Genomic DNA, 1,153,433 nt, shown 5'->3' on the forward strand with positions numbered 1-1,153,433 from the left:
GAGGGGAATCAGCCTGGACCTTTTTGAGTTCAGATTCAATGGAATTGATAAAGAGGGAAAATAGCAGGGGGGCCAGTACACAGCCCTGCCTTATGCCTGACTTAACCCTGATTTTCTCGGTACATTCACCCGACGGACCAAAACGTATCTGGGCTGACAGCTTATTATAGAGACGAGCCAGAAAGTGAATGATTGCCGGGGGGGCGCCCATGGCCAATAAAGTGCACCACAAGAGTTCATGGTCCACAAGGTCAAAGGCGCTCGAGAGATCGGCAAAACAGAGAAATAGGGACCCTTGTTTCGCTCTCGTATATTTCCCTATAAGGAGGTCAAGGTTAAGGCACTGCTCCGTAGTCCCTAAGCCTTTGCGAAAACCAAATTGGGATTCAGCCATGATATTATTTTCTTCAACCCACTCCTCAAGCCTTATAAGGAGAACCCTACTCATAATCTTCAGGGAGGAATCAAGAAGGGAGATAGGGCGATAGTTCTTTGCCTCGCCTCTATCTCCCTTCTTGTAAATAGGTAGAATTAGGGATTCACTCCAAGTAGGAGGGGTGTTCTCCAGGACTGATGCATTAAACACCTGGGTCAGGAGTGGGCACCAAAGACTGGGGTTAGATTTGTACAGATCTACCGGTACCCCATCGGGTCCCGGTGCCTTTCCACCTTTGCTCTGGCTTAGGGAGATAACCACCTCTGATAGGGTAATATCCAAAGGTATCCTAGTGTCAGACATCGGGATAGTAGGACCGTCAGAGTCTCCCCCGGGTGGGTTAAAAATACCAGAAAAATGGGAGACCCAATTGGCTTCGCTAACCTGCGCTGACAGTTTGGGAAACTCTTCATTGGCAAGAAAAGGGCTGTTAACCGTAGACCAAAACAGCCTACTGTCCCGTAGTACTGATGCTTGGTTCAGGGCATCCCAGGCAAGTTCCCGGAGTTCCTGCTTCCTACGTACAAGATTACTTTTATAGGTAAGCCTAAGTAATTTGACGGCCTCCCTATCTCTCGGGAGTTTTGTTAAGGCCAACTTGAGTTCCCGCAGGGATTGAGTACATAGGCTATCAAACCAGCCCACGTTTTGGTTCCTAATTCGGGCTTTAGTAATGGTAAGGCACCTTTTTACAGCATCACCGAGTGCCACAAAATTAGTTATAATGCACCCGTTAGGGGCCTCAGGATTAAGGCAACTATAAATTTCAGCGAACCCCTCTTTAATAATTCTAGCTTGCAATTTTTCGGAGTTATCCAAATTCCACTTTATACGGAAACCATTCTGTCTACATGGGGTAACATCTTCTAATACCAAATAATCATTCTTAGCACTAGGCCCCCATGCAGAAATAAGCATGGTGATTGCTTGGTGATCACTACCTCCAAGATCAGTAACGACGGGAACCGTACAATGAGGAGTAAAATGCGTAGAAACCAGTAAGTGATCAATGGCAGAAGACGCGCTGGGTCCTACAAAAGTTGGAACAGGCTTACCATCCGCATCTAGGGCCGGGGAGTGGATCATAAGATCCAGGTTCAGCACGAGGGAATTAAAAGAGTCACCATGGGGAGAATGTACAAAGTGTGCTCTGTTTTCCCCGTTGTCTCCATCAAATCCACAAATTCTAGTAAAGGAATACGGGCAAGTACGGAGGTTAAAATCCCCACCCCAAATGATGTCAATTGGTTTACTGACATCGTTTCGTAAGTTCCTTAAAATAGGACCCAGCTCCTCTGCCACCGAGGTATCTGAGGCATTAAACAGATTGTTATAGTGGTTGACCACCACAAAAACATGGCCCTTAGGATGTTCTAGTATTAAAATTTGGGAGTGGTGTCCCACAGGGAGGTAGGAAATCAAACATAGTGGAAGTTTGACTGATGTAAAAATCACTAACCCCCCTTTAGCCCTACCCATACCTGTCCTTATTGCCTGGTTGTTATAAGACACAAACCCATCCAGTTCAATATCAGCAGTTGCCCAGGTCTCTTGTAAGCATAAAATATCAAAGTCAGAGAGGATCTCTTTCCACCCCAGAGAGGTCGATTGCCTGCTCCACCCTGCAACATTCCAGGTAACAAACTTCAGCCCAGGGGAACAAGTGGGGGGTTGAATAGGCACTGGTACCGTGGTGATTAAAGCATTATTGACAGGTAGAGGGTCCAATAATACTGGATAAGCCACGGGGATTATCGGGGCAGTTTGGGACATTGCAAGATCTTGAATAGAAATAGGGCTACTGTCGGGCAATACCGTAGGCTCTTTATCAAAAGAAATAGTGGGGTCTACAGCAGTGGGCAGTCAATCAACACCATTAAGGCCACTCAGACAATTAAAACGATTATAATTATGAAAGGGTGTCATAGGTGGTTGAAAAACAGGTTGGGCTGGATACCCACAAAATCTACCCCTCCGATCAACCCTTGTCCATTTGTCCTGAGCTTGATCACGATGCATTTGTACAGGGGGGAAGAAAAAAGATACAGGCAAGGTCCGGATGGTGGATTCAGAAGATCTATTCGACCCCGAGCAGATGTAATGAACAGTCCTTGGGTCTCTAAAGCTCACCAAAATACAGTCCCCTACTATTGACTTCCTGGTCTTACCCAGCCAGGGTACCCTCCTTACCATCACTATTTCATTATTAAAATATGCAGGAAGAGGTCTATTCCAGTTCAACCATTTAATTACTTGATTTTTTAGTGAGAAAAAATTCTCACCTTCCCCCATCTCCAAGGGAGGAACCCCGGCCATAACTACCATAAGATCGTTAGCTTCGGGGGGAAGGTCGGGTCTCCGAACTCTAGGGGCAGGTTTCTCTGGTAAAGGGGGTGGAATACCGTCACCATTTACAGCCCCATTGGGATTTATAACAGGGGGAGTAATACCTGCTGGTAGTAGTGGGGGAATGATAGTTTTACTATGGCATGGAGGAACTGGTTTGGCCATGAGGGGTTGCAAAATAGGGGTGGCAGAGGTAACCACAGTTGGTCCTGAAATAGCTGGAGGAGGTTGTGAGGTGGGGGGGAAGGTGGGAGGGGACATAGTCTCAGGGGGTCTTCCAAGGGTATTGACCTGTGAATTCAAACTACTTAATGTAGCCTCAAGAATAGTTAATCTGATCTCCACTCTCTTAATACTCTCGGTGATAGGCTGCAGCAGAGATCTGAGTAAGAATTCTAGGTTCCCCTGGGGGACAGCTGGGGGCAGTAAAGTAGGCAGACTATTTATAAGGAGAGGAACAGTACCCGTATCTTCATTAGACTTACCGGGAACAGGAACAGACTTAGTAGGTTTTCCAAAATCGGAATGGGAAAGTTTGGATTTACCCTTACCTGCCCTCGACTTCCTTCTACGCTTATTAGGGGGAGGGCCGTGCAGCTCGGCCACAGTAACTAATTTGGGCTTAGCTTTCCTTGATTTAGAAATAAGGGTAGGTTGGGATATAAGATCAATAGCCGTACAACAGAGGCTAGGGGAAGGGGTAGGCATTGATGCCTGACTGGGACTAACAGTACATTCCCTCAACAAAAGAGGGACTCCTTCCTGTGAAAGAGATTCCTCACTAACAATCAGCGAAGAGCCACCGTCTACAGTATCTACCAGGGGTCTACGTTTCAGATTTTCAATAGAGTGTCGGCGCTCAACCCTGCGTTCTGCAAGGGCAGTATCCAGGGTTCTAATCTTGGACCCCCCCAGCTTCACTATGGATTTGTCCAGAGCTGGTGAAGGCATGATAGGTAAATGGAATGTCTTGGACAACAAGGGCTAAGTAGAAACCAGTACCAAAAAACAAACAGGAAAGTATGCCCGGCCCGGCCTAATCTGGCCTATGAGGGTCTAAGAGGGTCCGCCCTTAGTCCGGGCTTTGTCCCGGGATGAGTCCCGCACACGCGTCCCGCTAACGCGCGCTGGGTTCACCTAAAGTACTATGCAAAGGGCTGAAGGGGAGGAGACCCGGGAAGAGGCGGCAGGTGTGCGAGATTTCACAGCGCACTGCCTGGTGGGCCTCGCAGTCCCGGTCTCCCGTAGCTTAGCACAGACGCACTTGATAACCCAGCAAGGGCAAGAGCTGCTTTATTCCTCTGGAAGTGGCAATGTAGAAGTCCGATGTCAAATCGACTACGAGCTGCTCCCGCGGAGCGGGGGCCGCGAGTCGTCTTTTAACAAGCCAGGAGACAGAGTCAGATGAGGGGAGGAGACCCGGGAAGAGGCAGCAGGTGTGCGAGATGTCAGAGCGCACTGCCTGGTGGGCCTCGCAGTCCCGGTCTCCCGTAGCTTAGCACAGACGCACTTGATAACCCAGCAAGGGCAAGAGCTGCTTTATTCCTCTGGAAGTGGCAATGTAGAAGTCCGATGTCAAATCGACTACGAGCGGCTCCCGCGGAGCGGGGGCCGCGAGTCGTCTTTTAACAAGCCAGGAGACAGAGTCAGATGAGGGGAGGAGACCCGGGAAGAGGCGGCAGGTGTGCGAGATGTCAGAGCACACTGCCTGGTGGGCCTCGCAGTCCCGGTCTCCCGTAGCTTAGCACAGACGCACTTGATAACCCAGCAAGGGCAAGAGCTGCTTTATTCCTCTGGAAGTGGCAATGTAGAAGTCCGATGTCAAATCGACTACGAGCTGCTCCCGCGGAGCGGGGGCCGCGAGTCGTCTTTTAACAAGCCAGGAGACAGAGTCAGATGAGGGGAGGAGACCCGGGAAGAGGCGGCAGGTGTGCGAGATGTCAGAGCGCACTGCCTGGTGGGCCTCGCAGTCCCGGTCTCCTGTAGCTTAGCACAGACGCACTTGATAACCCAGCAAGGGCAAGAGCTGCTTTATTCCTCTGGAAGTGGCAATGTAGAAGTCCGATGTCAAATCGACTACGAGCTGCTCCCGCGGAGCGGGGGCCGCGAGTCGTCTTTTAACAAGCCAGGAGACAGAGTCAGATGAGGGGAGGAGACCCGGGAAGAGGCAGCAGGTGTGCGAGATGTCAGAGCGCACTGCCTGGTGGGCCTCGCAGTCCCGGTCTCCCGTAGCTTAGCACAGACGCACTTGATAACCCGGCAAGAGCTGCTTTATTCCTCTGGAAGTGGCAATGTAGAAGTCCGATGTCAAATCGACTACGAGCGGCTCCCGCGGAGCGGGGGCCGCGAGTCGTCTTTTAACAAGCCAGGAGACAGAGTCAGATGAGGGGAGGAGACCCGGGAAGAGGCGGCAGGTGTGCGAGATGTCAGAGCGCACTGCCTGGTGGGCCTCGCAGTCCCGGTCTCCCGTAGCTTAGCACAGACGCACTTGATAACCCAGCAAGGGCAAGAGCTGCTTTATTCCTCTGGAAGTGGCAATGTAGAAGTCCGATGTCAAATCGACTACGAGCGGCACCTATCCATCTCTCCACTTATGGTTTTCATATGGCCACTAGGCTGGTAGCATCAGGGCCTTCCCTCTGAGTGCAAAATTCATCCCAGGTACCTTGAGACACAGCCAGGAGTCCACATCATAAGGTAATGGTATGTTGTTTCTGTAGGGCAAACTAAGCCAAACTATTTGCACAAATTAAAAGGGACCTTAAACTCTGACAACCACTGTTTATACATTGGCCAGGAAAGGGAAGATCACCATCCCATTATGCTTCCTTCAAAAGAAATAGATTCTTTACAATCAGCTGCCAGCGAGTTTATTTGGGAAGGCAGGAGTTTCCAAGTCAGTTCTGTCTACACACAGGAAGCCAGGCAGAGTGGTACAACCAGTTATCCTTAGACAGCACCAGGCAGCTCAATTAGGAATAGCATCTGAATGGTCAGTATGCAAAACAGAGAAAACACTAGATTCACATGTCTGCGTCTATACTATGCCACGCACCATGGCATGTGATTTGGTTACCCAAAAGAGACAGTCTCTTAATTGGGTACATGTCAGAAGGGGCACATCCTACATTAGCGATTTGGGACAATTTGGTGAGGAGCCAGTGACTTGCTACTTCTCCATCCTCCTTCACACCACTATTCCATAATTCAGACTACAAACTACCCATTGATGAAGAACAATTCTGTAAATGATGAGAGGGCATGACAGAATAATATGGTGTCTTTTTTTCTAGGACAATGATTAAGGGGCATATGTATGAAGCCCATTTCCCGTTCGCAACAAGCCGATTCTCCGAATCGGCCCGTTTGCGAACAGGAAAAAGCCTTTGGGGATGTATCATCCTAAAAGGCCTTCACAAAATTGTGATTCCATATTTTGCGAATGCATTTAAAGAATCGCAACCACCAACTTCAAGTTGGTGGTAATTTGCAATTTCTTTGAAAATGCACTTTCTGGCATTTTTCTAAGTGCCATGTGGCGCACATACATGCCCTTAGGGCATGTATGTGCAACACATGCTCATTTCAGGGGTGCAACTCTTAATGATTTGCAAGGGTAATAACAGAAGAAAATCAGCCCCACCTAGCTGACTGTGGTCAGGCAGGAGTCTGAGAATAGGAAGGATTTGTTTGACTGAATATAATTCCTCCACAACTTTGGAGGTGGTAGTGGGTATTTTCTGAAACACAGCACTGTCCTGTTTCCCTCCACCAGATGTATATTGATGCAAGAACTGTGCCACTTGTAGCCGGAAAACATCACTTCAGACTTTAGTGAGGGAGGACCAATATGTACAGTATTCATGATCAAGTGATGGATAAGGGATTTATTGGACCAGTACTATGGATTTTAGAGATCAAGCCACAGTATAACACATCTGGCATATGTGCAGTTGCAGAAGACATTGGCTATTTAGGAAATCTAGAGGCAGACTGATGTGACATTTGTTTACAAACTAAAGAAGCATTTACTTAAGTGAAATGTAGAAGAGTGTATTACATTTTACTGAATTGAGTTGTAAGTGGAGAGCAAAATGAAGAAATCATGCTGAAGAGTTGTTAGATGCGTTTGAGCATGTGAAGGGTATACTCATGTGCTTGAAAGCAAAGACAGGCACTCTGAGAAAGTATAATATTAGGTTAAGTGGATGGTAATCCCCTTCGAGTAATATTGGCACTAATCCTTACTTTTTCTAGTCATGTCTCAAGAATTTAAATCTGAGATCAACCAGGGTTATGATTTTTTTTCCCCAGAAGTTAAGGCGGACCGTGATGGACCGTAGGTCAGATACAGCTAGGTTTATCCAAGTGGAATGTTTACTTTCTGACTTAGTTGCTTTTCTGCAGAAAAGTCCTTATTGACAAGGACCCTTGGCAGGTCAGGGTGCAGGCTGGATCCAAAGAGGGCCTCATTGATGGTAGCAGGCTGAACTGCAGGACCTTGGTGGGAGCCTCCGCTCCGGTAGGAAGTTTGAGGCGCTCGACATCAAAGGCTGGAAACTCCAAGTAGGCGAAGGGCAACCCCAGGAAGGTGCTGGCAACAGAAGGTGTTCCGTCGTGGTCCTGGCAAAATCCTCTATGTACAAACTCGGATAATGTTTTGGAAGTAAGGATTCAAACCAGCAAGTGGAGTAGGACATGCAGTTCCACAAAAAGTTCAGAAAAAGTTTCCAAATGTCCACTCTTGCAATTTTGAAGGAGAAAAGAGTATACTATAAAAGGACACACTAAGGCTCCAGGATCTTTTGGGCACCACTTGGGGGTTAGGAATCAATCTTCTGTAAGCCACCAGCAAGGTCTGGGGCCAATCCAGTTGAATTTAGCAGATATTTGGCCTTATTGCAGAATTTGTGTCCTGGAACTGAACAGGCCAACAAGCCCTTGGAATTCACTCGTCTGTCCTGAGTAAATGTGGGGAGCACAGGTTTAAAAGGAGGTGCAGTCCTTCTGTCTTTCAAAGGCCTAGAGGGGCCACTCTGGCAACTTAGAAAATGGTAGGGGCAGGTCTACGTACGAGTTACATCTGCCTGGGAAAGGTGATGTCCATTTGAAGCTGGTTCAATTGGGAGCCACATCCCCCCAGGCCATCCTGTCAGGAGGAGGTCACAGCTCCTCCCACCCAAGGCCCTTTGTGTTTCCTTTCTTAGGAACCATTCACACCACCTTGCAGGGGGCCAGAAGGCCGTCAGATGACAGGTGGGGATAAGCTCTGGAGAAGCTTGAGGCCTTAGACAGGAAAATACCAATTTCCTTACTATTAATTTGAGTCCTCAAATCATTGTTGTAGCTATTACCAAACTGAAATGAGGCATTAGAAGGTATTATAATGTAATAGAGTGTTTTCTATGGGTGCCATCCTTGGGCACAGTGAAAAACTACTTTTGACATTTTTCACTGACAGCACATGTAAAACTTAAGTACACATGCCATACCTTTAAAATACCATACACCCTGCCTATAAGCCTTTAGGGCTCACCTTAAAGGTGACCAAAGAAGGTTTAGCCTTGAAAAATGGTTTATTTTGCCATGTCAAATTTGCAGTTTGAAAACTGCACACTCAGGCTGCAGGGGCAGGCCTGAAGAAATGCTTTGCTGTGCCACTTTAGTAGCGGTTAATCATGCAATAAGAGGCTTTTTCTTAAAAGGCACTTAAAGTGATGAAGTCACACTCCTTAAATAATGAACATGTGGCATTTAATAACGAACTTGTCACTTGGTAAAATGAAATGTTTAAGGCATAAGAAACATAAAATAAGGTACGGCTGGTAATTATTTTATTGTAAAAGGGCATCAAAAAAATAAATTGTCTATACTCCTAGAATGTTGCTGGCTAAAACATAGAATAGAAATATGAAATCCGGCAGTTCTTGAAAACTAAATGTCCTTGTTCCATAACTGAAATTTGAAAAAAAGATGCATTAAAATAAAGCTTTTAATAGGACAATACTAAAATTTAAACTAGACAAGAAACACCTTCCATTGACAGTTAAAGGCATGTATGAGTACAACATGGTCAAGCTCCTTAGACCACAGTGGAAGTAGAAGGCGCCACGACTGAGTAAGTGCAGAGGATCTCACTGAGGGAAACAGCTTCTGCAGCTATGTAAGTCTGCGTTAGTCTCATTTGATTTTAGAGACATTATAAATAGTAAACCACACCATTTAATTCAAAGTATCCCAAGCATAATTATGCAACAATAACAAATGCATTTTACCAAAATAGTTCATATTGTACTGAGCGCCAGCACACTACATAAAAAAGAATAAATAAAGGACAAAACATTAAGTGAACAGGTGCAGTCATGTATTGAATAGTTATTAAGAAAATCCTATATATCCAGTAAGTAATGTACAAATGGTGGAACCAGAGTCTCAGATAAAAAAAGGAACTAGACTGCAAGCATTAAAGATTCTGTTTGCCTAAATAATTAATTATTCTTCACTTCATTATTTCCATGTCACCGGTCTCCATCAATCAGTCCTGGCAGCTTCTTATAAAATTGGTGCCAGCTTGTCTTCATTTCGGTTACCCAAAGTGTAAATAAATACATGGTGGAAGAAGAGAACCTTATTGGAAGGGAAATAAACCTGAAAGACATAAATGTACAATGAAAGATGATATTTTGCCTTCTATTAATTGAATCTGACTAGAAAAATATCTTGCCAATTAATGAAGACTAAATTAACAACCGGATATTTTATTTGCACAGAAAATAGCTTAAAGCATGCAGATTTCATTTTCAATCCACAAATGCAGAGTTTGTATTATCTCTGTTTTTTATTTAAACGTAAACATGAGCTAATCACTTTAACAACTAAATAATGTTAAGTAGGAGAACATCTACCCAAAACGTATAGTTCAGCCTTGAGCACAGTCAAGCATTGTAGTTTGCCTCTGAATAGTCACTATGTTAGGCAATATGTTTATATTTGGAACCATATTTTCTTTTATTTGTATTGTATTGCCACATTTAACCAGCACTTCCTTATGTGGGGCACCGAAGTGCCTGCCTACACGGGTAGTACGCTACCCAGTGTAGGGTGTGTGGATGAAACAGTGTTGTCTGTTTTGATCCAATGTGGGGCGTTTGTTCATGTTGTGTGTGTTGACCACTAAGGTGTGGTTATCGTATTACGAGACGCAGTGCTTAGCAGTGTGAGGGATAGGTGTACAGTTTATGGTTTTCAGTAAGCTGGCAGTTTTGAGCAGGTTTACAGGTCCCATTTTGGCACCTCTTATGGTCCACTTAGCTGGTTACTGAACTGGGTTGATCATTTAAAGATGCTGTGTTTAAAGTTTATGGTCCTGAGCAGGCACAGGTTAAAGCAGTATTACCCAAATAGTGGTTTACTGAACCACTGGTGGGTTGTGAGACAATTCTCGGTGCGTCAGGAAAGTCCAAGTATTATATTAAGATGCATTTAAATTCTGCATTTATCTTGTCACTTTGGCTGTGCATCAAAGACAGAGGTAAAATATCAGGCAATGTCTTCTGACACAATTCTTATTCTTTTTAACATGGGGGCTTGTGTTTACAGACCCCTCTCACTTTGCAGTTAGAGAAAGTAAGGTTAAGTGAATTATGTGATAATATGGCTAGAGCACAAGGAGTGTGAAAGGAAAGGCTGAAGGATGTCATTTTTTGTAACTCACAACAAAATGTAAATTACTGAACACGAACTGTACACATTCAGCAGTTTGAAGAAAAAATGTAGCAAATTTATTTTGGTAATTCTGACTTTACTTGGTGATGAACAAATTATAAATATTCATGAAAACCCGATTTCTACACATCATCATTTGCATGCAATATAGTTTTATCAGTAAAACTGTATGTCTGTGGACATTTGCAGCCATTTCAATGGAAAATGTGCAGTCTGTGAATGGCAGTGTGCTACCACACAACGATTTAGTTACATAAAAAACAAGCATTAGAAATGCAATCGGGCTCGGATTTATTTGAGTTTGAGCTAATGGCATTGTAAATGCCAATGTATTGTTGCTATGTGTTATGGAGTGTGTTCATGTGGTGTGTACTGCCAGTGATCTCCTTGTGAGTGTGAGAATGTTGCACCGTTACTGCCTGTGATGTCCTTCTTGTGAGTGTGAGAAGCTTGCACCTCTGCTGCCTGTGGTCTCCTTGTGAGTGTAAGAAGCTTGCACTGCTGCTGCATGTGATGTCGTTCTTGTGAGTGGGAGAAGATTGCACCTCAGCTGCCTGTGGTCTCCTTCTGAGTGTAAGAAGCTTGCACAGCTGCTGCCTGTGATGTCCTACTCTCTACTCTACTCACTACTCTACTCACTGCTCTGCACTCACTACTCACTACTCTACTCACTACTCTACTCACTACTCTACTCACTACTCTACTCACTACTCTACTCACTACTCACTACTCTGCACTCACTACTCACTACTCTACTCACTACTCTACTCACTACTCTACTCACTACTCTACTCACTACTCTACTCACTACTCTACTCACTACTCTACTCACTGCTCTGCACTCACTACTCACTACTCTACTCACTACTCTACTCACTACTCTGCACTCACTACTCACTACTCTACTCACTACTCTGCACTCACTACTCACTACTCTACTCACTACTCTACTCACTACTCTACTCACTACTCTACTCACTACTCACTACTCTACTCACTACTCACTACTCTACTCACTACTCACTACTCACTACTCTACTCACTACTCACTACTCACTACTCTGCACTCACTACTCACTACTCTGCACTCACTACTCACTACTCTACTCACTACTCACTACCCTACTCACAACTCACTACTCTACTCACTACTTTCTGCTCACTACTCTACTCACTACTCTACTCACTACTCACTACTCTACTCACTACTCACTTCTCTACTCACTACTCTGCACTCACTACTTTACTCACTACTCTACTCACCTCACTACTCTACTCACTACTCACTACTCTACTCACTACTCTGCACTCACTACAAACTACTCACCTCACTACTCTACTCACTACTCTACCCACTACTCTACTAACTACTCTACTCACTACTCACTACTCTACTCACTACTCTACTCACTACTCTACTCACCACTCACTACTCTACTCACTACTAACTACTGTACTCCCTACTCACTACTCTGCACTCACTACTCACTACTCTACTCACTACTCACTACTCACTTCTCTACTCACTACTCTACTCACTACTCACTACTCACTTCTCTACTCACTAATCTGCACTCACTACTTTACTCACTACTCTACTCACTACTCACTACCCTCCACTCACTACTCTACTCACCTCACTACTTTCTACTCACTACTCTACTCACTACTCACTACTCTACTCACTACTCACTACTCTACTCACTACTCACTACTCTACTCACTACTCACTACTCACTACTCTACTCACTACTCTGCACTCACTACTCACTACTCTGCACTCACTACTCACTAATCTGCACTCACTACTCTACTCACTACTCTACTCACTACTCTACTCACTACTCTACTCACTACTCTACTCACTACTCTACTCACTACTCTACTCACTACTCTACTCACTACTCACTACTCACTACTCACTACTCACTACTCACTACTCACTACTCTACTCACTACTCTACTCACTACTCTACTCACTATTCTACTCACTAATCTACTCACTACTCTACTCACTACTCACTTCTCTACTCACTACTCTGCACTCACTACTTTACTCACTACTCTACTCACCTCACCTCACTACTCTACTCACTACTCTACTCACTACTCACTACTCTACTCACTACTCACTACTCTGCACTCACTACTCTACTCACTACTCTACTCACTACTCACTACTCTGCACTCACTACTCACTACTCTGCACTCACTACTCTACTCACTACTCACTACTCACTACTCTACTCACTACTCACTACTCACCTCACTACTCACCTCACTACTCACTACTCTACTCACTACTCACTACTCTACTCACTACTCAACTCACTACTCTGTACTCACTACTCTACTCACTACTCTACTCACTACTCTGCACTCACTACTTTACTCTCTACTCTACTCACCTCACCTCACTACTCTACTCACTACTCTACTCACTACTCTACTCACTGCTCACTACTCACTACTCACTACTCACTACTCACTACTCTACATGCGTGCGTGTGCTGTACATGACTTGTGCAATTCTTTTAATAATACATGAAAGTATTTTTTTTTCGTGCACTTCATTTTTATCATAATGCATAGCACGTCTCCCTAAGCATGACCTATTAAACTGAGCAGTTTGGAGGAATTTCCTACACTGACCCAGTCATGCCTGGTCTTTTTTTTTTAAATATAAGGTAGTCGGAAAAAAATGCAGATTCATTTCTACATGATAGTGAATAGCAAAAACAGCGCCGCCTTCTGGATGTTAAACTAAATTGCATTGCAGTTCCCGGGTCAAACATCTAACGCTTCCTTGGGTACCTCACGTTCATTTTGGCACATATCTTGGTGAGAAAACTGACTCACATTTTGGAACCTTTTTTGCCCTGGTGACCAGGTGGCCTCAAATTGTCCTTGTTCACTTTTTGAACCAGATTTTCATTACTGATAATAGCGAGTGGATAATATGTGAAATGAGCTAAAGGTGTGTGCAAATCGGGCATGAATACTGCTTCACTTGTTAGTCCCCTTCATTAACCACTCCTGGGTAGGCCCTTTATGAACATGTTGAGCCAAATACGAGCGGAATAAAGTACGGAAACCTTACTATCGTTAATGTATTGGTCATTAGCACAGTAAAGTTATTGTTGCCTCAGACCCCTAGCTCATAATTTAGCCGCCACTTCTAAATGAGTGTGTCAGTTCTGACATCACGATGATGTCACACTCTGCTCCGGACTTTGGTTACAGGAAGACGAATATGCACAAATTAGCTTCCTTATTACATGAAACTCACAAAACTACTTGGGGTGCTAGACAGCACTACAAGACGCAAACCAGCGTTCATCGATTTAAATATCAAACTGGCTAATCATACACACGTGGACGGTCTGACACATCCGCAAACCGACAACACGATTTTATAACTGCGAAACATGCTCCTGTTAAACTCCCGCCATCGAGATAGCTGGAGGCAGCCGACCTTTATCTCGTATTTAAAACACAAGCAATAGCCGAAATTCATTTTCAATTTATTTTCCAATCATATAAAAGGAAGAAGGGGAGGGGGGCGCGTTTACTTTATTGAATCCTTTTAGCAGCTCGCGCGGCTGGTGAGAGGCGCTCTTGATGTTTTCCAGGGAGCTGCGGGGACGGTCCGGAGGGAACACGCTTAATCGAATAAACTAATCTTTGCTGTGGAGATTAACTGGATGGCTACAGCGGCAGAGAGCGGCAGAATGCAAAGTGTCCGCAAGGCACCGGCTGCCTCAGAGGTGCTGCCTCCCCGCCGGGCCCACCCTACTGATCTTGCAAATTCGGTAAACTTCATGGAAATTGAATAAGTGCGGCTTGCATTGTGTCGGCCTGCAGAGCAAACAGCCGGGTGCCGTGAGGCACATATGTCGTGATTTAGGAATATTTTTGGAAGCCGCCGTGGCGGGTGCCGCTCGGGCCCGAGGCCTTTGCAACTGTAGGGAGCGTTTGGTGTTTGTACATCCTGGATGTAAATAATATCTGGAGGTAAAAATGTGCTTCTAAGCAGTTTCTGACAGCGGATAAACTGCGTTATGCGTGTGCGCACAACTTCAGACGTTGTTTGATTTTGCACGCCAAGAAATCGCATCAATCCAGCTCCACTCCGGAGCTCTTCTTGGGAACAGCATGTATGAGTCATCTTCTGTGAGCCTCGCCTGCTGCCTCTCTCGTCATTTAACATTGAACGCGCTCACCGCTGTGAAAGCGCACGCATCATCTGGATTGCATTACACGGGCACTCTGACAGCTCCTAATTAAGATGAATCACTCTCCAGTGCTCGTTCGCGAACAGAAAATGCCAACTCGGCCACGCGTACATTGCATACAGCCTATCACGTCAACGCTACTGAATACACAGCACAGCGAAGACGAATCACTAGGCAGATGCCAGAAAAATCTAAGGAATGTCCCAGCCGGAGTCCTTTCTGAAAATTCTAAATACTAAAGAGCTCGCAAGCTCCTCCTACACTCCGTGTAGGGGAGGCCCGAGCCCTAAAAAAAAAAGGAATTGCCCACCTTATGTCCATTAAAGCTTGTTGGGTCACAAAATGTGTTCTAAAAATTGGGCAACGGTTCTAAAACATTTGGGAAGCACTGGGTTAAAGGGAGAAGTGGTGGAGAGACCTACTGGGATGGACTTTGTCAATATCATCCCAAATCTGATTGTCTTTGTCATATGCTGTTGTGTTGTTCCTATACCTATATGGGATCTGCTCGTTTAGAAAACTGACTGTGGGTTTGGTGTCCAGACTGATTCCGGACACCCCCACCGGTTATGTTAGTCTGTATACCAGCAAGCTCACAGTGCCACTAGAAACCCCTCTTACCAAGGAGAGAACAGTTCTTGGCAACTATCAAACATGACAACTCTGATCCCTCAGGATGATGAAACAGTGCAATACTTTTCGCTCAGTCACTTGTGCTCACTTGGTCTCAGAGAGATGCACAGAATGAACGGCGGGGAAGTGTTTCAGTAAGCATTTATTGAACCAGCGTCATTCTAGTGTAAAATAGGTACGCTGAAACAACCATAAGACAGTAACAGATATAAACTATAATAACTATCGACCTATTTCTCTTTTACCAGCTATGGCTAAAGTTGGTGAGAAGCTGGCATTCTCCCAGCTTAATGCCTTTGTGGAAAATTCAGGGGCGTTACATCCTGCCCAATCTGGCTTTCGTGCAGCCTATAGCACAGAGACAGCGCTGGTGGAGGTTACAGAGGCGATTAGAGGGTGCCTGGACAGTGGCGGCAGAGCGGTCCTAATTTTATTGGACCTCTCTGCTGCGTTTGACACTGTCCCACACACACTTCTCTTGGCACGACTGGCCGATATCGGCATAGTGAGTTCTGCTCTGGAATGGGTGAAATCCTTTCTTACAGAAAGATCTCAGCAGGTCTGGATTCCTCCTTATTCATCCTCGATTAAATCCCTTACTACAGGAGTTCCCCAAGGCTCTACTTTGAGCCCCCTCCTTTTTAATGTATATCTCACCCCCCTTATTTTTTTAGCTGAAGAAATGGGAGCGAAAATATTAGCATATGCGGATGATACGCAGCTCCTGTTCACGTGGCCAGATGCGAACACTGACACTGAGGTAGTGCGTTCATGCCTTTCCGCTGTGTTTAACTGGTTAGCAGCAGCACAGCTGAAGTGCAATGAAGATAAAACAGAAATCCTGCTATATGGCCAGTTTCCGTCCAATTTCAGAGAAACTCTATGGCCTTCTGATTTTCCCCAGCCAGGCGCTGTCAATATCCCTGCTAAAAATTTGGGAGTCTGGTTTGGGGAGGATTTGCGATTCGAGGCACACATAAAAAAACTCACTGGGGTGTGCTTCGGGTCCCTAAAAGCCATGAGGAAGATTTTTCCTTATCTACCTTCTTCAGCAAGAGAGTCGGTCGCAAGAGCCCTTATTCTATCACGTCTCGATTATGCCAACTCTCTGTTGTGTGGCTCTCCGGCTTTTTTGGTCTCAAAGCTCCAGATCATCCAAAATGCGACTGTTCGCCTACTGTGCAATGTGCCATATAGAGAAAGTCCTCGGGCTCACATGAAGGAACTACATTGGCTGCCAGTAGCACAGAGGATTACCTTTAAAATTCTTACTATAGCTTTTAAAGCAGTTCATGACCTTGGCCCTTCTTATTTGAGAGACAGATTTTCCCGCTATGTCCCTACTAGGGCTCTGCGTTCTGCAGATTGTAATTTCTTAAGAGTACCCCGATTTCAGCGAGTTCGTTTGGGAGGCCAATCACTTGCTGTCACCGCGGCCAGGACTTGGAATATCCTCCCTCTCTCCCTGAGATTAACTGAAAATTTTGTGACATTTAAAAAGGCACTTAAAACATATCTTTTCAGAATGGCTTATTAATTTCTGTTCTCTTCTCTCCCTCTGGCCACATGCTTGTTTTCTCTTACGCGCCAGGACACTCTGGTAGTATTTGAGCGCGATATAAAACAGCTAAATAAATAAATAAAATAAATAAATAAATAAATGATTATAAGCACCAACAAAGTAAAAGGATGGTAGATGTTTACCTTAGTGCTAAAACAATGAATATAGGCAAGTAATAAAACACAAGAGTAAAATGGCTACTCCTACAATGCGACTCTAACTAGATGTACCTAAGTGTACCTAGCATGTATGTAGGGGTAAAAGCCAATAATCCCTCTAGGACAAAGTCAACCCCATTACCTGAGGGGAGAGACTGTAGGATCCCGTCTTGGTCTCGAGATGGACACCCCTCAAAGGATGTCAGACCACTGCGAGCTGTGGTGTCTGCATGCAGGAACCTCAGCGTCTCGCGTCAGTGTGTCGGCATTGAAGTCCTTTTCTCCTCTGACTACCTCAGCAAGATATGGTGTTTATTAGTGCCTAATTTTAGCAGGAGCTTTCAGGTGCTCAGCACCTGCACTTCTTTCATAGGGCTGGGGCTACAATTTTTGACCCTGCAGGTGGTGGTCTCAACATTAATTGTTCAAATTCAAGATAAAAACATACATTGCATGGTTTCTGGCTGGTAAATGTTCCTAGACAGGCCATCATTCGCCTGTCCAGACAGGCATGATTGTGGATCACCTAGTTAGTGATGAGGTCATCTCGCCAATCACAAATCCAAGAAGTCATCGACAAACTATGTCTTGCAGTCTATTCCCAGAGCCTTCTGCACCATGCCACTGCCTGAGCCTAAGCCTCCTATTGGATAATTGTAGCTGGGGGCTGGCTCAAGACGGAGTTGAGGCAAGGAAGCTGCGAGAGCGCATTTGGAACTTGGGAGTGAGGGCTCTTGAGGAAAAATAAACCTAAGTAAGTGTGGACTTTCCACTTGCTGTGTAGCCAGAGTAGCATATCCTGCAGCCCTGCATTGCTGCTATCCTCAACGTGCTCAATGCAGCTGTGGCCCAACACAACTTTTGTGCGCCATGGCGTCAACCTGTAGAATCTGTGCGCTGCACCCCAACATGGTAATTGCTGAGCGTGCGTAAGTCCAGTAGGCACCACAGTCATATTTACCGGCATTGGCAGCATTACGGCTGGGTACAATGCCTGTGCTGTGGCCTGCAGGGTCACAGCAAGCTGAGCGGTGGATGCCAATGCTGTCGCCTTCCCTGGGCCTACTTATTACAGGCAGCACTAGTAGTGACATCACCTGCTGTGCTCGAGCAGCAACCTGTTCTGCAAATTACGCAGTTATACTGCACTGATTAATATATGCAAAAAAATAATTTTCATTTGGTGTACATTTTGTTTTTGCACTCGGTGTAGGTAATAAAGTAAAACATATGTCGTCTTCCTCTTCTTTAGGAAAGACAACAGGAAAACGCAGAGTTCAAAATAGCAGAGACATGTACAGGCTGATGACAGGGGTCACAGGCAGCAGCAGTTTTATAGATATGAGAGAGTAGGAGTAAAGAGGAGAAAGAAACAACAGGAGAGGAGAGAGATAAGACGGAGCTAAGTAGAAGAAAAGGAGAGCAAATCATATACAAAGAGAAAGCAGCCATGATGTGAAGAAGAGAGCATTAACCCCTTCTGTGCGGCCGCGATTTCCCCCGTGTGCGGCCGCCGGACGAACAGGGGTGGGCCGTGACGAACCCCAGCCGTCATCAGCACACGAGCACCGTAGTGCATGACGGCTGGGGTTCGTCACCAGCATGGAAGGGGTGAAGAAGAGAGAAGATAGAATGAAAGGATGTAGAGGACAGGACAGAGGAAAAAAAAGCAGACAAATGATAAAACGGAGGGGGAGCGTGGCCAAGGTAGCCAACGTGGCGGACGCAGCTTAGAAGAGCTCCGTCCCGCCGTTCCAATATCCGCTAAATTATCCTGCTTCTCCCTTGCCCAAAAGTGTCCTGATGAGGTGCCCTGAAGCAGAAGGTGGCTGGTGGGCCCGGAGGGAAATTGGGCCGAATCTGAGGTGCGGAAGGCCGGGAATCACGTCCTGAGGCGGAGCGGCCTATGCCCAGACGAGGCGCCGGGGACCTAGAGTTTCGCGGCTCCCGGCGATAGCAGGTCAGCGGCGGGCGGTCGGCGCTGCGGAAGAGTCGATGACAGTGGCCAGTGTATTGACGGCACAGACTGCTCTTCGACATAGTGAGGTACCAGAGCGCGCCTGAAAGTGGAGACCGGGTGGTCAACCTGGGGACACAGCGGTGATACGGCCTGGGCTGCGCCACTCAGCCGGGACCTAGATTTTGGCGATCAGCTAGCCGGAGGCGGTGGCAGCATCCCCGAAGTGCGGTTGGGACATGGAGGAGTCCTTCAAAAGGTGAGCCGAACCGGGGAGTGCTGAGTGGTGGCCCGGTGGAGTGGCGGGAGCGGAGAGGCGATCGGCAGGACACCGGCGGTCATATCGGACCGCGGCGGGAGGGGCCCGTGGCTGCTGTCGCTGAAACGACCACCCCTCTCTGCCCCCCAGGCTACACAGGGGTGAGTGGGTCTACACTGGATGTGCTGTGTGCCGCGGCAGGAGCTCCCACGCCAAACCGCTGAGGCTGCCACATTGGGTTGGAGACACCTCCCGTTCGGCGGTTGGGTCGGACCGCGGAGCGAACCTGGGGGAAAAGATCTGCTCACAGAGAAGACGCCTACACTGAGCATGGAAGTGGTGAAAATAGACCGGATCAGGCATGCCGCGGCAGTTGTAAGGCCCGTGGGCCTCGTGTAGTGGTCCCGTGTTCAAGGGATTGGAGCCGCTCCTTCGAGGGAACCAGAGAAGGTGTTGTGTGGCATCGTGAGTGGGCAGAACAGACTACAGGAGCAGACATTTGGTCCGTGGGTCGCTGGGTGCATCCTGAGTTAGCGGCTGACTGGCCCTCTGGGTCCTATAATCTATAAGAGGTGCGTCTGGCAGGCCCCGCTGGGCCTTGGAAAACGAGCAAAATATTGGCGAGAGGCCCCCCTCCAGTGGTGCGGTACTGGGAGCCAGGAGATACGCACGGCGGGGCCCAGAGTGGTGACCCCAACCGCCATCGAACATGACCAGAGGCGGGAGTGGCGGTGGTGCCTCGAAGCAGGGGACAATAGACAAGTTCACAGGCCCGAGTGGGGTGTGGGAGCCTCGGGAAGTCATCAGGCGTCGGGGCCGGACAACACAGCTCTCATGGCGGCGATTACACAATCTAGAGACATGCTGGATGCAAAGATAGGGGCCGTGGGGGCAGACGTCACTCTATTACGCCAAGACCTGCGGAATGCTGTGGCCCGTATCACGGAAGCTGAGACCAGAATAACGGGAGTTGAGGATGATGTGGCGATCTTGAAGAAGGTGGCCAGCATGTAAGAGATTCATAAGGGCCGGGCGGAGGACGCGGAAGGGCGGGCTCGGCGTAACAACCTAAGGTTCGTTGGATTTCCGGAAGGTTGCTAAAAGGGCAACATGGAGGCCTTCCTGACCCAGTGGCTGGAGGGCTGGCTCCCGCCAGAGTCCCTCTCTCGTTGCTTCATAATTGAACGAGCACATAGAGCGCTTACCCAGAAGCCGCCTGTTGGCGCTCAACCCCGGCCGGTAATAGCCAAGCTACTCAATTACCATGATCGGGAGACACTATCGTGAGACAAGCGCGAATGAAGGAGCCCCTTATGTGCGACAACCAGAGAATTCTGATATTTCCGGACTATACAAAGCTGTTGCAACAACAACGGCAATCCTTTACAGCGGCCAAAGCACGCCTGAGGGACCTCAAAATCCAATATGCCTTGCTTTACCCGGCCCGCCTGCGGGTAGTATACCAGTCTTGTACACAGTTCTTTAACTCTCCGGAGGAGGTATTCACCTGGACCGATGAGACTGTTCGAATCAGGGCACATACTCCGCCAGCGCGAGACTCTGACTAATCCTCAACAGCGGCGCTGCCACTGACCCCCAGACGCTCGCGGAGTAGGAGCAACTGGAGATCCCGACCTTCGAGACGCTCTCCCTCCAAGGAAGGGGGAACTGGGGAGACCGAGGCTCCGGATACTCAGAAGCTGGATTCGTGAGGGATCGTGGAGTCCTAATTAAAACTTTGGCTCATAGTTCTGCGCGAAAGATTTGAGCGGCCATGTGAGGCCCAGCTGAAGATGGCAGAAGCCTTCGGGAATCACCGTCAGAGTTGTGTGAATGACAGTGGTTTTGCTGACATGGGATGTTGTTATGGGTGAGGGGGAAGCGGACTGGAGAGCGGACGCATTCCCCGGGTTTAGAGGAGTTCATTTCTTGAGGGGGTAGGTTGGGGATTGGGTGGGTTGTTCATGGGGATCCATTGGGATAGATGGTCTCCGGCCTCCCGTTGGGGGTTGGGGATATCCTATGCCATGACAGGTACTTCAACGTTGCTGAGGTATGGGGGGGGGGGGGGGGGGGTTGGGGGGTTGAGGGGGAGTTGGGGGGAGGGCACGGGGCTTGGAGTTTTGGGGGGGTGGAATGGGGGTTGGGGGTGGAATGGGGGTTGGGGAGGGTGGGGAGGGTTGCACTGCACAATGTCTCGATTGTTGTTCTTGGTGTGTACATGCCCACTATGCCCATTGCTGTGCCCGATGATGTGCTTGCGATTAGATGGCGGTTGAGGATCTCGGACTGAGGTCACCTAGGGCCTCAATGAGAGTGTTGCGTTGGAATGTGTGGGGGATGTTAGATATGATTAAGAGAGGCGCAGTTCTGAGGCTGGGGAAAAGGGAGAGAGCGGACATTCTCCTATTACAGGAGACGCATCTGTTGGGCAATAAAACGCTCAACCTGAAGAGATACGGCTATGAACAGGTCTACCATGCTGGGTTTGTGAGGGGTATCAAAACAACAGTGGTCCTAGACCTATTATTTATACAGGTTGACTTAAATCAATAATTTCAACAATTTTTTGGTAGAGCAACCACAGTCCATCTGCTCTATCGTACTAGAAGAAACTTTTTTGTACCACACAAAAAACCTAAACGTGGATGGTGACTGGTATATCTAAGGAGGGTATTCCTTTCACTGGTCTTTCTGTGTAAGGTGGTGTACAATCTACCCTCCTCTGTCTTAATTTTAAGATCCAAGAAATTGATAGTCGACGCATTAGAGTCCAAGGTGAACTGTATCGCATTTGAACAATTATTCACCCAACTGTGGAATTCTGTGAGTTCTGACTGTTGTCCCTGCCAAATCAAGAGAACGTCATCAATATACCGTACCCACAATAAGATATTACTGCGGTACGGATTATATTGATTGAGGATGTACTTACTTTCGTATTCACTCATATAGATGATGGCAAGATTTGGGGCAAAGCTAGCCCCCATTGCCACCCCATTAGTTTGAATGTAGTAATCATTTTGGAATACGAAGAAATTCTTCTTCATAGCAATTTCAAGAAGTTGGATAATGAATTCCGTGGGTACTCTATGGGGTGCGATTCTTTTGTTAAGTACATATTCCATGCATGTCAACGCGTCATTCTGTGGAATATTCGTGTATAATGAAGCGATATCCATCGCAGCTAGTATACACGTAGTCTGATCATATTGAAACCCCTCCACTAGTTGGATAGTGTGTGTGGTGTCACGTATATACGTGGGTGTTGCCATTGCTATAGGTTTTAGGAATACGTCCACGTACTTACACAAGGGCTCCAGGAGGGACCCACAGCCTGAGATAATTGGTCTTCCCGGAGGGTCCTGTAGCCCTTTGTGCACCTTAGGCAGGGTGTATATTGTCGGAGTTCTCGGGTTCTTATTATTGAGAAAGTCATATTCATTTTTGTTAATGATACCCTGATTTAAGGCAACATTGGTTACTTTTTGGATGGACTCACAGATGGATTTAGTAGGGTCACTTTTCAGAAGTACATAATTCCCTGGTTTTTTCAGTTGCGAGAGGATTTCTGATTTATAGCCCTCAAGGTTTTGGACAACGATTGCCCCGCCTTTGTCGGCGGGCTTTATAACGATGTTCCTATTGTTCTTTAAAGATTGTAGTGCAGTCTTTTCCTCCCGACTTATGTTATACGGGACGTATTGTCGAACCGCAAGGGTTTCTTGAACATCCCTCAACACTACTTGTTCATATGCCAGTATCTTGTTGTCAATTGAATGTGTCGGTGGATTAAACCTAGAGGGTGGTCGTAATCCACTGCCCGAGGACACGGGATTGTATGGTGTCCTATGGAAGTAATGTTTAAGGCGTATCTTTCGAAAAAATTGTTGTAGTTCGATCCTAATGTTAAAGTCATTTGGTAGGGTGGTAGGGACAAAGGAGAGTCCTTTTGACAAAACCTGTTGTTCTGCAGGGGACAGTTGGTAGTCCGATATATTGATTATCGGATTATCTGGAGTATTCCTCACCATTTGTACTGTTTTTGTCTTGTGTTGATTTCCCCATGGGAGTATATTTGGAAATATGATGAATGAGTTAATAAATCAAAAGTAATCTCTTATTGGTGGTTTAGGTTTTTTTTTGTGTGGTACAAAAAAGTTTCTTCTAGTACGATAGAGCAGATGGACTGTGGTTGCTCTACCAAAAATTTGTTAAAAAAAAAAAAAATTGTTAAAAAAATTGTTGAAATTATTGATTTAAGTCAACCTGTATAATTAATAGGTCTAGGACCACTGTTGTTTTGATACCGTTAAATGCCCAGGTCCATACCTTATGGGTTACCCCATTTTCTTAGGGGTTTGTGAGGGGGTCTCGAGGAGTGGCGATTTTGGTCCATCATAGATTGTCCTACGTCCACTCGACACAGTGGATTGATCTGCAGGGCCGATATGTGTTTATAAAGGGGATGATTGGTATGGAGCCGCTAGTGATTGAGAGTGTATACGCCCCGCCCCCCTTACAGTGGTCATTGATTGAGAAATTGTATACAGTGAGGGCGGAGATTCCAGAGGGACTGGCAGTAATAGGAGGCGATTGGAATGATGTTATGCAATGCCGACTAGACCGCTGTAGACCCAGGGTTGGGCAAGATGCAGACACACCCACCAAACTGGGAAACATGGTGCAAGGAATGGGATGGGTGGACACGTGGCGTTATCTCCATGCACATGATCGGGAGTATACATATGTTTGTGCGGGACATAAATCATTTTCTAGACTTGACTACATCTTTGTCCCCAACGCCGCGATAGGGAGGGTTGACTCGGCGTCTATCTTACCGCGCGGGCTGTCAGACCACTCTCCCGTCACAGCAGAGGTTACTTTAGATAGGGGGGGGACAGCCGTTTCGGTGGCGCCTCTCAGCTTATATGGGGGAGGCCATAGCCAGGGCCGGACTGGGAACCAGAACCGGCCCTGGCAAAGTGCTCGGCCGGCCCCCCTACTCCCCTGCCCCCGACCCCCCCCCCAGGGAGGGAGGCGGGGTGCGATCGCGCTCTGTGCCAGGGCCGGTTTTCGGCCGTTTTTGTTACAGGGCCGTTTTTGCAGCAAAAACGGCCCTGTAACAAAAACGGCCCCAGGGGCCCAAAACCGGCCCCCAACCATGCGGCCCACCGGGGAATTGCCCGGTGCCCTCAACGGCCAGTCCGGGCCTGGCCATAGCTCACTACTGGGAGGATAATATGGGCACAGCGACAGATGTGGGGACGTTATGGGAGGCCCTAAAGCCCACGCTTCGTGGAGTGAATATTGCCTGGTGCGCGGCGGCTCGTCGGAAACGGAAAGAGGAGCTGGTGAAGGCCGCAGCAACGGTGGAATTGCTAGAGACTCAGTGTGGAGTTGCTCGGGACGGTAGGGAGGTGGGACAGTTACTTCTGGCGCAGCAGTCTTATGCGTCCCTGCTACTAGACGAGGCTCGGCAAGTATGGCTGGCGACAAGGAGCAGAATTTATCAATGGGGTGACAAATCAAGTACGATGATACATAGACTCTGCCAAAACACGTTTCAGGCGCAGGTACTGCCGGACCTCAGGGATGATGCTGGGGCCTCAATCTCGGCCCCGAAGAAGCTGGCGGACAGCTTCGCCCAGTATTTCACGGCCCAATATGCTCCACAGGAGTATCTCCCTGCATTGGACATTGACAAATTTATAGCGGACCTCCCACCCTGTGCACTCCTAGAAGACATGCGAGAACGCCTTGAGACTCTGTTGTCGGACGAGGAACTGTGCACGGCCCTGGGGGAGCTTAATACCGGTAAGGCCCCTGGGCCCAATGGGTTTCCGAGTGAGTTCTTTAAGAAATATCACCTCCAGTTAGGGTCACACTATAAGGAAGCCTTAGAGGCGGCGAGAGAGCACGGACTCCTGCCGGCGGACTGGAGACACGCTGAAATTGTGGTGTTCTGCAAACCCGGATGACCCCCAGATAGGCACGAGTCATATCGACCGATTTCCCTTTTAAACATTGAGGCCAAGATACTGGCCAAGGCACTTGCGAACCGGCTCCTCCCCTATACCATCACGGAACTGATCTACCCGGATCAGGCCGGGTTTATGCCTCGTAGGGCGACGAGACATAACATCAGACGTGCACATGTAGCGGTGGAGGCGATTGGGAGAACTGGGGCCCAGGCAGCGCTGTTGCTAGCTGACATTGACAGGGCCTTTGACTCTCTGAGCTGGGTCTACCTCTTTGCACTCCTCCCACGTCTTAATTTTGCGCCGCATTTTATGTCGTATCTAAAGCTCTTGTATACTGATTTGACGGTCTCTGTGAGGGTGGCAGGAGCTACGTATGTGGCCTTCCCAATAGGGCGAGGCACCAGACAGGGGTGCCCCCTCTCGCAGTACCTGTTCGCTCTTGCTATGGAGCCACTGGCCGCGTGGGTCCGGATGGACGCGCAGGTACGGGGCTTTGAATGGGAGGCGGGACAGTCGGACAGAATCGCATTGTATGCAGACGACGTCTTGTTTTTCCTTACAGATGTGAATAGGTCGGGGCCTAGAGTCCTGGAAATCATGAGAATATTCGGTGAGGTATCGGGATTGAACCTGAACCTGCGGAAATCCACTCTTTGGGTGCTAGGTCATCGCGTGGGGATTGGATCATGGGCATCGACACTGCAGGTCGCAGCTGGGGGCCTCAAGTATCTGGGGGTGTTTTTGACGGTCTCGCCCGCAATTGCTTGGGAACGCAACATAGTGCCGGTCTGGGACAGGGTTCAGACTGAGATGAAGTCTTGGTCTCGTATGCCCCTAAACCTGTACGGCAGGTCGGCTATCTTCAACATGGTCGCCCTTCCGCGCCTTCTGTACCAGTTACAAAATCACTCATACTCGATCTTGCCGCAATGGTTCCGGAAGGTTAATTTGACTCTGGGCCAGTTCCTGTGGGCGAGGGGGGGGGGCGGTGCGAGTGGCCTTGCGCACCTGCTTTTTGTCTACGTACTGCGGAGGACTGGCGACATCGGATATATTGTCCTACTATCAAGCGCCCCACCTCCTAGTCCTGAATGAATGGTGGTATGGAGACAGGGGGGACCCAGCATATGCCCTTGAGAGATACTTGATGGACCCGGACACGCTGCATACTATTTTATACTCAGCAAGGTTGAGGAAAGGGCTACCCAGGTGGTCTTTCAGATCTGGCGACAGTCGCTAAGTCGCATGGGATGGTGGGGGAGGCTGACGGAGGAGACCCCGCTCTGGCACAATGGGCGGCTGCCGGCGCTGGCGTCACTGCGGGGCTTCCGAGGCTGGGATTCTATAGGAATCTCCACAATAGGGCATGTCCTGAAGGGCACGACACTTAAATCCTTTCAAGAGCTCAGTGAAGAATATTGTATGCCCCGAACGCAGTTCTTTAAGTACTTACAATTCTGACATGCCCTTACACCCACATTGGAGGGACTGGACTCCTTACCTGAGTTCAGCCCAATAGAGGCAAAGGTGTTCATGGGGGACCTAGAGGAAAAGAAAATATCCTGTATCTACCAAACACTGGTCACACGTTGCACCTCCTCTCTACAGACACTACGGGACTCCTGGGTGGGGGATGTAGGGGAGCTAGAGGAGGAAGATTGGCGAGATGCTCTTGAGGCCCTTAGAGGACCGGCTATTGCCATGCACCTGCGCTTTATACAGTTCAAGTACCTGCATAGGGCTTACTACACCAGGGAGAGATTGTGGCGGGCTGGTCTGATTGTGTCCCCAGTGTGTCTGAGATGTGGTCACGAGGTGGGTACTTTCCTACATACGGTGTGGGGCTGTGGTAGTTTGGCTGGATTTTGGACTGGGGTGTGGGACTGTCTATCGGAGGTGCTGGGCTGGGACCTCCCTCGTCCCCCCAAATTAGGGCTACTTCGCGTTCTTGAAGGAGTAGGTGGTAATATATACAAGAGACATTTACTTCTGCTGGGCCTTACAGTTGCAAAGAGGGATGTGGCTCAGGCTTGGAAAGACCCCCGGGCTCCCAAGGTGGTGGTATGGAAAAAAAGCCTTGATTTTTGTATGGGGTTGGAGCGGCCAGTTTTTGAAGCCAGGGGCTGCCCTAGGAAACATTACAAAATATGGAAACGGTGGGCGGACTACAGGGGTCTATGGCTGGAACCCCCAACACCGTTAAGAGACGCAGAGGGGCAGATGTGATGGTGACATGGAGGCAATATCATACACACTGTAATATGTATGCAATTCTTACTACAGGAATAAAGAGACATTGTGCTGTGGGGGTAGGGGGGGGTGGGTGTGGGCCAAAGGGTGGGAGGGGGCGGGGGCCAGGGGTTAAGTCTTAAGAGGTTATGTAGTGTAATGGAAGGGTAGAATATAGGTGAAAGGTTAGCTGACTACCTGAGCCTATATTGGGGCACCTGTATGAAACATGACAATGCCAAGAAGTTGCCATATAGTATGTTGCTAGTCGGGACCTACCGCGTTTGACTAAATTAGAGTTCTTCGTTGGCTAGTGGTGTATGGCTGATCTCTTCGGTATTCTGTGCCTGTTCAATTGGTGATGGGTGGTTTATTGCTGTGGACCGAAAAAATACTGATGAACCTTTCCATTAAATCTAATAAAGAACAACTGGCAGTCTACAGTCTTCAAGCTTTTTAATTTCCCTCTTTATGAAATTAGGAAAACAATGGGTATTTTGGCAGGGTAACTTCATAGCTGTCATGAATTCTGAGAGGGTTTATATTCATTCAATTAAAGTAGATGGAAAGCAAGAAGAGAGGAGTTGGCCTAACGGCTAGGGCTTTCAACCTTGAATCTGGGGAACTGGGTTAGAGTCTCGGAAATGACGCTGAACATCCTGTGATGCTGGGCAAATCACTTAATCTCCCCGTGCCTAACAAAAAAATGAATGTGTCCTCATGTAATGCAACTGGTGCTATGTAAAGCGCTCTGATACCGGATTCGGGTCAAGTTTGTGCTATATAAAACTTTGTAAAAAGAAAATGTTCTCTCTTTTATGCAAATTTCACTTATAGTCATACTGTGAGCTACTGTGAGCTCCTTACCTCTAGTGCTAGTGCTTCGATTTGTTTTAAACCTGCCCTTCGTGTTTGTTTTCTTTTTCTGTGTGTTTGAGGGAATTTGGGAGGGAGCGCTTGGAAGGGAATTTGGGGGGGGGGGGAGGGGGGGGGGAGTGCTTGAATTTTGATTTTATTTTTCTCTGTGGCTTTGTGAGGGCTATTATTAATACTGTATTTACTGCATTTACCTGCGCTGTTGTGACTCTGCTCGGGGCACTTCGGACACCAATTCCGGCCGGGTAGCGGCCATCTTGGACCTGACTCGCGCTATCCGCGGTCAGCGGTCCTGTTGTTGCTTGATTTCCCCGGCTCTGGCCACTCCCTATTTCAATGTGCCTTGGCCGCCCGCGCAGCGGGCGGGCGCAGCGGGAGCGCCTAAGGCAAGCCCATCTGCGCCCATCAGCGCAAAGGCAGGGCTCAGGGCGAGCCATGCTGCCGGTTTTAATCCCATTCACCATTATGGAAAGCGTATCCAGTACTCCAGCTCGGTACTTAGGTCCCTGCGAAGCCCACGCTGTGCCACTTATCCCATGTCTACCGCTGACCCGGTGAGTGCTCTGGCTTGTCGAGATTGTAGCTTTCTTCCTATCATTCAGCTTCGGTCGGAGGCATGGTGCATCTATTCTCGCCTTCCGGCTACTTTTAAAGCTTGCCTCATTAATTCCAGATCTCTTAAACGGCACCACACTGACATTTCAGATTTGATTATGGACTCCGACCTTGATCTCCTATTTGTTACGGAGACCTGGTTAGATGCATTCTCCAATCCTATAGTTACTCTGGCCACCCCCCCCCCGGTTACAAAATACATCGGCTTGACCGCCTATTGGGGAGAGGGGGGGGGGGTGTTGCCATATTATACAGTGAATGCTGGGTCCTTCAGGGGGAAGCATCCACTAATTGGGTAGGTTGTGAGGCTTTGGACTTCAGCCTGAAACTGAAGTCCAAAGCCTCCGCCTCCTCCGGGTCTGGCGGGAGCTTCATGCAGTGACACCATAGCAGAGAGAGTCCTAAGGTTTTCCAACTTCCTTCTGTTGGGCGACCTTAATCTACATCTGGACTTGGCAGAGTCGTCGGACGCCGCTGTTTTCCGGGATATTCTCCAGTTAGCTATGCTCTCCCAGTGGGTGGGTGCTCCAACTCATAAAGGGGGCCATACTCTGGACCTCATTTGTTTTAACTTTCCAGTTTTGGTCCAAAAACCCCTCCCGGTTACATGGTCAGACCACTTCCCAGTATTCTTTTTGTGGACGGCCTTGTGAGAACGCCAACTACTACCCTGCCACCGCGCCCCGAAGGTCAGAAAGATTGATTCTGTACTTTTGAGTGCTAAGTTGGTGGCTTCGCGCCCGACCCTTGGGAGCACCCTATCGGAGAATGTTACTATGTTTTCAAATTGGATTAGTGATGCTGTCATGAGCCTCTCGGCCTCCGACCCCCGTAAGTTGGGGTGAGAAACCCCCTCGAAGCCTTGGTTCACCGCAGAGTTGAGGGATCCCAAACACTTGTAAGGTCTTGGAGAGAATATGGAGGGCCAGCGGCTATTGTCCTATGGCCAAACAGGCTCTTAGGGACAAACAGAAACTGTACTATTCAGCCATCTCCTCGGCAAATAGCACCCATTTTGCCGCGCGCATTGATAGGGCTAACAATAATGCGAAGGAAATCTTTGCCATTGTGCAGAGTTTTGTTTCGCGAGGCACACGTTCCACTCGCTTGGAAGCAGGCCCTCTTACTTCCATTACTTAGGAAGCCCACCCTTGACCCCTCGCTTCCCGGTAATTACAGACCCATCTCTCTTTTGCCTAGTTTGGCCAAGGTTTGCGAAAAGGTGGTCACTTTGCATTTAACCAACTATGTGACGAAGTCGGGCGCGTTACATCCTGTGCAATCAGGGTTCCGGGTCGCCCATAGTACCGAGTCGGCACTGTTGGAGGTGGCTGAGGCTATCAGTGACTGTTTGGATGCCGGCGGGAGATCAGCTCTGGTGATACTGGATCTCTCGGCGGCATTCGATACGGTTCCCCACTCTCTCCTCCTTGATCGACTTACTGACATTGGCATTGCGGGTATGGCGTGGAGCTGGCTGCAATCCTTTTTGGAGGATAGGTCACAGCAAGTTCGGCTCCCCCCGTTTGCCTCGTCCCTCTCCCTTCTCTCGACTGGTGTCCGGCAGGGCTCTTCCCTTAGCCCCCTTTTGTTTAACATCTTTGTGACTCCCCTGGTTTACCTGGCGGAGTCACTGGGGGCTAGGGTGATGGCCTATGCGGATGACACACAGTTATTGTTTACCTGGAGAAGGGGCGAGGACTCGGTCAACAGGCTCAGCGCTGTCTTTCCGCGGTGTTTCGCTGGTTGGCCAATGCACAACTCAAGTGCAACGAGGAGAAGTCGGAGGTGCTCCTGTTTGGAGCGTTTCCTGCTGGTTTTAGAACCAGACTGTGGCCTCCGGACTTTCCACCCCCCCAATCGGACAAGGGCCTTGCAAAAAACTTGGGGGTCTGGTTTGAGGAAAATTTGAAATTTGTGACTTATGTCAAAAAACTTACAGGGACCTGTTTTGGCATACTTAAAACCCTGCGTAAATTCCTCCCCTTCTGCCTGTGGAGGCCAAAGAAACAGCAGTCCGGGCATTGATCCTTTCTCGGCTGGATTACTCCAACGCGCTCTTAGTGGGATGTCCAGGCTATCTGATAAAAAAAAATTCAGGTAGTCCAAAATACGGCTGCTCGACTCCTTCTGGGTCTTTCTTCTAGGCAGAGCGAGCAGGTCCATCTCCGCCATCTTCATTGGCTCCCAGTTGAGGCCCGTTTGAAATTTAAAATGCTGGCCATTGTCCATCGGGCCTTGTATGGATTGGGCCCACTCTACCTGCAGAAGCGCTTCTCTTTCTATATCCCTTCCAGGACTTTGAGGTCCTCGGATCAACTCCTTATCCAGAACCTGCGCTTTTCACGCCAGAGGCTAGGTGGCTGCTCTTTTACCCGTAAGGCTGGCCTAGCCTGGAATGAGCTTCGTCTTGCTCTAAGGAGGATTTAGGACCCGGCTGTTTTAAAAAAGAACCTAAAAACACTACTGTTCTGAGCCCATTGTCTTAGAGGCTCTTCCTGTTCAGCTGGTGGGTGGGGGTTCAGGGTAGCAGCGCCGGGATACTCTGAGTAGCTGTGCGCTTTAGAAATGCAGTATAACATAACATAACATAACATAACATAACAGTAAATAAAATACCTATCTTAGCACCATCTTATAGTGGCAGACAAAATTAGGTAGGAGTAGAAAAAGGGGACAGAAAATAGTGAACTGCCAGCTAAATAAACGGGTTTCTCAGAAAAGCTTGTACCACATTGTCAGCTGTTCTAGTGTCAGTCTAAATAGTAGTGACTAAATAGTATATGTAGTTGTGCATCATAATATCTCATTAAAAAAGATATTCTTCAAGAGAGCTGCAGCAGCCTTTCCCTTTGAGAATGGGCACTAACTTTCTTTTGAGGCAGTTATCTGGCTAACAATACAGGGCCTTCTTCATATCAAAGTTGTGAAATGAGCTTTCTGCTGTAGCTTACAGATATGGACTTAAATGGTAACCAAGTATCCCTTAACAGGACAAAGATGTCATGAAATCCTTCATCACTGGAAAAGTGAAGAAAATCTTTTAAAGATTCTTCCTTTACACAGCTATAGCCACTCTGTGAACCTTTAGAGATGAAATCTGCTATTTATTTTTACCAGATGTAGGCGGTCAGATAATAACCTTCAGTCATAATACGTTTTGGGATAGGTGGATTTTCCAAACCTTAAAAGCAAAACGTTTTCCACTAGAATGCGTATGATGGTCTGTTGGGCAGGTGGTGGAAAATTTCTCCAGAACACCTAATGATGACCCATTCATGACCTTGCACTTCTACAAGGTGGACTACTCTTATGGAGAGGCCATGAGCAATTAACCAACGCAATGCTTTAGCCTCCACTGAAACAGTCCCCAATTTCATTTATCCGTGTTTGTTTTGGTAATACATTGCTGTTGTGCTGTCCACTTGAGGCACTACTGGCTTGTTTGTCAATGAAGGTAGAATACACTTGAGTGCAAGTTCAAGTACTCTCAACCTAATTATGTTTATTTACTTTAATGATTACTTTGGATGCAGTTAGTTGAAGTCCTCTTCCGAATACACCTGTAGCCGAGCACTGTGTAGGATATCTTGACATCTGTTGACACATCAGAACCTGCTCATCTGGTTGGCAGTATGTCACCCTTGACTGCTGCCTTGAAACTGGAAGCTGGGTGATGGTACCTTGATGAAGGAAGCTCCCTCTACCAAGCATTGAATAGAGACCGAACTAGTCAACTATACTACACTGAATGTATAATGCAAGAAAATTCGGCAATTCATATGTATATTAGCACCTTGTTCATAAACAAATTAAGGGGTGTAAAGCTATACATACTTAAATATTGCCTTCTCATTAATTATGTCGGGAGGGAGCGCAATTAAGTAACACATATTTACCGCTAGACAATGTATAGCCTTCAATCAGGCAGCTGCAACTAATTTGTAGGCTTCAGTAAAACAAAGGTTTTTAAAAAAAAACTCCTCTTGTCGTACCTCAAATATTTGAAGATATTGCGTTTGATCCCCCAAGAGGTGCAGAAGTTGCATAGACCTTCCTCTTGGTATTGGACACATACAGGGGCCTCCATGGGGCATATCGTGGCCTAGCGTTCAATTGTTACATGTTCCAGGTGCCGAGGAGTGGGGGTGGGGTCTATTGTTTTGTGTTTTTCTAATGATTTCCTATGCTTTCTTTTCCCGTTTTAACGTTAAAGTGGTCTATGCATCGCTGACGGCCTCCGGGTTGTAGGCATACAGCTGTATATTCCTGGCTTTCTGCTGTTAATGTTGCTGGCCAGTGGTTGTAGGCAGAAAAGTTGTGTTATGTACATTGCGGACTCCAATAAACAGAATTATTTCACAAATACTCTTCTCTTAAATGACTCCCACTTGGAAAAGTGGAAAACATTCCTGCTTCTAAATGCAATTTGGTACCCTTTAAGCATTCAGTAGCACCCACCTGCGTTTGCCTTGCACTAGATGGACGGGCAACAGTTAAAATTGGTCATACTTTCAATACAACTACAGTGCAATTTCAATTATTTGTCCTAAAAAATAAAAATATTCATATGGGAGTATTTGCTACGATAGAATGCTGATGTCACACTGTTGAAGTGCCCTAAAATCACTTTCTTTGTTTTTTTCCAGGGACACAAGCCACAGAGGCTGGAGACACTGGCATACTTTTGGCGAAATAAGCAGAATACACATTAGTTTTAATTAACAAGTCCTATTCCATTAAGGTTCCTCCTCTGTTTCCTATTCCTGACAACTGCCTGGCACTGCACGTTGCAGACACCACTGATACTCAAATTGGCCATTCATCACTGTCACCTGTTCAGATCAAATGTCCAGAAGTGATCCGGATATCACAGCTCACAGTCATTAAACCTGAGAGCAGACGCTCAATAATTTCTAAACTAAATTGAAGTGTATGCCTAACACGGGATTGAAGCAAGTATTGTAAATTATCTATAGCCTAATGCTCCTTATCTTTCCCACAGTTACAGGCTTACACAGGAATTGTAATTACACAAATGTGGTGTGGTCTGTATCCCAATAGGATGTAGTAAGATTGTATCAACTGGTAATATAGGTCGCAGTCACATTAATTGCTCTATAGGTATTTGTAAATACTATGGTGCACTCCCACGTTGATGATAAAACACAGCGTTGCACACAGATACAGTAGTTTGTTAGATGAGCTCAAGAACTGCTTGTATTCCATCTTAGCAAAATCTGTTTCTGAATACTACTGATCGTTGCTCACTTTATATTAAATTCTGTCTGTGATTATGATATATGCACTATACAGATTTTCCAAGTTACAGGCTGATACAACATCATGTGCATGAATGCTGCTTTAGAGGTTTTATGCTTTTTTGCCTCTAATGTGCCTCCATTTTCACAGAGGATGACCATTCCAAAATGCAGCACTGTCGACAAGCTTACTGCATATCCTTTGCCTTTCTGTTACGTTCTGTGTGAACACAACCTGTAAGACTATATAAAAACAAACATGTAGAAAATAAGTGCTGTACATTTTAACATATGCCTCACACAATTGTCTTTCATAATCAATTTTTTTTCTGTTTGCACTTTAAACAACATCGATAAAACGACGTTGCTGGAACTTTGCAAATCTTGTAAAAGAAACCACAACTGTACGGTCGTATGTTCCCAAGACTCCTCCTCATTTGGCGGACCAGAGGCGAGTTCTCCTAGACTGTGCCATAATAGGTTAAAATGGTAGTGTCCTTAGACCCTTTGATAACAATGTTAGTGTCCACAGGGGAAATCTTTCATCTGATCAGTCACCTGGTTTGCCACCTAGCTATTAACACTTGTGTCAGCCCAATTTCCCCAGATTTTCTTTTGTAGTTCCAGGGGCACAGGAGACCTTCACACACTGCATTTCGTAGCTGTCAGTGGTTCCAAGCTCCTCACTTTTTCAGCACTGTTGCTTTTGGCCACAATGAACGCGTCTTCGACAAGCAGATTTTGATCATATCTGCTGCCCTTCCAGGCCCCCTGTACTGTACTGGTGCCTTAATATTTATTGGCTGCCCCACTATGGTTTCCAATGTTTACCGGCCTTTTGCGAAGAGTGTGCACTCGCATGGCAGTCAAATGATGTGTAGAAATGTACCCCTCAGACTACATCTCTGCATGCAACCCCCCGCCCCCCCCAAATGTATAGAGTTGTACCCTTGAGCAGTATATTGTATGCAGGGTTTAGAGCTACTGCTACCTAAAGCTGGCCTCTATAGATACCTTTCTAGCGATTCTGAGGGCTTCCTCCCCTAAACCACACAATGTCACGCCATTTATTTAGGACAGCCCCAAGCTCCCTCTGCAAGTTGACTCTTAGTATGATGCATGCAAGGGATTCTGCCTTTCTCGTAATATGATCTTCCATTAACCTTCTTTCAAGAGGTGAACTTTCAATGGTTTCTTCACCCCACTCCTGTATTCGCAGTCAGTGCCTGTTTAAGTTGGGGATACTTGAAGGTCAGGGATTCAATCATTTCATATTCAGACTGTAGGTGCATGATGGGCACCATCCCCCTGGTATCCCATATCCCACTCAGTGTAGAAATTCATATATTGTCAAAGTGTTTAAAGCTGTCAAGGGCGGTCACTGTCTACAGTCTGACTCCTACCCACAGTGATGTCCAGGGAGTCAAGCTGTTTATCTGTCCCATTTTTTTGTTGAGCCTGATCCATGTTTTTTACTAGTGTGGTAGTCTAAGGCTGAGCAATATGTGGTATTGTCCCTCCCTACTGCACGTGCCTAAAATGCTTGCAGCCCAGTCTTTGCCTATGCATTCTAAAGACTGATTCCTCTTAGGGAGTGTGTAGCCATTTGTTCAATGAGCAAAGCTGAGCTGCGTCAATATTTTTTTATTTTATTGTTTGGGATTGTTATATCCTCCAACACAGACTGCTGTAATGTCGTCAGTGCAACCCAAGAAGCACCACCCACCCACAACAGCACCCTGATTGTGCTCCAGTTTCTTGAAGAATTAATCTGAGTTATCATACGGTACACACATCAGTCCTTAATCACATAATTTGCATATCAGGAAAAAAGAACATTTTAAGAATTGGGTCAGTTTAAAAGAGATTTTGCATATAATAAGCCCTATGTGCAGAACTTGGTTGTCCTCCTGAGTCTTGCAATTGTACAAGTGTTGTGTTCATGGGCTTGCCTGTGACTGGCAAATCTCTAATTCACAGAGGAACATCTTAGGATCTGCACCTCACACATCGCAGAATAAGACGCAATGGGCGTAGGGGACAGAAATGTCCCCTATCTGTGTTTTAGACCTCACAATCCACTGTTTATGAAGTGCAGAATTATAATATAACCCTTAAACAAAAGGGAAATGGCCTCTTCATTCCTAGCAACCATGGAAGTCGAGTCACTAGAGGGCACTACAGCAGGAATCAGCAGCACTGATATGTGGCTTAGGGAGAAGGCTCACGTGCACAAGAACAGTGCACAAGCATGCACAGCTGCTTCACAATGCACTTCTGGCAGAAAAAGGGAGGGGTTGAAGCAGGAGCAAAACATTTCTTCACAAGAAAAACACTGTCTAACATAAGAAGCACTCTCCCTACATTCCCATTAAGTTTTAAGATGTTCCTCCCTCTTCGTTACACCTTGACTGGCAGGAGTCAATGTGTAATTGGTTTTAAAGATTGCCTGTGCTTTACCTTCTTTAAAGATGGACCCACCCAAGAACATCCTCAAATCATTTGGAAATACCAAATTATTGGTTGAATTTCAACGTTTGCAAAAGTACTTTGCTCATGGATCATTCTTACCAGTCATGATCCTTTAAATCACAATGGCAATTTCTGTGTGCAAAGTTAAAATATTGCACAAGTAACTTATACTTGGGTGTGCAAAATGTTTGTGCATCTGTCGTAAGTGATGCTCTCGCTCTCTCCAATTGTAGGGTATTCTTTGATGAGATGGATCCAATGCATTACAGTTGCATCAAAATGTATATTATGCCCGCCACAAACATGTTTAGTACTTTATCCGTGGCACAAATCTTGCGCAAATTGTTATCTGTAATAATATATTTTCGGAGTATTTTAAGGAATTCAGTAACGTGGTTCAGTCAAAAGAAATAAATGAACTTAATATGAATGGTGGTAGGCTAAGAATGTGGCAACAATAAGTGAGGTGTTCTATATCAGTAAACATGTTTTATTGTTGATTATATAAAAACATTACTGACACAATAATTAACTCACTCACAGATATCATGAAGAATCTGCTAATCCCCATCTCAGCTAAATTGGACGCCATAGAGACTAGACTGAAGGCCTTGGAAAACAGTCACTTAAGGAAAAGTCCTGGGTCAGCCATAAATGCGATAAATGCCCCTCCAGCCCCCCGGGCTCCATCGGGGAATAGACCGCTGTCCTCTGCACCGTCTCAGGGCGCCAATACGGTGCTGCTAAGTACAGACGGTGCGCCTGTTCCCCAGACGCACCCTTTGCCACCTTCAGCACCTAGGCCCCCTGTCCCGGCCCCAAGGAGATCTAAGCAACTTCCTGCGCCACAAACAGGGGGAGTGGTGAACTCTACCAATGGTCCCACCGTTGGTACCACTCCCCCTTTTGACAGGCGCAGGGTGGTTAATCTGCCCCCAGAAGCAGTCCCATACACGGTAATCATGGTGGGAGTACCTGAGTTAACTGGTGATATGAGGGAGCCACAAGACTCGTTACGCAATAAGGTGATAAGCTGGCTTAGTATTAATAGGCCGCTGCCTCCTAACCTGAAAGGCGAGGTCCTGATGGTTAGGAGGATCCCTTGGATTGGTCTTACTCCAAAGAATAGGGCAGGGGATTGTATTATCATAAGTTTTAAAAGCCCCCACGTTGCTAACTACATCTGCAACTGGCTTGTAAGGCCTGACAAGTCCAATATTGAACTAGTCCCCCTCTCACACTTCTACCCGAATGTTAGCAATATAGAGGCAGGGGGGGAGAAGGGGTGGACTAGAGTAGGCTTTGCTGTAGATGGCTCACGTTACAGATCAAGGCATTACTTACCACCTGCCCAGGCAAAATTCATACATCATAATAGATTTTCCTGCCTAGATCAGGTCGACTGACCACAAACCAGGGTGACTTCTTTCAGCCCTGGGAAGATGGCGGATGAGGTGCAAAGTCGGGTGGGAGAGAGTATAGCCGCTGTAACTGAACATGGCCCGCAGGATAATGCTAAAGATGAGGTGCAAAGTCGGGTGGGAGTGACTGCACCCCCTGTAATTGAACATGGCCCGCAGGATAACGCTAAAGATCGATCACTTAGTACGGGTGACAGTCTGGGTCAACAGGGGCCTCCACCCAATACCGGGACTGACCATATCCTGCAAACCGGGGTGGCGGAGTTGGCTGGTCCATCCGCCATCACGGATTGCATTACTGCTTTGCCAGGAATTCAACCACCCACAGTCTTTGCGCAACCTCCTACTGTAGGTCAAGGCCCTCTACCAACAGATCAGGGCTTGAGAATTGTCTCATGGAATGTGGCAGGCATTGCAAATAAGGAAGGCACACCGGAGTGGGACCATTTAGTGGGTAGTAGTGACATCCTCCTTTTTCAGGAAACATGGGCGAGGGACACCCAAACCAGGAGAGGGTTTGAAGTATTTGAAATCCCTGCCAAATGGAGTGGGAGGGGGAGGCCGTCAGGTGGCTTGGCAATCTGGATTGCGAGTCACACTGGGTGCCAGGCGGAACAGGTGCACACGTTCTCCCAGGACATCCAGTGCGTTCGGCTCACATGGCCTGGTAAACCATCATGGGCTATTGTGAATGTCTACTCGCGACCAGTTGCCGCGCCAAACGAATCACCAACCCTAAACGACTTGCCCTCCTTCCTGGGGCAACTCCCGGGAGATCTCAAGGTGGTGCTTGGAGGAGACTTCAACTGCCACTTTGAACCTCTCGAGGGCATGCTGGAGGGTGCCCTTACGGCCGAGGATGACTACTGGGGGGTCCCACCCTCGTCTTCCCCTCATCCCAAAGCCTGGTCCCCCCTAGCAATACAACTTATGTCCCTTACCCTGAACTACGCACTGAGGGCTTGTAATGGTCGTACCCCTTCCGATACTCCCTCAGTGTGTACTTTCAATAGGAGGGGCCATGAGTCGAGGCTAGATTACATCATGTTAGATATTACACTCTGGCCCAAAGTCCTCGACTTTAGGGTAATGAACAGGTCAGATAGTGACCACAATGCCCTTTGTTTAAACATCCAGTGGCCCCTGCATTTAGCGGGCATATTGGCAGAAAACCCAGGGGGAGACACGGGGGAATTGGTCCTTACAACTAACAGGCGCCGGGTTAAGTGGGGAAAGCTTGTGAGTTCAGAAGAGGCCATCAGCAAGCTATACGAGTTGGCACTCCCAAGGTTTATGGAGGTGGACGCACTTCTAAATGCACCAAGAATCCCAGAATATAATGAGAAACTGGGTGGCATCCACCAGGATCTTGTGAGGGATTTGGCTGAGGTATTTCACCCGGTGGTGCCAAATCGAAAGAAAAAGACCCATGTTCCCACCTGGTATACCTCCTCTTGTAGGGCAGCAAAGACTGAGCTTATTGCTGCAATAAAAGAGGGGTCAAACAAGGCCAAGGTACGTGACCTTAGGAAACACTATAAAGCAGTGATGGCGACTGCTAGGACCGAGTGGGACTGGAATCACTGGCAAGATCTTCATGATGCCCTAAAAGTCAGGGACTCCCGCAAATTCTGGGCCCTTGTTAATAATGGGATAGGGGAACTTAAAAAAGCAGTGGAACCCAACATTGCCCCCGAGGTTTGGGAGGCCCATTTTGGGGCGCTTTATCAAGACACTAACTCCTGCCCTGATATAGCCCTGCTAGCACCCTGTGGCGCACAGGACTGTGACATGGAACTATCCCTGGGGGAAGTGGAGGCAGCCCTGAAGCATTTATCATCGGGGAAGGCGCCAGGTCTGGATAGGCTACCTGGGGATCTGTTTAGGCATCACTCGGACATCTGGGGTCCATACCTTCTCATTCTTTTCAATGCCATTCTAGGAGGTATGCTATGTAGAGAAAAAGTGTAGCAAAATTCTAGGAGGTATGTCAATCCCCGGGTCGTGGCTGGGGGCAGAGATTGTTCCGATCCACAAGAAGGGATCTACTCTGCTCCCCGCCAACTACAGGCCCATTAGCCTAATAGATGTACCCCAAAAGCTTTTTGCGCGCCTTATCCTTAATCACCTCCTGGACTGGGTGGAGGACAATGACATCATGAGCCCCCTTCAGGCTGGCTTCAGAAAGAACACGTCGACCATGGACCAGATCTTCCGCCTTCTTCTTCTATATTGGAAGACTGTAACTCTAGAGGGAGGAAGACTGTACATGGTCTTCGTGGATCTGAGGTCAGCCTTTGACCTAGTTCCTAGAGGGAAACTATGGGAGGTTCTGCAGAAGATAGGAGTACCCCCCCCACCTCCTTAGTATTATCATCAGGTTGCATGAGAACAACTACGCACAAGTGAGGTGTGGGAGGGATGGCAAGCTCTCGGGCAAATTTCCGGTCCGTCGAGGAGTCAGACAGGGCTGTGTCTTGGCGCCGACCCCGTTTTGTCTTTTCATTAACAGTGTCATTCAACATCTTGACACTGTTAAGGACAATGATGCCCCGTTTTTGGCAGGCAGGAGGGTCCCGGCAATTATGTTTGCTGACGATACCCTCCTGCTTTCCAAATCCCCCATGGGAATCCAGAGGATTGTGAATGGTTTTGGCCTCTTCTGTCGTCAACATGGGTTGGAGGTGAACACAGAAAAAACTAAGTTCATGATCTTCAATCCCCCTACCAAAACCAGACCCAATCCAAAACTGGGGGAAGTTAGTCTTGAGAGGGTCTCGACCTTTATATATCTGGGGGTAACACTACAAGAAAACTTAGCTTGGGACTGCCAGATAGCGAGATCAAGGCTGAAACTATCCCAGCTGTCGGGCGCACTCCTGAAGGTGGCAAATAAGTCCACCTTTAAGCCTGTAAGTCCGGCCCTGGAAACATATAGATCCCAAGCGAAGGCAGCAGCCATGTATGGCAGCGAGTTGTGGGGTCACAAAGCAGGGAAGGCACTGGCAGCGGTGGAAAATAGTTTTTTGAGACGCCTACTTGCCCTCCCGCAAGGTACGCCACTCCTCCCCCTAAGACTAGACTTGGGTTTACACTCCATTGCTGAAGATCTCCTGTCGAAACCCGTGAAGTTTTGGCACCGGATATGGACTACCGAGGAACTGTACCATTACAGACAGGACCTTATCCATGTATTGAGGCTGAATGGTAGCAACAAAATTCCCTGGCTGGCTTTTATCAAGACGGAACTGCTCAGTTTGAACTTGCCAGACCTATGGGATGATCCAGCTCAGGGCTGCCAAAGGATTACGCGCAAAACTCTCGCCCAGCTCTACAAAAACAAAAATCTGGCTGACATGGATAATGCTCATAACAGCGGCACCTTGACGGGACGTTTTATGGAATCCAAAAATTCTTATCTTTTCGAACCTTTTATGGATTTTATCTTTCCTCTTTTGGCGAGGAAACTGTTCCTGCAATGGAGGTTTGGTACACTCCCCACCAAAGTATTCACCCACAAATGGTCCACAGGGGGTGACAAACTTTGCCCTTGTTGTAAAACTCAGGATGAAGATGATTTACACATAATGTTTGTTTGCCACGCCTACCAGAGTCCCAGGAAGCGTTGGATAGCACCGATGTGCCGAAACCTGGGTTTTAGGGAGTACCTACAGGCATACAGGGTCATGAAAACTAACACCCTGGGCCATATTGTCTTTGCTGTCTCAAAATTCCTAATGGCAGCATGGATAATAAGGAAGAAAATGTCCCCCTGAACTGGTACTACCATGTATTCCTTACCCCATGCAGACCTACTAGATCTTTTTATATGTAAATACTGTGTAATATGTATTGTATTTTACTGTGTAATATATGTATTGTATTTTATTGCATCTTTTATGGCCTATGTGGCCGAAATAAAGAATTTTTGGAATTGGAATTGGAAAAACATTACAACCAAAACGAATACTTAAGTACTAGGGCACAGATCCACCCGGCAGTTACAAGCATAAAACAAATAAGTGATCGATTACACTAATTCATGTCTTTTAAAAATGAAACAAATGTAGAATTCAGCACTTTTAGATATTCTTAGACCATAAAACACTCTGACTCGGTTTCTTTAATCAGATGCCTCTAATCTAGGTTGTTTAAATCAGATTTAACTGATTAGCATGTGCATCCCACTGATACTCATTTAAGAGCCACATCAAGGAATTTCACTAGAAAGCTAAACCAGTGCATGTTCTTTCTATTTAAAGAAAATAGTACCTCTTCCCAGAAATATATTTGCCATTTTCACATGTGAATTGACATATCAAAATAAAGGCATAAACACAGAATCACAAGAACAGCTTTCTGTTTGCTGCCCACTGCATTGCTCGCTGAACCCCTAAGACAAACTAAAGGGATCCGCAACAAGAATTTATCCAAATAAAGTTGCCATCGTAAAATCTTGCATGTCTAATTTAAGTTTTTTAGACAAAGTTAATTTGATTCAGGAAGGATAAAATTATGATGGCACTACATGGAGCCAGAATGACGGCATACCTCTATAACAAATCTGCACTAAAGCACTTGATTATAGCTAACCAACCCAGAATTTTTTTCAGAGGACTTGATATTCAGGAAGTAATGGTCATACATTTCATCGAAGTGTACCAGGCATTGGCTATTGTTAATTAGTAACACAGCAGTTAACATCTTCTATGCAATGCTAATTGTAATTCCTAGAAGAGAGTCTAAAAACCATGGTCCAAACTACAATATGTGACAAGTCATTGGGAATGCAATTGGTATTTATTTTTGTTTGTAGTGCTTTAAACCAAGAGTCCAAGCGCCAGATGTACGAACAATTTTAGTATGCGCAAACGGGTTAGCAACCCGTCTTGGCATTCTAAAATTATCATGGCCATGTACCAACACAATTTTGTGAGTTGCAAATGTATTGCTACTCATAAAAAAGTGTTTAGAAACTCTCTATTTGGAAGTGGCGTTTTCTTCCAAATAGCGATTCTCAAACCCATATACTAATGTTTTGCAACTCCAATTGCGGTAGCGAAACACTCACAATTACCACCTACTTCAAGTAGGTGGTAATGCATTCGCAAATGGGAAGAGGGCCCCAGGGAACCCCTTCCCCTTCGCAAATGCATGAACAATTATTTTTTAAGAGCAGGCAGTGGTCCCAGGGACCACTGCCTGCCCTTAAAAAATGAACCGAAAGCGTTTTTTTAAAGGCATCCAGTTTTCCTTTAAGGAAATCGGGCTGCATTTTTCTTTAAAAAACTGCTTTATTTAAAAGCAGTCCCAGACATGGTGGTCTGGTGGTCTGCTAAGCCCAGCAGGCCACCACCCCTGGGAGGGCCTGTCATTCCCAATGAACTCGCAAATTGTGAGAGGTTCAATAACATTAATAAGCCTCGCAATTTGCGACCCCATTGGGAATAGCAAACCGTGTTAAATACACTAGTGTACATTTGATTTTGCGCCTCGCAATTTGTCGCAAATTACGAGGCGCAAAATCAAATAGTCGTACAGCCCCAAGTCATTTACGAGCGTTAGCCATGACTACAAATCATTCCAGGCGTATGCCTCACATTTTGTTTGTGGCTCTGATGCACGTTTAGGCTTATGTGGCATAAGAATAAAAAATAAAAGCAGCAGACCAGTTTAGTAAAGGTTTGAACTCTGATCTTTTACGTAGGGGCTTAGGAACAGGAGTCCAGTTGAAAGGAAAAGGATAGTAAACTGAAGTTGGTCAAAAATGCATTATGGAATAAAGAATCTCAGTACAAGAAACAAGACACGGGGTTAAACAGTCCTGCCTTAAGCATCACTCCTTACCTGGGACTTGCCTGACTCTACAATGGCGCCCAGACTTCAATTTATGACTATGAGACCCCATCTAAGCGTTGAGCCAGTTTACTCTACCTTCTTGGGTCCCCACAAGGTTTTTTCACTCCCACTGCTAATCTGCCAAATCTGACCTGCTTCCCAGCCCCCTGCCCCGCCCCTTTTGCTTCTCCTGGGGACTTATTTCTTCTGTATTGGACTTTTGCAACTCTAACTATTGTAACCATGTGCCCTCTACCAAAGCACTCCTCCCCTTGTTGGGGAGGGATCCAGCATTTATACCCTGGAGTTTCCGAGACCCCTCTGAGAGAGACCACAGCGTCAAGGAAGCCACACACAGCGGAGGTGTGGGAATTGCGCCCCTTGACAAAGCACTACCCTTGTTGGGGAGGGATCCAGTATGTATAAACATAACATTGCGCGAAGCATGTAAAAGTTTAAATAAAGAAAAAAAACAATAACCGAAGCGTGTGCGGAACTTACAACGGCCTTGAAGCTGAACCTTTCAGCCTGCCTGAAGTAAAGATAACGGGCACGAGCAGAGGGAGGTCAACAAAAAGAAAGACGGCTCTGCAAGTATCTTAAATTAACATGAAAAGTAAGAGCACATGTAACAGGGGCAGTCCTTATGGAAGAATTCAACAGTAGAAATGGAGGGACTACTAAGCATATTAACCAATGAAAAGGAGGCATTCAGGAATAACAGTAAATGGATCCAGTTAAAGAAAAGGGATAAGGTACAGCATGTCTCGAAGAGACGGCACATGCACTGCCTAGGCGAGAACTAAAAAGTGATTTGAAATGCCTACTAGGTCTTCTTAGGGACTTATATGACCCATTCCTATTCTTTGTTCTAACCTCCGCTGAGTGGTGTAGGAAAAACCAAAGAATCCTTTACTCTGGAAAAAAAGGAAAAAAAGACAAAATGTACCATTACGCTTGCAGTAATTGCAGTATATGTAGTCAAACCAAACCCACTTGACTTGGGACTTAAAACAGCTGGGAACAACATGTACTTGCTAATTGTAACAGCGACAGTGTAGTCTACATGTTACAATATGGTAGGACCAACAATAGGCAAGGGTCATGCACCTTTTGTAGAAAGACTTTTGATGTTGACGCACATTGGGTAAGACTGAATCATGTAGACCTATAGGAAGTTAGGGATGTATCCTAATCATTACCAGACCCCCCACTCCTAGTGTGTTTTTCCGTGTAAGATATAGGGATAACTTAATAAAGTAACCTTTTTGCCCCATCTAAATACAAATGTATTTCTTCATGTCCATCCACATACAAAATTTGCTTCCACATAAGCAGTCTGGATGAGACTGCCTAACACCCACCAATGCAAGTAAAGGCCTGCCTCCATGATAGGGGTAGGTCTTTAAAAAAAAAAAATTGTTTGAAAGAACAACATTCTTAACCAGTAACCACAAAATAGGAACACAAATGACTTAAGTAGGAGGTTAATGTTCCATTACTAGAGGCTATCAGTCTATTTTATACTTATTTGTGATACATAAAGGAGAGATGTATGTGTAAAACCCACAGAACCTGTGAAAATTCAGGTACTTTATTATTATTATTATTTTTTCTTAATTTTATTACAGATGACAAGCTAAAAGCATTCCATTCCGATTAGATTTATCTATGGCAGATTGCACCCTAGTTTGTTCTGATGCAGTAACACTTGTGGTAGCACTTGGTTATATACTCGTCCGACAAACATGATACGTATTTATTAACACAGCATCAAAGATTATAGGGGAAAAGGCAAAATGGGTTAGTTCAGAGTAAGTATGTTTGCCCTAGTCAGGCTTAAAGCTCACTTAAAATGAGTTTCTAGCCTGAGAAGGGCAGAAATACAAATGTAACAGTAAAGGTCAATTGCACATTTTATGGAGTTGAGAGTAGTGGCGCAGAGTAGAGTCGAGTGGCATAGAGTGCAGTGATATTGCGTGGTGCAGGGTAGAGTCTGTTAGAGTGGTGCACAGTAGAGTATAGTGCCGTAGAGTGCAGTGGCAAAGAGTAGAGTGGAGTAGCGCAGAGTTCATTGGTCAAGAGTGCAGTGTTGCAGACTAAGTAGAGTGTCAACATCCAGTGGTGTAGAGTGGAGTGGCATAGAAGTGCAGGGGCGTAGAGTACAGTAAAGCAGAGTAGAGTGCAGTGGCGTAGAGAGCAGTGGTTAAGAGTAGAGTTGGGTAGGGTGCAGTGGATTGTTTTTATTTCAGAGTAGAGTGAAGTGGAACAGGGCGGAGTTGTTCAGGGTAGCGTGCTGTTGCATAGAGTGGCATAGAGTGTAGTGGCGTAGAGTGCAGTGGCATAGAGTGCAGAGTAGATTACAGTGACGTTCAGTGGCTTTGGCGTAGATTGAGGGGAATAGAGTTGCATGTTACAGAGTAAAGTGCATTAGTGTAGAGTGTATTGGCATAGAGTACAGTGGCGTAGAGTGGAGTTGTGCAGAGTAGATTAGTGTGGCCTAGATTGAAGTAGTGTAGAGGGTACTGGCGTAGAGGTCAGTGTTGCATAGAGAGAATTTGTACAGAGTAAGTTGGTGTAGCCTAGACTGGAGTGGTGTAGAGTGTAGTGGTGCAGAGTAGAGGGGCGAAGAGTGGTAGAGTAGAGAGGCATACAGTGCAGTGGTGTAGAGTGGAGTGGTGCAGAGCAGAGTGCAGTGACATGGAGTGGTGCAGAGTAGAGTGGAGTGGCATAAAGTGGAGTATGCATGGTGTGGTAGGACACTGCCATTGCAGACAACACATTTTAAATTAAAATGATCATTACATTTGCACAGATATACAGTTTCACTAATAAAACTATACAGTGAACAGACGAAAATGTGTGGAAATTGAATCTCGTAGTGTAATGATTTGTTTTGATTATATTAAAAGTATTTGTTTCCAACACTTCAGAAATAAAAAAAAATGTGCTTCAATAGCCGACGAAAACTGAGCTTGTTCCGAGACTCACTCAAGGATGAATCAGACCTCTTGAGATTCAGGAGGAGACAGAAGACCTTGTACTGGAAGTTGGCAACCTATAGCTGCAGTGTGAATCCATTTGTGACCTGCTTTCGTGCCAGAATGCCCCATTGGGTTGATAGATGCACTTTATAAAACAAATAAATGAAGACATAACATCAGTCCTAAAATATTTAAGAAAAGGTGTTTGACAGACGGCCTTGGCCAGTGAATAGACAATATATCAACAAAATATTTTAATGCCACATTCCAAATCTCAATGTTCCTTCTGTCCCTACTGTTACTCCCTTCCCTGCCCTGCCCAGTCTCCACATCACTCTCAATAACTGCAACATCTCTGGTCCTTCAACTCTGTCACCTCTATCCAAATAACTGAATAACATATCCACCACTCAAATTTCTTCATATTTCACAATACTCATTTTCAACACTGATCCTTTATGGGTCCCGGAGTAGTGTGCTACTCGCCAGAAAAGCTCTTCAACACCCATCAGGGGTAACAGGTGCTATGTGCATGCAAACCTTTCTTCCTCTTCTATCCCCCGCCATCCTTCTCACTCCAAATAACTGATTAATATCCACCACTCAAATTACTTTCATATTTCACCATACTAATTCACCACTAATCTTTTATGGGTTTCCGGAGTAGCGTGCTTCAACACCCTATGAGGGGTAACAAGCGCCATTTAAATACAAACCTTTTTTTTTTCCTCTTCTATCCTACTGCTATTCTTCCGAATCCAAATAACTGGCTAATCTATCCACCACTTAAAATGTACTTGCATGTTTCACTATACTAATTCAACACTAATCCTCTATTGGTCCCGGAGTAGCGTGCTACTCGGCAAAAAAGCGCTTTGACGCCTCGTCAGGGGTAGTAAGCGCTATATAAATGCAATTACAATACAATACAATCTCTTCTCTGTATTGATCCTACACCCTGCCTCAGGATCCCTCTTATGTTTTGCCTACTATGTGTCTCTTCAAGAGCTTTCACTTAGTCAGCTTGTTTTCAGGTAATCGTGGGTGCACACACATCCATTGCTCTTACATAAGTAGGTCTCTTATAATACACATGAAATCCAAGTCAAACACTTCAATTGTTATAGGAATTTAATAGGAAGTGCTTGCAGGAGCAGTGACTTAAAGGGGGAGTGTGGTGGGATATCTAGAGCAGGCAGCAGTCACAGAATTTCTTTCAGATGGGGGGTGAGAAAGATTTCCCAGAGAAACTCTAACCAGCTGCAGAATAACAGGGGTAATTGCTAACAAAAAGATCACAGAAGCCAGGAAAACTTGAAGGTTGAGTTACACAATAATGATCGAACTGAAATATTATGGAGGAAAAAATGATGCATATCTTTACCTCGACAATCACTGAGCCTTTGTTGTCATCTTTGATGGCGTTTGAATATGGGAAGGCGTAGGTGTGGCATGACTCTTCTCTGGTGTATCAAAAAAATATGCCTAGGAAATCAGATACAAATAAAGAGTATACTACAAGGAAACCCACATTAACCTAAAGGAAAAAATACATTAAACAACTGTTCGCATACAGAAAGCAAATGAGTATGCAAGGGAATTGATATGAAAGGCCGGATGCTGTGATAAATTCCAATTAAACGGGATGTAACAACAAAGGAAGTGAATAACCTGGACACACATAGTTTTTATGGAATTTGTATTACCACGTTTTAGAATGGGACATGCAAAACTTTACTTTTTTGAGGAATTCCTCATTTATGTTTTTCTCGTCTCTTTGACAATTTGCCAATCCGAGGACATACATTTCCATGTATCTTGTCTGCCATTTGACTTTCATCAAGTTATATGTAAAACAGGGAATTAACTATTCACATTTACAATTTGTTTTACACCTCGTCTCTTGTAGGTGGCCATGCACTTACTGCCTTATTCTAAAGGACTAAGGATGGGTCGGGACAACCCCTTGAATTAACTCATAATATGCTGAGCATTTCATTAGATCTAATGAGACCCCGAGCGTCATTATCATAAACCCTGGTCTTCTTTTGGCTTAAACATAATCCTTTTTGTCGCACTCCTGCTCCGTATGAACACACAAACAGACTTTAAAACGCAGAAAGACGAGTCAATGAAAGAACAAGCTGCAAAACTATTGGCACCGGTTAGTAACATTTTGCAGCGTAGCTTATCCATGTATTTACATGCCATGTTTTCAGTTGCAATTATGAGGAGATGAAGCAGTAGGAGAGATTAAAATGAAAATCACCGAAGGCCCGGAAATAAGTAGTGATGCCAAAATAAACAAACACTGGCAAAGCCAGTAGGTCTGGGGTTGGAGGTCAGTTTTTTAGCTTTGTCAATGCTGGTTTTGTTATCTTTTGCCCTGTTTTTTGCAAATGTTTGTCAGGGAAGCTGTTGGATCCTCATTAATGTAGGGAAAAAAACAATTGTGGCTACAAGCCAAAATATATTTCGGTTTCTTAAAGCACTTATTACCACATTCCTGGAAATGAAGGAACTACATTGTGAGTGGATGTGCTCCTTCTAAAAAGTCATAATGCCATCACTTACAACGAGCCAATGGGCTAAAGTGTGCTGCATGCTGTAGAGGCAGAAGAAAGATGTGAATGATACAAAAACATACCAATGGATGAAGAGTGCTGGCTTAAAGCACCTATATGTTTATTATACATCAAATGGTCTTGGCTTACGCTAAAAAGCGGGCAGCTCTCCAAGTCGGCACTTTGCAAACATCATGCAATACAATGCTACAAAGACTAGTGAAGTTGTATTCTTTCCTTTCATTGGAGGTGGTCAAGGATGTTTAGGTTATACTGTATTTGCCCCTTGGTAGTACTAGGACGTATATATTATGTGTCAACTAAAGTTTCCTAGGTTTGCCTCAGCCTTAGCACATGGACCAAATGAAACATAACAACAAGCATTTGCAATGCAATAGATCTCGCATTTACGAGAGATTGAGCTATTGACATTGTAATGACAATGCCTTTTATTTAAGTGTTGTTTCAATAAAAGTCAATGTCATTACAATGCCAATATTTAAACTCTCGCAAATGCGAGACCTATTGCATTGCAATTGCCAGGACACATGCTATTACTTTTTTTCTAAAAAGCGTTAGGAGAGAGTGTGTTCTGCCTGCAAAGCTATTTGAGAAAATAGTACTCGGAGGCTGTAATTAAAGCCTCCAGAGTAACAACACACGTAACATGGGAGGTTACAAAATGAGACAAGGCGGTACTAAGGAGGGACTACTAAGCCTTTCGACCAATAAACAGCCACAGTTTACAGTGGACAATGACATAAGTCAATGGAAAATATGGGCGGAGATTGGGCAGAGCTCGAAGTCCTGACCTGAATACAGCATGCCTCGCAGAGCAGCGCATGGGTTGCCCAGGCTCAACCTAACAAGCATTGTCATAGCCAATAGGTCTCGCCTTTGGGACCTTATAAGTGTTTAGTTATCCAGCACAATATCCTTGGTGCAACAACATCAAGTGTTGCATGGCTAAACACTTATAAGGTCCCAAAGGCGAGACCTGTTGGCTATGCCAGTGCTTGTTTTGAGTGAGTGGCTCGTGCAGGTAAGCACTGTGAGGTAGAGATGCTGTGAGTGCTTTTACAGGAGCCCCTGTGACATTGAGCATCTTGAAAATGTATTTTGGGTCTGGTGTAATACTTCTAGGCCCTATTCCTGTCTTCTCCTACCCAATGCATCCTTAAATGTCCCATGTACAGCCGGGGTTGACACTTCTATTACCCCTGCCCTCCAGTGACACTTCACCTGTCACAGGTGGTGGTGGTGGAGGACGTCGTGGTGGACGACATGGGAATGGTGGACGTGGTGGTGGCGGATGGTTGTGGATATGGTGGTGGATATGGTGGTGGACATGGTGGTGGTGGGCGTGGTGGACGTGGTGGTGGTGGATGTTGGAACCGGGACCTCCGGCCCACTTAGGGTAGCATGGCACTGGGTAGAAAGGCTAAATCTAGAAGGCAATTATGACGTGCTTGCACCACACACACTGCAACACCCCAGCGCAGACCCACCAAAAATGACACCACACCGTTTTTGTTAAATAGAAAATAGAGTAGCTTTATCTCTTTATATTATACAAGCATTACTAAAGCAATGCTTTCAGCGAGACCTAAAAACGCAGGTAATTGTTTAGGTAACTGTAACGGGGTAGGGGCGCCTACCTCTCATGAATGGTGGAACCCTCGCCCTGCTGACCCTCCACCGACTCCTTTTCAGTCAGGACGGTGGGATGCAGAGCGACGCGATCCGGAAGACTGCGACAGCAACAACGGCTCCTTTAACTGGGCGTTCGTCAGAGAGGAGGAAGACACACCCTCGATGGACGTCAGAGCCTCTCGATTGGCCAAAAGCAGGGAAGTGACGTTCGTTGGGTGTGCAAGCACCCCGGAGGAGGAGAGACAGGCGGAAGCAAGAGGAACGGAGAACGGAGACGAGACCGACGAAAGCGTGGAGAAAGCCAGCCCGGAGGAACATCGCGGAGGAGACGGAGAAGCGGAAGGTGGAGGGAAGCCAGCAGGCCAACGACCCTGCGGACCGCCGTGCCACGCTCCCTAGGGAAGAGTGTGGCTATCACAGGTACGGCGGCGTTGGGCAGCTTGGTTGGGGAGGCGAAGTGAACGAGTGTAACATAGTGTGACTAGCCCCAGTTCGTTCCTACCCTCTGTTGTTCTCCCGTCCCATCCACTTCCCTCTCCCTCCCTGTACCTACCTTTTTACCCCACCTCACGGGCACCACCATAGTACTGTAAATAGTCGGAGACACGAGACACTGGGTTTCCCTCACGTACCTCGGTCCCACTGGTGCAACCCCATAGAGGACAAGACACTAACGGCTCCCTTTCTGTTGGTTTCCTTTCATGCACCCGAGCCTGAGGCAGCTGAGAAAACACCGCTTCGAGGAAACACCGGGGAGAACAGGCATTCACCACCCGTTTAAAGAGAACAGAACACCAGCGCCACGGACCCCAGCGTGTTCGCCCGGGAGAGACTAACTCTTAGAAATATAAAGACGTTGATGTCCAAACCTGCAAGAGCGATAAAAATAAAGCCCTCTTTAACCCCATTACTTGGTGTCACGGTCGTCCCTACTCCCACGCCTACAGTAAACACTGTGTCAAACTGCACAGCATTTGTTGTCTTATTTTCTGATGTCAGCTATCTAAAACCGTGGTTGTGTACCGAGCAGCCTGCTCGAGGCCCTCCTTCCACTTCTGTCTTGATAAATGATCATATAGCTGATTTAGTTTCCTTTTAACTAATATTGGACGGGTTACCGCCACTATAGAAAGCAATTTAGAAAACACCTGCCCCATGAAGTCAGATGGCAAACAACCCAAAAAAATCGAAAGCTTCTGGTGGAATCTCTGACCTCCGAGGCTGACACGGTTTGATGGTAAATTTGATGTAATAGACCTGTTGTCAGCAATGAAGGCTGAAAGCTAGCAGAATTCATATAACTGTACAATGGAAGGGCCCTCCAGGAACACGCCTGGAGAGCGAGGGTAGTGATGTGAGTGGAAAAAAAACAGGACTACAAAAATCGTTTGGCCCTGCCATTCTGTCACCTTTGCTGAAAGGGGAATAAACAAAGGAAAAGAAACTTGGTCTAAAATCGCTAAGCGTTCCTTAATGTCAGCGCTTGAAGCGGGGACAAAAGAAAGGGCCGCTTCCTCCTGGCGAGTCCCCGCGCACTCTTGCCACTTAAAAGTATGGCCACAGGGCTGAGGGGCGACAAAGCGCTGTCTTAAGAAGTGGAAGTCTGCTTAAGCAGCTAATGATGCCTGGGTCTGTGGCCCATCAAAGCACAATAAATGGCTGAAGATGGAAGTGCTTCCCGACTGCAAGCAGAGCCAGGGTGAAATCTCCTCAGAGCCAAAGGATGCGTATAAATATATATTTTTCTCTTTTTTGGAATTGATTTATGTCAGGGAAGGGCAGTTATTTAACAAACTGGCTGATCATGATGAATCGGATGTGAAGGAGAAAGAGCAGCCGGGGAGCCCTGGGCTCCGTGGCAGCGCTCAGATAAACAAAACACTTCTAGAAGGCGCATGCCATCCCGGGTTGCAATTAGTCTAAAGCTGTCACAGGCACATGTAGCAAGAAGTACATCCTAAATTATCACACATAATTTATTGAGCACCTACTACACTCTGATTTGTGAACTCCAGTGCAGGCGAATTTCATTTAATTGCCCCCCCTGACGCAGGGATGGCATATTCATTAGGGAGCCCCCAGACACAGACAGCAAATTATTTAGCTTTCAGATTGTGTGTTTTGTGCGCATTGCTCATGTTCCATAATCAAACAATTAAAAAAAACAAAAATATTGAAGTTAAACATTATCTCCTACAGCCGTTTCCTTTCCTGCTTTCATGTCGCTGTCGATCATACTTACATTTGCAGTTTGAGAGGGAGAAGTATGAGACAAAAACATTATTCGCGGTCTCTAGTGATGGCAGTAAAAAAAATTGGGTTAGAATAAACAGAAAAGCACAGCTTTCCCCAACTCCTGCATAAACGATAACAAGTCACATTGGCGCGTGAGGATTTTTTTCCCCCTCCTCGACATGAAAAACATCTAATTGCAGTTTTAAATGCCTAAAATGTCAACTCCAACCAAGGCCCGAGGCTCATTAGTACCAGTAATTAACTTTACAACTGTCAACACAATACCGCGCAGCCTGACAGATAGATAGCGGCTCGGAGGATACTAATAAATCTGAAACAACAACTTGACACACTGATGCACAAAAGGATGCAGGTGATAATTAGATTTGATGTCAACATTGCTTTATCTTGGAAGCGGCCTACCCCAGCATGAGGCGTGGTAGTGCTCAGTTACTGCCAGCAATGAATCCTGCCGCGGCCGCACCGGAAGTCAGGCAAGCTCGCCTGTGACGGGGGCGCGGCCGCGTTCGGACCGGAAGAGGAGGCAGGAGGCGCAAATCCGTCTTGTGGGGAGTGGGGGGGTGGGGGGTCGAGGTCTGGAATCCACTCTACAAATCAGGTTAGTCACAATATTAATAGCGAGTGAATTTCCTTGGGGCCTGGTTCTTGTCACACCCCCGTTCCCTGATAGACCCTCTCCCTGCACAGCTTCACTCTTTCCCTCCCCAACCTCCGCTGTGGGATTCCCAGTTACCTTCGCGCCCGACCGGCACCTTATTTATATTTTCTGTGGGTCAGCCTGTGGCCCGGTCTTCCCCCTATCTCCCGCCCAGGTCTTGGCACTTTTACCCGAGGCGGGGAAGGGACCGTAACCAGGCTGTTATGCGAACTCCCCTGAAGCCTTGCAGTTTTCAGGCCTCCCTCCGCACTCCCTCCCGTTCCACCAGGGAGTCAACCGCAGATAGCTCAGCTTCTTTGACGACTGGGGCCGCTTCCGCCCCAGTGAGGAACTCCGACTCGACGGGGTGAGGTAATGCGCTGGGCGGGAGTCCGCTTGCCAAGCGATCCCGCCCAGCGTCTCTCCCTGAGCCGGCGCCGCTCTGCTTCACCTCAAGTTTTGTACGGGAATCGCTCAGCCACGCTACCTCGGCACCACAGAGGCTCAGAGAGGGCATAAAGAGAGGGGGGGGGAAGAGGGCTCCACCAGATACTGCTGGGGAAAGAATAGGCTGCATATATCACCGGCTAGTACAGCACTTTCCAATGAGGCAGAACAGCCAGTCAGGGCAAGTTTTAAGACCCCGCTTCCCCTCAGGGGTATTGTTCAGAGTTCCTGGTTCCACATTGCCAAATCAACCCGCAGCACCACCCTCCAAGGTTTCTAGGGCTGGGGCCAGGTTACTCTCACCAGCTGTTTGAGTTGATTAGTCCTTTTTGTTAGATGGCCACACTGTAATGGTGTTCTCGCACTTCTCTCCAGCAGGGCCAGATTAGCAGGAAGGAGGGCAGCACCCACTACTAGCTTGCAGCCCCTAAGAGCAGTCAGATCAGCCTGAGTCACAATCCCCCTTCCCTGTAGTCTGCACTCCAGCCAGCTCAGTAATGACAAAATGGCCGCCCAGTGACCTCCCTTATATAGCCTAAGCCAAGGTCAGTAGAGTGGACTGGAAGGTTCTGAAACCCTCTAATGTAAACCTAAGGGCCAGAGCTCTGAGGTAATTTCTAGCATGCGTCCATCTTAGGAACTCACTCTACACACCATTTTATTTTAGGAAGGCGCACCTGTACCTCAGCACTGATTAGCAGTGGTGGGGCACCTGGAGACCTAAGGCCACACAAAAAGGGTTGGTGGAAAAAAAAAAGGTGAGACAAAAAGTGAAAAAAATAAGGGGAGACCATCCAAAAGCTGACAGTTCTAACACGCATCCCCCCCAGCTGAAAGTGGGGAGAGCTACCCAATCCCTTGGGAGTTCTCGTCACTAAGGCGGAAATACCTAGACAGGTCGTCAACTTTGGAATGGTCTACTCCAGGCCGGTGTTCCACCCTAAAGTCCATTCCCTGAAGGGAGATGGACCACCTTAGCAACTTGGGATTCTCGCCCCTCATTTGCATAAGCCACCGGAGGGGCCGATGGTCGGTCTGAACAAGGAAGTGCGAACCAAACAAGTATGGGCGCAACTTCTTCAGAGCCCAAACCACCGCAAAGGCTTCACGCTTAATCGCACTCCACCTCTGTTCCGGGGGAGTAGTCTCCTGGAAAGGAAAACTACAGGTTGGTTCAGACCCTCTTCGTTGAGTTGCGATAGCACCGCCCCAATGCCATGTTCGGACGCGTCAGTTTGGACGATGAATTCTTTTTAAAAATCTGGTGCCCTGAGCACAGGAGCCATACACATAGCTTGCTTTAAAGTGTCAAAAGCTCGTTGGCACGCATCGGTCCAGATTACCTTTCGAGGGTGTTTCTTGGATGTAATCTGAGTCACGGGAGCCACGATGGTACCATATCCCTTGACAAAGCGGCGGTAATAACCGGTGAGGCCCAGAAAAGCTCGGACCTCAGTCTGTGTCTTGGGCGGTTCCCAGGCGAGGATGGTTTCAATCGTGGCCTGGAGAGGCTGCACCTTACCCCGACCCACCAAATGACCTAGGTACACTACCGATCCCTGCCCGATCTGGCACTTGCTGGCCTTGATCGTCAGGCCGGCTCGCTGCAAGGCTTGGAGAACTTCCCGAAGGCGACACAGATGGTCCTCCCAGCTGCTGCTGAAGACAGCGAGGTCATCAAGGTAGGCAGCAGAAAAGGCTTCCAAACCGGAGAGGTCCTTGTTCACCAGCCGCTGGAAGGTAGCAGGGACATTCTTTTTTTTTTTTTTTTTAAACCTTTATTGTGCAAATGGAAGCATACATATACGGGCCTACAACCAATCAGGCCGGCCACGACACATTATGAACGCACATGAGTCAATATTGAAGTTCCCCGGCAATCGCCCAGTGTTTTACAGGCAAGCGATCAAACATTAAAGGGCTGAATATAACCGCTGGAAGCAGGATTGAAGAAGGTTAATTTTATAGTATAATAGGAAGTATAGCAGAATCAGTTGCAACTTTGGACATCTGAATTCCCGTGGCGGGCAGCTTGTAAAGCATCAAAACAGAGGGGCATTGAGAAAAGGGAATAACAGCAGCGATTGACAGGAAGCAACTTATAGACGCCCCGCTTCAGAACAGTTCCCACCGCGGCCCATCACACACCCGTCACCACCTTAATGCGTGCTGATACATATCAGAGGAATCAGAACAGCAACGTAAAGATAGTCATCCACTATCCTAACCCAAATAAAGAGAAAAAGGGGGGAGGGGTAGAGAAAAGAATATTAGAAAGAGGGAAAGAAAGAACGCAGCGCCACTGCACGCGCCCCACGGCGAATAAAGCACGCAGGACTGAAAGACCCGCTAGCGGGGTCAAGGCGTGCAAGACATAATATATGTGCAATCAATATCGTGGAAGCAGGGAAGTCATCCATTTCCCTACCAGCTAACACTCCATGGAAGACACGCACAGACACAGCGTCCCGATAAAGGGATACAAAAGAGCCACAGAACTGAAAGAAAAACGAACAATAAAGAGACCCCATCCCTCCCACCCCACCCTGCACCCCTGCAGAAGGCTACGGCCTACCCCCCAGCAGCGTGCCTGTCGCCCTAATTGGAACCCGAATTATAGAAAGTGAGAAAAGAACACAACAGACAAAAGTAAAGGGGGGGGGGGAAGGGATCCAGTGGGAGAGGAGATCTGCAATCGAGTCATTCGGCTCCTACCCCCCGCCTTCACACAACTGAAACCCACATCAAAGCGAGATCGACACAACCTCCAATATCAGGAACAGGAAAAGGAATCGGCCATATTGCCGCATCTGCGGGCAGTCCTCAACTCCATCCGTTAACCAGTAGTCCGCCGAGACAAGTCTGGCTCACCCCTGTCCTCTCCTGATCATAGCTTTAATGCGTAATAGAGTAGTAGGCAGCAAATAGTTCGGCATGGAGTGTACACAGGATCGAAACAAGTCAGGCCGAGGGTGTAAACCAGAGGACCCCAGTCTCAAACGGAAAAGCAAGCAATGGCTGCGGCAGACCAGACTTTCAAATAGCAACATCAGGATCAGCAAACAGTCTGGGTGCGGTCCCGCCGCCCAAAAAAGCGAGGTCTCCCCCGCAAGGCAGCAGGGGGACCTCACCAAAGCAGTTCGAATAGAACATCCGCGAGCTTCCCAGTCAGACTGGCATGGACGGGCCCCGACGTGGGGCCCCCGCCTAAGCCCGCCACAATTAAAGCTTCCTGGAGATTCGGGGCCGCAGACATAAGTCTTGTAAAGGCACGGTGGCAGCACTCTTCGCAGCAGTCGAGGGGGGCAAAGCAGCACACACTACGAGTCGAGCCGCGTTCATGGGGGACGGTCCAACAGACATGGCGGCAGAACCACTATCTTGCACAACAGCGTCGAAGGCCATGGCCGCACGTAAAGAACATAGGGCGGCAAGGACATCACCAATCGTGGGCTCACGCTCACAGGTCTCGGCCATCGTGTATTACAGCAACCCAGGTTCGCCGCCCCGAGCAGATCCGGGACTCAGGGCGCTGGCCGCCATCTTGCAAGTGCAGCCGTGACTCTCCGCGCCTCAACTTCTGGAGTGGGCTCTCAAGCAAGGCCCACCGCTGGAGTCCCCTCGAGCCCCATTAATGGCAATCTTGGTGCAGAAAGAAGGGCCACCAAAAACGGGGGCCGCCGGCGCCACCGTCCCACGGACGCCGCCTGCCGAATCCGGGCGAAGGGCTTCAAGATGGCTGGACAAGGCAACAGAGGGGGGACAAGCCTCCTGGACGGTCTACCCCCGTCCGAGGCGGGCCGCGCCCTGCCACAGGGCCCCCAGGCCACCAGACCAGGCCCGGTCAGTCGCCACCGGCACAACCGCACAACGGACTCTTCAGCCGACCCCTCTCCTCCACCAGGGGCCGGCGCCGACACCCCACTCCGGCCGACCGTCACAGGCGAGTCCCCGGCCTGCACGCCGCGGAGGCCCGGGAACAAGCGAGGGCACAACTCCAGATCCGCGGCACACAGAAGGCCCCGGGACAGACGGTAAGTGCGAGCAGTGTTTCACCTTCCCATTTCTTGCGGAGTGTGTCTCCTCGGGGCAGGATGAAGGTCAGGATATGCGTTCAGGCAGGAAAGTTGGCGGAGCCGAGCTACAGTGCGGCCATCACGGTCGCGAGCTTGGCTCCTCCCCAGCAGGGACATTCTTGAGCCCAAAGGGCATCACTCAGAACTGGTAGTGATCCTCAGGGGTGGAGAAGGCAGACCTCTCCTTCGCCCCATCGGTCAGAGAGATCTGCCAGTACCCTGACGTGGGGTCGAAGGTACTCAGGTATTAGGCAGCTCCTAGCAGGTCAATAAGCTCATCCACCCTTGGTATGGGATGAGCGTCAGTCTTAGTCACTGAGTTCAGTCCCCTGTAATCCACACAGAACCTGAGTTCTGGGGTGGTGCCCGGTGGGACACCTTTTGGTACCAGTACCACCGGACTGGACCAGGGGCTGTTGGAAGGTTCAATCACTCCCAGCTCCAGCATCTTGGTGACTTCACTATGGATGCTAGCCTTCACCTTATCTGACAGCCGGTAGGACCTGGACTTCACAGGTGGACTGTCCCCTGTGTCCACATCGTGGGTACACAGGTGGGTCCTCCCCGGGATAAGGGAGAACAGCGAGGAGTACTGCTCCAGGATTTGGCGGCAGTCCCTCTGCTGTTCGGGAGTCAGGGATTGTGAAAGGACCACTACTTCCACTGAACCATCCTTCTCCTGGGACGCAAATAGGTCAGGGAGAGGCTCGCTTTCCTCTTCCTCTGCCCCATCAGTCACCATCATCAAAGTGACCTCGGACCTCTCATGGTGGGGCTTGAGGTGGTTGACCTGGAGCACCCGATGGGGCTGCCTGGAGGTCTTAAGATCCACCACATAGGTGACCTTGACCTTCTTTTCAACCACTTCAAAGGGGCCTGTCCAGCGGTCCTGGAGGGCACAAAGCTCTCCAGGCTCCATGACCCACACCTTCTGTCCAGGCTCCAACTCCACGGGGTAAGCATTGTAGTCGTACAACTCTTTCATGACTGCCTGGCTGGCTTAAAGGTTGTCAGAAGCTTGCTTCCACAACTTAGCCATTTGGCTACGGAAAGCCAGCATGTAACTCACCACATCCTGAGGAAGCCTCCTGGGAGTCTTTTCCCATCCATCTTTCACCAGGCTGAGAGGTCCTCTAACAGAGTGCCCATACAGAAGCTCAAAGGGGCTGAGGCCCACCCCCTTCTGTGGCCCTTCCCTGGATGAGAACAACAAACAGGGTAGGAGGATGTCCCATTTCCTCCGCAGGCTCTCAGGCAGACTTCTGATCATGCCCTTCAGGGTTTTGTTAAACCTTTCCACCAGACCATTGGTCTGGGGGTGGTATGGGGTAGAGAACCTGTACGTGACTCCACATTCCTTCCACATAGCCTGCATGTATGCCGACATGAAGTTAGCCCCCCTGTCGGACACAACTTCCTTGGGGAAACCCACTCGGGTAAAAATCCCCATCAGGGCCCGGGTCATCGCAGGTGCAGTAATGGTCTTCAGAGGAATAGCCTCTGGGTACTGGGTGGCATGATCCACCAGAACCAGGATATACCTGTGACCGGCTGAAGTGGGTGGATCCAATGGCCCAACAATGTCGATGCCCACCCCTTCAAAGGGGGTGCTAACGACGGATAGTGGTTCCAGGGGGGCCTTCAGCTTAACCCCTGTTTTCCCACTGGCTTGACAGGACACACATATCCTACAAAAAGTGTCGGACGCAACCCTCATCTGAGGCCAATAGAAATGTGGAACAAGCCGGGCAAAGGTCTTGTCCTGGCCCAGGTGTCCTGCCAAAGGAATTTCGTGAGCTAACTCCAAAAGAAAGGCTCGGTAACGCTGGGGAACTACTAAGGCCTGGCACGAACCGTGCACCGGAGCCTTGGGTTCACTGTAGAGGAGGCCATCCTCCCAGTAGATATGAAAGTTCCCTGAAGTATTACCTGCTGCCTGGGCTTTGGCCCGTCGCCTCAGACCATCAAGAGTAGGGCACTCCTTCTGCCCCCCACAAAACTCCTCCCTGGTAGGTCCTCCCTCCACTTGCCTCTACGCAGGGCTAGGTAAGTCCTCAAGGAAAGACAACATTCCCCTCTGTGGACTCCAGATAGACCACCTCAGGTGCCCCATCCATCGCACTGGGTGTGGACGCCGGGGCAGGTTTTCCCCGTCCCCGGATCGTTCCCTTTTTGGCAGCTGGCTGGGCCTTTGTTCCAGGCTCCAACCCTTGTGAACTTCCCCTCCGGGCAGTCACGGACCGCGTGCTTGCACAGGTCCAATCAGGTGATCCCAGCATTTCTGTATGTGTCTGAAACTCTACCTCTTTCCAAGCATTATACTCCAGGTCGTTTCCCAACAGACAGTCGACTGGCACGGCAGGGCTCACCGCAACTCGTGGAAGGCCCGTGACCCCTCCCCACTCAAAGGGAACTTCAGCCACAGGATAGTGACCTACTCTACCGTCAGCCATCACAGCTGGGTGGAGTACATTGGGAATCACCTGCTCTGGGGACACCATGGTCATACTGGCACCTGTGTCCGTCAGAGCCTCCCCCCTCTGGCCGTTGATGGTGACTCATTGCCTATACTTGGTGGTATTTGGAGGCACATGGACCTTAGGAACCATCTCACTGTCTTCCAGAGACACTAGGGTCAGCCCTGTCCACTCACCCCCCTTGTCTAGGGACAGCTCCTCCCCCAGCACTACACTCGCCACCCCAGGGGTTTTTCCTCCACTGGAAGGGTGCGCTCTCTTTGGACACTTGGTGTCTCCTTTATAGTGTCCAACTTCGCCGCACTCGTAGCACCGGACAATTCTGGGCTGCTGACTATGGTCAGGGTAAATGGGGCATCCTTCTTAGGAACTCACTCTACCCACCATTTTAGGAAGGCACACCTGTACCTCAGCACTGATTAGCAGTGGTGGGGCACCCGGAGACCTAAGTTCATACAAAAAGGGTTGGTGGAAAAAAAAAAAGGTGAGGCAAAAAGAGAAAAAAATAAGGGGAGACCATCCAAAAGCTGACAGGTCTAACAGTGGACATGGTGGTGGTGGAGGACGTGGTGGGGGTTGACGTGGTAGGGGTTGACATGGTGGTGTATGTGGTGGATGTGGTGGACATGGTGGTGGTGGATTGGGTGGTGAACATGGTGGTGGTGGATGTGGTGTTGGACGATGTTTTGGTGGTGGACGACGTGGTGGTGGTGGACATGGTGGTGGTGGTGGACGTGGTGGTGGTGGTGGACGTGGTGGTGGTGGTGGACGTGGTGGAAGTGGTGGTGGGTGGACGTGGTGGTGGACGTGGTTGACGTGGTGATGGTGGTGGACATGGTGGTGGACGTAGTGCTGGTGGACGTGGTGGTGGACATGGTGGTGGTGGACGTGGTGGTAGATGTGCTGGAGGACATGGTGGTGGACGTGGTGATGGTGGACATGGTGGTCGTGGTGGCCGTGGTGGACATGGTGGTGGATGTGGTGGTGGTGGGCGTGGTGGTGGTGGTGGTTGACGTGGTGGTGGGCGTGGTGGTAGGTGGACGTGGTGGTGATGCCGGTGTTGCTGGTGGTAGACGTGGGGCTGGTGGTGGTGGACGTGGTGGTGCGATTGCGAGCGAGAGATAAAGTACTGGTGCTGCTTGTGTTACTCAATGCACTTTATGCTCTGCAGATGGTAGTAGGAAAGTAACATACAAACATAATGCAATGAATGTGATGTAACACTTTGGAGAGAGAGCAGTGCACGAGGGAAAACTTATAATGTGATATTTTAGGGCTCAGTAGTGTCTGCCTTATATTGAGGCTATTGTTAATTGTTGTTACAAAGAAAATTGTAAGACGGATTGCTGTCTCTGTACGACCTGTGACAAGAAAGAGAGAGAGCAAGAGACACAGTGCGAGCGAAAGAGAGAGTGAGTGAGGGGGGGGGAATGAAAAAAGAAAAAGAAACGGGGCCTGCGCTGTGTTTAATGACTGAATTACTAACGCTGAAACTCAAACAAGCAGCAGCTGTTTTCAAGCACACTCGTGCTTGTGGTGGCATCCAACTTGCGGGAGCGAGCAGCGGCCAATTAGCACGAGCGCCGCTGCTTGCTCCCGCAAGGTGGATGCCACCACAAGCACGAGGGTGCTTGAAAAGGAGCAGACAGATGGCTAAAGGCCCTCCTAGGCGAGACTGCTGTCGTAGCGTCACTGCTGTGATCTTCAGAGTACCAAACAACCTTTTAATGTAAAGAGCATTAGTCTGATAATTCCCAATGTGACAAGAACAATGGCAAGGAAATGAACCGAATGATATGCAAGCCAGGAACCACCTTGGACGAAATCTCCAGATGATGTTGAAAGACACAGATAAACTTTGAAAATAGAGCAAGCGGCTTATCAACTAAGCTTACATCTCAGAACGTCTAAACAGAAGAGATAACTACAAAAAAGGGCGAAATAAAAAAAGGGATTTTAAGTCACATTTATGCATTAATTCAAAAGGTAGACTAATGAGTGTCATATAAACCAATATTAAACTGCCAGGAATGACCAGTCGATTTCAAGTAAATGAATCTTCAAAAGAGCATGCAGCAATAGTGACCAGAAAAACAAAAGGTCACCATGATCGAATGTGCTCAACACCAGCTGATGTATATAAAAAATGGTATGTTCACTCTTGGCGGCATGGGGAAACTGGTTATATTCCTTTAGTGAGCCATCAGAGGATTCATTCAGCCAGACATGTGAGCATGGAGGAGTAAATGGGAGGGAAACCTGGGTAGGGAACTCAAAGAATGGATTATCAAAAATGGATTAGCAGTTCTTGGGTGTGCTCCAATGGTCCAGAGGAATGCAAAGGTCAAACTCCTACAATTTAATTACACACATCTCATTTTAAAGTTCACATCACATGTACCTGGGAGATCATATATAATCAACCTTCGAAGCACACAATAAGAAGCTACAATCTTCCATATGGTTTGATCCTGCTCTTTGCTAAACATGTTTTGGGTGGAGGTGACCTCTCGGATTGCTATTGGTTGGGGCAACTAGAACACAAAGGCACAGAAGTACCTACAAACCAATCCTTCAAAGCGCCAAAGGGAAGGAAGAACAAAGAAGCAGGAAGAACATACTGCCAAAAAAGAGCAACAGAATGCATGCACTGAAGACATAGCCACCCACCGGGAGGCGAACGCAGAAGACCAAGTCAAAGTGTTCTCGCAGAACGGGGAGGAAGGGTGGACCGTGAAGGAATCTGCGGCTAGAATCGTCACTACCAGATACATCATTACCGAAGGTAAGTAGCTCGTACATCTGATAGAGACTACTAGTCGCAGATTCCTTTGCGTAGAATAGATATCCTAGCCATACCCAAGGGGAAGGAGGGTCTGCAAGAAGACCCCACCAGCCTGGTCATAACAGAGGGTTCCACAGGTACAGAGTGTGAGAAGTTGGCCCGATATGCAGCGTTCGCTATTCTAGCGACCGCTATGTATCGTTCCAACGACCCTTATGGTGATTGGTTGTAAGTCAACCTTAGACCAGCTATCCTAGTAGCGTGGATACGAGCAGTCTTCGGGCTAAACTCTAGAGGGCGTGTTAAGCCAGCTGTTATACCATCATATACCCCTTGAACCCCAAGTGAAAGGACACCACACAAGTGTTATGAAAATAAACAGAATATTTATTAAGAATCACAACAGCCCTGGACTCTTTATGAGGACAGGATACTAAGCACAAACCAAAACTCTTAGGAGAATACTTCAAGTGCACAATTTAAACAAGTGTCCGGGGACACGGGAAGTTTAGTGGTCTCGGGCGGACCCGATAAGGCAAGTCGGAAGCGAGGGACTCGGGACCCTAGAGTAAGGAGGCTATGCAGGCACCGGAATGCCGAAGTTACCTAGCCACGAGGGCTGCGGCTGCACAAGTCTTACAGGCGTCGGGGTCTTCGCTGACGAGCCAGGAGCCGGAAGAAAAGGAGTTGCTGGCCGGCGACCAGTGCTGAATAGTTCGTAGAGATCCAAGCCTGGATCAGAGATCGTTGATACCTGAAAGCAGAGGGGGCCAAGTTCGTACTACTAGCCAGTAGTCAGAGGGTACCAGGAAGGCACCGGTTGGCCGTCACCTCGACTAGGTGAGTGGGCGACGCTAGGCTCTGCAGTCTCACGGACCAGGAGGCGTTGTCGGCGACCAGGATGGAGGTGCGAGCTGTCCCACGAAGGTTGATGCTGTCGGCGTCGCTGGGCCCAGGATTGGGGCAACAAGCCTTGGCAGATTTCAGGGCCACGTGGTGGACCTAAAATGGCGTCTTGAGTGGACCGGGAGGGTCCGGGGTGCTTCTCTCAAAGATGGAAGCGAAGGCCAGTCTGGAGCAACCAGACCAGCAGCGTTGGTTGTCGGGTGTCGTCAAAGAAGGGCACAAGCCAGCGGCTAGTGACCAGACAACGTGCTGAGCAGCGAGCAGAAGGGCCCCACGCAGTTCGTGGAGATGCTGGGAGACTGCACTTCGGTGCTGGAGCTACTAAGGGTCGGGGCTTCTCGGACCCCAGAGCACTCACCAGAGAATTGCTTCGATGGTCGTGCTGATTAAGAAAGCGTGCAGGTTTTGTTGATGGCCGGTCCCTCGAGGTCTCGTCGCACCCACAGATCACAGCTGAGCTGATGACGTGGGTAGAGGTCTGAGGTGCCAGGGAAGCCGGTTCTCGTCGAGCTGGGCTGTCGGATTCCTTGAGGAAGGACTTGCAGCAAACCGCAGAGTTCTTAGATGGTGCCCGCTGGTGCAGGGTGACTACTCCTTAGCCACAAGGGAGAAATCGTGAGAAGAGTCTCGAAGTCCTTTCGTAGAAAGTATTCTTGATTCAAAGATGATCTAATTTGGAAGGGTCCCCGCTCCGGCCTTTATCCTAAAGAAAGGGGTGGGTACATGACTAGGTCCTGCCCTAAGGGTGGGACCAGGAAGGGGGGTAGTTACACCCCTCTCCCCTGCCGGACTGTCCCCAGGTCAGGGGCTGGCGCCCCTGGAACTGGTTCTGACCGGCAGATGCGTAGTGAGCACCGGGGTGCCACTCCGCAGTCACCTTCTCGCAAAGCCCTACCTACCCAGAATACACAAACCCTGTCTGGGACGGTGCGAACACCGCCCTTGACAGGAAACCCTTTGTCCAAGCTCTCCTCGCTGGAAGGACTCCCAGCAGCAGGAGGTCAGACTCGTGTCTGTGGTGGCAGCATCCATTTTGTGGAGCTGAGGCTTTAGTTAACTTTAACCGGGGTTCACAGTTACATACATGTCGTGTCCCTCTAGAAGGGCGGAATGCTAACCTCGTCGCCAGAATTGGTGAGGGGGTAGCATCCAGAGTCGTATGACACCTTACTCGACATGTCTGGATAACGCAATACCGAAGTTACCGATATGGCACGCGCTATCATGGAACAGCCATTGGGTCTTGGTTCCGCCAGCTGTAACCGGGCTCGGCTCGGGCCAGAACCCAATTCACACGATTCCAAGCACTCTGCCTTCAGGATTGTCAAGGCCTGCCATAGGAGTGTCTGATAGGAACTCAGGTGTCCATTGTGTGGTTAGATATAGGGCTACTATACCTAAAGCAACGAGCGGGTACGCTACGTTGCCCCAGCTGTCGTGCAGCCAGTTGTGTCAGATTTAGATGGCCATCCAGGGGTGGCATAATACATGCTTCAGCCCCTGGTAGGCCCTGGGTACACCGATGCCCTGAGTTACAGGGTCTGACAGGGTGGCCCAGTTCCAATTGGGTAATGCACCTAAGGTACATGCATCAATTTAGAGAGAGAACAGCTAGGCTGTGGGTCTGATTAGCAGGCCCGCAGCCCGAGAAAGTCGTAAACCTGACTGCCTCTGCAATTTGTGGCTTCAAAAATCGGGAGATTGCCGCTTGTTTTTATCATTTTCGGGAGGCGCACGCCGCATTTACAAGCTATTTGGGACAGGCCAAGTTGAGCCACAAAAGTTACCTTGTTTCCCTGCTTGACTGTGAAAAACTTTCTGAGATAAAACAAGAAGCAGGCGCAAGAAAGAAAAGTGAAATCGGATGACCACGAGTTTGGCGTGTATCAGCAGAAAGAAAAGAACGGTGTCCGAGATACTGCTCATGCCTGTTCACAGATGGCGAGGCTGAATGAACAGCGACGACAAGAAAGGAGAGAAAACAGAAAGCGTCATTATGAGCCGCTTCAATTTACCCAACGAAGACCTCATTACAGAAGGAGAGAAACGAGCAGTGTCATCTCATTAACTGCGTGTACTTTATTTTCAGGTGCCGAGCATATTAACCGTTTCCATTTTGTGAGCCCTTTTGCATCTTTTTCCTCAAGTGGCACTGGGTCCGGCAGCAGAGACGTAATGTAAAATGATGCCCTCCCCCCTCCCCCTCCCCCTCCCAGAATGTGAAAGGGACCCCTGAGCCCCCCATCTCACCCCCCCCGCACCCCCCACAAACACACACAAGGATTAGGGCCAGCTTTGCTGCTGCGGTCTGCATTGCGGTCCGGTTCCACATGGACCATACTGGCACAGGCAGACGGATTTACTGATTATGGTCGCACGATCACATGTAGACGAGGACGACTTCCTTTCCCCCGGTGCTGCAGCCGCTCATCCTTCGAACTGGCAGTGCTTCCCCAGTCTCCTGGTGCCTTTGAATCCATTTATCACAGTACTTTACACTGCATCTCGCTCATGTCCACAGGACCCCTCAATCTCATATTAATTTATGGGCTTTAGGCTGAATGGAGATCCCTGAAGAGTGGAGGCGGTGGCTGTTTTGCAGGGAGTTGCAGGTAAGTGGCTCGTATTTTGCCTCTGCCGGAAAATAGGGGTCGTGGAAATGGCGAAGTTTCATGCAACCGAATCACACTGAATTACATCCAAATTCCGCGAGACTCTGCGGAATTCCGTTATGTGCGGGGGGTGGTCATTTGGCGCTATTTACATAGTGCTAAATGCACCCTCTTGTCCCCCATTTTTTTTACGAAGGTGCATTTTGTACTATGAAAATAGCGCAGCCAAACATACAGTGGGGCATGTAGTGGTTTCTCCACGTTGGAAGCCATTGCATACTTTTTATCTCAGTGGCGGAATGTAATGAATCCGATTATTCCAAGTTAGAAGACTGCGCCGGCGGAATCAAAACCTCCCCCAGGCCCCTGCAAAGGTAGCGGGATACAGCGACCACTGGCGGCGGAAAGAAGTCAAACTGCAGAATCCCGGACCTTATGTGAGAGGTGAAATTTGGGCAGAGTTGTCGATGCGCCTGGCCGGACTGCAGCTCTGGCTGCCCCTGCCCTGTGTTGGGTATTGATCACCAGCGCGTCCCGTGCCCTCTGTGCCCGCAGGCGGGGCAGTGGGGGCACAGACAGCCTGCAGTGGGGCGCAACCCTGGAGCTCACGTGCCCCGGCCCTCAGGGGTGCCTCAGGGCGCTGTCTCTGAAGCTGGCTTGTATTTTAGACCGTGTCATGCGCTATGTTTATTTCTACCTGCTATTACACAAGGACTTCCTGTCCCTTTACACGTGAGTCAGTGTGACTCAGTCGCCACGAGCCCCGTCAAAGGCGCTCTGTGTCGCTGGTTATTCTTCCGATATCGCCGAGCTGCATAATTTGGACTGGAAAATAATTCAACTTTCACTCGTTGGCTGGGAAAAGGTGAAGTTGAATCTGTCTGAAAGCCCTGAGGCCCTGGTTGTGCTCGCCTGGGGCTCACAAGTAGTGAAATGTCCATGCTTGCTTCTGCGCAGCATCTTCCCTGACGTCACTGTGGGTACAGCATCCTGTGTTCAGGCTGTCGTTGAATCGGTGAGCAGACTTGGAAAAGCGCAGGACTGCAAAGCCCATTCCTTCTAGGCGTCCGCAGGATCTTTTTGGGCATTTAGTTACTTTTCTTCATTTTTCTTCCGTGTCTGCACTGTCCAGGGTGTGGGCACTCTCCACACCTTGGGCATTCTAAAGTGATTGCTGCCTCTGTGGTCTCCTGTGCGAGCTGCGTCTCTTCCAGTGTTTGTACACACACTGAGCCTTAGTGTTCCACTCAATTTTTTGCAACATATGAGACACTTTTTAAGGTCGTAAAAATGTCACACGTGTAGGAATAGCACCGTCCCACCTATATCTGTACCTCCTTACTTACAAAAATACGACACCCCCATGTCCAATTCAACCCTGTAAGCTTAACAGCTGTGTAGGCATACTAGAGCCTTGAAACAGTGAATGTGTACCCGCACAGTACAGCCCTTGCGATCGTTATGCAGTTGGCATGATTTTTTTTTACTGTTGCTGCTCATGCTCTGTGTGCTTCCACTTTAGCTGTTCATGAGGTGTGCGGCCCCTTCCTACCTGTGGGTGAAATTTCACAAACGATGTTTACATGCACACAGACAATGCAGACCCACAAAAGGCGAAACCATTGCATTGTAAATGCTTGTTTAAATATGTGTTGGCTTTGAAAATATTTAAATTAATAGCATTGTTATTCACAAAGCCAATAGCTTACACTTTCTTAATGTTAGTCCTATTGGCTATGGCAATGCTTGTTGGTAGCAAGCAAGGACAGTGCTGTTGTGGCGCTGAGTGATGATGTGGTTGGGCTGAGTGATGTGGTGGTGTCCCAGAGTGAAGTAACACCCAGCTTGTCTACAAACAATGGGATGTGCACGTGTTGCTTCGGGTAAATGTGCAGCACAATAGTTGCATAAGAAAAACACGTACACAGATTTGAACAATTAGAGTGCAAGGGAAAAAAAGACACGGATGTGCAAATCTACAGCTGTAAGCAGGCAAGCAAACCCAATTCACACATGTATGCAATTTCCCTGTGTGCCTTCACTGAACACTAAATCCAGTTGTGTTCCAGTTTGACTTCCAGAACAACAGATCTATTGACAACTACAAAGACATTTCACAAGTATCAAGTGACGGGATTCACAAACGTGGGTGTAGCTTTACAATGGAGACCGACAGATGAGGGATCCAGACACCACTTCTACAGTTAAAGCTTAACTTACCACATACCCACCCAAGACAGTTTCACATGCAATTACAGATCTACTGCATTCTGTAGAGACACTCCACTACCCATAAGTGACTTTTGCTTTCCACTACTGTGTCCCTTTTCCTACCCAGCACTTCAATGCTTTATGGAGAGACGCACTCTACATAATAACACTTATACGGATGAGACTTTCTAGTGTATGTTTCTGCATGCAACAGAGCCACAGATGTGTACAAGTGTGTATCACAAATTCCTCATATAACAGATACACACGTGTACACCTTTATGCCAGGCACACATGTAACAAACAGATCTGTGGATAAGGGTACAACCTAATATTTCCCAAGCAACATCCAAAAACAATTTCACAACTCCATTACAGAAGTTACACAGGTGACACCCACAAACAATAATACACCTTTATAATGCGAGGTACATATGTGACAGGTCCACAATCAAGTATACAACTTTTATATTATAATTTACAAAAGAATACATCCAGATGCACACTTCATTATTCCAGCTGCACATATAGATCCAAAGTACCTTATGCTCGTTCAAGAAGCATGAGCAACAGGAAAGTGTGCAATTTTACAAATAAGGCTACTATTTTTCCCTTTTTACTGATTTTTTAAATATTTACTGAAAACTGTTTTATGCAAGTTCCTATTTTTTTAAATATGGCTAAAAACGTACATTCTTTTTTTATATATAACCAATTCCAAATACTGTCAGACATGACTGCGAGGCCAATGCTATGCTGAAAGGTAACAAAGTTTAAAAACCAAGAAGCAAGATGAAAGGGAGATCTTGGGCACGTAAACACATCTTTCCATTGTGGCAAATTATTTCTGAGCAAATGAGGAATAAACTTTTTCTGAAATCACCACCACCTATCTTTCTACATGGGATAGGTAATTTGTTGTATTTAGAAGTGTGCCACAAACTGAGCTGGTAAGCAATACTTACATGAAACAGGGCATTATTACCCCAGCAACACAGTAATCCTTTTACCAACCTGAAACATATGACCTGCTGCAGCAAGGGCTCTATGAGCACATGACATAACTAACAACCTTTCTTACCCAGCGGTGGCGCACATTGTCAAATCACCACTGAGCTTCCCTTAAAGCTCATAACGCCTGTAGACACATTTTCCATCCAGTGAGCATTTGGGATGGCATCGCGCTCCAGACACAATTCCGAAGTCATTCTATCAAATGAGTCCATAACTCACTAAGGCCTGCGCTGGGTACTGGGCACGGGTCCCCTCATGCACATGATTAGAAACTGGTGTCTTTAAAGTAAAAGCTGCCCCAATGCCCATCACAATCATGATGGCACCTGACAAATAGCATGACCCTTCACCTGACTGGCTTCCTTGGAGCAGAAAGAAGACCGACTAATAAAAAAACAAGGACTACACTTTGGAAAGAAAAAAAACTTACCATTTGTATTAAAAATACAATCTCATGCCTGTGACTTAACAAATGTAACTTATTTATGTATTTACAGAACAGCATATCATGTAACACTTAATGTTCAGCCTCATCCTCTGCTCCTGTTTCAGTTTGTGAAGCACTTAGGAATGTGCAAGCATAACAGAAAGCAGCTTAACATCCAGCCTGGGGAGGAGACCTGGGACGGCGAGGGCTGCCTTCGCATGCGCTGTCCTGCAACTTTTGTGTGCCCTGCGGCTCGCGCAGGCAGCGGCTGGTCCCTTCCAGGGCTCCCGTGCTTAATGAGAGCCCCGGCGCCAGAGGGAAGTGTGGGGGCTGAAGTCCCGGGTCCCAAGAGGGGACCCGGGTGAAGAGCAGGATATAGCAGTGCGGCGGGTGAAGGGCAGGATATATCAGTGAGGCGGGAGAAGAGCAGGATATATCAGTGCGGGGCTCCCATGCCGATGGAGAGAGCCCCGCGTTGTGCAGCAAGAACGGTAGAAGAACTCGTTTAGGAGCACCCACCGCAGACCGGGTGAGTCGATGGCCCGAAAGGTATACTATTTGGGAAGCCGGACAGGAAATGTGCGCGTGGCTGTACGCGCAAAAGTGAAACTGTATGCTGGCTTGCCAGCGAAAGCGGGACAGGCGATGTGCACGTGGCTGGACGTGCGCGTCCACAGACCACAATCTGCTCGTGCACCGGTCTGTACCACTTGGGAGGCAACACAACCACAATAAGTCTCGCTGGCGACAGCGCTTCGCGCTGCAACGCCAGGCGAGACCTAAAAACGACGGTCGACCCTCGTTTTTGTAACCATTGTTATGTTATGTTAGTTACATTTTAATGCGCACAGCTGCTCCAGCGAAGGAGCGTCCTGGCGCAGGGAAAGGCAAACACAACACAACACTAGGTCCGAAACAAAAGGAAACAATAAAAGCTAGAAAACAATTAAAACAAGAAGGTTTTCAAGGCCCTACGAAAAGACATTAGGTCATTCGAAAGGCGGATTTCCAGGGGGAGCGCATTCCAGAGGGTTGCGGCTTTCACGCGGAAGGAGCGACCCCCCATCCGACTAAGTCTGAAGCGGGGGACGACCACCAAGGACTGTCCAAGGGAACGTAGTGAGCGGGTAGGAACATAGGGAGAGATCAGTGTATTCAGTATTCCGGGTGCCAACTCTCTCAAAATTTTAAAAACCATGCAGAGAGCCTTAAATTGGATACGCTTGCATATCGGGAGCCAGTGCAAGGACCGCAGGGTGTTAGAGGTAGGGCAGGTACGAGGCAGACCAACCACCGCCCTAGCCGCCGCGTTCTGGACTCGTTGTAAGCGGAGAATCTCGGCTTGGTTCGCTCCTAAAAGGAGAGAACTGGCGTAATCCAACCGCGAGATGATCATTGCTTGAACGACCAGCTGTCGAGTAGGAGCATCGAAAAATCGCAGCAGGGGTCTTAGCCCGCGTAGTACTCCAAAACAGCAGGCCGCCACTCTCTTTGTATGAGTCACAAAGCTTAGCATGTGGTCAAGCCATACTCCGAGATTCCTGAGTTCCAGGACAGGGGCCGGCGCTGATCCCAGCTCTGGAGGCCACCATTCGTCCCCCCAGTGGTCCGCTTCCCTTCCAACGATCATCACCTCTGTTTTTGACGCGTTCAGCTGGAGACAGTTGTTGTTCATCCAGCTGGTCACCTCTCTCAGTCCACTTCGGAACCTGAGGGCATCCTGCTTGGCATCCCCGCTGATCGTAACCGCCAACTGAGTGTCGTCAGCATAGGAGACCATGGTAAGGCCCCATTGCCTGACGACCTCAGCCAGCGGCTGCACGTATAGATTAAAAAGCGTGGGACTCCGCGAGGAGCCCTGAGGGACCCCCAGGTCCAAAGGATGGTACTTGGACTGAAAAGGAGGGGTGGCAACGCAGAAGGAGCGATCACTAAGGGAGGAGCGGAACCACTGCAGAGCTGACCCACAGATGCCAATGTCCTGCAGGCGGTGTAGCAAGATGCGATGGGAAACAGTGTCAAAGGCAGCGCTCAGGTCTAGTAAAATAAGCGCTGCCGTTTGACCTGCATCGAGCACACTTCGCAAATGCTCAACCATTGCCAGAAGGGCCGTCTCAGTGCTGTGGCCAGCACGAAACCCATTCTGCGTGGGATCCAGGACATTCACAAGGGTCATATGCTCCGTGAGGGCCCGATTTACATGGGCCTCCATAACCTTGGCCGGCCAAGGGAGCAAAGATATAGGGCGGTAGTTTTCAGGTCTCGATGGATCCAAAGATGGTTTTTTTAGGATCGGGGAAACCACCGCTTGCTTCCATTTGGCAGGGACCAGGCCAGAGGTTAGGGAGAGGTTAATCAGGGAGCACACTGCTGTGCGGCCCTGAAAAGCAGCGTCCCTGAAAAGAGCAGATCTTACCGGGTCTGCAGGCGATCCAGACTTGACTCGCAGGGCCCACTTTGCGAACTCCTCATTGGAGATGGTAGGGAGGGAGTGCAGCGATGGACAGCTGCTAGAGCCGCTCCAGGGAATCACAGGAGACAGTGTGCTTGGAAACGCCAGATAGATCTTCCTGACTTTATCCAAAAAGAAGGTGGCTAGGGCTTCACAGTGAGCAGTGGAACTATCCAACTGTGGGGGAACTCTCTTTGCCATTAAGTCTTTTATGGTTTTAAAGATGGTTTTAGTCGGGTTAAGGCTATTCCGAAATTCGGCTGCGTAAAACGCCGCCCGGGCCCTGCATATAGCTCGATGGTAAAGCTTAACTAAGGCCAGGTAGATGGATTTCTTGTCGGCATCGTACGACTTACGCCACGCCCTTTCCGCCCGTCTGCAAGAGGACTTCATTGCACGCAGCGCGCTGTCATACCAAGGGCTAGCCTGCCGGGGACTGGACTTGCTGGAGATGATGGGTACCAGGACGTCCAGCGCCCTGGTAATCCAGTTACAGAACCGGTCATAGCCCGAAGTGGCATTCAGCGGGGGACCTAATGGCTCAGCACCCAAAATGCGGTGAAGGTCCTCTAACCTAAGTTTGTTCCAGTGACGCCGGGGTATCCGCAAAGGAGGCGGTATGGTGGGATTAGCAGGGAGGGGAAGCCAAGCAGACACCAGATAGTGGTCAGACCATATCACAGGATCAACCGCCACAATCCGAACATCCGAGAGAGTGGTAAAAAACGGATCGAGGGTGTGGCCGGCCACGTGTGTAGGCTGAGAAATAAGCTGGGTCAGCTGCAAAGCCTCTAAATCGGCCAAAAAACCACTGATGGCCAGAGACTCTAACCTATCAAAGTGGAGATTTAGGTCGCCCAAGATAGAAAAGTTAGCACATCCACTAGCCAAGAGGCTCACAGCCTCCGGAAAGGCACCTCTAAAAGCTACATCGCTGCCTGGAGGGCGATAAACAACCATCCCTGACAGCGAGAACTGAGGGCTAATGGAAGCCTTAAACAGCGCACTCTCACATCCAGCAATCTGCAGGACCGTCCAGGTACATGTATAGGTGGATCTGATAAATAAGGCGATCCCACCACCTCTAGAATGGCGGTTAGACCTGAAGCATGTATAACCCGGAGGACAGGCAAGATTGACTATGGCGTCATCAGTATCTTGTAGCCAGGTTTCGGTTACAGCCAACAGATCTGGTGTCTTATCCAAAATGAGGTCAGCCACAGACAGATGGTGCTTCACTAGAGATCTGGTGTTCAGATTTAAAAAACGTAGACCAGCTCCCAAGCTACCAGGCAACGGAGAGAGACCAGGAGGAGCTCGTGGGGCGGGAGAAGTGGCGAGCTCGCGAATACCTACAGGCTGGTCCAATGACCATCTGTTGCAAGCACACTGAAGCGGGCCACACAGCGGATGGTGGGGTGTGGTAGAGCAGCGTGGGAGAGTATCTCTGATGGCAAGGAGCGCGGCACCGGAATACCTAATCATCCTGACAGGGCGACAGCTACGGGCACACAAATATACACTAGGTAGAGATAAAAGATAAAATCCCCGGTGTACCGCGCGTACTTAGCGCGGACGGGCGCAGACGGGCAGACTCTGGCTCGACTCCGGCGCGAGTCAGGCGCTACCGCTGCGCGTCACCGCTGCGCTAGCAGAGTGAGCTTTAAATACCAGCTCACCTGGGCTACATGAAGCGCTAGAGCGCTGCAGCAGGTGGCCCAGGAGGCAGAGACCACCCCAAGATGGCGGCCAAGCGCCACGAACAAATAACAAAACCGGTGAAATTCCGCGAAAAAACGCGGTGGGGGCACAATTTAAATGCAGGTATGAGGCCAGAAACAATTATGCAATTAAAACGAGGCTCCTAAACAAAATAGTGCAAATGTCAGAAAACAAGGTTTAAAATCAATTAAAAGCGCAGCACGCTTAAATGCGACTAGTATAGCGCATGCAGGCACCTTTCCCAAGGGAGAACAATGGAAGAGCTCGCCTTAAATACCAGCTCACCTGGGCTACATGAAGCGCTAGAGCGCTGCAGCAAGTGGCCCAGGAGGCAGAGACCACCCCAAGATGGCGGCCAAGCGCCACGAACAAATAACAAAACCGGTGAAATTCCGCGAAAAAACGCGGTGGGGGCACAATTTAAATGCAGGTATGAGGCCAGAAACAATTATGCAATTAAAACGAGGCTCCTAAACAAAATAGTGCAAATGTCAGAAAACGAGGTTTAAAATCAATTAAAAGCGCAGCACGCTTAAATGCGACTAGTATAGCGCATGCAGGCACCTTTCCCATTGGCATCAGACATGATATGCCAGAAGTGAGAAACTCAAATCAGCGTTTATGCACTTACGTTTTGCATAAGTTGGAGCCTTCTAATTAGGCACAATGTCAAGGCAAATTTGATTCAAAGTCACAACATCAAAATTCCAAGTTTTGATTCAAAAGAAGCTGTCTTCAACATTGACCATTTACTTTGTTTCCTTTATGCTTCAGCAAGTTCTCCTTCATTACACTGTCTACCTATGTCAGGCAGTTGACTTGGATATGTTGAGGTATCTAGGTAATAATATTATTAACTTGCTTTTCATAAGGCACTTTATACCACACGTCTGCCATTTTGTGAGCTCTTCAAATAGGAGGTGTTACGTTTAACAATGTATGGTACTAAATTTACTGACGTTTCGGGAGAATGTTAGACAGAGATGGCCTTGTTGTAACTTGTAACTTACAGATTATCACTTTGTTTAAGCGGCGACATTCAGCTCATTGAGCTATCGCATCAGCTTGCAAGTCTGGATATTTACAACATAAATACTGCACCAATTGACCATACTATTATAACATTCAAAACAAATGACTTACATCAAGGAGGAACAAATAAGAGTAAGGAATCCCAGAGGTGACAGGACACATTTGTAACATCCAGGACCCCATGGTCACTCGTGGTACTGTATCTGTCTACTTAAAGCTAGTTTTGCCCACCATACTTTCTCCCCCTCAAGGTTCGTAGGGGCAGTAGCAGTACATTGTGGAAGCCAAGTTGAATACTGCCGAGACCCATCATGACTACCAAAGACATGTTGTTCATAGGTCCTAGCAGATCACCAGCCCCACAAAATAATGGAAATTCATAGTCCTAACCCAGTCTGCAACACAGGTGCTGACCACAGACTTCTTTTTTTAACATGTCATTTCTGGTAGCAATAATTATGTACCCAACATTTTTTTCTAAATGTAATTAAGTTTAACTGCCACCTATAGTGAAATTAAGAACAATGTATATGAGAGTCTGGTTGTTGCTTTACAATGCAATCTGTCAATGGAAAATGATCTGCAATGATTAAGTTCCACGCAGGGTGAAATATGTTGGGGCTGTTTTTATTAGTCCTCTGGCCTTTTTGATAACTTTATTCAATAATAAAGCTTTTGATATGTTTTATAAACCTGGCTTTTCAAACTTTGAAACTACTTGCTTTGAGGATTGTGTCAGAATCGTGGTTTAGCCTGCAGCATCAATAGGGAAGATTTCCTTAATTGGATTAAAGACACTTGGAGTGTGGGATCCATGAGCAAGTCATTCAGGCACATGACATCGCATCATACAGGGGTCATAATGCAAATATGAGACATCTGTTTAATACAACTTCTGCCCATCAACGAAACAGTTGAACAATAAACTCCTGCAGAGCTATAAAAACAGGGGCAGTCATTGTTAATGAAAGAGGATGGAAGATATGGAGTATGGTAGACAGTGAACCTTACAAAATGAATTGCAAATTGAACTACTTCAAGTCCCCCACAGCAAATGTGAATAATATATGGTGCTTCAGCCAGACACTTTCAAGGGTTCAGTTAGTCAACAAAAACTTCAACGGTACTATTTAAAGTGAGTCTCTTACATTACCTTGCTGCAAAGCGATTTACCAAACATTTTAAGTGTTTAACTTTATAAATTCAACTTGTTGATTGGACACCATATTGTGCACATACAAAACATTCCTCAGCAAGCCGACGTGCTGTTTGGGACCACGCATAGTTCTGCACCTTTAAGGTACCGGTCAGTTAAACTCTTTAAGGAGTAAATACTAAATACTACGAACCGTACATAGTTTTGAAATACGCCATGTTTCTCAATAATAATCAGTTCTAAAAATGTCATGTGCATATTTACAAACAGTAAAGTAAGAGTCATACCTTGCAGCCAACTGCAAGTAGGGCATGAAGAAGAACTATCGTCACTACAGTTGCAATCGCAATTCGTCGGTTGTCATCTCGAACAGCAGGCCAAAAGGTCAGGACCAATACAGACCCTGAAATGCACATTGCAAGCACAACTAATATCCACCGCATCGATTCAAATGGAAAAATCCACAGCAACTAGAAAAAGGTATAATATAATATCACTGTACAGTAGTAGCAGTATACACATATGGGAAGGCAATGAGGCACATTTATTGAACAACTCCAAAACTGAAAACTAGATTTGACTTGGATTGTTTAAATCTTTACTGAGTTACTTATTTCAGTTCAGTGCTGGACATTAACCATTTAGTTAAATATGCCAACTGTCTGTTTCATTGGCTATAGTCAGACCTAAACTCACATGGAATTACAACATTAAACATTTTACGACATTAAAATTTCGAGAATTGGATACACACATTGTAACATAAGCTACCGCTTCCACAGTCCTAAAAACATGCCCAGTATCATCAGCAGTAACATCCTAGACAAAAGGCACTCATTTGTGTGTCTAGTCAGAAGAGGTGCTTTAATGCAAAAACACAGGATTTTATTTGAGCAAAGTACTAGACACAATGATGATACTTTGAGGACTGACATAAAAAATTCAATTATATTTTAAGCTCAAGAAGAACACTGCCTTTAACAATGAGAATTATTTGTGTGCTAAGAAATAATTTTACTCCCAAAAATAATCACAGTGGCGAGTAAAAAACTTCCAGTTTGAACCCTTATTTTGGGCCATGTTGCACAGTATGCAGATTAGGACTTCAACTCCCTCTTACTTGAAGTTATATATATATATATGCTTCTAGCGAAGATGGAAAATTACCAATTGCTCCAGTTAGCCATTTTATAGCTTATGAAATGCTTTAGAAGCTACTTGCTTAACACTGAGTGGTAAATACTCCAGAAGCAGGTCATTTAGTTAGGGCACATCTGGATCATGTATTATGATGTTTGAATCCCACACCAGTTGACATTTACCTATGAATCCAAACGTCAATAGTTCTTTTCACCAAACAGTGATAGGGGTTATAAAAAAACCTCTTCAGGAACACTTCTTTCATTTTCTGTAACTTTTATTTATGTTTCTTCACAAGGGCTATTGATATATTTCTATAAGATGGTGAAGTTCAATTAGCATTTTCATCTTGAATAACAGTCATCTGGTGCAAATGTGCTGTGGTTTCTCCACCACTTAAATAGGCTTGAAACCAGGTACATCGTTTCTGCCACTGTCAGATTGTGCATTCTATATGCTGTAGAGATGGGAAATGAACTGTAGACTAAATGTGGTGTGTTGTTGGTCTCAATACTTAATATCCTTGTCCACCCCATCAAAAACGTGAGTAAGTGCTAATTTCTCTACATTTCTATACATTAGAAATAGCAACATGAGGAAACTGATTTTGTCCCATATTCAGTCTTGGATTTGCAATATTAACTTATATTTGTGGCTCACTATACTATATGTATGCTGAATGAACTTCTTATATTCAGTCTTGACAGTCACCAAACTGTGTTTGTTGTACATTTACAATAGGTGTACAAGGGATAATTTCAAATCCATCAGATGTACCCTTTCAGCAAAGTATCCAGAACATGGCTGTCACTGCTGACTGTGCTCCCACAGTTTAATACAATTTTCCAGGCTACAGCGGGTTTTTGGTATACCGGATAACCAATACTTTAAATTTGTTCAGATAGGGCTACATAAGGTGAGGATGCTCCCTAAGAATAAGCTTGACAAAATACCACTCTTGGATGCCATAACTAGAAAGTGTCGCAGAATTAGGAATTTTTATAGTCTACTTCTGGGCAAAATCCCAGACGACCTAGAAAAAACTGAAGCACCCTGGGCAGTAAAATTGGGAAAACCCGATGTGGATATCTACATGAGCCTTTCTTTAACTGCCAAAATACTTTTATCCTCGAACTTAAAAGCTCAACTGTACAAAACTACATTTAATCTTTATTTTACACCTGCCAAACTGTACACATGAGGGAAAAGGATAGATGATAAATGCCCCAGATGTGGGTTAGGACCAGCCACCCTGATCCATTTGCTGTATGACTGTGACAAACTGGCTCTATTAAAAGAAGGGCTGCTAGGTTTTTGGGAGGAACTATTTAGCCATAGACTAGAACTATCCCCTACTTGGTTGACCTCGGGTATGATCGCACTATGGGTCTTAGTACCGAACAGGAATATGGTCTTTTTGGGGGGGACAACGGTATACAGGATATTACTAGCGGCTAGATGGAAAGATGCGGAACCACCACCTTTCCATTTGTGGCTTGCCAGGCTTCTCGGAATTTACAATCAAGAGAGGGCTATTTATGCCTGTAGGGGCAGACAGGCCAGAATTCGGGGGAAGAAGATCTGGACGCATATCGCCGATTGGAGCAGGGAGAAAGCTAACCGAGACGGCCTAGAGCTCCTTGGGGCACAAGGGGGTGGGCTTTCCCTTCTCCCGCCTTTTAATAATATAAAAGAGCGGTAGTCTGTAAGGAATTGCTTTACCTTTTAGATATTCCCAAGGTACTGTACTGTTTTGGTTTACAGTCTTCCGATGGACCAAGCTGTTCTTTATATGATGTAGCGTTTTTCAAAACTGTTTTTACTGTATTAACTGCTTTTTATGACTACTCTTTTGTACTGTATTAATTGGTTTTTATGTGATCTTTGACTGGTATTTGACGTATTTGTATTTTCTGGAAATGCACAATACAAAATAAATAAAAAAAGAATTCCAAGCCTACCAAGTAGGTCATACTTACAGCAGTTGGAATATAGATGAACAGTGAATAACCATAGACACAAACAATTTCCAGAAAGGAGTACGAGACAATGTTCATAACTTTGCTGTTTCTCCACATGAGGAACCCCCAAAGGGCCAGTGGAACAAGCCATGCATAGGAGTAGATGGCAGTTGCTGCAATGGACACTGAAACACAGAAAACCACAAGATCTTACACTTAATGATTATTATGCCGAGTGCATTGACCATAAAATATCCTGGAGGGGAAATTTTGATGTCAAACAAGAAATGTTATACTTGTATCATAATTAATTGCAATGTAACTGCACACATTTGTAAAAGCGTAGAACATTAATCAGACATGGGCTGTTTTGATGAAGGTTTTTAAACTACAGTACATAACTATACATGGACTAATTTTTAACAATAATTCTGCAACCATTGGTTTGTGCATGGTGCTTACTAAACCTCCAGCTATATAATAAGCACTATTCAGTTATCCATTTATAATTAAGGAAATCTCAAGAGGTATGCATCTTGCCTTAATATTCCAAAAATAATATTTGCTACTAGGGCTTGCCTCAGTCTTATCTGTGTGGCTTGATACTTACCTGTCTTTAGGGAAGGCAGCTTTCAGTCCACAAAACAAACAAGCATTTACAATGCAATGGTCTCGGCTTTGTTAACGTTAGAGCTATTGGCATTGCAAATGGAGAAAACCTAACGTACAATTGCCATCTCAAAAGCTTTCCAAAGAAAAAAAGAGCAACTGCCTATACAATAAACGCATGCAGGCAAGAGAAACATACCAATGGATAGCAGTCACTCTAAGAGGAATGTCTATTGAAGCTCTAGAAGCACCCGATTCTTAGGAAAATCCCTGAGAATGTATATCAGCTTTATTGACTTTACTTGCACGTCACAGGGACAACCTGACAATCTGACATGAACCCTGGCCTCTTGGGCTGACGTTTAATAACCCAGATCCAGAGTAAAGGGAACAAGACATCAGAATATCGTGTTATCAAATTACAGAAACAGACCAGTGACTAGATACTACAGCTCCCTCTGCACGAGCCCACGATTGCGGCAAGGGGTGAATGTCTGAATGGGGATTTTATGGATTTGATCAAAGTAGTATAAGAGAATCCTAAAAAACATCGCCATAATAAAACCAAACTCCAGAGAAGGCAATGCAAACTCAATTGTCTCATCACTTAACTACGGTTGGTGGCAATGTCAATAACTAATACATTTAAAAAGTGTACTATGTAGAGCATCTGTGTTGACCCCTAACTACAAAGGACTTCTTTGGTGTGATACTCGCTCAAAGTTTATTGTGGCTATTCTCGGCTCCTACTACGATTGCAGAATAACTAAACATATAAATGAGTTACATTTTCATTACTTGGATGTACTATTCAACTTATGTACTTATCCTGAAAGTCTGGCCTTAATCCAGTCATCTTGGGTCTGTGATTGACACTCTAGAGTGATAACTTTAGAGCACCCCATCACAGCAGACACCTTAACAGCACTTTGTGACTGCAGTCTCTACGAGCCGTAATTGACAAATGCAGCGATGGTTGGTTGCCACACTCCAGTCTCAGGAATGCGACCGAATACTTTCTTCACTTGTTTGACAGCGATCCAACCACGAGAGCAAGACTCACATAAATGGGAAGTACTCTTGCAGGAAATGGAAACCTCGCCTGCTGCGAGACTTCAGCATAGCATGCTCAGACATAGGCCTCCATCATGAGATCTGCATCACCTCCCTTCATCGTGACAACGCTACCATGTGGCTATCAATGAGAACCTGCAATATTGATGTCCTCGAGCTCCCCAGACAGACCCCAATCACACTGTACCTCAAGATGCTACACTGCAAATGTTACTTAAAGCGTGCTTGCGCTGGACCTTAGAGTAAATAAAGTCAAACCCAGGTCAGCTAGGAATGATTCTGTGCTCCATTATCTATACACATCTCCTACAGTCACTCGTCCCAATGGCTATCGTACTCCCATAGCACTCTGGGCACATATGGAGGACAGACTTAGTAATTTCTACTTGGCCTGAAAAGTCGCAATCAGCACAGCAGGCCTGTATTTACGTTCTTGAGAAGTGTTCTTTTGACTACAAAACAGAGACAGCTCGCGTACGTTGTACACCGAAACAGAGTACCCTGACTCATGTGTGTGTCACACTGCTGAGGCATCACCTGACATCAGCAGGTTGTCTGACTAACGTACTGCACTGAAAACTAAGGCACAGCAGCCATTCTGGCGGTGATACAACTTTGATTTGGTGCCGGGGCACGAAGGTTATATACAGGGTAGGTTTCATGGTGTGCTCCAGCATACCACCTCATCGTCACCTACAAACCACTCTGTTTTCAGACCAGGGGTGTCCTCGTTCTTCTGCTCGGTCTAAAAGATCTTCGAAAACATTTGTTATATGGTGTTGCAACAAAGACATGACACCAGTGCTACACATGCATTAATTGACCCTAACAACGGTAGGTGGACATGGCAAAAGTTACTGAAAAGTACACTGTAATTTGATGATATAATAGCAACCATGCCGGGGGCTTTCTCGTATAGAACTGGCTCACACCGAGGGTGGGATACCCCTGTGATGCATTACTGTACGTGTACTCCGTGGATTCAGTAACAGGTCTATTATGGATGTATTTTAAGGATGAGCATGAACATTTTTGCTTCACTAGCCCACAGTAAAACAGGATTATATCCTCCATAGCATAAGACACAAGGCGAACACTAAAATCCAATTTAAGCAAGCGCCCGTTTTTTGTTTTTTTTATCCCTTTCGGCAAAAGTGGTGTCAGGTGGGCAGACACTTTCACCTAGCTCCACGGGAGGACTTACATGCTGCGCGGTCAGTATACAAACAAGGCAGCCCTCATTTACAAGAGAAAGCAAAGCAAAGGTGGCCACTCCCTAAGCACAGGCACGTCTCCTAAAGATCAGGGACGTGCCCCACAAGGAGCGACGTTCCCGCCCGACGCTCGTCCCCAACTCTCCGCGTTTCCGAAGTGGAAAGGAAAACGAAACTTAAGAAGCTGACCCGTGACGCGCGCGACCCAGGAAGAGAGCAGTCATCGCCGCGCGGCGGAGACGCTGGCGCCGTGAGCGTGCGCGCGACTAAATCCGCGCGTGACCAGGTCTTGTCGCTACTCTCCCATTCAGAATGCTGGCCGCGTGCCCAGCTCTTGTCGTCAAAGTCTCCTTTGCCGACTGAAATGATTACAATAGTTCTCTGCCGAGAACGCGCTTCGCGCGTCTCTAGGCCGAGACCTAAAAACGAAGTGTGGCAGCTTCGTAATAAATTGTTGTTATGAATGCAATTTCTGCTTAACTACATTCAGGACTGCAACCTTTACTTTCGGTCAAGAGTATTGATGCAGGCTGTCAACAAGTACAATCTCAATTTTTCTTTTACAAAGGTTTTACATCATTTAATGGTTGCTCAGGACTTGTCATTTGAACACAGACCATTTTAAGTTGGGTTGGGGATGTTCCCTTTCAAGGCATGTCCTGGAAATGCTAGTCTATCCTTAACAATAAAGGTTTGCAGGTAGTCACAGACTTATGTTATAAGGCACTTTTGTTGTGGTTAGTGGGAACTTGGCAGAACACATGTCCACTAATGGACCTTATGGTTTTTTAATGTCATGCAGGAGGGGTTCATAGCTTTTCCTACAACCCGAAGGATATCATTTTCTAGAGTTTCTTCCTGCAAGTGAAAAGAGACATTTTCTGTGAAGTGTGAATTTTTCCTCTGACCTCTAGTTAAGAGGTTTCAGTGCTAATGCGAATATTGCTGATACTTATAAATTAGAACACGCTTGCTGGTGCATGGACCTGTGGAGCTAAGAAAACAAGTCATATGACAGATGTGGATACCAGGAATCTTACTGGAAAAAGAACCAAATCTACTCGAAAACACTGAAATGAACATCAATGCCCTGCGTCATTTGGTGCCGAACAATCTGAACATGCTTTATAGATAGAAGTAATGATCAAAGGCTGATGCTCCACTGATGTGACCTATATGATGATGAAAAATATAACTGAAATGTAGTTATAAAACCAGCCGCTATGCTACAAAAAGTCTGTGTGCACTATACATTACATGGGCTCTTTAATCATGTCTCAGAAGGAACCGATGTCTACTTTTTGATGTGCTGTGGGCCACCACTTCTGGATAGAAAGGGTAGATGGGGAAAAAATATGTAATTCCTAAAACCTTGTGATAGCAAATAAAGATTCTAACTGCCCTCCACTAACATATTGGTGTGATGCATACTGTAAACATTAATAGGCATAGTTAAAAAGAAGACAAAAACTACATTGATCTCAGCTCAGTAGTTGTGAGGCCACACAGAGAGAATCATCAATAGGAGAAATTGTTCTAAGTAAGGGCAGCACAGAGGTCTGGCATTTCCACAGTGATCAACCTCCAAAAAAGAGAGAGTTCCCCAGAACACCCAGAAAGGACCGGGTAATACAAATAGTAAACAAAGAAATTTCCTTTCTGTGTTATTTATTTATTTCAATGACCATCCCGGATTTTGGTAAACCATTCATATATTATAGCCACACACGTAGATATATGTACTAATCTTGATTTTATTTTATAAACACAAGACTGTTTAAAAACACTCTTAGAAAATAAATTAAAATCACATTCGTTTCCAATGCTGCTTACAGTACAGAAAGTTGTTCCATCTATCATTACATTCTTTTGCATATATTGGCCAAACAAATATACATAATTAATTGAGGATACACAATATAAAATCAACACACAATACAGTCCTTATGTCATATGGACTTTATTGTGTATTATTTTCTAAGAAGAGTGTTTTTAAACAGTCTTGTGTTTATAAAATCAAATCAAGAATAGTACATATATCTACGTGTGTGGCTATAATATATGAATGGTTTACCAAAATCAGGGATGGTCTTTGAAATAAATAACTAGTCATTTAGGAATATCTAATTGAGTACACAGAAAGGAAATTTCTTTGTTTACTATTTCCACAGTGATTGCACACAAAGTGATGCAAGGAATCCTTGTAAATAGTCTAAACCAGTGGTTCTTAACCTTTGGACGTCTGTGGACCCCCACTTAATCATTACAGGAATACAGGGACCCCCACCGAGTCATTACAGGATTCCGGCTTAAGTAAATTTGATGATTTGAAGCTCAAGACAATACACAAAAAAACAGAAACAAGTATTCAAACAAATACACAAATGATAAAATATTTAATTTAATTCACAAACTAGCTTTAAAAAAAATAAAAAATAATTCAATTTTAATGGGATGGTTGTGGCTTTCTTAAGTTCAACTGAGGCCAATCATCGTCCATACTATATTCTGTTTGATGAATCTGCACTGTTCCCACAAATCCATCTGAGGACACCAACTTAATTTTAAGTCTCTAATTTCAAGTTCCTGACACATTTACAGAATGTTTAAACATTTTAAACTTTCCACTTTGCTTTTTTATTTATATACACTCATTAATATGTTAATATATTAAATTTTCAAAGCTGTTGCAAATCCCCACAGTAGGTCCCCATGGGTCCCCTAACCACAGGTTAACAACAACTGATTGAAACCACTGGCACTGCTTAGGGTAGGAATTCAACCCACTGTTTTTTACCCTCTGTGCCACTCTACACCAATGGATTTCAAACGTTTGAATGCAGTCCCAAGTAAAACAAAAGAACTTAACCAGGCCTTTCCGAATGACATATATGTTCTTTTAACTATTGAATAAAATTGGCAGCTCTGGACATATTTAGCAATTCAAACTTGCAGTTATGTTGAGTTATTCCTGTTAAAAATGCAATTAAATACACGATTTGCAACACGCTAGTGACATCCTGAACCCCCGAAAAGTATCCACAGTGTAATCCTTTATATGAAATAGGTGGAGGTACTTTGGGAATTATGTTGAGTCCCCCCACCCCTCCACATTTTAAAACTTACTTTCAGCCACGGTATGACAATAAAAAGACATCACTGATGGCAACATTACAGAGTAGCTCACTCCCCTTCTGTTTTCTTCCACTAAACGTCTGCACTGTTTTAAGGAAAATGCTTGTCTATGTTCTCTAAGGGCATAAAAATGCTCCTACCCCATAGAAGAACAATTCAGGGCTCACTCCTCCAGACTGACAACTTCTGTTCCAGACAGAGGTCCGCCTTATGCTTGTATTTCCTCTGGCAGGGGCTCTGCTTAGCAGTTTTGGATGGACTGTTCAAATGAGCGGGGTCAGTACTGATTTGCATAAGGGGGACCCTCGGTCTAGAGCGGCAAAGAGGCAGGAAAATTGGTGGGTTGGAACAACTGTCAGTTGTTTAGGCTATTTGCAAGCATACCTCCCATCGTGTGTCTGAATTCCAAAATGATGCATGCAAAACACATCTAGACCCACGTTCCATGGTTCCTTGATGAGCGACACCCGGGTTTTTCACACAGGTCTCTTTAAGTCAGTTTTGGCTCACATATCCACTGACCAACTCAAAGCAGAATAATCATTACCCAGTATACAAATCCAGACCCCCTCCGCCTACTCTAAATGAAGGAGTTTTGTTTGGACTAATGTAAAATGTGAAACTAGTGAAAAAAGATTATCTGCTAATTTAGTTGTGATTTGAAATACAAGCAGTCTTGTTGTATTAGTCTGGTAATGTAAACTTTCTGTAAAGTAAATAAATAAAGGAACCAAGTACTTTGACATTTCTGGTGCAATGAAATATATAATAAAAAAGCATTGATTTTTGATCACACAAGAATGTGTGTATTGCATGCTTTAGCATTAGAACATTCCAAGTCATCACTTTAAACATACTAAAACAAGCCTGTAAGTGAGGCGTGCTTACCTTTTCTGAATTCAGGCACATAATGGTAATTTGGATGGCCTTGATGGCTCACATAGTTTGAGATGTTTCCACTGATAGCAATAGCAAATACCAGCGTGGCACATATCCAAAAGGGACCTAAAAAGAAAACTGTATTATAGACAAAGTACCTGAATGACATCAATGTGTTTGAAATGAGAAGACTTTTCATGCTCACCATAGAGATCAGGGTTACTTCGGACATATAATCGTACAAAGTTGCTTCCAGGTATTGGCAAAAGGGAGCCTTTTATTCTATCGAGAACCTACAAAATTAACGATGAACAGTTGAGTGATCTCAACAAACAACTGCAGGCCCAGGTGCTCAAATCCTTACTCCACTTAAACGAGAGGACATACATGCAGAAGCTGTAGTACCACTATTATAACTGGTTGAGAATAATTTAACAATTTCAATTAAAAGCATTAGGTAAAGAACTTATTGATCATTTTACAGGAGCAACAGGGGTGAATGGAGAAATTAGACACCAGCGGCAGACAACAAACCATTCTCTAGGCGAAGTATGGCAGCTCTTTACAAACCTGCCGAGTGTCCACGTCAAAGAAAGTTTGGTAATATTCAAACGTCCAAAAGGCAGCACTCTTCTTTTGCCCAGCTAGCAACTGCAAGCAAAAAGAAAACTTTAAATAAATATGCACCTACGAACAGAAGACAAAATCGAATCTAATTGTCAACTATAGAACAAAAAGAGATTTAAGCATGCACCATTGTAATTTTTCCCCCCCGAAGAGAAAGGTTTGCAACAGAGCTTTCGCTCCTACAGAACTAGTATGAAAACATCCTGTTTTCTTCTTTTGTTTTTCAAAGAGAGCAAAAGATGCAGTATAAGAACTGTTAACATATCAGGTATGTTAATGTTCTGCACCCTTCTCAGTTTGTATATAATGTATACATCTCCCTGTTGATGAATTTCTCTCAAAGTCAAGGTGTCACTGTATGTTTACGCAGATCTTATTAAAAATTAGAAGTGCCAACAACAGGGTGCAGACCGAAAACAACTGCTGATATGGCAGCCCACATGGGTTTCCAATAACACCAAGTTGAACTAATATAACACATCGTAAGGAATTTGGTTTTAACTATGTCCTCTCTCTTGTACAGGATCTCTGGCAATTGGAAATGGCAACTGCCCAACTTGATGAAGTCAAAAACGCTTTTTCGATTCGGATCGTACTCGAGACCACACTTTAATGTTGTGGTGTCAAGTAAGATGAGAATCGAATCTAGACTATCATCTGAATCTGGATTCTTTCTGTAACGCTTATGCATTTTCACAGAAGTATATGCATCAGTGGGTTATAAAAGAGTATGCAGACAGTCCCAATCTTTCACAATCATGCCTCTTCTAACTTGTTTGTTCCTCAAGTATACAGAACAATGAGCTGTAATGTTTGCAAAATAATGCTAATGAAATCAAGGAATATAGTATTGTTAGCTGATATCATTCCTGAATGGCAATCTGTAGGGGTGAAAGGTTTAAAGGGAAGGTTCCATGATAAAGGGAAATGGCTGGGTCTTCTCAAAAGCCTTTTTTCCAGTGCTACAGGTCTGAGGTGCAATGCTTAACCACATCAGTGCTAAGGGAATTCACCCCTGGTGCTGAACTTCTTCAAATCCCACACGACCAGTGTACTGCATGACGAGCTGAGCTCGTCATGAGCAGCGAAGGGGTTAATGAGCTGAAGCCTTGTGAGCAGAGTTGCAGGCTTCCTATATAGTAAATTGGGCTATATAAGAAGTATTTGTGCCATGTCGACTCTTCACTTTTCGCTGCACCAAAACAAGCAGCCTGCTAGGGCAGTGTGTGTTAAGGTACAGGGTCTCTAAGTGTGGCACAATACGTGTTGCAGTCATTAGAGGCATTCCCTGGTCACAGTGCCCTTGGACCCATGGTACCTTTTAGAAGGGACTTACATTTGGCCAGAGAGGTGCCAATTGGGGGTGCACATGTACAGTTTAGGGAAGAACACAGGCCAATGGTACCTGGTTAGCAAGAACCCAGGTCACACTTAGTCAGAGAGCATCAAGAGCAGGCAAAAAGTGGGGTGCAACCATGCAAAAAGGTGGCACTTTCCTATACAGTGCAATGTGTAATTCAATCTGTCACTCCAGGATTCAGAGGCAGCAGGATCCAACTGAATGTGGGACATTATCCCTATATTGTCAGCCCAAGCAAATGTATATTTAGGGTTGATTATTTGCCACTCACAAGGCATATCTAGCAACATTTCATCATGTCAAGTGTTTGGAGAAACAAAAGTTCACATATAGGAAACTTTTCTCATCGCTACTGCAAAAACTGCTAAATAGAACTACCCAAAAGGTAGGAACTGAAACTTTACTCAGATTTGAGATCATTTGAGGTTCAGAGTACATCTGTTCAGTAGATTTGAGAGGTTTGCGTTACAAAAAGATGTTTGTGGACTTCGAAGAGTTAATCATGAAGGAACTTAGGTATGACCGGTCTATCAATTTTCGGGCCTTCAATTGAGTCGGATCTGCAGAGTACTTTAGAATCTAAAAAATAAAAAACAAACAATTTGAAGCAAGCATATGTTTCCCTTTAACTTATATTATTAGGTCCATTAGGGGATTCTGGGGACTGATCCTTAATCCTGGAAAAAATGTCCGGAGGTAGTAGGGAGGAAGGAATTATCCAGTGTAGTCTTGTTGTCCAGTACCCATCGCAAAAGGCCATTTACAGCTGTTTCAGTGGCACAGTGCCTGCACAGCCAAAGGCTATGCACGCCTGATTCAAAGGCAAAGGAGCTGAAGATTGGCCACCCAAATTATTGAGAGTAGAGAAATTTAAAAAACAAAAGCACTATAGAGCTGTGTTTTGTTTGCTCAGAGAAGAAACTGATGTAGTTTTATGATCCTAATCAGTGACTGTGTCTAAATATTTTATACACACCCACACAGATATGTACACATATGGGCTGCTTACAAGGCGGGCCTGCAGCAACAAGGGATATAGTCGCTGTGGGGACGGTGAGTCCGCTTTGTGGATGCGGTATGGACAGGGTGTTCGCCCGGACAGCTTCAGCGCAGCCCACTGGGGTAATCATTTCGAACATTTTGGGGTGAGGCATGCAACCCACTGGGGGTATCATTTATCATGCACCACAACTACAAGCATTCCCTGTGCAGACGCCCACAGAGGCAGGACATTTAAATTTGCGCAGGTGGTATGCCTTTCCTCTTTTGCCAGTGAACAAGAGCGATGTTAAGCTTGAAACGCGTTTGGCCTGAAATGGATGCAAAGAAGCAGATGGTCTGATTGCCCTGTATTTCACAAACAAAGGCTTGTACTCACCGTAATGTGGCTGCATCTTGGAGGTGTTGGACCCGGCCTCGCAGCGTGGTCCCACTCCTTCTGCCTGGCGGGCCCCGGACGGCATCAACCCCTGTCCTTCCCCCCGAAACTACCCTCTCCACCCTTCCACGAGAGCCGCCACCCCTGGCGTCCCCCAGCTCCCCTCTCTCAGGAACACGGCGACATCGAGGCACCAAGGTCCGACCAGGTGGTAAAGCGGCCACTTGACGGATCAAGGAGGAGGGGAGTTTTGATGGCCCTCCAGCCGTCCCCCGGACGCCTGGTTTCGATCGCCTCCGGCCTCCCTGGGCGCTGGCTCCACCCCCCTGCTGGGTGTCTGGACACTCTCCTCCCGGCCCCTCTGACCCCCAGGCGAGAGGGTCCGGACATCAAAGGACTCCAGTCCCATATCTGGGGCAGCTCTGGAACGGGTCGACAGTTGTATCCTGGAGTCGAGAGCCCTGCTGTGGAAATCGCGGCTGACCCGGAGAAGAACTCGCTGCTTTGAACCATCCTCGGAGTCCTGCTGACGCTGTCGCGGCCCGACCTCGCAAAACCATCCTCGGAGCCCTGCTGACGCTGTCGCGGCCCGACCTCGCGAAACCATCCTCGGAGCCCTGCTGACGCGGTCGCGGCCCGACCTCGCTGAACCATCCTCGGAGCCCTGCTGACGCTGTCGCGGCCCGACCTCGCTGAACCATCCTCGGAGCCCTGCTGACGCTGTCGCGGCCCGACCTCGCTGAACCACCCTCGGAGCTCTGCTGACGCTGTCGCGGCCCGACCTCGCTGAACCATCCTCGGAGCCCTGCTGACGCGGCCCGACCTCGCTGAACCATTTCCCCTCAGCTCGAGGATTGAGAGCTGTGCGTGGGGAATTCCCGTGCCAGGCTGGTACTAAGACTGTCCCGCACCCCCATCCCACAGTTACCGAGACATTAAGGATCCCGCGATCCGCTTGTACATATTGCTGAGAGAACCTATCTTTAATGCTGATAAAGACTCTAAGAATCTACCCTCTTGTGTGGTGTCCCTTTCTAGTGGTGTGATTGCTCGGCTGTTCCGATTCTAGGAAGGGAGCCTCACCCAGGAGGCCTCTCGACGCCGCTCGGCCAACGCCAGAAGGAGAGGTGGGTCTCGGGGTGGTCAGTCAAACAGCATCTGCCCCCCCCCCCCGATCTCCTTTCTGACATTGGTGGCAGGCGGTGCGATCCGAGCCGATGCAAATCGTACAGAGAGTAACTCACCCACTACTGACAAAAACACACCACAACCAGGAGGACCAAAGAAACCAGACAGACCACGGAGTTCCAGAAGGAACGGTTGGAAGAATATACCCACAAAGAATTGAAACAATTCTGCAAGGACCTGGGCATCGCTACCACGGGACTAAGCACCAAGGACGATTTCCAGCAGGCCCTACAAACATGGGTGGAAACAGGAGCGACGCCACCCCAGACCGAAGATGACACGGTCCCAGACAAGCACCCGGAAACCCTTGCAACCCCAGCGGAGGAAAGAAATACCAACGGAGACACAGGCCTCTCCCACGAAGACGCCCGAGAGCGAGAAAGGAGCCGGCTCCACAAGCTCGCCCGACTCAGTCTGGACGGAGAACTACAGCTGGCCGAGAAAAAAATTGCTCTTGAGCAACTACGGCTACAAGGAGACCTGGAGGAGAAACGAAGACAGAGGGACTTAGAGGAGAAGAAGCTCACGTTCGAGCACAAGCGTGGCTTAAAAGAACTTGATATGAAAGACGTCCTACTTACTCGCTATGGACTCACCCCCGAGATGTACCGGCAGCGATTCCGAGACTGTAAGAAAATCCACGGTACTACATGGGTGGAGTACGTGAACTTCTTTAGCAGAGCCCTAGAGGGGTGGATCAAAGGCAGCCAGGTAACCACCTACGAGCAGCTGTTCAACCTCATTGTATGGGAGCACCTCTCCAACAACAGATTTATCGAACTCAGACAGCATCTTCTCGACAGCAAGCTGCCCGAGCCACGTAAACTCGCCGTCGAGGCCGATCGATGGGTGAGCACCCGGGTCCCGCGGAACTCGATGGGAGATTACGGCCGAAACCCCCAGGGCCCCCCCCCCGTCAGCGAGGCAGCGGAGGAGGCCAGAACAGGAACCGAGACTCCCCTGCGGTGCCACCCCGGGGGCCACCCCCGGCCCACACTTTGCCATCCCTGGCCAGGAGAGGGGCCCCTCCAGCATGACCGGGGCCACGCTCGAACGCTACCTGCTACAAATGCCAGCGGCCCGGTCACTATGCCAGTGACCCCCACTGCCCGATGAACCAACGACCCGGCACCACCGGTCCCCCAAACCGCCAGATCGCTGCCGCCGCCCTGGGAGAAGAAAGGGGGGGAAGAAGAGAACTATGACGAAGACCAGACTGAGTGGGAGGCCGCCGCCATGTCCCTGGTATGTCTAGGCGAGAGAGACATGATTCCCCGGGCCCGATCCCAGGCAAAACTCAGAAGTACCGCCAGTGGGTCACCATCAATGGGCACCGGGCCGAAGCCCTCCGCGACACCGGAGCCAGCGTGACGGCCATCCGTTGCCACTTGGTAACCCCTGACCAGATCCTGCTTAATGTGCTGTGCCCAGTACGGTCGGCGGACAATTCCGAGAGCCTGTGCCAGATGGCCCGAATCCCCTTCGAGTGGGGGGAGGGGGGGTTAGTGTCGGGCATGCTGAAAGTGACCGTCCGGGACGATGCCCCCATGGACTGCCTCCTCGGGAACAACCTAGAAAGTTCCCCCCGGGCCCACGTCGAGCGGAGAGAGCATCTGGGGATGCTAGGCCTGCCCGAGTGGGTCTGTGCGACCACCCGATCCATGGCCGCCCGGGCCACCGCCCCGACGGAATCCACCCCGACCGAGGAGCTGGAGTGGCCCGCGCCTCCGCCGCCCCCGAAGACGCCAACCCTGAGCCCGGACCACTGGGGCCCACCCGTGAAGAAATTGCTGAGCTCGGCGACCTCCCAGAACTAGCCCAATGGCGCCAAGAAGGTGGCCCCACACGAGAGCAATTCCGTCAAGAACAGAAAGCATGTCCCTCCCTCGAGGGAACACGACAGCAAGCCGCCGCTCAAGCCGCCGGAGACCCCTCGGGGTCCCACTGTGTCTATTGGGACAACGATCTCCTCTACAGCGAACAGAAGATTGCCGAACTGGGGGCCAGCCGAGTGCTAGTGGTCCCCCTCCGATTCAGAGACTTCCTCCTGAACCTGGCACACGATGTGCCCCTCGCCGGGCAGCTAGGGCAGGACAAAACCTACAGCCGCCTGGTGACCCATTTCTACTGGCCAAAAATGAGGAATGATGTGAACAATCACTGCCGGACTTTCCCAACCTGCCAAGCCAGCGGGAAGAGCGGAGGGAAGCACAAGGCCCCCCTTCAACCCTTCCCAGTCGTCAACACCCCATTCGAGCGGGTGGGGATAGACATTGTCGGGCCTCTGGAGCCCCGAACCTCTCAAGGGCACCGTTTCATTCTCGTTCTAGTAGACCATGCCACCCGCTATCCTGAAGCCATCCCTCTCCGGACCGTGACGGCCCCCGGGGTGGGCCGGGCGCTGATGGGGATCTTCTGCCGGGTGGGCTTCCCCCGAGAGGTCGTCAGTGACCGGGGTACGAACTTCATTTCCCGATACATGAAGTCCATGTGGCAACAGTGCGGGGTCACGTACTAGTTTACGACCCCCTACCACCCCCAAGGGAATGGACTGGTGGAACGTTTCAATCGAACCCTCAAGGGGATGATCATGGGCCTGGAAGAGCCCTTGCGGCGCCAATGGGACATGTTGCTGCCCTGCCTCCTCTTCGCCTATCGGGAGGTCCCTCAGAAGTCCCTGGGGTTCAGCCCCTTCGAACTATTGTACGGGCACCCCGTCCGGGGTCCCCTCAGCCTGATCAAAGAAGGCTGGGAGGTTGCAGTCCGAGATGCTCCCCCCGACGTCTACCGGTACCTCCTGACCCTCCGAAACCAGACTCGGAAGTTCCGGGAACTTGCAGAGGCCAACCTCGAGGCCAGCCAAGAGGAGATGAAACGCTGGTATGGCCAGAAGCTGTTGGGTCAATTCACAGACTTGTTTTCTCTCACCCCCGGAGTCACCCGGTGGTGCGTCCACGATGTCGACACCGGGGACAGCCCGCCTGTGCGACACCGGGCCTACCGAGTTCCCGACCATGTTCGGACCTGCATTAAATCGGAGGTCTCCAAGATGCTGGCCCAGGGGGTGGTCGAACCCTCTGACAGTCCATGGTCCCAAAAGTCGCCGCCCCTGGCGCCACTCCCGAACTGCGATTTTGTGTAGACTACCGGGGACTGAATGCCGTCACCCGGACCGATGCCCACCCCATCCCCCGGGCCGATGAACTGATCGACCGCCTGGGGGCTGCCCGCTACCTGAGCACATTCGACCTAACCTCCGGCTACTGGCAGATCGGCCTCACCCCGGGCGCCCAAGAGCGCTCCGCTTTCTCAACCCCCGATGGCCACTACCACTTCATGGTGATGCCCTTCGGGATGAAAAACGCCCCCGCAACCTTCCAGAGGCTGGTGAATAAGGTACTGGCAGGGCTAGAGTTCAGCGCCGCCTATCTGGACGATATCGCAGTGTACAGCCTTCACTGGGCCGAGCACCTCAAGCACCTCTGGGAGGTCCTGACGGCCCTCAGACGGGCCAGACTGACCATAAAAGCAAGCAAGTGCCAGATCGGCCAAGGGTCTGTGACCTATCTGGGACACCAAGTGGGGGGCGGCCATGTGGCTCCCCTTCAACCCAAGATCGACACCATCATGGCCTGGGAGCCCCCGGTCACCCAGACAGCAGTCAGAGCCTTCCTAGGACTCACGGGGTATTACCGGCGCTTCGTGAAGAATTATGGGAGCATTGTGGGCCCCCTCACCGAACTCACTTCCAAGAAGCATCTCAGAAAGTGCACTGGACCCCCAAGTGTCAGGCTGCCTTTGAGACTCTGAAAACAGCGATGTGTACCGCCCCGTGCTCCAAGCCCCCGACTACAGCCGGGAATTCGTAGTCCAGACCGATGCCTCGGAGCACGGTGTCGGGGCGGTCCTTTCCGAAGTACACCCCGAAGGAGTTGACCAGCCTGTGGCCTTCATCAGCCGACGTCTGCTGGCCAGAGAGCAACGCTGGAGCACCATTGAACGAGAGGCCTTCGCCGTGGTGTGGGCCCTCAAGAAACTCCGACCCTATCTTGTAGTGTAGTTCCTATTTTCCCAATAGGCCCTGCGCATTGGAATAACATAAACAGTAGTATGGACGTAGAAGTGCGGATCTTCCAGGTCTCCACTGACTATGCTAAACTTAATTGGGTTTGTTACCAACTAGCTCAGAGGTCACTGGAAACTTTCTTGACTGAATAGGAAGTGATCAGCTTCCCTGGTACAGACAAGAAGGGATTCAGTTTTCCAACAACCGCATAAACATGACAACTTTGCTCCTTAGAATAAGAGTCAATCTCTAGAGTCGTGTGAAACAATAGACAGTTATTTTACTCAGTTTTGTGCAGATTACTTTCACCAATATGCAGAGAATAGAGAGACGGGCGTTTTTAATAAAAAAGGTATTATTTATTGAACAGTCTTTCTTCTCGTGCAAGAGAAATGAATTGCCACAATTGCAAGACTAGTTATTATAAAAAGTGCGTACAGTAAGATGAGTATTGCGAAATAATACTGTAAAAGCATTGATATGGTTTCTTAGCCATACAATGGTTTAAAATGAATAAAACATATATACATTCATATATACATTAGGCTAACGTACTCAACTGGTGCTTCTAACTACGCCTACCCCAGTGTACCTCACCTAAGCCTAATACTTGGGCGGGAGTAAGTAAATAGCTTTAAGTTAAGTTGGTTTTGCCAAGGTCTGCTTCAAGAATTCTCTCTAAGGGTTTAGTCAACACCATACCTCTGGAATAGAATGTTGGAGGTCTTGTATCTCCTTCCAGGACTCGATATCCCAGTCACTCGCATGAGTAGGCTGGAAACGCCGGAGCTGGATTTCTCGGCAGGAGAAAAGACAGCGTCTCTCTCAGCGCGTCGAGGAAGAGGAGGAGGGGCAGCGTCCGCGGGCAGCTTGCATCTGCTGGGCTCTGAAGGGGACAGCTGTTCTGCTCCTATGTTCACCACACCATCGTTCGCTGATGCCGTTGAGGCAGCGGTAGCTTCAGTATCAGCGAGGCAGCGATAGTATCGAGGCAGCGTTTGCTTAAGGCAACGTTGGTAATTTTTATACTTGAAAGGTGCCTTGTTTGACGTAAGTTTTTGGACATAAGACGTCAATAAAGATGTCACTAGGAAGTGATCGTCTCTCAGTGCTAATTAGAGTTCTATTACTAATCAAAACATAGCAAGCGGGGCTTTCCCAGGTTGCTGAGTTTTTATCTTGTTGAAGAACTCGGAGTGTAATCTAGGAATCTTAGATAGTGGCTTCTGCTGTGTCATTTGCACTAATGAGCTGCAAAGGAAGCTGCAGAGGAAGTGATTCTGAAATGTGGCTCTGATCGTGTGAGGCCAGAGAAGAGTTTCTGAATATTGCATTTGATCGGTTATGCCAATATAGGGGAATAAAGGGATTATAGCCGTATAGGGGCATAAGGTCACAGTATTGGTCAGGGTCCTAGATTAGAACGAGACACCCACTCCACGAATTTATGTCCATCAATTTACTAAAACTATAGCAAAAGATGCATGTGTAACATTACCCACCCCAAAATACATATATGGATTTGAAATGGCGTATCTGAAATATGTGGTAATTTCGGTACTGTACGTCTTTAAGCATAGAAATCATTCAAAATTATAGCATATGTAATCAATGAACGATTTTGCGAAAAAATTACACATGAAATATCTCTTAATACAGAAAAGAAAGGCGAGATAATTTCATCACATATAAATGCATTGCAGTAAAATGTGCTAGAGGCTGATGTAAAGTTATTATGTCTCTAGATTTATCTAAAAATAGAAGTAGAAGCTTCTGTTCTCTATGAATAGGTCTACTTTAAGCAAAGAAATTTCGTGCCAGAAAAGGTAAATTTTTTTTAAAAGTGTTCAATTAAAAAAAAAAAATTCTTGTTGAACGGGGGAATAGAGTTCCAACGCTTTTCAGCAGTTTATGTTGATCAAAACTGAAGGCCGAATTCAGAGTTCATGGGAACGCTGTGTGTCGGAACGCTTTTCTAAAATGATTGTTTCTGTTCGGGGGAGAACATCATATCAGACAGGCTCTCAAAAAATTGGTCTACAAAATAAAGTTTGCATGCCCATACATCGCGTGATCTCGCGAGAGACTAACGCGATAGCGGAGCCATAAGCCTAACGAGTAAGGGAATGCCCTATGCAAGATGGCCGCGATAAAAACGCGATAGTAGGGCAGCCCTCCGATGATCTTGCGATAGGTCGAAATTGCAACACAGCCGCATTAGATCCCTATGAATCTATTCCCAACCTAAGATGGACATTTAATCATCGCGAGATTAGCGCATCCTCTCGGATCGGCTGGGCAATGAAAGTGAAGAACGTAAATAAAGAAGTTTGGAAGCCGGATAGTGTTCGAGGGACGAATAAACGCCGATCACGCTCCTATTACCGGTAATCTAGTTTTAAGGGGGCTATTTTGCCTGCGGGACGAGAAAGAGGGTAAGTGAGTGTGGCTCACAGTTGTATGGTGTTGTTTTCACAGAGAAGGATTACGGAAGGAGTAGAAAGGTTACTCACGAATGGAGATAACCTTAATACCTTTGTACCTAAGACCGATTGGCTGGTATGAGAAACTGTTGCCGATAGAGGGTAACTATGACATGTTTTGCGTGGTCTTGACAGTGGTTTACCAATACATACATGTGGTGCATTTAAAGTAAAACTCGTTTTTATGCTTTTATCCTCTTGACAGTAATTTGAAACCCTGGTGTCCAATGCAGTGGCATTAAAAATTGTTGCCCTGAAGAAATTGCCTGAATATCACCATGGCAATGAAACATGTTGGCAAGTAGAACATGGCTCTATAGGTAGTAGCCATTTTCACTTTAAGATTTGCAATTAGCATACTAGAACAAGAATAAAGTTACCTGTTCATGCTTTTTGCTGGTTTTTTGTATATATTTGGTTTATTGTGTGTGAGATCACTGTTTTTGCATTTTCCCACTGCACTTATCACTGGTAACACAGTTGGTTTTTTAGTTTGGACACGTTTCCTTTAAGCTCGATAACACCGATGATGATAACAGGGTCGTCTTGGTGAGTACCTACCAGGGGTCCCATTGGTGGTGCGCCTGTGAGGTGTTATCTTGCGATCACATTTTTTTCACCACATTTGGGTGAGGGTTTCGTATCTGTCTGGATAGGGAGCGGGCTTGTTTTTTAAGATGGGCCAATGACTGGTGTACTTCCCTACCTCTTACTGTTGAGAAGTGGTTGATGGATCTGTCAAAAAAGAAAATATGATATACTGTACACCAGTTCTTGTAAAATTGAATGCCCTAAACTGACCTAGGTCATTTAGATATTGATGACTTTATGAGTGGAGGGCGACCTAGGTCTGGTTTTTCCCTCTGTGCTCCGTGTTTGATTTCTACAAAATCAGGTGACAGTTCGACCAAGTTCGATAGTGCTGTAACTTGGCAGGTGTGAGAATGATTGCTATCATCAAAGTCTGGATCAGCAATGTTCACAGATGGTCGTACCTGGGTGATGTTGCTTTTATTTCTCGCTGCACTGTCACCACCTAGTCATAGCACAGGAGTCTCAACGAATGCCGTCATCAGGATTGGTAGCCGCTGGGGACAACACAATGCGTGAGCCGTTATCGGACTTAGCAAAGTATCGATATCCATTGGTACTGCTGATGGAAGTGCAAGACAGATGTCCAACACGCACTCATCTCCGCATAGCATACATCGAAGCACAGGTAAGATGCAGGATTGCCATATCGGTCTAAATGAAAGAAACCAGGTCATGTTTAGATCTCTCAGCCTGGCCAATCCAAGGACTCTAGTTATTCTGTCCCGGTAGCGGATTGCTAGGATCGTTTCTTCCATCCTTGTAGGAGTCATGTCTGAGCTTTGGCTTGCCATATCGGAGCAGGAGGGTCAAAAATAAAATCCCTGCTACAAGTCCCAAAATCAGGGGTATGCCGCCAAAGACTGAATGGACAAAATTAGGAATGGTTCCCAGAATTGCTTTGAATGGTGTTAGCAGTCCCGTAAAAATCGTCTTAAATATGCCTGGGATGCCTATGGCACTAGACATGTTAAGAATTTGGCTAAGCATTTCTGCGAAATGCACGGGGCAATTTGTTGATAAAAGGTCATGAATCTCTGTAGTCGTCCTTGCAACTAGGAGATCATACGTCTCTTTTGATGACGTGATGGGCACTGTTGTCTGCAAAAGCACAGACTTCATTCTGCTTAAAGTATCAATTCGTATAGAAGAGAAATTCAAACGAGGCCAAATGGGAGTCTCAGTGTCTCCAGGGCCGTTTGGAAACAATGCTTGCATACAGCATTTGACCATGGATGTTACGCTTACGAGATAGGCTTTTCCTGGCAAAAGGCCACAACAGCTGTGATCCGTTATTAGAATGTAACTCCCATTTGCGAGTTGCATAAAGAAAGGCTCTATCTGCGTTGCAGGTGTGACATGTTGGTGGCATGAAAGGTTGTTAGAATTTCCTTCACAGGCTCCGTGTAAATTAATACCCTGGCACAAAAGTATACCGCTTAGTGAATGTTTACAGTTTTCACCACTAAGAAATACATTTTTGTTGCCGTCGCTATACCATGTGTGTGTGTATGGTAATTTCCATGTTGACTTAACGTATCCTTTACCCAATCGTTCATACTGGCCAGTCGGTATGTATTCAAGGCAATTTTTAAATTGGAAAGTTGTTATCGGAATTGTGATAATCCCGTGTATTATCCATTCAATGACAGGACTTTCTGACATTGTCAAAGGTAATTTCTCAAGTTTTTCGATGCTCAGGATTGTATAGTCTGCTCCTTTCTGTGCCAAGCTGATTAGTTTATCAGTAAGGTTAAAGATGGAAAACAATGACGTTGTGTTGATTAAACGCCAAGGCACATAGCCTGAACGAAGATTTTGCAGCGTCCAGCCTAACTGTACAATAGAACGCAATTGTGACTGGCCATGCTGTAACATTAGCAAGGCTTTGTCTATTATATCAATGGCAGATGATACAATGTTGTCCAACGAATATATTCTGGAGGACAGAGTCATTAACCCATTGTCCACTACAGAAAGTGAGTTTTCCAAATTAATACGATCAATTTCTCGTATTTTTTCAGCCGTTTCAATTTGTGTGACTTTCCAAGCCTCGTTGTACCATACCATAGATACTGGTCGCTATGAAACGCTTTTGACGCTGTTTGCGTGGTCCCATAATGAAATCGCGCAAATCAGCACCATCTTTAAGTAAAGACAAGTGTTGCTTAATTTCAGCCAGTGTGGATGATTCTAGCCATTCAAGGCACAGCTTCCCTACACTGTATGTTGTTACTATCCCTGGATGTTGCCTCTGGGAGTATCTAGGGTCTTGTCTGGACATTGTTAACCCCTGTGTTTTATTCAGGAATCTATCTTGACAGCTGTTTGTGTCAGTAGGCCAGATTAACCACTTTTTCCAATCAGGATGTGTTCTGTTTAGATGTAAAATTTTGGATACGTCTATCTCAATATCTGTTGTTGCATTATCAGGTATTGGCTTTGGAATAGACGGTTTGTTCAGGTCTTTTATCCTAGCTAGGCCAAGACAAGTTGTTTGTTGAATTGTTTCATTTAAAAACATTATTTGCTCTGGGATCATGCAGGCTCGAAATAGTGCTTCTAGGCCTTGTACCTGCCACTCTTTTGTACCCCAGATTGTTTTTGTTTCAATGTTATTTTTCCAATAATCAAAACCCAATGTCATCATTTTTTTTTTTTAATAAAATGCTTCTGAATATATCAATTTAGTATTTGTCAGCATTGTTTTCAACCCTGTTTTATCTAACAGTTTATAATAAAACGTTTCTGCATCACTGGTGTTAAACCCTGAGAAGTACTGAAATTTCTCATAGAATGTTTTAGAACTGCTTTTAGGTGGTGTAGCACAATGTTCCCATTGGTTATACTTAAAAACATTTCTAGGTTGTGCAGATTTATGCAAGTAATGATCACCATAGTGTGTGTAGCAGAACATCTGTTCATAACTAGACGAACCTTGTAAATAATCATGATCTGTGAATCTAGCTGACATTACTAAATCAGACATCATATTATTAATACTTTCAAAGTCCCAATCATCAGAGAACGTACTAGGTTTTACAAAGTCACTTAAGGAAACCTTGAATTGATGAGGATACTTCAGGATTTCGACCGGACCATATATTGCATAGTCAGTTTTCTCCCATACTACCCCACCAGGTATTGGAATGGCTGTGACATTTACTGTTGACAGTTCTCTTTTCTTCACGTGGGATGATTTGTGTGGTTTGAGGACTAAGTTGATGTTCTGACTTGCTGTGTCCATTGTATTGTAATAAACCTTCCTAAAATTAAAACTAAAATTAGGCATAGTAGGAGTATAAATACCCCTGAGATAATCCAATGCTCAATTAATGGTGCATCCAGATATAATTCTTTGATTTGTTGAAAGAGTTCTGTTGCTTTTTCTTTAAAAGTCTTTGTTTCTGGCATCTCTTCGGGGTTGTTCTGATCTTCAGAAAAGTTATTGAAGTTGATGAAGTAGCCAGAGGCAGTTCTGTCAATTGTTGGGATTGTTCTCTTAACTTGTCTTTCGTAGCACATTCTGATGCCACATCATTGTAGACTGGTGTTTCTTGACGAACTGTTTCAATCTGTGTTTCAAGAGGCACGAGTTCCATGGCATTATTGCATAGTCCCTCTCTGTGCACTGCAGGCTGATCGAATGTGATTAGTCTTTCAGTTTGAACCTCTTGGGTTGTTGCAAGTTTGGGTATTCTGTTGTTTCTCGGGAGTCCACTGGGCCTACTGTTGATTATAGCCTACATGCTTGTGGTTTTACCAGGTCGATTGATACAACGCTGTTCTCCTTTTTACCAGCAAGGGGCGGTAGTACTACTGATCTTGTTCCGTTGACTGCTAAGACAGGTACTGCTTTTCTGTAAGAAGGCCCAAATTTCTTCTTCACCGCAATTTTTTCTCTGACTAGATCCCCAATCTTTGGAATCCAGACAGGCCTTGCTGGGGCTGGTGGTGCCTCGTCAGTGGTAGCTGGCTGTTGCTTTAACTTTATGTTGCTTAAGGATTTTCTGGTTTCATTCAAGTCCTGTAAAACAGCCAAACGATCTTTGATGTCAAAGTCTGTTTTCTTATCTTTTACCACTGATACCTGACTATCTAAGTCCTGAATTTGCATTCTAGTTCCGAACAATAGTTCATATGGGCTGAAACCTTTTAGAGAATTTCTTGGCAAGTTGTTTAGACTTAACTGGACACTTATTAAATGTTTGACCCACCCAGCACCCGAACCTAATACCTTCGCTGTTATAGATTGCTTTATGTCCCGGTTTTATTCTTTCTACCACACTGTTCCCTTCGGGGTGTGACGGACAAGAATACCGCAATCCAACGCCCATGCTGGCCATGGCCTCCTTATAAGCTCGAGAGCTAAAAGCAGGACCCTGGTCAGAATGGAACATGGCAATTGCGTATGTGCCGATAAAGACTCGCAGATCTTTTATAACCGTTCTGGCGTCAGCCGAGCGCTGGGGCCACATTTTTTAAGTGTGTTTAGCCTTGATGATATACAATGGGACGCGTTTCTCTCGTTTGATTGCGCGGATAGATCGCCTTATGCTTTTTATTAGGGTTTCTGACACTACACTGGCCGGTTCTCCACTGCGATCTCTGTTGCAGTCTTCACAATCTTTTGCAAAATCATGAATTCCTTCACTTATTTCCGGCCACCAGTACTCTGATTGCAATTCTCTCAGAGAGTCCCTGATTGTTTGGTGTCTAAGACCCAACCCCATATGTGCCTCCTGTAATAGGAAACCTCTCCTGTTCATGTTTGGAATTACCCTATCCCCCACTCCAGGGATTCGAGCAAAAGGAACGGAGTTTGCATCGATTACGTATGCATAATTGAGTGGATAGTTCACGGGTAGTACTGCACAGTTGCCTTTTACGGACGTTTTGACTGCAAGCATTGGTTTCCCCGTCTATGTATTTTTCTGAACGCTTTTTTGTGGCTACGGAAGCCGGTTTAGTTGCTTCCGCTGTGGCTGTATTAGCCAATGAATTCCCTGCAACGTGAACGCCATCACGTTGATAACTCAGAGTGTGTATCACGTGAGTCTTTTGTAGTTCTTTCTGTAAAAGAGCTACCTGTTTCCAAAGCATTTTATGCTTTATTGTGGCACCTGTGTCATCTTTGTAATCATTTTCAATCCAGCTCTGCAACTTATTATTGTAAGAGTTGACGCAAAAATGAGAATCGCACACGATAAGTGTCGGGAATTCACGTTCTGCATTTTCAAGCGCCATCTTTAAACATCTGATTTCAGCTCTCTGAGCCGAACAGTTTCTTACTGATTCAGTTTTTGTTATTTTCGGTCTGAATTTACCGCACAGCCAGCGACCTTTAACAATCGCATATGCTGCATCCTAGGATTTGTTCTCTACGTTGAAATGCTGTACAAATCTATCTGTATAGATTATACAGGCGCACTGTGGGAGAGGCAGAGGATATTCTTCATATTCTAAATCATTCAGTTTTTCGAATTGCGGGGCGAAATAGTATTTCACATCTTCCGCTCCAAGAGAATCTATACACTGTATCCATTTCGGGTCCAGTGGCACTGTAGGCAGGTTTACTGGGCTGAATAGCGCCTCGAAGGCGGATTCCGCTGTGAGGATATTGATCCTTTTGCCGTGTGCTAGTTCTCGTTCATTCGCTAATGCAGTTTCTACTGCTTTCACAGTATTTTCTGCTGGACTGAATGTTTTTTCTGCTTATGTGTACAAGTGAGATGTAATTGAAATTGGTACCTTTTCTCCCTCATTAGAGGTCAGGTACGTGAATCCACATCTTCCTGGGATGACTCGGATTACAAGATCGCGTGTGTTGTCACTTGTATCTAATTTGGTTTTTGCTAACATGTCTGTTTGCAGTGATCTCAAAATTTCTGTGTGTTTTTGAGTCCAGGTGATAGGTTTAAAATCAGGTTTAATTAGTTCGTAGAGAGGTTTAACCCTCTCCGCGTAATTTAGAATGTAAGTTCTACCGAAATTCAGGAAGCCTAGAATCGATTGTAAGTTCTTCAGCGTTTTTGGAGCTTGGAGTACAGCGCACTTCACTAAGAAGTTGTCCGCTAGGCTTTCCCTTCACTTGATAATTCGTACCCTAAGAATAGTACTGTCAGATGGGCAATTCGAGACTTTTTAAAGTTGAATTTGTAACCCTCTGCTGCGAACCCAGGTATAATGGTGTTCACTCTTTTCAAGTGAGTCTCCAAGTCGTCTTCTGTAAGATAGATGTCATCGACATAAGATAATGCCTCATCATCATATATTTGTAGTAACTCTGGTACTCTGGCTGAGAATAGTCCTGGGCTGTTCTTGAATCCCTGTGGGAGCCTACAGAAATTTTTCTGAGACCCCATTACTGAGAAAGCGGTCAAGTATCTGCTTTCTGGTGCAATGTTTTGACAAAAAAAACCATTAGATATGTCTAATGTCTTTTATATTTTTTCCTAACTAGGTTATTCATTAGTGCAGCACTATGCGAATTTTGTACTGCAAATGTTTTGCAACATGCGTTAAGGTGTCTGTAGTCCAAAACTAGATGATATGAATTGTCTGGTTTGGAGACAGGAAACAAAGGATTGTTCATTTGGGAGGTGCATGTTTCAATCACCCCCTGGTATTCAAGTTGATCTAAAATCTCCCGGACTTGTTTTTTAGCTTCTTGCTTAATGGGATACTGCCTTTGTGCAGTTGGTTGATTTTTTAACTGGATTGTGTGAGGAGGAGAGTCCTCATCCCATCCTACATGATTTTTATATAATGCTGGTGCCTGGGCTACTGCCCATTTCCTTGCATAAGTATATTTTTTGTGAATCGGAATGTGATTCGAGAAGGCAGGCATAATCATTTCTTCGCCACGAGGGCACTCCCTGACAAACTCTGGGGGCCAATCTTTTTCAGCTAACAGAATATCATAGCCTTTTGAGAGTTTATCCCAAAATGGACCCCTTATTTTCCTAGTCTTATCACCCTCTATACGCAATGTTATTTCGTATATCTTATGGGGCTCGCTAACTCTGGTGTCGGCAGTTTCAACCTGAATGTATTCATTCGTGTCCACTGTCTCCAGATGACTCATCAGGATCTTGCGAGCTATACTGATTTCTGTTGCACTGTCTAACATTGTCTGTGCCCACTCCCCGTTTTTCAACTGTGTGCTCAGTATTCTCGGCATTTTCGATTACTCTAATACTGGCTACCTGCTTTTTCAGAAATTGTGATTTTTTACTTTGAGCAGGTTCCTTGTCTTTGGACTTGGTGTGCTCTCCTGGGTCTGACCGTCCTCTTCTTTCCGATTTCTGCGAAAAAGATCGAGAGGGACGTGTATCAATACTTTGATATCTATCAGGCTTCTTCAAATTATCCCTATTTCTAAGGTTATATCTTTTCTCAGAGGGCTCCCTCTGGGGAGACTGGTGTTCTCGAGTCGGAGTTCTTTCCCTCCGTCGAGGAGACCTTCCTCTGTACTGGAAAACTTTTTCCTTGGGAGTGGATTGTTTATTTCCATCCCAGCTCTTTTTAGGAGTGTTTGAATTATTTTTAATAAATAATTTTTCAGGATTTTCGAGCAGTTGGGGCTTTACTGGTTTTCCACCCAAGCTGTCTCTACCTAATTCTTCATAGCATTTTTCTATGATTCTGGCAAGCTCAATTGGTTGATCTGTTATATCTGTTTCCTTCAACTTCTGGCGGATCGCCACAGATGCGGCTTCTCCTTTTATGTTGGCTAGTAATATAGCCGAGACCTGCTTGAAGTCTTTCAGTAATTTCATACCAAGAGTTAAAGCAGGTTCTGGACCGTATTCATTCTGAATCTGTTTTAGCACTTCTGGTATTACCGCCATTGACGGAACACCATGTGTTTTTGTGTAAATGGAAGCAAAGACTGTACCCCAAGTGTCACAGTCCTCCACGTGTGGTGCGACCCCCATTGGAAGGCAGATGGTCAAGATCCTGTGTTTCTCAATAGGAGTAGTATTCGGAAATACTGCCTCTATTTGAGTAATTTTCTGCGCTAACCAGAAAGGAATTTGTTCCCGTTTTATGGGTGTTTTACCAAGACATGACTGTATGTTCTGTGGTGTAATTTTATTAGTGTTCCCCTGATGAGGGGTCAGCTGTGGTGTATTAACAGTTGTTTGGACTGTAGCAGTCCGCATTACATATTGAACTAATTGCCTATGTATTTTGATTAAAGTTTTTAGCTGTGCTAAAAGTTCTTTTTTTGACATTTTTGCAATGTCCGGATGTGGTGTGTAGCTGGCTAGAACCGGCCACGTTGCTTCTGGTCTACCTAGTGGACCGAGCCTGGTAATATGATCATTATGTTTTAGGGCGCCTTTAAACCAGAGCAAATGCTCTTGGTATTTTAATGGAATTTCAATCTCCTCGAAAGGAGCGTACTCTTCCGGTGGATCCCCTACTATGTAGTAGTGGAACTCGTGTGTTGCGGCTGGAAATTTTATCCATGAATAGAATACCTCTGTCTGCCGATATTCGTGTGCCTCTATCACGAAGACGACTGTGCCACCTTGTGTGGTCAGTCCATTTTCTATAAGTTTTGACGTTATAGATTTTCTTAAATGTGCCGGGATGATTATTGCACTCGGTTCAGTAGTACCATCGGGACCCTGCCGAGTCGCATTTACTGCACCCCCAGTGGTTCCGTGTTCAGTGTCTGACATTCTATTGTCAGGAAAGTTTTTGCAAAGCAGGTCTCCAAGGAGACAAAGATTAGGTGCACAATATCTTGGAACACTGTTTCCTTCAACGTTGAATAAACCAGAGCTTTACATAGGAATCTCTTCCTACTAAGGTCGGGTGGATTTTTTACCTTTCACCCACTCCAGACGTCTATTGGAGTATTTACGGGAGAAAGGGGTCTGTGTGAAAAATGCACAACTGAGTTACTCGAACGTCTTGCGTTAGTTTATCGCCTTACCAAACGTTTGGGCGCCATGTAGTGTAGTTCCTATTTTCCCAATAGGCCCTGCGCATTGGAATAACATAAACAGTAGTATGGACGTAGAAGGTCTACACTGACTATGCTAAACTTAATTGGGTTTGTTACCAACTAGCTCAGAGGTCACTGGAAACTTTCTTGACTGAATAGGAAGTGATCAGCTTCCCTGGAAGGGATAAACATGAATACTTTGCTCCTTAGAATAAGAGTCAATCTCTAGAGTCGTGTGAAACAATAGACAGTTATTTTACTCAGTTTTGTGCAGATTACTTTCACCAATATGCAGAGAATAGAGAGACGGGCGTTTTCAATAAAAAGGTATTATTTATTGAACAGTCTTTCTTCTCGTGCAAGAGAAATGAATTGCCACAATTGCAAGACTAGTTATTATAAAAAGTGCGTACAGTAAGATGAGTATTGCGAAATAATACTGTAAAAGCATTGATATGGTTTCTTAGCCATACAATGGTTTAAAATGAATAAAACATATATACATTCATATATACATTAGGCTAACGTACTCAACTGGTGCTTCTAACTACGCCTACCCCAGTGTACCTGACCTAAGCCTAATACTTGGGAGGGAGTAAGTAAATAGCTTTAAGTCAAGTTGGTTTTGCCAAGGTTTGCTTCAAGAATTCTCTCTAAGGGTTTAGTCAACACCATACCTCTGGAATAGAATGTTGGAGGTCTTGTATCTCCTTCCAGGACTCGATATCCCAGTCACTCGCAAGAGTAGGCTTGAAACGCCGGAGCTGGATTTCTCGGCAGGAGAAAAGACAGCGTCTCTCTCAGCGCGTCGAGGAAGAGGAGGAGGGGCAGCGTCCGCGGGCAGCTTGCATCTGCTGGGCTCTGAAGGGGACAGCTGTTCTGCTCCTATGTTCACCACACCATCGTTCGCTGATGCCGTCGAGGCAGCGGTAGCTTCAGTATCAGCGAGGCAGCGATAGTATCGAGGCAGCGTTTGCTTAAGGCAACGTTGGTAATATTTATACCTGAAAGGTGCCTTGTTTTACTTAAGTTTTTGGACATAAGACGTCAATAAAGATGTCACTAGGAAGTGATCGTCTCTCAGTGCTAATTAGAGTTCTATTACTAATCAAAACATAGCAAGCGGGGCTTTCCCAGGTTGCTGAGTTTTTATCTTGTTGAAGAACTCGGAGTGTAATCTAGGAATCTTAGATAGTGGCTTCTGCTGTGTCATTTGCACTAATGAGCTGCAAAGGAAGCTGCAGAGGAAGTGATTCTGAAAAGTGGCTCTGATCGTTTGAGGCCAGAGACAAGTTTCTGAATATTGCATTTGATCGGTTATGCCAATATAGGGGAATAAAGGGATTATAGCCATATAGGGCATAAGGTCACAGTATTGATCAGGGTCCTAGATTAGAACGCGACAATCTCTTCGGCACCCACTTCCGGGTGCAAACTGACCACCGGCCTTTACGGTGGTTGATGCAGATGCGAGGAGAGAACCTTAAGTTGCTGCGATGGTCCATCTCCCTACAGGGGTTGGACTTCACTGTGGAACACCGCCCCGGCAGCGACCACGCCAACGCCGACGCCGACGGCCTGTCCCGCTTTTTCCGCCTCGGCGAGGAGAACCCCCAAGAAGATGGGTGACTCTCCCTGCCTTCAGCTGGAGGGGGACGTGTGTTGGACCCGGCCTCGCAGCGTGGTCCCACTCCTTCCGCCTGGCGGGCCCCGGACCGCATCAACCCCTGTCCTTCCCCCCTGAAACTACCCTCTCCACCCTTCCACGAGAGCCGCCACCCCTGGCGTCCCCCGGCTCCCCTCTCTCAGGAACACGGCGACCCCTACTCGCCCCCCTCGGCTGGTCCAGCCCTACCCCGGGCCGCCATCTCAGGCCCAGACTCCATCTTGGGCCCTCCACGTCCGGACCAGGTGGCCTCGGCACGACCTCGGCCGCGGCCCCAGCGAAGCCCCGACATCGAGGCACCAAGGTCCGACCAGGTGGTAAAGTGGCCACTTGACGGATCAAGGAGGAGGGGAGTTTTGATGGCCCTCCAGCCGTCCCCCGGACGCCTGGTTTCGATCGCCTCCGGCCTCCCTGGGCGCTGGCTCCACCCCCCTGCTGGGTGTCTGGACACTCTCCTCCCGGCCCCTCTGAACCCCAGGCGCGAGGGTCCGGACATCAAAGGACTCCAGTCCCATATCTGGGGCAGCTCTGGAACGGGTCGGAAGTTGTATCCTGGAGTCGAGAGCCCTGCTGTGGAAATCACGGCTGACCCTGAGAAGAACTCGCTGCTTTGAACCATCCTCTGAGCACTGCTGACGCTGTCGCGGCCCGACCTCGCTGAACCATCCTCGGAGCCCTGCTGTTGCGGCCCGACCTCGCTGACCCATCCTCGGAGCCCTGCTGACGCTGACGCGGCCCGACCTCGCTGAACCATCCTTGGAGCCCTGCTGACGCTGACGCGGCCCGACCTCGCTGAACCATCCTCGGAGCCCTGCGGACGCTGACGCGGCCCGACCTTGCTGAACCATCCTCGGAGCCCTGCTGACGCTGTCGCGGCCCGACCTCGCTGAACCATCCTCGGAGCCCTGCTGAAGCTGTCGCGGCCCGACCTCGCTGAACCATTTACCCCCAGCTCGAGGATTGAGAGCTGTGCGTAGGGAATTCCCGTGCCAGGCTGGTACTAAGACTGTCCCGCACCCCCATCCCACAGTTACCGAGACATTAAGGATCCAGCGATCCGCTTGTACATATTGCTGAGAGAACCTATCTTTATTGCTGATAAAGACTCTAAGAATCTACCCTCTTGTGTGGTGTCCCTTTGTAGTGGTGCGATTGCTCGGCTGTTACGATTCTAGGAAGGGAGCCTCGTCCAGGAGGCCTCTCGACGGCTCTCGGCCAACGCCAGAAGGAGAGGTGGGTCTCGGGGTGGTCAGGTCAGTCAGACAGCGTCTGCCCCCCCCCCCCGGATCTCCTTTCTAACAGGAGGCAACTTCTTTTCTTTGTATAATGCGGCGTGCCCCGCTGCGATGGAGCCCCACTGCTTAGAAGGCGGGCCTGCAGCAACAAGGAATATAGTCACTGTGGGGACGGTGAGCCCGCTTTGTGGATGCGGTATGGACAGGGTGTTGGCCCGGACAGCTTCAGCGCAGCCCACTGGGGTAATCATTTTGAACATTTTGGGGCGAGGCATGTAACCCACTGGGGGTATCATTTATCATGCACCACAACTACCAGCATTCCTTGTGCAGACGCCCACAGAGGCAGGACATTTAAATTTGCGCAGGTGGTATGCCTTTCCCCTTTGCCAGTGAACAAGAGTGATGTTGTGCTCGAAACGCGTTTTGCCTGAAATGGATGCGAAGGAGCAGATGGTCTGATTGCCCTGTATTTCACAAATGAAGGTCTGTACTCACCGTAGTGTGGCTGCCTCTTGGAGGCAACTTCGTTTCTTTGTATAATGCGGCGTGCCCCGCCGCGATGGAGCCCCACTGCTTACAAGGCGGGCCTGCAGCAACAAGGAATATAGTCGCTGTGGGGACGGTGAGTCCGCTATGTAGATGCGGTATGGACAGGGTGTTGGCCCGGACAGCTTCAACGCAGCCCACTGGGGTAATCATTTTGAACATTTTGGGGCGAGGCATGTAACCCACTGGGGGTATCATTTATCATGCACCACAACTACCAGCATTCCTTGTGCAGACGCCCACAGAGGCGGGACATTTAAATTTGCACAGGTGGTATGCCTTTCCCCTTTTGCCAGTAAACAAGAGCGATGTTACGCTCGAAACGCGTTTGGCCTGAAATGGATGCAAAGGAGCAGATGGTCTGATTGCCCTGTATTTCACAAATAAAGGACTGTACTCACCGTAGTGTGGCTGCATCTTGGAGGCAACTTCTTTTCTAAATATATATATATATATATATATATATATATATATATATATATATATATATATATATATATATATATATATATATATATATATATATATATATATAGAGAGAGAGAGAGAGAGAGAGAGAGAACGCGAGCGAGCGCGAGAGAGAGTCAACAATTACGAATAAGTCCTTTTGATTTAGCTGTACTTTCCATTCCAAATGCATTTTTTTGATTGCAAAAACTTTGGTGCTGAAATTTTGCACGCCCATAAAGGAACGGATTCAAGTTATCATGGCAAGTTGCAGCAAGGTCTGTTCACTGTTTTAATGGCAGGGGCATACGTGTTATGTGTAGGGGACTTTAACTGGCTAATTTCAAGGGTTTTTATGTTTTGTTGTCAAACCATAATCTCACTTTAACACAAAACCCACTGGGGTATACATACATGGGGATCGGCTAACATCCTGTCCCCAACCAGTAAGAAAAATGCACAACTGTTTTGTGAGCACACGATAGCAACTAAAAGGGTTAATTGTATAAGGCCCCCCCCATATTATTTCTGATGGCACGAGATTTTCTAAATCTACTTTTAAAAAAAAAAAGGGGGGATTTTGTTACTGCAAGAAGTAATTATACATGCTTGTATATGCCTAAATGATGTCAGATTTCGGTAGGAAATCAGTCAAATAGCTAATTAAGGCTTTTCTACCTCCCTTTCCTCTCATGCAAGGGTCATCACAGGGTGATGACACAATAAAAGTCATCTCGGCCTTAGACACAGCTAGATGATCTATTGATATGCACTGGTCCTTCCAAGGTATTCTTGAAATATCTAGTGAACCAACGTTTCCAAAATGACTGGAATAAAAACAATACCCACAAATAAGCAATAAGCACGGACCACAGCGGCATAAAACTGTTCCAACACTTCTGAAGACAATCTAAGCAGGTTTCTTAATTCAAATGCTGGTCCTGAAAGAACACACATCTACCCTGCAGAGCAGGCACAATGCACAATAGTAACGCTGCATAAAAAGGCTTTACGGAGTCTTTCACTATGATGAATATCAACTCAAGACATACACGATGGGGGTGGACGGAACGAGTGTGATGATCAAGTGGTAATACCGTTGCACATGCTTGACATATGAAACTAGAAAATGTTAGGAAAGTCTAACCTCAGTTTTATCAGAGACATCATTTCCCAGGAGGTCATCATCCTCATCCCGTCTGGTGTCTCGTGGGACTCTACGCTGACTCTTCGGTTTTTCACTTGGATCATCTATGCTGATTGTGGTGGCATCAGGATTTATAGCCAGCAAGTTAGCAGCAGCATCGAATTCTACAAACAATCACAGCAGAGTTGTTGTTAAGTCTAAATTAATTTTTCACTTGATAAGCAAATAGTGGAAATAACAAAAAAAGGCTCTTCCATTGTGCTTGGTACACCACCTTCACTCCCACACCAATGCCCACATCTATACTGAATAACAAATGTCCCAGAGAAGCTGAGGAATGTAGCTACAGTTTATCAAGAAGGTATTTTCACAGGTTATAACCATGATTGCATTGATCGACATAGTACTTTAGGGGAGGACATTTTCGGTTATTGAAAGGAGCACACTAATTATTACGGTTTAGCACAACAAGGTACTAAAAGGCTGTTAAAGCCTCTGGTTCAAACACAGTTCATCAAAATTGTGTATGCACAAATCCACCCTAGAAATGAAACGCACATTAACTGTACATTGCCTCTATTAGATCTCTGAGAGATTGTATCGGCACCGGTTTTAGAGCAGACTGGGAACAAGAATGCATGTGGCTGAGTTCTTGACACCCAGCAAAGAAGATCTGGTGGTTTGCTCTTTCTTTGCCTCCTTGCTGTGGCCCCTAATAACATCAGCCATGAGGCTGTAGAGGACAGATAAACTGTTCAGTAGACTCTAAAGATGGCTTAATTTCTTCTTAAAAAGTGAATCTCAGATGATAAAGACTACAGCCTTAAACCGTGTCCCCAAACAGTGTGAGATGCAGGCGTTCTTCTTACCTTTCACCACTTATAGAAAGCATAAGATCTAATAGTCAGCAAACCCGTTACACTCATGGCACCCATCTAGCTTTAATGTTGCCTCACACATACTTTTTGCAATTTTACTACACCCATGGAAAGTTAAAAACCTTATGTAGGAAAAAAGGCAATACCACAAACCCTGAATTAATCCTTTACTCCCTAATGCCCATTACAATTTGCAGCAAATTTAGAAGTCAATGTCCACCTCAAAACCAAACCACAATAACACGAAGTAGCCTTTAGTTAAAATGCGATCTGTCCCCAATTCCCACATAAACATGGTCACCAATCTCTGCTCAAGTGTCTTTACCAACCCTAGATAAAGATAGTGAGTAAAGAGAGGTCTAGAGAAATGTAAGAGTTATAAGAATGTGTTAATTACCTTAGGTAAAGCTCTTTCTGCTAGATACTCTGTCTCACCACAGACTCCTCACCGTACCCTTTAGAATATACATATCCAGGTGCCAGACTCCAAGTATTTCAAGTGTTTGCTCCTGAGCTGTGGTAGGTTGTAGCTTGGTACTAGCTGCTCACTACCCGGGAAGTGACAGTGGAGAGCCATAAATTGACAACATCTCTGCGCGAAGGCATCAGTTTTCCTTGCACTTTTTACCCCCTCAGGTGTGTATCAATCATGACAGATTGGAGGTGAACATTGTACCAACGCTACGCTGGGACCTCTAATAAACAAGTCGTGACAGCAGAACTGGGAGAATGGAAGGGTGGTAAGGAATCTGCGGTAGACAGAGTAGCAACCAGAAAAAGTGTTACTGAATGAAGGTCAGTAACTTGTTATGCTGATGGATTCTTCTAACTACAAATATATTACATTTAGAATAGATACTCATAGCAGTACCTCTCAAAAGACAGACGGTCTGAGGATTTGACACACATCAAAAGATTCTGCAGGGCACAGTGGGCAAAATGGCCCTCTCTGTGGTCTAGACAGCCATGTAGCAGCCTGGCAGAGGGCAATGACTTTGAGGCAACTTTGGCTTCAGTGGGATGAACTGGGGTTCTTTATTGGCCTGGACACAGCATATTTTCATGAACAGAACAATCTATCTGGACAGGGTCAGTTTCTGCACTTGAAAGAGCTGGTTGATAAAATGGTATTCCCTATCTCATGCACCATATAAAGACTAAGGGCTCTCCTCATATTAAGACGGAGGTGACTCTCCTCCTCCTTCAAGGGATGTGATGGACAGAAAAGGGCAGAAAGGGTGATAGACTGATCCAGGTGAAGGATGAAACAACCCTTGGAAGAAACGAAGCCTGGCTTCTCAGCATCAATTTGTTGGGAAAGGAAGTAGTGTAAAGGTTGCACTGACAGTGCTTGAGATTTACTGACTCAGTGACGAATCATTTTTTTTAAGTCTTGATTGTGAGGAGCTGTGGAGAGCACTGTGCATGGGTGTGAAGGTGTGCATATCAGAAATGTGAGGACCAGGTTACGGTCCCCATTGACAGGCCTTGGTGGAAATGCATGTCAAACGTTCTAAAAACCTCATCACAGCGGCTTGTGCATCCCTGACCTTCTCCGATACTTCCAAGCGACAACTTCGCTATCTCCTGGAGTGGAATCGCCCTTAATCAGAAAAAAGGTGGCTATTCCAGGACCGGGCGATGGCCCAAATGTCGCTGTGGAAGAACCCCCTTTTGCAATGCTCAGACAGGTCAACCTATCTCAAGAAATCACATATTACCCGTTCGCTACTCAAAGTGTGGGATGCGGTGGCGGTCAACAGAGGCCTTACCACTTTCCCTTCGCCAATGAGGCCACTACTCGATAAGCCGGCCTTTCCTCCTGGGATGGACCTCAGGACGTTTCGCAAGTGGCGACCCTTGGAATGCCGGTCGGCCGGTCATCCATTTGATATGGATGGCTTTATTCAGCTTGACACCCTGAAGGAGATGCACACCCTGATAGCGCCACAGCGTTTTCAATACTTCCAGATTCGCCACTGGCTCACAAAAGGAGACGTGTTACCGATGGCCAGTCGGCGCCTGACAGCATATGAGAAATGGCTAATTACGAAAAAGTCCGACAGACAAGCGATTACTGACCTTTATAAAATGCTAAGCCCACCCCCGTCTACCTTGCACTCTGCTGGTCAGAGGCGCTGGGAATTGGAGCTCGGAAGAACCTTTACAGATAAAGAGTGGCATGACATTTACCATAGGGCCCACCACACCGCTAGGAACGTGGCGAGCAGGGAATCGGCAGTCAAGATCGCATATTACTGGCACCCAACTCCGGCACGGCTCCATCAAAGTAACCCATGCCACAGTTCGGCATGCTGGAGGGGGTGTGGTAAGGTGGGGACACTGACACATTTGTTGTGGGAGTGCGAGGGAGTAACAGATCACTGGAAAGAAGTACTTCACGACATTGACACACACTTTGAGACAGAGATTCCCCATTTTCCAGCCTACACATTACTAGGCCTCCCCAACGCCCTAACGTTTCCACTTAAATCGATCAGAGGGAGACAGATGGGGTTGGCAGTTTGGATGGCGGAACATCATATCCTCTCACTCTGGGGTACTACGAGGAAACCTACACACATGGGCTTGCTCCATAGGCTCTGGTATATAATTGGTATGGAGCAGATACAAGCGACTCTTACTCAGACGGCAGACTCCTTCACCTCAATATGGCAACCTTTCATTTCTCTTCTAGCTGGGGAATTCAATGAACTTACCTGTCCAAAATACCTCAGGGTGCTGCGACTCGCGGATGAGTTTGCCAGGGGGTCCGGCTCCTCAAGTTGGTACTCACATTAAAAAGCTGTTTGCGCTACATCAAGAAGGAAGATGCGACACACCGAAGGGGGGGGGGAGGGTCGGGGGGCAGGGTTGGGGGTAGGGGGATGTTTGTTTTTGGGGTAATTGAATGCATTATTAGTAGAGGGACTACCACTACTCACTCTCATTGACACATTGGACTACCATGGGGTAAACGCAGCTCCCCAGTTGAGGCTGGTGGGTGGTGTGGTGCGGCGCGGCGCGGGTGGGTGGTGCGGGTAGTTGGGGCAGCCAACTGGGACCAGGTTTGTCGTATTGTATTGTGTTTAATGCATTGGAAATCAATAAAACAAATTTGAACAAAAAAAAAACCTCATCACAACTGGTGACTTGAATAAAGAAGGTTGGTCAGGCAAACATAAAAAGGCTGAGAGGACCAACATGTGACCTGAAACTGTGCCCCCCTACACAGCCTCACAGAATAGCAGATAATCTGGCAAGCAGGGGATCAGGCTGATGGTCTCTACACCAGACTAAAACATTCCTCCGGACACCAAGAATAGATGCTTTAGTCTAGGGGTGCTTACAGCAAGAAAGGACATCTAAGCCTTCAGTAGGTAATCCAAAACTGCTCAGTTGTCACTGTTCAATCTCCATGCACAAATGAGTAGAATGTGGAGATTCTGGTGCAGGACCCTGCCTTGTTTTTGAGTAAGGCGATCCTTCCGGAGAGGCAACTGGTTGAAAGGGCAAGTGCACATGCTCAACAGAATAGACAACCATACTTTCCTGGCCTAATCCAGAGCTATGAGAAGGACATGTTTCTGGTCTATTCCTGGCTTTCCTCAGAATTTGAGGCAGGAAAGATGGTGGTCGAACAATGTACAGAGGTCCTATGCTCAACTAAAATCTCAACACAGGTGGTGGTGAAATGATCCACCTAGAGCACAACCTACAGGTCTAAGATATGAGGGGTCACTCCAGAATTAAGACACAATTTGTAGTTTGCAAGTTGACGATTGCGGAGTTTGTCCTCCCTAGCTTTTATTGTACCCAATGGATGACTGGCTACCAGTGAGCTTCTCTGATGTTCCAGCCATCTCCAAAGGCGCTGTGCTTCCTGACACAAAATCCAAGACCACATGCTGTCCTGATGGTTACAGTGCAGTACACATGGTGGTCTTGGGCCAGCACAGATCTTCTCTTGATAGATGGTGTGAGAAAGTGCCTCTTGATATGGTTAACCCCCACTTTTTGTCTGATATTTGATGTGATTTTAGTGCACAGTGTTCCGCCAAACCAGGTCCCCTGTGCCAGTGCTTCTTCACTAAAAGCGTTACGCAATTGGCCTTTCACGTCCCTGTAAGTCCCTAGTCAATGGTACCTGGGTACTTAGAGCATTGAGACTGAAGAGGGTCTCGTAGGGAACCCTCATATAGACCATGCAGACTGTCACTGCAGCATGCATGGCCGGGTGCAGACAAAACAACAAAGTCAACATGGCACACTGCCTGTGTGCCATGCCAACTTGCACTGCCCAATATAGGCAAGTCATCCCTCTAGCAGGCCTTACAGCCCCGAGACAGGGTGCACTATACCAGTGGTTCCCAAACTTTGGACTCCTGAGGACCCCCACTGAATCACTACTGGAAGCCGGGGACCCCCAAGCAATTTGTACAAATTAAATTTCAAAAAATAAAATAGTAATTCACAAAAAATACACAAACAACTACACACCAAACAAATACTTGTATTACTAAAGCTTTTATTATTTTGTATTGAAAAATATGCAAAAATCAAAACATTTTAATGGGAAGGATGGTGCTGCATCTCGGCGACTAACTTTTCAATGTTTGGTTTTATTTCGAAGAGCATGATATGTAAAGTGAGCAATCGGACAGCAGCGGGAAAATCCTACTGCTGATCGAGGTTACATCTATTTTTACCCGCCTGCAAAGTAACAGTAACCTATACACATGTGCCTTTCCACTGCAGCAGCCACAGACACAAAAATCAACATAATCAGCTCTGATGAGCCATGTTCTTGCTCACGTGCTGTAGGTGAGGGGCCAAGCCAGCAATTACGCACTTTCATCTCCCTGAGAATAGACACCGATTCTGTATTGCAGCGTGTTAAGTTATCGAAAGATCATTTGTGTAGTCTTAAATTGGAAAAAGTAATGCAGATTAGTAAATCAGGTGACAGTTCTCTAGTTCTAACATGAGGCACTTCTTACTGAATTACTGGCAGACAAGCACTTGGCATTAGCAGTGTGCCTATTCAAGGAGCAGCATTCATTTCATGGAATGGCAAAGCTACCTCACTGACTGAGAAAGTAACCCATAGCGAGCTAAAAAGAAATGAGCGCACAGCCTCTTGAAGTCAAGTGTTTTATTAAATCTGCAGTAGAGCTGGGGCAGGGCAGGAGGTAGATCACAAAACCCTCCTAACTGTGTTTATTCAGATGCACTTTTAGAAAAAACCTGGATTTTTATAGCGTCTACGTTCAGTTACATCAGCCCTGCCAAGTACCACGGATCAGGAGTTAGACTAATGCATTTTAGGGTGGTGGTCGGTATCACAGCATTAAAATGCATAGAGACACATTAGCACCCCTTCCACACACGACCAGCTTGCTGCCTGCTGAAGCCGGCCAGGAGGCTCGATGGACGATACTGAGTGAAAGCTCGAAAACATAGCAGCGCAGTGACTCTGTGTGCTTAATCTAATGATCTGGCGCCAATGAAAAGCAGCCTGTAAATAGGACAGCTACTGGCTCTATTCTAACCTGAGGCTGCGCTAATCAGATGACGTCACACGCACCCACCTCAGGAATCTGACTTAATGCCCATCTGCCACTCTTGTTGAAAAGTAACAAAGAGGGGAAGGAAGGAACGAGAGTTTCACGCTTGCTTGTACCAAATCCATAGCAAGCGCAGCAACATGTTTGAATCCTTTCAATTGATCAGAAAGGACAAGCAGGTTTGCACGCAGACATGAACAGACGGAAAGGCCTCTGTTTTTGCAGTGCATTTCTTTAAAAGTTTCCTGCTCAATTGAAATGTAAAGAAAGGAAGTGTCACATTTTCTATGAAGTCTTGCTGTGGTTCGGGCAGACTCTAAACACAAAGAGAAAACATGCCTTTTTCTCAGGTGCTTCTATGCCTCCTCCTATGCTTTTCTTATTGCTACCAAACCTTCCGTCTGATTTTTGGACACTGGTATGTCAGTGTCAAAATGCTCACAAGGACTCGTTGTAAAGGCACAAGCTCTCAGACGGCATTTGAGCTCTCTACGGCAGAGTCCAGCGCCAGGAACTCTCACTGTTGTAATTTAATGTTGGTAAGTGCTTGTGATAGTCTATGATTGCTTGATTTTTGCTCACAAATAAGTGTCACTGTTAGTCTTTGAATATCATTCAAAATTACACTGAAATTAGGAAAAGTGTAATGTTCCATACCCTGGTAACGAGGTCATCTGGCACAAAACTTTCCATTTAGGCCTCAAGAAGAACAATGTCATGAGTCCTTCAAATCACTGCCTACTGGTTTTAAACTATCAATAAACAAGATACAGACTGTAAGGTGGAGGCCTGCACTAAAGGTGGACTGTCCCATGAGGAAATGAGGACAGGTAGCCAAGGTGCCACCCTGAGGTACTCAGGATTAGGTAGAGAGCGCATGAAATGGCTACGGGTCACGGAACGAGCATCAGTGTCATAAAACAAGGGGGCTAAGCTACTCTATAAAGGCTTATCATTAAAATGTAGTGTCTTATTACACCTGGAAGCCGTTCGATCCCAGCTCACCTCCGCTGAGAGCAGCTGAGAAGTGACAGGTGGTGAGCTCTCTACCAAGCACTACTTTCCTAGCTTTCCTTTTGAGTCACTAGTTGAGAAAAAGCTCCGTAAAAAAACAAAACACACACACATGAAAATGTCACACATTAAAATGTCACACATAGGCAATCTGAATGAAACATTGGCAGCTATGTTACATGAGGCGCTGATGAAAGGAGACACGTTTTTATTGTAAATGTGTACACACACTAATTAAACACTCACATGCAGTGTCAGATGAGAAGAGCCTTCCTGTCCGTTCGAGGTTGGCCAGATTGTATTGTAGTCTTGCCGCCCCTGCACCAACATTTACAGCTCTTATGTGCTGTGAGGGCAGTTTTTCATTTTTTACAATGACGGCAAGCACTCAAGTCCTGCGGACCCTCTAGGAATGTGTCACGGACCCATGGGGGTCCGCGGAACACAGTTTGGGAAACGCTGCACTATACCATAGCAGATATGCCCCTACAACATTTTAATCCATTCTTAGATATTATAAGTGCTAGGGAAGCCATAAAGAGTGCATAGGCTGGTAACTCAACAACTGCACCATGATGGTTTCTCTGAACCCAGGGGTGTTTGGTAAACTACTTTGCTTAATAAACCCACACTGATGCCAGTGTGGGATTTATTGAACCATATACTCAGAGGTGCCCCCTGAAAACATACCAACCCTGGTGTGGCAACAGACTGGCTTTAGGCAGCCTGCCACCACCAGACATGTTTATGGACCCCTGGGTCTGGAGCCTTTGCTCTCTGGACCAGAAACAAAGTACAGCCTGGGCAAGGGTGCCACACTTCCTCCCCCAAGATGGGCACAGTGCGCAAGAGGGAAGCTTCAAGGGCTGCCGAAGTTGTAATGCGACCCGCAGCCTCTGCTACTAGCAGCAGATGGCAGCCCCCGGTTTACAAACCAGTATGTCCGGGGAAAACCCTAGGAAGAATAGGAGGTGTGTCTACCTCTTCCAACTCCACCCCTAAGGTGAAGGAGGCGAGGTAAAGCACACCTTTCAGTCCCCGCCATCTTGAAAGTAGGGGGACCCCTCCAATCAGGGCTAGGACTATGCTCCCTCCCACAGAAGGCTGTCATAATTGAGGGTGTAAGGTGAGGTGCCTATTGGCCCTACACACTCCCTTAAACAACCCTAAATTTAGTATTTAGGTGGCTCCCCAGGCCCTGAAACTAGCTCCAGATGACTAAGAAGAACAAGCATTTGCAATGCAATAGGTCTCGCATTAGTGAAACTTTGAGCTATTGGCATTGCAAATGCTAAGATTTGCTAAATGGACTATTTTGGATCTGCACTGCATTAATTGGCTTAGTGTGTCTTTGGGAATCAGTTCTGTTTGGGCAATGTTTGGTACTTAGTGTTGCTTGAAGGAGAGTATGAGGGTTTGCACTGCTTTTAGCATTTTTGATCTGTCTTTGGGGATTACTTCTGCTTTGGGCAATGTTTGATGCTCATTGTAGCTTGATTGAGTGTATTAGCGTTTGTACTGCTTTTAGCATGTTTGGTCTATCTTTGACGATCACTTTTGCTTTGGTCAGTATTGGGGTGTCGCTATTGTTTTAGAAAGAATGTATGAGGCCTCTGCTACTTTGGAAATGTTTTGGGGGCAGCAGTGCAACTTGGCCATGGTTATGGGGCTCAGTTCTTGGATGTAAAGGCGAGACGGGCACTGCAATTTGGTTAGGATAGGGGTTTTCTTGTTGGAATTTGGATTCTCTTTAGATTAAAGGCTATTTAAATTTTTGAATCATACTTCCCCTTGGTCCAAGGCCAGGAGCTTCATATATGGTGGTCAGCTGGCTAGTAATGCAAAAAGGGCTACCTTGATTCCAGACAAGCATGACCAAGAAACAATCTCTACCTGACGTCACACAGGAATCGTACACGTTAGAACCTAGGGGCATATTAGCAAGGGTGTGCGATAAATATTGCAAATCGCGCTTGGCGCATATTTTATTATCGCTGTCTATCGCTGGATCTTATCGCGGAGATAGCGTGTTATTACCAAAGTTTTTCTCCAATGCGATAACAGATCCAGCGATAGCGGCGAAACCCACCAAAAATATAAGTAAAACAGCGATAAATATTTTATCGCTAGCGTAAACCTTCTTACTAGGCAAGGGTGGATTCAACCTTAGAATCCACCTCCCATTGAGTATAATGGCTAAGTCATGTTTTGAGCAGGTGTTAAAATTCCTGTGATAACCCCTGTTAGCGCGACTTTTTATGTCGCTAACCTAGGCCGGGGCCTCATTGCTAATAGGCGTTATGCCTGTTATATTTTCATGAAAAATATCCATATTCTGTTTAAGAAAGATATTAAAGTAGTATCACAAGCACTACAAAAGATTCAGAGCTCTACAGGCTGTAGGGTAGATATGCAAACATGGAGAGCGTATAATATATGGGCGCATAAAGCCATGAGGAAAGCCAATTTCAAACGCATGGCTTTTTTTTGCAAGTGGCAACTTTATTATATCCCATCTCGCCTTCATAAAATGTATCCTTCCGTTTCGGGAACATGCTTTAGATGTAATTGATCCAATGGGGAATGGTTTCATATTTGCTTTCATGTCCAACTTTAACTGAGTTTTGGAAGCAAACTTTTCACTGGCTTAGCAACAAGCCCCAAATAAACTTAGTCCGTCAACCGAATACTGTCCTCTTAGGAATTATCAATACACTCAACTTATCTATTTCTATTTCAACAGCAACAGTATATTTTTATATTTTTATTGCATCGCTTGTCGCTAAGTCTCTGATTCTGCAAAAATGGAAAGTGGCTGAGCCCCCCAACATTCTCCCAATGGCTACTCAAGATGTCTCGAATTGAGGGGAAGGAAAAACTATATTTGCAAAGTATTAGGCAAACTTTTCAAAATCTGGGGTGGGAGGTAGGTTTAGGCTTATTTTTATCTTTGAAAAGGAAGCAATGTATAATCAACAAGAATAGGTCTTACTGCTAGCAAGGCTGTATAGGTTCCTATTTATTTAAATTTGACGGCCATTTATTATCTCGCATGTATATCAATGATACTAGTATTTTGATTGTCTATTTAAGTTTGTTGTTACTAACTGCTATAATTTAAAAAAAAAGAAAGATATAAAAATGTTCTTCAATGATAGGAGCGGAGTACAAATTTTTATATATTCTAAATCTAAGATAAATCAACCTTGTTTTTATAGAGATCAGCAGTTTCTCATTGTCAAATTTGATGAGTGAACACAAATTAATTGCTCTTGCTAGAAAAAAAGAAGTCTACCCAAAATCAAATGGAATGTGATAACCAGGTCTCAAACTAAATGAACCCCAACTGTAACACCGATTCCCTAACTCAGACCTCTTAGACAGCTTTATTGTTACCCATTGGGAGACGAAACGGAGAAAGAAGCGAACACAAATTATAAAGTGTGGGGCATGTTGTGCTAACAATTGTCATCTCTCTTCACTGCTCTCTTTAAGATGAAGACCAGGCTTTCCTGAGCCTTCCCTGGCATTGCTTCCAGAATCTGTAATACCCTCCCCCCTTTTATCAAGAAAGCTTTTACTTTTAAAAAATTTAAATCTATCCTTAAGAATCTGCCCCTTAAGAAACATCTGTATCTGAATGACTCACCAGTAGGCTTTTCCAACAGTAAACTGACTCACACAACATTTTTTACGCTTGTTCTGTAATTCTGCAATGTCTCTCCTGAAAATCGAGCATTCCTTACTATATTGCTCGCTCATTGTGTTCCTCCTACCTTTCACTTCACACCTCATACACTCTGATTTCAACCCTTTGAGATACTCCTCGGCCCCTAGATAGCTGAACAGTTATATCTTGAATATCAATGCAAATGGATGGGTTGTTTACACTTGTGCCTTTCCTAGTCAGCTACTAAACTCTATATTAACCTACCAGAACAACGCTAATTCACTAGCTGCCCTCTCAGATAAGTGCCTCGAAAGGATGGCAAGCTCAACTAAGTTTGTCCAAATATGCTGCTTTTTTTGACAAAGGTTTGCACTTTGTTTAGGGTCCATTTGTACATTTCTCTGATGCCCTTCAACCACGAACTCTTAGGACTACAGTTTTTTTTATTAATTTGTTAGAACAGCATGGCCTATTCTTCATTATTTGTCCTGCCTACTATGTGCCTTGCAACTTGCCCTCACTCTCAGCTAAGTTTGTCAAATATGATTTCATAATGCAGCGGCTGCACAACATACAACTACGCATCAGATTTTAGCTTTTTGTACAGTTCTCTGAAATCCTGGGAATGCAGCCTATTAAAACTACTGTACACATTGTTTGCGCCTATACCACACAAGTGATCTACCCCACCATATCGCAGCCCTGTTACTACCTCATTTATCTCTAAAAAATGCTAAGTTTACGCTGTACATCAGACACTATTACAAATCTATGTCCTATCTGTACAACAATTTGAACCCTTCATGGGGGAGTTGTGCTATAAAAAAACAGAACATAATTCTTTATTATATTTGCATTTAAGAAAAAGAGCTTTCTAGACGTCACTTGTAAGAACGTGCATATTCACAGTTTGTCTACAGATCCATTCCAGTACTTAATTTTATTCAGAACTTGTAGAGTTGCAGGTAACAAGAGATCGACAAACAGCCAAACTTTGAATTAAGACAAACCTTGAAACTTTAAGTCATCAACGGTCGCCATTTATTCACCAGAACAGGACTTGGCAGCCAATGGCTTGAGTAGCTGAAATAGAAAAAACAGTCAACTGCACATCTGATTCGAGTATTGTTGCTTGAACATGTTTCCATCTCAGATACATTTAGACAAGGTCCCTCTTAAACATGAGCCGGCATGTTAATGAACTCAAATGCACACATTTGAGTATTTAGTCTACACAAACCTGTGTGTCTGACAATCAACAGCATGAGGGCTACTACGATGTCGGCAGACCATACAAAGCTGGGTGGCACCAAGCTACATCCAAGTAGCGTGAATGGTGTTTTACCAAATTAAAATCCGTTATTCTTTGCTGTTATAGTAAAAGTTTCAGTAATTTACTGGCTTTGTGTGACAAGTACTTTGTAAATTGAAGTTTAAGCGCTGCCAGAATACAGAAGCTTGAGCAGGTAAAACAGAGCGTTGAGGTGGAATTATATGGTTTCTATTGGAATGATCTTTAGCTTGAACCCCAAGCCTTCTGGGAGTTGCTTTTCAGGCAACAAGCTGGTTTAAGCGAAAGGCATTGAATGAAAGGGTTCTTCCCTCACCAAGACAAATTCTCCGCGATCTTGGCTATAGGACCTGCATGTGCCTAGTGTTGGTTTGAGGATCACAGTCAACCCCAGTTTGGCTACACTTCCACTTAAACTCACTTACAGGAAGTCCGGTGGTGTCACTTACCACTCTGTATCTCACCACAAACATTTTGGTGCTGTGCAAGGATGGAAATGAATAACTCAACTTCGAATTTAGCAGGGACGGCTGGTGAGGAATATCTCACTGACTATGGTGCTCAGCAAGGCTATGGAACATCTTATAGGGGTACTAAGCTGAATGAGTTCCCTCTTACACTGGTGTTGCAGAGATGTATTTTCGAGCATAAAGGTATTTGCAGGTATGAGGCCTTTATTTTTTTAATGATTCCAGTGGTGGGGTCTTTTAAAACTGGTGCTGGTGCTGGTACTGACTGGCTAGGCGTGTCTTTTACCTAGGTGTTCTTTATGGATATAATTTATACTACTGTGCTTTGCAAGGCTGTTTCTCTGACCATTCTCTAAGGTGGGCTCACACTGTCTGTATTTTTGTCCTCTAGTCTTCCTAAAGGATTATATCATTAATTACGGACGCAATTTGTCCATAATTATAGGCTTTTAAAAGAAAAGTGCGCCTCCCCAAAGGTTGATGTCAACGTCTGCAGGCCAAAGGACAGTAATGCAATAATATGGTCGAGCTTGCAATCTATTCATGTTGCTGTTCACTGCAGTGTACCACTGAAATATTTAACTCTGGTGCAGACTGGCTGCATTCAAGGCTCCCACGATTCTGCAGTTGTTTCTCTCTATTTTTTTAGGTCGAGCCTGGGCAGCGCATGCTTTGCTGCGAAGGCATGCAGTATTGGAGTATGGCTTTGAAGCCCCGCCCACTCTCCGCTCATATTTTTTATTGGATTGTGTCATTGTCCGTCATAAACGCTGGCTTTGGAGTCAGTATCAGTCTTGTTAGTCCCTCCTTGGTACTGCCTTGTCTGCATTTGTTACCTCCCATAACAACTGCTCCTTTTACTTGTCTTGTTACACATTCTGCTTTATCTTGGCTGTCAGCACTATTTTGTTTAAGGATTTGCCCCTATACCACCCACTACGTTGCAGCACGCCACCAGCTTTTATTTTAATTATAATTACTGATGGGGGCCCGCTGTAACTATAGCGGCCACGTTTCTTTCTTTCTTTATTTTAGCAGTGTGGTCTGCTTTAAGTACAGTGGCCGGGCTTACTTATTTTTATTTATCGTTTACTAGCACCCATGAAGCACTTTCACATTCATGGAGGCGTTTTATTTGTGATATTTGTTGGTTTGTAATGATTTGTCTGTGCAATTGTATTTTGTTACATGTGGGGCGGGTAACAATATATTGCACTGAATAGCATTGAGATGTTTACATTGTATGTTCTGTGAATTTCAATATGTCATGTATAAACAAACATTTTCTTAAAATTATTGCAAAGAAAAAAGTAGACAAAATTAACGGTGATCAATGTTATTAAATATAGTGATCATGGACAAAAATGAAAGTTCGTAGTTTCAGAGTCAGTATTGGCATATTGTATGTTTGTTTGAACTTTTAGTGGCCTAGCCTTGCTGACTGGTTAAGAGCTCATTCCCCAATATAGATATTTAACTTTTAGAAAGTGGGCATTTTCTTGCTTAACCATTCTGTGCCAGGATCATAGTTGGGCTCTTGTGCATTCACTCTGGACAGTCACACAAAGGGAGCTGAGGTGTGCCTAGCATATCCTGATGGGCCATCACCAGGCTGAGCAGCCTTCCTAAGCTAGAGTGGTGGGAGGAATCTGTATAGGGCAGTGCATGTCCTCACACAAAGCTATCGCCACCCCCAGGTAGTGTGCATGGAGCCAGGTCAGGGAAAGGCCAGGTGTTGGGCACAATAAAGACTTTTCTTTGAAGTTTGCCAACCTCAAAGGCAGAAAGGGGTATAAGTACTGGACCTCTCACACACTCAAATCACAACACTTCTGGACTGAGGACATTCTGGCAGGAAGAAGAGCTGTGGTACTGTTAAGAGAGACTACTACTTTACTGTGTGCTTTGCTGTGTTGGCCTGCTGCTTGAATAGTTCTGTCTTTGGCAGTGAAAGGACTGAACTTTGCTTTCTACATCCCGCTTTCCAAGTTTCTCCAAGGGCTTGAGTTAAGCTTGCATCCTGTTGGGAGTCACAGGCATATCAAAGACTTCACCCACATTTTGTTACCCGCACTGGGACTCTTCTGCCGTGGGCCCTGTATTGATAAGGGGTGCCAAAACCAGCCCTGGCCCCTTGGAACTGAATGGTTGGGCTGTAGCCTCCAGAAAAGCAAACCAGACGCCGTCCCTGATGCCACTGCCTGCAGCAAAGCTGTGGTCATCGCTTGTGAAAAGCACAACGCATCAACTGCAATAACGCAGCCACGGCCGCATCGCCATCTCTTCACGCTGTCATCGACGCCACTGCCTGTACCAAAGCGGAGAGCACTGCTTGTGAAAAGCACGACGCATCGCCTCGACATCACAGCCCAGTGTACCGACGACAACCCCATCGACTCATAGATTGTAACGAGCACGACGCATCGCTCCGTCTCACATCACAGCCCCAGGTCTGACGATAACCTTGATCAGTACCAATGCCACACTGCTGCCTGCACCAAAGACGTTGTCACCGCTCATGAAGAGCACGACGCATCAACGTGACATTGCAGCCCGGCCAACGTCAGCACTCCTAACCTCGAAATCTCGGAGCTTGATCCCCAGAGTGTTTAACGCCAAGGCCTCAACGACTTCTGCCCAACTTTCAGAACTGATGCACGCAACACCTCATCTTCAGATTTCATTGCAAAGTCCCCAAGGGCTCTTCACTTCCAGGTACTGTTTTATGAATCTGTCCGACGCCATATCCCTAAGCTGTTGGATTTGTGTTGTTCGCGACGCCACAATAGCCCCAGTTGGTGCTATTGACTTCAAAGAACTGTACACTTGTGTATTTTGGATTTTTATTGTTTTGGTCTTGTTTTACTGAGAGAAATATTAGCAAGTTTTCTAAACTGTTGTGGAGTTCTTTTGGGGGGTGAAAAAAAGGTTTGTGCTTTTTGGGCGCAGGTCTCGAGTTGCTTCCTGAAGGCGAGGTGGTCCTGGGTCAGGCGGAGGTGAGTCGGGAGGGAGTTCCAAGTCTTGGCGGCGAGGTAGGAGAAGGACCGTCCCCCTGTGGTGGCTCTTCGGATGCAGGGGACGGCGGCGAGGGCGTGGCCGGTCGATCGAAGCTGGCGTTTGGGAGCGTAGAAGTTGAGGCGGCTGTTGAGGTATCCTGGTCCTTGGTTGTGTAGGGCTTTGTGTGCGTGGGTGAGGAGACGGAAGGTGATTCTCTTGTTGACCGGGAGCCAGTGCAGGTCTCTCAGGTGTCCGGAGATGTGGCTGCGACGGGGGATGTCCAGGATGAGTCGTGCTGAGGCGTTCTGGATCCGCTGGAGTCTCTTCTGGAGTTTGGCGGTGGTTCCGGCGTAGAGGGAGTTGCCGTAGTCCGACGGCTGGTGACGAGGGCCTGGGTGACCGTCTTCCTGGTCTCGGTGGGGATCCACCGGAAGATCTTACGTAGCATGCGCAGGATGTTGAAGCACGAGGAGGAGACGGCGTTGACTTGTCTGGTCATGGAGAGGGAGGAGTCCAGGATGAAGCCCAGGTTGCGTGCGTGGTCTGTTGGTTTGGGTGCGCTGCCTAGGGCGGGGGGCCACCAGGAGTTGTCCCAGTCGGAGGGTGAAGATCCCAGGATGAGGACTTCCATCTTGTCCGAGTTCAGTTTCAGGCGGCTGTTCTTCATCCATTCGGCTACCTCTTTCATCCCTTCGTGAAGGTTGGCTCTGGTGGTGGTGGGGTTGTTGGTGAGGGAGAGGATCAGCTAGGTGTCGTCGGCGTAGGAGAGGATGTTGAGGTTTTGCTGGCGTGCGATGTTTGCGAGGGGGCTCATGTAGACGTTGAAGAGGGTTGGACTGAGCGAGGAGCCTTGAGGAACGCCGCAGATTACTTCAGATCAGAAGCCACCGAACGGGGGGAGGCGGACTCTCTGTGTCCTTCTGGCGAGGAAGGAGATGATCCACTCTAGTGCCTTCTACTGGATTCCGACGTTGTTGAGGCGCTGCACTAGTGTACGGTGGCAGACAGTGTAGAAGGCCGCGGAGAGGTCTAGGAGGATGAGGGCTGCTGTTTCTCCGTTGTCAAGCAGGGCTCGGATGTCATCGGTGGCTGCGATCAGGGCGGTCTCGGTGCTGTGGTTGGCCCGGAAGCCAGACAGCGAGAGGTCGAGGGATCCGGTCGTCTCGAGGAAGGCGGCCAGCTGCTTGTTGACGGTCTTCTCGATGACTTTTGCAGGGAACGGGAGCAGCGAGATGGGGCGGTAGTTCTTTAGGTCGGTGGGGTCGGCTGATGGCTTCTTTAGTAGAGCGCTGAGTTCGGCGTGCTTCCAGCTCTCCGGGAAGGTGGGGGTGTTGAAGGAGGTGTTGATAATGTCCCGCAGGTGGGGTGCGATGACAGCGTCGGCCTTGTTGAAGACGTGGTGAGGGCAGGGGTCGGTCGGAGATCCGGAGTGGATGGAGTTCATCGTGCGGACGGTGTCTTCGGTGCTGATCAGGGTCCAGGCGCGGAGGGTGGTGGTGGGGGGCGGTGGTTCGGTCGTGGCGTGCGTCGGTTGAGTGCTGAAGCTGTTGTGTATGTCCGCGATCTTGTTGTGGAAGTAGACGGAGAGGGAGTTGCAGAGGTCTTGCGAAGGGGTGATGTCGTTGTTTCCGGCGTTGGGGTTGGCGAGCTCTTTAACGATGTTGAAGAGTTACTTGCTCTTGGGTGCGTTGTTGTTCAGTCGTTCCTTGAATGCAGTTTTCTTGGTGGCGTGGATCAGTTGGTGGTGTTTTCGGGTGGCGAGCTTGAGGGCAGTCATGTTGTCCGGTGTTGGGTCTCTGCGCCAGGCTCTCTCGAGGGCTCGGCAGTTCTTTTTTTTTTTTTTTTTTTTTTTTTTTTTGTGTAAGACCTTTATTAACATAAAGTAGAATACACAGCATGAGCCCACAACCCTGAGGCCGGCTCGCCATTTTACTATGTTTGTTTTAGTGCAATCGTAGACAAACTTATAAGTCCATATGTGAATGTTAGATAGCACCTCCCTGTGTGTTCCAAACAGGGCACGTATTGAACAATCAATATGAGTCTTACATTTTGTAATTTTATCAACCGAACTTCAACTTCCCCAACTGAAGACCTCTCATTGCTCACATTCCCATCCAATACAGTGAGTTAAGCAGTGTTCCAACATTTCCTCAAGGCATCCCTCGGGGGGTCATAACCTTCACATCAGTCATTCACATTCTAGCATCGCCCTAGTCCTCCCCGTCTCCTCGCAATGAATTCAGATAGTCCGTCAAGAAGTACCACATATCTTTAGGTCTCGATTTAGCAGGCAAGTACTCCTCATACGTTTGTAATTTATCCCTGCAAGTAGTCATGCTATGTAACCACCCCTTTGCAGTAGGCACTTTACGGCTGTGCCAGCATTGTGCCACCTGTCTTTTGGCTAATAGTAGTGCGATAGCACAGAATTTGCGTTTTAGCGCTCTGAATTGGGGCACAATACCAAGCAGGCATATCTGTGGCGTGCAGTTCACCTCATCTTCCAACATGACCGAGAGCGCAGCAGTGACCTCCTCCCAGTAATTCGCTACTCGCTCACACTTCCATGCCAAATGCACAAAGTCCGCCCCATCCCTATTGCAGCGCTTACATTTGTCGTCTTCTTGAAGCCCATATCTGCGCATTTTCACCGGAGTGTAATAGCTTTGGTGGATGTATTTGAAGTGGATAATTCTTAGATTTCCGTTAGGTGTTAGCATTTGTGTCAGTGCGCATGAACTGTACCATTCTACCTCTGACAGTGGAGTGTCTAGTAGTGCATCCCATCTCTCCTTAGCCTTAAGAGTGTGTCCTGCTATGTCTGATTGTGCAGCAGTGTAGAGTCTGGATACCAAGTGAGACAGATCATTCGTGGTGATCAGCATTTGTAATGGCGCTAGGGTTGCCGGCTCCTCAGGAAACGAAGGGTAAAGTCCTCTTAACGCCCTCGTCAATCTATAGTATGTGAAGCGGAACATGAGAGTCTGATTTTGAATATAGGTCAAGCTGTCAAGTTCCATAAATGTGCCCCCCTGAAATACGTCTCCCATTTTGTCGATCCCAGCTCTGGACAGTAGCGACATCCCCACCTTCTCGCTAGTGACAGACAAAGCCTGATGACGTTGTAGTGGCATGTTCGGTGCATATAATGGTGTCTTGTGAGCCAGTTGCCCTAGTTTGTTCCATGCCTTAATCGTGGTGTCTACCGTGTTGATGTCCCTTGAGTGGAGCGGGGGTCTAGTGTGGGACAATATCGCCGACAGGGGGACCGGGTGGGCGTCTCCCTCCTCAATGGCCACGTGTGTTATGTAGGGGACCTCATGGTACCAGTATGCTGCGTATTGTGCCTGAGCACAGAGATAATATAGGAGAAAATCGGGCACCCCAAAGCCGCCTTTTGCTATCGGGAGCGTTAGCGTCTGCAGGTCAATGCGGGCCTGTTTACCTGCCCAAATCAGTGTTAGTACCAGGGATTTTATGCGCCGAAAGACCTCCCGCGCAGGCGTGATGGGAATGTTGTTGAAGAGATATAACAGCTTAGGCAGGATGTTCATTTTGACGATCGCTATTCGATCAGCCATGGATAATGGCAGGTGTATCCAACGCCTGACCTTGTCCTCCAGTTTGGTGATCACTACTCCATAATTCGCACGCATGACTTCATCTGGGTCTCTGTGAAACATGACTCCCAGGTAGCGTATCGGGTCCTGCTGCCACTCTAGCGGGTATTCTATTGCGAAGGAATTAGTGGAATCGGTGAGAGGTATTATTGAGGACTTGGACCAATTTATTGCCAACCCCGAGTGGCCCCCAAATCGGATGTACTCCCTGAGGAGCGGGTTAAGATGTGTTTCTGGATCGCGAACATATAGCAACATGTCGTCCGCGTATAGCGATATGTGCAGTGGTCTAGTCACAAATTGCAATGCCGATTCTCTGTAGTTTTGGCGCACTATGCACGCCAGCGGTTCTAGCGCTAGTGCGAAGAGCAGCGGCGATAGGGGGCATCCCTGTCTCGTTCCCCGACCAATGTCAAATGGGGCCGAAACGTACCCATTTATCCGGACTCTCGCACACGGTTTGGTATACAACAGAGAAATCCACTGGACAAATCTTTTAGGAAAACCCATCCTATTAAGGACGGTTAACATGTAACGCCATTCGATGGAATCGAACGCTTTAGCAGCGTCGAGCATTACGGCCACAGCTTTAACCGAGGGTTTGAGATAGTGCGCCAGAGCGAACAAGGACCTGGTGTTATGTGAGGTGGACCTTGTGGGAACAAACCCCGCTTGGTCCGGAAGCACTAGACGAGTCATCAGGGGGGACAATCTGACAGCTAGTAATTTCGCAAGTATTTTCGAGTCCACGTTGATCAGGGAGAGGGGTCTGTAGGAGTCGCAACTCTCCGGGTCTTTGGTCGGTTTGAGGAGTGCAATAATCATAGCTTCGCGCAGCGTGGGGGGGAGCAGTGAACCTTCAAATGAGGTGCCGTACATGTCCACCAAATATGGGGCAATGATATCCACAAATTTCTTGTAGAATTCGGATGTGTACCCATCCGGGCCTGGCGCTTTACCGTTAGGGAGCGATGCGATCACCTCAGTGACCTCCTCAACCGTGATTGGCCTAGCCAGATATTCCCGATGGGCATCTGACAGCCAGCCAATCGCCACATCATGGAGGTATTCGTAAGTTTACTCAGCTGTAGCTGTGGGTTGAGATTGATATAATGCGCTGTAAGATTCTGCAAAACATTTGACTATGTCTGCTGAGTGCGTTTGAACTACACCTGCTCCTGACTTGACCCGGAGTATAGCTGAATGCCCCCGGCCCTCACATATTTTCCGCGCCAGTACACTTCCTGGTCTGCCCCCTTCACCAAAAGCCCTGGCTGCATGTTCGCGATCCAGATACTTGATTTCCGACGTCAGGAAATCCGCATGTTCTGTGTGCAAGTCGCGCAATTTGGGCAACAACAATATGTCCTGTGTGTTTTCATATTGTAACTCAATGTCCCTCATTTGATTTTCGCAGCGGCGGATCTGGCATCTGATGTCTTTGAGTACCCCTATGGTGGTGCTAATGCAGACGCCCCTTATTGTGGCCTTGAAGGCTTCCCAGAGTAGACATGGGTCGTCCGTAGTTTGAGAGTTATTAGCGAAGTAGTCCTTTATCGCTTTGGTCAGGGTGTCAACATATACAGGGTCTGTGAGGGCCTGTGCGTTAAATCGCCAGTGGAAGGGGGGGGGTGTGTAGTGCGGGATGTCCAGCTGTAATAGAACCGGGTTGTGATCTGACAGTGTGCGTGGCAGTACCTGCACCCTACGCGCCCACAGTGCAACATCCTTGGTACCCAGCCAGTAGTCCAGTCTGGACCAACTATTGTGTGATGCGGTGATGTGAGTAGCGCCAGGATCGGTAGTGTGTTGTAGTCTCCAGATATCAGCTAATGCCAGATCGCTCATCATGTGACCTATCATAAGCCTCGCCTGTTTGTGCTGTTCCACGGATTGGGAGGATCGGTCCAGCCCGTCCTGCAGTGTCACATTCCAGTCCCCCCCGCATAATATGCGCGTGCCCGCGTGTTTCTGCAAGTGTCCCCAGATTTCCCGATAAAAGTCAGGTGCATCAATATTCGGGCCATATATGTTAAGGAGTGTTATGTGTTGCCCCCATAGTTTGCCTGCCACAATCACATATCTGCCAGCTGGGTCCTGTGTCACCTGCCTTTCTTCGAAGTGTACCCCTTTCTTAACCAGAGTGAGCACCCCCCTTGAATAGGATGAGTATGAGGCTCTGTATGACGAACTCGCCCATCTCGACCCCAGTGTAGCGTGGGTATGTGGAGCCAGATGCGTTTCCTGCAGGAACGCAATGTCGATATTCCATCTGGTGAGACTGGCAAATACTTGTCTGACTTTCTGTGGGTGTGATAACCCCCGTATATTCCACGTAAGGACGTTTAGTCCGCTCTTGCTTACAGTTCTAGAACCTGGCGTACCCATTGGTTGCCGTATCATTCATTCCTGCACACGCAAACAATCCGCCTAGTTCCCAACCCCCCCCAGTAGGAGCCCAGTCCCACCCATCACAGTAATCGTATGTTACATTCACAAACCTTCTCAGTGTATATCTAAATAATGCGTACAGTTGCAATACCTTCGGTCTTCGAGAACAGTCAAATACCCCCCCGCCCCTTATCCCACCCACTCCAGCATCCCCAACCTGCCGAAGCCATACCCCTGCAGAGCACATTCCCCTCAACCATTTAAACAACAACTTGGTGCTCATACTAGAACTTGTGTCGGGTATTACCCTCATGGAGGACCGCCAGTGGCACAACCCTACATCCGGAGGCCGGATGCGGGCGATACTCAAATGAATCGAACATGATCGCTATGCATGTGTCCATTAACCACCATCCCAATGACCCACCATCACCCCACACCCTGATGCAGCCAGCAGAGGATCCGCTGGGGATATACAATCGTTTCTCATAGCGGATAGATGTCCATAGCAGGGTCCAAACCAGGTACAGCCCAATCATGGTAGCCCCCCCGCATCTCCTCTGTCTGGTCACACATGGTTCGTTAAACAGTATCGTGCATAGGTGATACACCTTAAGCATGCTATGCCCTGCAATGTGTAGCGCATCACAGTCTTCAAGGGTACACTACCACTATCGCTATAACACCCCAGTTAAATGAGTCTGCGAGCATTTCCAATATAATAGGAGCTGATCTGGCTGCACAGTGGTGGCATTGATAACAGTTTGAGGCGGCATCATGATCTGTGTCCAGTGGGGGGACCCGGCATCAGTGTCCAGCCATCAGCATCCGTCATAGATCAAGATAGGATTCCATTACCTACCCGGCCCCTCTGGTGCACCCCACCCTGCCGCTGGTCAATGTAAAATATAAACGCCACCATCTCACCTTCAGTAGTCTTGTGCTAGCCAGCCTTGCTCTGACCTGCTGAGGATCATTCAGCAGCCGGCTAATGTAATCTTTCACGCAGCAATTCTCACCACTGTTCGACGAAGGACATTTCCAGTTGCATCAGTCTGAGTCCCTGTTCTGATCGTTACGGGAGTCGGACCTCGCTTCACGATGTATTTTCTTGACAAATTCAAGGGCCGCTTTTGGTGTCGCCAGTACAACCGTCTGTTCCTTCCATACCACACGAAGTCGTGCAGGATACAACATAGAATAACCTATGTTCAGCTCTCGTAGTTTGGCCTTCACTGCGGCGTACTCCCTGCGTGCCTGCTGAACAGCGACCGTGTGATCCGGATAAAACTCCAGTGAGTTGCCTTGATGTGAGATTTTGCCCTTCTCCCTAGCCAGTCGGAGGATCGTGTCTCTGTCGCGGTAATTAAGGATCCGCGCCACAATCGGCCTCGGTGCGGCGCCGGGCGGTGGTTTGGGGCCCAATGATCTATGGGCTCGTTCCACTATGAAGATCTGCGACAGGGCCTCCGCCCCAAATACATCTTTACAGAGACCTTCTATGTATTGTTCCATACGCCCCGTGTTGGTTGATTCCGGCAGGCCTATGATTCGCACGTTGTTGCGCCTCGAGCGCGCTTCCAAATCCTCCTCCTTCGCTTTTATGACTTCGAGGATGCGTTCCATTCCCGCGCATTTAGTTGTGGACGTTCGCGCTTCATCTTCAACGGCCGTAATCCTCGTTTCGGCCTCGTCCAACCGTTCGCCATGCTTTTCTTGTCGCGCAGCCATGCCATCCATCCTGCACGTCAGATTATCCAGTTTACCGTTTATGTCCTGTAGATTTGATTGGATCGCTATCAATATCTTCTCTATGTTGGTAGTGGGCTGCGACTCCGCAGATCCTCCGGCCTCCGTTATATCGTCTGTAGGTTTAGTCGCTTTCCTGTTGTCAAAGGAGAGTTTCGGCTGCTGCTTATCCGGTTTTCCCATGGCGGCGGGTGGTGAATGCCTTTTCTTCCCTGTGGTTCCAGATGCCCTCGTTACTCTGGCCGGTGCCGCCGTGTTTCCACGTTTGTGGTAGCCAGCTGCTGCCAGTAGTGTTAGTGCTGCTTCTAATATGACCCCTTTCAGTTGACTCTCGCCAGCTTGTGAGGAGTATGGATGGGGGCGCTACCTGGTCACTCCATCTTCCCTACGATGCGTTGTGGGGGGGCTCGCTCTTGTCTTCGCGGGGTGCTTTTGGTGGGGGCTTCCTTTGCCCCTGGCCCTGCAGGCAAAGCTAGTACTCGATGGCTTCCTTCCCTATGAGCGCGCTCTCCCTCGTTACCAGCGTGAGTGGCAGCAGGTCTTCTGCGCTGTGCCTTCCCCAGTTACCCGGCAGGTGATGTTATGTCCCCGTCGTTCTCCACGTTTTTCCGCTGGCCGCAAGCATAGGAGGCAGAGAGTTGGGCCGCCGGCGCTACACTGCCGAGCCCGCCAGTTTCAAAACGATCGCCGCCATGTTGTCAGGCATCCGGCCGGAGCACTGAAGAGCCCCGCCGGTAATCCCCAGGGATAATTGCAGCGCAAATCAGCGTCGGTAGTCCCAGCAACCTGCGCTCACCTCCGGCGACGATTGTTGGAATGTATGGGTCGTCCGTTGCTGGGAACGCTGTAGTGTATAGCGTTACTGTCTGCAACCGCCGGCCATCTTGTCAGGCAGTCCGGCGTTCCCCACGATGATCTCGGCAATCCTCAGCTTTGCGGGGGTAATTTCATCTGCTGCATCGGTCCGGCGCTGCCCAACACCTTCCCACACTATTACATAGTCGTGTAGCGTTGGTGGGTGGGTGTTAGCGGCAATGGATCACTTTGTTCGGGATCGCCCGGCGGAGCTGCGAGTCAGGCAGCCATTCCGCTGTGCGCCCCCTAGCGCCTCCCCGGCTCGGCAGTTCTTCTTGGAGCTCTTGAGTTCGTCGGTGAAACCATGGAGCTCTCTTGCTGCCCGGTCTGCAAGGCGGGGTCCTCAGGGGGGCGAGGTCGTCTGCGCAGTCGCTGATCCCCTTCATGAGGTTGGTGGCCGCTTGGCTGGGGTTCGTTGCGCTGGTGGGTGGGTTCTTGCTCAGGGTAGTCGCGAGCTGGTCGGTTGTGATCTTGTTCCAGCTTCTGCGTGCAACCTGTTGCTGGTGGTGGTGGATCGTGGTCCTTCTGAAGCTGAAGTGGACGCAGCTGTGGTCCATCCAGTGGAGTCCGATGGCGTGGCTGAAGGCGATGTCCTTGCTGGATGAGAAGACGGGGTCGAGTGTGTGTCTGGCGTAGTGGGTGGGGGTGTTCACCAGCTGCTTGAGTCTGAGGTTTGCGAGGTTGTCCAGCAGGGTGGTGGTGTTGCGGTCGTTGTTGTTCTCCAGGTGGAAGTTGAGGTCCCCGAGGAGGATGTAGTCAGCGGAGGGGAGGGCGTGCGGGCTGACGAAGTCGGCAATGTCCTCGCTGAATTGTGTGCGTGGTCCCGGGGGTCTGTAGATGAGGGTGCCTCTGAGGGTGGTCTTGGGGTTGATGTGTACCTGGAAGTGCAGGTGCTCGGCGGGTGCGAGGGTGTCGTCGGTGTTGGTCGTGATGCGGATGGTGTTCTTGTGGATGATGGCGATGCCTCCTCCAGTCTGGTTGATGCGGTCCCTCCGGATGATCTTGTAGCAGTCTGGGATGGCGATGGCGATGTCGGGCGCTGAAGAGGCGTTCATCCAGGTTTCCGTGAGGAAGGCGACGTCTGGGGATGTAGTGTCGAGCAGGTTCCAGAGCTCGACGGCGTGTCTGTGGACGGAGCGGGTGTTGAGCAGGATGCATTTCAGGTGGCTGCTGCTGTTGCTCGTCTTGGTCGGTGCTGGAGTAGTGCAGGTCCGGATGCAGGTGAACTTGCAGGAGTGGCAGCAGAAGGGTCCGTGAGTGCGTCTCGGGGTGGCTCGATAGCATTCCGGGATTCGGCCGGCGTTGAGTGCGCAGAGTTCGGTGGCGTCGTAGGTCCGGCGGGTGGGCTGGTGTCTGCGGGAGCCAGGGGTCGTGGCACTGGACGCGGTCCAGGCGCGGACGGGCGCAGACGGGCTTACCTTTGGCGCACCTTCGGCGCTCAATCGGTGCTCCCGCTGCGCGCGTCCGCTGCGCGGTCGCTCTGGAGGCGACATAAGAAGGGGGACGGGAGGGCGGGTCAGCTGGGCGGCGGGAGCGGGGCAGCCAATGGGCCGGTGGTGGGCGGGGCCGCAGGGGGGTCAGCGGCGGGAAAACTGTCGGACGCGGCTCAGCTGTGGCTGGGCCGCTCGGGGGCAGGGGGGCGTCGGCAGTCAGGAGCTAGGCAGGCGGGAACTCTGGCGAAGGCAGGAGCAGGAATCGGCAGTAGCAAGGGGGTGACCCGACCTGGTGAGAGGCGCTGTGACATTCTCTCTAAGTTAAGCCTGACTGCTCTGTGCTGAGCTTCCAAAGAGTTGAGAACAGGTTAGCTTCGGGTTGGCTTGAGCCTAACCTTGACAAGGATTGTGGTTTCCGCTTGTCCAGGGCTCCCACCCTAGACAACCAACAACCCGATTTCTTACAGGTGACAACATCTATGTAACGGTGGGTTGCTAGGTATCTAAATGAGGATATAGCTGCTTGCAACATAACATGCTCCGACGTGTCTAAGTTCAGTGGTGATACAGGCATGTAGATGTGTACCTAACAGTGGGATTGTGATAATTGCACGAAAATGTATACGTAACTGCGGCAAATCTGAATTAGGCATGGTAGTGTAAATCCATCTGCAACAGTTGTACACCTTGCATGAAAACATGCGCTTAATTTGTATGGGTATATTGGCATAGGAGTGTGCACCCAACTGGATTACCGTAATACTAGCAAGTAAACGCGCACTCAACGACACTATAATGTGATATAAGCATGGGAATGTGTACCTAATAGGGCATTTGTGTACTGACTGACAACACAAACCTAACTGGTCGAAATGGGAAAAAGTGAACATGGCAGTTTTGATCAGTAGAACTGGAAAAATTTCCCTTAAAATGCACTGTATGTCTCAGAGTTATTTCAATTGTCGGGGGGAGAGTCCCAAACCCGGAAAGAACCGGAAAGAAAATGACAGTTAATTGCAACCCAAATTTGACTTAAGCTACCTGCCTCAATGGGCATTTTTCCTCAACGTTATTACAGAAAAACGGCAAGACCCCTGTTTGATCAGCGTTTCTGATTCAGTGTGCTTTGAAATGCACCTTTTTCTTCAGTTTTGAATCATATTGCTGGTAAAAGGTACATTAGAATGCGCCATTGCCACAACATTTAAACATGCATTAAGGGCAGAATGTGTAAACTCAAAATCAAAAGCGGGTTTAGCCAACATTATCTGCATAGAGTGCTCTAAAATGCCAGGGTTCTATCCCCTTGTAAAGTGGACTGGCAACCAAAACAAATGTAGGCATCGTCCAGTCAGTCGAGAATTTTGGCTATGTCTCCCTCATAGCAGTTTGGTGTAAGTTTGGCATATTAATCCTCTTCCTCTTTATACACACATTGTGCCTGCCACTTTAGAATATAAAACTGCTATAGTAGATGAATGGCACAGTTCTTTCTCACTCAATCCATGTCCCGTCCTTCAGTCACCAGTGCCACGTGGCCCCTGATTCTCCAGGTTTAGGTTTCCTGCTGCTTAAGGCTGCGGTCTGTTCTTATCGCTGACTTTGGACCCACCTTTCTTAACATCTTCCTTATCAGAAGACGCTGAGAATGGCGAGGTTTGGGTTTTTCTTTTTTTTTGCACTGCCCCCCTCGAGTTACCATTGTTTTGTGAGACAGATCCTTCTATTCACTCAATTAAACATTGGACACTTTTCTAACGTGACACATGCATCCAGTCCAATTCATTTGAGTGCATGGGGGCGGAGCTAGCCGGCAAGCGAGATGGCGGCCTGAGACCGTAGCTCCGCCGTGCCTGTAACATTTATCCTGCAATAATACCGATTGGAGTGACAACAGCCTCCCGATTCCTGCTCCCCCGGATAACTAAAAGCGAGGCGCGCAGCAGAAGCACCCGAGGTGGAGAGTCTGCTTGCCGGAGACTACGATACGACCAGTCTGCGCTCCGGATGTGGTAGGCAGCTCGACCGCGGTCTCCCGTACTCCTCTTGCCAGGGCGACGTGGCAGGACGTGCGGCCGCCGTCAGTGACGCGGCCCGGGCCTTTTCAGCCGGACGCATCCAGGGCCCGCCGGGGGCTGCACACGCTGGGAGGGCTGGGACGCCCCATCATACGGAACTACCCCTCGGTTGGGCAGGAGATCTACAGCTGGCGGAGCGCTGCTCGAGAACGGAGCAGTCCCTTGCTCCCAAAACTAGCCGTTGGGGCTGAGACGGAGGTAGCGGCTGGCCTCGTAGCGGTGAGAACGCAGGGTGTATCGGGCTGCCTGTGAACGGGCCATATCATAGGAACGCTGCCCGGCCGAACCCTCGGCAGTGATTGCAGGGCTGCCTCTGTGGCGGCGGGGAGGACCCTGGCGTGCTCGGGCCATTTTGAGGAGCATTATCGGCGGATGGGAAGGCCCAGTGCTCTTCAATTACCCAGGCATTGAGGTTTATGTCAGACTCCTCGGAGGTGAGAGGACGCCCATTGTCCCAGGCGGGGCCCTACCAAGCACTCGACCTCCAAGAACGGGTATTTCCGGACAACCCTGGGCGCACAAGCCAGGCCCTGCATTGCTGGCGCACGCATATAATAATTAGCCGAGATCTCCGGGTGTTGACTACTCGAGACAAGGAAGCTGGCAGGCACCGGAAGAGCTGAATCCACGCCATAACTCACGCAAAGCGGGTAGGTCACAGCCAGCTCCTCATAGGAAGAGGGTCCCCTGTGGAGCCCGGGACAGACCACCCGCCCCGCCACGACAAGACCGGTCTTCACGATGGGCAAAGGTGACCGAACACAGAGCAATCTGCCATTTGCGCAGAAGCGACTGTTGCAACAGAGCCCACAGACGGAGGTCGAGACGGCAGCGAATACGGCCGAAGCTCAAGGCCTAATCTCAGATATTAAAACCATGCTGCTCTCGATGGAACAGAGTATACAGACAAGCATATCAGCTCTAGGCACCAAATGGACGCCATGTCTTACAGGATGGACCGCATGGCGGAAAGACTAGACAAGCACGCAGAGCGCCATGATATGGCTGAAAGACGAATGACAGAAGTGGAGTAGGCGCAGACCGACATAGACACGGCGAATAAGAGGATGGAAAGGACGATGCAAGCCCTTCAGGACAAAACCGAGGATTTGGAAGCGTGCTCGAGGCGATGCAACCTACGCATTATGGGCCTTCCGGAAAGTACAAACACAGGCCCCATGGAACTCTTCTTCTAGAAGCTGCTGAGGACCTTGCTGGGTGTAGACATGTTTTCGAGTATGTTCACAGTAGAGAGGGCGCACAGAACACTAGCCCATAGCCCGAAGCCAGGGGCGCCCCCCAGGCGCATTATAGCTAAGTTGCTGAACTACCGTGACAGGGACGTGGCGCTCAAGCTGGCCAGGGCCAAGCGACAGATGCAGTACGAGGGGTATGCCATATCCCTATACCCAGACTTTACGGCTAAGGTACAGGAAGAGCGGAAAAAATTCCTTCCACACAAGAAGCGCCTAAGGGAAATGGGGCTGGACTATGCATTGTTATACCCTGCTAAGCTGCGAGTCAATCGAAGAGGGAATTCACACATATTCACGGACCCCAAGGCTTTGCAACAGGCCATGAACCACTGGTCGAGGGAACAGGCTTCGCACAGCGAGGAAACCCCGGAGGCGGCGGGGGCGACAGCCAGCTCGAGGAACAGGACTAAATCGGCGCTGGGAGCGGCGAACTATGGGTCTCTGCGGCAGTATCCGGCGACAGAGGCCGGTGAGAACATTCCTCGTATGGTAACCACTGAACTGGAAGGTTCGAACTGTGTGGCGGGCGACATCTCCAGATAAGTGAAATGGGGAGCGGGGGTAGGGGAGGCACTATGAACACTGAGTACCACACTCCCTGGTTGCAACTCAGTCTTGTACCACGTTGGTAATAATGCCTGCTCTTCCTTCTCTGTGCAGGGGGGGATCCTGGGATTCTGCAATGGGGAGTCTTTGGTCAAGGAAATGTTGCTCTACTCTGAATTACAGTGCACGGCGGGGGGCGGGCGGATGGCTACACGAGTAATCTGAGAGTTTTTGGAGGTACTTCTGTCCCTGGGCTACCACTGCCCCCGCGCACTATGCTTTTTATGCTTTGTTTTGTTGGTATGTTTTGAGGTTTTGTTGGTATCGGGGTGAGAAGGGAGGGACAGTGGGAGACTGACGGACCAGGTTGGGGAGGGTCTGCTGTGGGTGGGTGAGGGGGGGACTTTGAGGGGGGGCCGCCATCCGTAGAATGTTCACTGGCTGTTATAGATGACCTCATGCATGCAAGATTTGCCGCTGCTCACTATTTGGGTACAACCTTTATCTGCTGTAGATGTCTAGACCCCCCGTGACGGACACTGACACTCCTATAGACACCGTCCGGGCTATGACCTGGAACGTCAGAGGCCTAAATGACTATAGAAAGCTGAGGAAAGTGCTTCACTATCTACAGAGGCATTGCATAGATTTGGCTCTCCTGCAGGAGACAACTCCCACTAGATAGTGCTATGCTACGACACAGGGGTCTGGCGGGACATTCTACGGCGGCGGGGTTCACCACACACTCCAGGGGGGTTCTGACATGGGTTAACCCATGATCAGGTCTAGATTTAAAGCTGCTGCGAGCTGACCCGGAGGGGCGTTTTTCTATATCAAGATGCACTGGGAAGGGTTATGACTTGATTGTAGTCAATGTGTACGGCCCGAATTACGACTCCCCAGAGTTCTACGAACAGTTGGTGCGCAGCTGCAGACAGTACTCTGAAGCACGTATGCTCTGGGGGGGGGGACCTTAACCTGGTACTAGACCCGGAGCTGGATAGATCCTCTGGGCCCCACCGTCGGCCGTCGGTGGCCGCTCAGACACTTCAGGCTGAGTTGCTGACACTTGATCTAGTTGATGTGTGGAGAAGCAGGAACGCGGTCAAGGGAGGATACAACCACTACTCGTCATTCCACAACATTCACACGCGGATCGATTATTGGTTGGCCTCCTATCCCATCACCAGTCACATTCTGTCATGCACAGTGCTGGCACGTACCCTGTCTGATCACTCGCCGGTGCTGCTGACACTGGCAATGCCGACAAGTAGGATCCCGCCATTCACGTGGCGCTTTCCCCCGTATGCGTTGTTAGACGACGTCTTTAGAGGCGAGCTGGCGGAAGAAATAGACCTGTTTTTCGAACAAAATATAGGCTCCGTCGACTCCTTTGGCACGGTTTGGGAGGCATTCAAGGTCTTCATCCGGGGGATTGCAATGTCCAAACACTCTAGTGTGCTGAAGGCGATCCGGCAGCGATTGCGATACCTGGAAACACAATTAGGGGACCCGGAGAAACAACAACGGAATAACCCTGACCCCACGGTGGTTGATAGTATTAGAACCCTGGTTGTGGAATATAATGAGGAGGCAGATAGAGAGGTCCGTTACTTGGGTAAATATGCCACAGCACGCACCTATGGTGAAAGTGAGCGACCAAGTTCGCTCCTGGCCAGAATACTACGCGACACCAGGAGGGCCCCTAACTTAACTGAATTAGTTACGACGAGCGGTGACACAGTCGCGACAGAGGATGAGATACTGACGGAATTCCGCGATTACTACTCTAACTTATATACGGCACAAACAGTAAACCTGGAGTCAGACATGGATGACTATTTGGAGCACATACAGTTACCTTTCCTGGCTCAGTCGGACAGGGAGTTCCTGATGTCCCCCATACAGGCGGACGAGATCTCCGAAGCTCTGTCCAGCATGCGAGTCCATAGCGCCCCCGGCATCGATGGTTTGACGGTAGGGTTCTACAAAGCATTTAAGGTTAAACTTATCCCCCATTTGCTCTCACTGTTCGACGAGATATCAGAGGAGGGCTGCATGCCATGCTCTATGAGGGAAGCTTTATTGGTGACTATATTGAAACCTGGCAGGCCAGCCAACACATGCGGCTCATACAGACCGCTCTCCTTACTGAACGTGGACGCGAAAATTTACGCCAAAGCCTTGGCCACTCGTCTGGCACTAATTGCTCCGGAGGTGGTGGCCCCGGAACAGTCCGGGTTTGTGGCTGGGAGAAACCTCGCTTACAACATACGCACAGTGTTGGGCACCTTGCAGCATGTGAAGCAAAACGCTAAAGCCGTGGCCATCTTTTTAGACATGGAGAAGGCCTTCGACTCCGTGGAGTGGCCGTTTATGTTAAGAGTCCTGCACAGACTGGGATTGGGGGAACCGTTCCTGCAAATGGTGGGAGCGCTTTATTGGAAACCCATAGCTAGGGTGCGCCTGGGGGGACGAGTTTCGGACCCGTTCGACATCAGTAGAGGCATGAGACAGGGATGCCCTCTGTCACCATTGCTTTATGCCCTGGTCACTGAACCGCTGGCGTGTGCATTGCGGGAGTATCACTGGCATAGGGGAGTTAGTTTCCCAATATACAAAATAGTCATCTCGACATATGCCGATGACACGTTACTTTATGTACGGAACCCGGAGGTGAACCTATCCCCCGTGTTGCGGGAAGTGGTACGATTTGGAGCTCTCTCCCGACTTAAGATCAACTGGGAAAAATCGGTGGTATTTCTGCTGACTGCGATGACTAGCTGTTTTGAGTTGGAATACCCTTTACGGTGGTCGACGGAACCAGTGAGATATTTAGGCATCATGATCCATACTAGTGCGGAGGAGATGTTCCGAGAAAATTATGGGGTGGCGTTTAGTAAATGCGAGGATGACGTGGAGCGGTGGTGCAAGCTACCGCTCTCCCTGATGGGACGGATAGCCATCATGAAGATGGTGATTCTACCAAGGTTCCTCTTCTTGTTCGCCACATTGCCCATTGTACTCTCGAGAGCATTCTTTGTTAATCTGACAAAGCTCATGACCCGGCTGGCATGGGGAGGCAGGCAACCACGAGTTAAGTGGAGCACGCTTATGTTGCCTTATGAGCTGGGTGGCCTTGACGCTCCAGACCTTGAGAGATATTATAGAGTTGCTCAAGCCGCCCATCTGCACACGTGGATTCACGGTGAGAGGAACATCCCGCACGTGCAAATGGAACTACTCTTTGCTGATCCCCTCCCACTCCCTGCCACGATCTGCACCCCCATCGACCGTAGGACCGGTGTGCAGGATTCTATAACGGCGACGAAACATGCCTGGCACTTGCTCATGAAAGCTAGAGGTGGCGAACTGAGCTATTCACCCCTGATGGCGGTGGAGTGGTTGCAGTGGCTACCGCCTATCGAAGAGAGAGGGGTAGTCCGGGTACTACAGGAGCTAGGAATAGAAACAGCTGGTGCATTGTTTGCGGAGGGAAAAGTTCAAACCTGGGACCAGGTAGTCCAGGGCGTTGAGCGCCCAACACCGCTGCAGCGGTTACAGTTCCATAGGGTCCGGAGTGCCTTAAAGGACACACTGGGCCCAGACGCGGAGGAGCCTCCTGACCTCCCAGAACTCTCCCACATCATAGCCACCGTGTCACCCCGCCATTTGACGGCACACCTGTATAAGGCTATTAACACACATAGAGCTCAGGAGGTATCTAAGGCTCGCCTTGCCTGGCAGTGTGACCTAGAGCTTACGATAGACGACGCAATGTGGAAATATTGCTGCGCCAACACCAAGAAGCTGTCTCTGAATGGACGCCATTGGCTGATCCACTTTAAATTCTTGCAAAGAGTATATTACACCCCAGAAAGGTTGCACCGGTCTTCGACAGTCCCCGGAGTGTGAGCGATGCCATGCGCCGGTGGCGGACTTCCTCCATTTAGCGTGGGGGTGTCGCAGGATATACGAGTTTTGGGTGGCAGTAATAGCGGAGCACAGTGAGATATTAAACTATGAACTCCCTGTCGACCCGGCGCTGGCGCTGCTGGGCTACTCCAGGGCACTGCCAGTGGCGTACAGGCGACTGACGGACATGGGCTTACTTCTAGCTAGACGCACAATAGCCCAGTGCTGGATGAGGGGACCGACGCCAACCAAATCACGATGGGCCAGGGACATGGTATATTGCAGCACTCAAACAGAACATTACAGCGAACTCCTTCCCCCTACTAGTCGCCCAAAAAACTTTTGGAGTTTATATAACACCGTTAATCAAAAGGGGGGAGGGGGGATCACTTGTCCTGTGTAACCTGGGTACAGTTCTTACTAGAATGACCCTTGGTAAAAGACCCTCATACACGTGTAATCATGATGGTATTGGGCGGTATATCTTGATTCTCCGCCTTCGTTTACACGTCTGTGTAGAATCACGGGGTCAGTTGGTATGCACCCTCCACCTGGAGGAGAACACCCTAGGTTAAAATAGTAGTGATCAGTGATTGTTGGTGAAGTGAGAGTGAGTTTCTTAAAAACAATCCAATCATGCCGGGAAGGAAATGATTTTATTGACCGGGATTGAATTGATAGTAGAGGGTATGGCTGAATACGTTGAGGAAATTATTAGGTTTCACACATATTCAATCCTCCAGTGTTCAAAAAATGGTCGACATGTTTCAGCCTTTTTGCCCAAAGGGTCGGTGCGGCTTTCTTCAGGACCAGGTGAGTTCAGTGAAGAGAGTGACTGAGGTCTACTCTTTAATGACGGTCAAAATTGGACCTATAAGTGAAAAAAAGATAGTATTGCTAGGGTGTGGGTCATAAGGATTAGTGCAAGAATCAAGGTAAAAATAGGTTTTATTCAAGAGTTAAAACTATGCTATGTGACTCCCTGGTTCTGGGGGACATAAACCACATACTCAGTACTGGGAAACAAGTCATGACTGGGAACCTCCAATAGTGTATGGCAGGAGGCGGAGGTAACTCTAGAGTTCATGTAACTCACTAAGTTTCCTTAAAATACATATTGTTAAGTAAGATACGCAAAGGTCAAGTGTAATCTATGTGAACCTATATGATCACCATCATTTGTTTGGGATATCAAAAACCTTGTTACAACAAACAACAGTGTCAGGAAGCTGTTGTGATTTATCCCCAAATGCCAAGAATATACTCGAAGCACATACCTTCCATTAGTTAATTTTTGACATTTCACAGGTACCCAGAGGCTTGAAGGAGGGGCTCCTACAGAAACAGAGGTAAGTTTTAGTTAACGGAGCGGGTGGATACTTATCTCCTTTCGGTGTCCCGGTTGTTTAGTCTATCCGCGCCATACCTCGTTGCTCCACTCGCGAACCTGCAGCTTGTGCTGTCTCTGCCTCTCGCGGTCCCGGAAATGGCAGTAGCCAGCGTTGCCGGGTTAAATGGTCATTTCCGTATGGGAATAGTGAAAAGACTATCGTGGATTAACGTTGATAAAGAGAGATATATCGGCAAAAGATAAATGCGATATTAATCGCGATATTAATCACGAAGTATACGTATAACCTAATCCGAAAGGCAGTGGTGAATTTATACAGGCCATCCAGATTAATATAGTTATTACAGGGAGGGTTAACGTCACCTGAAGAAGAAAGACTTTATATAACACCTTCAGGCACACAAGAGACGACACTGCTGACACTTCACAGGAAGTCACGGAGGGAGCACAGTAGCCTCATATACTGGGGAGGGATCCTCGGGGAACGGGGAGAGCTGTGGAGGGTATGAATGGAATGGGCGGTGGCTGGGCGGAGTATAGATGCTTAGCCACGATGGGACACGACGACTGTGGGGACGCACATGGGATACTGCCCTGGGAGGACACACGAGCGAACTTTGACGACCTGGGCACTGCACTCGGGACGAGAGAATGCTGACACAGCACGGCCGCACAGAGGGGCACTATACAGCATTAGAGCCAGTGAACTAGGAGCGTAGTTGGGGGGGGGGGGGGAGTTTTGGGGTACATTTGGTTTGTGGGAGGGGGGGTGGTTCACCTAGGGGGAGGGGGGGGGACAGTTCTTTTTCGATATATAATGCACCTTCAATTCCTGTAATTGCGTACCTGGATTGCGTGGCCACAGCGTATAAGGAGAACAGACTGATGTATGATACACTGTCAAGTGGACAATGGTTTAGGGCGGTCACAACAGATTCTAATAGACACTAAAGCGCCGCCGTACCCCAGGGTTGACGGCACAAGGCTGTGTAAGATTAGGTACATAATCATGGAACGTGTTTGAATTATAGCGCTGCCGGCCCAGATGGGTTGTAGGCACAATGCCGTGTATGTACCTGCTTCACTCAATAAAGGTGTTTAAAAAAAAAAAATTTCATTTGAGTGCACTGTGAAGCTGAGTCGCCACTGCAGCGTCAGAAAACGACCTACATTACATCTAGGACAGGTCGCGAAAAACGTGGTTAATTAATATAAACGCCTACGCCTCCCTTGCTCAGATGTACTTTGTGATGACTGCATTAGCAGACCTCCTTTCCCAATTGCTCCAATCTGGCAGATTAGTGTAATGACTTCCTGCATAATTTGGTTGCACCGCGCATATGACGGCTTTAACTAAAGAATGTGGCAAGACTCAGCCTTTCACCTTTCTAATGTGGCAGAAATGAGTACCATTTGGGTTGGTTAGTCCTCACACTTTTTAAAGCACTGGGAAAATATGCCACCCTATTTGAAACCAGTTATTCGTTTTTTAGTGGCCTTCACTTTTAGTGCCCAATGTTTCGTACACGCCCAGGTGACAAATGGGAAAGTTGTTTTGAGGCCTATGTTCATTGAACGTCATGTTTATTGAAGTGCATTTTAATAGATGTTAAACATTTGCTGGTTCGCAGCAGAAAAGTGAAAAGAATGTACTAGCGGGGCAAGCCTACATGCTACTTGTGCTATGCTGACACGAGGCACTAAAATCGATAGAAGTTTGATGTAACTGGTTTTGGCCATATTATAATATTTTGACAAAAAAAATTGTGGCCAAATATGAGACTTATTTGATGGAGCCTTTAAAGTTGGTAAGACTGACTGTCTTCCAAAGTTTCCACTTGCACCGAAGGAGTGAACCTAACGTATGCAGATGGCATATATATTTTTTTAACCCCTTCGATGCGGATGACGAGCTCAGCTCGTCATCAGCCACGGGTGACGTGTGCGGATGACGAGCTGAGCTCGTCATGTAACGCGGTAAATCGAAAACAGCCGCACAGCGCAAAAATCACCGCAGCAGCGATGCGGTTAAATATAGTGTTGATGATAACAACTTTAAACATTTGGCACTTTTTAATTCTTAATCGACAGCGGGTTTCAGAGTATGGAAGGATGAAATTGTACTTGTCATCAAATGGTCTTGAATAGATTTCAAATATATGCTCAGAACTTTACTGGTCATGGTATATTGTACAGTGTTACGGTTTCTATATCAAAAACAGATGGACGATCCTAGTTATTAGGATATGGTCTAAATTCTTTGGTCAAAAGCGGGTGCCCGAGTTCAGTGGAATTCCATTACCAATGGGTAGCACCACAGATGGGGTGAAAAGTTTTCACCTATAAGTACGGTCCCTGGTGGTGGTCTCCCTCGAGGCTTGGTCGTCTTGCAAGAGATTTTTTAAGGCCAGGGGAAATGTACTACAAGCTACAGTTAGGACTTGTATACCGATTCAAGGCGATTTCTTGTAATTTCTTTATGTTAAGTGAGCAATTACAAGATTCTCTCATGTGCTGTCTTGTGATTGCTGCATTCACAGCCCATTTTAGTAGTTCTCTTCTCCACATGGGAATTATCCAAGCATGTGTGGATTTCCGTTACATGGAACTCTGGAGGTAATAAGCATAGTCGCCATAATTCAGTCATTGGAGTCAGATGCTTTATAATAAGTTTTGGCCTGGTGAGAATCGAAGTAAACCGATCTTGCTGCTTACTACATGTACTCGGGATTAGAGAGAATTTGCAGATGTGGTAAATTATTTTGAGACAATCTACTTGGTTTCTTGGTATTTTCTAGCTTCTAAAGTGTGCACGCTCCCCAAAGGCTTCAAGGTGATAATCAGGCTAAGTTTTTACAGCACCAAGGTCCTAATGAGGAAAATCCACCAGGCTTGTAGCATCATTCCTGAATTTCAGATGCTCACTTTAGATGTGCAGAGTTGGTGGAGGTGTGTGCCAAAGGCTTTGTGTTCCCAAAACCTCTCGCCCCAGGTGGCATTTTACAACAAGCATTTACAATGCAATGGTCTCGGCATTATTAAAGGTAGAGCTATTGGTATTGCTCATGACTTTTTTTTTTTTAAATCATAAATAAATGTCATTGTCATTTACATTGCCAATAGCTTAATCGTTAAATAAATGGCATTGTCATTTACAATGCCAATAGCTTAATTGCTCGCAAATGCATGACCTATTGCATTTACACCCACATAGAGCCACACACACAAAGCCACACACAAACACATACAGAGCCCCACACACACAGAGCCACACACACACACACACACACACCCAGAGCCACACACCCACACACCCACCCAGAGCCACACACCCACACAGAGCCACACACCCACACACCCACCCAGAGCCACACACCCACACACACCCACCCAGAGCCACACACCCACACACACCCACCCAGAGCCACACACCCAGAGCCACACACCCACACACACACCCAGAGCCACACACCCACACACACCCCCAGAGCCACACACCCACACACACCCCCAGAGCCACACACCCACACACACCCCCAGAGCCACACACACACACACACACCCAGAGCCACACACACACCCAGAGCCACACACACATACACCTAGAGCCACACACACATACACCCGGAGCCAAACACACACAAACAGGAGAGCAAGCACAGTCAGGGGGCAGGAGAACAAGCACGGCCAGGGGGCAGGAGAACAAGCACGGCCAGGGGGCAGGAGAACAAGCACAGCCAGGGGGCAGGAGAACAAGCACAGCCAGGGGGCAGGAGAACAAGCACAGCCAGGGGGCAGGAGAACAAGCACAGCCAGGGGGCAGGAGAACAAGCACAGCCAGGGGGCAGGAGAACAAGCACAGCCAGGGGGCAGGGAAGCAAGCACAGCCAGGGGGCAGGGAAGCAAGCACAGCCAGGGGGCAGGGAAGCAAGCACAGCCAGGGGGCAGGGAAGCAAGCACAGCCAGGGGGCAGGGAAGCAAGCACAGCCAGGGGGCAGGGAAGCAAGCACAGCCAGGGGGGCAGGGAAGCAAGCACAGCCAGGGGGCAGGGAAGCAAGCACAGCCAGGGAAGCAAGCACAGCCAGGGAAGCAAGCACAGCCAGGGGGCAGGAAAGCAAGCACAGCCAGGGAAGCAAGCACAGCCAGGGGGCAGGGAAGCAAGCACAGCCAGGGGGCAGGGAAGCAAGCACAGCCAGGGGGCAGGGAAGCAAGCACAGCCAGGGGGCAGGGAAGCAAGCACAGCCAGGGGGCAGGGAAGCAAGCACAGCCAGGGGGCAGGGAAGCAAGCACAGCTCTCCACACCCACATAATCGGGTGGAAGGAGCTGGTCCGATTAAAGACATTATTCCACTTGGGCCTGAGCAAGGGTACACGCAGCAGAGACGGGGTGGGGGCACGGGGGGTTGTAAAGAACGCCCGAGAGTGCGCCACAGAGCCAGTCTCGTGCCTCTGAAACTGGAGCTTGCTGGGCGCAAGCACAGTCACACAACAACACCTTCCGGTTAATCAGATCCGTCTGTACCTGGCATCATCCTGGATTCTAAGGATTCGATGCAATAAATTGTATGTTTTATGCAACTCAGAGGAAAAAATGCACTGTGAAGACGTGTCAGGTTCTGGATAATCAATCGTGCCTCTGCAAGGCTGGTAGTTCTGGGATGAAGTCAGTCACATGTAGCGTTCGAGGGAGTGTGCAGGTTTCGAGACAGCTTGCTACCCCTGATAGAGGGTATGATTGAGGCGCAGACAGTCCTGTGTCCGGATGGAAATCTGGACATTACGCGGCAGTTCCCTTCTGAATGGCTTCTAGGGCTGGGGCCGAGCCAGTCTTTTGTCCAAGTCACGGCGCTCTGGAGATATTGAATAGCTGATGGTTGGTAAGGTTAGGGCAAAGTCAGCCATGGTAATCTGAAAATTGTGTGATAGGCAACTGCCTCTGCAGGACAGGGAAGGCTCGAGGAAGTATCCATCACTCGTCCACCTTGGGAACGCTGGAGATTCGGTGACAGGCTGTCGGCTGGAAGGGCTGAGGTAGAGTCCTTCACATGGCAGGCTCACCAGGCTGTGGTGGTAACTCCTGCGCTCCCAACAGGTAAGCCAGGTAGAGTGCACTGTCTGGCACCACCGTGAACGCAGAGGCCTAATTCTGTGCATGGAGCCCTACGTATGCAGCTCTGTATATGCAAGCGGAGGAAGGGTGGGGAGGACAGATTCTGGAGTACAGGGCTAATGGAGCAGCAGATGGCCTACTCTGTCAGCCTCCCATCCCCCGGCCACACCGCGGACAGAGAGGTGGCCAACCTGCGAGGCAGGGGGAAGAAAATAGAGGAGGGCGGAGACCTAAAGAAACTGTGCTGGAGTATGTGAGGGACGGAGTGGGCGGGTGACGCGCAATGCAGTGGAGGCTTCACCGACTGGACTGCACAGCGCTGATGGAGACAAGGACGACGCCTCCCGGCGCACAATAACCTCCGGGGCGGATGCAATCATGCGCGATGCTTCAGACTGCAAGGCTTAACACACACGCTCCCCCCGGTGAAAAGGAAAGGAGGAGCGGGCAGCCGGCAGAGAGCAGGTAAAGGCAGCGGTCCGCAGCTTGATCTCTTGGTTTGCAGTAGCCCTCACACCTTCGTTGAGGAGGCGGGCGGCAGTAGGTGCTGCTGCAGAGAGCCAGGTGTGCAGGGGCTCCAGCCAGGACAGTGATGCCATAGAGGCTACTTGGCACCCCCTGGCATCAGAATACATCCCCATGTTATCCTTTAAAACCCATCATCATGCACGCTTGATCATTGTTTGGAAATACACGTTGCACACTTACTAGCCACGCCCACGCCATCAAAGTCAACAGTATTACTCGTGTACAACACTCAAAGTTACCTCTTTCTCCATTGTGATCAATTCATTTTACGATGAAGCTTTCTCTTAAAGCGTAATTTTTTTTTCTTTGGTTGCATGCTGTATGGCTTGCAGTAATAGCTGCACGTATATATAACAAGACATGGTTCTTTTCTCTTCCTATTGTCGGGCAGAAATGGCTGCCGCAAAGCTCAGAAATTTTCGGAATCGGGGGCGTGTTTTTTGGTGAGTGACGGATGACGTCACAGATAGAAAGAACCTAAAAAACACGCCCCGAATCCGAAAAAGACGGGGCTTAAAGGGAGCGACGCCCCTCTCCTCCAATGGCTGGCCAGCATTTACTAGGCAAGCCAATGGAGAAGAGGGGCGGGTTCCAAGCCCCCTCTAAGAAACATTAAATCTCGGGCTACGCAGTGCGATGGTCCTCGACCTAAAAAGCATGCCCCTTAAGCAAATGACTGTTTGCCTAATTCTAATTGTGTCAAAGATGCATTGCTATGGAACATGATCATCAGAAGTCTTGGCCCAGCTTCTAGGTGCTCTTTCTTCACAATAATATGGCTTACAATTTAATGAGCAGACGGACTAGCACCCAGTGGACCTGAGTTGCTACTGGAATTCTATGTTCTATATAGTTGGTCTTAGTTGTTATTGTTAGGTAAGCTTATAAAGTGTGCAGCTGCCCCAGCAAAGGGGCGTCCCGACGCTGATAGCAGTGTCGGAAGAAAGCAGGGCTAGCACGTAGGGAACAAATGAGTTTTGAAGGCCTTGCGGAAAGGTAGCAGGCCATCCAAACGACGAGTTTGAAGGGGGAGAGAATTCCACAATTTAGCGGCAAGACAGCGAAATAACCGCCCCCCCCGCTCTCAGGCGTTTCACACGGGGGACTGAAGCCAGGGATTACTCAGCAGATCGTAGCTGGCGTGTGGGGACATAGGGAACCAATACATTTGATAAAATCTCAGGGGATGAGAGTTTTAGGATTTTAGGTCAGACAAAGTGCCTTGAATTCGATCCTCTTAGGAACAGGTAACCAGTGAAGGCGCTGCAAGGCACCTGCCGTGGAGCAGGTTCTAGGGAGCCTGAGCAGGACACGAGCGGCTGTATTCTGGACTTGCTGAAGGCAATTCATCTCCGCCTTATTGGCGCCCAACATCAGAGAGTTAGTGTAGTCCAGTCTGGACAAAATAGTCGCCTGGACAATTAACTGGCGGGTGGCTGGGTCGAAGAACCCCAATATGGGCCTAAGACCCCGTAGGAGTCCAAAACAGGTACCAGCAATCTTTTTGGTATGCTCCTGAAACCCGAAAGTGGAGTCAAACCAGATCCCCAAGTTCTTTACCACCAACATAGGGGTGAGGGCGCTGCCCAAGGACGCCAGCCACCACTGCGTACTCCAGAGCCCCTTGTTGTTCCCCACCAACGGCACTTCTGATGTGCTAGCGTTAAGTTGAAAGCAGTTGGTGGTCACTTAGCCTGCTACCTCCTCTAGCCCATTCCGAAACTGCGTGGCGCCCTGAGCCTGGTCATCAGAAAGGGCCACCAACAGTTGTGTGCCATCCGCATACAAAACTATGGTCAAGCCATGGTCCCGCACCACTCCCGCCAGGGGTTGGACGTAGAGGTTAAACAGGCCAGGGCTTAATGCCGAGCCCTGAGGAACTCCCTGCTTGATGGAATGGGTGAGAGAGAGAGGAAGGGGGGGGGGGGGGGGCAGAGACCTGGAAAGCTCTGTCAGAGAGGAAAGAACGGATACAATCTAGTGCCAGACCGACCATCCCCCGCCTCCTCTAGGAGGCACAGAAGGATCCGATTGGAGACAGCGTAGAACGCAGCACTGAGTTAGAGCAGTATCAGAGCCTCAGTGTGTCCCTCATCTAGAATGATGCGCATATGTTCACTCACCGCTAAAAGTGCAGTCTCTGTACTATGACCAGGACGAAAACCATTCTGGGAGTGGTCTAAGGTACCGCTGTTGTTTAAAAAGCCAAAAAGGATGTTATTGGTGTGAGCCTCCGCAATTTTGGCGACCCAAGGCAGAAGGGATATTGGTCGGAAATTTTCCAACTATACAAGTAGTCCTGTTGCTGCATTCTGCAGTCATTGATGACTGTTTAAGTATCCAAGAGGCCAAAACAAAGGCAACAGAAGTAGTTGAATTTTAGCAGATCATAGCTCCATCCACTACTTTGTATTTTTGTTTACGGTATGATGAGTGGAATGCTGTACAGTTTAGTAACTTAAGATAACTAGCGCTGGTTATGGTTTTGTGTTAATTGGAGAAAAATAGTCAGTTATCGATCAGAATGCAGAGTTTACTTGCCAGTGGGGTGGATTATGGGTGCACACTCAGTATTTCTAATTTTATGAGGGACGTACTACATACCTACAATGACAAATAATTTCCCTCTTTTTATTTTGTAACTTTAATTTCTTGACTTGACTATAGCCTTATTCAAACTTGGCCTGTAGGTCGAGCGGCACTGATACGTGAGGAGGTGGCCTGGGCAGATATCTAAGGGAGAGTCTGTGTCTTGCTTCGATTTGGATTAGATGGCAATGCCCTGATTAACCAAAGTTGGATGTTTTTGAAAACACGAATGCTTGCTCTCGGTGGCTTACCTGTTATTCTGCCTGCCTTTCTACCTTTCAGTAGAATTACCATACCTTTGAACAATTGCTTATTAAATCATAAAAAGGTGCCCTGTCAATGCAGGGGAACAGTGTTTCACTTAGTAAAATCATGTACTGCAAGCAGGGTAAATATATTTCTTTACATTTGAGTTATAACTCAGTAACAGATTGTATGATATCTAACCATTTGTATTAGGTCCGAGTCAGTGTCGTGTGCACATAAGTCCAAAGGGAGCTGGGTGATGAGAAACACTATTTAGTCATGCGTAAATGAGAGCTTCGACACAGCATTCTTCAGCAACACTGGCCAACTGATTGGATTCCAAATTTCAAGGCATAACTACTGGAATATGTTCTAAACATTCAACTACACCTAGAGTGGGTTTAAATCGAGGATAGCACACCCCTCCCTTTCATTGCATGATGGAACCATAGAGAACGTATGTACAGATGAAGATAAGTTAAATAACAGAAACAAACACGCATAAATACATTGATAAATAAGTCCAACTGGACTTCCTATAATAGTAGTCAAATCTTTTTCGAATTAATGTACAACTCCTTCTTAAGCACCTGTTTTCATTTAATTTGTTCTCCTCATTTCCATATCTCCCAGATTCCCTTCTGCCTCCGTCTGGAAGAACTTTTCTATTTCTTGCTTCCCCTTGGAAAACTTCCCCCTCTAGACTACGACTCTGTAGGTTCTATCATTTGCCCTCCTCTGTCGTTATGGTCTTGAATAGTACGAGGTTTAACTGGATAGCATAAGGGTACACATGCATCTCTTTCACAATGCTCACTAATAATTGTATATGCACCCAATTTCCTTTGTTTACTCAGATGTCTCCTGTAGCTTTCCTAGCATTCATAATGTGTTCTGTCGTATTATGCTTCTTCTTAACACTGATTTTTAATTTCTTATAATTCCTGCTGACTTGCATCGACTTTCACCTGTATCCCATGAACAGTGAATAACTGGGCTTCCTCCAAACACCTCAAAGGACACCAAATCTACTGTTCTGTTTGGAGTCAGCCTATCAGCAGCAACTCTCTTTTCCAAATACTAGTACCAATCACCTGTTTCTCTCGCCCCATCACAATACTGACCTTAAGTGTTTTATTCAACCTCTCCACTATATTATTAGTTCTGGGGTGACCTCGTGCTGCCAGCTGTTCAGTGCCATTGCCGCTTAGATAGTCCTCAATGTCCTCTGACATAATTTGCTTACCATTAACTATCTAGAACTATGTTTACAGTGTTATTGGAAAATGGGAAGATGCCAAGAATGAACATGCACCTTATGTTCTGAAGGGGTCCAAGATTTTCATATGTCCTGTTTTTCTGCAACACATTTTAACTTAGTTAGTGGCACTATCTGAGAAACAAATTTTTTAAGGAATAGTGTATATAATTGCAAATTTATTTAGAATGTTTTATAAAGCGTGAACATGATTCAAGAGTATCAAAGCACTGTACATAATCTGTCAAATAAGCTTTCCATTTGTTTTATGCCCTCCTTTCTTTACTAACGTACAGCACTTTAAAATCTGTTAACCGGAATTCTATTAATTGTACTACAATTGTAACCATTATGCTATTTTTATGATACAGTAAATGTACAATGCATTGTTTTGAAATCCTTCATGGGAGGGAGGTGTTTAACAAAATTGAATTGAATGGGACCATCATCGTCACCATCCCTCACTGTAAGAATTACTTGGTGTACTTACTCAGTTCTTCTACATCTCTTGTCCCTGGTATCTGCTGATACTTTCCACACCTGGAAAAGTGCCACTGCATTTCACACTTACTACATATCTCTTTTATTGCTGGATAGACATAAGAATGCACGAGGTGTTTGTCACTGCCACAGTGGTATAACACCATTTTTTGGTCTCATTCTATTCCCCTTTTTGTGCCTTTTCTTTTTAGGTTTCATTTGCACAGCGCTGGTGAAATCTATTATATTTAATATAAACCTTAGGTTTACATCCCACCAACTTGCTTATTATTGGTTCCTGTGCTTACCACTGATGTTTCCTCCATTTCTAGAGGCTGTAGCATACTATTTCCTGTTGTTCGGTTTCCCCTGCACAGCTTTGTGAAATCTATTGTATTTAATATAAATCTTAAAAGGGGCTTACATCCCGCGCTCTTGCTTTTCATTGGTTCCTGTCTTTGCCACTTACTTTTCCTCAATTTCTATTGGCTGTAGCATACTATTTACTGTTGGTCCTCACGTGTTTTTCTTATCTATGTCCTGGGGCCCAAGTTCTGTTTCCATCCGCTTTTGTAGAACATTTTTTATGGTTTTTTTAATGTTTTGTCTTTGCTCTCAGCCCCTTCCTTTCACTCACATTAGACACCCATAACTACTGTCATCTGCGGGGTCCTGCATGAGTGATTAAACATATTTTTAGTCGCTCGGACCTCCAACTTCAAAACAGGGTTGGAACTCTTGTTTTCCTCAGCTTCCAGCTGATTAGCTATATAGGAGGCGCATGCTCACTGAGATTCCTATTTTTGTTTACACTTGCGCTCTTCAGCTGAGTGATTAAACACATTTTTAGTATGGTTCAATTGCGGTATGGGTATCTGGGCGCTAAGGTTTGGTGCAGACTTTGCTGGAAATGGGCTTTAGGTCTTTACAAATGGCGTGACTTTCTGAGGGGCATGACTGTGTATGTGCCGTCTTTTCTTGACAAACCATTTACCAGATGGTAGTATTTTAGTTTATGCACATGTGCTCTGCGTGCGGTGGATCATGCTCTAGTTGAATATGGGGGCGTAGCTGACGGGTACTTCTAGCGAGGAAGACTTGAGGTCGGCAGACGCCATTTTGCGCGGACCTGTTTGGTGGTGGCAAATGGTCCCCAAGGCAGCCCGATTACTCACGTTTTGCATGGGTAGTATGTACGCAGACCAGATTTACAACCTGATGCCGGCTTGTATACCCCTCTAGATCGACGAATGAATGCGTTTCCACCACCTGGGATCTATCTGCATCTTGCCCCATATGGCGAGTATTAATTCATTCCTCAACATCCGGCCGTCTACCAGCCCTCACCATGCTGCCCACTGTTTAGTTCAAAAGCCTTTTAATAACCAGTTCCCATATTGCCCGCACGTTTACAGTATTTCTGCACCAGTGCCAAACCAGCTGCTGGGTAATCATTGTGCCAGGCTTTTCTTGGCACTGATATTGTGTCATAGTTCTTCTGCCTAGTCGACCCTGCAGCATTTATTTGTGCACTGCGAGGAAGATTCCCCGTCTTTCGGTCCTTGTAACTTTGTCCCGGCATGCACTACCTACCACATCCTCACAAAGTTCTGTAGTGTACAGGTACAACTAAGTTCTCTCAAAAGTACAGCATTTTCTTTCATGTGTGTTCTCATGTTTTACAGTTTGCCGTCATTCCTGTCCCAGCGTATGCCATTCTGCCAACCCACTATGCTCAATTCTAGTAGTTAGAGGTATGTGTCATCTATCCTCATGCTTCTTTGCCTCCTCTTCCCCACGCAGTTTAGATATTTACATTAATTTTATCCTCACTTTTATGGAGTTTCTTTAACTTACATTGCATATGTGCTCACCAATGTAAAACTTACCAAAAACAAAAAAATATTATCAAATAGGTGAGACCTAATGCATTTACGAATGCTTATTTTTTATTAATTGATTCATTTTACTTTGGCTAAACTGTTTCACAAAATATCATTTAGTTTCACTGCAAAAAAAAAAAAAAACAAACATGGCCCTCCACTTGCACTATTGTTCGTGTGAACAAAAGTATTATATATGGTTATCCTTATGCAGCATCACATGTAAACACAGCGCTTTATTTGTGAATAAAATTAAATAAGTGGAGTAGCCCAGAAGTTTCCTATGGAGCACTGTGCTGCACTGCCAAATCCTGTGGTTGTCGAATATCATGCCTAGTCTTGATTCAACCTCATGCCTCTTTCGTTCAGCACCCTACGCTTCCTATTTCTATCTCATTCTTGCTGGTTCATTTTTATCCATGCTTCCTCCCTCCGTCACTTCTTTCACTCAGCCTTTAAGATGACTAGCAGGCAAAAATATAGTTCTTGGCATCAATGGAAGACTGCATTAAAAGCAAACTACTGGTCAAATGCCCTAGTCAGTCTCTCGGCCTGTAGGATCCAAACAATAATGCTTTTCCAGGTAAATGTGCAACTCCAAAGAGGCCCAAGTACTTCAACCGCATGCCTCATTCCTTATAGCACTTAGAAGGAGTTAAAATGCAGCATGATGTGCTCCTTGAAATATCCCACATAGAATAGGTTAAAAAATATAGAGCACTCGCGGCTGAGATTACTACCTTTTAACCCAATACAAAATGCGACTTGCTCACATGTTTTTCTCTTTGGGTGTGCATTTAATATGTCAAGAGAGCCTCTTCATAGCCATAGCCCAAGCCAGGTGCATCTAGACAAGTGTTACAGTATTATGTCCCAATCAGTGCTTTATGTCCCAATCAGTGCTTTTTTTTGCCCCTGCATTGGCATAGTACAGATGTCATCTCTCCTAACCTTAGTCGGTTGGTGCTCACTCTAGGTCCTGGTATCGGGCGCCTGTCGGAGAAGCGGACGAGTCAATGGGGAACGGCATTGAGGGTGTTCGGAGGCTGGAGTCCCTATGGGTACGTACATCAGCAACAGCTCTGCTGTACCGTCAGCTGTAAATCCTGCCTCTGATGATGCGGACGGAAGTAACATGCCCACGGGGAGGATGTGATGTGACAGTAGGAAAAGAGCCAAGCCGGGATCTATGGAAACAGAAAAGGGACTACAAAGCATCTTGCGTCATTATGCCGCCATCTTTAAATGAAACGTTGTTTAAATGTTTTTGAAGCATATTTGTATCCAAGAACAGCTCTGAGTGCTGATAGCATGTAGGAGCAAGTAGGAAAATACGCAGGTTTACAACATTGTATCAAATATATCAAAACATAGCAGGATAGCGCATTAACAACAAGGGACCAAGAACTAATTTCGTAAAAAGAAACAATATTTTAACAAAAAATTTGGAATAGTGGCCAGAAATAATCACAGTTTCCATGTTTATTATTCGAAGATGGATTTATTCAAGTTTCCATGAACAACCTCAGCCATCCAATATCTTCCTTCACTTCCAATTCAACTAAAAGCAAGTGAAATCATTTGTTCTAAGAATGTCACACAGCTACCTCCTTTCCGGCTTTCCGGTTATTTAATTTTATATATATATATATATATATATATATATATATATATATATATATATATATATATATATATATATATATATATATAACAAACTAGCAATATGTATTAGTAAATAATACAAACTGACAAATCGCATTTTTGCATGAGATTCCAGTGTTCCCACAGAGGAGCATACTTTGGCAAAGCCAATAGGTCTCTCCTATTAAATAGCTATTGTCATTCACAAAGTATTTTAAGCCATGGTGTACCACAACATGGATTTCTGCAGCTTGTAAGAAAGTAAAAAAAATTGAAAAGCGCTATAAGGCGGTCTGTGTTGGATATGTCAGCTGGACTGAAATATTGTACTAATCGGCGACTGCTAGGGTTCGGGTTGGTAGAGTGGTTTCCTCATCTTACCCTGTGGGGCGGGGCACTAGACAGGGCTGCCCGCTCTCCCCGCTGCTGTTCGCCCTTGCGGTGGAGCCTTTAGCGGCAGGCGCTAGGATGGAGGAGGCGTTCCAAGGCTTGCGACTTAACAACCAGCTGCACTACATTTCACTGTATGCGGACGACCTCCTATTGTTTCTGAGAGCCGTGGGGGAGGCCCAGGGGGGAGCGCGCTCTCTCCTTGGCCAGTTCGGGGATATCTCAGGGCTGCGGGTTAACTGGGCTAAGACTTGCATATTCCCGGTGACCAGATCATGCGACTCGCTCACACAACCGCCTGATTTGGCATGGGAACCTAGGTGTCGCCCCTATTTGGGGACGCATGTGTACCATACTCGGGAGGATCTCCTTGAAGGCAACATCGGCAGAGCGTTGAGGTGAAGTAGTGTGGCTCACTGGTTAGAGGCGGCAGACCCGAGAGCAGAGGACGGCCCGGGACCAGGGTTCGATTCCCGGCGCGGCAGGTTTCTGGACCAGGGTCAGCGGACTCGATAATTCTCTCGCCTCGGTGCCCACTCTGATCAGCGATCACACTCGGCAACTCTGGGCATTAGCTTGCCTCATCTTCACTAACGGCCCCACCAGACCGCCGGGGATGCCTGGTCTCACCCTGGAGATACCCATTAAGGGACCATCTCTCAGGGAAGCCAGGAAGGGTTTTGCAGCGGTCGAAGCGCCTTGGGACCCTACGGGTAAGTAGTGCGCTATATAAATGCCAATACATTTACATTTACATTTACATGCGGTTCTGGGGGACTCTACCATTGTCGGTGGCAGGTCACGTAGCGCTGCTGAAGATGGTGGCGCTTCCTCGGCTCTTGTATTTTTTCCGGACCCTGCCGATACGGATACCTGTTGCATTTTTTCGACAACTTCTGCGGTGGGGGGCTTCATCTGGGGCGCAGGGTAGCGTTGGATACTCTGATGCGGCCGAGAGCTGAAGGGGGCCTTGCAGTCCCAGATTTTGAATTATATTATCCAGCTGCACAATTCCAACACCTTACTCAGGCAGTGGCATTGGAGTTTTGAAGGCCGGAGAGGGACTCTGAACCAGATGTGCCGCGGCATGTTCTGCCCTTCGTGGTTTTACAGCAGAGACTGCAGACTACTGGTTTGTCGATAGTGGAGGGCGCCCTGAGGCATTGTTGGAAACGATTCCACAATAGAATTGGGGTGCAGCGACCATATGCTCTCGAAATGCCGCTGGACATGTGCACGGCAATGCCGCAGGGGGGGATTGGTCCGCCCTTATGGAGTGGGAGGAGCTTGGCCTACAGATGGTGGGTGATCTGTTTGCAGATGGTGCGCTATTGCCCTATGGTACATTGCAGGAGACTTTTGGTCTCCCGCACGGCCATTTCCTAATGCACGCGGCATTGGTTGCCGCTATCCAGAAGCATTGGGGTACTGGCCTCTCAGAGCCGCCAACAAGCGGACCGTGTCAATATGTGGTGATGGCAGCGGGCACGTATAAAGCGGTCACATGCTTATATAAACTTATGTTGGGAGAGGGGCTGAACCCACTGCAGAAGGTAAGAGTATAAAGCGGTCACATGCTTATATAAACTTATGTTGGGAGAGGGGCCGAACCCACTGCAGAAGGTACGAGAGCAATGGGCGACTGACTTCGATAAAGAAATACCCGACACGGCCTGGACACAAATAATTAGAAGAGCATGGAAGAGCACCAGGAATACTAGGTTCCAATTGATCCAATTTTTTATTCTTCACAGGGCATACCTTACGCCAGCTAAAATTAACCAGTATTTCAGCACTATGCCCGGTGCAGACTACAGGACGCGGATTTGCGGCACATGCTGTGGGATTGTCCGCAGTTGGGCGCATACTGGGAGGAGATAACTGGTTTGCTCTGTAAAGTAACCGGACGACAGATTACTCCGGATAAGGGGACCTGCCTATTGCAGTGGTTTCCACACACTAGTAAAACTAAGTTGTCTAGCAAATTTATAGACCTAGGATTCTTACTGGCCAAGAGGGAAATTACATCTCATTAGAAGGCAGCTGCAGGCCCTAGCTACACTAGATGGAGGGCGGCATTGCTTAGGTGGGCAGGCAGCGAGAGTTTGGTTAGACTGCAGCAGGCTCATAGGTCCCATAACGACAATGCACTAGAGGCGGCGCGGGCTTGGGAGGCGCTGGTGATGGCGCTACGGACATCATATCTAGACACTGACTCAGAGACCAACGCGCTGACGGAGGACGAAGACCAATAGAAAGTCTCCTCTAGGCATTGGGAGGATAGCATGCGAGGCGATTCCCGACTTCCGTGGTAGTCAAAATATTTAATGGTACTGTTGATGTGAGGACATTTATACAACCCGCACACAAGGGTAGTATTTTGTTTGCATTCATTCTTTTGGTTGTCGTGCCGGCGGCAGGGGTGGGTGTACCTGTATATGGAGTTGAATGACGACCTGACGCCCGGCACTTCAATCACAGTAGTATATTGTATGGGGGCGCTTGACACCGCAGCTGCAGGTCTGGTAAAAGGACCTTGCGCCATTGATCGGCCCTGCATAATTGATTTGTTTGATTGTTGGAATGTTGGAATAGTGTCAATGTTCCCTTTATTACTAAATGCCGGGCTCTATGCAACTGCGATGGTCCATCCTCATGTCTGTTTGTGTTTAAAACAATAAAAAGATTTTTTTTTTTTAAAGCGGTCTGTGTGTGCCATGTTATAGGGCTTTTTTTTAGTTTCAGCCCTGCTGAACATCAGCAGCACCACTGTTCAACATGGATAAAACAATCCCATTGACAAAGCCAATAGCTCTTCTGTCGGTGAGGTCTACTAGCTTTGCCAATGTTTTTTTCTGCTGGGACAAGAGGGTGGGGGGGTTGCAAAAATGTGAGAGGAGTTAAAGAAACAATGCTAGAGGGTGGGATGGGGTAAGGCAACAACACAGATGGACTTACAAGCAACAACACAGAGGGACCGTAGGGTGTGGGGGTGGGCAAGCAACTACACAGAGGAATGAGAAGGCGGGAAGGAGTAAGCAACAACACAGAGAAGCAAGCAACATCTCGGATGGACTAGCAACAATAAAGAAGGACAGGAGGGTAGGAAAGAGCAACAATGCAGAAGAATGGAAGGGTTGCAGGGAGCAAGCAACAACACAGAAAGGGGTGGCAAAAGGCAAGCAACAACAGAGGATGATGAGGCTATGTTTTGCGTGGATATACATTATAGGCAATGAGTGAAGATTGGAGACAGAAACAAGAATCTAAAAGAAAAATTAAATAGTCAACTGTAGCCGAACTTTGTAATTTTATGTTGTGTTAAATTAAAACTTTGAAGAGAATCTCAACAATGTTCCGAATGCAAAAAAATCAGTCAGTGCTATACATAGCTGTCAATGTTTGCCCATATACACTTGACAAAACTAAACGGTTCAAATATAACACCTCTATAGGACATAAGATAGAAGTCTTTATGAACTGTAATACGAAATGTATTGTGTATTGCATAATATGCATCTGCAAAAGTATCTACATTGGAAGCACCATCAGGCCAGTGAAAGAAAGGATCCAAGAACATATCACTTTCCCTTAGCTGGCCATTTCTATACACCTCATGGCACAGCAGAATTACCTCGGATTAGATTCCATGGAGTGGGGGTGGCTATTGAGCACACAAGAAGCGGCAACAGGACACAGGTGCTGAGAAAACTGGAAACATCATGGATCACAAAATTAAGGGTGGGTGATTTTGGCCTGAATACAGATAAGGAACTGGTTGTATTTCTCAGATATTGACTTTAGACCTACTGGAGTCTCCACCCATTTTGTATCTGTTGCTAAATAAGTCTCTTTGCGGTTGGACATTCTCATTGGGGGTCTACATACGACTAATGCAAAACCACATATTACTGCATCCATAGAGAAATATATTGCTATCACTCTCTGAACACAGGTATTATGCCTACTGTGTCTCATGTCATATGTGATATTTCCCCCTGCTTGCTACTAAACATTTGTTCAATGTAAATATTCCAACTTATGCACGCCTACGAACTCTGTCCATTTACCTTAAATTTACTTCTGTAGCTGTTTGTGCCTTGCTATATTCTGGTTTATATGTACTGCTGTTATAATGTTTAATTCTAATACAATGTATTATACAAAAAGTTAATATCATATTTCCACGATACAATAATTATATCCAATATGATGATAATATGCAATAACAACTATGTAGTCAAACTTTCTCTTCCTTCTCTTTCCTTGTCCTCTCTCTTTTCTTTACATTTACTTATACTGCAGCTTTTCATTTTCTCTAATCTATCTTATGGCTGGGAATCACATTTTAGAATACAGACGTGTCCACATTTGATTGCTTACTATCTCTATACTCAATCTTCAGCCTTCTCAGGTTTAAAAGAGACAGGATTTTGCCTTTTGAATAATTTCTGTTTTGCCAGACAAATAGGGGGATTCCACACATAACTCTCTAGGCTGTTTCTTTGGCCAAATCATACAACCAAACGGCTCCTCAACCATTCCAAAATCGCACATACATTTAAGGCTTCTGCCCTTCGATGTGGACTGTTTTCACTGTCGAAGATGTGTGTGCACTGCTTCGGTTCTAAAAATATGGAGTCTCGTACTCTATGATATGCGTACACCTAGTGATAGAGTACAAACTGCGATGAGTGAGTTCTGCTACTAGTACCTTTTTCAGCCCTGTTATGGTTGATGTACTGATGACTGTTTAGGTGCTTTTGAGTTTGCTAAAAATTTATCTAGGTCTCTGGTACTTTACAATGGGCCGACTCTAGCCCAGGCAAACAAAGCTCTTATTTATTTATGTGGGGAGCGACTAACTCTACTAAGTAGGTAAAAGGTAATTATGTTGTTAACATGCACGCTATAGATTGCATCTATAAACGCCATTTAGGATTATAAGGGATAGGAATTATGTTTTCCCTTTCGTTACAGCGTGAGTATTACACTTTGGTTTCGACCATAACTTTCAGAATTCATGGGATTTACCGGTTGCATGACTTGGCCGTACCTAGATGACAATTTGACGACTTAGGTGTGTTTTTGGGGTTCTGCTGACTTAGTAAATCTACAAGTCGGTCTATGTCGCTGCTTTTGGACTTTCCCTCATTTTTACTCGCTACTCAGGCCTGTTGTGTATACATCCTTTTTTTAAATTTGGGTTCCCTCTTTTCAGGACACTAAATGTATGTATGCTCATCTCAGATTTTTACTCTACTTAGAGGGGGTATACTTAACTTCAACCGCGCTTGGTTATTTTTCACCTTTTTTCTTTCCATTTCTCTTTTTCCATGTTTCTTTTTTGACCTTTTATGTCTCATTCTTGGGACATGGTAGCTATGTGCCTGCACAGGAAAATAACTTTCCAAGTGTATCTTATTATGCTGCTTTTCTTTGCACCATTCAGGCTTTCTAGTCATTACCCCTTTTTGGAAGAGAAGGATACAAATCAATTTCTCTAATATATGTAACATTCAAATATGTGATATATATTGTTTTGTTTTAACCAACAGCCTTGAAAAAATTGTTCGACAAAACAAGTTTCGGCTGCTTCTTTCGTTTGATACTGATCCACGTGTCAACAAACCTTGGATACTTTGAAAATAAAACATTGGATCTGCAACACTGACAGACCACAAATGCAATACTGTTTTAGTGCTCTGGATTTCTGAATACACATAGCAAAACTCAGAGCAGAGAGTGCTATATCATTGTCATTTCCACCAAGCAATGCCGGAGGCAGGGCCGGCCTTAGGCATGTGCAAGCTGTGCACCTGCACAGGGCCACCAAACCCCAGGGGCCACCACATAAATATATATCCTTAATATAATAATCCTCTGAGGATGGATACATATTTGTGTGGGGGGCCCCTGGCAGGGATTTGGTGGCCTCTAGCTCTATTCCACTTCCAAACAACCTGACCCCCCCCTCTTCACTGGCCTCCGCGCTCCACCCCGCCCAGACCCCATCTTCCGGGGCCCCCTACCTACGCTCCCTGCCCAGGGCCACCATGAACCTAGAGCCGCCCCTGCCGGAGGGGTTAAGCAAAGACATACCACTTAAAATGGGCCGATGAGACATGCATGATATAGAGCAAGCACAGATCAGGTGGCTCTAGTGCCTCCTTTATAAATAGGGGACCCTTTGCAGAGAGAATGCGCCCCAAGGCCCCCCTGTACGCAATATCTTACACATGTGATTTCATCAGGAATTGTTTTGCCATCTTGCAGCAGTGCCTTTTAATAAAGGCCAAGTGAACTTTCAGCCGGTAGCAGGAGTAGGAGGTACAAAGCACTTCTGTTGTTTGAAAGTTTTGTGTTCACGATGGACCATCCATTAAAATTTTGCAAAGCCAGCTGTAGGGTGTGTGTGTGTGTGTGCAATCACACACAGCTAGCATCAACATGGAGCGAGATGGGAGGGGAGTGCAAACAAAAGCACGGACTGTGGTGGGAGAGAACAAACAATAACACAGGAGGGTGGGAGGAAGCAAGCAACAACACGGGGGGATGAAAGGGCGATGTCCTGAAACACATACACTATAATGGAGTGTAGAAAGTTAAAGAAACACATGCACATCTCAGACGTGACCTTAAAAGGGGTCGGTTAGCATTAAGTTTTAACGTTTTCAACTAGATTTTCATTTTAATTAGCAACGCAAATATTCTGGGGTTTCGCAGTTTCTCTCTTCTCCTCTCTTAACACACTACACTTGAGTTTTCCTACTCTCCACTCTCTGGCCTTCCAGCCCCCTGAGCAAGTTGTATACATAGCAATTTCACCACTCTGTTCATATTCCGCATTCTATGATCTTCTGTTTTAATTGCATTTTCAAATAGTTTCACTACGTTTATTGGTTTCATGAATTTTGGCATGCTGCCATCCTTCCTTGGGTTTCTGATTTTCACGGTGTCACCTATCTTCACTTCAATGATCTAGGCAACGTTACGTTTATCATATCTCTCCTTTCTCTATATCCCAACCCTGACTCCCCTGCACCTCCACTTCTTTACTCATGTCCTCATGATTTTTATTCAACCTCTTCTCCTTTACTCAAGAGGGACACACCATGGACATAGCGTTGTTGTTCTTAAAGAGCTCAAAAGGAGTAACACATGTGGTCATGTGAGTTGTCACTCTAAAATCTTCACTTTATTCTTCAATTCATCAGTCCAAATCATACCACCCATCGAAGATCATTGGAGGGCTTCCTTTAACACTCAGAATGATACAAAGGAGTCTTTTTATGACCAACTCCTGTCTCACTCTTAATGAACCGCAAAAAAAGAAGTGCCTTTTTTAGCTCCATCAGGATGGCCCCAAAAAGACACCGCGGTAAAATTCTCATTTTAGCAATGAACAACCGTACCACAGGTGAAAGAGGCAGAAAAGGGGATGGTTGCCCTTACCATGGACACTATCCTACCAAAAGTCCCTGCGATCGAACCATCGGAATGATGCACTTGTATCCCCAAATATCTAGAAGTGTCAGGTTCCCATGCCAAGGGACAGATCTCAGAGAAAGTAATCAAAAGAACTCCAGTTGGGAAGACAGGGAACAAGGAAGACCTAGCCCCGTTTTCCTGCAACCCCAAATATTCCCCAAATGTTTCTAAACCTGCTATAAAATTTGGTAGACTTTGTTGGGATTCCAAGATACAATAAAGTGTCCTCAGCATATAATGAAATTGTGCACATTGGATGATACCACAAATCCCACTACCCCACCCGGTCCTGTAGAACACACGCCAAGGGCTCTACGCCCAGGACAAACAATGGGCAACTGTGTCACAGTACCCCGCTGAATATGCACGGGCTGTGAGAACACTTGACCCATCCGTACCCTAGAAAGGGGATTCCCATAAAGTAACCATATCCATTTGATAATATAAGTTCCCAGGTCCATCTTCCAGGGACGCCGCAAATAGACAAGGGCATCCCACGGTATCTAAGCCTTTTCTATATCCAACGAGTCCACAGCAGAAAAAGGACATCCGCGAGGATCCCTTTCAAGTATCATGAAAAGCAGCTTTAAGATCAAGTGAGTACTCCAGCTGGGATAAGCCCTTTTTAGTCTGGGAGGACCAACCCCTTGCCATGTGTTTGCTAATAATATTCTCAGTATCTTGTGCTTAATTACGCAATTAGAATGGTCTATAGGATTTAACGTCTAGGTGATCTCTGCCCTCTTTGGGGAACATAACGCTTGTCGTACAGGTAGAATCTGGTAAGGAACCTTTATTGGGTGCATGTATATACATACAAAACTGTTTAGGGACCAGTTGATCCTTATAAGCACCATAAAATGTAGATGGCAAATTGTCTATACCATGTGTTTTCCCTTTATCTAGTCGGTCAATCACTGGTTTATTTCTTCCACCAAAAGGAGTATTTAAAATGTAAATGTCACTATCGTTTCCCAATAGTTTTGACATTTGGATATCAGCCAGATATTTCTCTAGTCCATTCAGTTCTCTTTCTTCTTGGGCACAATACAATCATCTATGATAGGCTGCAGGTATGTTATTTATATCCAATTGTGCGTGTAGGATGACACCTAAAGGGGGGTCTTATTACATAAACTGGCTTTCGGTCTTCTTCAGAGCAGAGTAATCAGGCCAACAGTGACCAGCCCTTTCTACTTCCCTGTGTTGTCAGACACAAAGGGCCAGTAGTATGACCATTCAATTTTGCAACTCACAAATTTCGACAAATCGAGTTGCAAAATTCAATGCACAACAGTGTCTCAGACAATGTTTGCAATTGCCAATAGGGTCGCAAATTGCATGCCTCATGAATAATAATGAGGCTGTCGCAATTTGTGACCTCATTGGGAATGGCTGGCACTGCCAAGGATGGTGGCCTGCTGGGGATGCATTTAAAAAATAAAATTGAAACTTTTCAGTTTCATTTTTTAAGGCAAACTACTGCCTGCTCTTAAACAAGCATTACAATGCAACAGGTCTCGCCTTTCATTAAGTTAAAGCCATTTGCTTTGCTATAGAATACCATTAGGAAAGCAAATGGACAGTTGTTGAAGCTCACAGGTTGTATTGTAGAAAATAAAGTATTCACTGATGTCTTCATTTAATTGGCGAGCTTTGTTTGAAAAACTATTTTAATCTACTGTGTGGGTTAATGTAAATTTTTACATCACACACATGTATATAGATTTAAAGTGTCTACTATAATGGTTTAAGTAAAAACACAATGTAAGTTATTGTCGTTAGTAATGTTTAAAGGGGCTGAAAAGTACAGCTCGTGTCTGCCCCCAGGACAGCAGTTTCTCTTCTCCTGCAATCATTCTACCTCCTAAAATCCAGCTCACTCAGGACCCCGTCTTGCCCCTAAAACTGATGTGTCAATTACAAAGCACCCCTAAAGCTCTCTTGAACCAACTGTACTCCTCAGTTACAGGATCCCTTCAACAGCCAAGCATGTCAGCACCATAACAATCTGAACACTACTTCCTAGGGTGTATCCCACCCAAACAAGCTCCTGGAACATTAGGCTGTGCAGCTTTAAATCCATCCAAAGACCCTGTACCCGCCACTGTACATCACAACGTATTTACCCGCCCTCCATCCACGATCCGTACACCCTGCGGGCTGTGACATGACATCCCTGCACCCCATCGAGACACCCTGCAGGCAGGCACCCTCCCTGGACCGCACGGGCTGTGATGACACCTCCTTGCACCCCCCACCCCCATGCTGGCTGTAGACTGGCCCCCTGCGCAGGACATGCACAGTGCAGTTAGGCACAAGGACCAGGACACCATGAGGTCTTATCTTACCATGCACAGTGGATGCCTGCGTCTTCTTACCGCCTGCACCCCGTCCACTCACCGGACAGGACACCAGGCTACTCCTCGGCACCCTGTCCACTCACCGAGCCCAAGCTGCAGCATGCCTCTGCACCCTGCCTACCCCCTTGCAGGCTGTTACTCTGCCTTCTACAGCCGCTGCCCCTCACCTTCATTTCTCTCTCGTTGGGTAGGTCCATATCTTCCTCCACGGCTGCCTTCTGGCCAGGCTCAGCCGACCCTCCGCTCTCTGCCCCGGCTCAGCCTGCCATCCTCAGCCTCTGCTTCTGCAGGTCCCGCACACCGCTGTCAGCTTCCTGGGCACTAGCCAACGCTTCCGGCGCTCGCAGTGATGTCCCAATCAGGGCGCTGAAGAGAGGCTTCCGCGTGTCAAACATCGTTCTGGCCCTGGGACGAAAGCAGATGAAAAATGGAGACCATAGGAAACTGACAGGAAAGTAAGCAAGGGGCAAATTGCACCACAATTTCCAAATGACCGGGGTGAAAGTCGACGAGGATGCCTAGCATGGAGTTTGCTGCGCGTGCCTGTCCTTGACAGAGACTTTTCTCTTTTGGAGCCGTCCCACTTGGACGGACTGCCCTGCTGGTGTAAAAGTTTTATTATCTTCTTATGGGGCCATCTGTTTCGCTCCATAAAGAAGATAACAAACCTTTTACGCCAGCAGTAAGTCAGGGCAGACCGTCCAAGTGGGACGGCTCTAAAAGAGAAAAGAGTACGTCACTGTAAGCTCTTTTCCAATGGCTGGCCACCGTTTAGCATGAATGGTTACGCCAGCTAATGGAAAATAGGGGCGGGGCTTAAAGCCCGCTAGTGAATCTCACCTAATATCACTAAATCTCGCCAGCAAGACTGCGCATGTGCGCAGTCCTACGCTAGGCTTCGACCTAAAAATATTTGCGCATCCATTCACAAAGGGGAAGGGGTCCCGTGGGGACCCCTTCTCTTTTGCGAGTGCTTTACCACCCTTCTGAGAAGGGTGGTAAACTGCAAGTGATTTGCGACCGCAGTTGCGGGCGCAAAACAATCATACATTGGGTAAGGACTTGCTATTATGGATGGAAGCCCTTGGCACGCCCCTTCCTAATAGCGAGTCGCTAACCCTATTTGCGAGTCACTAATAGGTTAGCGACTCGCAAAATAGGGTTAGTACATTGGGCTGACCTATTTTGTGGTCGCAAATGGGACGAAATCCCCTTTACGACCACAAATAACGGCGGTATATCTGGCCCAAAGGTCCTGTAAATCATGATTCTTATCCTGTCTAGGACCAACTGATGTTCCCACCGCGCTTCATACCTATCTCTATAAGCTTCAGGGTCAGCTACCCCCAACGTTTCCAGCTCCTGAGTCCTAGTCTCTAATTCAAACAACTGGCAAGTACTGATTTTAAAACCATAGGTATTCTTGAAGTATAACGTAAATGCCTTCAAATCAGTGGGCGTATCACTAGCCGATCCCTTGTTCCCCTGGAAATAAAAATCAATGTATTCACCAATTACGATCCCGAAGGAGATATCCTGGATTGCCTGGTGTAAATCTTGTGCCCACTGGAATGATATGAGTGTTCACGTGTGTCAGAAAGCAGTTCCCTCCAATCTTCCACAATACATTAGTGGGTGGTCAATGAGGTGACCCTCTGTGAAGTTAGCCTACAGGCTGCACCCGGTAGAGGTGGTAGGGATCTGTGTACATTAACAACCCACACCATATTGTTATCACCTCCCAGAAGCTATGCCCCATCAAGCACTTCCACAAATCTACTATCCAATGATGACAGGAATTGTGGTTGATTTACATTAGGAGTGTGCACAATTGCCAGCACAACTCCAACGCCCCCCAGTGTGCCATTCAAAGATGATGTCTCAGATAAAAAATCGTGTTTCCGATATGGATTATAATTTCCACACAAAGGTAAATGTCCCGTTATTGGACAGGCCTGCAACAACGGTGGGAAAGAAAACCATTTCATAAAGATATGCAGAGCGAAAGAGAAACCAAGTGTATACGACAAGAAGAAAAAATGGGCACACAAAACTTTCAGAAGCATTTTATCCATGCCCACAAGGCCAAACGGCAACACCAAGTGAGGCAAGTAGAGACTAAAGGAAGTAGATTATCATCAAATTCATCTTCCAAAGGCTCTTCAATGTCATCATTGAGCAACAGTGTAGAAAATGGATGTGCAAATGTGATGTTGATCGCAGAACGACAAGCACATGTAGGGCTGGCTGCTTGCAAAGAAGAACACAAAGTAAAGAGGGATCACTATGTGAAACAGCCAAACTACACCTGGGCTGCTTCTGCGCCATTACGAAGTCAAGGATCATTATTAGCAGCCATCAAGCATAAGAAAATTACAATACAAGCACCAATTCCTATTCTTCCACGTACTTCAATGAGTGCATGTCTATTCAGCTTCAACAATGCTGTCAACATGGACTAATATCTATCAATACAACCTTAATGCACATTCTGAAATGGTAAGTCAGTTCCCGTCATCATTTCACGGACTGGGGTAACTCAAGACAATAATGGTGCAAGTTCACATTAAAGAGGACATTTTGTCCTGTTGCTCAGCAACACCGTCAAATTGTTTTTTATTTACAAGAGGCCGTTGAGAAAGAACTAGAGACGTTATTACTGGATCACATCATCGAGCATTCTACTGGTTTGACGTCATGAGTTTCATCCATAGCGGTAGTGCCAAAAACAGAAAGTGGGGGTATGATGCATATTTGTGTTGATTATGCAACAGGTCAGCAAAGGAATTGAGAGAGAAAGACATTCAGGTCCACACATAAGGGACATGATAACACAGCTGACTGGCGCAAAAGTCTTCTCCCATCTTGATTGGAACACAGGATACCACCACCTCAAGCTGGAAGAGAACTTTTAGGTACATTACTACTTTTTTAACTCCTGTTGATTTTTCAGATAGAAAAGACTCAGTTTTGGGGTGTCGTCAGCTGCAGAAATCATTCAGGATGTCATTCACCGAGCAAATCACCTGTTGCACATGCTTTTAACTACACAGTAATGATATACTAGTGTTTGGGGCCATGGAGCATGAAAAAGCTCTTAGATAAGTATGCTGTCTGCTCGCTGATGCAGGTCTCACTTTAAGTGATGAAAAGTGTGAGTTTCATTAAATCAAACTCAAGTTCTTTGGGCATATTTTCTCTGAAGTGGGAATGTCTCCTGACCCTGTCATCCACTTGTCCCTAGCAGGATGTGACCATGCTGTGATCCATTTTAGGTATGGCCAGCTATTGCTCCAGATACATATATGACTTTGCCACAGTGAGTGCCCAATTAAGAGAATTGACAAAGAAGAATGTTCCTTTCCAATGGTCCTCTGAATGCGACTGAAGTTTCAAGAAATTCAAACACGCAATTGAAAATTCAATTGAAATGGCTTATTTTGATCCAAAGCTACATAATGAGATCGTAGTAGACACAAGCCTGCTGGGGTTGGGAGTGATTCTTACTCAACACATTGGACTTCCAAATGCTCAGAGACACATTGTGGCCTATGCTAGCCAAAGTCTGTCTCAGACTGAATGTGCCTATTCTCAGCCAGAAAAAGAGAGACTGAGGGCTTGTAAACATTTTCATGTGTTTTCGTCAGAAAGCATTTCAACCTTGTCACTGACCACCAAGCATTGCTCACCATTTTCAGAAATCCGAAAGCAAGATACCCCCTCACATTGAGAGGTGCGATTGCAGGAGTATGATTACACTTTTGTGCCTAAGCAAGGGAAAGATCAAAAAACCGCAGATTACTTTCACTAGTGCTGCTACAATATCACAGAGCAACGTCTAAAGCAGCTGAAGAGTATATCAATTCAGGATGTCATTCACCGTAAAGTCTAGTGTCATTGTAAAGTCTAGTGTCACCGCAGCAGCTACATCCATGAGAAAGTCCTTACTGCTACCAATACAGATAGAAACATGCTCACACTCAAAGATATTATTACAATGCAGTCATGGAGAAGACATACGCAACCTCTCATTGATGATGCTGAACATCAAAAACTTTAAAATGTGCAGTAAGAACTTTCTGTCACTCAAGAAGGTATTATACGAAGAGGTTCAAGGATTGTAATATCTTAGAGTTTGAGGCAACAAGTCATCAATCTGATACACAAAGGACATTGTAGCCACCAAGAAAGCATTGAGAGTGTGGGTTCTTTGCCTTGATCAAAGAGTTGAGAAGGAACTGAAAGCACGTCACCTGTATAACTGCTTATCTCCCAAGACAACACAGCATCTGCTAAACATGTCTGACCTTCCTAAACAAGCATGGGAGAAAATTGATTACTTTGGGCCCTTAAACAATGGGCATGATCTAATAGTAGTTATCGATGAGTACTCGTAATATCCTGGCATGCTTCTTGGCATGTGACAGCCTCCAGCACTTGCCTTGGTGTCACACTACTATGTTTATGTTCAGTGTGTGTTCTGATTCCATCATGGAACCATGGAGGTTGGAAGCGGGGGAGTTCAGTTGCACTAGACTACTTGGCTGTCCAGTCGAGTTGCTGTGCTGTGTAATAAATTTATATTGAAACCTCTGCTGGTTGTTTTCTATCAAGAAAGTTAAATAGAGGCAGTTGCCAGAAATTTTTTAAAAAGAAAGTCCGTAAGCAGAAAACAATTCTGGTATTTTAGACCTCTAGTGGTTGTTTCCGATCAAGACAGTTAAATAGAGGGGAGGAGCCAAGATGGCCGACAGGACGGACGCGTAGGCTCCCAGCTCCGCGAGCCTCTTCTTCCCACGCCGGTATCCTGCCACTAATCCTGGAAAACTGCCGCGGCGCCACGACCGCATGAACGCGCAGATCACGACCGCGTTCCTCCGAGGACTCTACCTGCCGTGGGGACGAAGATACAGTAGCGATAGCCGCCCGCCATTGTATCCCCCTGGACCCCGCACTGCTGGCCGCGGCGAAACGACGGAGCACCCGGTGGACTGGCACGGGAGGCACTGCAACTCTCACCAGAATTGCTGCTGGTGGAATGAAACGACGAGGACTTCCCTTTATATTCGGGGGCTCTCTGGACTTGAATGCGGCGGGTGCTGGCAGTATGGGACCCCTACCCCTTTGTCTTTTGGAGTGACTCGACTGAAGGGCTGACTCGGCTCCGGTTGGCGGTGCCGCCTGCGCCGGGGGCTGCCTTCAGAATAGCCGCGAGGGGTCACCTGCGGTTTGCCCCTCTGCTCTGCGGTCTGCTCCCCTGCCGGCGCCCCCGCCTGCTGCATTTCGTATTTTGATCGTCTTATCCCCCCCCCCCCTGTTTTTGGACTGCGGCGGTAAAGATGGCGGTCCCGAGGGAAGGGGGGACGATCGCTTCTTTGTCCCCTGGATGTACCGCCTTGCCTGCACTACCTTGCTCCGGTGAACCGGGGACACCGACCCCAATACTATATTGTGTGGCCCCGCAGCGGGCCCCGACTTGTGCAGATGTCCTGGCGGCTCTCGTGGCTCTTGGTTCCGCATGTCGGCGGGTTACCAGTGAGTTGAGTCGCAAGTTTGACGAGGCGATACCTGCACCGGGACACCAGCTGCCTGCAACAATCCCTGGCCCGGATACTATGTTTCCGCTGGTGCCTGTCACGGAGCTGCTGGGTTCTGGCGACAGTGTTGCCGACCTGCCTACTGACGCGAAGGGGGATACGTTGTTTCTCTCCCCCTTGCACTCTGATGCTCAGCCTCCGCCATTACTGTTTCCGCATGGTCCTTTGACGTCCCAGCAGCTGGACTTCCTTGCCGTTCCTGCAACTGGAACTTCGTCCTTTCTCCAGCCGGTGGTACTTTTTCCCGTGTGTGCTGAGAAGCCCCCCCTTTTTATCAGTCCTCCCCTTGTGGAACGGGACCCTGTATGTCTTTCTTCCTGGTTTTCTCCTCGTTGGGGGCCGCCATCTTGTCCCTTTGTCCTGCCTCCGGCACGGTTCCTGCGGTGGCCATTCTCGGAACGACTGCAACGCTCAGGCCAGGGGTGATGTATTAGTGTACTGACTTTGTCTGCCTGGCCGCCGGATATCGGGACCCTCGATCTACTTTGGAACTCATGACGGCGCTTTGTTTTGACCAGCATGGGGTTGTACTTGGTGGGCACAGCTGCTGATTTCTGCTTGCAAGATGGGGGTACGGTGTGCGGGCGGGCCTGGTGTATGTGCAGAAAGGGGGGTCCCTGCTGTGGTTTTCTTCAATTGCTGGGTCGCATTTTGGTTCGTATCCTTCTTTGATGTACTGGGAGGCTACAGGGTTGCTTGGTTTGTGATGTATCTGATATGGTCTCTGGTGGGTCGTGGTTGTCGGGAGGGAGATTAGGTGCGGGCTGGGAGCCCGGGTAATATTGTTTTTGGCCCTCCTCCGGGCTTCTGTACTATGGGAGTGGGATTGGACTTTCTTCTCTTACTCTCATACTTCAGTCACTATCGTGTTTCCTTTTTCTCTCCTTTTCTTTCTTACTCTAAATTTCGGGTTTATTGGGCGACAGACACACTGCTGGGGGGGGGGTAGGCCGTAGCCTCTGCATGCGTGTAGGGTGGTGGGTTGGGGGATGGGTTTTCTTACTTTCGGTTACTATGGTGCCTTGTTTTTCTCTTTTTATGTTTTCTCTCTTTCTTCCTGCCTGGGGCCTGTGACGGGACTGTGGGCGGGTGGCAGGAGGTGCGCATTAGATGGTAGGCTTATCCTGATACCCCTGTCGACTGTATTTGACCCCTCTGCTGCCTGCGGAACCTTGAATTGTATGTCACTATCAGTTTGGTGGCCATGTCGCCACCGTTGCGTTTACTCCTGCACGGGCCCTGCTTTATTATTTCTCTATTTTCTTTTGTGCTCTACACTGAGACAGAAATGTTGGACGTTAATTGCTGCGTAAGAAAAACCTTTACAAATTAACCTTATAGCTCCTGCGACGCGATATCACGTTTATTAATGGTGTAACTTTGTGATGTTAGCCTGTGTTCCTTACGTGCTATCGTGTCATTGTATTGTTTGCGAGTGTGCTGCTACAGTTTCTTTCGTGGCCGGCCCGAGGGTTGTAGGCCCGTATATGTACTTCTGCAAATGCACAATAAAGGTTTTCCAAAAAAAAAAAAAAAAAAAAAAAAAAAGACAGTTAAATAGAGGCAGTTGAACAGAAAAAAAGTCCCTAAGCGGAAGCAGACAAGTCCTAAGGCTAATATCCAGAGCCCACAAAGTACATACACATATAAGTATATACTAAAATATATACAAGAGGTCTTGAATGCTCGACCTAAAAAAGATCATTTGTGCACAATTTATCAAGCTACCTGCAATGGTTCCAGAAGTAATGAACATGTAAGGAAATCAACCAGGAGGGGGGAGACAGGGAGACCTCACAATCCCACTGGATGGGGCTCCTCCTGTGTCAAGTATCCAGAGTTCATATTGATTCCCCCATTGCTATTAGTTATGCATCCCTAGGCCACCAGCGCTTACCACCCAGTGGGCATGGTGCAACCAAATTACTATCAATCGTATCTCTTGGTGGGGGGCTCCAGTTTGGGATGAGATACTCCCCCTCTATCAGCGCACTTGCTTGGAGTCTGAGGGCGCCGATTGTGAGAAGTTGGCCTGATATATAGTGCTCACTATTCTAGTGATCACTGTGTATCATACCAAACGACCCTTATTGATGATTGGTTGTAAGTCAACCTTATAGACCAGCTATCCTAGTAGCGTGGACAAAAGCAGTCTTTAGGCTAAACTCTAGAGGGCGTGTTAAGCCAGCTGTTTCACCATCACATATACCCCTTGAACACCAAGTGAAAGGACACCACACAAGTTGTTATGAAAAATAAAGGATATTTATTTATAACAAGTCTACCCTGAACTCTTTATGAGTCAGGGAGCTAAGCACAATACAAAACTCTTAAGAAAATACTTCAAGTTGCACAATTTACACAAATGCCCGAGGGGCACGAAAAACCATATACTCTAAGAGTGGAATGCGAAATACTAGCAGGTGATTAACAAGATCCAGGGGCTTCAGGATCGCTAGGACTACACTACTGAACCCTAAGGTTAGGAGCAGGAGGCCTAGGGAGATCGGGTGCAGAGTGTGCACTCTCACGCGGGATGCGGGACAAAGTCTATGGAGGCTAGTATTTCTAAAGTTACTGTTTTCGGACGAATCCGACTAGGTAGACTTAAAACGAAAAAGGATCTGGACACTTGGATAGTGAACCTGCGTTGGAGCACCGAAATGCTCGGGTTACCTAGCCCAGGGGCTGCGGCTGCATAGGGTTCAAAAGACGTCGGGAATCCTCGTTGTAGTCTATGGAGCCTGAAAGAAGAAGTTGCTGGCAGGCGACCAGTGAAGAAGTTTGGTGTGATCCAAGCCTGGATCGGTGATGGAGACGACCTGAAAGCAGAGGGGACTCAGTTCTTAATCACTAGCCAGTGATTCTGTGGGCACCAGGATGGCACCGGATGAAGTCACCTCGATCAGGTGAGTGGGCGACGCTGGACTCTGCAGTCACACGGGCCAGGAAGCGTTGTCGGCGACCAGGCTGGAGGTGCGAGCTGTCCCACGAGGGTGTCTGCTGTCGGCGATGCTGGAACCAGGATTGGAGCAACAAACCTTGGCAAAGGCAAGCCCACGCGGTGGAGTCAAGATGGCGTCTGGAGGGGACCAGGAGGGTCCGGGGTGCTCCTCTTTTGGAAGGGAGCAAGGGCCAGTCTGGAGCAATCAGACCAGCGGTGAATTCGTCGTGGTACATTGTCAGGAGGGCCACTAGCCAGCAGGCAAGTGACCGGACAACGCGGTGAGCAGCAAAGAGCAGAAGGGCCCCACGCAGATCTCGTGGATGCTGGGGGGCTGGACTTCGGTGTTGGAGCTGCTCAGGGTTGGGGCTTCTCAAACCCCAGTGCACTCACTCGAGGACCCCTCGGCGGTCGTGCTGGTTAAGCATCGTGCAGGTTTTGAAGATGGCCGGTCCCTCAGGTCTCGTCACACCCACGAATCTCAGCTGGGCTGATGATGCAGGTAGAGGTCAGAGATGCCAGGGAATCCGGGTCTCGTCGAGCTGGTCAGTCTTGATCCGGAGGATGGACGTGCAGCAAACCGCGATGCTTAGGTGGTGCCTGCGGGTGCAGGGTGGCTACTCCTTAGCCACAAGGGAGAGTCTTCAGAAATTGTCAAGAGTTCCTTTCGTGGAAAGTAGTTCAAGATTCAGAATTATCTAATTTGGGAAGGGGGCCTGCTCCTACCTTTATCCTAAGAAAAGGGGCTGGCACGCGACTCGGTCCTGCCCATGGGTGGGACCAGGAGGGGGGTGGTTACACCCCTCTCCTTTGTCTGGACTTTCCCCAGCTCAGGGGCTGGTGTGCCCCTGGAACTGGTTTGAGCCGGCATATGCACAGTGAGCACCGGGGTGCCACTTGCAGTCACCTTCCTCTCAGCCCTGCCTACCTGGGATACACAAAACCCTGTCTGGGATGGTGCTAGCACCGCCCCTGACAGGAAACCCTTTGTCCAAGCTCTCCTCGCTGGAAGGACTCCCAGCAGCAGGAGGTCAGACTTGTGTCTGTGGTGGCAGCATCCATTTTGTGATGCTGAGGCTCGAGTTAACTTTAACCGGGGTTCACAGTTACATACATGTCGTGTCCCTCTAGAAGGGTGGAATGCTAACCCCGTCGCCAGAATTGTCGAGGGGTTAGTATTCCAATTCGTATGACACCTTACTCGACATGTTTTGATAAAGCGATACCAAAGTTGGCAAATAACCGCGAGGATTATAATGCACTTAAGAGTATATGGTACGCGTTATCACGGAACAGCTATTAGGACTTGGTTCCACAAGCTGCAAACGGGCTCAGCTAATGCCAGAGCACCATCTCACATAATTCCAAGCACTCTGCCTTCAGGATTGATAAGGCCTGCCATAGGAGTGACTGATAGGAACACATGTGTCCATTTTTAGGGTTAGATAAAGGAATACTATATCTAAAGCAAAGGGTGATTACACCACCTTGCCCCAGCTGTCGTGCAGCCAGTTGTGTCAGATTTGGGTGGCCAGCCAGGGGTGGCATAATACATGCTGCAGCCCCTGGTAGGCCCTGGGTACACCTATGCCCTGGATACCTAAGGTATGCTGTACAGGGACTGATAAGGTGGCCCAGTACCAATTGGTAAATGCACCTAAGGTACATGTGTCAATTTAGAGAGCGAACAGATAGGCTGTGGGTCTGATTAGCAGGCCCACATCCAGGGAAAGTCGTAAACCAGTGAAGCAAAAAGCAAAAATCGGGGGTGACCATAGGATTGCAGACCCCACTCTCCTACACTGATAACATCAGTCTCGTTCCGAGGCCATTTCTTTTCTGCCTTAGACCTTCCCAGTCGAAAAGTTCTTGTTCCACAGATGGAGAGGGTGGTCCAATTGGATCCTTGAGGGCAGAGAAGTCACCCCGGGACCCCACAAGATCCAGAAGCACATCCCCCAACTGCCTCATTTGGCTTTGCTCCATCCAGGTGATAACGGCTGACGGGCTTGGGCTGCCACCCTGCAACAAACCCACCCAGATCTCTTGACTGGGGGTGAATGTTTGATTTGCTCTGCATTCCGTCCATCATCTGTGTGTCTTTTGCTTTCTCGCCCTAAGTGCGCTGGGTATGCCCAGAAGGGGGTCCCAGGCTCACTGGGACTCTGATCCAGGGAGGGTCAGGCTTGGCAGTTCAAGCTGGACTGTTCCTAAGGACATGGCTCACTGTGCCACTGGATTAAAGCTAACCTGGCTGATGAGGAGAAATGCCCTGAAACCGGTCCCAGGATGCTTGTTTTCTGTCTAGGAAGGACCTGGCTTGGCAGTTCGGGCTGGACTGTTCCTATGAGGTACAGGGTCAAGACCTACTTGCATATGGCTTTGTCTAAACTGGGGTGACATGGTGAGCAAAAGAACGATGTATTTAACCCAGATCTCTTGACTGGGGGTGAATGTTTGAGTTGCTGTGCATTCCATCCATCATCTGTGTATCTTTTCCACTAACCCACCATGGCGTGCTCCGCTGCCACTGCGAGTGCAGTCTACTGTGTCCCAAAGGCCAGCATGCCTCCAGGAAATGCCAGTATTACCTGTGATCTTTGCCACTGTGTTTGGGCGTAATCCACTGCCCTCAGGAAGTCAAGCTCCACAACAGGGCCTTCCTGAGCATGGCTCATAGTCACGCTTTTATCTTGTCCTCCCATAGGGCCCCTGCCCGGGGGCAGCTTCTCCATTAGAGCAGAGGAGTATTGCTCCACTTAAGTGCCCCCCCCCCCAAAACCCGAGAGATGTAAAATAAAATGATAATTTATTACCATTTTATTTTTCATCATCCAGTCCTGAAGCGTGTGTCAGGACAGAGCCGGGGCCTGCCGAGTGACAGCAAGGAGGAGGTGTGGGCAGAGGGCTGCCTTTGCACTATTTAAAGTGTGCATGTCTCTTTAGCAAGCCTGTTGAGATGGCCAGCCACACATGCACACTTTAAACCTCTCAACCCAGCTGTTTTAAGACAGCTAGGTCAAGAGCAAGTGCAGGCATCCAGTGCCCTATGGAGCGCAGGGAGAGGCCTCTCCTACCAATAAGGGCACTCCTCACATGCTGGTTAACAGCACATGAGCAGGCCAGGATTAGTCAATGGAGTTTGCTGGGGACTGCACTGCAGTCCCAGCAGAATAGGTCAGAGTGAGAAGGACGTTGTCTGATACAATCCAGTAAGTCTTTTTCTTTATTTTCTATTTTGTGTACCAGCCCCCCTCCTCTTAGTAGATGACAGCCACCACTGCTCTCGCCGACAGCCACTTCCACCATCATCAGGCTGATGCCGCCGCAGGGACGAAATCAGTGCTTGTTATCTTCACCATCCTTCCAGGGGGCATGAGAGACATCACTGGCGCAAGGGGAGGCTCTAGGCTCATGGTGGCCCAGGGCAGGAAGCGTAGATAGAGGGCCCTGGAAGAGGGGGTCCGGGCGGGGCAGAGCCCCTCGGAGCTCAGGGGGGGTTTATGGTGTTAGAAAGTGGAACAGAGCCCGAGGCCGCCAAATCCCTGCCAGGGGCCGCCACGCAAATATGTATCCATCCTCAGAGGATTATTATATTAAGGATATATATTGGCGTGGAGGCCCCTGGGGGTTGGTGGTCCTGTGCAGGTGCACAGCTTGCACATGCCTAAGGCCGCCCCTGCTGGCGCTGTTCAAGTAAGGATTAAAAGTGTTTTTATAGGTGGCAACAGGGAACAGCATCGGAGTGCAGTCGAGTGCTCCTACATCCTGCGCTCGGCCACCCCCCCTTTTCGTCCTTCCTCTCTTTAAGTCCAGTTCAACGAAATCTTAACATTCTATTTTTAATGAAGTAACATTATCAGTTCCAAGAATGCAATGTTGACCATCATTTACTGGTATTCAAGAATAGATAAAAAGAAATGTATTCACAATAAAACAATATTCACCGAATCTGCAGGTGAGATACAGAGAAAGTGAGAGAGAGCACTTTCTAGGGTGCCTATTCAAAATTTTAAATTTACCTATGGGTAAATTTTCTCTTACACTTTGTTAAAGCGTTACTACTTTTGGGTATTCATCATTTCCATGTGTAAAGTGGCTACATAGTGTATACTTAGATGTCTTCTCCTCCCCAGTTTAGGGATGAAGTCTCCGTTAACGTAATTTACGACCGGAAATTATTTTATAACTGTATTTTACACTCGGCACACTTGGCTGTGACTCTGCAACTTGGGCAGAGGCTCTGCAACTGGGTTGGAGAACTCCGCATGGAAGAATTATGTATTCCTCAAACACATCATGCACAGCTTACATCAGTGGTGGCTGGTGACATTTGAAAGTTATGAGGCGTAAATGGGTATGACTGTTATGTAATGAGTGAAGGGAGTGAGCTCGATAGACAAACATGGATTCGGTGGGGTCCTCCCACAAAAAACAATTGAAAAAAGATTGGCAAATGCTGCATTTCAAAGCAAATTTTAATAATTTTTTTTATTGAGAAACCAAAAAGGTTTATAAAGCAATTGTGAACATGTAGTCTTGAAATTCTTAAGAGCATTAAAAACTGACCTATATCTTATTGCATTACTATGCTCAACAGTAACTGTAGTATTCAAATTGTACAGTGTGACAACTTCAGACCTTTTTGTGTGGCAACGACTTTGGAATAAAATGCTCTAACCAGGCTTGGGTAACCACCCACAGTTGCTGGCTAAAATTAGTCATATAGGAATATGTTTCGACAGAGCTTGACACGGGATGAAAAGGGTGGAGTTCTCTAATAGGGGAGTGGCTTTACCATGCACACTACATTTTTAGGTCTTGTGGCGTTTACAGCGCGAAGCGCTGTCTCGCCAGAGACCTATTGTCAGGGACTCAGCTTTCCAGGAGACAGGAGATGGCCACGCGCAGCTTAAAAAATCGGATCGGATTAGAGCGGGCCACGCGAGCGCGCGAACGCGCACTGTGTGGCCATCTCCTGTCTCCTGGGAAGCTCCAACACACACACAATCACACCTCCCCCTCCACGCATGCGCACACACAGAGACACACACACGAGCGCACATACACGCACACACACATACAGAGACCCCCCCCGCCGTCCCACACATACACTGTCACGTTTTAGGTGTCTTAGCCTATAGACTATATCTCCCAGAATGCCTGTTGTGTAGTCTGTCCTACTCGTCTCCGCTCTGCTTCTGCTTCCTTATCTGCCCCTCCCAGGAAGCGCTCGGTGCTTGTCACCTGTAGTGTTTGCCCCTGTCATCGTGTTTATCGGACCTGGATTTCCCGTAGTGTTGAACTCGTATTTGGATGACTGTAACACTCCGCCTTGGATTTATCAGACATTCATTTTGGATACGCGATGTGAGAGTCGAGCTAGATGCTCCCTGTTTCCGCGATGTTATTTGAACTTTGACCCTCAACTCGGAGCCGCGCTGGGTGAACTGTGTCTTACACTGCGAGACCCGAGATTGAGACACTCTCTGCTTCCGCGGTGTCTCAAGAACACTGAACTTGGATATTTAGTACCTCGATTCCTTGCGGAGGTACATGACATTTGTTAGTGGAGCACTAACATTGAGAGCAATTGTACGGCTCTTCCCTTTTTGTTTATTTTTTGCTTATTTTTGGCGCTCTGCACTTTGCTGGTTAACCTTAGAGCTGTTGAGAGGCTCAGATTGTTCTTTGGAGATCGCGAAGGAGACAAGAGGCATTGTTTCCAGACTTTACTCCGGGATTATTTTGGAACTACGCAGCTGAGAAAGAAGAGACTTCAGTCGTGAGCTAAGTAGCTTTCTACTTGTATGAATCTTTACCAGTGAAGACTATATCCTTTAGCTCTCCAGAACCATAGTTCATGGGAAGCTCTTGTTTCTTTTACATTTACTTTATTTTTCCTTTTTGCGACCTTTTCAACATGGATGCTTGTGGCAGCTTCCTTAAGTGAGTGAGTTCACACAAACAAACATATATATATAGCAGATACATGTAGGCAGAGGGGGGTGTATTTATGTATGTCCCTTGTGTCTTTCTGCAGGAACCAGAACACAGACTTAACGTATGGTATCTATCCTGTCGTCACACACTGTAGATGGTTTCTGGCTGCCAGCCCTTTATGTTTTATTTCTCCACTTTTCCCCTTCCCTGGGTGAGGTCCTCATAGGGGAGTGTTCATGTATAAGACTCACTTGAGGTGCCGCTCCTAGGGAGGAGAGAAACTAGCAACGACATCGCTCCTGCTGTACCTGATTCATAAGGTTAGTCAATCTGCCTTGTTTTGTGACAGAGTGACAAGCCCACGTACTCTTACGGCCTGAGCGATGGACACCAACACAGTCCTGACATCTGTGTTAGATGCTCTTACAGCATTAAGGGTGGAAGTAGACGCTGTCAGAGGGGAGAATCACGAAATGAGGAATGAAATGGGTACCCTTAGATGTGAGGTTGCTGGAATAGCCCGGTCCAGTCCCACCGGGTCAAGAGGAGCCCATTACATCAGGGACGCTACATTACCACCTCCCGTACAGTCTCATTCCCCCATAACTCAGGGAGTGCAAGGTCCATCCACCATTCAGGTTATTCAACCAGTGCAATTACCATTGGCACCTGCAGAAAGGTTCTTAGGGGATCCTAACAAACTTGGCACATTTCTGGGACAGTGCAAGCTGCACTTCATGTGCAAACCCACTGTCTTTCCCGACGATCATTCTAAGACGGCATTTATGTTGTCGTATTTAGGAGGCAATGCGGCAAGTTGGTCGTTTCCTCTGATCAATAGAAATGATCCGGTATTAGCTAATTTTGATGAGTTTTGTGAGGAAATGCGTAAATTATTTGACCGCAAAGCTCACATGCTTTCCCTAGATAAGGAACTTATCACGCTCAAACAGGGATCACAAGATCTTTTGTCCTATATAACTAATTTTAACCGTCTTGTTGTTGAAACTGATTGGCCATCCAAAAAGAGTCTCCTTGTTCTACCAAGGATTGAGAGGGGAGTTTAAGGACGGTCTGGCCCAGGTGGTGGATATGCCTACTTCGTGTGAGGAGTTAATAGATCTTACGGTACAGTTGGATCACAGACTGCAGGAACGAAAAGTTGATAAACATTGTTATGAGATGCGTTTTCCAACCTCTAAACCTAGAGCTGTATTGGAGGGTGCTTCATCGACCGATACTACCGAACCTATGCAAATAGGAGGAGTAAGGGGTCCCTTGAGTCCAGAGCATGGGTACTCACAAACTTTCTCTCGGGGGCCAAATTTACAGTGTGGTTTGTGTCCAAGGGCCGCACCAGTGGGGGGAGTGTCAGTCGGGGAGGGGGCGGGGCTAGAGCAACAAAGAAAACGGTGAACATGAGGTTGGACACAGGTCCCTGCAGCGGACGCCTTCGTCCACTGAGTGACCAGACCCAGCATACACACATCTCTCTCTCTTTCTCTCTCTCTGTCTCACTCCCTCCATCCCTCTCTCTCTCTATCTATCTCTCTCTCCCTCCCTCTATTTCTGTCTCCCTCCCTCCATCCCTCTCTCTCCCTTTCTCCCTCTCTCTCCCTCACTCTGACTATCTCACTCCCTCCCTCTATCTCTCTGTCTCCCTCCATCCCTCTCTCCATTTCTCCCTCTCTCCCTCACTCTGACTGTCTCACTCCCTCTCTCTCCCTCACTGACTGTCTCACTCCCTCTCTGTCTCGCTCTCTCTGTCTCCCTCTCTCTCCTTCCCTCCCCCTCTCTCTCTCTCACTCTCCCTCACTCTGACTGTCACACTCCCTCTCTCTCCCTCACTGACTGTCTCACTCCCTCTCTGTCTCGCTCTCTCTGTCTCCCTCTCTCTCCTTCCCTCCCCCCTCTCTCTCTCTCTCGCTCTCCCTCACTCTGACTGTCTCACTCCTTCTCTCTGTCTCCCTCTCCCTCCCTCACCTTCCCTCTCCCACCCTCACTCACCCTCACTCCCCTTCCCTCACCCTCACTCTCCTTCCCCCTCTCCCTCCCTCACCCTCACTCCCCTTCCCTCACCCTCAGTCCCCTTCCCCCTCCCTCACTCCCCTCTCTCCCTCCCTCACTCCCCTCTCTCCCTCCCTCACTTCCCTTCCCTCCCTCTCCCCTCTCTCCCTCCCTCACACTCCCTCCCCTTCCCTCCCTCTCTCCCCTTCCCTCTCTCCCTCACTCTCCCTCCCTCTCTCCCCTTCCCTCTCTCCCTCCCTCACTCGCTCACTCTCCCTCCCTCACTCCCCTTCCCTCCCTCTCTCCCCTTCCCTCTCTCCCTCCCTCACCCTCCCCTTCCCTCTCTCCCTCCCTCACTACCCTTCCCTCACTCCCCTTACACCCTCCCCTCACTCCCCTTCCCTCACCCTCACTCCCCTTCCCTCACCCCCCTTCTCCCGCTCCCCTTCCCTGTCCCTCACTCCCCGTCCCTCACTCCCCTTCCCTCTCTCCCTCCCCTCACTCCCTCCCTCACTTCCCTTCCCTCACTCCCCTTCCCTCACTCCCCTTCCCTCACTCCCCTACCCCGCTCCCCGGGAGGGAAGGGGAGTGAGGGAGGGAGAGTGAGAGAGGGAGAGAGGGAAGGGGAGAGAGGTAGGGAAGGGGAGGGAGGGAGAGTGAGGGAGGGAGAGAGGGAAGGGGGAGAGGGAGGGAGGGAAGGGACATGAGGGAGGGAGAGAGGGAAGTGAGGGAGGGAGCGAGGTGAGTGAGGGAGGGAGAGGGGGAAGGGGAGTGAGGGTGAGGGAAGGGGAGTGAGGGTGAGGGAGGGAAGGGGAGTGAGGGAGGGCGAGGGGGAAGGAGAGTGAGGGGGAAGGGGAGTGAGGGTGAGTGAGGGTGGGAGAGGGAAGGTGAGGGTGGGAGGGAGAGGGAGACAGAGAGAAGGAGTGAGACAGTCAGAGTGAGGGAGAGTGAGAGAGAGAGGGAGAGAGAGGGAGACAGAGAGAGCGAGACAGAGAGGGAGTGAGACAGTCAGTGAGGGAGAGCGAGGGAGTGAGACAGTCAGAGTGAGGGAGAGAGGGAGAAATGGAGAGAGGGATGGAGGGAGACAGAGAGATAGAGGGAGGGAGTGAGATAGTCAGAGTGAGGGAGAGAGAGGGAGAAAGGGAGAGAGAGGGATGGAGGGAGGGAGACAGAAATAGAGAGAGGGAGAGAAAGATAGATAGAGAGAGGGATGGAGGGAGTGAGACAGAGAGAGAGAAAGTGAGAGAGATGTGTGTATGCTGAGTCTGGTCACTCAGTGGACGAAGGCGTCCGCTGCAGGGACCTGTGTCCAACCTCATGGTCACCGTTTTCTTTGTTGCTTTAGCCCCGCCCCTTCCCCCCACTGACCCTGCCCCTACCGGTGCGGCCCTCGGACACAAACCACACTGTAAATTTGGCCCCCGAGAGAAAGTTTGTGAGTACCCATGCCTTAGAACAACAAGCTACATACATTTATGCAGGCTAGTGCCATTGAGACACAATAAAAAGTCTCCACTGCTAACAGGAAAAGCGTAACAAAATCTATTTGAGCAAATATACTGATACATTGCACCGCACCCCAGACTGTGAAAGCTTGCGGTAAGTTGAAAGTTTGCATCTTGCCTCTGACTTTTTATGAGTCCAGCCTCTCGAGCTCGGAGGCAGTTACAGAGATGCAAGCAGTAGTCGTAGCATATGTATAAAACGTTTCTGATTCGTGTGACAGAGCACTGGACACTATTAATTTTGCACAAATATCACCACGGATGCCTTGTTATTGTCAAAATGCCGCTTTACTCAGGATCATGCTGGACGCACCATGGAGAAGTGTGGCTCAATGGTTAGAGCGGCAGACCCTGTTGCAGAGGTCTAGCCCGGGACCAGGGTTCAATTCCCCGCCTCGGCGGGTCTTGGGCTCAAAAAATTCCACGGACCTGATAATTCTCGCCTCGGTGCCTATTCCAATCATAGAGTCCCACTCTGCAACTCTGGGCAATAGCTTGCTTAATCTCCACAACGGCCCCCACAACGCTAAGGATGCCTTGCCTTCACCCTGGGGGTGCCCAGGAGTGGACGCCTCACAGGGAAAAGCCAGGACGGGTTCCACATAGGTATTGGTACAAGCGCCTTGAGACCCTTGCGGGTGAGTAGTGCGCTTACACCACATAACATCCTCAGGGTTCCTGACGCACAAACTAATATGGCCACACAATGTTCTAACAGATATCTACTAACCCATACTCCAGCCCTAAACAGTTCCAACTCCCCCAAATAACATATCACTCTACAACTTCAACTTGAAGCTTTCCGTTTGTGTCTTACTCCGACACTGGCTTTCCTCCTGCCCTCACTGTTCCATGTCTCCCCCCCCTGGACTAAGTCTGCCTTCCTTTTCGCTCTTTTGTATCCATCGTCCAATTTCCAGTTACCCCTAGTATCGTCCTAACCGTTCACACTCAGCTACACCCCCCTCCCTCTTCACATCCATCACTTCCTTCAAAACCCTGCCCCCTCAGCTTACTGTTACAATTTTCAGAGGCAACTGCTCTGTTGCAGGTAAACACGAAATGACAGAATGAGGGCGGCTGCGTGGCTACATGTTATTGCATCTGTGTCTTCCCTTCTCCAGCTCTTCCTGGGTGGAAAAGGCAGTGCCCACCCTCCCTCTGCCTGGGGCCCTGCTTGTCTCCTACCTGCCTGCTTCTGCCACTTCACCTCACTGTGCTCAAAGAACGCATTAAGGGCCCAGCACAAAAAACGGACACTACACTAATCCAGCGCATTGTGAATCGCTGCCAAGTGAAGTTCCATGTCATGTAACTTTTTCAGACATACTTGGGGTTTAGCAAACAACATAGAGCATTATGGTAATTGTAATTTTCCTCTTACCATTATATGTATGGAATCAAAAATCATAGCATGCAAAATACATATATCATTTGTCTACTTGGTAGCTATGCTAGATGAAATGAAATCGAGATTTATAAAGCGCACTACTACCCGTAGGTGTCTAGGCGCTGAACTCCCAGTTGGAAGAGAGATAGTAATTGAAGGCCAAGACGACGTGTGGAGTAGAGTGAGTAATTGTACTAATTACTAAACAGCCAAGTTTTAAGTGCTTTACGAAAGATAGCCAGATTTCCTGTGGTTTTTAATTTAAGAGACATCAAGTTCCCAAAGTTTGGCGGTGGCCACAGCAAAACTCTTGCCTCCCCAAGTGGCTCTCTTGATTTTAGGTACAACCAGATTGGCTTGGGAGGACGATCTTAAAAACCTAGGTGGGGTGTATCGGTGAAAGAGCTGCCTAATTGATTCTGGGCCATCAAAATTCAGAAGATGGGTGTGTTTTTGGACTAATGCAGAAGATGGGTGTATTTTTGGACATCTGTGTATTACTTGTGTTAAAAACAAGGGAGCATGCACTGGTTCATTAAAACACAAAGTGACACAGATGACAGATTTGAATAACTACTGCTTGAACCAGTAGCTGGAATAAAGTTCAATTTATTGCTAAAGGGGTAAAGATAATTTGTATCTATCCTTTCCCAAATGCAGCACAGTTATTAAGCAGGAGCTTGTGTCTTTACCATCCCCACCAGTTCAGTTCCATGGTTCACCGCCCAGGATTTGATGGAGAACAAAACTATAAAGCAGGTGCATACAGGTGTCATAGCCCTCAATGCCACGTGCAACCATATGAGCCGCTGCTGAGCTCTTTAGGCTTCAGCCCCTATGCATGTATGTTTTACCCATTCCTTGCCATCACAAACCTCAAAAGGCAAAACCCCCCAAAATGGAACGCGCTGTTCGATAAAAATCCTGGAATGGTTTCGAGGCTACATCATGTGACAGCAAACAGCAGCACAGGAATATGAACCAAGCTACTTTAGCGAAGGCACGCTGCACTACCTTCTATGTGTCTGTAAATCAAGGAGAGGGCAATCAAGGAGAAGGCAATCAGCAAATGATAACATCAGCATATGCAAAGATTGTCCTCTATAGCGCATAAAAATTGGCAATTTCTTAAATGATAAAATTATTCAATCGCATTGCTTTATTAACCTTCCAACCTTCCCGCTTCCTCAAATTTGCTTCAAAATGCAAAATTTGTCCACTCTTTTTTCAAAATTTTCTCAGGGGGAGAAACCCCCCGGACCCTCCGTAGGTTGTTCGGGCTTGCTCGCTGCGCTCGGTCGGCGCAGTGCAGTACGACAAGAATTTTACGTCCCACCACTTTCAAATGTCATTTGATCAGATATTTCTCTTTCCAGTCTGACTGCAACTTTCCTCTCCTCAGATCCTTTGAAACATGGGGTAGAGCAAGTCTACTGATGCTTCATTGTCTGTCTTCAGTGCCTCTGCATGAATGTTGTCAGGTCCTGCTGCCTTCCCATTTAGATGTTTGATGGCTTGCCGTATTTCTTTCTTGGTTGGTCTTTTGCAGTTGATTAGCACATCCTTGTCAGTTGGCTGTATGACTGGTAGAGTGTGTGGCACAGACGGGTTAAGCGGTTCTTCAAAGTACTCCACCCATCTTCGTTGTTGGCCTTCATTACGCATGATTGTCTTCCTAGCTTTGTCTTTAACAGGTCTTTCTGGCTTGCTGATACTGCAGAAGAGTTTCCTTGTTATGTTGTAGAGTTATTTCACGTTTCCATGGCTTGCTGCTTCTTGGGCTTCTGTAGCAAGACCATCAATTAATCGGTGCTTGTCTGCTCTTAAGCTTCTCTTTGCCTCCTTGTTCGTTTTGGTGTATTCGACTTGAGCTTTGCATTTTCTGCTCTTGTTCAGCTGTAGCTGTCTTCTACTTTCTCGCTTGGATTTTGCAGAGTCTCAGTGGATATCCATTCTTTATGCTGGTATTTCTTGGGACCGAGTACCTCCTGAGAGGTTGATATCATTGTTTCTTTTATCTTCTTCCACTGGCTTTCTAGTGAGCATCTGTTGTTCTCTAGTTCTTGCAGGACTTGAAACTTGTTACTGAGGCTGACTGAGTATTCATCCCGTTTCTGTGCATTTTTTGGGAGGGTGGTGTTATATCACTTGTGTTGGTTCTGTCCATGCTTTCTTCAGGTTTAGCTTTAGCCTGACCATGAAAAGGTGATGGTCAGACACCATGTCCTCTCCTCTCATCACTCTCACATCCTGGAGGGACCTTCGGAACTTCATGGCAATGCAGACATGGTTGATGTGATTCTCTGTTGAATGGTCTGGTGATACTCATGATGCCTTGTGTATTCTTTTGTGTGAGACTACACTATCATCATACTGTTCAGGGCACAGAGATGTGTGGGCCTTTCACTATTCTCGTTCATGTCACTAAGGCCATAGTTGTCCATGACTTCTTCGTACCCAGTGTTTTTGCTTCCAATTTTGACATTGAGGTCCTCCATCAGTTTGGTGATTTCTCTCTCAAGGTGTTGCTCCAGGATGGACTGGAGTCTGTTCTAAAACTGTTCTTTTTCCTCTTCTTTGCTGTCATTTGTAGGTGCATAGGACTGGATAACATTTGGGTTGATCATCTTTCTCTTTGTGTGGAAGGTTGCTGTGAATATTCTGGGACTGTGGGCTTCCCATCCAATCAGAGCTCTGTTGGCTGCTGGTGTTAGAATTGGTGCTACTCCCTGAGTATGTGGAGGTTTATCTTCCTTGCATCCATAGTACAGCAGCATTCCTCCTGGAGCCAGTCTTTTCTCTCCAGACTGTGTCCATCTGGTCTCACTGAAGCCAAGCAGGGCAAGGTTGTATTTTTTCATCTCTGCTGCCATTTGGGTTGTCTTGTCTGTTTCGCACATGGTCCTCACGTTACTTGTCTAAATGGTGATGGTCTAGGTCGAAAGCATGTGGATTGGCTTTGTGGCTTCCAGGGAACTCTGGCTTTCACCACAAGGTGTCATGACTCTCCTTGAAGGAGATTCCTTCCTCACCAAGGCTGTAATGACTGTTGGTCTTTTGGCTGATGTTTCTGTACCTAAGATTTTACATGGTGGGGTAGCTAGCCCCATGCAACTCCATTGCAGCTGGGCTTGGGACCAGCCATTGCGAATTTCTGTCATTCATCTGCATATCTTAAACCTCATCTCTTTGCTGTTCAGCACCCTCTTTTCTCTCTCTCCTGAGTGTAATTCCTTGCATTTTCCTTCACTTCACCTCCCTCAAACATACACAGAATTTTACTTTCATTTACTTTCGCCTTGTCAGTATTCTGACAACTGTTTACCGCCTTCACACACATGTACACAGCATTTCAATTGCAACTGGAATAATTGACCATTGCTCTATGTACTCTGCAGAGAAACCCACACTGCATCCAGCCTCAGTGCGTGAGCTCTCAATCGCAGTCTGTCATAAACACCTGGTGCTACTCAGTTCAAAGTATGCAGTATAAGCGTAATAAGATGCACAAAAACCCCCACAGAAACACATATGATGGAAATTGCTAATTCTCTAAGAGAAAACAAGATTTAGTAAAACACCGGAAATAGAAACAGGAACGAAATCGCCGATATGCATTACCTTAACATTTTTAACATTAATATTTTGGAAATTAATCAGGGTTTTGACAATAATGTTAAGGGCATGAATATAGGGCCCGATAGAGACCCATTTTAATGTGTGTTTTAGCACCAAATGTCAGACCCAGATCCCGTGAATTATGCGACAATAAATATCTAGCTTGCTACAGTGTCTAATTAAAATAAAAAAGTCCAGAGTGCCACATTGCGGCGATCAATTTAAATAATTCAGGACCTTAATAAGCACCACGCATGTGCCCCATATTTTAGGCATGCACATTCTTAGCATTTAATGGTTTTGACATTTCCTAGTATTCTGCAGAGCAGGAGACTATATGCACATATTTCTCCTTTTGCACTTGACTCCTTCAAAAGCTGAGGATATTTGGATCAACTTCGCCAGAGAGCAAAAGCCCTGCACGACAGCACTACTGTTGTGCCAAGTCAGATTCTAAACCCCTCTCTAGCTCTATAACTCAAAGCAAACAAACAGTCACTCACCCATATCTGTTGTTCACCCATGCCAACATTGTTAGGCACACATCACATTCATACCCCTCAAAACAAACCTCTAACACAGACCCTAGAAATACATTGATGTTTTGATTATATTTCTTACATATTTGCTCGTTTCATACAGCCACTACTTTTGAGTAGATTAGTTGCTTTGGCTGGGGCAGGAGTCATTGCAATTGCAGCAGGGCAACATAAAAGGCAGGCCTTGCAATGAGAACCAACTCCACACCAGCATTTTCGTATGCTAATAATGTTACTAACACTCTATGGGGGATTTATATATCTTGCTTGGTGAAGCCCTAGCACTGTATTTTACAATGAAGTTTATCATGGCTAGTAAAGGTAGTCAAATGCAACCATGACATGTATTTTTGTATGTTATTGCATACTCATAAAACATGTTATAAACCTTTTAAGGTCCTGTGTTGCTGTCCTCTCCACCACCTGCCACATCAGCGTCTTCTCCTAGCCCTGCACCAGACTCTGGACTGGCAACACACAGCACACGGATGGTAGAGGCTGGTAAGTCAAACGGTTGCCCTTCCGGCTTTGAATCTAATCATTTTATTTGTTACTGAGAGAGTAGCTGGATGTCTTTTGTGATTCAGCCGTAGAAGCACCCTGGGCAATATGTGATGCAATTGTTTATTAAATTACATATAGTTTCATAGTATTGACCTTACACTTGGCAATGTAAGGGAAGCACTATAAGAGATCTGTTAGGCCTTGTCTTAACTTACTGGAGAGGAATCATTTTGCGTCTCGACTCTCGAAACGAGTAGTTAAAGCATCTAAATAATATCTTTTTGTATAACTTAGGATGGATTACTCCCCAATGTATGTCTCGCTCTCCTTTCATTTTCTGCCATACAACAGCCCCTGATATTCACCTTATGAAAATGAAATGAAATTAAGGATTTATAAAGTGCTACACAGACCCAAGAGTATCTAGGAGCTAGATAGAAAGGCAGGGAGAGAGGTCAATTTGTCAGGCAAGTTAATAAAGCCAGGTTTTTAAACGCTTCTTGAATTGCAACAAGTTGGGTTAATTTTTCAGAGGAGTAGGCAGGGAATTCAAAGAGTTTGGTGGTGGTGTAAGCAATGCTTTTACCTCCCCCTTTTACCTCATGTGCTTCAGCGCAATACATAGAGCTCTGAACTGAATGCGTTTGCTGATATAGGCAATCAATGAAACTCAGTGAGAGCCTAGGAATCCGATACAAAGCGGGTGAGCCCAAGCAAGACTGTGGCAGCGGCATTCTGCATCATTTGGAGTTTATGTATATTGCACTTGCTCGCGCTAGTAAGAAGGGTGTTACAGTAGTCCAGCCTAGAACCAATTAAGGCAGTGGCCACTGTTTTCCTTAGCTCAAATGGGATGAATGGAAGTACTTTTTTAGGTTTCAGGATAAAAAAATAAACTGTCGTAGTATGATTAATCTGGGATTCAAAGGAGAGCTTGGAGTCGAAGAGAACTCCAAGGATCTTTACCTTACTGGCTGGTATTGGAGAAGGGCCCATATCACTTGGCGACCAGCTATCTGACCAGATAATTGGCGTGATGCCAAGTAGCATAACTTCCGTTTTTGATGTGTTGAGTTTCAAACAGTTAACCTGCATCCACTTCCCTAGTCTTAAAATCGAGATGCTGTATCCATGGATGGGCTGTTGATGGACAGAATAAGCTGTGTGGCGTCAGAGTAGGACACCAGCGGGAAACCGAAGCTTCTTATCAGCTTGGCCAAGGGGGTAACATACAAATTAAAGAGAGCGGGGCTCAATGATGAGCCCTGTGGAACTCCATAGGGAAGTGAGAAATCCGGACAAACTAATACATTGTGTGCCACTGATGGCGTCCTATTAGACAAAAAAGAACTGAGTAGGAGGAGTGCTTTATACCTGATTCCAGCGAGGCAAGGCGCTCAACCAACACGTCGTGGTTGACCTTGTTGAATGCAGCCGAGAGATCTAAAAGGACAAGGGCAGCACTTCCCCCTCTGTAAAGGGTTTGCCGAAGTTCCTCCGTGGCTGTGATAAGCGCCAATTCAGTGCTGTGATGGGCCAGGAAGCCATATTGCGAGTGGTCTAGGATGTCACATTCCACAAGAAAAGAGGATAATTTCTCATTTAAGAATCTTTTGATGACCTTAGCTGGGAAAGGTAGCCTAGAAATAGGTCTATAGTTGGAAGTGTCCTCAGAATCCAAATTAGGTTTCTTCAGGAGTGGCAGGATAGAGGCTTTTTTCCAATCAGTGGGAAAATAACCTGTGGTAATAATGTGATTAAAAATGGGCCAGATGGCAGATGCATGGGTTTCAGGAACCATATGCAACATTTTAGGTGGGCATGGGTCAAAGGGAGATCCAGACTTGATTAAAAAAATTAATTTGGTAGTCCGGTCAACCATGATTGGCGGAAAGATAGGGAGTATGGTGGTCGAGCAGCCATCTGCTTTAGCGTGAAGAGTTGGGCTGGTGCTCGGGTTCTTTCCAGGGGGTGCAGATAGGTTTGGTTTGGCCACAAAAGTTTTGAAGACTTGTTTAACTTTTTGTTGAAAGGCATCTGTTAACTTATTACAGAATTGCTGGCTACTTTCCTGGTCTTGTGTTTCTGGAAGCTTAGAGTTTTTTTAACCATAGTAAAAATCTTCTTAGTGCAGCCATTGGCTGCTTCTATTTTTCCTGTAATGAATTCTGATTTAGCCTTCAGAATGAGTTTTTGTAGGTTTGAATGGCCAGTCTGTGATCTGATTTAGTTTGGACATTCTTTGCTACACTCCACTTCCTTTCAAGAGTTCTACAGAATAGTTTTTGTGCCTTCAATGACTCATTGAACCATGGTTCAGAGAGACACTGCCTGACTGAGTGTTGCATGGTCTGGGGAGCCAACTGCTGGCCAGCTAGGTCAATCCAGGAATGATAGTTCTGCACCGTCTCATCCAGTTCCATAGGAATAGGCTGAAAAGAGAATGTGAGTGTCTTACTTAGCTCTACTCCCTCAACCTTGTGCCAGAGTCAAGAGCTAAGTCCTTTCTTTGATACCTTAGAGGGCCTTTTAGGTGTCGGAGTGATTTCAAACATTATTGCCTTATGGTCAGACCAAATTAGTGGCAGAGCTCTATTGCATAACAGATTAGGGTGGCCAAAGAAAACCCCATCCAGGCAATGCCCGGCTGAGTGTGTGGCCTCCTTGACCAGCTGAATGAGTCCTGTACTGGCCATATGGTCTAAAAGGGCTTTAGTGTCTGTGTCATAGATGTTTTCAAGGTGGATGTTAAGGTCACCTAAACTTGTGAAGTTAGATTGTATTGCCTTAAGCCCCAGGAGCTGACCTTTAGAATTTAAAAAGTTGGCCTTAGCTGTTGGTGGGTGGTAGATAAATATGCCTTTAAGGTATTCTGGCTATCAAGTCTACTTTTAAAAGTAGCTGCTTCACTCTCTGTATAATCTGGAATTGGTTTCAACTGTATATTAAAATCATTTCTGGCTATAAGCTCTATGCCTCCTCCCCTTTTCCCGACTCTATCTTTCCTGTGAATTTTAAAACCCTCTGGAAGAGCCCCTAGGAGGTCTGATTCAGAGGAGGAGTCAGCCCAGGTTTCTGTGACCAAGGCTATGTCAATTGAATGCTCCTCCAAGAGGTCGTGAAATGCTAAAGCGTTTTTAATAAGAGATCTAGTTTTGAGGAGAATACAACAAATTATATTCTGTCTCTGATCAGGCCTTCTTTGCCTGAAGTACCAGGGTCTTGCTAGGAATAGGGGTAAGCTGTGAACCACTGTAGTGCAGTGGGGGCAATGTTTTTTCCCTGAATTCAAGTGAGGATCCAGGGGAGCGCCCGCGCAAGAATTGCCTGTAGGTCTGAGATGCAATAATGCTTTCCTGGGATACTGTATTGAATGACTTTTAGAGTTATCTGGATAAAAATTGGCATAATTGCTGGCGCTGTGAGCGGTCTGTGCGCGGACAGGCGCAGACAAGCCTGCCAGCAGCGCACTCACTGTGCGCGTCCACTGCTCGTCCGCTGCAGCATGCGATTGATATAGGGCAGTTGCCATTAAAGGCTAGACCGCCAACTTCCGCGAGCGGAAGTCCAGGCGGAAGTGAAGCCAAAGATTATGTCCACGGAGTCGTGGTGGACTAGGGCAGGGACTAAGGGCTAAAGGACTAAGGATAATTGGCCGGCGTTTTAAGGTGAAATCAAAGCATGAAAATTAAAACCACAATACTTTAAAAAATCAGTACTCTGTGCAAAATAGTAATAGAAGTTATAGCTAAAAATATACAGTGCAGGATACAAGACCTTAGGCCTGACTGCCTGCTAGTGCTGCGCGTCCGCTGCAGCTTGCAACTGATATAGGGAAGTTGCCGTTAAAGGCTAGACCGTCATCTACCACTATCATCAACACCTATTATATCAAGGGACATATTGGCAGCAGCTACTAGGCCCTCTACCATCTGACGATGAGGCAAGCCTCGGAACCTTTGATGGTAACCTCTGCATTTCATTACTAGTCCTTTCGATAACAAATTTATTTTTTATAGAATCTTAGAAGCCTTTTGGTGATACTTTACCTTCCGTGTTTGTATCTCTGTTGTGTCAGCATTTGCGATTGTGATTATTTTTATAAATCAACAATATAACATTGAGTATTGATTTTATCTATATAACTGCTGAGTTAGGAGATTACTTGGAAACACCACCTACAAGGACAGAGGTTCAGCAGCTGACTGCACGGGGGATATCCAGAAATCAATAATTCATGCCTCGAGCTGATGAGTTGACACTGTCAAGATATCATATTTACATGCATGGATCAACTCTTATTTTTATATGTTTTTTATGTTCCTAGAGTACTAACTGTTACTTTTTACAGAACAATGTCAATTAGAGTACTGTGTTTTAAACACAAAACTGTATTTGATGAACTTTGACTGAGTACATTGTCTTCTTCCAGGTATTGAGGACATTACGCTGGATGATGCTGCTGAACCATTTTCAAACAGAAGACAGCGGGAACACCAAGGAAAGGATTTAATCCACTGCCAAGCTACTATCTCAGTGAAGATGAAGGGGAGGAAGAGCAGGAGCCCCAACATCCATCCAGATGGCACCCCTCTCTATACTGGCTAGCCTGCTGGGCATGTCATATGGCCACCCATGCAGGATGACTCATCATGGTCAAATGCTGCTCTCTAGGAGGATACTTTTTTTCCAACGAGAATCTAATGCGCAGAAGGATATTCATGCTGAGGGGGCTAAAATCCATGAGGTATATAGCTCTCTAAGGGGGTGTGGCCTGGTGCCAATCAAGTAGGATGCACATTCTGGAGCTCCCAGCTGGACTCCTCAATCTGTCCCCATCTGTTCGCCTGCTTTTGCCCCCACCATCTGATGGGGGTGTGGCGGTGTCTACCTCCTTGCCCGTGCCCCTGGATGGCCAGAAAGAGGATGTTGCCGACCCTGGCCAGCGTTAACGAAAGGGACCAGGTAGCTGGATGCTGGCAAGATGGCAGCAACCTGTCACAGCGACTTCTGAGGCACAGCCCGTTTTGCTTGAGCTGAGCTGATTGAACGGGGCCATGTAACTTGCCTGTGCATGTCCTGGAGAGGGTGCTGAGTGCTGGGACCGCAATCCCCCTGGCCCAGCCGCGAACTGCTACTGATTTCTGGCACTCTGGATTATCTTGATCTGCCCTGGTGAAGGGCTCAGTGGCCTAGTATGGAGCAGGGGCCTGTGGCCAGACTTGGGAGTGATCCCCTTTTATGCTTCACTTGGGTGCAGCTGCCCCCCTGACCTCGCTGGGTAGGACTCCACTTGATGCCTGCATGCCAGTGCACTGCTGCCATGAGGCGCTAGGGCCGCTGGAAGAAGGTGGTCCCTGATCCTGCAGAGGAGCCCACACCTCTTGGGGAAGGGGAGGCAGTCCCTAAGGACAAACTGAACTTGATACTCTTGGCTATTAGGGACAGAAAATAAACCCTGGAGCATACGATGGACACGTGGTGGCAGCCCTAGGCCTCCTCCACCCGACCAATGTAAGCTGGCAAAGTGCCTCACAACTACAGGGCTAACCCTACAGCAGGTAGTTCCAGCAACAGGGGATTTGAAGGTCCAACTGGTGAGTCTGTTGGACTGAGTCTGTCTGCTGCAGGCTGGGGCGGAGGACGCTGAGAGGCTAGCCCGCAGGAATAATATCCAGGTGGTAGGGATCCCTGAGAGAGTGGAGGGGGCAAACATGGTGGCCCTCCTGAAGGATTGGCGCAGGAGTGTGGTGGCCCCAGAGGGTCTCTCCCCTTTCTTTGCCTTGAAAAGGGCTCATAGAGCTCCAGCCCACCCAGGCACCTTGGCCAACTGTTGTACACCTCATCTATGTTTAGGATTGTAATCGTATCCTGAAATGCCACAGTGAACTTGGGAGCTGCGCATCAAGAACAGTAACATAATGATTTTTCCTAACTTTAGCCTGGAGGTTTAATTAAATATGCTGTTAGACGGGAACCCGGAGGGTCGGCCGAGCAAGGGGGAGAGGCCTCCTGGCGAGGGCCCTCTCCTTCAATCTTACGGACGAGCAACTACCCCCCCCCCCACAGATGGACGCCACACAAAGATAGGTTCTGTACACTTTTATCGGTATTCTTAGGCAGGTTAAACTTGACGATACAGCAGGACCAGGATACGATGATCCCTTCAATTCTAGTCTCTGAGAAAGGGGGTAGCGGGACAGTCTCAGTACCGGTCCGGTACAGGGGTAGCTGGTGTATAGCTCTCAATCCTCGAGCTGGAGGGTTCGCAAGTAGGGGCCGCGGCAGCGCCAGCAGGCCTATGAAGATGGTTCACGAGGATGGGCCACGGAAGCGCCAGCAGGCCTACGAAGATGGTTCACGAGGATGAGCCGCGGCAGCGCCAGCAGGCCTTCAAAGATGGTTCACGAAGATGAGCCGCGGCAGCGCCAGCAGGCCTTCAAAGATGGTTCACGAGGATGAGCCGCGGCAGCGCCAGCAGGCCTTCCAAGATCGTTCACAAGGATGAGCCGCGGCAGCGCCAGCAGGCCTTCAAAGATAGTTCACGAGGATGAGCCGCGGCAGCGCCAGCAGGCCTTCAAAGATAGTTCACGAAGAGGAGCCGCGGCAGCGCCAGCAGGCCTCCAAGGATGAGTTCGTCTTGGTGTCTCTCGACTCCAGGATACAACTGGAGCTGCCCCAGTAATAGGTCTGGCGCCCTTTGATGTCAGGACCCTCGCACTTGGAGGTCGGGGGGCCTGGTATGAGGGAGTCCAGACACCCAGCAGGGGGGTGGAGCCAGCGCCCAGGGAGGCTGGGGGGTGATCGAAACCTGGCTGAGGGGAGCCATCGACACTCCTTCTTCCATTGATTCGCCATGTGGTCTCTTTACCCCCTGGGTGGTAGGTGGTGCCTCGATGTCGGGGCTTGGCTGGGCCTGAGGCTGAGGTCGACCCGCGGCCACGCGGCCTGGTCGTGGCGGGTCCAAGATGGCGGCTGGGCCCTGGGCAGCCGAGAATGTGGTGGGTATGAGCCGGGGTCCCGTCGGGGAAGAGCTGGGGGTGGACCCGGCGGCTGTAGGCGTAGTTCTTGTCCGGGGAACAGGGGTAGCAGTGCTCCGTGACCCGCCATGCGGGGAGGGGTCGGGCCTGCCACGAGGCCGGTCCAACATGCGTCCCCCCCAGTTGAAGGCAGGGAGAGTCACCCATCCTCATGGGTAATCTCCTCGCCGAGGCGGAAGAAGCGGGACAGGCCGTCTGAGTTGGCGTGATCTTGGCCTGGGCGATGCTCCACAGTGAAGTCCATCCCTTGCAGGGAGATGGACCAACGCAACAGCTTCGGGTTCTCTCCCCGCATCTGCATCAGCCATTGCAGAGGACGGTGGTCTGTTTGTTACCGGAAGTGGGTACCGAAGAGATAGGGCCGGAGCTTCTTGAGGGCCCACACCACAGCGAAGGCCTCTCGCTCTATGGTGCTCCAACGTTGTTCTCGGGCCAGCAGGCGGCGGCTGATGAAGGCCACTGGCTGGTCAACTCCCTCGGTGTTGATTTGGGAGAGGACCGTTACCAGGTCGTGATCGGAGGCATCTGTTTGTACTATAAATTCCCAGCTGTAGTCGGGGGCTTGGAGCACGGGGGCGGTGCACATGGCGGATTTGAGGTTCTCAAAGGCGGCCTGACACTCAGGAGTCCAGTGTACTTTCGGGGGGTTCTTCTTGGACGTGAGTTCTGTGAGGGGCCCCACAATGCTGCCACAGTCTTTCACAAAGCGTCAGTAGTATCCGGTGAGCCCCAGGAAGGCTCGGACCTCTGTTTGGGTGACCGGGGGCTCCCAAGCCTGAATGGCAGCGATCTTGAGTTGGAGGGGGGCCACCTGGCCTCTTCCCACCTGGTGCCCCAGGTAGGTCACGGACCCTTGGCCGATTTGGCACTTGCTGGCCTTGATTGTTAGTCCTGCCCGCCGGAGGGCAGTCAGGACCTCCTGGAGGTGTTGGAGGTGTTCTGCCCAGTGGCAGCTGTACACGGCAATATCGTCCAGATAGGCGGCGCTGAACTCCTCCAGCCCCGCCAAGACTTTGTTTACGAGCCTCTGGAAGGTGGCGGGGGCGTTTTTCATTCTGAAGGGCATCACTCTGAAGTGGTAGTGGCCATGCGGGGTGGAGAAGGCGGATCGCTCCTGGGCACCTGGGGTGAGGCCAATCTGCCAATAGCCCGCGGTCAAGTCAAAGATGCTCAGGTAGCGGGCGGCCCCCATGCGGTCGATCAGCTCATCCGCTCGGGGGATGGGGTGAGCGTCTGTTCGGGTGACGGCGTTCAAGCCCCGGTAGTCTACACAAAATCTGAGTTCTGGGGCGACGCCAGAGGCGGCGGCCTTGGGGACCAGCACGACTGGGCTGGCCCAGGGACTCTCGGAGGGCTCGATTACTCCTAGGGCCAGCATCTTGGATACTTCGGACTGGATGCAGGCGCGTACTCGATGAGGTACTCTGTAGGCCCTGTGCCGGATAGGGGGGCTATCCCCGGTGTCGACATCGTGGAGGCACCAGGTGGTGACCCCAGGGATGAGCGAGAACAGGTCGGCAAATTGCTGTAGCAAGTCTTGGCAGTCTTGGTGTTGGGCTGGGGACAGGGCAGCGCAGAGGTGGACTCCTTCCACGGAGCCGTCTTTTTCGAGGGTCCTCAGGAGGTCGGCGAGGGGCTCGGAGTCCTCTTCAGCCCCACTGTCGGTAGCCATCAGGAGGCTAAGTTCAGAACGCACAAAGTGAGGCTTAAGTCTGTTGGCATGGAGTACCCGGAGAGGGTTCCGGGGGGATTCCAGGTCCACCAGGTAGGTGACGGGGCCCTTGCGCTCCACCACCTTGAAGGGTCCTGTCCATTTGTTCTGGAGGGCGCAGGGTTCGACCGGGGACATGACCCAGACCTGTTGTCCCGGCTCAAACTCAATGGATGAGGCATTTTGATCATACCAACGTTTCATGTCTTCTTGGCTGGCTTCGAGGTTGGCCTTGGCGAGTTCCCTGAACCGTCGAGTCTGGTTCCGGAGGGTCAAGAGGTACTTGTACACATCAGGAGGAGTCTTCTGGGGGGTCACCTCCCACCCTTCCTTGACCAGGCTGAGGGGACCCCGGACGGGGTGCCCATACAGGAGCTCGAAGGGGCTGAATCCCAGGGACTTCTGGGGGACCTCCCGGTAGGCAAACAGGAGGCATGGTAGCAGCACGTCCCATTGGCGGCGTAGGGGCTCTTCCAGGCCCATGATCATACCCTTGAGGGTGCGATTGAATCGTTCCACTAGTCCGTTTCCTTGCGGGTGGTAGGGGGTCGTAAATTTGTAGGTGACCCCACACTGTTGCCATAGGGACTTCATGTATCTGGAGATAAAGTTCGTGCCCCGATCACTGACGACCTCTCGGGGGAAGCCCACCCGCGAGAAGATCCCCATCAGGGCTCGGCCCACCATGGGCGCTGTCACGGTCCGGAGAGGAATGGCCTCGGGATAGCGGGTGGCATGGTCCACCAGGACGAGTATGAACCTGTGACCTTGCGCTGTCCGGGGCTCCAGGGGCCCCACAATGTCGATCCCCACCCGCTCAAAGGGAGTGGTGACGATGGGAAAGGGTTGCAGGGGGACCTTTAGTTTCCGGCCGCTCTTCCAGCTGGCCTGGCAATTGGGGCAGGCCCGGCAGTGGTTCATTACATCGTTCCGCATTTTAGGCCAGTAGAAATGGGTCACCAGGCGGCTGTAAGTCTTGGCCTGCCCCAGGTGCCCGGCGAGAGGCACATAGTGTGCCAGGTTCAAGAGGAAGTCTCTGAATCGGAGGGGGACCACCAGCACCCGGCTGGCCCCCAGTTCGGCAATCTTTTGCTCACTGTAGAGGAGGCCGTTGTCCCAATAGATCCAGTGGGCCCGAGGCATCCCCTGCACTCTGGGCTATGGCTTGCTGTCAGAGCCCCTCGAGGGAGGGACACGCTCTTTGTTCCTGGCGGAACTGTTCCTGAGTGGGGCCACCTTCTTGGCGCCACTGGGCCAGCTCCGGGAGGTCTTGGAGTGGGTCAGGGTCTTCGTTGTTGGGCCCGGGTGGACCAGGCTCAGGGGTGGTCTCTTCTGTGACGACCGGCGGTGGAGGTTCGGGCCACTCAGGTTCTTCTGTGGTGGGGATGGCGCAGGCGGCCATAGATCGGGTCGTGGCGCAGACCCATTCAGGGAGACCAAGCATCCCCAGGTGCTCTCTTCGCTCAACGGCTGCCCAGGGGGAGCTCTCGAGATCGTTCCCCAAGAGGCAGTCCACGGGGGCATCGTCTCGGACGGTCACTTTCAGCATGCCCGACACTCCCCCCCACTCGAAGGGGACGTGGGCCATCTGGCACAGGCTTTCGGAGTTGTCCGCACACCGTACTGGACAAAGTACGTTGGGCAGGATTTGATCGGGGGTCACCAGATGGCAGCGGACTGCGGTCACACTGGCCCCTGTGTCGCGGAGGGCTTCAGCCCGATGTCCATTAATGGTGACCCACTGGCTGTACTTCTGCGTGTTGGCTGGGATGGGGGCCCGCAGGACCATGTCCCTTTCCCCTAGACATACCAGGAACATGGCTGCGGGTTCCCACTCGGGCTGGTAGTGTTCGCACTCTTCGGCTTCTTCTTCGCCTTGCTCCTCTCCGAGGGCGACGGCGGTGATCTGGCGGTTCACTGGACCCGGGGCCTGGACTGACTGGTTTCTCGGACAGTTTGGATCATTGGCGTAATGGCCGGGCCGCTGGCATTTGTGGCAGACCAGGTTGGAGCGGAATCCCGGTCGCGTCGGAGGGCTTCCTCTTCCAGCCGGGGACGGGGGGTTGCTAGTGAGGGGCACTGTGACGGTGTCTCTGCCCCGACCCTGGCCTCCTCCTCCACCTCGTGGACGGTGGGGCCCCTGGGAGGCTCTGTTTTGTTCGCCCGGCCAACTCCGGGGGACCCGGGTGCTCTCCCATCGATCCGCTTCGATGGCGAGTTTCCAGGGTTCGGTCAGCTTACTATCGAGGAGATGCTGCCTTAGTTCCACGAAACAATTATTGGAGAGGTGCTCCCACACAATGAGATCGAATAATTGTTCGTAGGTGGTGACCTGGCTGCCTTTGATCCATCCCTCTAAGGCTCGGCTAAAAAAGTTCACATATTCCACCCAGGTGGTACCGGGGATTCTTTTACAGTCTCGAAATCGCTGCCGGTACATCTCGGGGGTGAGCCCATAGCGGGTGAGAAAGGCGGCTTTCATGTGTTCGTAGGAGGTCATCTCGGTGTCGGGGAGTTGTAGCAGGGCATCTCTTCCTTCGTTGACGAATCTCCCCCACAACCCGGCTCCCCAGTCTTTTCGCGGAATTTGGTGGGAGATCATGGCTACCTCGTAGGCCTTGAACTATTACTGGATATCGTCGTTCCTGTAGTATTCTCGGACGACGTCTTTGGGAATGTGGACCTTGGTGTCCGTAGGGGGAGCAGAGCTCTGGTTTTTGGGGACGCCGAGGTCCTTGTTTTGTCATCGAATTTCTAGCTCTTTTAAACTGCGCTCGTCCTCGTACGCTAGTTTCTTCTCTTCCAGCTCCCTCTGGCTCTTTTTCTCTTCCCGTTCTTCCCGTAGCCGTAAGTGTTCGAGGGTTATCTTTTGTTCTGCCAGTTTTAGTTCTCCATCTAAGCGGAGTCGAGCCAGTTCCAACTCGTGAAGCCGGCTCCTCCCCCATTCTCGGGCCTCTTCGGACGAGAGGCCCGCTCTTCTTTCTTCTACGGGGGTTGTAATTGTTTCTGTGGTCTCAATGCTTTCGTTTTGGGGTGGGGGCGCTCCCGTCTCCACCCACGACTTCAAGGCGTGCTTGAGGTCATCTTTGGTGCTCAGTCCCGTGGTAGCGATGCCCAAGTCTATGCAGAATTGTTTCAATTCCTTGTGGCTGTATTCTTCCAGCCGTTCCATCTGGAATTTTGCGGTTGTTCCAGTCTCTTTCCTTGACATTGTTGCTGTGCGTCGTGGGGCGAGTTACTCTCCGTACGATTATGCGTCGGCTCGGATCGCGCCGCTAGCTACCAATGTTAGACGGGAACCCAGAGGGTCGGCCGAGCAAGGGGGAGAGGCCTCCTGGCGAGGGCACTCTCCTTCAATCGTACGGACGAGCAACTACCCCCCCACAGATGGACGCCACACAAAGATAGGTTCTGTACACTTTTATCGGTATTCTTAGGCAGGTTAAACTTGACGATACAGCAGGACCAGGATACAATGATCCCTTCAATTCTAGTCTCTAGGGAAAGGGGGTAGCGGGACAGTCTCAGTACCGGTCCGGTACAGGGGTAGCTGGTGTATAGCTCTCAATCCTCGAGCTGGAGGGTTCGCAAGTAGAGGCCGCGGCAGCGCCAGCAGGCCTATGAAGATGGTTCACGAGGATGGGCCGCGGCAGCGCCAGCAGGCCTACGAAGATGGTTCACGAGGATGAGCCGCCATAGCGCCAGCAGGCCTTCAAAGATGGTTCACGAGGATGAGCCGTGGCAGCGCCAGCAGGCCTTCAAAGATGGTTCACGAGGATGAGCCGCGGCAGCGCCAGCAGGCCTTCAAAGATGGTTCACAAGGATGAGCCGCGGCAGCGCCAGCAGGCCTTCAAAGATAGCTCACGAGGATGAGCCGTGGCAGCGCTAGCAGGCCTTCAAAGATAGTTCACGAAGAGGAGCCGCGGCAGCGCCAGCAGGCCTCCAAGGATGAGTTTGTCTCGGTGTCTCTCGACTCCAGGATACAACTGGATTCCTGCTCTGGAGCTGCCCCAGTTATAGGTCTGGCGCCCTTTGATGTCCGGACCCTCGCACTTGGAGGTCGGGGGGTCCGGGATGAGAGAGTCCAGACACCCAGCAGGGGGGTGGAGCCAGCGCCCAGGGAGGCTGGGGGGTGATCGAAACCTGGCGGAGGGGAGCCATAGACACTCCTTCTTCCATTGATTCGCCAAGTGGTCTCTTTACCCCCTGGGTGGTCGGTGGTGCCTCGATGTCGGGGCTTGGCTGGGCCTGAGGCTGAGGTCGACCCGCGGCCATGCGGCCTGGTCGTGGCGGGTCCAAAATGGCGGCTGGGCCGGGGACGGTGGTTCGGGAAGGAACCCTGGCCAGCCGAGAATGTGGTGGGTATGAGCCGGGGTCCCGTCGGGGAAGAGCTGGGGGTGGACCCGGCGGCTGTAGGCGTAGTTCTTGTCCGGGGAACAGGGGTAGCAGTGCTCCGTGACCCGCCATGCGGGGAGGGGTCGGGCCTGCCACGAGGCCTGTCCAACATATGCCATGTTGTACCCAGAAAGACTGCGGCTTGACCAGGGGGCCACATTTTTCTCAGATCCACAGAAGGTTTGGGACTTGCTTGTGATGAGACCACAAGGTGGAGGCACATGACTTCCCCAATCTCACCCCAGTGCCAAACACATGTGAGACAGCACACCAACAGCGGCTCAGGTACATTGTGATTACCGGTACCTGGTGGAGGCGGATGCCAAGCTTACAATGTTGGACACCAAGAATCTGTTGCATGCCTTAGAGGAACGCCTTGGAGACACAGATTTGGGGCTGGACTCAGACTCCACCCTGGACACCACTCATATTGTGAACTTGCCCCATGTTACCCGACAGACAGCAGATGACCTTCACTGAGACTTGCGGCCTGCTCCTGTGGCTGGGGCTTGTGGGTGGCTGAGGAGGAACTTTCTCTACTTGCCCCACCTTCTCTACTTTTTTGCCAGTGGTTGTACCCCAGAGTATCTTATAGGGGGCTTAGGGGGCCACTGGCCCAACCTACCATTTATATATGTATGGCGGATGCACTGGATGCGCCTTTGGCAGGGGTGTGACATCTCTCTGTTAGGAACATGGCCAGGTGGCGAGTAGCTCTGCTGGGGCACCTCAGTTGTGGGACTGTATTGTATTCCTTTTAGTAACTACAATGTGGAATAGGTGATTTCAATGGCCTATTGGTTTGTTTTGCAGTGTATTCCTGTTTGGATGGGGGGATGTTGCCTTACTGTCCTGGAGCGGGGTAGTTGGGGTTTAGGTTTTCAGAACCTTGTGGATGTCTGCCTCACAAATTCATTCTACCGGGATGGGTGCTGGGCAAGGTTGCTATGCACTAATAATCACTCCGGGAGATGGAGTGATTACATCCCATACTGCCAGACCTACAGCGGATCTTGTTGGAAGCCAGGGGGAAGAGGGTGGCAGAGCATGTGGAGCACTTCAAATATTTAGATTATAGGGAGTATATGATCTGTGAGCAGTGATCTGTGAATCAGGGCTTTCTTGATTATTTTACTACAATTGTAGGGAGACGGAACCGGGCATTCAGCGCTGCTTTGCGGACCTCCACTGGGCCGATTTTCACAAAATGAGATGAATGACCGGGGGAAGAGTTCATGGAACAGATGAGCTCCCTCTGGAGTTGTATGTGTCCTACATAGGCATGCTTGACTCACGCCTGGCTGCCTTATTCCAAGTAGCGGAGAAGGGCGATGCCTTGCCTACCTCCTTGAGGGAGGCCCTCATAGTATTGAGCAACCCCTGAGATCTTGGAAGGGAAGGTAGCTGTGGTAGCGTTTCAAGCTAGGACGATATTTTGGAAGTCGCTTCCGATTTCGGTAGCTGGATGGATTGCAATAGCTAAAATGGTAGCCTTACCCCGCCTTCTCTACTATTTTTCTGTGCTGTCGGTGGTTGCACCCCAGGGTATCTTTTGAGAGTTAGACATGATTCTGATTGCCCAGATCCACAGAATGGATGCACCTGACTTCGAGTCCTATTACCTGGCGGCCCAGCTGCATTGGTGTATGGGGTGGTTTAGGGGTCTAGAGACTGCAGGCCATCAGGACCTGGCTGTCCTCTGGCACTGTTGGCTCAGGGTGCACCGCAGAACGGAGATGCACACTACGTACTCCCCGGGGCTACTGCTTCAGGCCCTGCGTAAGCGGGTTAAGGGGATCAAATGGGGTTGCCTGCAGGACTGGATTACAACAGGTATAGATACTATGGGTGTGTTAATGCAGATGGGGGACTAAGTTCCTTTGAAGATCTGCATGTGGAATTTGACCTTCAGGCAAGGCAATTTCTGCTCCATGGTACTCTTACTGTGGCAGTGTGGAAACCCTGGAGAGGCAGGATACCGAACCCCAGATGTGATGTAGCCGCCAATTTATAGGAGATGCTGCCAATACGCGGAAGCTGGTGTTGGGCCTTTATGGGGCACTTCGAGTGCTGCCTCTTGCTCAGCTGAGGGAGAAGTGAGAGGCCGACTTGCGGTTGCCCTTGACTGACAGAGACTGGATCAAAATGTGAGAGGTTGTCCCCAAAGTGTCCCACAATGCTCGCTTCCAATGTATTCACTATTATATCTTGCATCAGGCATATCTTACACCCAAAAAGCTTAACACCTACTTCTCACTTACTATTTAAGCGTGCCCAAGCTACCACTTGGAGGGTGGAGGTTCACTGTGCCCATCTGGCCTCTTATTGGTCAGAAGTGTTGCGATTGCTGCTGGTTGTCCCGGAGCACTCACCGGACCTCTACCCCGGGCTGTGTCTGCTGGGGATTTGGCCCTGGTGCTTGCCAAGTGGCAAATAACAATGTAATGGAAGGACACTGCTGGTCTCAGGGTTCAGCGGTAGAAAGCTGAGCTACTGGGATGGACGGACAGGGAGGGGCGCATTACTTAGGAAGGCGTGCCAGGGCAGGAGGCCAATGGACTTAGCACAGGCTTGGGAGGCATTAAAGGTGGGGATGGACAGCGGTGGTGCCGTTGAATTGGACTAGTTGGTCTATGAATCAGCCAGGATGTAGCTAGATATTGTGGGAGGCTGTAGGCCTGGTGGCCTCCTTGGTGGCCTCCTGCCCTCATGAGGCTAGCAGGAGGCAACACAGAGTGTTCATGATGGTTGGTGGTGCCAAGTAAAGTGGTTTCCACTTGGTTACGAAGGTTGCTACCCTATTCCACACACACTAGCAATAAGCTTGATTGACAGCGAGAAGGCAGGACACTACAGGGTTCGGGGATATGGTTAAGTTGTTCTGAATTGTTTTGTGAAGTTAATCCTGTTGCAGTGGAGCATTTAATGGGGTGTTCGACACACACAGTGTGCTCTCCTGCTTAGCACGGGCTCTCTACTGTGTTTCTGCTTATATGCTGAAGAGAGACATGAGCCCGCTTGATTCATACTGCATTTTGATGTGTTATGTATGTTTGTTTCTTACTTGAAAACTTCAATAACATCTGGTTCCAAAAAAAACAAGCATTGGAAATACAATAGGTCTCGCATTAGGAAAGTTTGAGCCATTGGTATTGTAAATGACACTTTTTTTATTTATGTGTTGTTTGGAAAGTAGCAAAATTAATAGCTTTGTCAGTTACAATGTCAATAGTTTTAACTTTTGAAAATGTGACACCTATAGCATTTGTAATGCAATGTGTGTTGTATTTACGTGACTTAGATGTATTGATATTACAAATAACAATGGCTTTTAATTTTGTAAATAATTAATACTTAAATAAAAGTTATTGTAATTTATAATGGCAATAGCTTAAACGTTTGTAAATAACTTTTGTGACGATTATGTTCAGTGGATGTGGTGATGGTGGATGCGGTGGTGGTGGTGGATGCGGTGGTGGTGGATGGGGTGGTGGTTGTGGTGGATGTGGTGGTGGATGTAGTGGTGGTGGGTGTGGTGGTGGTGGTGGATGTGGTGGATGCGGTGGAAGTGGTGGAGGATGCGGTGGTGGTGGATGCGGTGGTGGATGTGGTGGTGGTGGATGTGGTGGTGGTGGATGTGGCGGTGGTGGATGTGGTGGTGGTGGATGTGGCGGTGGTGGATGTGATGGTGGTGGATGTGGTGGTGGATGTGGCGGTGGATGTCATGGTGGATGTGGAGGTGATGGTGGATGTGGTGGTGGATGTGATGGTGGATGTGATGGTGGATGTGGTGGTGATGGTGGATGTGGTGGTGATGGTGGATGTGGTGGTGGATGTGGTGGTGGTGGATACGGTGGATGTGATGGATGCGGTGGTGGATGCGGTGGTGGTGGTAGTGGTGGATGGGGTGGTGGTTGTAGTGGATGTTGGGTGGTGGGCCATTTTTCAGCCGATTTTTTTACAGGGCCGATTTTGCAGCTATGCATTAAGAAAGTTTGAGCTATTGGTATTGTAAATGACAAATATTTTATTTATGTGTTGGTTTGGAAAATAGTGAATTGAATAGCTTTGTCATTTACAATGCCAATAGTTTTTACTTTCGCAAATGTGACACCTAAAGCATTTGTAATGCAATATGTGTTGTATTTACGTGACTTAGATGTATTGATATTACAAATAAAAATGGCTTTTATTTTTTTATAATTAATACTTAAAAGTTATTGTAATTTATAATGGCAATAGCTTTTGTAAATAACTTTTGTGAAGATTATGTTCATTGTATTTTATTGTGATGAAAATCCAAGAACAGAAGTAAACTATTAACATATTTTTGTGACATTTGTAATGAAGCTTGAAACATTGAGAGAACATATTTGAACCAGTTGTTGAATGGTTGCAAAGATTGATGCTGTGGTGGTGCGGAGTGATGTTGTGGTGGCGACAAGTGATGCTGTGGCGTTCAGTGATTCTGTGGTAGCACATAGTGATGTTGTGGTACCCCTGAGTGATGCTCTGGTGGTGCTGAGTGATGCTGTGGTGATGCAATAGATAGATAGAGTGAGGGCGATAGATAGATAGAGTGAGGGCGATAGATAGATAGATAGAGTGAGGGTGATAGAGAGATAGACAGATAGAAGGGTGATAGATAGACAGATAAAGTGTATTTGTGTTGCATTGAGTGTAAGTATGAGGCATGTAATTATATGACACTGAGTGGTAATATGGGGAGTGTATATTGTATTCAGTAGAGTGTAATTGTGTGCCGTGTAATTATGTGGCACTGAGTGGTATTTGGAGTGTATGTTGTGTCATATGGATACTTCATTACATATATTGCGTTAAGTTAGCATGAGTGTATTACATGTTTAAACAGCCGGTTTGCCTTCGGCTTCAGTTTTGCACACGACACATACTTGTTGTTGTAGCTTTCAACCTAGAAGCGATGAGGTGGTTTATTTGAGAATAATATGTTATTTCCATGCTATCAGCTTTGCCTGGTACACTTGGTACAACTGTCTGCACACTGAGAGCTGCACACTCTAAGATTAACCTAACACAAGGTTGCTGGGAGGCCTGATCCTCGCACCACATTAGACATAACACAAATAATGTTGATGCCAACATTTTGGGCTCTACGCGGGTTTAAGATAGAGTTACACGGAATGAACGTAGACACTTGGTGCTGCGCATGGAGAGAGCGGGTAGCTGTTGATGTGAACTGCTCCTACTGACATTGAGAGGTATGGGGCCGCCCTGCTAAAGCCCGAATGAGACCTTCTTAGATATAAAATAATATGCTAGATAGGGTGCGCGAAATATAGGTGATATCGATTTCTATAGGTTTTGCATTATAACATGCTAGCACCTTTTGCTTACTATGGATTAGTGACTATGCTGCTGACTCTGATTTTTATAATCTGCATTTTGGTATTATACAAGATACTGCGTTTGAGAACTTTGCATTGAATAATAAATATTTCAAACTTGCACTTGTGTTCTTTGACTCTCAGTTTTGGTTTGAAATGATTATATAACGAAAGAGTGTTCATGTGTTCCACGATTCCTGAGGTATTCTAAAGATCATGTTCTGGTTTGTCTAAGACATGGTTCATTCCATAATGATCCATGAGACACTGTAGCTAGCTAGGTAAGGAGATTTCTGACACTGAGATGAGTTTTGGATCATCCTAACTCACTGAGGTTCTAGATCTCTATGCACAGTTCTGTGGGAGAACGGAAACCCTGCTACATGGCGCCCAACGGATTGGTTGGCCGTATTTCATGACACTCGAGTAGTATATCATTCAAACCTTAACACCTTCATTCCCGTTTCCGGTAAACGGTGGTGTCGGAAAAACCTACCTATTTTTGAAATAGGTCTTTTCAAGCTTGAATTTTTCTATAAACGGTTTCTTTGACTTACTACCCAGTTGTGCTACAAACTGTTCTTTGTCTCTTTACACTTCCTGTGCTAACATGGCCGTGGAAATTGCGCAGCATAGCCGAGTCGCGGTTCGCGACCACTTGCGGGCATATAATGTACCTGCGGAAGGCTTGGCTGTGGTTCTAGTGGTGAGTGCGGAACATGCGTACCCGTACGAATTGTTTTATTCCTGGGTGACATTTCCGGAAATGGACGCTAATTCGGGTGTCTATCATTCATACACTGCCTCGGCTGTACCGGCGGCTTATGCTCCGTACAGGGCACTGGAAGTACCTATCGATGCTTGGCAGCACGGAGTTTGGTTTGGTGGCGTCCTACCCCATTCTTTAACGGCTCCGAGGTTAGGTCCCTTATCCATTCCGGGCACAAATTGGCCCGCTTTGGGTGGATTTACTCCTCATCCTAATCGCACCACTTGTAGTGTAGCTGACCTGCGGCGTCTTCATGAGGTCGCGGTTGGAGTGATTAGAGCGCTTGTTCATTACATTGGTCGTAATATACATGGCGCAGCCCCCGCAGGTGCGCAGCTTCGAGCGGAACAGGCTGGTTTGAAAATCAGTCCTGTCTTGGTGAATTCCGTAATGGGCAGAAAGCCAGAAAATAAGGATGATTTTCCTTACTGGCTTGCCGAGAAATTCGACCAGCTGGAGGCTGTGTTTCCTAATACGACTCCGAGTGAAAAACACCGGATTCTTACGCTTAGTTTACCGAAAGATTTAGCCCCGGAACTTGCTGACTGTGAGACATGGGGTAAGACTTTTGCAGCGGTTTACTCGAGGTGCTTTGGCACACCGTCAGTGTCGAACCTGTCTGCGATCCTCAAACGTGTTCAAGATGATCACGGACCTGAGTCGGCGGTTGAGTTGGGTATGCGCCTGAACGGTTCATTTGAGACAGTTTGCGGTATTATCCTTGCCAATGTAAAAGGGGATGCTGTGAACTTTCAGGTGGCCAATGGTCTGGCGTTAATTCCCGATGCCGAGAAACCCCGTCAGCTGGCAAGAATTATTGTGGCGGCTTATAAAACGGTTGGCCGCAATTCTAAGGGTGCAAAGGTTTTTCTTGAAAAAGAAAAGAAGCAGCCCCAGGGACAGTCTTCGGAAACAGGTGGACAGCCCAAGTCCAAAAAACAAAATTGGCCTAAAAAGCAGAATCAGGGTAAGCAACAACAACAACAGACACAGGTTTCGGGTCCGGCGCCTTCACAACCTGCGCAGTCAGAGCGAGTTTATGAATTGCGCGATCGCGCTACGATTAAATCGCCTGAGAGGTATCAGGCTTCTGACCAACGCTCTCCTCGTTCCTTTCAGGACTCATCGGCTCCGTCAAACGGTGGTGGAGGGGGCGGCAGGGGCAGGGGTGGCCAGCAAGGACGTGGCCAGCCCCGCACGCGAAGTGAAGGGGATCAGCGGGACGGCTCTACGCCAAAGAGACCGCAGTTTGCCAAGAAGAAAGTCGCAGCCTTAACGGCGCATCGATATGCCCCAGATAGTGAGAACGCGGCTTCGGAATCTGACGTGGGCTCTGACCTTGCTGGACAGCGCGGCGGAGATTACCATAGTGAGAGAGGCCCTCCGTCCACTGTTGAAGGTGACAGCGACTGAGACTTTTATTGTGATTGAAACAGCAGATACGCATGTTGCTCCCCCTGAAAGACTTTTTGAAATTGTCCTGTTAATTGAAGGTGACATGCAGCGAACTGTAAAAGGGGTATTTTGGGAGAATCTTTCGGATACGTATGACATTTTGCTTTCGGAGGCTGACTGGCCCCCACCTTTTGTTCTCGCAGCTCCGCGAGGGGAGGAGGTAATCCTCCCCAGTTTCGCGCACACTGTGCCGAGAGTGGAAGCGCTGCATTTTGCAGAAGAGTGGGCTCTGGCGCTTGCGCCGGCTGTGTACCGGAATCAGTGTGGCTGGGATAAATTGTCCCCTAGCCATGAGATTCCGTTACGGTCACAGCCGCAGCCACAACCCCAGTATCCCATACGGCGTGAAGCTAAAGCTTCGGTCGCGGCTATCCTTGAACAATTGGAATATCAAGGTGTAATTGAAACGTGTGTGTCACCAATGAATAATCCCCTTTTTACTGTTAACAAGCCGGACGGCTCATATCGTCTGGTTTTGGATTACCGGCATTTGAACTCGCATTGCCGTAACTGTGCAGTACAGAATACTCACGGCTCTGCCCTAGTGAATAGTCTTGAGCGTAAACGGTTCAAAACCACGCTTGACATTTCCAATGGTTTTTATGCACATAGATTAGATGGTCTAAGTTCCCAATGGACCAGTTTTACGTGCGGCGGCGTACAAAAAAAGTTTAATCGACTCCCAATGGGATATAAAAATAGTCCTGGAGTGTTTTCCGCCCGCATAGTCTCTCTTTTAGAGAGTTTCGATCCAGTTGCATGTTCGTATGTGGATGATATTTATCTCACAGACGACGAGCTTTGGGTGCATCTGTGTCGAGTAAACAGCATAATTTGTAACTTTGCAGACATGGGTTACAAGTTTAACTTTGCAAAATCACACATTGCGGAGTACACAGTGTTGTTTCTAGGTTATGAACTTAACCATGAAGGAAAGGGATTGGCTCCTCAGTTCCTGGAGAAGTGCGCGCAGTTGCGCTCTCCGACAACGCTGAAAAAATTACAGTCTTTACTGGGTTTTTTAAATTTCGGGAGGACATACATTCCGGAATATGCCCAGCGTATCAAGCCTTTATATGCCTTGGTACAACCATCTTTTTCCAAATCATGCTGGCTGCCTGAGCATTCAGCCATTCTGCAGTCCTTGCAGTCTGATATGCTCGCTTCTGACTACTTACAGACTCGTGATAACCAGACCAACCTGGTGATAAGAATTATCCCTGGGACGGTGGGTTTCACGTACCTGACTTTTAATGAAGGGGATACTGTACCTATTGCTTACAAGTCACACTTGTACACTTCGGCTGAACTGCGTTTTTCCACTGTGGAGAAAGTTTTAACGGCTGTGCAGATGGCAATTCTTAAGGAACGTGCCCTGTCGCAGGGAAAGCGCATGTTGGTTGTCACCCCGTGTCCAGCCTTGGAGGCGGTCACGAAAGCCAGTGTACCGAATTCTAAAGCTTTGCACCCTCGGTGGATTCAGTGGGCTACATCCTTGACATCTCAGGATGTCACGTTTATTTTTGACGCCGCTTTACGGTCGCAGGAGTATTTACAGTATGAATTCGTTCATCCTGCTCCTTTAGCAATGCGGCCATTGGAGGATTTCCATTGTATCATTTACACGGATGGTTCGGCGCAGGTTGCGCATGGCTCTAAACACGCCTACGTTTCCGCTTGCGCCATTGTGGTCGGTGCCATGGTGAACGATGAGTTCAAGTCCAGTGTTGTGCACACGCAAACGCTAGGGGACTGCACCGCACAATTGGCAGAGCTTCGTGCTCTTATGCTCGCATTGGAGTACGCTGATCCTTGTGTGACGACTTTAATCGTAAGTGATTCTTACTACTGTGTCCAGTCTTACAATGAGAACTTGTTCTTTTGGATTCAGAATGATTTTCGTGATTCCAAGGGTAGCACAATAAAACATAAAATGATCTGGGTCCGAGTGGCGGAACTTAAAGAGAAACTGCCGCTCGTGTTTGTGATTCATACTCTCGGCCACCAGCGCGTGGGGGTCCACGCTGTTGGCAACTCGCTTGCTGATGAAGCAGCGAAGTCAGCGGTATCAAAATACTTAGTTGCAGCGGTCACGAGGTCCAAAAGCAAAATAGATGATGACATCTTGGCGGCTGTTGCTGCCACGGAGAAGGGAGGTAAATATCCTGCGGGGTTCCCTTCGAAGTACACATACCACTTAAGTCCCGATAAGGTTCCTTATGTGAAAATTCCTGAAGTTGGAGAGCGTTTAGTTCCCAACTCGGATCGCAGAGCTTCTCTGATTACAGCGGCTCATGAAGGTGTGGCGTCTGCGCATGCGGGCGTCTCAGCCACTGTATCTCAGCTACAACAGAGGTTCTGGTGGCGGGGACTGTACAAACAGACGCGCGATTATGTCCTTATGTGTGACATTTGTCAGCAGATCAAGCCTTCTACTGCTGCGCGTCCGCCTCAGACACAGTTGTACATCTCTAATAAACCACTTGGTTGTGTTTATTTGGATCACTGCGGTCCTTTTTCTTCTGATACTGCGTATAAATACATCTTAGTAGCAGTTGACTCATGCACACGCTTTGTATGGGTATGGCCGCATCGAAGCGCTGATTCGCGAACTGTCATTAAGGATTTGCGTGTCTTTGTGGGAATCTTTGCTTGTGGTACTTTCCATTCGGACCAGGGTCCGGCTTTCGCCTCTAAGGCGTATAAGGATGCTATGGTTTCGTTGGGAGTACAGGTGAAGTTTTCGAGCCCCTACAGGCCTGAGGGCAATTCTGTAGTAGAAAGAATGAACCGCGACTTAAAGCAATCTTTGACAGCCCGTGTTATAGGCACTGGTAGAAACTGGCTGACCCACCTCTATGGCGTGCAGCGTGCGCTTAATAATCTCCCTAGAAGGTCTCTGGGTGGGCGGACCCCATACGAAATGCTCTTTGGTATCAAGATGTATGTACCTGACCTTGATGGGCCGGACTACAAGGCCCAGGCCGGGGCCTTTGACGTAGATGAACATTGCAATGTTTTACAGAATCTACAAAAGACCAGAGACAGTCTTGCAAAGGAACACTTGCCCTCCACGTCGGATGATGCGTTGCAGATCCCGGTAGTTGGCTGGCTACCCCAAGTTGGAGAACTGGTTCGAGAGAAGATCGATAACAAGAAAGAGTTTGGTCCCTCATATCGAGCACCAGTCCGAGTACTTGGAGTGAAGGGCACAAGAACAGTCATTTTACCACCACTTCCAGGTCGTAAAGAAAACAGATTTATTTCTATTGACAATGTCAAGACACACAGGGTGGCCGATTCTTCATAGCATGACACCGGCTGTATCCTGTCATTCCATGGTGAGGCACTCTGTGCTGGCTATTACATCTGGTGCAGATCAGGAGGTGTCCCTCGAGATGCCTGCCATATCCAGTCCTTTATTAAATACTATTCCTGTTACTAACATTGATGAGGTGACCTATGCAGATCCTGCTGATTTATCCATGTCCGATTTACAAGCTCGTTTGGCTAACCAATCCAGATTCTCTTTTGACTCTGATTCGGAACTTTCAAAGAAACCATCGACTATTGCAAAATATGCCACGTTGTTTAAAAAACATTTTTTAATTCCGCCTTGGACATACATTTGGCTAATACTATTTTTGTTTCATCTTTTTATGTCGATTGGTTTTGTGTTTTATTTTTTCCGACTGATCGATGGCCATTATGTGAAAGAAAGAACAGGAATTCGGTACCTTAATGGAACATTGGCCCCTCTATCCTCCTCACATTCGGTACACAGACTAAAGAGAGACTTACATTCAGTACAGATTACTACTTGGCCAGTCCTTGATGGGATTGTGTGGGATGCGGTTAGGTTTCAGATACATGGCCCCACAGAAGTTATTAATGTTCCTAATGTGCTTAGAGTAAACATGGGAGATGTGATTAAGCAAGATGTTCGTTCTGATGATTGGAATCTTCAGGCCGTAGAAGCATTGTTCTCTGATTTGAAATATTATGCGGCCTTTGATGCTGAGGATTTGTACTTAGATTCTGTCAATTATGGTGATTTGTTTTGTTATCAACATTATGGGAATCATTTCTTACACAAGACAAGTTCCAGGAGGGTTCCTGTGAATTACACTCAGTGGGAACATTGCCCTACTCCCTTACAGGGGAGCTCAAGTACATTTCTGGGAAAATACTCTTATTTTACAGATTTTAATCAATCAAATCCTGAGTCGTTTTATTTTAAAGTGAACCAGAAATTCATGCCCAAAGTTAGACTTACTGATACAAAATTGCTGTATTCAAAGTCCTTTTTAGATAGGTTATCTGTGGATGGCTATGAGTTATGGAAGGATGCTATTGACCTTAAATCGGTTTGGGGTACCAAAGATTGGCAGGTACAAGGCACTGAGGCTTTGCATCGTGCATGTCTCATCCCGAATCACATGTTGTTTTTAAATTCTACTGTTTCTCAAACAATTGTTTTGGATTGGCTACATCTAAAAAATTAAATACCCCTACTATCCCTGACTTGGAAGAGTATTCAGGTTGGAGTAATTTCACTACAATATCCATCAGTGGGATACAAGCACTTTTGCAGAATTCCTCCTTTAATATTTCCCATTTTGATCCGGAGGGGTGGCTTTTGTGGCAAAGAAGCACTGATGCTTGCCAACGTAGGTTTTTGGGTTTATCTGAGGGTTTTACGCACATCAGGCCAGATCCCAGGTTTGAAACAGATCACACTGTTACCACTTATTCAGTAGGTAAATTGTGTCAGAACTGGTTACAACATTCCACTTTGGCTGCAGTTAAACTGCATCTGTCCCAGTTGAATGAGAATATAGAGCTAAATGATTTTATAAAAGGCCCGACTAGGGGTAGATCTAAACGCTTTATTTATGCTGTATACAATGAAATTTGGAAATTTTCACAGGTTGAGGCAGCTAAACGCCTGAGAGCGATTGATCAAGCTAATTTGGAAAAAGTGCTGGCTGTAGTAGATAACAGTATTAACATGCTTTCTTCCAGGATTTACACATTGGATAATATTGTTTCTTCTGTTGTTGATATTGTACATGATGAAGTGTCCACGTTATACCATGGTCAAAATCAATTGCGTTCTGTAATGCAGTTTGCTTGGACTCTACAGACAATTAAGGCAGGTCGAGTTCCCTGGACCTCGTTAAACGTTTCATCCCTTTTCGCCCCTTTTAATCTTACTGAAAAACAGCGCATGCTTTCAATGCGTGATGCATCATTTTCTATGTTACATATTGAGAAGCTTGAATCCTTGCCTTTCTCTGTTGCTGAAACAACTACTGCCACGTGGCTGATTCATAGTTTAATTACATTACCATTTCCTTTATACAAATTTACTAACTGTATGCGGTATATTGCTATAGGACGATATGAACCACTAGGCAATGCTTTCTTACACGAGGCATGGTCGCTACCATACACATACAGATGTCTGAAGGATGGAAAAGAAGTGAATCTTAATGGTGAGGATTGCACACAGTCACCTGACCAGTCATTAATATGCAGGCACATTCAGTTACACGGTTCTTGTAATCAGGACCGCCCAAATTTAGCATGTGTTTTAAAAGGCACACCAGTTCCAGCAGTGGTTCCCACGTTCACATTATTAGCTAATGGTAGTTATTTACTTTTAAACAACGAGTTATGTTGTGGTTTATTAATTGGTGTGGCTTATGTGGTAACTGTATCTGAGCGTGTGGTGTGCTGCAAGAATGTTCTATACCCACCCACGCATGGGTCTTCAGATGTCTCCATCTGGCCACGAATTCCAACCTTGGAAGCAAAATTCAATGGTTTAAGCAGAATAAGGGCCCTTTTGTCTCAAAAACAAGTGACCCTGAGTTCGGCCCGGGAAACTTATGTCCTTCACATAGCTAACACCCGCACAGAGGTGCAGGCGCTTTTAAATACTGATTTGCCGTTTCATTTCTGTGAACTGGTGCACCAGATTTTTAATGCTTCTTCAACGACTGGACTTGCACATTTTTTTAAGTTAGTAAGCAGTGGCCTCGTGACTACGTTTGAAAAAGTTTTTGGTATCATTCCCACGTTTTTCCACACTATTTTTTCGAGTCTGTTTGGTGGACTACCTGTGTTGCTGGCTATAGCAGCAGGCATTCTGTTGGTGTTTTTCTTCATAAAACATGGATGCCCATCCTGCGCAAGACGCCATTCAACGCCTCCTGACACTGTGCCGTAATCGGATGCTCAATTACTATGGAACATTGCCGCTTGCAGCATTAAGCACGGCCTATAGATTGTCATTTCGGTTCACCGACTTCACGTGTGTCCAACCTGTGTTTCACTGCCTGAGCTGCGAGTTCGATTGGGCCATTGATTTGTGCCTATGCTTGAGAACAGCTCCTGACGTCGATTTTGATCAGCTAATGCGTCCCGTGGTGGCTCACGAACTGATCTGTTCTGGCGAGAGAGTTATGGCCTTGGCAGCGATAAATGGAGTTCTGGGCCAATGGGAGATTTCTGCAGCGGCGGATGCCTTTCTGACACACAGCGATCTGGTGAACCCACCGAGTTGTCCTCTGACGTTACAGGAGGATCCGATGCTGGAGGAGCACGTATGTTCTTTCCCATTGCTAAATTGGATTGCTGAACTATTTTCGGATGATGGCAGTGATTTCATGCTGGAGGCTGTGGCAACTTTCTTTGCATATACTTTCCAATAGTGAGATGCCTGGGAGGAATGCTTTGTTGTGAGATATGACTTTCCCCTCGCTGGAATGGAGGGATGAACTATGTTCAGCTGATGGAGAGTACAATCATGTGATGTCACTGGGGATAACGTCAATGTGGCACATGACTTTGGAAATCGGATACGTGCCTTGTTTTTTCTCTTACAAACATTTGAATTGATGAAACCTGGTCCTACGTTTCATATTTTTGAGACCTGATGGATGACTTTTGGTTCAAAAGTTTTGTTTTTATTTTTTAGATTTGAGGCCACTGTAGGCATTCATACATATTCATTCATACATATTTTTAGCTTATTTTAGCTCAAGATTATTGAACTTTGCTTTCAATTGTTGTGTCTGATTTAGTATTGCCTTTTCCCTTATGTTTGACGGTGCTCGGACCAATGGGGGGGTGTCATATGGATACTTCATTACATATATTGCGTTAAGTTAGCATGAGTGTATTACATGTTTAAACAGCCGGTTTGCCTTCGGCTTCAGTTTTGCACACGACACATACTTGTTGTTGTAGCTTTCAACCTAGAAGCGATGAGGTGGTTTATTTGAGAATAATATGTTATTTCCATGCTATCAGCTTTGCCTGGTACACTTGGTACAACTGTCTGCACACTGAGAGCTGCACACTCTAAGATTAACCTAACACAAGGTTGCTGGGAGGCCTGATCCTCGCACCACATTAGACATAACACAAATAATGTTGATGCCAACATTTTGGGCTCTACGCGGGTTTAAGATAGAGTTACACGGAATGAACGTAGACACTTGGTGCTGCGCATGGAGAGAGCGGGTAGCTGTTGATGTGAACTGCTCCTACTGACATTGAGAGGTATGGGGCCGCCCTGCTAAAGCCCGAATGAGACCTTCTTAGATATAAAATAATATGCTAGATAGGGTGCGCGAAAATATAGGTGATATCGATTTCTATAGGTTTTGCATTATAACATGCTAGCACCTTTTGCTTACTATGGATTAGTGACTATGCTGCTGACTCTGATTTTTATAATCTGCATTTTGGTATTATACAAGATACTGCGTTTGAGAACTTTGCATTGAATAATAAATATTTCAAACTTGCACTTGTGTTCTTTGACTCTCAGTTTTGGTTTGAAATGATTATATAACGAAAGAGTGTTCATGTGTTCCACGATTCCTGAGGTATTCTAAAGATCATGTTCTGGTTTGTCTAAGACATGGTTCATTCCATAATGATCCATGAGACACTGTAGCTAGCTAGGTAAGGAGATTTCTGACACTGAGATGAGTTTTGGATCATCCTAACTCACTGAGGTTCTAGATCTCTATGCACAGTTCTGTGGGAGAACGGAAACCCTGCTACAGTTGCATTGAGAGCAGTGTATTTATGTAGCATGTAATAATGTGGCACTGAGTGGTAATATGGGGAGTGTGTGTTGCATTCAGTAGAGTGTAATTATGTGGTGTGTAATTATGTGGCACTGAGTGGTATTGTGTGGAGTGTGTGTTGCATTCAGTAGAGTGTAATTATGTGGTGTGTAATTATGTGGCACTGAGTGGTATTTGGAGTGTATGTTGCATATAACTATGTGATTAAGGAACAGTGAGCAACCCAAAATACCCTTGAGGGCTTGGGTGAGTAAGTAGAAAGGTATAGGTGCCTTCAAGGGGATTTGTTTAATAAAATATAATTAAACGTGATTCAACTAACTCTTTAGGACAGGTCAATGGTCCTTATTCTTGAAAGGACCATTGACTTGTCCTAAAGAGTTAGTTGAATCACGTTTAATTATATTTTGTTAAACAAATCCCCTTGAAGGCACCTATACCTTTCTGCATATAACTATGTGGCACTGAGTGGTATTTGGAGCGTATGTTGCATTGAGTGCAGTGTAATTATGTGGCACTGAGTGTTATTTGGAGTGTATGTTGCATTGAGTGCAGTGTAATTATGTGGCATGTAATTATGTGGCACTGAGTGGTATTTGGAGTGTATGTTGCGTTGAGTGCAGTGTAATTATGAAGCATATAATTATGTGGCACTGAGTGGTATTGTGTGGAGTGTGTGTTGCATTGAGTGCTGTGTTATTATGTGGCGTGTAATTATGTGGCACTGAGTGATATTTGGAGTGTATGTTGCATTGAGTGCAGTGTAAATATGTGGCACTGAGTGGTATTTGGAATGTGCGTTGCATTGAGTGCAGAGTAATTATGTGGAGTTTAATTATGTGGCAATGAGTAGTATTTGGAGTGTATGTTGCATTCAGTGCAGTGTAATTATGTGGCGTGTAATTATGTGGCACTGAGTGGTATTTGGAGTGTATGTTGCATTGTGTGCAGTGTAATTATGTTGCATATAACTATGTGGCACTGAGAGGTATTTGGAGTGTATGTTGCATTGAGTTCAGTGTAATTATGTAGCATATAATTATGTGGCACTGAGTGGTATTGTGTGGAGTGTGTGTTGCATTCAGTAGAGTGTAATTATGTGGTGTTTAATTGTGTGGCTCTGAGTGGAATTTGGAGTGTATGTTGCATTGAGTGCAGTGTAATTATGTAGCATATAATTATGTGGCACTGAGTGGTATTGTGTGGAGTGTGTGTTGCATTCAGTAGAGTGTAATTATGTGGCGTGTAATTATGTGGTACTGAGTGGTATTTGGAGTGTATGTTGCATTGAGTGCAGTGTAATTATGTGGCGTGTAATTATGTGGCACTGAGTGTTATTTGGAGTGTATATTGCATTGAGTGCAGTTTAATTATGTGGCGTGTAATTAGGTGGCACTGAGTGGTATTTGGAGTGTATGTTGAGTTGAGCGCAGTGTAATTATAAAGCATATAATTATGTGGCACTGAGTGGTGAGAGGGTTGTGAGGGTGTGAGGGTGAGAGGGTTGTGAGGCTGAGGGGGTGTGAGGGTGAGTGAGGGGTGTGAGGGTGAGTGAGGGGGTGTGAGGGTGAGTGAGGGGGGTGAGGGGTGTGAGGGTGAGGGTGAGTGAGGGTGAGGGGGTGTGTGAGGGTGTGGGGTTGAGGGTGAGGGTGAGTGAGGGTGAGGATGTGTGAGGGTGAGGGTGTGTGAGGGTGTGTGTGAGGGTGAGGGGGTGTGAGGGTGCAGGGTTGAGGGTGAGTATGAGTGAGGGTGTGTTAGGGTGAGGGTGAGTGAGGGGGTGTGAGAGTGAGAGGGTTGTGAGGGGGTGTGCGGGTGAGAGGATTGTGAGGGGGTGTGAGTGTGAGGGGGCTGTGATGGTGTGTGAGGGTGAGTGAGGGGGTGTGAGGGTGAGTGGGATAGGCGAGACCTAAAAATCTATCCAACAGCCGTACTGAATGAGTAAAGTGAAGTGCAAAAAACAATCAAATGTCAGAAGTGATCCTTCTGGTGTTAATAATCTTTAGGAATTCATAGTTCTTGAACATGCTGGAGAGCACCTTCAAAGCGCAAACAACGTTTTTAACAGCTTAATCGTTGTGATTGGGTGGGTTTTTGGTGGTCAAAAGGACAGCATTCAGGCTGGTGTTCTCAACAATGGAAAATGCTGCATAACCAATGAGTCACCTCTAAATGCACAAAGGCATTAAAGGGCTTTACCTGCAGAGCGGTGTGAACTGCAGTGGTAGATCAGCTGCTGCAGGGGAGGAGGAGAGGTGGGCTGATCACCGTGGCCCCTGCGGCTATAGAGGGGAGAGGCTGACCCCGGGCGGCCGATGACGAAGGGCACTCTACTTAACCCGGAAGTGGGGGTGGGAGGAGTGTAGATTTTGGTGTTAAGAGGGAGGGCACCAAACGGGGAGAAATGTTAAAGGTCAATGTGATTAAACAAGTTAAACAAGTTTTTAAAAAAAGTACACTGGGGGGAGGAGAATCACCAAAATGTGCACTAACCCTGTATGAATTTTACGAGCCTGCATTCTGGCGTCATGGTGTAACACGGCGTCCCTGCCAAAAGACCCCCCATTCCGCTCCCCCCAAATGATTAAGCATTTGCTAATGTTTTGTGACATAAAACGGGAGATTATTTTTTTTTTCCCTGCCTTAATTGAAGAAAGCATTTAGTGGAAATTTACCCATTATTGGCTCTCGGCGCGCGTGCGGCGCGCTCGCGCACTCTGGAGCAGGTTTGGACGAGCTTGCAGGATTTATGCGAATGGGCCTGCGGGGACAGGCAATTTGTAGCCGAGACGGACAATTACGTGGCCCCATGAGTGCAAGAATGACTGCGCCAGGCGGCTAATGGGTAGTAAGGCTGCGCCGGCAGCCATGAGCCGCACAGCGGTGTAACAGTCAGCAGAGCACCTCTGCACACTTTGTACTATCAATAACAAAATACGTATCATTAATGAGGTAGTTGTAAGTTCTATCTAATGAAAATCAATTCATATACAGTACAAAGTATTTCAAAGAGACCGTGAATGCAAGAGTTACTTTATAGCAATTTGTGTGATAACGCACTGACATTTACAGAATTGTATAAATTATGTGGGACAAAACGGTGCTTGGTGGTATAAGTGATTACACTGTGCAAGTGGAACAAAAAAACCTGACATAAGTGATCAAGTAAAAATGGCTGTCTACATAGTGCCAGAGTTAATATTTCATGACCGTTCGTTCCGGTGGAATAAGCTTAATTATTCATGAAGCATTAAAGAATTCAGAGCTCCTTGGTAGCATTGTTCACTTTGAAAAGAAAGTGTTTCATCACTGAGTATCAACGACGTTTTAACATTAAAATAAGAGCAGGGTCATCGTCTGGACAACAGCGCAGTATTGGTCCTGAAGTTTTTGAGAAAATATATACACTACTGTATTTTTCCTCACCCCAATCTAATGTTTAGTCTAAACAGGTTTCTGTGTTTAAATACAATTTTTACAGGAGCGTGTGCTCTTTTTTTAGCCTGTACTTACAACCGAGTTGCGAAAATGAGGCGTTAATTAGTTTGTGAGGTGATTGGGTTATGCCTTTATTCTGCTTCTCTGAGGCAAGTTTACTATAAATATGAACCCTCGGACGATCTGTTCTAGGAGTGCCTGGTTTCCTATGTTTTACCAACACTCCAGAGTGCTGATAACACAGCCCTACGAACTGATGACGAGCGGGTTGGGTAGCACAAATCGCCCCCTTCCAACACACACATGCAGAATTTGATGAGGGGCCACTGAACATTATTTTCCAGTGGGGAGAACAACGGCTGCGATCAAGGATATCTTTTGTCTCACGGCACTCTTGGAAATAGTTCTGCGAGTTCACTTTGAACTGAGTCATTACTGACAAATCCAGTGTAACTAAAGCCGGAGTCAAAGGTTAAGTGGTATAAGAAGTGTTGGGCAGGTTTGATTTTCCTCCCCAGAGTCCGAGCTCATTTGCAGAAAGGAAGTTGGCAGTCGGCCTGTTTGATGCCAGTATCCCCCGCTGGGAAGGCCTTTTAAGCACTCCGGAATTTTACTGAGGCTGACATCCAACCCAGCTTTAGTTTCTGCCGTGTGCGCACCTCGTAGAGACAATCTTATCATTCAACTCGGACCTTGATAGCTGAAGGTTGTCTCGAGAAAGTCAATTGTTTGAGCCCAGCCTGATAGGATTCTCCGACTTAAACACAGAGTAAGCGGTTAAGGGGGAAACGCATGAGGAACCAGCGCCATGTGTTATCTTGGTAGAATCAGTCGAAGGCCTATTATGGAAAACAAAAGTAGATGGGGAAGTAGTAAATGTACAATTAAAAACAAGACGGAGGGAAGGCAGAGAAGGGGGGGAATGCGAAGACGGAGGGAAGACAGAGAAGCGGGGGCAGGAGAAATGCGGCACGGCAGGCAGGGGAGGGGGCGGAGCGGGGAGAGGGTGTGAAGCAGCAGGGGCCTTTGAAGTGAAGCTAAGCTTCACTTCAAAGGTGTGGGAGGAGTGCGGCTGAGGGAACAGACGGCGATTTGATGATGTGCACGCGCATTTTAGGTCAATGCGCTTGCGCATTGACCTAAAAGCCACGGTCACAGCACCAAATCGCCCAGTTAGGTAAAGTCTGTTTAAGACGCTATAGTCTCGCTCTGCTCAATGCGCTTGCGCATTGAGAGGCGAGACCTAAAAAGTAGATGGCTCTTTTGGAGGACTCCCTTTGATGACTAAAAAGGGTCCCTGAATTGGAAAACATGAAAAAAATCTTACTACAACATACCAGAGATACACTGAGAACTTTGTCACGCACCAAGAACGACACAAGGCCAGGATCCTGCTAGGACAACGTATTTATTGTTACACTGTCTGGTAGGTGGGTTTCTTGGTTTGTATTAGAAGTCCGTTGGGCTTTTTCACGGGTCCTTTGGTCTTCTTCACGGGTTCCTTTTGTTTTTGGACTTCTGGTCGTCTGCTTTTCTGGGTCCTCCCCCTCGGGAAAATGGAGAGTGAAAGTGCAGTTAGTGACCTGGTCAGAGCCATTGGTCTATTGCTCCCGCCCTCTTTGTGCACAGGGGAATCAATGTATCTCTTGCCGTGTTGCTTCACCTGGCGTAAGGAAGAAGTACTGGGGGGTGTTTTAGTGAGGAAAGCCCAGCCGTGAGGGAAAAGGAAGAGAACCACCCCTGCCTTCTTTATGGTCTTTTGGCCTCTAGTGACCACCTGTATGCCCTGATATGCCCCGTATTGTCCCGCTCCTTATTATCCCAAGAACACCACCTGATAGAACACCCAGCTGCGCAACACCCCCCTTGCCCTGCCAGTCACTTGCCTGATACAGTGACCCGGCAACAGGGTCACAACTGACTTGTCCGTTGCTCCTTTCTGAGGGGTGGCCTCCAAGTTTCCCTAGTCCTCTCGGGTTGCTTCCTTCCAGCTGGTGGCGTTGGCTGCTTCCCTGGTCCTCTCGCTGTCGGCTCTCCGGCTCCCATCCGATGTGGTTCCCACTCTCGATTCGGCATCTGTAACTGCCTCCTCGTTCGCGGTGACTGCCGCTCTGCTCACATCCTCTGGGTCCGTCGCTGCTCCTCTGTCCATCTCGCTGAAAGCGCTCTCTTGCTGTGCCTCCTCCCTTTTGTTTACTCCTCCCGGGTCATGACATGCTCCCGGACGACAGGAGTGTTTCCTTGACGGTGCCCCAGGGGTCCTCCAAGACCGCCCCCACCCTGTCACAAACTTATTCAAGGTTTACATCACGAGAGTGCTAGGCAACTTCCTTTGGCCATGAAGATGATAGAAGGAATCATCTAAATATGTGAATGCCACTCTTTGCGGCCAATGGATACACAAGATTCTACAGGGGCATAGCAGCCTAAGAGGGACACACAATCTGCATACTTCACACCTCTTCCATAACCACCTGCAGAACCCCTACCTGACCCACCTCCATCTACATGACCTCAACCTCCAACACAAACTACTGAAGCACCACAAGACAAGCACACACTCAATCTCACCACCAGCATTGCATAAACAGGGTAGTAGGATAAACCTCCAAAAGAAGGTTTTGTATTGTATTGTACAATTCCTTTACTTTATCCCTACAACACTCACTGAAAACTATTTTGTAAAATAAATTACTCTCCACCTTTTTTTAATATAAAACCTGTGTCTATCTTTCATCTGGGTTGAATGTTTAATGTGACATTTACAACATAGGGTATTGTTATTTATATTCTGGTCTTTGTTTACCATCAAAGTATATTAGATATAAAAATGTCCTCATGAATTTGAATGCATCTTCTAAACACCTAAAACTTTCGTTCACCAGACATGCAGTTCAATATTCTTCAAATATTGTATAAAACACGCAAAACATGAAAGTTTTTACATTTTTTGTTATAACTAAATCAAACTTTTTTTTTCCACAAACAAAAATTTGGGGACAAATAATAACAATCTTTGGAAATGGACAACAGTAAATAAAATGGCGCCTAAATACATGACATGCAAATTTGGAGTGGGTGAGTGTAGTAATTGACTCCAGCAGGTAGCTCAGCCCCATCATAACTGTGGCTTATCTTCAACCAGCACCCAACATTCCATGGTGCATTACAGTGCAGAGGCATTCCACTAGAAGGCATGAAGTGGGCAAAGGCATGCATAGGAATATAGAATACAACAGTGAGCAAACAATAATAACATATTAGGAAACGCCAAGAAAGCAATTATACACAAAGGGGATCCATTTAAAAACACAAGCCAATAAAGAGTACATAAAATCTGTCCCCTGTCAGGTCCTCTGTTGGTTTCTGTGTGACAGTGCCGGATAATGCAACCTACGCTCTTCTTCTTTCTCTTTTTTCTTGCTGCTCATTCCTTCTTTTTTCCCCTTGCTTTTATTTATTTCTTTCCTTATCTCTTTCACTCTTTCTTTCTCTTTCGTCCTATATTTTTATACTTTTGCTTTCATTCATCCTTTGTGGTGCATTCTCTTTTCAGTTTCTTCCTTTTTCATTTTTCTTCTTCTATTTTTTAGTCTACCTCTGCCTTTCTCATTTTCCTTTTTCTGACCTTCTTCTTTCTTTTCCTTTCATTCTCTTTCTTTCTTACTTTCTTTCCTCTCCTTTTTTCTAAATAGTTATTTCTTTGTTCTTTCATTCTTTTTTCTCTCCTTCCTGACTTTTCCATTTCATTTATTTTTTATTCCTCCCCTCTTTCCTCAGTTCTCTCATTCTCTACTCCCTTTTAGGTACTTTTTCTGTCTCTTCCTTTCTTTTGTTGCTTTATTCTCTTCTTCTTTCCCTCCTTTCTTTCAATCTTACCTTCTTTCACTGTATTCATCTTTCATCCTGGTATTCTCCCGCTGTCTCTCTTTTTCTTGTATTTATTTAATTCTTGTACTTGTAACCTTTTTTTCCACCACTACTGTCATTTTCTCCATGTCTCTCCTTTTCTTATTTTGTTGTCTTCTACCCTGTTTCTCTTATTTTTTCATCTCCTTCCTTTACATCCATTTCTTGTTATCTTTTTTCCTTCTTTCTTTTTTCTGTCAAGCTCTTCTTTCCCTCTCTTTCTACTTCTCCTTCTGCCATTCTTTCTTTAATCCTTTCGTTATTAGATTAGGTTTAGTTTTTTTCTTCCTCTCATTTTATCTTTCTCCATCGCCTTTCTTTTTCTCCTTTGTATCTATATTTCTTATTTTTCCTCATGTTTTCTTCTTTGTTTTGTTTAATTTATTTCCTTGATTCACTCTGCTTTTTCTGCTTTTTCTTTTTTTCTGTCTTACTTTTCCATCACTGTCATTCTTTCCTGTCACTTTCTCTTCTCGCATCCTCTCCTTTCTCTCTCTTTCTCCACTTTGCTGTAAGTAAACAAATATAGAATGTATGCAAGGTCTGCAAAGTGGAAGAATAGTACAACTTGAGGGTAAACACTGAGTACAAGGAACAAAGGAAGAGTGAGACAGAGGAAAGGAAGGAGGAGATAGGACACGTACGATGGTGGTAAGAGTGGTAAAGCAAAATGACAAGGAACATGTTATAACTAATAACTAATAAATATAACATGATCTAAAACAAAGAGAGAATACTACAACAATTTAAAAAGTAGAATGCCTAAATAACAATCTTGGTTTAAATAAACCGCAAATCACATAAAATGGGAGAGCTGACATGTATGAACTATACAGAGGAAAGGTGGTTTGTCTCTGGATGAGATAGCCTTTCTCCTGATGGGGTATATGGGAATGCGTGGAGGTAATATGAAAGGAGACTGTCCCACATTTAAGGAGGAGAAGTTAAGGAGCAGTAGTGTGATAAGTATCACCATAATAGAGGTTAATAAAATCCGGGACAACCAAGAAAAACAAAACTTTCAGTGAAAGTACTAAATGTAACCAGGTGTGGTTTTCAAAAAGTAAATGTGAGTGGGGGTAGGATGTACAAGGAAGAATCTTATGTTAAGAAGTTGTTATGATGTACTGCACTGGCTTCAAGATTTGTGGGAGAAGAAGTAACCTCATATTAGACGTCTGAAAACTAAATCATCCCTGCTTACATTGGGCATCTGGGGGAGCAAACACTGGAGAAATAAACAATTCTATTTTGCAATGTAGTACTAGCAGTTGCGTGGTGGGACACGGCCAAACGATGGCGGAGCCCCATTCTTCCCACACCTGGGAGTGGGAATCGAATCTTAGCTGGTATACAAGGGCAGAGGAGCAAGTGTATTGAGCCTGGGGTTGCCTAAACAAGTTCGAGAAAGTGTGGAGGCCTGTTCTTGAGGGCTACCACCACCCCAGAGTGTGATTAAGTAAGGGAAAACCAGGACAGGTTCCCCAGCGGTCTGCAGCGCCAGGACACTCGGTTAGAGTAACAGTGCGCTTTACAAGTATCCCACATTTACATTTACATTTAAGGGGGGCCAACTGGTTGACCATATAAGCCCATGCAGGAGGGGGACCACCAATGGGGTGGGGAGGAGCGGTCGGGGGTAGCAAGAGAGGGGACTGGCACAGACAACTGAGGATAAACGCCATGCTTGAGATACCTGCATTTGACCATCTGCTACAATTCAAGGTTATGAGAATAGACAACAATGCCTGTTGTAGCCGTAGAATGCATGACGCCAACTGTCTGGAAGATGTTTGAGTTGGTGTTGTTGGAGTGATGGGAAGAGGTATTTGTTGGCCAATATCTGGCCAGCTGAGCAGACCTCCTCCCTTGCATTGATGGTGCAAAGTGTGATGTACGTTGAAAATGCCAACAAAAAGATAATTAAAAAAAACAGAAATCAAGCTGAAATCAGGTGAGGTGTGGCAAGTATGAGCTAACCTGATATCCAAAGGAGCACACTCTATTGATCAGACGTAGATTTCTCTGGTAAGTAATGACATGTTGAGGAGATTAAATAAATATAATGTTCGAGTAACCATAGATGAAAAAATGATCGCATTGGCGAGTGGTTGGTACCCCTTCTTGTGTCCCCAAAGGAGCGAAGCAATATTCAACTATGCACAGACTTGCATGATCTAAACAAGAATATATGGGCAGACAGCTGTACCTTTCCAAATTCACAGAAATGCTAAGCATGATGGGAATTGGAAAGGTTTTTAGTGTGTTAGATATGTCGGCAGAGGATCATCAAGTGAATTTACATCAAGCATCACTCCTATTAACCTGTTTTGCGACACCACTCAGAGCATGCCATTACTGTTGAAGGCCACTTAGTTTTTGCATCAGTTTCAGCTGTCTTCCAAAAGACAATGGCAGTGCAAAAAGGAGTGTTATGTTTCCAGGGTGATATAATGAAGAGCATGAGATCAGAAGACAACATTTACTAACTATTTGAGGATGTATAGTTGGTAAGGATTTTAAAAATGGGTAAAGGATAAAGAAGAAAAATGGCAATTGAGAAAAAAAGTCAGCTATTTAGGACAAGAGATTACTGAGAATGGTATCAAACCAAAGGAAAATATTATAAAGGCCATCAAAGAGGCCATATGTCCATCAAACAAGGAGCTGTTGAAATCATTCCTAGGGTTGGCGGAATATTATTCTAAGTTTATATGTAATTTTACTGAAATTTTGTAGAACTTATGAGGGCATTGATGATAAAGAGAAATGTGTTCAAATGGGGGCTAGAATGACATGATGCTTTTGAAAATATTCAGAAATGTATTACCAATGCCCTAACGTTAGGACATTTCTATGTAAACAAAATAACTTTTATTACAACAGACAAGAAGCAATGTAGGTGTAGGAGTGGTATTTTCACAAAGGGTTCATGGTCAAGAAAAAAAACATTTGGTTTGCATCAAGGCGATTGAAGAGTGCAGAACAATCATACTTTGCCATGGAAAAGGAAGCATTAGCATCCTGTTAGGGGATCAACCATTTCAGGTACTATCTTTAGGTTCTTCGGGCCCGATTCACAAAAGTAATCTGAGACAAAATCCTAACTTTACGACTTTCGGTATTCACAAAGGCATTTAGGAGTAGTAAAGTTAGGCTTCCTAACTTTACTACTCCTAAACTGAAAAAAATCCTAACTTTACGACTTTCGGAATTCACAAAAGGCATTTAGGAGTAGTAAAGTCAGGAGTCCTAACTTTACTACTCCTAAATGCCTTAAGGGGCTTTTAAGGAAACATGATTTTAAGAAAGCCCAGGTGGCTCTACTTTTTTTAAAACTGTCCCCTGAAGCTTTTTACATTATTTTGTGTCACAAATTTTTTAAGATCTGTAGTAAAGCTAAGAAATACGAGGGGAACATAAACGGAGGGGTCCTTCAAGCACCTGGTGCATAACTGGGGATAGTGTGTGGTTTAATGTTTTTAGGATGCACGCCAAGAACCTGGGCATCATACTTGACTCATCACTCACCATGAACCGACAGGTCAACGCCGTTACCCACACACTCATCACCAGCAGACTGGACTATGGAAACACACTCTACGCCGGCATCAACCAGTCCCTACTCCGTAAACTCCTGACGATACAAAACACAGCCGCCAGACTCGTCCTCGGCATCCCCCGGCACGAACACGTCAGCCAACACCTACGAAGACTCAACTGGCTCCCCGTGGAGTAAAGAGTCACCTTCAAAATCCTCACTCACACCTACAAATGCCTACACAACAACTGACCCAAATACCTCAACAACAGAATCAACTTCCACGTTCCCAAAAGAAACCTCCAATTTTCCAACCTTGCACTGGCCGAAACCCCACACATCCACAGAGCCAGAGCAGTTGGAAGATCCTTCTCTTACATTGCAGCCAAGACCTGGAGCACCTTCAGGAAGACTCTCAAGACCTGCCTTTTCGGCTAAGCAGACCGGCGGACCTCTCTCCCCTCAACGCCTTGAGACCCCCCTCAGGTGAGTAGCGCGCTTACAATTTCCCTGATTGATTGATTGTGCAGTTGTGTGAGCCACCCCATTCTTCTGAATATTAAGACCCATCTTACCTCTTTTTCTCTGATGCTCAGCCATGTCAATAGCTTTCCGGTTATGTCCCCAGACTCATGAAGTCTATGTTGCTGGGCAAGAAGTTGGGATCGCATCACCCGCTCTACCAGTGCTCTGCACTCGCCTCTCAGCACCGCCAACTGGCAAAGCTGTTGCGCGTCTGTGCTGGGACCAATATTTTTCTCCAGATCAAGGTGTTTCTGCTCTAAGGCCTATACCTGGCAGGTCTCCGCTCGACATTTTTGGGCTATTGCGTTTTGGGCTCTGTCCCGCAGTACTGCCTTGTATGCCTCCCAAAGCGTTACTGCCGAGGGTACTGTGCCTTCGTTTTCACAGAAATACTGCTTTGTAGCTAAGCGGATCTCTCTGGCTACCTTGGGATCATGCAGATCCCAAGCAGACATCCGCCACTCCCGCCGCGAACTGGGGGCGCTCCCACCCACAATCAACCATAGAGGTGAGTGGTCGGATATACCTCTAGTGAGGTACTCCACTCTTTTGACTCCCCCTAGTTTCCCTGCAGGCGTGAAAAGATAGTCCATTTTGGAGAAGGTAACATGATCCCCTTAGAAGTATGAGTAGCTCCGTATTCTAGGACTGTGTCTACACCAGAGGCCAAACAGTCCTAAAGAGTCTACAAATTCAGCTAGTCAGTCTGTGTGCGCATCCTTCAGTTACCTTGGAACAGACATCATTAAAATCGCCACCTACTATGTGTGTGGAGGGGTCAGACCCAAGGAGTATCTCCGCTAACTTGTTCAGTGTGGGGTTCTGTAGTCATGGTGGAGCATACGCACTGTTCAGGGTAAATTCTCCCCTACCCTATGTGCCCTGCACTGCCGTGTATGTGCCATTGGGATCTGCCCAGATCTTGGTTATGTGAAAGGCTGTATTTTCCCTGATTAGTATAGCGACTCCTCTTGATCCGGACATGAAGCCCACATGAGCTAGCACAGTGTATGGCTCCTTCCTCAGAAAGGGACAGTTCTCACCATGCAGGTGTGTCTCCTGGAGAAGGACTATGTCAGGTTTAATCCTCCTGAGGTATCTGGTAACTAACCCCCTCTTGACCTTGTTCCCCATTCCCCAAATAGCTTCTGTCACCCTTAGTTCTTGTGTGTGGTCTCATGCCTACCGCTTATTTGCGTCCTGTAGCTGCTCAGCACACTTGACTGTTTGTATGCTGCTCCTAATGTCTGGTGTCTGGTTAAAAAAATGGGTAACAATTTCTCCATCAACACAATCTGCTGCCTGCCCCCCCCCCTCTGATCCCCCACCCTACTCTCTCCCACTGCCGGCGCCCAAGTCCCCAATGCTCAACATGACAATCTTGGCGTAGGTGTATCCCGAGAGGTCTGTACCCTCACCCTACCCTTACAGTAAATTAATCTGATGTTAACTATGAAAGATTGGACCAACAAAAAGGATATAGACTTATAGTCAGTCCGTTTTTTAGTGACTTGAAGTAGCCATTGTCTATGGGGTGTTCTCTGTCTTTCTGCACTGGCTCGGCCACCAGTTAGCCCCGGATTGTGTCCTTGTTTGCTCTCTGTGAGGGGTTGTTGTTTTGTTAGCGTTCGTTCAGTGGACCACCCGTCCTATGTTCCATGAGATTAATGTTGGGGAGGAGCAGATGATCGCTATTTTCGTCAGCTGAGTTATCTCGTCTGAAGGATCGGGTGATCCGCCCCCCACTCGCTCGGTTGTTTCCTCCGAGGTCTATCTTTCGCAGACTCCTCTGAGTTTGACTTTTGGTCCCCACTCCAGTCGTGGGATGGCGTATGAAATGGGGTTCCAGCCTGCGTACCCAGAGTCCCGGTGGTCAGGCGTCTCACTTTTTCTCTCTTAGGCCTAGGGTACGGTGTTTTCTGGGAGCCCCTACGCGTAGGTTCCTCCGCTCTTTGACTTCTTCTCATTGCAGGCGCTCCTCAATCCATGCCACTGCCTCCTCTGGCGTTTGGAAGCAGTATGCTTTGTCCTGAAAGATCTTTCAGCTTTGCAGGGAAGAGGAGCATGTGCTGGAGACGAGGAGCTCTGAGTTTGACCTTGACTGAGTCAAATATGCGTCAAAGCCTCTGCACTTCTCTGGAGTAATCTGGAAACTCCATTATCCTGGTGTTTGCGTGATTAAGCTCCCTGAGATTTCTCCATTCCCTGAGTATTAGGTCACAGTTCTGGAAATTGAGGAACCGTGCAATCATTGGTCGCGGGGGGGGGGCTCCAGTTGGTAGCTGCATACCGGACATCCTATGGGCCCGTTCAATTATGAAACAGCCCAAAAATGTAGCTGATGTCAGTGAGTATCTGAGCCATTTGGACAGGAAGGCATTGGGGTCTGCGCCCTTTGTGCCCTCTGGAAATCCAATGCAGCACAGGTTGTTTTTGCGGGCCCTGTTTTCGGCATGGTCCGCTCTCCAGGTCACGTCCTTCAACGCCGCTGTTAGGCCGGTGACCTCTCTGCAGGGAGCCTGATGCGTCTTCCACTTCGGAAATGCGTCACCCTTTCGGAGATGTTACACATATCTAGACGCAAGAGCGTCCCCTCTGATCTTACCTTGGCTATTCTTCCCTCTAGTACTTCTCTTGAGGAGTGGATCGCCTGAGGAGAGTTGTGTTGTCCACAGGGCTCTGGCCGTGCCTGCCGTTTCCGGGGGCAGGGGGATCGCTTTAGTGTACTTGTCCATTTTGCCCTATTTGGTGGCTTTAGGGTCTTTATCTCTCGCCATTGTGTTTGATCGGCAGATTGTTGTGTGGGGCCCTCCCGAGCCCCAGCCCTTATGCTGATGCGGTGCCCTGGCTGCCCAGGATGATTATTGTACTGTATTGCTGTGCTAATGCATATGTATCTGTTATGGTCATATTTTTTATATCTGCTGAATAAAGATTATTATTATTATTATTATTATATACTCCTAAATGCCTTTTGTGAATACCAAAAGTCATAAAGTTAGGATTTTTCTCAGTTTAGGAATCCTAACTTTACTACTCCTAAATGCCTTTTGTGAATACCGAAAGTCCTAAAGTTAGAATTTTGTCTCAGATTACTTTTGTGACTAGGGCCCTTCGTTTTTATTGTTAGAGCAGACCATAAACCATTGTTTAAGGTTTGGAGGGCAGTACATCCAAGGATAATACATTGCCTATTGACGCTGATGGATTTCAGTTATGTAAGTGATTATGCAAAAGGGGTAAAAAACAAAAACATTTTGTCTCATTGTTTATCACATTCATCAGTTGAGAATGTATCATATACACAAGTAGGAGGGGATTACGGGGTCCATATTGGAGGAGAGTTGGTTCTCAGCAAAGAGGAGTGGAAGAGAGCTGTGGGAGGAAGATAAGCTATATGAAGTGATAAAAATGCATTGTGGCAGCTGGAGATTGGGGAAGGACTTGAAAGAAGATAAGTGTCTTATTTTCATGATGAAAAAACAATTAATCACTCATGGGGATAAGATTTTAGGGGTGTGACCACATTATTCCACCAAGAAAGGTAAGAGTGAAGTCGATCAAGATTGTACATGAGGGGCATCTGGGTTGAAGCATGGTTAAAAGAAGGTTAAGACAGTTTTTCTGGCGGCCAATTGTGGATCGAGAAGATGAGGAAAAAGATATTATTATGCATGTGGTAACAGTGATAAAGATAAAAATAATTAGATAACTACCTCGGAGTTATATGGAATTACGTAAAAGACCATGGGAGAGGTTGCCTATTGCTTTTATTAACAGATTAGGAGCAAAAACCTGCTTCTCGGTGGTTGTGGTGGATTATCACAGTAAGTGGTTTGTGGTGAGGGCAATGGATCGGGTAAGCACTAACAATGTATTGAGGTTTTTGAGAGGAAGATTTTGGGACGAAAGGATACTCAAGATGCTAGAAACGAATAATGGGGTGCAATTTGTCTCAACAGCAATGTCTGCATTTATGGGAGAGTTTGGGATAAAGCATGGTAAGGAATCATTGTTTAGACCACAAGCTAATGATCTAGTAGAACGGTAAATCGAATACAGATGGAGAATATCTAACTTTCATTCACAAATGGGTTGTCATGGAAAGAAGGACTAAACAAAATTATTTGAACTCTAGTGGATTCCACTCGGTGACAGGGTTATCCCCTTTCATAGCACTTAAATGCAGGGCGCCTGCTCCTACAGAATCTCCAATGTGGTTACAGAAGTAAGATCAGATTCAGGTGAATTGTGGAAGCATGAGGGAAAGAACAGCCTGTTTGCAAAAGCATGTGAAAGATCTTACAACAATAGAAAGGGTTTGAATGAAATGAATCTGAATTGTGGTGGTTGGGTAGTAGTGTATGCCAGGTCCGTTGGCTTAGTGGACTATTGCATGTGTGTGAACTCGTGGTCACAGGTTCAAATCCCGGCTAGTCCACTCAGCATTTCATCCTTCTGAGGTCAATAAAATGAGTACCATTGCACAGGTAAACAATAAACATTTGTTATTCAGCGCCAAGATGTCTCCGGGTGAATGTGCGCTTTACAAATGCACGTTATGTAATGAAGGCTAATTTTGTGATGAAAGGAGAGGGCAAATATTCCCAACCTTAAAAGATAATACAAGTAAAACATTTGGTGGAGAATTAAAATAATGGAAAATAATAGAGTTTTGTCGGTGTATGAAAGGTTCCTGGCCCAAAGTGATATGTATTCTCTCTCTTATGTACTTGTTTTGGATAATGGAAAACAATGGAAGTTTGGGTGCAAAAGAGATAATATGTATTCTTTCCTTACATACTTCATGCTTGAGGATTTTTTTATGATTCAGAAAAGGGGGTGGTGATGAACAGAGTGTCTGAATTGAGCAGACCACTCTTACCCAGTCCAAAGATCAGGGCTTGATCCATCACCGTTTTTTAGCTCACTGCACCATCCCAGCTCAGAACTTGGCTATATGCAAATTAGTCTGACCCTGGCCCAGTGCATCATGGGAACAGGGCAGACCAAACTACCAAGCCAATTCTTATACTGGGAAGGAAACAAGCTACCGGGGACCGGTTTCTGGCATTTCAGCCGTCTTCGGCCCGGCTTGCTTGAATCCTGATGGTGCAATGAGCTAGGGACTCACATCTGAGTATACCCTTCCACGCTTATGGTGGACAAAAATGATTCAGAAAAGGGGGTGGTGATGAACAGAGTGTCTGAATTGAGCAGACCACTCTTACCCAGTCCAAAGATCAGGGCTTGATCCATCACCGTTTTTGAGGATTTTTTTAAGCCAGGAAGTATGGTTTTAGGTACTTGTTGACTTTACTATTAGCTTGTATTTTTAATAATTGTTGTTTTGTAAATATTATAACATTTATATATGCAAGGGGGAAGGTTGTGTGATTTGAAGAATACATTTTTTGTTTGTATGTTGGACTTATGTGTATTACAACATATTTATTCTATTATTACTCTATGTACATACAACAAGAACATATCCTCAGTTTTTTTTTCAGCTCCAATGAATGAAAATCAAGAGACATATATGTTTCAGAGTGAAGACTCATGATTGTGGGCTAAGGAGGAATACAGAGGAAGATGTACGAACATTCCATTCCTTTTAGTGATTGAAATAGAATTTTGTGAACCAACGTATGTACTAATTGGCCAGTTCACAAAATCCCCCTTTGGAGAGGGTGCCAATCCAAACGTTCTTATTATTATTCATGAGGTAGGTTGCAAATTGTGAATCATTCCCTTTAGGGTCCTTCACATGGCTGGTGGCCTGCTGGGGTCAGCAGACCACCATGTCTGATCATTTTTAAATAATATATTTTTTTATTTTAAATGCAGCCATTTATCCTTAAAGGAAACGTGGCTGTGTTTAAAAAACAAATTTGAACAGTTTGCTTAAGAGTAGGTAGTGGTCCTATAGACCACTTTCTGCTCCGCAACAAACTTTTTTTTTTCAATAGCAGTCACTAGGAGGAAAGAGTACCAAGATGACTGTTTCCCTTTTGAGAATGGGTTGTCACCCCAACTAGGGAGTATGTAACTTCTCAATGTTTTGCAACCAGTTCACAGCTCCAAAACAATTGATACATTTCCTTGCAATTCGCAAATTCTGAAGAGACGCCCTAAACATGTCTTTTGTTATCCATTTCTCAACCCATTACTTACTTAATTCTTATTTGTAAAGCGCAAACATATCACCCCCTTATGGGTTTCAAGGCGGTGGGGACCATCGGGGAGATTTAGTGATGTATTGCACAGAGTCACATGATGCTGAACTGAGCTGCCGCCCATGGGTTTAATACAGGACAAAAAGCCTATTCGCGGTTGCAAGCCTGTGATATTGCGAGCCGCAGGCTTCGCGAAAACAAAATGGCCTTGTACATCAGGCCTCCTCGGTACATCTGAATCTCCCAGTAACCCTCATATGGTTGGTACAAGTCAGACAGCATAAACATTTCATTGCCATATTCAATAGCAACATTCACCACTTTTAACTCTTTAGTCAGTTTATTCACACTCTTATATTTCGTATCATAATGGGAACATTGCAGAACCCATGAAAGCCTGAAGTGGATTAATAAATTATTGTATAGTATGTGCCATATCATTACAATGTCTTGAGATTTGAGATCCGCCTCTAAATTAATTTTTAACTTGTAGGTACAAGCATACTTGGTATATTCCCTATCTGTCAATGGGCATTGCCACAACTCTTCAAAATAGCCTTATATCTTGATATTATTGATTAAGGTGAGTAAATATGTGAACAAGACCCATTCACTAAATAGCTGTAATAATGGCTATTTACTTGAATGTGAAGATTCAACAAAATAGACCACCTGTCAATATTACAGTTCCTGTGGTTTACTACATCACATTGTTCCATTTCCATTAATTATCAAGAAGACCTTATTCCTAGTTTTGGAATGTTAAGATTTATGTATTCTATAGTGAGATGGCCAAGGAAAACCCAGGAGACACTCCTTTCCAAGTGGATCATTAAAGGTCTTTGATCACCATACTGTAGTCCACACCGTTTTACCTGCTGCAGATAAGGCTACAAAGATTCTGGGGCTATTCAGCCTTTTGGGAGTGCCAAACCACCAAATGAAAACTTCAATTGATCCATAGCAGCCTACACCTGCAATCCTATGGGCCCAGTGTAGCTGAAATGGTAATTCAGATATGAGAAAATGGCAAACCTTTGCACGTAGACACTGTACATTACATGACACGCATGTTAAAATATTACTAAAGAACATTTTAACTACCTCATAGGATGACAATGGCCCTTTTCCTCATTTTGTACCATAGTCTCTGGGTGTGCTACTTAAAGGAGTAATTATCTTATTATAATGCCATCTAGAACTTTAACACCATACTGCCCCCCTTTTTATGGAATGTTGGCACTACATCACACTTTTTAAAATAATTCTCTTTTTAAATTAATTTTATACATTGCTATTATGTATAAGGTTATTATTCCATGACATTGTTACATAGACTAATAGAAAGAAATTACTATGTAGGCCATATGTGTTCTGATTTGAGGTCCGTGCTCTGAAATTAATGTATGTAACTTGGCTTTAATGATATTTGGGGAGGTTTAGGGTTGCTAAAGAGCAAAAGTGAAGTAGCAGTTGAAGAGGTCAAGACATTCCTGAATGAGGGGTATTGCGCAACTAGGAAAAACACTGTAGATACTTCGTAAGCTGCAGGTGTTTGGTTATACTTAATTTGTAAGTGCATTTCATTCTACATAACTTATTATACAATAAGGAAGAAGTAGCCTAGTTTATTTATTTGAAAGGTTTTATAAAGTGCAAACCTGACCCATCAGGGTATCAGTGCGCTGTACACAAATCATGCAATATGAAAAGGTGATTCATTTCGAAACATAGATTTTAACTTTGAATACATGTTTGCTTTAGTACAGAATATACCACAAATAAAATATAATACAATGTAAAAAAATCTTCAAATAGAAAACTTATGAGAAGCATACTTAGAACAGAGGTAGTGGGTAGTAAAAGGGATTAACTTTTTTCATTGTAATTTAAATCCATTTCTGACCTTTGCACAGACACTATACAGTTGAATTTCTTTTTTCCTGAAAGGATTCCACAGATATTTACAGTGAATGCTTTACATGCACTTTGATACATAATTTAAGACAATTACTAATGGATGTATTCACCACTTTTAAGTGTGTGAAACTATATACAAGGATCAAACAATGCTTTATGTAGAATGTAGTATATATTTCAGACACTTCTTTCTTGTTCCAGAAATGCACATGAGATGTTTTCTGCTGCTCACTCTGCAGTCACTCGGTTTATTGCAACAAAGTGATCGAAGCCAGATAATATAACAAATCGCAGGTGTGCAACCTGGGTTCCAGAAAGCTGTAAATAGATAAACATAGATCATTTTAACAAAACTCTTTCAGATCAAGCTAAATCTGAAGACCAGTAGTCATCTTGCTAACACTGCTGCACATAATGCTATCATTTCAGTCCATGAATATAAACAGTCCAATCTCAGAGTCCATAAAGCAGTAATCAAACAGCAGAAAGTTTGTAGTGAGCTACAACAATTATACTAGAAAAGAAGTAATTAGAAACAAGCATTTGCAATGCAATAGGTCTCACATTAGGAAAGTTTGATCTATTGGTATTGTAATGACACATTTTTTATTTATGTTTTGTTTTTTAAAATAGCTAAATTAATAGCTTTGTCATTTACAATGCCAATAGTTATAACTTTCGCAAATGTGACACCTATAGCATTTGTAATGCAATATGTGTTGTATTTACGTGACTTACATGGATTGATATTACAAATAACAATGGCTTTTAATTTTTTTTCAATAATTAATACTTAAATAAAAGTTATTGTAATTTATAATGGCAATAGCTTAAAGTTTTGTAAATAACTTTGGTGAAGATTATGTCCAGTGTATTTTATTGTGACGAAAATCCAAGAACAGAAGTGAAATATTAACATCTTTTTGTTACATTTGTAATAAAGCTTGAAACATTGAGAGAACATATTTGAACCAGGTGTTGTTGAATGGTTGCACAGATTGATGCTGTGGTGGCGCTGAGTGATGTTGTGATGGCGAACGAGTGATGCTGTGGCGTTCAGTGATGCTGTGGTAGCGCATAGTGATGTTGTGGTGCCCCTGAGTGATGCTGTATGCTATGTTATGTTTGTTTTGCTATCCTATGCTTTGATTTGTTATGCTATGCTGTGTTTTGTTATGCTATGCTTTGATTTGTTATGCTATGCTTTGTTATGCTATGCTACGTTTTGCTATTCTATGCTTTGTTATGCTATGGTATGTTTTGTTATGCTATGCTATGTTTTGTTATGCTATGCTATGTTTTGTTGTGTTTTATTATGCTATGCTTTGTTTTGCTATGCTATGTTTTGTTATGCTATGCTATGTTTTTTGTGTTTTGTTTTGCTATGCTATGTTTTGTTGTGTTTTGTTAAGCTATGCTATGTTTTGTTGTTTTGCTATGTTTTGTTATGCTATGTGTTGTTGTGTTTTGTTATGCTATTTTTTATGTTATGCTATGTTTTGTTATGCAATGCTATGTTTTGTTTTGCTATCCTAAACTTTGTTTTGTCATGCTATGTTTAGTTTTGCTATCCTATACTTTGTTTTGTTATGCTATTTTATTATGTTATGCTATGCTATGTTTTGTTGTGTTTTGCTATGCTATGCTTTGTTGTGATATGCTATGTTTTGTTGAGCTATGCTATGTTTTGTTATGCTATGCTATGCTATATTTTGTTGTGTTTTGTTATGCTATGCTATGTTTTGTGGTGTTTTATTATGCTATGCTTTGTTTTGTTATGCTATGTTTTGCTATGCTATGCTATGTTTTGGTATGCTATGCTAAGCTTTGTTTTGTTATGCTATGCTATGTTGAGTTTTGTTATGCCATGCTATGTTTTGTTATGCTATGCTATGTTTTGCTATGCTTTGCAATGCTATGTTTTGTTATGTATGCTATGTTTTGTTGTGTTATGTTATGCTATGCTATGTTTTGTTGTGTTGTGTTTTGCTATGTTTTGTTATGCTATGCTTTGTTTTATGCTATGTTATGCTATGTTTTGTTATGTTATGCTATGTTTTGTTATGCTATGTTTTGTTCTGCTATGCTTTGTTTTGTTATGCTATGCTATGTTTTGTTATGCTACGCTATGTTTTTTGTGTTTTGATATGCTATGCTATGCTTTGTTGTGTTTTGCTATGCTATGTTTTGTTATGCTATGTTTTGCTATCCTATGCTTTGTTTTATTATGCTATGCTATGATATGCTATCCTATGCTTTTTTTTGTTATGCTATGCTATACTGTGTTTTGTTTCGCTATGCTATGTTTTGCTATGCTATTCTAGTCAGGCTGAGGATGTGTGAGGGTGAGGTGGGTGAGGTGGGTGAGGTGTGTGAGGGTAAAGGTGTGTGAGGGTGAAGGTGTGTGAGGGTGAAGGTGTGTGAAAGGGTGTGAGGGTGAGGGGGTGTGAGGTTGTGTGAGGGTGGGGGGGGTGTCAGAGTGAAGGTGTGTGAGGGTGAGGGGGTGTGATGGTGAGAGGGTGTGATGGTGAGGGTGTGTGATGGTGAGGTGGTGTGTGGGTGTGAGGGTGAGGGGGTGTGAGGGTGAGGGGGTGTGAGGGTGAGGGGGAGTGAGGGTGAGGGGGTGTGAGGGTGAGGGGGCGTGAGGGTGAGGGTGGGTGAGGGGGTGCGAGGGTGTGAGGGTGAAGGGGTGTGAGGGTGTGTGAGGGGGAGGGTGTGGAGTGGTGAGGGTGAGGGGGTGTGAGCGTGAGGGTGAGGGGTTGTGAGCGAGAGGGTGAGAGGGTGTGAGGGTGAAGGTTAGTGGGTGTGAGGGTGTGTGAGGGCGAGAGGTTGTGAGGGTGAGGAGGTGTGAGGGTGAGGGTCCGAAGTAAATGGTGGCAGAGCAGACATCATAAGACAGAGAGAAGAGACTGCGTGGTGACTGCTTTGGTCAGTTTCAGAATCAGGAGGGGCAGAGTCAGCACAGTCTGCGAGAGATCAACGTGTCTAGAGGCAAAGCATAGCGGATGTAGCATTGCAGCTAGCAAGTCGAGTGTTTCCAAGCGGCATGTCCCTAGAGAGATGGCAACGCAGCAACAGCATTTGAGGAGCAAGGCTACCGTAAACAAGCACGGTAGGCTTTCACTTTCGTCCAGAAAAAAAACTGAGAAAGGTGCAGAGAAAGCCGAACAAAATACAGCTTCCCCGCGAAATGGATGCGAAAAAACCCAAGCTCTCGGCATTGCTGGGGCGGGGCGGGGGAACGCATTCCTTTGAAGTCTGATGCCAAGGCTCAGACAAATGGTGGTGCGTGATGTGGCTGGCGATGGTGTGCACGGGCATAGCTCACATGAACTGTACGCGATCCGCATGCTAGGTAGACTTTCTTTTCCACTTACTATAATCTCGCCTATTTATCCCTGCGGGATATAATAGGCGAGACCTAAAAAAGGGTTATTTAGATCTTGGTGGATTACCTGACAGCCCCCCAGGAATTACGGCCTCTTGCACTTCTGCCGAACATCCCCCATATTTATAGATCTCTGCCCACCTGGCGGGTATCTCAGTGACAAAAGTGCAACTGCCAGTACGACAAATGCTGATGGAAACCCAGTGGTTCCCAGTTAACTAGTGGTAAAATGTTTGTGCTACTCCTTAAACATTAGGACATTGGCATACTTAACTTACCTATAAGACCTACAATGGTACCAAGGTGTACCAATAGTGCCCCTAAGTTAAATGTCATAAGTGGACTGCAGCACCCATTTTTCCATACGCTGTAGTGAGAATGTAAACATGACTGCAGGCCTGCCACCAGTAACTTGGCTGTGCAGGTTTTAACTGCAAATTCAATCTGTCAAAATAATCCCTAAATATTATGATGTCACTCCAAAGTAGATCTTATTGGCCATAAGACCAGAGGCATAAGCCCAGATGCATCAAGCTAAAATCCGCTTGCAAAGGGGCAGATTCTCAGAATCTGCCCCTTTGCGACTGGTATTTTTGCATTTGGGATGCATCATCCCAAATGCAAAAATTACGATTTAAGAAAATCGTAAACTTGCGATTACTTAAATTGCTATTGCATTTAAGGAATCTCAATTTGAGATTCCTTAAATGCAATGCATTAAAGTTAAAAAATTTGCGATTTCGCAAATAGGGGGCGCAAATTACCATGAAGTTGAAATTCATGGTAATTTGCAAAAACTTTGAAAAATGCACTAAAGTGCATTTTTCAAAGTTCCATTTGTGTGTGCAAAATGTACCCATATGCAGATTTCAGGGGTGCAACAGGGAGTCCTTTTGACACCCTGGCAGCCTTGAAATTGCAATCTCAATTTGCGATTCTCTAATAGAGAATCGCAAATTGAGATTGTCTTCCCATTCATTCCTATGGGCCTTTATGGGGAGGTATTCCTTAATTGCGACTCTCAATTAAGGAATTTGTAAGAAATTGCTATTTTTTAAGCGAGTTCTTCATGCATGGCATTTTGCTATTCCTTATTAGCGAATCCTTATTTTTCGCTAATGAGGAATCGCAAAATGGATGCTTTATGCATCTGGGGGATTGTATTTAAAAGTAGAACATATTACAGTTTAAAATTAAACATGTCCTTACAGCAAAAAGCACTAAAACCTTTTTTTGATGTAACAGTGGTGGCTGTTCTGTAGGAAAGCATTGTGATACAATATGAAGTCATTGTGATACAATATGAAGTTTATTAAATCTTATCTCCAGCTAGGACACAGCTACAAATTAAAATGTTGACTTTTTGAATTATTTATTACAAGCCCAATTGACTGATGAAGTCGGATTTGTAATAAATATTTTGCAAAGGGGAATTTTAGAAAGTTACTTTTGCCCTGAATGAAGCCCCTCGAAGCTAAATCTCATTTTTCTCTTCTTTTTCTGCCAGCCGGTGATTATGATTTCAATAGTTATGAAAGAGGCCTGAATTGCTCCCAGGACAGGTACAATAGGCGTTGTGTGTGGGGAGGTGGTGTTGTACCCTTGACAGGATGTCATGTGGGCTAGGCACAAGGACTTGATTAACTTCAAAGAGGTCTACCCTGTGGTGGGCTTATTGTTGACACAGTGTCTCATCTAGCTGGAGTGTCAAGAACTGCTTGACAGGCCTGCTCAGGTTTTTCATACAATACTTTGGTCACAGTTCAAAGAGGCCTCCACTGTAAAAGGCAGATGTCACCTAGTACTTCTTTTGTCCTCCGGAAGCCCGACAGGACCCGATCATAGTGGGCTTCTTTTTGACATTACAGTGTCAAAGCCTTTTTGAAAGGTCTGCTGGGTTTACATATAACATTAGGGGCACACTTCAAAAGAGTGAAACAGAATGGCAAAACAATTTGTGTGTATCCTCTGTCTGGGTGTTGAAAGCTCAGCTTTGTTCTATCAGACTTCTGTCTCTGAGTTTGTTGGGGATAAAGTGACTGCCTAAAACTTGATTATAGTTATAGATGTGGGAAGACACTAGGATTATCAATATAGCAGCCGTGGTGCCTCTATTGGGGTGGAGGAGCATCAACTCTGAATAAAATGCAGCAGAGTCGACAAAATAAAATGGTAATACATTTATTACCATTTTATTTTTCACTACTGCCGAGCTGACCATCAGGATGGGCGGGCCATTGCTGCTGACTGGTAGCAGCAAAGAGGCGTGGTGGGCCCTTAAGTTGAAGTGCTCATGTCACTTTGGCTGTCTGTCTTGCGACGGCCAGCCAGATATGCACAATTTAAACCTCTCCAATACAAGCGGTCGTAGCTGGGTGAAGCAGGCACAGGCCCCTAGTGCCTGAGGGAGCATTGAGCAAGCACGCTCAAGCTAATACTGGCGCTTCTCTCATGCTGCTTAACATTATAAGCAGCAGAAGAGCAAGGTCTGGAGTGGTTAAGGGTGTTGGCCTGAAACCATGTGCTACCACCCTGTTCCTATCCCACGGACAAGTTCAATCAAACCACGCTAGTGTCCCTGTTAGGCTATGAAAGTGAGGATCCTTCCCCAAAGTATAATGAGCAGCGGGTGCCGCTCGGAGGCAGTCATTTGGTGAACTTTCGTCTTGGGGCATTGTGTGGAGGACCGGCAGCCCGCGCGGCAGCGCTCCGTCCTCTTTCCCTCCCCCACCGCAGTACAAAGCAGCGCCTCGCGCCCCCGCTTCGCGGGAGCCGCTCGGAGGCAGTCATTTGGTGAACTTTCGTCTATGGGCATTGTGTGGAGCACAGGCAGGACTGCGAGGACCGGCAGCCCGCGCGGCAGCGCTCCGTCCTCTTCCCGCCCCCACCGCAGTACAAAGCAGCGCTTCGCGGGAGCGGCTCGGAGGCAGTCATTTGGTGAACTTTCGTCTTGGGGCATTGTGTGGATCACAGGCGGGACTGCGAGGACCGGCAGCCCGCGCGGCAGCGCTCCGTCCTCTTCCCGCCCCCACCGCAGTACAAAGCAGCGCCTCGCGGCCCCCGCTTCGCGGGAGCCGCTCGGAGGCAGTCATTTGGTGAACTTTCGTCTTGGGGCATTGTGTGGAGCACCGGCGGGACTGCGAGGACCGGCAGCCCGCACAGCAGCGCTCCGTCCTCTTTACGCCCCCACCGCAGTACAAAGCAGCGCCTCACGGCCCCCGCTTTGCGGGAGCCGCTCGGAGGCAGTCATTTGGTGAACTTTCGTCTTGGGGCATTGTGTGGAGCACCGGAGGGACTGCGAGGACCGGCAGCCCACGCGGCAGCGCTCTGTCCTCTTCCTGCCCCCACCGCAGTACAAAGCAGCGCCTCGCGGCCCCCGCTTCACGGGAGCCGTTCGGAGGCAGTCATTTGGTGAACTTTCGTCTTGGGGCATTGTATGGGGCATTGTGTGGAGCACCGGCGGGACTGCGAGGACCGGCAGCCAGCGCGGCAGCGCTCCGTCCTCTTCCCGCCCCCACCGCAGTACAAAGCAGGCAGTCATTTGGTGAACTTTCGTCTTGGGGCATTGTGTGGAGCACAGGCGGGACTGCGAGGACCGGCAGCCCGCGCGGCAGTGCTCTGTCTCTTCCCGCCCCCACAGCAGTACAAAGCAGCGCCTCGCGGCCCCCGCTTCGCGGGAGCCGCTCGGAGGCAGTCATTTTGTGAACTTTCGTCTTGGGGAATTGTGTGGAGCACCGGCGGGACTGCGAGGACCGGCAGCCTGCGCGGCACAGCTCTGTCCTCTTCCCGCCCCCACTGCAGTACAAAGCATGGTCCCGCGGCCGCCTCTTTGCGGGAGCCGCTCGGAGGCAGTCATTTGGTGAACTTTCGTCTTGGGGCATTGTGTGGAGCACCGGCGGGACTGCGAGGACCGGCAGCCCTCGCGGCAGCACTCCGTCCTCTTCCTGCCCCCACCGCAGTAAAAAGCAGCGCCCGCTCGGAGGCAGTCATTTGGTGAACTTTCGTCTTGGGGCATTGTATGGAGCACCGGCAGGACTGCGAGGACCGGCAGCCCACGCGGCAGCGCTCCGTCCTCTTCCCGCCCCCACCGCAGTACAAAGCAGCGCCTTGTGGGAGCCGCTCGGAGGCAGTCATTTGGTGAACTTTCGTCTTGGGGCATTGCATGGGGCATTGTGTGGAGCACCGGCGGGACTGTGAGGATCGGCAGCCCGCACGGCAGCGCTCCGTCCTCTTCCCGCCCCCACCGCAGTACAAAGCAGCGCCTCGCGGCCCCCGCTTCGCGGGAGCCGCTCGGAGGCAGTCATTTGATGAACTTTCGTCTTGGGGCATTGTGTGGAGCACAGGAGGGACTGCGAGGACCGGCAGCCAGCGCGGCAGCGCACCGTCCTCTTCCCGCCGCCACCGCAGTACAAAGCAGGCAGTCATTTGGTGAACTGTCGTCTTGGGGCATTGTGTGGAGCACAGGCGGGACTGCGAGGACCGGCAGCCCGCGCGGCAGCGCTCTGTCTCTTCCCGCCTCCACTGCCATTCATCTATATTATTGGCCTTTTATATCGCGACGCGCGACAGACTGGCCCGTTTGAGCCCGTTCGAGCACGGGCGAGACCGGTCCGGGCCACCCCTCTTGGCTTTTCGCTCCCATATTTTGCACAGCAAACTGACCTCGCTTAAAGGATTATGGCCACTAGAGAGACGAGGAGCAAAACCATGCTGGCTGGTGGACATCTAACAGTACTTTGGACAACTACTTTGTTAAAGCTGGCTCCCTTTTAATTGATGAAATTACCACACTGGAGAGGCGCATATCCCAGGAAATTGCATGGGTAAAAAGATCTTCCATGGGCACTATAGCGCATGCCAGAACTCCTGAGAATGGACTCGACACCATGGAGCTGGTAACACGGGACAATGGGGCGATGGGTCTGCCTAATGTATCTAACTTGACTCCACAACATAGGGACAACGAATCCCTAGGCACTGATGAAATACGATAATTGTCCTCACCCCCCGCCCAATTACAATCTAGCTCCTCTTCCCCAGTATTAACTACTATAAATAATGTAACCCCTAGCGCCAGAGATAGTCGCCAAAAACAGGGAGATAGGGAAGGAGCAGTACCCAAAAGGAAAAGAGGGGCCCAAAACCCTGGGGGTCGTAAGGCAAAAATTGCCAAACACAATATTTCAGTGGAGGTTAACATCTTGAAAAACAGTAAAACCGTACCCAAACCCCCTGATGATTTGGCGCGAGTCACAGAGCAGCCGAACACCAGCCCCATACCAACGGAAGGAGGTGCTATTACTATCGCCAATATTGGCGCCCTCCGGAGGTCACCGATTAGCCCCTTAGAAGCCCGTTTAACTACGATTGAAGCTAGACTGACAATAATTGAAAAAACATCGGCATTAATAGCCGATGGCCTTAAAGTAGATACTAAGGCTCACAGGGGTGGGGTTTTATCTAAGAGTAAGAGGGGTATAACAGCAGCCTCTACTAAGGACGCCAGAATAGTTCCAAACACTCCAAAACTGCAGCCACCTACTACTCACCCTGTAACTCCCCAACCCAACCGAGGTGCAACTACAACTAATCACATTGAGTCTAATATTAAATCCAACCAGGGGGTGGGTGACAAAACAAACAAGATCCTATCCATGGACCTCCCCCCTGAGGCTAGCCCATACGTAGTTATCCTAACGGGCATACCGGAGTTAAATCCAGGGACCAAAGAATCTGCCGCCTCATTAAAAAACAAGGTGGTCAATTGGCTTACTGTAAATAGACCCCTCCCCCCAGGAATAGCGAGTGAGGTACTTATGGTAAGAAGAGTCCCCTGGCTAGGCAATACAACGAAATCTACTAACAGTGACTGCGTCCTGATTAATTTCAGGGATCCTAGGACTGTTTCTCACATATGCGGGTGGCCATACCGTGATCAAGGGACATTATTCAGTCCTTACCCCTATCCTTTTTTTTACCCGCCCTGGAGCAACGCACGGGAGGAGGAAGGATGGGATGCAGTCCCAATGAGAGGGAGAGGCTCGGGGAGCAGAGAGAGAAGGGAATTCCACCGCCCCATAGTTCAACAGCCTGCCTATCTCACAACACACAATAGGTTTAGCTGCCTGGACATGATTGACTGACACAATCCGCCGAGGAGGGGTTGGCACAATATCGATCCAGGGGTGAGCGGGCGGGCAAGATCATCTTCTCCGGTCGAGGTATAGCTGGCATCCCAGGGACCAGGTCCCACGTAGAACAACACCATGATAAGGATTGCCAACAGTCCTTTGATAGGCTACTGTCTAGAAATACGCAACCCACGGCCAGTCACGGGGATTCGAAGCAAAGTGTAACATCGCCGGCCAGCTTAATTGGCCAGGGGGCCACCCCAAGTATTACCCTCAATTCCAAACCAGCTACACTAAAGATACTGTCTTGGAATCTGGCTGGTCAGGGAAATAAGTTCGATTGCCCAGATTGGAGCACATTCATAGACTCCAAAGATGTCTGTATGTTCCAAGAAACTTGGGCGAGAGAGGAATACACTCGCCCAGGCTTTGCTGTATTTTCCATTCCTGCACAATGGGGTGGCATGGGGCGTCCCTCTGGTGGCCTTGCTATCTGGGTGGCAACCCACTTGGGGTGCAAGGCTACATCTTACTTTACAGCTTCGGAGGATGTTCAATTCATCATCATGGAATGGCCCAACTCCACTAAATTGGCAGTGGTAAATGTTTACTCCAGGCCGGTGAACATAACTCAGGAATCGAGTACCATTGAGGAACTTTCCACCTTCCTCAATGATATTGCCAAGGGTACGCCGTTCTTGGTTGGAGGGGACCTGAACTGCCACTTTGAGCCACTAATAGGATTACTAGATGGAACATCAATGGAGGAGGACGCGCTATGGTTAGTACCTCCTAGGGTGGCTCCTCCACCCAGAGCCTGGACACCTTTGGCGGTACAGATAACAGCTCTAACCCTCAAACATGCTATAAGGGCCTGTAATGGCCGCATGAATTCTGACATCCCCCCTAAATGTACATTTAATAAAGTAGGGAGGGAGTCACGATTGGACTATATTTTAGTCCAATTGTCCTCTTGGTTCAAAATTAAAGACTTCAGGGTGATAGTCAGAGATGATAGCGACCATAATGCCCTAGAATTAGAATATTCTCTCCCCGGATTAGATAATGAAAACCGGGTTGATGTAGATGTGTCTGCGATAGGGTTGACCCTGACGAACAATAGACGCAGAGTGAGTGGGAAAAACTAGCCACAAACCCAGAAAGGGTCTCAGAGTTATATGGCCGTGTTATTCCCACACTCGAAAAGGTGAGTGAACTAGTGGAGCAACCCAACACCCAGGACATGCATATAAAACTCTGGTCCGCCCATGAGGACCTTATTAAGACCATGGCTGAGGTTATTTTCTCCCCAGGAAAAACCGGGGCAGTCCCTCGTGGTACAATGCTGCCTGCCGATAGGCCAAATCAGATCTAGTAAATTTCCTAAAACAAGGCAATGATAGATCTGTAATACAGGCAAGGAGAAGGGACTACAAGCAGTTGAGCACCCATGCTAAGGCGGAATGGGACCAGGAGAAATGGGAGAATCTCACCACCACACCAGCTGAGAGGGACTCCCGTAAATTCTGGTGAATTGTAAATACGGGTTCCGATGAGCCACTTCCGGCTGTCAAACCTAATATCTCAGCTAAGGCTTGGGAAGAACACTTTCAAGCTCTCTATACGGGAGTTAATGTGGATATAGACGGGGCCCTAGCTCACCCCTTGCCAATCATTGGCCCACAGCCAGAGGGGGATCCTTTCACTGAGGGAGAGGTGCGAGTTGCTATCCCTAGACTAGCATCTGGTAAAGCTCCTAGCCTGGATGGGTTTCCGGGTGACCTCTTTAAACAAGAACCAGACGTATGGGCAACCCTACCTGCTGATGATCTTCAATGCCGTCGTGAGGGGCATGGAGGTGCCCTGTACTTGGCTGGGCGCAGAGATTGTCCCTATATTTAAGAAGGGTTCACCTCTGCTACCAGCCAACTACAGGCCCATCAGCCTCATCGATGTGTCACAAAAGCTATTCGGGAGACTGATATTAGATCGCCTCCAAGATTGGATTGAAGAGTTTTCCATTCTGAGCCCCTACCAGGCAGGATTCAGAAGGAAAACTTCAACAACGGACCAGATTTTCCGTCTTAACCTGCTATTTTGGAAAACTGTATCAATCGAAGGTGGCAGCCTATACACGGGCTTTGTAGACTTGCGTGCCGCCTTCGATTTGGTGCCAAGATCTTAACTGTGGTCCGTGCTAGCGGAGCTGGGCATTCCACCTGACATCTTGAACATATTGATAAAATCCACCAAGAAAACATTGCACGGGTCAGGTGTGGCAGGAATGGGATGCTCTCAGCAAGATTCCCCGTTGACAGGGGGGTGAAACAGGGCTGTGTGATTGCACCTACCCTGTTCTGCCTCTTTGTCAACAGGGTAATCGCCTATCTGACTAGGATCAATGACATAGATGCCCCAAGGCTCAACGGCAGCAGGGTGCCCGCAATCATGTTTGCGGATGACACCCTGCTGCTGTCAAAATTCCCGATGGGGATACAACGAGTCCTGGATGGTTTTGTAACATTCTGTGGTGAGAGCGGGCTGGAGATTAATGCCCTGAAAACTAAATATATGATTTTCAGCGCCCCATCTACAACTTGTCCTAAGCCAACTATAGGCACAACAAGCCTAGAGAGGGTCTGTACATTCGAGTATTTAGGGGTGACCATCAATCAAAATATGACCTGGGATACACACCAAATAAAGGCCAATCTTAAATTGGTCCAGTTAACGGGCGGCATCTCCAAGATAATAAATAGATCGACTTTTAAACCCCTCAGTCCATCGCTCGAAATTTACAAAATGCAGGCGAGGGGGGCAGTTACACATGGCGGGGAACTGTGGGGGCACACATCCGGCCAAAACTTAACGACAACAGAAAACAAGTTTATTAGGCAGTTGGTAGCCCTGCCTTTGGGCACCCTGCTTCTTCATCTCAGACTTCATTTGGGCCTTAGATCGATAGAAGAAGAATTGGGTCTAAAACCACTAACATTCTGGCGCCGACTCTGGATTACTCCAGAGCTTCTGACTTACAAGATGGAGCTGAAAGAGATTTTAAGTTTACCAAATATAACAAACACTCCCTGGTTAAAATATATAAAAAAGACATGTGAAAGTTTGGGAAGGCCAGAATTATGGCTTGACCCTGAAAACGCTTGCAGTAAGGTCTCACGCAAACGTTTATCAAAGGAATATTATGATATTCAAAACTAAACACTTTACTAGGGAATATACGGTTGGGGACTTTAACAATCTCATCCATTCAATTTAAAGACTCCTACCACCTGGAACATGTTTTCGATGGAATCTGCCCTGCCTTCACCAGGAAATTATTTCTACAATGGAGGTATGGCACCCTTCCTCTTAGAGCATTTACAAGTACTTGGTCCCAGCCTTTTCCCTCTAAGCAATGCCCCGCATGCTCATACCAGCTGGAAAATGATCTACAGGTTTTGTTTTTTTGCAATGCCTATAAAAAAGCTAGAAAGTACTGGCTTGTTCCTCTTCTTAAAAATTTGGGTTTTAGGCACTGCATTCCAGCCTACAGAATGTTCAAGACGGAACTATCACCTCCAACTGTGTTTGTGATAACCAAGGGCCCGATGTAGGTAGGGCTTTACCGATCGGTATCGGCCGAAAATACCGATTTTTGGCCCTTACCGATCGGTAAACAGCCATCGAGATGTAGGGACCCAAAAACAGAACGAATCGGATAGAAAACCGATTCGGAATGTGTACCGAATGTGAAAGAATCCGATACGTACATACCGAAAATCGGATATGTAACGAATCGGAAAAACACCGATTCGGTTACAAAGACCGAATCGGTCCATGTACCGATTCGTTAGTGACACCGAATCGGAAAATCACCGATTCGGTCCTACTACCGAATCGTTAGTGACACCGAATCGGAAAATCACCGATTCGGTCCTACTACCGATTCGTTAGTGACACCGAATCGGAAAATCACCGATTCGGTCCTACTACCGATTCGTTAGTGACACCGATTCGGAAAATCACCGATTCGGTCCTACTACCGATTCGTTAGTGACACCGAATCGGAAAATCACCGATTCGGTCCATGTACCGAATCGGAAAAAATACCGATTCGGACATGATCCGAATCGGAAAACATGCCGATTCGTATGAATCTCCGATCGGGAAATTCCCCGATTCCGACAGTTGGGGAGATGTAGGGAGGCACAGAAACACCGAAATCGGCTCAAAATCGGTAGAATTCACTCGGTATTTACCATGGATTGCAATCAGGTGGTAACCAACTCCAACCCATATAAACAGTCCCAAAATGCATTGCAACTTGCAGGATGGCAGCTTTCTATGTCATTGCGAGGCGGCTACGGCTACAGCAGGAAGGACAGAGGGAATGGCTAAGAAATGAACAGGTCTACAGACAGAGGATAACCCTGTTCATGCTCACTGAGGCTGAGATCCTACAGAGATACAGGCTGGACTCTGACACCATACTTGAGCTCATCAGGGACCTTAAGCCATACTTGGACCACCACACCCCAAGGGCACACGCCATCCCTGCGCACGTCCAGGTGCTATGCAGCCTACACCTGGTAGCGTCTGGCAGCTATCAAAGTGGAGTAGCAGCAGCAGGAGGGGTGAGCCAGAGCAGCCTGTCAAGGTTCTTCCACATATTCCTTGACGCCATGATAGACAGGATGGACCAATACATCTCATTCCCTGCAACCCACGCAGAACTGCTACAAACCAAAGCGGACTTCTACCAGATGGCACACTTTCCCCAAGTCATCGGTTGCATAGATGGCACGCATATTCCGATTTGCCCACCAGCGGACACCGAATACATATACCGCAATCGGAAATCTACACACACCATCAACGTGCAGGTGATCTGCAATGCCAAGTGCACCATCACAGACCTGGTAGCAAAATTTCCAGGAAGTACCCATGACTCATATATATTCCAACAGAGCGGCATATATGCACGGCTGATGGCTGGCGATTTTGGAGAAGGATACCTCCTAGGTGAGCCACATCATCAGACCCCCATAACACATAGTAGGTAGGTGTAATACATGTATGCATGTGTCTAATGTGACCCCTTTCTCTTCCAGGCGACAGTGCATATGCCCTCCGCTCATTCATACTCACCCCCTACCTCAACCCCTCCACACCCAGCCAAAGGAGGTATAACCGGGCCCACATACGCACCAGGAATGTTGTTGAACGGACCTTTGGCATCTGGAAAAGTAGATTCAGATGCCTGCACAAGAGTGGAGGTGCAAGGCAGTATACCCCCATCACCTGCTGCAAGATCATAGCTGTATGTGCAATGTTACACAACCTTGCGGTCAAGAAGGGCACTGAGGTGGAGTTGTCTGACTACGAGGACTATGACGACGACGAAGCTGTGCCACTGACACAGCCAGCTGGGGTGTGTACGCCATGTGATGGCAGATACAGACGTGAGGAGATCACTGAGAACTATTTCTGACTGAGTACAGATGCAAAGACAGCTAAATGTTGCTTGGAAAAAAAAAGTTTTAATAATGATGCACCACAGTTACAGCACTGATGTGCATCAAATAATGGAGATTGTTAACGAAAATAAAGTCCAGGGTTCTGGTGTGCTCATCCCCCCTTGCCAGCCTATTTTTTGGCCCGCTTTCCAGACCCACTGGGGTGTCCCTCGGCCCCCTCCGAATGGCCAGCAGCATCAGCGGATCGCCTGGTGCTCCTCCTTGGCTCTGAAGCAGCGCTGGCCGGGCTGCTGCGGCTGCTGCTGTCTCCAGCATCACCCAGGTCCAGGGCAGGATTGGAGGCGGCGTTTGATATTAACATGGCCTCCATGGCCGTGGTGATCCTGGCCATCCCCCTAGTCAGCTCAGCTGTATGCTGACTGAGTGCCGATTCCTGATTTGAGCTGCGATGGCACAGCTGTGCGGTCGCCGCTGCAAGGCGGGCCATGGCCCGGTTGAGCACCCGGGCATCCCTCCTGCGCGCAACCTCATGCTCCTCCTGCCTGGCAGAGGAGTGGGTGATGGCAGTGGTCAGCCTGCCCAACCCTGCTGCCACCTCCTTGTTGCTGTCCACAACAGCCTGGAACCCCTTCACCAACTCCCCCATCTGCAGGTTGTGCTGCAGGAGCTGGCGTTGGCAGGCCATGGTGGATTTGGCCTGTTGGCGCTGGATTTTTACCATCTGGCCCTCCAGGCCCAGGAACACACTGCCCTCCCGTGCTGGTGCAGCAGTGGTGGTGGTGGTGGCACGGCGTCTGGCACTGCTGCCTCCGGCCTGCTGAGTGGGCTGGGGTGCCACTGGTGGTGGTGTGGTGCTGGCCGGTCCCGGAGCCCCTGCTCCCACGACAGGTTGGACGGGTGGCAAGGCCACGGTTGTGGCAGGAGCTGTTGTCGGCGGAATGGTCTGCCTTGTAGGGGAGTTGTATGGTGAAAATTGCAAGGGGGGTGAGCTGGGCAGTACTGGGGAGTGCACTGCCTGGAAATCAATCACCAGGACTCCCTCCATTCCAAGCCCTGGGGTGTCTCCTTCCTCATCCTCATCCTCCTCCTCCTGGCCAGGCTGGCTGGTGCTCGGCCCTGCCACTGCAGTATTTGAAGTCGAAGCTCCCTCTGCTGCCACAGTGGTGCTGCCTGATGGTGCCCCTAGGTACAAAGAAGCATTTGTAAACTGAGTGCCGATGTATTACAGTCAGTACAATAATGGCATTCCACATGTCCTTGCATCTCCTTACACCGTGTCACACTGTTTCCTGTCTTGTGATTCTGCACTGACATATTTGGCTAACTTCTGCTGACTACATGTACCATGATGCTTGTCTCTTGTATGTTGGTGACAGTACAGTGCTGGTGTTTGCCTATGCATTGTGTCTAATGGGGAGGTGTCTGGTAGGGTGTGTCATGATGCGCATGCTTCTTACCTGTAGCTGTGGCCATCGCAGTGCTGTCCAGGGTCCCGATCCCTACGATGCTCGCCCTCTCGATGGTGCTGGAGACAATTTCCTCCAGCTCGGTGAGGGGTGGCGCCGGGTTCTTGCCTCCTCCGGTGTGTCCAGCCTGCCTTTGGAGGTCGGCCAGCTTCCTCTTCGTGAGGCTGCAGAGGTCATAAAACCTTTTCTTAAGTTCCTCAATGGACCTGGGGGTGACTCCAGCAGCATTGACCTTCTGGGCGATGTCGGCCCACAATCTCCTCTTGGTGCTGTCTGGCACGTTGAGGGACAGCTTGCCAAAGAGCTGGCGGTGCACCCTCACCACCTCCTCAACCAGCACCTGAAGTTCTGTGGTGGTGAATTTGGGCTTCCTCTTTTGGGAGGACTTCTGGCTTCCTGCCTGATCTGCCATATTCTCCTGCTCCTGCTCAGTCTGCAACCTCCTTCTCCCACTGCTGCTAACTGTGTGTTGGGCTCAGGCAGGCTTTCCAGAAACTTCTAGAAACTTCTTAATTGGCTGCACCTGCCAGGGTTGCCACTCCCTGTTTGGGTGGGGGAGGGGGAGCCACCTCATTGGCTGAATCGCCTATTGCCGAATCGGCTTTTACCGATTCGGTAAAATCCGAATCGGTAAAATCCGAATCGGTATTATCCGAATCGGTAAAAGCCGAATCGGTTCATGCAATGCATTCCTATGGGCTTTTTCGCCATGGGTCTATGATTGCCGAATCGGTTTTTACCGATTCGGCTTTTACCGAATCGGTATTCGCCGAATCGGAAATGTCCGATTCGGTGGTAGCCGATTCGGTGTTTTCCGATTCGTTGTTGGCCGATTCGGTAATTTCCGATTCGGACAGAGCTGATTCGGAACGTACCGAATCTCATTACCGATGCCGACCGAATCGGTTTTCAATCGGTATTTTTTTCCTACATCTCGTTTTCCGATTTCAGAATACCGATTCGGCCCGCCTCGGTATTTTGAAATCGGAAAATCGCGTTTACCTACATCGGGCCCCAAATTCCTAACAGCGATTTGGCACAAGCGCACTCGTTACATTCTGAACTCTGAAATGGACTTGGTACAGGCACCCTAAACACTTAATGTACAGAGGATCCTAAACTGGAAGGGACTGCAATTGATTTCATTAATTACAACACAAGTGTCTTTTAATAAGTAATTAGTAGACGGATTCCTGTCTTGCACCTGCACTTTGAATCTGTACAATAAGATGACAATCTTATGACTTTTTTAATCCCTGTTTTATGAAAATGTATTACTCGTGAGTCTCTTTTTAATCTTGATGTGCACCTTTTATGATCCAAGTGATCGAAATAAAGACAGAAATGAATGAATAATGAGCAGCTCACAACAAGTGAGAATCTCACCCGGAGTGTAACAAGCATAGCCCATTGAGACATCGTTCGCAGCTGTATCAATTAAAAGACCTCCGAGTGCCTGGGGTGCAAAGTACTTGCGGCCTGCACTACTCTCCTGGGTATGAATTCCATGGAAGCAAGGAATCGCCTCTACGTGGTAACAAGCAGAGATGTTTGGAAGCAAGGATCATACCCTGGACCACGTAACACATTATACAGTTGAAAGCACAGGAAAGTAAACAGAGCTGTCCGGAATTTCACAATTTTTGTTAGTGTTTGCGCCATGATCATAGCCAACTTCGATAGGTGCCAATATCCACAATCATGTAAGCTGGTAACTGTGTTGCTTCATTTCTTCACTCCCAATACATCTTTTATTTTCTATTTTTTGTATATTTTGTGTTTCTAAATCATGCAGTCTCAAAGCACCTGGAAATGGGCTGATATGTTGGCACTACACGAAACATCCGCCACTGTCACAGGGGATCATGGCCAGGGCAGCAGACAGTGCTGGATTCCTTTATTTGGCCTTTTTCAAGGGGGAGAAGTGGAGCCCATCTGTACTGTACTTAAGAATTGAAAGAAAACACAATAATTTTTCCATCTGCCCCAGGAGGATAACTGCAGCGGGGCAGTAGTAGACATGCCTGCGCTGGGAAACCCTGCCTAGGGTAGCTGTGCGCGTTATAAATTCAATTAATAATAATAATAATAATAATAATAATAATCTGCCTCTTGGGCGGCGCAGCATTAATTTGGTTTGCAGGAACGTACTCTGATAAAAAACCTAAATGAATCCTGAACTTCACCCCATTTTGATCCTTCCTTAATTGTGCAGTATTATAGCGTGGCTTCTGGCATTTGGCTCTTCTCAGCTTTTGGTGGTTCTATTTCTGTGGTGAGGAAAGAGAGGGACCTCACAAGCATGCTTGCAGCCTGGACCATCTTCATCATTAGCTGCCTGGTACAGCTGTCAGCAATAGGGTTTACGGGAGGAGCCATGGTGGTTTAAGGAGCAAACTCAAACGCTCCGTCCATCATCCCCTTTTGTTTCGCTTGGTTTAAGGAGAAGCCAGACACGTCGAGCAAGATCACCCTCCCCAAAAAAGCACGTTCCAACCAGCAAACCAGTGTTGTCCTGTAGGAATGAGGAGAACCGAGAAGAGGAATGGAGGTGAGCCAATGGGAAAATATGCATTTTATTTGTAACGTTATGACCCACCGAAAGAAACTCGCACTGCCTTCAGACTTAACTCCAGAGCTCTCAGTGATGGCTCGTTATAAACACTGTTTATAACAAGCCATGATTGAGAGCTTTGGAGTTGAATCTAAAGACATTCACAATGTCTCTGTGCCTGTCAGTGGGCCAAAGTGGCTGATTTGCTTGCCCAACCACTTGTGCCTGCCACCAGCTGGCTACTACAAAGTACAATGCCCACACACACCCCAGCTCTTACAGCCCAGGTGTAGTGTGGGCGAAGACTTTGGCCAGCTTGAAAATGCCTAAAGTGGGTAAGATGAACCCAGAGAACCTTTACCCCATTGTGTAGGGTCATTTCCACGCACTAGCTCGAGACAGGCATACATGTGGAATCTCCAGGCACCCACTTTAGATCACTCCTGGAACTGTGGAGGGTCAGAAGAGGTCTAAAATTTCTGCTGTCTGAGACATGAGAAGAGTCTAGACAATTGGATCAGCTCTCCCTCTTGTACCCAGCACAAAGAAGTGGACTCAAAGGGTCATAAGGCTGACCTCCTGCTAAAGCTACAGAGTCACACAAAGCTATACAAGAGGCCTGGTCTTGCAACCTACCAGCTGACCAGGGGCAACTGGACCCTCCAGTTGGCCTCTGCCTGCCACACTGCGAGTCTCTAAGTGCACTCTCAACCCCCCCACCCTGCCCCCCTCCCCCCTCCGATGCCATGGGGGTGTTGAAAAGTGTACTGCTGTGGTGGATTGGCACTTAAAAGTCAAAAGGTAAAATATTTGATCAGTGTGCACCTGGTTAGTGTCTCCGACTCACACTCCATCAAAGTCCGGGTCAAAATGCACCTAGTTCCTGTTCTACCACAACCATTGACTATCATTGGCACTTTATGCTTCTTGCCATAATTCCTACGTAAAACATGAAAAATTCATATGTCCGTTTCCCCTTGTTGGATTTTTTCATTTTAGTGTCCTATTGTTTATAAAACTTTACTCTATTTTTCTAATTTATTTGGTTTTTTTTTTGTCTTGCATTTCAACTTTATTATTGTTTTAATTTTATTACTGTTGGTGCGTCTATTGTGGCTAGTGTGGAGTTTGTACAATAATTACTCCCATGTCCCCCGCCTCACATGCTGGGAGAGGCTGGCAATATTTTCCCAAGTTCTGGCACCAAGTTCCTATTCTTCCCCTTGCAGTGCTTCTTTGCAAGGTTTTTCCTGCATGCTTTAAAGGGTGAGGCATGGCGCACCTACTATTGCCATATTCACCATTCATGGCATTTACAGTATAAACAATAAGAACACAAAACATGAACCTCACCTCACTGCAATCCGGGTTTAAAACTACCCGTTCTCCCAACTATGCAGAGTGCCCGTCACCCCATTCCCAACTTATGTACAAGAAGAAAAAGAGGGGGTGCTCATGGCAAGAGCACAAACCCCTGTCCCCCTAATTTACTCTCACAGAATCTGCATTATTTGTTCTACTTATAAAGGATATTGTCCAGTAGCCACTGCTTTGCCACTTGGCCTGGGGTCCCCATGGCCCATCTCTCTTTGTCATCTCTGTAATTTTGTTTATTAAACTTTACTCTATTTTTCAATTTAATTTGAGATTGTTATTATCTCGCATTTCAACTTTATTACTGTTTTAATTTTATTACAGTTGGTGCGTCTATTTTGGCTAGTGTGGAGTTTGTACAATAATTCCTCCCATGCCCCCGCCTCTCATGCGGGGAGAGTCTGGCAATATTTGCCCAACTTCTGGACCCAAATTCCTATTCTTCCCCTTGCAGTGCTTCAGGAGGATCTTTGCAAGGTTTTTCCTATGTGCCTCAAAGGGCGAGGCACACGCCCACCTAGTATTGCCACTTTCACCCTTAATGTCATTTACAGCATAAACAATAAGAACACAAAACATGAATATTGCCTCCCTGCAATCCAGGTTTAAAACTACCCATTCCCCCAACTATGCAGAGTGCCTGTCACCCTTTTCCCAACTTGTCAACAAGAAGAAAAAGAGGGTGGTGCTAATGGCAAGAGCACAGACCCCTGTCCCCCTAATTTACTATCACAGTATCTGCATTATTTGTTCTACTTATAAAGGATATTGTCCAGTAGCCACTGCTTTGCCACTTGGCCTGTGTTCCACTAGTCCTGTCTGTCCTGGACATCTCTGTAATTTTGTTTAATAAACTTTAGTCTATTTTTCCAATTTATTTTGGGATTTTTAATACTGTTTAATTTTATTACTGTTGGTGCATCTATTGTGGCTAGTATGGAGTTTGTACAATAATTCCTCCCATGTCCCCGTCTCTCATGCAGGGAGAGTCGGGCAATATTTGCCCAAGTTATGGCCCCAAGTTCCTATTCTTCCACTTGCAGTGCTTCAGGAGGATCTTTGCAAGGTTTTTTTAAAGTGCCTCAAAGGGCGAGGCACGCACCCACCTAGTATTCCCACTTTCACCCTTCAGGTCATTTATAAGTTCCTATTCTTCCCCTTGCAGTGCTTCAGGAGGATCTTTGCAAGGTTGTTCCCGCATGCCTCAAAGGACGAGGCACACGCCCACCTAGTATTGCCACTTTCACCCTTAATGTCATTTACAGTATAAGCAATAAGAACACAAAACATGAATCTCGCCTCCCTGCAATCCTGCTTTAGAACTACCCGTACCCCCAACTATGCAGAGTGCCTGTCACCCCATTCCCAACTGGTTTACAAGAAGAAAAAGAGGGGGTACTCACGGCGCAAGAGCGCAGACCCCTGTCTCCCTAATTTACTATCACAGTATATGCATTATTTGTTCTACTTATAAAGGATATCTTCCAGTAGCCACTGCTTTGCTACTTAGCCTGAGGTCCACTGGACCCATCTCTTCTTGTCATCTCTGAGGCACAGACTAAGCCGCCATCAGTCCTTATCCAGGAGGTCAGTGATCTTTGTCCTCGATATTCACAGTTTTGATGTTGGCTGTCCTGCGGTCTCTGTGTTCGTTCGTCTTTTTGTGAGGCTTCTCACATCGGGGTCTAGGACTGTTCCTACCTACTGTTCTCAAACCATCGAGCCCTTCCTGTGCCATCTCTGGAGTCTTAAAGAACCATGTCTTTCCTTCTGCCTCAATCCGCAGTTTTGCTGGGAATAACAAGGAGTATTTCACCCCTTTATCTCATAGCACCTTCTTGATATCTAGAAAGGATCTCCTTTGCCTTTGCACTTTGACTGTAAAATCCAGAAAAAGAGATATAGTACAGTTTTCATATTGAACCGGCGGGGCACCACGTGCGGTTTGTAATAGGGTGTCTTGATCTCAGATGTTAAACAGCCTAGCTAGCAGGGGCCTAGGAGGCGCCCCTGGCTTTGGACTGCGCCCCCAGAACCCGTGGCCTCTTTCAACCGAGAAAAGGTTGGAAAGGCCCCACAGCTGCAAATAGTTTGTGACTAGATCTTCCACAAACAGTTCTGCGGAGGGCCCCTCAGCTCGTTCGGGAACTCCCAAAATTCTGACATTATTATGGCAAGATCTGCCTTCGTATTCGTCAAGTTTCATTTCCAGAATATCACTGGAGGTTTGCACTTCTTTAATTTGTGTTTTCAGAGTTTCTGAGTCAGATTGGAGCTCACTAGTGACGGTTTCCATGGTCATTTCGAAGGTCGGCCCTGATAAGAGTAATCTCTGTGGTAATTGAGTCCATTCAAAGTTCAAGTGAGGTGCGCACTCCACTAATTGCCTCCATTATGAGTTTTAGAGTGGGGTCGCCTTGTCTGGCCACTGGTTCCACTGATGAGACTGTCTTGGCTGAAGCCGCCATCTCCATTTCGGGGGTCTTTAACATCGTATATTTGTCGAGCTTGGTTTGGAGAGTTCCTTCTGCCCTTTAGCACCAGGCATACGGTCTATGATGGGAAGGGGATTTACATCCCAGGCTCTGGCACTGTGTTCTCCCCAGGTAACAGCTGCCGCCTAGCTCTGAGGCAGTACTACTTCACTCAGCCTGTTGGGTTCCCCCGAGAATAAGGGATCTGCTTCCCAGTGGTATTACGGAGCCCCGTTCTACTTATTGATCTGCTTGTCACCGCCAATTTCCCCTCTTTGCCTTCAATCACTCTGTGGAGGATTCAAGGTCTTCAGCACATAGAAGGGAAGCTCATGGCACCCTGGGTGGTCCCCCACAGGGGCTGGTGAAAGCCAAATATCCCCCCACTAGTTTGTTATTTAGGCAGGGCGATGGTATTGTACTCCTCCTTTGGTCGCACTGCTGGGCCTACCACACTCATAGACCAGCCCGCCCAATTTTTCCAGTGCCTCACCCCACGTATGTGTCACCTCAGGGAGAGAACCCTGGCAGTCAGCAGTTCGCCTCACCCCCCAGCACAGGGGGTGTTATGTTTTCTGAGACCCTCAATTTACTGGAGCTGTGTTCTCGCCATATATTTCCTCAGACTCCCCTCAGAAACGAGCAATCCACAGAGTATTTAGTCCGGGGCTATACACCTCACCTTCAGCGTCCCAGGTCCTTTACCTAGTTTCCCACACTGCTTCAGTTCTCCAATGACACATATGGCCCTCCAAATCTGATCTGGGTTCCTCTGTTTGTTTGATGACTGTCTAGCCAGGGCCTGCCTCTCTGCGACAGGGCATCATCTCTGGGCCCTGCTGCTCCCACGTTGTTTGGCGGCGTTGGGTGGCTATTTCCTTTAGTCTCCACTTGGGGAGCAAGGCAGTTCACTGATAGCCGGGCCGTGCGCCCGCTGCTTCTCGATTCAGACGTTAGGCTCTATCGGGAGGCCGTGCCCCGCCTACTTCTCAGAGCTGCGGCTCCGGCACCTCAAGTGAACCCGATGCAGACGGCCCTCTGAAGGCTGAAGGTGAATCCTTCCCCTCCGGTCTCGCCGAAAGCTGTCGATGTTTGCTCGAGACCAGGAGATTTTGTATGGATTAATTGATGCAGAAGGCAGAGGTCCGCCAGAGCCTCGTTAACTAGCAGCCATCTTTGTTGGCTCCTAGCCACGCCCTCCACCATTGTGCATTTTTGGTAATTCTTTTTGGAGACTTTTTGTTTGAACTGTGTGGTAAGCCTCTGACACCGAACCGCCGTCACCCACAAACCTTTGGTTTGCTAAACACTTTTTAATATTATTTCCCCACTTTAAAAATGATTTGCCGTGGGAATTTATGGTTGTTAACGAGGAGAGTCAGGCACTAGAAAATTTTATCAGGAGGGTATCCTTACACCTTAAACATTTTGTCAGCTGGGTCTTGGCCTCATAAGACTCTGGTCTAGGATGTTAGCCTAAGGATGGAGACCTAGGATATAGGCCACAAAACATTCAACCTTCAGCCAAGTCCATGCCATGTGGTGTCTGGCAAAAGCTAAAGTAAAACTGTAGAGGAGACATTTAAAGAAAGGTCTGAGGAGTATAGGTTTATTACACAGGGCACAACAAAGGTTTCTGGGATCAAAATAGTTTTTAATGTAAAGGGGCACTAGGGTAGTGCACTGTGTGATAATCACATTTAGCACTGATTTGCCAGAGCAGTGGCTTAGCAATGGTTTTACTTTGGACCATAACTTGGTCAGTGTACTTTACCAACTTGAGCATTGGGAATTATTTAGCGGATGCTTGCCCAGATAGATATCAGTCCACTTTGAGAACATGCGACAGGTGTGAGGTGCAAACCACTGTTTAAATAAGTAATTCTCACAGTTGGTAGTAACTTTATCTTCAAACTAGTGTATATGTTTTGTTCATTACCAACTGGATTACTTTACAAATTGTACAGGTATGATTTGGAAAAAATAAGAAAAGTTCCTTTTTCCTTGTGGCTACGTTTGACCTTATAAAGACTGTGGAAAAGTAAATAAATAACAAAACTTGAACCTTCCATTGACGTATTTAGGACATGTTCTTTAGGGTAATTGTCAAACACCTCCATGAGTTGCAAGAAAGAGTAGCTGGTTCAATCTTTTTTCACCCTCTAATGGATCTAACATCCAAATCATAAAAAAGGAACTTATTCAATGCATTATTATCCTATGTTTTTTAAAAGTATATACTCACATTAAATTCCTCTGTCTGAAGTTGTCCTTCAATGTGTTCAAGGTCTGGAATATAAAATGTGTATTACAGAATTACGGATCAAATGCTGTATTTTATTAAAGAATTGCAAAGTAATTCAGTTAAACAACATATTACATATAAAAGGTTTTTACTGAATTGATTTCTTTTAAACTTGCCATTGATTTTTTGAAGTCATAACATTTTATTAGAATAGGGCCTGATGTAATAAGTATTTTAATGGTTGCAAGCACTTCAATTCACTGTTTGCAACCAGTTATTATTATTATTTTTTTTTTCAAGAAAGTAACAAAGTTTGCATAATCAAACAACATGATAGACTTGTTCAAGTGAGAATAGAGGAGTGCAAAAAGAAAAAAGATAATAAGAAAGAGAATGAAATGCAATCAGCGAGAGAGGGGATAAAAAAGATGAAAAAAAAGAGAAGCAGTGGGTCCAAGAGAAATGGCAGCAAGAACACTTATAATACATACAGAAATATAGACATTTACAAACTCAACCACATCGCTTCCCACCCCTCCCCTGCAACTCCACCAGAGGCCCCCAAATTTGTAGCCCTTTTCTCCTGGCTCTATTCCCCTTACAGTTGTATAGTGCCATCTCCAGATTAAATATGTGAAACAATCTAGAAAACCATGCCTGAAATGTCAGAGGATCCTTATCCTTCCACTTTGAAGCGATCATTATACGCAGAGCTGCTGTAACCAAAAAACTAAAATTAACTTGAGCTGGGTCTAGATGCAGGAAATTATCCCATCCAAAAAGAATTAAAGTTGGAGTTAATAAGTCAGATCGTCATATGGTCTTATTCAGGTAGGTGTTGATCCCCTGCTTTACCCTTTCCAATTCTGGGCACTCTGCAAACATATGAATCATGTCAGCAGGACCTTGCCCACATCTTGGACATTCGTTAGATTCCCTCTTCCCCCATGTCCAAAGTTTGGCCGGTGTAAAATATAATCTATATATAGTTTTAAAGTGCTGAGCCTTTAGATTGGCCGCTAAAAGAACCTTCTTGGACAATTCTAAAGATCTACATATGTCAACATCTTGATTTCCTAGTTTAAAACGCCCATTCACTTTCTACTTTAACAATATCGTCATCGCCAGCTTCCATCAGCATAGCATACACTTCCTTTACTTGGGGTTGTTTGCGTGTAAGAGTGTCTAGCAGTGGGACACCTGAATGGGAGATAAGATGTGACATAGCGGTTTTAGTTGTTTCCCTAACCTGAAAATATTTAAACAGGCTTCGTGGACCTATCTCGAATCGATCCTGAATCTCAGCGAATGTCATAATACCAGAGGAGTTTAAAATATCTCCTACAGAATTAATGCCCGCCTCGTCCTACTTGCTACTGATTTTATCAAATAGGAAGTCTGGAAAAAATGATGAACGCCATAATAACAAATATCGATGAATTTTAGGAATATTTAGTAGTTTGCTGGTTCTTTGCCACACCCTCCATGCTGCTCTGAGAGGTTTGAAACGAGTCTTCTTGTAATAGCTACTCTCAAGCTGTCTAAGCAGTAGCCCTGGAGCGTGATTACCTAGAGCCAGTTCAAAGATGGATGGTGGAGTCTCAACGTCTTGTGTTGCAGACCTGGGTCTAAATAATATTGTCATTTGTTGGAGCATAATAGCCGAATACTAATATAAGATGTACGGAGCAGCCAGCCCCCCTCGATTTTGAGGAAGGGACATTAATTTCAAGCATCTCCTAATCTCCCCAAACCCCCATATAAACTGTGAGAAAATCGCCTCACCTTTTTTAAAAAAAAGATTCGGAGGCTCCAGTGGGATACAACGTAACAAATAAAATATTTTAGAAAAAATAGTCATTTTTATGTCGTTTACCCTGCCAATAATAGATAGGTGCAGGTTATCAATTCTTTTAAAATCCGCACTAATTTTGCTGAGGAGAGGGTCTGCATTGATATTCCAAATAGTGTCAACATCTGCTGCAATTGAAAATCCCTAAATAGGTTGCCACCATAGACCTCCTGGGATCCAGCCACAGAATTGACTTTGAACTAACGATCTTAGTTTTATCGGCATTTAGCATATAGCCAGATTCCTCCCCGAACTCCCGAGACAGAATTTCAATTCTAGCTATTGACACCTGGGGTTCAGAGGTGACTATCGCGATGTCGTCTGCGTAAGCTAAAACCCTGGTACTAAATCCCCTGACCACCATAGGCAGAATCACTGGATCATTTAAAATAGTTTTAATAAATGGGTCTATGTATAATGCAAAAAGGATAGGGGAGCAGGGGCAACCCTGCCTTGTCCCTCTTTCGATCTTAACCTGACCTGACTGCTGCCCCATCAATTGTATTTTTGCATATGGTTGAACATACATAGCTCTTAATGCAGTGAGTATGCGCGGTCCAAAGCCATTTGATCTCAGGTTCTGCCAGAGGTACCCCCATTCCACTTGATCTAACGCTTTTTGCGTGTCTAATAGTATTAGTGCCATATGTTGCCCGGAGGTCTCTGCGATATTAAATAGAGAGATTACCCTTTGGATGTGATCGGTGGTACTTCTAACAGGGATAAAGCCGTGTTGCCACAGACTTACCAGGGAGTCGATGATCTTAGATAGCCTCCTAGCTAGAATTTTAGAATATAGCTTCTCGTCAGCATTTATCAACGTGATTGGTCTGTAGGAGGCCGGATCATACTTCTGCCTTCTCCTAAACCCTCAACTAGCCATTGCTGGGATGGTGGTTTATCGCCCCCGGACTGCGCTGAGAGCAGCACTGCTCGACCTATAGATGCGATTACACTGAATGCGCTGAAGCACGAGCACTTCCTGGTTGTGGGAGATTTTAATGTCCACATTGATAGGGATGGCAACACAGCGGCAGAGCACCTGATGGCAGCAATGAGTGCTGTAAACTTGATGCTCCATAATAAAGGTCCCACACACAGATCTGGACACACGCTTGATTTAATTTTCTCCACATTAGAAAGCATAGTAGTGGATGATGCACTTCCAGTAGCATGGTCAGATCATTGGCTTATACTATTCACACTAGTATTAAATGGTGTAGAGCCTAGAAAAAGCAAACACTCTTATATGAAGAGGCAATGGAAAAATCTCACTCCGGCCATTATGAGCCCGTTTTTGTCCCATGATCCGCCTAAGCGTACTATGAATGCCAGCGTGGATGCCCAGGCACTAAGTAACTGGATTAGCAACATGGTAGAGGCTGTAGCGCCAGCAAAAAGGGTGACAGCGCAGAGAACCTCTCCCACTGCCCCATGGTTCTCCGCTGATCTACGACTGGAAAAAAGAGCCTGTAAGAAACTCGAAAGACAATGGAGATTAAACTACTGCCCCCTAGCAAAAAAACAATTTAAAGAGGCCACCAAGCTGTTTCATAAGCAGATTTATGCCTCTGTTGTTCAACAGGCAGAGAACCCCAGCAAAGAAGTGTTTAAACTGGTTCAATCCTTTTTGAAGCCTCACTGTATTGAAAGGGATATTCCTTCATCCGTAGCACTCTGTGACAAGATCTCTATCTATTTTGCCAATAAAATACAGATGGTCTATGACTCCTTTGGCCCGCATAAACCTACGGCCAAGGAGGATAGAGAGAGTGGGGGCCGGTCCCCAGTCTCCTTGAGGAAATTTCAACCAATCCCGCTAGATGAGGCAAGGCAAGAGATAACCCGGTGTAAGTCAGGCTCCCCAGAGGACCCATGCCCACCTAAACTGTGGGAACCTTTAGCGGACGCTATTGCACCTATGCTTCAACACATCTGGAACACATCCATAGACACTGGGGAATTTCCGGAGAGTTGGAAGCATGCGACGCTCCTTCCACTGAAGAAGAAGCCAAACGGGGATGCGGAGGATTTAACTAACCTCCGTCCTATCTCTCTGCTGGCAGCTCCCGGGAAAATGCTGGAAAAACTAATTCAGTGCCAGCTGAATGCTCATATCGAATCTAATAACATCCTTCATGAGACTCAGTCCGGGTTCAGACCCGGCTTCAGCACGGAGACAGCGCTGATTGAGGTGGCTGATTCTTTGAGGTGGTCGTTAGATTCAGGAGACTCGGCTATGCTGATGCTCCTGGATCTCTCGGCCGCGTTTGATATGGTGGATCATGCTAGGATGGTCCAACGTTTGGCAGAAATTGGTCTACAAGATCAGGCACTTGGTTGGATGCAGTCCTACTTGTCAAACCGAACGCAGAGGGTCACTCTAGGCACATATGCCTCAAAGCGTAAGCCGCTGAGATGCGGGGTCCCGCAAGGATCTGCCCTTAGCCCCCTTTTGTTTAATGTTTATCTTGCCCCTCTTTTCTCCCTCATTGCCAACTGGGGAGTCACCGCAATATCTTATGCCGATGACACCCAGTTGGTTTTTCCCTACTCAGAGGTTTCAGAAGCGGCATTTGCAAACTTTAAGGGGTGCCTTCAGGATGTGGCATCCTGGATGAATACTAATAAGCTGAAACTGAATCCGGGAAAAACGGAAGTGATCTTCTATGGCAAAGACAGTCACCCTCCAGCTGAGCTCTGGTGGCCGATTGAGATGGGTACCCCACCTCCCCCCTCCCAGTGGGCAAAAAATCTGGGGGTCAAGTGGGACGAAAATCTCTCTTTTGTGCCCCAGATCCATCAGGTCACAGGGTGCTGCCTGAGCAAAATGAGGAATCTCCGCCCAGTCCTGAAACTTTTGCCTGAGTCATGCCGGAAAACCGTGATCCATGCCACCATCACATCGAGACTGGATTATGCTAACGGCTTGTATAGCGGTCTCCCGAAATACTTGGTTCAAAGGCTGCAGACGGTGCAAAATGCGGCAGCCAGGCTGCTTAAGCATATCCCTTTCAAAGAGCACATTTCCCACCATCTTCGGGCCGTGCATTGGCTCCCGATTGCCAGTAGAATAAAATGTAAAACTCTCACTCTGGCCTACAGGTCCCTCGACGGTACTTGCCCTAATTATCTGAGAGCCCGTCTGCCCAGATACACACAGACCCGCTCCCTTCGCTCAAACGATCAGGTGCTACTGAGTCTGAAGCGAGTCAAAAGGGCTAGATTGGGCGGCCGGACCTTTTCAGCCAACGTGGCCCGTCTCTGGAACTCCCTAACTCCTGAGCTGCGAAAGGCCCAATCAGAAACAAGCTTTAGGAGACAGCTTAAGTCGTGGCTGTTCTCGGAGCCTCTCTAAGCCGCAGACTCCAAGCTAGCTTTCTTGCCATGCCCTCACAGCGCCGGGACGCCTCCTAGTCGAGGCAGCTGTTCGCGCTTTATAAATACCAGTATTATTATTATTATTATCATCCGCCGCCTTCCCCTTTTTCAAAAAAATAACTATGCTGGTCTCCTGCCATGATTTAGGGGGAATACCTTTCTGCTGAACTGCTAAAAACAGATCCCACAGCAGAGGGGCTAGTTCCTTATAGAATAATTTATAAATTTCCATGGGGAGCCCATCCGGACCCGCCGCTTTCCCTGAAGCCATAGACAACAATACCTCCTTCACTTCTTCCAGTAGAATATCTCCCTCAAGCTCTTGAATCAGAGGCGGAAGCCCGACACCAGGACCTGCTGGGATTTGGGGCCTGGACTTGTAAAGATCTTGGTAAAAATCTTGAAAAATTCCCACTATCTCTTGGGGTTTATTAGAGGCTGTACCATCCTTCCTTTTCAGCTTCGTAATATTGAATGCCGTTATTCTGTGTCTAATCCTAAGAGCGAGGTCTTTCCCTGTCTTTTCCCCGTACTCATAATGATCCCGTCGGCCAGTTTGAAACCTTTCCGCTATAGATTGATTAAACACCCAATTTATTTTAGCTTTAGTGCTGATTACTTTTAATTCGATCTCCAGTTGCCGCTGAGTTTGTTTTTGGGTGAAAGTCACCATATGTTCTTGCTCAAATCTGCTCAATTCCTGTAGCAGCAGACCAATGAACTCTTGCTGTTTTTTTCTATGCAACCCTGCAAAACTAATTATATCCCCTCTGTGCCCTGACGTATAAGCATCTCACACAAATTCCTTTGGTGTACTGTACCTATTTTCATAAAAAAACTGGATTGTCCATTGCTTTATATGATCAATAAATCCATTGGTAAACAATAGTTTTCTATCGAAAGTCCATCTTACGGGAGATTTTGCAAGCCCTGGGATCTCCAGGTCCAGGACCAGTGGGTTGTGGTCCGAGAGAGCCCTGGGTAACCTCCTTATCTGAGCTTTTTCCACTAATGAAATAGGGATGAAAAAATAATCTAACCTTACATATTTTCTGTGTGGACAGGAGTAACATGTGTATCCTGGGTCTCATGAATTTTTTACAGACCAAATGTCTACCAACCAATGACTATCGGCTAGCGCCTGGACTGAATGAAAAACTCGTGACTTCCTGCCTTGATACCCCTCCCTTCCCAAACCCCTTGCGTCCATATGAATATTAAAATCCCCACAGATTACCAATGGGGCAGGCCAGGAAGCAAGCTCTACCTCTAATTCTATCAACAAATCTGCATCATCTAGGTTTGAACCATAGATGGTGCAGAGTGTGCCAAAGCTGGGAATCGAGGCTATTGCCCACCGGCCCCATTTGTCGGATAATGTAAGTTTGCTAGGTGGGAGCCGATTAGAAGCATGAATTGCCACCCCTCTAGTATTAGAGGACTGTGAAGAACAGATTACTTGTGTAAAGCCTGGAATATAATTGAGACCTCTCTTCTGCCAAGGGAGATGAGTCTCTTGCTGACAAATGAGATCCAGAACCAGAGATCGCAGAGCTTCCCCAGTCCTATCTCTCTTCCCTCGATCGTTCAGCCCCCCTATGTTAATCATACACAAAGTTAGCTTACCCATCTCGATATTTCCCTTGGACCCTACTACACCTACTCTTCTTTTTAAACCAAACCATCAGGCCACATCTCGCCCTGAAATTGTTAACAGTACAACAATTTACTTTCCTGAATTTGTTTTGTTTTTTTGCCTCTCCTTTCACTCCCCCCCCCCAGCACCCCCTCACTTGCCCCCCCCCCCTTGCCCACCCTGTGTCATGAAGCAACAGACCAGCCTTGGTCTGTGGGTGATGGTTAAAGGTGAGACCCCACTTGTAGGAGAGTAGGGTCTGCAATCCTATGATCACCCCAGATTTTTGCTTTTTGCTTCACTGGTTTACGACTTCTCTGGCTGTGGGCCTGCTAATCAGACCCACAGCCTTGCTGTTCTCTCACTAAATTGACACGTGTACCTTAGGTGCATTTACCAATTGGTACTGGGCCACATTATCAGACCCTGTAACTCAGGGCATAGGTGTACCCAGGGCCTACCAGGGGCTGCAGCATGTATTATGCCACCCCTGGCTGGCCATCTAAATCTGACACAACTGGCTGCACGACAGCTGGGGCAAGGTGGTGTAATCACCCCTTGCTTTAGATATAGTATACCTATATCTAACCCTAAAATGGACACCCGTATTCCGATCAGTCACTCCTATGGCAAGCCTTGACAATCCTGAAGGCAGAGTGCTTGGAATCGTGTGAGATGGTGCTCTGGCATGAGCTGAGCCCGTCTGCAGCTTGCGGAACCAAGTCCTAATAGCTGTTCCATGATAACGCGTACCATATACTCTTAAGTGCATTATAACCCTCGCGGTTATATGCTAACTCTGGTATCGCTTTATCAAAACATGTCGAGTAAGGTGTCATACGAATTGGAATACTAACCCCTCGCCAATTCTGGTGACGGGGTTAGCATTCCACCCTTCTAGAGGGGCACGACATGTATGTAACTGTGAACCCCAGTTAAAGTTAACTCAAGCCTCAGCATCACAAAATGGATGCTGCCACCACAGACACAAGTCTGACCTCCTGCTGCTGGGAGTCCTTCCAGCGAGGGAGGCTTGGACAAAGGGTTTCCTGTCAGGGGTGGTGCTAGCACCATCCCAGACAGGGTTTTGTGTATCCTGGGTAGGCAGGGCTTTAGAGGAAGGTGACTGCAAGTGGAACCCCGGTGCTCACTATGCATCTGCCAGCTAGAACCAGTTCCAGGGGCACACCAGCCCCTGAGCTGGGGAAAGTCCGGGAGAGGGGTGTAACCACCCCCCTTCTTGGTCCCACCCATGGGCAGGACCTAGTCGCGTGCCAGCCCCTTTTCCTAGTATAAAGATAGGAGCGGGCCCCCTTCCAAATTAGATCATCTTTGAATCCTGAAACTACTTTCTACAAAAGGAACTCAAGACTTCTTCCTAAGATTTCTCCCTTGTGACTAAGGAGTAGTCACCCTGCATCCGCAGGCACCATCCAAGCATTGCGGTCTGCTGTAAGTCTCTCCTCCGGATCAAGACTGCCCAGCTCGCCGAGAACCAGCTTCCCTGGCACCTCTGACCTCTACCTGCATCATCAGCCCAGCTGAGATTCGTGGGTGTGACGAGACCTCGAGGGACCGGCCATCTTCAAGACTGCACGACGCTTGCCCAGCACGACCGCCGAGGGATCCTCGAGTGAGTGCTTTGGGGTGTGAGAAGCCCCAACCCTGAGCAGCTCCAGCACCGAAGTTCAGCCTCCCAGCCTCCACGAGATCTGCGTGGGGCCCTTCTGCTCTTTGCTGCTCACCGCGTTGTCTGGCTACTAGCCTGCTGGCTTGTGGCCTTCCCGACGACGAACGACGACATCAACACCGCTGGTCTGGTTGCTCCAGACTGGCCCTTGCTCCCCTCCAACAGAGGAGCACCCCGGACCCTCCTGGTCCACTCCAGACGCCATTTTGAGTCCACCGCGTGGGCTTGCATTTGCCAAGATTTGTTGCCCCAATCCTGGGTCCAGCGACGTCGACAGCAGATACCCTCGTGGGACTGCTCGCACCTCCATCCTGGTCGCCGACAACGCCTCCTGGTCCGTGAGACTGCAGAGCCCAGCGTCGCCCACTCACCTGGTCGAGGTGACTCCATCCGGTGACACCCTGGTGCCCATCTAATCACTGGCTAGTGATTCAGAACTTGGTCTCCTCTGCTTACAGGTGTCTTCCATCTTCGATCCAGGCTTGGATCCCTCCAAATCTCTTCACTGCTCGCCTGCCTGCAACTTCTTCTTTCAGGCTCCATAGACTGCAGCGAGGATTCCCGATGTCTTTCCAGACCTATGCATCCGCAGCCCCTGAGCTAGGTTAACTCAGCATTTCGGTGCTCCAGCATAGCTTTGCTATCCAAAGGTCCAGATCCTTTTTCGTTTCAGCTCTACCTAGTCGGATTCGTCCAATAACACTAACTTTACGAAATCTAGCATACATAGACTTTGTCCCGCATCCCGCGGGAGAGTGCCCACTCTGCACCCGATCTCCCTAGGCCTCCTGCCAGTAATCTGAAGGTTCAGTAGTCAAGTCCTAGCGATCCTAATCCCCATTAGAGTAGTACTTACCTGCTAGTAATTTCGCATTCCACTTTTAGAGTATATGGTTTTTCGTGCCCCTCGGGCATTTGTGTAAATTGTGCGACTTTGTGTATTTTCCTAAGAGCTTTGTATTGTGCTTAGCGCCCTGTCCTCACAAAGAGTCCAGGGCTGTTGTGTTCTAAATAAATATACTTTATTTTCATAACAACTTGTGCGGTGTCCTTTCACTTGGTGTTAAAGGGGTATATGTGATGGTATAACAGCTGGCTTAACACACCCTCTAGAGTCTAGCCTAAAGACTGCTCTTGTCCATGCTACTAGGATAGCTGGTCTACGGTTGACTTACAACCAATCATCAATAAGGGTTGTTTGGACTGATACATATTGATCACTAGAATATTGAGCACTGCATATCAGGCCAACTTCTCACATTGGTGAGCAGCGGTTGGGATTTGAGCTTGCTGTTGTTTTACCACACGTATCCTAAGAATATCATTGTGAAAGATCACATAAGTACCCAGGTACATATAACTTAGCTTAGAATACTCGGAGTTCTACTGAACCAGCTGTTGTAGTTCAACAGGGCCTAGCACACCCTGACTACAACTCTTAGCAAGGGATCAGTAGGCAAACAAACAGTGTAGGTAGGTGCATCACTTACACCACACTAGAAGCATGTCGGACAAAGGAGGGAACTCAGAAGCCCCCCTTGTGTCAGTGGACCCTCCACAGGTCACTTCACGATATGCTGCTCTTAGCTTCCAGGAGATGAGACAAACCTGTACATCCAGGAAGCTAAAACAGGGTTCTAACCCTACCATTCCTTTTCTGATTGGTCTATTAGAGACTTATGATGCCAGGAGGACTGCCAACACAGATCCTTCTCATCCAGATGGGAATATGCCCCCCTTAGAGAGAACCACTGGTGACCCTGACCTCCACCTCCAGGCAGCAGATGATGCAGAGGAGGAGGAGGAAGAGGAGTTGTCAGAGGATGAGGCAGACAAAGGTCAGGTAGAAGTCAGTAGACTCACTAGGACCAACTTAAGTAGGCATGAGAATGGATTTGGGGGACCCCCAGGGCCACTCTCAGGCAGACTTAACATTGGGAATGGACGAGATAGGTCTCTATCCAGAGGCTCTAACAGATCCATTCGAACCAATGGCTCTCACACCTCTTCTCATAGAGGAATGTCATCCCCTAAGAGGAGAGAGCATGAAGCAAAGATGAGGGAAGCCAATCTGAGGATTGAAAGGGAAGAACTTGCCCTGGCCAAAGAGAGGCTTGCCTTTGCTAGAGAGCAAAAGTTAAGTGGGCTAGATCCCACTGGTGGCAGCATTCTCCCAAGAGAAAAAGACAGGAGTTTAGACACTAGACACCTGAGTAAGATAGTGCCCCCGTTTAAACAAGGGGATGATATCCACAAATGGATAACTGCTTTGGAGAGGGCCTGCACTGTCCAGTGCGTCCCCCAGAGTCAGTGGGCAGCTGTCTTGTGGCTCTCCTTTGAAGGCAAAGGTAGAGATAAGCTCCTCACTACTAGAGCTGAGGATGCTAACAATTACCAAGTCCTGAAAAGTACACTGATAGATGGGTTTGGCCTTACCACTGAGCAGTACAGGTTGCTGTTCAGGGATACCCAGAAAACTCAGTTTCAGGATTGGTCTGATTTCGTAGATTGTGCCACTAAGGCTTTGGAGGGCTGGTTGCTGGGCAGTAAGGTTACTGATTATACAGGATTGTACAATCTGATCATGAGGGAACAGATTTTAAACAATTGTCAGAACCAGTTGTTGCATCAGCACCTTGTTGACTCAGATCTGACCTCTCCCCAAGAATTGGGAAAGAAGGCAGACAGATGGGTCAGAACAAGGGTCAAGCAGAACCAGTGCCAGAACCAGGGTGGTCAGAAGAAAACAGACCAGAAGGGTAATAATACCAAAAGGTGAACAAAATGACCAGAAGTCTTCGACAGGTTTCCAACAAACCAAAGAGGGTCGGGGTCAGGCTTCCCAGTAGAAGAAGACTCAGGAAGGCCAGTCTAAAAGACGGTGCCAGTACTGTAAAAGTAAAACTCACTGGTTTAGTGAGTGCACCAAGAAAGGAGGGCAAACTCCTGCCACTGCAGCCCCTAATGCACCTGCACCCCCTAGTACAGTCAGCAGTGGTAGTGCACCTCCCAAGGGATTAGTTGGGTTAACCTTGGGTTCTGAGGGGTATGACAACTTAGTTGGCACACTCACTCAGGCTGTCCTTGTCTGTACAGGGGATGTGGATATATCCCCTGACGCCAGTCCCAATACTTTGGGCAAATACAGACAGACACCTTTTATCAATGGCAAGATGGCTCAGGCCTACAGGGACACTTGTGCCAGTGTCACAATGGTGACACCTAACTTTGTGGACCCTGGACAGATCATGCTAGGTCCAGAGTACCTAGTGACCAATGCCAGCAATGTCACTACCCACCATAGTATGGCAATTGTTGATTTCTCCTGGGGAGGGGTAAGTGGCCAAAAGAAGGTTGTTGTTAGTTCAGACCTCCCAGTTGAATGTTTGTTGGGCAATGATTTGGAGTCATCCCTATGGTCAAAGTGGAGCAGAGGACTCACATGGAAATGTTACGTGTGCCAGCACATGTCATTGCTGTGACTAGGTCACAGGCCAGAAGATGCCCCACTGAACAGGTGCTGGATCCTGGAACAATGGACCAGACACCTTCCAAGAAGAAGAGCAGTAGGGTTAAGGCATTGCCTTCCCCCTTGCCCCAGGTTGTGGATCAAGTCTCAGAGGAGGCTGACCTCAAAGAGCTGAGGGAAACTGAGCCTAAAGAACTTGAACCTGATCAGGTTGAGTTTCTGGGTTAAGGGGGACCCTCCAGAGAAGACCTGGGGAAGGCACAGTTAGACTGCCCTTCCCTTGAACCCCTCAGACAGCAGGCTGCTGCTGAGGCTGCAGGAAACGCCACAGGTGCCCACAAGGTATACTGGGAAGATGGACTCCTGTACTCTGAGTCAAGAGACCCCAAGCCTGGTGCAACCAGGAGGCTGGTCATCCCCTTGTCTCTGAGAGGTTTCCTTCTCACCTTGGCCCATGACATTCCCCTTGCAGGACACTTAGGCCAGAATAAGACTTGGGACAGAATTGTCTCACACTTTCACTGGCCTCACATGAATGAGGATACCAAGGAGTTTTGTCGCTCCTGTGTCACTTGCCAAGCCAGTGGTAAGTCAGGTGGCACAACAAAGGCCCCCCTTATACCAATGCCTGTGGTGGGGGCGCCCTTTGAAAGAGTGGGGATTGACATTGTTGGTCCAATGGAACCCCAGACAGCATCAGGGCACAAGTTTATACTGGTGGTGGTGGACCATGCCACCAGGTATCCTGAAGCTATTCCCCTTAGGACCACTACAGCACCTGTTGTGGCAAGAGCCCTAGTTAGAGTGTTCTCCAGAGTGGGCTTCCCTAAGGAGGTTGTCTCTGACAGAGGTGCAAACTTCATGTCAGGATATTTGACTGCTATGTGGAAGGAATGTGGTGTCAACTACAAGTTCACTACACCCTATCATCCACAATGCAATGGGCTTGTTGAAAGGTTCAACAGGACCCTAATAGGGATGATTCATGTACTACCTGAAAAGCTCAGGCGTAGATGGGATGTCCTGATACCCTGCCTTTTGTTTGCTTACAGAGAGGTCCCACAGAAGGGGGTTGGCTTCAGCCCTTTTGAACTTCTGTATGGGCATCCTGTGAGAGGACCCCTATGTTTGGTGAAGGAAGGATGGGAGAGACCTCTCAAAAAGCCTGCAACCAACATAGTGGACTATGTACTTGGTCTCCGCTCCAGGATGGCTGAGTATATGGAAAAGGCTTCTAAAAACCTTGAGGCAAGCCAAGAACTCCAAAAAGCTTGGCATGACCAAAAGGCTGTCCTGACTGTGTACAAGCCTGGACAGAAGGTGTGGGTGTTGGAGCCAGTGGCCCCAGCAGCACTCAAAGACAAATGGTCTGGGCCCCACACAATCCTTGAGCAAAAGGGAGAGGTCACCTACCTGGTGGACCTTGGAACTCCCAGGAGCCCCCACAGGGTGCTCCATGTGAACAGGCTCAAAGCATATGTTGACAGGAAGGACATGAGCTTGCTCATGGCCACAGATGAGGGACAGGAGGAGGAGAGGGACCCTCTCCCAGACCTGCTCTCTCAGAATCCTGATGATGGCTCAGTAGATGGTGTTGTCTTTTGTGGCAGCCTCTCTGACCATCAACAGAAGGATTGCAAACAAGTTCTTCAATCCTTCAGACATATGTTCTCTCTGACACCCAGTCAAACCAATTGGTGTACCCATGAGGTTGACACTGGTGACAGCCTGCCAGTCAAGAGTAAAATCTACAGGCAGCCTGATCATGTTAGAGACTGCATTAAGACAGAAGTGCAGAAAATGTTGGAGCTGGGGGTCATTGAGCCCTCAGATAGCCCTTGGGCTAGTCCAGTAGTTCTAGTGCCAAAGCCTCACACCCAGGGTGGTAAGAAAGAGATGAGGTTTTGCGTAGACTACAGAGGCCTCAATGCAGTCACTAAGACTGATGCCCACCCAATACCAAGGGCAGATGAACTTATAGATAGATTGGCTTCTGCCAACTACTTAAGCACATTTGACCTGAGAGCTGGGTATTGGCAAATCAGGTTAGCTGAGGATGCCAAGCCCAAGACAGCATTTTCAACCCCTGGTGGACATTATCAATTTGTGGTAATGCCCTTTGGTCTGAAAAATGCACCTGCCACCTTCCAAAGGCTGGTGAATCAAGTTCTCACTGGGCTGGATGACTTCTGTGCAGCATATCTTGATGATACAGCTGTCTTTAGTTCCACCTGGGAGGATCACCTGGTCCACCTGAGGAAAGTGTTAGAGGCACTGCAAGCAGCAGGTCTCACTATCAAGGCCACAAAGTGCCAGATAGGGCAGACACAGGTTGTATACCTGGGCCACCTTGTAGGTGGAGGCCAGGTTCAGCCACTGGAGAGCAAGATACAGTCCATCAGGGACTGGGCTCCTCCAACCACCCAGACTCAGGTTCGAGATTTCTTGGGCCTGACTGGTTATTACAGGAAATTTGTCAGAAATTATGGATCAATTGTGACTCCACTTAATGAACTGACAAGTAAAAAGATGCCAAGGAAAGTTCAGTGGACAGCAGGCTGTCAAAAAGCATTCGATGACCTAAAGCAGGCCATGTGCACAGCACCTATCCTAAAGAGTCCAGACTACTCCAAACCATTCATTGTCCAAACAGATGCTTCTGAGTTGGGTGTGGGAGCTGTTCTATCTCAACTGAATTTTGATGGTCATGACCAGCCAATTGCTTTTATAAGCAGAAGGCTGACCCTCAGAGAGAAAAATTGGTCCGCTATTGAGAGGGAGGCCTTTGCTGTGGTTTGGGCCCTGAAGAAACTGAGGCCATACTTGTTTGGCACTCATTTCAAGATTCAGACCGACCATAAGCCCCTCTTGTGGCTAAATCAGATGAAGGGTGAAAACCCCAAACTGCTTAGGTGGTCCATTTCCCTACAGGGGATGGATTTTACAGTGGAGCATAGACCTGGCACTGATCATGGCAATGCAGATGGGCTCTCCAGGTATTTCCACTTAGAGCAAGAAGACTTACCTGGTCAAGGTTAGTTTATTGTCCCAAAGTTTGGGGGGTGGGGGGGGGGGGGTCATGTAGGAGAGTAGGGTCCGCAATCCTATGATCACCCCAGATTTTTGCTTTTTGCTTCACTGGTTTACGACTTCTCTGGCTGTGGCCTGCTAATCAGACCCACAGCCTTGCTGTTCTCTCATTAAATTGACACGTGTACCTTAGGTGCATTTACCAATTGGTACTGGGCCACCTTATCAGACCCTGTAACTCAGGGCATAGGTGTACCCAGGGCCTACCAGGGGCTGCAGCATGTATTATGCCACCCCTGGCTGGCCATCTAAATCTGACACAACTGGCTGCACGACAGCTGGGGCAAGGTGGTGTAATCACCCCTTGCTTTAGATATAGTATACCTATATCTAACCCTAAAATGGACACCCGTATTCCGATCAGTCACTCCTATGGCAAGCCTTGACAATCCTGAAGGCAGAGTGCTTGGAATCGTGTGAGATGGTGCTCTGGCATGAGCTGAGCCCGTCTGCAGCTTGCGGAACCAAGTCCTAATAGCTGTTCCATGATAACGCGTACCATATACTCTTAAGTGCATTATAATCCTCACGGTTATATGCTAACTCTGGTATCGCTTTATCAAAACATGTCGAGTAAGGTGTCATACGAATTGGAATACTAACCCCTCGCCAATTCTTGTGACGGGGTTAGCATTCCACCCTTCTAAAGGGGCACAACATGTATGTAACTGTGAACCCCGGTTAAAGTTAACTCAAGCCTCAGCATCACAAAATGGATGCTGCCACCACAGACACAAGTCTGACCTCCTGCTGCTGGGAGTCCTTCCAGCGAGGGAGGCTTGGACAAAGGGTTTCCTGTCAGGGGCGGTGCTAGCACCATCCCAGACAGGGTTTTGTGTATCCTGGGTAGGCAGGGCTTTAGAGGAAGGTGACTGCAAGTGGCACCCCGGTGCTCACTATGCATCTGCCGGATAGAACCAGTTCCAGGGGCACACCAGCCCCTGAGCTGGGGAAAGTCCGGCATGGGAGAGGGGTGTAACCACCCCCCTTCTTGGTCCCACCCATGGGCAGGACCTAGTCGCGTGCCAGCCCCTTTTCCTAGTATAAAGATAGGAGCGGGCCCCCTTCAAATTAGATCATCTTTGAATCCTGAAACTACTTTCTACGGAAGGAACTCAAGACTTCTTCCTAAGACTTCTCCCTTGTAAGGAGTAGTCACCCTGCATCCGCAGGCACCATCCAAGCATCGCGGTCTGCTGTAAGTCTCTCCTCCGGATCAAGACTGCCCAGCTCGACGAGAACTGGCTTCCCTGGCACCTCTGACCTCTACCTGCATCATCAGCCCAGCTGAGATTCGTGGGTGTGACGAGACCTCGAGGGACCGGCCATCTTCAAGACTGCACAACGCTTGCCCAGCACGACCGCCGAGGGATCCTCGAGTGAGTGCTTTGGGGTGTGAGAAGCCCCAACCCTGAGCAGCACCAGCACCGAAGTTCAGCCTCCCAGCCTCCACGAGATCTGCGTGGGGCCCTTCTGCTCTTTGCTGCTCACCACGTTGTCTGGCTACTAGCCTGCTGGCTTGTGGCCTTTCCGACGACGAACGACGACATCAACACCGCTGGTCTGGTTGCTCCAGACTGGCCCATGCTCCCCTCCAACAGAGGAGCACCCCGGACCCTCCTCCACCCATGGGCAGGACCTAGTCGCGTGCCAGCCCCTTTTCCTAGTATAAAGATAGGAGCGGGCCCCTTTCCAAATTAGATCATCTTTGAATCCTGAAACTACTTTCTACGAAAGGAACTCAAGACTTCTTCCTAAGATTTTCAACTTGTGACTAAGGAGTAGTCACCCTGCATCCGCAGGCACCATCCAAGCATCGAGGTCTGCTGTAAGTCTCTCCTCCGGATCAAGACTGCCCAGCTCGACGAGAACCGGCTTCCCTGGCACCTCTGACCTCTACCTGCATCATCAGCCCAGCTGAGATTCGTGGGTATGACGAGACCTCGAGGGACCGGCCATCTTCAAGACTGCACGACGCTTGCCCAGCACGACCGCCGAGGGATCCTCGAGTGAGTGCTTTGGGGTGTGAGAAGCCCCAACCCTGAGCAGCTCCAGCACCGAAGTTCAGCCTCCCAGCCTCCACGAGATCTGCGTGGGGCCCTTCTGCTCTTTGCTGCTCACCGCGTTGTCTGGCTACTAGCCTGCTGGCTTGTGGCCTTCCCGACGACGAACGACGACATCAACACCGCTGGTCTGGTTGCTCCAGACTGGCCCTTGCTCCCCTCCAACAGAGGAGCACCCTGGACCCTCCTGGTCCACTCCAGACGCCATTTTGAGTCCACCGCGTGGGCTTGCATTTGCCAAGACTTGTTGCCCCAATCCTGGGTCCAGCGACGTCGAAAGCAGATACCCTCGTGGGACTGCTCGCACCTCCATCCTGGTCGCCGACAACGCCTCCTGGTCCGTGAGACTGCAGAGCCCAGGGTCGCCTACTCACCTGGTCGAGGTGACTCCATCCGGTGCCATTCTGGTGCCCATCTAATCACTGGCTAGTGATTCAGAATTTGGTCCCCTCTGCTTACAGGTGTCTTCCATCTTCGATCCAGGCTTGGATCCCTCCGAATCTCTTCACTGGTCGCCTGCCAGCAACTTCTTCTTTCAGGCTCCATAGACTGCAACGAGGATTCCCGACGTCTTTCCAGACCTATGCAACCGCAGCCCATGAGCTAGGTAAACTCAGCATTTCGGTGCTCCAGCATAGCTTTGCTATCCAAAGGTCCAGATCCTTTTTCGTTTCAGCTCTACCTAGTCGGATTTGACCGATAACACTAACTTTACGAAATCTAGCATCCATAGATTTTGTCCCGCATCCCGCGTGAGAGTGCCCACTCTGCACCCGATCTCCCTAGGCCTCCTGCTAGTAATCTGAAGGTTCAGTAGTCAAGTCCTAGCGATCCTAAAGCCTATTAGAGTAGTACTTACCTGCTAGTAATTTCGCATTCCACTTTTAGAGTATATGGTTTTTCGTGCCCCTCGGGCATTTGTGTAAATTGTGCGACTTTGTGTATTTTCCTAAGAGCTTTGTATTGTGCTTAGCGCCCTGTCCTCATAAAGAGTCCAGGGCTGTTGTGTTCTAAATAAATATACTTTATTTTCATAACAACTTGTGTGGTGTCCTTTCACTTGGTGTTCAAGGGGTATATGTGATGGTATAACAGCTGGCTTAACACGCCCTCTAGAGTCTAGCCTAAAGACTGCTCTTGTCCATGCTACTAGGATAGCTGGTCTACGGTTGACTTACAACCAATCATCAATAAGGGTTGTTTGGACTGATACATATTGATCACTAGAATAGTGAGCACTGCATATCAGGCCAACTTCTCACACCACTAGAGTGATATATATAAAAAATTGAATATGAAAAAGAAAAGGAGCGACAATTTAGCCCCTCAGTTCAATCACCCCCCAATTCTAGACCGCCGTCCTTCCTACACCCACCCGCACCCAATCAAAGTTACTAGGTCCGATAGAAATGTGGAGAGGGAGAAAAAAAAAGAAAAGGAAAGTCTTATAACTGAATCCTAGTCAGACTTGCTTAAATTTTGTAGTCCTCAAGGTACGCCAGGCCATGGACCCACTCAGAATTTATTTGCCTCCATCATCTAAAAACTCTTTAGCCTTAATTTCTGAGATGAAGACTCTGACCCGGTCCTTCCAAACGATTTTCAGTCGGGCTGGGTTTACTAGAAAGGCTTGAGCCCCCTTCTCCTGGCACTGAGGAATCATTTGACCTAGACGCCACCTGCATTCCACAGTTATGTGGCAAAAGTCGGGCCTGGTAAAGAACGAGAACCTGTCCAGCGCTCGTTGTGCATCCGGTCTGGCCTTCTCAAACACGTGTTGCCTCAATAGAAAGTTCCCGAAATAGACTAAGATCCCCCAGGGCTTGGCATCGGGGCATACTGGTTGACGTACATTGAATGGGGCTCGGTGTGCCCTCTGGATTTCCTGGGACCAGCTCCAGCCTTCTAAATCCGGAAAGGCTTTTTGCAGCAACTGCACCATGAACTCTCTAGTATCTGATCCCTCTTTTCCTTCCGGGATGCCCAGAAAATGTAGATTGTTTCGTCTTTGACGATTCTCGCTCTCTTCAAGCTTCCATTTAATATCTACGAGTTGTGCCTCGTGTGCCTTCACTTGCCCCTTTGAGCCAGCAAGGTCCTACTCTAGAGTTGTGGTTCTGGACTCTACTTCAGTCATCTGGTCGCAAATACTATTACATGTTCTGTCGACTTTTCTAATGGCCACCTGGAGTTTCCAGGCTACACTTTGTGCACGTTTACTTACCATTCGACCCTCCTCTCGGTGTGCCACAACGCACTGAAAAATTGATTCCAATGTAGGGGGAGACTGGATTACAGCAGCTTCCTTGGTTGAGAGGTTTCTCGCTCCTTTTTCAACCCTTTCATACTTGGAGTTCCGTAAATGTCTGAAGACCTGGTTATTCACTAGGGCCTTTGCAGTCTAATTGTTGCTCTATTCTGCTGCTGGACCGATTTAGCACCATGAAACCTTTCTGATATATGTGCACTCTATAAATTCCCTCAGCTTCAACCCCTACCAATTGGTCCCCTAGGGAATAATCCCACCTTAGCTCATGCGTTTTGATGTTGTCTGCTCTATGACCCCTAATGGTTGGCTTTGGGGTAGTCAGAGGTTCGCCTGCCACTAATACCTCTGTCTGAATCAGTGTCCTCGCTGGATTCGATGTTAGACCCAGACTCGGATTCCAAACCGAACCAGGTAGCATCTGACAAGGAATAAAAGTCATTTGCCTCAGAATCGATGTCCTTTTCCCCTGGCATCCTCTGTACTTTTTTTGGCCCGGTGGATTCCTTCTCTGCCCCTTTCTCGGACCCATTGATTCTTGGGCCCGGGCCTTTGGATATTCGCTGGCCTTTGCCTTCTCCAGTGACAGTAGGGATAAGTTACTAACCTGTAATCCTAGTTCTCTTCCAGGGGTATCCTCATCAAAGTCATAAGCGCTGAATATTGCCGTCCATGTGCAGGACCCCGGAAACAATATAAAAATATATATATGTAAAAACACATATATCTAGCTCCACATATATGTACGTACATATATTATTTTTCTCATACCAATGCAGCCCCAAAAAAAGAGGCTAACATAATGTAAAACCTTGTACATGTACTGCAATTATAAAGGAAACAAAGAACACATTAAATCAAATATCCTTAGAATTTTGGGTTTTAATGAGTAAAACCACTCATAACTCCTGAAAATTGCTCATAAAATGACATTGTTAGCCTCAGGCTGCATTGAAAAGCAATAACATAGAAAATGAAAGCATTTTCAACAAAAACTGGCACTGTGCCTTTAAGGCAGCCCTGACCCCAGGCTTCCCATCATGCCTCAGGGGTGATAGTTAGGTCAGTTGTTCTTTGCATAACCCTGATGACAGGGCTAAATACAAATATAAAACCTACAGCTCTCATTTACCTGGGGAGCCGGTTGGTTATGCTTATGAATTTGATGAGGACACCTCTGGAAGAGAACTAGGATTACAGGTAAGTAACTTATCCTTATCTTCCAGGGGATCCTCATCAATAGTCATAAGCACTGAATAGAATAGCAAGCCCAACAACCACCTGCAGGTAAATGAGAAGTACATCTTCTACCTTAAAAGACCCAACATCACAGCCCAGACTGGCTGTTAAACAGATTCCGTAAGGAGACTTGGCCTACTTGGGTATCTGCTCTCGTGTCAGAATCAAGACAATAATGTCTGGTAAATGATTGGACGGACCGCTCGGTCGCTGCCTTACAGATCTCAGACATGGGCACATTATTGAGAAAAGCCGCAGTCGCAGCTCTTCCCCTGGTGGAATGCGCCTTGGGAGAAAACCCCAGGGGCTTTTGCGCTAGCTGGTAAGCAAGTTTAATACATGAAACGATCCATCTGGAAATGGAACGTTTTGAGGCAGCATGGCCTGTCCTGATCGATCCATAGTTAACGAAAAGTTGATCAGAATGACGAATCACTTTAGACCTGTCAAGATAGAATTTTAAAACCCTTCTCAGGTCTAAAGAATGCAGAGCCCTCTCAGCTGGAGTAGAGGGGTTGGGAAAAAAAGAGGGCAGAGAAATGGTCTGATTTACATGAAAATCTGACACCACTTTAGGCAGAAAAAATGGATGCGTACGCAGCACCACCCTATTCAAATGGAACACCGTATAGGGTTCTGAGGCACAGAGGGCTTGAATCTCGCTCACTCTGCGAGCTGACGTGATAGCCACCAAAAAAGCCGCATTTCATGAAAGATGTTGCAAAGTAGCTTTGTGAATGGGTTCAAAAGGAGGACCCATTAACTTTGATAGAACCAGATTCAACTCCCAGGGTGGAGAAGGAGGACGCACTGGAGGGTATACTTTTTTCAACCCTTGCAGGAAGTCCTTGACAGATGTTAGCTGGAAAAAAGAGGTTTGAGAAGGTAACCGCCTATAAGCCGCTATGGTCGCTAGGTGCACCTTGATAAAATTACATTTTAAACCTGCTTTAGCCAGATACAACAAATAAGGAAGAACTGCTTCTTCTTGACATTTGATCGGATCATGACTATTCTGTATACACCCCATATAGAATCTCTTCCACTTGCATGCATACGAATGTCTGGTGGAAGGACGCCTTGCCTCTTTCAGAATGAACATGCAGTCCTCTGGCAAACCTAGATGGCCATATTGGATGACCTCAGGAGCCATGCTGCCAAGCTCAGTGACGGAAGGTTGGGATGGTAGATCCTCTCGTCCGTCTTGGACAACAGGTCCGGCCTGCATGGTAGCCTCTTGTGAGGAGTCACTGACAGGTGAAGCAGGTCAGTGTACCACCACTGCCTCGGTCAATCGGGAGCAATCAGAATCATTGTTGTGCACAAGTGTGTTAGCTTGCTCACCACTTTCGGAATCAACGGAAGAGGTGGAAAGGCGTACACAAATCGTTTGACCAGTCGATTAAAAGAGCATTCCCTCTCGAGCCTGGCCGGTGGAACCTGGAGGCGAAGCTTCGGCATTTGGTTTTTTGGTCGTCCGCAAACAGGTCTATGGTGGGACGACCCCAGGATTGAGAAAGTTCCTCTACCACTTCGTCGTGAAGAACCCGGTCTTCCTTGTCGTCGAAATGACGGCTTAGAGCGTCTGCCCTCACGTTTTGCTCTCCTGGAAGATGAACCGCTGTGATAAACAGCCTGCGAGCCAGAAGCCAATGCCAGATCCGGGAGTGCGTCCCCCCCTGCTTGTTCAAGTAGTACATCGTGGTGGTGTTGTCCGTCTGTACTAGCACGGATGCCTCTTGAATTGAGGGGACGAACGCTTTGAGAGCTAGGTGGACTGCTCTCAGCTCCAGCATGTTGATATGGTAAGTGCTTTCTTTGTGTGACCACTGACCTTGCACCTGCAGTGGGCCCATGTGCGCTCCCCAGCCCAGAAGGGAAGCGTCCGTGATCAGTGTCTGCACAGGGGGAGGTTGATGGAACAGGACTCCCACCTGCATATTCTGAGCTTTTGTCCAGCACGGAATAGAAGCTCGAGCTGCGTCTGAGATGGTGATGTGATCTTCCCAGCGAGCCGATTGTTGATACCACTTTTCCTCCAGATCCTGCTGGAGAGGACGCATTCGAAGTCTGGCTTTTGGGACCAGGAAGATGCAAGACGCCATCGACCCTAGCAGGGAGGCAATCATGCGCCCTTTCTGAGTCTTGCCGCGAAGAACCAGTTGACATTTCTGGGTGATTGATGATTGTCTCTCCTCCGAAGGAAACACTGGGTGGGCTGAATGACTGACTTTCCGAAGTTGACATGTAGCCCTAGTCTCTGGCAGTGCTGTATACAAGTATGGGTACACAAAGACCCCTCTGCGGCGTAGAGCAGCTGTCACCACTGCCACACACTTTGTGAACACCCGAGGGGCCAACTTCAACCCAAACGGTAGGACTTTGAACTGATAGTGGGAGGTCCCCGCCCTGAACCGAAGAAATCTTCTGTGGCTGGGGTGTATTGGAACATGAAAATAAGCGTCTTGAAGGTCCAGCGAACAAATCTAATATCCCTTCCTGAGATGTGGATATATTTGGTGAAGCGCCAACATGCGAAATCTTTCCTTTTTGACGTGCAGATTTAGTGTTCGCAAGTCCAGAATGGGTCTGTATTCTGCCTTCTGTCCTTTTTTCTTGACCAGAAAATAACGGGAGTACACCCCTTTTCCCCTCTGAGAGACCGGCATTCCCTCGATAGCTGACTTTTCGAGTAGAGTGGCGACTTCTCTTTGCAGTAGGTGCAGCTGATGATTTGATGTTGACATCGGGGAACAGGTGGAGGCAGATGATTGAAACGAAGACAGTACCCATTCTGAAGTGTAGACAACACCCATCTGTCTTTTGTGATGCTTTGCCACTCTTTCAAATGATTTGCCAGGCTTCCCCCCACTGGAGTGGTCCACGGCGCTGGGGGAAGAAACGACTCATTGCTTGGATTGAGTCTTACCAGTGTTGTTGCCTTGGCGTTGATTACCTCCTCCCTTGTAATTACGCTTTCCTTTGTACTGGGACTTTTGCTGCCCCTGCTGATCGTTGCTCTTCTGCCAGTTCGGGGTTTGAACCCGCTGCTTTGTAGAGCCCTTGTTAAAGGAGCGAAATCTCTTCTTGAACTCCTTCTTCTTCTCAAGACCCACCGCCTTGAGAGTTTCCAACTCTGCTTTCATGCGCTGCATCTCTTCGTCCGCACTTTTGCCAAACAACGAAGTACCTGAAAAAGGCGAGTCCAATAGTGGAGTGGTGTGGCTCACTGTGGAGTGGTGTGGCTCACTGGTTAGAGGCGGCAGACCCGGGAGCAGAAGTCGGCCGGGACCAGGGTTCAATTCCCGACGCGGCAGGGTCGTGGACTTTGGTCAGCGGACTCGATAATTCTCGCCCTATTCTAATTCAGGGGTCCCACTTGGCAACTCTGGGCATCAGCTTGCCTAATCTCCACAACGGCCCCTCCACCGCCGGGGATGCTTGGCTCCACCTTGGGGACTCCAAGCAGGGACCATCCCACGGGGAAAGCCAGGACGGGTTCCCCAGTGTTACACAGCGCCAGGAAACCTCCGGGTAACAGTGCGCTTTACAAGCTCAAACATAATAATAATAATAATAATATGCGCGCTTGGGCATCTGGTTTCAAAGCCGTTAGGCGCAACCATGATGACCCCCTTGCCGTTACCCCAGGAGCATACCCATGAGCTGCTAGGGTAGCCCCATCCGCTGCGGTACTTATCACCTGGTTGGAGACTTGCCTGCCTTCCAGGAGGATTTCTTCAAAGTCCTTGTGATCCTCTGCTGGGAGTTTCTCCACAAAACGCTGCAGAGAATCCCACAGGGATCGGTCATAACGCCCCAAGAGGGCTTTCGCATTGGCAACTTTGAGAAAAGCCGCTGATGTATTGCAGACCTGCCTTCCCCACGAGTCTTGCATCTTACTGTCCTTATCCGGAGGCACAGTGGAGGATGAGGCGACTGCACTGGACTTCCTCGCCGCCGCGATAATCCCTGAGTCCGGGGGAGGATCAGCTCTAAGGAATAGCGGGCCATCCTCTGGAGATTTCTACTTTTTAAGGATCCTTGCCGGAGCCCCCTTGACCGTCGCTGGGGTTAAGAAGACGTCCATAACTGGCTCTATAATACCCAGCACCAAAGGCAGAAGAGGTTTGGGTGCAGACCTATGCTGTAGTGTTTCAAAAATTACTGAGGTTTTGATCTGCGGAGCTTTTAAGGTAACTCCCAGCTTAAGAGCTCCCCTACCAAGTATGTCCTGAAAAGTGAAGATATCATCAATCGGAGATACCCTCGATGGAGGAGAGTCTGTTAGGGTAGGAGAGTAGCCTCTGTGAGAGCGGGTCGAGGAAGAAGAAGTAGAAGGAGTTCTTCGCTCTCTCCTTGTGCTTCTTGATCGTGATCTACGCCTGCTGGTTCGCACCCTGGAGTGTGATCTTTCCCTCTGGCGAACTGGGGAGCGTGATCTTTCCCTCTGGCGAACTGGGGAGCGTGATCTTTCCCTCTGGTGAACTGGAGAGCGTGATCTTTCGCTCTGTCGAACTGGGGAGCGTGATCTTTCCCTCTGGCGAACTGGAGAGCGTGATCTTTCTCTCTGGCGTACTGGGGAGCGTGATCTTTCTCTCTGGCGAACTGGAGAGCGTGATCTTTCTCTTTGTCTCACCGGAGAGCGTGACCGTTCTCTAGGCCTAGAGAGCGGTTGCTGCATTCGATACGCTGTTTCCTCGTCCTTAGCCCAGTGATGAAGTGGCCTGTACCATCTCGGTGAAAGTCTGACAGTAGGCGACTTTGGAGCGGAATCTTTCACTTGAGAGTGTGATGGAGGCGTTGCATCCCTTTGCGAATGCCTGGATTCCTCGCTGCCCAACTTATAAATAATTACATCCAGGCCAGACTCCAAACCTGAGCCAGCCGCAGACCTGGAGCGACTGCGAGAGTCCCTCTGCTCTGGAGACCTCTTCCGCTTGGCAGCGTGACTGTCACTCACTTGCGAGCCCTGGTCATCCTCCGCAGCTGAAGCAGATCAAGTGGACCTCAGAGACTGCTGCGCCACTGGTTGAGGCTGAACCACTGGAGTCCCATGCCTCGACGTCGACTTCCGAGGAGGTGAAGTCCATAAAGGCTTCTCCAACGTCGAACGTTGTTCATCTCTCGACGGCGAGTGTCGATGTCCCGCCGACCATTGTGAATGACTCGACGTCGAGCGTCGATGGTGTGATGCCGACGGAGGAAGCTTCGACGCCGAACGACCATGGTCCTTCGACGACGATGAATGCCTCGATGTCGAGTGCCTATGGGTCGTCGACGGAGAATTCCTCAACTTTGATTGCCGATGACCTGGCGACGACGGAGGTTGCTTCGACTTCGATTGCCAGACGTCGACGGAGGCTGCCTCGACGCCGAGCACTGATGACTAGGCGACGGCTTCGACGTCGAAGACTGTACCTGAGCCTTGGACGACGGAGGTCTCGACGTTGAGCCGCCCTGCTTCAACGGTGACCTCTCTCTCGACGCTGCACGTCGCCCGGTTGACGGGAGCTGAGCTTTCTTGACTCTTGACGCTGAAGACTTCACCTTCTTCGTCGTTGGAGACTACGACGCCGATCCCGACGCCAAAGGAGAGCAGGTCGGGACTTTTTTCGACGTCGACCACTTCTTAAGTCTCTTTGGAGACCTACCTCTCGCAGAAAGTCCATAAATCCTGCTTCTTTCTCTGTCCTTAATAGTCCTGGATGACAAGGACTAGCAGTGGACACAAGATGCTACCTCATGAGAGTCAGGTAGACAGCGAATTAACCTTTTTTGAGCCCAAAAAAGGTAGAACTATATCTCTAGGGTAAAAAACCTGTCGAGTAAGATCGAAAAATTGAAGAAAACCCCAAGTAATTCTGACAGAAAGTCAAAAAAAGGTGGGAGCTGTTAACCAGGGTCCTGACAGAAGGAGCCGGAAAGAACAACTGACCTAACTGTCACCCCTGAGGCATGATGGGAAGCCTGGGATCAGGGCTGCCTTAAAGGCACAGTGCCAGTATTTGTTGAAAATGCTTTCATTTTCTATGTTATTGCTTTTCAATGCAGCCTGAGGCTAACAATGTCTTTTTATGAGCGATTTTCAGGAGTTATGAGTGGCTTTACTCATTAAAACACAAAATAATAAAGGATATTTGATTTAATGTGTTCTTTGTTTCCTTTATAATTGCAGTACATGTACAAGGTTTTACATTGGGTTAGCCTCTTTTTTTGGGGCTGCATTGCATTGGTATGAGAAAAATAATATATGTACGTACATATATGTGGAGCTAGATATACATGTTTTTACATATATATATTTTTATATTGTTTCCGGGGTCCCGCAAATGGGCGGGAATATTCAGTGCTTATGACTATTGATGAGGATCCCCTGGAAGAGAATCAGACTCTGCCCAAGGTTTCCTAGGGCTTTCCCTACTAATGTAGGCACACTCTGAGCGGCAGGATCAACTCCATTCTGTGGGGGAAGCCTCTCCTCCTCAAAGCTTGGGTTAGGGATAGCTGTAGAAATTATAGTTTCTATAGTGGGGTCGGCACTCATGGAAAGCCCTATACTTTCACTGCTGTCAGCTCCGGCTAATGCAGCTTCTATACTACTCCCCTGGGTTTCTGCCAGGGTACCTGGTACTCTGGGCGACTCATTGACCCCCTTTAGCTCCGGAGAAAGTGCTAGCAAAGTCTTGGTTACTCCCCCCCTGTGTCAATGTCTCGGCATCATCATGCAGCACCTCCTCAGTACCCGGTGGTGACTTACCGGTAATTTTCCTTCTCTGGCTTCCCGTCCCTGCCTGCTCCTCCATCCGAGCAGCCTGTGGTCCTCGGAGCAGTTCCATGACGGTCCTCTGCGGCTAGGGCTGCGGAGCCGAGCCCCTCCCCTTCCCGTCCTGGAGATTTTCTGCACGGAGCCTTCGCTTTCTCTCATGAGCCACCACAGGCGTCGAATCTGTCTCCACCGCGTCTCCTCTTGGTGAGCCAAGGGGGGCCCCCTGCACGGTGCTCCCCCTTCCTCTAGTGTTAGCTTTTGGTGGCATTATCAAGTCGGTTGAACGGGAGATAGTGTGTACACTGCAGTGCTCAGAGTCCCGAACCAGGATGCTCGAGAGCCCGTTTTCAAACGCTGCACAGCCGGCAATCAGTACCTCCGAAGCTGCTGTCAGAGCTGCGATTCACTCTCTGACTCCAGACAGAAGGGGGCTTTTACCTCCACATAAAGCGCTTGGATTTCTGGGTGCCGGGGAGCTGGGGTTAAATCATCTTAGCCAGTTTCATATCACCAGACATGCCAACCCTCCTGATTCAGGCGTGAGACTACCGATTTGAAGGCTAGTCTCCCGCCTCCTGATTCCTGCAAGCAAAAACCCGATTCCTCGTGGGTTTCAGCTGACAGGGCTTGGTATTGTGTAAAGTGTTAATTCTTCCAACAAAGAGTGGCGAAGCAGGGGCTCTCGAAGGGGTTAAAAACCAACAAAGCGTCATTAACAAGGGAATCGGCTTTTAAAGCCTGCGAAGTACTGGGGGGGAGGGGGGCTGTTTCAGCCCGGGCTGCCACAGGGGGATGGGGGGTGCATGCACAGTCAACAACCTGCCAGGCCTGTGCCCAACACTTGAATCACCCTCTCTGCCTGCCATTGCGCTCCATGCTTCTGAAAGGTAAGAAAAAAACGTGCATTTACGTTTCAGATGTACGATCCTGCAGCAGCCACTTCCAAAGCCCATACATGCCAGTAACCCGATTCAAAGCCCCATTCTCCCGTTTTTTTTGTAATCTCCCACTTTGCTCTCCTGAAATGTTGGCATGTATGTATCACCCCTGTGGGAGCCACCTACGACCATCTCACACGGCCGCCATCTTAGCTCCTACAGGATGTTAAACTTCCATAGTCAGTATAGCCAACCCCAATAGTATCCTCGTTTGCAACCATTTAAATGATTTTTCTGATATATTAATCCCTTTTAATTAGTCGGACAGCTTTTCCGACTCCTAAAAACTGATTGCGAATAGATACTGATTCGGTATCTGGAAGGGGCATGTTGTAGGCATGCCTTCCATATACCAAATTGGTATCTAATGAATCAATGTTTTACAATTGAAATCCGACTGCAAAACATTGATATTTTATTATTGGTAGAGACCCCATCTTTAACACCTCATCACATTTTCAGAAGAACGTACTGAAATATAATGAGAGCAATCTTTAAATAAAGGGTAGCCCATCCCGGGAGCAAAAGTGGCAGGTGTCTTAAACACTCGACATGTGTCCTATCGTTTCTTAGCAGAACATCCAGGGTCCACTCATAGATTTCCCTTTACTGCGTGTTACATACATGTCCAGATAACAGAAGCTATCAATTTCCACTTTGAAAGGGCACTTAAAATGTGGCTGAGAGCAACACTCGAACAAATGGAACACTATCAAGTCAGTCTATATAAGAAGGAAAGCGAAGTATTTTCCAAACAGTAAAACCCTACAAGTTAGGACACTGGATCAGCGATATATAGAAGAATGTCATCAGCATAGAGAAATAGCCTCTGATCCCAAGATGTTGCGTATAGTTCTTCTTTTAAATTACGACTGTTATCTACTAATGTCTTCAATAATCTACCATTTGACTTTATTCCACATGCTATTGCGGGTTCCATTTTGTACTGTCTGTTGGGCTGCACATTTCTATCCTTCCCTTCCCTCCAGTTGTTATTACTTCTACCCTTTCACTTTCGGCTCTCACCCTCTGCCCTTTGTATTCACCAGGATTTCCTGGTGTTTGGAACCTGACCTTCATTTAACAAAAGACTACCATAGTATGTTGTTGTAAAATATTCATTTTGCAAGGTTTATAGATTATGCACAAGTAATGATACCAGGTGAATATGCCTTTGTGATTTTACTGAAATACAAAGAATTGCTTGCAAAAAAAAAATTTTTTTCACTGATTACACTATATTGTTTCTTCACCATACACACACAGACAGGGCTACCTCCAACCCCGGGGCCACAGTGCTTATTACATACTGTAATCAAACTTATTGACTATCAGTCTGTCCAAGACTCAATTGAAGTGCTCTGTGAAGGCACACCGAAAAAGGTTTGCGACAATAACAGTGTAAAAGGTTTGAGAATACTCAAATATTAAAAAGATGGGTATTCTGGTAAGTAGTCATTTAAAAAAGGCAAATATGTCATCAAAAAACAATGCCAGCGAGCTACTGGCGCGCCAAGTTGATTCGTGGCATGGTACACCTCCAAGCTTACACAATCACCCAATGTTAATCTATGGGCCACCAGCAAAGCTCTCGTATGGAAATGCATCAGCTGATACAATATAGCCATTAAGACGGGTATTTCATCTGTTGAGGTGCTTGCATGCAAATTTGATCTAAGTGTGGTGTGTCTTCAACCTTAATTTTGGTTTGGTGCTTTAAGTCATGTAAGGTGGAAACACCTATGCTTTTAAGCTTATTTCCACTGAACTAGAAAACAACATAGGGATGCCAATTCATTTCTAAATGGCTCAAAATGTTGAATTGTAACACAAAACTTTCAAAGAAAGCAACAACTGCCCTGCAAGTAAAAAGATGATTAGACATAATTAACATGAATTTGCACTGGTGGCTACACCTGCATTATTGTCCTGAAACGTTCTTATGCTCTGTGTATGACAACAAATAATGCAAACCATCTGCTATCCCATATTTTATCTGTTTATGCTGTCCTTTAGATCATCTCGAATCTGCTTCTCTTGTTTTGGGTACTGCTACTATTTTTTTTATTTTTTTATTACTTTGCTATTTTAAATTCTTGCCTCTTCAGTGCTTGCGTTCCTGATTTACTGTATTCCTGTTCACGATTTTGGAAAGCGTTCTGATACCTTCGGGTCTAGATAGCACTATATAAAACTTATAACATAAATAAATTAATAAATAAATATCAGAATTAAAATATATTCTCAGCTAAGGCAAGAAGTGTTGTTAATTTAACTGGGTATGTTAGAGCCTTCAAGCCTTTAGATGCCTGGAATGGCACCCCGCGTTCTACAGGTGCTGCTCATGTTATACAATAGAAATGCAATTGCATTTTTTATTTGTCAACATTTTAAGAAAATGTGCAAGTCAACTGTTGACACATTTCAATATAAGGCTGGTGCTTAATCAACCAATGATAATTTAATTGAATAATGAATTCTAAAGATAAAAAATGTATAATGGGAATTATTCTAACTGGGCTGTCACCAAACAGACTATGATTAATATAATATACAGTAAAAGTTTTTTCTTTACGAATTCTATTGCCTTTACTGCTGCGCATTTGGCTACATGCAATACAATAGTAAACTGTTAAATGAATAACAGAGGCCGCCTGACCGCTCCTCCTAATTAAGAGAATCTGCTCTGTGAATGAAAAACAGTGATTATAAAAGTTATGTTGTTAACATATGCACGGTTATAACACACCTCTTTCGTGGCTTACTTCAAACCCGACTGGATCTTTGGATGTGCTTTTTTCAACTCTTAAATGCTTTACTGAAACAAAAATAATAAATAATGTTAATGTGCATCTGAATTCTCATCAAAGACCTTAACAGCATTTCTATCCATTCATCTAAGATCAAAAAATAGCTTCCAGTAAATTACATACTTAACAATTAGGATGGCAACACAGAGACATAATGATGCCAGCAGTAGTAAACTGGTAAGTGGTATTTTATGTAGGATAGGTGTCAAACTGGGGGATGTGAATGAAATAAGTACCAACAACTGATGTTTTACGTGCAAAGATTGGTGAGGGCTCAGTAAAACTTTGTTGTAGCTAGCTGCCTCGCGGACATACAAATGCCAGGACCAAGTGGCATTCTCTTCCCTGTCTGCACTGTCCTCTCATCCTTCCCCCCTCCACTGACAGCTGAGGCCCTCCTACATGCAGAGACTCCACAGGACCACATGGTTCCCACGTCCTGATGTCAGGAAACTACTGGAGAAAGATGTAAGGATGTTTCCCCAAACTAGTTGACATCAGTGGTAATATGTGATAATATCAGTGATGTCATCAGTATGTTATATCACGAGCACAGTGCAGAGGGATCAGTTTTGGTGGGGTATTCAAAATACATGGTGAATGTCTCTGTTTTTTAGCCTTAGGATCATAATCATTAAGCCGATTAAACTGGAGGCTTTTAGGAGAATTTCAATGTATATTATTTTGACATCTGAGAACATAGACAACTGCCACGTGAGCCTCCTGAGTCTAGTGGGTGGTAGGCAAGCACCAGGTCCCATAGAGTATGGCCCACAGGCCCAAACTCCGACTCCTCATCTTGACTCCAAACACAGGGCAATAGTGGAGACAGGAATAATGCCAACCCCTTGTTGCCCAGCACAATGCACACGCAGGGAAATTCAGAAACCACAGATAACAAGGCTTGCCTCACACCACATGAACTGTGGAATAGAATCTCAATTCTGGGAGGCAGAGAACGCTGTCATGCCATGAGCAGCTCTTTGTGTGAGCTCTTCGCCGGCTCAAGATACCCCAGCATCTTACACCCTCTGCACTCCACATATATAGCCGGTCGCGGGCCACTGGAACACTAATGCCCTGGGGATTACTGTAGGTGGCAATGCGGGCTGAGGAGTCCCGCAGGGAGCTTGGCTTTGCCGGACCTTGGTGGTCCCATGACTGTGGAGCAGAAGTGGCGGCACTCGCTGTTCCTGTGCTTGCAGTAGGCGAGGGTCGCACTGTGGAGTAGACTGCGGCACCCTCTGAGGAGAAGGCCCCAGTACCCCAGCTGGTGAAGAGGAGCCGACCCAAGTCGCATTTCAACTCTGCCGGGGGAGTGGTGGCTCATGTGGCACGCTTCCAAGGTCCGACCACAGGAGAGATGGAGCGATCCACACTCGCCCACCTAGTATCGGGACACCTGCCAGCTGCCTAGACTTCCACACTGTGGGTGCCTGGGGTGAATGTCCTGGTTGGTTGTGGCCCAACTGGTTGATCCTGTGAACTTCTGGGGCCACCGAGGAGTGTGGCACTGAGCTTCCCAGCAGTGCTGGGCAGTCCTACAATCAGGACTTCTTGCCTGATGTCTGTTGGAGCTCCTGCGATATAACCCCAAGAGTGGTTTGGTGTGCTGCTTCTAGCCTCCGAGGAGTACTGTTGTTCTGCCCTGTGGGTGCTGACAGCGGGCCTGGAGAAATCTATATTTTACTGGCTGCTCTTTTTTTTGATGGATGACTGGTGGGTGGGCCCAGGCTGATAGCTGCTGAGGGTGCTCTGGTGAGCAGACTGGAGGGTGGGCACTACCGATACACATATGGATTATACCTTTTATGACATCTTTGACACAATACGAGGCTGCTAGTCGCCTCCTGCCCAAATCCTTGTGGTAGCCTCCGGAACCTACGAGCCATATTAAGACTTGCACTCTTGCCTTGGGTGCGGCTGGCTGTGCTGTGACTTCTGGGTCCGCTGTTGGAGACTCCTGCCCGTTGGTGTTTGACAGGCCTTGATCATACTTGTTCTCCTACAGCATCCTCCCTGGACTGGAAAAAAGCATCCTAGGCCCGGTTTCGGGCTTTCAGCCCTCATCAGCTTTGATAGCTTGGCTTGACTCCAGTGGCATGGAGAACACGGGACCCTTGTCTGGGCGTACCCGTCCCACTCGGGGCCACAAATGCAAAAAGAATAATTGATGGACAGAATGCATAACAATGTCAAACATTCACCACTAGTGGAGAGATCTGGGCCTAAATCCATAGTTTTTTTTGCTCACCATGCCATTCTAGTTTGCTTTGTTCGTCCTAAATTGGCAGGGTATGCCCAGACGTGGGTCCCTGGCTGATGAGGGGTGTTACCCCGAAACCGGTCCCAGGATGCTTGTTTCGGTTCAGGGAAGGCCTGGCTTAGCAGTTCGGGCTGGACTATTCCCATGAGGCACAGGGTAAAGACTGATTTGCATATAGCTGTGTCTGAACTGAGGTGGCGAAGTGAGCTAAAGAACGTTGATGGATTCAACCCAGATCTGTGACTGGGGGTGAGTGTCTGAAAAGTTTCAGCTCTCCTTCCATCAGCTCCTTGTGTTTGCTATGGTCTCTATCTACCCAGCCAGACTTTACCCTCCAGGTCCAAACTCAAGGGCTTTGTTTGCCTGGGTGAAGAAGAAGCTTTGTGAACTAGGGTTACTTTATTCTCTGTTGTTCCTGGGCAGCCTGTGAGTACAAGTGGAGGCCCATTCACATTTTTTCCAGAGACCCCTCTGCAGTGCAGGACTGGCTGGAACTTTAAGACAAACTGGCTGTTATATCCAGGACTGGGGCTTCGAGTAGTCACGCTGTGAACGTTGTCAGTAATGTCACCGAAACATGGCTAGAATTGGAGTAGCTGTCAGACAGGGCAAACGGCAGACATACGCTTGCAAGGATAAACTACATGTCCCATGTGCATTAGCGGACATAGGCTCGCTCGCAGAGAGGTACAGACGCTGGGACGTCATGAACCGGAACCGCCTAAAGGGTGTTTCTGCCCCCAGATTATTCTGGATTGTTTTACGGTAGACTGGAGTATAAGCATTCCTGACAGAATCGTAAGGGTGTACTTACACCACCTCCAGGTCCTTTTAGGCCTTCCTTGTTCGTGCAGAACAGTATGTTAGCATTCTTGGTGTGAATCAGCGGGGGCGGGGGGGAGCGCGTGAGGGGGGAGGGATCGTGAACTTTTGCTGACCATATTGGTTCTCCTGCTGGAGTGGGACACACAAAGGGTTAACACTGGTTATTAGCATACATATCCAAATTTTGGAGCCTTGGGGTTGCAGGGCAGTTTCTTTTGATTCGTTTCTGCATAAAGTCATCTCTGGATTTCCTAAATATGCTTGGTATCTACATACATAGTGCGTTGTGACATGTAGCAGTGTTTGGCTCATTTCAGGATTACTGCTTCTTTCAAAGGTCACATGTGGTGACATATTGAAAATAGTTTATGTGCTGATGTATTTTACTCGCTATATTGGAAAACACTGAGTTAGGGAAAAGAAAATAATTACTGTGAAGCGCTATGATTGAAATAAGCACATACATTCGAAAACAACGTACTCATAAGTTGATCTTGTCTTGCCATTTAACAGGGGAGTTCAGAGTTCCAGAGGGTCGTTTATCCCTGAATGTCTGGCATTACCCTTATGCTGGTGGGTGCTGTCTGTTTATGATTTAAGTGGCATATCAGGAAATAGTAGGGACCAAAAAATTGATATGTGGTAACACTCTCTTCCTATTTCAGTATCACAGCAGGGAATTATATGGAACAGTACTGACTGTGAAAGAATGATACAGACTCCTACACTGGTCACGTGATAAGATTTTCTTTCCTTTACAGGTAAAATAGGTTACCATAATTTATGTGTTACATAAGGACAGGCAGTACAGTATCACAATGAATCTTATGGTGTGCTTTTTCCCTTCTAGGTCTCCTTCCCTGCTGTTACCTTCCCTACCTTTCCTCACTTGATCATCTCAACTTTCTGCGCTACCAAAGCTATCAGAATTAAGGGGTGGATCCTATTGTGCAATGAACCAATCCTGAGTATCCAGAAGGATATGCTCAACAGGATCTGTGCCTACAGCAGCTTCTGAACATCACCGACCTCAGTGCCTGAGGCGCCAGCGCTCCCATTGCAAGGAGGACAAGTCGGCGTAACAGGCAAAAGGCGGCCTAGGAACAGACGATGGCGGTGGAGATGGTGGCATCTTTGAGGTCTGGAGGGACCTCGCTGGATCCCAGGATGCAGTCCCGCAGGAGGTCCACCTCAAGCTCAGTGGGCTCTACAATTCCAGGTGTGGAGAACATCCTCTTGGGGATTACCCCGGGCATGACCCCCACTTCAAGTTTTGAGCCGTGGAGGCTACCGTACATCCACCTATAACTTTTATGTTTCAATGCTTTGCTGGGGGAGGCGGGACTGTGCAAGTGCAGGGAGATGCACTGCATAAGATTCTTTTTGATTAATTTCTTGTTTGGGTCCTAGCCTGGCTGGGCTCTTTCTCCGACAGAACTTTCCTTTACCGACTCTTTTAGTCTCACTTGGTGGGCTTTCCATGTATTTCTTTGTAGGCTGTTTGCCTTAAATTGTTTGGACAGGATATATTCATATCCCTGTTGAGGGTGGGGGTTGTGGGAATTTTGCAGTTGTTTCTGGATTCTTTCTTTTGTTCTCTTCTCTGGTTGTGTGTGTGTGCGGCTGGAGAGAAAGCACCGAGTGGCTAGATGCTGGCACACCTACTGAGCGCTTGGCGTGGAGTGACATGATACAATTGGCTTCATGTACATATGTTTCGATGGCTAACCGGGTTAGATTGTCACCTGAAATGTTCTGGAGCTGGCCACACCCTCCCAACATTATAATGTTCAGGCCTATCTAAAAACTGAGGGGGTCAAAGGTCGCATTTCTCCAGGAGACACAGATAACAGATTCCGAGGGCAGGGCTCTTCGTAGGAGTAGAGGGGTCAACTGTACTACACTGCTTGCTCTACGAGGGGGGCTCTTATTTGATCCGTCCCAGAGTACCCTTCCAATTGCATATGCATTCTTTGATCCTGAGTGTTGTGACGTCTTAGTGCTGGGTCGCTTAGATGGGAAGGATGTCGCACTGCTTAATATATATGCCCCAAATAAGGACTAACCTTCGTTTCTGAATACCCTGACACCCCTCTTTGAGGCAATGCTGCCTTACCTGAAGATTGTTGAAGGGGACTACAACTAAGTGGCTGACCTTACCATAGCTAGGTCTAATCCACCATTGCACTCATCACCTGCGCAAAAGTTGGCAGGAGCATTCGGTACTTGGATTCAGCAATGGGATCTTACAAATTGTTGGAGAGCATGCATCCCTGGGGCTTGGGCTTAATCCTTGAGCTCTGGCCTGCACAATTTGGATGTTCGCCTGGATGGGGTACTAGGTTGTGATATAGTGTAGAAATGGGTGGTAGATGCAGAGTATTTGGCAAGAAATTATTCTGACCATAACCCCTTATTATACTTTTTTCCGGTGGTTGCGACGCTGTCCTTGTGTCCCAACTTGTCAGTTTAACTCGGCCTTGCTTGATGACCCGGGATTCCGGGTCTCGCTTGGGGAAGTAATTAATAATTATTGGCTGGAGAACTCGGGGACAGCGTCGTCGGTGGGAATTGAGTGAGAGGTCCTGAATGTGGTTGTGTCTTGTTATTGTATCTCGAATAATTTGTATGTGTGTATCCAGCTACAAATTGACATTAAGCGACAAGAGGAGGTATTGAATGGTGTGCCCCAGGAGCTTGGGGAGACGGCAGGGAGCGGATACTTGCTAAAAGGAAGAAGTTGCTTATATTAGTGGAATGCTTGACGCAATAGGACTATAAGGCCAGTATGGCATCGGTCTATAGGGATAGTGATAAGTCAGGGAGCATGCTGACTTGGCTTCCCCGGGAGGAGAGCAGGGGCACACTATTCTCCAGATTCTCTATTCAGCTGGTCAGGATGTGTTTACACAGTGGGAAATCAATGCCACCTTCACTCAATACTACAACAAGTTATACACTGTGCAGGAGTGTGAAATTCCTATAACCCGACTTCTAGGACATATTGTTTGGGGTCAAGGACAACAAGTTTTTATGTTTCTTTTGCCTTGGAACAAGTAGGCCCAACGCCCTGCAGCACATACCCTTCGGCTGCCAGTTTACAGTATCACATTATGGATCAGGGAAGGGCATTGTCTGCAGTTAAGGTCATAATTATGTCCATATGTTAATGCGGTTTGAACTTTTATCTATGGTTCATTAAGGCAAGGCCTATATTATTAAGGTGAGCAAGCTAAGGAAATGTTGTAAGCTCGGACTGCACTGCTGACAGTGGTCCCAGTATAAAAATGTATGCACACATTCGCAAAGTTTAACAATATGAGGCTACGTATAACGCTCCAAGAATGCTCTTTGAAGGGCTGCAAATATTTGCTGAAGCTTGAAAGCAAGATTGGTGAATCTTTGCTTTCAAAATAAAATGTTCACAAAAAAATGCAACTAGGAAATAAAATGTTTTGCTAAACTACTGTGAAGATTTAAGGTACAATTTCTTTGAAGCGTCATCTAGTAAAATATGTTGATGCATGCTAATATTCCTAAAAAATATTCAGAATGGAAAATCTGTGCAACCGGTTTCAAGAAGATTATGGGATACATGATAAACAATCATTGTCAAACCAATAGGTCTGACATTGGTGGTCAATGCATGTCTTGTTTTGACATGGTTTTGTAAAACTTAATTGTTGTGGGAACTGCTAGTCCCTCACCACATAACAAACATTGGCAAAAAGCAACAATGTTTTTTGGTCTTAAAAAGCACACATTGCCCCCGTAAAATAACTTCTTTGAGTGCCAATATGCTCCTTGTGAAAGAACAGGAGAGAGAGAAAGAGAGAGAAAGAGAGAGAGAGAGAAAGAGAGAGAATGAATGAATCTTAGTTATCTCAAGACCTAATTAGGGACCCAATTCTTAAATTAAGTCACAAAAGTGCACCCATTGTATATGTCCTTGCAGTACTGCAGATTTACGGCTTCAAAAAATTCACATTAATTTACAGAAGTAGGCCACAAAATCGTACTCCTAGAAAATATTTGCAAACTGCATTTTAGCACAAGCCAATATGCATGCGTTGATTTGCTCATGCGAAAATCTTTTGAGCGTTTAAAGTTAACTTTCACTCCAACCATTTTTTTCTCAACCTTGGAAGAAGTTTTACATCTGCCCTTGCCAGGAGTAAATTTCCAACCTTTCTCAATATGGGGAAAAATTACAGAAGAGCTAGTGAAAACCCCTAAAAATTTAGTAGGTTTGCACAGACTCAAACGTGCTTTCCAACCCTGAAACAATTGCTTTACACCACCTCCAGCCCCAGTATGTAGATCTGTTCAAAGGTGGAAAATTAAGGGAATTGCTAGAAATCAAACCCTACTATATATTAGCCCTGGCATAATCAGAGATGCTATCATCAGAGCTCTTTTATAATGAGATTGCTGCCATGATTTGTTGCCGCACTTCTTGGCACCAAAGTACACATGGATTTTTTTTACGGGACAAGTAGATTTATGAAGCAACCTGTCCCATGGACAAGTAGATATTTTATTAAATTCCACACCCATGTCGGTGGGTGCTGCAATTAACGAGGCGGACATGTTACAATACATTATAGTTTCCTCTCTTTTGGTACTAGACCCTGCTATGGCAGAGCGACTAGGCACAGATGTCTCTGTCCAGGAGGTATGTTATGCAATTAAGGAGAGGGCCTGGGGCAAGGTCCCTGGAACGGAAGGGCTTCCCACAGAGTTTTATGCACATTATTTCGTGTCCTGGCCCCTAAGCTAGTAGAAGTCTTTAATGGGGCTAAACGCGAGGGACTGCTCCCACCTTCCTCAGAGATTGTGTTGTTACCCAAGACACAATTGTGTATTTATCCAAGAAGAACAAATACCTTGGACTAGTTAATTCCTACTGCCCCCTCTCTATGCTTAATGTCCTGGTGAATAGGATATTGCCGCATGTAGGTAAACTGATACACTCTGATCAGATAGGGTTCATCCCTACCCGTAGCAGCTTGCCTAATATAGGACAGTCCGTCAATATTAGGAAGGTGTTTGATTCCCTGAATTATTCGTTTTTATATGCCGCTTTACTTGAGATGGGGTTCTGGCTTGAATTTGTTAAATGGACCAGGTTATTGTATACCTTACCTGTGGCAAGGGTAAGAACTAGGTCAGTAATATTGGACACCTGCATGGTAGCGTGGGGCAATAGGCAGAGATACCAATTATCCCCCTTGTTGTTTGCCCTAGCTTTGGAACCATTTGCGCTTTCTCTATGGAAGAGTAGGCACTATCGCGGCCTACAGATCGCGGAAGATTGTCTCTATATTTCACTATACAGTGATGAAATGTTGTTGTATATTCATGGCGAGACTTCTGACGTGGAAGTGGCGATGGCAGCTCTGTCGGCATTTGGGGAGGTGTTGGGTCTCGACGTTAACTGAAAAAAAATCCAGCGCCTATTCCCTAAGTCCTGACACCAGGGGGGTTTCAGCCCTCTATCTCCGCTCTGGCGATGCGCTGAGAACAGACTACCATTCGATAGTTGGGGGTGAACATATATAGGACCATGGAGTTGCTCTTCAGGGGAAAGTTTGCCCAGGAAATTTCCTCTCTGCAACGATCGGTCACACGCCACTCCCCCCACGCTACTCCTCTACTTAAACGGCTTACATGTGTCAGCGCAGCGGACGAGCGCAGCGGCGCGACGAAGGCGCGCCGGAGTTGCGCCAGAGTTAAGCCCATCTGCGCCCGTCCGCGGCTGGCAGGGGCTAGGGGCACCCCACTCTGCTTGTTTGATTACATACTCCTCATCTCAACTCTGCTCATATTGGACCCCTGGCACAATCTCCCCCTCTGTAGCTACTCATGTGTCTGTCCTTGGTCTGTCTACTCCCCCTCCCTGTTCCCCTCCAGCGATTGTGTCACAGATGATACCCTCGCTTGTCTTCCCATCCCCGACCCTTCCTCATCCCTTCACTCCCCAAATACCGGCATTCAACATCTCGGCCACACTACTTAATACCAGGTCAGCGGTCAATCATCAGTACAAGCTATTTGACTATATTGACACGCACGCGCCCGATCTCTTGTTTTTAACCGAGACCTGGTTCAAGGCTGACTCCCTGCCCAACATTCAAGCTATATTGCCCCCCTCATACTCTGCCATCCGAGCGGATCGGCCAGAGGGCAAGAGGGGTGGAGGAGTGGCCTTGATAGCTCGCACTGATCTCCACTTTCAGATCCTTCCCTCCCCCCTTATTCCGGAAGTGGACTACCTGGTAGCACGCTCGACCTCATACCAGACACCGTTGACTTGTGTTCTTATTTACCGTCCCCCTCAACTCACCCCCTCCTTCAATTCCAGTTTTCAAGATCTCCTGGCCACACTGGCGATAAATAACTCATCAGTTCTAGTCCTAGGGGACCTCAATTTCTGGCCCAATGACCCCGCTGAAAACTCCCACTCCAAGGACTTTACTGACCTTATGACCAGTCTTAATTTCATACCCCACATCCACAGTCCCACTCACACCCATGGTCATATGTTGGACCAGATCTGGCCTTTAAATGTCCCCACATCACTTCCCATCATTTCCCCCTGCCCCTGGTCTGATCACTTAGTTATTTCATTCTCCCTTGCCCTAGCCCCTGAGGCCAAGCCCCTACTCCGCAAGAATATCTGGATCAGGAAATGGGGCAAAGCTGAGATGCCGTCCTTCTGCTCGTCCTTGGCCGAGACCAGCCCTGACCTCTCAGGCCTCACAGCCCCAGTTCAGCTGGCAACCATTAACAACTGGCTGACCCAATCGGGCGACGAATTCGCCCCCCCTTAGACGGATTACGGTTAAAAGGGCCCATGCAGCTAATAGATGGTTTAACTCAGACCTCAAGGCGAAAAAGTTAGCTGCACGGAGAGCTGAGCGAGCTTGGAGGAGAGCTTACTGCCCTGTACTGAAAACTGCATATCTTTCTGCCCTCCAGGCCTATAAAAAAGGCATTCTCGAGGCCAAGACTGATTTTTACTCCAACAGGATATTAGCGGCAGAGTCCCAGTTCAAAGAAATTTTCGCCACTGTCCACGAATTAGCCTCATCCGATAGAGCAACGGCAACGATCCCCCCTTCCCAGCATTTATGCAACTCGCTCAATGTATTCTTCATTGAGAAGGTTGCAAAGATCAAAATCAACATACCCCTCCCTTCACCAACATTCGTTAACCCCTCTCCCCCACCCACCGCTTCTAAACTGACTAGTATTCCTCTGTTGACCATGGACTCACTTCCTCCGTTGCTTCAACGGGTAAAGTCGGGCTCCCCCCTGGACTTCGGCCCTGCCCACGTCCTCAGAGAAATTTTCCTGGCTTGCCCTACCCCTCCCCTTACACTCCTTAACGGCTCGCTCAGCAATGGAGTCGTCCCCAACTTTCACAAAGCAGCGGTTGTTATCCCAATCTTAAAAAAACCTGGCGCCGATCCCTCATCCCCTTCCAATTATCGTCCCATTTCCCTGCTGCCCTACTTGGGAAAGGTTTTGGAAACCCACGTCACCAGCACCCTGAGCACCCATGTGGAGGCAAATCACTGCCTCTCTCCCCGCCAGGCGGGCTTTCGACCTCTACACTCCACGGAGAAGATAGTGATTTCGGTAATGGATGAACTATGCGAGGGCATTGACACCAATCTCCCGCAGGCCCTTATCCTCCTGGACCTGTCCGCCGCCTTTGACACGGTGGACCATTCCATTCTCCTCACCCGTGTCAAGGCGGCGGGCATAGAGGGCTTAGCCCTCTCATGGCTGGAGTCCTTCCTGTGCGATAGGGCTCAAGCGGTCCACCTTGCTGGCTTCACTGCCGCCTCCCGTAAGGTGGAGTGTGGCGTCCCTCAGGGTTCTTCACTTTCCCCCTTCTGTTTAATTTATACATCTACCCCCTCATTTTTATGTTAAAGCAGCTGGAGGTCACGGTGTTCAATTACGCCGATGACCTCCAGCTAATCTTCAATCTTTCCCACTCCCCCTCATCCGCTCAGAATGTTCAAACTGTTATGTTATTCATTCAGGACTGGATGAACTGCAACCACCTCAAGCTTAATCCAGACAAGACTGAGCTGGTCTTGACTGGAGGTGGTTGCAGTCCATGGTCCCCATCTTTTTGGCTCTCATCACTGGGTGCCCCCCCACTCCCGGTCCCTAAAGTCAATACCCTTGGGATTCTGCTTAACTCTCAACTTTCTGTGCACTCCCAAGTCAGTTCGGTGGTATCCTCCTGCTTCTTCTCTCTCAGGATAATCAGGAAAATGTCCCGTTTTTTCTCCCTTCCGGCGCTAAAGGTTATTGTAATGACTATGGTGCTCTCGCGCATTGATTATGGAAACATAATCTACAACGGCGCGCCGGCCTACGCCATACACCGCTTGCAGCTAGTGTAGAATCAGGCTGCCCGCCTGATTCATGGACTGCCCAAATTCCATCGAGCCACCCCATTGCTGAAGGCACTGCACTGGCTGCCCGTGAGAGAACGGTCCTTATTCAAACTAGGCTGCCTCACCTTCCAGGCCAGGATGGGCACTGCTCCTGAGTTTATTTGCTCAGCTGTCAGGCCCTATTTACCGGGTAGAGAACTCCGCTCTACTCACATGGCACTCCTGGCCATACCCCGTTCTAACAAAAAGAAAGCTGGCGGGGCGAAATTCGCGGCCCTTGCACCTGGAACTCCCTCCCCCTGGCGCTCCGAACTTTATCCTCTTATTTAGAGTTCCGGAAAAACTTGAAAACTTTTCTATTTTCTAGTGCTTTTGCCACCTAGTATGTCCTCTCCTGCTGCTTTTTGCTGGTCGTAATCTCCAAAGCGCCATGAAACCGCTTGGTATAAGAGCGCTCAATAAATGTTTTTAAATTCAAATTAAAATTTAAATTCAAAAATACATGTTGGAGTGCCCTCCCTGTTTCAGTAAGTGGCCGGATAGCCATCTCTAAAATGGCGATTTTACCGCAGCTCCTCTATTTGTTTGCAGTTTTTATTGATGGAACTACCTATAGCCTTTTTTAGGGAGTTGGATAGCATCCTTCTTATGCTATATTGGGGAACATTGAGGAGTAGGGTGGCACTGCAGACATTACGGCTCCTGTTGGATGAGAGAGAAATGACTGCTCCAGACTTTGAGCTTAACTACCTGTCTGCCGAATTGCAGTGGTTGGCTCAGTGTTGATTGTGTACCTGGGATGCTATAGGTCGAGGAGAACGTGGGATACGTCCCTGCACTCCTTTGAACTGCTGAAACCTTCCCCTGCAGCACTGAAGCACAGAGAGAATGTGTTAGTTACAATGGCGAGATATGTCTGAGCGATGGCACTGCAGAGGATGCACACCTGTCAACTCCCCTTGATGATTGTGGTTTGAGGCATGACTCTTCATTCTGAGTGATTTATTTATGGGGGTGAGGCTAGTTCCTTTCTGGATATGAGAGAGGCTTATGATGTCCAGGCTGGACAATGAGCCTGCTGCAATGGGCTCTGTTGGATAAGAGTCATGCTTGGTGGGGCTGGCGTCCATGGAGCCCCCTGAGCATTAATGCCTTCGATACATATTCCTCCTAACGGAGAGAATGAAGGCTACTACACTTCTCTAAAGAGCTATATTAAAGGGGCACAGGTGAATCTGTCTTTGTTACACCAGGACTGGATGTTGGATTTTGGGCAATCGTTTGATGAAGACCAGGTACAGAGTACCTCCCTCCATCAGGGCACTCGTTCGGGTGATCCAATTCACCCGAATATAGCCCTTCAGAAGTACATACCAGGAGAGGATCCGAACGCTTTTCTTTTGAACTTTGAAAGGGCAGCCAAAGCATCAGGATGGCCTGTCGGGAAGTGGCCATTTTTCTTGGCTCCCATCCTGACAGAGGAACCCCAAGCGGCATACCAGATTGATAACACTGGGGGTACTACCCCTTATGAGGAAATAAAAAACATTATTCTTGACCACTTGGGAATGGTTGCAGAGTCCTACAGAGTCAGATTCCGGAAGGTAAAGGGGGCCCCAGGTGATAACCATAAGACAATGTTCTTTAAACTAAAGCTGGCAGCGGATAAATGGCTGAAACCAACAGAAGAAAGGAAGGAAGAAATTATGGAACAAATCTACTTAGAGCAGTACCTGAAGGCTTTGTCCTGCCCTACTCAAAGATGGCTGCAGCAACACTCTCATCTCACTATCGAGCAAGCAGTCAAGAGGGCCATATGCTTTTCATGCGCACAACCCCGTGTCTCCCCATGGGAGGTGGAGCAAACCTCCCTGCGGTAACCAAGGACCAAAGAAGATCATACGACCCGTCAGTGAGCCTCCAAAATCTCCCGGACCTGTCCCCACAAGAAGTCAAGTGAAGAACCGATTGACGTCAGCTGTGTTCCCAGGTCTCTTCTCTACACAGAAGAATTGGGCGCTTTTTTCTATGGAGTGTTCTTGTTAACCAAACCAAGGTAACCGCCCACCTGGATTCAGGGTGTTGTCATTCTGTGGTACAAAAATATCTAGTCTGTACCACACAGATCCTCCCTGGAAACAGGTACCTACCCGTTGTTTATTCGTAAACTCACCCTGGTGGTTGAAGGAGTGATAAATGGCTACGGGAGTCGTTGCTCTTCAAAACCGGATGGTGTTAGACGTCATCCTTGCTGAAAGGGGTGGCGCTTGCCGTGTCATTGGTAGTAGCTGCTGTGTATACATTACTGGACCATGCTCCGAATGTATATGCCACTATACAGAAGCTCCATGGGCTTTCCTCTGAAATACACCAAGAGAATGGTACGTGGTCTCTCATGGGGTGGTTTTGGGGCCAATTTGCATCTTGATGATAATCAGGAAGATTATCATCTTCCTGATCTCCATAGCTGGTGTTATCTTGATATGTTGTCTGTGCATACACTGTCTTCCTGCTTGTTGTGCCTGCTGTGTAGACATACTGACACCTCGCCCTAAACATTCAAAACATGACTCTAAGAACAAGATCATGATGATCCAGGACATCCAGGATATGATGTGCATAGACAAGGGCCTTTTTGAATATTAGTGATGCCTTCCTATCCCTGCAATGCGTTTATTACATATCGCACAGAGTTTTCACTTTCACTAATAGCTAAATGAGCTAACAAATGTTATCTATGCTTGAGCATTTTCCCTTTGTTAGCAATAAATGCTAAAAGGAGGGTCTGTTAGAATTGAAAAGGTTAGCGTCCCCTTGCTCACGTTTTATTCTGTGTTAAGTTAGCATTCATGCTGCCATTTTATTAGTAACCACCATTCTGTTTCATAACCGAAGCTAAGCACCTGCGTCGTAGTGCTTGGCAAAGATAACATGTACCCGGTCCCAGTACTGTAGCTCATCCTTCTGTGCCTCCTTTGTTGGCTAGTGCCTGTACTGGAATTTTCTGGCCTGGGCGTGTTCTTATGGCTTTTGGAAATGTATAATATCTTATGTCGTGTTGGGGGGAGTCAGTCCCTCTGCGGCTATCTCATGAGGCTGGTCAGAATGGGCGTCGCTGCAGCGCACTACTAATAAATAACTTGGGTTTATATTCACTACTGTCTGACTCTTCATTTGTTTGGAAGGCCGAGAGGTTGTCACGAGTGACCCGGGTGACCCTATTTGTGTCATTTCCTTCAAGGATGCCAGTAATTCAGTCTATGGGAGCTTCAAGACTGAAAGCTCAGATGAACAGGACACCAATTGACGAAGGGTTGCTCCAAGAGCAGAAGTGAAACCAATAGCGTCTTCCAGACAAGGAAACAGGACACCTCCATACATGCTCCATTAAATCAAGACTCTCATAGAAGGCGGGGAGTGGTAAGGGCAGAAACTCCAGGTAAAGATAGAGAGGCAACTGAATTAGCAGGGCAGGAGCATAAGTAGGGAAAGGCAGAGCATGTAGAACAAGTGGCAATAAAGTGTCAAGGTTTTTTATCACTCTCACTTATTCTACAATCCTCTAAGCAGAATGAGATTGCAACCAAGGCTGCTCTACGAGGACTGAACCAAAAAGGATGAAATAATGGCGTTCCTTTGCAGGGCTTCATGAAAAGTTATAGAAGGAGGAAAGAGTGAGTACAAACAAAACTATTGGAGTGAGTGAGGGCGATAGATAGAGTGAGGGCGATAGATAGAGTGAGGGCGATAGATAGAGTGAGGGCGATAGATAGAGTGAGGGCGATAGATAGAGTGAGGGCGATAGATAGAGTGAGGGCGATAGAGTGAGTGAGGGCGATAGAGTGAGTGAGGGCGATAGATAGATAGCGTGAGGGCGATAGATAGATAGAGTGAGGGCGATAGAGTGAGTGAGGGCGATAGATAGAGTGAGGGCGATAGACAGAGTGAGGGCGATAGACAGAGTGAGGGTGATAGACAGAGTGAGGGCGATAGAGTGAGTGAAGGCGATAGAGTGAGTGAAGGCGATAGAGTGAGTGAAGGCGATAGAGTGAGTGTGGGCGATAGAGTGAGTGAGGGCAATAGATAGCGTGAGGGCGATAGATAGAGTGAGGGCGATAGATAGTTAGAGTGAGGGCGATAGATAGGTAGAGTGAGGGCAATAGGTAGAGTGAGGGCGATAGATATAGTGAGGGCGATAGATATAGTGAGGGCGATAGATAGATATAGTGAGGGCGATAGATAGATAGAGTGAGGGCGATAGACAGATAGAGTGAGGGCGATAGATAGAGTGAGGGCGATAGAGTGAGGGTGAAAGATAGAGTGAGGGCGATAGATAGATAGAGTGAGGGCGATAGAGGGGTGTAGAGAGAGAGAGGGGTGTAGAGAGAGAGGGGTGTAGAGAGAGGGGGGTGTAGAGAGAGAGGGGTGTAGAGAGAGAGGGGTGTAGAGAGAGAGGTGTGTAGAGAGAGAGGTGTGTAGAGAGAGAGGGGTGTAGAGAGAGGGGTGTAGAGAGAGGGGTGTAGAGAGAGAGGTGTAGAGAGAGGGGTGTAGAGAGAGAGGGGTGTGTGTAGAGAGAGAGAGAGAGAGGGGTGTAGAGAGAGAGGTGTAGAGAGAGAGGTGTAGAGAGAGGGGTGTAGAGAGAGAGAGGTAGAGAGAGAGAGGTGTAGAGAGAGGGGTGTAGAGAGAGAGGGGTGAGAGAGAGGTTGTTTATCCTACTCTCCACTGCTGTTCCTTCTGTTATCCAATTACAACAATCCATTACTCAGTGAAATGATTTATTCATCAGACTGACCTTTTGCATGAAGTGTTTTAATGAGTCTAAATTTCCGGTGTATGATATACGATTTCACACAATTGTTCAGCGTTACGCAATTCTACATTGTGCTAATAAGTACTCATTTTGTAAAAATAATATAGTCACATCTCGAATCTGCTACCATTATATAAATAAAAGAAATTATATTTTTGTTGAACGATTACAATATTGTTTTGCTTAGACAACTCAGCGTTTGAAAATAAGCATTGGATGTTGAATTAAAAAGTGCGACTGCTGGCTACTTAAGTACCGGATAGTTGGTTGATATGCCATTGCTCTAACGTGTCAATTATAATGAAGTTGAAAGCCTTCTGTATTTTCAGACTTTCGTCATTTAAGTGTTTGATGAAGAACAGCTGGCACCGCTAATAATACAACAAATGCATGCCTAAGGTAGAGTTGCTGACCCTGGAACTGGGTTCAACTCTCAGCGTTGAATGAGGGCGCAGGGCATAGCTGAAGCAGGGGGCTGAGTAAAACAAAGCATGGAAAAGGACATGGTGGATCAAAAACAGCTGGGGTGTTGCTTGTAAACAACAAGGTCTGGCATTGCGCGGAGGGGGGCGGGGGAGCAGATTCCGGATCAAAAGCAGCTGGGGTGTTGCTTGTAAACAACAAGCTCTGGCATTGCACGGAGGGGGGGCGGGGGAGCGGATTCCTTTGAATTGTAAACCAGCATGAGTGCGGAGAGAGGCTCAAAGGCTGACAAATGGTGTGCGATGTGCACGCGCCCGCACACATGCACTATAGGCAATCCGCCTAAAAAAAGAATTTGGGATCATTTTTTAAAGCCCTACTTAATATCTCGCTAAAGCATTGCTAACGCAATGGCTTAGGCGAGACCTAAAAAGGGTTCAACACAAGGAGGAGAAAGCCCTGGCAATTCATAGTAGAGCGAATTGTTGAAGAATAACCAACTCCTTTGCAGTGAACTTTACAACTCACCCTATGTTTAACAAGATTGGCAAAATATGTTTCAGATATACACCAAGTGTAAATGATGACTGCAAGAGAAGCACAGGTAACGCTATACTGTTCTCTAAACTTATTTCATTTTTACTATTTTGCTTTGCCAAATTTGCTTTGGAAATGCGCTATTTACCACTAATATTTTAGAAACTTTCTTGGGGAAAACTACCAAATGCCAAGAGCACTTTATACAATTGTTGGAAAAATACATTATTTTAAGACAAGGAGCTTGACCAACAGTGTCAAATATGCATCAATACTGGTTTCCGTATATTAAGTAGGAATATTTTTTAGCTTTAACTTTACCCAGAGAATGTTACCCTCGCAGGCTTTAATTGTAGATGAAAGAGCATATTCCAAAAGTTTGAAAATCCTTCTTTAACCAGCATTTGAATTGAGGTGCAACTTAATAAAGATTTAAAAGAATTAAATGTTGTAAACCACTCACTGGTGTGTTCAATTTTATATAACTGATTAATTTATGTATATATATTTTAAACATGAACTGCTTCCTACATAAGAATTCCAATCTTTTTGGGGTTGAATTGCCCATTTTCCACTTAAAACAAATATCTGACTTTGATTGCTCTGATTGGTTACATTCTTTACAAACACACCATTTGCAATTTTTCTTTTATTCACAAAAGTGATTTACTAATGAAACATTTGCCACAAATTACTAAGTCCTGGTTTTCTCTGGCAGCTTTTCAGTATAATGTCCTAAAATGACACAACTACTAAATGAATTCCATTCCCAATATTGTTTGTATGTAAAAATTGCCAACTTTTGGACGATTAAACCCAAAGCATTTGGGTCCTGAGACCCCTCTGACTGTATGCAGCACATCTGAACTGCTTATCAGAATCATTAAAAAACACAAAACTCACAAAAAAACTTTTAAGGCGAGATACAATTACAAGTACAGCTGACAAGGTACCCATCAACAAAGATATCAACACAGGGTCATTTGGAAGGTTTCACCATCATGAAATCATACTCACTCTTCCAACAAGCTAAATTCTGTCCCAAGGCTTCAACTGGTTTGCCCGTTCTGCACAACTACCTCGTCTTCTAAAGAGCTGGGTATCTTTAATGACTTCATGTCCCAAACACATGCATTTTCCCTCCTTAAAGACTACAGAGGCAGAAAGGCATAATTTAAATATATGTAACAAAAAACTCACCTAAATAACTCTGCACTGTAATGGTATTGATGTTTGCCAGACCTTTTAAGCTAATGATAAACTCATGAGGAAACATTCCTGTTGTTGTCCAGAATGTCCCTGAATTTCTGTAAAGGAAAAGTAACATACCGCTTGTAGTTAAGTTTGCATTCCCAAAGGCATTTGCAAATATTGCAGAAACAATGAGTTACAGGATGTCAGGCTAAAATAGTCACTTTCAGGCAATTTTCGCCTTTACACTAATGTACTAATTAGAGGACAGGCTCTTCACATAAGAGCGTGGAGCCACTCTTGTCGGCAGTAAGATCTTTATTCCATGTTAAGCCCTTAGCCTACAGGAGAAGGTCCTGGCAGAACTCCATCCTCCCTCTAATTGTCCTTCCCTTGCACCCACTCAAGACCACACACCTACATTATATTACATTATTCTTCCTCAGTATTCCAGACACCAGCTCAGACATATAGGGAATGTGGACACACCGCCCTCTCTTAAAAACAACAGCCATCCATTCCTTGCATATAAAATACAAGGACAATCATTCACTTTCCAATACCCAGGAAGACACAAAAGATAACAAACAACAGACAGAAACCTTTCCACAAGTCAAGACATAAGGCTCCCCAAATCTCATGTCAAAGAAACGAGACAACAATTGGGTTATGACTATAATTTATTTATTTATTAGGCTTATAGAGTGCGACAGCTACCCAAACAAGGGTTTCCCGGTGCTAATGAGACAGTAGGCTAGACAGCTAAAAAATTCCAATCATATAGAATCAAAGGGAAAATATTGATCAAATAGCCAGGTCCTAATGACTCTGCGAAAGCGGGCATAACTGGGTTCCCTTTGGATATTCAATGGCAGAGAATTCCACTGTTTTGGACCCAATAAAGAAAAGGACCTGCCTCCCATTCTGGAAAGGCGAATCTTGGGCAAGCTAAAAAGATCAAGAGATGAGGACCGCAAACAGCGAACCGGGGTATACAGATGCACCAGAGATTGAAGGTATCTCGGGGCCATACCCCATTTTATTTTGTACATATAGCTGAGAGTTTTAAACTTAACTCTACTCTCCACCCTTAGCCAATGTAAAGAACGGAGATGACCTGACATATGTTCCCTTCTATGACATTTACAAAGCAGCCTAGCCGCAGCATTTTGAACAAGCTGAAGGCGTCTAATGACCACCTGTGACGCCCCTAAATAGAGAACGTTGCCATAATCTAACCTAGAAGTGATCAGGGCATTCACTACTGACTTCTGTGAGTCTTCTGGCAGCATCCAAATGATTTTCTTAAGCCAGCCTAGAATGGTAAAACATAAAGCAGTTAACTTCCTAGCCTGGGGCTGCATAGTCAGGCCTCTGTCAATAGTCATCCCCAAGTTTAGCACCTGGTCAGAAGGAATTGGAAGGGCTCCCATATCTGATGGCCATTGTCTAGGACTCCAGAGGTCCTGCTTAGGACCTAGTATAAGGACCTCCGTTTTCCCGCCATTCAATGTGAGCAAATTATCACTCTTACACTTGGCAATTGTCCTAAGCCCAGATTGAAGGAGGGAAGGTGACGCTTGCTTTGAATTTGACAGCGAAAACGTAATTTGCGAATCATCAGCATACATAAACATAGTCAAACCTTCCTGTTCGGCAATCTGTGCGAGAGGTGAAACATATAGGTTAAAAAGCAAGGGACTGAGTACCGAACCTTGAGGGACCCCATACGGCGACAGATGAGTATTAGAGGAAGCCGAGTGTGAAGAGATTTGAAATGTTCGCTGAGTAAGAAAGGATGCGATCCAATCCAGGGCCAAACCACAGATGCCCATTGCAGAGAGAGACTGTAGTAGTATAGTGTGAGAGATGGTGTCAAATGCTGCGCTGAGATCAAGAAGTATCAGCACAGCTGTGTCCCCTCTGTCCAACATAAGGCGTAGATTCTCTGTAACGCCCAACAAAGTAGTCTCTGTGGAGAATCCTGGGCGGAAACCTGATTGGGATGGATGAAGTAATGCATTTGCCTCAGTGAACTGGACGAGATGATAATGAACATGCCGTTCCAAAATTTTGGAGAAAGCAGGCAAAAGGGAGATAGGTCTAAAATTGGCAAGAATCTTCGGATCAGCCGATGGCTTTTTCAGCAGTGGCATTACCATAGCAATTTTCCACAAAGCTGGAACATTTGCATTTAATAGCGATTGGTTGAGTGCTCTACAAATCTCAGAAAGCTGAGGAATGTCCAAAGGTTTAAGTACCGAGATTGGAAGTGGATCAGCTGGCGATCCAGATTTTAATTTGCCTAAAATATCTTTCAGGCCTTACACATTAATCTCAGGCCAAATCGTAAGCGGCTCATACTTCAAGCAAGGTTGAAAAGCAGTGACCAGATCAATATTGCTAGTATGATCAGTAATATTCTCTTCGGACACCAGATGCTGCTTTTCTATATCCAAGTAGATAGTGTCAATCTTATTTGTGAAGAAACGGGCAAGTTCCTCACATTGATCACTACTCAACGGCAGAGGGCTCGCACTTGTTTGGGAACCCGCAATTTCTTTGACTAGGTTAAATAGTATTTTCGATTTATAGCTCGCCCTAGTTGTAGCACAGGCCTTATGATATTCCTTTAATTCATTCCTGTAATTGAGCCCTGCTTCTAAGGAATAGTCTCTCCTCCAAATTCGTTCCAACCTCTTACATTTGGATTTCTCTGCTTTAAGTGATTCATTGAACCACAATGCAGGAGATTTATGGACTCTAACTTTTTTGTATGATAGGGGGAGACAAGAATCAATCAATCGCCTCCTTAAGCCATGTGTTTACCTTGAGTGACACTGATTCCATATCGTCTGAATCCAGGACAACGCCCAACGTATTGGTGCAAACAGGGGAAAGAGCAGGACCCTGTTGCTAGTAGTGATATGCGTATAGCACCTCATGCTATGCGCAGTTGGAGAGGAGTAGTACCTTGCTGTCAGATGCTGAATGTGGAGGCATCCTATGGTGTGCTTAGTTGGGGAAGGGTTGTATTCTTTGTAACCAGTTGGATGGGGGAGGGGGACTCCATGATGGTTGATGTCGGAGAAGAAAGGTACCCTGCCTCGAGAGGTTGCAAGGAAAGTATCTCATGGGGTGAAAATATGAGGAAGTGTAGTACCCCATGATGTTGTGGGTGATAGCTACAAGGTTCACCTGAGTGTGCCCAGGCACCAGTTGTCATTCTGTACAAATAGGAAGATCTGACAAGGTTGTGACCCAGGAGGTATAGTACTTTTGTGATTATTTTGTGGTGTATTTTACGTATAATGGAGAATGGCAGTGCTTAGTGTAGCTCAAGTGTGTTGTATGTGGCTTCTTCTTTACATGCTGGGCTGCAGCAGATAGATTAATAAGGACGATGAAAGCGCACATTTAAACAAATAGCTTTCCTTTTACACTGCTTTTTAAAAAAAAAAAAGATTCCTCTGTTTGGTTGTGACAGGAAATGATGCTGCCCCAAATTTAGATGAGAATACAATTCATCTGGTAGAAGAGGAACCTTTCATACAAGTAAGAGAAATGCAGTGGAAAGCTCTTCCTAAGACACAAACAGTAAGAAACTTCGTTCTGTATAAACAATGGCAATTTAATTGTTTGCAGGGTGAATTCAAAACGTCCTAAGCTGACCATGTCTGGAAACACGAACACAAGTGGGGGTCATCGAAATAGATGTACGAAGACTCCAGTAAGTGCTCACAACTCTAAGTCATAAAAAACAACAATAGTAGTTAAGATTGTCCCATAACGTCAGACTCAAACTTATATAAAATCAATTTGGTTGTGTTTAGGGACAGAAGATGGACCTTTAAAAGAACCCCATCAAAAGCTATAAGGTACTCTTGGTATGTATGTACTTAGTGGTTTGGTTTATTTAAAAGTTTGATAAGGAGAGGCAAAGAAGGGCGCTACTCATTATATATTATTTTGTTAATTACCAGGATTACACTGTGGTCTAAAGCCCTGATAATAATCCCCCAATGCAGAAGGGGATTGGAAACGCGTCCGCACGTCTTTAATCGTCTGCGAGGGACCAACATTGAATGGGACTCTAGTGAGGGTGTCATAATTGAACCATACCAGAGAGCGAACTTTTATAAAAAATAACTTTCCCCGCAGCCTGCCTGTCATAGTGCCACATAGAATTTGAATTTTGGCAGGCAATTGTTGAAATTTTGGACTGGTGTAATTAATTGATGCAAATACAACAGTGTTTTGTCTTTGTTTTTGATTATAATAGGTTTTTGTAAAATGTTTTTTATACAATTTTGATTCGCACAATATACTGAATGAAATGTGTATTCCTCCTATGCATCAAGAGCAATGAACAGTTGTTTGAAATGAAGTTGAATTAATACAAATATGAAAGTAAAGTACGATGATTTTCTGCATTGTATTTCGAATCTGCAGTATTACTTAGCAGTAGTGAAATTGGTGGCCTGGTACCCCTTGTTTGAAAAAAAAACAAATACTTTTTAAGGAAGTGGTCTCAGGGATCACTGCCTGCCCTTAAAAAATTAAACAAAGAAGTTTAATTTTTAGTTTTTTAAATGCATACCGTTTCCCTTTAAGGAAAACAGGCTGCATTTTTTTTAACTGCTTTATTGATAAAGCAGTCCCAGACATGGTGGTCTGCTGTCCCCAGCAGGCCACCATCACTGGGCGTGCCTGCCATTCCCAATGGGGTCGCAAATTGAGACAGCCTCATTAATATTCATGAGGCATGCAATTTGCGACCCCATTGGGTCATTGCCTTTGGGAATCACAGTGTCTCAGACACGGTTGTAAACACCATTGTATATAGCATTTTGCAACTCACAAATTGCGTCTCGCAATTCATTGCAATTTGCGAGTCGCAAAATGCTATGGTCGTACATCTGGCCCTGAATGTCATATTTTAACACAGCAATTGAAAAAAATGCCAGGCAGGCTGTTTTGACTTCCCATGACTTCAGGACACAGTATGTCATTGCAGTATTGGGGCTTATTGTAGGCTATATTATTTGTACACTATGTTTGTATTCAATGTGCTCAGTTCATTCTAGTAAGAAGCCGGTCTGGGTTCCAGAACATCCAAGCAGCATGGGAGACAGTTGATGGATGCCGGGGAGGTAGCCGGTATTGATAGATCATGGATTTTGTATTAAATCTTCTTGAATCTTACTGCTGGTTCATGTGTGGTTCCTCTATTTAACCCTTTAAGAATACCACATAATCTGGTGATAAGGAAGGTCTCAGGATCCTTGACCCACCGACCAGAATTCGCAGTGCCCTTCATCACGCTCCTCTGTAATTACGCTGTTGTTTAGCAAGCTTAACTCCAAGCTGCAGTACCTCTAGTTGTGGATTATAGTGGAGCGAGCCGCTGTGCACCTTTTTCGGATCTATGGCATCGTTGCTGGAGTATTGAATTTCAAATACCCTTGAAATGGTGTGCGATTTTTTACAGACCCCTGAGAACATTGTTCTAATTCAACAAAAATGCAAGGCAAGGTATTGATTATTTATTCATACCCAAGACTTTCTTCATCAGTGGTGCATCTTTCAAAAGTGCCAGTTGCACTGACCGAGCGTGCAACAAAAATTCCAGCGCAATCCTTTTCTATCGGCTCTGTTGTATTCTATTGGTTGCATTCCATTACTGCCACCCAGAATGCCACAAGGCAATTAAAAAAGGGTAATGTCCTGAGTGGGTGGCCATTTTAGTTTGGGTCAGGTGCGAATATCATTCGATTATGATCGCATACCCACACTTTAGGAGGAATATTTACTGAAACTTCGCCTGCCTTCTAGTGTAGGTGGGCTAAATTTTATTATTTATCTAACTTCTACCCACAAGGTGGGTTATTTCTGGCACATGGTTTTGTAAATTCATGATCATGGCATCATCAAATTTGATTCTGCAACCTCCACCGTTTCTTCAAAGGGCAGGTAAACTGCAAATAAAGTGGAAAATATGACTAAGATCATTTGAAAACTATCTAGTTGCATTTAATACACAAAGGAAAACTTCACTATTATTCAAACATCTTGGGTTACAGAGAGAGCGAGTGTTTGATAATTTACCGCAAGTCCAGCCTCCTCAAGGCGAATTTGTGGTGTAGGATGAATACGCTGAGGCCGAAGAACGCATGTTGCAGCAATATTCGGAAGAATTACGTGTTTTTCTTGAAAGACAAACTTTTCAACGTTAGTAAGGCAGTGATGGGACAGTAGAAGAATATATTACTGCTTTGAGAGTACTCGCAGCCTCATGTGAATTTGAGAATGGCATTGATACATATATACAAGAACAATGTGTGTTTCATTGTTTTTAGGTTGAGCCTGGGCAGCATATGCACTGCTCTGTGAGCCGTTAGGTATTGAGTTAGGGATTTGAAGCCCTACCCACTCTCCGCCCATATTTTTCATTTGCTTGTGACGTTGTCCCATGAGTACTGGCCGTCTTATTGTGTTGTTTCTCTGTAATTTATATTAGTCTGTGAGTACTTTTTTTCTTTAAATGACATACATTTGCAGGCAGGACATGCTATCCTGCAACTGCTTTTTTTAGCGACTGTCGCGTGCCTTAACACATTTTTTATAGCACTGAAATGTCGCACTTTAACTTTAAATATTTCTTTTTTTCATCCTTTTTTTTCTTTTCAACATCGGTAAAATGCCACACTTCAACTTTAACAATGGTGCCCGTGCGCCTATTGTCAGCAGTTCGGCAGCTACTAACATGACCAAAGGTGTTTTTCCTTTACCCCCTTCTTTGCATATGTGAACGCAATTAAATAGAAAAGTTAGGCACCCACACACACACTGCACCCTCAAACACACTGCACCCTCACACACACACACTGCACCCTCACACACACTGCCCACACTGCACCCTCACACACTGCACCCTCACACACACTTCACCCTCACACACACTGCACCCTCACACACACTGCACACACCGCACCCTCACACTCTGCACCCTCACACACACTGCACATACTGCACCCTCACACACTGCAGCATCACACACACTGCACCCTCACACACTGCACTGCACCATCACAGACAATGCACACACTGCACCCTCACACACTCTGCGCACCCTCACACACTCTGCGCACCCTCACACACTCTGTGCACCCTCACACACTCTGCGCACCCGCACACTCTGCGCACCCTCATACTCTGCGCACCCTCACACTCTGCACCCTCACACACTCTGCAATGGAACATACACTCCAAATACCACTCAGTGCCACATAACAGTCTATATATCTATCGCCCTCACTCTATATATCTGTCGCCCTCCCTCTATCTATCGCCCTCACTCTATCTATATATCTATCTATCGCATCCCCATAGCATCACTCAGCACCACCACAGCATCACTCAGGGGCACCACAGCATCACTCAGGGGCACCACAACATCACTATGCGCTACCACAGGATCACTGAACGCCACAGCATCACTTGTCACCACCACAACATCAGTCAGCGCCACCACAGCATCAATCTGTGCAACCATTCAACAACAAGTGGTTCAAATATGTTCTCTCGATGTTTCAAGCTTTATTACAAATGTCACAAAAATATGTTAATATTTCACTTCTGTTCCTGGATTTTCGTCACAGTAAAATGCAATGAACATAATCTTCACAAAAGTTATTTACAAAAGCATTTGCCATTATGAATTACAATAACTTTTATTTAATTATTAAAAAAATAAGCCATTTTTATTTGTAATATCAATACATCCAAGTCACGTAAATACAACACATATTGCATTACAAATGCTATAGGTGTCAAATTTGCGAAAGTTAAAACTATTAGCATTGTAAATGACGAAGCTATTAATTTTGCTATTTTCAAAACCAACACATAAATAAAAAAATTGTCATTTACAATACCAATAGCTCAAACTTTCCTAATGCGAGACCTATTGCATTGCAAATGCTTGTTGTCAAGGTGCAGGGAGATTAAGTGATTTGCCCAGAATCACAGGATGTTCAGTGTCATTGCAGAGATTCAACCCAGTTCCTCAGATTAGAGGTTGACCGCCCTAGCTGTTAGGCCAACTCCTCTCTAAATTGTTGAAATATATTTTGTGGGTATTTATTTTGTAAAGTTTATGCTTTATTTTGTAGGGTTTAAGCTTTATAACTAGAAGGAAAATCATGTATATAAAAGATTGATTTTTCACATTACAGCCCTTCTTTAGATCAAGCTGCAACAATTGTACATCGTTCCGCCTTAGGGTTTGGATGCAGATTACCCCCTCTCCGTCCCCTTGGTGTCTGAAGGTTAAGCTATTAATTTCCTAATTCTATCAACAACTCGTTGTTAATTCCTCATTCTAAGTCTACAAGTCAGTGCTTCTAGCTACTACTCTGGTCTCACCGATAATTCCTTATTCTAAGTTTTCTATACACTGCTGCAGCTGTTTCTCTGGTCCCATTGGTAATTCCTACATTGCACGTCCTAAAGCCAGGGCTGCAACTGTTTCTCTGTTTCCAGTGGTAAATCCTCATTCTTAGACCTCCAGACAGTGCTGCATGTTGTTTCTCTGGTCTCATTGGTAATTCCCACATTCTAAGTTCTCCAGACAGAGCTACTAGCTGCTTCTCTGGTCCAGTCGGTAACTCCTCCGTTCTAAGTCCTCTAGGCAGTGCTGCAGCTGTGTCTGGTCATAGTGGTAATTCCTCATTCTAAGTCCTCTAGGCAGTGCGGCCGGCTGCTACTCTCGTCCCGTTGGTAATTCCACGTTCTGAGTCTCTAGGCAGTGCTGAAGCTGTGTCCCTGTTTCCAGTGGTAATTTTTCATTTTAAGTTCTCTAGGCAGTGCTGCAACCTGCTTCTCTGGGGCCATTCTAAGTTGCTAGCTGCTACTATGGTCCCATCGGTAATTCCCACGTTTTAATTCCTGTACGCAGTGCTGCATCTGTGTGTCTGTTCTCAGTGGTAAATCCTCATTCTTGGTCCTCTAGGCAGGGCTGCTAGCTGCTTCTCTGGTCTTGTTGGTAATTCCTCATTCTCAGCCCTCTAAGCAGTGCTGCTAGCTGCTTCTTGGGTCCAGTTGGTAATTCCGCATTCTAAGTCCTCTACACAGTGCTGCTACCTACTTCTTTGGTCTCATAGGTCATTTCTCATCCTAAGTCCTCCAGACAGTGCTGCAGCTGCTTCTCTGGTCCCAGTGGTAATTCCTTGTTCTAAGTCCTCTTGGCAGTGAGTGCTAGAGCTGTGTCTCTGCTCATACATCCACTACACTCCAAACCAAACCACAACACAGAGATAAAGGATATTGTCATTTATAATGCCATTAGTTCTAACTTTGAAAATGGGAGACCTATTGCATTGCAAATGCTTGTTCAAAGAAGACGCAAGAAAGGCTCTTAACTTGCAGAAATCTGGCATTGTCAGTAGTGATTCATCTTGCCAAAAGTATAGAAAGATAGATACTCTCTACTCAGGCATTGTGAAATCATGATGGTTTGTCTCCTGTGAATTATCTGGTGGATGAGATGACATCTGCATTGGTGTCTATTGCAGTGTGTGTGATCAATGCAAGATCCAACAGTTTTAAACAAGCATTTTCAATGCAATAGGTCTCGCATTTGTAAAAGTTAGAGCTATTGGCATTGTAAATTATGTTTTTCTTTTGTTTTTTTGTATGCAGAAAAGTACTTGCCTCCTACTATGGCAGTCTGGCGTTCCTAGTAACAAAATATCTGCCTACCAGCTTTAAGAAAACTTAATGACAATTCATCAAAACACCACTTGGCTTTAGAATGTGATTTTCATAATAAATAATTCGGGCCTACTGCCTTAACCCCTTGACCACGGCGCACATTATGCCGTGGTGCTGGTGAAATAATGAGTGGGCGGGGTTCGGACAGCCCCCGGCCGTCCTCCGCACACGCCTACTGTGTCGTCGGACGGGCAGGGGCCGTCCGAAGCATGCAAGGGGTTAATCATGACTTCTCAAAATAAGCATTTTTGGCCTATAGCCTTTGTCACTGGTTTGTTGCCATAACCAAACCAGTCCTTCTGTGTTGAGCATAAGTTGCCGGTTAAGTCACAAAAAGTGCAATGCACGCAATAGTCTTCAGCGAAAGCACATAACTTCTGGCAAATAAAAATCTGTACTCAAGGGAATAAAATCTGAGCCACTCTCTCAGTGTTAGTTTTTAAAGTTCCTTTTCAGTGGCTCACATTAAGTTGGAGGGGACACAGAAATTGCAAGGAGGAAGGAATAAGGGTAAAACCAAAAAACGAAAACGGAGTGAAAGGAAAAAAGAAAGGGTGAAAGGAAAGAAAAAAGAGTGAAAGGTGAACGGAATCATAGAGGCTCAGTGTTGGACGTGTTGATGGGTGGATGGTGAGGGCCAGTGTTGGATGGGTGGATATCATCAATGTGTCAGTCAGTGCAGGTTGGATTGAAGTGTGGATGGGCGTGGCTCAGTGTTGGATGGGTTGAAAGGTGGATGGATGGGAGTAAGTCAGTGTTGGATGGGTTGAAGAGTGGATGAGCGTGGATCGGGTTAAAGGATGGATGGGCGTGGGTCAGTGTTTGATGGGTTAAATAACGCAACAGGCCAAGCTTAGTGTTGGGTGTAGTTGAGAAGGCTGAGCGGGTTCAATGCTTGTCATGCCTTGCTGTCCGGGGCGCTGACCTGGGCTCAGTGATGAACCGGCATGGCTTGATTCGGAAGGTTTTTGGGGTATGGTTTGTTTTGCTTGAAATCGACAAGACTGGCAAGGGCAGGTGCTGTTTTATGGGCAGGGTTCAGTATTAGGTGCAGGACACAGCGATCTGATGGCTCTAAGCAGCAGGCGACACCCCGCCATATGAACATAAGACAGCCCTTCTAAACCAAGCAGCCCTTCGACCGCAGAAGATGCGGCGCTGTGATATATAAACAACTTCTCCCAGGTACTGTTCAATAGGTAGACAAATGGAGCCCCCTTCCTATGCCACACTCCCCCCTTCTGCTACCTCCAAAGGCTCACAGACGCAGACAGCGCCTACTCCATCCTCGGTCACGTAAATACTTAAAGCGAGCTCGGCAGGTTCATGTGCATACTGCAGAGACCTGTCGGTACCCTTCAGATCACAGTGGAAATCACCTTCAGATTACAGTGGAAATCCAAGCACCGTGGTTTAGCGGTCGATAATCCTTCTGCTGTGCGTGGATACGGTGGGAAGAGTGATCCCACGCTACCGGGGCACATCTTGATTGAACATGCCGATGCCTTACCGCCCACCTTGAACCACTAAGGCCCCACTTGCGTTGGAGGGCGCTGGATTGTGGATTAATTTAATTTTCTAATCCAACTCCAGCCCACGTAACAGTAGGGAAGGTGTTGGAATAGAAAATCAAACTATTCCTTAAGCAAGAGCGCCCTCCAGCGCAAGTCGTAGTAACGACTTGCGTTGTAATGGCTGCGTCGTAAAGGTCGCGCAGTGTAAATACAGAGTTGTAAAGGATGTTTCCCCATATATATATATATACATAGATTATATATATATATATATATTACCTACTGGCAGTCGCCAGTAGGTATATATAGTTAGGACCTAGTTACCATAAGAAATCCGCAACATTCTATTGGGAATAACTTTGGCGTCGATTGAGGAAATTGCGTGCAATTTTCCAAACTTTTGGTCAGCTCAGTTCTGCACCTTCCCTGAAAGTTTTGGGGGGATTCGTCAAGCGGGGGCCGAGAAAAAAGGGGGGTTTCGTGTTTTCCCATGTTATTTTCCAAAGGACGTTTAGACACGGCTACAGCCCGAACCGCTGAACGGAATTACAGCAAACTTGGCAAAATTGTAGGGACTGGTACGCAGAATTGCCTTTTCTATATTTGGTGAAAATTGCTCCAGTGGTTTTTATGAAAAGTAAGTTCAAAAACACATATATATCTATATGCGCGCTTCGAGCGCTTACCGGTACGCGTACCGGGGAGCGCACCCGGCGCGCCACGGAAGTGCGTGAGCGGAAAGCTGTTTGGCTCTCGGGTGTCTGTCAACATTCCAAACAGTCCGGAGAGTCCGCCATCTTGTGTCTCAGTAGAATCGAGACACAAGAGGTGAAAAGAAAAAGGTGGAAATGATTAAAAGGGGGCAGGGTAGACACCCCCTGACCCCCTAGGTTTTCTGAGGGTGGCCTAGAAGGACCAAGAAGGGCAAAAAATCGTTGTTTTTATTAAAAAAAAAAATCACGGAGTGCGTACCAAGGGGAAAAACAGAAAAAAATGTAGTTTCAATAATTAATTTAGAGTGTTTAGAGGTAGGGTAGCTCTGAAAAAAAAATATATTTTTTTGGGCCTGGGGGGTCCTGTGGGACCCCCTGAGCAGGCCTAGGGGGTCAGGTTGCTTCCCTGTGCGTGGTTTGCACCTTTGTTTCACTGCTTTCTTGTGCCTTGGTTCTACCGAGGCACAAGATGGCTGCCAACACTTTCTGGTTTGGAGTGTTGACAGACAGTGGCAGCCAATCAGCATGCCTTCCCGAGAAAGCTGCATGCTCATTGGCGGTCAACACTTCTAACCAGGAAGTGTTGGCATCCATCTTGTGCTAGTGTTGACAGACAGTGGCAGCCAATCAGCATGCCTTCCTGAGAAAGCTGCATGCTCATTGGCTGTCAACACTTCTAACCAGGAAGTGTTGACATCCATCTTGTGCTCGATAGACAAAGGCAAAAGAAAGCAAAAAAAAAAAAACAAATGTGAAGAACACAAAAAGGGGGCAGGGTAGATACACCCTGCCTGACACCCTAGGCCTGCCCAGGTGGTCCCACAAGGAAACCTGGTCTGTTTTTAAAAAATTACCCCCCGGGGGGACCAAATCGCGGGGGCATATTGATAAAGAAGTAGGGGGGTCCACAACCCCCCCACACTTCCCTGGGGACCGCCACCCCCGGGGCAAAGCAATGCAGCCCCTTGGCGCATACTGGAGGCTCCTAATGGGCTAGTTGGCCCCCAGGGACCCCCAGTATGCAAGGGGAATTAGTTCCTACTCTGAAAACACGCCAGGGGTTGCGCTGCAGAGAGGTGTAAAAAAAGGGTGTGGCCTCATTACACCTCTCTGCAATGCAGCCCCCTGGCTTATACTGGAGGCTCCTGGTGGCCTAGTTGCCCCCAGGGACCCCCAGTATGCAAGGGGAATTAGTTCCTCCTCTGCAAACGCGCCAGGGGTTGCGCTGCAGAGTGTTGTAAAAAGGGGGTGTGTCCTCTGAATACCTTCCTACAAAAATGTAGTAAATCAGTATAAAAAAAAAACAAATTAATACATTAAAAAATTGTCATTTAAAAAACCTTGCAAATTCAATTAAAAAACCATAGGTTTCAGGCCTTATATAGTTAGGAATTTGCATTTAAAAAACCTTGCAAATTCACTGAAAAAACCATAGGTTTCAGGCCTTATATAGTTAGGAATAAGCATTTAAAAAACCTTACAAATTCACTGAAAAAAACATAGGTTTCAGGCCTTATATAGTTAGGAATTAGCTTTTAAAAACCTTTGAAATTCACTCAAAAAACTAAGTTTTAGGGGTGTTATATTTAGCTGGACATTTCACTCATACAAAACCATTGTAATTGCTCCTATATAGTTAGTTGTACTGTCTGTGAATAGGATTGATTCAATCTCAAAGCTTTGGCTTTGTGTCTCTGAAGGGCCCAGTAGTACAGGGGGCCCGGATATATGGCTTGGATCTTTGAGGACAAGAGGCCTAGCACTCTTGCTAATCTTCTTAGCGGGAATCCCTGCATCCTTAGAATTTTCCTTAACTCCATCCAAAGTTTCCTTCGCTTTTCCCCAGGCAATTTCAATTCTGCTTGAACTGTATTTATCGTAAAACCCAGGAACTGAGTGACCTGGCTTGGAGTGGTGGTGACTTTTTTGTGTTTATAACAAATCCTAGGTGTTCTAAAAGTTTTATTGTGGGGGGCGTGGCCAAGATGGCGGGCTGAGCGGTCGCACTTGCCGAGAGCTCCCGGACCCCTGAATTCCTGCACCGCTTGGAACCGCTGATTCCCCCCCGGATCAAGCGGCAACTGAGCCTGGTGCTCACGGTGGAGGTGTAGAGAGCCTGCTGAGCCTGGTTTGCGCCGTCGGGGATGAGATTTTGGCCGGTGAAGCCCAGGTCGGAGCCCGCTGAACGGCCCGAGTGAGAGCTGGAAGCCGCGAGTCTCCCAACCCTCGGAGCGCGACGAAGCGACCGGCCTCCGAGGCGTGAAGCCCGCAGCGGTGCATGAGCTGATGGAGTGGGAGTCGGCGACGGCTCCGCGAGCGGCTCGGAGTTGTCCGACAGCGGCTGTACGGAGCGGAACGGAGCGGAGGTGCAGAGCGGAGGCGGAGTCGGCATCACCTCACTACGCCAGCCCGTGGCTTGACGAGGCCCGCTGGAGGAGATCGCCTCGGCTAGTTATCTGTGCGGGACTGTGGAACGAGTCTCCCGGGGAAGATCTTTCCCTGAAGCAGTGGACCCCGGCGAACGTTGCCTTGTGACTTAGCCCACTGGCCGGATTTCTGGATCTCAGATCGGAGACGGAGAGAGGGTCTCCATCTTGGGCGTTGTCCCCTCGACACTACTGAGCGGCCATTTTGTGAAGTTCGGCCTGGTGCTCTTTGTGTGGGCCGCTCCCGGCTGGCATATAGCTGCTTTCTTTGCTGTTCAGTGAGCCTCGGTGTCCGTTATTAATCTACAATGTCGAATGCCAGGGGGCAGCGACGGGGCGACCGGACCTTGCCGGAAATGCTGGGACGGGGCGCCCTACGCAGCGGAGGTGCCCAGCCTGCCGCGACCTCCCCGGCACCAACCAGGGGGGCAGACGGTGGAGAGCCCCCGGTGACGAGGTCATTTCTCGAGTCCCTGTTTAGCTCCCTTCGGGAGGACTTCCAAACACTCAAGCGTGAGGTGGCCGGGGAGGTCCGCGAAGTGAGGAGAGAGATGGACTCCCTGGGGGACCGTGTGAACACAGTGGAGGAGGCGGGTCACTCCAGGGATGAGGAGATCACCCATCTGCAGCAGGAGGTCCTGCGGCTACGGGAGCAACAGATTGAGCTACAGGCCCACGCCGAGGACCTTGAAAATCGGTCCAGGCGGAACAACATACGGGTCCGCGGTGTGCCGTCTGGTGAGGAGGGTGAAGACGTGACTGCATATCTGGTGGCCCTCTTCCGTGCGATCCTGGGAGAGTCGGAGGACTTTCGGATTCGCATTGACCGGGCACATCGGGTGGGTCGCCCCCGCAGAGCCACGGCGCCCGCTCCGGACATTTTGGCCTTCCTCCTGAACTTTCCCTTGAAGGAGCGGATCCTCCGAGAGGCACGAGGGCAGCAAACTTTCCGATTCCGGGACCACCCTGTGACCCTGTTTCAGGACTTATCCACGGTCACGCTACAGAAGAGGAAATCCTTCAAGATCGCCACGGACTTCCTTCGAGAGCATGAGACACAGTATTCCTGGGGGCACCCTTTCCGTCTGATCTTCAGGTGGAACGGTGTCTTGCATCAGCTTCGGTCCCTTCAGGATGTCTGCGCGGTGTTGGGCCTCACTGCATCGGACACAGATACCCCGGCCCCACGGCGGAGGCGCAGCACTCGTAATGGATGGCAACAAGCTGGGGGGGGGGGCCTCTCCTCCGGCGGAGCGCCCGGGCTCGCCTGCAATCCGGGCAGAAATGGCGGCTGCCATCCAGGAGGCCTCCAGAGTGGCGGCGAATGGCGAAGTGGCCTTGACGGCCTGAACTCACTCCGGGGGGAGTCTACTTTAGCTCATTCTTATTGCAGGTGCGGGGATCCGGGGGGTGGGCTGGGAGGAAGGGCGAGTGCTGGAGGTGGTGGCTGGACGTCCACTAGGTTGACTTACCACGGCCTTGCCCGTTTCGGGCCGGACTGGGACAATGTCTTTTTTGAAAAGTTTGAGAAGCGGGGACAAGGGTAGGGGCGGGCGGGCAGATGTTTTGATTTTGGGACCTAGAGGGAGGGCCAGTAGCGGGGGGTGGTGTGGATTTGGTGGTGTAGGGGCAGGGGGGGGGTTTTTGGTTGTGGGGTGCTGGGGTTCGGGGACTGTACTGTGCCAGTGGTTGATTCAATGTTGCTCTGTTTTGAGGCCTCGATGGGTGCCTTCTGTGTTTGCAGGCGGGGCTTTGCTTCTTGATATGTGCTCCTTGAACTCCCTCTTTGATGGCTCTTAAGGTGCTTACTCTCAATGTGAAAGGGCTGAATAATCCGGTTAAGCGGCGGGCAGTGTTATCCCTGTTGGAAAACTCACAAGCGGATATCTGCCTGTTGCAGGAGACCCATTTGCTGGCTAAGGATTGCTCGCGGATGCGTACCCCCAAGTTCCCCACACAGCTCTTCTCCTCTAGCACCTCCAAGACGGCGGGGGTGGCCACTTTGTTTTCTAGAGGGTTCAGGGGTGAGGTCGTGAGCAAGGTAGCAGAACAGAAAGGGAGACTTCTAGTATATAGGATTAAGGTGGGGGGCTTAGCACTGACTGTAGGCTCCGTTTATTGCCCCAATGATCATCAGGACCAATTCTTACACAGGGCCTTGGACGACGTTGCATCCACCTCTGATAGGCACATAGTGTTGGGGGGTGATTTGAACCTGGTTTTCGACGCGGCGCAGGATAGGTCTGTGCAGCGGCGCCATCAGTTGGGTGAGCTTTCGGGCTCGATTCGAACTCGACTGGAGGAGCTGGACCTGCATGACATGTGGCGTCGCCTCCACCCCACCACCCGCGCATACTCTTACTTCTCACACGCCCATAGATCTTATGCGCGCTTAGACCATCTTCTAGTGTCGGGCCCACTGCTTCTTTTGGCTTCGAATGCGGACATGGGGGTCCTCTCTCTTTCTGACCACGCTCCGGTGGAGGGCGTTTTCACTCTTCCGCCGGTGGCTCGGCCGAGGGGGGTCTGGAGGCTCCGAGACACGCTTTTGCATAGGCGGTCGGTGGTGGATCAGATCAGGGCGGCCATGTTGGCTTTTCAGACCGTGAACGATAATGGGGATACTTCCCGCGCGACACAGTGGGCAGCCCTAAAGGCCGTGCTCAGAGGCGACTTTATCGCGATTTCCGCTGCCGAGAATAGGGACCGACAACTCAAGAGAGATGAGCTTACCCGGCAGGTGAGGGAGCTGGAGCAGGTTCATCACAGGACAGGGGCCCCCAGGGTGTGGAGGCAGCTGAAGGCGGCGCGGAAGCTCCTGGCGGCCCTTGACACAGATCGGGCGGAGTACGCGGTGCTCCGCCTGAAGCACAAATATTACACAGGGGGCGATCGGTGTGGGCGGCTCCTGGCTAACAAACTCAGGGTGCAGCATCAGCAGCACCGAGTGAAGGAACTACTGGACCCGGCCGGAGGCAGAGTCACGACCGATGAGCACATAGCGGACGTCTTCCGCGGCTTTTATGCGGACCTCTACTCCGGGGAGCCCCCTTCGGCCCAGGCTGAGGGGGACTATCTGGACTCGGTCCCGCTCCCGTCGCTGACACAGGATCAGGCTCAGTATCTGGAGCGTGACATACGTATCGAGGAGGTGGTCACGGCGATATCCCGGCTCAAACTGGGCAAGGCCCCGGGACCGGATGGCTTCATCCCGCTGTTTTACAAAACCTTCTGTCAGGAACTGGCGCCTCTGCTGACTCGCCTCTTTAACTCCTTCGCAGAACCGGGAGCCATCCCCTCCGAATTTCTCCAGGCCACGGTCTCAGTGATCCCTAAGCCGGGCAAGGACAGGACCGCCTGCGGGTCCTATCGTCCCATTTCGCTGCTGAACACTGATTTGAAGGTGTTCACCAGTATCTTAGCTGCACGCCTGGCGTTGCACCTCCCCGGCATGGTTGACTCGGACCAAGCGGGCTTTGTGCCCGGTAGGCAAACGGTAGATAATACGAAAAGGGTGACACACATTCTCGAGAAGGCTTCCAGGATCCCTGGAGAGAGGATGCTCCTGTCCATAGACGCGGAGAAGGCTTTTGACAGGGTGCACTGGCCCTACCTTGAGAAAGTCCTGAGCAAATTTGGGATAGGGGAGAAGTTCCGTCATCTGATCTTTAATTGCTACCGGTTCCCATCTGCGGTGGTCCGGGTGAACGGCGGTAGCTCTCGACCCTTCCCCATTGAGCGGGGCACGAGACAGGGGTGCCCGCTCTCCCCTTTGCTCTTTGCCTTGTACATGGAGCCATTTGCCCAGAGGGTTAGGCAGAACCCTGACATTATCGGCGTCCAGATGGGTGGGTTTCGTCATGCGATTAGCCTGTACGCGGACGATGTCATTCTGACGCTGGATGACCCGCGGAGATCGCTGCCGGCCTGTGTGGAGGAACTGAACTTATTCGCTGACGTGGCGGGCTTCAAGGTGAACCTGGGTAAGTCAGCCGCCCTAGACATCTCGCTTACCGCTGCCACTAGAGTGGAACTGCAGAGGCTTTACCCTCTGAGCTGGTCCAAGGACCGGATCCCGTACTTGGGGATCCTGTTGGCGCCCTCCCTCCCGGAGATGGTCACGGCCAATTACGCAGCTCTAGGCACAAAAATCAGGGAGGAGCTGGGCCGGTGGGATAAGGGCACGCTGTCGCTACTGGGTAGGGTGGCCGCGGTGAAGATGACCCTCCTGCCTCAGGTGCTTTACCTCTTCAGAGCGTTACCGCTCCATCCCCCTGCGGGGTGGCTTGCGGAGACTCAGACTGCCATTGCACGGTTCGTGTGGCAGGGCCGCAGGCCGAGGATCAAGAGGGGCATCGCTATGCTATCACCGGAATCCGGAGGGTTGGGGATACCGGACTTGCGGAAATATTTTCAGGCCGCTCAGCTCCGATATCTGGTGGAATGGAGCCGGTGGGAGTCTGATAAACACTGGTTGTTCCAGGATCAGGCGGTGGCGGGTAGGACGCTGCAGGAAGTGCCATTCTTGAGGCGAGCCCATCGGCCCCCCAATCTTTACGCGTCTTTGGTAACGCGAGTCCCGCTCCAGACGTGGGACTCGGTGGCTGCCAGATGCGAGCTTACCACCTTCCCCTCTCCCTTTACGCCGCTCATTGGCAACCCGGACTTCGGCCCGGGGATGGAACAGGGTGCCTATGAGCGCTGGCGGGTGGCCCGCTGCTGCACTCTGTACCACTTGTACTCCCCTGAGGGAGTTGTCTCCTTCCAGGACTTGAGGAGGGATTATGGCCTCCCCGAAACGGAGCGCATGCGATACATGCAGGCGCGCCACTGGGCATTACAACCCCAAGTGCGCGACGCGGCACACCGGGAAATCACGGAGTATGAGCGTTGGTTAATTACTCGCACGTCGGACGCCAAACTGATCTCAGACCTGTATAAAATGCTGCAGCCCCCCTCATTTCACATTCACAACCCCGGTCGGGAACGATGGGAGCGAGAGCTCGGGCGCGAGCTGAGTCATAAAGAATGGGACCACATCTCCTACCGCGCGCGCCACTCGGCCTACCACACGGGTCTTACAGAGACCTTTACTAAAATCTCGACCTACTGGTACCGCACTCCGGAGAAACTGCACGAGATGGATAGGGCGATACCAGGGACGTGCTGGCGCAACTGTGGCAACACTGGTACACTAACACACATACTATGGGATTGCCCCCTGCTGGCTCCTTACTGGGAAGAGGTCCTGAGCGAGGTGGACAAATGCTTTGGGATAGAACTGCCTAGATTCCCGGCCTATGTCCTGTTGGGGTTGCCGAATGGGTTGATGTATCCCCTTAGGTCTAAGAGGGGTAGACAGATCGCAATTGCGCTGGGATCAGCGGTGCAGAATATTCTCATACACTGGCGCACTACAACACTTCCCTCTGTAGTTGGTTGGCTGCACAGATTATGGCACGTTCTTGGAATGGAGAAGATGTCCTTAGTAGCCCTGGGGGATACTGATACCTTTGAGGAATTGTGGGAGCCCTTTTACAGCCTGTTATGTTCCGAGTTTCGAGAGATCACCTGCCCTAGATATCTTCGGTTGTTGAGGCTGACGCCGCCGCCGAACCCGCCTGCTTGATTGGGTGGGGTCGGTATTGTAAAGTGGAGATTCATGGAGACTTCACAGTAGTGGAGACTGTAGATGCTGGCACAGTACAGGGGGTGGGTTGGGGTATGGTAGTTGGGGGTTCAGTTTGGTTAGGTAGGTTTTTGGAGCGGGGTTGCTTCTCCTCCCTTCACCCCCCCCCCTTTTTTTTTTTTTTCTCTTTACCTCTCTTCCCTTCCCTTCCCCCCCCCTTTTTTTTTCTTTCCCCCCCTTTTTTTTTTCATTCGTTCTCTCTCTTGTCCCCTCCCTCCTGATTTTCTCTCCTCCCCCCATCCCGCCCCTCCCCTCCCTTTCTCCCCCCCCCCCTCCCCTCGTTGTCTGTCCGTGCCCACAGGTGCGAAAGCTATGCTCCCGAGCCGGATGGAGCCTCTTGCAAAATTGTAACTGCATTGTTGTATTGGCTGTATGATGCGCATTGGTGCGCGGATCTTGTGGTTCACCTGTTCCCTGCCCCTTTGTGTCCTACCCCACCCTGCTTCAATAAAATACTTTAAACCTAAAAGTTTTATTGTGAGGTACGTATGTTGTGATGCTACCTCTCTGGATTGAGCCATTATTAGAATATTGTGTAGATATAGAATTAATCTTATTCCTTTGGCTCTTAGCCATCCAGTTACTGGGCGTAGCACCTTGGTGAAACATCAGGGGGCTGAGAAAAGGATGAAGGGGAGGCTGCAAAACTGCCAGAGTTTGCCCTACCACATGAATTGGAAAAATTTCTGATGTGTGGGCCAGGTATGTATCTTTCAGATCTAGACGTGTTAGCCAATCTCCTTTCCTCAGTACATCCCTGAGATGGTGGATTCCTTCAATTTTGAAATGACGGTAAACCACCCACTGGTTCAGATATTTTAGATTTGTAACAGGTCTCATCACCTTTGTCTTTCTTTTCGACTAGAAACACTTGCTGGCGAAACCTATTTCCTTTCCCTCTCGAATTGCCCCTTTGGCGTATAGATCTCTTACCTCTTGTGTCACTAGGGCAAAATCTTTTTGTGAGAACGATATCTCTTGGGGTAGTCTCTTTTGTATTGGTAAGTCTATGAACTCTATCTTGTACCCTTTGACAGTATCCAGTACCCAAGGGTCTTGGCTCACCAGGCTCCAGTTTCCACAAAATTGGGCTAGTCTTCCTCCCATTTTATAGGGGTATCTGAAAGGTCTTTCCAAAGTCTTACCTGCTGAAAAGCCTCTTTACCTCCCTTCACCCTTAAAGCCTCTGGCACGGAATCTTTGCTTCTGATGGTAGAAGATTGATTGACCTGCAAATCCACCTTGAGAGCGTCTTCCTCCTCGTTCCATGTATGGTCTTGTCGAGAACTGGCCACAGCCGGGGAACCAACCCTGTGTTCTCCCGGCCCTTCCAAAAACCCCATCGTGGAAAACTCTCTTTATCTTTTTGAGATGTCTGAATGGAGTTAAACACTCCCACATGTTTTGCCATTTCTTTGATAAATTCATCCCCAAAGAGAAGCCTTGAGAGGATGCTCCCCCTTCCTTGTTAGCTAGTCCCACTAGCTCAGGGTTGATTTTTAAAAAGACACTCTTTCTCCTCTTGTTTGAGAGTGCAGTGTTGACAATGCAGAGTAGACAAATAGCCCTTTGCGCCCACTGGCGCAGCTCTCTTGGGTCTATGGGGGTGTTCTCAAGGGAGGCTCTTTAAAAAAATTGTGTTAAGTGGCCCGTAATATCCAAGAATGTGTCTTGGCAAGACTTTAGATCTTTGTCAAGGCCTTTCCTCGGGTCACTTCTGCTCTTGGCGATGAAAGCCACTCCTTTGTTGTCTAAGTCTTGGGTCGAGTCACCTTGTCAGGGAGAGAAAGTCGAGGGCATTCAGATCTGAGGCGAGATCTCACCTCCTTTGGAATTTCCTTACGGAGCCAGAAACAAAAGATATTCGCCTATATGTTGGGAGGGGGCCCACTTGGGGGAGAGGGGGTGTTTGATGAGGAGGGGATCAAATATGTCCTCCCCAAAGGGTCTACAATTCCCATTTTTGACCCTGAGACCCTTGATGCCTCACCTGATGTGTCCACATTTCTTATCTATCCTTCTTCCTCAGAATCAAAGTCAGAGGAGTAGGAGAGGTTAATCTCATCCTCCTGGCCATCATCGCTGTTGATGGGGATGGATGGAAGTGGACCTTTTTCTTGCCCATCTATTGTGCCCAAGGCACTGTTGTCATTGTCACCGCCACAGTGTGAAGTCATAGTCATAGGGTTGGAGCTCTTTGCTTTTTTTGCACCTTTGGGAGGGTTATCGGTTGTTGGTCACTTTCTTGGCTATTTATCAGACTCCGTGGCCTCCTCGTTAGGTCCTGAGGTTGGCCACCCTTTTTTTGATAGGGCTTCCAATTTTGTGTTAATGGTGTTATCAAGTGACCCCATTCCCCTATCTAGGGCTTTATTAATAAGACCCTCTAATTTGTTACCATGGAGCTGGTTGAGGATTCAGAAGACAATTAAAATTAAGGTCAGATACAGTAAACTGCTGGTGTAAGGGTAGATGTCCAAAGGGTTAGTGAGGTTCCAACTGTCAAAACAGGTAACAATGCATAGGTACATAAAATGGCTGCTTTTACAGTTATAGTAACTTGACCTGGTTTAACAAAATGGTTGCCAGGAGTTATGGTCTTTTCCCCAAGTTTGGGGTTGCTATTAGTTTCCCTTTTCTATTTTGGTCTATTGTGTGACCGTTGCCCTTCTTGTGTCTCTGTTCTCTCTTTTTTTTGTTTTTATCAACATTATGAGTTCAGCCGGTAACCACTGTCAGAGAGGGTTAAACGGCATTGAAATGAGGAGTGTGACCCACCGCATTGCTAAGGAGGGGTGAGTCACCTTTTGTTAATGATTTGTTTTAAAATTGGTGGAGTAATTTTTTTAATTTTTATGATCCGTAGAGCTAATCCCTCCGTGAGCCTGTCTCCCGACTCAGCTCACGGACGTGGTTTGCTTGTTGTTTGTAGTCATGGTAACCCTGCTGACCCTCTGTTTGAGCCATCGGGTTGCCATGAGAGTGCGAGGACGCTGAGTACAGAGGTCCTGCCTAGCATGGGATCGGACTTGAAAAATGCCTATCCTGTGTAAAGAACGCCTCCTTTGCCATATAACGAACGTCTCCCTTGACCTTAAGGGTCCAAGGGAAGCACAGAAATGAGTCAGTGAGGCGGAGAGCCTCTGCCCTGGCTCCAAGGGGGATAAGGGCAGAAGTGATTAAATTAAACGATAAAGCGTCAAGGCAGGAATTCTAATAGTTAATAAAGAAGTTGAACAGAGGTGAGGAGCCTCCTGTCCTTATACAAAAAACAAATATTGGTCACAAAAAAGCGATATTGGTCATATCGGGAGCCCCCCCACCCCTGAAAGGAATAGGAGGAATACAGAGATATGATATAAAGAGTGTATCATTATGTAACACAATACACTGTCCTAATTAGGTGTGAGAGAGGGGGAGGGAATCCAACCAATAATCAGTTAATGCTCACAACAGACATACAGCACACATACAAAGTATAAGAGATGTACTTATCTGTGTGCAGCAGCAACAAAGAAAGGAGGAGACTACGTGTGCATGGACTATATACTATGTTGAAATGTTTTGAAGTTCTAGATCTCTTCATTATTGCTGCTGTGAGCTACGCAATAAAGGAGATTTACATAATGTTAGCCTCTGTATCATGCCATAAAATGTATTTCGGCCACTCAAAGCTCAGACTGTAAAACTGAAATACAAAGGGCGTTGCCTGAAGAAAAGATGTTACTCTGGTCCAAAGAAGATCCAGAAAGAGAAATAAAAGATGGACAAACTTAACAGAAAAAAGAGGTTGTTTTTACCAACCAAAAAGCTTCAGGAAAAGGTACTAAAAGCTTGTCATGATGACTTACTGGCTGGACATAAAAGAATATAGAAAACCATGGAACTGGTGAAAAGGAATTTTTGGTGGCCTAAAATTAAGTTGCAGATAAGAGAATATGTTTCCACTTGCGAGAGATGCTTGGAGGGAAAACCAAATCGACAAGCTCCTCACGGTCTACTTATCCCATTGCCCACTCCTCCTCACCCCTGGCATACATTTTGCATGGATCTAATTGTAGATCTACCTCCTAGTCAAGGTTTTAACACAATATTGGTAATGGTCGACACATTTTCTAAGATGGCACATTTCGTTCCCTTAAAAAACATTCCACAAGCCTCACAGTTAACTCAATTGTTTACCCAACACATAGTAAGAGAGTAGAAATGGGGTCCCTAAAGTCCTAGTTTCAGATCGAGAATCCCAGTTTATCTTTCATTTTTGGAGGGCCTTCACTAAGAGATTGGGAATTGACACCCGATATTCCACTCGTTATCATCCTGAAACTGATAGCCAAACTGAGAGAGTCAATCAGCACTTAAAGCAATACCTGCGACTCTATCTGATGGATCAGGAAAAGGACTGGTCGGAGTTGGTGTGGACAGCTGAGTTTGCCTATTACAACGCTGAACACTCTTCCACTGGCTTCACTCCATTTTATCTAAATCATGGTAGACACCCTAGTTTGATTTTTGAAAAGGATGAAGAATCAGTTCCGGCAGTTAAAGATTTTATAAATGAAGTACAAGAGACTTTACAAAGAGCAGAGCAAAATATTATTAAGGCCAAGAATTCCTACAAAACTCAAGCAGATAAGAAAAGAAGAGTGAGACCAGTATTAAGGCCCGGAGATAAGGTTTGGATGTCAACAAAAAATGTAAGGTTGATAGAATATCGAAAGTTTCAGCCTAGGTTTGTGGGTCCTTTTTAAGTAGATCGGATGACAAACCCAGTGACAGTTAGGCTGCAGTTACCTTTGCATCTCAAGGTGCACCCAGTTTTCCATGTTTCATTAATTAAAAGAGGTCCACCAAATCTGCGATCAAATTCACCACCAAAACCAGTACTATTAGAGTCAGCTGAAGAGTTTGAAGAGAATACATTTTTAGATTCCACTCTGAGAAGAGGTAAATTGTATTACCTAGTCGACTGGAAAGGTTTTGGTCCAGATGAAAGATCTTGGGAGCCACACTCTAATGTCCACGCCCCAAAACTCACACAAGCCTTTCATAAGGCTAATCCAAACAAACCAAAACTGAATGGATGTTTTTTGGATGGGGGTACTGTCAGGAACCCTCTTTCATGCCCCTGACTGTCTACTAAACAAACCTCTTGTAGATCCAGAAATGCCTTTGTCAAGAAATACCCGCATTGGAAAAGGTTAAGCACCTGTTTAGATCAATGCTACAGAAGTTGAATTTACCATGCGGTGGAGATATGGAGAAGACCATCATTTTACTCAATTCAGGTTCTCAGTCTAGTTGTTCAGTTGCAAGACCGGAGAATAGTGGGTTTTTTTGTGTTTTTTTAAGACCGGAGAATAGTGTTATCGCGCCTACGCTAGTACCGCGCACTGCAACTGTAGTTTACACTGTGAGAAGTGTCTCTCCTTCACGCCTTCTTCGTTTTCCTCAGAAAAAGCGCAGAAATTGGATGGAGAGCTATCGCATGCTCAAGTGATTATGGTACTTGCCTTGTTCAGGAGAGCAGTGTTCAGAGAAGAGACTTTGTTGAATTTTAAACATCAGTACAGTGTATGCCTATTAGCATTTCCGAAAAAATAGGTCTTTGTGGAGAAGTAGTGTATTAGCACTCGAGTGAAGAGAAGTGTTTCCCCTATTTTCCAAGTAAGCGTATTTATTTACGAGAATAATAAGGAGGCGCTCCAGTCAACAGGCGCTTGAGAACTAATATATGTGAACAAAAATCTGACAAATGAAATATAAGGCTAAATATTCAGCAAAAAAGGAAATTCCACTAAAGAAAGATCTAAGAAGACATTAACCTACGTTTTTCAATTCACATATATATATATTCACTGAAAAAACCATAGGTTTCACACCAGTTATAGTTAGGAATTAGCATTTAAAAAACCTATTAAATTCACTGAAAAAACCATAGGTTTCACACCAGTTTTAGTTAGCTGGAAATGTTACTGACATAAAACCATTGAAATTCCACGTTATAGTTAGTTGGACTCACTATAACTTGCGCGTGTAATGCACTGCTGATGATGTCACATATTACATCACTCATGACATGGTCAGTGACATCACTCATGACATCACTGATGACACCATCCAGTGAATGTGTGTCTTTCTGAAAAATAAATATGTTTTATATATGTATATGTAAAGGTCGATGGAAGAATAAATGTTTAAATAAGTGCCTAAAAGGATGTTTTTAAAAAAAAAAAACTGATTGGTTAACTGGCTTATTAAGTGTATCTTGGTGAATGCATATATTAGTGAGTAATGTTTAAATATTTAAATATATGTATCAGTGTTTCACTTTGTGTATAATTGGCTGCATGGGTTGGTGAGTATCTACATGTGTGTGTATATGGGTTATTAGATGTTTTTTTAAGTATCAGTATGAGTGTCTGTATGGTTTGGTGGGGGTATTACTTAGCACATAGATGCATCAATGACTGACTCACTGTTTGTATGTGTTTTGAAGACAGCATATGTGCAGGACTGTAGGGGTGGATGAGTGTGTATATGTGTGTGTTAGTTAGTGAATGACTGTCTCACTAGTGTCTTTATCAGTAACGACATATGTTTTAATCTAGTATATGTGAATTTTGATGTATATAAGTGAGTATATGTGAGAGTGAGAGATTGTAGAGTTCCTGTTTAAATAAGTATGTGTTTCTATAAGTGATTGTTTTAGAGAGTAAGTATGTGTAAGTTTCCTTAGAAGTAAAGTGGTAGTGGGTGTATAGCTGTATATGCAAATAAATGGATGTTCAATAGTTTATTTGCATGTGTGAGTATGTGTGTGAGTAACTTTTGGACGACTGTCGGTGTGTAAAGGATGTATAGGTGCTTCACTACATATGATGAGTAAATATATGTATGAGTGACTATATAGAACTGTTGGTGAATGAGTGGATGTGTATATAGATGGTGGTATTACTGAATTGGTTGTTGTAACTGGTATGGGTATCTCTATTTTTTTGAAAATTTTAGTTTCTATTTTTGAATATGTGTTTCTAGGGTTACATTACACTGAAAGGAGGTCTGTCACTCTGTCACAAGGATGGTGTAATCAGTGATGTCATGAGTGATGTCACTGACCATGTCATGAGTGATGTAATATGTGACGTCATCAGCAGTGCATTACACGCGCAAGTTATAGGGAGTCCAACTAACTATAACGTGGAATTTCAATGGTTTTATGTCAGTAAAATTTCCAGCTAACTATAACTGGTGTGAAACCTATGGTTTTTTCAGTGAATTTAATAGGTTTTTTTAAATGCTAATTCCTAACTATAACTGGTGTGAAACCTATGGTTTTTTCAGTGAATTTCATAGGTTTTTTAAATGCTAATTCCTAACTATAACTGGTGTGAAACCTATGTTTTTCAGTGAATTTCAATGGTTTTTAAATGTTAATCCCTAACTATAAGTCTCAGTTTATAAGTAAGACTGTTAGCGCTCTAGTTGTTCTTTAGAACACTCTGTGACATTCTGTCATTGGGCTATATTTGGGCTACATCTGGCTGATATTTGGGCTATATTTTTTTGGGATTGGTGTCAGTACAATGCGTTTTTTTACAACGCATTCCGTTACATCGGAATTTTTACAACGCAGGATCTATTACATCGGATGCCATTACAACGCATGGCATTACATAGCAGATGCTATTACAACGCATGGCATTACATCGTAAGTATAGGTAAGTATACCTTTTAAAAAAAAATGTAATTAAGTTAATTTAATTAATTTAATTTAATTAATTTAATTAAAATACATTTTAAAATAGTAATTAATTTAATTTAATAAAATAAAATCTATTTATTTAATTTAATTTTAATACAATTGTAATTAATTTATTTAATTAATATAATGAAATTAATTTAATTTAAATATTTTTAAAAATGTAATTAAATTAAATTAATTAAAATAATTTATTTAATTTAATTAATTTAATTAAAAAATGTAATATAATTAATTTAATTTAATAAATATGTTTTAATTAATTTATAAATGGTAAATATAATTTAATTAGCCCTAAACACAAACCTACCCCTGAACCCTAAAATACCCCTGTACCCCAAAACTAAAAACTGACCCTGAACCCCAAAAATACCCCTTTACTCAAAAACTAAAAACTGACCCTGAACCCCAAAAATACCCCTTTACCCAAAAACTAAAAACTGACCCTGAACCCCAAAAATACCCCTTTACCCAAAAACTAAAAACTGACCCTGAACCCCAAAAATACCCCTTTACCCAAAAACTAAAAACTGACCCTGAACCCCAAAAATACACCCTGCCCTAAAACCTAAAAACACCCCTGTACCCCAAAACCCAAACCCTGCCCTAAAACCTAAAAACACCCCTGTACCCCCAAACCCTGCCCTAAAACCTAAAAACACCCTTGTACCCCAAAACCCAAACCCAGCCCTAAAACCTAAAAACACCGCTGTACCCCAAAACCCAAACCCTGCCCTAAAACCTAAAAACACCCCTGTACCCCAAAACCCAAACCCTGCCCTAAAACCTAAAAACACCCCTGTACCCCAAAACCCAAACCCTGCCCTAAAACCTAAAAACACCCCTGTACCCCAAAACCCAAACCCAGCCCTAAAACCTAAAAACACCGCTGTACCCCAAAACCCAAACCCTGCCCTAAAACCTAAAAACACCCCTGAACCCCAAAACCCAAACCCAGCCCTAAAACCTAAAAACACCCCTGTACCCCAAAACCCAAACCCAGCCCTAAAACCTAAAAATACCCAAACACCCCAAAACATATACCTCAGTACCCCAAAACATATACTCCTATACTCATAGTTATTTAAAAAATTACTTAAATTAATATATTTAATTTATAATATTAAAAAACATAAATAAATATATTTATTTATAATTAAAAATAATTAAAATAATTAATATAATATTAAATAAAATTAAAAAAAATTATATACTTACCAATACTTACGATGTAATGGTATGCGTTGTAATAGCATCTGCTATGTAATATCCTGCGTTGTAATGGCATCCGATGTAATGGAACCAGCGTTGTAAAAGCTGCGTTGTAACAGCATTCCGATGTAAAAGTTGCGATGTAACGGTAACATACCATTTTTTTTTTGTTTCTGGTGGCCATCTTTGGGCTACATTGGGCTACATTGGGCTACATTTGGGCTACATTTGGGCTCTAACATATATATAGCCCAATGTAGCCCAATATATATTTTTTTAAGTTAATTTTCGTAAAAACCACATAGCAAAGGCACATCGGGCTACCAGTCCCTACAATTTTGCCAAATGTTTTGTTTTTTATATTGTTTTTTTTTTTTCCTTTGCCTTGGAGCGCTCCCGGTGCGCGCCCCGGTGAGCGCCCCGGAAAGCGTAGTTTTATGAAGCGCCCCGGGGCGTGCACCGGGGAGCGTCCCGTAAGCGCCAATATCGCAAACGAAAACATGATCGTGACGTATTGCGTAGCCGCGACCGCGTGATACGCACGCCGTAAACGGACCCGAAAGCACTCGAGTGAATACGATCGCGCAACGTAGGCGTCCGACGCGCTTACGCGACGCGCCCCTGGGCGTGCCCCGGGGCGCGTAGCGTAAGCGCGTCGGGTCATGTGACCTGAAAATAACACTTTTTATTGGTTCAACACAGTTTTGGTTTCATAATGATGAAGCCCCTAGTCATGTGACCTAAAAATAACACTTTTCATTGGTTCAATACATTTTTATTTTCAAAAGGATGAAAGACCCCACCTTTTTTCCTTATTATGACTTTGTCCTTTGACTTAGGAAGACCTGTTTGTAACTCTCTGTACCTTTTTGATCAATATAATGGCTTCAGTAGTAGCAGCAGCTGGTGCATCTGCACCACCACCACAACCACCAAGAGGACCACCTCAAGATATCATTGGTGGTCAACAAGAAGAGGAAGAGGAGGAGGAGGAGGAGAGTTCAAGATGGCTTCAAGAACAAAATACCCCATACCAGCCAAGACCACACATTATTTGGGAGTTTTTTTCTATCCCACAGGGGAAGAAAAAAGTAAATGCAGCAAAGGTGACTTGCAGAATCTGTGGCGTGGAACTTTCCAGGGGAAACCCGAACAAGAAATATTCATTTGGAAACAACACGATGATACGCCACATGCAGCGCAAGCATCCAATAAATTATTCTGCTGCAGAGATGAGGGAACTGGCCAGTAACCCTCCCCAATCCACAAGCACAACCTCAAAAAGGAAGCAACCCACTCCGTCTGCACCAGAGGAAAGTGAGACGATGCCATGCATTCAGCCACGATTTGCAGATTTCAGAATTATCTGTAAATATTGTGGGAAGACCATCTCCTACGGAGAACAAAGCGTAAAGATTATCGTCCTTGCTGGGGACAACCATAAATGCCCCAATAAACCCTAATTATTTCTTTTCTTTTTTTTTTTTTGCTCTAGTTGAGCCATTTTCAATTCTCTGTTTTTTCGTTTCTCCCCATGAAAAATCCAAAAAAAATATAAAACTGTTCAGAAAACCCCAAAAAAGTACAAAATGTTCAAAAAAACAATTAAAAAAATAAAACAACAAAAAGAAGAAAAAAAACAGTTCTTTTTAGAACTACCTCCAATTTTATAAAAAAAGGCAATTTTTTTTAAAAACTCTATTATTCATTTTTCCCCATGGGACGCTCCCCGGTCCGCTCCCCGGTGCGCGTACCGGGCGCTCCCCCGCGCAAATCAAAAAAAAAATTTTTTTTTTTTGCCCCGCTGGGTGCTTTTATGGCCCCCACATCAAACCTAGTAGGTCAGGGGGGTCTATCCCTGCCCCCTTATGGTCATTTCCCCCTTTGATTTTTCCACCTCTTATGTCTCGATTTTACCGAGACACAAGATGGCGGCCGCTCCGGACTGTTTCGAATGTTTACAGACACCCGAGAGCCAATCAGCTTTCGGTAAGTCGCGTGGCGCGCCCGGAGCGCTCCCCGGAGCGCGTACCGGGGCGCTGTCATAGATATATATATTTTTTTTAACCTAAATTACTCAAAATGCACGGGAGCACATATCTTGAGACATAGCAAAGGCACATCGGGCTACCAGTCCCTACAATTTTGGTGAAAATCCATTCAGCCGTTCGGGCTAAAGGTGAGGTCGACCGCCCTATGGAAATTAACATGGGGAAAACACGTTTTGGGACCCCCCTTTTATCTCGGCCCCCGCTTGATAAATCCCCCCAAACTTTCAGAGAAGGACCGGGGCGCCGCAAGGCCATTTTGAGGAAATTTTCAGGCAGATTCGTCAACCGGCGCCAAAGTTATTCCAAATAGAATTTTGAGATTTAACATTGAAAAAAATCCTAACTATAACTACCTACTGGCGACCGCCAGTAGGTAATATACATATATATATATATATATATATATATATACATACATATATATATATATATATAACCTACTGGCGGTCGCCAGTAGGTATATATAGTTAGGATTTTTTCCCTATGGGATTTTTGAAAATTCTATGTCTAATAACTTTGGCGTTTGTGGACGGAATCGGCTGAAATTTTCAGGAAAATGGCACATTTTGTTTCTGAGCAGCCCTTGAAAATTTGGGGGGGTTTTGTCGAGGGGGGGCCGAGAAAAAAGGGGGGTCCCAAAACGCGTTTTTCCCATGTTAATTTCCATAGGGCGGTTGGACTCACTTTTAGCTCGAACGGCTGAATGGATTTGCACGAAACTTGGCAAAATTGTAGGGACTGTTAGCCCGATGTGCCTTTGCTAGGTCTCAATATATGTGCTCCAGTAGTTTTTGAGAAATTAACGTTCAAAACAAGATATATATCTGTAACAGCGCTCCGGGCTGCGCTCCGGTTCGCTTACTTTTCGCGAAACGGAACTTTGCGCGCAGAAAGCTGATTGGCTCTCCGGTGTCTGTCAACATTCTAAACAGTCCAGAGCGGCCGCCATCTTATCTCTCGGTAGGATCGAGAGAGAAGAAGAGGTGAAAAACGAAGGGGGAATTTAATGAAAGGGGGCAAGATATACCCCTCTTGACCCCCTAGGAATGTTGTTGGGGTTATTAAAGGGTCCCGTGGGGAAAATAAAAAAAAAATGATTTTTCACGGTAGAAGCGCTTCACGGGCCGCGAACTGGGCCGCAAACTGGTAGCGAAACGGGAATTCGCCATTTTGTGCTTCGTTTTAATTAAATTACTAGGTATAAGGGGGTGCGGGAGACGTATCCTAATCCCCTATGTTTCCTGAGGGTGGCTGAGGAGGCTCATATATGTTGATACATCTCTTCCAGCGGCTGTGCGTGAGCTTTTTTTTTTTTTTGCTGCGTGACGTCTGTTAACGTTCCATTCGATGGAAATCAGGAAGTGTTGACCGCCAATTTGTCAGTGCGATAAAATATTTTGTTATAAATGAATCCTTATTGATAAACATTGTCTGCGCCATCTTGCCTTTTTTCCAATGCCACAATTTTGTCGTGCACGGCAGCCATTTTAGATGCCAGGCCGGTCCCAGGCTATCACCTAGCCCTGCGGATGTAGTTTATGGCCCCAGCTGTAGAGAATCGAGACATGCCAACCCTCCCGATTCAGGCGTGAGACTACTGATTTCAGTGCTAGTCTCCCGCCTCCCGATTTCTGCAAGCAAAAACCCGGGGGCATATTACCAACAACTAGCGATAATTTTTGTCTCTAACTTGTTTAGAGACAAAAATTATCGCCGCACATCGGCGATTTTTATCGCATATAAACCTTGCTATTAGCAAGGTTTATCGCAAATGCGATAAAAAACGGCCGCAATGCATGAATATCGCTGAAAAGTCAGCGATATTCATGCATTATCGAGCAAATGCTCTTAGCCATGTTATCCACCTCCCATTGGATAACATGGCTAAGAACTGCTCAGGGCAGGTGTTAGCTTTTTGAGATATTCGTGCTTAGCGCGAATATCTTCAAAAGTTGGTAATAGGAGATAGCGATGTTAGGGACTGTTTCCAGTCGCTAACATCTTGGCACGCCCACTTTGCATGTCATTAGTGATAAATATCACTGACATGCAAAGCGGGGCCCAAGATGGTCGCTATCTCCTTTTAGCTGTCACTAACTGGTGTTAGCGACAGCTTGGTAAGCATATTACCAACAACTAGCGATAATTTTTGTCTCTAACTTGTTTAGAGACAAAAATTATCGCCGCACATCGGCGATTTTTATCGCAGATAAACCTTGCTATTAGCAAGGTTTATCGCAAATGCGATAAAAAACGGCCGCAATGCATGAATATCGCTGAAAAGTCAGCGATATTCATGCATTATCGAGCAAATGCTCTTAGCCATGTTATCCACCTCCCATTGGATAACATGGCTAAGAACTGCTCAGGGCAGGTGTTAGCTTTTTGAGATATTCGTGCTTAGCGCGAATATCTTCAAAAGTTGGTAATAGGAGATAGCGATGTTAGGGACTGTTTCCAGTCGCTAACATCTTGGCACGCCCACTTTGCATGTCATTAGTGATAAATATCACTGACATGCAAAGCGGGGCCCAAGATGGTCGCTATCTCCTTTTAGCTGTCACTAACTGGTGTTAGCGACAGCTTGGTAATAGGGAGATCATTTTATCTCCGCTTTCTTGGCTTTAAAAGCCAAAAAAGCGGAGATAAACCCCCTTGATAATATGCCCCACGATTCCTCGGGGTTTCAGCTGAAAAGGCTTGGTATTGTGTTACGTGGTAATTGTTCCAGGAAACGTCAGAGGGTCGATGCAGGGGTTCTAGAAGGGGTGATAAACCATTTAAGCCTCATGAACAAGCGCATGGTCTTTTAAAGATCTGTGAAGTACCTGGGGCGGCGGTGTGTCCTCTTTCAGGAGCGGGCGAGCGGGGGGGGGGGGGGGGGGGGGCACTGCCAGCAACTTGCCAGGCCAGGCAGTGTTCAACACTTGCATCACCCTTTCTCTGCCTGCTATTGCGCTCCATGCTTCGGAAAGGTAAGAAAAAGAACGTGCATTTGAGTTTGAAATGTCCGATCCTGTAGCAGTATACTTGCAAAGCCAACACATGACAATAACCCGATTCAAGGCCCCATTCACCCGATTTTTTAAAAATATATAGCACTCAAACAAAGTGGGATTATAAAACTTTATTAACTTTTAAATATAACAAACGGAACAAAAACTGTAAAAACATTTAAACATTTTTCACAAAAAAAAGAAACAATGGTCAGAAGCTGTCTTTTGTGCGAATAGTCCCAAGGCAGCACAACGTGCTGAGTTCTGGACGGCACCCAGGTGATGTCATCTGGGTGCCGCACTGGTTTTTGGGATCCTACAATGCAGCAAAGAAAAACAGCGTTGGGAGTCCAGGGTGTTGCGGAGGGAGGCCTCGTCAGTAGCGGTCTGTTGTGCGAATAGTCCCAAGGCAGCAGAACGCGCTGAGATGTTGATGGCACCCAGGTGATGTCCAGTAAACTGCCGCACTGGTTTTGGTATCCTACAATGCTGCTCCGAAAATTGGCGTGGGGCGGCCCGGGGGGGGGGGGGGCGTGGGGGAGGCGGCGTGAACGGGCCTCCCCAGGTGGCGGCCATCCAGCTGAGTTGCGCCCGCTCTTGCGGCTACAGCGTCTCGCTCACCATGTTGTTGAGTTGCTCCCACTCTTGCAGTGCAGCGATAGGCGGCTGCCACATGACTCTTAAAATGGCGGACGGCTCTTCGGTTTTGGGCCTGGTCCACTAAAATGGCCCTGGGACACCTTGGAACTCGGACGCTTGCCTGCTAGGGCTTGGGCTCCATTCTCGAAAAGCGTCCCCTCAGCCGTGAAGATTCTACAAAAGTCTTGGGGGCCCTCGACTCCAGCAGGCTTCCGGTGGGGAGCGGCTGCCATGATTGCTCGCGGAATGACCACGACGGAGCCACGAGATGGTGGTGCTCTAATGCTGACGCCAGCTTCAGTCTGAATCATCCAGAAACAAGGTGGGGCTTTCATCGTTTGGGAAAAAAAAGTTCTAAACCAATGAAAAGTGTTATTTTTAGGTCACATGACCAAGCCTTCCATCATTAGGAAACCAAAAGTAAAATGAACCAATGAAAAGTTTTATAAACAAGTCACATGACCTGTTATGCGGCATAGGGCTACAAAAAGCGTAGAAAATCCGTTGGCACGTGAGGCGGCGTCAGTAGCGGACCGATGTGCGAATAGGCACAACGCGCCGAGATCCGGATGGCACCGAGGTGGTGTCCAGCAAATTGCCGCACTGGTGTGGCCATCCTACAATGCTGCGCCGAAAGACGGCGTGTCCAGCTGAGTTCCGGTCACTCTTGCGGTACAGTGACTCGAACGCGCCGAGATCCGGATGGCACCGAGGTTGTGTCCAGCAAGTTGCCGCACTGGTGTGGCCATCCTACAATGCTGTGCCGAAAGTCGGCGTGGGGTGCCCCGTTGGCTTATGAGGTGATGTCAGTAGTGGACCGATGTGTGAATAGGTCGGAACCAGCACAAGGCGCCAAGATCCGAATGGCAAGTCCTGGATGTTGAGTGCCATAGTTGAGAGTTCTGAGCAGTGCTTGTAAGACTATCTGAAGCTTATTATAAGAATCAGACTAAGTTGAAGACTGTCTGAAGCTTATTTGCACCTTTTGCAGCTTCACTATTGCCCAAGGTGGTGTCCAGCAAATTGCTGCACTGGTATGGCCATCCTACAATGCTGCGTCGAAAGACGGCGTGTTCAGCTGAGTTCCGGTCACTCTTGCGGTACAGTGACTCGAACGCGCCGAGATCCGGATGGCACCGAGGTGGTGTCCAGCAAGTTGCCGCACTGGTATGGCCATCCTTCAATGCTGCGCCGAAAGACGGAGTGACCAGCTGAGTTCCGGTCACTCTTGCGGTACAGTGACTCGAACGCGCCGAGATCCGGATGGCACCGAGGTGGTGTCCAGCAAGTTGCCGCACTGGTGTGGCCATCCTACAATGCTGCGCCGAAAGTCAGTGTGGGGTGCCCCGTTGGCTTATGAGGTGATGTCAGTAGTGGACCGATGTGTGAATAGGTCGGAACCAGCACAAGGCGCCCTGCACTGTTGAGCTTTTTTCAATGCCTGTTTTTTGTTGTTTCCCCTCCATCAAAAACAAAAAACGCGGCGTGTCATATAACGCATTACGCGACAACGTAGGTCAAGAATATAGTCAAAATGTCTCCACCAACCAGCGTTCGGAACACAACCCCTTTCAGCAGTCCAAAAAGTTCTGTTAAATGACAACAGAGGGGACAGGCAACAAGAACCATCAGTCAAAGAGGGGAGGGCAAGTTCTTCTCTTCCGGGTCATGTTGGGGCGCTACCGGAACTGATCGAATTGGTAGTCTACAGTGTTTCTGGATGTTTCAGACTAAAGCTGGCGTCAGCATGAGAGCACTACCATCTCGTAGCTCCGTCGTGGCCATTCCACGAGCAGACATGGCAGCCGCTCCCCACCAGAAGCCTGCGGGAGTCGGGGGCCCCCAAGACTTTTGTAGAATCTTCAAGGCTGAGGGGACGCTTTCGAGAATGGGACCCAAGCCCTATCAGGGAAGCGTCCGAGTTCCAAGGTGTCCCAGGGCCATTTTAGTGGACCAGGCCCAAAACCGAAGAGCCGGCCGCCATTTTGAGAGTCCTGTGGCAGCCGCCTATCGCTGCACCGCAAGAGCGGGAGCAACTTAACTACATGGTGAGCGAGACGCTGTAGTCACAAGAGCGGGCGGTAAACAGCTGAATGGCGGAAGAGGCACAGTGTAGCAAAAGCGGGCGGAATGGCAACTAAAACGGTAAAGGGGCGCCCCACTACAGCGTGTCTTCAGGTCAAACGGATTGTGGGACAAAGTCCAGAATAGAAGAGTCATCAAAAGGCAAAAAGTTCCGCCGGACCCCGGGAGCCGGCCGCCTATGTCGGGGGCGATCTCAGGCTACACCAGTGCTATAAGACTTGGGGAGGGGGTCGGAGCCAAGCGTCTTCTCTGAGTCCGTGCCATCACACCGCCCCTCGGGGGCCTCCGTCAAGCGGTTTAGGGAGGTACCATATAACATTGTTTTCAAATGCAGTCAGGTCCACAAACGACCCTCACTTACTTTGAGAATAGTGAAGCTGCAGCAGGTGGAAATAAGCTTCAGACAGTCTTACAAGCACTGCTTTTCTAAACATTTTTTTGTATTTTTGCCCAGTTTTATATATTTTTTTTGGTTTTTGATGGAGGGGAAACAACAAAGCACAGGCATTGAAAAAGGCTCAAACTCAGAACTCTGAACTATGGCACCCAAAATCCAGGACTTGCCATCCGGATCTTGGCGCCTTGTGCTACTTCCGACCTATTCACACATCGGTCCACTACTGACATCATCTTATAAACCAACGTTATGTAAATAGTTATTTAATAAAATGTTTTACCCTGTTTCTTTGCTGGTGTGTTGTCTATATTTTTAATATTTGCATAGGGTTTGTCGTTATTTTGGGCGGGATGGGTGACGGAGCCGAGCTGTCTTGCAGCCCTCATGGTGTGGAGCTCAGTTCATCTCACTAGTTTCGTATTTCTCATGAGGGGTTGTGGTTAATGTTTCTATTTTAGCGAGGTCAAAAAGAGATCCCATTAGTGGCCTACTGATTTTGCTCGATTCCATTTGTTTTTTTAAACGATTTTTCACTATCTGCAAAGACTAAACAGAGTATTGCGACTCTGTGCTTGTTTGTAAATAGAGAATGAACCAAAGAGAACCAATTCTAAAACAGTAAATGCTTGGATAACAATCAATCAAATGGAGAGAGAAGCAGGCACGACGGATTACAACGGGGCAAAGGCCTGCGTTAACTACCCTTCACTATCTACAAAGAGAGAGTACTCCTAAGAGAAAAGAGAGGGGAAGGGGGGTGCAGCGTTCAAAGCACATCAGCGTGCATAAATACGAAAATGTTTTTATCTATCACGTACTTGACATTTTAAAGCTTTTCATATTTGCTATTAAAAAACCATTGAAATTCACTGAAAAAACCATAGGTTATAGTCGATATATAGTTAGGAATTTGCATTTACAAAACCTTGAAAATTCAATGAAAAAACCATTGGTTTTAGGCCATATATAGTTAGGGATTTGCCTTTACAAAACCTTATTTTACTCGCATAAAACCATTGAAATTCCATATATAGTTAGATGCGCTAACTATATATCGCGCACCCGCAATCCACTGCTGATGATGTCACATATTACATCATTCATGACATGGTCAGTGACATCACTGATGACATCACTGATGACAACTCAAATGACATCACTGATGACATCTCAAATGACATCACTGATGACATCACTGATGACAACTCAAATGACATCACTGACAACATCACAGATGACATCATTCATGTGTTAATACGATGAACCTCTACAGACTCTGATATATCCTTAGATACACTCAGTGAAAACAGACACTCACAGATTGTCACTCATCCATGGAGTTACTCATACACCTAGACAGTCATGCAAAGAATCAAACACACCTCCAATTCCTCAACTATACAGTTATACACACCTTACTTATTGAAACATATTCTAACACATATTTACTCTCTTATATAATCCCTAATAAAAGTTCACAATGATCCATACAGCCACTCACACATTCACTGGCTCTAATGCACAGTTATTTATATATGTTAACTCTCACATGTACTGTGTTTTACATATGTACTTACTTTGACATGTAGCACTGAGATATCCATTCACTCACCAATACACTCATGCACACAGTCAACCGCCCATACAGCTGTTTCCACATGCACTTTTGAAACCATACATCTAGTGAATCAACTGCTCACACATCTATGCACAGAGTCACACACCTCCCAGCCACTCACACACATACTCAGTCTCCCATACAAATACTTGAGCAACCAATCAATAACCCATATAGTTATTCATATAGCTACTGATCAACACATGCAGAAGTTTACAGAACAACAGATATAATGATGCACAAATTAATACAGTTTAATCACTAACCCATGCACTCAATGAGACACATTTAATCACTCCCTCATACAATCAGTCATGCACCTACTAAATCCTTCATCCAGACATTTATACATCCACTCATTCTTCAATATGTAAGACATATTTTAACTTTACAGAAACATACAGTCACTGGATGTTGTGATCAGTGATGTCATCAGTGATGTCACTGACCATGTCATGAATGATGTAATATGTGACATCATCAGCAGTGGATTGCGGGTGCGCGATATATAGTTAGCGCATCTAACTATATATGGAATTTCAATGGTTTTATGCGAGTAAAATAAGGTTTTGTAAATGCAAATCCCTAACTATATATGGCCTAAAACCAATGGTTTTTTCATTGAATATATATATATATATATATATATATATATATATATATATATATATATATATATATATAGATATATATATAGATATATATATATATATATATATTCATCCAAAAGTCGCGCACGAGGGCAAGAAGACTCCAAACCTTGCATCAGAGTCTTTATTGATAAAGCTGCACATACACCAGGAATTTCGTAGCCGACCCTATGCGTTTCGGAGCTCCTGTGCTCCTTTATCACGGGTTGTGGCTAACTGGTATGCGGATACCTAGGGAGCAGTCCTTAAATGGGCAGTACACTAACACACACACACACACACACCAGTCCCGCAATCAAAGCAGCAAATAAACAATTTGTATGATGTAATCTATGAATAGACTAAAATTACCAATACCAGACAGTATTTACAACTTCAAGTTGTCTAAATCTGTATTCAAGAAAACAAAAGACCATAAAGAGGGGGGCGTGGCCAAGAGAGCCGACATGGCGGACGCTGCTGTAACCGAGTGGGAGAAACAGGTCGGAATCCGGTAGATAAGGTTTTATTTTAACAAATGATTTCTTCTTCTTCTTTAACTGTCTTTCCCGGGAAGGAGCAGCTGGGTCCGTGGTTGCTTGGGACAGGGTGATGGTTCTCCGTGTGCGGACCTCCCGCAGGTACAAACTTCAGGGGTTGTAGGCTCTTCTTCCGTGGCGTGGCATTCACCGACAACATAGAGGAAACAAAAGGAAATGTTCAAACCTCCGTCTTGTGTAAAGGGGCCAGGGTGTGAGGAAGTCACTGGTGCTTAAATCGGGTGTCTAAATAGCCGTCAGTGCAAAGGTGAAAAGGGTGCAACAGGGGAGGGGAGAATAGAGAGGGGCAGAGGAACGTGAGCACACAGAAGCAGTGGGCAAATTCCACAAGCGTCCTCTACTTCTTTTCAGACCCTGCCCGCCTCCCTACCCAGCTCGACACTCGTTGTCGTACCTGGGATAGCCACACTCCTCCGTGAATGTGGCTGGGCGAAGCACCGTAATGTTGGCCTCCAGGCTTCTCGTCTGCTTCTCTGTAGTCGTCTTTTCCGATCTTCTCTTCTCCGTCCTTCATTCTTCGGTCTCGGGCAGCAACCTCCGCTTGTTCTTCCTGGTCGGTGATGTCACACGCCGACTGTAGGTCTTCCTCGCTTTTCTCCTGTGAGCTGCCGGCTACGTCACACCCGGGCGGTCCTTGCCATACAGGATACGCCTCTTTAAAGTGGAACACGTCTTCTCCCTCGTCTTGTTGGCCCCAGGTATGATCACTTTCGTCCCAGTCGTTCTGCGAGGAGCGGAGAGAGGGTAAAGTCGAGGTGTCAGCTAACCACCAGTCACTTGAGGGGGTATTAGGTATCGTGGGACAGGGTTCCCAGTTACAGCAGCCTGAGAGAGCTCCGTCCCGCCGATGATATATCCGCCGATTCATCCTGGTTCCCCTCAGCCCCACTGTGCCCCGGAGGTGTGGAACGAATACGGAAGCCAGCGACAGGTCCTGTGTGTAGTCCCGGCCGGCGGAGCACAAACTGGGCCGGAGAACGCGATCCGGTGCTGTGGGGCCTACGCCGCGAGGTGAGTTTAGTGGACCCCAGCGGCAGCGGCGGATCAGTGCAAGCGGCGAGGGACGAGTGGCGCTGGTCCCTGTTGGGTGCCCTTGCTCTACGGGCTTATTGGATCGGCCCTGAGCACCGCTGGCAGACCGGGAGTGGCGGGAAGTGAGAGCTACAGAGTCGACCTTGGGGGAAGACGCAGTGGTGCGGCCTGGCCAGCACCGTGAAGCCGGGGCCTCAATTTTGGTGTCTCCCCCGGGGAGCCGACCCGGGTGCTGGCGTGTTTGGCGACTTCTCCTGGCAGTAGCGGTCCCCTCAGGGCCACAAGTAAGGAGGCGTGTTTCCTTACCTCCCCCTCTGGGGTTTATGGCGGGAGCCCCGTGGAGAAGCAGTATCTAGGGGCAGGCAGCAGCTGCTCCGGCAGTCGGCTCGGACCGCGGTGGTGCTAAAGGGCGGGCGAGGAGCCCCTCTCACGGTGTGTGGTGGGCCTGACAACCCGCAATCTGGTTCCTACTTGGCAGTGGCTGGAGTTGGGCGATCGTGGGAGCCCCACTGGAGGCCTTGCAGGACTGGAGCATATGATACGACGCCTTGGAGGGTGAAGAGGTACGGCCGCCCCGATAGCTGGGTGCCGGTGGGCTGCTGCGAGGAGGTCGGCTCGTACCTGGAATAGAGGCACTGGTGATTGGTGGGGTTGCGCACACAGAGGAGGCCTTGACGCGCTGCCCATGATGATGAGAAGAGGCGGTGGTAGTACCACCTCTAAACATGGGCCCATGGACAAATTCCCGGGGTCGGGTGGAGGAGCCGGGGCCCAACCCAACCCGGGACCAGATAACGCAGCGCTGATGGCAGCCATAACTCAGTCTAGAGATATGTTAGATGCGAAAATAGGGGCGGTGGGAGCAGATGTTACCCTTCTGCGACAAGACTTGCGTAACGCTGTGACCCGCATCACTGAGGCTGAAACCAGGATTTCAGGGGTGGAGGATGACATGGCGACCCTGAAACGTAAGGTTGCAAGCATGGAAAGCATCCAGAAAAACCTAGCGCTCCGGGCTGAGGATGCAGAAGGACGGGCCCGGCGGAACAACTTGCGCTTTGTGGGCCTGCCGGAGGGCAGCAAGAAGGGCGGCATGGAAAAATTCTTGGCCCAGTGGTTGGAGAGCTGGCTCCCCCCCGGACTTCCTATCGAGATGCTTTGTGATAGAACGGGCGCACAGAGCGTTGGTCCAGAAGCCGCCGGTTGGGTCCCGTCCTCGTCCTGTGATTCCTAAGCTCCTGAACTATCACGATCGAGATGTTATATTGCAGCAGGCGAGGGCGAAGGAGCTGCTCATGTACGACAATCAACGGATCCTTATATTTCCGGAATTTACGAGACTTATGCAGCAGCAGCGACAATCATTTACAGCAGCAAAGGCGAGACTCCGGGATCTCAAACTCCCTTATGCGCTGCTCAATCCTGCACGGCTGCGGGTGGTAATTCAGTCTCGCACTCATTTTTTTGACACTCCAGAAGAGGTCTTTCAATGGACTGACGAGAAGGTGAAAGTAAGAGTGCATACCCCGCCGGGCATTAACTCAGGCTCCCCGCAGAATGAGGCCCGCTCACGCAGGACTTCGGGGCTGGGAGGAAGTAGGAACTGGCGTTCCAGATCCGGAAGATGGATAGACTCAGGGGGAGCCGCCGAGGACACTGGAGGAGCTCCTGATCAGCAGCCACAAGCCGGGAAGCGGGACAGTTTATTCCGGTAGGGCGCGTCCTCCAAACAAGAGAGTATGCCCTAGCGTCCCGCTCACTGAGGTGCCTGCGCCCAACATAATTTGGATGGAGCCTGGCATTTCTCACTAATAGTACCACATAAACACGAGGAGAAGCTACTCTTCCCTCGCTACATTGATAGAGTAGGGAACTCCCGATCTTTAGCATCCCCACACATAAGGGGGTCACTGAATCTTGCCCTGAAGAAAGTCCGGGACCTTTATGGCCATACAAGGACTGAAACATGTCGGCACTTCACTAGGGTCATAGGACCATAAAAATCCTAATAGACCCTACTTTTACTTATTTTTTAACAACCCAACCAGACCCATGAATAAAGGGATACCAGGGGTCTGATTGAGGTATTTTATATTTACCCCTTTGCCTTCACTATCAGAAGAGCTTCCCAACACTGTGGTTGAGCCCACCCTGACCTGTAGGAGTCGGGGTGACCCAATGATAAAGCATGACACCACTAGGGTGTGTGAGGGTAACTAAAGCCAATTAGTGTTGCCCTGCTCCATACACATAGATATGGTTAGCATATCAAACACATCCCTAGTCAGTTAGTGTTTAATCCCACCCCACATAGGTCCCCTTTTTTCCTATGTGTGCTACCTACATTGAACTATCTGTTCTCTCAATAGGTTGCCTTTGGAGTATTTTTTGTTGTAAAGGCGCTCCTGATCCCCAGATAGTAGATCCTTGACTACTGAGAGTACGGACAGGGGAGTATCAGATGCCACTGTGATCAGTTATACCTGGTTTGCCTCGGGCACCACTGTGGTGTGCCCTCATTGGGGGGCTGGTGATAAATGTAAAGTATGGGGCACGCTGCCTTTATTGAATGTGGGGTAGGGGGAAAAGAACGTGAGGCGGGACCTAGTCCCCCATTGCTCAGGGCTAGTTGGAGGGGGGGGGGGGAGTTTGGGGTTATGGGTAGGTTGACGGAGATCCATTGGTATGACCGATCTCCGGACTCCCGTTTGGGGTCAGGAGCTGTCTATACCGCGACAGGTACTTCAGTGTTTTTGAGGTATGGGGGGGGGGGGGGGGGATTGGGGGGGAAGTTCAGTATGTTGCAGGGATGGTTTGAGGGGTTTGCTCGTACGACAGTCAAAGAGTCTCCACGGTCTTATTGTCTTTACCTTTGTGGCCTGTATTTGGGCTACTCCATGGCTTGAATGGCGAATGCAGAGTCTAGGGCTTTAGGCCCCAGAGCATCTCTTAGGGTCCTGAGTTGGAATGTACGGGGGCATGCAGGACAAAGTTAAAAGGGGTGCTGTTTTGGGCTAGGCGAAAAGAGAGCGTGCCGATGTTCTCCTATTGCAGGAAACCCACCTACTAGGTAACAAAACACTCTGCTTACAGCGCTTTGGCTATCTACAGGTATATCATGCCGGTTTTGTCAGAAGATCTCGGGGGTTGGCCATCTTAGTTCACCGAAGGCTCTCCTATGTGCACTCCGCCCAATGGGTTGATCCACAGGGTAGGTACATATTTATCAGGGGTATGGTAGGAAAGGAGTCCCTAGTGATGGGTAGTGTGTATGCCCCTCCCCCGTTGCAATGGTCGTTGGTAGAAAAGCTGTTAACAGTTTGGTCTGATATACCCGAGTCACCGGCAGTAGTTGGGGGGGAATGGAACAATGTCATGGATATGCAGGTAGATAGGTGTCGGCCTGGTGGAGGTCAGATAGCTGGTGGGGCCACAAAACTGGGAGATTTAGTGCGGGGCCTGGACTGGGTAGACACATGGCGTTATTTGCAGGCATATGGGCGGGAGTACACCTACCTGTCAGCGGTCCATAAATCCTTTTCTAGACTGGATTATATCATTGTACCTCGCTCAGCAATAGGTAGGGTGGAGTCGGCGTATGTGCTATCTAGGGGGCTCTCGGATCACTCCCCAGTTGCAGTCGAATTTGTCCTAGAAAGGGGGCGGCAGCCGTTCCGCTGGCGCCTCTCCACACGGCACCTACAGAATGAGGAATACCAGAAGCACATACGGGACGCCATAGCACACTATTGGGAGGAAAATGCTGGATCGGTCTATGAAGCCGAGACACTGTGGGAGGCCATGAAGCCCACATTGCGGGGGTAGTTATTGCATGGTGTGCGGCGGCGTGCGGAGGCGTAGGGAGGCCTTGGTCAGAGCTGCGGCAGAGGTAGAGGCCCTGGAGCGCAGGTGTAGTGTGGGTGGGGACAGTCAGGCGGTGGGGCAGCTTCTCCTAGCGCAGCAATCCTATGCGTCGATACTGTTAGACGAGGCGCGGCAAGTGTGGTTGGCGACACACAGCAGAATTTATCAATGGGGAGACAAGTCGGGGACGATGCTCCACCGTCTCTGCCAGAACGCTTTCCAAACGCAGACCCTGCCGGGGCTCCTAGATGTGGCAGGGGATCCAATTACAGACCCTAGAGTATTAGCCGCGAGTTTCGCGGCGTACTACACGACCCAATACACCGCGCGTGAGTGCATACCGGCAGATATGGTGGATAAGTTTATTGCGGATTTGCCACAGCGGGCTGTGACAGATGAAGTGCGAGATCGTTTGGAGCTTCCTTTAACTGCAGAGGAGCTGGGACAGGCCCTTGGGGAACTTAACACCGGGATAGCCCCCGGGCCCAACAGGTTTCCTAGTGAATTCTATAAGAAGTTTCACCTGCAGTTAGGTACACACTATAGAGCTGCACTGGAAGAGGCGAGGGAGAGGTGTAGCCTCCCCGCAGATTGGCGCCATGCTGAGGTAGTGGTCTTTCAGAAACCAGGCAGGCCCCTGGAACAACATGCTTCATACCGCCCAATCTCCCTCCTCAATGTTGAAGCTAAGATTTTGGCTAAAGCATTGGCCAATCGTCTCCTACCCCATATTGCGGGGTTAGTGCATCCAGACCAAGCCGGATTCATGCCGGATAGGGCGACTAGGCACAATATACACAGGGCTCATGTAGCGGTAACAGCAATACAGGGCACTGGGGTCCAGGCGGCGCTCCTTTTGGCGGATATAGACAGAGCCTTTGATTCCCTGAGCTGGGGTTATCTATTTGCACTTTTGCCTCGACTCAACCTAGGGCCCCACTTCCTATCCTATCTAAAACTTTTGTACACGGATTTGACGGCATCGGTCAGGGTCGCAGGGGCCATATCTTCCAAATTCTCCATCCAAATTCTCCATCGGGCGTGGCACGCGTCAGAGATGCCCCCTCTCGCCATATCTGTTTGCCCTGGCCATGGAACCTTTGGCGGCTTGGGTGCGACTGGACGCGCAGCTTCACGGTTTTGTGTGGGAACGGGGCCCGACTGATAAGATTGCTCTCTATGCTGATGACGTCGTATTTTTTCTCACACAACTTGACAGGTCGGGCCGCGCCTCCTTGAAATCATGTGGATATTTGGCGAAACCTCCGGGTTATACCTGAACCCTCGTAAATCGATCCTATGGGTACTGGGCGGGAGCTCGGATGGTGGAGACTGGGCGTCCACACTGCAGGTAGTAGTGGGGGAAATCAAGTACTTGGGGGTGTTCATCTCAGCGAGTTCTGCAATCTCCTGGGAGCGCAACTTAGTCCCGGTATGGGACAAGGTTCGGGCGGAGATGCGGACGTGGTCCCGAATGCCCCTTGCTATTTACGGCAGGTCGGACTTTTTTAAAATGGTGGCCCTTCCCAACTCCTCTACCAGCTGCAAAACCACCCGTACCCGATCTTCACCCAGTGGTTTCGGCACGTGAACTCAGCACTGGGACAGTTTCTGTGGGCCGGGGGAGTGGTGAGGGTGGCGCTACGCACCTGTTTTCTGTCTACTTACGACGGGGGTCTGGCAACCTCCGATATCCTGTCATACTATCAGGCCTCTCATCTCCTGGTACTGAATGAGTGGTGGTATGGAGATAGGGAGACCCAGCATATGCCCTGGAGCGTCACCTCATGGGCTCCAATACTTTACATATGGTCCTTTACGCGGCGCAGTTGCGAAGGGGACTGCCGCCGGCCACTCAGGTAGTTTTTCAAATTTGGAGGCAAGCCCTGCATCGCATGGGATGGTGGGGCAGGCTGACATGAGAGACCCCACTGTGGCACAATAGCCGCCTGCCTGCTCTGGTGCCTCTCCAGGGCTTCAGGGGCTGGGACGATATTGGTATCTCGTCTCTGGGGGATGTAATATCAGGTACAACACTTAAGTCCTTCCAAGACCTGTGTGAGGAATAAGATTTACACAGGTCCCAGTTCTTTAAGTATTTGCAGTTCCGCCATGCCATTGCACCGAGTCTTGAGGGTCTCGATTCTCTGCCGGAGTTTAGCCCCCTGGAAGCCAAGGTCTTTATGGGGGATTTACAGGGCAAAAATATTTCTCGTATCTATCGCACACTAGTCATACACTGCTCCACTACACTGTCGAAACTCCGGGAATCGTGGGAGAGGGATATAGGGGCACTTGAGGAAGAGGACTGGCTTGAGGCGCTGGAGGCTCCCAGGGGGGCTGCCATAGCAATGCGGTTACGACTGATGAAAGGTTGTGGCGAGCAGGCCTTATCGCTGCCCCAGATTGTCTCCGATGTGGCAGAGAAGAGGGGACACTGATAAATACGGTGTGGAGCTGTTTTTCGTTAGCAAGGTTTTAGAGAGAGGTGTGGGATTGCCTGACTGAGGTCCTGGGGTGGGAGCTACCACGCACACCGCAACTAGGATTGCTGCATGTACTAGACGGGGTGGGGGGCAATATATACAAAAGGCATCTTCTACTACTGGGTCTTACTTTGGCCAAAAGGGATGTGGCCAAGGCATGGAAAGACCCCCGGCCTCCCTCAGTCCTGGTGTGGAAGAAGGGCCTGGATTTCTGTATGGCGCTGAAACAGCCGATTTTCGTAGCTGGTGGATGCCCACGAAAGCACTACAAGATATGGAAAAGATGGGCAGAATATAGGGGCCTTTGGCTGGAACCACCCGTAGACCGGGAACTGGATCAGGAAGTGGGATAGGAAAGCCATATGGAGGGTGTACATGTTATATTGGACGGTGGTTTACATTGGAGGACCTGTGAGACGATGTCGTGCGATCGGGGTGGGCAGGATCCGGGTAGGGGGGAGTTGTGGGGGTGGGGGAACTGGGGGGGGGGAAAGTTCTTCAGTTTGATGAATCATTTGCTTCCAAAATGATGTATCGATTGGCAATTTCTTGATGCTTTGTATTTAATGTGCAGTTTACTTCGGAGAGTGGAGTGCTGCAATATATGTGCAATCTGTCAATAAAATTTGTTTAAAAAAAAGACCATAAAGAGTATGAAAGAAAAGAGAACGGCTTAATAAGACAAGATATACACATTCTAACACAGAGAGTGGCTAGTCCTCAGTGTAGAACAGGTAATTGAGGAACAAATATTGTGAATAGAAGTTAGAGGATAGAGCAAGAGGTTTCAGAAAGGATAATTGTTTATGTTGTTTGTCAGGTGCCAATAAGAACCAAAGGTAGGAGCACCAGACGACTGAGGCAGTCTCTTTCTTTTCAACTTCCCCTTTCCCCGGAGCTGGAGTTGGTGGCAGATAGATTGTCTGTCTCGGGCAGCAGTTTTGGGGATTTGGGGGCTAGTCATCTGCTTCCGGGGAGATTGAAAACTCAGGTATTTGACAGAAACCTTGCACTGATAAATCCACTGTACTAGGAGATATCCCTGTTTTGGAATTAGAATATCCCACTAGTGTGGTACAGAGTAAGATAGCTACATTTCTGGAAGTTTTTAGTAATGAGATAGGTACTGCCGAAGGCTTTAAACATATGATCAAACTGAGACCCAATGCTGCACCAGTAGTACACAAAGTTGGACCTACATCTCTTGGTGTTCAAGATGATTTGAAGAAGTTATTGGATGCTTTATGTGGAGAGGGCGTCATAAAGCCAACTTATTAGTCTGAATGAATTTGCTTAGTGGTTTTAACATGTAAACACTCTTGAGATATGCACTTATGCGTGGACCTTCACACACAAAACAAAAAAATCAAAGTTGAAGATCACCCTTTACCTCATATTCATGATATGTTAGCTAACATTGGTAAAGGCTGACATTTTTCGACCATTGACTTGCATTTGGCACAACACTCAATTATGTTGTCCGATAAATAGCAAGGCCTTACTGCCTTTGTCACTTCTCACAGAGTTTACAAGTATTTACGCTTACCATTTGGTGTGGCATCAGCAGCGAAAATTTTTCAAAAGATTGTGGACATTTTATTTGGTGGATTTTAAAATGTTTGAGCATTCAAAGATGATATATTGATCTTTACAGCAGACTATCAACATCTTTTGATAGTATTATAACAAATGCTTACTGTGTTAAAAGACAGAGAGAGGGTTGGCTGTTGAGAAATGTAAATTGTTTGTTCAGGAGGTCAAGGACTTAGGTCACACCGTTTCGTCAAGAGGCATTAAGTCAAAATAAAGCAATTTGGAAGCTATTCCGAATGTTCCTCCTCCTGCTGACAAGGATGCCTTACGGCCGTTCTTGGTCTATGTGAACATTATACATGCACTGTCTCTGGTTATGTTCAGGCTGTCCAACCACTCTGTATGGTGCATAAGATGGGACAAAAATGTTGGTGGTAAAAGGACATTAAAAAGGTTTATGAGAATATCAAGTCTAGTGTCACCAATGGACCCTTGTTAAGTACATTTGTATCAGGTGCGAAATCTGGAATCAGTGTTAATGCCAGTCACTGAGGCACTGGTGCAGTTTTTGGCCAGATTGTTGATGGCAAAGAATGCACTTTAGCCTTTGCCTCAAGAGTACTTACAGAGGCTGCGATTAAGTATAGCACCATTGAAAGGGAGGCATTAGTTTGTGTGTTGGCTTTATACAATTTTAAGATCTATATTTGGGGTAGGAATTGCTATCTACACTGACCATAAACCTTTAGTCTACATACTAAAGGGTCTAGGCTTGAGTAAAGCATCTGCTTGACTTGTTAGGTCGTTGTCCACAAAACAGGAATTACATTTTCAAATCAAATATGTGCAAGGGCAAAAACATTTTAGGGCCGATTACCTTTCCAGAATGCCTTTGATGAAGAAAGATACACATATAAATGATCAAGAAATTGAATGGGGCCATCAATGCTGTTGCAGGTAGTGAAGGTATCATTTCGAGGAAGACTGGAAATCTGCTAGTGCTCGAGATCCTACTTTGCAACTTGTATTGAAGTATATCAGGAAAGGTTAGCCAATAGTTAGGTACCATTGAATTGAGAAGTTATGCAAAAGCAGCTTCTGAACTTTCTTGTGAGAATGTTTTTGTCTGAGTAAAGGGTGTTTTATTCCGCCTGTTGAGTTTCGTGAGGAATTAATTAAGATTGCACATTGTGGTCATTGAGTTTTTTGCAAGTAGCAGAAATACTCATGAGAGTTTTCTTGGTGGTCATCAATGGATAACCAAGTTACAGGTGAGATCAATGTTTTTCCTGAATGTATAGTTGCAGACAAACATTGGAAATCAAATGTTGTCCCTCTTAGTCGTGTTCCTCTGCCAGAAAGTCCATGAGACAAGTTAGCTTAAATTTCTCTGTACCATTTTATTCTTACCTGCTAACAAAAAATATCCAATTCTTCTGATTGATTACTTTTCTAAATTGATATACTATCCATTTGTTAAAACATCTACAATAAAGAGTGTTTTGACCTTCTTGGAGAATGTAATTTTAGGAAGAATCTCCCGATGACCACCTTGGAGAATGTAATTTTAGGAAGAATCTCCAAAACAAGTGGCCATTGACAATGTAGCTCATTTTTTCTCTAAAGATATGAAGCATTTTTTACTGACACATGACATTGTACTTATTCAGTTGCCTTTTATAGTCCAGTATCTAATGGTCTAGTAGAAAGGCTAATCATTTAATAAATTATGGTATTCAAACTTTTAGCCCATCTGTTTCTCCTTAAAAGCTTACTCGAAGCGTCTGGCGAACCCACGCCCCTCGCATTGGAAGGGATATTTATTTGGAATAGGAGCACGTCTGCGCACTTTGGCAAAACTGATGGTGAATACTAGAATTTGGTGCTCTTACCTGCACTGGCACTCTCAAATTGCCCGTTTTAATTTCCTTGTAGGCAGAGTTGTGTCGTTTTTGGAGGGGCTTGGCTTCAGTTAGGCCAGGCGCCATCATGTAGTGGGTCATTACACAATATTTTATGGTTTCTGGTTTCTCAAATTTATTTTAATTTCATTTAATAAACCAGAAGTAGCTCCCAGCAGGGGAGTCTGCTGCAGGACTAAGGGGTTGCTGGGCCCAGTTTTAATATTATTTTTAGCTCATCTGTTTCTCCTTAAACACTTAGTCGAAATATCTGGTGAAGACACCCCTTCCCCCCACATTCAGCAGGATATTTATTTGTAATTGGAGCGCGTCCGTGCAATAGGCAAGCGATAGCCCCCCTGCTACCCCACAATCTGGGATAATACTTCACTATGCACGGAATAATCTTCTCAGGCTGAACTTCCCGAGCAGATTTTGTACCGGCCCAACACTGAGTTGCATTAACAACGTGGCTCTACAGAGATGTCCTGAGTGCAACTTCACTCTGACACACGTCAAAGTTAGATTAACGGAGCCTTTCAAGCCCCACACTGCTGTGGTAGAAGACAAATAACAAACCTGGCATTGTACACTAATTATCGCTTGCTCACTTATAAAACATAAATATGAATTTTTAGAAGCATATGCACTACATATACCTTTTGTTACAGAGACATTGGAGGACGCCTCTTCTGGCCCAGACCTGGTCGCCGCAATCCCGACCGGCTTTACCATTGCCAGGAAAGACTGGGAGGGGAAGAAGGGCAGGGGATTAGCTATGATTTACTGTTATCATCTGAGGGCAACCTTCTCGGATATTCCACCTAATTTCGTATGTGGAGTGTTTTCTTTAAAATTGAATTGAGCCACAGAGTCTCCTTCAATGTCTCAGGGTCCTAGAGCTAGTTTTACGCAAGCTTTTAGCCAACTCTTGGAATTTAAGGTCAACTCCCAGGATTACTCTGTATTTGGTGATTTTAACTTTCACTTGATTAATTTACAGGTTACATACTCAATTGATTTCTTGGATTTAATTACCTGTTTAGGTTTGGAACAGGTCATTAAAGCCCCTACTCACTCGGCAGTGCATCTGCTTGATGCCATTTTCACAGACAACCCATTTCTACAATCTATGGGTTTATTCCAACTACCCTGCCATTATGTTTAATCTCTCACTACCTAAAGCATCCCGTAAATCAAATATATCAGTCATGAAGCACGAGCCTTGCCACTGGCATAATATTGATGCCATTGAATTTAATGCTTTGTTAGCAAATAGGCCTGTGACCCACAGTGATCCGGCGACTGTTATCTCTGACTAGAATGCCTTGATTGGCTCTGTAGTAAATACCTTAGTGCCTTCTAAGACTGGTAGGGTGTACAGAGCTACTCCATCTGAATCCTGGTTCTCAGCGTAAGTCAGGCATGCTAAACGGCGTTGTCGCCAACAGGAATGTTTGTTGGAGGCAGAACTATGCCACCACAGAAAAATAAATTTATCGAAAAAATATCTCGTAATTTAAAGAGGCGATCTATAGTACGAAAACCACCTACTTTAAACATAAAATACAATTGCCAATAAACAGCCCTAAATAATTATTTGCCACTGTTCAGAAATTAAGCAAGCTCCAAGAGAAAAAGAATTTGCCCATTGATCAAACCTTCTGTAGCACCGTAGCATCTTTCGCTCAAGAAATGTTTGTGACATTTACGATGCTTTCTCTATGAACCAGACTGCTGAAAGTCGCTGACTCTCTATCAGGCTGTCCAGCTGATCCCTGTCTACCAAGAATGAAAGATTTGGCTTTGGACATCATACCACAGCATCTCACCGAGATGTTTAATCTTATTTTAGAGACAGGAGTGTTCCCTAAACTATGAAAAAAGGTTTCCACTCTTTCTCTCCTAATAAAAAACATATACTCTGGATTCCAGTAATTATCGCCCGATTTCCTGCCTTCACTTACCTTAAAAAATCCTTGAAAAACTGATAAATCAAGAGCTGACCTCCTTTATTAATAATAACCATCTCCTGGATTCTATTCAGTACGGCTTCCAGAGCAAGCACAGTACGGAACTGGCCCTGATCGCTGCTACTGAAGAGGTCAGACACGTGGTGGACAGAGGAGAGAATGCTGCATTCATTCTTTCAACCCTCTCAGCAGCGTTTGACACTGTGGATCACAGTTTATTGTTAAGTTGTCTCCAACATTTAGGAATGGGTGATTCAGCTCTTTCCCTTCTGAAACCTTTCTTAGCTGAGCGAGAGCAATTTGTGAAACTTTTCAACATACGTCTCACTCATTCAAACTTCCTTTCAGCGTTTCACAGAGCTCCTCACTCAGACCCTCTCTCTTCAATCTTTATGTCACTGCCCTGGCAGGTGCTATTACATCCTTTGGCTTTGACATGGTGTCCTATGCAGATGACACTCAGATCATTGTCGCAGTGACAAACAATATTCAGGACACAGCTGCCAGGTTTCAAAACAGTATGCAAAAGGTTAATAAGTGGATGACACAGAATTGCCTGAAAATTAAACTCAGGCAAGACTGAGGTATTGGTTTCCGGATCTAACATCTCCTTTTGATCAACTGATTGGTGGCCTCAGGAACTCGGCTCACTCCCCACTCCTGTAACAAAAGCAAAGAACTTGGGAATAATCTTCGATACAGCATTTTCCTTTAAACATCAGGTAAATGCTATTACCTCATCCACTTTCTATACATTAAAGGTGTTAAGGAAAATCTTTCCATTTACACCTCAGGATACCCCAAAAACTTTTTTCTGCCGTTAGCCTTTTTAGGTCTCGCCTATTCCATTCCGCAAGGAATGGATAGGGGAGAATTATAGTAGGCAAAATAAGTTCTCAAACCATCGTCGGATTTTAAACAATTGACGTGAACACAAGCACTCGCTTTTGGCCCCCACAGGCTTTTTTTCACGCGCTTACAAGAGCTTTCATTGGCTCTTCACCTTGTGCACGCTCCATTCAAGCTGCTCACTCCTCCCACCCTCGTCATCCCACCCCCTGCCTTTCAAGCGAGGCAGTTCACGTGAACACAAGCAAGCGTTTTTCTCCCACAGGCTTTTTTTTCACGACCTTACAAGAGCTTTCATTGGCTCTTCACTTTGTGCACGCTCCATTCATGCTGCTCACTCCTCCCACCCTCGTCATCCTACTCCCTGCCTTTCAAGCGCGGCAACACACAGACCATAGCTGCTCTCCCATTCAGCTGCCCGTTCTCCCCCCCCTCCCTCTCATGGGTGCCATCAGCATCAGTGAAAGCTACCCTCATATGCACAGAACATGCAGAGTGCAGGCTGCAGCAGTGCAAGCTTCTCTCACGTACACGGAGCAGGCAAGGTGACGGCAGCAGCAGTGCAAGTTTCCCTCATGTACACAAAACAGGCACGGCACAGGCATCATCAGTGCTAGCTTCCCTCACGTACACAGAACAGGGATGGTGCGGCCGGCGTTTGAGCAAGCTTTCCTCACATACACAGAACAGGCCTGATGCAAGCTGCATCAGTGCAAGCTTCCCTCGCATACACAGAACAGGCATGCACAATCAACATCAGTGCAAGCTTCCTTCACAAAAAGAACAGGCAGGGTGTGGCAGCATCCAAACAAGCTTCCCTCATGTACACAGAACAAGCATGGCATGCAAGCTTACCTCACATACATAGAACAGGCCTGATGCAAGCAGCATCAGTGCAAGCTTCCCTCGCATACACAGAACAGGCATGCACAATCAACATCAGTGCAAGCTTCCTTCACAAAAAGAAAAAGGCCGGGTGTGGCAGCATCCAAGCAAGCGTCCCTTATGTACATAGAACAAGCATGGCATTCAAGCTTCCCTCACATACACAGAACAGGCAGGATGCAAGCAGCATCAGTGCAAGCTTCCCTCGCATACACAGAACAGGCATGCACAATCATCATCAGTGAAAGCTTCCCTCACATACACAGAACAGGCACAGTGCGGCCAGCATCAGTGCAAACTTCCCTCACACAGAACAGGCACGGCATAAGCAACATCAGTGCAAGCTTCTTTAAAAAAAAGAACATGCAGGGTGTGGTACCATCCAAGCAAGCTTCCCTCACGTACACAGAACAAGCATGGCATGCAAGCTTTCCCCACATACACAGAACAGGCATGATGCAAGCAGCATCAGTGCAAGCTTCCCTCGCATATACAGAACAGGCATGCAGAATCAACATCAGTGCAAGCTTCTCTCACATACACAGAACAGGCACAGTTCAGGCATCGAGAAAAATTACTTGGTGAGGGTCCAAGGGCCAGATTAACGACCCCTAACAGACATGTGCCCTAATACTGCATTTACATAACACGATATGTCTCTGGGTCAGAAAAGAAAAAATAGGGTTCTCCTGTGTGACCGAACATGTAGCACAACCAAACCAGACCAACCAGTGAAGGGTGCAAAGGTGTAACAGAACGCACTAGCTTCCTTGGGTAGGAAAAAAAGTGCCCATCAGTTCCCATTCAGTACCACCCTATTCATCATCTGGGCTCTTCTAACCCAGGAGAAAATGTGGTTTGACACTAGATGTTTTATGTGACAGACAATTAAAGCGAAATGGAGTTTGTTGCAAAAGGGTAGCCTCTCTCCCATTCAGCTGCCCGTTCTTCTCCCCCCTTCCCTCTCATGCGCGCTCTTCTCCATACTTTTTTTTTAAAGAACTGAACACGCAGTCCACAGACTCTCTCCCATTCAGCTGCACCTTCTCCCCTCACCTCCCTCTCATGCGCGCTCTTATCTCTACATTTGTTTTCAAACACTAAAACTCTTGCCACAGACTTTCTCTCTAACCTGAGCGCTACTTTTCCCTTCATTTTGCCCACGAAGCATTCATCTGCCTAGCACGACCTCAACATGCCAATGCCAAACCCACAGCTTCTGTTTTCATTTGTTTTTCACTTTGGGCACGCTCCATTCAAGCTGCTTACTCCTCCCACCCTCTCCTTGTTACAAGAAACAATACACTGTCCCACTTGCACACACACTACACACACTTGCAAACTTACAAACAACACACTACATTTTTTGCACTATCATACAAAGAATCAGAAAACAAAACAGATACAGCACATACTGCTCACTCACAAAAAGTACAGGTGACGAATGGTGATGTGGTGCAGCTGAGTGATAATGTAGTGGTGCTGAGTGGTGCAGTGGTGTTGCTGAGTGATGCTGTTGTTGTGCAAAGTGCTTCTGTGGTGGTGCTGACTGGTACTGTGGGGATGCTGAGTGATACTGTGGTGGTGCTCAGTGATGCAGTTGGCGTGATAAATGGTGCTGTTGTGGTGCTGAGATATGCTATGGTGGTGATCAGTGAACACCAACACAGCAGCACTCATCACCACAACAGCATTACTCAGCGCCACACTAGCATCACTCTGCAACACACCAGCATCACTCACCACCACCACAGCACCACTCACCATCACAACATCATCACTCAGCGCTACTAAAGCAGTGGGCGTGATGAGTGGTGCTGTTGTGGTGATGCGTTATGCTGTGGTGGTAATCAGTGAACACCAACACAGCAGCATTCATCGCCACCACAGCACCACAACAGCATTACTCAGTGCCACACTAGCATCGCTCTGCAACACACCAGCATCACTCACCACCACCACCACAGCACCACTCATCATCACAACATCATCACTCAGCGCTACTACAGCATCACTCAGCACAACAACATTATCATACAGCACCACCACATTATCACTCATCACCACCACAGGACCACTCAGCACCACCTAATCACCATTTAGCACAACAATATTATCACTCTACAACAACACAGCACCACTCAGCGCAACCACAGCAGTACACATCACCACTACAGCACTGGTCACCACCACAACAGCATCACAAAATAGCAAACACAGACTACTTTTCAAACATATCCTGTTACAGTTCCACAAGCACCTCTATGCACCAACACAACAGCATCACTCAGCACCACCACAGCATCACTCAGCACCACCACAGGCATCACTCAGCAGCGACACCACAGCATCACTTTGCACCACCACAGCATCACTCACCACCACCATATTATCACTTAACACCACTCAGCACCAGCCCAAAATCACACAACACCACTCAGGTGGTGGTGCTGTATAATAATGTTGGTGTGCAAGGTGCTGCTGTGGTGGTGCAGAGTGATGCTGTGGTAGTGCAGAGTGGGACTGTGGGGATGCTGAGTGATACTGTGGTGGTGCTGAGTGGTGCTTTGGTGGTGCTCAGTGATGCAGTGGTCGTGATGAGTGGTGCTGTTGTGGTGATGCGTTATGCTGTGGTGATGATCAGTGAACACCAACACAGCAGCACTCATCGCTACCACAGCACCACTCAGCACCACAACAGCATTACTCAGTGCCACACTAGCATCACTCTGCAACACACCAGCATCACTCACCACCACCACAGCACCACTCACCATCACAACATCATCACTCAGTGCTACTACAGCATCACTCAGCACAACAACAGCACCACCACATTATCACTCAGCACCACCACAGGACCACTCAGCACCACCAAATCACCATTCAACACAACTACATTATCACTCATTATCACTCGACAACAACACAGCACCACTCAGCACAACCACAGCAGTACACATCAGCACCATAACACTAGTCAGCACCACAACACCATCACAAAATAGCAAACTTTTACTAATTAACAAACATGTACTGTGACAGTTCATTATAAAAATGCGCAAAAATATAGCATTGCAATAACTACACAAATTTACACATAGCAATTAATACGCATCTGTGGTGAAAAAGGTAAAAGAGGTATACATTGTTTCAAATGATCAAACACAGTCAAAATGAATGCGCATCTATGTTAATGCAAGCAAAGCACTTCCAGTGCAATTTTCTGTATACCTTTAAAAACATAGGTTAACTTTTTTAATGAAATAATTAATTCCAACAACAAGAGAGAAAGGGTCAGAAAATACACTCTCATACCCCTTACAGATACAACTGCCAAACAACAAAAGAGTGTCAATATAAACATCAGACGCAGTGAGCAGAGAGTTTTTTATTAGTATTTTAAAGCGTCAGAAGAAACTGTTAATATAGTAGGAATGATAGAGTGCACGTGTACAGAGATCTAGCTAAAAGGACCCTCAGGCCCCAGCTAAAAGCTGGTAGCCAGTTGTCTTCATCGGGTCCTCCTTAGTTGCTAGAGAAGGTGAAAAGTGCGTTAAAAAGAGTATGGACTACTCCTCAAAACTATTTTAATGAGAGGGTAGCTCTACCTCTGTTAAAACCAAAGTGCGAAAAATTTAGTAATTTTTCAGGTCTGCTAAACAGTTGTGTAAATTTGAACCAGTGTGTCCCTTTAATTGTGTGAAAAAGAAGAGTGAAAAAATACGGTCAACATGTTTCTGCTGTACGAGCCATGAATCAGCTCAGCATTCGTCAGGACCAAATAAAAAACATAATACCACTCTGTGGTCGGAGCACCCTAAAGCGTTCAGACCTAAAGAGTGGCCACAAGGAACGATACGACCTGGACTTGTCGATGCTCCTTATAGGAGATTCTTCCCCAAATTCCTCCTCATTGTAGGAGAAACAACAAAATCTGTAAAAGTAAACAGACAGACAAAAGCATCCACATTATAAGCCCTTGTAAGAATAAATGTACGTTGATAGTCTCTGATCATGTGCGTGAGCCTACTATGACCTCATTTCGTATGCTTTCGAAAAGCACATGTTTTTAAACTGCTATTAGGAAAAAACATGTTTGTCACATAGCTTGTTATACACAGCATTGGCCACAACGCGTTAACTCTGTCCGTTACACGTTGGGGTTTCACAAAAAATTGTGATTACATAAAAACAGTGCTCGTCCAAACATCTAAGTGGCTTGAGAGTGTTAAATAAAACAAAACACCTTTACCAAACAAAGAGCATCAAGGGCACAGTGCACTCCGAAAGAGGAAAAATCTGCCAGACACTTACACAATATCGTAGTGTAGTGAGCCCCATGGGCATAGCAGCAGGAGGAAATCTTCACGTTCAAATCTAACATGAGAAGAAAAGGGATACGTTTTTCTGTCATCTCCTTGCCGTTACTGAAACGCTAACGGACTTTCGTAACTGAAGGTTGGAGAAAACTTACTAGTCTCTGAACGTCTCCCCGCTAGAAGACCTACGACAGCCACATCCGCCGCCCGTATCTACAAACGCGGTTCTGGTGCCGTAGGTAATTTAAAACATGGAAAGTGGGGAAGTGCGTGTAAGGCGGAGCTGCCGATCACGTGTCCAGCGTGATGACATCACAGTCTTAAAGGCGCCTGTTTGTTTACAAGCGCAAGGGAAAAACATTATCCCGAATTAATGAAACACTGAAAGAATACCTTAAGAACCACAAACGATAGAGACTTGTAGTCGATGTTCAGGTGATGTACGAACACTAACAGAAGTTAGACTTATTATGGTGAGCCCACCTAAAAGACTGTTTCGTCTCAGTATAGTTAATAATCAACCAGGTGTATCCATTCATATACAAATATCAAGGAAGAGTGGCTGGTCCCTTGTTCTATAATCTACAGCCAACAGGAAAGACTGGAGCTTAATTACTCAGTGGGTAGAGATGAAGGATAGACCGTCTATCTACGCATGACCGATCCCCATGGGATATCGTCATTGAGGCCATGTATGTGGGTAGATAGACGATATATCCATCGTTGCTCTTTTTCGAACAATGTTCCTTCATTGCTCGAATTCATTTGTTCAATTATTACCCATTTTACATCGTTCGGACAATGGCCATGTTCAAGAAAATGGGTGGTCAGCTTCGTGGTGTTTCTACCGCACCTGATATTACTGCGATGTTGTAATAACCGACTTTTCCGACCCTGTTTAGAAGGAGGATGATGAATGGTGACTCCAGCCTATTATCCCCTATGGTATGGGGATTAGGACTATAAGTAGGACCTATCCATAAGGCACAGTAGTGCATTTTCGTACCCTTTTCTTTAGATCAGGGCTTATAAGCTAAAGCTAGGGGATAGATATATAAGTATTAGGGATGATCCGTCCTTTTGTAAGAGTATTAGTGCATTTTCTATGGAGTCACACATATTTTGGGCCTTGCAGGCCTTAAACGGGACAGACTCCATCTTGCCCTCTGCCCAGTAGCTGGAGAGGCTTTCTAGGTTAAATGTAATGTTTTAGTTTCAAGGTGTTGTTCGCTTGGAGAGAACCGGTTCAGGCTGGCCCTTATCGAAAGACTGTATTTTTCTCCACTCCGAAGACACAACTTCATGCCGGCCGGCTGGGAACGTGTCCTTGGTACGGGGAGGTACAAGAATTTGGTGGGCGGCAAGTTACTGGCCGGAACTTTCCATGAAGGGACAGCTTTGATATTAGTGAAAGTGTTAGGCACTGAGTCAGTCAGTCCGTAGGCGGCAGCTAGCCATTAGCATCTCTATCATTAATTATTTCTGCGGCAGACAATCGCCATTTTGAAGTCTGAGAAAAATCGAGACTCTCTGAGAGCTAGAGAGAGAGAGAGAGAGAGAGACGGTAGTTAATAAAGAACCAGGTTCCAGTGCCTTGGAGGGAAGCAGAGGAGGTTGAGCCTAGCGGTGCAGACGTGTACTTGTGACGGCTGAGGTGGACCCCCGAGACGAGCCAAGACACAGAGAGAGACGAGACGAGAACCTAGATGACTGCCGAGTCCAAACTTCATATTAACCAGGTGATCTCTGCCCCTTCCCTTGCGAAGCGCGCACCTTAACCTCTATCTTTTCTTTGCAGCCTATATATGTATAGATACATAAATATATATCATGTAGTATTGTGTTTATTCTTTATATTGTAATAAATGCTCCCATTTATTGGTAACCCGACATGTGCCTTGTATTCTTGTTTAATCGTTGTGGTCTGATACTTCTAGTCGGATGTTGTTTACATGAACGGATGTGGATCCCGGTCAGGTAAGGAATGACTGAACAAGTAGGGAGGCAGAAAACAGTTGATGTCAAGAGCAGAAGGCACACTTAATTTGAACACTACACTGATTTCCATTGCCGTAGTTTTACCCTGAATAGATAATTGCAGATTTCATCCCTGAGGATTCATAGGAAAGTGATCGTCGTTGGTATACGGCGTTAATGAGAGCACCTACGAGTAGGTGTGTAAGTCTGCCGGATTGTAGACTGTGTGTAAATGAGAGCACCGGGGGGATACGGTGCAGAGACCTGCCAGATTGTAGGTCGTGTGTAAATGAGAGCACCCAAGATTGAGGGGTGTGTAGATCTGCCGGATTGCAGATCGGGTATAAAGGAGAGCACTGGGACTGCAGGCCCACGTGTGTAGACGCGCCGGATTGCGTGTCAAGTGGATAAATGGTACATTATCAGATCTGCCCTAGGGTAGACTAGTCTGGGCTTATGTGGCCGCGAGACCAATAGGTGTGAATAGGATGTTATAAAACCAATGCTTGTTTATTGCTATTTTTCCCATCCTTAGGTACGAGATGTCATACATATGTCTATATTCATTGTAAATACGTTCTAAGGAGGGAGTTGTTTACGTTCCGGCTGGAGTAGAGGGGCTCCTAGGAGCGGATTCCATCTGGTCCAAAAATCTGGTCGGTACATCTGGCGTCACGAACTGTTTACGAAGCCTGTGTGCGCTGTATTGTTTTTATCTTGTTGGTTTGCGCTCGGCTCGTACGTATTTTCTTTGTTGATATTTGTATATATATATTTTTTGTGTGGTACAATGTTTTCGAAAAAGAAATCAAAATCTACTTTTAAGTTGCCTGCTGATATTCCCGGCTGGGAGTCAACGCCGTATGAGGCTTTAGCCCGTGAGTGGGCCGATTCTACTGGTTTGAGTGAGAATTGGGTTTCTTGTTTGGAGCAGGCGGAGCCCGCTGATGTGGTTTCTTGCTTGCAAAAAGCGCCAGTAGTGAAGGGTGAGGAGCTTCCTATTTTAGGACGCAGAGGTTGGATTGTGTTGACCGCGTACAGAATGCTGCATGAGAAGTTTACTAAATTGCAGAAGCGGTTTGTTGATATGGAAGAAAAGTTTGTTGAAGTGCAAAATGCGCATACTCTCTTGCGATGTCAAAATAAATTGCTTGCCGATAAACTTGAAACTTATCAAACTATAGCCGAAAGGGCTGCAGTACGCATTGCGAAATATAAATACAGACACCGTCGTGGTCGTGTGTCTACGCGGAAAGTGCGTCTGGTCGTGGCGAAAGCCGGACTGGATTGGAACCCCGACGAGTGGGATGGTAATATCTGGGATTCGAATGATTCTAGCTCCTCGGCTGAGGAGGGTGACAAGCGTGAATCTTCTCGCTCCGGACGTGATTGTAAATCTGCTTCTTGTGATAAAGATGATATTTCTGGCAATAGTTGTCGCTCTACCCGTTCTGATGACGTATCACGCCCTGATTGTTCTTCTAAATCTAAGGCCTGGGCTTCCTCGGAAGCTCTTCCGGAGGTTTCTGCTCACCCTGTGTTTCGACGCAAATTACAACAGACTCCTGGTATGCCGAATGGTATTCAAATGGATAGTATTGAAGATTTTACTCAACAGGAGGTTAGTGACATTTTACAACGCTTTCGACAGCGACCCGGTGAATCTTTGCTTACGTGGATGGTGCGCCTTTATGAACTAGGTGCTGCCGGTATTATGCTTGATGCTGGTGATTGTTTACGTTTTTGCTCTCTGAGTTCCGATTCTACTGTACAAGATCATTTTCGGAATTATAATGGTGCTGGCCAGATTACTTTGCTCCAGCTTGCGAATGATGGCTGTAACCATAAATATCCTACTGAGTCTGATTGGCCTGTCAATGACAAGCCGTGGTACACTTTGCGCGATGCGTCGCAATGTTTGAAAGAGGAAGTGATGAAAACTGCGATTTTTCTCAGTACTTCTGACAGATTGTTGGATGGTCTTTTGACATCTTCTGTGCGTAATCGCATTATCCGTTCTTCGCCTGTTGCTTATAAGCAGGTTATGATGACTTTGTTGATTAATCAAACTGGCAATCCTTTGTCTATGGTGCTGGAATCTGTTCGTCAGCTTGGTGAGTTGGGTGAATGGTTTAAACCTGAAAGGCAATCTCGACCCGAGGGTCGTACCGCTGGGGATTATAAATTCTCTAGGCGTGACATGTTTCTTGCACTTTTGGCTGATGGTGTGAAAAGGGAGGACATCGATGGTGAACCTAATAATCGCTTGTGGGAAATGTTTCGTAAGCGTGGTTTGGATCGTAAGGAGGGTGCCCGTCGAGTACGAAAGAATGATTGTGATCGTGGTTCTGATGACAGTGGCGATGAGAGACGTCGTGTGGATGCTGATCGCCGTGATGACCGGCGCTATGAACGTGATGCTTCTCCCCGCCGTGATAATACAAGGGTGAGAGAGGGGGAGAGAGACAGAGGGAGAGATGATCGTGTCTCTAGTAGGCGCAGAGATGACAGGAGTTATTCCCCTGATGTTAGACGACGGGATGATCGCCATAGGCTTTCTGACCGCAATTCACAATTCTTTGAACATGACAATAATCCATTTCGTAATAGAGATGGATATGAACAGGACGTTCTGATCCCGAAGAAAGTTGAAAGCATTTATCCTGATTTGTCTTGGTTGGCTGACCACAGTAAAAATGACTAGGAAATAGGTCAAGCTCCAGTACGTAGGTGGGCTCACAGAGACAATAGACCCTATGTAGATATCGAAATTTTTTGGAAACATCGTAATATCCAAAGGGCCCGAGCGTTGGTGGATACTGGGGCGGAGGCCACTTTAATTCATGGTAAATCTAAGAAATTTAAAGGACAATTTTTCACGATTACTGGTTTAGGTGGAAAAGAGACCCCCGCAGCGCAAACTACACTTGACATGAGAATTGGCAGACTTCCCCGTAAAGAATATTCTGTACTAGTTGTGCCACTCCTAGAATACATAATTGGAATTGACATTTTAAAAGGAATGACTTTGCATTTAGATGATGGTTGTTATCAATTTGGAACGAAACATTACATTTCGTCCAGACCCGTACGGGTTGGTCGTTTGCGAATGCCCCCCATTAAAATTCCCCAGGCTACGAAAGTGGTTTCCCAAAAGCAATACCGTATTCCTGGTGGTCATGAGGAAATTACTGCCACTATTCAAGATTTGGTTGATGCTGGGGTTATAACTCCAATTACTTCTGCTTGGAATAATCCCGTTTGGCCTGTGCGCAAGAGTGATAATTCTTGGCGCATGACTGTTGATTATCGAGAATTGAACAAACACACTCCACATTTGGCTGTTGCAGTGCCAGACATGGTTACTTTGATTCAGAGAATTCAGAAGCATCCAGGTACATGGTATGCGTCCATTGATATTGCTAATGCTTTCTTTTCAATCCCGATTGCCCCCGAGTGTCAGTAACAATTCAGTTTTACCTGGAATGGACGTCAAATGACGTTCCGGAGTCTTCCTCAAGGTTATGTACATAGTCCTACGATCTGTCACCGGCTGGTGGCGGAGCATTTATCTGAAGTACCTGTTCATCCCCAAATTCAGGTGTGTCACTATATTGATGACATTTTGATTCAAGGTGAGACGCAGGATCAGGTTCAATCCCATCTGGACCAGATTCTCGACTGTTTACGTGCTAAAGGTTGGGAAATTAATGCCGACAAATTACAGGGCCCTTCTCAGAATGTTAAATTTTTAGGAATTAATTGGCATGAAGGTCACAGAGAGGTGATCCCGCAAGTGAAGCGTAAAATTTTGGATTTTGCTGTTCCGAGGAACAGAAAGGAGGCTCAATGTTTCATTGGCCTATTTGGTTTTTGGCGTCAGCACATTCCCCATTTGAGTCAGATTTTGGCCCCATTGTATCGAGTCACCCGTAAGAAGAATGCGTTTGAATGGGGTGAACCACAACAGAATGCTTTTAATTTGGCAAAAGAAGCTATTCAGTATGCCTTGGATTTGTGGCCTGTGAGCGAGGGTGATGTTGATTTGAATGTTTCTGTGGATGGTCTGTATGACAAATGGAGTTTATGGCAAAAGCAAGGCAGACAAAAAGTGCCGTTAGGTTTTTGGACTAAAAAGTTACCTGAGGCTGGTGAGCGTTATACACCCTTTGAGAAGCAGTTGCTTGCATGTTACTGGGCTCTGGTGGATACCGAGCAATTGACTCTGGGTCATACTGTGATTCTGAGACCTGAAATTCCTATCATGCAGTGGGTGTTGAGTTCGCTGAAATCCCATCGAATTGGACATGCTCAAGAGGCGAGTGTGATTAAGTGGAAATGGTACATCCAGGACAGAGCGCGTGTGGGACCGAAAGGTGTAGCTGTATTGCATGAACGAGTGGCGCAGGCGCCCTCGAATGACACTGCAGATGAATGTTCTGTGCCTGTGGTTCAGGAATCTCCTGTCAGATGGGGTAAGCCATTTGATGATTTGTCCGCGGAGGACAGAAAACATGTGTGGTTTACAGATGGTTCAGCGAAATTCATTGGTGAAAAACGGCACTGGAAATCGGTTTCTTATAACCCGATCACACAAAAGTTATTGAGTACAACTGGTGAAGGAAAGAGCAGTCAATATGCTGAGTTATACGCAGTTTATCAAGTTTTGAAACAAGAATTACCTGGCACATGTCATATTTTTACTGATTCCTGGTCCACTGCTAATGGACTGGCGATATGGTTACCAACTTGGCATTCTCATAATTGGGAATTGCATTCAAAAGAATTGTGGGGAAAGGAATTATGGCAAGAAATTTGGGAACTGCTCCCACAGAGTACTGTGACAATCTTTCATGTGGATACTCATACCCCGATCGATTCCCTTGACAAATTCTTTCATAACATTGCAGATGAAAAGTCTAAAATTTCTGAGGCAGTGGTGGACATGCAGGACTCTGATTTGGCAGGATTGGCGAAATGGGCCCACCAAAAAGCAGGACATTTTGGAGAGAGAGCCACTAGCAGGTGGGCTTCCGATCGAGGAATTCATATTCCCTTAAATTTGATTAAAGATGTCATTCTGCATTGTCCTATCTGTCAGCATGCTCAGAAACGATCAGTGCCCCATATTGTTAAAGGCCATTTGCATCGAGGAAAAATGCCCGCTCAAATTTGGCAGATTGATTATATTGGTCCGCTCCCTATGAGCAGAAGTTGCCAGTATATTTGCACAGCTGTTGTGCCTGTTGGTCGCTTTCCCTTGTAAACATGCTACCCAAGTTAATACCATTAAAACTCTTGAATTACTCATACTGTACTATGGTGTCCCATTCCAAATTCAATCTGATAATGCATCCCACTTCCGTGGAAGATTGGTGCAGGAATTCTGTGTGGAAAATAACATTGAATGGATTTTTCATATTCCATATTATCCGCAGGCCTCGGGCCTCATTGAACGCATGAATGGCTTGTTGAAAGAACAGTTGCGTAAATTGACTAATGACAATTACAAGAATTGGAAGGATGTTTTACTTCAGGCATTATTAATATTGAATAATCGTCCTTTATTGCATGCTGAATCTCCTTTAATGCGTTTGTTTCCTCCTGCTGTTGATGCAAAACCTAATTCAATGTCTCATACTGTGATCTATTGGGAAATTACCCCCGGAGCTTTGGCTCCATGCAGAGCGACCCCAGGTTCCGCAGGCTTGGACCTGCATGCTATGAATGATGCACCTTTGAAAAGTAGAGATCGAATCATTGTTGAAACTGGCATTGGTGTCTGTATACCTGCCGGTAGCTTTGGACTGATTGCCCCTAGATCGGGCCTTGCCTTAAAAGGTGTTCAGGTTCTTGGCGGTGTAATTGACAGCGATTATCAGGGAGAGATTAAGGTTCTCCTGCTTAATAGCAGTGAGCTTGATTTATCCATCAAAAAATCTGACCGTGTTGCTCAGTTGCTGATTATGCCTGTATTCAGTGGTGAGATTAAGAAAGGCTCTGCCCCGACTTTGCTAACGATACGAGGTCAAAAAGGGTTTGGTTCTTCGGACAACCCTGGCGCTAAAATTTGGGTGCAATCGCCTAAAAATCCTCCTGAACAGGCTGAAATTATTGCGACCGGTCATGATAACACCATTTTGGTGATGAAGCCAGGGAAAGATAGCTGGGAAGCTGTCCCAGCTGACAAATGTTATTTGCGAGAGTGATTAAGGCCTGTGTTTGTATTCTTTCAGATCATTCTCTGGACTGCTGCTGCAGGATGTGCCGGCGTTGGACTCCTTTTGGTCTGCTACGCCGGGAGAGGAGAGGACCCACCGACTTCGGTTGATTGGAGAACCCGAGTTCCGCGTTCCTTCGCTGCGTGGGATGCCTCCGCCAATTTTTGGATTACCCTTGCAAAAAGGGTTACGAACTCTCCACATTTCTGTCTTACCCCTATGAGATCCGTGACTGATATTTTAGCGACCTGCTTGGTTGCTGTCCCTGCTTCCACTGAGACTCTACGGCACATTTTCAATATTTCGAGTGCCCGTCCTAATATTATTTTGGGCGATTTTCCCGCCCATGAATTTTGCCCTTTATGTTCTACCCTTTCTGATTCTGCCCTTCCGATTCCTTCCCAAATTACCACCTATAATATTACACAGGGCGATTTATGTTTTATTTTTACTTGTGATCCTAAAGCGATTTCGGAATGCCTACGTTTAAAATTACAGGCTGCCACAACTTTTTCTGCTCACCAACGATTGCTTTGTTTACGAAGACTTCCAAGTTCATGTATTTCTGTTAAAAATAATATGACATGTAAAAGTTTATTAGTTGTTCCTAGCTATTATCGTCCTATGTTGCTGCCTAATGGCTGGTTATTTTCGTGTGGCAATACTTCTTGGCCCTATATTCCTGCTAATGTTACCGGAGGTCCGTGTGCTATTACTAGACTGAGCTTACTAATGTTTTCCTCACACCCTGGTTCCCATTCCCGTATGGTACGAGACTCTATGACATTACAAGAAGACTGTGATTCCTCCGTTCATCTTTACTCTAAATCGGAGTATCTTAGTTTAGCTTTCTCTATTATTGGTGTCCCGGCATTGGCTGTTTACAATGCTAAAACCATTGGCAAGATGGCTTGCTGGATGGTTAAATCAATTAACCACACCTCGACTGTATTATCTGACTTATTATTAGATGCCCAGGGTGAAAGACGAGCCATTTTACAGAATCGCGCTGCGATTGATTATTTGTTGTTGAAACATGGACATGACTGTTCTGACTTTGAGGGCCTCTGCTGTTTTAATTTGTCTGACCATTCTAAATCAATCCAAGCCCATATTGACAAACTCCACGATTTGACTACGGAAGTTAGACGACATATTGATCAGGGCTGGTTCGACTGGCTCTTTAATTGGTTGCCAGACTTACATTCCTTACGACAGATTTTAGGGGGTATTATAATCTTTATTTGTGTTTTAGTAGCTATTTGCTGCTTTATCCAGTGCATTCCCTCTTTATTGCAATTTTTTAGAATTGGTAGAAAGAATAGATCAGTTAATTTTGTTTCTTATTATTCCTCTACGGATGTTAGTTCGATATAGATTTTGGCTAATAGACTGGAGTCAAGGGTGAAATGTAATAACCGACTTTTCCGACCCTGTTTAGAAGGAGGATGATGAATGGTGACTCCAGCCTATTATCCCCTATGGTATGGGGATTAGGACTATAAGTAGGACCTATCCATAAGGCACAGTAGTGCATTTTCGTACCCTTTTCTTTAGATCAGGGCTTATAAGCTAAAGCTAGGGGATAGATATATAAGTATTAGGGATGATCCGTCCTTTTGTAAGAGTATTAGTGCATTTTCTATGGAGTCACACATATTTTGGGCCTTGCAGGCCTTAAACGGGACAGACTCCATCTTGCCCTCTGCCCAGTAGCTGGAGAGGCTTTCTAGGTTAAATGTAATGTTTTAGTTTCAAGGTGTTGTTCGCTCGGAGAGAACCGGTTCAGGCTGGCCCTTATCGAAAGACTGTATTTTTCTCCACTCCGAAGACACAACTTCAGGCCGGCCGGCTGGGAACGTGTCCTTGGTACGGGGAGGTACAAGAATTTGGTGGGCGGCAGGTTACTGGCCGTAACTTTCCATGAAGGGACAGCTTTGATATTAGTGAAAGTGTTAGGCACTGAGTCAGTCAGTCCGTAGGCGGCAGCTAGCCGTTAGCATCTCTATCATTAATTATTTCTGCGGCAGACAATCGCCATTTTGAAGTCTGAGAAAAACCGAGACTCTCTGAGAGCGAGAGAGAGAGAGAGAGAGAGAGACGGAAGTTAATAAAGAACCAGGTTCCAGTGCCTTGGAGGGAAGCAGAGGAGGTTGAGCCTAGCGGTGCAGACGTGTACTTGTGACGGCTGAGGTGGACCCCCGAGACGAGCCAAGACACAGAGAGAGACGAGACGAGAACCTAGATGACTGCCGAGTCCAAACTTCATATTAACCAGGTGATCTCTGCCCCTTCCCTTGCGAAGCGCGCACCTTAACCTCTATCTTTTCTTTGCAGCCTATATATGTATAGATACATAAATATATATCATGTAGTATTGTGTTTATTCTTTATATTGTAATAAATGCTCCCATTTATTGGTAACCCGACATGTGCCTTGTATTCTTGTTTAATCGTTGTGGTCTGATACTTCTAGTCGGATGTTGTTTACATCAACGGATGTGGATCCCGGTCAGGTAAGGAATGACTGAACAAGTAGGGAGGCAGAAAACAGTTGATGTCAAGAGCAGAAGGCACACTTAATTTGAACACTACACTGATTTCCATTGCAGTAGTTTTACCCTGAATAGATAATTGCAGATTTCATCCCTGAGGATTCATAGGAAAGTGATCGTCGTTGGTATACGGCGTTAATGAGAGCACCTACGAGTAGGTGTGTAAGTCTGCCGGATTGTAGACTGTGTGTAAATGAGAGCACCGGGGGGATACGGTGCAGAGACCTGCCAGATTGTAGGTCGTGTGTAAATGAGAGCACCCAAGATTGAGGGGTGTGTAGATCTGCCGGATTGCAGATCGGGTATAAAGGAGAGCACTGGGACTGCAGGCCCACGTGTGTAGACGCGCCGGATTGCGTGTCAAGTGGATAAATGGTACATTATCAGATCTGCCCTAGGGTAGACTAGTCTGGGCTTATGTGGCCGCGAGACTAATAGGTGTGAATAGGATGTTATAAAACCAATGCTTGTTTATTGCTATTTTTCCCATCCTTAGGTACGAGATGTCATACATATGTCTATATTCATTGTAAATACGTTCTAAGGAGGGAGTTGTTTACGTTCCGGCTGGAGTAGAGGGGCTCCTAGGAGCGGATTCCATCTGGTCCAAAAATCTGGTCGGTACAGATGTTCTCCTATTCGCATTTTTATTCATTTATTTGGGGAAGAATCTCCTATAAGGAGCATCGACAACTCCAGGTCGTATCGTTCCTTGTGGCCACTCTTAGGTCTGAACGCTTTAGGGTGCTCCGACCACAGAGTGGTATTGTGTTTTTTATTTGGTCCTGACGAATGCTGAGCTGATTCATGGCTCGTACAGCAGAAACATGTTGACCGTATTTTTTCACTCAATTAAAGGGACTCACTGGTTCAAATTTACACAACCGTTTAGCAGTCCTGAAAAATTACTAAATTTTTCGCACTTTGGTTTTAACAGAGGTAGAGCTGCCCTCTCATTAAAATAGTTTTGAGGAGTAGTCCATACTCTTTTTAACGCACTTTTCACCTTCTCTAGCAACTAAGGAGGACCCGATGAAGACAACTGGCTACCAGCTTTTAGCTGGGGCCTGAGGGTCCTTTTAGCTAGATCTCTGTACACGTGCACTCTATCATTCCTACTATATTAACAGTTTCTTCTGACGCTTTAAAATACTAACAAAAAACTCTCTGCTCACTGCGTCTGATGTTTATATTAACTTTTTAAATGCACAATGTTCAAACAATTACTGATGTGTATCTTTTTTTATACAGCTCAAATACCAGCATCACTCAGCACAAACCCTGCATCAGTCACGACCAGCAGAACCCCTGCATGACTCAGCGCAACCACTACATCACTAGGCGCAATCCCTGCATCACTCAGCGCAATCCGTGCATCACTAAGCACAACACCTGTATCACTAAGCATAACACCAGCATCACTCTGCGCAAACCCTGCACCACTCGGCGCAACTCCCAGCATTAATCAGCGCAACACCTGCATCACTCAACGCAACGCAACACCTGCATCAGTCACCACCAGCACAACCCCTGCATCACTCAGCGCAACCACTGCATCACTAGGTGCAATCCCTGCATCACTAAGCTCAACACTTGCATCAATAAGCATAACACCTGCATCAATCAACGCGACCCCCAGCATCACACTGCGCAATCCGTGCATCACTAAGCACAACACCTGCATCACTAAGCACAACACCTGCATCACTCTGCGTAAACCATGCATCACTCAGCGCAACTCCCAGCATCAATCAGCGCAACCCCTGCATCACTCACCGCAACACCTGCATCACTCAGCACAACACCTGCATCGGCACAACTACAATGTCAATCAGCACCACCACTTTATCAATCAGCAGCACCACATTATCACTAAGCACCACCACAGCACCATTCAGCACCACCACAGCACCACTCAGCATCACCACATCATCACTCAACGCTACCCAAGCATCACGCAGCACCACCACATTATAATCCAACACCATATACCACAACAGTATCAATCGGCACCACCACAGCAGCAAAAAGTAGACCAACAACAAAACAGATACTATTACAGTCCATAAAGTAAGTGCAAAATAAATTAACACATAGCAATGAATACAAAGTCTAAAACAACCTAAAATAAATAAAGCAACTATAAAACGCCACCAAAAACAAGGGCCAAAGCACAAGCACAAGATAACTCGGGAATGTCACAACTAACATTCAAATAAACAAAAAGTACCAAAATATCATTTACTCAAAAACGCAATTAAAAATACACTAGCAACAAATAAACAAACAAACAGATACTATGTAAATTAATCTCACCTTTAATTAACACTCACCAAAAAGATTCAATATTGTCAACAACAAAAAAAAAAGACGATAGCAGGATAAATGGAAATAAAGTCAACCTACAACTATAACGTTACTGCAAACACAAAGGAACACCAACATGTGTTTTTAAAATTGTTGCATAACGATAGTCTCATATTTCCTTTCACCCAAAAAGAATAACAAAACACATTCACTAAAATAAACATTTATACACCTTAATATAAACACTGTGCATCAAATACTACAGTACAATATAAGATAATACCTTTACAATAATACAAAATGTACATACGCACAATAAATAACTGTCACAATATGTATAAAATACAATGCAAGAAATAAAAACAATAATATACTTATAAAAAGATACATTAAAACATAGCACTTCAAAAAATTCTATATATAGGCACAAAGTACATACCCAAAGTAGAAAAAAAGGAATATGTAGGGAAAACGTCGCATACAAGCAATACATTCAAATATCATCATTTCTCAGAAACACATACTAAAGACATCAACATTAAAAACATTTACATACCTATATACTAAGTACATACGCAAAACAAAATAGAGTTGAGATACACAAAATTCGAAATAACATAAAAACAGTAATAAACATTCGATAATTTGTACACACAATCAATACTACATTTACAAAACTTCGAAAAAACTATTAAAATGGACACTTACCTGTCTAACAACGCAGCGACACCACAGGAAGCACAACACGGCTTGCGCGCACGACGTACTCGAAGATCTGGGAAATTCTCAGGTGACGCACGTCAATCGCAACGCTACGTCAAGAACGTAGCGCTGCGATTGGCTGGAAGAAACGTCAATCCAAAATCAAAAAAGGAAGTAGCAGGGAAAAAAAAATAACTAGAACGCTAACCTACAAAACGTAGGTAGCGTCAAGGGGACGCATTACGTCCGCCATTTAAAAAAAAAAAAAAAAAGTAAGTATGTTAAAGCACTCAACACAACACTAACAAACACACCACACACAAAATATTAAAACACACACACAAATAAACACACATGTTAACATAGAAAAAAAAATAACATACTAAAAAAAACACACTTACACACCATCACTTCAGCAAAAATACACATCACACACTAAACATAGCACCGCTACAATACACTCATACGGCGCCAGAACAGCATCAATCACCAACACCACAACACCACTCAGCACCACCACAGCACCACTCAACACCACAACAGCATCATTATACATCAGGAAAGCTCCACCACAGCACAACTCTACAACACCACAGCATCACTAAGCACAACACATGCATCACTAAGCACAACACCAGCATCACTCCACGCAACCCTGCATCATTCCGCACGACCCTTGCATCACTCTGCGCAAACCATGCATCATCAGCGCAAAAACTGCATCACTCAGCGCAACTCACAGCATCACTCAGCGCAACACCTGCATCACTCAGCGCAACACCTTCATCACTCAGCGCAACAGCTTCATCACTCAGCGCAACAGCTTCATCACTCAGCGCAACAGCTTCATCACTCTGTGCAACACCAGCATCACTCAGCGCAACCCCTGCATCACTCAGCACAACACCGGCATCACTCACGCAACACCTGCATCACTCACCGCGACACCTACATCACTCAGGGCAAAACCTGCATCAATAAGCGCAAACCTGCATCAATAAGCGCAACCCTGCATCACTCAACGGGACCCCTGCATCACTCAGCGCAAACAATGCATCACTCAGTGTAACCCCTGTATCACTCAGTGCGACCCCTGCATCACACACCACCAGTGCAACTACTGTATCACTCAGTGCAACCACTGCATCATTAAGTGCAATACCTGCATCAAGAAGCACAACACCTGCATCACTAAACACAACACCTGCATCACTCAGCGCAACCCCTGCATCACTCAGCGCTATCACTGCATCACTAAGCACAACACCTGCATCACTAAGCTCAACACCTGCATCACTCTGCGCAACCCCTGCATCACTCAGCGCAACTCCCAGCATCAATCAGTGCAACCCCTGCATCACTGAGCGCGACCCCTGAATCTCTCACCACCAGTGAAACTCCTGTATCACTCACCAACAGTGCAACACCTGTGTCACTCAGCGCAACCCCTGCATCACTCAGCGCAACACCTGCATCACTCAGCGCTATCACTGCATCACTAAGCACAACACCTGCATCACTAAGCTCAACACCTGCATCACTCTGCGCAACCCCTGCATCACTCAGCGCAACTCCCAGCATCAATCAGTGCAACCCCTGCATCACTGAGCGCGACCCCTGAATCCCTCACCACCAGTGAAACTCCTGTATCACTCACCAACAGTGCAACACCTGTGTCACTCAGCGCAACCCCTGCATCACTCAGCGCAACACCTGCATCACTCACTGCGACACCTGCATCACTCACTGCAACACCTACATCACTCAGCGCAACACATGCATCACTCAGTATGACCCCTGCATCACTCAGCGCAACCCCTGCATCACTCAGCGCAACCCCTGCACCACTCAGCGCAACCCCTGCATCACTCAGCGCAACCCCTGCATCACTCAGCGCAACTCCAGCATCACTATGCGCAACCCTGCATCACTCAGCGCGGTCCCTGCATCACTCAGCGCGGTCCCTGCATCACTCAGCGCGGTCCCTGCATCACTCAGTGCGACCCCTGCATCATTCAGTGCGACGCCGCCATCACTCAGCACAACCCCTGGATCACTCACCACCAGTGAAACTACTGTATCACTCAGCGCAACAACTGCATCACTAAGTGCAATCCCTGCATCACTCAGCGCGACCCCTGCATCACTCAGCGCAACTCCTGCATCAGTCAACGCAACTCCCAGATTCACTGAGCGCAATGCCTGCATCAGTCAGCGCGACCCCTGCATCACTCTGCGCAACATCAGCATCACTCAGCGCAACTCCTGCATTATTCACCGCAACACAAGCATCATTCAGCGCTACACCTGCATCACTCGGCACAACTACAATATCAATCAGCACCACCACTTTATCAATCGGCACCACCACATAATCACTCGGCACCACCACAGCAACACTCAGCACCACCACTGCACCACTCAGCATCATCACTCAATGCTACACAAGCATCACTCAGCACCACAACATTACAAAACAGCACAACATTATCAATTTGAACCATCACAGCACCACTCAACACCACAGCACCACTCAACGCCACAGAATCACTCAGCACCACTAAATGCCACAGCACCCCTCAACGCCACAGCACCCCTCAACGCCACAGCACCCCTCAATGCAACAGCACCACTCAATGCAACAGCACCACTCAACGCCACAGCACCACACCACCACTCAGCGCCACAGCATCCCTCAACACCACAGCATCACTCAACGTCACAGCATTACTCAACGCCACAGCATTACTCAACGCCACAGCATTACTCAACGCCACTGCATTACTCAATGCCACAGCATCACTCAAAGCCACAGCATCACTCAAAGCCACAGCATCACTCAACGCCCCAGCACGACTCAACGACACAGCACGACTCAACGACACAGCACGACTCAATACCACAGCACGACTCAACACCACAGCACCACTCAACACCACAGCACCACTCAACACCACAACACCACAGCACCACTCAACACCACAGCACGACTCAAAACCACAGCACCACTCAACACCATGGCATCACTCAACGCCACATAATCATTCAGCACCACTGAATGCCACAGCACCCCTTAACGCCACAGCACCCCTCAACGCCACAGCACCCCTCAACGCCACAGCACCCCTCAACGCCACAGCACCCCTCAACGCCACAGCACCCCACAACGCCACAGCACCCCTCAACACCACAGCACCACTCAACGCCACAGCACCACTCAACGCCACAGCAACGCCACAGCACCACTCAGCGCAACAGCATCCCTCAACACCACAGCATCACTCAACGTCACAGCATTACTCACCGCCAACACATTATTCAACGCCACAGCATCACTCAAAGCCACAGCATCACTCAGCACCACTCAACGCCACAGCACCACTGAATGCCACAGCATCACTCAGCACCGCTAAACGCCACAGCATCACTCAGCACCACTAAACGCCACAGCTTCACTCAGCACCACTGAAGCCACAGCTTCACTCAGTACCACTGAAGGCCACAGCTTCACTCAGCACCACTGAAGGCCACAGCTTCACTCAGCACCACTGAACGCCACAGCATCACTCTGTGCAACCATTCAACAACAACGGGTTTTAATATGTTCTCTCAATGTTTCAAGCTTTATTACAAATGTCACAAAAACATGTTAATATTTCACTGCTGTTATTGGATTTGCATCACAATAAAATACAATGAACACAATCTTCCCAAAAGATATTTACAAAAGTTTAAGCTATTGCCATTATACATTACAGTAACTTTTATTTAAGTATTAATTATTAAAAAAAATAAAAGACATTGTTATTTGTAATAATAATACATCTAAGTCATGTAAATACAACACTGATTGCATTACAAAAGCTATAGGTGTCAAGTTAAAACTATTGCCGTTGTAAATGACGAAGCTATTAATATCGCTATTTACAAAACTAACACATAAATAAAATATCTGTCACTTACAATACCAATTGCTCAAACTTTCCAAATGCGAGGCCTATTGCATTGCAAATGCTTGTTTAACTAGACTACTGTAATGCCCTCTTTGTCAGTCTACAGAAAGGTCTTCTTGGCAAGCTACAGGTTCTTCAGAATGTCCCGACTTCTGTTGGAAACTCACAGGCATCATTCTGCCAAACAAGCTCTTATTTCCCTTCACTGGCTCCCCATTAAAAAAGGGATAGACTCTATGTATTGTCTTTAGGGCCTTACACAATTCTGGACCGAATATCGAATGCATTATTCCACTTGTATGTTCCACCAAGTAATCTCCGGTCTTCCATCCACAATCTGGTTGAGGTCTCTAGATTCCGGCTATGTAACTGCAGTGGCAAAGGTTTTGTTACCCCCACATTCAAACTGTAGAACCCTCTTCCTAAAAACGCTTTCTATCCATTAAAAAAATTCCTCAGAATTACTTCCATTCATAAAGGCCCTTAAAAACCTTCCATTTTACTCTGTAGCTTTTGTTAAAATAGTTTTAAGACTCAATTGCCTTCTCAGTTTTCTAGCCATCACCTTTCAGGTTTAGCGCCTAGACGTCTCCGGGCATTAGTCCTACTTTATAAATATAAAATCAAAACTACCCTTCAGCAATATAGTTGTTTTTTAGTTTTCTCAAGGAAAAGGTATGGTCTTATTCAATTTCTCCAAACGCTACCACTTGTATTTCTCTTTTTAAGTTTTTGAGAGGTAAAACTCTTAAATCTAAGCTGTTGCCTGAATAGTTAAAGTGCGTTGGGAATTTTGATGCCATTAAATGTGACTGTGGTGATGACTCTGGAATGCATGCAAGGGTATTTGACAAACAACTCAATCTATCTAGAGGTGGCCCTTCATCAGTGGTTCAATGATGCTTGTACCGCAGCACATAGACATTTAAAACCGTACTCAAACAAACAGCAGTAATCTTATGGATGTTAAAAGGGCCAGACAGGACGTTCAAAGTGTTGTAGAAGACAGGAAGAAGGAAATAAGGGAAGGGGCATGAGAAGAACTTGCCATGGCCACCTCTTTAAGATATAGTACCAGATTTTGGCAGGTAACAAAGCATCCCTTTTTCTCGGATTTTGATACTCCCAAGGTGGAAGTCCTAATTCCAGAAGAGCAGTGGGTAACACATTTTAGGGGTATCTTTTAACCTAATGAACAAGGTAGACCCAGCTCCAGCACCCCAATATACCTTTATTGAGGTGAATGAGATGGTACTAGCAATTAATGATTCGGCTCCTGGAAAGGCGCCGGGTCCTGATGGGGTACCAATGGCTCTTTTTAGGACAAACACCGACTTATGGAGCCCGGTATTAACAAATGTGCTAAGAAGTACCTTGGAGGGTGACATCCCGGAGCCTTGGAGATCGAATATTCTTGTACTCATCTTTAAAAAGGGGCACAAATTAGCTCCAGCCTGCTATAGGCCAATTTCCCTAAAAGGTGCGACTGCAAAAATCCTGTTACTGGTGATTCTGGCCCATTCAGAGACATGGGCAGAAGAGAAAAGTGTTTTAACACCCTTTCAGTTTGGGTTCAGGCCCGGTATAGGCACAATAGAACAGACACTAAATCTACACCTCATCACTAGCAAATATGTAAAGGCAATAGGCAGGGGGCTATCTATATGGCTTTTTTTGCTCTGTCGAGTACTTTTAATCTAGTTATTAGAAATAAACTATGCAAACTAATGCAGGAAATGGGAGTGGAACCAAACCTACTTTGATAAAAATGTTTACATCATGATCTTAAAGTTTCAGTTTGTTATGGTCCACAAGAGGACTTATCAACCCAAATAAAGTCCCAGAGAGGTGAGAGATAGGGATTTATTTTAACCCCTTTTCTGTTTTTGGTTTATATTAATGATATTACAGACCACTTATTACAGACATGTTTGGATGATCCAAAGATGGGGGACCATTCTGTGCCCATACTTTTATATGTAGATGGTGCATGTTTACTAGCCCGTACTCTGAATGCTATACAGAAGTTATCAGATCACTTACGGAGTACATTGAGAGTTTGGACCTGAAAGTGAACTACACAAAAACATATACTATGACCTGTGGGCCATTACACACGACATTCAAGCCCTTTAGAACAGATGGCACACTTTAAAAAAAAATGATATTAGTAATTTAGGATTTTTTGTAACTCATCCTTAAAAAGTGGAAATCCCGCTTAGCCATGAAATCACAGCAAACGAGAAAGAATGTGGAAGCTATCTTCTGTTTGGCAAGGAACATAAAAACAAAAAACCTTTTGGAGAGGATAGCCTTGTATAAACCCAAAGGCATCTCTGCTGCTTCATACAATGCGGGGTATGTGGCTATCACAAGATAGACACTTTACAATACTTAGAAAATTGATTCACATATAGGATGGATGCAGTCCCACACAATTCCTCAAATTTCATATGGCATGAGGAGTTGGGCTTACCCTATTTAGGGGCTCAAATAAAAATTGCACCACTTGTGAACAAGATAAGCTGGTTGATGTGTGTAAAAACTGTTTTCTTCAAATTGGGCCTAAAAGAAATGTTTATGTCCCCTAAGAGTATTCCACTTAATGCAAAGACCTATTTCAAATTAGGCCTAAAAGAAATGTTTATGCCCCCTAATAACATTGCACCTAATACTAAGACCGTAGTTAAATCTCACCATGCAGATTGTTTTGTTTGGAGGAGAGGTTAAGGGGCGTCTAAAATATGAAAACGGTTGAACATTATTTGCAAATTTCAACTGTTAAACCCACTGAACCAAATTTGGGCTGGCTTGAAAATGTGTAGGGGTACCCCTTGAGGAAACCAAGGGAAATAGGGTTATACAACCGAAGAGGGGAAGATTCCCTTAGGGAAAACCTAACACAGGTTGTGATACCAACCTTACAATATCACAAGTACATACAACAGAAACAAGAAAATAATTAAAAGTGCATTTATTACGAAAAAACTAAAAAACACAGTGAAGGGTTTAGCTTATCTAGATCCCTACTTCTAATACACAATTAAAAAAAATTCTTTCACAGAGAATACATACAATTGTGACCTGCACAATTTAAAAGACAGAACGAGTACAGCATTAATTTGTTGAATACAATTTGTATATTCTAGCTCCGCTGTAGAGACACCAGTGTCGTATTGCTATTGCATCAGCAGATCAATTTTGGTGTTGGAGGCTTGAATTATACCCTGGAGTGCGTCGACGCGTTTCGGTGGGTTCACTTATTCATTACCACCTTTATCAAGACCATATGTTTGCTGTCACAGGCAAGGGTTACTTGTCATTGCCCTGAGGGTTAAGAGTCGCTTTTCTTGATACGCGGTCAATTGTGGTCCCAACGTTTAATTATAGTTGGAATTTTCGTCTTAGTAGTACAGTCTGATGACTGGCCTGTTTATCTTCATGTAGAGTGATGTATTTCCCCTAGGTTATAAATAGTCCAATAAAGTTAAAAGGGCAGCTCATTTACTGGTCGGTCTCTGGGCCTTACAGGTCATCAGTGTTATCCTTTCGGTAACTGTATCTGTGAATACTTTAGTCAGGCTGTGCGTCAATATCACGTGGCTCCTCCTTCCGTTATTCTTATGGAAGCGCAAGGGGCTGTTACTGAAATATGGTGTTTACATCCACTGTCAATATTTCTTAGATGGCCCGTTTTAAAGAGTACCGAGTAGGTGCCGCGTCGATCCGCTGTCTGTGGGGTTAAGCACAACAGACATATTTTTTGTACTCTTACATTTTATTAAAAAAGCGAGCCAGATCAGATATCGTTATGAGTATGTAACTTTTCAACGAATGATTAGTTTTATTGATGCTTTGCTCTTTTAACCATTTTTTAATGTAAAGCCTTTTTAGTATTTTAATGTCAATAAATGTCTTTTATACTTAAATGTTTCTATGTTTTAGGTTCATATACGAGATTTTTTTACATGCTTTTTATGACAAATTAGCCGAAATAAATATGTTTGACTGACTGACAAACAACTCAAACAAAAAAATATATTTTGATGGAAGACATGAAGTCAAAAATGTGCATCCTAGTGTTGGCAGTTGGGTTAAAAAAAACTTCTATGGTCAGAAAATATAATATTCCTGTTCATAAAGCAGAAGAATTTATAGTATAGGAAAGATGCGGCTCTTACCCATCAATGATGTGCTCCGGAGGGTGTTTCTCGTCGCTGGACGTGGCTAGTACAACCTTCCCTCCATTGGAAGCCAGACAGAAATCATCAACTTTGCTCATGTCTGATCCGGCTGTTAATTGTTAAAGATAAACATTCATGTGTGTTTAAGACACCAACAAAATGAGAGATCTACAGCAGGCTGAACCCTTGCAGAGGCTACCGGGCCATCGAAAGGAGAGTCCCCTAGTCACCAGGCAACCGAGAAGTCTCGTTGCGCAGCGCTAAAACCGCCACAGTCTGCATCAAAGTGGGTACATTTGACGGCCATTTTGGAGTAAAATGTATCATCTCGTTAAACTGCGATATTGAGCCCACGGCTGCAGTACAAACATGCCCAAAGCGCTAGGCTTTTACTTATTACCTACGGCGAAGGGTGGGGGTGAAACATTACATAACGCTTCAACTGACATATTACTTGTGAGATCGGAATAAGAACAGAATACAATAATTAGTGTGGAAAAGCAAGCGGTATTGAATTATTAGTAAACTCATTGACAAATAAATAACATTGCAAGCCTACACCACACAACAAAGACAGTGTTAAATAATGACAATACATTGGCAAACATAAATTTAATGAAAATTCAAAGAGAATGTAAACCATTTAAGCTTATCATCAATAGAATTATTAACATTCCAAGATGGCCGCTGCCATACCTCACTGTGATTGGTCTAGTGTTTTAGGACTTACACCTGGGTAGCTGGTTGTTAAGTTTCCAAAGTGAGTGACATAGAGAAAAGACTCCCACGCCACTTTCGTACAGAAGGCGCTTTCACTGCACAGGTTGGTAGTACTGAGTTTATGTTGCGGAGTTCGGAGTTTGCAACAGTGTCCTACAAGACCTATAGTGTCTTGTTAAGTTAGTTGGCACCGTAGAAACCTTTAGAATGTGTTGATGTTTTTTGCCTAGGTCTACTCGTCTTTAAAAAAGGTGAAGAAGTTCTCAAATTGGTACAAAGTATGTGCATATCAATTATACTGGTTTCGCGCGTCCATCTGTCTGTTTTAATTTTAGAGGTCGTGACTTAGAAAAGGGTCTACTGCAAAGTGTAACGATGTTTCCTTCTTATGTTGGTATTTATTTTCTTTGACGGCTCTCAATGCTGTGAACATCAGCAGTGTTATCTGCGTTATTAAGCTGCGAAATAGCGCGCACGCTCGTAATTAACAAAGACTTTAAAAAGCAAACGCTCACGTTTTCGAGATCCATGGGTCAGTAGAGCGTCTTGTTTCGGTTTTTCTTTCTTTGAATTCTGGGACTTCTGGTCCTGATTTAATTGTAGTTCCTACAGAACTACAAACCCTAAAACAAAGAAACCAGCATTGTCGAAGCCAATAGGTATATCCCATGTGATATCGACGCTGTGTGACTGCGGTTCAGCAGGGCTATAATGGCGTGGTGTAGAGGAGAGTGGAGTAGCCTCCTCCTACTGCTATGACCTCCAAAATCCTTCACTCTTCTATACGTAAACTATTTAATCAAAATTACTGACTAACCTGTCCACATCGCAAATTTCACTATACTAATTCACCACTAATCCTTTCCCAGAATAGCGTGCTACTAGCCGAAAAACACCTCAACGGTTCAGGGGTAGCAAGCACTATATAAATGCAAACTTTTTTCCCTCTTCTATCCCTCCCTTGTCAATCCAAATTACAAAAATATCTACCACTCAAATTACTTTCATATTTTACTTTACTAATTCAACAATAATCCTTTATGGGTTCCGGAGTAGCGTGCTACTCGCCAAAAAAGCGCTTCACCGTCCCATCAGGGGTAACAAGCGCCATATAAATGCAAACTTTTTTGCCCTCTTCTATCCCTCTGCTACCCTTCTCTATCCAAATAACAATAACATATCCACCACTCAAATTACTTTCATATTTCACTATACCTATTCTCCACTAATCCTTTATGGCTTCCGGAGTAACTTGCTTCTCGCCAAAAAAGATCTTCCACACCCCATCTAGTGTAACTAGCGCCGCTAAATAAATGCAAACCTTTTTTTCCTGCTATCCTTCTGAATCCAAATAACTGACTAACCTATCCACCACTCAATTTACTTTAATATATTTTACTATTCTAATTCCACACTAATCCTTTATGGGTTTCATAGTAGCGTGCTCCCTGCTGAAAAAAGCGATTCGACCTCTTGTCGGGGGTAGTAAGCGCCATATAAATGCATTTAAAATAGAGTAGCGTACAGACTTCTGGCGTACCTTGGAGTGGTGAGTGGCAGAGACTGGAGTGTGTGGAGTGGCATAGAGCAGTGACATAGAGTGGTTAGAGTACAGTGGGGTGGCATTGTGTGGAGTGGCGTAGATTAGATTGGCATAGAGTAAAGAGGCGTAGATTAGATTGGTATAGAGTAGAGCGGGGAATAACCAAGAGTAGAGTGGCGTTGAGAGTGGTGTAGAGTGGGAGGGGTGTAGAGTAGTACAGCTGTGGCTGTTTTTAACTAAAGCGTCAATTGATACAGCGGATAGAGTGGGGAAAAAAGCTATATGCCGAATTTCAAAAGTTGGAAGTCACATTGTAAGTCCAGGAATAATACTGAAATGCTCATAAAAGTAAAAAAAAAATAGTGCATTGCAAAAATATGAGGAAGAGCAAAGATGTGGATGAACATATACTTGGTCCAGGCTTCAAGGAGGAGCTAACTCTGGAAAGGACGGGAAGCCTATGTGAGCTAAGCAATCAAATGATTGCAAATGAGTGATAACGATAATGAATAATGGTATGATGTGGTCGGTTTGTAAACTCACTGTATGGTAAACAGTAGGTCTCGCAGCAGAGTGCATATGCTGTGTAGGTAAAACCCCAGAATGGATGAACAACTCTAACCTAGAACAGAAACTCTCAGGAGCCCTGAGAACTGAAACATGTAATCTTTACAGTGACAATAGAATGCCTGTGTCGGATTTAAATATATTTTGGTAGCTCGCTGTGCGTCTCCAAGCAATAGTCCTTTGATTGTGAACTGTGTGTTTGATGTTTTCACAGTATGTAGAGCACAACTGCAGCAACAGTGGCACATTGTAGCACTCAAACTGTTAATATCGGTATGTTTCGGATAGGAATATGCTTGTAGTATGACCTATGGTGTGGTGCAGGAGGCCCTGATGCATGCCTGATCATGTTCCAGCAAATTTGATGCTGCTGTTGTGCGTCCCAGTATTTATAGTGATATGAGAGGAATAGTGCTTGGTTTATGCGTATTTATTCTACATGCCTGATTGAAGAATCTTTGCAGCGGTGGGTATGCTACTGCGTCATAGATGAGATGGTGTTGCAATACATAGAAACTAACACCTCCACAGTAAGGGGCTCCATATTGTGAACATGCGTAGGATGAACTAATAGTAGGTAATGGCTGCAAATAAAACAAAGTTTACCAAATATATTTATGCTACATTAGTGTCATACCCTAGTGAGTTGCGCTTATAAACACTTAGTGAAATTTACTGTAATAAAAAATGATATTGCAATAGTTCATGGCAATGTTCCCCAATCATTGAACAGCTGCTTTCAACTCCCAACCACAGTGAATCCAGTACCACTGCAGGGATGTAGTAGTTCTGGAAAGAGAGTTGACGAAATCTACAACTAACAAGACAAATTGTCACTTCAGTATCATTGCAGAATTTACATAGTCACTGTCAAAAATACAAAAAGGCAACACATTTCAGAAGATACCCGGCCAGTAAAAGTACATCACAAAATCATTACTGAATTCCTAAACCCAGAATGTACTGCCTTTAAAGTAACTCTTTGAGAAGAACAGCCTTGGCTGTTGAGGGCATGTATCTTCCTCTGGCAGTGAGAAACCCTATTTGGGTAGCCATGTACCTTACACATTACAAAATAGAAAATAAATATAAACAAAACTAGGCATTCTGGTAAAGCAGTAAGGGGTCGATTAGGATGTAGGGCGGATCGCCACCTACATGGCTGTGGCGATCCGCCCTACATCCTTCCCCACACGCCACCCATTCCCCCCCCCCCCCCACCATATCAGTATGGTGGGGGTGGGACACCGGCAGACGGAAAGACCTTATGACGGTTTTCCGCCGGTTGACCATTCGACAGGGCGGAAAAGGGCTATCTTTGGTGGCGGTGTCTGCTAGACACAGCCATCCGTATTAGCATGGACAGCGGAGCATGGCTTTCCATGGTGGGGACCCCGCCATGGAAAGCCATGCAGATCCTGCTTTCAGGGGCCTGTTGCGGTCCCCCAGGGCATTTGGGGGTGGAGGGTGCACATGTGGGGTACCTGTGGTACCCCCCTGCATTGTCATGGACGTGGTGGCAGGCACCTCGTGCATGACAATGCACACAGGGCATTCCCAGCATTGTGGCCGGCGGTGCTGTGAGCACCACCTGCCACAATGCTGGGAATGGAGGATGCCACCGCCACGGTGGCGGTGGCATCCTAATTACAGGTGTGGGACTGCTGCACCACTGGCGGCCGGTCCCAGCACCGCAAGTGTGGCGGGTGGACTAAAGTCCGACCGCCATCCTAATCGGCCCCTAAATCTCAAAACCCAAAGATCTTGAAAAATAATTGATACAAAGAGAATAAACTGACTTAACCATCCTCTTTTTCATATCTCAACCAAGACAATGACAAATGTTATCCTGCTTCAACCCTCTAATTTGTAAATAGCTCATCAACCCTATGGAGTCCTGTAGTTCATCAAGCCGAAAAACCTAAAAACAACCGTACACAAATGTTACTGTCAAACAATCACTCCTCAATCTATACACTTTCACCACTGTTACAAGATGCAACACAACCAAAGACCAGAGAAAGTTAGAAAAATATGTATTTAATCCTATCATATAAAAAGCATCATTTAATATATAAAAATGCATGTACATCAACAATACATATACGTGGCAAAAGGGAGATACTCTAAACAGCACAATTAGTCCTTTCAGTAAATACGCCTTTAGTTTTTTGTGTCATTGGGTATCCATGAGTTAATTAACTAGCATGTAGATCGTACTTTCAAATTCCATTGATGCGTTTTGGTGGAAACCTCTTATAACAACCATCTTCAGGACTATCTTACAAAAATGTCCTCCACAAAACATTTTCATATGAGATCTATTGATGATGCAGCCATCAATAATGTCAAATACTTTCTGGTCAACTTGTTAGGAATTATTTTGGGCCCCACGTTCTCCACTCTGTCCAGTTCTAGCTGTAAAGTTTGCCATGCTGTCTTTAGCTGACCTGCAGTATTTGCCGCTAGGCTTTAAGGAACATTTTGCTGCTATCAGGGGATCACTATAATCAATCACTCCAAATGCTGGGCAATTGGCACTGAGTGCTTCCCCAGTTCTTTAATACATGGTTCGCTCCTCACAACATTAATGAAGTTTTCAGTTCAAATCGCCCACTGATGCCAGAATCTTACACCTTTAACCCCTTCCATGCGGCCGCGATTCCCCTGGTGTGCTGTAAACAGCACGAACAGGGGCGGGCCGTGACGAACCCCAGCCGTCATCAGCACACGAGCACCGTAGTGCATGACGGCTGGAGTTCGTCATCAGCATGGAGGGGTTAAACACCCTTTGTTGAATGGCATATGTGGCCACCAGCTAGTCCGTCTACACATCAACAAGTTCAGCAAGCTCACCAACAGACTGAAGCATAAATCATAGATTTAAAAATATCCTTCCTAAAGGCCCAACTCCCTTTCTATCCAGAGCTTTCTATCAGATCCATAAAAGAAAACAAGACCACAACCAAACTGATGTTTTTGTCAGCTACTATTTAATGGTCAGTACTTATGTGAACTCAGAGAAAGAACTATCTGCAGGCAAATTTTGGCATTTGTTGAAGGAAATTACATTTTTTTTTCTAGTCTACCAAACCTTAATGATACTAAACCATACTGCTGCTAGACCTCTCCTCACCCTTTCATACTGTTAATCACCCTAAATTCTTACTAAGACTTAACAAATCTAGAAGCACTATTGCTTCCATGGTCCCTAATAGAGCTCTCATAATATCGCTTAATCCCTCCTTGGCACCATTCCCCTCCACAACAGGCATCCATTAAGGATCCATGGTTATTCCTCCCCTATTGAATGTGTGCCTCACCGTCAACCTGACCACAACTTATCCTCAAACCTCAACTCCTACAAATATGCTAATAACAGGCAAATAATTTTAACAACTGAAAATCCATCCAATCTCGATTTGTTTACCATCCGCAAATCTCTATGAATGTGCCTACTCAATGCTAATGAACCTTTGCAAGCTAAATACCTCGACAACAAATATGCACCTGCGGAAAATTGACAAACTCTCATTCTTCCACCATCTGGTCGCATGAACTAGGTCCACCACCAAACCCCTCAATAATGGTAAGGAATATGGTGGAGATAAGAGTCTAATATCTTCTATGAAGCACAAGTAAATAAAGTTACTGGAGGAATCTTCCTCACCATGGATTTATTTGTGATTCAAGAAAGGGAGATCCCAGCGTAAAATATTCCTATACCTAGTAGGTTTCCCTGAAAGAGCAGGCTCCATAATCTCCTTTCTACTTTTTCATCTTTAATATGCCAATGGTCTATACACCGGAGTCACTCTATACATGCTTGGAATTATACAGAGAATACAAAATTCAGCAGCCAAATGACTCAATCTAGGTATCCAGGCTCACATCTTGCCAACTCTCCAATCTTTACATTGACTGCCTGTGGTAAGACACATAACCTTGCATGCAATGTGCATCCCTCATGGAGCCATCCACATTGCTGCAGCACTACTCTTTTTATACACATTTGGCTCCTAATGCCAGATTTGATCACTACACTGTAGGGTGACCCCACACTTAGACCCCTTCCTTCAAAAGTCATGCGCTGGTAAAAGCTCTCATTTCTTACAGCCGGGCTCGCTAACTCAATACCTGCGAGGAAAAACATCTATTGACAACCACCTCAAATTGAAAGTGTGAAACTTATTTTTCCATTCAAATAAGTGTATAACATTACACATTCCATAAAAGATAGCCGGAAGCTGTATGCACAACCACACCTGTTCACACACTTTTCAGCAACATCTCATCTACTGTGTGGCAAGAATAAGAGATTTTACAACCAAACCAATGTTAGGAGTGCCTAAAACAGTCTCTTTCCATCCATATAACACTATGATACAGACCAATCTAAAAAAAGATGGTTGCCACCCGCATGTGGCATCATATTTATTCTCACACTTTTCAGCAGCATCTCGTGCCTGTGCATAGCTATCAGTTTGCCACACCATGATTAGAGCGGATATCTGACTTCACACACCATACCAAACTCCTTAAAAATAGAACAATCTAAGACCATATATTCTAAATTGTCCATGGTAACCAAAGAGAACCGGAGCTCCTTGCAGCCTCACCAGGGGTGTGAAGGGCTACTCCATAAATTGTACAATACCAAAACAAAACAATGGAGGATGTCTCCTCCCCAACCCAAGATTGTATTACTCACTGTCAGATTGCAGCCTGAACTGCAAGCTCAGGAGAACTTATTTCCTGTGGTTTTAAGGATTGCCCTGTAGAACTTTTCTCACCCCCACAACAACACTGCATAGTCCAGCGTCCAGGTTGTCTAGAGGAGTGCACCACCTGTGGCATGCCAAGGTCTCAACAACGTTTCCCAGACTTAATACAAAATCAGTGGAAGAGTCCAACGCATGCCATTGTTTGTCATGGAACAGGTGAAAAAAATAAATGGAAAATGTAGATAGTAATGATTATCTGATTCCTTTAAGAAATAATATATACACACACATGCATACATTTAATTGCGCGGAGTGTATCATGGCTCTTATTACCATTTGTGAATGTGGGTAGTGGCCATGAATCTTCTTAACAGTAGTAGAAATAGCATATTACAGTTTGTACATTTGCATATGGTTGAAAGCATGGCAATTATTCATGCATACTTGTTTTAAAAGACTATTTAACCAAAACCAGGAGTCAAGGGGTTAAACGTGCTGTGACTTAAAGTTGCACTGAAGAAGCCTTGTGACTATAAACAGAGTTGTTTACCTGTGTAAAGCAATTGTAACATGCCATCTGTGAAGCATTGAACATATTTTTCTCTTTTCACTGTTTTATAGTAAAAATGTGTGACTGTGAATCTAATGATACAATGTTCTACCTTCGATGGCTTACAGTTTAATACATTTCTATAAACTGGCACCAAAGTTATTGACTTTGCCCCTCCTTTATACAATCTAATTGAAACTTGAAAGACCTGTATGAACTTGTCTTGCTAACTGCCTGCTTAGTTTCATGCTTCTTCATTAGATGGCATCATAGTTCTTAGTAAAGGAACACGTTTTACCCGTCTGTGTACTCCCCTTGAGGGATTTACATGAAACTAAAAAACAAGCATTTGCAATGCAATAGGTCTCGCATTAGGAAAGTGTGAGCTATTGGTATTGTAAATGACACATTTTTTTAATATGTGTTGGCTTTGAAAATATATACATTAATAGCATTGTTATTCACCAAGCCAATAGCTTACACTTTCCTAATGCGAGCCCTATTGGCTATGTCAATGCTTGTTGGTAGCAAGCAAGGACAATGCTGTTGTGGTGCTGAGTGTTGATGTGGTGGTGTCCCCGAGTGTTGATGTGGTGGTGTCCCCGAGTGTTGTGGTGGTGTCCCCGAGTGTTGTGGTGGTGTCCCCGAGTGTTGTGGTGGTGTCCCCGAGTGTTGTGGTGGTGTCCCCGAGTGTTGTGGTGGTGCCCCTGAGTGATGTGGTGGTGCCCCTGAGTGATGTGGTGGTGCCCCTGAGTGGTGTGGTTGAGTGATGTGGTGGTGCCCCTGAGTGATGTGGTGGTGCCCCTGAGTGATGTGGTGGTGCCCCTGAGTGATGTGGTGGTGCCCCTGAGTGGTGTGGTGGTGCCCCTGAGTGGTGTGGTTGAGTGATGTGGTGGTGCCCCTGAGTGATGTGGTGGTGCCCCTGAGTGATGTGGTGGTGCCCCTGAGTGATGTGGTGGTGCCCCTGAGTGATGTGGTGGTGCCCCTGAGTGATGTGGTGGTGCCCCTGAGTGGTGTGGTTGAGTGATGTGGTGGTGCCCCTGAGTGCTGTGGTGGTGTCCCTGAGTGATGTGGTGTTGCCCCTGAGTGGTGCCCCTGAGTGATGTGGTGGTGCCCCTGAGTGATGTGGTGGTGCCCCTGAGTGATGTGGTGGTGCCCCTGAGTGGTGTGGTGGTGCCCCTGAGTGGTGTGGTGGTGCCCCTGAGTGGTGTGGTGGTGCCCCTGAGTGGTGCCCCTGAGTGATGTGGTGGTGCCCCTGAGTGATGTGGTGGTGCCCCTGAGTGATGTGGTGGTGCCCCTGAGTGATGTGGTGGTGCCCCTGAGTGATGTGGTGGTGCCCCTGAGTGGTGTGGTGGTGCCCCTGAGTGGTGTGGTGGTGCCCCTGAGTGGTGTGGTGGTGCCCCTGAGTGGTGCCCCTGAGTGATGTGGTGGTGCCCCTGAGTGATGTGGTGGTGCCCCTGAGTGATGTGGTGGTGCCCCTGAGTGATGTGGTGGTGCCCCTGAGTGATGTGGTGGTGCCCCTGAGTGATGTGGTGGTGCCCCTGAGTGATGTGGTGGTGCCCCTGAGTGATGTGGTGCCCTTGAGTGGTGTGGTGGTGTGCCCTTGAGTGGTGTGGTGGTGTTCCTGAGTGATGTGGTGGTGTTCCCAGAGTGATGTGGTGGTGTTCCCAGAGTGATGTGGTGGTGTTCCCAGAGTGATGTGGTGGTGTTCCCAGAGTGATGTGGTGGTGTTCCCAGAGTGGTGTGGTGGTGTTCCCAGAGTGGTGTGGTGGTGTCCCCGAGTGATGTGGTGATGCCCCTGAGCAGATACGTTTTTGCTTTCTGTAAAGAACTATTGCTGTGCAAACAGTAAACATGCTGCCGACATTATTTACTTATGACTGTTAGCTGTAGGGAAACAGATCAAAGGAGTTTAAAAAGGTATCAATTTCTTTGTTCAAATAGCAGTGTTAATTCTGTTGCCTAACCTTTTATACAGTTTACTGGCTCTGGCACCACGGATTGTGTCCTTGCACTTGATTAGATACGTAATCTTATTACAGACGACCAATAAAAACTGTTATGGAAATTTTAGACAGGTTTTATGTACGGATAAGGCTTCCATTCATATAAGGACATTTCCAAATATGTTTCTTTTTGAAGTTTTATGTGGCGCGACTAGGCCAAGGAACCTGTCAGTAGAGTGCTGTACAACAACACATCCGGGCCAGTAGTACCGAGTGAGAAACATTCTCCTTGCACAGAGATGAAGTAATGGAGAACATGTGAATAAAGTACGTTTTGTCATCAAATATGATAGATATGCAAAAAACTATTATTTCTGCAGTAAGTAAAGCAAACAAGCATTGGAAATGCAATAGGTCTCGCATCATTAGAGTTAGTGCTTTTAGAATTGTTTATGGGTTTTTTTTGTAAATGTTTAGCATTTTTGTTTCCTGTAGCCAATGCTAAAGAATTACAAATAAAAAAAGCCATAAACATTTCTAAAAGCTCTAACTGAAATGGTCTGAGACCTATTGCACTGTGTGAGGGTGAGTGAGGGTGAGGGTGAGTGAGGGTGAGGGTGAGTGAGGGTGAGGGTGAGTGAGGGTGAGGAGTTGAGGGTGAGTGAGGGTGAGGGGTTGAGGGTGAGGTGTTGAGGGTGAGTGAGGGTGAGGTGTTGAGGGTGAGTGAGGGGTTGAGGGTGAGTGAGGGGTTGAGGGTGAGTGAGGGTGCGTTAGGGTGAGGGGTTGAGGGTGAGTGAGGGGTTGAGGGTGAGGGGTTGAGGGTGAGTGAGGGGTTGAGGGTGAGGGGTTGAGGGTGAGGGGTTGAGGGTGAGTGAGGGAGGGTGAGGAGTTGAGGGTGAGTGAGGGTGAGGGGTTGAGGGTGAGTGAGGGTGAGGTGTTGAGGGTGAGTAAGGGTGAGGGTGAGTGAGGGGTTGAGGGTGAGTGAGGGTGAGGGTGCGTGAGGGTGCGTTAGGGTGAGGGGTTGAGGGTGAGTGAGGGTGAGGGGTTGAGGGTGAGTGAGGGTGAGGGGTTGAGGGTGAGTGAGGGGTTGAGGGTGAGGGGTTGAGGGTGAGTGAGGGTGAGGGTGAGTGAGGGGTTGAGGTTGAGGGTGAGGGGTTGAGGGTGAGTGAGGTGTTGAGGTTGAGTGAGGGTGAGTTAGGGTGAGGGGTTGAGGGTGAGTGAGGGTGAGGGGTTGAGGGTGAGGGGTTGAGTGAGAGTGAGGGTGAGTGAGGGGTTGAGGGTGAGTGAGGGGTTGAGGGTGGGTGAGGGTGAGTGAGGGTGAGGGGTTGAGGGTGAGTGAGGGTGAGGGGTTGAGGGTGGTGAGGGTGAGGGTGAGTGAGGGTGAGGTGTTGAGGGTGAGGTGTTGAGGGTGAGTGAGGGTGAGGGGTTGAGGGTGAGTGAGGGTGAGGGGTTGAGGGTGAGTGAGGGTGAGGGGTTGAGGGTGAGTGAGGGTGAGGGGTTGAGGGTGAGTGAGGGTGAGGGGTTGAGGGTGAGTGAGGGGTTGAGGGTGAGTGAGGGTGAGGGGGTGAGGGGTTGAGGGTGAGTGAGGGTGAGGGTGAGGGGTTGAGGGTGAGGGGTTGAGGGTGAGTGAGGGTGAGGGGTTGAGGGTGAGTGAATTTGTGTTGCACAGTGACATGCACAAATTAAAACCGAAGAGTCAGCTGGAGTTTCTTTAATAAATCAAGGATGACTACAATAAACCAGAATTAACAAAAGCAACAGATCTGCCTTTTGTAAAGAGGCTGCATGGAAATACCTTCACTTATGCACACAAAGAGGCCGACATGCGCAAAGTCAACCCACATACAGGTGTCCATGCACACAGACAACACAAGGGGCGCACACACCTGCATAAATGCCATGTGGCCCCTCGTCATGTGACATCTTCAGTCAGTCCTTATTTCTTGGACGACCGCATTACTTGTGCTGTGATTTAAAAAATTGTACTTGTGAACTTAAAGCAAAAACCTTAAAAGAAAGAAGGCACCTTGTATGGTATAAATACAAGTGGTAGAAGGCATCACAGATGATACAAACTACTTCGGAGCGGAGACATGAGGAACTGCCCACATGACCGGGAGGAAATGGAGCAAAAACAAACGGCTTATCTAGCGAAAAACAGTTCGTGTTTTCTGCTTTGCAATCCCCATGCAGTAAATAAAAGTCGTTCCATCTTTGAAACTGCAGTAAATTGCCGAAATGCGACAGCTTAGATTGATAACACCAATTGCAATACACATGTCTTTATAGTTAAATAAAAAAAGCAGAGCCCTACCAAGAAAACATTTAACTATAGTAAAAGACAAGACGGAGGGAAGAGAGAGAAGGGGAGGGGGGAGGAGAAATGCGACACGGCGGGCAGGGGAGGGGGCGGAGCGGGGAGTGGGAACAGACGGAGGGAAAGCAGATAAGGGGAGGGGGAGGAGAAATGCGACACAGCGGGCAGGGGAGGGGGCGGAGCGGGGGCCTGGAGTGCGGCTGAGGGAACTGATGTGCACGCGCTTTTAAGCTCAATGCGCATGCGCATTGAGCTTAAAAGTCACGGGCACTGCAAGGAATCACCACGATTCCTTGCAAGTTGGATAAAGAGTGGATAAGCCCCCATAGTCTCGCTTGCTCGATGCGCATGCGCATCGACAGGCGAGACCTAAAAAAGCATTACAAATTCTAGATTCTTCTCAAAGAGATGTCACCTTGTATTGTTCATGAAGCGTTCTAAGGAGGTTTACAATCGGAGATTTAAGAGATTTTTATAGCAAGATGGAAAAGGTTATCATATGGCTATTGCTGGCTAACCTATATAATATATTTAATAACATTGGTAATGCCTGTTATCGGAGCCCTGCCTTGGAATGCAGTGAATGGCATCTGCTACAAATGCTGTGAATATGTGCCTCTGTTGGCGTCACTAGTGGCCTGCATTCACCCATCACACGTGTCCTCTGCATGGTACCACTGCTCAGAAATGAGATATTCTAATGTCCTCGTGTCAGAAGTGTCTGGTTTTCTTCTGTAACCTTTCAATCTGTCAGGGCTGGAGATCTCTTTTAAAGCACCCTCCGAGTCGCTCCCTGTCCTCATCTGCTAGGGCCAGGGGCGGCTGTTGGTTTTTTGGCCTAACGCAGGTTGCTAAACAAGTTAATCAGATCAAGGAGATGGAGGAGAGCCGCTGAAAGAGGTCCCCAACTGTCAGGCTGCAGTAGTTGTGAAAAACGTAATTCAATTAAGTTTTCTCCTCTAAACTAATTAGGCGGCAATCTGCTGCTGTTCTTGCAGCCCAGAATCGGGCAGGATGGCGAGGTGAGGGGCAGGAGTAGAGGGAGGTAAGGGCAACGGCTGGTCGAGGGATATTGTAGACCGAGGAGTGCGGGAGTGGGAAAAGAGGGAAAAAGGAGGGGGGAAGAAAGGGAAAGCAGAAGCAACAAAGAGAGGGCGTAAGAAAGGGGAAACGAAATTAGGAAAGAGACTGGAACGAAAAAGGCAAAGAAGGTCAGCATTGAAAAATGCACCTGTAGAAGCAATGAAATTAGAAAGGAAGAGGCAATGAAAGAAACGAAGGTGAGAGAGAACGACAAAGATAATAAAGAGGAAACCCATCACAAAAAGAAAAGCAACTGAATTACATGCTGAATGAAAAACGTTAACCAAGAAAAAGAAAGAAGGAAATACATGTTTAAATAAGGAAGGGTTAAACGATCAAGGAATAACGAAATGGTAAAGTGTAACATGTAAGAAATATAAAATGTAAGGCAAGGAGGAAGGGAGCTAGGCAGCGGAAAGGAAGTAAATGCAAGATATGGAAGAAAGGTAATAAGGCGGGGGAGCGCATTCCTTTGTGTGAGTTCGAAGTACGTGCACTTTAAGTTAAGCAAATTCCGTAGCCGAGGCAGGAAAGCGACAAATAGTGGTGTGACGTGGCTGGTGGGGCGGGGGAGCGGAAGGGATTGCTTTGAAAGCAGGGCAGCGAGCGAGTGGGAGGGAACGAGCACATTCCAATGAAGTCTGGTGGGAGGGGGAGCAGGCATATGGGGTGTGAGTGAGGCCAAGCGCGCGCCTGGCGAAGCTTCACGCTCCAGTAGACAACATGCATTGTGAGAAATCCGCTTGTTCAAGAGAGTTTGTTTAAACCCAATAGTTCAAAGCTATAAATAGCTCGACCTAACCATACGTTAGCTGAACACGCATTGTTGAGATCTGCGGAAAAAAAAGTGGCAAAATTATTAGCAAATAATTTTCACCCACTCCTTTTAGCTTTATCCCCTTGTCAGATGAACCCAAAGAATCCCACTTTGTGTTATAATTGCTAAAAGCATGCCAAATTACATTCATATTTATTTAACAGTAAGTTATTAGCATATGAATGCATTTTTCCTCTCCCTGTTAACTTTGGACCCACATCCCATGTGGATCTGCACATAATGTGAATACAGATACATGCCATAAAGAAAAGCTGTCTCTGTTATTTGTGAAATAATCCTTTTTGACTCTACCTTTAACTGTGCCCCCTTGATGGATCTTCACAAATGTAAAAATGTTTAGAGGAAGTAAAACGTGCTACCTATTTGCCAAATTTTGTGTAAGTTTGTTGAACAGTTCTAAAGTGACGGCAAATCAAAAAATGCTCTTTCAACTATCCATCTATGTCTATCTTTTTATTCATTAAAAGGTCACCCACATTTTTAGGTCGAGCCTAGCGCAGCGCGCATGCGCTGCTCAATGAGATGACGTTTTGGAATCGGTCTGCACTTTCCTAACATTTGTGTTTGTGGTGGCATCTACCTTGCGGGAACGAGCAGCGGCGCGCAGGGGCCATCTGTTCCTAATTAGCGTGGCTGTGCACGCTTGTTTACGTTTCTCCACTCTCTAACCCCTACCTGTCTCACCCTCCCTCTCAGGTGCCTTGTTTCCAGCTCTGGGCCCTCGCCCTTTGACAGGAAAGCACATTTTTTTTTTGTCATTAAGCGACCCAGAAGCAAAGGTCCCTAGCAATTCTGTTCTACAATCTCCTCTCCTCACAATCAATGCCAATCTAACGGGAGTCGGGACTTCTGTATATTTCACTGTGATCTCCCACTGACGCAAGTGTCAGACAATTGTATGCTATTAAGTCAAAGCATTATTTAGAAGCGTGGACGCCCTGGGGGTTTCAGGTATGCGAGCTGTTTCAGGCTGGCAGAGGGCCCATGTCCCATTCCAAGCATGGCGCAAGAAAGCCAGGGCTGTCCGTCTGCAATGGCGGTCACGAGGCATCTGTGGTTAAGGACCTTGAATTATTATTACTGTCCGAAGTGTATGCCGTAAATCTTCCTAAACAATGCCGCTTTGAATATCTGGAATGTCGCTGCCTGACATGTGGCTTTGCCGGATTGTGTGACTGTATCATTTTCAATTTCAAGAAGTCTTTATTCGATTATTCATCATAAGACATGCTAACATGCCATAATATAACACAATTCATACAAGGTTAGCAATATGTTAAGAAAATAATTTAGTGAAAAGTTAAAAAACACGATCTAACACAGAATTAAATCACTTATATTTGACTTCATTTGTAAGAATAAAAAGGGTTCAAAAAAGTTTAAAACAGCAATCCATATACACACCCCATCTATGCGAGTGTGTTTTCTTTTGGGAGTCATAGATCAAAACATCCTGAGAGTACACGACATCAAAGTGCTTATGACAGATTAATTAGTCGAGACCGTAAGGTCCATGCCCAACCAAGAAATTTAGCAACCCCAACAACAATCACAGTAGACGTATCTGATCTTAAAATTCTACTAGCTTCTGATGCTGAGAGGGTGCCCAGATTTCTACAGACCGGGCGTAACCACTTAGATCTAGGAGCACCATATAGGGGGCATACAAAGAGGAAGTGACTAACACTTTCGCCCAATACCGGTGCACAATGGGCATTGATCTGATCCACCCTTGCCCCAAATTTTAGTGAAGGCCCTCAATGGTAGTGTCCCAGTTCTCAGTTGGTGGAATAATTTTCGATCCAGTGGTTTAGAAATAAAGTCCCAATACATTTCTAGGGACGAGACATCCTTCAGCAGAACGAATGCAGATGTGAGCGAGCTGGACGCTATTTGAGAATGCCTTCTACCTATGACCCAATCCCAATATCGATCCTTCAACTCCTTTTTAGAAGGAAAGACAGCTGAAACTGGGTTAAGCCATAGTTATGTCCAATAGGTCGGAGCAAACACGCTGAGCCTGAACGGGGGAACTGACGGACAGAATTGACTGAGGCGAAAGCCAGAAACTAACACAAGACTGTGAAGTGGATTTCAATGAACATATTACAGTGGATATCAAAACAGAAGACCCCCGTAGAACCCCTATGCGGGTTGGAAATATCACCGCATATTAATTAAAAAGAAAACGGAATTGAAAATAGCCTTGAAAAAGTCGTTGGGTTATACTCCCGGTCACGACGAAACACGTGTCGGCTGTGTGGAGAACTTGCAACATTCAAGAATAAATTGAATACCTGTATTATCAAGGACTACGTATTGCAATTGTGTCTAACTGGTGGCAACACCTATATACTACTATACTTTGATATACGTGTGCTAAGGAGTTTGTTTTTGGGTTAAGCCATAGTTCGTCAAGCCCCATTGCACTAAGGGTAGATCTTATTTCTTTAAACCACCCTATTTTACCAGAGCCCAAAAGGTCCCTAACTTCAGAGCAAGCTTTAGCGTAAAGGAAAAGCTCAGGCGTTGTCCAGAGACGCCTCCAAAACGCTAGGGGGCGAAATCTTGCTAGGTCCTCCACTGGTTGGCACCCTAGGTCATATAGAAGTGGGATGCGCGGTGCTGATTGCGGAAGACCTGTGGCTACCCTAAGAAATTTATTTTGAGCCACTTTGAGCGAATCAAGATTAGAATAGCCCCAAAGCTCAGCCCCATATAATACTGAGGGCAGAACCTTTGTGCCATAGATTTTAACCGCATGCGCGCTAGCGGGTTTTCCCGCTGTGCGCTGAAATTTGAAAATCGCGGCTTTTGTGACAAAGCCAGCTCGTCATGCGCGCAGCACAGGTAACGCCCAGGACGAGCTGGCTTTGTCATCCGCATCGAAGGGGTTAATAAGAGGTAATATGGGGCGAGTGTGGATCTTTTATGCTCCTTGAGGAGGGCTCATCCTAGTTGGGCATGTTTAAGAGCCAGTAACTCAACCTGCGGTGTCCAGCTAAGATTTTCACTCAATGTGACTCCCAGGTAGGTAAATAACTTAGCCTGCTCAAGGGAGATACCACCTAGAGTGACCTTGGATCATTTTCATATAAACAATGTCCTTTCAGTTCCAAAGGGCTCGGGCTAAAGAGCTGGCAGAAACGAGGCACCGTCCATCATCTTCAAAGTGCGTTTGATTCCCTGTATTTTTTAAGCCACAAACAAGTGTTTCTTTTGTCAGTACATTTTTCTTTGGCATTATTTATTACTCCGCACACCCGTGTTTTTCGCACAGCTATGTTTGAATAGCAGTTCACTTAAGTTTCCAAAATTCACACAGTCGGGAACATGTCGAGCAGGGGTAATGCAATTAATGCATGCCATTTCAACACTATTAAGGAAGGAACTTTGAAATATAAGGCCTGTAGTTCCTTATAAGTGTGTATTTAAAAACAATGTGAAAATAATATCATATCCATACTAAGATAAACCTTTTTGTATTTTTTTTTTGTTTGTCTTTTTGTATCTTTTTGGGTTTTTTCTAAAGCAAATTTTACTAATATTCAAGGCGATTGCTGTTTTAATAATGCATCTACATCATTTGCACAGTGTCACAAAATATAAATTAGTATCATGAACTGGTGATCGGGTGAGGGTTCTGTCTAGCCATAATGAGTATTATGTTGTGCCTGCTACAGGGTGTAGTGTAGAACAGTTATTTAACCTTTTAATATCTGTTGATCCCCACTTAATCAATACTGGGATCCTTGAGCAGGTCCATTGACCACAGGTTGAGAACTGCTGGTGTAGAATGTTACCATTGTGTTTGCAGGGCCTAGAACATTTTGTACTGTATTATGGCTCTACAGGTTGCATTTAGTAAAAAAAAATGCATGCAGTATATAGATGGCAAGAGTATAACACTTAACAGGGTTATGTTTCCAATCAAAAATTTGATTTTTATATTTAGCATATTTTTCTTAATATTACATTCTACTTATTCAAATATGTATTTATGAAATTATTTTAAATCAGAGCTGAATTAAGGTGTGCTGGAGTACTGAAGATGCAAACGTACATAATTGGATGTAAAGGAGAGGAACAAACCATAATAAAGCGTCTTTTAGTGTAGCTTGCTGAACGATTTCAGCTGAAATTCTCTCAATTAGTTTGTAGTTCGTTGTAAAAGGTGGGCAATAATCGAGCATGTGAAGTCTTCATTCAAGGTTATTCATTCCACGTTGCTCTTCTCAAGTTGGGATGAAATCCTGATTCGGCTGGTAACAGTAAGTGTAGTTGAAATAAGTTTACAATTTTGTGAGAATAGCTGCACCTTTGAGATTTTCATTGGACACTTTTCGCCTGTGAAAAGCAGGCCCAATTTATCTTGGGGGAAAAGTGCTTAAAATGTGGGAAGAAACTAAGAAAATCTGTGTGCAAATACTAATGTCTTAGCTTATTTCGCCACCTGCACTTAAAAACTTGTAATGGCGCACTAATCATCCTTTTGAGGACTCTAATGATTCATAGTCTCTTACCTTCATTCAAAAGCTAGCTTTGTCTAGGTTCAGCTCTTAAAATTACACAGGCTGCTCATATAGCAGGCCTCTGTCTGGATTCAATCTTAAGCCACATCAGCCACTCCAAATCTGCCTTTACGATTCTACTTACTTGGACTTACCATTTTGCATCCCTTTTTAGGTCGAGCTTGCGCTGTTGCGATCTCTTGTATGTAGTTGTGGGGCTGACTACTCCTCCGCTTTTGGATTGGCTTTTGTGTGTGTATTGTAAAAATCGTGCCATGCAAATGGCGGGTTCATGTCCCACCTTTTTTCAAAAGATAACTCCCACTGAGTATTGCAGCGGCCTCGCCTTTGGGACCTTTTAAGTGTTTAGCCATGCAATGGTTGATGTTGTTGCACCAAGTATATTGTGCTGGATAACTGAATACTTATAAGGTCCCAAAAGCGAGACCTATTGGCTATGCCAATATTTGTTTTTTGTAAGACTTAATTTCTCAAAGAACTACTGGAAGGTTTTAGACTAACCATTCAAAGACAGTCCTCTGGTTAACATTCTACTTTCATAGATTTGGTGTCATTTCATTCAGCTTTTTTTCTGTAGCAGAAAGCAAAGTACCCTCTAGTCTAGACTGCAGCTTTTTTGAGCACTCCTCCACATTGTTACAGCAACTGGTGAGATCTGCTTGAAACTTTTCAAGCCAATTCTAAACGAAAACTTATTTTTTGGAGCGTTTTGTTCAGCTTCATCACACAATACAAAAGTTAATAGCAAAACATTTTTTTTTATTTCATTGGAAAATTCTAAGCTGCATACTTGTCTGTCAGACACAGATGCAATAACCTTTACTTGGTTGGTTCAAAAGAGAAGAAAGATGGATCCAAGCCACTGGCAGCCGGCATGACTCACGGGTGGGAGGGGGCGGTGGGTAGCGCAATTGACAACAAACCACATTTTTACAAAATTACAACACTTATCTTGCTGCGGGTCCCATTGCCGCCTCTCTGCTCCTTGCGCCTGCTCTTGTCGTGGGACAGGAAACCAGGCTCCCCTGACCAATCTCAACGCTGCAATACAGCATATTAATTGGTTTTGAGCGTCCTGGTGGGACGCTCAAACAGGGAATGGGAGCCTGGGTTTGTTCTCCATGCAGGCTGTAATGCAGCCTGCATGGAGAATGGGGAAAGTTCTCATGACTGGTTTAGGCGTCCCGAGAGGGCCCACCAAACAGTCATTGCGTACTTAGGAGTGGGCGAACTACTCAGCTCCTGCACTGCTCTTCGAGAGCAGAGCCACCCCACCCACCCACCCGCCCACCAGCAAAGGAAAAAAAGCATAAAATGATAACTAAAAGTTAATATAATTTTATATTTCCTTTCCTTTACACTGCTCAAAGCAGTGGGGTGACGCTCCTCCGCCATAGGGGAGCAGCCGCCACTGCTCTAAACATAAGGCTTTTGTTTAAAATGAGATGCGATTCCTGCTTGGGCATGCAGAGTGCAAATATGTGTGTGGTTGTGTGTATATATTTTAAAAAAAATACTATGGTTAGTTTTCGGTACAGGGCCGTACCTTACATTAAAAAAAAACTCTGAAATTCACTACACAGTTACAATGCAGTTATGGTTGCAAACACTGAGAAAATTACTGAAATTCATAAACTACCCATAACTTGTGTACCCATCATGCACTGCTTATGACCTTACATATGATATCACTTATGTCTTGTTAAATGACATCATTGATGACATCACAAATGTCATCAGTGATGTTATCCTGCCCACGGCTAATCCCTATGCCCACCCAAAAGCAAACAAGGGCGACTCCCAGGCAGTCTGCAGGGGTAAATGGGCCACGAAGGAGGACTCTCACGTGAGACCTACGGGGAGCAAAGAGCACACATTAGGGACCCAAGGGGCCACCACATAAAGCTTCTTCCAGTCCTTACCCTGCACTCTTCTGATTAAAATGACCTCCATTGGCATTGAAAGCACTATCTGAAGGTAAGGGCCTGAGCGGAAGGGACGAGTAGACCAAGGACAGCACAGCCTGAGTTACAGGCACCAGGTTGTGGGTAGTAGGTGATAACAAAATGGGCTTAAGGGCCAGGGATGAGAGCATCATGGGTTCAAAGAGCAATGGGAAGGACATGAGGAACAAATAGGCAAAATGAAGTACAAAGAGCTTAAACCAACGACCCAGGTAGCTGCAAATGAGACCCTACCAGCCCAAACCCTCTACGCTTTCTTCATCGCACTGGAAGTATGCTTTGTTGCGCTATAGTTTTTCCTCCCATGTATGCAACAACTTCTTGGCTTTCTTGATGAAGTGGATATAGTGGTATCGCGGGGAATGTAAAGGTGGACTGCTGTTCTGCCCACAACCTCCCAAAGCCAGTAGGAGCAACGCCCACACGCCTAATCTCACCCTCAGCATTCTTCTCCAGCTGAAAGTTAAGCCATACCTCAGAGCGGGCTCAGAATCCCCTTAACCAGTCCCAGCATTGAGTCCAGTCAAGGGCTCTTAATCACAGACCACCACAATAATTTTCCTTGGTTATGGGATATTTTCCAGCTTTGCTGATTCGCTGTGAGCAAATGACTGCCGCAGCTTTGCCACTGATTTTCACAATGTCAAGTTTATATGCCCACTGACAAAGTAGCCATTAAAATAGCTTGACCCTGACAAAAATAATGTCTCAGGAAATATTAATTTCATAACCCTTGTTTAACCTTTTTCTTTAACATTCCTATTGGCAATACTGAATCATTTTGCCTGCATATATACTTCACAAATGTGAGGCAGTTTTTTTAAACATTTGGATTAACAACCTGCGAAATTCTTAATTTGTTATAAAAAGCAAATAGATGAAGATGTCCTTTTATTTAAAAATATATATATATTTAAGATGATTGGACATGTATTAATTTAAATCCTCTTTAACATATGCTCATGTTGAGCAGTCAAATGTATAATGAACACACATTAAGAGTGATGTAATATGTGAGGTCATAAGCAGTGCATGATAGGGCTGCAATTTATAATTAGTTGACTAAACTATAACCGGTGTTTCTGTATTTTTTAACATTATAACATTAGTGCATGTCTTATTCCAACACTTAACTATAACGCCACTTTAACCTTTGTTTTTACCAATGAATTTCAGATTTTATTTGTTTTAAACCTCATTTAAGGTCTTCGAACCCAGCTTAGCTAAACTTCACTTCTAACCTATGTTTTTTCAAGTGAAAACAATATATGTAAATAATTGTAAGAAATTGGGTTACTGTTGAGGGGGTAAGACAATACTCAGGCAGCAACCACAATCTGTCAGGGTATAATCACAAGCAAACCTCAAATTAACCTGTGCTCAACCCTCTGTTAGCTTGGCACAGAGCTGTCAAACTTAACTCTGAGGCAATGGGTAAATGATTTGTGCAACCCTTCCAACAGTAATAAAATGAAAACACACCACAAAAGGAATACCACGCCAAATTAGGAAAATAGAGTAGATTTTAATAAATCAAGATCAAAACGACAAAAATCCAGTCAGTTGCACCAAAAAGCCCAAAGCGCTATTCTCGGCTACATGGTCGTTCAAGACTGGTAGAAATTCACAAGTTCAGGCCATCCACAATGGCGTGTGGGTGGGATATGCAGACCAGGTAGGTCCTGCTGAAAGTTACCTTCTCACTCCCATGCAAGGTGTCCCATTCACAATGGCAGGGCCACGAGGAGTATGAAGCAACGTGAACGGTCATTGATGTAGCGCGAAGAGCAGGCCTGGTGTTGTGGACGGTCATCTCTGTAGCATAAAGATCGTGTTTTCAAGGGGGGGTGGGCCGGAGCTATGCGGTGGCGATACCAGTGAGCGGTTGGTGTTGTTGCGCAAAGAGTTGGGTTGACTGATCTTTGCGTTGGCGGGCTATGTGAGCACCAAGGTTTCGGTGTCAACGGACTGATTCGCAGACATGAAGAGCCCAAAAACATTTCAGCCTCTCTGAGGCCACACCAAGAGTCTGTGTCCTGAGGGGTACCACTTGAAGGTCAGGGGCTTGATCCAGATGGCTCTAGGTGCTAGTGCCGGTGGTTGTGAGCCTGTTATGTCTCTGTAGCTCTGAACAGGAGACCAGAAGACTAGCTGTTGGAGTCACTAGGAGTTCTGGGTTCAGGCACAGGTCTAGTCCCTCTGACTCGGGTAGTCCAGCAATGCAGTAATCCAGCTGGGCAGCAGTCAAACAGAGTGGCATTCCTTTCGGCAGCACAGCAGTACTTCCTCCTGGCAACGTCTCCATAGTTCCAGAAGTGTACTGAAGAGTTGGTGTCTGAGGTCCCTTATTTATACTTGGTGCCTCCTTTTGAAGTACAATACGCTACTAGAGGGGTATGCAGCCTTTTGTGTGGAAGCAGGACACAGCTTATGTAGTTATATGTAGGGCTGTGCCCAGCGCCACCAGTCTTGTCAGTGATGGCCCATCCAGGCACACCAAAGCTACCTGTTGTGAGTGGCTGTCTGGGGGGAATACTCAAAGCCCAACTGTCAGCTAAACATGTGAGCCACAGACAGGCTGCAGGCACTCAATGGCTAAAGCAGGATAATGCTAAGTTTCTAAAAGTTGCATTTACATTATTGTAATTTAATAATCTGAGTTCACCATACGAGTTTTCTTCATTCCAGTTCCAAAGACACCAAACATGAACTTGTGAACTGTTCCTATTTGGAAATTACAACTCATTAAATGTAATAAGGTAGCTGCAACGTTATCCTGTGGGAGAGGGTAGACCTTGCAATAGTGAAAAATGTATTTAAGAATTTTCCACTATCAAGACATAAACATAAAAGTACATATCCTACATTTTAAATACATTGCCCTCTGCACTGTACAGGGCTTGCCTTAGGGGTGAAGTATCTGTATTAAAAAGGAAGGTTTGGGCCTGGTAAAAGGCTTATTTTGCCAGGTCGAAATGACAGTTTAAAACTGCACACACAGGCTGCAATGTCAGGCCTGAGACATGTTCAAAGGGCTACTTAGGAGGGTTGCACAATAAGTGCTTCAGATCCACTAGTAGCTGTACATTTACAGGCCATTGATACATACAGTACCACCTTACTAGAGACTTAGAAGTAAATTCAAATTTCCATTGGGGATAAACCAATATTACCATGTAAGAAAGTGCCCTCATTTTGCATGGTTGCCCAGACTTTTTGCCAAACTGTTGATGCACTTTGAGTGTGCCCTGGGCTCCTGCCAACCAGGTACCCTGAGCCTTTGTTCTTTTCCTAAAACTGCATTGAGACAAAACCCAGTTGGCACTCTTCAGGCACATGTCCGCCGCTTGTAAATGGTACTACAGGTACCAAGGGCAGAGTGACCAGGGAAGTCCTCTAAGGGCTGCAGCACTTATTGTTCCACCCTTAGAGGCCTTGTACCGTTACACATACTGCCACTGCAGCTGCATATTTTGGTGCAGAACAAAGTGAAGAGTCGACATGGCACACCTCCATATGTGCCATGCCTACAACCCACTGCCCTGGAATAGGTCAGCCAACCCTCTAGCTGAGTGCACAATACCAGTGGTGAGGGTACAGGTGCATAGACCCTGTACCCCTACAGTGTCTAAACCAATTCCTAGACCTTATAAGTGCAGTAATGCCATTAAGAGTATATGGTGCTGGGAGTTTGTCATTACGAACACCACAGCACCATAATGGCTTTACTGAAAACTGGGAAGTTTGGTATCAAACTTCTTAGCACATTAAAACGACACTGATGCCAGTGTAGGATTTAATCAAAAATGCACTCAGAGAGCATCTTAGAGATGCCCCCTGAAAAACGACCTAACTCTAGTGTCCTGGCTGAGTGGCTACTCGCCAGGGTTCTGAAACAGTGCACATCCTGGGATGAGGTGCTTAGCCTCCTCTCCTAGGATGGGCTGGGTCCACGAAGGGGAAGCTTCAAAGGCTTGCCGCCTATGTGAGCTACCCCAGCCATTTGCTGCTTCCAGCAACTGGCCCCCACCGGTTCTGACCCCCCTACTTTTGGGCGGGAGAATCAGCGGGGAAACCAAGTGTGGAAGGGAGGTGGGTCCACCTTTGCCAACCCCACCCCTCAGGTGGGGAGTTGAGGTGAAGCACAACTCTGTCCCCATTTTGCAGGCGGGAGGACCCAGCAAACCAGAGAGGCATTTGCTCCATTCCCACTGGAGGGTGGCATCCTAGGGGGTGGACCCACCCAAAGGAAGAGACCCATTGGTTCCGACCTTTATTTACCTGTAACAACCCTAAATCTAGTATTTAGGGGCAACCTTGAGCCTTGTGTCCTTATACAAGAACCTCCAGAAGAAACGAAGAAGGCCCGAAGAAGCTGTGCTGAACTATTTTTTATTTATTTATTTTATTTATTTGAAAGGTTTGATATATAGCGCTGGCTAAACCCGGAGGTATCAGAGAGCTTTACATGAGTATCAGACCATAGTTGCAGGTTACATCGTTACAAAGGTTACACAGTTATTAGAACATAGCTACATAGGTACAGGTTAGGTCGAGATAAACAATAAGGACATATGCGTAAGGGAAAAATTAGGTATGGAGAGAGGGGGTAGGAGCAATTTAGATTTAAAAAAGTCTATGCTGCATAATGCCTCTGATTACAACTTTAGACCCATATCAAACCTCCCACTCCGAGCCAAAGTTCTAGGGAAATGTGTGCAACAGCAGCTGAGCCTACACATCACGAACTTCCACCTTCTAGATGACTTCCAATCCTGGTTCAGACCTGGACACAGCACTGAAACCACCCTCCTCCACATCTTGAATGACGCTCTCCAAGCCCTCGACCAAGGCAAAACCTGTCTCCTAATCCTCCTAGACTTATCCTCTGCATTCAATACAGTTAACCACACTCCTTGAACGCCTCAAACTCAGGTTGTGTTTGGATGGCACTGTCCTTGAATGGTTTAGGTCCTTCCTCCAAAATTGCTCACAGAGATTTCTCATCAACGATAACCTATCTGCTCCCTCTCTAATCACGGTTGGAGTCCCCAAGGATCAACCTTTTCCCCCACCCTTTTCAATCTTGATCTTGAACGGCTCACAGAGGTGCTACGCACCGCCAATATCTCCTGCCTCATGTACGCTGACGACACACAGATCTACATTAAAATCTCTTCCCCTGAAGACATTCTCTCCCTGAATGAGGCCTAGAAGCTGACTACACTGGCTCACCACCAACCAGCTCACACTTAACGCAAATAAAACTGAGTTTCTTCTAATATCCCCACCAAAAACAAATCCAGACATTAAGGAATGGATCAAGGCTATCACTGCGCTAAACTGCCCTCCTACCATTGTGGACTCTGTGAATCCCTTGGAATAACCCTTGACCGTAGCTTGAACATGCGAGGCCAAATCAACTCGATGGCCAAAACTGCCAGATTTCACCTCAGTTACCTAAGAAGCCTGAAACCCTTCCTTGATACTTCCAACCTGAAAACGGCAATCCAGGCACTAGTCCTTTCCAGACTAGAATATGGATGCTCTACTCTCGCAGAACTTCCCAAGAACTCTCTGACCCCTTTGAAAGCCTGCCGCAACGCCGCCACCAGACTCCTAACTGGCTCAAAGAAATTCAATCACATCTCTCCCCACCTTAAAGCTCTGAACTGGCTTCCTCTTAAGAACAGAATCCAACTTAAACTGGCCTGCATTACTCACAAGGCTCCAACTCCCCTGCATTTCTCGCCCAGAAACATGTGATATCCGGAGAAGCCAGAAACTCCCGATTTGCCAGAGACCTTTTGCTCCAACCATCACGCTTCTGGAGAGAAAAAAAAACTACAATCGGGTCTTCAGGGGCCACTGCAAGAATTTGGAACTCTCTCCTGCCCGCCATCAGAAGACTTCCATCTTTGGCTCGCTTTAAAAAGGAGACCAAAACTTTCCTAATGGGCAAATTCCTCACGTAACCTTCATATTACAATTACCTTAGCGACCTGTTCCACCCTCCACCTTGGCATTATCCATGGTTTTTATGGATGATACCGAACCTGCACTCCTGGGCATCCCACCCACGAGTTGAGACTGCATGCCTCCTTGTATAATGTATCTACCTGTTGTTTTTATCCCAAAGGTATCTGGGACTTTGTACTCCTTGTTTTCCATGCATATTGTATCTACCTATTTTTACCCCACTGTTACCCTCCGCTCCTAAATATTTTGTATATCACCCTCCAATCTTGTAAAGCTCTCTGATACCCTCACGGGTCTGGTTTGCGCTCTATAAAACTTTAAAATAAGTAAGTACCCTGCACCCAGATGCCCCTGCTTTGGGTGCTAACTCTGATCCCCCTTTGCCCCGAGCCTAACACCAGGAGCTTTGTTCCCACAACCTTGTGGCCTGCTCATGAGCAGCCACCAACTGGAGAACCCCTATCCTCCATTGGATAACATTGGGCCTCAGCACTCTGCACCTGGCCACCCTAGTGCTGCTGAGGGTGTTCGGAGAGTGCATGCTTGACTTTGGGGAACCCTGGTTCTAATCCCAGAATACCAACCCCCACAAATAAGTACTGACCTGCAAACCATTAACTTCATTTCCTTCCTTAGGATTGCATTGACTGCTTTTCCTTGAAAATTCTTCTAAGTGTGTAGTTGGTTTGTATTAAACACTGGAAAACTGTAAATGTACTAAATATAAATTACTTACTATATGTCTAAGAAATGTCTCTGTGTGATATCTAGACATATCACACTGATTAGCAAAGGTAACTTAAGAATTAATCTAAAAAGTAATCTGTAAAGTAACTAAAAAGTAATTTTGAACTGTTGACTTACCTATAATTCAACCAACTGAATTTGAACCTGCATTCAACTGTAAATCATTGTGTACGATTTTGCAAAGTATTATTTCACTTACCTGCACCAGGCTTGGCTTGGTTCTAGAAATAAAATAACTAAACAATATTTTTGATACAAACAAATTGGTCTGAGTTCAGTCTTTGAGTTTCTTGCCTGAGTGTGTACAACAAATGCTTAAAACTACCCTCTGATAAAGCCTTACTGCTCCCCCACACTCCCACAAATGGAGGGTAAGGTTCTACCTACTTTTACCTCTGCCTACCTTTGGGATTCTACTGGACTCCGTGCACACTATGCCTCATTTTGGTATAGTACTTACAGAGCCTTCTTCCTATATACCATGTTTAACCCCTTCCACGCTGATGACGAGCTGGGCTCGTCATGGCGTAGCCTTCTCGCACGCGGATGACGAGCCCAGCTCGTCAAGTAACATGCGTTTTAAAAAATCTCAGCGCAGGAGCGGAATTCCGCTAGTGCGCATGAGGTTAAGGAGGGAGCACATGCACTTTAGCACGGGTTAGCAGTAATAGCAAATAAATAAATCCAGTTATTATACTGTCCATTTTAGCAACAGATTGCACATGTTTTTCAACATAGGATACCGATCTAAATTGTACAGATTTACTCTTCACAGCTGGTTCTTTTCTATTTCAAGATTCAAGCACAACACTTGACTTGAGTTCTAATACATCCCCTTTCCCTAAGAGTCCTCAAAAAATGTAGAAGTCTAGCCCAAGAAGGCACAACACTGGAAGTGGTCCTTTATAGTAGGACAATTTAAGTGGGCAGGTCTGTCTAAATGCAAGATAGTTTATTGAGTGGTGAAAGATGACCATCTTCAGCTGACCTTCCCTCCTTCAAGTTGTGAACAACTCTTAAAAGTGGTTGTCCTGCAGGAGCCAGTCTCACTTCTCAGCAAGGAAAGATAACCTACTAATAACTCTGAACCTTCATGTGTCTCTTGTTTTTGCAACTTGACCTTTCTTCTCTTTCTTCTGGCAGCTAGCGCTGGATCTCAGTAGTGTCCGTAAGTAGAAGATAATAGGATTTAATTCCAGCCATTCTATCTGTGAAGTAAATTAAATAGCTCTAAAAAAATCTGAGGGATTTGAAATGTATTTGTACATGTATTAATTAGAAGAAAAAACACACAGCTTAAATTACGTGACAAGTTGTTACTTTAGCAATATGGGTTAAATATTACCGTATAAGACAAATACTTAGACCTTCTTTTGGACAAGGCTTGCAACAGCAATAAAACGTGTTATTTTACATGATACATACAGAGACTGAATCTGGTTCTGCAAGCTTAAGATCCCAGCAAATGTCGAAATGCAGGAGTCCAAATAATGAAAAAGTTCTTCGCTCTCTTATAAAGTACAGCAAGGATAGATTCTTTCAAACTTTTAATTGGCATAACAGAGGATGAAGTGTATGAATTCTCTAGTCTCAATGCCGACCATTTGCCTGCTACTTCCTTTTTTAGATCATTTGTCTCCTCAGGAATCCTTCATTTTCCCTTTGCTATCGTACTGCTTCGAGTATCCCTGCCTCCTGGTACAGAATTAGCTACTGGAACCTACCCATTTGTCCATAGGCCTTCTTTTTAACTGACCTGGCCAGGCTCTAGTCCCACACCCTCCTATTGGATTCTAGAACTGTGATTTCATCCATCACTTTCTCAGTCACAGGAGCCTCCTAGTGTTGGGTTACTTGAGGCTTCCCCATCCCTTCAGTGTGCCTAGATCTTTGCTGCAGCTGCCCCTTATGTTTGTTTTCCCGGGTTCCATCTTTGCTGGTTCATTTTACCTGCATCTTCGTGCCTCTCATGGTGTTTGGGCACCTACCTCTCTTGGGCTGGACCATATGCCCCACTTCTATAACCCTACAGTTCACTGTCAGGCCTCATAGCCCTCACTGTGTCGTCTTCATGTTGTGTCAGGCATGGATGCAAGCCAGGTTAACACCCCCACTGTCGCCAATTGCTGGTTTTGTTGATGATGCAACCATGCTTCAGAAGGCTGTGCTGCACATGTTGCACAGCAGATTGTGGCTCTGGCAGCAGAGTTTCATGACCTCCTGATATGGTCACTGCGCTGTCCCAACAAGTCATTTCCTCGTCTGTCGTGCCCCCATCATCATGTGTTCATGAACTGAGAGTTCCCACAGCAAACTATGGTCTTGGTACTGTGGAATTGTAGTGTCCAAGTTCAGATGCTGCGTTATTTGTACAGATCTTTCAGCCGCGGCCCCCGCTTCTCATCCATACATCAATTATTCTCCATCTTGGAGTGGTAACTTCGAATTGCTACAACGCTCCATGACCATGCCAGAATTCACACCTCTCGGTACCAAACAGTCCCCTGTTGGTCAGTGTTATGTCTTTCAGTTGATCAAGATTTGTCTCAGCACCATACTTTGTGTCCTTGTTTGTGTATCTTGAGCAATGGAAGGAAAGTGTATAATAGAATTTCATAGATGAATCCTATACAATGCACAACAAGCCTATTTATGCCCAGCCACACACGAATAGTCTTATGATACAGTAGTTCAAAGTTCTTAATGTATGTGCAAGTTTATCCCAAGAACTCCATTTACTGCAATAGAAATATTAGCTTAGATTATGTCACCTTGTTTAGCGGGTCAAGGCCTCTGAGGGTTTTCTTTTTACAGTCATTGAGAGTAGTTTTCAAAAGTCTACTTTTTATTTTAATGCAGGCATTGTTGTGGAAGAGTGGTCACCCATTTTTCTACATAGTATCTTTCGTGTATCCTACAAAAACATAATTTTTACTCTCCTTCACCCATCACTTTCGTTTTATTTTCTGTACTGATTTGTATTGATTAAGCTTCAGACTGATATAGAAATCAATTTTCTCCCATTTTCTTAGAGCATGTCTTGTGATTTCCGATCTGAAGTCCCTCCCTTAGACCATGGACCTATCTATGTGCGTGAAAATGGGCGGCTGCACCTCGTAAATGATCCTTCAGACAAAAGCGGAAGTGCTGTGCCGAAGCCGAGAAGTGGCCTCCGGCTGTTCTCCAAAGGGTTCTCTGTGGAATTGTGCCTGAAGAAAGAAGATGGCCATACACAGCAAAGAACCGACCACTTCATCTTCACCTACACCAAAGAGGGCAGTCTGCGGTACACCGCCAAGTCTCTCTTCAACCTGGTGCTGGCCTTCATCTCGGACAATGTCCATCATGTGGATTCACTGTTGGACTTCCCTGAGCAGATCGCAGAAACACTTTTCTCTGCCGCTGAAGGAAGGCAGAAGTTTGTAGAGCCCGTTACAGGACTGGGGGCTTTACAAAAGTTTACTGAAGCTTATGGAAACAAGGTGCTTTCTTCATTGTGTTTGCGGAACAGGTAAACTTGTTTTTGATCCCAGATCATATTTTAAGGTATGTTCCGTTACTCGTGAAAAAGACTTACAGACGTCACAATAGGGGAAATGAGTGTGAAAAACCTAAACAATATTATTTCAGTTTAGTACTGTAGAAAACAGTAGCACAACTCTTAGTCTTAAGGTTAGAGAACTATTTTGTAGCCCAGCATTGTGCTTTTCATGTAAATAGGGTTCCCAATCCATAAAATAAGTTGGAAATGTTCTCCTGTTGGTGTCCTCCTGCATTTGGATTACTTTATTTTTTTTTTAAAAAACTTTATTAAGAGGAAGGAATAATGGTTAGTCAGCTTTGTACATTCATAAGGTACTGGTGACAGTTTTACATTCCAACTTTCGTAAGCAACAAGGAACATCTGCACATCAAGGATTGTGGTATAGTAAACCATTTAGGACTTGTGGACATGTTAATAGACGGTCTGTACACTTGTACTGTAGTCTTCTATTTCCCCCCCCTTCCATATATAATGTAACGTCATCATCACTTTTAATAATACAGTAATAACAAACTCCCCTTCCCCCCCCCCCCCAACCATGTGTCATCATTGTCATTTTGTCTCCACCCCTTTCCCCACACCATCAGTGTCCCGGTGCGCATGACGGTAGATAGCCAGGTCGAAGCCATTAATGTCATAGCACAGTGTTCTGAGGTGTACTCTCCTTATCTGTTTATCAGTCCTCCTCCCCCTCTGAGTCTAGGTCTTCTCCCTCCGGTAAGGGGTCACAAATCTCCCCTCTGTATATATTCCATGCCGCCTGTGAGAAGTTGGCCCGATATGCAACGTTCGCTATTCTAGCGACCGCTATGTATCGTTCCAACGACCCTTATGGTGTTTGGTTGTAAGTCAACCTATAGACCAGCTATCCTAGTAGCGTGGATATGAGCAGTCTAAGGCTAAAGACTCGAGAGGGCGCGTTAAGCCAGCTGTTTACCACACATGTACCCCTTGAACACCCAGTGAAAGGACACCACACAAGTGTTATGAAAATAAACAGTATATTTATTAAGAATCACAACAGCCCTGTACTCTTTATGAGGACAGGGTACTAAGCACAAACCAAATCTCTTTAGCAAATACTTCAAGTGCACAATTAAAACAAGTGTCCGAGGACACGGAAAGGTTAAGGTCTCGGGCGGACCCGATAAGGCAAGTCGGAAGCGAGGGACTCGGGACCCTAGAGTAAGGAGGCTATGCAGGCACCGAAATGCCGAGTTACCTAGCCACGAGGGCTGCGGCTGCACAAGTCTTACAGGCGTCGGGGTCTTCGCTGACGAGCCAGGAGCCGGAAGAAAGGAGTTGCTGGCCGGCGACCAGTGCTGAATAGTTCGTAGAGATCCAAGCCTGGATCGGAGATTGATGAAACCTGAAAGCAGAGGGGACCAAGTTCGTACTACTAGCCAGTAGTCAGAAGGTACCAGGAAGGCACCGGTTGGCCGTCACCTCGACCAGGTGAGTGGGCGACGCTAGGCTCTGCAGTCTCACGGACCAGGAGGCGTTGTCGGCGACCACGGTGGAGGTGCGAGCTGTCCCACGAAGGATGATGCTGTCGGCGTCGCTGGGCCCAGGATGGGGCAACAAGCCGTGGTAGATCTCAGGGCCACGTGGTGGGCCTAAGATGGCGTCTTGAGTGGACCAGGAGGGTCCGGGGTGCTTCTCGCAAAGGTGGAAGCAAGGGCCAGTCTGGAGCAACCAGACCAGCAGTGATGATTCTCGGATGTCGTCACAGAAGGGCACAAGCCAGCGGCTAGTGACCAGACAACAGGCTGAGCAGCGAGCAGAAGGGCCCCACGCAGATCGTGGAGATGCTGGGAGACTGCACTTCGGTGCTAGAGCGGCTCAGGGTCGGGGCTTCTCGGACCCCAGAGCACTCACCAGAGAGTTACCTCGATGGTCGTGCTGGTTTTTAAGAGCGTGCAGGTTCTGATGATGGCCGGTCCCTCGAGGTCTCGTCGCACCCACAGATCACAGCTGAGCTGATGACGTGGGTAGAGGTCAGAGGTGCCAGGGAAGCCGGTTCTCGTCGAGCTGGGCCGTCGGATTCCTTGAGGAAGGACTTACAGCAAACCGCAGAGTTCTTAGTTGGTGCTCGCTGATGCAGGGTGACTACTCCTTAGTCACAAGGGAGAAATCTTGAGAAGAGTCTTGAATGTCCTTTCGTAGAAAGTAGTTCTTGAATCAAAGATGATCTAATTTGGAAGGGTCCCCGCTCCGGCCTTTATCCTAAAGAAAGGGGTGGGTACATGACTAGGTCCTGCCCTAAGGGTGGGACCAGGAAGGGGGGTAGTTACACCCCTCTCCCCTGCCGGACTTTCCCCAGGCCAGGGCTGTCGCCCCTGGAACTGGTTCTAACCGGCAGATGCGTAGTGAGCACCGGGGTGCCACTCCGCAGTCACCTTCTCGCAAAAAGCCCTACCTACCCAGAATACACAAACCCTGTCTGGGACGGTGCGAGCACCGCCCTCGACAGGAAACCCTTTGTCCAAGCGCTCCTCGCTGGAAGGACTCCCAGCAGCAGGAGGTCAGACTCGTGTCTGTGGTGGCAGCATCCATTTTGTGGAGCTGAGGCTTTCGTTAACCTTAACCGGGGTTCACAGTTACGTACATGTCGTGTCCCTCTAGAAGGGTGGAGTGCTAACCTCATCGCCAGAATTGGTGAGAGGGCAGCACCCTGATTCGTATGACACCTTACTCGACATGTCTTGATAACGCGACACCGTAGTTACCGATGTGGCACGCGTTATCATGGAACAGCCATTGGACCTTTGCTCCGCAAGCTGCAACCGGCTCGGCTCGGGCCAGAACACAGTTCACACGAGCCCACGCACTCTGCCTCCAGGATTGTCAAGGCCTGCCATAGGAGTGACTGATAGGAACTCGGGTGTCCATTGTATGGTTAGATATAGAACTACTATACCTAAAGCAAAGGGTGATTACACGACTTCGCCCCAGCTGTCATGCAGCCAGTTGTGTCAAATTTAGGAGGCCAGCCAGGGGTGGCATAATACATGCTGCAGCCCCTGGCGGCCCTGGGTACACCTATGCCCTGAGTTACAGGGTCTGATAAGGTGGCCCAGTACCAATTGGTAAATGCACCTAGGGTACATTTCGTAATTTAGAAAGAGAACAGCCAGGCTGTGGGTCTGATTGGCAGGCCCACAGCCAGAGAAAGTCGTAAACCAGTGAAACAAAAGCAAAAAATCTGGGTGATCATAGGATTGCAGACCCTACTCTCCTACACCGCCCACACTTTGTTCCACTTGCGCGGCGCCGCGCGCAGTACATACACTGCCCTTTCCGTTATCATTAGTATGTCTAAGTTCTTGGCCCATCTACTTGCGGTGGGCAGTTCTGGTGCGCCCCATTTCTGTGCTATGTCCCGCTTGGCCACAGTTATAGCCAGCGTTGCCCAAGTCAATTCATATCTGCCCAGGTCGTTGGGGTCCCAGATATTTAAAAGGCACTTGCGTGGTTCAGGTAGTATCGTGTGTTTGAGGGCATGGGAGATCGAGCGCATTATTCGTCTCCAGAATTCCCGTATTTGTGGGCATTCCCAGAGTGTGTGAAGCAGTGTCCCCTCTTCCCCGCAGCCTCTCAAACAAAAGGGATGTGGTGCTCTCTGTATTTTATGCAGCAGCGTTCTGGTATAGTAGATGCGGTGCAGGATTTTAAGTTGCACCAGCCTGAGCTTACTGGAGATCCCCACCTCTTTCGGGGAGGCCAGCGCCTCATTCCATTCAAATTCATCTGTCCCGCCTAATTCCCCCTCCCATTTTTCTTTAAGTTTCAACGTTGGGTCTTTGAGATTATTGATCAGTTTTTTATATGTGAGGGAGGTAGCGCTCTGGACCATGAATTCCGTTAATAGTCTATCCTCTAGCGGGGAGGAGTCCGGTAGAGCGGTGCCTGTAGGAATCGCCCGTAGTAGTGCGTGCCTAATTTGTACATATCTGAATGTTTCTGTGGGTCCAAGGTTATACTGTTGTTGTAGGTGTGGAAATGGTATTACCGTGTCCTTGTCCCAGAGATCCCCTACCGTAGAGATGCCTATGGAGTCCCACCGCCCAAATCCCATACAGCTTCTGAGGTTCCCAAATGCCTTTGTGTCCCACAAGGGTGTCATTTTGGTGATTCGACCTGTCCACCCCAACCGGGCCTGCGCCATGTGCCATAGAGTCGCCGTGTGTTTGGTCGGGCCGAGTAGGGTTTTAAGTTGCGATTTATTATAAAGTACAGACAGCATGCATTCCGTCCCAAGCTGCGTCCAGTCCGCCCGATAGGCCGGGTCTTCTTTCGGGGCGTGGATCCAGTAGTTTATGATTTTAAGTTGAGCCGCCCAGTAGTATAGTTGGATGTTTGGGAGCGCTATACTCCCTCATACCAGCTTTTAACCAACTTATCGTATGCTATACGTGCTGGGCCAGTGTCCCAGAGTAAGGCAGTGACTAGCACTACTATCTGCTTGAAGTATCGCGGCGGGACTAGGTGTGGGGTATTTTCTAGGACATAGAGGAGTCTCGGGAGCGCCATCATTTTGTATAACGCTGCCCTACCCAGTAGGGTCAATGGGAGGGCCGCCCAATGCTTGACGTCCGCCCGCAGGCGATCTATAGGTGGTTTTAAGTTACTGGCAAAGAAGTCCGCCTCCGTGCTCGTGATAACAATACCTAAGTATTTGAAGGAGACTGTCGTCGTAAGCAGCGGACAGCCATCCTGTAACCTCGGTGCCGGGCCTTTCAGTGTGTATACGATGGATTTCGACCAATTTAGTGTGTAACCTGATGTGCGCCCATGGTCGTTACAGAGATCTAACAGGGCCGGGATGCCGGTATCGGGTGCAGTCATGTAGATGAGCATGTCGTCTGCATATAATGAGACTTTGTCCTCCCAACCCGCCTCCCATTTAATGCCTGCAAATAAGGGCGTAGACCTGATCTGGATAGCCAGGGGCTCAAGCACCAGTGCGAAGAGTAAGGGAGATAGGGGGCAGCCCTGTCTAGTCCCCCTGCCTAACATGAATCTCGGTGATATGTGGCCGTTGGCCACCACCTGTGCGACTGGCTTCGTATAAAGCAGCCGTACCCATGCAATATATTTCGGCCCAAGTCCCACACGTTCTAGTACTTGAAATAGATATTCCCACTCCACAAGGTCGAACGCCATTTTAGCGTCGAGAGAGAGAATCGCTGCCTGTTCCGAGAGGAGGTGTGCACGGGCCAGTACATTATGTACTCTCCGGAGATTCATCGCAGTGCTCCGGTGAGGCATAAAGCCCGACTGGTCAGGGTGGATCAGGGTGCCGAGGTGGGGCAGCAAGCGGGTGGCTAGAAGCTTAGCCAATATCTTGGCCTCAATATTCAGTAATGATATCGGGCGATACGAGGTACACTCAGTCGGGGGTTTCCCCGGTTTGGGTATTGCCACAATTGTGGCCGTGCGCTGATCCAGTGGCAATTCTGCTTTGTCCCTGCTGTCCAAATACATGGCCAGCAATGGGGTACTGAGTTCTGGAGCCATGGACTTGTACCATTCTACTGGTATCCCGTTCGGGCCTAGTGCTTTTCCAGACTGTAACGCCTGGATCGCCAGTTGAATTTCCTCCACCGTCGGGTCTATTTCCAGGGTATCCCTGTCTTCCTGCGAGATGCTGGGGATGGCAATATCTGCTAGAGTTGCCGCTGCCATTTGCTGTGTGACTACCCTGTCTGGTGTATATATTGTTTGATAGTGTTGTGCCAGTGTGCAAACTATGTCTTCTGGGTGTGTCAGTGTCCGCCCATCCTCCGAGTCCAATCTCTGAATACCCCTCGCTCCACTCCCTCTTTTATCTAGCCATGCCAGCATTCGACCCGCCTTGTCGCCCACATCATATATTCTATGTTTGGTGTTAGCTATGTATCCCCTTTCTGTCGTTTTAAGGTGAGCTAGGTATTGTTGTTGCCGAACCGTGAGAGTGTGTGTTGTGGCTGGGGATGGGTCTTTCATGTGTGCAGTATTGGCTGCGTCAAGTGCCAGTTCTAAGTCTGTGAGTTCCTTTCTGGAATCCCGTTTGTACCCCGTTATTGTTGCAATGGCCGCCCCCCGGAGGACCGCCTTGTATGCTTCCCACAATATGGACGGTGATGTCACCGTGCCTGTATTTTCTTCAAAGTACTGCGTTGTCACCAGTTTGAGTTTCTTCCGAATCTTGGGGATTTTCAAAAAATTGGGGTAAATTGGGTAGAGCCGTGCACATCTCTTCCCCCCGGTGGTGATCGACAGAACAAGTGGAGAATGATCAGAGATCCCCCTGGGCAGAACGTCCACCTTTTCCACCATTTCCAGCCCCAACCCCAGTGCCATAAAGTAGTCTATACGGGATAAGCTATTATGTACAGCTGAGTAGTAAGTGTACTGAGTGTCCTCGGTATGTAATTGTCGCCAGAGGTCTGTAAGGCCTAGGGCTTCTACAAAGTCCGAGAGTGGTGCATTTCCCCGAGGTCGGGCCCTAGAGGGAAAGGTGTCTTTAAGTGGGTCTATGATTGCATTAAAATCTCCCCCAATAATCGTATCTCCATCAGGGAGGTCAAGGAGAAACTTGCCTAGTGCAGGCAGGGCCACAGAGTGTAGTGCTGGGGGAATATACACCGATACCACATTAAAGGACCTGCCCTCCCATTGACCATGGACCGCAGCAAAACGACCCTGGTCGTCCGCCATTCGGCGGGTTATGATGAAGGGGGACGATTTCTTTACCAGTACACCCGTACCCCTGGAGCCGGTGGTGAACTCCGCGTGTATCGCCATTGTGTAGCCACGCCTATCAAGTGCTTTGCAGGTGGACCCCATGAGGTGGGTTTCTTGTAGGAGGACCAGATCCGGGCTGTGTCTCTTTATGGCCTGCAGCACCAGACCTCTTTTGATTTTGTCACCCAGGCCTCTGACATTCCATGTTAACATGCGCAGTGGGGATATCCCCATAGTGGCAGGGGAGCCCTCAGCGTGCGTGTCGTTAAGTGGCCTGGCCATGGAGCCGGTAAGAGAGTATTGTACCTAGCACGTCCTCAGGGCTAGCATACGTGCCGTTTCGTGTCAGTCTGTGTAGGAGACATGTGAGTGTCGGGGTTGCAGTACAACGTGAATGCTGAATGATGACTATGAACAAAAACATAAACACTAACAATAAAACTGTGTTCCCATCCCCCCACCCTGCTACCCTGCTCCACGGACCAACCCCCGCCCGTGTCCCCAACTTTGCAGAGTGCTTTAGTCCTCCCCCAGTCATCTTACTTGCTCGTAGGGGTGGTGAGTTCCTTACGGGCACTGCCTGTGCCCACCCTACTCAGCCACGCCAGATCCATGGCCCTCGCGGCACACTCAGTCCCATACAAATATAGTTCGGCTTCAAACCGGAGCCGATTGTCCGGAGTCCAGCGGGTCCCTTTCAAGATTCGATTCCGTTTCTTCCGCGCCCTCTTGACGGGGTGATTGGGAGGTTTGACTGGTCACTGTCTTTTCGGTACGATGTTGCGGCCGGTCTCGATGCGGGCGATGCCGTTGTCCTGCTGGTCTCCAGCCCTCCAACCATTCCTGTGCCACCTCCGGCGTGTCAAAAAACCAGGTCTTTCCTTCGGCTACGACTCGCAGTTTAGCGGGGAATAGCATGGAGTATGGTAACTCCCTGTCCCGTAGCGCTTTTTTAACCTCCGTGAAGGACTTGCGACGTCTGGCCACCTCCGCCGTGTAGTCTGGGAAGAAGGCTAAGGTTGCATTTTGGATCCGCACCGGCGGCGAGGTTCTTGCCGCCTGTAGGATCGCGTCTCTGTCCCTAAAATTGAAAAGCCGGGCCAGCACAGGCCTTGGTGCCGCTCCCGTCCTGGGCGGACCTCCCGGGACTCTGTGTGCCCTCTCTACCGAGAAGAAGTGGGACAGGCCTTTGGGCTGTAGTTTGCTTTTGATGAGATCTTCTACGTAGAGGTCCATGGCCCCCTTCCCCTCCGTCTCTGGAATTCCAAGGATGCGCACGTTATTGCGTCGCGACCGCCCTTCCTGGTCATCCAGTTTGTCATGTAGGAGCTTGGTTACTTTCTGCATCTTTTCCATGGCTACCTGCAGGTCCGAGGTGTCTTCCATAAGTGATTTTGTGACCACCTCTACCTGCGACACCCTCTCCGCCATTTTATGAAAGTCCGCGCGCAGCAGGGAGACCTCAGAGGAAATGGCGCCCACTGTAGTTTTAACCTCCGAGAGTGTCTTCATAATGTCCTCCAGCGTTATTTTCTTCGCACCATCCGAGTCGTGAGCATTCCCCGTGGAGGTGCGTCCTACGGAGTGTTGCTGACCTTGTTGTCCGTATGCAAATTTGTCCAACTTGGCCTGCGTGGAAGCACTCCGAGTGCCTTTGCCCGCCATGGTGCTGGGGCTCGTGAACTCCGGAGTCTCGTCCTATGTATTCGCGGTCAGCGCCACGTTCTGTCTCACAGTTTATAGGCATTAGCCAGGGAGCAATAGGCTGACGTATGCTGGACAGAGTTTCCTCCTCTGCCCTCTGTGTATGCCTTACCGGCCGTCGTGGTGGAGCAGGATAGACTCTGTGGGTTCTGCGTGGGTTACAGGCTGAGTCGCCGCAGGCCGCGATTCGAGCCCCGCGTTCTTACCCCTCGCTATCCCTAATGGTCACAGCTGCCTCCGATTGTGGTCCCCCGCGCTGGTCCGTTACTCTCAGGCACTCCGGTTTGCGCTGGGTCTGGTCTCGGGTAGTTGCCCCTCCAGAGGCCAGGCAGGCCTCAGTATTCCGGATTTGTGTCCCTGTTCCAGGGTTGCTGATGGCGACACCGGGCCGTATGCGGGCCCTGAGGTTCCTCTGCGAGCTCCTGCGCTGATCTACAGTATGGCTCCGTCCCCCGGGGGCACTGAAGTCTCTCACCTCTCGCCGGAGCTGGTCTGCGCTCCCACGGCGATCCGTCGGCCAGGCGAGTCGCGGAGATCACCTCTACCGTTCCTCGCAGTCTGCCGGGGGGGGGGGGGAAAGGGTCGAGATCGCAGCGGCGCCCAGCACGTCCAAGTTCTGATCCGCACTTCCCTTCGTGTTATGTCTGCCCTGCAAGGTGGAGTGCTTGCACGAGTGTTGTGGGGCGATGTCGCCAAGTGTTTCAGGCAGGCTGAGCGTGGACCGGCGGACACCGGGATGCGTCTACCCCTCTCTGCCGGCTTGGTCGCACTTCCGCCGGGGCCCGGGTGTCATGCGAGGCTGGCGCTGCTTTCCTGCCAGTAGGCCCAGAATTGATGCTTGGAATCCGCTTGGTTCCGGACCTCCAATTTAGTCCAAAAGCGGACCGGTAGCACCGCTTCGGTCCCGGACCCGAACGCCGCCGCTTCAGGTGGGCTGGGTATCGGATAAATTAGTCGGATTTGCTGTAAGGTCACAGTGCCCTCAGGAGCTCACTCGCTATGCGGCCGCCATGCTTGGCTGCTAGCCACGCCCCCCTGGATTACTTTATTGATGTGTTAGGGAATTCATAAAAGTAAATATAGGGAGACAGACCTCTGTCAGTTTATGGTTGATTACTAGGGTATTGACTCTGTATGTTTTCCTGTGTGTTTTGGCATATGTAACCATATATCTGTTGGTCTGTGTGGTGTAATGACTACATACATGTATGGTGGGCTGTCTGAAAGGAAATTTTCATGGGTAGCTTATACTGCTTGGTGCAGTGTGGTGGCTGTATATCTGTTGGGCTATGTGCACGGGTGCATGCCCATCTAGGTGGCATTTGTGCAGGAGTGTCTGTACATGTATTGGTTTGCTTGTGTATCCGTGTCAGTGGGTTTGTTGCTTAGTCAGCATATGTGCATGTCTGTGTGATCTTTAGGAAATGTGCATCTTGCGTGCACTATATAAAAGCCAATCCTACTGTCTTTGTCAGTACTTGTTCTTATGAACTTTTAAGTGGACAGCACACATTTAACAATTATGGTGAAGGCGCTGACAAGGTAGAATACAAAGGAAAGGCTGTGAAGAAGGCAAGGCAGGCTGTGCAGTCAAGGGCCAACTACAAAGAATAGTAAAAATAAACAGTCATTGCATTTGTTTTAGATACTTTAGTGGGAGAAGAAAGAGGTAGAGTGTAGTTTTAGTACTACATTGACAGATACGTGTGCAGGAATACTCTGAGAATGTTGAATTATTTAACAAATACTTTTTTTTTACAGTGACACCGTAGATACACATCTCTAAGTGAATAAGCAATGTAATAGAACAAAGAAGGATACAAGTCATTTTACTTGAGAGCATCTGCCTTAAACTTGCCAAACTACATACATTTGAGGCAGTGCTACCGGCATGTATGCAACTTCAAGTTCAATAGCAACATAATGAAGTGTTTGCATAATCACAGCTGATCCAGGCGACATATTTGATAGATTCCTCAGACTACGTGATGTGATCTAAGACCTTGTTCAAGGTAGAAGAATGAACTAGATACACCTTGATTTTCAGAAAGGATGTGACGCTGCTCCACCCAGGCAAGCCTGGTTGGGAAGCAGATTATGAACCAGCTAATTTTACTAAAATAACCCGCTGATAATACATGTTTGGGTAGTCATTAAATTATCGGTTAGGGTCCAAAGAAAGGGTGTGTTGCCAACACCAGCCAAGGTGTAAAAAAATCCAACAAAGCAAGAAAGTACTGAGACAAGCCAACTGCATCTACAAATGCGCGGGTGATGAAACTGTACTGGCAGCCAGGAACTCACACATGAAAAATATATGGAATTATAAAAGGCAACAAGAAGATTCCCAATGGCTGCATGTCTACAGTCTTCTAATCCCAAGTAGTCAAGCAGAATTTTGGCTATACATAAAAATGCTGTCCTGGCACGGCCATGACCAGAGAAACTGAGATCCAAGCTACACATGTATCAACCATGTGAAAACACTGTACTGCCAGTCTATCTCCAGCACCCTTCCAGACTACCGATGATTGTCTGCAAGTACAAGTCCGCATAATGTCACTGGAAAAAAATAAATCTGGGCGAACCAAATAATTACTGACTAAACAAACAGATCTTTTGATGTGCACAACCGTGTGTAAACAACATTAAAGGACATCAGAAGTAACGGAACCCCAAGGCCTAATGGCCTACCTGGACACCTATTCAAAGCGGACTTCGAGTCCTGGGCAAATATACTTACTGCGTTATGCCAGTTTTCCATAACCAACGCAACAATCCCCGAAGACTGGAAAGGTTCCCCACTACAACGGATTCACAAAAAAGGGGACACTGCGGACCCAACCAACCACAGGATGATAGCCTTTCTGCAAATTGAGACAAAGGCATGCGCAAGTCTTCTTTTACAAGAACTACAAAACTGGGCTAATGAGGATGGAATCCTACGAGCATATCAATCCGACTTTAGGGTCGGAGCCTCAACATTGGACAACATTCTAGCCCTAGCTTACCTGGTCGAACAGTCCACCCAGGAAAAACAGCGCCCCCTTTTTGCGTTATTCATAGACTATTCTACGGCATTAGACTGTGTCAATAGGTATTTGCTTTGACAAAAACTACAAAACTAGGGGATTCCAACTATGCTGCTGAACGCCATTATCGCCCTCTATACCAGAACCTGGTTACTCGTCAAACTAACCCTGAAGGACTGGGTTTCTCTAAGACCCAGCGGTGCCAGGGATAACACCTGAAACCTTCGTGGGTAACCTGTTCCGGCGTACAAATGACAGAGACACGGGACACTTCCTTCGGCGTCAAAGATTCGAGGTTTATTTACTGCAGGGAACACAGAAGTCACGAGAAGTACATAGCATGTAGGTTCGCGGAGTCCGATTCAAATTGTATCTGTGGATCGCTCTTTTTATGCAGTTTTCGTCATAGGATAACATGACAGACAAAAGGTTACAACCCGGTTCCCACAGTAAATGTCATAGGGGGTCGCTTTCATGTATTCAGGGCCCTGAACATAAATACAGTAGCATTTGGCAATACCCAACTGTAAAAGTACATCTTCCCACCATTAGTGCATTCCGTTCGGCTGTAAACAAATCAAGGAAGAGGCAGAAACAGGTGCAGAGGAAGACGAGGATAGCGAACAGATCGAAGAGAGTGTAAAAGGGGGTGGTATCAGGAAACACGATTGCAGGGATCAAAGGAGACGTGCCTAATGAATGCACAACTGAGACAATAGACTGGCACGGCAAGATGAGCCTCGAGCGGAGCCATCTGCCTTACAGTGTCATCCCCCTCATCATAAAGACACCCTCAAAGGAACACGTGTCTTCCGCAAGAGTTTGGGAATCCCAGGGTCATGAAGCGGACAGCGTCCGTTTGCTGGCTACTTGAGGGCAAGAAACAAAATGGATGCCATATCTAAAATGGAACCCGTGGGTTCAGATGAAGAAACCCACGAAACAAACGAACGGTTTAGGCTAGCACAGCGAAAACGCGTACACCCACTAAACTCGTCATTTGCGGTTCATAGATACCAGACTCGACCATATTCGGGCGAGTCGAAAACACCACTTACAATTGTCACGGAACCTCAGACGCTCCTTTTGCCCTCATGTAGGCAAGCACTAGTCGGAATCAGAATCGACTTCGATATTCATCAGACCATCCAGATGTTGCTGCAACATTATTCTATCCATCAGCGCTTCCTTGGTAACAGGCGGCCGCCTTATACACGTCGTAGCACAGAGGCCACATAAGGCAGGACCACACTGCACACTGCACACAACACGTGAACAGAAATGCTACAACAACCCCAATGATCATCAGAATCTTCCAACCCCACGTCGACATCAAGCCCCAAAACCACCCTAGTTGCGTCCAATCCCCTACGTCCACGTGTATGGACTCGGAGATCTTATGCAACTTCGAGATGGCTTGATAGACAGTTGGAGCGTTGTCAGGAATGAAAATACAACAACTCGAATGGATCACCTTACATACTCCACCTCTATCTGCTAAGACGACGTCTAAAACCATACGATTTTGTAACGTCATAAGCCTGTCCGCCTGAAGCTCCGCTGTGATGTTGCCAAGGGCACTCGCAGTGATATTAGCAGTCGATTCCACCACTCGAGTCAACTGTCTCAGGTTCCTACTATTGATCATAGGTCCCCAAAACGGCAAGAAACCCTTAAAGAAGTCTCCTGCTTCTTGACCGGCAGTGTCCTCTTCGCTAATTACACCTCTCACAACTCTGGTCTTGTGATAATCCGACCCAACAGTAAAGGTCGGCGGCAACAAGTTCGCAATATAACATGCGCCTGAGAAGTCATGAGGCAGCCATGTATATGCGCGGTCGTAACAAACAAAGTAAGTACCCTTGGCAGTCAGAAAAACAGGGGAAGAGGCCGACGGCAAAACATAAGTTTCGGTACAGGCACTCCTCCCGAGCTGAGCTCGCGGGCTTCGGCCTAGGCCTTTCAGACAGAAATTACCGAGATGGGGTACGATCCAGATCGGAGACGAGCTCTTATGCTGCCGATCACCCACTGACATGCTATACTCAGCCTCACTCAGATCTCGGTATGCTTGCACCTCTTCCTCTGGAATAAGCGATGCATCAAAGATATCCCTATCTAAATCGGCAATCGCTCTTGCCAAAGGCTTGTGGTACGGGCCAGGACCATGATCTGCAGTGCGTGGTTCTCGATGGGGGTAGGAATCTAGTGCGCTACGAAACATTGTTTGGAATGCTCGAGCTGAACCCTGGGAACTGTAAGGAAGGACCAAGTACGGAATTCCCTTATCGGTGGTGTGTGGCATTAACCCACACACCCAACAATTGGTAGTGTTCATCACCAACTGATGCTGATGAAGGAGCTGAACGATGGAATTGTTCATAAATTCCGCACGTCTGACCTGCTCGTGTTGGGGTAGAATATGAAAAGAATGAGGAGAAACAGTGGAGGTAGGCTTAGGTTCAGAAGAAGGGGTAGGTGAGGCAGAAGGAAATAACGACTGTATCATATAGTACACCCCACCCACCAACAACGAAGAAACAGTTAGGAACAGAAGGAACACCTGAAACCTGAAGCATTTAGTACCTGCAATTCTATGCAGTTCGAATCTTTGAGATTGAGCCTTTTCCAATTCCGACAGCTTCGAGAAAGCCATCCTCTAAAACCGTCTGCAACGTTCTTGACGCACCCCATTCTGTGTAGCAATAGTCAATCCCCAGGAGTTCCTAGGAATCGACGGTCTCCAACCTAGTGTCAGGACCTACTAAACAGAAGGAAGTACCCGCACGGCCCTACGGTCCACCCGGATGTAAGGTACTTTTAATTAAACAGTATATACAAAATCTCCTAGCTGTGGAAACAAATGCACATATGCAGAAAAGGACTCAGAATTTACGAAATTTGCAATTTTTCAAAAATGTTCAGAGTGATAATGGGGTAACGTGAATGTCAGGGGAGAAAGCAAAAATATTTTTTTATTAGTCTCTAGTGTTGGAACGGAGAAAATATCTGCTTCTCCCAGGACGAGTCTGATCTTCGAATAGTTGGTCAGATGGTGAAACAGAATCCTGTCGATCCATTTGTCATCGGAGAACTCAGATCTTGAGTTCTCCGATGACAAATGTTCAACAGTATCGTCCGGCTGCACTGAGGTATCTCCCACAGGCTGAGCGTCGCTGAATGGAACAAAGTTCGGCAAAACCTCAGCTTCAGACGAGGCAATGCCCTTCCTTACCCACGAGTCCGCTGGCAAAGGTATAGGTACCTTTTTGGTGTGGGTGGCGTGCACCCAGTGTTTGCGACCTTCCAAACGAACAGCAGTTCTCGTGGCAAGGAGCACCTGATAGGGCCCGATGAACCTTGGCTCAAGATTTCGTTTTCGGCCAAAATTCCTCGTAACCACCCAGTCTCTGGGCTGGAGCTGGTGGCCTGGACCCTCCGTCTACGTCGGTAGTGCTTCAAAAACCTGTTGGTGAATTAACCTCAGTTTAGCAGTCAGATCATGAAGATAATCGATCAACATTGGGTACTCAAGATCAGCGAACATACTGGGTCTAGGGACCCCCCAAACATTGGCAGGACGGCCGAACACAATCTCATATGGGCTGAGCCCTACTCGAGAGTGTACAGTCGCCCTAGTTGACAGAAGAGCCAGGGGCAAAGCGTCAGGCCACGAGAGACCAGTCGTAGCTTGAATCTGAGTTTTAGTTTGAGAGTTCCATTGTACCCCTCAACCAAACCTGCTGACTGGGGATGGTTGGCGCTATGGAATTTTTGTGTAATTCCAAGGCCCTTACACACATTCTTCATCACACTCCCCACAAACTCACTTCCGTTATCAGACCATACAATCCGTGGCATTCCATACCGAGGAAAGTATTCCTTCAGTAGGACTTTTGCGGTGGACAGGGCAGTATTGTCTTTAAGAGGGTAGGCTTCGATCCATCGGGAGAATGCGTAAATCACAACTAAAACGTATTTTAGGTTATTGCATCGCTCCATATGGATGAAGTCCAACTGAATCACCTCAAAGGGACACGAAGGGGGAGCAAAGTGGCCAGGGGGTGTAGGAGTTCCCTTACCAGGATTGTACATCATACATATCATGCAATTCTTGACCAATCTCTCAGCACACTTAGCAATACCATCGTTCTTCCATACAGGGGACAACAACTTACAAATACCTTTCGCACTAATATGTGACAAACCGTGTGCCATAGTCACAACAGCTAGCACATATGCATCCGGCAACATCCACCTTTTATTCTCCGACAAATCAATCCAACAGCCATTCGCATCCAGCTTTCCCATACTCTCTTTCCACTTGGTCTTTTCAGTCTCGGTGGCCTCATTCTGAATCGCTTTCACACTCTCAATAGTGTCTTCACACATACCAGCTTCTACAGGCCACCTTACCGAACTCGTCACATACATTCTAGTTGTAAGGTTTCGCGCAGTCTCCTTAGCAATCTCATCAGCGAACGCATTGCCACGACCAACATCATCCGTCACCTTACGGTGTGCACTACATTTAATAATCGCCACCTGCTTGGGCAATGTAAGTGCATCCAAAAGATCATTCACAAGCTGTCCATGCTGAATCTTCGTACCATGCGATGTCATAAAACCTCTCTCTCTCCACAATCGTCCAAAGCTATGTGCAACACCGATCGCATACTGACTATCCGTAAACACATTCACCCGTTTCCCTTTCGACAAAACACACGCTCTGGTTAAGGCAATTCGCTCCGCCGCCTGTGCAGAGTTCTGATTCAATCTCGCAGTCTCCACAACCGTACTCAACGTCACCACAGCATACGCAGTCGTCACATCACCGTTCGGCAACTTAATGCAAGAACCATCCACATACAAGGTACCATCGGGGTCTTCCAATGGAGTGTTTTTCAGGTCAACACGACCTTTTGTTTCCTCCTCAGTTCGTAAGTAACAGTCGTGTGGTGCTACCTCATCTGATTCCATATTGGTTGGTAACAAAGTCGCCGGGTTTAGGACATTGCAGCGCTTTATTTGAATGTGACTTGCCAGAAGCGTCAACTCATAACCAGACAACCTTGCGCTCGTCAGATGTTGGGTTTTCGTACGATTCAAGAGAGTGTCAACTGCATGCGGAACCATCACCGTAAGGATATTATCCATGACCAATCCTGCAGATTGTCGGATGGACACCGCAGCTGCCGCTGTTGCTCTCAAACAACTCGGCAATGCTCTAGCTACTGGGCCAAGGTCGAGGAAAAATATGCACATGGACGCTGCTTACCACCGAATTGTTGCGTCAAAACACTCAACGCACAACCTTCCCTCTCGTGAACGTATAGTGTAAACGGCTTACTGTAGTCAGGAGTACCTAACACAGGGGCCGAACACAACGCATCACGCAGTTCAGAAAAACTTTTCTGACATTCCTCCGTCCATGGCAAAGGAGTTGGAACATCCTTGCACGTAAGAGCCACCAATGGTTTCGCTAGCAATGAAAAATTTGGAATCCATTGCCTGCAGTATGACGTGATACCTAAAAAGGCACGCACATCTCTCTGAGTTGTTGGCACAGTCATTCGAGCAATCGCTGCAATTCTCTCTGGGGTCAACCTTCTTCCCTCCTTTGACACTAAGTGACCTAGATAGGTTACTTCTTGACAACAATATTGCAGTTTAGAAGGTGACACCTTGTGATGTAAGTCACAGAGATGCTGCAACAACGACACCGTAGCAATTTTGCAAATGTCCTGTGTGTCTGCAGCCACCAATAAGTCGTCGACATATTGGATCAAGGCCGCACCAGCCGGCAACACAAACGCATCAGGTTGGCTCTTCAAAGCTTAGCTATATATCGATGGACTCTCACAGTAGCCCTGGGGAGCGCGTTTAAACCTAAAGCTGCGGCCACCTAGAGAGAAACCGAAAAGGTCCCTACTCTCCTCAGCAATCGGAATGCTAAAGAAAGCATTCTTCAGATCGATCACTGAGAAACAGGATGCAGATGCTGGAATCAGAGTTAGTAACGCCGTAATGTCAGGCACCACAGGGAACTGAGGAATCACAATTTTATTCACCTCCCGTAAATCGATGACAAAACGATAAACAGGAGGCTTAGATGGATCAGTGCGTTTCAAAATGGGCAGCACAGGGCTATTACACACGTTTCCCCGCGTCTCCTCGATAGCGATCATCTATGATTTGATCGAGAAAGACGTTAACAACGCTCGTTCACCATCAAGAGAGATACGATACTGGGGGATACGTGGTAATCGCACATTTGATTTCAATTGAACAACATAAGGGGAGATGTCAAGCAGGCCCACGTCATTGGGACCTGTTGCCCACAAAGATGCAGGAAGAGAACTCAATTCCGGTGGGAGCTTATCGATGGACAAGTATATAGGAGAGATAACTCTCTCGCCCAATGTAAGCTTTATTCCCGCAGGAGAACAGTACAAAGTCGCATACAGACGTTTCAGCAAATCCAGGCCCAAAAGATTTTCACCACAACCAGTAGTCAAAATCAAAGGAGCTTGAAGCTCACGGGGCCCAATTGTAAGGGGCAAAGGGCGAGAAACCGGATTGCTAACAGGGGCGCCGGAGAATCCAACGGAAACATTTGTTAAGCCAGACAAAGGTGCGCCAGGGAGTTTCGAATGCATGATGGAACTTTTCGCCGCACCAGTGTCCAACAGAAAAAGCTCAACTACGCCCGAGGTGGCAACTGCGACGTAAGGCCCACTCTGATCAACCGGAACTGATACTACTCCCTCTCCTTGTCTATGGCTGTCCTAGTAATTACTGTCATCAGCACCCTGATCGACGTAATAATCATCCACATTGTACTGTGCGGATCTACCTGATGATGATCCACGCTGATCGAAACAATTATTAGAATCAGAGGAATTATTAGAATGATCATTTTGATTTTGCGTAAAACCACGACCTCGACCTCGTGAAGCCTGTTGAGGACCACTACGACCTCCTCTAGATGAATTACCACTATTCCGATCACGCAAAACCGGACAGTCAAATTTCAAATGACCCTCGTTTCTACAGTAGGCACACTGATTGTACCCAAGCATAGATCTCTGCGAGGAAGAGTCATTTCGCGATTGTGACCTATTCGACTGTGACTGTGATCGGTTCCGCTGCTGCAAATCATTCTGATTCGAGCGCGGAGGATACGCTTGTTGCAACAACACTTTCGTTTTGAGCTCTTTCGTCTTTTTGTCCGCACGATCATTTTCCTCTTTCTCTCTATTCTCATAATATTGGGCCGTTGCCAATATCTGAGCAGAAGTGGAAACAGCCCACGCACTCTCTGAATTTTTTAATTTGTTGTTTAGGTCCGGCAACAAATTCGACACAAATTTGTCCCCAAACAATCTCTGACCTCCCTCAGTGCCCATATCTTGACCACTGTGATCGATGAATGCCTCCTCAAATCTCGTGAAGAAATCGGAGACACTCGTCCTTCTTTTGCTTACAAGCGGACAATTTGTCCCAGTTAACTTTCATAGCTGGCATAAGCGTTTTCATAAGGGTAATTATTCTCTGAGGAAGATCGGTAATGAGCTGCTCAGGCTTAGCCCCACCAACTTGTTGGGCATCCGCCGCCACAAGAGCAGGCCAATCACCGCCTAACTCAGCTACATGATTTTCCTGGCGAATCTTCACCCATACAGGCTGCGGTACGACCTTGCCGAACAGCATATCAATGTCGGCTAGATTCATTATCGTAGCATCCACTAGCTGAGACAATTCTTTATAATACCCTGCAGGATTTTTGCGAGGGTTGGGCGAAGTCTGCTTAACCTGCAAAACTTCCGATCGTTTCCACGGAAGGTGTATCCATACTCTCTGGAAGTGTGGCGGAATAATAGGAACAGCATTAGCATCACCAGGCATCCACACTGGTGGAACTTCGCGCATGGGATACTGACCAGGCGTTGCTATCCATTCCTCAGTTTCGTCCTTAAACAGTGCACGAGGCGTCATAGTGGGACGAAAATACAGTAGCTGCTCGACTGCACGTCGAACATTGCTACCCACAAGTATACCGCTCGCAAACTGAAGCTGAAGGTCAGTCAGAGCAGCCAATACATCATCAGCCGCATCAATTGATATTTCATCGCGTAAGAGCTTGCACATTTCTTCAAACACGAACCTTTTTGTTGGCTCATTGAATTGAGAAAGTCTCAACAACTATACGTGGAGGATTCTTAAGGGGATATCTAATCCAATTTTTCGCCATATTATATAGCGTGTCACGTTCCCTACCACCAGGGAGCTGACTTCGTCTTTGAGGAGCATCAGAACCCATGGACCCAAGAATTGGTCCAAGAGAAGAGAAAAAGTTGGCTGCAATAGTAGGAATACGTCGCCCAACAGACGAGTAAGAAGAGAGAAGCAAAGGGGTGACAATAGAAGAGTCAGAAACAGAAGGAACCGCAGGAGTAGCCACAAGAGTGGAAGTAACGGAAACAGTAGTATGAGAAGGTATAGACGGAGGAGCAGTAGGAACAGGAGCAGGTAGAGGAACAGGAACAAGAGGAGCAGCTGCCGGAACAGCAGGTTGAGGTAAAGGAGGAACCGCAGGAGCTGTGGTATCCTGTGCATATGGAGGTGGTGACTTCAATAGATAGGACAACAAAGGGTCCTCTACTGCTTCCTCTCCCTTCTTTTCCGTACCCGTCGGTAAAGCGGGATAGCATTTATCCACTGTCATACGTTGTAATCTATCAAAAATTTCCTTTTCCTTCTCGTCTTTGTCTCGCTGAAACTGCTCTGCATTTCTCATCGTTGTAACGATACCTTCTCTCTTATTACGTTTAAGCTGTTTGATTTCTTTCTGCTTGGCTTCTTTACGCCATAACCGAAAGGAATCAAACATGGCCGGCCTTGCTTTTCTTTGGAACAATTTAGCTTCAAGATTATCTAAAATCGGGGCCTCAAAACTACCATGAGGTGGCCAACTAAGGACACCGTCCTCTTTGGTGTAGCGAACCCAACACTCATTGAATGTGATAGGACCCAAGCCATGTCGACTATATAATTCGTAAGTTGGAGTTCTGACCGGAGATATCGGACACGAGTCCTCCAACCGGGAATCCGTACCACAACCTCTAAAGCAACTGAACAAAGTACTACGGCCAGGCATCGTGCACACTAACCGAGTTTCACAAACGTCAAGGGTTATAGGATCACAAATATCCCTGCAAAAGTGCAAAAACCCTCGGTTTTTGGCGACTGCAGACGTCCAATAGTACAACGAAGAACAAAATACCAAGAACCACAAATGCAATGGAACCATGCAACGACTAAGCACCCACAACGACTAAGGATTTTGGGATCGACCCACAAATACTTAACTCAAAGAACAATGGCGTCACCAGGAAGGCCCGTCAATCGTCTCGCTGTACCAAGGTCTACGCCAGGCGCCAAAACAGGTCTACAGTCAGGGCAGCAGTCCGTCGCAGCTGTCAGGAGGCGGGAATCTTCGCGGGAAAAGTCTTCGGGCCACTTATTTCGACAACAGGATCGATGAAGCGGGGTGCACCTTCCCTCTGAGATTTCACACGAAGTTCCTCACGATCGTCGGGCTTTGGACCGGTACCACTGATGCAGCCCCAGTTGGGCACCAACTGAAGGACTGGGTTTCTCTAAGACCCAGCGGTGCCAGGGATAACACCTTAAACCTTCGTGGGTAACCTGTTCCGGCGTACAAATGACAGACACATGGGACACTTCCTTCGGCGTCAAAGATTCGAGGTTTATTTACTGCAGGGAACACAGAAGTCACGAGAAGTACATAGCATGTAGGTTCGCGGAGTCTGATTCAAATTGTATCTGTGGATCGCTCTTTTTATGCAGTTTTCGTCATAGGATAACATGACAGACAAAAGGTTACAACCCGGTTCCCACAGTAAATGTCATAGGGGGTCGCTTTCATGTATTCAGGGCCCGGAACATAATTACAGTAGCATTTGGCAATACCCAACTGTAAAAGTACATCTTCCCACCATTAGTGCATTCCGTTCGGCTGTAAACAAATCAAGGAAGAGGCAGAAACAGGTGCAGAGGAAGACGAGGATAGCGAACAGATCGAAGAGAGTGTAAAAGGGGGTGGTATCAGGAAACACGATTGCAGGGATCAAAGGAGACGTGCCTAATGAATGCACAACTGAGACAATAGACTGGCACGGCAAGATGAGCCTCGAGCGGGGCCATCTGGCTTACAGTGTCATCCCCCTCATCATAAAGACACCCTCAAAGGAACACGTGTCTTCCGCAAGAGTTTGGGAATCCCAGGGTCATGAAGCGGACAGCGTCCGTTCGCTGGCTACATGAGGGCAAGAAACAAAATGGATGCCATATCTAAAATGGAACCCGTGGGTTCAGATGAAGAAACCCACGAAACAAACGGACGGTTTAGGCTAGCACAGCGAAAACGCGTACACCCACTAAACTCGTCATTTGCGGTTCATAGATACCAGACTCGACCATATTCGGGCGAGTCGAAAACACCACTTACAATTGTCACGGAACCTCAACCCGGAACGGAGCAACAAAAAAAGGTGTACACGGACCGAGGGCTGAAGCAAGGCTGCGTATTGGCGCCTCTATTTTTAATTTAATACTGCATATCTTGGTAATTCAGTATCAAAAGCCAACCTGTTAGCACCTAAAATCGGGCAAACCAGATTGTTTTTAATGCAGTATGCAGACGATATGGTCTTAATGGACAACACAAAGACGGGTCTGCAAAGATCTCTGGATGCACTAAGCATCTACAACCACGAAAATGAATTAACAGCCAACACCAGTAAAACAAAGGTAGTGATCTTTAAAAAAAAATATGCACACAAACTCAAATATCAATCGAGAATGGGAAAGCTGAAAATAACTACAACATCTAAGTATAAGCATCTGGGGGTTTGGATCATGAGCAATGGCAAGCCCACTGCACATATTACATCCATAGAATCAAAAGCCAATGCGATGATGTAAACAATTGCAAAGCCCATCAACTGAGACAATCCGAAAGGTCATAAAAGCTAAGCTACTTGATTCAATTTCCTATGGGCAACTAGTCTGACCAACATCATGGAGTCTAATTGCTGAGCGTTTAAACAGATTTTCCAAATACCTGTCCACACACGGAATGCTTTAGTATGGTTGGAATTCGTCCTACTGGGCATCCATCATCCCCTACTATTGAGGGATATGTGCAGCCTCCCCCAAATACAATGATAGAAATCCTAAAAGAATTTTTCACGAAAGGCAAAAATCCTTGTGCAGACCTCTATCTACCGCCTGTACGGAACTGCACCTTGACTTGTCCAACTGGGGTTTTATTTATCAACAGGGAATCATGAAAATAATTTTAAGGAAACAAGTAAGACTTTTATCTAAGCAGGATGACCTGGGGCTTATAGAGTCCTATAGCAGTAATATTGGAATCTTAGCCAGCTCCTACTAGGATAAATTGAGCCAGCCATACCTTGACTCGGCACTGAACAAATCAGTCTTAAAGCAAATCTTGTCGGTCAGACTTATGGTCATGCCAATAAAAGATATAAAAAGGCTTGCTGCAGATTGTATGTCATCAGTACGAGAAGTCTTTGTCTCACCTAGTTTGTATCTGTCCACATCTGAGTCATGCACACTGCACTTTATTGAAACCTCTGTTTTTAAAATACTTCACCCGTACTAGCCCAAATGCAATAAAACTTCTTTTTAATCTACAGACCCCCATGGAACTGGCTAGGCTAGCGAAGTTTGCACGAGAATTTAAAGATAAATAAATAAAATAAACCTATAAGCAAAGACCAAGCCTAGGTCTAAAGGTAGACCACAGGCCCAAATAGTGGGTAGCTATCAAAATTTGTGGACTCTTACTTTTATGCCCTGTGTAATTGTTTGAAATTTATTAAATTAAATGATACTGTGTCGTTTTTACCAATGATCTAAGAAGGCGCGCGGAAGTCCGCGGCTTCAAGTAGCAATTTTTATTAATTGAAACAAATACATTTATTCATTCACATTTGGGGAGTGTAAAAGTATTGCTGTTTGATGCCTCAAGGATCAGTATTCAGACTCATGCTTTCTGTGCCTTTATCCCTTTGAATCCACTTTTGTTTGGTACTTTTACGAAAAGTCTCTAATTATTGACATATTGCATCTGATGATAAAACATCAATGTAAGGGCAAACCTAATATTAAGTACAAGAAATAAAGTGCTGTTATTGGCCGCAACGGCGTAAAGCATAGGCACATCTTCGTATTATTTTTATGCTCACATGTTCCCTTCAGGATCCTTGTATAAAAGAAATTATACATTGTACCCAATAGTTTACTTCATATATAATAGTTTGCAAAATTCTTTGGTTTTACGAACAAAGAATGGACAAAAGGTAAATGAAACACAAGGGCACCATAATTAAGAGATCCTACACTGGATTAGTGTGTAGACCTAATAATATCCACCACATTTAAACGATTTTGATTGTATCATTCTTTCCTCGCCCAAAACTGAACTCCGATGTTAACTGTGGTACACTTCATACACGTAGCATGTGTTAATTGGAAACCGCTGTATTCAAAATTAAACTTTTATTATGTATATTCATATGTGCGCATGCAATCCATTGCTGCATAACGTATTCACCAGAGAACCTCAAGTTAGTGTATACAAGATTAGATAACCTGGATATTTATAGCCAATCAGTAATTTTACTTGAATATTGTACATTTTTTATTATTACAAATTTAGCTCTTTCAAACAAAAAAGGCAAATTTGGAATTCACCATGTAGTAATGTTTAGTTTCGAAAAATTCACTTAGAACCTATTAGCAGTCCTGTAAACAGATGAAAGTACCAACTGGAACTCCAATCATTTTGGGGAAAAGGGCTATGGGGCCACATACCTCGGTGGATTAGATTATAACTGTGCCCTGTATGGAGAAATTGAACTATTTAATTAAAATAAATATTGGCTAATAGGACACACAAAATGCTAACAAATAATAAGAGCATATCACACCACTTTACCTCATTAACTCGGCAGTATTCCTGTATTGCCCAGAACTTTCAGTTAACTGTTCGTTTTGTAAAGCATTTCTTCGCTCTTTCTTCGCTCTTATTATAAAATGTTTTTCAGGGAATACATGATATGGCATACTAAAAAATAAGGAAACTAATCAGAAGCTCTTGAGAGCCTCTAAAAGTTACATATACATTTTCTTTCAAAATTTGGCCTGCGCATGAAACCATTGAACTCGAGGGGGCCTACACTCCTATGCAATGGGAATAGGAGCCAATTGTTGGGCCACAATCTAGAATATTCTGAATGCTACCACCAAATGATCCAGACCAGCAGATGCACTGCCCTGGTGGACCGTGTGAATGCCAGCACCAACTGAAGCAAAGGAATCTTCCATTGTGAAGGATTTCACATTCCCAGTGGCGGCTTCCAGCTCAATTATCCACTCGCAGGACCTCTGCAACAATCTGTCAATTCTTCAGCAACAAAATCACTGCAATTTACAGCAATTTGTAGCCTGCAACCGGACCCAACAGACCTCTCAAAACTCATTCCAATCATATTCAAAGAACCAATTCTAAACACGGGCCGCCATCACCTTTGAAGAAACGACCGCCATCATGAGGTCCACCAACTCATGCGCCCCAACGGACTCCTGCCCCCACCACGACTGCAACCCATCAGCGTCATGCTCACTCCCGTTCTTATTGCCTTCACCTCTTCTTCGACCTTTCCAGATGCCTGAAAACATGCAACTATCCTCCCATTACTTAACAAACCCTCCTCAGGCCCATCAGCACTCATCAACCAGAGATTGATCACGCATCCAAGGTTTGAGAGAAAATCATCAATGTACACTGAATACCTCAAAGACCATCAACTCTTCAACACCACTCAGTCTCGTTTGAGACTCAACCTTCGCACAGAAATTGCCCTCATCGACACCATGGATGACAATCTCATGACTGTGGACGGAGAAGGCCCTCATCCTGGACCTCTCTGCAGTATTTGACACAGCCTACATCCCATCCTCCTCAAACGCCTATATAGTATCAGAATGCAAGAACATGCATGCAGATGCGTCTGCTCCTTCCTGACTGGCATGAACCAGGCAGTCAGCCTGGCACTATACACCTTAGACTCTGGCGACCTCCTCTGCGGAGTTCCGCAAGGATCCTCCTTGATGTCGAATCTCCTCAACGCATACATGATCGCTCATCCACTCTCAAGACATCAAAATCCTCTCCTACGCCAACGACACACAACTCATTCTCTCCCTTACCCCTTAGTCCTTGAAGCAGAAAATCAAACTAAGCTCTCAAATGAATATCTTAAATGTCCTTTTCTTAATAATAAAAAAAAAAGATTACTGGGCTTCAAAAACTACAAGTGAAAGTTATGACGGCAGCCAAAAGATTCTTTGTCATAAACTGTAAATTATCTATAAGGCTTAACATATTAATCTTGTTTAACTATAATGCCCAACGTTGGGATGATGGAATGCATAAAACTAAGAGACTAAGCAGATATCTTCTAAAAAGTCTGGCGTCGCTACACACAACTTTCTGGCTGAAAATGGTGTGCAGTTAACAGCGAATTCTACGGTTATCTGTCACGGCCTTCCCTATATAGGTGCTCCCTTCTTTAGTTCCTTTGAATGCTGCTTTGTAGTCTGTATATTTGCGTTATAATATCTTGAGCATATTACCTGTAGGAATCAAAATGTGAGGTTTGTGTATTTGTGGTCCACCACAAAACTGACTATATGCCTGATATACAACATTTGGATAGAGCGACAAACACCTCTTTGCCTGCCTAAGACACTAATATGAATGCATTCCATGTGAGCAATTTGCAGCTGCTACAATTGGTTGAAGTTTGAATATTTTACAATACCATTTAACTTAATGAGTCCTGTCACAACTTGCTGCTTAAACACTGAAATAAAAAAAGTACATTTCATTTGAAGGCTTTCAACATAAATTATATTAAAGCATATTTTAAAACGATGCGCTTGGGTGAATAGTACCTAATAGACCACTATGTTTAAAAATTTGAAGTTTTTGTTATTGTGTCCAAGGGTCAACTTGAGGTAGTCATGGATTTGTGACCAACAGCACTTTGCATGCTGTGGTTTGTGGGACAAGATTTTGAATTCTAAAAGCGAAAATACAAATCCCAGGTTGCAATGTGTTGTTGACTTCAACGTTCGGACTAGTTCAAAGTGTCACACTTGATATGGGGCCACTTGGCAGCTGTGAATCTCTACACAACAGTACTTTTGTATAAGCATAAAATAAGTGTAGAGCCACCTGAAAAAATACGGTTCGATATGTTTAAGAATGCAGTGAACACAATAATTTGGTGATGTTACGAAGTTTAAAATTCCCAGAAGGCATCATCTTGTGGGCATGGATGACCACATTTTACAGTCTCCGTTTTAGGATGGACTAGGTCAATGACCTTCAGCTCTGAGTGGGGCCCTGATGAATATTGGGAAGTCTTGAAGAGTCCTATAAAAGCACACAGGAGATCACAAAGGGCAGGTATCATATGATACAATATATGTGTACTCAATTGCAATGGCCACATTCAAGCGTGAAAGTGTTCACTTTTGGTATCAAAAGCCTGTATAAAATACTGTTCCAGTGCTGCCTTCTTGACCTTGGGGATAGACTAAATATGTAAATCATGAAGCCTTTACATGGTTGAGAACAAATTATACAAGAAGCAATTGTGTTGACACTTTTCAGTTGCTTAATTTTCTCATACACAGAAAAACTTTCATTTATTGAACACTCACTGGAACACAACACTCATGCAACAAATAGCCCTCTGGCACCTGGCTGCATGAGACAGTGGCTCTGCGAGGCTTTGGGAAATGGACCTTATTGATGTTTTAGTGTTTGGCAGTTGGGCGATGTATGGTCCGGGACACATATGAGATCTTTTCAGGAACTCCAAGATATCTAAGCACTTGCTTATACTTTCAACTGAGACATGCCCTTCAATCCGGATGTTTCTCGGACTGATCCCCTCCCATAGTTCAGTCAAATGGAATCCAAGCTCCTCGTGGGTGCTTTGGGCAGGGTTGCGATTTCCAAAATCTACCCCACATTATTCATTAATTCCCCAAGCACTTTGGACCACCTTAGAATCCGGTGGGAAGACTGATTGGGTTCTTTTAAGGAAGACGACTAGCGGCATGCACTGATGGCGCCTAGGGTCATTACTATCTCCTTCAGGCTGCGCCTGATTTAAACATATTACCTTTATGGCGCATTCCTTTCCCTGGCTAGACTACACTGAGTGGGTCTCCTCCCTGAACCCACTTGTCCTCGTTGTTGAGCTGAGGCTGCCGTTTTTTCCCTCATCGTGTGGCTGCGTTCCAGAATTCAAGTATTTTGGTCCGCAGTGGTAGGTAAACTAACCAATGTGGTGGGATGGGAAGTCCCCCTTTTTGTTGGGAGTCTTTGACGGCTCAGTGGGAACTAGAGACAATCGTGCATTCTTGGGCACAGCCCTTATGGTTGCCAAACTAGACTATTGCCACTCATTGGAAAAAATCCACCCCGCACTCTCACAATGGCGACTGGAGAGGGTGGGATTGGTTGTCACAGCAAAAGAAACAGTCTCTGAAGCCAGAGGTTGTTCTTTGAAACATGGTTGAGTATGGGGGAAATGGCTTGGTCAATTTCCCTATGGTTACGATTCGTGACTGGGCGAGCACGTGTTGCTCAATGTCATGACATTGCGCAATTTATTAGCTTTGATGTGGTCCTAAGCTGTATTATCTCTGTGATATGCTACTCGTATGTCTTGATAACTTTTACTGCAAAACCCAATAAAGCCAGTTTATCAAAAAAAGTTAATGCATTTATTGAATGCAGTTTTCCCACCTTAAATGGTAGAGATCTTAGTGGTGTGCTGCCAGGTTGGAAATAATGAAATCCTGGTAGCCTCGTCTGCCCATTTCTCCATAGTCCCCATTCTGCTCTTTACTGTACCCCACCGCTCTACTAGGAAATGGTAGATTATATACATGAGGGTACTTTGAGATGACAAGTGGTTAAAAGAGATGTTGATGATGGTTTTCATTTTTCTACACAGGCATCTTGTTGTTTCTGAAAAGCTAGAGGAAATCCAATCCTTCCGAAAGCTGACTTGTCTGGATCTGTCTTTTTGCAAACTCGGAGATGGCCACGAACTGCTTGAGCATCTCACCACTGAAGCCATGTCCAGGTATAAATTTTTTACCAACCATAGAAAGTGTCAACTAACTATACTCTGCAAAGTTAAGGGATTGCTTTGCATTTTCCTAATGGTAAACCATTTTTCAGATTCAAGATTTAAAGCTGCAGTAAATCGTTATTCATAAGAACAATATTCATGTCATCATATAAGTCAGTCTACGCGCAACTAATTTCCAGGACATAACTACACAATACATTTCTCTGTTTTTGAAATCTTCCTTGCAATCTTATTTAATAGCACTCTTCTGGCTACTAAAATGCATTTTAGCAAAGTTACATAGCAATATTAGAAGTTTTGTTCAAATTGATTGTTATTAGGGAAATCTATACACTTTTTACATGTAATCTTGATCCCACGTTTATAGTGAAAATATTGCGTTTAGCAGCTCTTATTGGAGTTTCGTTTTTTACCCACCAATGCTATAACTTTCTAATAGCACAACCTAAACAAATAAACAGATTATCTGGAAAATACTTAAATGAGTAAATACAAAAAGAGTGTTGGTGACCCAATATGGTCTATTCCAGCTTAAACTCTTGATAAAAACCCTGCCAAGCTCACATAGAGATTCCACCTATAACCACTTGCAACTGAACTGTGAGGCAGTACAAGACTTCAATGTATGAGACCCTGCTGTAGCTGTTGCCAGGTGCAGATGACAGGGGAGGCAGCAAGTAGGTGACTTGTGGCCGTGGCAGTGCTGTGCACCACTTGAGGCTTCTGACAATGGGATTTTTTGTTATTACAACCATCAGCTTTGTCATGCATTCTAAACTACCAGATCTCTCAGTAACATAGTTTATTTAGCTATCTTTTACCTTGTTTTGTTCTTCTTAAATTAGACCCTCAGGCATTTTAGCTTAGTAACAGTTAATTAACTCAAATTGTAGGCCATATTCACCAGTAACTTTTGTTTCTACTCCCTGAGTAAAACCAGCCAGTTTGGGTAAGCCCTGTGTTGTAATTCAAGATGTCCTTCAGTTTAATTTGGTGGATTATCTTTGACCTATCTCTTTGCCGCTTTTTAGGTCTCACTTACGAAGCGCGCATATGCGCTGCATGTGCTGCCTAGGAGGAGACCTTTAGGAATCTATTTGCTTTTTCTGCCAAAAATGTGCACGCTTTGCATTGCTTTCAATGGCAAAGCGTGCACGTTTGGCGATTCCCTTGCGGGAGCGAGCTTTGAAACCATCTGTCTGTAATTAACTTTCAAACAGATGGTGCCCCTTCTCGCTTCCGCAAGGGAAACGCTGTGTGTGCTCTCGGCCGCACTCTCCCCACCCCTCCCACTTGTTTCTTTTCTCCAAGGCTTGCCACGCCTTCCCACTGACTCCACGCTCCTTCCTTTTTTGTCTTTTTTTCACATTCTAAATCATTTTTTCCCTTCTCTGACCACTTCCCTCGAGTTCACCTCCCATCTCTCTTTGTCCTCGAGTTTCTGACCCACCCATTCCTAAAATGGACGAATAGATGCGAATGAACTGCAAAGGTGCCTGACTCAGTCCGGCATTGCTGGCGCCTACAAACGTGAGTGCAAGTGTATTCTGTGTGCCCTTTGTTCATTAATTTATTTTTGCTTTTCCGTGTGGAATTAGTAGTGTACCTCCGATATTGCTTCATCAGATGAACACAGCGTTGTTTGTTCCTCCTTAAACCTTTGTGATTGGGATTTTTAGTTTAACCCTAGAGTCTTATTTGTGAAGAGGGACTGTTTTTTCCTGTTGCTCAAGTACTGCAGAAGCATTCCAGGAACTCCGCGGTTGCTCTGAATGGGCGTGAATTTGCACTGTACTTTGAGGCTTGTCGGCAAATGACTTGCAACCCCTGGGCGAGGCAGCCCTTTAGACATGACTGAAAAAACCCTGCAAGAACCGTTTTGGCGTGGGCATAGCGTCATGTTACTTTGTGTGTCTTGCTCTTAGCATCTCGCAGCTAACTGCTGTGAAGTTGTTGCTTGGGAGAAAAAATTGAGCAAACAAAGGTCATGACTACGTTCTTTTCTCAAGGCTAAGACCTTTCTGTGCAATAAACGTTATCAGTCGTTATGCCTTATTGACAAGAGATTGCAGGCGGATTACTTTTGTGTGCAAAGTAGACTGTCTTGCCCTGAAGTACAGGAGTGCAGTTCTTTGGCAGAGTTTTTCAGACTTTCGTCTTGCTAGCCTGTATAATAAGCCTCTCCCTGCCTCTGTGTGAGGAGCACAGGCCCACACACTCTTGCTCTGCCTTTTATGCTATGCGAGCGAGCAGAAACGTGGCCATAATTTACTATATACTAAAACACTTATTTGACCCATTAATTACTACATTGCACAGGTACAGATCCGTTATTACAGCCTAATAGCCGATTTAGCTTGAGAAATTATAACTAAGGCTCCCTGTTATCCGTTTTTACAGATAAATACAGACAGAAAACATTGTGGTTTTTGTCTGCATTTATTTTTACAAGTGGATAAATACAGAAAATTGTGATTCTTTTAAGTGACTCACTGTGCAGTCTCATGAATTGAATTGTAGCCCAATTGCTAAGCAGATGGACAGCATGGACAATTAAAAAACAGGATCACATTTCTATAAATAATGTAATATGTCAACATATATTTGTGGTATAATGTTAATATTTAGTGAATATATTGGTACGTAATATTTATCGGCTTAAATAGCGAAATCACGACAGGCATCAAAGTTTGAGTGCGTGTATCAGTTCAATAAATATGGAAATATAGTTTTACAACTTCATTTATACACCAAACACAAAAGAAATATGGATAGATACAGATAAAAGTGCCCAAAAATAAATATGGATAAATACAGACGGAAATGTTAAAAAAATAAATACCATAAAACCGGGAGCCATAATCATAACATGCCGCCTCACAGGTTCAGTGTTACAATTAATTTACAGAGGATTACTATAGTTCATATGAAAAGAAATCTCATCATTGCTCATATAAATACAAACCTTTTTCCCTCTTCTATCCCGCAATATACCCTTCTTTATCCAAATAGCTGAATATCATATCCACCACTCAAATTACTTCATACTTCACTGTACTCATTTTCAGCACTAATCCTTTATGGGTTCCTCAGTGTCGACCTACTCGCCAGAAAAGCTCTTCAACACCCATCAGGGATAGAGGGTGCTACATGAATGCAAACCGTTCTTACCTTTTTATCCCTGCGCTAGCCTTCTCACTCCAAATAACTGACTAATGTACACCACTCAAATTACTTTCTTATTTCACCATACTAATTCAGCACTAATCCTTTATGGGTTTCCGGAGTAACGTGCTTCAACACCCCATCAGGAGTAACAAGCGCTATATAAATACAAACCTTTTTTTCTCCTCTTCTATCCTTCTGCTGTCCTAACCTATCCACCACTAAAAATTTACTTGCATGTTCCACTATACTAATTCAACACTAATCCTCTATGAGTCCCGGAGTAGCGTGCTACTCACCGAAAAAGTGCTTTGACTCCTCGTCCGAGTTAGTAAGCGCTATATAAATGCAATTACAATACAATACAATAAATCATGTTTGCTCCTATGACTGCGGATAGCTTCTATTATTCAAGAATAACAATGCCTTATTTTTGTATGCTGTCTGCTGCCACGGTATTTGTTTCTTCATAGCGCTAGTAAAATCATGATAATACATCAGTCAAGTGAGGCTTTGATAACATTTTCAAGCAAACAAGTTAAAAATCGTAAAGTCTCTATCAGAAGTCCAATTTAAAAACAAAACAATAAAAGAAGAGAAACTGTGATTTTGCCAACCTCACGCAGATCTCCGAGGCCGGGGTAGTAAGCACCCTGTGCGGCACCCTCATCTACAGGCTTCCGGGACCTCATGCCTCTTTCAGCGAATCCTCTAGTCATCTTCAGCGCATATCACGCCCTCGCCTCCACGGACGACTACCTTCTCAGAGACCTCAATTTTGACCTGGACATCCTCGATGACCACAACGCATCATCCCTAGTGGAGAACCTCACCCCGATTTGACTTGAGCAACTGGTCACCTCCCCAACCCACTCAGCAGGACACATGCTCAACCCCAGCAACAACATCTCCTTTAGCCACACCTCTGAACTACAGTGGACCGACCCCCGCTGCGTTAATTTTTCCTTCACCAAACCCACTGTACACCAGCGCACCCACCACTACCCATGCAGAAGCTGGAACAAGGTCACTGAAGACCAGCTCGCCTCCTCCCTCACCAAAACCCCACCACGGACATCCACGGAAACCACGCCTCAGTGTGCAACCTCCACCTATGTATATCCAACTGCGCCAACACACTGGACTCTCAGGCAAAGAAACCTCCAAAAAAGCCAGCTGTTTCTCTCCTACCCTCCAAGAGTCGAGGAGCACCTACAGACGGCTCGAGAAAAGATGTAGAAACAGCTAGGCCCCAGCAGACCACGGTACCTTCTCTGAACACCATTGAATCCACCACCTTCCCTGAAGACTAGAAACACACAGAGATCAACCCCCTGCTAATGAAATGTCTGCTGACCTGACAGACCTCAAGAACTACAGACTCCACTCCCTGCTCCCCTTCATGGCCAAATTCTTCAAGAAGGCCATCAACGCCCAACTCTCTGAGTTCATCGAAACAAACATCCTGGACCCCTCCCAATCTGGATTCAGAAGCAACCACAGCACCGAGACCGCTCTCTTCGCTGCCACAGACGACATCCGCCTTCTCATCAACAGAGGTGAGACCACAGCCTGGACCTCATTCCTCACCGTGTGAACACATAGAGTTAGACTTCCACCTTTTCTCTCAGAACCTGCAGGAATCAGCGGCAGAGTGCCACAGGGCTCCTCCCTGAGCCCCACTGACTTCAACATCTACATTGCCCCGCTTGCAACCATTGTCAGAAACCACAGACTCAACATTGTCTCCTATGCCGACGATATCCATCTGATTTTCTCCTTCACTGACGAACCCACAGCCGCCAAGAACAACTTCCACAGCGGAATGAAGGCAGTAGCCACCTGGATGAAGGACAGCTGCTTCAAGTTCAACTCAGACAAGACCAAAGTCCTTATCCTGGGCACCACCCCCTCCGCCTGGGACTGCTCCTGGTGGCCCGCAGCACTCGGAGCCCTCCCTCCCACACACCTACGGACCACGCACGAAACCTCTGTACTTCAAGACCTGGCTCTTTGGTTAAACAGCAAATACCCCCTTCAGCACCTTGAGACCCTCACAGGTGAGCAGTCGCGTTTTACAAGAACACTGATTGTTTTCTCAGCCCTAAGATAATACTCCCCTGAGACTATGCTTGGGACTCAAGCCCCCTCCCAGCCCCCTCCCCACCTCCCCCCGCCCCCGCCCCTGCAGGACCTTTAACTCTTCTTGGAGTGTTTCTCATTTTATGTGTGAAAGACTCAAGTGAGAAGATTATGTATGATCATGTATAGTGAGCAAATTCTTTATTGAAATGGCAAAACATACTGGAAGGTTTTCCTAGAGTCTTGCTTGGGAATACTTGCATGAGTTTGTTTTTAAGGAACGTAGGGACATAGTTCAGCACCAGTGGCGTTGCAACAAATTTCGATATGAGGATGCATCAATATATTACCAATATATCCTGTTGTAGCGCACTGTTACTTCAGAATTGCAAAAAAGTGCTTTATTTTTGCTTTCCTAACTGCTGATATAACGTGAAATAGGTTTGTTCATTTACAAGTATGTACATTTTGTTGTGTGTACCAAAATATTTTATTTGAAATCTTTCATTTCACACTCCCTGTACCCAGCAAGATGGTCACATAGTTAACTTTAACTAGTCATCTCACTGCAGTCGAAAAAAAATAAAGACCAAGTCCCATGGTAAAAGAATAAGCAGTATTTGTTAGAAGACATAGCCTGACATTTGTCCTCTGTCTTTGAAGCACTGCAAATGTGACAAGATAAATACAAAATGTAAATGCTACTTTATTTATTGCTCTTTCACCGCCCACCAGAAATCTGCTGGCGACACCCAGTTGGAGAAGCCACAGTATAGACAGAAGGGAGAATTGAGATGGTTATACAGAAATGTCCCAGTTCAAATGTAATGAACCAGCTGTTGTGAGGCGGCCATTGTAATGTGAAGGTGATTGCTTTTATATGAAATGGACAATCTGGTTTTTCTCATATTACTTGTTTTCCTCCACCTCATCGCCAAAGTGTGGGCTTCATGCTCCAGTCCATCTTAAAGTTTCTCATTGGTTTTGTGTGCTCTCAGTTTCGTGCTCGCTTGATAGTGGTTTCAAATCATGTCTTATCAAAGGCCCAAATAATTGTTTATTGGTGTTTCTGCATTTGTATTTCCGTTAGATCGTTTTGTTGATAAATCAATTTCTGTTAATCCTCTCTCTAAAACATCATACATGTGAATCTTTTGTGCAGTACTTGGAAAAATAAGGAAATCGATCCGGAAGTGCAGTTCTGCAGTGGGGCTATTGGACAACATTTTCACTGCCTTGTGAAGGGACAATGTTCGAAGCCACTTAGAATGTTAGGTTTGCTTCTTCCCAGTTCATTCAGCATTCAGAAAACGTATGGAAAAATCTAGAAATATCAAAATTGTGAGCAGCCAAAATTCACCATTTATGGAACTAACTAAGAATTGCCTGGCACACTTCAGAGAAGGACTGTGTACTAGACTAAAACTTTGACAGGGTTTCAATCAATCTGGTTTTATAAATCGCGCTACTCACCTGTGAGGGTCTGAAGGCGCTGGGGTGGGGAGTGGGGGGTCGGGGGGGAAGGGTCTTTGGGGCAGCTCCGGTTTAGTCGAACAGCCAGGTCTTGCGGTTCCTCCTAAAGGCGTGCAGGGTCGGGGCTCATCTGATGTGGAAGGAGACTCTCCCGTTGAGGTATTTGGGTCCGATGTTGTGGAGGGATTTGTAGGTGGGGTGAGCAGTTTGAAGGTTACTCTCTTCTCGACTGGGAGCCAGTTGAGGTCTCGTCGGTTTGGGGTAAGTGATCTTAAAAGATGCAACTCCGCGTATATGCATGTTGGGGAGAAGCTGAAATAACAAAGCGGCATAGATCAGTGGAATTACTGATGTATCAGAAGGCAGGAGGAGGGAAACATTTAGGAAGCCCACAATCTGGAAGGGTATGTCTGTTAATGGAGAGCCTGGTCAATACTACTCCTAATCCTGCCGTTTTGATGGCTGAGGACAGCCTTAATATAGCAACATAACTCTAAGGAAGCTACAGTTAATGCCTTTCTGTAGGTGAATGCCCACTATACAGACAGGAAAGGGTGACTAAGAAGTATGAATATTAAGTGGCCGCATGATCATAGCAACACAAGAACAGGAAATGCATGGAGAATTAGAGATTCTTTGGGATGCCTTAGAGAGGGATAACAAGAATATGATTCCCATTGGTGCAATACACCTTTCCGAACAGTTCTCAAAATGTTCAGATTAACAGTTCTAAACCATGAAGAGTATGTTTTGCCCTTGCAGCACTATTTTAAATTATAATAGCTCATTGATGTCATTACACAGACTGACGGACCTTATACAGAGCTATCTGACCATGACCCTTAAGGGGAAATCTGAAATGAGCTATTGGACCTCATCATTTGTATACGGGACCTTAGGCTTGCTTTTAGCATTGCCAAGTTTCCTCGCTGAGTTTTGAGTAATTAAGAACAGAAATCCAGAGTCCCACATCTCAACATATTACCTCGGACATGGTACAACAGAATGGATATTACAAAAGTGATGGAGTTGGTCGATTCAGTGTTTTGAAACAAAAGGATCTATCGATAGGTGTCCTCAACGCATCCATCATTCCATTCCATCATTTTCGCTCATTTGCGTCGTCCTGGACGTGGAGCTGTTGTTTAGAGTTGGCTGTAGCAAATGCAAATAAGGCTGTTGTACCTGTTAATGTAGAAGCTACTGATGCAGCTGTGGATCGACATCCACTGACGGGGCAACAAGGCTGAAGTCTACCTGGGGTTGATAGTTCCCTCGTCATGGCCAAGCAGTTTGAGATAGGCTTCTTTTCTCTCTGTTGAACACCTGTATCTAGTGCCTGTCACTTGCTCAGACAAACTGAATAAGTGATGGAACTCTGCTGCAAGGGTTACATATTCGTCACATATTCATAACTGTACACAAGCCACCCCAGACACAGCAGTTTTATTCTTTCATGAGCTGTACCTCAACAGTGGGTTGCTGCCAATGGCTTAACTTCAAATTTCTGAGTGTGTGACCAGAGAAATAGATAAATTAAGAGTGGCTCATTTATTGGACTGAAACATCAGGAAGGCTTTTATTACAGGTTCAGCCAGAAGCTGGCAGCCCCTGCCACAAGATAGGACCAGTCCTCTTCACATTAAGCGATCCTCATTTAGCATTCAAGGGTAAAATCCTACTGTAGTACTCCTTATGCAATTAGCCTAAATGGATAGACTCTAGCAAGTGGAAACGTGCCCTATCTCTGGGCAAAAATGATTGGGCATCATTTATAAAGTGTTCTGCAGATTAATCAAAATAATTGGAGTTATTGTTCTGCAGACCTTTTTATTACAGAAGCAGAACCAGGCTAGTTCTACTGATAGAAATTCCATAAAATTGTTCACCTCTCACAAACCCTATTAATACATGAAATAACGAGCATTTGCAATGCAATAGGTCCTACATTTGTAAGTGTTTTAGCTATTGGCATTGCAAATGACAAAGACTTTTATTTGTCTTTTGCAAACCAACATATATATAATAGACATTGTCATTTCTAATGCCAATAGCTCAAAGACTCGCAAATGCGAGACCACTTTAATGGTGGCCACACACCTTTCTTTAGACGCTGCCCGCTATATTCAGGTTACAGCGAGCTGCATCTAATGATAGGTGCGCACAACCATTAAAGTGAAAGCAAGGCTTGGGGTGCTTTTACAAACAAGCATTGGCATCGCCAATATGTCTCGCTTTTGGGACCTTATAAGTATTTAGTTATGCAGCACAATATGTTTGGTGCAACAACATCAACTGTTGCATGGCTAAACACTTATAAGGTACAAGGTTTAGCCATGCAAGAGCTGATGTTGTTGCACCAAGGATATTGTGCTGCAAAACTAAATACTTATAAGGTCCCAAAAGTGAGACCTATCGGCTATGCCAATGCTTGTTTTAATAATGTTATGCGCTCTGCTGTCTGTCCAAGCGGGTGAGGTTTGCGTTATAGCAAACCCCATAAATAAAGAAAATGAAGTACACAAAGGGATAAAACAGAAGGAGAGCGTTAGCAAAAAAAACACATATATAATACAGGCAGTGAAGGAAAATAAACTTGTGCCAGTAAGATACCTCGATCGGAGCATTTGGGAACAGTCTCCCTATTCTAAAGCGACCGTTGCCAGCATCGCTTACTAAAGCTCCCTATAAACTCCAGTAAAAATAAAACCATACTTTGGAATTACTACACTTCACAAACACATTATTTGAAGCTAATGCACAAAGGGCTGGAGTTGAAATGTTAGAGCGCCGTTGACTCAAGTATGGGGCGTCTCAGGGGAGGACCGTAACTCGGAGCAATTACTGTAAAGCTCTTACTGCCCCGAATGCTCTAGCTTCATGGAGACCCCTTAATGGATGCGGCGCCAAGTTACCTCAGCGCACACCTCCTAAAACTCAAAACGAATATTGTTTATTCTGACTTAGGTGGGGAGAACGAACGAGTATACATTTTACGTAAATGGAGTAATGGCTGAGGGCATAAATAGGACAAATTGAAGTGCCACCCTGACCCCATTTGTAATTTCAGCCTGGTGCTGTTTTCAGGCATAGTTGGAAATTTTACAGTACTATTCTGCACTTTTTTTTGTACATTTATTGGCTTTAATGCATACCATTTCGAGTATTATTTGACACAGGCTTTGCAAAGTTTTACATTGAAATCTGTTACACTCAACAGCAAGCGCGCCGCAGCAAGGGGAGGCCCGCGGCACCAGGGTGGAGGAGGGGGGGCCTGCCCGATTCCCTTGTGGGAGCGATAATTGCTACTATACGGCGGCGTTCGCTCCCGCAAGGCAATCGCCACACGTGCACACGTTGCCATTGAAGTCAATGGAACACGTGCACGTTTTAGCCTGAAAAAGGCAATCGATGGCTACAAGTCTCTTTCCAGCGCATGCGTGCTGCATAGGCAAGATCTAAAAAAAAAAGCATTTGTTTGTGAAGTTCACAAACAAATGTTTAATTTTTTTAATATAAGCGCCCCATGCTGTGCTTTCACTTTAATGGCGGTCGCGCCCCTATCTTTAGACGTGGCTCGCTGTAACCTGAATACGTTGAACAGCATCTAAAGAAAGGGGTGTGGCCACTATTAAAGTGAAAGCATGTTAAGGGGCGCTTTCACTGGAAAACAAAAAAAGGTTTCGTAGCGCGACTGCTAAAGTTAAAGTGGACCGCGCTAACAAATACAATAAATGAAGAAGCGCTGGAATAACAGCGGATCGCACTGGCAAATTAAATAAATAAAGAAGCGTGGTCGTTGTACTTAAAGCGGACCGTGCTGCCAAAGTAAATAAATAAAGAAGTGCGGCAACAGGAAATAAATAAGCGCGGCCACTATTGTTAAGGCGGACTGCTATTACTAATTACAATATAAAAGCAGGCGGCGTGCTGCCTTGTAGGAAAGCACGTCATGGGTGGACTAGAGGAAAATCATTAAAGAAGATAGTGCTCACAGACTAGATAAAGCAGACTGTGTAACAACATAAGTAACCAGTCCAGTCCTCCTGGGAGGTTACAAATGCAGACAAGGCGGTACCAAGGAGGAACTACAAAGCCTATTCATGAATCAAATGCAACAATTTAGAAAGGGTAGCAACAGGAGCCATTGAAAATCTGGGAGGGAAATGGGCAGCGCTTCTACTTCCCGCCTTAATACAGCATGCCTCACAGAGCAGTGCAAGCGCTGCCCAGGCTCAACCTAAAAATTTCTTTAGACCTAATACTTATATTTCCTTCCTCTCAAAGTACAACTCGGTGGACTGTGTATTTACTTCCAGCAATATTAAATGTGTAACTTGGGAGTGCCTACCCCACGTAATCCATCCACAACCGTGATGCCAGACTGAGAAGAAAATATTTTTCCTGTACAATTGGCTCACTGGTTAGGACTTGGCAGGTGTGGGGATGTAATAATCTGAACTGATTTGTCTGAGATCATTTTGATAAAGGATAGGCTGTTAGTAGTCGCTGAGTGCAATTGCTGTCTGGCGAAACAGTTTTGCGATAGTGGAGGATGCACTGTACAACGTTGCCCAAACTAGAAAACTGTAGTTCCCAGAAATCCTTTAGTTCTCATGTCGTTTGGAAATCGTGACTGCCATCTTGAATCTTTAGGTATATCTTTCCACGTGTTTCAAGGTGTCCTTGCTGGACAATCTTGCTATAATAGTGGTTCAGACAGAACCCTGCACTTGGGTTTGTATGGAGAACCATTGTACACCATTTACTTCAGAGCACAATGTTCAGCAATCAAATCAGACTTTGCAGGTATTGGGAACCTCAGATTATTGAAGGTTACTTACTTTACAGATGCAGTCACAGAACTGAAAGGAACTAACTTTATCATTTCAAAGGAACCTAAGTTCTTTCTTTCAACTGTAGGTAGTAGAGGATAGTTTAACTGTTATGCTTCAGGTTTGGACATATCAGTTTCTCTTAAAGAATACAGAGTGGGTTACTCAGAGATACCCCTGAGGTATATCAGATCTACTGATAGATTAGATGCCATTCGTAACACAGCAGATTGCTAAAGATATCCATTTGCTTTTAGATCCACAGATATCAATGCCTAGCAAAGTGATAAGTAAGAGGATGATATCCAGTGTCTGTTTTCCCTCTTACTTGATTACCCTTTTGCCATTTTCACTATTGCCCTGCAGTGCGGGGAGGTGGTAGGTGCAGTGAGGAGCAAAAGCATGCATTGCTCCCTTGGGATTTAGAGTACAAGGTTAGTGCTCTCTGTCAGCCAGGCTAGCTTCTTCCCTGCCTGTATGATCTGCCAATACATTGTGCATCTTGACGCAAAGACTGGCAACTGACAGAGTGGTCCTAATGCTCACCAAAGCAGCTGAAAGGCTAACGCGCCCGCGTCTCTCCTGACCTTACCTTCCCACTCCCCCTAACCCTCCCCCTTCTCCGCTCCTACTCCTTCCAGCTTCTGTCCTCTGCCCTCTCATGCCCTTGCCCTTTGTCCCCACCCTGTTTTTCTGTGAACCTCTTCCCTCGCCACGTGAGACTGATCTATTTTGTCTGATGCCCAATGGAGCTACCTTGTTTAGCTATAGGGGAGATGGGCCGGGGATTCCCTCCTTTGTCGTCACCTACCCAGTCGGTCTTTAGACAGACTTCCTTTCGTCTCTACGGTTGTCTCTTCCCTTATCCTCACTCTCCTTCCCTACCCCCACTACTTTCTCTCTCCCTTCTCTCCTCCCCTACCCCACACTACTTTCTCTGTCACTTCTCTCCTCCCCTAATGTATTGCCGACTGTTTGATTTAATGTTTACTTGTTCTTTTTCTGGTATATTGTTGAACAACATTGTTGCACTTCCTTTCGTCTCTCCTGTCGTCTCCTCCCGCATCCTCCCTCTATTTTTGTCTCTCCCTCCCTCCTCTCTCAATGTTTTGAGACTGAACTATTTTGTCTGATGCCCGATGGAGCTACTTGGTTCAGCTATAGGGGAGATGGGCCGTGGATTCCCTCCTTGGTCGTCACCTACCCAGTCGGTCTTTAGGCAGACTTCTTTTCGTCTCTCCTTATTGTCTCTTCCCTAGCTCCTATCCTCTCTCCCCTGAATCTCTCCCCTTGCCTGCTACTCTGCCTACCCTGCTGTCCTTTATGCCCTTTGACTAAGCACTCCTCCCCTTGTTGGGGAAAGATCCAATATTTATTCTCTGGAGTCTCAGCGAACCCGCTGAGTGAGTCCACTGCGCCAAGGGGGCCACTCACACTTGAGGTATGGTATGGCACCCCTTGCCAAAGCACTCCCTCTCCCCTTTTTTGGGAAGGATGCAGTATGTAGGCCTTGGAGTCTCAGAGACCCCTCTGAGAGAGTCCACTGCGTAAAGGAAGCCTCTCGTAATAGAGATAGGGAAGGGATACCACTTCCCCTGGGATCACAGCTTACTGGACTTTGGACGTTGCCTTGACTCGTCTACCGGTTTGTGTCCCCGTCTCCCTTCCCCTCCTCTCCCCATGCTGTGTCTCTCCCCCTCCCCTCCTCTTTCCCGCCTTCATTATCTATCTACTTCCCCTGCTCCAACCCCCCTCCCCTGAATCTCTCATCTTGCCTTCTTTTCCCCTTACGTATTTGTGCTTATTGTTTATCTTGACCTTACAAGTAACTATGTTGCCATGCTCTGAGAACTGTGTAACCTTTATAACGATGTAACCTGTAACTATGATCTGATGCTCATGTAAAGCGCTCTGATACCTCCGGGTCTAGCCAGCGCTATATAAAACTTAAAAAAAAAAAAAAAAAATATATATATATATATATATATATATATATATATATATATATATATACAGTGTTCATCTTGTTTTTAGGAATAAAATGTGTTTTGATTAGCAGAATAATATTATTTAAGTACTTATGTACACAATGATTTGGGATTTTGTGTGTACTAGTAAGTTAACCAGTTACAGGGAGCATGGCTGGAACATTTGTTCGACCACAGGCTCTTATGCAACCATCCTTATCTCACCATTCCTCCTTCTGCATATGCTACAAGTTTCACTTGTAATCACACTACGAGGACATATATATATAGATCAGTATAATGCAATATTTTGGTCCTGTGATTTTGTGCTACATATTGTTTTTGTGTTTTTATTTTTAGTCTTGTTCAACTCTACTTGAAGGATAATGGTCTATCAGATGCAGGCATTCGGAAAATGACCGCTCCAGTACGAGTATTGAAGCGGGGACTTCAAGAACTTGCAATTTTAGATGTATCTTGTAAGTTTAGTACCATTTGTGCCTTTTACATATTTGTCTCTTTAACTCACTCTATACTGGTCTTTAAAACTGTTTGCATTAAGAATTCACTTCTTTCTTCTAGTACGTTGTCTTCTTTCTTTAACTGTATGCAACTAGAATGATCTATGATGTAAACATAAAATCTGCGGTACTGCATACTACACCACACTTTAGGAATGGTAAGTGTTCTCGCACAATATGCATACTCGTATCACCACTGATAAAATCTGAGACCTAAAGTACACACATTTCCATCAGTCACACTCAACGCTTAGTTATTAGATTCCAGTACAACATACCTTTTCGTAAACAATATTTGCATGTACTTTAATGTATCCTAAAAACAAAATAAAACACATTATAGTCTAAATATAGTGTCTGTCAGACATTTATGCCTAGTGCTCTGGCTTTTTCCAAAGTATGTCATTTGTAAATCTGGAAATCACAGGAAGTTTTAAAATCTGACATTGAATTATTGTTGTGCGTACTCTTCTCCATCACCGTCTGCGCTTGAGAGAAGGTCCGTGAATCATGTGGCGCATAAATACTTGTAATATGTTCCTTTTAGGCAAGCATTACCTTTTAGAGTACTTTAATACTGTTATGCCCAATTCCTTCAGAGTCACAACATTTGTGATCCTCAGGTTTGAGTACTGGGACACATTTTCGTCCAGCATAGAAATGATTACAATTTGATGCGAGGGTGCAGACAAAGCACAAGGATCATACTGTGAGGGCTACAGTTTCTGCTCTCTGTTGTTCAGCTCTGGTTCTGCTGCAAAAAGAGCTTGGATTAGTTCAAAGTAAAGTGGCACACAGTAACTGCGGTGTTTATCTATCTTGTTTCTGTAGTCTCCTGAGTATGTGTTCGAGGTCAAACTCAACATAGACAGACAGCCACATCTAGTCATAAGACTCATCAGGCCACCCGGAGAAAAAAAGATACACTCTTTCCCGACAAATCGCACAATGGTTAGATAGAAACCAATATATCAGAATGTTCTGCTTTGTAAAGCTCTCCAAAACTACAAAGTAGTAGTAATATAAAGGTTTATTTAGAACATGATCTGTTAAACAACGAAAAGTATTCCATAAATGTAACATTTATTTTACATACATTTTCAGCTAAAAACCAATTTATGAATGAAAAAAGTCTTCGTCATAGACAAATGAAACCACTAAATTTCAATATACTAACGTCCCTAAATTAAAACCAGATTAACCTACGTTTAATGCTTCTGGATCTACTGGATCAATAATGCATCCAATACTAACTGTATTGCTAATTCTATAAAAACCTACCCAACGCATACATTACATCCAAATATGGCATATCATATAAGAATTGCAGGTCCTTCATCCAGGGTTTTTTTCCTTGAAAAATAGTTTAGAGCTTGTGGAGGCATTGAATACCACCTAAAAGAAATTGACCTGCCAAACAATATAGATATTTGTTTTTGCAATGCTTGCTGGTAAGTTCTCAGGTCACGCTCCCTGCGACGAATTATGGATGTGTGTCAAATATGGTTGTTCTTACTGATCATGTCTAAATCCATTCCAATGGGGAAACATTTTTGCTCACATATAAGTGTCTGTCCCATACATTTTCTGAGACTATGGAGTACGGCACACTGCTATCCTTGTCTCTCACGTTCTGGACTAATTTCCAAAGGTGTTTTGTGTCTTTTATAAATTGTACAACTATTGTTTCGTCCTAGTTCACTATATAATACAATACACATTTTTCCTTAATAAAGCAGAATACTCTGCTTTTGTTTCTCGACGGTTCTCTTGCCAATTAATCCTTCGATTCTAATTTTGGCTTAACTTTCTCAGTTTAACCATGTGGGGAATTTGCTACGTTTTGAGTTCGTATTTGATATATACTCAATATTTCTATTAAGAGAACCCACCAGACAATCAACTGTTTGCTTAATTGCCAGTGTATACCAATTTCTTGGCTCCCTTGAGCTTGTCCCCTGACAATCCAGATTCTCTGGGAATTGCATCTGAGCTATCAGTCAAAGCTGCTTTTCATTTATGTATGTTGCCAAGCGCTTGAAAAATTCTTTTTTTCAAGGAAATCAATTCTTCCCAGGCCCTCATTCCCATCTTTAATCTCCTAGATAAAGGCCAATGGTTACTATATGTTATATGTATTAGCTGGAAATCTCACACAACAAATAGTACCATGGCTGTGAATTAAATATATGCAAAAACAATCCTGGCTGATGGGGGCTGAAAGCCAGAAACCGGTTCTAGGATGCTTGTTTCCAGTCCAGAGAGGACCTGGCTTTGCAGTTCGGGCTGGACTGTTCCCATAGGGCACAGGGTCAAGACTGATTTGCATATGGCTGGGTTCAAACTGGAATGGCATGGTGAGCAAAAAAACGATGGATTTAGGGCCAGATCTCTGTACTGGGGTGAATGTATGACATTGTTATGCAGTCTGTCCATTAACTGTTGTTTTTGCAAGTGAATTAAATATAATCAATTTGCCCTTTCTGATTTTCTTTTGGGAAAGCTTGTCTGGCTTGGATTTCTTCTTCGAAGTGCCCATTTAGACAAACCCAGCATCTGCTACACACAGCTGCATCTCGTGTGCAGTTCTCGGCGAATACATATGGTGAATATAGTTGAAGGTATGTTGTATGCCATAAGCATACCCGCCTGATTGCTATCAGTCTGACATGGATTTAAACTCTTATTAAAGTCTGCCATGATTATAACCGGCAGATTTTAATAAGGCACATATAGATTACCTATGTCCTCCCTTAGGCATAATAATACCTGCTCCTTATTGAATTTGTATTTATGCATATCAACATGAGAAAATCGGAAGGTTATATGTTAAACAATTTTCCTTGTCAATTTCACTGTACAGTGGACCATCTTCTACCTGATAATTCCCTAAGCAGCAGAATCTATTTGCTTTTCTTAAATCATAACCTACACAACTCTTTCTACCTTAGGGTACAGTAGCATTTAGAATTCCTTGGGAGAATCTTTCTTTGCACCTCCAAGGTACCATCAGTCACTGATAGATTTGTTTGATTACAATTCAAACCTGCATGGTTTGTTAGGAATGCCTTTTTCACACTTCTCTCTTCTCTCTATTTGCTTCTGCTATACTATCCTCAAGCCTTGGCGGTTTAATTCCACCTCTGAATCCAGTTTTAGACTTTTTCACCAACCTCAAGTAAAGCAGTTCTTTACCAGTTTATTGTTAATAAAACCCACCTGTTGTAGATATTTTGAGGCCATTGCCCTTAGTGATGTACCATTTTAAATGCTTCAAAGAGGTGCGATCTATTTAGCAGAGTTCATTTTTTCCTTTTATAGTGTTTTTTTTAAAGTTTTCAAAAACCTTTATTAAACAAAATTGCAGAGCAAGATTACATACGGATATACCAATGCAAAGCACCATAGATATGCACACAATTGAGTCCGACAACATGTATCACAATCGGGGTTTTCCTTTTATAATAATATTAAAATGCTAAAGAAGATCAGTATTTGCCGATTTAAATTGTAGGTTTCTACTCATCCATTCAATAAATAATACCATATTCAGGTATAATTCCCTCTCGGGTTTATTCTTCTACTGGGGATCTACATGATCTTGCAGTTAATCTCCCTGTTTCCTAACCTTCATAGTGTTTCTTTCGAGGCATTTGTGGCACTTTTATGGTACTTGCTTAGCCATCTTGCTTCTGGAACTTGCTTTCTTAGTTGCAATCAGAAAGAATCTATTAAAAATGATGAGAAAAAGTATGTATTGACACAGTAAGAACATGGTGGGAAAGCAGATACATTGCATCTGGTTGTCATTGTGACTTTAAACATATGGCCATTCAATAATATTTAGTGTATCATTTAAATCAACACAAATATTATTTTCCACTTACTAATAAACTTTCCAACTTATTAACATTACCATCTAAAGAATAGACATTTTATTCAGTCCTAAGCGGTACCGAACTTACGTCGTAGATATCACATACAGATATTTTCTTGTTATCCACTGAACTGTTTCTGGAAATTGGAACTTGTGACCTTTGGGTTACGCAAGGAGCTCTGTAATAACCATTCAAGCTCACTGAGAATCTTACTAGGATTTGTTCCTGTGACCTGCAGGTTCATTGTAGTGATTTCTAGAAGGTTCTTTAATATTGGTACTAAACCTGCTAGCATGTAGTAACAAGTGTCATTTTTTAGGTCGGAGGCCTAAAAGGCTGCGCTTGCGCAGACTTAGGCTGGAGATTTAATGACTCTTAGTGCGCTGTAGGTCCCGCCTCCCTGCCCTCGCTCTCCTTTATTGGCTGGCTTCCTAAACGGAGGCCAGCCATTGGAGGAGAGATCAGTCACTCCGTTGTAGCCCCGTCCTTTTCGGATTTGGGGGCGTAATTTTTGATGTTCTTTAGACAGTGACGTTGTCCGTCACTCAGAACATCAAAACCACGCCCCCAAATCCGAAAAAATTTCGGAGTTGCTGCCGCCATTTTGGTTCACCGGTTGAGGAGTCCGCATCTCTGCTTTCCTTCCCTCCCCAGTCAATCCGGTGTAGTTTGGGGTCATATTTCCATGCCCCTGGCTCACTTCGGTTCCCTGCGATCCCCCTTCCAAGTTCCCTTCTGCCCAACCCGAGAGCATGCCCCTGGCTCACTTCGGTTCGGTTGCAGAATCCCTGTTAATGATAGCAATAGTCCTTCCTGGAAGTGCATGTAGTAAATGTTATCCCACAGCAACTCACTGAAGGCTCAAAGTACTTCTATCAATCAGTGCACCTGCCCTGCTCACGGACACTTATTTTATCAACCGCAGAGAATGAGAGGCTGAGCGGGAACCTGTCATCAGCAGGACCACAACCCGCTATGCCTCCGTACCCTATATCGTATGATGTGATAGATATGGGATGAAACACTATAATATGATCTGATCTGAAAAAAGCTTCCTGCCAATGAAGAAAGCGTTGGATTACAAAATAGCGCTTTCTTATGACACCCACATAAAAGTCTGATCCCACCTGTGCTCCCCTTCATTTTACAATGGCTTTCTTTTTCACAGTGTTAGGTATCAACCTTTGGCTTACAAAATGCGTCATTTAGTGGAAATATATATTTACACATTTTATACATGTATGCGCTGGGTTGGAGGCTGTGCCTGTGTGCTGCAATACTTTGCACACACCACAAGTCACGTAACCTTTTCAAAGGTGCTCGTTTTCTCTACCTCGAGGTGCAGAGGCTGAAAGGATGAGCCGGTTCTGTCAGGGCTCGAAGTGCAGACAGACCAGGCCCACCGGGGACTTGCTGCTTACACACAATCCTCTTCAGCAAGCGCATTAACCCACTCAGCAGTCTTGCCGCCTACAACCACTTTATGGTTTCACTTTTAAGCAGACGGGAAGCTCCGGTGGTTGGCCTCGGATGTGCGTTGCAGAGTCTGCCGGCTCACGAGCCACGGGGAATTCTGCACTTTGAAGGATTTCAGTTATTTAATTATGTATTTTATGTTTAGTGCTTTCGCCCGCCCCTGGCGTCACCCTTCAGCACAGCATGGAAAAATGTGGACGACGCGCCTTCCTAATGTGTGTACTGATAGATTTGGAAAGCGTCTCACAACAGAGCTAATGTGCCACAACACCCCCACATACATTACAGAAGAAGGGAACCCCGCCATTTTAGAGACCCTGGGGAAATTAACAGTTTAGTAAACAGTGATTCTCTTAGGCCATTAAGGAAAAGGAGTATTTAAAAAAAAAAGAGAGAATTTCACTCAACAGCCGGCTGCTGCTTCTCCCCGTCCTCTTCGGGCGATGCAGGAAGCAGACTAACCTGAGCCAATAGCAACCCTGCTGTCATTAGCATGATAGTAGTGTCATGATTCGTCGTGCTTGCTGTCCCCTGTTCCTTTGTGCTTGCTGCCCCCTGTTCCTTTGTGCTTGCTGCCCCCTGTTCCTTTGTGCTTGCTGCCCCCTGTCCCGTCGTGCTTGCTACCCCCTGTTCCGTCGTGCTTGCTGCCCCCTGTTCCGTCGTGCTTGCTGCCCCCTGTTCCGTCGTGCTTGCTGCCCCCTGTTCCGTTGTGCTTGCTGCCCCCTGTTCCGTTGTGCTTGCTGCCCCCTGTTCCTTTGTGCTTGCTGCCCCCTGTTCCTTTGTGCTTGCTGCCCCCAGTTCCTTTGTGCTTGCTGCCCCCTGCTCCTTTGTGCTTGCTGCCCCCTGTTCCTTTGTGCTTGCTGCCCCCTGTTCCTTTGTGCTTGCTGCCCCCTGTTCCTTTGTGCTTGCTGCCCCCTGTTCCGTCGTGCTTGCTGTCCTCTGTTACGTTGTGCTTGCTGTCCCGTTACGTTGTACTTGCTTGTGCTTGCTGCCCCCTGTTACGTTGTGCTTGCTGCCCCCTGTTACGTTGTGCTTGCTGCCCCCTGTTACGTTGTGCTTGCTGTCCCCTGTTACGTTGTACTTGCTTGTGCTTGCTGCCCCCTGTTACGTTGTACTTGCTTGTGCTTGCTGCCCCCTGTTACGTTGTGCTTGCTGTCCCCTGTTACGTTGTGCTTGCTTGTGCTTGCTGCCCCCTGTTCCGTCGTGCTTGCTGCCCCCTGTTCCGTCGTGCTTGCTGCCCCCTGTTCCGTCGTGCTTGCTGCCCCCTGTTCCGTCGTGCTTGCTGCCCCCTGTTCCGTCGTGCTTGCTGCCCCTTGTTCCGTCGTGCTTGCTGCCCCCTGTTCCGTCGTGATTTAACGATTAAGCTATTGGCATTGTAAATGACAATGCCATTTATTTATGATTTTAAAAAAAAAATGTCATGAGCAATGCTAATAGCTCTACCTTTAATAATGCCGAGACCATTGCATTGTAAATGCTTGTTTCTTTTTGCAGTTTTATTTAGCGTAAACTCGATCCAAAGGTATTGGAGCACTTTGCATGAGCACCAATTACATTTCACAAGGACACATGCATTGTTTATAGGCATGAGAAGATGAAGTGATTTGCCGAGAATCACAGGATGTTGAACAAATGCCAAACCTCGAACCTGGTTCCCCAGTGCCATAGTTGGCAGCTCTGGCCATTGTTTTGGTCTAAATCTGAAGCAGAGGAAAGATTACTGTCAAAGCCTAATCAATCATTGGCCTTTCTCATCAAATAATTTAAAGATTTGACATTCACAGAACATCACAATAAGCCATAGTTTTCAGTTAACCGCATGGCTGCTGCGGTGATTTTTGCGCTGTGCTGCAAATGATCATTTTGCTGTTTACATGACGAGCTCAGCTCGTCATCAGCACACGACACCCGTGGGTGATGACGAGCTGAGCTCGTCATCAGCAGCGAAAGAGTTAAAGTATGAAGAGGACTAGTCAGATGTCCTTGAATTCCTTTATGATGTAATTTTTTATAGCCACAAATTCATGGTCAATTGATAGGATCTCTCAATCCTTTCAAAATTTTTAAAAGATACAGAATCAACAATGAAGGACTTCAACCACAGTTTTTACATGTAAGTCTGCCACATAATCTACTATTATACTAGGTTTAATTTTTCCAGACGCTTTAGCAAACATAAAATCTACGAGACGTTTGGAAATTAACTGTTGCATTGATATCTCTGCTTAAGATATTTCCATTTGAAATTGCACTTTCCAAATTGACTTTACTGATCAGATATTCACAGGTATCTGTTTAGTAGTCATTGAGGGACGATACCATAACTGAAGCTTCTCAGCATTCCTGCATAATACTTCCTTGCAGCATGCCCCAAGATGGATCCTAACAAAGGAGCCATACATTACAGTTGCATGAAAGAACTAATCGGGAAATTAAATTTGGTATCCTGAATTAAAGCAGGAGAGAGTAAAGACCACCCTGTAACCGGCACTGATTGCCATGGAGCCTTGAGAGATTTTGCTTTTTTTGTTGATGCACGGAGTATCAAGAACCCTAGTGTATGTAGGTGTTTTAACTGTATTCTAATGTGTTCTTACAGCATAGCACTGGTCCTGGGCCTGGTTGGGCAGAGCCTACGGTCTGTCAGTCAGCTACCACCAGTATCAGTCAGCAAAATTTTGAGGGGTGCCCAGGGCATAGAATGACTTTGCAACAGGTGGGATAAAAAGTTTGTGATGCAGGCGGTGATATTGTCTGATGGTGTGTGAGTGCAAGCAGAAACTGAGGGCGCGGACTAATCAAACTGATCAGTCTGTCCTTCACGTTATGCATAGTTGGCTGTGCTGTTGTGTTTTTCTAATGTGTTTGTGAGGGAGTTGCACGTGTTAGTGAAATTTCCCCTGAATACCACCTCTCCTTGACCTCCTTGCTCAGCTAAGGATCAGACAACACTGCTGAGTGTGGGACCCCTACAATGACTCTTTTGCGAGCGTGCAAGCCTGATGTCAGCCTGCGTGCTCCAGCCCCACAAAACTAAGCTTGCATTTAAGAGCTGTATTTATTAGAAAAAACATTTCACTATCAAATAACTCAGAGGTGAGAAAACCTATTGCACAGCAATTTTAATAAAATGGACTAATCAGCTGTACTAATATTTGCTGGTGCACTGTCCATATTCCATGCATTATAATTAACAGGACAACATCTAGTAGCTTTAATGTGAGCTCATATGTGACTCATGCTTACAACAAGTAATGGGGCGGAGTGCTGACTGCGATTCTCTCTATAAGCTCTGTGAGACAGCCAGAGTTGTCTCTAACCCAATCTAAATATTTGTGAACGTTGAAGATGTCCTGCTGGTAACAACTGGAAATTGAGGCACTGAAGATGAGATTCAGGAGTCACTGTGCAGAATATTTGCAGAACATTTAGCAGAAGGAGCTGCTGTGAATTAGACTTCATGACACTAGTTGGGCACAGCGGAAGCTGTGGTATGTCATGCAGGATTTACAACACAGTGGTGTGGTAGTGCGAGGCAATCGGGATGGGAGATGCTAGGAGAAAGGAAAGCAAGAATGATGAGCTTTGGGTACAGGCCAAGCAAGACTAGAAACGATGTGTTGGTGGAAGAAGCATCTCTCCTGTTGTTCAGTATGGAGAATTGGTACAGGTGGAAATGTGAAAGCAGGTTGTTGCAGAGCAGGTTTAATTTTTTGCCAGTGGCTGCGCTCCTCTCCTGGTCTTCCTTTAGGTTGGTTTAGAGGAACCGAAGCTCAAGGGTGATCATAAGGTTTGTGAAATGGTTACGGTTTTGTAGATTGGTAGGACTAAATGTGTGAATGCCTTTGTATTCATTCATCTATTATATATTCAGAGCGTGAAGGTCTAAAGGGCAGTACCCATGTGATCTGTGTAGCTGAAGCCATAGACTATAATTGCTGCAAATGTCTGGCCAATTTGCAGATGTTTGCCTGTGTTTTTATTGAATGTTCCAAGTAGAGTGCTGCATTCTAATCTGCTGGGAATAAATGGCAAGCTAAGATAACTGAGCCACAATATTTAGAGAAGTTAGGTATGTTATGTTATGTTATGTTATAGGGTATTTGTTAAGCACACTGCTACTCCGAGGAGTGTCCCGGCGCTATCTTGACCCAGAACAGAGCAAATGCAGGAACATCCAGCCATAACTAACTAGTCTGCACTACTGTTGAAAAAGCCAGGTTTTTAAACTTTGCCTAAAGCTGAGGAGATCACGTTCTTGTCTAAGGGACAAAGGGAGACTATTCCATAATTTTGACACTACCTCCTGAAAGGAGCGACCTCCTTTGTAAGAACGGTAAAACTTAGGCACAGTTGTCAGTTGCTGGGATGATGATCGCAAAGTTCTGAGCGGTTTGTAGGGCTGAATTTTATTCCTAATGTACGGGGACCCGATGTTATTTAGGGCCTTAAAAGTTAGAACCAGGGATTTTAAAATGACCCTCTGTCTCACTGGTAGCCAGTGCAAAGACCTAACGTAGAGGGACATGTGTGATCTGGGTCCGACCATGAGCAGGGCCCTAGCTGCCACATTTTGAACTACCTACAGGCGGTTCAATAAGTAGTTCGGTAGGCCCAGGTACAACACATTTACGTAGTCCAGCCTTGATGTAATCAGGCCCTGGACCACTGTTTTCCTGTGAGGGATAGGAAGCAGAGGGAGGATGTTCCTCCTTATTTTTAAAAGCCCGAAACAGGTGCCAGCAACTGATTTGAACCTCGGACTTCATAGTCATGTCGAAAGTCCAATTTTACTCCTAGATCTTTTGCGGTGGAGACTGGTCTTACAGGTGGAGATAGATTATTAGGCCACCATTGATGCCACCCATCCCCTGGAGTGTGTCCAAAAAAGATAATTTCTGATTTGTCAGAGTTGCAGAGCAACTGATTTTGCCTAAACCAGTCGAACACCTTGGTTAGGCAAACATTGACTTCATTTCCATTAAGCACCTCATCCTTCTCACAGGTGAACAGCAATTGCTTGTCATCTGCGTACGATATAATTTTTGCCCTGTATTGTTCAGCTAAAGGAGCAAGAGGGCAATGTATATATTAAACCGGGTCGGACTTAAAACAGAACCCTGTGAGACCCCTACATGCAGTGGAGGAATGTGGGCTGAAAAAGGAGGCGCCCAGACTGTTTGCTGGCGGTTGTCCAAAAAGGAAGTAAACCATCTGAGCACCGTGCCCAGAATGCCGCTCTTCCTCAATCTATGAAGGATGCGGTCACGTGGCACGTTGTCGAAGGCCGCCGAAGGATCTAACAATATCAGCACAGCCTTTCCTCCTCTGTCAAGGGTGGTTTTAATTGTCTCTGAGATTTCCAATAGAGCCGTTTCTGTACTAAAGTTTGCTCTAAAACCTGACTGACTCGGGTGAAGCACCTGGCTGACCTCAATAAAATCTGATGATGATGGCATTCACATTTTTCGCTAAAGCCTAGGAGAAATATGGTAGAAGCGATATTGGTCTATAATTGCTGGCTACCAAGGGGTCATCTAATGGTTTTTTTAGGAATGGAAGAATTTTTCCATGCTTCCAATTTTCTGGCATCGTTCCTTCAGACAAAGAAAGATTCAATATCTGATTGACAGCTGGATTTATTACCTCAGCAATCAATGCCAATGTTCTTGCTGGGCAGGGGTCGGAAGGGGTATCCGGATTTTAGGGCCTTCATGATTTTAAGTGAGCTGGCCATAGGCGTAGGCGAGAACTCCAGAAGGGTATTCTCCGTAGTGGGGCATATGGGGAGAAGCCTATCAGTACTCCTGTCCCCGTCCTGGCGGGGGTTACTCTTGGAGTCCTGTATGGTTTGGATTTTCCTATAAAAGTCTTGTCAATATCGTTTGTCCATGAATCAGTAGGGGCAAAAGAGCTTTTAGAAGCATTAGGTGCAGAGAAATACTTAACAATCTTGAATTTCTTTAGCCTAGTTAGCCGCTTGTTAAATTTTTACGGCCAAAACCTTTTCTTTTCCACTCAGACTTTTACATAGTGGGCTTTCAAAGCCGCTTTGAACGTAATTTTATTTCTAGGATCGAAATTCTTTCTCCGTAGGCGTTCTAGATTTTCACATGCACTTTTACTTTTCCTTAGGGTCTCAGTAAACCAAGGTGCTGAAATTCTGCCTTGTTTGGCCACTCGTAATTTAATGGGGGCTAGCTGCATGGCACACTCCTGAAGCCAGTCTTCCAAAGAAGATACATCATGCTCTACATTATTGTTGACTGGTATAGGATGTTGGCTAAGCATAGCAGTTAAAGCCTCAGATGTTATTTGATCGAAAGATCTGAAACTTTTCGACCAATTTTTACAGTAAAACTGGGACTTAGTATTGTACATTAGCTACACATTTCCTTCCTCGTCCTACTACATACTCTGGGTGAATGTGCCCATGCACCCTTAACTTCTCACTACTTTCCAAGCTATTTATTTTGTTTCTCTTATTGAGTTAAAGAATCTACCCATAACTCTCCTCTTTCCCCTTTAACACTTCTAGTACCTTTTTTGTGCACTATTGTTTCCCTTCAAGAGCTGTAGAAGATTTAGCTGGGGTGGTAACCTTCGTAGTTTCTAATAGTGCTCGGCCCCTTTACTCATAGCTTATTCAGTAAGTGATTTTCTTTTTCTTATTACATATGAATGTAGACTGTGTGTTTGCAGGGCACCGCATGCATTTTAATTGAGGCAGCTGGTTGTGGCGTTGCATGTTTTCTGATAAATTTGCAGTTGCAGGAAACCACATTCATTTTAGTTGAAGCGGAGGCTTGTGCAGCATGTTTTGAGATTATTTTGCGGTTTCAGTGCCCCGCAGACTTTTTAGTCAGAGCGGCTGCTTGTGACGTTGCATGTTAGTCAGTTTAGGGTTGCAGGACACTGCATTTATTTTAGTTTCTATCTGTGGCGAATTGCACCACATGTATTAGTGGTTACAGCTGCTACTTAGGGCACCACTCACTGTCTTCATTCATTGCAGTTGCACAGCACCGCTTTTATCTTTAGATCTCGGCTAGATAGCTCATTCGCTGTCTCAGAGAGACTGTTGTATTCAATATGTGGTCTTCACCTAGCCCATAGGCATTCCATTTGGTGGCTCCATCGTCGCTCTCATATTCTTTCTCCCCATTTGTCCATGTCATGCATATGTCCCATGCCTCTTCCTGTGTTTAATCCTCCCCGAGAGCATGGACCAATTGCTACTATCCATCTACTGCTCCCATTTTAGTAACTGTTCTAGAAACTACTTTTATCTTTGCTTTTGAGCACTTCACACGAGCACCCGCTCTGAGCTCTGTGTCAGTAAACAGGCCTGTAAATCTAGTTCCTACCTAGTCACATTTGCTGCGCGTTCAGAGACCAAGGTCAAACGTCAGACGCAGTTCTCGAGGTGTGCCTGTTTGTTTTCTTTATATGACTTCAAAGTGAGATAATTGCACATTTAAGTGCGGCCAGGCGGAGACAGGCGACGGCAGAGTGCAGCCTCATCTGTGGGAAGCAGCTTCTTGCCTGACGCTCGCGCTGACACTGCAAGCCTTGCACTCCAGGAGTGGCCCATGCAGGTAAGAGCGGGGGTCGAAGGGGACTCGACAGACTATTAAAAGGGAAAATTAATTATTTATGTAATTTTCTCTCTGCGGCGTCTGTCCAGACACTTCGCCCTACCGCTCTTCCTTGCACGGGCCGCTCCTGTTGCCCTCCTTGATTACTCACCAGCACCACAGCAAGCTTTGTAGCAGTGTCAAGGCACTGTGGTGGCATTCCAGACAAATGTGCAGGCTTCCCAACCCCCTCGTTTTTTAGGTTTCGCTGGGGGACGGAGCCGTTAGGCTCCTCCTCGAGAGAAATCTATTGAGTACAGTAAGGCACTCTGGAACACGCCCCCCGTCCCATTGGCTAGCTCCATAAATGGAGCCTAGCCATTGGACGAGGGGCCTGTCCATCAATGCCGGACCAGACACGGGGGCGTTCCCGAGATTCTTTGGCTTTTGCCGACGTCACGCGACGCCGGGAACGCCCCCGAGTCTCCTCCGGCCGGGCCGTGCTTGCTGCTGTCCTGCCTTGTGTCCCTCCTCCCGCCGTCCCCACGTTTCCCGCCTCCCTCCCGCCGTCCGTTCCTCTCGTGTCCTTTCCCGCCCCCCTCCCGCCCCCTGTGTCCTCTCCCGCCCCCTCCCGCCGTCCGTTCCTCTACCGCCCCCCCCCCCCGTGTCCTCGTAGGTGCTGCCGCCATTTTTTTTTACTTTTTTTTAATCCGCGGCTGCCCACGCCGCACTTGTGCCAATTTTCGTGCCTCATGCCCCCTGTGTCCTCTCCCGCCCCCCCGTGTCCTCGTAGGTGCTGCCGCCATTTTTTTTTATCCGCCCGGGGGTCAACCGGCAGCTGCTCGGCACCTTGGCCGAGGCACGAAGGGGCTGCGACCGCATTGGTGGCTCGTCGGCAGAGGCGCGCTCTGATTGGCCGCTGCAGTGGGCCTGTCCCCGTGAGCTGCGCCGCCGTTGGTTGGAGCCTCGCCGCGTCATCAGGATCTGCCCCGGGAGCCGCGCTGTGAGTGGCTGACTCCGGGGGAACCCTCGACGTCAGCGGAGGCCAGTGGGAGCTGCGACGGGGGCCGTGCCTGCGAGGGTGAGTCTTCGGCCCAGAAGCTGGGGGAGATCGCCTTCCACCCCGCACCCGCTGAAGAGAGGAAGTATGTTATGTGAATCATGCATGATTTATACATTAGCATTAACGGGTCATTGCAACAGTCGTTTTGGTAATATGGATGGCGTTCCAGTGGGTGATGTACAGTAGCTGCTGGGAGGGTGCTCTGAGAATGGACAGTGGAAATGTACATCAGCAGGCACTGGCTGGACGCTTCATAGGGGACTTTAGGGGGAGTCGCTGTTTACCTTCTCAAAGCTCTCACAGCTTCCCAGAGGACTCCTCTAAGGCCTTCTCACTACTATTGCTAGGGCCGTCTCACTAGTAGTGCGTGACTCCTTGTCTTTTCTCCCCCTCTCTCCCTTTCCGTGGTACAACAGGCATTCTCCTCACATGAAAACTGCACACTGTTTGCGTTTCTCTTACCTCCTCACACAACCCAACCCTCTCCTCATTGAATGCACATCAACGAACCATCCCTCCTCTAACCACAGCGCTTCATAGATTGCTGACTATGCCTGCCCCAAAGCCACGGCAAAGCCCACATCCTCTACTATTACACCCACAACACTGCACACTCCACCCTCCGCACATGCATCACCAGCCATTGCCCCATCCTCCCTGAACATAACTGGGACTGGCAGCCCTTCTCTCACACACATGCTGGCCTTCTTTCATGCATATTTATACAATGCGTCTTCCTCAAGCCACACCCTCTCTTTGCACCTAACCAGCCCTCCCACTTTCATTCCACGTCACTGTCCTTTCCAGTCCCTTTACACTCTAACCGTACCTCCTATAACGCGACACCATCGCACGACTCTCCCACCAACTCACATGTACTCACCGACCTTACACGTTACACAGATGCTGTCAGCCTGCTCGTTTTAAACACACCTATTTTCTCCATCTTCAGCCTGTGATGGAGGCAGACATAGTGCTGCTTATTTCGTACATCTCAAGCCTGTGATGGATGGAGCTGCTTCTATGCTGCATCTTCTCTAGAGTGGCTTTCCATGGTAGGATATTCGTTTTTTCTGCCCTTTTCACCTTCCACTCTGCATGCAAGACCCTTTCTTACCCTTCCATTATGACAATAAAGCACTACTTTGAAGGAGAACGCTCCTCGTATTGCAGCACCATCTCCGGCCTTGCTGTGTCCACTTCATGTTAGGTCTTTGGAGGTATGTGCCCTGTGGTATGGCAAACGTTCCTCTGGCCCTAATGTAAACAAGGAGAATGAGTCCTCAATGTACCATTGGGCCTCGGTGCCACTGCACCTGAAAACTATTGATAGCTATACTCGTTCTTGTAACCCTGTGCCTTTTAGCCTCTTATAGCGTAAGACAATCCACTGTAAATGATGCCTGGAAAACTAGCTGCCAATCAGGACAGTGGAAGCAGACCTGAGTGAAAACCCTGTGTTGTGTGAGCATCTATCTTGTTGGAAGAACCTACGGTTGGCATTGATTACATATATCTGTGTGGAATAGGTGGCATGATACATGTGTACACATCAGCAGAGTGACATGCCATGTATAACAGTAGCATTTCACAAGAAAGCACCTGTTAAAGCAGAGTAGAGTACTGTCATGTAAGCACCACTTCAGGCACTATATGGGCCACTTTTAGCAATCCTTTGCATTACGGTGCTCACACCCTTCTTTTATCGAGCCAGGGCCCTTAAATCTGCTGCACAACAAATCTGGTGGAACAGGCAGGATTCTGCTTCCTTCCTTGTCCATGCATTCAAAATACACGTCCTTATTTTGCTCCAGGCATCAGTGGCCATTGTGTCGACAGTCTCTCACTGCATTGTAAACGGTGTGTGCCATTTTGTCTCCATCAAAGAAACCTATAATGATTTTGTATGAGTTACGCAATGCATATAGCTATGAGGATCACCTTGCTACTAGTTGACAAGCTGTGTGTATACAACAATAGCAGGATTATATATATATCTATTTTTTTTTAGCAAAAATACGCCGCACTCAGAAATCCTTCACTTCAGGTATTTAATTAAGTAAACAGAGCCAGTCTGTCACACCGACCTGTTTCGGCCACGCAGGGCATTTCTCACTGTTGGAGGACACTACTTTATAGCCTGATAACATTTCTTGCTAATAAAGAGATCAAAGAGGGGTTCTCAATACCAATCATTAAGAAAACAACTGAGATGCTAAAACTTACAAGAGCAGGTGGCACAGATAACTTATCAGCAGTAATAATAAAAACAGCTATTCCCCTTGGAACAACTTGCTCCACCTGCTTTTTCAAACAAATTCTCCTGAAAAGAGCTTCCTAGATTGCTGGAAGGGGCAGTCCCTCGAATCTGGGGTACACCTCCTCCACCTCTGGCCAAGTTTGACCCCCCCGCCCCACGTATGGAGCTCTCCCTTCATTGTTTACCTCCTCTCTTTCATCACTTCTCCCTTACCCTCCCTCTATTTCATGCTAGAGGCTTCATGCGAGCCTCAGCTGGTGAAACTCTGCTTCTGTGCCACCCCTGACCTCTGCGTGGGGCTCTTTGCATGTGTGTGGGGCTCTTTGCGTGTGTGTGGGGCTCTTTGCGTGTGTGTGGGGCTCTTTGCGTGTGTGTGGGGCTCTTTGCGTGTGTGTGGGGCTCTTTGCGTGTGTGTGGGGCTCTTTGCGTGTGTGTGGGGCTCTTTGCGTGTGTGTGGGGCACTGCGTGTGTGTGTGTGGGGGGGGCTCTTGCGTGTGTGTGGGGGCTCTTGCGTATGTGTGTGGGGGGCTCTTGCGTGTGTGTGTTTGTGTGGGGGGCTCTTGCGTGTGTGTGTGGGGGGCTCTGGTGTGTGAGGGGGGCTCTTGTGTGGTGTGTGTGGGGGGCTCTTGTGTGTGTGTGTGTGGGGGGCTCTTGTGTGGGTGTGTGTGTGCAAATGCAATACGTCTTGCATTTGCGACAGAGTAAGCTATTGGCATTGTAAATGAGAATGCCATTTATTTATCTGTTTTCAAAACCAACACATAAATAAAAAGTTTGTCATTTACAATGCCAATAGCTCAAACTTTTCCGAAGGCGAAACCGTTGCATTGTAAATGCTTGTTATTAATTATTTCCACACTTCCTGCTCGACACGCTTTGATCACTTTACTAGGACTCAAAGCACAGCGGAGCTGTTGGTGAGCGGCATGACTGGAAGTTTGGGAATGGCATCTGTCGGAGAGGCAGGCACAGACTAGCAGTGGCGAAGAGTGAGTTTTGACCATGTTATTTTGATCGCAACTCCAGGATTCGGTTAGTAACAAAGCAACCATTTCAAATATTTGTTAACTCACCTGGCAAAGGCCTGCTTTGTCGTTAGCGGGCACCGCCATGGTGTGCACCCACAAGCCACAACAATACTTACTTTTCCCCTTTCAGGGATCCCAAACTGACCTGTCTCCAGCATAGTACACCTTAATCCAATGTGCATATATTGGACGTTCACCCCCATCCCTGTGCCTCACAAGTATAAAGAGTCCAGCTTTCCTCTTCCACTGGCTGCTGTTTTTTTAAAGCACCACATAGCGCAAGGGGCCTTCAGGCGCCTTTAGTTCTCAAATTGGCGAGTCAAAACGACAGCTCTACTTTTATTTATGCCGTTAAGGTGCCACCATTGTAGGCGGTATTTGACTACACAAGAGGTCCGTATTCTGCTAGAGGAAGTGGGCTGCTTTCTGGCCACAGAGCGCATACATTGTACTGTGACTGATGGTATACATGATTTTCATTTCCAAGTACATGTGATGTGTCAATCATGTTCGAGTACCATTTCATGCTTTACGGTATAATAATGAGACGTCTCCACGGCACACAATCTACCATCCATGGGTGAAGGAAGGGGATCTCATGTGGAGGGGTTTTAGAGCTGTGTAAAGTTGCAGGATGCTCCCCCCCCCCCCACAACCACAAGCTTTTGTGAAGTTATCTGAAAAACTTAGCCAATATTCCCAAAAATCCACTTTCAATTGATGAAGAACCAGCAAAATACCATGTTATGGATTATTTTGCAGCAACATCCTTCGATCTCGTGCTGCAAAATTGAAATACAAGAATATTTGCTGAAAACTAAATCACCTGAGGCATAATTAGAAAAGAAGCGCAACAATCATGAACTTCACCAGATTCTGATTGAGGAATAAAACCGTAACCCACTCTCAGTGCAGCATGTGCTCCAGGGTGATGCACTTTTTGTTGAACAGCCTGTTCTTCGGTGTAAGCACAAAGCTGCAAAGCACTTGAGACTAAGAGGCGCTGTCTGTGTGCCAGAACCCAGACCCTCTGCTAAGGCTTTCCTCTCTTCATAACTGACCGCATGGTATTGCAAGTTCACGTTTGGTGTGTGATTTTTACTGATGGGCACTGTTCCTTGACTGTGTTGACTTTCCATCGTAATGACACCTGGTTATTTTTTCCAAATGGATAGTGAGGATTCTTGCACGTATGACGCATGCCACAGGCTTGCAAATGGTGCAACTCTTGGTCCAGATGAGCCTCACTAGTGGATCACCCCAATCAATGTGCTATATTTCGCCTCTAGCCTCAGCATCGCAACCTACTCTGAATTTCATGCCTTCGAATAGGGAACATTGTGCTTTTTTATTTTTTATTTTTCTTCACATCTGCTATCTTACCCAGTTTTTATATAGCCTAATTTGTCCAATGACTTGATCTCTTAGTCCTGTGTTCATATCATGTCTGAAGTTTTAGGACTTGCCCGTGGCACAGTCCGTGGACGGGCACTGCCCTCTATTAGTAGGCATGGGTTAAAGCGACTGTATATTATTCCCTGTATATGACTTTCAGAAGGCAGGTGGGTCTTGCCACCTGCTGGTTAAATCTGTGTGTATTTGGTGTGTGCTTGGGTTGTCTCTGTGGGGAAAAGTGATGAAGGGTTGGTACCTACGAGCTCTTGCATCTTAGCTGAGTGAATAGTGATGCATGTAGGATTGCATCATCAAGAGCTGCAGCGTATAGGCGCTGTGTCAAGCAGCTCATTTTACTCAAAATTCACGTGCTAGGTCGGTGCTTTCATAGACTGCTTTAGTGAATGACTTAGCTTTTGGCTAGTGATCTCTAGCATGGATTCTGTCGGTTTCTGTTTGCCCTTTTTTGTATTTTCCCAATTCCCTTTATCCGACTGCATATGCACTTATTGGCAGACACCTGAATGATCAGGAGACACGGGCTTAGTGAGACAGCCAGACTCAAATTTTACTAAAAAAAAGTTGTTGCCGGCTCATACTTATGGACCAACCAAAGCCGTTGAGCACAATTCGCTTCAGGCAACAGTGACCATGACGAAAACTACCTGGATCCAAAAAGGTTTAGGACTGATGTCCAAAATAGTTCCAGGAGGGCCGGATCAATACCATATATTAGACCACAGTGAAACTTCGTTTTCTAGAATTTGGCCTGAGAGTTTGGAGCAGAAGATGGTGTTGATTGAAAAACCCAAAATGTGTTCACTGTGTACAAGATTAGAGACTCTGTGTCTGAAATAGCGGTAGCGGGCCTTTGACGGGCAGTGGAAATGGAAACTGTATTACAATGCATCATTGTTTTGTATTATTAACAGTGTAGATTTATTGTGTTTACGAAGCTTCTATATGGCTGCCTCGGGAAATGATGCATCAATATGCATGTCAGCGGTGCCTGTCCTCAATGCACTTGCTACCGTTACAAAATTAGTGGCTTGGAAACTGAAACAAGCACTGGCGTTGCCAATAGGTCTCGCAGCAGGAAAGTTGGAGCTAATGGTTTTGTAAATGACATTTTATATTTATATATCGTTATTGGCATTGTCAATAACAATATATAAATATAAAATGTCATTTACAAAACCAATAGCTCCAACTTTCCTACTGCAAGACCTATTGGCAACGCCAGTGCTTGTTTCTTGTCCCCCCCAAACAGTGTCCCTTTCTGGTGGGCTTCGGTGCATTAACGCCCCCTGTTTTTTTGCCATAGAATCACTGTTGCTTGCCTTGATCTTTCATCTTTCACATAAAATGACCCCTAGATTGTGCTGTACGTTTTCAACGCTGGATGGAGCAGCTTGTGTTTTTAGCAGCTAGAGATCTCTGTAAAACTAGAAGCGCACAGTGGCCTCCTCTGTGATGCTGTCGGTTGGTGCTAGAATCCACACCCCGGGGGGTGATGGGAGACGGACACTAGGTCAACAGACCCTCTTTGGAGACACGAGCTGGCCCCCTCACTGGAATGTAGCCCTTGCTGTGGCCACAGAGGTACATCCACGCCAGGACTCAGGAACGTGAGGGGTAGTCCCCACCCTGCTTCTGTCCGATACATTTATTTCGGATTTATTTTAAATATTAATTTACTGCGGTGCGCCCAAGGTTTGTGGGAAAATCAGTGCATGTATCGGCGCCTATCCCCTTTAATGCATACATAGCGATGCCACCATCTGCTGCAGAGCCCAGCGCTGCCTGGTAAGCTTGTTGTAGGTAAGAGTTGGTGGCAGCTACTCCCCGCTTGGTGCTGAGCTTGCACTCTTGAACAGCCACGCTGGGCTAATTCAGATTCCCCTCGAGGCATCTCGAGTTTTGTTTTAAAAATATTTTCACCGTGTCACTAATTTCGTAGTTCTGTTTTTAATATTGCTTCTGTGCTTTAAACTGTGTTTTTAGATGCACGCTGTTCAATTATAACCACTTACCTGCACTCATTAAGGGATCCCAGACTTTACTGGGCTGTTCCCTGTTTCCTGACTCAAACCGGCACTGCAGCCAATTGCGGTGTGTGGAGGGCGGGGCAGAGGCGGTGCCACACGGAGAGTCGAGCGGTTAGCGCTCTAGACCTCCGCTTCTGCAGGGCTATTTAGGCGGCGAGGAGGCTGGCGTTCTCGCGGTAAGAGTTGGTGGCAGCTACTCCCCGCTTGGCGCTGAGCTTGCACTCTTGAACAGCCACGCTGGGCTAATTCAGATTCTCCTCGAGGCACCTCGAGTTTTGTTTTAAAAATATTTTCACCGTGTCACTAATTTCGTAGTTCCGTTTTTAATATTGCTTCTGTGCTTTAAACTGTGTTTTTATATGCACGCTGTTCAATTATAACCACTTACCTGCAATCATTAAGGGATCCTAGACTTTACTGGGCTGTTCTCTGTTTCCTGACTCAAACCGGCACTGCAGCCAATTGCGGTGTGTGGAGGGCGGGGCAGAGGCGGTGCCACACGGAGAGTCGAGCGGTTACCGCTCTAGACCTCCGCTTCTGCAGGGCTATTTAGCCCCTCGTCGGCCCCAGCGCGCAGCGTTGGCGCACAGGGTGGCGCCAATCCTGCGCCAAAGACGAGCCTAAGACCAGCCCGTCTGGGCCCGTCTTTGGCGCAGGCCGGGTCTCGGGGCAAGGACCTCCGCTCATTTCAGTCCAAGACACTGCAGGTATGATATCTGCTGACCAGCTAAGAGCTCTGCGCCCCAGCAGACATAGGAACTGCTCTATTTTAAGCCCTTCCCACCCAGATCTGCTATCTTGCCCTCACTGCGCTTTTACTCTGACCAATCTACAGCCATATCCTGGGGTTAGGCATAGTATCAGTAAGACAGCCCACCCCCCTGAGAAGAACCCAAAGGAATTTAGGTTCTACACCGTCAATTGCAGATCATTACCGCAGCACAAACTTGATATCTTTCACCTCTTATTAGATGAAAAGCCGAGTGCTGTATTCCTGACAGAGACTTGGCTACATGACAGTGCAGGACCTGACGTGGCTACCTCCCTTCCCCCGAATTATGCCATCGTCAGAAGGGATCGAGTGGGACAAGTGGGAGGGGGCATCGCAATTATCTATAGTAGAGAGCTTACGTGCAACATTGAAACAGTCGATATACCCGACTGCGAAGCGGCATTCTTCAAAATTGCTCTTAGTCCCAACTTCACGTTTTCCGGCGTGTTGATTTATCGGCCACCTGGGACTGGTACCTCATGGGCCGCAAATATTGCTAACCATATCCAACCTTACCACCTTAATGCTCAAAACCTTACTGTATTGGGGGACCTCAACCTCCATTTGGAGGATGTAACCAATACTGCCTGTACGAATCTTTTAGAGGATTTTGCAGCATTAAATATGACTTTGCTTAATAAGGGCCCCACACACAAAGCTGGTCACCTATTAGACCCTATTATCTCTAATATGCAGGAACTGAAATGGCTAACGACTGACCCTATTTTTTGGTCCGACCATTATCTTACACTCTTCAGTATTACATTAAAGGAGCCCACACGCCCTTCCTCGGTTCGCCCACGGATCCTCATGAGGAACTGGAAAACATTAAACATGACCGAGCTGCATACTGCACAGAGGAAAAATCCCCCTGTCCACGACCAAGACATGGAAAGCACTGCACTCGCTACACATAAGTGGCTTGAGGATGCAGTTGACGCTTGCCTTCCCACATCCCGCTGTAGAGGGAAGGCGCATCGCCCTCCTGCCCCTTGGTACTCCGAGTCTTTGAAGTTAGAAAAATCAAAATGCAAAGCACTTGAAAGGCAATGGCGTAAAAAGTATGACCCGAGCAAAAAGGAGGCCTATCGCAAGGCTAGGAACATCTATCATTCGGCCTGTATGAAAGCCAAAGCCTGCTATGTTGCAGATACCATCAATGCGGCCACCAATAGAGCTCGTACGCTTTTTGATACTGTGAAGGAATTGTTCCCATGGGGCACAGGGTCAGAGCTGATTTGCATATCGCCATTGTCTAACCCAGGGTGATGTGGAGTGCAAAAAAACGATGGATTAGGACCCAGATCTTTTGACTGGGTTGAATGTGTGACATTGATCCTCATTCGGTCCATCACCTGTTGTTTTTGCAAACTCGCTATAAGTGTACTGGGGATGCCCAGACGTGGGTCCCAGGCACTCCACACCAATGGAGTCAAGCTAGCCGGGCTGATGAGAGGTGTTACCTCGAAACCGGTCCGGTCCTCGGATGCTTGATTCCGTTCTGGGAAGGACATGGCTTTTGTAGTTCGGACTGGACTGTTCCCATGGGGCACAGGGTCAGAGCTGATTTGCATATCGCCATTGTCTAACCCAGGGTGGTGTGGAGTGCAAAAAAACGATGGATTAGGACCCAGATCTTTTGACTGGGTTGAATGTGTGACATTGATCCTCATTCGGTCCATCACCTGTTGTTTTTGCAAACTCGCTATAAGTGTACTGGGGATGCCCAGACATGGGTCCCAGGCACTCCACACCACTGGAGTCAAGCTAGCCGGGCTGATGAGAGGTGTTACCTCGAAACCGGTCCGGTCCTCGGATGCTTGATTCCGTTCTGGGAAGGACATGGCTTTTGTAGTTCGGACTGGACTGTTCCCATGGGGCACAGGGTCAGAGCTGATTTGCATATCGCCATTGTCTAACCCAGGGTGGTGTGGAGTGCAAAAAAACGATGGATTAGGACCCAGATCTTTTGACTGGGTTGAATGTGTGACATTGATCCTCATTCGGTCCATCACCTGTTGTTTTTGCAAACTCGCTATAAGTGTACTGGGGATGCCCAGACGTGGGTCCCAGGCACTCCACACCACTGGAGTCAAGCTAGCCGGGCTGATGAGAGGTGTTACCTCGAAACCGGTCCGGTCCTCGGATGCTTGATTCCGTTCTGGGAAGGACATGGCTTTTGTAGTTCAGACTGGACTGTTCCCATGGGGCACAGGGTCAGAGCTGATTTGCATATCGCCATTGTCTAACCCAGGGTGGTGTGGAGTGCAAAAAAACGACGGATTAGGACCCAGATCTTTTGACTGGGTTGAATGTGTGACATTGATCCTCATTCGGTCCATCACCTGTTGTTTTTGCAAACTCGCTATAAGTGTACTGGGGATGCCCAGACGTGGGTCCCAGGCACTCCACACCACTGGAGTCAAGCTAGCCGGGCTGATGAGAGGTGTTACCTCGAAACCGGTCCGGTCCTCGGATGCTTGATTCCGTTCTGGGAAGGACATGGCTTTTGTAGTTCAGACTGGACTGTTCCCATGGGGCACAGGGTCAGAGCTGATTTGCATATCGCCATTGTCTAACCCAGGGTGGTGTGGAGTGCAAAAAAACGATGGATTAGGACCCAGATCTTTTGACTGGGTTGAATGTGTGACATTGATCCTCATTCGGTCCATCACCTGTTGTTTTTGGGGAAAAATCTATGGCAGCGGCCTGTCCTCTTAGTATTAAAAAATGCCAAGATTTGGCCTCTTTTTTTGTTGATAAGATTGAAATTATCTCCAATATCAATAAAAACAATACAGTTATGGATGGTCAGGAAGACACTACTCTAGCTAATACAGGAGGACATTGTTTAGAATCTTGGCCCCTCATCACCTTGGACACTCTGAAACCACTACTGAAATCCATCAAATCAGGCTCCCCACGCGACCCAATTCCAATGAGTGTCATAAATCAGATGGATGATTATTCTTTATCAATCATCACGGAGACACTCAATGCATCCATTCAACTTGCTACAGTCCCAGCGGCATGGAAACATGCCATGGTGAGTCCATTGTTAAAAAAGCCCACTGCCGACCCGGAGGTCTTGGCCAATTATCGCCCGGTTTCCCTGCTTCCCGCTTTCTCTAAAATCCTCGAGAAACACATTCATGGTGCTCTTACAACATTCACAGAAAACAACTGTTTACTCCACTCCTCTCAGTCCGGATTTAGGGCAGGGTACTCCACAGAAACTGCCCTTCTTGGAGTAACAGAGAAGATCAGGGAACTCTTAGACGATGGCCAAACTGTTGCACTTATCTTGCTGGTCTTAAGTGCGGCCTTCGATACCATTTCTCACTCCAGACTGCTAGCCAGGCTGGGGGAAAATGGTATTGTGGCGCAGCGCTGGAATGGATAAGGTCATATCTGTCCCATCGCACCTTCCAGATTTCTTCCTCCCAGGCCTGTTCTGACACATTTAACTCCCCCCATGGTGTGCCACAGGGCTCAATTTTGAGTTCGCTGTTTTTTAATCTTTATCTCCGATCTAGCGAAGAGATCCGGTCTTGCCTTAATGACCTACGCAGATGATTCCCAGATTATTTTTTCACTTTCAAAGTCCGACCCTCTAGCTCCATCTGTGCTCAATCAAGGTCTTCAGGAAATCTTCAGCTGGATGTCAAACAACCAGCTGAAGCTTAATGGGGAGAAAACGGAGATCCTCCTACTAGGAAAGAATAAGGACCTCTGGAGTGCCCTCCACTGGCCACCGTCTTTGGGCACTCTTCCTACACCAGCTACCCAGGTCAGAAACCTTGGGGTCTCCATTGACAACTCACTATCCATGAAGCAGCAGGCCAATAAAGTGGCGGGCATTTGTTTTACCATCCTTAAATGGTTGCGTAAAATCTTATGGATGCTACCTCCTGCCACCCAGAAGACCGTAGTCAATGCTCTTATTACATATCGGCTTGACTACGGTAACATCCTCTACCTGGGCTCAAACCAAGCAGTGTTAAGACGACTCCAACTCGTCCAAAATTCCGCTGCTAGGTTGCTGTGCAAAATCCCCAGAACAGCAAGGATCTCAAAGCACCTCAGGGACCTGCATTGGCTCAGGGTGGAGAACCGAGTTAGGTTCAAAGCCCTGAGCTACATGTTTAAAATTAAAGCCGGCACTGCTCCCAAATATTTACAAGATCTTGCCAGTCCCTACCTTCCTAAACGCAGCCTGCGATCTTTAACTGCAGCGAACTTTGCAGTGCCCAGGTTCAAATTGGCTAGAATTGGAGGAAGATCCTTTTCTTATTTGGGGCTTACCCTTTGGAATTCTCTTCCCCCCCCATATCCGCAAGGAAGAAAATTTCTCCAGCTTCAGGAAAAGCATTAAGACCTGGCTTTTTGTCAAATAACTGTCAGTTTGTCCTCCACTCTTCAAAGGTGCAGCTCAGTATCACAGTCTCGGCGCCGGGAAACCCTTTGTGGGTATCTGTGCGCCTTACAAATGTAAAAAATAAAAAAATAGGCTGTGCCTCATTAATTAATTAATTCATGCCATCGTGTTTATAGGATGCTGTTTGCAGCTTGGCTGGGAGGGTTAGCAAACGTAGCCAGTGTGGGCCAATTTTGACTTCCCTTTTGCTAGAAATGGCCGTGGTAGCCCCGGGATAGTCAGTTTGTTTTCCTTTTTGCTTTAAGAACACAATCTCCGTGCCAAACACAGCCGTGCACGTGGCTTCGCTGATCTAAAGCCGTTCTGTGCTATCTTTCCATGACCGCAATCTGCAGCACACGGTTCAGCCACAGTGTTTGCACAGAGCTGTCTGGAATGGAACAATTCATCCTTTGTGGCGCCGAAAGGGCGCTGCACACCAAGAAAGGAAGCGAGCAACCGGTCAAAGGCTGAGCTAATCCTGTGTACAGTTGGTGGGGTCGGCAGCACGTGAGGCGTGGGGGGGGGGTGCTCATCCATGCTCTGGAAATGGCCGTGTGTCCCTCTGGCGGAACCGTGTGACCTTCAGCTGCACAATGACGCTCGTTCTCTACGAAAAATAGAACTTGATTTGGAGGACAGATGGGATGAAAAGGGTCGAGAACAGAGGATGAGTGACGAAAAACCGGAAGGCATGGAGCATGGAAGGAAGGGTGAAATGAGGGAGGAGACGAATGAACAATTCATCCTTTGTGGCGCCGAAAGGCCGCTGCACACCAAGAAAGGAAGCGAGCAACCGGTCAAAGGCTGAGCTAATCCTGTGTACAGTTGGTGGGGTCGGCAGCACGTGAGGCGGGGGTGCTCATCCATGCTCTGGAAATGGCCGTGTGTCCCTCTGGCGGAACCGTGTGACCTTCAGCTGCACAATGACGCTCGTTCTCTACGAAAAATAGAACTTGATTTGGAGGACAGATGGGATGAAAAGGGTCGAGAACAGAGGATGAGTGACGAAAAACCTGAAGGCATGGAGCATGGAAGGAAGGGTGAAATGAGGGAGGAGACGAATGAAAAGAGGGAGGTTCGAAGCAGTGGTAAAGAAAGACGTGGTTGTTTCAAGTAAAAGCAACTAAAGTGTCGTCTTGGGAGAAGTGTGGGAGGGAAGCTGGATGGGGGCGGGAGAGCCTGGGAATGCGAGCAAGGGGAGGAGTGCAGAGGGTGCAGAGGCTGTCTTGGGAGAAGTGTGGGAGGGAAGCCGGATGGGGGCGGGAGGAGGGGGATGAGAAATGAACAGATGTCCGTGAGGTGTGGGAGGAGTGCCTGATGCCGGATGGGGGCGGAAGAGCCTGGGAATGCGAGCGAGGGGAGGGAATGCGAGCGAGGGGAAGAGTGCAGAGGCTGGGCTTGCATGCGATGCGCATGCTTGTTTGTTCACGTGATTCATGTGAACTTCAAGAAAACCGCGGCTGAAAGCCCTTGGTTTGAAGAGGATTTTGCCGACATGAATTCTCGCTCCGCTCAATGCGCTTGCGCGCATTGATAGGTCGCGAGACCTAAAAAATAACATATTTAGAAAAAAAAGTTTGAACATCCGAGTAGCCGTTACTGGATAGTCTGATGAGCCTAGCAGGGCTCACTCTGGATTTACTACTTGCTTCGCACTACCCAGGCCACTGCCTAGAAGTTGGTCCTTTCGTGTGGTCAGGTTTTACTGGCATTTATTTTTATTTCCCAATGTACTTGCACGTGTGAAGAACAAGAGGCGATGGGAATTGTTTTTCAGCCTACTGGAGGTTCTTTTCCATGTTTATCAAGCCCTAAAAAAAGCACTCCTTCCTGGTCCCCAAAGGTTAGACGCTAATTATTAAAAAGCAATCCACTCCCTGTTTCTGTCAAGGGTTCTGTACAGAACTAGACATGAAAAAGATGCTGAGCATATCTTGCACTTACCATATGAACCAGCAGAACATGTCAGATCCCTTCTCGTAAAAGGGACCTGTATTGCTCAGATTGCATGCTGCAGTGCAAAGAAGTATTTGCAGTGGTTAACGAATTGACTCTTTCTGCTGCTAATATGCTTAATTTAGAAATGCAATAATTTTTCGATCACGCTTTATAAGTTTAATCGTTTACTTTAAATGCTATCTCTGAAGATCCTTTTTGAGTAGTCATGATACACTTCGAGCAATCTGTTGCTTAATAAAAATGCATTTAAAAATATTTAGACCATCCTCCCTGCTGCATCATGTCTTGCCATGGCCTGAATAAATTTCACTGCATCAGCTCCACCCTGATGGAACTACATCAACTCCCCTTGCCACATTATCTTTAAAACCAGCCACATCACGTAAAAAGCTGAAATGATCAGCACCCCCACCATCTGTGGTGGCTCCCAGACCCCCAGCAGCCAGGACACTATCGGACTAGAGGCAAAGAAGTGTAAGAAAGAAATAAAATGGGCAACAGGCCTTCACCATGTATACACACTGGATCTGATGCACACTTCCTGTGTTCATAAGGACTGCTCCAATGTAGGAAGGAGCTGAAGATGCACCTCTTTGACGAACACTACAACACAATATAGCGCCAGTCAACTTCTGCTCCTATAACTCTGCTAACTCTTCAAGCCCTTGTTGACTATCTTTGTGTGCGGACCTGTATAGGCACGCAGGTGGTGTGCTCAAAGCTCCTCGCTGTCAACCAGTATATTTACTGCTTCTTGTGCTGCTGCTGTCCCATTTCAGCAAAAGTTTGTTTGAAGCCAAATGCCTATTTCTACGAACAGTCTGGTGGAGAAGATACCCAAGAAGGTATCCAACCTAAACACTGTGCTAATCAGATAGGATTCTCCTACCCATACCACGTGTAAGCGAAGTGGATGGGGCAGGGGAGCATTTTAGGTAGCAGCCTACCAGACAGTGCTGGTAGGCTGCTGAAGACATTTTGGGGACTTTCAGAAAGTTGACCTAGGAATGCATTCGCCCGTTGCTTGCTATTGGTTTTGTGGTTTGAAACTCACGTTTTCGTGCTTTCCATTTGTTGGCTTTATTTGCTTTACGCTGTCCAGGTTCATCCCGCCCCTCCCATTGCCAAAGCCGTTTTTACGGTATTCTTCCACAAACTCGTTTTCTTTAACCAAGCCTTTAAATCTTGTTCTTATCTCGTCACGTTTGCTGGACATTCAAAGACCGTGGTCACGGTGTGGTCTTTTTATTATGGTTTCTTTCTAATTACACAAGCTGATAAAATAGGCCAAAAGCGAGTTTCATGGACCAAAGGTGTGGCTGGTTTACCAAGTAATTTGTTTTCTATATTCTCACAATTGGTGAGCTTACCTTCCCGGGTCTTTCTCACTTTTTCCCTTCGGTGTGCATGTCTATATGCCTATCACATTTATGATTTATAATTTTACACCACCAGAGTGGATGGTGCACTGAAACTGTTACTCTTATACTTCTGAGAATTTAGTGCTTATTTTCGGTTTCCCTTATTGCTCTTATACATGTATATTTGATCACCATCATTTGTTATTACTAAGTATGACATTATGTTTCTAAAAGGAATATTTGTGTTTTATTTGAAACTATTGCAGCCTTGAAAAAGTCATTTTGTGATCAAACGTGTTCCTGGTTAATATGATTAAAAATGCAATCAAGGTATATGTGAAGACATTTTATTGAGGGATAACTTTAATTGAATAAAACTTCAAGAAACTAAGAATTGAATTTTGTTCAACTTCTTATACTTTGGACTTTACATTACGTGTGCTTCGGCAGCAGCTGTTCCTTCCAATAGAGTGCATACCTTGGGAATAGTACATCATAGTTCCAGTTAATTCAGGATCTGCCACCTCTGTAGTATCCTTAATTTCTTGATAAACACATGCTCAGTCTTTTAGTTTATGGTTTCAACGGCAAGAATCGTTTTTACTCCTTTAGTCAATTTGAAGTCTAAGCCTGATTCTTGTCTGATGTTACACTTCGTACTGTAAGACTGTCTTGTTTCCAGAAGACACTTGCATTTCAAGCCTAAAAAAGCTGAGTTGGACTAGAAATAGAAAAAGTGCTGGATGATTTATTTTTTAGCCAGTCCTATGTATTCTCAGCCTTTGTACCATCAGCAGAGTGCCTGAGACCATGGGTGAGAATTAATTTGATTACCTCTGCCTTTATCTCATCAAAACGTAGGTATGGGTAGAATTCCCGAAGATGAGCCCTTTTTAGCCTCGTGGAAGGTTGTTAGTATCAGACAAGTAGGTTCAGTAGTCCATTTCTCTCCATTATAAAGCCTTTTTCATCTTCCAGTCCGTCCTTGAATCGGGATCACAAATCGTATTCCGGGATATTCTGAGGGCACAGTGCCTTGAAGATCCTTTGGTATGATGTTTGAGGTGGGCTTCTGTCCAAGGTTATTTCTTTGGGTATCTTCAAGAGTGATTCAGCAGCTCAGCTCTGCCTTCTATGATGGATGGCCCAAATCACAGATGTTTTTTTAACATGCTTCCTCTACGCCTTAACAGCTCCTGCCGTCATTTGAGGATTTTGATGGGGCACTGCTTCTAGTGGTTCAGAGTATTTGCCTGTCTATAACTCTTAGGGCACGAGTCCTAAGAAGAGAAGTGGGGGGATGCTGTCACCGGAGGTGACGTCAAGACAGGAAGTGACGTCACGAAAGGTGCTCTCCGATCTCGTCCCAAAGATGCCAGAGTTAAGTCCAGCTGTTTGGCAGGGGGGACAGCGTCCCCCCGGTAAAATAAGTGGGGGGACGCCGTCTACCAGCGTGGTACCCCGACTCGAGCCCCGATGACTCTTCTACACAAGCAGAGTCTTCGTCCTGGATCTAGGTCTACAACATGTGTAGAAGTTAATACACCTTCACAGCTGGAGAATCAGCTGGACTTAACTCTGGCATCTTTGGGACGAGATCGGAGAGCACCTTTCGTGACGTCACTTCCTGTCTTGACGTCACCTCCGGTGACAGCATCCCCCCACTTCTCTTCAACATCCATTCAGAGACTAAGGACTTTGGAAGTCTGACCAATGATTTCTTTTCCATTCAGATGAGGTGTTCGATATTTAAGGAGGACTTTCTTCACAGTCTGTTTCAGGTGTTCAACAATCATTAGTACGGGTGTTGCCGCGACTTCGTGGACATGTAGTATGTATTGGTTGGTTACTACATTCCTTGATATTGCCGAAAACTGAGGGATACTAGTTCCATTTACTTTCTAAGCCATTGCCTTCAGCAGGATTATGAGCACATATCTTTCGGTTGTCTTTTTCCTGGTGACGTCCCCTTTTTGATTCTTGAAAATGGCAGTCTGATAGGGAGTCCAGGATTTTCATCCTTGGATGTCTACAATGGATTTAGGAGTGTTATCTTCTTTGTCTTTTGCTCATCCGTGGTATGTTCTTTTACTTCCTGACACCCTTTCCGTTTAACTATTTAAGCTGTCGATCTGGTGTTTGTCAGTATGTGCTTCCTGAATAGAGTTCTTTTGGTCTCTAGTTCTCTACATGATTTTCAATCAGAAACTTATCCTGTAATAATTCCAGTTATCACTTTTGGTCTTCTTAATGCTTGGTGGCGAAACAGCCATTTTTAAATTACTGCACAGATTTTTCTTTGAGAGAGCAGTAGTTGGTTAATTTCTGTGTCCACATGTTTTCTGGATTGTGTTGTAGGATCTTATGTCCCTCTCCTTAACGCTCAGTGCCGGGCAAGGCGACATGTGCCTGTTGTCTTGGGTACTAGGGAAGCTGAGGCCTGTGAGTTTCTTGACCTCAGGGGTTCCTGGCTGCACTTAGCTGTGTTGATTAGGTGTTCATGTTAAATAGGGAATCAATTTGGTTTTCCGAATGGAGCTCTAGATTTCCAGGCTGTCTTGAGACGATATTGTTAAGGGAGGATCTGAATGAGGTCAGTTAGTTTCTCTCCATATCAGGATTGTGGTAGATTCCAGTTTACAAGTAAGTTTTCTCCGTTTACAATCTCCATTACAGGTTGTATCTTATTGTGGTTTTTTTATTTGGCCTTTGGACTCCAGGTTCTAATATAATTCATAACTGCCTGGATCACCTGGGTTTTAGGATGGGATTGGTGTACTATTTTATGATGATATTATGAAACTAAAAATGTTCATTTTGTTTATGAAAATTAGAACCCTTAAATCAATGGCAATTAAATTATTTTCTCCTCTTTACAGTCCAATTGTTATCTCTGAGCTGATGGAGTTTTTTGCTTGGGCAGACCTCATAGTGTAAGTGGTGGGACGAGGAAGGAAATGAGGTTTTAATGCTTTGATTACTTACTGGGAATCTTCACTACTCCGATCCTCGAATACTTACGACCCTTCCTCCCACGTTGCTGCTTTAATCAGCCTCTAGTCAAGGGCTTTGTAAAGAACAGGAAGTGTTAAGGTGGGAGAGGTGCTTTATGTGTAGAATCTTTATCTCAATAATACAAACAAACGAAAAAGCTTAGAAAGTGGTGGAAAGTCAAGGGTGAATGGGTACATTCACTCATAGAGTAAGTATTGGGATGAGGAAGGAAGAATCGGATTAATGAAGATTATCGTTAAGTAATCAGAGCATTTTCAAACATAAAATTCTATCATGACATTTTGGTTACTGAAGATCATGCTTATGTTAACAAATAATATAGAATGGGAATGCACTCAAATTGTACAATCTATGATACTAAATTTATAGAATTTTTATTTCTTGATCATCTGATTAATCATCTTCAGATTCGAAAATCACCGAACATTCTTGGAATTTATTTTCTCCTATTTAATCGTTCAGCAGTGGACACGTTTTTAACTGATTCATGTAATTTCTGCATTTTGAAAGCTGTGTAGAATATAAAATAAGAACATAATGTAAAGAAAAGACCGTTGTTACAAGTATTGAACCTACAACTTAAAACTCTGCATGAAAGGAACCTCAATTTAGTTATAATTATTTATGAAGTTTTATATAGCGCTAGCCTGACCGGAAGGTATCTGAGCGCTTCACAACAAGTACAGAGCAGTGCAAAAGAAAGCAAACATAATACAGACAGCAAGACATTCAGGGTACGAGTCTTAGTAGAGAGGGTGCGGACGTGTTACAAAAAACACAAGGTCTTGACAAACCGCATCGGAGAAGAGAACAGTGGCGTTTTAAACACTCCGGGCTGTTCCTATCTGTTCGATAGGGAGTGGTCGAGGAAAAGGATTTTGAGCTGGCTTTTGAATTTAGTGAAGGAAGGAATAGTTCTGATGAGGGGGGGGGAATAGAGTTCCATATTTTGGGAGCATTTCCCGCAAAGGACCTGGCTTCAGTTTTTTGTTTTCGTGCTTTTAGCGGGATGAGAAGTAGGGTGTTAGAGCTTCTAAGAGTCCTGTTCTGACCCGCTTTTCTCAGTTTGGACGCCAGATATTCGGGTTTGCCTGTGTGAAGGGCTTTGTGTGTGAGGCAGGCTGTTCTAACGTTCGACCGCATTTCTATAGGTAGCCACTTGAGGTCTTTTAGTGCCGGAGAGATGTGATCACATTTCTTTATTCCAGTGACCATTCTGGCAGCCGCATTGAGGGTTGTTTTCAGAGGGACAAGGTGAGTTCTGGCTATTCCCGAGAGGATTGCATTTCCATAGTCAAGTAGTGACAACACCAATACTTGGTGGCTTGTTTCAGATCTTTGGATGAAATGAAAGGTTTAATTTTGTGTAGTAGTTTCAAGTTAAGGAAGACACTCTTTGCCGAAATCTTAATGTGTTTGGTCAAGTCAAGTTTGGAGTCTAGCGTGATGCCTAATGATTTAACGGAGTCAGCCAAGGTGAGGTTCCCATTAAGCGCATTGATATCTTTTAACCATTCAATCATTTGTGGGTTCTCTTCTTTGTTCGAGATGAGGAGTAGTTCGGTTTTGTCTGGGTTAAGCTTTAATTGGTTGCTTGACAGCCAACGTTGGACATCATTTAGTGTTTCATTGAGTCTATGGATGTCTCTGGGAGAGGAGATTTCCAAGTAGAGTTGTGTGTCATCAGCGTAGAGGCGAAAGGGCATGTTAGCTTTTCTGAGTCGGGTGGTGAGGGGAACCATGTACATGTTGAAGAGTTGGGGGGAGAGCACTGAACCTTGAGGTACTCCCCTCTTGATTGGGTGGAGGTCGGATTCAAAGCTTCTGATTTTGATTCTTTGGGAGCGGTTGTGCAAGAATGAGGAGAACCAGTTGAGGACCAGCAGTTGAGGACCACGTCGTCGAATCCGGCCCTTTCTTCCAGAGCTTTGTGGAGGAGATTGTGATCGACCGTGTCAAATGCCGCCGATAGGTCTAGGAGAATGAGGAGGTAACAATGGTCTGAGTCCAGTGATTTGTGTAAGTCATCAATTGCGTTGAGGATTGCAGTTTCTGTGCTGCACCCTTTCCTGAATACCGATTGATGTGAGTCGAGTAGGCTGCTATTGTCCAAGTGCTGAGTTAGTTGGTGGAAAACACATCTTTCTAGGATTTTGGAGAGAAGAGGAAGGTTAGAGACTGGTCTGAAGTTATTTAAGTCATTTCTGTCCAGGCCTCGTTTTTTTAGTAGTGGAGTGACTTGTCCCACTTTCAGACCATCTGGAACTACTCCAGTTTTTAGGGAGCTGTTGATAATCCTGCACCACAGTGGGGCAAGGGAGAGATTCAGTTTTTTGGTGAGTTGAGCCGGAAGGGGTTCAAGGGTGTGAGATGAAGGTTTAGAGTTGGCGATAAGTTTGACTATCTCTTCTTCTAGAATGGGCTGAAAGAGAGACCAGGGTTTAGTAGTGGGAGGGGAGGGGGGCGCTACCGAGCACCCCACAGTGTCTGCTGTGGGGGGGGGGGGGGGGGGGGGGGAGCAGTTGGTGACCAGAGAGTGCTTGATCTTGAGATCTTATCATCAAAGAAGTTTGCGAAGTTGTTGCATCGTTCTTTGGGGGCCTGCTCCAAGGAAGTATCTGGTTCGGAGGTTTTCTGTCTAATAATACTGAAGAGTTCCTTAGGTCTGTTTTTTGCGCTCTCCAGAGCAGATCGGATAGATCTGAGTTTGTCACGATAGCAGGTAGTGGGTAAGCTCCTCCAGCGTCTTTCTGCGGCTCTTAGTTGTATCCTTTCTTTGTTAGTGTCGGAGTCGAACCAGGATCTGGATGGAATTGCTCTCTTTTTTTTCTTAGTTTCAAGGGTGCTAGTTGGTCAAGAAGGGATCCCATATTCGTGTTACAGAGCGAGGTGAGGTCATTTGTGGAGAGATCTTTGTCATTGGGTAGGAGCAACTTGAGACTATCCTCCATGATGTCCAGGGGGATCTGGTTGAGATTTCTTGACCATTTGGGGGGATCTTGAGCAGGAGGCAGGGATAGGACTCTTTGGTTGATGTGGAATAAGATCATGTGATGATCCGACCAGTCCACTGGGAGGATGTTGTCGATCGTGATTGCGTCTCGATGGGCAATGATGGCATCCAGGGTCTCCCCTTTGTTGTGGGTTTCTTCAGAGCAGTGTTGGGAAAGGTTATTGTCACAAAGGAGATTATTGAGAGATTCAATTAGTGTGTTGTTGGATTCGTTCCAACGTAAGTTGAGATCACCCAGGATTATGAAGTTAGTGCCTTTGAGAGCACAGTGGGCAATCAGGTCGGGTAGGTGTTCACCAAAAGTGGGGGAGTTGCTAGGTGGGTGATAGAGAAGGTGAACAACTAGAGTGCGGTTATCCTTAGTCTTGATGATGACAGATAGACATTCAAAAGAGCTATATTTGCATGTGTCCATTACAGCAATGTCATCTTTATGGATGATGGCTACACCACCCCGGCGTTGACCTTTTCTGTCTTTGTTGATGATGGTGAAACCTGGGGGTACCAGCATGTCTAGATAGGGGGGGAAGGTCTCATTTAGCCAAGTCTCCGTGATGCACGTAATGTCTAGGTCCTGAGAGAGGATGGTTTCAGCTAATTCCGTTGTGTGCTTGGGGGCGGATCTGCAGTTAATGAGCATGCAGTCAGTTGCTGGATTACTTTTGTTCAGATGCTTTCTTAATGGGGCCCTCGGTATGGAGGTGAGAGAGGGAGGGGGTCTTGCGGTTTTCACAAGAGGGGGGTCTCTTCCGAAGCCAGTGATCACTTGGATATTGGAGTTAGTGGAAATTGGGAAAGGTTAGTCATAAGTGAAGGCTAGGTCCATAGCTTCTTCAGCGGACATTGCTGCTTTCGTTCTGGATGGTCTTTTTGTTTTTGGGTCTCCACATCCTTGTTAGAGTGGCTCTGAGCTCCAGACGTGGGGGCTTTGATTCCTGTGAGAGATTGAGGTCGGATCATATCGTCGGTTTTAGTGGGCCTCAACAGACTGTTCCCGCGGGCGAGAGCAGTCTCGAATTGGAGTTTTAGGGGTGTAGACTCAGACGGATAGGAAGCCATTAGTTGGGAATGTTGGGGCTTTCTCGCCTTGTCTAGGTTGGAAGGATTTCATCATGGCCTCTGAATATAATTTCTAGTTGGCTTTCTAGTAGATCCAGCCGGTGCGCTATGTCTTCCGGGGCTGGTGGTGTGCAGTTTTGGGTTGGGACATCTCGTGGGGTGGGGGGCAGGGTCGACTTGTGAGGTCTAATGCTGGATGGGGCAGCCCATCTGTGTCTGTTCGCGACCCTTGGTAGGGGGGTTTAGTCGAACTCTAAATCTTCCTCAATGATTCTGGAGGAGTGATGGGGCGGTTGGTAGACCGAGCCTGAGGGATGATGTTGTGCTGTTGAGGAAGATGAAATTGAGGGGACGGTGAAGATTGCTCTTCAGGTAAAAGAAAGGGGTCAGTGGACGAAACCCGTGGGATGATGGAGTAATGTTGTGGAGGATAGGATTGAGGGGGCTGTGGGGACTGATGCTCCTTGTCACGATTCGTGGGGACGGAGGAGTGGGAGGAGTTTCTGGGGGGGATTGGGAGGCCTCATCGGGGAGTGGAAGTAAATAATTGCTTCTCCTGAAGGGGGCCGGTTGATCGGGGAGGGGGGCTGGGGTGGAGCGAGATGAAGAGTGTGTAGATGAGTGGCGCAAAGCGTAGGGAAGAGCGAGTCAAAGGCCTCCAAGTTCTCGTTGTTGGCCTGTATCAGAACTGTGCCATTTGCATAAATGGTCACTGATGTATTACCTTTTCTATTTGCCTGGTTGGGAAGAGAGATCGTCAGTTTACAGCTATGTGAGGCGTTTTAGATATGTGAAGTTGCGTTCTTGGAGTGGTGTTCCAGCTCTCGGGTCTATCTGTGTGAAAGATGAAATCAATCTTCACCTGCCCTTTGGAGTAGCAGTGGTACATGTCTACAAGTAGCGTTTCTGGGTGTTCTCTGATTAGATTGTGTTTGTGATTTTCTTCTCGCTTTAGGTGAGAGGTTAGGTGGGAAGTTAATAGCGAAGGCATTTGCGCTGTGCGGTTTCATGTGGATCGACATGGGTGGTTCGGCGGAAATTGGTTTGCCTGGTGATATTGCGTATTATGTAGGCGGGACGGGACGAGTTCTTGATAGGAGGCAGGACTCCCTTGGACTGTTAGTGTCGACTTTAGGAAACTGGCCACGATGAATGATTGGTGGGCGCTTGGGGTTCCACCCTACTTATGGGAGCTGCAATTAAGGGGGCAAAGAGTAGACTAAGGTATAGTGGTGATTGCTGAGGGGGAGAATGCGACGTGGAGCAAGAAGTGGGGGGGCACAGAGTGGACTATGTTATAGGTGAGGTTGCGAGGGGCTAGGGGCAAGTAAAGGGGGATACGGAGTGGACTAAGATATAGGCTAGGGGCAAGTTGAGGGGGGTACGGAGTGGACTAAGGTATAGGAGTGGTTGCGGCAGGGGGGTTGGGGCTGGTCTGGTACCTTAGAGTGGGCCAGGAGTCGCTAGAGTCGTTGGAGCAGAGCGGAGGGTGGTCTTTGTTGGTCCTTGTTGATCGCCATCGAAGGGTCCGGAAATCTTCGGGGGGACTGGCCTAAATTGTCATCAAGATGGGAAATGTGGGGGGGGTCACGCTTGGTCGGGCGTCCTGGGTATGCCCTTGGGCTGCATGGGCATTTGGCTTGGTGACCAAGTGTAGTCTTAAACCTGGCGGCTGGTTAAATGCCACTTTCTTAATGCCGAGGTGGATTGGCGTCAGCCATTTTCAGTCAGGCATAGATCATAGCTTGAAGGAGCTCAATTCTATGCGTTCTGTTGGGCAGATCGGGAGGTGCTTTCATCTGTTTGAGTGACCCAGTGAGCAGGGGCCTCACCTTCGAGTTAATAAGCGAGTTAAAAGGGGGCAGAAACAGCTTCAAGTGAACTCAAGGATCACTCGAGGTCCTAAGCGGCAGCCATCTTAGGGCCAGGCATCCCCATCCGAGCCTGCGAGGAAATTCAGCTGTTTACAAAGCTTCTGACTCAAGTCCAATATTTAAATAAGATTGAAACATACGGTGGCCAAGATGGCGGCTTAGGCAGACGTGAAATCCGGAGGCTTCCCGTCCTGAACCCCCAGGCCCTACCTAAGCCGCTCTTTCGTCCTGTAGCCGGACCCGGACCGTCGTCCCCAAGAGTAGGGGACAGCCCATGGACGGCACATCGGCCGCCGGATGAAGGTGGAGAGCCCCAATTGACCTGAAAGGCGGCGCCGGCTCGGGAGGGACGGAGAGCGGCCCGACTCCCGCGCAGAGAGCGGGACCGGGAGAGCGGCGTCGGCCCCACAGCCCCGGCGGAGGGCGTCGGAGCGGCCTTGGGCACCCAGGGGGACCCACCGCGCCTGAGCACTGGAGCGGCGCCCGAGCAGGGAGTGAGCGGCCCGCACAGGCGGGTGCCGGACTGCCCGGCCGAGGACTCCTGGGAAAGGCCCCGGCTGAGGCCCTGTGCCTGGCGGAGGGAGCGCGCCTGGAGGAACAGCGGAGCTGCTGCGGAAGGTGGAGTGCTGGCGGCGCGGAAGGGGGCCGGCCGGACCTCGCGATCCACAGTGAGCTTTTGGCCGAGGGAGGCTCTTCGGGACCCGGCGGGAGCCGCCAGGAAAGGCCCCGGCCGCGGCCTACATGCCGACCGCGAGTCCGGGCCTGCACAGTCTGACACACGTGGCCTGGAGGCCTGAGGTGAGGCTGCCTGCGACAGTGAGGGCGAGGGAGCTGCAACGCCGGGGGCCTCCGGAGAGCGGGAGGGAGTCTGGGCCCGCAGTAGTCCCTTGTGGAGTCCCATTGACCCTAAGGAGAGTTGCTGGCAGAGCTGGACGGGGGCATAACTGGCGCTACGACAGGAGGGGGCCCCCCTCGACGACATCGGGCGCCTCGCCACTGTGGCACCTCCGGGCTGGGCGGCTAGACTCTGGGCAGCATCGTGAGCAGACGGAGGACGTGGATCGCTCCCCAACACTCGAGATCAGGGCCCCATAGTTCGGGGTGAGGGGACAGGCAGCGGACGCACGGAAAGGAGAGGCACCCCAGGTCACCAACGGACCCTGCCCCACACCTTGAGGAGAATCCCCCGGCCCCCAAGAGAGCGGCGAACACAGCGGGCCATGAGCTTCTGAGGGGGCCACTGGGGAGGACGCTGGTCTAGGAGCGTACCCTACAGCGGGCTCGCCGGGGTCTCTGGTCGAACTGGGCTCCTGGCACTCCATCAGCTCCCGCCGGATAGCCCGCATACCTGACGCGAAGGAGGAGGCCCGGGCGGTGGTGGCTGGAGCGAGGGAAGATGGCGGTCAACAACCGCAAGGGGAACCGCACCATCACGGACCTGCTGTCGAAAGGGAATCCCAAACCCGAAAAGAGCCCAGACAAACAGACTCAGGGGCCCCAGACTAAGAGCGCAGATCGGGAAGGTGGAGAAGCCCCGGCGACCAAGGCTTTCATGGAGGCGCTTTTCAACTCGCTCAAGGAGGACATTCAATACCTCTGACAAGACATGGCGGGGGAGTACCGGGAGCTACGCCGCGATGTGGATGACCTGGGGGAACGAGTGCCAGCTAACGAGCTTTCCGGACAAGCTAGGAGTGAAGAAGTGGAATTCCTCCGGCAGGAAATTGTTCGGCTCAATGATCAGCAAACCGACCTCCAGTCCCATACAGAGGATCTAGAGAACCGCTCCAGGCGGAATAACATTAGGGTTCGGAACGTGCCCTCCTCGGCGGAGGGGGGAGATGTTGCATGCTATCTCCAGGGCTTGTTCCGGGCTGTCCTAGAGGTGGGGGACGACTTCGAGATCCGCATCGATAGGGCACATCGGTTGGGCCCGGCCCGTAGATCACAGGGGCCTCCACCTGACATCCTGGCTTTTCTGCCCGACTACGCCTTAAAGGAACGCATATTGAAGGCGGCACGCCTCAAACAGCCCTTTCACTACCAGGGCCACGCTCTGAAGCTCTTTCAGGACCTCTCAGTGATCACATTGCAAAAGAGAAGAGCCTTCAAACCCGCCACCACGTTCCTGCGCAACGAAGGGGTCCAATATTCCTGGGGACACCCCTTTAGACTCATCTTCCGCTGGAATGGGACCCTCCATCAGTTGCGTTCCTTCAAAGACACTTGCTCAGTGCTGGGAATCCCGTGCGAGGAGCCTCAACTCGGCCAAGAGGGGACGGGAGGCGCAACGGGGTCCCCGGCCACTTCCTCTCAAGCGACGAGCGATGGCTGGCAGAGAGTTCGGTGCGGACGCTCAGCACGGACACAGCTCAAGCCTGACCTGAAAACTGTGAAGCTGGAGAAAGCAGCGGCGATCCAAGAAGTCTCCAAAGACACGGGTGCTGCTACATGAGGTCCGGTAAGGGGGTTCTACATAGAAACCTGCATCGCGAGGGATGGGGAGAAGGGCGGGGAGTCTCGAACCGTCGAGCCGCCACTGCCCAATACCCACTACAAGTACTATTTGACTGCAGTTCTGAACTGGTAGGATGGGGTTGGGAGTTCTGGCCCGGACATTGGCCCTCCAGTTTGGGTTAATTGTTTTGTTTCTTTGTTGGGGGGGGGGGGTTTGGGGGGGGGGATGTGTGGTGAGGTGCTGCTACAGGGTGGTTCTCGGGGCCTACTGCTGTCTATGGAGTGGGGGGAGGCCAAGGGCCCGTACCGGTGCAATATTGCCAGTGTGACCATGGAGGGCTGTCCCGGCGCCTCTGACGGCAAAGGTGGATTGTGGGGAGGGGAAGCGCGGATGGTGGAGATCGCCTGGCGGGGGCGGGGGGGTGTGGCCGGGGAGGGCGACTATGGCGGGTTGGTCCGGATCTATCCCCAAATGCCTATAACAATTGGGACATGGAATGTTAAGGGCCTTAACTCCCCACAGAAGCGCCAAAAAGTGTGGAAGTATGTGCTAGACCAACACTTAGATATTGTTGCGCTGCAGGAAACACACCTCCTGAAGTCGGAGGACCATCGCCTCAAACACAAGAAATATCCTCTTATATATAAAGCCTCTGCGGCCACTAAGCAGAAAGGGGTAGCACTGATGTTTAGTCCGGCCGCACAGTTTGAGCCTGCGTGCACCCAGAGTGAGAGAGAGGGGAGGTGGATTATGGTCAAGGGCCGTCTGAAGGGTAAGGTGTGCACACTGGTGTCAGTTTATGCCCCCAACACGGGTCAGAAGAGTTTCTTGCTTGCATTACTGGGCAAAGTGACAGATTTTGCAGAGGGGCCTGTTCTGCTTTTGGGGGATTTCAACCTGGTTTGGCACCCAACACTAGATAGTACCCACACTAGGAGAGCGGACTTGGGCATATTTCCGGACTCTATTCAATCACGGATGGAAGACATGGGACTCCTAGATAGTTGGCGGGTGGCGCACCCGGACACACCAGACTTTTCATTTTACTCCCACGTGCACCACACCTACTCACACCTAGACTACATATTCCTTAGCCAGTCCCTCCGGGGTTCTCTACAGGACGCAAAGATCCTCCCCATCTCTGTCTCAGACCATGGGATGTATACTATCTGTTTGACCTGGCTGGGTTGTGCCCCTAAACCAACGCAGTGGTACTTCCCGGAAGTGCTAGTGAGGGACAAGGAATCGTGCATGCAACTTAGGGAGGCCATCGGGGAATTCTTCTCCCTCAATAACCCGGAGGAGACCTCGGTATACAACACGTGGGACACGTTCAAGGCAGTCATTAGGGGTAAATGCATTGCGCTTAACTCGGCCCTTAATAAACAGCGCGCTCGAGAGAAGGCCTGGAGCGGGAACTGTCAAAGATCGAGCAGACACATAAGCAGACCCCCACCAGACAGACACAGAGAGCGCTCACGGCCCTTAGAGGTAAATTACGAGCCATATACAACAATAGAGCGGAGTTTACCCTTCTCAAATTGCGCAGCCTAGCCTACACACAGGGGGACAAGGTGGGGAAACATCTGGCCAGACAGTTAAAGGATAAGAGAGAGAGGGAATATACCGGGGGCATACAGGATAGTGCAGGGGACCTGCAGCACAGGGATGAGGACAAGGCTGATCTTTTTGGGGAGTTCTATGGGTCCCTGTATACGGCGGACACTCCGGACGCGGACTGTCAGGGCGCCTTCTTGAGAAACCTACCCGTCCCTCAAGTGTCCCCGGAGTGGAACGACCTCCTAGTAGCCCCTATCACACTAGAGGAAGTGCTAGCGGCGATCAAATCCCTTAAGGCTCACAAAGCTCTGGGGACAGATGGTTACACAGCAGCCTTTTATAAGGCCTTCACCACTGAGATTGCGCCCCACCTGGTCCGCCTGTTCAATTGTATGGCCTCGGAGGGCACTTCCACGGTCTCCATGTGTGAGGCGGTGATCTCAGTCATCCCCAAGCCAGGCAAGGATCCCTCTCTCTGTGCCTCATATAGGCCAATTGCCCTCCTTAACGTGGATGCCAAACTCTACTCCTCCATCCTGGCCACAAGACTGGGCGACCTTATGCCCCTTATCATCCACCCCGACCAGTCTGGCTTCATCAAGGGGAGGCAAACTCACGACAACACTAGACGCATTATCCACCTAATAGAGAAGGCCAACAGATTCAAAATCTCTGCAGTGTTGATTGGGCTCGATGCTGAAAAAGCGTTCAACCGCGTGGACTGGAACTTCCTGTGGTCCACGTTGCAGCGATTTGGATTCTCCCCTCACTTTATTACCATGCTCCAGGCCAACTATAGACACCCGCGCTCTAGGGTCTCCATTAATGGGGTGCAATCGGCCCCCTTTGGCCACTCCAGAGGGACGAGGCAGGGTTGCCCCCTGTCCCCTTTACTCTTCGCCCTTAGCATAGAACCCCTGGCTATAGCGATCAGGAAATAGAGGGTCTACCCTTTACTGGCAAGGCCCACAAAATCTCGCTCCTTGCGGACGATGTTCTCCTTTCTCTGTCCAATCCGCTTGGTTCCCTACCACACTTGCAGGAGGTACTCGTCTCCTTCGAGGGTGTAGCAGGCTTTAGGGTCAACCTGACCAAGTCCTCCATTCTCAACCTGACTCTTTCTCCAACTGAGGCCTCGCAGCTCAGAGCGCTATCCCCACTCCACTGGGCGCCCTCCGCGTTACAGTACCTGGGGGTCCAATTGACTCCCAAGATCAGTCATTTATATTCGGCCAACTTCCCTGGGCTCATCACCCGACTCCGACGAGAACTCTCTCGCTGGAAGCCGCTCTTCCTCTCCTGGCTGGGTCGCATACACGCTGTCAAAATGACCCTCCTCCCTAAACTACTCTATCTGTTCCAGGCACTTCCTATAGAGCTGGAGGAGGATTTCTTTACGCGTCTTAAGACCATGCTCCTGAAGTTTGTATGGCAGGGGGGAAGGGCACGCTTCTCCTTTTCCATGCTAAGGCGTCCGCAGCGTGAGGGGGGGCAGGGCTCCCAGACCTTCGTCTCTATTATAAGGCAGCTCAATTGCGCATCCTGGTTGAGTGGGCGCAGATGGAGTCGGAGAAACACTGGCTCCACATGGACCGCAGCGTGGCGGGCAGAACAATCTGGGATCTGGTTTGGCGAGCTAAGAATGACAGGCCCCTTAATGCGTACATCAGCACCCCAACGCGCACCACCTTAAGAGTGTGGGACACTGTGGCTGAGAGGGAGGGCTGGACATCCTTCCCGTCGCCGCTCACCCCGATCCATTTCACCTCTTCCTTCCCTCCGGCACGCCGAGAGGGGCCTTTCGATGCCTGGAGGTCGGGGGGTTGTCTCGCACTCACGCATCTGTTCCACAACTATGACCCACTCACTTTTGACAACTGCAAGAGGGAGTATGGGGTGTGGGACGGGGAAAGGTATTGCCACGCACAACTCCTTCACTGGGCCCTGAGCCCACAGGTTAGGGAAGGTGCCACCAGACCGCTTACTCCGCTCGAGTTATTCCTGCTCAAGGCCAAGTCCATGAAGGGAGCAATCTCGACACTGTATAAGCTCTTACTCTCTGCCGAGACTGCACCGCGGCCGCGCTACATGGCATGGTGGGAGGGTATGGCGCACCGGGACATTGGGGAGGAGGATTGGAAGCACCTGTGGGCAGATATATTCCGTTTTAATCGCTCCACGAAACTGAGGGAGGCACACATAAAGGTAATGGCAGACTGGTACCTGTACCCCACTAGACTGGCTAAGATCTACACAGGGACATCCGATAGGTGTTGGAGGGGGTGCGGACTACTGGGCGACTTCCAACACATATGGTGGGACTGCCCCACCATCAGGCCGTTCTGGGAGGAGATCCTTGCTCAGGTGAAATCCATTTTGGGGTATCCGGTCCCGATTACGATGGCAGAAGCCCTTCTGGGCCTTCGGGACCCCCAGTTAGAACACCAAACCAGGGCGGATAAAAGGATCATGTGGTTGTGTTTGGGGGCAGCTAAACTATCCATTGCCAAAGCCTGGAAACAGAAGGAGGCGCCAGCGCTGTCATTATGGCACTCCCGCCTGTGGCAACTGCTCAGTCTGGAACGCATGTCCGACATTTCACGTGAGGACTTCAAGAACTTCACATACCGATGGGGGCCACTGGCCTCGTTCCTCTCTAAGGGCCTCCCATCTGCAGTGTCCCCCTCTACGATCAGGGCCTTACACTTGTTCCAGTTGTAGATGCAGTACACAGTCCTCGAGGGACGACCCCACACTCTAGAGTACTTACACCACTGGGGGGCTGGGGGGGGGGGGGAGTTTGGGGGAAGGGGGGGGAGGAGGGTTGAGGGTTCTGGGGTTCATGGTTTTGGGTTAAACTGTCCACTATTAGCGGTCCTGGCGCTCTGGGAACGCGAGAAGGGCCAAGGCTCGCGCTGGGATGGCTAGAACGTAGTGGTTGAGCGGGCCATGCCTACAAGGGGGTAGTATGAAGTGCCATGGCATTGGGGGGCTCATCCTCCTGGACTTTGCTGAGACTTGACCCTGGCAGCCCGAGCGATGCTTTTTCTGGACTTACGGTGCATCTTCCAAGGGTGTCCTAAATCACGGTTAATTGTTGCCCCTTCACCGGGCTAGGCTTTGTATGTAATGCTCCTAATCTCATGGGCCCCTGCGTGGGCATGATGGCGGTTTGTGCCTTGCATTTTTTTTTCGAATGTGGACAACAATAAAATCTGTTTACAAAAAAAGATTGAAACATACATGTTTATTGCATGTGAAGTGTACTCACTCATGAGCGCACATTTAGTGACATTTGTATCTTGATCTGTGTTTAAATAGTCAACGTATTTTTACATTCCAGGCAACCCCGATTTAACAGACAAAGGGGCGGCGTTTCTTTTGTGTTTTAAGAAACTTAACTGTTTGGATATCTCAAACTCCGGTGTTACGGTAAGGCAAATATCAGATTTTTATTCTTTCACTCGTTCAGTATTGTATGTTGTGAAAAAGCAAACCTCCATTTCGACACTGGACATTTCATACCTAACAACAAGCAACCTGATGCTTTTATCTGGCATGCGAGTCTGTTGTTTCCTTCTCCACAGTTTTCAAGAGTTGCTAGGATTGATGCTGGAAGAAAGTATCATTCTTTACAGTGAGAATAAACAAATGAGACTAAGGCGGATGAGAATAGGTTGTAATGGCTGCGTGCATTTGAAGATGCCGCACTGTATGTGCCTGTGGCTGGCTCGGTAGCCATTTAAGAATACATATATCTAGATTGTTTTATGCACTGTGGAGTTTCTTGCATTCAACACTATCTTGTATTGTTCCTTTCTGTTGATGATTAAAAGTTTTTTTAATTTTATTTTCAACATTTTACACATCAACATGATACGAGCGCGCATATCTAAAATGTTTGAGGTTACACTATTGCATAAAGTCAGGCAGACAATTCACAACAGATCTCACAAAGTTTCTTTCTCATTTTGCATGTCTTTATGGCACTATTATACAGAAATAAACCACGTTTTTAACACAGAACCCACCACCTAAGCATCTTGAGGGTATTTACAATTCATTCGGATGATTGTGATGTGCTTTTTTCTTGAAGGTCTTGTAAAATGTCTATATTAACAGACCAAATGTCAGGGAGGCTCCCACCGAGAGAACTGCTCTGTATGATGAGTGCACCTTCATCACTGGAGCATTTAACTGAACCTGAAACTACTCTTGAGATGAAGATGGTTCCTGTATTTTCTCCATAACAGCCTTTGATTCAGTAGTATTTCTCACCTATGGTGTCCTGTGCTGCCTCCACTGGGTCACGCCTCATCACCAGGTTATTATCGAATGTGTAAGTTTTAAGGAGTGAAGACAGCATTCATCATGCAGTTTTCTATTGAATGATTTATTTTTTCAGATGATGTTTCAGTCGCTCGTTTGGCTCCAAGGGTAACATCTAATTGAAATGGAGTCCGTTTCATCTTTAAAGAATGCACATGGAGGAATTTCTCTACTCTGTGCAACCTCCCTACAAAACATGTTATGTATGTCTGCATTGCACTTTCTGAACCAAATTTCATTCTCTTTCTTGTTCTTCTTCCATACTGCAGTCTGCATGAGAGTCAGAAATAAAATATTCAAGACGAAACTTAAATGCTGGTGTCTATGTAAGGCAGGGCTGAAGAAACTGAAGTTTTGAACCTAAAGATTAATTAACATTTTGGTGTCCACTGCATCCCTTAATAAGCATTGGTAATGCATTGGTTTCGCCTATGTGATGAATAAAGAGTAGTTTTAATAAATCCTCATCCGGGAGAAGGAAAGAGCACCCTGACAGATAACACAGGAGTGGGGAGGATATGGCGCAGCGGACACAGCTGCTCACTCAAGAGCTGGGGATCCCAGTGCAAGTCTGGGTGGCTCTGAGCAACATCCTGTAATTTGATGCAAATCGCGTAATCTCTCTGGTGATAAATTGTTATATAAATATGCTGCAAAAGAGTAAAAGGCAACATTTTATGAAAATATAGCTCCACCAAAGTGGATGTTAACAGTATTTTAGCCGTGGGAAACTGATAAGAGAAGCAGACCAGGAACAAGAATTGGTAAATGCAGGAAAATATGCTACAGCCAATAGAAATAGAGGAAAGGTAAGTGCCACGCACAGGAACAAATGAGAAGCCAGGAAAGAGAGGAGGTGGGATGTAAGTCTCTTTTAAGTTTATAATACAAAGATTCGATTTCTCAAGGACAGCGCAAGCACGGTGCAGACAAAACCTAAAAATTGCATAAGTCTTGTAACTAATCTGAAAATTCAGATGAGTTTTGCAGAACCAGCACTTGGCAAGGGTTTAAAATTAGCGTAGGGTTTCAAACTTACAAGGCACCTTATCCAATTTTATTTAAAATGTTACTATTTCTAGGCAATGGGCCTTGAAGTATGTAGAATTTCTCATCTGGAAAAATGTGTTCTTAATCCAGCTTACTTGTCCATTTGTCCCTGTTAGACCTGGCACCATTGGCGTGGGTCTCCATTCCATTTTTTCTGTTGTCTCGTGTATTTTTGCTGGTGTTAGATGCTTTGGGCACTGTGCCACTGCTATCCAGTGCCACAGTGCAAGTGCTCCCTATTGTAAATTGATGTATTAATCAGTGGTTCCACGTTTGGCTATTTGGTTTACTTATCAGACCCTAGTCTAGTACACTGAGTGTGCCCAGAGCGTGTAAATCCAAATGCTGCTGGTGGGCCTGCAGGACTGGTTGTGGCACCCACAGAAGCAGCCTTGTAAAATGTGTCTAAGGTCTGCCATTGCAGAGCCTGCATGCAGTCTGGTACTGTCATGCTGATTGGGCCAGTGCACCCACTTGCCAGTACCTAAACCTTCTCTTTTCTTCATATCAGTCACCCCTATGGTAGGCCCAAGGACAGGGTGCATTGTAAGTATAAGGTAGGACAAGCCCTGATATGTGTGGCATGTCCTAATAGTGAATTACAGCCATTTTCGTTTTTCACTATTGCAAGGCTACCTGTTCTCCATAGGCCAGAATGGGCTGTTAGATTATTACATGTTTATAATCCTAACTGTCTCAGAGAACATGGTAGAAATTTGAGTTTAGTATGCCTGAACTCAGAATAATAAAATACATCTTTAAGTGAAGTTGATTTTAATATTTTGTGTTTGCAAATACCACTTTTAGAAAGTATGTGTTTGCTTGCCTAACCTTTCAAGCCATTTGAGGCTGTGGAGCGCAAGAGTCCAGTTACCTACCTTGGTGTTCTTGCAATCTCCTAGGAACCCCTTCAGGGTCCTACATGTCAACTGCCTTAAGCCCCACTTAGAGAGGTCTGAAGTGGGCATGCTCTTGGCAACAGATGTGGGGATGGAGGAAGAGACTGAGCCTCTTCCTGACCTCCTGTCAGCCTTAGAGCAAGATGGGTCAGTGGATGGTGTTAACCTCTCTTCTACCCTGACCCATAAGCAGCAGAATGACTGCCGCCAGTTGCTGCGACAATTTTCTGATCTATTCTCCCTGCTTCCTGGTGTTTCAGATTGGTGCGTCCATGATGTGGACACAGGAGACAGCTTACCTGTGAAGCACAAGTCTTACAGGATAACTGACAGTGGAGGGCTTGCATCAAAGAGGAGGTCTCAAATATCCTTGTGCTAGGGGTGATTGGGTCCTCCAGCAGTCCTTGGGCCAGCCCAGTGGTCTTGGTCCCGAAGGCTGCAGCGTCGGGTGCCACATCCGAACTCCAGTTCTGTGTGGACTACAGAGGGCTCAAGTCAGCCACGAAGATTGACGCGCACCCCATCCCCAGAGCTGATGAGCTCATTGATCGGCTATGGGCTGCACAGTACCTCAGCACGTTTGACTTAACGTCTGGGTACTGGCAGATCGCCTTGACTGATGGGGCAAAGGAAAGGTCAGCATTCTCTACACCAGATGGGCATTTCCAGTTCCGTGTTATGCCCTTTGGGATGAAGAATTCCCCTGCCACCTTTCAGAGGTTGGTCAACCAGGTGTTGGTTGGACTGGATGAGTTCAGTGCTGCCTACCTGGATGACATCGCAGTGTTCAGTGCCAGTTGGGAGGAACATCTGCGCCACCTCTGGGAAGTGTTGATGGCACTGCGGAAGGCAGGCCTCACGATCAAGGCGAGTAAGTGCCAGATCGGGCCAGGATTCCGTGGTGTACTTGGGACACCAAGTTGGGAGCGGCCAGGTGGCGCCCCTGTTGCACCCTTGACAGAGCTGACTTCCTGGAAGCAGCCAAAAATGTGATCTGGACTGACACCTATCAGAAAGCTTTTGAGGCCCTGAAAGCTGCCAGGTGCACGGCGCCCGGGCATCCAACTTTTCAAGTGAGTTTATCGTTCAGACAGACGCTTCAGAGCATGGTGTGGGGGCTGTTCTGTCACAGATGAATGAGGAGGGCCTAGATCAACCTTTAGCCTTTATCAATAGAAGGTTACTTCCACGGGAACAGAGGTGAAGTGCTACTGAGCGTGAGGCATTTGCTCTGGTCTGGGCACTGAAGAAGCTGAGACCATACATTAGGGGTTCAGATAGACCACAGGCCCCTCAGATGGTTGATGCAGATGAGGAGTGAGAATCCAAAGCTGTTTAGGTGGTCCATTTCCCTACAGGGTATGGACTTTACGGTCGAACACTGCCCTGGTACAGAACACGCCAAAGCTGATGGTCTGTCCAGATTTTTCCACCTTAGTGAAGAGAACTCCCAGGAGTTAGGGTAGTTCTCCCCACTTTTCAGCTGCAGGGGACACGTGTTAAACCTGGCACCATTGGCGTGGGTCTCCCTTCCATTTTTGCTGTTGCCTCATGTATTTTTGCTGGTGTTAGATGCGTTGAGCATGTGCCACTGCTATCCAGTGCCACAGTGCGAGTGCTCCCTATTGTAACTTGATGTATTAATCAGTGGTTCCATGTTTGGCTATTTGGTTTACTTGTCAGACCTTAGTCTAGTGCACTGAGTATGCCCAGGGCGTGTACATCCAAATGCTGCTGGTGGGCCTGCAGCACTGGTTGTGCTACCCACAGAAGCAGCCTTGTAAAATGTGTCTTAAGGTCTGCATTGCAGAGCCTGCGTGCAGTCTGGTACTGTCATGCTGACTGGGCAAGTGCACCCACTTGCCAGTACCTAAACCTTCCCTTTTCTTCATATCGGTCATCCCTATGGTAGGCCCAAGGGCAGGGTGCATTGTAAGTATCTTTACCCAAACACAGGCAAGAGGTAGCCGATGTACTCACCGACAGGAACATAGACCTAATGTTCCTGACAGAGACTTGGCTGGACAAAGCCTCTGACCCAGACCTCGCAATAGCCGTTCCACCTGGATACAAATGCTACAGACTAGATAGAACTGGCAAACGAGGTGGTGGGGTTGCAATAATTGCCCGTGACCTTTTTAAAATCGCACCACTGCCTTACCTTTAAAGGCATGTGAGGCGCTTCAATTCGATATTTATCTCTCCCCCTCATACAATTTCAAAGGTATATTACTTTATAGAAGACCAGAAACCCGGGCAGACTTCCTGACAGAAATACTTACCATCCTAGAAACTTCAGGCACTGACAACTCGATCACTCTGCTAGGTGACTTTAATTTCCATTTGGAATGTGGCGAAGACAAGGACACCATATCATTGCAATCTGAAATGGAGGTCTTTGGTCTATCTCAGCTGGTGAAAGGACCCACTCATAATGCAGGCCATACCTTAGATGGTATTTTTACCAACTTGGAAAATATATCAGTGTCTGATGTCTTGCCTATGGCTTGGTCCGATCATTATTTTGGTTTTGGCAACCATTCAAATCACCAAAACCACAACCCCCTCTACATCTTCTTCACGAGAATTGTTCAAGGTCTGGAAAGACATCAGTATCCCCTGCTTTAAGGAGGCGCTACTGAACTCCACTCCCAAATGGGCAGCTGATCCAGACACCGTTATTGAACAATATCACACATGGGTAGGCCAGGCGGCTAACAAACTGGTACCTGAAAAAAGAATGTCCAGAAACAGAAGTACCCCTTCAGCCCCTTGGTACACAGAAGAGCTTAAAAAATGTAAACAGCAATGTCGAAATAAAGAAAGAATATGGAGGAAAAAGTATGATAACAAGGACAAGATAGCGTACAAGGAACTCTTAACTCAATATAAACGTCTAATTATAGAGACTAAAAAGAAGTTTTATACTGAGCAAATCGAAAGCGCAAAAAACTCGAACAAAAAGCTTTTCGAAATTACTAAACATCTTGCGGGATGCCCCCCAGATCTCAATCCTCCTTGCTCACAAGAGTTCTGCGATTCATTAGCAGCATTCTTCTTCACCAAAGTAAATGACATATTTTCAGCATTTAACCAAGGTGAAGCTCAATGGATCAGGAAAACAAATACCTCCCCTCCAAGTAATACCCTTTCTTGCTTCGCAGAGGTAACAGATGCCAATATTCAGGACATTGTGAAAACAATCAAATCCGGATCAGCTCTGGATCCCTGCCCTTTAAACACTCTTCGGTCATTAATAGACACCGTAATTCCAGCTATTACTCAAATGACCAACCTCATGTTTCACACAGGAATCTTCCCTAACCAGTTGAAAAAAACATTACTCAAACCACTCTTGAAGAAACCAGGCTTGGATAAAGCAGAACTAAAAAATTATAGGCCTATAGCAAACCTACCCTTTATCGCCAAGGTAATTGAAAAAGCCATGAACATTCAACTTGCGGGATTCATCGAGCAATACCATCTGCTCGATGAAACACAATTTGGTTTCCGTAAGTTTCATGGGACTGAAACAGCCCTCATAAAGGCAGCAGACGACATCCGATTAATCAGAGACCAAGGTGGAACTGCATTATTGGTGCTCTTAGATTTATCAGCTGCCTTCGACACGGTTGACCACAAGATCTTAGTCAACCGTGTCGAAAGGATGGGCGTGCAAGGCCTAGCAAAAGACTTAATAGAGTCTTTTTACTAGCAGAGAGATCCCAGGCAGTCATACTGGGCCAATATGAATCTGCTGAACTATCACTGCCGTGTGGGGTACCTCAAGGTTCATCCCTTAGTCCGACACTATTTAATATCTATGTGTCGGACCTCGCTAATACCATCAAAGCGCACGGGATGAACCTTACCTCATATGCGGATGATACTCAGCTGATACTGGCTGTCAGCAATGACGGGGAAACAGTGGCGGAAAATTTCAAGACAGGTATGCTGGCCATTGGAAAATGGATGTCAGCAAACTGCTTGAAATTAAATTCCGACAAAACCGAGGTGGTCACTTTTGGCCACCTCAGCCCTAGCTGGTCCCCCACTTGGTGGCCATCATCTTTCGGAGCTGTACCTGAACCAGTTACGAAAGTGAGAAACTTGGGTGTCATCTTCGATGATAACCTAAACTTCATGGCTCACGCCAATCAGACGGCCTCCAATGCCTTCTACAAGCTACGATTGGTAAGGAAGATTCTTCCGTTTCTCCCTACCAATGTGGGAAAGACATTGGTTAGCGCAATGGTCCTTTCAGCGCTGGATTAGTGCAATGGCTTGTTTGCAAATGCCCAAGTTAAGACAATCAAGAAATTGCAAACAATCCAAAATGCAGCAGCCAGACTTCTCCTCAACATTCCTAAATTTAAACCTATATCCGAATCCTTGAGGAGTCTCCACTGGCTACCTGTTAGGAACCGAATTAAGTTTAAGACGCTATGTATCGTCTACAAGGCACTACACCATCAAGCGCCTCAATTCCTTTGCGACCATCTCGTCCCGTACATTCCCACTCGAATGCTACGATCTGCAGGACAGAATGACCTGGTAGTGCCTCGGACCAGATTGGTCAACTGGGGAGACAGACGTTTTTTAGCTGCCGCTCCAAGATTATGGAACACGCTTCCTCAAAATATAAGATCAAGTCCAAATCTATTGTCCTTCAGGAAGAAATTGAAAACCTGGCTATTTAACCTCTGAAAAACTGTACAGATCATATAGGAGGGTAAAACAGTACAGCGCCGAGACGCCTGCGGGCAATTGTTCGCGCTTAATAAATGCCAAAAATAAATAAATAAATAAGTATAAGGTAGGACAAGCCCTGATGTGTGTGGTATGTCCCAACAGTGAATTTCAGCCATTTTCGTTTTTCACTATTGCAAGGCTACCTGTTTTCCATAGGCCAGAATGGGCTGTTAGATTATTACATGTTTATAATCCTAACTGTCTTGGCGAACATGGTCGAAATTCGAGTTTAGAATGCCTGTACTCAAAGTAATAAAATACATCTAGTGAAGTTGATTTTAATATTCTGTGTTTGCAAATACCACTTTTAGAAAGTAGGTATTTGCTTGCCTAATCTTTCAAGCCTGCCTCTGCTAGGTTGTGTATTCCTTTGTCTGGTTTTGTGAGTGACAGGGCTGGGGGATTCCACGAGACCGACTGAGTCACCCAGTGGTGAATAGAGAGATCTTCATCTAGAGGGGAGGGAGGAGTTGCACCTGAACCTTGAATAGGGCTGTGCCTGCCTTCCACAATGCTGTCTCTGCCCTGCACATTGAAAGAAGAGAAGGAGTCCTGTAAACAAAGTGCTCCAGGACTGTACTTGCCTTCCACAATGCTGGCTTCACCTCCTGGGGGGCGTCTGATGTGCCTGCCCTGCGCTGTGAAAGGAAAGGAGAAGTCTGGTAAACGGAGTGCTTCAGAACTTGTTTGGACTAGGCAAAGGCCCCTCTCCCCTCAGAGAACAAAGGATTTTGGGGTATAAATATTGGGACTCTGATCCCATGAAATTAGATCACTTTTGGACTACAAGAAGAAACCTTTACTGAGGAGAGGAACCTGAAGAAACTGAGGAGAGACTATTCCCAAGCTGAAGTGCTGCTTGAGGGATTGGCCTGCAGTGGTTGCCTTACTGCCAAAGGAAGGAGAAAGGAACTTTGTAACTTTGCTTTCAACTTGTAAAGGATCTCCAAGGGCTTGGAACAGAGCTTGCTTCCTGCTTAAGTCTCAGGGACAACAGACTTCAACCCCCAGCTCCCCAGAGTTCTTTGGAAGTGCCTGCTGCTGTTTTGGGCCTTCTGAGGAACTGCGTGTCGCAAGGAGCTGGAAGCGTGATTCAACGAGAAGAAGCGTGTTGCTGTGCCTGCCGCCACAACTCAGAAGGAGGGTGTCGCCACTGGAATTGTCGGACTACACCGCATCGGAGAGAAGCGTGCCGCTGTCGCTGCTGTCGCAACTCTGGAGGAGAGTGTCACCGCTGTAGCTGTCGCACTGCACCGCATCGAGAGAAGAGTCTCACAACGAGGTTGGAGCGTGTCGCCGTCGCTGAGCCTGCCGTCGCAACTCAGAAGGAGGGTGTCGCCGCTGGAACTGTCACACTGCATCTCATCAAAGAAGAGCACCTCGCATCCCCCGAGAAGGGTGCCGCCGTCTGAGCTGCTTCCGTCGCATCGTGGATGTCGCTGCTGTAGTTGTCGGATCGTGCGGAAGCTTCACGCATCGTGGGAGAAGAGTGTCGCCGCTGGAGCTGCTGCCGTCGCATCGCGGAACAATGTTGTCGCCGCTGCAGTCCAAGCATCGAAACGAGAACTTCACGCATCCCCGAGAAGCGTGCCGCATCTAGAAGATCTGCACGTCTTTATTACTTTGCACCTGAACTTTTCCGCATTTCCCTCGCTGCGACATTGCTTGTCGTGGAAGCGCAACGCAACCTAAGGTACATTTACGCAAAGTGTTGCATCTTATACAAGGATTCCACTTGATGACCTACAAATCACTTCAATGTCATCACTGAGAATTTAGCTCTCTTCCTAAATTTAGCTAATTGACCTCTTGTGTCAAAAACCTTATTAAGTAGTGCCTTGAAGATAGCCTAACCTCAAGTAGGAGTGGTTTTGATTTGTGGTTCTGTGCTGAGAGATTTATTATTATTTGTGGGTACATGTGTGCCACATGTTGCTCTGTCATGTAGTCCTTTTAGTTGGTCTTCTCTTGCTATTGTGTAGAGAAGATTGGCTTTTAGACAATCTAGCGTGCCACCACTCCAGTCCATTATATACTGCAATTGTAACGCAGGGTAATAAACTTCAAAATCTGCTACGTGTAAGCCACTAACTTCATCGTTTCAGGAGTGAATGTGGAACTTTATTAATTGCAATATTTACAGGTGTGCTGTGCACCTATTGAACAGCAGAAATATTTCACAACATCAGAGCTGCCCAGAGGCAGGTGAGTTGGAATCACGCATCTGTCAGTGTGACGGAATCTTGATGTGGAGACTCACACCCTATAGACATACATGTGAGGTAAAGGGTAAGTGAGTTGGCATGGGGCGCAACCACACAGCACAGACCAGTACAGGAATAGGAGGGGTGGTCAGGCTGACCCTCTAATACAAAAGAAAACTCAGCAGGGGCCTAGGAAGTGTACAATAGAGAAACCAACTCCACCTGAGCCAATCAGTGTTGTCTTAGAGACTCAGGCCCATTACCAAAGATCCTGATCTGTGTTGAAGAGGCGGGAGCAACGGGATCCCCAAAGTGCAATCTGTTGAAGACCCAAACCAGACAAATCCAGAGGTGGTAAAAAGGAGTGCTGCCAGAAAGCCGTAGGACAAGAACAAGGACACACTTGGATGGGCAGGCGCACAACCCCATTCCACAAACAGAATAACACCTAAAACCAACAGTTAAACACCATCAGGATGCCACGTAGGGTTCACTAAACCAGATGAAAGAAGAAATGGTGGTGATCGCTCCTGCATCTGGCCCTCCCTCACCAGATTCACCCGATAGTCATAGGCAACTGGCACAGCCAGAGGGCTGAAAAAGGGCTCCTTCCTTAAAGAAACTTTGCAAGAGAGGACTAAACCCCCCAGGGAGAAGAAATCAACAAAGGGATGTCCTTCAGAGGAATAGGGGTCATCTTTTGGAGAAGTCTTAGCATTGGTCCATGAATCCAGGACCTCATTGGAATATAAAATTGACACGATGGCACTGGACATCAATTTAATCTGGGGAGACCTCCGAAAAGTATCCAAACGTTTTAGAAGAAAATGGTGGGAAAGCACTATAAAAAGCCCGGAGAAGGAAATTAGACAGTTGAAATAGGATGCCCAGTTTCGGGCCTCAAGAACAGAAGAGGCACAGGGCTGCTTATTCAGAAATAACATCTGTCTGGTGGGAGTCATGTGAGAAAGAGGGCCCACCAATCAAACTCTTTATGGGGTCTTTTCTCGCTAATAATGTTCAGCCTGTTCCAAACTCTTTTCTTTTGAAAGGGACAGAGAGGCGATTCTCCAAGCAGTCAGAGCCATGGATCCTAAACACAGCGAAAACACACAAGTACTCCTGCTTCCAGACTTCAACGAAGCGGCACAGACCAAATGGAGATCCTATGATAAAGCCAAAAGAGATGAGAAGGAGAGGAGTAAAATATTATATGCTAGTCTCTTCGCACCTTGCCTACGCCGACAACATAGTTTTAATCAGTTTGACTAAAATTGGGCTCACAAGGCTACTGACGGGCCTTGCAGAATTTCTGACGATAAATAAGCTGGAAATTAATATAGCAAAAACTAAAACAATGCTGATCAGTAACCGGACAGCTTGCCCCTATAACATCAACTTTAAAGGTAAAGTCTTGGAAAACGTTGCAAGCTATAAATATTTGGGATTTTACTTTGACAACAAATTGAGCCAGCAAGATCAGAAAAATTAGATCGCTCAGCGGGCAACCGCATTAACCTTTGCTTATAAGACACTGGCAGGGAAGCTAAGGAGGCCCTCATTCAAACCACTGATTACAGTTATAACTGCTAAAACATTACCAACGTTAACCTACACCAGTAGCCTTCCAAGAAAAGATGCTACCATACTCCATAATTTAACAACCAGCATTTTTAAAAGGGTCTTTCAGCCTCCTCAAATTACATCTCCAGCTCAAGTGCGATTAAAATTTGGTTTACTGAATGAGTAACAGTTGGCAGGCAATATTCAACAATTAAAGTGTGCTACAGCATAAAGCAAAACACGGTGGACTCTAAAGTAAATGAGGCTTTGTGGTCAGAACAAGAGAACAGTCCCAATACACCACATGAGCGCTATTTGCAAAATGCTCTGAAATCCACTTGCACTTTGGACCTGTGTATATAAACCTTCCTTATGTTGCATTTAAGTCCACAATTAATAAAGTTGCAAAATTGCACTCTATTTTGCTAGACAAAAATATTTTGTGCCAGAGGTCCCACACGTGTACTGTCCTTCACTACAAGATTCTTAACACCATGCGCGCTAGCGGAATTCCGCTCGCACGCTGGGATTTGCGAAAACGCACTTTACGTGACGAGCTGGGCTCGTCATCAGCGTGCGAGGAGGCTACGCCATGACGAGCCCAGCTCGTCATCAGCATGGAAGGGGTTAAACCAGCAGCATACCTAGATTTAACATACTCTGTCCACCTAAAAACACAGCTAATGGCACTTTGATTTGGTAAATATCCTTCACTGGCAGACTCCCCAAAGTGGAGAAATACGGAGGTAAAAAGCTGTCGTCTATGTGGAAGCCCTACAGAAGAACTCATTCACTTAATATGCATTTGCAAGAAACCTCAGCCTGTACGAGAGACCTTACTAAGAAAGGCTTTTTTTGGGTAGAGGAATATGAACATGTCGAGAGGCTATAATTAAAGGGCTTGATCTATCTGATCCCCAGATGAACTGTAAATTAATTAAGTTCCTCCGTATACACGATCAGGCAACAAAGTCAACACAATAATGAGAAGGTCAGTTCATGTAAAGCTTGATGCTAGTTTTATTTGTTTTATGGAGTCATCACAAGGAGGTAGCAAGTGGTCCGGTACATCGGCCTGCAGAGACAACTACTTTTTCATATTGACTTATTGCTGGTACCGAAGGGACTAACATTTGACATCTGTTAAACTGTTGGTTCTTAACTGTAATCCATGTAGAAAAAGAAGAGTACAGGCATTATTTCATAGAATTTTAGGATGTAATTATGATCGAACAGTGATTTTAATCTGTAAGACTCTTTTTGGTGCAACTGATGGCTAAATGATTTTACATTTTGTTAAAGTCTTGGCTGCTATCAACAGGGAAGAACATTGTAATGGTTTTAATTAACTAAACAATAAAAAAATTACATTGATACTAGTCTCTAACAGTATGAATCCTGGCAAAAGGGAATTCCTACTACTTCACAACTCTGGTGAAGGTATGGAACTGGCTGGATGGCTGGCACAGAGTTGGAATAAAGGGTTCCCCAACACTACATGAGCCCAGAAAGGTGACTTAAAACTAGCAAGAGAAGATGTACACCAGAACAAACATGAAGGAAAGCAAATCTGCTGTGGAGACTTTGAGATGGGCAGGTTCTGGTGTGCCTCTGGAGGCTGAAGAAAAATATAACACAGAGGAATGATAGGCATGATAGGCATTGTTACCAGGCAGCAATATTGCCGGCGTGGACTTATTCAATGTGTTTGAAGGTACTAGTGGGTGCAATAGTGCTGCAAAATACAGGAAAAAGGAGAGTAAGGTAGAAGGGGAAGTAAAGAATGGAAGACCTACTCATGGATCTAGAATAGGGTTACTATCACCATCCCTAAGGAGAGCTGGCAGACCTAATAGCATGTGTAATGAGATAAGTACAGGGGTATGTTGGCAACGGGGGTGGGGCACCAGCCCAATGCCTTAACTAACAACACTGACTTTGCAAGGGTGACGACAAAGCTGGCAAGCTCAAACATGGTGTAGGATGGACAGAGAAGGTTACAGAGGGCAAGATGCACATCAGGGAAGATGGCCTAAAATACCATAAGAATAACCCACACATTTGTGCAGTACCTTCAGTCACCGTATACAGTTAGGTCTATGTGCAACAAACAAAATTGACAGTTTTGTGTGCGACTTATTGACCAATAGCCCACTGTTTGACGACTGTTAGAAGCTAGGTGTTGGCCTGAGGAAGGGATAAATTGCAGAGGCAATGCCCCATATTAAGAGCTGTGGGAACCCTGGTCCAATGGGCTGACATTGGAGCTTTTCAAGCATCTCAAGTAGGATAATAAACCCTATCTTCCAGATGTTTATGAAAGCCAAGGAGTCACCCCTCCTAACTTCCCCCTCAATACCTAGCAGTAATACACCAGCAGGAAAAATCTCCATATGAGTGAGCTCTATAGGCCTATATCTTTCTTGAATATTGAGGTTAAAATATTAGTGAAGATCCGGGCTAACTTCCTATACACGGCCATCGACTCTCTAATCAATCCAGATCAGTTAGGATGTTTACCCCTTAGATCTCCCTGACATAATCTGAGTTGCCTTATGGCTGTGTGGCAAGGGTGTGGCGGCGAAGTGTACCAACAGTGATTCTGTTCCTGGATGTGGAAAAGACTATAAGCTCAGTTGAATGACCCTTCTTGAAAGCAATACTAAAGCAGATGGGATTTGATACAGGGTTTCTGTCATGGGAATCACTATTTTATACGAGACCAACACCCAGGGTAAAAGTCAATGGTTCATTGCCAGATCATTTTCTCTTGGGGTGGGGCAGCAGACAAGCCTTCCCTCTCTTGCCACTCCTGTTTGCCCTGGTTCTAGAACTGCTGGCATGCTGGATTAGGAGAGAAGCCCCGATTTAAAGTTCTGAGATGGGACCAGGAATGAGAGGAGGTGATTTCCATATATGCAGATGACCACCTTCTTTCTCTGACAAATACCATACACTTTATCCTCAGAATTCTAGAAATAACACACACATGCAGGGATTACACAGGCCTTTGCATCAATTAATCCAGATCAGTTTTTTGTTCCCATTCAAACTGACTTTCATGAATAAGAATCCAACTAACCCTCTTTGTTTACTTCAAAACTCATGTGACACACTGAAGGAAATTCCTGCTGGCCCTCCTCTGCAGGAAGTGCTTTTCAAAATGATAGCCCTCCACAGATCAGATTCTTATGCGTGCTCCTACACACCTCATACTCTGAGCCTGATACATAACTCCACACAAGCTAATACAGAACAGTTATTTCGGGAAAAGCTCAAAACATGGCTTTTTTGTGTAGCTCCTGCTTCTTTTTGAGACCTTTGTTCATAGAAGCAGTCTGATCGCATTAGCACTGGGACACTTCAGTTGAAGTAGCCATGCGCTCTATACAAAGGTTTAGTATTATTAATATTCCGGGACAGCGTGTCAGCCAGAACTGTGCTATCCTCTCTTACTAGGAAAGTATATGATGGGGGAAGCACCCTCCTGGAATAAGAAACATAATACTGGGAATCTCAAATGATGATCATAAATGATTGTATGTATGTGGTATTTCTATTGTGTGATCCTAGCCGAAAGGAAGTAGAGTGCCATACAGGATCAAAGACCAGCATAGCGTCACTGAGTAATAAAAGATGTACCTGATTTGTGGACTGTTAATTCATTGTGATGAACTGCTTTATAAAGAGATGCGTCTTCAAGTCTTCCCTACATCGGAGCATTGTTGGGGCTGTCCTGATGGATACAGGGATGTTTCTATAGATACTGGGTAAATGGATGGAAATGACCTGCTGCCTTTTCTTCTTTCTTTCATTTCTTATTCCGATATTGTCCATGCTGTGGGTGTTCTGAGAACCACCAGAGAGACTGAGCTTGTCTGCAAGATAAGCTGGGGTGCTGGTTCTGATGTCTTTGTAAACGATGCAACTCGTTTTGAAGATAATGTGGGTTGGCAAGGGGAGCCAATGGAATGCCATCAGGATGGGGGTGATGTGATCCTATTTCTTCATGAAATGGATGAGACGTGTGGCGTGTAAGACGTAAGGAGTGTCCGTGTTGGATTCTGGGAAGCCATACAGTATCCATATTCGAGAGTATGAGGGCTTGAACAGCAGTTCTTAAGTCGCGTTCCTGGAGAAACTGTTTCAGTTTCTTTAAAAGAGAGATCTGATAACAGTTTGTCTTGATTTTTTTTCAGAATGCATTTCTTGAGGGTGTGGTTGATGTCACGGGTGAATACAAGTGACTCGGCATTCAGTGAAAGTTGATGTCAAACTCTTCAAGCTTCATGTCCCGTATTGTTCTTTGCAAATAGCAGGAATTCTGTCTTGTTTGAGTTGAGCTTCAGATAGGCACTGAACATCTAGGCTGGATGATGTGCAAGCAGAGAGACATTCAGGTAAAGTTCTTAATCATTAGTAAATCGTGATGCTTTTATCTATGAGCATAGCAACAATCGGCTCCTTGTAGAGGTTGATGTTAATAGATGACTTTATGGAACCGTGAAGGATGGCGCAGGCCATAGCAATCATTTGGGAACCTTGACGTGCCCATGTCAACAAATTATTGTTATTTGGAAAGGTAGGAGAAGAACCAGCAAATGACATTGCCAGTGAATCCCATTCAAGACTCCTGGGTGGGTATGATGGTGGGATGGTTGTCTGTGTCAAACAGTCCAGCAATATTAGGAGGCAGGAATCATGTTCATCTGTGGTGGTGACGATGTGTATGGTAGATGTCTCACTGCTGGAGTGTGACCTGAAGCCCGACTGATGGTGATTCATGAGATCATCAGCATTAATGTGATCTTGGAGTGGAACATAGACTGCTTTTTCAATGATCTTGCAGATAAGTGAGTGATGGGCCGATAGCTCTCTAGGTTATCTGTGTCTAGTGTAGGTATCTTTAGGAGTGGAGGGTCTGGCCTGTCTTAAGAGGAAGGTGCTTTGAGTGAGCTTTGATGGAGAACTAGAATAAAACATCATCTTCATAAGAAGTGACTTGGAGGGAGTCAAGTATGTCAGCGTGATCTGCAAGATTTGGTAATAAGCCTTCAATAGAAGGCGCCACTGATGGAGGACAAATGGGCGATGGTCCATAGGGGATATTTGGTTGCTTGTACAGGGATCGAGCTCTCAAGATTGACTGGAACATACCAAAACTGTGATTAGGGCATGGATGGCCAGGAATCAGAAAATAGGCTGGCAGGGTGTATTAACTCTCTGAAGACCCCAAAAGGACTTCATGATGTTGGGAGACATGGGGAAATGGAGGGGTTCCAGAAATGAGATGTCCTAGAAATGTCAATCCTGTGTGACATCTGAGGACCAAGTGAACTGATGTCATACGAGGCCATTCAAGAGAATGAGTTAGCGATTGCCCAGCATCATGGAGGGCTATAGGTCAAACGCACATTACGGAAATACTCTTGGAGTTTGCAGGAGGGTAAAGAAGAATCATCATTGTAGAGGATACTTTTGGCTCTTATCCTGGTTATCTCATAAAGCTCTCTCTAGTGACACGTGGTTGAGAAAAAAAATGGTAAAAAGACTTGGGGACACTATTGAGCACTGATTGGGAGGAAGCACGCATCAGCCCACAACAGTTCTCCATAAGGGAGGGTTTTAGGCTTGTTCAGTTAAAAATCCTGCATTAAAATTTACTACACACAGGTGCAATTTATGAGGTTTGCCACAACAAACGACAATAAGTGCGAGAATGCAACTAGGTTACAACATTCATGCATATACCCTATGTGAGTGCCCCACATCAGAACCTTTTGAAAAAATGCAAGGGATCATATTACAGTGAAGAGGAAATAATTCGAAATGCCTTAGTACCGGACAGTGATGGGGGTTGGAAGGGTGCGACTATCACTAATTATAAGTGATTGTTTTGTAACAAAGCCCTGACGACTTTTCCAGTCGTCATGGTCCAGCTTCCTAGTTCACAACACACTAGTGTGTTTTAGGAGATCACTGTGTGCAGGAAAAGCGTTTTGAGTATTGGCTTCACAATTTGGGAACATGACTCCCATCTCTGTATGCTTAATTGATGTCTTCTACACTTTCAAGTAGGCATTAAAAACCTACCTATTCTACTAGAAGTCTTTCTGTTTTGCTGCCTCTCTTTTCATAGCTCTGTCGCTCTTTCTGTCCTGGTTTATTTGTTGGTTCTAGTGCCAGAATGCTCCTCGGCTGTAGTCGCGCTTTATAAAGTATAGTATATGGTGGCAGAAGGTGCACAAGTAGCATTGGAAATTAAACGTCACATGTGAACTGCAGCACATGTGCCATCTAATAGGCTGACAAAGTAAACGTGTCTCCGGCCTACCTGTGTAGCTAGCGTATGAGCATTTTGATGGTTGTGATACAGAAAGATTGTTCATTTATACATGCAGGGCCTGGTGTTAGCTGGGAATCTTAAAGTGACTAATTCATAAACCTATAGAAAGGCATGTAGAGCCTTAATAATGACTGTCATCACAAACCAATATTAAAATATTTATTTAGGGCATAGGAAATGAGGGGAAATTGATAGGTTTCTGAAAGTGAGTAAGCAAAATGATGCTAAAGCTACGTCCCCACGCCCCTCTATGATGTGGCCTGCCAAAAAAAGCACAGTCAACTTTTTGCACTTTCGTCTTTCCTTAAAAAACAATTCAAGGGCATCTGCTCGGTTTATAGTTAGGCAAAAGTACGATAGATTTAACCCAGATCTTTTGACTGGGGGAGAATGTTTGCATTGTAAGCACTCCCTCCAGCATGTGTTTGATGTAACACGGTTTATAATGGTCATGTCCTGATGTTGATGGGGCAGGGGTGGACACCTGTGCACCCTTGAGTAATTGCAGAACGCACAGCAGCCTTACATTAGTAAGAACTTGTGTCTGATGCCAGGGACCTCTAGGAACAAAGGTACTGCAGCGTGATTGGAAACGTTTTGTATCTAACTAGGGACCTCTGTTAACAAGCAAGGGTAAGGGAGCCAGGTTATAGTAAAGAAATATGTCTGACTCTAAGAATCTCTAGTAATGACCTAAGGTGCAGCAGCCTACTAGGAAAAAGGGATCTCTAATAACAACCTAAGGTACTGCAGCCTGCTGCAAAAGTCTGCTGGGAAAGGATTTGCGTCACCCTCCAAGGACAGTTTTGATTAAATGAGTGGTAGCCTTCTACTGCTAATGTTGGGTAATTATTTTTCTTTTTCACATTAGCATTTTTCTTTTAGCAGATGGCAGTGAATGTAATTGTTGCACCTCACTTTCGCACTCCCTGTGCTCTGCTGTCTCACTTTCTTGTGTACTAGTGCCTGGTACTAACTAAGAATCTTAATGTGACTAACAGTCTCCTGTACTTCACCCTCACCTAGAAAATGATTTGTGTCGGACTGTAGGAAGCCTGTTTCAGAAAAAATGTGTTATTGACTTCAGGGCCCTCTAGTAATGCCCTGATGTACTAAAGCCTTTATACAGCAAGGGCATATGCCTGTCTCCAGCAACTTCTAGTAGCAGCTTATGGTACTTCAATATGTTTCAGAACACTTGTTTATGACTTCTGAGGGGTACTTCGAACCACCGATTCCTAAACTTTAGAATATCGCCTAGGTTCCAGACGGGATTTGGAAAATGTTCATAGCAGTGCTTCTGTGGGCACCAGGTGGTGCTTTTCGCCTCCAAGTTGCCTTCGTTCTGGCTTGAAGTGACAAAGCCGAGCTGCAAATAAGCGCCACCATCAGTTTTGCAGCGTGAATCTTTCTGGATTCACTATGCTGTGCATATTCCGCGGTCTTGTGGTTGGGTCCGGATTCGTAGTCTTTTCTTTTTTTTTTTTTTTTGTAGCCCAGGTGGGCGTCGGCGTCACACCTCCTCGGGTGCATTTCCGGTGACGTCGGCATGCTTCCTGCGGAAGCTCCCACTCTTGGGCGCCATTTTCAGATTCTTTTTTCCGCGGTCGCGTCTGGATCGTTCCCGTTGGGCTCCAGACATTTTTGGAGAAAGTACAAGGAAAAGACTGAAATTGGAGAAGGAATTCACCAGAAGACTACGGAAGACTTCGCCGATCACTGACCAGCAAAGAAGAAGGAGAAATCATTGAGAACTTCGACGATCGTAGACATCCACGTGGCCAGGGAGGCCCTGAACACTCGATGATGGACAACACGCCGTTCAAGTTCTGCCGTAACTGCCACCACAAGTACGCGCAGAAGGACCAACACCCGGTTTGCAACCTTTGCCTACCGGTAGACCACGGAAGCGAGGACTGCAACGCCTGCTCCGCCTTCGCCCCGAAGACCCTTCGTGTGAGAGCGAGCTAGAGGGTAGCGCACGCCACCCTGCAGGGAAAAGCCCCGACGCCATCGCTGTACGAGCTGTCTTCAGAGGAAGAGGACAACGCTGCTGCCGAAGACGACAGCTACACGGTCGTAGAGACAGATTACACGAAGACTTCTGATAAGGTAGGAGACTCTTCGTTCCCCAAGAACCCGAGAGACTCTGAGTCTCGAAAAAACGAGGGCAAGGCCCCGAAAGAGCGACGCAGAAACACCTGGCGTCCGCGACTACTCACAGGCCCAGCGGATCCTCTGAGAAGGAGTCCCCGGCGCAGAGAGCTGTTGAACAGCAGAAGTCGTTGAAAATCGCCCCCGAAAGGGACCGATAGACGCCGAGGGAGAAAGACCCTAAGGCCCCGACACCGTCCAAGGACCCAAAACCCAGTTCGACGTCCAAGTCTCCGGCACCGAAAATCTCGGCGCCGAGCCAAACGCCGAAGAGAGCGGCCGAACCACCCGGCGCGGATCACGCGGCCGAGATGGAGAAGAAAAGAAGGCGCCTCGAAGCCGAAATGGAAAACATCTTGCAGCGGGAAGAAAGATTTCGACGCCAAGATGAAAACCTTCACGATTCCCCACAAGACCAAGCCACCCGTGGTGGAGCTGGTCGAGGAGGAAGACGAAAACGTCGAGGAACATGACCCGGGCATCGAAATGGTCGACGACCAGGAACATGACGAGAACCCCTACGAGAGTTACAACTATGGAGAAGAAGAGGACAGCAGGATGGACGCCGAGTCGGCCACCTCTGACCCGCAGGAGGAGGATTACCTGGATGTCGACACCGAAAGCCCGGAGGAGGCGGTCGACACATATCCCTCGAGGCCATCGCCGCCGGATGACATCGGGACCTACAACTCGGTGATAAGGTCTGCGGCAGCAGCTTTTAGACTCAAACTCGACGAAGAGAAGCAGAAAGCAGACTTTCTTCTCGAGACATTACTCCCCACGCAAACAAGGAGCCAGTATCTGCTAATGCTCTAAAGCGTCTTGGCTCAGGGGATGGAAGCGTTCAGGGAGCCCGCAACATGCAAGGCAGTCACTCCCAGAACGGAGAAGAAGTACAAGCATTCCTCAAAGGACCCAGCCTACATTCAGGGCACGGTCTCAGCGGACTCCATCATCACGGCCACAGCAAGGAAGAGGGCTAACGTGCCCACTACTTCTGGACCACCACCTGATAAGGAGAGCAAAAGGATGGACCTAGTGGGCAGAAGGATCGAACGGAATGCCGCGACCCAATGGCGCATGGCTAATTCCAATGCCCTCATAAACAGGCACATGTACCAGATCATGGAGGAGCTGCGACGGCTGGTGAAAGACCTGCCCCAGGAGGCCAGGCGAAAGGCCGAGAAACTGGTGGAAGACGGGAAGAATGCAGCAAATTCTTGCCTCAAAACGGCCCTGGATGGAGCAGACACCTCCAGCAGGCTCATGATGATGAGTGTCACTGAAAGAAGAAACGCCTGGCTTAGGGTTTGGAGCTTCAAACCAGAGGTGCAACACAGCATCTTGAACACACCGTTCAACGGCGAGACGCTGTTCGGAACAACAGTTGATGAAAAACTCAGTCAACTAAAGAAGGACAATGAAACTGCAAGATCCATGGGAGCATTTCAGTTCAGAGGCAACAAAAGGGGCACCCAGTCACGGAGGCCCGGCGGGAGGGGTGGAAACCAGCCAGGTACATCACATCAGGCTTTCCAACAGACGCACCAGGCAGACTCTCAGGCGCAACCGAGTCAGCAGAAGCAGTCCTGGCAGTACCAGTCAAAAGGCCAGTCCTTTAGAGGGAGAGGAAATGGACGAGGACAGCATAAAAGAGGCTGCCAGCAACCCACCTCTAAATGACTTCAAAAAGATACGTGTGCCCGCCCACAGAAAAGATCCCAGGGGGCAGCACGTACAAAGGGGTCAAGACAAACTGGACACCTACCACCACATAACACCAGTGGGTGGAAGATTAAGATTCTACCTCCAGGAATGGAGAGAAATCACATCAGACAAGTGGATCCTCAACATCATCCAATTCGGATACTGCATAGAGTTGGAAGGGAGGCCAACAAGCAGGAAACCAAAGAGAAAGCCACTAGCAAACAAACAGCTACAGTGGCTTCAGGAAGAAGCAAAAGAACTCCTACAAAAGCAGGCCATAGAACGGGTTCCCTTCAAGGAAAGAAACAAGGGAATATACTCAACGTACTTCCTGGTACCAAAGGTAGACGAGACAATGAGACCCATTCTGGACCTGAGGTTCCTGAACAAATTCATAAGAACACAAAAATTCAAAATGACCTCCCTGCAAGAGGTGCTACCGCAATTGCAGATCGGAGACTTCATGGTCACGATAGACCTCAAGGACGCCTACCTGCACATCCCAATGAACGTAAAGCACAAGCATATGCTCAGGTTCACGATCGGAGAAAGCCACTACCAGTTCACAACACTAGCCTTCGGGCTAAAATCAGCACTGAGGGTCTTCACAAAGTGCCTCGTGGCAGTCGCAGCGCACCTACGAAGGCAGGGAATACACGTATACCCTTACCTGGACGACTGGCTGGTGAAAGCAAACTCGTACCAGAAATGCAAGCAACATGCACATACAGTGACGAGCACGCTCATAAACCTGGGGTTCCCCATCCATTGGAAGAAATCGTCAATGGAGCCGGAACAAGTGAAGATCTTCCTGGGGACACAGATCAACACCTTACAGGGCAAGGTGTTCCCCAGCGAGAAGAGAGCAAGGGCACTGGTGAGGGAAACTCGCCTCTACCGGAGGGGACAAGCTCGGTCAGTGAGGACTGCGAGCAAGATCTTAGGGATGATGGCATCATGCATCCACCTGGTACCGAATGTACGACTTCACATGAGACCCATGCAAGAATGGCTCCAGGAACAATGGTCACAGGCTTCAGGCAGTTGGGAGGATCTAGTGGTTGTGACGCACGCAGTGCAGAAGGAGATGACATGGTGGACCATGGAGAACATAACAAGGGGAAAGCCTCTAACGCCCCCAACGCCAACAGTGACCATCACCACAGACGCATCCCTGAAGGGATGGGGCGCTCACATGGAGGAACTCAAAGTGAGGGGACTGTGGACACCAACAGATGCGACAAAGCACATCAATTACCTAGAATTGAAGACAATCTTCCTTGCACTGAAAGCCTTCCAAACAAGACAGTACAAGCACAAGGTGTTACTACAGACAGACAACACCACAGCGATGTTCTACATCAACAAGCAGGGTGGAACACAGTCAACCACGCTTTCAACGCTGGCGCAGGAGATATGGAGATGGGCCATCCCCCTCAGGATAGACCTGATAGCCATACACCTACCAGGGAAGGAGAACATTCAAGCAGACTGGCTCAGCAGACAGACATCGGCATCCCACGAGTGGGAGCTCAATGCACAGGAGACAAGGTGGTTGTTCAACAGGTGGGGAACGCCATCAGTGGACCTGTTTGCAACACGCCAGAATGCAAAATGCCAAAACTTCGCATCCAGACAACCCGAAGAGGGGTCCCTGGGGAATGCCCTATGGATAGATTGGTCCGGGATATTTGCTTACGCTTTTCCCCCGATACCACTGATGCACAGAGTACTGAGCAAGTGCAGAGCGAGCAACATGACCCTGATACTGGTCGCGCCACAGTGGGCCAGGCAGACATGGTACTCGCAGATCATGGAGATGACACAGAGTGCACCCCACAGATTCGGCAGGAGAAAAGACCTGCTCTCCATGCACAACGGAGAGGTACTGCACCCAGAGCCAGAGAGCCTGAGCCTAGTGGCATGGCTCCTGAGGACATAGAGTTCACACATTTGAGACTGCCAGAAAGCACCCTCGGGGTCCTTCGGGTTGGCACGAAGGCCCAGCACACGGAAGTGCTATGTTGCAAAATGGAAAAGATTCATGATGTGGTGCAGGAAAGAAAGGCTTCACAATAAAATGAAGGAGGACTCCACAGTGCTAAAATACCTGATGCACTTACTGGAAAAGAACCTCAGCTCGTCCTCCTTGAGAGTTCACTTGGCAGCGATAGTCGCCTACACAAGGGGTGAGATGGGCAGGAGTTTCTTCACATCACAGGTTGTGAAGAGGTTCCTGGAAGGAGCGAAAAGGATCGCACCACCCAAGCGTGTGCCGCCACCGGCATGGAACTTGAACATAGTCCTAACAGAACTCATGAAGGAGCCCTTTGAACCACTTCACAAGGCCTCCCTAAAAATGCTAACTATGAAAACAGCTTTCCTGGTTGCAATAACGTCCTTACGCAGAGTAAGCGAGCTTCAAGCGCTAACGCTACAGGAACCCTACATACAAATACACAATGATAGGGTTGTGATGAGGACCGACCCACACTTCATGCCAAAGGTGGTGTCCAAATTCCACATGAACCAGTCCATACAGATACCGAGTTTTTTCCAAAAACCAACCACTAGCGCAGAGCGAGCTCTGCACACCCTAGACGCCAGAAGGGCGGTCATGCACTACATTGAGGGGACACAGGAAAACAAAACAGTTCTTTGTGTCATTCGCCAACAGTTTAATGGGCAAGGCAGTAACCAAAAACACTATTGCACGATGGATCGCACAAACAATTCAACTCTGCCACAAAAGGGCAGGGCAAGAACTAGCAGAAGGGGCATGTGCCCACTCCACTAGGAAAAAGGGTGCTACAATAGCCTTCCTGGCTAACACACCCATACAAGACATATGCCTGGCGGCAACATGGGCTTCGGTGCACACGTTCACGAAGCACTACTGCGTGGATATTCAGATGAACAAGGAAGCACAAGTCGGACAAAGGGTGCTCCAGCACATATTCAATAACCAACGCTCATCTTCCACCCAGCCGCCACAGAAATGAGAAACCGCTACAAAATCTATGCACAGCATAGTGAATCCAGAAAGATTCACGCTGCAAAACGAATAGTTTCTTACCTGTCGGTGTAGTTTTGCAGCTTGAAGATCTTTCTGGATTCACTACCGAACCCACCCACCTCCGCCAGAAAGATGAGGCTGGAGAGGGAAGAGGTGGTTAAAAAAAAAAGTAGAAAGGACTTTAAGTACAAAGCGGTTAAAAATTTCACCTAAATAGAACATTGCCATCACTTCGGAAACGAAAGAAACACGGAAAAAAGAATCCGAAGATGGCGCCCAAGAGTGGGAGCCTCCGCAGGAAGCATGCCGACGTCACCGGAAATGCACCCGAGGAAGTGTGACGCCGACGCCCACGAGGCTACAAAACAAAAAAAACAAAGAAAAGACTACGAATCCGGACCCAACCACAAGACCGCGGAATATGCACAGCATAGTGAATCCAGAAAGATCTTCAAGCTGCAAAACTACACCGACAGGTAAGAAACTATTCGTTACTTTCTTTCCATGCAATCAAACACGGATCTGCGACTCCGTGTCCTCTTATCAGTTATTCGATGACTTTCAAATCATGAAATCCAGTGTGCAAGGGAACAATGTTTCCACCTTAAGCAACGGGGTTCAAACCATGCCACTACTGTTGAAAACAGATGTCAGTAAGGACCCGCACAAGATATGCCTTTAGTGTTTGGAATCAAGCCGATTTGCCACTGCCTTGACAGTCCGGTCCAGCAGGAAGAGCATTTCGCCCGTTTGGCCCTGCAAGACGTTTTGGTCTGAGCCCACTCCATAGACCCTTCGCCTTGCAAAGCACTGCTGTTGTATTTAGTCTACATGTGAGAAATCTGCTGTTAGAATTTGGTATCGCTCTTTCGGGCATTTACTCTATGCAACTTCAGACTCCTCACTGCCCTCCTGCCTCCCCATTCTGTGCAATGGTCTTGTTTTCAATCTAAAAAGGTCCCAAATTAGAGCTCTGAACACTGGTACCTCAAGTTGTTTTGTGCTCTGTATCCCACTGCACAGAAAGAGTCAACCTATGAAACTGACATTGGTGCCACCTAGCTCCTTACCTGATGACTGCTATGAAATGTTTCCAGATCAAGCCTGGGGAGAATTCTGAAGGTGAGGAATCTGTGGGTAGATAAAGTATTCACCAGAAAGTGTATGAAAAAGGTAAGTAACTTCTACAGTGACCCTTAGTAATGACCTACGGTATTACAGCCTACTGCAGGAAAGGAGTTGTATCGGACTCTTTGGATCTCTGATAACTGATAAGTCCTGCTACAGGAAGAACTTGTGTCTGATTTGCAGGATCTGTAGTAACTTCAGCAAAACTAATAGGTCAGACTTTCATTGTTATTTTTAAGTGGGACCAACTATCTTTGACATAGTTATTTAAAATTGTGAGACCTATTGACTTTGTTGGTTCTTAATTTTGAGCAAGGAAACCGAGCCTATTAAAAAATAAATGAAACCCAGTAGATGAATTTCTTAGAGAACCTAAAATATTCTGGACTTTAAGATGTAGTTCAAGTAATCGGCTCTGCAAACATCCTGAGTCTATTGCTTTATAACCGTTTGCTGACAAAATATATGCTAGAATGACTCTTAATATATATTTATTAAGTTTTAGCTGAATGCCAAAATCATGCTTGAACAGTAGAGTATTAAGGCCAGTGTTGGAAATTCAGCTTAAGGGTATCTTTATTCTACTTTGATGATCAATGTTAATATTGCACCACAAATACGCAGGAATGGATCTGATTGGTGTGTTTCTTGGGTTACACCGTTAGATCATGGCAGAAGTTCAAGTGCAGTTGCTCGGGTGCTATTTAAGAAAGGGCCCATATCCCTTTAGCAAGAGAAGCATTTTATGATATGATAGACTCAGATCTTCATTACACCTAAATGTATTGGGTTATATTTGTAAACAGGTGCCTTTGTTCACGTTTTGACATATACATCTATTTGCCACGATCTCAGGGGTCACTCTGCACAGACGGTGGCCTTTAGCCTTGTTCTGCACCTTGTGCCTCAGCCGTCAGTACCCACTTAACATGGCCTATGCTTCTGGATACATACTGTGTTCAGTAATCCGCACCCAGTACCCTCAAAGCATGGCCTGCAACCATTACCAACAGTAACCGTTAACACAACTCGTAAGGTAAACCTTTGGATTATCAGTTTAGCTGTCGAACTCCATTACGGTGATTCAGATAAAAGGTGAAAGCATTTCCAAACAAGTCCCAAGTAGTCATGTGTTGGGAGGGGGTTTATGAATTTGTGAATGAACAGAGGATAATACCAAATGTTCTTCTCCATGCTATACCTTTAAAGAATACTTGTTGAATATAGCTAGCAACTAGAGAAATAAATATTACTTGGAATAATCCAAGCTGCTACCTGCTCTTTTCATATTGGAAAAGTACTTGCCTCGGAGGAGCTGTCACCAGTTTTTTTAAAAAATATAATTCTACCATCCATGGCAATAATTTTGCTTCATGCAGTATTGGAATTTGATTTCGTGGAAGAGACGGCTAAACATTGAGATTTGCATTATCTCTATATTATTTTAAAAAAGCCAATTTACCTACTGAGTTTGGGAACCCTACACTCATATTACTAATCAGCAGAGGTTGTAAGATCCTGGTAATGATTTTGACACAGCTTTTTGAGAGGCAAGTAATTCCCCACATCATACATTAGAACCAATTTGGATGTAAGCCCGTAAAACCAGGTCCATATAACAAGTATAAGCTGGTAAATTTGTGTCACCTTGTTAAGAAAGCAGATTAGTTACTCTGACTTCTGAAAGATCCTCTCTGTTAGACACATAATTAGAGACTTCTCAGAAGTCTGTGCTTTTGACATTTAATGTGGACTAATTCAGAGTTGCTGCCTAGTTAATCCATAATAAGTTATTAAAACAAACCATAGGATAGGATAAAGGTTCATAAGTAACTGTCAATGGTATGATCATGCATGCATTTAAAGCCCAATTGCCAGGTGCACCTGTGTGTGTTTTTGCAGTAGACATCAGAGAAGACAAATTTGAAAAAGATTGGAGTTTATCAGAACCAATAATATACATAGCTCACTCATTTGATCAACAGCAAAACATTATAACTCGTAAGTATACATTCTTGGGTGTAAGAGTTGTGGACCTCTAAGCCTTTGTTTTTTCCACAAGACAGAACAACCTCGCTGCTTAAGACACTAAGACACTCCTGATTGCATGCAAACTTAATTGATTAATTGTCTTCACAGGACAGAAAAGCAGTTATTCAAAGATTTACTGACCAATCGGGCCTTGTTCTGTCTGAAGATCCTTTGAAAGAATTTGATCATGCAACATGCAATACTCAAGGATGGGCGGAACAGGTACTGGTAGTTAACTATTTGTCATATCACATTTTCTCTTCAAGATTGTCTCATCTCTTTTACTGTAGCAAGTGTTTTGAAAATTGTATATTCAGCATGATCATACTTGCCAGAAGGACAAATTATATTGTCTTTTTATATATTCCAATGTAAAAATATTGGAAGTTTCAATTTGTCTAAAATGGATTTTGCCATATTTTTGTTTTATGGTCTTTTACAGTCCATGGAAAAGCCCCACATTTTGGTTTTTTTTAGTAAAGAAATGTTGTGCAGCAAGCTTCAATTTTAAAGTTCAAGTTCTTTATGGTGCCGCTGCAACTTCTCAGTTGATACATTATTGGATGCTGTAGGAAATGGATCCAATAACAAAATGTAATGTACATATTCTATAGTTGTAGGATGGTATGCTTTTTTGTAGCTCATCTTGATTTTCAGATTTATATGAAGTTATTCCTAGCTTCTTTAAATATGTAATTTTTTGTGACATGTACATTTCATTAGCGATATAAGACATGGTGTCCAGTGCCATATGTAAGTAATATGGTAATCCAATCTTCCTTGGTCACCTAATCCCGGTGGAATTATATCAGGAAATATACTTCTGTTCGACTAAGACATTTCTCTTACAATATACATGAATACACTTCAAGTCTATAAGTCTAGCAAACAATTGGCATCTGTTTTCTTTTTTATTGCACCCGCCACATGACAATCTGCTGTGCTTGTACTTTCTAACTAGGTTGTTATCTCATTCTTTGTTAAAAATAAACCTCAATTTGTTCACTCTAGATTTATAGTAGTGGTTGAAGTCTTGAAACTAGATTTTACATTGACATAATGGACTTTTGTCTCTTTAACCAGAAATTTTTTATTCTGGACTCTGGCATACGTTCACCCTCGATGTCTTGCCTAGCCAAATCATTAGGGAAAAAGGTGTAAAGAAATTTCCTCTGACAAGAATTGCCCATCAGTGTACATTGCGAAGTCTGCATCTGATGTTGTGGCATTTTATGTATTTAATAGCCTAAAGAGATCCACATCTGCCATACCCTAGCCATGGAAATGGCACACCCCTTACTGACTCCTGACCGTAGCTGGAATTCCAGCTTTGCGGATACACTTGCTTGGTCTGCAGGTCAAGTAACTATTCTGCTGACAATTAAATTGACCTGCTTCTTAGCCCAGTTTCATTGTATCGAAAAACTGCTTACATATCCATGCTGGAACTTGGCAGCTGTCCTCCAGCCAAGTTGCTACTTCTAAACGTTGTTCCCGTTTTCTCTAAATTAACCATTTTAACACACTCCTTGTCCTTCTTTTATATTTCAACACATTTGTGGGTTTCAAAGAATATGATGCCTAAGAAATTTGAGTCCATATATTTTTTTTTTAACTTTCTAGCGTATGGCAGAGGGTCTGAGCCATGGTAGTCCTCATGTGATAAAATTGTATTTAACATTCCTAAGCCATTGCTTGAGCCTTAAGTCTTTCTTGATCCAGTGGAATTGCATGGATTTGTCCTATCATCTTCTGCAGTGATGCCACATAATGGGACCTAATATCAGACTAAGGGGCCCTATAGAGGAGCATGTTTAGCTGAGGCATGCATGCACTTATTTCCTCATTAGCAGGTCCCACATAGTTTGCAAATAATGTAAGTCATGAAAATTAACTGGATAACCGGTCTTTCAATAATGCCACTAGTATGGCGCTCACTACTCAAGCAGATGGTCTCTAGAACCTGGTCATTGGGAATACTTAAAATAGGCTTGTTTCTAGAGCAGTACGGAAGGCAACACAGTTAATCATAGGCCTGATGTGAGCTGGTAGTGAATTCCAAAGAGGGGGACTTAGTACAGAAACGCCCTTCCAGTCATTGAATGTAAGTTTGACCCTTGGGAATGAGAGCAAGTTATGTGCTCAACTATGAGGTGCTTGGGTAGAAATGTGATGAGCGAGAGGGGTCAAAGTTATTCTTGCATTTGAACATCACACAAGCCTCTTTGAAGTTAATCCTAAAATGGTGTAGGAGCTGGTGGAGGGCAAGCATATGCTGGTATTTTGTACCCTGTGCAGATGATTGGCCTGCCCTGCGGAAGTCCCTGCTTAGAGAGTTGCAGGTCTACAGTCTTGAGTTAATGGCCACGCCTATCGGGCTGTATGTGAGACAGGCATGGAGTTCTCAGTTACCATGGGGATGGTAGGAACTGCTTACTACAAAGCTAACTTAAGGGGGATAGGGTCATGTCAGTTGCAGAAATAATCACAAGATTTTTGACCTTGATGAAAGGGGCCAAATGGATTTTCAGGAATGGGATTCACAATAGGGTAAATCTACTTTTGGCCCTGAGCATAATTACCTCTGTCTTTGTGGTGTTAAATTTGAAACACATCTCTTGCTTCGAGGCTTCCTATTTCTCTTGGGCTTTTTGAGAGTGAGAGAGGAACGACGTGAACGAGTCACAGGCATGTTTGTCGGCCTGAGCAACAGAGGAAAGTCTGAGAAGAATTGAATAAATAAAATGCCACCAATAGATCTAGCATTACCAACAAACTAGCCTGCTCCTTTGTTTTCAAATCTAAGGATAAGTGATGGTTGGTTACAATATGACCCTGGTATCCAGCAATGTAATTGTCAGACTCTCCTAGAGATTCCTGCCCAGAAGGAATAATTCAATTGCAGAAATAGATGGACCATCATGTTCCTAAACTTAGTCACTGTGGTTGTCATACTCCTTTGAAGATATCGGAGGATAACAGGATAACAATACTGTATAAATATAGATGCATATGTAAACAAATGTCACGGTGCAACTTTAGAGGAAAACAATTTAAAAAGAAACCTAAAAGAGTCCTCTAAAATTCATAAGCCACCTTATCATAATTTAGAGAAACTGTAACAGAGTAGCAGGCCCCTCACTGTTAATAACCAACTCTAATTTATAAGAACTCAAGAATTACCGCCCCATCTCGCTGCTCCCGTTCCCAGCCAAAGTCATCGAGAAGACCGTCAACAAGCAGCTGGCCGCCTTCCTCGAGACGAACGGATCCCTCGACCCCTCACAGTCTGGCTTCCGAGCCAACCACAGCACCGAGACCGCCCTCATCGCTGCCACCGATGACATCCGAACCCTGATGGACAACGGAGATACAGCGGCCCTCATCCTACTAGACCTCTCCGCGGCCTTCGACACCGTCTGCCACCGCACCCTAGTGCAGCGCCTCAGCAACGTTGGAATCCAGGAGAAGGCGCTGGAATGGATCATCTCCTTCCTCGACGGAAGAACACAGAGAGTCCGTCTACCACCGTACAAGTCAGAGGCCACCGAAGTCATCTGCGGCGTCCCCCAAGGATCCTCGCTGAGCCCAACCCTCTTCAACGTCTACATGAGCCCCCTCGCGGCCATCGCACGCCAACACAACCTCAACATCATCTCCTACGCAGACGATACCCAGCTCATCCTCTCCCTGACCAACAACCCCGCCGCCGCCAGAGCCAACCTTCACGAAGGAATGAAAGAGGTAGCCGAGTGGATGTCGACCAGCCGCCTGAAGCTGAACTCGGACAAGACGGAAGTCCTCATCCTGGGATCCTCGCCTTCCGCCTGGGACGACTCCTGGTGGCCCCCCGCCCTGGGCACCGCACCCAAACCGACAGACCACGCACGCAACCTGGGCTTCATCCTGGACTCCTCCCTCTCCATGACCAAGCAAGTCAACGCTGTCTCCTCGTCATGCTTCAACACCCTGCGCATGCTACGGAAGATCTTCCGGTGGATCCCCACCGAGACCAGGAAGACTGTCACCCAGGCACTCGTCACCAGCCGACTGGACTACGGCAACGCCCTCTACGCCGGAACTACCGCCAAGCTACAGAAGAGACTCCAACGGATCCAGAACGCCTCAGCCAGACTCATCCTCGACATCCCACGACACAGCCACATCTCCGGACACCTAAAAGACCTGCACTGGCTCCCGGTCAACAAGAGAATCACCTTCCGTCTCCTTACCCACGCACACAAAGCTCTTCACGACCAAGGCCCGAGCTACCTCAACAACCGCATCAACTTCTACGCTCCCAAACGACACCTCCGATCAGCCAGTCACGCCCTCGCCGCCGTCCCCCGCATCCGAAGAACGACAACAGGAGGAAGGTCCTTCTCCTACCTGGCCGCCAAGACCTGGAACTCCCTCCCTCCCGACCTGCGCCTGACCCAAGACTACCTCGCCTTCAGGAAGAAGCTCAAGACCTGGCTGTTCGGGTAGCAGCAGCCCCCCCCCCCCCCCCCCCTAGCGCCTTGAGACCCTCCGGGTAAGTAGAGCGCTCTATAAATGCCTATGATTGATTGATTGATAAGACGCAAGAAGTTTCAATGTAATTATAGAGCCTTTTGGCAGGTAGCATTTATAGCTTTTGGACCAAAAAATTTCTTTTTGTAGAGCAGACATATTATTGTACCTGTAACAATTTTTTTGTATCTTTTCCAGAACCTGGAACTTTTGTTGATTCATATTGTGTCAGTTTTCTGTCAGTTTGTGCCTGACCTACAGCCACTGATATTTACCTTGCACATGATGGGCGAAGGTTGTCGGCTGATTTTCTGATTGACCAAAGCACAAATTCACATACTATAGGACCCCTTACACAGGCCTGAGAGGGTGCTTTAACCTGTAAGAAATGGGCCAGAATAGTGCAATAGCCTCAGAAGGTTTCCTGAAACACCTGCCTCCAATATATCCAACACCATATTCTACATAGGGCATACTTCACCCCAGCCAGGCTTCACAGAATCTATCCCACAGCTTAATCAGCTTGCCCACACGGCCAGACGGCTGGGGTGGATCTTCTCCACATGTTTTGGAGCTGCCAGATGGGCCGCAACCTTTGGACAGAAGTAACTAATATATTGGCCACTACAACAGGTGGCACTGACCTTGACTGCATTACTGGGAGTGTAGTAAGCCTTGACAAGTGCAGCAGGACTAGGGGGGGCCACAACCCCGTCATCAATTTGGCACTATTTCTGGGGCGCACACTAATAGCTATGTACTGGAAGGCTACTGCGGTGCCAGGGGTAGCATGCTGGCGGGTGATGATGCTAAAGTGGGGCAAAGCTGAGGCCACAGCAATACAATGTGAAGAGGTGCGGGCAGTGACATATCAGTAGCTTTTGCCGCCCGGGCGGTCCCTGAGTTTGCCGCCTAGTTACGGCCGGTGCAGGTAAGAGCGGGGATGGGGTAGTCGACCGACGAGAGAAAATAAAAAATAAAAACACTTACCTTGCTCTTGCAGAAATTGTTCACCTCACTGCTGCCCCCCAAAAAGTGTTGCTACGCCACTGATGTGAGGGCTCCGAAAGAGTGCGAAGCATCAGACTGAAAGGAATTGATGGCTGCCCTTGAGGAGCCATAGGACAATCCCATCCCTTCAGATGGATTAGCACACAACAACAGAGCCTATCTGACTCCTTATAGGTGTGAAGTCCACCCCATGGCGTTGTTGGGGCGCAATGATGACACACTTTGAGATGTTCTTGGCAAGTAAAATCCAGACTGAATGCGCCACTAGGGTTCTTTGGGGTAGACTGTGCAATAGGAAAAGGTATAATTCATATGTTCAAATTTGACTGCAGCTGTACATGGGCTTGCATATAGTTATAGCGGTTATGTTGTTGGAACAGATATTTCCTACTCATTATACATATGGATTCGCCGATATGGGGCTTGGTGGCATGTTATCTGAACTATTGTTGTACATATGTCAGCACCAACTGATGTGATCACTGTAACTTTTTAATAAAATCTAATAAAGATGGTTTAAAAAAAACTGTATGGCCTCTGATGAATTGCCTTTATATTATATATAGTGATTTAATGTTCATTCAACGTATTTTGATTTTACCTTCATTTTTACCAATACAGATTTTTACACACATGCACTTGAATATGTTGAAGAAATGTATTGTGTTACAAATAGCTTTAGGGTTCAATCGAAATTTGCCTAGCTTACGTAACGGTAAGTTTCAATTCTATTAAGGACACGGAGGCGAGGATTATGCTATATCTTCCTTCGCTTTATTAACATAAAGAAACCACAGCAGCTTAGGAAAAGATATAATAAGAACAAAAAATGCTTTAAACATAAAGCATTAACGTAATGTTCAACAAAAAATCAACAACAACTCCCAAGAGTCTCCTTGTCATAATCATAGTCCACAGTCCTTTGTCACTGTTCATCATCCCTATATAACCGGACTTCCCATCATCTTCCTCCTCTTTCTTCGCGCAGATCACGCTAAGCCTCATTGGTCCTGTTTAGCCCCGTCGTTGCCTGCCAAAAAAGGAACAGCATCAGCGAGGTGGCCCAGGAAAAAGTTACAACAAGGCGAGGAGCATACAGTGAACAACACAGTATAGACAACGTAAAGGAAAACGCTTTACTTACTGCCATACGGGTGGGTAGAGACACCACCGTAGTCCGGGCGGGATAATCCTCGCCTCCGTGTCCTTAATAGAATTGAAACTTACCGTTACGTAAGCTAGGCAAATTTCGAATCTATGTCAGGACCGGAGGCTTCAGATTATGCTAGTTTAAAGCTTACTTACCACCAACTGAGCTACATCCACCACTGGCTTAAAATAAAACCTCTTGAAGGTGGAATCCGAGGACCAGTCCGCCGCACGCATAAGGTCCTCCAGACGAGCACCCACCGAGAACGCCTTAGAGGCCATGGCCCCCCTGGCGGAGTGTGCTCCAAAGAGAGAAGTATTGATGCCCGCTTCCTGCATGACCCAACGCACCCACCGAGCAATAGTGGGGGAGGAGACAGCTTTGTGTGGCTTCCGCAGGGCAATCAACAACTGACGCTCGCCCGGAGGGCGCAGATCCAAGGTCAGGTCCTCATATGCTTTGAGGCATTGCACGACACACAACTTAGGAGTGTCAGTAAAGGCTGGATAAGAAATGGAACGCGACGACGTCTTAGTGCGTCGGCCCACCGTAAAAGTAACCCCATCCGGGGAAAAAATGCGTGCAGAAACATCCAGCGCGCGCACGTCCGAGACGCGCCTACAAGAGACCAGACATAACAACATGGCTAATTTCGCCGAAAGCTCCTTAAGAGACAGATAAGAATTCGCTGGCCACGACAGGAACAGATTCAGAACCAAATTGACGTCCCAAAGGACGGAGTACCTGGGTTCTGGCGGCAGTGCGAGGCGAACCGCTCGCAGAAGCCGGCACACAAAAGGGTGTTCCCCTACCGGATGGCCATCGATGTTATCATGGCCCGCAGAAATCGCCGACCGGATAGCATTGATCGTTCTGTACGCTAAACCCTTATCGGCCAAATGGGCCAGGAAATTCAGCACGGGAACAAGGCCGGCGACCATGGGATCCAAATCCCTTCGTAAACACCAACGCAGCCACTTAAGCCAAGCGGATCTGTAACGCTTCGTCGTACTATCGGCCCATGCCTTGGAGAGCAAGTGCTCAGCTGATCCCGAAAGGCCCGGGAGCGTCCAGCGTCTCCTGAGAGCCTCCATGCCACGAGGCGGAGAGTGTTCTGCATGACGAGAGGGTGAGGTTCCTGATCCGGGCTCGTCAGGAGCAGAGGAAACAGGGGGAGTAGGATTGGAAAATCCCAGGAAAGTTCCAGAAGAACCGGAAACCATACTTGAGACCTCCACAGCGGCGTAACCAACACCAGGTCCGCACCCTGGCGGCGTATTTGAGCCGCCGTTCGCATGATCATGGAGAACGGGGGAAACGCAAACGGCTGTTCCCGACTCCAATCCTGCAAGAACGCGTCCGTGGCCTCCGCCAGAGGGTCCGGCCTCCAGCTGTAGAACCGCGGCAGCTGGTGGTCGAGACGGGACGCGAAGAGGTCCACCGAGAAGGGGCCCCAAAGGGAGTGTAGCCACCGGAAGACTCCCGGATCCAGTTTCCACTGGCTGGCATCCCTGAGATGTCGAGAGTGCCAATCCGCTACTTGATTGGACTGGCCTGGCAGATACTCCGCCGTCACCGCAATGTGACGAGACAGGCAATAATCCCAGAAGTCCTTCGCTAAATCCGCCAAGGCGCGGGACCGAGGACCTCCCAGGTGGTTCACATATCGGACCGCCGAAACATTGTCCATTCGGAGCAGGACACAAGCCTTGACCGAATCCTTGGTCCAACAGCGAACCGCGAAGGAGCCCGCCAGGAGCTCCAGACAATTGATATGCAATTGTTGTTCTTCTGACGACCAGGCGCCGCCGGTGGAAAAATCCCCGCACCGGGCGCCCCAGCCCGACCTGCTGGCGTCGGATTCTATGACCAAGTCCGGGGCCGACCCGAAGATCGCTCGCCCATTCCATGCCTCCATGTGAGACAGCCACCATGACATTTCCTCCTTCACTTCGTCCGTGAGGGGAACCCACTGGTCGTAACACATCCCACGGCGCAAATGCTGTGCCTTCAGGCGCTGAAGAGCCCTGTAGTGCAGCGGGCCGGGGAAAATCGCCTGAATGGAGGACGATAGGAGGCCTACCACCTTGGCGACATGACGCAGTGACGTACGATCCTTTGCGATCGTCTGCCGAAGCAGGTGTCGTATCTTTGCGACCTTCCGACTCGGTAGGCTCAAGACCGCCTGAACCGAATCCACCACGAAACCTAAAAAGGTGATCTGCTGAGTGGGAACCAAGACCGACTTGGAGCCGTTGACAACGAACCCCAGCCTCTGAAGCAGGCCGACAGCCTGACGCAGCTGTCCCGCCAGCACCTCTGGGCACTGTCCCATGAGGAGGATGTCGTCCAGGTACACTATCATACGGACTCCCTGGCTTCTGAGAAACTCCACCACCGGGTGAAGGACCTTCGTGAAGCACCACGGTGCCGAAGAAAGACCGAACGGCAGGGCGGTGAATTCGAACACCTTGCCGTCCCACAGGAATTGTAGGAAACGACGATGAGGGGGGTGGATGGGAACGACCAAGTAGGCATCTTTGAGATCCAGTCGCACCATCCAATCCCGAGGGAGGAGCACGTCCCGCGCGAGGTGGATCCCCTCCATCTTGAAGTGACGGTAGACCAACCACCCATTGAATTCCTTGAGGTTGATCACAGGCCTCTTGCCCCCATCCGTCTTGTCTACCAAGAAGACGTTGCTGAGGAACCCATGCGGGTGGCGCGTTGATAGGCGGATGGCTCCCTTGCGCAGCAAGTCCGAGACCTCCCCGTCTATCAATCGCGCGTCGGAATCTGAGAAAACCATTGGGCGCGGGGGCCTCACCTGAGTTGGCTGGTCGTGAAATTCTATATGGAAACCTCTCACAGTTTGCAAAACCCAAGCATCGGCAGTGAGCAACTCCCACTCCCCGTAAAAGCTTGCCAGCCGCCCCCCAATCGGAACCTGATCCAAGCAAAGAACACTCACCGGGGGCATGTCCCTGTCCGGACTTCTTCTGGAATCCTCTTCCACCATAGCGTTGTCCCCTCGTGGGGTAGAAATTGGTGTAGTTGGCCGAGGTCTGGTACTGACCTCTTCCGGAGCCTTGTCCACGGTTGTTGGTCTGCTGACCACGGCCGATCGCGCGGCCCCTGCCGCGACCGGCCCCTCCAGAAAAACGCTGGTGAAACACCTTCTTGATGCTGGACTGGGCCTTGTCCAGCGACGTGAACGTGTTCATGAACTTTCCCAGTTCGCGGATGAAAGGTTCACCGAAGAGGCCACCCTGGGCCACTGCACCCGCCTCCGACGAGGCCAGGTCCCCCAGCTTCGGATCCAGTTTAATAAGGAGCGACCGCCGTCGCTCCGTGGACAGGGCACAGTTGGCGTTGCCCAAGAAGACGATCACCCTCTGGGCCCAGTTGGAGAGCACCTCCGGTGAAATGGCGGTGCCATTTGCTCGAGCCTCCTCCGCCATGTCGAGGATCTTCGTGGCGGGCCCGACCGCATCCAACAGCTTGTCCTGGCAGGCCCGCCAGGACCGATCGATCCCCTTCCTGGGGTCTTTCATGAACTTCGCCAGGAAGGTGGCCATCTTGGGGTCCAATTCTGGGGTCATAGCCACCTTCCCCTCCAGAGTAGGCCGCGGACATTCCCCGCGCAGGCAACCCCTCGCTTCCTTCTCCAGGGGCTTGCGCAGCCGGCCCGCAACGAACTTCGCCACCGTCTCCCCCGGGGCCCAGGCCGCGGATCGGGGGTGGACAATCTCGTCCGGGTCCAGCATGCCCGACTCATCTCGGGGCATTTCCTTTCCCGAAGGCGCCGGGAGCCAAGATCGGGTCGACTCCCCCGTCGTCATCCGTGTCCGGAGAATCGTAGATCGGGGAAGCGGGCGCCGTTGACAGACCGCCCGAAGTGCCAGGGTCCACCAAGGGCGTCGGAGGCACCGCCGTCGCTTTGGCCAAGAAGGCGTCACGAAGACGCTCGAAGGCGTCCTTATCCACGCCCTGAGACTCCGATGAAGGCCCCTCACTCCGGGGTCTCTTCGGAGCGGGTGGCAACCCGCCGGACGTCCCCGGGAGCACGGGGGGCGGCGGCCCCTGCGCCGCCGCCAGCTTGGCACACTCCTCCACGATGCGGGCCGAGAGGCGGTCCTCCATGGGCCCCACCACCTCCGTCACACAGCGATAGATGGAGCTGTCCACCGCCTGATAAAACTCATCATCCTGCAGATAGGGGCAGGCCTCCTCCTCATACTCCCCTTCCATGTCGGAACCAAGGGCAAATGCGGGGCACCCCAGAGGGCGGCAACCGAGAAAGTTCTCAAATGTGGGCAGGCTCAGCGGCTGCGATCACGTTTTGGGCCAGCTGACGTGGCAGGTGGGCTGCACCAACCCCCAAGCGCGCAGACCCTCCTCGCCGGGACCGGGTCTACGTACCCCTCAAGCGCGCTAGGCCACACACTGTTTAAAGAGGTGCACAGATCTCGCCCGAAGGCGATCCACGCGGTCGAAACCGCTATACAGGCCCCAGAGGGCGTCAAATTGTGAAAGTACAGACCCGGATCACCAGGTGTCAGAGGGGTACGCGAGGGTCGGCCCCTGCGCAAGCAGACCCCACGGCGCGGCTCCTCATACTGCGGAGGCGCGCCGGAGGGTCGGCGAGACGACAGGCCGCCCCCTTGCGGTCTATGTACACACCGCACACGAGTGGGAATAAAGTCGCGTAGGAACGAAGAACGTTCCCGCAACTAGGGGACTCTGAAAGGGAATAAACCACACAAGGAGTCCCCAAAGACCGCAAGACAATCAAGTACAATAAAGAAGACAAAAATAGAAAACACTTATCTGGCTGCGGGAGCAGCGAAGAAAGAGGAGGAAGATGATGGGAAGTCCGGTTATATAGGGATGATGAACAGTGACAAAGGACTGTGGACTATGATTATGACAAGGAGACTCTTGGGAGTTGTTGTTGATTTTTTGTTGAACATTACGTTAATGCTTTATGTTTAAAGCATTTTTTGTTCTTATTATATCTTTTCCTAAGCTGCTGTGGTTTCTTTATGTTAATAAAGCGAAGGAAGATATAGCATAATCTGAAGCCTCCGGTCCTGACATAGAATTACATTTCTGACCTCTACTTGGATGAGTAACTTTGGGGACTTTTGATGGCATTTCATTGCTGCAATTGCAACATGGACTAGTTCAATTATTTAATTTGTAGTCCCTGCTTCTTTTCATCAGTTATATAATTATTGCATGCCATTTCATTGATATTTACTGTATGTGCGTGTGCAAATATGGCTTGTCCTTGAAGGCAGCTCTTAAATTGGTCTCACTTTGTTATAGTGGTCATGGTTTCAGAATGATTTATTTAATGCAAGCAATTTGAGCAGAACTCTTGGACACAAGCACTAGACACTTGTCTGATGTTTTTCTATTTTTTTTTAAGTCCTTGCATTCATTTTTAGACACTGTATCCTATCTATATTCCACTCGCCCTACAGACCACCTAGAGATTTCTACTGCAATTCACGTGTTAGGCAGTTCTATCAGAGCTCTGGTCTTCTGTTTCTGATACATTCTATTTTCTGTTCAACTTTCCAAAAAATATTACCCTCATACCACGCAGCAACCCCTTTCCTGATTATTTCTGCTTCTTTTCCCTGAGAAAAAGAGGCCAATGGTTGAACCCGATACCGTGTGCAATGGGCCCATGTCTGGACATGTGGACCACTTAGTGGAGTGGATTGGAGTGCATTATAGAAAAGTGGGGTAGAGTGGAGTAGGTTTAGGTGGAGTAGACTGGGTTAAAGTGGATTGGTGTGGATTAAAGTGGAGTACATTGGATTAGAGTGGTGTGAATTACAGTGGAGTAGATTGGAATGGATTAGAGTGGTGTGGATTGGAGCGTATTCGAGTAGATTAGAGTGGAGTCGTTTATAGTAAAGTGGGGTGGAGTAGATTAGAATGGAGTGGATTGGTCCATATTCTAGTGGATTAGAGTGGTGTGGAGTGGATTGGATTAGAGTACTTTGCAGTGGAGTGGATTCGAGTGAAGTGGAGTGGATTGGAACAGAGTGGACTTGGTAAGAATGGAGTGGAGTAGATGAGAGTAGTAAGGAGCGGTGTGCATTAGGGTGGTTTGGCTTGGAGTGGTTTACAGTAAATTGGATTGAAGTTGATTAGAGTTGAGAGGATTGGAGTGGTCTGGGTTAGAGTGGATTGGAATGGAATGGAGTGGATTAGAGTTGATTAGAGTTGAGAGGATTGGAATCGAGTGGTCTGGGTTAGAGTAGAGTGGATTGGATTGGAGTGGCATAGATTTCAGCAGATTAGAGTGGATTATAGTGGAGTGGGTTAGGGTAGACTGGTTTAGCATGGATGGGAGTGGTTTAGATTGAACTGGAGTAGATTAGAGTGGGTTGGTGTAGATTAGAGTGGATTGGGGTGGTTTAAAGTGGAGTGGATTAGATTGGAGTGGAGTAGATTACAGTGAAGTGGAATGGAGTGGAGTGAATATCAGAGTAGATTGGATCAAAGTAGATTAAAGTTTATTGGAGTGGATTAGAGCAGATTGGTTTGTAGACAAATCTATTATAGAGGATTAGAGTGGATTAGAGTGGAGTGGAGTGGTTTGAGTGAGGTGGTTTAGAATGAATTCGAGAAACGAGGATCAGAGTGGGGTGGATTAGAGTGGCGTGGCATAAATGGCCTCATCTTATTTCTTAAATTATTCAGCAGTCCAGCATAATTCGGCCCTACCCTGGAACAAAATTCCAGTGCCACTGCTTTTGCAAAATGTTCAGTGTACAACTATTAACACAATAGGTTGATATTACAATCCTTCAATTGATTTTATTATCACCCCAGTATCATTTGCCAACGCGGAGACAAAGAAAGGGGAAGCGACCTTCCCATGCCGTCGCAGACCCCTCAAGTGATGGTTGTAATAACATGATTAAGAGTCAGCAAAAGTGACCCATGGCAACGCCTACTGCAGCAAAAAAGAAAAACCAAGAAAAAAAGAGCTATGGATGGAGCAGCAGAAGGTGAAGGGCGAAAGAAATAATACTTCAATCAAGTCGGTGCAGCGTCTGGACACTGATTAAGTTGAATCAATCTGTGCTTGTCCGTGCTCCACAGTAAACCGCAGAAGGGATGTTTCGCCTAAGCTAGCCAATTAGGAAGACTGCAAGCAAGAGTTACTCTGCAACACACTTGTAAATGATAATGTCTCGCTTACGCATGCTTTCGCAGGCTCAGCCCTAAAAATTTCCAAAATGCCTTTTGAAGAGGGAAAGCAAAAGCTTAAAGATGGAAAACAGTAAAGATTTATGTATGAGCTCACTCTTTATGTTCTAGAGAAAAAAGGGCATCATTTTATTTTCTTTTAATGTTCCTATTCACAGAAATTGTATAAACCGCCATATCAACTAGTCACTAAATGTATTGTCATCATCAAAGAATATTATTTCGCCAAGAAATAGCCATAAAAGCACATATATAAAAAAATACTACATTACATTTGATTAAAAGCAGAAGTAAAAAGGAGCAGTATTACATTCATAGCATTATCATAACCATTGCCCTGAGCGAGACACCAACAAGCACAATAAAGACATGTGTTGTGGTCATAGTCCATTGTCCTCTCAATTTGTCTTTCTGACACACCCACATTGATGTTTAAGTGAGACGTAATAAAGTGCTTATGCATACTACGGCCAAGCTTGGCAATCTTGGCTCAATTGTCCCATTACTTCAGACCATGTTATTATTTAAATAAAGCAGTCATAAAGTGCTTGTGAATCATATAAAAGATCCGTGAACTAATAAAGTGAATTTACATCACACAGGAAATCTTGAAAATGATTACATTATCTAGATAGTTCATTTGCTAAAAATACCTGTGTGTAGACCGAGGGTAGCAATGTTCTAATCCATCGAAAGTAACCAGTCATACAGAAAAAAATGGACAGTAGGTTGTTTGAACATTATGGTTAAAAAAGAAATTCGCAGTAACATGACATTATCTCTTTCTAGGTTGTCCGTCAATGGGATCAAGCCATTTCGGAAGCAGTTAAGCCCAAAAATTCTCTGAAATACAGAAGAGCTGCACAGAATTTCTGTAAGTAGTAAAGTAAACCCTTAAAAGGTGTTTCAACAATAAAGATTTGCTAAGACATGTTTAAGAAAAATTCTTAAATGAGTTTACTAGTTGGAAAGAGTAGAGAGAATGGAAGAGGAAAGATGGAGTTTGATAGCTTGGTTCCTTTAGAGAAGAGGCACTTGAATGGAGGTAGAAGGTTTTCGGCTTCACAATAGGGGCTGTCCGGGAAGAGGTGAGTTGCATTGAACGGTGTGGGTTTTTGCTTAAGCTATATGATGGAGCCTGGAAATGGAGAGGATGGGCAGTAGGGAAGTAGCAAGGTCACTGCAGTGAGGAAATAGGAGACGAACACTGAGGAAGATTTGATGTGGAAGGCCCAGGGTTGGGAAATCAGGAACTAGATAGCTGAGTGCCATATTGTGTAAAAAATCATACCAATTGTATTGTCAAAAAGCACTACATTTGAAGGGAGCAGGGGTTGATGAACACTGATATAGCTTTCTGTTGTGGAAGCTAGGTGGAGCAGAAGTATGTACGGAGCAAGATTTGTGGGGGGGGTCTTCAAACTCTTATTTGAATAACTTTGGGCCAGATGCATTACCCTGCACTAACTTTGTATAGCACTGTGCAAAAGGCTAGATTTTCACACTAATAACAAGCCCCCTGCCAAGGGGTTGTAGTAATGATGTGTGTATGGCGCGCCACAGTAATATTCATCAGACATGGTCTATTATTGCTCACAACGACAAAAGCAAGGATGAATGGTGTATCTCTGTGAGAATATTGTGTTGCCTACGGGTGGGTTGGGGTGACAAGCCGGAATAGTGGTATTTGGATGCTTGGGCCTGCAGTTCCCCTTTGAGTTGTATGTATCTGTGTAAATGTCTGCCTTTAGGATCCTCTGCGCTGACTTAGCAACATTTTGCAGAGACATCCCTCTTACGGATGAGAGCACTGCCCGAAAAAGATATGGCTGTAAAGAGGACTTAAAACAAGATTCCCCTAGTACAGAATTCTGAGAAAGCTGGATGATAATTGTTATCTGAGAATCACAGGTTGTTTTCAGTAGTATTGAAACGGTAATACAAATATTCCATGGTTTGAATAGCATCATCAGACTCTTTGAAAGAGAAAGTAAGGTAGAACCTAAAGTTCATTGTTGATGGTCCGTTGGTGCTCTTGTTGCAGTGGATACTCTGTTTTAGGGTCGAGCATGTGTTAACCATACACTAGCGCATGCGCTCTCCCTTGTGAGACACTATTGTTTACAAAAAGGGCTCGGAGCCGGTCTATTGCTTACCATTCATTGGCTTCATTGGCACTCTTCTTTGTTGCCTCCTAATTGACTGGTGTGTGCCAATTGTCACTTCCTGTTTCTTCTCTGGAGCAAGGACCAAGCACAGATTGAATCCTCCTGGTCAGTGTCCTTTCACTGCTCACGCTGCGATCGTGGTGCTACTTATTTTTCCCTGTGCTACATTTTCAAGCCTCCCACCCATTCCTTCACCATGTTGCAGCTCCCGACCCCTCTCATTTGTCATTGCTGTCTGTACCCCCATCCACTCCTCCCGTCCTTGCTTGCCCATCCCACATTATAAACAAGCATTTTTAGGTCGAGCTGGAGTAAGCATCCGTAGGATGCTCCAGTCCAGCTCGATAACTATAGTGATCGACTTCGGGGGGGATTAGGACAAGAGGGTGCCACGCGCTTTAACTTGTGGATTTGACCTCGTGCACGCGCACGTCGGCTCCGTCCACATTCACAAGAATTCCCACGCCATGCACATCCCCACACATACATGCGCATACACACACACACAGACACTCGCTCGCACACACTCTCTTCCCCCCCCCCCCCCCCCCGCAGTCATCACACACGCATACACACACGCACGCATACACACAGACTCCAAGACACATACACACACGCTCACACACATACAGAGCCCCCCGCCGCCCCAGGCACACACACATGCCCCCCGCCCTCGCAGCTCAGCAAAGGCCCCCACTCGCCGGTACTCGTCTCCAGGCGAGGGCTCGTTGCAGGCGGCGGCCGTCTCTTCCTTCTGTGCGTGCGAGGCTCTCTCACCTCACGGGAGCCCGCCCGGGCTTCCGGTGTGTCTTCACGTCCCGCCCCCGGCCTGCCTGACTTCCGCCCGGGATTGTAAACCTTGTTCCCTTTGGCGATACTGCTTAACCCAAAACTGTAATATACATGAGGGTGTTAGTTCCCAACGACCGCCGGTGGAAATGATGCTTTAACAGAAGCAAATCTGCATTTATGTGGATACCGACAATCTTCTGAGTTTGTGAGTCTTCTCCTGTTTTTCAGGGTGTCCCACCCAACAGTAACACTGTTATTATTGCAGCATTCAGAAGTTCAATTCCTAAATGTAAAAGTTACGTTCTCGGAGTTGCTGTTTGCGCACCTGCGTTACACTTCGCTGCATAAAATGCTTTGTGAATCAACGCCGGTACCTCTCTAGTTTGAAAGATCTGCCGACAGGGGTTGATAGTCCTGCATTGGATGGGTGCTTACACGGGCCAGAAGGATTCTGGGAAATGTGCTGAGTGCCTTTGATGAAGGTTGCAAGTTGTCATCCTTCCTGAAATGTTGTTTGGACCGGGCTGCGCAGCACCATTACGATGTTTAGGCAAGGCATCTAAAAAAACATGTGACGTCATCGATGTGCGATGTGTGTTTTATTTTTTCTTACGAAGGGGGTAAACAGAAGTACAAAGCTGTCATAACTTTTAAACTAGAAAGGCCTTTTACCACCCGTAAGACTCATGCAATATGATAAGCCAATAGAATATTTGATACACAGAAAGATCTTTAGGGTAAGTGAAATTCGTTTTTGGCTTTCATTATACGAGTTAATTTATTTTTTGCATATTATCTAGCTGAACCCAAAACAATAGTCACTCACCCGAAAGAAGACTTTTCGACAAATGTGCACTAGATAGGGTGTAGAGGTATTTATGCACTGAAAAACAAATTCATTATAACGCGGAAAATAAATATGATTGGTCTGATGATTCACAGACATGGCGTGTGTTGGTTGGTGTTGCCATGGTGAGAAGCCTTTATGGGATTATCATATGTAAATGCACATTAGCATTGCATACACGTAGGTCAAAGAGATCAAAGCACCAACATGTCATTTTTCAGAACACAGACCCAGCGTTCTGACAGAATAGCAATAAATATTCACTCTAAATCACCCCAACAGTAGGGCTCCTGAGAAGAAAAAAGGCAGAAGAAAAACTGCCTTCTGCCGGCACATTATCTGCCAGCTCACGGAGCCATGCTTCTTGTATGTGGAGAAGTGTGGCTCAAATTGTTAGAGCTGCAGACCCTGATGCAGTAGTCTGGCCCGGGACCAGGGTTCAATTCCCGCCTCGGCGGGTCTTGGGCTCAATTTCCTCAGACCTGATAATTCTCGCCTCGGTGCCTAATCTAATCATGGGTCCCACTCTGTGACTCTGGGCAATAGCTTGCTTAAGCTCCACAACGGCCCCAAAGGGCTTTGAATGTCAGAAGAGTCCTTTCAACCCACTAGAAAGTTCTTTTAAAAGCCAGATGTCTTTCTTTTCGTCACAACTATATTTACTATACTAAGATGGTACAAGGGGAATACTGAGATTATGGTAACGGTCTCTGACGCTTTTAAATAATTCGGCTCGGAAATTAAAATATTCGAAGCCTCTCACTTTAACAAAATGTTGCCTAAAGGGCTCTTAAGATGAGCAAAAAAACTGAGGTTACAAATGTGTAGAAATGTCTGGGTGGTATGTATAGGAATGACAGCAGTCTTTGAAGTGCAGACTGCACGCTTATTAACGCATTTAAAGGTGGTGTCTGTCAATCAATGAACAATGGAAAGCCTACTTCCTTCTTTGCTCAAACAACGTCGAACCTTCTTAACTCTGTGTCTAAATAAAGGGAGATTTAAGAACCGAGAAAGACTTTTTCAGGGAACATGAAATGTCTTCAATAACACATCACACTTATTTACCACTGGAGTAAAAAATGGAACTGGCTATTGGCAGGTAAGTTAAAACATCCACAAGGGTGTAAAAAATAATTTCTTCTGCTTTTAAGCTCAAAGCGGTTATTCGTTGCTTAGTTACCAAATGTGCTTTATTTTGGAAAAGACGAAGGTCCTCCCCCGCAAGTCACAGAGGGCAATCTAAAATGTGTAGGTGCAGCAGAATATAAAGTGGACATAAAATGTGTTTCCTGAGAGTTGTCCCTGATATGAGCAATTAAAAGGCGTCTGACATTGATTCAGCTTGCTATAATTTTACAATTATTTCAGTAATGTAATGTTTCATCTAGCTTTACCCTATAAAAACCTCCAAGGTACCCTTTACAAATTGTGCTGATAGTCCTCAGAGAAGAAAAGAGACCGCAGTTCAAAACCCAACCAGCAGAAGAGAGACCGCAATAGAGGCTGCCACTGCAGCCATGCACAACCATAGGATGGTGCTTGCATTGCTGCAGCTCATTTGTTGCATTCCTCCCAAGGCATGTTATTTACAAAAGTTTAAGCTATTGCCATTATAAATTACAATAACTGTTATTTAAGTATTAATTATTTTAAAAAATTAAAAGCCATTGTTATTTGTAATAGCAATACATCTAAGTCACGTAAATACAAAACATGTTGCATTAAAAATGCTATAGGTGTCACATTTGCGAAAGTTATAACTATTGGCATTGTAATTGACAAAGCTATTAATTTCGCTATTTTCAAAACCAACACACAAATAAAAAATGTGTCATTTACAAGACAAATAGCTCAAACTTTCCTAATGCGAGACCTATTGCATTGCAAATGCTTGTTTTCTGTGGTAATCTCAACAGTCCAAAAACCAAACCAGGTTTGGTGCCAGGAGTTTCTTCTTGTTTTCATTCCGCCATCTAATTCAGGCGTGTTCAGGCGTGTTACATTTGTTTTAACTCAAGTGGAACTTAAGTTGGTAAAACATTTGGAGAGGATAAGGCGTATTGTTTAATTTTAAAATTAAAAAGATAAATGACTAGAACACGTGAGCGAATGTTGCCTTTGGGGGTTTCTTTGTATGTGAAGAATTCTACTTAATGTAACATCGCTTTAAAACCTTTAGCCTTCTTCATACTCAAGCTAGCTGACACCCCTTTAATGCATTGTATAGCAAGTGACCGTATTTGAGTCCGCATCACCCAGAAGCAGAAGAAGCAGCTCAAGAGCAGCAAAAAGAATGCATTTATCGGGTTTGCGCAGTATCCAAAGTATGAGCAAATGGAAGGGAAGAGATGCAAACACAATTCGAAGATACCGCATAACAAAAGTGAGGGTTTATCTCTTTCGTGAGTTCATTTGTCACAAATATTGTTTGTTAGAGATCAAGCTCTATTTTTTAACTTCATCGTGTTTGAACCAGGTTTCTTGTCTGTTCTCCATTTGTCAACATTTAGAGAGCTTTTGGGCTTTGTCAATATTTGTATAGCCATGTCATACAGCAGCATTGCCGCTGTGCATCATGGCTGAAAGTAAAGAAAATAAAAGCACTCTGATAGGCTGGCCGTGTCATAGCACTTTTTATTTTCTTTACTTTCAGCTATGTTGCACAGCAGCCACACTGCTGTACAACATCGCTAAAGAATATTGATAAAACCAATAGATCTCTTTTAAGCAAGACCTATTGCCTTTGCAAGTGTTTGTTTGTTCTGTGCATGAGGGTGCCCCATCAAACTACCTAACACCCTCTTGGGCTATGTTGTATTTGAAAGAGGCATTATTAACATGCTTATTATATGCATGGAAAGTTAGTTCGATACTGGAAAAATATTAACTTAAAAAAAACAAAAAAGCAATATCTGATTTACATCTTTTAATTGTTACACTATATTGAAACGGCGGCGACCTATGTAAAAAAACTATTTTGGTTAATAGAAAGACTATCACCAACTGAGCAAAAAAACGAATACAATATATTAAATTAATTGCTAAGCACTCACTACCACCACTTAGCTCTTTTCTAGGCACTCTGGTTTGCCTTATGCAAGTGATGCAGACTTTGATTACATGATTTCTAGCAAGATCATAAAAGTTGGTCAAGTGAAGAAGCCAAGATTTGAAATCCTCTGTCCTTGTTACACAACACCTTAACTTCTAAATGCATAAGCGTCACTCTCAGATTGTTCCAGTTTTGTCCAAGTTGATGATATGATCATGAAATTTGTGACCAATCTCTGAAAATCATTGAGACTCTACTTTCTTGCCACTTGGTGCCTGCGATAGCATGAAGAATAATGCAACTTTTTAACAAACCATGTTTGTAATATTTTTTAGTTGGCAGCGTCACTACAATAACCAGGCGACCCTTTAGCAAGCATTTGTTGCAAGAGTGATCATTTTTCTTGTGGGGTTGGTGCAGACAGGGATTGGCAAGTAATTCAACTGTTTTCTCTTTTCTTTTCTTTCAAACCAACCCATGCAGTTCCCCAGCTTCCAGTAGTTGATGGCCTTCACAAGTAATGGGAATCATGGAAACAGCCTTCTGGTTAACTCCTACTCTGTGTATTACCATCACAATTCAGTCGCTTAGTGATTTATTGTCTCTTATGCAGAGCCCGGTTAGACTCCTCCCAAAAAAACACATTGAATTGTGTTTTGAACTAAAAAAAAAATCTGAAGGCAGTGGGAGAGGTCCACGGCCACACTTCAGGCTCTGCACGCTTTCCCTGATCGATCACCAAATCCTCGAAAACATAACTTCTGTGTTGCATCTCCTTTAGCAGATTCTGGAAGTGAAGCTCTGGATAACTTTCTGTGATTTGAGACCAAAAAGATTCCAGCACCTCCATCAAACCAGAAGTCCCCTACACCAAATCTTCTTGATACCAAACGGGTCTTTTTCCAAGAGCAGTGAACTACATGCAGGTCCCCTTTTGACTATGAAGTGGTTAAGATGGGGTAGCCCCAAATGAACCATGGGTTAGTTTTGTCAACATATTCTTTTCTTGTTTTTTCGACAAACTGTTACTGACTTCTTTAGTAGGTGAAGAACCAAAAAACGTATAAAGTATTTTCCTGTTCCCTGTACTGTACGCTTAAGCTAGACCCTCAAACCTGTATGGGCATCTTGAAAGAAATACAACTGTGAGATTATCTGGTCCAAATTTCTTTTGAATAAATATGGAATGCAGAGGCACAATTCAGGATTAATCTTCTGAAACCTCCAGCAGGTGGTGGTGATGGCATCCTCAATGAAGAGGTTTGTCCCTCTACATTGACAAGAAGTTAAAGATCATTGAGAGTTGCCATATATGCAACTTAGCCATCTGTAAGTGAGTGTACTCTTAGTCAAAAACTTCAAAAATGGGGTTACCCAGATGCTACTAAAATTGCATCTGAGTGGCCCCTACAAAGAATTATTTTAGCCACCCTATAAGATTACATTCCAAGGCTCGTTACGCTCCTGAAATAAGTCAACACTTCTTTGCGTTTTTCTTGGGTCCTTGTGCTCCACTGTGCCTTATGCAGTCGGCCACGGGATCAACCACTCTTTCACACCTAGTTCATTGACCATGGAAATAATGTACTTGTCAGCATCTTGCACCCTTCTTACACCCTCTTACTCTGCCTTCTTTCTCTTGACTTAGGAACACATTCTCTCCCCTCACCATAAATGTAGGTATACTTTTTTGTCTCCTGTATAAGGTTGGTGTTCTTTACCACCTAGTCCTGCACAGCTATCAAACTCTGCTATAAATAATACAGAAAGTTTTTCCACATCTGTCTTTCCACGCAGTTACATCCTTGATTTACACACTGAGAAACTAGAATTACTGCATTAACCTAGTTGTTGCCTCCTGTGTGTTTCTGTGCCACTTAATACAAAACAACAGGAGAGTAAGGGTCTAAATAGACACTCCCATGCCCCTCATCAAATCAATATTTCAAACAACAAGAGAGTGTTAAACATAATAGGCTGATAAACAAACAATACTATGTCCAGCACTAGTAGACAATTTAAAGAGGAATGTTAATAAGGAAAGAAGACAGAGTGCACGTGCTCAAAGTACTGGCTAAAAAGAACCCTCAGGCCCCAGTGAACCACTGGTAGCCGGTTGTCTTCATTGGGTTCTTATGATTAGCTAGACAGAGTGAAAGTGAATTAAAAAGAGTGTGGACTACTCCTCGAAGTAATTTTAATAAGAGGGTAGCTCTAACTCTGTTAAAACCAGAAAATAGAATAGTTTTCGGACTATTGCGAGGTTATGTGAATTTGAACCAAACAGTCCCTTAGTAAGGTGAAAAAGACAGAATTACCCTTACTAAGTTGGAGCTACCCTCTTATTAAAATTACTTCGAGGAGTAGTCCACACTCTTTTTAATTCACTTTCACTCTGTCTAGCTAATCATAAGAACCCAATGAAGACAACCGGCTACCAGTGGTTCACTGGGGCCTGAGGGTTCTTTTTAGCCAGTACTTTGAGCACGTGCACTCTGTCTTCTTTCCTTATTAACATTCCTCTTTAAATTGTCTACTAGTGCTGGACATAGTATTGTTTGTTTATCAGCCTATTATGTTTAACACTCTCTTGTTGTTTGAAATATTTCTGTGCCACTTGACAGAATTCTCAACTTTGCACATTTCGTTCTCCACAAATACCTATTTCCCCCTTTTGCCACCAAGATGACTGTGTGTCCAGAGCACAATCCAGACTCATTGCTGTGGTCTTCAAGCAGTACACGTCACATCAACCCTACTACTACGGCCAGTAGAAACACTGCCATCTGCTAACTTCAACAATCTGTCATTCCTCAAACGTCTCTTTAATTTCACATACTTTAAGACACTGACATACTGGAATGCCCTAATCAGTGACTCGCAGTCCTGAACCACAGCTAGCATAGTATAACTGTGCAAATATGTAATTTCATGTTACACATAAAGTATAGCCACTATTTTGTGCCTTTGTTCACCAGTCATGCGCTCCACGTGTCTTATGCTAACATTTTACCAACTGTTTCCTTGTATACCACTGTCACAGGTTTTTTTAACCTCATGACAAATACACATGAATTCTGGATGTCTTTGTATGGATATGCTGATTCATTTAAAGTTGTTTTAGGTTTGGTTTAGGGCAATATAAACACATTTGCAAAGCTCTTTTTCTCCAGTTCATCCGAACTTGTAGACCTCTTTACATTTCTACTTTAATTACCTGCTCATAAGTTATAGTTTCATGTGATCTGAGTATTTAGTGATCTTCATAATATATACACATGCAAATGAACGTTATTGACATGACATAAGATAGATCCTTGGGGCGAAAGGTAATACTTGACATAAAGTCAATGTGCAAAACGAGATTGTCAGGTTATTGTTCAGGGCCTAGTTTAAAGGTTGATGGAGCAGAGCGTCCGCCATAATGTCTGCTGGATTTAGAGTGCCATTGACTTGAATGTTTTTTTTTTAATTCAGCTGATGGGGCATCTGCAACATTTTGGCATATTTCCCACATCTGCCCACCTCTAAAAAAAAAACCTTTAGTTTCCATGCACAAACAGCGAAATATAGTGGGGTAGATAGATATTTTTGAGTTTACATTTTGTGTCCAGACATTTGTAGCATATCTAACAGCCATTTCTATTATCTTTTTGTGTTCTCCTAGGATGCAGCACCATTGTTCCCATTAACTTTTTTTCTTTATAGTATTTTTATTTCTTTGGAGAGCATCAAAAAGCAGGCTTCTTTGATAACTCTACACTTGACCATGGTGTAAGGAAATGCCTTTCTCTTCGGATTCTCTAGTGCAGAGTTTAGCTGATCCAAGATCGAATTAGACAATGCACAAGGAAATGCCTTTTTGTTCTGGTTCTTTGGTTTAGGGCTTAGCTGCTCTGAGATTAATTTCTATTTGTCTACCCATTTCAATCTCTAGTTTGTGGTCCCTAATCGTCTAAGTTACACTTTGTCGACATTAGCTCCTCCATTCCGATGGTACTCCCCACTTTCAAAATTTAGAGATATCGAAGCTCTAGCAGCTATCGCTATAACTTGAATGGAACCGCATGCATGATTGTTCCCAGCTGCTTTGATGGCGTGACCACACACAGTTACTCTTTTTTGTTTCCAGAAAACTAAGTGCCAAAGTGGGAGTGTTTGAAAAACAAAAAACTAATGACCGTTAAGTTTTTTCCTAGGTTGTGGTGGTCATATTTTGTTTTTTTCTGCCTTTCCTTACAAGGTTTTAGCTGATCCTAAGTCTGTAACCTGTGAACTTGTCTCATTGTGTATGTCTGACATAGGTGAAATAGTGTGGTATGCTGGAGTTCTTCCTCTGGTATCAATGATACCCATCCAGAAGCTTACATTTGTCCGCTCTTCTAATGTTGATGACATATTGGCTTTATGGAATGGAATGTGGACAGATTCTCCTGAGTGTGGCCTTCTCCTGAGCTGAGGATCTGAAGTGAAAGACTATTTTTCTGTAGTTTCCCCGTGTGGCCATTGAGTGTCTGGTGTTGTAGTGAATTTGTGCAACTTTTACCAAAAGTAGTCGAATTTGTACTGCCTGCTTCTACATACTTAGCCATGGGTGGACTCTTCATTGGTTTGTCCTGCTCTAATTTTCATGGCGTTTCTATGTTCATGTGGTTTTGTTTTGCAAGCAAAACAAGCTATTGTATGGGCTGGTAATTGGAAGTACACTAAAAAAGGATTTATGTGGTCAAATCTTTGCTACCCTATTACTATTCAGGCTGCCACATAAAGAATACTCCTCAGGCAACAGTGGATTTAGGAAACATAGTCCAGTCTATAGGCTCAATTTAGAGTTTGATGGACAGAGTAAAGGCCGTCAGGGTGGTGGAGGACTATACTTCCACCTCCATGCCTTTACTCTGCCTGCCAGATTTAGAGTTCATCACCGGCCCTGTGCAGAACTCTTTAGGTTTGTATGAACTGCTGTCACAGCAGGTTATGCAACGCCATTTAAAAGTGTGGTGTCCAAAAACAAACTTCCAAGCCTATGTGAAAGTTTATGGTAAAGGAAACAATAATAGCCCTAACACCATTGGAGTTTTCTCCTGTGGTGTGGGGATTGTTTTTTTTATTTTAACTGGCTCTCACCTTCAGGTTGTAGCTCCTGGCATTGATGGTCAGTAAAAAATAAAAAGAAAGCCAGGTGACCACCCACTCTAAAAGGGCGGGTGTTTGCATGGCTTACCTCTGAAGTACGTTTATGCCTCAGGAGTATATTTCTGTTAGTTGGCATAAATCGGACAGTCGTTATGGAGTACCCTGTCCGTCTAAGTTGGCCCTAAATTTCTGAACTCAATCAGAAAAACAATTCAGGCGTCAATTGGAGCACAGATGAGGTGGCCAATCTAGTTTATCAAAGAGAGAATTGAATAGAACAGAGGTGAAACACAGAAGACATTACTCAAGTGTGACTAGTAAAATGAAATCATGACAAAAAGTTGTCAATAGACTATTTAGAAACATGATTTGAGAGAAAGAGGAACTCCGACTTGGAGTTAATTAACTAATCATAATGATTAGCTCTCCAGCTTTCAGTCTTTAGCTCAACTGATTCACGACACGGGTATAGCTGGGGTTGTCTTTGTAAGTGAACATCCAGTATGGCCACAATTCATTCCAATGAGTATGTGTATACGCATAGTAATTATGAGCATGAAGATTATTATTATTGTTGGTAGTAGAATATATAAAGATATGAAGATGTGTTCATTGTACTAAAAATATTTTTTTCTTGTAATTGAAGATGGAAGACCAAAGCAACATAATACTGAAGGACCTCCAGAACATCTATTTATAGACATTGGTATGTGTGGAAGACTTCAGTTTCACAGGAAAGTAACTAAACCTGACCAAACCAGTGAAACGGCAGAGGAGCTTCCTGTTATTCAAGATTCCGCAAAGAACAAAAATAAAAAGAGGACTTTAGACACTGATTCTAAAGAAGATGACTGTAACTCAATCATGACTAAGCGCAAGTGTGCTGCACATTTTACTCTGGAGGATTGGGACTTGATCAATACCTACTAAGTGCTACGATTGTTTCACCACTGAGTTTGTGTCATTCCATGCATGGTGTGGCATTGTACCTAAGAAGAATAGTGTCAGCGATTTTGGTTGGATTTTGGAGCAACCATGTCCATTGCATTGTATGTTGAGCTCAAGTTATTTATTTGACAAGGGTGTCAATATTGTCTTAATAAAGAAATTACATAAGATATATGAATTCATTTAGTTCAAATCATTGTATTTCCATCAAGACTTACATCTCTCTTGAGGCAAAAAATTCCCTCCTCGTGCCCCAATTTATCCTCATTGCCCCCTTAAGTGGTTACAGGGCATCAGGTAAAACTCGGATGTCTGTAGCAAGGTGCCAAAAATGAACATGCTGAACCAGCATGCTTTGACATGAAATCCATCAAGCCGTATAGAAGGCAGAAGTACATGTATTGGTGTACACAACAGATCACATTTTTTCTCAGCCCTGTACTCCAAAATGGAGCCCAAAATGTGACTGAATTTTCCCAATGGCTCCCATAACTAAACACATAATATACTGCAGTGGCATGTTTAAAATTCTAACAATGCATATTGTTTCACATGTCTTAGTTACCTACCCCACTATTTACCCTACTAACTTGTAACTGCAAGTTTGGCTGCTGTGAACAGTAGGGTGCATAGGGCCCATACTGTTGACCTTCCTTCATAGCCATTGGAGTTACAAAGGGTTCCCTAGGAAATGTAAAACCTGAAATTACACTTGTAGTGTCTTTCAATACCTGCCATGGGTTTTTTATGTTCTCCTTTCTTAGATTACAGTTTCAACTTCATTACATTTTGGTTCATGCATCTGTTTCCCAGTATACTTTTCACTTGCATTACATTTGTCAAATCATCTTGTCTCGTAATGTCATTTAGTCTATATAAAATTTACTTATCTATACTACTATTATAAAGAGAGAACAGACACCTTTTGGCAAGGTAAACTCGGGAACCACAGCGCCAATCCACACACCCAATACATTGTTGTAATTCTCAGGGTGTGTAGATGGACATAGGCTGCATAAAATAAAAAATAAACGTAAATTAAAAAATTAAAGTTTAAAAACAAAGTAGTCCCCTAAAACAAGCGCCGGCCTCGACGTAGGGCTGACCGCGACCTACACCTACGTGATGACGACAGGCGGGGAAGAGCGGTGACGAGCGCGACGTGCGGCGAGAAGTGACATGCGGCGAGGAGTGGCGCGGCGGCTCAGGTAAGGCAAGGCGGTCCGGGCAATGTCGGGGCGGGCGGGGGCCCGGGAGTGGGGGCTAAGTCCGGAGCGCGGCTGAGGTAAGGCGGAGGCGGGCGGGAGGCAGGCGGGTGGGCAGCGGTATAGGCAATGTCGGGGCGGGCGGGGGTGGGGGGGCCGGGGGCCCGGCCGGGACTAAATATGCTCAAAATGCAGCCCCCATCCCCCTTCTGCCCCCGGGCAACGCCGGGGCGGGCTGCTAGTTAACTATACTTTTAAAACAATAAAGTGAACAATACCCCGCTGAAACAATAACACCGTATTTGATGAGTGTCTGTTATAGGTTCAGTGCTCAGTCATCTCTTAGTTTCAGTTATGTCTTCCAGCTGGCCCTCTCCTTACATTAACACCATCTCAGAAGTAAAAGTCCTGTATATGAGCTGTTATTCATGTTGGGTTTTCTTATTCTATAGCATTGAAGAATGATAATATCAACTCTTCTCACACTAAGGTTGCTTCCGCATTTTTATACCACTCTGGTTTTCTATGTGCAAAATGGTTCCCTCTGTCGCAGACCATCTTTTAAGTTGCTGTTTCCATTTCTCTATGTTGGATGCTAATGTAGGTTTCCAATTGATGGCTATGTTACCTTTAGTTAGTGCTGATATTAATGAATTTATTCCCCTTTTTGTCTTTTCCATCAGGCCCAATAGACATATTTCCAGTTGTTGGAGAGTTTCTCGTCATGTGACCTCTGTTATTATTTTAATTGTTGCTTCCCAGTACCTAGCTGTTGCAAATGGGTTCCACCCATTCAGTCCATCAGGATATTTTGATTTTGAGCACCCTGTTTTTGGAACTTTACAGTGAGTGAGTTTCATTACCGGAGTGTGTTTACCACCAGCGTCTGCCTTTTAAGATAAGGCCTCTGCTGTGCATCTAGGGTAAGTGGCACTGGGCTTGTTACATGTGAACATGTGTGCACACTTGTTTTCACTGCGAGAGACTACTTTCCTGCTCACCTGGGTAGTTACACACAGGTACCTGCAGCTTTAACCTGCAAATTCGACCTGTCAAATTAACCCCTTTTGGCAGGCCTAAACGTTCCATTTACATATTAATAAGTTACCCCCCTAAGCAGGTGTTGTCGCCCATAGGGCAGGTTGCATAGTATTTGAAAGTAGGACATGTAAACGTTTAATGTTCCAAATGCCCTTAAAATGGAATAAACCTAAAAGTGATTTTCGCCCATCCGTTTCCGGACGGGGCCAGAACCCCTGTCTGTTTTACTATCCAACCTAAGCTAAGATACTTAGCTGACCAACTGAAAAGTTTAGTCTCTAAAACCACAGGAGGGTGTATGCACAATCTCACGCTGGACCCTCTTCAACTGAAATGTCCTCATTGCCACTTTAGCTTACACAACGAGCCCCTCCACACCAAGGACGACAGTGCTCAGTTTTAACTGATCAACTGTCGGTCTATGATCAAACAAAAGAACGACATTTTCATTATTATTATGGAAAAGCTACTGGATGACCTGTTTCTAACTGAAACCTGGCTCAGTGAATCCTCAGTGCCAGATACTCTATATTCGATCCCTTTAGGCTATGGGATTGTAAAACAAGATCGGCCCATAAGATAAGATGGAGGGATAGCTATTATTTACAAACTTACAATAAAATGTGCCTTTAAAACCACTAATATTGAGAAGCCATTTCTTCTAGCAGAAAATGTTGCCCTAACAAGCCTGCTGATCTATCTCCCTCCAGGCTTAGCAAATCAATTCATCTGTAGTCTGACTGAGAACATTATTCAACCAGTTCTACGATACAAGAACTTGATAGTCTTAGGTGATTTGAATTTACACTGTGATAATGAGTCCAATCCCAAAGCACTAACCCTCTGCAGGGAGCTGGACACCATGAATCTAACTCAGAGTGCTCTCTCCTACCCACCAACTTGGCCAAACCTTAGACCCCATATTCGACAACTTTCATACTATTAAAGTCACCATTAATAGTTCACTGGTCAGACCATTATGGGTTTCCTTTCTCCGTGTCATTTCTCAAGACTAATAACATGCCTCATCAGATGACCAGGAGAAGAAAGTAGAACATGCTTTGTCCCTAATATTTGCTAGGTCTCTTATGTATTGCCCCCCAGTTTAGAGAACATGTCACCTTAGCCAACTCTCAAATTCAGAGTTGGATATTGGAAGCCCTCGACGAAGCTGCGCCATGGACAATGGGTAATAAAAATCCCATGGCGCAGAACTCTGCGCCTTGCTTTACCGAAGAACTGAGCCTAGCTAAAAAACCTTGCAAACACCTGGAACACATTTGAAGGAAAGATTAGTGCCCAATCAGCAGAGATAACTATAAAGCAGAACTTAGAAGTACCATGCGCTTATTAGGAAAACCAGATGCAACTTTTATACATAAAAAATAGAAACTGCTAATAACTCATCTAAGGAATTGTTTTTAATTCTGAAATCACTGTCCACATTGTACTGAACTACAGCGCCTGCATCTTCCTAGGTGGAAAACTGCAATTCTTCTCATCCAAAGTAGCAACCATCTATGAGATTTTCGCTTTAGAAGCTCAAAGTCACATCAATCTTGACTGTCTTCCTAGAACCACCGGCTAGAGTGAACGGACTTATAGAATTTACGGCCCCAAATATAGAGGAGCTGAAGAACATAGCATCAGGCATCAAGTCCGGCATCCCTACAGACCCTGCTCCACCTAAGGTCGTGATGCAAGTGAAGGATATTATCCTCCCATACATTCAACAGCTTATTACGCTCTCTTTCGGGAACGTGAGGTTCCCCTGAAGTGGAAGCAGACAATAGTCCTCCCACTTCAGAAGAAACCTTCTACTGACCATATGGTGTTAGAAAATCTACGCCCCATTTCCTTGCTACCTTTATTTGCCAAAATATCTGAGAAAGTGGTGAATAGACAATTAACCAAATACATTAATTACTATGAACGATCTATACCATCCGACCCAGACAGGCTTAAGAGCCGCTTATTCTATGGAATCTGCTCTTATGGTAGCCACCAAAACTCTGACAAAGTGCGTGGATGCTGGACAAACAGCAGCACTAGTTGTATTGGACTTAAGTGCGGCTTTTGACACCATACAGCACAACCTACTTATTCTGAGGCTGAATCAATGCAGTGTGCGAGTTCGAGCTCTGCGATGGCTACGCTCTTTTGCTCGTGAACAAAGCTTCCAGGTCTCTCAGAATCCCATTCTTTCAGAATGTATGCTCCTTATGCAAGGTGTTTCACAGGGCTAAATTTTGAGCCCTACCTTGTTCAATCTTTATGTTGGCCTCCTTGTGGATATTGTGGAAAAACACAATGTGACAATTGTGTCTTATGCAGATGACACCCGGTTAATTATCAACCTTTTTCGGACGCTGAAGGTACTGTCCACCTCTTTTCCCTATGTTTAGAAGAACTAGCAGCATGGATGTCAAATCATTGCCTCAAACTGAATGCCATTAAAACCGAGGTACTGATAGTTGGGAAAGCTTCCTCTATCTGGACCTCAGCTTGGTGGCTTGAATCCTTGGGGCATATCCTCACCCCTAAAAAGGAAGCCAAAAATGTGGGGGTATGGTTCGATTCGAAACTCTCGTTTGATAACCAAATTAGAAAAGTCACTGGCAAGTGCTTTGCAATTCTTAAAGTTCTAAGAAAACATGTCAATCTCCTACTTATAGCCGCCAGAAAGACTATTGTTCAAGCCTTGGTCACTTCACAATTAGACTATGGAAATGTTCTGTATTTAGGAGCATCCAAAGGTGCCTTACCAAACTTCACCGCGTTCAGCTGCGCATTTAGTTTTCAATATCCCTAGAAGATCCTCTGCCTCTAACGCTCTGACCTCTCTACACTCTGACCTCTGCCTGTAGAGAAGAGGATCATCTTCAAGGCCATGTGCTTCTGGCACAGAAGTTGGTGGAATAAGAGCCCTGGCTAACTTCGATTCTTGCTTACTCCTTACACTCCCAATCAGAATCTCAGATCAAAGTGAACCTCCCTGGCCAATTCGAAAAGCCAGAATGGGAGCTCGCACATTTAGCTATCTTGCAGCAAAAACATGGAACACCCTGCCCATAACACTGAGAACTGAATCTGTGGAGTACACCTTTCGATAACAACTGAAAACCTGGCTATTTGCATCTTAAATCCTGTTTCCTGTTCCCTATCAGTTTCCTGTGTCTGTCGCAATTGAAACTGCTCTTTCTTTCTCTGAGGCTATGATCCTAGCGCGGGGACACCCTGTTGGTGTAATCAGCTGCTTTATAAATGGTATTTGATTGATGATTGATCTCTCACCCCGGGACTCCTCCCCATCAACTCCGTAACACTTTAAGGGGTCCGCGGACCATTCCGAGAGAGCAGTAAATCCATGTCACCAGATGTCTGGCTGTGCCCAAAGAAACCAATAGTTTCAACACTGCATGAGTCAAGGGTTTGTCTCGTCCCTCAGCCTACATATCCTGGAATGTCCTAGTCAGTGCCTCGTAAATGAGGAAATGTCCCAGGGGCAGGTCATAATGAACCATCAAATGTTCAAATGGCAACAGTGCACCTTGTCGGTAACAGTCTCTCACTGTCACCAGCCCAGAATCTGTCCAAACTGACAGCTTGTCTGCTGTAAAAAAAGAATGGGGATCTCCGTGGGGGAGGTCCACCGGCAGCGCTGCATATTAAAGTGTCCCCGTGGTTCGTAAGACACGTCTCCAACATTTTAACGCCACCGTCCGTAGCACTCCTGGGCACAGTATTATCACCGCTGGGCAGATTAATTCTGTTAACAAGCCTTCCAGATATGTGGACTGCCCGACCAACCCTAGTTCCTCCTGGTGGGCTACATCAAACCGTAATGTAACCCACGAAGTTGAAATGCCAAAACATAATTCGAAGAAAGGGGCACCTAGGTCTTCCACAGCAGGAGGTCATCTGAGAACATCCAATGAAACCCTATGGTGTCCACATCCCTTATCAGGTCACGCAGTAAGGTGTCCAGTTGCTTGAACCAAAAAGCAGGTACTCCCACTGGGAGGTTACCAAAAGAATAGAGCAACCTTGGGAGCATAACCATCTTAGACACCGAGATCTGGGACATAATTGGTAGCTTAAGAGAGAGCCAAAAGGTAGCACAAGACTTAAGGGATCGAAAAGCCTTCCCCAGATTACCCTCTTGTAAATAACCCAAGGAATTGTAGATCTGAACTCACAGGTAGCAGAATGAGCTAGGGGACCAGTTCAAATCCGGAGACAGATGTAGGGGTGTCAGGGGACAGAGGGAACACATGCGTCTTAACAGTATTAACCGGGAGACCTGAAACTCTATCAAACTCACCCAGAAGCCCCATGCCACCGCAGAACCTGTAGCTCCATCCCTAAAGAGAGAAGGATGTCATCAGCATGGAGGGAAATGATATGTTCTATTCTCTCATTTTCTATGCTCCTTAGCCGGAAAAGTTCTTCCAGTGGTTCAACGGACAGGGCAAACAAAAGAGGAGACACGGGGCAGTCTTGCCTGGTGCCCCTATGCATACTATAATGTGGGAAGATGGTGATGCCTGTTTTTACCCAAGCAGTTGGGGTAGTGTAAAGTAGCTATACCCCTTGTTAGACCCGGGATCTCTGGTTGGCTGAGGTAGGTACCTTAAGCCAAGTAGGTACCCGTGTTCCAACGTCAAGAAAAGGAAGGTCACCTTCTTAGATAGCCCCGCTCACCCCCTCGGTGGCTTGGCACAAACAGCCAGGCTTATCTTCAAGGCAACGGTGTAAAGTATTTGCAACCACGCTCACAACAACCCAATGATGACACCACAAATAGACTCCACACAAGTTTAATAAAAATGAGTATAAACTTTGCATAAAAAGATATAAGTTAAGACCACACGATCTAAATCCAACGTATGAGGTTGTGTACTATTTCTCCTGGCCGGTTGTTAGGCCAGCCAGCCCTTGTAAGTTCTGGCGGTATTAATGAGCACTTCTAAACTTTATACTGTAATCCTAATATCATGTCATATAGTTTGTAATGCTCAGGCACTTTTTCAATGTAAAAATACTGTAAGGCGTAACGCAGCAATCAGACACTCTGCAATGAAAAGAATGCCATGCATAACCAACAATCAGGCACTTTTCAAGGTAAAATAATGCAATGCGTATTACAGCCACCAGGTACTCCGTAATGCAGAAATGGAGTAATCCGTACTACACTCCGGCACCGATCACGGTGCCTCAGGTGGTCTCTCCGCCACTCGTGCTTACTCACAGGTATCCTCTGACAACAGTTGCCCCCAACACGGGTATAGTATAACACAAAAAGCGCCGCTCCGGCCCCGCTACTGCCACTCCGTTGGCAATACGGGCCGAGATACGAGCCGAAGCAGAGGCTCGCGCTGCCGGCATATGAGAGAGGCCGAGAGCGTCTCCCTCCTAGCCCGCGCCCCGCCCCAGGATTCGACACACATTACCTGGGGGGCTCGAACTCACTCTGCTCTCCTCGTCCAGCGGCAGGGCCGCCAATGCAGCTTTGTGAATTGGCAACGGCGGCTCGGGCCGGCAACGTAGCTCCTCCCGGACTGCCAGTCCGTGCCGCTACAGTTACGAAGATCTCAGGCTGCCACAGAGCACACGCACACAGCGTCGCTTAGTCATCTTTAAGCTTCGGGTGCATGATCACTGGGCACTCCACACACAGGTCTCAGGCTGCACGAAGATCACACCAACTTTACATAAGAGGGTCCCTGTAAAGAGAATATTAAAGGGGAAAACCAGGGGAAAAAAACCAATATACAGCACTAACCCCCTTAATAAATATTCACATCCTACATAAGTTGAAAATGATCCACAGAAGAAGAATAACAATTTTCATTAAAGTTTCAGTTTTTATTATCACATTAGTAAACATATAGTATATCTTTAAATTATTTTTGGGATATAAATATATATAAATATATAGTAAATTCAGCCTTATGTTATTATATTATATTTGTCCCTACAGAGTCGGTTGTACATATTATACGGAGCCCCCAAATGTATTATTATCCTGTATAATGTTTTAGAAATATGGTTTCTCTAATATTGAAACACCTCATTACATCAGTGCCCTGATGAAGGACGGTACATGGGATTTCCGAAACGCGCATCGGTGCAAGTGTCGTGTTTGATTTGTAATTGGTGTCTTAAGTTAATATACTGTGATTATTGTGATTTTTTTTTTTAGTATATGTTCTTTTTCCTTGTTTGTCTATTGAATGTTCTATGTGGAGACATGTACCATAATTAAGTGGTTTGTTCCCCTTTTCTTCTGGGGCTCCTTTGTCTGAGACGAATTTCAAGTAAAAAACTGTATAGGCTGAATTTACTATATATTTATGTTTACTATTGTGATAATAAAAACAGAAACTTTAATGAAAATTGATATTCTTCTGTGGGACAATTTCCATCAACTTATGTAGGATGTGAATATTTATTAAGGGGTTTAGTGCTGTATATTTGGTTGCACGAAGATCACACGCACAGCGTTGCTGAGACTCACTTTAACTCCGGTGCACATGATAACAAGGCAAATCCACACGAAGGTCTCACAGTGCACAACACACCCGCACACAGCGTCGATGAGACTTACTTGGATTCCGGTGCACACGCTTATGAGGCAAATCCTCACGAAGGTCTCACAGTGCACAACGCACCCACACACAGCGTCGATGAGACTCACTTGGATTCCAGTGCACGCGATCACTGGATAATCTCACAAAGGGGTTCAGGCTGCACAAAGCACACGCACACAGCGTCGTTGATCCTTGCTTGGACTCTAGATGCCCAAGATCACAGGGCACGCCTTACGAGGGTCTCAGGCTGCAACAAGCACGCACACACAGCGCCACTGAGACTCTCATGGAAACATTTGTGTTTCTGAAACATGGAGCCAGCTCACCTCGGGCCTTGGGGATAAGTTACTTCAGGACGCAGCACACTGCAAAGTCCTTTCAAGCAGAGGGACACAGCACACAGCTAAGTACCTTAAGCCTTTCCTTGGTTAAAACAGCAAACTGCAGGCCAGCCCCAGAACACACAGCAAGGGTCAGTCCTATCCTTCAGTCTCTTCAGTTGTTTCTTCCTTGGCAAAGGTCCTCTTGACCATGAAGTAACTCCAGTCTTGTTCACACTTGATCAAGCCATTCTCCAAAGTTCAGGGGCTTCTGCTCTTATAGTTATACCCCTCAATGGCTTTGACGTCTTTGTGTTTTTAGGGGGCACTGACCCCTGCTCAAACCAGTTCTAGGTGCCTCCCTGCTAGTGACACCTTTCTGCCTTTGATTAGTGGGGGTCTGGATTCTCAATCATTCAGCAGGAGATGGGACAATTGTTTTATAGCAGCAACCCAGGCCTCTTCAACTCTTGGTGCTCCTCCTCCCCCCACACTCCAGATGCAGGTCAGCCTGTTGCTGTCTCACCTCCTCTCCTGGGTCAAGACATTCCCCAGATCCTATTGCTTTCCAATCCAGACAGTCAATCCACTACCAGGCAGAGACGCACAGAAATGTTGAAGCACAAAAACTCAGCCACTTCTAAAAGAGTGGCTTCTAAACACACAATGCAAAAACCACCTTCATAAAAAGATGTGTTATTACATTGTAAGTTCAGGCATTATAAACTTCTCTCCATCTTAAGACTTTGGGAAGATAGGCTGGTAAACATATTACACAGTCTTCCCATTCTATCCTATGGGAAAGATGGCCTTTCCATAGTGAAAAACAAAATGGAGATCATGTCACTGTCAGGTCATGGCACACACCTTAGTACATGTCCTACCTTTCACATGCACTGTACCCTGCCCGGGGGGTACCCTTGACCTACCATAGGGGTGTCTGATGTGCATAGAAAGGAAGGGTAAGGTCTGGCAAGTGAATGCACTTGTCAGAACAACATGGCAGTTTAACAAACTGCGCGCAGGCCCTGCAATGGCAGGCCTGAGTTCCCTTTTAAAGGCTACTTGTTTGGGGTAGTTTGGGGGGCACAATTAGTGCTGCAGGCCCACTAGTAGCATTTGCATTACCACCCCTGGCACACATAGTGCACGTTACTAGGGACTTGACTAGTAAGGCCAACATACCAATCCTGGACAAGCAATTATCATTACACTTTACACAGGGAGCACTTGCACTTTGACACTGTTTAGCAGTGGCAAAGTGTCCAAAGCATCTAAGTTGGCATCACCATGTCAGAAAAAAGGTCTAGGGGGAAAGCAAAAAGTTTACGGACTTTAGCCAAAAAGGGCCAAGTCGTACACCCATCTAATCCAGCAATCTCCCAGGCCCATCTGCTGTATGACTCTGAACAGAAAATCCCACTGTATTGTATTGAAAGCACTTTCAAGATCAACAGACATCAGTAGTGCATGTGGGGGGGAGCGAGCCTCCGGATGGTATAGGACATGATATAGTCTTCTAAGATTTAGTAAGGTAAAGTGGGCCGGGATGAAGCCGTTCTGATCACTGTGGATTAAGGTGGGTGCATGTGGGAAAGGAGGCGAAGAGCCAATATTTTACTAAGGATTTGTAAATCCATATTTAGCATGCAGAGTGGACAAAACTCCATAGTCTGGGCTCCTTGGGTTGTGGTATTAGGAAGAGGGATCACAACTGCATCTCTAGTTGACTCCGGGATGGCTCCCCATTTCCAGGGACTCAGCATAGAGAGCCTCCAGCCTCGGAGCAAGGGTCCCGGCAAATGCTGCATAAAATTCGGCGGGAAGGCCACCCGGGCCTGGGGTTTTACCCATCGCCATTTCTTTAATGGAGGTCTTATTCTCCTGTTCAATTACTGGTCACCCACCCCCTCCCCTTGCCTCCCCCCCCCGAACCCTTCCTGGTCCTTTCTGGGAAGTCTTCGTAATGGTAACCTTGTCAACAACGTGTCCTGAATCTCATCTTGGAGTGGGTCCGGCTTGTTATACAGAGTTTTGTAATATTCACAAATGGCAGCGGTAATGGCCTTATGAGAATAAAGGGACTGGCCAGTCCCTACTTGGATGCGTGTTATAGGGGTCCCCTGGATTTCTGGTCGAATGAGCCAGGCCAATAGTCTACCTGGTCGCCCTTCCTCCTCAAGTAACCTAGCATTGTATTCCTTATGATCATGTCACTGCAACCGTTCTAACACCACGTTGTAATGCTCTCGATCCTCACGGAGCCTCTCCGGCGCTGCTGCATCTGTATCAAGGGTGTTGTCTAGGACATTTAATATTGTGTCTTGGGTTAAGAGTTCCTCATTCAGTTCCCTCTGGATGCCAACAGACTGGCCCAGGCAATGGCACCGGACCACCACCTTAAAGGCCTCACACTCAATTAAACCTGAGATGCCGAGCCATGATTTATGGCGAAATACCTGTAGACAGGCCTCCACCAAGGAATACATATTCTCCAGAGACCCTGGACTGAGACTCCATATGGGGAACCGTGGGCGGTCCCCACGGATTGGAATTTTAACATAGCAGGGCTATGGTCTGAAAGAGTGCGCCCCACACATTCGGTATGCGTCACACACTGGCCAAGCACCGAGGAGCACACAAACCTATCCGGGTATGAAGGCTGTAGATATGGGAAAAGTAAAAATAGTCCTGGTCCCCACATGCTGCGTCCTCCAAATATCCGTCAGTACACAGTCTTCCACTCAATCTCTGAGAGTCTGAGCTAATCTATGGGCGGGCGCCCCTCGCCGGGGGTGTGTGAAGCGGTCTGATTGGACATCCGCCACATTTAAAGTCCCTGTAGGTAGGGAATGGAGAAAGGCCACCTTTCCAATGTAGCCTCTGTCCCCGACAACCTACCTTTCAGGAGAAGATAAACTCCCTCTTTGTCAATAAGGGAGTGTACAAGCTCAAACGGGGTCCTGGCCCATACCCAGGTCAATGTCCCCGTGCAAAGGCAGAGTATGCTGTAGCGTATAAATTGGCCCCGACTTCTACACTGAAGTCAATCTACCTCGCCCTCAACAAGATGTCTCTTCAGATATCTATAAATATTGCATCTCTTGGAGGCTGAGCCCACCTCCCTAATATTCCAGGATAAAAATGTCAGTGTATGTCACTGATCTGCCATTTATTTGTAGGTCATGTATGTTCCGCCCAGGCCATGTGGACCTCTCACCATTCCCCACGCTCAACAAGTGGTGCAATCCCTGTGCAAAAAAACATTATTCCAGAACCAGAGACTCCTGCACCCCAGAAAGGTCGCAGCGGCCGGCGTCAACTCGGCTAATGAGCGGGCTATTAACGTGCGTTCATGCACCCCCCGACCAGTAGGGTGGATCACAGGTGAAGGGATATAAAGGAGGCAAGGCGCCCAGAGTATAGCAGTTCAACATGTGTCTTGGTTGCATAAAATAAAGTCTTGAGCGCTGTGAGTACGCCAAGCCTCCACTGTGGTCCCATCAGGGCCCACCAGCAGGGGGGCAAGGCACTCTCGGGGAGCAGTGGTGTATCTGAGGCCCTGCTCCAAGAAGGTGCAGAAGAGTCTTATTGTACTGGCCCAGAACCTGAGCCCCCAGCCAAAACAACCAATATGCCTAGCTCTCTAATGCCTCCAGGCATTCACCAGGAGACCAGGTCTAGCGCAGGAGCAGCACATCCAACCGTGCCAGGCGGCTCCATTGGTCCCAACATGTGTCCTCACTGGAGCAAGGCGGCTCACCTCGCATGTCATCTTCGCCGTCACCTCAGTGTCAAGCGGCTCTCGGGGGCCCCCACCATGGAACATTGCTACAACCTGGCAGTCCAGGAGCACTCCAAGGGGCCGCATGTATGACTGCAATGGTGGCAATGTGGTGCCCACAGGTGGCACCCAGACGCCGTGGGCCAGCCAGCCTCACAGCCACATCAAAGCCTCTCCAGAGGTGAGGGCCCTCACTCCGCCCATGTTTCCTTGCGGGGGCCACCCAGGAAGAATGCCGATCCAGCAGCTAAGCCGCACTCCCTGCTGAAGCTCACAGGCAGGCATTTCAGTCGGGGAGCCGTGCAGTGCCTCAGACTGCTCCCCCGTAATTCCGCTTGCTGTTGTCCTCTGCCCGGGGTCTCCTTCACGGCAACAGCCCACCGTGGGCCGCCACCAAATTAGTCATAGGCCACTGCAGGCTGCCAACAAACGACGCTGCCACTAAACACCTCCCGGGGCCTCGGAGATTCCAAGCAGCGGGTATCTGCAGCAGGTGACAGGTGACACCCGCAAGGCGGTGGCAAGGCGATACTAATGTGGGTGGAGAACTGAGGTAACAAGCATTTGCAATGCAAAAAGTCTCGCATTAGGAAAGTTTGAGCTATTGGTATTGCAAATGACACATTTTTTATTTATGTTTTGTTTTTGAAAATAGCGAAATTAATAGCTTTGTCATTTACAATGCCACTAGTTATAACTTTCGCAAATGTGACACCTATAGCATTTGTAATGTTTGTAATGCAATATGTGTTGTATTTACATGACTAATACAAAAAATGAGGGAGGAGAGGAGCACTCAACCTATTCTATTATAAGGAACTTTAGCCTAACTTAAACAAATGGGTGCAGAACTGCTAACTGTGTTTGGCTGCACAGTATGTGAACTACAGTATATGAATAGGTACGCGAAGCCTACCTGCAGTGTGCACTGTACCTAGAGAAATCCTTTCTCTGTTTTTTTAAAACCAATGCAAAGAACAATTAATCAAAACAAAACATAATTTTTCAAGAATTCAAGATATTTGCAAATGTATTTTTTGCAATCAAGTTGATCAAACACTTTTCTCATTCAAGCATCAATATTGCCTATGATACATAGTTGCTGACAATTTATACATATAACAGAATCTAGTGACAATAGGTATCATGTCAAAAGCTTCCTAGAATCACATTATTATCCATTTCATGTGTTGCATGGAGAAACATAATGCTAACTAAGTTTATGAAGAAGCGTCGCCCAATGCATTTCGGGAAACCCTGTTCCCTTCTTCAGGGGCGCATACCTGGAAAAAACATAAATGCATGAAGGAGATCTTGTGAACATATATGTTAAAAAAATCTAGTAGAGACATTTTGAGGGATCAAACGAAAATATGAGAAAATACTGGGCTATAATAAACCATGGTACAGTCTATTGTAGCACAAGAATAGCTCCTAAGTAGTTAAATAATCAATTGCATCTCAAAAAACGTTATCAAACACATAGATCATAATAATTGGTAAGATATACACATTACTTTCCTTTTTCGCAAACAAAGGTGTATAATGAGAAAGTTGGAAGAATAATAATAAATTACAACCCTTTGAATCTGTAATAGCAATACTAGTGGAGGAAAATCACCAGATAACAAAAATCACAAGCATGCGATGTTTAATAACACACCTATCATTACTATACTAAATATAACATGATTGCTCTTTTCGGAACATAAGAAGAAATAATAATATACGTGAACCACGTTGATCGTCATGGGATGTTACCAATGCGTAAAAAAATGTATGATGCTATTTCAAAACCCACCACTGAAACTAAAGTATATGGACAACCAGGGCGTATATGCAGGTAGATAAATCTAAATAGTCATATACTAAGTAGTACGGGTAGCTTACCTTGTAGCTACTTCCAAACTCTAGCTTCTGATATGAAGGGGTTGTACGGGGTAACACAGCGAAATCTGAAAAAACAGATACGAAAAAGCCAAGATATAACCAACAACTTATCACTGGTTGGGATCAGTGAAAACTGAACGAAAGCGCGAAATCTCAGGTGGAAAACGATACTAAACATAACAAGTACTGCGATAAAAAATGCTACATATTCAAAAACAGTACTAGTGCCTGATCATAACATGTGCTTAGTCTAGAAGAAATATGGGAGTCAAAGTACCTGGATGAGTATCTAATCTACTCAATACTGGAAATACGGTGTGTCAGCTTCAGTGTTACCAATATGTAACCGTTTCAGCTATCCGCAATAGCTAAAAAGACAAGACCGTGGTGAAAATTAAATAAGAACTTCATACCGAATGTGTATCTGCGTGTAAATACCAGAGGCTATACACATAAAATCTTACCGGCGGCTGTTAGATGCTACTTCAAAACTCTAAGATGCTCAACACAAGTAGAAAATGCTGCGGAAGGATACCATACAGCCTTAAATAGAGTCCCTGAACTACTTTACGGCAAGCATTGTGGGATATGTAGTTGAACATGAATGTTCTCAAAAACGATAGTTCGTTGTTGATTATATTGTCATGTTATGCTGCTGTTCTTTCGTTTTGCTGAATATTGTCATGTTAGGCTGCTGTTCTTTCTCTCTTCACAGAATGTGGAAATTGTACTTTTAAGGTTTTAACCTTGCCTTGATTTGTGTCCTTGCCCTATTTTGTGCCTTTTTTCCTTGATTGTGTCTTTTGATTCTCGCCTTCCGTGCCCCCTTCTGTGCCCCGCACTGCCCCTAGGCCCTCTCCCCGCCCTACGGCTTACCTCGCTACCACTCCCCGCCACTGCGGCCCAGCCCCCGCTGCTCCCATTCGCTGCCCCGCTCCCGCCTCCCAGCTACTCCGCCCTCCCTCTTCCCCACATATGGAGGTCGCGCAGCATCGAAGGCGCGCCAAATGCAAGCCCGTCTGTGCCCGTCCGCGCCTGGACCGCCCCCAGCGCCAGAACCCCAGGACCCCGCGTCCCCCAGCAACGCCAGACTGCACTACGACTCCAGCACCCTCCACGCACTCAACACCGGACAAGACCACCCCTGCTACCGGGCCACCCCGAAGGGCAATCAAGGGCCCTTTGACTGCTGTTCTTTCTCTCTTCACAGAATGTGGAAAATGTACTTTTAAGGTTTAAACAAAACAAATAAAGTTTTGTTTGACTGACTGACTGTTGGTTATACAACATACACAAAGTCATATGACTGTTTCACCTGAATAATAATAAAAAAGAATAATAAAAAAGACTCAAACTAACCTATGCAGATATATCTGTGCGTGACAAGTTGTTGTATTCTGGTTTGTAGATATTTCCCTTTTAATTTACTATTCCATTCTTGTACATATTTCCCTTTTAAATAGAATGTCTATTCTTAGCTGCTCATGCACACTGTCTGATGGATTCCATTTAGAATTGTTATGATCTGAAATGTTTAACTTTGACTGGCAACTTGGAGAGTGGAAGTACTGTGCTGCAGTCCATTAAACCTTGGATTTTACTTGGAATTACTTGGAGTTTCTTACTTCTTTATTACACATGTGCTTACATAAACACAAGTGTCCGAATCTTTAGCTTACTACAGTACTAAGTATTTACGTGACTCACATGTATTGACCGAAGGCGCGCCAAAGGCAAGCCCGTCTGTGCCCGTCCGCTCCTGGACCACGCCCAGCGCCAGAACCCCAGGACCCCGCGTCCCCCAGCAACGCCAGACTGCACTACGACTCCAGCACCCTCCACACACTCAACACCGGACAAGACCACCCCTGCTACCGGGCCACCCCGAAGGGCAACCAAGGGCCCTTTGACTGCTGGAACTGCAGATTCACCAGCATCCAGCCAGAGAACCCGCCAACCAGAGAACCCAACCACCTCCGCTGCATCCTCCTCAACACCCGCTCCGCTCGCAAGCATGCTATCGAACTCTGGGACCTCCTTGACTCTACCGCCCCGACGTCGCCTTCCAGACCGAGACCTGGCTGAACGCCAACTCAGCACCAGACATCGCCATAGCCATCCCACACGGCTATAAGATCTCCCGCAGAGACCGCACCAACAGAGTGGGAGGGGGAATCGCCATCATCCACCCTCAGAGTCGCGACCAACACTGACAACACCCTCACCGCCACCGAGCACATGCACTTCCAGATCCACACCGACCCCAACACCACCCTCAGAGGAACACTCGTCTACAGACCACCCGGACCACGACCACAGTTCAGCGACACCATCGCCGACCTAGTCAGCACCCACGCCTTCGCCTCCACGGACTACATCCTCCTTGGGGACCTGAACTTCCACCTCGAGAACAACGACGTCGCAAACTCCACCGCCCTGATTGACAACCTCGGACTCAAACAGCTTGTGACGACACCCACCCTCGCCACTGGACACACGCTGGACCCCATCTTCTCCACAAGCCCCCACTTCTCCTTCAACCACACCACCGAACCCCACTGGACCAACCACAGATGCGTCCACTTCACTTTCAGGAAACCCACCACACACCACTGCACCCAACAGTTGCCACGCCGCTGCTGGGGCAAGGTCACCAAGGACCAACTGACTTCCACCCATGCCCTGAAACCACCCGTTGACCCCACCGACCCCGACACCGCCGCGACCAACCTCAAACAGTGGATCAATGACTGCGCCAACACCCTAGCTCCTCTCAAGACTTCCACAACCAACCACACCAACAAGAAAGCCGCCTGGTTCACCGAAGACCTCCGGATCTCCAAGAGCACCTGTCGGAAACTGGAAAAGAAATGGCTCCACGACCGAACACCAGACAGCCACACAGCCCACAAGAGCGCCACCCGCAGACACCACCAACTCATCAGGACCGCCAAGAGAACTGCCTTCAAGGACCGCCTAGACAACAACACACACAACACCAAACACTCACTGGCCACCTTCTTCCACCGCAAGATCACCGACATCCACGACAGCTTCAACTCCGACACCCCTGCACCCACCACCGAGTCCACCACCCCTGCGACCACCACCTGTACCAGTCGCCTGACCGCCTGGTCCAACGTCAGTGACAAAGACACCATCAAAACCATGAACTCCATCCACTCCGGATCCCCATCTGACCCCTGCCCTCACCACGTCTTCAACAAAGCTAGCACAACCATCGCGCCCCACCTCCGGAAAACAAACAACAGTTCCTTCGAGACAGCAACCTTCCCAGAAAGCTGGAAGCACGCCGAGATCAATGCCCTTCTGAAGAAGCCCAAGGCGGACCCCAAGGACCTCAAGAACTTCCGGCCTATCTCCCTGCTCCCGTTCCCGGCAAAAGTGACAGAGAAGATTAACCCGCAGCTAACAAACAGCTAACCCGCTACCTCGAAGACAACAACATCCTGGACCCTTCCCCATCCGGTTTCCGCAGCAACCACAGCACCGAGACCGCCCTCATCGCCGCCACTGACGACATCAGGATCCTGATGGACAAAGGAGAAACAGCCACCCTCTTCCTCCTGGACCTATCAGCAGCCTTTGACACAGTCTGCCACCGCACCCTATCGGCACACCTCCACGATGCCGGAATCCAAGAGAAGGCCCTGGCCTGGACCACATCCTTCCTCTCCGGCAGAACCCAGAGCGTCCACCTCCCACCCTTCCGCTTGAAAACCACAGAGATCATCTGCGGCGTCCCACAGGGATCCTCCCTCAGCCTGACGCTGTTCAATATCTACATGGCACCGCTCGCCCACGTAGTCGACAACACAACCTCAACATCATCTCTTACGCCGACGACACCCATATCCCTCACCGAAGACCCCCACACCGCCACAGCAAACCTCCACAGAGGAATGACGGCCGTAGCCGACTGGATGAAGGACAAGACAGAGGTCCTCATCCTCGGACCCACCTAATCAGCCTGGGACGACTCCTGGTGGCCCACATCGCTAGGCACAGCCCCGGAACCCACAGACCACGCACGTATCCTGCGGGTCATCCTCGACTCCAGGCAAGTCAACGCAGTCCCCACATCCTGCTTCAACACCCTCCGAATGCTCCGCAGGATCTTCAAATGGATCCCTCCTGACACAAGAAAAACCGTCACCCAGGCCCTCATCACCAGCAGACTCGATTACGGGAACGCCTTCTACTCAGGAACGACAACCAAGCTCCTGAGACGACTACAACGAATCCAGAACGCCTCAGCACGACTGATCCTCAACGTCCCCCGACGTAGCCACATCACACCCCACCTGAGAGGCCTGCACTGGCTCCCCGTCAACAAGAGGATCACCTTCAAGCTCCTCATCCACGCACACAATGCACTACACAACACCGGACCAACATACCTCAACAACCGACTCAGCTTCCACACCCCCACCCGAAAACTCCGCTCAGCCAACCTCACCCTCTCCACAGTTCCCCGTATCCGAAAGACCACTGCCAGCGGCAGATCCTTCTCCTTCCTCGCCGCCAAGACCTGTAACGCTCTCCCTACCAGCCTACAACAGACTCAGGACCTGCTAGCCTTCAGAAGACTCCTCAAGACCTGGCTCTTCGATCAGTAGCGCCCCCCCAGCGCCTTGAGACCCTCACGGGTATGTAGCGCGCTTTAGAAATGCGTGTGTGAGGGTGAGGGTGAGGGGGGGTGAGGGGGGGTGAGGGGGTGTGAGGGTGAGGGTGAGGGTGGGTGAGGGTGTGTGAGGGTGAGAGGGTGTGTGAGGGTGAGGGTGTGTGAGGGGTGAGGGGGGTAAGGGGGAGTGAGGAGGTTTGAGTGTGAGGGGGTTTGAGAGGGTATGGGGGGGTGGGGGGTGAGGGTGGGTGAGGGTGAGAGGGTGAGTGTGAGGAGGTGTGAGGGTGAGGGTTTGAAGTAAATGGTGGCAGGGCAGACATCATAAGACCGAGAGAAGAGACTGCGTCGTGACTGCGTTGGTCAGATGGAACATGAGGTCAGCGCGAGTACGTCTTGTAAGCTGTGGTTGACAAGACGCGTACACTCGCCATTTGGAAATTTGCTGCTTCGAGTAGACTGCTATTCTGTGTTTGTGACGGGACCGCGTGACTGCAGATATTGAGTGCCTGGGTTTCCTCGCAACTTTAAAACTTAGTGGACTGTTGACGCTACTTTACATTATAAGAGTGGAATACAACTACATAAGGGTTTAAGGGCCATTGTTGACAGGGCGGCAGTGGGCTAGGTCCCTGCCAGCCGTGTGTTTTGCCTAGAGAGTTAACATCCCATTCAGAAATATTGAATCCCCTGTCCTGATGAAGCCAAAAGGAACCTCTGGCTGAAACGCAACCATCACTTAGAGTTGTGTGAATGAAGTAAAGCGCCACTTTAATAGCTTTTGAGGTGTTATTCCTCAGGCGCAATAGGGACTACCTTGTAGTGTATTGCTCTGATTTAAGAGTGTACACGCTGTTTGTTTTGTTCTCAGCAGGGGAACCAATTATTGATCTATTGGTTTTTTGATATGTGTATGTGTTTGATATATGTTGTACATGTATATATTGTATATATGTAGTGTATCATATATATGAGTGTGATTTAAATGTTTGCGTAATGAAATGTACATTGTGTATATATGATAACTTTATATGTATAGTTTGTTGTGATTATACTGTGTTTCCCTTCCTGTCACTTGAAACGTACACAAGCTGTAATAGCAGAAATTAATTTATCTTTAATAAGAATAGAGACTAGCAGGGTAACTAATTGTACTCTGGATGAAAATAAATATTTTTGATTGATCCCTCCATACCATTCATTTTTTGATTCTACATCGTTGATGTTATTGCTCAGGTAGATGAGGGTAATTTGGGCATGACCCCTATCATTTATACATCAGAATCAGGAGGGGCATAGTCAGCACAGTCTGCGAGAGATCAACGTGTCTAGAGGCAAAGCATAGCAGATGTAGCATTGCAACTAGCAAGTCGAGTGTTTTCAAGCTGAGTGTCCCTAGAGAGATGGCAACACAGCAACAGCATTTGAGGAGCAAGGCTGCTGTAAACAAGAACGGCAGGCTTTCACTTTCGTCCAGAAAAAAAACAGAGAAAGGTGCAGAGAACGCCGAACAAAACACGGCTTCCCCGCGAAATGGATGCAAAAAAACCAAGCTCTCGGCATTGCTGTGGCGGGGGGCCAGCGGAGCGGGAGCGCATTCTTTTGAAGTCTGATGCCAAGGCTCAGACAAATAGTGGTGTGCGATGTGCATGCGGGGGGCAGGGGAGCGGCAGCCTTTGAAGTCTGATGCTGAGGCACAGACAAATGGTGGTGTGTGATGTGGCTGGCTCTGTGCACGCGCATAGCTCACATGAACTGTATGCGATCCGCAGGCTAGGTAGACTTTTCTTTTCTGCTTACTATAATCTCGCCTATTTATCCCTGCGGGATATAATAGGCGAGACCTAATAAAGGGCGATGTTGGGGCGGCACGGAGCTCACTCGACAATCGTCCATAATAGTTGTCATCTTGACCACACCCTGCTCTCACTACACATTGTATTGAATGTTTGCAGGTTGTTATGTTTGGCAGGTAGCCTGCTATCAATACCGACTTGTTAGAAAAGAAGGCTTATGTATCAATGGGTTTTACCCATTCTTTGTGGGCAAATATGTTAATACATATTTGCCAAGATTCTTATGAGCCAGCCATTTGACTAGTCGGTGAAAGAATTCAATACTGCCAAAAGAGCAAACATGATTTTATTTTCGCAGAGTCTCAACAGTGTATAAATTAAATTTGACCTGAAATGTGCTTTTAAACACTGCACAAAAAACTAGACAAAACAAAAGGAAGAAGCTACAATATTTTAATAATATCCCTAAACAAAACTCAACCAGAATATTCTTAGACCACTCTTTCTTGCTGCTACCTTGTATAAAAAAAAGTTACATTATGTTGGCACCTTTAGAAATAAATAAAAATGACTCATTCTCTCACTCACCTGACATACTGGGGATCCAGCTCACCTTTCCCACAGTCTTAAATCTGAATGTGCTTAATGTCTACGCCAGGTTGGAATCCCATTGCAATGAGTCTCTGGTTCTTCCTGCTAGATCTAGTTAGAGTATACCAAAGTAACTCTAAAGTTATAGTAGCCGGGATTTTATTGCCTTATTTGAGCCATCCCTCCTATTAACAAGCATTGGAAATGCAATAGGTCTCGCAGCGTTAGAGTTAGTGCTTTTAGAATTGTTAATGGGTTTTTTTTGTAAATCTTTAGCATTTTTGTTTCCTGTAGCCAATGCTAAAGAATTACAAATAAAAAAAGCCATAAACAATTCTAAAAGCTCTAACTCAAATGCTCCGAGACCTATTGCACTGTGTGAGGGTGAGTGAGGGTGAGTGAGGGTGAGGGTGGGTGAGGGTGGGTGAGGGTGAGGGTGAGTGAGGGTGAGTGAGGGGTTGAGGGTGAGTGAGAGTGAGTGTGAGTGTGAGTGAGGGTGAGGGTGAGAGTGAGGGTGAGTGAGGGTGAGTGAGGGTGAGGGTGAGTGAGGGTGAGTGTGAGTTAGGGTGAGGGGTTGAGGGTGGGTGAGGGTGAGGGGTTGAGGGTGAGTGAGGATGAGTGAGGATGAGTGAGGGTGAGTGAGGGTGAGTGAGGGTGAGTGAGGGTGAGTGAGGGTGAGTGAGGGTGAGTGAGGGGTTGAGGGTGAGTGAGGGGTTGAGGGGGAGGGGTCGAGGGGGAGGGGTTGAGGGTGAGTGAGGGGGGGTTGAGGGTGAGGGGTTGAGGGTGAGGGGTTGAGGGTGAGGGGTTGAGGGTGAGGGGTTGAGGGTGAGGGGTTGAGGGTGAGTGAGGGTGAGGGGTTGAGGGTGAGTGAGGGTGAAGGGTTGAGGGTGAGTGAGGGTGAGGGGTTGAGGGGGAGGGGTTGAGGGTGGGTGAGGGGTTGAGGGTGAGGGGTTGAGGGGTTGAGGGTGACTGAGGGGTTGAGGGTGAGTGAGGGGTTGAGGGGGAGGGGTCGAGGGGGAGGGGTTGAGGGTGAGTGAGGGTGAGTGAGTGAGAGTGAGGGGTTGAGGGTGAGTGAGTGAGGGTGAGGGGTTGAGGGTGGGTGAGTGAGGGTGAGGGTGGTTGAGGGTGGTTGAGTGAGGATGAGTGAGAGTGAGGGTTAGTGAGGGGTTGAGGGTGAGGGGTTGTGAGTGAGTGAGGGTGAGGGGTTGAGGGTGAGTGAGGGTGAGGGGTTGAGGGTGAGGGGTTGAGGGTGAGTGAGGGGTTGAGGGTGAGTGAGGGGTTGAGGGGGAGGGGTCGAGGGGGAGGGGTTGAGGGTGAGTGAGGGGTTGAGGGTGAGTGAGTGAGAGTGAGGGGTTGAGGGTGAGTGAGTGAGGGTGAGGGGTTGAGGGTGGGTGAGTGAGGGTGAGGGGTTGAGGGTGAGGGGTTGAGGGTGAGTGAGGGTGAGGGGTTGAGTGTGAGTGAGGATGAGTGAGAGTGAGGGTGAGTGAGGGGTTGAGGGTGAGGGGTTGAGGGTGAGGTTGAGTGAGGGGTTGAGGGTGAGTGAGGGTGAGGGGTTGAGGGGGAGGGGTCGAGGGGGAGGGGTTGACCGCTGTTCCTATGCAAGTGCGGTCCAACACATCAAATTCGATGTAGTAGGAAAAGTTTGCCGTCAGATTACGCCGCCTGTTGAGACTCATCAAAGTTGACTGTCAACGTGGGGGGTGCTGTCTTCCTGCCTCAGGCTCAATAGTGAGAGTGCTGTAAAGTACCCTGTTCACCAGGTTTGAAAACTTGGCTCTTTAACCATGTATTGTACACACCGTATATGTGCAGCTTTGATGGTACACTGACCTGCTGCCTGTGAGCCCCTGCTGTTTGCTGAGGGAGCCGAACAGAAACCCTCACTATGGCATTACAGGAAGAGTGCCGCGGTGTGATGCTTGCCCGGGAGTTTCTAGGAGTGGCATTTGTGTCTACTATGAGGGGGAGGGGAGAGCTGCAATATGCACAGTGGAGGTTGGCTGCCTGCAGCCGCAGGAAGAACAGTCGCCGACGCCTACTCCCGACTTTACACCAGAGGTTGATGTAGGAAAAGTGGGTTACAGAAGGTTTAGGTCTTTCACAGCTACTCCGGCACCAATTCCAGCTTACTAAAGTGGCAGAAAGCTTAAGCAAGTAAATCAAGAATGACAGCACTGAAAGAATCTCCTGAAGAACTACCGCAAGTCAAAAACTAGCCAGGCAACCCAAATGTGCCTCTTTTTTCCAACACTGACAACACAATCTAAAAAAAACAAGCGAAAGGATCGGAGACACGGCGGGTAAAATAAACAAAACAAGCAAAATTGCAATGCCCACGATAGGTGCTACCACGGGCGCGTCGGTTCTGGCATCCAGAGGAACCGGTCAAATGAGCTGGGGAGGAACGAATGGAAAGTATTGAGCACACATATAATGCACGTGAGCTCTGTTGGCACTAGGATGGGGCGTAAAAGATTGTCCTTACCAGCACAGTGATGTGAAATCATGACATGAGCAGGATGGGGTCCGGGAAAACGGTCGGTTCATATGCGGCTGGTGGGATAGAGCGGGTCATGAATTAATTTATGAAGGTGAAGAAAAAGTGGGGTTGTTAGGCTAAGGTAGCCGCATACTGCAATTAGTTTTACCTAATCGAGCTTAATTCTGTGGCGGCGAAGTGCAGTAGCCAAATGGTTTTCAGAGCCAAGGGGAGGCAACAACTGCTGTGAGTGGCTCCATCCTGCAACACAGGTCATAAAGCAACCAAAAGGTGGCAGAATCGCAGGAACAGAAACGTGGGTCGAAAGCTGAAGCGGTGTGCGGCTCTCGGCTGAAACTGCAGTACTTCCGACCAGTGTGCGTGTGAGAGCGCTAGTAAAAGCCCGGAAGCGGGCGTGGCCATGCTTATGTAATTAGGGGAAACAGCTCGTTTCCCAGATTGGAAAGATTGGGGGACATCTTGAGGAGGGAAAAGGATTTATCCATGATGAAGAGAAGGGTAGAAATATCATTAGTAGGGAGAGAGACAAAAGTAGGGAAAAGGCAGAACCTGACGAAATGTACAAAATATATGTGTGATATGCTATATCAACAATTGAAATTAAACAGTAATAATATTGAGACAGTATCCATAAGGTATGTCATTTGTATATAGTTACAATGGCTGGTTCCGTAGTGTTTATAGCCATATTAAGACAGTTAATTACAAGAGTTGTCAGGAGTCGGTAAGTTAGTACTTTAAAAGCTCAACTAACAGGCCTAAAAATAAACAAGAAAAGCGAGTAAGAGCAAGAACAGGGAGCGTTGCGAGTGGCATACAAGACGGAGGGAAGAGAGGGGAGGGGAGGAGAAATGCGACACGGCGGGAAGGGGAGGGGGCGGAGCGGGTAAACAAAGACGGACGTGCACGCGCTTTTAAGCTCAATGCGCATGCGCATTGAGCTTAAAAGTCACGGGCACTGCAAGGAATCGCCACGATTCCTTGCAGTGTAGATAAAGAGTAGATAAGTCCCAATCCTCTCGCCTTGCTCGATGCGCATGCGCATCGACAGGCGAGACCTAAAAACTCTACTAGAGGAAGAGGCTGAGGCTTGGGTTATACTGAATCTGGCATTGACTACTGGTAATCAGCGTTCAACAGATCGCATCACTGGTTGCGGGAAGGAACCTGAGGGCATGCAAAGGGTGGACCACACCTGATATAAATAGGCAAACTACCTTTAAATGGGGCACCAGCTCTAGTGTCATTGATTGCATCTTAGTAGATGTCCGTATTTGGTCACTAGTCAAGGACATGATGATCGCCCAGAGATTTAATAGTGATCACAATCCCTTGCTCTTAAATATGGAGGGTGCTGCTCTGGATAGGAAATCACCTAACCATGCCTCTTGTAGCTAATAACCGCAGAGGAGTCACTTGGCCCAACGTTTTCGCTAATAGGGATTTGTACACTCGGATTTATGAGCCATTTGTGCATTTCTTGTCTGGTCTGGATAGTGTACAGTCTTTAGGGGCAATATCATTATTACCAATCCACAGGGAATTTTATGAGGCCTTATAAGTGGTTTTCGCCAAACATGTGACTGTTAAGAAGCCTAATGGCAAAGTGAAAAACAAATGGTTCAATTTCAAGTGTAAATCAGCAAAGAGGTCCTTAAAGTTAGGAGTCATTGAGTGCAGTCAACCTGGGATAGCCCTGGCACATCGTAGATATAAGGCTGCGCTTGCCAATGCCAAGCATTATTTTGCTGATAATCAGAGACAAGATTTATTACTAGCAGCTAGGCCAGGGGACTCCAAACCGGTCCTGGAAGGCCGGATCCATGCCAGATTTTTTAAAATTACTACATGTATCTCAATGGGGATGTCCCAAAAATCTGGCATGGATCCGGCCCTCCAGGACCGGTTTGGAGACCCCTGAGCTAGGCGCAACGACAATCGTCTATTTTGGCACATCATTGCACAAGGAAGTTTGGAAAGCACTACGACCCTTAGCTATCACATTCAGCCGGAGACATGGGTTGGTCACTTCTCCACGCTATGCCAGGGACGAGGATATTCGCAGTGCAATGATCACAAGTGCTAACCTTGATGTTCCTGACACCCCCTCTTTTAAGAATACGACTAGCACTGTGCTGGTCTTCAGTCTGGATGACACTAAATCAGCAATTAATAGACTTAAAGCAGGAAAAGCCCCTGGACCTGAGTGGATAGAAGGCGAGTTATACAAATCTGAACCGTTGATATGAGCTTCTTACATAAATCTCTTGTCAAATTGTGTATCGGCTGCTTGGGATATTCCAATAACTTGGAAAGGAGCTGAGATAATCACAATATACAAAAAGGGGGATGCTTCCATCCCTTCCAATTATAGACCGATCAACCTTAACGATAATTTGCAAAAGATCTTAGCGAGGCAAGTCCTAGACAAACTTCAAGCCTGGATAGACGACAATGCATCCTGTCTTCCTACGAAGCGGGCTTCCGATTCAAGATAAGAACATGCGACCAGGCCTTCAGATTTACTTTACTCAAGTGGAAATACGTGCTGCTAAAGAAACAAAAACTATATGTAGCATTAGTTGACCTGAGGGCCACGTTCGATCTTGTGCCCCGCAAAGTGATATGGAGAATTATGCTAGATCTAGGTGCCCCAATTAATTTGGTAAATCTGCTAGCAAGATTGCATGAGGATAATCATGCACAGGTTCGATGGGGAAAAAAACGGCAAACTAACAGACAGGATACCAATACAGCGTGGGGTGTGCCAGAGGTGCTTACTCGCTCCCACATTATTTTCCCTTCTCATTAATTTAGTGACCAGTAGGCTAATGGACTGCAGGAATGATTCTCCCATTATGAGTGGCAAGAAAGTTCTGATCCTGCTCTTTGCAGACGACTCAATACTTATTTCTACAACTCCTATGGGCTTACAAAACTAAGTAGGGACATTTTGGGAACTCTGCAGGGTTAGGGGTCTGGATCCTGATGTTGTGAAAGGGGAAGACATGAGTGGTCAGGATAGCATCCGAACCACTCAAGAGGGTGAAAGGTTTTGACTATCTGGGGTTAAGACTTAATGATTCGCTTTGAGGGGTGGCATCAACTAGACAAAAGTTATCTCTCCCTATGTCGTAGGTCAAAGTCGATATTAAGGTTCCAAAGGCAGACATGAACTCGATCATTGCCCCTAGCACTAGAGATTCATCATGCAAAAGCCCAAAGTGGTGCTTTGTATGAAGCTGAGATATGGGGTACATTAACACCCATAAACTGACGATATGTGAAAACATTTTTGTCAGATCACTTGTTTCAGTACCTGTTACTACCCCATTGACTCCATTATTTTTTGATCTAGGAATGAAAAGAATTGGGGATATGTCTTCGCTTAAACCTTTAATGTATTGGCTGTGTGTGTGGACAATGCCCCAGCTAACTGATTATTGTAACTCACTATGGGAGATCTTGAAGATTAGTGGCGCCAAACAACTAATGTGGTTCAAACACATCGTAAATTGGTGTAGATCACTGGAAATACTGAATTTGTGGGATCACCCAGAGGAGTCAAGCAAAGAGGATCTACCCAGAGTAAAAGTGAAATATTGGGCGTTTGTGGCAGATCATTATATAGTGACCAACGACCAATGCTCATTTAACAACACAGTTTTTTAAAAGTGTTAATTCCTGCCCCATGTTTGAACCCTCCTTGGATCTGATTTCTCCTCCACTTGCCAAAAGTTTATACGTTGGGTTTATAAGTTGGTTTAATATCAGAATTATGCCTCGCATGTGTTTGAGTACAAGAATGTGAAGAACACATTTTGTTCTTTTGTAGTAGATATCAACAGGTCAGATGGAGGTGAATACGACCAATGGATCAATGACTGGTATTTATAAATAGAGCAGCTACTCCAACCGGAGTGTCCCGGCGCTACAGATTTCTCACAAGTCTGCCCTGGCCACGGTTTAGCTCCTAAAAAGCCATGTTTTCAGCAGTTTTGTTTAAATTAGTCCGATCCGTGGAGTTTCTAAGGGCCGCCAGAAGTTTATTCCATGTTTGAGCCCCCAGGAAGCTAAAGGATATACTGGCCATGCGTGCCGGGTGTACCTTAGGGACACATGCATAATCTGCAGAGGATGAGCTGAGTACTCTTGTAGTTGCGTAACGGCAGACAAGTCTCCTAAGGTAACTGGCCCCTTTACCGTGGAGGGCTTTAAAAAAAGTTACCATGGCTTAACATTTTATCCGCTCCCTCACCAGGAGCCATTGTAGGGCCTTGAGATGAAGGGCCATGTGGGACCTAGGTTTTAGACGGAGAATCGCCCTAGCTGCTGAATTTTGCACTACCTGAAGGCGCTGAAGGAGGTAGTCTGGTAGGCCCAGGTAAAGGATATTCGCTTAGTCCAATCTGGACGTGATCAGGACCTAGATTTGGGAGCGCAAAGAGAGGGCATTGTCTATGTAGATTCCTAAATTCTTCACTGTGGATTGGGCAACACTAGGGGGAGAGAATTCCTCTGGTCACCATTGGCTCCAGTCGTGCACTGAGGGCAAGCTGAAAAAAACAATTTCTGATTTATCAGAATTGCACTTGAGCTGGTTCACCTTCAGCCATCTAGAAACCTCAGTGAGACAGGATCTAATGGCGCTCCCATCAAAGTCTGTGCCTTTGTTGCAAGAGAAAAGCAGCAGAGTATCCTCAGCGTATGAGATTATTTTAGCACCATAGGCCTCCACCAGTGGTGCTCAGGGAGACATGTACATATTAAAAAGCGGTGGGCTCAATGTGCTTAAACCTTGGAGTCAGACAATATTGGGTTGCTTACAGAATTTTGAAGACAGACATGTGTGACCCAATAGTTTTTGCAGTAAGCCTTTTTAGGTCTCGCCTAGCTAATGCGTAAGCAATCGCTGTGCGAGAGTTATTGAGGGGCACCAGAAAATCCTATCAAGAGGGCTTTGGAATGCAGATTATGGCCAGTGCATGTGCGCCTGGAGTGCGCTAGCCATTTTCCCCCCCATTAGACTTGAAAGGAAGCCGCTCGCACACCACCCTTTGTCTGAGCCTCGGCATCAGACTTCAAAGGAATGCGTTCCCACCCCCGCCACAGCAATGCAGAGAGCTTGTTCTCATTCCCTCCCTTCATCCCTCTGCGTGCTCTGTCTCTTTATCTCCCTTTTTTGTTTTTTTCTCTCTCTGCCGCTCTCTCTTTCTCGTTTTTTCTGCCCCTTCCGCCTCATTCTCCTTCATACACCGTCTCCGCCCCCTTCACTAATTCTTTGCTGTTTTCCTTCCATCAATTAGCAGCTCTGCGTCTGAACATAAACCCTCTCCGTGCAGAATCCAGGGAGTCCCAAGAAAGGAAAATATGTCAACACGAGAAAGGCAGGGAAGACCAAGGGAGTGGGGGGGGAGAGGGCAGGCCTGGTTTTTATTATTATCTCTTCCTCTGCATCGCTGGCTCGCTCTGCCTCTGTCTTGCTCGCCCCTCCCCCTCCACAGAGTGTCTTGCGGTGCTTATTGTCACCTCGGCTTGCATTCACCCCTCCTTTCTCCCCTTTTGGTTGCTTTGATCTTCTCAGTGAGCTGCATTTACATGCCGGAGACTCGGGCCGGAGCAGGCGCCTGCCTCAGGACTCTGCTTGCCTCGACTCTCCGTGTTAATTTGTTGGATCACCACCTCTCAGCATCCCTCCTCTCCGTGCCACAGCTCGCCAACCATCACCCCCTTCCTTCGCATTGCGCTCTCCCTATTCCACGCCTCCCCTTTGCTTTCTCCCTCTCCTCACTTTCCCTTCCCTTACCTCCTCCACAATCCAAGCTTAATCACGGCGTCTCTGCTTCTGCACTGTGTGATTTTGGGCAAGTTGAACAGCAGCGTGAAAATAAATGATCCGAGCTTAATCACAGCGTCTCTGCTTCCGCACTATGTGATTTAGGGCAAATTCTTTTTCACGAAGCCGCTTTTGTGCACATCACAAATGACCGCACCTTTCCCATTCTTCAAGCATCCAATCGTATAACACATGGATGGGTGGATACCTAGGTTTGTAAGTTTCATATAACGAAGGGACTAGTTCTGATGTCAAACATTAGGTATAGGTCTGCATCTAATGCCAGGACTAATGAGCTTTGCATAACCGTTAATATTTTGATGGGAAATGGAAGCAAGTGGAAGGTGAGAATGAGTTATCTGTTTTTCTTTATACTTTGCTGTGGTTTTTAACAGCATGTGAAGTCTAGGGACTTTTACCACATTTGTTCTAACATGCACAAATGCGTGTCATATTTTCAAATGATTCTTTGGGGAGGACTCCCTAAAACACACACAACCACAAACACAACCACACATACAACCACACACACCGGGCACAAACACCACCAGCCATCAGTGCACGCTTTCACCAGGCACACACACACACACACCACCAGCCGTCAGTGCACGCTTTCACCAGGCACACAAACACACACCACCATCCGTCAGTGCACGCTTTCACCAGGCCCACACCACCAGCCGTCTGTGTACACTTTCACAAGGCACACACACCACCAGCTGTCAGTGTGCTTCCACCAGGCACACACATCACCAGCCGGCAGTGCACACTTCCACCAGGCATACACACCACCAGTCATCAGTGAACATTTTCTACAGGCACCCACACCACCAGCCATCAGTGCACACATCAATTGTTAACGCATCCACAATTAACTATTGTAGCAATCGCAGTGTGGCAGACTTTACTTTTAAACATATTCATTTAAAGCGCAGCATGCCACCATTGCTATAAAAATAAATACACATTTTTTTGGCCTACATTTTATAGACTTTTATTGCAATTGGTGTTGCAAAATTTAGCAATGCCAATAGCTCAAACGTAATTAATGCGAGACCTATTGCATTGCAAATGCTTGTTTTATTTTATCTTTGGATTAAGTGCCAGATGTTTGTAATTTAGGCTGCACTGGATTTTCCGTAACAATTGAATCAAATGTGACTGTGAAAGTTATGACTAGAGAAACTGATAAATTGTGTCCTGTATATAGATTGTACTCTACATTCTTACATGGTGTGAATTTTTAACTGGAAGTTCAACTGTTTTACTGTTTTTATTTTCTATTTTATTTTTTAATCTCATGCTTGTTTATGATGTTAAATTCATGAATTTTCATTTTTCTGTAATATAATTTTAAGATTAAGATAATGATGGATTTTTGTTGTATTCAAAAACAATGGAATAAATGGAATAATAATAATAAACGACTCATTCTCTCTTATTTCTGTTTCTTCGAATTACATTTTAGTTTGTGGTTGTACAGGCATTTGTCAGTGTTTATATGTTTACTTTTATGACGGATGTTTACCTTTCAGTGGGGTTTTCTCTGATATACGTTTAAACCAAATACAGGATTGCACAGTGATATGGTAACACTCATCCTCTTTATTACATCTCTGTCATGTGGGGTTTACAATGTCATACATTTTGGTTATCTTTTTAGGGATGAAGTATGTTTTATGCAAGCAAACAATTGATTAATTTAGATTGTGTGTTTAAAGATACCTTAGATGTGTGTTTCAGAATGATTTCCCAGTGCTCTTCTGATATTTCCTTTCCCATTCCCTATTTTCCTTTTAGTTAGGTTAGTGTATTTCCCATTGTCTTTGCGAGTAAAACAAATAATCCCTGATGTACTGTATTCCCTGCTCTTCATATTTTTGCATCTCAGGTCCTATTCTCCCTTTTGTTATGAACTGGCCGCCTGGCAGGGATGTTTCAACAATCGACTGTTGAAAGGATCTAAGTACCTCATTCTCGTATATGTCTCCCAGGCAAGTCCGTATTTCTACTATAGGTTTCCATCCTGCTGCCGGAGACCTGGGAGGTTTCAGATTAATATTTCAGAGGAGTATGCCATTACCAATTTGGCCCTAAAATATTTAACTTTTCGAATTAATCTCAGAAGTTGGGCAGTAGAGGACCCTTTATTTACCAACAGTGCTGTTATTCTGCTCATGCCAGTGTGTGACCTAAGATAGTCTGCCCCTGTTGAGGATATTTTCACTACCCATTTAAGTTAAAACTGGAGTTGTTTTGCTACATAATATAGTTTGAGGTCTGGCACACCTCGTCTGCCTTCATGAATAGTAAAGTGCAAAGTTTTCTGTGCCAGTCTGCAGCGTTCTTTCCAGAGTAGGCATTTATTTCTTTGAAGAGAGATGGTGCAAGAGGCAAGGGTTTATTCATAAAGTAATTCAATAGTTTGGAAGTATTATAATTTTTCTGAGAGACATTGTGCCTTGAAGTGACAGAGACAATGTTTTCCAAATCATTATAGATCCCTTTATTCCTCTGATGGCTTTTTCCATATTGCCTTCTATAGCATCCAAGTCAGAGTTTTAGATCTGAAATACAAAATGTTGATATGTCACCTGAGCCCAACTGATGGATTTAACCCCAATATCTTGACTGGGGGTGAATGTTTGAATTGTTCTGCATTCCGTCCATCATTTGTGTGCGTTTTGCTTTCTCGCCCTAAGTGTGCTGGGTATGCCTAGACTGGGTCCCGGGCTAACTGTGCCACTGGATTCAAGCTAGCCTGGCTGATATGGGGTCGTACCCCAAAACTAGTCAGAGGATGCATGTTTCTGGTCCAGGGAAGACCTGGATTGGCAGTTCGGGCTGGACTATTCCCATGAGGAGCAGGGTCAAGAATGATTTGCATATGGCTGGGTCTAAACTGGGGTGGAATGGTGAGCAACAGAACAATGGATTTAACCCAGATCTCTTGAACGGGGGTGAATGTTTGATTGGTTCCGCATTCAATTCAATATTTGTGTGTCTTTTGCCAATACAAAGTCAGCACACATAGGAAAGGCACATGGCTTTAGTCAATTTACTCAGAGTTCAGAAACCCTACTAAATGTATCTATCATGTTGATGAATGGCCCCCTAAAACACTATTGCACAGTTTTGGGACACTATACTCATGGATTTGACACATGCAGATGGGGAGGATGGGAGTAGTTCCCCGCAAGTGGCTGGCGGGAGGGACACGGACACCGATTCCCAGACGAATGCACCCTAGGCTTGGGATAAACTGAGCGCTGATGTAGGAGAGGAGGTCAATCCTAGGACACGTGAGCCAGGGAGGGGAAGGCCCAGCTGCTTATCCCCTTTATCATTAGGGGGACAGGGTGGTGTGCTTAGTACAGTGTAGATGAGATGGGAGCACATTTCCCCTACATATTCTGACCCAGGCGTGACGATCTGACGATGTTTACTTTTTCGTTTTCATGTTTGATTGTTGGATTATAAACTGTTTTAAGTTTTGCCTCAACTTTCTTTTCCAAATTGGACAATTAGGTACAGACATCCATGTGAAACGCTATTTGGACATATGGACAATGTGACGTGACAAGACAAGATGAGACAAGGCGAACATTTCTCTTTTATCTGAATGGACATCAAAGTGCAATCCCTCGGATAACTACATTGGATTTAATATTAGATAATCACACTCTATTGTTATTACCTGTTGCACAGAACTAATATCGGTCACAGTTTACGAATGCTCCAACAGTATGTATCGCAACCTTCATCGCACTTGTGCTGGTTACTTATTCCCTATCTCATATAGGTTTTCCTTTTTTTTTCTCCTTCCTCCTTTTGTTACCTCAATGTTTGACAAAATGCAAATAAAGATATTTAAAAAACAGTGTTGATGGATGGCCCAAGACCTTTATCTATATCTCTTATAAACATGAAAATAGTATCTGTGTATAGTGATATTATGTGGTTCCCTCCCTCGAGTTGTGTGCCGAAAGCCTGGTTCTGCTGATGAATAATTGCTGCTGGTGACTTTCTGGCTAGTGCAAAGATCAGGTGTGACAGTGGGCACCCTGTCTCATGCGTCTCCATATTTGACAAGATTCAAATATGACTTCCCCCTTTTCACCCTAAAAGTTGGGAAGGTGTATAATAGGGAAATACCCTTCTGTATGTATTCTTCAAAGTTCTGTTGTCACAGAACCATGAATATACATTTCCACCTAGTAATAACAAAGGCTATTCTAAGTCTATTGAAATTACTGTCGATCTTCGGTATGATGTGGGGATGGCCTCAAGGGTGTGGAATAATCCTCTAATGCTGGGAGATGTATTATGTCCAGGTACAAATGTACTCTGATCCAGGTCTACCAGAAGGGGCATGACTTCCAGCACCCGTACTCATGTTCTTGCAGAAACAACCGGGGATGTTATGCCTATTGAATCTTTATTATGGTTCAGAATGGACACAATTAATGCCTCTCTGATTTATACCTATCTCAAATGATTTATTGTAAAGCTCTAACAGTCTAGGGGCTAATATGTCCACATAAGTCACATACAACTTTTGGAACCTGTCTGACCCAGGAGCTTTCATCTTCACAAACTCCTTTATTGGTCATTCATTTCTTGGATTACCAAGGGGAACACTATTGTCTCAGTGAGTTTAAGTGTTAACTCATGTACGTATGCCTCTGTGATGTAATTTTATACGAAGTCATCTGGTATCTCATGTTCTCTACCGTTAGTTGCTATAGAGCCATCTGAATGCTTGGTTCACTAGACTTTGTATGTACACTATGTCTCCTATTGTGTCTCATATATTTGTTTTTGGAAGTCTTTCTGATTCTGGTCTCGCCAGCTAGGCCAGCCTTTCCCCCAGCCCTGTCTCCTTCAAGAAGTCCTCTAGTGAAGTATGTTCTATAATCTAAGCAGCATAACCTCTCCAGTTGGACCATATAGCATTGCAATGTGGCTGTTGAATGTTTTCTACTTGTCAATGGGAGACCACTTCTTGCTCTTGCTGGCTTAGGCATTTTCCAGCTTGGTCACACTGTGTAAGAGGTTTGACTTAATTCTGGAAGAGATCTTAATGAAGTGTCCTACAATGACGAGTTTAAATGCCTCCCACTCCACCAGGGAGATGGTGCCATTATTTTCAGTGAAATCATGTTCTATTTCTTGTATAATTGTTTCTTTCAAAGTGGGATCCTTTACGGCCATGGGCTACAAACACAATACAGGGTGTCAGGGTCTAAATACTTATTGCTGTCTGAACAACACAGGAGCAGAATGACCCTTCTCAGAACCAACCCTGCTAGGTCTTTTGGTATTCCATTGCAGGTAATTTCTAAGGGGGGAAAAGGGATTGGGGACAGAGAAGAGACTGCTCCAATATTCTGCCTGTTCAGCTACGTCGTCGTATTCTTCTTACAGGACTGCAACATTAACATGCAAAAACCTTTATTTACTGTGCCTTTTAACTAACTGTTTTTTCTATGGTGTATAAATAACTTATCTTACCGGAATGTTTACTGAAGCTTACTTCTCTTCTACTTCTCATATATTGTTTGCTAGGTTGTATGAGAAGTCTTCACTCAGATCTCTTTCCTGTTCATTCTCAGGTACAATCTGCACTTGATCCTGCTATTCCTTAATGTAAGAAAGGTAAGGTAAGTATTTATTTCTGTATTCCTAATTTACATATTATTTGGGTTTCTCTTTCTTTCTATTAACTCACTGTTAAGACACAGGAGTGGGCCTTGAACTGGGGTTTCTGGAGTAGGATGACTGGTTTTCTGTCTTTAATTAGTTTTTAAACACTGCTTCAAAACTTAGGTTAAATGTTAAAAGGAAGCGTTTGTTTTATTCAGGCCTTCGTTTTAATGTTTGCTGGAAGCACAATGTATTCTGCCTCCGGTTTTTATGTTTGCTGAAGAGTTAATTTATTCTGGCCATATGTGAGGAGAACATTACTGGAGTTCTTTAACTGGGCTGTCACCTTATTTATCTTCAAACCTAACACATGGCATGAGAAAGAAATATGCCAGGCTTTTGACCCTGACTTCACCTTTTTATTAATTCTCAGAAGAGTGAACAAGTTTCAGTCAAAGAAGACTTGGTGTGTTGAAAGGTCACGCCCGGGTCGGACAGATTCTGGAAAAGCTGAAAAAGACAGCTGATTCAAAAAGCTTTTTATTTATTCTTCTCAGCTAAGTAAAGCAATCACTGAAAGGTATTTTCAGTTTTCAAACTAAGGAAAATATATTCTGATTTTGTTTCCTTTTTAAATAGAAACTAGCAGCCCGTCCCGACGTTGTCCGGGTATGAATTGCTGCCGGCCAGTAGTATATTGTTTTGTAGGATTCTGTTTTGATAGCATTTCTTATGTGTGACAGGCCTGTGAAACGCTCCGATTCACAGTGCACTGCTGATGCACTTAAGAGTGCGCGTTCAGTAGTGTTTGACCTTGAGTTTCCCGACTTTATTTTTCCTTGCAATATTATATAGCGCGAACTCGACAACATGGCATGAGCACAATTTACATTACAGAAGAATACATTAATTTGTGGTAGGCACGGAGAGACAAAGCGATTTGCCTGGAATCACAGGATGTTGAGCTGATGCCGAGATTCGAACGTAGCTCCCCAGCTCTAAAGTTCGCAATTCTAGAACTTGTGGTGGGAGGTGTGTCTAAAAGTGTATGTCGGTGCTGGCCATCAATGAGAGACACCTGTGCATTTTTTAAATGGGTGGTGAAAAAATATGAGTATGTTGCTGGAGATGTGGGCCGCCGTGCCACCAATGTACTTACCGGGGGAGGGTAAACACCCATTATTCCGCAACTTTCTTTCCGCATACCATCACTCCGCATACTTTCATTACGAAAGTACCATGACTCTGCAATGCCATTATAACGCTTGGCATTACATTTTATATGCTTTTACCACGCATACATTTACAACGAAATTCGTTGTAAATGCATGAATAGTAAAAGCATGTTTTTTTATGTTTGGATAAGGTAAGTATGGGTATAGGGGTATATGTTTTGGGGTACTGAGGTGTATGTTTTGGGTGTTTGGGTATTTTAAGGTTTCAGATATAGTTTTGGGTTATGGGGTACAGGGGTAGTTTTAGGGTTTAGGGATAGGTATGGGTTTTGGGGTACAGGGGTATTTTTAGGGTTCAGGGCTAGGTTTGGGTTTTGGGATATAGGGGTATTTTTAGGGTTCAGGGGTAGGTTTGGGTTTTGGGGTACAGGGGTATTTTAAGGGTTCAGGGCTAGGTTTGGGGTACAGGGGTGTTTTTAGGGTTCAGGGATAGATTTGGGTTTTGGGGTACAGGGTTATTTAAGGGTTCAGGGGTAGGTTTTGGGGTACAGGGTTATTTTTAGGGTTCAGGGCTAGGTTTGGGGTACAGGGGAATTTTTAGGGTTCAGGGGTAGGTTTGGGTTTTGGGGTACAGGGGTATTTTAAGGGTTCAGGGCTAGGTTTGGGTTTTGGGGTACAGGGGTATTTTAGGGTTCAGGGGTAGGTTTGGGGTACAGGGGTATTTTTAAGATTTAGGGATAGGTTTGGGTTTTGGGGTACAGGGTATATTTATAGGGTTAAGATGGGTTAGTGTTTAAGGGTGTTGGGGTATTTTAAGGAGTAAGGGTAGTTTATGATTATGGGGTGCAGGGGTATTTTAAAGGGAGCAGGGTGGGATTAGCACACGATATGAGACATGGCATGAAGGGCGGAACGTGCCACACGTCCCCAGCGTTTTTTCACAACCCCAGCACACGCCCACAGCACAACGCAGACACGCCCACAAGGGACTACTTTGCTGGCACGGTTCTTTTACCTTTTAAATGTATATGGTGGACATCTGCATAGCCTATGTCCTTCTGCTGCAACTGCCCTTTCCAACGCTGTATTGGGTGTTGTGATTGGTGCTGTGGTTCCTGAGATTACCCGGCTCAAAGGTTTGGGTTCTCTCTTTATTATATTAGTATGGATTTACCTTTTCTCACAGAATGTTGTATATTAGCTACATAGTTTAACACTAACCTGATTAGTAAGGGAATGTAGTTCCGACAAAGCCTGATTTTATCGCATCTACCTTAACTGACTTCCACGATGCTGGGGAAAACAGGTGCTCTTCCAATTATTTCTACAGTGAAGTGCACAGTGGAATGTTGAAGCGCACTTCACCAGATGTTATGAAACCTAAAAGACTAGACTGCTAACAGCGGTGTGCTGTCGCAGTATGTGCATGTTGGCAGCCCCCTTGGAATTCCATTGGTGCCAACAAGCACTCCAGCTTGAGAGAATATGTGACTTTTGGTAAGTTTGTAGGGGGAAAATGGTAGCCAGCATAGAGTTAGAAGGAGGAAACCTCCCGTGAGTCCTGACACATGGATGGTTCTTCTTGGTCTACCTCTTCTAGCTTATCACTAATGTATTATGGTCTGGCACAGTTTATCAGAGGTATTCAGTATGTAATTCTTATGTGCATCTGAAGCAGAATATCATGTCTAATATCATGTGGAGATTGTGTGCATGTAAATACTTTGAATACTCACTATCTCCTGGATGATTGTGCAAACGACTCAGCCCCTGCGCTGTTCTCGCTGACGGTGAGTTTGGAGGATCTGATGGGTGGGTGATCTATGAATTGGGTATAGTTTAATTGCCTGTGGATGAGTTGAAAATACTTGTGCAAATGTTGCACAGAACTGGTGTTGCCCTGGGTTGGGAGCATAGATTCTCACTAATAGGATCTATTCTTCTATTTTCCCCAGGACTATTGTGTATTGCGCTTCTCTCTCTATATCACTCACCTATACAAATGCAGAATAAGTGGTATCAAACTCTTGTCCCACCCATCTTTTTTGTAGGTTTACCTATTTCCGGCATGCAAAATCGGGAACTCTGTAATGGAGCTGATAGATTTCGGGGTCTTTAGTTGGCACAGGTAGGTACTTGTGACTAATAGGGACCCTGGCCTCTAGTCAGGGTAAGGGGGAAACACTCTTTAGATAACCCCTGCTCATACCCCTTGGTAGCTTGGCACGAGCAGACAGGCTTATCAAAGGCAATGTTTAAAGTATTTGTACCAACACTCACAGTAACACAGTGAAAACATCACAAATGGACCCCACACCAGTTTAGAAAAATAGAATTATTTAATCTAAACTAAACAAGACTAAAATGACAAAAATACAACATACACAGTTCAAGAATATGGTTTCAAAAGAGTTCTTAAGGTTGCGTTAAAAAAATCTGCAGTTGCGTCACGTTTTAGCCAACAGTACCTTTAGATGCGACAAAAATTCCAAGTGAAAGCTGCAGCGTTGAAGAAAAACAAGCGTTGTATGGATTCTGGCGCGCAGGTTTCGTAGGAAGCGTCTCGCAAAGGTACGAGGCGACGATCTTCGGTACGCGACGATCTCAGGTGCGGCGGCGATGCGCAGCGTCGATCTCCTCTCGCGGCTCCTCGATGCAACGGCTCTGCGACGACTCTTGCAGCGACGTGATGCGGTCTGCAAGCGAGCGGTGGGACGATCTCACCCAGTGAAGACAGGCTCTGCGACGATACTCACAGCGATGGTAATTTTCCCGCACCGGAGCGATGCGTTCTGCAAGCGAAGAATGCGTTGGTTCTTGCAGCGGCAACATGCGCTGCGATGATCTCAATCTTCGCGGCGACGGGAATTTCCTCGCACTGACTGGGATGCGCTCCGCAAGCGAACGATGCGTGAAACTTGGTAGAAAGACTCAGTTTCTTCTTGCCCAGCTTCCCAGCCAACAGGTACAACTTCCAAAGGCACCACAACTGGCCAAAGCACTCTAGGAAGGACATAACTCTCTCAATAGAGTTCAGGGGGGAAGCTGGGGGTGATGTCCTTTTGTTCCTGGGACTTCTTAGCAGGGAGCCAGCTCAACTCATGCCCTTGGAGATCTCTTCAAGCAAGGGGACACAGCACAAAGCAAAGTCCTTCCCCTCTCCTTGACAGAAAAGCTACTGCAGGTCAGCCCACAAACACACAGCAGGACAGTCCTTCCTCTTCAGTCTTCCAGCTTTCTCCTTGGCAGAGGTTCCTTCTTGATTACAGGATGATCTAATTTTCTGTAGTCTGGGGTCATGTACTTATACCCCTAAAAGTCTTTGTTACCTTTGTGCAGGAGGGCTCTGAGCCCGGTCTGAACCAGTTCTGGGTGTTCCTTTAGCACTTTGTTTTCCTGGCTTCTCCTTTCCTTTCAAGGAGAGGGGCAGGGTCTTCAGCCGCCCAGCAGGAGGTGGAGCCAGCATTGTGGAAGGCAGGCACAGCCATATTCAGGCCCAGGTGCTACCCCCTCTTACCACTCTAGATGCAGATGGAGCTATTTAGCCCAGGGATGGCCCACTCAGCCTCTGAGAGCCACCCAGCCCCTGCCACTCACAAACCAGACAGTCGATTCACAAACAGGCCAAGGCACAAAGAAAGGTCAGACAAGAGAACAGTCACTTTCTAAAAAGTGCTGTTCTCAAACACAGGATTTAAAACCACCTTTCCCAAAAAATGTGTTATTACATTCGGAGTTCAGGGTAACCAGACTTGTATGTCCTATCTTGCTCCTATGGGAAGATATGCAGGTAACCACTGTACACAGCATTCCCCATGATAGCCTGTGGGCAAGACAGGCTTACAATAGTGAAAAATGAAAATGGCTGTAATTCACTACCAGAGAATGTCACCTGCACTAGTACATGCTCTACCTTTCACATACACTGCACCATGCCCACGGGGGTACCTTGGGCCTTCCATAGGGGTGTCCAATGTGTAAAGAAATGGAAGGGTTAGGCCTGGTCAGTGGGGACACTGGCCAGGCTGACATGGCAGTTCACAGACTGCACACAGGCACTGCGTTGGCAGGCCTGCAACACCATTTTAGGGCTACTCAAGTAGGTAGCACAACCAGTGCTGCAGGCCCACTAGTAGCATTTGAATCACCAGCCCTGGCAAACTTAGTGCACTTTACTAGGGACTTCTTCGTAATACAAATATGCCAATCATGGATAACCAATTACACTTACAATTTACTCAGGGAGCACCTGCACTTTGACGCTGATCAGCAGTGGCAAAGTGCCCAAAACATCTAAACCAGCAAAAACGAAATCCAGCACAGCGTCAAAAATACACTTTTGCACTCCACCTCTGTTCCCTGGGAAGTAGCCTTCTATTAATGAAAGCTACAGGTTGGTCCAAGCCCTCATCATTGATCTGTGTGAGTACTGCTCCCAAACCATGCTCTGAAGCATCTGTCTGCATTATGAACTCACTGGAGAAGTCAGGTGCCTTGAGCACAGGTGCTGTGCACGTGGCAGTCTTCAGGGCATCAAAAGCAGTTTGACTGGCATCGGTCCAATTCACTCTCCTGGGCTGCTTCCTTGAAGTCAGCTCTGTCAAGGGGGCAACAATGGTGCCATATCCCTTGACAAACCTTCGGTAATACCCGGTGAGACCTAAAAAGGCTCTCACCTCTGTCTGGGTCTTGGGGGGCTCCCAAGCCAGAATGGTAGCAATCTTTGCCTATAGGGGTCCACCTGGCCTCTCCCTACCTGTTGTCCCAAGTACACCACAGATCCCTGCCCTATCTGGCACTTACTGGCCTTGATAGTGAGGCCTGCCTTTGCAGAGCCTTCAACACTTCACAGAGGTGTTGCAAGTTTTCTTCCCACGTGGAGTTGAACACAGCAGTGTCATCCAGGTATGCAGGGCTGAATTCCTCCAGCCTGGTCAGTACCTGGTTGCCAGTTTCTGGTATGTGGCAGGGGCGTTCTTCAACCCAAAGTGCATGACACAGAACTGGAATACCCCTCTGGCATTGAGAACGCAGACCTCTCTTCAGTTAAGGCAATCTGCCAGTACCCAGAAGTTAAGTAAAACGTACTGAGGTACTGGGCAGCTCCCAACCGATCCACGAGCTCATCAGCTCTGGGGATGGGGTGTGCGTCAGTCTTGTGGACCGCATTGAGCCCACAAGACACTCGGCTTTTCAGTTCGCTGCTTCTAAAAATAATGTATGATGGAAAGCTTAACTTAATGTCACTCTAGAGAGCTTCAATTATGGTATACCACGGTAAAAGGGGGTCTCATCCTACCTTGTCTTGGGGATTCTACCGTACCAGCCGGTGCGGTATTTCTTGGTCTGGTATGCCTTGGCGATAGCCTAGGGAGAAAGGTTGATGTCTAGGTAAAAGTGTATACTGCATATACATCATCGTCTAGCTACTGAAGCGTGGGTTGTGCTCGAACTGGTGTAAAATCCGGTCGTAGGAGACATAATCGTCTCCAAATGGTGAGTCGTGAGCATTTATCAACCAATTTGGCAGTGGCATAAGTTAAAGATGACGATTGAATTATGCTGTACTAGGATAACGAAGGAAGAAGGGAATGCCAATTGGCAAAATAGTTAGTAGGTCAGGAAATGAATACCAAGAGTATCATAGGTGGAACCCGATGGAGCCCCATCAGGGTGCTAAAGATATACAGCAAAGAGAGGATGAGAGCAAATCAAATGATGGCATTTTCCCAAGGGATATGTTCTTAGTGGTGCTGTATATCTTTAGCACCCTGATGGGGCTCCATCGGGTTCCACCTATGATACTCTTGGTATTCATTTCCTGACCTACTACCTATTTTGCCACTTGCATTCCCTTCTTCCTTAGAAGGTTTTTCCTTTTTGATATTTATTTTCGTCCACGATTTACATTGGGACTATTCGTTCATCTGTTTATTCATTTATTTTTGCTTTGGAACGCATCCAGGTCTCTCCCGGGGGTTTTTCGTTCTCTTTCTTCTATGTTTATGCGGGTCACGACTCCATCTGTTAATCCCTCCTACCCCTCCCGTCACTTGTTGACGTGCCCCGCCTCTATCCTGCTTGCGGCCTCCTGATTGATTGCATCCCATCCACTCAGAGCTTCTTTAAAAATGACTCCGGCAGTCCGTGAACTTCTCGGAGACGCCGATGCCGCTGACCCCGCCGCTCGGTTAACTGTGCCCATCAGACCGACCCTGGTAAGTTTTGACGCTATTTATTTTAGTACTAGCGTAGGGATTAGGTGTTTAATATCGACTCCCAGCCTGAATACCTCTCTCCCTCTCTGTACCAGATTGGATGCTTGCCAGCACCCCCCCCTGGAGGACCTGCCCTGACCCTCCGTTAGTACCTGACTTCCTGGTTTGAATCGGAACTTACCAGGTGACGGTCTCTCTATCTACCATCTTCATTAGCTTTTTGGTAAAAAATAATAAGAATTTGCGAACTCTCGCCTCCTCCCGCTCCCCGAGTGGTTATTTTTTGTTAGCTAGAATCCTTAATCTTGAATTCTCTGTTCTTTCTTCATTACGCCAGTGCCCAGCACTCTTTTGAGTCCAGCTGCAGCTCCTCGAACATTCAGAAACCAGATGTTTCATAACCTCCTGAGTACCCGTTAAGACTGCACGTCATGTTCTTTTGATCTACCACTCACCATACCTTTACTCTGGTAAGAAGTGCCAGACGCAGAAAACCCGCTGCACGATGGTTTTTATATCTATATTCCTATTTAGTTTCCTTCTCATTATCTACAGATACCCTGCAGTACCCCTTGAGTTTTTTACCGCCTGAACCATTTTCCTTAACTTACCTTCATTGCTCAGGTATGGCCTTATGCTTCAGACCACCTCTTTTATGGGAACTTCATCTAGCGATACCGTCTTTCTTTTCACATTTTCTCCTCAAAACGGCTCACTTACTTTTCTTCTTTTCGGTAAACCTCTTGTTGTCTAACTGTGAGCACATTTCCTCTATTTAATCGGATAACCTTGATGGACCAGGGTACAACACCGACTAATACTTACTTTTCCGAGCACATCTTCAAGTCTGGTATCTGCAGTCTCTTGTGTCTTACCTTTAATAACTATCACAGATGTTCTTCTCATTCTGGATTCTATATATCACTGCTCATGTTTATCATATTAGTGCACTTTGGTCTCTTGTTTTATTGGTTCTACCAGCACACTCTTCTCCCTCCTGTGCAGAATTAACATTGTGAGTGCTTATTATCAGGTAGTTTAAAATTTAATACAATGTTTATTTTTCTATTATTATACCTGTATTTGCTTATTTACATACAGATACCCCCACCTCTGTCTCCAAGGAGACACGTGCCCTGTTGAAGGTGAGACCTACAGTAGGTCACACACCGAAACGTACGTCGGCACCACTACAATAATTTGGAGAAAGCCTATTTGAACTGTTCATCTATTCATCGTTTTCATTCTATATCATCATTTGAAAAAGAAAAAATCTTTTATTGTTTAACATTGTAACATATATTCTGTGATAATATACAGTTGTTTGTATTATTTGTACTTTCTGGACTGTTACCCACCTGGAGACATAACAACACTGTACCCAATAGGATTCCCCAGTCTCCTGTTTCTCTGTCCTTCTTAGACCCATAGGTCTTCGCCCTTTGTAATTTTTAGATTTGTACTAAGCTTGAATGAGTGGATCCTTTCAGGATCAGGACGCATGTGACTGAATGAGTATGTGTTGAAGTGATTGTATGAATGATTGTCTTCCGTGGGGGTTTATAATTTTCTGTTTATTGTGTTTTTCCTGTCATCATATGCATTGAAACTTATGAATTGTTTAGTTATGAATATTGATTAAAACTTATTCATGGACTTATATCCCATTTTGGTCTGTTGATCTACTTTCTCCTTGGAGGGAGTTTACATTCATAGTGACTTTATAAGCACTAGTTGATTAAGTACAGGTGGAGATTTTTGTTGTTTATGGCTTGTCTCCTCCTGTCCCACCTTCAGTGGGAGAGTTATCCGTTCAAGTTTCTGCGCAGTTCCATTTAATCTCACAGAGAAAATAACATATAGCTTATATACGTTTCTTACAGTTATCTTTTAATATTTACAAAATAGGCTTCTTTTTGTTGCAACACAGCCATACAGTCAGGGAAGAGAATCACCCTATGGTTGTCGCCCACATAATATGTTGCATTTGTGTCGCTTTGCAAGGTAATGTTTCTGTCCATGTAATTTAGAATGTAGTCATGCATAAGTCTCTGGAGTGCTCCACGAGCAGGGAATCTAATCAGTACTCTAGGTGCTGTTCAACTGATACTAACGTGTGCTCAGCCACGTTTCTATGTAGCTCGTCATATTGCCATTAGGGATATCCTCAGGCAAACCTGTGATTCTTAAAATTCTTACGTCGGGATCTGCCTCCAATGTCTTTCACTCTGTATTCTAAGCTATTTATTCACTATGTAAACTCCAAATCCTGTTTTTAAGGTTTTCTCTTTCCTGCTGTAGATTTAACAGTAAATCTTCAGCATTCTTTACCTTGTCGATAATTTCCATTGGACCTCACAGAGAAGGTTCAAATCTATGATCCCAGTGTCAATTTGGTTTCCCAGCACTTCTTTAGGTAGTATTTTATACAGATTTTCTTCTGTGGTTCATTGCATAGCAGGTTTTCTACATTGGTTGTAGTATCCTTGCTTAAGTTCTCTTTTGATACCTAAATATTTCTTTCTGCACCTGAGATTTTGGTCGGCTTTGGCTTCACCATTTTGCACCTTCTGGTGTAGCAATATAGGAAAGAGTATTGCAGTCCAATCCTCATTCCTATCAAGGCCTTTATGATTCACCTGTTGCCTTGTATGTTTGTCATGTCTGACTGCTTGCAATATTCACTTCGAGTGGTAGGAACAATGTTCACTGTTGCCATTTTCTTCCTCTGAGCCTCTTTTTCGGCACAATGTGTATTATTATTTTTTTATTTGGAGCTGTGTGCTTCTTTGACTCCACAGTTCCCTCGTTCCTTCCTCTCATTGTTTTCTGTAGTGCAGGTGTTTTCCCCTTTGACAAAGACTCGCTATTTTGCGGACGCACCACAGTGCCATGCAAAATTCAGCCCAGTGTCACTCAGTGAATCCTTCCTTTGTCTTTTGTGGGTTCCACTTCAGGTTGGGTCCCCAAATGCCTGCCGCACTCTTGTCAGTCCTCTCATGGAAGAATTGCTCACCTCTTTGGCTTTGAGTCCCACATCCTCACTACCTCCTTACTTCATGATCCAACTTTCCCACTCCAAATGCTAGGGTCTGTGCTTACAGCGTCTTTTATGTTTGGGATGCAGTTTCTGATGGCCCTTCTGCACCTTAAGGGATTTTGCCTGACTCTAAACCCTGAGACTTAAGGGGGGGCCTGCAATAATTACCTTTATGGTGAGTGCTAGAGTTTTTGAGCTCGTTCGACTTAGTCTTCTGCCATTTATGTTTACTTGCTCACTGTGTTTCAGAAGTGCCTGGGGAATTCTTCGCAATTTAGTCCAATCCTTCTAATGGGTTGTAATGACCCGATTTTTGCCAATGATCAGGTAATGCAGACATATCCACCTGTGGGACCCAAAAATACCACACTCTACAATACTTACCCAAGGTAGGAATACCACTTAGACCTTGTCTCTTGCTGAGAGGATTTCTACAACAACAATCTTCCGAGCGACAGGTGCTGTGCATGAGGCAATTAGCCGATCCTCTCTGCTACAGAATACTCACATAGGAAGAACCACATACAACAGGCACAGTACCTCGCACCACAAGAAAAAGGAACCAATTGGTATATTCTGGAGGTGAAATAATTAGAACTTGCACATCACTTGCCAGGAGTAGAACAACTTCCTATAACACAATTACCTGCTAGAAGGGAATTCACCCATCCTTCTACAACAAATTATTCGGCCAAGAAGAGTCCACATCTCCTGCTACAAGGAAAAAGGCGAATTGGTATATCTGGGATATAGATATATATTTATTAGTACATGATACACGGTAGGCAAATCTGTGCCATTTTTAGCCAAGAACCAACTAACAATTAGGCAATTGCTAAACACAATCAGGAATACATATGTAGAAGTATATGTATATAAATGTATGGAACCTGAAAACAGAAAGAGATAGTTAAGCAAGAACAGTAGGAATATAAGAGTTAGTGGAACACCTCACCACTGTCTGTTCATCCTGCTTCCACTTCCCCCGAGGGAGTCTGGTTCTCCGGCTGAACCAGGAGACAATGGCAACACTATACATCCCACCGCCCCAGCTGCACGTCTGCCCTGTGCTGAACTTCCAGCGAGCAGAACCCAGACACCTCCTTTAGTACAAGTCGAATTGTAAGACGAAGCTCCTGTGAGCCTCGCCCCCTTTTACCATCAGAGTTCGTACCACTTCGCACCAAGGCCACAGCTTCAGCTGGCAAGGCGTCTTTTATGGCTTAAGAGCAGAGCGAGCACATTCCTCTGACAAGAACCAGTTTTCTCTAGTCTGTGAAGTGCGAAAAACAAGTGAAAAGGAAAACATGTTCTTCTCACCTAGAGAAGCTCAGAAAATAGCGACAGCTCAAAAAAATGGGGTCACTCAAGCATAAGCCTCTATTCACACAAAAGAGCACAATTAGTATGCAAGATGACATAAGATCATTCCAAAGCCAATAGCAAGCAATGCTGTTAAGAAAGATAAAGTCAGAAAACAGAATGACATTAGACCACGTCAAAGCCAATAGGTCAAAGTCATAATTCACCTAACCCAAATAACATTATACACTTAATCCCTCAGTATCCAACATTGAGCACATGTGTGCACCATCACCCACAACCCTGCACCTCGACATCCCACACCTTCTATTCTTGGCAAGACTATTCTACTGAAAGACAGCAAGATTATAGAACAGAAGAGAAGCAGGCATATGCAAGACCATACTACATTAAGGCTAGGGTAACATAACACACTAAAGTCAGTAAAAAATGGTGGTGGTTGAGGTTCATCATAGGGTGTCAGACCACAAAAGTGGCAAATTCACTACATGGGTGCACAGCCGGGATGTGTAAGGGGTGTTTTGCACTGATGTGGTGGGCCGGCTGGCAAGGAGCTCTGGCAGTGTTTGTCATAAACTATTTCTGGCTAGCCACGCCCCCTTCCTCTTCCATGCCAAATGGAGATTATTGACAATCACCTCTCTCCCCAACCTTTGCGCAATAATTTTTCCAATGTTCTATATCTTTATCTCTTATATGCACATTTGAGGGAAAGATTGGTCGTGGAGATTTTTCTTTCTTCCTCCGAGATATTCTCTCTTACACATCACTTTCGGAAACCTAACTGCACGCCATCATCTGTTCAGCAGGGACAGAAATAACTGTTTGTATATATGAAATCAATCCACTAGGCACATGAATTGAAGCATATGTTTCGCCAGAGTTGTGATCCAGTGTTTGTCCTCCTCCGATGGATCTTTCTTATCCGCACTGAGGGGTGTGAGTTAGCGTGTCATCAATCAACAGTGTGACCCATTTGACTACACAATAAGGACCAGGAATCGGTAACAATAGTTAAAAAGGTTTCTTACAAATTAATAATCAAATTCAAATGCACAACTCTTAAAACAATACTATTAATGTACAGAATAACAACAGGTATGCCCAGGCTTACTGAAGAAATTGAGGTAGACCAATATTAGGCAGACAAGTAGTTCAGTCACAGCAATACAAAAGAGCAATACAAGTATTTGATGCTCAGAGAAAAGTCTAAAGTTCTTTTGCTTATACATTGAGTAATCTAAATGTCCTAAATCAGAGTCCAAGCTAAGAGGATGTTTCTCTACACTAAAGGATCTCAAAAATCAGGAAATTTCCATATAGGAAATTAGAGAAGGGCAAGTAAAGATTGATTAGGAAGTTGTCAGCATCTCAGAAGCTTGGTCAAGTCTCTCCTATGAGTCAGGGAATAAGTGTTAGCCTAAGCCACAGTTGGGAAAGAATCAAAGGTGAGCATAGAGGTCTAAACCTCTGAGAAAGTGGGGAATCAAAGAAGGTGTCTGCAAGAAAATCCGGAAGAGAGAGTCTGCAAGAAGAATCTGTAAGAAGTCTGGAAAAGTTCTGAACTCAACGGTGTGAACACTAAGTTATAACATACAAGAGTCTTATAGGTAACACCCCTTTGTATGCATCATCAGGGGTTCATTGTTCTTATCCATTTCTCATGTTGCAAACTGCAACATCAGGGGAAGGTCTCTGGCTATGGGCACAACATCTTCTCAGGCACAGGCCAGGTTGAAACATTACTGAATAGGCCTTTCAGTTAACACTCTGGCTCTCCACGTTCTTTCATCAAGGATTTCTTAGGCTCTCTCCTATATAAGTAATAAAGTAATGTATCTATTCTCAAACTGACAATGCATGTGAATACCTGCAAGAAAGGTCATGCTCTTTCTGCAGTCTGGGATGTTTTTGAGGAACATGGCGGCGGCAGGCTAACGGCTGCTGCGAGGCTCCGTTCCCTAAGCCCTATGGAGCACTTCGACAGATCTCGTCCCCCTTATGACAACGGAGGATTGCGGTTTATTTAACGGTGAGATGTGGAGTTGCTACCGATTAATGTTATATTTCGCAATATTGAATTTTTTTTTCTTTTCCCTGCACGGTCTGCGGTTTGTGAGGCTGCCGAGCACGGGACGCGGTAAAGCCGGAGGCGCTAGGACCTACTCAACCAGCGTATTGGGATGCGAGGGGAAGACCGAAAGCGAGAATCCGAGCGGAGGTACGCTGAGGAGCCTAGAACGGGGCAGCTGTATCGAGTCACGAGACACGAGGAGTCCCTGAAGCTATGGGGCACAGGACACTGCAGTAATTCCACGCAAGTAGCGCAATATACAGGATTACGGGTAAGCTGTTATAATGCGTGGTTGCGCTCGAGAGCAGCCTTCTGGTATCGGGCAGCAGCAGTATTTACACGCCGTGCCCCTGCTATAGCTATAGTGTCTCTTGCCTGTGGTGATTTGGCTGTGTGCATGGAGGCAGACAAAGCAGCGCCTAAGTCACAGCGTGATACCCTTAGCTTAGAAGTTGCCTTCAGTGGTGAATCTAGAGTTGGCTTTCCTGAGTTACCCTCTAAAGAAACTGTTTGTGCTAGTAGCAGTGAAAAAAGAAGCGCTGCTAAAAATCGTTATCAGCTACGCTCTAAACAAGAACTTAAGAAGAAAGGAGTTCTAAATACTGCCGATTTACATGAGGGTGGAAGTAGTGGCCCTGTGCCTATCTCACCCTGTAAGCAAAGTAAGAAAGGGGGGGCACGAAGGGGGAAAGCTAAAGGATTAAAACAGACCCAAACTTTGAAAGGGACTCCTTCACTTAAGAGTTATTTCAAGATCATGGAGCAAGCAGTATCATCTAAAGTAAACAATATTGAGACAAATATCGAAACTACTACAGAGGAAAGAGAAATAAGAGAAATAAGAGAAATAAATAACCAGCATGGGCCTGTGAAGTCTGCAGGTAGCTCCACTGAGAGTACGAGCATTGTCACAGTCTCCCCTCTTTTAGCTATTTTTCCTCTGAGCAATAAATATACGGCTTTGGAATCAGCCAATTCTTCAGAGGTATCTGGGGCGGCTGGAAGTGCGGGGGGAGCCAGGGGTCCAGTACAACCTTCCCCGAATTACACCGGTATACAGCCTGGTGAGGCTTTAATGAGCGGCGAACAAGTATCTCAGACTACAGAGCCCCAATCTTCTCTCGCAGCCCCCCACATAGTGCCTACACTGAGTCTGGAAAGCGATGGTTTGTTCTCACCCTTAAATGAGGAAGCTGGGGCTTGCGGAGGAAGTGAAGCAGTAGAGAAAAGCCTGGGTTCCCTACTTCACTCATTAAGAGGAGATTTGTTGGAAAGATTTGAGATCTCCGAAAAGAATCAGAAAGGATTGCATGACAGATTCGATCTTTTGGAGGCCAAAATTGAGGGCATTAGCATCACAACAAGCACTTTAGAGGGAAAAGTATCTTCACTTACAGAGTCCTCAAAAAATAACTCTCACGACATAGTTGCCTTAAAAGCTCAGAATCGGACCTTAACAATGGACCTGGAGAGGTTGGAAACTCAATCACGACGTAACAACCTGAGGATCTTAAAAATTCCGGAAGGGGCAGAAGTGGAAGATATTAAGGGATTTGTTTGCAGACTGCTGCGGGAAGATATTCTTAAGGATCGACCGGATATTAACTTGGAAGCTGAGATCCAGCGGGTCCATAGAGATCCATTTAGGTTACATCCGGATCGAAAGGCGCCTAGGAAGATCTTGGTATACTTTCAAACCTACAGCATAAAAGAGCTGATTCTTACTAGATGTTTATCTCGCACTTCCTTACATTTTCGTGCTAATCCCTATCACATCAGATCTGATATAGGTAGTAAGACTGCCCAAAGACAATGGGAGCTAGGCTCTAGAATGCCAGAATTACGTTCTTATGGGGCACAGGTCCAAATGAAATTTCCAGCGCTCCTCAAAATTATGTGGAATAATAAAACGTACACATGCCACTTCCCTGAGGAAGCTGACGCAGTTTTAGCTAGGATAAAAGAACAGGCAGAATAATGTACACTTGGGTTGTCCGCTGTACCTCCTATCACCTGCCTAACTCTAAGTAAGTTCAAAGAGGGCGAGAGTGAGAGTAAAAAAAAAAAAAAAAATAAAAAAAAAAATAACATAACATGTTGTGGGGTGATTAACAAGGGTTTAAATTAAAAAAAACACAAAAAATAAATGTGTGGTGCGGTCTGATTTAGTAAAACAGGTAGATAAAGTAAGGAGAAAAAAAAAACTCTAGGTAGTAAACAAATAAATACAGGTACAGACGGGGATATAGAGACCTATACTTCTTTATAGGAGGGCAACAGGGGTTCAGGGCCTCTTAGGGCGTATTTTAGCCAATCAGGAGGGAAGGGTTCCTCAGGGGGTGGGGGCGGGCTTGTAAGGGTTAGGGGAAAAAAGCAGATTAAAAAAGTCCTCACGCGCCTTAAAGTATCATTTTTCTTTTAAATTTAATTGTCACCACAGGTTAATATGCTCTGGACAAGCCACAATTCATAGCTTAAAACTTCGTTATGTCTCAAGTTAGGCATACTAAAATCCTTTCCTGGAACTTGAACGGTTTAGGGAGTCGCAAGAAACAATTAAATGTTCTCCATTTCTTGGAAAATAAGGGGGCTTCTTTAATTCTTCTTCAAGAGACCCATTTGGAAGCAGATGAATGTAGAAAAATCTTTACTAAGAATAAATGGGTTCAGGACATTTTTTGTTCAAAACAATCAGGTAACACGAGAGGGGTGGCAATAATAATCTGTGCTAATAAAGGAATTGTTATGCATGACTGGGCCACAGATCAGACAGGCAGGTGGTTAGTTGCAATTGTATCAATTAATGCAGTTAAATTTTTATGTGGGGTTTACTATGGCCCAAATGAGGATAAGCCCTGTTTTTTACAGAAATTAGAAAATTATATGTTGCAATATAAGATACCTATTGTATTAGGAGGTGACTTTAATTTGTTATTAGATCCTGTAGTAGACCGCACTTCAAAATCTAAATATAACTGCCCTAAGAAATCTCTGTCTGCTTTGAAAAATATTATGAAGGAGCATTTGTTGAGTGATGTATGGAGAGTTAAGTACGGTACTCGTAGAGAGTATTCTTTCTACAGTAAAAAATATCATCAGTTCTCCAGGATAGATTTTTTTTGATTAATAGATCATTGCTAGCAAATACCGAATCCATTTTTTACATTCCAATTGGGTTGTCTGACCACTCAGTAGTTGAGTTAAATATTAACTTTCAAAAAAAAATTTCAGAATATAGGTGGACTTTAGACAGGACCATTTTGTTAAATGAAGAGTATAAGATTAAAAACAAGAAGAATATATTAGAGTTTTTTGTGTTTAACCATAAAACAGCTCCAGACTATATAATATGGGACGCATTTAAATCTGTTTTAAGAGGAATATATGGTTCCCAAATGGCCCTGACTAGAAAGTTAAATAAAGAAATGGATACCAATGATCTCAGAGCGATCAAATCAAAAGAACAGCAACTCCTTTCTGCCATTTCTAATGATCAATCTGATATATCAAGACTGGAAAAAGAACTTTTTGACTTACAAACAAAGTTCAGGTTAAGAAACGAAAAAATACTTAAAGATAAATGGGAAGTAAGCAAATTAAGAAATTTTTAATATGGTGAAAAATGTGGGTCATTGCTAGCCTGGAAAGCCAGGTCGGAGAGGACCAGGAACAACATCAAAACTCTAAAACAAAGAAGGACGGGTTCTGTTCTGTCTGAAGATGGCGAGATTAAGGAGGAAGCTAGATCCTTTTACGAAGAACTTTATTCTGAAAATATTAATAGCTCAACTGTCGATTTAGAAAATTTGGCTACTTTGAGAAACCTACCATAACTAAGTAATGAAGATATAGCCTTCCTGGTAAAGGAAATAACTGAGGGGGAGATCAGATCTCAAGTGAAGAAGATGGCAAGGAATAAAGCAGCAGGTCCAGACGGTCTGCCAATAGAGATTTATAAGGACAATATAGATGAAATTACAGAAATTATTCAATAATATTCTTATCCAGGGAGAACAAATTCCGTCCTCTTGGTTAGATGCTACAATTTCATTAATTGCAAAACCGAATAAAGACCCGGAAAAAATAGGGTCATATCGACCCATTTCACTTTTGAACTCTGATTTAAAAATGTATTCGGGTATATTAGCAAGCAGATTGGCTAAGGTCATAAAGACTATTATTCACCCTGATCAGCGAGGATTTATCCCTGGCCGACAACTGAATGAACTCACATTTCAAGTGATTGGCGCGATAGACTATGCAATCCAGAAGAAGAAGCCACTCGCCATTGTTGCGATAGACGCTGCCAAAGCTTTCGACCAAGTGAACTGGCTTTATTTATGGAAAGTGATGAAGAAATTTGGCTTCCCTGAGATCTACATAAAAGGCGTTGAAACTCTATACAGGGGCCCGAGAGCCAAGATTTTGGTAAATGGCGGCTTGTCAGATTGGTTGAATGTTTGCAGAGGAACAAGGCAGGGATGTCCCCTGTCCCCACTATTATTTGACATATATATTGAGCCCTTTATTTGTTCCTTAAGGAAAGACCCTATAATTTCTTCGTTTAGTATTGGAGAGTTATCTATTAGGACTGCACTATATGCAGATGACCTTCTCCTTTATACCTCTAATCCACTAGCAGCAATCCCAAGATTATTCAGCCTAGCTGAGGATTTTGGTTCTGTCTCAGGTTATTGTATTAATCGGGACAAAACTGATGTTATGTGCTGGAATATCCCAGTTCCTATTCCAGAAGCTAAACCAAAGATGAGATATCTGGGTATCCAATTAACCCAAAATCTTGAGGAAATTTCTAAGACTAGTTGGGAAGAAGTAATAAAGGAGATTAAAAAACTCTTGTCCAGGTGGAACGCTCTTCCTTTCAATATTTATGGCAGAGTTAATTTAGTTAAAATGATTATCCTGCCTAAGGTGACGTTTCTGTTTAATTCTATTCCTTTAGTATTTAACAAAAAAGATATTATTAATTTGCAAAGCAGGATAGGATCTTTTATTTGGGCAACTAAAACTCCAAGGATAGCTTGGAAGAAGTTAAGGAGAGGATTGAAAGTAGGCGGACTATCTCTCCCGGATTTATTACTTTACTGTTATGCCTTCCAACTTAAAAATTTTAGGTTATTAGCCAATAAATTGGACTCAACTTATAACAGTTTACTGTTTCAGGCTATGCTGCAAGACCTTCGATATGACGCAGACTTTTTTCTGTTTAAGATTGGTGATAAAAAAATCTTCAAAAAAGGTTAGACTAAAGCTTCTGAAGGCGGCTCTATATTATTGGTCACAGAGCTGTAAGTTGTTACGTATTCCCTACTATCATTTATACGCCCCGATTTGAGACTCCCCCGGCACCCCCGAATGCTTAACTGACCAATTGGCCCTTCCCTTAAAGAGAGCTGGCCTTTTTAGATGGGGAGATTTCTGTGATGAATCGAGAGTCTTAGAATGGGACTTTCTGGTTGGTATAACTGGTGGCACTCTCACGAGATTTAAATTTTATCAACTCTCGGCCTGGTGGGAAAGCCAATATTGGAGTACTGAGGATGAAAACCCCCTGTTGAGATTCATTAGTAGCACTGGTGGCAGGAAAGGAGAGACCGCCCAATGTTATAAAATCTTATTAGACTACAAAGATAATCTGGAATTAGAAATCACCAAACTATGGGATCTTAGTACGGTTCCGATTACAGAAAACTCAGAAAACTTAGAAAAACTGTGGATAGATTCTTTTTCGATATCTCAGAAAGTAATCAAACCATCCAATTTAAGAAGAAACCATTTATATACAATGTATAGAGTATATTGGACTCCAGCTAAACTTTCCAAATTGTCAGCAACCCAGTATCTTTGTCCCAGATGCAACTCACAAGATGCAAATGATATCCATATGTTTTTTGATTGCCCTAATATAAGTAACTTTTGGGGACAAGTGTGTAAGTTCTTGGAGGAGGTACTATCATTTCCAATTATATGTACCCCTAGATTGGTTTTTTTTGGTTTTATCCCGGATTATGTTGTTAATAGTAATCTATCACAGTTTATTTTCTATGTAATAGTGATCGCTAGAAGAGAGATATGTAAAGTATGGAAGTCGGCGCTCCCTCCGACGTTTGCAGACTGTCTTAAAAACATCATGGTGGTGAGTAAATTAGATACTTTATGTGGGGGTGAAAAGTCTGCTAAACTATGGTCGGTGCTAAAAACCTGGAGTGAAAAATAATCTAATAGTCCAATGATTATGCCAGAGGTCCTGTGGTCCTGTCCTTCCTATGCAGCAAGCACCATCACGAGAGGAAGTTGGACGGGTAACAACCTCACCTCTGGGCAATCTTCAATGGCTATCCACAAACATAAGGGCCGTAACAGAAGGTTTGTGTCAGTGGCTTGAAGAGCGCCAACTCAGAGTATCAATTTACTGGTGGCATGTATGAGGACAAAAAAAAAAAAAAAGAAAGGTCATGTTAGAAGAAAATGGAAAACCGTATTTTATGCAGCTTGGTTGAATTACAGGCCTAGTCAGGACAAGTTTCAGCATTAACTCAATGGTGCACATTTAATATACGTGTACACATTTAAACACAAATGAATATAAGTTTCCAATACATCAGATTCACCTTACATGTGGCATCCAGTAAATCTTTAAAATATTCTTGTGTAAGTATGGCTTGGAACTACATTTAGATGAAATATACTTGTAACATTAGTGCACATATTTCATAAACTCCTTGTCATTTTAAGAGAAATCACATTCTGCATATATGAGGATGGGTTTATTTCGTTTTCTAATTATTAATCTTATTCAAGGTAGTAAAGCACACATTATTAAAGACGAACTTCCTCTTCATAGCAAGTACAGGTCTACTAAGTAGGGTTTGCTTATTTCATCAAGGGTTCAAATATTATGTCAATCAGTTATGGTAAAAAACAAAATGTGAGTAAATTCTCTAATCCCACAGTAAATGCACTCTTTATTAGTGATGTCAAAGCAACACTTATGTTACAATGAAGATGAATCCTTGTAAGTTATAAGATGTAGGTTTATTCAGCTTAGTTACAGGTAACTCCCCACCAGGAGCAGTATCCTTCCTGCTCAGCCCATTCACTCCAACTGGCTCCATCCAAGCACAAACACTCAACCTTCCAATGACCTCACACACTGGCTGAACAGCAACAAACATCGAGACTCTGGGGAGGATGCATTATATAACAGAGGTTACAACACATCTTCCCTCTCATAGAGACACTTGAAAATACAATAGAACGTTAGATGGTAACAATACCCCAAGCAATACAGCCTTCACATATATATATACACCACGCCAAAAAGAATAAACAGAACTAGTTGATCAGGCAACCAAACTCTCATAGGCAGGACCAGGAACATACAACGCCATCTACTGCTCATACATTAGGGAAAATCAACTACAAATTTCCGTTCACAAAGCACTAAATCTCCAGACAGGTTCAGAAACACCAAACGTCCTCTACTGCTTATACTAAATCTCTAGGCAGGAACACCAAACATCCTCTACTGCTCACAATAAATCTCTAAGCAGGACCAGGAACACAAAACGTCCTCTACTGCTCACACTAAATCTCTACGCAGGGCCAGGAACACAAATTCTCTGGCAGGTGATTCGTCATACACCCCGGTGAGCGATATCTCACCTGAATTGGCACACCGTACTAATGACTGTACATGTAATCAGAAGAGGCCATCACCCAGAGAGTGATCATGTTCCAGGCATGTCTCACCGTACCATCCTACTGCCAAATCCACATCTCCCTATATGCAGATGAAGACCACAGTGAAGAATAGTGCTCTTACTGGATTCCGAAGCGCTGACGAGGTGCGAAAATGCGGACCACTACTGCTGGCAAGCACTAACAATGCTGTTGATATGCTTCCTGTGCTGCCAGCATATCCACAAACCGTGTGTGGTAAAGCATTGAGCTCTGACGTCAAATAAATGGTCCGTGTGTGTGGATCTCACACGCTTTGGAAATACTGGAAAGCAGATCATGGGAGGCTCACGGGTCCACTTGGATGCCTCAATTAACACACGCCTGGAATCCCTGCCTTAGGGGGCCTTTTCAAAAGCCGCATAGGATCCCAGCATTATAACGATAAGGGGACACACGCTTAAACAAAGTACAAGAACTCTCGCTCCCCACCCTTTAGAGGCACATTGACACTTTACCTTGACAGCGCACGGCCCCACTAACTCAAATAATGCTGCAGCTCAACAGTCACTGGGAAATTCAGCGTGACTACCCCCTTGATGTACCTGTTCAGTGCATGTACTTGCTCCACATGAAAATCACACAGGTCAGATGTTCCTTGCCTTTGGTTTACTCCTCACCTCACCGGTGTTTGAGAAACAATGCGCCTTCATTCCCTGCATTCCTTTAGCAACAGGGCTGTAGATTTCATTCCTCACCGCCATATATACCAACCTCCATATTGTTGGTAGCAAAGTCATACTGAATCAGCATACATTTTGAACTAAAGCAGATTAAACACTGTTAATTCACTTAAATGCTGCCAGCCACCTAAGTAACCGATACACGCCTGGAACTTCTCTTAACTGTGGGCTGTCCAGTGAAAAGGACAATGGTGGGGCTACCAGGGTGGTCCTGTTTCCTTCCAGCTGCAATTTCTTTTACTTTTAGTCTTCCTCTTGGTTTCTTCAATAATTCTATTTCTCCTCGTAGATTCTTTCTGCAGTCGTCGCCAGCGTTACATTGAAGATGGAGCCTTGCGAGTTATAAAATGTAGGTTTTATTTGGCTAAGTTCCAGGTTACAGGTAACGCCCACCATGAGCAGCATCCTTGCTCCTCACCCATTCACTCCAACTGGCTTCATCCAAGCACAAACACTCAACATTCCAATTACCTCTCGCACTGGCTGAGCAGCAGGGAATATAGAGACTGTGGGGAGGCTGGATTATACAACACAGGTTACAACAATTTACATTAATCGTTAAATCACACAAGAAACGTGCTAAGTGCACATTCATGGCATGTGTCTGTTAAGTATGTGTGACGTGTAAAGGGTGGGCAAATTTGTGCTGCATTAGTTGTGATATTCCTAACCACCCATCCTGATTTCAGAGCTTATAGTCCAATGCCTCAACAAAGAGTATTGAATTATTTCCTCATTTGAAACCATGAAGTGATGTTTACATGCCCCAAAGGGACTTGATCTTCCTTTGAACATGTCCCTTTCGATTCTACACCCTCACTTCTTCAATTTTGTGTAAGGTTCCCAATCTGGCTGGGTGTCAAGTCCAGATTAAAATGTATGGACAGAAATCTTGCAGGAAGAAGGGGATGCATGAATATGTCAATATACATTTGTTGAATGAAAGGGTAAGCACTAAAAATATGGGCCAGGCAGACAGCACATTGATATCTTCATGCGTCCCCTTCTGCTCAAATCATGAATCTGGTAAGGGTCCCACTTTTCTCCACAATCATGTTTGAATGGAGGAATAAGTGTCAAGATATATGCTAACCTCTTCACTGTGTGACAGAGATCAAAATCATGACCTTGTACCAATAAACAGGCACTTGAGTGTTGTTTTTTTTAGTTTTAAGTGTCTGATGTCGCACTTACACACTGTGTGAAAGTGGTGTTACTGTTAAGAAAGAAAACCTACTAACTTATACCTAGCTGTGCAAACCATAATTCACATCCCCACCAAGTATTGCTTATGACCTTACCCAAATTCATTCTCTTCATTAATGACATAATTGATGCAGCCAGTAGAGTTCCAGGCACAAACACGAGTCTGAATGTCAGCTGCTAAGAAACAAACAAACAAAAAACAAGTTTGAACCGCTCCAAGGTTTGGTGCCAAAATTGAAGCTTCAGGAGGAGCCCAAACTTGGAGCGACCCTCGCCAATGTCAGATTCCTTTCTTGCCCACTGCAGTTGACCTTCCAGTACATTAAGCCTGGATTTATCTTCGTGTTATTGAAGAGCTTATTGGTTTTGTCATCTTTTTGGATGTTTTCTAGAGAGGTCTTCTCTCAGTCTGTCATCCAGGAAACCACTTTCTACGCCTGAATAAATGGGTGCCCTGTCTGTTGCCACTCTCCACCTTACACAGCCCCATCTAGCTGTTTCAGTTCCTCCTCCCTCTTCTCCCCGGCTTTGCCTTCCATTCTTTTTGATTGTGCCTTCTCTTACACATGCCCTCCAATAGCACTACTTCCCCTTTACAATCCGTTAAGCTTCATAGCTTTAAAATTAAATCTCTCTGCCACCCCAGTTAAGTATCACCATCACAGCTCCGTACCAGCCTCCGTCACCTCATGCGAGGACAGCCTAAATACATTTTAGGCTAATGTTGGCACACCTTGTCTTTAGAGATACATGTTTTAAAAGGAAGCCCTCTTTATAAATTCTTGGTTTGCTACTGCAAAGCTTAAAACTCTTAAATTGTCTGCTTTCCAGAGATCTGTTTGTGCTAAATTTGGTGGAGTACAAAGCAGTCAGGCCTGATTTCAAGTCTGAAAGGAAGGCATTCATGAAACTTCGGCTCAAAAAGACTTAAACGTGACAGCACAATAACAAATGACTAAAAACAAAAAGAGAGAAAAGGTATTGGATGGCACGTGTAAGGTAGACATAAGTGTCCAAACATGTCTCAAATTAGTCTGGGACTGTTTTTGGCAACATGAGCAACCAGTCAAAACACAAATGCTAAGAAATTGGCAAATACTCAACATGAACTATTTCCATTTATGAAAAGACCCTCTTTTTAATTAAGCAAAAAATGACCGAAGCAACTTGATGCCTGGTTGGGTTTCTTACTCCACTTCTCAGCCTCAATGACCTGCTCTTCACAGACTCAGTCTGCCAGAGATGTAGGCGGCCCCTGCCAGTGGCCATGATGCCACTTGCACAGGAAAGCACCCAAGAGATAGTGCCTTCCAGAAGAAGCCCCAAGGAGGAGAAAGCCCAATGGGCAAAACTCTCCAAAAACAGTTGACAAAGGCTCCGAAAAGTTGAGATGACGTGACCCCAGAAAACGCCTGAATATACGCTAGGCAGATGGATACTGAAATCTCCATCTTGAACAATGAAATACAAAAGGCAAGGTAGGGAGTAGAAGGCTACTGGAGTGGATAGGAATAATGGAAAGAAAACAGGCGAGGGTTCAGGAAGAATCCATGAGCAAGAAACCCTACGAACAAATACCCGAAGCACTGCAACGCAAAGAGTAGAAAGAGTTGTCTTTTTTTAAAGGTCAGGAAACATAAAGTCGTCTCTTTATTGATTTGTGAAAGGCTACAGTAGCTTTCCAGGACAAAAGTCATCTTAAGTTAGGAAAGAAATTAACTTCTCTAACAACCTCACCAAGAAACCGTGGAAAAGAGAAGGGTCAGGCAGGCCCATGGCGTAATATGTGTTGTCTGCAAGAAGTCTCCAACAGAGAAGAATATCGCTAAGGAGGACCGCACTGGTGGGTCAGCTGCCGGCAGGTAAATCATAAAGGGGAATGTGGGCACCCGCCAGACGGACAAAGAAAGACGTCTCGCCCACCTAAGACACATTCGCTTCAGAATGGACGGCCGGATGGCAGCTGAACCGGGACTTGATGCAGCAGCATGACACCTTGAGCATGCCTATCATGGACCAGAGAACCACAAATCACTATCAGTGGCCATTTTAAAGGTTTTCATTGTGCAGCATGTGCGTTCTATAAAAATTCTAAGGGGCAGATTTACGACTTCTGGCGCATCTCTGCTAATCAGCATAGATGCGCCAGAAGAGTTGCGACGCATTTGCCCACCCGTGCGCCACCACTGATGCGCCGCATTTACAATGTGGCGCACTGTGGCGCTTGGATGGGCAGATGCGTGACGCATCCCTGGTGAAAATACGGCACATTGCTGGAGTTGCGCCGCAAGCACGACGCAGCTCCAGCAAGGCTCGGGGTGCCCTATATGAAAAATGCTGCGTCAATCCCTACGCCTGCTTCAAGCAGGCGCAGCGTTTTGACGCAGCATGGCCCTAAAAGTGAATGAGTGAAATCTAGAAGATTTCACTCAGCCACTTTTAGGAGGCGTTCCTGCACCGGAACGCCCCCACCTGCGCCAGAACGCCTACATGTGGCGTAGGGCTTTTCAACAAGACGTATCTCCCAGATGCGTCATGTTGTAAATACCCCGCAGCATGGCGCTGGCTTTGCACCACCGCTGCGTCACAAAAGTGGCGCAACGGCGGCGTAAAAGAGGCGCAAGGGGCTTGTAAATCTGCCCCTAAATGTTTCTCTTACATTATTGGCGATTAACACACTATAATTAACTGCAAAAAATGTCCATGATCACCCAGGATGTCAGACCCAGCATTTTGAAACATAATCATGCATGTGTTGACTGCTTGATGGTACAATGGTAGACCTTTATGGCAATGAGAAACACAAACTCAAAGACATGGAGTTGTTAAGTTGGATACTGTGTGCATTAAAAAAATTAGAATACATTTTGACTAAAGTCTATGCTGCAAAGAGAATAGATGGATTTACATACTTGATACTGTGCATAAGGGTCTCAATTAAAGGCACCTGAAGCAGTCCTCATTTTGGCTTACCTTTCATGAGGTTATATTTGTTATAGGCACACTTGCCTTAACTCTAGGTTATTTCTAACACTGTCCTCCCATTGCTGTTGGGAACAGTTTTAGAACTGCACCACTGGATTATGTGCCCAATTTTGAGAGCCTCTTCTTACAGTTTTCTTTTGTGATAGCATATTTATTATTAAAGAAATGCCCTGCAGACCATCGTTCTAATTTTTCAACAACTCCAGTATCTGGTAAGAATCCTTGCCGTTTGGTCAATGGTGACTTATTTTCACTGCTCTCTTGGACACCTTAGTTTGTTGTTTTTCATTGCAAACAGTCTTATGGACTTGCATTGGCTGCAATAACATTCCGAATGTTTTCAGATTATTCTCACTGCGCTGTGTTATTGCAATTTCACACTTGTGGTTCCATGATGTCTATGCTTTACTCCTGTTTTACTCCTGCTTTTCTTTATGCTCCTGTTTGTGTAGTTTCTTACATTCTTTTTGCTTGGCTTGTGCATGCTCCCCGAGCTGTGCACTAATGGGTACATGCACAGCTTGGGAAGCAATGTATCTGCATGGTTTCTCACAGTAAGAAGCACCCACCCTGTCTATAATCCTTGTTCTGATTGATTCAGCCCCCCTGCTCCTCTCCTTGTAGTAAGGACGTTTTTGATCTAAGTTGGCTCAAAATTGACGTAAACAAAACTGAACAGGTTATAAGCATTTTGTATGTATTGAATTGGTTTTAAATAACTGTGGGCGTTCTTTGAAATGTTTTTGTCCTGATCATGGTATGCATCATTTCATTTAACAAGTACTAAAAAATTGACTGCATATGGGTGTAACCTCGGTATAAATTACCTGAGTACATTTTAGTCTGTCATACTGTTAACGAGGACTTGTGTTTTCAAATGTCAGACGTTTGATTCTTTTAGTAGTCATTTCTGATGTACTGCGCAGACGGGTGTAATTTTTTGCCCTCTTGAGCCATATTTTGAAGATAGCTGCACACATTTATTTTAACTAGGAGTAGAGATACATTTTACTGCACTCATTCTGTTTCAGAGCAAAGTTAAAAGTTTGGAAATCACGCTGCCCTGTAAATTGTCTGTACCCAGGTACTCCAGGTGATCCCAGTTTGCCCTGTAGTTGAAAAGAGGACAGTATTGCCACAGAATTGTTTCCCCACCTTTACCAATTTCTTTTGAGAGATACATTTTCTGGCACTACCCTAAAATAGCAGAAGGCTCTTTTGTAGCCCTATTGATAGCAACACGCGCAAGATGAAAGTCCAGTGAAACTCAAAAGTCCACAATTAATGTTATTGTAATGAAGTAATTTATGAAGAGAATATCACTTGTAAGTAACATCCTATTATACAGAGTAGAAGGTCACAATGGTTTCAAGTGTGCATGCCTTTTAAATTACTAAATGTTTCTACCCCTCATGCTCCCTTTTCAGCTCCTCGTGCTCGATTTAAAATTCGAAAAGTCACTTGGCAAAACTTTTAACATTTTCGATTATTGAGAGCTCTCTTAGTAGCATGCTCATGGTAATATATACATATGTTTAAAAAAAACAAATATATATATATTACATCAGTACGATAACTTTTCCTATTGCTGTGAGCAGCAGTTAAGTTCTGAATGCTATCAGTTCGTCAGTAAACAGTGGGATACTTTGTACACGCTACTTCAGGCCTAAGCTTTGTTTCACACTTTGTTTTACAAAACATGTTGAAGCTTGCTCCCATGGATTCTGTGATGTTTTATCAACAAATATTTAAACACTTCAGAGTTCTTATCAGACACTGACCACACAGATCTGATTGTGTGCTCTCAACAGTATTGGCATAGTGCACAATAGACACAAGCCTTTGTGCTCAGTCCCTGTAAGTATAATATGTTTGTTTTGCCAATGCATTTAATGTGGGATATTTCACCATTGCAAAAATACACGGATATATCAGTTGAGTTAAGAGAACTGTTTAAAAAAAAAAGTATTTATTGGACTTTTTTAAAAGAAATGTATTGTAAGCCTTAGTGCGCTTAAAAAGCTATATCAATTGAACATACATACAGTCATAGATCACTCTAACAAAAAGTACAAGAGACCACATTTTTTATAGTGTGACCCTTGAAAATATACTTGAACGAGAGACCTGTTTCAATATATTAGCAAAGAAAACATAATTCTTAGGAATAAGGTAGATCGGTGGACCATTGGCTGGGCGGTGAGAAGTACCCACAAATCAGTAATAGAATTTAACAAGATGCCAGTACAATTAGTTACACCGGGTGGGAACATTTGTAGTTCTAATGTTTCTTCCATTTCCATGTAAGGTACAGGTGTAAAAGGTGTCCATGGGATATCCCCCAAAGTTCAGCCAATTAACCAACGTCCCCCAAAAATACTTTGAGGCGCAGGTCACAGTTATGTGAAATATAAATATAGCATCAACTGGAATATTTATTTTTGGGAGGGGGTTCAGCAGTACTTTCTCCACATTTGTGGGACAGTCATGCTGCTTAGACCAATAAAATGAACAGTAAAGGAGGGGAGCAGCATACAAAATGCACACATACGTTTTTAGGTCTCACCTAGGAAGCACTTGCGCTGTATCTTTGAGACATGTTGTATTCAGAGTATTTTTAGCTAGCAACAATTGTTCACAAGGAACTCATTTAAAGGGAAAAAGCATTTGTGAAAGTTTTTTACTTTTGCAATGATTCAATCGTAAAATATATATTTTTTTAAATAAGACAGCATAGCACACCGTGCTTCATCTTCATCAATGGTGGCCTCACGCCTTTGTTTTCTTTTGTGCAGCTCGCCCAACACTTTGTTTCTCAATTCTGAAGCAGCGCGGCATGCTGAACGCATCATCTTTAATAATGGCAGCTGCGCACCTTTCTTTCTTTTGCACGGCTGCCTCCACCCATACTCTGCTGAACCAAGCACGAGCTGCTTTTTTCTGCAGCTCGGCATGCCGCGCTTCATCTTCATCAATGGCGGGCGCGCTGTCTTTTATTTTCGCAAGAACAAGAAAGAATGGGTGCAGTACCAAAGGCTGTTACTAGGTGTCCCTAAGGAGTTGTAAAGAGACCTCTGTTAGCCACATAAGGTACTGCACCCTTAATACAATTATAAAAAGAGAGATGCAGCTGAGCATACGTTTTCATTTGTTTGCATTGGAAATTAGATTTTTGTTAGCTTACGTTCTAAAAATGCACCATTGAAGTTTATTTAACTTTATTGCACAAACAAAGCTAAATAAACAACAATAGTGCATTTTTTAAATGCAAGCTAACAAAAATCTCACTTCCAATAAAAATGAAACTGAAATTACATTAAGTCACTATATATATATGGATGTTGCACTGTGTAATGTCGAGTACACATATATATTCCACATTCTGCAATTTAAGACATGGCATAACTTATGCACATCCTACTCAGACATGCTTGTGAAATTTCCTTACTCTTGGAACTTATGGTCATGCTTATTAAGAAAAGGTTTATATTGATAGTTCAGCTTTTCAAGCTCAGTCTGGTAATGTACACTTTTCATAGAGTTAATTTCATAGAGTATTCTGTAAGGTTATTCTGCAATTCTATAATTAAATATTTGGGTCCTGAGTATTTTTAGCTCACCAGATTAGAAGGAAGTGATCTCGTAGCAATATACTACAAATCTCTTGTGATCAGTAGCATATTTTGTACCCTGGAGCTGAAACCCTTTTGCTAGGAATCAGTAATGATGATAACAAACAGTTTGGTTGCCTTTTAGCTTGTTGCATCGCTCGTTAGGCCCTGGATATTTTGACCTTCTTGATGACGATATTATGAAGATATTCTACATGCTCATTCTCTGTTTGGCAAAACCATTGTAATAATCATGTTTTAACATCTGGAACAATCACATCAATGATCAAGAAACTGTGGAAGCAACTTCTGTTCTCTAAGTAACTGGAAAAATTGTTGGAGGCTGCTAGGAGGATAGGCAGTATAACAAAAGAAAATTAAGTAAGCACAAAACTAAAAGAAATTCAATAAACTCCTTGGCATTTCACTAAAACAGAATACCCCATTTCAAGTTAAACTGCTGGAACAGATGATAGTAACCAGTTAGCCGTAAACATTTAAAGCCTAATAGTGTAGAACTTGAAGCCAATCACAGACAGAACCTGGTTCCTACTAAGCAGAAGTCCAAGTACATGTACTTGATCACTGCTACAAAAAAGTGTGTTACTCCCAAATGATCCTGGTGTCTGATAACATTTCCTGGAATATTTAAGACCGTAAATTATCAGGCCAGTCCAGGTGGGATTTTTAATAGTATAAAACCCTCTCAGGATCAAGTTAACATGTAGTCTTGTTTTTTCTTTGAAAAAGTAAAATGACCAGAGAGCAAATTCTGGTAAATAAGTATTCATCCTGTTATCCTTGATTGTGCAAACCTTTCAATTTGTGCGAACACATGATTCAACAGCTTACACAAGCTGTTGAATCATGTGTTCGGCAGCAGAGGTCAGGGAACTGACCAAGAACCCTCCCCATCCTTCTTCTTCAAGCACCTCCAATCAACCCACTCCATCGGGTGCAGAGGCTAGGGAGATGGTCCCTAATGTAGTGGAAAGTAGAATGCTTCCTAAAAATAAGTAAAGAATGCTTACTACAATAAGTAAAACATGTAGCTCTACCAATAATAAGTGTCCAGGCAAAATTCTCAAAATTACTCCTCCTACAAAGAGGAATTTAAAGTGGCAATTATACATTCCCTGCTTAATTATCCTTCCTTTAATTCAGAAACCCCACTAATGTTAACCCATTTAACGTATTCTATATGAATCTAACTTTGTGGAGAAAACTGTTACAGCCCTTCTTTGAAACCATGCTGAATTTAATGGGCTGCTGGATAGGTACCAAGCTAGTAGGTCAAGGGGGAGTACAGAAATACTTGTTATATATGTAGTGAATGAGCTCTGTATCCTAGTGGAACGGTGTGGTAAACCATCTGGATCTTTCCAACTCATTTGGCAATGGAGACCATCAATTCTTTCTTCATCGTCTATCAAGACAGTCTGTGGGAGGCTCTACAGTAGATCAATCATTTTTTACTACACTTTTTTATGACAGAATGGTCAATTACGATTGGTCATTTCAGAATTTAAGCTTTTGAATTTGGGAGTCTTTCACAATTACTCATTTTCTTTTTTATTTTGTATTTGTAACCACTGCCAAGTCTGCTATGTGTATATATTCTCAATGTGTACATTGATGATACTGAGAAACTCTTCTGTTTTAAAGAATGCTCTAAAGATTCCCTATCGATTTCTTCTCCTTGGAAGTTACCTAGTTATGGCTTGAGCAAACTTAAACGTTGATCTATGACAAATCTTATTCAGAATCAGGCTGACCTCTTTGTGGACTAACCCCAACCCAGTTGCACTAAAGAGAAACTTAAGATTCATGACTTGCACTGATTCTTCATTCTCACAATAATTGGCAGTAGTCATCACGTCATGTTATTAATATCTGAGTATTCTCCATCAGGTTTTTTTTTTGTAACATTTTTATTTATTGCACTCCATCAGGTTTTTAAACCCTCCCCCACAGAATTATGTGCCACTCTTGTGTAGCATCTCTAAAGGAAAAAGACTTACGGCCAGATTCATAAAAGACCCATTTTGCGAGTCTGAAATAGTGATTCATAAGGAATCGCTATTACAGACACGCAAAACGGGATTCATGTAGGAATCGCAAAATTAAATGCGATTCCTACAGATTCCTTATTTGCGATTAGCAAATTGCTAATCGCAAATAAGGAATAACTCCCCATTCATTCCTACGGGCCAAAAGGCAATTTTCTAATCGCAAATAAGATAGCGATTTGAAGGGTGCCAGGGGTGTCCAAAGGACACCCTGTAGCACCCCTTAAATGCACATTTCAACAGGTGTTGCGCACACACATGTCCTAAGGACATGTGTGTGTGTAACATGCAACTTAGAAAAATGCTTTTAAAAGCATTTTTCTAAGTTTTCGCTATTTACCACGAGGTTTGACCTCGTGGTAAATAGCGGACGAAATTTGCGAATTCGCAATTTTAAAATGTTTTAAGAATAGCATTTAAGGAATCTCTAATAGAGATTCCTCAAATGCTATTCCTCGCAAATTTGCGAGTTTCTAAATAGCGATTTTTGCATTTGGGATGATGAATCCCAAATGCAAAAATTGCACTCGCAAAGGGCCAGATTCTCAGAATCTGGCCCTTTGCGAGCGCAAATATTGTTGATGAATCAGGCTGTTAGAAAGTTACCTTGAAGATAAAAACGAAATGGACGGTCTTCTAAAACCACACTTGGTCTTAGCTCCCCAATCCATCCTCGACACAATCTGTTGACCTTCAACTGTCTATTACTGATGATTTCACATATTTGACTATAGACTAGCACACCCCGGCCCAGCCAATATAATAAAGGCCAGCCTCATAAACCACTCTGTTGCCATCCTGCCAGAGCCAAACACTTGCTAGCGTCTGGCTAAACTCAAAACTATATACACCAAACCTGTTTTAAAAATCCAGGTTCCCCCTCAACACTGCCAATTATCACCCCATAACTCATGTCTTGACATGCCTACCTGCTCCAGAAGCTGAAGCTGACTCAAGGTACAACCTCTCCATTGGGTTGGCTCCTTCTTGATTTGCAGATTTCGTATTTATCCCTCCTTTCAACTCAGTCCATTTTGCCTTGAATGCAGAAGTTCCTAAAAAATCTACAGTTTCCCATTTCCTCTTAAATGTATATCGCAGACCTTTTTGAAACTGATCTCTTTCTTTAAACTAAGGGCCTGATTTAATATTTGACGGATGGTATTCCGTCCGTCAGATTGGCAAGGAAAGAGCCCGGACCCAGTGTTCATCTCTGGACATTTAAAGGAGCCCTAAACACAGTGATTCATTTCAGTGTACAAAAGGTTTGCTGGACAACCCCTGTCAGTTTTGATGGCCTTTCACCAAAACTTTAAAGTTTGTTTGAGAAACATAAAACACAAAATGCTTATGGCCTCCACACCTAGGGAGTCGTTATTTGTTTTCTGTCCCTCACGTCCATGTTTTCCTGGCAGTGATGAACAGGAATAAAATACATTACACCATCCACCCTAAATAGAGTAGGGGCCATCAGAGAACAGTTTCCATCCAAGGAGCCAGCAGGAGCTCTCATGTGGCTGCCAGAGTAACCAATTGGTGGACAGCGAAGTCCATCACGTTTATAACACTGTGTGCCAATCTCTAATTTGAGCCTTTATTTTCCACAATTTTGCAGACAAAACTCAAATCATTCTAAAACTTCAAACCCAGTCCAATTAGATTCATGTGCCATCGGTTAATGTCTCCTGACTGTAGATCTTTGGATGGTAATAAATAATCGCAAACTAAATTCATCGAAAATGGAGGCATAATCCTGTGTAAAAAAACACCCATTATCCATTTGGCTAAAAGCGCTTGGCCCTTATTCCTATCCCATCTCTCCAAGGAAAGAATATTGATGTGATCATGGATTCAAAACTGTCATTTGTCAGCAACTGAACCAAGTTATGAAACCTTGCTTTGCATTATAAGGGGCCCTATAACAGAGAGTACCCAGGGGGTGCACCGGGCGTTTGCACCCGCTTTGCGCGCCTGGGGCACTTTGGTATTACAGAAGGGGCCGCAGATGCATGTGCAGCCGCTTCTGTAATACCGATAGCACTAGTGCACATAAAGCGCCAGTGCTATTTGCAGGGGGCGTTCCCTCATTTGCCTGGGAGTGTACCACATGCAAATGAGGAAGTCCCTTAGCCTCTGCACGGTATTACAGACACAGGCGCAGAGGCCAAGAAGGTGTCGGAAGGCGTGATGACAGTGCGCCCCCTGAGAGAAGTCCTCTGCAGGGGTGAGAAGGGCTGGACCTGCATCTGTTAAACCCAGGACCCCAGAGGGACTGCAAGGGCTAGTTGGCTGGCCTCCTGGCTAGAGTCTCAGGTATGAAGGATCTAACAACCTTGAATCCAGCACCTGGACTCTGCCATCTGTGAGTCTATCTTGCCAAGTGGTGCCACATCAGCCCTAGACCCTTGTAAGTGGGCCTAAGGTGTTCTGCCAGCCTCCGTGGGTCCAGCCGAACTGACACCTCCTTCATGCTGATATGGAGTGTCGTCCAGATTCATGCGGGATATGACTTGCCTTAAGTTTTTGTTCAATACATCACCAAAGTACAGATGTTGGACCGTATTGCGAACTATTCACGTTGCTCTGCACAGAGAGCATGTACATTAGGGTACTGTGCAAAAGGCACGAATAATTAAAGTCAGTGTTCACTAAATTGATTTTAAACAAAATGTTCGATATATCAAGATTCATGGCTGGGAAAATAGTCACATTTATTGACCTTAGAAATGAATACAGCCTCTGCCGAGGGCTATGCCGATCAACAAAGGCCCTGAACCCGAGTGCGGCTCAGACCTTTAATGAGGGATAGAGCCTTAAATAATCGAAATAGCCTGAGGCAGAAGATCTATTAGAATGTGGAATGTTCCATATAAAAAGGGAGAAACAGAAAGACAAACATCAGAATGTTGGAACAGGAGGCTTATTCTAGCCATAATTTGCCCTGGACCACTTCATTGTCTTCAGTGGTGCTCCCAACATTCCAATGTTCTAATGTCTGTTGAATACCAGTTGACTTATGCTATCACAAAGTGAACCTTTGAGAACAGCTACAGATAGTATTTCGTAGTGATCAATGTCTGTAATTTGACATTTTTGGTGAGAGAGCAATAACAGGTGAAACGTGTGTCACTGTATGCACCAATATCCTTTTCCTGAGTATCTCTTAAATTTAAATGCTTCAAAGAAAATGAAATTGAACTGAAGATTGCATCTGTAGCAATGCAACAATAAACAGTCGAAAGGCCTGATGTTCATATGACCATGGACCATAGGTAGTACCATCAAACGTAAACGTCCAAATGACATTGAACCAATTTAAGCATATAGATTCTGATACAAAGTTTTTTTTGCCCGTTACACGTCTCACTTGGACCTGGTAAAAAACAACTGTAATATATACCTGCATACACCTAATTCGCAAGGCTAAAACCAGATTTCATGCATGCGAACTACACATGTGAAGTGCACACACCACTGCAAACACTGCCACTGAACATTCCCAGGATGAGTGTGCAGGGAAACCTACTGCACATGAGGTGAAAACCTACACTCTTAATTTAACACTTATAAACATTTACACAAAGGATAACGCCATAGTTTACTTTTAGGTCGGGGTAAGGGGTATACAACAATAAATATATTTTCTGTAAATTCCGCCTTAACCTATATTGGTTTTCAAATGGAAAAAACATACACCATTTATTATAGACCATAATACACACACACACATACATATATATATATATATATATATATATATATATATATGTATGTATGTGTGTGTGTATATATATATATATATATATACACACACATAGTTATATATAGTTAAAATATAGTCTTTTATTTGTCCATTATTTAACAAATATAAATTTCATTTCACAATTTATAATGTATGTGTACACGTCACAATTATATCAATATTAGAAAAATGCCATTGTTGCAAACCTCAAAACCCCATCTAAAACATTCATATCAGTCACACCTTTCATTCATTCATAACAGATCACACGTCCTCCAAAGACCTCCTTATACCACCCATTCAGGAGAATACGTGAACATTTATTCCACATTCAAAAAGGTTGACTCACGTTTCGGTGGCTTTGTTTGTTTTCCTGCCACCTTCCTCAGGACCACTGATTTTTTGTATACTAGAAGAGGGGGCTTTCAATATCCACGCTATCTCTTTATATATCATGCCACAAAGCTGTCATGCAGATAGTTCATTTATTTGTTTCCATAAAATCCCAATTTGTTACTTTATTCCGACTATGTCATTGTTCAAATAGACCTCAATGGTTTGTAGTCGCCACAAATAGAGCTTTATTTATCCAACATTTCAATTCAGGGGAATATAGGTAGGGCTCGATCTTTTTGGTATTCTTTTCCTCAAAACTTTGAAGCCACCTATACATTTCTAGTGACAGCGTTATACAGCGATCCTAAACAACTCAAAAATATGAATCCTATTGCATTATGGGTAGCTGAATACTCTTTTTTTTCGTTGTACTGGCGGGAGATTTATTATTTCCTACAGTCAACTAACATCGACCTAATGATCCTGCTCGATTGTATGGGAAAGAGCACTGGGTCTCGTTTTGTGCAAATTGTTAGGTCGTTGTAAGACATTGTTTCTATTAAAAGGCAAAAATTCAATCAAAAAATAAATGTCAATCAATTCGTTTTCTGGCCATAAGTATGTTCACCTTATGTAGTCCAGAGAATAAGCACATGGGAAAAGAAAACAAGTTTAATCAGCATTATGTGTGTATTCCTTTACTTACACGGGCAGTTTGTGTGACATGAAGAACTTATATACATGTGAGTGGAATGTGTGTGAATTAATCAAACACCTGTTAATTATTACCATTCGTGCATGTAAACGATGCATGTCTTACTTCATGAGTTTATTGTTTAATAGCCCCTTGGTATCTGAATATGTTACAAATGATTTTAGTATACATGTTTTTATGAATGCAAAGTGCAATTGTAAAAACAAAAAGTGCATTATCCATTTTTTGTTTGATTTTATTCATTGAAAACGTGTTAACTGCACTCAGTACACTGTGAGGTTAAGTGATTGGCAATCAGCATTTGCAAAGAAGGGCAGATGAGGAAAAAACTAAGAAGTGCTATAGGATATAACGATGCAGCAGATACATTTGACATAACGAAATTATATGATGGGGAAAGAATTCATACAAAATGCATGTAAATCTGCACATTGCTATCATTGTGTTAACTGTTGATCAGAAAGGTTAGATGAGAAACATCATCTACAGATGCATTCGGACACAATTAGCAGATTGTGGAAATGATTACTGAGGAGCCTAGCCTTTGTTTCAATATATCCTTCGGAGTATTTAATGTTTGGAGGGTGAGTGGGGATGCTTGAGTGCATGACATTGGCTAAACCTCTGTTGATTCAGGATACATTTGAGCTGATGATCAACTTCATCTTTGCCTCCATCTGTTATCATGATGTGGATCCAACACTCAGCTGCCCACAGCAGAATTCTCATGCCAACTACGACAAGTGTGCCCATCAATCAACGTCGATCAAATCTGGTATTCTGGTATTGTTCTCCAGCTTTGATCAATGGAGTAGCCAGAAAAATAAAATACCTTTCCATTTTTACCGTATTCCGAATGGTACAGATCAAGTAACTGAGGCGAGATAGTCTGGCACTCATTTGAGGGAAGGGGTTGCTGTCCCTGAGCGAATTGTGAAAACAGTGAGACCAAGGAGTTCATTTTACGGCCGTACATCCCTCTTTCTCTCAATCCATCCATACGTCCCTCAACTCACTAGACATAAATCCTTCTCTGCAACCATACCTCCATCCTGCTTCTCACCAACCATACCTCCATCCATCCTTCTCTCAACCGTACCTCCATCATTCCTACTTTCCAAACATACCTCCATCCATCTCTCCAGCCATACCTCCATCCATCCTTCTCTCCAACCCTACCTCCACACATCCTTCTCTACAACCATGCCTCCATCCATCCTTCTTTTCAACCATGCCTCCATCCATCCTTCTTTTCAACCATGCCTCTATCCATCCTTCTCTCCAACCATACCTCCATCCTACTCCTTCCCAACCATACCTCCACCCATTCTTCTCTCCAATCGTGCCTCCATTCATCCATCCCTCCAGCCATGCCTCTATCCATCCTTCTTTCCTACCATATCTCCATCCATCCTTCTATCCAACCATATCTCCATCCATCCTTCTATCCAACCATACCGCCATCCTGCTCCTCACCAAGCATACCTCCATCCATCCTTCTCTCCAACCATTACTTAACCAATCCTTCTCTCGAAGCACCCCTCCATCCGCCCTTTTATTCAGCCATGCCTCCATCCGGCTATCTGCCCAACCATACCTCCATCCATCCTTCTTTCCAACCATACCTCCATCCATCCTTCTTTCCAACTCATCTCTCCACCCATACCTCTATTCTGTTACTCATCTCGAAATCCAACACTACTTCATTCCATCCTTGCGATTAGTTCTCTCTTGTTCCATTGTTCCCCTAGCTCCATCATATTTCCATCTTGCAGTGCTATTCATGATGGCCTGTTTGAAGACATATGCATCCAACCAAAGTTAAAGTAGCTATAAACAGCAATTTAAGTGTTTTATGTTTTGCAGAAATACACATGGGTACCCACCCAACCCCGCTCAGGATGCGGGGGGCTCATGACACCCCTTTACTTGACACTAACCTCTCCCATCCTGTCAACCAGTCACAGCATGGTTTCTAAACTGTACAAGATACAGAGGCGGTCGGATTGTCTATCGGACTGGAAAAGGCCAACTGGTGTACATGTAACGAAGAGTCGACAGTCAGAAGCACAAAGCCAACAGGCAGCAATGTCCACAATGTAAGGAGCACAGTTAATGATCTCTACTGTGCCCATTCAGATCACTTCTTACAAATATATTGATCAGACCAGTCTGAGCAGTGCTGGACTCCGTCCTGGCAGAGACTTCTAGGGATACAGTTGCAGTATTGGAAAACGATGGACGTACAGCTCCACCACTGGGGTCCGCACGGAGGGCAGGCGGCCACTTGTGGAGAAGACAGAGAAGAATTGAGAACTGTATCAGCATAACTGAGACGAGTATACTTACTCTTTTCAGAAAGTGAGATTTCAATATGTATGCAGAGTTTATTACACGTATAATGCAGTTAGTAATATTAGGTTATCAGTCACATAATTCGTCATTAATGTATAACTACCCTATGATGAAACAAAAACAAAACAAAGCAAATACTTAGCTAAGCACATGTATCTCTTGTGATCCTCAACATGTATGTTCACCACTCAAATTTATTTCATATTTTCCTATAATAATTTCACACTAATCCTACTTGGGTTAGGGAGTAGCGCGCTACCCCCTGAAAAGTGCTTTGACACCTCATCAGGGGTAGAAAGCGCTATATAAATGCAAACCCTTCCCTCTTCTATCCTTTTTCAGTTCAAATAATAGACTAACATGTCCACCGCTCAAATTAATTTCATATTTCCCTATACTAATTTACCACTAATCCTTTTTGGGTACTGGAGTAGCGTGCTGTTTGCTGAAAAAAGCACTTCAACACCTCGTCAAGGGCAGTAAGCACTTTATAAATTCAATAACTATTACAATTACAATGTAGTAAGTAAAATGTGCAATAGTATACATTTTAGTTCTCATATGTTATTGTGGTCTTGACCTATGAGGACATATATGAAAACACTTTAAAAATGAGGCGGATAAAGATGCATTTATAGATGCATTATAGATATAGAACCAAGAAAGTCTTAAAGGAAAACGAGCTCGCTTTTTGAAGAAGGCACTCCAATCATAAAGTCCCACTTCCTTACTTGTTTTCCTCTCTTGTCCCCTTCTTGGTGGAACCTGTGGCTTTACTTTTGGGATCACTAGAGTACTGTAATATTTAGTGGTCCCAGAAACGTATAGCGATAGGAACTAGTCTGGGAAGGAAATTATTACTTCTTCAGGAGAAGGCACGTGGTTTTGTAGTTCAACTTGCATTAAGTTAGGAGTCTATAACAGTCTGAAATCACCTTGTTATTAACTGAAGTACATTACGCGGCCTGTTGTAACTATGCCATTTCACACAAAGCGCGTTGGTAAAACGAAAAATGACTGCATGGTTAAAAAGTCGGCTATTCTAATAAACATTATTGGGAGCCCAGTAAACATGAAAACATTGGCTCATTCAGGAGTACAGGAGACACTTCATTTTGTGGTCTCTGAGTCTTTGTAATAATTCCTAGTGCTGACCCAGCTTCGACCTACTTGCATACTTATCTCAGATGTTTGTGTCTATGGTAGACAGTGGATGATTAGGTTATGTCTTTACATCATTCCAATTACGACCGACGTCTCACATAAGTTATAATGATATTTTTTTAATTAACGAAAATATTTTATAGAAAGTACCCCAGAACTGCCTGTTTCCGAATGTCGGAAACTCGGGTATGGGAAGATGACCTCCACTGTTCTGAAATGATATCAGCCTTTTTTCACCATGCTTGCTTCTTGGGTGCCAAGGACAGAGCAGAATCCCTTGGAAAAGCTTGGCTCTTAACCTACAAAAATGAGGTGGGTCAGGTTCTCAAAGTGGTAGACCAGATCTCCATTAGCCACCCAGTACCCAAGCATCCTACCACCATAATGTTTGTCTTGGTGGTGCACCTCTACAGTATTGGAGCACACTGGGTGGTATGTAGTTGACAATCCCCATCAAATTCCCCCTAGTTTTCTTTTGAATATAAATATGAATGGAAAGCTTTATGCTGAAGGTGAGACAAAGCCAGGTTAGAGGAATAAAGGAGGAATTAACAATAGTGGTGAGAATGTGGATCCTTTTGGTACCCAAACATTTAGTAGCTGTGAGCAATAGTCTGAGCTCTCATTTTCCGAAAACCTTCATCCGACCAAGCAGCCTGCCCTAACAAGTGACAGGATGTCGTGGTAAATATGTGGCTGTTGATGACAGTAAAGGCTGTTGATCGATCTAAAAGAATAGGAGCTAATAATGTTGCAACCATCCTCCTTTACCAACTGAATGTCACATAGGGGAAATGTGGACAGATTTCAAAGGAAATATTATCCTAATGATGCTGTCACCTTTTGCCCAAGGGTCAAATTAAACATAGTCTGTAATGCTGCCAGCGAAGGGTGTCTGTATATTGTCACAAGGAGTCAAGAGATGCTGCTCAGTATTTGGATTGAAACGTGCATACCTCAATGTGTATACTGCCACTCATCCTTTAGCTGAAATAGATTGCAATGGTACAAGTATGGGCTTCAGCGCAGTGCTTTAATCTTCATGAGGGAAAAAGTCTATACTATGCGTCTTGAACCACAAATGCCTCTTTACAACGCATTCCTTTACCACGCAAGTCATTACAATGACTTGACTTAGGGAAAACGTTTTTGGATCGATGTTGGCCTTTATGTACAACACTTTCCCTACTGTTTCGCAGACTGGAGTTGGAATAGTAAATTATACTATTCCAAAATTCAGCGCTTTCTCTAAGGCAAGTGGTTGTAACGACTTGCGTGGTAAATGAATGTTTTGTAAAGACGCATTGGTGGTTCGGACCACATTGTAAAGGCATGCGTGGTAAATGCATGAGTGGTTCGAACATACAACGCCATCATGGTTATTACCCTCTGCAGAAAAGTGAGGTTTACTGTTAGAAACAGTCACATATGGTGGAAACGAAGAGTGGGCATTCTATGGGGTGGTAAACACTTTGGAAAATATACCTAATTATTTGGCTGAGGCAACTCCTACATCTTACCCAGGAAATGTCAATTGAAAGCTCCTCTATGTGGAATAAGTGCACGACCAATTGGCAAGTTTTGAACTGTCACATGCTTTGTACAGTTACTTGGGTTGCAACTAGCTTACAAACCCAATAGGAAAAGTGTAGGGCTCCTAGCCAATTGCAACTCAGAAACACCACCATATGATCCATAGCGGTTTCCCAAAACTGTGCCACCACTCTGCAATCTCACTATACATGCCACAAATTTGCCCCTTATGAGATCTCAGCAACTAGACCGATCTTCGTTGTATTTTATGATCTTGTTATACCTTTACATTGAATACCTTTGAAGCGGCTAGATACCCCTCTTGTATGCACCATCTAGTATCAGCTAACTATCGCCCTAACTCTGGCTACCATTTGGTTATAATTTTAGTGCTACCTGAAGGCGCAGGGCAACGCAGCCCAGCACAGAGAGATGATTCACCTACTACCCGAGACCAAGGATCTCAATATATTGTTTAGTGCATCTGTATTAGTTGTGTCTTCAAATCGATTTTTAGGTGAAAAAGAAAATGCAATAAGAGATTTGTTAGCAGCCTCCCAAAATCTCAGTATCCAAAGTCCATAAAAAAAAAGCAAGCATTTGCAATGCAATAGATCTCGCATTACTGAAAGTTTGAGCTATTGGCGTTGCTAATATTAATGCCACACCAATAGCTCCAACTTTCAGTAATGAGAGAGCTATTGCTTTGCAAAGGTTTTTTTTCTGTTTATTTATTTATTTTTTAAGCAATCAGGGCACCCGCGTTTTAGCTTACAATGTTTAAAGCTAAAGCGCGGGTGCCGTAATTGTAAGAAAAGTAAAGAAATAGAAAAAAAGGCAGCAGCTGCATTTTATTTCTAGTTTATTTGCTTTTGTTACAATGACTGCACCCGCGCGCGCTTTAGCTTTAAACATCTTAAGCTAAAGTGTGGGTGTCGCGATTGCTTCAAAAGTGAAAAAAACAAGGTGTGGGGATGCATTTTTTTTCTATTTCTTTACTTTTGAAGCAATTACGGCACCCGCGTTTAGCTTAAAATGTTTGGGTTACACATTTCTTTTTTTTATATATATGTGTTTTAGGAATGCCTGGTTCTGAGGGTAAACATGTCACACGTTTTGAACTAACAAGCATCGCATAAAGAGCTGAATGTACCATACTCGTAAACAATACTTCCAGGACAATTCCTCAGAAAAATGTAATTATCACGATCACTGCTATCCACTTTATTCATCAATTTATGAGCTGGATCTCGTGTTGCGTCCTTCTCAACTTTTGTAAGTTTGTGTCCAGGCAATCTTTGAGTAGCACCAACTGACTACACCGGAATTGACAAAAGTTATTTGGCTTTCATGGCCAATTTCAGTACCATAACATCTTGCAAACAGCCACTTGGGCCTCAATATGTACTGAGCCTAGCCTGCCCTCCTTCTATGGCAGCACTGATTTCTGTACCACAATCCTGTACTCCCCACTGTTTTTCAAAAAAGGAAAAGTGTACAGCAACATAGCACAAAAAATCATTGTGGATCATGCAACGCGTCCTATCAGAGACAATGGAAATTCAGCCTAGAAATTAATTGTGTGATATGCTGGCCGGGGATGCTCCTTTCTATAGATAAAAGCTCTGATATCATATTGTTCATTTAGTTGCTCATAACTAGCTGGATAATCAATGATTTGACCCATTTCATGAATGAAGGCCCAATTACATGTTTTGCAGTTCAGGGTGTTTGATTGTCTTCTGTGTATCAAGGCTTATTATCGCCTTGTGACAGTTGTTTTGCTTGTGTGCACCCAACAACGTTATTATACTTCTTATATTAGCCATGGACATGCTATCCCGAAATTAAGGTTACCTTGTCAGCACGGGCCAGTGTAGGCAACAGTAGTAATACTACTACCTGAAACACCTGTGGAGGTCTGCAGTCAGCCGGATGCCATGCCCGAGAAGTGTACGCTTTGCCCGGGGGGGGGCACAATTAACTTTCTGGAGTGTCCAAGGTTCTGGTCCATAGAAGATGCAGTAGATGTTTGCTGTGCTCAATCTGCAGCCTGTCAGTGTGTTGGTGTGATGGAGGAATGGAGCACTGTGTTACAGTCTGGGTGAAGGCTCTGTAATAAACCCTTAGCCTAGAGGGTCAACTTGTGTTGCTCCATGCCAGTGTCGTGTCCCGAACCCACATATACACGTGGACACGACTTGTGATTAGGAGCTCTTTATTATCACCTCTTGCTTAGTCCCCGTCCCTACTCTAACTGCCCTTTCCTGTTCCTGACCCCACCTCTTCCCCTCAGCCCACCTAGCTCCTCCCACCCCAACTACTAGACCGTCAACAATACAACATCTCCCCCCTTCTTAACAAAATAGCAAAGTGAACTTAGTCCATTTCAACAATCAGTCTTCTTGGAGGCTGTACCTGGCGTCGTGGGCGACCCGAGGGGGTCACAGCAGTCTCGCCCACGGGGTTTGGTTCCGGGCGGGGTGCCGAGTCAGGCGCACTTGCCTCAGGGTGCTCAGCGCTCTCCGGCACGGAGGCAGGGGGCGTGCAGTCACGCTTCTCAGGAGGGCATTTCTTAAAGTGTGAAGCGTTCCGAGTGACCCGCCTGTTCTCTGACTCTGCAGTCACCATTGTGCCTTTCTGCTGCACCACTGTAAGAGGTTCGTTTCTGAAGCGACAGTCAGTTTTCTGGCGCTGTTCTTGTTTGACAAGGACTCTGTCGCCCTCCTTGAGAGAAGGGGATCGGGCCCTCCGTTTAAGATCCGCATGTTCCTTCATCTTCTCTTTGTGATATCGATCTGTTGCAGCCATGTCTTCGATCTGATGGTCTGAGAGGGGCTTCTTCAGCGCACCTTCCCAGGTTGGGATCCGAGTTCTGGGTGTCCTCCCGAGCATGAGAGTGGCAGGGCAGACACCCGTCGTGGAGTGGGGAGTGGTTCGGTATGCACAGAGGACTTCATTCAATGCTGCTTGCAGGTCCCTTTTTTCGGCCGTGGCCCGTTGGAAGGTTTTCTTGATGGTGGACATGAAGCGTTCGACAGTTCCATTGGCTTGTGGCCAGAGCGGGGTGACCCTGCGGTGTTGGAAGTCCATCTGTTTCGCGAAGTCACTGAATTCGTGCCCGTTGAACGGGGGCCCATTGTCTGTTTTGATGATTCTGGGAACACCCCAGGTTGCGAAGACTTCCTCCAGCACTTTAAGGGTACAGGCGGCATTGGTGGACGAGATGAATTGAGCCACTGGAAACCGTGAGTATTCATCTACGATGGCGATCACATATTTCCCTGACTGCAGGGGCCCGTAGAAATCCATTGCAACTTCTTGCCATACACCGTCAGGTAGCGGTGTCATTTGGAGCGGTGCTGGTGGCGTGCTGGGACCCGTTAGCTGACAGGGATGACAGTCCTTAAGAGTGGCTTCGACTATCTGGTCTAGCGCAGGAAACCAGACGCGCTCTCGGAGCGCTCTCTTGGTGGAGACGACCCCACGATGACCTTCGTGAGCTAGATCAACTACGCCTTGTCTGAGGGTGGCCGGGATGACTATGCGGTGGTCTCTTAGAAGAAGGCCATCTTCAGTGATTGAAAGTTCATCAGCAACGTGTCGGAACGCTTGGAGTTCACTTCTGACCTCGGAGTTTTCTTCGTCATCTTGTGGATGATGTCTCCACCTGTTGGACAGTATTCGCTTCATCACGATCTGCAGGACGGCGTCTTTGTTGGTTGCTTCGCGGATGGTGTCCATTGGTATGGCTGGAGGGCGAGCATGGTTTGAGACGAAGTGGATGTATTCTTCGGCTATGGATGAAGTCGGTGCTGGAGAGTCTCGGGGGTGGCGAGACATGTAGTCAGCAGGGTTGTCACCCTTCCCCGGTTTGTGAATGATTGTAAAGGTGTATTCCTGCAGCCGGAGGCCCCACCGCTCAATCCTGGGGGGCATCTTGCTCTTCGGGTTACCGTATATTGTCACGAGCGCCTGATGGTCGGTAATGAGCGTGAAGTGCTTCCCGTAGATGAAGATGTGGAAGTGCTCACACGCCCATACGACCGCCAGGCTCTCCTTCTCAGGTTGAGAGTACTTCCTTTCCGGGTCCGTGAGGCTGCGGCTGGCGTAGGCGATTATTCTCCGTTGGTCAGACTCGTCGTCATATTGAGCCAGGATTGCACCCAGGCCGACGGGACTGGCGTCTACGGTGATCTCTGTTTTGCGTTTGGGGTTGAAGTAGGACAGACAGTCGGATGATTCAACTGCCCGTTTAATGTCTCTGAAGGCACGCTCGCAGTCTGAGGTCCACTCAAAGGGCTGGTTGGATTTCGTGAGGAGTCTCAGAGGATGACTTATTGTGGCATAGTCACGGATGTAACGAGCACAGTAGCTCGCCATCCCAAGGAAGGAGCGTAGATCGTTTACATCCTCAGGGCTCTTGGTATTGTTGAGCACAGCCACCTTGTCGGGATCTGGTTTCATGCCGTTGGATGAGAAAATGTGTCCAAAGAATTTCAGTGTCGACTGGTGGAACTCGCACTTGTCCTTATTGAGGGTCAGGTTTGCGTCTAGCAGGGCCCTGCAGACGCGGTCGAGGGCGATGTCGTGCTCTCGAAGATTGGCACCATACACCAGAATGTCATCGCTGTAGTTGAGAGAATTTGGAATGTGGTGGATGATAAGTCGAATTGTCTCTTGGAAGAGCTCAGCTGCTGAGGACACACCAAAACTGAGGCGTTTGTATCGGAAGAGGCCGAGGTGTGTGGCGAACGTGGTGATGGAGCGAGAGTTGTCATCTAGCTCGAGCTGGTGATATCCCTTGTTGAGGTCTAGCTTGGAAAAGACTGTGGCTCCATTGAGGGCTGTAATCATATCACTTAGGTGTGGGCCAGGGTGTCTCTCCCTTTCGATTGCTGTATTCGGGAGGCGCATGTCTACGCATAGGCGGACTTTCTCGGGGGTCCCTTTTTTCGGCACGACAACCACCGGGGACACCCAGGGGGTGGGTCCTTCGGTGCGTTCTATGATGTCGGCATCCAGAAGGTCTTGCAGCTCTTGGGCCACCGCGGCTTGCAGGTGAAACGGCACTCGCCGTGGATGTTGAGCGACGGGCTTGATTCGCTCATTGATATGCAGGTGTACTTGTCGGCCTTTTAGTTTGCCCAAGCCCTTGAAGAGGGCAGGGTATTTCACGACGTAGTTGGAGCTGTCGTTTATGTTGAAGAGAATGTGAACAAGGCGTAGGCGCTCAGCAGTCGGAAGACTTAGTAGGCAGTCGGCGTCTGGTCCCTTGATAACGTGAATGACGGCGGGAATGGTGATATCGCCGTGAGTGAGGGTGGTGTCGAACTTCCCCAGGCATGGGAGTGGTTTCCTCGCCATCCATGTGTATACTCGAACGGGTGCAAAGCGCAGGTGAGGCTTGGGAACCATGCGCTCGTGTTCAGCGACAGATATGTAATTGAGAGAGGCACCGCTGTCCATGACAAACTTTGCTGCATGATTGCCCACCATGATGTCAAGCCGGGGGTAGCGTTTGAGCTGGTCGCTGTCAGCGATGTTGACATACTCGGTGGTGTAGCCCGATCTCCTGGAAGAAGAGGATCTGGATTCTCTCGAAGGGGATCGGCGATCCCATCTGGACCGTCTGGACTCGCGACTGGAGTGAGATGATGCTGGGGAGTGAGCAGGTTCATCCTGAACGGCTCTGGCATGGTGCCGCTTGGTTTCTGTTCTTGAAGATCTCGGCTGGCTGGTGCGTCGATCAGCACCGCTACGTTGTTCTCGGTGATACTCGCTACACATGACCTCAAAGTGGTTGGATCTGCCGCACTTTCGACAGCGTTGGCCCATGGCAGGGCACGAGTCAATGTGAGGGTAATCATACCCGCACCGGTAGCATCGTCTGGTGCGTTCGGGTCGTCGGTCTCTCCTCTCTGAGTCTCTGGGCCGGTAATCTGTCCGGCGTCTAGGTGAGAATTTGGATCGACGTGATCGGTCTCGTGGGTTGCCTCGGTAGGCCTGTCGGCCGTGTCGGCGGTCGGAGACGCGGTTGGCATGTTCTCGGCTGGTGCTGGGTTTAACTTCGATTTCTGCTGCATTCTCTTCAGCTTGATCATATATTCGTGAGTGTTCCTCAATTTCTGCCAGCTCTTGTGGCTTCCTCAGTAGTCTTCGTCTCAGCGACTCTGAATGGCATCCCGATATAATTTGAGACTTGATGGCCGCGTCCGGGGAGAAATTTGTGAAGTCGCAGTACTGGGACTGGCGCCTTAGTCGGTGTATGAAAGACGTTAGTGGCTCATCCTTGTCCTGGTGCTGTTGGTGAAACTTGTGTCTCTCATAATCAACGTTACGTTTGTGCAAGAAACGGTTGTTCAGTATGTCCTTTACCTTGACATAGGTGTCGCCATCCGTGGTCGGGATCTCTCGCACTATCTTGCTGATCTCGCGCCCTCCTAGGTTGCGGAGAGTAATTATTTTGTCTTCGTCTGACTCGATCCTGGAGCCCTTGACATAGTCTTCAAAATCCTCCAACCACTCCTGCCACTTGAGGCCCATGCTGCTCCCAGTCGTGACTGTTAGGGGTTCTGGCGCTCGCAGATGCGTGCCCTTGATCTCCTTTCCAGCGGGAGCATCCTGCGCGCGATTGTTGGACATCCTGAGGAGGTGGGTTCACTCTTGACTCTTGACTCTGGGCACAGGGGCGGGCGTCCGCTCCCCTCACTTCTGGTGTTTGTCGGTAAGTTTGTAGATGCCAATGCTTGTTCGTTACCTTTGATGCTGTTTCTTTACCAATGCTTGTTTGTTGCTGTGCTCCACGAGCACTGTTCGCGAGTTGGTGGCGCTTGATAGTGTCCTTTTGGTGTTGCCAGGGCTTGTTTAAAGAGTCTGCCTGACTCAAAGATGGCCGCCCTCTGTTTTCACAGGGCTTGTCCCTAGAGTTGCCTGACCTTGTAATGGCCGCCTCCTCTGGCACACCACGAGGTTCCTCTCCCTCTCCGGGCACACACATTCAATATTGGGGAACTCACAGTGGAGCTGGGCCGACCTCCGCTCTCCCAGCGCGTTCAGGTAGGGACTTCTTGTCCAGCGCTGGTCTCGCGTGTTGCCTGCTGCCTGTCTTGCCTTTTTGCTGCCCCTGGTCGGGTTAGCGCTGGCTTCTATGTGGGGCAGCGCGTGTCTGAGGGCTCTCCTTTCGCCTCCTCCCGCCTGCGCAGCACGTCAGGCTCACCTGGGCAGCCTCGGAGGGGTCTCCGGTCCCTTGTCGGCGTTGGCGCGCTGTGCGCTCGTCAGCGCGTCTACCTCGGTCGGTGTTTGGCGCTCTTCTTTCGGCGCCCTTTTCGGCCGTTTTCATGCGCTCCGATTCAGCGCTTCTAGGACACCTCAGCGCTCGCTCGCTGTGTTCCTTCTCGACCCTCGTCCACTCGTGAGGGGAGATCCGGCCACTCCTGGGGGGCCCGCTACTGGCGCCGCAGGGGCCACGTTGCAGCGGAGTGCGCTCCACGCTGCAGGACGGGGCACTCGTGAGGTGGGGGTTTCTTTGGATCCCACCCTCGTCGCCAGCTGTCGTGTCCCGAACCCACATATACACGTGGACACGACTTGTGATTAGGAGCTCTTTATTATCACCTCTTGCTTAGTCCCCGTCCCTACTCTAACTGCCCTTTCCTGTTCCTGACCCCACCTCTTCCCCTCAGCCCACCTAGCTCCTCCCACCCCAACTACTAGACCGTCAACAACTTTGTTTTAGTTAATGGAAAAGTACACAACCTCTCTGTTTGAACTTCACTTTTGGTGCCTCACAACTTTGCTCGGTCCTGCTTGTTGCTCACTCCAAAGGTTCATCAGGCTTCCTTCTCAATATGTTTTTCTACTTTTTGTTCATGACAACTTGACTGGTTCCTGAACTGGCTTGTTTGTCATCATTTAGGATTTGTTTATGGTTTACCAGTTGTTCCCCTCATGTGAAATTGGGCTTTCCATTTTGCATCTTTTTTTATTCTGTGCTCTGGTCAAACATTGTGGAATTATGAAAAGTGACATGCTTTTCCTGTGTCAGAAGGATATATGATTTGCACCACCTTAAAGACCAGCCCTTTATAACTTGGGCCAAACAGGAAGAATGCACTGTTGCAAGATGTTTAGCATCCATCTTGATCAAAGCCAGCGGTTTCTACAAATGGGGGATTAGGTCACATTTCTAAAGTGCACATCAACCTTATGCCGGTGCTGGTGGCAGAATTTAGCATATAAGGACTGAAAGAGCCCTAGTGGTGCAGAGGAGACACGAAGAGCTAAGTCCTGGGCACTTTAGTGAAGGTTAGATGATTCGTCATAAAGAAAAAGTGGAGAGCATTCAAACAAATATGCAGTACATTTTGAAAATAATCTTCCTCCTAAATGGCATTTCTATGTAGTACAGCAAGAAAAAAAGCAGAAGAAAACACAGAAGAAGGCAAACGATCTAGTTTGCTTTGTGATTCACACAACAACACTTAAAAAAGAACCTTTTAGATGCAAGAAGCCAATGTAGCGTCACTAAATGGTTATAGAAGTGCACCTTGTGTGGAATACCTAAAACAAGTCTGGCAATTCTGAATACACATAAACTTACGAAGAAACAATCTCCCCAGGTCCACATTGGTGGTATTTCCATAATCAGTATGGGTCTATACCATTGCATGAGTGGATGTTTTCCTAGCAACAAAAAGCAGAAGCAGCAACACCATTCACAGAGATCTAGAGGCCAAAAGGCAGCTACCTTAGCAATCTAGGGTTTCAAAGAAAGTAAGAATATTGCACCATGATCAAATTCCTGGGCTGGTCTATAGGAACAGGAGAACTGCCCATGGACTGGAGAGATCAGGATTTGGATCCAGCGGAATGGGAAACCTTCAAGTGCAGTACCTTGGTCTTACCCAAGTTAAGTCTGGGGGAGCATCAAACATCCTCTGGAAGATTGCAAGACGACAGTCATAGAAAGAGGTCTGAGTAGATGCTCGCACTAATTTAAAAGGCAGTTACGTTTAATGGGCATTGCAATGAAACTGAAAACCAAAGGCTCTTATTAGGGTCACCAGCTGGGGCCTTGACACATGAAAGAGTGTTGGGTTCAGGGAGGACACTGAGAAACACTACACAGCAGCTGACAATACCTAAAATTAAAAGTATGAAGGGCCACAGCCTTTCCCCAATCTCATTGTCCAGGATCTAGGTTGTTCAAAATAGTCTGTGAGGGACACAAGCTGAGTTCAGAACAAGACATGGTAATGGTCTGCTTACTCTACGCAGGGACAAGGGATTTCTAGAGAAGAGGTCAAGTGTAAACAAGAGAGTACCTGAAGATAGGAGTAAAGCAAGATACAAGCAGGTTGGAACAGGTACTGAATAGGAAAAACCCAGAGTTGTTTACAAGAGAGGAGAAACACTAAAGAAAAAATTATGTCCGAGCTATGTAACTAATGCCATCAGCACACCCTCCTCCAAAAACTGGCTACCAAGTAGGCCGCCAGGATTCCACATTTGTGGATCTTGTAGTGTTTGCAAGATAGGACTCAATAAAAAGGTTGAGTTCAAATACAACACGCAGAAAAGCTACATAATACGAACTTTTATAAATTGCAACACAACCCATACAGTATATGTCCTGGGCTGTGCCTGTGGAAAAATATATGTGGGCAGTAGCACTAGAAGCATTAAAATCAGGATACAGGAACATGTCCGAGCAATCAAAAACAAAGACATTAAGTATCCAGTAGCTACTCATATTCAAACACAGCATCCTGCGGAAAGTGACATTTGGTTCCATGCTTTGGAACATATCAAGAGTCCACCACGAGGAGGTAATAGAGAAATAAACTTAAGAAAGGCAGAGGCAGGATGGATTTGTCGCCTACGGGCAACAACTCTGGGACTCAATATCAACAATGAGTTGCATCACTTCTTATAAAAAATGCTCTCCCTCTCCCAAGAAATGGATCTGTAAAATGCTTCACTCCAGATAAATATGCCTAGATATAATGGGCACCCCTCCAATATATACCTGGTTTCAAACTGAGTTAACAGCTAACAGGATGGTAGGAGTGTGACATAAAATCAAAGGTAATATGTCTTGATAAACATATATACTCTTTGAGCCAATACTAATATCTTAACTATGAGAATTGACAAAAGGTATTCGAAACGTGATTGTTGACCGTTGACGCTTATCTGAATCCCCTCTCATAGATGGCGTCAAATTTAATTCGACGATAATATCAATATATGCATGGATTACCGGCATTTTACCGACTGTCTCACAAATCTTTTCGTTATTTCGAAACGATTTGTAAATTGATAATAACAAATCTCCATCATTTTAAATGATATTTTACACAAAAATATGGGCATTTTTAAGGGAGAATCTGTCTCTTTGCTCGACACATAATGAACCCATTCCAAAATGGCGCTCGCTAATTCAGTCGAACACATTAATTATGACTGTCCCACGAAAAACTCCCTGGTACCTTAAAAAACGATTTGTAAATTATTGATAATAATTTACCATTACATCTAATGTTATTATGCACTAATTTGAGCACTTGCAAGAGGGAACGTATATGCCTCGTTTTATATATAACATACCCATTCCAAAATGGCGCTTACTATTTTGTATATCGAACCAAATACAACATTTATGGCGTGAATTGCGCCAAATGATTTAGAGCATAGTGGAGTTTTAACTCCTTAAAACAACAACGACGCTGGTTTCCATCAAATAATAGCGTGCTCTAAACAAAACATCTATATTACTAGTGAGCAAAGGGGCAGCAAAACACGTTACAAGATGGCGCCCACGCTTTGATGTGTGGAGCGCCGTCTTTCCGCGGTAATTAGAGTGAAAACAGCTGTGCCCAATTAAGAGATTCAAGCGGGGTATTTAAACGGGAGGGAAAACAAACCCATTTGCAAACGAATGCGGTTAAGATGCCATGATGCTTCGACTATCCGGATCACAACAAGTAAGTGTGGGAAACAGCATGTGGGACTCATAGCCTTAGAAATAAATTTGGGACGCTCATGAAGTTAAGCAAGTGCAGGAAATACTGTACTAGATGGTTTGCCATGGAACTTAAATCTGTGATCTCTGATAATTCAACCTATATAACTTAAAACCAGGTTTTTGCAAATATGTTTAATAACTACTTGAACCTGAGTCTAGCTGGGCTCTTTTACAAATAATAGATGTTAGCCTTGAATCTATGGATGTCTTGGGATTAAAATCATGTCCACCTCCAGACATAACTCCAATGACAGTTAAAAACTTCCTTTTTGTTTTCAATTTTTTCAAAATTTCTTTTTAAAATAAACTGCCTGAATTTATTAGTGCATAAGCAATAAGCATGGCTCTTTTTTCAACCAAAATAATCCGCTGAGTAGCAAAGAACTCTGCTTTATTTAACTTAACTTACCAATTTCCAAAACAATGCTCATAAATTGTGGCCTTTAATATAAACATAAGCAATCTGTACAACCCTTGTATATTGTTTGCCTTCATAGTAAGCTGGACCCACAACGCTCCGGTTATGCAAATCCTATTCATCAAAGAAAGCATGAAAATATCTCTCTGATTAACGGGACCCCCAACTAAGAAAACATACATGCTATCTACAAGGTATGCCAACATTCTATATAACAGCTGACCACCACCTGTTTGGCAACCAGTATCGCACGTATACCTTCTGATGCGCAAGCTTGTATATATTATACAGTTCTTAAACCTAAGGAGGGATATACCCTTTTCTCTTTCCTAGATACTTTGCACTAATATATGTATAATCACGCAGAGAAAGAAATTTTCAGATAAACCCATTAGACGAAGCATCAGACAAGACAAAAAACAGTGATTAACCTGGTAAGAGATATGGCTAATATCTTTATGGTTTATAAGAAATAGAAAATGAATGCATTTTGAGATATCTACAAAACAATATGTATAGCTTTAGAGATAGAGCCTTCAGTAATATTTTTGTATACCAAGACATATCTTTGTCTGAGGGGAATGCAAAGCTAATTTTGGAAAAGTGTCACTCTGCTTAAAATAGTGGTTATTGCTCTGATGGAGTTTGTAAATGCTCAACGTAGTGTATGTTACACTATTTATACCAACTATTCTAGCCCTGACAATAGGTTCAGTCTTTGCCCACCGTATCTAAAGAAACTGTGACAAATGAATGTGTCCATAATGACAAGATACACATAATCTGTTTTAGTCCTAAATCAAATAAACTTTCAATTCCGTAAGGATAGTGATCTTCAATGGAGTTCACTCTTTGATGTAGTGTTCATATGTAATGAAATGTTGTGTTTTTTGTGACTTTTAGTATCTGATAGTAAAAATGAGTTTTAAATTTTGTAAAAATGTATATGGTGTTATGTTATGATGTGTAAAAAATATCTTAAATTGTAAATAATGTATATATATGTGTCATTTGTAGCCCTGAAGAAGTCCGTTGGGACGAAACGCGTAGGCTACAACGTTGCTTTTTATGAAGATAACTACTTTGAACAGAATAAAAGAACTGACTACCCAACTATTGAAGACTCCTAACTTACTTGAATGAATTGATTGAAATGTTATAATCACGTGTTACATCCTTTCATAACTATTGTTTCATTGGTTACTGTGCTTTAAAGAAATAGATCATTCAAATATATTTGTAGAGTGCTGGACATTGTGTTAGACTGAATAGGAAACTGGATGCCTGTAGGGGAAACTAAAAAGCTAACACAAGTACAAACAACAGGCAGGCAAACGCAGGAAAACAATAGACAAACTATCAATAGTTTGTCTTCTCCACAGAGATGATCAGTCTGTGAGGTTAATAGGATCTTACAAGAAGGCAAGGAACAGATTAATCTCACAGAGTTCAGGGAGTCACCCAGCAGCTCCTATCAAGAATGAACACTGGGTGGATGTCTGTACCATAGGCACAGGCCTTGGAGTCTAACCGGCACCCATGGAATCAATAACAACCATGATAATCATATAAACACACAAGAAGACAAAGGAAACATTGGAACTCGCACTGAAATAGGAATTGGGCTCAGGGAAAAACTGGACTCGATGTAGGGTCTGGAACAGGACTAGAATAAACAAAACTGAATCTACTGGAAGCCTGCCCATTAACTAGGACAGGAATATGCAGTCAGAACAGGAACACAGAAATACAAGCCAAGGAAACTGCATTTACAAGGTAGGTCAGGATGTGTACAGTCAGAGCTGAAAACAGGCAAACACAGGAACAAAGAAGCAGGATAAACAAGAGAAAGGCAACAAACACAACACAATAATCAGAATAGAAACATTGAAACAAGCAACAATGAAAACAGAAATCAAAAGGCAAGCCTGAAGCATGGTAGCAGGATCAGCAGCAAGGTCAGTTGTAAGCTGCTGCACTCTAGGCTGCCAGGCAGAAGTAGCAGGAGCCTCAGGGGAGGAGCACAGTTGAAGGGAGAGAGCCAAGTGCAAGGAATCTATGCTCCACTGATTAAGAGAAGGTAGAACTGGGACTTGTAAAGGGGAAGACCAGGGAAACCAGCAGACACAAGACAGGACATAGGAAATCCAGGAACAGAGTATGGGTCAGAGCCAAGAGAGAGTAAAGTCCAGAAGGCAGGTGTAAAACATTTATAACCGCCTTAGGATCCAGGAATTAAAATTGAGAATAGAATATCGCCACCAGGACGTGGTCGGGACAGGGTTTGAAGACAGAAAGAGCTACAGGGATCACGATGCATTAGGAAGGTAGTGCAGAAACGTGCACTGAAATATGAAGTGGATCTGGGAAAGGCAGGACTCTAGAGGGTCACCTGGTGGCCAGGTCATAAAATCCCAACACTTATGGAAAAAGTAATCCATCAACGAGCTGGAATACCCACCCCAGTCTCCTTTAGTCTGGACAGTAATATGGGGTGGAGAGGTCAGTTCAGTTCAAAAGCTTTATTCGGTTTGCGACAGCAACCATAAGCACATATAAAAACAAAATAACAACCTCAGTAGAGAGGTCAAGAAGAAGAAGCACAGCTGAACCAACAACACCCAAGATTATTCTTATGTCTTCTAGGGCAGCTATATGCCCAGGTTCTTTTTCGTAGGTCACATAAAACCCTGTTCGGGCAGGTCAGGAACAGTGAAATTCTAAAAGAGGAAAACTGTTGATTGACTGCTGACAAAAGCATACACAGCTACTAGCCTTCCATATCAGCCATTCCCATTGAATTATGAAGAAAATCATGTGCCAATGGGTTTTCTTTACTTTTATTGTGCCAATATGCTGGTGTTAACTAGATATAACAGCTTTCATACTTATATTCAATAATTGGAAATAAATTCTTTGTGCCCAATTCACAAAATGATCTCTTCAGTAATCCCATGAGTGTCATATGTAAATGTTTTCGTTACAAATATGTTCAAAAATAGTTACATGTGCATTGCTACTTAAATTACGCATTGCTAGATTCCACTCTTTGTCCATAAATGTAATTAGTAAATAAAAATGTAAATGTACCAGTATATTCCATTTGCAAAAGTTAGATATTATACCAATACACTCTACTGATGATAGTTTATTACATTGTATTGCATATTTGGAATACAAGTTTTGTTATAACTTGTGGTTCTTGCTAACTCCATGAGTAAATCACAGAAAGGAACTACAGTCATTGATCTTGTGATTAGTAATAATTCATATGAAAAAAATCACTTATAATCAATTCTTTAGTACAAGATGTTATTGTAACCAAAGAACAGGTCTGTTACTTACGACTGCCAACTTCATCGGAACAGTCTCCACAGTTATTGTATCCATTACACTTCTCATCAATGTAAATCCAATTAATGCCATTTCCACACCAGAATATCAGGTATCCTGGAAGACTCTTGGGTAAGTTACCTAGACAAGAAGAACACATCTATTTATGTATGTATGTATTTAATAATTTATTATGTGCAAACTTTCACTTGATGGCATCATGAGGCTATGTCAATGCAGATCCCCAAGGAGGGCCGAACCAGAGAACAAGGACAGCATGAAACTTGAAGGAGAGATCGATTCATAAGTCAAATATACTAAACAGCGCAAGCTGGTTTGACTGCTAAAGACATATTGTGGAATTACCAAGAATATACAGGGGCTTACATTCCGCCCATGTTTTACCATTGGATAGCTTTACTGTCACCCTCATTTGCTTGTTTCTTATTCAACTCCTTTTTGTGTTCCAGCTTGTTCATCTGGTGTTTGTCCCAACTAAGGAGCATAGCCTTTTTACCATCTATCCAATTGGATGGCTGCTATTCTTCCGTGACCCATTTTTAGAGAACTACTTGTTTTCTTTTTATTTTGCACTCCATAGGAGTGCAGAGGACGGCCCGGGACCAGGGTTCGATTCCCGGCGCGGCAGGTTTCTGGACCAGGGTCAGCGGACTCGATAATTCTCTCGCCTCGGTGCCCACTCTGATCAGCGATCACACTCGGCAACTCTGGGCATTAGCTTGCCTCATCTTCACTAACGGCCCCACCAGACCGCTGGGGATGCCTGGTCTCACCCTGGAGATACCCATTAAGGGACCATCTCTCAGGGAAGCCAGGAAGGGTTTCGCAGCGGTCGAAGCGCCTTGGGACCCTACGGGTAAGTAGTGCGCTATATAAATGCCTATACATTTACATTTACATTTACATGTGTTTTCCAGCTGCCAAGAATGACCATCTGCATAGCAACCTTCAATGCATGCTGCCTACAAAATGACGAGATGGCCTTTCTTTAGCTATGCTGCACAGCAGCCACGATGCTGTACAACATGGCTAAAAAGCATTGGCAAAGTCAAAGGCTTTGGCAATGCTTGGTAATTTTTTTACGGAAAAGCACCAAAGCTCAAAAGGGTGGGTATTCTAGGGTGTAGTGCCCAGAACAGTCAACGATCTCCCTGCTGCATGGGTATGACAACAACAGGGGACCTGGAGAAGCAACAGGACATATGATCTAAGCGATATAGTCAAGGTGCAGTGTGAAAACCGGAAGGGACGTAACTTGTGGAAGGCTCAGTGTATAAAACAAAGAGCTTTGAACTGAATTCTGCTCTTTATCAGCAGCCAATGGAGCTGGCAGAGTGCCTGATGAGCTTGAGTAACCGTAATAAGACCAGCAGCTACCTACACTGCCATGTTCTAATTTCTCCAAAGTTTACAAATCTGGCACTCTGAGAGGCACAAGTATAAAAGTTGTTAGTCTATACAAAAAAGTATGGTGGCTCTGATCACTGTAGCCCAGTTATTGAGCACAAGACAGGGAGTACAGAATTTGAGTATTCAGTGAAAGCTCTTCTCCAAACCAGAAGTCAAGATTTTTCACTTTCTTCCCAGGGCTGAAGAGATACCAAAGGAAGATGGCCAAAGGGACTTAGACCAGACCGAGGAGTTTTCTTTGGCACTAATTTCCGTCTTGCCTTACTACAACTTTAGGAAGCTAGCCGCCATCCCATCCTGAACCGTGATTGGTCAGGCAGTGGTCCAGATGTCAAATTTAAGAAGGATTTGCAAATCATCCACGTAGGACATCAAGACAAGACTGAAACTCTGGATCAGCTTATCAAAGGAGATCAAATACTAACTTGGGGACAGATAACGAGGAAGGTAATCGAATTGTCTATTGACCCATTCTCAAATAATATAAGGCCTAGCCTGAAACCTACTCTCTGAGGAGGGCTGGATATAATCTGATTAACAACAAGGGAGAACAGCTCAGATGCTAACCTCGGAAAGATGATATTATCTGTAGTCCCTGCTTGAAGGATTAAATTGCCCAAGATCGTAAATCTAGCAGATGACAGTGCAAGGTCATGTGAGAGGTCCAACAAAGAGGAACGCCAAACTATCTGGGCATCAGAGAGCCGGTAAGTTGGGGTAAAAGATCGGGAAGCCATTCGAGAGAAGGTGATTTTACAAATGATAGTCTCAGAGGGTAACCCAGCTCAGGAAGAGGGGGAAGTGAGTTTCAGCGCAGCCCTAAAAATGATCGTAACTTACCCACCCATCCACTCCTGCCTCCCAGCTGGGTCTTTGCATAAAATGGTAAAGCTATCAGGCAGGACAATATGAAAGTGAGTATGGGAACTGTCTGACAAGCAAGTCACTATTAAGAACAAAATATCAAAGTTGTGGTTCAGTACAGAGCCTTTTTAAGGCATGAACAAAGTAGGCAGGTGCCTAGGGCCCCCACCTTCAAGGAGGCCCCTGGGGAAATGAACTCCTTCTCTATTGGACCTGTATATTCTATTTCTCTATCTAAAAATCTTTCTCTTTTCCTACCTCGCCCTCAGACTCTGTCTCTCTACCAATTGTCATTTTAAGGATATTTAGGGACCCGGGCTAGACATATTTCCATTTCTTTTGTGACCCTGTTAAAGTTTAACATGTAATTTAGAATTGTTTGGCATCATGCTTTTTTGAATTGGAAGCAAATGGGTAATACAATTAAAATGTGTTCGGTCTATGGGCCCCAAAATAGGTCTAGCCCAGGCCCCCAAAATCCTTAAGGTGACACTGATTCAGTAGTAGATTAAAGATATCCCAACAATGACTGGGAAGAGATCCAGCATAGATCAGACCTCCTTTAAAGGTCTGGCAGAGGCTTACTTATACCAACGAGGAGATAAGGCAGAAAGGCCTTGATATTCAGCAAGGTGATATTTTGAAAAGAATGACTATTAAAAATTAGGATTTTACCATCAAGGTTATGCAGTTTGTCTGGGGAAATGGGATCCTCTTTTCGGCAAGATGGTTGGCATGGTGACCTGCTAAACAGGAGAACAGAGCACTCCGTGGGCAATCCCGATTAAAAATAAAAGCTCAGGAGTCCTCACGAGAGAGCAAAAAAGATGATCCTCCTAAGGTCAGGGAGAGAGACAGAGCAAAGAAAGCAACAACCAAATGCTGTAGGATTCAAATGTGTTTGCCTGTGAAGACAATGGCATCTCAAGCAAGGGGGAAAGCAGGAAAAAAAGAGCCCAAGGAGTCACAATAGAGCAACACACACAAAAGAAGGCCCCATAGAGGAAAATACCATTATGTGCTTTACTGCACAGCCAGAGATTTGGGCAATACTGTAGTGCTAGAGGCACTCTTATGATCTAACACTCCGTGATGACCTTTGACTACCATCATTTTAATTGTCTTTTGGTGCTTCATTAATGTACGTCCTGCATTTGCCTTGTTTCTCTTGAAGATTTCTTCTTGTAGTTTTGAAGTGGGAGCTGTCACAGTAGAACAGCTTGCCAAGAACAGAACGTGTGGGATGTGCATTTGAAAGCATGAAAGAGAGAGGTGTGGAATGTACTTTTTGGTCTCGAAGTGCAGTGTTATGAGCAGTGGTGCACAATTGTGCATTGTCTTGTAAATTGAGTGATGAAGTATGTGATGCTATAGGCAGTGGTGCACAAATGTGCATTGTGTTGTACATTGGGAAGTAATATGAAGTTCTTACTATTGGTTTTGACATGGCCTCATCCTGAATTCTGACTCTGCCTTGCTTGAGCTTTCTTTAGCGCACAGACAGGCCCCCAGAGTGTTTGCAAGTTGTTTGTGTTAATCACGTTCAAGGTTGTTTTGTGAGAGATTGTTTAATGTACCCTGGAAGGCTTTCGTAAACTTCCTTAAGATAAAGGCTGGAACATGTGAAAATGTAGAGGGAACTTAATTTTCCTTGGCGCAGAAGGAAAGACTCTCGAACCTTCTAGTGTAATTTGAGATGATAAAGCTGAGGGTTGTTGACTTAGAAACCTGAGGCCTCATTTATGAGTTTTTGACATAAGGAAGCGCAGCAGGCCTTCCTGCTGCACTTCGCTACGTCAAAAGAAAAGGGCAGGAATGCGTCGTATCTATAAGATACGGCACATTCCTGTGCTTTTCCCCTGCGCCGGTGCACAATGCGCTGCCTGCGCCAACGCAGGCACCTTTGCACAATGGTGCAAGGGTGCCTGTGTTACGGGAAAGATTATTTTGTACAGGAAGGAAAACCTTTCTGTACAAAAATAATCACAAGAGGCTTTTCCTCTTTCTATGTGTGCTGCAGAAACAGGGATGGGATTAAGGGGGGCTTTCACACTCTACCCTATCTTCTCGCTGGCCTGGCAGGTCAAGAATGTCCTACAGTATCCATCTGAGTAAATCTTTATCAAAGGCCAATAAAAGTGAGGGACACACCTTGCAAAGGTCTTTTCTTGGCCCAGATGTCCTGCCAGTGGTATTTCATGAGCCAAATCCAGTTGGAAGGTCCTGTAGCAGTGGGGACCACCATGGCCCGTGTTACCCCATGCACAGCACAGGTGCCTTAGGCTCACTGTAAAATAGGTTGTCCTCCCAGTAAATGTTGCGATTGCTAGAGGCATCACCTGTTGCCTGGGCTTCAGCCTCTTCCCTCACACTCTCCATTGTTGGTGGGCATGCTCTCTGTGCCTTACAGAACTCCTCCGTGGTGGGTCCTCCTTTTACTTGCCATCAAGCAAGTTCACACAGGTCACCAAGGGAGGCAATGTCCTGTACAGCGGCTCTGGGGCCTCATCCTCAGGTGCCTCACCCACCTCAGCTGGAAGACATTCAGGGGCTGGTTTCCCACACACCCTATCCTTTCCTCTTTTGGCAGCTGTCTGGCCCATTTTTCCAGGCTCCAGATATTCTTGACTCCCCTCCTGGACAGTCATGGACCTGGTGGTACCACGTATTAACTCAGACAACCTTAACATCTCCAAGTGTGCATTAAACTGCACTTGTTTCCAGAACATGTGCTCAACGCCATTCCCTAACAGACCGTCCAGAGGCATGGCAGGGCTCACAGCAACTTTCTGAAGACCTGAGACCCTCCCACCCCTCACTCAAATGGAACAAGGCCACTGGATAGTGGCCATCCCTGTTGTCAGTCACCACAACCTGGTGGAATGCATTGGGTATAACTTGCTTTAGGGCCACCAGATGACTCCTTACCATAGTCATACTGGCTCCTGTGTCCCTCAGAGCATCCACACCTTGTTCATTGATTGTAACCCATTGCCTATACTTTGCAGTATTTGATGGCACTTGGATTTTAGAACCATCTCCACGTCACCCAGGGATTTTAGGGTAACCTGAGTTCCCCCCACTTACTTTCACATACTCCTCCCAAGCATTATACTTGCGACCTCAGGTGTCTTTCCTCTAGTGGGGGATGGTGCTCTTTTTGGGCACTTGGGATCAATAGCCAATACACAAAAAACGTATAGCATTTGGGAAGTTTTGTCTGAATTATGTCAGGGAAGCTCTTTTTCTGGTGGCCAGATTGGGAATGGGACCTTTTCCCCTGTGAACCATTTAAGGGGACTTAAGAGAACTGATTCTTTTTCTCTCCCCTCTCTTTCTTCTGTTGGGAACCCTGACCACCCTTTTGGGAGTCCCCCCAGATATCCTCTTGGACACTCTGGTGCTGACCCAGATGTCTGCCTCCTCAGCAAGTGTCCTAGGGTCAGTGAATTTGCTAACAATCAGGTTTTGGTGTAACACTAGAAAACAAATATCAAGCATGTGCTCCTTCATAGGTAAGTTGCACAGCCCTGAATAATCATCAACCTTCCTACCAGTCCCTCAGACCTTCAGTGCCTGCTGGCAAAATCAAGGAAATCCACTCATGTTTATGATGAGATCTTATGGCTGCACCTGAACCACAACCTAACCTCTCAAGGGTCAGACCAACCTTACTGACCAGAATGGCTTTCATCACAGTATAGCATGTTTGTTCCTCTGCCTCCAGTGTTAAGAGTTTTTCCCTCCCCACTGTAGGACTGTACTTCCATGGACTACCCAGGAATCCTCAGGGACTTTGTGCACTCCTAGAGCCACCTCAAAGGCTGCAAACTATATGTCAATGTCATCCCCCACAATATAACTGGGCACCAAGGGGCAGATTTACAATTACTGGCATATCCCTGCATATCAGCAGGGATGCGCCAGTAATTGTGTGCCGCAGCATCTGAGAGATGCGTGACGTTGTAAATACCCCGCACCATGGCGCATCTTTTGCGCCACCTTTGCGTCACAAAAGTGACGCAACAGTGGCGTAAAAGAGGCGCAAGGGGCTTGTAAATCTTCCCCCAAGTCTTTTGGGATGGGGACCCTTGATTCATCAGTGGACACTGTGGGTACGCTGCCACCATTACTGCTGGACTCCACCTGTAGTGATATTATGTCCCGCTCTCTCCTACTGGACTCATGAGCCATCTTTCTCTCCTTTGTGGCCAGCTTTTTGTCATCCAGAGCTTGTTCTTTCTCCAGTTTGGCAAGGGCCTGCTCTTTCTCTAGTTTGGCAAGGGCCTGCTCCTTGTCTTATTTCAACTTAGCAAGCTCTGGTTTTCACGTTCTCTCCTCCCTCCTGTCCTCCAGCTCCTCTGGGAACAGGTTCCATGAAGACACCCTGATGCCTGGTCTTGGGTGGACTTCTAGCCCAGGCAAGGTGTTAACCCCCACATCAGTTTACTGCAAGACAAGACCTCCAGACAGGTCCTGCTCCACTTCCTCCTCATACTCTGACCCATACACCTCCTCATCTGTGTTGGTCTGGTGGGCTAATGCCCATGCTCTTAAGGCTTTTTGAAGCCCTGCCTTCTTGGAACTTCCCTTAGTGAACACCCTTCTTTCTTGGCAGAGCCCCGTGAGCTGGGCCATTGCGTTGGTCTGAAGATTGGAGAGCTTGAATTCCATATTGCCAGATGAGGCCATAGACACTGTGGATGAAATAAATGAGTTTTGGGGAAAAGATTTTTGGAAAAAATCAAAGATGTCAATTAGGGAAAATTGAAAGAGATTCGAATTGGTCTATATTTTGAGTAGTAGTGTACACTAAGTCACTCTATAGCACTGCACAAACACAAGTTCTATCCTCACCGCTGATCACCAATATTAGAAATTGGGTCTCTTGTTGGCAGAGTATGCACCATGTACAAGCAGGTACCACAATCCTAGTCAGGGAAAGCCAGATACACACTTTAGGTTAAGCCTGACTGCTCAGTGTCAGGCTACCAGAGGGTGAGCACAGGTTAATTTAAAGTGTGTGTCTCACTTACCCTGACTTAGATTGTAGTGCTGCCAACCAGAAAACCAATTTCTAACAAAGGGGCTCAATATTATAAGATCACTGGATCTATGAAGGAAACCTCTTCCTGCATTACCTGCAACCCCTCTCTTTAAGCCTATATCTCAAGTAATGCGCTAAAACCAGTGTATTATTTCTGCACCTGAAATTAACAAAACTGCTGGTATACAGTATTTTGATATGCAGAATTACTGTGGGATTTAACGTAATCCCCTGTAGACCTCTCTAAGGAATAGAAAATACCATGCATAAATAACTGTTATCGCACTGGTAACTGGATGTCATCCCTGAATTCCAGGATTTTTTGACGGAGACTAATTTCAATAGGCTAGACCCGGTGGATATGTGCCCAGTATTACCAAGAGTAATATTGCACATAAAATAACTGCATTACTTGTAATACTGATTTGTGCAAAAACTCATGTTTCTCCCAAAGTGGTATTGAGAGGAGACTTGTAATGTGGGCCTCAGTGTGCCCTTTCAGTGGTTGTTCTTGGTATGGTCAGTGCTGGGCCTAGAACATGTTCCTCTATGCCAACAAGGCTCTAATGAAAATCATAACTGGGCAAGGCAGGGTTTCACATCTAGGAGGGAAGACACATAATCTTTTGCATATTTACAAGGTGTCTTGTGCCGTGGCGTCTTGATGACTGTTATACTGTGGACATTGAGCTGGGGAGGGAAATGGATTAGATGATGCAATTTAAACACTGACCACCTATTGAAGGATATACAGTGGCGCCTGACATGTGCACAGAATGGTGGGGCGGGCAAATGGGTGGTATTAAAATAAAATAAAAGAAATAGGGTCTTACCTTCCTGGCTTGCTGCACAACATCCTCTTCGCTCGAGTGTTCCAGTCTTCTCTCCTCGAGGCTCTAATGTGAGGCCCCTCCAACTTCCCTAGCCAAACCGAGGGGCATATTACCAAGGGTGGCGATATTGAATTATCGCCGGTTAAGCGGCCGTTTTCAGCCACTAAGCGGCGATAATTCTATCGCTTTATTACCATGCTGTCACTAACTGATGTTAGCGACAGTTTTAGGCGATAGCGAGTGGTTTGGGGCCCGCTTTGCATGTCAGTGATATTTATCGCTAATGACATGCAAAGTGGGCGTTCCCAACCTGTTAGCGACTGAAACAGTCGCTAACCACGCTATCTCCTATTACCAACACAGGCGTAGCGATGGAAATATTCCTGCTATCGCCAAAAACGAACACCTGCTCTGACCAGTTCTTAGCCATGTTATCCAATGGGAGGTGGATAACATGGCTGAGAACATTTGGTCACTAATGCATGAATATCGCTGAATTTTCAGCGATATTCATGCATTTCGCATGATTTTTATCGCTTTTGAGATAAACCTTGATAATAGCAAGGTATCTCAGCGATAAAAATCGTCGAAGCGCGGTGATAAAATTATTGCCGCTAACCCTGCTTAGCGATAAATATCGCTATTTCTTGGTAATATGCCCCCTGGTGCTCTTCACATGCTGTTAACCAGCATGAGAGAAGCACCAGGATTGGAGGGACAAGCTCCTAAGAGCAATGGAAGCCTGTGCTTTCTCTTACACAGCAGTCTTAGACAGCTGGGTTAGAGAGGTTTAAAATCCGTTGCAAGACTTCTGGCCAAAATGACATGCACACTTTAATCTTAAGTGCACAGCTCGCTGCTGCCACTCAGCAGCAATGGCCCTGCTTCATCCTGACACTTGATTTGGAACGGGTTGATGAAAAATGAAATGCTAATAAATAAACTTGATCACCATTTTATTTTTCAGCTCTGGGGCTTTTCTGGGGGCATTTTTTAATATGGCAACGTTCCTCCGTTGTAATGGGGGAGAAGCTCCGGAGGATATAATTTGGCTGAATTTTCATGAGATGAATGTGTGCCTGAGGTGAGGATGCCCACAAAGCGATCTCTATTTCTATGAAGATAATTCCAGCTATGGTGTTTTTACAATAAAATACAAGCAATTGAAGTCCGTTTTCATATAAACTCTTTTTTTAAAACGACTCTAAAGATTAGGAGAAGACTATATTTCATCGAATGAAGCTATTTTTTTTAAACATTTTACATATGATGTGTATTATTATTTCTGAAATTCGCTTTTTAATGGTTTATGCATAATATGTATGATCATGTTTGATTGTGAGAAACCTTAGAGGTATTGCTATTTTTTATGTTTTGAAAAATAACCGAATAAAGAATTTTTGATTCATTGATTGACAGTTACACTTGATTAAATATTGTTATATACCACTGAGAGCTGTGCATTCAAGGGCATTACATATTTAATCCCTGTCCCGTCATTTTACAAAAGACCTTACCAGTTTGACTTTATTATTAATTTAAGCAATTGATAGTAATTTAGTAGGGAAATACCATCTGTTTCCAAAAATTGTAAAGCTCCATGCATTTGTTGTACCTTGATTGTTATGTCCAGTCGCACCCGGCATGACTCACGGGCGGGGGTGTGGGGGAGCAGTCGTGCGGGGAGGGGAGGTCATTTAATTTTTTGTTAAACCATTTAAACTTACCTTCGCCTCCGGTCCCACGTCTCCTTTCTCCTCTCCACACAGAAAGCAGGCAGCCTCCCTCCCCTAAGCCGAACACAACGCTGCAATGGCAGCGTTGTGATTGGCTGGGACGCCGACCACACAGGTGTCCATGGGGAGGCCATTTTCTCCATATAGGCTGCAAGCAGCCTACATAGAGAAAATACAGAGTGCGCATGACTGGTTTGGTCAGCCCTGGGGCCAACCAAACAGTCAGCGCCCACAACAGTGGGCAAGCCACTCCACCCCTGCATGGAGCAGGACTGCCCACCTGCCCACCCTCAACCAAATCCTGCCTTCTGCCTACTCGCACTGCGAGAAAGCAGTGGGGCGACACTCCTCCGCCCTTGTGGAGGAGCCGCCCTTGGTTATGTCTTGGAACAGATAGCCTTTCCTGTTTGGGGGACGCCATGTCATGAATACTTTAAAAAGTACAAAAAGTATAGGGTGGTTTTTGGGTCATACTCTTTCAGCCACTGTCCTTCGTGTGTTTGTCACAGGTTGCTGTTGCTTTGTGGGGCTGGAAGGTTGCATTGCTTCATTACTGTTCCCTCTAGGTCATGGTGAGTGGTTTCAAGAGGCAGTCCTACACAACCTCATCGCCCCACCCTCCGTGCCTTGTCCAGGTCACATCTGCTCCCCCATCCCTTGACCCCCCTTAATTGTTTTCAGGCCGCACACCCTGGTGGCTGCTCTGCATGCGAGTCATAGGCTTGGCTTGCTCTGGTAAACTCTAGAAAACAGCTAAAGAGCTCAGGGGACGATGGGGGAGAGACAGGCAGAGAATGAGACAGAGAGAGATCACTACACTGAGCACAGCGAGCTCGATGTCTCATTTACAAATGAAGGGTGAGAGAGGGAGCACAGATATCTGGACGAGCGAGGGATGGAGAGCAAGCGAACTCCTTGTGCAGAGGCAAACAGAGCAGGGAACACGGCATGCTCTTTCATAGAGTGCGACGTGAGAAATAAAAAAAAAAATGAAAAATAGTGCCACGACATCAGCGGTGGAAGGATACAGCTCAGCCAATGAACAGCAGAGGTAAAGGGCAAATGTTATAAGGTCAGTCAATTTAATATAAGAATTCGGAGGGATGTCATCCATTCAAGATAAGGCAATGGAGACATACAAGAAAGCCATCCAGCCATGAGCAAAGAACTGACCTAAAACCAGCTCTGTTTAGTATTGTATGCAACAGACAGTTGAAGCTATCAGCAGCGAGACCAGAAAATAAGCAGGCAGATTACAGCTTCTGGATATTATGAGTCCATCTGGCACTTTGATACTCCCATACATGGTATGAACAGTAAAAATAGTTCAATAGCAGCGCTCCATGGGCCCCAATAGGTTGACCATTTATGATGCTGTACCCGTTCCCAGACCACCAGCATACTATACAATGAAAACCTGAATTCAGTAGACATAGTATAGACTGCTCTTTCTGAAACTTTAATCACATCCTCAACTTTAAAAAATGCAATTAGCATCTCTCGCATAGTTTCGTTCGTTCATAATAAAGTTGAAACTATGCAAAAACTATGCATTTTTCAGGCTTAGTCTTAATATGTACACACCCAGGTCGGTGATCGAAGGAATGAACGTTCTCTATTTTTTTATGCATGTATTTAGTCAATATTTTCATTAACTATTTCCAGGAAGCAATAAAGACAATCATCATAAGGGAGCGTACGATCTGGTGACAGCGTTTCACGATATATATTTATGAAGCACTATATGATAGTTTGCTACTTCCCACTACTATAGCCCTATGCAACTGGTATCTATATCCTATCAACTAAATGAAACATGATACATATCATCTATGCCAAAGTGTTACTGAGAAGGGAGAAGAGGTGACATGAACATGATGAGCCAAGGGAATCACAACTAGGGGGGATTGGAGGGGCAGTGGGATAAAGGGAAAAAGGGATGGGGAGGGAAACTGGGTAAATATCATAGCACCCTAAGGGGTCCTGGCCTACAATCTCTCGATGGGATAACAAGGAACTGAATCTAGATCCCATTCTGTAAATCACATTTCGTAATTCGTCATTTCCCACAGTACTCACTGAAAACAGTGAGTGTTTGAATCTATTCCAAGATTCTCCTCTTGTAGATTCATGGTCTTGGCAATTGTATAAAACAGTGGTGGGATACCTTCTATTTCAATGCAACTCACTAATTCCCATCTCAGCTCCCACTTCCGGGTCACCATACATTTGGTATAAGTGTGCTTCCATAGATAAGTGGGAATTGTAGATCGCTTGCCTCATATGTACTTGTCTAGCATGTTCCGGGGTGCCAAGCTGTGTTGTTAATATCCCAAAGGTGTTCCCATGTTTGTGTAAAGACACTCACGAAGCCATTAACAATGATTAGAACACTGGAATGTTGGGAGCTCCTTTGAAAACAATGGAGTGCTCTGGGCTTATAATGGCTGGTATAAGCCCGGAGCTCCAACATTCCAATGTTTCTTTGTTCACAGCTCTGGCTATGAACAAAGGCTTCAGGGAGCCTGAGGGGATTCCAATCCCCTCACGCTTCCAAAAGGCTTTGTTTTTTTTGTTAGAACATTCTATCCTCAAGTGACAGAATGTTCTATTAGCCTTCGTAGATGGGCTATACCGCTATTAAAGTCCCACTCCCTTGTTAAAGGCCCTCGCCTTCGGCTCGGGGCCTTTAACGCTGGAGAGGGCGTTTAATAGCCGGTATAGCCCTCGCCGGCGGGCTATAAGTCTATAATATATATCACCTTTCGTGTATTTCCATTCTCATCAGCCCTGTCCTCCATTCAACTCTGGTAGTGGGTTCTCTACCGAATGCATATCTTAGCCCAGGCTGATGACGTTGCAGACCATCTGTGGTTGTGCCCTGTCTGCACGAAGGGCCCTAAAAATTCCCACTGTAAAAGACATTTTAATAAAGGCATAACAAACAAATGATGCTTACTGCATAAAGTGGGCTCCTCATCTTCTCCGTTTAAACAGCCCTTTACTCCATTGCAGACATTCGAAGCCGAGATGCAGGTGGCTCTGTCGTCACACAGAAATCCAGTCTGATTAGCTGACGTCATGCAGTAACGGTTTACTACATTCAAAGAAGAAAACAAAACTGTACGTGATCTTTATTTGATGTGAATAAGCAAATGTCCTTTTAAAATGTATCTCTTTTGCGTGCCGCTTTCTGCCGCATGGTTTGCAGGTTTCAAATATTTAAGACTTTTCCGCCTCACGTGCAAGACTTTGGATGAAGAAATTCATGGGTAGATTTACAAGCCCCTTATGCCACGTTTACGCCGCCTTGCGTGACGCAACAGCGGCGTAAATGTGGCGCATCCCTGCGAGGCATTTACAACGTGACGCATCTAGGGAGATGCGTCACGTTGTAAAGCCCTGCGCCACATTTGGGCGTTCCGGCGCAGGGTGGGCGTTCCGGGGCAGGTGCGCCTCGCAAAAGTGGCTGAGTGAAATCTACAAGATTTCACTCAGTCACTTTTAGGCCAATGCTGCATCAAAACCCTACGCCTGCTTGAAGCAGGCGTAAGGCTTGACGCAGCATTGGACAGATAGAGCACCCCCGAGCCTTGCTGGAGCTGCGTCGCGCTTGCGACGCAACTCCAGCAATGCGCCGCCTTTACGGCACAGATGCGTGACGCATCTGTGCCATTTTTGCCCCATGGTGCGCTGCATTGTAAATGCGGCGCACCTTGGGTTGCGGAGCTGCGGCGCACAATATCTGGCGCATCCCTGCCCCGAAGTGCAGAAACGTGCTCGACGGTTCGTAAGTTCGATTACGAATCGCAAAGCACACATATACTTTCTGGCTATTTTTGCAGTTGCAAACAAAGCATTAAATAGTTGATTCCTGCCCAGTAGGTAGTAACCATTCCAGGTGTAAGCGGTTTGTACTTACCGACTTGCACTGCGCTGCCATGGACTGCTGCATGCACTTCTGACGTGAAATGTTTGCACAAAAGCCCGCCTGCTTCCTTCTATCTTAAACTACAAGTTCACGCTCAGGTGAACTGTGAACAGAATCTGCAGTACGGTGTCACATCAGAAACACATGAACTTATCTGTTTCTGAGCCCACTGCGGGATTTCCTTACAGTGCGTCAAATCCGACATGTTTCTGGGGCAGATGCAATGCATACATGGGATACAATGTCCGCTTTATGTACTGTGGTGACCTTGACACCAACATCCATGTACTGGTGTACATACACTGTCTCCTTCTGTTCTCAGTACCTACTGGCAGGGTCACTGGGATTATGCGGCAAGAGAGGGCTAAATTATGTGGCAGGGTTGGGTAAATTATGTGGCAAAAAGAGCCACATTATTATTCAGCATAATGTAATAGTGTTACTTCATTATTTTGTCATTTTTAGGTCTTGCGGCGGCGATTGCAGGGGCGTAAGCCCCTGCTGTCGCAAAGTGAGTTTATTGCAATCGTTTCAGTCCTTTCAGCATTCAAGGACTGCCCAGAGGAGACAAGAGACTGGCACGCGCACGCAGCCTGCCGGAATCGGATCAGGTCGTGCGCGTGAACACGCGCTCAGATTCCGTCAGGCTGTTCACAACAAATGCACACGCAGACAGGCACACACGCAGGCACACACAACACACACAGAGACAGACAGACAGACGCACACACAGGCGCGCACACACACGCGCACACATCCCCCCCCCACTCACCTGGCTCTTTTAGCGTGTTCTGTGTCCCTGTTTCTCTCCTCAGCCAGTGGGTCAGTCTCGAGCTCCCTCCGCAGCGCTGGTCTTCAACCGGGCCCCCTCCTGGGACCCGGGACTTTAGATGCCGCACTCCGCTTTAGCACCGGGGCTTGGAGCGCGCATGCGCGGGCAGCCCCCGCCCTCTCACTGTCAGCCCGGGCTGCTTTCGGTTTCTGTTCCGTGTTGCTGGTTGGAAACCCACAAGAGCGAGGTGCGCGCAACGAGTGAATTGGTATTCACATTTATTTAATGTTTTCAAGAGTGTACCTATGTTTTAAATTAAATGTCATGTTTTCCGGTTGCCCCCACTTCCAGCTGCTTTCTGTGTGACAGAAAGATTAGGCATCCACGGGAAGGGTAGCTCGGTGGGATTAACTACCTGCTGCAGAGAATCCCCTAGACTAGAGTGTCAATACAGTGGGGCAATGGACTGTCTGTACATGTTTGTTGCTATCTATATTCATACCGATCCAGGGAGCCTCTTGAGTTTTACCTTCAGAACATGCAAGACGGAACTGTTTTCACTGCTTGCCAACACATTACAGATTGTGTTGAGCATTACTGTGCACTCAAATTATTTCGGGATTTGCCTTTGAGATAATTGCTTCATCCTTTGTTCACCCATGGTGTTTGAATTTAATTCTGCTAGTACAGTCTAGGCTAGATGGAAAAATTAAATTGTTTTGTGTCAGGGACTTAAGGGCTGGAATTTACGAGAACATTCAGAATAATACCTACCTTTATAGTGAGGTGGCTGGGGCCATATTTACAAAGGAAAGAAATAGCTGTGCTAAGTTTGCAAAATGTTTGCCAATAGCTATGGAATTGTCATGTACAAACCAAAGGTTAAAGGTGTATGACCCGCAGTGAAAACATGAGGGAATTTCTATTAGCAAATCAATTTGCAAACAGGGAACAACCTGTCATCCCTTTATGATGAACAGCTGGCCCTTCCTGGTAGTCAGAAGCAGGGATATGCCGAAGGCCAGGGGTCAGCTCGAACTCAATCATATAACTGACAGGGCAAGTCATAAATAAGAGTTGCTTGAAAAATGTAACATACACACATCATCAGAGCTGTGTAAATAATAACTGCGTCAGCCCCGTGAGTGAGGTGCATCATCAGAGCTGTGTGAACAATAACAGCTGTGAACCCGTGCCTGAGGTGCATCATCAGAGCTGCGTGAATAATAACTGCGCCAGCCCCGTGCGTGAGGTGCATCATCAGAGCTGTGTGAATAATAACTGCTGTGAGCCCGTGCGTGAGGTGCATCATCAGAGCAGTATGAATAATAACAGCTGTGAGCCCCGTGCCTGAGGTGCATCATCAGAGCTGTGTGAATAATAACTGTGTCAGCCCTGTGCCAGAGGTGCATCATCAGAGCTGTGTGAATAATAACAGCTGTGAGCCTGTGCCTGAGGTGCATCATCAGAGGTGTGTGAATAATAACTGCGTCAGCCCAGTGCGTGAGGTGCATCATCAGAGCTGTGTGAATAATAACAGCTGTGAGCCTATGCCTGAGATGCATCATCAGAGCTGTGTGAATAATAACAGCTGTGAGCCCGTGCCTGAGGTGCATCATCAGAGCTATGTAAATAAAAACTGCGTCAGCCCCGTGCGTGAGGTGCATCATCAGAGCTGTGTGAATAACAACTGTGAGCCCGTACGTGAGGTGCATCATCAGAGCTGTGTGAATAATAACAGCTGTGAGCCCGTGCCTGAGGTGCATCATCAGAGCTGTGTGAATAATAACTGCGTCAGCCCCGTGCGTGAGGTACATCATCAGAGCTGTGTGAATAATAACAGCTGTGAGCCCATGCCTGAGGTGCATCATCAGAGCTGTGTAAATAATAACAGCTGTGAGCCCATGCCTGAGGTGCATCATTAGAGGTGTGTGAATAATAACTGCGTCAGCCCCGTGCGTGAGGTGCATCATCCACATTGCTCAGGTCATCCAAATTCCTGCACTCTCTACCACACTGCTTTCAAGAACAGCATACTCTTGCACACACTCTCACTGCTCACCAATTCAAAGTTTGCTAAAAAATTTATGCAACGCATTGTCATACACAGTGCCAATAACTCAAACTTTAATGCTGCAAGACCTATTGCATTGTAAATGCTTGTTAATCTTGGTAACACTGTATGAGCCTAGGTTGCACATCATTAGTACCAGTTTCACACCCACATATAGAAATAAGCAACGAAAAAATGACCAGTCCAGTTTTGTAAAGGGCCTTCCACTGCGCAGCAGTACGTTGCTGCATTTTTAGTAACTTTTGACCCGTTTGTGCTAGAAACATTTTTTTTCTTTACATCTAAAGACTATGAGGCAGATGATGGATTGTGTGGCAAGTGTGCCAGTTCAATAATTATGCAAAAATTGCAATGTCCGCACCATCGCATAATTCCAGTGGCCCTGCCTATTAGTAATTTTATTCCTCATACATGTTTTTGGAGAACCAGGGGGCTGAGGATTTCTTTTATTTATTTCCTGTTTTAGATGCACTAGTTCATCAAGCAGGTCTTTCATGCAGCAATTATAATTCACTGCAGAAAGGTTGACATATTTGTTTAGGCAGAGGCAAGGAAGAGTGTGCTGAATGTAGGGCTTTATGCGTTCAGTGCTAATATTAGTGTCACAAAAGCATACTGTCTCTTTTTTAGGTTGACCAAAGATTTCATGAAGAGTGGTGTAAAAAGTGAATAGAATCAGATTATGATGCATCCATTCTATAGGAACAGGGTCATTGATCGACTCTACAGAATCTTTGGAAATTATGAAATCCAGAAGTGCACCTTTAATGATGGTAAATTTGCAGCAGTGTTACAGAATGCTGTCCCTGAGGAAATTAGCTTTACTGTTTAATCATTGTGGTAGACCAATGGATATTCAAGGTCCGGTTCACTGATAGAATATCGATGTATCAAACATTGATGTTCTAAATATCGGAGTAAAAATATAGAATGCAAAAATATTAACTCCCTATTCTTAAACAGGTAAGTACAAAAATATTGATTTAAAAATATAGAAGAAAAAATTTAGATGTAAAAAATATTAAAAATGTATATAAATAAAATTAAAAATATAAACAATATAAAAAATGTATATAAAATAAAATAAATATATTAAATAATATTATTTTAACAAACAAAATTACATTTAATATACATTTTAACTAGCTATAACAAGTAAACTTAATTTAAAAAATATAAACACACAAACATAATGATTTATACATAACCGCAACAGTAGGGAAAATGTTGGATAGCGAAGGGGCAAAAATTACTATTCCAACTACAGTGAGTGCAACCGTAGGGTAAGTGATGGATAGCGGAGGGGTAAAAATTACTATTCCCACTCCAATGAGTTTAACAGTAGGGAAAGTCCTGGATAGCGGTGGAGTAAAAATTACTATTCCTACTCCAGTGAGTGCAACAGTAGGGAAAATGCTGGATAACCGAGGGGTAAAAATTACTATTCTCACTCCAGGAAGAGAAACAGTAGGGAAAGTGCTGGATAGCGGAGAGTAAACAATACTATTCCCACTCCAGTGAGTGCAACAGTAGGGAAAGTGCTGGATAGCACAGAGATAAAAATTACTATTCCTACTCCAGTAAGAGAAACAGGAGGGAAAGTGTTGGATAGCGTAAGGGTAAAAATTTATTTTCCCACTGTAGTGAGTTTAACAGTAGGAAAAGTGCTAGATAGCTGAGGAGTAAAAAATACTATTCCCACTCCAGTGAGTGCAACAGTAGGGAAAGGGCTGGATAGCACAGGGGTAAAAATTACTATTCCCACTCCAGTAAGAGAAACAGCAAGGAAAGTGCTGGATAGCGAAGGTATACAAATGACTATTCCCACTCCAGTTAGTGCAAAAGCAGGGAAAGTGCTGGATAGCAGAAGGGTAAAAATGACTAATCCCACTCCAGTGAGTGCAACAGTAGGGAAAATGTTGGATAGCAGAGGGGTAAAAATTACTATTCCCACTCCAAAGAGGACAACAGTAGGGAAAGTGCTGGATAGCAAAGGGGTATTAATTACTATTCCCACTCCAGTGAGTGCAACAATAGGGAAAGTGTTGAATAGTGCAGGCGTAAAAATTACTATTCCCACTCCAGTAAGTGCAACAGCAGGGAAAGTGCTGGATTGCAGAGAAACAAAAATTACTAATAACATTTAAATAATAAAAAATCATACAAATAAGTAAACAATACAAAAAAATACACATAAAAATATTAAATATAAAAATAACACATATTATAATATAAATTACATATACCAAAAGCTGCAAATATTATATAAAATAAATTATTAACACATTATTAATAATAAAACATAAAAAATCATTGAATACACATGCTTTAACATATACACAACACACACCTAAAACTAATTACACAATTACCATATTTATTTTCTAATTAATTGAAATTAATTAACTAATTATTAATTCATCAATTAAAAATACATTATTTCCCACCCTTCCCACATATAAACACCACAACACACACCTACAATTAATTACACAATTACCATACTTAATTACTAATTAATTGATTTAAATTAATTAACAACTAATTATTAATTCATCAATTAAAAATACATTACTTCCCACCCTTCGCACCATTTACACCTATAAACAACACAACACATTCCTAAAACTAATTACACAGTTACCATAAATAATTACTAAATAACTAATTAAAATTAATTAACTAAATATTGAATCATCAATTAAAAATAAATTACTTTTCACCCTCCCACCATTTACACCTATACACACCACAAGACACACCAAACATAATTTATACAATTACCATAATGAATTTCCAATTAGTTATTTAAAAATTGTTAACAATACATTATTAATTCATTCATATAAAAATGCTTTCCACATTTAACACTATAACATCTCAATTAAACAAAAAATATTCAATACATTTAATATAATTAAATTACTTCCCACCCTATTCCCCTATAAACCCTCATCCCGGTACGGTACTAAAAACGCAAAGTTCAAATTAGAGAAATTAATAACTTCTAAATATAATCCATACATTTAATATAATTAAATTACTTCCCACCCTAATCCCTATAGACCCACAACCCGTTACGGTACTAAAAACGCAAAATTAGAATACAAAAAATGAATAACTACTAAAGTTGTAACACATATAATACAAATACAAACAATTCTTATACAAAAAAAATACATCACATGCATATAAAATATATACTAAAATACATAACATTAATAAAAAAAAGTTATTTTTGCAAACGGTATTAAATACTTCGATATTTTAAACATCGATATTACTTACCTAAAATCGATATTCTTGAACACAATATTTTTTCCGACAATATTTCTGACCCACGATATTTTTACCTCGCTATTTGTACAAGTCGCTATTTTTACATCAATGGGCCAGATGTAGGTATGCAAATACCGGTCGGTAAACGGACGAAAATGCTGATTTTCAGGCCGTTACCGACCGGTATTTGGATACTGAGATGTAGGGCATTAAAAAACACAGATTCTGTAAATTTACCAAATCTGTGTTTTAAGATGTAGGTAGCACTGAAAACAGTGCAACAGGGCTTTAAGGATTCATTATTTACCACCAACTATTAGTTGGTGGTAAATAACAAATTCCTATGTAAATGCAAATATGTGCATTTACACCTGTGCCCTTAGGGCATGTATGTGTGCCACATGGCACACAAGCACTAATCAGGGGTGCAACAGGGTGTCAAAGTGGTACAAAAGGGGGGGTGGTGATGGACGGAGCATCTGAATCAATCAAACACTCACACCCAGTCAAAAGATCTGGGTTTAATCCATCACCGTTCTTTAGTCCACTATACGACCCCAGTTCAGACATGGCCATATGCAAATCAGTCTGACCCTGTGCTTCCTGGGAACAGTCCAGCCCGAACTGCCAAGCCATGTCTTCCCTGGACCGGAAACAAGCTTCCGAGGACCGGTTTCTGGCATTCCAGCAGTCTTCAGCCCGGCTTGCTTGAATCCAGTGGCAAAGTGAGCAAGGGACTCACGTCTGAGCATACCCTGCCACACTTATGGCGGCCAAAAGCGGTACAAAAGGGGGGGGTGGTGATGGACGGAGCATCTGAATCAATCAAACAGTCACACCCAGTCAAAAGATCTGGGTTTAATCCATCACCGTTCTTTAGCCAACTCTGCCACCCCAGTTCAGACATGGTCATATGCAAATCAGTCTGACCCTGTGCCTCATGGGAACAGTCCAGCCCGAACTTCCAAGCCATGTCTTCCCTGGACCGGAAACAAGCTTCCGAAGGACCGGTTTCTGGCATTCCAGCCGTCTGGAGTGACACCCTGCTACCCTTGAATTTTTCGGTAATTACTGAATCGGTAATTACAGATTCTGTAGTTTACATTCAATCCTATGGGTCTCCAGGCCCATAGGAATCAATGGCAAATACGGAATCGGTAAATACCGATTCGGTAATTACAGAATCTTACCGATTCGATAAAAAATACTGAATTATTTCCTACATCTAATTTACCGATTCTAAAATACCGAATCGGTAAAATTCGGTATTTTAGAATCGATAAAAAAGATTTACCTACATCTAGCCCAATATTCTGTCTCTGCAACTAAGTGTTAGAGTCAGAGATTAGTAACAGATTAGTGAAGAAATCCATACAGTAATTTCAGAAGGGGGACTTCTCACCTGTGCGGTGTTAAATAAGTTAGTCTGATTTTAGGAAATTTAGTAGAAGACATTTCCAGGATTACGCACTGGAATGCGTAATACTTGTCCGTCTGAATCATCTTGCATGTATTCTAATTCCTGAAAATAACAGAAATTCTGCTACCACATCTAACTTAATAGTTGCATCTGATGATTCAATAGCGAGATGGTTCGAGAAGGGCCATAAGGTATTAAGAGGAATTGCTCATTAAGGTTTGGTTAGGACAAGGAGAACAAGAACAGCAGGTCAAGGTCAAAGGAGATGATGTTCTACCCACCTTCAGATATGTAACTAATTTTACCTCCAACACTATTACTCAAAGGTAGCTCAATGTCATGTCTTTCTTTCTTTAAAGAAGAACGTTACTCTGTAACTGCTGAGCCTTTCATAACAATTCTTATTCCAGGATCCATTGTTCTTCGGTCTCATCTGATACGTTTTCAGCTATCTCTAATGGAAGGATATTTCAACAGGTCCCTGTTGTGATGGATAGAAGGAATTTACGATTTTCTTTATAAATTTAAGGCTTTAGCCTTAATGGTATTATAAAACATGTTTCTTTCTATTGATCATTTCACCTAAATACCCATCCACGGATATGCCATCTCAAAACCTTGTAGGTGGTGTTATTTATGATGAGTGGTGTTTTAAATTGCTGGTTTGTTGCTGCTTAATCTAATGGCTGGTGTGTTAAAAGAAAGTATGTTAATCACTTTTGGAAGTATTTGCAGCAGTGTACTTTATGTTTTTCTAGTTTTTGTAGTTTTGTAGCCTGTTATCAATCACTGCTTAGAGCATTTTGCAACATTCCACCGTTAATAAAATGTTTAGTGGTCAATAATCAGGGTCAAAGGCCATGAGATGTGACATATTGTGAAAGCTCCTATGTTTCAATTGCTGGTAATGTCACTTCTGATGTCCCTATGATTTTAGTGAAATTGTTTAGACTCTGTATAAATATATGAAATCATGTCAGGACTTATTCAGAGTTCCCAACTATGAATACCTTGTATCCTGCTTTTTTTATTTTAACCACAGCCTCATACTGATCTAGCATGTGCGGTAAGGCCTAGGCTTGCCCTTTGACATGAGTACCACCCTGGATCTGGTAAGGTACACAAAGTGTACCTTCATTTGTTGGTCAGTGGGCTATCATACCTGTCAGGGGTTTAGCATGCAGTCCGGTAGTAGCTGCAGAATGAGTATGAGTGACCCAGAGTAAAGGAGTACTGTGGGTTCCGCTTTGAAAGCTCTTGCCATGTTCAGGTGCACAAGATGAAGGTGAAGTTATTTTCCCAGAAATAGAAATGTATTGTTGACATTCCTGAAGCTGGAGAGAAGAGACACCACAGTGAGGTAATATGAGAAAGGGCTACCTTTAGAAATCCAACTAGGTTTTCATGCAACAAGGAGCTATCAATTAGTCTTCCTGAGTTCTGCCATTTGGTAGTTGATGGGTGTGCAGGGTGGGACTGCAGTCTCTGTTATCCAGAGTGTTGAGGGTCTTTTAGAAGGCGCCAGCCTGTTGTTTCTCTTTCTTCTGTTAGGAAAGGCTTTTGAGAGCCAAGTGCAGATGCTCACACCTCTTTGTTCCTCTGTTGTGGATGCTCCAACAAGAAGACAAGCCTTCTGTGAGTCCCATCACTCCACACAAAGGTTGAGTCTGAAAGACCACGTGGAAAGGACACTTCAAAAGAGAACCGACCCAAATCAGTTCTAAAAAGTGGAGACAGAGAATAAACATCCCATGTTCTAATTCTGTATACAAGTGGGAGCTGTTGAACCACTTGTTGTTCCAGTTCTGTGAGACCAAGCAAGGGAGTGCTCCGCTAGGTAGCCAGAGGACTGCTGGGCAACCAGAGCTAATATGTACCTGACAGACAGCTTCCCAGAAGCAAAGGAACGTCACCTGAACTTTGACCTGAAAGGAAGAGATGTGTCCCTGCTCTGAAACGCTTGGAGCTGACTTGCCTGACGAAAACGGAAAGGAGTGTGCCAATTTTTCAGGAGGTGCTGACTGTTAGGACAAGTAAAGCAACTGACCCCAGAGTGTGGGTTCCTCCACCCAGAGAGACTCAACGCAGAGTGACTGATGTGCTTCTGGGTTGGAGCATCACCTCTCTTGTCTGAAGCGTCGAAAGCCATGGTATTTCCTGAAGTTTGCCCAAAGCGGATGTCGCCGCTGTGAACACATGATGTTGCCAAAGCCGTAGCAGCACTGTCCTGAAGTGTGCCCGAAGAGATGACACCACTGTGAACCTGAGGTGTGGGCAAGCTGCATCACTACCCTAAAGTGTGCCTGAAGCCGACAGCGCTTCTGTGAATCCGAGGTGTGGTTGAATCTGTGGCAGTGTCCTGCAGCGTGCCTGAAGTGGTCAGTGCCTCTGTGCTCCAGAAGTGGGGCCAGTGCTGAGACATGGTCCTGAAGTTTACCTGAAGCGGACAGTGCTCCAGGAGAACAAGCATCGTAAGTGAGGGTAACAAGCCGCCATGCATCGTAGAACACTGGAGAATGGGAGCATAAGATCTATGACCAGTGGCGGTTGATCCCTTTTAAAAGTAGTGGGGCGATCAGGCGGGCTACCCAGAATGCTCTCAGGCAGAACAGTGTTTATAACGGACCACGATTAAGAGCTCTGGAGTTGAAACTGAAGGCAGAGAAGGTTTATCACACTGCCTGGCAGTACTTATCGAATCAAGTCCTCTCCGGCCTGCAGTTCAGCAGCAAGGTCTCTGCGCCAACTCCACTAACTAATCCAAACGCTGCTCTCATGCTGTTTACCAGCATGAGAGCAGCGCCAGGATTGGCTGGAGAGAGCTGGCTCAGTGCTCCTACAAGCACTGGAGGCATGTTTCTGTCTAAGACAGCTTGGGTGGAGAGGTTTAAAGTGCACATGTCAGGCTGGCCGTCTCTAAAAAGCCAGCCAAAGTGAAATGTGCACTTTAAACTTTAGGTTTTGCACCATTCCTCTTCGCCTGCTGCCAGTCAGCAGTGATGGCCCTGCCCCAACACTTGGCTTGGGCTGCACTGATAAAAAACGGGTAATAAAGCCATTCCATTGCCGTTTTATTTATGCGCTGGCAGCAGGGAGGGCAACGCCCCTGCATCTTAGTGGACGCACTGCTACTGCCTATGACTCCGGCCCAACTCACCCTGGAGCCCAGGAAAAGGCCCGCTACCATTGGAGATGTCTACAATGCCGTAGCTTGCTGACAGCCTAACTCACAGGGCAGCCCCCATAGCTGCTATAATAAGAGCCGAGTCAGAGTGCTGCAATATTCACAGCCAGCACGTCTCCTCCCAGAGGAGAGGGGAATACTAGACACATGTTGTGGGTCTGACCACAGCTGACATACACTAAAGAGGACTCGCTTGTGGTTAGAGAGCTCATGGGAAACCAACTGTGAGACTGAGTGCACAACTATAATGTGTGTGCGGTCTCATGCACTTCACCTGTGACCTTCCACATTAGACCTTATCTTAAGTTAAGGGGCATTGGATAAGGGGAAGGGTCAACTTACCCCAATGAAACAGAACCTGCAATTTGTAATGCGTTGTGTTCCACTTTAAGTGTATTAAAGTAGTTTCTTATTACAAAAGACAGCACTTGTTTGGACAATTGGTTATTGTGCTGGCCGGTGATTGTTTAGTATTGTATTTGTTGCATCCCCACTCTAACTCCTTGAGAGGCCTGTGATGGCTTACCATTGCTACTACTGAGAGTCAAATGCTGAAGGGGTTGCGCTTGACCTAGTTTTCAGAGCCACAGTAGGATGGACACTGGGACATCAAAGGCAAACACTTCCAACCTCTAAAGCAGAGGCCCAATAGCCACTGACTGTGCCTGCCCCCCGAATGGGTTCAGAAAAATTACTTTCAGTTTTGCTTCAAGTGTTGAGCCCACACCCATTTTATTGTTTTGTCCTCCCTTATATGACCTTCTCCAGTTTGTTAAAAGATGCAAAACTGAACAGTCCTATAAATATTTTCACACCAATTGAGTATACATTTTGGAGTGCTCTATGTTTACTGACACATTGGTGTGTTGATTTGCGTTTTTAATACACTTGGGGGCCCATTAGGATCACAGGCGGATCGCCACCGCCCGCATGGCGGTGGCGATCCGTCCGTGATCTGACCCCGCCTGCCACCCAATTCCCCCCGCCATATTACTATGGCGGGTGACTGCGGCGGATGGAAAGACCTTCCGCCACTTTAACGCCCGGTCAATGAGTTGACCGGGCGGAAAAGGGTTTAATATGGTGGCGGTGTCTGTTAGACACCGCCATCCCTATTACTATGCAGGTGGGTCATGCCTTTCCGTGGCGGCAACGCGGCCACGGAAAGGCAATGCAGTGTTTTGACATTGGGTGCCCATTGAGAGCCCCCAGGAACTCTGGGGGGTGGGGGTGCACATGGGGGGTACCTATGGTACCCCCCAGCAGTTCCATGCACAACATAGCAGGAATCGCGCAGTTCCTGCCATGTTGTACATAGAAGTGCACAACATGCCTTCCTAGCATTGTGGCAGGCGGTGCTGAGTGCACCACACGCCACAATGACAGGAATGCAGGCGGACGGTCCCGTTTACCGAGAGGTTGGCGGGTGGACAAAGTCTGCCCACCATCCTAATGACCCTCTTGGTATTTGCTCATAAAATGAATTGCAAACCGTTGACAATATTGTGCTTGCTTGAAACAAACTATGTTTATTTGAAAAGTATTAGCTATATAATGTGATAATAAAATGATGATAATTGGATGATAAAGTAGCATGCTAAAATGCAATACTCTAATAATTATTGTGCCAAGATAATATGTAATAATTATTATAATTAAACTGTCCTTTAGTTGATATGGTAGGAAGAGGAAGGCCTCACAAAATGAGAAGGGTAATTAGTAAAACTTGGGCAATATCAAAGAAAAGGTGTTATAAAACTGACGATGCATATGGCAAGGAGGAAAAATACATGGGGAAATGAAAAAAGAATCTACGGTACTACAAAAAATGACACTGAATAATAAAGGAACAGTGTAATAAAGAAGAACTACAGAGATAGGTAAAGATTGTGGAAGTAAAAGATGGTTTGTAGTTATAAAAGTGCCTTTCAAAACTAGAAAAATGGTATGCTGCTGATACAAGAACATGGGATAATAATATAAATAGCATGGGATAGTTGGGGATTCTTCATTGGCTTCATTGCACAACAGAAAGTTGTATATATGCAGTAACATCTTCCTTTTCGTGACTTCACTTTGTTCAACAGCATATCTTGCATAGAAGTTTCCAAACCATATTTACAGGAATGCCGTGTGGTACATTTCAAAAGGAGTTGGTTCAATAGTATCCTGAAACCATTTATGCTCTACATAAGAAACATTCTAGAAGGTGTGCCTTCCGCTAGACAAAAGTGTGAAAACTGTGAATCTTGTAGAAAGCAAAGTGCCGTACAGGTTTATCTAATTAGTCCTATCACAAAACTAAACTAAGTTCTTTTCACTCCACAACCTCTTCCTTACTTATCTACAATAGCACATCCCCCTTGAAAGGAAGAGCTGTGAGAGTAGCCTATACCATTTTGAAAAAGGGAATACATTCCTATTTCATCTTTTAACAGTTTTCTGGACATGTTCTTCTACCAAATATGTCTCTTTCAAGAATATTACTTCTGTACTCTGTTGTCGAAAAGATAAATTTTACGTCATTCCTCACATTTAAAACTTTGGCATTTAGAGTTAATGTTTGTATTTCTATACATATATTGCTATATGGACCACACAATAGTCAGCAGCGCTAGTTCTTGGCTGTCACCTGCCTTTATAGGACCGAGCCACATGTCTCAGGAAGACATTCTAGGTTTTAGATATTATATGACAGTTTGCACTGTACACTTTAAAGATGGATTGCAACTATGGTTCAATCAAATGCTAAGCACAAAATTATAATAAAATTATTAATAAAATTGAGTTGTTCGACAAAATATCTACCATGAAAATATTGTGGTAGAAGAACAAAATTATCGACTTCAAGTACATATAAAGTAAAGTATAAAATACTGACTACCAAAATATTGTGGTAAATAATATTGAAATTGTATTGCTTAGTATATCTATTTACCTGTAATTAACATTATTGTAAAAAAAAATTATAAATACCATAACAGTAACATGTAAACATTTATTACCATAAGAAACATTCTTTATAAATCCTACAACTTTAAACTAATTTTTATCAATTAATAAAACTATTACATGATGAAATACAATAAATGTAATATACAAATAAAAATATTTCTTAAATACAAAATATATGAATTTATTATATAGCACAATATAAACATGTGTACATCATTATTAATTAACATCATCAAAACCAAGTGTAAAATGTATTAAACCATTATATATAATCACGTAACAAAAAATAATTGTAAGTGCAAAACTGTATATACAAAAATAGAACACAATTTTAAACACCATAAATTAAATAATTTAAAAAAATGAAATATATATTCTCAAAATGCCTTTAAAAACTCCAGAATAAAGTAACATGTAGTTACTTAACTACAATGCAAAATCATTAAAAAAGATGAACAAATAAAAAAATTCATACATTCAAATGCGCTCTTCTCAATTCATCCCAACAAACATCAGGGTAAATGTATACATTGTCAGTCGAAAAGGAGTCAGATGTGCCATTCTAACTCCATTCTAATAAACATGGGCAAATGGATGCATAACCGTGCTACAGGGTTAACTCTTCTAATTGTAAGTAATTTAAAATTACCTTCACCTGCTAAATTCCCAAAATCCAGCATGAAAAATTGACCCTGACTTAACCTTTCAACTTCTTTCAACTTCTTTCTCCTTTACTTTTTTTGGGTGATCCTCCCCTTCTGTTCCACATTCTGCATGACTCTTGAGCATTAGACTACTTAATGTCACGTGCGTTTTCCATTGAAATTATATCCCTGCAATATATCACTATATGTGTATTAATTTCACCTACTATTCAATCAACAGTTGCTTTTCAAATAACCTCCACTAATTATTGAACCTCATTAATTAATATACCTAAAAAACTGACTGGAGTAGATACACATAATGGTTTCCTCGAGAGCACAAAGCTAATCCCAGTAACCAACAATAACTAACAATGAATGGACTAACTACTAATTTTGGGTTCAGATGGGTGTGCTACTTGCGTAAAGTATATCGAAGCCTCATCAGGGGTAGTAAGCACTATATAAATTAACTTTCAATTCAATTCATTACATAAGAGTTCAGATTTGATCTTCTACCTCCACACTAACAAACATTGGGTTGATTGCATTTATTGAGATAAATAAGACAGATTTACTATTCAAACTCCACTCTACCAAAGATAGGGGAACTTACTCTGTCAAACATTGGGGAAAATACAAACATGAGGGTGGAGGAGGAGCAGATCTACTCTTCTGACTCCAATCTAACAAATATTAGGGAAAGTGCACACATTTGGGGCAGAGGGAAGTTGTCAGGTTCCCTGCTGTAACTCCAGTCCAACAAATATTGGGGAAAGTACTTTTATTGATGGGGGTTAACATTACTAATGCAAATATTGTCTAACTAACATGTGAAAGTGCATACATTTGAGGTGTCAGTCAGATTTACTACCCCCAAATAAGGTAGCTAGAACTAAATCTGAATTTTAAAATTATTAACATATTGCTGAAATAAATGAAATGCCTCACCCCAAAAATCCGAAGGCAAAATAAATATTTTTTTAAATGATAATTACTTTATTTACAATAAAAATCATATATTTTTTAATTTACGTATTTTACTTTAAAATTAGTTAAAACATTATGGTATTTTTTTTAGCGAAAAACACTACCCACCCATTTCAATGATATACGCCACAACTCCTAATAAACATTTTCTTTTATTTAAACATGTAATTGCATAATTAATTCAATATTTTAAACAAATAAACATGTTATATAAAAAATGCTCATTGAAAAATGACCACACTCAGTAGATTAATCAAGTATTATGAAATAATGTACAGCTTATTACAAAAACTACCCATCTAATCTTCAGATAATTCCTGCACTGCGAAACAAATAATAAATAAAATGAAAGTAACACTTAAACAAATGAATGACAAAGTCAAACAGTACAAATTTAACATGGTACGCAATTAGGTAAAGAGCCCTCTCAAAGGCCCCGTTGGGCACTGCAGAGACAGCCCAATGAGGAGCTGCCCTATGATGAAGCATAACAACCATCTGGGTGTGTGACTGCCATTGCTCCTGAGCAATCAGATCCCGATCTGGTTTCTCAGTTGACCACCGACCACTTTCTGTTACATTTTCTTTGATAGGAATGGCATACTCTTTGGCTTTACATAGCCAGATTGAGCAAGAGTATGTTCTGAAGGACCCTTGCACTTACATAATCATACTTCTCATGTAACAATCAGGGTATGTGCTTATTAGCCTTCAAGAAGTCAGGACAATATTGAATATGTCATCTTCCTTTTATTTAAAATCGCACCAAGTCCAATCAAAGGCCATGATTACAAGGTGTGTGGAATAGGGTGAATTGTTTACCACAACCAGTAAATGTCATTATCCCCGGGTTAGGTATTTACCAGGTGAGGTAAATACCTTCTAGTCCAGATATTTAACTTGGAAATGAGGCTCACTATGGAGACTTCTACATGGTATGCCTTTTTTCAAGACCTTCCTTGCCTAAATAAATCTTGACAAGTAGACTTGGCTGAATCTATCAGAAGGAAATGCAAGTGTGAAAAAACAATCACACAATCCTGTTATGTTGATTTGTATTATTAACAAAAAACAGGTAGTAGTGTTCCCCTCACAAACAGATAGAACCGCACATCAAATGATCACTTTAGATTAACATTTATAGTGTGAATCACTTTAAAATGTATATTTCCAATGTTGTCGGGTGCTATTCTGATTTTTCTAGCACCTACTACCCAAAGGTGCCAAAAACACAAAAATCGATGTTGCGTAGCAAAATACAAATTTGAAAGCAATATTCAGCACACCCTCATATTTATCTAAACGTCTGAATTACAAGTCAAAATAATGGCCTTATATTAAGTATACGGAGCCAACATTCATGTGCTAATTATTTAGCATAAAAGACAATCCAAGTTTCCAAGTTTCCAGAAAAAGCAGAGTCCACATCACTAGATATCTTCAAAGACGTGAATTTATTTTCTTACGATGATAGATCCAAAAACAAAGCTGCCAACACTTCTTTTGTCTTCCCTTAGACTTTGTAAAGGCAAAAGGATAACTGATTCTTGACCAAGTAATGTATCCATCAAGCAGTAAGTGATGGTCTCATAGTACTGCAATGATGTTGACCGCAACTTTCCTTATAACGTTAACACCTGCTTGTAAAGACGGTGAGTGTAGTGCGATTAAGCACCACAATATTTTCTCTTTTCCTAAAAGTACCGTAAAGTATAATTAATCCAATGGCATGACGGTATATGGAAACCTGATAAGTTCCAAACCGAAGGAGAACCCGCTCTCTCCTATATCCCGTCGCGTCCTGACTGTACTAGGTCAAGAATTGAGGAGAAGGCTCGGATGTGTCGAGGGAGGTAATTCTCTGTCTTGGGTGCAATGTAGGAGAAAGAGCATCCTTCAGTTTTACTTTTGTGGATGCGGGGCGTGAGTGCGAGTGAGAGTGAGGCAGAGCATAGGTGTCTGGTGGGTTGGTTAAAGTATATGCAGCTGTTCAGGTATTCTTGTCCTGTGTTGTGTAGGGCTTTGTATGTGTGCTTGAGAAGTTTCAATTGGCTGTGCATGTGACTGAGGAATCAGTGAAGCTTCCTGAGCTCTGGAGTGATGTTGGGGCCGAGTATGAGGCGTGCAGCATGGTTCTGGAATGTCTGCAGTCTGTTCGGGAGTTGTTTGGAGATTCCGGCGTAGAGAGAGTTGCCCTGGTCCTGCCTGTGGGTTATGAGTGCTGCGTGATGGTACGTCTAGTCTTCTGAGGTAAGCATTTAAAGTTCTGTCGCAGCATGCATAGGAAGTGGAAGAAGGAGGTGAGCTATCCCCTTGAGCTTGTCATTCAGGATAATCCCTAGATTTCTTATGTGGTTTATAGATGTTGGTCCTTGCTCCTAATTCAGATGGAGTACTAATCCGTGGAGGTTGCAGCAAGTACCAACAATACTGGTATGGAAAAACCACCACATTTGTACTCTAAAGAAAGAGATTTTATTTCCTATGAAGATTTATTTTAATTCAAAATGGTTTTGTAAGAGACAACATATAAAACTGAGTAAAAACAGGTTTCCACATTGGCATAGCTAGGTTGCCATGATCCCTAGAGCAAGTAAAGTGTCTGGGCCCCCTCATTAGGGTTATATCTTAGTCTGTCATTTGCTCCGTCACTCCTCAACCTTTTTTGATAGTCTGCATCTGTTACATCAAAACTCACGGTCAATATCATACTAACTATTATATTTTCACTCCTTGCACTGCATTCTACAAAGTCACTATCCTAAAAAGCATTACCAAAGCCAAAAGCGTTGGCCCTTGTAAAGTGCAACAAACAAAGACATAACATGTAGGAGCTTCGCAGTCACACTTCTGCCCCTACAGAGCCATGTCCCTCACACTGCACTCACATAGGTATATGCCTCACTCTGTACTCACCCAGGCACAGTTTTCAACCTCTAGAACACTCAGAAAGACAGTGTTAGTCAGGCATTCACTCTGACATATCCCTCACAATGCCCTCACACATCATGGTGGCTTTTCTGCACTCACAAAAGCACACTATTCACACACAGGTACAATTCTCAATAGGAAGAAGCAAGGTTTGGTAAGGCGGTGGCAGAGGAGCTACAGTGTGAATATCTATTACATCGGTCAACTAGTGTAATTAAAAGTTCTTTAAGTAAGTTGTACTGAAGACTAAATGCCCACTGAGGTTATCTAATCTCCCATCAGCCACAGTTGGACCAACACTACATAGTATGTGAGTCTGATAATTGCAGACTTTTGTGGGGAAGTTTCATTGCATCAAAAAAGATCCACTTGCCTTGTAGAAAACAAGGTGGTGGTCTTCCTTGAAGTGCAAACATATGCTAAAGAAATAAAGATAGAAAAAGAAAAGAAAAATTATGCCAATCAAATATGGAGGACATGTGCTTCAATAAGAAAAATAAAAAGTAAAGTTTCACACTGGTCTGCCGTATTGGAAGAGTAGAAACTGATAAAGTATACAGAATACTGTTTCAAGATGGTGGCAATTTGAAGTTTGTAGCAGTGATGTATGGTGCTCTGCATAAGAAGGTTGTGGTCCGGTAGCAGTAGTAGCAGAGCTCATACCAGCAGCTCTGCTGCCATTGCTACTAGCGATGTGTGTAATTGCGCTGTCCCTGCAATTAGACTAGTCTGCATTTGCAGGTGAGCTGCTGGGGGATGAACTAAAGGAAATATCTCTTGAGGTCGGACTTCTCTGAGTGAAGAGTAAAACAGAGTAGTCAGGTAAAGTGCTGTTACTCAGACTACCTGACACCTTAAAGTGTTTGGCTCTGCCCAGTGGTTGTCCGTTGGGCAGGGGCAAACACTGGCAACAAAGAAAATGGTTAAAGAGGTCGGATATATTGCATGATTATATGTATGCTATTATGAAGGGCTGACTAATGTGTGTATAACATTGTCTGATGAATAACTGAAGTGGGTTTACTTAAAGCCCATTTTCTCTAGGCAAGATTATATATTAAGTTTGAGAAAACATGACACTTGTGAGAAAGCTCAAACTTTTGGTCAGACCTAAAACACACAGAAATAGATAGAGCAAAGGGAACAGACATGCAGGGGGTTTCTAGCTCACACACATAAGACAGATAGCACTGGTCAAGGGCATTATAATATTCCCTGAAATACATGGAACTGAAGGGCCAGTGCAAGTTTTTTTTAAAGACAATGAAACAAGTGTGGTACTGCAGGAACATCCAGTTCAAGCTTCCTTCAAAGACACACAAAAATGTGGTACTGCAGGGCCACTGGAAGCGTTCTTCAAAGACATGGAGTAAATGTGGCAAAGACCAGCATCATTTAATGCCCCCTTTAGATACAATATATAGGCAGCATATTTTCCAAGCGTACAAATTTACTGATCAATATATATAAAATATATATTTGTCATTTGTGCATCACTAAGTAAAGTGGCGATGTATTTTGAATCTATTACAATCTTTGTTTCCATCATACTTTAGAATTAGAAAAAAGTGCTTTCTTCTCTATTTATTTTGAAATATCTGTACAGATTATTTATGAGTATTTAAATGCTGTTTGTTAGAAGAAAACAACACCCTACAGCTTTTTCTTCAACATCAGCAAGATTTTCACATATTTCACTTCACACTATCTAGCGGTCTAGTCCTCCCGGGAGGCAGGCTTTAAAACGCTTCCTGATACAGAGCCTGCAGAGAACGCTTGGTTGGTGGCAGCAACCTGGCCCTCTTGGAACTCTGTGAATAACTTGTGGTAAAAGCGCAGTCACTGGTAGATATTGTTGTAGCTCTGGCGCGATCAAGGCGCCAGAGCTTTAGAAATATTTTACGCTCATTTTAAATTGTAAAAAATCTTTTTCTTCACCTACCGACTGTACTGACAGAATCTTTGCAGCCCGCCCTGTTCCATCGCGGCTGGTGCCGTTTGCGTGGAGGGTGAGGCGAGCCGCCATCTTGGGTGGGGCTGGACCGGATCTAGCGGTCTAGTCCTCCCGGGAGGCAGGCTTTAAAACCAATGTGCATACAGGAGCGCAGCGGGCGCGAGGAATGCGCACCGAAGTCGCGCATAAGTCAAGCCCGTCTGCGCCCGTCCGTGGCAGACCGGGGCTCGGGGCCAGAATCCCTGGTCAAATATACAAATACTCATCCTCTGAGTTATTGCTACTTAGACCCTCTAATAGCGCGGGACCCGCCCCACCTGCTTATGCTTTGAAGCGTGCTGCCACCTATGGTATTCTGAAGTCAGAGTTCACTACTGATAAAACCTCTAGGCCAAGCCCTCTCTTTTCTTCCCCACCCTCTCCTGACTTAAATACTACTCTCAAATGCTTTTACCTTAACACTAGGTCCATGGTTAAACACCACATGGACATTTTTCTTTTGCTTCAAACCGAGCAACTAGATATTTTATTCCTCACGGAGACGTGGCTCAATGCAGACTCCCTGCCTGATATTTTAGCAGCGGTTCCTTCCGACTACTATATTCTGCATGTTGACAGACCCGCTGATAAAAGGGGCGGGGGGGTCGCTGCGATTATTCGCAACTCCCATAAAGTCTCTCTTTTACCGTCCCTTGACCTCACAGGATCAGACAATTTGATTTTTAAAATGGATAATAATAGCGGAACATTACTTATGATCCTCATATACCGCCCCCCTCAAAATATGCCCGCTTTCGCGGCATCCATAGCAGAACAGCTTGCCCCTTTAATAATCTCTCCCAAAAAAATTGTGCTGCTGGGTGACCTCAACCTTTGGTTGGACTCTGCCGAGTTAGACACTCAATGAGGAGCTTGTTTCCTTCCCAGTGTAAGAATTGGCTTTTGTAGTTTGGTTTGCCCTGTTCCCATCATGCACTGGGACAGGAACAGACTAATTTGCATACAGCCAGGTTCTGAAACTGGGATGGTGCAGTGAGCTAAAAAACGGTGTTGGATCTAGCCCTGATCTCTTGACTGGGTGAGAGCTTTCTGCTTAATTCAGAGACTCTGTCCCTCACCACCCCTTGTTGTAAATATTTTTGTCCACCCTAAGCGTGGAAGGGTATTCTCAGATGTGAGACCCTTGCTCATTGCACCATCAGGATTCAAGCAAACCGGGCCGAAGACGGCTGTAATGCCAGAAACCGGTCCCCGGGAGCTTGTTTCCTTCCCAGTGTAAGAATTGGCTTTTGTAGTTTGGTTTGCCCTGTTCCCATCATGCACTGGGACAGGAACAGACTAATTTGCATACAGCCAGGTTCTGAAACTGGGATGGTGCAGTGAGCTAAAAAACGGTGTTGGATCTAGCCCTGATCTCTTGACTGGGTGAGAGCTTTCTGCTTAATTCAGAGACTCTGTCCCTCACCACCCCTTGTTGTAAATATTTTTGTCCACCCTAAGCGTGGAAGGGTATTCTCAGATGTGAGACCCTTGCTCATTGCACCATCAGGATTCAAGCAAACCGGGCCGAAGACGGCTGTAATGCCAGAAACCGGTCCCCGGGAGCTTGTTTCCTTCCCAGTGTAAGAAATGGCTTTTGTAGTTTGGTTTGCCCTGTTCCCATCATGCACTGGGACAGGAACAGACTAATTTGCATACAGCCAGGTTCTGAAACTGGGATGGTGCAGTGAGCTAAAAAACGGTGTTGGATCTAGCCCTGATCTCTTGACTGGGTGAGAGCTTTCTGCTTAATTCAGAGACTCTGTGCCTCACCACCCCTTGTTGTAAATATTTTTGTCCACCCTAAGCGTGGAAGGGTATTCTCAGATGTGAGACCCTTGCTCATTGCACCATCAGGATTCAAGCAAACCGGGCCGAAGACGGCTGTAATGCCAGAAACCGGTCCCCGGGAGCTTGTTTCCTTCCCAGTGTAAGAATTGGCTTTTGTAGTTTGGTTTGCCCTGTTCCCATCATGCACTGGGACAGGAACAGACTAATTTGCATACAGCCAGGTTCTGAAACTGGGATGGTGCAGTGAGCTAAAAAACGGTGTTGGATCTAGCCCTGATCTCTTGACTGGGTGAGAGCTTTCTGCTTAATTCAGAGACTCTGTCCCTCACCACCCCTTGTTGTAAATATTTTTGTCCACCCTAAGCGTGGAAGGGTATTCTCAGATGTGAGACCCTTGCTCATTGCACCATCAGGATTCAAGCAAACCGGGCCGAAGACGGCTGTAATGCCAGAAACCGGTCCCCGGGAGCTTGTTTCCTTCCCAGTGTAAGAAATGGCTTTTGTAGTTTGGTTTGCCCTGTTCCCATCATGCACTGGGACAGGAACAGACTAATTTGCATACAGCCAGGTTCTGAAACTGGGATGGTGCAGTGAGCTAAAAAACGGTGTTGGATCTAGCCCTGATCTCTTGACTGGGTGAGAGCTTTCTGCTTAATTCAGAGACTCTGTGCCTCACCACCCCTTGTTGTAAATATTTTTGTCCACCCTAAGCGTGGAAGGGTATTCTCAGATGTGAGACCCTTGCTCATTGCACCATCAGGATTCAAGCAAACCGGGCCGAAGACGGCTGTAATGCCAGAAACCGGTCCCCGGGAGCTTGTTTCCTTCCCAGTGTAAGAATTGGCTTTTGTAGTTTGGTTTGCCCTGTTCCCATCATGCACTGGGACAGGAACAGACTAATTTGCATACAGCCAGGTTCTGAAACTGGGATGGTGCAGTGAGCTAAAAAACGGTGTTGGATCTAGCCCTGATCTCTTGACTGGGTGAGAGCTTTCTGCTTAATTCAGAGACTCTGTCCCTCACCACCCCTTGTTGTAAATATTTGAGTTAGACACTCAGGCAGCCGCGCTGAAAGAGACTCTTTTAGACATGAACCTCACCCAACAGATATACCTCCCAACCCATGCAAAAGGGCATAGCCTCAATCAAATCTGGTCTCAGAACATCCCCTTGGCTATCAATTCCATCACGCCCTGCATCTGGTCAGATCACTTTTTGATCAACTTTACCATGACTATCGAAAGTAGTAGGAAGCCTCCGTCTCAGATAGGAGGTAAAACCAGAATCTGGAAGAATGTTGACATCCCTGCTCTTATCGGCACCTTAACATCCTCCCTCCCTCCTTTGGATCAGGACATTGAAGAAATGGAAGAAGCCTTCTCTAGGTGGCTACTTCAGGCAGCTGACGTCCACGCTCCGTGCACCAATTTTCCCCGCTCCCGCCCCAATGACGCTCATAGGTGGTTTACACCTCTTTTGAAAACTTTTAAACTTGAAGTCCGTCAAATGGAGCGTAAGTGGCGAACAGCGTACTCTGTACTAGATAGAGCTAACTACTGTAAGGCCCGAAAGGATTACCAAAAACTCATTCAGAAACATAAAACCGATTATTTTTCTAAAAAAATCCTTAACGCCCACAATAAATCTAAAGAACTGTTTAATATCGTGGAGAATCTGATCACCAGTGATAGAACTTCTCTCCCGGTGGTCCCCACTCAGGAGCTTTGCAATTCGTTAAACTCATTTTTCTTTGACAAAATCTGAACTATCAAACAAAGCATCCCCATTACTCAGTCCCCCCTCCTTTTGGCTGACACCTTTTATAACACTGCGACCCTGAAACTTTTCCCTCCTGTTGACAGTACCATTTTATCCAAACTCCTTGCCAAGGTCAAATCAGGTTCCCCTGAAGACATATGCCCCCATCACATTCTGAAAGAAGTGGGAACCAGCATTCCTGCGGGTATACTTTCTATGCTGAATGGAACGCTCACTCAGGGTAAAGTCCCAGACAAATTTAAAAAAGCCCTTCTTATTCCCCTGCTAAAAAAAGTAGGAGCCAACCCGCTAGATCCGCAAAATTATAGGCCCATATCTTTGTTGCCTTACTGTGCCAAATATTTGGAGGCTCATGTCTGCAACAGCATCTCCAAATTTTTGGAAGAATCAGAGTATCTTGCACCTAACCAAGCTGGCTCCCGCCCATGCCATTCTACTGTGGCGGTTATTCTTTCGGTGCAGAATACTTTGAGGCGGAACGCGGACGAAGGGATCCATCAGGCTCTGGTGCTATTGGACCTCTCTGCTGCGTTCGACACGGTCGACTATACCATCTTGGTCGACCGTGTCGAGCAGGCAGGTCTCAGGGGCCCTGCGCTGAGCTGGATTCGCTCATTTATCACTGGCCGTACTCAATCTGTTAGATTGGGATCCTTCACTGCCCCTACTATACCTACCACCTGCGGAGTTCCTCAGGGTTCATCGTTATCACCTTTGCTTTTTAATTTGTATTTACGTCCCCTTCTGTACTCCCTTAGAAAAGCCAAAGTTACCATCTTCAACTATGCAGATGATTTGCAGCTCATTTTCCCTTTGAACACCAAGGACTCTGTGGTCGAATTCCAAAACACCATGTCCCACATTTTGAGTTGGATGAACTGCAATCATTTGAAACTTAACCCAGGCAAGACCGAACTGGTCTTGCCTGGACAGAGTGCACTCAGTTGGAACCCCAGCTTTTGGCCTTCCAGTATGGGAGCCCCTCCATCCAAGTCTTCCTCGGTTAAGAGCCTGGGAATTTATATTAGCGAGGACCTTTCCCTAAAAAAACAAGTAGGAGCAGTTGTATCAGCTAGTTTCTTCCAGTTGAAGAAAATTAAGAAAATCGCCTGCTTCTTCTCTCCGGCTGCCCTCACACAGATTGTCATCTCCCTGGTTTTGTCCAGATTAGACTTCTCCAACAGCCTTTATCTTGGGCTTCAAACTGGAGAGCTAAAACGCCTTCAACTGGTCCAGAATCAGGCAGCTAGACTTCTCTTGAATCTCTCTAAGAGGCAGTCTGTTAGACTTGGCTTAAAACAGCTACACTGGCTGCCTGTGGAGCAGCGTGTGGCTTTTAAAACTGGTTGTATTTTATTCAAATCTCTGCATGACTCTGGCCCTCTATTCATTAGAGACATGTTTAAGAGATACATCCCTTCCCGCAATCTCCGGTCCATTCACAAATCCCTTCTGACCGTCCCATCCTACAAGAGGAAACGTCTCGGAGGCAGCTGTTTTGACCATCTTGCAGCTGGCTTCTGGAACTCACTTCCCCTTCATCTGAAACTGAATGACAACATCCTCAGTTTTAGACACTCCCTGAAAACCTGGCTCTTTTCTCAGGCGCATTGCTGAGCTGCTTACTCTCTACTGTGACCTACGCGCTTCGTTCCTTCCTACAGCGCCATGAAGCCCCCGGGCGTACGAGCGCTTACAAATACATACTAACATTAACATTAACATTAACACACAATCTTCACACCTTGCAGTAAGCAAAAAGAGAAGTAAACACCAGTCTCCATGTTAAAAGAATAAGCAACAATTTGACAGAAGACTACACTGACATTTGACTGTCTTTGAACGCACAATAAATGTGACAGTAGAAAAACAAAATTGAAAGTCATTTTAACGCTCCTTTATTAGGTCGAGGTAATATCTGATCTGCCGAAGGCAGAACCGGAAGTACCGAGATCTTATGTTGCTTAGATGGCTATTTCTCCCGCCTCCTCTTTTTGCCTCTCCTCTATTGGCTGGCTCCCTAAACGGAGGCCAGCCATTGGAGGAGAGAGACGTCCCTCCAAATAGGCTCCGTCTTTTTCATATTCGGGGGCGTGTTCCTTGTTGTTCTTTCCACTTTTTCCCACGCCTCTTTTGAACAGCAGAACACGACCCCGAATCTGAAAATGGCGGCGCTTTTCTTTATGCCATTTCACGACGACAGCCGCACCAAGAAGTCGCCGAGTCCTCGCCCCTGCTGCTGCATTACTACAACAGAGCTCGCAATGGCCGGGGAGTTAGGCGGAGGCAGCCCGGCCCAGACCGAAGACACGTACAGGATCGCAGGTACGGAGCGGGAGCCAGAGCGCACAAGCAGCAGCCCCACTACGGAGCAGGTCACTGGTCCCGAGAACCTGCTGTGTCGGATGTTAGTAGCTGGGAAATGGGAGCCAGCAACGGAGCTCTAACTAAGCATATCCGACTCCATTGTCTGTCTGTAATCTCCCTGAATGTCACCTTTTTTTGCGTCCCCAGGCCAGTCATACATTACGGATCTCCGAGGCAGCATCTACTTCCTGGCGGCTCACATTCCGGGTAGTTGGACTGGTGATTTGGGGTGGCGCTTTTTAATAGCTATTTAATATTTAAATATTTGCGCGCGCCAGGATGGACACTGTGCCCGCCCCCACCCAACACTTAACAAACACACCTGGTGGTCAGGTGAAGTTGTTGACTTATCATCCAGGGGCGGCAGGGGTCTGGCTGTACAACTGGGGCCGGGAGACAAGTCGCTTAGGGAAGAAGTGTCCTGATGAGACTGGGGAAGGGGAGTTGATTTTAGCCCCGGCACTAAATTAGCGGAGAAACCCCCTGGAACTTGAGTCAGCTCAGCTCGCCCCTTGTCCGACTGCCTGGGTCAGAAGCGGTTAAATCTGTTCTGGCTGGGGGGGAGGAGGCGCCGCCCATTGGCTGGCTGACCTGGTGGATTGGCTGTACAACTGGGTCTGGCCCTTCGCGCTTTTCTTCAGATCTGATGCCGGATAATGGAGCCTGATTCATTTTCACTATTGTGAGAGAAAAATGTCAGAGGCTTAGGCAGAGCAAGACACTTTTAGCGCACTGGCAGGCCACTTTTTTATTATGTATTACATTACTAGTGCGTCTCTTCCTGGGGTGGTGCCGTTGGTCTTTTTACTAAGCTTATTTGCGTGACAATGTTTTTAATTGTGGTAATGCGGTACGTGACAAAATACTTTCTTATAACACAAGATATGTGACACTTGGCAGGGCTGGTATTTTTATTATTCATCCAAACTCTACTCAATATTTACGGGGTGGCGGTGGGAGGCACAGTTTGCTGGTAAGTTCTCATGCCAATTATCAAAAATATCAAAAAATATGAAACCCCTCAGTGCTTTGTTTATTAACATATGGCACCAAGCTGTTCTCTTCTATAGTCTCCATACCATGGGGCGTATTTAAAAGCACTGGCGTTGGCACTGCATCACTTTTTATGACGCTCGGTGGCGCAGAGAGCTAAACCATAAGTACAAGGCAACGCAAAGCCACTTGGCGTGGCTTTTCATGGTCTTGCAGATATGGTGTAAGCAAAGACGTTTTAAGACAGGGGCAAACTGCCCTCTGGCCCAAGGCCCCTGGCTTTCAGGGGGGTCCTGATAGAGCCATTGCTGTTCTGCAGCGTCTTGCCCTGATGACCTTGAATAATTCTTCAACAGATTGTTTTAAATACCGTTTTCCTTTCATTAATTTTAATGTGAGTGATGTGGGAGAGTTTATTACAGACATTTTGCAAAGAAATGTGTTTGTTTTATGCAACATCCATAAAAAAGTTTTTTTAAGATCAAAACAGGACCTCACATATGAGAAATGGGTACGGATCACAGAGATTATTTTCAATATTAGCGAGCAGCTGCTGGGTTTCAATATTGAAAATAGGTCATGTAATAGGTCATGCATTTGCGAGCGATTAAGCTATTGGCATTGTAAATGCTAATGCCATTTATTTAACGATTAAGCTATTGGCATTGTAAATGACAGTGCCATTTATTTAACGATTAAGCTATTGGCATTGTAAATGACAATGCCATTTATTTAAAGATTAAGCTATTGGCATTGTAAATGACAATGCCATTTATTTAACGATTAAGCTATTGGCAATGTAAATGACAATGCCATTTATTTAACGATTAAGCTATTGGCAATGTAAATGACAATGCCATTTATTTATGATTTAAAAAAAAAAAATGTCATGAGCAATGCCAATAGCTCTACCTTTAATAATGCCGAGACCATTGCATTGTAAATGCTTGTTCAACTAGTGCTCGGGAACTCCAGCATGATTATTCAGGTGCCCTCTCAGAGCTCACGGGCTGTTGTAGTTGGGTCCCACCCGTGGGCCCTGGTGCATGGCACCGGCTGCATCACTGGTAGTTACACCCCTGAGTTTCCATTGTTATCGATGGAGTAGGAAAGCACGATGTGTGTAACATGCACAGTGAAATCGAAATGTCGGTGCTACAACCATAGTAAATAGGTAAGGAAGCGAGCACTTCTCTGACCTGGAGTTCGCGCTGGAATTCCGAATGTAGTAGCACAGCCAATGGCAACAGCGATAATTGCTAGTACCAGCAGCACCACTGCAGAGATGCAGATAAATCGTCTGGAGCAGCATCCAAGGTTGCTGCAGCTCTTGCAACAGTCCTCTAAGAGAAACAGAAATGGGTTAATGCATGAAACGTCCAGGAATGGCGATTTGAGCTCAGCTGCTCTCTAGTAATGAACCAGCAAGATAACTTAAAAGCAACTTTAGAATACAAATTGGAATTAAGAAATGTAATTTTATTTTGTTTGCATTTTTAGTCGTGCCAGACCCTTCACGCTTTAAGAAGTTTTGATATACACAGTGGAGCACAGCATCATGTTAAACAGTGATGTTTAGGTCTGGCGTTAGCCAAGATCTTTTGACCTGACTAAAGATTATAGGTAAAATATATTTTTAGGAGTTTTCAGCTAGGTCTCTTCATCCATCAGTCTTCTATTGAGCCATTCAAATTTTCTTCTGCCCGCTGCAGCATACATCCTGGGGCAATGGGTTAGCCCACTTCAACCATTGGCTGAATTAACTGAGTGACAGCATTCAATCCTTTCACAACGAGCACGTCCACAAACAACATAGTTCCCTTCAATGCCATGGACTACTCTGACAATGTATGCTTTTTGAGACCCAAAAATATTTTTGTTTTTAGCTAATGTTTTTTTCCCACTGCCTGGCAGCTTCTCCAAAAATAAAATTTTTCCAAAACCCTGCAAAACAAAACAAGCATTGACAAAACCGAAAGAGTGGCTGCTAACACAAGAACTATTGGCTATGGCAATGCTTTTAAGGGGTACTGATCTGAGGGCACTAGCAAGGAGCTCACTGACTCAGGGTCACTGGTAGACAGGCACTGTCACAGGCAAATCCACACTCACAATAGGACACTGAACGAGAGGACCCGTAAACAGGACAACCAATATGGACATGGGAACAGCGAGACTGGAACGCTCACTTAGGGCATACACCCAATCCTGGGGCACTGTCACAGGAAAGTTTCACTGGAACACTCAAAGAGGGATGCTAAAACAATGTTACTGACAGATAGTGACACTAGGACACAATATGAGGACAGAGACAGAACACAGGTAATGACACAGGGAAACTGACTGGTGATGCAACACTAATGTACTGACATGTGGATACTGAAAGGCCTCTGACACAAGGACATTAACACTGAGACACTAAAATACTGACGAAGTGGCAATGGCTTGGTGACATCAGAGCTTAATTTGTAAAATAAAATAAGTACCAGGGCCCTCACGACAAGATCACTGCAGCTTACACCACCCCATTACACCTACCAGTGCTGCCAATGACAGTACCAACACAACTACTAACCATCCCCCTCCTACAAGTGTGACAATTCACACTATTTCAGGCCTCCCTAAGCTATAAAAATGGTCTGGTCGGCAGATATTAGTAATTTCTAATGTATATTAAATTAATAAATAACTGTTGTTGTACTTATCATTAAATTAAACAAAGAGTGCCACCATGTGGTAGACTAAGTGCAGCGCCGATCATCGGGAACCACTGGCTCAAATTAAGCGCTGGCGTTGACTTGCGGATAGTAATATTGGAATGTTGACATGGTTCATATAAATTGACACTAGGACACTGACAGCGGTGCACCAGCAATCACATGGCAACCCCCTACTCAAGGACACTGTGTGGTATCTTCCGATCTGCTGGGACTGCCACTGCTTGGGTCACCCCTGCCCTCTGCACCACCTTGGAACGCGCTGCAGTGACATCACTTAGAATGTCACTGTAGAGAGCGTTCCAAGGCGAGCGCCGGGAGACTCTTGACAGTGCGTTTGAGGCGAGCCAGCTGTGGCTGGGGTCCTTATCTGTTAAGCTATCACTTTGAATAAACCAACTTGTTTATCCTTCACCCGTGACTCAGCTTCGGTCATGTTTACACTGGCGACAAGGATGGGATTCGAACCAACGCGTGCAGAGTGCAGCCTCGAGAAGAATAAACGCATTCAACCCGGAAAGAAGGTGTCGGGTAATCCGTGTGTCAAACAGGAACTGACAGCGGAGAGCGGACTATATTTGCTAATAATGTTAGTGGAGCGGCAAACTGTATTTTATGTGACTGCACCGAATTCTGAAAACAAGTCAAGATAAAGCAAACGAGGAAGTCGATTCGAAGCTGCTGCCTGGTGTGATCCACACGATTGGTGCGCAGGAGGCAAGGAGATCTAAGTCACAGTCTGGCAAGGATGGGTCCTGGAAGTGTATGAAAAAAAGTAAGGAGGTGCTGCGGGGAGACGCTTCTAGTGTGGAACCGGAACACATAGTAGCGTGAGGTGCGGCGTAAGCGGAGGATCCACGTGAGTCTGTGGTGGTGCGCTGCCGGAGGGAGATTACAGCGCTACCATGGGGAGGCAGTGTGACAAGAACATCTCCTCAGAACATCGGAAGGGCTGCGGGGACGTTCATCAGAGGAAAGTGACTGCGGTGCTGCGCCTGGCGGGGTTTCAGCAGCCGCAGCAAGGGCTTCGCAGTGGCCGTGGCGCGACCTGGAGGAAACTCACGATCCTGAAGGAACTGTGGACAGGACTGTGACTGGAATTAACGGCGGAAAGCGGTAGTGCCTTGCTGCGATAAGGATTACCCCTGCATTGAAACATCCCGGGGTCCTACTGTAGAGGCACATATGGTGATTTTGATGGCAGAGGGAGAAAGAGAGCTCATACCTTCCCCACTGCGCTGTCTCCTGTCAGTCCAAGGCGCACAGGAAAGGTTTGCCAGAAACTTTCATTTACAGGGAAAGACTTTCAGTTAGAAATCAAATAGGAATATTTCGCCACTGTATAAACTAATGATCCTAGTCTGACAGAGCCCCAACGCTTAGATAAAACTGTTGTACTTTGCTAGAAAAGTCGTTATACAATATTCTTGGTGGGTAACCTAGATTGAGACACTTTCAGGTTAAGGGGTTAGCTGGTTGGGGATCTGCGGGGTGTTGGGTCATCATAAATTTGCACGCAAGGTATAGCTAGGCAGATATGCAAAACGTGACGCCCCCACCTTTCTTCTTAGCTAACCCTGGGAAACCTGCTATGAAATGGAATAAATGGAAGAAAGTCTTCCTCAATTACGCAACAGTATGTGGGCCAAACTTAGGTCTAGAAAGGAAAATAGCGTTGTTGGCGTACTACATGAGGGCAGAAGGCGAAGAAGTGTTAGACCATCTCCCGGATCTGGGTGCGCAGGAGGCAAGGGGTTTGAATGAATTTGAAGTTAGTTTGAAAAAACTTGACATGCATTACCTTCCCAAGACTAGCACCATTATGGAACGGTAATACTTTGGCAAGAGAGGTCAGAAGGAAGGGGAATCTATTGAAGATTTTGTTTCAGAGTTAAGGAAATTAGCTGCCACATGCAAGTTTGGTGGCGCGTGTGAAGAAAGGATCAGGGTCCAGTTTGTATTGACATGTAGGACAGAGCGTGTGCGGGAGGAATTATGGCTGTAAGATGATCCTCCGCTAAGGGAGGTACTGATCATAGCCAAGCAGGTTGAACATATGATGCTGTGTGTGAATGAGATAAAACAAGACAGCGAGAATAAGGTTGTTGAGAATAAGGTAAAAGTGAGTGAAGTGGTGACAGAAAGCGAAGAAGTGTTAGCGGTTAAAGAGCAGAAGAAGGTGCAGAGAGAACAAACAGAGAGCAAAGGGGGGTGGAGCTTTAAAGGTAACTGTTATAGATGCGGCAAGCAAGGACACATGGCGAATGACAGGAATTGCCCCGCACTGAAATATACTTGCAGTAAGTGTGGTAAGAAGGGTCACTTCAGACAGTACTGCAGGAGTGGTCAAGGATACAAGAAGCAGGGAAAAGAATGTGCTACAAGTGTGTGTGATGAGATTGTTTTACAAGTGCAGGATGGACAAGTTAGCTATTCGAAAGACAGCATAACAATAGAAAAGAATGGTTTAGAAGCGCTGTTCGATTCATGTTCTAAAATCACTATCATCAATGCTAAGGAATTTGAAGGTGTGAAAAAAGGTAAACTAAAGTTGAATACGATGGATATCAGGCCAGGAGGTTATGGGAATCGTCCCATCAATATGAAGGGCTACTTTTGGGGCACGGTGGGGTACAAAGACAGATTAACAGTCTCCAAGATATATGTATCACTAGTAGGGGATAACATACTAGGTTGGCAAGCACAAAAGGATCTGGGAGTGTACCTCAACCCTAACAAAACCCCACAAATCTTAGTGCAGGAAATAGAGGTGAGGTCTGGTAACATTGAAGAAGAATTTAAGGAGGTGTTCAGCGAGGAACTTGGGTGCCTCAAGAATTACTCACATAAAATAAAGTTGAAGGAGCATGCTGTGCCAGTGGTGGCAAAGGTGAGAAACCTACCTATATCCATACAAGAAGCAGTCAGAGCGGAGCTTGAGAAACTGTGCAACCTAGGGGTGATTGAACCTGTGGAAGCAACAGAGTGGCTGGCACCGATCGTCGCAGCCAGGAAAAAGGATAACTCAGTCCGTTTGTGCATAGACCTCAGGGCACTGAATAAAGAGGTCGTGGTAGACAAGTTTCCGCTACCCAACATCGCCCAAATGATGAGCAGATTGGAAGGAGCACAAGTGTTCTCGACTTTGGATTTAACCTCTGCCTATTTTCAGATCAGACTTCACGAGGATTTCCAAGAGCTTATGGCGTTCGTGACACCCATGGGGGCCTACAAATTCAAGAGGATGCCATTCGGGCCTAGTCTCGGCTGCATCGGTTTTCCAAAGACTGATGAGTAACATTCTCAGCGGCATCCCTGGTGTGTTGTGTTACCAAGACGACGTGCTCATATTTGGTGGAGACAACAGACAACACGACAACAGGTTAAGACAAGTGCTGGCGAGGCTCAGGGAACAGGGCTTAACGGTGAAGAGAGAAAAATGCAGGATTAGGTGTGAGGAGCTTGATTTCTTGGGACACAAGATAACGTTTAGAGGCATTCAGCCTAAAGTTGAGCTCCAGGACACCATAATCGGTGTGGCCCCACCAAAATCGATGAGTGTCTGTTCCGTGGCACAAGGCTGATCTCTCCCAGCGTGTTAAGGGAATATCTTATCGATCTTGCCCACGAGGGACACTTGGGCATCACCAAATCCAAGCAGAGAATGCGGGAAGACTACTGGTGGCCAAACATGGACAGCATGATTGAGAGAAAAGTCAGGGACTGTATACCATGCACCACGAGTGACAAAGTCCTGAAACAATACACACCTCCCATGCAATGCAGACCACCACCTGTGGGGCCTTGGGAAGAAGTGGCATTGGACATAATAGGGCCGCTTGCAGGTGAACTTTGCACGCCCTACATCCTTGTGCTTGTGGACCTGTATTCCAGGTGGCCAGAGGTGAAGATAGTGTCTGAAATAACCACAAAAGTGGTCATTGAGTTCCTGCAAGAACTGTTTCTCTGGGAAGGTCTACCAAGTAGTCTGCTGACGGACAATGGGGTACAGCTTTGCTCGAAAGAGATGGGGGAATTCCTTGAGAACAATGGGATTTTGCACAAACGTTGCGCACTGCACCACCCCGAGACCAACGGAATGGTAGAAAGATTCAATAAAACGCTCAAAGAAGGCATCCAACTGGCAAGAACCAATGGTCTGAACTGGAAAGAGGAGATGAGAAAACGTCTATAGGCGTATCGCCTAACTCCTCACCAAAGAACGGGGATCACCCCCTTCGAACTACTCAGAGCTAGGAAGCCTAACACGAAGCTATCACCAGGTTGGATGGGGTGGCAGAAGGGGTGGACAGGGCACACTAGAGAAACTCAAGGGCTGGACAAGCAGCACAAAGCCATGTTAGAGAGGAAAGAAAGGTTTGACAGGCTACACTCGGTGAAAGAGGTTGGGTTCAAGGTAGGGGACACAGTAAGAATCAGAGCACCTACAGGCAGAGCGCATTGGTCTGAATTCACTAAACCAACGAAGATTGTAAAACTGTTCAAAAATGCGGTAAAGACCCAGGAGGGGAAGATATGGAATCTAGGAAGGGTGGCTAAATGCCACCTCCCTCCCGAGGTCATCGATGTAGAGGTCATGGGTGAGGAGCCGATCCGGGGGGAAGGGAGCCTACCCGCGAGGGTGTGTTGTGGAGAACCTCATGCCTCACGCAGAAGTAGTCAGAGGGTGGTGAGGCGCCCCAAACATCTGGATCAATATGTGGCTATGTAATTGCTCACCATGTTGGTGTTTTGTTTCCGATATTACATGTGTTAAAGTTTGTAGGGTAGGGGGATGTGTGGTATCTTCCGATCTGCTGGGACTGCCACTGCTTGGGTCACCCCTGCCCTCTGCACCACCTTGGAATGCGCTGCAGTGACGTCACTTAGAATGTCACTGTAGAGAGCGTTCCAAGGCGAGCGCCGGGAGACTCTTGACGGGGCGTTTGAGGCAAGCCAGCTGTGGCTGGGGTCCTTATCTGTTAACCCCTTCGATGCTGGTGACGGAACCATTCCGTCATCAGTCACGGTTGAGCTGTGCTGATGACGGAATGGTTCCGTCACGACCACACCCTGTTCTGGAATGTCCATTACCGGAGGGAAATCGGGGCCGCACGCAAGGAGTTAAGCTATCACTTTGAATAAACCAACTTGTTTATCCTTCACCCGTGACTCAGCTTCGGTCATTTTTACACACTGCAACTGGGATACAGATATTTGGACACTGACACTGGAACACCAACACTTCCATGGGGATATTGACTTGGGGACAGTGACTCTGGAACACTGACAGAGCACACTAGCATTATTGCTGAGACAATGGTAATGAATGATCAGTGACAATGGGAGACTGACATAGAAGCAGTAGGATAGTGACAGTAAGAAGCTTGGGCAAAACACAAGGAAAGTAACACAAAAGGGAAAACTGGCACAAGGGCACTAACTATGGGAACAAAACAAGGGGCTACTGACAAACGGTACTGGCATGGGGACATTGAGGCTGGAATAATAACACAAGAGCCCTGAAATGGAAGCACGGGAATGGAGACACAGGCATTGATACTGAGCCTGGGAAACTAACATGAGCATTGGGTATGGCAACAATGCTGAGGGTTGCTACCATAGTAACCTTGACTTTGTACAAAGAGAGACTGAAACTAATATGGGGCATTGACATTGTGATGTTTACATTGGGACATGGACAATGACGCTGAAGTACTAGTGTTGGGACATTGACACTGGGACACGCACACTGGAGCGCTGACACTGGGACACAGGTAGATGGGGGACACCGGGACATTTGCATTGACACTGGAACACAAACAGGGGGGGACAAAGAGAGACTGAGTCACAGGTGGTAACACTGGCTTAGGGACAATGACCTAGTAGGTGACACAAAACAAGGGTACCAACAGAGTTACACTGCCACAGGGTCACTGGGACTGGTCACTGGGACTAGACACTAGAGCATCAACACTGACAGAGAACAAAATATCAGGGAAGGGGACACAGACACTGGGTACCACGACTTGGACATAAATACTGACAGAGGCACCAATATAGAGTTACTGACACTAAGACACTGACATGAGCACTGACATGGCTACATTGACACAGAACCACAGAGCGTTTGATCCTGACACGGAATCACTATCACCGACATTGATACGTCCATCACTGTCACACAGCTACAGAAAGCATGAGGCATTGACACTGAGACAGTTAGACTTACACAGGACCATTGACAATGGGATGGTGACACTAGTACAATTCAATGATATTGGGATGGGTTGTTTGGCACTGGGACAATGTCACAAGACAATGAAACTGGCAGAGGGACATGGGGATTGCAGGTACCGATATGGATACATTGACTTTTGGAGACACCAACATTGTGATTGACACTGACATTTGGAGGCTAATACTGTGAAACTGACTGTGGACCAAGGGATGGAGGGACACAGGGCCACTGACACTGAAACTTACAAAAGGCCACTTACAATGTGACAAGGAGACTCATAGACATTGATCCACGGACACAACAATTCATTTGTGTAGACAGACTGGGAGACCACAGACATTCGGACTATTGGTATTAGAAGAAGTAAGTCTATGGTCCTACACACGCCATAATGCTTTTTAGCAGCCGTCACAATCAAGAGGATAGCAATAACCTTCTTATCCAAAAAATGAAGAAAATAGTCGTAAGGATAGGTGTTCCTTTTTATTTTTCTGTTCTGATCTTTTTAATTCCATACAAAACATCCCGCAAACGTGTTTCGTTCAATTGGATAACTTGAACTTCATCAGGGCTTTCAAAGTATCACTGAGTTGTCGGAATATGCGCAATAAAATGCGTACAGCACGTTCATGAAATTCCTCCTTTATGTATTCTTCTGATAAAGTTAAAGTTAGCCAATTGAACGAAACGAGTTGGCTGAATGTTATGTATGGAATTAAAAAGATCAGAACAGAAAAATAAAACAGAGAGTGAAGTGCAGCTTCTATAGTCCGCCGTTGTGGTTGCTCAAGTTCTGGTTTGAAGAATCAAGAGGGCATACTGTTTGCAAATGCTGCCCCTCACAATACTTTTTAGAGTATAATTTTGAGATAATAAGGCAGCCTTTCACCTTCAACACACAATGACCCCTCACGTCCGACGAAAATAACCCCATTACCTGCTTCTAGCAATGTGAGTTCCCAGAAAACACCAGCTTGGTTCTCAGCACTGGCAGAAGGTCACATGCTTTCTGTGTCACAGTGCAGAAATAGGGGGCTTCAATCAGATTAGGGCTTCTGTAGGTGACTCTCCTTCCCCTCATTTTTTAGCCTTCTTCATCGTTTAAATTGTACTCCATGCCACCTGTCCGGTCAATTTGGAAGCACTGCGAAGACCCCTACAGAGGAGGAAAGAGGCTGGCGCAGCGTGAGGTTCTTTTACTCACCGTCAGTGACTTGAGAAAAAGTCTAAGTGAGTGTCTTAGATGCCCTTGCTCTCATCCACATACCGCAGTAGAACAACAAAGATAGTGCTCCGTTAAAAGCCAACTGAGGTTTTCTGTCTCAGCACTCAGCAGCTATAGAATCTCCTGGCTGATAACTCTGTCTGTGTTTCAATGTGCTTTATTTTAGTCTTCAGAAAGAGAAAAGTCTTTACAGCTTATGTCTGTGCCGCCCTTGGCCCACAGCCGTCTACCTCTGGAGTGAAGGTTCCTCTCTAGCTAATAGTGCTCAAATATAGTTTATAAACTCTGCTTGGACACTGGTAAATGTTTTCAAGTAAACAAACAATATAGAAGCCTCTCTGCCTTGCCATCTACTTAGGTTCTGTGAAACAGTGTTTACTGTTTATAAATAATAAATGCAATATCAAGATATCAACTATGCTAGAACAAACATTAAACAATGTATTCAAGTAAGCTGAAATATCCAGTTGCAATGAAACTGCTATTTTAACAACATTGGCAACTATAGATTTGCAATTGAAAACGTATATCTGGATAAATAAACATATTTAGGGGGAAAGGAGATACCTAAATGAAAAATATATGAAGTTTATACCAATGCGCTCTTAAAAAGAAAGCATTTGCAGGAGAAAATCGAAGATTCTGAGGGATGTCCTGTACAAACAATGACGAACAGCAGAAATTGCTGTAATATATGCCGTGTGCTATTTCTAAGAATCCCCAGGAATATAAAATGTCTATCCAATGCACATTAAATGTAATATGTTTTAGATATGTAGACCTATGATTATAATTACATTGGCATTAATCAATGGTGCATGCCCCCAGGGGGCACATGTTGTGCCCTCCTGCATGCACCCCAGAGCGTAGAGGCAGAAGGAGGTCCTTGCGGGCTCCCTTTGTTTCCTCTCCGCCAGAATTTGCATGGAGGAGGAACCACCATGAAAACCATGGGGGAGATGAAATTCCTAATATGCTTGGCAGTACCGCGGCTGTCCTGCCAAGCATATTGATGCCTCCTGACCTGTGCAACAACACCGCCAGGTAATGGCGGTTCCCCGTCGGATGCAGCGGGACAATGGCAGTCCAACCGCCCTAATCATAATAGGGACGTCGGGAAACCGCTGTTGCCATGCCCCCACGAGTGTGGCAGTCCATGGACCGCCAGACTCGTAATTGAGCTCTAAAATGTTTGAAGACCACAGATCAAAACAGGTGTAGCCAATCGTGAAGGATCTTCATTACAACCACTGACTATGTTGATGAGTATTGTGTAGATTCATTGGATGCAAACTGGTCTTATGTGGATAGCCTGAAAATCTGGCATGGATCAGATCCTTATGGACTTATGTTTGACACATGTGGCTAATGGGTTAAAGAAACTAAGACAGGTTGGGCAGCACTGCCTTCGAACAGGGGAAGAAGGAAGGCAAATTGAGGTTTGAAAGTTGCCAGAAAGCACAAGACGTAACAGTATAACACTATTTGCTTACAAAACAGAAGCTATTGTTACAGACACCATTATATATTGACACGTTTCTCTCTTTCATTTGTTCATAAAATATAAACAGCGGTTTCATTTGTACCTTCTTCCCTGGGGAGCATGGACACCGATGAGCCGAAGGAGGTGGCATCAAAACTCCCTCTCTAGAAACAAGTGAAAATAGAGTCAAATCCCTTGGTGGTCCTGGAGAGGACGGCCAAAGAGCATGCAATGGACCAAAGCTTTCACCAGCGCTAAACGAACTTTTAAATTGAAAACAGCTCTTGGATTTTGTAAGCTATGTTGTGATGTGGCAAAGTTTGACTCTGCTGATGTGTTGTTTTTGATGCAACAATGAGCATCGGGATAAATATGTCATTGGTAGTGTTTTGAAATCACCATGGTTAAGCCAGGGTTTCCTCTAGTAAGACATCTTCCGCAGCCCACAGGCAAATGATATACCTTCACAGGGAGCTTACAGAGTTACACCTTGTCTGAACAACACTTAAGATTATTCAAGTTACTGGTGCACAAATGAATAAGTATTTACAAAACAAGTTATGCCAAGTAACCTCTTCTAGGCGTAAAAATGTCCAGGAACGAAACAGAAAAAAATGACACTCGCTGCGTTTGTGTCGTGTTAAATAATAACTCTGTTTGCTTGCAGCATTAAAACGGGGGTGCATACATGTCTTTCTCTGACTGTGTCACGCTGAATGTACCCCTCCCCCTCTACCAACATAGGAGTCCAAGTGCCACTTGCCTGAGGGTGAGTTTTGTTCATGGCGCACTCCTGTGTAGGAATCTCTCCCTGTGAGGTGAAAGCCCGGGGCAGACGTGGGCTCCTGCTCGGAGTCTGCAGTCAGCCGCACACCGAGGTACACACTGGCGCTCTCGCCTAGAGCGTCCCAGGTTGCCAGGGACACGGGTGAGGGACACGAGGCGCCTACTTCAAAGGAGGAAGTGCGGAGACACTGCTCACTGCTCCCTCGGAACCCTGGGTAAATCGGCGCTGCACGGTAGGTTACCAAACACAGGTGAAGTAGGGCTCTGGGGGGCAGGCGGGTGCGATGGAACCATGCAGAGGGCGAGAAGGGGAGGGGGCTTCCTTCAGTGTGGGCCTAGGACAGAAAATAGGCCCGCCATGGCACCAAAATAAAAGAGGCCCCCATTAGCAAACCAGATAGCCAAAAAAGTAAATTGGAACTGTTTTGAACCTCTAATGCTATCTACATACGTGTTTTGCAAGGTATGGGAGGCTGGTGCATTTGTTTTTGCCGCAGGAAATGTTTGTGGTAATATTAGGAAAACCAATATCCCCTAAATCATCAAAAAACGGTCCACCACCTGACATTTTCAGACAGCCATTCGGGCACTGCCAGATTGCCCTATAGGTCAGTGGGTGGTAAGGTTCCCATGGGCCCTACTGCAAATGAGGGCGTTTGCAGGTAAATTGTGCACTTTAAAATACACAAGGACTTCTTCAGGAACATTTGCACAAATAGTACATTCTGATGTAGATCGGACCAGTGACATTGATTGCACTGGAATTGATTCAGAAACAGTTTAACAAGGAAATTTGAGGGCCCTGACTAAAAGAAATGTACTGAAAAGGTTCAGCAAGTCTTGCCTTTTAAATGCACACATAATCAACAGGTCATTGTTTAAAACTGGAAAAAATAAAGATACTTTCCCAGTGTTTTGTAGTTCTCCCCTTAGCAATCTTACGGAAATGTGATAAAGGGGGCAATTTTAAGGGATAGCAGCATGATCCTAAAAGTGTCGCATAAAAGCACATAATGGACACATGTCTGCAAATTGTTTTCAAGCACATAGGACTGCTGATGATACCAATGTTTTTCACCATGCCTTCAGTACATGATAATGGATCCAAGTGGCAGTACATTAATTCCTCCATGCTAATAATGCTTAGGATGGCCAATATCTGAAAACTATCTACTATCCAAGTCAAAATAGAACCGATCCAAGCATCGCAGGCACTAGATTTCCCCCCTACCCAAAGCGGCTTTAAAAGATAAAACACACTAAAGGAAGCATAGCTGAGTGCACCTGATCTAAAAATGGGTGCTTCTGCGTTGTATGTTTGCATCTGAGCTGGGCTGCAGGTGTAATGGAGCTCAGTGAATATCTGCAGGAAGACAGAGGGGCATATTACCAAGCATAAGCGATAATTATCGCTATGCTTGGTTAGCGGCTATTATTTTAACGCCGTGCATCGCCTATTTTTATCGCTTAGGAGCCTTGCTATTATCAAGGTTTATCTCCTAAGCGATAAAAATCGGCCGAAATGCATGAATATAGCTGAAAAGTCCGCGATATTCATGCATTACCGAGCTAATGCTCTTAGCCATGTTATCCACCTACCATTGAGTAACATGGCTAAGAACTGCTCTGGGGCAGGCGTTAGCTTTTGGAGATATTCGCGCTTAGCGCGAATATTTCCAAAAGTTGATAATAGGAGATAGCGATGTTAGCGACTGTTTCCAGTCGCTAACATCTTGGCACGCCCACTTTGCATGTCATTAGCGATAATTATCGCTGACATGCAAAGTGGGCCCCAAGATGATTGCTGTCTCCTACTAGCTGTCGCTAACTGGTGTTAGCGACAGCTAGGTAATAGGGCGATAAAATTATCGCCGCTTTAGCGGGAAGAATTCCAGCTAAAGCGGCGATAAGGCCCTTGGTAATATGCCCCAGAGTTCTCTGTTAAATTCAGGGAAAGGCAGATATGTAAACATTAAAATAGTCTCCAGCATTATGTTAACCTTGACATTCACGTTCTACAATTTGAATAGTGAAAACATAAAAATCACCACACAATTTACAACAGAGCTTTTTTTCCTATTTTTAGGGTCAGGCCTAAGTTTATTTAATAAATCAAAAGGCACTAAAAAGTTCACCTCTAGTTATCTTACCGGATTGAGCAGTACGTCCAAGACCCTGCCATTGCCTGCTGCTTCAAGGAAACAGTGCTGTGTCCACTTCCGGCCCCTCATCTTCATCCCGAGGACGGGCAGGAGATCGGAAAGCAGCAGAGGAGCGTGCACTGGCCTAGAGTGACTGACAGCTGAGGCTCGTGCCTTGCAACTGTAGGGGGCGGTTCTGTGATGGGGTGCCTGCAGCCCAGGGCCACCTAACCAGAACTTCGGGTAGAAAAGACAGTCAGACATTTTGATTTATGTTCAGACCTGTTCTTTTCACCCTGTATAAATTGCATCCTAGTACTTAGATAGACAGGGTCCGATTGGCCTATAGGGCAGTCAGGCAGTTTCGGACGGGCTGGTCTGACAGGTCAGTGTGTGGGCTGTTTTTAGGTCTCGCATGGCATTGAAGCGCATGCGCTCCTCGTCTGCGAGAGCTATGGTTAACAATATATTTCAAAAAGGGGCTTTAAGCCCGCCCCTGTTTTCGATAGGTGTGTGTCGTACTTTATGCTAATCGCAGCCTGGCAGTAGGTGTAATGTTATTGTAATGCAAATGTTACTTGTTGTATTAAATATCTGGATGCAATTACAAAAGAAAAAAAAAAACTATGACATTTACAATGACAATAGATCAAAATAATGTCAGTGCGAGCCCTATAGCATTGGGAACCAATAGGCTTAGTCCCTCCTTAGTACCGCCTTTTTTCTTCTTTTAACCTCCCATGAGGACGCCCCCGTTACATATGTTGTTACTCCCTAGGTAACATTTCTTTTTTTTTTTACCCTTGTTAGGGCCTCGTTTTTGGTTCAGAAACGTCAATCGTCACCTTCCACAATGGCCTTTTTTAATTGTAAGTCGTTGGTAACAAACTTCACAACTAGTGCACAAGCTATTTCATTGACTTTTTACCTGTGATGGAAAAAGGTCACATAAAAAAATGTAAATCCATATTTGTAAAGCGCAAGCTACTCACCCTTACGGGTCTCAAGGTGCTGGGGGCCGTCGTGGAAATTAAGTGAGCTATTGCCCAGAGCCACATGGTGGTGAGCTGAGCTGCCGCCGGGGATCGAACCGTGAACCCTGTGCCCCAAAGTCAGCTGCCCTGGCACCTGCACCACACCTCTCTCACGTTAGTCAAATACATACAGTAAATAACTACATTTACTCCACCTGTCTTCATCCGCCTTCTCCTCTCCCCTCTCACTGACCAGTTCCTGGGCATGGGGAAGAAAGAACAGAAAACAGGTTTGTGGCACCCCTGAGCCCCTCCAGGTAAGTACAGGGGAACCCCTTGGATCCTCAGCTGTCGTTGTCTTCTTTGTTACTTGAGCCTTTCAGGGCCCCCTGTGCGAAAGTACAAGGGGGCCCCTTTGGGTCCTCAGGTTTTGTCGTTGCTGTCTTCATCTGATCCGTCCAGTGCTGCGTAGTCACGCAGGATGCTGTGGATCATCTTACGGCACACCAGGGTCGATGTCTCCTTCTTCCCTACTACCAGGCGTTTTCTGGAAAAAAGAACATATTTCAGGCAGCACAGGAGCCTCCAGCAGTTCTGGAGGTCATTCAGTGTGTGTGTCCCTGGGAACAAACCATACATCACAGTCTCTCGGTATCCAGGCCCTAAGCTCCATGCCTAGGGCCTTCAGTAGGTCTTGTGCTTGCGCGCACTCCCAGAAGAGATGGTAAGTCGTCTCGTCTGCAATGCATCCTCTCGGGTAGGACTTGTATCGGTTGAGTCCTCTTGCCTGCATGAAGGCTCTCACGGAATGTCCTCCTTGTATGGATTCTTGAATGCAGCATTTCCCTGCATGTCGGCCACTCTGGCAGAGGAGAGTACGCCGATTGGTTCGCTGATGTCCTTTGCTCGTATCTGGCGTTGGACAAGCTTCAAGGTCCATGTGGCAGCAGCCTCCAGCCCGAACTCCTTCACAAACTTTTCCATTTCCTTGTAGAACTACGGGGTCTCCCAGTTCTACTGGACTGCGCTCACCCACTCACCCCATCTGAGGTACCTCCACGTTGGCAATAGGAAGAATCGTGCCATCAGAAAGCCGAGGTGGCTCTCATCTTCGGTCTTCAGGGTGCTCCTCACGCAGTCCCTCAGGATAGGGGCGATGTCTGGCACTCCCTTGCCTCCCTTGTCATGAGTCTTGAACATCACCGCCCTCTTCACTCTGTCCATCTTCTAGCTCCAGGTGAAGTAGAAGATAATTCTCATGATGGCCTTGGCTGTGCGGGACTGTAAAAGCCACACTTGGGTGACATGCTAGAGCACTGGCAGAGTCTCATTCCACAGGACCAAAGACTTCCCTTCGATTGTCAGCTTCCAGAAGCTCCAGAGTCCCAGCTTCTGCCTTGTCTTTGCCAGTCTCTCTTCCCATGTCTTCTCCGCTACACATTTGCCACTGAACCAGACTCCAAGGATCTTAAGGAAGTCCTGCTTGATGGGGAAGGGCAGTGGGTCTTGGGTGGGGGTCCAGCATCAGAAAAGTAGGGTTTCCAATTTGGTGCTGTTGATCTTTGCTCCTGACACCTTTCCAAACTCAATACAAGTCGATATTAGTACTCTCCAGTTCTCTCACGGATAGTCTGTCCATGCAGAAGACTGAGACGTCATCCATGTAGAGGCAACACTTCACTTCACCCTTTCCGTTGCTTACTGGGGCTGTTACTCCTCTGATGCTCCTGTTCGGTCTGATGCATTTGGCGAGGAGCTCAATCACGCAGATGAACAGAAGAGGGGAGAGAAGACAGCCTTGCCTAACACCTGACGCTTGACAGGATGGGGAAGGGATAGTTTTTCTTGCCGTTAACCAATGCGGTGTTAGAGATATCTTTATAGATTATGGTCTCCACGTCACAGAAGAAGACTCTCAGCCCTAGTGCTCTGAGTGTCCAGTCCATGTACTCATGGGAAATGCGGTCAAATGTCTTTACATTATCCAGGCAGACCAAGGGAGTTGGAACCTTGTGGCTCTTGACGTACTTGATTGTGTCCCGGACCATGGCCAGGCTGTGCACGATTTGCCCACCCGGTATCCCACACGTCTGGTCTGAGTGGACTATCTCCACTATTACCTTGTTTAGGCGGTTGGCCATCACCTTCGCAAGAATTTTGTAGTCTGCATTGAGGAGAGAGATGGGCCTCTAGTTCTTGAGGTCTTCTCTCTCTCCCTTCTTCTTGTACAAAAGTGTTATGATACCCTCTCGAACGGATTGCTGCATACTGCCCTTGCCCACCATTTTCTCTTAGAGGTCCAGCAAGTTGAGGCCGAACAGGCTGCACAGTACGACATGAAGTTACACTGGGAGACCGTCATTTCCAGGCGTCTTGCCTCTCTTGGAGGTCGTAGCGGCCAAGTGCAACTCTTCCAGGGTGAAGGGCGTGTTCAGGCCCTCTCTCTTTTTTGGACCCAGTGTCTTCGAGATGCCCTCCAGAAAACTATCCGCCTGGGCTCTCTCTGATGACTTTGGTGAGTAAAGCATGCCGTAAAAGTCGATTATGACTCTCATGACTTGCTCTTTCTCACCTTGGAGGTTGCCCTCAGAGTCCCGGAGCTCTACCAGCGGTGTGTCGGCTGAGTGAAGTTTCTTGAAGAAGATCAAGTTGCATTTCTCGTTTTTCTCGAGGTTCTCGGTTCTGGTCCGGAAGATGATTTCCCTAGATTCCTCTGTAAAGTGCTCAGTGAGCCCTTTTTGGGTTTCCTCCAGTGTGTCATCCACGTCCCATCCCCTGAGCTCGAATTTGTACAGTTGCTGCAGTTTGTTCTGCAGCTTCCTGAACGACTGATTTTCCCATGCAGCAGCTCTGCTTGCGTCCTGGAAACAGCTCTGGAACCTGTTCTTCACCCATTCCCACCACTCACTGGCCGATTGAAAGAGGTCCTTCATGTCTCTCCACTCTACCTACATGACTCTGAGGTTCGCCACTAACTTCTCATTTTCCAGCAACAAGCAGTTTGTTTTCCACGATCCTGGGCCAGCGTTAAACTTCCCTGCAAGCTCCTCCTCGAAACTGTCTGCTCTGTGGTCAGAGAAGTGGATGGAGACCATGGAGCTTCGCCCATGCTTTACAGTTGGGTAGGTGAACAGAAAGTTGATCCGTGAATGCACAGATTGGTCTGGCCTACTCCAGTAAAAACTCCTGGAGTTCGGCCTCATGCTCCCGATGACATCCCGGAGAACTGCCTTACCTATCAGCTCCACCATCAGCCTGGATGTCACGTCCATCCTTACAGAGCCTGAGACAGTGCGTCCATCCAACTCTACTGTGCAGTTGAAATCACCACTGATCAGGATGGTCCTGGAGGACATGAGTTGCATCCTAAGTACCCTGAACATCTCGAGTCTCTCATTCTTCCCTGGGGGTCATAGACATTGAAGAGCCTAACAGGATCACCGGCTCACGAGCCGTACACAACCAGCACTCTGCCGTTAACTTGCTCGGAGACCTTGTCCATGGTGAAATCCCTCTTCTTGATCAGAATGGCCACTCCAGATGATTTGCACTTGTTTCTTCCAGACCAGAACGATGGCCAGTGAGTCCACTGCCGTTCGAACTGGCTGTACGACTGGGCATACAGAATCTGCATTCCTGCAGAAAATAATATCTTGGTTCTGAGTGGCCAGGAGGCGCAATGTGCCGACCCGCCTAACATGATCCTTCTCACTTCTGACGTTTAGGGTGAACAATGACACAGCCATTGTCTTGGCGCTAGCAGTCAGTGTCTGGTTCAAAACCTACTGGGGTTGAAGGCCCTGGGATGCTCCACATGGGGTGCTGAGCCACCTGCTGATCCTGCTCTCCCTTTCCTGTGCTGTCTTCAGTGTTTCCCTAGGTAACAATTACAGCCCCAGAACACTTTATTTAAAGGGCTTCAGGCAAGACACATGCTTAGTCCTAGTCAGGGCTGGCAGTTGTTACTTTACTCACTAGCACAACTCTCATTTATATGAGACCTTCTATAAATTTACCTTCATCAGCTCCACACAGGAACAACCTAATCCGGATTCAATATAATAATAATTTTGTCAAATTTCAAAGCTACTAAATGTATACATGGACATAGCTATTTGAATGTACTTGTGGTACTCTCTTGCATGCAATGCACTATGGGTAGGATGGATTTACCATATCTTCTGCAGGGTGCAGTACCATATGTGACCAAAAGAGGTCAACACGGCTAGCTAAAAAACATTGCCATTTATAATGCCAATAACTCCAACTTTGCAGGTGCCCCTTGCAAAATGGCTAGGTAAAAAAACATTGGCATTTATTTATTTGAATTTACAGTTATTACCATAAAACAACCGCTACTGTTTATACAACATTTGTGTTTGAATGCATTGCAAGACACGCATTACACATATGACCCGACATTTATGTACTTTACACAAGTTTGGTTATTTATATCCAGTGTTTCTGGAACTTGTCACGACAGATATAGGCAAATAGCATTCAGCCTTTTCTCCGATCTAGCATCAAAGTCTCCAAGTGGACCTTTCACCAATCGGGATCCACATTTATCCGTATCCCCTTTCTGGAGTCAGCGTCCAGCCAGTTGGTGTGTGTGGAGTATAGTGTGTGTGGATTAGGTCGTATTATGTGTATTATAGCATATCCTCATCTTCGGATCAGAGCCAGCATATGAATGGAGACCAGATGTCCTTGGGTGGGAGCAGACGGGCATAAGTTCCCAATAACATGTCAGCTGATCTCTGCAGTATGTGATATCTGCCACCCAGTCTTTTATGATTGGAGTTGTGGCCTTCCCTCAGTGAATACCAACGCACCTTTTTGCCAGCAGGAGTAGGAGTGTTGTAAGTTGCCGTCCTGCGGTCAGAACGTTTCGCAGGTAACCCAGCAGTGCCACTAGGGGCGTTCTCTGTAGTTTCTGATCTGTTAGTCCTCTATGTGGTTGAATACTCATACCAGAACCCAGCCAGTTGTCAGCACTCCCAGGCCACATGCAGGGAAGTAGCCTGTTGTGTCCCACATCTCCAGCATGTTGTGTCGGATCATAAGCCCATGCGGTGCAATTGTGTCTGGGTGCGATATACGCTGTGTAGGAACTTGAAGTGTATTAGTCTGCGAGGGTAGTTCAGGGATACCTGCTCTAGTTGACCGCAGCAAAAGGTCCATCGTTCGTCCGATGTGACTGTCAATCATGTCTATATCCCAAGCGCTGCGCGATCTGGGTGTGGTTATCGGAGATTAAACATTGGCATTTATAATGCCAATAACTCCAACTCCAACAAAGGCGAGACCGATTGCCTTTCCAATTCAATAGGTCTTGTATTTGTTAAATTTAGAGCTCTTGGCGTTGAAAATGACAATGGTTTTTACTTTTGCTTTTTTATACCATTGGCAATAATGCTGTGCAAATATAACTCCACTGCAAATAAAAAATAAAAGTAAAAAACATTGTTATTTTCAACACCAACAGCTCTAACTTTAACAAATGCGAGACCTACTGCTGGTCCGGGTTTTACTGCCAATTTCCCTGATGTTAAAACAAATGTTGCCTTCAGCAAGCTCAAATCCACGCAGTCGTCCCATACCTTGCAAAACACTTGTACTTAACAAGTTCAAGACTGCCCAATTTGCAAACATGGGACATTTGTTTAGCTATCGAATTCACTAATAGGGACCACTTTTAATTTGGTGTCCGGACCTATTTTCTGTCCCAGTCTGAACCTGTATAGTTAAGAGTCTGCAATGTATACGAAGAACCACTTTGGGGATAAGTAAATCCAAAAACTTTGAGCCTATAGAACTCTGGCTCCAAGAGAGGCAAGTTACATAGATTAAGCAAGCGTTAGCGGGTTATCTGATTATTCTGTAAGGAGCGATACCGACAGGACTTTCAACAGGTAATTATAAAGTGAATTAAAGACCAACAGCAAAACAGTGCAATTAACATACTTTTTAGTGAATAAGAAAATGAACAAAAGGTCAGCAATACAACTTGCAATCAGCACAGGGTCAGATAAGGGATCTTGAAGATTTCCGAACCATGCATGCCCTTTAAACTTCTCGAGCATGCGCAGTGTGCAACAGGCATCTATTTGTCAGGTAATAACTGTTAGAGCACTTCACATAGCTGCGAACTGTCCCGTTTGTGAAGGGCCTGTCCCAGCAAGTTGGAGACTGTCCCGGATAATATTGTTGCAGAAACGGTTCCTCTTTATTACACACAGGTACGTAAACAAGAACTTTCTATCTGCTGCAGCCCTGTGCTTCAAAGTGTCCCGGGAATTATTCTTCAAATGTTGGCAACTATGCATTTAGTCCTCCTATTTATTGTAATAGCAGTAAAGAAAAATGCCCACAGTCGTAGCTATATACATAGGGATACTTTACTGTATTTTGTTTATGAAACATTCAGTACGAAGAACCCAAGTAAGCTATTGATAGCTGTAACAATCACCATACATGCCCAACATTTAAGGAGAGGTAAGTGGGAGGTTTAAAAACAATAATCTGGAGAATATATTTCCCCCATTTACGTCTATTGAAGCAGAGGTAATTTCAGACGAGAGACAGCCACAACGAAGCCATTTTGGCTTTAAACATTGGGAGTCTCCCGGTCTCGCTTTGCATACCAGTGCTTATTCTTAACAGCATTTGGCAGGGTCGTAGCTTCGGTGGGGAGGGGAGGGGGGGGGGGTAGAGTGGGGTGGTAATGGGGATGTTTGGAGTGTGACACCCTCAAAATAAATGCATTTTTTGCTTGGTAGTTGTGTCAGGGGCCCAGAGTCGGTTCTAATATGGTTGTGTCGGTTTTTCATTGTGGGTCAAGAATGAAAAACAAAACAGTGACTTTTGTTGTAAAACAGAAATAAAAGAAAGAGATATACACCTGGTGACTGAATTTCAACATGTGGAGCCAGACAATCTAGAATCAATACCGGATTCCCTGCTTGTCTACGTTGGGTGATACTAGGCAAACATTTTATTTAAGAGCCTCCTTTTACGTTACTATCACATATGAGTGCACTTGAAAATACTTGAGTTGAGGATGTGCATGCACAAGCACCTCTTATCTAGGGCAAATGGTGCAGTGAGCAATGCCTGGCACAATTCAAACAGTCCATTGTTTGCTGAACCAAAACAAAACTAGCTAGAGCCATTATCCACCTTGGAAGATTTGGTCTCACGTTTCTCTAACAGGGCTTCTGTCTCGGAGGTAGGGGTCCAGGAGGCTCCGAAACAGGAGGAATAACATTTTGTAGGCATGTTGTGCCTCCTCCTCAGCACCTCCCAAGGGCACATCTTGTCGCTGTACCCCAGATCGCCTACCATCGCCCCAGCTAATCATGTAGGGAAGCCTCTCAGCCTTATCTTATGGGACATTACAGGGGTACGCCCAAAGATTTCGAATCCTGATTGAGTCAACTTTGGTAATCATTCGGACATCATTTGCTGTCAAGAAACCTGTCTGACAGATGTTTATATTGATGGTTATTGTGCCTTTTTCACCTAGCATTGCCATCTAATTCGCAGATTTACACGCTCTAGAGTGCTGGTCCTCTCCTTATTTTATTTTTACTATTTGAACTTTTGCTGATGAACCATTTATTCTGCTGATAAACTTTTATTAAAATATTTTTAATCAGTCAATGAGCGAAGGGATTGACCAGTTAGAAAATTATTTAGATGATTTTTTACAAAAATTAAAACACATTGTTTACAAAATTTGGGTTTGAGATTTTAACATTGTTTAAGGTAACCACTATGATAATCGAGTTTGTGGTTTTAGCAAATCAATTAACGTTGTCACCCGTTTTATGCAAACGTTTTACCGTGAGACCCTAAATACATTGATTTCGAAGTATAAAATAAACTTTGTCAGTGATACTAGTGGCCCAGAGGACATGCGTTCCCCGTCCTTTGGAAATCGTGGGGAGAGCACCATAGATCACATTTTGCTGTCAGCTGAGTTACTTTCCCTCCTTTTATATTTTGATATAATAAACAAATGTGCTATTATCATAATCTTATTATTATTAAATCAAACATCTGGATAAAGGATAGGAATTTGAGTAGAAAGGATACCTTTGAGTTCCCGAAGAGTAAAGGAATGAAGCTGAAAAAGCATAAGGTAGATTCCATTGCATTTTGTAATAATGTTGTGAGAAATAGCTTAGGTTCTATTATAGCTTGCTTAATGGATGAGTCTGGGCTTGCCACAACCACATTTGAATATAATAAAATTTGTAAGACTATCTCTGAAAATGTAACTGTAAATAGACCTTCTCTTGAGACCCCCCCTTGTTTCGATGGTTTAATGCAATTTGATCCGCTTCCCACAAACAGCTGTTAAACACCCTGAAACGCCGCCCTCATGTTGTGTCAGAAGTTCAAAAGGCTAGAAACGTTTATGAATCAATTTTGAAGGAAAGGAAAGGTGAGATTAGGATCAGGGCCTGGGAAGATCTTATAATGGCCAGGAAGTTTGGAGACAGTGTGTTTTTCTCGGAAATCGTTAACCAGCCTTTCTTTATGGAGACAAACACACCCAAATTAGACAACTTGATTCCTGTGGACGCTTAGGTGGCTCATTTGTCAAAATTGCTTACCCCAGTTAGTCAGGAAGCAAATTCAATTTTAAACAGCAGCCCAAACTTTCAGCATTCAGACACTAATTTAAAATTCATTAGAGTTCATGAGCCATTAAAAAGTGTATACCGGGAAAAGCCCCAGATCCGGACTGGGTGCCGGTTGACTTTTATAGGACCAACAAGAATCTTTGGGCCCCTTTATTGACAAATGTCTTTGGATCTGTGATGGACGGTCCAATTCAGGATTCCTGGAGGATGGCTATTATTGTCCCCAACTTTAAAAAGGGAGATAGATCTCAGCCTTCATGCTATAGGACTATCTCCCTATTATATTCTAGTGCAAACATTCAGAGCCTTCTTCTATTGTCCCACTTGGAAGATTGGGCTGCCGAAAATAAGGTCTTAATGGAAGTTCAGTATGGTTTTTAGACCTGATATTGGCACTGTCGAACAATGTTTAAACCTTTATCTTATTGCAGGGAAATATGTAAAGGCCAAAAGGGGCTTCTTACATCTGGCATTCATCGACTAATGAAGTGCCTTTGATTTTGAGAATCTCATCAAGTTATGGGACTTGATGATCAGGATGGGCGTGGAGCAGAACTATTTTAGGAAGAAACGTATCTGATTGATGATTGAAATAGAGGGAAATAATTGGTTGTTATCATAAGAGTTGATTATCCAACACAATTCTTCACCTTTATTGTGCCCTGAGGAAGTCCTTTTGTATATCGACAAAACGCATTGGCTGGTTTTGCTGTGTACATATTGAGACAACTTTTATGAGAAAGATAATAAAGAAAAGATTTTTTTACTGATGTTTTGAACTTTGTGAAAAACATTTAGTAATCTATGTAATGGTCACAAATGTATTGCACCTCTGGTGTTCTTGTTTATTAAAGTAAATGCACCTCAGTGGGGGTCTATGGTGCAGGTTTATGGGGTCATTCTAACATGGGAGTCCTCCAAAGAGCTGATAACCGCTTTATGCATAGATTGTTATCGGTCTCAGGACAAACCGCCACCTTCATTTGTCACAAGGAATTAGGCATGCCCTACTTGGAGGATTTGATTGTCCTCATCCCCCTGTTATTGTGGATTAAATGTTGGGGGACCCCAGAGGCAGGACTCGCTAGAAATTGCATTTCTGATTGCCTGTCCGTAGATGGGGTGGACCACATTCCGTGGCTTTCATATTCAAAGGACATCTTTGAGAACATTAGGCTGTCCGATCTATTTAAAAACTCCATAATAATTGGTTCGGAACATAAAGCTCTGGTGAAAAAGCGTTTTCTGGATTATTTTATGAACACTCATTTTGAGAAAGCCCATGTAGAAAAATCAATAATCAATTACTCACTGATGTCAACTACAAGGAGTCTGGAACCCTATTTGGTTTGGATTACTGATCCTACCCAGCACTATTACCTCACACTTTTGAGGTTATGTACATTGCATTTTAAATTCATTAGACACTTGTAATGCTTTGTTAAATTTTATTAGAATGGCTTTTAATATTAGAAAGCATCCTGCTTTTTCAAAGGAAAGAGAAGATTATACCTTGGGGGGAGGAGTTATAATCCTCCTGCAAAACGTATCTGTGTGTTTACTATGATGATTTTGTCTTGCTTTTATGGCCTCGGCTGAATAAAGATATTTTGATTAATTCATTTAATAAACTACAATGTTGCTCCAGCTACAATAAGAAACTATGCCACGCTTAGGGTTTACATGACTACTTTAGGGTTTACATGAAGGGCCAGGGGGCTATTCTCAAACTGCCTTTTATAGTACATTTTGTACAAAATATGTGCAATTTTGCTCATCAGCCTTTTACTGCTACAGTGAAATTATTCACAAGTGAATTTTGGAAAAAAGCAAATTCAACACTAAATAAACAAACTAGCCACAACACTCTGAAACAAAGTAACAATTTCACAACACACAACATGCTTGTGACATGGACTTAAAAGACAAAAATAATTTCACACAGAGTATTCAAAACTGGCACCTGTGTTAATTTTACCTAAGAAAAGAAATAAAAAAGATACCAAAACTTCGGTTCAAACACCAAACAAACAATGAATAAATCAACAGTCATTACAATTCAATGCTATCAAACAGAGGGGCATGTTTACAAACCCCTAATGCCACTGAAGCGTCACTTTTTTCACGCTCCGGTTATGTTGCACCATTCCCCTTATTTACAAGGTGGTGCTAAGCCACTTAACATAGTTTAGCGCCACCTTGTAAATATGCCCCTTACTGTTGCGGTCTCCTGTTGCAAAGGGGCACGCAATGGGTGTTGTTGTGGTAGTTTCACCACAACACCAATTGCTTTTTGACATTGCCCAGATTTACAAGGCTGGGCAGCACCAAAACCTAAGGCCAGGTAATACCTGGTCTTAGAATGACAATACGAGGAGAAATCAGCACACATAGAAAGAGCAAATCGGCATTATTGATCGTTAATGTGCAGGAAGGTATCCCTTCCTGCACAAAAACAATCGCCCCTGCAGAGCAGGCACCCTTACAACATGGTTGCCTGAGCTGCAGTTTGGCAGTTTCCTTAGCGCCAGTGCAAGGGGAAGCGCAGGGTGCTCTATATTTTTGTAAATATGGCGCATCCCTGTGTTTTGAAAATGTTGAAGCACGGCATTGCCAAATTTGGCTTAACACCGTGTATTGGCATTTTTCTTGTAAATATCCCCGGAGTTTTGTAGTGCACTTTTCTCTAGCAGCAATAAAGCGGAAATGATGTATGGCCTTCTGCTATTTATAGGTGTGGATGTCTTTAGTGTTCTTTTATGTGCTGTACAAAACAAAGCAAGAAGAGAGACTTTTTATCAGAGCCTCCTATCTTGTTATACAGTTTATTTATGTCATTCAGCACTGTGAACCATATTCATGGTTTATTAAATCAAGCTTTTATTTGCATTATTTTTATTATTTGCAAAGTTTTATACAGTGCTGGCTAGACCTGGAGGTATCAGAGCACTTTACGTGAAGATCAGGGAGTTACAGGGTACATAGTTATATCAGTTGGATCATCGAGTTACCGGTTACATAGTTACAACAGTTTGAATCAAAGAAACAGAGGGAGGGGGAGGGAAGGAGACACGAACGGGGAGACAAGGAAGACAATGTCAGATGTCAGGCTGGGTAGGTGACGGCCAAGGGGCCAGACTCCTCTATAGCTGCGTAGGACAGCTCCACCGGGCATCGGCCAAGGTTGCTCAGGCTCCGCAGTAGGTATCTACATCAGTTGAATCAGTGAGTTACAGGATACATAGATACATCAGTTAGAATCCAGACAATCACAGAGGGGGGAGGAGGGGGAAAGAAGGGGACCGAACAGTGAGACGAGGAAAACACTGTTAGATGTCCGGCTGGGTAGGTGATGGCCGAGGGGGAGAACCAGGGACAAACTCCTCTGTAGCTGCAAAGGACAGCTCCACCGAGCATAAACCAAGGTTGCTGAGGCTCCGCAGTAGGTATCTACATCAGTTGAAACAGGGAGTTACAGGATAAATAGTTACAACAGTTAGCATCAAGAGAATCAGAGAGGAGGGGGGAGGGAAGGAGACCAAACGGGGGGACGCGGAAAAGAATGTCATATGTCCGGCAGGGTAGGAGACGGCCGAGGGGCCGGACTCCACTATAGCTGTACAGGACAGCTCCTCCGTGTATCCACCAAGGTTGTTCGGGCTCTGTGGTAGGTATCTACATCCGTTAAATCCACAGGTAAGTACAAAACAGTATCCGTTTTTTCCCATGGGGCGTCGTACAAGATCAGAATTATTAGAGGACGCAAGGAGAGATCAAAGGAGAAGGAAAGGAAATGGCTACCTGGAGGAGGGTGATTTAGAATCGTCTTGCTCAGGGGGGTTAGGTGCAACCACAAGGCACCAGGCACACAGGAGGCAGATGGGGCGCTGTGCAAGCCGTATGGGATTCTGCTGACACATTGCATCAAATGCTGCTAGAAAGACCATGTCAGGTAAGGTATGACCTCAACAAGTGCTGTCACTGGTGGAGCTTTAATGCATGTGTTGTGACCTCTGGGGCCATACCCCACCGTCCCTCTGTTCCCCTCATTAGTGTGTAGCTTTTGTTATTTTACCCTTAGGGAGAGGATTGAACTACCCTTGTTTTTCCTTCTGGGCCCCAGTCTTGTAGTTGCTCAATCCCTCTTTATTATCTACCTCGCACGCTGTCTCAGGCACTCACAGAGTTATTGACGCATGGGATTCACTCAACGGCCGCCATTTTTAAGTCAGGCAGGTCGCTTTGGGGGCTTTCTTATTCATTCGGATGCCGCTGGGGAGCCCTGGTAATGTTGTCCCCCTATGCCCTCACTGCCAATGCGCGCTCTGGTGTCTCAGCTCAACGGTTGGCTCTGGCTTTGACATTCCCACATTGCCCAAAAACACAGAAAGGGCTGCTGAACAGGAACAATCCCTGTGGTGCTCCCGCCAGTAAGTAACACTCAGCCAGCATGCATCCCGTTGCTTCCACAGAGTCAGGCCAGGTCCTATCAGTTGGGTGGAGGAACCAGGGGCATGCAGTCGGGTAGCACTGCCACACAGCCGGCCCCTCACCACAGGCTGCTAAAAGTTACCACAGGGACAATCCCCCTTCACACAGGGGCAACAGGGTCTCCACAGCTTCAGGAATCCCACTCGGGGGGGGGGGGGGCAAGGTATGTTCCAGCAGTCGCCTCCCCTCAGGAAACACAGGGACACCCAGCGCAGAAGGAGATGTGTGCAGTGCTTCAGTGGGCCAGCGCTGGTTCCGTTGTCTCCCGCTTATCCCAGCAAGGGGGGAGCGCCGCGTCCACCTGCAGCTGCACAGCGAGCCCCCAAGCAGCCCTTCCGCTAAACAACAAGTCTCTAAGGAGCAATCCACTAAATCGAGGGCCCCCAGATTACTATGTCACTCGGGCGGTCTCTCTCCCTCACTCATCCAGCGCGAGCAGGGAGGCCGAGACAGTCAGGTTCGCACGTGCCACACACGCAGGCCGCAGCCGGTAGGCACAGCCCACAGCCCGGGCTCGGCCGCACCTCTGCAGTAAATTCAAGTAAGTTTATGAAGCTCTAGTGAAAGGCTACATAATTGCTTCCAGTCAATCCCAGCTCCATCTTGGTACTCATACTTATTTCTGTCTAGCTAGCCTTTTTAAAGCTATTGCATTCAATGGCTGCTATATTTAAACATATATTCAATATAGCTCAATATTGTTTGTTGTATTCAAGCTACACACACCCAGTCCTCTGTCCGAAACTCCATGGCACAAGTGAATCCAGTGAAAACGATTTTGAAATTATCAATTGTTATTTACTTCAGAGAGACAGTGTGTCCTATCTTCTGGTAACTGAGCCACGTCTAAAAATTATTTCAGGTATTTCTCTTTACAGGTGCCTTATTCCATACTTGTTCATGCACAATTCATTTAAAGGTATCCTTCTCTAAATGTCATGGAAATGTGTCGACAGATTTTCTAATGGACAGGGTGAGCCGAGAGGTACCTCACAATATATGCAAGTAACCAGTACTTAATTTGAGCCGGTGGTAGCAGGTGGGGGCCACCAGCTCTTATTTTTGGGGACCGACACTTATTTTTCCACATCAGACGTTGAAAGAGAGCAATAGAGAGAACACACAAAACAGAAAGTTGTGGAAAGAGAAAGACGTAAAATCCGACATAATGGGAGAAAGCAGGAACCTGCGAGAGTGAGATAAAGGGGGCAGGGAGTGTCTGGCAGTGAATAAAAAATTAGCTAGCATTAGCGCCAAGAATTTTCAATTCTGTTAAGGACACGTAGGCGAAGATTATGCTTTCTCTTTCATTTACTGCAAACAAACAGCAGCCAATAAGATCATTTATAACATTATATAAACACAACATTCCCAGAATGCTTGGTGTGGAAGAACAATAACCATAGAGACTAGCCCTATGAAACAGTCCTTAAACCGGAACACTTCCTCTTTCTCTGCTCAACGAGCAGGGTCCAAGTCTATCAGTCCAAGAAAAACGATAATGCATCCATCTCCGTGTAGGATGCTGAACCAACAGGAACTGTAAAACACGAAACTGAAGGTAACAGAACCAACTTCTCTTAGGACCACCATGGTCTACTCCCCTTTCTGGTCAGCACCTGAAATAAAAAAAGTCATACTCGTAATAATTGTCATCGACTGGTAATCATGGTGGGTAAACAAGACATTATGATTCATATTAGTCATTTTGATTTAGTTGGGTGGGATAATCTTCGCCTCTGTTTCCTTAATAGAATTGAAAATTCTCGGCGCAAATGCTAGCTAATTTTTTATTCTATTACAGGACCGGAGGCTTCAGATTATACTAGTTTAACGCTTATCTAACACAACAGAAGCTACTTCGCCCACAGGTTTATAATAAAATTGTTTGAAAGTAGAACTGGACTACCAGTCTGCAACTTTCTCGATATTGCGTATACTGGTAACAAGCATGAATGATTTGGAGGCCATAGCACCTATAACTGAATGTGCACCAAACAGGTTAATGTCAATACCTGCTTCTAACATGACAAATCTCATCCATCTGGCAATAGTAGCGGAAGTAACAGGTTTAAACGGTTTCTGTAAAGCCATAAGTAACCTGGAACAACCAGCTGGGCGGAGTGATCGAGTACAATCCTCATATGCTTTAAGACATTTGACCACACAAAGTTTATCATTTAAAGGAAACACATTATAATCAATAGATCTGGAAAAGGTCTTGGTACGAGCAGTAATAACAAAAGACACACCTTGAGGTGAAAAAATCCTTCCCCTAAATCAAGCACTTTAACATCCGAAACCCTGTGGCAGGAAGATAAACATAATAACATGGCTAATTTAGCCGGCAGTAGCTTACAAGACAGTAATTAGGCCATGCATCAGATTGAAAACTTTTGAAACATCCCATAAGGAAGTATACTTGGCCTTAGGTGGATTGGCTACACAAATTCCTTTTAAAAGCTTGCACACCACTGGGTGCATGCCCACAGGCTTGCCACCCAGTTGAGAATGACCTGCTGAAATGGCTGAATGAAAGTTATTCACAGATCTATATGATAAGCCATCAACAGCCTTCTGGGAGAGAAAATTCAATATTTGAGAGAGATTTGCTTCCACAGGATCCAGGTCTTTCTCCAAGCACCAACCCAACCAGGCCTTCCAGGCAGACCCATATCGCTTTCTGCTTGAAGGAGCCCAGCTTGTTGTATAAAACTGGAAGCCTGCTCTGAAATTCCTGGCAACGACCACAGTTGCTGGAAAGCCTCCAGGCCATCAGGGATAGCTGCCCCGCCAGGACTAACAGGTGGAGCGCTCCCTGAGGGCCCTGGAGCATCCTTGGAAAGCACGGGAGGTGAAGCTGGTAATCGCATACCATCTCCAGGAGAACTGGGAACCACGACTGCAACTTCCAAATTGGGGTAGTCAGCACAATCTTTGGTTCCTGCTGAGAAACCTGATTCGCCTTTCTGGGTATCAGGACAAATGGGGGAAATGCGTAATGAAGACTCAGGAACCAATCCTGAGTGAATGAACTGTTGCCTTCGCTAAGGGGTCTGGCCTGCAGCTGAAGAACGCCTCCAACTGAAAGTTCAGGCTGGAGGCAAAAAGGTCCGTGTTGAACGGACCCCACAGAGATTGGATCTGGAGAAACACGGATGGGTGAAGCTTCCAATCGCTGTAATCCTTCTAATGGCATGAGTGCCAGTCTGCTACTGCATTGTCTCGCCCCGGAAGGTATTCTGCAATCACTGATATTTGATGCGCTAGGCAATAATGCCAAAAGTCTTTGTCGATCTCCGCCAACATCGGGGATCTGGTACCCCCCAGTTTGTTGATATAGCGTATAGCTCATATGTTGTCCATTCGTAACAGAACTGTAAGAACTGGGGTCACCAATTCCACGGCAGTAGCTTGGCATGAGCGGGAAGGCACTCTAAAGCTAGGAGTAAAGTAGCAGCGCAGCACACACTCACACTGAGACAGGAAACGCAGGCAATAACTGACACCACACCAGCTAGACTTTTTAAAACAAGATGCTTTTATCTAGGTTTGGCTCAGGGCTTGTAAGTAAATCATTGCGATCAATTCAGCATCAATTCAACAGGCAACATTTCATTATAAAAGAATAGGTACATAATTCATTTCATGAGAACTCGATCAACATTTCATTATATAGGCATCGTAAACAACTGAAAACATACCTCTTCCCTTCTGGGTAGAGGGGGGTGGGCTCTTCTGTGGGGATAGAGTTAGAGATACTTGGTACTCTTAACTATTGCTGGCCGTATCATAGCGCGGGGACACACTGGCCTTAGTGTAACCAGGAGCTTTAAAAATTTCTTATTATTATTATTATGAGTAAAACCCTTCCTGTAAAACTCATGCAACAATATTTATCCTAAACAGATCCTACATAACCACATTTCCTAGGATCACCTGCAATAAGGCGCAGTCCTTAAGCACCTGGCTCTTAAAACATATACCCCTACTTAAAGGGTGCAACAGAGCAGGCAGGCAGTAAACACTCCCCTAACCAGAAGTTAACTCTAGCATTCAAAACGGTTGTTACTATAGGCCATTACCCAGTTCAGGGATCCTTAGTTCCTTCTAACCCGATGGTTCAGGTCCTTCTCAGTCTAACTGGGGTCAAAAGGGCCCAACTCCAGCTCTCCCGAGGGGAGGGGCGGTCACGGGGCTTCCTCCTTGCTCCCTGGAGGCCCGCTTCCGCTCGTGTCTGCCGCCCTCCTCCCCCGGGGGGGTTACCTTTATTCTCCGGCCTCCGCGGAAGCTCCGGCTGTGTGGGGCAAAGCTGGCCTCTTACGGGCTGGTGCTGGTGAGAGGGGATGGCTCCTGCCCTCCGGTGAGCCCCGTGCTATCTTGGGACCGGTCCTGGGCCTCCCAGTAGCTTCTGCGGCCCCGGGACCAGTCAGGACACGGCTGTAGAGGGGCGCGGCCAGCTCGGCCTATCCTGGGGCAGCTCCCTCGAGGTCAGCCCTCAGGAGCCAATCAGAGCGCGGCACAGGGGGGGGTGCGGCCGACGACGCCCCTGTTAGGTGGGCAGGTCGGGGTTGGCTTCTCAGGCCTGGTGCGGCCTACTGCGGCCCTCTCCTGGCCCCGGGTTCGCAGCGACGATGAAGACAGCAGCGGGGGCCGCCCCAGCAAAGCGCCGGGGCTGCGGCGGTGACAGCAGGCCCTAGATTATTCCACAGGCACAGGGCAGCGTCAGCAACCCCGGGCAACCCCGGGCTGCAGCGGTGATGAGGGCAGCACTCTCGGTGTCGATAGCGCTACAGGGGGCACCCAGATGAGACCTGGGCTGCGGTGGTGAATCAGGTATGCAACGCGATGCGGGCACAGAGCTTAGTTCAACACGACATGGGGGCACAAAAGCAGCTCTGGCAATAGTGCTTCAGAGACAGCAGTTCTCTGACACCAGGGCAGCTTCTTACAGGCACAGTTCTGGGCAGTAAAGCGCAAACAGGTTAAAGCGCTTGGAGATGAAGGAGCGATTGAAAGGCAAACAGCCCCAGCAGCAATAGTTTGGGCAGTTCAGGGCAAGATAGCTGAGGCAGGACAGCATACGGGGGCACAGGTCGAGCAGGGAAGTGCCTGGATGATGCAGCGCTGTTACTTGGTTGATCCCCCAGCAGTCCTCACAGCAGGTAAGTGGTTCCTTGTGGTGCTTGCTGGTTTCTGCGCCCTTCTTATGTACTTTCTTGAGGGGGCAAAAGAGGGAGGGGTTTGATTTGGTGGCACAGAGGCAGGATGGTTCCCTTGGCTCACTGAAGGTTGTTCCCTGGGTTCCCCAATGCTGGGCCAGATCAGTGGGTTTGGTAGAGTCCCTCACTCAGCTTAGAAGGCAGTGCCTAGGCCCAGTCACTTCCAGTGGTGTAGGTTACTCCCCTAGGCCCTACCGCCTAAAGTCCTGCAGAGGTTCCCCCAGGTCGAGTGATGCCCCAACTGACAAGCAGGTTTCCCTCCTTCCCTAAATACCTCTAGGTCAGGTGACCACTCTCTGAAGGCGGCAAGTTGTAACCCCTCCCCTATTCCGGAAGGTTCCAGGAGCTTCCAAAGTCTAGGCTATGGGCAGTAAAGGCGGGATGGCATTGCTACTGTATCCTAATTTCCCAGCCTGCTCTTGACTACTAATGTGTTACTAAAAAGACCACTCTGCAGTAGCAGGGGCCTGTGGCAGCCATGTTGGTAGGAGAGAGCACCTGCACCTTAGCACTGATTAGCAGTGGTAAGGCGCCCAGAGATCTAGGTCCAACAAAAAAGATGGTAGAAAAACAAGGCAAAGAGCGAAAAAATGGGGAAAGACCACCCTAGGGCTGACAGGTCCAACAAGAACACAACATGATACCTTCCTGGGGGAGAGAATGTGAATTGCAAATGAGCCCGCCAGGAGCTCGAGACAATTGATGTGAAGTTCCAACTCCTGGAGAGACCATCTGCCCCCGTAGTCACCTCTCCACAGCGGGCTCCCTAGCCCGACCTGCTGGCATCCGACTCTATGATCAACTCGGGGTGAGACACGAAGATCGCCCGACCGTTCCATGCATCAACGTGGGGTAACCACCATTGAACTTCTACTCGGTCTAAATAAGAGAGACCCTTCTGGAGGTGTTTGATTTTTAGACGCTGTAGGGCTCGATAGTGTAAAGGACCCGGGAAGATCGCTTGTATGGACGAGGCTAGTAGGCCCACCAAACGAGCGATCGCCCTCAGAGACATCATTTGCCTGTCCAGAGTCTTTCTCAGTTCCCTCTTCAGGTCTCTGAGTTTCTGATGGGGCAGTTGTAACTGTGTTGATTGTGTATTGATCACAAACCCCAAGAACTCTAGGGATTGCGTGGGAGTGAGAACCGATTCCTCCTTGTTCACTACAAAGCCTAGATTCTCCAACAGGGACATCGTTATCTGAAGATGCAGGGATGCTAGATGCGCATGTTGCAACCATTGTCAGTCCGCAATTGTTTATTCTAGTTGGATAGCGTTGTCGCCTACAGTTCAATAACATTTACACAGTGACTCTTATCCCTTGTAAGGAATGTTCAAGGAGTCGTGATAGTGTGCCTACGAAGTGGAAATGTAAGCAATGCTGATTCAGAGCCACTCCTTCTTGGCCATCAAACAAAGATGAGGGCGATGAGCATTAAGTACATGCTTTTATTCCCGGCTTGCCTAAAGATCCTTTTTGGAGACAAGACACACTTTTTTTGACAACCCCGAGAGTGCCTGGGACTGGGTGGAAGAGTATCCCACTCTATGCAGACTGGGTGCTCCCCCATCCTGTGGGGGCCTTGGCCGACACAACCACCCTGGTACCTAGCAGAGATCGAATGGAGAAGAGGAGCAGATGCCAGATCTGGTCTGTGGAAACCAGAAGGGATGCTGTGTGGTCAACAGTCTGCTGTCGGAAGGTGATGAACAGGCAACCCCACTACACAGCCTCTGTGAGGGCAGGGACTATCCCCCTACCTGTTTAGAGCCCTATGGGTAACTAAAATGCTGCCTTTTACCTTCTCTATTTTGGGCGGGTGGAGGGGGAGACATTGGCTGATACCACCTTGTTTCACTGTTGACAGTGGTACCCAGTTTACACCACAACAGGTACTTCCTGTTTTTGCATTATCCAATCCACCATCCAATGACGCAAACAGGTGGTGGAGATACTGCTGAAACCCCCTTTAAATTTTGGATCCTCACGGAATATGTTCTGCTCTAACCTTGATACAATTATCTCTCCTTCTCACACAGAACCCGGCTGAGTTTTTCCAATTCCCTTCTACATGGGTTACACATCACTCAACTGCACCTTGGCAATTCTGCATCTAGGTATACTTAAACGCAACTCCCAATACAGCAATTGAGCCGTTACATGGGCAAAATTCTAAAACATATCCCTTATTTCCTTAGATGGCCCTAACATTGTAGGTCCTGAAGAGACCCTACACTCAAAATAGGGTTGAAACGCAGTTGACAGAAAAAAGGAAAAGTGAACGATTGAAACTGTACTCTATAATAGCGCGGGGACACGCCGGTTGGCGTAATCAGGAGCTCTAGAAATGAATAAAATAAATGAATAAATAAATATAGAGACCATGTAATTGAAAAATATGAAACCTTGGTCGCTTTCAAAAAGAAAAAGCCTCAGGTCGCTCCACACGCCGCACGGCTCCTCCTGGTTGACCGTGACACTGCCCGGAGCTCGCCCCTGGTGACTGTGTGCATTTTGCGTTCTGCTCTGTACCGCAAATTTTGTGTTTTCTTCCACCTTTGCATTTTATTTTGTATCTTGTTTTTTCCGTTCTCAGGCGTTCCTTTGCGCTCCTTTGTGCGCCCCCGCTTCCCGCTGCTGCTCCCCTGCGGCCCGCCCCCTTTTGCTTTTTGTGTCCCGTGCCCTCGCCCATTGGCCGCCCCGCTCCCGCCTCCCAGGTGCTCCTCCCTCCCACTTCGCCTCTTATGGAGGTCACTGCGCTTCCGCGCACCGACCTCCATAAGAGGCTATGAGCCCATAACACGCTGGCCTACATGCCTCACCTACGCAACAACCATGTTCTGCTGATGGTCTAATTCTGCAAGGGCATCAGAGGGCTAGGACTATCTATTCGTTCTCGGTTTGTCAAGTCTGTGAAATTGTTATACACCTTATTCTCAGCGAGAACCACTGTCAGCAGGGCTACGTCAGAGCCCCTTGCAATTAAGAGGGGCACAAGACTGGGATGACCGCCAACACTCCTGCAGTTTGCATTAAAGATAGAACAACTTGCGAACTGGAGGAGGGTAGACGTACAGGTTAAAGGGTTGGCATTAGCTTCAGGAGTGGGGCATAGAGTCATGCTTTATGCAGACTATGTCCTCCACTACCTTCAATCGGGGTTGGTAAAGCACACCTACTCACCCGTGAGGGTCTCAAGGTGCGGGTGGCGGCTCCGCAGAGTGCTGGGGTCACCCAAAAAGCCAAGTCTTGAGGTCCTTCCTGAACTTGGGCAATGTGGGAGATTGCCAGAGGTGGATGTTGTTCCAGGCTTTGGCTGAGAGGTAGGAGAAGGACTTTCCTCCAGCTCTAGTCTTGCTGATAAGTGGGACGGTGGCCAGTGAGAACTGGGCTGATGTTATCTGCTTCATAGAGCTCTTTCAGCGAGTAGTTGTCTCATGTTACTGAGCAGGACCCGATTCAGGATGGTTGACAAATCTTGCACCCAAGTTTCATCGCAAGAAGCGCCAACAATCATTTTGGTCAAGTAATTTTGGAAGGCACTTCTCTAATGCTGATTTATCTCTTTGCTGTATTTAAGTGTCAAACTGGTGCATAGGTGAAACCTTTTCCCAGACAGCATCAGCGTGCAAAAATGACAAAATAATTAGGTAATACTCTCCCTTCCTTGGCCCTCACATGTGAATAGCCAGCCACGCTTTACAACCATGGTTGACTGATACTGATACAAATGCCAAACACACTTAGGCAAACCGTGAGGTGCACCAAGTACACGTCCATGTGCATGAATGTATTCATAAACGGACACTTTAAAAACTTTCACTTACAAGAAGCGACTCAAAGCATGTGTAACCGAAGCAAACAATCTATTTTAAAACATTACACTGCTAAACTACTGAGAAGGCCCAAACCAATAGATTACACTAAGCAGAAAATAAGAGGCCCAACTAAATCGCAATGAGGCTGTCAGGGAAAAATATCAGGAATATATGTAACATAAGGCACTTCACACCCGGTTTCACAAAATAACAATTTATTCACAGGAATCTGAGAAGTCTGATCGCGACTACACCACGTTACCTCTCTACTGTACAAGTAAATCTATACAATCTATGAAACTCATACCTGCTGCTTTGATCGTGGGCACTCGTTTAAATTAACTTCTGCTGTAAGTTTTACGTTATTGTAAAACTTTTGACTTGCATTACAGTACTGCACAATTCCAGCCTGCCTCGCCCCAGTTCAGCCAAATGCCCGCCCTCGGCAGTTCCCAAACAGAAATGTGAACATGTTTTTGTGGAAGGCAGGCACGATCTGCTGACGTGACATCACTAACGTGATGAACGTTGCGGTACATAAACAAGGATGCGTAGTCCAGGTGTGGTAGAAGATCCCTCTTTATTAGCAGGTAGTTAGGTGGCAGGTTACAGGATAAGAAGATACAAGGAGAAACCCCACCAGAAGAGAGCTACCAGCTCCTCAGCCTGAGATGACCAACTGACAATCTCAACACAGTAAGGCACTCAAATATTCCATGATGTCACAGGACATTCTGATAAAGTGGTAGAGAGGGAAAAGATATAGAAACCATTTACCACAAACGTCATGATGTCGATCTTTTACCATGCCTGGACCGGGGTGGGCCTCCGTAAGAGGACATACCAGGCAGCAACAGAGAAAGAAGAGCAGAAATTAATTTTTAATAATTACCGGGTCCTCTGCCTAAGGAGAAAGATCGCATAGACCCGGCCCGGTGATTTCAGTGCCGGTGCTGAGCACCGGCACAAATTAAGCACCGGATCAGAGGTGTCTTTTGAGTGTGTGGAAGGAGAGGTGGCTGTTCAGGTATGCGAGTTTGAAGGTTATTCTTCTTTTGACTGTAAGCCAGTGGAGATCACAGAGGTGCTGGGTGATAGGACTGCGACAGAGGATATCTAAGGTTAGTCTGGCTGCAGCGTTCAGGAAAGCTATGTCAATTCTGGGTTGAAAGGCTTTGGCAGGCATTATACCAGTGATGAGGTTCGATTGCAGGCTAATGTTATTATGTTGTATGAAAACTAAGAAAACGTGTTAAATATATATATACAGGATTTTAAAAAAACAATGTCTCAGGCACACTAATTACAACAAAATAACTCTGAAACCTTAGTTATAAAGAAACAAAAAAAATTAACTTTCTGGTTGGGGGAGAGTGAAGTCTTTCTTGGAAAATGTGAAGTTTATCACATTAGACTAATAGGTATTTTCAGAGATTATTAAAAAAAAGTTGCTCTTGCTTCCTTTACGCACAAGACATTCTTTTTCAACCCTTCCTCCTTACTCGCCCCTCCCCCACACAAACACCTTGATGGAAAAAATTGCTGGGTTATCAGACAAAGTTGTGATTCAGAAAGTATGCCAGATCTCGAAGGGAGAAGCATTTTTTCTCCACCTACTTTCAAAATTCCAACCAAGGGTAGACGTTTAAGACCAATATTAGACCTTTCTTCTAGAACAGGTTTATCACGAAAGAACACTTCAAAATGACAGATTTATCCCATGTTCTGGATGCTTTGCAGTTGAACAAATGGATGGTCTCTCTCAATTTGCAAGATGCATATTTCCAATTTCAGAGAAGGTCAGGCTGCTTAAATTTGTGCTGGTAAATGGTGTGAACTGCATCCTTTTTCAGCTTCTCTTTACCTTTAGAAAAAATAAATTCGAGACAGTTACTCTTACAGATGATGCCAGTCCAAGCTACTCATCCACGCATCAAAGGTCCTTCATATGTCCGGATCAGCCTACATCAACCACCGCCTAAACTTCCACCAACCTAGGAGTCGACAGTGCGCTGCGGTAGCTCACAGCCCCTGTATCCACCAGAGCAAGGCTAGAGGACGCTCCTTCTCCTACCTTGCAGCAAATACAAGGAACGACCTCCCCCTACACCTCTGGACTTTGGCTACTCTATTAGAATTCCGCAAGACACTCAAGATCTGGCTCTTTGGATGAGCCTAGGACACAGCCATCACCTGGATACCCTCACGGGTCAAAAGCAACGCTCTACAGATTGACTGAATGTTTACAGTGAAGACTTCTTTTCTTCATCAGGTATTAGTGTTTCATTTCTCTGTTGTGATTTCCCTGCCGTCATATTATCCTTCTCCCTCTCAAGAAGAGTAGAAATTTGCTTAGCATGGATCCCAGGAGCACTCAGTCTTTATATTCATAGCACTTTAGATATTTTGTAATAGTGTTTGAAGGACTTTAAGTTCTGACGGTTAGAAAATAGACTACATTGCATTTAATAAATTTGTGAATTAAACAGTTATGAGGGGGGGGGGGCGACCTGCTCCAGTAGGCCTTTTTTCCCCATACAGTGAGAGGGCTATTCCTGTGTGTTCAATCTGAGTAGTGCTCTGGCCCTCAGTACATTCTTTCGTAAAACACTATTGGCTGGATAATCATGATAGATCGTGAAACAGTTCTACAAAGTTGTTTGGGGTACAGCCCAATAGGATTCCCCTCCCTACTCCATGAGAGTTCATATGGCATTGGTTCCCAAGACAAGGGAGCCAAGATCCATTAGAAGAGCAGGTCAATTACCTGTGGTGAAGTTTTTTGTGATGGAAACAATGGTCCCTTACGCCTGGCCACATCCCCGCTTGAGGGGAAAACGACATTAACCAGGCAGTTGGAACCACGTGTGCCGTTACAGCGCAGGTTTTAGCATGTTGCCTTTACCACGCCTATTTATTTACCACGAATGCCTTTACAATGATTTTCGTTGTAAAGGCATATGCGCGGTAAATGAAGCCAGTGCTCTAGATTTAGAGCGAATGGGCGGTGTTGGAGGTTCTTCTTGCCCAGACAAGAATGGTAGGATTGAGACGCGGCTTGGTGGGTAATTTTCTGTTTTCAGGGCTGGAGACCAGGTTTTAGGGCTCAGGGCTGGTGCTAGTGTGTTTTTAGCTTTAAATAAGTGAAGGTTTGCCTGCAAGGGATTTTGTTTAGTCTATTAATTTTAGAGATAGTATCTCAAATACAATTATCAAGGTTCCACCCTAATTAGTGGTGAACAGTTGATTAATCAAGCAGTGAATGAATGGTTATTTTTTTTTATTTTTTTTTATTGAAAGTTCATGACAATATAATGTACTCTTATACAAAGCAGAAAGTATTAATACAGGATTATAAATATACGCACAGGAAGATAAATACATGAAGATAAATACACATAATGAGAGTAAAAAGCTCAGCTGACATACCATGGGATAAAAAATACAATAAATACACTAGTAATGGCTACATTAAATGTTTTAAATGCTATGAGCCCCCGCTTTTTAACTGCCTCCATGATGCCACTGGCGCCCATATCCTTAATCCCATTTCCCTGGATTTCGCACCCTTTAGAGCGTATAGCTCGGACTCGATGTTATGAATCCCGAGCATCCTGCACATCCACATTTGGAAGGTTGGGGCCTTAGCATCCTTCCATGCAGCAGCGATTAAGATTCTAAGAACAGTGTTGATATAAAAACAAGTGCCTCGGATTCTGTACTTCGGCCCAGTTTAGCGTCACATCCCATTATTAAAAGTGTAGGGGGATAGGTCTATTTTGACAGCTAGCAGCCCCTCTAGGAACTTTTCGATTTCATTTTTGATTGTCCCTAATTTCCCACAGCTACAAAACATATGTAGAACGTCGGCAGGCCCATTCCCACATCTAGGGCAGTTACTATCCACCCTCTTTCCCCATGGAGAAGTGTGGCTCAGGGGTTAGAGGCGGCAGACCCGGAAGCTGAGATCGGCCCTGGACCAGGGTTCAATTCCCCGCCTCGGCGGGTCTTGGGCTAAAAATTCCACGGTCTCGATAATTCTCGCTCCGGTGCCTTCTCGACTCACGGGTTCACGCTCTGCGACTCTGGGCAATAGCTTGCTTAATCTCCACAACGGCCCCTCGCGGCGGGATGCCTGGCTTTCACCTTGTGGATACCCTGCCGGGGCCTCTCACAGGGGAATACCAGGACGGGTTCCCTAGGCAAGTGCCAGGATGCCCTTTGTGGTGACAGGTCGCGCTATATAAGTATACCTACATTTACATTTACATTTACATTCATACAGTTTAGCCGGAGTGTAGTATAAGTTGAAGAGAGTCTTAAAGTGCTGTGCTCTTAAGTTTGAGGAGCATAGGAACCTTTTATCTATTAGGATAGCTTTATCCAGATCAATGTCAGGATCTCTCAGTTTTACAGCCCAGGCAGCCTCTGTCTTAAGAATATCATCGGGCAGCGTTTCCAAGAATAACCCATAAATTGATCTGATTCTGCAACCACCTCCCTTCATATAGTCTAGTATTGTACAATCTTTTGATATGTCTATACTCGGTCTTTTGGATTTAATTGTGTTGGCTAGCTGTATATATTTGAACTCTTGGGATCCTTGGAGTAAATATCGTGACTTCAGTAGTTCAAGGGGCCGCAAAACATCCTTTGTCATCACTTGACCTAATGTAGTAATTCCCTGTCTTTCCCAGTGTCTCCATGGGCCATCTCTGCTTAGATGAGGAAATAGTCCTGAATTCCAGAGTATAGTGTGTTTATTATACTTTGGAACACTTTGGTTCTTCTGTACAGAGGACCATAACCCCCAGATGTCTTCCAAAATGTTATAGCCTGTTGCCTTATAAAAACGTTTATCGTATTTCCTTAACAATACCCCGTGTGCTTCACTCCCTAAAGCCAGCTGATAGATAGATGGGATATCTCCCTGGCTATGTGGCGTATTACCAGGAAAAAAAGAGTATAGCCATTTCTGTCAGAAGGCAAGACCAATTGTAGAGCTTAAGATTAGGAATTCCTAACCCACCCTTTTCTTGGGGGAGAGACATGTATTTAATTGATCTCCTCACCTTGCCATATTGCCAAACAAATTTCATGAAGACTGCCTCCATTTCCTTGATCAATATGTCGTCTACTTTAAAGGGGATAGACCTAAATTTATATAGGATCTTTGGGAACATTGTCATTTTAATGACATTGACCCTGCCTATAATTGACAAATGAAGAGTATCAATTCTTTTTAGATCCTGTTTCATCTTTTCAAGTAGGGGCAAAAAATTGTCTTTGATGATTTCCCTTGGCTGAGCATTAATTGTTATTCCAAGGTATACTACTGAGTCTACATATCTCTCGTCTAGTTTGACTATGTTTCTTGAACATAGTACCTGTGTTTTTGCCACATTTAGTCGATACCCAGATAGCCTCCCAAAGTCAGAAGTAACACTAATTATTGCGTTAATTGCACTGTCTGGATCAGTGGTAGTTATGGCTAAATCATCCGCATATGCAAGGATTTTGGTGTGAAATCCATTAGTGACAACTGGCTTTATATTGATGTTATTCTTTATAAGTGTAATTAGGGGGTCTATGTATAATGCGAAGAGGATGGGTGAGCACGGACACCCTTGTCTCGTGCCTCTCGTGATATGGATCTGCCTAGAGCTTTCACCCATAAGCTGGATACTGGCTGTTGGATTACAATACATAGCTTTAATTGCCTGCAAGAATCTAGGACCAAAACCTCTGTCCGCCATCACTTTCCACAGAAAGCTCCATTTGACACGGTCGAACGCTTTTTCTGCATCGAGGAGGATCATCGCAACCCCCCCTCCGCCAGCCGCATGGATATCGAACAGGGTTATAGCCCTTCTAATATGGTCAGTAGTTCCCCTTCCAGGGACGAAACCATGCTGCCAAGGCGAGACGAGAGTCGCGATAATCCTCCCCAGGCGTGTAGCCATTATCTTTGCATATAGTTTGTTATCACTATTTATTAATGATATGGGTCTATAAGAACCCGGGCTTTCCTTGGGTTTACCTTTCTTGCGGAATACCACTATATTAGTTTTGGTCCAGGATTCTGGTATAACTCCAGTATTTATAACCCCATTGAATAGATCTAACAGAAGAGGTGCCGTTTCTTCCTTCAAGTGTTTATTGACCTCCAGGGGTATGGCATCAGGCCCTGCTGCCTTGCCTGCTGATAGATCTTTTAATGCCTGGGAGAGCTCATCCATAGTGATATTCTGCTCCAAAGTTTCTATCTCGCTAGACGCTAAGTTAGTGCCTGTATCCGCCCAGTTTATACTCGAATCATCTATATCCGTTTCTTCCTTGTAAAGATCCTGATAAAACCTCCTAAAGACTTCGAGAATTTCAGTTGGTTTATTATAGATCTGATCACCTTCTTTAATTTCGGTAATAGTGTTTTTTGATATAGCTTGTCTTATCCTTAATGCTAAAGCCCTGCCTGCATTCTCCCCTCTTTCATACATACTGGCTCTGCGGGTCTGATATTCTGCTGCGGCTTTTTTTGCCAATTGCCGTTGGATATCTGCCTTTATGCTATTCAGCTTTTCTAGGCTCTGATTACCCTGAGTCCCCTGGCAGACATCTCTCCTGTGTTGTTCCTCTGCCTCCGCCAGTTTGACCAAAAGACGTTCTCTGTCTTCCTTCGCTTCTTTCCACATCCTACCCGAAAAGCTGATTGTCTTTTCCCTCAGGCCAGCTTTGAAACTATCCCAGACCATAACCCGGGATGAAGAAAGATTGGGACCAGTTCTTGATGTATGCTAAATAATTACTATCCGCTAAAAGCTTTCTGTCAAAAGTCCAGGGTCTGATCTTCTCCCTTTGTATATTCATGGTCATAGTAAGAATGAGGGGGTTATGATCCGATATTAGCCTAGGCAGCATTTCGATTTTTACATTAGGAAGACAAGTTGCTGATATTAAGAAATAGTCCAATTTTGTGTGTTTGTTAAATGGGTGTGCGAAGTATGTGAACCCGGGTTCGTCTTTCTTTAGGTTGCCCCACACATCCCTCAACCCATGAGATTTAATTATAGAAGATATGGCCCTGAAAACTCAGGGCTTGCGACCATTATATGGGGTATCCCCTGAAAAATCTGCTGAAATATTAAGATCTCCGAACATTACTATAGGTGAAGGCCAGTTACTAAGTTCCCTCTCTATATGATCCATCACCCCCGGATCATCCAAGTTAGAGCCGTATACTGTGCATAAAGTTATACCTGATTTAAATTCACATATTGCCCATCTTCCCAGTGCATCAGCTTTTGATTTTTTTTTGCTCCTCCCAGACCTACCCGACCCATAATAGCTACCCCCTTAACCGTTGATGTCTGTGAAGAACAGGACAGAATTTCATACCCCCTTAAATTTAGCCAGTGTTTCTTTTTCCATGGTAAGTGGGTCTCTTGTAAACATATGATATCAGCCCTTATTAATTTTATATACTCTTCAAACCCACCCCTCTTTTTCCAGTTATTCAACCCACCAATATTTAGGCTAACTACCCTAATACTAGACATAGCCCTGTAGGGAGCAAAGCCAGCACTCTAACCAGTTACATTTTCTCCTGAGCTTTCCGTGACTGTGCATATCCACTCTAAACATTACACTTATATTGAGAAACACATTTATTGCACGAACTTTCTTTTTCCTTTTTAGTTTTTGCTTTCCCCACCCCACTCCAAACCTTGTCCCCCCCTAACCCCCCTGACCCCAGCCCTCTCCCCAGTGAATAAACAGAATCGTAACAAGAGTAGATAACTACACAGGTAATTCTAGCAGCATTGTTTTTAATCACAACGTGTTATTTATAAGAATCATTCATAAAAAATTAATACAAGTTCAATCACATATAATGCCCCTAAGAATGAAACAGGGAAGGGTAGTGCTGGGATAGTGAAAGATAAGAGCTAAAACAAAGGGTCATAAAGACCAAAGTATACAACAACTTTTTTAGAAAGAACACAATGGAGCGATGGATTATTCGACAATTTTAGACAATCATGCCTCAAAGAAAAACAATAATGATAAATGATGACAGAAGCTGACCACAGGAGAGAGTGTCGACGTTTCGACCCAGATGAAATGCAGGTGTGGTGTAAACCTTGCTAGAGGGTCTTCATCAGGACAAAGGTGGTGAGGGGTGGGGCAACGAATCTGTTTCAGGGCTCACTGACAGGCAGAGCTTTAAGAAGATTGCGGATCAACCCTTTTAACTTCATCGTCCTTGGCAACAGCCCGTGCTATGGGCAGACTGTCGTTATCTTGAAGCAAGTAGGACCGGTTCCTTTCTTGTTCCAGCGCTGATATCACTAACTTTGCAGTTAAGATCCACTCTGCCTCTGGCAGAACCCACATACTGTTTCGTGATCCGCAATCTTCTTAAAGCTCTGCCTGTCAGTGAGCCCTGAAACACAATTTGTTGTATACTTTGGTCTTTATGACCCTTTGTTTTAGCTCTCATCTTTCACTATCCCAGCACTACCCTTCCCTGTTTCATTCTTAGGGGCATTATATGTGATTGAACTTGTATTAATTTTTTATGAATGATTCTTATAAATAACACGTTGTGATTAAAAACAATGCTGCTAGAATTACCTGTGTAGTTATCTACTCTTGTTACGATTCTGTTTATTGCCTGTTTGTCTGGGACCACTTTGTTTGTACCTATACTTTGCCCAGGTCCCATTGACTTCTTGGTTTAACCCGTGTTTTTGCAACTCTCCCCAGTGAAGCGCGCAGACTGAGTCTGTGCGTGTGATGGATGCAACCCAGCAGTGGACACTTTACGGACTGCTTATTAGGACTCACCCTCAACTCATGAATGAACCATGAACCACCTTATCGTGACACCTTTAACTCTATAAACCTTGAACTTTAGAAAAAAGAATTAAACTTGCAAGTCATACCCTGCCCCGCATGAACTATACAACTGTGATGCTCATCCACCTTAGGCTGCATCCTTCTTTATATAAATCATTTGAAGACTAGTAGTAAAACACACTCCGCTAGTAGCTCTGATATATTATATGTAGGATGCCCCTACCCTGCACCATCTATATTATTTATGAACCGTACTAAATTGAGTCCAGATACTCCTGAGCTTTGATTTCTGAAGAGAAATACATAGTCTTGCCTGAATGGATTATTTTTAACTGGGCAGGATTAATGAGATAGACCTGTACTCTTTTGTCCTGAAAGGGCTTGATTAATTGTCTCAGCCTCCAACGCCGTTCAACGGTGGCATGACAGAAATCAGGCCTTACAAAGAAAGAACCTCCCTCAAATATTCTTTTGGCGTCTGGTCTCGCTTTCTCTGAGATGGACTGGCGTAGAAGAAAGTTCCCTATGTAGATTAGGATTGCTCTGGGCTTGTCACCTTCTCTGGTATTCTGTCTCATTTTAGGCGGAGTCCTGTGCGCTCTCTGAATTTCAGTAGTCCAATTCCAACCAGCAATGTCTGGAAAGGCTTTCTCGAAAGTTTTGACTATAAAGGTTTTAACATCCTGCCCTTCGATTCCTTCCGGAATCCCGAGGACCCTGAGATTGTTCCTTCTTTGGCGGTTTTCTAGGTCCTCCAGCTTCCACTGGACATCTATTGCTTGTGTGCCAAGAGATTCCACCCTACTCGTGGCAGCTGCAGCCTCTACTTCAGTAGCAACGATCCTTTCTTCTAGATTTGAGACCCTGTCGCCCACATTTATACATTTATTTCAAAAGACAGCGGTCCTTAGAAAGGAAGGAGAATTAGAACAATAAATATAGACTCGATAGAACTATATTGTTAAGAATGCCCAGCCGGACACTTTAATTTCTTGATGAAAATAGTGTAAAACAAGGGAATAAAGCACACAGTGCGATGGAAGTGGGACACCAGCCGATGTCCAACCAACACACTTGGGGGACAGAACAAAGAGGAGGGAATATTCAGGCAACAGCAGGTTATCAATCAATGAAAATTGCAACAGTGATAATCCACATTGTACACACATGCATGTACAAATAATATGTTAACTCTGCATTTAGTGTACTAATTGTCGACGACGTTTCGAACCATACATATTATTGGTTCATCCTCAGGACAAGGAATAATTGCCTAAAGAATTAGTAAATCAGCTTAAGCCCCAGTCCGGATATGGTGAGGGTCGTTTTTAAAGAAAGTCTACTGACATTGGTGACTTTCTAGGGATTATATTCTGCCCAATTACTGTGGGGTCAAATGGGGAACAATGCCCAGGTACAATAATCTGTAATCCGGAGGGTGCAGGTCCACAATGGGGGTCCTTGCACAGCGTGAAGATATCCTCACGCTGTGCAAGGACCCCCATTGTGGACCTGCACCCTCCGGATTACAGATTATTGTATCTGGGCATTGTTCCCCATTTGACCCCACAGTAATTGGGCAGAATATAATCCCTAGAAAGTCACCAATGTCAGTAGACTTTCTTTAAAAACGACCCTCACCATATCCGGACTGGGGCTTAAGCTGATTTACTAATTCTTTTGGCAATTATTCCTTGTCCTGAGGATGAACCAATAATATGTATGGTTCGAAACGTCGTCGACAATTAGTACACTAAATGCAGAGTTAACATATTATTTGTACATGCATGTGTGTACAATGTGGATTATCACTGTTGCAATTTTCATTGATTGATAACCTGCTGTTGCCTGAATATTCCCTCCTCTTTGTTCTGTCCCCCAAGTGTGTTGGTTGGACATCGGCTGGTGTCCCACTTCCATCGCACTGTGTGCTTTATTCCCTTGTTTTACACTATTTTCATCAAGAAATTAAAGTGTCCGGCTGGGCATTCTTAACAATATAGTTCTATCGAGTCTATATTTATTGTTCTAATTCTCCTTCCTTTCTAAGGACCGCTGTCTTTTGAAATAAGTTTCTACCCATGGTCCTTAGCTTATTGCGTCCTGGGTTCCCTTGTTCTATTTAAAAGCCCACATTTATACAGGCTTTCGAGAGTTTCCTGACCACTCCTTTCATCTTTCGCATTGCAGCTTGGGCCTTGAGGCTGTCTGATCAAGTCTCTTCTCTATGTGCTGTTATTCCTTGATGGATTGATTCCATCATTGCCATCAGTGACATCATTGAGAGTTGCGTAGTCTCCTGATGCTGTGTCTGAGCCGTCCCCTGATTAGGGTTTCCCTGGAGAGATGTTGTAGGAGAGTGATCCCATGTTAATTCTGGGTGATCCCTTTGAGAAGGCATGTTTTTAATGGTAGTTGATGGTATCCCTTCCTCGTTGTCACTTTCCGTTTCTGGGTTGCTGCAATCGATATCAGAGCTATGGAGCTCCTCATCCTCTGACCAGTCGGCCTCCTCTGTCACGGAGAAGAAACACTCACTGGGAGTCTTCTCCTTTTCCTTCTCCTTTTCGCCAAGTATTGATCCAGAATGAATGACATTTCCACTACCTACTAATTGAACAGGTTCGTCTGGGATCGTGGTGGATCTGATATCCTCTTTCAGTGCCTCACCTGCTGTTGAACCTTCTTGAGTGCCTCCATTGTTAGTTGTTGGGGATATGGGAGTACGCTCTACCATGCCTTCTGGTAAAGAGTCTAGTGTATCTTTAACAGTTATAGGAGCTGTACACTCGCTGGCCCCTTTACCAATCCCCTCGTCTTCCTCCATAGTCATATCAATAGGATGCATCGTTTGTGATATCAAGACCAGAGAGCCACTTGAGGCGTTACCCCCTACTTCAACTTCCTAACCTGGCTGACACGACTGCAGCCGCAGCTGAGATTGAGATTGAGGCTGTTGGGGTTGAGAGGCTGGTTGTGATGTGGCCTCGATGTCTGAATCAGGTTCAAGCTCTACATCTTCTTGAGTGACCGGTAATGCCGGTAATGACACCACAGGGACCTCAGGGGCTGCCGCTGCCACCGTAGCCGGTTCCATCTCTTTCTGCTTTTTTTTCTCTCATTCCGATTCAGCATGTCTACCACACTCATGGTGGCAGTGGCTGTGGCTGTGGCTTGTCTGGTTCTAACAGAAGGGGGCCGCATCTCTTTTGGGGCACTCGGCCCTGAGGGCGTTTGTTGCTGCTTTGCCCGACCCCGCTTCTGGTGTTGCCCCCTCAATCCCTGTGCTAATTATGGGCACAGTATTCACGGAAATGTCTGTATTCCCGCCTGCTATGCCAGTGTTGTCTGCGTTTTTCTTTTTTGATAATGGCTTACCTCCGGTGTTGGTTTTGGGAGCCATTAGTGAAGCAAGTGCCGAGAGTAGAGAAAGTTGTAGTTTCACTCTGATCCGGCCTCTGCACTCATGAGCCTTGCAGCCTCTCTGTACTGCACTGCCTCTGTCTAAGCCACAGCTGCAGCAGCCACGGACTCCGCCGCCTCCGCTCCTCTCTCCCGATCCAGTCCCTGTGAGGCTCCGCCTCCAGGCTCCACAAACTCCGCCGGGTCTCCAGGCCAGCCCAAACCTCAGGAAGGAAGAAGCAGCAATCCTCCGCAGGCCAGGGGGGGAGCACCCTGTAACAAGGATCAGCCCAGTGCATCCAGGCAGCCGAGACGCCGAGATGCCGAGATGCGAAAAACCGGAACCGTCGTGCTGTGTGTCTTGGCGCCTTCTCCGTACAGTCCACAATCTGCAATCCGGAAATCTGCGGAGTAGCTCGGTTCCCTATCTGCCCGGTAAGCTTATGGCAAGCTCATGGCATGTTTTTCCATGGTACCGAACGGTTTGTTGAGTTTGTACTGGAAAACTCTGTCCGCACTGCTGAGGTTGCTGCTCAGCCGCTCCTCACGCCCGCCATCTTGCCTCACCCCCAGAGCGTGAATGAATAGTTCTACTAAGCAGATTACGGTCTTAAAACACAGGATGTATCGCCCAAGCATCTAAGGGTATATTGGGTTTCCCACCTCTTTTGAAACAGTGTGTTTTTAGGGCAGGGGGCGGGGCATTTTTAGGGCTGGGGTCGGGGTAGTTCTTAGGGATGGAAGCTGTTTTTTGAGCTGGGGGTATGGGGTGTTTTTAGGGCTGCAGTTGGGGAAGCTTCAAGGGATTGGGGGTGGGGGTCGGTTACAGGGCTCAGGGTGTGGGCTGCAGTGTTTTTAGAGCTGGGGTCGTTTTTAGGGCAGGGGGCCGGGTTTTAGGGGTCAGGGCTGGTGGCTCGGTGTAACCTTTACCACGCACATGCCTTTAACAATCAGGACTTTACAACAAAATTTGTTGATGGTTCAAAATGTGAACATGAGGTGGGCGGAGTAGAAATGCCTTGTTTTGAAAGGGGCATGCCTCCATGCAAAATAAGTTGTAACTCACTGCTGTAATACTAAAGTGCTGTTTGTGAACGCATTGCAACACTTATCTGCCCTACAGTTTGTCAACCAAGAACATCTAACTCAGAATGCAGGCATTAATACTGGCAGGACAGCATTCAAATGTGGTGTTTATAATTCAGTAAGATAAAATAGAGGTCTTAATACTGGTGTGTGGTGTCTCTTCAAAATTAAATACAAACAAGCATTTCCAATGCAAAGGTCTCGCCTTTGCAAAAGTTGGAGCTATTGGCATTGTAAATGACAACATTTTCATTTATGTGTTGGTTTTGAAAACAGATAAATGGCATTGTCATTTACACTGCCAATAGCTTAATCTCTCGCAAATGCCACACACAAACACACAGACCAACACACATACACAGCCCCACACACAGAGCCACACACAGAGAGCCACACACACAAACAGCCACAAACACAATGCGAGCCACAGAAACACACACAGAGAGCCACACACACTACGAGCCACACACACTGTGAGCCACAAACACACACACACTGCGAGCCACACACACTGCGAGCCACACACACACACACACACAGACAGCCACACACACACACAGAGCCACACACACAGAGTCACACACACACAGCCACACACACAGAGCCACACATACACAGAGCGCCACACACACACACACCCACACACACACAGAGCCACTCGCACACAGAGCCACTCGCACACAGAGCCACTCGCACACAGAGCCACTCGCACACACACTGCGAGCCACACACACAGAACCACATGGACACAGAGCCTCACACACACAAACTCTGACACTCCAAGCCCACTCAAATAGGGAGAATTGACAATCACCTCCAGTACTAGGGGGCATTAAAATGGCTCTTCCCGCCATTCTAAACAGAAGATGGGGACTATAATGCATACAAATGTAGCAGATAAATGTTGCTAGGCCTATTCGCTCACAAACTCTGCAACAGTGTATTCGTAGATGTCCAGATGAGTGACATAACGGTCAGGCCCACAGTAAATACATTGCACCACAATAGTCAATAAAGCACAATGTATAGCTCATACAACAGATCGAAACACAGCATAAAACTAAACAAAGCACACCACAAAGTATTGTGTCATACTAACTAAGGTAACGCAGTAGAATAGAACATATAACTGAGCCGCATAAGAAAACACCACATCACATATAACATACGATAAAACATGACATCATATCGCGAGAGCGGCAAGCAGTTTCCCAGATACTGACTCGTAGCAGATGTCCAATGAAATGTGATCGAATACGTATACTCCCACATATTTTCTTTCATTAAAGGCTCCCTGTATCTCCTCTCCTTCTGTAATCACGTGCCCCTGTCACTCCTGGCCTTCCCTTTCATCGCGATTCACATCTCCTTTCATCACGATTCACGACTGCCCTCTCATCCACCAGCTTTTCATTGAATCAAGGGGATCCTTCGGTCTACTCTCTCCCCCCCTGTTCCTCCCTCGTCGCTCCACTTTACTACTGCCGGAATGCACACCCTTTCAATGCCCCAGAAAGCTATTGTATTTTTCATTTATTGTGCCAAGAAATAAAAAAACTGGCCGTATATCATTTTACAATTTGACAAGTGAATTTGTGCTTTAGACAAAATTGTCAGGCCTGTCAAGAACATAAACAAGCATTTACAATGCAACGGTCTTGCCTTTGTAAAAGTTAGCGCTATTGGCATTGTAAATGACAACATTTTTATTTATGTGTTGGTTTTGAAAACAGATAAATAAATGGCATTGTCATTTACAATACCAATAGCTTAATCTCTCGCAAATGCCACACAAAAACACAGAGCCCCCCCCACACACACAGAGCCCCACACACACACACAGAGCCCCCCCCCACAGAGCCCCCCCCACACAGAGCATCCCCACACAGACAGAGCCACACACACAGAGAGCCACACACACACACAGAGCTACACACACAGAGAGCCACACACACAGCCACAGAGCTACACACACAGAGAGCCACACACAAACTGCAGCTGGCTCTTAGGAGAGAGATCTTGAGTCAAGAAACATACATTCTTCATTCCTGAATCGTATTTTCGTGGCATACTGCTTATTCAAAGTTTAAAGACTTAGAAGGAATCCCGTCATTTGACATTGCAACCGTTCCTTTGACATGTGTTTAGTTAGTAAGAACCCCGCCTAAATTGAAATATACCTAGCTAAGGGGGATATTTTACAAGCCCCTTGAGCCGCCCGGTACATAACTTTTCCCATATGAAAAGTGACGCACTGGCGGCACAAGGGTCTTATATATAAACTCCTTTAAATTACAGTTTAATGTTTTGCATACTTTTTATATCACTCATGTTTCTTTACGGTTGGGTCTCAAGCATCCTTCCGTTTACGAAATTGACTACTTGAAAAGACAGGCGGTAAATTCGCGTTATGATAGGGCAAGCATCTATAACCATAGAAACGGTTAAATAAGTTTACCTTTGCCTCTGGAATCTTCCGGAATGCCTCACTCTGGTGACTAGAGCGTCCAACAAGACACCAACAGGAACCAGGCCGTGGTGGTGTGGGGGCTCAGCGCCGTGAAAGCCCAGCAAGAAGTAAATTAAACTGGTTGGAGGGTCCGGCAGGGAGGGTACGGTGGCTGCAGAGTCCAGCAGCCGACTAAGTAGAAAGGCGCAGTGGCCGACACCTCTCTGACCACTCAGGACCTTTCTGATGCCTAACTCTGATCCCAGGTTCATGTCATTCGAGTTGTGTCCCACCAGCCCACCCACCCCCCCAAGGAAATGACGAAACCCCACAAGTGACATTGTACAGTGATGCAATCAACGCGCAGGCGGCTCTGCTTTGACAAAGTCAACAGAGGTGTCCAGCTGGGCCCATGGCCATTGGCCACGGCCAATAAAGCAAGAAGGACGGGGGCAGGGGCTCAGCAACGGCTTTGCCGAGGACCAGATAGACTTTTAGCCGGACGCTGTTGTAGAAAGAGGTGCGAGATTTTTTCAGATCTGAATTCAGTTTGAAGCGAGACCATTTCTATAATCTAGATTTTTTTTTTTTTTACAGTTTGTGTGTTTTTAATATAGCACAAACTTGGACCACGGTAATGATAGCGTATTACATGAACGCCAGATTCTATTACAGAAGGTCTGATTCATATTTACAGGCACAGGCAGATTACGTGATTTGAATCACAATATGGTGATTGATGCCAGCACTCGAACCTGGATTTCGAGTTCCAAAATCGGCAGCTTTGGCCGTTAGGCCACATCTCCTCGCCCTGTTCTACTTCTAAAAAAAAAACACAGCTTAAAGCCCCAGTTACATTGTGCCACTTCATTGAGTGATTTTCCCAAGCGAAGTCCTCGGTAGGGCTCGGAAAGACTACACTTTTATTTGTATTCTACAATCAGTAGGTTTTATGTTACTGTCCAAAAACTATTACCATTACGAGGAGCATTTGTATGTGTGGGTACAAAGTATGGGATCTCAGAAGGCCATGGAGCAGACAGAGTTGAGTTTCTAGAGCGTGAGAACAACAAGCGCCTGACTTCCTGCTGGCATAAAAGGTTCCTTATCTTCTTTATGGGGGCACCTGGACCCATAAAGAAGATAAGGAACCTTTTACGTCAGCAGTAAGTCAAGGAGCCCAGTCTGAAAAGGACGGGGCTTACTGAGAAAGAAGAACGTCACTAGGACTTCTTCTCCAATGGCTAGCCACCGTTTAGGAGGCCAGCCAATGGAGAAGAGGGGCGGGGCTTAACCTCGCTAGTGAACAATCCTCTATCTCATTAAATCTCGCCAATGAGACTGAGCATGTAAGCAGCTACGCTAGTCGAGACCTAAAAAAGTTAGTCATGCCTCCAATGTATATAATATATTTTCCCCTTCAATTTCAATTGTACAATTTGCATTGGAAGAATACATTTATAGAGGTAGAAGTGTGTTAAGCAATCTCCACTGAGCACTGCTTTTCAAAGAAAAGGACTTGATTCTCAGCACAGCAAAGTAAGCACCGTAAGGGATTCAGCACCAAGAACAACCAACCAATGGCAAAGCCAATAGGTCTTGCCTTTGGGATCTAGTGGCTTTGCAACTGCTTTTTGGTGATGCTGTACAACAGGAGTAGAAAGTATGTGATGCGTGTATGTTACACATTTAGGTGCATACGTGTCATTACACTACTAGCACCTGCACCATTCAGTATGTGTGTGATTATAGCGTAGGCACACGCACATGCGATGCTGTGCGCGCAATGACGTTTAAGCGGAAATGTGTGATCATCAAACTTGTGCACATAAACTGAACGATGCTACTAACACTATTTATTTTTAATTTACTGAACCAATATGGAAGGCACACATGGCACAGTATATTAAAAAAGGATTTGCTTGCCATGAAGCACTATCTGCAAGCTGAGCAACCCGGCATCACAGGGGAGCTGCTAGTCCCTCGATTATTTGTAAAACAAAACACTTAAATGTAAATATTAAAAAATGAATGTGAAGGGTGGGCGAGCAATGAAGCAGCAGGTGAGGAGAAGCAGGTAGAGAAGGGGATACCATAAAAAGTAAGCTAGATTGGATAAATGGGAGAAAGGTAGGGAAAAGCAGCACACAAGGGGGAGAGTAACACGGAGCGTGGGGGTAGGCAGGTATTTGGAGGGGGAGAAGCACAACAATGAGGGAGCTTGAAAAACAGATACACTCTCATGGAGTGCTTTGCGAAAAAGAAGAAATAAATTGTTTTCCAAAAAGTAAAAGTGGAATGATGCAAGTCAGCCAATCATAAGGATGCTTAAGAGGCTAGGCTCCTGAAGAACTACTAAAACAAGTAGAGGAAGGCAATCCAACGAATAACAAGCAAGCAAATAAGAGTGACAAAGTCAACCAATGGTAAGCAATTTGTGGTCTTTAAGCCCATTATGTTTTTTGTATAGTCCAGAAGAGGCTTTCAGATACCCAAAGCTGCCTGGTAAGCAAGACCTAAAGAACAATCAACTTACCTTCAGTAAAGCCTTATCTGGTAGAAACTATCTAGCTACAGATTCCTTACCTTAGAATATTCTCCAGTTGTCATACTGGATTCATAAACTTTTTGAGCAGTACCGATGTGCACCGGCAGGTGGCGCCATTAGATTCTGCTCTGTCGCCATTGTTTGACCCGGAAGTGATGTGTGCGGTGCCTATATAGGTGCCACCCCAGCACGTTGACATTAGTTACTGTTCAAAACATTCCCACGCCAGAAGTGCGGAGACACAAAGGTTGCTGATGTATCAATGTGCAGACACGAAGAACCTCATAAGGGTTACACCTATATGGAGAAATCCAATCAGAGGGGAGTATCAGTAAGGAAACGGAGGCTCCTGGAGTCTCAACCAGATAAGGGGTTACTAAAGATAAGTAACTTGTTCATCTGACAGAAAGCAATGCCTCCCCAGAAGTTTGACTGAACAGGATGGAGTGCTGGAGGACCGAACGGGCAAAATGCCTGTCATGACAGACATGACTGCCCAGGCAGTAGTGCTTTGAAAACGTGTGCAAAGATGCCCAAGTGGGAGCCTGACAATGTGCAGGACAGGGACTCCACAAGTTAATGCATTGGTCGCAGTCTTGGCAATGGAGGAATGAGCCCTCAGGCAGTTACTTCTTGGTCAGTGCATAGCAAATTTTAATCCAGAGCACAACCCATCATGAGATGATCCATTTCTATACGGCCTTCCCTTTCTTTACCCCGATGAATCCAATGAAGAGTTTAACGTCCACCTGGAACTCTCTGGTATGATCATTGTAGAACAATGCTCTTTTTGAGTCCAGTCGTTGAAGTCTCTCCTCCTCTTTGGAAGGATGAGGGGAACCAAAGAAGGTAGGCACTGTGATGGTCTGAACTATGTGAAAAGGTGTTACCACTGTTGTGAGGAAAGATGCACATGTTCTCAAAATCAGTTCGTCTGGGGAAAAAAGTCATGCAAGGAGGGTGCACAGAAAGTGCTTGCAGTTCACTAACCCTCTTGGCGATGTACTGGCTACTAGAAAGGCTGTTTTTAAAGTCAGCAGACGGAGAGGGCAATTGTGAAAGAGTTCAAGGGAAAGCAGATCCGGAAGATCAAAACTAGATTCAGGTCCCACTGGGGCATGATGAAGGGTTTTGGAGGGAACATATATTGTAGTCCTTTTAGAAAACAAGTCACAACAGGTGACTTGAACAGGGAGGGCTGATCCAGCAACCACAAGAATGCAGACATGGCTGAAAGGTACCCTTTAACGGTGCCCTGAGTAAAGCCTAGCCGGGCTAACGACAGAACAAACAACATAACCTCAGACAAGGGAGCAGAAAGGGGATCAACATTTTTGCAAGCAAGTCAAGCCACAAATTTGTCCCAACTGCAGGCATATACGGTCTTGCTTGAGGCGATGCATGGCTGACTGAATGTGATCTCCCTGCAGAAGTCTGTGATGTCAAACTGTTAACTGCAGCTACTCAATCGCCATGCATGAAGGCGGAGTAGGCACAGGTTCGGGTGCAAGAGTTTGTCCTGTTGCTGCAACAATAGATCCCCCCGCAGCCTGATCAGGGGACCAATGCCCGTGCTCAGGAGTTTGTGATACAATACTCTCTGTGCTCAATCCAGAGCCACATGAATGACTTGGCCTGGTCATTCCTTATCTTCTTTGGAACTCTGGGCAGAAGTGATATCAGCAGATAGGAGTAGAGGAGGCCCGAGTTCCCCTAGAGACTAAATGTGTCTCCGTGGGAAGAATTGCCTTGGAAAGTTCAACGCGCATAAGTTCTGACACTGTGTTCTCAGCGGTGGTCAATAGATATGATCAGGGTTCTCTCCAGTCTCTGAAGATGCCTTGCATCACTTCGGATGGAGACACCATTAGTGAATGGTTAGACATACACAGCTGAGTTTGTCCGTTCTGACATTCAGAGAGCCAGTCAGAAGTTAAACCACCAGGGAAATTCCCAGACGTTCCAGAAATATCCAGAGATACATGCCCTATTGACACATCCCTTCCCAGTCCTGAGGCGGAAGCTGGGAGCTGGCGGTACTTGTTTACTTCAGCAAAGCATTTTAAAAACTTTATTTCACTGCGTGGTGTCACTTACTGTGTTTTTAAACGCAGAGGGCATCTCGCCTGATATTCTGCTCGTAGCGCACAGCTGATCACTAGCTGGCGCGCTTTCTCCTCTATTCAAAAGCGGCCGCCATCAGAGCCGGCGTGAGCGCTGACCACGCCCCCTAGAGGCCACGCCCCCTCCTCTGACTACTTAACCCTCGATCCTAGCAGCTGTCCGTCAAATCCTTTCCCAGTCCTGAGGCGGAAGCTGGGAGCTGGCGGTACTTGTTTACTTCAGCAAAGCATTTTAAAAACTTTATTTCACTGCGTGGTGTCACTTACTGTGTTTTTAAACGCAGAGGGCATCTCGCCTGATATTCTGCTCGTAGCGCACAGCTGATCACTAGCTGGCGCGCTTTCTCCTCTATTCACAAGCGGCCGCCATCAGAGCCGGCGTGCGTGCTGACCACGCCCCCTCCTCTGACTACTTAACCCTCGATCCTAGCAGCTGTCAGTCAAATCCTTTAGCAGCTGTCAGTCAAATCCTTTCCCAGTCCTGAGGCGGAAGCCGGGAGCTGGCGGTACTTGTTTACTTCAGCAAAGCATTTTAAAAACTTTATTTCACTGCGTGGTGTCACTTACTGTGTTTTTAAACGCAGAGGGCATCTCGCCTGATATTCTGCTCGTAGCGCACAGCTGATCACTAGCTGGCGCGCTTTCTCCTCTATTCAAAAGCGGCCGCCATCAGAGCCGGCGTGCGCGCTGACCACGCCCCCTAGAGGCCACGCCCCCTCCTCTGACTACTTAACCCTCGATCCTAGCAGCTGTCAGTCAAATCCTTTCCCAGACCTGAGGCGGAAGCCGGGAGTTGGCGGTACTTGTTTACTTCAGCAAAGCATTTTAAAAACTTTATTTCACTGCGTGGTGTCACTTACTGTGTTTTTAAACGCAGAGGGCATCTCGCCTGATATTCTGCTCGTAGCGCACAGCTGATCACTAGCTGGCGCGCTTTCTCCTCTATTCAAAAGCGGCCGCCATCAGAGCCGGCGTGCGCGCTGACCACGCCCCCTAGAGGCCACGCCCCCTTTCTTTCCGGGATAAATGTGCATCTGGAGGAAGCGCAGCGGACGAGCGCAGCGGGAGCGCCGTTTGCGCGCCGAAGGCGCGCCTAAGGCAAGCCCGTCTGCGCCCGTCATCGCCAGGACATCGCCTCTCGCCAGACCCCCTGCACCAAATTCACAGCTTAGAGTCTGCTATGACAGAGAACATCTTCTCGCACTAAATACCAGCACCAGATGCGACAAGCCGGGAGGATGTCTCGGGCAAACAGCGCTTCTCTGTGAGTCCTGTAAATTTACCACTCCTAAGCCGTGCCTAGCTAGCTGTATAGCGACTACACCTAAGCTTTCTCCCCTTCGGATTCTTCAACTGAATGTTAGATCTCTCGCAAAGCATCATGCGGAAGTCCATACTCTCATTACGGATGAAAACCCCGACATTCTGTTCATATGCGAAACCTGGCTTCATGACGACCAGACTAGCATTTTGAACCTTACGCTGCCCAATGGTTTCTCCGTAAAACTATTTAACAGAGACTCTAGGGGTGGGGGAATAGCCGTTATATACCGAACCACGTATAACTGCTCCTTCACGAAAGAAGACATCTGGGGTTGCGAATGTGCTCGCTTCAAGATCTCCATTTGCCCTCAATTCACCCTCTCTGGTCTTTACATCTATCGGCCACCAGGCCCCTCTGCCAGATTTATTGATGAACTCCTCGAACTATCCCACACTCTGGCAGTCTCCTCTCCCAACTTCACCATGCTGGGTGATCTTAATCTCCACTTGGACTCCGTCAATGAACCCACCATTAAAAACTTGCTGGCCGACCTTACGGCCCTGAAGCTAAACTCCCTGGTCCACTCCCCTACTCATACTGCCGGGCACATATTAGACCCTATTTTTACCAACATTTTGGAAGCCAGTGCTGAGTCCCCTGAACCCATGGGTTGGACCGACCACTTCCTCATCAAACTTACTATTACGGCAAAAAAAACGCACGCTAAAGCTGCGGCTAACCCCTGCCACAAACGACCATGGCACAAGCTGTCCTCAGAAAATCTCATTCAAAACCTAGGAGAATTCCATCTCCCCGACAATAACAGATATTAACACAGCCTACGCTGCTTTTCATGACTGGACTGTGACAGGGCTTGACGCAGTTATTCCTGCAAAATGGACTAAAACCCGCAGCTCCCCCTCCAACCCATGGTACAACGATACGCTTAAAACCTTACGGAAGGACTGCAAGAAAACCGAACGAGAATGGAGGAAAAACTACCTAGATAGCGACAAAGCCCTCTACCTGTCAAAATTGCGTATATACCACAAGACGATACGTACCACCCGAGCCTCCTTTTACGCAAAGGAAATTAAACAAAGCACCAACCCCACCAAAATTAAATTGGTGCAAAGCCTCCAAAAAGTCTCCAACACTGGCTCCTATATCACTTCCTCGAAACAGTGCGAAGACCTTGCCACTTTCTTCATTGAGAAAGTGAGGAAAATTTATACTTCTTTTCCTCAAGATGAGCCAGTGTCCATTAACACTTCCAACTTTGCAGTGGACACGTCGAAACTGTCAAGAATACCTGACATATCCCCCGACGACCTTGCAAAACTGTGCAGACAGGTTAAGTCTGGCTCCCCCACAGACCCCATGAGACCATCCAAATTCTTGGACTCATTGGAATTTTTTCTTCCCTCGCTTTCTAGCTTACTCAATCTCTCTTTTTCCTCAGCTGTGGTTCCCACCCGCTGGAAATCCGCTTGGGTCTCTCCCATTATTAAAAAGCCCACATTAGACCCCACAAAACCTGAAAACTACAGACCCATCTCGCTGCTCCCCTGGACGTCTAAACTGGCCGAAGCTCATGTGAATAAAGTGCTATCCCATCATATGCTGTCAAACCACGTCCTTGATCCTTCCCAAAGTGGCTTCAGGCCAGGACATAGCACCGAGTCGGCCCTGCTGACCACCACGGAACACATTCGGGACGCCCTGGACGCTGGTCAAAGTGCCGCGCTGATCCTGTTGGATCTCAGCGCGGCCTTTGACACGGTCTCACACAGCATATTGCTGACTCGACTTGAGGCCATAGGGATCAAAGAACTCGCCCTTGAGTGGTTCCGGTCCTTCCTCAAAGACAGGTCCTTTCAAGTTTCAGCCCCACCTTACATCTCCCAACCCCATTCCATCGAACAGGGAGTCCCCCAAGGATCGGCGCTCAGCCCATCACTTTTCAACCTATACGTCCAGCCTCTTGCAGCAGTGGCAAAAGAGTGGGACCTTACGCTTGTATCGTATGCCGACGACACACAGCTGGTCATCACACTCTCTGAAGGCCCTTCTACCTCGGCCACTAAATTCAAGGATGGGCTAGCGGCAGTTGCACAGTGGATGACACACAACTGTTTGCAGCTGAATGCCGGGAAAACTGAGGTGCTTCTCCTTGGCAAAAACCCTAGCCATTGGAGTGACCATTGGTGGCCCTCTTTGCTTGGTCCCACCCCCCTGCCGAAAGACGTGGTGAAGAACCTAGGTGTTTGGCTCGACTCCTCTCTTAACTTCCAGTCCCACACAAAGAAAGTGGCAGCTACGTGTGTGGGCCTAATGAGGAGTCTTAGCCCGATACTCGGTTTCTTCGACTCTAGAACCCGCCAACTCATCATCCAGTCCATGATTCTCGCCCGGCTGGACTATGCCAATGTGCTATTCTTAGGGGCAAATAAAGCAGAATTAGCACGGATGCAGCGTATTCAGAACTCGGCCGCCAGAGCAGTGGTTGGCCTCCCACGCAGGTGCTCGGCCAGAGCTACCATCCGCAATCTGCACTGGCTGCCAATTGAATCCCGCATCCATTTTAAAACCCTCACCACTGCATTCAAAATTCTTAACTCGGACTGCCCTGAACTCCTACGCCCGCTCCTTGTTCCCTACACCCCTCAGCGTACTTTACGCTCTTTAGGACAACACCTTGTGACAGTCCCCCGTTCCAGGCTGTGTAGAATGGGTGGACGTTCCTTCAAGGTCTTGGGGGCAAGACTGTGGAACTCCCTGCCTCTACACATCCGCACCCTAACCAACTTAACTGCCTTTCGGAAAGAATTAAAAACGCATCTCTTTTCCCTTATCTAGTCCTCTGTTGGTTATCCTCCTTCACCCCTCAGGTACTGGTTGGGTTAGCGCCGGGACGCCCCGTTGCTGGGGCAGCTGTTTGCGCTTTAAAAAACTGGATAACATAACATAACATAACACAGGGTCCACAACACCCCCCTGCTTGTTGGAATGTCACATAGTGGTGATTTTGTCTGTGAACACTTGAGCTTGCCTTCGCTTAATGGAAGGAAGAAAGGCTTTCCATGGCAGTCTGATCGCTCTCAAGTCCAACAGGTTTATGTGGAGCTGAAACTCCACCAGAGACCTTTGATCTCCACGTTCCCCACAGGCCACCCGAGCCCAGGAGTGATGCATCTGTCACTACAGAAAGCTCTGGGTGTGGAAGGGAGAGGGTTCTGCTGCTGACCCAATTGCAGTTTGTCAGACACCACTGCAGGTCTTCTGCAGTTCCCTCTGATATTTCAACCAGGTCAAAGAGTTTCCTCGGATGCTACGCCAACTGGGACTTCAGGTCCCACTGCAAGGCCTGCCTATGCCAACGGGCATGTGTTACCAGCAGGATGCAGGAGGCCATGAGGCCAGCAGCCTCAGTGAAATCCAGGACAGGGCCTAAAACATAAGAATCATAGCTGGAATATCCTGGACTCCCGTTCCGGAGTATAGGCCACAAAATGCATTGTATCCAGAACAGCTACAATTAAAGGGAGCATTTGAAAGTGACTCAGGTGTGACTTTGGCATGTTTATAACGAATGCAGAAAGTCTGCCACAGTCTGGAGGTGGGAGACGACTGCCTTGGGAGAGCCCGCCTTCAACAGCCAATCATCAAGGATGGGAAAGACTGGAACCCCTTATATCTGCCGGGGAGTTGCAACCACCGCCATCATCTTGGTGAACACCTGAGGAGCACTGGTAAGGCCAAAAAGGAACACAGCAAACTAATAAAGCTTGTGGGCCACTGTGAACCACAGGTAACACCTGTGGGCAGGCATGACAGGAATAAGGAAGTTGGATTCCTGCAAGTCCAACAAGGTCTCCAGAGTGGAGGGCCTACACAAGCATCTTGATTGTCTCCTTCTACAGGAAGAAATTGATAGGGCACAGGTCTAGGTTAGGGCGAAGGTCTCAGTTCTTCTTGGGCACCAGAAAGTAGCAGGTATAAGAACTGCGACCTACTTCAGATGTCTGCACCCTCTCGATGGCTTCTCTGTCCAAAAGAGCCTGAACTTCAGAGGTTTGGAGCTGCCATTTTGGGTTGGTGAGGGGGTTGATAAATTAACGACAAATCATGCCCAGTTCTATATGCATATATAAACAAAGACAATGGGTTTGTCTTTGTTTATATATCCATACCCAGGTTCTGAGGGACACAGGGTCGTCCCATTGTTGTTTAACAGTTCTATAGGCAAGCAGGATTTCTCAAAGTTTTAACCAAGGTAATCAGATTTCCACATTACACTACTCGTAGGGTGGTATGTAGAGTAGGCGATTTGTGTTCCTGACCTGGAATGTCAGAGGGTTTAACAACCCATGTAAAATACATCAGGTCATAACATATTTAGATAGGCACATGATTGATGTTGGCTTTGTCAAGAAACACACTTAACCAGACACACTTAACCAGAAGTGAGCACTTTGTGCCACATACTCATACTCCTCTTATGCTAGAGAGGTAGCAATTCTCATTAGAAAATGTATCCACTTTCACTCTACATGCTCGAAGTCGGACAATCACAGGAGGATGATGGTATTGGTGGTGGGGCTTCTAGAAAAGGGATGGCGTAACCCAGCTAAGCAATTCATAGTACCCACTTGCCCCATGTTATGGACTGCCAGTGGGGCATGTAATGCCAGATCCTGCCACAAACTGGTTGCCTGTAATGGTACAAGAGCAAACTGGAGTAATTTTTGAGGCTACGGCTGACTGAGAGGGTGGCAGACTGGGTTGATCTCTTGCTGGGTGTCCGAGGCCTGTGAGAACCGTGTCCATGGCCACTGGCCCCTACCGTAGAGGTAAAAGACAAAAAGGGGTTGGCGTAGGGCCATGGAGAGGTCAAGGACTAGGCAGTGGCCTGACTGTCCTTGAAGCACTCCAGTGCTGAATCTGCCTTGTTGCAAAAGAGGCAGGTGGCATCGAAGGGCATGTCAATAAGGATGCCTGGACACTACCTGAAAAGGCAGCAGACCTCAGCCAGGTGTGGTGTCTGAGTGCCGCTGACCATGCAATCACTCTGAGTAGCAAGTCAGTTGTATCCAGCCTGCAGCAAATGGTGAACTTTGAATCCGCTCTGCAATCAGCAATAGCCTGTGTAAGTATCGTTTTGGCATCCTCCGAGGGATTGGTGTCACTACAACGCATGCTTTTACATCGCATGCCTTTACAACGCGGTTTTTACCACGCAGTCCATTACAACGCATAATGCTTTTAGGCGCTGGATAGTGAATTATTTAATTTACTATTCCAACTCCAGTCCCCGTGGATAGCAGGGAAGGTGTTGGATAGTAAATTAAATATATTCCCTATCCTAGAGCGCCCCCCCAGCGCAATGCGCTGTAATGGTACGCGTTGTAATGGTTGCGATGTAATGGTAGTGCGTTGTAAAAAATGCGTTGTAAGTGATGTTCCCCTCCTCCGAGACCTTGGGCAGTACTTGGTCAACCAAATCACAAACTGCAGGTATATCGGCCAAAAATGTTCACAGACAGCAGTGCAAGGCAGGCAGAAGAGAAAATCTTATTGCCAAATTTGTCCAGTCTCTTCCGATTCCCGAGGTGGTATTGTAGGGACACGATTTTCATGGGGCACATCCGGACATTGAGGGGCCACCTTCTCCATCCCCCCCTGGTGAACTTAATTGTTGACACCGCAAACTGTACCCCGGTACCTTGGGGTGCGGAGTGACAGGGGGTTGGACACAGCCATTACCTGGGTCAGTCCCCCTAAACTCCCCGTTTCAATGCTGGAAGTTGCAAGCAGAATCATGAGGACCCCAGCATCCACTAAAGATACTTGGTTTAAACACCTATTAGAGGGTAGTCCTTGCAGACGGTCCTTCCCTTCTCCCTACCACATTACCCTACGACTATATGTGCGTCTAAATTACTCAACCTGTGTGGTTGACATTTATGGAACACCACACCCTTTGGGTATGCATGAAGTGCCGATATTGAGCTGGCAGGTCTTCAGTGGTCACCCACTGCAGTTGATAACCACTATGCAATAGACCTACTGAGAGTGGACAACTGGCTGATAAATACGAGAATTGCGCTCAAGGTCGCAGATTAACAATTGTCTGCGCGAACACCTACTCAAATCACTCAACATATAGAAACATAGGGGCAGCAACACAACAGACACAACAACAATGGAAATGGAGAGTGGAGAGAGGGATTGATATCTAAAAGGGAAATACCACCAAATCGCTCAGAGGTTACGGTTTATGGTTAACCTGTTTTTGGACTGGTCGGTTTACTGGCTCATGCATATGCAACCCATCCTTCAGACTCTGATCTATGTAATGTATGCACAGTAGACAACCAAAGAATAACGGACACTATGTGCAGAAACCTCCACACAGGAAACATACAGAAAAAAAGCAAACTACGCACCTACTGGAGGAATGTACTCATATAACAATTTGTTACACGAAGCAATACATGCCATGTATAATTATGATGGAGAATACACACATCATACACTGTAAATGTAACAGAAAAATCAATAAACAGATGTTTAAAAAAAATGAAGTGGTATGGTAGGGAATGCACCAGGGTTGACGTTGGATGAGGAGGCCTGAACAACCAGACTATCTCTAAAGTGCGGAGCTGGGTGAGAAAATCTGGGTCCCCAGGAGTTGGGCAACGGTGGTGAGCAACTGTCTCATGCACAGGCATGCCTGTGCAGGGCTTGGCCCTGGCGCCAAGCATGACATAAGTGAGTGAGGGGAGGTTCTAAGGGGGTGGCTCCCGGTTGAAGCACTTTTGTCAAGAAATTAGTCTTGACTGCTACCGAGGGCAGCGAAAGGTCCAGGACCTCAGCCAAGAAGCCCCTTCCCTCCTTCGCCACAGGAGGAGAGACCAGGCCACTGTCTAAAGAGGAGTCAAGACCAATAGCATCCACCAGTTTCTCACACCTTTTACCTTCAGCATCATTAAGGGGGTTGGTGTGATCATAGGGATCCTCAAATCCTCCCCAACCATACTCCTCACCAGGCCTGCCAAAAAAAGCAGGCCCTGGTTTCGACTTGGAAGATAGAGTTCTGGCCAGAGCCGTAGTGAACGTTGGGAGACGCTGATCCGGTGCCTTATGTGTGTCGGGTATGGGTATGGGGTCAGCGCCGCTGTGGGGCATCCACGGGAACAACATAATTGGAACAGCCCCGTCAGAAATCCAGTGGAGCTAATCACAGAACTCATAGGGCCCCAAAAGGCACTCCAGAAGGGTCAGCCTGCTCAAAAACATGCGGTACAAAAGGGGGTGGTGATGGACGTAGCATCTGAATCAATCAAACACTCGCACACAGTCAAAAGATCTGGGTTTAATCCATCACCGTTCTTTAGCCCACTCTGCCATCCCAGGCTGGACTGTTCCCATGAGGCACTGGGTCAGACTGATTTGCATATAGCCATGTCTGAACTGGGGTGGCAGAGTGCGCTAAAGAATGGTGATGGTTTAAAGAATGGTGATGGATTAAACCCAGATCACTTGACTGGGAGTGAGTGTATGATTGGCTCAAGCGCTACGTCCATCACCCCCTTTTGTATCGCCACACACACACATAGCCCCACACACACACAGAGCCCCACACACACACACAGAGCCCCCCCCACACACAGAGCCCCCCCCACACACACACAGAGCCCCCCACACACACACACAGAGCCCCCCACACACACACAGAGCCCCCCACACACACACAGCCCCACACACAGCCCCATACACACACAGAGCCCCATACACACAGAGCCCCCCCAAGCACACAGAGCCCCCCCAGCACACAGAGCCCCCCCCAGCACACAGAGCCCCCCCCCAGCACACAGAGCCCCCCCCAGCACACAGAGCCCCCCCAGCACACAGAGCCCCCCCACACACACAGAGCCCCCCCACACACACAGAGCCCCCCCACACACACAGAGCCCCCCCACACACACAGAGCCCCCCCACACACACAGAGCCCCCCCACACACACAGAGCCCCCCCACACACACAGAGCCCCCCCACACACACAGAGCCCCCCACACACACACAGCCCCCCACACACACACAGCCCCCCACACACACACACACACAGCCCCCCACACACACACACAGCCCCCCACACACACACACAGCCCCCCACACACACAGAGCCCCACACACAGAGCCCCACACACAGAGCCCCACACACAGAGCCCCACACACAGAGCCCCACTGTTGGATCCGGCCTCGTGGCGTGGTCCTCGCTGATCTCCGCAGCCCCAGACCTACGGGTGGAACTGATTCCCGTCCACCCAGAACTGTACATAATCCTCCTACACTGGACCGGAGACGATCCCCAGACCGCGTGCCTGCACCCGTGCACGTGACCATCAGACTCCATGTTTGGCCACCCTGGCCGGCCGGCCGCCTTCTTTCCTTTCGGCAGCCCTGGCCGCTCCTGACTGCCGCTAAGCCTGCGCGTCCGGCGCGCCCAGATCCACCCGGGGGGTGAACGACTCATCAAGTACCCGAAACCAAGACTTCCATCACACCTCCGGCCCCCTTCCGAGGAACTGGTTCCCCCTCACACCTCTGAACTATCCCCGGGGGCTGGTTTCGAATGCACCTTGGGCCTCCTAGTGAGCTGGCTCCAAGTCCTGATGGGCGTCTGGGATTCCATGTGCGCATGGTCCAAAGCATCAAAGAACCAACCGCCCAGACGATCAGGCGCCTGGCCCTCGGACCTCCGGCCTCCTGCCTATGAGGGTCCGGACATCAAAGAGCTTGACGACTATAAGACAGCCTGCCTTCCACCTAATCAGCAGTTGTATCCTGGACGAGAAAGCCCTGCTGATCTGATCGCGGTTGACTTCGAAGAGAACAGACTCTGACCCGCCGAGCCCTGCTGACGTCGTCGCGGCTCACCCTAGAACCTACGGAACTGAACCATCGGGGCCCTGCTGACGCTGTCGCGGCTCCCTCTTGAAGCACAAGACCTGAACATCGGAGCCCTGCTGACGCGGCCCCCTCTACTTACGAGTACGACGGAGTACTCCTGCCCAAGCCCTGCTGACCTCGTCGCGGCTTGACGAACTCTCTGGTCCGGCTGGACCATCGACGCTACCCACACGAACGTCTTGAACCAGAAGTGAGCAGGACGGCAAGTCCCATCGCCAGCACCCGTACCCCCAGCTCAAGGATTGAGAACTGTGCGCCGAGTACGTGGTGTGCCAACTGGCCTCCTAAGACTGTCCCGCTTCCCCGACCCCTTGTTACAAGACTTTCGCGATCCTTTGATCGCTGTGTACTGCTCTTTAATTGAGCTTGATAAAGTCTTTCTTGATAAAGAATTACGGTGTGGTGTCTGCTCATAAGTGTGGTGTGTCGACAGTGGGTACGATCAGTCCTCCTCGGTGGGGACCCCCCCCTCGATAAGACTCAGCAGTAATTGTGGAAGAGGAGGTTCCAGGGGGTTAGGAGAGTCTACCTGACCCCTGGGGTCACCGCCTTCCAACACCCACACACAGAGCCCCACACACAGCCCCCCACACGCACACAGCCCCCCCCACACACACACACAGAGCCACACACACAGAGCACCACACACACACAGAGCCCCACACACACAGAGCCCCACACACACAGAGCCCCACACACACAGAGCCCACCCCCCCACACACACACAGCCCACACACACACAGAGCCCCCCCCCCACACACACACAGAGCCCCCCCCCCACACACACACAGAGCCCCCCCACACACACACAGAGCCCCCCCACACACACACAGAGCCCCCCCACACACACACAGAGCCCCCCACACACACACAGAGCCCCCCCCCACACACACAGAGCCCCCCACACACACACAGAGCCCCACACACACACACAGAGCCCCACACACACACAGAGCCCCCCCCCACACACACAGAGCCCCCCCACACAGAGCCCCCCCACACACACACAGAGCCCCCCACACACACACACAGAGCCCCCCCCACACACACAGAGCCCCCCCCACACACACAGAGCCCCCCCCACACACACACACACAGCCCCACACAGAGCCCCCCACACACAGAGCCCCCCACACACAGAGCCCCCCACACACAGAGCCCCCCACACACTCAGAGCCCCCCACACACAGAGCCCCCCACACACAGAGCCCCCCACACACAGAGCCCCACACACACAGAGCCCCACACACACAGAGCCCCACACACACACACACAGAGAGCCCCACACACACACACACACAGAGCCCCACACACACACACACACAGCCCCACACACACACACACACAGCCCCACACACACACACACACAGCCCCACACACACACACACACAGCCCCACACACACACACACACAGAGCCCCACACACACACACACAGAGCCCCACACACACAGAGCCCCACACACACAGAGCCCCACACACACAGAGCCCCACACACACAGAGCCCCACACACACAGAGCCCCACACACACACAGAGCCCCACACACACAGAGCCCCACACACACAGAGCCCCACACACACACAGAGCCCCACACACACAGAGCCCCACACACACAGAGCCCCACACACACACACACACACACAGAGCCCCACACACACACACACACAGAGCCCCACACACACACACACACACAGAGCCCCACACACACACACACAGAGCCCCACACACACACACACACAGCCCCCACACACACACACAGAGCCCCACACACACACACAGAGCCCCCACACACACAGAGCCCCACACACACACAGAGCCCCACACACACACACAGAGCCCCACACACACACACACAGAGCCCCACACACACACACACAGAGCCCCACACACCCACACAGAGCCCCCCACACACAGAGCCCCCCACACACACACACAGAGCCCCACACACACACACAGAGCCCCACACACACACACACAGAGCCCCACACACCCACACAGAGCCCCCCACACACAGAGCCCCCCACACACTCAGAGCCCCCCACACACAGAGCCCCACACACACAGAGCCCCACACACACAGAGCCCCACACACACAGAGCCCCACACACACACACACACAGAGCCCCACACACACACACACAGAGCCCCACACACACACACACACACAGAGCCCCACACACACACACACAGCCCCACACACACACACACAGCCCCACACACACACACACACAGCCCCACACACACACACACACAGAGCCCCACACACACACACAGAGCCCCACACACACACACACAGAGCCCCACACACACAGAGCCCCCCACACACAGAGCCCCACACACACAGAGCCCCACACACACAGAGCCCCACACACACAGAGCCCCACACACACAGAGCCCCACACACACACACACACACACAGAGCCCCACACACACACACAGAGCCCCACACACACACACACACAGAGCCCCACACACACAGAGCCCCACACACACAGAGCCCCACACACACACACACACAGCCCCACACACACACACAGCCCCACACACACACACACAGAGCCCCACACACACACACACAGAGCCCCACACACACACAGAGCCCCACACACACACTCAGAGCCCCCCACACACAGAGCCCCACACACACAGAGCCCCACACACACAGAGCCCCACACACACACACACACACAGAGCCCCACACACACACAGAGCCCCACACACACACACACAGAGCCCCACACACACACACACAGAGCCCCACACACACACAGAGCCCCACACACACACAGAGCCCCACACACACACACACACACACACAGAGCCCCACACACACACAGAGCCCCACACACACACACACACACACAGAGCCCCACACACACACACACAGAGCCCCACACACACACACACACAGCCCCACACACACACACACAGAGCCCCACACACACACACAGAGCCCCACACACACACACAGAGCCCCCCACACACACACAGAGCCCCACACACACACACAGAGCCCCACACACACACAGAGCCCCCCACACACAGAGCCCCACACACACAGAGCCCCACACACACACACACAGAGCCCCCCACACACACACACAGAGCCCCCCACACACACACACAGAGCCCCACACACACACACAGCCCCACACACACACACACACACACACACACAGCCCCACACACACACAGAGCCCCCCACACACACACACAGAGCCCCACACACACAGAGCCCCACACACACAGAGCCCCCCACACACAGAGCCCCACACACACAGAGCCCCCCACACACAGAGCCCCCCACACACAGAGCCCCACACACACAGAGCCCCACACACACACACACAGAGCCCCACACACACACACACACAGAGCCCCACACACACACACACAGAGCCCCACACACACACACACAGAGCCCCACACACACACACACACAGCCCCACACACACACACAGAGCCCCGCCCCCCCCACACACACAGAGCCCCCCCACACACACACAGAGCCCCCCCCCACACACACAGAGCCCCACACACACACAGCCCCAGACACACACAGCCACAGACACACACAGCCACAGACACACACAGCCCCAAACACACACAGCCCCAAACACACACAGCCCCAAACACACACAGCCCCAAACACACACAGCCCCAAACACACACAGCCCCAAACACACGCACAGCCCCCCACACGCACAGCCCCCCACACGCACAGCCCCCCACACGCACAGCCCCCCACACGCACAGCCCCCCACACGCACAGCCCCCCACACGCACAGCCCCCCACACGCACAGCCCCCCACACGCACAGCCCCCCACACGCACAGCCCCCCACACGCACAGCCCCCCACACGCACAGCCCCCCACACGCACAGCCCCCCACACGCACAGCCCCCCACACGCACAGCCCCACACACGCACAGCCCCACACACGCACAGCCCCACACACGCACAGCCCCACACACAGCCCCACACACACACAGCCCTCCACACACACAGCCCCCCACACACACAGCCCCCCACACACAGCCCCACACACACACAGAGCCCCACACACACACAGAGCCCCACACACACAGAGCCCCACACACACACACACACACACAGAGCCCCACACACACACACACAGAGCCCCCCACACACACACACAGAGCCCCACACACACACACACACAGAGCCCCACACACACACACACACAGCCACACACACACACAGAGCCCCACACACACACACACACAGCCCCACACACACACACACACAGCCCCACACACACACACACACAGAGCCCCACACACACAGAGCCCCACACACACAGAGCCCCACACACACAGAGCCCCACACACACAGAGCCCCACACACACAGAGCCCCACACACACAGAGCCCCACACACACAGAGCCCCCCACACACAGAGCCCCCCACACACAGAGCCCCACACACACAGAGCCCCACACACACAGAGCCCCACACACACACACACACACACAGAGCCCCACACACACACACACAGAGCCCCACACACACACACACAGAGCCCCACACACACACACACAGAGCCCCACACACACACACACACACAGAGCCCCACACACACACACACACAGAGCCCCACACACACACACACACACACAGCCCCACACACACACAGAGCCCCGCCCCCCACACACACAGAGCCCCCACACACACACACAGAGCCCCCCCCACACACACAGAGCCCCCCCCACACACACAGAGCCCCACACACACACAGCCCCAGACACACACAGCCACAGACACACACAGCCCCACACACACACAGCCCCAAACACACACAGCCCCAAACACACAGCCCCAAACACACACAGCCCCCCACACACACAGCCCCCCACACACACAGCCCCCCACACACACAGCCCCACACACACACAGCCCCACACGCACAGCCCCCCACACGCACAGCCCCCCACACGCACAGCCCCCCACACGCACAGCCCCCCACACGCACAGCCCCCCACACGCACAGCCCCCCACATGCACAGCCCCACACACGCACAGCCCCACACACGCACAGCCCCCCACACACACAGCCCCACACACACAGCCCCACACACACACAGCCCCCCACACACACAGCCCCCCACACACACAGCCCCCCACACACACAGCCCCCCACACACAGCCCCCCACACACAGCCCCACACACACACAGAGCCACACACACACACAGAGCCACACACACAGCCCCACACACACACAGAGCCCCACACAGCCCCACACACACACACACACAGAGCCCCCCACACACACAGAGCCCCACACACACACAGAGCCCCACACACACACACAGAGCCCCACACACACACAGAGCCCCACACACACACACAGAGCCCCACACACACACAGAGCCCCACACACAGAGCCCCACACACAGAGCCCCACACACAGAGCCCCACACACAGAGCCCCACACACAGAGCCCCACACACAGAGCCCCACACACAGAGCCACACACACAGAGCCACACACACAGAGCCACACACACACATAGAGCGCCCCCCACACACACACACAGAGCCCCCCCCACACACACACACAGAGCCCCCCCCACACACACACAGAGCCCCCCACACACACACAGAGCCCCCCCCACACACACAGAGCCCCACCCCCCCACACACAGAGCCCCACACACACACACACACACAGAGCCCCCCACACACAGAGCCCCCCACACACAGAGCCCCCCACACACAGAGCCCCCCACACACAGCGCCCCCCACACACAGAGCCCCCCACACACACACAGCCCCCCCACACACACAGCCCCCCCCCCACACACACAGCCCCCCCACACACACAGCCCCCCCACACACACAGAGCCCCCCACACACACAGAGCCCCCCACACACACAGAGCCCCCCACACACACAGAGCCCCCCCACACACACAGAGCCCCCCCACACACACAGAGCCCCCCCACACACACAGAGCCCCCCCACACACACAGAGCCACACCACACACACAGAGCCCCACACACACACAGAGCCCCACACACAGCCACACAGAGCCACACACAGACACACAGAGCCACACACAGACACACAGAGCCCCCCCCACACACACAGAGCCCCCCCCCCACACACACACAGAGCCACACACACACACACACAGAGCCCCCCACACACACACACAGAGCCCCCCACCCACACACAGAGCCCCCCACCCACACACAGAGCCCCCCACCCACACACAGAGCCCCCCACCCACACACAGAGCCCCCCACCCACACACAGAGCCCCCCACCCACACACAGAGCCCCCCACCCACACACAGAGCCCCCCCACACACGCAGAGCCCCACACGCAGAGCCCCCCACGCAGAGCCCCCCACACACACAGCCCCCCCCACACACACACAGCCCCCCCACACACACACAGCCCCCCCACACACACACAGCCCCCCCCACACACACACAGCCCCCCCCACACACAGCCCCCCCCACACACAGAGCCCCCCACACACACAGAGCCCCCACACACACACAGAGCCCCCCCACACACACAGAGCCCCCACACACACACACAGAGCCCCCCCCCACACACACAGAGCCCCAGACACACAGCCACAGACACACACAGCCCCACACACACACAGCCCCAAACACACACAGCCCCAAACACACACAGCCCCAAACACACACAGCCCCAAACACACACAGCCCCCCACACACACAGCCCCACACACACACAGCCCCACACACACACAGCCCCCCACACGCACAGCCCCCCACACGCACAGCCCCCCACACGCACAGCCCCCCACACGCACAGCCCCCCACACGCACAGCCCCCCACACGCACAGCCCCACACACGCACAGCCCCACACACGCACAGCCCCACACACACAGCCCCACACACACACAGCCCTCCACACACACAGCCCCCCACACACACAGCCCCCCACACGCACAGCCCCCCACACGCACAGCCCCCCACACGCACAGCCCCACACACGCACAGCCCCACACACGCACAGCCCCACACACACACAGCCCCACACACACACAGCCCCACACACACAGCCCTCCACACACACAGCCCCCCACACACACAGCCCCCCACACACACAGCCCCCCACACACACAGCCCCCCACACACAGCCCCCCCACACACACAGCCCCCCCACACACACAGCCCCCCCACACACACAGCCCCCCACACATACAGCCCCCCACACACACAGCCCCCCACACACACAGCCCCCCACACACACAGCCCCCCACACACACAGCCCCCCACACACACACACAGCCCCACACACACACACACAGCCCCCCACACACACACACAGCCCCACACACACACACACAGCCCCACACACACACACACAGCCCCACACACACACACACAGCCCCACACACACACACAGCCCCACACACACACACAGCCCCACACACACACACAGCCCCACACACACACACAGCCCCACACACACACACACAGCCCCACACACACACACACACACAGCCCCACACACACACACACACACAGCCCCACACACACACACACACAGCCCCACACACACACACAGCCCCACACACACACACACAGCCCCACACACACACACACAGCCCCACACACACACACACAGCCCCACACACACACACACAGCCCCACACACACACACACAGCCCCACACACACACACACAGCCCCCCACACACACACACACAGCCCCACACACACACACACAGCCCCACACACACACACACAGCCCCACACACACACACACACAGCCCCACACACACACAGCCCCACACACACACACACACACACACACACAGCCCCACACACACACACACAGCCCCACACACACACACACACACACAGCCCCACACACACACACACAGCCCCACACACGCACAGAGCCCCCCACACACACACGCACAGAGCCCCCCCCACACACGCACAGAGCCCCCCCCACACACACGCACAGAGCCCCCCCCACACACACGCACAGAGCCCCCCCCACACACACGCACAGAGCCCCCCCCACACACACGCACAGAGCCCCCCCCACACACACGCACAGAGCCCCCCCCACACACACGCACAGAGCCCCCCCCACACACACGCACAGAGCCCCCCACACACACACACAGCCCCACACACACACACACAGCCCCACACACACACACACACACACAGCCCCACACACACACACACACACAGCCCCACACACACAGCCCCACACACACACAGCCCCACACACACACACAGCCCCACACACACACACAGCCCCACACACACACACAGCCCCACTGTTGGACAGGCCACATGACGGGCCGCTCTCCCCCGGCTCGACCAAGCCCGAGCCAGTCATACAAGCACCACACACCACCATTGCACGTCCTACGTCCCCTCAGGGACACCTGCCCTCGAGCATGATAACCTCGTGGGTCCGATCCACGGCCGACCCACGCGCCCAGCCCAGGCCGCCATCTTGGACACTTCGCCACGAGGCCGCCTGGCCCCCGATCGACCTCAACCCTGGGCCTAGCCCGGCCTCAGACATTCCGGCACCACCCTCCACCCAGGAGGCGAGCGAGCTACTTGGCCAGTCAATGGGAGAAAGAGGTGTCGATGGTTCTCCCCCGGCCAGTGCCGCTCGCCCATCGCCTCCCTGGGCGCTGGCTCCACCCCCCTGCTGGGTGTCTGGACTCCCTCATCCCGGACCTCCCGACCTCCAAGTGCGAGGGTCCGGACATCAAAGCACGCCAGCCCTATAACTGGGGCAGCTCCAGAACAGGAAGGCAGTTGTATCTTGGAGTCGAGAGACGAAAGAAGAACTCATCCTGGACGAACTACTGGCGCTGCCGTAGCTCTGTCCTGTGCACCATCATCCTGCCTGTTGGCGCTGCCACAGCCGTCGTAACCTTCATCCTTCACCGTCGTCCGGATCTGCTGGCGAGGCCGCGGGCCGTTGTAACTGTCATCTGCATCGGGACCTGCTTGGCTTCTCCACGGCCCGTCGACCATCCTTCATCCATATCGGGACCTGCTTGGCTTCTCCACGGCCCACCGACCACCCTTCATCCATCTCGGGACCTGCTTGGCTCCTCCACGGCCCGATCAGCAACCACGCCGAGCTCGAGGATTGAGAGCTATTGAACTCATTGGTAACTAAGACTGTCCCGCTACCCTTTTCCTCAACTAGAGATCAGAACCGAGGGGACCCCTGAGTCCAGACCTCCTTGTATTATATCAACGTAACCTAAGAAGTGCATATAAAGTCTCGTTAACCTTCAATCTTGTGTGGTGTCCGTCTGTGGGGGGGAAGTTACTTATCTGTACAGTCGTTGGAGACGGCTCTCCCTGGAGACCTCTCCCCGTAATCTCGGCCGACCCTCCCGGTCCGTCTAACATTGGTGGCCAGCGGCGCGATCCGAATCACCGCATAACGTACAGAGAGTAGCTCACCCCACAACGAACAACAATGTCGACTAAAGAGAGCGGATCAACTGAGAAGTTCCAAATGGAAAAGCTAGAGGAATACAGCCATCGTGAACTAAAACAGTTCTGCATCGAACTAGGTATCGCTACCACCGGACTAAGTACCAAGGACGATTTTAAGCATGCCCTAGAATCTTGGGCAGAGACCGGGGATGTCGAAGCCCCGGAGCAAAGCACCGCGAAAAAGACCAACACGGCCCCTGAAGAGCAAAGAACGGGTCTCTCGCAAGACGAGATCCAAGAAAGAGAAAAAGCCCGACTACACGAACTTGAAATGGCCCGACTCAAGATGGACATAGAACTCAAATTGGCCGAGCAAAAAATAAACTTAGAGCACCTTCGCCTCCGAGAAGAAAGAGAGGAGAAACAGAGGCAAAGGGAGCTCGAGGAAAAAAGACTAACGTACGAGCACGAGCGGAACCTAGCCGAGATCAACCTGCGCAAACAGAATAAAGAATTAGGGGTGCCCGACAGACCGTCCACCCCCGGGACCACGGACAAAAAAGTGCACATCCCCAAGGATGTGGTCCGAGAATATTTTCGAGAAGACGACATCCAGCAATGGTTTAAGGCATATGAAATCGCGATGACTGCGCACCGGATCGATAGAGCCGACTGGGGAGCCGGCCTATGGGGCAAATTCCTCAATGAGGGCCGCGATACTCTGTTACAGCTCCCAGACCACCAGATGACCTCCTACGACCATATGAAAGCGGCCCTCCTCACTCGCTATGGCCTCACGCCCGAGATGTACCGTCAGAGGTTCCGAGACTGCACACGCATTCCAGGTACAACTTGGGTGGACTATGTAACGTACTTCAGCCGAGCCTTCGAAGGCTGGATCAGAGGGAACAACGTCACGACCTACGAGCAGTTGTTCAATCTGATGGTATGGGAGCATCTGTCCAACAACTGCTTCATTGAACTACGCCAACACCTCCTCGACAGCAAGTTAACCGATCCCCGGCAGCTCGCAGCCGAAGCTGACCGGTGGGAGATCACCCGAGTGGGCCGGAATGGGTCCTACGAGCAGAACAGGAACAACAATGGTCACCACCGATCCAGAGGAGGAGGAGGGGGCCAAGGACGAGGAAGAGACAACACTCCGGCCGCCCCCACTACCAGCACCACCCCCCCGGCCAACCGGGGCAGCACCCCGGCGCGACCGGGATACAGAGCCAATGTTACATGTCACCGATGCCAACGAGTAGGCCACTATGCAAATGACCCAAGCTGCCCGCAGTATCCGAGCCCAAGACCCCGCCAGGTGGCCGCCGCGGCACTAGGGGAAGAACAGATCTCCGAGGAACCAGAAACAGACGAGCAAGAGTATCAAGGGTGGGAGCCAGCCGCCATGACTCTCGCGTGCTTAGGGGGAAGAGACATGGTCCCGCGGGTCCCCCTACCCGCTAACACCCAGAAGTACAGCCAATGGGTGAGCATCAATGGACAACGGGCCGAAGCCCTTCGAGACACCGGGGCCAGTGTGACAGCCGTCCGCTGTCATCTGGTGACCCCAGAACAATATCTACCGAACATTCTCTGCCCTGTACGATCAGCCGACAACTCGGAGAGTCTGTGTCGGATGGCCTGCGTCCCCTTTGAGTGGGGAGGGGTCTCCGGCATGTTGAAAGTAACGGTCCGAGACGACGCCCCCGTGGACTGCCTCCTCGGAAATGACCTGGAAAGCTCCCCGTGGGCAGCCGTGGAGCGAAAAGAACACTTGGGGATGTTGGGCGTCCCAGACTGGGCGTGCGTCACCACCCGGTCTATGGCCGCCCGTGCCAACCATCACCCGGAAGAACCAGAATGGCCGGCGCCTCCGCCTCCGGTCGCCCCCGCCGAGACCCCCGACCAGGGCATCCCCCTCGAACCTGCTCAACCTTCCGACCTTGCTAATCTCGACCAGTGGGCTCAAGAAGGGGGGCCCACACAAGAACAATTTCGTCAGGAGCAGAAGACCTGTCCCTCCCTTGAGGGACTCCGACAACAAGCGCTCGCCCAAAGCGCAGGGGATACCTCCGGAACTCATTGGGTCTACTGGGACAATGACCTACTGTACAGCGAGCAACGAATCGCCGAGCTGGGGGCCAACCGAGTACTAGTGGTGCCACTCCGCTTTAGAGACTTCCTGCTAAATCTGGCCCACGATGTCCCCCTGGCAGGGCACCTGGGACAAGATAAAACCTACAGCCGCCTAGTGACCCACTTCTTCTGGCCAAAAATGAGAAACGATGTGCACCAGCATTGCCGATCTTGCCCCACGTGCCAAGCCAGTGGGAAGAGCGGCCGCAAATTAAAGGCCCCCCTGCAACCCTTTCCCGTAGTCACGACCCCATTTGAGAGGGTCGGAATAGACATTGTGGGACCCCTAGACCCACGTACAAGACAAGGCCATCGCTTCATCCTAGTACTAGTGGACCACGCCACCCGCTACCCTGAGGCTATTCCTCTCCGGACCGTCACAGCCCCAGTGGTCGGCAGGGCCCTGATGGGGATCTTCTCCCGTGTGGGGTTCCCCCGAGAAGTCGTCAGTGACAGAGGCACGAACTTTATTTCCAAATACATGAAGTCCCTCTGGCAACAGTGTGGGGTCACCTACCGCTTCACGACCCCCTATCACCCCCAAGGAAACGGACTTGTTGAGCGGTTCAATCGCACTCTAAAAGGGATGATCGGGGGATTGGAAGAACCCCTCCGTCGCCAGTGGGACGTGCTGCTGCCGTGCCTCCTCTTCGCCTACCGGGAGGTCCCACAGAAGTCCCTAGGCTTCAGCCCATTCGAGCTGCTCTATGGGCACCCAGTACGGGGGCCACTCAGCCTGATCAAAGAAGGCTGGGAGTTGCCTCCGGCCAAGAGTCCTCCAGATGTCTTCCGGTACCTCCTCACCCTCCGCAACCAGTCCCAGCGGTTCAGAGACCTAGCGAAAGCCAACCTAGAGGCCAGTCAAGAGGACATGAAGAGATGGTATGACCAGAACGCCTCATCTATTGAATTCGAGCCGGGGCAACAGGTCTGGGTAATGTCCCCCACAGAACCGTGCGCTCTCCAAGACAAATGGACGGGACCCTTCAAAGTAATCGAGCGCAAGGGACCCGCCACCTATCTGATCGATATGGAGTCCGCCCGGAATCCGCTCCGAGTCCTCCACACCAACAGACTGAAACCCCACTTTGCACGAACAGAACTCAGCCTCTTGATGGCCACAGACAACGGGGTTGAGGACGACTCCGAGCCTCTCCCTGACCTCTTGCGGACCCAGGAGCAAGACGGCTCCGTGGAGGGGGTCCGACTCTCGGAGACCCTCTCCCAGGAACAACGCCAAGAGTGCCAAACCCTCCTATCACGGTTTGCCAGCCTGTTCTCCCTCACCCCAGGTGTCACTTCCTGGTGTGTGCACGATGTGGACACCGGAGACAGCCCTCCTATCCGCCACCGGGCCTACCGCGTACCTGATCGGGTACGGGCCTGCATCCAGGCGGAAGTAACTAAGATGCTCACGCTCGGGGTCATCGAGCCCTCCGACAGTCCATGGGCCAGCCCGGTCGTACTGGTCCCCAAAGCAGCCGCCCCCGGAACCACACCCGAACTCCGGTTCTGTGTCGACTACCGGGGCCTGAATGAAGTCACCAGAACGGACGCACACCCCATCCCCCGGGCAGATGAACTGGTCGACCGAATAGGCGCTGCCCGCTACCTCAGCATCTTCGATCTAACGGCAGGATATTGGCAGATCGGCCTCACACCCCGAGCACAAGAACGTTCTGCCTTCTCCACCCCCGATGGCCACTATCACTTCACGGTCATGCCCTTCGGCATGAAAAATGCCCCAGCGACGTTCCAACGGCTCGTCAATCAGGTCCTGGCGGGGCTCGAAGAGTTCAGCGCCGCCTACCTGGACGACATCGCTGTGTACAGCCACCACTGGACCGAGCACCTCCACCACCTCCAAGCAGTGTTGCAAGCCCTTCAGCGAGCTGGCCTCACGATCAAGGCCAGCAAATGTCAAATTGGACAAGGGTCAGTGACCTACCTCGGACACCAAGTGGGAAGCGGTCTAGTGGCCCCTCTTCAACTGAAAATTGCCGCCATCCAGAACTGGCAACCCCCTAACACTCAAACTGAGGTGCGAGCCTTCCTGGGCCTCACGGGCTACTACCGAAGGTTCGTGAAAGACTATGGTACCATCGTGGGGCCTCTCACCGAACTCACGTCGAAAAATCAGCCCAAGAAGGTGAACTGGACCCCAGAGTGTCAAGCGGCCTTCGAACAGCTAAAGGCCGCCATGTGTTCCGCTCCTGTACTCCAGGCCCCAGACTACAGCCGGGAGTTCGTCGTCCAGACGGATGCCTCCGACCAGGGCATTGGGGCGGTCCTGTCCCAGGTGAACACCGAAGGCCTTGATCAACCGGTGGCCTTCATCAGCCGGAGACTCCTACCACGGGAGCAACGCTGGAGCACCATAGAGAGGGAAGCCTTCGCTGTGGTATGGGCCCTCAAGAAGCTCCGACCCTACCTTTTTGGCACCCACTTCCGGGTGCAGACTGACCACCGACCCCTGCAGTGGTTGATGCATATGCGGGGGGAAAACCCAAAACTGCTACGCTGGTCCATCTCCTTGCAAGGTATGGACTTTACCGTTGAACACCGGCCTGGGTCTGACCACGCCAACGCGGATGGCCTGTCCCGGTTTTTCCGCCTCGACGAAGAGAGTCCCCAAGAGGATGGGTAACTCTCCCCGCCTTCAGCTGGGGGGGACGCATGTTGGACAGGCCACATGACGGGCCGCTCTCCCCCGGCTCGACCAAGCCCGAGCCAGTCATACAAGCACCACACACCACCATTGCACGTCCTACGTCCCCTCAGGGACACCTGCCCTCGAGCATGATAACCTCGTGGGTCCGATCCACGGCCGACCCACGCGCCCAGCCCAGGCCGCCATCTTGGACACTTCGCCACGAGGCCGCCTGGCCCCCGATCGACCTCAACCCTGGGCCTAGCCCGGCCTCAGACATTCCGGCACCACCCTCCACCCAGGAGGCGAGCGAGCTACTTGGCCAGTCAATGGGAGAAAGAGGTGTCGATGGTTCTCCCCCGGCCAGTGCCGCTCGCCCATCGCCTCCCTGGGCGCTGGCTCCACCCCCCTGCTGGGTGTCTGGACTCCCTCATCCCGGACCTCCCGACCTCCAAGTGCGAGGGTCCGGACATCAAAGCACGCCAGCCCTATAACTGGGGCAGCTCCAGAACAGGAAGGCAGTTGTATCTTGGAGTCGAGAGACGAAAGAAGAACTCATCCTGGACGAACTACTGGCGCTGCCGTAGCTCTGTCCTGTGCACCATCATCCTGCCTGTTGGCGCTGCCACAGCCGTCGTAACCTTCATCCTTCACCGTCGTCCGGATCTGCTGGCGAGGCCGCGGGCCGTTGTAACTGTCATCTGCATCGGGACCTGCTTGGCTTCTCCACGGCCCGTCGACCATCCTTCATCCATATCGGGACCTGCTTGGCTTCTCCACGGCCCACCGACCACCCTTCATCCATCTCGGGACCTGCTTGGCTCCTCCACGGCCCGATCAGCAACCACGCCGAGCTCGAGGATTGAGAGCTATTGAACTCATTGGTAACTAAGACTGTCCCGCTACCCTTTTCCTCAACTAGAGATCAGAACCGAGGGGACCCCTGAGTCCAGACCTCCTTGTATTATATCAACGTAACCTAAGAAGTGCATATAAAGTCTCGTTAACCTTCAATCTTGTGTGGTGTCCGTCTGTGGGGGGGAAGTTACTTATCTGTACAGTCGTTGGAGACGGCTCTCCCTGGAGACCTCTCCCCGTAATCTCGGCCGACCCTCCCGGTCCGTCTAACACCCACACACACACACACAGACACACACACACAGCCCCACACACACACAGCCCCACACACACACACAGCCCCACACACACACACAGCCCCACACACACACACACACAGCCCCACACACACGCCCCACACACACAGCCCCACACACACACACAGCCCCACACACACAGCCCCACACACACACACACAGCCCCACACACACACACACAGCCCCACACACACACACAGCCCCCACACACACACAGCCCCACACACACAGCCCCACACACACACACAGCCCCACACACACACACAGCCCCACACACAGCCCCACACACACACACAGCCCCACACACACACACAGCCCCACACACACACACAGCCCCACACACACACACAGCCCCACACACACACACACACAGCCCCACACACACACACACAGCCCCCCACACACACACACACAGCCCCCCACACACACACACACAGCCCCCCACACACACACACAGCCCCACACACACAGCCCCACACACACACACAGCCCCACACACACACTGAGCCCCACACACACACACACTGAGCCCCACACACACACACTGAGCCCCACACACACTGAGCCCCACACACACTGAGCCCCCCACACACACACTGAGCCCCACACACACACACACTGAGCCCCACACACACACACTGAGCCCCACACACAGCCCCACACACTGAGCCCCACACACAGCCCCACACACACAGCCCCCCCCCACACACACAGCCCCCCCACACACACACACAGAGCCCCCCCCCACACAGCCCCAAACACACACAGCCCCCCACACACACAGCCCCCCCCACACACGCACACAGCCCCCCCCACACACACACAGAGCCCCACACACACACATGCACAGAGCCCCCCACACACACACACAGCCCCACACACACACACTGAGCCCCACACACACACACTGAGCCCCACACACACACACTGAGCCCCACACACACACACTGAGCCCCACACACACACACTGAGCCCCACACACAGCCCCACACACTGAGCCCCACACACAGCCCCAAACACACACAGCCCCCCACACACACAGCCCCCCACACACACACAGCCCCACACACACACACAGCCCCACACACACACACACAGCCACACACAGCCACAAACACACACAGCCACAAACACACACAGCCCCACACACACACAGCCCCAAACACACACAGCCCACACACACAGCCCACACACACACACACACACACAGCCCCACACACACACAGCCCCACACACACACAGCCCCACTGTTAGACGGACCGGGAGGGTCGGCCGAGATTACGGGGAGAGGTCTCCAGGGAGAGCCGTCTCCAACGACTGTACAGATAAGTAACTTCCCCCCCACAGACGGACACCACACAAGATTGAAGGTTAACGAGACTTTATATGCACTTCTTAGGTTACGTTGATATAATACAAGGAGGTCTGGACTCAGGGGTCCCCTCGGTTCTGATCTCTAGTTGAGGAAAAGGGTAGCGGGACAGTCTTAGTTACCAATGAGTTCAATAGCTCTCAATCCTCGAGCTCGGCGTGGTTGCTGATCGGGCCGTGGAGGAGCCAAGCAGGTCCCGAGATGGATGAAGGGTGGTCGGCGGGCCGTGGAGAAGCCAAGCAGGTCCCGATATGGATGAAGGATGGTCGACGGGCCGTGGAGAAGCCAAGCAGGTCCCGATGCAGATGACAGTTACAACGGCCCGCGGCCTCGCCAGCAGATCCGGACGACGGTGAAGGATGAAGGTTACGACGGCTGTGGCAGCGCCAACAGGCAGGATGATGGTGCACAGGACAGAGCTACGGCAGCGCCAGTAGTTCGTCCAGGATGAGTTCTTCTTTCGTCTCTCGACTCCAAGATACAACTGCCTTCCTGTTCTGGAGCTGCCCCAGTTATAGGGCTGGCGTGCTTTGATGTCCGGACCCTCGCACTTGGAGGTCGGGAGGTCCGGGATGAGGGAGTCCAGACACCCAGCAGGGGGGTGGAGCCAGCGCCCAGGGAGGCGATGGGCGAGCGGCACTGGCCGGGGGAGAACCATCGACACCTCTTTCTCCCATTGACTGGCCAAGTAGCTCGCTCGCCTCCTGGGTGGAGGGTGGTGCCGGAATGTCTGAGGCCGGGCTAGGCCCAGGGTTGAGGTCGATCGGGGGCCAGGCGGCCTCGTGGCGAAATGTCCAAGATGGCGGCCCGGGCTGGGCGCGTGGGTCGGCCGTGGATCGGACCCACGAGGTTATCATGCTCGAGGGCAGGTGTCCCTGAGGGGACGTAGGACGTGCAATGGTGGTGTGTGGTGCTTGTATGACTGGCTCGGGCTTGGTCGAGCCGGGGGAGAGCGGCCCGTCATGTGGCCTGTCCAACATGCGTCCCCCCCAGCTGAAGGCGGGGAGAGTTACCCATCCTCTTGGGGACTCTCTTCGTCGAGGCGGAAAAACCGGGACAGGCCATCCGCGTTGGCGTGGTCAGACCCAGGCCGGTGTTCAACGGTAAAGTCCATACCTTGCAAGGAGATGGACCAGCGTAGCAGTTTTGGGTTTTCCCCCCGCATATGCATCAACCACTGCAGGGGTCGGTGGTCAGTCTGCACCCGGAAGTGGGTGCCAAAAAGGTAGGGTCGGAGCTTCTTGAGGGCCCATACCACAGCGAAGGCTTCCCTCTCTATGGTGCTCCAGCGTTGCTCCCGTGGTAGGAGTCTCCGGCTGATGAAGGCCACCGGTTGATCAAGGCCTTCGGTGTTCACCTGGGACAGGACCGCCCCAATGCCCTGGTCGGAGGCATCCGTCTGGACGACGAACTCCCGGCTGTAGTCTGGAACACATGGCGGCCTTTAGCTGTTCGAAGGCCGCTTGACACTCTGGGGTCCAGTTCACCTTCTTGGGCTGATTTTTCGACGTGAGTTCGGTGAGAGGCCCCACGATGGTACCATAGTCTTTCACGAACCTTCGGTAGTAGCCCGTGAGGCCCAGGAAGGCTCGCACCTCAGTTTGAGTGTTAGGGGGTTGCCAGTTCTGGATGGCGGCAATTTTCAGTTGAAGAGGGGCCACTAGACCGCTTCCCACTTGGTGTCCGAGGTAGGTCACTGACCCTTGTCCAATTTGACATTTGCTGGCCTTGATCGTGAGGCCAGCTCGCTGAAGGGCTTGCAACACTGCTTGGAGGTGGTGGAGGTGCTCGGTCCAGTGGTGGCTGTACACAGCGATGTCGTCCAGGTAGGCGGCGCTGAACTCTTCGAGCCCCGCCAGGACCTGATTGACGAGCCGTTGGAACGTCGCTGGGGCATTTTTCATGCCGAAGGGCATGACCGTGAAGTGATAGTGGCCATCGGGGGTGGAGAAGGCAGAACGTTCTTGTGCTCGGGGTGTGAGGCCGATCTGCCAATATCCTGCCGTTAGATCGAAGATGCTGAGGTAGCGGGCAGCGCCCATTCGGTCGACCAGTTCATCTGCCCGGGGGATGGGGTGTGCGTCCGTTCTGGTGACTTCATTCAGGCCCCGGTAGTCGACACAGAACCGGAGTTCGGGTGTGGTTCCGGGGGCGGCTGCTTTGGGGACCAGTACGACCGGGCTGGCCCATGGACTGTCGGAGGGCTCGATGACCCCGAGCGTGAGCATCTTAGTTACTTCCGCCTGGATGCAGGCCCGTACCCGATCAGGTACGCGGTAGGCCCGGTGGCGGATAGGAGGGCTGTCTCCGGTGTCCACATCGTGCACACACCAGGAAGTGACACCTGGGGTGAGGGAGAACAGGCTGGCAAACCGTGATAGGAGGGTTTGGCACTCTTGGCGTTGTTCCTGGGAGAGGGTCTCCGAGAGTCGGACCCCCTCCACGGAGCCGTCTTGCTCCTGGGTCCGCAAGAGGTCAGGGAGAGGCTCGGAGTCGTCCTCAACCCCGTTGTCTGTGGCCATCAAGAGGCTGAGTTCTGTTCGTGCAAAGTGGGGTTTCAGTCTGTTGGTGTGGAGGACTCGGAGCGGATTCCGGGCGGACTCCATATCGATCAGATAGGTGGCGGGTCCCTTGCGCTCGATTACTTTGAAGGGTCCCGTCCATTTGTCTTGGAGAGCGCACGGTTCTGTGGGGGACATTACCCAGACCTGTTGCCCCGGCTCGAATTCAATAGATGAGGCGTTCTGGTCATACCATCTCTTCATGTCCTCTTGACTGGCCTCTAGGTTGGCTTTCGCTAGGTCTCTGAACCGCTGGGACTGGTTGCGGAGGGTGAGGAGGTACCGGAAGACATCTGGAGGACTCTTGGCCGGAGGCAACTCCCAGCCTTCTTTGATCAGGCTGAGTGGCCCCCGTACTGGGTGCCCATAGAGCAGCTCGAATGGGCTGAAGCCTAGGGACTTCTGTGGGACCTCCCGGTAGGCGAAGAGGAGGCACGGCAGCAGCACGTCCCACTGGCGACGGAGGGGTTCTTCCAATCCCCCGATCATCCCTTTTAGAGTGCGATTGAACCGCTCAACAAGTCCGTTTCCTTGGGGGTGATAGGGGGTCGTGAAGCGGTAGGTGACCCCACACTGTTGCCAGAGGGACTTCATGTATTTGGAAATAAAGTTCGTGCCTCTGTCACTGACGACTTCTCGGGGGAACCCCACACGGGAGAAGATCCCCATCAGGGCCCTGCCGACCACTGGGGCTGTGACGGTCCGGAGAGGAATAGCCTCAGGGTAGCGGGTGGCGTGGTCCACTAGTACTAGGATGAAGCGATGGCCTTGTCTTGTACGTGGGTCTAGGGGTCCCACAATGTCTATTCCGACCCTCTCAAATGGGGTCGTGACTACGGGAAAGGGTTGCAGGGGGGCCTTTAATTTGCGGCCGCTCTTCCCACTGGCTTGGCACGTGGGGCAAGATCGGCAATGCTGGTGCACATCGTTTCTCATTTTTGGCCAGAAGAAGTGGGTCACTAGGCGGCTGTAGGTTTTATCTTGTCCCAGGTGCCCTGCCAGGGGGACATCGTGGGCCAGATTTAGCAGGAAGTCTCTAAAGCGGAGTGGCACCACTAGTACTCGGTTGGCCCCCAGCTCGGCGATTCGTTGCTCGCTGTACAGTAGGTCATTGTCCCAGTAGACCCAATGAGTTCCGGAGGTATCCCCTGCGCTTTGGGCGAGCGCTTGTTGTCGGAGTCCCTCAAGGGAGGGACAGGTCTTCTGCTCCTGACGAAATTGTTCTTGTGTGGGCCCCCCTTCTTGAGCCCACTGGTCGAGATTAGCAAGGTCGGAAGGTTGAGCAGGTTCGAGGGGGATGCCCTGGTCGGGGGTCTCGGCGGGGGCGACCGGAGGCGGAGGCGCCGGCCATTCTGGTTCTTCCGGGTGATGGTTGGCACGGGCGGCCATAGACCGGGTGGTGACGCACGCCCAGTCTGGGACGCCCAACATCCCCAAGTGTTCTTTTCGCTCCACGGCTGCCCACGGGGAGCTTTCCAGGTCATTTCCGAGGAGGCAGTCCACGGGGGCGTCGTCTCGGACCGTTACTTTCAACATGCCGGAGACCCCTCCCCACTCAAAGGGGACGCAGGCCATCCGACACAGACTCTCCGAGTTGTCGGCTGATCGTACAGGGCAGAGAATGTTCGGTAGATATTGTTCTGGGGTCACCAGATGACAGCGGACGGCTGTCACACTGGCCCCGGTGTCTCGAAGGGCTTCGGCCCGTTGTCCATTGATGCTCACCCATTGGCTGTACTTCTGGGTGTTAGCGGGTAGGGGGACCCGCGGGACCATGTCTCTTCCCCCTAAGCACGCGAGAGTCATGGCGGCTGGCTCCCACCCTTGATACTCTTGCTCGTCTGTTTCTGGTTCCTCGGAGATCTGTTCTTCCCCTAGTGCCGCGGCGGCCACCTGGCGGGGTCTTGGGCTCGGATACTGCGGGCAGCTTGGGTCATTTGCATAGTGGCCTACTCGTTGGCATCGGTGACATGTAACATTGGCTCTGTATCCCGGTCGCGCCGGGGTGCTGCCCCGGTTGGCCGGGGGGGTGGTGCTGGTAGTGGGGGCGGCCGGAGTGTTGTCTCTTCCTCGTCCTTGGCCCCCTCCTCCTCCTCTGGATCGGTGGTGACCATTGTTGTTCCTGTTCTGCTCGTAGGACCCATTCCGGCCCACTCGGGTGATCTCCCACCGGTCAGCTTCGGCTGCGAGCTGCCGGGGATCGGTTAACTTGCTGTCGAGGAGGTGTTGGCGTAGTTCAATGAAGCAGTTGTTGGACAGATGCTCCCATACCATCAGATTGAACAACTGCTCGTAGGTCGTGACGTTGTTCCCTCTGATCCAGCCTTCGAAGGCTCGGCTGAAGTACGTTACATAGTCCACCCAAGTTGTACCTGGAATGCGTGTGCAGTCTCGGAACCTCTGACGGTACATCTCGGGCGTGAGGCCATAGCGAGTGAGGAGGGCCGCTTTCATATGGTCGTAGGAGGTCATCTGGTGGTCTGGGAGCTGTAACAGAGTATCGCGGCCCTCATTGAGGAATTTGCCCCATAGGCCGGCTCCCCAGTCGGCTCTATCGATCCGGTGCGCAGTCATCGCGATTTCATATGCCTTAAACCATTGCTGGATGTCGTCTTCTCGAAAATATTCTCGGACCACATCCTTGGGGATGTGCACTTTTTTGTCCGTGGTCCCGGGGGTGGACGGTCTGTCGGGCACCCCTAATTCTTTATTCTGTTTGCGCAGGTTGATCTCGGCTAGGTTCCGCTCGTGCTCGTACGTTAGTCTTTTTTCCTCGAGCTCCCTTTGCCTCTGTTTCTCCTCTCTTTCTTCTCGGAGGCGAAGGTGCTCTAAGTTTATTTTTTGCTCGGCCAATTTGAGTTCTATGTCCATCTTGAGTCGGGCCATTTCAAGTTCGTGTAGTCGGGCTTTTTCTCTTTCTTGGATCTCGTCTTGCGAGAGACCCGTTCTTTGCTCTTCAGGGGCCGTGTTGGTCTTTTTCGCGGTGCTTTGCTCCGGGGCTTCGACATCCCCGGTCTCTGCCCAAGATTCTAGGGCATGCTTAAAATCGTCCTTGGTACTTAGTCCGGTGGTAGCGATACCTAGTTCGATGCAGAACTGTTTTAGTTCACGATGGCTGTATTCCTCTAGCTTTTCCATTTGGAACTTCTCAGTTGATCCGCTCTCTTCAGTCGACATTGTTGTTCGTTGTGGGGTGAGCTACTCTCTGTACGTTATGCGGTGATTCGGATCGCGCCGCTGGCCACCAATGTTAGACGGACCGGGAGGGTCGGCCGAGATTACGGGGAGAGGTCTCCAGGGAGAGCCGTCTCCAACGACTGTACAGATAAGTAACTTCCCCCCCACAGACGGACACCACACAAGATTGAAGGTTAACGAGACTTTATATGCACTTCTTAGGTTACGTTGATATAATACAAGGAGGTCTGGACTCAGGGGTCCCCTCGGTTCTGATCTCTAGTTGAGGAAAAGGGTAGCGGGACAGTCTTAGTTACCAATGAGTTCAATAGCTCTCAATCCTCGAGCTCGGCGTGGTTGCTGATCGGGCCGTGGAGGAGCCAAGCAGGTCCCGAGATGGATGAAGGGTGGTCGGCGGGCCGTGGAGAAGCCAAGCAGGTCCCGATATGGATGAAGGATGGTCGACGGGCCGTGGAGAAGCCAAGCAGGTCCCGATGCAGATGACAGTTACAACGGCCCGCGGCCTCGCCAGCAGATCCGGACGACGGTGAAGGATGAAGGTTACGACGGCTGTGGCAGCGCCAACAGGCAGGATGATGGTGCACAGGACAGAGCTACGGCAGCGCCAGTAGTTCGTCCAGGATGAGTTCTTCTTTCGTCTCTCGACTCCAAGATACAACTGCCTTCCTGTTCTGGAGCTGCCCCAGTTATAGGGCTGGCGTGCTTTGATGTCCGGACCCTCGCACTTGGAGGTCGGGAGGTCCGGGATGAGGGAGTCCAGACACCCAGCAGGGGGGTGGAGCCAGCGCCCAGGGAGGCGATGGGCGAGCGGCACTGGCCGGGGGAGAACCATCGACACCTCTTTCTCCCATTGACTGGCCAAGTAGCTCGCTCGCCTCCTGGGTGGAGGGTGGTGCCGGAATGTCTGAGGCCGGGCTAGGCCCAGGGTTGAGGTCGATCGGGGGCCAGGCGGCCTCGTGGCGAAATGTCCAAGATGGCGGCCCGGGCTGGGCGCGTGGGTCGGCCGTGGATCGGACCCACGAGGTTATCATGCTCGAGGGCAGGTGTCCCTGAGGGGACGTAGGACGTGCAATGGTGGTGTGTGGTGCTTGTATGACTGGCTCGGGCTTGGTCGAGCCGGGGGAGAGCGGCCCGTCATGTGGCCTGTCCAACACCCACACACACACAGCCCCACACACACACAGCCCCACACACACACAGCCCCACACACACACAGCCCCACACACACACAGCCCCACACACACACAGCCCCACACACACACCGCCCCACACACACACAGCCCCACACACACACAGCCCCACACACACACACACACACACAGCCCCACACACACACACACACACACACACAGCCCCACACACACACACACACAGCCCCACACACACACACACATAGCCCCCCACACACACACACAGACACACACAGCCCCACACACACACAGCCCCACACACACACAGCCCCACACACACACAGCCCCACACACACACACACACACACAGCCCCACACACACACACACACACACAGCCCCACACACACACACACACAGCCCCACACACACACACACATAGCCCCCCACACACACACACAGACACACACAGCCCCACACACACACAGCCCCACACACACACAGCCCCACACACACACAGCCCCACACACACACAGCCCCACACACACACAGCCCCACACACACAGCCCCACACACACACACTTACAGCCCCACACACACACTTACAGCCCCACACACACACAGCCCCCCCCACACACACACAGCCCCCCACACACACACACAGCCCCACACACACAGCCCCACACACACACGCACAGCCCCACACACACGCACAGCCCCACACACACAGCCCCACACACACGCACAGCCCCACACATACACAGCCCCACACATACACAGCCCCACACATACACAGCCCCACACACACACAGCCCCACACAGCCCCCCACACACACACAGCCCCACACACACACACAGCCCCACACACACACACAGCCCCACACACCCCCACCCCCCCACACACACACAGCCCCACACACACACACAGCCCCACACACACACACACTGAGCCCCCCCACACACACACAGCCCCACACACACACACAGCCCCGCCCCCCACACACACACAGCCCCACACCCACACACACACAGCCCCCCACACACACACACAGCCCCCCACACACACACACAGCCCCACACACACACACAGCCCCACACACACACATAGCCCCCCACACACACACACAGACACACACAGCCCCACACACACACAGCCCCACACACACACAGCCCCACACACACACAGCCCCACACACACATAGCCCCACACACACAGCCCCCCCCACACACACACACACAGCCCCCCACACACACACACAGCCCCCCACACACACACACAGCCCCACACACACACACACAGCCCCCCCCACACACACACAGCCCCCCACACACACACACAGCCCCAAACACACACAGCCCCACACACACACAGCCCCACACACACACAGCCCCACACACACACAGCCCCCCACACACACAGCCCCACACACACACAGCCCCACACACACACAGCCCCACACACACACAGCCCCACACACACACAGCCCCCCACACACACAGCCCCACACACACAGCCCCACACACACAGCCCCACACACACAGCCCCACACACACAGCCCCACACACACAGCCCCACACACACAGCCCCACACACACAGCCCCACACACACAGCCCCACACACACACACACAGCCCCACACACACACACACAGCCCCACACACACACACAGCCCCACACACACACACAGCCCCACACACACACACAGCCCCACACACACACACAGCCCCACACACACACACAGCCCCACACACACACAGCCCCACACACACAGCCCCCCACACACACAGCCCCCCACACACACACACAGCCCCCCACACACACACACACACACACAGCCCCACACACACACACAGCCCCACACACACACACAGCCCCACACACACACACAGCCCCACACACACACACAGCCCCACACACACACACCCCCACACACACACACACACAGCCCCACACACACACACACACAGCCCCACACACACACACACACAGCCCCACACACACCCCCCCACACACACACACTGAGCCCCCCCACACACACAGCCCCACACACACACACAGTCCCCCCCCACACACACAGCCCCCCCACACACAGCCCCACACACACACACACAGCCCCACACCCACACCCACACACACACACACAGCCCCACCCACACACACACAGCCCCACCCACACACACACAGCCCCACACACACACACACACACAGCCCCACACACACACACACACACACACAGCCCCACACACACACACACAGCCCCACACACACACACACAGCCCCACACACACACACACACACAGCCCCACACACACAGCCCCACACACACACAGCCCCACACACACACAGCCCCACACACACACAGCCCCACACACACACAGCCCCACACACACACACACAGCCCCACACACACACACACAGCCCCTCACACACAGCCCCACACACACACAGCCCCACACACACACAGCCCCACACACACACAGCCCCACACACACACACAGCCCCACACACACACACAGCCCCACACACACACACAGCCCCACACACACACACACAGCCCCACACACACACACACACAGCCCCACACACACACACAGCCCCACACACACACACAGCCCCACACACACACACAGCCCCACACACACACATCCCCACACACACACACACACACAGCCCCACACACACACACACAGCCCCACACACACACACCCAGCCCCCCCTCACACACACAGAGCTCCACACACACAGAGCCCCCCCCACACACACACACAGAGCCACACACACACACACAGCCACACACACAGCCACACACAGAGCCACACACACACACACAGAGCCACACACACACAGAGCCACACACACAGACACACACAGAGCCACACACAGACACACACACACACACACACACACAGAGCCACACACAGAGCCACACACACACACACACACAGAGCCACACACAGAGCCACACACACAGACACACACAGAGCCACACACACACACACACACACACACACACACACAGAGCCACACACACAGACACACACAGAGCCACACACACACACTCAGAGCCCCCCACACACAGAGCCCCACACACACAGAGCCCCCCACACACAGACACACACACACAGACACACACACACACACAGAGCCACACACACAGAGCCACACACACAGAGCCACACACACAGAGCCACACACAGAGCCACACACACAGACACACACACAGAGCCACACACACAGACACACACACACACACAGAGCCACAGACACACACACACACACAGAGCCACACACACACACACAGAGCCACAGACACACACACACACACACACACACACAGAGCCACAGACACACACACACACACACACACACACACACACACACACACACACACACAGAGACACACACACACACACACACACACACAGAGACACACACACACACACACACACACACACACAGAGACACACACACACACAGACACAGAGACACACACACACACAGACACACACACACACACACACACAGACACACACACACACACACACACGGAACAGAGTCCAGAGAAAACTATCACAACGAGGGAACAGAGTCCAGAAAAAACGATCACAACGAGGGAACAGAGTCCAGAAAAAACGATCACAACGAGGGAACAGAGTCCAGAAAAAACGATCACAACGAGGGAACAGGGGGCTGGAAAGCAAGCACAACGAGGGAACAGGGGGCAGAAAAGAAAGCACAACGAGGGAACAGGGGGCAGAGTCACAACGAGGGAACAGAGGGCAGAAAAACAAGCACAACGAGGGAACAGGGTGCAGAAAAGCAAGCACTCTACAAGGGGGCACGGGGTGGAGGGAAAGCTTTCCTGCGTCGTCCAAGCTACAGGCGGCGACCAGGAGAGACTCAGCGCTGGCTAGGGCCCTGCAGGGCAGGGCAGAAAAGCAAGCACAACGAGGGAACAGGGGGCAGGAAAGCAAGTACAACGAGGGAACAAGGGGCAGGAAATTAAGCGCAACGAGGGAACAGGGAGCAGGAAAGCAAGCACAACGAGGGAACAGTGGGCAGAAAAGCAAGCACAACGAGGGAACAGGGTGCAGAAAAGCAAGCACTCTACAAGGGGGCACGGGGTGGAGGGAAAGCTTTCCTGCGTCGTCCAAGCTACAGGCGGCGACCAGGAGAGACTCAGCGCTGGCTAGGGCCCTGCAGGGCAGGGCAGAAAAGCAAGCACAACGAGGGAACAGGGGGCAGGAAAGCAAGTACAACGAGGGAACAAGGGGCAGGAAATTAAGCGCAACGAGGGAACAGGGAGCAGGAAAGCAAGCACAACGAGGGAACAGTGGGCAGAAAAGCAAGCACAACGAGGGAACAGGGGGCAGGTAAGCAAGCACAACGAGGGAAGGAACAGGGGCAGGTAAGCAAGCACAATGAGGGAACAGGGGGCAGAATCACAACGAGGGAACAGAGGCAAGAAAAGCAAGCACAACGAGGGAACAGGGGGAAGGAAAGCAAGCACAACGAGGGAACAGGGGGTAGGAAAGCAAGCACAAGGAGAGAACAGGGGGCAGGAAAGCAAGCACAACGAGGGAAGGCAAAGTGGACTGACGAAGGGCCGGCGGGAGGGCAAAGTGCACGGACGGAGGGCGGGCGGGAGGGCAAAGTGCACGGACGAAGGGCGGGCGGGAGGGCAAAGTGCACGGCGAAGGGCGGGAGGGCAAAGTGCACGGACGAAGGGCGGGCGGGAGGACAAAGAGGACAGGCGGGAAGGAAAAAGCACAGGCAAAGGGCTGGCAAGGAGATCGGGCAGGTGGGCAAAGCGCATGGGAGAAGGGTAAGCAGGTAGCAGGGGAGAGTGGGGGCTTTCCACCCTAAATCCTGTGGTGCTCCAAATGAGGGTAAGCAGGACAGGGCGGACAAAGCGCACCGGCTTAGGGCTGGTGAAGGGTAAAGCACCCGGATGTGGGGCAGGCAAAGCGCACGGGCATAGAGAAGGCAGGAGGATATAGAGCCCGGGCGGGCGGGAGGGCAAAGCACACGGGCAAAGGGAAGGCGGGAGGGCAAAGAGCACAGGCGTAGGGCGGACAGGGGGGCAAAGCACACGGGCATAGGCAGGGTGGTAGGGCAAAGCACAAGGAAGAAGGGCGGCCGGGAGGGCAAAGCGCAAGGAAGAAGGGCGGGCGGGAGGGCAAAGCACACGGAAGAACAGTGGGTGGGAGGGAAAAGAGCACAGACGGAGGGCAGGCAAGAGCGCAAAGCGCACGGACGAAGGGCAGGCAGGAGGGCATAGGGCACAGACAAAGGGCAGGTGGGAGAGCAAAGCTCCCGGGCTTAGGGCAGAGCGCACAGCAGAAGAGCGGCGGGAGGGCAGAGCTCACTGAAGAAGGGCAAGCGGGAGGGCAAAGCACACAGAAGAGCAGGCGGGAGGGCAAACCACACGGAGGGCAGGCGGGGGGCAAAGCACACAGAAGAAGGGCAGGCGGGAGGGCAAAGCGCACAGAAGAAGGGCAGGCGGGAGGGCAAAGCGCACAGAAGAAGGGCAGGCGGGAGGGCAAAGCACACGGAAGAAGGGCGGCGGGAGGGCAAACCACACGGAAGAAGGGCGGGCGTGAGGGCGACCTACTCACTCAGGGAATTTGCAAACGTGAAACCTAGTCATTCTAGCAAGGGAAACTTTTTCTACTTTAGAAGATAAAGACAAACAACCTAGTTACTCACCCAGCGTGCTTTCTGCAACGCCCTGTTCCAGTGCTCCGGACAGCTGCGGCTGGTTCTCTAGTACAGCTTTGCTGCAGTCGCTACACATCTCCAACACCTCCCCAAAGAGGCGCTTGTTGTAGCAGCGCACCCAGGGGTCTCGCTCAGCAGCTGTCTCCGCTTCCTCTCCCTGAGGTGCAGCCATACCGCCCACTGGCATCCCCTGGACAGGGCCGGGGCTTGCCGCCATTTTCTTCTTTCAAAAACAGTTCCACCAAACCGGAAGCTCTGTGCAGTGCGCGCGCATCACGTGCCCCACTCTACAAGTGGGAAACGTTCTTTCGGGTGACAAAAGTCTTGTACATTTGTTGTTGTAGTCTTGCTGAGCACCAGAGGAAAGCGGCGGATTTAGAAAATATTTAACGATTGGATTACATCATTAGTGTAGTTTTCTTTTTCTTTGCAACACACTCGCGAAGATTGCTGTTTGAATGGGAAATATGTTTGAGGTTATTGTAAACATAACAGCGCAAGGGGGAAAGGACCACCATGATTCTCCGAGGCCAAGCAGAAATGCAGCAGAGAAATCACCGTCATTTTCGGGATTGGGGGGGGGCGTGTTTTTCGTTTTCTCCTTTTCCCATTGGCTGGAATGTAAAATTCCAGCCAATGGGAAGAGGAGAAAAAGAAAAGATAAAGTAAAAAACAAACCTCCTAATCCCAAAAAGACTGGGCTTAAACGGACAGACACCCCTCTCCTCCAATGGCTGGCCTCCATTTAGGAAGCCAGCCAATGGAAAAGAGGGGCGGGTTCAAGCCCCCTTCTCTAAGACATAAGATCCCGCCAGCGAGACTGCGCACACACACACACACAGAGCCACACACACACAGAGCCACACACACAGACACACACAGAGCCACACACAGACACACACACACACACACAGAGCCACACACAGAGCCACACACACAGACACACACAGAGCCACACACACACACACACACACACACAGAGCCACACACACAGACACACACAGAGCCACACACACACACTCAGAGCCCCCCACACACAGAGCCCCACACACACAGAGCCCCACACACACACACACACACAGAGCCCCACACACACACACACAGACACACACACACACACAGAGCCACACACACAGAGCCACACACACAGAGCCACACACACACACACACACACAGAGCCACACACACAGACACACACACACACACACACTGTTAGACGGACCGGGAGGGTCGGCCGAGATTACGGGGAGAGGTCTCCAGGGAGAGCCGTCTCCAACGACTGTACAGACAAGTAACTTCCCCCCCCACAGACGGACACCACACAAGATTGAAGGTTAACGAGACTTTATATGCACTTCTTAGGTTACGTTGATATAATACAAGGAGGTCTGGACTCAGGGGTCCCCTCGGTTCTGATCTCTGGTTGAGGAAAAGGGTAGCGGGACAGTCTTAGTTACCAATGAGTTCAATAGCTCTCAATCCTCGAGCTCGGCGTGGTTGCTGATCGGGCCGTGGAGGAGCCAAGCAGGTCCCGAGATGGATGAAGGGTGGTCGGCGGGCCGTGGAGAAGCCAAGCAGGTCCCGATATGGATGAAGGATGGTCGACGGGCCGTGGAGAAGCCAAGCAGGTCCCGATGCAGATGACAGTTACAACGGTCCGCGGCCTCGCCAGCAGATCCGGACGACGGTGAAGGATGAAGGTTACGACGGCTGTGGCAGCGCCAACAGGCAGGATGATGGTGCACAGGACAGAGCTACGGCAGCGCCAGTAGTCCGTCCAGGATGAGTTCTTCTTTCGTCTCTCGACTCCAAGATACAACTGCCTTCCTGTTCTGGAGCTGCCCCAGTTATAGGGCTGGCGTGCTTTGATGTCCGGACCCTCGCACTTGGAGGTCGGGAGGTCCGGGATGAGGGAGTCCAGACACCCAGCAGGGGGGTGGAGCCAGCGCCCGGGGAGGCGATGGGCGAGCGGCACTGGCCGGGGGAGAACCATCGACACCTCTTTCTCCCATTGACTGGCCAAGTAGCTCGCTCGCCTCCTGGGTGGAGGGTGGTGCCGGAATGTCTGAGGCCGGGCTAGGCCCAGGGTTGAGGTCGATCGGGGGCCAGGCGGCCTCGTGGCGAAGTGTCCAAGATGGCGGCCCGGGCTGGGCGCGTGGGTCGGCCGTGGATCGGACCCACGAGGTTATCATGCTCGAGGGCAGGTGTCCCTGAGGGGACGTAGGACGTGCAATGGTGGTGTGTGGTGCTTGTATGACTGGCTCGGGCTTGGTCGAGCCGGGGGAGAGCGGCCCGTCATGTGGCCTGTCCAACATGCGTCCCCCCCAGCTGAAGGCGGGGAGAGTTACCCATCCTCTTGGGGACTCTCTTCGTCGAGGCGGAAAAACCGGGACAGGCCATCCGCGTTGGCGTGGTCAGACCCAGGCCGGTGTTCAACGGTAAAGTCCATACCTTGCAAGGAGATGGACCAGCGTAGCAGTTTTGGGTTTTCCCCCCGCATATGCATCAACCACTGCAGGGGTCGGTGGTCAGTCTGCACCCGGAAGTGGGTGCCAAAAAGGTAGGGTCGGAGCTTCTTGAGGGCCCATACCACAGCGAAGGCTTCCCTCTCTATGGTGCTCCAGCGTTGCTCCCGTGGTAGGAGTCTCCGGCTGATGAAGGCCACCGGTTGATCAAGGCCTTCGGTGTTCACCTGGGACAGGACCGCCCCAATGCCCTGGTCGGAGGCATCCGTCTGGACGACGAACTCCCGGCTGTAGTCTGGGGCCTGGAGTACAGGAGCGGAACACATGGCGGCCTTTAGCTGTTCGAAGGCCGCTTGACACCCTGGGGTCCAGTTCACCTTCTTGGGCTGATTTTTCGACGTGAGTTCGGTGAGAGGCCCCACGATGGTACCATAGTCTTTCACGAACCTTCGGTAGTAGCCCGTGAGGCCCAGGAAGGCTCGCACCTCAGTTTGAGTGTTAGGGGGTTGCCAGTTCTGGATGGCGGCAATTTTCAGTTGAAGAGGGGCCACTAGACCGCTTCCCACTTGGTGTCCGAGGTAGGTCACTGACCCTTGTCCAATTTGACATTTGCTGGCCTTGATCGTGAGGCCAGCTCGCTGAAGGGCTTGCAACACTGCTTGGAGGTGGTGGAGGTGCTCGGTCCAGTGGTGGCTGTACACAGCGATGTCGTCCAGGTAGGCGGCGCTGAACTCTTCGAGCCCCGCCAGGACCTGATTGACGAGCCGTTGGAACGTCGCTGGGGCATTTTTCATGCCGAAGGGCATGACCGTGAAGTGATAGTGGCCATCGGGGGTGGAGAAGGCAGAACGTTCTTGTGCTCGGGGTGTGAGGCCGATCTGCCAATATCCTGCCGTTAGATCGAAGATGCTGAGGTAGCGGGCAGCGCCCATTCGGTCGACCAGTTCATCTGCCCGGGGGATGGGGTGTGCGTCCGTTCTGGTGACTTCATTCAGGCCCCGGTAGTCGACACAGAACCGGAGTTCGGGTGTGGTTCCGGGGGCGGCTGCTTTGGGGACCAGTACGACCGGGCTGGCCCATGGACTGTCGGAGGGCTCGATGACCCCGAGCGTGAGCATCTTAGTTACTTCCGCCTGGATGCAGGCCCGTACCCGATCAGGTACGCGGTAGGCCCGGTGGCGGATAGGAGGGCTGTCTCCGGTGTCCACATCGTGCACACACCAGGAAGTGACACCTGGGGTGAGGGAGAACAGGCTGGCAAACCGTGATAGGAGGGCTTGGCACTCTTGGCGTTGTTCCTGGGAGAGGGTCTCCGAGAGTCGGACCCCATCCACGGAGCCGTCTTGCTCCTGGGTCCGCAAGAGGTCAGGGAGAGGCTCGGAGTCGTCCTCAACCCCGTTGTCTGTGGCCATCAAGAGGCTGAGTTCTGTTCGTGCAAAGTGGGGTTTCAGTCTGTTGGTGTGGAGGACTCGGAGCGGATTCCGGGCGGACTCCATATCGATCAGATAGGTGGCGGGTCCCTTGCGCTCGATTACTTTGAAGGGTCCCGTCCATTTGTCTTGGAGAGCGCACGGTTCTGTGGGGGACATTACCCAGACCTGTTGCCCCGGCTCGAATTCAATAGATGAGGCGTTCTGGTCATACCATCTCTTCATGTCCTCTTGACTGGCCTCTAGGTTGGCTTTCGCTAGGTCTCTGAACCGCTGGGACTGGTTGCGGAGGGTGAGGAGGTACCGGAAGACATCTGGAGGACTCTTGGCCGGAGGCAACTCCCAGCCTTCTTTGATCAGGCTGAGTGGCCCCCGTACTGGGTGCCCATAGAGCAGCTCGAATGGGCTGAAGCCTAGGGACTTCTGTGGGACCTCCCGGTAGGCGAAGAGGAGGCACGGCAGCAGCACGTCCCACTGGCGACGGAGGGGTTCTTCCAATCCCCCGATCATCCCTTTTAGAGTGCGATTGAACCGCTCAACAAGTCCGTTTCCTTGGGGGTGATAGGGGGTCGTGAAGCGGTAGGTGACCCCACACTGTTGCCAGAGGGACTTCATGTATTTGGAAATAAAGTTCGTGCCTCTGTCACTGACGACTTCTCGGGGGAACCCCACACGGGAGAAGATCCCCATCAGGGCCCTGCCGACCACTGGGGCTGTGACGGTCCGGAGAGGAATAGCCTCAGGGTAGCGGGTGGCGTGGTCCACTAGTACTAGGATGAAGCGATGGCCTTGTCTTGTACGTGGGTCTAGGGGTCCCACAATGTCTATTCCGACCCTCTCAAATGGGGTCGTGACTACGGGAAAGGGTTGCAGGGGGGCCTTTAATTTGCGGCCGCTCTTCCCACTGGCTTGGCACGTGGGGCAAGATCGGCAATGCTGGTGCACATCGTTTCTCATTTTTGGCCAGAAGAAGTGGGTCACTAGGCGGCTGTAGGTTTTATCTTGTCCCAGGTGCCCTGCCAGGGGGACATCGTGGGCCAGATTTAGCAGGAAGTCTCTAAAGCGGAGTGGCACCACTAGTACTCGGTTGGCCCCCAGCTCGGCGATTCGTTGCTCGCTGTACAGTAGGTCATTGTCCCAGTAGACCCAATGAGTTCCGGAGGTATCCCCTGCGCTTTGGGCGAGCGCTTGTTGTCGGAGTCCCTCAAGGGAGGGACAGGTCTTCTGCTCCTGACGAAATTGTTCTTGTGTGGGCCCCCCTTCTTGAGCCCACTGGTCGAGATTAGCAAGGTCGGAAGGTTGAGCAGGTTCGAGGGGGATGCCCTGGTCGGGGGTCTCGGCGGGGGCGACCGGAGGCGGAGGCGCCGGCCATTCTGGTTCTTCCGGGTGATGGTTGGCACGGGCGGCCATAGACCGGGTGGTGACGCACGCCCAGTCTGGGACGCCCAACATCCCCAAGTGTTCTTTTCGCTCCACGGCTGCCCACGGGGAGCTTTCCAGGTCATTTCCGAGGAGGCAGTCCACGGGGGCGTCGTCTCGGACCGTTACTTTCAACATGCCGGAGACCCCTCCCCACTCAAAGGGGACGCAGGCCATCCGACACAGACTCTCCGAGTTGTCGGCTGATCGTACAGGGCAGAGAATGTTCGGTAGATATTGTTCTGGGGTCACCAGATGACAGCGGACGGCTGTCACACTGGCCCCGGTGTCTCGAAGGGCTTCGGCCCGTTGTCCATTGATGCTCACCCATTGGCTGTACTTCTGGGTGTTAGCGGGTAGGGGGACCCGCGGGACCATGTCTCTTCCCCCTAAGCACGCGAGAGTCATGGCGGCTGGCTCCCACCCTTGATACTCTTGCTCGTCTGTTTCTGGTTCCTCGGAGATCTGTTCTTCCCCTAGTGCCGCGGCGGCCACCTGGCGGGGTCTTGGGCTCGGATACTGCGGGCAGCTTGGGTCATTTGCATAGTGGCCTACTCGTTGGCATCGGTGACATGTAACATTGGCTCTGTATCCCGGTCGCGCCGGGGTGCTGCCCCGGTTGGCCGGGGGGGTGGTGCTGGTAGTGGGGGCGGCCGGAGTGTTGTCTCTTCCTCGTCCTTGGCCCCCTCCTCCTCCTCTGGATCGGTGGTGACCATTGTTGTTCCTGTTCTGCTCGTAGGACCCATTCCGGCCCACTCGGGTGATCTCCCACCGGTCAGCTTCGGCTGCGAGCTGCCGGGGATCGGTTAACTTGCTGTCGAGGAGGTGTTGGCGTAGTTCAATGAAGCAGTTGTTGGACAGATGCTCCCATACCATCAGATTGAACAACTGCTCGTAGGTCGTGACGTTGTTCCCTCTGATCCAGCCTTCGAAGGCTCGGCTGAAGTACGTTACATAGTCCACCCAAGTTGTACCTGGAATGCGTGTGCAGTCTCGGAACCTCTGACGGTACATCTCGGGCGTGAGGCCATAGCGAGTGAGGAGGGCCGCTTTCATATGGTCGTAGGAGGTCATCTGGTGGTCTGGGAGCTGTAACAGAGTATCGCGGCCCTCATTGAGGAATTTGCCCCATAGGCCGGCTCCCCAGTCGGCTCTATCGATCCGGTGCGCAGTCATCGCGATTTCATATGCCTTAAACCATTGCTGGATGTCGTCTTCTCGAAAATATTCTCGGACCACATCCTTGGGGATGTGCACTTTTTTGTCCGTGGTCCCGGGGGTGGACGGTCTGTCGGGCACCCCTAATTCTTTATTCTGTTTGCGCAGGTTGATCTCGGCTAGGTTCCGCTCGTGCTCGTACGTTAGTCTTTTTTCCTCGAGCTCCCTTTGCCTCTGTTTCTCCTCTCTTTCTTCTCGGAGGCGAAGGTGCTCTAAGTTTATTTTTTGCTCGGCCAATTTGAGTTCTATGTCCATCTTGAGTCGGGCCATTTCAAGTTCGTGTAGTCGGGCTTTTTCTCTTTCTTGGATCTCGTCTTGCGAGAGACCCGTTCTTTGCTCTTCAGGGGCCGTGTTGGTCTTTTTCGCGGTGCTTTGCTCCGGGGCTTCGACATCCCCGGTCTCTGCCCAAGATTCTAGGGCATGCTTAAAATCGTCCTTGGTACTTAGTCCGGTGGTAGCGATACCTAGTTCGATGCAGAACTGCTTTAGTTCACGATGGCTGTATTCCTCTAGCTTTTCCATTTGGAACTTCTCAGTTGATCCGCTCTCTTTAGTCGACATTGTTGTTCGTTGTGGGGTGAGCTACTCTCTGTACGTTATGCGGTGATTCGGATCGCGCCGCTGGCCACCAATGTTAGACGGACCGGGAGGGTCGGCCGAGATTACGGGGAGAGGTCTCCAGGGAGAGCCGTCTCCAACGACTGTACAGACAAGTAACTTCCCCCCCCACAGACGGACACCACACAAGATTGAAGGTTAACGAGACTTTATATGCACTTCTTAGGTTACGTTGATATAATACAAGGAGGTCTGGACTCAGGGGTCCCCTCGGTTCTGATCTCTGGTTGAGGAAAAGGGTAGCGGGACAGTCTTAGTTACCAATGAGTTCAATAGCTCTCAATCCTCGAGCTCGGCGTGGTTGCTGATCGGGCCGTGGAGGAGCCAAGCAGGTCCCGAGATGGATGAAGGGTGGTCGGCGGGCCGTGGAGAAGCCAAGCAGGTCCCGATATGGATGAAGGATGGTCGACGGGCCGTGGAGAAGCCAAGCAGGTCCCGATGCAGATGACAGTTACAACGGTCCGCGGCCTCGCCAGCAGATCCGGACGACGGTGAAGGATGAAGGTTACGACGGCTGTGGCAGCGCCAACAGGCAGGATGATGGTGCACAGGACAGAGCTACGGCAGCGCCAGTAGTCCGTCCAGGATGAGTTCTTCTTTCGTCTCTCGACTCCAAGATACAACTGCCTTCCTGTTCTGGAGCTGCCCCAGTTATAGGGCTGGCGTGCTTTGATGTCCGGACCCTCGCACTTGGAGGTCGGGAGGTCCGGGATGAGGGAGTCCAGACACCCAGCAGGGGGGTGGAGCCAGCGCCCGGGGAGGCGATGGGCGAGCGGCACTGGCCGGGGGAGAACCATCGACACCTCTTTCTCCCATTGACTGGCCAAGTAGCTCGCTCGCCTCCTGGGTGGAGGGTGGTGCCGGAATGTCTGAGGCCGGGCTAGGCCCAGGGTTGAGGTCGATCGGGGGCCAGGCGGCCTCGTGGCGAAGTGTCCAAGATGGCGGCCCGGGCTGGGCGCGTGGGTCGGCCGTGGATCGGACCCACGAGGTTATCATGCTCGAGGGCAGGTGTCCCTGAGGGGACGTAGGACGTGCAATGGTGGTGTGTGGTGCTTGTATGACTGGCTCGGGCTTGGTCGAGCCGGGGGAGAGCGGCCCGTCATGTGGCCTGTCCAACACACACAGAGCCACAGACACACACACACACACAGAGCCACACACACACACACACAGAGCCACACACACACACACACACAGAGCCACAGACACACACACACACACACACACACACAGAGCCACAGACACACACACACACACACACACACACACACACACACACACACACACACAGAGACACACACACACACACACACACACACACACACACACACACACAGAGACACACACACACACACACACACACACAGAGACACACACACACACAGACACACACACACACACACAGACACACACACACACACACACACACGGAACAGAGTCCAGAGAAAACTATCACAACGAGGGAACAGAGTCCAGAAAAAACGATCACAACGAGGGAACAGAGTCCAGAAAAAACGATCACAACGAGGGAACAGAGTCCAGAAAAAACGATCACAACGAGGGAACAGGGGGCTGGAAAGCAAGCACAACGAGGGAACAGGGGGCAGAAAAGAAAGCACAACGAGGGAACAGGGGGCAGAGTCACAACGAGGGAACAGAGGGCAGAAAAACAAGCACAACGAGGGAACAGGGTGCAGAAAAGCAAGCACTCTACAAGGGGGCACGGGGTGGAGGGAAAGCTTTCCTGCGTCGTCCAAGACATAAGATCCCGCCAGCGAGACTGCGCAAGCGCAGCCTACGCAGGCCGAGACCTAAAAAAAAACTGAGGTCAGCGTGCTGCGTGTTTCCTATATAGGCAAAGTCCAAGTCCCTTTTGGTGCAGATAATGCAGAAGCGAACACCACCTACCGGTGTGCAGAGGAACTGCTTGAAAAGTTTCCAGATGCAGTCTGACGCTTGGAGAACAGTTTAAGATATGGAATCTGCAGCTAGAAGTCTCTATCAGCTATAGTAGGCACAGAGAGTTCAATGAGCACAGATAATTCAGAATTGAAGCAATTTATATATTGGAAATTAATCATCCATAGAATTTGAGATGGATACTACAACTCTATATTCCCACAAATGTAAAAGAAAATAAACCAACTGACATTATTAAAGAGAATTTATTGTAAACAAAAACAAACAAAAAATCTGCCAAGCACTGTCCCAGTACACATTAACTACATTTCAGGAACTAAGTAGTACTTATCTACCATAGAAAGAAGAGAAAGATGTTGGATAGATAGTCTGTTAAAGGGTTGACCTTTACTCTAATTTTAAGTGTCAGTAGTACATAAATATCGACATCTAAACACAAATACGAGTTACAGACATTTACAAAGAATACATAGATATCTCAGCATGAAACAGGATGCCAGACTATCAAATGCATTTTCATGCCTTAACTCTTTAATGTATCAAACGTAAAAAGAGTGTCTGATTCAACAATTTGAGGCAATTGAACTGTCCTAAAAATATCCATCAATCTATTTTGCAGATAAAGCAAGCAGGCTGTGTAGTACCCATTTCAAATATGATCTGAAATATTACACAAGAAGCTAGTGCAATAAGCCTGAGAATGTTCTTGTTGGATGTATAGCCAATTAGCTATCTGCTTTGGTACAATTAAAACATAGAATTTTGAAACTGATGGCAACTGAAGAATTCATTAAAAAAAAAAAAATCATGTGCAAGTATATCGCCAAGGCTTGTAAAGTGCACTATTACATCTGTGAATTTAAACCTTTGAGAGTAGTTTGGGGAATGCCACTAAAAATTGTATGTTCAAATTGTGCAGCCCTGTAGAACTAAGACTGTATTATTATCCCCAATTATAGACCTTACATATGTAAATGTTCTCACTCTTTTCAGTACTACCATGACTCCTAGCGCTCATGTCTTAAAAATGTTAAATTCTTGTATTTTCATCTACGTAAGATACTTGTATTAAATGCATAATAGATCAATTCACAAAATATACAATTAACCCTGATGCTCGACTAAAAGCACAGAATAGGTCAATAGAAAATAACCTGTTTTGATGTGGTAAATGTGATTATGTATTGTGAACTGCCCAACTATGAAGGATCCCTTCTAGAAAAGCGATCAGAAATTAAAACAGAAAAAAATTAACCTCCTGGTTACAAATAATGTGAAACGTATTCCAGAATGTCTGAAACATTAAGTAGGTTAACTCTAAGGTGATTGTAATTTCTCACTTGGCACACGTAGATGAGGAGACTTATTTTTCCAACATTGACTGTTTCTTACAGGAGGGAAGCCCTTTACTCCCAAAGGCCAAATAACTGTTCGTTGCAATGTAAGCAATAGTTTCTTTATCTACTAAAGATTTCAAAAGAAACTGAAATTAACTCCCCCGCCATTCTCAAAACAAAGTTTTGGGGCCAGTAGAGCTGCAGCTCATGATACCACTTCAAGGACACCCCTAGGCTCAAATATCACATCATACAATTTCAAAAGTTCCTCAAGCTCCTTCCATTGGGTCACAAAGAACCTCATCACGTGTACAAGAATTGAAGAACTTCATGCTTGGTAACACATGTCAACCCTATTCAGCTTCCTAGCGCATTCAGTTTGCTATTAAAATTTGGAACACACGCAAATAGTGATTTAAATTAAATGCATTAGGAAAAAGAATGAAATAAAAGAAGATATTCTAGTTAAGTTAACACATAACTCTGTTGTACATGTGAACCCTTAAACAGTTTTTCTAATTCACTCCAGTATACAGGTTCAAAAATTATTGTCTTAAAAAACAGAAAGACTTGCAGGTGTCCTGTTTCCATTGGGAACATAAGTATATAAGTAATTATATAATATAAGCATCCTTAAAAAAGAGTGTAGGTGTGCTCCGATGGCTCTGTTAGTAGTACAAATCAACAAAATGCAGCTTAAGACATTTTAAAGCATTTCTCCTTACCAACTATAAAGAAAAAAAATCACTGGTGTGTTATCTTGTTCCAAAAGATTCTGAAGATTTATTTAATTTCCACCCCTAAATCCTCTCTGAACATTGCTAGAGATTAAGGAAACAGTCCAGCAAAAATCAACTTTGAGGTTTATTCATGTCTCAACTTGTCAAATGCTCTTTAAATTGCTGAGTGAGCTAGGTCAACCTTTGTAGGTAAAGGCCCTGCTTCTTCATTTTCTTCATCATTGCTTCGAACAAGAACAAGGGATGAGGGTGGATACAAGTTCAGCTTGTGTTCATTCATGTATTCTTGGTCTCCAAAGATACTCAGCTTCTGTAAGAATGAATGGGCGATTTTAACGTATGCAACATTTTTAAACAGTTTTACCAGTACCACTGCAATTTCATTGTGCAAGCACAGTATTTGATTTTTCTTTTTATTAGCCACCCCAAGTCCACATCAATGTTTAATTTGTCTGGAGTAATCACACCTGCAGTAAATAACTGGAAATTGAAAGCGTCATAGGGGTGTATGTAAAATTAAAATTTTGACTCCCAACCATGTTAAGCCTTTACGGAGCATGGGTCTGATTTTCAAAGATAGAGTATAAAGTCCTGGGAAAAAAAATTCAAACCAAAAAATTCAAACCAAATATTGAAAAGGGTGAACTCTTGCTTTATTTTAATTTAGCAGAACCCTTTCCGCCCCACCATCGCAGATCATCTTGCCATCCACAGAAAAGGTAGGCAGCAGAGGAGTTACGAATGATTAAGAAATAGATGAAAGTAACCAAGATATAGAAAAAGAAAGTAAGAGGCACTATTCATTCTGCAACATCCATTGAAATAACTCCTCATACACAGCTTAGTAAAACGTGTGAGAAAGATTTTAATGCATGAAAAGAGTATTGCTGTTTGTGTTCATATGATAACTCACTCAATTTGTAGCAGTAGGAATATGCTACTTACCAGTATGCACCTGTTCTTGGCATGTAGGGCTGCTGACATTCATATCTGTGCATAGATCGCTGCCTAGTGTTGGGTCCGGATGATTGCACTTTGTTGTCCTGGAAGAGTCTTCGAAGTATCACGAGATAGGTGACTCCTACCCTGGACTACAGTGCGCATGGGCATCTTCTCCATCCTCAGATTGTCTTTCGTCATTGTGGCAGAGATGGAGATAGTAAAGTAAGAGATGGCCATGCCAGAGATAATGCTGCAGCTGCGACAGGCACCGGGGAGGAGGGCAGGCGATATAAACGTCAGCAGCCCTACATGCCAAGAACAGATGCATACTGGTAAGTAGCATATCCCGTTCGAGGCATGTGGGCTGCTGAATTCATATCTGTGCATAGACTGTATAGCAGTATCTCCTCTAGCGGTGGCTACCTCTGCCAGCTGCAGCGGTTTGAAAAAGAGTTTTGAGGACAGCCTGGCCTACAGCAGCTTGCTGTTTTGCTTGCACGTCTACTCAGTAGTGTTTTGTGAAGTGTGTATGGTGGTCCCTGTGGCTGCCTTACAGATGTCTTCAAGAGGAATATTTCCTAGGAAAGCCATGGATGCCCCCATTTTCCTTGTAGAGTGTGCTCCTGGGGGGACGGTTAAAGTGCGTTTTGCCTTTTGATAACATATTTGAATGCATTCAACTATCCATCTGGCTATTCCGGACTTTGAAATAGGATTTCCTTTGTGTTGTGGTGCAAAAGCAACAAATAGTTGTTTTGTTTTCCAAAATGATTTAGTCCTGTCCACATAATAAAGTAGAGCTCTTTTTACATCTAATGTGTGTAGGGCTCTTTCAGCTGACTGTGGGTTTTGAAAGGAAACAGGCAGTTCTATTGATTCATTGATATGGAAATTGGATACAACCTTAGGCATGAACTTAGGGTTGGTTCTAAGAACCACCCTGTTGGCATGTACCTGCATGAAAGGTTCTTGAATTGTTTGTGCTTGTAATTCACTCACTCTTCTGAGTGAGGTAATGGCAACCAAGAATGCAACCTTCCACGTTAAGAAATGTAGTTTGGATGAGTGTAGAGGTTCGAAAGGAGGGCCCATAAGTCTGGTCAGTACTATATTTAGATTACAGACTGGGGAAGGGGGGTGTCTTGGAGGGATCACCCTTTTTTAAACCCTCAATGAAGGCTTGGATTGCTGGTACCCTAAACAGTGAAAGATGTTGCCTGTTTTGAAGGTATGCTGCTATAGCAGCGAGGTGTAGTCGTATAGAAGAGTATGCTAAGTCACATCTTTGTAGATGCAACAGGTAACATATAATGTTTTGTATGGAAGCGTCTAAAGGGTTGATTTGGTTATTGTTGCAGTAAATAACAAATCTCTTCTATTTAGCTGCATAGCACGCTCGTGTGGTTGGTCGTCTTGCCTCCCTAATGATGTTCATGCAATCTGGGGGCAAGTTAAGGTATCCAAACTCTAAGACCTCAGGAGCCAGATCGCTAGGTTCATCTGATTGCGATCTGGGTGTCTGATTTCTCCATGGTTCTGAGTTAGACGATGGGATGCAAGGCACAGTCTTTGATGAGGAACTACTGAAAGTTCTAGGAACGTGGTTTACCACGGTTGTCTCGCCCATATGGGAGCAACTAGGATCAGCGTGAGTGAGTGTTGCCGCAGTTTGCATGCCACCAGCGGAATTAGCGGTGCTGGGGGAAAAGCGTACGCAAATCTGCCGGACCAGTTCATCCATATCGCATTGCCCCGCGACTACGGATGTGGGAATCTGGCGGCAAAGTACTGGCATTTGGAGTTTTCTTTTGTGGCAAACAGGTCTATTTCTGGGTGACCCCACTCTCTGAAGAATGGCTGGAGAACTTGGGGGTGAATCTCCCATTCGTGTAGTTGTTGGCTGTGCCTGCTGAGCAGGTCGGCAATCTGATTGTCCTTCCCTGGATGGTGTTCTGCTAGCAGAAAAATGTTTTTTGGTATCGCCCACTTCCATATGCTTTGTGCCAGATGGGACAGCTGTGGAGAGTGCGTTCCTCCATGTTTCTGGATATAGTACAATGTAGTCATGTTGTCCGTCCGGATCAACTGTGTCTTGTTGTACAAGTATTTTTGAAATGCTTTTAGGGCTAGAAATATCGCTAGAAATTATAGTTGGTTGATATGCAGCTTTTTCTGTTTGGTTGTCCAGAGTCCTTGTACTGCGTATTGAAGGAGATGGGCTCCCCAGCCTGTCAGAGATGCGTCCGCTGTTAGTTCTAGTTGTGGAACCGGCTCTTGGAACAGTCGCCCCTTGGAAAGGTTGTGTGGGTTCCACCACTGCAGAGAGTTGTGAGCGCAACGGTCTACCAACACTAGGTCTTTTAGTTGTCCTAGGCATTCCTGTAATGGGCGCATTTGAAGTCTGGCATGGGGGACAATGAATATCCAGGAGGCCATCATGCCTATGAGCTGCATAAAGACTCGAGCTGGCAGAGAGTGCTGTGGCAGGAATTTGCGAATGAGTATCTGCATACTGGCTATCCTTACTGAGTTTGGATATGCCTTCGCCACTGAGGTGTTTATAGTGGCTCCCAGGTATTGCTGTACATGGGATGGTTGCAGATGCGATTTTGTGTAGTTGCTTGAAAAAAAAGTCTCAAACTGAATTGTTTGAGACGTGTGTGCTGCACACTCTTAGTACGATTTTGCTTGTATTAGCCAATCGTCCAGGTAAGGGTACGCATGGACGTGTTGCCTCCTGAGATGTGCGGCCACTGTCGCTAAGCATTTTGTAAACACTCTTGGAGCCGTGGTAACCCCGAAGGGCAAAACCTTGAATTGGTAATCTTGACCTTCTATTGTGAACCTGAGGTATTTTCTGTGGGCTGGATGGATGGGTATTGTAACCGGGAAGGGTGGCCCCGCCCCCTGTGACCCGGAGTGAGCCCGTAATTTGTGACCCCCCCCCTCTTGTTTCCACAGGTATCCGAGGCCCCGACATGGAACCGATTCGAGGAGAAGTATAGCTGCGACGAGGAGGATATGGAACACGGACCCTTTAACTGGCCAGGAGGGAGTAACGAGGAGGAGGAGACTGCACTCGCCATAAAGGACGCCCATCTGCTGGACCAGGTGTGTCTTTACACTGGAGGAGCGGTCAGAGAGGATTGGAGTGGAGGAGAGGCGTGGAGCAGAGGAGAAGCATGGAGCAGAGGAGAAGCGTGTAGCAGAGGAGAGGACGGCGGCGTGTCCAGGAACAAGAGTGTGGAAGTCGGGGAGAAGATGGAGCGAGTCGAGGGGAAAGCAACATCGGAGGCGAGAGCAGGAGCGGAGGCTGGAGTACCATCGGTCGGGGGAGCAGCTGCGGAGAAAGGTGTAACAACGGGTGTGAGACTTGCAGAGGAGGAGAAGTCGGGAGAATCACCTTCTGAGGGGAAGACGCTGGGAAGCAGACGCATTGGGTTCCTACGGAGACCAGCTGGATCTACAGAGCCAGGAGGCCAACGGACCCACGCATCGCCAGCCACTCCCCTGGAGGGGCGTGGCTAACAGAGGTGCGTAACCGGGTAGCAGGGTGGGTGCGGTACAAGAGAAGGGGAGTCCCCTAACCCTAGAGTAAACCCCTGATACACGACCCTCACTGTCCTAGTACCCTCCCGAGCACTGTGTGAACCCTCACCCCCTGACCTAACACTTACTGTGGTTTTGTCACCTGTACTGATACTACCTCGGTTTTGTCATCCCCTTCGGTGGAGCCTGGGCCAAGACGGATACCGAGGAGAGAGGAAGGCGGAGCCCAACCCGGCGTAGAGAGGAGGGAGTGATAAGCAAGAGTCGGCGTGAAAGAAGCCGGTCACCTCGACGACTCCATATCAGGAAAACTTGTACTGACAGATTGTTCAGCTCAATAAAACCCAGTTTGAATCCTACTAAGACTCGCCTCCTGCCCTTTCCCATCCAGCCGGTGACAGTGGTGGAGAATGCGGGCACACCCTCTGTCTGCTTAACAAAGATGGAAGAAATCCTGCAGAGACTGGCGAAGGGACAGGAACGGCTGGAATGGGTGATGGAGAAACAGATTCAGTCGGCAGATGCCGATAGGGAAATCATGAAGGCAGCCGTAACTGCACATGCCCTGGATCAGGTTATAACTACCGTAGCCCTGACGTCAGGAGCAGTGCCCCACAGCATTGGCGGGGTCTCCCTTCAAAAATATATTCCAGGGGAGGACCCCGACTCGTTCCTCCTAAATTTTGAAAGAGCTGCAAGGGCGTGTGGGTGGCCTGTGGCCAAGTGGCCCTTCTTTCTGGCCCCCTTGTTGGTAGGGGAAGCCCAGGCAGCATACCAGGTGGCTAATCCAACTGGGGACACCACCTATGCCGATATCAAACAAATTATACTTGATCATCTGGGACTGGATACAGAGGCGTATCGGATCCGGTTTAGGAAGGAGAGGGGTGTCCCCGGAGAAACACCCAAAACATTGTTAGTCCGTCTGAAGATGGCGGCCGACAAGTCGCTGACCCCTTCTGTTTGCTCTAAGGAAGAGATAATGGACAGGGTGTATTTAGAGCAGCTCTTGGAGGCCCTTCCCTACGCCACGCAGAGGTGGCTAAGACAACACCATAACCTCACTACCGTCCAAGCCGTGGAGATGGCCACCACCTTTACGAGGGCCCAACCAAGACCCTCCTTGGGATGGGAGCCTGAGAAACCAAAAACCATTGTGAAAACGGAGAAGAAACCAGTAAGATTTCCAGAGACCGCGAAACCCAAACCATGGAGACCCGAACCACCGATGCACAGCGGCCCCCAGTGCTTTGACTGTGGTGCTTGGGGACACATCGCCAGGATGTGTCCCAGGAGGAAAACAAGCGAAGAACTAATGGAGGTTGTATACCTCCCTCGAACCGTGCTGTACTCGGCAGAGATGGGACACGCCTTCAGAGTGAGTGTGAGGGTAAATGGGACCCCCATACAAGCATTGTTAGATTCAGGGTGCCGCCAGTCGGTGGTGCAGCCTCAACATGTGAAAGCCACTCAACTACTCCCCGATGACCAAGTCTACATACGGTGTGTTCATGGGGATGTACGGCCCTATCCGGTAGAGCTCCTCCCCATACACCCTGCGGTAGGTAGGCCCCAGAACATTAAGGTAGGGGTTTTATCAACTCTCCCGGAAGATCTCATCATAGGGACAGACAACCCGACCTTCCTGGAGATGTTCCATAAAAGCTTGGGTCCCCCAGAGGGGAAACGCCCGGATACTCACTGTAAATCCGCACTGGTGACCCAGGAGCCATGGATCTTGGACCGCAGCTTCCGCTTCTCCCAGACCAATGATGCGTCGCTCTTCAACGCCTGGGACAGCGCTCAGAGGACACAAGGACAGATCCCCCCCCCCGTCTATCCTCGTTTTTTTCATAAAAATGATCTCCTATACCGCCAGGGGGCTAAAGACGAGCCAGAGCAACTACTCGCATGCACATCTGGTTGCTGGCCACACCGGTGCGGAGAAAACCACCCAGAACATCCTCCGCCATTTCTACTGGCCCGGTATATATAAAGACACCATGGAATACTGCCAGAAGTGTGAAACATGCCAGAAAAGGAATATGACCAGACCCCCAGCCGTACCACTACAACCGCTACCCATTATTGGAGTACCCTTCGAACAAGTGGGAATGGATATCATAGGGCCAATTCCGAAGACCCGGAGAGGACACCAATATGTGTTAGTGATGGTGGACTACGCCACTAGGTTCCCCGAGGCCTTTTCCTTATCCTCAACCACCACCAGACAAGTAGCCGATAAAATGCTGGAACTGTTTTCACGGGTGGGGTTCCCCAAAGAAATCCTTACAGATCGGGGGACCCCGTTCGTGTCCAAATTGATGAAGGAGGTCTGTCAACTGCTCAATATCCACCAAATACGAACCGCGGTATACCATCCTCAGACCGACGTTCTCGTAGAGAGATACAACCGAACATTAAAGACCACCCTAAGGAAAATGTTGGAGGTGAACGGAACGGACTGGGATCAGGTGTTACCCATGGCTCTTTATGTGATCAGGGGTCAAACACAGAGCAGTACCGGCTTCTCGTCCTTTGAACTGCTTTACGGCAGACAACCAAGATCCCTCCTGGACATGACGAAGGAGGCGTGGGAGAAGGAGACCCCCGAAGAGACCCTGAAAACATTGGAGTACGCCCGAAATCTCCGGTCTAAACTAGGAAAGATGAGAGACCTGGCCTATACCAACCTAGAACAAAGCCAGAGAAAACAGAAAAAGGCCTATGACAAGGGAAAACGATGGAGAAGACTGCAAAAAGGGGACTGGGCGTTGGTACTGCTGCCCTCCTCGCAGAAATTTAAGGCAGAGTGGGGAGGGCCCTATCGAGTCATTTCCACTATTGGAAACACCAACTATAAACTTCAGGTCCATCCCCGGAAGACCCAAGTGTACCGAATAAACATGCTCAAAAAGTGGCTGGGTCCTCCGCCTTCTGGGGTACATATGATAGAGCAAACAACCCCATCAGATAGGAGCACCCTACGACATCTCGTGATCAACGACGAGTTAGTGGACCAGGAAAGAAAGGAATTAATGGCAACCTTACTTCAGCACTCCCCTGTTTTCTCAGACCAGCCTGGACGTACCAATCTGTTGGAACATCAGATAAGAACTCAACCGGGTAAAGTGGTAAAGATACGACCCTATCGCAGCCCAGAAGCCAGACGACGAGGAATCCAGCAAGAAGTGGACGATATGCTAAAGTTGGGAGTGATACGTCCCTCGAAAAGCCAATGGTCCAGTCCAATCGTAATGATTCCTAAACTGGATGGATCCTGTCGGTTCTGCATGGACTTTCGCGCACTTAACGAGATTTCAACCTTTGACGCCTATCCGATTCCCAGGATAGACAAATTGATAGGAAAGCTAGGCGAAGCAAGGTACATTAGTACCATAGACTTAACCAAAGGATACTGGCAGTTGCCCCTGAGGGAGGAGGATCGTCACAAAACGGCCTTTTCCACAGACACCGGACATTACGAGTTTACGGTCCTGCCCTTTGGACTCCATGGAGCACCTGCCACGTTTCAGAGACTTACGAACAACGTGTTAAAAGACCTTACGAAATTTACGTCAGCCTATCTGGACGATATCGGGGTGTTCAGTCCTGACTGGCCGACCCACCTATCCCATCTGGACCAGGTGTTGGGCACACTCACTAAAGCTGGGTTGACGATCAACGCAAAGAAAACTCGCATGGCTTTCCAGAAGGTGAAGTACCTGGGATACATGCTCGGACACTGACTCATTGAGCCGCAAATCGAGAAGGTCCGAGCAATAGCCGAAACCCCCTTCCTGAGCACTAAGAAGGAGATGCATGCTTTCCTTGGACTTATCGGATATTACAGGCGTTTCATTCCACAGTTCACACAGCTTGCCGCCCCCTCACTGACACCCTTTAGGCCAAAATCAGACAGACAATCGGATCTGTCGTCACCCATGACCGAGATGTTGGATGCCTTTTCAACCCTTAAACGTCTGATAACCACAACGCCTATCCTGACATCCCCGGATTTCCCCCGTCCTTTCTCTCTGCATACAGACGCTTCGGATTATGGTATTGGGGCGGTTTTATCCCAAACTGGAGAGGACGGGGTGGATCATCCTATTCTCTATGTTAGCAGAAAATTGTTCCCTAGAGAGCTCAAGTATCCTACGGTGGAGAAGGAATGTTTAGCCATCAGGTGGGCCATGGAAAAACTGGCATACTACCTTGAGGGACGGCCTTTTACCCTATATACGGACCATGCGCCCCTCCAATGGATGGCTCATAACAGGTCCAAGGTGGTTTTGGGCCCTACAGCCTTTTGCATTCGTCGTCCGCCATAAAAAGGGAGTGGACAACACAGGTGCGGACTACCTGTCCGGTAATCCACTTCCCGAACGGAAGTGTCCAGGGGGGGGTGGTGTGTAACCGGGAAGGGTGGCCCCCGCCCCCTGTGACCCGGAGTGAACCCGTAATTTGTGACCCCCCTCTTGTTTCCACAGGTATCCGAGGCCCCGACATGGAACTGATTTGAGGAGAAGTATAGCTGCGACGAGGAGGATATGGAACACGGACCCTTTAACTGGCCAGGAGGGAGTAACGAGGAGGATGAGACTGCACTCGCCATAAAGGACGCCCATCTGCAGGACCAGGTGTGTCTTTACACCGGAGTAGCGGTCAGAGAGGATTGGAGTGGAGGAGAGGCATGGAGCAGAGGAGAAGCGTGGAGCAGAGGAGAAGCGTGGAGCAGAGGAGAAGCGTGGAGCAGAGGAGAAGCGTGGAGAGGACGGCGGCGTGTCCAGGAACAAGAGTGTGGAAGTCGGGGAGAAGACGGAGCGAGTCGAGGGGAAAGCAACATCGGAGGCGAGAGCAGGAGTGGAGGCTGAAGTACCATCGGACAGGGGAGTAGCTGCGGAGAAAGGTGTAACAACGGGTGTGAGACTTACAGGGGCAGAGGAGGAGAAGTCGGGAGAATCACCTTCTGAGGGGAAGACGCCGGGAAGCAGACGCATCGGGTTCCTACGGAGACCAGCTGGATCTACAGAGCCAGGAGGCCAACGGACCCACGCATCGCCCAACCACTCCCCTGGAGGGGCGTGGCTAACAGAGGTGCGTGACCGGGTAGCAGGGTGGGTGCGGTACAAGAGAAGGGGAGTCCCCTAACCCTAGAGTAAACCCCTGATACACTACCCTCACTGTCCTAGTACCCTCCCGAGCACTGTGTGAACCCTCACCCCCTGACCTAACACTTACTGTGGTTTCGTCACCTGTACTGATACTCCCTCTGTTTTGTCATCCCCTTCGGTGGAGCCTGGGCCAAGATGGATACCGAGGAGAGAGGAAGGCGGAGCCCGACCCGGCGTAGAGAGGAGGGAGTGATAAGCAAGAGTCGGCGTGAAAGAAGCCGGTCACCTCGACTACTCCATATCAGGAAAACTTGTACTGACAGATTGTTCAGCTCAATAAAACCCAGTTTGAATCCTACTAAGACTCGCCTCCTGCCATTTCCCATCCAGCCGATGACCGGTATGTGAAAATACGCATCTTTGAGGCCCAGTGTTGCTAGGAAATCTCCTTGTTGTAGCAACAGGAACGCTTGCTGTAGTGTGATCATATGGAAGTGCTCCGATAGTATATATTGATTTAGGGGTCCGAGGTCCAATATTGGTCTGAGGGAACCGTCTTTCTTTGGAATAAGGAAGTATAGGGAGTATACTCCTCTCCCTTGTTGGTGGAAAGGTACTTGCTCTATGGCCCCCTTTTCCAGCATGCATTTCACCTCTTGTTGTAGCAGGGTGATGTGTTCCGTGGACATAGGACGATGTCTGGGTGGTATGTTTGGTGGTGTAGAAGGCAGTTCTAGGCAATAACCAGACTGGATAATTTCTCTCACCCACCTGTCCGTGGTAATTGCGTGCCAGACAGGTAAGAACTGTTGTAGTCTGCCTAGAACCGCTGTTAAGTGGTCTGGAGGTAGCGTAATGAAGTCACTGTTTTGTGACAGTGGAGGCTCTGGTGTTATTGCCTCCACGTCCTCTTCCCTTATTATTGTTACCTCTGTAACCTCCTCTGGTTGTGTTCTTGTTGAAGGAACCTTGTGTGTTACTTTTGTATGAGGCAGATGTTTGCGAGGTATTTCCTCGTGTATTTGCTCTGTATGAGGAGCGTCGAAAGGAGCCCCTATGTTGCAGAAATTGCAATGCACCCATTGATTTTGCGGTTTCTGTGTCTTTTTTCATTTTATCCAAAATGGTGTCGACAGCAGGGCCAAATAGAAAGTCCTGAGTGACAGGTTGGTTAATAATGGTGGACTGCACCTCATTCTTAAAACCGGAAATACGCAGCCAAGCATGTCCGCGTAGTAAGACGCTAGTGTTAATTGACTAGCTGCGGTGTCAAGCGCACATTTGATGGAGGCGTTTGATATGAATTTTCCCTCCTAAATGAGATCATCAGCTTGTGCTTTAAAAGGCTCAGGTAGGTGTTGCATTAGGCTTTCGAGCTGATCATAGTGCGCCCTGTCGTAACGAGCCAGTAGGGCTTGTGTATTAGCAATCCTTCATGAGTTGGAGGCTTGTGCTGCTACCCTTTTGCCTGATGCCTCCAGTATTTTTGACTCTGTCAGGGGGAGGTGCTTCCCCTGTTGTCTGGGAGTTGGCTCTTTTACGTGCGCAAGCCACTACCAGTGAGTCTAGTGGCAACTGCGCTTTGATGTAAGTAGGGTCTGTAGGTGCTGCCCTACACTTTTTTCTATTCTGGGATTGTTTACCCGTGCCCTGGCTGTATCCTTAAATAGGTCAGGTGCGTGTTTTAGAACTCCCTTTAACATGGGAAGGGTTCTGACACTTTTTTCTGCAGTAGGGAATGTGTCAAATAAGCAGTCTTCCTCCACAGGGTCATTATGCATGTCCATATTTTGGAATTGTGCTGCCCTGTCTGAGTTGATTGAAGACTACGATGTCATCAGTAGGTGACGTCTTAGTAGGATAGTGGGTACATCAGGGATGGGATGGGTGTTGTGAGGGTCTGTTGGCTCATCCCAAGGTTCCTCTTGTGGTTCAGGATCCTGTGGGAAATCATATAGAGGCTGTGGCTCATCCCCTGTGTTCCCCTCATTGTCCCCGTGGGGAGAAGGAGAGTAAGGAGCAAAAGGTGTAGTAGAAATGATAGGTTGAAAAGGGATGAAGGGTCTAGTGGGAGGAGTCCCAAAGTTCTTTTTCTTCAATGGAATAGGGGAATGAGGTTTAAAGTCTAAAGGCCTCTTTTTCCTATGCAGGATGGTAACTTTACCAGTCTCTGGATTAATATATATCTTTGCCTGGTCGTCAGATGGATCTGGGTGGAATAGTTCTTCCTCTACAGTCCTGGGTTGAGTGTTAGACTTCTTTGGGTCAGTAACACCTGGTTTTTCGACGACTTTTGGTGTTTCGTTGGATTTTTTCGGCTCAGGACCTTTTTTCGGGTCAACTAGTGTCTTCAGGTGGACCGGAACTTTCAGTTCGACACGTTTTTTGTGCTCCGTAGGCTTCTTTGGATGAGTGTCCTTTTCCGAGTCGATGTTCTTTTTTGGATCGACTGGTGTCTTTGGAGCAGGAGGTATTTTTGGGTCGACAGGGTTTTCCGGCCTTGCTACGGGCTTCGGTACGGCACCCTTTGCCGGGTCGACGGATTCCGGAACAGTAGGCTTGTTCGTTCGGCGACCTGCTTTGTTCAGCGCCCTTCGGCTGTGTGCCTTTGTTCGGTTCGACTACTTTTTTGGGGTCGACAGTTTTTGGCTGAACGGCCTTTTTGGGGACGACAGTCTTCTTTGGCTCGACACTCTTTGGCTGTACGGCTTTTTTTGGATCGACGCCCTTCGGGTCGACGACCTTCTTTGGCTCTGAAACCTTCTTCGGGACGATGGTACTGGGCCCTGAGGTCTCTGAAGGTTTCGGTTTCGATTTCAGAGCCGAGCCGGATGGCGGGGCTGGCGAAACTTTATGATCTTGGCTAAGGCCTTTTGGCGATGCCTCGACCGGAGCCTTTGGTAACAGGCTAATTGGTGTCGGGGGCAGGGTACTCCCGATTTGCCCCGGTGGGATCTCGTCATCGGAGTTAGTGTAGTCCTCGACGGTGACGATTTCTAGGTCCGAGTCTGGAGCTTCCCGTAGATCCTGGTCATCATTGAAGATGTTGTCCGGTTCCGGTGCCTGACGCTGCATTTCTTGCCTAGCGGCCCATAGGTTTCGTATAGTTTTCTTCTATCGAAACTGGCCGCAGGCTAGGCTGGTTTCTTCCCTATGGTCTGGGGAAAGGCACTTGTAGCAGACTGAGTGTTTATCAGTATGTGGGAACTTGGAGTGGCATTGTGGGCACCTTTTAAACGGGCTTCTTTCCTCCGACGGTCGGCTCACGTGGCATCGAAAAGGCCCAACGGCCCGCGTCGACGACCGATTCGAGATGGAAGGCTGGATCGAGTAGAGAGGTACCGAACGAGAACAATACCGTCGAAGTCGAAGGCCTTTAGAAAAGTTTTGTTTTCGATTCCGAAGTTGGAGTATAGGAGTTAGCATCTGAACCCAATGGCGGAAAAAAACAATCTGAGGATGGAGAAGATGCCCATTCGCACTGTAGTCCAGGGGAGGAGTCACCTATCTCGTGGTACTTCGAAGACTCTTCCAGGACAACAAAGTGCAATCATCCGGACCCAACACTAGGTGGCGATCTATGCACAGATATGAATTCAGCAGCCCACATGCCTCGAACGCTCATACTTTTTGAAGCAGAAAAGATCATAATCTCTACTCACATGAAACTTGCTTTGTAGCTAAATCCTATTGACAGGAGCGGCTGGGTTTTGAGTACTCAGATGGTGACTGGAAAGAAATCCTAGAGTATCATGATGGCTTGCTCAGAAAAGTATGGTTAAAGTACCCCTACTTCCAAATCCTTCATAACTGGTATTGGTCTCCTTTCAAATAAGAAGGATCGTCTGGTTCAAACTGTGGCCTGTTGGAGGTGTCCAGACGTTGCATGTGATTTATATCACATACTTTGGTAATGCCCAGTATTGGATATATATTGTTATGTATGGAAGATGCAACGCTATATTTGTTTTATTCGTTTCGAAGTGCCGGACAAGCTGCCCTTGTTATATGATTTTGTTGCTTTAGATAGTGCGACTTCTCATTGGCGAAGATGGATGTCGCCGGCCCTTATGGTGGCCAAGATCTGCATAATACAGCATTGGCATACAGCACAGGTGCCCACACATCAAAAACAGATAGCTGAACTTTACCGGTTAGCTACATATAAATGCCAGATTTATAAGGTTCAAGTTGAAATACAGGTATACAACAAGATTTGGGGTCCATTTTTGAGTTTATGTCTATTTTAACTATCTTAATCTTGCGTGTGGTATGCTTCTTTTATCTGCTCAACTGTGATGGCGGTTGGAGTGCTTTCATCTATGAAATGAATCTGGGATGAACTGTTAGAGGTTGGTGGGTTAATCCATTTTTTGTTGGATGAATATGTGGAGACAGGTTATTTTAGGCATTGCTTAAACTGTATTTTGTGTAGTATTTATGTTGGAGTGGAGTACTTTGTATTTCATTACTGTTGTTTTTATATAAAGAAATAAGATATGTACAAACAACTATATCATAACTGTTGGCATTTGAAGTCCAAACAAAGGAACAAGACAATAAGTGCATGTCTTTTCCTCATAGCCATACAAGTCAAGTCAAGTCAAGTCAGGATTTATATAGCGCGCTACATACCCAGAGGGGGCCAAGGCGCTTGAGGAAAGGGGGAGGGGGGTGGGGGTGGGGGGGGGGGGGGTTACTTGTCGAATATCCAAGTTTTAAGTTGTTTTCTGAATGCTAGGTGGTTCTGAGTAAGGCGTAGGTGAGTGGGAAGAGAGTTCCAGGTTTTAGCTGCCAGGTAGGAGAAGGATCTACCTCCCATGGTGGCTTTGTTGATGCGAGGTACAGTGGCAAGGGCTTGGTTGGAGGATCGTAGCTGATGGGAGGGGGTGTAGAAGGACAGTCGTGTGTTGAGGCATTCGGGTCCAAGTTCGTAAAGTGCTTTGTGTGCGTGGGTTAAGAGGCGGAAAGTAATCCTCTTATTTACGGGGAGCCAGTGGAGGTTTTTCAGGTGACCAGAGATGTGTTCTTTACGCGGGATGTCTAGTATGAGCCTGGCTGAAGCGTTCTGGATGCGTTGGAGTTTTTTCTGGAGTTTTGCGGAGGTACCGGCGTATAGGGTGTTTCTCTAGTCCAGGCGGCTCGTGACCAGAGCGTGAGTGACCGTTTTTCTAGTTTCGGTGGGAATCCAGCGAAATGTCTTTTTGAGCATGCGAAGAATGTTGAAGCGAGATGATGAGTCGGCGTTGCCTTGTCTGGTCATCGAGAGTGAGGAGTCCAAAATGACGCCCAGGTTCCGTGCGTGGTCCGTCGGGATGGGTGCTTTTCCAAGGGCCTCTGGCCACCAAGAGTCATCCCAGGCGGAGGGGGAGGTGCCTAAGATGAGGACTTCTGTTTTGTCTGAGTTAAGTTTCAGACGGCTGTGCTTCATCCACTCGGATACTTCTGTCATTCCTTCGTGTAAGTTGTTTTTGGCGGTGTTAGGGTCTTTGGTGAGTGAGAGGATCAGTTGAGTGTCGTCAGCGTAGAAGATGATGTTGAGGTTGTGTTGGCGTGCGATGGCTGCGAGGGGGCTCATGTATACGTTGAAGAGGGTGGGGCTGAGTGAGGATCCTTGTGGCACGCCGCAGATGACTTCAGAGGCCTCTGACTTGAATGGAGGGAGCCGGACTCTCCGAGTTCTTCCGGTAAGGAACGAGGTGATCCATTCCAGTGCTTTTCCTTGGATTCCGATGTTTCTGAGGCGCTGTAATAGGGTGCTATGACAGACTGTGTCGAAGGCTGCGGAGAGGTCGAGGAGGATGAGAGCGACTGTCTCCATTGTCCAATAGAGTTCGGATGTCGTCTGTTGCTGCGATGAGTGCGGTCTCAGTGCTGTGTTTGGCTCGGAATCCGGACTGTGAGGGGTCGAGGGATTTGTTGGTTTCGAGGAAGGTGGCGAGCTGGTTGTTGACAGCTTTCTCGATGACTTTGGCCGGGAAAGGAAGAAGCGAGATGGGGCGGTAGTTTTTGAGTTCGGTGGGGTCAGCTGTGGGTTTTTTCAGAAGGGCGCTGAGTTCTGCGTGTTTCCAGCTTTCCGGGAAGGTGGCGGAGTTGAAGGAGCAGTTGATGACGTCTCGGAGGTGTGGTGCTATGATGGAGTCTGCTTTGTTGAAGATGTGGTGAGGGCATGGTCAGTTGGGGATCCTGAGTGGATGGAGTTCATCAGGCGGATGGTGTCCTCAGTTGAGATTGGGTTCCAGTTGTTAAGGATGTTCAAGGGGGGTGAAGGTCCTGCAGTAGGTTGAGTGGGTTGGTCTCCGGGTCGGTTGTCGAAGCTGTTGTGAATGTCTGCGATTTTGTTGTGGAAGAAGGAAGCTAGTGAGTCGCATAGGGCTTGGGAGGGGGTGATGTCGTTGGAGTTGGCTGATGGGTTGGTAAATTCTTTGACGATGTTCAATAATTCCTTGCTGTTGTGGGCGTTGTTATCTAGTCGGTCTTTGAAAGCGGCTTTCTTGGCAGACCGGATAAGTTGGTGGTGTATGCGGGTGGCGTTTTTGAAGGCGTCCTTGGTGCTGGTGTTTGGGTCTTTTTTCCAGGCCTTCTCGAGGGAGCGACAGAGTTTCTTGGATTTCTTAAGATCATCGTTGAACCAGGAGGCGTTTTTGCTGCCTAGCTTGATTTGACGTTTTTTCAATGGTGCTAGGATGTCGGCGCTGTTGGATAGCCATTGAGTGAAGTTAATGGCTGCTTGGTCGGGGTTTGAAGAGTGGACAGGAGGGTTTTGAAGGAGCGATGAGGAGATCTGGTCGATGGTGAGTTTGTTCCAGTTTCTACGCAGGGTGGGTTGAGGGTGGTTGTGGATTGTGGTCTTATTGTAGATAAAGTGAACGCAGCTGTGGTCCGTCCAATGAAGAGCTGTGGTGTGGCTGAAAGAGACATGTTTGCTGGAGGTGAAGATAGGGTCGAGTGTGTGACCTGCAATGTGGGTGGGGGAAGTGACAAGTTGTTTGAGTCCGAGGTTGGCGAGGTTGTCCAGAAGGGTGGTGGCGCTGTTGTCATTGCTCTTTTCCAGGTGAAAATTGAGGTCTCCCAATAGGATGTAGTCCTCGGAGGGGAGGGCGTGTGGGGTGATAAAGTCAGCGATGTCGTCATTGAATTGTGCACGGGGTCCCGGGGGCCGGTAGAGGAGGGTGCCTCTGAGTTTCTAAGTGGCTTACTCTACAGCGTCAGTTTGACTTTGCGTTAATTCACTGCTCTGAATCTTTTTGCATTACTGTTATTGACGTGTAACTAAGGGGCAGTGAAAGAACATTTTAATTGGGGACATGCGGTTTGGTACTTTGAACCCATTGAAAGAGGAGGACTATGATTAAGGGGTGGTCTTGCATAAAGCAGAAAAAGCTCCTACAGTCATATATGAACATGAGTTCATGATTTTTTTTGTTGTTGATCGGATTGATGTCCATATTTGAATCTCAGATTCCAAGACAGAAGTACCATTGCCAGTACTCTCCAGCGGTCTTTAACAGCTGCATGTTGTGGGCTATAGAAGGCCGATAACCAGTCCAATGTAACAGAAGCACGATCGAATCCTAATTAGCATGCTATATTTCTCACGCCCATTACCTTCAATTTACATCCAAAACTGTTTGATGCGTTGTCTTACATACAGCTGGCATTTAAGACATTCCATCAACTTTATCCAAAAATGTTATGCTTTAGTAATTTTTTTCAAAGAGTGGATATCAGTATTCACTGTGTCCCTTTCACTTTGGGCTGTTGGAGGTTAATTGAGGAAGCACTGCAATTTTTATCAGTTACAGTAGAAAGCAATTTGAAAATTATTTTTCATCAGCAGTGCAAAATATTAATTTGTAGAGTAACAAGTAAAAAAATATCCTAATCTATAATGTGTTCCATGTGCATTAATCAAGGAAAATTCCTGTTGGTGCACCCAGCTCACGCAGATAGTGTAGCACTCAGTTGCTAGTTTGCGCTATACAAGTACATACATAAGAGGGGCCACCCAAGTGTTGTGGGTGTGTCCCTGCATCCGATCAGGGGCCAGCCCCCAAAATGAACATTCAGTTGTAATCAATGCATGTCCAATTCAAGTCGTATGTCTAACAAGCATGCGTCTTTACTCTCTGCTTGTCCACTGTTATGAGAGGGGTGTTGGTTTCTTTCAGACCCTTGTCAAAAACATGCGAGCAGACAGCAGCAGAGGGGGAGGTTTGCCCTAGCTCAAGTACAAAGTTGATGCCCTCTGTAAGAACCGATCTGTCAATGATGTAAACACCAAATTTTCACTATTTAAACACTTAAATATTGGCTGGCCTCTCTTGAGGTTAGAAGCTTGCCGAACAGGCCTCCAACGAAATAGACTGCTTTTAAAATTGATTCCCTTTCTATTGTGGTGCAGCTGCTGTATTTATTTAGGCCAAATGAAGCTCAACGTGAGATAAGTAATAACAATTAGTAAACTGTGTATGGACTGGGCATCACCACTTCTACTTAAAGGATAGTAACACGATTCAAATAGAAGGGAGAGTGTTACTTCCAATACCTCATCAATAGCTGTGCTGAATATGAGCTTCTATCCAATAAGGTCAATTATCCCAAGAACCCAAGAATATAGATTAACACTCAAATATAGAGCCTACCATCACAGTATATCATATGGATTATTTTTTAAAAGAGGTTTGACAGTATCGTGAAATTTAGGATGGAAAGGAAATTGCTTTACGGTAATAAAATGTAGTAAATAAGTCATTATTGTAGTAATTAGGCGTGTGACATACTAAAAATTGATTTTTTCAGATTAAGGATAAATTGAATATATACTTCAAAAAAGGTGCATGTTGCTTTTGAAAAACATTTTTTTTTTTTTATAGAACTAGGAACTCTCCACACAAAGGTGATCTCTACCATGGCATTCTAAGTTATGCAATATCAAAGTTTGGAAAAGCTGTTTTTCCTTATGCTCTCACTTTCTCAATGTGACTTTCGCCAGTCGTCAGGCTATAGAGCATAATGACTCCGAGTTTCATGAAATAATATTGCCAATTATTTATAACTTCAAAGGTGGCAATTACATTTTCATTTCTGGACTAATGTTATATTTTGGAATAAACTTTCCAAAACCTTCACATCTCATGCATTGGTGGATTTATTCATATCATTGTCAGAAGAGGGTTCATAACAGCTGTTTTCATGGAAGATAAGGAGAGCTACTGACTTACCAAAGGCAGGCAAACTGAGCCAGAGAAAGACAACTGAAGTCTTTGGTGGGTGGGAATAGCAAGTAGGAATCCGGAGGGCAGAAACCAACTATCACAGACTTTTTTTGACAACACATTGTAGTGTAAAATGATGGGAGATACATGATGGACAGAACGGGATTGGTATAGGAGTAGTCTTTAATTAGATCCTATCTTGACTCAGTAAAACACTTTGATGGGCCTAAATACATTTTAGACGCCTCTTCAGAAGGAGTTTCCTCTTTCCCTGCTAAAGAACAATAAGATTTTTCTCTACCTTTTTCCTGACACTACTTGACTCAGACTTGTTATTCCTGATAGAGAAACTACCTCCCACATTTCATTACCATGACTCAGAGTACCTACTTTGCTGCAGTGGCAGCAAATTACTTTTTGGAGCCTAGGTAATCAAACCCGTACCTGCCTGCCTGGTAGTCATGTGTTTTTGGAGACAAATATACAGAGAAGAGTTCCCGTCTGCTACCCTTACGGATGTTAAGAAGGACATTTGGATAAGATAAACGTTATGAAGGACATTCGGGTAAGATAAACATACAGTGTGTGAAGATCGCTCAAAGGACGTGGAGGGCATAGTTCATCAGACTCTTGAAGAAGTTCTGAAAATTATCTAGGCTATATTGCTACTTTTGGCCAAGTACAACTGAGCAGTAATTTAGCCACTGATAAAAAAAGGTTTACATTTTTGACGAGACATCAGAAGACCTAAAGAAATCAATTACACCCATATCAAAGAGACACAACTTGTTAAGAATGATGTGCTCAAAATTCAGGCCAGTAAAACTGGCCTAGTCAAACATCACAGTCCAAGTTTGTGTATTCCTTCTTTATATCATCCGTTGGGCTACGGAGAGCTAAATGAAAACCACAAAGTGAGAAAAAACACAAGGTAAGACATTAACAGTGTCCGAAGATCCTGCACCATCCAAGTCTTGAGGCCTCTTCTTTTCACTGACTAATCCTGCCTGGGGTACTAGGAGTTAAGACCCAGCCAGGAACAACCTTTAGGCCTCTGGATTGGCTCTCAAAGTCTAGGTGCAACGGTAATACCTCTAACCGGCCTCAAACAAGGGAATGTATTCCTTTTTTTTAAAAGATTTCTGCCATCTATTTTCTTGTGTATAAATGTCTGCTTCCTAAGGCAATGTGTAAGCTTCTTTATTAGTTTCTATTTCCTACATTTGTAACTTTTTTATTAAAAGGAGCTTCGAACCTTTATCATTTAACTTTGAATGATGTATCATTAAATACACACATTGCAAGCACAGTACAGAACAGTATTCTTTCTGTTTTTTTGCTTGGCCAAGCAACACATTTGTGAACCAGAGGATTTCACCAGGGTTTATTTTTTTGGCTTCCCAAAATGAGGATGTGTGATAACTCAATTCAAGCACAAGAAGTCTGTTCTTTCCTAGTCTCTCTGTCTCTCTCTCTCTCACTTTGCCAGACAGGCAAACTTTTTATAAGCAGTTTTCACCCTTTGAAATAGTGGGGGTTCAGGACATAACCCCACCTCAACAAGGGGTGTGTTAAAATAAATCTGCTGTATCAGCACAGAGAGAGGCAGGCAAGCCTGCATCTGTGGCTGTGTGCATTCAGTAAGTGGAAAACTGTTATTGTGCATAGTGACTCTGAAAAGAGCATGTTAAACAAAACAAGGAACAACCAATAATCTCCATAGTCTACAATAATTTGAGCAATGTATCTAGCATATTCAAATACTGACGGATACTTCAGGTTATTTCACCCACCAGTCTAGTCAGTAATCTTCCATTTCCATGCTTTCACCTTGATGGGTTTAATGCTCCCATGTACAAACTACCCAATTCCAGCATCTAAAAGTAATGGAACCCTCCACAGCTGTACCTACTAACTAGTCATTCAATACAGCTTGCATGATTTCCCATAGTCACTTGTCGCACAAATTAATTTGAAATCCAAATGATCAACAAATTAAATAAGGGTTCTAAGTAACATGCATGTAAATAACTCAAGGAATTCAATTAAGAATTCATTATCCAAGAGTGGAAAGTCACATACACAATCTTAAGCAAAGAGGGGAAAAAATCTCGTAAACACACAAAGGAACATAATAAATATACCTCATTAGGAACATATTGGTCCACGGCTGTTGCAACAGTAGCACAGCAAATCCAGAGAAGGACAAGCACAGACAGGACAAGTGTGGTGCTCAGAATCCAGCCAGAGTTCCTAAAAGTGCTAAAAGCAAGCAAATACAGTCATTAGAGTCAGTAAAGGGAAAATTAATACAAAAGAGACTTACAATGGTTGTCAGCTGTAGAAACAAATACCAAAGACGCCCCTGTTCGGTTTTCTATTGGTGTATTTTCCCACAAAATATATTTCATCATTACTAAAAAATAGTTGTTGCGATATCCACATTGTAGTTGTGATTCGGTTAGAGGATCCACTGTAAAACAGTTTTTTCCCTTCTGAACACCTTAACTGCAAAGGCTTCTCCTGCCCCTGTGCTGAACCCCTTTTTAGGTCTCGCCTAAGCTATCGCGTAAGCAATGCTTTTGCGAGATATTAAGTAAGGGGCTCTCAAAAGTGCTCCCAAAGGCTGCAGGCGGATCGGGTACAGTGCATGTGCACCGGGCGCGCGCACCATTTGTCAGCCTGCAGCCATTGGGAGCACTTTGGCGGCCGCTTTGATGTTCTCGGTGAGCCGCGTGGCCACTGAGAACATCAAAGCGGCTGCGAAAGTGATCACAAGCATGTGTGCCGGGTGCACGCACCATTTGTCAGGCTTTTTTTGTCATTCACTCTTGGATCAGTAAATAAAAACAAAAGTATGTGCCCTTTTGTCAGCGCACTATGTGCCTCTATAGAATGACCTGGTAGCCGTCTCATTGTGTGTGGCATTTTTTAAAATTTTAACAACCGTGTCACACAGCAGCCTCGACTTTTGTTTGTAGATGTAAGTGACTGGTCTCTCAAGTACCTTCTTTCAAGACTGCTTTGCGTGCAGCGGTCGGTGTAAAACTAGTTCTCTGGGTAAAATATGACTGCTAAATTTCAAGGACAGGGCAGTTTTGCATGTATGGCAGGCACAAATCCCTTCTAATGTGTGATAAGCTATAATTCATCATAGTCTAGCAGAAGAGCAGCAACGACCATGCCATTTCATTAGCAATGACGCATGAAGACCCTTTCATCGACTCCGCATTTCTGCACTGAGCTTAATATATGCATTACAACTGTCAGCCTTTCAGTCTGTGCTTCCTCATTACAACTTTGACTGGGAGAGTGCCGTGAAGTGAGGCTAAGATATTCGTGCCTGTGCAACAGTTTTCATAAGTGCTTACAAAGGTCATATGGGATTGCCTTTCTTTTTTTATGTTAGCAAAGGCAGAGCATGTCTACGCTGCCTCAACGACATCGATGATAGCGATGGTGTGGTGAACATAGGAGCAGAACAGCTGTCCCTTACAGAGCCCAGCAGATGCAAGCTGCCCACGGACGCTGCCCCTCCTCCTCCTCGACGCGCTGAGAGAGACTCTGTCTTTTCTCCTGCCGAGAAAATCCAGCTCCGGCGTTTCCAGCCTACTCTTGCGAGTGACTGGGATATCGAGTCCTGGAAGGAGATACAAGACCTCCAACATTCTATTCCAGAGTTATGGTGTGGACTAAACCCTTAGAGAGAATTCTTGACAAACCTTGGCAAAACCAACTTAACTAAAACTGCCACTTACTCCCTCCCAAGTATTAGGCTTAGGTCAGGTACACTGGGGTAGGCGTAGTTAGAAGCACCAGTTGAGTACGTTAGCTAAATGTATATATGAATGTATATATTTTATTCATTTTAACCATTGTATGGCTAAGAAACCATATCAATGCTTTTACAGTATTATTTCGCAATCCTCATTTTACTGTACGCACTTTTTATAATAACTAGTCTTGTAATTGTGGCAATTCATTTCTCTTGCACGAGAAGAAAGACTGTTCAATAAATAATACCTTTTTATTGAAAACGCCCGTCTCTCTATTTCTCTGCATCTTGGTGAAAGTAATCTGCACAACTGACTCAGTAAAATAACCGTCTATTGTTTCACACGACTCTAGAGATTGACTCTTATTCTAAGGAGCAAAGTTGTCATGTTTCCAATACCATATCTTCCAATACTTACTTCTTGTCAATTTTAGCATATTTCATGAGAATATCCAGCATTATTTTTGAAGACTCACTATTGTTTTCAGCCCACTCTTGTAGCATAACAGGATTCGGGTTCTGATAGATCGGTGTGACTAGGATTCGTAAGTTCTGCAGGATACTCCCCACTTCGACGTAGCATTGAAGTGACTTGCTTTCCTATCACTTCGATATTTCAGTGCGCTTTAATTTCTCCAACTTCCATTATTTGGAAAGTATATCACCTCCTTGTAGCTGACCACAGCCTACTCCCCCCGCCCCCCTTCACCTTGATAGCCAACATTAACCACTGTGAAAAAGTGTAAGTGCTGCTTTTCTCCCGCTGCTGGCCCTAGCATATGTTTGCTGGGGCTGGCGACTATGCAGCAGCTCTCCTTTCTCCCGCTCAAGTTAAGTGCGCAGTCATACCTAGGCCGTACCTCAGTTACCAAGGGTCCCCTGACTCACCGGTCTCTGCTGTACCAAAATCAGTGCTGCTGCTACATTCCTCGGATTCTCTGTTCGACGGGAGCCAAGTACACATTCTGCATGATGTACAAGAAAGCTGTGCAGCAAATCTACCAATGCTGCCATGTTTGGTGAATTAGATTAGCATTCCAGGGCTTATTGTACAAAATAATTTTACCTATTTTGTGTCTGTGGCTGGCACTTTTTATAAATGTTGTGCCCATTTACCAGGCTGAAGAGATTCTACACACTGAATTCCCTGCTGGAATCGTTATCCATTTTTGTAGGTAATTTTCCTGAGAAAGAGAAGAATAATTTACTACTGGTTTGAAAATAGCTCGTGGGAAGGGACACATCTTTCAACCCTGTGCAAATCACTTAAAAATACTGTCTGTTGCGCTGCTCAAAATGTTGCTCTATTTGAAAGAATCTGTGGTGTGTGAAAAGATAGAATCTTTGTTCTGCCTTCATAACTGGTACTTTGAGGGTGAACAAGAATCCGTCAGGGAAACTAAAAGCAGGATTAGTGGTATGCACTTGCCCCTCAATGTAGGAGTTGCAGGAATACAGTACAATACAGTCATTTCTGTGGGGTATTACGATTTCCCACATGTAATGCAGAATAACCAAGAGAACCTGTTTTTCCACACGGGTACCCACGTGTTTAATCACATTCCAGTCTATGTCCTTGTTGTATTACTGTAATCTACTGTACTGTAATCCAAATTTTGGTTGGTAATTAGTTGATTCTGGTAGGATTGGGATTATCTCCAAACTCGAACTGATGGCATCGGAGGAGTTAGCAACTGAAACCTTTTATGACATCATCCATTGCAAGACCCCACAGCCCGGTAATTCATGAATTACAAATAAACGACTAATAAATTTGAACAGTAGTCTATGTACCTGCAGGAAGCATCGAGAAAATGCTAAAACTGGAAACCAAACATGGTGCTAGGATGTCGCTATGATGTCGCTCTGCTCTTCTCCCTCAGTATACTATGAGGAGTTTCTGAATGCTGCAACCTTGACGACAATAGAGTTTACGGCCCCTATGGCAACATTTAGCTGAGGAAGGAGCATTGGCAGAAGAAAGAGGTCAGAGTGCACGCAACAACAACAACAACCAACACCCTTTCCTGCACCAGTTCACAGCGCAGCTTATAGCTCGCAGGCCCTGCACTTTACATGCAACGCCGCTCCTGGTTCCCGGCCACATGCTATCAGCATTGCCGGGGCTCGCGCTGTGGTCGTACGACCATGTCTGTATTTCACTATTTTGCCTTACCTGGGACTCAGATTCATGGCTGCCAAGATCTGTTGGACGCAGCTCCTCATCAGGTTCAGCCATATGCGACCAGCGGCCCAGCAGATTTGGAGGGTGTGTGTGTGTGGGGGAGGGGGGGGGAGGGGACAGGGATGGGGGGTGGGGGGATTGTGGCACTCATACAACAGGCGGGGCAGCTCCACAACAAATGCAACTTGTCCCGGAAGCCCGAGAGCCCGGAACTACGCAAACTCTCCCAACTTTTAAAATGTTGAGGGGGCCCAATGGGACGACTAGGTCCTGGAATGGGATACAGGAGACCGAAGAGCCCAAAGTGCACACAGAGCCTACTGAACGTATTGCGCTCGGAGATCCTGAGATCATGGCTGCTAAAACTAAGTTGTTTGCTGGTGGAACAAAGACTAGTTTGACGGATTCAGCTTGTACTGATGGAGATTGGGGAAAGGGCTGGTGCCGGCCCTTCAGGAATGGACACAGATATCAATTTTACCTCAGATAGGTCCCCAGGTGGGGTTTCCTGCAATTTCACTCACTAACCCGTCCCTAATCTCTAGCCAAAAAACAAAGGCAGCTTTTATTTTTTGTCTTTAAACCCAGAGCTTGTCTACTCTCCTTCTGGGTTCCTCCTAACATGTACATCTGATGTGCTTGCACAAGGATGTACGGAAAGGACAGATCCCAGTACCACCACTCGCATTAATTCCTGTGACATGTTGCAGACTTCCATAGGCGCCCCTTTGAGGCTGGTCCCTTGAGAAGGGACATCTCCCAGCAAAGGGAGTTGGACACAACTGACGCTGGCAAGAGTAGTCATGCGTAAAGAGATGGGGATTCGCATGAGAAGAGGATTCACAGAGCCCCGGTTACCTTCGATCCGGACGAAGAGCACGACTCAGATGGGGGAGGAGGAAGTAGAGACCCCATCAACCATCTTACACCTGGGAGTACTTTGGGGGAGATCAACAAGATTGGTGAGGTGGAGCACCTTTGGAACCCAGAGGGAGTCAAACTGACCCCCACAAATTCGATTAAACCAGCGACCAGGTCTCAGGGAATTTTAATCAAGAGTGACAGTCCTCCTCGGGTGGCACAACCTTTAGATTCTTCTCCAGCCTCTAAAACTGGGCTATTGGGTCAAATGTCTGGTATACCTAGTGTGGGTGGGATGGATTAAGCATCTAATAGAACAGCTTCCCACGATCCATCATCAATTTTTAATCTGCTTCAACTCAAAAAAGAGGAGTGAAAAAAAAAAAGACTTGTCGGCTCTCAAGACGTACCACTTGAAAATGCAAGTGGTGTTAAGGAAAAAGTCGAAAAATATGGACATTCTGCATGGTTGACTGATCAGTATTGAATCCCAGCATGCCATTTTCACTGAATCAGTTCAAGCTACTCCCAAGTAGCCCAGCATAACAGGAGAATCCGGGACATGTCACAGAAAATGGAAAAATTGGAAAATCATATCCAGAGGAATAACCTCAAAGTCAAAGGGATTCTTGAGGGAACTAAAGGAGTTAACCCCAAAAGGCTACAATGTTCACCCATTCAGATAAGTATTTCCCAGCTTAGCGACTGGGAAATTCACTGCCAGATCCAGCAGGCTCCTAGGTTTCCTTTCCGCAAGCAATTTAAAGGCAGAATTGCACAGTATTCATGTGCCATATGGATTAATGTGGGTAACTTTGTCCTGAGACAACTAATATTTTGGTCAGTGCACCCGCAAAGCCTGTCAAAGCTTGTGAGGTGAAGTTCTTTGTGAGATCAGACAGTTGAGCGCAGGTGGCGACTTCGAGAGACAATTGAATCCTTCCAAAGACTGGGTTCCACTGTTGCTCTACGGGTATCTGTAAACCCATGTAATGATGGACAAACAATTTATTGCCAGGATCGGAACAAAGCAAATGAACCGCCGAACCAGTGGGGGTCCTTAGGCTAGTTGATCATCAATGATTTTCATTTGCTGCAATTTCTAGGCCAAATTGATCCCAGGCATTGTGTGACCTAGTGGGGTAAAGAGGGAAAATTGGTCTTACTATTTCTGGTATGCTGTAAGATGTATATTTGAACCAAATTAAGCTGGCAAGCTTATGGCTCAAGTTGGTCCTTGCTCTGGCATCACTGGGTGTTGTTTTTATTAGTTGAAAACAATCAATTGGCAACCAGGTGTAGAAACAAACAATGGGTGCTCAGCAAGCAGTACTGGGAAGTAATTCAAGCTAAGTAAAGTTGGTGCCACTAGGTGAGGAAGGGTTGGCTGCCAGTTCCACCCGAACAATCCCTTAAGAGAAGAGAACAAATGTATCAATACAAGTTCTCTCCGAGCACAAATAAAGTAGTAAATTATTAATAATAGTCTCAAAAGTCGCAAGTGTTCTAGTTTGCTTTAAATCCTTGGACTTCAGTTCAGGGATGTAATTCAATCCTAGTTCTATTTTCGTTAACAAAGCAACCACACCCTACTTCTGGCCCAGGAACGCGCTCGATGGCCCCCTTGGCCAAGAGGGCCGTAACTTCCTCCAGTAGAAGTCGCAAGTGATCCATCGACACGCGGTGGAATTGCGGTGGCATGGCTGGAGGGGTCGCCTCGAAGGGGAGGGAGTAGCCCCTTCGGACGATTTGCAGCACCCACCTGTCCGATGTGACGGTGCGCTAGTGGAGGAGGTGATGGCGAACCCTGCCCCCCACTGGCGTCACATGGGCCTGAAAGCACGGACTAGGAGGGTTTTGAGGCGGATGCTGCAGGGGCAGGTGTGGACTGGCCTCGCCGTTGTCCCCAACCGCCTCCACGGCCGCCACCGCGTTGAAAATTAGTCTGCGGTGTGTGGCTGGCAGCACGTGTGCAGGCGCCCATTCCTTGGCCACGAAAGGAGCGAAAGGTACCAGTTTGCTGGTGCGGGCCGAGAGGCCTAAGGACTTGGCCGTAGCCCTGGAGTCCTTAAAGCGCTCAAGCGCATGGTCTGCCTTGTTGCCAAAAAGGCGACGGCCATCAAACGGCATGTCCATGAGTGTATTCTGGACATCGGCCGAAAAGTTGGTGGACCTCAACCAGGCGTGGCGACGAATCGCCACCGTCTTTGCCATCGCCCTACCCAGTGAGTCGGTGGTATCCAGCCCACACCGGATGGAATAACGTGCTGCATCTAGACCCTCCGCAAGGGTTTGGGCATCACAGCGCCCACGACGACGGAGAGTCGCGGCCGACGCCTGCCGGCGCACAAGTGTACTGCTACGCAAAAATTTCCGGATCCAGTCTGACGCCTGGGGATATTCTAAGGTAAGGAATCTAATACTAACCGGTTTCCTTCAGATGCCAAGTTGTTGGCGTAGGCTGATGATATCGCAATGCTGATGATATCGCAATACTAACGTCATCGCCGATGAATGCTCTACCGGCAACTGGAAGAACATTTTTAGGTCGAGCATTCAAGACCTCTTGTATATACTTGTATGTGTATGTCCTTTGTGGGCTCTGGAGAGCAGCCCTAGGACTTGTCTGCTTCCGCTTCGGGACATTTTTGTCTGTTCAACTGCCTCTATTTAACGGTCTTGATAGAAAACGACCAGTAGAGGTGAGTAAAATACCAGAATTGCTTTCTGCTGATTGACTTTCTTTTTTTTAATTTTTCTGGCAACTGCCTCAGTTTAACTTTCTTGCTAGGAAACGACCAGCAGAGGTCACTAAAATACCAGATTCACTTTAGCATTCTCTAGATTCCAGTCTATAGAAATAGTCTTCCATGAGCACCGGTAGACAATAATAATTTTTCCAAATCTTGTATTTTCAGTGATATGCCCACCAAAGGCCCACATTTTATGTTATAAACAGAGCTTTGGACTAAACTGTTTCCTCTGAGAGGCAAGATTTCCCTCCATGAGTTCCCATACCTGGTGTGTCACGCAGTTTGGTGCTTACTTTCTCTCCATGTTAAAGAAGAGTAGATGTTTCAGCATCCAGGCTAATGTGCTGCATAGCTAAATACATATAAGGTCCCAAAGGCAGGAACTATTGCATTGCAAATGCTTGTTAATATTTGGGTCTGTCTCGGGGTGCAAGTTGAATACACATTAGAACAAAATTCTGACAAACATAAGCCTTTCAATTCCCAATGCCATATAGGTCACTCAAATTAAATATTTGAGTATTCACATCTCCTTCGATAGGTCCACCTCTGTTTTCTTGAATTATGACACTTTAGGTCCTATTTTACTGATTCTAAAATACCAAATTTTACCGATTCGGTATTTCAGAATCGGTAAATGGGATGTAGTTAATTATTCTTAAATTTTACCGAATCCATAGGATTCGGTATTACCGATTCGGTATTTATCGAATCAGTAAATACCGATTCTGTATTTACCGAATCAGTAATTCCCATTCATTCCTATAGGCCTGGAGGCCCATAGGAATGATTGGGAATTACCGATTCGGTATTTACCGAATCGGTAATAGGGGGACCATGTTCAAGGGTGGCAGGGTGTTACATTCACACCCAGTTGCACCACTGAATAGTGCATGGGTGCACATGTGGCACACATACATGCCCTGGCTGCCACATGGCACAGTAAAAAAAGCACACATTTTTTTTTAAGGTTTTCGATATTTACCACCAACCTTTATTTGGCGGTAAATACTGAATCCTTAACTGTGCAATGCACTCATTTGAGTGCTCCCTACATTTCAGATTCGGTAATTTACCCATTCAGTATTTTAAGGAATCAGTAATTTACTGATTCCTTAAACTACCAATTTGGTAAATTACCGAATCTGAAATGTAGCCACCTACATCCCAAATGCCCAACGGTGGGAACGGCCGAAATGCAGTAATTTCGGCCGTTACCGACCGGTATTGGGCCACCTACATTGTATGTTGACACACTTTCCATTTTTAAAAGATGGGACAGGTTACACTTGGGTCTGTGAGTCAGATGCAATGTTATCAAGATGGTCATTCTGCATCAATATCTTTATTTGTTAAGGTCAATCTCCCCCATATGTGTGCAAAGGATTCACAAAGAAGGTTGAAAATAGTTGGCAAAAATGTATTTGACAATTCAAAAACCCTAGGTGCGCAATTCGCTATATGCACTTTTTGCGGACTGAGGGGGAGGGCTTTCACTCCGGCTTCATTATGTTGCGCCTTTTACCTTTAGACTCTCAACCCTCATCGGAGCCAACAAATGTCTGCACCCTGAGTATCTGGTATTCCCTAAAAAGATCCACCCAGAAAAAGGTCTAATAGACACCTTTTACTTCAAGCACAGGTTTTAAAACTCTAATGGTCTATCACCAGGCCTCGCAGGCTATCTGTCAGATACTCTTGTATCACCAATACACCGCAATCAGTTATAATCCAAATTTAACACCATTTGTTCACAAGGGTTCCGTCAGCTAATGGAAGGGTGCAGTAGGTTTGACAGAGGGTCCATTTTTCAGGAATAGTTACTTGGTATCCAGTTGAGTCAGGAATTTGGAATACACAAAACTGATTATTTTTTTGGCGGTTATGAGACTTTTGCTTAATCTTGGCCCCGCAGAAATGAGTATCTGACAATTCATTTTTTACAGCATTTTATTAAAGCATTAGGACGGCCTTATATAAGCACCTATCATATACTGGCCAATCAGGGCAATACGATTAATAGAATAGAAGCAGCTTCTTGTAGATGGTCTACTAATCTCAGTATCAGCACATCACTCGCAGAAATAACCCGTATAAATGAACTTTGGCAAAATGAGTCTCACATTTTAAGGCTCACTTTTTAAAAATCTTCAGTGATTTGTATTTAACACCATATAAATTATATAAGTGGGGTCTTAGGGAGATATCCAACTGCTTTAGTTGTAACAAATCTCAGGCCGACAACAATTTCTTTTCGACTTGTGCTATCATTACTCCCTACTGGGTCAAAGTATTTGATCTAATCAACCACTTATTGAAGACTGGTATGGACCCCGAACCCAAGATTATTATGTTTGGTTATTCCTCTAGTGTTCCAGCCAATGTTGTCGGGGTCACTCTTTGCATTAACTACCACCATGCTACTTATTGGCAGAGGATAGATTCAGAACGCGGCCCCGGATTCCTTTGCTTGGTGGCATGGATTTCTTTCGCTCTGTGACTTAGAAATTGTACTTATGATAAAAATCCCAGACAGCTGCTGAAAATTTGGGAGCCAGTTAGGCAAGGGCTTTTCAACCATGCACCCGGTCATGTTTTACATATATGAAGGTCTACTGTGTTATTTTCTTACTGCTTCTGGCTTCGGTGTCTGTTTTTAGATTTTTATCTAAGCGAAGTTTCTTTACCAATGTATGACTCATATGTTGTCTTGATCAAGTAGTATGTCCCCTTTGACTTACTCAAATAATGCTGTCTTTGTAATTGCCCTGATAAACTGCTTTCTGATATCTTTTTTGCAATAAAATAAGAGAAAATGCTAAAACTGGAATGGAAATGGACAAAGTAGTAAAGAACCAAGGTATTTGTTCTTAAAGTCAACGTTCTCTAGATTGTTCTTATTAACACATTTATTGCTAGAAACAAACTATCTACAGTATCCAAATGATGAAATCAGATGGTCACAATTTATACATAAATACAGAGTATTCTCTGGGTAACAACTTTTGTAGGGCGAGAGTAAACCTATATGATGCTGTAATTCAGGCAAATTAAAAAAAGAAGCAAACAAATACTTACATAGAAAGACATCTCAAAAAACTGTCTCCTCCCTCTTGTTCAAAGTCCCTTGTTCCTTGGAGCCATGATCTCTGTTGCACAGAACCATCAGGCAGAAGATCTACAAAAAAACAGCAGAACAGATTAAGAAACATTATGGACATACACTTCAGCCTACAAATTGCTCAAGAACATATTATTCTTGAATCCCTCCCTTAATGTAGCCATTTAGGTGTTAACCATTCGACTGAAAAATTCAAGAGGGTATTCCAGATCTATAGATCACATACAAACAAGTAGCCCAAACCTACTTCTTAATCCAATTAAATTAATTGTATTGCACATAATATATGTTTAAGGCTTTTGCACATGAAATTAGATTAATTCCCTTATTGCATGCAGTGTTCATCAAACAAGTAAGTCTTTTGGGACACAGTGAGGCAGACTGGTCTTCAGTTGTGTACTGGTTATCAGAACTATTGGCTCCCTGGCTAAAGGTAAGGCCTCCGGCCCGTTCAGGTTACTCTGGAGTTTTACGCCACCTTTTCACATATCTTGGCTCTGACCCCTAGGTATCTGTTCAACTCCTTTGAAGGATCTGATCGGGTTCCTAGGACATGGGGCGAGACTAATATGGTTATTTTTCCCCCCCAAAAAAAAGGAAAGATCCCATGCTCTATGGGTCATTTTGCCCCCTTTCTTTAATCAATACAGACACAATGCTTTCCGCACAGGATTCTTTCTAACCGATTGTCCGCAGTTATCTCGGGATTGGTTGATCCAAACCAGCATGGTTTTATTCTGGGATGTGATACAATAATTCTCATGCTAATATGGCAATCACGGCCCTAGAGACAGCCTCTTTTGGTGGGGGACGACTGAGCAAGATACTTCTAGATACTGAGAAGGCCATTGGTCAAGTCTCCTGGCCCTTCCTCTGGTGGGTCATGGAGCCTGCAGGACTAGCCTCTGGTTTTATCTCCAGAATTCAACACCTTTACATCAGTTTGAAAACCAGAATCCAATGTTCAGTCTCCCTCTCAGATCCCATAACCATTTCTTGAGGTACCAGGCAGGTGTGCCCTCTAACCCCTCCATTACTTGCATTATACATAGAGCCTTTTCATTCAACTACTGAAATAGTCTGAGGTGATTCAGCCCTGGAGTATACATCGGTTTAAGTTCAAGGTTTTAGCGTTCGCAGAGGATTTGGTTGTTTTGATCACTACCTCGATAAGCAGATTAGTGGCAGAGGTGGCAGCTGCTCAAACATTTGGGGAGGTTTCTGGATACAAGCTCAACACAGATAAGTCGCAGATCTTGTTCAATGTTACTCCACATAGTCATGATAAAAGATGGGTACAGTTGGTTGTTTATAAAGGGGTAACTTTATCAATCCATATGGCGTACATTATCGAAAATAATTACGGGCAGTTTAATCAAGACTCTGTTTTTACTAAATTGAACCGGCTCCATCTAGGTTTGATTGGATGCTGTGATCTCATAAATGATAATCCTCCTGAGGCACCTTTATCTGTTTCAATGTATTCCGCTCTTTCTCCTGGAGGTATTTATTTTTTATTTTTAACAGGAGTGAGGCTCTATTTCAGAGGTTTATCTGGTGATACAGAAAACCTTGAAGCAAGATTCAGTTTCTTCAACAGCCTAAGGAAGATGGCGAGGATTCCCTTCTGGTCTGCTGGTTTGATTATCTTGCCTCATTTTTTTCACGACTCAGCTTCGTTCTGGGGTGAGGGATGTGACTACAAGGCTGTATGTTCACCGGCATTCTGCTGTTGGGGGAACCAATCGTTCCAGGTGTCAGTATTGTGGACACAATGTATGTCAAGCACACCTGATTTAAGACCCCAAATCTTATTGTCGGGTTTTCTAAAGCAAATATTCTCTGATCTTTCCCCTCTTAATCAGTTCACTTGTCTTGGATATAACCCCAACTTACCTTCCCGTGTGCATGACTGCTTTTATAAGAACTGGGAGAGGAAAAAACTTTTTACAGCGGGTAAATTATTTGAGGGTGGAGTTCTTCTCTTGGGACTCTGCAGCAGAAGTTCTACCTAACCCATACTTGTTTTTAAAGGTATCTCTAAGTTCAACACTTTAGATCTAGTCTGAACGAAGATGAGATCCAGTATTCGGATAATCCTTTATTACAGCTGCTAGCGAAAGCTCTAGCAAAAAGAAATAATAGTCTGGTCTATCGATTTACCTGCTCTCTCTGGATCACACGGACGATGCGTTCCATGCAGGGCTAATAAATGGAACCCTCAATCCAGAGGCAACTGCTGACAATCAGAGGCATAGTAATATTCTGGCTTAGTCTGCTCTCAACGTGTCCTGCATTAAGGTGCATCATTTTAAATGCATTCACACCGCCTTTTTGTTATAATCCTTCGGGCAGAAGATTGCGGTTTCCGTTGCAGCCTCGAGGGGTCTAATGTGGTTCATATCTTTGCCTCTTGCCCTACCCTGCGATTCTATAGTGAGTTTGTTTGTGGTAAGATGTACAGTATCTCAAATTTCTGGGTGGTGATGGATTCAAAACGGATTATCTGAACACTCGCCGGCTGTCCCTCCACATTTAATGGGTTTATATTTCTTTTCAATCTCTCTGGCCAGACTTGTGCTGGCACGCTCCTGACTTTCCAGTGAGATCTCCTATCCTATGAACAAGTGGCAGGAATTCTTGAATATCAGTATGCTGGAGATGATACTAGTAGAGAAAGAACCACGGAGATGGAGGCGGAGGCATATATGGGATCTACTGTGCTTTGGAGGACAGGTGCATTTGCTGGCTCGGACACTGGCTTAGCCCATACATTTTTTTTTACCAACCCACGTTATTCCCCTTTACTCTGACCAATGTATTTCTTATCTTGTTGATGACCCTTCTGGCTGCTTTACATAGAATGTACTTTGTCTTAGTATGGCTCTCATTTTGTCTCAGATTTGGCTTTTTATTCTGTTTCCCGATGCTGGTGTATGCTGCTGGTGTATGCTTCTCATAACTTTAATAAAAATAAAATAAAACAAAATTGCTTGAGAACATATTATGCTTGAATTCCTCCCTTAATTTAGACATTTAGGTGATAACCATTCGATTGAAGAGTCCTAGAGGGTATTCCAGATCTATAGATCACAAGCAAACAAGTAGCCCTAATCCACTAATTAATCTAAAAGTATGCCTAAGGAGGGCGTGGCCAAGATGGCGGCCTGAGCGGATGAGCTTTCTGTGGCTTCCCGTCCAGTTTCCCCTTAACCAGGGCCGGACTGGGAAGCAAAACCGGCCCTGGCAAACTGCTCGGCCAGCCCCCCTACCCCCTGGTGGGTTGTGGGTGCCACCGAGCTCTTTGCCAGGGCCGGTGTTTGGCCAATTTTGTTACAGGGCCGTTTTGCAGCTATGCTGCAAAACGGCCCTGTAACAAAATCGGCCCCCAGGGCCTCCAAACCGGCACCCCACCCGTGCGGCGCACCGGGGGATTGCCTGGTGCCCGCTACGGGCAGTCCAGGCCTGCCCTTAACGCCCTTTTCATTGAAGCCTGACTCCCCCAAGCATCCTGGTACCTGCCGGCCATACGGGGGCAGCCTGCAAACGCTCCGGTGTGCCCGGGTTCAGACCCGCACGGCCTCCGGGCTCCCCTGGGTTACACACCATTTGCTGGACAGCTGGGACGGTAATGGCGCCTGGGCCCGCCGAGTGACTGAGCCCGCCCGAGCCCTTGGCCTCCCAACTGCTGTGCCTGCGGCAAACCTTGGGCGCGATCTCGGCCCGCCAGCTGGGGGCCGGAAGCGGAGACAAGCGGCGACCGGAGTATACACCCACCAACGTGACGTCCCTAGCGGCGTGAGGCGGTGCCGGCCGGGAGACGCAGTAAATCGAGGCCCCGGTCTGGGCCTGCGCGACCATGGCTGTGAAGCCCTTCGCTGCTGCCGACGGTGGGAAGAGAGCCGGGCGTGGCCCCCGATAGGCCTTACCAGAGCTGACTGAGCAGAGGCCCTGGGACCCATGAAGAGGTGAGAAGAGCGGCGCGAATCTGGCGGGAGCGAGGGGGTCGGGCGGCATAATCGAGCCCCCGGCATTAGGACTAGTAGTCCCACAAGCCACATCACCCCAGTGCAGGGGCGGCGGGGCAAGACGGTCCCACTAATTCATAAGAGACCACTGAGAGGAGGCGAGGGGGTCCGGGGGCGGCAGCGGAGCCCCACAGTGCATCTACCAGGCATCTACAGAGGCACGGCGAGGGGTCCCTGAGCACCATTTTGAGGACGCTTTCCAAGCTACAGTGGCCCTGGGGTGTGTACCCTAACCCCGGTAACATTTCTAGGGTCGGACCTGAGGAGCCCCGTCTCCCTATCTGCCCTGCCTGACTTCTGCCTCCCTCCAGACAACCGACAGCTGTGAGCATGCCACAGAGGCGCCCGATCTTGCGCCGGAGCTGCCTTCCACCGGCCCCTGCGGCAACAGACACCAGATCACCAGATTACCATAACCCGGTGGCGCTGCAGCCCTCCGGGTTACCAGAGACAACTACCCCTGGGGCCACGCTTCCACACAGTGCCGCCCACAGGGCCTCAGACATCCAGCACACACAACGGAACGGAGTGCTGTGGACACCATGGCAGGTCTCAGGAAGAAGGGGGACCGCACGCTCCCGGAGATGCTCGTGAAAAGCCAGGCTAAGACTGAAAAGGGGCCACCATCCCCCGGGGCCAGGGGGCCCAACCGGTGCCCCCTGACGATCAGAAGCCTATCACTAAATCCTTTTTGGAGTCCCTGTTCAATTCCCTTAGGGATGACTTCAAATCCCTGCAGCAGGAGGTTGCTGGGGAGGTTAGGGAACTCAGGAGAGACGTGGAGGGCCTTGGGGAGCGCGTGGTCGCCATTGAAAACGCCAACAACGTGAGAGGCGAGGAGCTCGAACAACTCCAGCAGGAGGTTCTATGGCTCAAGGAACAACAAGTGGACCTCCAGGCCCACACGGAGGACTTGGAAAATCGCTCCCGACGTAACATACTGGTCCGGGGGGTGCCTCAGAAAGCGGAGGGGACGTCACTGGCTATCTACAAGAGCTTTTCCGCGAGATCCTGGGATCACCTGCCGATTTGGTCAATAGAATAGACAGGGTGTGAGAAGTTGGCCTGATATATAATGTTCACTATTCTAGTGAGCACTTTGTATCAGTCCAAACAACCCTTATGGTGATTGGTTGTAAGTCAACCTTATAGACCAGCTATCCTAGTAGCGTGGATACGAGCAGTCTTCGGGCTAAACTCTAGAGGGCGTGTTAAGCCAGCTGTTATACCATCACATATACCCCTTGAACACCAAGTGAAAGGACACCACACAAGTGTTATGAAAATAAACAGTGTATTTATTTAGATCACAACAGCCCTGTACTCTTTATGAGGACAGGGTACTAAGCACACAACAAAACTCTTACGAAAATACTTTAAGTTGCACAATTTACACAAATGCCCGAGGGGCACGAAAAACCATATACTCTGAAAGTGGAATGCGAAATTACTAGCAGGTAAGTACTGTACTAATAGGCTTTGGAATCGCTAGGACTACGTTACTGAACCTTCAGATTACTAGTAGGAGGCCTAGGGGACTCGGGTGCAGAGTGTGCACTCTCACGCGGGATGCGGGACAAAGTCTATAGGTGCTAGTAAAAGCAAAGTTAGTGTTCTCGGGCGAACCCGACTTGATAGGCTGAAAAACGAAAAGGATCTGGACCCTTGGATAGTGAGGCTATGCTGGGGCACCGAATTGCTGAAGTTACCTAGCCCAGGGGCTGCAGCTGCATAGGTCTGAAAAGACGTCGGGAATCCTCGTTGCAGTCTATGGAGCCTGAAGAAAGAAGTTGCTGGCAGGCGACCAGTGAAGATTGTTTGATGGATCCAAGCCTGGATCGAAGATGGATGACACCTCAAAGCAGAGAGGACCAAGTTCTTAATCACTAGCCAGTGATTGTGTGGGCACCAGGATGGCACCGGGCGAAGTCACCTCGACCAGGTGAGTGGGCGACGCTGGGCTCTGCAGTCTCACGGACCAGGAGGCGGCGGCGGCGACCAGGATGGAGGTGCGAGCTGTCCCACGATGGTTGATGCTGTCGACGTCGCTGGACCCAGGATTGGGGCAACAAGTCTTGGCAAATTCAAGCCCACGTGGTGGACCTAAAATGGCGTCTGGAGTGGACCAGGAGGGTCCGGGGTGCTCCTCTTTTGGAAGGGGAGCAAGGGCCAGTCTGGAGCAACCAGACCAGCAGTGATGATGTCGTCGGGCGTCGTCGGGAAGGCCACAAGCCAGCGGGCTAGTAGCCAGACAACGCGGTGAGTAGCAAAAAGCAGAAGGGCCCCACGCAGATCTCGTGGATGCTGGGAGGCTGGACTTCGGTGCTGGAGCTGCTCAGGGTAGGGGCTTCTCGGACCCCAAAGCACTCACCAGAGGATCCCTCGGCGGTCGTGCTGGATAGAAGTCGTGCAGTTCTGATGATGGCCGGTCCCTCGAGGTCTCGTCGCACCTACGGTTCTCAGCTTAGCTGTAGAGGTAGGTAGAGGTCAGAGGTGCCAGGAAAGCCGGGTCTCGTCCAGCTGGTCGGTCGGATTCCTGAGGAAGGACGTGCAGCAAACCGCAGAGTTCTTAGATGGTGCCTGCGGATGCAGGGTGACTACTCCTTAGTCACAAGGGAGAAATCTTGAGAAGAAGTCGAGAGTTCCTTTCGTAGAAAGTAGTTTCTTGATTCAAAGATGATCTACTTTTAAAGGGTCCCCGCTCCTGCCTTTATCCTAAAGAAAGGGGTGGGTACGCGACTAGGTCCTGCCCTAGGGGTGGGACCAGGAAGGGGGGTGGTTACACCCCTCTCCCATGCCGGACTTTCCCCAGGCCAGGGGCTGGTGTGCCCCTGGAACTGGTTCTAGCCGGCAGATGCGTAGTGAGCACCGGGGTGCCACTTGCAGTTACCTTCCTGAAAAGCCCTGCCTACCCAGGATACACAAAACCCTGTCTGGGATGGTGCTAGCACCGCCCCTGACAGGAAACCCTTTGTCCAAGCTCTCCTCGCTGGAAGGACTCCCAGCAGCAGGAGGTCAGACTCGTGTCTGTGGTGGCAGCATCCATTTTGTGGAGCTGAGGCTCGAGTTAACTTTAACCGGGGTTCACAGTTACATACATGTCGTGCCCCTCTAGAAGGGTGGAATGCTAACCCCGTCGCCAGAATTGGCGAGGGGTTAGTATTCCAATTCGTATGACACCTTACTCGACATGTTTTGATAAAGCGATACCAAAGATAGCATTTAACCGCGAGGATTATAATGCACTTAAGAGTATATGGTACGCGTTATCATGGAACAGCTATTAGGACTTGGTTCCGCAAGCTGCAAACGGGCTCAGCTCATGCCAGAGCACCATCTCACACGATTCCAAGCACTCTGCTTGTCAAGGCCTGCCTGCTTGTCAAGGCCTGCCATAGGAGTGACTGATAGGAATCTGTGTGTCCATTTTTAGGGTTAGATATAGGTACACTATATCTAAAGCAAGGGGTGATTACACTACCTTGCCCCAGCTGTCGTGCAGCCAGTTGTGTCAGATTTAGATGGCCATCCAGGGGTGGCATAATACAAGCTTCAGCCCCTGGTAGGCCCTGGGTACACCTATGCCCTGAGTGACAGGGTCTGATAAGGTGGCCCAGTACCAATTGGATAATGCACCTAAGGTACATGGAATCCATTTTAGAGAGAGAGCAGTAGGCCTGGGGTCCTGATTGGCAGGGCCCCAGGTCAACTAAGTCGGAAAACCAGCAAAACACCAGGCAAAAAGTTGGGGGCAACCATAGTCAGGTATCCACCTTCCTACACAGGGCGCATAGAGTGGGGCTTCTTCGGCGTTCATCTGCCCCACCTCCGGACATTTTAGCGTTCCTCCCCGACTTCCCAGTAAAAGAGAGGATCCTCCGTGAGGCTCGGCAGAACCAACCGCTTCATTTCCGAGGGCATCCCATTGCCCTATACCAAGACCTTTTGGCGATCACCCTCCAGAAGCAGAAAACATTCAAGGTGGCCACGGACTTTTTGCGGAAACAAGAGATTCCTTACTCCTGGGGCCACATGCTCAGCCTGATATTTAAATGGAACGGAACCTTACAACAACTGCGCTCCCTAGGGACACTTGTGCACTGCTGGGCATAGACATGGAGGAGGATACATCACCAATGAAACCCTCCCAAGGCCCTGCCGGGGGAGGTTGGCAGACGGTGGGCTGCAGACGCTCTCCAGGGTTGCGCTCCAAACCAGAAGCCCAGATTATCTCACAAGAGAGAGCCACGGCCATCTTAGAGGTGGCTAAAGAAACAACGTCTTCAGATTGACTTCCCTTGCCGGGGGAGGGAAGGGGGGGGGGGGGGGATAATCTTGGCACATTAACTCGCTGGGCGGGGGGACCACGAATGTCGCCACTGGACATCACCCCACTAGGTACTATTACCACAGCCCTGTGTTGGACTGACAGGACTGGGACTTTGTCTTCTAACAATTGGGATGTTGGGGTTCGGAAGAGGTTGGTTTTGGAGTTTGGGGGGGGTTAGGCTCGGGGGGGTGGGGGCCAAGGGGTCCTCCTTGTCCACCTATTTTTGAGTTCCCTTTTTCTTCCACGCGCCTTGTTCAGGGCCATGCAGATCCTGCTAATCACTTATGACGTCTCTCCAATTGAAAATTCTCTCTCTTAATGTGAGGGGACTTAACAACCCGATCAAGCGCCGGGCGATACTCTCCCTCCTGGAGCACTCTACAGCGGACATTTGCCTCCTACAGGAGTCGCATTTGCTGCCGAAGGATCACCATCGACTTAAATCCCGGGCCTTCCCCTTGCAGTTTTTCTCGTCTGCAACTAAGATGGCGGCGGGAGTGGCGATTCTAGTGTCCAAGTCCTTTAGGTGTCAAATTCTGCAGAGGGAGGCAGAGATCAAGGGCAGGTTGCTGATAAACCGCTTTCTGATTGCTAGGCAGACAATTTTAGTGGGCGCCCTATACGCGCCTAATGAGGGTCAGGAAAAATTCCTACACACGGCTTTGGCGACGGCAACAGCTAACACCCAAACACACTTACTACTGGGGGGCGACCTCAATTTAGTATTCCATAACACGGCGGACCGTTCCTGCCAATGTTCAGGGCAGGTGGGATCACTTTCCAAGGCAGGCCACGCACATCTCTCAGACCTAGGCCTCGTTGACCTGTGAAGGCACTTCCACCCACACTCCACGGCTTCCATCTATTACTCGGCAGCCCACAAATCCTACGCTAGGCTTGATTACTTGCTGTGCTCCTCACAGTTGGTGCTCCGAGCGAAAGATGTTGACATCCTCCCGGCCTCCCTGTCAGATCATTCCCCGGTAATGGCCTCTCTCCTCTTTCCAAACGCGCCTGCCCCGCCTCGGCATTGGCGCCTTCGGGATGCCTTGCTCCAGGGTCCTACCATAGTAGAGTGGATTAAAACCGCCATCACCCAGTTTCTAACTCACAACGCCAACGCTGATACCACTAAGGCCACACAGTGGGCCGCGCTCAAAGGGGTCCTACGGGGAGAATTCATCTCTATAGCCACAGCCAACAACAGATCGCGCTCAGAAAAGAGCGGAAATAGCCCAACGGGTAGCGGAGTTGGAGCAGATGCACCAACGTACTGGGGCAGCCCGGGCGTGGAGCCAACTCTGCACGGAGAGAAAGATGCTGGCTGCCCTAGACCAAGATGTGGTGGAATATGCAGCCCTCCGCCTCCGGCATGCGTATTATAGTGGGGGTGATCGCTGCGGGAAACTACTGGCAAGTAAGCTGAGAGAGCAACGCCAAAGACAGGGCATAAGAGCCATACGGACCGGTCGGGGAGAACTCGCCGCCGACAGTGCCGACACAGCCGCAGCTTTTGGGGACTTTTACGTAACTTTATACACAGGTGACTCGCTTGACCTACAGGCTGGACGCGCATATCTGGGAGGAGCGCTCCTCTTGTCCTTGAATGAGGCACAAGCGGAGTTCCTCGATTGGCCCATCGGCCAGCAGGAAGTGATCTCGGCGATATCTCGCCTCAAATTGGAGAAATCACCTGGCCCAGACGGCTACTCGGCGGCCTTTTATAAAACGTTTCGTCATCAGGTGGCCCCACTGTTACGAGACCTTTTTAATACCTTCGACCAGCCCGGCGCAATTCCGGCTGACCTTTTGGAAGCAGCGATAACGGTCATACCAAAACCCGGCCGGGACCCCACACAGTGTAGTTCCTGTAGGCCGATATCCCTCTAAAAGCTGGACCTCAAGCTCTACACGGGCATTCTCGCGAGCAGGTTGGCACCATATATGCAGCAGCTGGTGGAACCAGACCAAGCAGGTATCATTCCCCAACGGCAGACCAGCGATAATACCAAACGGGTACTCCACCTCATTGAGGGCGGGTCGCGGACGAGGCCAGATTGTATGCTACTTACCATCGATGCCGAAAAGGCCTTCGATAGGGTGCACTGGCCCTACCTGGAACTGGTGTTGCAGCACTTCGGTGTGGGAGAGGCCCTCCGCAACCGCATACTGAATTGCTATCGCCGGCCTAACGCCACGGTCAGTGTCAATGGGCACACCTCCCCGCGCTTTCAGATTAGCAGGGGCACCAGACAAGGGTGCCCACTCTCCCCTATCCTTTTTGCTCTCTACATGGAGCCATTAGCGCAACGGGTCAGGCAACATACCCTTATCAAGGGCATCCCCTTTGGCGGCGACGTGCATAAGATCAGTCTCTATGCGGACGATATACTACTCTCCCTTACTGAGCCGATGCAATCCCTCCGAGCACTTTTTATCGAACTCCATACCTTTGCGCTGGCCTCGGGGTTTAAAATTAACGCGGAGAAGTCAGAGGCCCTGAACATCTCCCTTTCGCCAGATACACTCATCGAGGTACAAGGCGAATTTGATATGCAATGGTCAAATACCACTATCCCCTATTTAGGAGTCCTGCTGGCCCCAACCGTCCAGGCCACTGCTGAAGCGAATTACACCAGGCTCGGCTCGTGCGTTAGCGATGAACTCCGGATATGGAAGCATCACTCGCTCTCCTGGCTGGGGCGGATAGCAGCCACTAAGATGACCCTGCTACCGCAAATCCTTTACGTGTTCCAGACCCTCCAAAGGGATGGCTTCAGCGGACACAGTCCAACCTGGCACGCTTTATCTGGAATGGTCGCCGTCCGCGCTTCAAACATGCGATTGCAATACTTCCACCCGCTCACGGTGGGGTTGGGGTGCCTGACCTCCTTTTATACTACCAAGCGACACAACTTCGCACCCTGGTGGAGTGGCACCAGCTGGAATCTGGCAAGAACTGGCTTTTTCAAGACCAAGCTGTTGCGGGCAGGCCCATGCAGGGGGTTCCCTTCCTCCCACCAACCTCTACGTATCACAGATTACGAGCACCGTCCTGGATGTGTGGGACCGAGTGGCGGCCCGACACAAACTCACTTCGTTTCCCTCCCCGATGACCCCGCTTTTCACTAAACCCGACTTTTCCCCGGGACTGGACCTCAGGGCGTTTGCGGCCTGGAGACGTACGCCTTGCAGAGCTCTAGGGCATCTGTTCAACCTAAACGGTATCCTCTCCTTTCAGCAGGTGAAGGAGGACTATGGTATACCAGAGTCCAACCGCCTTCCCTATCTGCAGGTCCGACATTGGGCTTTACATCCGGAGATCAGAACGGGGGCGCAGCGTTCCCTCATCCCGTATGAAAAGTGGCTGGTTACACGCACCTCTGATAAGAAATTGATCTCCGACCTGTACCAACATCTCCTCCGCACAAACACCTACACATACAATGCGGGTAGGACCAGGTGGGAGTGGGACTTGGGCAGACCATTCACGCACAAAGAATGGGGCAGCATATACCATAGGGCCAGACACTCGGCTTATCACACAGGCCTCACCGAAACCCTGACCAAAGTGGCCACCTATTGGTACCATACACTGGAACGCCTACATATCTGGGATCCCTGCATTAGTGACCGATGCTGGAGGGGGTGTGGGGAGCTTGGCACACTAGAGCATTTATTTTGGAGCTTTGACCGTTTGCAACCCTACCCTAGGGGAGAAGTGTGGCTCACTGGTTAGAGCGGCAGACTCTGAAGCAGAGATCAGGCCTGGGACCAGGGTTCAAGTCCCGACGCGGCAGGGTCTTGGGCTCAATGTCCGCGGACTCGATAATTCTCACCTCAGTGCCAACTCTAATCATGGGTCCCACGCTGCAATTCTGGGCAATAGCTTGCTTAATCTCCACAACGGCCCCTACAACACTGGGATGCCTGGCTTCACCTTGGGGGTGCCCAGGAGTGGCATCTCACAGGGAGAGCCAGGAAGGGTTCCACAGCGTTATACAGCGCCGGGACGCCCCGTTGGGGCAGCTGTGCGCTTTACAAAATACACTACATTTACAGGAGTTCAATTTTAGATGACAGACTCACATCTGGATACCCAACTATCTAGATTCCCCGCTTACATTCTGTTAGGACTCCCTAATGCTTTGATGTACCCCTTGAAGTCTAGGAGAGGGAGGCTCATAGCGATTGCCCTAGGGGCAGCCATGCAGAACATCCTGGCACATTGAAGGACCACGCAACCTCCCCCGCACACAGGTTGGCTCCACAGGCTGTGGATGGTACTGGGTATGGAGAAGCTGTCCTTGGTGAAGGCAGAGAGGGGAGAGGAGTTTGCATAACTTTGGTGGCCATTTTTAACTCTACTCACAGGGGAGTTTAGGGAATTGAGATGCCCTCGCTACTTGCGCTTGCTGCGCCTAGCAGATACCCCGATCAAGGAGCAAAAGGCCCCGACGCGCAGGCGCAAGATGCAGGGCTGATGATCGGCTTACTGCCTTCCCTTAGTGGCGTGGTGATTCCCCTTTCCCTTTTCTTTTGCTTTGTGGACAAGGAGGGGGGTTGGGGGTGTCGGACTATATTTCCCCTTCGCAGAGACTCTACAAGTCTGGCATTGTCGTTATTCTCGCTACTGCACACTTTCGTTTGGGTCGCACAAGAAGAGCTTGGCGTTGTTCCATCGGATGGGGAAATGTGGTCTGTATGCTTTTTCCTGTTTTAAAAATTCAATAAAAGATTTAAACCATAAAAGTATGCCTAAGGAATTGCATGCGGTGTTCATAAAACAAGCAAGTCTTTTGGACACAGTAATGAAGATTGGCCTTCAGTTGTGGACTGGTTCTCAGAACTTAAAACAAAGATTTGTGGCATGTGGAAAATACTGATCCGGCCCATTGCATGAAATACCAGTTAATGTGGGACCACTGCCCACTACAAAGGATATACATAAGACTAGGAGAAAGTTGCTCCCCCTTTAGATGAACGGCTCAGAAGCAGGAACAGATGAATGCTTTTAAAAGCCCAATTCAAATCAAGGTGGTTGTCAGGGGAGTATTTTACATTTGTAATACATTTCTTCCAGTGAGTCAGGTTATCTGTTACTTTAAAGCCAATTCTATTCAGCTTAATTCCTACCTCTTCTACTGCATGCCACTCTAAAACATTGTTGAGCCCCTCTTACAGTTTTGGGGCATTACTAGATAGCCAATGCATAGGTAGACAGCACTCAGCCAGCAACAAAAGTGATGTGTGTGGCTTTAATTTCGATCCGATTGTTTGTGTAATAGGCAATCATACCCAGCAAATAAGTTTGGGGTTTGGCAGCGAGAATCATTCCCTCCCCATTCTTAAACCGATCAGAAACCATTTATAGTAGGTGGACAGCAAATACAGGTCATCTGAAGACAGGTCGTCCCTGTGGATGAGCATTCAGGAAATTTCATTATATTAGCTTGGATCAGTTGATGCAGCATGGTTAGTGCAACATAAGTTCATTGTATATAGTTCATCGTTCGAAATCTATCATTGCTAGTATCTGTACAAAGTAATGGCAGTGTATTTCGCCATTCCTTCTCAGAGAACAGTGCACCACGATCATTCTTCCGCTTCTGTCTCACCACTTAGTCATTGTGGGATACTCCTCTAATTGTCTGATGTATTCTGGAAACGAACACCTCTTCCCCCAGTCCACTCATGCTATAAGTGCCAAAGTCAGTGCTGTTGTCTCATCACCTCTGTCTGTTCCTCAGGGTTCTGAATGCTGCTCAATGCAAAGAAATAGGGATGTTAAAATTACTAAGATCTACATCAAGGTCACTTTTATACAGGTCTACCACTAGTGTGTACCAACCTTCCTTCTATTTGGATTTGTTCATTACTGTTGTAAATTTATATTCAGGTAATACCAAATGTGTCGAATTAGAGAAGTAGGGAATATTCAATTACATGTATGCAGAAAACACATGCCATATACTCATAGGAGCTACCTTCACCAGGATTTGAAGTTACTAGGTAGCAGTTCGAAAAATGTATGAGGTGTAGGGTAGAGTGCTGGAAAAGAAACATTGCAAGAGGAGTATGTTTTGGATATAGCTGCTCTACTTGCAAGTGACAGAGGCAGTCCACATTAGAAAGAAAGGAATCTGTGAACGCTCGTCAGCAGTCTTTTAGTGCTCAGTCTATGCCAATCTATGCTTGTATGGGGAACCAGTCATCTAAATACCAGAAAAATGCGGTGATGCAGTGTTGCACCCAGTTCAGAGCTTAGGGCCCCCCCCATAAAGAACAAGAGAGATTTGTCTTTATCACGCAACGCACACAATTCACCAAATGAATACAGTCTTGTTAATAAATATGGGCCATTGTCCTCAGAGTCAGTCCAGTTGACCAGTCCTCAGAGTCAGTCAAGTTGACCAGCATATTGTCAGCATAAAACAACGCAAAATGCTGCCAACCATGTACTTTTATCACCCTTCTGTTTAGTTTGTGTCGGAGGTCAATCGCCAGATGTTCTATTGCCAGTGCTAATGAAGGAGACAGCAGGCACACGTATGATGCGGTGCTATAGCTCCTACTCATTGTCAAAATAAATGTTAGTTGGTTCCGACTTTAGCCTGTCCACTTGGATATAGGAGACACCAGTTTTCGAAAATAGGAGCCAATTTTTATAAGCTCCAATATACTACCAGATATTTCCAAGATAGTGTCAACAGTTTTCTCTGTATCAAACAATATCAGGGTCATCCTGAGGTCACATTCACTCATGTCACCTAGCACAAGAGCCATTCTCTTGAACAAAGCACAAATCCCCACTTGTCGTTATGTACCTGGTCTTTCGTAACTGCATTCAGACGTAGTGCCTATAGGTTCCCAAAGAAGTAACACGGGCAACAGTCTACATGCATTACGGCCTGCAGTATCCTTGCCTGGTGTCAGTAAGCCTAGGGCAATGGCTTCAGAAAAACCGTAAGAGGCTAGACCTAATAATCCCCCATATGTACCACATAGTTCCACATATAGGACATCACACTCTGGAATTCTGTCAGTGTTTAGCTCTTTGAAGGCAGATTTAATTTCAGATACATTTATAGGTAGGATACGTTTGCACCCCAGAATATTTCTTGAGCTTTGTAGATGTTTTACACAGTACTATTAACAGTTTTACCACAAAGGCCACATGGATTGTTCCAACTTCTTTTTTTTTCTTTTCTTTATTTCAAAAGATTTTATTAGAAGAGTTTTGTAGGTACAGTACAGATATGGTGAAGGCAATATTGGTGTAAGTGTACGCCGGTGGGGTTACAATTGGCGTCACGCTGTCCAGCTTGTTCACGCAATCGGCTGATAAACATTGTCATAGGTTAGGCGTACTACAACTTGGCCGTGTTTTATATTGGCCTCATAGGGAGGAAGAGAAAAGTCGGAAAAGAGAGGCAGAGTAGCGGACAGGGTGGTTGGCGCTTCTTGCTGAGTGCCATCCTACTGGAGTTCACCTTATGTATGTGAGAGGCCCGGTCTCTGTAATTTGCCTATGGTGGTTTGTGTGAGCCCAGATAGTTGTCCAGGGTGTGCCACATCTCTCCCTTCGCGGTAGAGTTGGGTGTGTGTTTTGATGTTATGTTGTCTGCTCCTCTAAGGAAGGTGATCCAGTTAAACCAGCTTTTGAAGGGTGCTTTCCCTGTGTCTTTCCAGTTTGCCAGGATTGTTTTGACTGCTGCTGTGAGTAGGATGTCTATCAGCTCGCTGTCGTTCTTAGATTGAGTTTCATGAGTCATGAAGGCAGCGACTACCCCTACAAAGTCTGTTTGCAGTGGGAATCCCATTATGTTTATGAAGTCTCTTATTTTGTTCCAGAATGTTTTGACTTTGGAGCAGTGAAAGATAAGGTGAGCTAGGTCTCCTTTTTGTTTGTGGCAGTTCCAGTATAGGTTGTTGTGCCGGATCCTTACGGCCGCTAGTCTGGCCCGAGTCCAGTATGCTTTGTGGAGGAGCCAGTATTTCGTCTGTGATAGGATTGGGGTGACTTTGTTTGAGCTTACTGAGTTCCACAGGCATTTTTTTTCCCTGTCGCTGAAGCACCTATTTTGTTGGCCTTACCAGTATTCTAGTGTCTTGGCGTTTAGTTGTGTTGAAGTTGGGCTTAGCAGTTTGTAAAGGTGCGACGTTTGGTGGCCAACTTTATTTAGGTTAGCCGAGTATTGCAGGATTGATGGGGCTTCTTTGTTCAGATCTGCCTTGGTGAGCGCCGCCTTCATTTTTAGAAAACTGTAGAATTCTAGGTCTGGTAGGTTGTGGAGGTGTTTTAGGGTGTCGAATGTGAGTGGAGTGCTGAGTTTTTCTAGTTGGTTGGGGTGGAGATGCCCTGTTCGTACCAGGAGTTCATGTTTAGTATCTTGTCTTTGTATTTTATTTTTGTGTTGAACCAAATGGATTCCCACCTTGTGTTTTTATGCTATTCTCCATTCTTTTGTCCACTTTAAGAAGGGTATCTTGGTGTTTTTGAGTATGGTGTTGTTAGCTTTGGGGTGTATGTTGGCTGTGAGTAGGGCTAGGGGGTCAAGACCTTTTAGGATTGCTCTTTCTAGCGTTGGCCAAGCCGGTGTATAGTCTTGGCGAAAGGCAGTGTAGCCCTTGTTTGGCTAGGCATGCCGTCTGGAATGTTTTGAAGTTAGTGAGGTTGAGACCTCCTAGGTTTTTGCTCAACTTCAGTTTCTGAAGACTTATTCTGGGTTTCTTGTCCTTCCATAGGAATTTGTTTGTCAGGGTATCTCGTTTTTTGTGGAAGTCTTCTGTAGTTATTAGCGGGAGTATGCTGAGTAGGTAGTTAATCATGGGTGCTATCATAATTTTTATTGTTTCAACTCTGCCCTACCAGCTGACAAACTTTGGTGTCCACATTCCATGTTTCTCTTTCACTTTGTTTAGAAATGTCTTTTCATTGTGGTCCAGTTATGTTATGAGATCTCTCTCAAAGTGTAGCCCAAGGTATTTCAAGAGCTCCTTTTTGCCATGCCAACCCGAGCTACCTAGTACTGCCTTAGTGGTGTGCACGTTTAGAGGTTTGCATTCTGATTTGTCCCTATTGAGTTTGTAGCCCGAGACTTGTGCGTATTCCTGAATGGTGGCCATTAGGGCCGCAATTGAGTGGCCTGGGTTCTCTGTAGTGAGGAGTATGTCATCTGCGTAAGCAGCTAGCTTGACTGTGTTCCTCTCAATTTGGATTCCTTTCATTTCTGGGTTGGTCCTAATCATGCACAGCAGTGGTTCTATGGAGAGTAGGAAGAGTGCTGGGGATAGTGGGCCCCCCTGTCTCGTGCCTCTTTCTAGGAGTAGCGTCTCTGAGGTGCACCCATTGACTACTACTCGGGCTTTTGGTTCGTTATATAGTGCAATCACCATTCTTCTATAGTTTTCACCTAGACCAAACCTATGCATGCATTGATCAAGGAAGGGTCACGACACTCTGTCAAACGCTTTCTTGGCGTCGAGTGCTATCATTACTGCTTGTGCGCTTTTGTAGGAGGCGTGGGTTATTAAGTGACATAAAAGTCTTGTATTGTCCTGGGACAGCCTGTTTTTTGAGATAGCCCACCTGAGAATTATGGATTAGGGATGGAAGTAGCGCGTTTAGCCTTGTCGCCAAGACCTTAGCATAGATCTTACAATCAACATTATTTAGAGAGATGGGGCGGTAGTTTTGTGGGTGTTGTGGGTCTTTGCCATCTTTGGGGATGACTATTATTTTGGCCTCTATCATTGAGCTAGACATTTTCCCTTTGTGGAAGCAGTGTGTGAACACCTCCTCCGTCGTGGGCTTTATTAGACTGAGGAATTGTTTGTAGAATACCGCTGTGTATCCATCTGGCCCGGAAGCCTTGTTGTCTTTGAGGCCTGCAACTGCTCTTTCTATTTCTGTCCCCATAATGTCTTGTTCTAATGACGTTCTCTGCAACTCCGTTAAACTGGGTAGGTTTAGACTGTCTAGGAGGCTGGCCCCTTTGTCTACTTTGAGGTTTTTGTCTTCTTTGTACAGGCATTCGTAGAAGCCTGTTTGACGTTTGTAATCTCTTATTGCTGTCAGTTCTCGTTGCAATAGTGTGTTGTCTTGTTTACCCTTAAGGTATGAGGCTAGTGCTTTCCCTGCTCTGTTCGCTTAAGATAGGTTTATAGCTTTGTATTTATTTATCCACACACCCGCCCTTTCGCTTAGGATCTTGTTGAGCTCATATTTTTTCTTGGTTAATTCTGTCAGGGTGTTTTTGTCATCTAAGTTCGTGCTGTGGCCCTTTTCTAGGTCCTTAATCTGAGTTGAGCTCTGTTACTTTTTTGTTCCTCTCTCTGTTCATTCTTGACTTGATGGTAAGTATTTTCCCCCTGACTGTGGCTTTGAGGGCATCCCAAAGGGTGCCTCTGTCAGTGTTTGGGCTGTCATTGAAACCTAGGTATTCCTTTATGGTCTCCTCTATTTCGGCAACGTTATTCAGGTTTTTAAGGATGTCGCTATTGAATCTCCACCTCCGGCTATTCTGTTCGTTGTGTCTCCCGCTGAGTGTTAGACTGATGAGTGAGTGGTCTGATATCGTTCTTGGAGCAATTTCTGTGTGGTCTATGAGGTCACTGCTGCTCACTGAGAGGTCGCTCCCCTAGTCTCTCCTGAGAGACCTGGTATCGTTCGCTGCCTGCATTTAAAATTGCTTTTTTCGTGTGTTGCCTGCACTTGTTGTTTATATTGTAGCGCTTCGCCTCGCTTCCACGTGTTGCCTGCTTCTGTTGCTGCTAGCGCTTTGCATCGCCTCCACTGCCTTGACTTTTAATTTATATTCAGAGCGAGTTTACCCCCGGCGCTGTGCTCTGCCCTCCCCTCCGCTGCCATTTTGTTGATGTTGTTGTCCTCGTCAGCCCGCCCCGCCTCCCAGCTGAGACGCCCTCGCCCCTCCCCCTCCTCCATCCATATATGACAGGTGTTTTAGCGCGCAGCGTTTACGCGCAGCGTTCGCGCCCAATCCGCGCCGAAGGTGCGCCAAAGGTAAGCCAGTCTACGCCCGTTCGCGCCTGGACCGCGCCCAGTGCCAGACCCCTGGCCCCCGTACCTCCCAGCCCCCCCGCATAACCTACGATGCCGCCACCCTCCTAGCCCTTGACCCCGGTCGCGCCCCCACCTGCGTCCAAGCCGCTCCTGGAAACACCCATGGACCTTTCTCCTGCTACTCCTGCAAATTCATCGGCACAGACAACATCTCCGCTACGACCACAACACAGATTCCTGACCCCAACCACCTACAGTGCATCCTCCTCAACACCCGCTCGGTCCACAGACACGCCATCGACCTATGGAATCTACTAGACACCATCTCTCCAGACGCCGCCTTCCTAACAGAAACTTGGATGAACGCTTCCTCCGCCCCAGACATCACCATTGCCATCCCTGAAGACTATAAGATCACACGCAAGGACCGCACCGACCATACAGGAGGTGGAATCGCTATCGTCCATAAGAAATCCATCCGCATCTCAACCAGCTCTGACGCCAACTTCGCTAACTCCGAACACCTTCACTTCCAGATCCACATCGACCCCAAGACCACTCTCCTCTACAGACCACCAGGACCCCGCGCAAAATTCAGTGAAGACATCACAGACTTCATCACCCCACACGCGCTCCCCTCCATAGACTACATCCTTCTGGGAGACCTCAACTTCCACCTTGAAAAGATCAACGACCGCAACACCGCCACCCTCTTAGACAACCTCGCCAACCTCGGACTTAAACAACTAGTCACTTCCCCCACCCAAATCGCAGGTCACACACTCGACCCCATCTTCACCTCCAGCAATCATGTCTCCTTCAGCCACACTACGGATCTCCTCTGGACTGACCACAGCTGCGTTCACTTCACCTACAACAAACCAAAACCCACCAACCACCTCCAACCAACTCTGCTAAGAAACTGGAACAAAATCACCACGGACCAGATCTCCGCATCGCTCCTTCTAAACACCCCAGCCCACTCTTCTAACGCAAACGAAGCCGCCGCCAACCTCACCCTATGGTTATCCAACACCGCCGACACCTTAGCACCACTGAAAAAACGTCAAAGCAAACCTGGCAGCAAAAAGGCCTCATGGTTCAACGAAGATCTTAAGAAGTCCAAGAAACTCTGCCGCTCCCTTGAAAAGGCCTGGAAAAAAGACCCAACCACTAGCACCAAGGACGCCTTCAAAAACGCCACCCGCACTCACCACCAACTTATCCGAAAGGCCAAGAAAACAGCATTCAAGGATCGACTTGACAACAACGCCCACAACAGCAAGGAACTTTTCAACATCGTCAAGGAATTTTCCAATCCCTCGGCCAACTCCAACGACATCACCCCCTCTCAAACACTCTGCGACTCCCTAGCCTCATTCTTCCACAACAAGATTGCAGACATCCACAACAGCTTCGACAACCAACCCGGAAACCAACCCACCCTACCATTTGCTGAACATTCTCCCCCCGTGAACACCCTTAACAACTGGAACCCAATCTCCACCGAGGACACAATCCGCCTGATGAACTCTATCCACTCAGGATCCCCCCACAGACCCATGTCCTCACCACATCTTCAACAAAGCAAACTCCGTCATAGCACCGCACCTCCGAGACGTCATCAACTGCTCCTTCAACTCCGCCACCTTCCCGGAAGACTGGAAACACGCTGAACTCACCGCCCTTCTAAAAAAAACCACAGCGGACCCCACCGAACTCAAAAATTACCGCCCCATCTCGCTCCTTCCATTCCCGGCCAAAGTCATCGAGAAAGCTGTCAACAACCAGCTCGCCGCCTTCCTCGAAGCCAACAAATCCCTCGACTCCTCACAATCTGGCTTCCGAGCAAAACACAGCACTGAGACCGCCCTCATCGCAGCAACAGACGACATTCGAACTCTACTGGACAATGGAGACACAGTCGCCCTCATCCTCCTCGACCTCTCTGCAGCATTCGACACAGTCTGCCACAGCACCCTTTTACAACGCCTCAATAACATCGGAATCCAAGGAAAAGCACTTGAATGGATCACCTCGTTCCTCACCGGAAGAACCCAGAGAGTCCGCCTCCCACCATTCAAGTCCGAGGCCACTGAAGTCATCTGTGGCGTACCACAAGGATCCTCACTCAGCCCCACCCTCTTCAACGTATACATGAGCCCCCTCGCGGCCATCGTCCGCCAACACAACCTCAACATCATCTCTTATGCGGATGACACTCAACTAATCCTTTCTCTCACCAATGACCCCAGCACCGCCAAAACTAACCTACACGAAGGAATGAAAGAAGTTGCCGAATGGATGAAACAAAGCCGTCTGAAACTGAACTCAGACAAAACAGAAGTCCTCATCTTAGGGACATCCCCCTCTGCATGGAACGACTCCTGGTGGCCGGGAGCCCTCGGAAAAGCACCCATCCCGACAGACCACGCACGGAACCTAGGCGTCATCCTGGACTCTTCACTCTCAATGAACAGACAAGTCAGCGCTGTATCCTCTTCCTGCTTCAACATTCTTCGCATGCTCAGAAAAACATTTCGCTGGATCCCCACCGAAACAAGGAAAACAGTCACCCATGCTCTGGTCACGAGCCGACTGGACTACGGAAACACCCTCTACGCAGGCACTACCGCTAAACTCCAGAAGAAACTCCAACGAATCCAAAACGCCTCAGCCAGGATCATATTAGACATCCCACGCAACGAACACATCTCCGGTCACCTTAAAGACCTCCACTGGCTACCCGTCAATAAGAGGATCACTTTCGGACTGCTAACCCACGCACACAAATCACTCTACGACATCGGACCAGATTGCCTCAACTCACGACTGTCCTTCTACACCCCCTCCCGCCAACTACGTTCTTCCAGCCAAGCCCTCGCCACTGTACCTCGCATCAACAAGACCACCATGGGAGGCAGATCCTTCTCATACCTGGCTGCTAAAACATGGAACTCACTCCCCGCTTACCTTCGCCTTACCCAGAACCACCTAGCATTCAGAAAGCAACTTAAAACGTGGATATTTGACAAGTAATCCTCCTCCCCTGTCTAAGCGCCTTGAGACCCTCTGGGTATGTAGTGCGCTATATAAATTCTCTGACTTGACTTGACTAGTGTGGGGTGGGGAGATGAGGATGTAGTCAATTCTACTATAGGAGTTGTGTGGGTGAGAGTAGAAGAAGTAGTCTCTTTTGTCTGGGTGTTGTAGTCGCCATGGGTCTTTTAGGTTGAGCTTGGCGCACAGATTCCCTAGGGTGTTTTGTCCTGGCGAGCAGTGGCTGGCTCTTTGTGGGTGTCTGTCTATTGTGTTGTCTAGTGCTTGGTTGAGGTCGCCGGCTACTATTAGGAGGTCGTCTTGTGGAAGCTTACCCAGTCTGTTCTCAACATTACTCCAGAATGCATTGTCTTCTGAGTTGGGACCATATATGTTGGCAATGTGTATCGTGTCTCCGCCCTCTTAAGACTGGTTATTAGGATTTTCCCATCTTCGTCAGCGTAGCTATCCTGTACTATTAGTCCACATTTTTTGTTTATAAGTGTAATAACTTCCCTCTTTTTGTGAACGGCTGGCAAGCATAGTGATTGACCTATCCAGGTGGCCTTCAATCGTTGTGCATCTTCTACTGACAGTTTAATTTATTGGAGCACGCACACATCACCCTTGGTTTGCTTAGGTATTCTATGGCTTTCCTCTTGACCAGGTGATTGAGCCCTTTAACATTGAATGAGACGACCTTAATGGTTGTGGGTGTTTGGTTGTGTGTGGTTGGTGTCATTCCTTAGCTAGGGTGTCGCTAAATGTTGTGATGCTGTGATGTGTTCTTGGTCGCCCTGATTGGTGCCTTGTATGATGGCATAGTAAACGCTTGTGTCTATCCGCGACTAGGCTGGAGAGGTTAGAGAATGAGAAGGAAAAAAGGAAGAAGGAAAGCATGGAAACCACAGATAACTGTACTCGGAGGACCCGCCCACCCTACCCACTCCCCGCTCCCCAGTGATTGCATTACAAGCGTGCAACAGCAAAGTTCCTCCACTTCCTTCCCCTGAGGCTTGAATTGAGCTAAGTCCAAACTTCCTATGAGGCTGACAACAGTGCTATCCACAGATAGCTTAAAGGATATGTGAGTTCCTGTTGTGCTGCTTCTCCCTGTGGTCGCCACGTTGCACCTTTGGTCCTGTCGTTGAGGTAGGTTGCTATGACTTGAGGTAGTTCAGTTGAGATTAGTCTTAGCCTTTCCCTAGTGTGGTGGTTCCTTCAGAATATCAAGTTGTGGTCTGTTATGACCGCGGTCTTGTTACCTTAGTTCTCCTTAGCACCTTCCGCTTCAATGTTGCCTGTTGATGCTCTCATTTTCCATGCGCCAGTGTTTTGGGCTTCCATATCTTTTGATGGTGAGCCTTGGCCACATGTGTGTATAACATGGAACTTTGAGAAATGCACTAAAGTGCATTTTTCAAAGTTTTCGCAAATTACCATCAACTTTAAATTGATGGCAATTTGCGATGCCTAATTGTGAGATCGCAATTTAAAATTGCATCATGCATTGCATTTAGGGAATCGCAATTTGCGATTCCCTAAATACATTTGCAATTTAAGTAATCGCAAGTTGTGCAATTACTTAAATTGCGAATTTGCATTTGGGTTGATGCATCCCAAATGCAAAAATACCTGTAACAAAGGGGGAGATTCTGAAAATGTGCCCCTTTGCGACCGGTATTTAAAATGATGCATGTGCCCCTTACTGATTCCTGGGAATAAACACACAATCTGCACTGTTGTTTCCCAGGCATTTTTGTTTTCCGATGTGCTCTAAATGTGTAGATTGGCAGTGTCAAGAGTCTGGTGTGTAAAACGTTCCTTAGAACTTGCCTCCCCATTGTAGCTTTCTGTATGGCAGGCAGATTACATACTTGTGATTTTTGGAGGACTAAGGCACCCGGAATGTGCCTAATCACATTCAGATCTGGTTCTTTCAACAGACACTTTCCTTGTTCTTTTAATATGCTCTTTAGGTGTGGCAGTGTCAAGACTTGTGTTTTCAAATTAACCTTGATAAGGCACCCGACTGAGATACGACTCCGCCACCCTCATCGCACTCAACACAGGACGACCTGCTGCCTGCCACCGAGCCACACCGAGGCGCACCCAATGGACCCTTCACCTGCCAAGCATGCAAATTCACCTGCCTCTGAACCTACACCCCGCCCACCGAACACAACAACGACAACAACAACCACCTCAAGTGCATCCACCTCAACACCCGCTCCGTCCACAAACACGCCGTTGAACTCTGGGAACTCCTTGATACAACAGCACCAGACGTCGCCTTCCTCACGGAAACCTGGATGAACGCCTCCTCGGCCCCCGCCATAGCCATCCCGGACGGCCACAAAATCACCCAGAAGGACGGCGTCAACAAAACTGGAGGAGGAATCGCCATCATCTACAGCCGTGGTTCCCAAACTGTGCGCCGCGGCGCCCTGGTGCGCCGTGATCAGTAGCCAGGGGCGCCGCGCACGATGTGGGAAAGATAGCGTCTGGCAGAGTGTAGGCAGAAAATATTATGCGTCTTTTTGAGGCCCTACCAGGGCCTGAATGCAGGATGAATGTATTGCAACTTATTAAAATGAAATCAGCTGATTTCGGCCGGGCTGGAGGTGCTGATAATGCGCTTGTAGTTTTAGAATCTGGCAAGCTGGCCCTCACGCCAGGCACGGTCTTCAACTACCATGGAGAGGTTGGCAGGCTAGACACTGCAAAGATTTATGACTTCAGAGTCTGACAGGGGAACATGTTTTTGCTAGCAGAAGGTGGCTAAAAAATGTAAAATGATTATCAGGTCTTTATACATGGATACAGTTTAATTAACTGAAGAAAAACAGGCATCAAGCAGAGCTATGCGAAAAAAATCCGGATGGCAAATAACCTATAACGGTGAAATTAAAACCAAGAAATCATACCATCTGAATTGCAGAAATTTCAGGCGACTGTGCTACGAGGCGAAATACAAAATGCAGCCTCGGGAAACACTGAAAGGAATATGGCATTGTTATGAAACCGCTGTCACGTGCCACGCTATTTAATTTTCGGCAACAGTAAGCAGAGCTGTCTCACAAATGATTTAAAATGTTAGCATTATGTAGGTGCGGATTGACAGGCATTTTGTTATAGTAATACATTTTGGCAACAGCCTAGTCAGTTGTTTTTAACTAGCTAGCACTCGCCACAAGTTCGACAATAATACAAAGTTTACTTTTGCATTCAAATACACGGTCTCCAGATGGCATGCTGAAACATATATTTGAGTTTCAAAGATCTCATAATAAAAAAGTAGAGGTGTAGATTTTTGATCATGCCCTTGGCCCTGTAAGTGAAAAGTTACTGAACAGATGCATTGCTTCATTTCAATCTGTTTACAAACTAATATTGATATGGAACTGTCCTCCAAAGAAAAGCAAGGATATTTTTTTCCTTTTTTCTTTTGTTTTGCAGGACAACATTTTGAGTACATAGAGCAATTGTCTTATTAGTATTACTCTGTAATCAAACTTCGAATGGATAGCTTATATGTAAAAGATATGGCATTGTAAACATTAAACAGGGGGCTGGAATTAGACTGCATGGCAGTCTGTATTTATGAGCAAGATTGTGGATATCCTACAAAGGGTCTGGTGTTTCTGTCTTCGGGCCTTGCTTAGAATTGGCTGGTACAGGAATATCCTTCAGCATGTGAAGGTATTCCTAATTCTATGTCAGGAGCGGAGGCTTCTAATTAGGCTGTTCTTTCTCGTTTATTTCTACTCCAGCAGCCATAAAAGATATCAACATTAGTAACAAAAAACACATTTCCCATGAGCATCAGGGAAAATTGGAAACAGAAAATGTCCCGCAAAATCCCAGGTCAGGGCTCCTCATAACTTCCCCTTCTGGCACTCTATCTTCCTCTTTCTTCGCTGCTCCAGCAGTAGACAGATGAGTGCTTTTGTTTTCTTGTGTTTTTTCTGACGGTTACCTGATATGTAATAACTTTCTGCTTAGATTCGCAGTCGGCCGCGTTGGGTTTTGTGTGTGGCGACTGCGTGTGAGGGCCGCGGAAGCGATCGTCGCTCCTTTCGCGGTGGTGTCTCTTTCGGCTCTGTGCGCGGGCGGCCTCCGGGCGCTAGGGGACCGCGCGCCTGTGCTGCCGCTCGGAGGAGCTTGACCCCCCGCGAATTGCGAGTCGTTGAGTACGCTTCGTGCTTCCGTCGACGAAGAGACTTAACGGTCTCGCGCGCCGTGAGGGAAGTTCGGCGGGTTCTCTTGGGCAGCGCTATAGGCCTTACGTGTATAACAGAGCCCTGCCCGGAGCCAGAACACCCGTGCTGCGGGTAAGGTGTTACTTCAATTCTGGGACCGGGCCGGGCAGTTTTTTGTGTGCCTCATAACGGAGGCTGGTGGGTCCCGATTACACTTGCTTTGACCCCGCTGTGGCGGGAAGACCTCTCCATTCAGGCTTTGCCCCATCTTAACCCCTGTGATCAGTGCGGCCTTCCTACACTCCGGGATGGAGTACGACGAATATTATGCAGAGGAGGAGGAGGAACAGGTTATCTATTTACCGGTGGATGTCCACTTCTGTAAGGTTATGGATTCCTCCTTGTGGAAGGCGGTGACGCGGGTTGTCGAACCCCTGGAAAAGAAGATCGAGCAGCTTCAAGCACAATGCCAACCCCTTGGACACGGGGCAGACGCCCTAGGGCGGCAGGACCCCACGCCCCCGGCCCAAGTTTCACCCTCTGTGCCGGAACCCAAGAGGAAACGCTCTGCGGACACAGGGGTGGATTCGGACGCGTTTTCGCGCCTCAAGAAGGCTTTCTTGGAAGCCAAGACCTCCGACGCCCCTTCTACCTATAAGGAGGTTCAGACTGCTGACGTGGGGGGAGGTCATGGCGACGGGGATACTGTTGACCCTGACGAATCTCCACAAACATCGGACGGAGATGGGGAACCTGATAATTCGTGGGCCTCTGCACCGGCCACTCAGTCCTCTCATCCAGATCTCAGCTCAGACATGCTCAACCCGGATGAGCTTCTCCACCCGCGCTCTTCTCACTGGGTTCCCGCGCCCAAAGTGGCGGCCTACATGGCGGCCAGACTGCGTAAACCCCTGGATCAGGAGGTGCGTAGCTGCTTTCAGGCCGAATGCCCGCGCCCCTCTTTGGAGGGCAAAGTTGCGGTAACAACGGACATCGACCCTAAAATGTCTACCTTCCTCACCAAATTCGTCAAAGACCCCAAAAAAGGTATCGATCGATCTTGGAGAGCCTGCCAAGATAAACTCTTGGACGCGGCAGGACCACTGGCGAAAATCCTTGACATGGCTGAGGACGCCAAAACCTCAGGATCGCTGATCTCCCCAGAGACCCTTTCCGGTTGGGCGCAAAGGGCAATCATCTTCTTGGGGAACGCGAATGTGGCCATCTCTACTGAGCGGAGACGATCAATCTTTATTAAAATTGACCCAAAACTGGGGGAACTGGCAACCTCCGAGGCAGGCCCAATGGCGAAGGGGAACCTCTTCGGCGACCCATTCGTCAAAGAATTGGGTAAATTTGCCAACACATTCAACTCACTTGACAAGGCCCAGTCGTCGTGAAAAGAATCTTTTCTCCCAGTGTTTTTGGAGCAGCCAGCCGAGGCAGGGGCCGCTCGTCTGGCAGACCCTACACCAGAGGCTCCAACAGGCAAGGTGATTCCCATCGAGGCCAATATCAAGATCCCGACAAGTTCGGCAACTTTTACCAAACTAGAGGTTACCCCCGCCGCCGTGGTGGAAGAGGACGAGGTGACGGCGGCTACAGTAATTCCAGAGGTGAGACTTCAGAGTGTGACAGGTCTGAGAGTCGGGGGCAGACTCCAATATTTTTTACAGGCATGGTCTTCAATTACCTAAGACGCTTGGGTCTTACAGACCGTCGGAGGTTTTCGCATAGAGTATGCAGGGCTCCCCAGGCAACCGGTTCTTCCCAAACCCATCAGCTTTACGCCAGACAAAATTTCCCTCATAGACAGGGAGGTAGCGGACCTTCTTCGCAAAGGGGCCATTGTGCAGACACACTGGCACCCGGGGGGTTTTCTCAGCAACATTTTCCTTGTAGAGAAACGGGACGGCGGCTATCGCCCAGTGATAAACCTCAAGGAGTTCAATGGCTGGCTAGTCTACCGCCATTTCAAGATGGAGGGCATCCATCTTCTGAGAGACCTACTTCAGGAGGGGGACTGGATGGTCCGTTTGGATCTGAAGGATGCCTACCTCACGATTCCCATCTTTGCCCCCCCCCAGGCGTTTTCTACAGTTTCGGTGGGGTCACCGGATTTATGAGTTTGTCTCCCTTCCTTTCGGACTTTCGTCCGCGCCGTGGTGCTTCACCAAGGTACTGAAGCCTGTGGTGGAACGCTTACGCATGGAGGGCATCCGTCTAATAATTTACCTAGACGATATGCTCCTTCTGAACCAATGCCCGCGGACACTACTGTCCCATCTTCAGAGGGCGGTGACTCTTTTGGAGTCCTTGGGCTTCATTATCAATCAGGCCAAGTCAGACCTTACCCCGGCACGAGACATGCAGTTCCTGGGTTTTATGATAAACTCAGTGGAGGCCACCTTGTCCCTTCCCTCTCGGAAATTGTCCAAGATCAGGCACGAACTGAGACGTACCCTGGCACGTCCTACGATCCAGTTACGCCACCTGGCCAGGGTAGTCGGCCTTCTGTCGTCGTCCATTCAGGCGATTTTTCCGGGGCCCCTTCACTACCGGGCCCATCAGCGTCTCAAGGCCCTTCACCTTCGCAAGGGTCTGACCTATTCGCAAGTCGTTCCACTCACGGAGGAAGCGAAGACGGAGCTTCGGTGGTGGATCGATCATATGAACGCCTGGAACGGGCGAGCCATTTTCGGTTCGCAACCGGATTTGGTAATCGAATCCGATGCAAGTGGCCTAGGATGGGGAGCGCGCTGCGGCGCGGTTTCTACAGGCGGCGCATGGTCATCAGCAGAACAAGGCCTGCACATCAACTGTCTGGAATTGATGGCGGGCTCCTTTGCGGTGCGGTGCTGGACGAAGGACAGGCTTTGGTGTTGTGTCCTCTTGAAGATGGACAATGTGGCGGCCGTGCGCTACATCAATCATCTAGGGGGAACCAGGTCCACGGCGTTGTCCGATGTGGCTCGTTCCCTATGGGAATACTGCCTGTCCCACGAAATTTCCTTGTCGGCGGAACATCTCCCAGGCTCTGCCAATCTAGTGGCGGATTGGTGGTCCCGTCACTGGAGGGACACCAGCCTTTGGCAACTTCGCCCGGACGTGTTCGAGGCGATCAGAGACAGATGGGGTACGTTTTCAGTGGACCTTTTTGCCTCGCGGCTGGACGCTCAACTGGACCGCTACTTCAGTTGGCGCCCGGACCCGGAAGCAACGGCGACCGATGTATTCTTGCAGGACTGGAGCAAGGAGAAGGGTTATGCGTTTCCCCCCTTCGCAATGATCATGAGACTGTCCACCCAAGTGAGGAGACAACGGGTGGATCTGGTGGTGATCACCCCGATCTGGAGGTTGCAAGTCTTGTTTCCAGCTCTGATGGAACTTTCTTGGGATTCTCCAATCCCTCTAACCCGCGTTCCAGATCTCCTCAGGAATCCTCAAGGGAAACCTCACCACCTCCTGTCCACAGGCAGCTTGTGCCTGATGGCCTGGCGGGTTACAGGAGACGTTGGCAAGTCCCGGGACTTTCGGAGGACGCTGCGGCGCTGTTGGCCAAATCCTGGGCAGACAGCACCAACAAGAGATACCGGCCTGCATGGGCTAGGTGGAGTAGTTGGTGTCTGCGATTCCAAACTGATCCCATGGGGGCGGACATTGTCCACGTCCTTAACTTCTTAGCTTCCCTGTCGAGGGAGGGCTTGGCCTACAGGTCTATCAATACCTTCCGTTCGGCCATTTCGGCGGGTCACGTCCCGATTGATGGTAAGCCCATAGGCAAACACCCCCTGGTCTGTAAGCTGCTGCGTGGGGTGAGACTTGCGGTTCCTCCGCAACCTCGCTACTCAGTTTTGTGGGATGTCAATAAGGTTCTTAACCTATTTCAGGACTGGCCGTCTAATAAATACTTGTCCAGAAAACAGATTTCAGCTAAATTAGCTATGCTGCTTTGTCTGATTTCATGTCGCAGGGTCTCGGATGTGAGAGCCTTGGACCTTACGGGTCGCATTCTGTCCCCGGATGGGGTGACCTTCCATCTTTCGAGGTGTACTAAGTGCGATTCCCGATCGATCTCGTATCCTGCATTCCCAGATGTCCCAAAGTTGTGTGTGGTTAGGGCTTTAAAGGCCTACGAAGTGGCTACTGTTGACATACGCCCACAGGGTGTCAGACAATTGTTCATTGCTCTTACTAAGCCACATAGAGCAGTTTCATCCCCTACTATTGCGCGCTGGGTTATGCAGGAAGCCGGTATAGATACTTCCCGATTTGGAGCCCATTCGGTTAAGGGGGCAATGGCGTCTAAGGCTTTTTCCCTGGGGGCTCGTCTGGAAGACATTCTGAAGGCAGCTGACTGGTCTTCCGACTCCACTTTCAAGAGATTTTACTTTAAGCCAGTCCCTTCGCTGGCTTCTCTGGTGGTCGACAAGCTTTGAACTAGCCTAATCAGAAGCCTCCGCTCCTGACATAGAATGAAAAATTTCCTAGCTAACGTACAGGAAAGTTTCAATTCTATTAAGGAGGCGGAGGCGGAGGCGAGGATTAGCCCACCCTGTCTTCTTCAAACCCTCCCAGAAATTCTACGTTGGGTCAGTAAGTAAAATCTTTGCTACAGTTTTCCTTGACAAGTAGGTTGCACAATGGTTCTCATGTTGAATTCGATTATTGCTGGTTTATGATGAGTTATGTCGTTGGATGTTTCTCTATGATGTTGCCCATGTGGTGCGTAGTTCACTTCTTGGTGCCTTACGTAGTCTTCTTGTACCGTAGGTGCGGAAGCAGGCAAGCAGGACTGACGGATGTACTCTTGTGGCAGTGTCGCAGTAAGAAAGAGGAAGATAGAGTGCCAGAAGGGGAAGTTATGAGGAGCCCTGACCTGGGATTGGTCAAAGTGCGGGACATTTTCTGTTTCCAATTTTCCCTGATGCTCATGGGGAATGTGGTTTTTGTTACAAATGTTGATATCTTTTATGGCTGCTGGAGTAGAAATAAACGAGAAAGAACAGCCTAATCCTCGCCTCCGCCTCCTTCATAGAATTGAAACTTTCCTGTACGTTAGCTAGGAAATTTTTCATTCAGTAGAACACTCCACAAGTGAAATTTCCTTCAGCAAAGGACGAGTACATAGAAGGAAAATATACACATGGATTTTCATTCATTTTGTTCTTCGGTAAAAAAAATACAGATGATAGTTATTGCTCAACCAATTCCGAATCAGGCTGTAAAGATTATGTTATCAGATAATTAGCATTGTGATATATGAATGGTGCAACAAACAAAATGGGTCCAAAAATAATTATTACGGAAGGTGTGAAAGCATTTTATAAAGCAATAATGTGACTGGCACAAGGTTGCACCCATGTATTAGGTCAAAGTGCTGACTCAATCCCTTGCCACTTTTTAGGTCAATGAGGGGGAAACGACAGAAAAAGTACAAGAAAGAGTGGAGGAAAGACACAGAGGAAACAGGAGAGTGAAAGGGAGAGATTGAGATGAGGGTAAAAAACGGAGGGAAGACAGAGGACACAGGAGAGGGAATTGGGGAGATTGAGGTGAGTGTAAAAAACAGAGGGAAGACACAGAGGACAAAGGAGAGTGAAAGGGGGAGATTGAGATGAGGGTAAAGACCGGAGGGAAGACACAGAAGAGTGAAAGGGGGAGATTGAGATGAAGATAAAAAACGGAGGGAAGACACGGAGGACACAGGAGAGTGAAAGGGGGAGCTTGAAATGAGGGGGAAACAAATGAAAGTGGAGGAAAGACCCAGAAGGAGAGTGAAGGGGGGGGAGATAGAAGTGAGGAAAAAATGAGTGAAAAAGGAGAGAAAAGCGGAGCAAGAGAATGGAGTTCCACTGGACCACCAGGGATGAGGCGCAGGTGAAACCAGCAGGTGGAGGAGGGCCTTCAACACCAACACTCAAGAGTGCAGGGGCGTGGGTGGGGAAGGGCCTCACTTAATGGTGGAGCTGGGAGGGAGAGCAATTTCACTGACAATGAGTCAGTGATCATACCCCCCACATCTGTAGTATCCACCGATGCCCCTCGGCTATTGCATTTATTTGTAACAACTAGCAGCCAGACTCGCCTTTCATGTGTAACAGTTTGAAAATGATTAGACCAGTGGGCTCTGCCAATATTCATCAGTCTTTGGCATGATCCAGCAGGTAAAATTTAAATCTTGAATAAAACATAAAAAAAGAAACTTGCTGCATTGAGGATAGAAAAATAAAAAGAATTGCTTTGACCACAAAATGCATGTATGAAGTGCAGATAATTAATTTGTGTGCTGTGGAGAATTAAAATGATCCCTCCTTCATTCCAGTGCACAAACTCCATAATAAAAGATGAAATGCCAATGGCATGAGGTGGGAGAGTGGGCTCTGGGTGGGCCACCATGTCAAGTCAACCCAACAAATACGTGAACCACCACAATATTTGAGTAAATCCTGTATCTCGCCCTCCCTAATGTGCATCTATAAAAACTATTTTTTGTGTTTACTTTCGAAATGAAAAAAAAGTGCTGTAAATGTGCACCGCAGGTCTTGCCAATATGCCACTCGTCACCTTTAATTTAAAGAAAAGGTGAAAAATCATCTGTCCAGTGTACCAAAATTTGCGCTGTGATGCTATTCGGGTACTAGTTGATGTGCTTACAACACCTCTGAGATTGACTAATGGTCTGCTGGTAGTTTGTGAATAGCTAGCTAGCAGCTGCTATCCTTTTTATCCCCAATACCTTCATTGATTCCCAATTAATTTAAGGAAGCCAACAGGAAGTATTCCCGAGGTCTTACTTACACCCACCCACCCGTAAATAAATGGTGGGGAGCCACGGCCAACTGCCAATTAGGTCAAGGGAGCCACGGGTTAAAAAAAGTTTGGGAATCACTTATCTACAGGAACACCATCAGCGTCACGACCAACGCCGAAGACACACTCACCGCCGCCGAACACCTACACTTCCAGAGCCACATCGACCCCCCGGACCACCCTCAGAGGAACCCTCATCTACAGGCCCACGGACACAACTCAGCGAAACCATTGCCGACTTAATCAGCCCGCACGCCCTAGCCTCACCAGAATACATCCTCCTAAGGGGACCAGAACTTCCACCTGGAGAAAAACAACACCACCGCCCTGCTAGACAACCTCGGACTCAAGCAACTGGTGGACACGCCCACCCACCTCGCTGGCCACACGCTCGACCCTATCTTCTCCGCCAGCAACCACATCTCCTTCAGCCACTCCACCAGACTACACTGGACCATCCACAGCTGCATCCACTTCACCTTCAAGAAAACCACATCCCACCACCACACACTACAGATCCCCCGCAGATGCTGAAGCAAAGTCACCACAGACCAGCTGACCACATCGCTGAGCCAGAACCCACCTGTCGACACCCCCGACACCAACGACGCAGCAGACAATCTCACACAGTGGATCACCAACTGCGCAGACGACCTCGCCCCACTGAAGAAACCCCAAGGCATGACTAGCAACAAAAAAACCTCATGGTTCACGGACTCCCTCAAAATCGCAAAGAAATCATGCTGAACCCTTGAAAAAGCTTGGCGCCACAAACGGACATCAGAAAACATGACAGCCCTCAAGAGCGCCACCCGCGAATACCACCAGATGATTCGCACCACCAAGAGGACATCGTTCAAAGAGCATCTGGACAACAACACCCACAACAGCAAGGAACTCTTCAGCATCGTCAAAGAGCTCTCCAACCCCAGTGCCAGCAACAACGACATCACACCGTCGCAAGACCTCTGCAACTCCCTGGCCACATTCTTCCACCGCAAGATCGCAGATATACACGACAGCTTCGGACCCGAGACTCCGCCTCCAGCCACCAAACCGACGACCCCCACCACCAGTCTCAGCGCATGGATGCCCATCAGCACTGAAGACACCACCCGCATGATGAACACCATCCACTCCGGCTCCCCCTCCGACTCATGCCCTCATCATATCTTCAACAAAGCTGACACCATCGCACCCCACCTCCGGAACATCATTAACAGCTCCTTCACGTCAGCCACCTTCCCTGGAAGCTGGAAACATGCAGAAATCAATGCCCTTCTGAAGAAACCAACAGCGGACCCCAAAGACCTCAAGAACTTCCGCCCCATCTCTCTTCTCCCCTTCCCGGCTAAAGTCATCGAGAAGACCGCCAACAAACAGATGACTGCATTCCTCGAAGCAAACAACTCGCTAGACCCATCCCAGTCCGGATTTCAAGCCAACCACAGCACCGAGACTGCCCTCATCGCAGCCACCGATGACATCAGGACCCTGATGGACAACGGAGAGACAGCCGCTCTCATCCTCCTGGACCTCTCAGCAGCCTTTGATACAGTCTGCCACCGCACCCTAATAACCCGCCTCTACAACACTTTGATCCAAGGAAAGGCCCTGGACTGGATCACATCGTTCCTCTCCGACAGAACCCAGAGAGTCCGCCTCCCTCCCTTCCACTCAGAGGCCACCAAGATCATCTGCGGCGTACCCCAGGGCTCCTCACTCAGCCCAACCCTCCTCAATATCTATATGAGCCCCTCGCCACCATCGCACGCAAACACATCAACATCATCTCATACGCCGACGACACCCAACTGATACTCTCCCTCACCAAAGACCCTCTCACCGCCAAAGCCAACTTCCAGGACGGAATGAAAGAGGTCGCAGAATGGATGAAGCACAGCCGTCTGAATCTCAACTCTGACAAGACGGAGGTCCTCACCCTCGGACAATCCCCATCCGCCTGGGACGACTCCTGGTGGCCCACAACGCTGGGCACCGCACCGATACTCATGGACCATGCACGCAACCTGGGATTCATCCTGGACTCCTCCCTCACGAGGACCAAGCAAGTCAAGGCAGTCTCGTCCTCATGTTTCAACACCCTGCGCAATCTCCGAAAGATCTTCTGGTAGATCCCCACTGAAACCAGAAAGACGGTCACCCAGGCCCTCGTCACCAGTCGACTGGACTACGAACGCCCTATACGCAGGAACCACAGCCAAACTTCAGAAACACCTTCAGCGCATACAGAACGACTCCGCACGACTCATCCTCGACCTCGCCACAACCACATATCCGCCCACCTGAGAAACCTGCACTGGCTCTCCGTCAGCAAGAGGATCACGTTCAGGCTGCTCACTCACACACACAAAGCGCTCCACAACATGGGACCCGAATATCTCCACAACCGCCTCTCGTTCTACACACCCACCCGCCAGCTCCGCTCCACCAGCCTCGACCTCGCCACCATCCCACGGATTCGCAGAGCCACCACCGGAGGAAGATTGTTCTCCTACCTGGCAGCCAAGTCATGGAGCTCCCTCCCCGCACACCTACGACTGACCCAGGACCGTCTCACCTTCAGGAGACACCTCAAGACCTGGCTATTCGAGCAGTAGCAGCAGCCCCCGCCTCCGTCCAGCGCCTTGATACCCTCACGGGTGAGTAGCGCGCTCTACAAATGTATTGATTGATTGATTGATTCTTTCGCTCATTGCACAAAAATTATGATCTTGGTTTTTGTAGCGTTAACTTTTAAAGAATTTGTGGAGTTGTAGTTATGAAGTATGCCCACTGCCCTCTTCATTCCAATGCGTGTATAATCTAGTATCACCAGATCATGTGCATATTGAATAATCGGTAGATTAAAGGGCCCAAGCCTTGGAGGAAAAAGGCTTCCTTTTAACAACTGCATGCCTAGATCTGCTGTGTATAAGTTAAACCCATCCCTGTTTCAGGCCCTTTGTTCAAGGATATCTTTGGAGTAGCGCAAGTTAGGGTGAGCTTAATTTGGACCCAGGTGTCTGGGTATAGGACTATTACGGCATCCAGTAGACATTTTGGGTTACCCCATGCAGCGAGTTTGGCCCATAAGGTTCTTCAGTCAATACTATCAAACGACAAACTATAAAATATAAAACACTCATATAGTGGGCTTAAGGATTTTTTTTACTGCCTTACCCTCCAAATATGAAGGAGCAATTGTGTTTTCCATTGTGGAGGCATTTGGGCGAAATCCCATTTGATAATACAGGATGATGTTATTATCCGTAACCCAGGCCTCCAATTCATGCAGAAGTAGCTTCACAAAGGCTTTTCCCTTGCACCTCCAATAAGGTGAAACATCTGTTGTTAAGGTGGGGTGGTGTTGTCGCCTATTTTATGGATAGGATAGAACACCTCCACGAATCAATACTCTTTAAAGAGTGTGTGCATATAGGCTGCCCAAAAATCAACGTCTTCCCTGAAGACACTGCATGGCAGGCCGTTTGGCCCTGGGGCACAGTCTTCGGGAATCGATTTAAGGATTTGTGCAGTTTCCTCCTCGGTTTCATCAAATAAATCCTCTTTAAGTGCCTTAGTCGCATTGCTAAATGACTCATCCAAGGGGCCCATGGGTTTCTCAGCATTCAAGTAAGTACAAGTTACATGTTTCTGTCCATTTTTCTGCACAGACCGCGTTCTCTTTAAAGGTGGTTTTGTTTACCAGACCATTTACATATCCCCAGAATTTATGTGAGTTGCAGGGCGCAAGTTAGACTAATATGTGCATCAACTCTTCCTCCATGTAATTTTTGATTTAAGGCCCAGGCTGTCTTTTTGTGTTTTTTCCTTGCCTCTTTTAACTCTATGTCAGCCACGACTCGTTTCTGCCTTTTATGCCGGATTTCGGTCAGCTGGCACAAACTTTTGATAGATTTAAATTCTTTGTTCTTAGTCTACGGTTTATGTGCGCTACTCATCAGCAGTGGCAATAATGAGCCAACCTTATTTAAAGTTAGTGGGCCATGTAGATCTCTTATTAGAGTCCCCCAGTCTTTTTGTACTAAGGTCAGTTTTTGATCAGAGGCAAGGGTCTATGCCATGCCTTCCACTTTTGGTATTGAACTTTACTGCCAAGCCCCTGCTTAATTATTTTCAGGAGAGGGTTGGCTTCGGCTGGCAGAGACGGTATGGCTGGTATAGCAAGCATATGGACATTGACGCTCAAATGTATCTTAGTTCACAAGCTATAGTGATCACTTCAGCTCTAGTTGGAATTTGCATTGCACGCATCTTGTGCACAGATAGCTCAGGAACGCATACTGCTGCTCAATCTATGAACCCTAGATTTCTGTTGCTCTCCCCACTAAGTCATATTGTTTAATAGCAGAGTTCCTTTTACCTTAATAACCTCAAGAGGTACTCCACAGCTTCTGCCCTCAAATGCACAGATCATTTGTCTTTATTCAATCAAAAATAATCGTTTGTTAAGCAAAAATTGCCATAAAAGCACATAAAATACAAAAAACTGAATAATTTAAAAACATTACATGAAAAATAAGGAGAAAATCTAGGAAAATAGCAGCATATGTAAGGTTAAAAATGTACATAAAAGTAATACATAGCACTAAAAATCCTAAATCACGATAAAAAAAAACACAAAATTCCTTTGATAACAACTGATTGTATGGTGCAGACATAGGCTGCATACAGGTTGCCACACCTAGTCTAGAAACAAATGAGTTGCACTTTTCGGTCTACATCTCCATATATGTAGAAGAAAGCGGTAAACAGTGAATACAATTGGCTGTGCTGTGTTAGATCTAATAATCCTGGAGGCTGTTCTATAATTCTTGGCCCCAGATTACAACATAGAGGCATAAACCATTCCCTCTGATAAACATGGTAATAAGGGGAAAAAAAGAGAACAAGGACAATGCATTATTTTGTGTCGGGACAGAAATGGCAACTCACATCGAATTTGGTGGGGGGGGTGGCACTTACAATGCCATTTACCAGTGAATGATCACAGTGACAAAGTCCCAATCAGAAATGTAATATACAAAACGTTTTAGCAAGCGGGGCTCAATCATATCCATGTATTCTTCCAGGAAGAAAGCATCATTGATCTCAAGAAAGGCTGAGGTCAAAGAGTCCACCCTCCCAGTCCTGTGGCGCCCTCCATCCACGTGTCTCCAATAAAACCCCTTGAGTGTGGACTTTGCTACACTGGATGCAGACTCTGGAATAACCCAAAGGATCTTACACTCAATGTGGGTGTACTTGTAAAGCGCACTGTGACTCCAAGGAGTATCCTGGCGCTGAAGACCGATGGGGAACCCGTCCAGGTTTTCCCTGTGAGATGGTCCCTTTCTGGGCATCTCCAAGGTGAAACCAGGCATCCCCGGCGTCTGTGGGGGGCCGTTGTAGAGATGAGGCAAGCTTATCTCTTCTAGGCCACGTTTGACAAACCCCAGACATGGGATCTAAGCCGCCCCTGGGAGCTTTAGAATGTCAAGGAAACTCTTCCGATAGGGCACTATATCTGCAGAGGACCAGATACTCCTTCAATACAGAAGGGGTCTCAGTCCAATTCTGTGAACAAGAGATCTATGAAGTTGGTCTAACTGGAAGGGAGAGAGTGGGGTAGGTTAGTGAGCAGTCGGATAAAACTGTTCTTCACCAACTCCATGTCACTTGTATTCTCATTCCCCCAAAGTTCACCACCATATGAAGATCCGACAGGGCTTCTTGGTTATAAATTTGGAGGCTGGGGTTTTCGGACGAAAACTGGAGCCCTGCAAGCCCTCAATATGCCTCCTGTGTAGTGCTCTGACCTAAGTTTGCACTTATGTATCTGGGGAGACCAAGCAAAATGATCATTGAGAGTGTACTCTAGATACTCGAATATACAGACTCTCTCCAGGGGAACACCATTGAAAACTGGGCATGATTGAATCGAGTGGCAGGGGTTTAGGACCATGTATTTGTTTTTTATTTAGGTTGCTCTCCATTCTTCTCTACCTGCAGAAGACACCACACTGGTCCACAACGTTTTGAATACTCCTAGGTTTGACCAGTAAGGTGTCCTCCGCAAAAGGGAGCTTCCTATTGGCCAAACTCTGTGTGTTGTACTTGCATAGTTCAAGCTAGGCCACCAGGTCATTAATGTATAGCAGAAACAAGGTCGGAGCTAGGACACACCCTTGCCTTACACCCAGAGCCACTGGGATGGGGTCTGTCAACTCCCCAAGGGAACCACATCCAATCTGTGCATATTTGTTCATGTGGATCCTGCGAATAACATCTACAAGATATTTCGAAGCACCCAGGTCAGTCATGAGTTCCACAGGACCTCCCTTGGGACAAGGTCAAATGCCGACTGAACTCCAAGCTACGCCTTCAACTTTTTACCATGTTGCCTTAATCCCCAGCCAATGGGCTTAAGAGCTTTATCATCAGGGCTCAGTTTTGCACATCTCACATCAACTGTTTTTAGGTCGAGGACCGTCGCACTGCGTAGCCGGGACACTCTTTTTGAGTAACCGTTGCGCTATACAAAAGTATAAATAACATAACATAACATAACATAACATAACATTTTATGTTTCTTAGAGGGGGTTGGAACCCGCCCCTCTTCTCCATTGGCTGGCTTCCTAAACGGAGGCCAGCCATTGGAGGAGAGGGGCGTCACTCGGTTCAAGCCTTGTCTTTTTCGGATTCGGGGGCGTGTTTTTTGCTTTCTATCTGTGACGTCATCCGTCACTCAGCAAAAAACACGCCCCCTTTTGCTGCAGGGTCTTTCCCTGCAGGAACAGGCTTCATATTGTTTATTGACCTTTCACATTTCGACACTGCCAGAGAGGGTACTGACGTTTCTTTTCCGTTCTTTGTTGCTGAAAGCGGGTTTCCTCCGTGTTAAGCCCTTCGATGCGGATGACAAAGCCAGCTCGTCATGGGCGTTACCTGCGCTGCGTGCATGACGAGCTGGCTTTGTCACAAAAGCAGCGATTTTCAAATTTCAGCGCACCGTGGGAAAACCGGCTAGCGCGCATGCAGTTAATTAATATTACGTCTTGGGCAGGGGAGAAAAGTCCCCCAGTGAGTGAAGGGCCTTTGAAGGACAAACATCAACGAGGGGCTGTGCGGCTGGACCACCGCAATGTTGGGTTTTCTCATCCTTCTTTGCTGCTCTGTTGGGCCTGTGGAGCTGGTTCGCCCTTCACAACAAGGGTACAAAGCCGGGGTGTCAGCATAGACATTTGGGTATATTACACTATCTGAGTATCACCCTAACCATAGCATTAACTTGAGAGGACAAGCCAGGAAAACACCCTGGTCTACATCTCAAGTGCATGAGGAGCAGCCAACAGAAAAGTGTTGAATGTTGCTGTTTTTGCAGTACAAAAGGGGGTGGTGATGGACAGAGCATCTGAATCAATCAAACACTCACACCCAGTCAAAAGATCTGGGTTTAATCCATCACCGTTCTTTAGCCAACTCTGCCACCCCAGTTCAGACATGGCTATATGCAAATCAGTCTGACCCTGTGCCTCTTGGGAACAGTCCAGCCTGAACTGCCAAGCCATGCCTTCCCTGGACCGGAAACAAGCTTCCGAGGACCGGTTTCTGGCATTCCAGCCGTCTTCAGCCAGGCTTGCTTGAATCCAGTGGCAAAGTGAGCAAGGGACTCACGTCTGAGCATACCCTGCCACACTTCTGGCGGCCAAAAGCGGTACAAAAGGGGGCGGTAATGGACGAAGCATCTGAACCAATCAAACACTCCCACCCAGTTGCTTGAAGGCCATGACCTAGACTACAGTAGTCAACAAAAACATCCTTTGTATGGTATTTGGTAAACCTATATCCAACTGCTCCACACATAGTGGGATATATACAAATTACTATAATGTAAACAACATTAACATACCACACTTTTTATGGGACGGGGAATCATTCAGATCTGTGGAATCCAATAATAGTTCTGGTACAAACTGTACATCAGGCTTTGACTGAAATAAAAAAAGCACAATTTCAAGAGAGCTTTCTTAAACATTCATGAATATACAATGTAAATTTGGCTAGCGACACATAGTGAAATTGCAATGATAGAAGTACATAGTCCATGTGAGAACTTAGGGACAAAAATGTATGCACATTGAATGTTTCATCTATTCCTAGAGAACCATTTTAGCACATTGATAAAATTATTCATATTATTATAACCAAGATTATGTTTTACAAATTAATTCAAAATGATAGCTGCATTTATAGGCAAGTTTTTTGGAGACCAAGCTTGCATCTCGATGCTCTTTTAAATACTTAGAGAACTCAAATGTGTAATATATGCAACTCTATGTGTCTTATTTGAAATTTGGGCAAGTTTAAATCGGTGTCAAAAGCCTGTACCTGCACACAATTTCCTTGCTTAAGTTTTACGGTATTGCATTTCAGAATTTCTTGAAGTTGCATACCTTAATTTCCTTGATATACTGCCTCGTGGATAGAACAGCAAAGCTATGGTACCAAAGTACATTTAAAGCAAAATCTCAGGTTTTGAAAATTGCAGTTTTCAAGCAGGCCCGGACTGGCCGTTGAGGGCACCGGGCAATTCCCCGGTGGGCCGCATGGTTGGGGGCCGGTTTTGGGCCCCTGGGGCCGTTTTTGTTACAGGGCCGTTATGCTGCAAAAACGGCCCTGTAACAAAAACGGCCGAAAACCGGCCCTGTCATAGAGCGCGGTCGCACCTCTCCCCCCTCCCCTCTCCGGGGCCGGCCGAGCACTTTGCCAGGGCCGGTTCTGGTTCCCAGTCCGGCTCTACTACTGTTAGTTGAATTGATAGTGCTGTACTTAACACGAGAAGTGCTGCATTCCATGCTTTTACACAATACACAAAGTAGTTGGAGAACATGTAAAAACAATTCAAAGAAATAGAGCAAGTTAATTACACAATATTAAATTTCCTTTTGAAATTACTTATACACTGATCTAACTATGAGGAATACTGAATGGTTGCTAGCAAAGGATGGAAAAACTCAAAATATTATGCACTTTTTAGTCATGTCCAAAATGCGATACTTATTGGAGACAGAAACCAGAATTACACAGTTGTAAGACATTCCAAATAATTGGAACAAAAATTCCTAGAACGAACGGACGAGCTGTTAACAGTTTGGCCAATCAGGGTTTAAATAGGGGGAAAAAAATATTACATGTTAATGTTATCTGCTTTGCTGCTGTACGATGAACACATAGCAGAAGCTTAGCAAAATGCATTAAATCAGGGCAGTGATACACAATCAGATCTCCTTTTACTTCCTAAATTAGATAATCAGAAAATACCTGTTCCGAACACGCACCTTAGTGCCACCTCCCCAGCCATGCCCATCTGGGAACATAACACACTTCTTACACCATGGAAATAAGACACTTCTTACACCCTGGAAACCTTCCACCCACTTCTTTCAGTGACCTCAGGGAGACACCCTCCTCTTTTGAAGCCACAGTCCTAGACCCTCAAATCAACTGCAAAATTATCTTGTATAGAGATGGCACTCTCATCACACTATCTAATGCCACTAGCACCTTATTTGATAGCATAAAGTATCTCTCCAAGGAAGTGTTAAACACAAAAATCTTTAAAAATAACATTCAAGTGAATAATAGTCCCTTACTGGCTGAACATCAATCCGAATCAGCTCGGAAGGTCGACCAGAAGACCAAATATAAGACAGAGATAGCGGACTCAATATTAGACATGGACCTGGATCCCATGATTGTGTTAGAGACGTGGCTCAATGAAACTGAAACGTTCCACATTACTGATCCCATCTGACTATGCAGTCATCTGTCCTGGTAGGGAAGGAGAATCTTGTTTGACTCACTGCGATGTATAAACATTTTACAACTTTTAAATAGATGGGGGCAGTGCCTCAAACTTGGCATAAAATCTACTGCCACTAAAACTACTAGACTAAATAAAGATCTTCTACTATTTATCAAGCATTTCTTGAACACTGTATGGACTTCATCATATTGCAGCTTCCCTTCCCAACAATCTTCCTCTTGACTTGACTTTGATCTGAAATGGGGGATGCTAAGAAGAATTCAAGTCAAATATATTCTTTCCTGATTTTTTATTGAGATTTTACAGATCAGGGCCCCCCGAGAGGGGGGTGATACATCGATCATGCATCCATTATTTTACACATTAAGGGGTTACAGAGGTAGGCCCTGTGGAGGACGTTAAATTGTATGTTTTTGAACCGTGCGTTCCTGGACACTTTCTTTGTGTATTCCAGAGCACGTGTCTATTCCGTGTCATGGAACACTCTGCCGATGTCATCCTCCCAAGTTTGGCGCAAATGATCTAGAGGGGCATTAATTAATTCCCTGATGGCCTTATAGTGCCATGTGATGAGGTGCCTGCCAGCCCCCATGATGAGCATCGTGTGGAGCACCGGGTGTGTGGGCGGTTCTCCATCGCGTAAATTCCAGAACGGTCGCGTGCTATCTAAGAGTTGCCCTTACATGAGGAATTGTCCCTCGTGGAACAACGCTTCTATCTCCGTCACGTCGTGGTCGGTCCAAATTTGTAGGGCTCTAGTAGTGTAATGTTTGTCTCCGCGGGGGAGACCCACCAGGGGCAGTAGTGGGGAATAGAGTGGTCGGTTTTTAGACATTCGATGAATACGCATCATACATTTGCGCGCAATGGAGACTTGAATCGGGTGGGTACGGGACGGCTTGGTCCCGGGTAAGAGCATCCTTCTGATGACCGGAAGTGGTATTCTACCGGTCTCCGCAATGGTTTCCGCTGCATGCCTCTCCGCCGTCCAGTGGGAGAGCCACGGAAGTTGTGCGGCCAGGAAATAGGATTCGGAGGATGGGGCTGCCAAACCTCCGTCTGCGGTGGGCAGATATAGCGTGCGTAAGGCCACTCTGCGTCGGCCGGTACCCCATATTAGCGTGGTGAGCAGGGTGTCCAGTTTTCGGAAAAATGACCGAAGTGGGATCACCGGGAGATTGGCGAATTGCGCTTAAACCTTCACTCTGCAAGAACTCAAAACTGTTCCAAGACAAATGGTACGCCATCCTAAGTAAGTGCAGCCCAGATCTTATTCTTCTAATTATAGAGGAGTTGTCCAACATCTTGATTGAAATAGAAAAAGAAATTGTGGAAACAACAGAGGAATTAACAAAAGAACATGTCTTCAGACGAATGGGATATATTCATAGCAGACATTAATCAACAACTTGACAAACACAGTAATGACAAACGATCGGAAAATCAGAAAATTCTGGCGCGACACGCTTGATTACAAACTGGGTGAAGTGTACACCTGGGCGGAGGTATACGCCAAGAGGAGAAGAACCCGTCCTCACACCCAAAATACAGACACATCCTCTTCAGATAGCGATACTATTGAACGTCAACGAAGAAGTGGACAACAAAGTGGTCGCCCCCAGGGACCACGACCATCGGAGACAACACAAGAACAAACCACTAGTACATCAACAGGTCCAACCAACACTCCTTTTTTAGAACAGGTTGGAACCTTAGACAACTCAGGAGGGGCAAAACAAAAAGAACAACTGTAAACAAGAAGCGTGACAGCACCCAAAAAGACCAAAAAGAAACAGAACAACTAGTGATTAACATTTCAGACTACACCTTCACCCAACAAGAAATGAATTTGTTACAAAAAGGAACCTCTTTTGTACCAACTACCAAATCAGACCCGTTGGAATTAGAAGTCAGTACTTTCAAACTAAACAGAAAATTGAGATTGCGAAAAAAAAAATTGAGAACGTATCACCCCCACAAAGGAACAAAGAACCGGACCCCCTTATGGGTTTAAAAACTTCAAGTACCTTTCAGGCTCCGGTGAGCCACAAAACCATTGATTTGTTCGAACAACTCATCAAACAAGATTTGACATCAATTAATTTAAAAAAAGTAACGCACAAAAACATCACCCAAAAGGACCGTGACAGGTTAAGAGCCATCGCCAACAACAAAGAAATAACTTGTATAAAAGCAGACAAAGGCGAATGAAACCACCTACATGAAACTTCCAGGAAACCCCACAGCACAGTTTGCCACAAAACTAAAAAACATCATTGATAAAGCTTTGACACAAGGCACCATAAACCAAAAAACCAGGAACTTTCTCCTTAAATCCAATCCAAGGAGTCCATCCATATATGCGGTACCAAAAATTCATAAGAACACCATAAGAACACTACTAACCAACTGATACGTCCCATAGTATTGACACGTGGAAGTATCCATGAACCAGTAGGCCAATATTTAGATCGTCGGCTTCAACCCACAGTTCAATCACTTGCAAGTTACATTCGAGACACCACTGACTTTTTAAGTAAGTTACACAACTTAAAAATGGACCCAGACGAACGCCTATGGCTATGTACTGCTGACATCAGCGCGTTGTATACCTCGATCCCTCACTCAGGAGGAATTGAAGCAATGGAACAGGCCATTCTCAAACTAGATGTAGACCAATCAATGAAGATATTTCTAATGGAACTGGTAATGTTAACTTTGTACCAAAGTTATTTTAAACATCAAGAAGATTGGTATTTGAAGTTAGTAGGCACGAGCATGGGAAATTGCGCAGCTTCAGTCTACGTGAACATTTACATGGGAGAATTCGAATATGACAACATATGGTCTAACTCGAACTGGAATAATAATATCAAAATGTATGTTCGTTTCATTGACGACTTATTCATTCTGTGGAAGGATACCAGAGATAATCTGGAACAAGCTCTGATGACATTAAACACCATCAACCAACAAATTAAGTTCACTGGACCATAGATGCTGAATCCATAACTTTCCTGGATGTCCAAATCACACTAAAGAACAACAGTATCTACTACACTGACATATACCTCAAACCAACTGATCGTCAAAATGTTTTACATTATACGAGTTTCCACCAGACCGCTTAAAAAACATCTACCCAAGTCTCAAATGATAAGAGTTAAACTAATCACCTCAGACTCCAACTTGGCTGAAACTCGAATAGAGGAGATGACAAATATATTTCGGGAAAGAGGATACCCCAACCAAATTTTAGAGACAGCCAAAAACCAAGTCAGAACTCAATCGTTTAGATTTCCTACAAAAAACCTAGAATAAAACCTCAGAGTGACAGGATGGTCATAGTCTCAAAATTCTCCAATGTGAGTACCACATTTCGCAACATTGTGGTAAAACATTGGCCCATGCTACAATTGGAGATGGATTTCAAAGACATGTTCAAATCGCGACCATTGTTCGCATATACAAGAGGAAAAAATTTGGGAGAAATCCTCAAACAACCAGAAAACATTCAAACAGAATCACGAGGGACCAGACCTTGCAACAATTGGAATAATTGCAATAACATAATTTTGGGCAACAAGGGGACACACCCCATGAGAGGTCACAACATAGCGATAAATGTCACAGCCACCTATGACACCAATAATGTGATATATATGTTAAAATGTCCGTGCGGAAAAACCTATGTTGGTAAGACTGAGCGCAAAATCAAAGTACGCTTGAACGAACACAAGTCGAACATCAGAACCAAGAACATGAAATCATCTGTAGCCAACCATTGCAATGAAATGAACCATAACATTTCCCAACTCAAGTTCATGATACTGGAAATCATCAAAAAAGTAGAGGGGAGAGACAATAACAAATATTTACTCCAAAGAGAGAATCACTGGATTTACCGACTGAGCTCTATGAAACCACATGGATTAAAGGAACGCATAGAATGTTCTTGTTATCTGTAACTTTAACACAGAACTACTATTCATCAACCCACAGAGTTGGGACATATGGTTCTGGATAGTTTCCTTGCTGTAGTAACTTCCATGTTTACTTTCATTTTTATGTTTCGGTTCATGTTCATTGTTTTTTATTGTTTAACACTTACTGGTTTTAGGCTTATTTTAATCATGAACCATGTATCATTCTTACACACCACTACACCATCACTCTCGGGTTTGTATTCATTTCAGTCCTATTTCTACTTCTATTCTACTCGCGGTCACGTGATTAACATCGCATCACTCCTCATCAGTCGAGCTGACCCACTCACACTAACAAACCCGTTCACCGAGCACTCGGCAGACGCCAATCCAGCCTACGAACGATAACGGAAACCACACGGCGTTTACTCATGTAAGTAAATGCGAACACTATTCCTTCACAGCTTTTAATAAGGGTAGCGGTGACTAACGCAATCACCGTTTCTTGGTAACATTGAAAGCCGTTCGGCGTCCAACCCACCTCCTTAGCATTTCCGTAAACACACGCCATTAGACTATAAACCTTCACTAAAACCACTGAACACCACGCCATCCGGCACATTGAGCAAAATGACGGTTATAGTATTCACCCACAAAGCACCCCCAGCACGGTACTAACCATTCATGACTTCACGTAAATAGACATATGTATGCTACATAGGTCGTTTTTTTGTAGATGCTCCCAGAAGAAGGGTATCAACCCGAAATGCATTGGAGCTGGAAATCGCCATTGTTGAAAAAGTGAAAACTTTATTAACTGCATTGATTATGTGGAGAAACATGCATCAATGAATATAATGAAATAAAACTTTATTTCAAGTTCAACAACATCAAATGTATTATTTCATCGTCATATGGAGGATAATTACCCCGACATAAGTGTGCCCTAAGGGATGCCATCAATTCTCAATTGATAGCACTGTTAGTTATTAAATGAAAGTTGGCAACACATGTCTATGTTTAAGTTTGGATAAACATCATACGACATTTGAAAATGAGGAATAACACATTCCAGCTCAACTTTTCTGTCCCCGCAGTGATTTCAATTGTATGGAAAACATGGATTACTGAATATTTATCAAAAATGGGAACATTATTGATTACTCTGGTCAACGTTAAAAATTGGTTTACATGTGGAGGATACTTTTCCTAAACTTAGCAGTGCAGCAGTTGGTGTCGTAACTTTTCGCACCTTTTCTCCAATATCATAGAACAGGGGGTAAACCATAAATCTGGGGAACATTCCCAACTGGGGGGACCTATTGCTCTGGTCAAAACGTCCAAACAATGTTGCATATGGGTTCTTTAGTTCGAAGTGGCCGACTGCCTTCCTCATCGCTGCCGGCTCCAAGATCAAAGTAGTGTAGTTGTGGAAGTGGTCCCTCAGGCGTCCCGCGCCGAGTGATTCTTTGGTGTAGATTTGAGGTAGTGGGGCAGGGCGTCACGATCATCTGACGGGCCGTCGACGGACCCACCCCGCTCGATAGTCGTCTGGGTCGCGGAAGGTGTGTCACATGAAGCGGTTAGAACTAGGCCACTTCGTCAAGCGGCCTACGTGGTTGTGTCACAGTCACATCAGCAGGTCTGCAGTTTGGGGTGTCACTATTGGGGGTGTCTGGGACCCCTCGAGGGAGGCTGGAGCGTCGCTGGCTTCGTCTTCCGAACCGAACAGATGGGGTTCTCTGTCCACATCCGATCCTCCCTCCACCGGCCCGATCGCCGACACCGCTTGGATCGCTCTCCTGCGCTCCGCGATGATCTGGGTGAGGTCTGGGATGCTGCTTTCCGTGTGGGTAGATCTGGCACTGAGCTGTGTTAGAGTAACTTTGCGGCCTTGTTGTCTTGGTTGTCGCCTTGGTGGACTGTTTTGTGCGCCCGGCGTCGTCGGGCGGCGAGAGACATGTTGTTCTACCCAGGCATCCGCTTCCTTCGGATCTGTGAAGAAGTGCATGACTCCGTCATGGATGAGCTTGAGTTTGGCCGGGAACAAGAGGGCATATTGGATATTCTTCTGTCGGAGTGTGCGTTTTATCGATTGAAAGGTGGCCCTTTGTTGCTGCACAGCCCGGGAATAAGCAGGGAATAGCATCACTTGCTTGTCTTCCACTTGTAATCGCCCGTGTGCTCTGGCTGCCCTGAGAATGGCGTCCCGGTCTCATAAATGCAGGAGTTTCAACAGGAACGGTCACGGAGGCAGGCCCGGTTTGGGTTTGCGCATCGGGACTCGGAGCGCTCGCTCAATAGAGAAGTAGGGAGTCAAGTCTGTGGCTGGTATAAAGGTCCCGATCCAGTCCGTAATGTATTGTATGGGGTCGGCCCCTTCCACTCCCTCGGGCAGATTCAGGATGCGGATGTTGCTCCTCCGGGAGCGTCCCTCCAAAGAGAGGTCCGCCTTTTCCACCCCGGATGGCCACTACCATTTCCGGATGATGCCCTTCGGTATGAAAAATGCCCCCGCCACCTTCCAGAGACTAGTGAACCAGGTACTGGCGGGATTGGAAGAATTCAGCGCCGCATATCTGGACGATATTGCGGAGTTCAGCTCCCACTGGCCTGAACATCTCCTCCACCTCCGGGAGGTCTTGTTAGCCCTACAGAGGGCCGGTCTCACCATTAAGGCCAGTAAGTGTCAAATCTGACAGGGGTGGGCATTCCTCGGGCTCACGGGGTACTACCGAAGGTTCATAAAGGGATATGGTAGCATTGTAGTGCCCCTCACAGAATTGACCTCTAAAAACCAGCCGAAGAAAGTTAACTGGACCCCCACCTGCCAGGAGGCGTTTGAAGCTCTAAAGCACGCCATGTGCACTGCCCTTGTGTTGCAGGCCCCCCGACTACTCCAAAGAGTTCGTGGTCCAAACGGACGCCTCAGAGCATGGCATCGGGCCGTCCTGTCCCAGTTGAATGAGAAAGGCCTGGATCAGCCAGTGGCCTTCATTAGCCGGAGGTTACTCCCTCGAGAACAAAGGTGGAGCACCATCGAGCGGGAGGCCTTCGCGGTGGTTTGGGCTCTGAAGAAGCTGAGGCCCTACCTGTTCGGTACTCACTTTCAAGTCCAAACCGACCACCGACCCCTCCGGTGGCTAATGCAAATGAGCGGGGAAAACCCCAAATTGTTGCGATGGTCCATCTCCCTCCAGGGGATGGACTTCACTGTTGAGCAACGGCCAGGTGTTGACCACGCCAACAATGACGGCCGGTCCAGTTTCTTCCGTCTCAGTGAAGAGAACCCCCAGGGGGAAGTGTAGTTCTCTCCGCCTTTCAGCTGGGGGGGAGGGGGGACGCGTGTTGGACCCGCCCTCGTGGCGTGGTTCCCCCCCCCCCGCGCTCAGCTCCCCGTTAGCCCAGCTCCATACCTAGAAACCCCTAGCTGCCCTGCCCATGTCCGACCAAACGCCCATGGCACGCATCGGCCTGTTTCCGGCCACCCTTCCAGCCCGCGCCCCTCAAACCCGCAAGGCCAAATAGGCCCATCGGCAACCATTTTATCTCCCCGAGATCCCTGATGCCGTGGGCCTAGCATGACCCCAGCCCCAGCGCAGCGTAGGCTCCAGACGCGCCAGCCCCCGTTGGGAGGGTGAGGGCTACCCTAGTGAGAGAAGGCGAGTAGTTTCGATGGCACCTCCGGCCTCCCCTGAGAGACTCGTTTCGATCACACCTCTGGTCTCCCCCTGAGGGCCAGTTTCGATGTCACCTCTGGCCTCCCCGAGTGCTGGCTCCAGATCTGCTGGGCGTCTGGGAATCCCGGACGCATCCTCAAAGGGATCAAAGAACCAACCGCCGGACCTCACCCACGGACTGCCCCCACAGCCACGGACCTCCGCCTATGAGAGTCCGGACATCAAAGGGTCACTGGACCATATCAAGGGTCGCCCCTGAACTAGCAGGCAGTTGTATCTTGGACAAGGAAGCCCTGCTAATCTGATCGCGGCTGACTGAACCTCGTGAACTCTTTGAGCCCTGCTGATGCTGTTGCGGCTCGTTCTTGGAACTGAACCATCGGAGCCCTGCTGACCTCGTCGCGGCTCGAGCTTGAATCTTGAAGACCTCTACCGAACCCTCTGAGCCCTGCTGACGTGGTCGCGGCTCCTGAACTTCCTCCAGAGCGAGCCCTGCTGACGCTGTCGCGGATCGAGGAACATTCTAGTCCGGCTGGACTATCGAAGCTACCAACCCGAGAAAACCATCCTCAAGTGAGTAGGATCACCAGTGCGACTACCACCTCCCGTATCCCCCCGGCTCGAGGATTGAGAGCTGTGCGCAGGTAACGCTATGTGCTGGCCTACGAAACTAAGACTGTCCCGCTACCCCCTCCCTAAAGACTTGAGACTCTCTGCGATCCCTCGATCGTTGTACATAAGTGTGATATTACTTTTCTTTGTGATTATAAAGAAGTTGATAACTAATCCTTCGGTGTTGTGTTTGTTCATAAGTGTGGTGTGGTGTGGTCCTCGTGTGTACGATTCGCTACTTGAGGTCTTCCCCGGGGGGAGATCCCTCACAAGGCTCAGCATTATTGGTGGGAGAGGTGGGTCACGGAGGAGTTGGTAGACATAACCCGACCTCTGGGATCGCCCCTTCTAACATGGTGATGTTGCTGTACTTGCGGGGTGAGTGTCTGCATCGTCTTTTCTCCCTGGGAGACCTTGTCTGATAGCTTCCTGTGATCATCGCGGAGAAGATTGAGATCTGTAGCCAGAGTGTCGAATTTGTTCTCCATCGCCACTCGGGATTGTTCCATGGCTGAGAGTACCTGATCCAACTTTCTGGACGTGGAGTCTGCGCTGTCTTGTCCATCCCGTAATATGGTTGGAGTTGGCGTCTGGGGCGGTATCTTCTGGTGGTCCGCGCCCTGCGTGGTTCCTGCTGTTCGGCGGCACATAGTGGGAGTTAGGGGTCTTTTGTGTGGGTCCGCACTAACGATGGCTGGCGGGAAGGACTCTCTCTGTGCCGTCAGGGGACCGCTGGCGCGTTCTCTGTGCGTGCGACACTGGTGAGCACTGCCGCAGCTCGCGTCAGCAAGGGGGGGGCGGTGGAGGGGGTGTCCCCACACCGGCCCCCCAGTCCTGTGGCCGTTGGGGTGCGCGCCGTCTTCAGTCGGTCGGTCACCGACCACACGTGTCCCTCCACGTGTTAGTGGTCCCTGGGTATCAGCAGGTGGGAGGTGGGGGACGATCTAGTGCCGTGGTATCCCCAAAGTTGTAACCAGGTCAGTCTCACTGGATAGCGGGGCCCGGGGTGGCAAGCAGGCCGGGATAGTGGCGCGGCAGTTATGGGCTGTCCCCGGTGTATTCCTGCAGGTCGTCAGCTCGCTTTTAATACATCAAGGCACCAGAGTGCCGCGGAGCACCCCGGGTAGTGCTAGGCCCCAGCCAGCCCGGTCCGACTCCATCTCTCACAGGGGGGGTCGCCGATGTGGTCTGGGGCCTCACAGAGCCCACGCGGGGTCACTGAAGGAGGGGGAGGTGTTTGCAGGCGCCGGCACGTCTCGTCTCACCTCTGCAGGAAGGTGGGGCTGTGTGGAGGTCGGGCCGCGGAAAGCCCCGTCGGGGCCTCTCAAGGAGGGGGGGTGGTCGCTCTCACCCCCCTAGGGCAGCCAGTAGTGTTTCCCTTGTCGCCGGGCTCCCTCGCCACTCCTCGATGCTGCCAAGCGTGGCCAGGGCCTCTGCAGTATTGGTCGGGTACGGCAGGGGCAGGCCTCCCCTGGTAGCGTGGACTGCGCAGGCCGCCTATGGTGCATCACCCCTGTAGCGGTCTGTTGCTTTCAGTGCCATGTCCCGTCGCGGGAGCCGCCTCCTCACCTGAGGGCACAACGGATGCACGGCATTGGGGACCACCAGTCCCGTGTCCCTCGGAGTCAGCAGCGCCCGGGCACTGTCGCTCTGCCCGGCAGTCGCCATCTTGTCAGGCGGTACCCGGGGAGCAACAGCGGATCGCCGCGGGCCGCTCAGGGACAGCACTCTGAGGTTTCAGGCAGTTCAGGATGGTCCCGAGCGGCTCCGATCATCGGTGCGGCCCCCGTGCTGGGTGAGGGGACGCCATGAAATGCTGTGGATGTGGGCCGGCAGCCGGAGCTCTAAGAGGATCGGTCCGCCATCTTAGGCGCTTTGCCACGCCCCCCATATTCTTCTTTCCTGATAGATAACTTGATTCAATACTTCCAACAACCAATAGACATCATAAGGTGCTGCTACAGATCTGATTACTGCTGAAAATGATCTAATTTAAATTGCAGGCTCTATTCTAATCAATTGGCCTGATCATTATCAAATCCCATTCGACTGGTCTTTCTCTAACCAGTAACTGGTGGTCAAATAAAAAGACTCAAAATTCAGATTAAGGATACAACATTTTAATCAGAGCCTTTGTGAGGCCTATTTGCAACCCGGTCAGGAAGAAAAGGAGTAAGAGGAAAAAATAAAAAATAATAATTCTTCCTTAGTTGGCAAAAACCGGCCAAAAAAGCTTTCTAAGATAGGGCAATGTTGTAACAAATCCCATAGCTCTGTTAGAAATGATAGAAACGTAAGAGCAATCTAAGGAATTTGCTGGAGTCTTCCATTCCAAGTTTAAAAAGAGCAAAGCAGCTCTCTTTCTCTGCTACCCAACAATCCTTCACCTGCCCTTGATAGAAAATCTGCAAACAACTGGTCCAGTTCAGAGACATAGGTCAGATTAAAATTCTCAACACTACCTCAAAGCTCAATCCTTCGTGCCATTTCTCCAATGCGTTGCCGGATAACTTGGCCAAAGAAATGGGCTATGTCCTATTTCCATACTGGTCGAGGCTCGTGAAATTTCACCATAAAAAAGAATATTTCCGAACTGCTTAAAAATTGGTCAAGAGAATCTTCTCCTAAAATAATATCCATGGCTGATCCGGAAGATTTCACTACCTACTCTGGGCTTCTATTCCTCACCATAATCATGGAATGTTGCTTCAACTAAAGCAATTTGTAAAAGAGAACAACCTTCTTGATGAGTTCTAGTCTGGGTTGAGAGCTGGTCGTATTACCTGGGCTACTCTATCAATACTGAATGAGACTCTTCAAATACTTGAAAGCAAGAACGAGTGCCTGCGAATTCCATTTTACGGCAGCATTTGATAGTCAACCACAACATTCTTATTCACACCTTATAATAGCGGGGCAACATATGGGCTGGATCAGATCCGAACAAATTGCTCACAACTTATAGGAATTGGATCACACACTATATAACCTGGTAGCAGTCTGTCAAAGGGTACCTCAAGGCCTCGTTTTAACCCCGGATTTATTTAATCTTTATGTTCAACTAAGCAGAGAAACTCCCCAATGTCAATCGATATTGCGCTACTGAGGTACCAACACTATAGAATCTTAGGGGAGGTAGAGGTAAGTTGTTAATAACCTGCTGAGCAGCAAATGTGGATTGGAACACCCAGAGAGGCCCCCCCCCCACACTAGTAACAGGCTGTAGATGTTTGAATTAGGCAGGGCAGGAACACCGTGTCTGTGTTGAGGAGACCAGTGGGCTGGGATGGGAGAGTGGGCCTCACACTTTAATCCATGCACTGCGGTGCACAGACCGCAGTAAAAGGCACTGTTGTGCTGACCACTCTTAAGGCACGATTGTTGGATTGTGAGAGGGAGAACACACTGCACTGAGACACCTCTTCTGCCATACCTGAGGAGAGCTGGATGAGTGTTGCCTCTTCTTTGGTAGATTTCTGCCCAAGTGGGGTCAAGTGGTTGGGTGGAGGGCTGGGGCAGAAACATGCCTACTACATTCAAGGAGATGTGAGAGAAGAAGTGAAGTCCAATTTCTTTACTCCTATTGTGCCCTCCAGCAAACCGGGTGACGGTGAAGCTACAAAATTCCACTATTATTAAAGTGAAGGTTACCAATCCAAGAAAGAGCCATGGCTGAAGTACTGCAAAGGTTCAATAAACCAGGTCACCTTTTATTAGTAAGTTTGAGGCCCTTCAAAGGACAGAGTTGAGTTATAGTACATGGTGCACAAATTAGAGGCGTAGTCCTAAATTCCTGCTGACAATTGGAAAATGTTTCAGCCAGACATTAAGTCCTCAAGAACCGGTGGTGCAGAATCAAAAGAGTTAAAATCAGTATTGGAGATCTTACTATGGGATTTGACATCAGGAACGAGGAGCTGCTTCATACTTCTCAAAAGTGCATACATGTGCTACCCCTACCAGGATGCCATCTTTGAGTGGAGTTGAGGGAACATATGTTAGAGATGAACTCAGTTTGCAATTGAGAGCCAACCTACTTCCTTTCTCGATATTTCACAAACCATAAAGAGGCACTGACAAAATGTTGCTCCTGTCCAACAATAATTCAAGCCTGTAGGAGCATGGTCAAGAAAAATCTCCCTTGCTATGATCAGTGTGTTACACAAGGAAACTACATAAGGAAACTTAAGTGTGCTTTAACTTAAGAATAGATGGTACTTGCAAAATGAGAACACTGTAGGATACCAACAGAATTGCAGAGTTGTGTATTTTGAGATTTCAAATCACTGTTATGCCCTGGATTCTTTCTCGGCAGCCAGGCAGGCATAATTCTTCATCGTCCTACTCACCCCCTTTCTACCCCTTTAAAAACACCAGCTTGATTTAACCCCATTTCCATTATCTTCCTTCTTTTCCTGTTACTGCCCATGTTAGGGTTTTATTTTTCCCTATGAACATTTATGTTTGACATTGGGGCTCCTAGAGCTGGTGATGTAGATGCATCTTGACATGAGGATGGTGGTAGCGATGTTGAGAAGGAAGCTGCTGTCTAGTGGATTATCATGATACTGAAGGAAGAACTCCTCTGTGTAGTGTAATTTCTCTATTAATTAATTTGTTCCAGGAACCACTCCTACTTGAAGTACTTGGATGTGTTTAAAACAATCAATAAAGCTCAAGTTAAAAAACTGCTTAATAACTAAAACCCCAAAACACAAGACTAGTGCTGGTCTACTAGGAGCGTTACTATTACTACAAAAGCAGTGTTAACTCCAAAGCTGGAGTAAAAATGCTGCTGAAACTAACTTTACAAATAATCCATTACATAAAATGAGGTGCTGGTGTTGAGGGTGCTGGTTGGATTTATTTCACCCTTGAGACAGTACAAAAATGAATCAATGGACATATGCATTACACAGTACGTATGTCAATCCACTGGACCATTGTTCATTATTCAGACCGAAAGCCCTAACAGTAAGAGCAGAGGTACATGTTTTTAGCATTAGACATTTGTGCTGCCCTTCTAGTTCAAAGCATTCAGGTAACGTGTCAGTGATGCTCTTAATTTACAAGAGAGAATGCACAATACCTGGAATACCACAATTTTGTCGTCATCTGCTTGAAGGTAGAAAGTCCATGAGGATGTTATAAAACCATGTGCAGAGCCCATCATGTCAGTCCAAATCGATCTCACCAGTGTCAAAGGGTAAAGAAGATGAATTTTTGGTCTCATTGCCAACAGCTGTAAAAACATGGTCAAAAGTGAAGAGAATGCATTGTGGGGTAGTAACAATTTAGTGTTAAACTCTCTTTGATATGTAGGTGTATGGTGTATGTGCATGTGTTGATTAATGCATTTGTGTACAATGAGGAAAGCTATTCATACATTCCTGGTGGCACAGCACTTCTGAGACAGCTAGTCCTCCAAATGCACACAGCCTCACTGGGTGCTGGCCCAATTTGAAGGTACAATGACCAGGTCACCTTTTATTAGTAAGTTTGTACCGAAACTGCATGCAAATTCTACCGGTTACTGAGCAATTTATACAAATGCTTACACAGGCGAAGGCAGAGAATTACCAAAGTACTTTATTTTCAGAAAACAAGCAGAATAGTTGTTTCAAATATGCCTAAACAATACATCATGGTGGTGTAGGAATGTTAGTTGAGTGGCGTGGAGTATTGTAGCATAGAATGGAGTGGCAGAGTGGAGTGTCATTAAATTGAGTAGTGTGTGGTAGAGTGGAGAGGAGTGTCAGTGTCATAGAGCAGAGCAGCTTAGGTTAGATTGGTGTGGAGTGCTGTAGGGTAGAATCACAGAGTGGCGTGGAGTGGCACAGTGGAGTGGGCATAGGGTGGAGTAGGCATAGGGTGGAGTAGGCATAGGGTGGAGTAGGCATAGGGAGCCGTAGAAGGGCACTATGTGGAGTGGCTTGGAGTAGGGTGTTGTAGAGTAGAGTGGCGTAGAGTGGTGTAAAGTAGAGTGGTGTAAAGTGGAGTGGCTTAGAGGGGGTAGTGGCACAGAGTTAAGTAGAGCAGAATGGAGGGATGTAGTGTAGAGATGTGTAGGGTGGAATGGTGTACAATGGCAATGTGTAGAGCGGAGTGGCTTAAACAGAGTGATTGCGTAAAGTGGAGCGGCGTAAAGCAGTGTGGCATAGAGCGACATTGTGTCGAGTAGAGAGACAGAGTGAGTGGCACTGTGTAGAGTGGAGTGTTGGAGAGTAGAGGGGCATAGAGTGGAGCGGCGTAGAGCAGCACAGAGTAGTAGAATTGTGGGTGTAAGTAACTAAAGCGTCAGATGGTATACGGGGGTGAAAGAAACATAAATAAGAAGCTGTATGTCTGTGTTAAAAACAGGAAAGCACATTGCACGAACAGGAATAATACTGAGACGCTTATGAAATTTGAAAAAAATAGTGCAAAGGACGAGGACAAACAAAGACAAGGAGGAACATATGCAATTGGTTTATGCTCCAGGGAGGAGCGAACAAAAGAACCAAAGGTAGGTCTCGCAGCACATCGCTTGCTCTATGTAGGCGAAACATAAACAGGGGCAGCCCAGTAACAAATTGCCACTGCTGGGTGCTTAAAAAAAAAATCTTTTTTTTTAAAAAAAGAGCATGAACACTGTAATAGATAGGGTGAGGGAGCAACAAAGGAACAGGAGGGGTGAGAGGTCAATGTGGGTCTGGTGGGAGGTAAGGGAGCGGGGCATGAGGGCAACAGAGGAGCTTGAAGTGGGAAGGAAGGAGGAAAAAAGAAAATAAATACATTTAAAAAAAAAAGCTTGCCAGGAGTGGCGAATAAATGGATGAGTTGGCAAAGGGGAAAAAGTAGCAACATAGAGCGCACAGGGGGTGGATATTTGATTTGAGAAACTGCAAATGGAGGGCGAGAGAGAAAGAAAACCCATGGACTCCAACGGAGTGCTAAAAGAAATAAGAAGTTCTCTGAATGCAAGAAGTAAAGCAAGCATTTACAATGCAATGGTTTTGCCTTTGTTAAAGTTAGAGCTATTGGCATTGCTCTTGACATTATTTTTATTTATGTTTTTTTTAACATAAATAAATGGCATTGTCATTTACAATGCCACTAGCTTTATCTCTAGCAAATGACACACACAAACACACACAGAGCACCCCCACACACACACCCACACAGAGCCCCCCACACACACAGCCACACAGAGCCCCCCACACACATAGCCACACAAAGCCCCCCACACACACAGCCACACAAAGCTTCCTACACACACAGCCACACAGAGCCCTCCACACACACCCACACAGCACAAGCAGGCAACAGGGGCACACGGAGGCACAAGCAGGCAACAGGGGCACACGGAGGCACAAGCAGGCAACAGGGGCACACGGAGGCACAAGCAGGCAACAGGGGCACGAAAACTGAGGTACAAGCAGGCAACAGGGGCACGAAAACTGAGGTACAAGCAGGCAACAGGGGCACACAGAGGCACAAGCAGGCAACAGGGGCACACAGAGGCACAAGCAGGCAACAGGGGCACACAGAGGCACAAGCAGGCAACAGGGGCACACAGAGGCACAAGCAGGCAACAGGGGCACACGGAGGCACAAGCAGGCAACAGGGGCACACGGAGGCATAAGCAGGCAACAGGGGCACACGGAGGCACAAGCAGGCAACGGGGGCACACGGAGGCACAAGCAGGCAACGGGGGCACACGGAGGCACAAGCAGGCAACGGGGGCACACGGAGGCACAAGCAGGCAACAGGGGCACGAAAACGGAGGCACAAGCAGGCAACAGGGGCACGAAAACGGAGGCACAAGCAGGCAACAGGGGCACACAGAGGCACAAGCAGGCAACAGGGGCACACGGAGGCACAAGCAGGCAACAGGGTCATGAAAACAAGCACAAGCAGGCAAAAGGGTCACAAGCATGAATTGTAATTTAGACTGGGCTGAAGTGGAGAACGGTCAGTTCGGGAAGTAGTGCGGCTGGTGCAGTGGTACCAGGCCGAAAGGTGAGAGGCGCTGTCTGCACCCCAGTTTGGACAGTTTCCACTACCTAACAGGGATTGGTGGGAGGGGGCGTACTTCTTGCTTGCTTTAGGGCAGTTACTTCGGGGACGCAGTGCACGCTGCTGCCTGCTGCCGCCGGGACACGACAACAGGCAGGGAGAAGACAGGCTAGGAGAGAGCAGGGAGGGGACAGGCTGGGAGAGGGCAGGCTGGGAGAGGGCAGGTTGGGGACAGCCTGGGAGAGGGCAGGTTGGGAGAGGGCAGGTTGGGAGAGGGCAGGCTGGGAGAGGGCAGGCTGGGAGAGGGCAGGCTGGAAGTTTAAAGGCTGGGAAAGGACAGGCTGGGAGAGGACAGGCTGGGAGAGGACAGGCTGGGAAAGGGCAGGGACCATAAAATACATAGATATAAAATAATTTAAGATCCCCCGTCTTGTAACCATGTAACAGACAGACATAGAAAGTAAAAAAATATAAAACAATTATTAATCTTCGTAGTCCCGCTCCTCTCAGAATTCATTATCTACAATAGAATAAAATACACTCCTTCGAGTAATACAGTAATTCATACGAAAATGAGCACACCACTAGGGTCCATAACAAGGAAAATAACAACAAAAATTAGAATACAGCCTGCATGCCTCATCTTCCAACACACTGCTAGGCGCTGCATTCCATAACACGTTTTTTGAGGGGGCCGTTTTATATAGCACGAACTCCACCTGAGGGTATTCGAGGCTTTACACGAGCGCCAGTTATGTTACACAAGGACACATTCATTTTTGTTAGGCACGGGGAGAATAAGTGATTTGCCCAGAATCACAGGATGTTGAGCCAGCGCTGAGACTCGAACCTGGTTCCCTGGCTCCAAAGTCAGCAGCTCTGGCAGTTACGCCACATCCTCTCCCACTTTAACTGCAGCTCGGTGGTCTCCATACAAAACATGGACATTGGAAACACTAACCACAGCGGATCACAACTGTTGTAAAGCAGCCTCTGAAATTTTAAATAAAGTAAATCAATCTTCATTATTTCAAGTCGAAGCACCTCAGGAACGCATTGGGCCGAACCATGGGACGGACAAAAAGGGGAGGGGGGGGGGTCAATGAAGGAAGGAAGGAAAAGAGAAAATAAACAGGGTTAAAGGGGGCAAAGTTATGAGTTGGACAAAATCCTCCCAAACACACAACCTGCACCGTGTAGCATGCGACCCATGAGGGAAGCGTTTCAGCGCCCCATATAAGCGCTATATAAATGCTGCAATACAATATGAGTCAAGCACCTGACCTGAGTGTGAAACACAGCAGCCACTGCCCACGTGTGAACGGACACTAGTGACAACGCCGAGATAAGGAAAGCAGAGTCAACCACACAAACAAGACAGGCAGAACCCCGCAGTGAGCACAGTGCAGTGACTGAACTTAACAGTGAGTGTCAGCGGAAAACACACGCAGCTTTGGGTGTGAACGAACAGCAGTGACAACCCTGAGTGTGAGGGGACCGTAGAGGCAGCCGGTGACAGCCCTGGGGTGGAAAGGAAGTAAAAAGTGGGTGCAAGTAGAAAGAAGGCAATTTCCATTGTGTGGGCAGAACAGTGACTGTGGTGAGAGCCGAGTCAGAGTAGACACCCTTGAAAGAACTGAGACGGCACCAAGCAGTGATGGCACCTGTGGGCAGACAAACAGCAGTGACGGCCCACGGGTGCGCACGTCAAGTACCAAGATTCAGCATAGAGAAAACACACAAGCTCTAGTGACAGCAGAGACTGGTGCCAGCTCAAGCAGTGACATCCCTGATTGACAGAGTTGTTACGACCCCTGTGATATGACCTTCAGGGAGACCACCTCACTCTACGTCATCACGGACACGGTTTCCAGTCATGAACTTTTTACCCTCAAATACCAGGCATCAGTTCTGAACAACTCATTTCTTCAATTGAAGCAAATCCGGACTGTAACTCCCAGAATACATTACGATGTCATGGCAGCAGATGAATGTAAACAGTGACTGCCATGACATGGAATGAGGCAGACACCCTATGACAGTAGCGCCTACAGTGACTGAGCAGAGGAGCGACAGCCCCGGGGCTGGATAGACAGAGGCGTAGATATTGATGGTGCAGCAGGTGCAGTGACACCAGGGCCAGAGTCGCGAGGGGCCACTGAACCCTGATTATTTATATTTTACTACCCAAACAGCAGGGTCTCCTGTTCCTTCCGGTGGGCATCCGGGCATCAGAGACGATATTAAGTGAGCAGGGGGTCGCCAAACTGGCGTTGCTATCACTGAGAGCAGCAGGTGCAGTGACACCGAGGCCCATGGGCGTGACTGCCCCACTTAATCCCAATTAAAGTGTTTTTTTGAACTACCGAACCAGAGGACGGGACCCCATTCCCCCTTACTTGCTTTAGGGCCCCTGGCACCCTAGGTGCGCCCCTGAATGAGTGCCCCCCCCCCCGGAGTGAGAGCACACAGTAGACAAACTCACGCTGTTGTTGGGCCAGGCACACGCAGAGGGCCAGCTGGAAGGCCAGGGCGCGCCCCAGGATGCACTTCATGGTGAGAGGTGCAAGTGCCGACACTTCTCTCTTTTCTTCCCTCTTCTCGCAGCTGTGTTACGGGCCGCTTCTCTTCCTCTGACGTCCCTGCTGTCAGGGATAGAAGAGGGAAAGGTTTGCATTTTATAACCCCATTACCAAGACCAATCCACGGCGGGTCGAAGCAGGGGACAATCCGTCACTGGTCCATCGGGCTGCAGGCTGTGGGTCTCCGGGGTCCGAATATCAGAGTGTCTGGGGTGGACCGTGGAAGAGGTGGCGTGTGCTAGTCTGTCTGTCACCACACACCTGCCCCCAGTTCCATGCACGGGGTTATCCCGGCTCCCAGAACCATATCCTGGGCGCCCTGGCTGCTCCCGGGAGTCGGCATTGGCGCAGCAGAGTCCGGCGCCCCGGAGCTGGGTGGGTGTGCGCCACGAACGGGAGCTGAGCAGACCCCTAGCTCTCCGGTGGCAGACAAAAGGAAGCCGATGTGTGCCGGGGGGAGGCTGATGGAGAAGGGTGAGCAGTGGGGGCGCAGTCCTCGGCGAGCGCAGGGTGTGCAGCAGCGCCGCCCGTGCAGTCCCAGGCGCTGCTGGGGAGGAAGGGGCAAATAAAGGATTTGCGTGCCAAAAGATTAAAAAGCGTTTGTCGGCATAAATGATTGACACCGCTTTAGAATAAATAGTCTGAAGGAATAAAGCATTGATCTCCCGGCGGATTTAACAGAGTAAACGGCTCACCTTCCTAAACATTAAATATAACGTACGCAAATAAAGGGCTCTCCTTACTGCAGATGGCAGGGAGTCTCTCGCAATAAATAGGATACACACCCCTCAAAAAAAGAAATAAAAATAAAAGATTTTTCCACTGCGACGTACCTGAACCCGCCTCTCCTGTCCTGTCGCTGGGCTTCTTCTGAAGGGATGAAAGTCCGGTGCTGGTCCATGCAGCGCGCCGCGGTCACAGGCTGGTTTTAACAGCCCAAATCACTGGTAGTACTTGTAACGCTGCCGCGTAAGTTTCATATTCAGAGGAGTTAGTGCGCATGCGTGAAATGACACGCATGCGCACGAAAAAAGGCAGAGCTCAACTGGTAATTGTGTTAACGCTGCCGCGGGAGCTAATAATTGAATGAAAAATGAGTTAGTACGCATGCGTGAAATGACGCATGCGCACTAAAACGGCAGCACACGGGGGAGATCAAAAATACCTAGATTTAGAAAAGGAGCGTTCTGCGCATGCGTTTACTGATACGCATGCGCACAAACGAGGGGGAGATCAGCCAGATGGGAAGATCGAAACTACGGTACACTGGCAATGCCGGACCAGATTCAGGGGCGTTCCCGGCTTTTGGCTGACGTAGCGTTACGTAGCCAAAAGCCAAAAATTCTCGGGAACGCCCCTGAATCTGGTCCGGGATTGACGGACAGAGCCGTCTTTCAATGGCTAGCCTCCATTTATGGAGCTAGCCAATGAAAGACGGGGGCGGATTCCCAGCCCCCATACTATTCTCATTAGGTTTTTCCTAGCACATGCGTACTTTGTACGCATTGGCTAGGCAAAACCTAAAAAGGATACAAGTCATCCCATCAGAACATAGTACAAAAAATGCTTTATAGGTAAGACAATCAAAAAAATACGGAGAAAAGCCATTGAATATAAAGAAGGGAAACGAGAGATACAAAAAATAATAATCAACAGCAAGAGGGACAGAAAGCTCCTATTTTTCTGTAATTTAATGTCTTTAACCACAGTTCGAAAAAGCGGTCTGTAGGCGATACCTAAAAATGTGAATAGCTGTAATGTAGCAACACAAGCAGGGTAACAAGCATTGAAAAAGTCAATAGGTATCAACTTTCTGATCTGTTGTAGTTCAGTACGGGAAAGAAGCACCCGCCCATATTTTTCATTGGCTTGTGTCTTTGTCCTTCATAAATGCTTTATAAACGCTGTCTTCTGAATCCTAAGCTAACTTCCTATATTAGCAAGAAGAGTCATGTATAACCAAAACTTCTTATGTGAGCAAACATTTTGTAAACGTTCCCGTACAAGGGTTATACAGTTGAGCAATCAGGTAAGCACAATAGCTAGACAGTGTTGCCTAAGCTGGTACTGGACATAACAAGAAGAGACAAACAGAAATCAAGGTCTCTTCACATGTTATAAAACGAATGATGAAGCGTTGCCAACTTTCACATGAATCAGCCCTGGGCCAGAACTCACGCCACGTGGAGTGAAAGGAATTATTTGTCATATTCTGGAGTGCAAAGACTGCAAGACGTTGCTCCAGTTTCCTTTTTGTATGCCGAAATGTATATACCATTGTGTACTCCTTGCCACTGCTAGTGCAGGTGAAGATTCCAGTTGGAACACTTCTCCATTTGCGGTATGTTGGTTTCTGTTGCTGTTTTTGGGCAAACATTTGGTCCTTAGTTAACGTTGAAATGATGGATTGCACTGTGATATACCTTTTTTGGCCCTGCTGATCACAGGCACATACTTAGTGGTACTTATTAGGTCCTCATTGAAGGGGACCCGGCGGGATTGTGAAACCTGGAGACTCAACCCACCATAAAAACATTTGTTGTGTTACATTTTGTTAAGCTACTTAAAAAAGTATTACTGCTTAATAGACTGTGTCCACAGACTATACCACATCCCTTGGGGTGAGACTTTCACACATCGGTAATATGCTTCTCCCTATTCCTGTCCACTTTAATAGCAGAGTACCTCTCAAAACCCTCCTCTTTTTCTAGCACCCTAACATTACCCCATTATTCCAATGCACACTAGTAAGAAGTGTGCCACCAAAAGAAAAAAAGAGTCGCACAGACTGAATCCTCATTCATATAGTTCATGCCGCCTTTGTTATGACGGACATCTCTTACCCAGTACATTGTTAAAAATACACTGCATGTTGTTCAAGGTAGCTCTTGTATGCAAGAAAGAATGCGAGGGTGTATGTGAGGACAAAGTAAAAAGATTAAAGTAAAAGGATGTGAAAAACTTACTTGCTCCTGCCTTATTTCAGCAAATGGCAGTTGATTCTGGCATCCAAGATGGCAAGCATACTGTTCTTCAGAATGAGAATAGGCTTCCAAACAGGCTGAAAATAACAGAAGATATTAGACCAATTCTAAACATCAAATAAGTTCCATAATACAATCTCCCAAACTTTCAACTGTAGGAGGACACAGTAAACATTAGGAAGTTGGGCAGGCTATGGTGCATAAGACGGGAAGATCACAGTGCACAGATCTTTTGACCCAAGAGATCTAGCCTCCAGCCCTCATCTTACTCCCTTTCTCAGCAGCATGCTGCCAAATGAAGATATCGGTGCATGCACTGCTAGCAACTCACAGCGACGCTTTGCACTGCTGGGCCTCTGACATATGAGTGCATGTGTGGGTGCTCCCACCAAGTGCTACTAGCGTGGGATCAACAACAAATGACCTAGAAACTGGAGCTTAGTGAACCATGGAAATTGAGGAAATGGTCCAAGTAACCCAGAGTAGTGCTGGTGCAACCCACACAATAAACACACACAGAAGGGAAGGTGGCAGTACATGTTTGTGCAACTACTTTTGCTCCACCTTCCTCTTCTCCAGTCATTAGTATGACTTAATTCTTTAAACTATCTTCAAATATATTTTGCCCTAGGCATGTGTTGTCACAAACCTGAATGCCCCAGGTCACACTAACAAATTTTCAGATTTTATATAAAAGGTGGCAGCACTTCTTCATGATCACGTAATCATGTGCAATTGTTTAGCACCACCTGGCAAACTAAAATTCATAGCTGATATGGAAGCAGTAATGGATGTACTTTTTACTTTAATAAATGATTACATAGTGAAATTAGTGAAATTTGTGTATGATATTTGTCACACAAGGTTAGACTTACCTACTGTCAGGACTTGGCAAAGAACGCACAACCGAGCACACAACATAAGCCCCATTTCTTTCTTTTCACCTTTTCAATGAGTTTGAATAGAATAGGAGTTCTGTATATACCCTGTACACCTTTAAGTCTACTAAAGGACTAATAAGTTACCTCAAATAAGTACACAAATAACTCTGCATTCATGTGGTAACACAGACCCTACTGACAATATTCATCCTTGTATATATTCAAATATATATTTTGCCCTAGGAATTGTGTGTTGTCACAAACCTGAATGCCACAGATCAAACTAACACATTTTCAGATCTTATATATAGATGGTCATGAACACTTAATGAAGTGCAATTGTTTAGCACAAGGTTAGACTTAACTACTGTCAGAACTTAGCAAAGACTGCATGAAGGTCAGATGTGTCTTAAAATATAAATGTAGCACACTAACCCTAGCAGATACCAGCGGAGGGAAAAAGAGGCTCGGGCGCTTTGAGTCAGCTAGCCTCCAGCCTAACATGAAAACACTGCAGAAGCTGCTCCAAGTGTTGTGACTGAAACCTAGACAATACTAAGTTAAACGAGGGATGGCATCTCACAACAAGCATTTGCAATGTAATAGGTCTGGCATTATAAAAGTTTGAGCTGTTGGCATTGCAATTAATAATGCTTCACTAGCAGCTTAAAGATTCAGTAATGTGAGACCTATTGCACTGCAATTGTTTTTTTTATATATCACAAACTACACATACAACCACACCAAGCATTGGAATAGCCAATAGGTCTTGCTTTTGGGACCTTCTAAATATTTATTTATGCAGCATAATATCCTTTGTGCAACTACATCAACCGTTGCGTGGCTACACACTTATAAAGGTCCCAAAAGCGAAACCTGTTGGCTATGCCAATTCTTAGTGTGGTTGTGTGTGTGTGTGTGGTTATGTGTGTGTGTGGTTATGTGTGTGTGTGGTTGTGTGTGTGTGCATGCGTGTGTGTGTGTGTGTGTGTGTATGTGGTGTGTGTATGGTTGTGTTTGTGTGTATGTGGTGTGTGTATGGTTGTGTGTGTGTGTGTGTGTGTGGTTGTGTGTGTGATTGTATGTGTGTGTGATTGTATGTGTGTGTGTGCTTGTGTGGGAGTGTGTGTGTGTGCGGTTGTTTTGTTGTGTGTGTGGTTGTGTGGGTGCTTGTGGGTGTGGTTGTGTGTATGTGTGTATGTGTGGTTGTATGTGTGGTTGTGGATGTGTGTGGTTGTGGATGTGTGTGGTTGTGGATGTGGATGTGTGGTTGTGTGTGTGTCGTTGTGTGTTTGTTTGGTTGTGTGGGTGGCTGTGTGCGTTTGCGTTTGTGTGGTACACTTTCTCACCTTTAGCCAGCATGCTTGTTTGCCTGCAGGGTGCCTGTCAAACACCTCCGGTTCAAAAGCAGCTCATAAGGAGGGGTGTGGCTTAAGGTTGACTGAATGCGAGCTTAACACAAACAAGAATTTGAGATCTTCATCCTGAGGGTCAAGCAGACATCAAAGAAAAAGTGACCCAGTGGACAGTGAGCACGGATGCGTTGCACATAACGCATCAGGCTATATAAGGAGATTAAAAAGCCAATGAAAAATAGTGCAAAGGAATATCTGCAAACTACAGAATTACAGGGTAGGTACAAAATGCTATACATAGTGGGACACAATCCTTCCAGAATGTGGTTAGGATATATGGGAGGCTTGCTTCTCCCTGAGCTCACTCCACACAAGTCGAAAGATGACAATATAACTTTCTCGGAAGAAGTTCAACACGGCAGCAACATATTAAAAACAAATGCTATTTAGAGAAGGGATAGAAAGGCGAAGAAACCCAGAAATGTTAATCTGTGAGATCATAAACGTAAGTTAGGGTCCGGGATGAGTAAAGGAGAGATGGAGGAGGGGCGGGAAAAGCCTGTAAAAAGGGATTAGGGAGAAAGAGAACATAAAACAGAAAGAGACAGATGGAGGTTGGAGATTGGGGAGGGCAGAGGTAGGGAAGGAGAATGGAAGGAGGAAAAAAGAGGAAAGGGGATGTAAAATTAGTGAGAAGTGTGCCTGGAAGGCAAAGAGAGAGATGAAGAGAACAAGAGGTTCCGTGGGGATAGAATGTGAGAGAAGAGAAAGAGAAGGGGAAGTGAAGTGAGAACAGCAGTAGGAAGGTGTCGGATTTAGGCGGGGACTAGATAGGGAAAGGAGAGTGGGGGCATACTAGAGGAGATGAAATGGGATCTAAAGATGATAGAAGGACGGGGGATGACGAATGGACATTGATGGAAAAAGAGGAAGATGGTGTGGACACCTAAAAGGTGATAAGATGAGTGATGGGCGAGTACAGAAGGAGCAGTAGCTGTGTAGGAGAGAGAAAAGAAAATAGAAATGGAGAAGCATGGGGAGGAAGCAGGAAAGAGATGGGGAGGTGAGAGAATAAAGAGTGGGAGAGAAGGACCAGGAGAAAAGGATGGAAGGTAAAGAGAAGAGGGGGGAGTGGCTGAGATAAGGGTGAGGATGTAGGTGGAAGAACGAAACTAAAAAGAGATGGAAGTGGAATGAGAGTAGAGGAGAGAGAGGCTGGAGAAGAGAGGGGCAAGAAAGAGATGAGGGTGGGGGAAGCGAGGCCAGAGGAGAGGGGGCAAGAAAGAGATGAGGAGGATGGGGGCGGGGTAGCGAGGTCAGAGGAGAGGGAGAATGGAGAGGAGAGGGGTAGAAAGAGATGGGGATGGGGTGGGCGAGGTCAGAGGGGAGGGAGGCTGGAGAGGAGGGAGGCAAGAAAGATGTGGAGGGAAGCAAGGCCAGAGGAGAGGGAGGCTGGAGAGGGGGCAGGAAAGAGATGGGGAGAGGGGGAGGTGAGGCCAGAGGGGAGGGAGGTTGGAGAGGAGAGGGGCAAGAAAGAGAGATGGGGAAGGAAGCGAGGCCAGAGGAGAGGGAGGCTGGAGAGGGGGCAAGAAAGATGAGGACGGTGGGGGGGAGTGGGGGGGAAGCGAGGCCAGAGGGGAGGGAGACTGGAGAGGAGAGGGGCAAGAAAGAGATGGTGAGAGGGGGCGGGGCCTGAGGGAAGGGAGGCTGAAGAGGAGGGAGGCAAGAAAGACGTGGAGGGCAGCGAGGGAAGTGAGGCCCGAGGAGAGGGAGGCTGGAGAGGGGGCAAGAAAGATGAGGAGGTTGGGGGGGGGGGGTAGCGAGGCCACGAACTGTGAGGCATCCAGACTGTCCTGAAGGAAATAAGGTGCGAGGTCGGGGTTAGGCCAGAAAGAGTTGAGAAGGGAGGATGGAGAGGGGGGTGGGGGGGAGTAGATGAATGTGTGGCGGTGGGGACGGAAAAAGAGCTAGAAGCGAGCAGGGAGAGAATAAAAGAGGTGTGGAGAAGAGAAGAGTTTTACGCAGGTAGAAGGACGCTGCAAGGCGAGAAAAGAACATCGGAAGATGAGAAAGTGAGGTGGGGGAGAATAGAAGGAGAGGAGGACGGATAAGCAGAGGGAGAGAAAATAAGGACAATGAGGCAAGAGTGGAGAAGATAACGAGATAGAGATGAGACGACGGCGGTGGAGATGAAAACAATGAGATAAGGATGAGAAGATGAGACGGGGGTTGGAGAAGTGGAGGGCGTGGGGAGCGGGAGAAGGGTGGCGGAGTGAGCATAGGAAAAGGGAGAGAAAAGGCTTCCGAGGGAATAGTGGAGGTGAGAAGAGGAAGGCCGTGAGGCGCAGAGGGAAGAGGTGAAAGAATGAAATGTGGACGCATAGTAAGGGAAGAAAAGAAAGTGAGGGGGGCTCAAGGGTGGGATATTGTAAGAAATGGGTGGCAAAGAGAAGTGATGGGAAGGAAGAAAGTGGATGAGAGAACATTAAAAGAGAGTGCTGCTCTAGAGTGAACATGAGGAAAGGGAATACAGGGCATGGAAAGGGTGTGTGCACACTTAGAGTGTGCACCTGAAGATGCGTAAAGGTAGTGAGAGGGAGCAAAGGGAGGGCTGGGGAAGTAATGATGTGGAAGGCTAAGATGGGGGTAGAGGAGTAGGTGCAATGGCATGGTATAATAGGGGGAGTGCCGTAGGAGAGAAGGAGCGTGAGAGAGAGGTTAAGAGAGGGACGTGTAGTGGTGTGCATCAGGAGGTACTGGGACAAAAGCAGTTAGAGAACAAGGGAAATGAGACAGACTACGTGTAGAAAGAGACAGCAAAGTGGGGAGGATAGTTATAGGATTAGAGGTGGCGCAGATAGAAATATGGGGAAAGAGGTGAGACGCGGAAGGACTGCATGGTGCACGCGGGAAGGAGGGGAGGAACAAGGGAGGGGAAGGAAGCACACTAGGTGGAAAGGGGGCAGAAGATATAACGAAAAAGGAACAACAACAAGCATTGGAAATGCAATAGGTCTCGCATCGTTAGAGTTAGTGCTTTTAGAATTGTTTATGGTTTTTTTTGTAAATCTTTAGCATTTTTGTTTCCTGTAGCCAATGCTAAAGAATTACAAATAAAAAAAGCCATAAACATTTCTAACAGCTCTAACTCAAATGCTCCGAGACCTATTGCACTGTGGGAGGGTGAGGGGTTGAGGGTGAGTGAGGGTGAGGGTGAGGGTGGGTGAGTGAGGGTGAGGGGTTGAGGGTGAGTGAGAGTGAGGGTGAGTGAGGGTGAGGGGTTGAGGGTGAGTGAGAGTGAGGGTGAGTGAGAGTGAGGGTGAGGGGTTGAGGGTGAGGGGTTGAGGGTGAGTGAGAGTGAGGGTGAGAGGGTGAGGGTGGGTGAGGGGTTGATGTTGAGGGTGAGGGGTTGAGGGTGAGTGAGGGTGAGGGTGAGTGAGGGTGAGGGTGAGTGAGGGGTTGAGGGTGAGTGAGGGTGAGGGTGAGTTAGGGTGAGGGGTTGAGGGTGAGGGTGAGTTAGGGTGAGGGGTTGAGGGTGAGTGAGGGTGAGGGGTTGAGGGTGAGTGAGGATGAGTGAGAGTGAGGGTGAGTGAGGGGTTGAGGGCGAGGGGTTGAGGTTGAGGGGTTGAGGGTGAGGGGTTGAGGGTGAGGGGTTGAGGGTGAGTGAGGGCGAGGGGTTGAGGGCGAGGGGTTGAGGGTGAGTGAGGGTGAGGGGTTGAGGGTGAGTGAGGGTGAGGGTGAGTGAGGGTGAGTGAGGGTGAGGGGTTGAGGGTGAGTGAGGGTGAGGGTGAGTGAGGTGAGGGTGAGTGAGGTGAGGGTGAGTGAGGTGAGGGTGAGGGGTTGAGGGTGAGTGAGGGTGAGGGGTTGAGGGTGAGTGAGGGTGAGGGTGAGGGGTTGAGGGTGAGGGTGAGTGAGGGTGAGGGGTTGAGGGTGAGGGGTTGAGGGTGAGGGGTTGAGGGTGAGTGAGAGAGGGTGAGTGAGTGAGGGTGAGGGGTTGATGTTGAGGGTGAGGGGTTGAGGGTGGGTGAGGGTGAGGGGTTGAGGGTGAGTGAGGGTGACGGTGAGTGAGGGTGAGGGTGAGTGAGGGTGAGGGGTTGAGGGTGGTGAGGGTGAGTGAGGGTGAGTGAGGGTGAGGGGTTGAGGGTGAGTGAGGGTGAGGGGTTGAGGGTGAGTGAGGGTGAGTGAGGGTGAGGGGTTGAGGGTGAGTGATTATAAAGTAAGCCCCTTAAACGAGAGTGTTGGTCTCTTATTATGGTATATTGGTAATTCAAAACATAAATCAGTGGTGACCTGTGGCTGCAGGGTGTAATAGGGCGCATTGATGTGAGTTCGCAAACATTTAGTATAACATTCCATGAGACTCCGAAGGAGTCATAATCCCAAAATGAGAATAACGGTAAGCTTGGTTTTGTTATCTAACAAAGGCCGCACCAAGAGGAGGAAAAAGGCGGAAGTCCCGTGATTTAGCGGATAGGATGGGAAGGGAAGTCTGAAAAACAGAGCTCCCGCTGTGTGCAGAACACCGCTCTGCACGAGTAAAAACTCAGTCCCAGAAGGAAGACAGCGGGTAGAACGTTCGCTGAGGCCCAACAGCTGAGCGCACACTAGGCGGGAGGCCGCCGAACGCTCTGGCAAGAGAGTTCCCGCTGAGAGGAATCACTGTGTGGAGATGTGAGCTGGGGGATGGGGCGGAGCGGGTAAAAAAAAAAAAAAAAAGACGGAGGGAAGGCAGATAAGGGGAGGGGGGAGGAGAAATGCGACACGGCGGGCAGGGGAGGGGGCGGAGCGGGTAAAAAAATAAACAAAGAAGACGGAGGGAAGAGAGAGAAGGGGAGGGGGGAGGAGAAATGCGACACGGCGGGCAGGGGAGGGGGCGGAGCGGGTAAAAAATAAACAAAGAAGACGGAGGGAAGAGAGAGAAGGGGAGGGGGGAGGAGAAATGCGACACGGCGGGCAGGGGAGGGGGCGGAGCGGGTAAAAAATAAACAAAGAAGACGGAGGGAAGAGAGAGAAGGGGAGGGGGGAGGAGAAATGCGACACGGCGGGCAGGGGAGGGGGCGGAGCGGGTAAAACAAGACGGAGTGAAGAGAGATAAGGGGAGGGAGTGAACTGATGTGCACGCGCTTTTAAGCTCAATGCGCATGCGCATTGAGCTTAAAAGTCACGGGCACTGCAAGGAATCGCCACGATTCCTTGCAAGTTGGTTCAAGAGTGGATAAGCCCCCATAGTCTCGCAAGCTCGATGGGCATGCGCATCGACAGGCGAGACCTAAAAACGGAGGTTGGATGGGCAAAGGAAGAAAGAGGCGACACGCAAACTGGTATAAATAAAACTAACAAGCATTACAACGCAATGGTCTCGGCTTTGTTAAAGTTAGAGCTATTGGCATCAATAAGAAATAAATGGTATTGTCATTTACAATGGAGTGAATTATAGTGGAGTGGTGTGGCTCACTGGTTAGAGGCGGCAGACCCGTAAGCAGAGAACGGCCCGGGACCAGGGTTCAATTCCCGATGCGGCAGGTTCGTGGACCAGGGTCAAACGGACTCGATAATTCTCGCCTCTGTGCCTACTCTAACCAGGGAACACACTCGGCAACTCTGGGCATTAAGCTTGCCTCATCTCTACAACGCCCCCCCACAGACGCCGGGTTTCACCTTGGAGATACCGAGAAAGGGACCATCTCACAGGGAAAACCAAACCAGGACGGGTTCCCCAGCGGTCTTCAGCGCCAGGATACTCCTTGGAGTCACAGTGCGATTTACAAGTACACCCACATTTACATTTACAATGGCAATAGGTGAGCGCCACACTCAGACAGTCACATACACAGAGCCACACACACCCACAGACAGAGCCACACACACGAGCCACACACACAACGAGCCACAGACAGAGCCACACACAGACACCCACAGAGCCACACACACACAGAGCCACACACACAGAGCCACACACAGACAGAGCCACACACAGACAGAGCCACACACAGACAGAGCCACACACAGACAGAGCCACACACAGACAGAGCCACACACAGACAGAGACACAGACAGAGCCACACACAGACAGAGCCACACACAGACCGAGCCACACACAGACCGAGCCACACACAGACCGAGCCACACACAGACCGAGCCACACACAGACCGAGCCACACACAGACCGAGCCACACACAGACCGAGCCACACACAGACCGAGCCACACACAGACCGAGCCACACACAGAGCCACACACACACACACAGAGCCACACACACACAGAGCACACACAGAGCCACACACAGAGCCACACACACACAGAGCCACACACACACAGAGCCACACACACACAGAGCCACACACACAGCTACACACACAGTCACACACAGAGCCACACAGACAGACAGAGCCACACAGACAGACAGAGCCACACAGACAGACAGAGCCACACAGACAGACAGAGCCACACAGACAGACAGAGCCACACAGACAGAGCCACAGAGCCACACACAGACACAGACTGAGCCACACAGACAGAGCTACACAGATAGGAGCTACACAGACAGACAGAGCCACACACAGACAGAGCGACACCACACACAGACAGAGCCACACTGTTGGACCTGGCCTCGTGGCGTGGTTCCCCCCGCTACTCAGCTCCCAGTTAGCCCAGCTCCGTACTTAGAAACCCCTAGCTGCCCTGCCCATGTCCGACCAAACACCCACGGACCTTCCCAGCCCGCGCGCCCCAAACCCGCAAGGCCCCATAGGCCCACCGGCAGCCATTTTCCCTTCCCAAGATCCCTGACTCCGTGTGCCTAGCATGACCCCAGCCCCAGCACAGCTTAGGCTCCAGACGCGCCAGCCCCCGTTGGGAGGGTGAGGGCTACCCTAGTGAGAGAAGACAAGGAGTTTCGATGGCATCTCTGGCCTCCCCTGAGAGACTGGTTTCTGTCACACCTCTGGTCTTCCCCTGGGGGCCAGTTTCGATTGCACCTCTGGCCTCCCCGAGTGCTGGCTCTAGACCTGCTGGGCGTCTGGGAATTCCCAGACGCATCCTCAAAGGGATCAAAGGACCAACCGCCGGACCTCACCCACGGGCCGCCCCCAAAGCCTCGGACCTCCACCTGCGAGGGTCCGGACATCAAAGGGCCACTGGACTATATCTAGGCCCGCCCCTGAACTAGCGGGCAGTTGTATCTTGGACAAGGAAGCCCTGCTGATCTGATCGCGGCTGAACTGAACTTGGTAACTCTTCGAGCCCTGCCGACGCTGTCACGGCTCATCCTCGGAACTGAAACATCGGAGCCCTGCTGACCTCGTCACAGCGCAAGCTTGAACCCTGAAGATCTGCATCGAACATTCTGAGCCCTGCTGACGTGGTTGCGGCTCCTCACGAACTAACCTCCGGATCGAGCCCTGCTGACTTCGTCGCGGCTCGAGGAGGACTCTAGTCCGGCTGGACTATCGACACTACCAACACAAATAGAGTCATCCTCAAGTGAGTAAGACCTCCAATGAGACTACCCTCTTCCGTAACCCCCCGGCTCGAGGATTGAGAGCTGTGCGCAGGGTACGCTACGTACTGGCCAAAGAGACTAAGACTGTCCCGCTACCCCTTCCCTGAAACCTTGAGACTTTGGCGATCCCTTGATCGTGTGTACATAAGAGTGCTAATTCTTTTACCTGATTATAAAGAAATTTATATCGGAAACCCACGGTGTGGTGTCTGTTCATAAGTGTGGTGTGGTCCTCGTGTGTACGATTCAATACTTGAGGTCTCCCCTTGTAGGGATCTCTCGTTAAGGCTCGGCATTATTGGTGGGAGAGGTGGGTCACGAAGGAGTCAGGTAGACATAACCTGGCCTCTGGGACTGCCCCTTCTAATATTAGTGGCAAGCGACGGGATAAGAACCTACGCCTAAGAATCGTACAGTAAAGCGACTGACACACCACCCGAACAAGAACAACCATGAGTATCACCGAAACCAGCGAAAAAAACGCATTTCAGAAAGAACACCTGGAAGACTATACCCACAAAGAATTAAAACAATTCTGTAAAGATTTCCACATCGCTACCACTGGGTTGAGCACCAAAGACGACTTCCAGAAAGCCCTGACGGCCTGGGTAGAAGCCGGGGCCCCCCTCCCCACGACAGACAGGAATGGTGGGGAGGAGGAGCCACCGACCGAAACTGACGGCCTGAGAGAAGAGGGATCCAACGCCCTACTGCGGAATGCCAGCACGGAAAGAGGTCTGTCGTTAGAAGAAATGGCAGACCGGGAGCGTAACCGAAACCACGAGCTAGAACTGGCCCGACTCAAAATCGAAGGAGAAATAAAGCTGTTGGAAAAGAAACTAGCCGTAGAGCAATTACGGCTGCAAGGAGAATTGGAAGATAAGAAGCTCCTGCGGGAGCACGAAGGGAAGAAACTCCAACTCTAACACAAACGCAGCTTGAAAGAACTCGAAATTAAAGCCCGGAACGAGGAAACCCGACCCCTGGGGGAACAGAGACCCTGGTCCCCCGGTCGAACCAAAAGTACACATCCCCAAGGATGCAGTGAAAGAAGATTATAAAAATGACCACATCCAGCAGTGGTTCAAAGCGTACGAGGTCGCCATGACCGCCCACCGAGTACCTGAGAAGGATTGGGGGGCCAGATTATGTGGCCGCTTCCTCAGCGAGGGAAGAGAAACCCTGCTGGATCTACCATCCCCCGTCATGAACTCCTACACCCATATGAAGGACGCCCTCATGGCTCGGTATGGGCTCACCCCGAAGATGTACCGGCAGAGATTTAGAGACTGCAAAAAAGATCTCCGGCACCACATGGATAGAATATGTGAATTTCTACAGCCGGGCCTTGGAAGGGTGGATCAAGGGCAGCAAGGTGACCACCTTCGAAGGACTTGTAGACCTCATCGCCTATGAGCACCTGTCCAACAATTGCTTTGTGGAACTGAGGCAGCACCTTCTGGATAGCAAGTTGGCCGACCGCCGGAAGTTGGCTGTCGAGGCTGATCGATGGGTGAACACCTGAGTCCCACGAGGTCCCTTGGGAGACTATAGCCGCAATGAACATGGATCTCCACGTCAGAGGGGCGCAGGGAATCAGAGTAGACAGAGGGGTTCCCAGGCAGGTCCTCCCAGCAGCCCCCCTAGGAACCAGCCAGGGACCCCCCGCCAGACGCAAAGGCCAGATTCCCTCCCGTTAGACCAGGACCCAGAATAAGCACAGCCTACTACCGATGTAATCAAACAGTGCACTATGCCAATGTCCCCAACTGCCCCCTGCTCAAGAAAACCCCTGCTGCAAGTCCCCCTGCGTGCCACCTCGCCAACGAAGCCCTAGCAGAAGAAGAGATAGAGGACCCCGAGGGGTGGGAACCAGCAGTCATGACCTTAGTCTCCCTGGGGGATAGAGAAATGTTCCCCGGAACCTTCCGGCCAGATAACACAGAGAAATACCGACAGCAGGTGACTGTCAACGGGCACCGCAGAGGAGCTCTCCGAGATACTGGGGCCAGTATCACTGCTGTGAAGGAGCACCTAGTCACTCCAGACCAAATAGTACCCCATGCCTCCTGCAGAGTGATCTCCGCTGACAACTCCATCCGCACCTGTAGAATAGCTCAGGTCCCATTCGAGAGGGAGGGCGTCTCCGGAGAGTTACGAGTAGCAGTCCGCACCGACATGCCCGTGGACGGTCACCTCGGGAACGATCTGGAGAGCTCCCCCTGGAAGCAAGTAGAGCGAAAGACTCACCTCGAGATGGTGGGCCTACCCGAGTGGGCCTGTGTGACCACCCGATCCAGGACGGCTCGGGTGTCCGCCTCCGAGGAGGTGGTACCCGAGAACTCTTGCCCCGTCTCTGCCGAGACGGAGGGCTGCGAGCAGACAGAAGGCCTGGACCTCCTTCCCGGCGAAAGCAGCGACCCCAACCCAGGTCCCCTGGACCAAGCTGGTGTGCCAGCCACGAGCACGGACGATCTCCCTGAGTTGGCCCAGTGGCGCCAGGAGGGGGGGCCCTCTCGAGAGGAGTTCTGCCTGGAGCCGACCTCATGTCCCTGTCTAGTGGGGCCGCGGTAGCAGGCCGCCGCCCAGGCCGCTGGTGACCAGTCCGGCTCCCACCGCGTTTATTGGGAAAATGGCCTGTTATATAGCGAGCAAAAGTCCGCCGAACTAGGGTCAGCCCGAGTGCTTGTGGCACCCCTACGTTTCCGCGGCTTTCTACTGACCCTGGCCCACGATGTGCGCTTGGTGGGACACTTGGGTCAAGACAAACCGTACCACTGTTTGGTCACCCATTTCTACTGGCCTCACATGCGGGCTGATGTGGAGGCCCACTGCCAGTCCTGCCCCACGTGTCAGGCCAGCGGCAAGAGCGGAGGAAGGCGCAAGGCCGCCCTCCAACCCTTCCCCGTGGTCAGTACCCCCTTTGAGCGGGTGGGAATCGATATCGTGGGGCCTCTTGACCCCCAAACATCCTTAGGACACCGGTTCATTCTGGTCCTGGTGGACCACGCCACCTGATATCCCGAGGCCATCCCCCTCCGAACGGTGACGGCCCCTGTAGTGGGGCAGCCCTCATGGGGATCTTCTCCCGGTGGGATTCCGGCGAGAAGTAGTGAGCGACAGAGGAACGAACTTCATCTCGAGGTATATGAAGTTTCTCGGGCAACAGTGCGGGGTGATGTACAAGTTCACCACCCCGTACCACCCCCAAGGTAACGGCCTGGTCGAGCGGTTCAACCGCACCCTAAAGGGGATGATCATGGGTCTCGAGGAATCGCTGAGGCGCAAGTGGGACGTCCTCCTCCCCTGCCTCCTGTTCGCGTACCGCAAAGTCCCCCAGAATTTCCTGGGGTTTAGCCCCTTTGAGCTGCTCTACGGGCACCCCATCCGAGGACCTCTCAGCCTGGTCAAGGAAGGGTGGGAGATGACCTCCATGGAGCCCCCCCTAGATGTGTTTCGATACATTCTGGCTCTTCGAAACCAGACTCGGAAGTTCCGAGAGCTGGCCGAGGCAAACCTCGAGGCCAGTCAAGAAGAAATGAAAAGGTGGTATGACCAGAATGCCACTCTGGTCGAGTTTCAGCCCAGACAACAGGTCTGGGTGATGGCCCCTGTGGAACCCTGTGCCCTGCAGGACAAGTGGACAGGTCCCTTCAAAGTGGTGGAACGAAAGAGTCAGGTTACCTACCTCGTTGACGTACAGTCCCCGAGGAACCCCTTGCGGGTTCTTCATGTGAACCGCCCGAAACCCCACTTCGTGCGGTCCGAGTTGAGTTTACTCCTCGCCACCGACGATGGGGCAGAAGAGACGGATCCTCTTCCCGATCTCTTGTGTGCGAAGGAAAAAGACGGCTCCGTAGATGGAGTGAGTCTCACCCCCTCCCTTACCCCCGAGCAGCACGAGGACTGTCGCCAGTTATTGGGACAGTTCTCTGACCTTTTCTCCCTCGTCCCCGGAGTCACCAGTTGGTGCGTCCACGATGTGGACATCAGGGACAGCCCTCAGGTACGGCACAGGGCCTACCGCGTCCCCAACCGAGTGCGAGCCTGCATCAAGGCCGAAGTCTCCAAAATGCTAGCCCTGGGAGTGGTCGAAGCCTGTGACAGCCCAGGGGCCAGCCCCGTGGTGCTGGTTCCCAAGGCCGCCGCCCCTGGCGCTGTCCCTGAGCTGAGGTTCTGTGTGGACTATCGAGGGCTCAACGCAGTCACCAGAACAGACGCTCACCCCATTCCCAGAGCAGACGAGCTCATTGACCGCCTAGGGTCTACTCGATACCTCAGCACCTTGGACCTGACAAGTGGATACTGGCAGATCGCCCTGACAGAAGGAGCCCGAGAGAGATCCGCCTTTTCCACCCCGGATGGTCACTACCATTTCCGGGTGATGCCCTTCGGAATGAAAAACGCCCCCGCAACCTTCCAGAGACTGGTGAACCAGGTACTGGCCGGGTTGGAAGAATTCAGTGCCGCCTATCTGGACGGCATTGCGGTATTCAGCTTCCACTGGACCGAACATCTCCTCCACCTCCGGGAGGTCTTGTTAGCCCTACAGAGGGCGGGTCTCACCATCAAAGCCAGCAAATGTCAAATCGGACAGGGGTCCGTGGTCTACCTGGGGCACCAGGTCGGCAGCGGCCTCGTAGCACCCCTCCAACCTAAGATCGATGCGATCGTGGCCTGGGAGGCCCCCTCCACCCAAACGGAGGTGCGGGCGTTCCTAGGGCTCACGGGGTACTACCGAAGATTCATAAAGGGGTATGGCAGCATCGTAGTGCCCCTCACCGAGTTGACCTCCAAAAACCAGCCGAAGAAAGTTAGCTGGACCCCCGCCTGCCGAGAGGCGTTCGAAGCATTTAAACACGCCATGTGTACTGCCCCTGTGTTACAGGCCCCCGACTACTCCAAAGAGTTTGTGGTCCAAACGGCCTTTCAGACTGGGGGGGAGGAGGCGTGTTGGACCTGGCCTCGTAGGGTGGTTCCCCCCCCGCTACTCAGCTCCCCGTTATCCCAGCTCCTTACTTAGAAACCCCTAGCTGCCCTGCCCATGTCCGACCAAACGCCCACGGCCCGCATCGGCCTGTCCCCGGCCACCTTCCCAGCCCGCGCGCCCCAAACCCGCAAGGCCCCATAGGCCCACCGGCAGCCATTTTCCCTTCCCGAGATCCCTGACTCCGTGTGCCTAGCATGACCCCAGCCCCAGCGCAGCTTAGGCTCCAGACGCGCCAGCCCCCGTTGGGAGGGTGAGGGCTACCCTAGTGAGAGAAGACAGGGAGTTTTGATGGCACCTCTGGCCTCCCCTGAGAGACTGGTTTCTGTCACACCTCTGGTCTTCCCCTGGGGGCCAGTTTCGATTGCACCTCTGGCCTCCCCGAGTGCTGGCTCCAGACCTGCTGGGCGTCTGGGAATTCCCGGAGGGATCCTCAAAGTGATCAAGGAAGCCCTGCTGATCTGATCGCGGCTGAACTGAACTTGGTAACTCTTCGAGCCCTGCTGACGCTGTCGCGGCTCATCCTCGGAACTGAAACATCGGAGCCCTGCTGATCTCGTCGCGGCTCAAGCTTGAACCCTGAAGATCTGCATTGAGCCCTGCTGACGTGGTCGCGGCTCCTCACGAACTAACCTCCGGCTCGAGCCCTGCTGACTTCGTCGCGGCTCGAGGAGGACTCTAGTCCGGCTGGACTATCGACGCTACCAACACGAATCGAGTCATCCTCAAGTGAGTAAGACCTCCAGTGCGACTACCATCTTCCGTAAACCCCCGGCTCGAGGATTGAGAGCTGTGCGCAGGGTACGCTACGTACTGGCCAAAGAGACTAAGACTGTCCCGCTACCCCTTCCCTGAAACCTTGAGACTTTGGCGATCCATTGATCGTGTGTACATAAGAGTGCTAATTCTTTTACCTTATTATAAAGAAATTGATATGAACAGACACCACACCGTGGGTTTGCGATAAGTGTGGTGTGGTCCTCGTGTGTACGATTCAATACTTGGGGTCTCCCCCTGTGGGGATCTCTCGTTAAGGCTCGGCATTATTGGTGGGAGAGGCGGGTCACGGAGGAGTCGGGTAGACATAACCTGGCCTCTGGGACTACCCCTTCTAACACACAAACACACACACACACACAGCCCCACACACACAGCCCCACACACACAGTCACACACACACAGCCCCACACACACAGCCCCACACACACAGCCCCACACACACAGTCACACACAGACAGACAGAGCTACACAGACAGACAGAGCCACACAGACAGACAGAGCCACACAGACAGACAGAGCCACACAGACAGACAGAGCCACACAGACAGACAGAGCTACACAGACAGACAGAGCTACACAGACAGAGCTACACAGACAGAGCTACACAGACAGAGCTACACAGACAGAGCTACACAGACAGAGCTACACAGACAGAGCTACACAGACAGAGCTACACAGACAGAGCTACACAGACAGAGCTACACAGACAGAGCCACACACACACAAAGACAGAGCCACACACACACACAAAGACAGAGCCACACACACACACACACACACACACACACACACACACACACACACAGACACACAGAGGCACAAGCAGGGAACACACAGAGCCACACACACGGGCCAAGACCTAAAAACACAAGTGGTGTGAATTAGTTGACTTTTACTTGCTTTATTTTGATTTTTCTAAACAAGTGACGTTGTGTTGAATAGGACACACACTCTTGAATTTTTTTTGCAATAGGACAGCAGTGATGCCGCTCCTACGGTTTCCTCCTGTGGTTGTCAGCGAGACGATGTGTGTGAGACGCGACACCACACACCCGGCTTACTACCCATAGACGACCTGGACCCCACCTTGGAGCTCAGGCGCGCACGTGCGTAACAACCCGCCCTCCCCACGCCCACCCAGCCGCTGCATGAATATGTTTGTCCCGTCTCCTCATTGAGAGCGGGTGAGGAGGAAATGCTTTTGTTTTCCGTTAGTTTTCACTCACCCTCGGCCTCCTCTCTGCCCGCCGGGGCCCGCATGGAGCTTCATGGTCCTCCCGGGGTCGGTGTGCTGCACCGGCCGGGGCTCCGCGAGGCAGGAGCGGCGAGAGTCCTCGGCGCCTTGAGGCAGAGGATGAAAGCAGCCCGGGTCCACGGCGGTGCCTCCTGCAGGATTAATACCCCCGGTCTTCACGCCCTCCATTCTTTGTCGTTCAGGGGCTGGGGGACCGGGCAGCCAATCCACAGACACTGCTCGCCGGCTGCGGGGCAGCCTTTCCACTGAAGTCTGGTGGTGGCAGATGGGAGAGGTGTAGTTCAGCTGATATTGTCCTCATGGCTGCTGGCATGGTGAGGGACTCAGCCATAGCAAGGGCAGCAGATGGGGTGGGGAGGGGGCTGCTTAACTCCCAGGGGGCCAGACTGCAAAGTGAGTGCTACAACCCTGGCAGCGATGGGATAATTTCTCTCCCTCTTCTTTCATGACAGATATTCGTTCAGTTTCTGGGCATATACCACCCTCCGGGTCACTGGCCGCGAGCTGCGCTCGTTTTCCTTCATAGGAAGAGGTACTTCTGGGGCGGACATTCAGTATCCGTTTCCTTGATGGCGACGATAACGGGGTGTTGACTGATTTACATGCATCCCATTATTTTCACTAGTATAAGCGGACAAAGGAGCAATAAAGCGACCGCCCTTCAATCACGACGAAAGTCAGGAAAGTATCAAGCCACCAGCCTATGGCCGTTGTTTTATTGTAATTTTAAGTGGACTGCTAATATTTGTGTGCGCCCCAAAGTGCTTTAGGAATTTAGGCACACTTTACGTTCTGGGATTGTCCTTGAACGGAGTCATGGCACTGATTTAGAGTTAGGTGGAAAATCCAAGTTTGCACAGAGATCGGATCTTATAGTTTGGCAATCAACACTGTAGCGGACTCGTCCCAAAGTATGGCAGAGGGAAGGGGGGAGGCGAGAGCGGGATGGAGGAGGGCTGCGGGCAGAGGGAAGGGGGGGGGGTATGAGAGCAGAGCCGAGCAGCTCCAGAAAGAGCCGAAGTATGGCAGGGGGGGGAAGACTGGGGGCAACCAGACCGTCCTATGATCACTCACCTGCTCCCACGACATGGAAACACCACCATGTTTCTCTGAGGTCATGCGGAAATGCCACGGAGAAACGAAGCGTCATTTTGTGATTCGGGGGCGTGGTTTTTGTTCTCTCCTCTTCCCATTGGCTGGAATGTAAAATTCCAGCCAATGGGAAGAGGAGAGAAAGAACCTAAAAAACACACCCCTGAATCCGGGCTTGAACGGAGGGACGCCCCTCTCCTCCAATGGCTGGCCTCTGTTTAGGAAGCCTGCCAATGGAGAAGAGGGGCGGGTTCACGCCCCCATACTGAAAAACAAACTTTCCTGCCAGCGAGACTGCGTATGCAGGCCGAGACCTAAAAAGGAGAAAACAACTATTGGCCACGAAAGTCAAGGCGATCACGATCGCTGTGAAAGCGAAAGTGATCACGATGACGAGCTAAAACATGCTAAGGATGCGTGCGCACGCGCATGTGCTGGTTGCTCATTCTAGCAAGCTGGTTGCCGCTTTGGGAGCACTTCCCAAAGCAGCTACTAAATGAGTCTCCGAGCAGCGAGACCTAAAAAGTGAAGGACTGTCCTCACACACCACCAGGCGTCATGCTTCATCATCGGCAGTACTCGCTCTCCAAAAATTCGGTTTGGTGGAGAGTGGGCCTGCACCTGGAGAGAGGGAGGCACTTCTAAAACTAAGTGGGGGCCCATATAGTGAGTGAGTTTAAAAATCAGTATAATCACAGAAGGAGGGGAGCTTATTGCTCCATCACCGTTCTATGGGATGAAGAGCAGACGCATACAGGATACAGTGAGAGACATACCTTGATAAAAGTGTGACTACCGGGGTCTCTCTCCCTCACTCTCCTCCCATGGGGCGTGTAGGTATCCTGAATAGGGTTTCATTAGGTAGAGTATGACGTAGGTCATCCTACGCAGTGGTGCCATCCTACCAACTTTTGTGGTAAGATAGGAGCCCTTTAATATTTTTTCTTGTCCTGATGAATGCAGCAGACCCCTTTGGCCAGATATGCAGAAACATGTCGACAATGTTTACCACTAAGGTGATGGGGCAATAAGCTCCCCTCGTTCACCGGTCGTGTATTTTTCCCATTGAAAAAAAGAGACTATTCGTCAGTTATATAAATATGGCACAGTGTCTGCTGGTCACTGGGTGAAAAAAGCCTGCTGTTTGTAAATGGGACTCTTTGAAATGGGAGAAAATTTAAATGAAGAGTTAAATTAATCATTAAGGTAACTTCATTTTAATCTTCTCCTATTTAAAAGCATACAGAAGCATCATTTTGTTCTCACTCAATAGTGAATTAATAAGGATATTTATTTAAAGTTCAATGCTTCAGTTCTTCATTTATGACCTTGGTCATAAATCTGACACCAGCACTGTTCATTATCAGGCCCTGCAGTCTGCAGCCTGGATATAATAATGTAAAATAAACACAACCTTACCTTATTTTTCAAAGGAAAATGTGACCCCATGCTTATTTATAATGAACTCAAAGCTGTGAGCTACTCTGAAGGTGTCTGAGAGCTACTGGTAGCTCACGATCGACAGGTTGGAGACATCTGGAAATGTGATTGGGGGGGGGGGGTAAAGTTAAACTAGGGGGCTAAGGCATAAAATGGGAGCTTAGGATCACAGTTGACTTGGGTATGTTTAGGCAACCTTTGGATTTCTGGCTCATGCTTAGGTGAGGCATTTCAGTTTATATTTAGAGTTTAGATACAAGCCGAGTTGTTAGGATCATGAAAGTTGCCAAACGCAGACAAGTCACTCAACTGCAAAAATAAATCTCCGATTGACTACCCACTGACAAGGAGAGGATCATACTAATAGTTTGATGAAATGAAAAAAGAAACTTATATAGCTCTCTAAACCGCAGGTATCAAGGCACTGTGTTTCAGAATTCCCAGACCCCCTTGGGGAAGTCAGACCTAATATGGACAAAAGCCAGGCCTTTAGGTGTTTTCGAAAAGCGGCAAAAGAATCAGCACCTCTTCCTAAAAACAGGGTGGAGTGTGTACGGCGACTGACATGCTGCAGGTACATTACATTTAGTGTTAGTTCAGGACAGGAACCAATAATCATATAGATTTTCCTCTATTCTGACCTTCTACACATATACTTGAATCCATGGGCTGCAGTACTGCCATGCAAAGTGCAGACAATCAAACAGGTCTGCCAGTTTACTTAAATCCTGACCAGCTGCAGAGCTACCTTCCTAGCACAGTACTGAAAAACACACACAACACTCTAATAGGCACCTCAACCTTGACCTATAGCCCTCTATGCCATGGTCGCACTGGGAAGTTAACCGCTGCACAAAGATCATTGCCTGCAACATGCAATACTGTTCCAAATAATGAGAACTAATACAACTTAATCAACTTAAATGGCACTTAAAGCGATGGGATGGGACAAAGAGAAATCCATCTCAATCACAATATGCAGAGCTCCTTCCTCTCCCAGTACTAAGATCCACAGGCTGAATTATCAGTGTTGAGTATCACAAACACCTCATTCATTGAGCTTCAGTGCCAATGAGGACCCTTTGAATTTGAAATATTTTACTGCGTTGAGCAAGAGGTACTGTACTGAGCATAACTCATGGATTCCAATAATGTGAAACCGTTTAGATGATTTACAACAGATAACCCTGTACAACTTCTCCCAACCAAAATATACAGCTTAAAGTTGGAATTCAGGGTGTACAAGACTTATTCTTTGCCATCTAGGTTGAGAAAAGACTTAGGTGAGAGAAATGTAATGTTATGAACATTTTTGCAATTTTTTTTCGGACCTTTACATTTTTCCCATTTAAAAAAAGGTTGTATGTTTGAACAAAATACTTCGACGATGCGCACAATATGACAGGACTTGCGTGTCAGTGAGAGCAGGCTCTGAGGATGTATGAACATATGTGGTATGAATGGGATATATGTGTATGGGTAAATAAGAGCCTCCCACTTGTACTTGTGGCAAAGGACATACCTTTCACCATATGTGGCACCCTCTGAGATGTCATCAGTGATGTCATGAATGATGTCATAGAGCAGGTCACGAGTGATGTAATATGTGAGGTCAAAAGTATTGCATGGTGACGGTGGAAGTTATAGTTAGCCATGTTCTGTGTTTTTTTAGCTCAAAATGTTAATGATGTCACTGACAAAACATTTTTTACCCTACCCAACCACGTCACTGACCATGTCATGAATGATGTAATATGTGACATCATCAGCAGTGGATTGCGGGTGCGCGAAATATAGTTAGTACAACTAACTATATGGGAGCAATTTCAATGGTTTTTTAAATGCTAATTTCTAACTATATAAGGCCTGAAACCTATGGTTTTTCAGTGAATTTCAAAGGTTTTTTATATGCGAATTCCTAACTATATAAGGCCTGAAACCTATGTTTTTTTCTGTGCATTTGCAAGGTTTTTTAAATGCTAATTCTATTAGCGGATAACGTTTAAATATGTTAATATCCTTGTGGGACCACCTGAGCAGCCCTAGCGGGTCAGGGTGTTTCTACCCTGCCCCCTTTTTGCATTCTACACGTTTGTTTTTCTGCTTCTTTTGTGCCTCGGTCTACCTAGCACAAGATGAATGCCAACACTTCCTGGTTAGAAGTGTTGCAGGCCAATGAGCATGCGGCTTTTCTGTGCAAGGCATGCTGATTGGCTGCCACTGTCTGTCAACACTCCAAACCAGGAAGTATTGGCAGCCATCTTGTGCCTCGGTAGAACCAAGGCACAAGAAAGCAGTGAAACAAAGGTGAACAACACGCAAAGGGGGCAGGGTAGAAGCACGCTGACCCCCTAGGCCTGCTCAGGGGGTCCCACAAGCCCCTCCCCCCCCACCTCCCCGGCCCAATAATTTTTTTTCTTCAGAAAATCGCGGGGTACGCGCACTGTACGCGTACGGTGCGCGTACCCCCGCGATTTTCCGAAAATTATTTTTTTTTGGGCCTGGGGGGCCAGACAGTGGCAGCCAATCAGCATGCAGCTCGTACGCGGGAAGGTACAGAGTATGGTAAGCTTACAGTATATATATATATTTTTATCTATATATCTGCAACTAGCACATTTCCACTTTAAATCAATCAATAACTATACACTCATACATGAATTCATGATGTTTTAATGGTATGTAAGAAGGATCAATACACTCATATCAAAACAGAAGTCATGTAGTAGAAACCCATGTACATTTGCAGCTGTTTAAGCTACAGAAGGAAATCTTCTCTTTTTATAAAAACTTTGCAACCTCCTATGCTGCATAGGTGTTGACCTGACCGCATTTACAGTCCTTAAAAAATGAAAAATATATGACTTTTTATCCATATTTAAAAAAAGAAATCACACACACACACACACACACACACACACACACACACCAACAATAAGGGGAAAAGGGGAATAGAGGGTACACTAAGTATGCCTTTGTAAAAGAGGAAAACTGGAAGCCATAATTATCTGCAATAAAATAAACAAAAAGTAGACTAGTAATCTTACATTTTGAGCTCATGAAAATGACCTTACCAGATTCACATTCAAGCTTGGTTTGATTCAAGTTGTTTTCATCGGCCACAAACTGGCATATAGAAAACAAACGACAGCCTCTTTGACATGCATACAACTCTTCTGCCTGAAGAATCAAAAGAAAAAGTATATAGTTAGCAAACTTCTAATTGGGCACTCTAGTCACAATATATCATAACAAGACCCCCTCTCCCTCAATAAAGATTATGGAATTTGAAACTATAAAGTGGACCACTGCTGCCTGCCAGTAGTGAAGCAGGAAATGTGTGCGAGCTGTTTACCAATGTAAATGTGTACATAAAGGTGTACATAATTATAATACAATACTATGCTTCCAAAAGAACCTCACTCATCCAAGAAACATTACACATAATCAGTATAACATATTTTAGATATACAGAAAAAAACTAGAAAAAGTAAATAGAGTGGAGAAAAAGTCTAATCAATTTAAGTATAAACAACATTTATTACAAAAATGTTTGCTTTTGATTTCAACCGTAGAGCACGAAGCCCAAACACTCATTAAAACAGGCAAAACTCAATGTACATAGACAGTTACATAAAATGTGTTATGGAAGAGAGAGCGCGAGCACACACACACACACACACACACACACACAGACACACAGACACTACACACACACTACACACTGCACACTGCATAGAGGAGCAATTATTACCAGTCACAAGATAATGTAGCCAAATCTGTTTACGTGTCAGCCTTCAAATGGATTATTTGTAAAAGGTCATCGACGGGACAGAATAAACATATGTGATAATAAACTACACTGAAACAAACTGTCCAGACATTTACATAACTTCATTTGTCATCCTATGGAACAATTTTATATGTATCACCATGTAGCTCTTCGGGCAACGTGATCAGGATCACCAAGGCAGCTAAACTCATGGAGATGAGAATACATAACTTATTTAGAATGGTCAAATGGAGATTCTCCAGTAACAATCTACAAAATATCTTTTAAATTAATCTGGGCACAAGCTGAAATGCTTTGAGAGAGAAAAATACATCACTGCATAATCCTGTGCAATGAGGAGCATGTTGAAATCTATGCATCTGTGTTGGTTGTCTGAATAGGCCTACACAAAAGCCAACCACATTGGCTTCCTTATGTATGTTACACATTCCAGAGCTCCTTTAAAATTATTAAAATAGTAATTGAACAAAAAGATTTTATGCAACTGGAAGCAAGCCTGAAGTGATACTATCTGGTCATAAGACTAAACAATTGCAAGACCTTTTCTTTGGGTCCTGGAATTGGATGGGTGAATACTATTGATTGCTCCAAAATGGTTACATTGAGGACAGTTTAGCACACTGTACTGATGGAATGAATGAATGTTGTATACTAATGGTGCTATAGTCAAAGTCCATGTTATCCATCATGCTTGCATCCCTGTGCAAGAACCTATGGGATGTTTAAGAAGCTGGGTTATTAGTTGAGGGTGGCAAGTACCCACTTCAAGTAATAATCACAATCCTTGTCAGGGTGAACCCCTACAAGCCTTAATAAACCTAAGCTCACCCCTGTTGTAGCTATGGCAGAGAGCAGATAGCCTTAACTTAAAGGGTATTCGTGAAGTATTTATGCAGTACAAAAACAGTAAGAGTTGAAATGCAAAACAATAAAAGTCCCTAAATTAGAAATATTAGAGTAAAATGTAATAAATAAAATGACAAACATCCAATAACAGGAAGTAGAGATGTGATTTGTTCGACTATAAGTAGCAATAGCGCCAGGAAGTCAAGTGCATATTGATAGTCAACAGTCAATTGGCAACGGATCTAGACAGAATTGGACACGGACCACGATGGACGGCAGGTCTGATAAAGCTATCTGGCTCATCCTGGGCAAAAGATTTCACCTTCTGACTTTAGTCCTGTAAGCCCCAATTCAACATAGGAATACCCTTCTAAAGCCCCCCCATGACCTCGTAGGTGTTACTTTGCCTGCCATCCCATGAGTCTCAGAGTCCAGTCATGATCCAGTTGCCACCGAACAGGAGGTCATGCTTATGACCCTTTGAGTCCATGTCTTTGTGCTGTGTACAAGAAAAAGAGCAGGTCCTGTCCTCTGGGGCTCTTCTCAGGTTGCAGACAGCAGTTGCAGTCCTCTTCTGGTCTTCCTCAGGTCCAGAAAGTGTTCCAAGATGCAACATTTATGCCTGGCATGGGATGGTGGTGGAAATGATTCCTGGAAAGACCTAACCAATGGTGTAAAGGTTAACAGTCTAACCCTACCCACTTTGGGCATTTTCAAGATGGCTGAATTCCTCGGCAACACTAAACTTGGGCTCTGAGGGTTAGGGTGGGTTTGTGGGGAGTGTACTATGGTAATCCCAATGCCCTCTGACATCTAATACTAAAACCAAATGTGATGTTGTCGTGGTTACAGGGCAGGACCTGACTCAAAGACAGACGTCTGGTAGAACGAAAGCTGAGTTTTCAGCAACTAGACAGTAGATATACACAAGCTGTTTTGGCATCCTGCTTCCCTTTTTTGAAGTGTTGCCCAAATAGTATATGTAAACTCAGCAGACCTGTCAAACAGGCTTTTTGACACACTAATGTCAAAAAAGGTGCCCACTAGGATTGTGGCCTGTCTGGTGGCGTTGGGAGCAAGGACCATGTCCAAGTGTCAGCTAACATTTGCCAGTGACAGAGGAGGCCTCTGAAGTGTGCCCCTAAGTGTCAAACAATACAGCAGACCTGTAGTGACTCTTTAGTGTCAAAGGGGATATAATAACCCCACCCTGCATATTAAGTTATGTTCAGATGGGTCATCTTTGCCCATTCAGGCCAGTCTATTGATTGCTCCAGGAAGCAAGGTCAAACTTCATTCACGCCTATTCAAATGCTAATTATTGGCTGGCAAAAGTGAGGGACCAAAATGCAGATTTAGCTTTCAGGGACTTCCATCAGGCAAAGAGACCTTTCTAAAAGGAATCCTTCCAAAATATTTTTTACAAACCTGCCTTCACCTGTAAATTGGGCTGGTAATACATTTTTCAAATAGACAAAAAATCAAATGTGTAGCTGGTTCCTAGCTGTAGATGACATTTATTGTACCTAAATACTTTCCAATGGAACAGCCAACCCTGCTACAGTAAAAATATATTTTAAAGGACTTTTCACTGCATGGACATGCTAAACATTAAATTTGCATTTGCCCTACTTTTAAATACCGGCCTTATGGGCAATGAGGACTATTTAGGGGTGACTTTTTATTGTTTAAAAGGAAGGTTTATGACTGTCAAAAGGAGTTATTTTGACTGGCTGAATTTGCAGCTTTGAAACTGCACAGAAGGAATTACTTTGTTTTAGGGACCAAAGCAGATGAGTCTTGTATGCAGATGGGGAGGAGGAGGTATGGATCAGTTTAAAAAGGTATACCGCGATGCTCCGATAAAATAAACTAGTGATAGATATCACGCATAGGGTGGACTCATAAGACATGGTCAGCAGCACAAACGTGCCGTTTGTTGAGCCATGGTTATGTGTAGGGAAATATCACATAATATGCGTGATAAACGTTTAATAATAAAGCATTCTCAGAATGGTTCCGTATGCTCCGTATGCAAGCAATGCTCTGTTGGGGGATTTTTATGTTAATTACAAAGATCTATGGTATGCTATACGGAAAATAGCGTGCTCGATATGCTGCACTGTGTGAAATGGTGCGGGTGGCTACTCGCAGAGCGTGCAGAGCGATCAAACATCTAAGCGCATGCCATATGGTGGAACGTACCTACTGTGCGTCTTAGGCTGGCGGTGATATCTCCTTCTTATTCTCTGTAAATGTAGTTTTCCTGGATGCAGTGAAACAGGGGATGTTGACACCGGGGTTTAAATACAAAATGGTCCCGCGTTAAAGGGGCTGTGTGTGACGTCGCGATCATGTGATACTGACACAGCCCTCAACATATGATGGTAGTGAAGCGGCTGTGTGTGTCACGTGATGGGGGTGTGTTAAGAAAAAACATCGAGATATAACGAGCAGGAAGTAGATGTAACAATAAAAAGAAGGTCTATGTGGCAAAAATCTTATTGTAACTCAACAATAAAGGATTATATGTGCGATCTTAAATAGGGGGGGAGGAAAAACGCGAGACACGGCCTGGTGGCCGTGAAAGTACGGCCGGCCGGCCGTGGGCAGTGAATATATTAGGAGAGGGGAAATGCCTGAGGCAGAGTGCACGCTGGGGGAAGCTAGTGGGAGAGAGGCTGGTGGCTTTGATGTGCATTGTGCACGCGCTTTTTTCACAGGCACAGCATCAAATCGCCGCCGATGGTTAAGCTCTGGTTAAGCCCCAATATCTCTCGCAAGCTCAATGCGCAAGCGCATTGACAGGCTCAACCTAACAAAAAGAAAACAGATGGTGCTTACACCTTTTTGGGCTTAGGTACAGCTGTTAACACTTCTACACCATTTATGTTCCAGGTGTCAATTTTCTCTTTCATTTGACCCTATAGCCAATGTGAACCAAAAGCGAAGGGTTCTATTCTCTGTTGCCTTTAGATTTACTATGGCATTTTTCTACTTGCACAAGTCCACAATCCACAATGCAAAGAGGTCAGATATAAGGATACAGAGTAATTATCTGGATATATGTCTGCCCCTTGCCTAGTTTTTTGATTGTTAGCCCTTTGTGAGTCATAGGACTTGGTATAAGCAAATGCGGCTGTGATTTGTACAAAAATAGTACTAAAACTTGTTATCACAAAACCCACCATATAAACTGAAACAAGCTTGCACCAAGGTGCAGGAGTTCAATTCAAGGTACCAACAGCAAATTTACAACAAGCATTGTCAAAACCTGCGGGTCTGGCTTTAATGTGCTAAAGTATGCAAACAAAGGGATGCATAAATACGGTTTTCATACTGAATCACATTACTGCCAGGTCTATTACCTTTGACAATACCATGTGTCCCAAGAATTAACAGAATTAACCTGCAATACCATGGACTGTTACTAGGTGCCGCAAGACTACAAAACCACAGATATAACTTATTGATATGGCACATCCAAACGAGACAGTACTTATATTAGCAAGGGTGTATTGATTGTTTCTCTAAACGTACTATATTTGGTATTACCACAATAGTAGGTGCAACCGCACAAAGAGGTCTTGCTTATAACTTAAAGGGCCCTCATGCTTACTTCCGTGAAACCACTCAGGTATCCATCCTTGTACTCAATCACTCATCCACCTTGCACTAAGTAATCCATCCTTACACTCAAACAACTATTCTTACACCTACTAAATTTTGCTACCTCACACACACACACACACACACATACACACAACATACATATATCAGACCTATTGATTTAGCTGTTAATCTATGAGGGACGAGCATGCCTCTAGTAGTGCCTGACTGCTAGTCTGTGACCTTCAGCTTAAAAAGAAAGTGTTCTTTCAATGAATTGTGATGGGGGGAGGGAGCATTGTGTATATAGCTTCTGATTGTATAAGTAATATTAATAGACGGTTCCATGCAATCAGAGACACCATGTTCCAGGGCTGGACTTTTCTTAGGTGCGTTCTTCTACTCCAATTTGTACCACCATGAATCATCCACGAGTTCAATTCTGCAACACATCTGGCCAATCTGGCATGCACTGGTTGTCATGTGGAGCACATTGGCTCCGCCTTCCTAAGTGCATGTGTTTTGCAATTCAGCAAGCTGAAACTCTAAACACACAGCTTTCACTTCACAGGTACCCATCAATCTTCATGCCATTACAACAAAGTACTGAGTGCATATGTGCTTGTAATACTGCAACCTTTTTTAGGTCTCGCCCTGGAATTCGCATCCGAAGGATGCGTCCAGGGTTGGAGACTTATAGTTATCTGACACGGGGGAATGAGGACAAGAAACTGTTACGAGCTTTTGAAGGCAGATTTGGGTGCGCGAACGCACACGTTCCGTCCCGCACCGTGCACATGCACGCGCATATACACAAACAGCAGACAGACACTCGCTCACATACACACCCTCTCCCCCCACAGTCACACGCACAGACTCCAAGACACATACACACACACACATACGCACGCACGCTCACACACATACACAGTCCGCCACCGCCGCACGCGCACACACACATGCCCCGCCCTCGCAGATCATCAACAAGGCGAAGCCACACTCACCGGCTTCCTTGGTGCCGGGGCGGCGGCTCCTTTTATCGGCAGCTGCAGGGCCCGGCAGCAGGACTCTTCCTCCCTCCTTCGGCACCGGGGCGCAGGGTAGGCTCCTGCCTGCTCCGGTGCTCCAAACAGCCGCGGCTCTTCCGTGGGAGGCGGGGTAGGCTCCCGCCCTCCTACTTCCTGTTTCCGGTTGTCCCGCCCGACTTCCTGGTCGCAGGCCGGCGGCGCGAGCTCTGGACGGACTGCAGTGAAAGTGTAGTCGAGTGAACTCAGTATCGTACGTACCCTAACTCCACCAGTTAGCATCACGCCAGCTTCACTTCCAAAGCCCAAGTCCAGGAAGGGCTGTGCAAGCGCTAAGAGTATGGGCAGGGGGTACCTTTAGTATAGTAGTTTGCATAGGTGCTGCTACAAATGAAGCGCTCTGTTGCCCAAAGGCGAGGTCGGCGCCAGATGAGAGATTCGTGATAAATATTATAGTAAGCAGCATCAAGTAATAGGGCAGCGATAATGCTCCCCTCAGAGCAGTAGTGGCTCAGCGAACAATAGGACACAGAGACGAGGGAAGAGAACCCACAGGAAGAGACACCTTCCTTCTGAGGAGAAACGCTCGGGGGAATACCTGTGGGGTAGGTGTCCGGAGTCCAGGCGGAAACGAACTGTATTCAAACAGCTTGTGTTGTTGCGAGCTGGGGTGGGTGGAGGAGGTGGAGACTGGAGCGCATTGAATGAGTTTCAAGGCACTATCTCAGCTAATATTTGTTTAATGTAATAATGTTAATTGTAGGTGTACTCCACTTGCGTCACATTTTATCGTTAGGCGTACACACTCTACTCCTGTTCACCCCCTCACGTCCCCATCCAAACCCCTTCACTGCAAGCACGCTCCGGGTATTCAGTCCCGTAACTTTCCAGAAGCACAATGGGTAAAACTTCAGTAACTACTCTTCGGTGAAAGTGAAGCGCGACGGTTCTGGTTACGGTTTTGTGGCTGAGACAAACGTAGCATAGCCACGGGAAGTGAACTGCGGAAGGGTCGATCACATGACACTTCACTGACCTGTCCCTTCAGCCGCGAGGTGGGGGGCGAATCTGGTACCCCGGCAAACGTCACTCTGGGGCGCGAGGGGGGTTCCATAAGCAATGCATCTCTGGGGGAGAGAGGGCGGGCCACACTAAGCCCCTATCATCAGTGGCGGCAGCTGCTGGTGAGCGCGTGCTCAGGGTAGAAGTGCTCGCTGAGATAGTGCCAGCCGCAGTCGCCCTCCACGCGCCCGTGCCCAGGGTGTCGCTGTGGAGGGTCTGCATGGAGGTCCGGGTGGGAGAACAGGTACAAAGCGCATTAATAACTTCCTAGCGCATCAGTCTGCCGTTTCAATGTTCGGCTGTTTATGTCTCCCAGTTTTAATGGTGATCGCTTTACTGGTCCCGGAAGGATGAAAGGCTGAGTCAGCCTTGCACGGACTGTGAGATCAACGGTTGTGTTATAGGCACTGAGCGCTTGTGTTTTCAGCGGGCACCACGGCACGCGGGTTGTGTCACACGCATGCATGTCCTGAGGCTGTTGTGTCACTGTCGCTTCAGAGCTGCGCCCAGAGGCCGGCACTTTCGAGGCACTGAGCCCTTGCAGTTCTGGAGGGCTCGCTTGCACGTCGAGGCCCCGCTTCTGTCCGCTATCTGCTGCTATCGACCGATTCCAGTCGCCACAGAGGCGGCCGCCATATCTCTCGCCTTGATACAGAAATATGAATTTATCAGGTGCAACAAATAGCGCCAAATACTTTTGTAACCCAAAATGAGGCATAACATGCATAGTACAGTGCTTTCCGCACCAAAAACCGCAGGGCTTACATTTGCAGGTTATGTTCTTCCCTGCTAAGGTTCCGAAGGCCTGGCCTGCCGATGTTTACTGGGGTAACTGTGGGAAGTGGGGTTCTTACTGCACACATTGTCGTTATTCGATGTCTACCATAACTAGAGGTATTGCACGTGTCATGGAAATAACACAGCCTTCCATAACCGGGGCCTACACGTCTTAAACTTCTATAAATGAATCGACCTCAGTCCAGCATTCCTTTGTTTTCCTATAACAAGAACCTCTTGTACCTCGGTCTTGATCGCAGTCTTCTCCCCGGCATCAAAGTGTGACTGTAGCTGAGGGCAGGCGCGAGGATGTTCTCCCCTCATACTTTCAGAATAATTTAATTCTTATACGTTTTTGCCAATGAAGCACATGCGTATGTACCAAAGATGCCAAGGTTTTAAAAACCTGCAAGTAAATAAAAGGCATTGCCATTTATTCTTTTAGCATTAATTAGGAGACCATGTATTTTCTGACTGTTCACCTCTCAAATCCCTACCCGTGGGCTATCTCCCCATCAGTTCACCTGAGGCTTCTCCTACCAGCACCCCCGTTCTGCTCCTCATTTTTTGTGATCTTTTTCCCACCCTATATCCATTCCTCCTTCCAGCTCCCAGGCTGCTCGACCCACATATCGGGTTTTCAATTGTGGGCTCCTAGTCACTTTCTATTTTAAATAAATACCTCGCCGCACTGCTACATCTGTAAATTTAAACCACCCTTCCCTGCCAGGTTCTCCTCCCCTCGTGCTTCCAGTGACTGCCCATAGTCCCCACAGCTGTTAGCACTCCTACAATACGGCCACACAAGGCATTACCTTCTTCAAACAAGCATTTGCAAAGCAATAGGTCTCACATTTACACAAGTTTAAGCTATTGCCATTGTAAATGCCAATGCCTTTTATTTATGTTTTACAAACAAAAACATAAATAAAAGGCATTGTCATTTACAATGCAATTGCTCAAACCCGCATAGTTGCGAGACCTACTGCATTGCACCACTCAACGCCACAGCATCACTCAGTACCACTCAGCGCCACAGCACCACTCAGCGCGACACCACCACTCAGCGCGACACCACCACTCAGCGCGACACCACCACTCAGCGCGACACCACCACTCAGCGCGACACCACCACTCAGCGCGACACCACCACTCAGCGCGACACCACCACTCAGCGCGACAACGCCACAGCATCACCCAACGCCACAGCATCACCCAACGCCACAGCATCCCACAGCACCCCTCAACGCCGCAGCACCCCTCAACGCCGCAGCACCCCCCAACGCCGCAGCACCCCCCAACGCCGCAGCACCCCCCAACGCCGCAGCACCCCCCAACGCCGCAGCACCACCCAACGCCGCAGCACCACCCAACGCCGCAGCACCACCCAACGCCGCAGCACCACCCAACGCCGCAGCACCACCCAACGCCACAGCACCACCCAACGCCACAGCACCACCCAACGCCACAGCACCACCCAACGCCACAGCACCACCCAACGCCACAGCACCACTCAGCACCACTGAAGGCCACAGCATCACTCAGCACCACTGAAGGCCACAGCATCACTCTGTGCAACCATTCAACAACTGGTTCTAATATGTTCTCCCAATGTTTCAAGCTTTACTAAAAATGTCACAAAAAGATGTTAATATTTCATTTCTGTTCTTGGATTTTCATCACAATAAAATACACTGAACATAATCTTCCCAAAAGTTATTTACAAAAGTTTAAGCTATTGCATTATAAATTACAATAACTTTTATTTAAGTATTAATTATTAAAAAAAACATAAAAGCCATTGTTATTTGTAATATTAATACATCTAAGTCATGTAAATACAACACATATTGCATTACAAATGCTATAGGTGTCACGTTTGCGAAAGTTAAAACTATTGGCATTGTAAATAACAAAGCTATTAATTTAGCTATTTTCAAAACCAACACATAAATAAAAAATGTGTCATTTACAATACCAATAGCTCAAACTTTCATAATGCGAGACCTATTGCATTGCAAATGCTTGTTACTGTAAAGCGAGTGGCTCTGAAGTAACTGTTTTTTAGGGAGAGTATATAGGCCAATATCACTATTAAATTGAGATTATAAGCTATACGCAAAAATTATGGCGGATAGGTTAAGTGTGGTTATTTCAAAACTTGTACAGAATGATCAAAAGGGGTTTCTTAAGGGTAGATTTCTAAAAGAGCTCACTTTCTCACTAATAGGTGCAATTGATATGGCATCGGCTTATAAACTCCCCTTGGGGGTAATAGCACTTGATGCCGCCAAGGCTTTTGATCAAGTTAACTGGCCCTTTTTAAAGGCTCTTTTGGGTCATCTAAATTTGGGGGCATGCTTCACTAATTCCCTGATAGCTTTGTACCAGTCACCCACTTCTAAAGTACTGATTAATGGGATTTTAACAAAGTTCATTAAGGTGATGAGGGGGACACAGCAGGGGTGTCCCTTGTCTCCCCTGTTTGACTTATATATAGAGCCCCTCGCTTGCAAGATTAGGAATGCTGAATCTATCCCTCCTTTTATTGTAGAGAGGTGGACAAAGAAAATTGGCTTATATGCCGACGGTATTATCATCCATTTCCCTAAATTGCAGCAGTCAATACAAGGGCTTTTAGAAATAACAAAGAATTTTGGGCATGTTTCTGGATAAGAGTTAAACAAGGAAAAGACTGAGATTATGGCCTGGAATATAGATACAGAAGGGGTAACATGTAAAGCAGAGATGAGATATTTGGGGGTGAGGGTTACACACAACATTGAAGAGCTCACTAAAATTAACTTCCTAAAAATAAAAGGAGAAATCGCTGCTATTTTGCAAGGCTGGGCACACCTACCACTTACCCTGTATGGTCGAACGAATTTGGTGAAGATGGTGATTCTGCCAAAGTTTTTGTTTGAGACAGTCCCGCTGGCATTTAAAAAAAGCATGGGTAAAGAGACTACAGAGCGATATTTGCTCTTTTATATGAGCTTCAAAGGGATCGTGTATATCCTGGAGAAAGATACGAAGAAAGCTCATCAAGGGTGGGCTCGCAGCCCCGGATTTTGAGTTGTATTTTTGGGCTTTTCAGTTGAAATATTTTAGAATGCTGTTGGGAGATCAGACGGATTCATCTATGGGAAATATATTTGCTGCAATGCTCAAGCGTAGTATGGGAGGCGTTCAAGGTAGTTATCAGAGGGAACTGTATGGGGCTAAAAACCGGGTTACTTAGAGACATACGTACCACTCTGTGCAGGTTGGAACGTGAAATAGGCGAACTAGAAAGAGCAGTCCAACATTCCCCAACTCCTGCTGCCCTGACTCATTTACGATCAAAGTTGACGGAGTACCAGTCAGAGGCAGAACGGGAAACGGCGTATATGTACAAATATGCACAAGCTAGAAGATACGAAGAGGGGGAAAGAGCTGGGTAAACATTAGCTGGTCTGCTTAGAACCCCGAGGGGAGCAAATTATATTACTGAATTACAAACGGAGAGCGGTTAGACAGTCAGAGCACCGAGTGATATTGTGCACACAATGACTCACTTTAATAAACAATTATACACCTCCCGGGCGAACCCAGCCCAGGCAAATATTGAAGAATACTTGGACACAGTGGCGTTAGCATGGTTTAACAGGGGCGCCCGAGAGTACATGGACTCGCCGATCACGGTTGAAGATGTGAGACAGATAAGTAGTATGCCGTCGAACAAATACCCAGGTGCAGACTGGTTGGCAGCAGCCTTTTATAAGGAATATGCTGATATCCTTGCCCCGTATCTCTTACAAGTCTATCTAGAGGCAATGGACATGGTATACTGCCGCCTACTTTAAGGGAGGCCACAATAATCACGATATTGAAGCCTGACAAGGACCCTACCAGGCCGGATTCTTATCGGCCGCTGACGTTAATCAATCTAGACGTGAATATTTGCGCTAAACTACTCGCAAATAGATTACAGCCGATGTTACAGGAGATTGCACAGCCAGATCAATCCGGGTTTATCCTGGGCCGCTCAATGGCGCATAACTTGCAGACTATATTTGGGGTATTGCATTAACTGGCCCCTCATGAGCAGGCTGTAGCGGCCTTATTGGACGCTACAAAAGCGTTTGACGCGCTGGAGTGGAAGTATCTGTTCACTCTTCTGCCTAGATTAGGTATGTGATATTACAATGAACAATTGGTCCTCGACACAAATTCAACACGTAAAATAATTACTATATTTGGTTAGATCAATTTTTCAACTCGTTCCTGAATAAATCTGTATAGTTGATTAGATAGGTATACTAGCCCACATTGTCAAATTACTACAATAGACGCACCGATTCAATCCTCTCAGAGAAACGCTAACCGACTCGCCAACTGGTGCGCTATGGCGGATTAACCGGGATACAGATTAACTGTGAGAAATCGGTGTTCCTGCCTCTCACTGATGACACTGACCCATGAGTCACGGAATTCCCCATTCAGTGGGCAGAGGGGGAAACTCACTACCTCGCCATTTGGAGAAGTAGATCCATACAGGAAATATGGCTGGCAAACTACGGGAGAGTGATGGACAGGGTGCAAAGTAAGGTCCAATGCTGGAAAAGACTTCCACTATCGCTGACGGGCCGTATAGCTATCACGAAATGGTCAAACTTCCCAAACTCTTATATCTCTTTGTAAATATACAGATGCCCCTGAATGCACATTTTTTTAGACGGCTACACACGAGTATTATTGAGCCGACATGGGTGGGAAAATAACCCCGAGTATCCTGGAACCGGTTGACACTGCCTTTTGGCCAGGGCGGGATGGCGGCTCCGGACTTTGAACTCTAAGCACATAGCGCACAGGCACAAAACCTCCATTTCTGGCACCACCCCACACCCTATCAGCCTCATGTAGCAATAGAAATAGACAGAGTGGCGCCAACCCCACAGCAGTATACCAACCTTACAAGAGGCCACATATGGAGATAGATACAGTTGAGACAACAAGATGAGTTTGGAAGAATATAGCTAAGAGGGCAGGTCAAAACAAACTGTATGCCCCCTCAATGCAATTGGGGGGGGGGGGCAATCCACTACTGGCACCGCTGACGGACCGGGCCATCACATTGAGAGCGCAGGCACATGGCCTGACGAAGGGCAGCGACTCATATCCAGAGGACACTTTTCTCACTTTACAACAGTTGTGCAAGCAACAGACACCTTTGGCATCAGATGTTGCTGTAATACCAACTTAGAGCTGCGAGCAGAGCTAGGTATGATAACTTCCCGTAGAGGCCCCCCATGCTGGAGGCGATGGAGGGCGTACTGTCAAATAACATCTCCACGCAAACTGATCACCTGCATATATCGCACGACACAAGACACGTCCCCCATCACCATAAGCACTTCCAAAGCACAGTGGAAGGGTGAGACTGGATCCACAATAACTGATAAACAGTGGCAATTTTGCTGTTCGCAAATAGAACACCTATCGCCAAATTATAGACTGCGGCTAATACATTTTACGTTTTTACATAGGGTATATCGAAAGCCGATTCAGTTGCATCGTATGGGCTTGCAGCCTGACACAAGGTGCTGGAGATGTGGATCGTTAGGTGCGACATTCCTACACCTGGCCTGGAACTGCAGGTCGATCGCACAATATTGGGTTGAGGTGGGTAGACACATTGGAGACATCACCGAAGCACAGATGCACCTCACCCCGCTGGTGGCATTAATGGGATTTGTACTGGAGATTCCGAAGGGTTCGCGCAAGCTGACAGCTATGCTGCTACTATTGACAAAGCGACAGGTGGCGCTTCACTGGTTGAAAAAACGGCCCCCTACGATCGCGGGTTGGTTAAATACAGTCACATACTGCAGGGATCAACTGACAAACTATTGGGAACTGATGCCTGCTAGATCAAGGCCAGTGGATATTTGGGAGCCGTACAAGAGATGGCTAGGCTCGGGAGGCGCTGGCCATCAGGACGACACTTTAAGTAGGTCTAAGAGCGAGCGGGGAGTGGATAGTCTCACTCAGGGTGAACGCAGAGGGCGCAGGCATGCTAGTCCACCTAAAGGAGAGGGCACGAGACAATACACGGACAGGTATGTTAGGAGACTATGGACATTATATAGCGATCCTAAATTGTGACATGTAGCACTAAACTGGCAATTGGAGAGTGGCGGGGGGTTCAGGGGGAAGTTAATGAGGGTTAATGGGTTTTATACTAAGATACAAAACAGAGCTACAGCGCGCCTGCAGAACTTTGATTCAAAGAGAAACATTTCAATGTCCTGAACATTACAATCGCCGCCGGGTCCTAGGGATGTCGGCAAAAAGGCTGTGTTCACTGTGCCAACTGACGTAAAATGTATGCTGACGGCCCCCGAGGTTGTAGGCGCTAAGCTGTGTTCACTGTAGATGTTGCAAAAAAAACAATATATATAAAAAAATATGGTTTCTAGCTCCAACAGATCAAAAGTTCCTAAAAAAGCTGTTTTGTTAGGCAGTGGCACACCCCCCTCAAAGATTGACTTAAGATTGCTTATTTCTGTATTTGGGTGTCAAAATGGTACTAACGAGGTGAAACTTTTGCCCAGAAAGTGTTAACAAGCATTTGCAATGCAATAGGTCTCGCATTTACGAGAGTTTGAGCTATTGGTATTATAAATGACAATGCCTTTTATTTATGTTTTTTTTTAAACAAATAAAAGACATTGTCATTTACAATGCCAATAGCTTGAACTCTTGCAAATGCGAGAACTATTGCATTGCAAACACGTTAGGAGAAAGTGTGTCCTGCCTTTTTCTGCCGGCAAGAGCAAGCAGGCTAAAGTTCTTTGAGAAAATACTGCTGCTTCATTCAATTGGCCCTGAACACGGACCTTCAGCTAGGATGTGGGATAAGATGTTCAATATGTATTACATTATTCATTTGCAGCGACTGCTTATTTATTTTTTTTTATAACAAAATTGTATCGACTTTTGGTACATGAATAACAAATTGTGCATGCATTCTGCGACATATCTACCTGCTTATTTTTAATACAAGTTATCCGAACACATTTTGTTTTTTGAATGATTGTATGTATGGTGTTAATAATCGGGTTTATGGTTGGCAGAGGTTTGCACCCTTTCCAAGCAGTTACCACAAGCCTAGTCAGGGTCAGATACACACCTAAATTAATCTGTACTCAGCCTCTGGTAGCATGGCACAGTACAGTAAGGCTTAACTTAAAAGGCAATGTGTGCAGTACTTGTACAACACTTAAAATAGTAAAACAGTGACAACACCACATAAAAATAAACCACACCTGGTTAGAAAGATAAAGCTTAATTTATTGAACAAAACAAGACCAAATCCATTAAGCAGAACCGAAGTTATGAATTTTTAAAGACCATCTTGAAATATAGTACTTAAAAGCTTAAGGCACCAATGGGGGCCATCTGGTCGTGCTTGACTGGGACAAATCAGGCCGACCGTGATGGAGCGCGGGTCAGATACAGGGACCTGCCATGGCACGCTGAAACAGTACCTTGGTTCGGGTTTGCCTTGATGTCGAGGAAATGCGTTCCCATCGATTCTGGAGATGTAGGCGATATGTCGGTTCCAAACCACACAAATCAGAGATGCGTCATCAACGAGCAGCCAGTCGGTGATGCAATGTCCTCGATCCTGGCAGCAGCAGCGATGTGTCAGCGTCGAAGGAGATGCGTCAGTTCCAAGTCACGCAATGATGGCGGCGTGTTTTGCAGTTGCAGCAATTTCAACTCACTTCCAAGGGCCCAGGACTGGATTGGCACCACTTGGCAGGGCAAGAATCTCAGATGGCAGAGTCCCGGTGCTGTTGATGAGTGGAGTGAAGGCTTAGATGTCTCTGAGACTTCCAACAGGAGAAGCCAGAGGAGCAACTCTGGGTCCAAGTGGTGGAGAGATGCAAGTTCAGTCCTTTCTCACTCTCAGGCATGAGGGCAGCACCCCAAAGCAGGAGTCCAGCAGAGTGACAGATCTTTCATCAGCACAACAGTCCTTCTTCCTGGCAGAGTACTGAGTTGATAGTGTTAGGGGTTCAGTATGTATAGCCAGTGTTCCTTTGTAGTGGAGGAAACGTCAATGAGAGGCCTTGCAACAGATCCCAGGCCATCCGTCTCAACAATCTGGTTGCCCCCAAACAGAGAATCACCTGCGGCGTCCTACAGGGCTCCTCCCTGTCCGTCCACTTGTTCAACCTCTACATCTTCCCCCTAATTCAGTCCCTTAGAGATAGGAAGGTGACTGTCTTGACCTACGCAGATGACCTACAACTGCTCTTCACGATAAACAACACTGAGAAATCAATCACCAACTTCCAGTCTACCATGAGGTTCATCCAACTTTGGAGGGACCAAAACCAACTCAAATTAAACCCTGGTAAGACTGAGCTGGTACTCACAGGGGACAGCCACAAGCACGGGGCCCACATTACTGGCCTCTAGAGATGGGCTCCCCACCTTCTCCCTCACCGTCGGCAAAAACACTTGGAGTCACACTAAACAGCGATCTCTCACTGAAAACGCAAGTGGGTCTTGTAGTCTCCAAATTTTTTTTTCCAACTTAGTAAAATAAGAAAGGTCCGTCGTCTCCTCACGCCAGAGGCCCTCACCCAGGTGGTGATAGCCACTGTCCTGTCCCATCTAGACTACGCCAATTCCCTATACCTTGGCATGCCACTCTACCTGTTAAAGCGACTGCAGATGGTTCAGAACCACACAGCCAGACTGATTCCAAGTCAACCCAGATGGCAACCAGCCACTCCCGTTACTTAGGAAGCTTTACTGGCTCCCCACGTCTCAACGTTGCACTTTCAAAACGGAATGTTTGATTTTTAAATCTTTACACTGCAAAAGTCCTAAATTCATAAACAACAAGTCAGGCATACCCCTACCCGTAACCTACGCTCAGCCCACCTCTCATTTCTCCACAACCTCTCCTTCAGACGGAAGCGCACAGGAGGCTGCAGATTTGCCACACTCGCTCCTAGGCTTTGGAATTTCCTCCCCTTGGAAATCCGAGCCCTTTTCGGACCTCATGAAATTCCGAAGAGCACTTAAAACCTGGCTCTATAAGCAAGCCTACAACTAATGTCTTATCGAGTAACGAATCCTGCCTTTTCCTACAGCGCCATGAAACCAATCGGTGTAAGTGCGCTCTACAAATCATTCTTAACATTCACATTGGAAGTGCATAGAGTCCCTGCCATCTCTGCCCTGGCGCCAGGTTCACCACAGGGTGGTATGCAGCCCTTTTTGCGGGGACAGAACACAACCCTTTTGGGTGTGTCAGCTCCTCCCTAGTATCCTGCACAGGGTGGCCAATCAGAATCTGGATGGCCCATCAGCACACCTTAGTGTGTGGCTGTCTGGAGGGAATGTACAAAGCCCAGCCGTAACCCACCCTAGATGTGTATTCAGAAACAGGCAGAAGGCACCAAATGGCTAAAGTAAGAACATTCCAACTTTCTAAAAGTGGCATTTTTTTATTTAATATTCCAAATCTAGCTACACCATAATTTAAGATTTTAAATTGTGATTCAGAGACACCAAACTTGGGGTCCTATGTCTACCTAAATGGAAATTACATTTATATGTTGTAATAAGGTAATCCCAATGTTAACCTATGGGAGAGATAGGACTTGAAGTAGTGAAAAACGAATTTAAGACTTTTTCACTACCTGGACATGTAAAAGTTAAAGGTACATGTCACGCTTTTTAAATACACTACACCCTTCCCTTGGGGCTGTCCAGGAGATATCTCAATGGAGCCTTCTGTGTATTAAAAAAGGAAGGATTGGGCCTAGCAAGAGGGTTAACTTGCCAGGTCGACATGGCAACTTAAAACCAATCAATCAATCAATCACTGACATTTATAGAGCGCACTACCTACCCGTAGGGTCTCAAGGCGCTTGGGGGGGGGGGTGCCGTTACTGCTCAAACAGCCAGGTCTTGAGCTTCTTCCTGAAGGAGAGGTGGTCTTGGGTCAGGCGCAGATCGGCTGGGAGGGAGTTCCTGGTCTTGGCGGCCAGGTAGGAGAAGGACCTTCCTCCTGTAGTGGTTCTACGGATGCGTGGGACGGCGGCGAGGGCGTGGCTGGCAGATCGGAGGTGGCGTTTGGGGGCGTAGAAGTTGATTCGGTTGTTGAGGTAGCTCGGGCCTTGATCGTGTAGGGCTTTGTGTGCGTGGGTGAGGAGCCGGAAGGTGATTCTTTTGTTGACGGGGAGCCAGTGCAGGTCTCAGGTGTCCGGAGATGTGGCTGTTCCGTGGGATGTCGAGGATGAGTCTGGCTGAGGCGTTCTGGATCCGCTGGAGTCTCTTCTGGATCTTGGCGGTGGTTCCGGCGTAGAGTGCGTTGCCGTAGTCCAGTCGGCTGGTGACGAGGGCCTGGGTGACGGTCTTCCTGGTCTCCGTGGGGATCCACCAGAAGATCTTCAGAAGCATGCGCAGGATGTTGAAGCACGACGAGGAGACGGCGTTGACTTGCCTGGTCATGGAGAGGGAGGAGTCCAGGATGAAACCCAGGTTGCGTGCGTGGTTCGTCGGTTTGGGTGCGGTGCCCAGGGCGGGGGGCCACCAGGAGTCGTCCCAGGCGGAGGGCGAGGAACCCAGGATGAGGACCTCCGTCTTGTCTGAGTTCAGTTTCAGGCGGCTCGTCGTCATCCATTCAGCTACCTCTTTCATCCCTTCGTGCAGGTTGGCTCTGGCGGCGGCGGGGTCATTGGTCAGGGAGAGGATCAGCTGGTTGTCGTCGGCGTAGGAGATTATGTTGAGGTTGTGTTGGCGTGCGATGGCCGCGAGGGGGCGCATGTAGACGTTGAAGAGTGTAGGGCTCAGCGAGGATCCTTGAGGGACGCCGCAGATGACTTCGGTGGCCTCCGACTTGTACGGTGGTAGGCGGACTCTCTGTGTTCTTCCGTCGAGGAAGGAGACGATCCATTCCAGGGCCTTCTCCTGGATTCCGACGTTGCTGAGGCACTGCACTAGGGTGCGGTGGCAGACCGTGTCGAAAGCCGCGGAGAGGTCTAGGAGGATGAGGGCCGCTGTTTCTCCGTTGTCCATCAGGGCTCGGATGTCGTCGGTGGCAGCGATGAGGGCGGTCTCGGTGCTGTGGTTGGCGCGGAATCCGGACTGTGATGGGTCGAGGGATCCATTCGTCTCGAGGAAGGCGGCCAGCTGTGCATTGACGGTCTTCTCGATGACTTTGGCTGGAAACGGGAGTAGAGAGATGGGGCGGTAATTCTTGAGTTCGGTGGGGTCTGCTGTAGGTTTCTTGAGTAGAGCGCTGAGTTCGGCGTGCTTCCAGCTCTCGGGGAAGGTGGCGGTGTCGAATGAGGTGTTGATAATGTCCCGCAGGTGGGGTGCGATGACAGCGTCGGCCTTGTTGAAGACGTGGTGAGGGCAGGGGTCGGTCGGAGATCCGGAGTGGATGGAGTTCATCATGCGGACGGTGTCTTCGGTGTTGACCGGAGTCCAGGCGCGGAGGGTGGTGGTGGGCGGTGTTGCTGCGGTCGTGGCGTGCGTCGGTTGAGTGCTGAAGCTGTTGTGTATGTCCGCGATCTTGTTGTGGAAGTAGGAGGCGAGGGAGTTGCAGAGGTCTTGCGATGGGGTGATGTCGTTATTTCCGGCGTTGGGGTAGGAGAGCTCTTTCACGATGTTGAAGAGTTCCTTGCAGTTGTGTGCGTTGTTGTCCAGTCGGTTCTTGAAAGCCGTTTTCTTGGCGGTGCGGATCAGTTGGTGGTGTTTCCGGGTGGCGAGCTTGAGGGTGGTCCTGTTGTCCGGTGTGGATTCCTTTCTCCGGGCTTTCTCGAGGGCTCGGCAGTTCTTCTTGGAGCTCTTGAGTTCGTCGGTGAACCAGGGGGCTCTCTTACTGCCGGGTCTGCTGGGCGGGATCCTCAGAGGGGCGAGTTTGTCTGCGCATTTGCTGATCCACTTCAAAAGGTTGTCTGCGGCCTGGCTGGGGTTCGCTGAGCTGGCCGGAGGGTGCTGGCTCAGGGAAGCGGCGAGCTGGTCGGCTGTGATCTTGTTCCAGCTTCTTCGGGCAACCTGTTGCTGGTGGTGGTGGATCGTCGTTCTTCTGAAGGTGAAGTGGATGCATCTGTGGTCCGTCCAGTGGAGTTCTGTTGCGTGGCTGAAGGCGATGTCTTTGCTGGATGAGAAGATGGCGTCGAGTGTGTGTCCGGCGAGGTGGGTGGGGGTGGACACCAGCTGCTTGAGTCCAAGGTTGGCGAGGTTGTCGAGCAGGGTGCTGGTGTTGCAGTCGTTGTTGTTCTCCAGGTGGAAGTTGAAGTCCCCCAGGAGGATGTAGTCAGCGGAGGGGAGGGCATGCGGGCTGACGAAGTCGGCGATGTCCTCGCTGAATTGGATGCGTGGTCCCGGAGGTCGGTAGATCAGGGTGCCTCTGAGGGTGGTCTTTGGGTCGGTGTGGATCTGGAAATGCAGGTGTTCGGCGGAGGGAGGGGTGTTGTCGGTGCTGGTCGTGATGCGGATGGTGTTCCTGTGGATGATGGCGATGCCTCCTCCTATCTGGTTGGCGTTGCGGTCCCTCCGGGTGATCTTGTAGCCTTCTGGGATGGCTTTGGCGATGTCGAGCGCTGAGGAGGCGTTCATCCAGGTCTCCGTGATGAAGGCAACGTCAGGGGCTGTGGCGTCTAGGAGGTTCCAGAGTTCGATGGCGTGTCTGTGGACGGAGCGGGTGTTGAGCAGGATGCACTTGAGGTGGTTGCTGCTGGTGTTCGGCTTGGCAGGTGCTGGTGTTGGGCAGGTCCGGATGCAGGTGAACTTGCAGGTGTTGCAGCTGAAGGGTCCGTGGACGCGTCGTGGGGTGGCTCGGTAGCATCCCGGGACTCGGCCGGTGTTGAGTGCGATGAGGGTGGCGGCGGTGTACGTCAGGCGGGTCGGTCGGGGTCCTCGTGGGCCAGGGGTCCTGGCACTGGGCGCGGTCCAGGCGTGGACGGGCTTACCTTTGGCGCGCCTTCGGCGCACAATCGGCGCGCCCGCTGAGCGTTCGCACGGTCGCCATATATGGCGAAGTGCGCGGGTGGGCGGAGCAGCTGGGAGGCGGGAGCGGGGAGGGTACAGAAGGAAAAAAGGGCCGGGGTCAGCGGTGGTGGCGGGAAGCGGGGAGCGGGGAGGGAATACGGAGGGCGGCTACTGGCAGAGAAAACAGGCAAAACACAGGGTAAAAACAACAATCAGAAATATAAAAACAATTCAAACAGTGAAAACACCAGGGGCACAGGGGGAGAAGCGCCGAGCACGGACCACGCCGCTCGAAGGAGGGGGCGTGGTCACGAGGCGGCAGTCGGGCAGCGAGGCAGATTAGAAGGGGAGGCACACGCAGCAGCTGGTGGCCGTGCGGCGCGGGGGTGTCCCAGAACTGGGTCACACTCACCTGAGTCGCACGGTCGCCATATATGGCCAAGTGCGCGGGTGGGCGGAGCAGCTGGGAGGCGGGGAGGGTACAGAAGGAAAAAAGGGGCGGGGTCAGCGGTGGTGGCGGGGAGCGGGGAGGGAATACGGAGGGCGGCTACTGGCAGAGAAAACAGGCAAAACACAGGGTAAAAACAACAATCAGAAATATAAAAACAATTCAAACAGTGAAAACACCAGGGGCACAGGGGGAGAAGCGCCGAGCACGGACCACGCCGCTCGAAGGAGGGGGCGTGGTCACGAGGCGGCAGTCGGGCAGCGAGGCAGATTAGAAGGGGAGGCACACGCAGCAGCTGGTGGCCGTGCGGCGCGGGGGTGTCCCAGAACTGGGTCACACTCACCTGCGTCGCACGGTCGCCATATATGGCCAAGTGCGCGGGTGGGCGGAGCAGCTGGGAGGCGGGAGCGGGGAGGGTACAGAAGGAAAAAAGGGGCGGGGTCAGCGGTGGTGGCGGGGAGCGGGGAGGGAATACGGAGGGCGGCTACTGGCAGAGAAAACAGGCAAAACACAGGGTAAAAACAACAATCAGAAACATAAAAACAATTCAAACAGTGAAAACACCAGGGGCACAGGGGGAGAAGCGCCGAGCACGGACCACGCCGCTCGAAGGAGGGGGCGTGGTCACGAGGCGGCAGTCGGGCAGCGAGGCAGATTAGAAGGGGAGGCACACGCAGCAGCTGGTGGCCGTGCGGCGCGGGGGTGTCCCAGAACTGGGTCACACTGACCTGAGTCGCACGGTCGCCATATATGGCCAAGTGCGCGGGTGGGCGGAGCAGCTGGGAGGCGGGAGGGTACAGAAGGAAAAAAGGGGCGGGGTCAGCGGTGGTGGCGGGGAGCGGGGAGGGAATACGGAGGGCGGCTACTGGCAGAGAAAACAGGCAAAACACAGGGTAAAAACAACAATCAGAAATATAAAAACAATTCAAACAGTGAAAACACCAGGGGCACAGGGGGAGAAGCGCCTAGCACGGACCACGCCGCTCGAAGGAGGGGGCGTGGTCACGAGGCGGCAGTCGGGCAGCGAGGCAGATTAGAAGGGGAGGCACACGCAGCAGCTGGTGGCCATGCGGCGCGGGGGTGTCCCAGAACTGGGTCACACTCACCTGCGTCGCACGGTCGCCATATATGGCCAAGTGCGCGGAGCAGCTGGGAGGCGGGGAGGGTACAGAAGGAAAAAAGGGGCGGGGATATATGGCCAAGTGCGCGGGTGGGCGGAGCAAAACTGCACATACAGCTCAGCATTGGCAGATCTGAGACAAGTTTAAAGGGCTGCTAAAGTGAGTGGCACAATCAGTGCTGCAGGACCACTAGTACCATTTAATTTACAGGCCCTGTGCACATGTAGTACACTTTCCTAGGGACTTATAAGTAAATTAAATATACCATTGTGGATAAACCAATGTTTTAAGTAAAGAGAACATGCACTTTAGCCCTAGTTAGGCGTGGTAAAGTACCCAGAGTCATAAATTCAACAAAAATGAAGTCAGCAAAACAGGGGGTTAGGAGGCAAATAGTCAGGGGAAACTATGCCACTGATGCCAGGTCTAACATACGCCCCTTCATTTGTAAGCACTCGGTTGTTGACAGTGATGTGGTTTGCTCTATTTAAAACTTCAAAAATAAAATAGGTCAGATACACTTCAAGCATAGCTATCTCTTTTGCCCCTTGGTTAATCGCCCTATTAAAGCAGGTACACTGGCAGTCAAGATGAGAAACACTGATAATCCTTACATTGGAAATGGGAGTCCTATTAATTACTAGCACCACTAGGCAGTATAAGTAGGGTGACCACTTTCCTCCAGATCATTAAGGACACAGTTGCTTAAGTTTTGTGTTGCTTCCACTGAACTAATTATACTAACACAACTGAAATCAATGATTTGTGGCTGGAAAGTTCAGAACTAGATACGGTGTCCGTATTAACCTGCAGTAGGGTGATCAACTTAAGCACACATCACTCAAAGAGGGCATTTGCGGCAGACGATCCGATTACATTCTATGTAGAACAACCTTTTTTTGAGGTTGCGGAAGACTTGGAACGAGAACGTCCCCACTCCAGTCTGTAGAAAGCGTTTGGAATTTAGAGAGGGTAGAGTGATTCCAAGAACGAGCGCAAGCTCAGAGACACACCTAAGGCTCTAACATGAACATCGTTAAATGTTTCCAAGCGAGTGACTTGGAAACCGCATTCTGTTGCGCTGTCCTCAATTATCGGGCACACTAATGCCACAAGCCCAAGCTCAAAATTAATATTTGTACCAGCTGTTTAGTTTGCACAATGTTTGCAGACAGCCTCAACTTGGGTCGGAGCGGTACCCTAGTGTCTAGCCTAGGGAAGGAGCGGGTTTGTGGTAGTGAGGTCTACACATCTAGTTAAGGTTTGGGGGGCGTGGGGGTCCTCATGACGCACCTTAGGAGTAGATTAATAGAGTGTTAAGCTCACCTGTGGAGAAGTATGTAGTGGGTAGGTCAGCTGGCAGGTACCGTGGCAGGAGAAAGAGTCACCCAGCACGGAGTTGAAGTCATCCGAGGTAGAGGGCGAGTCTGCCCTAATCGTCAAACAACTGCCTAGATAAAGGAGGAGCGCTAGAGGAACACGTACAGCAGCCATCTTATCCGTCTCTGTGTTTGTTGTTACTGTGTTGATGGTATAGACTTCCGCGTAGACATAGAAGAAGGTACTAGCGCTCAAAGAGAACTCAAGTATGCGTGAATGAGGCGACCATGTTTGAGTGCGCATTTTGTAACTTATGGAAACAAGGTACATAACAGAAAAGTTGTGAAGGTGAAAAAATTTCAAATCTGAATTAAAAAAGTAGTGCTTCAATACATTTTCATGTTAAAAACATTTTATTGAGCTATTTTTTTGCGCGCAGTTAGTCTTAATGATGTATGCAATATTTAATCGCTATTTTCAGAAAACTTCCTCTGCATGTTCAGAGACTCGGAATAGTACATTTTCATTGATTTAGGTAGTTTGAATCATTGACCAACTATATACGCCAGTCATATTCAGGGACTGAAAAGGGTAACACACGTTTGCTGTACGGGTTGCCTTACGAGTTTACGGTGGTGCAACTGTATTATTTGATTGGCTTCTTTAGTCGGCGAAATCTGGCCGTGCTATTTTATTGAGCCAAGCGTGGATGTTCAGCATCGGTTCTGACGCTTTACAAATATAGCAAGGGAAACCTTGATTTTAACGATGGATAAATTCGTAATTCGAAAACAGAAGAGTGACCCTGACCAAGAAAAACGTGAACCAAGGGGAAAGGTGTACCGACAAGCAACCATAGAATCCCTAAAGGTATGGAACTAATGTTGGAAAAAGAAATACGTAGAAAATTACTATTTGACCCTAGCGGGCATGGTGTTACACAGCTGCCATGAGTGTAATACCTCAAGACAGACCTCGCTGTTTATTTGTGAACAGCATTGTGCATGCTGGAATAGATCGGTAAATACTTAAAAAGTTAGGGGCAGATTTACAAGAAAGTGACGCATCCGTAGAGATCTGTCACTTTCCCTGCGCCACCCTGAGAAACTCTTGCGCCACCATGTCTGCGGCATATTTACAATACAGCAAAACACACAAGGTGATGGACGGAATGGTGCACATTGGCAAAACATTCACCCAGTCACAGATCTGGGTTTAATCCATCGTTAGTTTGCTCACCACGCCACCCCAGTTCGGACATGGCCATATGCAAATCAGTCTTGATCCTGTGCCTCATGGGAACAGTCCAGCCCTAACTGCCAACCCATGTCTTCACTTGACCGAAATCAAGCATCATAGGACCGGTATCTGGCTATCAGCCATCATCAGCCAGGGTAGCTTGACTCCAGTGGCATAATGAGCACGGGACCCAAGTCTGGGCATACCCTTCCCACATAGGGCGAACAGCAAAACACACAAGGTGATTGACGGAATGTTGCACCTTGGCTAAACATTCACCCCCAATCACAGTTCTGGGTTTAATCCATCGTTATTTTGCTCACCACGCCACCCCAGTTCAGATATGGCCATATGCCAGAGGTCTTCAAACTTTTGTAGGTTGAGCCCCCCCAGCTGAATTTTTTTTGATGTTGGTCCCCTCACCACATGACAGAAATTTATGGAATTGACCGCCACGCGCACATTCCGGGCAGATCCAGCAAATAATTTTCAATACAATAAGAGTGTTTAGTAAACTGCAGGTTTGTGAGTGGGTGTTGTGAAATGACAGAGGCTTATTACACAGCTCAAAACACCACTTTCCAAGATAAAATGTGCGCAAATTGTTTTTACTAGGATGCTTTGTTTTACACATTACATGGATTGATAATAACACCACCAACATAAATGTGACAGGTGTGCCTGTTTTTTAGAGACGGTCAATCTTTGGATGGATTTTTGCTCCTGCCATCCTCCGATTGTGCTTCACATCCAGTCTTGAACGGTATTTAGTCTTTAATACCGCAAGTCCTGAGAAACCAATCTCACATAAATAGGACGAGCTGAAAGGCAAGAGAGTTTTGATAGCAGTTTCTCCCAAAGCTGAATATTCTGCAGACATTTTCAGCCAAGACAGGGACTGTAAGGGTTGTTAGCCAAGACAGTGTTGTCAGATGTTTCGAGCACTCCCTAGATCAGAGCTGGTACACGAAAAACAAGTCTTCTCTAGAAATCATTCACAAACGTTTTAGGCAGCATTATAATGAGATAATTGCCCACCAACCAGTTATGGATCCGAAGACAGTTGAAAGCCCACAGAGAAAGTGCTGAACAAACACCTATTTGACAATTCCTTAGTGGTACGATAAGTTGCTTGCCTAAAGCAGTGGTGGTTTGGGACACGTCAGGCTTATGTTTTAAAAAAAAATTAACTAATAATAAATTAATGATGTTGTCTAGTTTACTTCAGGGTAATGTTGTCTGACAGACTTTGTGATGGCAGGAACATGTTAGGGATAATAGGTGCCCAGGGCCAAAACTATTTTGGGGGCCCCTGTTCAGTACAGCTTCGAGTTGAAATGATTTACTTTCAGTTCTGTCGTACCCTATTTTGCCAGGCTACTAACGATGCACAGGCACTGTAGTCGAAATTCTAAAAGCGTTTACATCTAATATTCAGAGATAGTGATGTGTTTTCACTGTTGTAAGAAAGCAGCAGCCTACTAATTTTACAGTGAATAATATCTGTGATATCCTCCAATTTCTCATATATGAAGACCCGCTTGGATCTAACTTTTTTATGGTTGTTGCATGAAACAAACACATTTCTCTGCAAATAGTAATAGACTCCCTCACATCAATTACATTACTGGCCCCGGAAGCGATATCGTCTACCTTCTGCGGTTCCAGCGGTCGGTCGGTCGGACGTGCAGACATTAAACTGAAACATGGCTTCAAGGTTACTGGTGAGGAGCGCACTGCGGGCTCTGAGCCGTGGAACTGGGACCGCTCGTGTGCCCTTGGCGGCCAGGTCGATGTCTGCAGGAGGTATTCCCACCAATGAGGAGCAAGTCACAGGACTGGAGAGGAAGGTCTTGAAGGCTTTGGAGAAGGGCAAGGATCCATACAGTATCCTGAAACCACCTCATTATGCTGGGACAAAGGAGGACCCTCACATCGTCCCTTCCATCAACAAGAAAAGGATTGTAGGCTGCATTTGTGAGGAGGAAAACACCAGTGTCATCTGGTTTTGGCTTCATGAAGGAGAGCCCCAACACTGCCCGTCTTGTGGTGGCCATTACAAGCTTGTCCCCCATGAGCTCCCTCACTAGTTTGTTTATCGCTTTGGCTGTACTTCCTGGCATTTCCGGGCGCAGGACTCCCACTTGTTCTCAGTCTGCCACGTGTGGTGTAATTTATCTTTTCCAGTTGAAATCTCTAATAAAGAGCTGCTGCGATTGGCGTTCTCTAAAAAGAAATTAAACAAAACGGTATTTGCAAGAATCTGTTTAGGAATTATTCCAGTCAATCAGGGAAAAACAGAACTGTCTCTATCAAGTGGCCCCTGAAAGTCTGGATTGCAGTGCATTTAGATGTCTCCTTTTGTACTTTAGGACTAAACCATAATGGGGCACGACATGCCCATACTTGTGTACAGGGGTGAGTGAGTTGACCATATGAATTTGGGTGCGCATGTTAGTGCAGAGTGGGACGAATGAATGTATGGTTAGTGGTGGGCTTTTTGGAGTTAGATTGCAGATTGAGGACTGAGGGGGACAGGTGAGTGAAGTGTCACATAAGTGCACGGTGAGTAGTGTGCTCGTGTGACTGCAGGGTGAGGTACAGGGTGAACAGCGCAAGTGCATTGTGAGTGCAGAGTGATCACTGAGTGGAGGGTAAGTGGGTGACTGGTGTGAGTGCATGGTGATCAGTGTGATTGCAAGGTGAGCGGGTGAATGGTGTGAGTACATGGTGATCAGTATGAGCGCATTGTGATAGCTATGAGTGCAGAGTGATCACTGTGAGTGGAGGGTAAGTGGGTGAATGGTGTGAGTGCGTCTGGATCAGTGTGAGGGTGAAAGTGAAGGGCGAGAATGAGAAGTGAGTGGTCTGAATGCAGGGTGTATTACCAGACACTTGAAGTAACTCAACATGTTATTGACAGCAGCGTAGGGTTTCAAATGTGTTAAACTATTGCTATTATGGCAGTAACCAGGGATCAGGGTGGAGGAAATAAATAATTTGCTGATCCCTCAACAAACTCACAGTCTTAAGACAGAAAAGTGAAATTACAAAGGAATACGTACTTTTTTTTTTTTTTTACTTTGTTTATTGAGTTTCATTGTTTGGGTAAAGAACATGGTAGGTACATACTTCATCACGGTTGTTGGTCAGTAACATGTGGCAGTACACCGTGGAGAGCACGTGGCAAGTTGCATGCAGCTTATAGATCACAACAATATACCTGATATATTCCAGCCATGGCTATCAGCTTTCTACATATATAAACAACATCAGTACAATCGTTAACCTACCCCCAACTTCACTTACATATATACCATGCTGACCACTCATGTCTAGCTATAAGAAGAAAAAAAAGAGATCCAGTAGACTTCGTGACAGTGCGGTACATCATCGAAACAGAGGCATTGACACAGCTGTCTTATATCGTATAGAATAGGAGGCATTAACCAGGCTAACATCAGCATACTGAGAATGATCATCAAATGTCTTATAAACTCTCAAACTAAACTGCCCTTCGTGTGTGCACTATCTCTAGCCCAAACCCTGCTTTTCAGTATCATCCTTGTCGTCCATTGCGCGTCTATCTTTGCCACTTGTGTGTTATGAGGCTCAAAGCAAATGGTTATCAATACCCGTCTCATATATCTGACTCCTCTTGGCTGTCTGAGTTGTCTCGAGTTAACAAATAACATTTTAAGGGGCCCATATATCATTAGGTCTGGACGCCACTGGCAGTAGTTCAGCATATGTCTCTAGCTGTACTTGGCAATGTGTAGGTCATTTATCCAATCTTTGAATTGGGGTGCTCTCCCCCTACCCCATCGACACGCCACCTTCCTTTTAGCTAATTGTAACGCTAGCGCTACAAACTTGCGGTGCATGGCTTACTGTAATGTTAACAGCGCTGAGTACTCCGAGATGGTTCCCGTTGCCTCCAGACTGCTGGACATATGGGGGCCATACCGGAAATACATTTCGAAGCTAGCTCAGGAGACACAACCCCAATCGATTGACTCCTTTGTCCCTGCGGGGGTGGGATAGGAAGAGCCACAACACCACTTGGGAGCTACCTCCAGCGCCATTCTACGCTTGGTGCATACATGGCCGACATTGCTAGATCACGGAATTGGCTGCCCTGGCGACTTGCTGTTTGCTCTCTGTGACCACATTGAGTGTTGCCTTTTTCACTGTGAGGTTCCGAAATCGCCTTTGTGGAGTTTGACAATTGGCTGGTCTGCATCTGAAAGCCTTGATGTTCCATTCTCAATGTGCCATGCTGTTGATAAACCATAATTTTGTGCTGACTGACCTGCTTGATTGTGCTCGCAACATCATCATCTTGTATTACTCTTTGTACGTAGATGACCACTTTTTCTTCAGTTACAATATGATTTCCTTTTTTCTTTCTTGTTTTGTAAAAAAGCAAAAATGTACCATCGTAATGAATCATTCAGGTAGTTTGCAATCCCACTGTGCAAAACTCAGTTATCGTTTGATTACCCGATCACTTTCTAACTATGGTTGCATCGCCACAATTGTATGTAATGATTAGATTGCTATACTGTGCAATAAACAGATAAAGAAAAAAGAGAAGAAAGCAGCCTATGCTCCGCCCATCTACCAGCAAAAGTGTTATTTGGTTGGGGTCTGAAGTGCGTCTCTTGCAGAAATGCTATGTGAATCGTGTGTCTATCCAGATAAGACAATACTTGTCGTCTCTTACGCCGGTCGCCGCCGAGTCCTCTCAAGTTCCATGTGATAAGGTTTAGGTCAGTCACTGCCATGTCAGATAACGGGCACCCAGTAAACCAACTGTCAACCTCATCAGTGCGAGAAGTTCATCAGTGTCCTGCAACATATAATCACTGCCCTCCACCGATTTCTCCTGTGAATCTGCAGCATCTCTGTGGTATGTACCATCCCAACATGGAACCCTAAGGTGTGTCTTCAAACAACATTGTGCCCTGTAATGTCCCATAGTCTCCCTCCCTCTCCTCCCGTAAGAAAACAGTCCTACCTAGTGGCAAACAGTCCACACTCAGCATTACAACAGTACAATCCCACATCCGCACATCTCCCCCCCTTCCCCTACCCACTGAAGCAGCCCCAACTTGCCAGTATAGTCTACCACACCCCCTCCACAGATTCCCAACAACAACATTTCTGTCATCAATTCGACAGTATCTAAGACAGGGGTACACCTGTTGGGGTTCATCTCTAGCTGGTCGCACATCCACGTCCCCCCCCTTAGCCCTCCGACCTAAATAACCTCTGGGCTACGTCCAAGGAGGGGAAGTGGGGCCTGGAATACATTACCACCGGATCTCTCGGTACCATTCGGCTGTATGTTCATCTAGTGAATCCAATCTCGTTACCACATTTGGAGCGCCACCAGTCATAAACAAAGTTCAGTAAGTCTGCATCTAGTCTGCAACGTGGGGCATCTCAGGATTCCTCACCTGTCTCTTGTGGGTTGTCTTGGCTTGCAGGGCTCCTTCCACTCGGTCTACGTTGCGTTTTCTTCAGCATGCGTAAGTAATCCTCTACCTGCTGCGGATTAGTGAAGAAGCGCTGCTTTTCCTGGTGGGTCACCCGGAGCCGGGCCGGGTATAGCAAGGCGTAATCGATTTGTGCCCCGCGGAGTTTCTTTTTTACCGCAATGAATTTGCGCTATTCCTCTTGGACCATCGCGGTGAAGTCTGGGTATATGGAGAAAGACACCCCGTCGTGGGTCAAGGTTTGTTTGGTGCGAGCTGCCCGTAGGGCCACATCTCGATCACGATAATTTTGCAGTCGAGCGATGATGGGTCTAGGTGGGGTCCCTGGCTTCGGCTGCGGTCCAAGAGACAGGTGGGCTTGCTCAACTATGAGGCATCCGCCCCAATGGTTGCCAGAAGCATCTTTTCTATATAGTCCTCCATACGCCCAGTGTTCGTGGACTCTGGCAACCCCGCGTATATTATTGCGTCTACTTCGGGCCTCCAAATCCTCGTTCTTTGCTGCGATGACCCGAAGTAAATTGTCCATTCGCGTAAGCTGCGCTGTGTGCCCTGTCGGGATGTCATAATTTTCGGAAATGCGCCGCTCCGTCTCCACTATTCTTTCTTCATGTTGGTTCCTCTTGTGCACAATTGCGTCCATTCTCGACGACATTTTGTCTACTTTATCCACTACTGTGGCGAATCCTTGCCTCATTTCTTGTAGTATCTGTTGGACATTCATCTTGTTGGTTGAAGACCCGCCTGCGGCCTGGTCCGTTCCATTCAGAGCTGTACTCTCTGGCTTGGAGGTCGTTCCTTTTTGTTTTGCAGCATCAAAGGTAAGTTTAGGTTGACGGGTGTCCAATTTCCCCATGTTTGCTCAGAACCAGGTACTCCAATCTCCCGTCCACTCCCAGCCGGCCACTGATCCCAGATACTTCCAGATCGCTTTACCTGGGATTTTTGCCCTCTCAAATGGCACACAAGCAGGGATCTGCAGCCCACCTCGTATCTGGCCCGAGGTAAGGCACAACAGATGGCAGTGGATGTGGCCACATTTATCCTAGCACCACAGCGCCCGACGGTCAGATACTAAATCGTCCATGCCACCAAGCACCAGGGCCATGCAAGGCATGTGACTGCCAATGTCTACGCTCCTAATGACCACTCTCGCTTTTTCCAGCAATTCACTGTACCCACTGGACCTCAGGATCGAGTTGGGTTGCATCAGGCGTATCAAATTGTCACTGCGTATATGTTACTGACCCGTTGTCCTGCGCCTTATGTCCACAATGGTTGAGCCCGCAGCGTGTCTTGCCGCCACTGCTTGCCTATTCTTTACTGCCAGGGGTCCCCAGCTATTTCACCACTTGCTCTGTAGTGGCCTCCAGCTGCCGCTTCAATGCACTGTGTATAGGTCACTGGTTCCGTTACGACGTGCCGTGCCTTAAGCCGCCATTCTTTTCAGACTCGAGTGTATTCGCGGCTGGGTTGTGGCCGTGAGCCTTGTTTGGGAAAGATCACGCTATTTCGGTGCTACGGCACTCCTTCCTTTATATCCCCACTGCGCTGGCTTACTGCAGCCTCTCCGCCGGCTCGCGTGGTGCTCTGTTGGCGGTCTTATCTGCGTGGCGGTTGGGATTGTGCCTGGGCGCGCGCCCGCATCCTGTGTCAGCGGCCTGTACTCCATGTGTGCAGCCGCGGTCTTTCCTAGGTGCGGCGGCCGCCTGCGCCTTACCTCAGCTGTCCGATGGTTAGCCCGGGGGAAGTTCAGTGCCCCGTCGCGTCGGCTCTCAGCATCCGATTTTCACCAGAGTTTCACAGAAGCTGGGGATTGTCTTTATCTAGTACTCAAAGTAATTCCAGCCAGTACATGAGCCGGTTTACCAGGATAATTGCCGGATTTCCTTCCAGGCTACAGGAGCCTCACCCAAGGGCGGCCATTCTGTCGTGCGCCCTCTAGCGCCCCCCAAGGGCTTCTTATTTATAACCATATTTAGCAATTTGCAGGCTGTTCAAACAACACATGGCTGGCTGGCATTTTGCGCGCCTGCCTGTGTAATTTTAAAAGAACCTTTCAGGGATATTTTAGGGATTTTGGGGGCCCTGGGTCAAATGTATTTTAGGGGCCCCTGTTCGGACCAGCTTTGATTTTATGATCCAGTCTCAGCTCTTTCATGCCTTCTTTGGTCAAATACTAAATGTGTGTACATCTAATATTCAGGGATAGTGATGTGTGTGTTCAATATGTAACACAACAGCAGTTCACTAATATTACTGCAAATAATTTCTGTCACACCCTCCCATTTCTCATATGTGAGGTCCTGTATTGAGCTCAAATAACCTTTTTAAATGGATGTTGCATGACGCATAAACCCATTTTGTCTGCAAAATATCTGTAATAGACTCTTACACGATAAAAATGAATGATGGAAAAACGCTATTTACAGCATTGTGTTTAAAAAAGGTCATGAGGGCAAGACTCTGTAGAACAGAGCTGGCACTTTCACCCCCCTACTCCCACCCTTTTGAAAGTTTTGCCACAGAAGTAAAAAAGTAAAGAACCGCTGTACCATTCTAACTCGAATTCTGTAATATTTTGATGAAAGTTACAAATTTAGCCAACTATTACCGTAAAGCCAACATCAAGTTGCTTTCGGAGACTATTAGTTTTACAGTTCATGAGACAGATTACAAGTCCCTTGCGTCATTTTTAGGCCGCCGTTGCGTCACTTTTTGTGACTCTGTGGTTGCGTGAAAATGCATCATTAAACTAATTTTCTGGGTAATGAGAAGGGTTAAGTATCCGACATGCATCAAGATTAGGGTTTGCTGCATGGTCAGGTTAGTGTAAGTGCATGTTAGTGGTAGGGTCCTGGTTTATGGCTACCACTGCTCTCTAGGTTGGTGTTATAAAAGATCAGAGTTTGTGTCAGAACAAGTGTTTTGATTAGTGGCAGGGCCAAGTTGGATTAGATACAAGGCATTGGTGAGTTAAGTGTTAGGTTATGATGTGGATTAATATGAGAGTGTGGTGTAAAAATTGGGGTTAAGCCTAGGGATAGCTGTCAAAGTATTTCTAGAAATGTTATTACAATATACACAAATCATTTCTAAATAAATTATTTTTGTATACCAACCTTCTTTAAAGGGTTTGAGCGCACTGATTTATCTAGCGCAATTTTTACAGTGTTTTCTTGAACTTGTTTTGAAATTTAAAAGAAAACTGTTTGATTTAGAAAGCTATGTGCAATAACAGAAACAACCTTTTTATTGCATTCTGTCATCTGTTAGAACCAGTTACCTCCTCTACAAAACCCATTACTTAAAAAGACAAGTATAATCTGGCCAAAGACATACAATTGATGGATGGAATGCAGAACAGATCAAACCATTCACCCCCAATCCAGCCCGCACTGCCAAGCCAGGTCCTCCCTGGACCGGAAACAAGCATCCTAGGACCAGTTTCAGGGCTTCACCCATAATCGGGCAGGATAGCTTGAAATCAGTGGCACAGTGAGCCCGGACCCACGTCTGGGCATACACGGCGCACTTAGGGCGAGAAAGCAAAAGACACACAATTGATGGACGGAATGCAGAACAAATCATAACATTCACCCTCAGTCAAGAGATCTGGGTTAAACCCATCATTCTTTTGCTCACCATTCCACATGGCGCGGCAGTTCGGATTGGACTGTTACCATTGGTCGTAAGGTCAACACTGATTTGTATATGGCTGTGTTCAAACTGGAATGGCATGGGGAGCAAAAAAACGATGGATTTAAGCCTGATCTCTGTACTGGGGTTAGTGTACGACATTGTTCTGGAGTCTGTCCATCAATTGTTCTTTTTGCGAAGCAGGGAGGCAAGCAAGGAATGAAGTTAGATAAACCATGTCTAATTCAAGAGTAGGCTAGTTTAGAAAGTAAGGTGGCCATAAAAGAAATCACATCGGTGATTTATCAGATATTCAAGGGAATACAGTGTAAACATGAGTATTCTTTGTTATTTACTAAGTGACCTGCTGTATTGCTTTTTTTACCAATTAAAAATGCAATACAGACCAAAATTAAAGAATGCTGGTAAATTTGAATTGATGACTCTTGAAACCCAGTTCCCTGATTATGATAATTTCATCTCAAATCTATTGTGTACTCAGAACACTGAGAGTAAGATTTATGACCGAATTATAACATTTACATTGAAAAACGATGATTCAGAGAATTGGCCTTCCAATGAAAAAGCAAAACCCCTGGAAGGTGTTGCAGATTATTGGTCTAATCCATGCTAAACTATATACAATAGTCTATTGCACCCAGCTAAGTATAAGACTACATACAACAGTTCGATCTGCAGTTTGTATCAATCACTGTACTCTCCTTTTCTGTACAGGGGAAAAGGAGATGTACTTGGAACATTTATTCAGCAGAGGTTGTTGGAATCTAAAGTATAAATCATCTAAACCACATCTCATGCTTTCACCATACATTGGGCCTATACACTCTTGTATCCAGTTAGCATTTGCTATTTGTTAATGCTTCCTTCATGAACCATGGAAAGGGTGTAGCAGATTACTAAGGAGAGTCTTGATATTTTTCTTTCATGGCCCCACACTGTTCCTGGTGCAAATTACTTCAAGTGCTGCTTTTGGCTTTTCTATTGTCTCCTGCTTGCTCCCCCCCTCCCCCCACCCTGCTTGCGTCACAACTCATGATCTGGTATTGACTGGTCACCATTCTCACCCCACTTACTACACAGATCACATAATACACTTGCTTTTCCTGCTTCCATTAACTGCAGGTTGGATAAGCACACATACTTCGCCGCCCTGCATTAGTAAGGGATAAGGATTAAATGAATGTTACATCTGCACAAATATTGAGACTTGGTCTGGCGTTAAGGATTATTGGTCTTTATCTTGCTCCGATATTTAGTTTTGGTCTTTTTAGGATCTGGAGGCACATATTACAGACAGAGATATGGGCATTCAGACTGGCATGTCCTGAGATGGCATTTGCAGGTTTTAATCTCCCAAAATATGACTCATTTGAACTCTGAGTGTAGCAGCACATACACGAGTCCTGACACGCCATGTGTTGCGTAGCAAATGTTTAATTTCTGTATGTTTTCATGTTTTAGAGAGTTGTGGTTATTGAGGATATCAGACGTTGGAAATGCATTCTGGAACATCCCGGGCAAGAACTTGAAAAACTACTTGAAACGTTACAGGAACTCAAGAAGAAAATACCCTCAAAAGAGGTGTTAAGCTCAACAAAAATAGGTACTGATACAGAATGACAATGTGAATATTACACTTTTTCAGTGGGCTCCGTTCCTTTATGGAATTTATGTTTTGGAAATGCTTTGTATTTGGCTACACCACCACTGAAGTGCTAAGTGAACTACTGTTGCTTACTTATACAGGGAGGATGTGCATTTTATAATGAAGAACACAAGTGAACCCATAGTAATTGCCTGTCATGAACTTGTAGACCTAAGTTCTAGTCCCGGGTTCTACAGTTGACCAAATTCCAGGTAAATTGTATTTGTCTTCTTGTGCTTCTGTTGCCTCATCTGTGACAATTAACAGCACTAAGAAAAATTAAGTTCTATGTTAAACAAGTATTGAGCAAACCAATATGTCTGGCTTTTATGCAAGTGAATGTGCAGTTTAATGGGTAGATGAGTATATGCAGAGCTCCCATTAACCTTTCAGGAAAGGAAGCAATAACATTCCAGGCCTAAACATGCCAGGCCTAAACATGCCATAGCCATTCCATTTGCAAATATGTATGTATGAGTGGGCTGTCTGTTGATGGTCACCCTGAATGCTCAATTTTGAAAGAGTTCGGGTGGAATTCTGGGGAAGGCGGTGGTGATGTGCACACATTTAGTAGCTGTTTCCATAACCATTTGCTTCATTGTACCTGATCTCCTCGTTCACTCTACACAATTTTCATCTATCTCCTTCTCTTAACCACCTCCAGTCCTCTCACTGTACTTTCCATCCTATACTATTGTCCTTTCAGGGGGACAGTGTAAGTGAGATCCTTGTGAGACTCCGCATTTGACCTTATAAGGAGGGGGCAAAGTTTTCTCAATCTCATACTGTAGGTACGTTGGTCAACAAAGGATGTAGACTTTCTGGTAACACCGTTTGATGTGCAGCCACAACTTTGAGTCTGTGAAGTCAGATGTGTTCTACTAAAGGGAATGCGACTTAGAGATCAAGTAGGTAGTCCCACATAGTTTTAGATGGAAGCCCACCAGAAAGCACAGCTGTCTGGTTTGCTTACAACTTCTTGTGGGCATTCTGAAAGCTTTCCTCAAAATTCATTTCGTTCATCCCTTGTCCCTCGCTATTGGATTTGTGGTTTGTATCTCACGGTTGCTTGCTTGCTTTCTATTTATTGGCATTATTTGCTTTAGGCTGTCCAGCTTGAGTTTCTGTCCCCCATCCCCCGTGAGCATTCCTTGTTTAATGTATCCTTCCGAATACTCGCTTTCGTAAACAGGCCTTTAAATCTTGTTCTCATCTTGTCACATTTACTGTGCATTCACAGACAGAGGTCAAATGTCAGGCCCTGTCTTCCGTCGGAGCTTGATGTTTTCTTTTCTTTCTCTGACTTCAAAGTGAGAGAATTTATGTGACAATTCTGCTGAGTACCCATGTGAGAGAAGAGGGATATTATTTTTTCTAGAACACAACAAAAATGAACTGTGCTAATGTTTCAGAATATATCGGAATTAGGAAAGTACAAATGAAGCTCATTTGCTTTGTAATTCTGAAGTGTGGTGGAAACACACATTTGAATATGATCAAAACACAAAAACACACTTGGTAATTACATTTGCACTGATATTGTTTGTGCACAGTAAAACTGTATGTTGGTGCAAATGTAATAGTCATTGCAATTGAAAATGTGTTATCTGTAATGGCCGTGCCTTACCACACTATGCATACTCCACACTACGCCACTACCCTTTACACCATACCACTCTATGCCCTGCCACTCTATGCCACTCCACTCCCTTCTATGCCACTCCTCTCCTCTCTAATGCCCTCCATTCTACGCCATGCCACTCTACTTCTCACCACCTCACTCTACGCCACTCAGTCCTCAACAAGCTACTCTACTCTTTGCTCCTCCACTCCATATCCCTCCACTCCACTGTACAACACTCCACTCCAAAGTACCCCACTGCATCTCACTCCACTTCGGTCTACACAATCTACCCACTCCATTCCAATGTACCCCAATCCACGACCCGCTGTATCTCACCCAAATCTACCCCACTCCAATCTATTCCACTCCACTTCAGTCTACCCCAATCTATCACACTCCACTCTAACCCAATCTTCCTCACTCTACCCCACTCGAGTCTACCCCAATCTACTCCACTACAATCCAATCTACCCCACTCGACTAGGGTCTACTCCAATCTACTCCACTCCGCTACAATCTACCTCACTTTTCCTCAATCTTCCCCACTCCACTCTACCCAAATCTTCCCCACTTCACTGAATCTCACCCTATCCACCCACTCAAATCTACCCCAATCAAACCCACTTCACTCTACCTGACTCCACTCTACCCGACTCCACTAAACCCAATCTACCCCTCTCCACTCCAGACTACCCCAATCTACCACACTCCATTCTACCCCAGTCTACCCCACTCCACCTCACTCCTATCTACCACACTCCACTCTAATCTGCCCCTCTCCAATTTACCTTACTCTAATCCACCGAAACTACCCACTGCACCCTGATCTACTTCACTGAAACTTCTACTTCTACCCCTCTCAACTCTTCCCAATCTATCCTACTCCACTCTACCCAGATCTACTCCACTCCAATCTAACCTAATCCATCCCACTCCACTGTGCCCCACCACACTGTTCTCCAATCTACCACGCTCCACTCAATCTAACCCAATTAACCCCACCCCAATCTACCACATTCCACTGGAATCTACCCCACTCCAAAATACCCTACTCCACTCCAATCTACACCAAACAAACCCGCTCCACTTGAGTCCACTCCAATGTACCCCACTACACTCCAGTCTACTTCACTCCAATCCTATGTACCTCAGTACTCCCCACTCCATTCTACCCCACTCCACTGCACCACTCCACTCCAATCTACTCAACTCTACCACACTCCACTCTACCCCAATCTACCATACGCCACTTTACTGTATCCCAATCTACCCCACTCCACTGTACCCCACTCCACCCCAATCTAAGCTACTCCACCCTAGTCCACCCCACCCCACCCACCCCAATCCAATCTACCCCACTCAATTTCACTCCACTCTAAACCACCCAATCTACACCACTCCAATCTACCCTGCCCCATTCCAACCTACCCCATCCACCCCACTTCACTGTTCCCCAATTTACCCCACTCCACCGTACTCCTATCTATTAATCTCCAGTCTACCCAATCTATCCCACTCCACTCCATTGTACACCACTCCCCTCCAATCTACAACCAGTCTACCCACTCCCCCACTATAATCTACTCCACTCCAATCTACAAGCCAATCTACCCACTCTCCCGCTGTATTCTACCCCACTCCAATCAACTCCAATCTACCAAACTCTACTCCACTCCAGTGTGCCCCTCTCTACTCCAATACAATTTACCCCAGTCTACCCCACTCCAGTCTAGCCCATCCTACCCCACTCCACCCCACTACACTCCAACCCAATCAACTCCACCCCACTCCAACCTACCCCACTCCGCTCCACCCCAATTTACCCCCCTCCGCTCCAATCTACCCCACTCCACTTCTATCCAGTCTACCACACTCCAATCTTGTCCATAGGACTCTGCATACTTTTCTCTTGCTAACTAGTGGGAAAGTGATTGATCTCTCCGTTTTAAATGTGGTAAAATTGGCATATACTTAATTGGCATATTTAATGTATTTATATCCCTAGTATATGGTACTACATGTACCCTGGGCCTGTAAATTAAATGCCACTAATTGGGTACAGCACTCCTTTTGCCACCCACTAAAACAGCACTGAAAACCATGTCTCCAGGCCTGCCTTTGCAGCCAGGGTGTGCAGCTTTAAAACTGCAATTTTAACCTGGCAAAACAAACCTTTTGTCGACCTCAGTCTTAAACCTTACTATTTAATACTTATAAGCCACATTTGAGGTAGGCTCTAAATGCCCATAGTACAGGATGCATGGTATCTAAACAGTGGGACTCGTATAATTTCTGTTTACATGTCCTAGCAGTGAAAAACCTACAAAGTCGTTTTTCACTGTGACAAGGCTGGCTCTCACATTGATTAAAATAGGTTTACTGTATTACCTTTAATATGCACTAAATTCAGTTTGGCAGTAGCTATAAAAATGGTTCAAGCACTCCTTTTAGTAGTAATTTAACATCTAACGTAACGACCTAATCAGGTTTTAAATTACTTTGTTTAGTAATTACACTTTTGGAAAGTTGTAATTTTTGTGCCTAAAACCAAGAGGGTTTCCTGCCAGTGTCCAGCTGACATGTGACCCTCCTGATTGCTCCCCTATGGTGAGATGTGTATTCCTTCCAGAGAGTGGATAAAGAGTACTGGGAACGGGTGGGAGGCTACTCCACCCCTTCCGGAGCTTAAGAGGAGGGGGGGAGCAAGAACCCGAAGGGAGACTGGATCTGCTTGCCTTGACCACAGTACCACAGCAGTGACTCCGAGGATCAGTTGGCTGACTGTCTGTGTGAGCTACTGGTACCCAACATGTTTCTAGAGGCCCCTGCTCTCAACTGTCCAGCAGATGAGTACCAACTAAACCTACCCTGGACTCCTCTGCTGGTCCTAGATTGTTGGCAGGTGTTAGAGGGTACTCCTCATGTCTAAACTACAAAAAATTGGGACTTGGAAACTTTTTGTCAACTTTCTGTCTAAAGAAGCCACGGAGACCGGTATTGCTGCTGAAGCCACAGTTTTCTACAACAAATCGCCGGTCAGCCTCAGCTTACTGGTCTGCCACACTGAAGGATATCTGACTTACAGAAAGGTTTGTAAGTCTGAATGTAGTGGGCTTCACCAGAACAGACACTGAGCAGCAACCTGTTGATGTTGAGGTCTTCCTGGGCACAGACTTTGGCAACTTGCTTTCCTGCCTTTGTTGTCAATCGCACCGGGAACCCACTCTTCAGCAGCCCGCTGTCGTCGAGCCCTGCTTTGGAACCAATTTGCAGCTTGCCCCGTCGATGACCACTTTTTCACTACTAAATTTTCCAAGTCCAAAGGTAAACTTTCCTTCTTGATGAACCTGCTCCATGTCTCGGACTGGTGATCAGTCACAGTCCGCCTTAACATTTGACTTTCACCTGGTCTAGCACGATCATATAACCACTGCTGGCATTTGGTGCTTTTGGTGCTATTTTTTATTCAAGTTTTCAAGAATATATAATATATCTTTATCTTACACCTTGCCTCCAAGTTAAGCCTGACTGTTTTGTGGCAATCTATCAGAGGGTTAAGCTCAGGTTTATTTGAGTGACTTTAGTGGTTCACCCTGCCCTCGGGAGTTACTGCTATTTCTGTACTTCAGAACTGGGGAGGGGAAGAGAGGCCTGAACGTCTTCTGTTCTTCGGAGACCTCTCAGACGAGCAGCACTTTAAGGAAGTGTGCTACACTGCATTTAGGGGCCTGTTCTCTCTTACAGGGGATTAACACAGCACTGCTCTGTGAGATTTCCTTCACCCTACGGGGCTTTACAACTCACTGTACTGGCCTGCAAGTGCCTGCACTAGCATATAGAACTAGTGCCCTATGAAGTGCTGCCCACCTCCATAGTGTTTAGAAAAAAAGAAACAGTTGCTCTCCATCTCCTGCAGTTCTTTGAAAACAGCACTTGATATTATCAGTTCATGCATATGGTGTGTGTACACGGACAAACGCCAAAAGGGCTGCTCCGTAGGTATATATTTTGTGTGCCCTGCCCATATACGGCGGTCAAACAGAACCTGCACTATAATGCAAAAAGCACAAATTATGCATTATGCAGCTCCACCAGTGAGAGAGACATAATTCAAGGACACGTTATATTGCGCAATAGAGTGCATGTAATTTTTTAGGTCGAGCCTGAGCCAGCGCTCATGCGCTGCACTGCGAGGCTTGTTGTGTTTACTCCGTGTGGGTCTGACTCCTTCCACACATAGGATTGACTTTTGCATGTGTCTTTCTATAATGAAAGCACGCAAATGGTTAAAGGCGGGTGCATGTCCCACCTCTTTTTTAATGTTCACTCCTACGGCGTTTTGCTCTCGGAAGCGAGCAGAGGCGCGCAGGGTGCCAGCCCCCTCCCATTGTTGGGGTTCAGCACCTCCCTGGTAAGTGTATTTGCAGAGCGTTTGGGCTGTTTTTAAAGTGGCTCCATTCACAGCCCCAATACTGTTTGTTGGGATGTATGTCGTTACAACGCATACTTTTACTCCGCATACCATTACAATGCGGTATTTACAACGCATACCGCTACAACGCATAGCGCTTTGGGGTGCTGGATAGTGGTAAGTATAATTTACTATTCTAACTCCAGTCCCCGTGGACCCTAGGGAAGGTGTTGGATAGTAAATTAAACTTACCTCTTATCCTAGAGCGCCCCCCAGCGCCATGCGTTGTAACGGTATGCGTTGTAATGCCTGCGTTGTAGTGGTAGTGCGGAGTAAAAAATGCGTTGTAACAGGTGCATACCCTGTTTGTTGTCTGTTTCAGGTGTAACAGGAACGTCTACATTCAGCCTGGGTATATTTCTCAAGTAACTTAGCAAAAAATTATTTACGCACCAATCCCACCTCAATCCTTGTTGGCAAGAAAATAAAAAGAAAGTATTAGCACACAAATAGGGATAAACCTTGCATCAGCTTCACAGAGTGTGAGGATTTGCCAAATGCCCTTGGAGCTGCCCTTGAGCAGCATTTCGGGGGGCACTCTTGGTTTGGGAAGGGCAGAGGTGAAAAATCCCGCAGCAGGCCGCGGTAAGCCAGCTCCGTTTCGGGATTCCAGGCCCGGGATTTGCGCGCCGCCTGCTGCTCAGTGTGTTTGAATGTGGAGACAGGTTGTGGCAGTATATATTGTGTCCACGTTATGCTCTGTCTCAGTGGGCTTCTGTAGCCACCTGCACGCACTAACTTGCTAGCTTGTAGTTTTGGTTTTCCAACACATTGGAAGCGGGTCATCCGATGAAGGCTGAAGGTAAAGAAGGTTCGGGGCTGGGGTGTTGTGGTCACCGGGTCTGGTGCTTGACGGACACGGTGCTGGACGCTGTCAGTGAAGGTGAGGAAGAGGCTACACATCCTGCTTAAGAGAATGAGTGCAGCATGTTCCTGTAGTGTTAGACAGAAATTGTTGCTGGTCTGTTTAATAAAAGAGCGCTTTTACCCCTCTTGTTACTCACACTGCACCGAATTGAAAGTCACTGTTTTATTTTCTCTGCGCTTCGTGTATTGTTATGGATGGAGGCGAGTATGCATCTGAGTTTGCTAAGAACTTTCCTGAACACTTTGAGGTGCCGGGTTTTTAGGGACCCGGTGGTGCCAGGGGTAACACCCGGGGACCTCTGAGTTCTCCCTGTTATGGACCACAGAAACACGGAGTCTTCTAGTCGAAGTCAGAGATCGAGTTTTATTGGCTGCAACCAAGTAACATGTGTCCTAGAAGTACGGCAGCACGGGCCGTAAGTTCTCAGGAGACTGTTCGTTTTTACAGAACCAGCCTTCTCCTTATATACATAAATAACAGCTGTAGGCAAGAATTCTTGAGTTTATGATATGGCTATACACATATTTTTGTAACAATACAAAGAGCGAAGTCATGCTGGTCAGCACATATTTTAGATGTCCAGTTTGTGATGGATTACTCTGCCAGATCCAGAATTCCCATCAGATATCGATGTAACACCAGTAAGGTCGGGCACCCTCCCATCATAAAACGGGTCATAAACAAGAAGCATGGACAGGTGTATGTGTATGGAAAACATGGTCTGTATGTAGTGAATGGTTTATGACATGTTGTGCCTAGATGATATCTTGTTCGGCCACTGGGCGAGGAGCTGCCAAAACAGGTTTGGCTGGAGGCAGTGGAGTCCGCTTCGGCCAGGTCATGGGGATGTCAGCTACGGCGGACGTGTCCTTTCAGATCAAACTCGGTCTTAATCGATTGACTATATGAGGGCAAGCCGTAAGATGGATGCCGTTTACAAAATGGAGTCTGAGGGTTCAGGACGGAAGCTACGATTTAAGGGTGTTAGCATCACTCAATTGTGACGCAAATGCATAGGGATAACGTCCTAATCATTACCGGTCCGTAGATACCAAATTCGTCATGGTACGACGATATTTTGAACACGAGTGTTGGACCCCGGAGCCAGTGTTACAGCAGGCGCCGAAATTACAGTACCACAACTTACACCTTTTTGCTTCCGCCGCACAAACTACCCCTCTGTGCAGCGGAAGTCAATTAACAAATGCACGAAATTCTGAGCCATCTTACTGCCATCTCCCCCTACTTTTTATTGCTACAAGTGAATTCTCCCAGACACCTGTCTGGTGCTGGAGTTATATTCAAATATTGAGCTGGTCACGTGCTCCGGTGTTCATACCTCCAAAGCCAGCAGCAGAGAGAAGCGTGCTCTCTGCCTGCAACTTTGCCATACCCTCTCCCTCCCTCCTTGGATTCTTGGACAGCCCTTTGTGTCTCTGGCTTCCGTCATGTGACCTCTCTCCTCACAGCTAGACAGCAACCCTCCTCCAGAAAAGTAGAAACAACTTTGTCGCACTCATGCAGTTTTCTCAGCTGAAGAGAAGGCTGCCCTATCCACATGATCTTAGGAGCTTCTCTCAACTGACCCCATCTCACTGCCGATCATATTCTCATCCCCTGAACAAATTCTCATGTGTTCACAACTCACTGATGCTAACCCGATCCCCAATAGCTCACATAAGGTCACGTTTTGCTTTACTGTCCACATCAGCACAAACACCTTATAATTTCCACATTTTTTGCAATTTCTTATTCCCATCGTCACTCCGTTTGCATCAAACATGGTTCCCCGGCTCCCCAATCAGTAGCACATCCACACCCTTGCCATGCATTACTGCCAATTGCCCTGTTTGTCAGTCGTGCTCAAGATGTCAATGCTTTTTAGGTCTCACCTGGCGAGGGCTACTTGTAATCAATACACTTTAAGAAGTGGTGTCTCAACTCCGCCTGTTACTTTTTTTTTTTTAAAAAAAGACCTGGTATAGACAGCAATAAATAAATACATATTATCCAATCATACGAATTATTGAAAAACTATCCAATTTCATATGAAAGATGCATGCACCATTTCTTTACACAAAAGTACAAGTACCATAATACAAATGATAATTTCCAAGAGAGAGAGCAATAAAAACATAGAGCAGCAGATACTTCATAAATAGTAGATCACATTTTCCCAGTTTCCGTTCTTATTATCCTATATACAGTTAGACGTTATACTTGACCCTATATATGCAATGTCAACCAGGACCCCAAATGGCCTGCCCCAGGCCCTCATTTACTTACCCCTTCGGGAGTAAATATCAGATTCTATGTTATAGATCCCTAAAAGTCTAGTCAGCCACATCTGGTAAGACGGTGAAACTGAATCTTTCCAGCCAGTTGCTATCAAGAGCCGTAACACCGCTACACTAATAAATATAAAGGCTTCATTCTCCTTATTAAGATTCAGAGTGCTATCCGTTCCTAATAGCATCAAGGTAGGGGATAGGTATATCTTACAACCTAGCAGCCCCTCCCAGAAATCCTCAATCTGACCCCTAATTAAAATTAATTTGTCACAATGGAAGAACATATGTAATAGATTGGCTGAACCTTCTTGGCATCTAGGGCATTTATCATCCTCTCTTTTCCCCCAATAAAATAATTTGGCAGGAGTAAAATACAGATTAAAATCGTTTTGTAGTGTTGAGCTTTCAAGTTTGATGACCGGAATGCTCCATCGGCCAGCTGCAATGATTTGTATATGTCAACATCAGGGTCAGACAATTTAGACACCCAAGCCATCTCAAATTTTTCCAGGTCCTCCTGTACACTTGCCAATAATGAGCCATAGATCATTCTAATTTTTGTACCACCTTTTAGCAAATATTCTATCATGGTAATCCAGCCTCCTGGAGCAAAGCGAGGCCTAATTCCTTTTAAAAGGGCATGATATGATGCACAGTTTTTGCAGCGCAATAAACACAGTTTATACAGCAAAGGGCCAACATTTGTATAAACTTAAAGCTCTGACTCAAAGGGATTTCAAATTTCTGCTGTAATTCTTTAAAACCGAGAAGATTATCATTTTCATATATACCACCCACTGTTTTAATCCCTTGTTGCTCCCATATTATACCCATATTATCACAGCTGAGTTGCGGAAAGATGCTGGAGTGCCGTAGAGGTGTATGATAATTAATGAGAGGAATCCCCAGCACATCTCGTACCTGTTTCCAGACTTCCCAGAGACTGTCGATGACCTTTATAGCGCATCTTATTATAATAACGCCTAGTATTTTTCCGTAACAGAACTCAGAGGGCCTCTCTACCTAGCAGTAGCTGATAAATAGTGGGAATTTCCTGGTTAGCATAGCGGGTATCTGATATTTTTGTAGCTGGATCAAATGCTATCGCTATCTGGCTCAGGAGACAGGTCAGTTGATCAAACTTAATGTTAGGCATTGTCAGCCCTCCCCTTTGTTGTGGAAGTGACATATATTTCAATGACCGCCTAATTTTACTGTAGCCCCAAATGAAATTCATAACAGTAGACTCGATTGATTTTGATATTGCTTCGTCAATCAGACAGGGAATTGAACTGAAGAGGTATAATATTTTAGGGAGCATAGTCATTTTAAGTACATTTGATCTTCCTATTATAGATAGATGAGGCTCGTCTGTCTATTCTTCTAAGATCTGTATCCATTGTTTTTATCAACGGAATACAATGATCTTTTATGACCTCGCTCATCACAGAATTTATCTTTACTCCCAAATAAACCGCTGAATCTTGATACCTCGTATCTGCTTTAAAAATATTACTTCTACAGATTATCTGAGTTTTAATCTGATTTAGGAGATATCCCGAGTTGCGCCCAAACTTCTTCGCCATGTCCACAATCGCTACCATAGCTTCCTCTGGTTTCGAGGTAATGATAGCCAAATCGTCTAGCTATTACAGACCACTGGTTCAACTTCTGTACATTCCAGTAAATGTCGCACTAATGGAACTATATACAAGGCGAAAAGAATGGGCGAACAGGGGCATCCCTGGCGTGTCCCCCTCAAGATGGGAAATTACTCTGACGACCCGCCCATTAATCGAATCCTTGCCTTTGGACCAGTATACATTGCCGTGATTGCTCTGATGAACTTCGGGCCAAAACCTCTTCGGTCCAATATCCCCCACAGATATTCCCACGCGACGCGATCAAAGGCTTTTTCGGCATCCAGGAGGATCATGGCCTTCCGGCCCCCCGTGGCAGTATGAACATCAAACAGAGAAATGGCTCGCCTAATATGATCCGTAGTGCCACGGCCTGGTACGAATCCATGCTGCCACGGAGAAAACAGACCATCAATGACTCCCCCTAGCCTCCTAGCCAGAACGTTAGCATAGATCTTTGCATCTGCGTTGATGAGGGATATTGGACGGTATGAGCCCGGTTTCTCCTTAGGTTTACCTTTTTTGTGGAATACGACATTCATTTCCTTCCACGAATGTGAAACCTCCCCTGTGTAGATAATACCATTAAATAAATCCAGGAGTATAGGCGCAGTCTCATTCTGCAGAGTTTTATAAACCTCTAGGAGAATGCAATCCGGCCCAATTGCCTTCCCGGATGCAAGTTCCTACATAGCTATCAGAATCTCTTCCATATCCATCTCCCTATCCAACCTCGTACTCTCTATGGCAGCCAACTGGGGGCCCTCATCCTTAGAAGCCGTATCAGGACTCACACCCTGTATCTCTTCCATGTACAATTTCTGATAGAAATTTTTAAATACCTTTAGGATATCTTCTGGCTTTGTAAACTCTTGAGTGCCCTCTTCTATCTTTATTATCATATTTCTGCTCGACTCCTGCCTGATTCTTAAAGCTAAGAGTTTCCCTGCCTGCTCCCCTGTTTCATATAGCCTAGCTTTATGAGTCTGATAGTCATCTGCAGCTTTCTCAACTATCAGTTTAGACAATTCTGTTTTTATAGCTAGAATCCTCTGCTGCGTCTCAGTCGCATCGTTAGCCTGGACTATGTCCCGTATATGATGTTCCTCTGCAATTGCCAGTTGAATAATTAATTTCTCGTTACCCTCCCGCTCTTTTTTCTGGTTCTAGCGGATAAACTTATAGTTTCTCCCCTCAGGGCCTCTTTAAAAGCCTCCCATACAATGTTTCTATTGGTACTATATCAATTCATGTCAAAGTATTCTGTTGCCCATTTCCTTAGGTGTTTTACAAAAGTTGGATTAACTAGTAGCCTCTTCTCGAACGTCCACCTGGACCGACTAGTAGTAGAGATACCAGTATAAAGCTGTAGAATTAGCGGATTATGATCTGAGATGAGTTTGGGCAGCTTTTTAATCCCAACCTTATTCAATTCAGTGGAGGAAACCAGAAAGTAGTCCAATTTAGTATATTTTTTGTGGGGGCACGAAAAATATGTAAAACCATCCCTATTCATTCCCTTGTTCCCCCAGACATCCGCTAGCCCATATGACTTCATTAATGAGCTGAGAGCCCGAAAGACCCTAGGTTTACGGCCTGTATAAACTGAGTTGTCAGTCAGATCGGCTGACATATTAAAGTCCCCGCATATTAACATTGGACTAGGTCAGTTCGTTAGTTCTGTCTCCAAGAAATTAAACACCTGCGGATCGTCCAGGTTAGAGCCATAAACAGTACAAATCGTACAACCCATTTCTAACTCAATGAGAGCCCATCTGCCTAATGCATCCGCCATCTGGCGTTTAGCTTTTCCAACTGTAGTTTTTTACCAGAATTGCTACACCTCTAACTGTAGATGTTTGGGAGGAGCAGGCCAGAAGGTCATACCCCCTTAGACTCAGTAGATGTTTTTTAGGTCTCGCCTGTCGATGCGCATGCGCATCGAGCAAGCGAGACTATGGGGGCTCATCTACTCTTTATCTAACTTGCAAGGAATCGTGGCGATTCCTTGCAGTGCCCGTGACTTTTAAGCTCAATGCGCATGCGCATTGAGCTTAAAAGCGCGTGCACATGGCCCCAGCCGCCTGCCTTGCCTACTCTCCCGCCCCCTCACTTTTTGATTGCACGGCCGCTAGGCCGTGCCTCCCCTACTCCTCCTACTCTCCTCCCGTCTGTTCCCGCACTCCTCCCACACCCACGCTCCGCCCCCTCACTCTCTCTGCCCCCTCTAAAAAGAAATACAAAACAAGCGCTACCCGTTCTAACATTGAAGACTTTCTAAAAAAATATTATATTATATATACGTTTCTGAAGAGAGGAATGTTCCGTTCCGCCGCAAACTCCAAAGTGGCCAATCTGTGCTGGATCTAAAGTGCTGACTCCGCCCGGGGCGTGTGTTCTTTTGTTGCTATTGTAACGCCGAGTCAGGCCCCGGCTCAGGGTTGATTCCCAGACGTGGCTCCATGCAGTGCGGGGCATTGCAGCTCTTGCCGGAACCGACTCTGTCGCATTTCTCCTCCCCCCTCCCCTCTCTTCCCTCCGTCTTGTTCTCCCCTGGCATATATTTGCTACTCACGGGCTGTGTTATCCTCTTCCGGTCTGCCTCTCCCCACCTCACCCCCCACCCCACCCCAATCCCCCGCCCGCCTTCCCAGCCCATGCCGTCTTCTTCCAGCCCACAGTCGCCCCTTCATGGCCGTGTTTCGAAGCTGTGGCCGCCTCTCTCCCGGTGAACGCACTTGGATGTTACGGTGTGACTAGAGCGCCATGAACACATCCCCTCTCTGGCCCATGACGTAAGCTGGATTCCTTGGACGGACCACAGTGTGCTCGTGCTGCTGTCTCCATGTGGCTGTTGCTTAGCGACATGGCAGATTTCGCTTCTCAGCAGACAAGAGCAATGGACGTTTGCAGCACCACAGGCAACTTGCAGGGAGGCTCGCGCACTTCAAGGGGTCTCTTTGATGGTTCAAGGTAGGTTTTTATCTGAAACCTCCCGTGTATCTGCTCCCCTAGCATTAGATTGCTTTACTAACCTCTCTCTTGTGGGAAGCTGCACACCGCTTCCAATTCATCACTTTCTTCCTTCCCCAACCTGCATCACGACTCGCAGTGACCACAGTCCCCCAGCACTTGTCTCCATCCCCACACTCGTAGTGAACCATTCCACTCGCAGTGACGGGATCTGCTCGTCGATATATATCTCACATTGCCAGGGAAGTTTCCAGGCACTAAGCATAGTAGATAAATGAAAACATCTGTATAGTGCCCTTAGAGGAAACGATCCCTACGTTCTATTCATTGGAGCGACTGCGGGTTAATAGGTGTGACGTCATAAATACGGTACTCAGTTCATTTAGACATGTTGGCGCCAAAAGCTTTGTGCACTAGCGTCTCGGGAATACTGCAATCTAGCGCTCAACGAGGCCGGACAGCTGTGTTTCATCCTCTCGAGCACAGACCATATGCACAAACACAGGGGCAACCCTGACACCCAAAAGCTCACTTACGTTCATTTGTAGTAAAATCATACATTTTTAAGGTAGTAAACTCACTCACTCACTCACCCTCACTCATCCCACACCCTCACTCACCCTCACTCAACCCCTCACCCTCACTCACCCTCAACCACTCACCCTCAACCCCTCACCCTCAACCCCTCACTCACCCTCACCCTCACTCTCACTCATCCTCACTCACCCTCAACCCCTCACCCTCACTCACCCTCACCCTCACTCACCCTCATCCACCCTCAACCCCTCACCCTCACTCACCCTCACCCTCACCTTCACTCACCCTCAACCCCTCACCCTCACTCACCCTCAACGCCTCACCCTCAATCACCCTCAACCCCTCACCCTCACCCACCTTCACTCACCCTCACCCTCACCCTCACTCACCCTCACTCACCCTCACCCTCACTCACCCTCACCCACCCTCAACCCCTCATCCTCACTCACCCTCAACCCCTCATCCTCACTCACCCTCAACCCCTCACCCTCACTCACCCTCAACCCCTCACCCTCACCCTCACTCACCCCCACTCACCCTCAACCCCTCACCCTCAACCCCTCACCCTCACTCACCCTCACCCTCACTCACCCTCAACCCCTCACCCACCCTCAACCCCTCACCCTCAACCCCTCACCCTCAATCCCTCACCCTCACTCACCCTCACCCACACTCACCCACACTCACCCACACTCACCCTCACTCACACTCACCCACCCTCACTCACCCTCACCCTCACCTTCACCCTCACTCACCCTCACCCACCCTCACTCACCCTCACTCACCCTCACCCACCCTCAATCCCTCACCCTCACTCACCCTCACCCACACTCACCCACACTCACCCACACTCACCCACACTCACCCTCACTCACCCTCACTCACACTCACCCACCCTCACTCACCTTCACCCACCCTCACTCACCTTCACCCACCCTCACTCACCCTCACTCACCCTCACCCACCCTCACCCTCAACCCCTCACCCTCACTCACCCTCAACCCCTCACCCTCACTCACCCTCAACCCCTCACCCTCACCCTCACTCACCCCCACTCACCCTCAACCCCTCACCCTCAACCCCTCACCCTCACTCACCCTCACTCACCCTCAACCCCTCACCCTCACTCACCCTCAACCCCTCACCCTCACTCACCCTCAACCCCTCACCCTCAATCCCTCACCCTCACTCACCCACACTCACCCACACTCACCCTCACTCACCCTCACTCACACTCACCCACCCTCACTCACCCTCACCCTCACTCACCTTCACCCTCACTCACCCTCACCCTCACTCACCCTCACCCTCACTCACCCTCAACCCCTCACCCTCACTCACCCTCAACCCCTCACCCACCCTCAACCCCTCACCCACCCTCAACCCCTCACCCTCACTCACCCCCTCACCCTCAACCCCTCACTCACCCTCACTCTCACTCACCCTCACTCACCCTCAACCCCTCAGCCTCACCCTCACTCACCCTCAACCCCTCACCCTCACTCACCCTCAACCCCTCACCCTCACTCACCCTCACTCACCCTCACTCACCCTCAACGCCTCACCCTCAACGCCTCACCCTCAACGCCTCACCCTCACTCACCCTCAACACCTCACCCTCACTCACCCTCACCATCACTCACCCTCAACACCTCACCCTCACTCACCCTCATCCACCCTCAACCCCTCACCCACCCTCACCCTCACCTTCACTCACCCTCAACCCCTCACCCTCACTCACCCTCAACGCCTCACCCTCAATCACCCTCAACCCCTCACCCTCACCCACCTTCCCTCACCCACCCTCACCCTCACTCACCCTCAACCCCTCATCCTCACTCACCCTCAACCCCTCACCCTCACTCACCCTCAACCCCTCACCCTCACCCTCACTCACCCCCACTCACCCTCAACCCCTCACCCTCAACCCCTCACCCTCACTCACCCTCACCCTCACTCACCCTCAACCCCTCACCCTCACTCACCCTCAACCCCTCACCCTCAACCCCTCACCCTCAATCCCTCACACTCACTCACCCTCACCCTCACTCACCCACACTCACCCACACTCACCCACACTCACCCTCACTCACACTCACCCACCCTCACTCACCCTCACCCTCACCCTCACCCTCACCTTCACCCTCACTCACCCTCACCCACCCTCACTCACCCTCACTCACCCTCACTCACCATCACTCACCCTCACTCACCCTCACTCACCCTCACCCTCACTCACCCTCACTCAGCGCAACCACAGCATCTTCACTAAATATATGTAATAAACTTTAAGCTATTGGCAATATAAAATAAAATCCATTTTATTTACTTATTAATTATTGATTGTTTTTTAAAGCCATTGATTTTTTTAATATCAATACATATAAGTCACATATAAGTCCCGTTAATACAAAACATGTTGCTTTACAAATGCTAGAGGTGTCACATTTACAAAAATTATAACTATTGGCTTTGTAAAGAAGAAAGCTATTAATTTAGCTATTTAGAAAAAACAACACATAAATAAAAAACAAAAAAATAAATAACACCTATAGCTCAAACTTTCCTACTGCGAGACCTATTGCATTTCCAATGCAATAGGTCTCGGAGCATTTGAGTTAGAGCTTTTAGAAATGTTTATGGCTTTTTTTTTTAAAATTCTTTAGCATTGGCTACAGGAAACAAAAATGCTAAAGATTTACAAAAAAACCCATAAACAATTCTAAAAGCACTAACTCTAATGCTGCGAGACCTATTGCATTTCTAATGCTTGTTTTACCATGGGAGATGTGTCTCTTGGAGGCAAATCATATCAATCCGATTGGACTTAAAGAAATAGCCTAGCCTTTGTCTCTTCTTCCAATCGTTCAGCCCCCCGATGTTCATTGTGCAGATATTAATCATCCTCCGATCCCTGTAGTTTGCCTATTAGTTTCTCTCTCCGTATCTGGATTAGAATAGTACATTGAATACAAACTGCAGCATCTCTAAATGAACACAATATAGCCATACATGCTCGTACCAGGAAATGTTCTTTTTCTTTTATCTGTTTTCGTCCCCCCCCTCCACCCCCTCTGTGCTCCCCCCCTCCACATGGCATACCCTCCCACTCGGTAAGTGCGCACTCACGCCCCGAGCCTGTCCGCGTGGCAGTACCAAACACCAACTCACCTGCCCCACGCACGTGCACATCTCAAAGTAGTTTACTTTTCTGTGATTGTGATGAAGTCAATTTCTGTATACCTGGTAGAGTTTAATAATAAGGGAATACACTTTTCGATTTTTGAAGATATTTATTTACATCAACAGTAAAGTTCAAAACATATTTCTCTCTTTCTTTGCATCATCTTATCTCTTATGTCTAACCCTCTCTAATGTCTAGCTGTCTTTGATTCTATCTCCAGTCTCTCTGTTCTACCTCTTCCCTTTAGGTCTGTCTCTTTCTCTGCCTGTCTTTCTATCCCGAGTGTCTCTCGCTTCATCCCTACCCCCACACACAATCTTGTTATCCACGTTATCCTGCCTGTCTCCTTACCCTTGGCCCTATGGCTTGTTTTATGATTCTTTATCTGTCTCCCCTTGTCCTTGTCTCTGTCTCATCACCAGTCACCCCACCCCTAGCTCAGCGTGGCTTTATTTCTGTTTCTCTGTTTTGCTTTCCGCACCCCTCTGTCTTTCACCTAATCTTTCTCGTACATTAAGTATTTTAATCACTAAGAAGACCACATTATGTGAATACACTCAAGTGCGGACAACGGGGGTGGGAAGAAGGTAAGTATGCAAAGCATCTTAAATACTTACGATTCCACATTCACCGCGGCTTCTGATGCTCTACGCTAGAATGAATGTCCAAAACAACCAACTGTGATAAACATCGACTCGAGGCTTCATGAACGTATGTTCAAAGGCAAATGTTCAACGTAATATATATATAGTTTTTAGGTCTCGCCTGGTGTTATTAGCGCGCGTGCGCTGCTCTCGCCATGCGAGAGCCTTTTGCGATCAATTCAGCCAAAGCTGAACATGCACGTGTACAGATGGACAAGCATGGCTGCTCTCGCCATTGACACAAAGCAAAACAAGCACGCGTACGTACGGACAGTGGACAGTCCGAAGCCATCTTGTTTTGCTTTGTGCCAATAGCTTTCACACGCGTGCGCATGGTGGCGTGCTTTTAATTAGCATATCGCTTTCACTTTCTCTGCCGCGGCAATAGCTATCGCGGCGTGCTTTTAATTAGCGCATCACTTTCACTGCCCTGCCAATAGCTATCACACGCGCGCGTGTTAGTTAGTTCCTACTAAATAAACGAGAGGCAGCCTTGTAATGAGCTCCTGACCGTCAGTAGCTCCAGAAGGAGGTGGCGGTGTTTAAAGAGTAAGGGGAAACCTTAGCTTGGCACTCCAGCCCCCTCCGTCCCAGTGTTGGCTGCTGACAGGCCAGCAGGGCCAGGAGTCTCCTCGCGTGTGTGTGGTCTGACAAGGGATGGATTACAAATCCCTCCTAAACATCCCCCTTGCTCTATGACTGCAGTGACAACAGAGACGAGGAAAGCTTCCACTACAGCCGTAACCATACCGACCGTTGAGCGCGGGACGCACACGCAGACGCACAGCCAATCAACCAGTCTCTCTCTCTTGTTCTCTCACTCTCGCATGTAAGAGGATCCCAGCTGTGAGGGGTAAGGTCTCTGATCTGAAACTAACCGAGCCTCCCCCTCACCTCACTCTGCCTCCTGCCAAAATGTCCGTGGAGTTAGGTGGCACTACTGCTCAGAGTATGAACTGTGAACTGTGAGCAGAGCCCCTTCACTGCTGCAGCTGAACCAGGCCTCAGATCATGTCACAGCATTATGGCCCAGCTGGTTTAATGCGGCACCTACATTCTAAGTGCCAGGCCAGAAAGTAATGCAGCACACAAACCCAGCACTGCCATTATTACATCGCCTACGAGGCCATTTGAAAACTCTGCATTATGTTTAGCAGCTGTCCGCACGCCAGCAAGACGCTGCGAGAAAAAAGACCCCTACAGCCTCCCTTCAATCTCCCTCAAACACAGAGCCCTTTAACAATTTCATTTTATATATCACTTGCAACCGGTTTTGCAGCTTCGTACCGCTGTAAATACCAGGTGCTATTATCGGACTAAATGGTTCTCTTTGTCAACCTGAAGATAAAAGGCGAAGATAGCCCTACAACTCAAAACCGGTGACATTTATACACATATCTGATGCAGTGGTCGTACGTTCAAATTCTGTCATGTACACAACCCCAGAAGTGAGGTCCTCACTGCCAATGCCTGCTGGCTTGCCTCCCCACTCTCGTAACATCGCCATGTCCTCTTGCTTACCGCCAACAGGGCTGCTTGACATTTTGTGCTCTCTGAAGTGATTCCCCATCACCAGCAATGCACTTGTCTCATGGATTTGCCTAATCAGGTTCCTTGCCGCCGACAGTTGCATCTCACTAATGTAACCACCCTCTTGTGCTTCTTGCTCACTACCAGTAAGTGGTCCTCACCACCACTAATGAGGTCTTTGTCAGACCAGTCTGTGCACCCATTCAGGTTTTTCCCTTCATCTAGCATGTCACGCGTCTCTGCCATCCGTACCAGGTCATCCTCGCTAACTAGCGCCAACATCCACAACGTGCTTCAGATCGCCAGTGTCTGTGGGTAACAGCCTGTTTTATTTTTTTTAAAGAGGGGATTTAGTGGAACATTTTGAAGTTTAATGTAACAAAGTTAGACTTTCAGAGCCAAATGCATGACACATTGATGTAAATGTCACAATTGGTGTTAAAACAAGCATTGAAAATGCAATAGGTCTTGACCGCGTGGTCTGGGACTTTCTGTGGGTCATTCTGGTCGGTAGAGGCTTCGGCAGAAAATTTGTGAGGGCTATCAAAGCCATGTACTCTGATCCGGTGGCTAGGGTTCTTGTTATGGGCCAGCACTCAGACAAAATATCAGTTAAGAGGGGGATGCGCCAGGGATGCCCATGCTCCCCGATTTTGTTTTCCCTGTACATAGACCCCCTCATTCAGAAAATTTTAGCCTCCCATCAGATCAGTCCAGTGGTATGTAATGGCTTTACCACGAAATTGCTTGCTTACGCCAACGATTTGGCAATAATAACTACGGATGCTCATCGAGCTATGCCTGTCTTATCACAACTGGCCAAGGAATTTGGGCGTCAATCAGTCTATCGATTAAATGAAGGGAAAACCCAGATCATATGCACTAAGAATATTATTAAGACGGATCAAAGATTTGTAGATTTAGCTGTATACTTAGGGGTTAGGGTTAATGCCTCGGTAGATAAGATCATTGAAGAAAACTACCCACCCCTTATCGAATCAATCGAATCCGAGCTGAAAAGAATCGATGTGTTACATCTCTCTTTGATCGGCAGGGTCAATGTCCTAAAAATGACTATGTTCCCTAAAGTGTTATAACTCTTCAGGGCCATCCCACTATTATTAGGAGACAGTCTGATTAGGAAAATAGAAGCCACTTTTGTAAGATTTGTCTGGCAATATGGTAAGATTAGGCGCTCAATCAATCTTCTGTCACTTCCATTGGCAAGAGGGGGATTGGCTATGCCGAATCTCAGACTTTATCATCTTACTTGCTTACTCACACAAATGAATATACTGTTCCAACTCGACTCTGCTCCTCAGGAAGACCTGGTACTACAGGAAAGCCAGATACAAGATTATGGAAGGGGTCTGGGGGACCTGGAAGGCCATTAGAAAATTCTTGAATATCCCTAAAATCAATGTCAATACGAATCTGTGGAAATCCAGCCTTTTCCCCCACCTTGGACAGTCTAATAACTCCACGGTTTGGAGGGAGCGTGGGATAAGGTGTCTGGGAGATATTATGTCAGGTAATGAAATTCTTAGCTTTGAGGTGATACAGCAGAAATACGGTGTCCCTCAAAGCCATTGGTATACGGGCAAATAGTTCAATCATTGTCGGCACTAAGACGAAGGTTCACGCTGCCTCCTGGTGACTCTAAGAATAGTCTATAATCATCTGCTCCTCAGTTTGCAGGACGACTTGAAGAAAACTGAAACCTCGTTGGCACAGAAGCTGGGGACCCTGATGTCGATCTAGACCTTGCCCTGCTTCTAAATAAGAAAATATTCCGGTCCTCAAACCTAAGGGCCAAACACTACAAGACCCTGTTCATTCTCTTATTATACCCCCGCGAAACTGTATGGATGGGGATTAAGAGAAGATGATAGATGCCCTAAATGTAATAGTGGCCCTGCAGATCTATTACACATGTTTTATTAATGCCCTAATCTTATTTTAATTCATAGGGAGATAACTCTGTTTCTGGAGGGGCTGCTAGGTCACAACATCGATCTATCCCCTACCCTGGTTTTAAAAGGGACAGACGACAAGCTAAAGGCAGGGAGGGATGCTAAAGCCCTTGTCTTTATCTCAGTCGCTGTATTGCGAATCCTAATTTCTGCAGGGTGGAAGGATACCACTGCCCCTACTTTCCAGATGTGGCTTGCCAGGCTCCTCGGCATGCACAATGTAGAGTCATGTCTATACTAATTTAAGGGCAAAAAATCTCAAGAAATGGGCAGAAACATCTGGGCACCACTAAAAGATTGGAGGGATTCGAAATAATAAAACTTATGATACATATTTATTTGGGGTTATTGTGTCTTACCTACCTTTCTGTTTATTGGGTCTCCTTGCATTTGAACTTGTATAAAATGTACAACCCCTGACTGTTTTTTATGCCAACTAAATTAACGCCTAATAATAATATTGTAAAAAAAAAATAAGAAAATGCAATAGGTCTCGCCTTTTTTAAGTTAAAGCCATTTGCTTTGCTATACAATACCATTACAAAGCAAATGGCTTTAACTTAATAAAAGGCGAGACCTATTGCATTTTTAATGCTTGTTTCCATAGGAGTTAAGCCTCACGTGGGCATAGAGGATTTTCCATCAATGTCAATCTGATGTAAACGGTCCTTGTAAATGTTAGTTAGTGATACACATTCCGTGCAATCTCCCAAATGCACTGAGTGCTTGCTAAGATCCTGCTCCATGGTTCCTGTAGAGCCGCACAGCAGCCCTCACGGCGCAGAGGCTGACACGCCCGATCAGGGTCGCCCCTCTCGATTCATATTATGTTCTCGGGTGCTGTAGGTCTATTATGTCTTATCTACTCCTCAGCAAACGGTCCCTCCGCTTCCTCAATAAAATATCTACAGCGCAGCAGAACTGCAGGTGAGCGGTGACGTAAGAGAAGGTGATCGGTGACGTAAGAGATTTCAACACTCATCAGATGCGCCCATTTCCCTAGATACCCTTTATCCCTAGAGCATACAGGTGAGGCCTGATTCCTAGATTTTGCTGTGACTTACTCTTGAAGTACTCCTGACTTACTCCTGCGGTAATGCAGTAAGCCAGGAGCACTCCCAGCTTTCTCCTGGATTTCAGGAATGCGACAGCAGTAGTTAGATCACACTTACAGCAGAATGTTTGTGAATCGGGCCAGTAATCTCCAAGCACCACTCTTACTCCTTTACTTATTGCTCTTGCAGGTCTGTAGGCCTTTTAGATGCAACCGTCCCCCACCCTTTCTGGTAAAAGGCTGCTCCATTCATCTACTACCCTGGCTGCCAATGGGGTTTTATAACATTGCTTGTGGCTTTCACCCTACTAGTATTATGCACTAATTAAGAAATGCCAACATTTCTCTCTTCTGCAGTGTATACTTCTTTTCATTATTGTGCGCCTTATATGACCCCCCGCTTGAACCATGCACCCCACTGACCACCCCTCTCTGGACTATCTGTGATCTTTGCCTTTCGACATATGTGACCTCAGTAATACGCCTCTTGAGGCCAATTGGGGCGCCCAGGAGTAGCACAGTGTAGTGGAATGTACTAGGCGTAATGTTATTATCTCGTGTAAATGTTATTATCTCGTGCTCTTTGTATCGCATGCGTGGGCGCATGCAGAGAATGTATACATGTGTTCTTTCAAATGTAGGGAGCCTTCAGAAGCCAGGTGTCCGTTGTGTATCTTCAGTTGCTGGTCGGACTCCTGGCTGATGAGGCGCTCCTCATGTGATTGGTAAACCTATGGAATAAAGCTTCTTTGAAGATAATCTTGGTTCCGAATTTAATAAGACAATCCGTCTTTTACATATTGGCGACGATCTGGATTTTGTTTCCAATCACCGACCCACGCAAGAAAATTTTCTACTGATTGACGATTTTCTGGAATTTTTTTCTGGATCGTTACTTTGAAGTCTTTTCTTCTGTGGCTGGAAAAGAGAAGAACTGTGTTTTGAGTGGTCGTGTTTCTACTCATTTCAACTTTGTTTTATTGCTCAAGAAGTTTTCGGAAAATATTTACAGACATGTGGATGTCTTATGGAGGAGCGGAATATGTCGGGATTTGGTGATGATTCCAGTTCACACTATACCTGGATCTAATTTTTACGTTTCCGGCTGGTAATTTAATTTATCGCTGTCTGTTAAGCGATCTGTTCATAAATCAACATTGCCTTCCATGCGCTTACCGAACCTTTCTGCAGTCTGGAGCGTTCGTGCCTGAGCTTCGGTTCCTGGAACTAGTTGCAGCGCGGCTACAGAACTGAGTCTCTTCGCGTCTCCTTCACGTCATTGGCCCTCGCTTTGCATTCTGGGAATTCTACATTACGCGTGACGTTTCACGTTACACGTTACGTGCGACGGCTATTTTGCTGTAGTTTTCAAGGCTGCAATTACGTGTGATCTGTTTAACGGCGATTCACACGCCTTATTTCTAGTTCACTGTCACAAGGTTTATTTCTTATACGCAGACGCTAGGATTATTCTGCAAGGAGTTTGGTACTGTTTGAACAATTAATTTACTAACTTTTCCTCCTTTTGTTTTCGATTTGTTTTCTGATTTAAATTGTGTTTATTTATCTGCTGCTGACTGTTTTCGCACTTAACATGTCTTCTTTAAGAGAAGTCACTCAACCTCCTCCTTTTCTTGAAAAGCCAGGAAAACCTACTTTGTTGTGGTCAGAGTGGTTTGGCTTATTTGAGAACCACATTATGGCGATTGATGCTGCTGACTATTCACCTCCTAGAAAGTTTGCTCTGTTGTTTGGTAGTTTAGGTCTAGCGGCTCAACGCATTTTTAAGAGTCTTGTACCTATTCCACCTCCAGCTGCTCAATCTGGTTATAGTGAGTGGAATGTTTATGTTGAGGCTATTGCGAGATTAAAGAAACAGTTTGAGGAATCTCCTAATATTATGTTAGAGAGACACAAGTTCTATAAAAGAAAACAAAAGGAAGATGAAAAAATTGATGAATATATTTCTGCTCTAAGGGTATTGGCAATTACTTGTGATTTTGGACCTCTGCTTGATAACTATATTCGTGACCAATTTGTGTTCAATTGTGCCTCCCCTAAAGTTAAAGAAAGGATTCTCAGTTGTAAGAATCCATCCTTATCTGAAGTTATTGATCTCAGTCTTAGTATTGAAAGATCAATAATTTCCACAAAAGCTATGACAGTGGATTCTTCTCCTAAAGTAAATTTTATTTCTGAAGAGATGTCAGAGGAAGGTCTATACGCTATTTCTGGTAAAGAAAATAAGAAAAAGTGGCAAAGTAAACCAAATCTGAATCAAAACAAACAAAACTTTTATTTTAGATGTGGTTCTAAATTTCATATTGGGAATTTCAAGGGGTGTCCTGCTGTTAATAAACGCTGTGTTTTGTGCAAGAAAGTAGGACATTTTCAAAAAGTCTGCAGGTTTCAAAAGAAACCTGTTAAAGTCAACTATGTGGACATGGATGAGTGTTGTGAAAATTTTGACAACCTTATGTTAATGGTGGAGGTCAATGGGGGTCCTGATGCTATTAAGGGACCTTTATGTGAAGCTTCAATTGATAACATTAAGGTACAAATAATGGCAGATTCCGGTGCACCCATTACAATTCTCAGGGACACTACATTTTATGACGAATGGGGAAATGATATGAAATTAACGCAATCTGATGTCAATCCGAAGGCTTTCGGGGAGAAAGATATAGATATGTTAGGCTTTTTCTTGGGAAATTTACAAGTTCTTGGCAGGTCTATTGTTACTAAAATTTATGTGGCAATAAAAGGGAATGATATTGTGGGATGGAAGGACCTTGCTAAGATGCGTTTGTATCTGGTTCCAGGTGATGAAAATCCTATTAAAGTGCGGGAGTTTCCTGTCTGTTTTGTGGAAGAAGCAAAAATTGACCGAGCTGACCTGTTGAATGAGGTCAAGAACGTTTTTAGCAATAAAATTGGTCTGGTGAAAGGGGCTGAACACAAAATTAGGTTAATTCCAGGGGCATCCCCAGTTCCTCTGAGTGTCAGGGCTGAACTTAAGAAAATGCTGGAGGATTTATGCAAAGACAAAATTATAGAACCATCTGAATCCTGTCAATGGGTCGTCCCCATCATCGTAGCACGTAAAAAAAATAATGAAATCGGGCTATGTGCGGACCTCAGGGGTCTCAATAAAAATATTAAGGTTGACTGTCACCCCCTTCCAAAAATTCAGGAGCTGTTAGCAAATCTAGGCGGGGCCAAATGGTTTTCGCTTTTGGACCTAAAATCCGCTTATCATCAGATCCCTTTGTCAAGGGATTCGCAAGAACTGACTACCTTTGTTACCTCATTTGGTGCTTTTAAGTTTTTGAGGCTGCCATTTGGGTTGGCATCGGCAGCCAGTGTTTTTCAGAGATTGATGGACTCCTTGTTTGGGGATCTGGTGGGGGTCCAAGCGTATTTGGATGTTATTTTGATTTTCGCAAAGACAATGGATGAGCATAACATTTTGTTGAGAAAAGTGTTGTCCATTCTGGGGGGTAGAGGGATGACTGTCAGAGAGGACAAATGCAAGTTTGGGGTGTCTGAGTTGGAATATTTGGGCCATACAATTTCTGAGTCTGGCATTAAGCCAAAGTTTTCTGTTATCAGAGCTCCTATGGAAGCTAAGCCTCCGGGTGATAAAGATGCTCTTCGTTCTTTCTTGGGGCTAGCCGAATATTATGCCAGATTCGTAGAAAATTATGCACAGGTGGTGGAGCCCCTCCGACTGCTTCTTAAAAAAGGTCAGAGATTCATTTGGACCAAAGATTTAGATGAGGCTTTTGTTAAAGCCAAGGAGTTAATTGTTTCAGCGCGCTCCCTTCAGGCATTCAGGGATGATTCTCCTTGTATTATTGCAGTGGATGCTAGTATGAAAGGCTTAGGGGCCGTGTTATGTCAACAGGTGGAAGGTAATGAGCACACCGTAGCTTTCGCCTCAACGTCTTTAAAAGATTTTGAGAAACACTATAGCACGATTGAGAGAGAGGCATTGGCCTGTGTGTGGGCGGCTCAGAAATTTAAAATGTACATCTGGGGTCGTAAATTTTTTATGTTATCGGATCATAAACCCCTTTCTTTTATTTTTAGCAAGGTGTCTGGCTCCAACAGTCTTTCTCCTAGGTTGACCAGGCTGGTCTCTAAACTCCAGGAATTTAACTTTGAATTAAGGCATATTGCTGGGGGTAAAAATTTCAGAGCTGATTGTTTATCCAGGATGTTGATGGATAGAGATGATGATGACGATATGGTGGAGGAGGATGTAGAATGTGTGTCAGTGGTGGATGCTGTTGAAGAATGGAGTTCTGTCATTTCCGAAAAGGACTGGAAGGAGGCCAGTGTGAAGGATGTAATTTTGTCTCAGGCGGTGGAGTTTTCTTGTAATGTTTGGCCTGAGGTCAGAAATTTGTCGGGGGACTTGAGGAATTTTGCCCAAGTGGCCGAGGAACTCTCAGTGAAAGATGGTGTTTTGTTGAGGGGTGACAAATTTGTTCCTCCCAGTGGTTTAAGAAACGTTATTGTTAAGCTTGCGCACAGTGGTCATTTGGGAGTGACCAAAACTTGCATGAGAATTAAATCTCATTATTGGTGACCGGGCATTGACGCTCAGGTGAGGGCTTTAGTAGATAATTGTGAGGAGTGCTTGTTATCAGATAAGACAATTCAAGATTTGCTGTGTGGTACACAAGAGTCTCCACAACCTCGGTCCACACTATCTGGCCGAGAAATTTGTATACCACCGCCCCTGCCGCAATCTTAGGTCCAGCAACCAGCTATTACTCCAGGTTCCTAGACATTACAAGACCAGACAGGGAGGTCGTGCCCTTTCCATTATGGGCCCGCGCCTATGGAACAATCTCCCCCTTTCCCTTAGAGAGTGCCCGAGCCATCTAGCTTTTAGGAAACGCCTTAAGACAACTCTATTCTAGTTGGAGCGCTGCCCGTCCTGTTCTTCACAGCACCGCGCGGAGATACACCTTCGGGTGTGATGCCGGCGCGCTACAAGCCCATAAATAATAATAATAAATAATAATAAGCATTGGAAGACTCATGATGCTCCATTACAACCTTCCCAATTTCCTGGGGTTGCTTGGGAGAAGGTTGGTCTGGATTTTTCTGGCCCGTATAAGGTGCTTCCTGAGGGGAAAAGATACCTTATTTTAGCTATTGATTACTTCTCGAAGTGGATGTATTATAGATTCGTGGAGGCCCCATATTCAGATAATACTATTTCTTTTTTGGAAAGAGTGTTTTTGTTGGAAGGGGCGCCCCAAGTGTTGGTAACAGATAATGGGACTCATTTCGTCTCGGAAAAAATGTGTAGATTTCTGAAAGTTCATGATGTGAAACAACTGAAAGTGGCCCTTTATTCCCCTTCTTCCAATGGTCTAGTGGAGCGTGGAAATAAAATTTTGAAAGAAGGAATTCAGACGGCTTTAGCCTCTGGTGGGGATGTTTTTAAGTTTTTGGAAAAGAAAATTTGGAATTATAATGTTTCTCCTCATTGCACCACTCAAGTGTCTCCCTTTCAATTATTGCGGGGAAGAAGGTTACATTCTCCTTTATTTCCTGCGTGGTTAGGTAGGATGGATGCCAATCGGTGTTCTTTGACTCAGAAGGATCTTAACGCTACTGTTAAGCAGAAACAGACGGTGATGAAAGAGAATTTTGATAGAGTTAAGTGCGTGAAGGATGTTCAAATGGCTGTGGGTGATTGGGTGATGATTAAAAAACCTTATAAGGTGGCAAAAGGGATTTCTGTGTTTTCAAGCCCCGTTCAAGTTGTTAAAGTCAGCAAGAATGCTGTTTTCTTGGGTGACAAAGGCTGGTGGAATGTGAGGCAATTGGCAAAGTTGACTGGGGAACAAGCTGCTCTTATTTCTAAGAGGAAAAATGTGTCAACTCAGGATGGGTGTGATTGGATGCATTGGTTACAACCAAATATTAATTTGGATTCTCATCCTCTCTCTTCTTCCAATGATTTTCTCCTTCTTCTGGTGCTGCGGTCGACCCTGCTGCCCCATCTTGTTGTCGCAGCGGTCGTATCAGAAAACCTCCGCAAGATATAATGAATTTATTTCTTATTGATTTTTGCTGTTTTGATTGTGTTTTTGCATAAGGGGGAAGGTGATGTAGTGGAATGTACTAGGCGTAATGTTATTATCTCGTGTAAATGTTATTATCTCGTGCTCTTTGTATCGCATGCGTGGGCGCATGCAGAGAATGTATACATGTGTTCTTTCAAATGTAGGGAGCCTTCAGAAGCCAGGTGTCCGTTGTGTATCTTCAGTTGCTGGTCGGACTCCTGGCTGATGAGGCGCTCCTCATGTGATTGGTAAACCTATGGAATAAAGCTTCTTTGAAGATAATCTTGGTTCTGGATTTAATAAGACAATCCGTCTTTTACACACAGCATCCTTTCCTTCAGGTGACCATCTCATCAGGTTAAACACAGTACCCGCAATATCACTCTCAGTTTGGTGGATTTGGAGACCTGACTTCACTTGCTCCAGCACTCTCTAATGTTTACTCCTCACGCACTCAGATTTCCAGTTCTCAAAGGTTTAGTAATTACTTACTCCTGTAGTACTTATGGCGTACTCCTTACAAGAGTGAGACACACAATGCAAGTTATTTTTATTAGGCCCATACAGGGTAGGGTAGGCAGCTTCTGCCAGCCCATTTCTCTAGTTTTGCTCGATTTCTCTCCATACCTCAGTGCACACATTGTCAGTCCTTGTCAGTCACAGCGGGTGCGAGAGGTTGTTCTCCCCTTCTTGAGACTCAGTGAAATACACAGTTGAGAAGATGCAAGCCGAGCATCCTACAGAAAGTGTAAGCTGTCAGTTTCTTGCAGTTGACACCTGGATAAGCAGTCTATGGACATTTCTATGAGCAGCAGAGGTTCCACCCATGGGTGCGTTCTGTTCTTGATGCCACACCCACAATGCGATAATCTTCGTGCCTGCACGATTGCCATTTGAGTGCTGAGATATTTAACTGTACCACGCAGGCCTCCATCCCAGCATCTGCAATAAGGCATTAAGTTGGGCGGACGCTCTTTCTCAGTGTTGGCAGCAGCCCTTTGGAACTCTCTGCCAGCTTCTCTTCGCTCCATCCCTGACTTGCTCCCTTTCAGGAAGGCACTTAAAACTTTTCTTTTTTCCACAATTTAGGCCTTCGTCTTTTTATCTCCTCTGATGTGTTGTGTTATCAACTTTCCAAAGCCCCGGGACGCCACTTCGCTGTGGCATCCGTGCGCTATATAAAAATTAAATAACATAACATAACAGATTCTTGGTCAATTCATATTTATGAGCCGGACAGTCAGTGATTCAATGTGCACTGACGGATTATTACAAACAGCATCTTTGAAAATCTGGCCTATGGTGTCCCTGTGACTTGGAATAATCTGGTAATCCTACCACCCGGAAATCCATACAATTTTGCAGGTGTCATTGACACATTCAGTTTTGCATCCAGTGCCAGCCCGTGTCTCGCCTCTGTACTAAGCGCTATATGAATAAAATCACTTGTGTATTTTGTAAAGATCTCACAGCCACAGCCTGAAACCACCGGCATTCACATGGAGGTTTTGGAATCAGGGTATCACTAAGTACTTAGGGAAGTGATTTGCTGATTGCAAATCCCCCATTACTGGGCTTGCAACAGCTAAAACACATTTTCTGATGTACTAACCTTATTTTGCAATTCAGAAAACATTTTTCCAAATCGCAAAATTGATTTAGAAACACAAACTAAATTGCAGTTTGGGAGGGGCATGTTAAGGGAGTACCTTCCAAATTGGGAATGTGGAGTGGACCCTTAGGGATTCAGTATAGCAGGTATAGGGGGAGCAGGTAGTGGTCTAGGGGACCACCGTGGGACCACTGCTTGCTCTCGCTGAAGTTTTCCAAAATGGGAAACTGAACTTTTTTTCTTTTTAAAGCAGCTTTGGGTTCCTTTAAGATGCTCAGACAGTTTTAAAACAAGCATTTGCAATGCAATAGGTCTCGCATTTATGCGAGCTTAAGGCATTGGCATTGTAAATCGCAATGCCTTTTATTTTTGTTTTAAAAACCAAAACATGACTAAAAGACATTGCCATTAGCTCAAACTCGCATAAATGAGAGCCCTATTTCATTGAAAATTCTTGTTTGTGTGTTCTTCTTGCTTGCCATCCCAACACTTCGGACTTGCTACGCCCTAACTGGCGGTCCCTAACATGCTCAGGTTACCGGCCTGGTACAGTGAGGCCAAGTTCAGGATATTCCTGCACTAGTGAGTCTTCTCGGTACCTTACTTCAGCTTTGAATGGTTTTGGTGGAACTGGGCAGGCCAGCACAAGACAGAGTACATAAACTTCATGAAACAATGCTGTGCCCCAGGGGCCACGTACGTTGACTTCACATCCGGCTTCACCGCTGAGTTATTCAACCTGGACATGTGGGCCAAGCTCTTCTTGACTGTGGGGGTCAAGTGACTATGGGAAAGTAGTGAGGGTGATGGTACAGGTGGAATACAATAACCCAAAGCACTCTGGTTCCTCTGCTCACACCCCCAGCATCCACATACGTTTACAGTTTCATGCATGCAAATGTGAAAGGGAGCATTTCGCGCAGCAATAAGAAGCTTGCGAAAGAGGCAAACATTTCGTCATAAATCAGGCTGCATAACACAATATATACCAATTGTACAGCTAATCAATACCTAGCAACAAAATACATAGGATAATGTGCTGCATACCTAAATGCTCAGACGGTCCCAAAGGCGAGACCTATTAGCTATGCCAATGCTTGTTATGGAGATCTGGTATGTCCAGCATATTGTCGAGAGCCAGATTTGTGCCAATGTTGTTGGCTAGCTCCTCAATACATCTGCATACAGTTCATCCAACTAGAAGTCATTTACATATTCTGTGGTTACACTCACAATCTGGACGTACTTTGATGCTCCTGCTGTCGGTTCATTAGCCCTGTGAAACTACTAACATTCACTCTAGACCAACTTAAAAATGCAAATAATAGAGCCAAAAGTGGTTTGCCCTGATTCAACACAAGCTGCTAACGCCTGGAAGACTGGCAAGATGCATCTCTCTTAAGTACAGACCTCGAGTATGTCAGCATCCAGAGGCCGGGAGGGTTCTTGTCCTCACTGTAAATCGCTGCCTTGCTGCACTTGAACTGAGCCCTCATTCTTGAACCCAGCCCAAGAGGATTCAAGGACCTGGTTCACGCCAACTGGACACCATATGCCAAAGGGTGAAATTGTTTTTAAAACTGTTTCTGATGTGCATTGCATTACTTTATGGTCTGAGTTCCAGCAGTTGCTTGTTTTTATTCTTCATAGATATTTGAGGAGACCTGTGCTTCAGCTGCCCAACATAGTAATGAAGGACTAAGATTTTGTGGAAGGCTTTGCAGGTGAGGGTGTAGCGTTTCGAAAAAATAAAGGCCCTACAGTTTCACTTTCTGCAACGAGCTTGGCTAGAATGTGACTTTAAAACTGGTGAAATGTGATCACATTCACTGTCATACTTTGAATTGTGCAGAGCACATTAAAGTATCCCTTGAAAAATGAGTTATCTAGGGTGTGCATAGTGGCATCACACTTATCCAGATAATGGACCAAGTGGCAGATGCTGCGCTGCAACCACACGTTGATGCAAAATAGGTCGCCAGATACTCCACTATACACCATATTGTCCTGGAATGTTTATGGGTTGGGCAGCAAGGTCTGGTCATGCGTTATATCTGACGTCACCAGCCAGATGTCGTCCTGCTCCTGGAAACCCACCTAAGGGGGACCCATTGTTGTTTCCTGGGAGGGGGGCCTATATGGTACTAGCGCATGCAGGGTATATCTCATGTTCGAGGGGGTGGCAATATTTGTTAAAAAAACACCCCTATTCGTGGTATCCAGGACGTGGGTAGGCCATAACGGTAGATATGTGGTCGTCCACGGGTGTTGGAGCAGGACGACAATGACCATAGTTAGTGTTCATGCGCCATCTCACCCCCAACAGATGGTACTTGATCAGGTGATGATGACCTTTTGGAGGCCACATCAGCCATACATGTGGTTGGAGGGGACTTCAATGATGTTATGCTTCTGGCCTTTGATCGTTCAAATATGCTGGCCTCTCCAGCGGGAGTCATGCCTCTGGGAAATATGTACACTCCCTAGGCCTCTGCAATCTGTGGAAGCGACATCACCCCATGTGTAAAACTATTCCTACTGGGTACATAAGGTGTTCTCCCTGCTGGTCTATATCTTTCTCCCTACATGTTGTGCGACCGTGATCCTCCGAGCAGACTGTCTCCGAGGCCTGTCAGACCATTCCTCCCTCTTGATTACTATGGAGGGTACAGATCGACCCCGAGGGGTTGCTTGTCTTCAGAATGCGTGGGACCTGAGAGACACAGTGGTCACAAGAGAGCTCAGAATTGACTCAGAGTTCTACTTTCAGGAAAATCAGGGGTCGTTTGCGGCAGTGGTGATCCTGTGGGAGGCCTTTAAAACAGTGCTGAGGGATAAAGTGCAGAATATTGTGGCCCGCAAAAAGGGAAAAGAGGCGGCGGAGACAGAGAACTTAGTGCAACAAATTTTGACCCTTGAGAGCTCTCCCTTGGCCCACACCAATCCACACGCTTTGCGGCCCCTCGAGGTGCTCTGGAGGGAATACCGAGACCTAGCTGTCCGGGAGATCCATAGAAAGGTATTGGACACACAACATCATCTCTATGATGTAGCGACATGGCAGGCAAGTTACTGGCCTGGCTTAGCAGACGAGAGATGATGTTCTGCTGGATTCATAGCATAGTACATCAATTGTGTGGTAACCACCACACAATTGATGTATCCTTCACTGAGGCCTTTGCGGGCTATTATGCCTCGTTCTACTGGGCCCACTCACTGGAGGATGCCCCTTGTATAGCTGAGTACCTGGCTGGAGTAGATCTACTGATGGTTCCTCCTAACAATCGGAGGGTGGTGGAGGATGACATCACTCTGAAGGAGGTCATGGCAGCCATTACAAAGCTGAAAACAGGAAAGATACCAGGTCCGAACGGCCTCCTGGTGGAATTCTTTAAAAGTTACTCAGTACGGTCCCCCCCAACCCCCCTCCCCCTCCGCATGCTCAGCCTCTTTAAGGACTCATGAGATTGGGGAGCACTGTTGCCAGACCTTCAGTGCGCAACCCTCATCGGGATTCACAAACTGGGTAAGCATAAGACCAACTGCAGCTCCTACTGGCCCATCTCTCTACTGAATATTGAGGGCAAGGTGCTGGCTACCATCCTTGCCATGAGACTCCTGTCAGAGATTGTCCCACTCATCCATAGGGGCCAATCTGTATTCATGCCGGTACGATCCACAATGCTCAGTCTCCGCACACTCCATAATTGGATGTTGGCAGATGCCCTGAGGGAAGACCCACACATCTTCCTTCTATTGGGCGCAGAGAAGGTGGTTGACGCCATTCACTGTCCTTTTCTCCACCAGACGCTCTGTAAATTTGAATTCAGTCCTCACTTTCAGCAGTGGATCTCCCTACTATATCAGGCCCATATGGCGGCCATTCTAGTGAGCGGGGTTCTCCAGGTTTTTCCATACAGAGCTGCACCTTACAAGGATTCTCTCTGTCTCCCTTGCTGTGTGCTCTTACGATCGAGCCACTGGTGGCAGTGATTCTTTCCCACAAGATATCTGGGGTTTCACGATCTCTTAGCGGGATGAAGGGGAAGAAAAAAATCTTGCTTTACACGGATGACATCCTATTGTATGTCACTGAACCCGAAACCACAATACCCATGATCCTTGAGACTTTTGAATCTTACGGGGCCCATACGGGCTGTCCTATCAATTGGAATAAATCCGTGCTATGCCATCCCTTTGCCCCATTGGACCTTACTGGCCTTCTGGGGTGCTACAGATGTTGACTAATGGTTTTCAGTTCCTGGGCGTTTATGTGACGACGCATCGGGGATGTGTTTTGCCAGGAACCCTGCCAGGGTGGTCTGCAAAGTACAAAGTATTTTATTTGCACAATTAATTAAAAACAAGGTTAAAAACACTGCAACTTTCATGATGAAGTGGAGCAGTGGTGTGCATTGCCCCTCAGATTCCTAGGACTCGCAGCTGTCTTCACAATGATTATGCTCCCAATGTTTCTGTATGCCATGCAGAATACGCACTACCCGCTCCCCGAAGCCATGTTTAGCAGGCTGGAGAGCAACATGCGTTCCCTGCTATGGTATGGCAAACACCCTAGAACAACTCTCACCACCCATCAGCGCACCCTGTGTAATGGAGGTATTGTGCTACCGGACTTCAAGTCCTACTACTGAGTGGCAGACCTTGTGGTGGTGAAGGATTAGCTGTTTGCACCTCTGGACCATCCGACCTATAAGTTGCAACATAACCAATTCACTGGCCGGTCCTGTCTCCTCTATGGGGGAGGGTAGTATGACAACTACTGCCAGCCACTCAAGTGGCAGTAGAAGTCAGGCGGAAAGCCACAAGCCGTATAGGCTGGTCGGGTAAGTTGATACGGGGGACGCCACTCTGGGAGGGAGTGTGGTTGAAAGAGATGGGGAAACTACAAGGGATTGGAACTTGGGATTTGCTGCAGATCTCACGGGTGGGAGATCTCCTTGAGGGTGGTGATCTACTGCCATTTACATCTCTAAGGCATGACTACGCCATGCACAGCAACCAATTCCTGAAATCTGCCGAGCCACGCCATGCATGAAGGTCAGAGGGCATTTCATCGATGGACATACCCGTGTAAGAGCTTCTGGAGAGACAGCTGTTAATGGAAGAATTATCTTCTAAAGCCATTTCACTCACATTCAAAATGTTAAATAGCCACATGCCAGACAGATCGGCCAAATTGAGATAATAGTGGTGCCTAGAAGTTAGAGACCTGGAAGAGGTGGACTGGGAGGCAGCCCTAACACACCCGAAGGAGGTGGCGATAAAATCCCTCCTGCGCCTTATCCAAATCAAAATCCTCCACTGGGCGAATTATACCAGGGGCCGGCTGCATCACAAGGGGAGAGCAGACTCTCCAAACTGTCTCTGCTGGGGGGGGGAGGGGGGCCAAGGGCTTCTTACTTCCATACCCTCTGGAGCTGCCTGACTATCCAGACCTACTGGACCGGTTTGGTGATGGAATTGGGTTAGGTAGTGGATGAAACCATTCTACTAGATCCGAAGTACATCCTGTTGGGAGTGCCGCTCGATGTCGATATTCAAAGATCGCAACTTCTCTTCTGCAATTTAGAGCTTGTCGGTATGACGTGGCGCGATGTTGGGGAGTGCCTGAACCCCAACACTAATGAAGTGGAGGAGGTATATGGACCTCTATATGGCAGCCGAATGGGTCACGTACACATGTAGGGGGTGCCTTCGCAAATTCTACAAGATCTGGGGCGGGTGGTTTAGACTCTATGATATTCCTCTTTCGCTGGGAGCTGGGACTCCCCTGTCATAAAATGTATTGGGGGTGACGACTGGGAGAACGTTACTGCAGCCATTATTATAATTTCTCTAGTGGAAATGTTGTATATATATGCTTTCTGTGATTCTTGTTGCGGGTGTGGGAGTGTGCCTGCACTGATCTTCATTTGTTCAATGTTTATCGCGCTATTTGTAATGTTTTTACTGGATTGTTGGTGAAATGCTGTGAAATACAGAACCAAATAAAGAAAGATTAAAAAAGAAAATGATTTATCTAGGATTCACGTTTCAGGTAGACGGGTGGTCATTTCACCAAGGGGACCCCAGGCTCTGGATCTGATACTCATCCTGTTCTGACCCACTCCCAATGTATGCACAGCTTGAGAAAGCCACTCCACAAAGCAAACAAACCAGTTCAGCAGGGTGGCATCGTTATTTCACCACCCTATTATGCAACATTCGCATATACGTGAAGAAGTAGTTCTGTGAGGAAAAACAGTCGGAAAGAAAGAGAGGCTTCAAGCTCCTAGCCTGACCAAGGTTTCACTCAGTTGCAGTCGAGTTTGCATGTAATCCAGTCAGCCTGCAAGACTGCACCGCACTGCACAGCAGTGCACGAGAGGCGAGACATGTTGAAGTGGGAAAATATCGCAGAAGTTGCTTCAAACTATTTATCGTCCAGAACGGACCCTGTAGAACTAGTTGGTGTTTGGCAACATATTGAATCCTTAGGCTCGTGGGTATTCGGGTGGGACAAGACGGGTGCATATGTTCTGGTGGGAGTTGTGAATTCACTTAGTTTGAATGAGAACTAACCCTGGTGGAGCTTTCAGGAGCAAGTAAGTCTAAAGGGGAGATCAGGCCATTGAAGAAAAAGAAGTGAGGGGAAATGATAAAAGAAGAACGCGAAAAGGGATAGGAGGGAAGGCCGCTCATGGTAGTTTTCCATGTGCCTTTAGTCTGGCACAGCTCTGCCTTCCATCTTTGACTGAGTGTGTACTCTACTCCAACAATGTCTCTCTGCAGTGCGGTGACCGTGACCTAATTTCAACGACTTCAGTGACAGCATTGTTTGAAGTTGGTTGCTACCTGGTGCAACCAAACTAGTTAGAGGGGTGCGTTTTCTATCTCACTATCCTCCGGAAGTGAACAACTCGCAGGTGGCTCTCAGATAGCTTGCTAGACTGTTTCTTAAAAGCTGGCATGCCTGTGTTGTTCATCAGTTAAGATAATCGGATGTAACATCTTTGTTAGTTTGTGACTTTCATAGAAAATGCACCAGTCTTTAAAGTGACTGCAAGTGTGGCCCTCTGCACATGGTTTATGGAGGCCACTGCGTGTAGGTGGGAGGAGGTGTGGGCGTTGTTCTCTCCTTTAGTGCTCTCTACATCTTCTCTTGTTTTTAGTGTTCGGTATGCATGTTTGAGTATGGGAACAGGACATGTGCAGAGAATGTTCTTCGAAATGATAGCATGATGAATACATGACACTCAGAGGAGTTTTGGCTGTTGTGTGGGTTTTTGATGAAGAGGCATCTAGCAGGAGTGCACTGATTGGTAAAGCTTTGGTGTAGTTCTTCTTGGTTAATTTAAAAATGTGCGAGTTCTCCTGGGTCTCTCTCTTGCTAGTCATAAAGAGCCCCCTTCTGCACAATGTTTGCATAGAGGAGGTGCCAATCATCATATGCTTGCAAGATGGATGGGAGATGGACCCCAGATTGCTAGTATTCTGGGTGAAATCAACATTTCCGTTTGTCAGCCAAGATATTATGGTGACATTATTGACTGGGTATTTAAGGACAAAATGATCCCTATCGCTACAGGGGTGACAGATTCGTCTGCACATTTTTTGTAATAATGGAAAATGTGCAGGTTATTACTTTAATTTTGGAGAAAAAGGAGTAAGAGACTCCCTAACAAGAATATGGATATGAGCTGTAAGAGTTGACAGTAAGTGCTGAAGCTTATTGAAAAGATGCATCGGTTTTGGGTATGCCTTGCAGATGACCAGCCCTATCAAAATATGTATTACCTGTGATGTGGAGGGATGTGTCTGGAAGTGAGTTAGCAGTGAAATCTCATCAAATAACAGTCCAAAGAGGCAATGTACTCTGTTATGGTGTACATTTCCACTGCTGGTGCGTGTGACAAGCAGTGTGTATAAGTGTAAGACAGGGTTGCAGGTGAAACTTATGCAATCTGGTATAGGATAATATCTTGGACAAACCTTGAAGAACTATCTCTTACAAGGACAAAAGGTAAAAGAGAGAGACCCAAACAAATTAATATTAGTGTTGATAATATCGGCTCTACCATTCTTGCCAATTTTCTCCGTACTCCATGCTGCCCACAGCGTTTGTTGCACCCTTATCCTGACAACATTAATCCTTCAGGTTCTGGACTCCAGCAGACATTTGATCAATCTCCGCTTCTCGCTGGCCATTTCATAGTGTTGATGGCAACTCCCCAAATGAAAACATATACTCGTCCACCTCACTTTTCATCTGATAAATAAGACTTGCGTTCACAGTTCGTTTGGTCAAGGGTCTCTTGTGTTTCTTACCCAGATGGATGGTACTGAACTAAGCCATAGTGCTGGGAATCCTGGGCTTTTTCTGGTTCTCTTTCTCAATACACAAATGCACATCACTAGGGATCCACTCATCTACTCATTAGAAATACATATAACAGAGGTCCTCTACCCATGTGCTATTACATGGCCAAAAGGATATTTCTAGCTGACTTTGACAAATGGAGAGTGTTGCTCCCAGCCTTCCTCTTACCTGGACGAGGACACAAAAGCATGGGCAATTCAAGGAAAGAGTGATACCAAAACGGTCCCTCCCCTCTCTTAAAGTAAGATAAATGTAGAACCAGGTATGGCTTGATATAATCTCCAAAATTTGGACTGTCCTGACAAGTTTGTAAGTAGCATATCTTCCCCTAGAGGCTACTCAGAAGTTTAAAAGTTGTCATTTTAAGAAAAACATGTCAGTTGCCTTTAAGCTAGCGGAGATTAATATCGATTTGCTGCTAGCTTGGACACCATCCCAACTTAAACTCTTTTTGAAACATTTCACCTCAAGGCTGAGTTTTGATCTAGACCTTTTGCATTGTTCTAAACTATCTACATATAAGAATTTTACTGAAACTATAACATACAAGAAAACTCAACAGTACATTGCTTGCAACCTAAATTATTCTGTCAGGAGAGCGATTGTTCTGTTCCGGTTCGGTATTTTACCAGTTAAAACTATAACAGCCAAATGGCACTTAAAGGAAAACTCTAAATGTAATCTGTGTAATGGAGGAGAGCAAGATGTCGAGCATCTAATGTTTGCCTGTTTAAATCCAAAGGTGGTAACGGAAAGAAAGCGGTATTTGCAAGCCACATACATCAAATGTAGGATTAACTCAGCAAAGGAACTGATCACTCTATGTAAATTCCCGCCAAATGAATTTGTATGTTATAATTTTTATAAATTTTTAAAATCTTTTTTAACATTGTATTAGCATAAGAAATTTTTACTGTCGGAAATAACCAGTATTTTATGTTAAAATATTTGTGGTCCTCAGTTGAGTACCAAAGCAAATAAAAAATAAAATAAACTTGAAAAAACTTGAAGGAAATCAAGATGCTCTTGAGTGTCTTCCCATTAACAAGGATGTGATGGGTGCAGCTGGTAGAACTACGACTAGCTCAATCTGCAAGCACCTATTCTTTTCCCTTTCTTCTTGGGCAAAGTAATGGGTTTGTCATGCAATGGGAACACAAGGTTTTCTATCTAACATTGAGTTTTGTAGAAGTGTAATACAATTTTCATTTCCACGCAAAAATTGCAAGGGGCACTAAAACATTTGTCGATATCCAAATTAGATTAATTATTCAGATGTTAATCGCGAAACGTGTTGGTCTTATAAAGACTGAATAATTAAATACATTTGGATATAGATGATCTTTCTGTTCCCCCATGCAATTTTTGTGTGGATTTGAAATTTCCTTATACTTACTGAGCAAACAGGTATATGAATTGAGGGAGCATTGTGCCAGTAAGAATTGGCGTGTTGCCCATTTTGTAGTTTAACACAGTTTATGAATGCTAAATTATTTAGTACCATCTCCTTCACTCATCCTAGGCAGAGATCTTACCAGCCCTCTAGGAGTTTGAAACTTTTAACACTGGGTTGGCCACAAATAGGAAGAAATTGTGTAAAATGAAGTCTGGCTCTTGTATCCAATCTACTACAAAAAATGGAAAATTCACCCATTTCTCTGCTAAGAAGTAAGTCTAGCTCTCTTATGAGGATGCATGTTTCTCTCCCTTCTTTCTCAGCAGATTAAAGATTACTTAGTGTAAGTGAATTGTGATGATCATGAAAAAGAACTTGTGCTCAACATTTCCCCGGTCTTACTAAAATCTCCACAAACACTGCTCTTCTAGCTGACACATCTCCTAGAATCCAAGAATGGGGTTTCAGACAATGAAAACTGTCTCTGGCATTGCTTTAGAAAAATTGTCCCCTAGAAGAGCAAGAATATCTGACCTGAGTAGTCAGGCGTGTACAATTAAACCTAATTCCTATTAGTGAAATCATTCCCCATCATGAGACTGGCCCACATTCTGCCTAGGAATAAGCTAGAGTATTGCACTGTGAGTGCCGGTGGATATCCAGGATTTTTATTTTCACGCTCTCGTAAAGAAAGGATATTGTCATTACAGGACATTCAGCATAGAGAGATGAACCTTAACAGTGTAGGCTCTTTGTGCGTTAGACTTCAGGAAGTGCATCTTTAGAAACCATCTGAAGGGCTGGCTAGTCAGTGCTTGGTGTTCAGTCTTCATTTGGTTTGCAACACTTGGCTGCATGGAGACTGTTGCAGAGAAACAGAAGATAACCAACAAGTTAAATCCCAGCCGATTCCTTGTTCAAAGTTGTAGTCTGTAGGAGCTCCATGTGCCACCTCATAGATTGAGACCTTTTTTTCCTCCTGAATGGAAAATAGTCCCGGGGCAAACAGCACACTTTTTAAACTAGCAGACCCCCACATTTGCTAATGGTTTACTTGACCTGAAGACATCTTACATCCATGTAGTTCCTCTAGAGTCATTCAGAATCTAGAGTCTCTTCGTGTTGGACTCATTGGCTAAACTTCTTTAGACTAAAGTAAAAGTGACTCTCCAAGGAGTAAGAGGGAGCAGAAACTAGGTAGCAGGCTAGTTTCTGGCTGTTCAGACTGACCCTATATAGCAAAGCCGGGAAAGCGAGAGTGATGGGTTGTATAGAACAGTAAATAAGTGGTGAAAGTGCACGAGGGAGACGCAGGTGTGAGGATTGATGAGGCTTTTGTGTGCATCTGGTTGGCAAACGCTTTGCGGTATCAGACAACACACCAATATGGATAACGGCACTTTCTTGGCCAAACACTGTTGCTAAGGGATGTTGCCCTGTACTTTGTTGACCGTTTATTTGGATAACTATGCAAGGATGCAAAGGGAGAAAACATTGAGGAAGGGGTCGGTCACATGATCCTAAAGGATGCAACCAACGTTTCCTGCTAATGGATTCATGTGATTGGAATGAATAGGAGGCGCTGGTGTCGCCTTCCACCGGAGGGGCGCTGGTGTTCTTTCAACAGCCACAAAGACTGAGTGTGGCCCTCATGGGACTTTAAAGGTTCCTCTTCAGATTGCAGTGTGATTTATGCATCCCACCACCTCAGCAGTTTATTGGCAACCACAACATTTTCCAAGTGTAATACATCATTCACCTACCAAGATCCACCACCTTTTGCGGCTTCTTGAGTTTTCCTTGCAGGATATTCTCTGAGATGGGTCCATGAGGAGCTGCGCCTCCGGGTTCGACTTTGGCTGTTAGGACAGTAGTCCTGTACTAATTGTAGTGAAGATGCTCCCATTGCGTGGCAACCAGTTCTTTTCCCCACAGGCTCAGACCTCCACATAACATAAGAATAGCCCCCAGTGTTGCCACCTGAGAAGCATAAGGAAAGCCTCCAACTTTGCTACCCAAGAAAGATTGTGGCACATACCACAGCTTACTTCCCATTCCGTCTTTCATTTCTTGCGTTTCTTCATTTTTATTTCTATTCTAGCCACTGTTTTCTAGATGCTCTGCGTTCCATCAATCTGTAGAGAGCCCAGAAAAATCTGCAGCAATCTCCTCTACCTCACCAGATTCTTTATCTGACTTTGGGCTGGTAGCAGGTGGCCAGTTTATCTCAGCTGTACTCTTTCTTCGTGCTCTGAAGCTTCAGAGATCCACCCTCTGTGTTACTATGCTTACAACATGGAAACTATGAATTATATCCTCATTTTGTTGTATTTCTTTGAATGTTTTACAAAGTTTTATACAGCACAGGCTAGGCCCAGCAAAAGAGCAGTTGAGCTAGGTACACACAGAGCAATAGGGATGAAAACAGCAGAACTATCTCCTCGAAGGCAGGTTAATCGAGAGTATATGAGCAAACGTACACTTTAGAATAGCAAGGTGACATGTACAGTCAATGGTTATATATGTTTTAAATGGCTCTGCAGAAATATTTTTATCGAACTATGCTTGACGATTTTTTATTTATGAATGATGTTCTCCAGGCTGACTAAAATAACCCATGAAAGCCATTTATGAAGAAATATTTGTTTCTTCACGTTGGACTCAGATTTGAGTCTTTTTAATAAAGATTTACTTTCCCTTAGCCCAATCATCTTTTTAGAGGGGTGGATGGGAAGGGACCGCCTCCCATATTCACTTAAAAAACTTAAATGCTGCTCCCCGTCCTATTTGAACATGTTTTTTCTCTCCTATTTCCTCCTAACAAACTCAGCCCCCCGTTTACGCCATCACCACACCAATATACCCACCATCTTTTCCCTTCTTACCTTTCCTCTTTCCATGAAAATATGTTTTTGTGGAAAATATATTTCGTCATTATGACACTTCTCCGAAGTTGCGTTTTGTCACCCTAATTTAATAATTTTTTTTTTGTTTCTCACATTTAGCTCTATTTGATAGGTAATACTCAAACCATCTGAGAATTTTTCTTTCTTGTTCCATACGTTCATTTATGGTCTTAAAAATGCTAACAGTCAAATGATGTGTATTGACTCGGGGTAGTTGGTGAGGGTGCGGGGGGAGGATGGAGCGTGGAAGGTTACCTACCTTTCTTCTAATTACTTCGAAGACCTGAAGCTTTTCATGCTGCGAGGTAGCCCGTATTGTCACTTTGGTTTTTTTATTGATAGAGGAACGAGTGTATGCTTTCAGTTGCAATAGACTGGAGGAGTTTAGAGGATCTCACCTCGCCATGTCAAAGATTCTTTACCCTCAGATTGGGTGGTGTTACCTGGGATGATGTGGGACGAATTTGGTTTTGTGGTATGCGCTCTAGTCTTTGACGTGAACGCGATGACGCGTCACGCCAAAGACCGGAGCGGGAGGCGCGCGCATGCGCGGAGATGCGAGGAGAAAGGCGCGAAGGATAGGAAAGCGGCAGTTGGCGACCGGAGCTGTACATGTTAGACGCTCGGCGCCCTAGCTCTTGAATACTTGTATGCCTGAATAAACCTGAGTTAATTACTTCACTCTGACTCAGCGTGTACCTGTGGGGGGAAGCAAGGAACATTACAGTGGCGACGAGGCTGGGATCTGGACACCACCAGGCGCAGTGGATGACAGCAAGCACCCTCTACAACCCATACACACGAGCCAGCAAGGCAGAATACCTACAGGAAGAGCAAAAGGGCGTGGCAGCAGCGCAGCAGCACGGTACAGACCCCAACACCAACCTTATAAGTCAGGTTAGTGCTGCCCAAGACACCAGGAGCCCTCAGCCAGCAACCTGGCAACCAAGGGAGCCACCCCCAAGCTAGAGGACGGGGGGGAGACCGAGCATACCACGCAAAGGGTGAGGGACAATACCCCAGGTAGCCCAAGGGGCCAAGGCGACGCGGCAGAGAGCACAGGAGCATCCGGTGAGCCTACCCAACGAAGGGCCCAGGAGGGAGACCCTAGAGGCGACGTCAGAATGGCAAATCAAGCTTCAGCCCTGATGGCACCCGTCCCTTTCCTACCCAGACCGGGAGAACCCCAATTAAAATGGGAGGACTGGAAAGAATACTTTCTCAATTACATTGAAGCTCTCGGAGATGAAAGTGAAGGGGAATACACGCCAGAAAGAAAAAAGAGACTGTTGCTCCACAACTTAGGCCCAGAAGGGGTGAGGGTGTTTAAGAATCTAGTACCCAAGGAGAGGGGCGCAGCGGAGACAGATGTCTTTATGAATGCACTGGACGACTTGGACAGCCAATACCGCCCAGCAGTGTGTGTCTCTATAGACCGCTATAATTTCCAACAGAGAAAACAAGAGGCGGGAGAATCCATTGATGACTATGTGGCGGCACTCCGACGCCTGGCTATCACATGTCGGTATGGGGCTCTGCAGGATGAATACATTAAAGACCAGATCGTGATGCACACCACCAGCAGAGCGGTCCAGGACAAGTTATGGGCGATGAATGAGACAACCCTTAAAGAAGTGGTGGCGATGGTCAAGAAGGCAGAGATGTCCAAGCGAGGGGCAGACGCGGCGAAAAGGGAATGTGGACCGAGGCAAATGATTAACAAGATTGATGAGGCACCACAGTCCAGCAAGTTCAAAAGCACTTATAGGGACCAGAGGAAGGACACAAGAGGGTCTGGAAAACAGATGGCCCGCTCCAGCCCGGGGAACAAATTCGCGTGTTACAGATGCGGCAGTGCAGCGCACGCGGCTCAGGACAGACGTTGTCCCGCGTTCCGCGCCAGGTGCTCGTTCTGTGGCTTGACCGGCCATTTCGAAAAGGTGTGTCGGAAGAAAGGATCGAAGTCCACCGTCAAGTGTATTGACTCGGCCACAGCAAACGTGAGCGAGGAGGAGGACCCGGATGAAGATGATTTGGTTCTGTGCATTGAGGACCAGGTGCTGGATGTAGCAGGGAAGCGAAGAGATAAGCCCCGCACGGACATGCTCATAGGGGGTGTGAAGGTACATGTGGCCGTCGATTCAGGGTCCCCCTGGACCATCGTGCAAAGATCGATATGGGAAGAGGACTTCGCACCGGTTGTGGGGCCCGACCTAATGCCGCCGGACATCAGACCCATCTCGTATACAGAGAATTCCATCCCCCTGGTGGGGTGCCGGGACTTCGTGTTTGAATTCAGAGGACGGTCGGCCACGTGCACCCTATACGTAGCGGAGAAGGGCCCATCGGTGCTGGGATGGAGAGACGCTGGAGATCTTGGCATCATACTCAATCCAGGAGGGAAAGAGCAGATACTGTTAACGGATGAATGGCCCCTCTCGAAGGACGAAGACTGGAAGGCGGCATACCCCAAGGTCTTTGAGGGCACGGTCGGCAAACTGGACAAATTTGTACATAAAATGGTACTTAAGGAGGGGGCAGTACCAGTTGTCCATAAGGTCCGGAACATACCCATATCCACGAGTGAAGCGGTGCAACAGGAACTGCTGAAGCTGGAAGAACAGGGCATCATCGAGCCAGTGGACAGTGCGGAATGGCTATCGTCCTTGGTGGTGGTCAAGAAACCGAATGGTAAGGTCCGGCTCTGTGTGGACCTCAGAGAGCTCAACAAAAACCTCATCGTGGAGAAATTTCCGCTCCCCAGGATTGAGGAGATGTTGGCGAGAACGAAGGGTATAACCCACTTTTCCACAATAGACCTCACGTCAGCGTATTACCAAATAGAACTGCATCCGTCAAGTAGGAAGTACACATCCTTCATAACGCCCTTCGGGTGCTACCAATTCCGGAGAATGCCCTTTGGCTTGGCATCCGCCGCGGCCGTTTTCCAGAAACTAATGCACAGGCTGTTTAAGGACATCTCGGGGGTGCAGTATTTTCAAGATGACATTTTAGTGATGGGCTCCGACAAAGGAGAGCACGATAAGAAGCTGCATCGAGTCCTAGGAGTGTTGCAAGGGAAAGGCTTAACGGCGGAATGGAGCAAGTGTAGAATTGGTACTCACTCAGTGACCTACTTAGGACACGAAATAGGAACACACGGCATCTCGCCGAAGGAACAAAATGTGAAGGCGATAAGGGACGCCAAAGCCCCAGCAACCAAAGAGGAAGTGCGGTCATTCCTTGGAATGGCCGAGTATTACAGCAAGTTTGTCAGACACTTTGCCACTCGAACCTACAGGATGAGACAACTAATCAGAAACAATGCAAAGTTCGAATGGGACACAGAAGCCCAGTCTGAATTTGAGACGATAAAAGACTGCATCAGCCAAGCCATCCCACTGCAAGGGTACGTCCCCACCGGCAAGACCATAGTGACGACAGATGCAAGCGACAAGGGCTTGGGGGCTGTCTTGGCGCAGGAGAGAGAGGATGGATCCAAGGAAACGATCAGTTTTGCGTCCCGTGCGCTGTCCCCGACGGAACAGAGGTACAGCGTGATTGAAAAGGAGATGCTAGCGGTCACGTGGGCCTTGAGCAAGTTTCGGCAGTTTATATGGGGCACGAGATTCAAGCTTCAAACGGATCACAAGCCACTCATCAAAGTGTTGACGTCCTCGGGCCATGACACCGCAACCCCAAGAATTGCCAAAATGACTTTGAAATTGCTGGATTACACCTACGACGTAGAATATCTTCCAGGTACGCAAAACAAGGTGGCTGATTACCTCAGCCGGGCTGCGGCGATGGAGGAAGCGCCGGAGGAGGCCCCGGACAAAGAGGAGATGGTGGCCAGCATGGAGGATCACGAGATGTCGATTAGTGCACAGGAATGGAAGGCGGCCTACGAGCTAGATGAGGAGAAGGTGGAAGTAAGGAGACACCTCACTTTGGGCTGGCCGGACAAAAAGAAGCTCATGGAGGGGGTGCGAAGATTCTATGAGATGAGAGAGGAATTGTCCTTGAGCGATTCGGGAATATTCTTGTACAGAGGAGAACGGGTAGTACCCCCAGTGACACTGATACCCAGGCTGTTGAAGTTACTGCATGAAGGACATTTGGGCATAGTGAAAACCAAGGCGATGGTCAAGCAGATGTATTGGTGGCCAGGAATGGATGCCCACATTGAAAGACAAGTGCGGGAGTGCGGGCAGTGCCAAGGAGCGGACAAGGTGCTCCGCCCACTCAGACCTGCATTGGGGAAGTTTGACACCCCGCAAGGCCCCTGGGAAGAGGTGGCAATAGACATTCTCGGGCCCGTCCTAGACAGTAGAGGTGTGAATAAATACATATGTGTGATAATAGACAAGTATTCCAAATGGCCTGAAGTGGACATACAAGAGTCGATGGACACTGACACGATATTGAGATTCCTGACCGCGGTGTTCCTGCGAGAGGGTATACCCAAATCCATTCTCAGTGACAATGGACCGCAATTTGTATCGGACAAGTGGGGACGATATATGAAGAGGAACGGGATCGAGGTGAAACACACAGCCGTTTATCATCCGGCATGCAACGGCCAGGTCGAAAGGTTCAATCGGGTGCTCATGGGCTCCATTCAGGCAGCCATATCACAAGGAAAGGACTGGGAAGTGGAAGTAATGAGCATGCTATGGGCTTACCGGATCACGCCCTCAGTAGTGGGGTACAGTCCGTTCCAAGTGCTGAGAGGACGGCATCCCTTCACCCGGGATAACGTAGCATGGAGGGAGAAGACCATCACCAGCAAGTGGTCCCCAGCGGTGGTGCAGCACAATCTGGAGAAGGCCCAGAAGATCTACGCAGCACACTATGACAAGCGACGCAACACAAAGGAAACCGTGCTGGAAGAAGGGGAATGGGTCAGGGTCAAACTACCCACCCTACAAAAGAAAGGTGAAAGTAAGTTCAGCCGGCCCCTACAAGTTCAGGAGGTACGAGGCAGGGCGGCTCTTCTCAGTGACGGCAAGGTCTGGTCACAAGACCGCATGGCCAGAGTCAATAAAATAATAGTATGGCCCAAATCCGAGGAGGATGAGAGACGGATGGACTTTCAGGAAGCAAGACCCCAATCGGGGCACAGCACAGAAGACCGCGGGGAAGGTGCAAGCGAGGACAATGAAGTGGAGGTCCCGGGAGCAGTGCCTACCGACGGAGAGAGCACACCGGTGGATGCAGAACAGAGAGCAGAATTGAGAGAAGTTGGGAGGTCCCAAGGAGAGACAGAAGGGGGAGAGAACATGCCGGTAAGACACACCCGCAGCGGAAGGGCAGTCACGGTGCCCTCTCGCTATAGAGACTTTGTGATGGATGGACACTAGCCCCTGGTGCCACCTCCCGAGGTGCCCCACATAGACTCATACCTACTGATGGGGGACACTCCACCTGCTGGGGGGAATGTTATGTTGTTTATATAAAAGGGGGGAGATATGTGGTATGCGCTCTAGTCTCTGACGTGAACGCGATGACGCGTCACGCCAAAGACCGGAGCGGGAGGCGCGCGCATGTGCGGAGATGCGAGGAGAAAGGCGCGAAGGATAGGAAAGCGGCAGTTGGCGACCGGAGCTGTACATGTTAGACGCTCGGCGCCCTAGGTCTTGAATACTTGTATGCCTGAATAAACCTGAGTTAATTTCTTCACTCTGACTCAGCGTGTACCTGTGGGGGGAAGCAAGGAACATTACAGGTTTGCCTTGAGGAATGTCTGTCTGCTCTAGCTTCGGTGACTGATCGTGAGTAAAATAAATGCCAGTCTTGTATTCACGTGTCATTAGCTGGCGTTGCTGTGCAAAATAAATATCTGGTTTTAGGGTGTGGGACAGCGTTCGGCAGGGAAGCGGCATGCTGAGGCAGGTCCTCCTGCTCTGGGATGTCGCAACATGATCTTTTGGCCGTTTATACCTATTTTAAAGCTGGTATTTCAAAAGCCTCCCTTGAGGAAAGAAAAAAACAGCTTTTGTGAATCCTTAATTCACGATTTTGTGAAAGTGTTGGGACGTCATGCACTTAATAACTCGATGATGGCAGATGGACACGATCTGTAAAAAGAGAACAGATCTTGACGGTGGCCTTTAGTAGACTGACCCTTTCTGAAGGTCCTTAACTGTGTCGCCACCGGGTGGCGCTGCTGCACCATTAGTTGCTCGTCTTCCTAATGTTATGTGCAAGCTAACTAACACTGGCAAGTTCTGAAACATTGATTGACTGTAGAGCTGACGATCACTCAATTGCATAGCAGGACCTTTCCTGCGTTTAGTTGTTCGGTACCTGTTAATATTCACAGACCTGCTCTCTGAGGGACTTCGATATGTCACGCTGAAGTGCAAGCAGGATTAGGGGGATGCACAGGTCACAATGTTCTAAATGCAGGACTCAATGCTTCAACTCAACAGTGAAACATTAATCATCTTTGCCGACTCAAACAAGCATTGGCAAAGCCAACAGCTCTCGCCCCTTTGTAAGAGCTATTGGCTTTGCCAGTATGTTTTAGCCATGTTGCACACCAATATGGCTGCTGTTCAGCATGGCTAAAAATTCGTGAGGTAAAGGAGAGGCGCGTGGAGTGGATTGTCATAAAGCGGAGCGTTATGAGTGGTGTGGAGCTATATAGAGATGAGTGGCACGAAGTTGGAGTGTCATAGAGTGACGTAGAGTGGAAGTGCATAGAATGGAGTAGAGTTGAGTGGGTTAGAGAGTCAGAGTGGAGTAAATGGTGTAGAGTGGCGTGGCATTGAGGGTGTTGCGTAGAGTGGCGTAGGGCAGAGTGTAGTGGCATCGTTGGAGTAGTGTAGGAGAGTGGAATGGCATAGAGTGGAGTGTTGTAGAGTGGAGTGGCGTAGAATGGAGTAGTGTGTTGTAGAATAGAGTGGAGTAAAGTAGCATAGAGGGAGTTGCGTAGAGCGTCGTAGAGTGAAGTAGAGTTATAGAGTATTATATTTTCAAAAACACAAGGGAACTCGAAAGGTAGATAAGGACCTTGGGTAACAGTTTAGTATTAGAACAATGGTCCTTAAAAAAGAACAGTATGGTCATCAGGATAAATATAGACTCCAATCAGTGCTATATTAAGTGTGTCCAGCCGGACAGTCAATTTAATCATTCAAAAATTTTAAAACCAAGTACACTTGACAGGAACATATCAGGCAAGAAAGAGTAGCTTGTGGAATATTGAACCAATTTCTAGAGTGCAGAGGCGTGGACTGTAGTGGTGCAGAATAGATTAGAGTAGTGTAGCGTGAAGTGATGCAGAGTGTAGTGGCGTAGAGTTCAATAGAGTGACGTTGAGTGGTGCAGAGTAGAGTGCAGTGGCATAGAGTAAAGGGATGGGCCTAGACTCGACTGATGTATAGTGCAGTGGCATAGAGCAGAGTTGAGTGGGGCATAGTAGAGTGGGTTAGAGTGCACTGGCATAGAGTAGAGTGGTGCAGAGTATAGAGGCATAGAGTACCGTACCAGACGCCAACAGTTTTAAAGCCGGCCCTTGTGTTGTTTCAGTGGAAAAAGTTCACCTGTTTGATAGTTCACAACACACACATCTACTAAATAGTATAAAAACGATGTATTGACATAGGCAGGATGTTTAAGGTTTAAGTTCTAGTGTAAATAATGTAGTTGGTTTCCAGGATCCTGTTTGTAGTTTTCTGGAAAGCCGCAATCTGTGTTGCCTAGGTTTTTATGGCATGATGCTACTGCACATGTTGCAAATACTGAGGCAATTGCTCCCTAAGTGTATTTGTGTAGCCTACACTTTTTGGCTTGCCAGTGTGTGTTATTATTAAAAGGGTTGCTGACTGTAATCAGAAAGATCAATAGAGGGTCAGCTTGAGCAAAAGCCAACAGCGCTTTGATAGAGGAATCTCTACATGAATATTTGTTGCTACAGAATGTGCGTGAATGACCTCCCTTCTGGCCTGTTTTGAGAGCTATGTTACAGCATCGTAAACTGGGGCATAGGAGGGGCAGGAGCGGGCTCCATGGAGAGAGTAATTTGCATTCCTCTTGCTTTCCTATAATCACTCTCATTTTGTAGTCACAGAAAAGAAGTAAACACCAAGCTCCTTCTGGAAGACGGAGCCTGGTATTTGACTTTTGTGTTTAAACGCACAGCAAATGTGACAAGATAAGAACAAGATTTAAAGGCCTGTTCACAGAAAGTGAGATCTCAGAAGGATACAGTAAACAAGGTTTGGACAAGGGAAGGGACAAACTCAATCTGGACAGCATAAATGAAACAAAGCCAGCAAATAGAAAGCAAAGAAATGTGGGTTACAAACCGCGGAGCGAATGGTAAGCAATGGGCACAATGCATTCCCAGGGAATCTTTGTGAATGTTCCCAAGATATCTTCAGCTAACCAGACAGATGTGCTGTCTGAGTGGCTTTGACCTAAAAAACACTCTAAATGAATTCTAGCTGCCTACTATCCAGTTTCAATGTCAAGGACTCAACCCCTTCGTATATGGAAAATAACCACTGGGTGCAACGTGAGACTTGACAGGAACCATGAAGCACTGTGTTAACCACTGAGGCATCCGTCTTCAAGGTGAAAGGGAAAGCCCATAATGATTTGATTTGATTTTACATTTTTTAAAGCGCAGCGAATGCCCAAGGGCGTCTGGGCGCTGAGATAGTCTGAAGACTAGAGTACCAACTAGATCCCATTCTGAAAGCCTAATTAATTTTTAAACAACCAGATTTTCAGCTGTTTTCTGAACAATAGCAAGAGCTGCCATTCAGGCCATGTATAAAATATGTAAAAATATCTTATTATCCCATCCTCGTCGCCAAAGTAGTGATCAAGTCCACGCAGGTAGATGTAGTTCAGAGAAGTTTTATTCAGGATAGTTACAAGATCACAACAAGACCCCACTAGGAGCAGCCATCAAGCTGCTCAGCCCACTCAACTGTGTCTTCTCTGACTGAATCATAACATTTTAAACAGCATCATCAAAGTAACATTACATTGGTGGTAAATAGCATTGCATGTACTAAAGTCAGGATATAACACATTTCAAAAATGTAACAGCCTAACACTTGACCAAATTAGCTACAGGATTCATTATCTGTACAAGCAGCCAAAATATGGAATTCACTACCCACACGCATAAGATCCACTGACCACCATCTTAACTTCAGAAGATTAGTCAAGAGCTGTTTTTTAACTCGCATGACCACTGTAATCGCAACACAACAGTGTTCGCAGTATTCTCAAACGTGACAAACAATGTTTCTCACGCCATAGAGACGAAGTTGTCATTGTTCATGTCGATATCTATTGAACTATGCTTCCTGTTATGAGCAAATACATTTATATAAGTGAAAACATGCAAATTAAACCACAAGATACATGTGTATGTAAGACAATTCCATAATTACTGTGTCTATATACATAAAAGTGCATATGTAGAGGAGCTAAATTTGCATTCTTCACCACAAGATGAATGTGCACACCATACCATGTAAATATTGATGCTTCTATGCACATATTGATATTTATATAGAGGGGATCTCTCCAGCCAAAGAAACCTTACCAAGTGTCATATGCATATATGTACGTGTAAAATAATTTCAGTTTTATGCTATAAAGAAATCTTCCTTTCATTCATCCTTTGTCCCATCCTTCCTCTATGACTCATATCAAACCTTTCAGAGCCCCCAAACATCGTTCTCAAACTTCCCACTCCTTTTTTTATGGCCACGTCATCAAACTAACAGGCTCACACAATTGCTACTTACAAAAACAACTTACTACTTCCCCTTCCAAATCCATTCCCATTATCATATCCCAACTCTGAACTCTACTAAACACACACGAAATCAAGAGCACTGATAGAACACAACTAATGTTCAGAGAAACAAAAAAGAAAGAAAAAAATACCAATCTACTTACTATTAACCTCTAATCTTGGGTTCCAGAGTAGCGTGCTGTTTGCCCCAAAGTGCTTCAACGCTTCGTCAGGTATAGTAAGCGCAATATAATTACCATTTACAATTAAGTTGAGTACGTTATGCATGATCCTTCATAAAAATACTTGCTGACAGTAGAATTAAGGGTCATATTGAAAACTTCAGCGATTATCCAAAAAGTATGCATGGTCTACAGTCTGGTAAAATCTTTTGCTGTACACCAATAAACCATTTATACTGACAGTATTCTGGCTCTGGGTCTCCTATTAATTTTGTTGCATACAAGCCATTCCCTGCCAGCGTCTGTGCATTGATGGTTCATGATGGTGCAGTGATCATGCCTTGAGTCTTAACATAGGTCCAAAAAGGGCTGGGGAGTCTAGAGTTGACGGCACTTCGGATGGAAAACAAATATGTTTTCTTGGACATATACAGGTTTTTTGGTTAATCTCATTTACTGTAATTTTGCTGAAATGCTAACTTTTCAACAATTTTTTTTCCTTTCCTTTAAAAAATGTTTTTTCCCCTTGTTAATCAGGTCACACTGTAAATAAACTGCGTAAGCACCCAGATTCTGAAGTTGCTGGTCTGGCCAAAGAAGTTTTCAACCAATGGATAACGTTTATTAAAGAGAACGCAAACAAGACCTCCATAGAAGTGCGAAGCGACTCCCAAACCGAGAACCTAAGAAACAATGCGCGGAGGTTGCTGTCAGAGTCCTTGCAGCTTGAGGTAACTGTTTACAGCTTTCTTTAAGTCATGTGTTTTATTCCCTCACTCAATGTGTTGTACAGACCTGAGCCACAACAACCTCACATCGCCCTCTGACGTAAATCATCCCTCCCCCTTTTAGTGTGGTATTATGATGTGCTAAATACATTCTATGACACGTGGTGTCGCCTATGTCGTTTTAACTGCCGAGCCTGACTGCTGGCCAGGCAGGGGTTGGAAATTAAGTAAACTATAAAAAAATCAAATTCACTGAGAAAACAAAGTTGAAAACTGAGGTATGCTTCTGGCTTATATGTGCAAAACTAATGAAGTTTGTCAGTAGCAGACTGGACTGCGCAAACTCTCTCAACGCCGGAATGAACAAGGAACTACTTAGCAAGCTCCAGATTGTCTAGTACGCCGAAGCCAGACTGACCCTAAACATCCACCTAGACCACTACATCACGCAACACCTCTGCGATATCCTCTGGCTCCCCATCGAAAGAAGAATAACCTTCCAGCTTCTCACTCACGCTTACAAGGCCCTCCACAACATCGGACCAGCATACCTAAATGACCGCCTCTGCGTCCACGCATCAAAGAGACACAACTGATCAGCTGACTTCTCTCTGGCCACCATGCCACGTATCTACAAGACCAAAACAGGACAACCTCCCACACTTCCCCAGTCTAGGAAGGACCTCTAGACCTGACTCTTCTGATGATCCCAGCACTCAACGGAGCCGCCCCCTGCGTTTTACAATCTCCTGATTGATTGATTGAGGTATGGATACCAATGCACACACCACACGCCATATTTTGCACTGCCCACCATGCTCAACACACAAATTTGCCTCTGGTACAAGAAAAGAGCAGGACTATCAAGAGAACAACATGGTTGACCGCGTGAGTTATGGCATGTGTTGTGTACATTGCTATCCATAACTGGTGAAATTCATTGGTTTTGCACTTATGAGCCAGAACCATAAATCACTTTTTCAGTGAAATACATTTTCTATTATATGTATACATTTATATGACACAGCAGCAACCATCACTGTGTCGTCATAGTTGGTTCAGAATTTCCATCAGAGGAGTGGCTTTTTTTGGTAATAAATTTGGCGCAGTGTGAGAAACCTTCAAGAAACTTAAAAAAAAGAAAAAGTTGATCTACCTCTGTTCCTTCCTGCAGTGTTTCGGGGTTATCAGTAAGTGGGAGCTGAGAAAAAGGGGATACCCCAAAACGTTGTTTTCCCATGTTAATTCTAATATGAAGTTTTTTGAAATGATACAGAAAAAATGGCTCAAAAGAATTGAACCAAGTTTGAGAGAAAGTTAGAACTTTACTCAGAAAGCATGCTTTTCATTATTTGGTGTAAATACATTCAGCTGGTTTGAAGACATTTGCATTTAAATCATAATAATTTCTGGACAGTTGCTTCTGCAGGACTCCCGCTAGATTCCTGCAGTACAAAATAAAAAAATATATATAGTGACCTTATTGGCTGAGAGAGTTTTTTTCCCATCTGTTGTTTTGGTTTCACTGGGCTGGTACCATCCCTCGGGACCGAGCAATCTGATTGACTGGCCGCAGCATGAAGGTAAATGTTGCAGCTGCCATTACAGGAGTCGGAGAGCTGATCCCTGTGCCCTGAGTTTACAATTCAGTGGCGGGGGTTTTGATTCAATAACGTAATTTTTTATCTTATTTCAACATGTAACTATAATGTAACTTTAACCTTAATTTGTTTGTGAATTTCTGTTTTTTATTTTAACATAAGGTAAGATCTTATTGCCATACCTAACTATAACGTTACTTTAACCCTTGTGTTTTTTCAGTGAACGTCTGTATTTTTTTTTAACTCTTAGTCAGCCAACTCCTCTGCAGCTTAGCGGGGGTTTGGCTGATAGAGTCCTTTCTGACGGCCACAACCTTTTGTTCTGAGTTGGGGGCCAGTCAATTAGATTGCCTGGTATCGGTCCCTCGGTACTGAAATGGCAGACGGAGGAAAAAAAGCCCCCTCAGCCAATCAGAGGTCTCTATTTTTAGGTCGAGCCTAGCGCTGCGCGCATGCACTGCTCTATGGGAGGCTTCTTGGGAGCACTCCACACTGTTCCTAAACTTCTCTGTGGGAGTTAGCTAACTCCCACATATTCAATTGGCCTTTGCGTGTGGCTTTCAGTAATGAAAGTACGCAAATGGCCAAAGACGGCATCATGTCCCGCCTTTTCGTTTAACATTAACTCCCCTGGCCTAGGGGGCTCGGGAGCGAGCAGTGGGGCATTGTGCCAGCTGCATATCTTCCTTATCGTGAGCTTGCCTCATGTTCCTAAGTAAACAAACATGCTCATACGCTTGCTTTCGCGGTCACGTTTGTTTCAACTTTGTTTTTCAGCTTATTTCATATTTAGTAACACTGAGCATCCGACACTCCGATGTAGAAATATAAATACTTATAAGTTGGGGCATTTTATATCGAAGTTGAGACATTTAACATCTCACCTGTAAAAAATGGAAAAACGCATTGTTTTTTGACTCTTTATCAAACGCTCGCTATTCGCACCTCGGCCATGTCATAGCTCAGGTGTGCCCCGTGTGTGGTGTATTTCAGCAGAGGGTGTTGTTGGCTCGAGCCCCATGTGTGGCTGTATTTCGGCACAGGGTGTTGTTGCATCTCGGCACAGGGTGTCATTCGCTCGATCCCAGTGTGTCGTATATGCACTACGCTCGCCGTTGACTAGTGCCCTGTGCCTCGTTGGATTCCCCTCAGCCGGTCTCATAAATCACACACTCAACCGCCATGGGTGTGGGAGGAACTGCTCTGGCTTTGCTCCTTCTGGCAGGCTTCATCTTCGGTAAGTGCAGCTCGACCTCCTTATTTTATCACCAGTTTGACTGTTATTTTCTACACCTATTATTACCCTTAACACAATTCCCATTATTAGAATGTTATTAGTGACCAGAATGTCTGCTTATTTATTTCCGTTGAACAAAGTACGTGAAATAACAATAAGGCTAATGCACCTGCCGCAGACATTTCGGTGTAACTTTAACTCGAGTTGTGACAGCTCTTACTTATGCTTTCATTTACAAACTCTATTCAGTTCCTAGATACCTCAGGAAGGCATCTGTGAGCTCTATAAACACCCCCATATTGAAATATTTATAAACCATTGGGCCCCATACAACGCAACGCACACCAGAGGATGTGGAGGAACGACCAGAGCTGCCGACTTTGGAACTGGGGTACCAGATTCGAGTCTCGGCGTCGGCTCAACATCTTGTGATTCTGGGCAAATCACTTAATCTTCCCATGGATACCAAGAATGAATGTGCCCTTATGTAATGTAACTGGTGCTTATATGAAGTGCTCAAATACCTGAGGTCGAGTTCGCTCTATATAAAACTGGTAAAAAAAAAAAATTATACCCAGCTGGAGGATTGTGCTTCATATCCATTTAAATATTACATCTCTGAGTATTATTTATGAAAATCGAAGCTCGTTTTTCGTGTACGCCATCTCGTGATGTTTTAATATTTACAGCGGTTCCTTAAGAGTTTGGTTGGTTTTGATCTTTTAAAAAAAACATTTAATTTACATTTTAAGTTGGAACACAAAAGAAGAGTAAGATAACGTCACGCCTTCGAATGAGTACAGCTTATAGATTTATGGATCCATTTTTTTTAAACGTGCGCGCTATTATGTAAAGAAGGTATAGGAGCATGCCACTGACTTTTCGCTCACATGTGCCGTGCATTTAGCAAATAAAATAACTGTTATTCAAATTAACACCAACTACACGAAGGTCAAAATTCCTAAAAATAATGTGTTTTTAACAGAATTGACAATTTAAAAAATCACCACTATAATGGCATGCAGACCTAAACAAGCTTTCAATGAGGGACGATAAGGAGCAATATAAGCGATAAGTCACAATATGCAATATTTTAATTATGTGCTGGTAATCAACTCATTAGCTAAAATCTTGCATGCTGTTGCATCAATGCTCCCTTGAGCGAGCAAATTTACCCAGGGACAAGAGATTCTTTCTAACTGAGCAGTATGCAACAATATGCAACTTTTACAAAAATCCAGCAAACTGCTTGGGCCCAAGTTTTAAAGGATATTTCCACGCTGAAGTCTTCCTTCCACTCATAACTTAAGCCTTTGTAAGTTCAAGTTCAAGAATTTATGTAGCGCACTACTCACCCAGAGGATCTCAAGGCGCTTGAGGGAGGGAGGGTGAATTACTTATCGAAAAGCCAGCTGCTTTCTGAAGGAGAGGTGGTTCTGTGTAAGGCGGAGGTGAGTGGGGAGAGAATTCCAGGTCTTGGCCGCTAAGTAGGAGAAGGATCTTCCTCCCAAGGTGGATCTGTGGATGCGCGGAATTGCGGTGAGGGCTTGATTAGATGATCGTAGTTGGCGGGTGGGTGTGTAGAAGGACAGTCTTGTGTTGAGGCATTCGGGTCCTAGGTCGTAAAGGGCCTTGTGTGCGTGGGTGAGGAGACGGAACATTATTCTCTTGTTGATGGGGAGCCAGTGGAGGTCTTTTAGGTGACCGGAAATGTGAGCTTGACGGGGGATGTCCAGTATGAGTCTGGCTGAGGCGTTTTGGATGAGTTGGAGTTTTTTCTGTAGTTTGGCAGTGGTTCCGGCGTAGAGGGTATTTCCATAATCCAGTCGGCTAGTAACCAGTGCGTGGGTGACTGTCTTTCTTGTTTCGGCGGGGATCCAATGGAAGATTTTTTTGAGCATGCGTAGGATGTTGAAGCATGAAGATGAGACGGCATTGACTTGTCTGGCCATCGAGAGGGAGGAGCTGGGTGTCGTCTGCGTAGGAGATGATGTTGAGGTTGTGTTGTCGTGCGATGGAAGCGAGGGGACTCATGTAAACGTTGAAGAGGGTGGGACTGAGTGATGATCCTTGTGATACGCCGCAGATGACTTCGGTGGCCTCTGATTTGAATGGGGGGAGGCTGACTCTCTGGGTTCTCTCGGGGAGGAACGAGATGATCCAGTCCAAAGCTTTTCCTTGTATTCCGACGTTGTTGAGGCGTTGTATGAGGGTGCTGTGACAGACTGTGTTGAAGGCGGCGGAGAGGTCGAGTAGGATGAGGGTGACTGTCTCTCCGTTGTCCAGTAGTGTTCTGATGTCGTCTGTAGCTGCGATGAGGGCGGTTTCGGTGCTGTGTTTGGCTCGGAAGCCGGACTGTGAGGGGTCGAGGGAATTGTTGGATTCAAGGAAGGCGGCGAGCTGACTATTGACGGCTTTCTCAATGACTTTGGCAGGGAATGGGAGGAGTGAGATGGGGCGGTAGTTCTTAAGTTCTGAGGTGGGTTTCTTCAGAAGTGCGCTGAGTTCGGCATGTTTCCAGCTTTCCGGGAAGGTAGCGAAGTTGAAGGAACAGTTGATGACATCGCGGAGATGGGGTGCGATGATGGAGTCTGCTTTGTTGAAAATGTGGTGGGGACATGGGTCGGTTGGTGATCCCGAGTGGATGGAGTTCATCAGGCGGATGGTGTCTTCAGTAGTGATTGGGTTCCAGGCGCAAAGTTCGTGAGAGTGCTGTTTTGGTTCGGAGGTGGGTGGAGTGGACTGTTCTTCGGATTGGTTTTCAAAGCTGTTATGTATGTCGACGATTTTGTTATGGAAGAAAGAGGATAAAGAGTCGCAGAGGTCTTGAGAGGGAGTGATGTCGTTGGTGCCGGCAGTGGGGTTGGTAAATTCTTTGACGATGTTGAATAATTCCTTACTGTTGTGGGCGTTGTCGAGTCGATCCTTGAATGCTGATTTCTTGGTGGATCGGATCAATTGGTGGTGTTTGCGGGTGGCGTCCTTGAATGTGGTCAGGTTGTCAGTGGATGGGTTTTTTCTCCAGGTTTTCTCGAAAGTACGACATAACTTCTTGGATTTCTTAAGGTCATCGTTGAACCAGGGGGCCTTTTTGTTACCTTGTTTGGTCTGGTGGTTTTTCAAGGGTGCTAATTCGTCAGCGTTGTGGGTGATCCATTGTGTGAGTTTGGTGGCAGCAATGTTTGGGTCCGATGATATGGCAGGAGGGTTTTGGTTAAGCGATGTGAAGAGTTGGTCGGTGGTGATTTTGTTCCAGTTTCTTCGAGGAATAGGTTGTGGGGGGTTGTAGGTCGTGGTCTTTTTGTAGCTGAAGTGAACGCAGCTGTGGTCCGTCCAATGGAGAGCTGTGGTGTGATCGAAGGAGATGTGTTTGCTGGAGGTGAAGATAGGGTCGAGCGTGTGTCCGGCTAGGTGGGTGGGGGTGTCAACAAGTTGTTTGAGTCCGAGATTGGCCAGGTTGTCCAGAAGGGTGGTGGTGTTGCTGTCGTTTTTCTTTTCCAGGTGGAAGTTGAGGTCTCCCAGTAGAATGTAGTTCTCGGAGGTGAGGGCATGTGGGCTGATGAAGTCAGTGATGCCTTCGTTGAAATGTGTGCGGGTTCCTGGTGGTCTGTAGATGAGGGTGCCTCTAAGTGTGGTCCTGGGGTTGGTGTGGATCTGGAAGTGAAGGTGTTCGGCGGTCGGGAGGTTATCGTCGGAGTTGGTCGTGATTCGGATGGTGTTCTTATGGACTATGGCTATGCCTCCTCCAGTTTGGTTGGTGCGGTCTTTTCGGATGATCTTGTAAGCGTCCGGGATGGCTATGGCGATGTTGGGGGCTGATGAGGCATTCATCCAGGTTTCTGTAAGGAAGGCGACGTCCGGCGATGCGGTGTCCAGTAGGTCCCAGAGTTCAGTGGCGTGTCTGTGGACCGAGCGGGTGTTCAGTAGGATGCACTTCAGGTGGTTAGAGTGGGAGCTGTGTTTGGAGTGCGTGGATTTGGTGTGGGTCCTGACGCAGGCGAATTTGCAGGAGTGGCAGGCGAAGGGTACATGGGTGTGTCCTGGTGCAGCTTCGCAGCATTGTGGTTTGCGGCCGGGGTTAAGGGCAAAGAGGGTCGCGGCGTCATATGTAAAGCGGGAGGAGTGGGTTTTGCGAGGACCAGGGGGTTTGTCGCTGGGCGCGGTCCAGGCGCGGACGGGCGCAGACGGGCTTACCTTTGGCGCACCTTTGGCGCGCATTGGGCGCGACCGCTGCGCGTGAACGCTGCGCGCAAATGCATCTGACATATGTGGATAGTGGGGGCGCGGGGGCGAGGAAGGGTCAGCTGGGAGGCGGGAGCTGGGTGGAGGGTCGGGCTGGAAGGCACAACAAACAAGATGGCAGCAAAAACGAAACAGGACGAGATTGGGGTGGGCAGAGGCGCAGGCACAATCAGGCACAGATAAGCACAGAATGCAATGCGAGCCTACACAAGCGCTACAGTATGCAGCACACTTTGATTGGCACGATGTGGGCTGTTCAAAAAATAGCGTTACGCTAAATTAGGCAATGCAGCAATATTAGGTGCTCAAGACTGAGCGCAGTTACTAAAGGGCGCAATGTAAAAGTACAAGACAATGAATGCAGTGAGAGCGCTACGATACCAGCTGCTGGAGCCAGGGAGCGAGGGGAGCGACCGCTTCAAGAGTCACAGAAATGCTAAATAAATGCCCATATTTTTCAGGTGTGCTTAACTTCTGCACAAACATTTTTTTTATCCTACTTTACAATTGTGACCATTCAGAGGACATGTATGAAGAGTGACCTGGGAGATTTCTGCACATATCATGAAATCTCACTCAGGTGTAATTTGGTGAGTAGTCATGCGCACTTGAAAACTAGTTCCCCGCACTTTTCAGCACAGCATAAAGATCTGGCCTAGGTCCCACTGCCATATGTTAAAGTGCACAAGGGAAAACAGATACAATAAATTATGGAGAAAAAAAATCCAAATGTTAAAATAAGCTTTTTTCACACTTACTATTCCTTTTTAGGTCTCGCCTAGCGCATGGCTAACACTTAAAAGATCCTAAAGGCGAGATCTATTAGCTATGCCAATGCTTGTTTTTAATTTTCAGTGCTGCAGGACTTCTGTGAAATCAACAGTCCAGACATACCTTACTTTTTAACCTCTTCAAGCCCAACCCAACACCACTTTAAATGAATATATCTTGAAAACAGCTAAACAAACTCACAGCAAATTGCACAAAGCACGCTTTCTGAGTAAAGTTCTTTTTACCAAATGTGTTTAAAACGATTCAGCCTTTTTTTCTCAGTCGAATAGCATAGTGTACTACTGGAATTAAGGGGGGGAGTCAACGTTTTGGGACGCCCCTTTTTCTTGATCCTCTTTTGACAGATCAGTGTGAAACTTTCCATGAAAGAGCTAAGGTGGATAAACTTTTTTTTTTTGTTGTTGACATTTTCGTGCATATTTGTCAAAGTTATTCACAAAGCAGAAAACAGGAAACTCTGACCTAATCATAACTACATTGTGGCATAGGCCACTGTGTAAAATAAAACTGTAAAAAAAAAAATATATATATATATATATATATATATGTATGTGTACACACACACAAACACTCACGCTCTCTTTCTCTTTATCTCTCACGCGCTACTCTTTTTATACATATATGTGTTTGTTTTTCTTTTAATTGGGGGGGGGGGTAAACTCCCCAAACCATTCTTAATTTTTCTTCTACACATCTACAATCTTTTTGTAAATGTATATATTTTTATTACATATACATATTTTCCTATGTCATAATAAGGATGGTTACTATACTGTTATATACTTACCATTTCTTTAATTACTCGTGATATAATGACAGTAAAAGACACACAGAAGATAGACGGAATGCAGAGCAAATCAAACATTTACCCCCAGTGAATAGATCTGGGTTAAATCCATCATTATTTTGCTCACCATGCCACTGGAGTCAAGCTAGCCTGGCTGATGAGGGGTGACACCCTAAAACCGGTCCTAGGATGCTTGATTCCAGTCCAGGGAGGATCTGGATTTGCAGTTCGGGCTAGACTGTTCCCATGGGGAACAGGGTCAAGACTAATTTGGATATGTCTGAGTCTGAAGTGGAATGACATGGGGAGCAGAAAACAATGGATGTAGGCCCAGATCTCTATTCTGGGGTGAATGCATGAGATTGTTCAGCATTTTGTCCATCCATTGTTCTTTTTGCATTCATGATTTAATGACAGCTGATGTAAGTGTCCTCCTGTTGTACTTGCATGAGTGTGATGTAGTTAGTGCATTGTTATAGCCCCTTGAGTTCCTGGATGGAACACACAGGAACCACACCATAGCCAGTACTCTGCAGCAGCAGGAGTATTCCGGGATGCACAAATGGACTTTTGTCATGAGCACCTATACACAACGATGCATAGAATGCTGAGACTAGACAGCTCAGGGCTACTAGGAGAGAGGGGGGTGCACGCATAATGAGCAGATTCTGGACAGGGGCACATTTGCCTGAAGCTGAATATTGATGTGTCTCAGTTTAAAGCCAGGCTGCTTTAGAAAGCGGACGGCTAGTCGTATCCATGTGTTTGAAGTCAGTGAAGAAGTAGGGAAACATTTGCTATTCTGCTTCGTGGTGCTCTTCAGGTTTTTAACTCGCATATTCTCGCAAGGATTGTGATCAAGGGCCAGCCTTTGAATTGTGAGCCTAAGTTCAAGATTTAGGGGTCAAATTTATGGAAGGACTTTGCATTTGCAAAGTTAGCACTAAGCAAAGATGCTGGCTTGTTTGCAAAAGAAATGTTCTAACTCGCAGTGTACGGAAGTGCATTGCACTATGCAACTGGTACTGCTGTTGGCAGTGCACATACTGTGGAAGCGTGCAAGTTGCAAAAGAAAGCATATGATAAAGTGGGTTTACGCACCCCCCCCCCCCCCCATGAGACTTCAAGAGAGTGACTCAGTGCTGCATTGAATGCTTACTGACAGATGAGGGCATACTATAAACATTTGTAAAGTTGATATAGCTGAGTGTGTGTGTGTGTTCCCCCACTTGTCTTTGTGTGTCCAACCGCTTTGAGCATCAGTTGGAGAACATGGGGCCTTATTACGAGGGCAGTCGGTCGGATGACCGACTGCCATCTCAACGGGAATGGGACTGCCCGGCCCGACAAGGAGTTGGAGGTCCCACCCACTATATTACGATAGGACCGCCAGCACAGTGGTCGCAATGTGCTCAATAACACTGAAGCTTGTGGTACGGCCCTAGAATAGGGCCGAAGCACAAGGCTGCTGTGTTCTTGAGCACCCATGCACCGTGTTCCAGGCACCACGTGGTGCCTGGGACATGGTGCATTGATGTGTGGCAGGACACCACGTGTGCCCCACCCCGGCCCCTTAAAAGTGGTTCATGGGTGTCGGGCCTTTCTTGGGGCCCCCAAAGTCCTTTTCTATCTGCCTTTATATGGTGGTGGGACTGTCATGTATAGGCTGAGGCAAAGGGACATCGTAATCTCTACGGCTGTGCCTGAGCAGGCACGGCCTGTATTGTAGGGATTACAGTCCAACCGCCTCCTTGCGCCTGTCAGAGGCGGTGGTCTCTCCCCTCGACCACTGCGCTCCGACTGCCGGTATCGTAATATGGCAGTCGGACCGCTGCCCTGGATGTCGGGTGAACCGCCACCGACAATCTGTCCGGTGGCGGTCCGCTCGACATCATAATTAGGGCCTTAAAGCCTGATTCATCATTGTGAAGTTTTGCAAATCTGAAATAGCGATTAATAAGGAATCGCTATTCCAGACTCGCAAAACGGGATTCATGTAGGAATCGCAATATTTTTTGCGATTCCTACAGGTTCCTTATTTGCGATTAGCTAATTGCGATTTCAAGGGTGCAGGGGTGTCCAAAGGACACCCTGTAACACCCCTGAAATGTAAATGTAAATTCATACAGATGTTACACACACACATGTCCAAAGGACATGTGTGTGTGTAACATGCAACTTAGAAAAATGCATTTAAATGCATTTTTCTAAGTTTTCGCTATTTACCACGAGGTTTGACCTCACGGTAAATAGCGGCCCGAAATTGCGATTTCGCAATTTTTAAATGTTTCATGAATAGCATTTAAGGAATCTCTAATAGAGATTCCTTAAATGCTATTCCTCGCAAATTTGCGAGTTCTTAAATAGTGATTTTTGCATTTGGGATGATGAATCCCAAATCAAATAATTGCACTCGCAAAGGGCCAGATTCTCAGAATCTGGCCATTTGCGAGCGCAATTTCGCTTGATGAATCTGGCTGTTAGTGTCCTGTGGATCAATCCATGCTGCTGCTCTAGCAGTAGGGCGCTGGAAGGTGCAAGGGTGGCAGTGGCAAGACCTTGTGATAGAATAAGCGAACCTAAAGGTCTTCAGTTCCGTGCAGGACTTTGCTCCTACATTTGCTGTTGTTTGCCTTCAGGTGCATCGCTGAATCCCACCTAATTCATTGTAACCTGACAGGTCATCCCAAGCCTCTTCATTCCGTGCTGAGGTGGTAGATGGGGTACATGGTAAAGGACTGGTCTTCGTACAGCGCTATGCTATGGTCAGTGTGCGCACCTTGTGAGGGTGGGACTCTGAGGCAATCGGATGCAGTCTATTCCCACACACTGCAATTTTCTAACCTTGAGCTCTTATTTTCCCCTCTAGGCAGATCATCCACTGGTTGAAAACATTGAGCGCGAGGCTTTCCATGTCTGCTCCAGGCTCATCAATGTTCCCTACCGGAAGACGGTGCGAGCCCTGGTGTTCACATTAAAGCACAAACCGGAAGTCCGTAGCCAAGTGAAAGACAGCACACTGACAGTGAGCACGCTTGTTCGGAGCCATAAAAAGTGATGCTTTCTCCAGCCACAGCACTGCGGGATGCAAACTCCGCACATTCGCCTTGAGTTACACTGTCAACCCAAGACAGGTGAACTTGAAGACGGGTGCCTCCTGGTGACTCCCAGATGGACTTATTTCTTTTGCGTTCTTTATCCAGAAGGTCAAACATCTTTTATGCCAGTCATTGGGAGATGCAGCAACGTTTTGGATGAACTCTGCAAGGTTATATTTTTTGTGTTTACTCAAAGTATTAGTGCATATTCTTCAGCAAATAATTCACACACATTCTGCACTGCTGATAAAGGCATTCCCTTAACACTTGGCTTTTGGTGACTGCAGTGTTTACACAGTCTCGCAATAACTGACTGCGCGTGACAGTCCGCAAGAACCCACATGGGCCTTGTCTGCAATAAGCGGTCGCTTTTAACGCTTTTACCCACCAACACCTTCTTAAATCTTTTTTACAAAGTGAAAAATTCCTATAATACAGACTAGAGGTGGTATGAATGCTACAAAGAGAATTGTGAACTATTAACATCTGGACCAATGTGTATCAAGACATCTTGGAGGCAAGATATGTTGTGCGAAGAGCAGTGTTTTCATGGTGGGATAACAGGACAGTAACCCTAACTGCTCAATGAAATGGCAGAGGGTAAAGGTAAAACTGGAATCTTAGATATTTCGTATGCATTTTTTTAAAACAAATAAATGTTTATTAATTGAAGTATACAAAAGAATTGGACTCAAAAAGATTATTTGAAGTGAAGAGAAAAATTGAAACTTTCAAAACCGAGCCTTACTTTCATGGTGTGTTACATTTATTACACTTTGATGACCAGGCCTCTTATGTTCTCTTTGTAATATCCCTAAGTGAAAGTGGCTAACTGTAACACAATGGTTGCTTGTGTGTTGGATGTATGACTTACATGTCCGCAAACATATACGGAAACATGGTTTCTGCCGGTAGGTTTGGGCCGGCCCAAAGGAGAAAGTTCAGATAAGGCCCTAATGCTGCCTGTGCGGTGTGCTACTGTTAAATTGTGGGAGTTTCATCCAGACTCATTACATTGCAGTCATTACACTGGGAGCCTTTCGCTGATAGGTTTTCAGTATTTTACATTGCAGGCCTTTATTCATAGTTAAGTTAATTTTGATGATCTAATGTGGCTTAATTTTAATTTAATTTAAGTAATGCTCAATGCTAAATAGTTTAATTATAAGTAATAACATTTAAATGTAAAATAGGTGATCAATTCTATTAATTGTAAGTAATACATAAACAATTACATTTTAATTCATGAAATATACATTAATTAATAAGCTTCAAGTAATTCTAAAAATATAAATCAATACATGGGCATCCGGTCGTAAGGTAGTAGGGGTTTTTAGGACTCAGGGATGGGTAATTTATAGACGTCATAGGGGTTTTTAGGGTTCAGCCATGGGTAGTGAATAAGGGTGTTAAGGGGTACTAAGGGTTTTTTGAAATTATGGTGTGTAACAAATAGTAGCAAGAGGTTTTAGGTTTCATGGATGGGTAGTGTATAGGGATAATAAAGGTGTTTAGAGTGCAGGAATGGGTAGTGTTTTTGAAAAATATGGCGGATTTTAAGGTTTAGGGCGGATAGTGCATAGAGATAATAAGGCTTTTTTGTATATTTCAGAGAGGTGTACATTATAATTAAACAATGTACGTTAAAATAGGTTCGTGTTATTTGATTAATTTGCAAAAGACATATAATATATCAAAACCGAGAACCAATATGTACCAATTTACCTGGGTAGTAAAGTACTTCCAGTGTAAAGTGCAGCAAACTAATGGCACTCTCGATGTAGTTAGTGGTGGCTGTGATGTAATGAAACTTGATGTAATCAATTACGAAGTAACAACTGGCAAATATGTGTACCTATATATGTTTCTATTAGTATTTCCATTTCTTTTACAGGAATGTACAAGGAATCCTTATTCTCAGAGCTTCACTGATTATCAAAACTAACCCGCAGGCATCCAAGTGAAGATGTGTTGTAGCAGTCAAAGATGCTAGAGGATCACACAGTTACTATAATTAGTGTGGGACTTTAATCTCTCTTGAATAGAGTTTATCTCATTTTGAGGCCCCGAGTCTTGTGTCCCACTAGTCTCCTGTATGTTGTCTACTCACATAAAACTAAATCCACCCCTTTGTTCTTCCTTCACTCGCGTATGTCATTCAGATGGAATTGCTGCTTTTCTTCCTCTCTGCCTAGAAGTGGCCCTGTACTGACAGTGGAGGGCTGTAGTGCGGGCAGACCCGTGCAGCAGAGTTCCAAAGAATGTTGCAGTTGGAGATTTTATTGTCCCAGGGTCTGAGTTGAGGCCATGGGAAAACCCTACCACATTGCCAAGAAGCTTAGCGAAGAGCAAAAGTTCACATTTTCTAGACCAAGTCAAAGAAAGTATCGGTGACACAGAGGCAAGTATTCTTCTTAACTTTACTGTCTATCAGAAGCAAAGAACATCATTTAGTAACCATAAACTACAACACCCATGAGTCTTTGATGAACAATGTTAGTAAATTATTTGTATTGTTTGATAATAAGAAACATAACGCAGTCCACCTATCCGCATCCTTGCCAGACCATAACTGCAATGACAGGCAGCTGACGGCTCCTCCTCTTTTCTTTGTTGTGAGACCGCATCTGGAATCCTTTCTTCTAAGCTTGCAATCTTGAATGTGGGCTCTCAAAGAGAAAACAAACATGTCTCTTAACCTGAAGTCTTTTTCCGTTTTCTGTGAGTTCCTAAAAAGAAGTCAACAATCGTAAACATCTGGGAGGGCAATCAGGAAAAAGAATCTCTCATCTGTACAATAATTGTTCCTAATGTCCAACAATCTCATACAGCATTGGTAAGTAACATAATTTACATGCAAACACTAGTTTGCAGTAGTAGAAACGTCATACAACAAACTAACTCCTGATACACAATACACCTTGGCTGGGATAATACGTGCCTGCATGTCATTAATAGAATATTTACCTTCTTTTATGTTGTAGAGAATAAAACATTTTTTTACATGACATGGAGGCTTGTATTATACTTCATTTAAAGTTTCTCTGTCACATTCTTAACGGGACCCGCCATAGGTTTAAAGTAGAATTACATGAAACGGAGACCCCTGATTCATCTGCAGTCCTCAAAATCTCTTCCAATCGCGTGCCCATTGGGAACTTTTTTTAGGCCATTGCACTTCCGGCAGAGTGTGTACCTAAGTCTCCAATGTCAACACCTGCAAATTGCATTCTTTGTTTCACACATCAGGTCATAGTGGGAGATATCATCACTTGATGGAAGGTTTCAAGGCAAAAATGCATTTTTTTACTACCATTTGCCTAACTTGGGATGTCCTTGCCTTATATACTTTTAGGCACGTTACCACAGAGAGTTTTGGCTGTCCTGTGAAGGCAGGATGAGAAACTAACCTGCAATTGGTCTCTGTCCTTCCGGAAATGATACAAGTAACTCCTTCCAGAGTAAAATTTGTTTACACCAAAACATTAAAATAATCAACTACCTGTTCATTTTCCATTGTCTGGCATGGATAGTAACACATTGAGTACTTTATTCAAATCCCATAGCAACTTATGGCTTGACTCATGAGGAAACTGGAGCCCACCTTTCAATCTTCTTCAATTCTAAATGGTGTACACCCATTGGAAACACATCTGTGTGGGAATGGCCAGCCAAAGTGGTGGGTCCGTAATTATTTATTGTACTGTATACATTTATGTTCATGAACCAATTCAGACAGAAAACGTAAATAGGTACTAGAGGGTGTAAGGGGGGGATGCAGACTCCTCACCAAACACCAGCTAGACCATCTATTCCAGGCTGTGTGACCCCTCCGGAGCCAACTATTCTCTGACAAGAGCATCAGCCTAGCCCAAAAAGCCTCTGAGGTTCATCTGGACTTGAAATTCTATAGAGCATAAGGCACAGTATGCTTTGTAGTACTAGAGGATGTGTGTGCCCTGTCACGTTTAATTTTGTGTTGTATACAGGAACAATCTTGGAATATCTACTGACCACTCTAGCAGGGCTGGATACCACACTTGGCTTGCCAACCATGGCATAACTTCTAATCCGTTCTGCAGATTGGTATCTGGCCTCAGAATTCTCAAAAATGGATATAAAGCATAGTTCAGTTGAGGGACACATACATTAAGATAAGCATCTGATGGCAGAGCCTTTGGGTCCAGCCTCCAACTAAACAGACTTTGGTGCTGTTGGACCCCAGAGATTCGGAAGTTGATCTACTGTCCTCTGGTCCAATGTCCAATCTGTTGGTTTGTTGAAATGGCAGGGTTGCTAATCAATAGACATTTCCTGAAGATATTACGCAATCACCTCTAGACTTTGTTATAGGCAAAAGTGCCAAATCCCTTTGCTAACTCCGCTAGCCCTCTCAACGGAGGACCCTGTAGGCCACTGATTATTAACCTGTGGCCCTCAAGCCCCATGGTGGTCCTTTAATCCTACTCAGGTGGTACGTCTAGAAAATTAAATAATATTAGTCGATTAATCCAGTGCTGGCTTTAGGATTGTGCAACGGTGTCCCAAGCTCAGGGACACTTCACTTTAAAACATCATACAGGGTTGAAGGCACAGGCTGCAGAGGTCTTCGCATGACCTGCAATTTGCAGGCAGTAAAAAAATGTCAAGTTGACTGCGATGATTCATATTGTTTTGTCTATTGGAAATTTTGACCCCTCACAAACAAAGAGGGTAAATGTGCCTGCTGCAAAGCACAACGTTTAACTTGCAGATCACAGAAGCCATCGGGTTAATTATTTTGTCATAGAGGTCCTTTTATTATTTGCATAATTTACAGTCATTCTAATATAGCACAGTAACCTACATTAAGCAGCAGGATATAAAGGTCAAGGCATTGGTTTAGAACCATATTGTTTTTTTCCCTTCGATATTTTTTATTCGGAGATTGCTAAAAAGGGGCTCTTTGTGTAATAATATGTTTTAAAGTTAGGGTAGGCAACCCCAACCACTGCGTTACATTTTAAATTCTGTCCATTTCTCCAGTCCAAGCACTCCATGCCTACAAATATAGATGATATGCAACTAGCACACCCTGTAGCCTTCATTTCCTATCCACTGATTTACACACTCGTATGAATCAGTGTGTGTGTGTGTGTGTGTGTATTAGTGTTTGTGTCATGTAAAACACTGTGACACCCTATGTTGGGAGGAGTAGCTCTAAAAATACCTCAGTAAATATATGAGAAGGGCTATGAAGAGATGAGGGGCATCATTGGTGGATGGTAGTGAGGAAATCCACGGAAAAGAAGGTAATTCTTGTGGGTGTCGGCAAAGATTGCCAAGATTGCCGCCATCACATCAATGCTAAAACCGGCCCTGAAGTGATAAAGTAAATACACATAACAAAGCTGAATTGAAAATTGCTAAATTTTCTGTAAATGTTAAAGCATTTGCTACTTGGGGCTTAAAATTAAGTTGATATCCGTAGCTTGATTCGCAGGAACAGAAAAGGATGGATGAATAGTGGCCTCAATTGAAGCACTAGCATGCTCTGATAGAAAGAGAGCATGCATTAAAGGCAAAAAAGACAAAGCAATGTGGTAGAGCTTTGCATACTGCTTGGACTTTTAAAAATAAACCTACATTCTGAAAGGCACCATTGTTCCTATTAAAATAATAATTTAGATTTTTGTTTGTGAATTAAAGAAAATATTTTTTGTAATAATATATAAATTGTTTAGGCAGGGGTCACCAGATTCCTCTAGTGATTGTTGGGGTCTACTGAAGTCAAAACATTAAGAACACTGTCCTAGGCAATTTACATAGTGCACCGTCTTTGACATAGGTCTTTATAGTAAAAGATCGTACCCGCAATTCTAGACAATTGCTATGGAATTGGAGTTCTTGTTCTGGCAAACGAACTCCAGTCACTAGTTTCCAACAACAAGCTCCCCAACCCATGTGACACGCATCAGAATCTCCAATCATGTCTGGCAATGTTCTGAATATGCGTCTGCTATTCCCTGCCTGCACATACTTCTTGTACCAAATCCCAAGGAGGGAAAAGGGTGGGTCCTTAAACAAGGGAGGTTGGGCCAATGCAAGCCAAAACCAAGGGGAAAAAATGCAAAGTGAGTTATTTGTTGAACATATTGAATGATTAAATTTTTATGATCAGTTAATTGTTTTTGATCATTTTTAAAACATTAATTTGATTAGCATACATGCAAGGTATTTTTGCCTTGGTTTTGATTGTACATGGTTCAGTCACCACTGCAATTCCTGCTAACCATCCGCAGTCCATGGAAAGAGATCTGCATAAGAGACCACGCCACAGATGGCAAATCTTCATCTCCTGCAGGGCCCCGTAATGCAGCAACTGTAGAAATATTGCCTGAATTAATGCTAACAAGCAACCCAATATTCTGGCTAGTGGTCGCAGAGAAATGTCCTTCTTCAGGATAAACTGTTTGACCTCTTTCGGGATATGTTTCGTTTTCCTCCTGGGAATCTGTAGCATTGCCTCGACCTGATCTACTCTGAATCCTAGATCTGGGTTGACGAAGAACCATTTTTTGCCAGTTAGTGATAAACCTTAAACTCTGTAGCAGCTATGGCGCTATATTTATCTGGTGATGAAGCAAGTCAGGCTTCTGCACTATGAAAATCCTTTGGTTCAGTTAGATAATCATCCTGATTCCTCTCAGTCTCAGAAAGAAGGGTAGCAAAGAGCATTTCCGGAGCCAGCTGTCCCATTTGAGCCACAGAAAACAAAAATATGGTTTCCAGATGTGTACGGCCAGATGCATGTCTTTTAGGATCAGACACTTCATGCAGGCCCCTTGTCTCAACACATCTTAAAGTGTCAGTATAGCAGCCATTGATTTAATTCTCGTAGATTTATCATGGGGCACGTTGCCAGCTAAACATTTTTTGGGGACACTAGTAAGCCCTTTTCACCGCTCAGCCTAGATTAAGTAATTGCCGTTGCCCAGTGGGCACACTGCTGTCTGGGCCCAGTCCTTGAGGATCTCATTATCAACAAGCACACCGTTCTGTTTGGCCTTTTTCTGCAAGGTCCAAGGTTTTTGCCACTGGCCTGCAGACATCTAAAGGCCGATCTTGGCAAAAGTACTATGCCCTATCAATCACTTTTATGGGATCCCTAGCAAATTTTGCCATAAACAGAAATAACTTGACCTCCACCTCCAGTGTTTCAGTGATGTTACCTCTAATATCCGTACGAGAGCACTCAAATTGTTCATTATTTCCTTTTCCAAAGGCTTGCACATTCTCTTTTGGAGGTATTGTGCTGAATTTTGTACTGGACCCAATCAGGTAACCAGGTGTGAAATATGATTTGTGGACTGAAGTCGTCTTACAGACCATCCTCGATCCTTCTCATTCTTCAGAGATGATGTCTTAGAGGCGCTTTCAGAGAATCTAGTGTGCACCATTTCGGCTGTAGTGAATCATCCCCCCTAGATTTGTGTCACAACCTGAACCATGGAAGGCAGTGTCTAACCTGTTTGACTACACATCCCATTCATCCACTCTCTTAGGTGTACGTAGCCTGCTGGCTCAATATTCTGCTGTTCATAGAAGCCCATCCCCAAGTAGATCCTTGAGCTTCTCAATGGGGTTCACTTCCCTTAAAGGACCCAGCTGTGCCTCTCTGGTCAGCCCCTCTGTCTCTGGAATTCTCAAGTGTATTTAGCTGCCTTCACAGCTCCACATGGAGGGTCTGACTATTATCCCCTGCCTCAGAATGGATGCATTTAATGGAATTCATTTGTGTATTTGCTTTGTCAAGACCACTGCCTACAAGATCATTCCTGGGAACCTTTTGCCCTTTCAGTTGGGCTCAAAGGGCATAAGACATGTTGGGAAGATTTTAGCAACATCTCCTTTAACGGCTCAACAGCTTTCAAAAGCACTTGCCTTACCGTGTCATCGACGGAAGTCCCCACTTAAAGTTCTGGGCCAGGGGCGTGTTACATACATTTGACTGCACCTCAATAGGCTCTGGCTCTGGGTCCTGATCCATGGAAGTACATCTTCCAAAAGTGGGTGTGTGATGCGACCCCGTTACTCACCCTGCCTGGACTTCCTCCCCTCGGACGACTGCCCTTCTCAGAAACGTATCCCGAGGCGTCCTTGGAAGCAACCCTGACAACAAGATCCCCGCCCCTCTCTTTCTTGCAGGAACCAATCGTAGGAGGTCACATACCGGAAGCACATCGCCCTGAACCCGGAAATCCCGCCTCGACTACAGCACTGGAACAGGGAAAAGACGGAAGCCGAGAGAGAGACGCCGTCGGAGCAGCGATCTCGTGGCAGGAGACTCGGACCACAGCGGAGGAGGAGCAGGTGAACGAAGAAGCAGACGTGTGGACGGAAGACTGGTGGAGTCCCCAGGAGGTGGCTGAAGAGCAGCCGCAACTCATCGGAGAGTTGCGGTGGAGCGTGTGAGTACCAACAAACCTCCCCTTTTGTAGCAGATTAGGTGCTCTGTATATAGTAGCTCTGTATATATTTAGTCTCTCTCTTTTAGGCACGGACCGGATAGCTCTGTAATATCCTGTAAAGCACCCGGCGCCCTGTAAAGCACTAAGAACTACTCCATTTCCTTCACCCCTTTGACCGGACACCCTTCTTTCTTTATCCCTAAAGCCTCCTCCCCAATTCCCTTCCCTCACGGTCGTCTTCCGAGCCCCTCACTAGAACCTGGTGTTGGTAACGGTTGTGACTATAACAAGCCTAGCAGGACTAACGGCTCCTTATTTCTTTTCTCTTCCTGACCTCCGAGGACCTTCCCCCTTCTCCGGACAATCCGACTTTCCGAGGACCCAAGACCCAGCCCCACCTCGAGAGGATCAAGACGCCTTACTTTGGAGCCTCGCTTTTTTCCCCCTATTTTCCCTGAAAACTGACTTTGTGTTGCAATAAAAGAACCGATATTGCCCACTACATCCGGCCTCCTAGCCTGCTTTTCCAGCCCGCCGTCACCCCACATTCACATCTGGTGGCAGAAGTGGGATCCGCTGGAAGCATGGAGGCTGTGGTAAAGAGGATGGCCGAATCTCAGGAGCAGTTGGGCAAGATAATGGAACGGTTTCTTCAAACCGCTGAGGACGATAGAGGACAGCTACATGACATCCTCAAGGGTCAGGGTGACGCACACGAGCAAGCCATGGGGAAGCTGACCGATGCCCTGGGACACCAGAGACCGATTGCCTCTCTCCCTTCAGTGGTATTGCAGAAGTACGTGCTGGGGGACGACCCGGACTACTTCTTTACAAATTTTGAAAGACTAGCCCAGGCCGCCTCGTGGCCCGTTGACCGCTGGGGCCAATACCTAGGTCCTCTGCTGACCGGCGACCTGCAGGCCGCGTACCAACCGGCCAACATCCAAGGTAACACTCTCTACCATGATATAAAAAAGTGTATCCTGGAGCGCCTGGGTATTGATGATGAAACGTACAGAGTGAAACTGCGACAGGCCAAAGAAGGACCCCAAGAAACCCCCAGAGCCCTCTCCTTCAGGATCAAAGACCTGACCAACCGGTGGCTTAGACCAGACACCTCCTCAAAAGACGATATCCTGGGGAAGATATACTTAGAACAGTTTCTGGCTTCCCTGCACCCGGGCACCCAGAGATGGGGAAGACAACACGCATGCCTTACGCTAGAGACCGCTGTCGAGATTGTAAGCGCCTACAGTCGGGCCCAAGAGCTCCAGCGAGGCAAAGATGAACACCCACATAGACCCCACAACACGACAGGCATCTGCCCTCACCGGCCACCGCTACCGAGGAGACCAGAACTTCCACCTTTCTTACCCACACCTGTCCTGTACCGTCCTCCCAACCCAGGACCACAGTGCTATAGTTGTGGGGGTTTTGGCCACATCGCCCGCATGTGCCCACAAAAGGAAGAGCCCATGGAGGTCGGACTCATCCAAAACTATGTCTGCGCTACTCCGGGGGCTACACCACCCCGTTCCATTGTCCGGTGAACATTGATGGACAAACCGTCCTTGCCCTAGCCGACACGGGGTGCAGGCAAAGCGTTCTAAGGCCGAAAGACATGTTCCCCCCTGTTGGCCCCCCTACTGGTATGGTGGCCAAACAATGTGTCCATGGGGACACCAAGAAGTATCCAACTACACGAGTATGAGTGCAGCATCACACGGATCCGGGAACCACCCTCACAGTGGGTCTCGTGCCGGCCCTTCCTGAACAGGTCATTCTGGGGAGCGATTACTCCGGTCTACCAAAACTCCTACAAGACACAACGGACTCGCTGACCCAGTGGTGGAATGAATCCCCTTTTCCTCACAGACTATCTCCCCCGGCAACAGCTCCCAAACCCCGCAAATCCAGAATCCAGAAGAGAAAAGAGAAGAAGGAACACATCAGTGCATACCCTGCGATACCCGACGAGCATCCCTGGCAGAGGGACAGGGAATTCAGGGCCTCACAACTAGAAGATCCCCTCTACAAGAAGCGTGGGGAAGGGCCCTGGACCACGAGGACCCCTTGCAAGTGGGTCCCCATTTCTTCAAGAGAAACGGGCTGTTATATAGGAAAGGTGGGGCCCGACAAAATCCACAACTATTGATCCCCGGGCCCTTCCGAGATAAAGTCCTATTTCTTGCCCACAGCCACCTCTTGGGAGGCCATTTCGGCGATGAAAAAACAAGCCAAACCGTCTTAGAGAAGTTTTACTGGCCAGGCGTACACCAACAGATCAAAACATATTGTCGAATATGCCCGGTCTGTCAAAAACATAGTAGATATCGACCCCCTAGGGTACCTTTGCAACCCCTTCCCGTCATCGATATCCCGTTTAGCCGGGTCGGGATGGACATCATAGGACCCCTCCTGCCTTCCCGAAGGGGGTGGTGTCGTTATGCCTTGGTTCTTGTGGACTACGCCACCCGCTTCCCTGAAGCCAAACCCCTACGCCAGCCAACTACTCAAAGCCTCATCGCTGTTTTCTCCAGAGTGGGGTTCCCCAGGGAGATCCTGACTGATCAGGGCACTCCTTTCGTTTCTGCCCTCATGAAACAGGTCTGCTCCCAACTAGGGATAAAACAAATTAGAACCTCCGCATACCATCCGCAAACCGACGGTTTAGTGGAGCGGTACAACGCCACGTTAAAACAGACACTGGAGAAGCTATTGGGCCTAGAAGCCAGAAGGTGGGAGGAGTTGTTGCCATTGGCCCTATTCGCCATCCGATGCAAACCTCAGAGTAGTACAGGCTATTCCCCCTACGAGCTGTTGTATGGTCGGCCTCCCCGTACCCTTCTGGATATGGCTCAAGAAGCATGGGAGGCAGAGCCAGACCTTACTCGTCCCCTTCCCGAATACGTTGAAAACCCACCTGTCAGTAATCAGGGATATAGTTCACCAAAACATAGAGAGCGCAAAAAATACCCAAAAGAGGCAGTACGACAAGGGCACCAAAATCCGTGTCTTTGACATTGGAGACCCGGTCCTCTTAATGATGCCATCGTCTGATCAGAAATTACTAGGCCAATGGCAGGGCCCCTATACCATCCTCCGACAAGTGACCCCTGTCACCTACGAGTTGGAACTGGATCCCAACCGGGGTACTACCCAAATATATCACGCAAACAACCTCAAGAATTGGGAAGGACCCCGCCCCGCCCAGTCCTGTCAGGGTCCAGGGTTTACTCCCCTCTCCCCTTCGATCCCTGTTTTGACCCCGAGCTGACCGAATCACAAATGCTGGAACTTCTGGATGTTCTGTTTCCAGTGCGTCAGGTGTTTTCCTCTTCTCCTGGACGTACCTCTATCATAGAACATTCCATACAGACAGAACCAGGGAAGGTGGTTCGGTTAAGACCCTATCGAGTCCCCGAAGCCCGCAGAGCGGTCATACAGCAAGAAACCAAACAGATGTTAAAAATGGGGATCATTGAGCCCTCTATCAGCAACAGGAATTCCCCTATAATCCTTTTACCCAAACCCGACGGGTCGGTCAGATTCTGCATCGACTTTCGAGAGGTCAATAAAATTTCCAACTTCGACACGTATCCCTTGCCTCGCATCGACGAAATGGTCGAACGGATAGGAAAGGCCAAGTATATATCTACGCTTGATCTTTGCAAAGGCTATTGGCAAATACCCCTCAGAGAACTGGATAAAATAAAGACAGCCTTCTCCACCCCAGAGGGGTTGTATCAATTCACTGTTTTACCCTTTAGTCTTCATGGCGCACCCGCCACCTTCCAGAGAGCCATGAACCACATCCTGAGGCCCCACGCTCTATATGCCAGGGCCTACCTTGACGACATCATCATCTACAGCTATAATTGGGCACAACACCTAGAACACCTGTATCGTGTTATTACTAACCCTGGGCGGAGTTCGCGGAGTGGGGCTTCGCGGAGCTACGCGAAGTGGGCGAGTAACTACGCCCACCTCCGCACTCCGCGTAGCCCCACTCCGCAAAACCACTGGCCGGCAGCCCCGCAACCCGCCTCCCTCCCGCCCTCCCTAAATACTTTAAAATAAAGGAACGCAATAATTTTAAAAGCACTTACCTTGCCGCCGCTGGCCGCCGCGTTCCCCGGGGCTCGTTCTCTTCCGTCTTCCGTATTTTGCAGTAATGCGCATGCGCGGGCGGCCGCGCATGCGCATTTTCTCGTGAAAATGACCAGGTCCTCTGCTGGTTTTTGACCTTACAACCCTATCGCTTCAAGACTATCCATCGGAAGGGGTCAGATCAGGGCAATGCAGATTTCCTTTCCCGCTACCCCATTTCCCCAGCCTGTACAAGAAGGACAGCTAGGGAAAGGGGATGTAATGCGACCCCGTTACTCACCCCGCCTGGACTTCCTCCCCTCGGACGACTGCCCTTCTCAAAAACGTATCCCGAGGCGTCCTTGGAAGCAACCCTGACAACAAGATCGCTGTCCCTCTCTTTCTTGCAGGAACCAATCGGAGGAGGTCACATACCGGAAGCACATCGCCCTGACCCCGGAAATCCCGCCTCGACTACAGCACTGGAACAGGGAAAAGACGGAAGCCGAGAGAGAAACGCCGTCGGAGCAGCGATCTCGTAGCAGGAGACTTGGACCGCAGAGGAGGAGGAGCAGGCGAATGAAGAAGCAGACGTGTGGACGGAAGACTGGTGAAGTCCCCAGGAGGTGGCTGAAGAGCGTCCGCAACTCATCGGAGAGTTGTGGCGGAGCGTGTGAGTACCAACAAACCTCCCCCTTTTGTAGCACATTAGGTGCTCTGTATATATTTAGTCTCTCTCTTTTAGGCATGGACCTGATAGCACTGTAATATCCTGTAAAGCACCCAGCGCCCTGTAAAGCACTAAGAACTGCTCCATTTCCTTCACGCCTTTCACCGGACACCCTTCTTTCTTTTTCCCTAAAGCCTCCTCCCCAATTCCTTTTCCTCACGGTCGTCTTCCGAGCCCCTCACTAGAACCCTGGTGTTGGTAACCTAAGACCCAGCCCCACCTCGAGAGGATCAAGACGCCTTACCTTGGAGCCTCGCTTTTGTTTCCCTATTTTCCCTGAAAACCGACTTTGTGTTCCAATAAAAGAACCGATATTGCCCACTACATCCGGCTATCTGAGGATAAGAAACACCACTCGGCTCGTAGATACTCGCACCGATAGCTAGAACGAGTGTAACCTTGAATGTATCAATTCAAGAACAAATACGACTTACATAATGGATTAGAATAATCACTTCGCGTGGTGACATTGGAAGAGGACAGGCTTGAAAACTGTTGGGGCCACAATTATCATATGAATGAGCAAAAACATAATATTGATACATCCTCACCACAAGCGTCATCTTTCGTCATTATCTGTTGGGGGACTATAGCATTACCTACAAGAAGAGTGATTAAATAGCCTTGAAAAAGCCCTGTGGGCGAAACGCGCGTCGGCTGCTGTCTTTCCTCACATGAACTTTGGAAATAAAACACCAGATCTCAACCTAAGAAGATTTGTGTGGATATTCTTTTGAGAAGTTCTTTTTGGGCTTTAGAAAATCATTGGATGCTGAGACTCTATGGACTGTTCTTGAGATACAACATTTACATCACTTGATGTGTCACAATAATATGGTGTGCTTGGGTGTGTTACATATATATGTTTGACCTAGATTCAACTGGATACTAGGACGGATTGACACCTTGGTGGGTAGGTGTCATACACCTTAGGAGCACCCTAGCCATAGTTGCTTTCTCCAAACCACTTCTATCCATTTTACAACTTGGTGTAACTCTGTGATGTGCGGTTAAATAGTAGCAAATCCATTTGCCTCTGACTGTTACATCCGGCTTCCTTGCATGCTTTTCTAGCCCGCCGTCACCCCACGTTCGTTCACAGGGTGTCACCCAATCTAGCCAAGCAACTTTATTCAATCATTTATTATTATTTTTATTCTTTATTAGTATTACTACTACACTTTTCTATAGTTTTCCAAGAGCAACAAAAACACAATTTCATTTTAATAAGCCAAGAGAAGTCTGCTTTCCATGTTGTTTCACAGGTACTTAATTCAGCTGTCTTTCCCTTTCATCTGACAGTTCTGGAAATGATTAATTACTACCAATGTACCCCTCTAAGTATTGTGCCCTATATTCTCAGTGACACAGTAATGACAGTTCTCTGTGCTGTCAGTCATTTATTTAAATACTTTTTTCTATGTGGTATTGAATGTGCATATGTAAATTTGACATAGCAGAGTAGACCCTTCAATGTTTTAAAATAAGCATAATAAGACAAGAAGTGAAATAGATTGAAATATATGCACCATCTCAGTATAAAAAGTGAATTCTGCAGAAAATAGTGGTACACTTGCTTTTTATCAAAAACTCAAAATGGTTTTGGATATGTAACACTCGTAATAAAGGGGGTCATGTAGGGTTCAGACCATGGAATGCAAGAAAAGTCAATACAAAGTTGTTGCCACTACTTCAGTCAATGCTTGCATTCCATTCAAAACCTTGTTGTGCACTTTGCTGTGAGAGAGGCAAAAAGGTGTTTTCTATGCAAACTGTTCTGGGTCAGAAGCTTCTGAGGTAGCAAAGTAGGTAGTGGTTGGGAGTGGGAGGATATATTTTGGGGCTTGGGAAAGTAGGTTGCCCAGGGGGGAAGAAGAGACAAAAATGTGTATTATGATACAAGGAGCATTACAAATAAGAGAGACCGAGAAAGTTGTAGTGAGTAACAGTGGTAACCTCCAATTTCAAAAATATGCTGGATCAACAAATACCGTTCCAAAAATTCATACTGGAAAAATTGATGACATGAACTCCAGATTTGCAAATTCACTGTGATATGATCAAAATTTTGTATAAAGATTTATATTTCACTTTTAGGATAGATAATACAGTAAATATAGGTCAAATATGCAAGTACTATTGAATTGCACTGCAGCATTTGTATAGCGCTTACAACCTTTGTGTGTAGTACTGAAGCTCTTACCTATGTGGACAGCAAGCTATGAGATGCAGGGTGTGCGGCCTTTGTTTTGTGATCCTGTGTGGGTAGTGTTTCCATGTCGTGCATATTGGGCACAGAGCTGCAGTTGTTAGCACATAGTAGTGTGGTGGATGATGAGGCATGAGAGGCAGATGTGCAGTTTATGGTTTTCAGTACGCTGGCAGCTTTGAGCAGCTCTGCAAGTCCCTCTATGGTATTTCTTATGATTATCGTCATCTTAGCTGGTAACTACACTGGGTTGTCCAGTCTGAAATTATGTTTCTAGTTGTGGTCCTGAGCTGGCATGGTTGGAGGGACAGAAAAGTGAAAAAATCTGCTGGGATGGGCATTGTTACTATCATCTTATATCCGAGTGTCATTGTATCATAATCAAATATATTGATAGATAATATTGAGAACAAACCTGCAACTACCACAAAATACTGCAAAATATATATACTTCCACAGATAAAAATGCAGTGCATGTAATGAATATGAATATAAAGTGATCTTGGATTCAAGAAGGCATTAGTAGATTAAAAGGAAAACAAGAAGGTATGCTTATGGTTTAGGAAATGTTGTAGGTTGGACATAACCATGATACTTTTAGGAATTTTATGAAATGAGAATTGTTGTTCTACTTTTATCTCTCCGTCCTCTTCATTCAGCTCTTGCACTTTATGCTGCAATTATGCGGTTTCAGGCCTTGTATGTCATGCCATTGGTTGGAAGTACACGACCATTTCTTGTTATTCTTGCGATCCACTTATCTGGTGCATGTCTACACAATGTGTGCTACTATTAGTTAGAGGTGCCTCCTGAGCCGCCTGCCTAGAATGCAGAGCAAGGTGTGTCATGCTATTGGTTAAGAGGTCCATTCTAACCAACCTGCTTTGCATGCAGAGCTAAGTGCAGCAGTCCCTAAAGAGATGTTGGATTTTATAAGGAAGAAGAGCCAGTCAGTAAGTAGAGGGTCTCAGCCACTTGGAATGTTACCGTGGACCTTTCTGCCAGTGAGGTAGCAAAGCATCGCCGGTTAACCATTCCTGGCCTACATAAATAGTGTAATCATGAGGTAGGTGAACGTGTGACTGTCCATTGAGACCACTGCACTCCACTGAAGAATTAGAGCATCCATGATTTGACTAATGCCTTCAGTTGTTCACGAAGTCCATCCATGACCATAGAGACTGAGGTTCCCGAGCAGTCTCAGCAGATCTGGAGAAAGCCTTTCTGCACAAATGACTTTTTGAAGGCGGTAGATAACAAATCTAGGGAACCCACTGATCCTCTATTTATCAGGGAGCCTACATCCCAGCTGTGGTGGTGATGACGTCTTCACTCAAGTGTAAAACATTATTCTCATACATAGAGAGGCCAAAAGTCTGGAGAATGTCCCAGTCCAATGGTTTCTCACTGAGATAGGTAATGGCCCACAACATTATAAACAGCTAAGGGTTCCATCACTAGAAGTTATACAGGTACAATGGCTTCCATAAATTCATTCTAAATGTGGCTAAGGAGGATGCTAAACAGAAGCTGCTGAGAAAGACACCTTTGCAACCCATTTGTGCAACAGGTATGTTCATTCTTGGGGTGGTCTGATTTTGGGTTGAACTGTGGCGTTCCTATACTCTTACTCATCACCTTTTTCAATACTGAGGTTCTACAAGAAGATCATTGAGCGCTAACTACTCCCACTTCCCCAGAAGAGACCTCCTCTCTATGGAGTTAGATTCCACACCCCTCTGTACCACTACTTAACTTGGTAAGTGCATTAGTTCCAGGAGGAGATGCTCTTCCAACATGTATGTCTCTCTTTTTTTATGAACTAGGAGGTCTTTCCAGCTGCTGGTAAAAATCCTTCAGAAGAGCAGAGTATTGGAGCAAATGGCTGAGGTCCTGCTTCTGAGTACTAGTGAACAACATCAACCAGCATACATGCTCAGCAAATGTGAAGTAATGTCTTTTTCATATCACTGACTGAAATAAATGTAGGTGAAGGCTTGCTAAACCTACTTTGCTGTAATGGGAGCATACCTTAACAGATGTGGATACCTGCTACAGAGTCAAGAAGGTTGCCAAAGGGCATCAGATAGGTTGAATAAATATGTTGCCTCTGGTACAGCTTCCATCTGCTTCTTAGGACCCGAGTGCGTTTCCAGTCTGGCTGATACACAAGATAAATTGATGTGCAAAATAATGTCTTACCTTTTCACAAAATAAAAACTGATTTGCACAGGTATTTTATCACAGGGAATCCATTTTTATTTATTTTTATTTTTTTAATTTTTATTTTTGAGACCAAGCATTTAACAATACAGATTCACTATTACACAGCAGAATTGGTTATTAATACAGATTAACAAACAAAATTATTTGACAATATAAGCCTACGGTACAGCAAAACATTCCTTGAAATAAAAAATAAGGAAAGGAGAGCACAAGAAGAGAGAAGAAAAAGCAAAAAGAGAAAAAGAAGACAATAATACGTAAAGAATATCACAACCCCATTAACCAACCCATTCCAGCACCGGCACCCAAATCCTGGTTGCCAGTTGTCGCCTCCTCCCACCTTTACACGAAAAAGCAGAAAATTCAAGCCTATGAATAGCTAACAATCTTGCTCGCCACTGCATTAAGGTTGGAGCTTCCGGAGAGAGCCACTGAGAAGTTATACATAGGCGAACCTGCGACATAGCAATAAATATAAGGGCTGATTTATATAAAGAATTCCTGCCTGTTAGACTATTATTCAGAACCTCAACCCCAAATATCACTAGTGCCGGAGTCAATACACAGCTAATCTTAAGTGTAGTATTAATAAAGCCTTCCTCATGACCTCAGGTTCACTGATTCCGAGCCAGCCTTTCGACGCAAACTCAAGACCGGGTTGTTCACTAATCATTAGGTCTTCAGCATTCTCAGGTCTTCAGTATTTCCTTTTCCCTCAGTGGGATGTGTTCTTGGTTACTCTCTATGGGGACTCTCATGTAATCTTAGCGCCGGGACACCTCCGCCGGAGGTAGCCGTGCGCTCTACAAGCTTCTAAATAAATAAATAAATAAATAAAGCGCTCAATGTCTACTAAAAACCCGCCAAGAGATGGGCAGGAATGAAACATATGTATTATATCGGCAGCCAGCAACCCGCATCGTGCACAAGCAATGCCCTTTATGGCCCCCCACTTTGCAATCTTAGCGGCGTGTAGTATAGATCTAACATTGCCATATAACTTTGAGTCTTAAGTGAGCCTGACACAATAGCCTGACTGGCAAGTTCTAACACCGGAGTTAAATCGATAGCTGTCCTTCCAAGTTTCAATTCCTACTTAGCGCTTTGGGCTGTCAAGTCATCCGGAATGGTAGATAATATATATTGATATAACATTCCTATTCTACTTCTTTTCTTAATCAATTCAATAATTGGTACTTTCTCCAGAATACCTGGTGTTTTCTTCAGATATTTATAGATAAAGCTTTGAATCTGTAAGTACTTAAAAAAATCGCGTGGAGATAGCTTGAGTTTATTCCTAAGTTCCTTTAAGGTAAAATTTGTCCGTCCTCCACTATATCGCCCAGCCCATAGACGCCCTGCCTTTGCCAACTATACATAATATGATCTTGAAAGATACTAGGAAACACTCGGGAGGCTCTAAAGGGCGTATACAAATGTATATTTGGAATAGCTATTTTCTCCTAATTATCCGCCAGATAGTACATGCAGCAATCATAACTTTGAAACGGGTTCTCTTATAATAGCTAGGCTTCAAGACCTCAAGTAAAATACCCTTTGCAGCGGAGCACAGCCCTATCTCAAAAATAGTAGGGCGATTACACATTGGTACCTTCGCTTTAGCTCCACAAATCAACACTCCCATTACTTATAACATTGCTGCCCAATAATACATGACGAGACTAGGAACCGACCAGCCCCCTCGAGGAAGGCACATCCATTTGGCTGACCGACGTGAGCGCCTATACCCCCACAAAAACCTATAACAAACCCTATCTGCCTTAGTCAGACTACCTTGAGAAAATAAAAGAGGGGTGGTCCTAAATAAATATAAAAACTTAGGAAGAACTAACATTTTAATGACATTGCAGCGTCCATATAAAGACAAATGTAGACTGTCTAGTCGCTTTAATTTTGTGTTGACTGCATCTATCACAGGAGGATATTTAGATCCGGAATAGTGTCCACTGCGGGGCTTATACGCACCCCTAAATACGTAGCTTCAGGAACAACTGGGGCATCAGAAATTAGCATGCCAGGCGTCTGAACCACCTGAGTCTTTGAGACATTGATCTTATAGCCCGATACTGCCCCAAAATGCCCTGCTAGCTCCTTAAGTTCCCTAAACGCAGATGGAACGTCAGATGTTATAACGACTATATCATCTGCATAGGCTAACAGATTATACATAGTATTGCAAGCTCTTATCGGCACTATACTCTGATTAGCCTCAATTTTAGAAAGAAAGGGGTCTATATAAAGGGCAAACAGCAGGGGTGAACAAGGACACCCCTGCCGTGTGCCCCTAGTAATAGAGAAAAAGCTAGTCTGCTGTCCAGAAATACGAAGTTGGGCTCTTGGAGAAAGCTACATCGCACAGATCGCCTGTATGAATTCTGCAGGGAATCCCTTCCATTTAAGTATGGCCCACAGGAACCCCCAGGAGACCCTGTCAAACGCCTTCTCGGCGTCCAACAGGATCAACCCGAGGGGAGAATTAGTAACATGAGCCCAGTCTAGTAATGCAATGGAGCGCCTGACATGGTCCACTGTGTCCCGACCCGGAATAAAACCATGCTGGTACACAGAGACCAACGGAGTGATCACTTGTGCGAGTCGGCTTGCCATTATTTTTGAATAAATTTTCGAATCACTATTAATTAGTGAAATCGGCCTAAATGACAATGGTAGTAACTCAGGTTTGCCTTTTTTTATAAACAGCACAATGGTTGCGTTTTGCCATGATTCAGGTACTATGCCCTTCTGGGCTGCTCTTAATACCTCGAGAAAAAACTACCCAATTTCCGCTAAAAATACCTTATAGAATTCTAGTGGAACTGTGTCTGGGCCACCGGCCTTGCCGTTAGCCAAGGATTTTACAGCGCGCTCAACCTCCTCCCATTGAATGGGCGCGGCCAATAATTCAGCCTGTTCATGAGAAATAGAAGCAGTCTCAATATCTGCTAGAAAATCTTCCACATCCCTCTCTATATTTGACCTGGAAATATCTTCTCTATATAGAGAAGAATAAAAATCCCAAAACACTTTGTTGACCTCCTCTTGAGTATCCCATATTATTCCGTGTTCATCTTGTATTTTTACAACCTGACTCTGTATACTTCGCTGACTGAGTCTTTTGGCAAGGACCCTGCCCGAGTTCTCCCCAAACTCATACAACTCTGTGCGATACTGAAGATACTTCAATGCTAGGTCCTGACCAAAAGACTCCAGCAACCGGGCTTTGAGAATTGCTACTTTTTGTTGGCTAGGCACTATATCATGTCCATTCTTTTTTTTTTTCTTTTTTGGAGAACCTTTATTGGTATTTCAAGCAGTTACAAGTATGGGCCTACAACCACCCCGGCCGGCCGCTAATCAAAACAGGAGTACAGCAGAGCAATGTGAAAAGTAATAACAGTGCAAAACACCGGGGTCTTACAATTGTCCAGGACATAACTCGCATTCCAGCACACAGGTCTGAGTTCAGGATTATGACGGTTCATTTTTCAATACGGAAAAACTAAAAAGACGTGCCATACGGTCATACATGGTACTACAATTATGAGCATGAATCAGGATATCCACAAATGTGCAACTGCTAATGAAGTATTGGGGGTGAGGTACGCAAATCAGGATAAATGTAAGCACAGACTCATTCAGTAGCAAAGCAGAACCCCACCGCTCAAAACGAAACACATTGCAGGAGGCATGAAGAACGACGACACTAGAAAAGGAAAGAAGACTAAAGGGCCATAGAAACAAATAACGGACAATTTGACAAACCTGATCACCCTACCCCCCACCCTGCACCCCTGCAGAAGGCCACGGCCTACCCCCCCCCCCCCCCAGCAGCGTGCCTGTCGCCCTAATGGAGACCCGAAATATAGACAAGAAGAAGAGAAAAAGAAAGTGGAGGAGGGCCCTCGATCTTGCCACCCGGCCCCACCTCTCACCCCCGCGCCCAGGAGACATCCCATAAGCAAGAGCAGAATATACATGGAGAACATCAATCACCGACCACACCAACAATATAATCCCAGCCGAGTGTCCCCCAAGCACCGCCAGCTATCAATAAGTCCACTAGACTCTGGACGGTATCATCCTTGGCCTTGTCTATCAATGGAACCAACATACGTCCACTTATCAGTCGGTATACAGAGCGGCGTGGATGGGCCAGGTGATCCGGGCGGGCCAGGCCGAGTCGTCGCTTCATAGGACTTCAACAACCCAAATCCATCCGAACATGTATGGTGGAAGTCCATTTGTGTCGATATTAACCCCAAAGACATCTCCAAGTCTGAACACAGTCTCACCATCCAAAAAGGGGGAGTCGCACATTCCGGCAGGCGCCAAGACGTCGCCGGGCCAGCCCAAAAAATAGATCGGCGTTGTTTCCCCAGCCGCCAATTAGACACGTGCCCCGAAGAGACACTCTCATGTACGACAGAGCCATCAATAGCAATAACACGGGTCCGGTCTTTCAGCGGCTCCAGGAACATGGGTGTAGCTGGAGTACTCTCCATGGACTTAGAGGCGGGCACGTCGGCATTCCATTGAGATCGAACTGTGCCCGCACGGAACGGCGGGACAACAATGGCGGCCATCCTTCGTCCCAAGTCCTGGGCATTACAGATCAGGGTCTCATGCAGGGTCGTTAGAGCAGTCAATATATCTTTGGACGTGGGCTCCTTCCCACACCACCAGTCCCCTGATCTCATCCGCACGGCAGCTGTTCGACATGGACGTGGTCCGCAGAGGATGGTGCCGACCGCCATCTTAACTGATCCGGCCTCGTCCCACTTCACCTCACCGTAGGGACAGGGCCCCGAACCAGGGCGGTACAGGATTTCCAGCTGGGACTCAGAAATTTAGGGCAGGCTCCCCGGAGAAGAGTCACCAAAGGCTAAACAAAATCCCTGCCGCTCCCCGGGAGCCGCCCGCCAATGCCGGGGGCAATCCTTGAGTATGCCCGGACACAGAACTGGGAAGAGGGGCCAGATATCGTGCACTCCCCTCGACCCTGCTAGCCACGCAACCTCAGGAGGCACTCCGCTAGGTGGACTGGGCCGTTACTGTCGCCATCGGCCCATCAATTCACCGGCGCCCTCCGGCCGACTCCTCACCTCCACCAGTGGCCGCTGTTGTCGCGGCCGGTTGCACCCATCACTCGACACCCCGGTCCTAGCACCACGAGGGCCTCAGAACAGTCGGGGACATTTCTCCGGGCCTGCCGCTCGTAGAAACCTCTGGAGCAGATGGTAAGTGATAATTCTCCTTCGCCTACTTAAATATGCCGTTACGGCTCAGGATAATTGCCAGGATGTATGTGCGGGGTGAGAGGGCTCACGGAGCCGAGCGTCTATGCGGCCATCTCGGTCGCTGGCTTGGCTCCTCCCCTATCATGTCCATTCTTAATATTTAAAGTAAGTTCAATTTCTGCCTCCCTAAGCTCTTTCATGCCAGTGCGCATCTGCTCTTGTTCTAAATTCCACCTATAAGAGGAGAAACTTTTAGTCTCACCCCGTAGTCCAGCTTAAGTTATCCATTTGCTGTAGGTGTTGTTGCCTGGTCCCTGCCCCATCTTCTAAGTCCGATACTCTATGCTCCACCTCCTTTAGACGTTAGTCATGTTTGTCTAACTTCGCCACAACAGCCTCCAGTCTGGTACTCATGGCATCCTTCTTCGAATCAATGGAAGTCAGGCTCTGCTGCATCCCAACCAACAGCGCTTTCCATCCCTCGTCTCTGGTGGATCTTCATCTTCGCACTCTCTGGAGTGGGTGCTAGTTGCTTTGCGAGCATCGAACGTCAGCTTCGCCTGTCTGGGATCAGTTCTGCCCATAGTTGCATCGGTAGTGCAGTCAGAGCCAGCTGCTCGGCGTAATCAACAAACTGCCTCTGGGTGCTTCAGCCGACAGTCCTCTCCTCACCAGCTGTCCCACCAACTATGCCAGAGTCTGCAGCAAGCAGGAGTGTCCCTTTCCACCTACTTGCAGTCAGTAGTGCAGCACCTCCACACCTAGACCAAGGGGGGGTGACCGTGCGTCGCGTTCTTCCCTTGGAGACTTACAGCAGGATTCTGGCGCCGCTAGTAACATAGGCTGTGCGCCGCACCAGCGGCCACTTTGGGCCCAATGGTGGGCCGCAGCGTCTCCCAGTGCGTTATATGGTCCCAGCCTCAGGCACTCATAAGACGGTGGATGCAAGTGCACAGGACAGTGCCCGGTGTCAACTATCTCCATCTATAGGGCCACTCTTCCATGCAGGCCAAGGTACGCGCAGGTGTGGTGGCGCCTCCGTCGCTTACTCCTGCGGGGCCTTCAGCTACAATCGCTTTGCCCCCATCAGTTGGAGATGCTCCACGTCCCGCAGCGTCGCAAAATGGGGCCTCCAATGCTGCCCCTCACTGTGGCGGCCGGGTCCTGGGGTGGCTGGCTCTGCCGTTATCGGGCCCCCGCCCGGTCCTCAGGGTCTCGGCGGCTGTGCGGTGGTGACAGGGACTCAAAATGGTCCGACCGATGGGGTTGCGTGCACTTGGCTCTCACCTCTGTCAGCGCGCGGTCGTGCACCGGCGGGCAGCGCTCTTCAAATGCCCCTCCGCCGCTCCTCTCGGTTCGGGCCTCGCAAGCAGGCCTGGTCAGCCACGGCCTCTCGTGACTCTTCACCCCAATCCGGCAGCCCGGGCCAAATACGTCCTGCTCAGCCTCTGGGTTCCGCCGCTCGTCGCTTAGCCGCCGTGCATCGCCCGGGTCCCAAACTGGAGCAGCAGCTGCCTCAGGAGATCGTCATCTACGCAGTGTTGATGACAAAGGAGCGTTTTTGAAGACAAGGATGGGGTAGAAGTATAATAAACCGCCCATGGCTACGGGAGCCTCACGACAGTGCGGCCATTGAGGTCTGGCGCCACCTAGCGCCCCCCAAGCATACTGGTTTATGACACACATTTACAATGTACAATGTTCCACCACTTTTGGAACAATTAATCCAATTAGGCAGAGGAGTTCAGAATTTCTTTTGCTAAAAAAGAAAAAAAAAAGTGGGGATCCATGAGCTACTCTGGTGTGAAGATATCACATTCTGTTACACTGGGCCTAGCATAGCTGTTTTATGCTGTGTCTTTCCACTGGTCACATAATACGTTTGGCAGACGAGGCTTTACTAACACCTGAGCAGATTAAACTTGGGAATCATGAAATGCATCCTAAGGCTTATATGTCGCTTTTAGTTTCTAAGCGCTGTAACAAACAGGTTTGAAAAAAAAAACATTTATCGGTTCTCGATGAGTTTGTGGTGATTTAAACTTGTAGGTCACATCAGATGTCAGTTTTGAGAATTAAATCAAAGGGCCTTCTTATCAGAAATAGTACAATATCATCCAAAGTAAACTGAAGTCAACCTGGTCTGACACCGCCTGCGTGTTAGTGATTTGCAGGGTGATCCTCCAGCACGAATGTCCCTACACATTCAGGAAGTCCCCGCCATGATCTCCTTTCTTCTACAATCCCTGATCTCCACATGTGGGCGCCCTTTAACTAATCTGGTCCGATCATAGCTCAACTAGATTCACCAATGAAAACAAATTCAATAAAACTACATTTTGCGGAGGAGGAGCTACGCGGGCATCCAAGATGGTCGCGTGAGCAGAGAGCTCCCGAGACCCGCGCCGTCCTCCTTTATTTATCCTTCACCTATCCTGGTCATTTCGACGGGCTTTTGCAGCGCTATCTTCGCTGATGCTACTGATCCTTTTCCGGTCGAAATCGGACCTTGGGGACCACTTTTCTGCAACTTGCAACTTTCCGGCCTGCCCACGGGCGCGACCGGGGACTCGGCTGCCCACTGTCGCCGACCTGTAATTGAACAACAACGGCTGCCTGGCATCTGGCCCGCCGGAGGTGTATTGCTTTCACTTTCGGTTTCCTTCCCTTTGTTCCTGTCTCCTCCTACTCGGCCTTGCCTGCTGCCCCCTCAGTCTGCACGCTCCTCCGTTGGACTGGTAAAGAGGCCGCGACACCTCTGTCTCAGTGGCGCATCGGAGTTTCGAGACTTTTCTACCTGCCCGCCACTTCCCTTGCTAACCGGCAGTTTCTGATTGCGAGATGGCGACGAAAGCGGAGGCCGAAAGACGTCGGAAGGCTGCTTCCCGGGGGGAAACGATCCAGACGAACATGATTGAACGCTACACCCAGCCGAGAGGCTCCCCCGGGGCCGTATGCTTGGGTGCTGAAGGACTTCAAACGGACACATCGTCTGTGGCGGAAGTGTCGCTTCAAGACCTTATGGCTGCCATTACTGGACTCAAGGCTGACATGGGCCAACAGTTCGAAGCCGTAGTGACCAAAATAGATACGGTGGCGGTGGACGTGACTCTGATTCGGGCCGACCTGGCCAAAACGAATGAGCGGGTCAAGGCACTGGATCTTAAAACGTCGAGCCTGGTGAACGATATGGCTGAGGCGCAATCCGAAATTGGCAATCTGCGTGCATCGCACGACCTACTGCTCAGGCGGATGGAGGACTATGACAACAGGGCCAGGCGAAACAACATACGCCTTGTCGGAGTGCCGGAGGGCGATGGTGCGGTAGCGACTGACCTTTTGGTCGAGGAACTGATAGTCGCCCAACTGGCTCCGGCAGGACTCAGTAAGTTCTTTGCCGTAGAGCGTGCCTATCGTTTTCCTGGAGGCCAAGTGAAGCCGGGGAACTCGCCGAGACCTATCATTGCCAGGCTCTTTCACTACCGGGACAGAGATGCTATCCTCCAGGCCGCCCGTAAACATGGTCCCCTAAAGTATGACAATGCCTCCGTCTCAATATATCCTGACTTCACTCCTCAAGTGCAGCGGCAAAGATCAGGTTTCCTCGGAGTGAAGCGTCGCCTAAGGGACCGGGGTCTGAAATATGCCATGCTGTTTCCAGCTCGGCTCCGGATCGAATATCGGGAACGTGCCTATTTCTTTGATCAACCTGAACGTGCAGCCGACTGGTTGGACTCGTTGCCGGCAGAGGACTTTGGGAGCGGAGGCCCTGGTGGTGCGGAAGGTGGTGCAGCGGCCCAGGAGTAACAGATGCCCTGGAGGTTTCGATTGAGACTGTGCAACGTATTGTACATATTGACTTATTCTCGAATGACTCTGCCCGTGGCGGTGCGGTAACGGGTGATTTCTCCCTTCCTCCTCAGGGGGTTCTTTGTGTAGAAGTATGGGGCGACAGGCACACTGCAGTTGGGGGTGGCTTTTTAGTCAGCAGGGGTGCAGGGAGGGGGGTGTTGTAACGGGTTTGGGTTCTGGGGTTGGTGTCTGGGGACTGGGTTATGTTTCGTTTACTTTGTTCTGTTCTCTGTTTCATGGTATTTCATGTCTTGCAATTACTGTACATAGTGGGTGCTGCTGGGGGGTGGGTGTGGAATGTTTTTGCCGTAATGGGGGGGGGGTGAAATGCGGATTCTTTCTTGGAACGTAAATGGTCTGGGCGACAGGATTAAGCGGGGCATTGTACTGCAATTCTTGGGGCGCCACGCCCCTGATGTTGTGTTCCTTCAGGAGACCCACTTGATTGGCAATGCCTGCAAGGCCTTAGACCGCCGGGGTTATCGACTGGTTGCACATGCGGGTTTCACCTCGGGTTCCCGGGGTGTGGGTATTATGGTGAAGTCTTCCCTTGCTCTTGCTATTGATGATGTTGTCCTTGACGGGCGTGGGCGGTATGCTGCTGTCTCTGGGAGGTGGGAGGGTAAACAGGTAGTGTTTGTTGTTGTCTATATCCCCCCGGGACTGCAGGCTACCACTTATGCTGATTTAGGCAGGACTCTCCTTGGGCTGCCAGATGGCTTGTTGGTCCTGGGCGGGGACTTTAATTCTGTCATGTCCGGCGACTGCGACCGACTACCCCCCAGAGTGTTGCCACAGTCCCAGATGTGGCTCAGTGAAATGGCTGACACTTTTGGTCTAGTGGATGTCTGGCGCTCACTGCATCCCGCTCTCCAACAATACACCTTTCACTCTGGAGCGCACGGCAGCCTCTCCCGTATCGATTATTTTCTTATGTTAGCCTCCACTTTGTCCACTGTTCGTGAGGTTCGGCATCTTCCCCGGGGTATCTCGGACCATTCTCCCCTTCTGATTACGATTTCTGTGGGTAGTCTGCCTGGCAATAGAGTTCCCCCGATCCCGCCCTGGCATTTTAAAAACCCCCGGCTCCGCTCCGATGTGATTAAGGCAATAGATTGCTATTTTTCTGATAATTTGGGCTCAGTCACCTCCCCCACTGTTCTCTGGGAGGCCTTCAAGACGGTTATTCGGGGCTCCGCCTTGTCACTCATTGCTGCTGAGCGTAGGGTCAAGAGGGAGGCTGTTGTGGCTCTTGAAACCGAAATCACTGCGCTTGAAAGTGAGTTGGGTGGGAATGACACGCCTGCACTGTTGCACGAATTGGAATTGAAACAAGCGGACTATAAGGCCTGTGTCACGGACGCTGCTAAATTGATGCGGTCCAATCAACTTGGTCGACTGTATGATGTGGGTGACAAGGCTAGTAAGCTTCTTGCGTGGCTGGATAAGACTGAGCGTGCGAGTCGTGTTGTTCCCTCCATTGTTCGTGATTCTGGTGTGAATGTCTCTGATCCGGGTGAGGTTTTTGAGTGTTTTGTTGACCACTTCCGTAAGGTTTATACGCCGGTTAGTGATCGAGATGAGGCCGACTCCAGGCTACTCCTGCGTGACATAGCCTTGCCCACTGTGTCTGAAGCGGATTGCCTCGCTCTGGAGGCCCCCTTTACTGTCGACGAGATTGCCCTCGCAATTCGTTCCCTTCGCTCGGGTAAGGCAATGGGCCCTAACGGACTCCCCATTGAACTTTACAAACTTTGTCCCGACAAGATGGCCGCCCACCTACGTCACATGTTTCTCGAGGCGGTTGAGGCTGGATGCCTCCCCCTTGAGCAGCGCCTCGCTACCATAGTGGTCATACATAAGGATGGCAAACCTCGTGACCAATGTGCCTCGTACCGCCCCATCTCCCTCCTTAATGCGGAACCCAAAATCCTCGCTAAGGTGCTGGCCAATCGGATGCTTGCTGTTATTTGTGACCTGATCCACCCGGATCAATCCGGTTTCATCCCTCACAGGAACACTGCTCTTAATTTGCGTAGGCTCCACAGTGTTCTCGCGAGAGCTTCTATTCTCGCCGAGCCAGCAGTGATCGCCTCCCTTGACGCCACGATGGCATTTGACACCATTGAATGGCCCTACCTATGGGCAGCCCTCGCCAAATTTGGCTTTGGCCCTAACTTCATCGCATGGGTCAAGCTTCTTTACGAACAGCCGCTAGCTCAGGTCGCGGTGAATGGAAGGTGCTCGGACCCCTTCCCCTTGGGCCGCGGCACGCGTCAAGGATGTCCCCTTTCTCCGCTTTTGTTCGCTTTGGCACTCGAACCTCTTGCCGCGTGGCTCCGGTGGGAACCCTCGATCAAAGGGATCCGATGGTCCCCTGACCTCGAGGACCGTGTCTCCTTGTATGCGGATGACATCCTCCTTTATCTTACTTCCCCTCAGAAGTCACTCAATGTTCTATTCGACGTTCTCACGTCCTTCGGTAAAAATTCGGGATTGGTCATTAATTGGACCAAGTCCTGTGTCTATGCCATAGCTGGTACTCTACCGCCTCTCCCGCGCAGATTTCCCATCCTGGTAGCGACTGACGGTTTTAAATACCTGGGGGTCCATGTATCCATGATCTCTTCGGTCCGCTATGAGCGGAACTTGTATGCCCCGCTCCGCAGACTGAAGCAGGATGTTCGGCGATGGCGCGATCTGCCCTTATCTCCGCTGGGCCGGGCGGCGCTCTTCAAAATGATGTCGCTTCCCCGCTTCCTCTATGCCCTGCAGAATTTCTTCGACCCCGTTCCAGCCCGCTATTTCCATGAAGTTGAGAGTTTGCAGCGGCAACTTATCTGGGATGGCCGTGCCCGCATTGCCTTATCTAAGCTCACTCTCTCTTGGTACGACGGAGGTATTGCGCTGCCGGATATTAGACGATACTACTGGGCCTCGCACCTGAGCGCCATCAACCATGCTACATACTCGCCGGAGCCCGCCCCTGCCTTTGCTTTAGATAAACTGCTGTTGCCCGGTGGTAACTTTAATAGGGCGCTATATTCTAAGGCCCCCTTCCGACTCCTTACGGGCCCGACGAAATGTGCAGTGCGGGCGTGGCGAGACGCTACGGTGGCCACAGGCTGGGGTGGTAGACTGACACAGATGACGCCACTGTACGACTCGGAACGACTGGGCAACCTGTGGAAGACGAAAGGGTTTGAGAAATGGGACATGATTGGGATAAGTACTGTGGGGGACCTTTGGACGCGTGGCGCGGTTAAGTCCTTTGAATCATTAAAGCTGGAATACCGGCTCGATGATAGGGAGCACTTCCGATATATGCAAGTGAGACATGCCTTGTCTTCTGTCTTCCCCTCCGGTACGGACGTTCCACAGTCCTCCCCCTTGGAGGATCGAGTTCTAGATGGCCACGTCCCAGATAGTACCATCTCCCTGATTTATAAGAAGCTTATTAACAACAGAACTGACCAGCTCGAGAAGCTCCGGGCTGCCTGGACTGCTGACGGACTCGAATTGGACGACGAGGACTGGCAGTCCGCTGTGTCCTCCCCTAAGGAGGTGGCTATCCCAGCACGATTTCGCTTTGTCCAACTGAAAATTCTCCATCGCGTGTATCTCACTGGAATGCGTCTGGTGCGAATGGGTCTGGTTACTGACGGACGCTGCAAGCGTGGGTGTGGGATGGATGGTACCTTTCTTCATGTTCTGTGGGAATGTCCAATGATTGTAGCGTACTGGTCTAGGGTGCATGACGTTATGAGTCGTGTCATAGGGGTCCCATTGCTTCCTGAGGCGCGTCGTTGTCTGTTGAATGTGTGGGAACCGACTGACTGCACTGCTGCCCAGACACTTTGGGTCACCCTAGGCAATATGATTGCGAAGAGGGATATTGCGCAGCTCTGGGGCTCCCCTAGACCGCCGGTGTTAAGTGACTGGAAAGAGAACATGGACTGGTCCATGTTCCGAGAGAAGACGGTATATGAGGCCCGGGGGCGTCCGGGGAAGTGGTCCAGAGTTTGGGCCCCCTGGAATACTTACCGTGGAGACATTTGTTCCCCTCCACTTGACTACGAAGTCCCTCTCCCCTCCTCTCCGTGATTTACGTTCCTTTCCTCTACTCACCACATTCTCTGCTCTCTTGTGCGCGCCACCCCCCCCATGCCCTCGTTGTTTCTCCAGCATCCATTCCCCCCCTCCCACCTCCAGCAACCCTTGCCAATATGATACCATGTGTTTGTTGTTTGTGTTCTCTTCGACAAAAACATAAAATTAAACCTTTCTTATCCTAATTGTATGATATTACGCTCTTGCCGATAATGTTGATGTGATAGATTGCTCCAGCAACGTACTGCCTCGTATTGCACTCTTCACTCAGCCTGTTTTTGTCATAGCGGCCGGCCCTGCGGGGTTGTAGGCAGACGCTGTGTATTGTGCATTTGTAAATAAAGGTTTAAAAAAAAAAAAAAAAAAAAAAACTACATTTTGCAACACTGTCCATCTTAGATAAACTTAAATAATCTGAATACTGATGATTTTTCTCATTTCCTTTTTCACATACTATAGCCCTTCATGAACAACTGATGTCCTCCTAGCACATCTTCAGAAGAAAGTAACCAAGTACCCTTGCGTCTCCCATCCCCCCATCCTCCTTTCCACAAGACGGATGAATACAATACAATTCGGAAGTGGCTCACATACAAAAAGCACCGTGCAAAACTTCAAAGTACAGCGATAAAAAGACGCTAGAAGAAAACTATCTTTTGCGTACACTGCATGAAAAAGGCATCCTAATGGTTATAAATTAACCTACCAGTTCGGGGTGGACTGTTCCTATTGAAGCAGGACCAAGGCGGATTTGCATACGTCTGGAGCTGATCTGAGGCGACATTGTGTGCAACAAAACGATGGGTTGGAACGTTACCCTGAGCAACTGCCAGTGGTTAGACACATTGAAAACACTTCTTCCATCACCTTTCGTGTGTTGGATATACATTAGTTTGCCACTGGGACAAAAAGGAATACTTCCAAGCCCACATCAGAGATTTAAAACTCCACTAAAGATCTTCTTCATATCGACTACGAGATGACTCGCAGCCAAATGAAAAGTCTTGTAATTATCTTTGCAATTAAGTCCTGCCTTCATTCTTTAACAAAATAGAAGCTCTAAGTGGAGCATTTACTGCTCCCTCCCACAAAAGCCTTCTACCCAACTCCTGGAGATTAAAACAGCCACAGAGGACGCAATAAGAAAAAACTTCAGATCCTTCAAAAAATCCTTCCCATCTTGAGTTGGGTCTCTCTGCACATCTGCTGGTCATCACCAGCCTACTTTCCAGTGGATAGATTCCTCAACCTCTCAATCATACTATCATCACTCCCATCCTAAAGACACCTTCAGCTGATCCTAACAACATTTCATATTAAATAACTCTCTTCTACTACCCTATGTTGCTAAGGCACTTGTAGAAGCAATTAGTACTCATCAACCCACCTCTCGTTTGGAAGCAAATGGCCTCGTCAGCCTTAGTCAGGCTTTGAGACCTTATATGGGTAGGACAGAATTGCTTAACATACAGGGCCAAGAAAAACCATGTAGATCGGAATCATACACCACCTCTCATTTTAGTATGCTTGTACCGAGCAATCTTTGCAGGTACAATCCCAAATACTCCACCATGGGCCCTTCTTTCAACACGCCATCCCCAAAAGAAACACACTTATTTACACCATAATCGCTTCACTGACACGTCTTCTTTTGTGCCGTCATCTTTTTACTTCAAGCCACTGCCTTTTCACTATCCAGCATTGGAAGCATGGCTCAAAGGGAGTTGTTTGTAGTTTGGCATCTATAGACCTGCTAAGTGAGGAGTCTAGTGTGTGGCATCTTAGGCGAAGCACAGTGTGCTGACTGGTGTTAGCGGATAAACAGAAGGTATTGCGGAGTTTGAAAACAGACAATTGAGTCTGCACAACTTACTATCTTACATACAACAGACTTAAGAGAGTGAACATTTGAGGGAACAAAGTTTAAACCCGGAAAATGCATATGAGAGTTATTATTGAAATTGCCATGTAATTTTAGTGACTGGTTGTTTAGTAGGACCACTGGTCGATTCAACAAAATTTACATTTCAATGTAAGCAGTGGTACTAAGTCACTGAAACCAAACAACTGCCATTAGTGCTGAATTAACAGGTCGGGTAAATGTTGTGAATGAGCATGTGGGGCATTAATGTGTAGAAACTGGGAAAGTTGGGGAGCCTACGGATATGTCAGAGAAGTGATCTAGAGCAGTTACTCTTATCCTGTGATCCACGGACCTCTGGGGCCCTCCGCAGTCCTACTCAGGGGTCAACGAGTGCATAGAGAATTAAATATTGTTATTAATAAAGTATATTTAAATATACAAATAAAAGGGAGAGATAGTGGAGAGTGAGGATAGACGTTCGTTGTGAAGTGTGGGGGTTTGAGTAGATTAGCTGGGAAGGTGGCTGGGGAGGAGCTCTGATATCAGTCTGTCAGGGATGACTTTGGCATGTAGAGGAGTGGTAGAGGTGATAAAAGCAGAGACAGACCTGTGTGCGCCATGGGCAACAATAACTACTGGCCGGTTCTGCATGAACATTTACATCTAGAGGAGCAATGCTTGATGGGTGAGCTAATTATGCAAATGACTGCCTGTCTGGCAGAGGTCAACAAATTCTTAACTGTATCAGCCAAGGCCTGCCAGCTCATTCAGCTCCACTGTGTGTCACACGCTATCTGCTCTCTTCACACACTCTCGCAAGAGGAGCTTTCCAGCTGGTTAGTTTGAGACTCTGCACTCAAAGTCCATTATGCGTTTTGCGTCACCCACAGGACAGCAGAGGGGGACAAAAGCTTTTGTACTTTTGAACGGGGAGGCTTCTCAGGTGCAACAAGCCCAATATCACACACCCTCTGTTGGCCTACCACTTCCATTGCCCCTCTAGGGTGCCTCGGGCAGGGTTGGATTGGGATAAAACATCGGCCCGGGCACACCAAAAAAAAGTGGCCCACATTTGCGTATTGCCTTTCTACAAAAATGCACAGATTAGTTCACACTGCTGAGCCACACATGAATGCAAGTGAGACCACTACTGCTCAGACCCCCTGCCCTCTCTCAATCAACATACATTAATGGGCCGATCCAGCGAGAAGAAGGGAGTGAAGCCTCCTCCTGTTGATAAAAGGGAGGTAATTGAGTCTCATCTGTTTCTAGAAAGGCTACTCAGGCACCCACTCGGCCGCTGATGGCATCCTAACAGCACAGACAGCTCCTAGGCTGCCCAGAAAAGCAGCCCACAGCTAGAACTTAGCTACTGGCACTTTAGCCATTTCCCGAGTGCCCGTGTTACCAATCCGACCCTGGCCTCGGGCAGTAACCAGCAAAGCGCCCTGTCACCCTCTTCAAGCCGCATTTCACAGTGTGAATACGTTTTCTGGGTTGGCATGTCTGTTTACCATCAGAGTACTGGCTTTCCTGCAATTTCGTAAAACACGAAGGTGCAGCTCAGTTTGAGAGAAACTCCACAGCTACAGGACGGAAGACGTTGCTCTTATCTGTAATCTTAACCGAACTGCTTCTAATGCTCAAATTATTGCCTGCTGAGGTCCGACGCCTGTCATTCCAAAGATCTGCGCGCACTGCGGGAGGAGAAGGAGGCGAGAAGGCACGGACAAAGTAGTTCTCACAGTCTAAATAACTCAAAGTAAAGGGGGCAGTAGCCATGGGAGGGTAAAAATGACGACATGGCCATAATAAGGAGGGACTAACAAGTCTCATAATCAATCAGAAGGCAGCATTTACGAAAGGCGACACAAGCCGATTAAAAAATGGGCAGAGCTTCCACTGCATACTCCATTACTGCATGCCTCGCAGAGCGAGCAGCGCATGCGCGCTGCCGCTATAGGCTCGCCCTAAAAAAAGGATCCTACAAAAGGTATTTACAACAGGATTGGCAGGCACCAGAAACTGATAAAGCATGGAATGTGGTTTGTGTTCACATCAGGTATAAAGGTCCTGCTTTTACCTTGGGCTCTAAGCACAAATGCAACACTAAAATAATTATAAACTAAAAACACTTTCACTAAAGGGAACTACCTTGTGTAGGGATGTCGTCACTGTGAAAGAACAAAATGCAGTTAATTAGTGGCTGTAGTAAGCTGACCCATTGCCACATGCTGTCTGGTAAAGTGGGTGGATGCAAAATGTGAATGACACAATAACAAACCAATGAAAGAAGAGAGGTGGCTGAAAGCCCCTTTAAGTAAGTATATCAGACATATAATTTTAGTAAAGTCAAAAGGCTTTGGCTAACACCACACCTTAAAAAGAGAATAATACTTGGATGTTCAGGTCCTAGCTCCTGTTGAATCATGCTCTGGCTTGCAATGCTAAGCTATTATGATAAGACAAAATTCCTGACTTTAATGATAAATGCTTGAAGAACTTTTTTCTCAGGCATACTACAGCCCGGTTCAAATACACAGGTTTGATACTGCTTGTGATCCAATCTGCCTCAGAGGCTCCCACCCCTGTGCTTACATATTCATCTAGTCTGGCATTACTCAGGAAAACACATGCTTGAAGAACCTTTCTCTCGGGCATACTGCACCCCGGTTCAGATACACAGGGTTGATACTGTTTGTGATCCAATCTGCCTCAGAGGCTCCCACCCCTGTGCTTACCTATTCATCTAGTCTGGCATTACTCAGGAAAACACATGCTTGAAGAACCTTTCTCTCGGGCATACTGCACCCCGGTTCAGATACACAGGGTTGATACTGTTTGTGATCCAATCTGCCTCAGAGGCTCCCACCCCTGTGCTTATCTATTCATCTAGTCTGGCATTACTCAGGAAAACACAATTTCTAGGTCTAAGTAATGATCACTATAACTGTGAATACCTATACTTGCATTGACCACAGCCCTCTTAGAGGGTTACTCATCGATGTGGCTTATGTACCAGAACAGTCTCAGTTACTAACTGCTATGTTCCTATTGCTTGTAAAGTGCTGAGGTGCGATTATCTGTCTCAGACTCCTGCTGCTAGCTATAAAGGCTGTTTGTGAGATGCAGTGCTCTATAATGACATGAAATGTCTCTAATATCTGTGGTCACAGCGTCCAGATGCAGTTTTAGATGGGTTCTCGAACCAGGTATATGTCATGCTCTCCCCACTCCCTATCACTGTGGCCTTCCTGCACCATGCCTTCTGGGTATTACGGGCTTTTACCCACTACATTTGGACGCTTTCACTGATATGATGTTTTGCTTTCTGATAATCTGCATACCTGATCATTATGCATTTGCATATGTTAGTATCATGTTTGGCTTAGTTTGGTATTTAGGTGCTAGACCTGGCTCTGTACGTGCTGTAATTATGGTGGATAAAATAAAGTTTAGAATACAAATACCTGGCTTTAAACGACATGCATCAACTATAGATGCAATCAAAGTATGTAGTCAAAACACTATGTAAAAACAAACTCAGAATCAACAACTAAAAGGAATGAAAATTGTCAGCTATGCTATCCCTTCACGAAGACCAGTCGTCACCACCATTGCCTTTACCACATGGCAAACGTAACAGGAACTATATAGTTAGGAAATAGAATTTTAAAAAATCTTATAAATTCACTAAAAAAAGGAATATTATAGTTAGGTTCAAAAGTTACACACACAAAACCATAGAAATTCAACAGTTATGGTTATAGAAATCTCAAGAAACTATAACTTGCGCCCTCGCCATGCACAGTTTTCTCAGCCTTCATTTTACTGCAAAAGTTGCAGTGATATTTTTAATTAATTCATAGATGATTTCAACAGTGATGTAATATGTAGGGTAATTAGCAGTACATGGCGAGGACGCATGTTATAGTTACCTTGGGGCATGAGTTGACAACGGGCAGGGAAACAGATGAAAAGCCAGCTCCCAGTGGGCGGGAGCACTTTACATGCTCCCGCCCGTGGGAGCGGACTTAGTGCTTGCTCTTTCTTGACTTGAGCTTTAAAAGTGCTCCCGCCAAGCTAGAGCAAACACGCTATGTCCCGGGGGTAGGCACCTCGGGACATTGAAGGAGGCCGGTCGTGGGGATGGGGTCCCTTATGGCCATTAGTGGCCCCCTCTCTTTCCTATCCATATGCCCCCTCCCCTTAATATAAAATGTATCAGACAATAGGGTCCCAGGGGTCTCTGAAGGCACGAGGAGGTGGGCTGTGCGGACCCTTCCCCTTATGTGCAAGGGCCTTTAATGGCTTGAAGAGAGGGGCCACATTTCTCCCCTACCCTTATTGAATACAGCCCTGGGGGTGGGCTCCGCGGGGTCTATAATTAAATAATTAATGTGGCCATACCGCCTTTTGTTTGTTTTGTTTTTTTGATCCGGCAGAAGTCTAGTGGGATTAATGCAATTTTTGCAGACTTTTGTTTTCCCTACTTTTCCTCTTTAAATTACTTTTCTTTGTTTACTTTAGGACAGGGGACTAAGTCCCCAAATCCTGTAATGGCTGCCAGCAAAAATTTTATCATGTTGCTGGCAACCAATCAGAGTGCTCACTCCTATGGTTGTGTGAATCCTGCGAAAGCGAGATGGCCCAAGGGAAATAAAGCTCCCTTAGCCAATCAGATTGCTCTATTTTTAAATTGACACACCTGCAAGAGTCTCTCAAGCCTTTCGCGAACCCAACAGTCCAGAAACACAATTATTTTTTAACCTTAATTTCTCCAAAACTATTGAACGGGTTTACACTAAATCACAAAAAGCGCAACCTGCGAACCAAGATCCAGCTTCCTGCCAAATTTGGTGTAATTCCTTTCAGCAGGTTTTGCTATAGCCTTGTCTAATGAAGACTATGGAAAATGTGTGGGGATTTAGCATTTTGGGACCCCCCTTTTCTCTCTGCCTGGCTTGACAGAGCACCCTGAACCTTTCAATCCACAAACTAGTCAATAAGTAGCACCTTTGTGGAAATTTTCATGAAGATTCCTCAAACGGGATCAAGGATATTAGCAACACATAAAACGCTTTTCCTATGGAACAGCTAGCCTAACTATAACTATCCAGTGTCAACTGCACATATACACTTTTGTATGCGCATACATAGGTCGTTGGGGGGGGGGGGAGGGGTGGTATTTTTCTCTGCTTCTATTGCTTTCTATGTTGTTCCCTAGCTGTATCTGTCAGTGGCCAAGTGTGGTGTGAGACGTACTCTAAAGCTTGGCTGGAGTAGAAATGAGCCTGTTTGGTCTGCAGGAGTAGATATGTGTATAACTTTGGTGAACAGCAAATGACTTACCCTTCTTGAAGGTCACTCTGCCTTGCCTGCCACGACCACATTTATGCCTAAGATGTAGAACTACATGTATGGAGTTCCATGCTCTCTCGGAGAGGATCATCATAGATGTAGATCTATGTCTGTACTTTTTTGATTGCAAATAAGGCTACCAGAATTAGTACTACAGGAGTACTACTACACATTCCCTAAAATGTCTTTGTAACTGGGCTCATTGAATAGTTTAGGGTAGTAGTTTGTTCCTTACACTATTTTTTAAAATGCTCTATCATATCTTTGTTTTGCTTTAGTATTCTTGTATGCCACGTTCTTGAGCAATTTAGACTGATTATATGCTTATTTATATTTTCAATGGAAATAGTTTAAACACTTTGAGAAAACTATTAACTACAACAGACAAGAAGTGGTTAGTACCCAGCACCGTTTTTAGGTATGATACTCCCTTTAGAGCCCCTTTGTTAACATGATTAATGTAAAGCAAATGAAATAGGTAGGTTTCGGTATTGCACAAACACAATTTTCCCCTCCAACCATTTTATTTGCATGATCTATCTCATATTATGATAAGTTATGGAACTTCTTGACCGTCAAAGTGATGTAATATGCTGTGAACAACTGTTTCTGCTTTGCAGTTTGCCAATTTTGGGATTTATTTAAAAAAAGAGTTGCTTAATTCAGCAATTGTCTGCATTTACAGATAATATGCATATTCTTTGCAACAGAAATATCTATTGCTTCATCGACTGAGATAGAATGTGAGATGCATGCTGGCACCATAGCAATTACAGATTCCTAGTCAAGATTAAGCAAACAAAGTCTCAGCTGAGGTTGCGTTAAATCTGTGGAGTTGGTGTTCTGATACATAAGATACAACCAGTTAAAGTTTCATATATTTCAAAGGAGTAGCAAGAGAAATGGGTGTTGATTAAGTTGATTGCAAACTGATCGCTAGCGACATTGATGAACATATATTTAACAATCATCAGGACATCTTCATTCATTGACGAACCAGTGCAAATGTTTTCATTTTATTTTATTTAAATTTCAGACCACATCCTTCTATTGTAGCATTGGAAGAACTGTGGAGCCCATATGATTATTGCATTTCTTCGAGGGTAATAATCCTTGGGAACGACCTTTATCACCATCAGGATCATTGATGGTATTATTATATTATCTAGGGAATCATGATGGCAAAGTATATAATTACCTTTCCCACATAAAGGCGCAATCTCTTGTTACTCACCCATTAACTAATCTTGCTGGTGCCTGGAGTGAGGAACAATCAGCCTGAAAAAGATTGCTATTTATTTGAGAAAATCCTAGCAATGTCTTTAAAAAAAAAGTTCAATTGCCACACACAGTTGTATGATTTTGATGGGGAAAATATGTGTGCCGCCAATGATTCCAATATTGTTTCTACTCTAGTACTTGACAAATGTTTAAATTCTGTAATGGAATTTATTTGTTTGTTCTAAAATCTCTCTAATGTAAATTTGACCTAGCGGATGTGTGGAGGCTTCTAAATACAACACACATGGATTTCCCTTTTCTCTCCTCTCCACAGGAGTCTTGGATAGTCTATGACTGCAAAAATGACTGATGCATCCTTTGCACTTACTGTAATCTCAGATCATGCCCAGTTTACATTAATTTCATCCTACAGACTTGATGATATAGCTTTTGATCAACATTTTCAGCAGTGAGCTTTTAGCAAAACACTTAGAATATAAAGGGACGTTAAACAGAAGTCAGACTATGTAAGAAACTTAGATGATTGATTAAGCTTCAGCTCACTGTTTGACCTGGTCCCCACTGCAGAGATACCCCAAAAGGTTTGCCTTCACCCTTCCTGTTTCGTCGTAGTCGTTTTTGTTGGCTTTAAGACTGCACACTTTACCACTGCTACCCACTACTAAAGTGTTTGAGCTCTCTCTTGTAAGCATGGTAAAATTGGCTTACACCCAAGTGGCACATTTAGTTTATATATAAGTCCCTAGTAAAATGGTACTACATTTCCCCAGGGCCTGTAAATTAAATACTACTAATGGGCCTGAAGCACCTATGTGCCACCCACTTAAGTAAACTTTTGAAACATGCCTTAGACCTGCAATTGCAGCCTATATGTGCAGTTTGATGCTGCCATTTGAACTAGCAAAATAAACCCTTAGCAAGGCTTAAATCTTCCTATGTAATAAATATAAGCCACCCTCAGGTAGACCCTAAACAGCCCATAGGGCAGGGTGCATTTTATCTAAAAACTGGGGTATGCACTATCAAGTTTTACATGTCCTGTTAGTCAGAAACTCTCAAATTAATTTTTTACTATTGCAAGACCGTATTTGGTGTCTGAGGAATTGCTATTTAAAAACCTCTTTAATGGTAAAATTGGATTTTAAGTCACAATTTTAAAAATGACTTTCTGTCCTTGTCCCAGTCTGCCTGCAGGCACAATAGGCCAGGGGCGGCTGGTGACATTTGAAAGTGGTGGACGTAAATACTGCACTGTGACGAGCGCGCGCAGCGAGCGAGGCCCAACCACCTATGATGGATTCGGGGGTTCTCCCACGAGAACATTTTGAAAAAAGAGTGGGCAAATGGTGCATTCTTAAGCACATTTGAGAAAGAGGTATCTTGACCAATACATCTCTGGGAGTAGCCAGACAAGTCTCTTTGCACTTGCACAGATACATCTCTCTCCCTGCATTCGCATAGGCACAGTCACCCTGCACTCATAGACCCATTACTCACTCTTCCATGACACATCACTAAGCCAGCATTCACCCATCCACATCACTCACTCTGGACTCACACAGGTACACTGCTCAACCTGCACTCACACAGACATCACTCACCCTGGACTCACACAGGCACACTACTCACCCTACGCTTACACAGACATCACCAACCCTGCACTGTCACAGACATCACTCACCCTGGACTCACACAGGCACACTGCTCACCGTGCGCTCACACAGACATCACCGACCCTGCACTGTCACAGACATCACTCACACAGGCACACTGCTGACCCTGCGCTCACACAGACATCACTCACCCAGGACTCACACAGGCACACTGCTCACCCTATACTCACACAGACATCACTCACCCTGGACTCACACAGACACACTGCTCACCCTGCACCCACACAGACATCACTCACCCTTCAATGCACTGCACTCAATAGGTTTCATGTCTTTCAGCCTGTCTAGGCCCGACATTGCCTGGTGACAGACTCCAGTACATAACACCACGTCAGCTTGGGCCTCTGAGCAGCTGGGGGTGCTCAGCACAGACCCAAGAATGCAAGCAGCCCCCCACAGACACTGGTGTTATTGTAGGCTGTTCGTCACTGCAACACCCTACACTGCAAAGGAAAGTGGGACCGTGCTGGCATTCAGCCACTTTTTCCTGTTCCTTGGTATCTGGCCTTTTTCTTGAGCTCATCACTTTAGTCCCTTTGCTCACCCTTGCGTTGTATCCAAAAGCCTCAATAACATGTGGGAGTGACAGTGAGTGTTGAGGCCTGTAGTCTCTCACACACAGACTCAACTAAGCACTGATCTTCCCTCGGTGCCTGGAAGCGGTCTCCTGGACAGTGGTTAAACGCCTTATCTTCATCTTCTTTAACAAACTGACAAATCAATGCAGTACTCGCAAGGGGGATGGCCGGAGGGAGGGGGTCGCGGTGGGGGGTGCGCCAAGGGAGAATAACATTAAGAAAACTTACCTGACCGCCTCTGCTCCTGGTCCGCGTTGGCGCCTCATCTTCAAACAGTAACCGGAACAGGAACAGCAGCACCGAGTACCACCCCTAAGCCAATCTGCAGCGCCAGGGCACAGTTAATCCTCGCCCACAGCACGCCCATTAGGAGACCGAGGGGCTCCCAATGGGCATGCGGTAACAAGTTAAAACACAAGTGCGCATGAGTGGGCACGGTGCGAAAATTCGTCCTCCGTCCTCACTCATGCGCAGCTTGTGTTGTGCTGCTGCCTGCTGCCCCCTTGTCTGACAATGCATGTCAGTCAACATGATGTCAGACCGCCCAGGGGGTGGGCGGTCTGACGTCATGCTGGCTGGCATGCATTGTCAGTTCTCCCTCGGCGTCGGTCTTTGAACTTAAGTAAACTATTCAGTTTACTTAAGTTCAGAAACGTCGGAGCTGCGGGCTCCCGGAGCATGACCCTGGATGGTGATAAGCCTCCCTCACTTATACAGTCACTCAAAAACTCCTCCTCCCGACTGAGATGCAGTTGATTAATGTTTCACTCCTTGTATTGACTTTGAAATACAATCAGTAGGTAAGCTCTAGAAGATATTTTTACGTTGAGATGTGCCACTAAATGTCCTACCATCTTTGTCAGATTGCAATCAGTATCAATCAATGAAAGAACATTTCTGTAGACTTGCCTGTGGCTTTTTCTTGCCTTAAGTGAGGACGAAAGGCCCTCTCTTTGTGCAACGTAGGAAAGTTAGGCGAAAAAGTTTGACTACTTACCACATGTTGCACACTGAGGCTGCATGTGCTGACATGTAACATTTCCTACTTTGTCACATTATTTGCAAATGGAATTGTGTCTCACCTTGCTGTGTCATAATTTGTAAAACTTTGTGGGTTGCCCAGCACGTGAATATAGGGTTGCTATAGTGGGAAATGTTTCTTGAGAATCTCAATATTAGCCAGAACAAGTAGAACTGTTTTTGCTCAAACATTTTTTATATCGTTCTGAGTATACAATTCTATTTTTATATATGTAAATTAAAAACAAGTTGTAAAAATAACTGAGTTGCTTATGCCCCTGTTAAGACCTTTTTAATTATTCTATTTGAAAAAGAAAAAGAAATAATTGTAATTATATATGACATAGTAAAACACCAGATGGTAGACATGTGGGTCCACAGCCTTAGAGTACATTGCAGTGATAGTTTCTCATTGTCCACTGACTATGAGTAAGGATGTGAATCATTAACACCTCATCCCTTCCTCTGGCTTTACCGGGGAGGCAGGTGTGACATTATTTATTTAATTAAAATTCCCATAATGGAGAACTAAGCTTCATGTTGATTACTTCTTTATTGCGGGTATTTATTAATATTGATATTTACAAACGCTAAACAATAACAGCAAGTTAATCAGCGATAACATAATGTTAGGAAAGATAAGAAAACCGGATCCCATGAGTAAAAGGGAAAATAATAACAAGTAAATTACATATGTCTACTGAGAAGCTAGGGTTTCAGCCTTGCAATTGTAGTCCAAACATTACGTTCCATTAATTACAAGGGCCTAAGTGGAGCTTTGTAGTTGTTTTTACTACAGTTAAATAAGTGCTTTGCCTGTCTGGAAAGTGTTTGTTGGTCTTTTGATGACATGCAGATACACAAGACTATCCATCTGGCTATTGATTGTTCAGCTATTGCAAGCTTGTACAAATACCACTGTTGTTGCAATGAATTCCTTAGTTTTCCAAATCGCTTTGGATTTGATTTACTAATATTATAGGACCTCGTCTCACACTTAGGGTGTTAAGTGATGTCTTTGCCGGAAAAGACAGATCAGAAAAAGGATAGTAGAAAAATGGTTTCGTTGAAATGAAAATCTGATCTGACCTGCAGGAAGAAGGGTCATTATCAGAAATGCTTTATTCTAATGGACTATTGTATAGTGTTCATGTTAATCTAACTGTTTTAACTGATGCAATGACAACGCCAAAAAGCTATTTTATAGGGCTTTAGGTTTCCCATTAGTTCCAATGAAGGGCTCATTAATTAAAAATGATTACTTTGTTTTCAGTGCGTAGTGGAACTGTTATGGGAGGGCTGATTTTGTAAATGGAACACACAAAGAGCCCTCGGGTCCGGAATCGCTCAAAGCGAGTGTGTGCGTGGAGCCGACTATGCTAAAGGGGAGGTGGGATTTTTTTTTTCAGGATGGTTTCCCTCACACACCAGAGGTGTCATGCTTCATCATTGGGATGCCTCCTCGCCTCCCAAGCCTAACAGTGACGCAGGCTACAACCCCCTCGCTGCATCGTGTGTGGTAGAGGGAGTGCAGTGATGGGTAGACACTGTGGTTAAAACTAGTTACGAGGTTAGCCTAACGCAGTTTATTGTTGCCACTTAGTGCAAGGATTAAAAACAAGTGGGTAGTGCAGAGGTTGCTGCACTAGAAAGTGATTGACATGTTTCAGCCCGTTGACCTACACAAGTGTCATGGCTTTCGTCAGGATCTCTTTGAAAAGCTACTGTGATGTGAGTGAAGAAAAGTTAAAACGTGATGATGAATATGTGTGAGATACTTAAAACAGTGATCAGGCAATTCTGCAGATTCATTGGTCAGACCTGTGGAAAACATAAACAACAAACCGCGCTATGACAGCAGTTTCTGATAAAAAAGCATAGTAGGAACACAGTTGCGGCTCCAAAAGGACAATGCTTGCAAAATGTGCAGGGATGTCATGCATTATGCGACAGAACTGGTAAAACGATTCGCTTACTTATTCCTAGGTTCTGTGTCACTCACCTGCTAAAGTCAGGTATACTACCACAGCTGTCCCTGGTGGTAGCCAAATAGGTACAAACTCCCATCCAACCTATTGGGTGAAGGGTATGGCATTAGTGAATCAATGGTTAAAAGACAAGCATCGGACAGTCAAGCAATTTGCAGGTAGATAGAGCATAACCCCGTCTATGTACCTCAAGGGGGAAAGTGTATGGTGGGAACTGGTGTGAGATCCCTAATACCAACAGGGATGAAGCTGCTCAAACTGTAGTAATGCATGGCTGTGCCAAGGTGGAAAGGCAGACTGGCGTCTGTTAGTACAAGAACCACTGTAAACCGAGACAATCTTAAACAACTAGGAATACCCTCTTGGGAGGCACCTTACATAGAAGCAGCAGGGTGCCTGATGTGGTGAAGTTACATGTATGTTTAATGCAGTGAAAATCACCGCAGTATCAGTTAGTCTGTGGAGGAATAGCGTATAGCTTCCATTGAGGGGTGGATGCATGGGGAGGCGCGAAAATGAGCATGTTAAAGGGGCAGCCTGTCGCGAGCAAGCACAGTTGTAGGTAGAGATGTGTGTGTGTGCTGCTCATGCTGGCGTGGACGGGAGCTCCCGGCTTTAAAAGCAATTCAGCATGACCAGGTGGCTCTCATAATGAACGAGAGGGCAGGTGGGCGGTCAAAGTGCTAGCGCGATATTCTGCATAGTGAATGCCTATGCTGGTAAAGCGTGATTCTTAGGAAGAGCCGCGTTAGAGCCGAGTGCAGATAAGTTGGTACTGCACAGTGCGAACGGGCAGCATGGATGGGCGGTTGCCTGGGAAAGGAGCATAACAGTGGAGGCACTGGAGCGGTTTAAATGGAGCCGGCCAGGGCCCGTGTAATACATACAACCATGTGTGTCGGTGCATTGCTGGAGTCTAAATGAGCTGACTAAATGGTGCGTTTAGTGCTGTAGAGCACTTACCGCTCTGGTGGAGCGTGAAAACATCAGCGTTTGTCCAGGGGGCAGGGGCGGGTCTAGGTTGCTGCGCGCATTGACGCTGTTAAATATTGTGGGTTTCCGGGCCTCAAGACCGCTTTTGGGTGAACTCCCAAGGTATGATGGGAGAAGTGGTTTATATACAAGAATGGAAGACGTTTGAACTTTTCTTCACTAACGTCACATTAGCTTTTCAAAGAGATCCTGACGAAAGCCATGACACTTGTGTAGGTCAACGGGCTGAAACGTGTTGATCACTTTCTAGTGCAGCAGTCTCTAATATCAGCAGTTGTGCTATCCACTTGTTTTTAATCCTAGCACTAGGTAGCAACAATAAACTGTGTTAGGCTAACCTCGTAACTAGTTTTAACCACTGTCTACCCAGCACTGTACTCCCTCTACCACACATGACAATCACATTGGGTTTTATGACCACCCCCCTCATACCCTTGCAGCGAGGGGGTTGTAGCCCGTGTCACAACTAGGCTTGTGACGCGAGGAGGCATCCCGATGATGAAGCATGACACCTCTGGTATGTGAGGGAAAACGTCCTGAAAAAGGATTCCCCCCTCCTGTTGTAGCGATTCCGGACCTGAGGGCTCTTTGTATGTTCCATAGCATTATTACAGGAATTTTGCCCTCTCTTGTCCCTTAAACCTCCTCAGGCCCTCCTTTTGTGTTTCCTGATATTGTAAATGCCTATTAAACTCCTTTATCATATATAGGAGAGGGGTGCACTAAATCATATATGTCCCTCAAGAAAAGGCACCCTGAGAATTAATGAAAGCCATGAGTATATACTCAAATGTTTGGAGGCCAAGCTTAAATATTATGTGAAAAGTACAGTACAAATCCAAGAGGTTGAGGATGTCAGGAATGGAATCCTGTGGGACCCTGTAGTTGATGAGTGTCTTTGTTGACACAAGAGTATCCATGTGAATGAATTGGTGTTGGTTGGAAAGGTAGGAGAAGAACCAGTGAAGGACATTGCCAGTGAATCCCATTTATTACTGAAGGTTGTGGCTGAGGGTGGGATGGCAATTGTGTTGAAAGCAGATAAGAGTTCCAGTGATATCTGGAGGCAGTCATAATCTTCATCTTTATTCAGGAGGGCATCGAATACGATATGTAAGGCAGTGTTCTCTGTGCTACAGCATTACCTGAATTTGTTATATTCCCGAGTTAAACCCATGTAGCGAGGCAGCATATTCCTTACATTGCATTAGAAAATAAAATTTCAGCTGTGAACTTTTGCACACATTCGCATGCACGACAATGTTGGATTAGTTTCTCTGAAACTATTTTGTTTACACATCCAACTTTGCACAACATTATCACGAGGCCTTGAACATCATGTACTCGGCCTCTCTATGCAATAGATACAAAAGTCATCCTATCTTCATCCACGGTTTGACAACTCTATCTACATATCCATAACATCACTAATCTAGTGTGCACATCGCGAAGGCTGCTTTTTATTATAAATAATAGGCATCCCAATAGATTGGTAGAGGAGGCACTACTGCTGACACAGAAGATCCCTGCATGCTGGGAAATCACCATGCACTGGTCTGACAATCCGTGAGGGGTGTCCAACTCGAGACCAAGAAGGAGTCCTTTTCTCTATCCAGGCAGGTAATGGGGTTGGATCATCTCTTAGGGGGATTCTTGGCTCTACACCCATACCCAATCTAGGTACACTCAGAGTAGGGTCAGCATCGTAGGAGTACTTTATAATACCATCTTGCATATGTGCCTGCATATATTCATTGCTTCAGTACCATGGTAGAAATGTATCGACTCTTTTGATGCTTGTAATCTCCTTCATTTGCTTCAGTCTCCTAATCATTGCAGCACATGTATTTTATACAAGAATAACGTTGGTTCAATAAATATATTGAAGACTTCCCACTGTATATTCTGTGTACTTCTCTGGGAGAAGGTAAGCACGAGTGACTGAGCGAAAAATTCTGTACTGTTTCCACTATCTCAGAGTAATCAGGGTTGTCATGTTCAGTGGTTGCCAGAGTCCATTTTTTCCCTGGTAAGTTAAGGGGTGCTTATGGTGGCACTGTAAGCTAGCTGGTCTATAGGCCAACATATCCTGCGGGGGTGTCTGGAACCAGTCTAGACACCAAGCCCTTAGTTTATGTTGTCCAAACAATGTGCAGGTCCTACAGATTAGTAGGAACTACAATACAAATCGAGATTGTTAAGTGTGCCTAAGATGATTAGCATTGATGTGATCTTGAAGTTAAATTTAAACTTCTTTTTCAATAATCTTGCAGGTGGAGGGTAGGAAAGTAAGGGGACAGTAGGTTGCAAAGTCATCAGGGTCTAGAGTTAGAAGTGGGAGGATCTGGCTGGTCGAGAGCTTTTGGGAGTATGCTTTGAATGAGGCATTTAGAATGGTGAATAGGGATGAGAGAGCTTCCCCACAGAGAGTTTTTTTTTAAATATATTTTTATTTTTATTAATAACATTAGCAGGGCACAAGTCAATTAAAAGGTACATACATTGGGTATGGCAGAGCATTATATAAATAACAATGTCAGTACAGTCTTCAAAAGAATAAATTGACATAAGTCCGTTTTCATTGGTGCATCTCTCTAGTCTCTTACTCCCTCCCGTCTCCTAATCAGAATCACTCTCTCCATCTGTCGTTGGTGGTTCGCACAGATACCCGCTGTATTCATTCCAAGCACCCCAGATTCTGTCCCATTTCCGAGGGCACCCCCGGTGCAGGTACACAACTCTCTCCGCCAACATTGCTGCATCAAGATCACTGCACCAGTCTACAAGTGCGGGTACCTCCACAGATCCCCAATATTGGGCTATATTTAGTTTGGGGTACATCATACCCAATGTTACCCAATCCTGGACAGGGTGGGTAAGATCGTTTGCCTCCCAGATGTTCAGTAGACAGCGCCTTGGCTCTGGGACTACAGATTCTTTCACTACCTGTGACATTGTTCTCATGACCTTAGCCCAGTATGCTGCTACCTAGGGGCATTGCCATATGGTGTGGAAGAATGTTCCCTCCTCCCCACAACTTCTCAGACAAAGGCGGTGTGTGGCCCTCCCTATAGTGTGCAAGGTGACCCTAGTGTAATACACCTGATGAAGTATCTTCAGCTGTATCAGATGGAGTCTGGAGGGTATGGCCACTTCCCGCGGGGAAGATAGTGCTGTTTGCCAGTCCGCCTCACCTAATTCCCTCAAATCAGTAGACCAACTGCTCTTTAGTTTCAGTGTTGGGTCTGGTAAGTTATTGACTAGTTTACGGTATGTGAAGGAGGTCGCTTTTTTGGGCATGTGTTCAATGGGGTGGATTCAGGTACATCCATACCCGGTGGGATAACCGGCCCTAGGGCATGACTAATCTGCAAGTATCTGAATTTCTCGGTGGGCGCTAAGTCATACTAGATTTGAAGCTGGGCGAACGATATTACAGCACCTCCTTTCCATAGGTTCCCCACCATGGAGATACCTATCAGATCTCACGCTCTGAAACCCTTGCTATTGCGAAGTCTGCCTAGTCGTCGTGTGGACCAAAGCGGAGTCATTTGAGTAATAGTGTCCTTGCATTTAAGACGGGCCTGTGCTTCATACCAAAGGACCACTGTGTGTGCCGTTGGGCCAAGGACGGATGAGGTGTCCCTTTTATCATATAGTGCGGAAAGAGTTCCTGCCTCTCCCAACTCATACCTGTCTGCTTGCAATGCTGGTTCTGTTTGGGGAGTGTGTAACCATTGATTTATTATTTTTAATTGGGCAGCCGAGTAATATAGCTGAATATCCGGAAGGGCAACACCCCCGTCATACCAGCCCCTAGTTATGCGAAATGCGCACTGGTTTATTACTCCAGAGCAGGCCCGAGACTAACGTATCTATCATTTAAAAATATTTTAGAGGGACAGGAAACAGGGTGTTTTCCAATACGTACAGCAGTTGGGGGAGTGTCATCATTTTATAAAGGGCCGCCTTGCCCAAATGGGTCAGGGGCAGATTATGTCAGTGTTTCACATCACTTCGGAATCGCTCAAGGGGGGCTTCAAATTTTAAAGGAGGAAGGCACTCGGATCAGGCGTCACACACACACCCAGATATTTAAAGGACTCTTCCGAAACCCGTAGGGGGCAATCTGCCGGGAGCTGTCGGGCGGGCCCTTAAGAACTAATAAGACAGATTTGGACCAATTGATGTTGTCGCCGGATGCCCGTCTGAAAATTTAGCAAATATTCAAGAGCACTATGAGAGACCGTCTGGGGGAAGTGAAGTATAAATGTACATCGTCCGCATATAGAGAAATGCGGTCCTCCCATGTTGCCGTCCAGTGTAGCCCCCTAATCATGGGGTCCCATCGAATCCAGGCCGCCAGTGGCTCCAGTGGCTCCAGTGGCTCCAATGCCTCTCAGGCTTTATGCGACTCTTTGGCAACCGCATTCGAAGACAAGATAGCTACCATCTTGAGCAGTCTTACTATGTCTGACTCTCAATCTGTGGTGCCCCCGGTTTTTCCTTCTATGCTTGGCGATCCGGAAGATTTAGTTGACCGGCCTCAGCTGAGCTGCTTCGCTGTCCCGCACTTCGATGATTTCTGTAGACTGGCATTGACTGTGTTTTTGGGTTCTCCTATGGACCCCCTTCCTCATAAGTTTGGAAACTCTTCCACAGGGAACTTTTTCACCCACTGTATTCCATCTGTCTCCAGTCCTTTGAAACCGCTATGGTTCCTGAGTGCTGGAAGCTAGCAGTGGTGTCTCCCCTTCTGAAGAAGCCCACACTAGATCCCACCTGCTCGGCGAACTATAGACCTATTTCACTGCTCCCTTTTCCGGTCAAAATCATGGAGAAGTTGGTTACCCAGTCTTTGTCCAGATACCTGGAAGATAACATCTGCTTGAATGTGGCCAAGTTCGGCTTCCGGCCAGCGCATCGTACGGAGTCCGCACTGGTGGTCGTGTTGGATAAACTTCGTTCGCGGGTCGACACTGGTAGTGCAGCCTTTTTAGTGCTGCTCAAAATGTCGGCCTCATTCGACACGGTCAGCCACTCAACCCTCATCAGGAGACTGGAGGAGGCCGGGGTAACGGGGCGGGCATGGGACTGGTTAATCTCGTATCTTCACAATAGGCAGCAGGTGGTGGCATTGCCGCCTTTTAGATCAGACATTCGTAAGGTAGGGCAGGGGGTGCCTCAGGGCTCAGCCACCAGCCCAATATTATTTAATCTGTACATCCGTCCCTTGATTCAATTGATAAGTTCCTTTGGTATTTCGGTATTTAATTATGCCGATGATACTCAGTTAGTTTTCTCCTTGGAAGGTAAAGAGGCCGTCTCCTTAGAGACCTTTCACCGCTGTATGACAGCAACAGCGGACTGGCTGTGCTCAAATTCACTCCAGTTTAACGGGTCTAAAACAGAGGTGCTGTACTGTTCCAACGATAGTGTTCCACGCTTCCTGCCAGAGGGTTTTTGGCCTTCTTCCTTTTCAGAGACCGTGACGGCAGCGGAGTCGGTTCGTAATTTAGGGGTCATGTTTGGCCCTAACTTACAACTGGATGTCTTCGCCAATAAGACCGTAGCCACTTGTATGTTGTTGCTTCACATGCTTCGCAAAGTCCTTCCTATGCTCCCAGCACAGGCTAAACCTGAAGTCGTGCGGGGGATTTTTTTAAGTAGGTTGGACTATTGCAACGCATTGCTCCTGGGAGCTCCTAAAAACTTGGTTGGCAAGCTCCAACGCATACAAAACATGGCTGTCAAGTTGGCTCTCTATGCCCGCGAACTGCTTCTTCTTCCTCAGCACTGTCTGATCTTCATTGGCTGCCTGTTCAGCAACGGATCCTCTTCAAGGCATCGTGTTTGGTTTTTAAAGCCTTGCACGGACAGGGACCTGTTTTGCTCCAGAATCTTTTTTCTTGGCATGCTACTCCTCAAATTTTGCGATCTTCCTCTGCATGTCTGGTAACGGTTCCCAGATTTCTGAGGTCAAGGATGGGAGGTCGCTCTTTCAGCTTTTCTGCTGCTAGGCTCTGGAATTCTCTTCCGTTATCATTGAGGAGCCAAAGCGAACTTCCATCTTTAAAGAGAAATTTGAAAACGTATCTATTCCCAAGAGTAGTGTAATCCCTGTAAGTGTGTGCCAGCTATGTTTTGTCAAAGCGCCAGGATACCTTTTGGGTGACAGTCTCGCGCTATATAAGACCGCAATACATACATACATACATACAAAGAGCAAAGGGGACAGCGGGCAGCCTGGCCCGTACCACGAACCAGAGAGAAGTCCCTAGAAATATGGTCATTGGCCATACGTGTGCCAGCGGATCTGAGTATAGCAATGTCACCCATGCACAAAATTTGGTCCAAAGCCTAGATGCCTGAGGACTGCGAACAAATAAGGTCACTCCACCATATTAAATGCCATTCCAGCATCTAAAGAAAGGATGACTGCGGGTTCCTGGAGACACGGCATTCATGCCACTACTGCGTGTACCCTCCGCAAGTTAAGTGCGGTGTTTCTATTGGGCATAAACCCGGATTGGTCCGGATGGATCAGAGTCTTGAGATGTGGGGTTAGTCGGACGGCAATCATTTTAGCCAGAATCTTAGGTTCTGCTTCGAGCAAGGATATTGGATGGTATGATGAACACTCATCTGGGGGTTTGCCAGGGTTTGGTACTGCAACTATAGTAGCCATTCGTTGTCACGTGGCAATTCCCCTGCCTCCAAGCTGTTTAGAAACATTGCCAGGAGATGTGGGGCCTTTAGGTCAGAAGTGCGTTTATCAAGTTCAATGGGGATTCCATTAGGTACCACAGCTTTCCCTGACTGCAGAGAGTGGATGGCAGAAAGGATTCCATCTGTTGTGAAGTCAGCCTCTAGAGATAGGGCCTCGTCCTCTGATAGAGCCAGCATTCGGATATCCTTAATGTATGTTTGCGCCTCCTCTGTTGTCATGTGAGAGTTAGAAGTGTATACTTGTTCAAAATATTCAGCCAAGGCGTCTACTATTTCTTCGGAGGTAGTAACAATTGCGCCAGTCGAGGAGCGGAGTTGAGCTATTGTTCTCTGCGCCCTTTCCCTCCTGTCTAACCACGCCAGGAGCTTGCCCGCCTTGTCACCTACCTCATAGACAGCATGCCGCGTAGCTTGGAACCGCAATTTAACCTGTTCACTTTGGTATTCTCTAAGCATGCATTGATTGAGACGTAGGCTTTGCGCCGTCTCCGGAGAGGGGTTCTGTTCATGCTGCGCCTGAAGCACGGCCAGTTCAGCCTCAAGTACATCTAGCTTGCCTCTTGCCGTTCGTCTATGGCCCATTATTGAGGCGATGGCCGGTCCTCTCACTACAGCCTTGTATGCTTCCCACAAGACGCCAGGGGACTGTACAGAGTTTATATTATCCTGAAAATAGTGCTTCGTAGTCGTTATTATATCCTTGCGGATCTTGGGGACTTGCAAGTAACCTGGGGCAATAGGGAAAATTTGCTTTCTCGCTCTAATGCACATCGTATATGTCAGGAAGACGGGTGAGTGGTTAGATATGCCCCGAGAACGTATCTCAACCGCAGTCAGGTGGAGCAGGCTGTCTGCAGAAATAAGAACATAATCTATATGATAAAGGCTATTATGTACTCCTGATTGAAAAGTGTAGTGCCGTTCCATGGGGTGTCTGTATCTCCAACCATCTGTGAGTCCCAAAGCGTCAATAAACCCAGTCATACGAGAACCACTCGTCCCTGTTGTCCTACTAGGGTAGCGATCTATGGCACCATCCATAACTGTATTAAAGTCGCCTGCCACAAGCAGTTCTCCCTCTGATAGTCCCTGTAAGAATGCGCTAAGCGCCGTAAAGGCCACAGAATTGAGGGCAGGGGGGATGTATACTGACACACCCCACAGAGAGCTTTGATGAAGGACGTAGGTAAGACATTATCTTCATATGAACTGCTTTTGAGGCCAGTTGATAATGTGGGTGTGATCTGCAAGAGATAGGGCTTTAAAGGAAGCCCATAGCGGATTTCTAAGACACAGGGTGGGTAAAAAAGAGGATTCGGGCTTAGTGTTGTTGATGTGCAGTAAGATGACCTATTTATTTCACTGAAGAAGAGGTTGATGGCACTGCACTTGTCTGTGGAATGTGGGATAGGAGTTAATGCAGTGTCTGAATGTCTTGAAGCCGGGTGGGGTGGCTTAGTGGACTAATGCGTCCACTGTTGGGGCCTTTGTTCAGCCTCAGGGTCATAGATTCAAATCCCAGCGGGTCAACTCAGCCATTCATCCTTCTGAGGTTGATAAAATGAGTAACATTGAGTTGGGTAACAATAAAAATCTGCTATTTAGTGCCGAGATACCCTTGGGTGAGCGTGCGCTTTACAAATACACATTTAGTTAGGACCATTATGCTTCTGTTGGTGGCTTCTTTGACATGATGGTATAGTACTTTGGCTGATGTGATGAGCTATCTGCATGTGGTGTGGAGGGACTTCACTCCCATTTTCTTTCTTGTCTGTCGATGTTAGCTTTTATAGTCAGGTAGGATTTTAAAGTACTATTAGGCTTGCACTTGCATATTTTAGTTTGAATGTGTATGGTCACATAGTTTTCTGAAAAAGTGTTAAAGTCATTTAGAAGGCTAAAGATCTTCTCACAGTTGCCCAAACTCATTATCATCTTAAAATTTGTTTATAAGAAGTGCATGAATCACTTAAATTTATAAGAAAAAATTGCCACTTAACCCAGATGGATTTGTTGTGACTATTTACCAGACAGCTAAGATATTTTTAAGGTCTTGTGTAAAAGATGATGCCTTTAGTTGGCGGTGTAAAGTTTCTTGGTGTAACCTCTCTCACATTTTTGTTGGATTTCAAGTGGTGAGCACTTGAAATATATTTTAATGGCTCTGAGTTATGAGCTCCAATTGAATCTATCAATGATTACGTTAACTAATATGTCCACATTGTCGTTTCTGTACTTGATACAGAAAAAATGCGTGTGTTAAACCTATCATGGCAACTAAATCTCTGTTATTGAAAAGCTTGAAAACATAGGCAAACGTGCCCATTGATAACTGGATAATGGAGATCTCAATGTTTGCTTTGACAGAAAGAGAAGGTTCATATTATATCGGGAGTTACTATTTGGATTTTTTGAGTTATTTGTTAATAATATAAAGATTAATGTTAAGATTCTTCTTTTTTTATCTTTTTACATTTTCTCACTAGTATATGTTGATATGTATCTTCATATACTACAAGCTTTCTAATTTACCCTTGATATTCTTTTTTTTTTTTAAAGGCCAATGAGAGGCAATACACAAAATCATTATATTACAGTACACACAAAGCAAAGTTCATTTTACAGGCGGTGTGAGTTTTGTTGCAAATCTTTATTTTCCAAATAGCCCTTTGTCTACATGTGGAACACAGCCAATGTGTTTCACCCTTCACAAGGGTTTCTTCAAGGCAAAGGTAAGATGGCCAGATTCTTGTATCCGTTTGTATAATCCAGCAATAATTGTAATAGAAAACCATCCCTGTTAGTGGACGTTGTCTCCAAACAAGAGGCTTAGGTTAATCCGCGTGTTCACTCGAATCCCGTGACCGGCAGCAGCAGCAGTAGTGCAGTTGCCATATACCCTGCTGCCCTCTGCCTTTTTTTTGGAAAACCTTTATTTAAGATCCAAAGCACACAGCTATTCAGCCTTACATCCCTGAGGCTAGGCAGCATTGTAGAGAACGGATATAAGGTGCGCACAAAGCAGATTAAAAAACATATCAGGTTTAATTGTATAATATGGGAACAATAGACCTATAAGATAACTAACGAAAAGGAACACTAAGAAAAGGAAATAGGCAAGGAACAATGCAAAAGCGATAACACTCAGTCCCAGGAGGTGGGCAGGGCCAAGCGGCTTCAAAGAGCAGCTATACTGTATAAAGCAAACGAGTACGGGGGGAAGAGAGTCAGGATACCAGCAAAATGATAAGATGGTTGGAAGGAAGGGCTAGGGAGAAAGACGAACCTCTATCGGGTCAGCATCGGGAGGTAAACAAATGTCGCCCCTATATTCATTCCAGGCCCCCCAGACCACTCTCCACCTCCTAGGTTTACCCCTGGCCACGTACACTGTCTTCTCACGGAGCATACACCAATCCATATTGGTCTCCATAATTCCACGGAGGGGGGAGATGGGGCCCCCCACTTCTGGGCGATGTCCCGCTTCGCCACCATGTTTCCCAGCGTGACCCATTGAGTTTGGGCATTATTGTAGTCCGTGGGGCCCCACACATTCAACAGGCAGCGCCGGGCCTCCGCTGGCAGGTCTACACCCGTCACCTCACGCATCACCGCTTGCACTCGTCTCCAATAAGAGGCTATAGCATGGCATTCCCAGATGATGTGCAAGAATGTGGCCAGTTCTCCACAACCACGCCTACAAAGACCGTCCCCTGAGAGTCCCATATGAATTAACCTGGGGCCAGTCACATAGACTCTGTGGAGAATCTTCAATTGAACCAGACGCAATCTGGCCGAAATTGCCACCTCTTTAGGGGAAGACACCGCACACTGCCAGTCCTCATCGTCCAGTTCGACTCCATCACGCACCCACTGGTCTCTCACACCCAACAGAAGATCCGTGCGGACGTTGATCAACTTTTTATAGATCAGGGATATGGCACTGTCTGGCATATGGCCATCCAGTACCCTATCTTCCAGCGGGGACGATTCGGGGACCTTCTCTCCTACCGGCAATGCTGTCGCAAAGGCATGTCGCAATTGAGCATATCTAAAATATTCTGTGGCTCCCAATTGAAACTCAGTTTGCAGAGCGTCAAAAGACTTTATCTCACCCCTGGCCATCATATCGTCGACTTTGGAGATTCCAATGAGGTCCCACCGGTCAAACCCCTTCGTATGCCGCATCCTGCCCATCAAGTCAGAGTCATAAAGTGGAGTAGCCATAGTAAGCCTACCCTGCCACCCCTGTGCTTTCGTAACGGCCCTCCAAATGTGCACAGCGGTCCTGGTGGGACCAGTCATTCTTCCATCCAGAGATCTTGAGTAGAGTGCTCTGTAGTACTTCCCATCATCCAGGAGCCACCGATCCATGGCGTACCCCGGACTGTCAGCCGGTCCATAGAAGCCATGGTTAAGAGCGGCAAGTTGAGAGGCCCAGTAGTACCTCCGGATATCAGGCAAAGCGATACCGCCGTCGTACCAAGGAATCGTCAACTTGGCAACAGCAATACGCGGCCTACCCTCCCACAGGAGGGCCCGCTGCAAACCTTCAACCTCCCTAAAGTATCTGGAAGGGACGGGGTCCTGTGTGTTTTGGAGCGCATACAAGAATCTGGGCAGGGACATCATCTTAAACAATGCCGCGCGTCCAAGCAGGGACAGCGGCAGCTTTCTCCAACCCTCCACGTCGCGCCGAAGTCGCGCAAGAGGGGAAAGCAAATTATTGGAGTATCGCGTCCGGGCATCAATTGATATATAAATGCCCAGGTACTTGAATCCCTGCCTCGCGATCTGTATAGCGCAGCCTCTGGGAAGACGCGGGGTTTCTCCACTAAGTACGTAGAGGTAAGACTTCGACCAGTTAATGACTAGGCCCGAATACCTTCCAAAAGTACCCAACACGTCAAAGGCCACAATCAAGGACTTACAAGGGGAAGTGAGGTAGAGCAGGTATAACGACACGCGGTCCTCAAAGCCAGGCGACCACCTAATCCCACAGATGTCTGGGTGGGTTCGTATCCAAGTGGCAAGCGGCTCAAGCGCGAGAGCAAAAAGCAACGGCGACAGAGGACAGCCCTGTCTGGTACCTCCACGTAAAGCAAAGGAAGCTGATACACGTCCGTTGACCGTAACATTGGCCAGTGGGGAGGCATATAAAAGTCTAACCCAACTTAGAAATTCGGGGCCAAACCCAAACTTAGTCAATACTGCCCACAGGTAATTCCACTCGAGGGAGTCAAACGCCATTGTTGCGTCCAGCGATGCCAAGACGGTCGGCTCACAAAGTTTGCCAACTCGTGCCATGACCGCATGGAGCCTCCTAAGGTTTAGGGCGGTGTTGCGATGGGGTATAAATCCCGATTGGTCCGGGTGAACCAGATCAACGATCACACCCACCAGCCGGTTGGCCAATAACTTAGCCAGAATTTTAGGCTCAGCATTCAGCAGAGAAATTGGGCGATACGACCTACAAAGGTCTCTGGGCTTCCCCTCCTTGTGAATAACCACAATAGTGGCCAGTCGTTGATCCAGAGGGAGCTCACCGGCCTCGCGCGCCTCCAGGAACATATGTCGCAAGGGTACAGCAATGGTGTCAGCCTTAATCTTGTAAAGCTCTACCGGAAGACCGTTGGGGCCGGGAGCTTTACCAGATCTTAAAGAGCGTATCGCAAGCGCCACTTCGTCCGCCGTAAAGCCTCTGTCCATGTCGTCGCGTTCGGCATCCGACAGGCAGGGAAGCTCAATCCCTTCAAGAAGAGTAGCCGAATCCGACTCAGTCGTGGTAGAAACCGACGTGTAGACAGACTCGAAGTAGTCGGCAAAGGCCGTGACTATAGCGCTGGGGTCAGTAACAACCACCCCGTCGTCACCCAGCACCTCGGGCACCACTCGAGAAGCCATCTCCTTCTTATCCAGCCAAGCAATAAGCTTGCCTGCCTTATCCCCTGCATCGTAGATCCTCACTTGCTGTTCTCTGCCCATCACCTTGGCTGCGTCAGTAGCAGTGGCTCGATACTCCGCCTGCTTTAGAGAGAGAACATGTAACAGGGCAGGCGCCGGATCAGTTTCCAGTTGAGAATCAAGATCCTCAATCTCAGACTCCAACCGCACCACATCCTCATCTCTATGTCTGCGCACCTCGGCTATTAAGGAGAAAGCTTCTCCTCTCAGGACAGTTTTGAAGGCCTCCCATAAGGACAGGGCCGACGTCACCGAACCCGTATTTTCAGAAAAATACAGGTCAATGGCTTTAGCCAGGAGGTCACGAGTTTTAGGGTTACGGAAGTACCATGGATTGACCGGCGCTAACCTAGAGGATGCCACGATCCCGAAATCAAAGGACACCCAGACCGGGGAATGGTCCGATATGCCTCTGGCCATCAAGCGGGCCCCGGAAACGGCCGAAGCCTGGGCAGCTGGAGCCAAAATGTAGTCAATCCTGGAGAGGCTACCGTGCGCACCCGAATGAAAGGAGTATTGTCGCTGGGCGGGATGGAGAAGCCTCCAGCAATCAATAAGCCCCATGGTATTCAAGAAGTCAGGGAGCCAAGACTGCGCACCGCGAAGATCTCTGGATGGAAAACGGTCAAGGGTCCCCGATGCAACCGCATTGAAATCTCCACCAACTATGAGCAAGCCCTCCGACAGGCCCAAAATGGCGCTCCCGAGGTCCCGAAAGGTCGTCAATTGTAAGCCAGGGGGGACATAAACAGAAACCAAAACCAGGGTACGCCCCTCCCATCTACCCGTGACGGCAACGTATCGTCCCCTATCATCAATTACACTAGTCTCCACCTCAAACGGGAGAGACATGCGCACCATGATCCCCACCTCTCGGGACCCCGAAGAGAACCCCGAGTGTGCCACCATTTTAAAACCTTTCCTGTTGAGTGCGTGGCACGTATTACCAATGAGATGAGTTTCTTGTAACAAGATGACATCGGGCACACACCTTTTAAACATTTGCAACACAACCCCTCGTTTTATGCGATCACCCAGCCCATTCACATTCCAACTCAGTACATTTAACTTTTTACCCCCCATCATCAAAGCACAGGCCCCCGCCCCCCCCCCCAGAGAACAGTCACCGCTACATGATATTCAGGAGAGTGTTCACCTTGCCTTGAAAAAGAAGAGGAAAGAAAAACGCGAAAGAAACAATCAACCCAACCACCCCCTACCCTGCACCCCTGCATTAGACTAAAAAGCCCCCCCAACTAGCAGTGTGCCTGTCGCCCCAAAAAACTATTTTACGAAAAGCCCCCAGAGGAGAAAGGAGTCAGCCTATCCCCCCCCGTTTCCCCCGATCCTGAAAAAGAACAATAACAGAAAACAATAGTCCGCGACTGATTGCATGTGCAGGCCCATCCACCGAAGACGGTCCGAGAAAGTTCACTCACTCCTGAAGATCAGGGCCGCCCGACGCCCCTTCCGACTGTTCCTCGGGCATACTCCGTCGTTGGGGCAAAGTGTCCAGCCAGTCCCCAGCCGCTTCCGGCATGTCGAAGAACACCGCCCGACCATCGTGCTCAATCCGAAGTTTCGCTGGGAATAACATAGAGTACTTCATCCCCAACTCTCTCAACCTACGCTTGACTCCCATGAAACTTTGCGTTTCTGCACCGCTTGTGTGAAGTCCAGGAAAAAGTTGATGTCAGCGTTCTGAAACTTTAACGGCCCACCTCTCCTCGAGGCCTGCAGGATAGCGTCCCGGTCCCTATAATTGAAGACCCTGGCAATAATGGGTCGCGGAGAGGCTCCCAGTTTCGGCTGGCCTCCAGGTAGTCTGTGCGCCTGCTCCACCGAAAAGAACTTGCTCAGTCCACCGGGGGCTAAATGATTCAGTACCAGGTCCTCGACAAAAAGGTCGGTAGCGTCCTCCTCGCCGCCCTCCGGTACTCCTATGATACGGACGTTCTGGCGCCTGGCCCGTCCTTCGAAATCATCAAGCCTGCGGGCAAACAACATGTTCGTGGCTTTCAGGTCCCGAATCTCCGACTGTAGGTCAGTCACGTCAGAAGTTAAACTCGACGCCTTTATGTCGAGCGACTTGACCCTGTCATTAGTTTTGCCGAGATCGGCTCTGATGAGGTTGACTTCAATCGCCAACGTGTCGACCTTGTGTGTTAACACTTCATGTTGTTTGTGCATCTCGGCCTTGATGCCCGCAATGGCTCCCATGACATCCCGGAGGGTGGGTTCCGAGTCATCCGGTGACACATCTCGCTGCGTGTCTTTAGTGCGGCCTGAGGCTCCAGGCGATCCCCCTCGGGAGGGCAAAGCGATCGGAGATAGTGGGCTGTGAAAGGGAAGGTTTTCTGCTGACTCTAGGCTTCCCTTTGTCCGGATCTCCCCTGCCCGCCATGTTGGGTGAAGGGGGTCGCCCGGTCTGGAGAAGGACCTGGTCGTCCCTGAAGCCCCAAATCGGTAGAAGTCAGTACTCGCCTCCACCGATCCTCCAGCACTTCAATCCGCTGAGTGGTCTGGTCTGGCCGCTGTTGCAGAACGGGGCAGTCTCCTCCTCACCAGACTGCTACCGCGTAGCAGCACCGTCGTCGCCCACGTAATGCCAGGCTATTATGGCGTCGTCATCCCCAATCTTCAACACGGTTTAACTTCGCGTAGGAAACTCAGATCTTCGATCAGAGAACGGGTCCCGCATCAGCAGCAGTTCAGCAACAGATTCCCACTAGGGACAGGATAGGTGGCAGGATCAATTCGGAGGACCGGAGGGTCTTCGGAGCTCCGAGCTCACGCGGCCATCTTGGTTGCCTGCGAAGCTCCTCCCCCCCTCTGCCTTTTTTATGAAACTTTGATATTCTTTATTGCATTATTTCACCTTACTGTTGATGTGATAATTATATTGTTTTTACAACAGACTGTAAGCGATCTTCCACCCCTGCCGCCCACAAGGATGGCTGAGTCGTGCCTACTGTAGTGGATTGCTTCCTCTTTTCACTTATTAATATTGATCAAAGATCATCTAAAATGTGGATTGAGCATATAAGTAAAGCATAAAAGAAATATTATGGAAAGACAAAAGGAGTCATACAAACTATCTTGTCTTGAATTTGGTACATCCATCTAGTGGACGAACATCACATCACCTCATATCAAATATGGATGTTGACAAGCTATTTCTTAAAAGGGTTTATAGTTATCTAGCCACTTTGACTTTTTGCCACTGTGTTGTCTAATGTGGCACAAATTGTGACATTGAAATTGAAGTTATGTCATAAGCAGTCAGGTTGAGGGGGGCAGAAAACAGTGTTGTCACATATACCAAATGCTTTGTGATATATCAGTAGAATGATGGCTGATGGGAAGATTGCAAACTCTTCATTGATGGCAGTTGCATGATTTTGATCCTGACTAAACCCAACCCAGAGTTGTCTAATCCTTAGATTTAACAATTGATCCATATGTTTGGCAGTCTGTGTATAATGTATTTGGGTAAACGTTTGTGTTTCTCCAACTCACCTTATCGACCTTTAGAAGACTGCTTGATCCATTAAGATTTACCTCGGCCAGTAAATGTAATACTTATTTGGATATTTGCATCTCTTTTACCATCTCAAATATATTACATGAAAACTTTGATCTTCTGCTGGCAATAAAGTTGTACCTTCAAATCTGGCAAAATTAAAACCTGTGATTGGGTGCAAAAAGATGGTCACACTCCATTTTCACTTTTTTTTTTGTTACCTAATCTTGTGTATGAGATCACTGTATCCTATGCTATCAGTGTTGACCTGTTTAAGGACTGATGACCTATTTAAAGACTTTTCACCGGAATATGATGGAAAGCCAACATTTCAACCCCAGAAAATAGAAATGGTTGGGAAGGATATTTCTTTTGATTTTCACAATAGTATATTGTTCCAGAAGACGTTACACAAGTGTGAAAATCGTAAAGCAATAGAACTTCTCAGATTATCATCTGAACATCGGATTCTCCACTGTCTTTTTCAAGGAAACAGCCTCTCGTAGGGATTCAACCTAAAGGTGATCTCAAAATTGCTTTAACTACTTAATATTTCAGGTATTCTGTTTGCTGCATAACTAGTCCAAGTATCCCTGGAAAGTATAATTTTTCTATGAACTGGGGGACTTGTTTCAACTACATGAAGCATAACTATGGGCTATTTATTATGAGTATTACACTTAATGTTGCAAGAAGGTGTGTGGTTTTAAGGAGAGACAGAAATTCATGAGTGATTTGAATATTTACTGGAGTATTCAACCAGTACCATGAAGGATAATATCCAGAAACACATGTGTCTAGAGATTAACAGCACTAACACCTGCACCAACTTTGGTGAAACACTTCAGCAAAATTTCAAGTAAGCATTTAAACGGAACTGCATTTACCAGTATGCTAGGGGGTGAACTGTGCTGGGAGGTGAAACAGTATGCTTCCATCCCCCTTCTGTTTAAAAAGGCTCCCTTGAGCCACTGAGCTGACAAGCTGTTGGAGACGCACCTGTGCGCCAGGGAGAGGTACAGAGACCTGAGAGGAGTGTAGCAGCTTTCTCAGCAACCCCAGATGAATTTCGTTTTTATCTCTACTGATTGATGAAGGATAATATCCAGAAACACGTGTCTAGAGATTAACAGCACTAACCTGCGCCAACTTTGGTGAAACACTTCATCAAAATTTCAAGTAAGTATTTAAACTGAACTGCATTTACCAGGATTCTAAGGGGTAAGCTGTGCCTGGAGGTGAAGCAGTGTGCTCTCATCCCTCTTCTGTCCTTCTTGTTTTTCCTATTTTCTTCCATATCTTGTCTCTGGTGATATATAACCTTTGACACGTAATCACCATTGGATAATATTGAGCACAAGTAAGACATTCCTGAAAAAACTCTAACTGCTCCCTCCCCTACCAGAAACTCGTCGTCAGTAAATATAACCTTCTTGGATAACATATTAAGTTACATAATCAATACCATAACAGTTATATCATTGTAAACATGTTCCATGTATAGATGGTTCGCCAGTGACAATTTGCTGGCCTAAAGGCTGTTGTAATTAAATGCCGTTATTACTCTGTAGTTTATACACAATGTACCTTCCCACTTTGGGTTATGAGGAGAGTCCCCCTACACACATTTAACTACTGCAAACTTTTTCACCCAAACCCCATCACAATTACCTCCTACTGGAACAAGACCCTACTCCTAAAACAATACTAGTTGTACTGTTTTTAAAAGGGTTTCATGCATACAGAACGCACTAGTGGCAGCTTGTTTGCTCTAAGGTGGTTGCAGTAAATGTGTTACTTGTTTTGTACATCATACGCTATACTACCGTCCCCTTTCATACACTACATACATTAGATCACTGCAACTTTTTCTACCTAAGCAAAACATAATTATTTAGAATTATAGATGGGTAACGGTTAATTACGAGGATGTTTTTCACCAAGGAGTCTGAGTGACATCAAACAATGAGAGCAAAGTTGTCTATGTTGTAACAGAGAACTCTTAGGTAAAAACATCCCTGTAATTCACTTTTTACCCAGCAATAATTTTATGTTATGTGTGGTCCCTAAAATCTTCTGACCCTACTTTAAACTGCTATACAGGGACAGAAATGTAATTGGGGAGCTATAAATAACATGGCCTCTCCTCCTCGACCCTTACCAGCTATCCTCAAACCACCTCTGCATCTTTCCCTGGCTTAATTCCGCCTCCTCCAGCTGTGCTTTTCCTATCAGTCAAAGCAGACAAGAAGTGCAGCCCTGTCAGCCTAGCCTGGAAGGCCTTTCACTTAGCAACAGTGGGAGTTTCGGTATCAACTGTTCCTACGTCATAGCAGTGAGTTACTAGATTTGGAATCCAGTTTCAAATATAGAGGCTTCGTATAAAATCAAGGATTACTGAAACTAGAAATCCTTTGATAAGATGTTGGTAGATAGAACCTCCTCTACCTATTTCATGTCACCTATGTTTTTTTAATAAGAAAGTCAGTTCACTGTATGCTGAGAGCCCAGCAAGTGATGTGCATGATCACCAATATATTGATCTGACAAGGTTGAGACTCAAAAGTTAATTAGATAGCAATTTTTGAAAGAAAGTTTCCATCTGCTAGTGGCAGTGTATGCATTTTCAGGAATGCTCATTACTCCAACATGTTTCCTTTTGAATTACCATTCCATATTCTCACCATTGTTTTTGACTTGTTTTAGATACTTTTCTATATGTTGTACTATCACCTTCAGCCACCCTACATGCTGCACACATCATTTATCCTGCTACATAGTTGCTTAATTTTGTTCTAGGAGCACTTAATATTTACTGCTAAGCAGTCCAATCAGCAAAAAACCCATCAGCAATAGAACTATTTAACCATATTCCCCTTTCTAGTTGCACCACATCCCCTCAGTGCGTAGTAGTAGATAACGAGTTTCAGATGTTGCACTGGGACAACTCTAAGAGCAGCCCAATGAATGGTAAATAACATTCATCCACTGTAGCCTCTTCTCAAGTCCATAATGTACCTGTGATACTCAACAATGTCGTGTATTCATTTCCCTTTTCAATAAACAAATCTGCTAACTGAACTTTACCCCAACAATCTCCCTCCCACCCCACCCCCTCCTGGTAGTTCCACTTCAAACCCTCACCTCCCGCAGGTATCCTCAGCAGTCCGTAGAGTACTGGGTATGGAATGCTAAAAACTATGTGTCCATTGTTCACTAAAGGGGGTCGTAAAGCACAGTATGTGGAAAAGGAGACGTGTCTCACTGGGGCCCAACCAGAGAGTTTAGGGTGAGGTCCATAGCCTCTAGGGCGAGCAACAGGGCTTCCCACTCCAGAGCTATTGGATGTTTACGTAGCCCCCTCTCTTCCTCCCTACGAAGGGCCCCCCCTTCCGCCCTAACCCACTGCAACAAATCAGCCTGCCATGCTGATACTGAGGAGGGTATGGGGGACTTCCATTTCATGGTTATAGCCCTGATAGCCAAAACATACGACAAGTCTGTACATTTCAATCCAACTTTCTGCTTCCTAGATCGTCGCCGTAACCCCAATAAGCAGGGTGAAGCCTCCGTAGGGGCCGGCAATTTTGTGAGGGCATTAAGAATGCGGCAAATCTCATTCCAATAAACACGTAAGCGCGGGCAGAACCACATCATATGGATAAAGTCCGCTTCGTCCTCCCCACAGCGAGGGCTGCAGTGAGGGGCGCCCGGGAACATAAGATTTATCCTCTTAGAGGTAAGATATGCTCTATGGAGTATCATTGTTTGAATGAATTTAAATCTTACATTACGAGACACCTTTTTGGGATGTTCTAGTATAGTCTGCCATGCTCTATCTGTAAGCTCAGTTTGTGTGTCATCTTCCCATCTAGCTCTCAAGGCCGCTAACGGGATCGCTGCATGAGCCCTTATCCCAGTATTGAGCCAGCGGACCAAGTGTCCGCCCGGTCCCATGTAGTACAATAGGTGCACTAGCTCGTGCTGCGTGGGTTTAAGTCTTTGTGGTGCCCAGGTGGTTCTAATAAAATGTGAAACCATTGCGTGTAACAGATGCAAACTAGGCGGGCGCCCGTAAATTTAGGAGTCACCATTGATAAATGTATTACCTGGAAGCCCCAAATAGATTTGCTCATGATTAGGCATGCGCAATTGTCCATGGCACTTCTGAAGGAGCATAGGTTATCTTACACCAAACCAATTGCTCCCTTGTTGCAAATCTATAACACCAAAACTATTGCTGCAATCCTTTATGGAGCGGAGTTGTGGGGTTATGCGAATCTGGATAATTCGGCGTTAGCCCAAAATAAGTTTCTTAGGTCTATAATCGGCCTTCCGCAATCTACTCCATTACTACCCTTGCATTTGGATCTTGGTTGCCAGTTGATTAGTGATGTGGCTCATTATAGGCCAATAGCCTTTTGGAGGAGGCTTTGGGTCGCTCCTGAATTATCTTGCTATGCATTGGCCTTACTTGAAGTAAGAGATCTAGAAGTCTCCATGAAAATCCTTTGGCTAAGGCCTGTTAAAAATATATTTAGTGAGATTGGTATGAGTCGCCTTTGGACAGCACCGGCCGAAGGCACTTTTCCACCAAAATCTGAGCTCAAGGCAGCGTACTGGAACATGTTAGTTTCGAAGCGATTCTCATCCAATATTAAACCCTCAATAACGAATACATTCCTTGATACCAAGCATGAGGCCTCCTACGAGAGTTATTGTGATCTAATTACTTCCACTGGGATAGGAAACTGTACCATCAGTTCAGGGTGGGATCCCTACCAACAAATGCTTTTATGAACAAATGGTGTACTACTAATCGCAGCAACTGTCCCTTTTGTGAGGATATGAAGGAATCAGAGCTACATATATTTTTTGTATGTCCCTTGTATTATAAACCAAGGTCTAGATTGCTGAAACCCATTGCTCTAAACCTAGGAACCAGGTCTAGCAGCAATGCTTTTAGGATCCTGAAATCATCTCTTGAGAGTCCTATTGTCATCGCTGTTGCAAAGTTTTTGGGCTTGGTATGGGTGATACGTTGGAAAAACAAAACGACTGGTTGACGTTCATTTGTCTAAGTGTTGTAGTTTTTTTCTTATAATCTAGCACTAACTCTTGCACTTTACTGTATAAATATTAATTGTGGATATGAAATTTTAAGATGTGTTGTCAAATTGGTGTTAATTATGATTTTAATTATTTATTGTTATATCATGAAGTTACAGGGCGATTGTTGTTAGTTTAGAAAACCGCCATGTGGTTATCCTCCGATTTTTATTGTTCTGTATTTTATATAACTTTTATGATTTTTTTGCCAAAATCGAAATAAAGTTTTGGCTGACTGACTGATAATCAACTATCAAAATGCCATTCGTAACCTGGGTGTTGACTACACCCAAAGGATTAATTATATTTATGGCAAACTTGGACCATGCTTTATCAGGGACCGAAACACTACCCACACCACTGGGAAAAGACACCTGCGATTTATCACTGGTCACACAATGAATGGACTCTCTGACAAAATAGCCAACATCTCTATCCATTCCCGGCCACTAAAATATGTACGTCACTCTGCTTTTCATGGCCCTCATCCCTTTATGACCTTTGTGTGCCAAAGATACCACTTTAGATTTCAACTCATCAAGAACTACCAAAACATCCAACCTGTACAAAAGACCCTTGACTACTGAAAGCTATGGCCCAATAGGTCTGAAGGCATCCAACTAAGAATCAGACAATTTTCCGGCTGGCCATCCAGATCCAACATAAGTCATCACCTGTTTTATGGTATCATCCTGCTGCAAAGCTTCGACCCAAACCTGTTCAGCTATGGCGAAGCTGGTTCTGACATGGAACGATGGTGGCATAGCCCTCCCCAATATACAGATATATTATTGGGCATCCCAACTAACTGTAATCAATCAATGGATTCATGTTTCCCATATGGATCCGGCCTACGGTCTGGATAGAATTGATCTGTGGGAAGAGGGATTATTTTGAGCTCTTTACAACAGAGCCCGAGCCCAGCTGGACCCAACACAACACACACTCCAGATATGGAAGCTAGCGCGTACCAAATTGGGATGGCATAATAAGAAAACACTAGCTACGCCCCTTTGGGTTATGGATTGATTGGGTCAGTGGGGAAAAAGCAAAGGCTTCAAGTGATGTGATGATATTAGAATTACCAAAGTGAGAGATCTATGGGCGCGAGGAAAGGTGGTCCCCTTCACACGGCTCCATAATCAATACGAGATGGAACCTATGGAACAATTCTGTTGTCACTAGATCAAACACGCCCTAGAGGCAGCGATTCCCCCTAACACTACTCCACCCGAGGCCTCGCCACTAGAGGACATATTACTAACAGATCACCTACACACTAAAGCAATCTTGCTGACATATCGAAAAATAATAAATAACATGACGGACCCCATGCAAAAGCTACGGGAAAAATGGGGGGAGGAAGTGGACGACATAGACGACATTGATTGGCAAGAAGCATTAGCGTCACCCAGAGAGGTAGCGATCACATCTTGACTGCGTCTCGTGCAGCTCAAAGTCCTCCATAGAACTAATTATACGAGAACAGCCTTGTATAAGATTGGCAGAGCGGATACCCCACTTTGCCTAAGACAATGTGGAGGGCTGGTTCCTTTTTCCACACAATCAGGGCCTTTCCCGCCATAATGCGCCATTGGAAGTCCATCACAGACACCATTACAAGAGTCAGCGGACACCTGGTTCTGCCGAAACAAAGGAGGTGCCTTTTAAACATCTGGGAAGCAACAGATCTTACGGCCATGGCGCAAATGTGGGTGACATTAGGAATGATGCTAGCAAAACGAAATATAGCCAAACACTGGGGTGCAGCAGCCACACCCACACACACGGAATGGTGCAGAGATATGGATATGCCATGATGGCGGAAAAGACGGTATATGTACACAGGGGGTGCGCAAAAAAGTGGATAAAATTGTGGGGATGTTGGAATACATACAGAGGCTAAATATGTGAACTGCCGTCCGTGACCACTGACAGAACTGTGATATGATGCACAAACTTAACACATGTACAGATATCAATAGATGGTGCACAAAGCATGCAATGCCAAGGTCTCAGCTGTGATAGAAAACTGCCAGAGAGGTGCAAAAGTATATGACATTCATTATGTAACTGTGAACTTTTATAATGCCATTATTTCTCAATAAAAAAGTAAAGAAAAAAAATATTTAAATCCAGTTAATTTGCACTTGAATATTCCAATCTCAATATAATGAAAGCAACAGGTAATACAACATGTACTTGTGCAACTATGTGCTTACAGAAATCCACATGAATAATGCAGCATTTACCAAGTTGATGACACGCAACATATATTTTAAAAAAAAATACTGTTACCACCAATACCTGAATTATAGCTCAGGTGTGCGGATTTACCACGCTCCTCGAAAACAACATCTTTGGAGCGATTAAAACCCGAGCCTTTCAATATGGTGACCTCATCACCAATGCCCAGAATCACTTTAAATGAAAAATAAAAACGCTGTAATGAAGGTGTGCGTGTCACTGAACACACACTGACCTCCACAGTATTGGATGTGTCACTCAGCATTGACTTCGAAATGCCCTCCGTTAACTGTCAGCCTGGAGCTACATGATGCTGTAATTAAGATGTGAGTATCACCGAACACACACTGACTTCCCTAAGTAATGGATGTGCCACTCACCGTTGACTCCAAAACACCCTCCGTAGAATGGTAGCCTCGGAATCAGGTCACTGTAATTCTATATCAGGACGGAGGCGAGGATTATTCAGTCCTTTCTTCTCTTTATTAAAATAGCAACTTCAAAGTAAAACACCAAAACAAAACTTCATGAACTACAACACCCATGAGCACATGGGGCACAGTGTCCATAGCAACCATCATCCAATGCCGAAGGCGTCCGCCGTATATCTGGTCCTGACGTCCCTTCCGCTTCCTCTTTCTTCTCTGCTCGTTAGATAAGTCGCATTTCATTACTTTTCCTGACGAATTGTTGTGTTTCTTTGATGAGCCATTGTTGAACATTTGTACCTGTGCATGCCCGCTGGCTATAGCGTTAGGAATTTTCACTCGCTCCTTTCTGTTCACGCATCCTTTGGTGTCTTTTTCTGACGCGTGTCAGGCTCTGCCTCCACCGTCTTGTCCCACTTCATCGCGGACCGTGTCAACGCGCTACCCGCGTTTACCGGCTCTGTGGGGCGCCCCATTCGGGGAGGAGCGGCTTCTTGCTGTTTTCTCCTCGGCAGACGGCGCGTTGAGGCGATTGCTTCCCAGCCTCACCAACCCTCGCCTGACACCGGTATCGGTGCTTCCCAGACTCGCGCTCCTTGCGCAGCGCCACCTGGTGGTGAACAATGAGTACCGAACTCTTTTTTTTATTTTTATTTTTATTTAATTTTTTTGACAGCTTTCTGTCGGAGCACTGGCGAGGGGGCTACCTTTAAGAAATTAAAAAGGTGTATTTAATGCTCGCACCCTCATTATTTCAGCATGTCATGTGACCACCCAAAAGCCTCCGTTCAGGAGGCGGAACAACTTTCGCCTTCCCAGACCCTGCCACCTGCTGTGGGTCTTGTGCTCTCGCAGGCCCTGGACACGGCGTTGGCTCCCCTGAGGGATAGAGTGGACGCTCTCGCCCAGAGTATCCCCGGGGTGTTCGGTGCCCCTGTACCAGTGAGCCACGGATCCGGCGGCGCGCAGGGCGGTGGCAAGAAGACCGCTAAACGTCACGCGGGGCACCTGGAGGAGTTCGATCGTCTGAGGGACTCCTTCCGTAAGAGTGCGCGGACACTTAAACCTTTAGCCTGCCGGGAGGGTGTTCACCCCAGAGATGATGGCGACGAGGTTGCTCCGGATTCTGACCAGGACGATGGTTTCCCCTTCGAGGGGGAGGGTATCTCTGAGGACGAAGGGTCCTCGGATGGGGATGTTGATGCGGGCCGACCTTTGCGCCCGGAGTCGCATTCCTCGGGGTCCCAAGATGGGGACGAGAAGAACTCCGACATGTGTGACTCCACGAGGATTTACCATCCTAGATCATCAGAGTGGCTTCCTGATCCTAAGGTGGCGGCATATGTGGCGAGTAAAGTTCGCCAGCCCCTGGAGAAAGAAGTTAGAATCCGCATGCGGGGAGAATGCCCTCGGCCAAAATTGGAGGGCAGGGTGGCCGTTACACCGGACATCGATGACAAGCTCTGTGCGTTCTTCGCCAAATTCGTGAAGGACCCTAAGAAGGGCATAGATCGCTCTTGGCGCAACTGGCAGGATAAGCTCCTGGATGCCGTGGGCCCCGTGACCCAGATCACTCAGTTGGCCGAGAGGGCCAAGGAATCGGGGACGGCGCTATCCACGGAGGTCGTGGCAGGCTGGGCCCAGCGCGCCCTTTGCTTCTTGGGCAATGCGAATTGCGCATTGGCGGCTGAGCGTAGGAGATCGCTTCTCATTAAGATCGACCCGAAGCTTGGGGATCTGGCCACTTCCGAGGCAGGGCCTATTGCACAGGGCAAGTTGTTCGGTGAACAGTTCATCAAAGAGCTAAACAAGTTTGTTACTACCTTTTCCGCACTAGATAAGGCACAAGCGTCGATCAAGAAAATCTTCCCTGAATGGGTTTTTGCTGGGGCCGGAAGAGGGCGGGGTCGCTCCTCCGGCCGCCAGTATCAACAGGGCCCTAACAACAAGAACCAGCAGCGTCGCAACAACGGCTGGAACGACGGCCGCCAGGGCTCTTTCTATCCCAGTAGAGGCCCGGGAAAGGGCGGGGCAGGGGCTAGCGAGGTGGAGCCAATGCACCGGGAGGGCCATCCAGTGAGTGTTATCCTTTTTTTCCCGTCCGTCCTGGGGGGGAGGTTACGGGATCATCTCCACAACTGGTGCAAGATCACAGCATACCCTTGGGTTCTCCAAACTGTCCAGGGTTTTCGGATAGAGTTCTACAGTACTCCCCGTCAAAGGGTACCCCCTCGTCTGCTGTTTTTTTCTGCAGAGGACAGGGTTCTGATCGGCAACGAGGTGGCGGAGCTCCTCAGGAAGGGAGCGATCCACAGGTCCCTACTTCATCCTACGTGTTTCTTGAGCAACATCTTTTTGGTCCAGAAGAAGGACAATGGGTTTCGCCCGGTCATAAACTTGCGAGACTTCAACGAGTGGCTGGTTTACCGCCACTTCAAGATGGAGGGGATCCATCTTCTACGCGATATCCTCCTCCGGGGGATTGGATGGTCCGTCTGGATTTGAAGGACGCTTAACTAACGGTGCCCATCTTTCCGCCTCACCGGCGGTTCCTTCAATTTCTCTGGGACGGGGAGATTTTCGAGTTTCAGGTGCTGCCGTTCGGCCTCTCATCGGCCCGTGGTGCTTCACGAAGCTCCTCCGGCCGGTGGTGGAGACTCTGCGTGAGAGGGGCATACGACTGATCATATATCTCAACGATATCCTGATTTTGAATCAGTCGCCGGACCGCCTCCAGCGCAATTTGAGCAGGACTATTGCTCTACTTCAGAACCTGGGGTTTGTGATAAATGCCCAGAAATCCGAACTACGCCCTGCGAGACAGATCACTTTTTTGGGCTTCCTAATCGATTCAAAGATGGCCTCCCTCAGCCTTCCCCAGCAGATGGTGACCAAGATTCGCAAGGAACTCTCCCAGGTTCTCCGGAAGGACAGAATCTCCCTGCGACAGTTGGCTCGGATCATGGGTCTCCTCTCGTCCTCAATTCAAGCGATCTTCCCAGGTCCCCTTCATTACAGGCCCTTCAACGTCTGAAGGCGCAGCACCTCAGGAAGGGGCTCACATATTCCAAAATCATCTCTCTTACAGAAGAGATGAGGACGGAATTACGTTACATGAGTGCGTGGAACGGGAGAGCGATCTTCGGATCCAGCCCGGACCTGATCATCGAGTCGGATGCCAGCAGGTCGGGCTGGGGGGCGCGCTGTGGAGACATAACGATGGGGGGGCGTTGGTCGGAGGAGGAGCTCCAGCTTCACATCAACTGTCTGGAACTCCTAGCGGGTTCTTTTGCAGTGAGATCTCTAACGTAGAGCCGAGTGTCGTGTTGCATCTTACTCGGCATGGACAATGTGTCAGCGGTGCAATACATAAATCGCCTGGGCGGCCCTCGGTCTCGGGCCTTGACAGAGCTGGTGAAGGACTTCTGGCACTACTGCCTGGAGAAGCAGATCTCGGTGTCAGCGGAATATCTTCCGGGACGACAGAATTCGATTGCAGACTGGCATTCCAGGAATTTCCACGACTTCAGCGATTGGCGCGTGGAACGGTCAATCTTTCAAGCCTTGATGGCCAGGTGGGGTCCGTGCTCTGTGGATCTGTTCGCATACCGGCTCAATAATCAACTCCCAAGGTTTGTGAGTTGGAGGCCGGATTCGAGGCATCGGCAGTGGATGCTTTCCTGCAGGATTGGTTGCAGGAGCAGCCTTACGCGTTCCCTCCTTTCCTGATGATTCCTCGGGTAGTGGCACAAGTTCGCCGACAGCAATGGTCCCTGATCCTGGTGACTCCCTTTTGGCGGGCCCAGGCGTGGGTCCCTCCACTGTTAGAGCTGTTGTGGGACTGTCCGATTCGACTGCCCTTGTTCCCTTTTCTGCTCTCGGGTCACCTGGGGGAGCCTCATCCGTTGATCCTTCAGGGGACATTGTGCCTCATGGCATGGAGGATTTCAGGGGACGTTGGCAAGACGGCCGCCTTTCGGCGGTCGCTGAGGACCTCATCCAGCGAGCCTGGGCTCCAGGTACCGTCAAGAGGTATCGCTCGGCTTGGGGACGGTGGCGTCGTTGGTGTCTGGGAAGACACACCGATCCCGTGGGGCAGACGTTAGTCATATCCTAAATTGTTTAGCCGAGTTGGCACAATCAGGCTTGGCCTACCATTCTCTTAACTCTTTCAGATCCGCCATCTCGGCGGGGCATGCCCACATTGACGGTAGACCGGCGGGAGAGCACCCCTAGGTTTGCAAGCTAATGAAGGGTGCCAGGCTGTCCAACCCCCCAGAGCCCAGATACGATTGCCTCTGGGATGTCAACATTATACTGCGTTTTCTCTGCTCATGGCAGGATAACCAGTATCTCTTCAGAAAGGAATTGTCGGCCAAATTGGCGATCCTACTGTGCCTGATTTCGTGTAAACGCGTCTCAGATGTGAGAGCGTTGGATATCACGGCTAGGATGTTCACTCCCGATGGAGTAACCTTCACGGTTGCGAGGAGGACTGAGCCTAATATCAGGTCGGTATCTTATCCTGTATTTCCATATCAACCCAAACTCTGTGTGGTACGGTGTCTTAAGGCGTATGAGGAAATGACAGCGGACTATCGCCCTCCGGGCGAACGTCAACTCCTTATCGCCCTTCAGAAGCCTTTTAAGGCGGTTTCATCTCCATCCATCGCAAGGTGGGCCCGTTGGATCATGACCGAGGCGGGGGTGGATGTCACCAGATTTGGGGCCCACTCCGCGAGAGGGGCTATGGCCTCCAAGGCGGTACAAGTAGGTGATCGTTTGGAAGATATTATGAACGCAGCGGATTGGTCTTCCAAATCTATGTTCAAGAAGTTTTATTTCAAACCCATCTATGGCGCAGCGCCTTAATGGTGGATAAGCTTTAAACTTGCATAATCCTCGCCTCCGTCCTGATATAGAATGAAACATTTCCTAGCTAACGTAATGGAAAGTTTCAATTCTATTAAGGACTAGGAGGCGAGGATTATCCCTCCGAGACTTGCAGGTCTCGTCCCGCCCTGGGACCTACGTATGTTCAGTAAGTAATTTCGTTCGATATGGGTTTGATGTATTTTACTGATATGTTCATTCTATGATTGATTCGCTCTGGTGACTTCCTTGTGTGCTAAGTTCTTAGCAACATGGTGTTTGTAGAACTTTCATTCTGTTGCTGGAAAATGTGGATGTATTACCTCTGATGCTTCCTTCTTTGGAAGGGGAACAGTATAACGGTTTGTCTTGTATTGGTTTAGGACAAGACCAGAAGATGGACTGAATGGAGTTTCCAAATGGTTTCCTCACAGAGAAGAAGAGGAAGCGGAAGGGATGTCAGGACCAGATGTACGGCGGACGCCCTCGGCATTGGATGATGGTTGCTATGGACATTGTGCCCCATGTGCTCATGGGTGTTGTAGTTCGTGAAGTTTTGTTTTGGTGTTTTACTTTGAAGTTGCTATTTTAATAAAGAGAAAAAAGGACTGCATAATCCTCGCCTCCTAGTCCTTAATAGAATTGAAACTTTCCGTTACGTTAGCTAGGAAATTTTTCATTTAAGGTGTGCGTGCCACCAACACACACCGGATTCCACAGTAACAGGTAAATGCACTCCGCGCTGACACCGATGCAGCCTCCCTAAGATGGCAGTTGCGCACATACCAAAGCACACAGAGTCACCATGGAAACAGAAGGCTGCAATGCTGACCTTGTTCTTACGCCGACGGTTTCCCTAAAATGCATGCCACACAATACCCCACTCTGACACCTTCATGCAGAGTTCAGCGGCATCATAACAGGTGCGTAGCTAGAGCTTGTGGCGCCCGGGGCTAGCCCTCAGTATGCCGCCCCTTGGGGGGCCAGGGGGGTGCTCGGGAAAAAGGACGGTGAGCACTTCAAAGATGTCCGAGACACGTAGTATTGACTGGACTAGGGATCTCCCGCATCTGTTAGTCTTTGAGAGCATGAGAGGGTTTGGGGTGTGATTTCCTGCTCTAAATATTTTTCATTGGCCTATCACGAATAGATAGAAAATAGTCCTTTTAATTATTGTGTTTTATTCTACGAAAAGTCCCTAACTTTACTTGTTACTTAATTTCTTCCCTCGCATGGCTACTGTCCATTTTGCCAACTTTCTTTTTGCCCATTTTGCATCTTTTTTTTAATTTGGCAATATTAATCACTTGTGCAGTTTACCACCTGGATTACTGGCTGGGCCTTCTCCAATTATCTTCCTTTATTGACATAGGTGCACACAGCACCGCTCGGCGCTGGGTGGTGCATCCACACAACATGTGTTCTCCTGCTCCCCCAGCTGCACTGCCTATAACATTGACCATCCATGTAAATCTCTGAATATATTAGAAAGTATGACATACCACGAGCAGTGCTTCAATTGGAAATGTGCAAGTGCTGTCACTACCCATCTCCAAATAACTGTCTAAATCTGGGAAATGTTGGAACTTTCTCATTCATAGCATTGACCCACACAGAGAAGAGCAAGTACTCTCCCTTACTAACTAAAGAAGTGCACATACTTAACACTTAATGGTATCAGCCCCCTTAAAGCACTGGCTGTGCTGTCAGTTAATTGTAATTGTAAACTGATACTTGTATAGGGCACTATTCACCCGCAGGGGTCTCAAGGCGCTTGTACGAATACCGCTGTGGAACCCATCCTGGCTTTCCCTGTGAGGCGTCCACTCCTGGGCACCCCCAAGGTGGAGGCCAGGCATCCTTAGCGTTGTGGGGGCCGTTGTGGAGATTAAGCAAGCGATTGCCCAGAGTTGCAGAGTGGGACTCCATGATTGGAATAGGCACCGAGGCAAGAATTATCAGGTCTGTGGAATTTTGAGCCCAAGACCCGCCGAGGCGGGGAATTGAACCCTGGTCCCGGGCTAGACCTCTGCATCAGGGTCTGCCGCTCTAATCATTGAGCCACACTTCTCCACTCCAATTACTTTTGTATGTTGCAGGTCTTATTCACACAACTCCTCCTCCACCTCACTGCGTGATAAGAGCAACCCTCTAGTCGCACAATCATGACATAAACACATGCCCACGTATAATCAAAACAAATTCCAAACTTTTCTAACATATGGTCACAACAAAAAAATAAAACTCTGCCAACCACTTTCATGATCTATTGAGATATCACTTTTTTTTAAACTTCTAGCGCAAAATTCATTTTGAATGTGAAGGGTGATCATCTGCACAGCGGATTACACCCCCACCTCCTTTCGTGCATGCGCCAGTGCTAATAAAGTAAGCCTGGCCCAGAATCTTGGAAGTATCTTTCACAAGCACAGGAAAGTGTCACAGGACCACGCACGGCAGCATCACCTTCCCACTAACCGACGATGCACTTGTTGCTGCACACAGATTGCAGGACCTCCTCATCAGCATCGTTCCTTCCCAACAACACAGTCACACCCATAGGGGTCCAGGCTCTAGGACCAGACGTTATAAGTATAAGTATTTCCTTCACGGGCTCAAGCTCTAGGTCTCCAAATAAACCTTTTCTGTATAACGAAATAAACCAGAAACCATCTATCAGTGAAAACAGAAAACAATTATCTTCCCAATGATAACTAGTTTTACAGGTTGCCTAGCACATTTCTGATATTTGTGTTTCCCTCGTCTTCATTGCTTGATTTTGCTCAAGAGAAAGCGTCACTCATTGTTGTGGAAATGTCACTCATAATTACACTGAAATTATAAAAATGTCACACATAGTAATCTGAAACCTTGGCAGCTATGAGGTAGTTAGAATTATGCAGTCTCTCACCTCGGCTCTTCATAATTATAAAAGCTCAGCACTGCCCGCCGGCGACTCTCTACTCCTCACAACGACGAGAGCGTAGTGGTGCGCGTAATGCGTCACCTATCGCGATGCGAGGGGAGGGCTGGCCAAATGTCCATTGCAGGGCTGTCATTGGTAGCGCTACCGCACGCCACAACTGATTGACGGCCCTTGCTGGATGGTGGGAGGGGGAGCCAGCCAAGTCAACAACAGACCGTTGGAGCCTGCAAGTGGCAAAAAAACGAGTGAGGCCGGCGAGGAGGCGCACCGCAGCACTGGAGGAGGCCGCCCTAATAATTTTTTGGGGTTTGGGAGTTGGGACAACTGTGTTAAACAACTTTTCCATTCCCAAAAAAAATTACAAACGCCGGGCCCGGCCGGAACGGGCCTCAGTGCTGCACGACCACGGCCGCCTCAAAAATTGTGCCGCCTGGGGCGGACCGCCGCACCCCCCTGTAGCTACGCGGCTGCATCACAAGACACTTCCACAGTTGATGCGCGGCTCAACACCAGTTCCTAAACTTGGCTCCGGGATCGTGACCACCTCGCAGAACCAATCTGGGCAAAATCACACAGGATCCACCACAGAAACGGAGCAGGCTGTACATGTGGGGCTCACCTGGATTTTCTGCAGGGGTGCAATATAAGTTGCTAGGTCCCTACTTCCCTCACCCACCTCCTCTGCCCAATAGGGTCAAAGCAAAAGAGCGAAGGCAGGGAAAAAGGGGAGACAAAAAAAGGAAAGGAAGAAGGGGTAGAATCAACTTTATCGTCCTTAGGGTATCACCAAGGCACCTAATGGGAAAAGACACAAAGGTAAGTACATTCCTTTATACTAGCAACTGGCTGTATGTATATGTGTACCACTTCTATAATATTATACCTGCAGAATGTGGTGCTCTTCCTATGCACAGAACATTCGCAATTAGAGCATAAACACACAAGGTATCTAGAAAACAAACATTCACTTATTGCATATATTGACTGCTGAAGTTTAGCCACAAACAAAGATGAAATATGAAGCATACCAACCTAATCAGGAATCACCTTTGGAGATCAAAGACCCGTAGAAAAAAAAGTATGTATTTCGCCTGAACCTGGGAAAAAACAAAAAACTCATTTCCCATATCAGGAGAAAGATAAGGATAAAAATATGGCGAAAAGTGCAGAGTCAAACTATGAAAATAATGTGAACTAGAAGTGGATTTCTGATACTGTCTCTTTATTCACTTTCTTTTAGTGAAAAGAGACTTGACGCAAGCAGGAGGGAACCTTATACACAACCCTCAACAAGCAAGGAACAAAACCATTAGATAAGTATGGGAGTGCATTGGGAAAAGAAAACCAAACTCCCCAAACGACGAAACAATGATACTTTAGAAGTCTTTCTCCTCCTCTTTTACAGTATCAGACTGCTGGGAACCGAAGAGTTAAGCATTGCAGCAAAAGGAAGAACCAAAGGAAACAATGTTACCAGCCAGCAACGGAGACACAAGAACACTTGGAGCTCCGGAAGAGCATCCAACAACCCGGAAATGGAAAGTACTACAAGGAGACCGAAGAGTAAAGACTGAACTTTTCACCACCTCGGCGAGAGACCAACAAAACGACAGGTAAGTGATCCAAAAGGCGGAAGGAATATGCGAGGGCCTGGCGGGGTCCGTGATAGAACACAAAGCTCATTTCCTTTGCGGACACCTCCCTTTAAACAGTTCCAATGCCCACTGGCGTAACGAAGATTGAGGGGGCCTTATGCACGGTGTGAAGAGGGGCCCCCTTCCGGGCTCTATCAGGAGCTCTCTGTCCAGAGTATAGTGTTGAGGGGGGCCCCCTGGAGCTTAGGGCCCTCCCGCACTGCGGGGGCTGCAGGGGCCTGTGTTACGCCAATGCCGCCTTCTCCAGCTGACAGGTGTCAGCGGCAGGGCTCTCCTTGGCGGTCGCAGGTGGGGCTACCAGTGCTGCTACAGGCAGCGCAGACCGAAAATCCCTACAGTACAGGAACTGCATGCAGGAGCCTTGAAGGTCAACTCGTCACCGGTGAAAGGAAGCACATCGACCAGGTAAGGTGGATACACTTCTTTTAATGTTCTCCTTCATATACCACTGGCAAGGACGGCAGGTTACACCAACTGCCCCTGACGGTAATTCAAACTATCACGTTCACCCATTATGACTACAGGTTCCAAGCAGAACCCAACACTAAACATATGTGACTCACGATAAAATAAAGTTAAAAAGAAAAGAGGAATCCCAGAGCAGTGTTTTTACCCTACTATTTGTGGGGGAATTTTCTGACATTCTTGTTAAATTGTACACACATTCACATCACCCAGATACAGTACAGTTTAAATCACATCTTTTGAATGCCTAAAAACGAGGAATATATTTATTTATTTTGTTTCTAAAACTATGATCTCGTATTTTTTTTAAATGCTGTTTTGATATTCATCATTGAGACTCAAAGTTTTTTACAGCTATAAAGACACTAAAAAGATCTGAAAAACGCGCCTATGACTAAACCCAATTTCCCAACAGAATTCTTTCTGCATTCATTCATTCCAAACACAAGGAGATGATGGACGTAGCGCAGAAACTTTTCAAATACTCACCCCCAGATCTGGGTTGAATCCATCATCATTCTTTAGCTCACTTCGACACCTCAGTTCAGACCCAGATATATGCAAATCAGTCTTCACCATGCGCCTCATGGGAACAGTCCAGCCCAAACTGCCAAGTCTGGTCTTCCCTGAACCAGAAACAAGCATTCTGGGACCAGTTTCTGGGTACCACCATTCATCTGCCAGGCTAGCTTGAATCCAGTGGCATAGTGAGGAAGGGAACCACATCTGGGCATACCTTGCCAACTTAGGGCGAACAAAGCAAACACAAAGAGATGATGGACGGAGTACCGAAACTTTTCAGACACTCACCCCCCGTCACAGATCTGAGTTGAATCCTTCATCATTCTTTAGCTCACTTTACCACCTCAGTTCAGACCTAGCTATATGCAAATCATCTTGACCCTGTGCCTCGTGGGAACAGTCCAGCCCGATTTGCCAAGCCAGCTCTTCCCTAAACTGGAAACAAGCATCCTGGGACCGGTTTCTGAGTAGCACCCTTCATCAGCCAGGCTAGCTTGAATCCAGTGGCAAAGTTCTCAAGAAAACCTTATGTACATTATATTTTCCCATCAGTAACTTCAGTATCCTGACTGCTTTTGTACTTGATTTACAACCTGGAACCGGCAGTAACAACACAGTGTCATACAAACAAAGAAGATACTAATTGATCAGACCACCCTCTGCCATATGTTAAATGGCAGTCATCTTAGAATGGCGTTTACTTATTGTCTTTGGAAAGCCCCATTTTGTGATAGTTTTCATTGTTTCAATTTTTCCTTATATCTGAGAGCTTCCACTGCTATAGTAGTTGAGATTTGTGGCTTATTACCAGATGCTGCAGGAGCCCCTGACACATACTTCTCTGCAGTGCCCCACCATCCTGGGGGGCCAGAACGCTGCAGGCAGTAGCTGAGGTATATTAGCTACAATGCATTATAGGACTTGTTGTATTTCTTCTCACTAAGAGTAAATAGTCCAAATGTAGTGATCATGCAATGGGGCCATTAAGCCAAAGCTTGAAGGGAACTAACCCAAAGGTGCCCTCTGCATGTTTTATGTTTTGCTAACATGAGGTCAGTTAGAAAACTGAAACCCTGTGTTGCCTGAACTAAAAAGGGACAAGAAGGGTTATACAATGCGATTAATGGGTCAGTGATAGAAACAAGCATTGGCAAATCAATAGCATTGGCTATGTGAGAGCTATTGGCTTTGCCAAGTTCATTTGGCCATGTTGTAGAAAAAAGTGGGTGCTGTGCAGCATGTTAAGAAGGTATTTCTAAAAAGCGCTATGAAACGGGAAGCTAAAAAAAAGAGCTGGCCGAGTCATATCGTTGTTTCTTTCTTATGGCATGTGGGGGGTCAACACACAGAACAGGAGAGTGGGTGGGAGGGAAGAAACAACACACATAACGGAAAGGTGGGGTTGGGAGGGCAGAGACACCATGGACAACTGGAAGCTGTAAGGTGGGAGGGAAGAAACAACACAGACAACAGAATGGTTGGTGTGGGAGAGAAAAGACACCTCAGACAACTGGAGGCTGTCATTTGGGAGGGAAGAAGCAACACAGACAATGGGAGGGTGGAAGCAAAGAAGCAACAAGGACAAAAGTGGTTGGGGGATGGCAGGGTAGAGCAACAAGGACGACTGCGACTGTGCTAGGTAGAAAGAAAAACACCTCAATCACAGTGCCAGCATTGGAAGGACCCTAATCAAGGTGAAGTAAATCAGTACTTGGTATATGCTCCAGATGAAAGTAGTGGAAGTGTAGTCAGCTTGCGCTGTCCAATTAGCAGGGAGCAAATGAGAGTACAGTGAAGGCCATGAATGGTAAGCAATGGACAGCTTCAAGCCCCTTCTATTACACAATCTCTCTTGCAAGCGAGAGCCCATGAGCTAGCAGTGTATGCGCCGATACAGGCGAGACCTGAAAAGGAAGTTACCATCATATGCAAAAACAATGGACCTCATTTTTTAAATTTAGGTTCTATAAATTCTAGACTATATGCACAGTGAGTAAATGAGGCTAACCTACACCAAGGAAGACCTCTGTAAACTCAACTCCAGAGGGGGTGATACCAGGCATCCTTGCATACTTCTTGATACAGTACCCAAGGGGCCCAGTTTTTCCTGCCCTTCCTGTAAAACTTGTGTGCCACGCAATCTTAATCTTCCTGTCACAGGCACCAGTGAAAGAACAGGGATGTCGAACACTAAGGCAGACCCACCTCCTCTTAGAGGCATGCTGTTGAACGCAAGATCATTAATTAAACACAAAATTGAATGTGCCCAGATAATTGAAGAACATGATATTAAACTGGCGCTCATTACTGAGTCATGGTCGGATCAGGCCTCTGGGCCGGACCTAGTCAATGCCACCCCACCGGGATTCTACTGCTACACCTTAAATAGACCTCACGGTAGAGGGGAAGGTCTAGCAGCATCTATCACCACTCTTTGGAACCTCTTTTCCACAATGCCTCTAATCCCTCATGTGAGGCTCTTTCTTTCAATCTACGTACCTCGCATCACAGTACCCTTAGTGGGGTACTCCTCGATCACCCTCCAGGTCCTACAGGTGGCTTCCTGGAACAGCTGGGATCGTTGCTCGAAGAAGGACTATGTGCTGACTCCTTCTTGGTACTAGGGGATTTTAACTTCCATCTGGAGGATCTAACGAATCCAGACACTGTTGAGCTAGGTCAACTGATGGAGGCAGGTGATCTTAAATAGCTGATTGAAGGCCCAACACACAGTAAGGGGCATACCTTAGATGGGATATCTTCCAACAATCCCACGGTCACGGTCACCTCAGTACTCCTGCTGGTATGGTCTGATCACAGCACCATCTTTTTTGATGTCATAGAGTTCAGAAAATTAAACCTGACCTCAAAGGGAATACGGGGAAAAGAATTTGGAAAAATGTTGACAGCAGGAAGCTAGGTGAAGTATTAAATAACACTAGGCCCCCGATCCCCTCAAAGATGGAAGAGGCGGCCTCTGCATACTCTGAATGGCTACTGGAAGCCTGCAACAAACTCGCCCCTATAAAAAGATGGATCCCTAAAAGGATTAATCCGTCTGCCCCATGGTTTTCAGATGAACTAAAAACACTCAAGCAGTCCTGCAAACGCATGGAAAGGTTATGGAGGAAATGCTACACTAGTAGTGATAAGGACAGCTATAAGCAGAGTCTTAGGAGGTATAAACACAAACTGCTAGAAACCAAAAAAACATACTACATTGAACAAATCAATCAGGCCAAATCCGACCCCAAGATACTTTTTAAAACTATCTCCAAACTCATGGCCCCAGAGGCTCCTAAGAACAAAAGTAGCCCAGAGCTATGTGAAACACTATCTAAATACTTCCAACAAAAAGTAGAAATGATATTCTCCACTTTTAACACAGGACAAAGGGAAGAAAGAATGTCACATAGCATTGAACCAAGTACACCTTCATTAACCAATTTTACAGTGCTTGAACCACCTGGGGTTATAAAACTTCTCTCCTCCATTCGGTCTGGATCTCCAACAGACCCCTGCCCGGCTTCAATACTAAGACAAATTCCGGAATTGATAGGATCAATTCTCACTCCACTATTTAATAACATAATCACTTCTGGTACATTCCCAATCCAGTGGAAGAACGCCTCTATTCTTCCCTTGAGAAAGAAATCCACCATGGACCCCTGTGATCCTAACATTTACAGGCCAATCTCAAGGCTTCCATTCCTGGCTAAAATTCTTGAAAAAGCTTTAAACACACAATTTAGCGCATACCTCTCACGCAATACTCTGCTGGAACCCTCGCAATATGGATTTAGAATCACAGTACAGAGCTGGCTCTAACTAAATCCACTGAGGAGGTAAGGGAGGCACTCAACGGAGGAGGAACGGCTATTATGGTTCTGTTGGACCTGTCCGCGGCCTTTGACACGGTCCATCATGAGGTCTTGATGGACCGATTGTCGGAAATTGGGTTTCAAGGAGCGGCCTGGACCTTTTTGCGCTCATTCCTGTCAGAACGCTCGCAAACGGTGGACCTGGACAATCACAGGTCTAAACCATTTACTCTTCCCTGTGGTGTACCTCAGGTTTCATCATTAAGCCCAACGCTATTTAATATTTATGTGATCTCCTTGGCAACCCTGATTAGATCACATGACTTTCAAATAAGTTCATATGTAGATGAAGCACAAATTGTGCTTTCGATCGCACATGGTCAGGAGAAGGAAACTGGGGCTCGCTTCCATAACTGCATGAGGGCCATCTCCGAAAGGATGACGGCTATCTGTTTAAAATGAAACTCTGGGAAAACAGAGGTCTTTATTTTCGGAAACAATCCCAATATATGGATGCCAGATTGGTGGCCTGACAAACTAGGCCTGCGCCCATCACCCACTAGGAAAGCAAAAAACCTTGGGGTGATTATGGACAATAGGCTCTTGTATGGCGATCATGTAAGCATAGTGGTGTCAGCCTGCTTCCTTATCCTCAGGACAATAAGGAAAAAAAAAATCTTTCTACCAACAAGTAGTTTAAGGACAGTGATCACCACACTGGTTATGGCAAAGATCGACGACTGCAATAGTCTTCTCCTAAACACTCAAAAGAGGCACATCAACAGACTCCAAATTGCCCAAAATGCGGCAGCACGATTAATCACAGGCACTCCTAAATTTGTCTCGGTAAAGAAAGAGCTGGCTCAACTTAATTGGCTTCCTGTGAGGTCAAGAGTCCGTTTTAAGGCCCTTTGTATGACCTTCAGAGCCCTTAACGGAATTGGCCCTAGCCATTTGAGGCAGAAACTTAAGTGGTATGTGCCCACCAGAAATCATCTGTCCAAAGGATCCAAACTTGTTGTAACGCCTGTGACTAAAAAGGCCAGTTGGGGAGGCAGAATCATCATCGCATGCACCTCCAAGGCATGGAATGAGCTCCCACTTTATCTAAGAGACTCCCCAGATCTTTTCTCTTTTAGAAGGGGGCTGAAAACGTGGCTCTTCACCCAGTAATTTGTCCCGCTCACTGATTCCTAACAGGCATGCGTAGCGCCAGGATACTCCAGGGTAACCGTGCGCTTTATATGCTCCATTAACATAACATACCATAACATTTAATCCGGGTTAACCAGTACTTTCTACCTTGTTAAGGAAAGGGGAGCACAGTTTGTATGAACATGTGCATGTTGGAGAATTCTCACTGTCTGGACATCAATTGTAGGCTGAATAGAGTGTTGACTGTTAATTTATAGTCAGGAAGAGTTAAAGAGCAGTGTTCAATTGAATGATTCCCAGAGAGTAGAAGATGAGAGTTACAAGCAGTATTAAGCACACTGAAAAGAGTCCTAGCATGGAGTTTCTTTTCTGTATTTTAGAGGAAGAGCTTTAGGTGCCAAGTATACCCCATGGCAACAGGTAAAGCCCCATGGGTCTACAATGGTTCCCTTCACTACGAAGGTAATGAAATGGCTTCAGGATTCTGCAGAATGTAAGCTATTGAGTAACTAACTCTACTGGATGGCATGAATCGGTGTGTTAGTCTTGCTGGTAAATTTAGAATATAATTTATATTCCATTTCTGATTAGAGGCTTGATTGCCACGGGTTGTCACCTGAGGAGTAGGAAGGATTGCTCCTGCCATCACATTTAATATCTCCCTTATTTTGAATTCTGGAGAGACAGTTTATAGTAATATCAGCAGTTACGTAACATGAGGAAGTATGTAGCCAAAGTGCTATTTGTGAATTTCATGTGCAAAGTTCAGTGGAATATTAATTCCTGTTTCAGGATGTGAAAATAGCATTGGTCGTTTGGAGTTTTTTGACATTCAAAGTGTTAACAGAGCATCTAGGAAGTAAGCTAATTTAGCTTTATTGGCAGTCTGGTAAAGTGTATTCTTAAGTGTTTCCATGAGCTGTTGGGTTGTTCTTCTGGTGTGGGTTCTGGCACTGTAGTGTTTCTATTTAGTCAAAGAACAGATAAAGGAAAATAGAGGGGAAATTCCCTTCCACTTTATTTACATTAACTGTATGAGAGTATGGAAAATCCAAATGGAATATACATGTCAGGGCTTCAGTTCAGTTTATAAGTGCATCAGTTACTAAGGACAGCTATAGTATCTTGACTAGAAGTTGGGAAATGGGTGCATGGGCTGGAACGCTGGTTGCTGGGTGTGCACGGAGTGCCCCCCTGCGCTGAAAGTTGGCGCCAGCTCTGAGCACAGGCCATGAAGTCCATGTTTGATATCCAGTACCTGCTGGGTGCTGCTGAAGGCCATTCCCAGCTTCTACTCGAGCTGGGGTAAGGGGTTCATATGGCATATCATTACTAGATCTAAAGAAAAACTTAAAGCTAAAGAATATTATGGTTGGATGTCAAGGTTAGATATCTCAAAAAGTGACTAAAAGGACCACAAAAATAACAGAAAATAATGGCTTTCATGGATAGATATAAGACCTAAAAAACCGCAGAAATTCATCATTTCACAAATTACATCACGCATTGCATCACAAATCAGATCATCAAGGACTTTACTGGTGACATTACATATCTGACCAGCAACATCATACATACATTCACTAATGTCCCCTTATAGATGACCTACCATAGAGCGACAAGGCTTCACTTTCACTGATCTTTACTAGATGTCCTCGCTGAAATTGTATATAGAGAATTAAGCTAGTATGTAATTGATCTAGGAATATAATGACGTTTGTTTTGTATATATGTTAACAGTATGTGAAAATATTATGCCACTATTTTTTATATTATCTTTTTGTTAGTTTTGTTTAGCAGTTTGCACAGAGCAGCAGTGTACAGACAATCGAAAAAAGGCAGTTACTTTATGGTAAATAAATCGGCCAAATGTATAGTATGGATTTCAATTACATGAAAACTTTTGGAATGTCCACAGTTCAGAGATCCACAGTTCACAGACAGCATTCAACGCCTGGTCTGAGGACAGCTTGAGAGCTGAGGGAAACAAGCAATCTAAGGCTTAATACACTGACTTTGTCAGTTCCCCTTTACATGCTCCACAAGCATAGGCTGCATTGGTAGTCTCAATGCAGCTTGCCCTTTAATTTAATTCTGGAGGAAATATTCTCAATCCGCGCCGTTCCCTAACAGAGATTAATGCTTGGAACGCCTTGAGATCTTCAATGCTGTTATACAGTTATCCTTGCAGCCAACAATATCTTTGCAATTAGGAACCAACTGGACAAGTTCCATTTGGAATCAAATGATTCAGTGTTGGTCCCCAAGGAATAAGCAATAGAGCAAAGGGATAATCATCTGTTAGATGTCATTTATCAGGGATTCAATTTGCTTCCCTGAAAGTCTACATTTATGGACAGCTCCACCAGAAAAATGACATCCGTCCCTGCAGTGCCTGAAGTACTATGATTTATATAGTCTTTATTTTGGTTAAGCATTTAAGGTTTTGATCGTAAGCTCAATTTCTGTTTTCTGTATTAGTGTGTTTTCACTTCCCACCAAAACACGTATTGTGATTTCACATGCAAGCCTAACAACTCGATAGTCTGTGGTGGCATGACATTTTCCCTCTACCTGAACAAAAAGTGATTAATTAGACTTTGTCATCCAGGCAGTGCTCAATTTGAGCGGGTGGTTTCCGGTGCTCAGCCCTGGCACTTACTCATCAACACTGGAGCTTTTCGTGAGCACCAGTTAAGGACACACTCATTTACAGGATATTAGGTGATTTGCACAGTCACAGGATGTTGAGCCGACGCTGAGACTCAAATCTGGTTCCACAGCTCTGAAGTCAACAGCTCTGGCCATAACGCCACATCCTATCCCCACTTTGTTAGTTCTATTTTAGGCGGCGCTAAAAGGAGAAATGGGCTGGTGCAAGCTGCCTCCTGTTTTTTTTACAAATAGCCACTACAGACAGGTTACACCTTGTCTCATCTGAGACTGTGTGACCCACTCCCAAAGTTTAATGTATTAACATTTGCATTGTTCGGTAACAATAAGTGATGCCATATAATTTTTAAAGATCATGGTGAATCATACGTAACTGATTTGTAGGTCACAGTCCCTTCTGGCCTGAAATGGGATTGCTCAAAGTAAATCCAGGTTGGTGAAAACTGATTTGTAATTGGAGTATACAAGGAGGGAAAGGTAATTGTCTTATATTTTGGTCTCACCCATTCCAAGAACCAATAAAGCACTATTTCCAAATGCAATGTTATGACCTAGCTCCCAATATCAGAAACACCTAACACACCATTAACGTTTGGCGTCAACACCATCAGGCTTGCTATTTCTAGGCAAAAAATGAATTTTATAATACTTTTTTAGACACGAGTAATTGTCTAACAATCAACATTGCCAGGAAGGGTCCTCAAATTCTATGACAATTGGGGAATTAAATAGATGTTGCCACTAATAATGCCTTCCAACTAGAAAATCTCCAACCAAGCCAATGATCTAATCATGAAATAAAGTATTCAGCATTAGAAGTGTGTTTATATGGTGTCTGGTGATTTTGGGGGGATAGACTCATGAACATCTCTCATTTTCCAATTTACAATAAAACAATTGTTGTGGCTCAAACCTAGAGAGTTCTTAAAATGCACATAAATCCTGTAATAGCGAACTAGCTACATCATACAGATAATGCTGTCAGCATACAGAGTCTATTTCTGATCTTTGACCTTATCCAAGATCCTTTAGTAAACTTGTTTCTTATTATTATTTGGGCTGTTGGTTTGATTCCTAAACCAAAAATCAACTGGGAATGTAGGGTGTAGGTGGAGGTGTAGCAGCTTTGCCTTGTCCCTTACTCAGATGTACTGATTGGTCTGCAGCCTTGCTCTGGGCTCAACACTGTTGGCTATCATAAAAACGATACATTTATTATCAAACTCTCAGAACAACAGCATAGAGCAACAACATCAAATAAACCTAATCTATAGAGTCAAATGCTTTACATTAAGAGCGAACAATCATTTGGAGTAACTTACGTTAATAGTGCTCTGCTTGTCTTTAATAAATCCAATTGAGCTGCATCTGTAAGTAGGTGTAGGGTGTTGTACAATCTCAGGGAAACGTTTATGAAGAATTCTTTGCATTTAATATTTTCGATCTATATTGATCAGCGACAAAGGGCGATAGGAGTCACATCTGTCCGGCGGTTTATCTTTTTATCTTGTCGCAATGACGGTGGTAGTTTCCCGGACTCATGCGCCTCAGCGTACATCTCTAATAAGTATGGAGCGAGTTGGGCTGCATACATCTTATAAAATTCCACTGTGAGGCCATCTGGTCCAGGTGCTTTGCCATTAGACAGTGCCGCGATTGCTGCCTTGATATCCTGCTCGTCTATAGGCACACGTAGATACTGCCTGTGCACGTCTTGATAGCCAGGCGCATGCTACATCTTCTAGATGTCCCTCCAATTCAGTCTCCGTCGCCCCCCCTTGGAGGGGTATTAATCCACATAAAATTCTCTGAATTGTTCTGTAATGGCAAGTGGGCGATAATGTTCCCCCCCATGTGCTTCTACGATCATTATATCGATATGTGGCTGCTCCATGCTATCTTTAATCTTATTCGCCAGTGTGGGCCCCGGCCTTCCTCCCTCCCTGTAACGTCGGGCCGTGTGTCTGCGTGATAAATACTTTATTTCAGTTTCAGCCAATGTGTCGTGATCTTTAAGCAACTCATTTATGCGAGCCGAGGTGCCTGATGCAGGGGGTCGTGGCATAGCTACTCTCCAACTCTCGCAGTGCATTCTCAATGTTTTGTAGTTGCGTCCTTATGTCCCTCAGTATGCCTGCTCAGGTGCTAATGCACCCCCCTGATTGTGACCTTAAAGGCCTCCCACAACACTGAGGCCTCTTCTACCATGCCCTTATTAATTGCAAAGTATTGTACAATAGCCTCCCTCACTGTGTCCTCTTATATCCGGTCGAGCAGTGCCTCGGAGCGCAGCCTCCCGGTGAGCGGGCGATGCAAGGCCGTCGGGATTTCTAAGTCTAACTGCACGGAATTATGATCCGACAATGTGCATGGTAGATTCACCATCTCCTGCACCCAGTCCATGGCCTCCCCTCCCAACAGCCAGTAGTCTAACCTCGACCAGCTGTTGTGCGAAGGTTTTGCATGTGTCCCTTCTTTTGCCAGGGGGTTCCTCAGTCTCCACACATCACTCAATCCAAATTCCTCCATGGCGCAGGAAACACATCTGGCTACTTTGGGAGTGCGATGAGACATTGGATTAGATTTATCCAGATTAGGATTTAAATATGTATTTAAGTCCCCCCCTCTCAATGCACCATACATTCAAGAAAAACATACTGGGTCATCTATAATGGGTCCGTACATGTTGTTTATAGTCACCAACGAACCTCCCAACTAACCCTGTACCATTGCGCATCTACCCTCTTCATCAGCGTACGTACGGGCTGGCTGAAATGCTACTCCTCTTTTAACCAATATCATCGTACCTCTTGCATATGATGAAATGAAGCTGCCGCTTAAAACCTGTCCATCTCCCCACAATACCCCGTTTGGTGTTTGCTGTCAAATGTGTCTCCCGCAGCAGGGCTATGTCTACTGAATGCCGATTCAAATAGGCTAACACTTGTCTTACATTTTAGGTGAGTTGAGGCCTCTCACATTCCAAGTCACATTCGAAATCTATCACCCATCGTAACTCTGATCAGCACCTGTCCAACCCATCATTAACTCGAACGGCTGCGGAGGGGTACCGCCAACATCGTATCTAGGTAATCCATCACATTTCTCACCTCTCACTCCAACCAACTTCAGCGCAACATTTGTAAAAAAAAATACAACACATACCCCTCACTTCCCGCCCTTCGCCCCCGCCCACTCCAACCTCCCAATTAGGTTGAGATCAAAACCTACCCCCCACCTGCACATCTACCCCATTAACCATACAACGCAACATTTGGGGAACACCCGCCAGGGGGAGCGGATCAGCAACGAATACTCACATCAAGGTGTGGTCATCAGATTAGAACCATGTGGTACACCTGTGCACATTAACAAAGAATGTGACCAGCGTCCCATACACTGATCAGTGCTAAATTACTATAACCTTATGACACAAATAACACATGTTTAGGAAAGCATCTCCTGTCCACCACAGGCTCAACATATAATATCAGATCAACATTTGTTCATGACTGTTACCAACTACACGAAAAAGAAAGTCCCGCCCATGTCCAGCAAATTGAACACAATATCACCAAACTCAGTCCGTTTCCTCCAAGCTTGATGCCGCTGCTGTGCTCTCCGTCCCACCCTGCCAAGGCCTAGATTTACAAATGTGCTTTGTGAATTTTAGGGCCGACTTCGAGTCAGTAAAGAAGTGCGCCTGCCCCTCGTGAGTTATTTTCAGTTTGGCTGAGTATAATAGCATAGGGCACCAAGGCAGCCTGCAGTAATTTCTTCGCTGGCACAAACTCCCTCTTAGCTGCCTGCACCACTGGAGTGTAGTCGGGGAAAAAGGATAATGTGTCTCCCTTATAAGTAACAGGGGCCTTAGCCCTAGCCTCCCTCAGGATAGTGTCCCTGTCAGCATAGTTCAGGAGGCACGCAATTATCAGGCGAGGTGGCGCACCCGGTTGAGGTCTGGGTCCCAATGAACGGTGTGCCCTCTCCACTATCATCACTGTGGACAACACTGAGCCAAACAGTTCGCGCAGCAACCCGTCTGTGAAAGTCTCAAATTTGGAAATGGCAGTGGACTCCGGCAGGCCAATAATGCGAAGGTTGTTGCGCCTAGAGCGCGCTTCCAAGTCCACATCCTTTCCCGTATAATTTCCAGTACCTTCTCCATCTGCATGATTTGGGTCTGAGATTCCGCTTGCGAATCCTGTATGTCAGATAATCTATTTTCCAGGACGTCTAGCCTGTGCTCATGCTTATCTACTTTCTTCTTTACAACATCCAGTCCAGTCGCCAGCGCATCTATTTTATTATCAATCGATTTCATGCCAGCTCGCAGCTTCAACAGGATGGTTCTGGTGTCATCTTCCGTGTCCTCCACCGCCCCCCGAGGCACCCTGTGACCTGACCTGATCTCCCATTGCTTCATTGGCACGTGTGTTGCGTTTATTCTCGAATTGCAGCTTGGACTGCTTGGGGTTATACTTTCCCATATTGGTGATGATGTCAGAAGAGCACTGTGCAGTGTCCAGCCTCGCCACTTTGCTCGCGCCCAGTCTCAGTGGCCCCCTCCGTCGTGAGGCCTACCAGTTTCACACCCACTCAACAACCTTGCAGCCGTCGCAATCTGGGAGAATCAGCTAGTATCGAGACACATAGACTGTAGTCTGCAGTTCACATCTCCTCATGTGCGCCAAATTAGATCTGAAGTAGCACCACCACTTAGAGCGAGTTGAAGCTGGCACCCAGGTACCCAGCCGCAGCATCAAATAGACTCGTGTTCACTGGTACACTAGGACGACCCGGCCAGCAATCCCCCACAGCAGAGCGTCAAGTCCGCACACACAGTGCCCGCCATAGGAGCGCCGCGCTCCTGCACCTCAGAGAGCCGGAGAGCCCCGACCCCGCCAGACACCCCCCAACCATATATACTGGGGCATCCGGACAGGGCCGCACCGCCCGACCAACACCAGGCCCGCCCCACTTAACTGTGCCTCCGATCGGTCCCTGATAGCACCAGGCTCCCCGATGGATTCGTCCGACGTTCCCCGGACAGTCCTGCGCACCACGCTGCAGCGGCTCCGGACCCACGGGACTCTCTCGTTCCTGGTCACCACTGCCGTTGTGCTGGATGCGTTTTCAGTGCACGGGTGACCGCCTACCGCAGCTTCCTTTCCTTGTTGGTATAGCCGGTCTTTCGCTCCGGTATCAGCTCTGCCCGGACTCGTTCACCGTCAACAGCACCAGGCTCCTCACTCGATGGATACGTCTGATGTTCCCAGGCCGGTCTTGCGCACCACTCTGCAGCGGCACCGGGCCCGCCGGTCTCTCTCGTTCCCGGTCACCACCACTGCCGTGCAGGATGCGGTTCCAGTGCACTAGTGTCCACTGTCTGCAGCTCCCTGTCTTTGTTGCTGTAGCCGGTCCGCCCCTCCGATATCAGATCTGCTCAAACTCGATCACCGCCCTCACTGACTTTCAGCGATGCACCTCGGCAGCCGAGACTCGGACAGGCGCCATTTTCCTTCTGGCCGGGTCAGTACACAATCGTCTATTTCAGTCAGTTTTACAGTGGCTACAGGCGTGAAAACTTCCCTGCTTCTCCACGCCGTTCTTGGTCACCGTCCCATGTGGTCCTGGTAGTCCTATGACGGATGGTATCTAACAGATTGTGAATCTGGCTTGCGGAGCTCCCTCAAGAGGCAGCCATTCCACCTCGCGCCAAAGCCACGGCCAGCCGAGAAAATGTTCTTTTGCGGCAACCAACCAGCTCTCAGATCGAGGGATCTGAAAGAGATAAAGTAAACAAAAGGCTCCTGCCAGGCAGGTCTTGATCGAGAGAGTCCAAAGACAATCTACCCCACTTCCCAGAACCTAGACTGGCTGGCACATGAGTGAACACAAATAGCAGACCTAAACCCTGAAGGGGAGGTAGAAGACGTAGGTGGAATGGTGAGATCTCTTCAACTACACATCTCTCATACTTCATTGGATTCACAGAAGCGATTTCAAAGGTCAATGCCAAATATAAAGTAAAGGTGTGAAAATCAAATAAGGTGTTATTATGTTGCATAAACATTGAAATGATCGTAGAAAAGAAGGTATTGGTGATAAGGCTTGCCAGTTTTGTGACCGTCATCTGCCAGGAACTTAAGTCACAATCAAAGGAAGCCAGTAACATCACCAATAGAATTCTGGATTGAAAGCGAACCTAGAATTCAGGGATGAAGCAGGGAAATAGGAACAGCAATGAATACCAAAATGCAATCTAGAGGCAAGTCAGACCTCAGACAACCATTCAGCAAACACAACCAATTTGTAATCCAAGGGAAATCAGAGTTCAGAGAAGTAGGTTAGGGAACCGAGACATGAAACAAAAAACAAAGAAGAGTGATGTAAAATTTGTGAATGAACTGCAGCATAGAAAGTTGCCAGGCAGCATCATAAAGGAAGTGGTCTGCTTATAAAGCCCTGCTATGATTCACAACTTAGACAGCTTAGATATACACAACTATTTATATTCACAAAGGGGAAGTTGTCCCAAGGTTCCCCCTTCCCACTTACAAATGGGTTACCACTTCATGCTTGTAGTTCGTAAAGTATTAAAAGTTTTACAATCAGAATTTGAATGCAAAACATTAATAAATACCATTCAGATTTGGTATTTGGAAGGGGTACCCTTTCCAAATACCAAATTGGTATTTGACCACAAACCCAAACTGTGATTCAATGACGTATTACTGAATTGCAGTTTGGATTTCTTGCATACCAAAATGCTTTTTTGAGGTTGCAAACAGGACGAGTCTGTGAATTGGCTCATTTGTAAATGCAAAAAAGCCTTTGTACAACTGTCCCATAGCTTTTTCCAGGCACACAAGAGCATCCAGTATAAGCCAAAGCAGTACCCTTTAGGCTTAGAGTTCTGCATACGTTATAAAAAAATGGAAGTAGAAACTTGTGGGTAGTTCCTAAGTTTTAGGTGGTGAGCAGCTCTTCATAAGGAGCCCGCTACAACACCTACACTCTAAAATGGCTCACCTCAAATGTCTGTTTTTCTACCAGCGTTTTTAAGCATAGGATTAGCATAGTCCAATCCACAGCGAGATAGAAAAGTGGCAAAAGTATTTTGCCATTTTTGCAGCAAAATCTTTAACAAGGGATTAGTTACAGCCATCCACATCAAGCTGAAAAAAATGACAACAGCCTTTTACTACTACAGGCACAGTATTATAGATTACGATTAGTAAACTACCACCCAAGCCAAACTGGAATTAATAAAAGCAGGCCATGACATGTGTTTTGCTCTCATTAGACCTTGTTAGAGAAACATAGCTTTGTCCAGACACAAGGGAGCATCCAGTATAAGTTAAAGTAGGGAACCCTGAGTAGTTCTATGTTTTTAGGTGGAGAGCAACTTGTTCATAAAGAGCACTCTACAAACTACCAATACTCCAAAACTGCTCGACTCAAATATCTGTTTTTCTATCAGTAATGTTTAATCATAGGATTAGCCTCATGCCATTCATGCCGAGCTAGAAAGATGAGAAAGTATTTTACCATATTTTGTAGGAACGTTGTAACAAAGTGACACTGAGACATATTAAGGAAAAGGTAGGAGGCTTTTATTAAACAACCTCATCCATCGAGTCAGCAGGGCCCACTGCCTATGTTTAGAACATATGTGTACTAGGTTCTATGTTGGAATACAAATAATGGACCCTAGCTACATCACACATCTTCCTTCATATATAAACAAGAACATTGAAACTTAAGAATACAGTTAGTATCATTACATAATATATTACCTAACAAAATACCGCAGATAAGTGGGAACTTTACCAACCCTGTGACTCCTGCGAGTAGTGTCACTACTTGTGCCTAACTCAGATGTACCTTCACCAGAGGAATCTAGATCTTCTCCACCAGAAACTTGTGTACCCACATGAGCCACACTATTGTGATTCCAAATGCGTTCATCATCTGTTTTCACAGTATTCTTGAACAATTTAATAACCGTTTTAACACCAGTAAACTTCGAACATTTTTGACAGCCAACAGGAACTTTAATTTTAACTTTGTACCCTATTTTTAAATGTGTAACTTTTGAAGATTTGCGAGAATCATAATAAACCTTTCTCCTCTCCTGAAGCAATAATTCTTTATCTTTCCACCGCCCAACTTCATTATTTTAAAAACCTTTATCCAAAGTCATCCAACCAGGACACAAACTGGTATTAGAAGATCTCCCTCTAAATAATTCAAAAGGAGTTCTACCCGTGGTTGAACGAGGGGTAACCGGTATGCTGAAATTCTATTTTGTAACTCAGTCCTCCAATCAAGACTATTTACCCTCGCTAATTGGATACTCTCTTTCAGAGTTTTGTTGAATCTCTCCAAAGAGCCATTAGATTCTGGATGATACAAAGATATTCTTTTATGTACAATTCCACTTGCAGATAGATATTTCTCCATTTCATCTGAGCAAAATTGTGGACCATTATCAGAAAGTAAGGATTTTAGAAAACTCTCTCGTTTAAAAATGGATTCTAAAAACTTGATTATGTACTGAGATGTTATCTCTCTCACCGAGCTCACCTTAACCCAACGCGAGTACAAATCCATCAATACAATCAAATAAGGGGTCTGTTGTTCCCCATGTAGAGGACCCACAATGTCAATAGATACTTCATCCCATGGACACATCGGCAATTTTCTGCAAACCATAGGAGAACATCTAGGTTTAAGCACTTTATCACTCAACTGACAAGGGACACAATCTCGAACAGCACGTTCCACCATTAAATCCAGACCAGGCCACCAAAAATCCTGTCTGATACGTTCCTTTGTTTTAGAAATTCCCATGTGTCCTTCATGAGCCATATTTATAATGGTATTCCTTAAACTCTCCGGGGGAATCAATCTTGTGCCTCTCACAAGAACTCCTTCAACTATAGCTAACTCATGAGACACTAAGGACCACGGTTTAGAAAGACTGTTGTTCAAGTTCTTTGACAGCAATTCCATCACTTTCACCAGCTGATCATCCTTACCCAATTCCACTTTCCATTCCTCCTCTTTTATGGCACCCAGTGTGATGTCACACACCCTCACATCAAACTGTAAATCACATTCTTCATCTTCGCCTAATGATTCCATTGTCTCCACATTACCTACCAAACGCGACAAACAATCAGCAGAGATATTATAACTCCCAGGAATATATTCAAACTTAAAATTAAACTCCTGTAAGAAAATGACCCACCTCCTAATCCTAGAAGAAACGGAATCAAGACCTTTTTTCTCCAAAATCTCCCTAAGTGGCTTGTGATCTGATCTCACGACAAAGGGAATACCCCACACAAACTTTTTAAATGTATTAATTGCCCAATAAATGGCGAGCGCCTCCTTCTCAATAACCGAATAATTAAGTTCTGCTCCCTTTAAACATCTCGAAGCACAAGCAACTATTTCTTCTCTACCGTTTCTCAACTGAAAAAGCAAAGCCCCCAGACCTTTACTACTGGCATCTGTGACTATAAACGTTGGGTCATCAGGTTTGAAAGCTTGTAAATTCGGTGCATTTTTTAATTCCTCTTTGATTTGAACAAACTCCTTGTTACATTCTTCAGTCCACACAAATTCATTTTTTTTACACATCATATTCCTGAGTTTCTCTGTCTTGTTGGCAAAGTTCTTAATAAATGTGTTATAAAATTCGGCCATACCTAAAAAAGATGAAAGTTCTTCTTTAGAACATGGCTCCTTTAGCTTTTCTATGGTTTTAACTAGTTCTTCTTTAGGTCTCACTCCAAGACTTGAAATATGATTGCTCAGATAGTCAAGTTCAGTTACACTAAAATTACATTTTTCACGTCTAAGAGATAAACCTGCTTTTAAAATTTTCCCTAGTACACATTTAAGCCTCTGATCTTGTTCAACTCGAGTCTTACCACAAATCAACACATCATCTCGATAACACCTCACACCTGACACATCCTTGAATAGATCATTCATAATTCTCTGAAAAACAGAGGCTGCAGATATTAGACCAAATGGCATCCTTAAAAATTTGAATGAGCCAAATGAAGTTATAAATGCCTTTAACTCTTGAGACTCTCTGCTGAGAGGAACCTGATGATAAGCCGAAGCGATATCCAAAGTCGTGAAATAACAAGCCCCATCTAATGTTGAAACTAATTCTTCAATGTTAGGTAGAGGAAATTTGTCTACCACAACCTCTTTGTTTAAAGCGCGAAGGTCCACACATAAGCGGATCTCATTATTAGGCTTGCACGCTACGACGATGGGGGCCAACCATTCTGTTACTTCTACTGGCTCTATCACCCCAGACTTCAACAACTTATCAATTTTTTTCTTAACAGCATCTTGCATGCAAATTGGAATCCGTCTCACTTTCGCAGAAACTGGTGTAGCCCTACACTTTAACTTAATCTGGTGTTTGTACCTTTTCAAACACCCTAAAGTTTCACTAAATAAGTCCTTAAAGTTTGCTATAAGTTTCTCTTCCATATCTTCCACAGTTTGAATCTGAACAGGAGGCTTAGCATTGGGATTGAGTATAACTCCTAAGCCAGCTTGAAGTGACCAACTTAACAAGCTGTCGCCTTTTTCCGCTACATAAATCTTCGCTTCAACAAACCTCCCATTATATTTAATGCACTCCCTAAAATATCCAAAGATCTTAATGGGTGTCCCCCCATAAACTGTAGGTCTGACATCAGATTTTTTTTAAACAACCTTTGCTGAAAAATTCTCCATGAAATCTTTCTTAGCAATAAAAGTCAAATGAGAACATTAATAAAATTTCATTTTGATTTTTACATTACCCACTTTAACCCATTCTGATGGATGCTCAACACTACACTCATTTATTTGAAACGTTACATTCTTAGTCTCGTTCTTAATGTCTTTTCTGTTTCTGAATCTACAGTTTTTCCCATAATGACATCTTCTGCCACACACATTGCAATTCACTTTCAAAGCTGGACATTCTTTTGCAGTGGCCAAATGTCCGAATCTGCTGCATCTAAAACAATTGCCCTGAAAAATACCAACACTCTTCCTCTCAACTTTCATTTTATTTGCCACATTATCATTCATACTACTTTTGCAAACACCCCAATCTTTTTTTTTCTTGTCATCAGGAATCTTCACTTCTTAACACTGAATCTCTTCTATTTTCTCACTAGTAGTACTTGCTTTACCAGCTTTGCTCAACTCTCCCACACACTTGACCATATGTTCCACCCGCTTAGCAATGACCATCACCTCATCTAAAGGTGGTTCATCTTTGAGCCAAAGTTCTTCTCTTATTTTATCATTTGAACAGCTTAAAACAAACTGATCTCTTATCCTTTCCTCCACTAAATCTCCAAATTTGCAACTGGAAGCCAATTTGCTCAGAGAGTAACATACTGCTCAACTGTTTCGTCTTTCCCTTGTTCACGTAACCCAAAGTACCTCTCCATAATCGTACTAATTTTCAGTAAGTAGTGTAAATCCAGGTGTTTTATGCAAATTTCGTATTCATTAAGACCTCTCTGGTCTTCCTGACTCAGCTGAGGTAGGTTTTCTAAAACTTCCTGTCCTTCACCTCCTAAGCAATGCAACAACAATGCATGTTTTCTCTCAGCGCTCAAATTCGTGCCACAAACTCTCTCATAGTTCCCAAAAATGTTCCTCCATTTCTTCCATCTGACTGGTGGATCGCCAGGATCCGATAGAAAAAATGGAAATTTAGTAACAAGAATAAGGAGTAATATTGCTATTTTACCCCCCATCGTCGGGATGTCTAAGTTAAAATTGTTCGCCGACGATATTATCCTCTATCTGGCTCCTGAAAAAGAAAACATCATACGTCTTATGAAGGAGCTCAAGGATTATGAAAAGATAGGGGGGTATAAGGTTAATGAAAAAAAAACGGAAGTTCTTGTATTAAACACAAGTATAGATTTTCTTCCGATTTATCTTCAGCCCCAAGCAGAAAAAAGGGACCCGATTAGATACTTAGGTATTTATGTGACCGGAGAGTATGAAAAACTCTTTGCCTTGAACTATATTAAAATGAAGAATACAATAAGGAATCAATGGTGTTTGCTCCCATTGTCATTGATTGGTAGAGTGTCACTAGTCAAAATGATTGTTTTGCCATTGCTTATATTTTTGTTTAGCAATATTCCAATTAAAGTTAATATTGTTTTTTTTAATGAACTCGAATCCATGTTGAGAGGTTTTATTTGGAACAAAAAGGTCTCAAGAGTCAAGCTTTCGGTGGTCCAACTGGCTGTTGATCAAGGTGGTTTGGCTCTCCCCCATTTCAAGACATAATATGAAGCAGCCTTTTTTCATATTGTGGCAGGATTATTAAGGACTAGACAGACAAGAGATAATTTCTTTCTAGAAAAAATGATACAGGAAGCAGGTTCTCAAATTCCTATCTTTTTAAAAACTGCTAAGCTCACTAAGAAATCAAGATATAAGACGCTAAAAGTGTATACAGCGAGATTACTGCTCCTTTTTAAAAAACATGGCTCTGATGGCTCTATTTATTTGAGCTTGTTTGAATGTGCCAAAATGGGTCTTAAAATATCCTTGAATCATCTGAAAGATTGGGAACTTTCAGGGTTTAGGGAATTAAGACATCTGTTTGTACAACATAAGGTAATTAGCTGGCAGGAGATTTTAGAAAGAATGAATAATTCCAGGCGATTTATGTTTTTAGAGTATTTACAAATGGTCTATTTTATTAGAAAATAGATAGGTGGCCTGTTCATCTCTCCCACTGCTTTGATATCAGCTTTGTACGGGGATAAAAATAAAGGCATAGGATTTTGGTATAAAAAGCTCTACTTTGCTAGTTCTTCTCCTGTAATTGATAGACATCTAGAGAAAATAAGTCTCTCGACACAGTGTGTTCTTACAGATAAGGATTGGGAGCTATTGTGCCATCTCGGCAATAAAGCACTTTGGGCGGCTAATTACAAAAGAATGTCTTTTTTATCACGTTGGCTCGCGTATTATACCCCGGAGGCCCTGGAGAGAATGTTCCCGGAAGTTGTGAATAAGTGTTTTAGATGTAAAGCTATGGGTCAGGGAGGATGGTGCCATATCTTCTTTTCCTGCCCGAAGTTGGAATCTTTTTGGAAGGGGATATTCGTAGAAATGGAGTTGGCAACTGGGAAAGTATTTTTGCCGGAAGCAGAGGTGGTCCTGTTTGGCATATGTAAAGAGAGGAGCAGGTTTGACAAAACAGAAGAAGTATTTATTTTTATTTCTTATGTAGTTGCACGGTCTTTAATCCTTCAAAATTGGAAATCCGTGGTGATTCCATCACAGTTACAATGGTTCAATAAAATGAGAAGAACATGTAATTTCGAAAGAGCTTATGCAGGTAGGGTGGGAGCCATTGCAAGATTTGAAAGAAATTGGAAATATTTTGAGAATCTGGAATTGTTGAAAGGAAGATGATAAGGAGGGAGAGGGGAATGTGAACTTTTTGCACTTTTTTTGTAATATTGCTGCTTTGTAATAGCTGTTTTTGCACTTTATTGCACTAAGCACTTTAAAATTGCACTTTATTGGATTATATCTCCTTTGGCAGTTGCACTTTATTGCAGTTTTTGCACTTTTTTGCAGTGATATTGTTCACTAAAAATTGTGGTTTTTTGCACAAGGACTTTGTAAGTTTTTATAACGGTCTCTTTCCCTTTTAATCCTCTCTTTTTATTCCAGTTTTATCTCTTGTAAATTGTCTGAAAATTGTCTGACTGTTAAAAACTAGATGTGAATAATGTCTTTGTTTTTAATTCTGTACCAATGATTTCATGATTTCCTACTGCCTTGTTCAATAAAAAATAAAAAAATAAATAAATAAAAAATGGAGGGGAAATGACATTCTGCATTTTTATAGTAAAGTCACCAAATTACAATTTGCGAACAAAATTTTTTAATATTAAACTAAACTTAATACAATTTACCAGATTTGATATGTGAGCATTAGTAGAGTCAGAATTAAGTATTGGTGTGCCTGTCACCGTAAGCACAAGGACACATATAAAACCAACCAATACCCAAATTTTTTTTTATTAAACAATGGTGTGTTTGTCACTGTGCAGCAAACACTCGGACTCCAGACTGAAATCAATATATCAGTTCCTAAACATTAAAGAGAATCTTTTCTCCGTTCTGATTAAAGTTATTAGGTGTGTTTGTCACCGTAGCTTCCAGCACAATGCACTGTTTCAGGAAAGCGTCTCATGCAAAACAAACACTTACTACCAACAGGTCACAGTTGTTCACAAAGTAAAACTGAGATTCTTCACGACGATAAAACAATTAAGTTTTCTTCTGATGGTTTCCACAACCTTCCACTGCTTTTATCACACAGCTAAATTCCGTTTAACAGATCTCCTTTGTGACTTTTATGCATTCGTGTTGTTCGTGCCGATAAAAATTAAACTTAAAATGGCCACCGTCCACGTCACATCAGCAAAAGGACTTCTTTCTAGGGGAAGTGGAGCGTGACCAACCAAGTATCTATTTCCTTGAGGAATTTGCGCAGCTTTTTTCCCATCAGCAAAGCTTCAACTCAAATCCAAAACAAGGTGAGAAACGAATCAAAAACGAGACGTGAAACGCAGGCGTGACACGCATACACTGGCCTTACATTAACAGGAAATGAGGCATGAAACGCATACAGGCTTTACGGTGACACTCACAAACGAGTCTTGCAGAAACTTTAATCCAGGCGTGACATGCAAGCAGGCCTTGCGTTCCACTGAATCCGAAACCACCTACCAGCACACTTCAGATCAAGAGAAACCGACAGCGATCGACTGGCAAAGTAAGCGCTATCCTCCGCCGTTCTCCTTTTGCTTAGTGCTCCACAAAAACTTTGCCGGAGATGTAATTTAACGGATCCCTTTCTCACCACCTGTCAACTCCTCGACATTGAGGTTGTTCCAATGACATCTTCTTCAGTCGTCCACCTTATTTGATGGTTCATGCGATCGTCGCCAGTGTAACAAAGTGATATTAAGGAAAAGGTAGGAGGCTTTTATTAAACAACCTCATCCATCGAGTCAGCAGGTCCAACTGCCGATGTTTAGAACATATGTGTACTAGGTTCCATGTTGGAATACAAAGAATGGAACCTGGCTACATCACACACGTTTTAAAGCAAAGGATTGGCTAGTGCCATGCACTCTGAGCTGAAAAATGACAAAGGCATTTTATCTCTCCAGGCACTCCGCACTCCCCATGCCGCACGGCTACCTCTGGTTGCCCGTGACTGCCCGTGTCTGCCCCTGCTGCTGCTGCCAAGGGTTCGCCACTGGTGTGCCCTTGTACCTGTCTCTGCTGTTGTTTGTTTCTATTTCTGATTGTTGCCCTGTTTTTTAATTAGTGTTGGTTGCCCTTCTGTTTGCCGCCCGTTTTTGTTCCCTCGCCCTCTGTGCCCCTCCCCCGCTCCCCACTTCCCGCCGCTGCTCCCCTGCAGCCCGCCCCATTTTGCCTACTGTGCTCCATGGCAGTCGCCCATTGGCCACCCCGCTCCCGCCTCCCAGCTGCTCCTCCCTCCCACTTGGCCTCTTATGGAGGGCACCGCACAGCAGTGAGTGTGACCTGACCTCTGGTCACTCCCCATGCCGCACGGATCCCCCTCGTTGCCCGTGACTGCCTGTGTCTTCCCCTGCTGCTGCTGCCAAGGGTTCGCCGCTGGTGTGCCCTGGTACCTGTCTCTGCTGTTGTTTGTTTCTATTTCTGATTGTTGCCCTGCTTTTTAATTAGTGTTGGTTGCCCCTCTGTTTGCCGCCCGTTTTTGAGCCCTCGCCCTCTGGGCCCCCCGGCTCCCCACTTCCCACCAATCGTCCCCTGCGACCCGCCCCCTTTTGCCTTCTGTGCCCCGTGCCAGTCGCCCATTGGCCACCCCGCTCCCGCCTCCCAGCTGCTCCTCCCTCCCACTTCGTCACTTATGGAGGGCGCCGCGCGGAAATGCAGCGGATGCGCGCAGCAGGTGCGCCGATTGTGCGCTGAAGGTGCGCCAAAGGCAAGCCCGTCTACCCATGTCCCCGCCTGGACCGCGCCCAGCGCCAGAACCCCTGGACCTCGTCAGACCCAGACCAACCGACTGACATACAACACTGCCACCCTCAACGTACTCAACACCGGACGAGCACCCGCCTGCTATCAAGCGGCCCCCAGACGCACCCATGGACCCTTCACCTGTCAAGCCTGCAAATTCACCTGCCTCAAACCCCGTCCCCCGCCCGCCAAAGCAAACAGCAACAACAACCACCTCAAGTGCATCCTCCTTAACACCCGCTCCGTTCACAAGCACGCCATCGAACTCTGGGACCTCCTCGACACAACAACACCTGACGTCGCCTTCCTCACAGAAACCTGGATGAACGCCTCCTCAGCACCTACAAAATCACCCGGAAGGACCGTGTCAACAAAACAGGAGGAGGGATCGCCATCATCTGCAGGAACACCATCACCATCATGAGCAACGCCGAAGACACCATCTCCTCCGCCGAACACCTACATTTCCAGATCCACACCAACCCCCAGACCTCCCGGGCCCACGCACACAATTCAGTGAAACCATCGCCGACGCCTTCAGCCCCCACGCCCTAGCCTCACCAGAATACATCCTCCTAGGAGACCTGAACTTTCACCTGGAGAACAACAACGACAACACCACCACCACCCTGCTCGACAATCTCGCCAACCTCGGACTCAAGCAACTGGTAGACACCCCCACCCACCTCGCTGGCCACACCCTCGACGCCATCTTCTCCGCCAGTAACCACGTCGCCTTCAACCACTCCACAAGACTACACTGGACCGACCACATCTGCATACATTTCACATTCAAGAAGACTACATCTCACCACCACACGCATCGGATCACCAGCAGATGCTGGAGCAAAGTCACCACTGACCAGCTTACCACGTCACTGAGCCAGAACCCACCTGCAGACACCAACATACCCGACACCAACGACGCAGCTCTCAACTTCGCACAGTGGATCACCAACTGCGCCGACGACCTCGCTCCTCTGAAAACCCTCAACAGCAAGACCACCACCACAAAACCCTCATGGTTCACAGACGCCCTCAAAACTGCAAAGAGAAACTGCCGAACACCCGAAAAGACCTGGCGCCAAGAACGGATGACAGAAAACATGACAGCCCTCAAAGCCACCACCGCGAATACCATCAGAAGATCCGGACCACCAAGAGAACATCGTTCAAAGAGCGACTGGACAACAACACCCATAACAGCAAGGAACTCTTCAGCATCGTCAAAGAGCTCTCCAACCCCAAAGCCAGCAACAATGACATCACCCCTTCGCAAGCCCTCTGCAACTCCCTCGCCACGTTCTTCCACCGCAAAATTGCAGACATACACGACAGCCTCGGACCCCAAACTCCACTTCAGGACACCAAACCAACGACCCCCAGCAACACCCTCAACTCCCGGACCCCAATCAGCAATGAAGACATCACCCACGTCATGAGCACCATCCACTCCGGCTCCCCCTCCAACCCATGCCCCCACCACATCTTCAACAAAGCCGGCACCACAATCGCATCCCAACTGCGGAACGTCATAAACAGCTCCTTCACGTCAGCGACCTTCCCTGAAAGCTGGAAACACGCAGAGATCAACGCCCTCCTGAAGAAACCCACAGCAGACCCCAAGGACCTCAAGAACTTCCGACCCATCTCTCTCCTCCCCTTCCCGGCTAAAGTAATCAAGAAGACCGTCAACAAACAGCTGACTGCTTTCCCCGAGGACAACAACTCGCTCGACCCTTCCCAGTCCGGATTCCGAGCCAACCACAGCACCGAGACCGCCCTCATCGCAGCCACAGACGACATCAGAACCCTGATAGACAATGGGGAAACAGCTGCCCTCATCCTCCTGGACCTCTCCGCGGCCTTTGACACCGTATGCCACCGCACCCTAATACACCGTCTCAGCAACACTGGAATACAAGGAAAGGCCCTGGAATGGATCATCTCGTTCCTCTCCGGAAGAACCCAGAGAGTCCGCCTCCCTCCCTTCCGTTCCGCGGCCACTGAGATCATCTGCGCCGTTCCTCAAGGATCCTCACTCAGCCCAACACTCTTCAATATCTACATGAGCCCCCTCGCCACCATCGCACGAAAACACAACATCAACATCATCTCCTACGCCAACGACACCCAGCTGATACTATCCCTCACCAAGGACCCAGCCACCGCCAAAACTAACTTCCAGGAAGGGATGAAAGAAGTAGCAGACTGGATGAAGCACAGCCGTCTCAAGCTCAACTCAGACATTTCGGAAGTCCTCATCCTCGGACAATAATCCCCATCTGCCTGGGATAACTCTTGGTGGCCTTCGGCGCTGGGAACCGCACCGACAGTCACCCACGGACCACGCACGCAACCTGGGTTTTATCTTGGACTCCTCCCTCACGATGACCAAACAAGTCAACGCCGTCTCATCCTCATGCTTCAACACCCTGAGAATGCTTCGAAAGATCTTCCGGTGGATCCCCACAGAAACCAGAAGAACAGTCACCCAGGCCCTCGTCATCAGCCGACTGGACTACGGGAACGCCCTATACGCAGGAACCACTGCCAAACTTCAGACTAGGCTCCAGCGCATACAAAACGCCGCTGCATGACTCATCCTCGACATCCCTCGCCACAGCCACATAACCACCCACCTGAGAAACCTCCACTGGCTCCCCGTCAACAAAAGGATCACGTTCAGACTGCTCACTGACACACACAAAGCGCTCCACAACATGGGCCCGACTACCTCAACAGCCGACTCTCGTTCTACACCCCCACCCGCCAGCTTCGCTACACCAGCCTCGACCTCGCCATTGTCCCACGAATTCGCAAAACCACCTCTGGAGGAAGATCATTCTCCTACCTGGCAGCAAAGACCTGGAACTCCCTCCCCACTCACCTACGACTGACCCAGGACCATCTCAGCTTCAGGAAGCACCTCAAGACCTGGCTCTTCGAGCAGTAGCAGCACCCCTCCCCCCTAGCGCCTTGAGACCCTCACAGGTGAGTAGTGCGCTCTATAAATGCTTTGATTGATTGATTGATTGATTGATTGATTGATTGAATGCTTTTAATTGGTAAACTACCATCTAAGCCATCCCGGAAAGAAAAAAAAGCAGCCCATGACACGTGTGTTTTCCTCTCATTAGAGCTCATCAGAAAGACATAGCTTTGTCCTTGTGTCTGGGCAAAGATGATGAAGAAGCCAGAAGGCTGCCCTGAAGAGTGACCCATCTCACATTGTAGGAAACTATAGCGTGAGCCATGAGAACCCAGCCAAGTAATGAGAGCCGCATCTGAGCTCTAATCATGCCAATATCACTTACTCTGAGGGCAGGGTCCACCTAAATCAGAGCAGGGAACAAGGGAGATTCTGGATAGAGGTGCAGCACTACATCACAATGCCCAGATACATCCAATTGTATTTGCTTGTGTTAATGTGCAGTATTATGTTGTAGTGTGCATTAAAGTGCTTTCTTTGTGACATATTACTATTGAGTTGGGCATTCATTTCTTGCTCTATTGTGCTATTGTAGAGTTCTGAGGTCAAGCACCCCAACTTACCTTTCTGAGAGGTCTGTGATTGGCCGCCATTGCTACCACTGATATTCAAGTGCTGAAGAGGTTGTACGTGACCAGTTTGCAAAGACATAGTATGATATATCTCGGTACATCAGAGGCCAATGACTTCAGACCCCCCGCCGGAGTGCCGGTAGCCCCTGCTAGACTTGTAGTGCCTCCATATAGTTTCAGACATCTTCTATAGAAATTATTGAAAATCGTATATAGTTACCTTGTTGCAGGTCAGATATTCTATATTATTCACCCCTCCCGAAGAAGTGCCATGAATGAATGAAATGTAACATTAATTCAATATGTGCAAGTGAACTGCACTTTATATATCATAACTGAAATTAATAGAGTTCATGTTTTCTGAAAAAAGAACATGCACTATTCTTAAACATTTCCCTTTAACCTCTTATAGGCTAGGGGCAAGATGTCCTCTGCACTACCTCCCCAGTATAGAGGATGTGAATATCTTGTCCAAACACTTGAGGCTGAAAATCGTCCTAGAGCTTGCACCAGAAGGATTTTCTTTTTTGGGTAGAAACTCGAACCAAGAGCGAAGAACTTCCCTTGCAGCCCAAGATTTCTTTTAGTTTAGCACTGATATACAGCACGCCTTTTGCACTGACGTCTTAGCTAGCGAAATTTAAAGCACCCTAGCCTTAAGGCTATGGCTGCTTTCACAGTGATAGGTGCTCCAGTGCAAATCTCAGATCTCCGAGTACCAATCACAACAGGACTGGTACGGTTAAAAAAGGTCGAATGTTCCCTTCCAAATGGTACTGCTCCCTCATGGATCCCTGCTCATGGATTGCCACAGGAGAACAATCCTCATGTAGGGATCCACCTGCTTACCCCCTAGGGCTATGAAAGGTAACAGGAGTTCCCCCACCCACAATGGGCCTCAAAAGTTGTTTTATCTTCCTGTGCAAACTGGGGGGTTTACCACTAATCTACACCCCAACCAGCCTCAGGGACATGCTGCACACTCGGGAGGGCTGAAAACCCACTAAACAGAGTTGCTTATTAAATAAAAAATAACTAGAATGGCGGCTCTCCTTAACTAGTCAAGAAGACATCCAAGCAGTGGAGGGAATCCTGATGTATTAAAACTTCTGCCTTGTTCCATCACAATGAGATAAAAACCTTCAAATAAATAAAAGTGCCCTTGGGGGGCTTTAATGCCACAAATATATACAGGCCAGGCACTGGGTCCTCCAAAGGTCAAAAAGGCATCTCCCGTCAATGCATATGCTTTGAAAAATTATGAATGAAAGCCACCAATGATACACACACCTAATCTAACAGATATATGAATTGTTAGTGGAAGGGTCATGCATTGCCAATAGTGTATTCCGGGAGGGAAAAAGAACTGGGGGCAGAGTTCTCTCAAGACCAATGTGACATTACCATCCGCAAAACCTATAAAGATATTACTCGTGTACATCGGAGGAAAGCAGTCAATAAGATACTGCTTTGGTGGTGATGTAAAGCCAATAAGGCCAGACTCCATTTTGTCGGGTCACCATCAGGTCCACCTTTGGCACAGAGGCCATCTATCCTTATCTTTCCAAGAACCTGTGAAACTCATCCAGACAATAACATTGATAAAAACACCTAATGCGACATCAGTCTGGCACAAGCGTCTTTTTATCTATATTTCAAGGCCAGCTAACAATAATAAGAAACAATGTAGTCTGAATTGACATGTGTTTACCATATTTGTTTATACTAATGCGTCTAAGACTATCAGATTGATTAACACGTTATGTCAGATAAGTCTCAGAAACCCACCATATCAGATAAGCTGGGTGATCAAACTATAAAAGTCTCATCAAGTGCCATTAGAGAGGAGCGGTGCTTCATCTCAGATTATCGCACAAGATGGCGCCAGAAGATCCTGACAGAGACTGGCAGACAGCCAGACTGCCATCTTATACTGAGAGCTGAGGATAGGAGGTAAGCCCATCTGATCGTTTCCCCCTTAGAAGGAACACTCTCTAGTGGCTACTGATAAATACAGCTTCTTCCTGTACACATGCATGCAATCCACTGAGTCATCCTAAGAAACTCCAGATGCAAGAGAAACTACTCCATGCTGTCATAGTATAGTGCATAAAGGTAGGTTTTAAGGTGTCAGACTGCTAGATACTATTTTCACTGTGGTAGAAATGTTAATATAATTTCCATTGTTAGAAACATGCGTTAGTGCTGTTTTTATACTCCGTGTGGTTATTTTACATGTGCTAAGCAACAGCATGAGACTGTTGAAATAAAACTCTAAAGCATAAAGAGTATTTCTCTTAGTGCAGTGCTTGTGGGTGATATTATAGAAGAGGTTTGAATTAACCATGCCTCCCTGACCACTGACTCCTTTGTAAGACACTGTTAGTACCCCAGAAAGTGCAGATGCCACATGAACTATGTATTGAGTGGGGTTGTGTTTGGACTACAATAATCAGTTCTTTCACATTCAAGCATTGATGCACTGAACTAAGGGGCAGATTTATCAATATCTCACACAGCAAGCCACCTTGCTGCGCTGCACGACAGGGGACGGGCAGGAATGCACTATATTTAACATAATACGGCACGTTTCTGCCTTTTCCCAGCGATGGCGCACAATGTACTGCCTAGCGCCAACGCAGGCACTCTTGCACCACGGTGCAAGGATGCCGGCGTTGTCAGCAGGATTGTTTTTGTGACAGAAGGATTACATTCCATCACAAAAACAATCCCTTGAGGCATTTTCCTCTTTCTATATGAGCTGCAAAAGGCAAATTAGAGACAAATTAGATTTACTCCCAAATGTCCCTTTCCTGGGGGCGTTGGTAGAAAGTACACTAGACAGAAAGCACTGTTTTATATATGTTTTTTAAACTGTTTATTAGGGGCTGTCCTGCCCAGGAATGGGGCTGTCACCCAGTCTTTCCGACCCCCTCCCTCCCCCAGATTGGGGGATTTACCCAAATCTGCCCTCCTCTGCATGCCAGCAGGCTTGCTAGCCACCAGGGATCGATTTTTATTTCAAATAAATAAAGTAATGGAAAAGGGCTATCACCTCCTGGCATTGGACCACACCTACACCCTTAATACAAAAGCAGTCTTTTGTCCTCTGTGGACATTTTCAGGGATTTACTCCCAATATCCCCTCCCAGGACAGAAATCACTCTAGACCCAAGAGTTTGATTTTTATTTTAAACAAAATAGGGTGGGTCTGGACCATCCTGCCCCAAGCCGTACCCCCACCCATAAAGCACACACATATTATTGCCACCTTGAGGGGCAGATAAAAAGATTTACTCTCAAACTGCCCTCTTAGGGAGAGCAGAAGCACACTAAATACCAGGGTTTGTATTACAGAGTGGATCCTGGGGATGCAACGGGCCCTAAGTATAGCAGAAGGGGCTGCCAAATGTTATATTTCCGTTCTACAATATACATCATGCTGATGCACATATTGCATTGTAAGAATGAAGGAATGTAGGAAAGTAGGATCTGCTTTCATGGTCACCCCCACTTTTTGCTAGACTTTTTACTAGGATCCTGCTAATTAGGACTCCAGTCTCTGTGCTTCTTCTCTAAATTGGACATGGTGAGTACATGGTGAGAAAGAAAATAGAAATACGGCGAAGCTGCAAGTCACAGGGAAATAAAGAAAAAAAAGAATACGGTGACGCTGCAAGTCACAGGGACACAATACCGCTCAACACATCAGACAAACATCTGTCAGGCGCAGAGGTGGTAGGGGCAGCAGCGGGGAGGCTCAGTCAGTGGAGCTGCACGGGCGGAGAGCTGAGTCTTTGACCAGGAGGTCAGAGGTCCTGCTCAGACGTCCGCGCAGTGGCCGCCATTAAATCGGGAGATGGAAGTGCAGCTGGGAGCGAGGAACTAGCCAGTGGGAGGGTCTGCAGGGGCAGCAGCGGCGAAGAACGTGCGGGAACAGGAACGGTGTTGGGGAAGATCAGGGGCCAAAAGCGTTAAGGCAGCAGAAAAGGCTATCAGAAAAGAAATAAAGAAATAGAAATAAAGCAATATAAGAAATAAGGCAATATAAAGAAGTAGAGAAATAGGGCAAAATAAAAGAAGAAGAGAAAAAAGAAATACGGCGAAGCTGCAAGTCACAGTGAAATAAAGAAAACAAAAAAAGAAGGTGGCGTTGATGGTGCGACAAGTCACATGGATACAATACCGCCCAACACAGCAGACTCAAACCTATGCCAGGCACACAGGTGGAAGGGGCAGCATCGGGGAGTCTCAATCAGCGGAGCTGCATGGGCAGAGAGATGGGTCTTTGACCAGGAGGTCAAAGTCTAGTGAAATGTCTAGGGGGATGGCCAAAAGATTAGCTAATGCCCTTCACATTTCTTTTCTGGACAGCGCTCTCTGGTGTCTAGGGCACTTTCTGCTTCCTAGGACTGGAAAACAGGAGGTGAACCCTCTATTCTTTCCCCTATGGGGGCAAGACAGCCTCCTGCTCAGGGATACAGTATTTCTGACCACAGGGGAAGGAGAATGAGAGGCCTACCCCCTCTCTGCCTGAACATATGTCAAATCTACACCAAAACTAAAAATCCCAGTATCTCCTCAGATACAGCATTTTGGGCTCTGTATCAGCTAGTACCTAGTGAATTCTATCAACCGTGTTCAGACCTTGCCATTTTTTACAACAGGTTGTTGAGGCTTGCCTTGATCCCAACACATTGTCCAGCTGAATTAATTATTGATATTGCTTCTGAGAAAGTCTTCAATGTCTGAAACGTTGCTCACACTGTTTGGAATTTCTATTTGATTTAGTGAGTTCCATGGTCAGTAACCGTAGGTAAACTCTGGAGTATTTGGTTTCAACTATTCTAATCAATGAGTCGGTTTTCTGGATGTGCAGAATATTCTCTGGATGTGACTGAAGCGAGTGTGGGCAATATAATCTTAAACATTCACATTAGGCCATAGACACATTTCAGTCAGATACATATTGTTAGATTCATTTGGGTATTATTACAGAACACAATTTGGGCACATTGGTTAATTCTTTTTTTTCTAATACAGATCTCTCTATTCTGCTACTGAAGATTACCCAGAAGCAGACAAAGTTCCAGTCCGCACCACTCCCCTGCAGGGTTTCACTACATATTTTAGTAGAGTTAGTGATGGGGCTAGCTTAATAGGTATTGAAGGGCTAGGCATTGAGAGTCAAGGACACACAATGACAGCATTTTGTAACTCTTCATTGTAGGAGCATCCTTTTCCAAATATTAAGTATACCGTACATTTATACGTTAAGCACCTAGGCCTTCGAGATTTTAAGGCATGCTATTATGCAAAAGTAGGTTTTTCTACATGAAAAAAGCACCTTGCTTGCCCTGTATCACTGCGCTACTTTTAAATTGCAGCTCTGGCAGACCACAGTAATTCTCTCCAGGGTTGTGTAGTTACATCGACATTTAACTTCCATTCTTTTGGTTTTCTGCACCATCAACCATCTACCAGGGCCTTACTGAAAAGGTAAATACGCCTGTTAAATGAAACCAATGTACAGGTCTTCTTTTAGGGGATGAGCACATGCACTGGGGCACTGTTTAGCAGTGCCATCATTCCCTGAATCCTAATTTCAGCAGCACCAGACAGGAAGAAGTGTGGGGACCTTGAAAAAATGAAGTCTCACTGTTATATTCCATATAGGTCCCCTGATATAGGTCCAGGCAACATTGTGACCTTTTACCTATATTCTTCCCTACATTACACTTATAACGGTTTCCCGGGACTGACCTTTTACCTAGATACGCGTTCGAAATCTCATACATTATGAATGAGTATTCTTGGAAGCGCAGCAGGATTACCACCTCCTGTATAATATTTATGTATAAAGTTCATACCCAATGTCAGCCTAAATCCGACACAGTAATACAGCGAGGTAGGACCCCTGGTGAGACCTATAGGTATATATACAACACATCTTGCTAAGATAGGCAGAGGAGACCAGGACCCCCTGGCCGACACACTGACCAGAGACGCTGAGGTTCCTGCATGCAGACACTCCAGCAATTGCTTTGCCGAATACGATTCGAAGCTTGAACAGTCACTATTGACCTATGAGTGTGTCCAATTGTTTGCGCACAATTGGAGTATTATTTATCGTTAAGGGACACAGTGTCTATGAAAAAATTCCACTACTTCCAGGTCTTTAAGAGATTATACTAAGCCTTGAGAAAGCCCTGTGGGCGAAACGTGCGTCGGCTGTTACGTGGATTCTTGTGAACTTGTGGAAATTAAAAAACAGACTTCAAGACAGAAGATCTAACTGGACTATTTGATTGATTCTATTGAGATATTTATGGATTTATTGGATATAGGGCGTTGAGAAACTGCTGACTTGTTTGAAGTAATACCTATGCGCCCTCCTGTGTGGAAATAATGATATTGGTGTGCTTGGGTATTTTGCATTTTCATATGTGACCTGGATTCGGCTGAATTTAAGGACTAATTGACACTTTGATGGGTAGGTGTCATATACCTTTAAAGCACCCTGGCCTCAGTTGCCACGGATATTATCAGACTCTCTCTTAATAACTGCCATTACTTTATGAAGTGCGGTTCAATCTAAGCAAACCCATAATCTTTTTGTACACAAGTACTGCTAATCATTTATATCTTTTACTGTCTAACGGTTGTTGCAGCTCATCTATTTTACACCAGAATAACAACTGTTCAATAAATACTTATTGAAAACACCCAGCCTGTTTATTCTGTGTATCTCTCTAAGACAGACTAAGTAAGCACGAGTAACTGAGCGAAAAGTAGTACATTGTTTCCACCATCCTGAGGGATCAGGGTTGTCATGTTCGATGGTTGCCAAGAACTATTCTCTCCTTAGTAAGAGGAGATTCTTGTGGCACTGTGAGCTAGCTGATACAAGAGGCCACCATTCATGGTGGGGGTGTTCAAAATCAGTCTGACACCAATCCTACAGAGTATGTTGTACGAACACGCAGATCCTGTATAGTTTTATGGTAACTACACGACATTACAACATTGAACCTAATTAACTTAATAATCAACATCTAGATGGAAAAATATGCTTTTTGTTGGATTTTTTGTTACTCTGGTGTGATTTGAACCTGTTGGATTATTCTTATGTTGTAAGCCAAGAGACATAGAAACATGCACTGCAGTGAAGTGCAGTCTGAGCACCAGAGTATCAAATAGGATCTCAGTCTTTCATGCATGCGGGTACATAATTCGATAAAATGAGCATCTATAAAAAAAAGTATGTTTTGAGAATGCAGTTGGCGTAACATTCTAATGTGAGATTTGAGTCCACGAACACTCCTAAGCTTTCCAGTGACTTGCCTTGGGCAACATGGGTGGTGATAAAAATTGGGCTATGCAATGATTGCCATAATGAAAATGTCAATTTTGGTGAGATGAGTTTTAAGTGGATTATGTCAATCCAGAGAGTGACCTCCGGAAGAGATTCTAAAAGATTTTGGGTGAGGGAGGATGCTGGACAGTTAGTTTTAACAATGATCTGTCATCGTAATGTGCTGTACCTGGGCAAACAAGTAGATCAGCTACATTGCTCACTGTTAATATACACAGTGTTGGGGCTTAGATGTCTCTCTATGTTACCTGGCTGGCGTTTCCTCAGGACACTTCTTTGAATATTATTTATCTCTTATACATACAAGGATGACTATGATCCCAGCATTGGCAGACCCATGGATTCCCATGTACGTTGGTCTGGTGAGCATATTGGGGTGCTTTACTTTGTGGAGGCATGCAGATGTGTCCAGGAAGATGAGAACATTAGTGTTCCTGCTAATGCCTTTGCTTTTTGGTAGCGACCTCCAGCGGCAGCTCCTCAGCAGCTCCGCTAAGGTGGAGGAGTGTCGCCCCACTGCTTTAAGAGGAAAAATAAAATGATAATAACAGAACGTTATTATAATTTCATTTTTCCGTTCTTGCTTAGGTGCAGGTCGGCTGGCCAGCAGGGGGTGGAGTGGTGAGCACACTCTAAAGTGCGCATGACGGTTTGGCCAGCCGGCTTGGGCTGGCCAGTCATGCGCATTGTGCATGTTCTCCACCGGCTGTATTACTCAGCCTCGGTGGGAGAACATGCCCAGCCTCCCAATCCCTCTCTGAGTGGTGAACGACAGTGCTCAGACCAATCACAACGCTGCTGTAAGGCAGTGTTGTGATTGGCTGGGAGAGGCTGGGAGCCTGGGTGCTTCCTGCGATGGAGGAGAGGAAGTGGCTGGTGACTAGCGACCAGCAGGTAAGTTTTCTTTCATTTTTATTTTTTAATTCCCCTCAACTCCCACTGCCCTCCTGCCACCGTTCCCTACCAACTGCCACTGGTGACCTCCTCTATTTTTAATTCTGCTGGAAGCTGAAGACCTAGTCTTTCAGTCAACCAACCTACCATAGGCAGGGCAAGGCACACACAACTGCTCAGCACCAGGATGCCCTCATTGGTGATAATATGCTTTACAAATACACATAACATAATAGAAGTAGCTTAAACTATTCTTGCTTTACTTATTTACTTATTTAGAACTTTTGCTCTCTGCTGGGAGATGCCGAAAAGGGTACAGACGTGTTCAGAGGTGGAAGGAAAGTGGATG

At 46.8% G+C, this 1,153,433-nt stretch overlaps 8 protein-coding genes across 11 annotated transcripts; 3 read left to right on the forward strand and 5 right to left on the reverse strand.

Moving 5' to 3' along the window:
* Positions 1 to 8,599: 8,599 nt before the first annotated feature.
* Positions 8,600 to 161,423, reverse strand: YIPF1 (Yip1 domain family member 1). Of its 2 annotated transcripts, none has more exons than XM_086952480.1 (10): positions 161,258 to 161,423; positions 125,268 to 125,340; positions 113,129 to 113,292; positions 88,000 to 88,080; positions 87,635 to 87,722; positions 87,439 to 87,555; positions 80,537 to 80,703; positions 77,705 to 77,887; positions 48,375 to 48,475; positions 8,600 to 9,430 (listed from the first exon to the last, which is right to left on the reverse strand). In XM_086952480.1, the coding sequence occupies exons 2-9, from the start codon at positions 125,296 to 125,298 to the stop codon at positions 48,383 to 48,385; spliced, it is 924 nt and encodes a 307-aa protein (XP_086808606.1). In that variant the 5' UTR covers positions 125,299 to 125,340; positions 161,258 to 161,423; the 3' UTR covers positions 8,600 to 9,430; positions 48,375 to 48,382. The 2 variants fall into 2 exon arrangements, with proteins under 2 accessions (XP_086808606.1, XP_086808607.1); XM_086952481.1 differs by lacking the exon at positions 8,600 to 9,430 and adding an exon at positions 45,583 to 47,135.
* Positions 161,424 to 244,298: 82,875 nt separating this feature from the next.
* IFT25 (intraflagellar transport 25) lies at positions 244,299 to 400,783 on the reverse strand. The gene is made up of 5 exons (XM_086952490.1): positions 400,179 to 400,783; positions 319,382 to 319,488; positions 300,840 to 300,908; positions 269,698 to 269,741; positions 244,299 to 244,909 (listed from the first exon to the last, which is right to left on the reverse strand). Exons 1-5 carry the CDS (start codon positions 400,277 to 400,279, stop codon positions 244,820 to 244,822), a joined length of 411 nt encoding a protein of 136 aa, XP_086808616.1. The 5' UTR covers positions 400,280 to 400,783; the 3' UTR covers positions 244,299 to 244,819.
* LOC147747249 (uncharacterized) lies at positions 259,540 to 267,280 on the reverse strand. The gene is made up of 3 exons (XM_086920223.1): positions 267,093 to 267,280; positions 261,042 to 261,214; positions 259,540 to 260,766 (listed from the first exon to the last, which is right to left on the reverse strand). Exons 1-3 carry the CDS (start codon positions 267,278 to 267,280, stop codon positions 259,754 to 259,756), a joined length of 1,374 nt encoding a protein of 457 aa, XP_086776349.1. The 3' UTR covers positions 259,540 to 259,753.
* Positions 400,784 to 400,876: 93 nt separating the features above from the next.
* Positions 400,877 to 574,468, forward strand: LRRC42 (leucine rich repeat containing 42). Its single transcript, XM_086952500.1, has 8 exons — positions 400,877 to 401,004; positions 430,724 to 431,202; positions 459,857 to 459,988; positions 473,880 to 473,998; positions 519,600 to 519,688; positions 547,544 to 547,657; positions 562,134 to 562,218; positions 573,989 to 574,468. The coding sequence occupies exons 2-8, from the start codon at positions 430,727 to 430,729 to the stop codon at positions 574,270 to 574,272; spliced, it is 1,299 nt and encodes a 432-aa protein (XP_086808626.1). The 5' UTR covers positions 400,877 to 401,004; positions 430,724 to 430,726; the 3' UTR covers positions 574,273 to 574,468.
* Positions 574,469 to 587,886: 13,418 nt separating this feature from the next.
* On the reverse strand, positions 587,887 to 720,491 carry LDLRAD1 (low density lipoprotein receptor class A domain containing 1). Of its 3 annotated transcripts, none has more exons than XM_086952513.1 (7): positions 720,348 to 720,491; positions 719,688 to 719,748; positions 709,118 to 709,261; positions 679,775 to 679,912; positions 666,917 to 667,045; positions 589,124 to 589,188; positions 587,887 to 588,516 (listed from the first exon to the last, which is right to left on the reverse strand). In XM_086952513.1, exons 1-7 carry the CDS (start codon positions 720,366 to 720,368, stop codon positions 588,454 to 588,456), a joined length of 621 nt encoding a protein of 206 aa, XP_086808639.1. In that variant the 5' UTR covers positions 720,369 to 720,491; the 3' UTR covers positions 587,887 to 588,453. The 3 variants fall into 3 exon arrangements, 2 of the variants coding, with proteins under 2 accessions (XP_086808639.1, XP_086808633.1); XR_015307510.1 differs by lacking the exons at positions 587,887 to 588,516; positions 589,124 to 589,188 and adding exons at positions 646,130 to 648,502; positions 648,558 to 649,358; XM_086952507.1 differs by lacking the exons at positions 587,887 to 588,516; positions 589,124 to 589,188 and adding an exon at positions 646,131 to 649,358.
* Positions 720,492 to 815,045: 94,554 nt separating this feature from the next.
* On the reverse strand, positions 815,046 to 959,996 carry TMEM59 (transmembrane protein 59). The gene is made up of 8 exons (XM_086952517.1): positions 959,778 to 959,996; positions 935,837 to 935,942; positions 913,452 to 913,546; positions 904,995 to 905,147; positions 889,771 to 889,852; positions 848,375 to 848,474; positions 837,867 to 837,984; positions 815,046 to 817,206 (listed from the first exon to the last, which is right to left on the reverse strand). The coding sequence occupies exons 1-8, from the start codon at positions 959,943 to 959,945 to the stop codon at positions 817,051 to 817,053; spliced, it is 978 nt and encodes a 325-aa protein (XP_086808643.1). The 5' UTR covers positions 959,946 to 959,996; the 3' UTR covers positions 815,046 to 817,050.
* A 404-nt stretch (positions 959,997 to 960,400) lies between these two features.
* TCEANC2 (transcription elongation factor A N-terminal and central domain containing 2) lies at positions 960,401 to 1,038,103 on the forward strand. Its single transcript, XM_086952524.1, has 4 exons — positions 960,401 to 960,641; positions 971,633 to 971,774; positions 1,025,474 to 1,025,667; positions 1,037,193 to 1,038,103. The coding sequence occupies exons 1-4, from the start codon at positions 960,540 to 960,542 to the stop codon at positions 1,037,379 to 1,037,381; spliced, it is 627 nt and encodes a 208-aa protein (XP_086808650.1). The 5' UTR covers positions 960,401 to 960,539; the 3' UTR covers positions 1,037,382 to 1,038,103.
* On the forward strand, positions 962,716 to 963,231 carry LOC147747254 (cytochrome c oxidase subunit 5B, mitochondrial-like). The gene has a single exon (XM_086936201.1). It carries the CDS (start codon positions 962,717 to 962,719, stop codon positions 963,098 to 963,100), a length of 384 nt encoding a protein of 127 aa, XP_086792327.1. The 5' UTR covers position 962,716; the 3' UTR covers positions 963,101 to 963,231.
* Positions 1,038,104 to 1,153,433: the final 115,330 nt, after the last annotated feature.

Source organism: Lissotriton vulgaris, chromosome 1_1, assembly GCF_964263255.1.
Source record: "Lissotriton vulgaris chromosome 1_1, aLisVul1.2, whole genome shotgun sequence".
Lineage (NCBI taxonomy): Eukaryota > Metazoa > Chordata > Amphibia > Caudata > Salamandridae > Lissotriton > Lissotriton vulgaris.

Bases quoted from the DNA above. Each gene is read 5' to 3' on its own strand.
- LDLRAD1 (XM_086952507.1), bottom strand. From the start codon at position 720,368: ATGAACAAAACTCACCCTCAG. The intron at 667,046-679,774 runs GTAAGCATCATT...CTTCTTGTCTAG, and splicing joins TGAGGAGCCCACTTTATGCA to GTAACTTACCCAAGAGTCTT. The intron at 649,359-666,916 runs GTAAGTAACAGA...CTTCTCCACAAG, and splicing joins TTCCGATGAAGTTGGCAGTC to TGGCCGCCTGCCCTCCGTGC.
- LOC147747249 (XM_086920223.1), bottom strand. From the start codon at position 267,280: ATGACCATGGAAACCGTCACTAGTGAGCTCCAATCTGACTCAGAAACT. The intron at 261,215-267,092 runs GTTTGTGGAAGA...TGACCTCTGCAG, and splicing joins GAGGGGCCCTCCGCAGAACT to CCTCACGAAGAGGAAGCTGG. The intron at 260,767-261,041 runs GTAAGAAGCATG...CTTTGTACCTAG, and splicing joins TGCGATGGCCACAGCTACAG to GGGCACCATCAGGCAGCACC.
- TCEANC2 (XM_086952524.1), top strand. From the start codon at position 960,540: ATGGATAAATTCGTAATTCGAAAACAGAAGAGTGACCCTGACCAAGAA. The intron at 960,642-971,632 runs GTATGGAACTAA...TTCATGTTTTAG, and splicing joins CAACCATAGAATCCCTAAAG to AGAGTTGTGGTTATTGAGGA. The intron at 971,775-1,025,473 runs GTACTGATACAG...CTTGTTAATCAG, and splicing joins GTTAAGCTCAACAAAAATAG to GTCACACTGTAAATAAACTG.
- IFT25 (XM_086952490.1), bottom strand. From the start codon at position 400,279: ATGAGCAAAGTTGATGATTTCTGTCTGGCTTCCAATGGAGGGAAGGTT. The intron at 300,909-319,381 runs GTGAGTTTTTTG...TTTTTGTTTCAG, and splicing joins TACAGTGCAGAGTTATTTAG to TAAAGCATTTAAGAGTTGAA. The intron at 269,742-300,839 runs GTGTGTTATAAC...TTTATATTCCAG, and splicing joins TGAAGTAAGCCACGAAAGAG to ACCTTGAACACATTGAAGGA.
- TMEM59 (XM_086952517.1), bottom strand. From the start codon at position 959,945: ATGGCTGCTGTACGTGTTCCTCTAGCGCTCCTCCTTTATCTAGGCAGT. The intron at 935,943-959,777 runs GTGAGCTTAACA...TTGATTCTTCAG, and splicing joins CACTACATACTTCTCCACAG to GCAGAAGAGTTGTATGCATG. The intron at 905,148-913,451 runs GTAAGTTTTTCA...ATGTTTTTACAG, and splicing joins CTGAAATAAGGCAGGAGCAA to CTGTTGGCAATGAGACCAAA.
- LOC147747254 (XM_086936201.1), top strand. From the start codon at position 962,717: ATGGCTTCAAGGTTACTGGTGAGGAGCGCACTGCGGGCTCTGAGCCGT.
- LRRC42 (XM_086952500.1), top strand. From the start codon at position 430,727: ATGTCTTGTGATTTCCGATCTGAAGTCCCTCCCTTAGACCATGGACCT. The intron at 473,999-519,599 runs GTAAGTTTAGTA...TTTACATTCCAG, and splicing joins TGCAATTTTAGATGTATCTT to GCAACCCCGATTTAACAGAC. The intron at 519,689-547,543 runs GTAAGGCAAATA...TTGTCTTCACAG, and splicing joins TCTCAAACTCCGGTGTTACG to GACAGAAAAGCAGTTATTCA.
- YIPF1 (XM_086952480.1), bottom strand. From the start codon at position 125,298: ATGGCGACCGTTGATGACTTAAAGTTTCAAG. The intron at 87,723-87,999 runs GTTTGTAAAGAG...TTAATTTTGTAG, and splicing joins TTGACGTGGACACTCGGCAG to GTTCTCGATAGAATAAAAGG. The intron at 77,888-80,536 runs GTAAGTATGACC...ACCTTTTTCTAG, and splicing joins TCATCTATATTCCAACTGCT to TTGCTGTGGATTTTTCCATT.